We start from the raw sequence: 1,153,433 nt of genomic DNA on the forward strand, positions 1-1,153,433 counted from the left end.
AGAGGGTAGTGGTCATTTCCGCTAGTCGACTTGATGTGACATAGGTAGAAATATGTGCAGAAAGGAAGAGTCAGCCGTTAACACAGAGTTAGGGCGTTGATGGTCACTATTAGCATACTTGTAAGAGTACGTTAAAGCAGTTCTATTTGAGAGAGGTAGATGAATGTCAAAAAAATGTTCAAATGTGCGTGAATTCCGAAGGGACCAAACTGCTGAGGTCATCGGTCCCTAGACTTACACTCTACATAAACTAACTTATGCTAAGAGCAACACACATACACCCATGCCCGAGGGAGGACTCAAACCTCCGGTTTATCGATAGATTATGTGGTATACGACTGTGACAGATGAATTCCCGAATTCTGGTTGGTTTATGTTGTTTATGGGACAGTAAGTGAGTTAATGATGATCAGTGGGTTCGCACAATTGGAGATGGCAAATGGGACATGTCTGTCCTAGTATTAGAGTCGGCAGTAGTTCAGAAGTTGATTTTGTGACTGACCTTGGCCCTAGGAAATTTATGACTTTTGTGGAAGCATTTTGCTTATGTAACGGTTATAACAGCCTATGTTGTAGATGTTGTTTGAGATTATTTCTGTTGAAGTATTCCATTGATCTTGTGCCTTGGTTGGCATTGACCCAACTAGCAGCCAAAATTGGCAGTAGTTCCGCATTCTGCCGTTAACCAGATCGTTGTCATGCACTGTACTGAATGGCATAGATAGTAAGAAATGTGATTGCCAGTTATTAATATTTTGCAGTTTTGCCCCTGTATACATATCGCTTGAATGAATCGATGTGCTCAGTGACTGCCATATGTAGCAATGAGGGCTACACCAGTGCAGCACGCAGTAAACAAGGGAAGCTAACGTTGTATATATCCATACATTAGCCTAAATGTACTGTATCTCTTAGAATATTATTTTGCCCAAATCAGTTCAAATGGTTCAAATGGCTCTGAGCACTATGGGACTTAACATCTGAGGTCATCAGTCCCCTAGAACTTAGAACTACTTAAACCTAACTAACCTAAGGACATCACACGCATCCATGCCCAAGGTAGGATTCGAACCTGGGACCGTAGCGGTCGCGCGGTTCCAGGCTGCAGCGCCTAGAACCGTTCGGCCACACCGGCCGGCCCAAATTAGTTGGACGTGTTGATAATGTAGTCTTTTTGTGTGATTGTCTTAACAGTCACTAAACAACTTCATTCCCTATTTTTTTTTAACTGTCGTACCTAAGGGGACTGTATGAGAACAATTTTTCTCATTGATCGTAATTGTACTTTGCATATTTGCTGATTTTTAACCTTATCAATTAAGTATTACTTGCCAGCCTATTTTAAATAACTAATGTAACGGTTCCTCGATAAAGTACTGGAAAACCTGCTTCAATAACTGAAAGGTTTGTTGGCTAATGCTGTCTTAATCGAATGTTACTTGCTAAGACGTAGAATAAATGGAGATTAGTGTTTTCTTAATAGAGTGATAGTTATCAAATTATTGAAATAACTACGGCAGTATTGTTTCTCAAATAATCACCTTCGTCTTTGAAACACTGGTTGTTTATTAGTTAGTACTTAAGTGAGCTGTGAGTCCTTGTCGAATCGAATTTTCTTTGGTTGGATTATAGTCCTGTCAAATGTTATATGTTTTCAGTCAAAGTGATTATGCAATATGTGAAACGTCTAAGTAGCTTGAAAATGCCGAAAGTGACGAAATTGGCAAATAGCGAAAAATCATGAAATAAAGTATTTATTTCACCAAAATAAGAACAGTTTATACAAGGCATTGACTTCCCTGAAGAAGTTTGCAACGATTGAGAACCCATATTTACGGAAAAAATGGCTCTGGGCACTATGGGACTTAACATCTGTGGTTATCAGTCCCCCAGAACGCAGAATTGGGGAAGTGATGGAACGAGTCAAATAATTCCTTTTTTTATTTTATGAATTTTGGCAAAACAGCGACGACTGTACAATGTGTTTTGCCTAGGCAAAAGGCACATCTGCATTCACATTCGTTGTGTAATTTAGGTTCTTGGGTATTTATTGACCTCTTCCAGTATGTTGTGGAATAAGTGATGCGAAACTGTTCGTATATTTTATGTCTTCCTTCTGTCAAACTAATGTGTGTATGTTGTACATATTAGTTGAAGATCAAGTAGGTGGGTCTCTGTGTGAGAGTATCTGAGTGTCCATTGGTGTGATGAATGCTTCTACGGAGTTGAAACAGTGATGCTTTGATAGCGATGTTTCGCACTTCTTTGTGTCTGGTTAATTCATGGTTGTCTATGCACTTATCTAGTTTTGATCTAAATCCTCGTCTACATGCATACTCTGGTAATTACACTTCATGCCTGGCAGACGGTTCATCGAACTACCTGCACAATAATTCTCTATTATTTCACCCTCTAGCCGGCCGGAGTGGCCGTGCAGTTCTAGGCGCTACAGTCCGGAACCGACCGACCGCTACGGTCGCAGGTTCGAATCCTGCCTCGGGCATGGGTGTGTGTGATGTCCTTAGGTTAGTAAGGTGTAATTAGTTCTAAGTTCTAGGCGACTGATGACCTCAGAAGTTAAGTCGCATAGTGCTCAGAGCCATTTTTTTTCACCCTCTAACAGTGCACGGAAAAAAATTAACACCTATATCTTTCCGTGTGAGCTCTTATTCCCCTTATTTTCTTATGACGATCATTTCTTCCTATGCAGGTCGGTCTCAAAAAAATATTTTCGCATTCGGAAGAGAAAGTTGATGATTGAAATTTCGTAAGAAGATCCCGCTGCAACGATAAACACCATTCTTGATGTACTCTGTTAACCCTATCTGGTAAGAAACCCACACAGCGCAATAATACTCCAAAAGAGGATGAACAAGAGTAGTGTAAGGAGTCTTTTTAGTAGATCTGTTGCATCTTCTAGGTCTTCTGCCGATAAAACACAATCTCTGGATCGCCGTCCCCACAATATTTTCTATGTGTTCTTTTGAATTTAAGTTGTTGGTAATTGTAATTCCTAGGTATTTAGTTGAACTTACGACCCTTAAATTTGTTTAATTTATCGTGGAACTTTAGTTTAACGGATTCCTTTCAGCGCTCATTTGGATGGTCTCAAACTTTTCATTATTTAGGGTCAATTTCCAATTTTCGCACCATACGGATATCTGTTGAAAATTAGTTTGCAATTTGCTTTGATCTTCTGATCACTTTACTAGACGATAAATACAGTATCACTTGTAAACAACCTAATACGGCTGCTCAGATTGTCTTCTAAACCGTTTTTATAGATAGGGAGCAGCAACAGTCCGAAAACACTAAATCCAGGGAACGTCAGGAACCACTTCTGTTTTACTCGATGACCTTACGTCATTTACTACGAACTGTTACCTCTCTGACAATAAATCAAGAATCCAGTCGCATAACAGAGGCGACATTCCACAAGCACGAAATTTGATTACAATCGTTTGTGAGGTACCGTGTCGAAAGCCTTCTGGTAATCTAGAAGAACAGAATTAATATTAAATTCTTTGTCGATAGCACTCCACACTTAGTGTGAGTAAAGTGCTAGTTGTGTTTCACCAGAATGATGTTTTCTAAATATGTGTTGATTGTGCGTCAATAGACTATCATTCCAGGTAATTCGTATTGTTTGAACACAATGTATATTCCTAAATCCTACTGTATATCGACGTTAATGATATAGTCCTAAAATTTTGTGGATTATTCCTACTCCATTTCTCGAATATTGGTGTGACCTGTGCAACTCTCCAATCTCTGGGTACGAACCCCTTGTCGAATGAGCAGTTGTATATGAGTGATAAGTATGGAGCGCATACTCTGAAAGGGACCTAGCTGGCACAAAGTCTGGACCAGAAGACTTACTTATATTAAGTGATTTAAGTTTCTTCACTGCTCTGAGGATATCTACTAAGTTATTAATATTGGCGGCTATTCCTGATTATAATTTTGGAATATTTACTTCGTCTTCTTTGCTGAAGAAATATCAGATGGCTGTTTTTAGTAGCTGTGTTTTGGTATTTATACTGCTATCGTACCGAGAAGGCACTGACTGTGTCTTGTCGCTGCTGTACTTCACATACGAGCAAAATCTTTTGGATTTTCTACCAGGTTTCGATACAACATTTTGCTGTGGAAATTATTGTAAGCATCTCGCGTGGAAGTCCGCGCTAAATTTCGAGGTGTTGTAAAAGATGGTCAACCTTTGGATTTTGCGTTCGGTTAAACTGGGCATGGCTTTTTTCGTCGTTTCTGCAATAATGTTCTGATATGTTTTGTGCACCAATGGGGATCAGTTCCATCGTTTGTTAATTTATTTGATATAAATCTCGTAATTGCTATCGCTACTGTGGAGTGGAGCTGAGATGGCCTCTCAGGAAGGCGTCAAGCGAATTTTAATCTCCTTTTTTTGAATAGATATAGCTTTCGTTTATTTTCGGAGGATGTGGGAGTTATGGTATTCAGGTATTCAATCCCGCTACGAAAGCCCTTTGTTCGCTCATCCAAACATCCACTTTGATGCTCGTTATTAGCTCATGATTATTTGTTGCTAAGAGGTCAAGAGTGTTTTAACAACCGTTTACTATTCAAGTGGACTCATCAACTAATTGCTCGAAATAATTTTCAGAGAATGCGTTTGGCACAATTGCAGATGATATTTTATGTGTACCTCCGGATTTAGACGTGTATTTTTGCCAACATATCGAGGGTTAATTGAAGCCACTACCAACTATAATTATATGAGTGGGATACATATTTGAAATTAGACTCGAATTTTCTGCGAACTTTTCAGGATCTGTATCATCTGAGCGGGAAATTGGTAAAAGGATCCAATTATTATTTTATTCCGTTTGCCAAGAATTATTTCTCCTCATACTAACTCACATGAAGTATCTACTTTAGTTTCACTAGAAGGTGAACTATTTCTAACAGCAAAAAAGAAGCCTCCACCAACAATATTTAGCTTATCCTTTCTGAAAGCCGCTAGTTACTTCGCAGAACTCTCGGCTGAATGCATCTCCTGCTTGACCCAGCTCTCTGTGCCTGTAACAATTTGATCATCATGCTTTCCTTTAGCGCTTGAAGCTCTGGTATTTTCCAAACACAGCTAAGACAATTTACAACTGTTATACCGATGGTTCCTAGACCTAGGATCCTCCTCCACCCTTTGAGACTGAAGCCGTCTTTGTGTTTCCCTGGGACCATATGACCTAAAAAGCCATTCAGACCACGCCACGCAGTCCCCGCTACCCGTGTAGCCACTTCCAGCGTGTAAGGAATTCCTGATCCATCGAGCGGAAACTGAAACCTCACCATCCTAGGTGCAAGTCGAGGAGTCTGTAGCCTACACGGTCGCAGGTCTGAGCCTCTGGTTCAGAACCTCCATTCGGCTCTGTACAGAGGTCCGCAATCGGTTCTGTCGATTATGCTGTGGTGAGTTCCTCTTTCTTCTCTCAAGCAAGATTGGCAGCCTTTATCACTTCTGACAGCCTCTAGGAGCCAGACAGAATCTCTTCCGAGAATCTCTTCCGATCCAAAGTGATACACATCATTGGTACCGACATGAGGCGCACCTGCAGTTGGCTGCACCTTGTGCTCTGCATGGCATTCGGGTGGGCCCGTTCTACTTCTGGAACAACATCATGCGGTATGCCCACCGAATGCACACTTTCTTCCCCTTCCAACTACCAATAATCCCTTCCTCTGAGATTACCCGGATCTTTCAGGCTGAGAAGTTTCTTCTGAAACAGGACTAGCGACTGTATCTGGCTAAGGGACAGTGTCAGCCACTGGCAGCACTTGAAGCCTGTTTATAAAACTACCCATGGAGGCCACGCCCCGAGGCGACTTCCCACCCGACCATGAGTGTGGGGTCACCTCAGTGCGAGCAGTAACTGGGCTGGCCACCGGCGCGGACCTATCGGCTGAGTCGTGGGTCATGCTGGACGTCCGCTGGGTCCCCACTGCCGCCCCGTAACAGTGATGCCCATCCACTACAGCCTCAAGGTGTGTAACCGAAACCGACATAGCCGGAAGCTGAGAGCGAAGTGTCACCGACTAGGCCCGCATCCGCACGCAGCAATCACAGTCCCTGTCCATATTAAAGACCATCAAAAACTACACTACGCAGATAAAGAAAAGGTCTATCGACAAGTGCTTCGGAACTCTACTGTACATACAGACGAAAACGCAACAACTGTTTCTAATAAATCAGAGTAACAAGCAGAGATTCAAAAACTAAAATATCAAATCACATTGGTGAAACTAAATAATTCGCTCCTGGTTAGGAACTTGTAAAAGTCACAAAATCGGTTTACTTTATGACAAACCAAAATGCAATTACTGTGTCTAGTACATATTATATTAACATACAGCAGCCCGAAAACTAAATTACAAAAGAACACAGATGGAAATACATAATTCTCAACTAGTTTGTCACAAAATCTGTGCCGGCCGCTGTGGCCGAGCGGTTCTAGGCGCTTCAGTCTGGAACCGCGCGACCGATACGGTCGCAGCTTCGAATCCTGCCTCGGGCATGAATGTGTGTGATGTCCTTAGGTTAGTTAGATTTAAGTAGTCCTAAGTTCTAGGGGACTGATGACGTCAGATGTTAAGTTCCATAGTGCTCAGAGCTATTTGAACCATTTGAACAAAATCTATTTTCCTTGTTCCTGTTGTTCGTCGGTGTACCGCTTTTGCCTGACTAATTTGATGTTCAAATGGTTCAAATGGCTCTGAGCACTATGGGACTCAACTCCTGAGGTCATTAGTCCCCTAGAACTTAGAACTAGTTAAACCTAACTAACCTAAGGACATCACAAACATCCATGCCCGAGGCAGGATTCGAACCTGCGACCGTAGCGGTCTTGTGGTTCCAGACTGCAGCGCCTTTAACCGCACGGCCACTTCGGCCGGCAATTTGATGTTTCGCAAGTGGAGTTGCTTTTGAAGATTGCTATGTGTTTCTGCGGTGTTGTTATGTGTTTATCCTCTCGTCATGGCCATGATTCTACGCATCTTCCTCTTACGTTCCGAGGGACCTCTTTCTCTCTTGACGTGGTGGGTACGAATTAAGAAATTTAGAACTATGTACCAAGTGTGTGTATTAATTGACGGTACAGAGGTTGTTTCTGTGGACTTGTTACTGTGCTGAAAGTCTCTCCGTAAGAAGCATATTGTGGACTCTTGTTGTTTTGGGCCGTGGGACGGCCGTGATTTCGTGTTTTTTCGTCCTTAAAGGACCCCATTATAAGATTTTCCGCCATAGGTATTCCATGAGTCTCTGGCTGCGAAGAAGCACTGAGAATTTTTAAGGTAATATGGCAGACGATGTGTTTCGCTCGACTTGTGGTTGGAAGTTGCGTACTAGGTACCATAGAGAAGAAACCTTATGAAATTTGTGATACAGGGAAGCTGTGCACACCACAGCACTGCAGGAGCAGGTAGTTCAAGAGAGGAAAGCACAACAGGAAAGAGGGCCATGGCAAGATTCAACCAGGGCATTGAGCTCTCCAACGCAAAAAAGGTTGCTTTTGTAATTTTTTTGGACAATACATGTTACTGCTTTCCTTGTAGAAAATATTTCAGTGTCAGGTAAAAGGTAAATGTTTTGATCTGATTGCTTATACTTATTCAACAGACCTGGGAGATTACAAATGTGGAGATGTGTTCAGGCAGCGATTGGAACGGAGCTACTTGGAGAAAATGGAATCTTAAAGTGGGTAGGGCCAGCTGAAATTTTCAAAAGAAATTCTAGATGAACAGACGTGTCCATAGAAATGTGATAACTAGACTCTTTCGCATAAGGTCTGAGCATGTAGTGAGCTTGTTTATAAACATTTCATGTTTTCTAGTATTCTGTGCATATTTTATAATTTTGAACTGACCCGTGGTTCATCACCTACCGATGAATCAGCAGTATTTTTTCTTGAATGTGAGCACCTCTGCAGATCTCTAAGACACCGGATGTGACCGTTGGCTTACCTGGGAGAACAGATTCTGTAGTGATTCCACAACTATAGGGAGTGTAAATCGACAGTATCGTAACCAGTTACCATGATTTTGTAAAAGTAAAATGTCATTTGACTGTGTATTATTATATTTGTCTTCTGTATTATGTAGATGGTTCAAATGGCTCTGAGCATTATGGGACTTAACATCTGAGGTCATCAGTCCCCTAGAACTTAGAACTACTTAAACCTAACTAACCTAAGGATATCACACACATCCATACCCGAGGCAGGATTCGAACCTGCGACCGTAGCGGTCGCGCGGTTCCAGACTGAAACGCCTAGAACCGCTCGGCCACACCGGCCGGCCTATTATGTAGATGATTAGACTCTCGTCACCATGGTTACTTTATTCAATCAAGTCAGAGAATCGTTTGCTTCGATTATCGCATATTATAATGGCCAGAGTCATTTTAGGCAATGGTTGATAGTTAACAGAGAAGTATCTTTCACAAGTTTGTTCGCTACGTATGTGAGGGGATAATACTTTCCTCTTCTTGAACGTAGTGATTCCCTTATTTCCCTCTCCGTTTGAATTTATTTCGGATATCTTCATAGCTATCGTATTAGGGGAAGACCATTCCAAGCTGTGTAACGTTTGTGATAGTGATTCGATGTTTTTAATTTTGTCTTCGTGTTTTCATGTGTGTTCAGCTAATTGATCGTGTCTTAAGAAATAAAGATTTTTGTCTCTGAGGTATACACGACCGATTGAAGTAAATGTGACAAGTATCGTGTCAGCTATCCGGACGGTTTTAATGTGAGTTTTAAGGGGTGTTTATAGCCTCGCAACAGGACTGCCTTGTAGCTACACTTAGCAGAAACCGGACTACTATGGGAAGCACTGTAACAGTGCGTACATTTTGCAGAGAGAGCAAAAAGGATGTGTTTCAATGTATTCGAATTGCTTGAAGGTTATAAAGACAAAGAAACAGGAGCTAGCCAGAGTGCTCACTACCTACTTTGCTTTGTTCGACAATGTTTTACGTCATTCATTCAACGCCTCTCTTGTGTATGTCTTGCCTTGTCGTTACCTACTATAGACTGAATTACATATTTGTTTCATTTTCTTACGTGGATCGTGTTACCCTCGTGTTTGCTTGTCCTTCATTGGCTATATGATATTATTAAGTGAGTAATACAATATTTTATGACCCTTTTCATGGGACGATAGTTCACGGGCTACGAGAGTTCCACTGGCCTTTAGATTCTTCCGACCACCTCTCGCTTACTCGTTATCCTAGCGGTTACGCCAACAGAGAGAGCTGGTTACTTACTTCAGTGTTTGTTTCATCAATTTAGCTCCTTTCCCTAGTTATTTTATCATTCTTATATTATTTTGTTAGCTCGTTAAGTTTTTTCGTGTCTATGTTATTATTTTTTAATCTAAAAATGACCTCAGAAATCTCACAGAAATATATATTTTCACTTAACCATTCCGTTTAAAGTAATTTAATATTTAACTTCATTCGCATTTTTAATTTCTTACATTTTATTACAGTAACACATTTAAAAGAACGAGGACTACAAATAACCTTTAGGACAGACAGTTCAATACAGAGAAAATCGAGAGCAACCAGCACAAGCTCAGACAAACACAACACATCTGGTATTTACCAGCGGACATACCTAGACAGCAAATCAGTCTGGATAGGGCAGACAAGTAGAAACTTTAATGGAAATTCCGTGTGGCTAGGGCCTCCCGCCAGGTACACTGTTCGCCTGGTGCATGTCTTTCGAGTTGACGCCACTTCGGTGACTTGCGTGTCGATGGGGATGAAATGATGAACAACAAAACACCCAGTCCCTGAGTGGAGAAAATCCCCGACCCAGCCGCGAATCGGACCGGGCCGTTAGGTATGACATTCCGTCGCACTGACCACTCAGCTAACAGGGCGGAGGAAATTTTAAAACCAGATACAGAGAACACAGAAGAGCTAACAGCTGTCATTCCGCATTTGCTGAATACCTCATTGATATGAAACACAGCCCAACAAACATCAACACTGACCTGAAAATTTTCAAATGCAGCAACAGCTTACCACAAAACCTGGTAACTGAAGAGAGCAATCAAACACAAAAAGCTATAATTGAAGGGAAACAAGTTGTAAATGATTACACGATTCTCAGCAATGGAACTTTGTTCTCTGAACTCAAAGAACTATTAGACAACACCAGCTCATTAACATCCCTACTCCCCCTTCCAAATACAAACATGAGTGAACGAATGAATGAATGGTTGGTTCAAATGGCTCTGAGCACTATGGGACTTAACATCTACGGTCATCAGTCCCCTAGAACTTAGAACTACTTAAACCTAACTAACCTAAGGACATCACACAACACCCAGCCATCACGAGGCAGAGAAAATCCCTGACCCCGCCGGGAATCGAACTCGGGAACCCGGACGTGGGAAGCGAGAACGCTACCGCACGAGCACGAGATGCGGGCGAATGAATGAATGAAAATAGCCTGTGTTATCCCATTGAGGGCAAAGGCCTCCTACAAGTAGGGGTAGCTGCTTTTAAACACTCTCGCGGTGAACTAGTCCGCGTAAGAGGGTACCGCACTTAACGCGCACTACACATTGAATTACACTTGATCTCTTAGTTGTAGTTCTAGTTGTTTCCACTCCTTTCTGTTTCTGGCTATGCTGGCCCACTATCTTCCTGCTTGTTTCTGAATAAGTCCGACCATTTGTGTCTTGGTGTTCCTGGGAGTCTCTCGCCCATGTAGGGTCCCATGTGGTAGCTCGTGTTCAGAAAAAGAACACATTGAACGACTAGAGGTAGGACATTCAAATTCACAGGACATGTACACTAGTATGTTCTGCAGAAATTATTAGCACTTCATTCGCCTCAGTTGAGCACGTGTCCAGTTGCCTAGTAGGCACAGGCTCTGTCATGAACTCTGGTAACTGATCCGCGCATGATGGCACCGACGCGTGTAACGTGCGAATGGCGTCCTGGGGTCTAGCCACCCATGCTGCATTCACCTGGTTCCAAAGTTCATCTGTTGTGTGTGGCATTGGGTCAGAACACTGCACCGCTCATTCCACCATATACCACACATTCTCGATTGATGATAAGTCTGGTGATCTGGTGGCCAGGGCAAAAGGGTGACATCCTGAGACACCAAGAAGGCTTGTGTTCTTGCAGCAAGGGCAAAAGGGTGACATCCTGGGACACCAAGAAGGCATGTGTTCTTGCAGCAACATGTAGTTGTGCATTGTTCTGCTGGAAAATGGTGTCTGTGGTGTTGTGCAGAGAGGGTACGGTTATAGGTCCCAGGATATCATTCACGCTGGTCACATTAGTCAAAGGGCCCTGCACATGCACCAGTTATGATTTATGTTTAAACCCAATAGCACCCCACACCATAAGACCTGGAGTTGACACTGTATGTCTTGTGCGAATGCAGTCACTGTGTGATGCTAATCCTGTCTACAGCGAATCAAATGCAGCCATCATTTTCAAACAAACAGAACATGGATTCTTCCGAAAATAGTATCTAATGCCATTTCTGTCCCCAATGACGCCGTTCCATCCACCATTGCCGTCTAGCATGTTTCTGCACATTCGTCAAAGGTAGACGGAGAAGTTGACGACGCGTACGTAACAGATGCCGCAATAAACGCGACGGACTGTCACACCTAATAGTGGACGTGTTACAATGTTGCACTGCTGTCCTATAGAAAGGAAAACGCAGATCTTTCAATACCATTCAGTTGACATGTTGATCTTCTCGGGGGTGGTCTGGATGGTGTGACCTGACATCATGTTCTACTCGTTCTGTGAACTGTTCTGCACACACTCGTTGCACTGCCGTATCATTTCGTCCCTCACGAGTAGCAGTTTCCAGGATGGCTGTATCACATTCTCTCATTCCAATGAAGCACACCTCTTTCAAACTCACTGATGTGAAGGTACGATTCACGCATATGTCTTCAAGTCATCCTGGACGTCTTCTCAAGTCATACTGCGAAAACGAGAGCCGCAGGCATATTTGACAGATAGGTGATGTTGCGCCGTAATATCGATGTTGACCTTGAACCCGCGGGCCGACACGGTTCAAATGCTAATCATTTCAACAGAACATACTAATGTATATGTCCGATAGATATGAAGGTCCCATCTGTAGTCGTTCAAGGTCTTGTTTGTTTCTGAATAAGAGTGTGAATAAACAAAACTCACACACATTCACCAACAAACACACACACACACACACACACACACACACACACACACACACACAATGACAGATACACTCCACAAAGATTCAAAACTCCTACCCAGAAAGCACTCAACTCTTGATCTGTCTGCCATCAGTTTCTGTGACACACGAAGTTACTTATTGCAGGCCTCCACAGTGAAAATAATGAAGAAACCGACAAAAGTAGTTAAACATGTTGCAGACAGACACACACACACACACGCGCACAATATTCCACACAGCATTAGTGAATGGAAGGCGTAAAGTTAGGCATGACTGGCGTGAATTTTCGAACTAAGTAACTGCTCTACAGTAAGTTGTATATGGTTCCAGGGTGATAAAAAACATCTACATTGAATTACATAAAATCCAGGAAATCCGCAGCATGTGGTAACAAGGTATATATACAAAATTTCATCCGTTTTCCAACTACATAAATACTGAATTTATAAACTCAAATTTATATGTGTTTTAATATGCTTATTGCAACAGCAGCGCTCTTTTTTCATTTACTAATGGCAGTTACACGTAATCCTCTCAGAAACCACACTTCATAAGCTTACAGCACGAAATCACGTCCAACTGTAAAGAAAGCGTTAGAAGATCTGGAGCAGGTAGGTGACTGTCTAAATGATTACTCAAGAGGCAAATTTAAGGAAGAGCAAATGTCACCTTGGGTCTTTATGTAAAAGGGTTTTGCCATTAGCTCACTACAGACGAGTGAAACGACTTATACGAATTGTCAACCATAGGGATTAGCCTTACGATGAATGTTGCAATAGATGCTGTAATGATTTACTACATAAATTGTTGAAAACTCTTAAATATGCATGAAAAATAAATAAATAAATGTTGTTTTAGAACCTCTCCGCAGTTTCTGAGTATCTTGAAAAAAGTGCATTCCTTAATTTCTTTTTCGGTGTCGATATTGCTTCAAAGTTCGTCATACACAATTAAAGGAAATTCTAGGAACCTATATCTACAGTAAAGAAATGCAAGGCAATACTAAGAAACGCTGGAAACAGTAGTCCGACAGTGCACAAGCTATAAAAGAAGGGATACATTTCTCCGTATTGTAGAAGAATGACTGAAAGCAACACATTTGAAAGCGTCATAATTGTAAGCCTTTGTCGAACAGAAAATAGGGAACATCGTTCCAAATTACACTGATCTGCTACAATGTTATGATCACCGACCTGCTGTTGATACACTCCTGGAAATGGAAAAAAGAACACATTGACACCGGTGTGTCAGACCCACCATACTTGCTCCGGACACTGCGAGAGGGCTGTACAAGCAATGATTCACACGCACAGCACAGCGGACACAACAGGAACCGCGGTGTTGGCCGTCGAATGGCGCTAGCTGCGCAGCATTTGTGCACCGCCGCCGTCAGTGTCAGCCAGTTTGCCGTGGCATACATCTACATCTACATCTACATTGATACTCCGCAAGCCACCCAACGGTGTGTGGCGGAGGGCACTTTACGTGCCACTGTCATTACCTCCCTTTCCTGTTCCAGTCGCGTATGGTTCGCGGGAAGAACGACTGTCTGAAAGCCTCCGTTCGCGCTCTAATCTCTCTAATTTTACATTCGTGATCTCCTCGGGAAGTATAAGTAGGGGGAAGCAATATATTCGATACCTCATCCAGAAACGCACCCTCTCGAAACCTGGCGAGCAAGCTACACCGCGATGCAGAGCGCCTCTCTTGCAGAGTCTGCCACTTGAGTTTATTAAACATCTCCGTAACGCTATCACGGTTACCAAATAACCCAGTGACGAAACGCGCCGCTCTTCTTTGTATCTTCTCTATCTCCTCCGTCAACCCGACCTGGTACGGATCCCACACTGATGAGCAATACTCAAGTATAGGTCGAACGAGTGTTTTGTAAGCCACCTCCTTTGTTGATGGACTACATTTTCTAAGCACTCTCCCAATGAATCTCAACCTGGTACCCGCCTTACCAACAATTAGTTTTATATGATCATTCCACTTCAAATCGTTCCGTACGCATACTCCCAGATATTTTACAGAAGTAACTGCTACCAGTGTTTGTTCCGCTATCATATAATCATACAATAAAGGATCCTTCTTTCTATGTATTCGCAATACATTACATTTGTCTATGTTAAGGGTCAGTTGCCACTCCCTGCACCAAGTGCCTATCCGCTGCAGATCTTCCTGTATTTCGCTACAATTTTCTAATGCAGCAACTTCTCTGTATACTACAGCATCATCCGCGAAAAGCCGCATGGAACTTCCGACACTATCTACTAAGTCATTTATATATATTGTGAAAAGCAATGGTCCCATAACACTCCCCTGTGGCACGCCAGAGGTTACTTTACCGTCTGTAGACGTCTCTCCATTGATAACAACATGCTGTGTTCTGTTTGCCAAAAACTCCTCAATCCAGCCACACAGCTGGTCTGATATTCCGTAGGCTCTTACTTTGCTTATCAGGCGACAGTGCGGAACTGTATCGAACGCCTTCCGGAAGTCAAGAAAAATAGCATCTACCTGGGAGCCTGTATCTAATATTTTCTGGGTCTCATGAACAAATAAGGCGAGTTGGGTCTCACACGATCGCTGTTTCCGGAATCCATGTTGATTCCTACATAGTAGATTCTGGGTTTCCAGAAATGACATGATACGTGAGCAAAAAACATGTTCTAAAATTCTACAAGAGATCGACGTAAGAGATATAGGTCTATAGTTTTGTGCATCTGCTCGACGACCCTTCTTGAAGACTGGGACTATCTGTGCTCTTTTCCAATCATTTGGAACCCTCCGTTCCTCTAGAGACTTGCGGTACACGGCTGTTAGAAGGGGGGCAAGTTCTTTCGCGTACTCTGTGTAGAATCGAATTGGTATCCCGTCAGGTCCAGTGGACTTTCCTCTATTGAGTGATTCCAGTTGCTTTTCTATTCCTTGGACACTTATTTCGATGTCAGCCATTTTTTCGTTTGTGCGAGGATTTAGAGAAGGAACTGCAGTGCGGTCTTCCTCTGTGAAACAGCTTTGGAAAAAGCTGTTTAGTATTTCAGCTTTACGCGTGTCATCCTCTGTTTCAATGCCATCATCATCCCGTAGTGTCTGGATATGCTGTTTCGAGCCACTTACTGATTTAACGTAAGACCAGAACTTCCTAGGATTTTCTGTCAAGTCGGTACATAGAATTTTACTTTCGAATTCAATGAACGCTTCACGCATAGCCCTCCTTACGCTAACTTTGACATCGTTTAGCTTCTGTTTGTCTGGGAGGTTTTGGCTGCGTTTAAACTTGGAGTGGAGCTCTCTTTGCTTTCGCAGTAGTTTACTAACTTTGTTATTGTACCACGGTGGGTTTTTCCCGTCCCTCACAGTTTTACTCGGCACGTACCTGTCTAAAACGCATTTTACGATTGCCTTGAACTTTTTCCATAAACACTCAACATTGTCAGTGTCGGAACAGAAATTTTCGTTTTGATCTGTTAGGTAGTCTGAAATCTGCCTTCTATTACTCTTGCTAAACAGATAAACCTTCCTCCCTCTTTTTATATTCCTATTAACTTCCATATTCAGGGATGCTGCAACGGCCCTATGATCACTGATTCCCTGTTCTGTACATACAGATTCGAAAAGTTCGGGTCTGTTTGTTATCAGTAGGTCCAATATGTTATCTCCACGAGTCGGTTCTCTGTTTAATTGCTCGAGGTAATTTTCGGATAGTGCACTCAGTATAATGTCACTCGATGCTCTGTCCCTACCACCCGTCCTAAACATCTGAGTGTCCCAGTCTATATCTGGTAAATTGAAATCTCCACCTAAGACTATAACATGCTGAGAAAATTTATGTGAAATGTATTCCAAATTTTCTCTCAGTTGTTCTGCCACTAACGCTGCTGAGTCGGGAGGTCGGTAAAAGGAGCCAATTATTAACCTAGTTCGGTTGTTTAGTGTAACCTCCACCCATAATAATTCACAGGAACTATCCACTTCTACTTCACTACAGGATAAACTACTACTAACAGCGATGAACACTCCACCACCGGTTGCATGCAATCTATCCTTTCTAAACACCGTCTGTACCTTTGTAAAAATTTCGGCAGAATTTATCTCTGGCTTAAGCCAGCTTTCTGTACCTATAACGATTTCAGCTTCGGTGCTTTCTATCAGCGCTTGAAGTTCCGGTACTTTACCAACGCAGCTTCGACAGTTGACAATTACAATACCGATTGCTGCTTGGTCCCCGCATGTCCTGACTTTGCCCCGCACCCGTTGAGGCTGTTGCCCTTTCTGTACTTGCCCAAGGCCATCTAACCTAAAAAACCGCCCAGCCCACGCCACACAACCCCTGCTACCCGTGTAGCCGCTTGTTGCGTGTAGTGGACTCCTGACCTATCCAGCGGAACCCGAAACCCCACCACCCTATGGCGCAAGTCGAGGAATCTGCAGCCCACACGGTCGCAGAACCGTCTCAGCCTCTGATTCAGACCCTCCACTCGGCTCTGTACCAAAGGTCCGCAGTCAGTCCTGTCGACGATGCTGCAGATGGTGAGCTCTGCTTTCATCCCGCTAGCGAGACTGGCAGTCTTCACCAAATCAGATAGCCGCCGGAAGCCAGAGAGGATTTCCTCCGATCCATAGCGACACACATCATTGGTGCCGACATGAGCGACCACCTGCAGATGGGTGCACCCTGTACCCTTCATGGCATCCGGAAGGACCCTTTCCACATCTGGAATGACTCCCCCCGGTATGCACACGGAGTGCACATTGGAGCTCCATCGCAGTCTTTTACACTGGTAGCATGCCGCGACAGCGTGGACGTGAACCGTATGTGCAGTTGACGGACTTTGAGCGAGGGCGTATAGTGGGCATGCGGGAGGCCGCGTGGACGTACCGCCGAATTGCTCAACACGTGGGGCGTGAGGTCTCCACAGTACATCGATGTTGTCGCCAGTGGTCGGCGGAAGGTGCACGTGCCCGTCGACCTGGGACCGGACCGCAGCGACGCACGGATGCACGCCTAGACCGTAGGATCCTACGCAGTGCCGTAGGGGACCGCACCGCCACTTCCCAGCAAATTAGGGACACTGTTGCTCCTGGGGTATCGGCGAGGACCATTCGCAACCGTCTCCATGAAGCTGGGCTACGGTCCCGCACACCGTTAGGCCGTCTTCCGCTCACGCCCCAACATCGTGTAGCTCGCCTCCAGTGGTGTCGCGACAGGCGTGAATGGAGGGACGAATGGAGACGTGTCGTCTTCAGCGATGAGTGTCGCTTCTGCCTTGGTGCCAATGATGGTCGTATGCGTGTTTGGCGCCGTGCAGGTGAGGGCCACAATCAGGACTGCATACGACCGAGGCACACAGGGCCAACACCCGGCATCATGGTGTGGGGAGCGATCTCCTACACTGGCCGTACACCACTGGTGATCGTCGAGGGGACACTGAATAGTGCACGGTACATCCAAACCGTCATCGAACCCATTGTTCTACCATTCCTAGACCGGCAAGGGAACTTGCTGTTCCACCAGGACAATGCACGTCCGCATGTATCCCGTGCCACCCAACGTGCTCTAGAAGGTGTAAGTCAACTACCCTGGCCAGCAAGATCTCCGGATCTGTCCCCCATTGAGCATGTTTGGGACTGGATGAAGCGTCGTCTCACGCGGTCTGCACGTCCAGCACGAACGCTGGTCCAACTGAGGCGCCAGGTGGAAATGGCATGGCAAGCCGTTCCACAGGACTACATCCAGCATCTCTACGATCGTCTCCATGGGAGAATAGCAGCCTGCATTGCTGCGAAAGGTGGATATACACTGTACTAGTGCCGACATTGTGCATGCTCTGTTGCCTTTGTCTATGTGCCTGTGGTTCTGTCAGTGTGATCATGTGATGTATCTGACCCCAGGAATGTGTCAATAAAGTTTCCCCTTCCTGGGACAATGAATTCACGGTGTTCTTATTTCAATTTCCAGGAGTGTATAAACACGTCCACCCAGCGAGGAATTTCGGCTACTCAGACACGCGCACAGTGCACGCAGTGTCAGTGGGCGTGTCGCCCGTGTGTAGTATGGAGAAAGCGCGTGCTCTGAGTTTGACCGAGGGCAGATTGTGATGGATGTGCCGGAGGCTCTGCACGAGCATTTCGGAAACTGCGCGACTGGTTGAGTGTTTGAGGTGTGCTATGGTGAGCGATTTCAACTGTGGTGCCACCGAGGTGAAACTACGTTTAGCTCTTGTGTTGGGTTGAACGTCGGGTCTGGGTGGAGTGGTAAAACAGGACGGCAGGCGAAATGTGGCGGAATAAACATCAGACTTTAATGCTGGGTAGAGTAAAGTGTGTCTAAACACATAGTGTACCGAACACCTCCGCAATCGACGACCCATGCACGTGCCAATATTTACACCAAGACATCGGCAACTACAACTGAAATGGGCACGTGACTATCGGCACTGGACATTGGTGCAATAGCAGAGAATTGCATGGTCTGATTGACTCCAATACCTTATAGATCTTGCCAATGGGAGGGCGCAAATCCGCCGTCTTCCACAGAACAGCTCCTTGACACCTGTACGGCGGGACGGAGACAACCTTTCGGCAGCTCCGCTATGCTCAGGGGAACAGTCACGTGGGTATCCATGGGACTAGTGAAGCTCGTGCAAGGCACCATGGTGGGAAAGTATGTTGTACACTGGTTGCATACCACGTACACCTTTCATGGCGATCTTGTTCCACGACGGCAGTGGCATTTTTCAGCAAGATAATGTGCCAAGTCACAAACTCAGGAGTGTGATAGAGTGGTTTGAGAAACACAGTGGCGAGTCCCAATTGATGTGCTGGCCCCAAACTTGCCAGATCTGACCCCGATTGAACACATCTGAAATGTGATTTAACATGGCGTCAGAGCTCATCGCCCACCTCACCAGAGTTTACATATGTGCAGATGTGGTGCTCCAGCTCCAGCGTCCTACAAAGGCCTCACTGCTTCCATGCCACGACATGTCGCCGCTGTTATCCGTGCCAGAGGCGGACATATCGGCTGTAAGGCAGGTGGTCATAATGTTCTGGCTGATCAATATAATCAGATATGAGTCCAGGAGTTGTCAATACTGCAGCATAGACCACAGTACAAAAAATAGTAGCGGTAGGTCCAGGAGAAAATGAAAGTCTGGAGACAAAATCAGTAGGAGCGCAGGAGAGAATATTCAAGTTCCTTAGAACAATTTCGGAAGCTATGTCCAAAAGAGTGAGGCATTTCATTGCCAGTTAATGCCAGTCAGCTCTAGTGAAGTAAGTATTCCAGAGTAACAAGGGGTTTAAACTGAGCTGTGCCTTCGTACTGCTTTGATTGCACATACTCACATTAACAAAACGAGATGACTGATATAAGGAGAAACAAGCAGCATAAATAGCAAACGTTTTATTACCGTACATTGTTCTCCAGTGGTCAAGCTAAGGGTAGGTTTGCACCAGAGTTCTATTACAGCTCTCTCTCTCTTCATCTCGTAATTTCAGGAGTTTTTGTCCCGTATCAGCTGGGAAATGTTCGTTATGTGATAATCTTGCTTGTGCTGTTCCTTCCAAGATGGCCTTTATCAGCCTTCATGTATTAGAATATGCCCAATCCACGTATTTCTAATTGCAGCGAACTTCAAGGGCTTCACGTCTGCTTTCATACCCAGTAGTGTTAGTACATCAACGGCAGTTAACAGTGTGCACCATTGATAGCCATACGTCTCTGTGGTAGTACCAAAAGCTAGAAATTTCGATTAAAACTGCCGGCTTTCTGCTACCATGTAGCGTTATGCTCCATGCTGAAGTCTGTATTTATTCTTATGTTAATTCTAACGTTTCTTCGAACTATTAGGTGTCTCCTCTCGTAAAAGCGATCTTGCTGTTTAGGTTTGGGGCATCCTTGGTTGTCACACCATCAGTAGCGAGATTATTGTCGTATTAAAGTTTCGTCATTCTTTTTTAAATATATTGAAAAGACACATTTGCACACGCTGACTTGTAAATTGACATTAATAGCAGTAGAGCTGATGAGGAACGGACATCTCTAAAAAAGGGAAATCACTGAAGTTGGAAAGGAAAACGTTCGGGCCGAGAAGGTAATTGTGAAGAAACTGTGGGAAATGCTTCAGTTGATCGATGAAGAAAGGTAGTATAAAAATGTTCAGAGAAATTCAGAATCAAAAGCTGGTGAGGAATGAAAGAAATAGAGAGCGCAGGTAATATAGGACGAAATGTTAAAATTCATGGTGAAACCTTCATCTGTCACTTATTTTGCTAGCTAAGGTTGATAATTGTCACTGAACGAAACTAGTAGCTAATTGAGAAAAATAAGTGAGAGCTGAATGTTTCTCCACGAACGATAACGATTATTTGGTGCCTGAATATCTCCACCAGCAAACGTGCATACGTCGAAATGGCTGCATGAAAGATGTGAAGAAATCGAAAAACAAATTATTTTCGGAAGGAATGACTCAGCCTATATTAAAGTCAAAACAACTTTCGGTGAAATTAAAAGCAAGGGTGGTAACATTAAGAGTGCAGCGGGAATTCCAGTGTTACATGCAGATGAGAGAACATATAGGTGTAAGGAGTGCATTGAAGACCTCTATGAGGCAGAATATTTGGTGAAATAGAGGAACAAACTGGAGTCCATTTAGAAAAAATAGGTTATCCATTAGTGGACTTAGAATTTAAAAGAACTTCGCAAGACTTAGGATCAAATAAGACAGAAGGGATAGATAGAATTCCATAGAATTTCTAAAATTATTGGGGAAAGTAACAACAAAACGACTATTCTCGTTGGAGTGTAGAATATATGACTCTGGCTGTATACCATCTGACTCTCGGAAAAATATCATCCACGGAATACCGGAGACTTCAAGAGCTGACAAGTGCGAGAATTATCGCACAATCAGCTTGAAACCTCATGGATCCAAGTTGCTGACAAGAATATAATACAGAAGAATGAAAAAGTAAATTGAGGAGGTGTTAGATGACGATCAGTCTGGCTTTTCGAAAGGTAAAGGCACCAGAGAGGAATTCTGACTTTGCGATTGATAATGGAAGCGAGACTAGAAAAATAAAGCCTCCTTCAGAGGATATGTCGACCTGGCAAAAGCAATCGAAAATATAAAATCGTACAAGATGTTCGAAATACTCAGGAAAATAGGGGTAAGCTATAGGAAGACGGGTACTATACAATGTGAAGAAGACCCAAGAGAGAATAATAAGAGTAGACGACCACTGCAAATGGTGTAAGACAGGGATTTAGTCTTTCGCACATACTGTTCAATCTGTACATCGAAAAAACAATGATGGAAATAAAAGAAAATTTCAGCACCGGAACTAAAATTCAAATTTGGCTGAAGACAATGCTATCCTGAGTGAAAATGAAGAAAATTTACATGATCTGCTGAATGGAATGAACTGTCTAATTAGTACGGAATACGGATTGATAGTAAATCGAAGAAAAACGAAAGTAATGAGAAATAATGGAAATGAGAACAGTAAGAAACTTAACAACGGGATTGATGGTCACAAAGTAGATGAGGATAAGGAATTATGCGACCAAGGCAGCGAAATAACCATTGACGGATGGAGCAAGTAGGACAAGAAAAGCAGATTAGCATTGACAAAATGGACATTCCTGGCCAAGTGAAGTTTGCTGGTGTCAAACATAGGCCTTAATTAGACGAAGAAATTTCTGAAAATGTACGTTTGGAGCACAGCACTGTTGGGAAGGGAAAGAAGAGAGTCGAAGCATCTGAGATGCGTTGCTACAGACGAATGTTGGAGATTAGGTGGACTTTTGAGGAGAATCTGCACAGAATCGGAGAGGAAAGGAATACGTAGAAAACACTGAAAGGAAGGGACATAATGTCAGGACATCTGTTAAGACATCATGGAATAACTTACATGGTACTACAGGGAGCTGTAGAGGGTAGAAACTGTAGAGGAAGACAGAGATCGGCATAAATACAGTAAACAATTGCAGACATAGGTTGCTAGTGCTACTCCGAGACGAAGAGGTTGCCACAGGAGAGGAATTCGTGGCAGACCGTATGAAACCAGTCAAAAGACTGATGAAACAAAAAAAGACAGGCAGTTAACTATGACAGCAGAAAATCAGTACTATCTGCGACGAATGTAGTTATTATTGTGTTGGTCTGTCACATAATTCAAAGATTTAAAATACTAGATTCGCATTTGCATGTTTAAAGCAAACTCATTAAAAAAAAGTTTTGCATCACCTACGTTCCGAGAGTTTAGGAACCTGTAAAGAAAATTGGAATAAAGATGAACATAGACATCATTTTCGAACTTCTTATTGCTCATGAAAACCACACATTACGTGTTGTACCACCATAAAACGAGTCCTTCAGAGGTGGTGGTCCAGATAGTTGTACACATCGGTACCTCTAACAACCAGTAGCATGGCCTCTTGCATTGATACGTGTCTGTATTCTTCGTGGAATACAATCCACATGTTCATCAAGGCACTCTTAGTGCAGATTGTTCCACTCCTCAACGGCGATTCGGCGTAGACCCCTTAGTGTTTCGGGGGTCATGTCGTAGATAAGCATAAGCAGCCCTTTTTAATTCATACCAGGCAAGTTCGATAGGGCTCATGTCTGGAGAATATGCTGACCACTCTAGTCGAGCGATGTCTTTATCCTGAAGGAAGTCATTCACAGGATGTGCACGATGGGGGCACGAATTTTCGTCCGTGAAGACGAATGCCTCGCTAATATCCTGCCAAAATGGCTCTACTATCGGTCGGAGGATGGCATTCACGTACCGTACAGCCGTTACGGCAACTTCCATGACCAGCAGTGGCATACGCCGCCCCCTTATAATGCCACCCAAAAACAGCAAGGAATCTCCACCTCGCTGGGCAGTGTGTCTAAGGCGTTCAGCCTGACCGGTTTACCTCCAAACATGTCTCCGACGATTGTCTGGTAGAAGGCATATGCAACACTCATGAGTGAAGAGAACGTGATGCCTATCCTGAGCGGTCCATTCGGCATGTTGTTGGGCCCATCTGTACCGCGCTGCTTGCGGTCGTGTTTGCAAAGATGGACCTCGCCAAGGACATCGGGAGTGAAGTTGCGAATCATGCAGTCTATTGCGCACAGTTTGATTCGTAACACGATTTTCTGTGGCTGCACGAAAAACATTAATCAACATGGTGGCGTTGCTGTCAAGGTTCCTCTGAACCATAGTCCGTAGTAGCGATGACCCCCTGCAGTAGTAGCTGTTTGGCGGGCTGGGCGAGGCATGTCATCGACAGTTCCTGTCTCTCTGTATCTCCTCGACCTCCGAACAACATCGCTTTGGTTCACTCCGAGACGTCTGGACACTTCCCTCGTTGAGGGCCCTTGCTGGCACAAAATAACATTGCGGGCTCGATCGAACCGCGGTATTGACCGTCTAGGCGTATTTTAACTACAGACAACACGAACCATGTACCTCCTTCCTAGACGAATGACTGGAACTGATCGTCTGTCGGACCCTCTCCGTCTAACAGGCGCTGATCATGCTTGGCTTTTTATATCTTTTTGCCGTTTTAGTGGTATCTCTGAACAGTCAAAGGGACTGTGTCTGTGATATAATATCCGCAGTCAACGTCTATCTTGAGCAGTTCTGGGAACCGGGGTGATGCAAAACTATTTTTGATGTGTATAGTACTACCAAACCGAATAAATTAGAGCATGGTAGTAGGTTTATTGCTTGAGTTATAAGACGTATGCTTTGCCGGCGATGGGCGAGGCATGACAGAATCTCTGACCAGAGAGTAGTTTATCGTTAGTTGCTTGTCGCTAGTCTGCGCGAGTGGATAGTAGCGAGTCGGTAGTAGTCTGGTGTAGTCTGCGTGAGTCGGCGGGAGTCGGCATTCGTCGGCTGTGTGCTCTGCTCGCGACTCTGGTCAGGATTCTGGAGGATGAGTATTGTTGTAGAAGGTAAAGAAGCAGCCTTGCGCATATTTAATAATGTATGTTAATTGTAATTTAATTTGTTCAAAAAAATGCCCCAGTAATAATTTTTATAAAAGAATTTTTTTCAATGCATTATCATTGCTTCAAAGAATCAAAAAAAAAAAAAAAAATATACGCCAGCATTGCACGAAGCTGTGTCGAAAAATGACTAATTAAGAGCAGATATAATTGCAGTTTTATTGAGGTAAGAAATTTTTGCTTTTTTTATTCAGAATACAGGGCCGAAGGTCAGCGCTGCGGTCCTTATAAATTCATCAGGTTACAAAACTTTTTTATAATTTTTGGTGTTTAGGAATTGTGGGAATATTAAGTGTGAATGCATTTCTGCGCACAGACTATAAATGGGAGCCAATTTTGTTCAAAGGTTACAATATTAGAAAAATTCATTTTAATTATTATTTGTTGTGTAGGGAGGTTACACTTGGCTCCATTTACATTTTTATTTACTTAATTTTTCGTGTGGGGAGGTTACACTTGGCACCATTTTCATTTATTATTTGTCATTATCAATTTCTGTGGGGAGGTTACAGAGTAAATCATGTTTTGAGTTAATGGAGTTTCTGAGACTGGCACTGAAGTGGAGTAAACGGTGTTCAGTTCGAATCAGTAGAACTATCTCTGACTTTTTTTTTTGTTCTCAGATGCGTGATATTATCAGTCTCTCAACGCTTACATTTACACACATGTCTACAATTTGCAGTATCTTGTATGCTGTCACTGAACGCAGACAGGATAGTGTGAAATCCACTCATTTCTTCAGAACAGCGTTCCATGGATTGCACAGATGAAATAATTGCGTCCGTCTAACAACATCAATTTCGAAATAAAAAAAAAACATTTTTCAGTTGTATACTAAACAAACTTGTTACAGAAATAATTAAAATTAGCACGATTACCTGTCAAGCTGGCTGCTTCAGTCCAGGCCATGTCCTGGAAGTGATGTCATGGATGGCGAGATGGTGAAATATTACTGCTGACTATGGCTAAAAAGTACTTTTTCCAGAGCTGCTTAATGAAACACAGTGTTAAGAAAACAGCATACGCTCCTTGAACTGTCCCTTTCACAAAGGCGCCCATTTGTTTAAATGTCAGTTGATACTGAGATAATCTTCTTTAAGAAATCCTTTACTTTTAATTCCTCCTTGCTTATTTGCGGCAGCTGTACGAGTATGTAATTCTGTGTACGTGTTTTCATATTGTTATTACGTCTAAAAATAATACCGTAGTATATTCCTAAACTCTCAGGAATCGGCAAATAAATTAGCCATATACCCGTGCCTCACGTTAACAGCAACAAGAACGGGAAACATGAAAGTAAATGTTGCATCCAATGACCCATTGTTCCGACTTGTTGATCTTACATATATATTTTTTTTAATTCGTAGCTCTTTCTTCAATTTCCTAGGACAAGATTCTTCAGCAGTACTCCAAAGTTAATAGAAATTAGGATCTGATTTCGGTGCCTGCTATTACTTGTCTACGAGCATAATGCAGTTATGTCAGTTCCGTGATTGGAAGTCGCAATATTTGAGGAATACTTATACAACACATTTGTTATGATACTGCGATGACATACAACTTCGACATAAGTGGAAGTAAACAAATAGTGCAAGGGCCACATAAGGGAAAAGGACAAATTGAGAGCTATCCCTTACTCGAAGACAATCATTTAATATCTAACGCTATCTTTGTTCGTGAAATAATTACATCGTAAAATATGTAATGTACTAAAATAGTGAAACATCCAGAGTGTTGTGGTAGTGTATCTACCTGTCTTTACTTCTCGTCTACGCATACAACTAAATGTTTAATTGTTGTTTGTGAATCATGAAGACAATATACTGAACTATTGATTTCACACAGATGCAGAATAACGAAGCTTAGAATTAAAGTGCAAGTACATGTTATTATCTAGACGATTTCTCGTAAAGCAGACTATATTAATCCCTTGTTTAACTGTCTTGACTATAACAAATTGAGTCGTGTAAGCCTGTAGCCTTAAAGGAACAAAAATAACTTATTATGAAGTTCATGATCAGGACTATACTTAATTGGGCCGTGCTGTTAAACAGAAGCATTACTATAGGAAGTGTTTAGTTAATAACGATTACGAGAAAGCGGCTGGTATACTGTAGAGTCAATATGTCAAAGCTCCGTTGGTTTTAAATGGCTTTTGTGAACAAATCCATTTGTCGAATGAATAAGGTGTGATAAAACACCAGCCAACTATTACATGGAGATATACAAATCGTTGTGGTTCGTGTGAAATATACTCTTTGCAGTTTTGCAAACCAAGTTAGGAAGAATAACTTAATCTTTTATTGTTTTATAAACTAAATACATCATAATCAACAAAGAATATGAAATACACTTTTCACATTTCCGTAATATACAATTTACAAGTATCTAACAGTTCACAGTCAGGCCATTATACATCAGTACAAACACATTTTTTAGGAATGAAAGTTATTGACCGTAGCCATTTCTCAGTCCATAGCACTCTACCAACAGATTTCACTTTGTAGATAAAGCTTCATACAAAAAGGTTGGGTTATCAGACACATTAGAAGGAAGCCATTTAAGAAAACATTCGGAATTTTTTTTCCACAATTTAACATCGTACTTTCTTGAAAAATTATGTTGGAAGGCACTGATAAAAAATTGTTACAACACCCGCACACATTCACATTCCTCTGTAATCGATTCGTTACCCTGTTTTAACGAGCTAGTTACAAAGTCTTGGTCCACGTAGCACCACTACTTCATTGCACACGTACGATGCACATTTAACAAAATATTCGGATCACATATATAAAAAAAATGTTATAGGAGAAGGAATGAGGATGTTTTCTGCGACTAAACAGCAGTACCGTCTTCATTGTCGTAATGGTAAAGTGTCCTGGAAAGTGGATCTGCACTGATGATATTCGACTGGAAATGCTGCGCTGCAGGTAGTTTGTATTTTCTGGAACTGCGACCGCCGTTATCCCTGGAGAAAGACGGAGACAACGTGTCCAAGACACTAGGGGATTTCACAAATTCCTCGTGACCCCTGACGCTGGCCCCGTCGGGAGCGTGTCTTACGAAGTTTTCGTTTATTCTCAGTGGAGATGTCAAGCCTTCATTTATCCTCAGTGGCGACGTCTGGTTATGCCCTTCGTGGAAGGAATTTATCTGGACTAGGTCGGGGCTCAGGAGGGGAGACGACATGTTGCTCTTCGTCGAATGCCTGCGAACGAGGGTGGGCTTCCTCTCTGGGTAGAATGCGCTGGGGGGAAGTTCCTCGATGGGGGAATTGGAAGAATGGTGCGGAGGGAGGAAGAGTCGTTTTGTCGTCGGCGAGAGGGGGAGACATTTCACAATGGTCGGCATCGTCCCGCTGCGCAAGTTTCTGTTGAGGGAGAGGGCCGCGTTACCGACCAGAGGCGAACCTGTGGAGAACGCGTCTCCGGGCTTCATGCTGAGGCAGTGAGAAGCCAGGGAGCCTTCCGTTATGCTGTTCCTGTGGACAAGATGAGGGTTTCTGGGGAGGGTGACGAAACCAGTTCGCTGTCCGCCAGCACCACTGTTTGCCTTATTCAACAGTGCTGTGGAAAGACTGGATTGCGAAAGTGAGTGGGGAAGGGTATCAAATAGGTGTTGTGCTTGGTGTGAGAGGGGACTGGTCAGCGGCGACGACGCCACGTTCTGAGGCGAGGTCAACTGCGCATTCTTAAAAGTCCTGAAAGGGATATTGGCGTTCGGTACAATTTGGCTGGTGCGCGAAGGAAAGGAGAGTAGGTCCGGAGGGTATATCTTCCTGGTGGCTGTCTGCACGACGCCCTCGTTCGCGCTGTTCTGAAGGACCGTGCTGTCGCTGTTGCAGCCCGAAGACGTCGAGCTGACCTGCGTGCACTCGCTGCCCGCGACGCTGGGCGCCTGCTTGACGGAAGAGGTATCCAGCAGGGCCGTTTTGGCATCTGAGTTGTCACTGCTCGCCGAGACGATGGCCGCCGCAGCTTCCACGTTGCGAGGCGGCTTCTGGACCGGGTTCACCTTCTTGATGAGCGTCTTCTCCTGTTCCGCGGTGGCGACCGCCTCTTTGGCGACCTGCTTGCCGTTGCCGCCGGGGTTCTCGCGGCCGTTCTTCTTAGTGGGAACGTCCCCGGTGGCGACGTCGGTGCGGCAGAAGCAGCAGAAGATCGCAACGATGATGCAGAGGATGAGCACCGAGCCGACGCCGAGGAGGAGTATCCAGGCGAGCGTGGTGCTGATGCCGGCCAGGGCGCCGCCGGCGTACGCCGCCACGACGACGAGCGTCACCGCGCGCTCGTCCAGCCCTCCGGAGCTCTTCGCGACGCAGGTGTAGTCGCCGCGGTCCGCGTGGTGCAGGTCGTGCACTGTGAGGTTGAGCCAGCCGCCACCGGCGCGCAGGGTGTAGCCGCGGCCGTCGGAGCCGCCGCCGGGTCGTCGCGTGTCGTTGGAGACGACCCGGGAGTTGTAGACCCAGTGGACGGCCGGTGGTGGCTCGCCCTCGGCGCGGCACCTCAGCGTGACGTCACCGGTGGCCGCCGCCTCGAGTCGCGCGCCTACGCTGGGATAGACGACGCGCGGGGCGCACGCCAGCTGATCGGGCGACAGATCGCTCCAGAGGCGGCCGCGCAGAGCCTCCGGCTCGCTGCAGGCGGTGGGCGGCGTGTAGAGGTTGCGCTCGCGCGTCCACGCGTGCAGCGCCGCCAGGCCGCAGTCGCAGCGCCAGGGGTTGTTGTGCAGCACCAGGCTCTTGAGGCGGTCGAGCGGCAGCAGTGGCTCCGGCCGCAGGCTCGTCAACCGGTTCGAGTCGAGGCGCAGCGTCTGCAGGTTGGGCACGGCGGAGAAGGGGCGCTGCCCCAGGTGCGTCAGCTGGCAGTGACTCAGCTCGACCGTCTGCAGATGCGGCAAGTCGACGAAGACGTGGTCGGCGAGCCGGCGGATAGGGTTGTGGTTGGCGCTGACGACGCGGAGGCGCACGTTGTCGCGGAAGGTGCCCGGCGCGAGCTCGCGGATGCGGTTGCGCGACAGGTCCAGCTCGATGAGGATCTCGAGCCCGCGGAAGGCGTCGCGGTGCAGCTGCGCCACGCCGCAGTCGCGCACGAACAGCTTGTGCAAGTTGACGAGGTGCGCTCGCCGGAAGGCGTCGGCGGGCAGCGCGGCGATGGCGTTGCCCGACAGGTCGAGCGTCTGGATCTCGGGGCTGAGTCCCTGCGGCACGGCGGACAGGCTGCCGTTGCTGCACTCGGCCGTCTTGCGGCCCGAGAACCACTTGCACTTGCAGGGCGGCGCGCACGCCGACCAGTCGCCGTCGGCCGCCAGCGCCAGCGGCAGCAGCGCCAGCAGCAGCGCCGGACGCGCCACCGCTCGCCGCCGCATCCTCACCGCCGCATCACCTCCTCCTGCAACAACCAGACACAGCAGGTGAAGTACAGGTCACTCAGAAGATCTGTGTGCAAAGTAAAGCACTACAAACCAGTAACTCGTAGAAGAAGGATACCAAAGCTGTACTTCTTCCTAAAAGCTCTACTATTCAAGCAACCAGTTTGGACGCTTCATCAGCTTCACCTTCAAGCTAATGAAGTTACTGAAACGGTGGATCTGGCTGCTTCGATAACAAAACTTTTGGGAAGAGTTGCGGCTGTTGGTACCTTTTTCCCTACGTCTCCCTTATAAACCTCAGTCCCGCATTCACTTCTATAGGCTGGATCTACAAAAACAAATCATCTAATTTACACATGGTTTCGGGGCGATCTAACATAATTTATAACATCAAAAGCCAAGATAACTTGATGTTAAATAGTTTATTTCAAGACCAGTTCCGACAATAACCAGCTCTCTTCCTCGGATTCTTATGTACCCAAGAAATATAATTAAACATCAGTCTCGTCCACATACTGAGAACATGCTCCTGTTATAGTAATACAACTCCACACTAATTTGTTGAACACACAAAACTTGCTAAATAAAATATCGATAGCAAATTTTATATATTTGGCAAACTAGTCCGGAGCTGTATTATTATAACTGGAGCACGTTCTCAGAAAGCCGACGAGACGGATGTGTAATTATATCTCTGGGATATCGAAAACTGAGCACGACAGCTAGATATCTGAGAAACTGAGCATGACAGCTAGTTACTATAGACACTGGTCATGAAATGAACTTCTTCACATCTAACAATCTTGGCCTCTAATATTGTAAAACAAAACCAAGTCAATGATGTGAAACACTGCAAACTAATTAAGGCTGCACTTAACTGCCACGTATTCATACAAAGTACATGATCGATTTCAGTACGCATCATATCTAGAAACCCAGTCTACATGGGATCAGAACTCCACAAACTTTGCCGGCCGGAGTGGCCGAGCGGTTATAGGCACTACAGTCTGGAACCATGCGACCGCTACGGTCGCAGCTTCGAATCCAGCCTCGGGCATGGTTGTGTTTGATGTCCTTAGGTTAGTTAGGTTTCAGTAGTTCTCAATTCTAGGGGACTGATGACCTTAGAAGTTAAGTCCCATAGTGCTCAGAGCCATTTGAACCATCCCACAAACTTTCAGAGGTTGTTCAAGGGTACATTCTGAGTGTTTTGGTATGGGAGACCCACGGTCCCCGTCCGCTCGCTGCGGAGTTATTGCATTTATTTTTCTTTCTTACACCTAATAGCTTCGTATCTGCAATGCAATGAAATATCTGCAAAACGGTATAAATGTCGAAAGTGTGCGCTGTGCTTCTGGCTTGTAAATAAACTAGTTCCATTGACTCACGGAACTTGCTGCTGACTTGAGTAATCTCTACTTTACACTTCGAACTCAAGCTTGCATTCAGTGCAGCTCCATTCTGTATCGAGTTCATTTTTCCGACATTGTTTGTTGCACAGTAGTAAAAACAAATGTTGCTTACTGCCGGAAATTTACTATTGAATGTTGCAATCTAGAAACGCTTTATGATATCAATACACTGACTTGTTTGTAGTGTAATTCTAGCTGACACAGTCCACGTTTGGACCGTGAGGGCGGTATGTGCAATCTATCGCACCTGTGACCCCTGTAATAACGCAGCCCGTGTGCTGTGCGGCACTGCGAGAATTGTGCCGTTTCAGGACGGTTCGGCGGACAATAAAGTATTATTAGAAGCTCCAAATAGTTACACTAATGGAGCAGGCAATGAGACAGAAAGATGCTGCAGCGACTGTCACCGTGAGTCAAAGTAATGTTTCTATAGTCTCGAACAGGTTTTTAAGGACAGGTCGTTTGAGAGGCAACGCGGAAGTGGCTGCAGGTGTTCAGGATGGATATCTACGTACAAAAGCTCGCAGAAACCTCAACACAATATTACAAGTCTACGGCGGCAGTTCCTAAGAACTATAGGAGTGCAGGCCTCAACACAAGCGATACGAAATAGGCCCCCCACGAACAGTAATTAGGCGTCGGAAGACCTCTCAAGGCTGCTCCTAGATCAGATTCCGAGAGCGGCTCTTGTCGTATGGACACGAAACCACTGTTTTGGGGACTAGGAAACAGTGGGACACAACTCTCTTTACTGATGGGACCTGTATCAGTCTCCTGCCGGACAATACTGATATTCATATGTGGAGGCAATGTGGAAACCATTTAGGGCCTAATCGTCCGTAGACTACCACCCTTAAGGCTGTCCAGTCATCTACTGGGGTGGAATCATGTGTGGTCGCAGGGCACCGTTTGTACGAATATATGGAAGGATGCATGAACGCATTGTGTCTCCATTTGGTGAATATATTGGAGCAGGGTTCATGCCGATGCCCCATCGTCACTATCATCTGAGCACATTCCTGGTTGAGCACAGAAGCAGTCAAACAGAACGGCCTCCTTATTCTCCAGATCTCAGCTGCATTGAGAACGCATGGGCCATCCTAGATTGAGTGGTTTTCAATTGCCCTATCCCGCCATAGGCCTTACAGCGCAAAAAATACTTTTCGCATACTTTCTACACGACTGCATTAGTGTGTGTGTGTGTGTGTGAGTGTGTGTGTGTGTGTGTGTGTGTGTCAGAGAGAGAGAGAGAGAGAGACAGACAGAGATTACGACCAATAACTGTCGTGATGGATGTTATCACAAATTTGAGATTTAGTGCGATGCATTAAGAAAGGTATGATACACTGTACCACGTGGAAAACTAATATCGGCTGCTGAGTTGACAAGTAAAACATACCGCACGACAGATTTGTCACCTCAAGGAGATATGAAGGTAATGCTATGTTGCGATGACTCTAGACCCAAGAATTGGTTCAATCCTACTTGGAAGGGAGTGCACAAGTTTCTTGACGTATGCCGCATTGAGGATGTGGGGCAGTCTGCATTATACCTTCAGATCGCGCAACTTCATTCACGCTGCGATCATGGGCAAGTGTACACACGACATCTAGTTTCTGACACTCCGTCACGTGTCATCATCGACCAGTCATTATGTTCTGATTCCATTAAGCCGACTGGCACACGCACACTATTTCTCTGTCAAGACTTAGATCATAGGTGAAGGGGCACATGAGGCATTGGAGTGAGAAAGAGAGAGAAAAACTACGATCTTCTTTCCTCTCTTAAATCACCAAGTCAACAGCTGCAGTGATAGCTGCACGTAAAATTTGTGTTATGGAAATGGACAACACAGACCACGAATCATTCATACTCATTATACTGCTAAGAGCTAACGCGGCCACAAAAAGTTTTTTAGAAGATTTTAATAGATTCTTAAAAAAACATATTTTATTATGTATCTAGGCTATGGATGCTTAAACCGTGAAATTGTATGTTATTAAACTGAGTCTGAAAATATTTTCGGTTCGAATTTTGATGTCCCACGCAGGGAAAGGAGTACCAATATTGATAACAACTAACACATGTAGGTATGAGTAGCCAAAAGGGCTTGATGCATAGTGGTTGATTACTGTGGGAAGGCATCCGAAAAACTGCTTTTGAAGAGAAATAAAACATCTAGACTGTATAATTTTTATGAATTTATTAACAGACCAATTTGGAAGATTGAAAGCTCCATTATCAGTGCTCTGCAAAGAAAAGCGTCAAGTTTAATCTATAAGAGAGACATTGGCAAAAATCCCAAGTTTCAAAGCAAATTTGATCCATCCTGCACCCATGTTTCGAACAAGTGATGTGAAAAACATCCAGCATATTACTTTTATAAAAAAGAAAAGTAAATATCAACACCATGTACATAATACATACCTGTAATTACACGACTGTGAGGTGGGAAACCACGCTCGTTCATTGTGTGCGTACCTTTGCTTATATAATGTGTACGAGAGAATGGGGTAGCCTCTGGCGCCGCTATAAAAAGGAAAGAACGTAACAGCGCTTGTGACAGAGTGTTCGGATTCCGGTCGCGCGCAGCACACGGGAACACAGGTACTGGAGATGTTATTTGCTCCGTTTCATGTACTTGAAATATTTCGAGGTGACGCGCTCTTGATCCCGGCTGACACCGGAGCTTTTTGCATATTTAGTTTGCGCAGTTGTGGCTTGGCGGCGCCGAAGCGTGACGCCCATCTCGGCTTTTGCATAACAAAAAGCTCGCTCAAACGGCGACGTGCCGTTGCACGGGACGCGCCTTCCTTTGCCAGCAGCCGCCGCAGACAAAACACAGCCACCTGGCGGCCCGCGATCAAACGCAAGCCCCCAAGGCCCGCGGGCCATCCATCACGCCGAAGCGTCCGAACACAGCACGCGCCCTAAATCAGGATTCCTCCCCTCGTTCGCTCTGTGGCCTCACACGCGTTATATTTTCGCTCCTCGAAACAATCCGCTAGTACCCTTTTTCCTGCCCTGTCTGATGAAAAAGAACTCTCGAATGACACACACTCTCGAGCAATTTATACTCAACGATTTATTTGATTCTCTGCCGTGCTATGGACTGTGACTGGCCGCATTGCACTATTTGTAAACGGCCATCTCTAATTCCCGCACATCAAACCCGGTACGTCCCAGCACTTTTGCAACAGCCACTAAAAGATCAAACACTATTATTATATCGCCGTTGCTTTCAGCAGAACAGATATGTTTGGCCGCTGTTGTTCCATCATAAATGGGATGGTTCATTACAGTAAAATGTATGCCAAGCTAACAAACGTACGTAATGCTATGAACATCATTTGTGCTGAAAATTTACAACACAATTACACGTAGAGCAGATTTCTTGGCTACGTTAGAACAGGCGCCATTTGCCTACCGTTGTTATCTGCAATTTTTTTAAACTTTACTATTCTTAGCCGCCACAATTTATGTTCAAGGGCGTTAAAGATAATGACTCCATGGAAACAAAGTAAATACACAGATAAGTTGGGTTTAGTCTAATTGGACAGGAATGTTTAGAGTTGTACGAATAAATAGTATGAATGGTTCAAATAGCTCTGAGCACTGTGGGACTTAACATCTGAGGTCATCAGTCCCCTAGAACGTAGAACTACTTAAACCTAACTAACCTAAGGACATCACACACATCCATGCTCGAGGTAGGATTCGAACCTGCGACCGTAGCAGTCGCGCGGTTCCGGACCGAAATGCCTAGAACCGTTCACCCAACGCTGCCGGCAGCATGAATGGATGAGTAAGGATTGATTACCCTAATCATAAAAAAACACGATGAACACACGAAATGATGGTTAGCAGAAACAAAAAAGGAGGCCGGTCAATTGCTTTTTACCCCCACCAACACAGATTATACAAGCTATTTTAAATTTGAAGTACATAGTGACCCAAAAGTCCGCTAACGTCTGAAAATTCAATACTTCATGGATTAATATAGGTAGAGAGGTAAAAACTGACACACATGCTTGAAATGACATGGGGTTTTAATGGAACAAGAGAAGTGCACAAAATGATCATCAGATGGCGCTACACGTAATACAAAAGCAATTATTAGCCTAATAATTTATTTGTAGCAAAACGGATGCTCTTTGTAAGAAATGTTAATGTCGCCCTGCATTCATCAATAATAGCTGCAATAGAGGGACAATGTTGTGAACAGCACTGTACAGCATATCACTAGGTATGGTGAGAAAGAGCCGTCGGATGTTCTCTTTAGCATCCCTGGTGAGATCGGACAAGCGAGTTAGACTTGCAACTTCTGGTAACCCGTAACCAATAATCACAAGGATCGAGGCCTGGGGACCTCGGAGGACACGCGTGACGTACTTGGCAGCTTGGCACGCGATCATCATCAAGCGGTGTGCGCAAGAGATGTTTCACAAGTATAGCAATATGGGGCGCAGCGCATCCTCCATTTATTTAAGGTCGTTCCTTCCACCCAGGCTAGGGATGATCTGACTCCCTCCCTAACTACGGCTCACTCTATACACAATTCTGATGCGGCGTCACTTCGTGTTGCTATCCAGTGCAATATATTGGTAAGTTTTCGCAATCCTTTTTGATTTCAATAAAACCCCATTTCATTTCGGGCATGTGTGTCGATTTTTACCTTTTTACTTAAATTATTTCATGAATTAGTGCATTCTCAAATGTTAACGGGTTTTTGGGTCACCCTATATTCGCGTCAGACTTCTAGGGGTGATAGATCACGGCTTGAGGAACGACTTTTGTTAGACGTAAGATGTTCGTTCGTGCTTCCCATGTACGCTAAGTCTCTTTTAGTATCGGTTATGCCGCTGAGGGGCGACAGGATGTAGGGGGCGTTTTCCTTCATTATGTGTTGCGTAGAATCCAGTCGCCTGCTTCTTACAACAGGAGGTACGCTGAGCTTCCAAAATATCTCCCTCCCCTTAAGAGACAAGGTTTTCGCCTTGAGAATCTATTAATTTCCTGCGATAGGTTCTATGCAAATGCAGCGCACCTGATTGGTAGTCCCTGCCAATTCGATGAAATTTCGTCGTCGAAGAGCTGATAAGTTCAACAGAAAGACGTCTAGCATCTAAGACAAACAGCAGAGTCTCTAATAAAAGTTATTTCCCATGAGGTGATCTATTAACCCCTAGACGTTTGATGCAAAGACACTGAAACGCCTTGCGTACACAGAAAATCGACTCTTGGCAATTTTCAAACAACTGAAAGAAGGTAATAGCATTCTGTCGTGCTTTCAGTCGCAGAAAGTGGTAAAACATCAAGAAGCTTTCCGATGGGTGCTTTGTGGCCTTTATCAAACAGTGAATGACAGCTATTTGATACTTGAGACAAAACTTTATTAGCAAATATCGATGCTACGACATGCATCCCTTCAACTGACAGAATGGAGTCTGATAGTGAAAAACGCTTGGACGCTATAAAGGTGATAGCGCGAATTTCAACAGGATTTATAAAGATAAGCGACCCAAAAGCTCTTCAAAAGGTAACCCAAATTTTGTAGTTGCTGTAACCTCGAGCTGCTAACCACACAGTGCGGTACCGCGGGTTGCCGTCTTTCAAGGCACCTGCAATATAACACCGGCACAGCACATCTCTAACAGTCCCTACGGCACTTAGTGGAAAATTGATCGTAGTATGAGGCGCTGCTGTCGTCGGAACTAGCTCGCCCTTGTGAGTCACTTACCTCTATCACGATTTCTTGCTATTCTATCCCATGAAGGCTTTGTAGGACGCCGTCTAAACGTTCGTCAGTCAGTCCAGATTGGGAGTTCACCGCTACAGTTCTCTGGGCTTGACGCCGGCCACGCAAGCCGTCCTACAATCAAGAGTTCCTTTCGCGAAGCGCACAGTACCCGCCGTTCAGACCCTACGGCCTTTCTTACAGCATTCAACTCGCAGAACTGTTCTGAGTGCATCGATCATGGACTAAGTTCACGCAGCGATGTTTCCCGGCTAAGTCAGCGTCCCTCTACTGCAGTGGGCAGATGGATGAAAATAGCCTGATGTGATTTTCACTACTATGTGAGTGAAACGGAGCATTTACATTCTGAGTCCATTATCGTTTAGACTTATCGTTGTATAACGGTGTAGAAACCAATCAAAAGCTGAGTATTACTTAGCGAATAACATGTTCGGTATTACTAGGACAACGGAGCCGACTGGACTTGTAGAAGTCATTCTGCCTGTATTGAAATTCAAAACCAAGGACATTCGATACTGGTTTTAAAGAAATAAGAAATGACGAGACGAGGTCCTAATCGGAGGTGGTAAAAGACACTAGAAAGAAATGTGTTGAGGCGTACAGCTAAACACCAGGTTACGTGGAGAAGGGCTTTATCCAGCACGATTGTTTTACAGCAGGAAAAAGTTATAGTTCCTATTTCAAATTAATTTTCGTCATTGTTTCGTATTAATAAGCTATTGCAATGTGTACAAGATTTTTATATGTTGTTACAAAGTTTACATTGCTTATTCGGTGCTAAGCTGCAGCACTAACTTGTTTTCTGTAAGCCAGGTGTAATCTTCGAAAAGTCTTCATATCAGAGTTAGGTAAGTGTGAATTAGATAATAGGTTCATTGCCCATGGAGGCACCACGTTAATACCAGGCAATAACGCTTATGGCGTTGATAAAAGCCTTAGTTACGCGAATAAGAATGTGTGGATGTTAAGTGCTACTTTTCGGATGGTGTTACAAATTTTTAGGTTAAGTTTGGATGATTCAGAGGGCCAGTTGAGGTGCAATATGGTGCTTGAATGTTGTTCAAACTAGGAATGCATGTGTGCAGCGCTGACAACACAGCTGTTGTCATCTCGAAGGAAAGATTGTTCGCAGCATATAAATCGTAATGATGTAGAAGAAAGGACAACACTTGGTTGCTGAGAATGTTGATATAATCATACTTGTTCATGCTTATGCTAGCCTGAAACAGTGTGCCCAAGTCATGATATGAAAAACATCCCTTAAAACATTAGAGAACACCTCTGGACTGATCTACACTCCACACCACAGGTGGCCAAGAATTTGGCTTGTGATTCATCCCCTGGCACGCTTGCCATAGCACTCAGCTCGATTCATATTTCTCCACCGCTGCTCCGTGCTATTTGAGAACGAGAAGGGTGTAGAGCGGGAAAATACGAACGTGGCGCATTTATATGGCAGGACAGTCGCATTGCATACGACTTGGCTTTATGTTTCACATTTTCAGTATTACTTATTTTTGGCACACTGAAAACGTAATATTATTTTTGCACTGTACAAACCGACGGCATATGAGGAGACGCCGACAATTTCACTCAGATTGCCACGTAATCATGACTTCGTGTTTCATGATTGGAACAAAAGGCTTTTCACACAAATATGTCTATCGAAAAGCTGCAGCACGTTAATATGGAGCCATGGAAACTGTACCTAACGAGACTAATATAGACGTCCTGGACAGCTATAACGTTAAGGGATTTGTCATTAGAACAGGAATTAACTTGCAGGTCCGTCAGTTACATTTGCAGAAGCACTGGAGAGCTTTCAACTGAAACGGCAAACGGACTCGAAGACAATTGTAAGATTGACAAGGTCCTCGATCAGGAAACGATCCTTGAAATGTTTTCTAGGCCACAATAAATTCTTTAAACCTCGCGTTTAATGGTAGTGAGCTCAGGGGACTGGACTGTGTTTGTCGGAATGTCCCTTCCATACCGCGATTTTCTTTTTAACTTCATTCCCATCAAATGAGAAAGAAGCTGTTTCTCATCCTGCAGTAACCTGCTGCGGACAGTGTGCATTCAAGTCCATTTAAAATGCGAGATCTACAGCCTACTCCGGATGTTATAATTTTCATTCCTGCACTCAGTCTTGCTTCATAAATTCAACAACAGCGAGTTTTAAATCGAAAAATCGTTCCGGTCATCCGCCTTGAATTAACCGTTACATTAATATATAATAAAGTCTGAACATCCCGGCTCTACACGAACTGCAGATTGAGCACTTGTTTCGGCCGTCGGAACACTCGACACCTTGCATCACTTGAAAGGAGGCAAAACTGCTACGGCGCGGGCCACCCTACGCGTCTCCAGTCTGGAAATGTCCCGTTTCTGTGGTATCTGACTCACAGAAAACGTACGGCTGTATTTGTCACTGTGAGCAAAGGCCTTTCGTGAAGGAGCTGTCAACAGTTTGCTTATAATCAGTACACTGTCCACAACAAACAGTGCACTCACGATACCTGCAAATAATCTCTGGACGAGGAGCGCTCTGGGACAAATGCATGCAACTTCTAGGCTGGAACGCCTAAGTGATCGGCAACTGATGGGTTTAAATGGGACAGTCAACTGAAAACGAGGCACACATGGAAAAAAATTAATAAACTGTGCATTACTTCAAAAGTGATAGTCATAACTGTTAACACAGTTATCCAGTGTCAGACATGATGGTCAATGCCTTCAAGGTAAAATGTTTACTTTTACCTAAGAAACCATGATTATACACAGGTGTGTATCTCTTTGCACAGAGCAAATCGACGGCTACGAATGTCTATCGTGAGCGCTCCAAAAATACGGATATGCCACAGGGACAGATGGCGACTGTATGAAGAATTTGTAAGTGTTTCCGAGCGAAATTTCTGCAGCGTACTCCAAACAACCTTCGTAACATGTGGGCCCTCTACATTCGAGGCCATCAATTTGCTTCAGACCAAGATGAGCACGGCTGGTGCCCACGATCCATTGTTGTTGTTGTTGTGGTCTTCAGTCCTGAGACTGGTTTGATGCAGCTCTCCATGCTACTCTATCCTGTGCAAGCTTTTTCATCTCCCAGTACCTACTGCAACCTACATCCTTCTGAATCTGCTTGGTGTATTCATCTCTTGGTCTCCCTCTACGATTTTTACCCTCCACGCTGCCCTCCAATACTAAATTGGTGATCCCTTGATGCCTCAGAACATGTCCTACCAACCGATCCCTTCTTCTGGTCAAGTTGTGCCACAAACTTCTCTTCTCCCCAATCCTATTCAATACTTCCTCATTAGTTATGTGATCTACCCATCTAATCTTCAGCATTCTTCTATAGCACCACATTTCGAAAGCTTCTATTCTCTTCTTGTCCAAACTATTTATCGTCCATGTTTCACTTCCATACATGGCTACACTCCATACGAATACTTTCAGAAATGACTTCCTGACACTTAAATCAATACTGGATGTTAACAAATTTCTCTTCTTCAGGAACGCTTTCCTTGCCATTGCCAGCCTACATTTTATATCCTCTCTACTTCGACCATCATCAGTTATTTTGCTCCCCAAATAGCAAAACTCCTTAACTACTTTAAGTGCCTCATTTCCTAATCTAATTCCCTCAGCATCACCCGACTTAATTAGACTACATTCCATTATCCTTGTTTTGCTTTTGTTGACATTCATCTTATATCCTCCTTTCAAGACACTCTCCATTCCATTCAACTGCTCTTCCAAGTCCTTCGCTGTCTCTGACAGAATTACAATGTCATCGGCGAACCTCAAAGTTTTTATTTCTTCTCCATGAATTTTAATACCTACTCCGAATTTTTCTTTTGTTTCCTTTACTGCTTGCTCAATATACAGATTGAACAACATCGGGGAGAGGCTACAACCCTGTCTTACTCCCTTCCCAACCACTGCTTCCCTTTCATGTCCCTCGACTCTTATAACTGCCATCTGGTTTCTGTACAAATTGTAAATAGCCTTTCGCTCCCTGTATTTTACCCCTGCCACCTTTAGAATTTGAAAGAGAGTATTCCAGTCAACATTGTCAAAAGCTTTCTCTAAGTCTACAAATGCTAGAAACGTAGGTTTGCCTTTCCTTAATCTTTCTTCTAAGATAAGTCGTAAGGTCAGTATTGCCTCACGTGTTCCAGTGTTTCTACGGAATCCAAACTGATCTTCCCCGAGGTCGGCTTCTACTAGTTTTTCCATTCGTCTGTAGAGAATTCGTGTTAGTATTTTTCCATGAAGGCATTGACTCTCTTGTCTCACAGTGGGCTAAATGTACGAGTATTAAGAGTTATGGTGATTATTTTTTAAATAACAAACAATTTACTTTAATTTTCAATCTGTTTCGTTTTCATTTGATTGCCCCTTGTGAATTAGTTCCAATGGTTGTTTGCGGAGACGTCGTAACTACATCGAAAAACAATGTTTTGTATCTGTGTCACACTGAAATGTAGTGCAGCATTCTATAAAAGTTACTTGTACTGTCATAATACTATGTATCTTTTTAACCTCCCCCAGAAGGAAGGCTATAGTAAGGCCTGATTGTATTACTGGCGTGAAGAACCTGTCCTTACATTTTCGGAAATTGTGTGTTACAAGCTAAGGGTGTCCGAATATTACCTGCTGTTCAAGCGTGACATGACAGAAAGGCATTTTGGGCACTTCAGTTGTATCTGCAGATTTCGCTGTGAAGGAAGGCAAAAAGTCTGTAATGCCCAGCGTATTAAAATATCTCTGACTAGTAGGTAGATTTGACGGGTTGTGGAAGTGATTAGGAACTCCGACATTTTGTGTATGTGTATGTGTCTGTGTGTGTGTGTGTGTGTGTGTCTGTCGGCGGATTTGGGAGAGGGGGAATGAAGATTCCAGCTATCAGTGTGCGCCTATGGGTGCGTGCCGCGGAATCCAACGCAGGCAGCAGATTGCTGCGTTCGCGCTTCGCCAGACTTAATTGACGTGCGGTGGCGGCGGCGCCGTGCTGTCTCCTAGCAACGCGTGCTGGGCTCACGCAGCTAAGAGGCGATGCCAGTGAGCGGCCAAGGGGCCTCGACCGCGCGGATGCGTTTACACGCAGGGGCGCTGAGCAACCCTTGTAACGGTGTCGGGCGTAGAGAGGTCACCCAGGGGGAACTTCGCAGCCGCAAAAGAGGCTGACATACGCCTCTCTTACACCATCAGTTTCAAGCCCCCAAAATTGCAAGAACTAGTTTTATCTGTTGCAACTGCTCACACGAAAGAGGATTCACTATTTTAAACACGGTAGCTGGCAGAACCTGTAAATAAACTTTCAATAAATGATGTATACAGACAATCGGATGCATAAAGGTTATTGTAATAAGACTTGACTCGGGTTCAGTGCCTCTGGGATTATCCTCTTCAGAATGAATAAAGACACGTAACTTCCATTTCGTAAAAATTATAAGCATACATTGTGAGCTAAAACGCTCTGGTCAGATAGTAGAAGTCTTAGATTAAGTTCTCCGTGAAATTACAATAAACTGCACGTGTGGATATTCTTGCTGTTCTTCAAGGAGGACGAAATCTATTATTTCTGCTTCTTGACTTGAGCGTTATGGCTCAGAACATATGCTTATAATTTTAACATAACATTAGTTATGCGAGTTTATTCATCCTCAAAAAGCTACCCCTAGTGATATTCAGACCTGGTGAAGGCTTATTACAATACACTTCGTGAACCGGTTAGATGTATACCTCATTTATTGGAAGATTAAAAGCATTTATAAACATGTAAGTCCTTCAGTTTATTATTTTTTCCTAATGCGCCAGCCCATGTCAGTGCAACCTACTGGCAAAGAATGGCGCAGATGACACAAAGCATAGAAAACCCTAAGAACAAGTGACTCACCTGTTTTACCTTTTAATTATGCTTATCTCGAGGCCACATAAAATAGGTTCAAATGGCTCTAAGCACTATGGGACTTAAAATCTGAGGTCATCAGTCCCTAGACTTAGAACTACTTAAACCTAACCACCCTAAGGACACCACACACATCATTGCCCGAGGCAGGATTCAAACCTGCGACCGCAGCAGCAGCAGCGCGGTTCCGGACTGAAGCCCTAGAAGCGCTCGGTCACAGCGGTCGGCAGGTAAAATAGAAACACAGTGATGATTTCCATACATTTTTCACCTAACTTTTATCTTTCCAGTTGCTTTTATTTCTAACGCTCTGTCTATCCCTCTGCATAATTCAGAAAAATATACAAAACTCGTCCATTCGACTTTGTTTCACTTCTTTCACTTAGTACTTCCCTCCTACCTTCCGTCAACTTCTTCGTCACCTCCTGAAAAACCCTTTCAAATATCTGAACGTATATAGTTTTGTGTCTTCTGTTACACTTCGTTTTCTCATATCTTTGTTGATTCTTCTCACTCAGTGACTGCCTCTTGAAATGTTATAATCACGGTTGAAAGTTCTTTAAACGAGTCCACTATTGCTGATCCTTATAACACGGTCAAGTAAACTATTTCGTCTTATTTTCGTAACAAGGACCGTTTTCCTTTCACATTTTTCATTCGAGGATTCCCATTACCAGATTGGCAAACTGAAACTCATTCAGAAAATATGTACGGTAACACTCGCGAGGGACTGACCCTTGCTAAAGAACTTCACGGTTTTCATTCCCTTTAGACCCCGTATTCCGCCACTTAGCCATTAAATTTTGCATCTCAGACTTTTTATCAGTCTTCTGACTGGTTTGATGCGGCCCGCCTGAAATTCCTCTTCTGTGGCAAGCTCTTCATCTCAGAGTACACTAGAAACCTGGGTCCTCAATTATTTGCTGGATGTATTCCAATCTCTGTCTTCATCTACAGCTTTTGCCCTCTGCCGCTACTGTTAGTTCCATGGACGTCATTCCTGATGTCTTAACAGATGCATTTGTAATATCATCCTGTCCCTTCTCCTGGTCAGTGTTTTCCTAGATATTCCTTACCTCGACGATTCTGCGCAGAATCTCCTCATTCCTTACCTTATCAGTCCACCTAATTTTCAACATTCATCCGTAGTACCTCATCTCAAATACTTCTCTTGTGTTCCGGTTTTCCCACACTCCATGTTTCACTACCACACAATGCTGTGCTCCAAACGTACATTCTCAGAAATTTCTTCCTCAAATTAGGGATTATGCTTGATACTAGTAGACTTCTCTTGGCCAGGAACATCCGTTTTTGCCATTACTAGTCTGCTTTTGATGTCCTCCTTGCTCCGTCCGTCATAGGTTATTGTGCTGCCTTAACTTCATCTGCTGCGTGTCCATCAATCCTAATGTTAAGTTTCTCGCTTTTCTCATTTCTGCTACTTCTCATTATTTCCGCTATCTCCCATTTAATCTCAATCCATATTCTGTACTCATTAAACTGTTCATTCCATTCAGCATATCATGTAATTCATCTTCACTTCCACTCAGGACAGCAATGTCATCAATGAATCGTATCATTGACATCCGTTCATCTTGAACTTCAATTGCATTTCTGAACTTTTCTTTTATTTTCACCATTGCTTCTTCGACGTACAGATTGAATAGCAGGGGGCAAAGACAATATCCCTGTCTCACACCGTTTTTAATCCGAGCACTTCGTTCTTGGTCGTCCACTCTTATTAATCCTTCTTGACTCTTGTATGTGTTGTATGTTACCCGTCTCTTCCTATAGATTACGACTATTTTTTCAGAATTTCGAACATCTTGTGCCATTCTACGTTGTACAACGCTTTTTCCATGTCGACGAGTCCTATGAACGTGTTTTGATTTTTCTTTAGTCTTGCTTACATTATCAACCGCAACGTCAGAATTGCCTCTATGGTACCTTTACCTTTCCTAAAGCCAAACTGATCCTGATCTAACACATCCTCAATTTTCTTTTCCATTCTTGTACATATTATTTTTGTCAGCAACTAGCACGCATGAGCTCTCAAGATAATTGTGCATCATTCGCATACTTGTCAGCTCTTGCAGTTTTCGGAATTGTGTGAATGATGTTTTTGCGAAAATCAGCTGGTATGTCGCCAGATTCGCACATTTTACACACCAACGTGAATAGTCGTTTTGTTGCCACCTCCCCAAATGATTTTAGAAATTCTGATGGAATGTTATAAATCCGTTCAGCCCTATTTGATCTTAAGTCCTTCAAAGCTCTCTTAAATTCTGATTCTAATACTGGATCCGATGTTTCTTCTAACTCGACACCAGTTTCTTCTACCCCCTCTTAGAGGCTTCAATTTACTGTTTACCTATCCGCTCTCTCCTCTGCATTTAACGGTGGAATTCCCGTTGCACTCTTAATTTTACCACCCTTGCTTTAAATTTCACCGAACGTTTGTTTGACTTTCCCATATGCTGAGTCAATCCTTCCGACAATTATTTCCATTTAGATTTCTCCACATTTTTCATGCAGTTTCTTTCTTCTTAGCTTCCCTGCACTTCCTGTTTATTTCCTTACTCAGCGACTTGTATTTCTGTATTCTAAGATTTCCCTTAACAGTTTTGTACTTCCACCTTCCATCGAACAACTGAAGTATTTCTCCTTTTACCCATGGTTTCTTCGCAGTTATCTTCTTTTTACGTATGTGATTGCCCTTTTCAGAGAAGTCAATTCCTCTTCAACTGTACTGCCTACAGAGCTATTTGAACAACAAGCGTGTTTCCTCATTTCTCAGTACTTCAGTATCCCACTTCTTTGCGCAGTGAATATTCCTGGCTAAACTCTTAAACTTCAATCTACTCTTCATCACAAGTACATTGTGATCTGAATCTCTATCTGCTCCTGGGTACGCCTCACAATCCTGTATCTAATTTCTTAATCTCGGTCCGACCACGATGTAATCTAACGGAAATCTTCCGGTATCACACGGCCTTTTCCAAGTAGACCCCTGCCTTTTTTTGGTTCTTGAACAGAGTACTGGTTATTACTAGCTGAAATTTATCAAAGAACTCAAATTAGTCTTTGTTCTCTCTCATTCCATGTCCTAAGCCCATATTCTCCTCTAACTTTTCCTTCTACTCCCTCCCCTAAAACTGCATTCCAGTCCACCATGACTATCAGATTTTCATCTCCCATTACGTAATGTACTACCTATTCAATATCCTCATATACTTTCTCTACATCTTCAGCTTGCGACGTCGGCATGTATACTTGAACTATCGTTGACGGTGATGGTTCGCAGTCGATTCTGATACGAATAACTCTATCACTGAACTGTTCACAGTAAAACACTTTCTGCCTTACATCACTATTCATAACGTGTCCTACTCCCATTATATCGTTTTCTGCTGCTATTGATATTACTCTGTACTCACCTGACCAGAAATCCTTGTCTTCTTTTCATTTCACTTCACTGGCGCCTACTTTATTTAGATTGAGCGTCTGCAATTACCTTTTCACATTTTCTAACTTCCCTACCACGTTCAAACTTCTGACAGTCTACGCCTCCACTCGTAGAACGTTATCCTTTTATTGATTAATCAATTTTTTCTCATGGTCACCTTCCCATTAGCAGTCCCCTCCTGGAGATCCGAATGGTTTCCCACCCTAATGGCAAGAGAGAAGTTCTATCCGCTCCACCTTCCTCTTCGACAAAACACTTACAGTCCTAAATTTTTCCACAGTCAGTTCCGCAGACGTTTTCCACCAGTTGTGCTTCGGATAGCAATCGAGAATGAACACGCTCTGTTTTATCGTGAGTAACATTTCATGTTTCTTTCAACTGGTCACTAAACACGTCTGTTGCTCTCACCCACTCATACGTAATGACCCAGCGAAGTACTCGGACCCGAGCAAGCGGAAGATCCTCTAATACAGACTAGTGACAGCGGCCGACTTGTGCACCGAAATTACAGTTTCCAGTATTTTATGTGACGGGCAGTTCTCACGTCATCAACAAGGGGCACTTCCACATAAGTATTATAAACATTTTTCAGGTCATTTTTTATTTTTTTCACCCTGTATTTTCTATCTTAATTCATCTGCTCTGCTCCTATTCGTATGCTTATAGTTTTTATGAGCTCCATTTCCATCATTTCAGTTTTCAGTTTTACTTCAAGCTGATGTTTATACGTATCCTTTGACATAAATACTTGTTTGTCCTTAATGCTGCATTACAGTGCATGATATCGTTATCGACGTGGTTGTGTTATTGACAAACTTTTTTTCTTGGTTATAATGATCTCTATTCAGTTACATTTTAGTTCTTTCCCTCTTATTACCTACTCTGTCTAGTGAAACATATGGGACAACGAATATACATATTTTCGCGAAATTGCAGTCTCCAACGTTCTCCTCCGAATGCAAAAAAACTTTTTTCACGCCCACCTACATAGGGAGATGTGATCATTGTAGTAAAATAAGAGAAATCAGTTTTCATTTTTCCCGCACGCAATTAGAGAGTGGAAAGGCAGAGAAATAGCGTGAAAGTGGTTCGATGAATCCTCTGCCCGGCGCTTACAGGGTAATTATGTAGATGTAGATAATTGTACTGTTATTACAATCGCATTATCGGGCTGTGGCTGCTGTGATAATCGGCTACATAGTGAATACGTGAACTGATGAACATTTCAGAAAAATAACGACATCACGGCAGACTTTATCATCGGCACACATTATCTTGCTTCTCATTTCTTTCAGCTTCGAAAGTGTACATAACTCGAAATTATGATCAATATTCGACCACCCTCATTCACTATTAACTAGCTGTCTGACGTGACGTGTACGTCATTATTATTTTATAAACCGTTCAAGATATCGTTTAGCAGCTTTCGGAACAACTGCAGTATGTTATTTGATTTCCAGTTAATATTGATACAATTATGGCTCCTTTGGTTTTCTTTCGTTCTTTCGAACCTAAAATCCTTTAAACTTCATACGACAACTCTTTATGTACCTGTGTAAGTAAAAGAAAGCGAAACTTTCAGCAAACTTCTTGAAGCCTTGTGATTCAGATTTGACATGTGATCCCACAAATTGCTAACATCAAGGTAGGAGCTTAAGAGAAATGGTTGTTGTCGCAATTACTTTGAGAGGCCTTGTTAAGAGCATAACTGTGAAGTGAGATCAGATGAAAATGAAGCAGTTTCCTCGGACAAAATCGGAACAGACAATTACGTGAAAAAACAAAACATTCGATTGCTTGGAGCGAACAGTCCTCTGTCAATAGCAATAAAATATCAATAAAAATTTTATGGACGTTGTAGAAACACAAGAACTTGAATTTAGAAATATCTGTGAAAGCAGGGATGTGGTTCGGACTGATATGCTGTCTAAGATAATCAGTTTGTAAAGTCGTCAAACCGCATTGGTCTAGTTTCAATAACTACGAGATGTTAAAGATATTTTCGAACATTAGAACATGGTGAAATGAAGAGAATAAGTCTCACGAATCATTTCATGAAATGTGAGACAGACAATAGAACATTTAACTTGCTTCTACTGCAATATAATAGGACGCCGAAACATAGTTATCAACTATTAGTTACAGTTAAGAACATGTGTCATGTGAATTAAACGCGATGACAAATGCGGCTTTCATCGTGCATGTTATATTTATCATTAGCATGCATGTTGTTGTTACATTCTCCTAGCCAGAAAGAACTGTAGTAACCACAAACGGCTACAACATTTAAATAGAATCAGATTTAGGCTCATATGAAATTTATCTTCACTCTGTATACAAGACCATTTTAATCACTTGACTGTAAAGACCTTAAAACAACACGATTACTTTACTGCAGTGACCTTAGAACGACAACATGAACTATGTGCCTTAAACTGATGCGAATACCGACTGAATATTTGTGGAGTCCCTGCAAATAAACTATGGAACTTCTCAACGCGATTTCTTGAACTGGGAAGCTCTTACGTTTATCAAATCAAAGCAGCAACGTGTACTACACCATGTGCAACACAGAGGATCACTGTTACCCCTAAACAACAAGATAATCCATCGTTTCACTAAGACAAAAGCCTTTCTTCCGAATCTTGATGAGGAACTGAGAGGATGCATTATCCCACTGTGTCATTTCGGTGTATAACTATCCAATGTAGTTCTTCATCTATCACCGGAAGACTTTGAAATTGAAATCTAGTTGAAGTATTTAACGAAACGATTGGCGAAGAAAGCTTGATACGTAATTTCCCGCTGATTACCCGATAGTATTCCCCAATAAATCACGGCATCCAAAGTTCAAACTGCTTTCGAAGAGACACGCAATGATAGGTTATGTATTTTACATGTAAGACTAACTCTAAGTACACATTCGCAGCCCAGAGGAGCAGGGAATTTCGGTCGTAAAATGTGTGAATTTCACTATTATTGGATGTGTACTTAGAATACATATCGGCTGATCATGCTCGATCTACAAGTGTGATACCGAAGCATCCAGATAACTATTCGTAATTCCAAAGCCAGGATGATTAATGTGCTTAGTTATTCTTCCTTACTATCCGTGTGATCAGAAAATACGCGATTTTGAGCACCATGCGAATACTTTGTTCGTCAAAGTTTTGAGAAATGTTGATCACCGTCACTTAATCTTCGTTTACTGCTACTTTTTCCTACAAGTGGTTACTTGACACTTGTCGTCATGTATGTTGGCCTCAAACTGCTATGCGACTGCGTTAGAAAATTAATTTATGAGTAAAAGCGCTAGTTCAAATGGTTCACATAGCTCTGAGCACTATGGGACTCAACTTCTGAGGTCATTACTCCCCTAGAACTTAGAACTAGTTATACCTCACTAACCTAAGGACATCACACACATCCATGCCCGAGGCAGGATTCGAACCTGCGACCGTAGCGGTCTCGCGGTTCCAGACTGCAGCGCCTAGAACCGCACGGCCACTTCGGCCGGCAAAAGTGCTAGTGCACAACCTTCTGTTATAGTAACTGTTCGCTTGATGATCATATCTGGTCATATTTCTGTTTCGCAATTACCTCTCTCCCAAGTGTGATAGTCGCATTAGCCGCTAGACGGCGTGGAACATTGATACTGCACGACACGTACTTTCAGCGAAACCCTAAAATGTGTTCGGATGTGGAGGGTTCCTCGTGAAGGGTAAAACTTCGACTTCTAAACTCACGTCTCTCTTCAAATCTCTTTTGGTCTCAGGGTATAGACAGTGGTTGGACATTAGGATAGTCATCAGCGAGCGCCACAGGCAGAGGAGCAAGTTCTAAATAGATCGTGAGGCCTCAGACAGCTTAGTTGTTAGGCCAAGAGGGACTGCCATCGGTGAGCCCGAAGAGACATTATCTGTTATACAGACCGTGAGTGCAATGTCTGCGAAGCGCAGAGATATCTGTTCGAATCCCACACCGGTAGACAATTCTGATCCATCAAAAGCCTCACTTCAGCGCGCTTTCCGCTGTACGTTGAGAGACGCTTTCTGAACATAATCCGTGGTTTATAAGTGACTATTAGCCGAAAGAGCGACAGATACGAGCACGAAGGATGGAGCTTTGATCCGCCAAGTGGGTGACTGGTTGCCAGCGCTGTGACGTCACAGGCACTGCCGCTGTGCGCGCCCGCCCTTCCGCCACTGTCAGCGCTGTGTCGCCGCCGCCGGCGTGTATCAAAGGCACGCCGCCGCTTTCCGATCGGAAGCGGGGGCGGTATCGTGCCACCCCCAGCCGACGACCGCAGTGTTTACCCAGCGTGAAATTAGGTGCCCCATGTTTGTGTTTGCCTCCAGTTCATCCGTTCGCCGCTCCACGCGAGCATCGCCGCAGTAAAATCGTGTTTCCCACGAGCGCCTGCCCCCACCTTTCACCGCCGCTCAGGAGGGAGGGGGTGGTAACGCACGCCCCATTCGGGCACTCCACTGCTCTCTCCTGTTGGGAGTCTCTCGGGCGATTTAGCTGAAACAACAAATTTTCGGCGGGTCATCAGATACCCTTTCCTGAAAAAGGCCAAGTGGATGGCGATATACTATTTTCTTTTTGAGCCTTCTTCATCTCACCCTATCTTTTCTCGGCGTATATTCTATTTCGCCATACTTAAATGAAACCACAAAAAAAAATGATCGCGTGAACAACTAATTTGCTGAACCGCTCGTACCAATATCCTTTAAAGTAACTACACACCACAGTCAGAATGCGGCATTAATAATGCCTGACATTATCCGGAAATTAGAAAAGCGACCTTATAAATCCTTTAAATTTTTTTAATATTTTAATAATCATCGAGTCCACAAATAATATACAACAACTCGATCTTTAAATTCTTACGTGGTCCGAGTTCAGACCGGCGTGAGCCACATTGATTTTTATCCCTGTTTATTTATCGACATTTAGTTTTGGATGTTCATACAACCGAAACCAGTTATACGTTGTATATTATTTGACTGAAACTAGTTAGATGTTGTACATTATTTGCGGTCTAGACAATTATTTTGAAAAAGTGTATTTTTTTTTATTTATAAAGATCTTATAACATCGCTTCTCTCGTTTCCTGATAATTTGACTCACATCGTCAAACATTTGTAGATGTCAATAAGCTACTCAAAATAGCAGAGATGATTATATGAACAACCGAAATTAGTAACACCTTGGCCGGCCGGAGTGGCCGAGCGGTTCTAGGCGCTTCAGTCTGGAACCGTGCGACCGCTACGGTCGCAGGTTCGAATCCTGTCTCGGGCATGGATGTGTGTGATGTCCTTAGGTTAGTTAGGTTTAAGTAGTTCTAAGTTCTAGGGGACTGATGACCTCAGATGTTAAGTCCCATAGTGCTCAGAGCCATTTGAACCATTTTTTAGTATCACCTTGTATACTACCTGTAGTGTAGGCGACCATAAAAAATGGTATAAACATTTTTTCAATTTTTAAAAACAACGCACGTCTCTCTACTCATTCAATATGGCTTCGGCAGAAACAGCTTGGTTTTTCCATACTGGATACAGTCACATGCTGCCCGTTAACGTCCTAAACTGGATTTGCTTAGTAGGTTGGTATCAGTCTACTTTCCTGTGTACTGTCTCAGGTCTTATTGTCGCATAAAATAAACACGCCGCATACATAAACAATATAAACCATTGTTACTTTACCGGCCGCAAGCTTGTCTTTAACAGGCAGTGGCAACTGGCATTTCAGGTAGCATAGCGACATGAGAACGATGGACAGAACAGAAAGGGTGACTAAGCCCATTCCCTGACTGGTTGTTGCTACTACAGCTGCCATGTAAACAAGCAGCCATCAATCAGTTTGATATTCTGAGCCATTTATAGACTTCCTACATCGAATTTAATGCTATTCGCAGTACAAATTACGTCTTCATATTGGGCACCGCTTTAATTTTACGTTCCCCCTCTTGTGTCCTCATTTGGTGACAGTGATTTCATTTCGTGTGCTTTTCTTCATTCTTTCTTTTTATTTCTTTTAAACAGGTACAATGCTTCGTGGTGGTTCGTATTATGTAGTGTAGCATCAATATGACTGTAACTGAGGACATTTAAAGCCGATATTGGCACTGAAATATACAACTGTCGATACGCATTCAGATTTAAACTTCTGACATTTCAGTAGCGAATCGGCAGCTTGTTATTTACGATGTACTTATAGCTTTCCATATCTTATTATGTGATTTATTTAGCTTTGCTCATCAGACGCATCATATGACGTTCATTGCGCTTGCTTAAGGCGAGAGCGAGATGTTGCGAGGTTCAAAGCATCGCAACAAAGTGCTGCGTTGAAGATGTTGCCGGATGGTGTCTTCAACCTATGACGTGTTGCCACCAGTGCTACGAAATTTTTTTGATGTTCGTGTTAGCCGGCCGTGGTGAACGAGCGGTTCTAGGCGCTTCAGTCCGGGACCACGCGGCTGCTGCGGTCGCAGGTTCGAATCCTGCCACGGGCAGGTTAGTTAGGTTTAGGTAGTTCTAAGCCTACGGGACTGATGACCTCAGATGTTAAGTTCCACAGTGCTTAGAGCCATTTGAACATTTTTTTTTTCGTGTTAGATGAGTGAAACTAGTGAAGTAAATCAAATAACATGCCTCCTCGGATGTGTTCTGTTTAATAATTACAACGGTCGCTGGCTTCCCGACAGTCGATGCCAGCGTTTGAAAAGTTGAAAAGGCAAAATAACCCAAAAGTAGGTACAAGAAGAAGTTTTAATAAATATTGTTGTCTGAATCGACTTCACACTCTAACGCAGAATATAGGAAAAAATGTTTTCAACCCATTCAAAACGCTTCATCATTTTAGAACTGAAACGTCCTCACGACGAGGCGGTGAACACCTGCTGAAACGCGGCAGAGGTCGTCTAGTTGTGCCTATGCAAGAAATCCTAAAGGGATTTAAACGACACATATGTTAATGCCGAGATAGATTTTTACCCTGTGGAAAAGAAAATTATGAGAGTCATTTCCGCAGAAAATATTAGAGCGCTAACGGAAAATGCAGTTGTATTGGTTGGCATTTATTAATTAGTCTATTGCTGGCAGGACTTATGATATTAAATGTCGAAAACTAACACCAGTGACAGTGTACGATGACAGAAGCTGAAATATTTCAGTAAATATGGGTCAGATATTGAGCGGTTCGCGAAACATTGATTTTGTTGCTTAGCTCCAAGCCTTTAGTTCACGTGATTTATGCCCTGGGAATGCTCTTGTTGCAAGGGGAAAACTAATCAGTTTTTACTATCTTGAATCTATGTTGTGTACAATAACAACCGATGTGAAGCTACCATTGGAATAAATTTCTGTGTTATATGAATAAAAAGATACTCTGTCGATTGTATTCCACATTATTATCCTAAGCGGTATTTTCGTAATGTTTTCCTTTAATCGTGCACTCGCCCTCTGGTGGTTAGGTAGCAACACATTTACGCTTGCTGTTGACTAATTTCATATTATTATTAACCGAGCCGCAGTCACGTTGCAGTATGAGAAACATAACAGGAAACTGTACGTTAGTAATCTTCTGAAAACATTTATTTATTTGCCAATTACGCTAACACAATAGTGGGTTACTAGATTCGGTAATATAAATTACCATCTACAGACGTATAAAAGAAAAATGACAAGGTTACAGGCTTAAGGCAATAGAAAGATACGGTAGGGAAAACACAAAAAGGTTTCTTGTAATTGTAGTTCCGCTAGCACCATTATCACAAGACACACGGGTGCTTTTCCTTATCCAATAGGTTACACGCCTAGCTAATAATATCATACAATACACACACAGAGTGCTGTACACCTTGGTATTTATTTTCTTATTGCTCACTTTGTCTTCACTATTATACGTAGGGTAAACTACATACTTTTGCTTCTTCGAGTATCAAATGAACGTTCTGCATTCTTCATGGATTTTCGTCTTTACTATTATTACTCATCTGACATTTGATTTAGGACCTAGATTTCGAACTAAGGAGAGTCACTCCAATTTCGTCAGATCATTAGAATGCTACAAGATGATACTCATACGCGATTGCATGTTATACCTTGTTATTAATAATGTATTCTGAATTTGTATATCGTATGTCTCAGGGCTTGTAAGAATAATAGTAACACAATAATTATAATAGTAGGTACAGATATGTATGTAACTTAGAAATCCAGAAGTAAATAACAGATAATGATAAGATTACTAATTAAAAATAATGGTATTCCCTTCATGTCGATTAATTCAGGATGCGAAAAAAAGTAACACTACATTTGTATCGTATAGTCTGCCGATAAGAGAAGCTTCGGGTAACTTCCCTCATATAGCTAGGCCACACTGTTTATTAACAGAAATGGTGTAAACCAAATACAGTTTTACTTATAAAGTGGTAGATCGTTGGTGTAAAGATGTAAATTTAATAAATAAAATTATGTTTTATATGTATTCTGAGACTAGTACATTTTTTAAAACACTTCTATGCAAGAAATGAATTTAATATTGCTATCTAACATTGGGTGATGGTTTGTTTTACAGTTTCCTGTTATATAACTGTCAATTTTTGTCATTCTCCGCTTGCAGCGAGACAGACCCATAAGATCAAATCCTATTTATCTTTGCTGTAAATGCTGACTGTGTAGTTTTCCTCTAGAGGCTATTTTATTATACATCTTTTATTACGCAAAAAAAAACTTTTTTCAGTCATTATTTCTATGACTGTGTCTCCTTTATGTAAATTTGTATTGTTTGGCCGTTGTGATTACTTGGTGCATACTACTTAATGTTAAATTACGTTTGTTAACTATATTTAATACAAAAGTGAGGCACTGCTATACTGTTTCTAATTGACGTCATGCGTTGCCGACCGCCATCTGGTGTTACCTCCCAGCACGTAGCTGTTACGTTGTACTCTAGCTCTGGTCGTCAGTTATTCTATCGTAGCAACCATGGCAGTAAACCACGAAACTACATCATGTAGTTTGTATTTGTTTTGTTCATGCTATTCAAATTCTAAGATATAGAAACAGTCTGGTTGCACATTTGCTATGTTATTCTAATGCTTTGACTTTCCTGTGGTATGTTTTTATTTAATTTTGCTTACCAGAAGTATTTCGACGCGCAAGTCGCCGACGTGGCGTCAAATCGAAAGAGTTGCACCCGGCGAACGGTCTACCCGACGGGAGGCCCTAGTCCCACGACATTTACCTTACTTTATCAGAAGTATTTATTATGATATTTTGATTTTGGAATGAATTCGTCCATGTCAATAGAATTTTATGCAATTTGTTATCTTACAGCACAATCTATGTTCTTCTTGTGATAGAGTGGCTTAAATCGCCGTCTGATGTGATTAACACTATCGCGTTTTCCAGGTACGCAATTGTTTGAGTTTTCGCGTATGCCGTAATGTGTTTTTATATAGCTTTACGCCTGTATTTACAGATCTGAAGACGGCACTTTATGTTGCTGAAATTACACTACTGGCCATTAAAATTGCTACACCAAGAAGAAATACAGATGATAAACGGGTATTCATTGGACAAATATATTATACTAGTACTGACATGTGATTACATTTTCACGCAATTTGGGTGCATAGATCCTGAGAAATTAGTACTCAGAAAAACCACCTCTGGCCGTAATAACGGCCTTGATACGCCTGGGTATTGAGTCAAACAGAGCTTGGATGCCGTCTACAGGTACAGCTGCCCATGCAGCTTCAACACGATACCGCAGTTCATCAAGAGTAGTGACTGGCGTATTGTGACGAGCCAGTTGCTCGGCCACCATTGAACAGACGTTTTCAGTTGGTTAGAGAACTGGAGATTGTGCTGGCAAGGGCAGCAGTCGAACATTTTCTGTATCCAGAAAGGCCCGTACAGGACCTGCAACATGCGGTCGTGCATTATCCTGCTGAATGTAGGGTTTCGCAGGGATCGAATGAAGGGTAGACCCACGGCTCGTAACACATCTGAAATGTAGCGACCACTGCTCAAAGTGGCGTCAATGCGAACAAGAGGTGACCGATGCGTGTAACCAATGGCACCCCATAACATCACGCCGGGTGATACGCCAGTATGGTGATGACGAATACACGCTTCCTATGTGCGTTCACCGCCATGTCGTCAAAAACGAGTGCGGCCAACATGATGATGTAAACAGAACTTGGATTCATCCGAAAAAATGACGTTTTGCCATTCGTGCACCCAGGTTCGTCGTTGAGTACACCATCGCAGGCGCACCTGTCTGTGTTGTAGCGTCAAGGGTAACCGCAGCCATGATCTCCGAGCTGATAGTCCATGCCGCTGCAAACGTCGTCGAACTTCGTGCAGATGGTTGCTGTCTTGCCAACGTCCCCACCTGTTGTCAGGAATCGAGACGTGGCTGCACGATCCGTTACAGCCATGCGGTTAAGATGCCTGTCATCTCGACTGCTAGTGATACGAGGCCGTTGGGATCCAGCACGGCGTTCTGTATTACCCTCCTGAACCCACCGATTCCAGATTCTGCTAGTAGTCATTGGATCTCGACCAACGCGAGCAGCAATGTCGCGATACGATAAACCGCAATCGCGATAGGCTACAATCCGACCTTTATCAAAGTCGGAAACGTGATGGTAGACATTTCTCCTCCTTACACGAGTCATTACAACAACGTTTCACCAGACAACGCCGGTCAACTGCTGTTTGTGTATGAGAAATCGGTTGGAAAGGTTCCGCCAGCCGGAGGGGCCGTGCGGTTCTAGGGCTACAGTCTGGAACCGAGCGACCGCTACGGTCGCAGGTTCGAATCCTGCCTTGGGCATGGATGTGTGTGATCTCCTTAGGTTACTTAGGTTTAATTACTTCTAAGTTCTAGGCGACTGATGACCTCAGAAGTTAAGTCGCATAGTGCTCAGAGCCATTTGAACCATTTGGAAAGTTTCCTCATGTCAGCACGTTTTAGGTGTCGCCCCCGGCGCCAACCTTGCGTGAATGCTCTGAAAAGCTACTCATTTGCACATCACAGCATCTTCTTCCCGTCGGTTAAATTTCGCGTCTGTAGCACGCCATCTTCGTGGTGTAGCAATTTTAATGGCCAGTAGTGTAGTAATCCATTAATGTGTTATCATAGCGATCTTCATAAATAAATAAATTTTTACTTAAGAAGTCTCTACAGTGCAAACGTATGGTTCAGCTCCTGCATCAAGGCTTCATGTCAGATAACCACAATAGTAGAAATCTTTTTAGATAAAATGGGAAATCGTACGAGAGGCTGGAAAACTGTTTCCTAGCTCCTTCAGTTCCAGGTCTGTAAGTGCCACTGCTACCTTGACACGGACACTGACGTCTTGCGTGAGTCCCTCGCAGCCTTTGCCGCTCATTTGAGGCGACAGCCTGCGGAGGGGTGGCACGAGCCAGCGGGCTGTCCGCCGCTCAAGATGGATCGTCTGGCCGTGGACGCCCCTGCCACTGGGTCCCCGCCGCCGCAACTTGGCGGATCCACGCCTGCACGGAGCCTCAGGAAATGCCAAGTAATGCGCAGCGACCTGGTCTCCGCAACGCGTCGAGCCTGCCTCCGGATGTCCGCACGTAACGCCTGACTCACTTTCACACCCCCACAGCACTAAATCGATGTGGAACGAATGCACGGATTATACAAGACAGTTTTAAGAGAAACATTTAAATAGAGAGCGAACAAAGAGCGAATATATTAGAAAAACTAGATAGGATACAGTTGACGATAAATGTGCAATGAAATGGTTCAAATGGCTCTGAGCACTATGGGACTTAACATCTGAGGTCATCAGTCCCCTAGAACGTAGAACTACTTGAACCTGACTAACCTAAGGACATCACACACATCCATGCCTGAGGCAGGATTCTAATCTGCGACCGTAGCGGTCGCGCGGTTCCAGACTGAAGCGGCTAGAACCGCTCGGCCACAGCGGCCGGCTGTGGAATAAAGCCAAACAACCTAGAGTATGCTTTTAAAGAATTTGGGGCCACACAACTCGTACATATTTGAAGAATGTTATGATTTACCACCAAGAGCTGTTGGTAGAATTTCTCTACCAAAAATCAATTTAGGTACACAGACCATCCTCAGGTTCATACAAACATTCATGCTAGGCGATAAAAGCAATGCCGACACATAGTAAAATCCATGATTTTGTCGCTGTATTTCATTATAATGTACAAACAAACACCGCGTAGGTCACTGCTTTTTATTTGCCGACGACAGGTTTCAGTCTGCGGCTGCAGGTTATCTTCAGGTCTATTTTCTTCTTGTGATACAGTGCTTTAAATCACTCTATGATGCAATTACCACTGCCCAGTTCTACGGGTACGTAATTTTTTATCACTGAGTTTTGTGTAGGCCCTGCTACGCTATTATATAGCTTTAAACCTGTAACCTCGACGTATTTTCTTTTATAGATCTGAAGCCAGCACTTCATACTGCCGAAATTAGTAAACCACTAATGTGTTCACCTAACGATCTTGGTAAATAAATAAAAGTTTTCATAAGAAGACTCTGCAGTACAAATGTATAGATTGCCTCCTGCATCAACTGATCACTTCATATAACCACAATACGATAATGATTTTACTGAAGTGCGATATTACACGAGAACTTGTGTTATGCGTAGCAGAAATAACAACAAAATATGATTAACTCACACGTATCTGTCCCCGTGAAGTGCAGTTAGTGAACGTTAGTGTGAAACTAACGTAAAAAACAAGGCTGCGATGGGGAAAAATATTGTCGCACGACACGTCTGTAAGTCATAAGTGAGTACATTAAAAGAGTGTAAAGCTACCTCTCCATTTACATAATTAAATAAAGAATGCGCTAATACAGCACATTTCAAGCACGCTGAGTTTTTTCCTCGTGACATCCTTATTTTCACATTAGTTTCACACAACTGTTAGCAAACTGTGCTTTGCTGCAACAGGTATGAGTGAGTTCATATTTTGTTGTTGCTTCTAGTGAGACAATAGTTTGTAATACCGCATTACTGCAAAATCATTATTGATTTTGTCTTTATGTTCCAACGTAGGACTGAAGACAGTCTGCAGTGCAGATATAGATCTATAGTAGGTAATTAAAAAGTTGTGATCTAGTCAGTGTTTATTTATAACAGAAACAAATACATACTCACTGTTTGACAATAGTGACAATTTGATGGATTTAACTCGTTGTAGTGACGTTACGAAAAATAACTAAATGAACTATGTTCACAACTCCACAGAAAGAGATAACGATTCTTACATTTACCTCCGTAAATAAATACTAGTTTCACTTATTATTTTGTAAGTTACTGAGAAAAATACCTTTTCTGAAATACCGTATATATTTTACACTATCTCTGTGTGTCACAGGAAATCGCTATAGATTCGTTACAATATTTTGACATATACCTTTCGTATGCTATTTGTGCTCTCAACCTTCGTCAGCTGCTAGTTTCATTTTTTACCATTGTCTAAATGCAAAATATGAAAATGCTATTTTAAATGCAAGTGGCCCACTATTCCCTCTAGATACTTTAGCCAATCCACGTTGATAACAAATCGGGCAGTTTCGTTCACAGTGTCTTCACGGGCATGTCACGATATCTCGTATCTACATTTTTGTTACGTCTCCACGTTAACTCATCTTACCGCGCTGACTCCTCACATACGACTGCTCACACACACCACCCACTGTCGTGTCAGACGTCAGTGGTGGAGGATCGCACCACCGCCTAAATTAATTTCCACATAATCTACAGGGCTACAGAGCAGCCATATGCTCTAGCAGAAAAAATAAAAACGGCACACCACGAAGGAACTATCCGATTGTGAGGGAGAGCGGTAGATGTAATGTACATGTACAGATACACAAATGATTACAGTTACAGAAAAATTGAATGATTTAGTCAAGAGGAGAAGCTTCACAAGTGAGCATGTCAATAAAGCGTTGGTCCAACTCTGGCCTTTACGCAAGCAGGTATTCTGTTTGGCATTCATTGATAGCGTTGTTGAATGTCCTCCTGAGATTTATTGTGCCAATTGATGCGTTAGATTGGCAAAATCCCGAACTGGTTGGAGGACCTTTCCCATAATGCTCCAAATTTTATCGACTTGGGTGGGGAGGGGAGGGGGGGGGGGGATGAATCCGGCGTCCTTACTGGCCAAGGCAGGATACGGCAAGCCCGAAGAAGTAGGAGACTCACCCTCGCCGTACGCGAGCGGATGATATCTTGCTGAAATGTACGCCCAAGATGGCTTGCTATGAAAGACAATACAACGGGGCGTAGAATATCGTCGACGTCACTCTAAACCATAAGGGTGTCACGGACAACAATCAGTGACGTCCTACTATGAAATGAAAAGGTACCCAAGACCATCACTCCTAGATATCAGCCGCATAGCGGACTGCAGTAAGGTTTGCATCACACCTCTGTCCAGGGCGACTCCAGACACGTCTTTTCTGGTCATCTGGGCTCAGTTCCAAGCGGAGCTCATCACTGAAGACAATTCTGTCTCTGTCAATGAGATTCCAGGGCGAATGTGCACCACAACACTGCAAGCAGCATCTTTGTTGTACAGAAGTCAATGGTAGTCTGCGCAAGTGGCACCGTGTGTTCAGTCTCCTTTCCGTAAGCCGCCTATTAATGCTCCCTTTGGTTAATGAAGCATGAATTGCACGTCGGACCGAAGATAATCATGAATCCGATGCTCTGAGTGCCTCTCTGAGGCGATCCCTCGTTGTGTCGTCTCTCGAAGTCGACCAGTTACTTTTTGACGCTATGTTCGGTCATGGTTCACCCGTTCCTGCCAACGTTGTCGAACAGTGGCATCGCTGTGGGAACGAAGCTTTTTCGAGACAACACTTATATGTAAAACATTCTCGGTATTCTTGCCGCGTCAGTTCTGGATAAAATCTCGAGCTTTTGACGATTACCACCATCGTCATCGTCAGGAGCAACTGACTGTCTTCACTGCTGCTGTGGTAGCCGTTTTATAGCCCGTGGACGGCTTCTGATTGGTCTCCTTATGACTGGTCGGCGATTACGTACTGCTGTCGCAGACGGTGTCACTGTGAGCGCCGATGGTGCCACCGCTTCCGCTGGAACGTAAACCTTGGAAGGAACGTCTGTGCTGCTTCTCTGCATCAAGCGCTCGTTTCCATGCACAGCTCAGATGGTATCCGCTATCGCGGTTAAAGTTCTTTTGGCTCATTCTTATTTCGACAGCCTCCTTAATAACAAAATCCCAGTACGTGGAGGCATGGAAGAGAATTTTTGTTTCATCGAACAATATTTTATGTTTGTTCGTGAGGATGTGCTACGCAATTGCCGATTCCTCCAGTTCTCTATTTTTAATATGGCGTTGGTGTTCTGCACAGCGGTCGGAAACGGTACGAATCGTCTGACCTATATAATTGCTTCCACAATCACAGAGGACATTAGGAACTCCAGGGACCCTGAGGCGGAGATTGTCCTTAACAGGGCATCATCTCTTTTTCTTAGGAGGACGAAAAATCGGTTTCCAGCAAAATAGGAAGAGTGCTGCGTAGACGAAGTATAAGGCCGATTTTTCGTCCTCCTAAGAAAATTAAGGAGATGATGCCCCTGTTAAGGACAATTTTGGCCTCAGGGTCCCTGGAGTTTATAATATCCCCTGTGAGTGTGGAAGCAATTATATAGGTCAGACGATTCGTACTGTTTCGGACCACTGTGCAGATCACCAACGCCATATTAAAAACAGAGAACTGGAGGAATCGGCAATTGCGGAGCACAGACTCACGAATAAACATAAAATATTGTTCGGTGAAACAAAAATTCTCTTCCATGCCTCCACGTACTGGGATTCTGGGAGGCTGTTGAAATAAGAATGAGCCAAAAGAACTTTAACCGTGATAGCGGATACCATTTGAGCTGTGCATGGAAACGAGCGCTTGATACAGAGAAGCATCAGAGACGTTCCTTCCAAGGTTTAAGTTCCAACGGAAGCGGTGGCGCCACCGGCGCAGACAGTGACACCGTCTGCGAGAGCAGTGCGTAATCGCCGACCAATCAGAAGCCGTGCACGGGCTATAAAAAGGCTACCACAGCAGCAGTGAATACAGTCAGTTGCTCCTGACGATAACGATGGAGGTAATCGTCGAAAGCTCGAGATTTTATCCAGAACTGACGTGGCAAGAATACCGAAAATGTTTTACATACAAGTGGCATCGCTCCTATTCAAGTGTCGAGCGATTCGTCGATTACTCCAGTCTGCTTCTTTGAGCCCAACTACGTATACGTACTCCGTTAAAAACTGAAGTCTGAGAATATTGTTCATGCTCCTGTCAGCGAGGCATAGTTGCTGTCCGGGAATATTGTTCATGCTCCTGTCAGCGAGGCTTAGTTGCTGTCCAACTGAGTGCACGTAATGAAATTCATAGAGACTCCGATATGTCCCCTATTTACTATCCTTGCAAGTCGCACAGTGAAATTGCACTACCAGGTCTCACATTCAAAGTTTACAATTTTGAATTTTCTGTCGATACCTGTATGAGGGTCATATTGTGACCAATTTGCATAACTCCTTCGTTATGTGACTTTTTTTCTCTTAAAAGTGTATTTTTTCAGTTAACTTAATATACACTCCTGGAAATGGAAAAAAGAACACATTGACACCGGTGTGTCAGACCCACCATACTTGCTCCGGACACTGCGAGAGGGCTGAACAAGCAATGATCACACGCACGGCACAGCGGACACACCAGGAACCGCGGTGTTGGCCGTCGAATGGCGCTAGCTGCGCAGCATTTGTGCACCGCCGCCGTCAGTGTCAGCCAGTTTGCCGTGGCATACGGAGCTCCATCGCAGTCTTTAACAGTGGTAGCATGCCGCGACAACGTGGACGTGACCCGTATGTGCAGTTGACGGACTTTGAGCGAGGGCGTATAGTGGGCATGCGGGAGGCCGGGTGGACGTACCGCCGAATTGCTCAACACGTGGGGCGTGAGGTCTCCACAGTACATCGATGTTGTCGCCAGTGGTCGGCGGAAGGTGCACGTGCCCGTCGACCTGGGACCGGACCGCAGCGACGCACGGATGCACGCCAAGACCGTAGGATCCTACGCAGTGCCGTAGGGGACCGCACCGCCACTTCCCAGCAAATTAGGGACACTGTTGCTCCTGGGGTATCGGCGAGGACCATTCGCAACCGTGTCCATGAAGCTGGGCTACGGTCCCGCACACCGTTAGGCCGTCTTCCGCTCACGCCCCAACATCGTGCAGCCCGCCTCCAGTGGTGTCGCGACAGGCGTGAATGGAGGGACGAATGGAGACGTGTCGTCTTCAGCGATGAGAGTCGCTTCTGCCTTGGTGCCAATGATGGTCGTATGCGTGTTTGGCGCCGTGCAGGTGAGCGCCACAATCAGGACTGCATACGATCGAGGCACACAGGGCCAACACCCGGCATCATGGTGTGGGGAGCGATCTCCTACACTGGCCGTACACCACTGGTGATCGTCGAGGGGACACTGAATAGTGCACGGTACATCCAAATCGTCATCGAACCCATCGTTCTACCATTCCTAGACCGGCAAGGGAACTTGCTGTTCCAACAGGACAATGCACGTCCGCATGTATCCCGTGCCACCCAACGTGCTCTAGAAGGTGTAAGTCAACTACCCTGGCCAGCAAGATCTCCGGATCTGTCCCCCATTTAGCATGTTTGGGACTGGATGAAGCGTCGTCTCACGCGGTCTGCACGTCCAGCACGAACGCTGGTCCAACTGAGGCGCCAGGTGGAAATGGCATGGCAAGCCGTTCCACAGGACTACATCCAGCATCTCTACGATCGTCTCCATGGGAGAATAGCAGCCTGCATTGCTGCGAAAGGTGGATATACACTGTACTAGTGCCGACATTGTGCATGCTCTGTTGCCTGTGTCTATGTGCCTGTGGTTCTGTCAGTGTGATCATGTGATGTATCTGACCCCAGGAATGTGTCAATAAAGTTTCCCCTTCCTGGGACAATGAATTCACGGTGTTCTTATTTCAATTTCCAGGAGTGTAAATCGTAATATAATATTGTATCCAGTACGTTCAATATTCCGTATGTTTTATAGAGGACACATTAGCCACGACAGAGGGCAGATTTTCAGACAGTAGGCAAATAGATACAGAGTCACATGCGTGCAGGTGGCCTTAGGGTTATTTGCCGCGCCTGTGTCGCCAGCGGCGGCGCCGCGACGCGGACGCCGGAAAGTCACCGCAGAAGCGTCGGCGTCGGTCGATGCCGGGCCAGGCAGGCTGGCATATTTACACGCCACCCCCACCACTACCACCCACCACCTGCTACCGCGCCTCGCCGCGCCGCGTGGCACTACCCGTATTTTTAGGTTTTCTTTCAGCCAGACGGGGGCGCCGACGTAACGCGTTGTTTGAGCTTTACTCGGGTGCGTAAATAAACGGCTAAGCTTTACTTCGTTACATACGAGCTCAAGCTCCGTATTACCCAGGCCCTGGAGGCGCGGTGCCGGCTCCGCCTCTTCAGTCGAGGCGTCAATCTGCAGCAAAGAGCCGCGCTAAGTGTATCAGACGAATCCCTTCCGAAAGCTCGCCCTTTTGATCTCAATGCTGCTACTACTGGCAGATGAAATTTCTGCTGAAAAGTCTTAGTGGCCCCTAGGGGCCCAAGAGAAGCTGACATTTACTTCTGCGTCTGCCGGTACTAGAAAGTGAGTTTCTTTCACATACCGTAGCTGCTGTAAAATCTCCTCTTAAGACTGTTATATTTTAGGGCTTTATAAATACCTACTGCGTATTTGCCGGCATGGGATGCGCAGAGTTTATACTGGCATTGTCAATTACGATGGCGGAAAATTTGAAATATGAATACTGTTCATTATGGAACAATGTATTAATATGAGATGTGATAGAGAGGCACAGAAAAACCAGTCATGCAAGAAAGATTTTAGTTTGTACAGGCATTGTCAATTACAATCACGGAAAATTGAAATTTGAGTACCGAGTTCATTAGGTAGCAATTTATTAATGCGAACTGTGTCGTGCTCCAGAATCATTATGCATATGGTTTTTTGTTGTTTTTATATTCCATTTACACGTTACAATATTTTACACCAGGCAGTTAATTTTGGTCTATGACGACAACATTAGAGAACACAGTTTTTTTGTAACATTTAACCCTACATCACTAATGCAGTAGGGGGTAAAACAGGAAATTTTGTATTTTAGTCCACTGCTTGCGGAATTTTGAATGCTCTAGTTTTTACTATATTTTCCTGCCTCTAGTTCGGAAACATAATTTTCTTTGAATCTCATAGCTGTGTACTGCTGAAGTTACCTTTATGCAGATATGATTTTGGATAATACGGCTCTCTATACAACTTTTCTATATTATTTTGTCTTTTACGTAATAATAATTTCTGCATAGCCTAATAGATGGCTCTTAGTAATACTTCATCTGCTTCACTACTGCGTATTTTCAAAAATACACGAAGCTCGCTTACTTTATATTTTAATTTTTCATAATTAACTGTCTTTTTTTTAATTACTTCTGCTACAATGTTTCAAATGGACACATGTCACTGTCCGCGCCCGATACGTGGTGCAACTTCTACTGTGTTCGTGGCAGCAATGTAAGCCACTGAGCCAATACGTGCCAAAGGCTGAACATGTTCTATTTTATATCTGACTTGAGCATATATGCTCGTAACTCTGACCATTGCCTTCTCGCAAGTAATTTTACGTAAGTAACTTCTGTACTTCATGACGATTGTCGTTTAGGTTTATGTGTTTTTGTCATACTTAACTTCCTGTGTACTATTTTACAGGATTCCTCAAAATTTCATTCTGAAGAAGACATCGTTAGAGGTGTCGAAACCTAGGTCAATGTGCCAAACAGTTATCTGCAACCGGTTGGCTGTATGATTTCTACGTTTGAAACTTTTATATCGTTCCTGAGGAACAGCCATGTTTAAAATTGTTGATTTGGTATGTAACATCTAGTACTTGTAATTAACTAATGAATTACCCATAAATAATGACTCTCTTTGAACAAAATGTGGGGTAGTTGACTTCAAGATGGTTTAGCAGCAATGTACTATTTTCTTCCGTTTAGTGATCTAGCGTTAAAAACGTCCCTTATATGAGTCCTTGGTGAACAGTACCAAACTCCTCGTCTATATTCGTCCCACTTCGCCCTCCTTCCAGTTTCCAATGATTCTTCCTCGTGTGAAATCATCCAGATGTTGTCTCTGGGCCACGTTGTAATGAGGAACAGCACCACAGTGCACCAGAACTGCTCGCTGATTGACACAAACACCCATTTTCCGGTCCTTCAGTTGTCTCGTGCTGCCACGCTGGCCTCAACCGTATGACGACCAGCTTTCAGCGAATGCCTAGGAGACCTCTGACAAGACGCTCCCACATTTTGATTCATTTTCACCGAGTTATAAAAATATTTTATACTGCGTCATACGTCTCGTTCTTAAGTTTCACGGTGCGCAGGGTGGTCAGAAACAGTCTGAAACCCTCATAAGTATATTGCAGGGGGTACGTTGTGCTTAGAAATACTAGTAAGGGGAAAAAATTCAAAATGTTGAGCCGTTTCCGAGTTAATTAGCACTGAAGTTAGCCAATGAGGCAGTTCCGCAAGCAGATTCAAGAACCCCGCCAGGTACAATTAGTGTCAGTTGTTCTCATAGCGTAGATCAGGCTGTTCAGTTGTTATCAGAGCGTGTAGGCCCGTTCTGCAGGCGGCTAGGCAAGCACGAGCGCTCACAGTCAGTCACCGTCTGAGTAGAGAGCGCTTGCCATAAAATTAGGCTCTCGGATATCTTTAGCGCAAGGGAAGTGCAAACTATGCACTGTCTTCAGAGGAATGATAATATGTTAAGTCCGCCGCAGTCTTAAATGGAAGCGTATGTACTTAATGGTGCACTGCTTAAAGCAGAGAGTAGCTCTTTTAAAATCAATGAAAAGCAGAATTATGGCCCGGTATGAACTTCAAAATGAAGGTCAAACGACCATTATCAATTTATAACACGTCAGTGAGGGATGCCTGACTACAGTCAGGCCTTATAGACCCGCAGTGTGACGGGTAATTGAGTGATAAGTTTCACAATAAAATTAACTTTTTTAAACTCGTATATTAATTGTCATCAACATAAATTTCCACAACGTCACAAGACCGCAGCTGCGATTATGTTGCTGTTTGGACCTATATATTTTTGCGAGCAGCTTCTTTCCGCAAGTGACAGAACCAAATCCGCCCATAGAAGGTCGTTGCCAAACTTCAGTTTAAAGGCATACCTTCGAATTAGTGCACAGAAAATGGTAACAAACATTGATGCTTCGGTGAAAACCAAAATAAGTAGTATTCATTGACATGCAGTGTTTCTAGGTTCAGCGCGTGAATAAAATAGTCAGGAAATACATGTCGATGTCAATTTAAACTTCGTCTGAGAACAACATTCATCCAAGGCTGCATCATTCGTAACAAATATCGGGTTTCATACTTAGCTGCCCCACGTTCTTTGCCTCATCTTCTATGCAAGAGGTTTAGGAAATAAATATTCTACGAAAGGCATTAATTAGCCACTACGAAGTGACACATCTTCGTCGAACTACTGCTGGCCGTAGACAAGAGTCGTTAGCAACATCAAATGCATTCGCAGTTGCGAATACAAATAACCATCAACTGTATAAGGGACTGACGACAGTGAGAATTTGTGCCGTAAAGGGACTCGAACCCTGATTACCCGCTTTACGCCAGCGGCATTGTTACACTTTTTTGTTTTTTGCTTTTGTTTCTTTTATTCGTCAATGTTCGTTGTATTTGCTCGTAGCGGGCGTCACATGAGATCCGTTGTAGTTCGTTGTTGATCCTGTCACTCAGTTTTTCTTATTACAAAGGCCAGCTAGCTCTCTGACCCAACACGCTGAGCTGCCGCGCTGGCGGACCGTTTGGCTATCCGCGCGCGACTCACAGCCACAGCCAGTCTTCCATACATCGTCGTTCATCCGCCAAATTTGCTCTCGTACATATGATGTAATTCCCGTAGGAGGGGGGCGGTGACATTTTTAATTGAAAGCCGCTGCCTAGTATCGGGAGATAAATACGATATTGCAGTGCAATTATTGTTAAGAAGTACGATGCAATGCCCCATCGGACATGCATGTGTGCACTGTACTTATTTAAAAAAATTCCACTGCAATATCGCTTCATTGACAACAGTTTCTCCTGCCGAGTTGCCTTGTTCCGATTCTTCCTCCCCCCTCCTCTTCCCCTTCCATTACTCACCGCGAGCCGGCCGGTTGCTCACTGCTGTGGTGTGAGCGCGAGCCAGCTTGCACGGGCGTATCAGTCATCAGACCTCTTCGTACAGTCTAGGCCAACGAACAATAGAGACTGCTTTCGACCGAACGTTGATCGCCACTCCATTGGCGTTCGGCTTCTCATCCACACCAAACGAAAGGTTCGGGGCCAAGGGCTTTGGCCATGTGGAATCGCAGTTGGCTGTGATAATTTGCTGATGTTGCTCACGTTTTGTTATTGTTATTAAGTAACTTTTTAATTAAAATTTCATGGGCCGATGTTACGAGGGAAGAAGAGGATTTAGCAGTCGTCGCATGCACAGCAAATAATTTACTGCAAGAATCTGATTGTCAGAAAAAGAATTCGAAGAAGAAATGATGCCCGTGGACGATCTCTCTTTCAAAAAGTATACAGCCGTGTGGTATGATAAAATTAATATCTGACCATAAAGCTGAGCTGGAAGACGAACTATTTCGTAAATTTTTCCGTAATGGAAGCTACAGATTTCCAACTGTTATTGAATTACGCAGGCCTAAAATCTCCACACATAACATGTCTTTTAGGAAATCTGTACCAGCAGCATTAAGTTAACAGTCATTCCCGGTTTTATTATTTTCTCTTTGTCGTTCACAGTGTAGAGATGTAAGTAAAAAAACCAATTTTTTTCACATCGTGCATGTCACTGCTGGCCGCTGTGGCCGAGCGGTTCTAGGCGCTCCAGTCTGGAACCGCGTGACCGCTACGGTCGCAGGTTGAAATCCTGCCTCGTGCATGGATGTGTGTGATGTCCTTAGGTTAGTTAGGTTTAAGTAGTTCTAATTTCTAGGGGACTGATGACCTCCGATGTTAAGTCCCATAGTGCTCAGAGCCATTTGCATATCAATTGCTAATAGTTGAGTTCTTTCCGTTCAAGCCACCAGTCTTTTCACTTTGTTTTTATTATCGCAGTTCTTGGGGGCCCACAAACATTCTGGTTCACGATAAAACTCTGTCAGCTATAATGCTCTCTCCGTAATCCAATCTGTACCACAGTATTTTTAAACACAAGATATACGGTGCCGCGCGGGATTAGCCGAGCGGTCTCAGGCGCTGCAGTCATGGACTGTGCGACTGGTCCCAGTGGAGGTTCAAGTCCTCCCTCGGGCATGGGTGTGTGTGTTTGTCCTTAGGATAATTTAGGTTAAGTCGTGTGTAAGCTTAGGGACTGATGACCTTAGCAGTTATGTTCCATAAGATTTCACACACATCTGAACATCTGAAGAAATACGGTACATACAATTACGAGGCAGACGTTGCCTGCAGGTGAAACAACGATAGTTTAAATTAAGTTTTTGACGACAGCCACAAGCCGTACTCAGTATCTTTTACTGACTGGTTTCGCTTCTTAATTTAACAGCCAAGCACTGAACTTCAAAACGTACATTCCAGAGTTCCCATGATGCTCTTGTTGAATTAAAGAGCGGAACCAGTCAATAAAACATACAGACGTCTGACTTGTGGCTGCTCTGAAAAACTTACATACACATATTTCTACAGAGAAAACAAATCGCTACTGAACCAACGAACATTCGACACGGTGTCCACACTAGGAGAGGGGTCCCAACGCCAACCAATCACCAACGCTTTGGTGGTACCGCCAGCGGATCCAGCCACAACCAAGCTCCGCAACGCACCTCATTGGTTCCGATTTCCCGCCCGTACAAACTCGGCCAACGAAGTGGTTGGCTGTTTTGCGTTGGCCTGGTCTGTACGTGCCTGCAGATGAGCGCACGTATGGCGGAAACAAAGCAGCCTTTCGTTTAGTTGCATAGGGGGACCACACATCCAAAAATATAGAATCGACAAAGGAAAGGCGTATGACATAAAAGATAACGAAAATTTCTTTGTAGGCCGAGAACTTCTAACGTTGCACGAACGAAAGGTACAACGTTGTCTGTTCGTCTAGAAACGTTTCACGTGGAATGGCTGGAGTGCAGGCGACAGGGAAATCAAACCCTGAGCGGCTCTCAGAGCTTAAAGAGTACGTGGGCGTCCCTCTCCACTGCTCTCGGGACTTTGCCGGGACCGGCCGGAGCCGGCGCGCTCGCTGAAAGCGTTACATAATCGCCGCCACTGATTCGCAGGCGGCCGCCACAAGGACGCCGGCCCCGGCAGGTGGTCTGCAGTGAGGAGGACAAAGGGACCTTATCCTTTGTGTCGCACCGAACGTCCGCTCTTGATTAACGCCCGCCGTGTACAAACGGGATTATATTGTACATAGCTTCACGCGGCACGATCCAGTCAACGTTCACACAAGCTCCTCGTGGCGTAATGGTCTCCTGAAGATATGACGTCCATACGGTCACTAAACATTCCTTCCGATGTCTAAAATCACTTGGTGAGTAAGGCGAGCAGTGGAGAAGAGGGAGGGGGGCGGGAGGTTGGCGTGTCGGTTCGGTACTGCTAGCTGGTGTGTATAATCTGTGAGACTGGAGCCACACTGGTGGTTACAATTAACGGACGTCCAGTGTAGTTTGTAATTACACAACTGGCCATTAAAATTGGTACACCACGAAGATGACGGGCTACAGACGCAAAATTTAACCCAGAGCATTCACACAAGGTTGGCGCCTTTGGCGACACCTACAACGTGCTCACATGAGGAAAGTTTCCAACCGATTTCTCATACACAAACACCAGTTGACCGGCGTTGCCTGGTGAAACGTTATTGTGATGCCTCATGTAAGGAGGAGAAACGTGTACTATCACGTTTATGACTTTGATCAAGGTCGGATTGTAGCCTATCGCGATTGCGGTTTATCGTATCGCGACATTGCTGCTCGCGTTGGTCGAGATCCAATGACTGTTAGCAGAATATGGAATCGGTGGGTTCAGGAGGGTAATACGGATCGCCGTGCTACATCCCAACGGCCTCGTATGACTAGCAGTCGAGATGGCAGGCATCTTATCCACATGGCTGTAACGGATCGTGCAGCCTCTTCTCGATCCCTGAGTCAACAGATGGGACATCTGCAAGACAACAACCATCTGCATGAACAGTTCGACGACGTTTGCAGCTGCAGTTACCCTTGACGCTGCATCACAGACAGGAGCGCCTGTGATGGTGTACTCAATGACGAACCTGGGTGCACGAATGGCAAAACGTCATCTTTTCGGATGAATCCAGGTTCTGTTTGCAGCATCATGATGGTTGCATGCGTGTTTGGCGACATCGCAGTGAACGCACATTGGAAGCGCGTAGTCGTCATCGCCATACTGCCGTATCACCCAGCGTGATGTTATGGGGTGCCATTGCTTACACGTCTCGGTCACCTCTTGTTCGCATTGACGGCACTTTGAACTGTGGACGCTACATTTCAGATGTGTTACGACCCATGACTCTACCCTTCATTCGATCCCTGCGAAACCCTACATTTCAGCAGGATAATGCACGACCGCATGTTGCAGGTCCTGTACGGGCCTTTCTGGATACAGGAAATGTTCAACTGCTGCACTGGCCAGCACGTTCCCCAGATCTCTCACCAACTGAAAACGTCTGGCTCGTCACAATACGCCAGACACTACTCTTGATGAACTGTGGTATCGCGTTGAAGCTGCATGGGCAGCTGTACCTGTACACGCCATCCAAGCTCTGTTTGACTCAATGCTCAGGCGTATCAAGGCCGTTATTACAGCCACAGGTGGTTGTTCTGGTTACTGATTTCTCAGGATCTATGCACCCAAATTTCGTGAAAATGTAATCAAATGTCAGTTCTAGCATAATATATTTGTCCAATGAATACCCGTTTATCATGTGCATTTCTTCTTTGTGTAGCAATTTTAATGGCCAGTAGTGTATCAGACGCAGGGAAACTGGGCAAATATGCTAATGCGTTAATCCATAACCGATTTACTGTGGAAAAAAGTTCTAGTTTTGGCCACCAACTGCAAATCTGCCACTCTACATTGTTTGTATGACGGTATGACATCTACGCTGCCATTTGACAAGGAACGAAGTGAATGAACAGAATGGTTATTGAGAAGAGGGACAGTGCGATGTTTTATGCGAATGGCAGCAATTAAGTGCTGCGTTGAAGGAGTATCTCCTACTGGTGGGTCTCAGGTGAGGCCCGGTACCATTGAACGTTTTAAAGAATATGATAATGAAATTCGAAAACACAGATGAGCTTGGTGTGGCACCTACAAGGGGATGGCGTCCTTTCCCAGTGGATGTTATTGACGAGGTTGCTGCCGCTGTAACTGACCATGCAGCATGTGCTTCCTCTACGTAGCGCTCGTTGCTGTGTCACAAGAATCGTCCCTCTCATGGTCAACAGTTCGGGAAGTTCTGCGGTCTTTCTTACACTGGCACCCCTACAAGATGCAAACCTTCTGAATTTGCTCTTCCTTTTCTAAAACGGACTGAAGTTCATACCACGTGGTCGGACAATATTCTATGGAGTGAGGAGGCACATTTTATACTATAGGTTGCAGTGAAGACACAGAACTATCGAATTCGTGGTAATGTTAAACCGCGTGTTAAACACAAAGAGTCACTGCCCCGGCCTATGTGACTGTGTGGCGTGGATTCACAAATCTTCATTCTCGGTCCGTTCTTCTCTGAAGAGAGTACACCCAGAGTGCCTGTCAGATGCACCGGCGCGTCTGCACATGCCAGATTAGCACGTAGTGGGCAAAATTGTAGCTATTTTTTCCAGCGTAAATCGGCCCAGCATTAACGCCATACTATGAAAAGAAATGACCGTATGACAGTGTTGACGGGGAGGCCCCATCCGGGGAAATCCGACCGCCGAGTGCGAGTCTTATTTCAGTCGATGCTACATTAGGCGACTCGTGTGCCGGTGATGAAGATGAAGTGATGATCAGGACAACTCAACACCCAATCCAGGAACGGAGAAAATCTCCAACCCGACCCGGAATCGAAACCGGGCCCACTGCATGGAAGGCATGCACTTTACCATTCAGCTCAGCAGGTGGATAATTACAGCCCACACTGGATATCGTGAGTAGCTCCACTTTAACTATAACCACCCGCACCATCATAATTCCAGAAAAATATCAACACAATTCCGAAGAACCGAGCGAGGTGGCGCAGTGGTTAGCACACTGTACTCGCATTCGGGAGGACGACGGTTCAATCCCGTCTCCAGCCATCCTGATTTAGGTTTTCCGTGATTTCCGTAAATCGTTTCAGGCAAATGCCGGGATGGTTCCTTTGAAAGGGCACGGCCGATTTCCTTCCCCATCCTTCCCTAACCCGAGCTTGCGCTCTGTTTCTAATGACGTTGTCGACGGGACGTTAAACAACACTAACCTAACCAATTCCGAAGATAGTATGCCGAAAACTATCGCATATTTACTTAACAGCTCATGCTTCAAACCCCGCTGACAATAATAATGTACAGAAGAATGGAAAAGAAAATTAAGGGTGTCTTAGTTGACGGTCAGTTTTGCATCAGGAAAGCTAATGGTAAAAGAGTGGTAATTCTGACGTTATGCTCGACAATGGGACCAATAAAAATCAATACACCGTCACAAGATTTGTGGACGAAGAAAAAGCGTTCGACAATGTAAAACTCTGCAAGATGTTCGATAATCTCAGAGAAGTAGGTGCAAGCGTAGCGAAAGGCGGGTAATATACAATGTGTTCAAGAACCAAGAGGTTAAAATAAGAATGGATGTCTACAGATGAAGTTCTCGGGTTAGGAAAGTGTGAGGTAAGGAAACTAATTCCCCCCCATATTGATGAAAGTAGGCATCTAAGAAGTCAATGGTGTAAATGAAAATAAGGTTCAGAAGTCGGAGAAAAATTCAGATACAAGGAATATCAATGAGCGCTGGCGGCGTTGCTGTCCTCTGTTGAAGTGAAGAAGAATTACAAGCACTCTTGATGGAATGGTCTACTGATCGTAGAACATGAGAGTAAACATAAAAAAGGTAAAGTAACGAGATGTAACAGAAATGAACATAAATCGGAAGCAGTCAAAGTGAATGACTTCTCTTACCTCGGAAGCTAAATAACGCATAACAGACGAAGCAAGGTGGACATAAATAGCAGACTAGCAGAGGCAAGAGGGTGTTCCTAGTTGAAAGAAGCCAACTAGTTTTAAGCATTGACTAAATTTCAGGGTGAAAATTTCTGGAAATGTGCGTGCGGAACGGAGTTATGGAAAGTGAAAAAACTGGAAAAAATAGCCGAAGCGTTTGAAATGTGATGCTATTGAAGGATGTTGAAAATTGGGTGGACTGGTAAGGTTCTCCACAGAATCTGTGATGGAAGAAATATGTGGAAAACACTGACAAGAAGAAGGGACAAAATGATAGGACATGTTTCAATACTTCAGGGAACAAGACCCTTGGTAACTTCCGGGCAGATTAAAACTGTTTGCCGGACTGAGACTCGAATTCGAGACCCATGTCTTTCGCGGCCAAGTGCTCTACCACAGAGCTACCCAAGCACAACTCACGACCCGTCCCCACAGCTTCAATTCTGCCAATACCTCGCCTCCTACCTTCCAAACTTCACAGAAGCTCTTCTGCGAACCTTGCAGAACTAGCACTCCTGAAAGAAACGATATTGTGGAGACATGGCTTAGCCACAGCCTGGGGGATGTTTCCAGAATGATATTTTCACTCTGCAGTGGAGTGTGCACTGGTATGAAACAGAGCACTTGCCCGCGATAGCAAAGGTCCGGAGTTCGAGTCTCCGTCCCGCACACAGTTTTAATCTGCCAGGAAGTTTCATACCAGCGCACACTCCACTGCAAAGCGAAAATCTCATTCTGGAAGGCTCTTGGTATTAGAGGCAGCTGTAGAGGGTAAAAGTGTAGGGGAAGAAGCTATTCGAATAAGATTAACAAGTAATTGAGGACGTAGTGTGCAATTGCTACTTTGAGATGAAGAGGCTGGCACAGGAGCAGAACTCATGGCGATCCATATTAGGTCAGTCAGAAGACTGACGACTCGAACATGTGCTTGGTTCCGCCTTGTGTTCATCGATTTCATATTGCTATGCTACCTCAGGTGCCAACTGCCACAGTCAGTTGCGTAAGAGCCGGCCGGTGTGGCTGTGCGGTTCTAGGCGCTTAAGTCTGGAACAGCGCGACCGTTACGGTCGCAGGTTCGAATCCTGCCTCGGGCATGGATGTGTGTGTGTCGTCCTTAGGTTAGTTAGCTTTAAGTAGTTCTGAGTTCTAGGGGACTGCTGACCTCAGAAGTTAAGTCCCATAGTGCTCAGAGCCATTTTTATTGCATAAGACGATTGAGGCTGCTACCGTAACAATAGTGATTAATTTTTGTCATTCACAGTATTTCTATGTGCGGCGTGTTTGAATGAAGAGATAGTGTTCTAAACGAGAAAGTGCACAGTAAACTATAAGACAACTAACACTTCGCTAAGCAAACAGACTACGGTGCGTTAACGGGCAACGTGTGAATGTATCCAAAATAGAAGGGTCTGGCTGTTGCTGCCGAAGCCAGACTGTGTGCGCAGACAAACGTGAACCGGCCCCGTTTCCAATTTCTGTTTGACATAATAGAAACATTTGTGACCTGTCGGAGTTGCATTTCATTCTGATAATCCTGATGCGTGTGTTAGTGCCGATACCTTTTCCATTAGCTTTTGTAAGATTTCTTCTTTGCGATGGCATTCAGAGGTACGTGAGTTTCGTTCTATGAGGAATGACGTCGTAAATGTGCAGGGACAGTATTATCGTCGATATCTTGGTTGTGTAGTGTGGCGCGGTAGTTCTGAAGTAACTGAAAACGTAGTTACGGCGGCGTGTGACGGTTAGTGCTGAAGATGTATTCGTTTTGTTATGCTCACTTGTGTTTTTCGCAGGGCACACATTTTCGGCGACGTTACGAGTCCATACATCGAGAGTTACTGCCGGCGCCGGTGGCGTCATAAACGTTAGTGGGCCAGCGGTGCGATCGATGGTGACGACTCCCTGGTGCGGGACTGCCAGGCGAGAGGTAAGCCCTAGGGTGGAGCGACGCTGCAGGTAAATAGAGCCGGCGCAGCCTGCAGCGTCCGCTGTGGTGAGTGCAGAAAGTCTGTCATCGCCGTTGCGCTAACCCGCAGCACGAGACGTGCTGGCTGACCTTCTAACCTCGCGAGCTCTCGCGCCACCTGTCTACAGGCACACAGGCGGTAATCAAAACACGATAAACAGCACGTTTGTGGAGAATGCTTAGTAACGAAATGTAATGAATAAAAATTAGCTTTTGTTCTCAGCTAGGCCCATATTACATTGTCTTTCCTCACAACAAATCTATACTAACATAAGAACGGGAAATGTTATCAAAAGGATCGAAAAGATCTTGGTCGATTTATTCCACACTTCTACACTGTACTTCAGTACACTTCGAGTGGTTGAAAGCCTAAAGATTGGTGAACATTATTCAGAACCTACGCATTCCACTCAGCGCAGTGGAAGAAATGTACTGCAATCTTAATATAAATGACATCAGTGGCACCTTATGAACCGTATCACACAGAGGAGATACGAAGGGAAAATTTTCGAGATAAGGGATTTATGATGCAAACGTAAATCGCTATCATCACCTCCCCCTCCCCGCTCAACCAATCACTCACTCTCTCTCCCTTTCTCTCTCACTAGCCGTAAACAGCGTTATACCGATTTCTAAAGGTAGCTAGTCCCTTGAATTATGTTGATGTTAATTATTGTAGTGGCTGTCGTGAACATTACAAACTCAATAAAAATTTAACTGTGAAAATTTGAGCACAGCACTCTGAAATGACACATTAAACTACGCTAATTAATCTACATGTAAATACCTGCTTCCTGCGCTTGGTAGCTGCTATGTCAGTGTTAACTATGCAGTACAGGTACGTATCCTCGGAGTGTTGTTTCCCTGCTGTCCAGATCGTGATAAAGTCACAGTGTGATGAATTGTGTATCCTTGAAGCGGCGCCACGAAAACTGTCGAGGTTATACTGTCGAGGTTATCAGAGCTACCAGCGGAGATACAAGAACAAATGACCTGCCACTTCTTTGACCTAAGACTTTCTCGGCTAAGATTCTGATTCCAATAGGTTTCTGCTGTGTCACACAGTTCTCCTATTTACGTCTGTATATACTCCGAAAGCCACTGCAGAGCGCATGGCGCAGTGTTCTTCGCGCCAATATTATCGACTTTTCTGTCGTATTCCATTCGCTTAAGAAAAAAACATCTGTATGTGTCCTAATCTCTCACATCTCATTCTCACGACATATGCGCCAGGTATACAATAGCTATAACAGATCACTCGCACTCGCTTTGTCGAACATTTTTTCTCTAAATTCATCCAGAAGCAATTTGAGAGCACCACCTCTTCTTCCGCGGATTCCCACTTCTCTTAGACTGTCATTAGGGCTAATACCGCCCTGTTACCATCTTAGAGCACGTGTCTGAAATCGTTAGATATATGTATCTACAACCACATGCAAGTTACCGTACAGGGCATGGTGGAGGGCGCACTGTATTATTATTCATTTCCTTTCTTGTTCAGTCGCAAACAGATGGAAAAATAACTGTATATAAGTACCTAGTTTGCGACCTAGTGCAAATCCCAACCTCTTGACCAGCACTCAAGAATGGGTCGTATAAGTGTCCTACATGCGGTCTACTTTGCTGCTGAACCACACACTTTCCTAAATTTTTCTAAATAAACCGAAGTGCTTTATGTACGACTTGTCCTTAACGGCGGCGAGACTTGCTCAAAAACTTCACGAATAATATGACTATCACGCACTCTCGTCTACTTTGTTATAAGTTTGTCCTGTATTTATCCACATTCAAAGAGAGTCCCCATGCCTTACACAAGGTCGGAATTTTCTCCTTCTCTCTTTCGGTATCAGTGTTCGACGATGCTAAGCTCATCGAGCAAAATATTACACACCCTCGTAAAAGAGCACACTGTCGCCTTCGAGCCCTGTAGATGTGTGGAGTTGAGTGGTAAGTATAGACGGCTGCCGCACGAAGGACCTGGATTTGTTCCCCGGTAATACCAAATTTTTCTTTTTTTTTTTGGACAAATGTCACAGTGTGCACTCAGCCTCTTGGTGCCAATTTAGGAGCTACTTGACCAAACAGTGGCGGCTGCACGGTCTGGAAAGTCTGCAAAACGGCCGGGAGACCATGTACTAACCACACGCCCTTCGATACCACAGATTTCACCACACGTGAAAACAGGATGTCAGGCATGAAAAACGCTCATGACTGACACAGGTCAGACTGCCAACATACCGGTCGATATCGGACTCTCAGTGAGGAATATGCCCTCCTCGGAGGTAATGCACATTTTGCACCTGTTATTCATGCTGGCTACAAAACTTTTGAGGAGTCGTTGAGAGATACAGCTCCACTCCTGTCTCAAGGCGGTTTCCGGTTCTTTCATGGTTCGCGGAGATGGTGTTTGTCCCACGCATTCTCTGTACGGTTTACATCCGTTGAGTACGGAAGCTACTTCATACCTTCAGTGCCTTCACATTTCAGTGTTTCCGACACCTCAGCTGCCTTGCGCGGCCGGGCATTGTCATCCATAAACTGGAAGTCAGGACCTACTGCAGGCCTAAACAGCTGGACCTGTTCTACGAGGGCAGTTCAATAAGTAATGCAACATATTTTTTTTCTCGGCCAATTTTGGTTGAAAAAACCGGAAATTTCTTGTGGAATATTTTCAAACATTCCCGCTTCGTCTCGTATAGTTTCATTGGCTTCTGACAGGTGGCAGCGCTGTACGGAGCTGTTAAAATGGCGTCTGTAACGGATGTGCGTTGCAAACAACGGGCAGTGATCGAGTTTCTTTTGGCAGAAAACCAGGGCATCTCAGATATTCATAGGCGCTTGCAGAATGTCTACGGTGATCTGGCAGTGGACAAAAGCACGGTGAGTCGTTGGGCAAAGCGTGTGTCATCATCGCCGCAAGGTCAAGCAAGACTGTCTGATCTCCCGCGTGTGGGCCGGCCGTGCACAGCTGTGACTCCTGCAATGGCGGAGCGTGCGAACTCACTCGTTCGAGATGATCGACGGATCACCATCAAACAACTCAGTGCTCAACTTGACATCTCTGTTGGTAGTGCTGTCACAATTGTTCACCAGTTGGGATATTCAAAGGTTTGTTCCCGCTGGGTCCCTCGTTGTCTAACCGAACACCATAAAGAGCAAAGGAGAACCATCTGTGCGGAATTGCTTGCTCGTCATGTGGCTGAGGGTGACAATTTCTTGTCAAAGATTGTTACAGGCGATGAAACATGGGTTCATCACTTCGAACCTGAAACAAAACGGCAAACAATGGAGTGGCACCACACCCACTCCCCTACCAAGAAAAAGTTTAAAGCCATACCCTCAGCCGGTAAAGTCATGGTTACAGTCTTCTGGGACGCTGAAGGAGTTATTCTGTTCGATGTCCTTCCCCATGGTCAAACGATCAACTCTGAAGTGTATTGTGCTACTCTTCAGAAATTGAAGAAACGACTTCAGCGTGTTCGTAGGCACAAAAATCAGAACGAACTTCTCCTTCTTCATGACAACGCAAGACCTCACACAAGTCTTCGCACCCGAGAGGAGCCCACAAATCTTCAGTGGACTGTTCTTCCTCATGCACCCTACAACCCCGGTCTTGCACCGTCGGATTTCCACATGTTTGGCCCAATGAAGGACGCAATCCGTGGGACGCACTACACGGATGATGAAGAAGTTATTGATGCAGTACGACGTTGGCTCCGACATCGACCAGTGGAATGGTACCGCGCAGGCATACAGGCCCTCATTTCAAGGTGGCGTAAGGCCGTAGCATTGAATGGCGATTACGTTGAAAAATAGTGTTGTGTAGCTAAAAGATTGGGGAATAACCTGGTGTATTTCAATGCTGAATAAAACAACCCATGTTCCAGAAAAAATAATGTGTTGCATTACTTATTGAACTGCCCTCGTAGAATAGACTCCCGCAATGCCGCCGTGCTGCAACGGTAGCTCTCGCAAAGATATGCGTCGGTGTTCGGCCACCGTGCAATATGCCTGCCCACGCCATGACATCTACGCAACATCTATGACGTACACTAATATTCTGTGGTGTGTAACGTGTGACCTTCTCTGCCCACGCTACCTGATGGCCAGAATAGCTTGGCACAGTGAAGCAGGATTCGTAGGAGAACGTCACTCTGGACCACTGTTGTTGATGTGTAACAAGCATGCTTCCTACATAAACGAACTCTTATCCGACGATAGCGTGATTGAAGTGGGATGCATTTTACGGGAGCCCACGAATACAGACCAGCCCTATTTAATCACCGCGAAATGGTTCTGGCAGTGACTTGTGTACCTATAGCGGTTGCAAGGTCTTCAACAGCCTGCCTCAGAATGAGATGTTTGTTCTCTTTCGCCACTAGAGCAAATATCAATCATCTTGCAGTGTGGCGGTCCGTCTACGGCTTCTCTAATCGCGAGATGATACTTTTGGACACACCCATTACTGTGGTCACAGTAGTCACACGGTGACCGGCATCGATCTGTCCAATAGCTCTTACACGTCTTTAAGCACTCACTTGATTTCTTGCAGACATGTTACTGTGCTACACGGAATATGGTACAAATCATTTCCACTACAACCTTCACCAGACACCTTAATGCATGAACTATCGAATGCATACCGATCGTTCGTGCAAAGGGTTCTCTGCAGTCAACACGTACCACTCTCTGCATTTCCTTTTACGCTGTCGTTGGTTTGGGTTTCCTATAGTAATTATCGTTTCCCTGTAGCAACTTCCAGATGTTCCTTAGCAAGTGTCAGTGGTTCCTTAACAACTGGCTAGCACTGCATAACATTCCTGTACTACGTAACTACAGTAATGATATTTTTTCAAATTACTTCGATTTTAACCGCAAAGTTTTGCTGATAAAATCTGGCATCTCTTAAACACATACCAGATACTTCCTCAACTAGTACTTTGGAAAATTTGGAAATCTGTGCTATGATCCTATGGGACCAAACTGCTGAGGTCATTGGTCCTTAGACTTACACATTACTGAATCTAACTTAAAACAACTTACGCTAAGGACAATACACACACCCATGCCCGAGGGACGACTCGAACCGCCGACGGGGAGAGCCACGCGAACCGTGACAAGGTGCCCAAGACCACGCAGCTACCCCGCGCGGCACACTGGTATTTCCTAAACCTCAAAAACACGGTTACTGGCTTGAAGGTCTATGCCTTTCTCTGTAATGGAAGACCTCAAATAAGGTAAGTGCCATTTTGCATTCTACATAAATTTTACTTATAGTATTGGGGACAATATCTAAGACTGCACTGGAATGTGGTGGTCTCTCAGTCTTTCGTTCATAAAAGTTTCATCTCGTGCTGCTACAGGCGATCTCTATAGTGTTGATAGACCTAAGTCAAGGGTGCTCAATCCTTTTAAGCTTGATGTCTGATTTGTCAGAGCCAACATTACATTGTGTGAAAGGTGAGGATCAGTCAGTTTATTTGAGGAGCGCCGGAACAAAAACCGATAAATCCGCATTTGCTGTTAATATAGAAAGTAACAGTGATCTCTAAATGGCTCCACAACCCAAACACACCATAAAACACTTGATGTCGCGTTGTGCTGAAAATTATTTTGTGACAGCTTGTACTACTCCCATACCTCCCCCTTATATCTCAAACACGCGAATACAGCAAAAATGGATGTATCGGGTTTTCTTCCGGCGCTACTCATTTTTAGAATTAGATTTCACCACGTTCATCGTTGAAAACGCTGCCTCACGTCGGTAAGGTGACAAAAAAATTAAAAAAACGTACGGCGTTACTTTTACAGTGTTAGCGTTGGATTCTACGCTGATTGCTTTCCAAAACTTACCTTCACTGTACTCTGACTTTAAGGACACGTAATTTTGAAATCGAATTACTTCCTTTTCAAGTTCCGTCTAATTGCAAGGGAAAAGAGTAATCATTTTACATGGAATATCTTCCACAACCACTGTTCGGGAAAGCTGAGCTATAAAAGCTAGAAGAGGCTCCATTGCCTTGAAATCAGAAAACAGGTCTTCAAACTGTGTTTTCAATGCTGTCAGGTTAACCGTATACTTCTTTGCAGCTTCTTGAGATAGTGCTTTTTGTTAATGTGACAATTCTAACTGTATTTGAGGGAAATGTTCCATTTTTAATTTCTGTAGCTGTGCTATGCAGAGGTCAAGTCCAGAAGCGAAGCCTCTGCGCTCTCCCCACTCAGCGCTAACCTCGCTCACAACCTGTCAACTTACAGTTCACAGCCGGCCGGAGTGACCGAGCGGTTCTAGGCGCTACAGTCTGGAACCGCGCGACTGCTACGGTTGCAGGTTCGAATCCTGCCTCGGGCATGGGTGTGTGTGATGTCCTTAGGTTAGTCAGGTTTAAGTAGAATGAGATTTTTACTCTGCCGCAGAGTGTGCGCTGATATGAAACTTCCTGGCAGATTAATACTGTGTGCCGGACCGAAATCGGGACCTTTGCCTTTCGCGGGCAAGTGCTCTACCAACTGAGCTACCCATGCACGACTCACGCCCCGTCCTCACAGCTTTACTACTGCCAGTATCTCGTCTCCTACCTTCCATACTTAACAGAAGCTGTCCTGCGAACCTTGCAGAACTAGCACTCCTGAAAGAAAGGATATTGCGGAGACATGGCTTAGCCACAGCCTTGGGGATGTTTCCAGAATGAGATTTTCACTCTGCAGGGGTGTGTGTGCTGATATGAAACTTCCTGGCAGATTAAAACTGTGTGCCGGACCGACACTCGAACTCGGGACCTTTGCCTTTCGCGGGCAAGTGCTCTACCAACTGGGCTACCCAAGCACGACTCACGCCCCGTCCTCACAGTAGCCACTTGCCCGTGAAAGGCAAAGGTCCCGAGTTCGAGTCTCGGTCCGGCACACAGTTTTAATCTGCCAGGAAGTTTCAGAGGTTTAAGTAATTCTGAGTTCTACGGGACTGATGACCTCAGAATATAAGTCCCATAGTGCTCAGAGCCATTTGAACCATTTTACAGTTCACGAGTAGTAAAGGAAGGACTATGGCTTGGCGCGAGCGTTACAGTCGGAGAAGTGCATACTGGAGTGCAGACGAAAGAGGCAGAGACAGTGTTGTCAGATCTACACCTAGAAATAACTGCGAAACGCTCGTTGTCAACAAACTGATATTTGGAAAGAGCTCATACACTCAGATCTCGGACAAAGGTTTTGGAAGTTCGATACATAAGGTTATAGCGATCAATCAACCGATAGGGATCGACGGGTTGTGAATCCCTGTCATATCTGACATATCGCCAGAGCCAAACCGGAACCCCGAGCGAGGTGACGCAGTTGTTAGCACAATGGGCGTACATTCGAAAAGTCATTGGTTCACATCATCGTCCGGCATTGGGATTTAGGGTTTCCTGCAATTTACCTAAATCGCTCCAGGCAAATCCCGGAATGGTTCCTTTCAAAATGACACGGCCTATTTCTTTCAATGCGAGCATGCGCTACGCTCTAATGACCGCGCTGTCGGCAGGACATCGTAATCTCGCTTCCTTTGCCTTCACACCGAAAGCTGCAGCTATCGCATTCCAACGAGCGTTGAGACTGATGCCGACAGCGGCGGAAACCGTGTCGTGTGCCGCGCCGAGCGTCGATCCCGGGATCGATGCGGTAAATGTGGACTGGCAACTGGAAACGGTGCATGCGCAATGTCACCCGCCGTGCGGGCGAATATGAGTGGAGCAGTGGGTCACAAGCGCAGAGGCGCGCTGCGACGACCGGGTCGATGAGGCAGGACGAAGGTTGGTAGCGGCGGTGGGTAGACACAGAAGCTCGCTTGCGGCCGCGCAACCGAGGGAATACAGCTGGCTGCAGGCGGCGCCAAGGCCACCGCTGCGGGCCGTGGTGTGGGGCCAGGTGGCGGATCGCATCTCTATGAGAGCCTGGTGGACAGGGGGGGGGGGGGGAGGGCAGGGAGAGAAGAGGGCTCCTTCCCTCTCCACGTCCCCCCACCCACAACCCGCCCACGCGACACTTCCTGTCTACCTGCGCGTGCGCCGAGTGCGTGCGCCTCACACAGACACAATCTCGTGGCACACGCGCACCGGGCCCCCTACATAAACCTGTCCTGCGGAGTGATTGGAAGGGAGGTGGGGTGGGGGAGGGGATGTTTCTTGAGGAGGAAACATCTGCCGCTGGCTGCGGCCGCGCCTGCCAGATGCTTCCTGCAAAGCAGAGTCCCCCCGCCTGGCGGCCTACCTCACACAGATGGAGGCCCTGGCGGCAGCTGAAACGCGCTCCCGACAAAAACCAGTGTCAGGCACCATCTGCTCGCCTCCGTTCCACAAGGCGGAGTAGATCAGTTCAAGGAGTGTTTCCTGGATGTTTTTCATGGCTGTTCACTCTGAATTAGTTGCCATCCGTTTTCTTTCAACTATTTCCTTGCGTGTCTTTCGCTTGTAGGTGTAAGTTGTTCTGTCAACAAATAAGTAATGTAACACAAGCCGATCTCTATCGCTATGGTCTTCAAATGATACCGTCTGGTTCTCGTCTTATTTGTAATGATATGCCTGATTACATCCATTCATTCTCGAATATAGTTTACATGATTGTTCTTGAATAAAAGTAAAAAAAAAAAAAGATTTGCTGCTTCAGTCTCTTTAAACAGCAATGGATGTTTCGGCAATATGCTCTCATCATCAGTTGCACAAAATTATGCAGTTTTGGTTTGTGTGTGTAAGGTACAGGTATGATGTAGTTCGTAAAATAACAACCGGCTTCAGTTACAATCGTCATATTATTTCAATGCACGATTCATTTCGAGGCCTGTGGGCTCATTTTAATCTGCTTTGTCAGTCTATATCACTTTTTCCAGATTTAGGTTAATTCTGGTCTTTTTGCAGGGATGGAATGTGAAAAAACGACGTAGACTGACAAAGCACCTGGAGATAAGCCGCCAGTGATCTAGATGCATCGTGCATTGATATAAGCCGGCCGGGGTGGCCGAGCGGTTCTAGGCGCTACAGTCTGGAACCGTGCGGTCGCAGATTCGAATCAGGTCTCGCTCATGGATGTCTGTGATGTTCTTAGGTTAGTTAGGTTTAAGTAGTTCTAAGTACTAGGGGACTGATGATCTTTAGAAGTTAAGTCCCACAGTGCTCAGAGCCATTTGAACCATTTTGAACCATTGAAATAAAATCACGATTGAGACTGAAGGCGGTTATTCTTTATTTTACGAAAGTGATACAGTCACGGAAGGAACGCTGTCAGCAGTGGATAAAATTGAGATATGTTTTTGTTGTTACATGTGCTATATGAACCGATCCAAAAGATAACGTTCCAAGGCTATACAGTCCAGAATCGGCATGCCACTCAGGTAAAATCGCCGTGGTCATTGAGGCAATCGTCCTCCTGACGCAACAGGTTGAAGATACAAGTTTGGTAAAACACTGTGCTCTGCTGCGTGTAGAAATCTGTGACTGACCGCTGCACATCCTCGTCGGACAGGAATCATCGACCCTTAAAGGCCTTTTCTTATGGGAGCGAGAGCGTGATAACCGCACGGGGAGAGATCAGATCTACAAGACAGGAGCTCGAGTGTCCTCCATCTGAATTAGGCGTGACATCTGCTTTACGGCGTCTACCCCTATTAGGCGTCGTGTGTCGAATCGCGAACAGCACGGAGTATGTCGCACCATTCCACAACGGTGGTTTCCGACAGACATGCTGCCACATATACATTCTTCGTTTTCCGATCGATGTCTACCGGTGTTTGCTCTTGGTCTTGCTTGAACGCATTTGGTAATTACATCGCTATAATTCACATTTCTGTATTTACCTCACGCACGTTGCAAAAACACGAATGCAACACTAATCACTTGCACATATATTTCGTGCTTATATACTAGCATTACAGTTGCACTACATTGCGTATACGCTTCAGCAACGCTCTCATACGGAAACATTTTCATCGCCCCATATCGTTAGGTTAGGTGGCCTGTGGCTGTTTGAATTAATATACAGTTTCTGGCATGAAGATAACCGAACAAAAACAGTAACGTTGCTTAAAGCTGCTATTAAACAGTAAGGAACAGCAAAATGTTGTGCTTGTAAAATTCACTAGACAGTCACAGACCTCGCCCTCATCATACAGCATTTTAGCTCAAATTTAATGATTCATTTACTACGTAACGGTTTAGAGCTCCGCAGGCTTAACATTAGTGGTTTATTTATCCATGTAGTTGAGTGCGGCGATTTGCATGTCAGGTGTCGTGGATATACCTCCTTCGTGGATATGATTGCGGTCAGTGTGTAGTGTCACAGAGAAGTACCGTGTCTCTGTTGTTTACGATTATGATTTAATAATGACATAAGTGGACGGTAAAGCACGGCGCTAGTACACAGCAAGGCCTCTCTAATGGTACCCTGGGGACCGACGTGCTGAATCTCCTTACCCAATCGACGGAACATCTCCCGTAGTGTCAACTATCTCGAGTCCATGAGGCACTGTGGCAAGGTTTTGAAATTTATCCCAGGACGCTTCAAAATGTAGTGATCATGGAGTTAAGGACACCAACAGCCTTCCCCTCGCTAAAAGACCACCACGCTCCTACAAAATTTCGAACTGCCTTTCCTCGCTTTGATAGTCTCCAATGGTGATACATGATAGTTAAATCGCTTGACGCTTTAAGTGTTCTTGTACGCTGACACGTTTATGGGAACACAGATTCCTTCATTTATTTATGGCCACATAAAATTTTTAAACATGAAATAGATACAAAAACATCGAAATATTACCATTTTAGTTAACTAGGCCTATATCACAACTGTAAACCTGGTGGTGTTAATGAATACCCGAATAAATGTTGAAAAGGTATACATTGCGAATTTATTCGTTTGATAGAATGGCATAACGTTTCAAATCCCGACTATGGAGAATATATTATTCGGTAAGCCGGCCACTGTAGCCGAGCGGTTCTAAGCGCTACAGTCTGGAAACGCGTGATCGCTACGGTCGCAGGTTCGAATCCTGCCTCGGTCATGGATGTGTGTGATGTCCTTAGGTTAGTTAGGTTTAAGTAGTTCTAAGTACTAGGAGACTGATGACCTCAGAAGTTAAGTCCCATAGTGCTCAGAGCCATTTGAACCATTGGTTTGAACCATTTGAACCAATGGTTCAAATGGCTCTGAACACTATGGGACTTAACTTCTGAGGTCATCAGTCTCCTAGAACTTAGAACTACTTAAACCTAACTAACCTAAGGACTTCACACACATCCATGCCCGAGGCGGGATTCGAACCTGCGACCGTAGCAGTCGTTCGGTTTGAACCATTATCCGGTAAGTTATTAACTGATGTGTTTTCGCGGAAGCAACAAGGTGTATTGAGTTGGCATACATATAAATCAAGCTGATTAAGGAAAAATAATTTGTAGAGTTTAATGTAATGTCGACGTTGTTGTTCGAGTCGATGCGCGGGCTTTCTTGAGTAGCTACATGGCAGGAAAATTTTTGTAGCCTATTTCAACCAGTCACCACTGCATTCGTTGGGTGTAACTTTAAAGAAAGGAAACACGTAGAATTTTTTTTTAGCCATTTCACCTTATACAGTAGTACAGTAAAGCGCGGGCGGTGCTGCGCATACTTCAGGACTGAGCTACCGATTAAGATGGGTTTGAAATGTATTTGAAATTGCCGAACCTACTCGCTGAAACTTCAAGCTAAATGAAAGTACAGCATGGAATGGACGCAATTCTAAAGAAATAAAGTACAAAAAACATTGAACTGAGGCATAAGAAAAAAAGAAAACATAGACAGCAGTAATATCAAAGTTCAAAGGCCCCTTTAAAAAAAAGTTATTAAACAGTTAGGACTTGTACCTACGGGAATAGAAATCGGTGGTGTCTTCATCAAATAACCTCCACCACCACTTCAAGATCTCTGGAGAACAAGACAGCACAAAATCGCGATATGAACGAATTCCCTGGTAACTACACTGAGGGAATTTGGACAGGGAACAGAAGAGGGTGTCGTTATGTCGTTAGTACCGCAGGACACATTTTGTGGGAATTCATAGTATTCTTAATGAGTAATACAGGCCGTTCCAAGAGAAACGGTGAAGTGTGCAGGATGTGACAGGAATGATCATTCTAAGCAAAACGTCTGGTAAGCTTGGGCTCTAAACCCATACTTTAAGAGCTATGAGCACTTGTTCATCTTTGCTACTGTGAAACACATCTCTTTTACTGAACAACTACTCATAGCTCTTACGGTAAGTATTTTAGAGCCGTTGTTTACCAGACTTTTTCGTTCGAATAATCGTTCTTGACATGTCCCTGACCATTCCTGCTGGGACACTCTTTACAAGGAACGCTACCGAGGAGTGTTTCAATGTTTCACAGAGCCTTATTCTCAGACAACGTTGTTACAACATAGCCACGGTCAGTTCTCTCGCGTAGCTTTACCCAGCAGGTTTACTGCTTCCCTTCCAATGACTCAATGTCAGCGATACGCTAGATTGTAATATTTCTTCCTTCTCACTCATGCTTACCGTCAATACGAATGACAGATTGGCGGCTCGACTGTATAACACCTCGTAACTGGATAAATGCTTCACCGAGGAAAATCAGAAACCTGATTGCACGAGGAAGTCTATCGGAGAGTTGTTTTTCTTTTATTATCTGCAGTGTTCTGCGTTTTGTATTCCCACCTCAATAGTCGTCTGGCAATACAGATCAAAAGGACAGTTGTGACACGTCGGTACATAAATTTCAGTGTATGGCAACTCATTACATAGGAGCACAAAACTGGAAGGTTGGTTGCAGTCGTAAATTAGAACACACCTCTCTGCTTCTGTTCTGCTTCATTCTTTAGGACTAAAAGACCTCTTGTGACGAAAAAGCGGAGCAACTACAGGGAAACGCTTTGACAAGGAAATATACAAAAGAAGGAAGAAGAAAGCGGAGAGGAAGTAGGTACGCTAAATCCGCTTTGCGCTCCACGTTACCCATTCAGGACTGTAGCTTCCTCACATTTCACGGGACCAATTTCACGCGAGATGTTTTATTTTCCTCTGGCTCGCGACCACCCTCTCCTGCAGGATGAAATATACAATCCGGGCTTTTATAAGGCGCGCGGTAGCCACAAAACCGGACGCCTCTTCTTGCCGGCAGGATAATGGAAGTCGGCGACAGCTGCTGGGCCTTTCATTTCCTCTTCTTTGTGGCACCGGCCGCCGCCGAGGTCAGCCAGATAAGATTGTCTACTGTCCGCTTGACGGCGCCGGGGTCAAAGGGCTGAGTCGCTTCCCTGGCCTTGGTTTTCCGTTCACTGTCCTCACAGCTTCAGGTACCGTTCTTCATACCTAACGCCCATTTCGAAAGAAAATAATTTACAGTTCTCTCAACGATAATTAGCTATCAGTTTCTTTATTGACGACACACTACTACTGTGGATTAAATTGGCGGTTTATGGAAGTACCATACTCAATCAGTTACTTTTGAATTTGATTCGATTTATTGCGTCATTAACTAGTTTCTGAGCTACTTCGGACTCAAATGGTGGTGTTACAGGAACGCCAGCCGGTGTGGCCGAGCGGTTCTAGGCGCTTCAGTCTGGAACCGTGCGACCGCTACGGTCGCAGGTTCGAATCCTGTCTCGGGCATAGATGTGTGTGATGTCCTTAGGTTAGTTAGGTTTCAGTAGTTCTCAGTTCTAGGGGACTGATGACCTCAGATGTTAAGTCCCATAGTGCTCAGAGCCATTTGAACCATTTTTTTGTTACAGGAACAACACTGCAAATTGGTCCCAGTGCACGTAGTCGCTAGACTGGTGGTGATCGGATTGCCTCGTGACGTCCACGAAAGGTTTATTCCGATACAGTACATTTTGTCAGCTCTCTCTCTAGCACGCGCGCGCGCACACACACACACACACACACACACACACACACATACATACACACACACACACACACACACACACACACACAAAGAGAGAGAGAGAGAGAGAGAGAGAGAGAGAGAGAGACGGGGGTGACATTTAGTACATCTAAATATTATGTGCACGCGAGCGCGCGCTTCTGTGTGTGTGTGTGTGTGTGTGTGTGTGTGTGTCAGCTGACAAAAAGCACTGTACCACAATGAGTCTGTCATGGACATCACGAGGCAATCCAAAAGCCACCACCCTTGCACTTGGTCTAGGATACATGTTGTTCCTATAAAACCTCAACTCGAGTCTGCAATGTCACGTATATTACTTAATGCTGCAGTAGTAAATCATATCACCCTCAAAATGCGACTGTTTGCATATTATACCTACGTAAATAGCCTGTGACTTTTGACGGTATATTCTAGATCCACAAAGGCCAATATGGTTACCACCTAAGTGCTGCATTTATGATGTAAGATTCCAGAAAAATTTTACAACAGAATTTATACATCACGTAGTTCATGAACCTTTTCAACTGTTCACATATTGCTGACGTCGTCAGTCTTTTGGTTTCACACAGGTCTCCATCCTAGTCTTTCCGGGGCTAACCTCTTCATCTCTGTAGTAGAACCACAAACTAATTTCCCTTGAAGCTGCTTACAGCTGTCAAGCCTCCAAGCCTCGTCCTTGGTCTACAGATTTTAACCCCCCCACCCAATTCCTTCCGTCATCAAAATGACTGTTCGTTGATGGTTCAGTACGTTTCCCATCAACCGGTCCCTTCTTTTAGTCAAGATGTAGCAACATTTCTTTCCTAACCAATGCAATTCAGTACCTCCTCATTAGTTACGCGATCCACCCATCTAATTTACAGCATTATTCTGTAACACCATATTTCAGTAGCTTCTGTTCTCTTCGTGACTGTACTATCGTCCATTTTCCCTTCCATTTAAGACATTAACATATTTCTCTTTAATTAAAAACAGAAATAAACACTACTAATGTTCTACAACAATGTTTACTTTACTCCACGTACTGAACCGGCGTTCAGCTTCTTAAGCCATTTACTTTTTATCAGCAAAGACTCTGTTGTATTTTCTTCTGTAACTCTGCCAACGCCAGTTATTTTTCTGCCCCAAAAGGGCTCATCTAATACTCATTTCCTAAATTCAGTTCCCTCTTAATCACTTGGTTAATTCGACTATGATTCATTAAGATTGTTTTACTTTTTAATGATCATCTGATAACATCTTTCGGTGGTATTTAAGGTGGCTTTCTTCTCTTACCGTTCTCTGTATTTCTGAAAATATCATATTGCATTGAGGTTAGAATTCCACCCGTAATCGTAGCAGTCCATCTGACCAGTGGGCTTCGCTTGTCCACAAGTTTCCGAACATTTACATTGAAGCATCAAGCTGTTGAATCAGATTTATGACTGGTAACTGATGTTCATAAAGCCTTTCATTTGCAACAAGAGATTATATGAAAAATGTGAATTTCTAATACATTGTAAACTCTTCAAATATATGCCACTGTCTTCCGCACTTCTGTTGTATTAGCTAGACTGAGACACGAAGAATTACATTATCGTTAAACGCTTAAACAGGCAAATTCAGTGGCGGATGATGTCAGCAAACAAAGAAAGGAAAGCGCCGCAGTTAGCAGAAAATGGCTCAGTGTGATACATTCGTTCGCAGATGTCATTTTCTGGACCAGAACATCGAGCGGCAATGTTTTATTCACTGTGACCGCCGAAGGTCATCTTTCGCCCTGGGGCACAATGAAGCCTGCCGTGACGGTTCGTTTAGCAGGCCATGAAATTTGCTTACAGTGGCCAGTAATTAAACGCGCCCTGTGTCCCCGAACGCTACACACGTCATTCACACGGGAGCCGCCGGCAAATGTCACATTTTATGCAGAGATGAAACTGGATATTCTCTTTTGTCGAATCCACGTGCGGTTACCCGTGAAACTCCCCTACAATGGCAACACACACACACACACACACACACACACACACACACACACACACACACACTGAAAGAAGGAGAATTAGGGGAAGACCAGAAGGAGGGAAGAGGAACAGGTTTGGAAATAGCGACAATCTATCTTTTTCCGAAAGTTTGAACCACAAAAGCAAACTCATTCTACTCTGGAGCTCCTGCCGGATATTGTTACGACCGATTCTCCTTTAAAGGTGTGAGTGTTTACATGGACCATAAAATTTGCGGATTGACTACAATTTATCTGACGATGTTGACGCAAGAAGAACAGCTGTATTAGATATTGGAGTTTGTACTGGGCTGAAAGGCTGAATTCTTATTGGTGGTCGTGATATTCCTAATTCAGTAGTATATTCTATTCTTCTAGTCGGGCAACACTGTGGCTACACGGATTGCAGCTGCAAGAACTTTTATTTTATTTATTTCCCAGTTAAGGACATGGTTCCTGTTGTTATATAGCACGTCGTAAATTTTGTGATTTTACGTGCTATATCATACAAATTCAGTTTTATTACTAGTGAAACTTCCTGGCAGATTAAAACTGTGTGCCGGGCCGAGACTCGAAATCAGTTGGTAGAGCACTTGCCCGCAAAGGCAATGGTCCCGAGTTCGAGTCTCGGCCCAGCACACAGCTTTAATCTGCCAGGAAGTTTCATATCAGCGCACACTCCGCTGCAGAGTGAAAATCTCATTACTAGTATTTTTTCTCCTGAGAATTTTACAAAAGGATAAATTAAAAAATACATATAAGAGTATAAATATATAGGCCTATATACAATTTTGTTTAAACTTGTTGCTAACTTCAATATTGATAATAAGTAAGGTACATAATAGGATGTGGATGTATTTTAAATTTAAATTAAAAGTGTGTTTAATGGAAGAAATAAGAGATGACAATTTGACTGAGATACGTTGTGACAGTCCATTATTTTATAACTTCATGTGTGTGGTTACATCTGTTATATATGTTGCCTTGACTGTAGTAATAATTAATAATGTATTGAATCTTCTATATCTACAGGATACTCTGAAAATCACACTTAAGTGCTTGGCAGAGGGTTCATCGCACCACCTTCACAATAATTCTCTATTATTTGAATCTGGAACAACACATGGAAGAAACGAACACCTATATCTTTCCGTAGGAGCTCTGATTTCCCTTATTTTATTATCATGACCGTTTCTGCCTATGTAGGTCGTCGTCAACAAAATATTTTCGCATTCGGTGGAGAACGTTGTCGATTACATTTCTTGAAAAGATACCGCCTCAAGGAAAAACGGCTTTCTTTTAGCGATGTCCACCCCAAAACCCGTATCATATCAGTGATACTCTCACCCCTATTTCAAGATAATACAAAACGTGTCGCTTTTACCTTGAACTTTCTCGATGTACTCCGTTAATAGTGCCTGGTAAAGATCCCAGACTCAGCAGCAGTACTCCCAAAGAGGGCGGACAAGCGTAGTGTAGGCACTAGTTACAATGTGTTTCCGAACTTAAGGTAATAATGGAGACTGGGAATTGATTTAATATGTCATAGTCAACTTCAGGTTAGAGGGCTCGATATAACTTCGACCCAGTCACACCTGATAGAGCGAAAGAAAAAGAAATGTCACATCTTCAGAAGTGATGTTACATGCTACGAAATGGTATAACAGCCGACTACAGATAGAGTTACACTTTCAGATTGATTCGATTTAGTGATGGAGAACCTTAGCTTACATTTTCTATGTTTGTATCTCTTCTTCAGTTCCTGTGTGCGATGTACGTCAGTGGCTGCGTTTGTATCTATTTTGTTCACTATATGCTGCTGATCTGTCAGATGTGGAGCCTGTCTTATTCTATATAGTGTATGGTCTCTCCTGTTTGTATGCCACATGTAGTGCTCGCGATACTTCGTCTGCGATGTTGCATATAGAGTTCCAGGCGTCTTGTCCGCGTGTTAACTGCCCTATGTCCTGATTCCTTAAACCCGGTCTTATTTGTCCCAGGGTATCGTAGATAAGCGCTATGTGTTGTTAGGGTGTGCCATTCTCACCGTAGGCACAAGTGTGAGTCTGTTTTAGGCCATCTCTAGAGATGCACAGGAAACGGGCGTGGCCCGCGAGAAAGTGCACCATGCCGCGTGTTGGGTGGATTTACCTCAAATTCATCCGCTCTCGGATAATGGGAAAGAAAGAGTGGACCCGTCCCTTATCAGTTGCGGTCCATTTTTTGTCTGCGCTGTATCAATTCTCCACTTGTTTAATTTCAATTTGTCGGTTATGTCTTGTCCAGTTATTTCTCTTATTTTATCACGTCTTCCCCCCTTCAGCCAGAAGACCGATGCTTTGTTGCGAATTGTAATAACTATAGGGAAACCTCGTTGTGCGACACACAGAGCATCAACAGAAGTCGTGCAAAAAGCCTCTGAGGTTCTGACTAGAACACTCCTCTGGCCGCGCCTCACAATGGTTTTATGCGAACCTAAGCATAATCGATGTGTCCAAGCACTAGCCGCAAAACAAGTTATTGACTAATATACTGCATGTACTGCAACATTTGCGGCCATTGTTGTCGGGCAATGTTTGCTGAAATATATTCCCTTGGCCAGACGATTGCAACACTCAGCTGGAATGACTCAAGGAATTAATGAAAGTATTTTGGACACCAGAACAGAGAGAGATTTTATTACGTCAGGAAAGCGATACATCAGCGATCAGGGTTATGGGGCATGAAAATTAATGTATTCAAACACCGATAACCGGAAATTTCTGCCCGTGAAACACAAATATTGAAGCTACTAAAAGTTTTAGACGTCTTAAGGACCAATGTAGAACAAAATTAGGGCTGTCAACCGCACATCTTCTACTAAAATGGAGGCAGCGAGAACCTCCTACAAATTTCGATCTTTGAATGTATCATTTCGTGAGCTGCATAGCTCTGGCCGTAGATTTACGTATCACATTTATAGATACGTCTCGTTTGTCCACTTCTACATTTCTGTAGGCAAGAAACAAATCGAGTGCATCTATAAATGTACGCACTCCAACTTTCTGCAAACTGAAGCGAAATAATGTTTTACGTGACTTGTCACTGCAGCGCCATTTGCATGAGAAAGAGGAAACAAGGCTGAGGGAAGAGAGGGAAACATTAAGGCAGTAGCCGTCAACGCACCGTCACGTCATGTCATGTCACGTCCCGTTAACGTCAGCGTGTATTCACACTAGATGTCATGTCACGTCACATCAGTTCGCTTAGCTCAGTACCAACGGTGAAAGTGAGGTTATGAGAGGCTATACGTCATCCTTGAAGTCGGGCTATAATGTCGGAATTGAGGAACTAACAACGATAAAGTTTATAAATGGTCAAAACAACCTCATATCATGTTCTTGATTAGTTTGTGTGATAAATCGTTGATAAGCTGAACAACATTTCGGAATATCGGGATTTATTTGCTATCGAAGTAAGTAAGTGCAAACACATCAAAAAACAAAGGTAAAAATAGAGCCTGTTTACCTAAAACTTTAGGATTTTTTCCTGGTATGTAACTAGTAATGTTATAAAAATACTGAATTTTTCTCTTTCATTAGAGCTAACTTGAACTTAAAAATGTCAGTTAAGGAAAAATGCTTCATCAACTTACGTTATTTTTATGCACAGTGTAGGCATCAGCTCTGTTTTGTTAATGTATAGCCTAAATCATTTTCGCTTTAAGATATCTGACGTTTACGGAAGAACAGTCGATAGAAAAAATAGCCAAATCGTTAGTTTCGTATTCCATGGATCATTTGCACGACAAATCGTAGTGATTGCAGCATTAACAATTTGCCATGAAAATAAATCAGTCTAACAAAATAAAGACTGAGAAGAAACAAAAGCACGAAACCCACTACTATGACATTCGTGGTGGCGGCGAAAGTACCAGGTGATCAAAAAGTCAATATAAATTTGAAAACTTAATAAACCACAGAATAATGTAGATAGAGAGGTAAAAATTGACACCCATGCTTGGAATGACATGGGGTTATATTATAACAAAAAAAAAGTATTGCTAGACGCGTGAAAGATCTCTAGCGCGCGTCGTTTGGTGATGATCGTGTGCTCAGCCGCCACTTCCGTCATGCTTGGCCTCCCAGGTCCCCAGACCTCAGTCCTTGCGATTATTGGCTTTGGAGCTACCTGAAGTTGCAAAGTGTATCGTGATCGACCGACATCTCTAGGGATGCTGAAAGACAACATCCGACGCCAATGCCTCACCACAACTCCGGACATGCTTTACAATGCTGTTCACAACATTATTCCTCTACTACAGCTATTGTTGAGGAATGATGGTGAACATAGGAGCATTTCCTGTAAAGAACATCATCTTTGCTTTGTCTTACTTTGTTATGCTAATTATTGCTATTCTGATTAGATGAAGCGCCATCTGTCGGACATTTTTTGAACGTTTGTATTTTTTTGGTTCTAATAAAACCCCATGTCATTCCAAGCATGTGTGTCAATTTGTACCTCTGTATCTACATTATTCCGTGATTTATTCAGTTTTCAAATTTATACTGACTTTTTGATCACCCGGTACTTCCGACGTTGGTAGACGATGATACCATCAAAACTTTCCTACGGAGAAACCATGATGGTGACGTGATGTACGTGACTCTCCGCTAACAGCCTGAATGAAATACATGGCCTTTTGAGAAGCACTGTGGAAAGTTTCGACGTGAAATGTTGGCAAGTGTAATTTGGCCTTCATACACACAAGGACAGAAGCAGATACCGCTCAGACAAACCAAATATTCTCTACTCTTGGTGGAAAATACCGATAACATCTTTGCAATACACCAGCAACAGGTAATAAATGACTGCAATACAGATGGCATAACAAACCTTTAATTTTTTGTACTCATTAGATTATATCAGATCCGTATCTCTTGGTGCTGACATCCTCCAAAACATTAGACAACATTTATTTCCTTCAATAACGCAAGGGAACCCACAATGTATACAGTATTTAGCATAAAGGCCTTTGTAAGTAACCAGAGTATCCTGAGATGTAGCAATCTAGATACACTAGAGACCTTTCAGTAAATTATAAGATATTTTATATCCTGAGAATCACTTGACTGATAATGATACTAAGGAAAGGAAAACGGCTTCACTCACGTGAAACAAAATAAAAGTAATTTTTTGACAAACGTCGGTATAAGATACACCACTTTTATCACTGGATACATGTGTAACCAGTTCTTCATATCTTTAAAGTAGCAGTTTGCCTGTCGTACTCATTTTTATCATAGGGAAGATGCTACTTGAAGGATATGAAGAACTGGATACATTTATTTCATAGCTAAAAACGGTGGACTCACACTACTAAAATGATCTGCTGCAATTTCTACATTTTTTTAAAAAAAAATAATAAAATCTATTTTAACGGGCAGTTTCCTCTATAGTCATCAGGAACAACAGCCAATGCGGAAACAAAGAAAGATATCAAAAACCACAAGAATTTATTAGCAACAACAACTCTCATTTGCTTCATTTTCCGTAAAGCAACCGAGGGCCCTCTCGTCTTGAAAGTTTCAGAAATCGAAACAGCAGATTCTAGAGTCTGTGGCCACGAGAGAGCAACTCCTTATTCATATTACCAAGTTCCAAGAAACTTCGCGCACGGTTCCGCAAGACGAGGGCTGCGGAAATATTTCCGGCAATGTAATGTCTTTCCGTTGGACTGCCACGTAATTCATTTCAGCTGCTGCGCTGAACTCTTTTTAAACTGAATAGAAACTTGGGTCTCACGGTACACACTGTCGTGCTTTTCTTTAAGATGCTATCCATTACTTTTCTAAAAAATTATTGTTTACTTTTATTTTCTATTTAGCTAGCTGATTATAGAGACTGCCACGCCCATCTTTTTCAGTATATTACCAAAACCATCCGATACTGAGTCGACACGACTATATTTCAATATTAGATCTATTGGGTGATATCACCGTGTACGCATACCAGCGGCCCGTTATTTACGCGAATTACATGACCTGTGCGTGGACATCTAATGCCACATACCTAAAAAACCTACGAACAAACTGTCGGATCCCTGATGAGCAGAATCATTGATGTGTTTCATTCTAAAGGCGGACAAACAAGCTGTTAAGCGTGTGGTCACAATGTTTTGACTCACTAGTGTACACTGTGTCCATACGGTACATTAGTCTTTTATTGCGATACGTTGTGGAATAAGGATGGCTGTATGGTGTAAAAATACAAATGAAAAATGTGCCTAAGCTACGAGAAAAGAGATACGTCACCGGCTTCAGAATTTGCAGAGTCCACGACTTCACACGCTCACAGATACAATACATTAACATGTCTGGAGCACGAGATCTGCTTTTGAGTTGGGAATTAGATGATATTTCTCGTTACCAATAGTTGGTGTGGTATTGGTCCACTGCTATCAAGTAAAGGTGGAATCTACCAAAAAGTTTCAACTTGCAACTAAAATTTTCTGACAGCTTTAAACTGTGACAGTTAGAATATACCGCAGCGTTTGGAATATCGACTCATTTACTTTTTCAGACACTGTTCTAAACGTCACGGTATTTTAACAATGCCTCCAGTCTATAAACCCGAGAGCTTCACATTAACATTAAGCTGTAACTACTACGATGACCAGTCCTTAGTTGCCGACGCTGAAGGCAAGAGTTCGAATTCGTACAAGTAATTTTAACAAAATAATCGATCTTGATCATAAAAAGATGTTTAATTTGTGGTGACCATTTTTAGCTTCAAAAAACAATTTGGAGACCATACGGAATCGCCGGCCGGTGTGGCCGTGCGGTTCTAGGCGCTTCAGTCTGGAACCGCGTGACCGCTACGGTCGCAGGTTCGAATCCTCCCTCGGGCGTGGATGTGTGTGATGTCCTTAGGTTAATTAGGTTTAAGTAGTTCTAAGTTATAGCGGACTGATGACCACAGATGTTAAGTCCCTTAGTGCTGAGAGCCATTTGAACCATACGGAATCACCATCAGTGACACGTGTAGACGCTGAGCGGCGCTGTAACCTATGCCAGACGACAACAGCCTACGACAGTGCCAATCCGCATACACTACGGCGCCGCTCAGCGTCTAAGCGGGTTGCTAATGTTGATTCCTTACATTCTGAAGACGGTCTTTCAAGTCAGAAACCAGTCACCATACATAACACATTTTTCTCCGATCAAAACTGATTGATTATTATAATTAGATTTAGGTCGCCTAGTTTCCCACTAATGTTGCCAAATATTATTTTCCTATAACTACGCCACAACTGTTGGAGCGGTTAGTATTCGGGAGTCGTGATGCACAATGAGTAGTGTAGCTGACAAGCAGATCGAAGAAGGTGCATATAGCTTACATTCCATCTGTTAATCGATGGCAGTTTACCGCACGCTTGTCAAGTGACTACTGTTTTCTAGACCCGCTTGCTCACTACGACAAGACATTCGGCAGAAAGCGGGAGTGTCATAACAGAAGTTCGCAGAAGAAAAACAGAAACGCGGCAAGGAGATTGCGAAAGTGTCTACCCGCTGCCTGTACGCCCGAGGGGCGCGAACAGAGTGCCGCAGGCGACGGATCATAACTCAGACGGCTACTTACGTGCTAGCCGGCGACCTCGCTCCGGCGCCATGAATATTGCATCCACCGGTGCAGCGCAATTCCCGCACAACTGCACAACTACCACACGAGACGAGCAGAGGGCGAAACGGTCGAGTCTCGACTGGTTGCACACACACGGGATGTCTGCGACCATATGCCGCGCCGCCCGATCCCCAGCCCCGAGTCCTCCCGCTGCCCCCTCCCAGCCACACACACACACACACACACACAATGTGACGTAGACATACAATTCCACGGTACAGACGCCGGTGCTTCCTCTTACCATTCAGTGTACCTGCGAAGCCCCTCCGCTGCCCCCACCACTACCGGCTCGCAGCCTGCAGCCTGCTGCTGGAAGCCTGCTGGTCCTCACCTGCCGTCGCACCTGGCGTGCCCATCCAGCCAGAAGGTCATCGGGAACACGTGCCCCACTCGGGAGAAAAACCTCTGGCTGCACGCCCGCTATTATAACCGCCCAGTCTCGTGGGCGCTCTACAAGCACAGAATCTTCCTCGCCTTCTCGAATCTGGGCTTCCACTACTGCGCAGGCAGCTGTGGGTTACATATCGGAGACTTCTTTGTACCAACATTATTTGACATAATGAATTACCTCGAAGGTAAAAAAACTTTCTAAAACCAAAATATTTCATTACTTGCAAACAAGGGGTTTCGACAGACTCTATAGATAAAATGAAGCACTTAATAATATAACGGTTTGTCATAAATAAAACACTTAAAATGACAAAGCATACTGTCCACCTGACCATGTCTATGTATTTAGCGCTCAACAAATGACTGTTAAGTCATACAAAACACAGTACAGACTAAAATTCACAGTATCACATCCGTTTACGTTACCTGGTCATGTTTTATCACTGATGATCTCCCTTATACGCCGTCTAAGATGGGTCTTCAATGATTAGAACATGGCCAACTAACGTAAACAGATGTGCCACTGTGAAATTAATTCTGTACTGGGTTTTGTATGACGTAAGAGTCATCTTTTGAGAGCTACAGATGTGGACATGGCGATGTGCACAAAGTCATGATGATGGTGATGATGATGTTTGGTTTGTGGGGCTTTCAACTGCGCGGTCATCAGCGCCCGTAAGACGTCCCAAGTTTCACACAGTCCAATTCTTTTTTTTTTCACAGTCCAATCTGCTCGCTGTCACGAATGATGATGAGGATGATGAAATGATGAGGACAACACGAACATCCAGTCCCCGAGCAAAGAAAATCCCAAACCCGGACGGGAATCGAACCCGGAACCCCGTGATTCAGAGGCAGCAACGCTAGCCACTAGACCACGAGCTGCGGACTCACGAAGTGATTTTAAAAAGTTTATTTAAGACAGACCTTTATATAATGTGTTACATTTTATCTACATCACAGCCTGGCGTGAGCTCCAACTCAAAACTATTGTATAGCAAAAGCTTTGAAGACCTGCAGATGACAGCAAAGTTGTCGAGACCGGTTGTTTGCAAGTCAAGAAATATTTATGCGATCTGGGCCTTCTGATTTCTCAACACGAGAAAATTCTGATTACCTCGAAGACAACGATATATTGGCACGTGTGATGTGTGGCTATAAAATAATAGGATTAGTGCTGTAAAACATTTCACTTCAAAAACATGTGTGTCCAGTTACCGTTACCTTCAATACTGTTCGCTCTTCTGTCACTACAACACTCCATACGAATTTCCCACTGTTGGAAACAGGGCTGGAAGTCTTCCTCTTGCGAGCTCCTTGATGACGCGTGCCGTTTTTCCTTTCACTGCTTCAACGGACTGAAATCTTGTTCCTTATAATGCATATTTACCTTGAGGAACAGATAAAGCGTTGGTAAGTCACGCGAATGAAGTGTGTTGTCTAACACTGGGATACCACACTACACTAGAAACTTCTTAACAGACAATACGGTACGAGCCAGTGCGTTGTCTTTATGTAGAACCAATGACTTTACCTTTTCTTTTCTTTTCTTTTCTTTTTTTTTTTTTCACGGAGTTGAGCAACAACCTCAAGACCGCAAAGCTAATCAATTGTTTGACCATCAAGAATCCAGTGAAAGTACACAATTCCACGAATATCGGAAAAAAACCATCACCGCTTTCAATCCTGATTTGTTCATTCGAATTTCGTTCGTTCTCGGTGAAGTTGGGCCCTTCCAGTGCCTGAACTAAGATTTAGTTTGTGGATCGTAAGTAAAAAACCAAGATTCATCACACATTATCGCTCTTCCCAAGAAATTAGGATTGTATTCAGCGGTACTCAGTGTCACTGCAGATATTTTACGGACTTATTTTTGCTCGATTATGAGACTTTTCGGCACCAGTTTCGCACACACCTCACGTAAAATTTGCCTTACGCTTTCTTTGTGAGTTCCTACTGCTTTAGCAGTCGATCAGATACTCAACCGACTGACAGATCGAATCAGAAGTATTTCCCATCCGTGTTTGACGTTCAAGGTCATCTTCAACGTCGTCACGCCCACCACGCAAATAATCATAAACTGACTTCGCCTTAGAATTCTTTTAGTAAGAGACATCTTTCAGTTGCAGGTTTTCCAGGTCATATGTGACACTTCACGACAGTTCGTCGCTCTATCATTACATTTATCATTTTTACGTCAATACAGAGTAACAGTTATTACAGAAACGACGGTCTCGACCACACTGATTTGTCTATAGACACCAGAGATGGCGCATTTGACAGAGAAAGCTTCACACTCCATAGTTATTGGTCTATATTTTGCGTACATGTACCGATGGGCGCTGACAACCGCGCAGTTGAGCGACCCACAAACCAAATATCATCATCATCATCATCATATCTGCTGGGAGCTGTTCAAGCTGGTGGAGGCTCTGTAATGATGTGGGACCTTTAAAGTTCGAGTGATATGGGACTCCTGATACGCCTAGATATGGCTCTGACAGGTGACATGTACGTAAGATCTTCTCTGGTCACCTGCACCCATTTATGTCCATTGTGCATTCCACCGGCCTTGGGCAATTCCAGCAGGACAATGCGATACCCCAAGCGTCCAGAATTGCTGCTGAGTGGCTCCAGGACGCTCTTAGGAATTTAAACACTTTCGCTGGCCACCAAACTCCCCAGATACGAACATTATTGAGAATAACTGTGACGTCTTGCAACGTGCTGTTCAGAAGAGATCTCCACCCCCTCGTACTGTTAAGGATTTATGGACAGGCCTGCAGGATTTACTGTGTCAGTTCCCTCCAGCACTACTTCAGACGTCGAGTGCATGCCACTTCGTGTTGCGGCACTTTTGCTTGCTCGCGGGGGCCCTACATCATATTAGGCAGCTGTACCTGTCTCTTTAGTTTTCTTTGTATATATAGTACAAGTTTCTTCGAGCTATTTTACTTGACAGAGACACGTCATGCAAAAGTTACAATCGTCCTCAAGCTTTGCACATCATTGTAGCTTAGACTGAGAAACAGCAGTAAAAAATCGGTCAAACGAGTGCTTTGTCGGTGTGGATTAATTACGTTTCCTTTCCTTTAGTGAATATGAGTCTATCACGTTCTTTTCCTGGAAATAGTTTTATTTCACTTTAGAATGGTCTTAGTTACTGTTGTTACGTTTTCATTGATGTATTGCTAATAGGGAGATCTTTCTGCCTATGTATTCGCAAAACGTAACAGTTTTTTTCGCTGTGAGCAAACTGCCAGTCACTACAAGGAGCGTATACTTACCGTAGGTGATCCAGCATTTCTGCCACAGCTTTCTGGCATTCCCGGTTCCCACCATGCAAATTTATCCTATATGTATAGCCTCTTGCTGTGTGTCTCAACCGAAGTTATTTTACAGTTGACAGACAGTTGTACCATCAATGATGTGGTCTCACCTAGTACAGAGTCCAGGTTCGTCTTCAACTTCTTCTTCTATGAGCAGCGGTCTTAGATGATATTCAGCCAGTCGATTTCGATATTCCGCAGGACTTCGTCCAAGCCGGCCGCTGTGGCCAAGCGGTTCTAGGCGCTTCAGTCCGGAACCGCGCTGCTGCTACGGTAGTAGGTTCGAATCCTCTGCATGGATGTGTTTGATGTCCTTAGGTTAGTTAGGTTTAAGTAGTTTAAGTCTAGGGGACTGATGATCTCAGATGTTAAGTCCCATAGTGCTTAGAGTCATTTGAACCATTTGAAGTTCGTCCTATCGGTCTGGCTGTGTTCCTCGTGGTCTGTCTCTTGAACTCCATTCTAGCACCGCCTTTTGTTCATCGGTCATCATTTCTACTGAAACACTGTCATTTCATAGTAGCTGTTCCTTCCAGAATGTCTTTCACGTTGGTAATTCAGCCGATGTCTTCTGTTTCTTTTATGTCTTCGCTTATATATTCCAACACAGGTATTTCCATTCCTAGTGGTGCTGTTCTACTTCTCCGTCTTGTACATTCACGAAGCATCCAGGTCTCACAGCCGTAAGTCAACAGGGGGCAGGACACGCTGATCAAAAACTTTTATTTCCAGTTAACTGCCCTGTTGTTTCAGAACTATGTGATGAGTTCTATCTGCTAGTAAACACTAAATCCGTTCACAAAGCTGGCCCGATATATATAGACAGCTATATTTCTTTTTCACCAAGCCTACATGAGTCGATGAATACGTTATCAGCCTGAGCGCCTCTATCTACGGGCCTCTAGAACTCATAGACGAGCAGCGCTCCTAGCGATATGCGATGCAAGAGATAAGCGACGAATTAAGATTCCGAATGATCCTACTATTGAGAATTGTAGATACACTTCGGGAGCTGTCACGCTTCCGGGAGCTAGAAGCCAGTATCGATCATTCATTTACTACTAGTTTTCGGCCCATCCTCCTGGTCACAAAACACGTGATAACAGACCTATTAGGACAAAAGGATGATTGTTTAACCACGTCTCCACATTTTTCAGAATGTAACGTGCTGGATTCTGCCAAGCGCCTATTTCATCTTCCGTCAGACTGTAGGAGCACTGTATCCATCCCATAACCTCTCAGCTCCTCTACACTATGCGTCATCTTTTCAGAAGCAGAAATAGAAAAGCGGTTTCTTACAGAGTTAAATGGAATATCCTCCTGAAGATTTGAAAAATTTTGTTGTTAATTATATGGTTAGCCTGATAGTGGAAGTGTATTCAAGACAAAACGATGTAAGTTTTGCACGGGAGGAAACAGATAAGACAAGGGTATTAAACGGTGTTAGACAAGTGTATTGTTTGTAATGAACGATATTCAGTATCTATGCTGACATATTTTCTCATAATGCATTTAAAAACAGGAGGCAGAAATGTAGGACAGCAGATATTATCACCACCATCATAAGCAGCAGTAACAGACAATTGTTGCATCAAATGACGTGATCTCATCTACTACTGAGTTCAGGTTCATCTGCAGCTTCTTCTTTCATGAGCCGCAGTCTTATACTGTATCCAGCCAGTCAACTTCAGCGATATTTCGCAGGTCTTCGTCCCATCAGTCTGGCGGTCTTCCTCGTGGTCTATCTCCGTCTGTTGGACTCCATTCCAGCATCCCCTTTGTCCATCATTCATCTTTTCTACTGATAATACGGCGGGCACATTATCATTTCGTAGTAACTGTTCTTTCCAGAATGTCTTTCAAGTCGATAATTTATTTGATGCCTTCTATTCCTTTTTTGTCTTCCCTTATAAATCCCAAAAAAGATGTTTTCATTCCTTGCTATTCAGTTCTCATTTTCCGTCATCTATATTCACGAAGCGCCTAGATCTCACAGCCGTAAACCAACAGGGGGTGGACACACTGATCAAAAACTTTTATTTCCAGTTAACTGCCATGTTTGACCTGAAGATAGTTGAATGGCTTCCAAATGCTTGTCACTGTCAAGATCTTGTGCTTCCAGTCGTATTTACAAGCTGTCAAAGTTGAATGTAACCTCTGACATTGTCCAATAATGTATTTTTGAGTTTTACGTCTCCTACCGTGCTCTATTAGACATAACTTTTGTCTTGGAAAGTTTATGTTCAGTCCCACTGCCTGATATGCAATGTCTGCAGTTATTCAATATCATTTGCCAGTAGCAAAATATCAATCTCTGGTTGGTAAGTCTCTTCCAGTTGAACCTAATTTCTTTGTCTTCCCAGTTCAGTTTCGACATTTCCATTTCCAGGATGGCAGGGAACAGCTTGAGAGACATGGAATCGCGTTATTTCACTCCTTTGTGATTTGGTAACTGTTGAATTTGTTCCTCGGTACTAACAAAGGCTGCAGAAGTTTCGTATATACGATACAGGATTTTAATGTGCGTGACCTGTATCCCATGCTCACCCAACGCTTGTGCTGGGGCAGAACAGCTAACTCAATGAAAGGCCTTTTCAAAATTTACAAAATCTGTGTGTAGGGGCATAAGATATTCGTTTTGCTCTGGTTATCACTTCCCGGAGAAATAAAAATATCGTCTGCTGCGGAAACCGGCCTGTTCTGTATGTTGAACTACTGCGGAATCCAGCCCGATCAATGGGTTGAGCTGCGTCAAGGGTGGGACTGATACGATTTAAATATCGTTGTAAAAGCTTTGTACAAGACGCAAATTATATTCCTGGATTGACAGTGTTGGTTTATGGATTGGAGGTGCACACATTTGAAGAATGTTCGGAAATGATTTACAATAGCAGTTTTTTGAACCTTAGTTATTAATGAACATGAGTCATCGTACATGATACCTCTTAGTATCCAGAATGAGATTTTCACTCTGCAGCAGAGTGTGCGCTGATATGAAACTTCCTTGCAGATTAAAACTGTGTGCCGGACCGTGATTCGAACTCGGGACCTTTGCCCTTCGCGGGCAAGTGCTCCACCAACTGAGCTACCCAAGCACGACTCACGACCCGTTCTCACAGCTTTAATTCCGCCAGTACCTCGTCTCCTACCTTCAAAATTTCACAGAAGCCCTCCTGCATACCTTGCAGAACTAGCACTCCTGGAAGAAATGAGCTTCTGTGAAGTTTGAAAGGTAGGAGACGATGTACTGGCGGAATGAAAGCTGTCGTCGTGAGTCATGCTTGGGTAGCTCAGTTGGTAGAGCACTTGCTTGCCTGCGAAAGGCAAAGGTCCCGAGTTCCAGTCTCACAAGGGGAAGGCCTCAGACATGGCCAACCGATTCAGCTCAAATTTGGCAGGTCGCTTGTGTACAGCCTAAAACGAATGAATCTAAGATACTTTGGGTCAACACCCCCGAAATTTTGAGGAAATCTCCCCTAAAGGTTATGACGAGCAATCGACTCAAAATTGGCGGGATCGATAGATAATTGTGCCGGCCGCGGTGGTCTCGTGATTGAGGCGCTCAGTCCGGAACCGCGTGACTGCTACGGTCGCAGGTTCGAATCCTGCCTCGGGCATGGATGTGTGCGATGTCCTTAGGTTAGTTAGGTTTATTTATTTATTTATTTATTGTTCCGTGGGACCACATTTAGGAGAAGTCTCCATTGTCATGGAACGAGTCAATACATGAAATTATAACACGATTGTAGAAACAGATAAAATGAAATATAAGAAACATATTCAGGCGACAAGTCGTTAGTTTAAATAAAGAAAATCAAGAATGTAACACTGGAATTTGCTTAATTTTTTAGCTCTTCCATGAGCTCCTCGACAGAATAGAAGGAGTGAGCCATGAGGAAACTCTTCAGTTTAGACTTAAAAGTGTTTGGGCTACTGCTAAGATTTTTGAGTTCTTGTGGTAGCTTATTGAAAATGGATGCAGCAGAATACTGCACTCCTTTCTGCACAAGAGTCAAGGAAGTGCATTCCATATGCAGATTTGATTTCTGCCTAGTATTAACTGAGTGAAAGCTGCTAACTCTTGGGAATAAGCTAATATTGCTAACAACAAAGGACATTAAACAAAATACATACTGTGAGGGCAATGTCAAAATTCCCAGACTATTGAATAGGGGTCGACAAGAGGTTTTCGAACTTACACCATACATAGCTCGAACAGCCCGTTTTTGAGCCAAAAATATCCTTTTTGAATCAGAAGAATTACCCCAAAAAATAATACCATATGACATAAGCGTATGAAAATATGCGAAGTATACTACTTTTCGTGTTGAAATGTCACTTATTTCAGATACTGTTCTAATGGTAAATAAAGCGGCATTTAGTTTCTGAACAAGAATCTGAACATGGGCTTTCCACAACAGTTTACTATCTATCCGTACGCCTAGGAACTTGATCTGTTCCGTCTCGCTTATAACATGCCCATTCTGTCTGATTAAAATGTCAGTTCTTGTTGAACTGTGGGTTAGAAACTGTAAAAACTGAGTCTTACTGTGATTTAGCATCAAATTATTTTCCACAAGCCACGAACTTATATCATGAACTACATTATTTGATAATGTTTCAATATTACACACAAGATCCTTCACTACCAAGGTGGTGTCATCAGCAAACAGAAATATTTTTGAATCACCTGTAATACTAGAAGGCATATCATTTACATAAATAAGAAACAGCAGTGGCCCCAGCACCGACCCTTTGGGAACGCCCCATTTAACAGTGCCCCATTGGGACTGAACATCATTACCACTCTCAATATTACGGAGGATTACCTTCTGCTTTCTGTTTTTAAAATAGGAGGCGAACCAATTGTAAGCTACTCCCCTTACTCCATAATGTTCCAACTTTTGCAGTAATATTTTGTGGTCAACACAGTCAAAAGCCTTCGTTAAATCAAAGAAAACACCTAACGTTCGCAACCTTTTATTTAATACGTCCAAAACCTCACAGAGAAAAGAGACTATAGCATTTTCAGTTGTTAAGCCATTTCTAAAACCAAACTGTACATTTGACAGCAAATTATGTGAATTTAAATGCTGCAGTAACCTTGTATATACAACCCTCTCGCTAACTTTAGCAAACACCGATGGCATAGAAATAGGTCTATAATTGTCAACATTATCCCTGTCTCCCTTTTTATACAGTGGCTTCACTACCGAGTACTTTAATCGGTCACGAAACCGACCACTCCTAAAGGAAAAGTTACAGATATGGCTAAGTACTGAGCTAACATACGTGGAACAATACTTCAGTATTCTGCTAGATACCCCGTCATATCCATGAGAGTTCTTGGTCTTTAGAGATTTAATTATTAACTCAATCTCCCTCTTGTCAGTATCATGGAGGAGCATTTCAGGTAACAGTCTCGGAACACTTTTTTCTAAGAGCGCTATGTGATTCCCTGTTGGGACTAGGTTTCTATTTAGTTCACCTGCTATATTCAGAAAGTGATTATTAAGTACTGTACATATATGCGACTTATCAGTAACACGGACATCCCCACTACGCACTGATTCTATATTCTCGACCTGTCTCTGCAGACCAGCCACTTCCTTTACGACTGACCATATGGTTTTAATTTTATCCTGAGACTTAGCTATTCTATCTGCATACCACATACTTTTTGCCTTCCTAATAACTTTTTTAAGCACCTTACAATACTGTTTGTAATGGGCTGCTGCATTTAGATTTTGACTGTTTCTAACGTTTTGATATAATTGCCACTTTGTTCTACAAGATATTCTTATCCCTTTAGTCAGCCACCCAGGCTGCCTGTTTGTGCTAGTACCCTGTTTTGAACGTTCTATCGGAAAGCAACTTTCAAAGAGCACGAGAAAAGTCTTGAGGAAAGCATTATATTTATCGTCTACTGTATCAGCACTATAAACATCTTGCCACTCTTGATCCTTGATAAGGTTTACAAAAGTCTGTACAGCAACTGGATCAGCTTTCCTAAAAAGTTGGTAACTATATTTAACATGTGTTGCAGCACAAAAATCTTTTAGACTTAAAATTTGTGCATCATGATCTGAAAGGCCATTCACCTTTTTGTTAACAGAATGCCCTTCTAATAATGACGAATGAACAAAAATATTGTCTATGGTTGTTCTAATGTTCCCTTGCACTCTCGTTGGAAAGAATACGGTTTGCATAAGATTATATGAATTAAGGAGGTCTATCAGCATCCTTTTCCTTGCACAATCACTTATACAATTAATATTGAAGTCACCACATATAACTAACTTTTTGTATTTCCTATAAAGTGAACCAAGAACCTCCTCTAGCTTTAGCAAAAATGTTGTGAAATCGGAGTCTGGGGATCTATAAATAACAACAGTAAGAAGTTTAGCTCCACTAAATTTAACCACACCTGCACAACATTCAAACACCTTTTCAGTGCAGTACTTTGAAACATCAATTGACTCAAATGGGATACCGTTTTTCACATACATGGCTACTCCCCCACACCGCAAAGAGCTCCTAGAAAAGCTGCCAGCCAACTTGTATCCTGGTTTAAGTAGTTCTAAGTTCTAGGGGACTGATGACCACAGAAGTTAAGTCCCATAGTGCTCAGAGCCATTTGAACAATTTTTGATAGATAATTGTAAATAGAGCATTTTTCAGTATCAGGTATAGGTTCCGAAAAATGCATACTTTTCCAGAAATCGAGGTAAGAAACTTTTACAACTGCCGCTTCTGTACCCACATGGTAAACGCTTTTCGCCGATAGCACCGTTAGCTTAACGGCCAAGGTAACTGGCTGGGACTTGCAGAACCCGGGTTCGAATCTCCAAGAAACCTAGATGATGTTGTTCTTTTCGTTTGTATTTTTCCATATCTCAATTAGTATGGATAGGAGGGTTAATAAGGTAAGTATTATTATCAGTCCTTATTGATTTACTTATTAGCCTTCCGATCCCTATCAACTGAGATATGGGAAAATACAAACGAAAAGAACAACATGTCCTTATTGATTTACTTGCCTTATTAATCTTACTATCCCTATCAACTGTGATATGGAAAAATACAAACGAAAAGAATAACATCCGCTACGTTTCTTCGAGATTCGATCCCGGGTTTTCCGATTCCCAGCCAATTAACTTGGCTATTGCGCTCTCGGCGCTGTCGGCGAAAGGCGTTTACCGTGTGGGTACAGAAGCGGCAGTTGTAAATTTCTGGAAAATTTCGCCTTTGCGGACCCCATACCTGATGATGAAAAGTGCTCTATTTACAATTATCTATCGATCCCGCCAATTTTGAGTCGATTGCTCCTCATAACCCTTAGGGGTGATTCTCTCAAAATTGCGGAGGTGTTGACCCAAAGTATCTTAGATTCCTTCGTTTTAGGTTGTACACAAGCGACCTGCCAAATTTGAGCTGAATCGGTTGGCCGTGTCTGAGGCCTTCCCCTTGTGAGACTGGAACTCGGGACCTTTGCCTTTCGCAGGCAAGCAAGTGCTCTGCCAACTGAGCTACCCAAGCATGACTCACGACAACAGCTTTCATTCCGCCAGTACATCGTCTCCTACCTTTCAAACTTCACAGAAGCTCATTTCTTCCAGGAGTGCTAGTTCTGCAAGGTATGCAGGAGGGCTTCTGTGAAATTTTGAAGGTAGGAGACGAGGTACTGGCGGAATTAAAGCTGTGAGAACGGGTCGTGAGTCGTGCTTGGGTAGCTCAGTTGGTGGAGCACTTGCCCGCGAAGGGCAAAGGTCCCGACTTCGAATCACGGTCCGGCACACAGTTTTAATCTGCCAGGAAGTTTCGTATCAGCGCACACTCTGCTGCAGAGTGAAAATCTCATTCTGGATACTAAGAGGTATCATGTACGATGACTCATGTTCATTAATAACTAAGGTTCAAAAAACTGCTATTGTAAATCATTTCCGAACATTCTTCAAATGTGTACACCTCCAATCCATAAACCAACACTGTCAATCCAGGAATATAATTTGCGTCTTGTACAAAGCTTTTACAACGATATTTAAATCGTATCAGTCCCACCCTTGACTGTTGGCCGTGTCTGAGGCCTTCCCCTTGTGAGTCCGGTACACAGTTTTAATGTGCCAAGAAGTTTCATCTTTTAGTATACTTCCCACCGACGTCAACAAACTGCTGCCACATTACTGCCAACGTCATCATTGCCCACGGAACCACTGTTAAGGAATAGTATGCACCCACTCGTGGACAGCTAGCTCCATGCAGCTCTTCGTTGCTGCCGAACCCTTCACACCACTGCACTTGGTTCATGTTATTGAATAAGGCGTAATCACATGGAGGGAGATCTGTCGTATGTGGTGGGTGCGCCACAACGAGGAACTTGTCAACTTTGCTCATCATACTACAGCTGAGGCAATGATGCGCCCCGTAAACAGCAGTTCCTTGACCACACACCGCAGTTAAATGCTTATGAAATCTGTTGTTTTGACTCTTCCCTTCCACAAAAACCGTGCAGCCCTCCTTTGTCCATTATCATCGACTTCTATCTTGTCCACAGCTTTCACAACCGAACAACAAACAAGCGCTATTCTTTCTCTGTACACACTGTTCACAACTGCCATCTGTTAGCTTCCTGGTGAACGAGAATCAGTTCATCCTACCCGTAGTACGAGCGGTATTCGTAAAACAACGCCATTGTAGAAATCATTTCCGGATGCCCCCTGTAGATTTGTAGTGATCGTACCTGATACTTTGCTCGTTTGCAGAGATGTAGTTGGCAAGTCAATGTGAAAAAGATAACAGTAGAAATTGCAGATAACTACTCAGCAGAAAACGAGGCCGAGCACTGGACACTGTAGAAAGAAAAAGGGGCGGCTCGCCACTTCAAGGGATGCGGCGAGAGTGCCGCCGGGGGCGCTGCGGTCCACCGCGCTACTGACGTCACGGGCCCCAGGCCGGGCCAGGACAAACCCCCGGTACTCAGATCGGCTGCTGGGCTGGTCCTCTTCTTCTCTCATAAGTAGACCTCGCCAGCGCTACGACGCTGCACAGATTCAAGCAGTCAGTATCTGGCAATGAGGACGGTGACAGCTCTAGAAAGCCGGAGTAGGCTAGCTGGATAATATAAGCCTGCAGATTGCGGGATGTCGAATCCAGAATATTTTTCCAGATAACCATATGTCGGAAATGCGAAATTCATCATTGTGGACCTGTGGCCAAAAAGCCATACACAATCAGAGACGAGCGTTTGGAAGTTATGGTGTAAGGGGACTTCTTTGGGTGTGTTTAATAGTACGCACAATCCGACTAAGCGGCTGATGTGTTGAACTGTGCTCTCTGTACATTAGCCAGAATTGAAACATGTAGTGTTTAGATTTCGTTGTTAATTCTTTGACTGTCATTGCAACCGGCCTGAGTGGCCGTGCGGTTCTAGGCGCTACAGTCTGAAACCGAGCGACCGCTACGGTCGCAGGTTCGTATCCTACCTCGGGCATGGGTGTGTGTGATGTCCTTAGGTTAGTTAGGTTTAATTAGTTCTCAGTTCTAGGCGACTGGTGACCTCAGAAGTTAAGCCGCTTAGTGCTCAGAGCTATTTGAACCATTTTGAACTGTCATTGGAACGGATGTGTTCCACTATCGGTTATCAGAAAACCAGTGGAAAATTCCTGCATGTTATTGCTATGTATGTATGTCTCACTGGTAAAGGAAAGGCTTCTAACGTTGCAAATTTCTAATAATTACAAGTTGCAACCTTAGCTTATGATGTCTTCAGGTTTCATTGTTAATCCTCTAATCTTTACTGTCGCATCGTTTTGTTTTGCGTTTGCAGGTAGTCAACCCTATGGACAGAGAAACAAAGTGGACTGCCATTCCGCCTTCTTGGACAACTCATGTGAACAAATTGCAAGCGCTTGTCGACGTTCCCGCATCACAGACAGAGCCCGTATTGAGCACCGTTAACATAGTGACCCATCTGGAGAGACGCTCTATCCACTGCGCAGTCTTCTTCTGAAGCTCTGGAAGTACCTATGAATAACTCTTCACTCCTACAATTTCCGGCGCTGGAAGACGAAATGGCGGGGCGTATATTTTTACTATACAGTGAAAGCTATCACGACCTTAAGTCTTGGACACTGGGGAAACAACCGGCTTGTATCATAAAAACACGGGAGAACTGCCGGATATCAGTAACGTCCTGCCACGATATTTCAGCGCACGATATTTCAGTTGAGTGCCGCTGTAGTAGTACTACAGTGACACTCAACTGAAGATGGCCAGAAGACTCTGCGCCGAAATATCGTGGCAGAACGTTACTGATATCCGGCAGTTCTCCCGTGTTTTTATGGAACAATCACAACGCCGGGAAAGCTTTAAATGGGTCAAATGGCTCTGAGCACTATGAGACTTAACATCTATGGTCATCAGTCCCCTAGAACTTAGAACTACTTAAACCGAACTAAACTAGGGACATCACACAACACCCAGTCATCACGAGGCAGAGAAAATCCCTGACCCCGCCGGGAATCGAACCCGGGCGCGGGAAGCGAGAACGCTACCACACGACCACAAGCTGCGGACAACCGGGTTGTATGGTTATGGTGCATGAAAATTTTCCATTTCTAACGTTTCTTCCACAGCTGCACTGGACGTCCTCCGCTGAGTACTGCGGACAAGGTTGCCAAATCCAAGACCCGGGATCATACACCAACGGTTATCTTCTCTTTTTCATTTTATTACCGCTGACTATGTCATAAATAAAAACCAACTATACATTAGTGTCCTTCACTCACAAAAGTGGTAGTCAAAGAGTTCATAACATCGCACTTTACAGAATCAAAAATGGACTCATCATAGTGCTGTTTCTGCAGAAGAAATTATTATTTGAAAAAAATTAATGCAGTTACTGTAGTTCAAACGTAGCTGATTTAATAGTCAGGCTTTACCCAAAAAACATCAGGAAATTGTCGTCTGACGATGGAGAAGAAATTAAGGTTTGCCTAGCTTTCATTGTTCAGCTGAAATCCATATCTTCAGCTAATTTCTTAGTAACTGCGCTCAGTAGTGCAGCAGATCTTGCCCGTCGCTGACTGGCTTTCGTTTTATGGCTGGATCATATTGCGCAGAGACATTATTTAACCATACGCGAAGTTAGACTTTCTCGGCGGATCTCGATAATAATTTCTTCTCGGGTTATCAGGCGAGAATCATTTACTTGGCTCATAGCCCGAGAAGACTTCATTATTTACGTTAGAAATCAAGGACAGTTTGAGATAACCATAGTTTACAGAGAAAAAGGTAAAGGTTGAGCTTAAAATTTATACGAATACTACATTCCCAAAGAGCGTTCAAGTTCCCAATAAAACTTCTACATTCACATCAGAAGTACCGATTCGGGGGAGATATGAATGTAATCTGAATCTGGTAAACGTGATTGCTTCGGAGACCGAATTTGACATAATACATGAGTTACTCGAAAATAACTTTTTTTGCACTCGAGCACACCACGGAGTAGCTTTCAATGAAGAGGTCACACAATTGGCAAAATTAAAAGAATTCTTTGACATGCAACCATTATTCGTCCGATCTTGGTAATGCTCATCCTTGGTTATGTGTAAAGATTCTCCTCCAATTATAACAGTTGTGTTCTACAGATGTTCTGAATTTGAAGATGACGGTAAATGATTAGCGTGTCAATGGCAGAAAACATTGTCATTATTACTATTACTGTTATTATTATTATGACAAGTTTAATTAATACCAAGGTCAGTTAATACCAACATGTTATTGTATTCCTATTACCTTCTGTCAAGCCTTTCCGTTCAGGGCATCCTCGTTGTGTACACTGCGGTATTTTGTTGATGTGGTCTTTCCAAGAATGTCTATCGCGTGTACGTCTGCGAGATGGTTTCCATTCCGAAAGTTTGTTTGGCCATCGATGATCGGTTATTGTCAGCAAATGCCTATGAGACTTTAATGACTTTTTTCAGTACTATCGATGTTTCATCTGCCTTCATTGTAGTCCATACTTCATCGTTATTTTTTCTATATTTTCTTTTTTTTAACTCTGGCGCTCCTTCATAAATAATTCATTCCAGCACCTACTGGGATCAGCGTTTAAAACGCATAGTACTGATCCATAGCATAGAATGGATTCTACCAATAGTCGATACACCCATTTATTATTCTTGTTATAAATATTCTTGTCCCTCCGAAAAGAATTCATACACCCTATGGTTATTCTGCGTTGCTTTATTCTGTATTTTACTTCTCTATTACCCAATCCACTTTCGCCGATTCATGCCCTCCAGATGTATAAATGTTTTCTGCGTGTCTCATAACTCTTCAGTTGTTGAAGTGTACTTTAAATCTTCCACATCTAGTGCCGCTATTCATTACCAGATACTTAGCTTTTGTAAGAGTCTTCTTAGTCTCAGTTCGTTGTATGCCTGATATAAAAGTCATACCATGTACTAAAGATCGTACTGATCTTGTGCTAGAAAGGCTTGATCATCAGCAAAACTCGATGTAAACATCTGTACATTATTAACAATGACTTAGTGTTGCGAGAATGAGATTTTCACTCTGCAGCGGAGTGCGCTGATATTACACCTCCTGGCAGTTGGAAGGTAGGAGACGAGGTACTGGCAGAAGTACAGCTGTGAGGACGGGGCGTGAGTCGTGCTTGGGTAGCTCAGATGGTAGAGCACTTGCCGCGAAAGGCAAAGGTACCGATTTCGAGTCTTGGTCCGGCACACAGTTTCAACCTGCCAGGAGGTTTCAATGATTTAGTGTTGTTCTTCTATTTTCGGAGAGCCATTTCTACATGCAAACTGCACAAGATGTGTAACACACTGCAGTTCTGTCCTAGTCATTTTGTAACATTAGTAGGTTCTCTTTAATGAAGAAGTAAGAAGTATAATAACCTCGCCGTAGGCCCTGAATTTCAAATGGAATGGACACTGTTACCTGTTACACATTTCGCAATTTATCACTCTGTATATATACAGGGTGATCCATTGGTCGTGAACGGGCCAAATATCTCATGAAATAAGCGTCAAACGAAAAAACGAAATTTGTCTAGCTTGAAGGGGGAAACCAGATGGCGCTATGGGTGGCCCGCTGCCAAAGGTCAAACGTTTTTTTAAATAGGAACCCCCATTTTATTACATATTCGTGTAGTACGTAAAGAAATATGAATGTTTTAGTTGGACCACTTTTTTCGCTTTGTGACAGATGGCGCTGTAATAGTCACAAACATATGGCTCACAACTGTAGACGAACAGTTGGTAACAGGTAGTTTTTTAAATTGAAATACAGAACGTAGTTACGTTAGAACATTTTATTTCGGTTGTTCCAATGTGATACATGTACCTTTGTGAATTTATCATTTCTGAGAACGCATGCTGTTACTACAGCGTGATTACCTATTAATACCACATTAATGCAATAAATGCCCAAAATGATGTCCGTCAACCTCAATGCATTTTGAAATACGTGTAACGACATTCGTCTCAATAGCGAGTAGTTCGCCTTCTGTAATGTTCGCACATGAATTGACAAGGCGCTGACGCATGTTGTCAGGCGTTGTCGGTGGATCACGATAGCAAATATCCTTCAACTTTGCCCGCAGAAAGAAATCAGGGGACATTAGATCCGGTGAAATTGCGGGCCATGGTATGGTGCTTCGACGACCAATCCACCTGTCACGAAATATGCTACTCAATACCGATTCGGCCGCACGCAAGCTATGTGCCGGACAACCAACACGTTGGAAGTACACCGCCATTCTGTGATGCAGTGAAACGTAGTAACATCGGTAGAACATTACTCAGGAAATCAGCATACATTGCTCCATTTAGACTGCCATCGATAAAATAGGGGCCAATTATCCTTCCTCCCATAATGCCGCACCATACATTAACCCGCCAAGGCCGCTCACGTTCCACTTGTCGCGGCCATAGTGGATTTTCCGTTGCCCAATAGGGCATATTATGCCGGTTTACGTTACGCTGTTGGTGAATGACGCTTCGTCGCTAAATAGAAAGCGCGCAAAAAATCTGTCATCGTCCCGTAATATCTCTTTTGTCCAGTGGCAGAACTGTACACGACGTTCAAAGTCGTCGCCATGAAATTCCTGGTGCATAGAAATATGGTACGGCTGCCATCGATGTTGATATAGCATTCTCAACACCGACGTTTTTTAGATTCCCGATTCTCACGCAATTTGTCTGCTACTGATGTGCGGATTAGCCACGACAGCAGCTAAAACACCTACTTGGGCATCATCATTTGTTACAGGTCATGGTTGACGTTTCACATGTGGCTGAACATTTCCTGTTTCCTTAAATAACGTAACTATCCGGCGAATGATCTGGACACTTGGATGATGTCGTCCAGGATACCGAGCAGCATACATAGCAGACGCCCGTTGGGCATTTTGAACACAACAGCCATACATCAACACGACATCGACCTTTTCTGCAAATTGGTAAACGGTCCATTTTAACACGGTTAATGTATCATGAAGCAAATACCGTCTGCACTGGAGAAATGTTACGTGATACCACGAACTTATACGTTTGTCATCTTACAGCGGCATCTATCCTAAAGCGAAAAGAGTGTTCCAACTAAAACATTCATATTTCTTTACGTACTACAGAATATGTAATAAAAAATGGGGACTCATATTTAAAAAAAAACGCAGTTGATATCCGTTTGACCTATGGCAACGCCATCTAGCGGTCCAACCATAGCGCCATCTGGTTTCCCCCTTCAAGCTAGTAGAATTTCGTTGTTTGTAGTTTTTTCGTTTGATGCTTGTTTCATGGGATATTTGGCCCGGTCCCTCTCAATGGAAAACTATATATATATACAGGGTGTTACGAAAAGGTACGGCCAAACTTTCAGGAAACATTCCTCACACACAAATAAAGAAAAGATGTTATGTGGACATGTGTCCGGATACGCTTAATTTCCATGTTAGAGCCCATTTTAGTTTCGTCAGTATGTTCTTCCACCTAGGCTCAGTGGAGCAAGTTATCATGATTTCATACGGGATACTCTACCTGTGCTGCTAGAACATGTGCGTTTACAAGTACGACACAACATGTGGTTCATGCACGATGGAGCTCCTACACATTTCAGTCGAAATGTTCGTACGCTTCTCAACAACAGATTCGGTGACCGATGGATTGGTAGAGGCGGACCAATTCCATGGCCTCCACGCTCTCCTGACCGCAACCCTCTTGACTTTCATTTATGGGGGCATTTGAAAGCTCTTGTCTACGCAACCCCGGTACCAAATGTAGAGACTCTTCGTGCTCGTATTGTGGACGACTGTGATACAATACGCCATTCTCCAGGGCAGTATCAGCGCATCAGGGATTCCATGCGACGGAGGGTGGATGCATGTATCCTCGCTAACGGAGGACATTTTGAACATTTCCTGTAACAAAGTGTTTGAAGTCACGCTGGTACGTTCTGTTGCTGTGTGTTTCCATTCCATGATTAATGTGATTTGAAGAGAAGTAATAAAATGAGCTATAACATGGAAAGTAAGCGTTTCCGTACACATGTCCACATAACATATTTTTTTCTTTGTGTGTGAGGAATGTTTCCTGAAAGTTTGGCCGTACCTTTTTGTATCACCATATATATATATATATATATATATGTGTGTGTGTGTGTGTGTGTGTGTGTGTGTGTGTACTGTATATTGACTACATATATTTGTATGGTACAAAAATTTTGTTTTGTGATACGTTGTGCATGAAGTATAACTGTATGATGTGAAAAATGCAAATCTGAAATGTGTGTCTAAGATATGACAAATGAAGTGTGTCATCGCTTTCAGAATTTTATAATTTGCAATCGTGGTTTCCACTCCATTCGATCGTAGGTACATTAACGTATTTGGAACAACAGAGATTTTGAATTAATAACACCAGTGCTTTTTTATGGTGCATGATGTCTACTTTGGAAAGAGTTGAGATTTTGATAACGTTTCTAGTTAGCAATAGTTTGATGTAGGTTGGATTGGAAACTAGTAGCGATGAATTTTTTCGAAAATGTCACGAGAATCAAGTACATAATTATGACGGCGTTGTTGAGACGTTAAAGACGAAAGACGGGAAGACGATTATTAAACGTCTGGAATGAAAATTATCAAGAGAAGGAGGAACAAACAGAGCAGAACGAGAACAAAGGCCATGTAACACGCTAAGGCGTGAGTGCACTACAATAAATGAATGGCAGGTTTAGGTAGCGGTTGCCGAGAAGCCATTCCAGCGAGCGGAGAAACCACGGTTGAGTCCTCTGTATTTAGAAGAGACACCGTTATTCCCACAGGCGAAACAGAAGCTGCGGCAATCCAGGCGGAGTTTCCGTCAAAGAACTGTGCAAATACGCTGGTACACTCCAAGAGTCAAAATGCGGATATCCCAGACTCAAGTCGAGAAGCCCTCTCAGTAAGTCGCCAGATTCGCATACAAAAGACTGAAAACGGCTCCAGTCTGAGGAAGAACTGCGCTGTGTTCGCAGGAGCAGACGGGAATATCTCGCACAACAGCCGTAAAAGAAATATAAAGCAATCTTGGCGCTTTAACGCCAGCTTTGAACGTAGCTGCCATCGACTACTTCCAGCCACTGCTCTTCTGAGCAGCACAGACTCTGTTGCTTCAGCACGAAAATACCCCATCAACTTTTATTCGCACTACCCATTTTTACCCTTGTTCCCAAGTTTGTCCCTGCACTGTATGATAACTAGCATTCTCGAGATATCATTTCACAAGTGTGTCAAATGCTGCATTTTGCTAATTTTGTAACTTAATTATAGAAACTGAACATAATTGCGAGGAAACTCGATTTTATCTTATATCCCAGATGGCTTCAAAAAATGTCGATATTACTATGAAATTCGCGTAACTATACAAAATACCGGATTTTGAGAGAGGATTAATTTTCGTAGTCTTATTTTCATCAGAGAGCACCCACAGCTTCTCCGCCTTCCATCTCCGCGTTCAGTATTGTGTTACACAAGGCAGTTTTAATGGTGAAAATCAATATTTCGGGTGTTGTAACAAAGGGAAGTGCGAGAAAGCAATTTTTAAATGAATTATTTCTAAAAGAGGACGTGTCACTCCGTTATGTCAGTCCATATGATTAATAATGGTAGTTTTCAGCTTTCATTGTTGTGAAACATTTTTCATTTTTGCGGTTTATCGAGAGGGGAATTCTGAGCCACTACCGTTCTACGAAATATGCATTTTAATTATTAAATTATTTTCACGTTTATTGTTCATCCAACACAAACGGCCAGCAGACCAGACATTGTAATGGCTCACCTACTCTCACCAGTAAAACAGAATCTCAAATCGTCCATATTTTTGTACCTAAAAGTGATTTGGTCTTATTTCTATGTTACTCAAAACAAAATGTGTGCAGTTTGATGCCACTGGTATTTACAGAACAGGAATTATATGTAGGTTACAAATTATCGTGATGCGCATAAACCTTGCGGAATAAGACATCAGTATTATGACTACTATGAGTATTACTTTTAGCCCTTTAATTTCTAGAACAAAAAAAAAATATTACCCCAACGTATCCATTCAACTGTAATGTGTGGTCCTAAAATGTCCCTTTTACAAGTCAGTGTCCAAATTAAAAATCTAGTTATCTACTTTTGTTGATAAAGCAATTGGTTGTCTGCAATATTTACGATAACTAGCTTTGGTCTATCTCGTTTATAGCCTCTTTGACATCACAGCCAAATAACATTATAGTGAGAAAGCGTAGCAACTTGAGTAATTAGTGAAAGAGTTCATCCTTAATTTTTGAACAAAATCCAGATTTCATGAACTGTTTTCCTTTACCCACTTCTAAATTCACACTCTGACTGTACACAAATAGAATCAGCAATAGCTTTGCAGTCTAAAATAGTGAGTGACAACGACTTGCTAGGCATCCACCAGCTCTGTCACCACGCCCGTTAGCAAAAGTTTGGATCTAAAGTTCGTCAACCTTGAATGTTAGAGACCATTCTGACTTGAATTTCAATATGTTAAGAAAATTTATTAACTTTGTACCCGATTTCATGTACAGTATGTGGCACAATATCTTTAACTGAGTTGAGTGCATTTCTTCGTTATAGTTCGCATTCTTACAATTTCAGAACAAATGGATCACCTACTCAAGAGAAATTTAGAAAGTCAATAATGCGTTGGACCATCTCTGGCCGTTATGCAAGCAATTTTTCGGCTTCACAATGTTTGATGGAGTTGTTGGGTGTCCTCTTGAGGGATATCGTGCCAACGTCTGTCCAATTGGCGCGTTAGATCTTCAAAATCTCGAGCTGCTAGGAGGAGCCGGCCTACGATGCTCCAAACGTTAACAACAGGGGGGAGATCCGCCTATCTAGCTGGCCAGGGTAGGGTTTGGCAAGCACTAAGACAAGACAGTAGAGAATATCCGTGTGCGGAAGGGGCATCATTTTGGTACAATGTAAGCTCAGGACGGTTTGGCATGAAGGACAATAGTCTGTCAAAAAGGTCCGAGGTCTCAGACCTGTGTGGCGGCGTCTCGGACAGCGATGGGATTGTGGGATACTGTTCTGACTGTCGCCCACCATATGGCCAGACAGCCAGGTGTGACAGAATGGGGTATCATTTTACTAATCATAGCTAGACCTCTTCAGCAGTCATCAACGACATCCTTGTAGCAGAGAGGTACCTCTCGTACTGTTGCCCTTCATGGCAAGCCATCCTGGGCTTACGTTTCAGCAAGATCATGCCTGCCCATGAGCGACGAGAGTATCTACTACTTGACCTCGTGCTTGTCAAACCCTGTCTTGGCCATCAAGGTCGCCAGAACTCTCCCTAGTTGACAACGTTTGGAGCATTGTGGGCAGAGTTCTCCTACATGGGTAGCATTTTGAGGATGTAACGCGCCAATTGGACGGAATAGGGCACGCTATCCCTCAGGAGGATACCTGCTTGCGTAAGGGCCGGACGTGGTTCAGCGCGTTGTCGACTTGGTCAATTTGTGAATCTCTTTCTCTTGAATAAACAATCAAGTTTTTATGAAACTGTAAATATTCCAGAGTTCGCAGCTGGTGGTCTCCCGGTAGCATTCTCTCTTTCCGAGCACGGGGTCTCGGATCCGATTCCCGGCGGGGTCAGGGATTTTCACTTGCCTGGAGATGACTGGGTGTTGTTGTGTCGTTTTCATCATAATCATTCATCCCCATTACGGTCGGAGGAAGTCAATGGCAATCCACCTCCACTAGGACCTTGCCTAATACTGCGGCTCGGGTGTCCCGCGTTGTTTCCCTACGCTCTGTAAAGAAGTATGGGACTTCGTCATAATCATCAAATATTCCAGAAACTGTAAATAAATCACAATCGATGTTAAATTAACAAACAGATTTCGAAAGTCACAGCTATTTCAGTAATTTTGAAAATCATTTCTAAAGTTATTTTATGCATATGTCAATTGTTTCCTGCATATGTGAATTGTTTCCTGCGTATGTCAATTGTTTAATAAGTACATCCCTAGCACTATGAAAAATTCATGTTTGACCACACCATGTACAAAAACATCTGTGAAGTATTTACAAACATGTGTGCGAATGTGCCTCTTGAATGAAGTGATATGTTTAAAAACGTTGGAGGTTTTCCGCGTCTGACTTACTAAATTCGTAACCTAACGTCAAACCTTTTCGTGGCAGGAATATGCACTTCATCTCATTCAAGAGAACAAATAAAACATGCATTAAGACGAATTACACCTGAAGATGTACCCACAGGTCCGAAATGCATTGTGTACTGAATAAAACACGAAAAATTGTGACTGAAGGTGTTGTTTAATTCATACCTCGAGTGTACTGAGTACATTCACGTTTAAAACTGCAAAATAGGGATAAAATTAAAAAAATATATTCATTTGTCTGTACATGTAAATCACATTGCTGATTTCAGTCCCTTTCGGATAATTCCTTGGTGGAGTGTCTTCTTTTATTTCTCCATCGTCTAAGAGTATGTATAACACATACACACACCCTGGTCTTTCCCAGGCTAATAGACAACTTTGCTGATAATTATTTCCCGGTTTCTGTGAGTCCAAAAATTGCTTCATTGGGTTCTCCTTCCCAACGAAAATTTCCGCTACCAGTAAACACTGTTCCAACCGCTAGCCGCAAATATCCACTGGCACAAAACTATTTCGTCACCCCATATTATTGCAGGTTAGCTGTGTGCATGTTCTGCCAAAATATCCGAAGGCCTTAAGCTTTTGCTTTAGTTGCAACGAACACTGATTCATTAACAGTGATTCGTATGTAAAAACTTGGAAAGCAGAGCTGGAAAACATGAAAGTATGGAAAAGTGTATTCTGTCATTTATCTGCGAAAGCTCTTTGTAACAACAAATCTTCGATTCGTAATTTTAAATGTAATGTTAAACAATATTCGATGTGCGACCTCCTTGCCCAAATTTATACTGCTGAGAATAGAATTCATCCGTAGAACAAAAGAGTAGCAGAAATTTTTGGCTGATGTGTGTGGCTGTAATACCGATCAAAACGTAAAAGCTACTGCTACGTTAGCAGTGACGTCATTTTGTGTAAAAAAAACACACAAAGGATTGTGTTCGAGTGAACTAATAAAATGCAAGTTCTGAGTACTGCCACAAGGGTTCCGATATTCTGCCACAAATTAATATATGAAATATGATTCTGGAAATATTGTTTCCATGTACACCTCAACTGAAAGTATTCAAACAAGAAAAACGAGACAGGCGCTAATAAATTTAATGGACAAAACTTTCAGTTTTATGTATTGTGTTGTATGTTTTATAATTTTTTAAGCATGGAACGAACGAAGTAAACTACAAGTTAGTGTATAATACACAACTGCTACATCTCTGAGTATGTCGTTACTCTACTGTCCCGTAAGTGTCTTTTGCTGATGTATTTTGTCTGCATTTAATGTGTCATTAATGTGTGAGATTGTAGAGCACAGAGCAGTATTTTCTATATATTATATCAATTACAGTATCCTCCGTTGCAATATTATTGATAAATCCCAGAAGATTTTTACCTAGACCGAATATGTATTTGGCGTGCTGTAATGTTGTTGACCTTCCAAGTCGTAATGCTGGCTACGACTTTTTTAATTCCCACAATCGTCGTCTGCTGCGAGCGAATAACAAAAGTTGAGATACCAGGTGTATTTATTAAGACTGAATTGTTAAGAAATTAATTTAAAATTACGTGGAAGGTTGGTAGAAACATAAGGCGTTGTTTTCTCGCATTTCCACTTAACATTGAATCGAATATATTGCTTCCTCCTACTTATACCACCCGAGGAGATCACGAATGTAAAAATAGAGAAACTCGATCGCGCACGGAGGCTTTCCGGCAGTAGTTCTTCGCGCGAACCATACGCGACTGGAACAGGAAAGGGAGGTGATGACAGTGGCACGTAAAGTGCCCTCCGCGACACACCATTGGGTGGCTTGCGGAGTATAAATGTAGATGTAGATGTAGATTTATTTAGACTGGATATTTTTCGCATCTCTCTTTCTGATTGCTTTAGTGACTAACATAAAGAATACGTTGCTACTTATATCGATTTAGTCGTTCATTATCTTATTGGCCATTACAAGGGCTCTTTGCATGTGAACGCTTTTCTGTAATGGTAAGAGCTTTTGTTGTGTTAGATCATCCTAACAACTTCCACTTCATGTTGTGCGTGAGATGGATCATGTCCATGTTTCATTAGCTGTCCAGCAAAGATAGAATGGCTATCTTGACAGTTCCATCTTCTTATGTGTTCTTCACATCTCGCTTTGAAATTTCTGCCTGCTATTGCCAGGTATTCTGTATTACAGGCAATTTAAGGTGCTTCACAAGTAAATAGAAGCGTAACTCATATGTCGCAATGAAAACAGCCTTTCATTTAGTTGGCACAGGCGAACCAGGTCCCTAGAATTGGGAAATAATACTTATGTTGAAAAATTTCATAGTTGTTTGGAAACATGAGGTCCATGAACGGTTGCAAATCCAAGTAGCGAACATAACAATTTCCAGTCAATGATCGGTTCAGATGGACCAGAGGACTCAGTCAGTTCCACGTAAACGCCGGTTTGCACGGTGCCTTGTTCACAACTTGTGTCTATAGCTTGGTGCGGTCTACACCATACTCGAACCCTACCATCAGCTCTTGCCAACTGAAATCGAGACACATCTGACCAGGTCAAGTCTAAGGTCCACCCGTAATGGTCACTAGCACAGGAGAAGCGCTATAGACGGTGTCGCGTTGTTAGCAAACACCCTCCTTGGGCAGTTAAATGCCATTGCCCATTAATTCCATATTTACGGCGCACTTTCCTACCCGATAGGTTAGTCACACGTATCACATTGATATCTGCGGCTATTTCACGTAGTTTTTCCGGTCTGTTAGCACTGAATACCGTTGTTCTTGGTCGTTAAGTGAAGGGTATAGGCCACACCTTTGTCCTTGGTGACAGGTATTGGGAGAAACTTCGTATTCTCGGCATAATCTTGACACTGTGGATCTCGGGTTACTGAATTCCCAAGCGAAATCCTACACTACTGGCCATTAAAATTGCTACACCAAGAAGAAATGCAGACGATAAACGGGTATTAATTGGACAGATATATTATACTAGAACTGACATGTGATTACATTTTCACGTAATTTGGGTGCATACATCCTGAGAAATCAGTACCCAGAACAACCAACTCTGGCCGTGATAACGGCTTCTTCAACACGATACCACAGTTCATCAGGAGTAGTGACTGGCGTATTGTGACGAGCCAGCTGCTCGGCCACCATTGACCAGACTTTTCATTTGGTGAGAGATCTGGAGAATGTGCTGCCCAGGGCAGCAGTCGAACATATTCTGTATCAAGAAAGGCCCGTACAGGGCCTGCAACATGCGGTCGTGGAATGGAGGGTAGAGCCAAAGGTCGTAACACATCTGAATGTAACGTCCACTGTTCAAAGTCGCGTCAATGCGAACGAGAGGTGACCGAGACGTGTAAGCAATGGCACCCCATACCATTACGGTGGGTGATACGCCAGTACGGCGGTTACGAATACACGCTTCCAATGTGAGTTCACCGCGATGTCGCCAAACACGGATGCGACCATCATGATGCTGTAAACAGAACCTGAATTCATCCGAAAAAATAACGTTTTGCCTTTCGTGCACCCAGGTTCGTCGTAGAGTACACCATCGCAGGCACTCCTGTCTGTGATGCAGCGTCAAGGGTAACCGCAGCCATGGTCTCCGAGCTGATAGTCCATGCTGCTGCAAACGTCGTCGAACAGTTCGTGTAGATGGTTGTTGTCTTGCAAGCGTCACCATCTATTGACTCAGTGATCGAGGAGTGGCGGCGTTCCGTATTACCCTCCTAAAACCACCGATTCCGTATTCTGCTAGCAATCATTGGATCTCGACCAACGCGAGCAGCAATGTCGCGATACTATAAACTGCAATCGCGATAAGCTACAATCCGACCTTTATCAAAGTCGGAAACGTGATGGTGCGTATTTCTCCTCCTTACACGAGGCATCACAACAACGTTTCACCAGGCAACGCCAGTCAACTGCTGTTTGTGTATGATAAATTGGTTGGAAACTTTCCTCATGTCAGCACGTTGTAGGTGTCGCCACCGGGGCCAACCCTGTGTGAATGCTCTGAAAAGCTAATCATTTGCATATCACAGCAACGTCTTCCTGTCCGTTATATTTCGCGTCTGTAGCACGCCTTCTTCGTGGTTTTGCAATTTTTAATGGCCAGTAGTGTAAATTCTATGTCTCATGCGTCTAGCTCCAATTACAATTCCGTATACAAAGTCTGTTAATCCTTATCTTGCTGCCATAATCACGTCGGGAACCTTTTCGCACGAATTACTGTAATTACAAATAACAACTCCGCAAATGTACCACCCATTTATACTTTGTGTACTCGACTTCTGTATAAGTGCATATCGTTATCCCATGAAACTGGTTACCTCAGAGTACATCGGGCGTGGGCCAAACAAAAAGACTATTCTATGGCTGAAATTTCATTTGGCCCCCTCGTACATTTCTAGCCTTAAGTTTACACGGTGTTCGATATCGTGAGGACGATGAAACAAACGCTGTTTCAGGAAAGGAGGTGCGTGCTGCTTACGTGGAAGTGTCGCATAGAAGGGCCACGAGAGTGAAATGTAGAATGGCAGGCCTTCCTCGCAGGATAATGAGTCCAGCAGCGTCTCGTGGCGCGGCGCCAGTTCCTCCTTCCGCTGGCGCCATGGGGGGCTGCAAAGAGGCGGCCAGTAAACACGGTTCTCCGCAGGCGGCACGCTCGCTGGGCTCTCAGCGAAATTAGTGGCAAACGCTCCATCTCTGCCGCGGCCCGCCACCGCGAGCGACCCTGCTGGTCTCGGCAGCCGACACGTTCTCTCCCTCTACATGCTCTCAACGTACAGTAAAACATCTAGGACGCCTGTTTAAGCACAAATTTCACACACAGAGTCTTACACTAGAAACTGGACAAAAGGCACAATGGATAGTTACCAGCGAAGGACGTATAGCTCTGATCTATAGGTATTCTTGCCACATAAAAATGTTTTACACAGTTGTTAGGGTGATCTGACGTTGTAATTCATAATATTAGAAGCAAAGATCGCTTGGTGTGACACATTTTATTTTTATATCATGACGAGTTTCGAAAATACTAGCTGTTATCTTCGCATTCTCAGATCTCCCATTATTATAACCACACACAAGTCTCGTTGACATACACAAAACACGCTCCACATACGTGATTAATGTTATTTGAGAATGTTCTCAGTAAGGCGATCTGATATGTACTAGAGATGGGGGATCCGCTCCTGAACTGATTCATAGAGTTGAATCGTTCAAAGGAGTGAACAATCAGTGATTCAGAAAAAAAGAACGGTAGCTCCAAACGTTTCCCACAGCAGAGAGAGAGAGAGACAGAGAGAGAGAGAGAAAGAGTCGGGGCAGATCAGCGGGGCCTCTGCTGGTCAGAGCACACTGCACTCCACACAACACAGCCAGCACTGGCCTGTGCCCTGCTTCTGCCTTGGCTGCCTGCATTGTGCAGTGCCCCATTGGATTTTGTGTTTCACATATGTCGTGCCCTCTCTGTGCTTCCTCTGCAGCGTGCAGTGTCTGGCGCACCTTAACTTAGCATGTCGGCGATCGTTTCAGCCGACACGTCCTGCCCTCTGGGCAGTTGATGCGAGCAACAGGACACAGAGCCTCCTAGCGGAGAACATAAGAACTACTTGCAACAACCTGCTCGCAAGAGAACGGACGATTTGTCTCGGAGCAGGTGACTGGTGGCCGTTCACCGCTCCCCCCCACCCTCGGAACTCGCCCGTTCAACGCTCACCCCGCTGTTCTCGACTCTAGCCAGACCGTTGAGCAAGGCAAGTCAGGCGTCACTCTGGTCTCTGCGGTCTTAGCTCACGCAGTAATACAGCTCGCGGCTCGACCTGCTTGACTCAGTGCCTCCACATAGGAGTTCGACTCTACTGGATATTGTTCTTCATAGTAATACCGGTATGTATATTACATAATTATGTTATGTATACATCATTTGTTTTTATTTTATTTTTATTTGTTTAAACTGATCAGATTAGGTTCCTGACGACTCCTCTTCTACAGGATTTTTTATTATGGACACTCGAATTTACGCTTTAATTACGAGCAAACCGATAAACGTATCGCAAAATGTGATACACCAATATTTTATGACTATTTCACCTTTGACCATGATAATGGCTACAAAGCCAAAACCACGATAGTGCAAAATAAATCAATAATCAAAAACTTTGTCATATCGTGGAAATTTCAATAAACAATACAAAATTCTTACTCATTATCTGTGTTACTTCAAAATAGGATCAAATAAGATCAAAATACAGGTATAGTACTGGAATAAACCAAGTTTAAAGGGCAATGTGACTTCCATTTATTTTCTATTGTGAATGAGTGGTGAGTCATGAAAAAGAGCTAGTTCATTTCAGGGAGTGAACAGTTATGATCCGATCTCTGAAAAGAACAGTTTTGCCCATCTCTAATATGTACACACAACAACAAAAAAGTTTTGCGTCACCCCAGTTCCCAGAACTCCTGAAGACATACGTTGACTTTGGATAGTGTATCAGAGACATTGTCACATTGACTGTTCAGAGATGTTACTAAACCCACCCAAAGATGTAAACAACCAAGCATGAGCAACGCCTATTAGACGGAGGAGGTCCGACAGCCGACCAGTTCCAATCATTCCGCCAAGAAAGAGCTACACGGCTCATGTAGTCTGTAGGTCAACCATGCCTAGACGGTCAATACCGCGGTTCGATCGTGTCCGCATTGTTACTTTGTGCCAGGAAGGGCTCTCAACAAGAGAGGTGTCCAGGCATCTCGGAGTGAGCCAAAGCGAAGTTGTTTGGATGTGGAGGAGATAGGGGAACTGTCGATGGCATGTCTCCCACAGGCCGCCCATGGACTACTACTGCAGTGGATGAGCGCTACCTTTGGATTACGGGTCGGAGGAAACATGAAAGCAACGCCAACATGTTGAATAATGCTTTTCGTTGCAGTCACAGGTCGTTGTGTTACAACTCAAACTGTGCGCAGTAGGCTGCATGATGCGCAACTTCACTCCCAACGTCCAAGGCGAGGTCCATCTTTGCAACCACTACACCATGCAGCGCGGTACAGATGGGCCCAATAACATGCTGAATGGACCGCTGAGGATTGTCACCACGTTCTCTTTACCGATAAGTGTCGCATATGCCTTCAACCAGACAGTCGTCGGGGACGTCTTTGGAGGCAACCCGCTCAGGCTGAACACTTTGGACACACTGCCCAGCGAGTGCAGCAAGGTGAAGGTTCCTGCTGGTTTGGGGTGGCATTATGTGGGGCTGACGTAAGCCGCTGGTGGTCATGGAAGGTGCCGTAACAGCTGTATGATACATGAATGCCATTCTCCGACCGATAGTGCAACCATATCGAGGTGTTCGTCTTCATGGGAGATAATTCGCGCCCCCCCATCGTGTACATCTTGTGAATGACTTTTTTCTGGATAACGACATCGCTCGACTTGAGTGTCCAGCATGTTCTCCAGACATGAACCCTATCGAACATGCTTGGGATAGTTTGAAAAGGGCTGTTTATGGTCAACGTGACCCATCAACCACTCTGAGGGTCTATGCCGAATCGCCGTTGAGGAGTGGGACAATCTGGATCAACAGTGCCTTGATGAACTTGTGGATAGTATGTCATGACGGATGCAATGCAAGAGGACGTACTGATGGTTATTAGAGGTACCGGTGTGTACAGCAATCTGGACTAACATCTCTGAATGTCTCGCTGTATGGTGGTACAACATGCAATGTGTGGTTTTCATGAGCAATAAAAAGGGCGGAAATGACCTTCATGTTGATCTCCATTCCAATTTTCTGTACAGGTTCCGGAGGTCTCGAAACTGAGGTGATGCAAAACTTTTTTTGTGATGTGTGTAGTTATATTTCTCTGTTTGAAGATGACAGCTGGTTATCGTCGAAACTGGTCATGAACTGACGTTTCCTTTCCAGCCATACCTGTTGGCGTTAAGTTTCACTATGTCGCGTCCCCATTAATTGCTGCATGTTCTGCGCGTAGGAATTATGAGAGAGTATAGGCCATCCTCATTTACTTAAGAAAGGTGAGGGGAAGGGAGAAGTTTGTTGCCAGACTAAGAAATATTCTTGGTTACAAACAGGTAATGATTGAATGGTTCAAAAATGTTTTTCCCGTATAGGGTGTGCGTTTTACACTCCTGGAAATGGAAAAAAGAACACATTGACACCGGTGTGTCAGACCCACCATACTTGCTCCGGACACTGCGAGAGGGCTGTACAAGCAATGATCACACGCACGGCACAGCGGACACACCAGGAACCGCGGTGTTGGCCATCGAATGGCGCTAGCTGCGCAGCATTTGTGCACCGCCGCCGTCAGTGTCAGCCAGTTTGCCGTGGCATACGGAGCTCCATCGCAGTCTTTAACACTGGTAGCATGCCGCGACAGCGTGGACGTGAACCGTATGTGCAGTTGACGGACTTTGAGCGAGGGCGTATAGTGGGCATGCGGGAGGCCGGGTGGACGTACCGCCGAATTGCTCAACACGTGGGGTGTGAGGTCTCCACAGTACATCGATGTTGTCGCCAGTGGTCGGCGGAAGGTGCACGTGCCCGTCGACCTGGGACCGGACCGCAGCGACGCACGGATGCACGCCAAGACCGTAGGATCCTACGCAGTGCCGTAGGGGACCGCACCGCCACTTCCCAGCAAATTAGGGACACTGTTGCTCCTGGGGTATCGGCGAGGACCATTCGCAACCGTCTCCATGAAGCTGGGCTACGGTCCCGCACACCGTTAGGCCGTCTTCCGCTCACGCCCCAACATCGTGCAGCCCGCCTCCAGTGGTGACGCGACAGGCGTGAATGGAGGGACGAATGGAGACGTGTCGTCTTCAGCGATGAGAGTCGCTTCTGCCTTGGTGCCAATGATGGTCGTATGCGTGTTTGGCGCCGTGCAGGTGAGCGCCACAATCAGGACTGCATACGACCGAGGCACACAGGGCCAACACCCGGCATCATGGTGTGGGGAGCGATCTCCTACACTGGCCGTACACCACTGGTGATCGTCGAGGGGACACTGAATAGTGCACGGTACATCCAAACCGTCATCGAACCCATCGTTCTACCATTCCTAGACCGGCAAGGGAACTTGCTGTTCCAACAGGACAATGCACGTCCGCATGTATCCCGTGCCACCCAACGTGCTCTAGAAGGTGTAAGTCAACTACCCTGGCCAGCAAGATCTCCGGATCTGTCCCCCATTGAGCATGTTTGGGACTGGATGAGGCGTCGTCTCACGCGGTCTGCACGTCCAGCACGAACGCTGGTCCAGCTGAGGCGCCAGGTGGAAGTGGCATGGCAAGCCGTTCCACAGGACTACATCCAGCATCTCTACGATCGTCTCCATGGGAGAATAGCAGCCTGCATTGCTGCGAAAGGTGGATATACACTGTACTAGTGCCGACATTGTGCATGCTCTGTTGCCTGTGTCTATGTGCCTGTGGTTCTGTCAGTGTGATCATGTGATGTATCTGACCCCAGGAATGTGTCAATAAAGTTTCCCCTTCCTGGGACAATGAATTCACGGTGTTCTTATTTCAATTTCCAGGATTGTAGTTTGAGACAATTATCGCTATAATGATGCTTCGTACGAAAAAAAATGATAAGTTAAAATTAGTGAAGGCGACGTCTACTTTGCTACAACTGTCACTTCCTAACCGCGCCTCCTGGGTGGATTTGGTCAACTTCGTTTTTTCAAATGGTAACCCCCCCATTTTTACTGCATATACGGATTCTACGACCAAAACTACGTACTATTTACAAAAATTATAGTCTGCCGTTCGTGGTAGATGGCTTTGTAATCGAAAAACACCAAGTGCGACTATTTTCGCAATTAAGAATCGACGTATTCGATTCTACATTTCATTTACAACATAAATGCAAATATTTCTGTTCTAACAGTTGATATTTACAACCCAAATTTAATGTTGCAAGTTTGATTGTGCGGTACAACTAATATGGCTAGACAACGACATTTTTGGCAAATGAGATACTTGTATGGTAACGTAGTTCTCTGTAGCGTACGAGGTTGCTTGTGATAAGTCCCAAACCCATCGGAATGCTTGATTTCGGTGGCCGCTCTCGAACCACGCCATCAGGGTGACTTAGTTGTTTGTTTTCATCCAGCCACCGTAACTCTCGCGGTTATTACTGCTGCTGCTGTGTTACGGGTTACTATGCGACAACCACCAGAATACAGGACACAACCATTTTAATAAAGCAAAGTGCCCATTAAGTGATAGTGATGGACGCAGCTGCCATGGATACCCACCGAAATCGAGCACCGCAGTGGTGAGAGGCAAAGGGTCTCACCGAAATCAAGCTCTTCAATAGTGGGAGACAAAGGTACTCACCAAAATCAAGCATCACGACGGGAACAGAAAAATCATTACGTCCACGTTGTAATACCTGGATCAACTAAACTTATTTTCTAAGTTGACACTGACACGGTTATCCATATTGTATTGTACAACCAAATGTACAATGTACAACACAAAAGTAAATTTCGAACGTAAATGTCAATTGTTAGAACAGAAAGGTTTATATTTACATCTCAAAAGAAATGTCGAATCAAATGCTTCGGAGATGAATTGCACTAAAAATGGGGATGGGTGTTCACATTTGAAAATACGAAGTTGACGCCGACCACGCAGGACCGATGTTTAGGATGTGGTCAGTTGTAACACAGACAGAAGTCCCCTTGCCTAACTAGAATCTCTTTTTTTTTTTCGTACGGTGCATCGTTTTCGAGATATTTATTTGTGTCGAGTTAAAACACAAAGCGTGTAATTACCTTATTGGGAGAAGTGTCCTACAGTGGCTTTATCTTTTAGCCTATCTGGCATGTCTCCTTATTGCTTTAAGAATATTGATTCCTAGCTGCCAGACACGAAACGCAGCTGCAACGACTCGTTTAGACACTTTACAGAACCACGTGCGTTATCTCCCTAATAGAGACAAATGCAGACTGTTCTTCTTCTTCTGTTGCCTCACACACACACAAAGACACCAGAAACTGCTGTTGCTTTGTGCTAATCTTAGTTGCTCTGTGAAATGCAACACAGGCTTATTTGCTGAGTGCTTACTGCTCCACGGTACTCAGCTCTGTGATGCCGAGATTGCGATGGTGCTCCCCATATATCTTAGTGCACCTTCCGTCTGCGACTGTACTGCGATGGCTACTAACCGCTAATTGCTGATATTTCTCTAAGACACCTTTTTAAAACTTTGATGACAGGCTCGCTGTGTGTCTCATCACTTAGTTTCTACTTTCCCTTAGTGCTTTGCTAATTTCTGGAAACGTCTAACCTCGGTTGGAGTGATACTCAAACACGGGTGGCCTCGTAAACACTTTCGTGTTTCTTTGACTATCCCGCTGGCATCACAAACGTATTATCGCACTGCGGGGACGATGGCTGCGACTGAAACACATTTCTCTTTGCGTGCTGACGCCGCTGTTTTGGCGCGCTCGCTTTCTGCCAATCCTGAATAACATGCATTGTCGCGAGTGATGCTTACCTTTAGAAAATTTTAGCGACATTTCATCTAACATGTTAACAAAACTGGACCACTGTGCACGTCATACATTAATAAAACTGGACAGCCGTGGCAACAATCATCAGTGGTTTTCGATGATGCAGAGCCATAGTTATGCAGTGCTGTTTAAAAGAGTAAACCGTCATTAGAATGTGTATTGCTATAGTTTTCTTTTGTACAAACAAGATTCAGTTTTTCAGAACTGCATTGTTTCCTTCGATTTCTAAACTATTTTGTGTTCCGATTTGTTACCTTGGCGACGCATGGTTAGTGTCTGGAAGGTAAATGGCGATATCTGTTTCAGCTTTAGCAAAGCTGTTTTCTGTAATAGAGGAGCGGTCTGTGATACCTTGAAAAGTGGAAAACAGCCGAGGAATAGTGGGTAAGTGTTCTAAATCAACTGAGTAAAAAAAATGCAGTGCAAAAGCAATAACTAGGCCCTCACTATAGCGATTATTCTGCCTGAGCAATAGTTGCTTTTGTAATGCATATATTTAGTTATATGAAATACAAGTTGATAGTATTTTCTCCTTAATCACTAGATTTGTCACCTTATGACTCATCTAAGGAATATGTATTTAATAAAATACATGTCAGTATACACCATCAACTACTGTATAAACTTTACCCAATTGTATTTCTAGTTTCACCCTCTGTGGACCATCTACTGACGACGGAATAAAACGTTCTTTCTAATATCTTGATCTCTGATATTTGAGTAATTGCCTTGATGTGGGCATACTATGCAAATATCAATGTTTCTGGCTCTGAGCACTATGGGACTTAACATCTGAGGTCATCAGTCCCCTAGAACTCAGAACTACTTAAACCTAACTAACCTAAGGACATCACACACATCCATGCTCGAGGCAGGATTCGAACCAGCGGTAGCGCGGTTCCAGACTGAAGTGCCTAGAACCGCTCGGCCACACCGGCCGGCACCCAATGTTTCAACCATTTCAGTCAATATTATTGAAACTATGTTTAATAAATAAGATGCTAAAATGATCCATTGTGCACTGCCAGAAGATGATCGACATAAACCGAAAGTAGAAGCAGAATTCAATAAATTTTATACAATAGTTGGTGGTGTATACAAACATCTTTCATTAATATTATAGTTATGCAACACAGAAGTGGGGTTGTACTATCAATGGATGCATATTTTTCAGATCTTCATGGACCGCTGTTCAAGGATGGAATGCACTCCTCATATGAACGTTGAATAATCATCTAACGACGAACTACGTGAAAAAATTAGCTCAGTTCGCACTTAAAAAAAACTTTACACTGAGAGACTGAAAATTTTATGATTTCCATCGTACCACGTCGCTCAGTTCTTTGCCTCATTTGTGACAGCGAAAGACTAGGTAGGTAGTGAAGTTGTGGATAGCGATGTTCGCCAGCGTCAAATGACACTGAGTGGCATTCAGCGCCTCATCTCTCGCAGTCGTAACCTCTGACATTAGCTCTCGTGCCATAGTGACCTCGTCACGGACTGTAAATGGCGTTATGGGAGAGTCAACATCCAATTGCCCAGAGTCAATGTTTCCTTTTATAAAGCGCTCGCTGCTGGTTAAAGTGCGCTATTTACATCGTCGGTCGTGCCTAGCCGTATTAATAATGGTCAGTTATTCTATACACTGATGGCGATGGCCACCGAAATGACAACTGAGCGTTGCTTTATCAGTAACAACAGCATGTACAGGAATTTTTTATACGAGTAGTACATACGAATTGATACTTTGCACTGTTGTTATTGTTAACATTTCTTTCTTCGACAATTTTTGTTTACTAGCCGCTTTCGTATGTACACGCAGTGGAACATTATTATTCATGCCTTTTACGCCACAATTCTCCTCTTCCAAATTACGTAGGATAGGGCAAAAGAAAGAAAATGACGGCCCACATTTCACTGTAATAGCCTGTTTATATCTTTTACCTTATATGTATCCATTACGTGTCTCCGTCATGTGGATTGAAATCAAGCCTGTACGTTTTATTTAAGTGGAATACCACCTAATGACTTGATAGTGTAAAGGTTTACGTTCTTAGAGTCCTAATAGCAGCATTTTAGAATATACATTAATTTTAACACCTTCTGGGAACTTACGCTTTAGTGGAGTAGGAGGGATTGCCAAATGAAAAGCTTTCTGAAACTCCTCTACGCTACTCACAATTAACAATCTTCGACACGTTGTTGAACACAAGTGCAGTCATGTACTTGATTGTTTTTCACATTGATGTTACTTCCATGAAGTATTAATGTGGATTCTCGTTCCAGTATTAGACATGCTTTCCACTTTACTTTTGCAAAAATGAAGTTATTGGAGGTGCAAGGGATTTTAATGAACAGACAACTGTCAAAAAAGGAGCTCCTTATATTTTTGGGAATCTTATTCTTCTGTCCTACAGCGATCGTGCGAGGCTAATGACAACTCCGGCAACGGTGTACCACGCCACATCCTTGAATGGAACAAGAAGAAATCTTAATTCAATCTACAATAAAAATTACACTCCGTCATGGTCTTTAAAGCAATTTACAGAGTGTAATTGTATATGCTGATGTTTCGAAGAGATGTCTGTGGGATTGTCCATAACTAACGTCATAAGCAGGTGAAAAATGTGACTGAATAGATTAGAAATCTGCTCACCAAGCTGCGGAAAGAGAACACACACATAAAAAAGATATTGAAATTTGCAATCTATCGGAGCCGGTGGCTTCTCCTTCTGGCAGAAGGTTTGAAAGGGAAGAATGAAGGAGAAGGACTTTTAAGGCTTAGGACACGGGGAGAGTTTGGAAATGTCACCCTCGTGTAGGGGGACTCTTACCGGACGGGATAAGAAGGAATGACTGATTGTTGGAGACCTCTTGTTAACACTTGTCCTCACGATATTCGTCCGAATTTTTCCGATTTTTCCGATCTTCTTGCTTGCATTTGTACATTTTTTCTTTCTTTTTCCAAATCTGCTTCATTTTTCCCAACCCCACAATCTCTAGAATTTCAGACCCTCCTCTTTTTCCACGATGAATCCCATCAAATATTATATTCGGTCCTTTTAAATTATTTCACTCTCCAAAAATCAGTTCTCCTTCTTATCCCGTCTGGTAAGTCTGCCCTGACCCGGGGACCTGGACGACTTTTCAGGCCTCACGCCTTATCCTAAGTCTCAGCAGTCCTTTTCCTTCACCTCACCTCCCCCCCCCCCCCTTCCTTGCTCTTCAACTCTTCTGCCAGAAGAAGGAGACATTGGCTCCGAATCCCTACAAATTTCAATACTTTCTCCTGTCACTGCTTGATGAATAGATTTTTATCTGTCCAATTGTATTATTTTCTTTTTTTCAAAATGGATTGTTTTTGTTATCATTTATAAGTCATACGACACAATGTTGTATTTCTAAAATATTGTCACAATAAGTTCATGCTCTTCTAAAACGTTGTTCTGTATATTGTTAACGACTGTAAATATGCGGACTAAGTAAATTCCATCCATTTAATCACTGCGTGCATGTTGCATCTGAACTAAATCAATTCATTAGTTGACGAGTGTCAGTTTTCCAATTAAGGCTATGATTCATCTGTAACCCCAGTGACTGAACACTATCCACTTACAGTACATGAAACGAAAGAGAAATTTAGTCAAAGAATTAAAGTTAAGATGACGGGAAAAAGCTTTGAGGTCTGCCGGTAACATAGTAATTCTGACATAGACGGCAAAATACTTGGAAGATCAGCTCCATGGAATGGACAGAATTTCGAAGAGAGTTTATGAGATGAATATGAACAAAAATAATACAAGGGTGATGGAATGAGGTCAAAATAAAACAGGTGACACAAAGGGAATTTATAAGGACATCAGTCGCTAAAAGCAGTAGATGAGTTCTGTTATTTGGACAGCAAAAAGATGATGACACAAATGCAGAGGCCATAAAATACAGACTGGCAATAGTAAGAACAGCGTTTCTACTAAAAAGAATTTTATTAACATGGAATATGAATTTAAGTGTCAGAAGATATATTCTGAAAGTACATGTACGAAGGGTATCTCTGTACGAAATTGAAACGTTGACGATGAACACTTCATACAAAAAGAGAATAGAAGCTTTCCAAATGTAGTGTTGCAGAAAATATATGTGATGTCTGCTTTTTCCGGCTTATCCGAGAAAGCAGACATCATTTTTGATACAGCAGCCATTATGAATTTAGACACATACAAGTTACAGACATGGTCTGCGTTCTGACGTAACCACAAGCGCCGGAACGAGGAAGAAAAACGCAAGACCAGAGAGACGGTGAGACGTCAGCGAATAGCACGCTGACCAGGCCACACCACGATAGGAGCGGCCACTACTGTAGACGAAGTGAATATAAGCGCCGCTCCTTCCAGCCTCTGTAAATCACTTGTGTCTTATAGAACAATGGCGAAGATGAAATGGGTAGAATTGGTAACTAATGAAGTGACGCTAAATCGAATTGTAGAAAAAAGAACTCTGTAGTATAAGTTAACTAAATGACGGCATCGATAAATTAACTTAATTACGGCATCGGTTGGCAGGACATATCGTGAGGCATAAGGAATAGTTAGTTTTGTAATGGAGAGTAGTACAGAGGGTAAAGTCTGTGTGTAGGGGGTGGGAGGAGAGAGAGACCAAGGTATCCATACAGTAAGCAGATTCAGATGGATGGATGTTGCAGTAGCCATGCACAGACGCACAGGATAGACAATCTTGGTGAGCTGCCTCAGGCTACTTTTCAGACTGGAGGCCACAGGAGTAACTTAGAAGTTATGCAGCTACTCCACGACATAAGAAGAACGTACCGGCAAGGAAATGTGTATTGTTCCGACTGGCGTGGCCTAGAGTTTCAGAAAGTCGCCGTTGGATGTCAGTCAGTGTGGCTTCTCAATTGGCAGTCACGCAGAAGTAAGATGGCGCCCGCTGAACAGAAGGCGTTTCGTGAGCTGCAGTGTACAAACAGTGAGCCAATGATTTCGGTTCAGCCTGCTTTTCGTCGGCGTTTTGGCACGACTGATCCGTCTGCACCCAAACACATTCATCGTTGGTATATTCATTGTGAAGAGACAAGACGTTTGTGCAACGGTGAGAGTCCAGGTCGACCTTACACTTCTGATGACGTGGTGGAAAGAATTCGGCAAACATTCGAACGAGTCCACGAAAGTCTACTCGCCACGTGATCGGAGAACTGACAAGCCTCGTACGAATGCCTGACAAGTGTTAAGGCGTCGTTTGGTCTGTACAAACTACAGTTAGTGCAAGCTCTTTGGCTTAGTCATGAAAGGAAACAGATTGACTTCAACGGTACTCTGTTAGAAGTCGTCATATAAGACGATACATTTTTATTACGATTAATTATCACTGATGGACGAACATTTCATGTTAGCGGTAAAGTAAACCGTATGCCGGTTTATGGGGTTCCAGAACCCTGATGACATTACTGAGCACGAAAGAGGCTGACTTGAAGTGAACGTTTTTTGTGGCATGTCTCATGGAAAAGTTAACGGTCCCTTCTTTTTTGAGGAAAAGACAGTGACTAGAATGAGCTATCTTCAAATACTGCAAAATTGGCTTTTCCCAGAACTTCTGTAGGACTCCAATCACTTCGCTTTCCAACAAGATGTAGCTCCACCGCACTGGCTCAACAACGTACGTCAGTTTCTCAATGACACTTTGCCTCAACACTGGATAGGGCCCACGGGACCCCGAGACATTGCCCTGCATTCTTGGCCTACAACATCGCCAGAAATGACCAGATGCGACTTTTTCTTTTTGAGATATGTGAAGAAATGTTTGTTCATCTCCCCTTTACCTCGTGACAGAATAGCAGCCCCATAATTTCTGTGAAAGCAGGCGATTGTGTAAAGTTCATGACGAATGTAGCTGTAGTCTAGATATTGTTTGTACTGCTTCCGATGAACACGTAGAGCATTTGTGATAACATAGGTAAAACATAAAAATTTTGCGAATATTTTGCGAATCATCCCCTGTTTTTAGCATGTTGTTATCAATACATATTGAGTTTTGAAACGAGGTCATTCTTTTCTAAGCACTCAGTTTAGACAGTGTTTGAAACAGATGTGGATTCTGGGTTTCGTTCTAACGTTTGACTGCACAACAGCAGCTAAGGTAACAGGTTCACAGAGAAACAGTTCTTGGTTCCGAACGGAGAGGCGGAGCCTTTTGTAATAGGAGCAGACTGTCCGGTTGTAGCCAAGATATTATCTTATCGGCACATCCCGCTGGGAGTGGCGTCATTGTCTCTGGGGATCTAAATGAGCAGTCCAGTCCCCCTACATGACGTCAGAACTTGTAGCTGGCAGCTGCGGGCACTCAAGTCCAATACCACCGTCTGTTTCAAAGCATGGTCGACCCACCGTGGAGAACGAATTGCGTAGGGTGTGGTAGAAATAACTGCAACATCTGAGGAGATCCACATGAATTTTGCTTATTTATTTCTAAAAGAATCATTGCTCAATACTGTTGTTAATGGTACACTTCTTAAGGCATTCGTCGAACCTTCCTGGCACTGCACACTTTCTCAAAGAAGCGACAGTGATTAAAAAAACCGAATGGAATTGGTAAACATCAAATGTTCATAAATATTGTCTGTAGAACTTGTCTTACTTTACCCGAAGCATTCGAGCATAAAATGATTTGTGGAAGACTTCAGATTCCTAATCGAAAGTGTATATAGTTCGATCTTACTCTCAAATACTTTTGTTTGTACTATACTATACAACCCGTTCCAGGTGAAATAGTACATATTTTAGCATATGGTAGTATACACTTATTCGAAGCCGCGCGGGATTAGCCGAGCGATCTAGGGCGCTGCAGTCATGGACTGTGCGGCTGGTCCCGGCGGAGGTGCCAGTCCTCCCTCGGGCATGGATGTGTGTGTTTGTCCTTAGGATAATTTAAGTAGTGTGTAAGCTTAGGACTGATGACCTTAGCAGTTAAGTCCCATAAGATTTCACACACATTTGAACTAATTCGAATTCAATATTCGACAGTTTTCAAGTTTTTATTGGTTATGGAGATAAAGCTAAAGGTATGCAATCTTGGAAAGTAAACTGCCAACTGCTGTTCTGTTATCCTTTAATATTGCTGCCGGTCCAACAACATTAGATTTCCATCTTCAGGTACATGTAAGAAATGAAGAAAAGCACATGGTGGAATTAAAGACTATATGAAATTTTTAGAAGGTCACAAGAATCTATAGAGATGACAGTATAACGTGAAATACAAAATACGTAACTGACAAAAGCAAATTTGAACATAAGAGTCAATTTACTTATTTTCAGATAATTTACAGGAAAAAGTTGAGCATTGCACGTTCCATCATTCCAAGTCAGATTATAATAAGTTCGTCAAAATAGTAAAGAAAGTGAAAATTTTACAACAAGCAGAAAAAAGAAGACGCCCATAAAAGAAAAACAGCCCTAAAAAGAGTGATGCACTTATAAAACGAGAAAAAGGGTGTCAAAGATAAATGACAATATTAAACAGTAGTCGCGATCAAAAAATGGGACGTAATGACCAACACCGCAAGAAGGGCCGTAAACTAAACTGGAATGGATAAAACGACGATTCCCCCTAGATTCTTGTAATTTCTAAAGAAAATCTTGTATTTTTTAGGCCCCCCCCTCTCCCCCCCCCCCCCCCATTTGAAGATGCAAGTCTAACGTTGTGAGCCGCGCGTGATAGCCATTGGGTCTCAGGCACCTTGCCACGATTCGCGCGGCTCATCCCGCCGGAGGTTCGAGTCCTCCCTCGGGTGTGTGTGTGTGTGTGTGTGTGTGTGTGTGTGTGTGTGTGTGTGTGTGTTGTCGTTAGCGTTAAGTTAGATTAAGTAGTGTGTAAACCTAGTGACCGAAGACCTTAGCAGTTTGGTCCCACAGGAACTAATCACAAATTTCCTATTTTCTAACGTTGTGAAACTGGTAGTACTATTAAAAGACAATACAATAGCTGTTTGCGATTTATTTTTCAAGAATTTCAGACAGATGTTTAAGTTGAAAGTGGCTTTTCATAAATTCTATCTCCGATTTCGACGCACTTTAAAATTAACTTGACAATACCACATTCAGCTCTTCTAAGACGGCCCCATCACCTTCTGTTATGGGGCAACGCTATTCATAACAAGAACGATAAATTCGTCTCTTTTGTTCAGTTTTCCTATGTAGATTCGCCTTTCAACCATTCTCGCAGGCTGAAAACCAAACATTATGGTCCGGAGACATTAGTGGCCAAGAAACGTGACCATTTCTGCCAGTCCAGGTTTCGGGGAATATTGAGTTTTGATGACGAGTCACCTCACGACTAAACTATGCGGGGGCCTCGTCAGGCTGGAAGAAACCAGCCAAAGGAACTTCTTCCAGTACTGCTGACACCTCGTTTTCGAGAATGTTGTGACACGACAGTTATTTGTTGTCATTTGAAGCGAGAAATTTGATCGCGGGTCGCGCTGAAGGAACGCGCGCACGGCTGCTTGTGTGGTCGGCGGGGGAAGACGGCGGCAAGCGAGTGGTCAGCTGCAGATAACTCCACGTGGACCTCTGTCAGTTTCAAGTGGCCGGAGACTCCGTGTCGGCAAGAGGGTTAACCCCTTTACAGCACAAAGCTTTAGGACAATGCTTTACCCACGTTTGTGTTGATTACATGCAAATGCAAATTACTACGATGAAGTACGATACGGCAAATGGAACTGGGATTTAGACGAATTAGCCGAGATGCTGTAACGATTTATAAGAATTTTACATCAAAAGATATTAAATAAGCAAATCTTTAACATGTGCAAGTTACTGAATAATTTATAATTTCTGAACCAGTGCAGGTACAGAATAGAGAAAATGCACATTTTAAAGGTCTCGTCGAAACGCAACGACTGATATACTTCCATAATTTTCGTTGTTAATACTTCACTGGTATAATAAAAATATTGTTAATTTGCTGCTAATAATTAATTAAAACAAATAACTCGAGACAAATACACGAACGGCAAATTAGTGCATGATAGCAGATGTCGTTATACAGGGTGTTTCAAAAATGACTGGTATATTTGAAACGGCAATACAAACTAAACGAGCAGCGATAGAAATACACCGTTTGTTGCAATATGCTTCGGACAACAGTATATTTTCAGGCAGACAAGCTTTCGAAATTACAGTAGTTACAATTGTCAACAACAGATGGCGCTGCGGTCTGGGAAACTCTATAGTACGATATTTTCCACATATCCACCATGCGTAGCAATAATATGGCGTAGTCTCTGAATGAAATTACCCGAAACCTTTGACAACGTGTCTGGCGGAATGGCTTCACATGCAGATGAGATGTACTGCTTCAGCTGTTCAATTGTTTCTGGATTCTGGCGGTACACCTGGTCTTTCAAGTGTCCCAACAGAAAGAAGTCACAAGGGTTCATGTCTGGCGAATAGGGAGGCCAATCCACGCCGCCTCCTGTATGTTTCGGATAGCCCAAAGCAATCACACGATCATTGAAATATTCATTCAGGAAATTAAAGACGTCGGCCGTGCGATGTGGCCGGGCACCATCTTGCATAAACCACGAGGTGCTCGCAGTGTCGTCTAAGGCAGTTTGTACCGCCACAAATTCACGAAGAATGTCCAGATAGCGTGATGCAGTAATCGTTTCGGATCTGGAAAATGGGCCAATGATTCCTTTGGAAGAAATGGCGGCCCAGACCAGTACTTTTTGAGGATGCAGGGACGATGGGACTGCAACATGGGGCTTTTCGGTTCCCCATATGCGCCAGTTCTGTTTATTGACGAAGCCGTCCAGGTAAAAATAAGCTTCGTCAGTAAACCAAATGCTGCCCACATGCATATCGCCGTCATCAATCCTGTGCACTTTATCGTTAGCGAATGTCTCTCGTGCAGCAATGGTAGTGGCGCTGAGGGGTTGCCGCGTTTGAATTTTGTATGGATAGAGGTGTAAACTCTGGCGCATGAGACGATACGTGGACGTTGGCGTCATTTCGACCACAGCTGCAACACGGCGAACGGAAACCCGAGGCCGCTGTTGGATCACCTGCTGCACTAGCTGTGCGTTGCCATACGCGGTCGCCCTACCTTTCCAGCACGTTCATCCGTCACGTTCCCAGTCCGTTGAAATTTTTCAAACAGATCCTTTATTGTATCGCTTTTCGGTCCTTTGGTTACATTAACCCTCCGTTGAAAACTTCGTCTTGTTGCAACAACAGTGTGTTCTAGGCGGTGGAATTCCAACACCAGAAAAATCCTCTGTTATAAGGAATAAACCATGTTGTCCACAGCACACTTGCACGTTGTGAACAGCACACGCTTACAGCAGAAAGACGACGTACAGAATGGCGCACCCACGGACTGCGTTGTCGTCTGTATCTTTCACATCACTTGCAGCGCCATCTGTTGTTGAAAATTGTAACTACTGTAATTTCGAAAGTTTGTCCGCCTGAAAATGTACTGTTGTCCCAAGCATATTGCAACAAACGGTGTATTTCTATCGCTGCTCGTTTAGTTTTTATTGCCGTTTCAAATATACCAGTCATTTTTGAAACACCCTGTCTATATATATATATATATATATATATATATATATATATATATATATATATATATATATATATATATATATATTCACCATGATTAGTTTGTGATATCTGCAATTAATATGATATGTTGTCTTCCTTATTAATAATTTTTGCCTAGTCTTACCCATATTTGCTTAACCCTTGTATATTCATGGATTCGGATTAGCACATCAGAAAGAGTGCTTGAAATTCGTTCGGAAGTGGTGCCTTACAAAGAACTGTAATTTTAAATGCGAAAATTTTTTCTTAGGCTTTGCTGTAACTGTTATTGACATTAAATGAAACAACAAGTTTATTATTACCAGTCACTACTTATTTATCTCCACGACGTGTTTCAAAGGTTTAAACTTCTGTCATCTGGTGAATTTACATTTGCTAGTATGACATGTGTCAGTGTGTAGTGTTACGATTTTTTGGTGGAAGTAGGGGCGTTTCAGAACATGGTTTTGGGTTTCTTTTGACAAGAAACTAAACGTATATGTAACGGTAAAAATAAAATAAGTAAAACAGAGTACCTCCAGTGGTCAGAGGTTCCTTTCGCTGTCGTAACACATCACTTGTATACTGTTATATTTTGTAAACCAATATGGCATCTGGAAACTATTAGGTGCAAGATTCATATAGCAGAAGAGAAACATTATCACAATGGATAAAGAGTATACATCGTAACAAAATGATAACAGAACAAATTTTAAAGGATTTTACAACATAAATTTTAAACGATTTCGGAGATCTTTGTTTTGAGGTGTTGAATGCATGAGTTGTAATACATATGGCAGGTGGTATATAAATTCGATTTTGGCAAGTTAATATAGCTTAAACTTTATCCTCGTTTATACAATCAGTGACATGTTGCAACCTATTAGTACAATAATTACGTTGGCTACAGTGGTAAAATTATTCGCAAGTAACAGTTTTGGTTGAGATTTGCGGACAGAAATGAAAGGCTGGATGCAGAGCGAGAGGAAGAGAAAAACGAAGTGAGAGGGAACACAGGGCAGCACTAAAAAACAAAAAGTACCGCACATCAGCATGAGCCACCCACCTGCATGAAACGAAACACCATCTTAACAACACAAGTATCAGCATCCTACACATCCAACCTAAAGGCAAAGAACTAGACTTTCTCGAACACTCCAAATATACAAACACCAATCAAATCATGCTGAATCCATCTCAAATGACAATATTTACAGTACTACAGTATTATCATCTCTATTTTCAGCAACTGCCTACGTTACTAAACTTGCAGTGGACGTGCACACACACACACACACACACACACACACACACACACACACACACACACAGACTTTAACATTTACCATGACTATTTAGTTATGTTATCATGACATCCCACAAATGTACAAGGGATTAACCTCATTTACAAATATATCATCACAGCAACAGCTTGTACCCCCTGTCAGCTTGAAACTACATGTACATAAGCTAATGGCACAAACTGTACATCCATCTGTATATTCAAAGCATTAACCAATGTATTACCCCAACTTTCAGGCAGTTATCACATATAACAGATACAATCCTAAGAACCCCTGCTTTGAAAGTTTGCTCTCATCCAAATACTTCTCCCACCCTCTCCACCCCTCTCACATTCTCTTTTTTCCTCTCGCTCTGCATCCAGCATTTCATTTCTGGCCGTGCATCCCATCAAAACTGTTATCTAAGTATAATTTTACCACTGTAGCCAACATAATTATTGTACTAATAGGTTGAAACATATCACCACCCTCTCCACCCCTCTCACATTCTCTTTTTTCCTCTCGCTCTGCATCCAGCATTTCATTTCTGGCCGTGCATCCCATCAAAACTGTTATCTAAGTATAATTTTACCACTGTAGCCAACATAATTATTGTACTAATAGGTTGAAACATATCACCTTATTTTATAAACGAGTATACAGTATAAGCTACATTAACTTAACAAATGTTGTTGTTGTTGTTGTTGTCTTCAGTCCTGAGACTGGTTTGATGCAGCTCTCCATGCTAATCTATCCTGTGCAAGCTTCTTCATCTCCCAGTACTTACTGCAACCTACATCCTTCTGAACCTGCTTAGTGTATTCATCTCTTGGTCTCCCTCTACGATTTTTACCCTCCACGCTGCCCTGCAATGCTAAATTTGTGATCCCTTGATGCCTCAGGACATGTCCTACCAACCGGTCCCTTCTTCTTGTCAAGTTGTCCCAGAAACTCCTCTTCTCCCCAATCCTATTCAGTACCTCCTCATTAGTTATGTGATCTATCCATTTAATCTTCAGCAATCTTCTGTAGCATCACATTTCGAAAGCTTCTATTCTCTTCTTGTCCAAACTATTTATCGTCCATGTTTCACTTCCATACATGGCTACACTCCATACAAATACTTTCAGAAACGACTTCCTGACACTTAAATCTATACTCGATGTTAACAAATTTCTCTTCTTCAGAAAAGCTTTCTTTGCCATTCCCAGTCTACATTTTATATCCTCTCTACTTCGACCATCATCAGTTATTTTGCTCTCCAAATAGCAAAACTCCTTTACTACTTTAAGTGTCTTATTTCCTAATCTAATTCCCTCAGCATCACCCGACTTAATTCAACTACATTACATTATCCGAGTTTTGCTTTTGTTGATGTTCATCGTATATCCTCCTTTCAAGACACTGTCCATTCCGTTAAACTGCTCTTCCAAGTCCTTTGCTGACTCTGACAGAATTACAATGTCATCGGCGAACCTCAAAGTTTTTATTTCTTCTCCATGGACTTGAATACCTACTCCGAATTTTTCTTTTGTTTCCTTTACTGCTTGCTCAGTATACAGATTGAATAACATCAGGGACTGGCTGCAACCCTGTCTCACTCCCTTCCCAACCGCTGCTTCCCTTTCATGCCCCTCGACTCTTATAACTGCCATCTGGTTTCTGTACAAATTGTAAATATCCTTAAGCTCCCTGTATTTTACCCCTGCCACCTTTAGAATTTGAAACAGAGTATTCCAGTCAACAACTTGACAAAAACGGATTTATATACCACCAGAAATATTTATTACAACTCATGTATTCAACACCTCAAAACAAAGATTTCCAAAATTCTATAAAATTTATTCTGTAATAATGTTGTTATGATGTATATTGGTTCAAATGGCTCTGAGCACTATGGGACTCAACATCTTAGGTCATAAGTCCCCTAGAACTTAGAACTACTTAAACCGAACTAACCTAACGACATCACACACACCCATGCCCGAGGCAGGATTCGAACCTGCGACCGTAGCAGCCTCGCGGTTCCGGACTGCATCGCCAGAACCGCACGGCCACCGCGGCCGGCTATGATGTATATTCTTCGTAGTTTGTCACAATGTATTCTCTTCTGCTATACGAGCCTTGTACCCAATAGTTTCCAGACGCCATATTTGTTTACAAAATATGACAGTATACATGTGATGTGATACGACAGTAAAAGGAACCTGTGACCACTGGATGTACTCCATTTTACTTATTTTATTTTTACCGTTAGACATACGTTTAGTTTTTTGTCAAAAGAAACCCTAAACCATGTCCTGAAATAGTGTTTTGTTTTTCCCATCAGACAGTGCCACAAGTTCCTCCAAAAAATCATAACAGTACACACTGACACATATCATACTAACTAAATCCACCAGATGATAGAGGTTTAAACCTTTGAAACGCGTCGTGGAGATAAATAAACAGTGACTGGTAACAGTAAACTGTTGTTTGATTTAAGAACTGTAATGTCATTTAGTATCACAAATGGACAACAACTATTTTGGCGATCTGCGAAGATAACTGCAAAACTTTAAAACATTAAATATCGGAAAATTATTGCAGCTACAAATTTGTGTAATACATGTTTTATGATGAGAAATTGAGCGCGCGTATAGTGGTGCTAACAGAATTGAGACCGCTCCACAGTGTAAAAAGTTATGCAAAGAAGTGGAGGTCAATGAGAAGCAGTTACGTGACGTAGCTTAGGGAATTTCTGATCGAGGGTATTTAAGCGGAGCTGACACAAAGTTCCAGGACAGAGTTCTAAGCGCCTTTGCCGACGACGGACCTGTGTTGCTCGACGCAACACTTTCTGATAGTTTTTGCGGTTCCAGAACCACCGAATTTCACATGTGTGTGTAAACGGAAGATAGAATGTGAATATTTTAGGTGTGGAACACAGTAGGAATTTGGGTTTTTCACAAATTGTGTCTTTTGGTGATTGTTTTTCTAAGCAAACGGGACTTTGCTGAGAAATCGTAACTGTGCGACTCTGTACCGACACACTTAGCCGCTGAAGCGCTACTGTGGAACTCTGTTTATTCGGAGCATTCTGAACTGTGTTTTGATATACCAACGGCACTTAGTTTCTGATACGGTCAGGTTGGAGGTGACTGATTCTGAAGCAGTGGCGCTGGACTCTAACTGTGTTTAAACCAGTCTGTACTTTGAATACTTTGTGGTATCTGACAATCAGGAATTCGATCTAGTATCGAGAAAACTTTAGATCATAGGGATTAGGACGTATTTTAGCGAACTGACCGATTTGCTAAATATCAATCGATGTTCTTCAGCATTCAACAACTTTGATTAAAATTTATAGCGTGTTCAGTATCGATATTGAAGGCTCGAGCAATAACTAAAACGGCACGTAACTGTTTGAACTGTATTCCGTTACGAATAAAAACTTGTGAACTCTAAGGAGCTTGGCACACGCACTAGATTCGACATTTGACATCAGCCTCCCACCCTGGTTAACATTTGCACTTGTCGGTCAACAGCATCGAGAGTATTTTTTTAACGCAGTTTAACACGTGTTAAGAGCACGTGTCTGGCGGTAGAAAGGGTAGCAGATCATCCTCGGGTTAGCCGACCGCCGCAACGTGTAGATAACGGGGCCCTGTAAGACGATGCGCTAACACAACATTCCCAATAAATTCTTTGTCTACCATACCACACGACAAATTTACAGAGAAGTATTTTTGAAAATGTCTCTCCACAAAGGTTTGTGGATTTTCGTCCGACCACCGACGTAAATTACGGGTGTTGTGGATACCGTCATCTGTGAAAGGGACTACAATAGTAAACAGTGTTAATGGGATTACTTGACGATCTGCAATTAGTCAACGAGGACACTTTTGTCTACCATACCACACGACAAATTTACAGAGAAGTATTTTTGAAAATGTCTCTCCACAAAGGTTTGTGGATTTTCGTCCGACCACCGACGTAAATTACGGGTGTTGTGGATACCGTCATCTGTGAAAGGGACTACAATAGTAAACAGTGTTAATGGGATTACTTGACGATCTGCAATTAGTCAACGACAAAATTTCAATCGCATACCTTCGTATCCTGCTTGAAGGCGTTGAATCGGCTGAAATTTCTAAGGGCAGAGGCCGTGAATGTGTAATGTCAGCCATATTTTTGTACGTAAAACACTGAGATGAGTAGAAATTTTATGTGCGCTTGCTTAATGACTACGTCCTGCCAGCTGAATAATGTCCTCACCTTCATTCACACTCTGTTCATGTGCACGTTCCGGTGGAATACTACTGATGGGCGCTGCACCGGTCTCACGTAGTTGAGTGAAAACCCGAACAAACGCTCCTGTATCTGGCACTCTGCGGTCAGGAAATTGTCTACCGCACACTCTGCAGTCAGCAGCAGCGATTCCATTACAAAATCCGTGCGCAAATAATACACCGGTATTATCAGCATTTGTAAATACATTCGGCATGCTTACGCGTTACATTGGAATTAGCCAATAATTCACAATCGCAGTCGGAGAATTTATTTATGTACGCTCTGGTACATCTTCACAACTTGAAATTCAAAACAAAAATGACAGTCAGTGAACACACCAGTAGCAGTTGGAATACAGACATGCGAAATGCAAATTTGGTTAGCAACTGCATCTCCGTAAGCAATAAAAATTGTACACATATTATTATGTTTAATTTGAATTATTCTTCGGTAACACCTCCCAAAATATCTAATGTTTGTGTCGAAACGTCCAATATAAAATGTTAGACATAACTAAGCAGGTGTCGTTTGTCGGTCATGATTCTAAAGCACAATATTAAACATGAGGACGCTCGTGGAGGATAGGGGGCTTTTCTCAAAGACTCACCACGGCGTCATGGAAGTTCACTGGCATGAAACAGAGCTCGTTTTCTTCACAGGCAATATCTGCAAACAGATTGGAAATTTGTGGTAAGATGTACGGGACCAAACTGCCAAGGTCATCGGTCCCTAGGCTTACACACTACTTAATCTAACTCAAACTAACTTACGCTAAGGACAACACACACACCCCAAGGGAGGACTCGAGCCTCCGACGGGGGGAGCCGCGTGAACCGTGGCAAGGCGCCTGAGACCACACGGCTACCCCGCGTGGCCTGCAAACTGATGAGAGACGTTCTGTCTTTCTAGAGTTTCAAAGACGATCGGCACTATTCCATAAGTTGACAGATTAGTCAAGAAAAGGTCACATATCGCTACAGGTACAGTATTTTTATAAATGAATGGTGCGATTTTAAAAATTAATAATAAATCGATTTATTACTTTATATAGGCAAACGTTACAGTGTAAGCAGCGTCAACTGGTCAAGTTTTTGAAGCATTAATTACAATCATTCAATATGTACCTCGGTGGTCACACGACGTACCTCTATACGGTAACCAAATTGTTGCTATACTCGGCGTAACACGCGTCTACACGATGGTCTGCAGTGCAAGTGTTTTCCGATCACATACTTGCTCAGTGGACATGGGCATTGGCGGAACATAAACTCGGTGTTTCACAACCACCCACAGAAACATACCGCAGGGTGTTAAATCCGGCGAACGTTGGTGAGAAACACTGTTAAGAAGCTCTCACACGTCACTATGAAAATGATGCGGATTACAGTCCAGTTGCAAAATGTGATCATCATAACTGGTGTTATCTCTGGTTACAAAAAGGTACCCAACACGTCTCGAAATGAGTTACCGATCATGTTTGTTGTTCGAAGAACAAAGGGCCGTGCATTTTCTCGCGCGACACCGCGCAGAAAACGTTCACTTTTGAAGAGTCACGCTGATGTTCTGTCAGCATATGTGGTTTACCGATTACCTACAAGCGGGCATAATTTACGTTTGCTTTGCCACTTACATGAAAACTCGCTTTATCGCAAAAGATGGAGTCTTTCTTAAAAAAAAAGAAAAAACAGTTTCACTTCACAGAAGTCACACGGGTTCAGTTAGTCTGCTGGTGTACGGTCCTGCACTAGTCTCATGCTACACAGTAACCAGTGATGGACACCTCAAAAAAAGAGAATACACTGAAAGCCTTTTCCTGTTGGTACGCCACCTTGGAAAGACACCACGTCGATTTATTATCAGTTTTTAAAACCACACCATTCATTTATATATATTCTATACATCTATACAAACAACCCTGAAGTGAATGACAGAGAGTAGTTTAAACAGCAGCCGCGCGGGGTACCCACATGGTCTACGGTACCTTGCCACGAATGGTGCGGCTCACCCCCTAGGAGGTTCGAGTCCTCCCTCGGGCATGGGTGTGTGCGTTGTCCTTAGCGTAAGATAGTTTAAGTTAGATTAAGTAGTGTGTACGCTTAGGAACCGATGACCTCAGCAGTTTGGAACCATAGGGACTTACCGCAAATTTCCTAAATTTTTAAATAGTATCATGTTTGTTCCACCGATTCAGTATGGAACAAACAATTGCTTTCAAGCGTCTTTGTGTCCTGATATTAGGCTAATGTTATCTTCTCATTCTCTGAGCTACACATACATAGAAGGGTAACAAAGTATTTGTAATTTGTAATTTCAAAGACGCCTATTAAAATTGCTGAGGAGATTCTCGCGAGATGTACCAAGCATTTCTTACAGAATCTCAAATTTACGATTTTTCAGCATTTCTGTTACATTTTCTCACCAGTCAAACAAATCCGTGACCGTCCGTACTACTCTCTTTTACGTACGTCCGATATCCCTGGTAGTATGACTTCTTACGTCCCACATGCCCTTGAACTACATCAGTGATACGTATACAAGTATTTTGTACACAGTCCCTTTTGTAGATAAACTGCAATTTCCCTTCGTACTAGCAGTGAATCGTATCGACCCATTTCCCTTATCTAGAAATGATCCTGTTGTTACCTTGAAAGAACTGCGTGACAAGGCTTCCTGTGACTCATTAATAGCGTGGACACACCACACGTCTGAGTTAACTGAAGTACATTTCCCTACATTAAGGGCTAGTTCCGCGTCTTTGCAGCAGGCTGACATTTTTTCGAGGTCAAGCAGGATATTAATGTATTTTTTTTTTTCGAACAGAATTTTCTCATAAAGATTTGCGTCACTAATGATAAGCCTGAGCTCGCAACAAGTTCATCCTGTTATTTCAAATTATGTATCACGCGGAGAGAAGGGCCCTATTTGCCTTCTACGAGACGAACGAAATACTACTTCCTGTATGTAGGTGGTTCTCCAGTTAGGATGATGTGCTGCGTCCTGTCTGTCAGGAAATTTTAGATCCAGTCACAAACATGGTATGGTAACGTATAAGGAAGGATCCAAAAGTTTCAGTTTGAGGTACTTCTGCAGCGTAAATGCACCGTACCGCGACACTGATATGGGTACTTAAGCACCGAAACGTAGGCGAGGTGTTGGTGTGCCATTCTTGTCTTTCCGCAGTGTGTGCGGTAAACGCGGGAACGTCAACTATGGTGACGTTGTTACCAAAAGCGTCCAAGCACGGCCAACGTGCTGTTATCCTTTTTGTGGGTTCCGAAGGGCAAAAGCCGGTAGGCATCGATCTGAGAATGAAGAATGTGTATGGGTAGCATGTCTGTGATATACATGCATGTCTGTCGAAAACCATCGTTATAGAAACCTGTGCCAAGTTTCGTGCTGGTCGGATTCGACGCAAGACGCCGGTCGATCTCTCAGGCTAGCCCTACCCATTACGGATAATAACAAGCGGGCGGACCGGTGCATAACCATTAGTGTGCCAGCAAAGGATACCGACAAAAGTTTCGGTAGCTTGCAACACAGTGTTCGGCAGGAGTTAGGCTCCCTGAAAGGCCTTCAGCCCATGGATATCCCGGGCGCCGAATGCCGAACAAAAAGCAGACCGGATGGCTATTTGCCTGAAACATCTCATGCATTTCAATGGTGAAGGCAACTCGTTCCTCGAGCGCATTGAGCCGAAAGCATCCATGATGTAGTTGTGTCATCCATCATCCCATCTGTCCAAGAAATTCAACAGCCAGTCATCTGCTGGAAAGGTGATGACCACCTTCTTCTTTGATTTCTATGGCACATTGCTCACTGATTTCGAGGAACTTGGTATCTTCATACCGGGGAACGGTACAGTGCAACGCTGGAGAAATTGTGGCGGGCAGTTAAGGAGAAAAGTCCGGGAAATCTGTTCTACGGGTATCTGCTGATTCATGATAATATATATCCTTATATTGGTATTGCGTAAAGCAGAAGTTACACCAACTCAAGTGGGAGACAGTTGAGCATCCGCTCTACAGTCCTAATCACTCCCCTCGCAATTATCACGCCCTCTGTGCCTTGAAAACGACCCTGAACGGACGGACATTCCTCTCGGACTGAGATGTGCAGCGGACAGTTTCATACATCTTCATCCGGCAGAACACGATGTTTTACCAAAGGGGTAGATGCAAGCTGGTACGCTGGTAGAATAATTGCCTCACTGGTCAATTCTGCCTGATTGGCGTACGGTTTATAGAATATACGACAACCAAACAGAAACTTTTTGATCGCCTCCCATATTTTCTGTCGAATGATTCGATATGGTGTTGTATGACAAACATCCCGAAATTTAAGAAATACCGAATAAACTTTAATCGCACTGTTTTCACAAATGAGTGATGGGCTCAAAGACTGAATAATAGAAATTTGGCCGTTATACAAATGACGAAAGGGAATCGAACTGATATGGGATTCGCCATATAAAAAGTGTAACACGATCGCTTACGTTCTTATCGTAAATAAATGACTTACTCGATAGAGTGAGGAGCACTACAAGGTTGTTTACCGACAATGCTGTTGTGAACAAGAAAATACCGTCGATGGAAGACTCAGACATTATTTCTGTTCCGTACAGTGAATAGATTGTATCTTTAAATGCGAATTAGTACAAGATAATGATATAAGTGAACACAAATAACACGATAGTATCCGAATACAAGAGTAGTAGCAAACCAGACAGCCCATCAATTCGTTTAAGTACCTATGGACAGTACTACGGACGCATATGATGGGGGAGAAATTCATAACTACTTAATAGGTAATGGAAAAGGAAGACTCGGTTGAAGGTTTTCGAGGAAGTGCCTAGCATCTGTAAAAGAACCACAGTAATTCTCAAGTTCCTTCTTTTTCTCTCTTTTTTTAAATTCATATTACATGCCTGTATGTAACCTGAAGTTATGTCCTTAATGTATGCATTCTCCTGTGAATGCAGACTGGACACGAAAATTATATTTTAACCCTATCTGAATACAAATATTTTAAGGCAGAGATCAAAAGAGAGACACGAGTAGTTTACTTTGAAATATGCTGCTGGTTCCCGCGTTGCGAAGTGTTCTTGCTGATAGTAATGTTTGCTCAGTAAGAATGGATGTACCGCTGCGGGCACGAAACCTGCATCATTACGTAAGGTAATTCGATGCCGACAGCACAGTGCATGCTCAGTTATAGAGATACTAGAATTTTAAAGTAGTGGCAAGGGGTCACGAATACACGTTCAGCTTCGATCAAGAAAATATAATCACATTGCAAGCACGAATATGGCCACCGTAATACACAAAACATTCGTGCATTGAACACGTGGAACAATAGGTCATTAGAAAATACTGAAAAAGACTCATTAGAGAGTGTGACGAATCTAAACGCCCTAATATTCGGATGGACTAGTGTAAACCCGGCTCTGTGCTGTGCTTAAAAAACTGAACATTTCACCAAGTAACGAACGTATCTTTTTGACGTACATAAGTGCTCGTTAACGATCTGAAATTGCTGAAAATACCACTACATCAAACCTTGCAGCACGAAGTAGGTAACAGATTAGAGTTTATACACAGTACAATCACATTAATGTGACCGCCGCCTATGTACGACGTCAAAGTGCAATCACCATTCACGGACCCCAGATGGCAGCACTAGCAGTGGAGGCAATATAAACCTTGCTGGGTGGAGGTGGGGGGGGGGGGGGAGGGGGACACGCAAAACAATATAGTTGCTGCCGTAATGTGGAAACGGAACGATTTATCCGACGTCCAAAAGGGCAAAGTTATTGTATTTTAGGCCAAGGGTGGAATCATTTCCGAGACAGCTAAGTTGGTAAACTATTCTCGTGCCGGCGTGAATGGCAAAATGGTGCTCTCCAAAACTGTCTCTGAGACAACTGTGATGCACCACGGGCAATAGATGACAGGGGTGAATGACGATTTCGGTAATATGTACGGGCGAGTGTGTACTCTTGAGCAACTGACTGCCCTGATGAACCCAGGGGCTACCAACAGTGTCTCCTCAACTCCCGTTCAGTGAATGCCTCTGCTGCAGACGTCTGGTTCATGCGCCCATGGTGACTGCAGTACATCGGTGGCAAAACCTGAAATTTTCATCCCAGTTCCGCAACTGGACGCCCATTGAGTACCGATAGGGTGTCTTTTCCAAAGAATTACGTTTCATGCTCCATCGGGCAGATGGCCATTGGCGTGTACGACGTGAAATATCTTAAAGCAAACACCCTGCAACAATCATCGGAAGTGTCCACTACGGATAAGGGAGCATTATTGTCTGAAGAATATTTTCGTGATAGTCCCTGGGTGATCCCGTCATTCTCGAAGGCACAGTGGATCAACACATGTACGCGTCTATCCTTTGGGCCATGTCCACCGCTACATGCAGTTTGTTTTCCTCATCACGATGGCACCTTCCAGCAGAACAGTACATGGTGCCACGCAGTTCGCACTGTACTTTCGTGGTTCAAAGAACACCAGAATGAGTACACATACTCGCCTGCCCACCAGTCTCACCGGGTCTAAACCCAATCGAGAAACTATGCACCCACCTCGATCGGGTTGTTAGTGCCATGGATTCTCAACCTAGAAATGTAGCGCAGCTGTCCACGGCTCTGAAGTTGGCATGGCTCTGCACCATCGTCGGTGCCTCCCAGAACTTCATTAACTCTTTTCGTGCACGCCTCACAGCTATCCGCGTTGAAAAACGTGGTTAGTCAGACATTTAGGAGGTGGTCATATCAACGTAACTGGAAAATGTAGTACAAGATCTGAGAATGAGCAAAGGAAATTCTACATAACATCTTAATCATGGTAGCGTCTCTGCAAGCTATCCCAAGCGGCCGATAAAGATGAGCTATACCCGATTTGCAGCTTCAGACTGAATCTTTCCCAGCAGAAGATGTAAGTAGACTGTTTATTTTTTTATTGGTAACGCCACGTAGCGCTCTTTATGAAAATCACTGGCTGTGCTGTGTGCAGTCTGTGGCTGGTTTGCATTGTTGTAATATTCGCCATTGTTGTGTTGGGCAGCTCGATGTTAACAGCACGTAGCGTTGCGCAGTTGGAGGTGAGCCGCCAGCAGTGGTGGATGTGGGGAGAGAAATGGCGGAGTTTTGAAATTTGTAAGACTGGATGTCATGAACTGCTATATATATTATGACCTTTGAACACTATTAAGGTAAATACATTGTTTCTTCTCTATCAAAATCTTTAATTTGCTAACTATGCCTATCAGTAGTTAGTGCCTTCAGTAGTTTGAATCTTTTATTTAGCTGGCAGTAGTGGCGCTCGCTGTATTGCAGTAGCTTGAATAACGAAGATTTTTGTGAGGTAAGCGATTTGTGAAAGGTATAGGTTAACGTTAGTCAGGGCCATTCTTTTGTAGGGATTTCTGAAAGTCAGATTGCGTTGCGCTAAAAAAATATTGTGTGTCAGTTTAATCACACTCATGTATAATTTTACAAAAGGGGACGTTTCAAAGACACTGCACGTTCGTACCTTATTGGCCTCGTAACCACCTCGTAGTAGTGTTTCCTCAGTACTGCAGTGTCGAAAACAGTTTTGCTTTCACAAATCGATTCCCGGCACTGAAAATATCTTTTCAGATTGTCTGCGGTTTAGCGTACACAAAAGAGAAGTGAGTGCTGAAATTTGCAATAGCGAAAGCCGAGTTTCAATGCATACGAGACTCTAGAACGATAATTTCCATATTGTTACAGAGTTGGTAGTTTTTACGCTGAAATATATGTTTGTTATTCGTTATTCATGCAACAAGTTCTAAGAATAGGGCAAACCCGACCTATTATACAGTCATGTACAATCGTTTTAACGATAGTAATGAATAAATACATCATAATTTACGAGTCGTGATGACAGAAATCATCGATTTCATAGCCACACTGGTGTTATTGTCACGAGTATAGATCAAAATAAAGCAAACTAAATTAAGATGCTGATGTAGTCTCTGGCAGAAACGTGACGTTATTCTTGCGAATCTGGTCACATTACCATTAGAGAATTGGCATTCGAAGGGAATAGATCGATAATTCTCCTCCAAAGGAATCTCGTTGGGTTCATGAGAAAACAAGGATTAGGGCGCGTACAAGGAGATGTAGACTGCGACATTTCCGTCGATCTATACCTGAGTAGAACAAAAACAAAGTTACAATGAAATGAATACCCCTAGCTGCATACAGGCGTTGATAAAAGTCGACGGGGACAGTTGAAAATGTGTGCCCCGACGGAGACTGGAACCCGGGATCTCCTGCTTACATTGCAGACCCTCTATCCATCATTGTTTTTCTTTTCTTTTTTTCATTTTGTTCGTTATTGTTTGTTGCGTTTGGTCTGGGTGGACGTCACAAGACATCCGTTCAAGTTGATCGTTGATTCCTTTACTCAGCTTTTTTATTACAGAGGGTGAGCAGCGCTCTCACGGAACACGCTGAGCTACCGCGCGGGCTGCATGCCCATTATGCTCATTACTCGCGGCGTTTTTTACCGTTACGCGTAGGAGTTCGGGCACTGTTTGTGCATCCACACAGAAGAAGATGGTCAAACGGCAGGTGAGCCTTAACTATATATACAGGGTGTTACAAACAGGTACGGCCAAACTTTCAGGAAACATTCCTCACACACAAATAAAGAAAAGATGTTATAAGGACATGTGTCAGGAAACGCATAATTTCCATATTAGAGCTCATTTTAGTTTCGTCAGTATGTACTGTACTTCCTCGATTCACCGCCAGTTGGCCCAATTGAAGGAAGGTAATGTTGACATCGGTGCTTGTGTTGACATGCGACTCATTGCTCTACAGTACTAGCATCAAGCACATCAGTACGTAGCATCAACAATCAACAGATTAGTGTTCATCACGAACGTGATTTTGCCGTCAGTGCAATGTTTACAAATGCGGAGTTGGCAGATGCCCATTTGATTTATGAATTAGCACGGGGCAATAGCCGTGGCCCGGTACGCATGTATCGAGACAGATTTCCAGAACGAAGGTGTCCCGACAGCAAGACGTTCGAAGCAATTGATCGGCGTCTTAGGGAGCACGGAACATTCCAGCCTATGACTCGCGACTGGGGAAGACCTAGAACGACGAGGATACGTGCAATGGACGAGGCAATTCTTCGTGCAGTTGACGATAACCCTAATGTCAGCGTCAGAGAAGTTGCTGCTGTACAAGGTAACGTTGACCACGTCACTGTATGGAGAGTGCTACGGGAGAACCAGTTGTTTCCGTACCATGTACAGCGTGTGCAGGTCCTATCAGCAGCCGATTGGCCTCCACGGGTACACTTCTGCGAATGGTTCATCCAACAATGTGTCAATCCTCATTTCAGTGCAAATGTTCTCTTTACGGATGAGGCTTCATTCCAACGTGATCAAATTGTAAATTTTCACAATCAACATGTGTGGGCTGACGAGAATCCGCACGCAATTGTGCAATCACGTCATCAACACAGATTTTCTGTGAACGTTTGGGCAGGCATTGTTGGTGATGTCTTGATTGGGCCCTATGTTCTTCCAACTACGCTCAATGGAGCACGTTATCATGATTTCATACGGGATACTCCACCTGTGCTGCTAGAACATGTGCCTTTACAAGTACGACACAACATGTGGTTCATGCACGATGGAGCTCCTGCACATTTCAGTCGAAGTGTTCGTACGCTTCTCAACAACAGATTCGGTGACCGATAGATTGGTAAAGGTGGACCAATTCCATGACCTCCACAGTCTGCTGACCTCAACCCTCTTGACTTTCATTTATGGGGGCATTTGAAAACTCTTGTCTACGCAACCCCGGTACCAAATGTAGAGACTCTTCGTGCTCGTATTGTGGATGGCTGTGATACAATACGCCATTCTTCAGGGCTGCATCAGCGCATCAGGGATTCCATGCGACGGAGGGTGGATGCAGGTATCCTCGCTAACGGAGGACATTATGAACATTTCCTGTAACAAAGTGTTTGAAGTCACGCTGGTACGATCTGTTGCTGTGTATTTCCATTCCATGATTAACGTGATTTGAAGACAGGTAATAAAATGAGCTCTAACATGGAAATTAAGCGTTTCCGGACACATTTCCACATAACATATTTTCTTTCTTTATGTGTGAGGAATATATCCTGAAAGTTTGGCCGTACCTTTTTGTAACACCCTGTATATGAAGATGGCATCTGTTCTTTCGGACATGTCCGGAAGAACAGTTACCATCGGTGACAATGCAGCTTGTTAGAATGGAATTACAATGAAATGAATACCCCTAGCTGCATACAGGCGTTGATATAAGTCAACTGCGGTAGTTGCTAAAGTACTGCAAAGGACCGTCGGACATGCACTCCAGAATCGCTCGCCTTAGATATAACTAAGATTGCGCCATACTCGTGTGCTGCAGTAACATCGCCAATATGTTTGGGTACCTTCCATAGCTCTTATTTAAACTCTGTCCCGAAGATGGGCGAAAAACTTGATAATATTTGTAAGAAGTATTCCCTGTCATGCGCAGTACGGTCGTTCTCGGTGTGTGCGTACAGGGTGCTAAGAGAAGTATTCCATATTGTGATAGGCGGTAATATGGAATAAAATTGAAAAATATATGTCCAGTTCAAATGGTTCAAATGGCTATGAGCACTATGCGACTTAACTTCTGAGGTCATCACTTGCCTAGAACTTAGAACTAATTAAACCTAACTAGCCTAAGGACATCACACACATCCATGCCCGAGGCAGGATTCGAACCTGCGACCGTAGCGGTCGCTCGGTTCCAGACTGTAGCGCCTAGAACCGCACGGCCACTCCGGCCGGCGAGCGGTGAGCTCTTGTTCGTCTAATCTTCTACTGCAAGCTCTATGGTGTTAATAACGACCCAGAGAACATAGTATAACAGAGTATACAGATGAGGACACATTACTCTGTTATTGGCCAGGGAAGCAGCATACTGTAAAAACCCGTTAGTGTTGTTACTGGGTAAATGCAGCACACACATTAGTTCTAATGGAACAAGACTGTGTTTTGATAAGTCTGTGAAATGCTTTAGCGGTCTAGATTTATCTTTGCACTTACGAACAATACTGAACCCTATTATTCCACACAGGAAACGGCAGATACAATCTTCTCTTATGGCCTGGCAAATGGAAGCAGATTACAAGCTCTGCTGTTTCAAAGTTACAGTCTCATTGGTTTACCTATTTGTTCACAGCATTCTGCATGTCCGCTATACTAGCAAAGGACTTGCAGGAGAAGAGATGTGTTTCACGGTAGCGAAGATGAACACGTGCTCATAGCTCTTAATTTGTCCGTCTTACAGAACCCGTTTTTATCGACTTTATTTCTTGTTTTAGTCCATACTACCACCTCTCAATAGGTGGAATACTATTTTAAAAACCCTTGCTGTTGTTATTCTTCTTCTTGTGTTCTTCATTCTGATGACTGGTTTGATGCAGCTCACCATGCTAGTCTATCCTGTGCACGACAGTTCGTCTTCGAATAACTGCTGCGACGTACATTCATATGAACCTGCGTACTGCATTAGCACGTGGCTGTCCCTTTACAATTTTTACCACTCCATTACCAAACTGTCAATTCCTTGATGCCTTAGCGTGCGTCCAATCCATAATCACTTCTTTTAGTCAAGTTGTGCTACAGATTTTGCCTTTACCGAATTTAGTTGAGGCGTATGTTGTATGGGCAGCTAAGTTTGCGCCACTTGTTCCTTACAGTAACTATGCGAATGTGGTTTGTCTGACTTCCATGGCCCTCTTTAAGAACTGCACCCATAAATGTGACCTACGACGTATCTGTCCCTCACATATCGCTTTTGCTTATATTATATCTTACACACATCTTTTGCTTATACAGTGTGTGTGTGTGTGTGTGTGTGTGTGTGTGTGTGTGTGTGTGTGTGTGTACGCCCTCGCAGAAAAAAGCGGACATTTTACAAGGATATCATGCCATATAAAGCAAGTCTATGAGAAGAGTAAATGTTGCTATGAGGGAGTGCTTGTTTTTCTTTTTCTCCTTATACGTTTCTCTTGGAGATCACATCATGATCTCGTTTTCCCGGTGAGTGACTCCGACTGTGTTCAGCACGGGGCCGAGAGACACGAAGCACCGCAGGCGACGGGTTGTGTTCGCGGGAGCAGCAGAATTTCGCGAGAGGACGATTACCACCGCAAGCAAAGCGTAGAGGAAGATGGGGGAAAGAGTCGAGAAAGGTATCTACTCGCAGGGCAGGTACCTTTACAAAACGTGGAACCGACCGCCGAGGAGCGGCTACAGCTTGCGGGCAGGCCCGTGGCGCCTCGCGAATTTATAGAGGGCGCTCTCGCGAACACTGTCCCCGAGGCGCGCAGAGGTCGCTGTGGCGAGAGAAACGGAGAGCGCTGCGGGCAGCTCTGAAACTTGCGACGCCGCCCAAAAATCCAGGCGCCGGCAGCGCCGCCTGGGCTTTCTCATTTCCCGGGGCACGCTCCAGCTCCAGCCGGTGGCCGGAAGTAACCCACTGGTGGGGCCGCTGGAGGAAGCCGCGTCCAGATGCGGCGCGCTGGGGCCCGAGCATCCGGCGCGGCACAAGATACGACGCGTCGCTGGGCTCCGGTTCCAAGGGGAAAGGCAGACAGACAGTGCGTGCTACCAACTGCAAACGCCGACGTTTGTGCTACTATTGGCGGCACAATGAACGGATGCTCTACAAGTATTGGCATACTGTCTTTTACGGAGGAAATCAATCAGTTTGCAGCACCGATATGTTGTGCTGTATTTTACTACCTAGCCACAGAACATGTTGAGGCAAAGTAGAAACCAGTGCAGCCCTCTGACAAACGAAGAGTACCGTAGTAAAATGTAATCAATACCTTTGATAACCGTTTTGGCTTCGTCTTTAGATTACAATTGATTCATGTAAAGGGCAAATCGGTCCATTAGTTCACAAGTACAGTTCATTAATTGACGATTAAATCACTTCAAATGAAATTTACGCAGCAATTAGGGACTTCAGTAGGGTTTCCTAACAACATGGCTCCCGGCTCGTGCAGAGATTATAATTTTCTGACGCCTGTTTTATTTGCCGTAGAACTGGTACATTATGGCTTATTACTGAAAGGCTAAAGTAGCTGTTGGTTCGAATTTCAGTTCTTCTTCGCCGGCAGCGTAGGGACACACAACCCATCCACCGACTCTGCAGAAGATACAGCTGTGAGGACGCCGACACTGCCATCTCGAGCCGTATCGAAAATGCGAGGCGCACCTTTTAGGTTGGTCACGAAGCTCCTCTTCCTGTCGACGTAGGTCTTGGATACAAAAGTGACGGGATGCGCTCTCGACACCAATGTCGAAGCCACTTCTTAGTAGGTAGAGAGTCGTGACTACCTTCCGTGAGTGAGTTATACCATTATACACCGATGTGCATTCCGGTTGCATCGGTAGCGGCCCAAAGATCGCGTGACACAATACACCATGGTCAGTAACCAGTTCCCGCGTGCCAATCGGTAACAATTTCGACGCGACACGATAACGTGTACACCAGACGATTTGTGACGGAATCGTATCATGTTTACGTAAAAGCAGTCTCAGCCAACCGTGCCAGGGCTGGTCTCGTTAGTTCTCACGACTATTAAAAAATGGTTCAAATGGATCTAAGCGCTACGGGACTTAACATCTGAGGTCATCAGTCTCCTAGACTTAGAACTATTTGAACCCAACTAACCTAAGGACATCATACACATCCATGCCCGAGGCAGGATTCGAATTTGCGACCGGAGCAGCAGCGCGGTTCCGGACTGAAGCGCCTAGAACCGCTCGGCCACAGCGGCCGGCTCATGACTATTAGTATTTAAACTATCTCTCGGCACACTCGCACTTAATTCAGAGGTCGGACTATTATCTGTAATTTGTACTATTCGATTATTAATTTTTGAGAACATATCTCTTAGAGAACAGCAGTTTTCTTTATTACTTAAAATTTTAATTGAATAGTCGCAACCACAAGAAAGTTCTTTCTCTTGACGTCACCGATTTCCGTCTGTTTTAGACCACCTGCAGATGGTAGTCGATGGCAGTGCTCGGTGCAGGCGCTTGATTCCACGAACGCTAACTGCTCAGCATTCGTGGAGTCGTAGCGCCTGATCCGTGCACTGCCATCTTCTGCCATCGTAGTACGAGGTCTGAGGATAGTCTAAAACAGATCGAAACTGGTAAACTCATAAGAAAAATGTTTCTTGCGATTGTGGCTCTTCATGTTCATTTACTTGATTATTGTTGTGCCTTGAGCTGCAGAAGGATGAATCTCGCCAATTTCTTAACTCTGCTGGCGAACAGTAACTGTTACTCAAATGGTTCAAATGGCTCTGAGCACTATAGGACTTAACATCTGAGGTCATCAGTCCCCTACTTATACCTAACTAACCTAAGGACATCACACACATCCATGCCCGAGGCAGGATTCGAACCTGCGACCGTAGCAGCAGCGCGGTTACGGACTGAAGCGCCTAGAACCACTCGGCCACACCGGCCGGCTAACCGTTACTCACGTGTATCAGGCTAAATCTCATTCAACATTTTGCTTTGAAACAATATATGCAATGTCATACCAGATCTGTCTGTTTCTTTTCTTGGTCTGTGGTTTTCCCCTGCTGCTTCTTTCTGTACCATTTAGTTTCTGAAACCCAGTTAGACATGTTGGTGGCTGGTGCTGGCCGCAGTCGGGAGAGCTGAATAACCACAGGTGAGAAGATATCGCCGGTTCTTAGGGGAAGAAGAAAACCGAGCAGCTGCTGAAGAAAGCCATATGAAAACCAAAAACCTTTGAAATGTCAGTAACAGGTTTTATTCCGGCTATTCATTAACGACTATAGCAGTAATTATTCTGGTGTATTAAATTTCGAATGGAACTACAGACTACACGTAAGGCTGTCCTCTGACGATTGGGAGAATTGAAAGAAACGATAACAGAAAAATGAGTGTCAGATAGCAATAGAGAACGATCCCCAGACCCGTGGTTTAATAGTCTGGTTTCCACCCATTAAGTCACGACGCAACAGAGCATCTAGGATATTAAGTAATTCGACTGTGTTCACAGCGTAATTACAATGGAATATTTTGTATGCCGCCACTTTATTTTGAACAAGTCAGACTAAAAGCAACTCCTGTTCGATTGATCTTTTATAAGGCTGTGAATACATAAAACACTTTTATCTTTTTTCAGCACACAAGCTTTAATACAAGATCCATCCAGGTAGGAAATTTCGTTGATATTTCTACTGCCGCAGCATTGCAATCGCAGACCCGCGCATGTGCGGTACTTGCTTTGAGTCAAAAAGAAGTAGGTAACACAATTTTGAGCTCTTTGTGTATCGGTTATGCAGTACACTGCTTCTTTGGAATGGTGGAATTATTTGAAAATCCAGCGGCTTCCGAGAGTAGATCTGTAATTCGTTTCTGAAATTCAAAAAACGCAAAACCAGTCGACATGCATCTAGAGATTCCCGAAGTTTTCCTAGCAAATGCGATAAATGATCGATGGGACAATGTTGGGATCAACAGCCATCAATCGCATAATGACGAAAAAAAATCGGCTTCCACATTTGGTTAATGAAGACCTGATTCGTACATCTGAAGAACTCTAAAGGAAAACCGCGAGTTTACGGTACCTGAACTTTCTAAGAACTTTCCGCAGATTTCAGGATCGCTTCTTCATTAAATCGTTCGTGAAACACTGATTAGGAAACTGTGCACTTGTTCGGTGCCGAAAGTTCTCACATACAAACGCAAAAGGCTGGGCTTCTTTTCGCACTTTGCAACAGATACAGTGATGATTTTCAAAGCAAGTTAGTGGCCACGGATGAGTCTTTTGGGATAGGTACGGCATTCTACTGGTGCATTTTCATACAGCGAGATGAAACGATAAGCGCAAATGATTATTGCGAAACACTTATGAAACTGTGTCGATCAGTGCATTGTAAACATCACAGGAAGCACACAGACGGTATTGTTTCCCATCCGTGATAACACCCGATGCCACACACTGCAAAAAATGCATACAGGTCATATGTTACGGGACCATGGCTCGAGGCCATTTCATCACTCTTCGTATAGCTCTGATCATCGCCACTAGTGACTTCCATTTTTTTTTGGACCTGAGAACATTTCTTGGTGGTACGAAATTCAACATAAATGACAAGGTCAAAGATGTTACCACTTGATTTACAACATAAGCGGCAACGCTTTAAAAAAATTGGTGCTATGCTCTGAAAAGTGCCTACGAAACGATGGTAGTTATGCCGGAAGGTTTAAGGGGCCATCAGAAATGCCAATCAGGCATATTTGCGGTGAGAACACCAGGTTGAAGATATCCGTTTGGTAAAACACCATGTCCTACTGCAAGTCATTAACTATCAGTTGAACATTCTCGTCCGACAGGACCTTTTTTAAAGGACCAGAGGCGTAATAATCGCATGGAGACAGATCTGGACAAAATGGCGGTTGCTCGAATGCCTCGCATTTGTACGTACTGGACGCGACTGGCCTCCCAGATCTACCGACATCCTATATCCAACAGCGACTAGAACAGAACTTGGAGCATCATTCCAGAATGGTGGTTCTAGACAGACGTGCTGCCCAATACGTATTCTTCATTCTCTGTTGGATGCGTACCCGTGTTTTTCCTTCGACACTCAAGAATAGGACCGAGCGAGGTGGCGCAGTGGCTAGCACACTGGACTCGCATTCGGGAGGACGACGGTTCAATCCTGCGTCCGGCCATCCTGATTTAGGTTTTCCGTGATTTCCCTAAATCACTCCAGGCAAATGCCGAGATGGTTCCTTTGAAAGGGCACGGCCGACTTCCTTCTCCGTCCTTCCCTAATCTGATGAGACCGATGACCTCGCTGTTTGGTCTCTTCCCCCAAACCAACCAACCAACCAACCAATCAAGAATAGGTTAGCAGCACATTGGTCCTGCTTGGACGCCTTTGGTAATAACGTCGCTATAGTTCACATTTCCGCATTTACCGTACGCACGTCATAAAGACATGAATCTTATATTAATCCCTTGCCCGTATGTCGGTGCTTATATACCACCATCCGAGGCTTTTCGGTATCTGTACTCGTTTTGTCTTAATGTCTGTGGTACTCAATGCGCGAACGGTTTACTGGTCTCACTGCAAGTAGAGTGTAGCATTTCCTTCTCTATACTCTAGGAAAAACCTCCACTCTCCCCCGGAAGTGAACCCGGAAGGTCCAGATGTATAGTCTAGCACTTTAGCCATTAAATAATCACAGCGATATTTTTTTAACAAACGAAATTTACTATGTGCTTAAAAGACCCCCAGATACGACACTTTAACCTGAAAGACGTCAGTCAATCTACGTTGCACAAGATGTGACATGGTCGCGGCTTAAAACAGTGATCCAAGAAGTGTAGAATGAATTTCTTTTATTTCCGTCAATGATCACAAAAGTTTTGATCGTTAGACTTCCTGTTGCGGTCAGCAATGATCAGCTTCAGATCCGTTTCATAACAGAGTTGGGGAATTCAGGTGGAGTTACTTACTCCAGATTCGGAACGGAGCCGTGATTATTGTACCTGAATATGACTGTCACTGCTGGCTGTTGGTGCCGAGCATCAGAGCATTGTCTGAGCGAGTTCTCGTAATGGACGTTCTCGCGATTGGCTAGTTCAGAACCATGCCCGGGGCAGTGGTTTGTTCAAATTGTAGACTTTGAACAGGTATAAAATTATCAGGACGAGTAAACAGGCGCTTCTTTCGCTTGTTTTGATTCGAATAGGCGTCTGGCAGTACTCAATAATTCGTCATTTTGAGTGGTCAGTTCGCCCCTTCCAAGTTTTCAGTCTATGTGCGCGGAAGCAAGGAAGGTTGGATTTTATAGAGTCGCTGATCTGGTCTACAAAGAGTATGATGTGACATTCCAGTGTGGACAAAGACGCGGTTTAGGACGTGAGTTAGTTCACATTTTTTGAAATAAGTATTTTCTATAAACTTAAAGTTATTTGTTACAAGAATTATGGTGTTCTCGTGAGTGATAATTTCGCATTCATTTAACTGAATGAAGATGGGATGGTACTTGAACTTTACTCAGTCGCAACTCACTTCCTGCGTCGCGTTAACGACTGAGATTCATATTTCTTTCTGCTGCGAGACACAAGCCAATTTTGTCGACTCAACTGCTACTAGAAAATGGTGAATTTTATCTTTGGTTACTCTGTGAATGTATGAGCCTTTGGCTATAAGCGGGTGTGCGTCCATAATGTGTCCTTGACCCAGCCTAATCCCTGCTGAATAATGATGATTAATACAGTTTGCCTGTGCGGAACTATGGTGTTAAGATTTTATAAGTGTTACACATTTAATGAAGTTCAAGCGTATGCTCCTTCACGAATATAGTTCGATAAATGTTTTTTCCAGTGTGCATACCAGCACGCCTTGCCTCTTCTTGTGATAACTAACCTCATGTGCACTGTAAGACTAGGAAGCACTTACTTAAATTCGGTCCCTGATCGGTCAAGCTGAAGTCCGACAGCTACATTTCCGTTGCGTCTTTTCCTTGTGATAGAATCTGGGACTCATATTCAGTTATTATTTGTGGTACTTCAGACGACTTGGAACTGAGAGGAAGGTGCAGAGTGTTAACTACTGTATCTACTGAATAGGAAACTCAAGGCAATGAAAATTCCCAGTTATGGGGCAAACGATGGTGCAACCAAAATAGCAGATACCTATACAATGAGGTGACAAAAGTCATGGGATAGGGATATGGACATACACAGATGGCGAACGCAAGGTATAGAACTACAGTGTACTGGCGGAGCTGTCACTTGTACTCAGGTGATTTACGTGAAGAGGTTTGCGATGTGATTATGGCGGCACGACGGGAGTTTACAGACTCTGAACGCTTAATGTAGTTGGAGCTAGATGCGTGGAACATACCATTTCGTAAATCGTTAGAGATTTCATTATTACGAGATCCACAGTGTTAAGAGTGTGCAGAGAATACCAAATTTCGCCGCGCGGGATAAGCCGAGCGGTCTGAGGCGCTGCAGTCATGGACTGTGCGGCTGGTCCCGGTGGAGGTTCGAGTCCTCCCTTGGGCATGGGTGTTTGTGTTTGTCCTTGGGATAATTTAGGTTAAGTAGTGTGTAAGCTTTGGGACTGATGACCTTAGCAGTTAAGTCCCATAAGATTTCACACACATTTGAAAATTTTTTGTATACCAAATTTCAGGCGTTACCTCTCACCATGGGCAGCGCAGTGGCCGACAGCCTTCACTTAAAAACTGAGAGCAGCGACGTTTGCGTAGATTTGTCGGTGCTAACAGACAAGCAATGCTGCATGAAATAACCACAGATATCAATGTGACACACGGGATCAACGTATCCGGTATGAAAATGCGCTGAAATACGGCGTTAATCGGCTATGGCAGTGCCTTTCTTAACAGCTCGACATCACTTGCAGAACTTCTCCTGGGCCCGTAACCATTACAGCTGGACCTTAGACGACTGAAAAACCGTAGCCTGATCAGATTTGTCTCTATTTCTTTTGGTAAGAACAGATGGTACAGTTTGCCTATGGCGTAGACCACACGAAGCCTTAGACCCAAGTTGTCAACAAGGAACTGTGCAAGGTGGTGGTGGTTCGTCAGTGGTGTGGGATGTGTTTACTTAGAATGGACTGGGTCCTCTGGTCCAACTGAACCGATCTACTGGAAATGTTTACATTCGGCTACCTGGAGGCCATTGCAGCCCTTCCTCTTGACGTTCCCAAACAACGATGGAATTTTTATGGGTGGCAATGCTCCATTTCAATGGTCCACAGTTGTTCGCGATTGGATTGAAGAACAGTCTGGCCACCCAGATCACCCGAAACGTATCCCACCGAACATTTATAGAACACAATCGAGAGGTAAGTGCGCGCACAAAATCCTACACCGGCAAGACTCTCGCAATTATGGATGGCTATAGAGGCAACATGGCTCAGTAATTCTGCAGGCGTTTCGAAGGACTCGATGAGTCCATGCCGCGTCGAGTTGGTGCAATACGCCGGGCAAAAAGAGGTCCGACGCGGTATTAGCAGATTTCCCATGAGTTTTGTCACTTCAGTGTATTCAGAATCTTTGGACAGTCAAGAAACGGTAGGCGTCTTTTAATCTGAAGGACTATAGAAGCAAATATGGCATGTTCCCGTCTGTTCGCCAGCCAGTCACAGCACAGTGGAAACGGCGTGCCCGTTGACAGTACTAAAAGTAACGATTAATGAGTATTATGTAACTGGTAGATCGCTCGACAGCACGGAATACATGCGGGTCAGATTTAGGTGGTAACTTTTACAGGCCTAGTCCTGGACGGTGGGTGCTCGGCACACTGTGGTGGGGCCTGAGGAGTGTTCCCTGCCAGGCATCCTGCCGCGAAGGCCGCATCCGGGCCGCCTATCTACCCATGGCGGCGATTAGGTGGCGCATTGGTCCAATTTGCAACGCGACCGCGCTGTCACAATGCCGGCCGTGACGCATTATCTGCGTCCTGCGGGCCGGGCGCGCCAGTTAACAGCTATGCAAATACTCAATTCCAGCTTATCCAGCGCCGCGCGCGCCACTCGCCCATATTGAATTAGTTGTCAATTAGCAAAACGGCGGCCGGGATACCGGGCACCCGACCCACGCCGCGGCGCGCTGCTCGTTGCGTCCGCTCCGGCTGCAAAGTGCCCGTCTGATAGTATCGCTGCGCGGCCGTACGACAAGGCCGTAACAAGTACACACACACACACACACACACACACACACACACACACATACATACATCGAGCGCGTGCGAGAGAGAAAGAAGGTAGTAGGGTGCGGGTGTGGTAGGGAAAGAGTAGGAAAAGGGAAAATCCCTGTTCACTGTTGTGTAAAAACAGCGGAAATTGTTTTGTGTATTTGGTGCTCTGCATATACTGGATGGGTGAGAAGTTCCTATAACCCCTAGTAACAAATGCTAATTGGTGTGATGTGCTTTAGCACAAATAGTTACTTACATATTAAATTCAAAAATGTTCAAATGTGTTTGAAATCTTATGGGACTTAACTGCTAAGGCCATCAGTCCCTAAGCTTACACACTACTTAGCCTAAATTATCCTAAGGACAAACACACACACCCATGCCCGAGGGAGGACTCGAACCTCCTCCGGGACCAGCTGTACAGTCCATGACTGCAGTGCCCTAGACCGCTCGGCTAATTCCGCGCGGCTTACATATTAAGTGTGCCGGCCGGTGTGGCCGTGCGGTTCTAGGCGCTTCAGTTTGGAACCGCGTGACCGCTACGGTCGCAGGTTCGAATCCTGCCTCGGGCATGGATGTGTGTGATGTCCTTAGGGTACTTAGGTTTAATTAGTTGTACGTTCTAGTTAGGTTTAAGTAGTTCTAACTTATAGGGGACTGATGACCACAGATGTTAAGTCCCATAGTTCTCAGAGCCATTTGAACCATTTGAACATATTAAGTGTTCAATATATTATCGTGTTCCCCACCATGTTGTAAGCAAGACACACGGCACCATGTTCTTGTTGATAGACAGGGTGTTAAGGCCCCGACTTCATAATTCAATGTTTGTTGATCATAACACAAACATGGACGAATTGCAAAATGCAAAATATTTAAGTATTAATTGCTGCGTGTCCACCAGCAGCAGCAAGGGCAACCTCTAGACGTTGCTAAATCGCAATAAACTTTACATATTGTATCCGCTTTTACGGATCTAATGGCAGCTGTTATTCTGTTCCTCACTTCTTCTACATCACGAGGTAAAGGTGAGACAATCGCACTTTCCTTCACGTATCCACCCCCCCCCCCCCCCCCCAAAAAAAAAATAAAAAAAAAATTGCATGAGGCCATGTCTGTCGATCTCGGCGGCCTAGAATGCGGGGTAGCGCCCTGGGGTACGATGCGTCCTATCTGGCGTTGAGGCAGAGTTTCATAGAGTTCTGGTTAGGGCGCACGGGACCCCGACACACTGTCCGGCATTCTTGTCCTCCAAGATCGCCCGATCTAACACCGTGCGGTTATTTCTTCTGAGGATATGTGAAGGGAAGTGTTTTCACCTCTCCTCCAATTCGTGACATAGAAGAAATGAAGAACACAATAACAGCAGCCACAACTTCTGCAAAAGCAGATACATTCTATATTGTCTAGATGTTATTCGTGCTCCTGCTGATGGACACATGGAGCATTTGTAATAACGTAGCTAAGACTATAAGATTTAGTGAGTATTTTTTAATTCATCCCACGTTTGTAATACGCTTTTATCGGTAAATATAAAGTTTTTAATCAGGTCATTCTTTTTAAAAGACATTGTAATTTTGAGCAAAATCGGTGTTATAGTGCGAAATGCATCCCGAGCAGCGTTGCGCAGTTCTTCGTTTTTAGTGTAACTATGTGCAGATAAATGCAGCTTAATGTCTCCTCATAGCGAGTTATCAGGTGTGGTGAAGTCAGGACTTATTGGTGGCCACTTCAAGGGAGCCGGTGTCACTTATGAACCACGACCTATACACCGTCCTGGATAGCGTTCATTTAGGAACTCACGTACTTGCAAGAGCGTAGTGGGGATGCGCTCTGTCTTGCTGCAAGCGTATCCGTTCTGTGAGGCCGCTTTCCTCAAGTTGAGCTATTATCAGTCTTTTTAACATACGTGCGCCATTTACAGCCTCTTACAAAAAGGACGGTCGAAGTTGATGTTGTGATGTTACCGCTGCTTATATCATTACGTGAGGTGGGTTCCTTTGTAACTTGACTGTGCAATGATGATTCTGTTTGGCCCAAACTACCACGTGAGCTGCGATAAGTAACACATTCATCTGAAAGCACAACTTTGGCATGAAAACACAACTTTGGCACGGTCCAATATATTTGGAAATACAATAGGTCTGACATTAAGGTCTTTTAATGTGATCTCGCAATGTTATCCCCGGAATTCCTAGTTTCTAAGCATGTTTAGGTGTTAACTTCATAGGCGATTGTTCAGTCGAAGAAGAGACTCCCGTACATGTTTCTTCTCCTGTCTTTTCCCTTCCACTCCGCGGCTCGTCGTTAACACAGACAATATAAAAAGAACACATTACCTAATCCGTAAGTGTTCTCTATCGCGGTGGAATCTTACTATATCTGTCCTGGAATGCTCCCACAATCTGACTCATTGACTGCCCCGTGTGCTGCCGTTCGTTCAGCCACACACTTGTAACTAAGCGCTCCTGAATAGTGTGGTTATGACCGCTCACATGTTCCATCGCTATAAATTAAAACTCGACTAGCCGGCCTTGTGGCCGAGCGGTTCTAGGCGCTTCAGTCTGGATCCGCGCGACCGCTACGGTCACAGGTTCGAATCCTACGTCGGGCATGGATTTGGGTGATGTCCTTAGGTTAGTTAGGTTTAAGTAGTTGTAGGTCTAGGGGACTGATGGCCTCAGATGTTAAGTCCCGTAGTGCTCAGAGCCATTTGAACCATTTTTTAAAACTCGACTGCGGCTGCGAAAACATGTAAACATGAAATACGACAATCGATAAGAAGTAACACAGCTACCAACCTGCATAACAACTTTTGATACTAAACAGGGTTTACAGGGTACAGGAGAATTCAATGATGATGTTACAAACTTCCATGAATGGTGGAGAAGGGTAAATGTACAAATTTGAGGTAAGGGCTGAAAGGGATACCTCTGACAGTGGAATCCACGCATCGGTAGAGTTGTTGCTAAGATTCTAGGGTAGCAAACTTTCAGAAGTGGAACTATGGACCAAAACAAGAAAAATTGTCCCGTAAATACGGGCTTAAAACGCTTTCCTTAAGAGCGATGAATACTCTCTTCTGTGTAACATATCTGTTCTACTGAACAAGTAGCCCATAGCTCTTCAGGTATATGTTTTAGAACCCCTGCTTACTGGATATTTTTTCTTGTTTTAGTACGTACTACCAGCCAAGAAAGCCGCCTATCCTACCATCTTAGAAACAATGGTACTAGTATACGTACTCCACTGTCAGAGGAATCAAAAGCATTTTGGCGTATAACTTTCGACTTGGGTAACAAGCAAGAACGTACCCACGTCAATCAACGGGTGCAATTGCAACAATACTTAGCGAGAGCAGGCATTTGCCTGCAGGGGAACAACACCCGGTAGAAATTAAAACTGCAGAACCTCCATAAGTCGCACGTAACTTTTTGTTTATGTTGCATGTTTCACCAGACCAACGCGAGCATCTTCAGAAGTTACATAGCCGAGGGCCATACGTTGTAAATATCGGCCTATGTATAGCGCCGCCGTCATACATAATATTTTACAACACTGCAAGGCACGCAGTCTCAAGGTCCACAGTGGCTCGCCGACTACGTGGGAGGTCCCCTAGGCACCGGATTAGTAAGTAGTGGCGTCGTGTGCTCTTCTCGGATTCAGTGTGAGTGGTGATTCAGGACATACCCTCATTCGGCGAAAAGTGGAAACACCTAATGACTAAATTGAAGGAGGAGATGGAGGAGAAAGGAAAGGAAATGGGGAGGGACAGTTGATATCAGCCGCATCAGAATATTGTGCGGCATCATTGGTGACGAGTGAAAATGTGTGCCGGACCGGGATTCGAATCCGGGATCTCTTGCTTACTAGGTAGTTGCGTTTACCACTGCGCCATCTGGACAAAGTTCTTACCACACTTGCACGGACTACCTCGGCACGCGTCTCGGCCAACCCATATGGCCATCCAGCGACCTGTCCGTATTCCCACTCCATGTCCTCCATTCCCGCTACATGGGAGTTCCTGCAGGAGGTCGGACGTAGATTTGTATCCGTACTGAATGTGGTGGATTCATTTCCTATCAGTTATATGAATGTGTGGCGTCTGTTGTTTCGAACACATCCGAAAGAACCCAAACCAAGCATTAATGTAAAACTGAAACCTTAGTATACGGTACGCTCACCGGTGCACGTTACTGTGCCATTGCATTTCATCCCAATGTTTATCTTTTCAGGGGTGCATTCGGCCCTGACCTCATTTTTATGCGCTTCGAACACAACAGATGGACGAACTCTTAGAAAATGAAGATATTCGGCGAATAGTCTGGCCAACCCGCTCCCTCGACTTAAATCCCATCGAGCTCACTAGGGATGCGTTGGAGAGACGTATTGCAGCACGTCCACGTGCTCAAATGACCGCCCAGCAGTTGTCAGCCACGCTGGTGTAGGAATGGAACGCCCTACCACAAGAACGTAACGAATCTTATGATAAGGACTGGAGCAGGTTGCACAGCATGCACTGACTTCCGTGGTGATCACACACACTATTATGAAACGTGTGCTGCCTTTTGTCGTGTCCAGGAGGCCATCATAAATCGTGGTGACTTCAGTGTAATTATTGTCTTTCCATAAAAATGTCATTTCTGTACGTCTCATTGTATATTTCTTTCAGGTACCTTCTGTACTACACTGTGGATGTTCTGTCTATGTATCATCCAAGTTTCAACGAGCTATGTTATTTTGCAGGGACACTCAGAAGGACATTTCTTTCGGCCTTAAGTTTTGAACCCCAGTGTGTACTGACAAAAGCGGCAAAATAGAATGAAGTTTTCGTTTTATTATTTCACTTAGGGAGCCACACACATTCAAAGTCACAGGTGTGGATGCAACATGCTGTACATGCTCTGTATGATCAAAAGCATCCGAACACCCATATGTTATAAGGAAATGAACATTAAATGTCATGAGAGGCGGACCCGCCTGCGTGAAAGAAAAAACTGTAATAGCAGAATGGGTCGGTCAGGACGTCTGGGTGACCTGTTGTATCAACAGAAATACTGAAGCCAATATCGTTTGTTTTACGTAACGATGTACGTTTATTAAAGGCATTCGAAGGTCTATCATTGTTTTTTAATCCAGAGCACATTAGAATAAGTGTTGTATGGACTCATGAAAGAACAATAATTACTACTCGCTGGAACTGTAGGGAATGCGATGGCCGACCATCTGCAAAGAAGGCAGCAAAGTATCGACTAAAAGGTGTAATGTTATTAAGATTATCGGTCAGTTCAGCACTACAGTATCAATCTATATCTACATTACATCTACATGGTTACTCTCCAATTCACACTTAAGTGCCTAGCAGAGGGTTCATTAAATTATTTGCAGGCTACTTCTCTACCATTCCACTCCCGACTGGCGCGTTGGAAAAAGGAACACCTAAATCTTTCACTTCGAGCTCTGATTTCTCTTATTTTGTTATGATGAACATCTCTCCCTACGTAGGTGGGTGTCAACAAAATATTTTCGTATTCGGAAGAGAAAGTTGGTGACTGAAATTTCGTAAATAGATATCGCCACAAAGAAAACCGCCTTTTTTTCAGTGACTGCCACCCCAATTCGCGTATCATATCAGTGACACTCTCCCCCCTAATGCGCGGTAACACGAATCGAGATGCCCTCCTTTACACTTTTTCGATGTCCTGCGTCAATCCTTCCTGGTAAGGATCCCATACCGTATAGCAATATTCCAGCAGAGGTTAAAATGTCGAACTGACAGCCCTTAGATTTGTGTGATTTACCGTATACCCAAAATTTATCGGATTTCTTTTAGTACCCATGTGGATAACCTCGCACTTTTCTTTGTTTAGTGCCAATAGCCGCTTTTTGCACCATACAGAAATTCGCTCTAGATCATTTTGTAATTGGAATTGATCGTCCGAAGATTTTACTAGACGGAAAATTTCAGCGTCATCTGCAAACAGTCCAAGGGGGCTGCTCAGCTTATCACCTAGATTATTTACCTAAATCAGGGGCAGCAGAGGGCCTATGACACTACCTTGCGGAACGCCAGATATGACTTCTGTTCTACTCGATGATTTACCGTCTATCCCTACGAACTGTTTCTCTGAGAGGAAATCACGAATCCAGTCACACAAATGAGATAGTACTCCATATGCACGCATTTTGATTAATAGTCACTTACGAGGAACAGTATCGAAAGCCTTCTGGAAATCTAGGAATATGGAGTCGATCTAAGATCCCTTGTCGACAGCACTCATTACTTCATGGGATTAAAAAAGAGCTAGCTGTGTTGCACAGCAACGTCAAAACTGTCTCGCAAAGTGGAAAAATGTTATTTACAAGTGAAGTTGTGCAATTCACGCGCGCGTTAGCGCGGTGTGTGTGTGTGTGTGTGTGTGTGTGTGTGTGTGTGTGTGTGTGTCAACAACATGTCAGTACAGATGAGTAAGGATTTTACAAAGCTATGAAGTTCTCCCAATATCCAGTAACATACAGACGGTCCTACCTAATCCAATAATGTAAAATTAGGAACTGAATAAAGGATACTTATTGCGGTTGGCACAAAAGTGCTGAAACATATTTCGATTTTATAACAGTCGTTTGCGTAACAGGCGAACCATATATCCATAAAGAATTGCCAGTTTGGTGTTGGAGTGAAGCGTGGATATGCAACATAAAGAATAGAGAGACCAAGGGATGAATATAGTAAACAAGTTCAGATGAGTGTAGATTGCAGCAGTTATTCACAGATGTCTGCACAGGACAGACGAACGGGGAGAGCTGCAACGAACGGGTATCCGGACTGGGGTCCACAACAACAGGTAAACAGACATCATTTTCACTAACATCTGGGGAAGAGACAGCACTGACATCGGTCATCAGGTTTCACTGTTGTATGAACAACTTCTGATGTGTAGAAAAGCACTGCAGTTTATACTGAGCTTGAGGGAGAAATGCGAGGAACGTGCGGCGACTATGGAACTACAGGGAGTGTTTCCAGGACCATAGGGTGGCAGCAAGCGGACGTGTTGTCGTAAACTTGCAAGCAGTGGACCTACTGATTGCGTAAAATACGAAGGCAATTTACGCCTCACTAACGAACAAAATTATCATTATTAAATCTTCCTACATCTCCACACCTAAAGTAAGTGTGCTCTTATTACAACACTTCCGTCAACATGGCGGGGTCTATTATAGTGGATACCGACTACACGGCTTGAACTTTAAATTATTGGTGCTCTGTACTGTCTAAAAAAAGATATTGTTGCGATTCATACTATTTCCTATCACCCGAGATGTATGACCCTACACGAATACTGCATCATTTATACCAATGAGTTCTGACGAAACTGTACTGTTCCACTAAGTTGTTATTATTTAACTAGTCCTAACTACCAACTACGTCCCATCAGAGTTTTGCTTGCACCTACAGCATTGTCCTTCATGCTAAGACTAAGAGTAGTTAAATTAAGGTCATCCAGAAATATATATGTACCTAATGAATAATATTGTCGAAATTCCGTTCCTTTCATCTAAGAAACAGAGCAAAATTGTAATGGTGCTATACCGGACGAAATAACACTCGTCGGTACAGTGACGCCGCGCGATGTGGGCGCACGGTTAGAGGCGCCATGCCACAAATTGCGCTGCCCTCCCCGTCGGAGGTTCGAGTCCTCCCTCGGGCATGGGTGTCCTTAGCATAAGTTAGTTTAAGTTAATTTACATAGAGTGGAAATCAAGGGACCGATGACCTCAGCAGTTTGGTCCCTTAGGATTTCACGTACATTTGGTACAGTGACTGATTCTTAGCTTTATTCCTGGAGGGGCCGAAATGATACTATAACACGTAAAATATTGGTTCACTTTACCGTAACATGAACAATATAGCAATCCATGTCCACAGGAATGCCATGAGTATTTACTACTGTCACTGAACATCATCGTATCACTTGGTACAGAACAAGATATCAGTCTCTTCTCACAGAGTACACTTGACTGTAAAATTTTACGTAGTGTTCTGTTTAATACAAGTGTGGCAGTGTTCTGTCTAATACAACCGTCGCACTGCTGGCTGGAGAGAAGGCGCCGCCGTCTTCAGCGATGATTGCTGACTGGGCACAGCGGCACTGTGCTCAGACGTAAGCGCGCTTGAGTGGTAGCGTAAGGAAATTCTTGGAACCGTGTTTATGCCACGGTCGCTCATACGTCGTTGCTCTCGCAGCGACTGTGTTTACGTCTTGTGATTTCGTTGCGAGAAACTTGGCCTTGGTATCTCGCTCTTCGGACGACAATACGTATGCGAATTTTATCACTTATTATTTTACAATTTATTCGCTAAACCATAACACTTCAGCTTAATCACGTGTCCACCTTTTATTTTTGGTCATCAGTCTACTGACTGGTTTGATGCGGCCCGCCACGAATTCCTTTCCTGTGCTAACCTCTTCATCTCAGAGTAGCACTTGCAACCTACGTCCTCAATTATTTGCTTGACATATTCCAATCTCTGTCTTCCTCTACAGTTTTTGCCCTCTATAGCTCCCTCTAGTACCATGGAAGTCATTCCCCCATGTCTTAGCAGATGTCCTACCATCCTGTCCCTTCTCCTTATCAGTGTTTTCCACATATTCCTTTCCTCTCCGATTCTGCGTAGAACCTCCTCATTCCTTACCTTATCAGTCCACCTAATTTTCAACATTCGTCTATAGCACCACATCTCAAATACTTCGATTCTCTTCTGTTCCGGTTTTCCCACAGTCCATGTTTCACTACCATACAATGCTGTACTCCAGACGTACATCCTCAGAAATTTCTTCCTCCAATTAAGGCCGGTATTTGATATTAGTGGACTTCTCTTGGCCAGAAATGCCTTTTTGCCATAGCGAGTCTGCTTTTGATGTCCTCCTTGCTCCGTCCGTCATTGGTTATTTTACTGCCTAGGTAGCAGAATTCCTTAACTTCATTGACTTTGTGACAATCAATCCTGATGTTAAGTTTCTCGCTGTTCTCATTTCTATTACGTCTCATTACCTTCGTCTTTCTCCGATTTACTCTCAAACCATACTGTGTACTCATTGGACTGTTCATTCCGTTCAGCAGATCATTTAATTCTTCTTCACTTTCACTCAGGATAGCAATGTCTTCAGCGAATCGTATCGTGGATATTCTTTCACCTTGTATTTTAATTCCACTCCTGAACCTTTCTTTTATTTCCATCATTGCTTCCTCGATGTACAGATTGAAGAGTAGGGGCGAAAGGCTACAGCCTTGTCTGTACCCTTCTTAATACGAGCACTTCGTTCTTGATCGTCCACTCTTATTATTCCCTCTTGGTTGTTGAACATATTGTATATGACCCGTCTCTCCCTATAGCTTACCCCTACTTTTTTCAGAATCTCGAACAGCTTGCACCATTTTATATTGTCGAACGCTTTTTCCAGGTCGACAAATCCTATGAAAGTGTCTTGATTTTTCTTTAGCCTTGCTTCCATTATTAGCCGTAACGTCAGAATTGCCTCTCTCGTCCCTTTACTTTTCCTAAAGCCAAACTGATCGTCCCCTAGCGCATTCTCAATTTTCTTTTCCATTCTTCTGTATATTATGCTTGTAAGCAGCTTCGATGCATGAGGTGTTAAGCTGATTGTGCGATAATTCTCGCACTTGTCAGCTCTTGCCGTCTTCGGAATTGTGTGGATGATGCTTTTCCGAAAGTCAGATGGTATATCGCCAGACTCATATATTCTACACACCAACGTGAATAGTCGTTTTGTTGCCACTTCCCTCAATGATTTTAGAAATTCTGGTGGAATGTTATCCATCCCTTCTGCCTTATTTGACCGTAAGTGCTCCAAAGCTCTTTTAAATTCCGATTCTAATACTGGATCCCCTATCTCTTCTAAATCGACTCCTGTTTCTTCTTCTATCACATCAGACAAATCTTCACCCTTATCGCATTAAAATATACTCCCCTTTGGTAGTCGCACTAGAAACAGAAGGCACACTGAGGAAGCAGCCGTATTAATCCATTTTTCTGCTTTTTCACGACAACCTAGTTGTCTAATGCAGCATCAGAGCACAACAAATAATTCCAGTGCATGACCATACTCAAATGCTAAGACTCGAGATGTGGAGGTGACTATTTAGCTAGTAATGTAGCGTACAGTCGATAATGATGATTTTTTCTTCGTAGACCGGTACAAAGTAAGAAAAGAAAAGAAAATATCTTCGTTACAACAATACTACTTGTCAGTTTTAACCCAATAGGGTATTTTCAGATGAGAGGATATGAGAGCCAAAATATTTTCGGTATGTTACCTCCCTTTAATCATTATCAGCCCCGATGCATTTCCAAAGTTACCCAAACTACGAGGGAAAGCTATGTATTACAACTGTCTGTGCAGTCTGGGGTGAGCTGAGATCATTGTGTGGTGGTGGTGGGGAGGGGAGGGGAGAATGGTCATTGTCAGGCGACATCAGGATGCATTTCTTAGGGCGAGGGCGGGTGCTATCCTCATTCTTTCCGGGAGGATTTCAATGGCCTTGCAATGTTGGCACGAACGTTTAGATCTGAAAGCAGGCTCACCTCTGGCATTACCCAGACAGCAGTCAGAATTCGTTCTTTGGTTCTTGCGCCTATTGAAACAGTATACGAGGGGTTATGAATTACATCAACCCGATCCTCATCTCAAAAGGGAAATTATATCCAGTAGCAGAATTATAATTCCTACGTGTTCGTTCAACTATAAGCCAATAGTGATGTGTACGGGAAGTGCTGAGAGAATAGCTAAGCATTCGTTGGTCAACTCAACAGCGTTATCTCTACAAAGAGAGATGCTGACTCTGCCAACATTTCTCTTCACTAGGGCTTGGGCCTCAGTGAGCTCTGCATATTTGTATTTAGCTCAAGTGCTTCGTTATGGATAGGTAACTATGCTGCGAAAAGTGGAGCATGTATTGGAGTTGTAAGACATGTTGGTTGACTAGACCGTGTCATGCTGTTAAGATAAATTTTTAGAAGCAGAGCCGTTTATTGAATAGCTGTGGACCAACGTGATCTACTGACTTATTGCCTCAGTGGCGAAAGAATGCATTAAGGCATTAATGTGTATTATGCTGCGTTGGCTATATTCTCAGTACTAGTGGTTACTTACGTTAAAAACTAAATAACTTCTGCAGTGATTGTTTTATGGATACGCGATTTGTTATTGTTTGTAAACAACCATATTTGACAGTTTTATTAAAACACGCGGTAGAATTTATGTTGTTAAATTACCGGTTTCGACTACCTTAAACAGTCTTTTCCAGACAAATGGGTAATCCACCAAGACAGCGCACGCTGCAGCACATTGATCTAAATATCATCTTTTGTGTAATCTGAACCAATAACCTATAAACATAAATGTAATTTTCCCTTTTGTGCCATGTTTATTTGACCTCGGAGTCTTCCGCGGCGGCATGCCTGAATAAAATCTTCTCGATTTTCAGTCCGCGTTATTTAGTGTAAAACACTCGAGTTTTATATTCATTTGGTTGGTCACTCCTATCACGTATACATTATAGGTTGAATAGTTTGTGGAGTCCCAATGTTTTTCATTTCGTTGACAACCTTGAGACGCACCAGCAATTTTCTGTCCTCTGATTTCTTTTTTTTTTTTCGTTTGCTCATTGTGTATTACATGAAGAGTCATGATGTAATCGTCTAACGTTCCATGTTCACTATTGTGGGGTAATTACGTTGGTCATCACATCTGATACAAGCCATAAAACGTACAAGTCCAGTCAGTTAACATCTCAGAACAAGTGTGCTTAGTGACGGATCATACTTTTCATTGATGGATTGTATGAATCTGTCCTCCTCGAACATCGACTTCATAATTGCATCGATTGCGTGTGGAAGCCCGGTGAGGACAGTTCACATTATAACCGACAGCAAATACTTCGTAAAACAAAGTTAACGATCGTCGTCCATTATAATAACTGAGCAAATAACGTGTTCGCGTTCGCCAGAGAGGACAAATTGTCGCCGCTGTTTACACAGGAATATGCTGCACACAAAAAATTTAGTTGTTCCGTTCACTGTCCTTCTAGCGTCAGTTTATGGCAGGTCATTTGAGCAACGAGGTAAAAAAGGTGCAGGTAATTTCCGTTTTCGAGAAGTGTTGTCAGACTATTGCATATTCTTTGATGTCAGTTATGGAACACGTTTTCTGACCGAGTGTTACAACCATTTTGGAGAGCTAAAATCTCCTTTATAGGGAGACATTACAGACACTGCAAACAGAATTGTGAAATTCAACTCATTTTATTTGCCAAGAGAGCGGCATATGGAGGTACCCATATTGATTCCGTGTTCTTTGAGCTACGGAAGGGATCTGCACTGTAGCGTACTGAACGAAATCCGAGCTTACGGAACATCGGAGCTGCTTTGCGACTGAATTCAGGACTTCCTAGCAAGTGGAGATCAACACGTGATCCAAGCGGGATGTAATTGTTAACTATAAATGTATCATCTGGAGTACTGAAATGCATTTATTTCGTGTTTTTGTCCGTTAATAGCAGAGATAACAAAAAGCCAAGTTTATTTTTTTATGTTACTTGCCTTTATTTGAAAACGGTCAAGGAACCTATAAACAAAACATTTCGAGAAAGAAACACTAGAAATATTATTAGAGTTAGAGACTTCGCACTCGTCGAATTATGTATGACTTAAATACTTTTCATGAAGACTGTAACTGTTCACGAGAGAACGGATACCATTGATGATCGTGCAGCTTCTCTAGAATAAATGATAATTAATCGAAACCCTCAGCTGCCGACAGGTGTTGTTGATATACCTCAATGCGGACAGTTGAAAATATATGTTCCGACCTGCTTACATGGCAGACGCTCTACCCATCTTCTTTTTTTTTCCATATGGGACTCGACCCAGGGATCTCCTGCTTACATGGCCGACGCTCTATCCATCTTTTTTTTGGGAGAGAGGGGTTTTTATTTATTTTTTTATATGAGGGAAGGTTGGAAAAACAGAAATTTATTATTCACAAAATAAACATAGTACGTCCTGACACATGATAACTGTTCTGGGAGGAACCTCGCTGCCGTCCTACCATGCAGCATGAAATAACAACAAAATCAAAGTGGGGCCACGTCTGGCAACCAAAAGAAAAATATTTTGGATATGTAAACAAAATTTGAAGTACATCCATTTACTAACTGTTCAAGCGTGAGTTTTTCGTAGGTCGCATACTTGCATAGTGTTCTTAGTCGATCACATTACTTGGTCGATTGCACAACGAAAGCACCGCCGCTCATCTTTGCGCACCCGGCACACCCCAAGTATATGGCAGGTCCGCAAAAACCGTTACTAGGAAATTGGCATACCAATCCTTGTACTTTTGTAGCCGTAATAGTTTTGTGTGTCCATCTTGCAAGTATTGCCAGTAATCCAGGACGTTCAGTAAGTTCGTACGTGTGTCTCCATAGATGTAATGGACCGTCATGCCTGTGATCCACGTCACTGCGTTCGTCTTATGACGCGGAAAATATGTTTCCTCTGGAAAAAATACTATATCAGAACAGACTGCTGTATAGATAGTGCGCCGCATGAACGCTATTATCTTTCTTGCGAGAGTCCAGACAGCCAATACCTCGCCGAGGACCAGCCGATGGTCGTCCGTATCCAGCACGCCGCATTGCTGACACAAGGGAGAATCCGCCAAATGTATTGCGTACTTTTTATCATTTGTAGGGTATTTTCCGTTGACGACAATGTACCATTTTGATGTGACTGATGTAGGTAGGTGGGGGTGGTGGACCGTGCGCCACACCACGTGCCAATTAACAGCTGGATGTTTGCGTTCCACCCTATTCCGGGCGATCTGTCGAAGAAGCAGATGGCACACGTCATTCGATGTCGACTGTCGGGTCGTTCGTAAACGCTCTCGAACGTAACTGTGTTCCACGATGAACGTGCGCACATACGTTAAAGGGGGCGATATATGGCCGACACTGACTGGAGGAAGATGCTATGTTGGTACGAGTTCTTCGATGATCGTCCCTGTAAGCGAGTGATTCCTGTTGCGCCACCGTTTGAGCATAGTATTAATATACATGGCACGCGCCATCTCGTGCACGTTCACTAAACCAACGCAACCCTCTCGCGCTGGGAGGGTTAGCGTGTTGTACTGTACCTTAAAGAGTTGTCCCAGGCACACATAGTACCCAAAAGCCGCCTGAATCCTCATAGCCATCGTACGTGTCAAGAGGAGAAGGTGTGTCAGGTGGCACATCATGGGCGCGAGATAAAGGTTGACGAGTAACACTCGCTGCAGCATATCCATCGACCGTAGGGCGTTTAGTCGTACTGCCGTGCGGACTCTTGAGTAACAGTCTTCGGTAGTTGTCCGCAGCCGTTCTCGCTGTCTCTTTATGAAAGGTGATACCCAAACAGCGGAGGGTTTCCTTCCGTTCCTGGTTCTAGTCCACGCCCCACATGCATGAATTGTGATTTTCGGTAGTTGACCACACTTCCAGCTGCCATCCCATACGTCTGTAGCCAATCCAGTGCTGTTTGAGTCTCCCTCTCATTCCGTACGAGGAACACAATATCATCAGCGTATGCTCTGCATTTGAATGATAAATGCCGTAGGGAGATCCCGGTAAGACGGCGGCGAAGGCATGCGAGACACGGTTCTAAGGCGATCGCATAAAGGAGGATCGACGAGGGGCAACCCTGTCTCACTGATCTTAAGATCTTAAAATACTCAGTTCTCCCTCCGTTGACCACCATCGCTGATCTGGCGCTTCGCAACAGCCGCATCACAGCATTGGTCAATAATGGCGAGACACCCATCCTGTTCATCACCGCCGCGATGTATACATGGTCCACGCGATCAAAAGCATGATCGAAATCTACCGCAACCATCGCCTCCCGGAGGAGGCATGCAGCCGCGAGGGCGACGACGTCACGATAGTCTCCCAAAGCTGAGTGGATATTACTGATGCCGCCAAGACAAGTCTGATCGGCATGTATTCGATGCTCCAGCGACTTTTTGATACGACTTCCCAGGATGCGCATGAAGATCTTGTAGTCACTATTAAGGAGGGTCAAGGGGCGATAATCACAAGGCCGTTTGCCACCACGGGGCTTCGGTATCGGTATCATGAGCCCTTCCGTGAATTGAATGTGAACCGGTACTTCTTGCCGCAGAAGCTCATTAAACATACATAGCCACATCGGTCTCATAATGGTCACAAAGGCACGGTAAAATTCCAACGGGAATCAATCTGGCCCTGGGGACTTGTTGCAAGCACCTCGTGTAATCGCTTCCTCCAGCTCTTCACACGTAATTTCAGATAACCAGTCTGCTTCCCCGTTCACACTCGTCGCGTCTGGGATCTCTTCCAGGACGTTCCCCAGCTCCCTCTGACCCTCCCTGTTGCTCGCATAGAATCTGCTAAAATGATCCGTGAACTCCTATGCTATGCCCCTTTGTGTTGTAAAACGACGGCCATCGCCGAGATCGATCTCATGTATTAAATTCCTGCGTCTTCTTCGCCTTTCCTCTATCACATAATGCATCGAGGGAACCTCGTTGGGCAGGAAATCCTGCGACCTCGCGCGTATCATCGTACCTGCCATCCTCTGCGTCGCAAGTTGTACCAGCTTCGCCTTAACTCGGTGGACGGCCGTCTGGCGTTCTGGTGTAGGTGGTTGAGCTAACAGTTCCCGGAGAGCCGTAAAGTAAAACTCAGTGGTCGTGCGCTGCCATTGAGAAACCTCCTTCCCGTAACCTATTAACGTCCTCCGTAAAGCTGGCTTCGCGCACTCGATCCACCACTGCAGGACAGAACTGAAAGAATTTCGTCGACGGAGGCAGCCATGCGTCGGCATCCTGCATCTCGCAGGTGGGAGACGTTCATCTTCCAATTACCCCTCCGTCTCCATACCTGCTGTCTATCAAGGTTAACCGTACAAATATATGCCTCGTGGTCTGTAAACGCCGTCGGCCATATTTCTGCGTCCACCGTCGACATTGCTAACGCCCTTGAAACGTAGATCCGGTCCAAACGGCCCGCGGAGTGGCTAGTAAAAAATGTATATCCTGGTTGGTTGCGATACTTCAGGTCCCATGTATCGACTAATTCCATCCCGTTGACCAGCTCCCTAAGTTCTTGGCTAGTAGTATAGTTAGGTTGTTGGTCCTCTCTGTCGAGCACACAATTAAAATCTCCGCCGAGTATGCAACCATCGTATCGTCCCTGGAACAACGGTGCAACCTCATGCGCGTAAAAATCTGCTCTGTCCCTTCTCTTATCCGAGCCTGACGGTGCGTATATGTTGATCAAACGTATTCCACCTATGCTCACGGCCGTACCACGGGCAGAAGGCAAATACTCTACTTCGTCTGCACGTATCCCTTCCTTTAATAGTATAGCTGTGCCAACGCCTCTCTCGTCACACGGGGAGCAGTAAATGTCGTAACCGTAAAAGTCCGAGGGGGGAAGTACCTGAACTTCTTGTAATAGTGCTATGTCTAAAACCGCAGCCTTTATCATGTCACTAAGCATCTTGATTTTTACCGGCGTCCCAGTGCTATTTATGTTAACAGACCCTATCCGATAAGCTTGTTGCATGGCGGTCAACGTAGATAGGGTACCGTACGGTCGCTAATTTTGCCGTACATAGGCTGCTGTCGGACTAACGTCCCCCGCCGTCCCCTCATATGGTCTGCCATTATTCCGTGCACTCTGCCGATCTTACACCGGGAGAGTGCGTGGGAGCAGTTCCTCCGGCATCATCTGTTCCCCACGGGGGTGGCTCTTCTGACCAGTCCCCTAGTGTCCCATCGTTGTCTTGCGGTGCAGGCACCGTAGCCTCCTCAGTAGCCTGTTGCCGTCTATCGAGCTCCTCCGCTGTGTCTGGAGCATCGTCAGCGGTAGGTCGGGCCGCCGTCCCACTGGCCACCGTTGCATCCACGCTAGGCAGTTCTTCTGTATCCATGGTCGTCTGTTCTCTACCCGTAAACTTCTCAGAATTATCTGCTAGACCAAAGCGGTCGTTCTCCACCGTGAGGCGGCGCTTCTTCCGGCGTTTTGGTGATCGCTGTTTACGTTGCCGGGCCTCGGAATCAGAGGTCAGCATGGTCTCCAGTTGTTCGTGGGGGACGTCGGAATCGTGCGCGGTCGTAGTATCGACGTCTCCAAGTGCCTTATCTGATGGGGCCGCAAGCGGAACCGAAGAGAGGGCGTCCTGTGACTGCTGCAGGCGGTCCAGCGCAACGTCGTCTTTCTGTGGCTCGCCACGATCCGCCGCTGTCTGTGTGTTCTGGTACGTGTCTGTCTCGCGGCCCACGTCATCGCCTAATGCGGCGACGTAAGTCATGGGGAGCACAGTCGGATGCGGCGTGAGGGGTGGATCATCCCGTGGCAGCTGTAATAACATTCGTGGAGCACACTCAGAACGTATGTGTCACTCCTTCCCACATCCAGAGCACATCCTTGGTTGTCCGTCGTAAATGACAATCGCCCTACAACCGGCGATGTACAAGTATGACGGGACGTGTTTTCGGAGTTCGATCCGTATTTGTCTGACGCCATTGAGGACAGGATACGTCTTGAAACTCGCCCATTTTTCAGCCACGTGGGATAGGACCGTTCCGTAAGGACGCAGGGCGTCTGTCACCAATCCTTCTGGCACTTCGAATGGAAGCTCAAAGACGCGGATCGTTCGGAGGCCCATGCCGGCGTGTTCAACTGTTACCGCTCCAACATTCCCGTCCGAATGACAGAAACAAAGTCCTTGTCGGTGTCGAAGTAGTAGTTCGTCACATGCCGCTTCATTTATGAGCTTGACATAGACCACGCTGCTGACTATAGATAAGTGTATTCCACCTAGAACGTCAGGTTCAATTTTCACCTCGTCCCGTAAATAACGTTCGATCTCGTAAGCCTTCGGTCGAGCGTATTCGTTAACAAAACTAAATTTCAGTGTCGATTTGCGGAACGACAAGGCCATGATTCGTTCTATGTATACCGCGACACACCGCTACACACTTAACGTAAACACCTCTCGCGCAGACGTGCGGCAGGGACGTAAACACCGTCCGAACCGCTGCGCCGCCGAAGGCTGACTGTTGAGCCACCGAAGACACAGGTGAATACTGGCTCTGCAGGGACTTATCCTCTGCATGCTTACCGTGAGACCCACATTCCCAACAGTCCACAATCTACATCCGTATTGTTCCTAATAGATATTTGCCCATCCACTCATTACTCGCGCACACTAAGGTGACGATTCCCGTAAGAGTTCGGGCACCCTGTGCGCATTCGCACAGACGAAGGTCAATGGCCGGGTAACCTTTAACTATACCTCATGCGAAGCTTGCAAGGGATAAGTCCGTGCAGTCCCGGTATTTGTCTCGGTCCTCGGTGGCTCAGATGGATAGAGCGTCCGCAATGTAAGATTGAGATCCAGGGTTCGAGTACCGGTCGGGACACACATTTTCAGCTGTCCCTATTGACGTATGTCAACAACACCTGTCGGCAGCTGAGGGTTTCGATTAATTATCATCTAAATACTTTCCATTTATCGACATGTGGAGTAACTGGGGAAACTTCATGTTATTGATGCTTAACCATCTTTAAATTTGTCGTTTTTTTAAATCGCTGTATTTTCTTTTCGTTTGTTAACAGTATGATCCTTTAATATACTAGACGGAGTCTTATACTTTATTTTAATAAAATCACAATAATTATTATTTTTTCAGTTTTACAAGCTAACAGAGAAGCATTGTCTTGCCCTTTACTAGAGCAAGATGTGTTTGACCACGGGCCAAGACGATTATACGAGCAAAAGTTTAATACAATTTTAATCTTAGTAAACGACACTATATTAATTAATGAACCTTTAGCACATTAATTAACGAAATGTTGCTATATGTTTTTTTATTAAATAGTGCACAATGAATTGACTATTCTCTTGAAAGATTATGAAAACTCAAGATCGGTGTTTTTAATTCCCAAAAATTACGCACAAAATTTCCTCTTTCAATGTTCAGAAAGCGCTGCATTTGCAATTCTTTGCCGGATATTCTGGTGGATGATAAGCGTATATGTCATCACTCTGTACTTCCTTTAAAAGTTTTCCTCTTTTGCTTAAAACGTTCTTGTCCCCCTTCAGTACTTCTTTATCAACTGTCACCTGGTTCATAGGCCACCTCGTTAAAAAATTATCGCTATGCGTACTGTGGCGTTTCCATTCTTTCCGTGGTCTTTTTGTGCACAGTAATTCGAAATCAAAAATAATTCTGAGCTGTTTGTCGCAACAGGAATATCGCTTGTTGAAGGTACGGATTCTTGTTTTTGCCCTGTGCTGCATTTTGAGCCGGAGCGTTGTCTGCTCTGACGCGGCGAGTAACAAGTACAAGATCTGTGTTTTATGCCGCAGCAAAATCTTGCTGGTTAAGCAAACGGCGGTTATAAGACTCAATCCCACGATCTTTAAAGCCATTTTCTGCATTACCTACTGCATCTGCCCTGCAATAACAGATTCTCACAAGCTGTTGATAGGTGACGAGGCCGTCAACGTCTCCCCAGTCGACTGCTTTAAAATTCTTCGTTTTTTGGAACTGAATTAACAAGAATAGGACGTGAATTGTGGTTGCGAACGCCTATTATGTGAAGTAGTCACGTGCAGCAAGGAATAATCAGATTTCTACCCAATTATTAGTTAAGAGCTTATGCTGAATGCCACGAAAATTGTAAGACAGGAAATGTATACTAGTCTACATCTAGAACTACCTTACGTATTCCGAAAGCCACTGTATGGTGCGTTGAGGAGTGTACCTTGTACCACTACTAGTCATTTACTTTGCTGTTACTCTCGTTAACAGAGCGGAGGATAAACGAAGGTCCGAAAGCACAATTAACTTTTAAGGACATACATATTCCACAGGCATCTCCTTAAAAGTTGTCTTCATTCTTTGTACCAAATAAAGTTCATTGTGCTTTCGGACTTTCGTTCATATGCTCATAAATTAAGTATAATGCTGATACGTGGTGAAACAACGCTCTGGTGGGCGGTTTGCGGGTTTAAATCACCTCGGGGTATGACCATGTGGTGCATTTGACCTGCGGTCGTCGCACGGTGGCCTGGCAGCAGTCCACATACGCAGAAGTGTGTTGTTGCGTGTCAGAGAACGGTGCAGCGAGTAAGTGTGCAGACGTTTTCAGACGTGCCAATTGTGACTGTGTGTTGAAAATGGCGCAAAGAACACATATTGATAACGTTATGAGGGGTAGAATACTAGGGCGACCGGAGGCTGGTGAAACACGGCAGGTCGTAGCACGGGCCCTCTGTGTGCCACAAAGTGTGATCTCAAGATTATGGCAGCTATTCCAGCAGACAGGAAACGTGTCCAGGCGCTACAGTACTGGACCTCCACAGTGTACAACACCACAAGAAGACCGATATCTCTCCATCAGTGGCCGCAGACGGCCATGGAGTACTGCATATAGCCTTGCTCGGGACCTTACCACAGCCACTGGAACAGTTGTCTCCAGACACACAGTCTACAGACGACTGAAAAGACATGGTTTATTCCCCCGGAGACCTGCAAGGTGCATTCCACTGACCCCTGGTCACAGGAGAGCCCGTAAAGCCTGGTGTCAAGAACACAGTACATGGTCATTGGAACAGTGGTCCCTGGTGATGCTGACGGACGAATTCAGGTATAGTCTGAACAGTGATTCTCCCCGGGTTTTCACCTGGCGTGAACCAGGAAACAGATACGAACCCCTTAATGTCCTTGAAAGGGACCTGTATGGAGGTCGTGGTTTGATGTTGTGGAGTGGGGTTATGATTGGTGCACGTACACCACTGCATGTCTTTGACAGAGGAACTGTAACAGGTGATGTGTATCAGGACATCATTTTGTACCAATCTGACCGCCATTTTATGAGTGCAGTAGGTCCCACCTTCCTCCTGATGGATGATAACGCACGGCCCCACCGAGCTGCCAACGTTGAGGAGTACCTTGAAACAGAAGACATCAGGCGAATGGAGTGGCATGTCTGTTCTCCAGACATAAATCCCATCGAGCACGTCTGGAATGCTCTCGGTAGACGTATCGCTGCACGTCTTCAAACCCCTAGAACACTTCAGGAGCTCCGACAGGCACTGTTGCATGAATGGGAGACTATACCCCAGCAGCTGCTCGACCACCTGATCCAGAGGTGCCAACCTGGATTGTGGCCTGTGTACGTGTGCCTGGTGATCATATCCCATATTGATGTCGGTGAACATGCGCAGGAAACAGTGGTGTTTTGTAGGACATGTGTTTCGGGACGGTTTTCTCAACTTATAACCAATACCGTGGACTTACAGATCTGTGTCATGTGTGTTCCCTGTGCGCCTATGCTATTTGCGCCAGTTTTGTGTAGTGCGACGTTGTGTGGCACCACATTCTGCAATTATCCTTAATTTATGAGCATGAGTGTCTCCCGTCGTATCACCAAAGTCACGAAAGTTTAGTCCCTTCGGGCTTGGCCAGAATTTGCATGGGTGATCGTCCGGTATGCCGCCTGCTGCTAACAATTTTCCCTTCCCTTTCGTTTTACGGAGAGGGCATGAGGAGCGGTGCCGTAAAGAACCTAATCACTTGTCTTTGCCATTATTCTGGATTCAGTTTCAGATATCATGTGTTTCATGAAGTGAGAGCATGTGAAACTGGCGACGGTGATCCGCTGTCGGATGGGGACGTTAAGATCGTCGGTCCCTTGGTGCTATTGGAGAGAAGTACGTTGTATGCGGGCGTTTCACCCTCTCCTTTTCTCAGAATTCCGAGCGCGAACATGACACTACACTGTCCTCGGAATCTTTAGCGGTGGCATGCTTTAGTAAAACCTTCTTGCTGTACAAGCCAAGTTATTTCGAATAAGACACTCGAGCTTTTGACAACTGTTCTGCTATCGTCATCAGGGGTTGAAGTCCTCAGTAATCCTGGTGACATGGCGGGGACAGTTATCGAAAACTCGAGTATTTTTTTCGAAATGACGTAGCGTGTAAACAGTAAAGCATTATAGCCAACTGCACCACACAGGTACTCTTACCCACACAGCTCTCATACTTCGCGAAGGAAAGGAGTCCGCAGACGCAAAGGATAGAAAAAAGTTTTCTGTTTGGCGGCTGAACCTGTCCTTCGGGGTCTCCCAGCCATTCATGCCATACGACATTACTTTACTTTAAAATTACCATAACACAATGATCTGGCGACACCAGCTCCTCTCTGGGAGTATTCGGTGTGGCACCTTCTGAAGCGCTAGTGGTGTCCGCTTGGCGGTGCTACGTATGAAAGCCCAGAGATTAATCATCTTGCCTCGTTCGTTAACCTTGCCCTGCTCTCTCCGACATGTGACATGTACAGAGCTCGGCAGGAATAACCGGTGCAGGAGCAGGAGGCGTACTGCCTTTGCGACTTTCACTGGCGCTGTCGTCCGCTCACAAAGCCGTAACGCTGGTAATGAGAGGCGGCGTCTCTCCGGTGTCGCGACGGCGGCGCCCGGCCGTCTGCCGGCTATCGAGCGCCGTGAGAACGCGCACGGCCGGCCTGCTTGTTATTCCAGAGCACGCCCGCCGACCAGAAAGCTGCCCCACAAACACAATGGCCAGCGCGCGGGCTCAGCGCTGTTCTGTCTGTCGCGGCCGACCTGTAGGCAGCTGCGCTAACGCAGTGCGTGCTGCGTTAAGCTGCACACGCCTGGATAAGTCTGAGCCGCGCCAATCCGTGTGGCTTGCACGCTGCGCTTAAGCTCTCTGAAAGAGGTGGATTCCCAAAAGAGAGTCCTACTGAGTCACTAAAATGTGTGAAGGCCACGCGTGACGCAATTTGGTACGCGTAATGAAATGCACACCTGTTTAAGCATGCAGCCATCAATTTTCTCACTGCATGAACACTTACGAGTGGCATTCAGTAAATAATGCAACACATTATTTTCTCAGCCAGTTTCTGTAGAAAATCTGTGGAATTTGTTGTGGTACATGGAATATTCCTTTTCCGACGGGTGGCGGCGCCCATACGTAGTCTTCGAAATAGCGCCTGTAAAGGAGATGCGTTGTAAGCAGAGAGGTGTCACTTTCTCTCGGCGGTAAACGGAAGCATCGCAGATATTCATAGGGTCTTGCAGAATGTCTTCGGATACCTAAAAGCAAGATGAGTCGTTGGGCGAGGCTCTGTCATCATAGCAAATAGGTCGCGCCAACCTATCTGATTTCCCGCCTAGCGGTCTGCTAAATGCAGCAGTGACGTTTGCAATGTTGGAACGTGCGGACACTCTCATTCGAGGTTATCCATAGATCACAATCAGACATCTCGCAGCTCAGCTGGGCGTCTCTGATGGTAGTGCTGACACGTCCATCAGCTGGACTGTATTGCCTCATCCACCCTACACACCGGATCTCGCACCATCCGACTTCCATCTATTTGGCCCAATAAAGAATGCCCTCCGCGTGGATGACGGAGAGCTTTGCAGCAAGACTTTCGCTAAGACGTCGACCAGTAGGGTGGTACCACGTGGGCTTACAAACCCTCCCATGAAGGTGCCCTGATGCTGACTTGCTGAACGGAGATTATGCTGAAAAGCAGGGCTTTTTAACGAAAAAACTGGGGAACAGCACAGGGTATTAGAATCCTGAATAAAACCAACCTGATTTCAGAAATGTGTTGCATTACTTATTGAACGTTACTAGTACTATATAAATTAAGGGGCCATAAAAGTAAAAATGAACAAAAACTGCATTTTTTATGATCGATGAGAATAATTAGTTACTTTGGATTTATATATGGTTTACTAACATTTGTATTAATTGTTTCCTCTTGAAAGCATTTTGAACGAAGTATTGAGCCGGGACCACGTCCGCTTTTACATTGATTGATTTTGGAGGTGGGGACCAATCAGCGAAGTCATCGGTCCCAACGGACTAGGGAAGGATGGGGAAGGAAGTCGGCCGTGCCCTTTCAGGGGAACCGTCCCGGCATTTGCCCGAAGCGATCACGGAATTTTTTTTTGGTCATCAGACTACTGACTGGTTTGATGCGGCCCGCCACGAATTCCTTTCCTGTGCTAACCTCTTCATCTCAGAGTAGCACTTGCAACCTACGTCCTCAATTATTTGCTTGACGTATTCCAATCTCTGTTTTCTTCTACAGTTTTTGCCCTCTACAGCTCCCTCTAGTACCATGGAAGTCATTCCCTCATGTCTTAGCAGATGTCCTATCATCCTGTCCCTTCTCCTTATCAGTGATTTCCACATATTCCTTTCCTCTCCGATTCTGCGTGGAACCTCCTCATTCCTTACCTTATCAGTCCACCTAATTTTCAACATTCGTCTATAGCACCACATCTCAAATGCTTCGATTTTCTTCTGTTCTGGTTTTCCCACAGTCCATGTTTCACTACCATACAATGCTGTACTCCAGACGTACATCCTCAGAAATTTTTTCCTCAAAATAAGGCCGGTATTTGATGTTAGTAGACTTCTCTTGGCCAGAAATGCCTTTTTTGCCATAGCGAGTCTGCTTTTGATGTCCTCCTTGCTCCGTCCGTCATTGGTTATTTTACTGCCTTCATTGACTTCGTGACAATCAATCCTGGTGTTAAGTTTCTCGCTGTTCTCATTTCTATTACTTCTCATTACCTTCGTCTTTCTCCGATTTACTCTCAAACCATACTGTGTACTCATTGGACTGTTCATTCCGTTCAGCAGATCATTTAATTCTTCTTCACTTTCACTCAGGACAGCAATGTGATCAGCGAATCGTATCATTGATATTCTTTCACCTTGTATTTTAATTCCACTCCTGAACCTTCTACATCTACATTGATACTCCACAAGCCACCCAACGGTGTGTGGCGGAGGACACTTTACGTGCCACTGTCATTACCTCCCTTTCCTGTTCCAGTCGCGTATGGTTCGCGGGAAGAACGACTGTCTGAAAGCCTCCGTGCGCGCTCTAATCTCTCTAATTTTACATTCGTGATCTCCTCGGGAGGTATAAGTAGGGGGAAGCAATATATTCGATACCTCATCCAGAAACGCACCCTCTCGAAACCTGGCGAGCAAGCTACACCGCGATGCAGAGCGCCTCTCTTGCAGAGTCTGCCACTTGAGTTTATTAAACATCTCCGTAACGCTATCACGGTTACCAAATAACCCTGTGACGAAACGCGCCGCTCTTCTTTGGATCTTCTCTATCTCGTCCGTCAGACCGATCTGGTACGGATCCCACATTGATGACTACATTTTCTAAGCACTCTCCCAATGAATCTCAACCTGGCACCCGCCTTACCAACAATTAATTTTATATGATCATTCCACTTCAAATCGTTCCGCACGCATACTCCCAGATATTTTACAGAAGTAACTGCTACCAGTGTTTGTTCCGCTATCATATAATCATACAATAAAGGATCCTTCTTTCTATGTATTCGCAATACATTACATTTGTCTATGTTAAGGGCCAGTTGCCACTCCCTGCACCAAGTACCTATCCGCTGCAGATCTTCCTGCATTTCGCTACAATTTTCTAATGCTGCAACTTCTCTGTATACTACAGCATCATCCGCGAAAAGCCGCATGGAACTTCCGACACTATCTACTAGGTCATTTATATATATTGTGAAAAGCATTGATCCCATAACACTCCCCTGTGGCACACCAGAGGTTACTTTAACGTCTGTAGACGTCTCTCCATTGATAACAACATGCTGTGTTCTGTTTGCTAAAAACTCTTCAATCCAGCCACACAGCTGGTCTGATACTCCGTAGGCTCTTACTTTGTTTATCAGGCGACAGTGCAGAACTGTATCGAACGCCTTCCGGAAGTCAAGAAAAATAGCATCTATCTGGGAGCCTGTATCTAATATTTTCTGGGTCTCATGAACAAATAAAGCGAGTTGGGTCTCACACGATCGCTGTTTCCGGAATCCATGTTGATTCCTACATAGTAGATTCTGGGTTTCCAGAAATGACATGATACGCGAGCAAAAGACATGTTCTAAAATTCTACAAGAGATCGACGTCAGAGATATAGGTCTATAGTTTTGCGCATCTGCTCGACGACCCTTTTTGAAGACTGGGACTACCTGTGCTCTTTTCCAATCATTTGGAACCCTCCGTTCCTCTAGAGACTTGCAGTACACGGCTGTTAGAAGGGGGGCAAGTTTTTTCGCGTACTCTGTGTAGAATCGAATTGGTATCCCATCAGGTCCAGTGGACTTTCCTCTATTGAGTGATTCCAGTTGCTTTTCTATTCCTTGGACACTTATTTCGATGTCAGCCATTTTTTCGTTTGTGCGAGGATTTAGAGAAGGAACTGCAGTGCGGTCTTCCTCTGTGAAACAGCTTTGGAAAAAGGTGTTTAGTATTTCAGCTTTACGCGTGTCATCCTCTGATTCAATGCCATCATCATCCCGTAGTGTCTGGATATGCTGTTTCGAGCCACTTACTGATTTAACGTAAGACCAGAACTTCCTAGGATTTTCTGTCAATTCGGTACATAGAATTTTACTTTCGAATTCAATGAACGCTTCACGCGTAGCCCTCCTTACGCTAACTTTGACATCGTTTAGCTTCTGTTTGTCTGAGAGGTTTTGGCTGCGTTTAAACTTGGAGTTCTTTTATTTCCATCATTGCTTCCTCGATGTACAGATTGAAGAGTAGGGGCGAAAGGTTACAGCCTTGTCTGTACCCTTCTTAATACGAGCACTTCGTTCTTGATCGTCCACTCTTATTATTCCCTCTTGGTTGTTGATCATATTGTATATGACCCGTCTCTCCCTATAGCTTACCCCTACTTTTTTCAGAATCTCGAACAGCTTGCACCGTTTTATATTGTCGAACGCTTTTTCCAGGTCGACAAATCCTATGAAAGTGCCTTGATTTTTCTTTAGCCTTGCTTCCATTATTAGCCGTAACGTCAGAATTGCCTCTCTCGTCCCTTTACTTTTCCTAAAGCCAAACTGATCGTCCCCTAGCGCATTCTCAATTTTCTTTTCCATTCTTCTGTATATTATGCTTGTAAGCAGCTTCGATGCATGAGGTGTTAAGCTGATTGTGCGATAATTCTCGCACTTGTCAGCTCTTGCCGTCTTCGGAATTGTGTGGATGATGCTTTTCCGAAAGTCAGATGGTATATCGCCAGACTCATATATTCTACACACCAACGTGAATAGTCGTTTTGTTGCCACTTCCCCCAATGATTTTAGAAATTCTGATGGAATGTTATCTATCCCTTCTGCCTTATTTGATCGTAAGTCCTCCAAAGCTCTTTTAAATTCCGATTCTAATACTGGATCCCCTATCTCTTCTAAATCGACTCCTGTTTCTTCTTCTATCACATCAGACAAATCTTCACCCTCATAGAGGCTTTCAATGTATTCTTTCCACCTATCTGCTCTCTCCTCTGCATTTAACAGTGGAATTCCCGTTGCAGTCTTAATGTTACCACCGTTGCTTTTAATGGCACCAAAGGTTGTTTTGACTTTCCTGTATGCTGAGTCTGTCCTTCCGACAATCGTATCTTTTTCGATGTCGTCACATTTTTCCTGCAGCCATTTCGTCTTAGCTTCCCTGCACTACCTATTTATTTCATTCCTCAGCGACTTGTATTTCTGTATTCCTGATTTTCCCGGAACATGTTTGCACTTCCTCCTTTCATCAATCAGCTGAAGTATTTCTTCTGTTACCCATGGTTTCTTCGCAGCTACCTTCTTCGTACATATGTTTTCTTTCCCAACTTCTGTGATGGCCCTTTTTAGAGATGTCCATTCCTCTTCAACTGTACTGCGTACTGCGCTATTCCTTATTGCTGTATCTATAGCGTTAGAGAACTTCAAACGTGTCTCGTCATTCCTTTGTACTTCCGTATCCCACTTCTTTGCGTATTGATTCTTCCTGACTAATGTCTTGAACTTCAGCCTACTCTTCATCACTACTATATTGTGATCTGAGTCTATATCTGCTCCTGGGCACGCCTTACAATCCAGTATCTGATGTAATCTAATTGAAATTTTCCCGTATCTCCCGGCCTTTTCCAAGTATACCTCCTCCTCTTGTGATTCTTGAACAGGGTATTCGCTATTACTGGCTGAAACTTGTTACAGAACTCAATTAGTCCTTCTCCTCTTTCATTTCTTGTCCCAAGCCACAGGGAATACCTCAATCAGAATGGCCAGACGCTGGTTTGAACCGTCGTCGTCCGGAATCTGAGTCCAGTGTGCATCCACTGCGACACCTCGCTCGGTGCCCGCTTTTAGTCAAATGATGATGGTTATATTTGTGTGAAGTGTGGTAGTCAAATTATCAAAGAGTTTTCAGAGATACGTTTAAGAAAGCGTTGACCAGTAGCGAAGCTTACAAACACGTTAATTTGATCTTTACTGCCTCAAGGTTTAGATGTGTACGTCTGTAATTTAATTTTTGCAGATTTATTTCTCACTTTGTGGTGTGATAACTTGGTCGTAGATCTCAGTTTTATAGCAATCAGTTAAAAGTTCCTGCGGTATCGAAGAATAACCAGCTGACAAGTGTTTCCAAACACAAACTTTCTTATGCATGGAGACTGTGACGCCCAGGCCTGTGTAATTAATCACAGCCCATGTGATTATATTAAAATACAAGGGTGAAGGTTACGAATTCTTTGTTTATAAAGTGTCTGCATCTTCACGTTACAATGTCCTTCAGACATGCGTGCATATCTGAAGGAGAAGATACTGTTCTGGCTATTACAGCTGTGGTAAATTATAAAAAATTTGCTTCGCAGTTTGCGAATCTGGAATGACATCAGCAGTTTGCGACATGTGAGAATTTGTGCCGGACCGGGGGTGGTTTGCCTTAACCACTTCGGCTATCCGAGTACACTACAGAACAGATTCAGACTTTCATGCGTAATGGAGTGCACAACCCCTATGCTCGCACATATCGTGATTCCCGTACAGGTCTATTTTTCTTGACACTTTAGACCCTCTAGGCATGGATCCATTACTGATGTTTACAGTGTCTGTCTTTATAAGCAGGAAATCCGGGTTCGCGTCCGAGTCCGGCACAAATTTTCATGTACTGCAAATAGCTGATGTCATCCATTTCGTATAAAACAGAAGAGATACTGGCAGAAGCGTATGGAAGCCAGAATGACGAAACTATGTACGCACATTAGCGGATTTCGGATGACACGCGGAAGTAAAGACTCCATAGCATTTGAGTAATAGCGGGCAACATCTCTGCCAAAGAGGTTGGGTTGGAAGAGACTGTTAGTAGAACCTTTGCTTGCGAGTGGAGTGCAGTCTTGGAGAGAGAAAGGAGGATTCGAGTTTTATCTCGTGATGAAGTAAGATGTGTTTAGGCTGCGCTGTGCGCCAACTATAATTTTCTTATACTATTTGTCATTTATGGAGAGATAAGCTATTTTGTGAATTCATTCAGAAGACTTCAAAAGGTACTGTAATAACGAATTTGCCAAGACATCCACGCATAGTAATTAATTTGGTCAGGGATTAAGTTCAAATGGTTCAAATGGCTCTGAGCACTATGGGACTTAATATCTGTGGTCATCAGTCCCCTAGAACTTAGAACTACTTAAACCTAACTAACCTAAGGACATCACTCACATCCATGCTCGAGGCAGGATTCGAACCTGCGACCATAGCAGTCGCGCGGTTCCGGACTGAGCGCCTAGAATCGCGAGACCACCGCGGCCGGCAGGGATTAAGTATTGGAGATTTTATGATAACGTAACAACGTGTGATTTACTGATTTTTATTCAAAGGTGGATAACATACATGTTTGTAAGAAAGAAAATAGAGTTTCTTCAGGTTTTTCCACTATTAATGTAAAGTGAATTTTTAATATTACATGCGTTAAAATATTTTGTCTAGTGATGTAAGGTTTTATTAATACAGTTACTTTTTTTTTCTATCAATCAACACTCGCCTCTTTTGAAGTTTCAAATATAAAATTTTGATTTCTCGAGTATCTCAGTATCAGAACTTTAACTGACATTGATCATTGCAGTGATCAGACATATTAGCCCAGAAGTATAGCAGATGTCTCAATAGTTTAAAGCACACAGTGCACATGGCGTTGCTAGTAGCTTGAATTTTTAATTTTTCAACTAGCATAGCAGCAGCAGCTGCCACAGTAGTTTGGAGATAGTAGCAGCACAGCATTTACTCGTTATGCAAACTGGTAGTCCATTTATAATTTACATGTGATACAATTAACATTTCAACAGTACTATACTTTTTAGACAGGTCTTTTTTGGTAGTTATTTATACTTCACATTTTTCTCGCAGTTGGATTGCTTATATTATTGGTAACAGGACAATTTTAACAGTAGAATCTCGCCACGAGTGTTGCACTATACAGTTTAATGTTGCATTTCTGATTAATTATTGCATTACTGACCACTTTTAAAGAACTACGAATTACATACGAACTTAAATACGAGCTTAGGGGTTTCTCTACTAACGAGTTCAACTTCTCATTACCACACAGACGAAATACCAGTAAATATAACTGTACATTACCATATAGCAAAAATTAACTATCCACTTTTAACATCAGTGGCAGGAAATGGATGATAAATACGCCTATGAACGAAAACATGATCACACGCTTAACAGCCCGTTGGTCCACCTTTGGAACGCAACAAAGCAGCGATTCTGCGTAGTATAGGCTTCACAAGTCCTTGGTAGTTTTTCTGAGATATTTGGCATCATATATCTACAAAAGTTTCGTAAATTACGGACCGATAGTTTGTGGACGTTGAAATAGTGCTCGATAGTGTCCCGAATGTGTGCCTTCGGGGTTCGGAACAGGCTAATTCTAGTGCCAAATGCCACGAGTGGCATTCAAGTCTTGCGGCACGGACAATTATCTCAATGGAACATGTCATCGCTTTCTGGGAAGGCATCGTTCATGTAGCGATACATCTAGCGCTCAACGGTGTTCACGTAGTCCACAGCTGTTCCGGTGTCTTCGATTACTGTCACAAGTCCTACGGACACTGAGCGTAATACTGCCGCCACTGGCCTACGTGCGTGTCGCACTCCCATGTTTCGAGCAACTGTTCTCTTGGATGACGGCGTACCCGAACACGAACATCAGCCTGGTGCAAAAAGAACAGACAAGGCAACACGTTCCAACTGATGCACGGTACAGTCTCGATTAACCGTGCATGACTACGCTGTTAGGTCAAGATGAGAACACTTAGGGGTTGTCTGCTGCGGATACCGTGTTCTACAATGTGCGCTAATCTGTGTTCTTCGAAACATTTGTGCCTGCATCGGGATCATATTGTGTCGTCAAATTTGCACAGATCGCCGCCTATGCTTCTTTACGTAGTCGGAAAGACTCTTACGGTCGACATCGTTATCAGGAGGACAGTCACACGTTCTCCTTATTACGATCACACTAGGAAATTTCAAACAAATGCTGGAATTAGCTAAGGTCAACCCTGTTTCCGTGGAGCAGTCACTCGTGTAAATTATTTTTCTCCTAAATGAGCTATAACAATATAATTTTAACATCACGCAGTTTAATCAACACAGTCAAAGCTAAAATGGAAATTGCGCTTTCACTCATGTATTCGTTGTAACACACGCATCCCCATACACGTATTCGACCACACAGAATTCTCGTCGTTTCGAGGGTTACAAATTTGAATGGCACTTTTGGTAGGTACTAATCACCTGGCCACTGATGTGCAATCAAACTTTAAAAAGGCAAACTATTGTTAAAGCTATATAAATGCAGTGGAGAGATAGTACTGAAAGAACCGATTAGGGGTTGCTATCAGCCGTAGAATGGCAAAAGTACTGGAGAACCCAAAGATATTCATATCACAGAGTACAGGTGAGACATCATTTAGTGATAACGTGATGGATCTTGAATTTTCTGTCGTATCAGCACTGGTGAACACATATCATGAATGATCAGGTACTGCCCTTTAATATATGCGAAATGATCGCGATTTAGAGGAAGCAACGGTGCCGATAAAGAGAACGAGGATATGAGTGCGATGTCCAATAGGTGCAATGTTGTCAATTGTCCAGTATGATGAGGTCGCAGTGGCTAGTTTATTGTAATCATCAAGTAGTGTTGTGTGCTTTAAATTTTATGTGGCCTTCAGCGTGAGTATACTATTTAGTCATCAATAATTAAACTATTTAGACTTTAGTAATTACACTATATAGCTATCAATAACTAAAAAAACTGACTTGCTTTAAATACATATAAATAAACGTATTACTTTAAGATAACAAAACAATATGTCTTCACTATTAGCAAACAAAACTGAAATTTTCTTAATTTTAAACACAGAAGAAATAATTAAAGTTTTCTCGACAAAAATGTTGACAGACAGGTCCGATCAGTCAACACAGTCTGTGTGTGTGTGTGTGTGTGTGTGTGTGTTTGTGTGTGTCTGTGTGTTTCGCATGCGCTCTTCTTTCTAGTTAATGCGGCGAATTAGCATTTCACGGTTGTTTTGAGGTCAATATATGTGACCTCTGTTTCCAGCGAACCAAATTATGCAGTACTTCGTTCACAGCGTTGTTACTCCTTGGTTTATCAGTATAGTGTAACGTTTGGTCAAGATGAGGAACCTGAACTTGAAACGCAGTCCATTGTATTATGTATACCAGTGATACTGAGGTTTAATACTTTGTGTTTTCCCATTATATAGAGCGAGTGGAAAAATTCACCTATCGGAGCACAAAAAAGGCTTCTGTTTATTAGGAGACTGACTGAAACGTGCGATACAAACTGTCTCGTTTTACATTCCTCAACTCCTTTAAAAATTTTCTCAAAAATTTTGGCATGTGAACATATGAACAGATTTTATCTATTCTTAGTTCTATTTGGTATCTGTTCCACACATTTTATTGATATTTAGGGATAGGTCACATGAGTTTTTTATAAGCATTCTCCTTTTTAAATGTTACATTTTTTTCCGGTAATCAAATGAACCGGTCTTTCACCTGCCTTAATTACGATTGAGCTAATGGGATCATTCAATTCTCCACACTCTATTTGTATGGTGTGAGTGATTCCAGTCGTGCTTCATTATTACTGTGGTCATATGATACTAGAATTTTTCGTTTTTTGAATCGCAAAATTTTCAATTTCTGAACTTTTAAAGCTAGCTGCCAATTTTTGCATTACTTCCCAATCCTTAATAAGACCTACTTGAAATATTTGCGAAATATTTGCACATACTACTTAATCATAGATAACTGCATCACCTACAAAAATACTGAGGTTATTGTTAATATGATCTTCAAGAACATTAACATACAGCACGAACTACAAGCGTCGCAGCACACTTCCTTAGGACACACGTAAAATTACGTCTACATCTGTCACGAAACTGAGGAAGAGACTTCCCAGGTTTAAGCTATATAACTCTCTTCAGCTGTAATAAACAGTAGTTGAGTAATATCTTGTGTCTTCTGAGAGGCAGATCTATTCAAATAAGAAAATTTAAGATTATTGTGCTCTTAATCTATCTGGAAAGTGTTGTACACAACATATTAACATCATTTTGTGCAGAGGTTACTCGTGGAACTGCCTAGGGCTGTGCTTAGTCCATTTGTATGTCCAGCTGTTGTACATCACTGCTAATGATGTTACATTTACACTGGCGTGAGGAACTCATACGATATCCGTGGGATATCAACTAAAACAACAGAAGTCCACACATTCCCACTCTTATAATTCCTTCAGTTGAAAGAAAGCTAATTAGTATTATCTGATACTGAAGGTATTCACACAAACATACATAGTACCTAGGACGTATGACTTAGTTACGATATTTCCATACATTTACGGCGGAGTCTCGTTTCTGCCACATTCTCAACAAATTCTAAATGTGAACTTTTCTGGTAAGTGACAATTAGAAACGAGTAAATGAATAATTTCAGTGTTTGCAGTATAGAGTCAGCGCGAATATACGAGCCCTCAGAGAACAATTGCTCGGGTATTCAATACACCACGCTCCGCTCTTTCGCATCACTGAATTCACTGCTTCCATTAAGCCAGACAATAGATAGTGGTGGGCAGGGGATGGCGTAACGAGGGGAGGGGTGGATAGCTGGCCTGTTTGAGGGTTTCTGAGTCACTTCCCTGCCAAAGCCCATTGTGTGCTCTGCCAACATTTGTTTTAGTCATTTGTTGGTCCCAAGACAACGTCACTTTTTCGTGTTAACATTTCACAACAATTCTCCAGAGTGGACGCTGTCCCTGAGTCAACTGGTGCACTTCCTTTTTAAGTCAATCTATATTATTTAATACAACTTATATTTTTTGTTCTATCTGATGCAGTCTGTTCACATCCGTATGTAATATGTTTGGGCGTCTTTCAATAAATAGTATATTTTGAAACTGAAAAATCTATATTATTTATTTTATTTTACCCACACATGTTCAGCCCAGTCATAGGTTCTATAATGTTATAGCCTAATGCTACATTTTTGGGTGCATATTGCAGCTGTAATAAATGCCAGCAGTAAACATGTCATGCCTAGTGAGTAATTAATGTGCCCTTTCTGTGACTTATTATCTGAATTAGTATACTTTTGCCTGCTCCATTTCTTTGGATATATTCATGAATTTCCTACAGCTGTATTCTTTAACACAGGGTGCAATAATGCTATCTACGCCGTAGTTGCTCTTATTTTTAGGCTGTTAAATGGAGAATATGGTATGATAAATTTACTAATAGGACATGAATCACGCAAATATAAGAATTGCAGTGCCAAGATAATATTAGTACTTATATTTCCCGCGAGCGTGCGCGCTCGCCTGTGTGTGTGTGTGTGTGTGTGTGTGTGTGTGTGTAAGTTGTTCGCTACTGTTCACCATTACGATCTTAGTTATGATACACACGTGTTCTTAATTTCCAAAATTGAAATAAACTTTATTTTGCAAACTATTAAAAATTACTTAAAGATATCCACACAACAGAATCTATCAGAATTGTAGAAGATGCGCCAGATCGTGTGTAAAACGGTTTACGATACTTCAAATCGAGCGTAGTGGCGCAGTATGTATGATAGTGGACTCGCTTTTCTTAGGAACAGTGATGAAACACCTATTTTGCTGTTCGGTTTTAGAGCTGCCGCGCCGGTTTCTTTGAAAAGGACAAGGCTATGTAATTTTTCCACCCTTATGCTTTCAGAGCATGAGGTCCATCCTTCTTTAAGTGATCGTCGTGGAGATGTTGAATCCTAATCCTCGCTACTTTATTGCCTTAATCGTAAATAGGCTACAGTTTTTAAGCAGAAGAACTATAATCATAACTGGATGTCTTGTGCTTTACATTCTACCTTTTAATGTGAGAACACTACACCGTGAGGATTAACCATAAGTGCTTGTTTGCGTTACATCTGCAACATCCGTCTGTTCAACCGCGTCATGCCTCATACGCCCACTTGTGGTTATTGCGGACAAAAAAGTTAAGGCTAGTTTACTTCTGCGGCTCCTCAGTGTACATGCACCTCAGTACCTCGAATCACAGGCTGAGTATCTCTATATCATTAGAAATGGAACGAAAGATCTCACTTAGTAACCGAGCTCTGTCGATTCACAAAACAAAAAACATTTGCAGACTGGTCTTCGGTTTCTGCCGTCCGCCTCAGGAAGAAGCTTCCCTGCTCTCTTCACACATTTCATTGCCCTGTTATTCCCGAAAAGAATATGAAGGAAGTCAGGCTGTCAGCCTCATTACGAGTCCCCAGAGGTTAATGTACATGGCTATGTTTCACATTGACAAATAGGTCAGTTTTACCACTTACACTTCTTTCTCTTTTCATTTATGAATCACTCACTTCGTATTCTTTCACCCATCTTCATTAATTTTATCCTATTCTTCTTTCTCTCTCATACTTATAGCTTAAATCTACCTTTCTGTAGTTTGTGCCTACTGCCATGCTTCTCATGAATGAATATAACCTGCGTCTGCACTTTCTTGTACCTACTGATTTCAATGTAACTTACAATATTCCAGAAAAAATACGTAAGATATCTCGTTACATCTAATGGATATAGCCATTCGAGGTTAAATACATGAGTTCATAACTAAAAAATCTATATATCTCCTGACAATGTCTCATAAAGTCAGCTGCTATCAGGTCATTTCCATCCTGAATGAGATTTTCACTTTGCAGTGGAGTGTGCGCTGATATGAAACTTCCTAGCAGATTAAAACTGTGTTCCGGACACACAGTTTTTAATCTGCCAGGAAGTTTCATTTCCATCCTATCACGCAACCAAAAAAAACTGAATTTTCAGTTGTGGTGCTACCCATCAATACGCAATATTCTCGAAACACTGATAATTTTTCTGATTCTGAATGTTTCTTAGATATTTGTGGCTACGTAGCGTTACAGATTACAATGTTCGAAAATATGTTACTGCATAAGAAGGAGTAATTTTACTAAACGTAAATCGTTTGGACGTCCCCTGTACATGCAAGGCGTAACCTCAAAGTTTCGCTCAAAGTTTTTTGATTAGATTGCCCATGAATAAATTTTTAGAGAAAAAGCAACAGATTTGTTTATCGGGGTGCAGTCCGAAGTCGCCTCGGGTTGCGGCACGCTAGCTTTCCCGGCCTCTGGGATGGCGAAGGGGGGGGGGGGGGGGCGGGGAGGGTAGAAGGGGGGGGATGGAAGAGGTTGTCGAATTAATAAAGCTCATTTTGATTTAGGCACAATTTGCGACCATGAGCGGAATAAACGTCAAAACTGACAATTATCACGATTTGTTGCGCCACCGCCCCTCATCCTAAATAATAGCGGCGATCGATCAACCGTAGGAAATGCACGAGTTAAATGATTTGTGAGGTTACTGTCGTCGCCCACCCAACCAGATGTTAAACGCTGTGAATTACGATTGCCGTTGCTAGTGTCCTGTGACGACCATTCTGACATGCGATCCGTCAGCCGAAAGCCGCTGCAAGTCAGCTTAGGAGTACGTGTGCAGATACAGAGCCGTACGTGGAGGTACCGACTGCTACTTACTTTAATAGACAAAGGTGGACAGGTGGATAATGTTTAATAAGGTCTGATTAACAAAACAAGTCCCAAATATGAGTTATGCGTCAGACAACACCATTACATTTTCAGAATTCCGCTATTCTTATTTACTAGTCTAATTACTTACTTTTTACCTTTGCCATTTCTGTGATTAATTGGACGTGGCGGCATGGAGCAGTTCCAGTGCGCGATTCTAAATCTCGGCGTCGAACCACGACGTTACCTGTGACGTCATGAGTTTACGATGCGAAGGATTTATGTGAGCTGATATTAAATGTTGTCTGTGATTGTCTTCGTCACTGACGTAAACTAGGATGTTTATTCCGAATATGTCACGATTTCCGGGGACACAGTCAGAAAGGAATGTAAGAGCTCAAGTTAAGTTCCTGCGAGTGAAACGAATAGCATTCATATTTATAATCTTGGTTCTCATAAATATTTAACTTTTTTTATCCCAACATAGCGCGATTTCTTTCAAATTTTCTTCTTTTTTGTATCGCTCTATTTGAGCTACACAACTCATTCCCAGTTGTCTATTCCACATTTCATTATTTTTGGCTGCTTCTTCTACTTTCCTCTGTTGCGTTTCCTATATTTTATTATTATTATGATTCTGAGGTTGTTGCGTAGATGTTAGTCCCTCCCCCCCCCCCCCCCTCCTCCCTCGAAGAACACCACTTTTCCCCGTAGTAATTTTGATTTTTATTGTTAAGAATTCCCTCAATTCTATAGTTTGTGATTACATTTCGGTGCCATCGGAACGTTTACGAGATTTGCTTGCCATTTTGAAATCGTGTATGTGTATGTTGCATCTTTGGCTTCGATATATCGTCACTCGTGAAAGAACACGGATGGAACCGGATGCTTGAATTTATTCTGGCATGAATACAACGTAGTTCAGGTTTATTCGATTGCAGAGACGATATCCTCCATATGAACGTAGAACTTGGATTAAATTTTAACTTATGCATCAAATCAGAAATTTTTATTTTCCAAGGAATCACATGATTTTACAACCGTATATTTTTTACGTGGATGCACGTACGGCCTTGGCGTGCTTTCTATAATTACAGTGGGTGGACAAAAATATGGAAGCACCAAGAACGCAACACATTACTATGCTTAATACAGGGTAGGAAAACCAATAGCATATAAAACAGCATGAAGTCGTCTTGCAATAGATAAAAGAATATCCTGTATGGTTTTCAGGGGAATATTATACAATTATTCCTGCAAAGTTACGTGATGGAGGTAAACAGCGACCAGGAACTCTTGTCTCCAAAGTAAACCTGAGATCTGGTGACAGTGCTGTCCAGCGGTGACGCAAAAGTTCATCCTCTTCCTGACAAATACGACCATGGACGATGTGAGCTTTGTGAAGAGGGCCTGTGTCATCTTGGAAAACAGCATCTACGTTGTGGAACAAATATTAGACCGTGGGATGTACCTGATCAGCCACAATGGTAACCATGGCGCCCATGGAATACCACGATGTTATAGCTCCACTAAATCCCTCCCAAGTTCCACTCTTAGCAGCAAGCAGTCTGCATCTTAGGCTTGGGACGCTGTACACCAGACGTAAACTCGGCCAGAAGTTGTAAACAGTGTGCAACGAGACTCATCCGACTATCTGGCTTTCTTCAGCGCTCCATAGTCCAGGTTTTGCAACTTCCGCACCTCGTGTTCCTGTTACGGGCACTTGCATCACTGGTGCGTAGCTTTCGAATTCCAGCTTGCCCTATTGTTTTTAATGACCACCTTTCACGGTCACTCAACACTCGCTTTCGTCGGCGTTGTGACCTAGCAAATGAAGTCTCTCCACTTTCCCTGTATGCGATGTACATCTTCGATACGATATGACTTCAACACCAAACACTTTGCCTTCCTTGATTAGAGAATTTGCCAACGTTCGAATTCACTTGCCTCCGACATACCGCACTGACAACTAGACAGTGCGCAGTTCTGAGTATGACTGGCGCTTGCAATTTACTGAGAGCATTACACAGGTGTCCCTCGTGGTCTAATACAACAGCGCAACCTCCAGGCGTGGCTTGCATCTGCATATACGTTCAAGGATGCATTTCTAGCCGTGTTTCCATATTTTTGTTCAATATCCGTAGGTTCAAGATCAAAGGTCCCTGACTTTCAACGCGTCCTTCATCGCACACATGATAAATATCCAGACCATAGTCAAGCTTGTTCCATATTTTTGGGAGAATGTCTGTCGTTAATGTATTTGCTTCTGTTGCTGTAATGCGTCGAAGTTCACTCAAAGTTGCTGGAAGGGGAGCCAGACAGACGAAGTCCTACGCTATAGGAGTTGCAGTGCCGTATTCTCAATTTGAACCACGCTGCATAGCTGTGACTGAACTGCACATCTTGTAACGGTAAATGTTAACAGTCTTTTGTTACTTTGTTGTCGCCTTCTAGAAACGATTCACACTGGTTAACGAACAGCGACACGAGCGAACTGGCTGCTTCAGTGAGAACCCAGCCGACAATCACATGGACCGGTAACTTACAGTGCGCGCCAAGTTAAACTTTCGTTTCGATGCGTGAGTTAAAATATACCCGAAGTGTCTGTCTCCATTCAAGGAGGTCGTAGGAGACAAAGTCTTTCCCTGTCAGCTAAATCTCGTTCAAGTATCCTTTATACCTCTCTTTTCTTGAGATGCACTGAGATTCGTTGGGAATACTAGTAAAAGTGTACCTCCTAATAAAGTGAAAGTAAATCACAGTGAACAAAAAAAGTTTCATTAATTTGCTTTTGGTGCACCAAATACTTGGTGCAGAAAGTAGATTAACAAACTTAAACCAAGTGAATCATTCTCGAGGCGCAGTGCCGTTTTTATTGGTGGAAAACAAAAGTCACATGTGGTGGTGACAGAACGATTTATCGCAAGGGAGCCTTGTTCATTCTGTGTATCACCGTCCGAGACACAATGAATAACTCTATCGTCGTCCCGTTCGTGGCACTTTTACTCGGGCAACTACGCAACATTCTCTTATCCTCACTTTGACTATAGTCTAGAATATAGCATTGTTTTTCTTCTTATTTCTGCGTGTCTATGTGAAATAGGTCGGTATTGGACTTCGCAGCCCGCCCCATCAAAAGTGACGTCCCTAGTGGAGTGAGAAATATCCCTAGTAGAACATGAAATACTTTCTGCGGAAGTGTATGTTACAACCTACGATAAGTACAGACTGAGATTCGAATTCCAACTATATTTTCGCAGATATTATACAAACTAATGATACGTGAAGGTGCGGTTCTAGGCGCTACAGTCTGGAGCCGAGCGACCGCTACGGTCGCAGGTTCGAATCCTGCCTCGGGCATGGAAGTGTGTGATGTCCTTAGGTTAGATAGGTTCAATTAGTTCTAAGTTCTAGGTGACTGATGACCTCAGAAGTTAAGTCGCATAGCGCTCAGAGCCATTTGAACCAGTTTGATACGTGACGGGGTCACGAGGCTACTGGTTCTGAAGTGTAGTCCTGGTTACCTGACCTATGACGTAATCACGTATCAGAACCGTGAAGATTATAAAGGCAATACCACTGGGCCAGGTTCTGAAAATATACATACCGGATTGCAAGAGAGGTAATGAATGGAATGGTTCGTGCTCCCTGCATTAGAAAACAACTTAAGTACACAGCCTTGGAGAACGCTGTTTTCTATAAATAAGTGGAAATCCGCGCATCATAAACATTTGGGAAAACCAGCTACATTTCTCTATCTATATTACAAGACAGCCACAGAATATGTCTATTTTAGAATCAGATTTTCACTCTGCAGCGGAGTGTGCGCTGATATGAAACTTCCTGGCAGATTAAAAACGTGTGCCGGACCGAGACTCGAACTCGGGACCTTCGCCTTTCGCGGGCAAGTGGTCTACCATCTGAGCTACCCAAGCACGACTCACGCCTCGTCCTCACGGCTTTACTTCTGCCAGTACCTCGTCTCCTACCTTCCAAACTTAACAGAATCTCTCCTGCGAACCTTGCAGAACTAGCACTCCTGAAAGAAAGGAGAGCTTCTGTTAGGAAGGTAGGAGACGAGGTACTGGCAGAAGTAAAGCCGTGAGGACGGGCTGGGGTAGCTCAGATGGTAGAGCACTTGCCCGCGACAGGCAAAGGTCCCGAGTTCGAGTCTCAGTTCGGTACACAGTTTTGATCTGCCAGGAAGCTTCATGTGTATTTTAGCTTGCACAGGGGTTGGTCAAAAATATGTGAACGCCGTTAGAAATGCATGCTTGTGCATAAATGCAGATCCTAGCAATGCCTGTGGGTTGCTCTTTTGCGTTTGACCACGTACAGCAGCTGCTCAATGTCTTCAGTGGCTCAATGTCTTCGTGGCCAGATCAGTGTTTTGTGTAGTTGTGAGTGAATTATGTCGAAGCTAATTGATTTCGAACGTGGGCAACATGTTGGTGCCACGTGTTGTGCGTACTGCCGTAACCAAGGGAGGCGAATTAAACCACATGCAGGAAAAGCGAAATAACTTCCTCTTAGTAATCGTGACATGATTGTGACGAATAGTTAAGAGGACGACAACAAAACTCACTGCGAACCCTGTGATCACCAAAATTAAACGACGAGAGCTCCACATGCAGGGAATTACAAGGAGAAATGGAATTCCAAAACCAGTCGTCAGTGATGCAAATACCCGTAACAGGAAGCGTGATGCCGAAGCAGTAAAATCTGAACTATTGAGAGATGAAACAATGTGATTTAGTCGGATGGGTCTTGTTTCACAGTGTTTCCAACTTCTGGCTGAGTATGGCTGGCCGCTGTGGCCGTGCGGTTGTAGGTGCTTCAGTGTGGAACCGCGTGACCGCTACGGTCGCAGGTTCGAATCCTGCCTCGGGCATGGATGTGTGTGATGTCCTTAGGTTAGTTAGGTTGAAGAAGTTCTAAGTTCTAGGGAACTGATGACCACAGGTGTTAAGTCCCATAGTGCTCAGAGACATTTGAACCATTTCTGATTGAGTTTACGTTCCAAGAGTGAAACACGGTGGAAATTCGTTAATAATTTTGGCAGCCACACCGTGGTATTCCATGGGCCCTGTGGTTACTCTAGAAGTCCTCATTACTCTCGAGATTTATGTGTCCTTTACGACTTACGAGGTCCGTCCCATGGTACAAGGTTTGTTTCCGAATGGTGATGCTTTGTTTCAAGAAGACAGAATCCCTGTTCACTGAGCCCACATCGTCCACGACAAGTTTCTTGAGCACTGGGATGAGTTGTCATTTTCCTTGGCCACCACAGTCAATAGTTCTTAATATTGTTTAGTCTCTGATTCCTACTCAGAAGGGCGCCTCATAGTTTTCTACTTCCATCATCGTTACCAGGACTTGCCGCTATTTTACATGAATAGTGATATAAGATTCCTTTGAAAATCATACAGGACCTGTATTTATCCATTCCGCGACGACTGGGAACTGTTTTGAGTGTTAATGGGTTTCCTACATCTCATTAGCATTCTTAATCTGTTTTGTTCTGCTGTTTCCATATTTTTGTCTAACCCTTGGGTTTTTTCGTAATATTTCTTTACGTATGTAATTCAGATTGCAGTTTGTTTTTGTACTACACTGAAATTAAATTTACCATATGCTTATTCTTGTTAAAAAAAACTAAACCAACTTCTGAGAAACAACATCAGGACGAAACTGAAACAAGTAAAAGGATTTCGGTAGCTCACGAGTGATACATTTTAACAGCAAATACATCAACTAGACACGCCTTAGGTATAGAAAAATATAATTTTCAATTTCCACAGACCCAACGTATTTTGAGAATGAAAATACGGTCCGGATAGGCTGTATTCTCTTTGTCATCTGTGCGATTGGGCAATTTCAACTTACGTGTCTTGTCCTAAACCCTATCATCAAGGACAGCTGTGGTGGAGGGGGGGGGGGGAAGTAACACATCAACAGGCAGAAGCTGCCACTGCAAGTTTACCAAATAATTGCAACATGTGTTAATCCATTCTTATTGTAGCTATGGGAACTACTTCTAGATTTAATCTTATTTCCATGTTCAGCTCCATGTCCGCCTCCATTGCTGTGTGGTCAGTGTGGCTGCCATGCTGACAACTGGTTCAAATGGCTCTGAGCACTATGGTACTCAACATCTGAGGTCATCAGTCCCCTAGAACTTAGAACTACCTAAACTTAAATAATCCAAGGAAATCACACATTGCCCGAGGCAGGAATCGAACCTGCGACGTAGCAGTCGAGCGGTTCTTGACTGAAGCGCCTGGAACCACTCGGCCACCGCTGCCGGCAACTCGGGTTCGATTCCCGGTATTGCCACAGAATTTTCCTTGGTGGGAAGACTGGACCGGGTTGCACTTAGCCTCGTGAGGCCAACTGAGGAGCTACGCGATGAAGAAGCAGCTTATCCAAGGTCAAGAAACCGACAACGGTCGGAAGAGCTATGAAAAGCAACACAACCCTCCATGCTACATCCAATGACGCCGTTTGATAAGGATGACACGGTTTCTCACCGGCTCATCAAGGCAAGAACAAGGATTTTTTTCTTGCTTTGCTTTACTTTCATTGTCAGGAAAATTTCTGCCCGTGTAGGCCTTATTTTGACCAGTACTTAATATTGCCAGGTGAAATAAATGCATTCGTAATTAAATGACTAGTCTTTTCTGAGAATATTGATCCTGATAGTCAGGTCATACTACTAGTGGCCAATTACACGTATAAAGAGCGTACAATCTTTCGCCTAAGATTTATACCTCTTCTGTTTCGTGGAAGGTTCAAGATATAGCCGGCCCAAGAGGCCGAGCGGTTCTAGGCGCTACAGTCTGGAACCGCGCGACCGCTTCGGTCGCAGGTTCGATTCCTGCCTCGGGCATGGATGTGTGTGATGTCCTTAGGTTAGTTAGGTTTAAGTAGTTCTAAGTTCTAGAGGACTGATGACCTCAGAAGTTAATTCCCATAGTGCTCAGAGCCATTTGAACCATTTCAAGATATTGATAAAAGCTTTTCAACAATAATTTTTCTATGTCGGTAAAGCTCTTAACTCATATATACATCGAGATTTACCGTCAGACTTTCGGAAAAACATAATCCACACAATTTCAAAGATAGTTAGAGCCGATAATTGCGACAATTATCGCGCAGTTAGCAAATTAATAGCTCATGCATCCAAGTTGCTTTCAAGAATAATGTATAGAATAATGAGAAAGAAAACTGAGGATCTTGTGGCAGCCGTTCCGGAAACATGTGGACGGACCAGAGCTGCTCATTGCCAGCTCTGGTTAGCTGCGTCAGGTATTCTCCGGCGTGCATACTTACCGAGAGACAAAATTCTGGAAACGTGTGCAGTGCACGAGAGGGTTCAGCAAAAAGCAATGGCAGTGCGAACTGAGCTGCCGTAGAGTACAGACGCGTTTTTCCAGTGTGTAACTGTAATCCGCGGAGCACACGGATCGAGCTTAACGCGAGCTTCCTATTGACCCGTATTGAAGTTCGTTTACTGTTCGTTTCTGCTTTCGTTGCGTCGTGTCCGTAAAATATGCGGTGAAAAACATCAGTTTTGTTTCGGACAAGTGTCCACTGTTCTCCCGCGGCCACGCGACCGGTCGACGCGTTCGTTACTAAGGAATGGAATTGCTGTGCACCACCATTACGGAAATCACCAGTTAATAGACACTACAATGGGGATTTATTTTTCTTGTCTTTATTTACTTTTTCGTGTGGAATAAATACATTTATGGCAGACGTGTACATCATCAATTCCCCACTGTATGACTGACATGTAAGTGGCGATACCCACACGTTCCCTCTTCAGTCTGTTAGACAATAAGTTTGGATTTAGGACAGGTAAAGGCACCAGAGACGCTCTTCTAACGTTGTGGGTGATAATGTAAACAGGACTGAAGAAAAATCAACTTCATAGAATTTGTCGACCCTGAAAAAGCGTTTTACTTTATCCAGTGGTGCAAGACGTTCAAAATTCTGAGAAAAGTAAGGGTGATCTATAGGGAAAGGCCGGTAATACACGGTAAGTACAAGAACCAAGAGGAAAAAATGAGAGTGAAGACTAAAAACGAAGTCCTCAGATTAAAAAGGCAGTAAGAGGGAGACGTATTCTTTCGCTCCTCTTGTTCAATCTATACATCGAAGAAGTAATAACAGAAATGAAAGAAAGTTTCAAGAGTGGAATTAACATGCAAGGTGAAAGCGTAATAACAATAGGATTTGCTGATATGATTGCTACCACCAGTGAAAGTAAAGAAGTATTACAGAATCTGATGAATGGAATGGTCTACTTAGTACAGGATATGGACTGATGGTAGATCGAAGGAAGACAAAAGTAACGAGCTGCAGCAGAAATGAGAACAGCGAGAAACATCACTGAGCCGTGTGCGGCTCGCATTGGTGCCATTGGTATGTTGGCATCGTGTAATAGGGGTAGCGGCATCTCGTTTTCTTCTTGTGTTCACTGGCGCCACTGCGTTTGCTAGCGTTGTCTGTCCGCAAGTGGCAGCAGCAGCGTTATCGATATCTAATACTGTGGTACTATCTTTGGTAGGACACAAAGTGTTTTCCGGGTTGGGTGTGTCTGTAGTTCGGTTGGGACTGAGCAGCAGTGAGGTCCGGTAGTGTGCGGACATGCTGGGACAGCTGGTGGCACTGCCGGATCGAGGGGCTGTAGTTGCGAGAGCCACAACTTCGTTGTCCACCGGGCCCAGGACGTTTGAGCTGAGTGAATATTAACCTAGTAGTGAAGCCTCCGCTATTTTGAGATCATACCGTTTGTTCGCACCTTGCTGCTCGAAGGGTCATTGAGACAAAGAGCAACAAGTGGAGGGTTGGAGTTGCCTAAATTAATTTGCCATCCTCCATTTCTTATTATTGATCATTGAATTCCTTGTGTTTATTAATGAAGTTCAACCAGCGGTATTTTTCCACCTAGTGGCTGCTAACGCCGCAGTACCTGCCATGGAGGTTAGCGTATTTTCGCGCCAGTGTACCTTTCCTCACCTTGCCCCTCCTGTCCGGTAAGGCGTGTAGTTCGACAGTCTCCTTGATTGTGGTTCGGATATTTTTTTCTTTTGGACTACCTTGGTCATAGTGGTTCCTTCTGCTTCTGGATGACCTGAACACTGGATTCAGAAGACGCAGCGCTGTCTGCCGGTTCCGCCTTGCTTGGGTTATTCCATCGTTGTGTTGGTTATCAGACGTTAGGTTGATGTTGCAAGAGTGTTGCCCGGCGTTTAAACTGTCACTAGTTTGAACTGCCATCTGGTTAAGTGAATACAACTCTTGACTGCCTGTCTCATTGTTTACGAAATTGAGCGACTTTCCCAGGTCGATCCTTGGGGAACAGTCTGAAGCCCACTTTTCTCTTGGTTTGATCAGATTGTGATGATTGTCAATAAGGCCTACAGCTGTAAATGCAATTTGTCTTAGGAAATTTTAATTAGATATGGTCTCTTAATATGATTGTCCTTTTTTATAATATTTTCGTAAGAATTTGCTATCTAGGCCTTCAGCCGTCAAATTGTTTTGAGTAATTACTATTGAGGCCTTCAGCCAACAAATAATTTCAATTCCTAGTCACTAAGGCCTTCAGACGTGATTGCAATTTGCCTTAAGAAATTTTAATTAGATAATGTCTCTTGATAGTGAGATATGATGATTGTTTTTTTCTTAAAAATATTTTAGTATCTCTTCGAGAAGTTTGTTTTTGAGAGGTTGCTATCCAGGCCTTCAGCCGTCAAATTGTTTTTGAGTTGTTATTATTTGCGCCTTCAGCCGAGAAATGATTTGAGTTCCTGGTCAATAAGGCCTTCAGCCGTGAGTGCAACTTACTTAGGAAACTTTTACTAGACATTGGGTCTTAATAGTCCTATTTGATAGCCTAATTGTTCCTTACTGTCAACCTCATTTGCAATTGGTTCGAAATAAAGTGTACGTACTTTTTCTTTTTTTTTAAAAAAAAACTGAGCAACCAACGGTTACTGAGTAAGACCCCGTCCACGCCTTTTCCTGCCTTCCATAAGTCCCATGTTTCAATCACGAGTGTGATCACTAAGTCGGCGGAGGTAAGGAATTCTGAAACCTAGGCAGGAAAGTAACACATGACGGACAGAGCAAGGAGGACATAAAAAGCAGACTAGCTCTGGTAAAAAGTGTATTCATGGCCAAGAAAAGTCAAACATTATCAAATATAGGCCATAGTTTTGAGGAAGAAATTTCTGATAATGTACGTCTGGAGCACAACGTTGTATGGTACTGAAACATGGACTGTAACGAAAACAGAACAGAAGAGATGCGAGACATTTGAGATGCAGAGCTACACAAAAATGTTGAAAATCAGGTTCAAATGACTCTGAGCACTATGGGACTTATCATCTGAGGTCATCAGTCCCCGAGAACTTAGAACTACTTAAACCTAACTAACTTAAGGACATCACACACATCCATGCCCTAGGCAGGATTCAAACCTGCGACCGTAGCGACCGAGCGGTTCCAGACTGAAGCGCCTAGAACCGCTCGGCCACACCTGCCGGCAAATCTTCGCAGAAACAACGAGGAAGGGGATTGGAAAACATAAATGAGAAGATGGGACAGGAATTTTTTAACTTCAGGGAATAACTTCCTTGGCTCTGGAGAGAGCACTAGAGAGCAAAAACTGTAGGAGACATATATTGGAATATATCCAGCAAATAATTAGGACATAGGTTGTGAGTGCCACTCTGAGATGAAAATGTTACGTCTCGGGAGTAATTCTTAATGGGACCGCATCAAACCAATCGGAAGAGTCTTGATTCGAAAAATGAAAGGTACTGATGCAAGTACATTTCTGTTAAATGCAACCACGAGTTTTTTCAACGGCATCTGAAAACTCTTCGAATGCTGTGTACAATGATATAAACCTTGTTAATCTTGCTGTAGAAACTTTTCACAAAAGTACCCGAGAAATATGCTTAACTAACTGCCTATTGCTTAAGCTGAAAGCCAAGGCGGCCGGAATCAGTTACGGTGTAAACTCCGCCAAGTGGGGCTTTAATACCACGCTCCGCCCTTACAGGCAGCACGAAGTTACTTGTATTTTACTAAAAAAATGGTATTCCATGTTAGCTCTACTTTATACGACACAGATTCAGGGTCAGCTACGACTGCTATACGTAAACGGTACTATATGATAACTTTAGAACGTATTGGAAAGACCTAAGGAAAACTATTTTAAGTGTCTGTACGTGCTTATGTTTAATTGATTAGATCTTGTGGAAACAAGTAAGCAGTCGAAAACCTCGACACATCATGGCAGCTCTACTTGGTGACTTACACACGCCAAAAGCTGAGTCGAGCTACCTTGCTTTCAAGTTTCAATATGTTTCTCTGACTCTTTTGCGGTAATTTTTATGGTGCAGGAAATGATGGGAGTGGAAAGCAGCTGCGGGGATCATTGTGTTTCAATATTCTGCAGGCCTTAAAACATATACTACGAAAGAGAACTCAATAAATCAGAGTGCATAAATAAGGTATTACAGAAGTAAAATGAGCTGCACTTTATTCACAATAATACATTAGCTTAATGTCTAATAATGAATAATGAATAATGAATATGAAATCAGGAATGCGGGTAAGCTACTATGGACAGTATAGTGAGAGCATTGTCGTAGCCAAGACAGACGTAAAGCTAACATCCACTACAGTAGTTAAGAGAGACGAAAATTTATTTCTGATGGGAGAATTCGAAGGTAGGAAAAGGAAGAAAACAAAAACAGTAGATGATAATGGACACGAGGAAAGGAATAAAGAGGGCCACTTCGTAGAATTTTTCACAGAGCACAATTTAGTCATCGCTAACACTTGGTTGAAAAATCATGAGAGAAGATTGCAAACGTGGAAGAGACATGCAGACACCGGAAGGTTTCTGATCGGTCATACGTGTAACTGTAAGACAGGAATTCCGAAACCAGTTTTTAAATTGTATGAGATTCTCAGGGCCAGATGTGGACTCTGACAACAATTTATTGTTTATGAACTGTAAATTAAGACTAAAGAAATTCGCAAAAAGGTAGAAACTTACGAAGATGGGAAAGGATCAGAGGTTTTTGTGACATTCAGAGGGAGTAGGCAACGATTGTCTAGAACAGAGAAAAGCAGTACAGTAGAAGTCGAACGGGTAGCTTCCAGGGATGAAATAGCGAAGGCAGCAGAGGAGCAAATACATAAAAACACTATGTCTAGCAGAATTCCTTGGAACACAGGATATACTGAATTTATCTGATGGATGGAGGAAATATGAAAACTCAGCAACAGAAGCAAGCGCCAGCGAATTATAACGTCTAAAAATGAGACTGACAGAAAGTGCGAATTGGTTTTGTATGAATGGCTGGAGGATAAACGTAAGGATTTAGAGAGGTCTTTGGAGGAAAGAGAAGCAGCTTTTTGGATATCAAGAGCTCAGATGGAAAACCAGTGCTAGGCAAAGAAGGGTAAGCTGAAGGGTGGGAAGAGTATGTAGAGGATCTGTAGACGGGAGATGAAGGCTATAATACAGAAATGGAAGACGACGTAGATGAAGATAAGATGGGAGATATTATACTGGGAGAGGAATTAGACAGAGACGAAATACCTAAGTCGAAACAAAGCTAGCAGCGGCGTCGCCTTTATGGCAACACAATAACTCGTAATAATTATTCTGCAACAGACGCAGGTGACTGCGCAAGCAAAGTTTCCCGTCGAACACAAATGGTGCATCACTCTTCTAGTCCACAGTCATTCCGGAGCACACCACCACAAATGTCTGCTCGTATCTTGTGAGAGCGACCGTGCCTGATGCCAAAACAGCTAAACAGTGCCCCTTCGCCCGGAACAAAAACCTCATGTTGATAACTATTCACCTCAAGCTTATACGCAAACTACACCGGGCTGCGTCCACTGCTCGCCGCAGCAAGTTGTTGCTCCGCCTCCTCAGATGTTATCTCACTCTTGCACTTTGTCGTTGGCTATCTGCACACTCCCATGTTCCCGCCGAGGCTCCTCGCAGATCCAAAATGGCGGCACTCACCTTCAGCTGCCATTAGAAGCTAGGCACGCTCAGCTTAATGAGAAATGATGGCAATAACGTGTCACTCGATGTGACATATTCCATGGAGATTTTGTCAGACTTCACCATTTTTTTATTACTTTCTTTCCAGTGACACTAATGTGAGCATCTGTCAAAAGCCTGAATAACCACGTACTGCACCACGGACAGTTGCGAGACGTGCAGGAAGAGAGTCGGTGAGGTACTAAAAGGTACCGACAGGGATGTGAAGCCATGGCCACTCCAGTGCCATGACAAACTACATTGTATTTCTCAGTTGAGAAACTATGGCGCGAACAGCTCGATCGAGGTGGGCCCACAGAGACTCGACCGCGTTTAAATAAGGGGACTCTGCTGGACAGAGGAGTAAGGTAACTCATCCTGTTGCTCTTCGAACAATGCACGCTGTGTGACACTTTGCATTGTCCTGCAAGTAAATGCCACAATGTTGAGGAGGAAGAAACTGCATGTAGGGGTACGAATTGTCCCAAAGGATAGATTCATACATGTGTTGATCTATTGGGCGCTCCAGAATACCACCGTTCCACAGACCATAACGCTCCCTTCTCCGGCCTGGATCCTTTGCTTTCAGATGTTCCATGCCGTACACGCCAACCACCATATGTCTGATACAGCGAAAAACCGTAATTCATCAGAAAAGATCGCCTACGTCGATGTCCAATTGCGGTGTATGCGTGAAAGTTCGAGACTTCGCCGCCGACGAACAGCAGTCAGTATAGGTGCACGAAACACGCGCCTGCTGTGGAGGTCCTTACGAAGCAACGTTCGTTGATCAGTCATTGAGGTGACCTGTTGGTAGCTCCTTGATTCACCTGGGCAGGCAGCTGCTCAAAAGTTGCAAATCTTTTCTCCCACAAACGTTTCCACATTTCTCAGCTCTGTTATCTATGGCTTGTTGTTCACCAGAGATTCCTCGGTGCTGATTTTGGATTACACCATTTTGTCGTGCACGGTATAGTTTAACCACGGCGACACGTAAACGGTTCACAAACTTAGTCGTTTCTGAAATGCTTCCACCTTTCACCCGCAAGCCAGTGATCGCGTTCTCTTGGACTCCAGATAAATCGCTCCGTTTACGACAACGACTGCACTACTTTCCGCCGCCACCAGACGAGGACTACATACCCTCCACTGCTAGTACCACCACCTGTCGTCTGTGAGTGGTTAGCCACCTTGACGTCGAACATAGATGATGGTTCATTAATGTGACTGGACCGTGCGCCTTCCAGTATGCCGTCTGAAGACAACGGAGCAATGGATATTTATCATAAATAAGTCACCCTTGATACAGTTTCTTATAATTAAATGTCAGTTAATGACGCATCGGCATAAAGGCCTTCACGAGACACTAACATGAACAACAAATGTGCTTACCTTTGGCGTAGAATAGTTTTTAAGGACATTGGTTTCGGAGTCTGCTAAAAACATATTTTTTTCTTTCTTAGAGCTTTTAACACTTTCTGCGATTTTCTTATGACTGAAATACGGATGTGTTCTGCAATATTCGTATTTATCTACGTGCAGGAACTCCTGCTCTCGGGAATGAGTATCTTCGATTTTGTTACTTCTGTCTCATTAGAAACAAAGGCTGATACTGCTGCCTGTTAAACGACCAGCAATGACATTTGTATTCTTGCTTGTCATAAATACAGTGAAGAGCCGAAGAAAGCTGAACACCTGCCTAATATCGTTCAAAATGGTTCAAATGGCTCTGAGCACTATGGGACTTATCTTCTGAGGTCATCAGTCCCCTATAACTTAGAACTACTTAAACCTAACTAACCTAAGGACATCTCACACATCCATGCCCGGGGCAGGATTCGACCGTGCGATCGTAGCGGTCGCATGGTTCCAGACTGTAGCACCTAGAACCGCTCGGCCACATCGGCCAATCCTAATATCGTGTAGGGCCCCCGCGAGCACGCAGAACTCCGGAAACACGGCGTGGCGTGTACTCGACTAATGTCTGAAGTAGTGGTGGAGAGAATTGAGACCATGAATCTTGCAGGGCTGTCGATAAAGCCACAAGAGTACGAGGGGGGGGGGGGGGGGAGCCCTCTTCTGAACAGCACGTTACAAGACATCCCACATATGCTCAATAACCTTCATGTCTGGGGATTGTGGTACCTACCGGTAGTGTCTGAACTCAGAAGAGTGTTCTTGGATCCACTTTGTAGTGATTCTGGACTTGTGGGGTGTCGCATCGTCCTGCTGGAATTGCCCTAGTCCGTCGGAATTGCACAATGGAGAATGGATGCAGGTGATCAGACAGGATGCTTACGTACATGTCACCTGTCAGAGTCGTACCTAGACGTATCAGAGGTCCCATATCACACCAGCTACACACGCCCCACCATCACAGAACCTCCACCAGTTTGAACACTTCCCCGCTGAATGCAGGGTCCATGGATTCATGAAGTTGTCTCCATCCGCTGGACACAATTTGAAAGGAGACTCGCCCGACCAGGCAACATGTTTCCAGTCATCAACAGGCCAATATCGGTGTTGACTGGCCCAGGCGAGGCGTAAAGCTTTGTGATCATCAGGTTTACACGAGTAGGCCTTCGGCTACGAAAACCTTTATCGATAATGTTTCGTTGAATGTTTCGGATGCTGACACTTGCTGATGGCTGATGCTGATGACACAATAACGTGTTTTCTCATCGACTGCCCCTTACAACTGTTTACATATGAGGTTTTCGGTTCTCCAAAATATGCTTTCTTCCTGGAGTTTCAGTTCCGCACGGTGTGCAGAATAATGTCCGTGAAGCTCTCAGGGCAGGAGAAGTTGTAGTGGCAGGAAGTGAAGCTGAGTGTGCTGGTAGTGAGCTGTGCTTGGATAGTACCAGCCCGGAAAAAGGCGAAATCCCAGATTCGAATACCGGACCAGCAATTGGTGTTATTATGCAGTGATTTCAGCCTTAGTGTTGAATCGCAGACTGATGAACCTTACCTCAGGCATGGGCAACCTTTGGTAAATTGTGGGCCCGCATTACACAGCTGAGCAAGCTCGCGCTCCTAGCGCGTAAAGTCAGTACTTTAGTGTCCGTGTCTTTAATGTTTTTGGTAACGCACCGATGTCAATTGCACACATTTCCCAACATGCCACGCGAGCAAATTATGTCTCAAAACATGCTTTTGATAATACATTCATTTTATGTTTAACCCATCTTCAGATTTTTACATTGATTTACGCATTTACATTGTTTCCTGATGTCCACCCCTGGTTCGATACCCGGCTGGGTTCGGAGATTTTCTCCCCTCAAGGACTGGGTGCTGTGTTGTCCTTATCATCATCATTTCATCCCCATCGACACTCCACTCGCCGAAGTGGCTTCAACACGAAAGATTTGCACCAGGCTAAAGGTCTACCAGACGGGCGGCCCCGGCCACACGGCATTTCCATTTCCATTTGAAAAAGTGGCTACACTGTTAGTGAGGAAGTAGTGTTCATAACATGTAGATAAATGTTAACTTCTGAAGATATCATGCCATGTACAGTGGTGTCCAAAATCATAGCAACAAACCGCTATTTCCCTCTTTTCTGTTTAATTCACTATATAATCAAACAGACTGTCAGCAGACGTCAGTACGATCGCCTTCTCCACTGAAGATGGCATTCCGGTCAGCGGACAACCGTGCCAACGATGACGTCAGGGCACCTATCAAACACGGTAGTGTTCGTCGGAAAGTCTCACATCCGCAGTCGCTATGTATACAGTCACATATCGTGCAGAATGCCTACCAGACTCTCTGCGGTGTAAGGATATAGGAAGAATGGAAAAAAGGTCATTCGCAAACTGATGTGGCCAGATAACTCAATGTGAATAGTTCCTTTGTTTCTCGGATTTGGCGACATTTTATAGAGACCGAAGCTGTGTCCCGAAGACCTGGACAAGGCGGACTACGTGTAACATCAAAAAGAGAGGACCATTCTTTGGTCATAAGGGCACGACGGTACTACCTTAGCACTGCAAGGCAACTGGCATCTGACCGCAGCATCCACTGGACGTGTTGTATGCTTCTGATGAGTCCTCACAGAAGGGAACGTCCACACTGGTACAGTGGAGTCGTCAATATGCCACCTGAACAGTGGAACAGTGAGTCAATGTTATTTCACAGATGAATCCATATATCGTCTGGAGAGTGATTCTCGAAGGATTCGCATTTGAATGAACACGATTTCGGAACTCAAACATTGTGGAAAAAGAGCGATATAGCGGACGATCCCTAATGGTGTGGAAACGCCTCTCCATGAAATTGTATGGGTGAACCACCAAGGTTTAACTGCTGTCACGTATTGCAACGAGATCTTCGGAGCTCATGTGCTGTTGTCATGAGGTCCTGCGGGCCCAAAATTCATACTGATGGACGATAATGTTCGACCTCATCGAGCACTGGTGGTTGATGTTTTGATGAAAGCGGTAGATGCTGCACGCATGGAGTGGCCTGCTCTATCTCCTAATATGAATCCCATAGAGCATGTCTGGGATGCACTAGGGAGACGAGTTCAATCAAGTCATCATTCACGAACCATTTTCTTAGTCTTGCGAGCAATTCTGCTGAGAGGAGGGACGTTATTGCCTCTGCATGAGATTGATGACATCTTTCATGGTATTCCCCGTCACTGTCAAGCCCGTATCGGTGCCGGAGGTGGTAGCAACCCATACTGAGAACCTTAACAAGTTGTGAGAATTTGTGTACAAACCTGTTAAGTTTCAAAAAGAAAAACGAACAACGTTTCTGTCTACAGTTACACAAGTTACAATTGCTTACGTTCTGTTTTCTTTGCATTGGTTCTACTTTACTATCTCATGAATATACTGTTTTGTGGCAAAATAAACGCAATGTTGCAAAATTTCCGATTGTTACTCTAATTTTGGACATCAGTGTATCATGTCTTCGTCGAAAAGTAAACGCCATGTTTTAAAGCATCTGGTTGCAGCCTATTCATTATCAATTACTTTCAGTTCAACAGTTCCAGTGGTCCAGAATGTTCACCCCTTCTCTCCCACGAATTTTTCCCACGGGCTGAAGCCATCGGTTGTACACCTGTGTCGCAGATGTCTAGTCTCCTTAAACAAATGTAATTTCGCCGATCAGAGATCGATATTAGTTGTCTATATTCTGGAAGAGTACCCGCTTAATATATCCAAGCCCAAAACGTCTGATGAATTTAAGAAGCACTTGGCAAATTCTGTACCACTGTAGCCGCGCGGCAGTAGCCGAGCGGTCTAAGGCGCTGCAGTCACGGACTGTGCGGCTGGTCCCGGCGGAGGTTCGAGTCCTCCCTCGGCCATGGGTGTGTGTGTTTGTCCTTAGGATAATTTAGGTTAAGTAGTGTGCAAGCTTAGGGACTGATGACCTTAACAGTTAAGCCCCATAAGATTTCACACACATTTGAACTTTTTTTTTTAACTTGGGACTAATGATACCTACGAGATGTACGCACAAAATTCCAATATGAAACCCTAATGATCACCGGGCTGGTATCCAGTCATGCCTCCGCAAACGTTTAGAAAACTACTTGGGCAATGTCTGTGTGAAAACTTTTTTATTCCTAGAACTTTTGTTTTAAATTTCACATCCTAAATTCGCTCCCATTTTTAAAGAGAAATTCCATTAGAGCATCGCTGTTAAAGCAACCGAGTCCGTGCTTTCTTAAAAAAATAAAATCAACATATTGCTTTCTCCTTCATGTAACTCACGCAACTGTTATGAAGAATCAGAGGTATTGGAGGCTACTGACAGTCGTTCCTCCCACGCACCACTTTTGAAGGAGGGAAGTGACAGTGGTAGAGGCCACATAGAAACTTGAGAGCGGTATTTAGATGTAGATATAGACGAAGACGTTTGGAGTAAATGTATTGGCATTCCGAAGATCGTATTTGTTTTTACTTTAAATTTCAGCTTCGTTTTGTACCTGTGATACAATATTATGTTATTATCTAGCAGTAGATGCAATCCTCTCTTGGCGCCAAGTGGAGTAAACCAGTTGCAGAGAAGTTTGATTTACTAAAGCTAGCAAATAACTTTCATTACGATCTAGCGAGCAGTTCTAGAAACGGTGCAGAATGAAACAAACACTTTGATCGAAAATACTAGACGTGTCACAGAATGAATCAGATACACTGAATCGGACAACTTCATTACACGGTTAATCAGTTCTGGAAGACTTTTCATTACCCGAAATTTGTTTTCCCTATTCGGAGCTCTACTTGTTCGCTCTCAAAGCGGAGCAGTAGGTCGTCACTCCCTTTCTTCATTTCGTTTTAAGTAATTAACTGCACTTTGGCGCAGAGTCAGCAAAAACGGACGAGATGGGGTCGCCGGTCTTGATTAAGAGCGGACAGAGCAGCGATCGGGAGGAAAGAGTTATCTCCGGCCTGCTGGCCCGCCAGTACTGTGCGCAAACCCTCCCCCTCCCCCCCCCCCTCCCCAACCCACCACCACATCCGTCTCCCCTCTACGCTTCTCAACCCATCCTCCACACCGTGTCCCCAGCCTCGAGGCCATTCTTTTCGGAGGTCGCTGGGCACAGACAGGCGTTTCAGAATCTGGCCCTGTTCCTAGGTCACGGCAGATAATTGCTCCCTGACCGGTCGCCAATCTCGTGTCCATCCATTAACGGTATATTCCCCTTATTGCTCTCAACTTTGGCAAAGACTACACGCCAAAACGTCACTTCACTTGCCATCTGTTAGGTTAATATTAAAAGAGTGAATTGCTTTGCCAACCCCTTGTCACTGACGGCGTCCAGCAGCGCTACAGAGATCGCTCCGCCGTCCATTTCGATTATGTTCACACATTTGCTGTCTCACACATAGAAACTACGACAGTGTCAATTGTTTATTACGTCACGTTCGCTTGGATATACAAACATAATATACAAATATTTAATGAATATGTTGGTATATCGAAGCAATCGTGACATAATACATTATTATACAAACTTCTACGAAGGTCGCATATTTTCAATTAATATTCATCTTCACAATAATCCTCTATTATTCCACTTTCGAACAGCGCGCGGAAATACGAACACCTATATCTTTCCGTGCGAGCTCTTTTTTCCATCTTTTTATTATGATGATCGGTTCTTGCTATGTAGGTTTACATCAACAGAATATTGTCCCATTCTGAGGAAAACTAGAAACAGCGTGTGTCGTCATTGGCCGGGAGGCACCTTACGGGGCAGGGCCGGCTGCCTAGGTGCATGACTTATTACATTCAACGCCACATTGGGCTACCTGTGCGCCGGATGGGGATGAAATGATGATAAAGACAACACAACACCCAGTCCCTGAACGGAAAAAAATCCCCGACCCACCCGGGAATCGAACCCGGGCCCCTTAGGACGGCAGTCCGTCACGATGTCCATTCAGATATCGCTGCGAGGAGGAAGCTGCTGACTGAAATTTCGTGAGAAGATCTTGCCGCAACGAAAAAAGCTTTTGTTTAAATGATAACCACCATAAATCCAGTATGATATCCGTGACACTCTCTCCCCTGTTTCTCGGTAATACGAGGAGTGCTGCTCCTCTTTCAACTGCCGGCCGGAGTGGCCGTGCGGTCCTAGGCGCTACAGTCTGGAACCGAGCGACCGTTACGGTCGCAGGTTCGAATCCTGCCTCGGGCATGGATGTGTGTGATGTCCTCAGGTTAGTTAGGTTTAATTAGTTCTAAGTTCTAGGGAACTGATGACCTCAGAAGTTAAGTCGCTTAGTGCTCAGAGCCATTTGAACCATTTTGTGAACCTCTTTCAACTTTCTAGATGTACTCTGTTAACCATACTTGGTAAGGATACCATACCGCGCAGCAGTACTCCGAAATAGAAGGACAAGCGTAGTGTAGGCACTCTCTTTAGATGCTCTGTGGCATCTTCTAAGTGTTCTGGCAATAAATGGCCTCCTTTGGGTCGCCTTCCATGCAACATTTTCAATGTATTCTTCTCCATTTTCAATTGTTCGTAATTGCAATTCCTAGGTATTAGTTGAATTTACAACTTTCATATTTGATTGATTTATCGTGTAACCGAAGTTTAACAGATTCCTTTTAGCACTTATGTGGATGATCTCACACTTTTCATTATTTAGGGTCAGCTGCCAATTTTCGAACCATACAGACATCTTTTCTAAATCATTTTGCAATTTGTTTTGATCCTCTGATAAACGATATCATCTGCAAACAACCGAAGCCAGCTGCACGAATAGCAGAGGGCCTATAACAGTACCTTGGGGAACGCCAGAAATCACTTCTGTTTTACTCGATGACTTTCCGTCAGTTAATGTAAACTGTGACTTTTTTGACAGAAATCACGACTCCAGTCGCATTACTAGGACGATATTCCATAAGCACGCAATTGGATTACAAGCCGCTTGTGAGGTACAGTGTCAAAAGGCTTCTGGAAATCTAGAAAGACGGAATCAATTTGAAATCCCTTATTAACACTTAATATGAGTAAAGAGCTAGTTGTATTTCACAAGAAAGATGTTTTCTAAATGGATGCTGAATGCATGTCAATAGACCGTCCTCTTTGTGGTCTGCTTGTGTACGACAAGAAAACGTCCTTATTACTGCTGGGAATGAAACTTTCTATCCGGTAATATGCCTTGCTCAATAATCAGGATGAGATTAATATCAGGAATGGGCTTCTGTGTGGTTAATAATCGATAGCTTTTCTGAAAGCCTTACTGATAGGGAGTGGAAACTGCCGAAGAAAAATTTATTTACCAGAAATATCGCACAATATTTTATTGATAATTGTTACAGAAATATTAACCAAAGGATCGACAGGTGACCTTCTTAAAATGATAACAGGATAACAGGAAACGCAGTAGGCGTTTTAACACACAGCTAAAAACTTTTTGAGCAAAAGATCATTAGCTGGCCTTTTTCAAAATCATTGAAGAAATTTTAAAAACTGGAGAACAGAATTCTTAGAAGGCGATTAGGAATTACAAGGCAGTGCAATTTATATACAATCTCTATTTGGCAAGACTGCGCACAAGGCGACTTATTGCTTTTAGAGAATAATATACTTACAAAATTTTTAGTCAATGTGCATCCATAATAACAAAGCAATTTACGAAATATGCAATAATTAAAAAGAAAACACAAGGACTGATCAGCTGAAAGCTCTTAATTACATGGAAGGCATTATTCTTGAATTACACTATTGGCCATTAAAATTGCTACACCAAGAAGAAATGCAGATGATAAACGGCTATTCATTGGACAAATATATTATACTAGAACTGACATGTGATAACATTTTCACGCAATTTGGGTGCATAGATCCTGAGAAATCAGTACCCAGAACAACCACCTCTGACCGTAATAACGGCCTCGATACGCCTGAGCATTGAGACAAACAGAGCTTCGATGGCGTGCACATGTACAGCTGCCCATGCAGCTCCAACGGGAGTTCATCAAGAGTAGTGACTGGCGTATTGTGACGAGCCAGTTGCTCGGCCACCATTGGCCAGACTTTTCAATTGGTGAGACACCTGGAGAAAGTGCTGGCCAATGCAGCAGTCGAACATTTTTTGTATCCAGAAACGCACGTACGGGGCTTGCAACATGCTGCTGAAATGTAGAGTTTCGCAGGGATCGAATGAATGGTAGAGCCACGGGTTGTAACACATTTGAAATGTAACGTCCACTGTTCAAAGTGCCGTCAGTGCGAACAAGAGGTGACCGAGAAGTGTAACCAATGGCACACCATACCATCACGCCGGGTGATACGCCAGTATGGCGATGACGAATACGTGCTTCCAATGTGCGTTCACCACGATGTCGCCAAACACGGATGCGACCATCATGATGCTGTAAACAGGACCTGTATTTAGCCGAAAAAATGACGTTTTGCCATTCGTGCACCCAGGTTCGTTGTTGAGTACACCATCGCAGGCGATCCTGTCTGTGATGCAGCGTCAGAGGTAACCACAGCCATGGTCTCCGGGCTGATAGTCCATGCTGCTGCAAATGTCGTCGAACTGTTCGTGCAGATGGTTGTTGTCTTGCAAAGGTCCCCATCTGTTGACTCAGCGATCTAGACGTGGCAGCACGATCCGTTACAGCCATGCGGATAAGATGCCTGTCATCTCGACTGCTAGTGATACAAGGCAGTTGGGATCCAGCACGGCGTTCCGTATTACCCTTCTGAACCCACCGATTCCATATTCTGCTAGCAGTCATTGGATGACAATGCGATAGGCTACAATCCGACCTTTATCAAAGTCGGAAACGTGATTTCTCCCCCTTACACGAGGCATCACAACAACGTTTCACCAGGCAACGCCGGTCAACTGCTGTTCGTGTATGAGAAATCCGTTGGAAACTTTCATCGTGTCAGCACGTTGTAGGTCTCGCCACCGGCGCCAATCTTGTGTGAATGCTCTGAGAAGTTAATTATTTGCATATCACAGCATCTTCTTCCTGTCGGGTAAATTTCGCGTCTGTAGCACGTCATCTGTGTGGTGTAGCAATTTTAATGGCCAGTAGTGTACAATTCTGCAAGGAGTACCATTTTAATAGAAATATACATGAGAGGAAATTTGGCTGAAAAGCGAAACTACTCGAACTGCACCGAGGTCTACTTGCAGCGTTAAAAAACCATTTGATGAACATACGAAATAAAATGGAAATACCGAAGCTCGCTAAGCGCCAAGTTTCAGCGAACTGTAAGTTAAGCGCCTTACATAATCTTCGGCGATTACGAAAATTGTACTAAAATTAATTTTTAATTCAACTGCAATGACGTTCAAAGTCCATTGACCATAGATTGCTTCCGCTTACTGGTGACAATTCGAAATTTACGGTGAACTACCTGGTTCCGAGCCAGTAGCCTTTCACGAGCTTATCCGCTCTGCTAACATCATATTAACTGCGACTGAATTGCCGGCTAACAAAACCCACAAAACAACAATAACTACTGGCAAGACAACAGTAGTGGCCAGCACCACAACAGATAAAGCACGATTAAACTCAGGCTTAAAATGGACACTGTTAAACTCTGTACAATTAAGACGGTAAATCCGGGGAAGCGCATATTTACAGTTAGTACCGTAAGTCTTATTAACACGACCCAGAAGAAAACAGCACTATCAGGACAGCTGAAATGCATTATTATTTTTTGTTTTAGCAATTTATCCACTTGATATTGACATTGAATCATCTATTATGTCGGTGACGGCAGCTACAAACGTTTGACATACCGAACATTACAAATGAGTTTCGTTAACCACCTTCGATAACACAGGGAGTAGAAAGTTCACAAATTGCTCACCGTAGAATCTTTTCTTGGCGACAACAGTCCGCATTCGTTTCAGAAGTTGACCAACATTCAGGCTGTCTCCCTTTCTGGGCGACAGGAAGTCATAGAATCCTCTGAGGAAAGATAGGCGAGTGTACAGACTATCGGGTCTTCCTCTGTGTTTCCACGGTGAATTATTTATGAAGTTTCCACGCCATAATCTTCTATCAGTAGCCAGCGTCGGAGCTGAGAAATCTCTCAATTTCTGGCCGTTGCACACTCTTGATACTGATCTACACGATTGACAAAAAATATTTGCAAGTGCTTAACGCGCCAAGTAGTTAAAATAGGCAGTTGAAAGCTGGTTCGCTCGCGACCAAACACATTTGGTGAAGCATTAGCCAAATTTACTTACAAGACAGTCGTTGCAAATATTATGCTGGTCTGTGTAAATACAAATCTAAATGTTCGTTTCCAGAATGAGATTTGCACTCTGCAGCGAAGTGTGCGCTGATATGAAACTTCCTTTCATATCAGCGCACACTCCGCTGCAGAGTGAAAATCTCATTCTGGAAACATCCCCCAGGCTGTGGCTAAGCCATGTCTCCGCAATACCCTTTCTTTCGGGAGTGCTAGTTCTGCAAGGTTCGTAGGGGAGCTTCTGTAAAGTCTGGAAGGTAGGAGACGAGGTACTGGCGGAAGTAAAGATGTGAGGACGGGGCGTGAGTCGTACTTGGGTAGCTCAGATGGTAGAGAACTTGCCCGCGAAAGACAAAGGTCCCGAGTTCGAGTCTCGGTCTGGCACGTAGTTTTAATCTGCCAGGAAGTTTTAAATATTCGTTTGTCCATAATCTCTGAGGGTTTTCACCGATTACTTTGAAATTTTGACACAATGTTGCATTCGAATACGAGCGTGTTTTTATACGCCTACGGTTTTAATCTATTTAATATATCAAAATGTATGTAATATTCAAAGTGGAACATTATTACCAAAATCTTGAGAAGTTCTTGGCCGATTTACGAAGGCGACGTATTTCTAATACATGTCGTGGTGAAACGTTGTTAGGAAATGTGTGTTTTTGGTTCAAATGGCTCTGAGCACTATGGGACTTAACATCTGAGGTCATCAGTCCCCTAGAACTTAGAACTACTTAATCCTAACTAACCTAAGGAATCACACACATCCATGCCCGAGGCAGGATTCGAACCTGCTACCGTAGCGGTAGCGCGGTTCCAGACTGAAGCGCCTAGAACCTCTCGGCCACATTAGCCGGCGGTGTGTTTTTGGGTTATCGTTTATTGACTAGAATAGTACCACAGAATGTGAATATGCAATGACAAAAAACAAGGGTGATGGTCAGAGAGAGGTGAGGAGGAGGGATAGAGGGGGGGGGGGGGATAGCGGAAAGGAGGGTATGGACAGAGACAGGTGGCTGGAGATGGATAAAGGGGGGATGAGTGGGGGGGGGGTGGCAAGAGAGAGGGGTGCGAGAGAGGAGGCAGGAGGAGCCCGAGAGACAGGCAGAGAAATGAGGGATAGAGGGAGGGGGAAGGAAGAAGAGATGAACGAAGAGAGAGATGAGATGAGACAGTCAGAGATGGGGGGGGGGGGGGAAGAAGAAGATTACGACTCATATCCAGTTACCATACAAGCTAGAAACGTGTGCTTTCTGTTTCGTTTCTTTTCAATTTAACCAGAATGTGGCAAACACCGCATGGCCGAGAACACATAGTTTAAACTAAATCTTAAACCATTGAAAATAGAAACAATATAACTATGGCTTCATAATAGCTAGTAAATAAAATTCTGTCTATCTTGGATCAGATTGGATTCAATAATGTATAATATTTAGAAGTAACGCACACCTGAGGTGGCGATAAAGCAAAATGGTGCCAGAAAGGATCTTAAAAGAACCCACAAACCAAGATGAAGAATAAGGTCAAAAACAGTTATTGCACTACTGTACAGATGACGAAAAGTGTCCGGCAAGCTATACAACTCTCGTAGCAATTCATAAATGATGCACCGAATACACTGTATGGCAACCGCGAGTATGCACTGTGCATGCATACGTAGATTCACAGCACGGTCCTGTCTTCCGCTGCTTCCTTGCTGCTTATTCGGCCCAGACCAGGAGGGACATACACCACCGAGCTCCCGTTGTTCCTGACAGGAAAACAGTCCCCTTTTCAAGCGCACCGCTGTCCACTCCCGACAACTCATTTTTCCCCATTCGCAAGCGCTGGCCAGCGGTGGCACTAGCACTGTACAGCGAGCGGGCGGGTTAAAGTCGACGAGCCGCAACTAATGATGAGCGAGCCGCATAAAGGCACACTGTTGGTGATTTTTCTCCATCACACCGAGTGCAATTGTTATTATTTTCCATAGTACAAAAATAAACAGAATTATGTTTAATTTCTTATAATTTATCAGGTAGCTGCGACTCCCCCCCCCCAGATATGTCCAGAAGCTAATATGCTCGTAGTTAAGAAAACAATATTTCGTCTTCCGGGGATCCGTTTTACTGTAGGAGGTATAAGGCACCAGTCGTGGAAATACATAAAGATTACTCGTGACACACCTCTCCTCAGGAACCTGTCTTAAGAGTTCGCCCTGTTCAATAGCCGATCAGAGAAACGTCGGCCAGTATTTATAGGAAAACAAGCGGGGGCAATACCGTCCTATACGTACAGAGCGTATTGGCTCACTGCCACTTCCAGCTTATCGCAGGACCACTGCTAGTTCCCATGGAAAACTCCAACATTGGTCATGTAAATTTGAAATTTTATTTTATTACTGCACACGAATTTCAGCCACAGAATGATCATCTTCAGTGCAGCATTAAGTCCAGTGGCCTCATGTAATCATGCACAAAATATAACTCCAAACTTAGGAGTTCATAGTGAAGAACATGTCAGCTAGATGGTAAGGAGTTTGAATCTTATCTGCAAGCTAGCATGTTCTTCACTATAAACACCTACGTTTGAAGTTAAATTTTCTGCAATATTATGTCAGTCCACTAGGGTAAATCTTGCACTGAAGATGACCACTCTGTGATCGAAATCGGTATGCAATAATAAAATCTGATTCAAACTGATACGACCAATGCTTGAGTTTCCCTGGTTTGCCATACTTGTTGTGTGGTAGTATTTGCAACAGAATTCTTGGTGAGCTTTATCTCCTGTGTTCGGCGATTAGCTGCTGTATCTGCCGACAAGTTACCTCTACATCTCTGCTGCCAGTCTACGCCCGTTACCGCCTCTAATGTGACTAGGGACTCTACAGACATTTTTAGATTGGATGCTGTATAATCTGCCCACTGATCACGCCCAAGAGCTATTTAGTATTTAGTGAATGCCACAGTGTGTTGGACTGACAGTTGGTTGTTCAAGTGTGAGTATGAATTAACAACAACAAATCCAATCATGCCTGTCGCTCGACAACTCAAACGTCTGTACGGAGGCATGTGTGCAAATAACCACATTGATTGCAGAGTTAGTAGCTGTGTGGAACACTTCGTATAAGCGGAGATTCAGTCATTGCAAGGACTGTTTCCTGTACCCGAGAAGCAGCGGATGAATCTCATGCGCCAATTGAGCTCGACTCAGCTAAGTGCGTACTCTCTTCAGAATTTGAGCCTAGTACTCCGAGTTCATTTGCCTCTTACCTATTTGTGATGAGTAATGTCGAGACCTCCCATTTCCTTGTTGAGTTACAGTTCCAGAGTGTTAGTGTAAGTACGGTTATGATTGTCATTTAAGTATCGGCACAAGGCCAATAACTACAACACACATATCAGGCGGTGCAGCTGTTCACAGAGGCTATAATTATCGTGTGGCAGCGAAACGCATTAACGCATTTGCGTATCTACCAAGATTCGCTGCTACACGATAATTGCACTCACCACTGGACACCCGTGAGTGGCTGCACTTCAAGTATAGCCACTCGGTATAGTTTAACATACGAGGAGAGTGAAGACATTATGCGGCTAAAGTCCAACAAGAATATCACGTTATTTCGTCGGGCAACCTCAGAAATTCTTAAAGAGAGGACTACGTTCTGAGTTCGTTTTGCGTGTGAAAATCGATTTGGAGTCAAAATCTTGAATAGCGCAGTCAATAAAAACCGACGAGCATCTGGAAACGACGTCACAGACACGAGATAGAAGGTGACCAAGCCGGTGAGCAGCTTTTGTGTAAGTTGACAACATGACTTGAATTTTTGTGCTGCGGTGGCGGTCCCATTTTGCTAGCATTAAATCCTAAATTGACACGCCCTCAGCACAGAAATTGGCCTGTGCTCTCGTGGCCACGTAGCCCCGCGACGAGTAGTCGTTCCCAGATTCATGAACGTCTCTCGTGTTGTGGTATCTTCGTCGCTACCACACACTCAACTCACAACTAGTCAAACATCGCCTGATGACAGAACATATATCGATATAGCCTGGTTGTGGTATATCATTTTTCAGTCATCTGATACAAGATATACAGAAAGACGGTTAATGTAGAACATGTACGTCAACTGTAAGGCGTCAGGCAAATCCAACACCTTCCATGAAAACCCTGACATGATAAGCAAATACATTAGTATGTCACATAGCTCCGAATAAATCGTGACATTAAATTAACCAAAGTAATACGAGTAACGAGTGAGCAAATGGAATACCGCAGACTAACACAAGAATGCCTATATGCATGTCATACCTTCCCACCGTGAGACAGACGCAGTTCCGAGGGGAGAAACGAGAACCGTGTTAAGCTGGAAGGCCCTACGATAAGAGACGGACACCCGCGTCTACAGCTATCCGCTAGGACCACCCCCCGGTCCATGTTAAAAGCTAGAGCCCGCCAGAAGAACTGTATAGGTCTTACGATAACACAAAAAGGGCCACCCCAGCCGCAAGTTTTAGCGTGAGACTTTTTCGCGTCTCTGTTACGTCAGGACCACCCCCCAGCCCATGTTAAAAGATAGAGCCCTCCAGAAGAACAGTATAGATCTTACGATAACACTAAAAGGACCACACCAGCTGCAAGTTTTAGCGTGAGACTTTTTCGCGTCTCTGTTACGTTGCAAACTTTAAAAACATTGCCCCACCACGAAAAGTATAACGTTTCTCATTGGATAGACAGAATTTTTGTAGGCAGAGCTTAAGGTTAAGATTGAGACCCTGACTGGTCAGATGAAAACACAGCCAGATAGTTTTTTTAAACCAACTTCGGTAAATTGTAGTAAGGAGAAGTTAGGAGCGAGTTGCTTCCGAGACGGTGAGGTGAGCGGAGCTATGCTGTCTGCCGCTCCCTGACGATCACCGACAAGGTAATGAATGCACGCGATGCCCCATAACAGCGCATAAAGCTTCACTCAGAACTACAGAAGTCTCATCTGTTACACGCCCTTTTTGCGTAGTACTAGTGTCGATCGTCAATTAAAGCTCATGGTGTTCACATTTGCCACTTGAAGTAAAAATCTGAAACGTGATGATTTTTCTGTTATATAGTTATTGAGAAGCCACATTAGCCACTGTAATTTACGACAAGTTAGATAAGTAATTAAAGATAATTGAGGGTCACTGTAGACCAATTTTATAGTTTTCTCTTTTGAGAAACTTAAATTAAAGCTCGATTATAGATATGATATGGCATAGGTCATCCTTCGATCCATTGTAGAACCTGGAAACCCATTCAGGGAATATTCGTTCACATTTTTGTTGAACGCAGTTGGATTTTACCATCCTGTTCAGATAATGGGATTGGTACATTCAACATGAGCGAATATCAGTTTTAAGAAATTATAAGATTCGCTGATGATACTGCTAACCTCATTTAAAATGTGAAAATAGTTATTTTTAAAAAAAATGCCGGCGCACCACGAATTAGGTACGCAAATTTGTCACAGATTGATATCTGTACAGGTATCGACGGCAAATACTAAATTGTAATCTTTGGTGGCCGATGAATTAATGAGTGGCGCTGCAGCAGAATTTCACCGCCCAACTCTCAAGGTTAGTAAACAGGGGACATGGCAACACCTTGGCGTACAGTCTTAGCAAATTTCATTCCGTGTGCTGAGCTGGGCACTAACTATTCCTCGCAGTCAGGCGCTTGAGTTATATACACAGGCAAAAGCATATGAGAGAGAGGATACGTAGCTGGGCTCAAAGAAGTCGGTTGGAGTATCTGGCGAATCTCTCGACATTTGAACAGGAGCGATGCCACTGTTCGACGATATTGACCGAACTCGGCGTCAAGAAGGTAGTAGTCGAAGTACAGAAATGACAGAACGTGAGGATAGAGGAATCGTCAGTCAGAGCCCCGTATTCATCATTATCATCGGTACGGCATGTAACTGGTGCTTTTGTGACCACAACGTTCATTAATAGGCGGCTCACGGTAAGAGGGTGAGGTCATGGTGCGTCTTGTGCGGATTACCATTGACCTCTGCACAATAACAAGCTCGTTTACGTAGTGTCCGGAACATTCGTCCTGGAATCCCATTGACTGGAGTAGAATTGTCTTCAGTGCTGAGTCCAGCTTGGAACTGAGGCCCAATGATCAGAGGTGGCGGGACATTAGCCTGATTATCACCCGCCATACGGCCCGGAAGCCAGCAGTCTGAAATGCCATCTCTCTTCACAACGAGATCCCTTCGGTTGTCATCGGAGCACCCTTACAGTTCAGCAGCTTCTTTTTTTTTTAATGCAGTTCACCAGTAATTCCTTTTCTGTGGCAACCTGACCATCAGAGAGTGGCAGTAGCAACGTACGTCCTTCACTATTTGCTAGATGTTTTCCAGTCTTTGTCTTTCTTTACAGTTTCTACACTACATCGATGGTATTTTAGGACCTGTTTTGTTGTCTTTCGTGGCAAGCCATCATGGGCTTACATTTCAGCGAGATGACGCCCACTCGCACACGGCGAGAGTTTTTACTGATTGTCTCCGCGCTTGCCAAATCCTAACTTGGCCAGCAAGTTTGCCGGATACGTCCCCAATTGGAAACGTTTGGAGCTTTATATGCTGGGTTATCTAACCACCTCGACGATCTAACTCTCCAGTTGGACAGAATTTGACACTATGTACCTCAGGAGCTCATCCAGCATTTCTATCAAGTGCCAAGTCTAATAACTGCTTGCTTAAGGGCCACTGGTGAACTAAAATATTGTTGACTGGATCCATTTCTGAAGCTCTTTCTCTTGAACAAATCATCCAGTTTTTCCAAAAGTGTAATCATTTGTTTGCACAGGTACATCACATCTACTGATATCCGTCCGATTCGTATGATTCGTTTTTATATCTTAGAGTGTGTTATAGGACCTGTTAAGTGAAGTTAATATTTAAATGAATACACATTAGGGATTAATAGTAAAACAAAGAAAGACTAAAGTAACCACTGGAGGAAATAATATTAGCCATGAATTTAACATCGAAATTGCTGATCGTGCAGTAGACGAAGTGAACTATGACGACGTAACTATAATGATCCCTTATTCTGCCTCAGTTACACAGTGCGAGCGATTGCTGTGCAAACACCGTTTTCACGTACGTGTACACCATAATTACTCTATCACTCAAACATTTGGGGTTACACTCGTCTGGTATAAGAAGTTCCCGTGGGAGTCCATTGGGGCCCGAAGCGCACAATAATCCTGGGTTCGGTGTGGGGCGGAGGTGGGGTGGGTAGACTGCCTTGGCCTGAGGGCTAGGGCGGGACGAAGCCTCTCCGTCGTTTCTAGATCCCCAGTTTAATACAATGCAATACAACCATGACGATCCAAACGAGGCAGATATAAGAGGCGGACCCGCAGCAGAAAGGATGGAACGCCTCGCTAAAATAAAGCTATTAACATGAAACACTCTCCGAAAAAATTTCTAGGAATGTACGTCTGGAGCGCAAGATTTTATGGAAATGAATCATGAACTGGGAGAAAATTGGAAAATATGAGAACCAAAGCCTTTGAGATGTAGATAAGTGAACTGATAAGAAACGAGGAGGTTCTCAACGGAATAGAGAATATTTAGTTGTTGTTTTTAAAGTATTGCCGGTTTGGACTTATTTCCATGTCTTCTGTTGATCTGTATGAAAATAAAGGGTGATATTAAAATACTAGGAAACTAAATTACAAATCAAATTAACTTTTATATATAACCATACATATTTGAATACGTTGTTTAGTTAACAGAAGAGGCCCATAGATACACTCAAGCTGTAATCGTGACTGCGTTCTTATAGATTGAACGAAATGTTACATATATTTGCGTTTTAAGAGTTACCATCATTGTATAATCATGTCGTCAGTTGCAGCCTTGAGTTCGAACAATCACAGTTATTATACGATTACGTGGTAAGAGCGTATCTGGAATTTCTCAGTTGACGATTTACAATCAAGCGCACCTGAAATAGTACGTTATGATTTGAACTTAATTTCATTTTTAATCGTGTTTCCTAATATTTTATAAATCATTTTCTCTTTCTTTTTAAAGCAATTATCTGATGATGACCTGCTAGTAAGTCGAAATCGGTTTTGATTCCACTTGTGTGACGTGTGGATGAAATCTATACGACAAAAGTTTGCAGCACTGTCACTGTATTTACTTACATCCGCACGCTAGGTCTGTGTGTCTTAATGCGTTGTTAAAATCAGTACAATCAGATAGCGTATTTAGCGCTATCACGAAAGTATTTGTACCTGTAATACCCATCAGTACGTAATTAAATTTCGTAACTAATGATGTCACGTACATGAACGAAATTAATATGTTAACGAACACCACTACATTTCATTATAAGTTCTGGCATCTGTCACACCAGTAGGAGACTAGTATACATATATAACATGTTCTACATTTGGTACGAGATCTGTTGAAACAGGGGAACAGGTCACACGACAGCTTGGACACAATTACTGGTGCTTGCCGACATTTCCAGTGTGTTAGAACGCTGCGTTGCACGGTTCTGGGGAAAAAATACGGTATTTTTATTTCACTTTTTTTCTTTACTTTGATCAATTCAAAGATTCTCACAGCCTCAGTGTTCGTGCAGCACATCCGAATACCTGCCATTCAACTCGGTCTTCTTTTGTCCTCTCGGTACGGTCGAGGATTTACTGTCGCTACAGATTCGAAAGCGCGCACGTTTTATCAAGTGGATTTCGCAATTTTTGAAAGGTATTCACGGAATTTCGGCAGGGGATCATCTGGAACAGGTGGTATTTGCCTTGTTCCACGTTTCCGCATTTGTGGAGAGAGCATTGCTCTTCCCCGAACCTCATCAGTTGTCAGTGTATGAATTTTCAAAGAATGAAAATATATGTTGACAAGGAAACATGGAGGACATATAGGTCTAATGTTATTTTTCTAATGAAATACGCATTTTGTTCAGGTAGACGTTGTATCTTGCAGTGAAGCATATTTTTCTGCAATTACGTCATTCTTCATGGGTTATGCACGATATGTAGGTAAGATCCAGTGGTGACGGAGCATATAGTTGGTGATTACAACTTACATACATATGCTGAAACGATTTGAGATATGGGAAATTTCTTGATACACGGCTGTCAAATACATAATCATTCTGAATAACTGAGGGTTTCTCCGCGATGAAAAAGAAGCGAATACGTCATTTTCTGACATTAGCCCAACGAACATGCGTCAAACGCACTAGCCTCCATGACGATAGTCTCAGGATGCATGCATGAAAATATACGGAGTAGGATACTTCTAACGGGGAAAGTTTCGCGTCGTGCACAGTTTATCATTACTGCTGCGGCAGCCTGACACAGAATGAGTAATCTAGTACAAGTACACCGTCAGCGGGAAGACGGTGCTATCGACAGGTATAATTCATGCAGGTTGTTCACAAAATTTAGGAAATTCACGACTCTTGGGTGCATTAGCACAATTTATTAATCTGCTATCGGTTTCTGTCACTGGGAATCATGTGACACGAAAAATTGGCTATGGCTTGTCACATGTCAATCAGGCAGAACCAAACAATCGTATTAACTGCCAGTTTCGTGAGTGAAGAACAGCCTTCATCGTGTCTACATGATTGACATGTGACCTGCAGTAGCCCATTTTTCGTACCAGATGATGTTCAGTGACCGTAACCGGGAACAAGTTAATAAATTGTTCTAATGCAGTTTCCTGAGTTTCCTGAAACATATACCCGCTGCCGGCAGCTGCCTCAAGAAAACATTCTTGCGCCGGCCGCTGTGGCCGAATTGTTCTAGGCGCTTCAGTTCGGAGCCGTGCTGCTGCGGTAGCAGGTTCGAATCCTGCCTCGAGCATGGATGTGTGTGATGTCCTCAGGTTAGTTAGGTTTAAGTAGTTCAAAGTCTAGGGAACTGACGACGTCAGATGTTAAGTCTCATAGTGCTTAGAGCCATTTGAAGAAAACATTTGAGGTGTTGCTCATAAAAGTAACACGACAAATATGTTGTAAATAGAGTGTGATTACGGACTGGGTGCAGTTATGTAAGATCAATGTACCGGACGCATGGAGAACCATCGATCTTAGGACGATTCCATTGTGTGTATATTTATCTTCGCCGCAGAGAGGTAATAAACTTAACTAGACATTATTCTAGCCGTGGTGGACCACTCTCGATGGTTGTTATAATTGCACTAGTGGCCGTTTCTAGAATAGGAAAGGCTAGTATTAGAAAGAGAAAGAATATTTGCCAAATGTCTATACTGGCTTTTCTTTTCTGCTTGCCACCAGGGAGCCCTTTCCGTAATTTATACCATTATTTACGATGCTTCATAGATACCTAGCAGAAAAAAACCTAGAAAATCTGCCTTGTTGTGTGAATTGGTAATTTAGGGTCTGTCGATAAATTTAGCTTGTCTGTTCTAATTACATAGAATCCAAAATTTTCCGTCTAGGCATAAAACTGAAAAAAATGCTTACTAATTTTTAATCAGGTCGGTTTTTATGACAATTTTTTCCAAAAATTGTACGTGACCTTGTACGGTGTAGAGGTCATCCCACTGATGAAGGCCAGGCGACACAGTGACACGTTGCGGACGCCAAAATGTTTTTCGCAATGTCGGACTCATGCGCACGAACAAATTAAACTGAAAACAGCTGCGCACAATTGCTGTGCGTATAAGACTGGGAGGTGACCCGTGCTCTGGCCTCTGTCACAAAAGAAACTGAGTGAGGTATTCAAGGGTGAACTTGAAGGGGTGTGATGTGACGTCCACGCAGATCAAATGACGAGAACAATCGCGAACAATATGAAACCAATGGGGGGGTAGCGTCTTTGATGCCCTCGATCCAGGAATCGAAACTCGCTAATACTTAAATTTTGAATAAATATCATCATAAATGGCGGCCGTAGACTTCCCATTAAGGAGTGACCCTCGATCCGCCAACGGCCTCGTCAAAGTGGGCGGAGGACGCGGGCAGAAGATCAGAGTAGTCTCTTGTCCTTGGAGTGGGAAACTGCCCCTAAAAGCGGAAGAATCAGTTATGACCAACGGCACGAGGATGCAGATGATAATGGAAACCACTGCATTAAAAGACACATAACGTTTATGGTCTGTAATGGAGAAAGGTCATTATGATGTCTCCGTTGGTAAAAGATTCCGTAATAGTCCCCTATTCGGATTTCCGGGAGGTGACTGCAGGAGGAGCTGACCATGGGAAAACGTTGATAACGAACGAAAGGACAACGTTCTGCGAGTTGGGGCGTGAAATGTCAGAAGTTCGAACACGATAGTGCAGTCAGAAAATTTGACAAGGGAAATACAAAGATTCAATTTAGATATAGTACGGGTCAGTGAAGTGAAATGGAAAGAAGACAAGGACTTCTGGTCAACCAGGTATAGGATCATATATCCAGTAGCAGAAAATGGTATAACATTAGGAGGATTCATTATGAACGGGAAGATAGGGCAGAGAGTAAGTTATTGTGAACAGTTAAATGAAAGGTTTGTTCTCGTCAGAATCGACAACAAAACGACACTGACAACTATAGTTCAGGTATGCATGCCGACATCGCAAACAGAAGTGGAGAGAGAGTGAGAAAATACGTTCGTAACTCAGTACGTAAGGGGTGAGGAAGACCTAAGAGCCACTGGGGGATTGGACTGTGCTTGAGGGGAGACGTCGGAGACCATGTTATGGGAGAAAATAGGCTTGGTAGAACGAGTAACAGAAGGGAAAGACTAATTGAGTTCTGCAAGTTTCAGATGGTAGTAGCGAATACTCTCCTGAAGAATCACAAGAGGAGCATTTATACTTGGAAAAGACAAGGAGGTAAAGGAAGATTTCAATTGGATTACGTCATGGTCAGATAGAGATTCATAAATCAGATATTGGATTGTATGGCATACCCAGAGACAGATGTAGATTCAGGAAATTACTTAATAGTGATGAAGAGTAGGCTGAAGTTTAAGATACTATTCAGAAAGAATCAGTGTGCAAGGAAATGGGATACAGAAGTACTAAGGAATGAAGTGACGTTTGAAGATCACTAAGGCTATAAAAACTGAGTAGGAAATTCAGTTGAAGAGAAATGGACGTCTCTATAAAGGGCAATCGCAGAAGCTGGAAAGAAAATTATAGGTACAAAGGAGATCTCTGAAGAAACCGTGGGTGACAGTAGAAATATTTCAGCGGATCGAGGACAGAAGAAAGTGCAAATATGATGAGGGAAATTCGGGAATACAGAAATACAAGTCGCTGAAGAATGAAATAAATAGGAAGTGCAAGGAAGCTAAAGCGAAATGAGTACTGAATAATGTGAAGAAATAGGAAAAGAAATGATTATCGGAAAGACTGACCCAGCATACGGAAATGTCAAAACAGTTTTGTGTGAAATTAATAGCAGCGGCGGTAACATTAAGAGTGCTGAGGAGAGAGTGGAAAGTGGAAGAGTACATTGTGATGGGGAGGATTTAGCTAGTGACATGATAGGAGAAGAAACAGAAGGCGATTTAGAAGAGGTAGGGGATCCAGTATTAGAATCAGAATTCAGAAGAGCCTGCTAGGACTTGAAATAGAACAATGCAGAAGGGATGGGTAACATTCCATCGGAATTTGTAAAATCACTGGACGAAGCGGCAACAATACGTTTATTCATGGTGGTGTGTAACGTGTATGGGACTGTCGATATACCACCACGCTTCCGGAAAAACATCATCCACTCGGTTTCCAAGATTGTAAGCGCCGAGAAGTGTGAGAATTACCTCGCAATCAGCTTATCAGCTCATGCGTCCAAGTAGCTGACAAGAATAACACACAGAAGAATGGAAAAAGAAATTGAGTATCTGTTAGGTGACATTCAGATGGGCTGTAGGAAAGGTAAAGGCACTAGAGAGGTAGTTCTGACGTTGTGGTTAATAACGGAAGCACGGTTAAATAAAGGTCAAGACACGTTCATAGGATTTGTCGACCTGGAAATGGAGTTCGAAAATGCCACACGGTGCAAGGTGAACCAAATCCTGAGAAAAATGGGAGTAGCTATGGGGAAATATGGATAATATACAATAGGTACAAGAACCTGGAGGGAATGATAAGAGTGGAAGACGAAGAACGAGTGCACGAACTAAAGAGGCTGTCAGGCTGGGGTAAAGTCTTTTATCCCTACTGACCAACATACACGACGAAGAAGCAATGACGAAAATAAAATAAAAGTTCAATTGTGAAATTAAAATTCAAGGTAAAATGATATCAGTGTTGAGATTCACTGCTCACGTTGTCATCTTCAGTGACAGTTACAAAGAAGTACAAGCTCTGTTGAACGTAACAAAAAGTTTAATGAGTATAGAATATGAATTGGAACTAAATCACAGAAAAGTGAAAGTTATGGGATGTAACAGAAATGAGGACAGTGAGAATCTAAACATCAAAATTGGTGATCACGATATGGGTGAAGTTAAGAAAATCTGTTAACTAAGCAGCAAAATAACCTTTGACGGAAGGATCTTGAGGGACATGAAAAACAGACTAACTCTGGATAAAGGGACATTCCTGTCATAGAGAAGCCTACTAGTATCAAACTTAGGTCTTCAGTTGAGAAAGAAGTTTCTGAGAACGTACGTTCGGAGGACACCATTGTATGATAGAGAAACATGCACTGTGAGAAAACCAGAACAGAAGACAAGAGAAGCATTTGAGATGAGGTGCTTCAGAAGAATGTTGAAAATCAGGTGGACTGATGGGTTAAGTAATGAGGAGCTTCTCCGCAGAATCGGTAAGGAAAGCAACGTAGGGAGGACACTGACGAGGAAGGGACAGGGTGATAGTGTGGTGTCACCGCCAGACACCACACTTGCTAGGTGGTAGCCTTTAAATCGGCCGCGGTCCATTAGTATACGACGGACCCGCGTGTCGCCACTGTCAGTGATTGCAGACCGAGCGCCACCACGCGGCAGGTCTAGAGAGACTTCCTAGCACTCCCCCCAGTTGTACAGCCGACTTTGCTAGCGATGCTACACTGACAAATACGCTCTCATTTGCCGAGACGATAGTTAGCATAGCCTTCATCTACGTCATTTGCTACGACCTAGCAAGGCGCCATTACCAGTTTATATTGAGATTATAATTCTGTATCATCAAGAGCGATGTTCTACAATTATGGATTAAAGTTAAGTATTACAGCAACTGCGTCCGTTTTTCTAAGTTCTCATTTCCTTGTAATGTTCCAGACCTCACGCCAGCCTGCGTGAGCTTAACGCGTGGCTTTCGGCTACCGGTCATAGTGGATTGGCTGTCTGGCCAGTCCACTACAGATAGTACACCTGTTACGACATCAGGGAATAACTTCCATGGTACTAGAGGGAGCTGTAGAGTGTAACAGCTACAGGGGAAGACAGAGACTAAAATACATCCAGCAAACAATTGCAAGTGCTACTGCCGCGCAATGTAGCTGCGCACTCTAGGACGCCTTGTCACGGTTCGCGCGGCTCCCCACATAGGAGGTTCGAGTCATCCTTCGGGCATGAGTGTGTGTGTTGTCCTTAGGGTAAGTTAGATTACGTTGTGTTTAGGCATAGCGACCGACGACTTCAGCAGTTTGGTACCATAGAACTTACCACAAATTTCCAAAAAAATTCCAAGTGCTACTCTCAGATGAAGAGGTTGGCTCAGGAGAGGAATTCGTGGCAGGTCACATCACACCAGTCAGATGACTGATGACAAAACAAAAAGAGACTGTGATTTGAATTCAGACATTTGTACTCGCCAAATACGCTTAGTGTGAAACATAAATATGTGGCAGGTAGATAACACCCTACCACCAAAAGCTCTTGCTGTGACGACGTGGTTTCCTTGTAAGCAGGAACTATAGAGCCTCGTAACAGGGCAAAGTAACGTTAGGAAATATCTATGGAAAAAATAATGGAAATATAGATTAGCAACAACTTACAGCACTACCGCAAGTTTGAACACAGTCCCACGGAAATATGGCGCAGTTTTCAGATACGATTTAATGTAGAAAAAGGATCCGATGCGAAAACAATTCCCAGGCTTTCGCAATTTCTTCGCCAAAAGCGAACGGACAGGCAGCGTTGCTGATGGTATAGCGGGGAATGTTGACCCCAGGAAAACTGTAGTGACTCCGGAAAATGTTGACATGGTTTCTGGTTCAAATGGCTCCAAGCACTATGGGACTTAACATCTGAGGTCATCAGTCACCTATAATTTGAACCACTTAAACCTAACTAACCTAAGGACATCACATACATCCATGCTCGAGGCGGGATTCGAAACTACGACCGTAGCAGCTGCGCGGTCCCAGACTGAAGCGCCTAGAACCGCTCGGCCACATCGGCCAGCATGGTTTCTGGAACTATTCAGCAAAATGGGTCTGAAGAATTGCAGCTGAGACTTGTATGAAGTATTCCAGCATGCAGAAAATACCAAGACAGAGTCTATACATGTTTTCGTCCAAAACCCAAAGCCAGCAGGACATACCTATATGGGCTGTACGACAGAGGGCTGACCTGAAGCAGTTTCTCACAATGATTGGTAATGAAGGGTTAGGTGTCAGCTGCATCTGGTGCACAGACGAACCCCACTCGTACCTTATGTTTCCAAAAATCCCCAATTGCGTGAAGCGAAACCACTGTATTCCCCCTAAGTCACTGTTTGGGATGCAGCATACAGCAGAGGCATAATTGGCCCTTTCTCATATGAGACACAAGTGAGTGAAGACAAGTCACTCTCTCACTATTTTCCATATTCAAGGCTACTCCTTAATACTGATTTTACACCCAATACATCGTTTTCTTGAGACGGCAGCAACGTATCAGTACGAGCAGTCACTGATGGGCGTATGTAAGTAGTTAATGCATGTGGGCTCTTTATGATGGCTCTCCTTCGAATAGTATTTTCTGAAGTTGAGAAGAAGCAGGCAGTTTGGTCACTTAACAGTAAATCTTGCAGTGTATGTTTGGAGCTAGGAAGCCACGTTCAGCTATTAGGGAACGGAAGATGTCGAAGCACTTACTGGAGACAGAATGCTGGTCCCAAGAATTTCTCGCATCTGTGTGGAGACAATGCGTTCGGCTGAAGAGGCGGAAAAACTGTCTACCTGGACCTATCTGTTCGGCTCCTCTGTCCACAGCAGCGGCGGGGGCGCCAGAGAAATCTAGCTCGCCCAGCCAATGCGTTTCGACAGTGTCGTGATCGCCTTTTGTGACCAGGGATGGTGGCCATGAAAATTCGCTAGTTTCCTTGTTCACTATGGACTGGACGCTATCGAAGGACCCATCAGGTGATGTCATCTCTCTGCCCGCAGAGTTTTTGGGAAGCTGCAGGTCTTCAAAACAATTTTAGAAGGAACACAACTTTTATGGCTGCTCTGAATTAATCTATGTTGGGACACAAAAGCATTTTAGTTTAGCCAAGGCTCCTGGTCCCACATGGTGTAATTTTTGGGCTGTCCAGATAATGATCTCTATGATAAACGTGTTGCTCACTTTTGAGCTATACAGAAACTCAAAATACGCTGCCTAAGGTCGGGAGCATAATGGCTTCTCTCTGTGCAGGAATTTGCAGGTGAGGGAATGACTGCTTCTCCTGAAAAGAGAAGAATATTGTTAACTTTGGTTAGGATTAGCCAGTGGGAAGAGCAGATGAGTTAGAGGTGAGACGTGGAACTCATGGATTAGTCTTGTGATTGGCAAAAAACCCTTGTGGGGGTGGTTGCTGGAGTGATTTTGTGGAGTTTACTGAGAGTTGATGAAAAATGTGGAGAGGAGAAACTTGGTCTTACAATTCAGACTTAGGTCTTGACTGATCTTCTGATTCAGTCTCCGGTCTGCACAGGATACTGGTATTTATTTTTGTTATGTGTGGGTTGCACTTGGGGTGTTTGTCCTGAGCATGATTTTGCAGTAGGACTGGTCTTGACTGGGGAGCCTGTGGTGAGGACTTAGCTGCACTTATTGTTTAGACCTTGGTCATCTCGTTGTGCCAAGAGCAATCTTATTTGTGACAGTTCTCCAGCACCAAACGTTTGATCTCCTTGGGCGCACTGCCATATAAGTGAGTCAGATAGACCCACTGTATGACCAGCCAACGGGAGTATCACATGCTGGAATCTGCCGAGATTTTAGGGCTCCCTTAGAGAGTAATTGCGATCTGTCTGGCAGATTGCCAGCTGCGGCCTTCCTTGTTTCATACCCGCGGCAGTGAATTACAGACGTCGCACATTCCTGCAGACGCTTGAACCACAACCATCGCCTGAGACAGTCCTCCACATCGAGAAAGTGGTATTGTGTTACAACTCTGCTTTGTAGAGCCCGAGCACTTGTTCTCAGCTGCACCGAAGTAGTATAACTTCTGTGTAGAACAAATCCAACAATGTCTATTCACTGTTAGATAATTTCAGATTCCGTTATCCATGTTTTGAGCGAAGAGTGAATAGTTCAGTCAAACAAACCTTAGTCTTTTCCAACCAGTCGCCACCAGTCACGTTTTGTCATCACGCTAACACGTATTGTTTGTCCTATTATTTTAATCAATAAGTATGTGACATAACGTATAAAAAATCAATACAATGTTGATATATTAACCACCCGTGAACCACTGACTAAAATAATGACAGGGTCACCATTTCATTAATAATATTTCAGCACCCAAACCCATATAGATTCTCATAAATGTGATAACCTCAGATGTAGCTTAAGAACAACAAACACACTCAAAGGGAAAAATCAATTTAGCAGATGCATGGGTCCAGTAGTCAAGTGGATGGCTTAATAGTTAAAGTTACAGCCGTCACGGGTAAACTCATAGATCCCTGTAACCTTTCGAAACATGCCAGAAGTCCAGTGTAATCTTGCACTATCACTAGTGAACGTTACGTTGCAATTTGGAATCATTTGTCGTCATGCTGCTAGTGTAGGAGGATCGACGACTAGTGTTTCACGTAAGATGGGGCCAGACCACACTACACCGAAAAAGTGATTCGCTTTCTTGATGAATACTTCGGGAATAGAGTCATTGCGTTAGATTGTTGCAAATTTACTGCCCGGCGATGGACTGGACTCCATTTTCTCCCGATCTGACTCCTTGTGACCACTTTTTGTGGAGCACATGGCCGGCCGGGGTAGGTATAGGTTCTAGGCGCTACGGTCAGGAACCGAGAGACCGCTTCGGTCGCATGTTCGAATCCTGCCTCGGGCGTGGATGTGTGTGATGTCCTTAGGTAAGTTAGGTTTCAGTAGTTCTACGTTTTGGGGGATGCTGACCTCAGAAGTTAAGTCCCATAGTGCTCAGAGCCATTTGAACCATTTGTGGAGCACATTAAAGACACTTTCTGCCAGAACCGTCCCACAACGCTGGACGGAACTGCATCGGCGATCTGTGTCGCTTTCGAACCCATTATCCTTGGGATACTACGAGCATACGTGGAGAATTTCGTTGTTCGTTTGGGTCACCTCTGTATTGCGAGTCGTGGACATTTCGAGAAGATTGTGATGTGATTGCAAAGACTGCTTGCTGAGAACGAATTTAACTATGCGTGCCGATACAGTACATGATGCACAGTGTCCAGACCCATACGTTAGCAGCTTTTCAAACTATTCAGAAACTTACAGCTTTCGCAATAAACGTACCTTTCGTGGCACTCACATATGTATCTCATTTTTTAGGATACTTAATTTTGAAGTAAGGGGGTCCTTCACTGGTCACCCTTTCCTAAACTGTTGAATTCCTGGATGCAGCAAACGAGAACTTGCAGTGTCAAGGTTGGCACTTCTTGGCGGCAACTGTGGATACGGTCCTGATGGTGTCTTGCCATACCGCTGATACTGTTTCGATGCTGCCGACACTGCGTAAATACTAGGTGATGCTGTGTCTAAAGGTGCATGCGCACTAAGCCAACTAACGCCAACGAACTACATCCAACCGATCTTCGCGCGAGATTTGCTTAGTGTGTGCAGGCGGAAAATCGGAACCAAGAGAAGCGACTGGCCTCGGCTGCGGTTCGGAATGCCACCGGTAACGTCAAAGCATTGCAACTGGTTTAGCACTGGAACTCATCTCCTAGTATGGACGCCGGGTCAAACGTCCGTTGTTTCAGTAGAGAATTGCTGTGTATTTAGAACGGGTTTATATTTATAGTGTTTAAAAGTATTGGAGTATAACGAACTGCGATCATAGAAACAAACTGAAAGGATGAGACGTTCCGAAGAAAGTAAGTGAGCTGTTAGAAAGTAACTTGCACGATAGGAAAAAGAAAACGCCTTTATTGACATTTTTTCGCATGAACGACAAATGTAAACAAAGAAACCTGGGAGTATTGCCAATTCCCAATAGCTAAATATCTCGATTAATATTTCAGATGCAGCCGCAGCTCTGCTAAAATAGATGTCAGTTTTGGTAATTTAGAGCCTATACTACTCGGTAGCAATTCGAAATCTGTAGTGGTAATTTAGAACCTACGCTATTCGGTAACAATTCGAAATCTATAGCTTTCATTCGGGAAAAATATAAAGTAGCCCTTACTCCAGTTACTCTTTAAGGCCAGACAGTTTGGTCACACCACAATGCTCCCACTTTTTAAAAAAGTGCTCATTCACCAGCGTTCTTTCTTCTTCTTCTTTTGTGATCAACTTTTTGCAGTAAAATAAATGCTGTACATGCGACGACTGCTAAATCTTCGTCCTCCCTCGTAACATCGACCAGTAAAAGTATAGTTAAAAGAGCGCGCTACAACAATAACAAAATGGGAGCAACCTAGACAAGCCCGCAGAGTCAATTGCGATTCCAGATGGCCGGATCCCTTGATCAAAAACCTTGTTTTTGTGAGGATAACATGCCGAAAGCCATTGCGTTGGCTTATCAACGTCCGAATCAATCGGCTTCGTTCGTATTTGTTGACAGAGTGTGTAACAGCCTTGAGAGGAGACGTATGTCCCATTATATCCGGATGCGGCGGCTGAACGTTCACTTGGGACCATGTGAGTGAAGAATATCTCGTCCCTACGTCTGTTGGACGCTAGCCTTAACTCTGTTGCACCAGGGTTACTAGACTGCTAGGCGCTCTTCTGTGTATGGCTGAGTTCTGTATCTTCCAGAGGACATAGCACAGCACAGCACAAAACTCGTTGTGTTCAACAAGGTTTGATTCAATTATAGTACTTACTCAGTAGTTCAGGGGGTCACGAGTTCATATGTCGCCTGACATCATAATATTATGTTTCTGGTACGTTCAAGAGCCATGAGCTGTCGTGTAAGCAGGTAAGCTGATGCCTAAAGTGCGCAGTGGTTAATTATACCCTGTATTAGCAGAAATATTCACTCAGTCCTAGTAGTATATTGCAAGCATTGTCTAGAGCCCTCTCAGAAACGTACACAGTCCGTGCAGAAGCATACGAAACATATGTTCTGTGTTTATTTAAGATTCTTATTTATCTCTCCATGTGGAGCTGAAGTCGATTCAGAACATGGTTTTGCGGAGAAGGGAAGCCCGCAGAGACGCCAGCTAAGCGTGGTTCCCGGCTGCGCAAACATTATGGCCATTAGCGCTAGTGTGTAACGATTTAATGAAGCTGTTTTATGTTCAGAGGAAGTCAATTAGCTGTTCTGAGGGGCTCAGGGGCAGCGTGGTGTAGAAATTCGAGCGCTGCAGATCCGCGCCGCTGCGTTTTCTGTGGAGGAAACGAACAGTGCGAAGAGTGCCCGAGCTTTAAAAAGGCTGAGAGTTAGCTGAAAAGGATTTGAGTAAATAAGGGAGGCATTTCTCGTGGGAAAAAGAGTAGCAGGAAACAGATGGAGGGAATTTGTTCGGAGGGAAAAATTCTGCGGCGAGACAAGTGCATACAGGACGTGCAGAGAACACAACGACATACTGTAAGGTCAGTCGAAGACAAAAAATAAATAAATAAATAAATAAAAATCACCGGGCATTCGTCATACCTACACACTGCCATCAGATCGCCACATTGTTTAACGTGATTAGTCTCTCCACACAACGTTTTTGCACTGTTCAGTCATGCAACGTTTACGCTCCTTACACCAAGCGAGGCGTCGTGTGGCATTTACTGACGTGATTTGTGGCTTATGAGCAGCCGCTCGATCATAAAATCCTAATTTTCCCACCTCCTTCCTAACTGTCGTAGTACTTGCAGTGCATCCTGATGAGGTTTGGAATTCCTGTGTGATGGTCTGGATAGATGTCTGTCCATTACACATTACGACCCTCTTCAACTGTCGGCGGTCTCTGACGTTTGGGGTCGGCCTGTACGCTTTTGTGCTGTACGTGTCCCTTCACGTTTCCACTTCACTATCATTTCGGAAATAGTTGACTGTGGGATGTTTAGGAGTGCGAAAATCTCGCCTACAGACGTATGACACAAGTGACACGCAATCACCTGACCACGTTCTAAGTCCTTGAGTTTCGCGGAGCGCCCCATGTTGCTCTCTCACGATTTCTAATGACTACTGAGGTCACTGATATGCAGTACAATACACCTAATATGAAATACCTAAGTTTTTGTGGGTGTCCGAATACTTCTAATCACATTGTGTATCTGGGACTGCAGATGGTGTAGAGCTATGTATAGTCAGCCCAGTATGGCCGGAATGAGAAGCTACTAGAATATATTTGCTCCCTAGTCTATACCCTATTCGTCGAAATGTTGTTGAATCGAAAGCCTTGCACAAATATCTGAAACATACTAGGAAAAGAATAGGTGTTTGCGCTAGGTTTCACCCTCTTGCCTCCCTTCAACCACAGTGCCATGGAAAAAATCACAGTGTAGAAGGACCCATCACTGTCACCTAACAGACGCATATACACTTTTGACAATTCACAAAAGATCTGAAAATCCACTTGTGATAGATCCTTGCCTGGAACAGTAATGTGGAATTTCTGCTTCTGTCCCAAACGCTAAATTCCAGAGTATCAGACTGATTTCGACATCTTCACAGACGTACCACAAACCATAGGGAGTTACTAAATAGTTCATCCCATTTTACAAAATTATATTTTGTACTGGCTCGAGAACGTAAACCCGGTGTAAATTTTTGTCAGGTAGACACAGTTGTTATTTGCAAAAGTAACATCCAGTTCAAAATGGTTGAAATGGCTCTGAGCACTATGGGACTTATCATCTCAGGTCATCAGTCCCCTAGAACTTAGAACTACTTAAACCTAACTAACCTAAGGACATCACACACGATTCGAACCTGAGACCGTAGCGCTCGTGCGGTTCCAGACTGAAGCACCTAGAACCGCTCGGCCACCATTGGCCAGCTAACATCCAGTACAAAGTTATATCATTTTACATCATGCAATTACAAACTTGGGGTACTTTTTACAATTTTGTTTAAGATCAAAGTGTTTACTCACCTTCCAATGCATTCTCCACTGTACGTACAACAAACATCCAGGATATAGCCAAACGTTCCTGTACTTTCTCGACTACGCATGAGTTAATGTGTGTTTTCTCTTGCTATGCGACGTCGCAGTTCACCCTCACCTGTCTCAGGTAGAAGCGCATGGTGTGAACAATAAAACAGTCACAAAGAACGAGATGACGGGACCTTACAGGAAAATGGTTGAATGAGAAAGCTGTACACCTATTATGGTTGAGTTGTCTTTGAGGGAGTTCACTGTTAATAAATGATCGCTCACGAATGTGCCAGTACAGTGGACCTCTGTCCTGTTGAAAAATGGAACGGCATTTGTTGCTGCGTCATTGACATCTTGTGATTTCATAGTATTCGGGTGTGTCAAACTCTCTTCGCCTACTTAAGAATTTTCTTAACTGGAAATTAACAGGCCTTTGCTGCTAGGAGTAATATTCCAATATGAAGTAGTTAATTTTGACTATAATTTGTTTTTTTTACGTGCGCTGCGAGTGCAGGCGAGATACCAAATGAACCGTAATGATTCACAGAGCTATTGTCTATAATTTTTGTGGTCGTAATTGTAACTAATTCGAAACACAGCTATTAAAGCCAAGATGGGATTTTACTTTGTAAGGAGACTTGCGTGCTAAGGGTTGCAATGTCCTTCGAGCGTGAACACACCAGAGCAGTTGTTCTGGCCGTTAGATGTCACTGGTGACTATAGGAGTGTACTACAACCCCCTACCTATAACTACCATCGGGATCATGAGCACAAGATTAGATCAATTACAATGCAGAGGCATTTAAACAATCGTTTTTTCCGCGCTCCTCAGGTGATTGGAGCGGGAAAAATCTGTGATAACTGGTACATTGGGACGCACTCTCTGTCGTACTCTTTGTAGTGGTTAGCAGAATGTATATGTATATGTAGACGTTAGTGCGTGGCAGTCTGACGTAATGGAGCAGCCTGCCCGTAACTGTGAAAACGTACACCGTTTAGTTGGCTATGAAAAACGGAGCCCACTGCGTTGTCTGTCATTTTCTTCGAAATCTGAGGTTTTAAATAACCACCATAGCACGAATTAAGCATCACTGTTACCCTACTTCCTCTGTCGTTAAGGACTTTCCATAGACTGTTACATTCTGTCTCCGGCCCACATGGTCTTACCTTTCAGGCGTTATGTTAGAGTTTAGAGCTACAGGCACCAGAGGTTCAATAAAAGATTACTACGTAGTCGGAGAAACATTTAATGATCTCGTTTGTCGCTATTTGCTACAGTTAGATCACCCGAAATTACGGTGACAACTTGTAATTAACACCAAACAGACTATCGTACCGCCCATGCAGCTCGGTAACATAAACAGCGATGTCCTACTGCCATGTGTGACGATTAGACGGCATTTCCTCGGCTCGCGCTCAGTCACATGTTTTATTTTTTAATGTTTTAATTGATCTCTAATTACTTAAATTTGAGATGTTTCTTAATGACAGCATTTTCTCATTGTCGACTGATAACAATCATCCAGCAACTTTTGCCACCTATTTCAATGCCTTTTATCTTGCTTAGGCGATGTTGAACAGTAAATACACATTTTAGAAAATGCTGAAGACTGTGCTGTTTGTGATATTTTTATTTACTCTTCCGCTGGTTTCAGTTATAAACCATCATCAGCAGCAGAAAAATTATGTGTCAGAGCATGTCTGACATATGATACACCTCTGATAATTTTTTTGCCGTTGATGATGGTTTAGAGCGGAAACCAGTAGCAGAATAAATAACATTACCACAGACAGCACAGTGTTTTATATTTTGTAAAATCGGTGCCTTTTAATTGATATGAGCTGTCTGCCCCCGGTAGCTGAGTTGTCAGCGCGACAGAGTGTCAATCCTAAGGGCCCAGGTTTGATTCCCGTCTGGGTCGGAGATTTTTCTGTGCACAGGGAATGGGTGTTGTCCTAATCATCATCATTTCTTCCCCATCGATGCGCAAGTTGACGAAGTGGCGTCAAATTGAAAGACTTGCACCCGGCGAACGGTCTGCCCGACGGGAGGCCCTACACATGACATTTACATTTAATCGTGTGAGCTCCACTTTAAATATATTTGCGGTATTTTTAACTAAATATACCTATTCAATTGAGTCAGCAGTCGATACTTATTTAAGTAGAGTTGTGCTCCCCACAAACACGTCCTTAATCTGTCATTACGGCCGCTGTACTGTGATCAGGCTGAGGTAGGAAGTAAATTTGATGCTTTTGGCACGGTCAAGGCAGTGAATTGGATAGCAGGTCCTCATGTGCAAGGCACGCAGCTGATATCGCTATTGCACCTTTTCGCAATTTCCACTAGTCGTACACTGGGAAATGAACTAGCGAGTGAATGAACAAGCTCGCTGTGTCCCGGAGCTCCACTGGAAATCACGTGAACCGCAACTTACAGCTGGCGCCAAGTTAAACTTTTACATTCGATGCTTTAGCTAAAATTTAATCATGTAGGAGATGTCTGTGAGACCAGATGATCTTTCTTTGAAATCGTATAAATAGAAGATACGTCAGTTCATATCGCATACGAACAACGGGTACGAAATCAGTTTGGTTGACTTATCTTGGGGTAGTGACGTTCTGGTACAGATCTTAGACGCTCAAACCACGCGGTTAGGTCTGTGGAACCGTGCCGGCAGCAAACGTCATAATACGGCATAGCGGGCAGTACCTCTAACTTTTATCCCAATAATGCTCACAGCTGGTACGGTACGCATTCAGATCTACATCAGTTCTCCACTAGCCACCTTACGGTCTATGGAGAAGGGTACTTCTGGTACCACAGTCTATTACCCCTTCGCTGTTGCAGTAGCGAAAGGTGCCGGGGAAGAAAGACATTCGGTAAACATCAGTATTAGCTGTAACTTCTCCGATCTTCTTGTTGTGATTATTTCGAGAGCCATGTGGGAAATAATATGTGTCCCGACTCGTCCAAGAAAATATTCTCTCTCTCTCTCTTTCCCACAGTAAGCTGTTTTACGTCCTGTATGCTAGACTGACCATTGGTGACGTAATTCGGTATGCAGCGGGCGGAGTATCGTGTATGTAAGCATCAATTCCGTTGATCTCCTCAGCAGTAGACGTTCGTGGAACCACAACACCCGCTCCGCCGACTGGCATCACTTACCATCATGGGTATAATTTCTTCTTTTAATTTTGTTTATGTATCATGCATATTTAAAGTCGCTACTATGAACAGACATTCCTCTAAATCCATTCTGTATTTATATTTTAGTACAGATGATCTAAGGATGGTCTAGTACTGATTGTAACCGGTTACAATTCAAATAAATATTAGTTCTGGTTAAGAGTGTTTTTAACCCATTTTTAAAGTATTTTAGCTAGACCGCTGAAGGCCTTCACTAGAAACGTTCTGAAAATTCACTACTCTCTCGTAGTTAGAGTGGTAACCCTCTTCGTGGTGTGTATCGTCTGTCTTTTGTTTAACATCTCCGTAACCTCTCGCACCGATTAAAATATCTCATGACGCAAGTCGCCGCTCTTCTTAGAAACTCGTCTATCTCTTTTACTAATTCTACCTGCTATTGGTCCCAGGGTGACGAGAAATAGTCAAGAGCCGGTAGAACAAGGGTTTTATAAGCTAAATTTTTTGTGAATGAATTGCATTTTCTAAACACTCTTCGAATTAATCTCAGCCTTGCATCTGCTTTTTCTACAATTATTTTAATTTGGTTATTCCACTTTAGGTCGCCCCAGATGGGTAACCTTAGTTTTCTACGTAATTACTGTTTATAGTGATCCGTAGCCAGTATTGTAATCGTACAGTATTGGATTTGTTCGCCTCTTTATGCGCAGTGCGTTACATTAATTTACGCTTAGAGTCAAATGAGTATATTCGTGCCAGTAATCATGGATCCTCAGAAAGTCCTCCTGCAGTTCACTATAGTCTTCGCGCGTTGTTACCTTCGTATACTCAGTCGCGTCACTTTCGTAGCTTCGTATGAAACTATTAGCAAGGCGCTCCCTTACTTGGTATGATGGCATTGTACGGTATGTTATTGATTGCAGTTTGGCTGTGAATAGCATGCATCGATAAAGGCAGCTTTCAAGTTTAATGGTATACAGGGGGTAAAGGCGGGTATAAGTCCAGATACATCTATTGGTTACTGAGGACGATGTATTGAACGACATTATATCAGTATTTACGTCATTTGCAAACTAATAATTACACATAGGACAATTATGGTTTTAGATTGGGTAGTACCGCCAAGTATATGCGGCAAGACAAGAGAAAGTCTTTAATGCATGTTTTCCCCTAGGCAGTAGGCCAAGTGTTGAAGTGTGGACGCATGGGTGCAAAACGTGTAATCTAACTGATAGCCGCAGTCCACTTAATGGTGCAGTTATGACCGTGCGGGAAACATCACGTAGTAAATTATGAAACATTATGTAGTAAATTATGTGGCATGTTTTTGGGACGACTTGACGCAAAGAGAAAACAATCAACATATTGATGTGAGTAGCCGGCTGCGGTGGCCGAGCGGTTCTAGGCACTTCAGCCCGGAACAGCGGGACTGCTACGGTCACACGTTCGAATCCTGCCTCGGGCATGGACGTTTGTGATGTCCTTAGGTTAGTTAGGTTTAAGTAGTTCTAAGTTATAGAGGACTGATGACCTTAGATGTTAAGTCCCATAGTGCTCAGAGCCATTTGAACCATTTTTTTGATGTGAGTATATATTAAACTACCACATAAAAATATGTACAATTGTACCTGTTGCATCCTAGAGAGAGAGAGATACAGAGAGAGAAAGATGAGCTGTGTGAGTTGTGCAGTTATAATCACAGAAAAGAGCAGCCTTGTACAACGCAAATTCACGTTGGTCAGCCCTGAAAAGTCGTCCTTTTGACTTTTATAAAGCTAAATGTCCGATCTAGCTTTAACAAAGCCATGCATTCAGAGGCAACAGGTGTGGCTCGAGAGACAGATGGGGCCGGGAAGCCGATTTACCAGTGGTGCAGCGACCCACGGGGACGGACCGGCATAAAAATCCTCTACATTATATTTGGTCGGTCTCACTCCCTTCGGATAAACGGCTACTCTGCTCATACCAAAATTACTTCTCTGAACGCGTCTGCGTTTAGAAAGGTTCAGAGAGTGCCAAAGTGTGGTGGTTACTCAGACAGTTTACCACGGCCAAAAAGGCAGTCATCGAGGACGCGAAGTTCTGTATAATCGGTAACAAGAGTTCTTACCAAAGGGCAACATCAACCCCAGAGGTTCCACTGAAAACCTGTCGGTATGTTTGTGCTTGTGTGGGTGGGTCGGGGCAGAGAGGTGGAAGAGGCGGTAGGTGGGGGAGAGGAGGGGGGAGGCGTTAGCAGCAGACACAATATACTGTGGTTATTCGTTTATTAAAGTGCGATCGGTCGCAAAAGAGAAAATCAAAAACTTGCAACGGTTAGCTACACCTTCCATCTGCTTCTCTAAGAGTCACCGCTTCGTCCTAGACATTTGTCTTAGCGTTACTAATTTTCCAATATCATCGTCATAGAAGACGGCCGCTTGTACTCTCCGCCACTTCTTTGCGCTGGTCTGCAACTCGTTGCCTGTGCCATAATGTTGTCTCCATAGCCAGTGGCTCATGTGAACAGAGAAGAAAGTCAGAGTGAGCCAAGTCCAGGATGTATGCTAGCTGATATCACATCCCATCGAAAACGTCGCTGCAATTTCTTCATTGCCACTGCAGTGTGTGCCGAAAATAGAAGACTTTCCTCAGAGAAGGTTGTCGTATACCACAATTTCATACTATTTTTGGGAAGTAAAACTAATCGTTTACTTTTGATATTGCTTATTTATACGCTTTATTGTGTATGATCAAGTGATACGGCATGTACTGTAGAAGAGCAACATTATTTAGCGTATTTCACAATATTTACAAAGTTACCTTAATTTTTATGTAGCTTTCCTCGTAAGAATGTTGCATAGTCTGTAAAAGTATATTGTGGAATGAGGTTGAATATCAAGAAAATATTTATTTTTTCTTATAGTGGTAAACGTGATAGAAAATATTAACAGAATATTATCTGATATAATGAAATAATATAATGCATTTCTTTAATTAACCTTCTAACTAGGAAAGCTGGTTCTATACAGGACATGAAAATATTAAACAGAGAAAAAATAAATTGAACTGTTCGCTAAGAAGGTAATTTCACATAAAATTCCCTGTACTCTACGTCATGGCATTTACACATATTCAATAAGTCCTTCACTTTCTCTGCCAATAGAGGAAGAAGTTTTTTGTAGATGTACAGGAATGTTAACTTGAGGTTCATTTCCTCTTTTGTTTTTAGCAGAGCGACGTGTCCAAAGATGAACAACAATACGACTAAGGCGCAATACTGTGAATTTTGATCGTCTGCACTGGTATTCAACCACGTAACTACTAATTATCGAATTCGGATCACACGTCATAATATCTTCCAGGACGTTGATAGCAACCAAATCATTCCGGTTCATTTACTTTATAATGAAATGTGTACTTGAACAAGCTTCAGATATTACATACTTTCATTCATGGGTAATCTTGTCACCCACTACTGTTCTTTCATCCCGATTAACGCAAAAGTACTGTCCCAGGCCAGAAAACTATGTCCATAAGCAACCAACATTTGCTGTAGCGTTGTAACGTATCCTGTCAGTATCAAAGGACCATTGCCTGTTTGTTGTTTTGCCATAACCAAAGGACTGACCAAACAAACTGAAGATTTCGTAACAAAAACAACCCTTGTCAACAGTTTTTGTTTTCGCGATTTCAGCGCTGTATTGTAGACACTCCAGAAACTCACTATTCGTTATAACTAGATACATTGTCACCTTCGTAGCACTTGTTGGATTATTTCAGTTTTCTCTTTGGAAAGTGATTGTTCAGTGTCTGTAGTTGTGTAATGAATTCTAAACGCAGTGTTCAGTAGCCTAAAACGCAGAAATATAGAGAAAGAAAGAAAAATGTGCTAAAGAAGAAGATGCTAATGGGCGAGGAAAAAAAATGGTTCAAATGGCTCTGAGCACTATGAGACTTAACATCTAAGGTCATCGGTCCCCTAGAACTTAGAACTACTTAAACCTAACTAACCTAAGGACAGCACACAACACCCAGTTATCTGGGCGAGGAAAACATGAATGCCGTTGGCAGAAGTATTCCTGTCAAACGTGTTGGAGATGGCTGCAGGAAAGCACTGTTTACGTTATTTATTTCTACCAGTAACTTTTTCCATGGCCAAGTATGTAAGTGACCTGACCTCCGCTACCTCTGGTTGCAGATGCAAATAACTGTGGTGCTTCCAAACGACAACGGCTGAACAAAGGCAACAGTTTTTCTCGGTGTTCTATACAGTGGAGTCAAAAAATGCACAAGACTCACCTGTGGCTGGTCTTATCACAGTTGATAATGTGAAACAAAGGAGTTCGCGGGAAGAAGTGCGTGAAGAGGGAGCAAGTGATGGTTGTGGCACTGGGTCATAGTTCAGCACCCATTTTGCTTACATTTCTCTTTATTATAAATTCCGAGTGACTGCTGATGCTATTACAATAGAGTTACACATTTGTAGAGAGGCGTTCAAAGTTTTTCACACGTAATCTCTCGAAGTCGTCTACGCATTGTCCAGCAATCTCTGTTCTCAAACAATCGTTCTCCAAAGGATATGAGAGGCAAGCTCAGTAACAGACCTCGTGCAGTTCCTCGGCCATTCAGAGACCCTGTTGAACATCAAATAACTTCACTTAAACCAAAGGTTTCTCGTTACTCATTCCGTAAGAATTTGTCCCGAAGGTATCTGACTGAAAGAAAATACCGTAAATTTTTCTGGACGAATCTCGAATTAAAATGCCCTACAAACTCTATTGGCACGTGTTCAGTGCCTTCAATACATCATTTGGATATCCTCCGTATGACATCCGTACTAGCCAGGGGTGATTCTAGATGTCGGTCAAGAGGGGGTGGGGCTAATGGTGGGAGGGGTGGAGGGAGAGAGAGGGTTTGGGGGTATAGAATATCGCTTAACAGAAGGAGAGTTGGGGTCCTTCACTGACAAACTAGTAAAATTTGGTGTTGTATAAAGTAGTTTTTGGTAACTGTTTTGGAGTTCAGCTTAAAAACGTGTCTACAGAAAGTGTGTGCCAGGGAAAAATTATACGATTTGACCCAGATGTCCAATGATTTCGAATTATTTGTCTGGGGTCAGCAATTTAAGTGTTGGTACGCACACCCAGCATATTTAGCTTTCTTGATTATTGCAAGAAGTACTCGTACAAAAAATGGTTCAAATGGCTCTGAGCACTATGGGACTTAACATCTTAGGTCATCAGTCCCCTAGAACTTAGAACTACTTAAACCTAACTAACCTAAGGACATCACACACATCCATGCCCGAGGCAGGATTCGAACCTGCGACCGTAGCAGTCGCGCGGTTTCGGACTGACGCGCCTAGAACCGCGCGGCCACCGCAGCCGGCGTACTCGTACATAACATACATCCATTGTATATTAATAAATAATAAGATGACCATTTTAAGTTAAGTCATACCTACTGGTTTAGATAGCAAGCTATTTGCCGCTCTTATTCTTCTGTTAAAACGTGTTTGAAATACATTGCAACCTATATTGCTAAATAATTATAAAAAAATTATTGAATCTATTGAAGTAATATATTCGCTGATTTCTGAAGTCATTTTATCAAGTGTAATATTATACTCTATTGGGGAGGATCTACTGTATAGTAGCCCCCACCCCCCCCGGCTTGCCCACACTCCTGGTCCTATCTGTAAGGCTTTAGAGAAACAGATATCTGCTGCTAGCGCCAGTGACAAATCTGGAACGACTGTTCAAAAAGAAGTAAGAAAATCGAAAGCTTTTTATGAACTAAAAGTGGCTTCAGTCAGAATGTTCGACAGGGGTTTGTGACGGTTTTTCGAAACCTTCCTGTACCTCAGCTAAGAACTAATACAGTATTTTATGCGAGACAGCTATTGCGTTATATTTTTGGAGTTCGCGACCCTGCCATTGATTAGGTAGTAATGTTTGGATATCATAAAGGAGTTTCCAAGGGGAAGGCGGGGGGGGGGCAGAACGGAGTTCAAAAAAATGGCTCTGAGCACTATGGGACTTAACATCTGAGGTCATCAGTCCCCTAGAACTTTGTACTACTTAAACCTAACTAACCTAAGGACAGCACACACGTCCATGCCCGAGGCAGGATTCGAACCTTCGACCGTAGCGGCCGCGCGTTTCCAGACTGAAGCGCCTAGAACCACTCAGCCACAACGGCCGGCCAGAACGAAGTGATCTCTTTATTGTTTTATTACTTGAAAAAGGAGGTAACATCTAGGGGAGACTAAATTTGGATTGCAGATGAAAGCGCTGGTCAGGATAAAAAATTTGTCACGATATATTTTCTGTGTATGCCACTGCACAGCCTGAAATTATTCAACAGTATAGCTTACATCTTTTCTGTAAGAGGTAATTCTTTTTCGCTCAGTGATTAAGATTTCTCCTTAATTTTACATAACATAAGAAACAGGGTCAGATTATTGAAGAATCTGATGATTGGCATTTAGTCATTACCTCGTCTCGAAAATATCCAACACCATTCCACATCTGCAAAGGAGACCAGCCAATGATAGTTAACATACAAGAAGCTGTTGACCACTACTTCAAATAATCTGTGAAAAAAACCGTAAAACTGAAAGGGCTAAGGATGTATAAAATTGAGACATCGACGAGGTACATTGTTGTGCAGGATGATTGTACAGGACTTTGACGTAGGATTGCACTTCGGGTCAATGTGAAACTTCTACAACAGTTAACGTTCACTCAGATGCGTTCAGAACTAGCAAGTCGAAAGCTCAAGCCCTCAAGGCGCTTTTTCCTTATTTGAAGAGTGACATTATAACATTTCGAAAACACTAATATCCTGTGGAGAGGAAGAGAATGGCCCGAACTTGGATGTGACTGATCTGACGAGAGTAACGGAGATGAAGAGTGAAGGTTTATTTCATCAATTCTGTGCATTTTTAATCTAATTTAATTTTCAGTTTTGTCAAAAAATAGTATACTGTGAGATTTGTAAAGTATAATTAGTGCACATATCGAGACATTCCTACACACTTCTAGTTGCATTTTCTGGCAAAAGTAGTCTATGTCTTGTCTCTTTCTCTTTCTCTCTCTCTCTCTCTCTCTCTCTCTCTCTCTATATATATATATATATATATATATATATATATATATATATATATATATATATATAGAACGAAGTGATACAACTGACAGGGGATACTGGAGACACTGTCCAACACATATGTGCAAATATTATATATATGTATATATATATATATATATATATATATATATATATATATATGTATATATGTATATCACATGTGTGGTGGACAGTGTCTCTAGTACTCTAGTGTCTCCCGCCGAGTATGAGGTCCTGGTGAGAGATTTCGCCTCATATTATGCAGCACACATTAGAGAACTGCCATACGGTTCCTACTTCGTGACAATTCTCGGTCGAAATCTGCAGGGGCAATGATGGGAATTGTTCAATCACCCACACTACAGCCGGTAATTGACTCCCTCTGTGTTTCATTTCTGTTCACTGGCTGTGAAGACAACATTTTCGCACAGACGACGAGCTATAGATGAGCTTAGAGAGTTGGCAGGAAGCACAGGCGGCTGCCTTCTATGACCAGGGTATTGGAGAGTTCGTACAAAGATGCGACAGATGTCCTAACTCGAGCGGCGACTATGTAGAGAAGTAACTGGAAGGTGGAGCCGACTGTCGCAAATAAAACATTTCTGATTTTCAATGTAGTTTCCATTTCGCGACTGATCGGAACGCCCTTTCTGGACAAATCTTGTATACATTGAAACGTGTATGTATTCAGCACCAGCGATGGCGAGGCATGACAGAATCTCTGACCAGAGAGTTGTTTATCGTTTCTAGTCTGCGCTTGACCGCGCGAGTGTTCAGTTCGAGAGCAGTAGCGCGTGCGAGATGATTCAGTTGCTAGTTGCACTCAGTCAGTGCTAGTAGCGAGTTGCGAGTAGGATGTAGTACGTTGCGAGTCGGAGCTGTGTGTGAGGAGTCTGCGGGCGTCGACATGGGTCTCTGGTCAAGGTTCGGGACGAGGTATATTGTTAAATAAGGTAATGAAGCAGCATGCGCACATCTGATAATGTAATGTATGTTAATTGTAATTAATTTGTTCAAGAAAAGCCCCAATAATAATTTTGTTTTCAAAGCAATCGTTTTTAAGAAAAGAACCATTCCAATGAAACAATATTTCCTATGCTTTTCCTCCCAGAATCAATATATCAGATTAATTGTTGCACAGGGCCTAAGGTCAGCGCAGCTGCCCTTATAAAATTTATCAGGTTGATCTTAGCGTTAATTTTGTGGGGACTTAACATTTTTGCACATTTTTATTATCATTGACCTTTATTACCGTGGGAAGCTAACATTTGGCTATATTTCCATTTTGATTCGACTCATATCTTTTAAAAATAATTACGGGGAGCTGGCGAAGAGTTCTCGGGCTTCCAGCCGGGTGGCGGTGTCTTCAAACAGCGACGTTTCGACGAGTGACATACTCATCATCTTCTGGCGAAGTGCCGAGACTTTGCGGATGCCGGTCCCTTTATACCTGCGGTGTGCCCCCCACCACCTGGCCGCGGGAGGCTGGGTCCAGAGGAGCCGGCGGGCGAGGTGGAGGGGGAAGCGGGTGCGCCGTTCGTGTCTCCGTCAGAGCATTCTGATTGCGTCTCGTGAGCTGGACGGTTCTTGTTGCGTTCCTGGCGTATTGCGGCTAATGCTGGATTCCAGGCCGCGCTCAGTTGATAGCCTTCGTCCCTGTTCACAAGGTTCTCGTGGACCCGTATTTCTATTGATTCTTTAATGACGCTATCCCAATAGCTCCCGGCTCGGCATAGCACCCTGGTGTTTTCGAAGTCAAAGGTGTGGTTTTCTTTGATGCTATGTTCAGCTATAGCAGATTTCTCTATCTGTCCAAGTCGAACATGCCTGATGTGTTCCTCGCACCTTTTTTAAGATGCAGCGCTGCGTTTGACCAATGTACTGCACACCACATTCGCAGGCAATGTTGTATATACCAGGTGTGTTTAGTTTGAGTGGGTCTTTAGCTGAGCCCAGCAGCTCTTTCGTCTTCGGCGGTGGTCGGAAGACGGTATTTATGTTAGATTTTCTTAATAGCCTCCCGATTTTGGCTGATGTGGGCCCCAAATATGGAAGAAAGGCGAGTCTCTTGTTAACTTCCTCTTCCTCTTCCTGAACTTTGTCAGCCTGTCTTCTCTTGAAGGCCCTGCCAATCTGTGTTTCACTGTACCCGTTTTTCCGAAATACCTCTCTTAGGTGGTGTAATTCGTCTGAGAGGCTTTCTTTGTCACAAATGACGTGCGCCCTATGCACCAAGGTGGTCAGTACTGACTGGCGTTGCGCCGGATGGTGGCAGCTGGTTGCATGGAGGTACAGGTCTGTGTGTGTCTTTTTTCTATATACTGAATGGCCCAGCGTGCCATCCGCTTTCTTCCTGATCAGTATGTCCAGGAATGGAATACAGCCATTCTCTTCTACTTCCATCGTGAAGGTTATATTCTCATGTATGCCGTTTAGGTGGTCCATAAACTCCTCCAGTGCCTGCTGCCATGCTGCCAAATCACGAAAGTGTCGTCCACATAGCGGAAGAAGTGCCTGGGTTTACGGTGAGCAGTTTGTAGTGCCACCTCCTCAAAGTGTTCCATATAAAGATTCGCGATCCCTGGAGCAAGGGGAGATCCCATGGCCACTCCATCCACTTGTTCATAATGCTCTCCATTGCACTTGAAGTAGGTGGTCGTAAGTGCATATTCAAAGAGCTTCACTGTTTCAGGCTCGAAGTGCCGATTAAGGAGCGCCAAGGCGGCTTGTAGCGGTACTTTTGTGAACAAGGAGGTGACGTCAAAGCTCACGAGTAGGTCATCACTCTGTATTCGGATGTCCTTCAGTATTCTAACGAAATCCGCGGAGTTTTTCACGTGATGACTGCAGTGTCCCACCAGTGGTTTCAATAGTGTCGCCAGGTATTTGGCCAGTCCATAACTGTGCGAGTTGATAGTGTCCAGATGGAGAGCATTATGAACAAGTGGATGGAGTGGCCATGGGATCTCCCCTTGCTCCAGGGATCGCGAATCTTTATATGGAACACTTTGAGGAGGTGGCACTACAAACTGCTCACCGTAAACCCAGGCACTTCTTCCGCTATGTGGACGACACTTTCGTGATTTGGCAGCATGGCAGGCAGGCACTGGAGGAGTTTATGGACCACCTAAACGGCATACATGAGAATATAACCTTCACGATGGAAGTAGAAGAGAATGGCTGTATTCCATTCCTGGACATACTGATCAGGAAGAAAGCGGATGGCACGCTGGGCCATTCAGTATATAGAAAAAAGACACACACAGACCTGTACCTCCATGCAACCAGCTGCCACCATTCGGCGCAACGCCAGTCAGTACTGACCACCTTGGTGCATAGGGCGCACGTCATTTGTGACAAAGAAAGCCTCTCAGACGAATTACACCACCTAAGAGAGGTATTTGGGAAAAACGGGTACAGTGAAACACAGATTGGCAGGGCCTTCAAGAGGAGACAGGCTGACAAAGTTCAGGAAGAGGAAGAGGAAGTTAACAAGAGACTCGCCTTTCTTCCATATTTGGGGCCCACATCAGCCAAAATCGGGAGGCTATTAAGAAAATCTAACATAAATACCGTCTTCCGACCACCGCCGAAGACGAAAGAGCTGCTGGGCTCAGCTAAAGACCCACTCAAACTAAACACACCTGGTATATACAACATTGCCTGCGAATGTGGTGTGCAGTACATTGGTCAAACGCAGCGCCGCATCTCAAAAAGGTGCGACGAACACATCAGGCATGTTCGACTTGGACAGATAGAGAAATCTGCTATAGCTGAACATAGCATCAAAGAAAACCACACCTTTGACTTCGAAAACACCAGGGTGCTATGCCGAGCCGGGAGCTATTGGGATAGCGTCATTAAAGAATCAATAGAAATACGGGTCCACGAGAACCTTGTGAACAGGGACGAAGGCTATCAACTGAGCGCGGCCTGGAATCCAGCATTAGCCGCAATACGCCAGGAACGCAACAAGAGCCGTCCAGCTCACGAGACGCAATCAGAATGCTCTGACGGAGACACGAACGGCGCACCCGCTTCCCCCTCCACCTCGCCCGCCGGCTCCTCTGGACCCAGCCTCCCGCGGCCAGGTGGTGGGGGGCACACCGCAGGTATAAAGGGACCGGCATCCGCAAAGTCTCGGCACTTCGCCAGAAGATGATGAGTATGTCACTCGTCGAAACGTCGCTGTTTGAAGACACCGCCACCCGGCTGGAAGCCCGAGAACTCTTCGCCAGTTGTATACGCCGGGAAAGCATACACTCACAATTATGGGGAGGTTACACTTAGCACGATGTCCATTCACATTTAAATATTTTCATTTACAAAATTTCTGTGGGGAGGGTACACTTGGCGACATCCGGTCCAGGATCGTATTTCTTTGAGAATCTTCTGAAAAGTAGCCGGATATCTGCTCGTATTTACTAAAATATACTTAGCATTTGGCGCAACGCTTTTACTAATTTTGTGACTTTCTTTCCTCAGATCATCGGCAATTCGTTGCTCTCTGTTGTACTTGTATTTGTTGAATTTTGCATTGTCTTTGTTTCATTTGTGAATAATTGTGATTTGTGTTAAAATGCCACGAAAAACTATTAATAGTGCATTGCGAGGTATAATGAGTGAAATTACCGACTTAAACAACTTCACCGATAGTACTTGTGACACGCAGTGTAATGATGACAATCCTGCGTTCACTGGCAATCAGTGCGTTCCAACCACTAACGATGATTTTTATCTTAATGATGAACAGACGAATTCAATTGTGTTCTCTGTTAATTTGACGACAATTGATGACGCGGGGCGTTCTGTTGTAATGAGCGCTGCCCAGCTTAACACAACCGGTTTGGAAAATTCACGTGACGAACAGACAAATTTTTCTAATGAAAATGAACAGTTTACTGAAAGTACGACGGACTCATTTAATTCGGAGATACTGATTAAAAGTGCGCATCCGATGAGCAAACTTTTTGGTGAATCACAGAATTACCAAATGGTCACACAAAACATGACAATTGCAGGTACGTCAACAAGCAGCACAGAGAATAGAGCCGGTAGTATTGACTTTGAACAAATTATGGCAAGGTTGCTACAACAACAATTTAGTGAAAATTTCAAACAATTTAAAGAAGATAACAAACAATTTAAAGAAAATTTCAAACAACTAGATAACAATTCCAAACAACAGAGTGAAGACCTCAAACAACTTAGGGAAGATTTCAAACAACAGCTTAATGAAAATAACGAAAGTCTCAAACAACAGCTTAATGAAAATAACGAAAGTCTCAAACAACAGCTAAATGAAAAGTTAGACATCAATTCCAGACAGTTAAATGAAAAATTAGACAACAATTGCAGACAGCTTAGTGAACAGATTAGAGCCGTTGCCGCGCAGTGTCATGATACTAAGGAACAGTTACGTGAGGAAATTGAGGCTTGTTCAAGGAAAAGTAGCAAAGAAATTAGGTCTGTTGCTCAAGAATTAAGGGAATGCAAACAGCAGCAACAGCAACACTCAGAGACGAAATTAGTACAGTCGGTAAACAATGCTCTGAAAAAGCTACACAATTACGCGACGAGTTTAAACTAATGACAGCAGAACTTTCGCGCACAATGGATGCAAAGATAGACGCGAAATTCGACCAACAGAACACTCAGATTGACGAACGTTGTTATCACCACATACAAAACAGTGATACGCGTTTCCGCAAATTTATACAGGATCAAAATAAAGTAAAACGACAAGTAATGGAAACAATTACAGCACAGAGACAAGAAGACAAACGTAAATTGTTTGCGAAGGCAAAAACATACATAGACAACAATATTGCTACAGTGTTCGACAAAATTAATACCATCGAACAGTTGAACGCGGAATTACGTGATGAAATTTCTGATCTTAAATAAAAAACAGATACACACACAGCAGATATTCAGACAGTGACAGACAGATTTGAACAATTAGAACTAACACAGGATTCCGATGTCGTCAAAGCTGACGTTAAAAAATTGAACGAAACCACACGTAAATTACAAAAACAGATTAATGCTTCTGACAGTATAAACGATGATCAGGCAAAAATACTGACTGAAAAGTATGATGAATTGGCCAGTCGTATTGATGTTATTGAAAGTAATAATGACAGCAAATCAGACGATACCTCACCGGTTTCATTTTATCAAACACCTGAAATTCAAAATCTTCAACAGACAATCAATGAGATCGATTCATCCAATAACACCTTACGTAGAAAATTGTCATGTTTACAGCAAGAGGTAACAGAGATAAAAAATGTTTCAGGGTTTAACACATCACAGCAGACGCCACTTACTGAACATTTGTCAGACTCACGCAGCGCGTATAACTTGGGTAATCTACAGAGAGTACGGGAATTAGATTCAGAACAGACACAGACAAATAGATTCTCTTACAATACGGAACCTGTTCCGTCATACAGAGATGACAATTTCGATTACAAACATTTTCTATCAGTGAGAAAATTTAAAGTGTTTAGGAATGACAGAACACAGATTCACCCACTGGATTGGATTCAACAATTTAGCTTTGCTTTTCCACCGACTTGGCCTGTAACACATAAACTTGAATTTATTTGCAGTTTTTTGGAAGGCGAACCGGCAACTCGTATGAGACCGATCGCGAGACAATGTTACTCGGTAGAAGAGTTTCAGAATGCTTTTCTGTCAGCGTATTGGTCGAAAACGACACAGCGCGGAATTAAAGATCAACTAATTAGTTTGCCAAATTATGAGAAATAAAATTTTTCCAGTGTGACGCAATTTTTTGAGCACATGGTCCAACAAAACCAGTACTTAAGTCAACCATATAGTGAATCTGCACTCATACAATTATGCATTTCCAAATTACCATGGTCATTAAGAGTGTCACTTCTAACGGGTCAGCAGAAGGAAAACATTTCAGCATTCAGAGATCTGTTGCAGCTTTTAGAAGTGTAGCAATCAGATTATTCCTTCGTAAACAAAAACTTTTCATATAATAACCAAGGTCAACAAACATATAGAAATTATGGTCAGGCACGTAATTTAAATAGGAAAGGTAACAGACGCCTTAGGAACGACAACCAGCAGAACTTTAACAGTAGACCAAATTTTAATTATCAGTATCGTCAAAATTATCAGCAGCAGGCACCACATTTTAGTAACAATAGTGGTTTTTCACAACAGCATGAAAGTTAGCCGGTTAACTTACGTAACCAACAATGTAATGCACAAGGTCAACCAAACTTTAATGTTTCGCCGCGTGGACGGATAGTCCCAGCTACAACAAATAGTAACGCACGCCAGCAAGGAAATAGCTACGTGCAGAAAACACAGTACTTCAATTCCTATCTCAATGCACAATATAGGAATGACTATCACGACAGACGTAAAAACAACGAGCACAATTATCAGCGTACGTATAGTAACAGTCGGTCTTACCAACAGCAAAATCATCCGCAAGAACATATTCTCATGAATGAACCTGACAGTAGGTATCATATCTACGTAATACGTCTGGAAGAAATAACAGAACAGTTCAAATAGTGGAAAGGCCACAGAATCCTCCTTATAATAATAACACGTCAGATAGAATCTGACTAGTTACTGTACAGGTCGCATCTTCCAGTAACACAAGCACTACTTTAGATACGCAGAATGTTGTTCACGAAAATGTTATTACTTTTGACGACATCCGAGACACTCTTTTACAAGAAAGACCAGTTGTTCAAAAAACTATTTCACACCCTGTCATCGAAATTGTAATTGGATCGTCGAAATTTTCAGCAGTAATCGATTCCGGATCACCTATGTCAGTAATAAATGAAGAAACTTTCAACGAGTGTAACAAAGAGAATACCTATCCTACATTACCTTTAGGCAAAACGAAAGTGAAAGGAGCAGTGTCGAGTAAAGGAGTAGACGTTAAATTACAGACACATTTATCATTTTGCATTGCAGGTCACACATTTCACTCAAATTTTTGGATTGTTCCTTTATTGACAACAGACGTTATTTTAGGTACGAATTTTCTGGTACAACACGACGCAGTTATCGATTTTCAGAATTCCTATTTTATGTTGAAGGATGAAAATATACAATTTGCTATAGAATTTCAGCACTCTTTATCTGCGGAAGAACAGACAATTAATCGTACAGAGGTCATTTCTGCATCACGTAACATAGACTGTAATTCCACATTGTTCACTGATACGTACGTACATAACTATAATACTCCAGACGAAGCTGACTGCGACGTAATGCAGATGATTTCTGATAAAGTTAAACAAAGCAGTGCAAATACAGACGACGAACGCATACAACTATACAAAATTCTTTTACAGCAAGCTCCAGTTTTTGACAATGTTCCTGGTACTATGTCCCGCTTTATGTATGAATTTCAAGTCAAACAGCACGACACATTTAAAGCAAAGCATTATCCCATTCCATATATCCACCGAGAACAAGTTAAGAAAGAGTTACAGGATATGCTCGACCAAGGGATTATTGAACCGGCAGTTAGTCCGTACATAAACCCGCTACATATTGTTAAGAAAAAAGATGGCTCACTTCGCCTCGTACTTGATTCACGTCACATCAGTGACACAATTATTAATGAAACAGATCGACCACAGACACTAGAGGAACTAATACAGAGATTTCACGATACTGCTATTTATTCCACACTAGATTTGAAATCGGGATTTTGGCAAATTCAGCTTCATCCGAATTGCAGAAAGTATACAGCTTATCTCTGTTTTGGCGACTGTTATCAATTTTGTAAATTACCATTCGGTTTAACTATTTCTTCCGCAGCCTTTATTCGCCGTTTGAACACAATACTTCCGACAGAACTTAAAGACAGAATCACGACGTACGTAGACGACATTCTTATTGCAGAAGCTAACTGGACTGAACACAATCTGATTCTAGAACAACTGTTACAAACTTTTGTGCACAAGGACTCACAGTTAATCTCAGTAAATCGCATTTTGGTAAAACTTCTATAAAATTTCATGGACACGTAATTTCAGCAGAAGGCATTGCGCCTGATCCGGAAAAACTTCAAGCACTACGTGACATTACTGTTCCTACGACGAAGAAACAACTACGCAGCTTTTTGGGTTTAATTAACTTTTTTCGTAAATTTATTCATCACTCTGTTTTAGACACACCTAGATTATGCCAATCGACAGGTAAAAACACTATTTGGTACTGGGATATGCAAGCACATTCTGAGTTTATGAACCTGAAACATGCTTTGTTGAATGCACCACTTTTATCACACCCAGATCTTACCAGAAATTTTTCCATTGCCACCGATAGTTCTAACACCGCTTTAGGCGTACACATTTTTCAGGAAATTGAAGAAGATAGCTCAACAGTAATTAAAAACATCGCATTTGCATGTCGCATTCTATCACCTGCTGAACGAAATTATTTCGTTACCGAACTGGAAACGTTATGTGTTGTTTGGGCTTTCACGAGATTTAGACATTTTCTTTATGGCAGACATATCACCGTTTACACAGATCACAGAGCGATACAATTTTTACTTTCAGCTAAATTCACACACGACAGACTAAGTAGATGGAAGCTTTATTTACAAGAATTTAATTTTACAATTGTTCACATTCCCGGCACACAAAATATTGTAGCAGACGCACTATCTCGTTCTCTCAGCAACAATCAGCAAGACATCGCAACCAACTTCTGCAAAGCAAATTTTAGCGTTATGTACATTCAACAAGTTGCATTTGAAAGTTTTATTTCGTTGTCATTACAGGACATAGCACAAGAGCAGAATAAAGACAACGTGTGGAAAGAAATTAAACACCTTTGGCAAGATAAGAATAATGTTACGATTAGAAACCATTACAATGTACGCAATGACATTCTGTTTCGCCGCTCTCATCCTGACAGCAACAATTGGTTATTATGCATTCCTGACGAACTGGTTAACAAATTAATATGGTATACTCATTTAAGTTATGCACATTACGGAGGCAGAAAATGTTTTCTTATACTGAGACAGAACTGTTATTTTGCCAACATGGAGAATCGTATACGACGAGTTTTAGCGTCATGTAAAATCTGCCAGAAAGCTAAGTCAGACACAACTTCACATATTCCTCCATTATATCCCATTGTACCTGTTAAATTAAGACATATGGCCGCTGTAGACATTTTTGATCCAATTCCGAGAACTAATAGCGGTTTTTGCTACATCCTTGTCGCTGTTGAACTCACTTCAAAATTTGTTACTTTCACTCCGTTACGCAAAGCTACTGCTAAAACTGTTTCGAAAGCATTTGTAAAACATTTTCTATTTCATGTAGGGCATGTGTTGAAAGTAATTTCTGACAATGGATCACAATTTCGTTCTACTATATGGACACGTATGTTACGAGCTAGAAACATTTCTCCGATCTATATATCCAAGTACCATGCTTCTTCGAACACTTGTGAACGATTAATGAAAGAAATTGGTAAACTGTGTAGAATATACTGCCATGAAAGACATATTGATTGGGACACACACATATTCTCGTTCCAAAATGTAATTAATTCCATTCCTAATGAATCCACTATGCTATCTCCGTCTGTTATACTGAAAAATGTTGAACCACCGAAGAAAATTACAGAATTAGTAACATTTCCTACATCTCGTCGATTACGACACCACGAAATAATCGACATTGCGCTGAACAACATCAAACGTGCCGCAGAGCGCCGGAGAAGACAGCAAAACAGGTTTGTACACGCCGTGACTTTCTCATTGGACAGAAAATATTAGTACGTACACACTATTTATCCAACAAAGGAAAAGGTAGGTGCAGTAAATTTGAACTTCTATACGCAGGTCCACATCGGATTCGCAGCATTCCTCATCCCAATGTTGTACACGTCGAAGCTTTGAGAACCAGAAAAAGTAAAGGCAATCACCATGTCTCCAACATTAAATCCTTTATTGAATGAACATACTTTATGATTTATCACACTGTAATGTCATTTACTAATTTTTATGATCACTTACGCAATATATTCACATGAGCAATTACTGATGATTATCGTATTTTTTTTTTTTTTTTTTTTTTTGGCAAGTGCCCGGCAAGGTAAGGTTAGCAGGTCGCTCTTCTTGTCGTTACACATCAGACCATGCATATATTTTCAGATAAACTTACGTATCTTATGAATAATTATGCAATTTTGAATAGTGACATATTAATTTTATTAAATTCTCTCCCCATTAAAGTCTTTAATTCTCGCCTCTATTAACTACACAACATACAAGCTGAACACAAAGAAGGTCACATTTCTTGTCATCATTTTTTATGTATGTACGATTGTTTTCATGTTTTGTTTGTATGCACTGCGAAATTGTTAAGATATAACACACACCAGTTGACTTTGACATTTTTTTTTGCCCTATGATATCTCAACATCGTGACTGTTTTACATTTTTTTTTTTTTTTTTTTTTTTTGCTGCTGCATTGTGATATTCTGTGTACATTTTTGCATCTGAACACTGTCAATGTCTTTGACATATTACGTTTTCTGTCATGTTATGCTGTATGCTTAATTATGTTACCATAAACCAGTCATTATTTAGTGAGTATATAATGTAAATGCACGACATTAATCTTTGTTCATCATTTTCAGAAAGAAATAACGTGTAAAGGAAATAAATTAAACAGAAATGGGAATTTCACCTATGGAATAAACGAAAGAAGACGCAAAAACCTTATGAGGAAGAGTAAATGGATCAGAATTAACAAGCATTAACAAGAATATACTATATACATCGCAGAATAGCAGTCTTAACTAATTTTTTCTTTCAGAATACAAGGCGATTGATGCAGGCTGTCAGACAGAACTACACATCTTAGTTTTAGTGATGAAATATGCTAGAGATAAGGAATAGTTATGTAATGAGTAATGAAGTGATCTTTTTTGCAGATGATATTGAATGCTGATGAATAATGATGAAGACTATGCTACTATGGATAATGAAGTTTTTCTTTACAGGTGATGATAATAATGGAGTTATGATAATGAAGTGATGGATAATGAAGTTTTTTCTTTACAGATGTGGATATTGTTGAAGTTATGTATTTATGCTATGTATTTATTTAAGTATTTGTTGCAGTTTGCTTTGACAGCAGGTGTTATATTGCATAGTATAATGACAGAAGGTTTTGGAAAGGACAGCTATGGAACACGTTTTTATACACATTTCACTACCTGTTAATTCGAAGTTCACTACTTTTCAGCATAAAATGCATTTCTTCTTTCAGCTTAATAATCCATTTTTTGTATATTTTTGCAGGAGAAATTATTTATGAAATTAATTTGCTATAAGCAGTTGTTCATTAAATCTATGTCATTTATGAATGTGATTCCATATACTCTACTTGTTTCATAATCTGGCAACAGCGGACTCATGACGAATGACGTTACACATTTTCATTTACAGCAACAACCCAGAAGCAAATTTTTTTTCTTGCTTTCCCCTATAATTACCCAAAGCAATGCATTGCTAACAAAAAAATGTATTACCAGTCCCAAATAATGATACCAGTTTAAGAGAGTTCTGAGTAATGCTGATCAGCTATGAATACTATGTCACTTGAATAATGAATGCTACTGATTATGCTTTGTAACTGGGAAAAGAATGCTACTGATTACTGTATTGAGATAATTACTGTATTTAAATGACCAATGATTAATTAATAATGCTTTGTAACTAGGAAATGAATGCTACTAATTATACTTTGTAACTAGGAAATGAATGCTACTGATTATGCTTTGTAACTGGGAAATAAATGCTACTGATTACGGTATTGAAATGGCCAATGATTAATAATGCTTTGTAACTAGGAAATGAATGCTTCTAATTATGCTTTGTAACAAGGAAATGAATGCTACTGATTATGCTTTGTAACTGGGAAATGAATGCTACTGATTATGCTATGTAACTGGGAAATGAATGCTACTGATTACGGTATTGACATGACCAATGACAATGTTGTCTGTAAATCAATTAATGAACATTTTTCTGTAATACTACATACATGGTACATAAATATTCAATAACTAGGCTATGAATGCCGCAAACTACTAATGTAAATCCCAATGAAGCCTAGTATGTGACTTAATGTCCTTCACTTTCTGACCTAACTACCCTGAATTACTGCAATATCCATTTGTCCTGTATATCCTCTTGATCATGGAGCACTGTATTTGGTTTTTGCACTAATTCTACGTTGGTGTGCCTTGTAAGAGCGTGGTGTTGACACGACATGCTGTCCACCACCGCGTGAGCGATGGAGACGTTATTATGGTCCCACTGTTTGGTGTACCTGATGTACTGCCAAAATGATAACATGGAATATTACTACGACATTTCAGTGTCTTGGGTACGCAGATAAATACTTCTGGGAAAAGAACTTCAGATTGTCTCACTTGGTGTTGTACTTCTGTGGAAAGATATGGACTTTCAGTGCAGCTGCGTGCAACCTAAAGTGCTACAACCATGATGCAATCCTTCCCTTTCCTATCCTAATTCTTGTAACATAGTGAAAATCATTTGTAACATGATTTCTATTCATTGTATGTACATTTTTTTGATTTGCTGATTTATTCTGAGTTACAGTGCGTGTGCACTTTTGTCATTTTTCTCACATGATTTCTACTCATTGTATGTGCATTTTGATTTGCTGATATGTTCTGAACTACAGTACATGTGCACTTATGTCACTTGTCAACATGATTTTTTGCCATTACATTTATTTGTTGTGAAAATGCTAAAGAGTTTTTCAGTGCGTGTGCACTCTTGTCATTTTTCTAACATGATCTCTACTCATTGTATGTACATTTTTTGCACTACAGTACATGTACACCCTTGTCATTTATCAATATAATTTGTATATACATTTTTCTAATTTGCTAATATGTTCTGTACTCATTGTATATATATTTTTTGTCATTGTCTGAAATGTTTTGTACTCGGTGCATGCGCACCACATCTACTTCATGTTCTACATCTGTATATTCTGTGATTGTAAAGTTAATTAATCAGAAAAAAATTTGTTGCTCATGGCAAGTCCAAATGACTCACCATCGCTGCCAAATTTTTGCCCCCCCCCCAGTGGAGGGTTATGTAACGCGTATGTATTCAGCACCAGCGATGGCGAGGCATGACAGAATCTCTGACCAGAGAGTTGTTTATCGTTGCTAGTCTGCGCTTGACCGCGCGAGTGTTCAGTTCGAGAGCAGTAGCGCGTGCGAGATGATTCAGTTGCTAGTTGCACTCAGTCAGTGCTAGTAGCGTGTTGCGAGTAGGATGTAGTACGTTGCGAGTCGGAGCTGTGTGTGAGGAGTCTGCGGGCGTCGACATGGGTCTCTGGTCAAGGTTCGGGACGAGGTATATTGTTAAATAAGGTAATGAAGCAGCATTGCGCACATCTGATAATGTAATGTATGTTAATTGTAATTAATTTGTTCAAGAAATGCCCCAATAATAATTTTGTTTTCAAAGCAATCGTTTTTAAGAAAAGAACCATTCCAATGAAACAATATTTCCTATGCTTTTCCTCCCAGAATCAATATATCAGATTAATTGTTGCACAGGGCCTAAGGTCAGCGCAGCTGCCCTTATAAAATTTATCAGGTTGACCTTAGCGTTAATTTTGTGGGGACTTAACATTTTTGCACATTTTTATTATCATTGACCTTTATTACCGTGGGAAGCTAACATTTGGCTATATTTCCATTTTGATTCAACTCATATCTTTTAAAAATAATTACGGGGAGGTTACACTTAGCACGATGTCCATTCACATTTAAATATTTTCATTTACAAAATTTCTGTGGGGAGGTTACAAAATCTTATAAGCTACACTGATAGACGAGTTAGCACATTGTTCCAAAAATGTTTTAGACGTTCCCAAGAAGTCACAAAAAAATTATAACCTGACAACAAGACTTAATACAACTATTAGAACGTTTTATCGCTCTCCTGAAAAGTGTAATTTTTTTTACGAGAATCGTTTTTGTTATGAAGTCTTCAAATATTCCAGTGTGCAATTGCTACGTTTTTGTACGTACCGCATATGATGTAGGTTTTTGAAGCACGTCTTTATTACCTGGAGAAATATAAGTTTTTCCACTGTTTCTCCTTTGGACTGAAACTTAACGTGAATCAGATCCGGCGTTTTCATTGATCTACAACGTTTTTTCCAGGATGGTCAAATTTGCAACTACAAATAGCTCAATTTGTAAACAGAGAAAATTCAACAAAAGCCGTGTAACTTAAGATATTATTTTCTTTTATTGTTAAGGCTAAGAGTTTCTGCATTTCATTATGCTATCTTCAGGGCCATGGCATAATGAATTGTTGAAACTGGTAGCCTTCACACTAAAAGAAAATAATATCTTAAGTTACACGGCTGTTGGTGAATTTCATTGACATTGACAATTACTTAACAAGCCGATGTCTCCTGTCCATGATGGACCAACAGAGATCCATTGCTAAAGTAGCATATCTCAAGTGATGTACCACTTTATGGCAGCGAAAACTCAATATTGCCACAAATACGGTATTCGATCTTCTTCAGTTGTCATAAAGAAGGAAATGCACAAAATCAGGCGAGATCCCTCAGCAGCCACTCATACTTTGACAGGAGACAATATTCTTTAGGCATCTTTACGTGCTCACTGTGTGCTCAGACCGAAAAGAGTGACGTGACGCTATCTACGGGCATATTAGATACACTGCCCAACACATCTGCGAAAAACTTCATCGGATTTTCACTGCGATTTCCATTTCGTGACCGGTGGTGACAAGATCCTACTTGTGGGAATTGGACAAGCTTCCCTAGCCACTTACAGCTAGTCGAGAAACAGCATTCGAAAGGCGAATTCGGAGGCGTGAGTGTGTTCTAGACGGAAACGTGAAATAATATGTCTGATGTATAGTTGACTTTATCGCAGTGCAATCAAAATTATTTGAACTAGGATTACTGTGATAGTTATTGTCGTCATTAACGCTCATGCTTAGAAAGAACTGTATTAGTTCAGTATACTGTGGATTCCGTCTTCCTAAAGATCTACAATCCATGTTTTAAGGGACGTTTTAATTTCACCTTTCTGTTTGATTCTTTTGGACGCAGTTTAAACATTTGTTAACAAAACGGCAAGATAAATGATCAAGTTTAGTTTTGAATTAGGCTTATGAGAAACTATGTTACTAAAATGGACACAAATTACGTCGCAGTTATGCATCCACAGACAGGAAGAACAAGAACCAATAGAAGTTCCAAGAATGAGATCAATGCAGCGCCAGTGAAGTGCCGCTTCAGTCTGCAAGCGCGTGACCGCTACGGTCGCAGGTTCGAATCCTGCCTCGGGCATAGATGTGTGTGATGTCCTTAGGTTAGGTTTAAGTAGTTCTAAGTTCTAGGGGACTGATGTGAGGAGAGTGATTGATAACAGACGCTTTGAAAGGACTTGATTCTGAGAGGAGATTGAAGAGAAGGGGGAGATACGAGATGGCAGACGACATAAAGGGAAGCGGAAATTTTTCAGACCTGAAGAGGATGCTAGAAGTCATCAGAGCGTCGACAGTTACACTGTGAAAACCTGCCTTTGGTAAGTAAGCCTACCCACACGTTCCTTCTCTACCTCGGCTTCGTTGCTTTGCTGCTCAAATTGGAAAACTAAACTACTACTTTCTGCGTTCTACAACTTTTAGTGTTTAATTTCCTAATCTAAACCTCTAAGCATCGCATGATTTAATTCGACTACATTCCATTACCTTTGTCTCACTTACGTTAATAATCTATAAAGTCTTTCCAAGACATTATCCGCTCCGTTCGAATAATCTTTCTAGTCCTTTTCCGTTTCTTACATAATTAAGGTGGCACCGGCAAACCACAATGTTTTTACGGCTTGCCTCTGAACTTTAATTCAATTTCTCTTTGGATTCTTCTACTGCTTGTTGAATTTACTGGATGAATAACAAGGAGGATAGACTATAGCTTTGTCTCAATTCCTTCTCAGTTGCCGACACCTCAGCTACCACAACTGCAGTTTGTTTTCTGTACAAGGCGTAGATGGCCTTTCGCTCTCTGTGGGTTATCCATGCTACATTCAGGAGTTCAGAGAGTTTATTCCATAATCCAGTCAACTTCGTCAAAATTCTCTAAACCTACAAAAGATATTGTCGTAGGTTTACCTTTCTATTGAGGAAAACAAGTTTTAGAATTATTTTTACTTCACGTGTTCTTACATTACTCTGGAAAACAAGTGTATCTTACCCGAGGTAGACATTTAACAGACTTCCATTTTTCTGCAAATAATAAATGTCAAAGCAAATTAGCACAGGCAGAGAAGACATTCCTCGCCATGAGAAATCTGCTAATATGAAATATCGACCTTTGTCTGCCGAGTAAATTTTTGAGATTGTACGTTTGGAACAGTGCACTCTATGGTACTGAGTCATAGACTATGAGAAAACCGAGGGAGACGAAAATCAAAGCGTGTGAAATGTGGAGCTGTAGAAGGATATCGAAAATTAGGTGGACTGATAAGACAAGGACAGAGGGGGTTCTCAACATCGACAGAATCGACGAAGGAAGGGACATACGGAGAACACTGAAAAGAAGACAAGACAGGATGATAGGACATGTATTAAGACATCGGGGAATAGCCTCCGTTGTTGTGGACAGATTTATGGAAGATAAGAACTGTAGAGGAAGCTAGAGGTTGGAATACATCCAACAAATGAGAACGTAGAGTGCACGTGCTAATTTGATATAGAATCATCACCAACTTGATCTCATACTGTAAGAAGAAGAAAACACACTACCAAAATATCAGTTCCAGAAATCGATCCCGCTCGAAAAATTGGGCCATAATCTATTCGCACGCAGTTATGACCTTCTGAATGTACAGCTCTTTAACTTCGCTCGCGCCGATTGTTCCTCACTCGCTCCGCTTCAGAGCAGCCGCTTAGTGCCATAACGCCAATTACCGTACGGGGCAGTGAGCAAGAGGTTTGTTTTCATAACGTCGGTGAACCAACAGACGATAGTGCTTTGTTCTCTACGTCAAAGTGCGCGATTTCCAGTATGTAGCCCGTTGCTTTGAACACTTACAAGCTGCAGTGTAAATTATTGAAATGAATGAGTGTGACATTAAAGAAGCAGCATAGCGCTGCAAGCTGTTAAAATCGCCGTTGTCCTTTACTTTCTTTGGGTTGAAAAGCTGACACTGTTAAAGGGAAGGAGTCGCGTTAGTTCACAACGTGACTGGCATGATTAAATTGTAAACAGAAAATCATTACCTCCAGTTCATAATAATTCTTCAATTGATTGTTGTTATTCATATTCATTTATATATGTGCATGAGGTCGACGCATTAACTACTCTTTCCGCGAGAAGCAACGTATCCTCGAACAAAGTTTCAAAACACGTCACTGTCCCTCCTAATCTTCGCTCGCCTTCAACATCCCGCCAAGAGAATGACGCTGGTAGCCGCTCTGCTCTACGGTTCTTTGCACGGAGCGAGTGGACAACGACTGATGCGAGTGAAGTTTAAAATCTCCATGTCCTCAAGGTTACAGCTGCATATTATCAGAATTATGGAACAAATTTCCGCTTGGGATCAATCGCTGCAGCAGATATCTTGCTAGTGTGCGTTTTCCCCCTTAAAATAAGAACTGAAGTTGTTGATGTTTCCTGGTGCGCGTGCTTTTCATACCACCTTTTGGGCGTCGCTAAGTTTCCGTCAGACTGTGGCAGCGCTAGGGCGGGATCTGGGAGGCCCACTACCGCACGCCCACTGCACCGCGCCTCCAGCGGCTTCGTAGCGCGAGCGTCCTCAGATGCCGCAATATAGGACGGCCGGGGGCAACCATACACCTTTTGCACTAGGAATCTCTTCGCCTCGACACCATCAATCGTGCTTTAGTACAGAGAGTCTCTTCCTTGTACTCTACTTCTTTCTCATTATATGTAATGAGCCTTGGTATACTTGGACAAATAGAAATAAAGTAAATGTTCTGTTTGTTGTATTAACTTGTTCGCTAATCATTTCACTTCCTGCCCAGCTTTCCTATGACAACAATTGCCTCACCATTCTGTAAGGCCGTCCGTTCTTACCACTGCGTACAAAGTCGTAGCAACAGTGAGATGGAGACGTTGGCACAACAGGAACTGGTGGTAGCCCGTATCAAACTGCCACAATACTCGTGTCTCATCCCATCTCATTCCTTCCCCCTCCCCCCCCCCCCCCCCTACCACCAAAAAAAAAAAAAAAAAAAGCAAACCATAAATTTAAATTTTTTTAAGTGCGGAGGAGATGCCAGAATTCTGTTCGATTCGGCAGCTGTCAGAAGGAAGGCAAGCTAGGCGATGCTAAGTTTAATCAGCCAGCTTGTTGTCAAAACATGCCAGCTTATGGACTTGGACGACAATCGGCTTTCATTAGCGCTTCAGAGTTAAGCCAGTGTGTAACAAAAGCCGCTCCTGCCGGACGGCGCCGGCACGGCTTGTGTAGCTAGCAATCAATAACACGTCTGTCCCGTATCCACGTCACGGCGGGGACGCCAATGTTCCCGGCTCAAAGGGAAACGGCAGCCCGTTTTATAATGGCGTGCGCATTTTTATTTTCAACTTTCCCTTTACAGTTTTTTGTTAGACTTTATAGAGCATCAGCTCCGAATTCATTAGAGCGGGTTGCTACCGTTGCCATACTGTTTCGAATGAAGTGCATTTCAGCTTACCGACACACATTAAACGTTGATTGTACATGGCGAATACGCCGAATGCTACGGGGAAGAGTGTGCAGTAAAGACAATGTTCCTGGAAAGAGAGTGTCACTAAACAGAAGTCAAGGATTTCATAGAGGAAATATGATCGTTAAATGGTGTGACGTACTGGCTCAAAGGGTGTGGCAGACTTCAGATCAAAAGCCGCGGTTCGAGCGTACCATATTCTGGTGGGGCGCAGCCCACGTTAAGTTGTGGGTTCCGTGATACTACATTAGTTTATTCGGTGAGCCAAATAAGGCCTTAGTCCCAAATGAGACCCGCCCACTTTATTTTATAAACTTCCAATCAAATCTGTCAAATGGCAGGATCTGCATGACCGGTTATAGTGTTTTAAATACAAAAGAGAAGAAGCGGTATCATGAATAACGTTACTCAGCTACAGCCGTAAATCTTTGGTTTTCGGGTTTGCTTCGACACTAAGTTTTCCGACGATCTGAAGTAATTAATTTTTGTGGCCGCTTTGTCAGCTCGTAATTCTTCTCAAGCTTACTTATAGCAGATGTGAAACTTTGGAGTTGTTTTAAGATGTACATCTTAAAAATGGCAGAAACATGTGCGGTAAGGCTGAAAAGTTGTGTGTAGACCAGTAACGCCACCATCGCCTTATTAGGGCAAAACAATCCTGACTAGAGAATAACAGAAGTATCATTCAGAAATATTTTTCAAAATGTGTAGCCAAAAGACCTGATACGAAACAATGCAACTGCTGGGTTCCGGGTCACAGTGATTTACCACACTTGCCCAACGTCACCCCCCCCCCCCCCCCCTGATTTTTTTGCTCCCTGTGAAACAAATGTGGAAGAAAGCCCTGCACCTATACAAACAGCGACCGGAGACACAACAACGAAGGTCATGGAGAATGGTGCGAAGAGTGGTGATAATGAAAACGCTCCTGACTTGCCTTAATTGATCTGAGACGCAATATGTGCTTACAATGGAACCTGATGGCGCTAGTCTTACTTGATGGAGTGAAAGTCAACGAACAAGGTTAATGTGAAACCCCTCTCGAAACGGAACCATCTTAGAAAGCCCATAAATCAAGAGTCGCACCCAGAGGAGAAAAAGTTTGAATTATGAGGGGACTAAAATAACCCGAAGATTACTCCAAGAGAGACCTCGAATATCAACATTCGCACAACGGAAGCCAACGCCAAGAACTTCAAGGAAAGCCTCACAAGCAGGCCCTATCACCTCAAAACTGGAAGCATCTACACACTGCTACTGTACGCACATTGTTATTTAAAAACATATAGCATATATCCCTCTCAATGCTTATTAGAGTATTGTACAAACATTTGTAGTGAGTCGGTAAAGATTTTTTTAACAACGTTTCCTCTTTACACTTACATATATATTTACGTACAATATATATTTACGTACAATATATATTTACAAAATATGTGGCCTGTCTCCTTTCGGCCATTTAGTAGAACACTGTGTAAAAATTTAAGGTAAATGGGTGACGAACTTTTCGAGATTTTTGGTAACAACGTAAAACTACAACTTGTCTTTATATAGTAATATAGATACAGATTTAAATCCCGAATGCAGAATATATCGCAAGTAAGAAGTCAAGTTTGGGACCTTCCCATTATTACTAGCATTGTACCGCACTTCTTGTGCACATACATCTTCATGGTTAGCTTCGATTAGTTCATGTTCAGGGAGACCGGTTGATTCACTGTCGCACAAATAGCCTCTATTCACATCCTTCCAAGGCCGCACAGTATGGCATCTCCTTCATTGGGATACATTTGGTAGCGGAAGCAGTGGTAGGCGACCTATAACGCCGTCGTCTTCCTGTAACTGGCTGAGGAAGTCAGTTCAACAGTTAGAGAAAGTCAAGACCATACCACTTCCAGTAAGACCATGCCTAGTGAAGGGCTGTGGTGTTCAAACTAACCTTCGACTTGGTGACAGCTTCATCTTTTACAAATTGTAGTGAAAGCATTACACGTTGCGTCCTTCATGGATGCCACAGAATAATGCTCTTCTCTTGAGGTGAATGGAAGAATGCGTCCGCATGTCTCGCTTGGAAGAGCTGACTTGCGACGGACAACTAACAGAGTCTGAAAGGTCGTTCAGCACACACCTTCAATGTATGAGGTATGTCACCATCATCGGATTACGTACATTCGTGTGAATACTAAGCTTTTTGGCTCACTGTGATTATTTTGATAATGTTTATCAATAATTGATAATTATTGTCAACGATAAAGAAGTGCAAAACTTAAGGACGAAACTCACTGCCGCATGACATGTCACTGCAAAGTAAAATAACTCAACGGAATTTGGACCGTAAGTAGAATTCTCTGTCGTAGTGCATTATTGAAAGGACTGCTACAGTGCAGAACTGGAAAAATTGCGGAAGGCGATGAGTAAAAATAACGATTTTGTTCAAGGACAATAATTAAATTGAAGTTACCGTAATTTATGATAGTTCCTGGACATTGCGAAAGGCGGGACATGGTTCTCAATAGGATGTTTGATCACCACGGACAGGTATGCATGCCCTGCAACGTGCTAGCACGCTGGTCAGAATGTTGCGGAGGAGTTATTGTGGTAGGGCGCTCCGTTCCACGCCAGCGCGAGTGACAACTGTTGGCTGGTCGTAGGTGCATGTGGACACGCTCCAATACGTCTCTTCAACGCATCCTATATGTGCTCGATAGGATTTAAGTTGGGGGGGGGGGGGGGAAGGCGGGGCACGGACAGGCCATTCCTTTCGCCGAATATCCTCTCGTGCGCTGTTCCAAGTGATCGTACATTGTCATACGTAAAAAACGAATGCACCCCTGGAAAGACGCACGTGGGGAAGAGGTGCAGTGTCACAACAACGGAGGCCAGAGTGTGTGGTGTTCAACGATTTGCTGGTCAGTATGTCCATGCAACATTGTGCCTCCCGACACCATAAAACCGGGTCCACCAAAAAATCGTTCGACGAGGAGGAGGAGATTGGTGTTTAACGTCCCGTCGACGATGAGGTCATTAGAGGCGGAGCAAAAGCTCGGATTAGGAAAGGATGGGGAAGGAAAGCAATCATCCGTCATGTGCGACAGTGTTCCTGAGTGAGGTACGTGTTATCACCTCCCGCTGTATGAGGATATGTCCAGAATCACTACTCAGTCTGAACCTGCTCTCATCCGAGAAAGCACGTGAACCTACTACTTTTTTTGTCCAGTCCATAAGCTCCTCACACGCTCGCAAACGGTGTTACCGATGTGCTGGTGTCAACGGGACACGGTGTCGTTGAGCAAAGAGACCATTCCGTGTGGTCGCCGTGCAACTGTGAAACCTGAGACTTGCTGCTTTGCAGTCTTGTTAGGTGTGACTGCGATTGCACCCGCTTTTTGACCTTAGTTCCTTCTTGCGTACTGCACAGCGTAGCTGTCATCTGTTGTTGGGTTGACCCTGGTCGATCATTTCCTCTCATTCGGGCAGCAGTGCCTTTGGTTCTCAACGCTCCCTTTGCACGTGAAACCATGCTGTGAGAAATACCAAATTCCTGATCAACACTTCAGACGATTCTTCCTTGTTTGATGTTATCCAGATGTTGTCTCTAGACCACGTTGTAACAAAGAAAATCACCAGAGTGCACCGTAACTTCTCGGTGATAGGCTATTTTCGTATGTTAAAAATATGGTTCAAATGGTTCAAATGACTCTGAGCACTAAGGGATCTAACATTGGAGGTCATCAGTCGCCTAGAACTTAGAACTACTTAAACCTAACTAATCTATGGACATCACATGTATCCATGCCCAAGGCAGGATTCGAACCTGCGACCGTAGCAGTCACTCGGTTTAAGAATTTGGTTCAGACTTTTATACTGAGTGATATAACATTCAACTCGCATTTACAGTCAGTATTTTCACAAAATATCTGTTATTTTTATGTAATTAAAGCTTAAAAATCATTAAATATCGAGATTTGGTCACGTGACGGAAAACGCGCTGTTGTCCACTGAAGCTCTGGTGACGTCACAGAATAAGAGTGAGACGAAGCTACACGTGTGTTACAAGAATGTTAACAGAAGTTACTAGGTTTTTACGTATTTTTCTGCAAATGGTTTCGCCATTCAGGGATGAAAAACGCATTTACAACTTTCAAGTAACAATAGAAGGAATTTTGTGAACGCTGATAGCGGAAACCTTACGGAAGGTGATGTGTTTCTGATCCACTCATTTAGAGCGGTGATATGTACAACAACAGACTTCTTTTCACTGCTCCCTGTACCATGATTACACTCGTTCCAAACTAAGTAACTGCAGAACATTTCGAAATGGTCCGTATCTTACATCTAGATGGTCGACTATTAGTCATGAACTACGACCCAAAGAACAATAAAATTATTCTTGGCAAATCTTAGTGCTGAGTTCTGTTGTATAAGACATTCAGCAAATGTGCTTCCTGTAGCACGCTGTACGCAGCATAACGTATAGCGCTTATGACTACGGATGAGAAGGACAGTTTCGAATGGTTGATGGGTAACGTTTTTTTAAAAGTTTTGCGTGAAATACGAAAATATCGTTAGCAAGAACTCAATGTAGCAGTTGTTTCAATGTGGTACGTATTATATATAGCTTCACATCAAGGTTAGGCTGAGAAATGGACATTGAAGGATAAATGCATTTACTTTGCTCACAAACAATTACCTTCCTTGGAAAGCAGTGCTAGTAGTGAAGCTATCACCATACGCCCACAGTACAACGAGGTGTAGGACGATGAGGTTTTGTATGCAGAGAGATATGAAGCGTGTACAACATACAGGTAACGCAAAGTAAGGGCTATGCTGTCTGTGAGTGTAAACTAAGGTTAGTGTCTAAAGAAGAAAATTAAAAATGGTTCAAATGGCTCTGAGCACTATGCGACTTAACTTCTGAGGTCATTAGTCGCCTAGAACTTACAACTAATTAAACCTAAGTACCCTAAGGACATCACACACATCCACGCTCGAGGCAGGATTCGAACCTGCGACCGTAGCGGTCGCTCGGCTCCAGACTGTAGCCCCTATAACCGCACGGCCACTCCGGCCGGCTGTCTGAAGCAGACTTAACTCCTGCTTGTGTAGTTTGTAAAATGATTGAACTTCAAAGCTTAAACATTGAGGATCCTAGCTGGACAGTACGAAGATAAAAAAAAACACTGTTTCTGGTAAAAGTACAAAGTGTGTGGTTACATAAACTAGAAAATATCTTTTCGAACTTCACGTGTGTGGACAGCTACTGCAAATGTAAGTGGATGCAAACGCCAAGAAAAAGGCAATAACACTCTGTTTCTAATCGATGTGGTGAAGTTCTGTAATTGTGATTTGGTTATCATATAAGAGGACTGCCTATTTGTTTTACAAATAAGTTAACATAGTTCTACTGGCTGGACTCGAACCAGCGATCTAGGGAAATCATCTTTCGACCGAACTATCAAACGAGGTGTACTGTAATATCGGTGGAATAGCTGCGACCATATCTAGGGTGCAACACTGATGGCTCAAGCGAGAAGCAAGGAGATTAAGAAAGAAATAATTGAAAAATGTTCTGAAATTTTCAGTGAATGTGTGATTCTCACTGTTACTTAGCAGGTAATCGAAAATCTTTACGGTGTATACTTATAAAAACCCTTAATAACGTCAGAGGTTTTTAAAAGTCGATGGCCATGAAATTCAAACCATTTACTATCTGCGAATATCAGTGAAAGAGTCACACATTCATAATCACATTTTTCGTTGAGCAGTAGTAGATTTCTGGGAACACTTCATCACTTCGACGGTTCCCATCTCTTGACAATCAGAGATTTAATTAACTAAATCAGCTGAGAATTCATCCTGTCACATTGAAATTAAATTGTCACAGTGCCAATTTAAATTCCAAGCAGGCCTTTATTTCCAAGCTGTAAGAGATAATAAGTAGTGCTAAACTGAAACGGTATCTTTTCTGAATGTTGCCTATGTGTCATCAGCATATTCCTCTCGACCGTATCACAAATAACGTCCAAAGTACATCCTGTTCGTCGTATCGTCTTGTGTACACTGCCTGTTGCAAAACATTTTTCCACAAAGCAACGTATAATTGGGCCCTGTCCCCTCCCTCTCTCCCCCACGCAAATATCTCAAACATTAGTTTCCTAGCCTTGGACACTTGGTAAGACCATTAAAAATTAACCTAAATATAGTTATCCTAGAAATGGCTTTTCCTGTAAAATAGGCAGAGGAGAGTGTTGCACCTGGAGTATAATGTGCCTAGGTACCCGACGGGAGGCCCTCGTCACACGACATTACATAATACCAAACGGAAAACACGCATGCCTTCACAAATAACAGTTTAAATTAAGTAAAGTTACCAGATAGAAAACGGGCACACTTCGAAAATAACAGTTTCAGTTACACAAAATTACCAAACAGTAAGCAGGCAGGCCTGTAAACATCGTATCTGCAAATGTGACTATTTGGCGTTTAATGTGCAACTTGTAGCAGAAAGACACGCTTTTGATAGATCACCACCGTGCTGTAGCATTAAACGGTATAGTTTCGTAACACACAAGCTATAAAATTAAAAAAGCAACTACAGGATTTCTTTACCTACCGATATTTACACTCCTGGAAATTGAAATAAGAACACCGTGAATTCATTGTCCCAGGAAGGGGAAACTTTATTGACACATTCCTGGGGTCAGATACATCACATGATCACACTGACAGAACCACAGGCACATAGAGACAGGCAACAGAGCATGCACAATGTCGGCACTAGTACAGTGTATATCCACCTTTCGCAGCAATGCGGGCTGCTATTCTCCCATGGAGACGATCGTAGAGATGCTGGATGTAGTCCTGTGGAACGGCTTGCCATGCCATTTCCACCTGGCGCCTCAGTTGGACCAGCGTTCGTGCTGGACGTGCAGACCGCGTGAGACGACGCTTCATCCAGTCCCAAACATGCTCAATGGGGGACAGATCCGGAGATCTTGCTGGCCAGGGTAGTTGACTTACACCTTCTAGAGCACGTTGGGTGGCACGGGATACATGAGGACGTGCATTGTCCTGTTGGAACAGCAAGTTCCCTTGCCGGTCTAGGAATGGTAGAACGATGGGTTCGATGACGGTTTGGATGTACCGTGCACTATTCAGTGTCCTCTCGACGATCACCAGTGGTGTACGGCCAGTGTAGGAGATCGCTCCCCACACCATGATGCCGGGTGTTGGCCCTGTGTGCCTCGGTCGTATGCAGTCCTGATTGTGGCGCTCACCTGCACGGCGCCAAACACGCATACGACCATCATTGGCACCAAGGCAGAAGTGACTCTCATCGCTGAAGACGACACGTCTCCATTCGTCCCTCCATTCACGCCTGTCGCCACACCACTGGAGGCGGGCTGCACGATGTTGGGGCGTGAGCGGAAGACGGCCTAACGGTGTGCGGGACCGTAGCCCAGCTTCATGGAGACGGTTGCGAATGGTCCTCGCCGATACCCCAGGAGCAACAGTGTCCCTAATTTGCTGGGAAGTGGCGGTGCGGTCCCCTACGGCACTGCGTAGGATCCTACGGTCTTGGCGTGCATCCGTGCGTCGCTGCGGTCCGGTCCCAGGTCGCCGGGCACGTGCACCTTCCGCCGACCACTGGCGACAACATTGATGTACTGTGGAGACCTCACGCCCCACGTGTTGAGCAATTCGGCGGTACGTCCACCCGGCCTCCCGCATGCCCACTATACGCCCTCGCTCAAAGTCCGTCAACTGCACATACGGTTCACGTCCACGCTGTCGCGGCATGCTACCAGTGTTAAAGACTGCGATGGAGCTCCGTATGCCACGCCAAACTGGCTGACACTGACGGCAGCGGTGCACAAATGCTGCGCAGCTAGCGCCATTCGACGGCCAACACCGCGGTTCCTGGTGTGTGCCGTGCGTGTGATCATTGCTTGTACAGCCCTCTCGCAGTGTCCGGAGCAAGTATAGTGGGTCTGACACACCGGTGTCAATGTGTTCTTTTTTCCATTTCCAGGAGTGTATTTTCCTGTCATTTTAACAAATCGTAGCTAAAATGACGCATTTTCGAGAGATCGTTAATGTGTTGATGCTCTGATTTAGCCGTACAGTATGTCGTCTTCTGTCTTCTGTTTGTAAATTATACGATGTCACGTTTCACTGGTCACGTTTCTCTCAAAGAGGCGCCGTGGTGGGTTGCCAGTGAGTCGGCTGGGGTGTTGTCCAGTGGTCACGTTCAGGCTGCTGGCGTATCCTCGGTCCCAATCCGATTTCAACGAGAACTGTTAACGACCGATCAGCATTGTGCCTGCTGTTAGCAGTCGTTTGGTCGGTTGACCTCCTATCGACCTGGTAAATTTCAGCAACTGGAGGTCCATGAAACAGGACCTCCAGGAACGTGGATCCCAAGAGGCCCTACTGCTGGTTTCCACGTAGAAATTCACCACTGTAGTACGGATGTCTTTTTAACTTTTCAGGACAGCCACAAATCGAACTTCGTATGTTCCATTGGCCAGTTTCGCTCCTTAATGTAACAAGAGCATCTCCATAAACTATGAAATTTACAGTTTACAGCATAGTAGTTGGCTGTTGAATTAAAGAGAGAAACCAGTCAGTAAAAAATATTGATTTAAAAAAATGAAGAAACCGCAGAATAGTTGCTCAGTTGACAATCTTTTATCGTGTACACGACCGGTTTCGGAACACTTATCGTTCCATCATCTAGTTTAAACTGTAATAATAAAACAAAATATACTGATTGCGACTTGTTGCTGCTCTGAAAAACTTAATTTCAACAGTCGCTCTTCCCCTACTGGCAATGCCTTTTTTCGCTAGTAATGTGTTTATTGTTTTTAAAAATACTGGAGCATAGAGTGGAATATGGAGATATCATTAAAGATTTATTGAGTTTCATTGTGAATGGGAATGTCTATGGGCTCCTACGAACTGCGATTATAAGAACAAACTGAAAACACTAGACGCTTGGAGTGAAATAGCTGTTAAAAAGTGGTATGTGAAAAAGATAATACTGTGTTTATTGACATATTTTCACCTCGAACAATAAAGTGAAACAAACAAAACTGGGACTGATTACTAACTTTGTACAGCGTGTACAGCTCTCCTAAATGAGATGTTATCTATGGAAGTTTTAGGGCCTACACAGTTCAACCTACACAATTCAATAAAGATTCGAAATCTACAGCTTTCATTAAGGAAAAAAATATGCTATAGCTCACATACCAATTCAGCTTTACGTTCGGGCATTAATATTTCCCCACGACGCTACTTTTCACTTTTTAAAAGGGAGGTCATCCACCAGCGTCGTTTTTTCTTCTTCACTTGCGGCAGTTCCTAAACTCATTTTCTTCTCCCATAATATCGGTCGGTGAAATTGTAACTAAAACGCTAGATTATAACTATAACAAAACTTGAGCAACTTAGCAAGTTATCTGTTCCAACTGCAATTCCACATGACCATATCCTTTGGCCGCATATCCTTCACATAGTGTGAAGCCGAACACCTGTACAATGGCGACCAACGTTGGCCAAATCCAATCTCTGTCGTTTGTTGGCCTTCACTGTGCACCGGATATCTGTGAGCATGGGTGACGTTATGGCGATAACGGCCGCGGGCTTCGGTACGAGCTTATGCGCGCTGAGCAGAAAACATTGACCTTCAGTCACTATCAGGCAGTAAAATTACTCCTTCCTGTTGTCCATCACCTTCACAGTGACAGTCGCTGTAATCACTTGCGCTAGCGCCATCTATGCCACCTAAAAGTGTTATTATTTTATCTGCTTCCTCGTCGAAAGAATTTTCCTGCTGTAGGTATTCTCGCGCAATTTTTTAGGAGTGTTCGCACAACAGAATCCAATCTTCTTTAGTCACTGAATTAAATTTCTCCTGGCATTAATGTTTCAGAGACGTTACGTTGCAGAGAACATTCCTTGAAGCTACGCAACATTTCACAATAGACCAAGTATTCTCTATTGGATTTAACTGCGAGTGGCAAGGAGGAAACAGTAAAGCAACGTGACCAACAGTTTGAAGACTTGACGGTCCTTGGATTTGTTCTTCGAACTAGCCCATACAGAAAAGGTTTCAGCATGTCATGCTTTGTTAGCCACTGTACGACGTGTCTTTAGTAGAATTAAACGTTGGAGCTTTATTTTACCTTCATGTTATGGAACAATGTCGAAAATTAGTACAGAGTTAGGTTTTAAACTGGGATCACCTTTTCTGTAAACAGCTTTTTGTAATTTTGGTGGCTCATGCCGTCGAGATAATCCCCTGTTGATTGAATCGATTTCCATGTGAAAAGCGTATTAGGAGTAAGACCATTCTCACATCCTGCGTGAGTTTTTATTAGGCGTTGCCCCTTTGATGTCGGTTTGAAGAGAGCTTTTACGTTATTATCACTCCAGTATTTCCTAATAATGTGTGACGATAAAATGATCGTTTCACGAACGTAAAAATGTTGTAAGCAATTCTCCTAACAACAGCCTGTTCAAAACTATCAGTGTCTATCAACGCCTATAACTGTTCTGCGCTTATATGTTTTATATAGAGCTACAAATTTCCTTTCTCAGCCAGATTCAATGGCTTGCCTTGCCTTTTAATTTTGTGGATAGTGCGACCCTAAACTCCTGTGGCCACTTGAGCCGTCTGCTGAACTTCTGCACAGCAAAGTTCCTTACCTTGGAGAACCTATCTTCCATAACCACTAAAACGTTATCTTCAGTCTCTCGAGACTGACCATTCAGTCTTCTACCTTTCATTTTTGAAGTACTAACAGGCGACATAATTACAACTGCAGTTACAGCGCACTAGTAATAAAAGCACGGTACAACGCAAGCCACGATAGAACTGTTACTGAAATCACAAAGGACGCACATGGGAAACTGTTGATAACCAAGCTGAACGGCAGCTCTCTGCGCAAGCGCAGTGGCCATGCGACAGATATATTGTGAGGGTCGTGAAGCTTCCACAGACAGTGAGACCAAAAAGTATTCGTCTAGCTGCATATCTTTTAGAAAACAAAGCCTGTGTATCACGGAAAGAAATGTATACCAAATCTAAAGAGGCAGTCATGTAAGAAGTACCTCGGTTCAAATGGTTCAAATGGCTCTGAGCACTATGCGACTTAACTTCTGAGGTCATCAGTCACCTAGAACTTAGAACTAATTAAACCTAACTAACCTAAGGACATCACACACATCCATGCCCGAGGCAGGATTCGAACCTGCGACCGTAGCGGTCTATCGGCTCCAGACTGTAGCGCCTAGAACCGCACGGACACTCCGGCCGGCGAAGTACCTCGGTATTTTGGTTGAAAAACAATGAAAGAAACACATCCAAATAGGCAGCAAGGCTAACAAAATAGAAAATGTAATAGAAGAGCTAGTTCATGAAGTATTCGCCCACCAGACGAAGATGCCGAAATTCTGCGAGCAGTGATTAAACTATAACGCTGACCCACGGCACACACTAGAGTCAACCGTGCGCGGCCCCACTCTATCGCCTGTTGTAATTCTGAAAGGCGCCGATACAGTACAATTAGCGCCATGGGCCGTAAGGGTAGTGAGACGACGCTGATCGAAAGGAAACTTACTCTTAGAGTCTAGGGGAAAGAAGGTATGTGGCAACACAATCAGATATACCTAAAAAACGTATGGATATCACGGTAGGGTAGCGCACAAGAAATTTTAGGTCAGTGAACAGAATCGAAAGACACTTCTTCTTTGCGATGGAACAGAGATTTAAAAAGGAAGATTTCTAAAATAGAGCAATACTTTCTGATGAGAGTAAATGTAACGTAATCTGGTCGGATGGCAGGCGAATGGTGTGGCGTAAGAAGAATGCGGAGATGTTGCCACGCAATGTTGTACCATCAGTTAAACACAGAGGTGGCTCCCTGATGGTGTGGGGCTGTATGAGTGCCGCAGGTGTTGAAAAATTACATTTCATAGAAGGTACAATGGATCACCATATGTATATCAATAATTTAAAGGACAATCTGAATCCTAGTGCCGAAAAATTAGGTCTCCAAGGAAATTACATTTTTCAACAAGATAACAACCCAAAGCATACGACTCTATATACAAGGCTGTGGCTCGTGTGCAATACCCGAAAACAACTTAACACCCTTCCTCAGAGACCAGACATTAATCCTATTGAACAACTTTGGAAAGTACTGGAATATAGCATCAGGAGAAGACACATTTATGACAAGAGAAACCTAAAAGAAGCACTTCAAGACGAATAGCTTTGAAACAGAGGACGACACGCGTAAAGCTGAAATACTAAACACCTTTTTCCAAAGCTGTTTCACAGAGGAAGACCACACTGCAGTTCCTTCTCTAAATCCTCGCACGAACAAAAAAATGGCTGACATCGAAATAAGTGTCCAAGGAATAGAAAGGCAACTGAAATTATAGAGGAACGGAAGGTTCCAAATGATTGGAAAAGAGCACAGGTAGTCCCAGTTTTAAGGAGGGTTGTCGAGCAGATGCGCAAAACTATAGGCCTGTATCTCTGACATCGATCTTTTGTAGAATTTTAGAACATGTTTTTTGCTCGTGTATCACGTCATTTCTGGAAAACCAGAAGCTATTCTGTAGGAATCAACATTGATTCCGGAAACAGCGATCGTGTGAGACCCAACTCGCTTTATTTGTTCATGAGACCCAGAAAATATTAGATACAGGCTCTCAGGTAGATGCCATTTTCCTTGACTGCCGGAAGGCGTTCGATACCGTTCCGCACTGTCGCCTGATAAACAAATTAAGGGCCTACGGAATATCAGACCAGCTGTGTGGTTGGATTGAAGAGCTTTTAGCAAACAGAACACCGCATGTTGTTCTCAATGGAGAGACGTCTACAGACGTTAAAGTAACCTCTGGCGTGCCACAAGAGAGTGTTATGGGACCATTGCTTTTCACAATATATATAAATGACCTAGTAGATAGTGTCGGAAGTTCCATGCGGCTTTTCACGGATGATGCTGTAGTATACAGAGACGTTGCAGCATTAGAAAATTGCAGCGAAATGCAGGAAGATCTGCAGCGGATAGGCACTTGGTGCAGGGAGTGCAACTGACCCTTTACATAGACAAATTTAATGTATTGCGAGTACATAGAAAGAAGGATCCTTTATTGTATGAATATATGATAGCGGAACAAACTCTGGTAGCAGTTACTTCCGTAAAATATCTGGGAGTACGCGTACGGAATGATTTGAAGTTGAATGATCATATAAAATTAATTCTTGGTAAGGCGGATCCCAGGATGAGATTCATTGGGAGAGTCCTTAGAAAATGTAGTCCATCAACAAAGGAGGTGGCTTACAAAACACCCGTTCGACCTATACTTCAGTATTGCTCATCAGTGTGGGATCCGTGCCAGGTCGGGTTAACAGAGGAGACAGAGAAGATCCAAAGAAGAGTGGCGCGTTTCGCCACAGTGTTATTTGGTAAGCGTGATAGCGTTACGGAGAAGTTTAGCAAACTCAAGTGGCAGACTCTGCAAGAGAAGCGCTCTGCATCGCGGTGTAGCTTGCTGTCCAGGCTTCGAGAGGATGCGTTTCTGGATGAGGTATCGAATATATTGCTTCCCCCTACTTATACTTTCCGAGGAGATCACGAATGTAAAATTAGAGAGATTCGAGCGCGCACGGAGGCTTTCCGGCAGTCGTTCTTCCCGTGAACCATACGCGACTGGAACAGGAAAGGGAGGTAATGACAGTGGCACTTAAAATGCCCTCCGCCACACACCGTTGGGTAGCTTGCGGAGTACAAATGTAAATGTAGATGGGACAAAATTCCAGCCTCTCTGACGGCTGCCCAGACGACTACAAGTAGTAATAGCTACAAAGGGAAAACCCATTAAGTATTAAGTTTTGTAATTGAAATCATATTTTCAGACAGTAAATTAAAAAAAAAAATGATGGCCCAATACTTTTTGAAATAGCCCTTGAATAAATTATCCATTTTGTCAAATTTGCTATCGCTATGGATGTATTTATTTCCTTGTCCATCAATATAAATGACTTTCCAAGGTTCATTGCATGTGACTGGACGTTCATATTTTATGTTCCTTTCGCGTGACATATGCTTAAATTAAAAAAAAAAATACAAGTAGACGAATACATTTTGGACTCACTGCAGCTGGCGCGGAGTGGACGCGCCTTAACAAGTTTCTATGGCGCTGTTCCGAGGACTAACGACGAAAGAAGAGTATAAACGAAGCAGCCCCTTCAAGAAGACATTTCCGGGCTGTAAGTGCTCCGTGGACAGGAAGGGGAATCAGCGGCGACGCTGCAGTGGCTCCGGTTGCTTCCGGTGAATCGGAGCGGAGCCGGTGGGCCAGGTGTTCGGCGAGCACGAGCTGCGCGCAGCATCCCATCTCCCGCGAGAGGTCGCCGACGACCGCGCAGGTAACTGTAGAAGAGCACGGGCAGCGGGGGGGGGGGGGGGGGGGGGGGGCGCAGCTCACCGCAGCGACAGCTGCAGCCGCTGCCGTTGCAACCGGCTCCTTTGTGGCGTCACGGCGTTCAGGTAGGCCTGGCACAAAGGCAGCAGCGCCAGGCGGCAGGTGTGGCCTGCATCCTGCTGGTCTGCCACGGCGCATTTCTTCAAGGTAGCCACCGACGATCTACATAAACAGCACAGACTGCCCATGCCGCCGCCATATTTGAAGCCAATTGAAAACTTGGCCGCCTTGTTTTGCACCTTAATTCGGGAAATACGAGGGAACCTATCAAGCCAATAAGAGGGATGTTCGGAAAGCAAGGTCCGATCGGTCGCGAAATGAAAACCATAGTGAACACCAAAAAATTTTTTGTTCTCAGCAGTTGGCCACACCTTCCAGGTACCTCCCTAGTTGCTGCCCCACCTTAGATATTTGTCACAGCGTTGTACAAACTTTCCAGTACCCTCGTCACAGAAAGCAGCCGCCTGTGCTTTCCGCCGGTTCTCTACGTTAGTCTGCCTTTCGTTGTTTGTACCAAAATGTTGTCTTCATAGATAGCGGTTCATGTAGCAGAGATGAACGACGGAGGGAGCCAATTAAGGGCTGTATTGTTGTTGATCAAACACTTTCCCTCGGAAACACTGCAAAATGCGGCCGAAATTTGTCTTGAAGAAAGAAACGCAAGACATTTATGTTATGTGGGCTGCATAGCTTCAGGAGAAATCTCCCGTCATATCCACATACTTGGCAGGAGACACTGTTGTTCTAAGTATTGCTACGTGATCACCTTGCGTTCTGAACTGAAAGGAGCGACGAGAAGCAAACGACAGGCACACTAAAGACACAGCCGCCTGATCGGACCTTACTTTCCGAATACACCTTGTACTAGTCGTCTGCTAGCACGGTGTCATATGTTTGTTCTTGTGTGGCGAGCTCCGCGTATTTCGTCTTGCGGGGCACGTTAAGTTGGCAGCACATTTTTGCCAGGGGTTCGGAAATCACTGCTATAATCCTTTCATCGTAACATTAAACCTGATGTGAGCAAACACAAATGCGATGATAGGTCAGAAGCCGTAGCAAACATACAATGGCGTTGTTACGCTCTTGGAAGTAGGTCCTACTTATGTATTAGATATCTTATTACTAAGTTATTACTTATCTTATCTTATTACTAAGATGAACATCAACGAAAGCAAAACGATGATAATGGAATGTAGTCGAATTAAATCGGGTGATGCTGAGGGAATTAGATTAGGAAATGAGACCCTTAAAGTAGTAAATGAGTTTTGCTATTCTGGGAGCAAACTAACTGATGATGGTCGAAGTAGAGAGGATATAAAATGTAGACTAGCAATGGTAGGGAAAGCGTGTCTGAAGAAGAGAAATTTGTTAACATCTAGTATAGATTTAGGTGTCAGTAAGTCGTTTCTGAAAGTACTTGTATGGAGTGTAGCCATGTATGGAAGTGAAACGTGGACGATAAATAGTTTGGACAAGAAGAGAATAGAAGCTTTCGAATTGTGGTGCTACAGAAGAATGCTAAAGATTAGATGGGTAGATCACATAACTAATAAGGAGGTATTGAATAGATTTAGTACTCAGTCCGTCATCAGGCCACAACTGGCCCATCGGAACCATCCGACCGCCGCGTCATCCTCAGCTGAGTATGCGGATACGAGGGACGTGTGGTCAGCACACCGCTCTCGCGGTCTTTACGATGGTTTTCTTTGACCGGAGCCGCCACTATTCGGTCGAGTAGCTCCTCAGTTGGCAGCACGAGGCTGAGTGCACCCCGAAAAATGGCAACAGCACATGGTCACCCATCCAAGGGCCAGGCACGCCCGACAGCGCTTAACTTCGGTGATCTGACGGGAACCGGTGTATCCACTGCGGCAAGGCCGTTGCCGAATAGAATTAGGGAGAAGAGAAATTTGTGGCTCACCTTGACTAGGAGAAGGGATCGGTTGGTAGGATATGTTCTGAGGCATCAAGGGATAACCAATTTACTATTGAAGGGCAACGTGGAGGGTAAAAAACGTAGAGGGAGACCAAGAGATGAGTACACTACGCAGATTCAGAAGGATGTAGATTGCAGTAAGTACTGGGTGATGAAGAAGCTTGCACATGGTAAAGCAGCATGGAGAGCTGTATCAAACCAGTCTCTCGACTGAAGACCACAAAAAAACAAAACATTGCTTAGTTACGTTAAATGGAACTTTAAAATATTCAAATGTACGAGTATTAACAGCAATCAACGTTTTTCTTTAGCTACGTAGTTTTTAATTCAAACATCGTGTACAGTCACAGTCACTGCAGCGTTGTGCTCTGATTGTCGCGCTGTTAATGCGTAGTGTGACAATGGCTGAGGCCGCTTTCTGTTCCCTAGACAAACACGCGCGTGGAACACGGTTAAAAAGTGCCGAGAAATAGGCTCTTCTTAATGTTTTTCATAAATTTACGGATATATTCGGCTCTGAAGTGTTACAAGCGCTGTATATAATGCAGCTGATAAACTATGCCGCGTTGAACGTGTAGCGCAGTCGGTTGCGTAATAGAGTGTGAAGCAACGTTGGTTCAAATCTCCCCAGTAGCATTTTTTTTTTTCTTAGTTCAATTTGAAATACCTACGTCTCGTAATTATAAAACTCATCATCATATTTTATGAATAATGCAAGACTTCTTCTTTCTAATTACATCTTGGACGTAAAATTCCTGTTCCCATTTCAAATACAAATTCTTAATTATCGATGTTTTATGAAAGACTGTTCAGTGTTTAAGTATACGGTGAGATCCTTCAATACTCTTTTACGTTATACACAGCTTATGCAAAAAATTAGCGGGTGGTTAAGTCAGGAATTTTCATCACTCTTGCTTTTACTTACAATAGTACGTTAGCTATAAACGATAATGTGTTGCGGTTTTCGTCTAGTCGTCTAAGGAGCGTATTATGGGAGATTTGCATTGTAATACTTCATTCTGCTTAAAAATTAAATGACCCTCGAAGTTGTATTGCTCTTCTGCTAGTCTCTTTTTACGTGTGAACTGCAGCTAGCCAAGTCACTGCAGGCTAGCTGTACCAGCTGACCGGAAAGTGCAGCCCTAGTTAAAAGCGCCGGTAAAGCTGTTGCTCCGTATTATTGCTAAGTCGATGTGCGAGTAACGCACAGCACAAAACGTACCCTTGTTATCGTACTTGACAGTACTCGAGACAGCTTGGCTGCAGTCCCACGTGAAACGGAAATCCATTGAGGTTCTAGCAAACGCGGAAGAATACATAGTGTAATGCTTACATCAGGTTTATTCTTATGGTGAACGGATTATAGTGGCTGCGGTTTTGTTGGGAGGTGGGGTTGAACGTTACTACAATTGAAACTATGTATCACAGCAGGTGTTGAAAATGTTTTCCCTTTTCTTGAATGCACATTTCAACACATTTACATTTATACGTATGCGAACACCTTTAACAGCTTTTCACGTGTAATGGTAAGCACATAATCAATCGTCGCTTTCTTCAGTTGATCTATTGCCTTTGGGTTATTTTCATACACAATTTTTTTAGCCGGCCCCCTAAGGAAACAGTCGGACGGAGACAGATCTGGTGAGGCCAGAGACCTTTCATAATTTTTCCAAAGATTTCTTCTAAAAGTCGTAGGGGCGGGTATGTCGTATGAGCAGTGCCGTTATCCTGTTGGAAAAACGAATAATTGATCTCATTTTCACTCAGCAGGGCAATAAATGGATAAATTACCAGGGAACAATATATATCGGAAGCGACGGTATTATCGAAAAAGATCTCCGCTACAATTTGATGTCGCGTTGTGGTAAAAATACACTCCGATTTTCTCTGCCTGCAGTGACGCTTCTCTTAAACCATGTGGATTTTCTGATGACCAAATCGATGAATTTTGGGAATTAATAGGTGAAACAAAGCCTTATTAGTGAAAAAGGTTCGATATAAAAAACCAGCTCTATGGCGGTTGGCAAATATCTGAAACTATTCACAAAACGTTGTTCGTTTCGCATGCCATAACCTCCTCACTGATTTTGTTGGATTCCGCAACATGGATTCCGAAATGTCGTCAAGCTTTCGTTCTGTTAAAATTGTAGGCCTACCAGTTCGTGGTGCATCATGAACTGAACCTGCTGTCTGGAATTTGAAAATAAAATCACGTACAATGTCACGATAAGGGCACCTCGAAGCAGAAAAACGCAATCGAAGTTGTCACCTCACAAACTCCGTGAAGTTTCCTTCTGCACGGTAAATTTCTTCCACTAAAAACGCTCTCTCTGCAATGGTAAGCATTCTCATTACACTCAGTTTCCACAAGAACTGGACAATAACACCACTAACAACTGCAACGCACAGGCAACAGTTCTGCGTCCACCCTAACGCTACAGGTCCACGGAGCACGTGCAGGCGAGACTTGAGTGTGCCTCCCAAGGTAAGACACGGTAGGCTCGCCGCTACGGAGAGTTTGTGGGTGCACGGTACAATGGCATTTGGCTGTTGCAACTCACAGAAACGACACGTTTCGGGAAATGATGCTGACAATGAACTGCGTTCGTTGTGTATCACGTCATCTTAACTGTGATATTTGCGTTGTGCGAGATTCTGCTAGACAATCTAGCAGACAGTGACAAAACAGACGTAATCAAATCGAGAAACCACACCAGTTTCGGGTACCATTCGTACTAACAGTTTCTTCAGTATTAGACAAAGACATTTTGATATTTCGTATAGCAAAATGTTTGACTAACTTTGAGGTAATAGATTGTTTCACAGAAAGGAAAGCGCGCCGTTTAAGACTGTAGCTACTAGATTAATGAGAAAAACATGCTGGGACTTCAGCATTGAAGAAATGTGTACTGTCTTGCTTGTCTGTTAACTTTATTGGTGTTTTGTCTCCTGTATTTGATTTTATATCACACAAAAGAGAAAGTTATTAGCGAATAGGCAATAAAGAGTGCAAATTTTCTGAAGAGTTCTTGTTTTCCCGGTCACAGTTAATTCCATCAAGTATTAATTGTGAGTACTTTTTTAAGCGGGACCAGGAGAGACACCACGGGACATTTCTGTTCCCCCTGCCCCGACCATAGGTCTGATGGCTTCCGTTACAAAATATATACGTTTGAATTCCACAGACCGAAATACAGTGACTATAACCAGGAGAGGCACCACAGGACATTTTAATTTCCACTATCCTGAACATAGGTTTGGTGGCTTTCACTACAAAATATATACGTTTGAATTCCACAGAGTGAAATACAGTGACGTGTATAGAAGAATGCTGTATGAAGAGGCGTAGCACTGCACTTTAATACACTTAACACAGAACAACATGTCTTATATTTCACCGAACAAAATGGCTCTGAGCACTATGGGACTCAACTGCTGTGGTCATAAGTCCTTCACCGAACATATATGTTCTATACATAAATATATGCGCTATAAAATGAACATATATTAGAAAGATCTTTTTTCTTAAGTTTTAGCGTCCTATCTCAAACGCTTTTCTTATGCTGCAAAGCTGCAAATTGGATTTTAGTGGTAAGTGCAGTGTTCAAATTACTATACGTCAAGGGCCCCTTGGCAAAGATAAAATAGTAACAAAGACTGACTTTCACAGTGACGTGAGTGAATTCAACCTCCCGTTTTCTTTAGATAAAAATTTTCCGTAATTTCACTCTGAATACGCAGGAACTTTTGTATGTTGAATTTGGACCATGGTGCCAGGCGCAGACTACGTCGATGTGGTACTATCATTTCTCAAGTATGAATTTTAGACATCACAGGATCTCTAGTAAATAGTATAAAATCATGTATCATACAACAGTCAGTCTCAGGCCAAAATTCTCTTTATTGTAGAAGTGACTGAAAGTCATAGTAGGGGCTTGTGACCGTTGTAATCACTCTGATGAAAACGGCTTTAATGTAACTGGTTGGTCACAAAGTAGCAGTGAGAAGACCCATTTTATCATTCGTTACGCGTTTCGAGCTCTGCCCATCTTCAATTGACCTTTTGAGAAATTGGCAGCAAAATTTTTTTTTACAATCTCGCAAATTTATTCAAGTGTCTTAAAATAGGATCTATGTTAAAACATGACTGAAGAACAACAGTATTTAAAATGATATTTAAATTCAAATATCTTCTTAGTTCAATTTGTTTTTCAATGATATTTTAGACAGCAGGCCTCTTATTTGCTTCTTATAAAACGTAAAATTTGTTTCTGTTAACGGATCAGTCGATAGCACCACCTTTAATGCGGGTGCCGCGACACGAACTTTGACCTCACTTTTTTCAAAACGAAACATATAACTTTTTGCATTCCTTGTGTTAATTAGTATGTGTATAATAAAAATTCCTGTGGCGCAAGGATTTTTCTCGGCAGATTAATGTAGCAAATGTTGAAAATCTCGTGGAATGCAACTAATTTAAGCATAAGACATCAAGAAACAATTTTTAATAAATTATTTCAATAACGGTGCAAGATCTTTTACCTCTCACAAAGTACGCATAGGCATGTTAACAGATGGAAAAGCGGCTTTTAAGTTACCGTAGGTCAGGACTGGATTCTTCAGCCGGCAATTGCGAGGACTGAGCGACAAAGAGCCTCTGGTACCGACTCTCCTCACTCGTTCACGGCGTGTTTCGGCACCTGGAAGTAGGAGGATAACAGACCAGTTAGACAAGATAAAAAGAGGTTACAAAACAGAAAGGATACCAGTGTTCGTGCTAAGAAATAATTAGTTAGTCCAAGAGTCATCTCGGTAATACACTACAACACCACTTTGAGAGTGGCCTCTGTTCGCAGAGGAAAGTCAGCAAGTTTCTACAGATAAGCTATATCAGGCTTAAACGTCTCCTTAGTGAGTAGACCCTGTAGTGCTAGCAAACTGCGGGGTTAGAATGGGCTAGTCGAGGTGCTGCGTGATGTGTGAATGTTCGTCATACTAGGAAGGGATGTGTGCAGCCTATGAACACGGCTATTGTCGTCTTGGAATACGGTAGTATTTACGGCACACTCATCATAAAAGCGGTCACAGAAATTGTTGTAATAAACGCTCCGGTTCATGTTGATGGTAACCTGAATGAGCAGGTCCACGTCATGGTACGGAAACAGGGTTTGTAGTACCGAAGGCTACCAAAGGCTGTTACAAGCAAGCGTAGACTACGATAGTTTTGCTAATAGGCTTGGTCAGTTAGGAGCATAACTGCGTTACCTGTAGGTTAGGTGTGTTGCTAACCTATTCAGCGTTACCGCATTTCGATGCGTATGCAATGAGTGCCATACTAGGTTCCCCTAGAATGCGCAAGCAGTGAACTACCTAGAAACTGAGTGAGGATACGGAAATTGCCGCGTAACCTATAGAATATTTTGTTCTAAATAGTTGACCTGTTTGCTACTTAAAAATAAACAGCATTTGCAGCAAATTGAAACTGTCAGTGTTTAACTTATGTTTTATTCGGAAATTGTCGATCTGGACCGTGAAAGAGAGGGACGCCGTAATAAAAATATAAAAATATACCGATTTATCATATAGCACTAAAAATGCAATTTTCTCACAAAGAAACGCCAAATGAACCAAATATATAAAACATCGCTTCAGTACTTAGTGGAGCTTTTATAAAACATGTGTCGATATTCAAAAGCTGCTTCCCTTGAACTTTACATTGAGTACAAAGGAACAACAATTATCATTTAGATTTCTTATGTTTGTGCAGGTAAACTGTACTAGCATCAAATATAATTAAAATGCAATTTATATTACGGGAAGGCGGGGCAAGACGGGGAGGTGAGGTAAGACGGGGAAGGGCTATAAGCTACAGTTAGAGTGCTGCCGTCTGTGGATAGCTACGTCAACTTCATCAATGCACAGCTCCCAGTGTGTTTACATTGCTGAACCTTAGTTTCGCGGCGGTTTTTGTGAGCAAGTTACGTGCAATTGTTATACTGATTTGCAATGTTTTACACCTTTCGAGGTCCTAAAACATGTGTTTCGTGAACATTTGTCCAGACTCTATATATAGCACTGAATAGTACGTCTTATTAACAGTAAACTGCTGTGTCAGTAGTCAATGTTCACTCAATAGTGTTCATGTAGGCGTAACATAACCTGACAGCATGGTAGGGGGCAAGATGGGGTGGGGTAAGATGGGGAGCTACCCCGTCTTGCCCCTCCTATTTGTCCAACCATTACGTTCTTATCGTCTCATGTGTTTACCTCGCTGCGGGTTTTGAACACATACATTATACGTTGAATACAATTGTAAATAGAATGGTATTGGTTATTCCAATGTTTCCTAATTAATTACAAATTATGCTTTGGGCTATATGGTGAATAAAAATACACAAAACGTGCAAAGTAAGTATTCTTGCTATGCTTTAACGACTGACTATTGGGAATATGGTATTTATTATATAATATAGATTACCAGGAATGATCTGACTCAATAGTACGTTCCACGTGTTTTATTTCAGATGGTTTGCAAGTATCGGCGACAAACGTCTAGACAAGATTGGTCATTGGAGTCAATGGAAGGCGCTGTAAATGCTGTTGTAGAAGGTCATATGGGTTCTTTCAGGGAAGCTCGACAATTCAACGTGCCACAGACAACGATTGAACGACATCTGGCAAAGAAACGTGCTAATCCTGGCTATACAGTTGTGAAAAGGTTAGGACCAACCACTAGTGTGTTTACCACAGGACAAGAGGCAGAACTTTACTTAACACAGATGTAAGGACAGTATTTTGGCCTAACACTTAAAGAACTTTGTGAACTTGCTTTTCAGCCAGCTGAACGAATCAACATCAAACATCCATTTAATACTGCAGCCAAATCTGCTGGAAGAGATTGGTTAAATGGGTTTCTTGCACGAAATCCTACCTTAACAATACGAAAACCAGAGGCCATTGTGAAAAGGTTAGGACCAACCACTAGTGTGTTTACCACAGGACAAGAGGCAGAACTTTACTTAACACAGATGTAAGGACAATATTTTGGCCTAACACTTAAAGAACTTTGTGAACTTGCTTTTCAGCCAGCTGAACGATCAACATCAAACATCCATTTAATACTGCAGCCAAATCTGCTGAAAGAGATTGGTTAAATGGGTTTCTTGCACGAAATCCTACCTTAACAATACGAAAACCAGAGGCCACATCAATCGCACGAGCAATGGGGTTGAATCGAGTTGCTGTAGATCGGTTTTTCGATCTGTTACAAAGTGTACTATGTGAAAGTAAGAGGCCTAAATAAAACGTAATACCTGATTCTTCAATTCGCTGAACCATGTTTCGAAACCTTATCGTCACATGATTTCGTTATTCCTGTCCTTATTTAAGCTTTAGAGACGAATTCATGCTAGTTCCCCATCTTACCCCGCGTATGGGGTAAGACGGGGAATTGGTAGTTTATGTTTCAAATCGAGATATTTCTAACTAAATGTGACAAGTTCGCAGGTTTCATTGCATGCCATTGTAATTTAATGGTTAAGTGAACAAATGATAGTCAAACCTATTTGAATTTGTTTATTTTTGTCCCTTTTGTAAGGGTTTAAAGTTAGCTTCCCCATCTTGCCCCGCCTTCCCCCACATAAGGGTGTAACTATGCAATAGACTAAAAGTGAACGATGTACTGTTTTAATTGTGTACCCAATATGTACAAAAAGAAAACAAAAAACAAAACAGGGAAGACGTCGGTTTCCGATTTCTCCTTCACTAATTGGTTAAAGGTTCTCTCCCTACCAATGCTACCAGTACTATCAGTAATCAAACCTTTTCATATGCCATTTATGTAGTGTAACAAAGTACTGAACTGTAATTTCTGTAGAACGCGACTCCACGCCGCAACACCTCGTAAACATCAGAGAATCATCTCTATCTTGAATCAGAGCCTCCAGAGGCTGCGAGATAAACGCCGAAGTTGGCCGTCGGGCCAGTCGACGCCTTGCATCATCTGGTGTGAGACAAAGTCGTGACTAACTGGACCGCAACGCACACCTCCAGTCAGCTACTGCGCAGTTTCTGTGTTTTCCGATTCAATGAAGACTTGCAGGCTTATGTGCCGCTTCGAGCAATGACATTTTCTGAGGTGCCTTACTGCCACTACATGCTGAAAGCGGTTCCATTCACACTAACCATAGCAGTTCCTGTTGAGTTTGGTATGAGTTGTCATGACTTCGCTGCCAGTGGTACAGTATTACTTGTAGACCTGTTAGGCAATCCGCGTGGACACATCAACAAACTGGACAACTTAATTCATGTTTATGGACACTTCCAGACACGATAGCTCTTTTTCCGGTATTCATTTGCGTCTCAACGTTGATCCACTTAACTGCGCTCGTTCAATGCGATCGATTGGATCATACATACACACCAGTTCACTGCCTCGACTCTTGTCTGTGGAGGAGGCCCACATGAGACTGGTCCCACTTCTACACTATCTGCAGCGCTTAGAAAATACCAGCGTGCTCTTTTGAGAAGATGATGGACAGCATCCGGTGAGCTAATCCACTACACTTCCAGCTAATAATAGACCTCGTACCTAAAGTCCTGTTTTGCGTGGGAAAGGTATCCATTCCCAAAAATAAAAAGAATAAATGAAATCATTGAAATGTAGGTGCAATTATAACCGAATCGCCAAAGCCGTGTACTTGCAGCATGCAAGACAAGAAGCGAAAACTCGGATAAGGTTAAATGAGTATAAAATTTGGCTGGATGGAAGTACAGGAGACAGTTAAATTTGGGAAACGCTATAAGTTTAGTTAAAGAAAATTAACGGTAGCCATCCCACTACGTTAACAAAATTACTATCATTAAAATCACAGTCTGTTAACAGTGAAAAACGCACGTAAGAATGCTTGGTTTTGTTGCAAGATGAAAACAGCACAAAACTGGTAAATACTGCTCTAACGTGTTTTCAAATGGATATGTCACAGTGAACAAATACTTTCAGCTAGGCAGCAGCTCATGAAAATCAATTGGTAATAATGAAATAACAACAAAATCTCATCAGTTATAGATCTTTAGGTAAATACAAAAATTTCGTGACGTCACTCACTGCAATTGTTACTGTCCTTAGTTTTGCTCGAGAGGTTACTTATGTTTATTCATTTCTGAATGCTATCATTTAGCTTGAAACCTATCGTGATGAGATAGCGTCATTCAATAATCACTTTCCTGTGAGCTACAGTTTCGTAGTTTGCGAAGGATAAATTTCGACTGTAAAGAATGTCAAAGTTCGTGGTATGGTTTTACTGACTAATTTGTCTCTTGCACCTTCAACTCTTATTACTCTTCATTAACAATTGGTGTTAATCTTTATTGCAATTGCCACTATTGTTGGCTCAAGACGGTAAAACACATTTCTGACTGACTGCAGTTGCGTAAAATGAAAGCGTATTTATAGATGAAAACATACACAAAAAATGTGTTTAACTGAATTTGCTGAGCACAGTCTCGGAAATTACTGATTACTAGACTTGAGTACTTCTGTTATTTGCTGTCTCGCAAATTATTGAACTTTAATTGCTCTTATTTTTGTCGTGGAACACTGCAGTAGTGTCTCAACCATTCGGATATTTGGTATTATAAATAGTGGGTAGAATGGATCCTACTTTGTTAAATGAAATGATCGTGTTGCATTGATGGCCGGGAGGCTCCTTCCGGGGAAGTTCAGACACTGGGTGCAAGTCTTATTTCAAGTGACGCCACATTGGACGACTTGCACGTCGGTGACGTCGGTGATGAGGAGATGACGATGAAGACAGCACAACATCCAGTTCACGAGCGGAGAAAATCTCTAACCCGGCCGGGAAACGAACCCGGACCCGCTGCAAGGCAGGAACACACATTATCACTCAGCTAAGAATGCGCTCGCTGCATATGTATTTAGCCTCAGGTAAAATTAATAGCTGGCATTTGGATTAATTCGATATTATTCAGTCACAAAAATGAACTACGACGCTGGTTAGCTGTATACAAGTCTGACCAAGTAACTGGTTGGATCTTACTTCAGATTGTGATTTTGTCGACCCAATGTAAGACATTGTTTGTTTACTACGCGTGGCACAGGCTCTTCCTCTTGTACCTCTGTAACAAATTCAATTGAGCCCACACTACTCTTCATGTTAATTAACATCGGCTTGTGGTATTGTAGTTTGTCCATTTAATGCCATATATTTCGCCCGTCCACACCAGGTATTCGTCGAGCCATTACGTACTTCAGCACCATGCATTATGACCATTTATCAATACAAGAGTGGCAGCGCGACTCGACTCGAATGTGTCAATGTTCTCCTACGTTCTGCTCTGCGCTGTTCTCAACTGATGGTGCGCTCGCGAGCCCAGCGGTACTGCAACTGCGACTTCCCTGTACTGCCTGACAATATGGCATTTCCCTTACTAAACCTGCGGTTTTACTTACGACTAGCTTACAACTAACATTTATTTAACTTTGAAATCCAGTTTCATCATACAAACATTAGTACACTTATTTACAAACTCTGATTCACAGAAAAAAGTACATCGAAAAGTAAAACCGCAAGGAAAGAATACAATAGCCCACAGATTGGTTGTGTTACAAAGACATTGCCAAGTATCACCTAACAATGTCGTTTTCCATATTTAACGTTGATTTCAAGTTCCTACATTCCTTTTATTTCGAAAACATTTTAATACGTTTAATAATAATATCTATTGCTTTTGGGCATGAAATTCATAGTTGACTAGAAAAACAAAAGAAACTTAAGAAAAGGAAGATAACAGTGCCTATATAGATAAATGTGCGCATGTTCACGCTTTCTCGTTCATGTGGCGCTGGATTAAAAGCCTGACGGGTTCAGCGACTTTCTGAGCCGCAAGTAGATGACATGCAATGATCGTATCATGGCAGCGTCACGTGAAAACCTGCATATGGCCTCCGAAGCTTTTCTCCGTGTCTGAACTTTTGTTACCACCTTTCACCTTTTAGTGAGTACATTCTAATGTGCGCGCATACACACACACACACACACACACACACACACACACACACACACAGACGGAGGGAGGGAGAGACGGGAGAGACAGAGAGTTAAGCGGAGAGGGAGAGAGACAGAAAGAAAGAGAACCAGAAATACGAGGAAGACTGTCGCTTAGCGTCCAGGTAAGAATACGGGTCTTACAGAAGAAGGTCAAATAATGATGTATGAGGCTGAGATAGAAAATTCACCGAGGTATTTTCGAAGCAGCAATTGTGCATTTTTATTAGGTTCACAGAAGTCATAGGAAACCAAAATCTGAATATTTCGAAAGACAACAATCTGCCACATCGTCTGCCATCAGGTGAATTTGAATAAAATTATAATAAATAGTTTTCATCGCTCCCACAGTGATAGAATGTAGTGGGTGGCCTAGTTTGTAAAAAAATTAGACAATCGAAGTACAAAGTGATTGACATCCGGTAAGAAATAACATAATATAGTGAAATGTCTTCCCAACATGATCCGAAATGTTTCTTGAACAACTGTGACGTAATAATGAGTAAGCAATGTCATGTGCAGTGTGCAACAGGAAAGGTTAGGTGTTCTGACATGTGTAAGTTTAACGTACTATCAGTTCAGTACTGCATGTATCAAGTGCAGAAGAATCGATGGACACAGAAGAATAGAAAAATACAAACCACTGAAAATGCCTGTTATGAATAGGTGAAATGTGTTTGGCTAGAAGCAAAGTAAATATGCGGGAGCAGAAGACGGATTTCTTGTCATCTGCATGGTAAACATTGAATTACAGTAATCTATACTCACCAAGGAATGTGGTCTTGTGCTGGTACGAAAGGCAAAAACTGACAGAATAAATATCATTTCTTCATAATTGCGGAACGTAGACCGTATGTTGCCGTTCAGGTTTATTTCTGCCTAACTGGCAGCAGGGTGTCAGGTATTTCAGTGTGTTATCTTACATCACAACTCTTTAGGAAACCTTTTGCATCATGTTGTTGAAGTCTAGTAATGTGGAAAACTATTTTATTATCTGTTATTATTTATTACTGGGTGCCATGAATTTTTAACTCTATTTTTCTTACATGTTTGCAAACTAGGCCAAGCCAGTGAAATTAACAATTTACGACCAACGGAAATTTGTACTGTAAACAAAACCAGCAGACGAGACAGCAAATTAGTCGGTTTCAGGACACACCGTCCTAATATCGTGTAACACTACCTCAATCCTTTCTAACGGTTTCGGTCTTGCGGGGACGTTTTTCAGGTATGCCATATGCAGTTGAAGCCACTCACTGATGCCGCGCGGGATCAGCCGAGCGGTTTATGGCGCTGCAGTAATGGACTGTGCGGCTGGTCCCGGCGGAGGTTCGAGTCCTCCCTCGGGCATGGATGTGTGTGTTTGTCCTTAGGATAATTTAGGTTAAGTAGTGTGTAAGCTTAGGGACTGATGACCTTAGCAGTTAAGTCCCATAAGATTTCACACACATTTGAACATTTGAGCCACTCACTGATGGTCAGATCTCGCAGAGCTACCATACAGTAAGTAACTGACCGCTATGTAAGGTCATTTGATCAAACAGTTCAAGACATTTTCTGTGGGATTTAGATTGGGCGGTTTAGTGGCCAAGTCCAGGTGCACTAGCATGCCTGAGGGTTTGTCAAACCAGGGACGAATGCATGCAGATTTAGACACACGGCTGTTGTTATCTTGGAAGTATCCACAACATTCAAATCAAGAACATACGCGAGAAAGGGTAACACTCGTCTACCGAGAACGTTGAAGCATCAACCTGGTTCACGACAACGGTAACCTGAATGACTGTATTCAAATTATGGTTCGAGAAACACCCTCTAATCATTAGAGAACCACCTCCTCTTTGAACTACTGAAGTTTAATAAACACAAGAGATACACATAATAGAGACTTCAGACATAAGTGCTTATTCTCCTTCACTATTTACAGCGATCTGCCAATGCTGGGGCAACTTTTCGATTCTGATTCTGTAAAAATCACGTCGTTTTGTTGCGAAAATTTTTCCAGCCATATTCGGACAAAGAATGTTCCTTGACGAATTGTTCGATAGAGAGCGCAAAAGATGAAAATCTGAGAGCACAAGGTCAGATAAATAAGTTGAGTGCATGATTTCCCAATCCAATACCTATACAGTGGTTTTTGTCTGTGTAGCAGAATACAGGCGAGCGTTATCTTGAAGTAACATCACTTCACGCAGTCTTCATGGTCACTGTTTTTCGATTTCAAGACGACTGAGCTGTTGACGTTAAATGTCAGCAGTGATGATTACACCTCGGGGAAGGAATACGTAATACGTTACACCGTCGCTTTTCCACCAGCTGTACAACATTATCTTTTATGGAGGCCCGCAGGTGTTTGTACGGGGAGTTGCTGCTTTTATTGTTCTCAATCACTGCGTTTTTCTTTACGTTAGGATAAAGACACCATTTATCGTCAACAGTAACAACACGGGGTACGATTGGTAGGTGTTGTTCGCGAGTCAAATGATGAGGAGCAAGCACAGATGCACGTACGGCCACCAGCTGACTTTGTCATTTTTGGCTTTGTGCATGTGGTACCCATACACTGGATTATTTAACTTTCCCCATTGCATGAAAATGTCGCACGATGGTGGAATGATCACAGTTCATCATATTTGCCGGTTCTCGAGCACACTGACGTTGATCCATATGGATTAATGCGTTTAAACGATCTTCGTCGAATACTGAGGGTCTTCCTGAACGGAGAGGGTCACTAATGTCAAAACGAACCTCCTTAAAACGAGAAAACAATTTTGTTGCCGTGCTGTGTCCAATGTGTTTTCCCCACACCCGTCGTCAATGTTTCTGGCTGCCTCCGCTGGTGTCACCTCTCCAATGAATTCAAATAGAAGAATATGTCGGAAATGGCCCCATTTCTCCACTCCATTTAATAGCGCCCAGAAACCCACTCACTCGCTCCAAATGGGAAAATGGTAACACGTAGAATCAAATATCAACTGTGAACTCCAAATAAAAAATAACGATAAACATGCAAAAGAAAAACGCTGCGAACTCATACATCGTTCACGCACTGCTGACTCAACACCTTAACCAGTCGTCTGTGCCAGCGACGTCTCAAATCGTTTCGAAAGATGCAGAATGCAGACTTGTTGAGCCACAGTCCCCTACTGTCCTACTTAATTTCTATTTGATACACTGACGACTTACACCTTGATGTGCTGCTGTATCCAATGGCATTTTGCGAAGTACCTGACTAAGAATGTCTGTTGGATTTCATTACTTCCGCAATTTTCGCGCAGAAACTGGTTTCGACATACCTGAATGCATTGACACAGCAAGTTCTGTTGTTGAAATTCGTGGTGAAACCTTCAGCTGTCATTTATTTTGCACAATTCGCTACTAGCTAACCTTGATAATTGTCACTGACCAAAACTAGTAGCGAACTGTGCAAAATGAATGGCAGCTGAAAGTTTCACCATGAATTTTAACAGTTATTTGTTGGCTGAATATCCCGACATGAAAACATACATAAGTTATGTAGTATTTTAAACCAACTGTCGTGGTCAAGAGGCCTCTCGGTTAGGATCTTTTTACGACTGTTGTTCCCCCAACGTGTTAAGTATTTGAGAGTGGTACACCATTTCTTATAGACACGTTGGGCTGTTGGCGCTGATAACAAATCGTCTAATTTATTCAAGGTGTAGTCATGAGCATCTACAAACATGACGTCATGACGAACCGTCCTTATTGCGCTAGCTCCATACATGCGAATCTCACGGACACGTAACATCACTGCGGTGGAGGGTTATAGGACAACCTGTTACCACACTTACAACACTTCGCCGCTCCAATGCGATCAGTGTGTACTTTTATTAAAGGGATGTCTATTGTATAAGGGGCAACCAAAAATTTTCCATTAGAGGGCTTTGCTGCGGCGTATATGCTGTGTAGCATGACTCTGTCGCGGGTATAGAAGCACCAATTTGTAGGCAAGGGATTAGCGTAGCATTCGTCCCTTTCCGATGTGCGAGCAGTAAATGGCGAAACGTGAAGTATGGCGACGTTTTTACCAAATGCATCGAAACGTGACCAAGATACTTTTATTCTTTTCATGGCTGCCGAAGGACAAACACCGGTAGACATCCATCTGTATGTGCGTGGAGCAGCGTGTCTGCCGAAAACCACCGTTGAGCGAGAATGGGTGTTACTGCTTCATGTTAACGTGCGTCCCAATTTCGCAAATTTCATAATGCAGAAGATACACCTACTCAAGTGGGAGTAACTCTAGCACTCGCCCTACAGCTCTGATGCCCCCCCTTGTGATTATCATGGCTTTGGTCCCTTAAAAAAAGGCCACGAAGGGCCTACGATTCCTGTCGGATGTGGATATGCTGCAGGACATTCTGTTGTACCAAATGGATATCTTCAACCTGGTGCGTCGGTGGGGTGATCGCCTCAACGCTCAAGGCGATTTTTCCTGATTGGCATACCGATTGTGAAATATACGACTTTCAAACGGTAACTTTTTGTTCGCCATTTATATTTTTTCAGATGGTATTATGCCTGTTTCAGTGGTTGTGCTGTGTAACTCCTCCTTTTATGACATGTCTCCTCGTTCGTCGGTCGAGCTTCCTGTGTGGCAAAATGCCGTTAAATCTGAATCGAATAACGAGACTAATAATGCGAAAACAATGGTTGATCCTACAACGTATAGTTCATTTCTGTACACGTTTGTGGCGCAGTATTTCGTTTTGCGTGTGTAAGTTCCCCACTATGTGTTTCTGTATGAGATTTAGCCCACATTAATCTCCAACTCTATAAAAATTATACGTATAACCGAAACTATTGACCCAAAAACTGTTATCTAGCTTAAAGTCTTATGAGAATCTTTGACTAAAGAGAACCTATTCTGAACTGAACTGTAACTGGCCTGAATACAACTTTTCTTTATACTAAAAGCGTAACAGTTATCTGGTCCTAATCAAATTTCCACTTGCCTCGCGTCGTGATAACATTTTTGCAGACTTCTCGAAAGCACAACATCAAGCAGACAGTGACTAAGCTAGATTTCTGTTTTTAAATAAAATTTCCAAACAGTTTTCAAACCGCTGCATACCACGTGGTGCAATGCGATAATGCGTAATGATAGACCTTCTTTAAACAGTGGGATAGGAAGAGTAACTATTTCTAGGAAATGGTATTCCAAGACAACGATTTTATAATGAAATATGTATTCAGAAAGCAGTAAATGAAGCAGGCAAAAGGGAATACAAGCGTCTCCGAAATGAGATCGACAGGAAGTGCAAAATGGCTAAGCAGGCATGGCTAGAGGACAAATGCAAGGATGTAGAGGCACATATCACTAGGGGTAAGATAGATACTGCCTACAGGAAAATTAAAGAGACCTTTGGAGGAAAGAGAGCCACTTGTATGAATATGAAGAGCTTAGATGGAAACCCAGTTGTAAGCAAAGAAGGGAAAGCAGAAAGGTGGAAGGAATATATAGAGGGTCTATACAAGGGCGATGTACTTGAGGACAATATTATGAAATGGAAGAGGATGTAGATGAAGATGAAATGGGAGATACGATACTGCGTGAAGAGTTTTACAGAGCACTGAAAGACCCGAGTCGAAACAAGGCCCCGGGAGTAGACAACATTCCATTGGAACTACTGAAGGCCTTGGGAGAGCCAGTCCTGACAAAACTCTACCATCTGGTGAGCAAGATGTATGAGACAGGCGAAATACCCTCGGACTTCAAGAAGAATATAATAATTCCAATCCCAAAGAAAGCAGGTGTTGACAGATGTGAAAATTACCGAACTATCAGTTTAATAAGTCACAGCTGCAAAATACTAACACGAATTCTTTACAGACGAATGGAAAAACTGGTAGAAGCCGACCTCGGCGAAGATCAGTTTGGATTCCGCAGAAATGTTGGAACACGCGAGGCAATACTGACCCTACGACTTATCTTAGAAAATAGATTAAGGAAAGGCAAACCTACATTTCTAGCATTTGTAGACTTAGAGAAAGTTTTCGACAATGTTGACTGGGATACTCTCTTTCAAATTCTAAAGGTGGCAGGGGTAAAATACAGGGAGCGAAAGGCTATTTACAATTTGTACAGAAACCAGATGGCAGTTGTAAGAGTCGAGGGGCATGAAAGGGAAGCAGCGGTTGGGAAGGGAGTGAGACATGGTTGTAGCCTGTCCCCGAAGTTATTCAATCTGTATATAGAGCAAGCAGTAAAGGAAACAAAAGAAAATTTCGGAGTAGATATTAAAGTCCATGGAGACGAAATAAAAACGTTGAGGTTCGCCGATGACATTGCAATTCTGTCGGAGACGGCAAAGCACTTGGAAGAGCAGTTGAACGGAATGGACAGTGTCTTGAAAGGAGGATATAAGATTAACATCAACAAAATCAAAACAGTGATAATGGAATGTAGTCGAATTAAGTAGGGTGATGCTGAGGGAATTAGATTAGAAAATGAGACACTTAAAGAAGAAAAGGCGTTTTGCTGTTTGGGAAGCAAAATAACTGATGATGGTCGAAGTAGAGAGGATATAAAATGTGGATTGGCAATGGCAAGGAAAGCGTTTCTGAAGAAGAGAAATTTGTTAACATCCAGTATAGATTTAAGTGTCAGGAAGTCGTTTCTGAAAGTATTTGTATGTAGTGTAGCCATGTATGGAAGTGAAACATTGACGATAAATAGTTTGGACAAGAATAGAATAGAAACTTTCGAAATGTGGTGCTACAGAAGAATGCTGAAGATTAGATGGATATATCACATATCTAATGAGGAGGTACTGAATAGAATTGGGGCGAATAGGAGTTTGTGGCACAACTTGACAAGAAGAAGGGGCCGGTTGGTAGGACATGTTCAGAGGCATCAAGGGATCACAAATTTAGCATTGGAGGGCAGCGTGGAGGGTAAAAATCGTAAAGGGAGACCAAGAGATGAATACACTAGGCAGATTCAGAAGGATGTAGGTTGCAGTAAGTACTGGGAGATGAAGAAGCTTGCACAGGATAGAGTAGCATGGAGAGCTGCATCAAACCAGTATCACGACTGAAGACAACAACAACAACATGTATTCAGAAAGACAGAGTAAAACTTCTCGTGATTTTCACACATAACATTGGTCTGAAGAATACTAGGCTGAACGAAGTGAACAATGATTTAAAAAGAGTATAATGTTAACAAAGTATTTCTATAAAAAGCAAGCAGCTTAATCAGTTGATATCTTACTGCATGACTCACGGGAAGTGGGGTGGTCTTTCTCTCAGTTCCAAGCAAGTTAACTAGCTGACAGTAATCATTACAACAAACTAGATGCGCAATGTTGTAGTCTTACCTCAGACTTCTTCCCTCCAAAAATAACACTAAAAGTTTATATTCTTTTCACCTTCCTGTATATATCATATTCATCCTTTACAACAAAACTTTCTTCATCTAACAGATACAATCACAAGACACCAATGAAAATCTCCATCACCTACCACACATCAACTAAGAATGTATCAGACTGCGAAGAGGCAAAGACTATACCACGACAAGACCAAAGATAGTTTAACAGTAACGAAGATTTCTCTCTTTCTGACGTGCACATTGAGAACTTACAAAAATCAAAAAGACATGCCAACCTTAGGCTTTGACGTCATCGTACTACCGCAGGCGGATGCGTTTGTTGTTACGAATATTAGCTTTGAGTAAAGTAGCATGGAAGTGCGTTTAGATAGGACACTGATTCTGGTGTCAATGGGGAAAGATTACGGAGCACTACTAGTACCCAAAGAGACAAAAATACTCGGCGAGATGTAGGTGAAAATCGGTACTTAAATGAAAATTACAAAATAATGAGAGATGTCGTCGTTTCATGGAAAAAAATGGAAATGAAGTCCCATGCTTCTTTACAGAGCGTAGGGGAACGATGCAGGAGACCCGCACCGCCTTACTAGGCAAGGTCCTAATGGAAGTGGTTTGCCGTTGCCTTCCTCCGACCGTAATGGAGATGAATGATGATGATGAAGACGACACAACAACACCCAGTCATCTCGTGGCAGGAAAAATCCCTGACCCCACCGGGAATCGAACCCGGGACCCCGTGCTCGGGAAGCGAGAACGCTACCGCGAGACCACGAGTTTTCATGTAACTCGTAAATGTGATCGGAATTATGGAACATGCTAGTCAGAGGAAAACGCGCCTCAAAGTGAACCCAAAAAGTTTAAAAAGCCCAGTGTAGAATGAATGCGAGAATTACGACAGCGTCGAAAAAAAGAAAAAAACGGAGCAAAGAGATTACGTAGTTACCCCATCTGGCATACAGCGGTCAGCGACAGTCCAAATTTGTGATTTATCTATTCTGCAACCATTATATTACTCTGGATAACGAATGTATTAAAGGGATTGATAATAAAATTACATATTAATACGACACGATTATGATTTTATACCGACGTTTTCAGGAAAAGTTGCAGGGTGAACCCAACCTACACACACAAAAAGTTTATTATTTAACTTTCACTGTTTTCGTCGAACATTCAATGGTTATTTTATATTAGTATTTTGACTATTTGTTACAACTGGTGTTACAGTCACTTGAAAATGGCCACAGATCCGAAACTGAGCTGTATTGGAGAAATCAGAGTAAGAGGAATATTTTAACCAATTTAAAATATGTCATGGCAGCAGAATGTCTTCGAGAAAATTTGTACGTAGTCCGACGTTAATTTTCACTAGTGGAAGATAGAGGGCGTCACTATGAAAGGCTGTCAAGGACAATTAATATAAGTTTATTTTCATAACTTTATTTGGGCCATTCATTTTACTGAGGTGGAGGTAAAACATTCTCACTGACGAATTATTCGCTCTTTTTCGTGCCAGAGCGAAGTTAAGTTGCAAAGAGGGTTATTAATTCGTCACGTGCACCTTTATGCGTTTGTTCTCGCATTACGGTTCATCAGGCAGACCGACTGTATCGATTGCGGATGCGTTCGATAGAATGAGACTCCCGCTTGATGCCATATCAACGTGAAACGGTACGGAACCAACCACGATACACAGCGGCCTTGCAGGCTGCCTAATTACCAAATTGTAGGCGCATCGATTCAGAAAGTGTAAGCTGTTTGTCCTAGTATGAGACCGATCTGCAACTTCCACTCTCTCTCGCACAAACATGCGAGGACATGTTTGCACAACGGGTTATTAGCCAACAACGTATGTAGCTTTCGATCCAGTTTCCCTGCGTTAGTCTGAAACTGTCCTGGGTGCCTCGATTGATTTTCTCCCATTTTAACAATTCTGGCTTGATCCAACTGCAGCTACGTCATTTCTACATTATGAAGTAAAATTACTGGTGCCTTGCACAATTATTGGCTGAATCGGTGTTTTTCTTACATGATGTTTAGAAAAGGTACAGACCTGCCTAATAGTCTTCGTGCTGTAGGCATGTCACATGTGTAGCAAGAACATGTGTGTGGCTCGTGTTATGCGTTCTTCAGCCAGAAATGTTAAAATAGCAGAAAAACCTTGTTAAAGTAGTCGGAGATAAATGTGATCAAAACAGTTAAAATTAAAAGTGCATGAAATAATTTAAACAGAAAATTACAACAAGCTGCCTCATATTTACTCATGTTCACTTACTCAGTCATATCCAGTCAAGAAGAATGTAAAATCGTCATCTTTGACAATGTTAATACGTGCTATTGAAATTCTAACAGAATTAGAGAATAAAGGCTAGAAATATAACTTGGGAAGGTGTGGCTGCATGATTACTGGAGAAATATGGATATGACTCAGTCAGCCTAATAACACATCAAATATTATTACTAACAGTGTAACACCCCACCCGTCACTTAGCTAGTTTTGGCGTGTGTTCACCCCAACTAATTGACTAACAGATCAACAGAGAGTGCAAAACTGCCGTAATATCGGATAACGCAAAAAAGTAATATGGCCCTATAACTCCCGATTGAACTGCGATGCCTGTGTTGACATTAATTTATTCAGAATTGATCACTTTTAATTAAAAAGGAGTGCACATTGATGTTACATTCAGCTATTGAACACCAGATGCAAATGTTGAACATAAAATTAATTAAGGAAGTGATTTGGGATTTCAACTACTTGATTGAAAACCGATGCAGTCGATTAGCACAAATTTATTTTAACTCCCGACCTTCAATCATCACATTACAAGACTCTCCTATCAGGCAGTGGTAATAAATTGCGTTTGCGTGGAGTAAAGCATGATAACTCAAAAGTAATTCCTATCGACTGACTCAGGCGTAATGCAAAGTGCGAGAAGAATTCTACAATACACGGCCCTTGAAACCCTCGTGGAAACTTTGCCGACGTGATCCAACAAATTAATCAGTGGCCGGAGCGGGCGCAATATCACCGAATACAGCGTGGCGGAGTGGCGTCGTTGTGTGGATGTTGGCCGACCTCGTGGTGCTGCAAGGCTGCGCTCGTCTATTCACTCCTAGCTATCTTGCTCAGTACATAGCTGAACCAAAACTTTCTATCTCCAAGCTCAATCGCTCCATTTGCAAAGTCCTAAACTGCAGAGAAGCTCACTTTTTCTCAAGCAAGCTGAGTAATGAACGCCACATCCACACTCTAGAGAATCTGGGAACGGAAGACCTCTATGGAGGCTTCTCACAGTCCGCTCTTCGCCTCCGTTTTCTCCTCTAGCAAAATCACTTATGCCAATTGCAGCACAAGTCACGTTAATTATGCGTTGCTTCCCAGCGCCGACCAATGCCTGCCCTGGGAAATGAACAAATTCCCCCAAAATTTCCCTTCCTCTCAACTTCTATTTTGCTCCTCCCAGGCCTCCCATCAAGGTTAGCGCCTGCACAAACACCAAGTTTTCCGGAATTCTGACTCCCAGGAGAGCACTTCTAATTCCTTGGTCCTCTGTTCCCATCAGAGGCCGGCGTGTTTCATTCTGTCACTCTTCACCTGATTTGCTTCAGACTCTGTGGACCGTGAATTCAGTGTGAAGTTGCTATAGTCACGAACACGCATATTTTGACCTCTGTTGACTGCTCCACCATAGCTTTGCGCGGCTTTCTCGCATGTTTCACAGAAAATGGGACGATGGACATTTATCAACAGGCGTACAAGTTCTCCGTCTGTTTCCCGGTACATCAGCATGGAGTCGGGGTCAACCACTCACTCACTGTCACTCATCTTAAGGCAGCTGGAGGCCGTGCACTGTTACCACTTTCTCAGAGCTTGAGCCGCCCTAAGCTGCCTATTGTTGCTTCCCTTAGCCACACCCCCGGCGGCCATGGACAATTCTGAGTACTTCCCTGGGGTAAACTAGCCTCCAGTAAATCGACGCGTTTCCACAAAGTTTTCATGTCGTGTGAATTACTTTAAAACCATCACCCAACATTAATTATTCCAATACGTCCATACTATACTCTCTACAAGATGCATTGTGCCTTGTCAGTCATTTTTGTTCAGCCCTACTGTTCGCTCAACGTGAGTTAGGTGATATTTAATGACTTCATGTAAGGGGCATAGTTCTTGCCACCTTACCATAGTTTAGGGAGCAAGTAAGTCATTCCACACAATCTTAAAAGTCGTACAACATTCATCTAATCGGTTTATGAAACAAAGACCAGATCATCTGGTAAACTAACACATGCTCTCTTGTCTGAATACAGAGTACTTTCAGTTAAAGTGTGGTACTCGGAAATCAATACAATGTATGTATGCAGACTGAAGTGACGAATGAAGATTTGTACCAAGGCCAGGATTCAAACTCGGGTGTCCTGCTCACTAGGCAAATGTGCTAACCGCAACGTCATCCTGGCACAATGGCTCTGCGTGACTGTACAGACTACCCTAGCACGGCTTCCTCTTGAATCTACATCTACATCTAGAACATACTCTGCAAGCCACCTAATGGCGTGTGGCAGAGGGTCCTTTCTGTAACACTATGTGATCCCTCCAACCCTGTTCCGGTGGTCAATACGCGAAATGTATGTAGGGGGAAGTAATATGTTGTCCCACTCCTCCTGGAAAGTGCTGCCCCGAAATTTCAATAGTAAATCTCTCCTTGATGCACAACGCCTCTCTTGTAACGTCCGCCAGTGGAGTTTGTTTAGAATCTCCGTAACGCTCTCTCGCCAGCTAAACGACCCCGTGACTGTGTAAGTAGGCTGTTTATGTTTTCTTATTGGCAACGTTACGTTTCAGTCATTTTACGTCCAGGTCCCCTTTAACATCAGTCTGTCCAACGTGCGCTTTATTACATTCGTTGCATTCGTTTTCTTTAGCTGCCATAATAGTTATATCGTCTTGTTTTGGCTTCTCTACAAATAATGTTGGTGTCGAGCGTGTTTCTGTCAAAATTGCGATAATGCCTGCAATAAATAGGCCAGACTCCAATGACAACAAATTGTCGATAGTATATAAAATATCGTTGTCATATGGATCACACCATGCTGGGTAATGAAGGTACCACAATTAACTATATACGTATATATTGCACATACATTAACAAAATATGGTACAGTACGGTCTAAATACAATAGTGACATCTTCGAACGCGGATCTGGGATACATTCAAGTGTGGTGACAAATAAAACTGTCCACAACAAACACATCCTAAATACAAAATACGTAAATAGTTACTATATGAACCATATTATTTATGTTACCTTTATTATCAACAATCAACGCATCCACTCTCAACAGATTTTGTTCTATGTCCAGCTGTTTGTCATCAGTGTTGTAGCTCTACCGTAATGGATTTCTTTTCCTATGTATGCGCAATATGTTACATTTATTGACGTTTAGGGTCAACTGCCACAGCCTGCACCATTCATCAATTCTCTGTAGGTCGTTCTGGAAATTCTTACTATCTTCTGGCGTTGCTACTTTGGTATCGACAACTGCATCATCTGCGAATAGCCTTAAAGAGCATCCGACGCTTTCTACTAGATCATTTGTATGTGCTGTAAACAGCAACGGTACTTTCACACTTCCCTATGGTACTCTGTTGATTTTGTTGCGTTACGACCGACGTGTTGAGGGCTACCTGCAAGGACGTCTTGAATTCAATCGCAAGTCTGCTCCGATACTCCCAAGCTCGTAGTTTTATCATGAAACAATGCAGGACGGTGTCAAATGCCTTACTGAAATGGAGGAACACGGCGTCAATCTGAGCGCCGTTCTCCACTGCGCTGTGGATTTCATGGAGGAACAGAGAGAGAGAGAGAGAGAGAGCTGAGTTTCGCAGGATTTCTGTTTGCGGAATCCATGTTGATTTTTATGGAAGAGATGTTCATTTTCAAAAAACGCCATAATTCATTAGCACAAACCGCCTTCCATATTTCTACAACAGATTGACGTCAACGATATGGGCCTATAATTTTGTGGATCTGTCTTACGTCTTTTCTTGAGAACTTCGTTAGGTGCCTTTCATTGCTCAAGTGATCTGCGATAAACTACTGCTAGAAGAGGAGCAAGTTCTTTCGCATAATCTGTATAGAATCTTATAGGTATCTCATCTGGTCCTGACGCCTTGCCACTATTAAGCAATTGTAGCTGCTTTTCAATTCCGCGATTGATTTTCTCAATATCTGCCGTTTCGACGTTCTTACAACGGTTGAAAGGAATGACAGTGTTACGATCTTCCGCGGTGAAACAACTTCGGAAGACCGAATTCAGTATTTCGGCCTTGCCTCTGTTATCTTCCGTTTCGGTGCCGGCGTGGTCGCTGAGAGAATGAATAGATTATTTTGTACTACTTACTGATTTTTGCTACCAAAATCTATTAGGGCTTTTACTCAGGTCGGTTGACAACGTCTTATTTTCAAACTCATTGAACTCTTCTCTCATCGCTCTACTTACGCTCATTTTCACTTCTTTCAGCTTTTGTTTGTCAGCTATGTTTTTACTTCTCTTGAATCTGAGATGAAGTGCTCTTGGTTTACGTAGCGCTTTTCTGAGACGGTTATTAAACCATGGTGGATCTTTCCCATCCCTTAAAACCTTACTCGGAACGATGCCTTTGATTTTTTTTCCGTGTGTTCTCTTCATCTTCGTCCTCATTATCGAATATTTGGTGCTGACTGGTGAGATATTCTGGAATTTGTATCCTGTCACCCATGCTGAGGAAATGTATCCTCCTACCTTTCCTAATATTCCTTGTAGAACCCATCGTCAAAGATGCTGTCACAGCTTTATGATTGATTCATTCCTCTGTGTTAACTGATTCGGTAAGTTCGCTTGTGTTTGTTGCCAAGATGTTTAAGACGTAACCCTCACACGTTGGTTCTCTACGTGTCTGCTCAAGGTAATCCAGACATCCAGAACAATGCCACACGAATCCCCGTCTCCAGAACCAGTTTTGATGGCGTAACACTCCCAGTCTACACCTGGCAAGTTAATATCACGCCCTATTACAACTGCACGATCAGGAAAATTGCTGATGATGTTCTGCAAGTTCTGTCTGAAGCGCTCTATTTCTACAGATCCTGACCCACGTGGTCTATGAAAGCATCCGATCACCATTCCTGATCGGTGTTTCAAACTCAATATCGCCCAGATTATATCACATTCGGAATCCTTGATACCCTCGCTAGATTTTATCGAATTTTTTACTGCAATAAACATGCCGCCACTACTGGCGACTAACCTATCCTTAGGATAAACATTCCAACCTGAGCTTAGGATTTCATTGCCATTGATGTCTCGTTTCAACCAGCGTTCTGTTCCCAACACTGTCTGTGCGTTATAACCTTCAGTAAGCGATACTAATTCTGGGACCCTACCTTGGATTCTTCTGTAGTTTTCTTAAGTCATATTTTTCTTTTCTATCTCTGGTATGCGAAGATCAAGAATCTCTTGGGTCACTGTGGCTAATTTAATAGGCAAATCGTCTTTGATCCCAAGAAGGGGTGCTCTAACGTAAAAAAAGTTCCATGTGCACACCACTCGTACTCCGCTATCCTAGTAGCTGCTTCCTGCGTGAAGTGCATGCCTGATCTATTAAGGGAACGATACGATTCTGCGCCCGATAGTAGAGGTCGAGAAATTCGCATTCAATACCGGCTGAGTCTATGGTTTAGGTCTTCCACTCTGCTCCAAACCAGAAGACCGCAATCAACCCTGGGTACGATGGTAAAAATAGACAGCTTAGCCTGCACACCATGTGCGTTGCTAGTTGCCTTCACCAAATCAGCCAGCCACCGAAAGGAGCCGAGAACGGACTCAGAACCCAAACTGCACGCGCCATTCGTTCCGACATGTGCCTCTACATGTAGCCGGATGCACCCAGTGCGCTCGATAACCGCCGGCAGGGCCTCCTCCACATCACGGTTGAGACCTCCCAGCAAACACACCGAATGCTCGCTGGAATTCTTTCCCGCCTTGCCTGCTACCTTCCTGACTGGCTCCACCAACTAACATTGGAGCTCCCTATGACAAGCTTACCCACCCTCTGTAGTTGTCCGGACTGGGCAGGAAAATCCACCGCTGGCCCAGCAGGAGAGGTATCCCGTACTGGCTCAGAGTTTTCATCAACACTAGGTAGCGCCTCAGCACCTCGTACCTGTTGCTCCTCAGCCAACATGGTTTCCATCTACACTTGAACAGCACTGCTGTATTGGAAAAACATCTCTGCATCGAACGAAATGGAGGACACTGCCTGAAACAGAGGCTTAGGTGCTCTAATCACATGAAGCTATGTGGTTCCATAGACTTGTTGAAGTGACTAATGACAAATGGGTGTGAAATCTTATGGGACTTGACTGCTAAGGTCAGCAGTCCCTAAGCTTACACACTACATAACCTAAATTATCCTAAGGACGAACACACACACACACACACACACACACCCGAGGGAGGACTTGAACCTCCTTCGGGACTAGCCGCACAGTCCACGACTGCAGCGACTACACCGCTCGGCTAATCCCGCTCGGCTGGTTCAAGTCTTAAACATCTTGTGATGTATGTATGCAGACTGAAGCTATGAATGAATATTTGAACCAAGGACGGGATTCAAACCCTGGTCTCGTGCTCGCTAGCCAGATGTGCTAACATCTACGCCACACTGGGATAGTGGCTTGGCGTAATAGCACCGACTACCCTGTTGTTTCATCACCCATACCACCCCAAGAGCGTTATAGCAACGGCAATGCAAGTTTCTGTTGGACATCGACTGCGGTCGCGTGGGATCTGTGGACCCAGTGGAGCACGCCTGCTGAGCCACGCCTACGGAAGCTCCATACCATGAGCCACCTCTTCCGCCGCAATGTAGGACGGCCAGCGGCCACCAGATTTGCCACTTGCACTTGGAGTGTCTCCACTATGACACCATCGTTCGTACTTAGTTATCCTTGAAGACATTGTGACAGGTGGATTCTGTTTCTTGCACCTTTATTTCTAGTGAGTCTTTGCACGCTTAGAGAAACACATGTTAAGTAAATCTTCTGTTTACAGTATTGTCTGCTGATCATTTCTGCTCGTGCTCAGCTTTCCGACGACAACAGTGCCCCCCAGTTCTGTAGCCCACCTCTCCTTACTCTTGTGTATGAACTCAAACACAACAAACCTTTGCATGTCTCCTTCCTCTGTCCAAACGTTTACGCTAATAGAATACATTTGGAGAGCTCTGTTACGCTGATCGAATTTAGAATGAATGCCAACTGGGGTGAGACATGAATGGCAACTTGCATCGAGAAGGGAGGCATGGCAGGATAGCCCCTGCAGTTGTGCAAATCCACTGTGCCATGGCGATGTAGTGGTTGATGCATCTGCCTAAAGTATGGGACATCCAGGTTCAAATCCAAAGCTTCGTACAAATTTTCATTCGTAGTTTCAGTCTGCATACATACTTCATAAATATTTAAGACCTGAAGGGGTCTCTGGAGCCATATACACTGAACAGCCAAAGAAACCGGTACATCTGCCTAATATCGTGCAGGGATCCCGCGAGCACACAGGAGTGCCGCAACACGACGTGGGATGGACTCGGCTAATGCCTGAAGTAGTGCTGGAGGGAACTGACACCATTAATTCTGCAGGGATGACCATAAATCCACAACAGCGTGAGGGAGTGGATAGCCCTTTGGTCTGCAAAATGTCCCCGGAGCCATTCTGCAGCAATTCTGGACGCGTCGGGTGTCACGATGTCCTGATGGTATTGCCCAAGTCCGTGAGAAAGCAAAATAGACGTGAATGGATACACGTGAAAACACAGGATGCTTACGTAAATGTCACCTGTCAGAGTCGTATCTTGAAGTATCAGGGGTCCCATATCATTCCAACTGCACAGGCCCCACACCATTACAGAGCCTCCATCTGCTTGAACAGTATCATGCTGACAAGCAGGGTCCATGGATTCATGAGGTTATCTCCATATCAGTACAGTCCATCCGCTCGTTACAATTTGAAAGGAGACTCGCCCGACCAGGCAACATGTTTCCAGTCATCAACACTCCAATGTCGATGTTGACGGGCCCAGGCGAGGCGTAAATCTTTGTGTCGTGCAGTCATCAAGGGTACACGAGTGTGCCTTCGGCTCCGAAAGCCCGTATCGATAATGTGTCGTAGGTTGGTTCGCACACTGACGCTTATTGTTGGCCCAGCGTTGAAATCTGCAGCGATTTGCGTAAAGGTTGCACTTCTGTCACATCAGTCGTCGTTGATCCAGTTCTTGCAAGATCTTTCTCCGGCCGCAGTGATGTCGGAGATATAATGTTTCACCGGTTTTCTGATATTCACGGTACACTCGCGAAGTGATCGTACAAGAAAATCCCCACTTGAACTCTACCTCGGAGAAGCTGTGTCCCATCGCTCGTGCGCCGACTATAACACCATCTTCAAACTCACTTAAGTCTTGATAGCCTGCCATTGTAGCAACAGTAACCGATCTAACAACTGCGCCAGACACTTGTTGTCTTACAGTACATAGGCGCTGCCGACAGCAGCGCCATATTCTGCCTGTTTATATATCCCTGTATTTAATACTCATGCTTATACCAGTCTCTCTGGCGCTTCAGTGTAATTTTACGTTGAGATCAATATGTCACAAGCACCATAATTGCAGGATCCTCCTGCCTAAGCCTGAAGTCACGTGCCATCGGACTGTATCCTGTCCAAAAGCGAGTGTGAAGTATTTCATGTCGCCACAATCACCAGAAGGAGGTACGCCGCAGCTGAGTTGTTGGTTTTATGAACTTATGAACTGGCGCTTATTATACGAGACGTCCATCCATTCTTCTTCCCATCGATTCAGGCCATTGTACCTTTCGAGTCAGAAATTGGGAACTGTTAGATTTTATATAATATGAAACTGTGTGCTTGTTGCGCCAGCCTCTTCGGTATGTAAACAAATGTGCAGACTGAATGTTACAAAAACCTTTCATCCTTCTATTATACCTTGTACAGATTACTTAGTCTCTGATCTCTTTCTTTATTATGTTCACTGGATGAGTCCCCTGGAGACCACTTGCAGCTCCATGCGGCATTTCAATTCGTCACCAGACGCATTATTAAAAAAAGAGCGGCTGTTATCTAGTATGGATGTACTTTTGACGCATAACACTACTCTGCCCTGCGTGATCCATGATTTATTAAGCTCACTGCAGAGATTTTACAAAAATCTCTGGAATGCCCATAAATAATGCAGAGTTTCATCTGCTTGCCGGGCAGATTGTGGCGCTGCGACTGCGGATATTACACAAAATGGACGCTGCTACCCGTCGTAATAAAGATGTTACAAAATGAACGCGGTCGCTGGCACTTTCATCCCGCCTTGTTATTGTGTCCACGATAATTTTAATACAAGACTTCCGCAGTGCACTTCGTGGGAACCCTGTCTGCATATTTCTACATATTCACAGTGTCATTCATGCTGCTTCTGCGTATCCTAAATGTAATGGCCGACATTGTCGTGTTATCCAGTTGGATTTAATTTAATCTGCAAAATATTTTCTGCTTATTATTTGTTCTCACAGAGGTAGAAAACGCCATATGGAGGTCATTGTTCCGCTACCGACGTTGTTGTGGACAGGAAAGACCATTAGACGATTGTAAGATAATGGAGAGAAACATGAACAAAGTTTACACTTCTTGTGATGAATGGTGGTCTGCTACGCAAGTGAATGACCAGTATAGATGACTGCCATACGGAGAACCACGATTCGATTCCCGTTACTGCCAAGAATGTTTCGTGGTGAGAACACTCGAAGAGGCACTATCAGCCTCGTGATGCCAATTGAGGAGTTACTTAAATGAGAAGTTGCGGATCCACGATCTGGAATGTCGTCAGAGCGGAGTGACTCCCTAGCGCCGTCAATTCCTGGAATAGCTGTTCGTAATGGATGGTAGCTATGAAACTTCCTGGTAAATTGAAACTGTGTGCCGTGCCGAAACCTGAAACAGAGGTCTGTGCGATTCATGGGCAACTGCTCTACCAACTGAGCTACCCAAAGACGACTCACGACCCTCGCAAACAGCTTTACTTCCTCCAGTGCCTCATCTCCGACTTTCCAAACATCATAAAAGATCTCCTGCGAAACATGCAAGACTAACACTCATGGGAGAAAGGATACTGCATGGACATGGCTTAGCATGGCTTACCCTCAACCTGAGCGATCTTTCCAGAATGAAATTATCACTCTGCAGGGTAGTGTGCGGTGGTGTGAAACTTCCTAAGAAAATAAAACTGTGTGCCGGGCCAAGACTCGAACTCGGTACCTGATTTTAATTTGTCAGGAAGTTTCATATCAGCGCACCCTCCCCTGCAGAGTGAAAATTTCATTCCGGTAAAGGAAGCTATATTTAAATGTAGATAAAGATAAGGTAGCAGAAATGAGAACAGCGAGAAACGTAACACGAGGATTGATGGTCACGAAGTAGATGAAGTTAATGGAATTTTACTACCCATGCAGCAAAGTAACCAATGACTTCGGACCAAGGAGGACATCGAAAGCAGACTAGCACTGGAAAAATGAGCATTCTGGCCGAGAGAAGTTTATTAGTATCAATTATAGGCCATAATAGTGAGAAAGAAATTTTTGAGGATGTACGTTTTGAGCGCTGCATTGTAAGGTAGTGAAACATGGATTGTGGGAAAACCGGAACAGAAAAGAATCGAAGCATTGAGATGATGTGCTACAGGCGAATGTTAAAAATTAAGCCCACTGATAAGGTAGGTAATGAGGTGGTTCTGTGCAGACTCGGAGAGGAAAGGAATATGTGGAAAACACTGACAAAGAGAAGGAACATCAGGGAAAGACTTCCACGGTACTAGAGGGAGTTATAGAGGGCAAAAACTGTAGAGGTAGACAGATATAGAATTACGTACAGCACAGGAGAGGAATTAATGTTGGTGGGTAGGATCAAGCCAGTCGGAGACTGATGAGTCAAAAAAGAAAAAAAAAAAAAGGAAGTGATATGTCAATGCCACAACAAAGAGAAATCAAATGACAGTTTACGAAGTTAATGTTGAAGATTCGCAGAAAATCACATTATTTAAATACTTGGGGGTAGTAATAAGAGGCCATATGAAGTTTGAGGAACCGAGGAAAAGTATACTATAGAAGGAGAGTTGAAGAAGGAAGTGTTGCGGGAAAGTCTATTGAACTTGCAAAGGAAGGGCATACATGACAATAGACATCCAGTTCAGTCAACCTCTGTTAGGTACTTAACAGCTCGTACAAGCTCATGTGAAAGTAAAAGGAAAATTCTGTAGATAGCTCGTGAAAACGTGTTGGTTAAATGAGAATCTCCGTTCAAGGAAGAATTTGGGGCAAATCCCGCGCAATGATTATGAGGAAAGAGTAGGAGTATTTGGGCCACGTACTAAGACAAACAGTCCTTCGCTCAGCACATAAGTGGAACAGAACACAAAACGGTTAATATTAGTGTGATATAGTAACTACAACGCATTTTGTGCGGACTTCTGCAGGTTGTATGATGTGTATGAAGAAGTACATGTTATTTAACACGTTATTAAATTGTTGAAAAGGTAATCAGAGCCCTATTAAGCTGTTTTTCCGTTGTATTTTCTGTCCCATATCTTCACGTCTCATCAAATGGTCTGCAGCTATTGGAATTTTTTGTATATGCTGTATGCCTTACCTCATTATTGTAAGGAGTAGCAGCAGAGGATGATTATTCAATCTAATTTGGAGAAATCAGAATTAGTGCACTGAAAAAATTGTGAGGTGAATGATCACGTCCTGGCATTTCTCTCCCTCCCTCTCTCTCTCTCTCTCTCTCTCTCTCTCAAATGAAACGGTATAAGTGCATAATAGTCTTTTTCCGTGATAAGACCTGTGTAAGTGAGAGAAACAAACCTGTTTCTTCAGGGTCCAAGAAAAGTGGTAAAAAACATTAGGTACATAATTTGATCCGCAATCTCGTTTTCGTTGTCTGTTCATGAAAACTGTATGAGTTATAATGAGCTGAAGTCCATCGCCGCTGTGAAAACAGAGCCTTTGCCACCTACAGTTACAACCACAACAACTCTAGGGGGCACCATAGTCCCAGCAAAGCTGCGGGGTCTGACTCAATTCTGTATGTGACGTGCTAGTTTTAACCTAGCATTCAACTCTCAGTGATGTAGAGATCCGCCAGAAACGAAACGTAGTTCAGATTCTACGTTCCCTTTTCCCCAATTGGATAACTGGTTAGGGTCACGGAAGTCGGCAAAGTGACATCCTGCCGATTTCAGTAATTTCAGAACAACTGAGCAGTGAAAGACCATGAGAATCCCAAATTTATAGTTTTCATTTTTTTATGCAAAATGTAAAAAAATTCCAAAAACTACTTCAGCGTGGACTACGGCTTTGTTTCGCTTACACAAAGAAGCAGAGAACAGCACATGATTAAAGTTTCAGCTTTCTGTTTTCCTGGAATCAAACGTGGATGCTAACGCGTTTCTTTACGTGGTAGGGCGACAAAGTCTGTCATAAAAAGTCGCGACAAAGAATTCCAACATGAGACTGAACAATGAATCAGCGCATACAAAGCTTTTAAACAGGAGTAATCTCACGGGCTACATATTTACATCAAGTGCGTTTTTTCTTTTTCATTTTATTTTCTTTGTGGCCTTCAGGTATGATCCGTTCAGCCAGCATACAAATGGTATGCTACAAATTAATATACATATTCAACCACAAATCCTAACACCAATGATTTGCATAGAATATTTACATTAGTAGTTGTTGTTGTTGTGGTCTTCAGTCCTGAGACTGGTTTGATGCAGCTCTCCATGCTACTCTATCCTGTGCAAGCTTTTTCATCTCCCAGTACCTACTGCAACCTACATCCTTCTGAATCTGCTTAGTGTATTCATCTCTTGGTCTCCCTCTACGATTTTTACCCTCCACGCTGCCCTCCAATACTAAATTGGTGATCCCTTGATGCCTCAGAACATGTCCTACCAACCGATCCCTTCTTCTGGTCAAGTTGTGCCACAAACTTCTCTTCTCCCCAATCCTATTCAATACTTCCTCATTAGTTATGTGATCTACCCATCTAATCTTCAGCATTCTTCTGTAGCACCACATTTCGAAAGCTTCTATTCTCTTCTTGTCCAAACTATTTATCGTCCATGTTTCACTTCCATACATGGCTACACTCCATACGAATACTTTCAGAAATGACTTCCTGACACTTAAATCTATACTGGATGTTAACAAATTTCTCTTCTTCAGAAACGCTTTCCTTGCCATTGCCAGCCTACATTTTATATCCTCTCTACTTCGACCATCATCAGTTATTTTGCTCCCCAAATAGCAAACCTCCTTTACTACTTTAAGTGCCTCATTTCCTAATCTAATTCCCTCAGCATCACCCGACTTAATTAGACTACATTCCATTATCCTTGTTTTGCTTTTGTTGATGTTCATCTTATATCCTCCTTTCAAGACACTGTCCATTCCATTCAACTGCTCTTCCAAGTCCTTTGCTGTCTCTGACAGAATTACAATGTCATCGGCGAACCTCAAAGTTTTTATTTCTTCTCCATGAATTTTAATACCTACTCCGAATTTTTCTTTTGTTTCCTTTACTGCTTGCTCAATATACAGATTGAACAACATCGGGGAGAGTCTACAACCCTGTCTTACTCCCTTCTCAACCACTGCTTCCCTTTCATGTCCCTCGACTCTTATAACTGCCATCTGGTTTCTGTACAAATTGTAAATAGCCTTTCGCTCCCTGTATTTTACCCCTGCCACCTTTAGAATTTGAAAGAGAGTATTCCAGTCAACATTGTCAAAAGCTTTCTCTAAGTCTACAAATGCTAGAAACGTAGGTTTGCCTTTCCTTAATCTTTCTTCTAAGATAAGTCGTAAGGTCAGTATTGCCTCACGTGTTCCAGTGTTTCTACGGAATCCAAACCGATCTTCCCCGAGGTTGGCTTCTACTAGTTTTTCCATTCGTCTGTAAAGAATTCGTGTTAGTATTTTGCAGCTGTGACTTATTAAGCTGATAGTTCGGTAATTTTCACATGTCAACACCTGCTTTCTTTGGGATTGGAATTATTATATTCTTCTTGAAGTCTGAGGGTATTTCGCCTGTTTCATACATCTTGCTCACCAGATGGTAGAGTTTTGTCAGGACTGGCTCTCCCACGGCCGTCAGTAGTTCCAATGGAATATTGTCTACTCCGGGGGCCTTGTTTCGATTCAGATCTTTCAGTGCTCTGTCAAACTCTTCACGCAGTATCATATCTCCCATTTCATCTTCATCTACATCCTCTTCCATTTCCATAATATTGTCCTCAAGTACATCGCCCTTGTATAGACCCTCTATATACTCCTTCCACCTTTCTGCTTTTACATTAGTAGTAAACAGATTAATTACATCACGATATGCTCGCACTATTACCAGTAGCTATATTTGTATATGGAGTAGATAACATTCATGTCTTCTGAGAACTTTGCTGGCGTGTGCTGCTTAAATCATTTAATTCACATGGATGTAACGACACTCAGATAACAAATGCTGTTCTCTGAATTTCATTCATTATCATACGCAGCGTCCCGTAAGGAAAATAACCGTTGTGCCAGACAAGTCTTCGAGTCAGTTGTGCGAGGCCGGGTCAGGTCTATAGTTTTAAACGTATGCATGTATGACTCATGTATACAGTAGTGTCAAACACGTAAGAATTGTTAGAGCATGGATAAATCGAATGCTTGATTATTTGCACAGTACATACTCTGGAAGATGCAAGGCATTGAGCCAGTATTGATAACACAATTACACGCTTATTTATTACAGCTTTGCACGGCGTCGATACTTCAGGAAGCAAGACGAATAAGTAACAACTGTCAACCGCTACAAAAGATGCAGTACATGTGCAAGATGTCCAGGAAAAAATCGAAGATCGTTTTATCAAAGTTACCGATCTCCTCGTGGTCTGTGCCGAACAAATATGTCAGTTGACATTTTCGCCAACTAAAGAATAACTTTTCTTCCTGTAGTGGTAAATTTCTGAAGTGTAAACTTAGTATTCGTCCTTCGCACATAAAATTTCATGTGGCGGTATGATGATACTTCACACGATCGTCTACATCAACGAACATTTTCAGACCCTTCCTCGTCTTTACCACTCCAGTGTGCATCTCCACATCCCGAAGTTTTATTATCCGTTACAGATCCCAGAATGCTGCGGCTCACCCTCTACACCAGTTGACAAAATGGGCCACACTCCTGAAATTCGGGCCGGCCGTTGTGACCGAACGGTTCTAGGCGCTTCAATACGGAACCGCGCTGCTGCTACGGTCAAAGGTTCGAATCCTGCCTCGCTCATGGATGTGTGTAGTGTCTTTAAGTTAGTTAGTTTGAGTAGTTCTAAGCCTAGAGGACTGATGGCCTCAGATTTTAAGTCCCATAGTGCTCAGCGCCATTTGAACCATTTGAACCTGAAATTCGATTTTCGTAAATCCTACACATCCCACATACTTGACGACCATAACCTAATTGTCTCCCTTACCCTCTCCAATACCGGGCTGCTGCCGCATCTATACCAACGAGGCCCTCAACCTCTCTACCTCCAGAGGGTCAATATCTTGTCCGAAGGCAACCTTCTGACAAAGAAATTCGCTCTCAAATCTCTCCGTCTTACCAGCTATAGCGCTAGTTCATCTCTTTAGATCAAGGTTCCAACACTTCTCCCAGCCTCCCGGCCCACCTTCTTGCCTTCCATACCGGCATCACTTTATTCATTTCACTTACCAGCTTAACATCTTGCCACCACTCCCAGACATAGCGACCCATTTGCTTGTATTGCCTACCGTTCAAACATCAGTCCTTCCTTCCTATCAACATAGTACCTACTGGAAGACGTCCTGGAGGGTCTTGCTGCATGCGTCACAACCATCTTCACTTTCATCGTCATCGTCATCGTCACCGCCACCGTAACTGTCATCGTCTAAACGGCAGCCACATTGCAGTCGTGTTTTATTGAAGTTATCCACAGGGAACGTATTTACGTCATTTTAAACCTGTGATTTTAATCTTTTAACTTTGAAAAAAGTACTATATGTACATATTTTAACGTCATTCAATTACGGAGCAGCAACATAGGTGCTGCCAGCCCAGTTGTAGGAGGGAATTAAATGAACCTGTTTTCGGCTGTTTCGCCATCAACAGGTACAAAGGCAAGTATGTGGTGGAGTGAAACTTTATTGGATCAAAGATTTTAAAGTAGTGCGTCTGCAGAGTATCTCCTTTCTTAGAGATGAAAATTATTTATATTAGAATCAGGAATAAAACATGTGGGATTATTACGGTGTAATTGCGATGTATTATTATTTACCTAAGATAAAATATGTTACACAATAACTAATGAACTATAGACGAATTACAACAGTTGTGCATATAAGAAAATAATTGAACAATAAACTTTGATTACATATTCCAAGGATGTGCCTGAGCAAAATAATGTTGTTTTTAGTAGGTCCTACATTTCAAACAGATAAGACTTAACAGTAATATTAAGCAGGAGATTGAAGAAGCTGTGATTATACAAAACAATTTTCTTAACACAACCGTAGAAATTGCAGTAACTGAAATAAAGGAAATGGGGTATGTGAGTAAAGAGGGGTATTTTACAACATGGCACGGATGAGATTATGGGTAGTATCTGCAGTTACAGGTAGCGAGTAAGGGAACTGTGTTTTCATCCAGTACTAAACTTGGACTGATGGACATGTGTTTATTAATTTCCATTATTTGAAGCTGGTTCATCTTCCTTCCTTTATGTATATGACGTAGTACTCCATGTTTCGCATTGTAACTATGCCCTTCTTTAAGCAGGTGGTCTGCAAAAGTAGAGCCTCCTTTTCTAGATATCCACATCTGTGGTGTTCCTTCAAGCGGGTATGTAACCGTTCGCCCTCCCAGACTGAACTACATAGAATCTGCCACAGGTACAAGTAACTGTATGTATTCCACTCTCTTCCAAAGCTGTCCTTAACATCGGGTAGAATGTGTGCAACAGTGTTGTCAACAGAAAATGACGTTTATGCATTCCTGGATCTAAGCTTTCAGGTTCATTCAGTGAGACTTTCCCTAATATGGAATTGTGCGTCATAATGATGGCGTAACCACCGTATGGCGGTTCGTGTAGCAAACAGTATATATATTGTAGAATATTACGCCACTTTTGTGTGTGTTTCAGTCATAATGTGTAAAATATTCTATCAAGAACCGACGGAACAGTCAACCGATGTAAAAAAAGTGTTCGAATGGAAACACTATAGCAATCACTCTAAATTCTAAAATACGACAGGTGTAATGGAGAATATGAATCACCCGTATATGCTCTACGTTTATTTCTTGTTTCTTAACAAACGTTGATTCTATAAGGAACTGTGGTGCTTAGGAACTGTAGGTCATAAGGAAAGAGGGGCACACTGCAAATCAGTTGCCATCCAATTAGTTTTTATTACTCTTGCATATCTAGATTTCGGCCATAAATAGTTATCTTCAGTGCATTTGAGTTACGGTCCACCTGTAAGATCGTGTGGTGACATGTACAGCCGCTATTTTGCTGGATTGTAACTCGGCTGCACTGAAGAAGGCTATTTATAGCGTAGATCTAGATATGCAAGAGTAATAAAAACCAATGGGATGGCGACTGTTTGCTGTGTGCCTTCCCTTCCTTCTTCTCTTTCTATCTTCATTCCTTCCCCCTCGACGTTCTAGGTCTCTCAGCCTCACTCCCTTAACGCATTTGAAGCTGAACATTCGTAACTTGTTCCGTCCTTCTTTTTTGTATGCAGTGGTGCCGCGTTTCGTGCGATTTCAGCGACACGCCGACACTACACTGCACGGATCTGCTTTTGGCTGCCGGCCGCTGTGGCCGTGCGGTTCTAAGCGCTTCAGTTTGGAACCGCGTGACCGCTACGGTCGCAGGTTTGAATCCTGCCTCGGGCATGGATGTCTGTGATGTCCTTAGGTTAGTTAGGTCTAAGTAGTCCTGGGTTCTCGGGGACTGATGACCACAGATGTGGAGTCCCATAGTGCTCAGAGCCATTTGAACCATTTGCTTTTGGTTATCGCAGTGGCGTGGTCTGTTTGACACAACGGCCAAGTCTTACTATATTGTCGCCCACACTACATGCCTGCTAATGCCACGGCTGCGGCTCTCTCTCTCTCTCTCTCTCTCTCTCTCTTCTCTCTCTCTCTCTCTCTCTCTCTCTCACACACACACACACACACACACACACACACACACATGCAGGCACGCACACACGTTAACTGAATGTGTGTCCGCTGAATGGCTTCAGGTGTGAGTTTCGCAGGCATGTCCGTCAAAATCGCGCTTAAATGCCTGTACTCTGTTCCACGTAATGCGGAATTCAAGGGAAGCCATCAAGCAGGTTTCTAGTGAATGTACTGGACGCGACGGAATATCACCTACTCTAGTCTCCTTGCTAATGTAGACAGTGCACCAGGATGGCCTCGAAGTTAGATATTGAAAAGAGACTTGGTCCAACTTTCCCGTATTCATGTTCAGACGTTCCCATACTTAAACTGTAACTTAAAAGTATTGTTGACCTTATAGTTCCTTAACAGGCAGAAATTGGGGTGGCAGAAATAATATGATACAATTTTTGTTTCTAGCTGACGCACTCTGTGCTTCGATGAAATTTCTCAATTACTGTGAAAAAATTGATTATGTAAGTCTATAACACCCAAAAGGTGCGGAGAGTCACGTAGGGGAAATTTAATGCGCCTTTGCTCATCACGTAACACAAATTGCGAATACAGAAACAAAGGTTCTACAAGAAACGTGTGCCGTAATACGGTTAATATGGCGTACCCGTTGTCTAGGGGATGCCGTTATGGTAGCTCAGCTTGTTTGGTCAGTGGGCTGGTTGTACTCAGTAATGAAACACTGAGTAAAGGGGTCAACTTGAGTGGATGTCATGTGACGTCCGCCCAGACCAAATCCAATGAACAGTACCGACCATAAGGAAGAGATGTGGGAAAAAAGAAGTATAGTATCTTTGATTGGTGCTCTGAACGTCTTATGTCCAGGGTACGGAACACGCCACCGCTTAAATTTTGATTAATCATCAGCACTGGCGGCCAAGCACTTCCGGAATAAGAAGTTACCCTCACACTGCCTTGCCAAAGGCGGCGGAGGATCAGACGGAGGTTTAGGGCATTCTTTTGTTATTTTAAACTTTTCTTGGCTCTGTGCTCAGCAACCGTGTATGCAAATATGTATATTTGTAGCAGCTAGGGCCTTTTCCGGAATTGTCCACCATTCGGATCTCCGGGAGGGGACTGCCAAGGGAGAGCTGGCCATAAGGAAAAAGCTGAATAACTAACGGAAGGATAACGAACTACGAATCGAGGGATGGAATGTCAAAAGCTTGAACGTGTTAGAGAAGCTGTACAATCTGAAGAGGGAAATGCAATGGCTCAATCTGGATATCGTAGGGGTCAGTGCAGTGAAATGGAAAGAAGACAATGTTTTATGGCCTGATGAGTATAGCGTAAGACAACTACAGCAAAAATGGTGTAACTAGAGTAGGATTCGTTATGAATAGGAAGGTACGGCAGAGAGTGTGTTACTGTGATCAGTTCAGTGATGGGGTTGTTCTTATCAGAATCGACAGCAAACCAACACCGACAACGATAGTCCAGGTATACATGCCGACGTCGCAAGATGAACATGAAAGATTAGGTACATGAGGATATAGAACGGGTAATAAAGTACGTAACGGGAGATGAAAATACAATAGTCACAGGTGACGGGAATGTAATTGCAGGGGAAGGAGTAGAAGAAAAAGTTACAGGAGAATATGGGCTTTGGACAAGGAATGAGAGAGGAAAATGGCTAATTGTGTTCTGTAATAAATTTCAGCTAGTAATACCGAATACTCTGTTCAAGAATCACAAGAGGCGGTGGTATACTTGGAAAAAGCCAGACGTTACAGGAAGATTTCAATGAGATTGCATCACAGTCAAACTGAGATTCAAAAATCAGATACTGTATTGTAAGGCGTACCAAGTAGCAGATATAGACTGAGATCACAATGTAGTAGTGATGAAGAGTAGGCTGAAACCTAAGAAATTAGTCAGGAAGAACCATTACACAAATAAGTTCTAAGGAATGACGAGATACGCTTGAAGTTCTCTGAGGCTATAGATACTGCAATAAGGAATAGCTCAGTAGGCAGTACAGTTGAACAGGAATAGACATCTCTAGAAGGAGCAACCACAGAAGTTGTAACAAAAACATAAAAACATAGGTAGAAAGAAGAACTACGAAGAAGGCATAGGTAACAGAAGAAGTAATTCAGTTGATTGTTGAATGAAGGGAGTGCAAAATCGTTCAGAACAATCGAGGAATACAGAAATACAAGTCGCTGAGGAATAAAATAAGTAGGAAGTGCAGGGAAGCTAAGACAAAATGGCCACGTAAGAAATGTGAAGAAATAGAAAAAGAAATGATTGTCGTAAGAAATGACACAGCTTTGAGAAAAGTCAAAACAACCTTCGGTGAAAGGATAAGGAAGGGTGGTAATATTAAGTGTGCACCTGGAATCCCACAATTAAATGCAGATTTCAGGGTGGATAGGTGGGAAGAGTACATTGAAGGTCACTATAAGGTGAAAAATTTGTCTGCTATGTTAGAAGAAGAAACAGGAGTTGATTTAAAAGTGATAGGGGATCCAGTATTAGAATCCGAATTTGACAGAGCGTTGGAGGACTTAAGATCAAATAAGGCAGAAGGGATAGGCAACATTTCATTACAATTTATAAAATCATTGGCGGAAGCGGCAACAAACGACTATTCACGTTGGTGCGTAGAATGTATGAGTCTGGCGACATACCATCAGACTTTCGGAAAAATATGATCCACACAGTTCCGAAGACTGCAAGAGCTGACAAGTGTGAGAATTATCGCAAAATCGCCTTGAGCTCATGCATCCAAGTTGCTGACAAGAATAATATAGAGAAGAATGGAAAAGAAATTTGAGGATGCACTGGATGCCGATCGGCTTGGCTTTAGGAAAGGTGAAGGCACCGGAAGGACAATTCTGACGTGGCGGTTGGTAATGGAAGCAGGATTAAATAAAAATCAAGACACATGCATAGGACCTGTCCACCTGGAAGAAAGTTCGACAGTGTAAAATGGTGCAAGATGTTCGACAGTCTGATAAAACTTGGGGTGAGCTATAGGGAGAGACGGGTACTATGCAAAATGTACAAGAGCCAAGAGGGAACAATAAGAGTGGACGACCCAGAAAGAAATCCTCGCATTAAAAAGGGTATAATACAGGGATGTAGTCTTTAGCCCCCTACATTTTAATCGGTTTATCGAAGAAGCAATGATGGAAATAAAAGAAAGGTTCAGGAATGGAATTAAAATTCATGGTGAAAGGATATCAGTGATAAGATTCGCTGATAGCATTGCTACCTTGAGTCAAAGTGAGGAAGAATTACTTGGTCTGCTGTATGGAATGAACAGTCTAATGAGCGCGTAATAGACTGAAAGTAAATTGAAGAAGTAGCAGAATTGAGAACAGCGAGAAACATTACATCTTGGTTGATGGTAACGAAGTAGATGAAGTTAGGAAATTCTGTTATCTAGGCAGCAAAATAACCAATGACGGAGAGAGCAAGGAGGACCAAAAAGCAGACTAGCAATGGAAAAAAGGACATTCCTGGCCAAAAGAAATGTACCAGTATCAAACAGATGCCTTAAAACGAAGAAGAAATTTCTGAGAATGTACGTTTGGAGAACAGGATTGTATAATAGTGAAACATGAACTGTGGGATAACCGGACCAGAAGAGATACGAAGCATTTAAGATGTGGTGCAACAGAAGAATGTTGAAAATTAGGTGGCCTGATAAAGTAAGAATCAGGAGGTTCTGCATAGAATCGGAGAGGAAAGGAATATGTGGGAAAGACTGACAAGGAGCAGGGAGAGGATTACTGGATATCTGTTAAGACATCAGGGAATGACTTCCCTGGTATTAGATGGATTTGTAGGGGGCAAAAACTGTAGAAAATGACAGAGACTGGAATAATTGAGGAAGTGGGTTAGAAGTGCTGCGCCGACCAGTGTGGCCGAACGGTTCTAGGCGTTACAGTCAGGCGTTACAGTCAGTCAGTCAGGCGTTACAGTCAGGTGTTACAGTCAGTTCGAATCCTACCTCGGGCATGGATGTATGTGATGTCCTTAATTTAAGTTCGGTTTAAGTAGTTCTAAGTTCTAGGGGACTGATGGCCTCAGATGTTAAGTCCCATAGTGCTCAGAGCCATTTGAACCATTTTTTTGTTGTTGCAAGTGCTGCTCTGAGATGATGAGATTCCAACAGGAGAGGGAATCGTGGCTGGCCGCATCAAATCAATCAGAAGACTACAGAAGTCTGATGACCAAAAACAAAACAAACAATGAAAAAGTAAAAGGGACAACAGGGGACACAGAAGGTCTAAAGGAATGGCGGCACGAATGGTCACAGGTTTGTTTGACCCACAGGAGAGCGTCACTGAGATCCTGAAAAATCCTTTCGCAAGTAGAGAGGTGAAAATTATTCAGTTAAACACCAACAAAGAATCAACTTTAAGTGAAAAATCTAGGAATAAACTACGATCTCCGACGTATCACTCCCGTTGGGATTGCGAAGACTAGGTCACAGTGATTAAAGTTCATAGGCTTCAATGGATGGGGCCATTTGGGACGAAACAATTCTGGGTATTTGGTAGCGTCAATGTAACTACTAAAACAGCTAAACTGCCAACGTTTCGACCGAAGTGCTGCGGTCTTCTTCACGGCGCTTCACACTAATTACAGTGCACGCAGAGGCGTTTAAGAAGTCATTACTCTCGGGCTCCATACGTGAATAGAACGGGAAGAGGCCCTAATAGGCTAACAGGTACAATAGGAAGCGATTAGGCGAGCGGTGTAAGGCGCTGCAGTCATGGACTGTGCTGCTGGTCTCGGCGGAAGTTAGACTACTCCCTCGAGCATCGGTGTGTGAGGGGTGATTTAGATGAAGTAGTGTGTAAGCTTAGGGACTGATGACCTTAGCAGTTAAGTCCCATAAGATTGAATACACACAATACAATAGGAAGAACCTGTGCCACGTACTTCACAGTGATTCGCAGAGTATAGATCTAGATTCCAGACAGATAAATGAGAAAACTCTGTTGCGTGAAGTAAACCTTCCGATGATACAAAACTGTGGCGGCTCATGTATTGGTTTCGCTGCTTATTTGATCGCACGAGTCTCACTTCTAAAGCTGTCCAGTATAGAAACATACAAGGCGATTACCGGTAATCGAACACTGGGCCGTCATTTCCGTAGCTAGCGACGCTAATGACAAGATCACGGCGGCGGCGAGCTACAGTATTGATGATGAAAGATGATGAAACGATGTTGTGGTTCAAAATAATAATCAGCACTGGGCATACCACGTAGAGCAGTAGTCCCAACTTGGGGGTAATTACCGCCTGAGGTGTACAATGAAATTTTCTGAGGGGTACTAACTAAACGATTTGATTCCATTTCAGTCACGAATCGAAATTATTTTCGGAAGATCATCACAATTTTGTAAAACTATAATATTGATTATATAATTTATCAATAATTATTTTCTCTCAATTAGTAACATTAAGCGATGGAGGTTACTGGTCCCTCACATAGTCTACCCGCTACACACATACGTTATGTTTTGTCCCGAACATCCCTGACGATAAAAGTGGGACAAGTACGTAACAAATGCTAAATATCTCAGGAAATCGTCTTCTCCAAATTGTAGACAGTAGCTGCAGTAGCCCTGAAATTGCTTCATTGCTTGCTTCAAAGCACATAAATTAATCAATTGACTGCACGACACAGCAATAACTACATAAGGGTTACTATTATGCTACACAAAGTATCATTATTATTACTATTACTATTACTATTAATGGTCGTAATCAGACACAAAGCATTAACAGCCTGAAGTCTTCCGATTTCTGCCAGTTCAGAAGTATGGAGGGAAGCAATCATGTGAATTATGAAGATTAAGTACAGTCCACACATTTTAACTTGGTTTATTGTAAATGGGGTTGCACTTGCATGTCAAGCAACTGCCGCAGTAGAGAAGAATAATACAGGGGAAGTATGTTTTGTAACATGTGTCTACCCTCAATGTGGATAGCTACCTTTCTTATCTGAGAAGGAGTTACGAGTAGCAACTGCGATACACCACGAATTCATTCATCATTCAATGTATCGAACACACACACACGCACACACACACACACACACACACACAGACACACAAACACACACACATACAGACACACACACACGCCCGCGCGCGCGATCGCACACACACACATACACAAATTAAATATCATTCATCTTTTATTCCAAGAAAAGTCTTTCAACAGTTTAGTTAGGTGATAAAGTTGGTTAAAAAGTGGCGAAGAGGGCAACAGATGGGGGAGGGGCGGAAGGGGGGGGGGGGAAGGTGGGGCAGGTACTAACCAATGTCTCACTGAACTCAGGGATAATGGTCTAAGAAAGGTTGGGAACCACTGATGTAGAGAAATTTTTCAACTTGCCTCTGTTTGAAAAGTATTGTACACCACTGGCCATTAAAACTGCTACACCAAGAGGAAGCGCAGATGATAAACGGGTATTCATTGTACAAATATATTATACTAGAACTGACATGTTTTCATGTAATTTGGGGGCATAGATCCTGAGAAATCAGTACCCAGAACAACCACATCTGGCCGTAATAACAGCCTTTGTACTCCTGGGCATTGACCTAAACAGAGCTTGGATGGCGTCTACAGGTACAACTGCCCATAGAGCTTCGACACGATACCACAGTTCATCAAGAGTAGTCACTGGCGTATTGTGACGAGCCAGTTGCTCGTTCACCATTGACCAGACGTTTTCAATTGGTGAGAGATCTGGAGAATGTGCTGGCCAGGGCAGCAATCGAACATTTGCTGTATCCAGAATGGCCCGTACAGGACCTGCAATATGCGGTCGTGCATTATCCTGCTGAAATGTAGGGTTTCGCAGGGATCGAATGAAGGGTAGAGTCACGCGCCGTAACACATCTGAAATGTAACGTTTACTGTTCAAAGTGCCAGTAAGGCGATGACGAATACATCCTTCCAATGTGCGTTCGCGATGTCGCCAAACATGGATGCGACCATCATGATGCTGTAAACAGAACCTGGATTCATCCGAAAAAATGACGTTTTGCAATTTGTGCACACAGGTTCGTCGTTGAGTACACCTTCGCAGGTGCTCTTGTGTGTGATGCAGCGTCAAGGGTAACTGCAGCCGTGGTCTCCGAGCTGATAGTCCATGCTGCTGCAAACGTCGTCGAACTGTTCGTGCAGATGGTTGTTGTCTTGCAAACGTCCCCGTCTGTTGACTCATGGATCGAGACGTGGCTGCACGATCCGTTACAGCAATGCGGATAAGATGCCTGTCATCACGACTGCTAGTGATACGAGGCCGTTGGGATACAACATGGCGTTCCGTATTACCCTCCTGAACCCACCGATTCCATATTCTGCTAACAGTCATTGGATATCGACCAACGCGAGCAGCACTGTCACGATACGATAAACCGCAGTCGCGATAGGCTACAATCCGACCTTTATCAAAGTCGGAAACGTGATTTCTCCTCCTTACACGAGGCATCACTACAACATTTCACCAGGCAACGCCGGTCAACTGCTGTTTGTGTATGAAAAATCGGTTGGAAACTTTCCTCATGTCAGCACGTTGTAGGTGTCGACATCGGCTCCAACCTTGTGTGAATGCTCTGAAAAGCTAATCATTTGCATATCACAGCATCTTCTTCCAGTCGGTTAAATTTCGCGTCTGTAGCACGTCATCTTCGCGGTGTAGCAATTTTAATGGCCATTAGTGTATTTTACAAGACTGCATTAAGTAGGAGAGCTTTGTTCTTTGCACTACGCTTAATACAAAACCGGACGATGTTTTCCATCAGTTCGTCCAAATAAATGCTATGATAATAAGGACGGTCAATGTGTCGGTACGTGAATATCATTTTTGCAGTCAACGACACTTGGCGTCACAGCTGTTTTCTCATAACGACGACTAAACTGGGTACCAGATATGAAGATACAACCGTCTCTATCGCTCTCTCTCTCTTCACAAACGATATTTACACTACTAAACTCCGGGCTTCCTGAACTTAATGTGGTCGTAATACACTGAGGTGACAAAAGTCATGGGACACCTGTATGCAAATAAACAAATGACGATAGTACCGCGTATAAAAGGTATAAAAGGGCAGTGTAGAGGCGGAGCTGTCTTTTGTACTCAAATGATTCTTGTGAAAATGTTTCCTATGTGATTATGACCACATGACGGGAATTAACGGATTTGGAACGTGGAATGTTAGTTGGAGCTAGACACATTGGACATTCCGTTTAGGAAATCATTCGGAATTTTATATTCCGTGATCCACAGTGTCAAGAGTTTGCTGAGAACATCAGGTTTCAGACAATGCCTCCCACCCCGGAAAACGCAGTGGCGAACGGCCTTCATTTAACGATTAAGAGCGTTTGACCACAGCACGACATCACCTGCAACGCCTCTTCTGGGCTCGTCACTGTATCGGTTAGGCCGTAGACGACTGGAAACGACATGGCCTGGCCGAGCTAATAGTAGGGTTCGAGTGGGGCCCAGACTCCACGAAACCGTGGACCCAAGTTGTCGACAAACACAGTGCAAGGCTGCGGTGGCTCCATAGTGGTGTGGACTGTGTTTACATCGAATGGATTGAGTCATCTGGTCCAAGTGAACTACCTCAGGAGCATTTGCAGACGTTTATGGTCTTCGTGTTCCCAAATAATGACGGCATTTTCGTGGATGACAGTAATCCGTTTCACTGGGCCAAAGTTCTTTTAGAGTGATGTCAAGAACATTCTGCATAGTTCGTGTCAATGATTTGGCCACCTAGATTCCCCGATATGAGTCTCATCGAACATTTATGAGGCATTATCGAGGGGCCTCTTCGTACACTATGTCCTTCACCGGCCGCCTCTTGGCAATAGACTACAGAGGCAGCATGGCTCAGAATTTCTGCAGGCCACTTCCAACGACTTGCTGAGTCGTGGGGCAAACGGAGGGCAAACGGAGGCCCGACACGGTATTAGGAGGTATTCCATGATTTTTCTCACCTCAGTGTATGTAGCCTCGAAGACGGTACTATTGCACAACGTTATTTTTCTTTTGAACTTCCTGCACATGTGATTAAAGAGTTCTTGTTAACTCTGCACTAAGTACGACGCTTGAGGAACCTTGGCAGTTGACCACTAATGACCTTTATGAACATTTGTTTGACGGGTTGCTTTTGCGATTGGTTACTGACATATTTATTTCTCATTAACTCGCACTTCCTAAATTTTTTGTGTTAAACAGCAATTTAGCATTTTGTCTTTTGTTTAACTTTAGTAATAATGAGTCATAGGAGTCGATATTTGTATACTATTGTGAGACGGCCTAGCATGATCGAGATGACTGAAGAAAATATTTCTTACAACACTTGGAAACATTGCTAGATTAGAAAGAGTTTAATTCCACAACTTTAATACATCAGGTCAATTTCGATTTGCAAGGTACTTGAGTTATAACTATTACATTAAATTAAATCAATAAATTACTGCCATTACCTATTTACAGTTATAATGAATGCTGATAATTTGCCTGGAAAATTGGAGAAGCTGCAGAACTGACTGAGCAGGCAACGATGTCATAGTTCATTAGTTTTGGCAGACAAGTTGTTCATGTATATTTTTACTTGGCTAATACGACTTGTTCGAAGATTAGCAAAAAATGTCACCCTGCCTCTTGCTTCTAATTCTCCTCGTTTCCATTTTTTCAGATGCTGTAGAACCATATCGACGGACTGCAGCAACTGTTACTGAAGATGAATTTAGGAGACATGTAGTATCTTGTACTCCTTCCCCGCTTCTCTCAGTACCTTTTCCTTTCTGGCTTCTTGGTGTAACTCCACGAAAGCTTCATCTAGCCTCCAAGCTTCATTTCTTAAAGCCCAGGTGTTGTACGTCAGTTTCAACGTCCATCAGTAGTCATTTCACAATTAAGTCTTCTTCACAGATGAAAAGCACTCCTCCCTCTAGCGACTGTATTTGAAAGACACTTACCCCTCTGCAGCTGTAGAGGTACATCAGCACAAATAATGCTCTGCTCTTCAAGGCCATCTCCTTTGGTGGTGTTACCTAAGAGGGGAAGTTTCAGTCACTTCCGTTTGCCCACTACATCAACTTAACACACAAGGCAATAAGCATGCAGACTGCATAGGACCGATCTGCTGTGTCACCTTCCACTTCTTACTTTCTCCCCACTTCTTTTGGCACTGATGCCAATAACCAACGTGAGCTATTTTTGTATGAGCAGTAAGCTGTAGCTCCATTTTCAGCAGCGATGTCATCTCAATCACTTGATGTGGACCTATGGTGGGCATTTTTCCAGCCATAAACCATCTTATACATCTTCTTGGCTTGCTATTTTGCATAGCCATCATTCCAACATAGTGCAGAAACGACATGTTATTGTCAGTGTATAGAAATGCCCATCTGGCATTTGCCTAAAAGGACATAAGATGTCCATACCAGTCATTACAAATAGCTTAAGGCCTTTACTAATCTTTGCATTGGAATTGCTGATGGTTCATTTCAGACCTCTGTGCATGTGGTATGGTATTGCTCCACAACCTGCTCCCATGTGCACCACTGCTATTGTTTGACCCCATGACATTCTATGGTTCTTCAACCCCCAGGGCCTAACAAATGATTATGTGACTGTCTCAATACTTCCTCCCACAGAATGGTTCGAACCACCATACAGGCTTTGAGCTTTGTTTTCTAGCATAGCACTCCATCATGAATAATGAACTATAGCTGCATTGAACATAGCTTACCATCTCAATCAGCTGCTTGATCTTTATGCTACTCTGCAACATCCTCTCTTCGTAACACACCGACCTTCCGACTATGGCTTTCTCTATTCCCATGATTATTGCAAGATAGATTGATTACCTCAAAAACGAAGCCCGCATCTCGTGGTCGTGCGGTAGCGTTCTCGCTTCCCACGCCCGGGTTCCCGGGTTCGATTCCCGGCGGGGTCAGGGATTTTCTCTGCCTCGTGATGGCTGGGTGTTGTGTGCTGTCCTTAGGTTAGTTAGGTTTAAGTAGTTCTAAGTTCTAGGGGACTGATGACCATAGATGTTAAGTCCCATAGTGCTCAGAGCCATTTGAACCATTTTTTTTTCAAAAACGAACTCACGAAATTTCATTGCCCAACACATTAATCTGCTTGATGTATTTTCAACTGTAAATGTCACTCAGATGCTGCACAATATGTTGTAACTTAATATTTCCCACTATTTAATTAACATCAGAAATATTTTACTGCATATTTGAGTCTCTATATTTCCTTCCCTTAGTAGGATAATTTATTTATTTTTTTAACTGACATAAGTCATAGGCCATTGAATGCTACAGCCCATCTGCTTATTGACTCAATAAAGAGCTAAACATATGACTGCCTGCATTGTATGGGACTGTGAATGTCACGTAACTTTAGGCAAAGCGGGACATTCACCTTCAGTATAGGCCCTGCCTTTATGCCTCCTGATACACTGTAGACGTTAACATGAAGTTCAATTACACCTTTATTATTGGTACCACCATGACGTTTTTTCATAATGAACGTCTTTGAACTGGAACGTTTGTGTCCATACAATGATCATGTTATAATTCCATATTAGCAGTGGTTACAGGATCGTCAGATGTTTGCAATATGGTATTGGCAGTGACAGTAACGACATTCTTACCTGAGAAAATAAGACTATATTTCGCCAATGGTTAAACAATGTAAGAGATTGTAGCTGTATTTTGGTGATAAAATAACGATGCCGATGTGAGCTGTTCCACAATTATTGCACAGTTATAACGACTGTGGAAGTGGACTCTAAATTCTTTGGTCAGTAGGCGTCCTTGCAATTTGAACTACTGCTTCTGATAATCTTCGACATAGAATAGGGAACATTAACGTCCATAGTACGAACAGTAGCTAACCCCTCGCTGTGAATTTGTTTCTTCATTAATATGGATAAATAGTATCATAGATCTTTACAGATGTAGTGTTGTAATATGACTGGCATTATTCCTTCGATCACATGATGCATTATCGCAAGATATGTCGTTCTGTTAACGGTTAACAGATGTCTGGTAACCATTATACCTCTCGTTACGAAGGATTTTCATGGTTATCCGTCTTATATATGGGAATTTGTCTTTAGATTGCGTCGAATCTCGTATATTTGGATTGATTCCCCTGGTGTGAAGATTTGTCCGTTTAGTATTGACTATAAGACGGGTAGTTCATTTTTCTGTACTCGTTTATATGTACTACGGAGGTCCTCATGTTGTCACTTCGGTGAAAGAAGAAGTCTTCCTAAGACAGAACCTATACTTAGACGCATTAGCATCTTTTGTTTATACGAGTCAGTGCTATAATCCAGTTTCATCCTAATCATTTGATGAATCTCTTATTCAGTATACTTTTACCCCCCTCCCCGCCCTCATGATCGTTCTCGTAAATCAGTGGATAGTCAATATATTTAAAATAGTAATTATATACAAGAACAGGTTTATAAAGATAGGTGAAATAAGTGAGTACCTATGGCGTAGTGATGATATAAATGTTAGACTTTAGTCGTCCACGTAAGTGGGTGAATAGGCATTTCAATGATTGTTGTTAAATTATGTCAGCCCTTGACTGGATTACATATAACAATACGAGAGTTATACTTTGTGTACTTTACTGTGTACTCTTCTTTAGTAATTACTTATTAGAGAAACTGCAAGTATTTTACATAAGTGACGAACTGTTTTGACTGAAAACACCCTTTTTACTTCTATTTGGTACATTGTTATGTACTTTACTGTTCTTTTACTAATGCAGGCATCTTAGAATTAGATTACCTTAGACATGGGTCATGACCTTAAATGAGGCATCGACATTGAAATGGTACATTTTTGTGGCCTGTTAGCTTACATTTCTCTTGTGGAAATGAGTAGATCAATTAATTAAATCATATGCATTTATTTTACACCATTGACTAACTTTTAATATATTAACTGGGTTCCATACCGTTCTTCCAGTTCCTCCACAATTGTGTTTCGTATGGTTATGAATGATGTTGTTTCAGTAACTTGTTTCACTCACGTTGTTACTTTATAGTGATGATGACACAGTGTTATGCAAACGTAAATCCTTTCCACCTTTCCCTCCGTTCACTATTTGTAAACAATGGAATCATACCTTACATATGTCTGATTGGCAATGCATGTTTTCAATCCTGTTAGTTACACTGGACACACAAAGAAGAGTTTTTAGGGTATTATTATTCGTTTTTAACACAATTTTAGTACTGTTTTATTCCTATATTATTATCTCTAAGAGTAATGGCATGTCACCTAGACTTATATATACCCCAACTTTCATTCTAATGTCTGGTATTGATCTATAACAGAAATAACCTTGAATATTTAACATCATTTACACTTGTTCGTACCATAAAAATCGTTAATGTCAAGGTAAATTGCATCTTAGTGAAAATGAACGAAATGTAACTATTTTTAATGAATTCACCCTATATATAATACGTCTATAATATATTTATTTTGTACACTAGTTCCCAGACTACTGATTTCTCACATTGTTTATTTTATGCATGGTGTTGTTATATAGGGCCTGTAGATCGCGTTGTTGCAATGTCGAAACTAGTAGCCAAGTAAATATAAAATCTTATGTAACTGGGTAACCTCTTTTGATGCTAGTCAGTTGTCAGGATGAGCATTACTACAAAGTTCATTTGATTCTAAAGCATTATGTCAGGGTGAAAAACATTAAACAAATTACTTTTTCTCTCTTAACAACATATGGGCAGGGTGGATTCTTCCTTGGCTCGGGTATGAGGTAGAATGAAACAGCATTTTTGCAGAAGATAATTTTTATTGAAAGATTTGTACAATGGTTTTCTTGCTGGATTGTTCTGGCTGAGAGAGCTGCAGTGTGAGTGGCGGCGTCTGATTACGCCAGGCGGTGTGTATCTCGTATCGCTGTTTCACCCAGTTGACTGCGCATCATGAGGTGGCCCAATTAATTATTGAGAACGAAGTCGTGAATCAGATGGTGATACCTCGGATGTGGTGTTCCAGTGTTTCTCTTCAATATGTAGCCACGTACGTTGTGCGTAGGCCAGCGGAGCGGCGCGGCTGGGGAAGGCCAGTGTCTCGGGCTCGAACAACGGACTCCAGCTGGCCAGTATTCGGCTGACAGATCTTCATAACCAGCTCACAGGTGGCTGCTGATGTGAGGCCGTCTCCTTCCTGTCCTCACAAGTCAGCCGGGTACGTAAAAATCAGTCGTCAAATACCTTCTAACTTCTGTCTTCGGGCGGCGAAACTGCTGCTTGTTATTCCATTACAGCGGCGGACTTGGTGCCTGTGTGTACAATGTAGTCTCTTCCTGCATGAAGGTCTTCAGCACCGACTGTACTGGAACTGAACTCGAACCGAAACTGAACTGAAAACTACTACTGTCGGGCCCACTGTGTCCCACGTATTTATTCACTTCAGTTCACTGGAGGTGAACGACTTCACGGTCATTGCCCGTTCTGTCACGTTGACAAGCTTCTCGAAGAATCTTCTTAACGTCGGTCGTTGGCTCTTGGAATGTAGGCGAGGGCCTTTGATCACATGTGACAATTGAGAAACACGTGAGCTGGTTGGGAGATGCCCTGACGGCTGAATCCGCAGCTTCCGCTTATGTCGGGAGGGCGATGGCTTCTCCTGAATGTGCTGACTTGCAAGCGCCGGCCGTTGCCACTGGTGCTCTGCCCGCTGTTTGCCAGTATGTAACTCCTCTAAACTAAACTAAGTTTTTCATTTATTTTCTAATATCTGCTTCACTTCACATTCATTTCACAAATTTATTTACCTATCTTAAGTACCACTCAACACTTAAGTACAGCTGGTGGTGCTTCATTTTTAATAAAAAAAATGTATTAGCAGTCACAGTGAGTACTTTTCAAATATTAAACATTTTACTTATTTTGTTCCAACTGCCTCATTTTCGTTTGAGGGTCCTTTATTATTATCCAGATATGTTGGTAAATATTTTACGACGTTTACTAACCTGGAACCTTCCCAGACTCAATAAGGATTAGTCATATGTTCTAAATATCGTACACCATTGTAGCGTGAAGTGAAAATTTTCTCTACTGAGTGTTAGGTGCACTGTGTTTCCCATCATCAAAGCACATGTTCCTCCATTTCCTTTGCAAAGACAGTTATGACATCCAAATATAGCGCACACTGCCTTGGTTTTAACGATTGCAAAACTCTGTCCAACCAACGCTGAAATGTTGCTGGTACATTCCTTAACCCAAATAGCATGTGACAATATTGGCCAAGAAGGGAACGGTAAGTGCTATTTTTGGCTGGTTCTCCATTGCTGCTTCTAACTAATAAAGCTACTGACTCCCCCCAAATTATTCACAGAGGTGGCGCAGTGGTTAGCACACTGGACTCACATTCGGGAGGACGACGGTTCAATCCCGCGTCCGGCCATCCTGATTTAGGTTTTCCGTGATTTCCCTAGATCACTTCAGGCAAATGCCGGGATGGTTCCTTCGAAAGGGCACGGCCGATTTCCTTCCCCATCCTTCCCTAATCCGAGCTTGTGCTCCGTCTCTAATGATCTCGTTGTCGACGGGACGTTAAACACTAATCTCCTCCTCCTCCTCCTCCTCTCATGTTTGGGATCGCATAAACATCTACATCTACATCTACATCTATACTCCGCGAGCCACCTTACGGTGTGTGGCGGAGGGTACTTATTGTACCACTATCTGATCCCCCCCTTCCCTGTTCCATTCACGAATTGTGCGTGGGAAGAACGACTGCTTGTAAGTCTCCGTATTTGCTCTAATTTCTCGGATCTTTTCGTTGTGATCATTACGCGAGATATATGTGGGCGGTAGTAATATGTTGCCCATCTCTTCCCGGAATGTGCTCTCTCGTAATTTCGATAATAAACCTCTGCGTATTGCGTAACGCCTTTCTTGAAGTGTCCGCCACTGGAGCTTGTTCAGCATCTCCGTAACGCTCTCGCGCTGACTAAATGTCCCCATGACGAATCGCGCTGCTTTTCGCTGGATCATGTCTATCTCTTCTATTAATCCAACCTGGTAAGGGTCCCATACTGATGAGCAATACTCAAGAATCGGACGAACAAGCGTTTTGTAAGCTACTTCTTTCGTCGATGAGTCACATTTTCTTAGAATTCTTCCTATGAATCTCAACCTGGCGCCTGCTTTTCCCATTATTTGTTTTATGTGATCATTCCACTTCAGATCGCTCCGGATAGTAACTCCTAAGTATTTTACGGTCGTTACCGCTTCCAATGATTTACCACCTATGGCATAATCGTACTGGAATGGATTTCTGCCCCTATGTATGCGCATTATATTACATTTATCTACGTTTAGGGAAAGCTGCCAGCTGTCGCACCATGCATTAATCCTCTGCAGGTCCTCCTGGAGTACGTACGAGTCTTCTGATGTTGCTACTTTCTTGTAGACAACCGTGTCATCTGCAAATAGCCTCACAGAGCTACCGATGTTGTCAACTAAGTCATTTATGTATATTGTAAACAATAAAGGTCCTATCACGTTTCCCTGCGGTACTCCCGAAATTACCTCTACATCTGCAGATTTTGAACCGTTAAGAATGACATGTTGTGTTCTTTCTTCTAGGAAATCCTGAATCCAATCACAAACCTGGTCCGATATTCCGTAAGCTCGTATTTTTTTCACTAAACGTAAGTGCGGAACCGTATCAAATGCCTTCCTGAAGTCCAGGAATACGGCATCAATCTGCTCGCCAGTGTCTACGGCACTGTGAATTTCTTGGGCAAATAGGGCGAGCTGAGTTTCACATGATCTCTGTTTGCGGAATCCATGTTGGTTATGATGAAGGAGATTTGTATTATCTAAGAACGTCATAATACGAGAACACAAAACATGTTCCATTATTCTACAACAGATTGACGTAAGCGAAATAGGCCTATAATTATTCGCATCTGCTGTCGTGTGACTTTTCCAGTATTTGAAATCACAACAAAGCCAATAATGGTTTCGTGCCATCTGTACACTTTTTTGGAATGATCATCAAGGATTGGTACTTTCCCCAATAATAGCATCGTGTAATTGTTGTTTAATAAACTCCTCCATCCCCAGGTGCTGGTGATGAGGTATGCGGTGTGGTCAATGAAACACAGGTGGTTTATTGTCAGTTAGGATTCTGTGCTGTATCACCAGGGCCAGTGGCAAAGTCTCATGAGGATAAAACAGGTTCTCATATTCTAATAACAAATCCACCACTGCTATTTTCTCTGGTTCTTCCAAATGTTCCACTTTTTCTCACAATGCAGCTACACTGGCAGCTTGTTTATCTTAGGGTCCGAAATTAACCTGTCCAGATCGTCTTCCTTCAAAATCTCCAAATTGGCATCGAACAGCCCTTTTGTCAGGCCCACGTTTTCTTTTCAAAAGTTACCTATTCTGACAGGCAGTATCTCTCACTGTCTGTATTCTGTATGCACACAACACTCCTGTGTAAAAAACACCGTGGTTTGTCTAACTAAGCATTTCCTTTCTGCGGATCAACCATACGTAACTAGTTTATCGGGAAATCAGTTTCTGTGCTCCTCTGTAGTAGTTTCCTCGTTTTGCGGTACATTGCCACTCAAATTAGCCTATAGCGGTGAGGGTGTTTTCATTTATCGGAATCATGAATCTGTAAGACACTCATACAACAGAGATAGCTGACAGTAGCTCCGTGACATGAGTAGTCATCCCAACACAACATAACACACAGCAGCGTGCTTGGCTCATGGCAGTGCGAGTGCTCTAGTGAGTAGGATAGCGGCAGCTGGTGTGGCCCTGCAGAAGCAAAACTGTTATCTGCCATCCAGCAAGCAGTGGTGAATATCAGGCTCCCAGATGCTTCCAGCAGGCGCACAGGCTAACGTACATACAGAAGCAAAGCTGTGGACCTTTAGGAGACACACTGTGTGCTGGATGAGGATACCCAGCGCATATATAGTCCTGGGTTGTAGACCAGCGACTGGCTGATGACGCTGTTTGATGTTTAAAAATGAACAGTCGAGATCGCAACAATATTTCTTTGCTAATCGGTTTCGGCTTATCTACAAGCCATCTTCACTTTTTTTTTTTTTTTTTTTTTTTTGCCCCCTATGACTGGTCCTGGAGGCTCCTCGGATTTTTCGTGATACCACGATCGTAACAACGAAATGTTATTGCTATCTCGAGAGTTCATTTTTAAATACAGAATTTGGTTGCAGCTCTCCGTGGACTATGTTTCCACAATTTATGAACGCTGTCATATGTACTTCAAGCAGCTTTGTCCACATGGGACCGATGGCTGGCGTGTAATTTGTCACGGTATCGGCAGCAGACGAAGATAAGATCCTTGTAGAGTCTCAACAACGCTTCAGAAATACTCGTTATCAACAAAGTAAAATCCACTGTGTACTAATACGCAACACTGCCTTGTTCTAGAAATCATTTTCCGTATCAGTAACACGGATTCGGAACAATATTCCTCAAAATATTAGAGAATTAAGAAGTCTTTCAAACTTCACAAGAGAGATACAGGGCAACACCTTCTATCACAACATCTATAACTTCTGCAGTTCACTCTCGGCAATCCTCCATTTCTCCACCACTTTTCCCTGAGCTGTCTCTCTTCTTTCCTAGCAGCCATTGTCACTTTCCCTTCAACTTTCTCCTCTTTCATTATCCCTTCCACTTCATCTAAACTGGTAATCTATTCAGTGTCATTCTTAATGCCTCCATTAGTTATTATCTTATTATTCTTGTTGATTTTTATTATAATTGTCAGTCATTACTTTTCTTTAATAAAGCAAATTATTGTTATTGCGTTTGTAGTAGTAAATAATGCTCCACTATTTTATCACAATTATTAATGTTACTATTATTATTGCCAATTATTTTATTATTGTTATTATTATTCTTGTTTTTCTATACTGCCGATTTTTAATTTCCACGATAATTCACATTATTATTATTGAGTTTGTTACGAAATATCTGATCGAAATAATTCTTAATTACAAACGTTATATTACAGCCATTATTAATGTTACTATTATTATTGCTATTATTATTATTCCCAAATGTTATTTTGTTAATAACGCAAATTATTATTATTGTGATTGTCATGTAATATATTCCTGTATGTATCAGTCCTGGTCACATGTAAGAGAGTGGCTAAAGACCCTCCTCGATGAGGTTAAATAAGCAATAAACTAATAAACAAATAAGCATTTATAGTTTTTCGTTCCAGCATTGTTGTGACAGGGCTCTGCCCCTGTCTCTGCCTCACAGCGTTAGTCACGGCATGTGGAAATTCAGATCAATACTGGAACATATTTGTGTCTTGCACCTCCCTGTGCCATTAATATTCCAAAATCCGGCAGCACTACTAGTATTCCGTAAGTAGCTCATCTGACCCTTCTAAACTGGATGGGAAGTCTCGACGGAGGGTGTTGCAGCAATATTTCTTAGAAAATTTTGTTTTGGTTGTAATGTTTATTCTTTCTTGGTAAGTATAAGTTTGGTCTCGACCTCGTTCCAAGCGCAGAACTGCTTATTCAGCAATTATCAAAGTTATTTTTGATGTGGCTTGGGGACTAGAGAAGCAGCAGTAGATGTCGAACTTGACAAGCTAGTGCACATATCTGAAGCGAATAGACGCAGCCGTGATAGCAGGAAAAGAAGTAATAGCCCTTTCTGTGCAGTCGATAATATATTCGACAGAAAACATCGTTTGATTTATAGCATCGAGTACCTCTTGGCTGCTACTTGCTTTCACACTCTCATTGCAGGCAACTCATCGATCGGCCAATAGCAAGGAACGCGTATGTTTTGCGCGGTCATTTGTCTGACGATGCGAGTGACCTCATTCTCGTCTTTTGAGGCCCCCGTGTACGGGCGGGCCTCTAGACTGGCGGCCGATTAATCAGCTCGCAGAATGTTGGCCCCTGCCATTATTCAGTAGGGCGCCTGTGTTTCCAGCGCTTTATTCCACCACCCTGCACCCAGCTGCAAAGGTACCAGCGCCAAACACTCACAGCCGACAAACACTGAGTTGCTGTTAAACTCACTTTAGACCCATTGGGGTTGGTCCTGTGCCAACAAATTTACTGGTGGCTCTCGGAACTGTGTTAGCTGCGCGGTCGGTCGTCCGTAAAGTGCGTGGGAAGCGCACTGTATCTAATTCCGGATAATCCTGCCTGACCAGAATGCTAGTGACGGGAACAGCTCGCGTCCTCACGCATGTCGCCGAGTGTCGGACTCTATTTTCGATCTACCACAGGTTATCTAACAGCACCGCGAGAAACCAGATTATTCGCTATAGTATGCCTGTTAAAGTAATCATAATCACTCTACTCCATGACTACCACTCTTAATCACAATCACGTTTGGTGCCTAGCTTCCGAGTGGGAAGAATTTTATCGGCGATGTAATGAAGCACTGACAGTGGCCGTATGGCTGTTACCTCCTAGTTCTATGAGACTCATTACTTTCTGCTCCTCGGTTATGATAAGCAAGAATTTTATCTGAAAACTCAGCACATTGTGCAGAATTTTATGAGTTGAAATTTCTACCTCTTACCACCCCCTGAAACACAAATCGGGCCCTGTGCTCCGTAGATCAATCAGGGTATGTCTTCCTCTTGTTAGTTTTAATTTATTCATTTATTATTGCCTTTAATAGTAATTTGCACTTACACCAGTTTGTAATCTCCCCACACTGTCTTATGATGCTTAGAAAAGGCGAAATTCGTCACACGTGAAGCTTAAATGAACGAATCTTTTGGAAACAAGACGGTTTTAGCTGTTTTAAAGTAATCGATTAATCAAGTTTTTAAAGGACGTCATAGTCACAATTGAGTGTAGACGCTGTCCATTCTAGCTTTTTCAATTTCGGCCTTTGACCATTCCAAGTGACATGCGGGAAAAATTCACGTGATAATGGCCCTAAGACCGAAATTTCTAGAGTGGTAAATAAATAATCTCTACTGTCAGTGACGACTATAACTTTATTTATAACTTTCTTTAAAGATACCGGGTGATTAAAAAGTCAGTATAATTTGAAAACTTAATAAACCACGGAATAACGTAGATAGAGAGGCAAAAATTGACACACATGCTTGGGATGACATGGGGTTCTATTAGAACAAAAAAAAAAAAAAAAAAAAACACGCGTGAAAGATCTCTTGCGCGCGTCGTTTCGTGATGATCGTGAGCTCAGCCACCACATTCGTCATGCTTGGCCTCCCAGGTCCCCTGACCTCAGTCCGTGCGATTATTGGCTTTTGGGTGACCTGAAGTCGCAAGTGTATCGTGATCGACTGACATCTGTAGGGATGCTGAAAGACAACATCCGACGCCAATGCCTCACCATAACTCCGGACATGATTAACAGTGCTGTTCACAATATTATTCCTCGACTACAGCTATTGTTGAAGAATGATGGTGGACATATTGAGCATTTCCCGTAAAGAACATCATCTTTGCTTTGTCTTACTTTGTTATGCTAATTATTGCTATTCTGATCAGATGAAGCGCCATCTGTCAAACATTTTTTGAACTTTTGTATTTTTTTGGTTCTCATAAAACCCCATGTCATTCCAAGCGTATGTGTCAGTTTGTACCTCTCTATCTACATCATTCCGTGATTTATTCAGTTTTTAAATTTATACTGACATTTTGATCACCCAGTATCTAAGTGTAACTTTCTTTAATAAAAATAATTTTTGGTTATCCAAATTTACTGTGTTTTATTTTTGAGCAAATGGTGTGCTTAATGAAGTTTACTGTAATTCAAAGAAAAATTAAACCATTTAATCTGGAAAACCATTATGTAATGCCTATAACGTAATCAATCCCTCTGATGTTTACTCAGTCTCGTGAGCACCGAGTTCTATGGCCCTGTGCAATAAACTGATACAATTCCCTATGCAAATAAACAATGAAATACGTTTTCCTAGCTCTTGAGTCGCAACGGGTGTAATCTTGGTATTCTGTTGAGTACGCATACAAAATATTCAGTCTTGGCCCGCCGTAAATTAGCTTCATACAAATAATGTCAGAGATTCGTTGATAAATCAATAGCATTGCAAATCTTCAATGATAATTTTGGATATTGGATCGGCGCTGTGCAACGCTGTCCGCATTGAAACTGTTACAAACATTAACACTTTTTTTGATTCTGGCACATTAATATTTTTCTGACTCTGATTGAAAAATCATTCCCTTTAAAATATACTCATTGGATTTAAACAAAGACGACATGGAAGATGGTGAGGTACTGATAACGGGATATGTTAAGACCGAATGCTTCAGTTCGAAAACTGTATTCAAAATAAAGTTTCTCCTTCATAAAATCTAATAGGAAACACTTTCCATTAATTTAAAAAATCATTGAACTTCTAAATTGTTCTGCAGTTCTCACTTACTGACGTAATTAAACGCACTTGGATTGCTCCATGACAAAAAGTCTAGCATCGTTTAACAAAACAGATTCCAAACATGTCTGCATCAGACACAAAATATTACTAATCGGGTATACCTAACCAACCTATACATAAAATCCGATGTCAAATACTTTGTTCCTAAATTCAAGGGAGAACTAGTAAAATCCACATTGGGTTGCTGCATACTTGAAGTTAAATATGGAAAATTTCATTACTTTACAAAACTGTAATATGTTGCGTCCATAGGCCAACAGCAAAATTATCATAGCTAGCCACTAGCTTCAAGTCATACATTCTACCTTTAAGAGAGAGGAACGACAACTGATACTGAGCTCTGCGCTATCGATTCTGCCACTCAGGCAACATCTTTGGTTCAGTGGTGTCAAAGATACAATCTCTTCTACATGTGATAATCATTTCATGTCTTCTTCATGAAATATGTTACAAAATCGGGCTCCACGTGCAAGTGGACCCCTCACAAATTTTACATGACTGTGAACCTAGAGCATGAGAAGTTATTCAATTAATCAAGTGTTGTTGGCTGATTCGCAAGCCCTCTCTGTGCTTATTCTAAACACAATTATTGCTGACTCAAAAAAAAGAAAAAAAACATTTAGGGAAATGTTTAAATGTGTGTGAAATCTTATGGGACTTAACAGTTAAGGTCATCAACATTGGTTACGAAAGCACTCACCATACAAGCACCAATAATTCGCTCACATTCGAATTAACTTAGCTCCGACTTAGAGCACTCACACCTACAAAGACCATTCTTCTGATCACGACTGAGTCGGGTACTGTGACCGAGCGATTCTAGGCGCTTCAATCCGGAACCACGCTGCTGCTACGGTAGCAGGTTCGAATCCTGACTCGGGCAAGGATGTGTGTGCTGTCCTTAGGTTAGTTGGGTTTAAGTAGTTCTACGTCTAGGGGAGTGATGCCCTCAGATGTTAAGTCCCATAGTGCTTAGAGCCATTTGAACCGTTTTTGATCACGACTGACTCTTACAGTGTATTGAGGACAATACAAAGATGCCGTCCGTGGTAACGTACAACAGTGCATCTTGAAAGCTTGGCCAGATCTGCATATAAGTTCAAGCAAGCATTTTTCGCAGTGTCTCCATACTTTCGTGCAACCATTATACTTACAAAACAAAGCAAGGGCATAGCGCTTGAGATAGAGGCTGGCGACTGTTGTCTACCATTCCGAAAAAGTCAATCACAAACCTATTTGAATCTAAATATATAGTCACAGTGCAGGACGAAACTGACATGTACAAGCCAGTGACGCTATAACCTGTCTGAGGTGGCATATGTCCTTAGCAGATAACGACGTAGGCCAACTGGGGCTGTGACAATGAGACAAGGCAATCCAGCAGACATTTCATTGAAATGTATCAATGCCTCAGAGACAGGAAAATCCGTGCAATCATTATTTGGAAAGGATTCGTGGCTGCTTTATGTAGGATTGCAGACGTCCCTTGTTGATATAATTATCTGTCGAGTTCTGAGCTCGTTGTTTCATGTAGAGTTTTCTGTTTCTACTTCATGGCTTTATTGTTTTCACGGTACAGTGAGTAACTACATGTGCAATGTTCACACTTTTGAGCCGTTCGCGGCACATGTTCACTACGTTTATTGTTCGTCATCTTCTCCTTACAGTACTGCCGCCTCGTTTTCTTCTTCGATTTACTGGCGTCACTAAGTTCCTGACTTACCTCCCTGTGAGTGGCAGCAGCAGCGCTTATCGATAAGAGCACTGTAGTATTATCTTTGAAGTGGCCGCTAGTATTTCCGGTTCGTCGTCTGTCGGGGGTTGAGTCGGGAGGACGAAGCAGTCGGGGGAACGGAGCGCTAGTGAGGCGCGGACAGCCAGTACTCGCCGACCGCTGGCGACACACTTGTAGTGTCCAACGGAAGGACACCGGAGAGGGAACAACCGTTGGTAGGTCGTTCGGTCGGTCGTCTCATCTCACCGGACGACGTGTATTTGGTCGCCGACAGCTTGTGGAAACACTCTGTGTGTGACTTGTCATTTATTCTTGTTGTTCCACGGTGATCGGTTTTTGCATTGTCAGAGTTCTTGGTGCAAATGTTTACGTGGAACTGGCTGTAGCTTCTGTGATTTCCATTGAGCGAATGAATGCTGTCTGCCTATTGGAGTACCCAGTCGTTCAGTTGCGACAGAGTAGCGAGTGTGTGTTTCCTCGGAGTGTTGACACTATCCGGCATGGCGTGTAGTTCAACAGCTTTGATGTTGTTCTCCTGTTCTTTGAGTGGTTATTGTGCCTCGACTGTGTTTAGATGACAATTATCAAGACGTAGTGCTGCTGCGACCTTCGTCCTCGCTGATATTTTCGGTTGTGTGCCATTGGTGAGGTGGCATGGAATTCACAAGGTTGTTGGTTGGTTCTGCAGCCGTCCCTACGTCGTGCTGCCACCCGATTATTTTGTGTTACGCTTGGCTGCCTGTCTCACCTAAACTTTTTTTAGAGTTTTCTCCCCAGGCCGACCCTTGGAACGCATCTGAACACCACTGTTTTGTTCTTTGTGATTTTAATTTTCCTTTGTTACAAGTCTTTAGCCATGTATTAATTTTGTCTAAGTTCACTATATGGTCTTCAGCCGAAACTCATATGAAGTATTTTAAGAGTAGGCGTTCAGCTGTGTTTTATTTAAAATTCTTTTTTGCTCTTTAGGCCTTCAGCCGAGTTTGTTTTAAAATCTGTGGCTTTCAGACGTGATGTGTAAATTCCTGTCTGTAAGGTTCCTCTTCAATTATCTTGAACTCTTTAAGATGGCCTTCAACCATACTGTGTAAATGCTTATCTTAAGGTTTGTCTTCAGTTATTTTGAATAGTTGTTTGGGCCTTCAGGCGTCAAGATATTTCAAGTTTTCTTGAGATGTTTTTCTGTTGTACTGTATAAATGTTTGTCTTTAAAGGTTGCATTTTATTATGATGAAAAATTGTTGGGCTTTCAGCCGAGGAATTAATTTAAATTTTCCTCAATATGGCATTTAGCCGAGATTTGTAAATGTTTGCCTTTTAAAGAATTTCCTTTGCTGACCTGAAATATTATTTGGGCCTTTAGCCGAGAAGATATTATTACTTAAGTAAAGCCTTCAGCCATTTGTCTGAATTCTGGTGCTTTAAAAGGAATTATTTAAGGATATTTTAATTTTACTTAAGTAAGGCCTTCAGCCGTTACTCTAAATCCTTGTGTTTTAAAAGTAATTATTTAAAATTTATTATTGAGAAGTTACTTGGGCCCTCAGCCGTGAATTGATCGTTGTTGTTTTAAAAAGAAAACTGTGCCTTGGTTTTCGAGGAATAAAGTTGTGTGTTCTTGTGTAACTAACAGTAACTGATCTTGGCCCCTTTCCACAACCTGATCCGCTTTGTCCTGCGAAACCAGAGCAAAATAATGATAACTGAGTCCCGTATTTGAGCTTGAGCCTTGTATGATCTTTTGTTTAGGCAACGTACTTAAAAAATAGTGGATATTACGGTGCTGAATTGTACTTAATTCACATAAATAAAAACATCGTCTGTTTGAATCGACCTACTCTGATCTCCAGTATCAACAGAAATCACTTGATGTCCTCAAGAGAAGGACTACAGTCCAATGACGGAGGGCATTTGTAACAGGCTTGTTGGGATCAAGTCATGGGAAGCTCTTGCTGTCAAAAGTGTGTTGCGATACATCAGAACTTATAACATTCGGAAATTTAAGTTAGAGAAACAAGCAGATTTCAATCAGTAAACAATGTATCAGATATTGATTTAGAGCTTGCTACCGATCTTTTAAGGTCACGAGCTGACAATTTAAATTCATGTCGGTAATGCACCTGAGTCCGTAGTGTAACACCACATGTTCCACATGCTTTTTAAATACGATCCTGCAGGCAAGATGCTTCCAATTAACAGTAAATACTTAAGTGACTAATTTATTGAGCAGATTTTTCTCAACTAGAAACTGATGAACTTCAAGCAATTATTAAAAGTCGAAGTGATTTCAGAAGAGAGCAGAGAGCTTGTCATCTTTAACAGAGAGAAATTTTACATTCTGTCACGTGTAGTATGAATGTTAGATTTACAAAATGAGGAGTTTGGTGCATCTCGTAACTAAACTCACGCAAATAACACAAGGGTGCAGGGACGAAAAAATTGAAACTGTTGTAATGAATGTAACCATCCTAAAGTTAATGATATATCAGGCGCAAACTGTGTAACATAGAAACTGAATTATGGACGCCGTGAGATAATGTCATCAATAGACAATATAAACTAAAACAATGATGGCACCTACGCAAATTATGCGTGAATCATTAACATCGGACTGCAAGAATACATTAAGAGGGACGTGATGTGCGTTACCCACGATTTTCGTCTCGGCTGTTGAGGGAGCTATGAAAGCAGTGACGTGAAACGTCAAAAGTGAAATGTAATTATAAAGAGAAGCTTAAGAGATTACACGTGTTCCAAGCTGAAAGAATGGACGAAGGGAAAGATAAATAAAGTGTATATCCTTACGTTGTGCGTGATTAATGGGTTCTGCTCGTACAGCAGAATACATTATATATGGATGTCAGCGATAAATGTTGGTCTGCACTTCACTAATTATCATATGAATTTATGCGTTTTCTGCAGGGCGCTATATGAACATGAATCTTGAATAGCAGCAGTCATGCAAATTTGTAGAATCTGAAATTTTTCGCTCGTAATGACCATTAAAAATGTAGGAAGCAGGCGAATTTCGAAGTGAAATACGTGTCAAAATAATAGAGGCAAAACCAGTACGGAAATAATTTTACCACAACATGATCCTGGTTGGTGGCCTTTTTTATCTCGAACGTGTGGCCATGAAAATAATCTGAGAGTAAAATTCACAGTGGAGAACCGAGCTCACAATGCATATTATGGAATAGTAAGAGCATTAGAGATAGCTGAGCTAAAGATACTCATGAAAGGCAGAAAACAAAAGCAGGTTTTTTTAAAAAAAGTGTTAGATCAGTATTTTATTATCAATATCAGAATGGAGATCATTGGTTCTTAGTTAAATTTTGGGGAATAATATGAGAGCGCGATGATCCTAGACTGATTAATGGTTACGGTTTATGTGATGAACTTTAGGAAAGTACAGAAGTTCAAATTGTTATGATTCCATTGTTGGAAAACTGTTCAGCAGTAGGTTCTCATTTAAGATCTCCATGTACGTTACTCACTGTTTCATCACAGTGACGATAATTGTGCTTGTAAAAATTGCACAACGATATTATTACAACGATTTCGCACAATTAGACTCAAGACTTTTCATAAAATGAAGTAAGATAAAGTTTTAATGTGTCATCAGTGGTGAAAACATTAGCAACGGCTCACAAAGTCAGAGTCACGATCGGCGCTGATGCTATGAAAGCAATATGGTAACAACAATATAAGTAATTAACTTTGTGTACCACATCTTATTGTTAGCAGAAGGTCAGTAGCTTTCAGACCACAAGAAAAACATCGTCATGTCCTGGATGAAGGATCACAGAGGAAATAAAACGTCTGAGAGTAGCAAAAATGTTCTGAAATGCCTATTACAATTTTTCCGCACCAGCTCCTTACAACTTCTACTGTAAAATTGAGGGATTCTGGAACAGAAATAATTAGTCATATTTACAGACAACTTCGCAAAAGTCCAGCATATAACCACATAAATAATTTTCATCTTTCAATATACAGCTAAATAACTGACTTTATCAGTGGCATACGAGAAACTACCACTGTATGACATACCCTAAAATTAAAAGATGCAAGTCAGGGGTAACTGGAATGACAAGCAATACTAGTAAAATTGTGCCACAAATTCCTCTTCTTCCCGATTATATTCAGTGCCTCCTCGTTAGTTACGAGATCAAGCGATCTAATCTTAAGTATTCTTCCGTAGCACCACATTTCGAAAGTTTCTATTCTCTTCTGTCTGCACTGCTTATTGTCCATGTTTCACTTCAGGCATGGCTACACCCCATACAAATTCTTTCAAAGACGACTTCCTGACACCTAAATCGATACCTGATGTTAACAAAATTCTCCTCTTTAGAAACGCTTTCCCTGCCACAGCCAGTCTACATTTTATATCCCCTCTACTTCGATCATCATCACTCTGTGGCCAAGCTGTTCTAGGCGCTTCCGTCTGGAACCTCGCAACCGCTACGGTCACAGGTTCGAATCCTGCCTCGGGAATTGATGTATGTGATGCCATTAGGTTAGTTAGGTTTAAGTAGTTTTAAGTTTTAGGGGACTGATGACCTCAGATGTTAACTCACATAGTGCTCAGTGCCATTTGAACCATTTTTAGATGGAGGGGGTCCGTCAGCTGATAAGTTTCAGTCATTCCACCAGGAAGGAGGTTCACGGCTCATGTTGTCTGTAGTTTAACCATGCCTAGACCGTCAATACCGCTGTTCGATCGCGTCCGCATTGTTACTTTCTACCAGGACGGACTCCCAACAAGAGAAATGGAGATACAGAGAGACAGTAACTGTCGATGACATGCCTAGCTCAGGCCACCAAGGGGCTACTACTGCAGTGGATGAACGCTACCTACGGATAATGGCTCGGAGGAACCCTGACAGCAACGGCATCATGTTGAATAATGCTTTTCGTGCAGCCACATGACGTCTTGTTACGCCTCAAACTTTGTGGAATAGGCTGCATGATGCGCACCTTCACTCCCGAAGTCCATGCCGAGGTCAATTTTGCAATCACTACACCATTTAGCGTGGGAAGATGGGCCCAAAAACATTCCGCATGGACCGCTCAGGATTGGCATCACGTTCTCTTCACCGGTGTGTGTCGCATACGCATATGCCTTCAACCAGACGGTCGACGGAGGCGTGCTTTGAGGCAACCCGGTCAGGCTGAACGCCATAGACACACTGTCCAGGTCGAGGTTCACTGCTCTTTTGGGGTGGCATTATGCGGGGCCAACGTACACCGCTGGTGGTCATAGAAAGCGCCGTAACGGCTGTACGATACATGAATGCCATCTACCAACTGATAATGCAACTATATCGGCAGCATATTGGAAAGACATTCGTCTTCATGGACGACGATTCGCGCCTCCATCGAGCACACCTTGTGAAGGACCTCCGTCAGGATAACGACATCGGTCGACTAGAGTGGCCAGCATGTTCTCCAGACATGAACCCTATCGAACCTGCCTGGGATACATAGAAAAGAGCTGTTTATGATCGACGTGACCCATTAACGACTCTGAGTGATCTACACCGAATCGCCTTTGAGGAGTGGGACAATCTGGACCAACAGTGCCTTGATGTACTTGTGGATAGTATGCCACGGCGAATACAGACATATATCAAAGCAAGAGGACGTGCTGCTGGGTATTAGAGGTACAGCAATCTGGACCACCACCTCTGAAGGTCTCGCTGTGTGGTGGTACAACATGCAATGTGTGGTTTTCATGAGCAATAAATGGGGCGGAAATGATGTTTATGTTGATCTCTATTCCAATTTCCTGTACAGGTTCCGGATCACTCGGAACCGATGTAATGCAAAACTTTTTTTGATGTGTGTGTTTGGGTGCTTTATTAACATACTTTTATCACTGGCAAAGATCACAGCTTTTGGACCGCTTTCCGTTTTCTTCTGTAAATCATTTTCGTGGATCAATCTCAGGAATAGATCAAGTACCAAACCTCCTGCGAGACGACAGTGATACAATATTTCACATGAACTGCAAAATTATTGGAATAAATGAGTAGCATGTTTTACCTGAGGGGCATGAGGATGACGTAACAGAGATTAGTTTTTGGACGGATACACGGGCACGATTCTTTTGTCATCGCTATAAACGCAAATGAAACAGTGTATAGGCCACCCTGAGTGTACAGCACTTTGTGGAGTACGGGCAGTGGTGCAGAAGTAGACTTGCTAAAATGAGAGGCGAGGTATTCAGAAGAACTCGAGTTACATTACCGTAAGATATCGGAATATAGGCTGTTAGTAACCAGCACAGTATACGCCGATGATGCATGAAATGAGGTACCATAAAAGTTGTCGTTAACTATGTATATACGGCCTGTGCCATGAGAGACCAGTGTGCATACCGCCAGGCGGCCTTATCGACTTCACAATAGGACTGCAGGGGATGAGACACTAAGTTGCAGGAAGGAGGCACGGCTGGGCGCGACGTCATTTCTGGAAAGTGTGTTGAAACATGCGAACCAACTTAATAATGTACATCTGACATGCGACCGTAACCCCACTGTCCGTCTGACTCCATATTTCTTATTTCGGAGCGCGGCAATATTCGCTACGCCACTGCGGCAGTTGCAGCAAAAAGGTGGAACTTTGTAATCACACTTTTGTCGGCAGCACGGTAATAGTGTTTGCACGGTGCCTTTTTGTGTCATAGAGGAATGGCCACTTCACACATCTTAATTACAATATTTCCAGTGATCTCTATGTGCCGGCAGGATGACCAACTTTTGAACACACTCGTACACATACGCGTACACACACAAACACACACACACACACACACGCACAGAGAGAGAGACAGAGATAACTGGGATCTCTTTAGCCATTCGATTAGTTTCGAATGAAAGTCAAGGGGTAATTTCTGCGAAAACTTCCTAATTCCGTTCTGGAAGACACTCAGTGGCGTCGTGCGCAACCACAACCTGGTCATACAACAAAAACTTGCCGTTGGACACGACAGTAAAATTGTTGGTGCTCTGTCAGGTCTGTATGGTGGGTATCTGGGGCTCAGATCCCGCAGTATATCACAGTAGCTGTTAACTAACTGTCCACTGTTTGATTATTAGGAGCGTAATGAATCACCAATGAAGTCTCGTGTCCCAAAAATCTGCCAGCATTCACTTCCGTGCAGAATCTTGATTTTTGAACTTTTGTTACTGTACACGGTCCGTCCAAAACGTTCCGATACTAATTTTGTTGCTGTTGTATATGCGACGTCAGTTTAGTAACTATGGTGCAGCTTGAACTAACAACAGTATGCAACAGACGTGCACTCAACCAGCCAGCTGTGAACGGGCAGTATTAAGTAATGGACACGCGAGCAGTGCGCAGAGATATGTGTACACGGAATTTTGCGGACACCGGAGATTTGCGCAAACAACCAGTTCACGGAAAGATTTACCTGGCTGTGCAGATGGATACCTATTCCATCCACCTGCCGGTACTTTGCCCCTTCCCCATCCCTCAAGAGCTTTGTGGACACCACGCTGTTGGGAACACAAATTTCTGTGCTGGCTTTGCTTCCGAAGGAAGGGCAAAAAATGATGATACACTCCTGGAAATTGAAATAAGAACACCGTGAATTCATTGTCCCAGGAAGGGGAAACTTTATTGACACATTCCTGGGGTCAGATACATCACATGATCACACTGACAGAACCACAGGCACATAGACACAGGCAACAGAGCATGCACAATGTCGGCACTAGTACAGTGTGTATCCACCTTTTGCAGCAATGCAGGCTGCTATTCTCCCATGGAGACGATCGTAGAGATGCTGGATGTAGTCCTGTGGAACGGCTTGCCATGCCATTTCCACCTGGCACCTCAGTTGGACCAGCGTTCGTGCTGGACGTGCAGACCGCGTGAGACGACGCTTCATCCAGTCCCAAACATGCTCAATGGGGGACAGATCCGGAGATCTTGCTGGGCAGGGTAATTGACTTACACCTTCTAGAGCACGTTGGGTGGCACGGGATACATGCGGACGTTCATTGTCCTGTTGGAACAGCAAGTTCCCTTGCCGGTCTAGGAATGGTAGAACGATGGGTTCGATGACGGTTTGGATGTACCGTGCACTATTCAGTGTCCCCTCGACGATCACCAGTGGTGTACGGCCAGTGTAGGAGATCGCTCCCCACACCATGATGCCGGGTGTTGGCCCTGTGTGCCTCGGTCGTATGCAGTCCTGATTGTGGCGCTCACCTGCACGGCGCCAAACACGCATACGACCATCATTGGCACCAAAGCAGAAGCGACTCTCATCGCTGAAGACGACACGTCTCCATTCGTCCCTCCATTCACGCCTGTCGCGACACCACTGGAGGCGGGCTGCACGATGTTGGGGCGTGAGCGGAAGACGGCCTAACGGTGTGCGGGACCGTAGCCCAGCTTCATGGAGACGGTTGCGAATGGTCCTCGCCGATACCCCAGGAGCAACAGTGTCCCTAATTTGCTGGGAAGTGGGGGTGCGGTCCCCTACGGCACTGCGTAGGATCCTACGGTCTTGGCGTGCATCCGTGCGTCGCTGCGGTCCGGTCCCAGGTCGACGGGCACGTGCACCTTCCGCCGACCACTGGCGACAACATCGATGTACTGTGGAGACCTTACGCCCCACGTGTTGAGCAATTCGGCGGTACGTCCACTCGGCCTCCCGCATACCCACTATACGCCCTCGCTCAAAGTCCGTCAACTGCACATACGGTTCACGTCCACGCTGTCGCGGCATGCTACCAGTGTTAAAGACTGCGATGGAGCTCCGTATGCCACGGCAAACTGGCTGACACTGACGGCGGCGGTGCACAAATGCTGCGCAGCTAGTGCCATTCGACGGCCAACACCGCGGTTCCTGGTGTGTCCGCTGTGCCGTGCGTGTGATCATTGCTTGTACAGCCCTCTCGCAGTGTCCGGAGCAAGTATGGTGGGTCTGACACACCGGTGTCAATGTGTTCTTTTTTCCATTTCCAGGAGTGTATTTAACACAAAGACAAATTTTTCATATAATAACTGTCCATGTTTTCCTTTCTATAAACAAACTGGCACTAGCAGCATTGTTTGGCCTCAGCGTCTGCCTGAAACAGAAGTACATAAATCCATGTATGTATTCTTACTGAACATTTGAAACACACATAAACCTGGATTTAATTTTTTGTCTAGTATTTTATCCAATTTCTTCGGGAGCGTAAGTTGGTGCAATAATAATTACATTTAACATTTCTGAATGTAGTGTACAAACGATTCTGTCGGAAACTGCTTTCATTTTAAATACTAAAACACATTTTTAGCTTGTTGAATTAAATCATAGCATAATTACAGATTTCGGCTATGGGCAACTGTTTCCACTTTGGTCACTTGGACAACAAATGGTAGTCTGTAAAATGCACTTCAGTCACACGAAATGATTAAAGAATCTGTGCATTAAGCTATAGCAATACTTCGTTATGTACTAATCAAAATCTAAATCAGTATTTATTTAAGGCTTTTATACGTCTTTGTTTATATATGCATGTTACTCTACACTAGCATTGATCTCATGCACCACGAAATAATAATCACAAAAAAACAACGAAAACTGTTTCTTTACCATACAATTTTACAGGATAATTATACGCTAGTGTTTCTTGGTATTACAAGACCTCTCTAATGATCTTCCTGCATCATCGTAATCTTTTTAGACTGTAATTTCTTCTCTAATTACCATGTTTTTTTTTCTCTATTCTATACCGTGACGTGGTAGATTCAGTATACTGAAGGACTAAAAATGCAGTGTTGCTAATGAATACTGAACGTACAGAGGCCCTGTAATTGTCGAGACTGGGTGGCCTCTATAATGGCTGGGGGAAATGAGATGGTAGCGTCAGGAGCCGGCAGTGCGCCACCCTCACCGGGCTAGCAGTAGGGCGACGGACAGTTGTCTCGTTGCTGCAGACAGAGGAACCGTCAGGGAAACATCACTGATTAAACATATATTTTATCAGAATGAAAAATGCTCTTACCGTAGCACAAAACAAGGCGAGTAGGTCTTGGGTAGGGTTAGGAATGTAAAAGATGGCGACTTCTCTGGCAGCTTGAAAAACATTTGAATGGGAACGTCTTGACATATTCACGCTTTTTTACTTATTACTAATATAAGGCACCCTGTCAAATAAAGTAATATGATTCATGATGTCATGTCGTATAACATGGCACATGCCATCATCGCTTTCAACATGGAATTTGTCATGTTGCGCAACATGACACACCGTGTCGTTAAAAGTTTAGGATGCATGCGCCGCTCTCTGCGGTACTTACTGTTTTAGATGCAAACCTACTCTTGGATACTTCCTATTGTAGATGCATCCCACTCTATAGGAGGAAATAAATCTAATTTTTTCTTACACTCCTCACCATATATGTACATAACGAGGGTCAGTATAGGAGAGCTCAATGCGCTGGGAAAGTAGGTTTAACTCGTTAAAAGTGCGAATACGTAAAGATGTTTTAATTTAAACGTCTTTGAAGCTGCTAGATAAGTGGAAAATCTAGTTCCCTTCTTTTAAACACTAGATCTGTCAGGACATACCCGCCATTTTTGTGCTACGGCAAGAGAATTTTTTTCTCTGGTTCTCACCTTTTACACTACTATGATTTTGACAGCAGACCGCCATAGATAGGCAACGAATGTAAATTGTAGTTCGCTCGGGCAACGATTAATACGGTATAGGTGCTTTAGTGTCTTTCGAAACATTTTGCTTACATAGTGGCACCAGATAAAGCTTTTCGCTAAATAAAAGAGTTTTCTTAAGCGCCCATACAAAAACTTGTATTTTGCACGTAAAATCGGAATGACACTATATTTTTGAAAGCAAGTTTTCAGTTTTATCAGAAGAATGCATTTTTTGTTGATTGCATTCACTTTAGCTCGTTTCGGGGCATGTACTTCACGTAAGACCCAATTTTGTATGCTACATTTAGCTCGACTTTAAACCATCGTATCTCGACAAGGATAAAGATTACTGGATAAAAAAAACTGATTTTCTCTTTATAAACGTATCTACATTCGTGTTAAGTTTTCAATAGATTCGACAAGATAAAGTATATACAAGGTGCCCTTCAAAAACAACCCAGAAAAAGTGATGTTTGCACGTAATGTCCAAATGAAGTAAGTAAGTTTTGTCTGTTAAAACTTATCTTAGATCAAGGTCTGCTTCACCTTTGGACCAAATTTTGATCAGCAATATCACTCCAGTCCTGAGTTATTTAAGGGTGACTGTTTCTGCACCTGACATCCGAATGAGGGCGATTGCTCCCTCACGTAAAAACAGAACGATCCACATACTAACTGTGCCATTAATTAAGCCTCAATTTCAGCCCAATTAAAATCTTTTGCAAAAAGAATGAATCGATTCACACAATTTTCCTGGACGCCAGCTCAGTTCGCCATTCAAATACACTATAATATAACTACAGTAAGACAGATTTTCGAATGGCTATAAGAATGACCGCTGGACCAGACAAAACCCAAAAGATTTTACATCAGGTTTCGAACTATTCTGACAGAACCGGGCACCAAACCCTCCCTCCGCCCCCTGACTCCGATTTTGCGTGTGGTCTTTCCAGACGTATCTGTTACAGCGCAGAGCTTGATGCAGCCCACCACGATTCCTCTCCGATACCAACCTCTTCGTCTCAGAGTAGCACTTGCAACTGCACCTTCAATTACTTGCTGGATGTATTCCAATCTCTATCTTTCTCTACAGATTTCCCCCTCTATAGCTTCTTCTAGTATTATGGAAGTTATTCAATGCTGTCTTAAAATATGTCCTACCATACTGTTCCTTCTTCTTGTTAGTGTTTTCCATATATACCTTTTCCGCCGAGTCCCCCAAGAACTTCCTCAGTCCTCCTAATTTTTAACTTTATTCTGTAGCATCACATTTGAAATGCTTCTGTTGTACAGTGTTCTAGTTTTCCCACAATCCAAGTTTCACTACCATACAATGCTGTGCTCCTAACTCACATTCTCAGAAATTTATTCCTTGAATTGAGCCCTATGTTTGACACTAGGAGACATCTCTTGTGCAGTGCTAGTCCTTTTTATGTCCTCCTTGCTCCGACGGTCATGGGTTATTTTGGTCCTAGGTACTGTAGCAGAATTTCTTAACTTCATCTGCATCGTGATCACCAATCCTGATGTTAAGTTTTCGTTGTTCTCATTTCTGCTATATTACATTACTTTCGTGTTTCATCGATTTACTATCAATCCATATTCCGTACTCCATTAGATCGTTCATCCCATTCAGCAGATCCTGTAATTACTCTTCGCTTTCACTTAGGATTGCAATGTCATCGTCATACCATTGATATTCTTTCACTTTGAATTTTAATTCCACTCTTCAACTTATCTTTATCTCTGTCATTCTTTCTTCGATGTGTAGATTAAACAAGAGGGTCGAAAAACTATCTTCCTCCCTTTATAATTCCAGCACTTCGTTCTTGGTCTTCCATTTGTAGTCTTCCCTCTTTGCTCTTGTACATATTGTATATTAGTCATCTTTCCCTAGTGCTTACCCCTATTTTTGTCATAATTTCAAATATTGGACACTGTCAAACGTTTTGTCCAGGTCGACCAGTGCTATGAACATGTCTTGATTTTTCTTTACTCTTGTTTCCATTACCAGCTGCAATGTCAAATCGGCCTCTCTGGTGAGTTTACATTTCCTAAAACCAAATTCACCGTCATCTAACACATCTTCAGTTTTATTTTCCATTCTTGTGTATATTATAGTCAACAACTAGGATCCAGGAGCTACTAAGCTTGTTGGCTTTTGCAGTCATGAGAATTGTGCAGATTGTGTTTTTCTCAAAATCTGATGGTATATCATTACACTCATGCACTGTACACACTAACGTTAATGGTCGTTTAGTTGCCACTCCCCCACTGATTTTAGAAATTCCAATAAAAAGTTACCTATCCCTTCTACCTTATTCGATCTTAAGTCTTCTAGATCTCTTTTAAATTCTGATTCTCATACTGGATATTTTCTATATCGCGTCCTGTTTCTTCTTCTATCACGTTATTATACATGGCTTTCCCCTCAATGTACTCTTTAAACCGGGCTGCTCTCTCTTCTGCATGTAGCAGGGGGATTCCCATTCCACTCTTAATCTTAGGACGCTCGCTTTTAATTTCACCTAAAGTTTTTATGACTTTCCTACATGCTAAGTCCGCCCTTCCGACAATGATTTCTTTTTCGATTTCTTCACATTTTTCATCCAGCCATTTCGTCATAGCTTCCCTGCACTTAATAATTATTTCATTCCTCAGCGGATTTTATTTCTGTATTCCTGAATTTCCCTGAACATTTTTGTACTTCCTTCTTTCATCGATCAGTTGAAGTATTTCTTCTGTTACCCACGGTTTCTTCGCAGTTACATTCCTTGTACTTAGGTATTTCTTTCCAACATCCGTGATTTCCGCTTTTAGATAATTCCATTCCTCTTCAGCTGAACTGCCTACTGAACTATTCCTTACCTCGGTGTCTACAGAATCAGAGAACTTCAACCGCCTCTCATTATTCCTTAGTACTTTCCTATCCCACTTCTTTGCACACTGATTCATATTGAATAGGCTCTTTAACTTCAGCCTACTTTTCATCACTATTGAATTATGAGTTTGGCTAAATACGTTCCTGGCTACGTTTTGCAACAGAGTTTCTGCTTTCGGTATCTCTGTCTGGTCATGATGAACTATAACTGAAATCTTCCGTATCTGCCGGCCTTTTCCAAGAATACCTCCTCCTCTAGTCGCTATTACTAACTGAAATTTATTGCGGAACTCAGTCTTTATCTGCTCATTCCGATACCAAGCCCATATTCTCCCGTTACTCCATCACGTACAACCGCATTCCAATTGCCAATGACTATTAAATTTTCATCCCCCTTTACGAACTGAATTACCCGTTGAATATCCTCATTTACTTTCTCTGTCATATCTAACTTGACGTCGGCATGCATACCTGATCTATCGTTGCCGGTGTTGGTGTGCTGTCGATTCTGATGAAAAGAATCCTACCACTGAACTGTTTACGGTAACTTACTCTCTGTCCCACCTTTCTGTTCGTAACGAAACCTACTCCCATTACACAATGTTGAGCTCCTGTTGGCAGTAATCTGCACTCATTTGACCAGAAATCCTTGTGTTCTTTCCATTTCACTTCACTGACCCCTGCTATATCTAGATTGAGCTTTAGCATTCCTCTTTTCAGATTTTCTAGTTCCCCGCCACGTTCAAACTTCTGACACTCCACGCCTCGTCGCGACAAACGTTATCCTTTAGTTGTCTTTCAGTGTTTTCCTCATGGTCAAATTCCCTTTGGCACTCTCCTCCCGGAGATCCAAATGAGCGACTGGTCCTGTATTTTTGGCAGTGGACACATCATCATGACACTTTTTCAACCACATGCCACATGTCCTGTGGATTCACGTTATGTGTCTTTAATACAGTGGTTTCCACTGCCTTCTGCATCCTCATGCCGTTGATCATTGCTGACTTTTCCGCCTTTAGGGGTAGTTTTTCAGCCAAAGGGCAAGACAGTGAACTCGACCTCTGTCCGCTCGCCAACTGTGACAAGAACGTTGGCTGACGGAGGCCGCCCGTGCTGATCATTAATCAAAATTTAAGCGGTGACGGGGTTCGAAGATCGCTAATCGAAGACACTACTACATACCACAAGCACCTCTGCATTCTGCAGCAATCGTAATGAATTCTGCTATGGCAACGCCATCCAAGGCGACTGCTGAAGATGGTGGGTATGTGGTACGTCGTGACAGACATGACATGCATTTGTAGGTGCGAATATGGACAACCATAAGCTGGCAAATGGAATGACGACAATGATCATTTTTTGCCGGACCGGGACTCCAACCCAGATTTCCCGCCGGTCGCGAGCGATCTCCTTATTACCGTTGTCCGAAGACGACTCACGATCATACGGATAATTTCATATGTCTTCAGCCATGTTTCCGCAACCTCGTACAAAAAAAAAAGGTTCAAATGGCTCTGAGCACTATGGGACTGAACTTCTAAGAGCATCAGTCCCCTAGAACTTAGAACTACTTGAACCTAACTAACCTAAGGACATCACACACATCCATGCCCGAGGCAGGATTCGAACCTGCGACCGTAGCGGCTAAAACCGCTCGCCCATCCCGGCCGGCCAACCTCGTACATTCATTATTTATATTTCCCTACAGGAGAGACATTTTAATTATAAGTAACTTGCCCGGTGTCGACGGATAAATACGATATTACAGAGCTTGTGATACAGTGTTCCGTCGGATGTGAAGAATATTGCATCGTGCTTCTGAACAACACAGGGACTGCAATATCGTAACCTATGGTGACAACAGTGGCTCAGCGGAAACGCTGAAGCGAGGTACTTGTGGCTGTGTGTGCACCGAATGGACGCAGCTTCGCGCCGGAAGACACAGAACGCTTCCATAGACACCATGGACTAAGACAGCTCCCAGATGTTGTGCATACCTTGCAGACAGAGGTGGACAGCCATAGTATTCCCACACAGGCGAAGGTGGATGCTCAGCTGCACGGCTCCAGTGTCAAGCAGTAGCATTCCTGGTAGTGAATATAAGTAGGCCAGAAGGTGACCTACTTACTGGAAGGTGCTATGTCCACAACATCGGACACATAGCCAGCAGAAGGTCTGCAGTTACGAGAGGCCAATTTGGCAACTTGCAGATTCATTTCGACTGGTGTGGATCTCTTTTCTAAGCTTGCGGAAGTTAGGCTGTGTCACTCTATGTAAGAAATGGTTCAAATGGCTCGGAGCACTACGGGACTTAACATCTGAGGTCATCAGTCCCCTAGAACTTAGAAGTACTTAAACCTAACTAACCTAAGGACATCACACACATCCATGTCCGAGGCAGGATTCGAACCTGCGACCGTAGCAGTCGCGCGGTTCCAGACTGAAGCGCCTAGTACCGCTCGGCCACCACGGCCGGCTCTATGTAAGAATGAAGGGTATTCAGACTGGCTTGATGCACTCTTGTTTTCACTGTAACGTACCCCAGCAGAGCCTATCACTGGCTGGCCCAGCGATGCGGTACTCGCCCGACGTCAAAGTGGCGTTTCTGCCAAATCCGCTGGACTGTGGTTATTGCGTATTGTTGGAGCCGGTTTTCAGCCAAAACCTCTTTCATAGCCTCCTGCATTAGCCGTGGTAACGTCGTTATTTTATTCAGTTGCACCAAATGATAGTGGTGGCGCTACACTGCTCATCTACTGATAGTATCGGGAAAGATGCAGACATAACGGCTTAAAAGTGGAGCTTTGCGGACAGTGACAGCTTGAGAAAAGCCTTTCCCCCTCCCAAGGGATAGGTGCCCAAAGTACCGGGTAAAGTTGGTGCCCGGAGATCTCAAGAAAACCTTGCTGTCTGCATTCCCTGAGTACGCTTCCCTCCAATAGTTGTGCAACTGTAGCGCGTCAACACTATTGTATCACAAACCACAGCAGACCAATATCTCTAAATCAAGTGTTCAAGGCATTCGCTAAAATGTATTAACGAAGAGAAAAGTGAGTACAAAGTTCGTCACACACACCTTGACTCCCAAACAAAAACTGTACATGAAAGTCGTGTGGTGTTTCGATATGAACTGGAGAGCATGGGGACCTAAGCAACAGCCTCGTTCGTGTGCCGCCTGGGGACACGTATGCTGTAATTTGCGCCAGCTTAATGGCGCTGGACATGAGCTCGCTGTCAGTCGTTTACCACTGACAACTGCGGGATGGCCATCCAAGGACAATTACAGTCGGTCACGAAACACGTGGATGTTACTAGCATTTTCCTGAGTTGAGTACGAATTCGAGTGGGAGTGTATTTCGCTGTTTCCCGGAAAACACATCGATTCCATTTGGTGGAAGACGCTCTTGGAAACGCTGAAGCGAGGTACTTGTGGCTGCGAGTGCACCGAATGGACGCAGTTTCCCGCCGGAAGACACAGAACGCTTTCATAGACATCATGGACTAAGACAGCTCCCAGAAGTTGTGCATACCTTGCAGACAGAGGTGGACAGCCATAGATTCCCACACAGGCGAAGGTGGATGCTCAGCTGCACGGCACCGGTCTTGGTACCAAGGAAAAAGTACTATAGCCTTCATTTTCCTTGCTACCAAGGGAAAATTCTCTCGGAATCGGGAACTGGAAATTTTTCTAAATTTTTTACTGGAACGGCAAGTTGCAGACAGATATATGAGATGCAGTTTTTCATATGATGACGTGGTTGGAGTCCGTAGCTGTTATTCGAAAACAAATGTTGGTGGTGTCAAGACAGCAGCCATCTACAAATTTGTTTTAAGTTCTTTTATTAAAATGTACCATTACCGGTTTCGAATCATTACAATTCACTGTCAGACGGCTTTCATGCTTTCATTAGAACATATGGTGCACTACCAATCAATAAAACTTACGCACCACACGTTCTAATGAAAGCATGGAAGACGTCTGACGATGAATTGTAATGACTCGAAACCGGTAATGGTACTTTTTTGAATAAAGGAATTTAAAATAAATTTGTGGCTGGTTGCTCTCTCACCGCCATCAAGATATACGAGAGTCGAGTGTGTGCGTGTAGTGGCAATAATTGTGAGACTTGCTCAACATGTGTTGTACGGTTTGCTTTTTTTTCGCACTGAACTTTGGGAAATGCCACATTCGAGTGTCAATTTTATAATTTTTATACAGTGAGAATTATTTGATGTAATGCATAAATGTATAAATTTGTCCTGTAAAGTAAAAAAGAGAACTTAACAAAAGGAAATATTGTGAACTATGTCTAAGGGCAAAAATGGTTAAGCTGTTACTGTCAAGACTCAAAATATTACCTTTTGTAGCGGATGTTGAAATGCTGTAGTAAATTTTATGAATTGCGTGATACACAGTCATTCAGCTAGATGTAGACCTTCATTTAACAACTGGTTTAAATCTTGCATTGATAGATAAATAATGAGCATAGAAAACGAGATTGTCGTCGCATTGATACTTGAAACAGAGGATGAACATTAATCATTCTTAAGTAACTCTGCTGATTACGTAAGTGGAGAACGGAAATGTTGTGTAGGACACATGTCTGTAATTAAATGTGTGCAACGCAAGTGTTGATGTTTCAAGTTTCCCGCGATTCACGAAGTAACATTTTCTACATAGTTACGTATATTGGAATGTGATCGGTCTCCTACAGCCAGTTTTATTTTATGTTGTGCTGCGGGCGTTTGTTTTGCACTTTCAGTGTTTTCATTGCTGCTTTTAGTTGTCAGTAAACAGCGCTGTAAATTGGATTAAGACTGCATTAGTGAGCTTTTATGATTAGGATAAACAAGAACAATCCTATTGCTAACTATCATTAGCCGTTTTACATTAAGTATCCCCACACATTTTTAAATGCTGCAGCGTGCTAGCTGAGGCAAGGTACTTAAACAAAGACCAATGTAAGAAACGTTAAGTTTGCTACCAATGTATCTGAATGCTGTGTGGTACTGAACAAACAATAGATAAAACTTCATTGTTCGTATGAAATGCGCTTCATGTACTTATCCCGAACGCATACGAAAATTTCTTATTTCATTTTCAAGGACTTAGACTAAGCAAATACCTCAGTATAATAATCAAGCTTTCTAGGTATCGAGTTTATAATGTAAGGGACAGTCTAATGATAACGATTTACGCTGGAAAAAGGTTAGCTCTAGTTTTAGCCTTCAGATGCAAATATGGAGCTTTACACTGTTTATATGAAGGTACGATATTCACACTGTCATTTTACTGGAGACACAGTGATGTTCCCGTGTTCGGAGGGGCCGAATGCTGTTGCAGTTTAATGTGGTATTATTGTTGTTACACATACATGAAACAGCCGTTGTTCCATTATCCATTGTAAGACGGGTGTACGGAAATATTATTGATCTGATTTTGGGAGGTACTAATAATGCGGGGTGAAGGCCGAACGTCTCTTTGGCAAAAGCGTTCCTTTAAATATCACCAGTGCCAAAGGTACATTTATTCAAATCAGGTCATCGTGCAAGTCATGTATCTCGAAAACCTCTGGAAAGTTGCATTGGGCAGATCTTTCACTGAGCGAGCGACGTGAAGTGTTGACCCCACTTTGCATGAAAACAGTGGTTTCCACACAGTTGCCCTCTCCAAAGCAGGGATCATAATTATGCCCTACAAAGGGTTCTCGAAACCGAGCAGACGTCACGTTACACATGACAGGCTCTGTGGATGTATTCTCTTCCAAGAAGATCGGCCCAGTAATGAAGGTGCAACTGAATCCACACCACACGGTCACCTGCAACAGAGCCATGTCTCTTCTTGTATTTTTTTTTCTTTTTGAGTCATTAGTTTTCTGACTGGTTTGATGCGTCCCGCCACGAATTCCTCTCCTGTGCCAACCTCTTCAACTCAGAGCAGCACTTGCAACCTACGTCCTCAACCATTTGCTGGATGTATTCCTGTCTCTGTCTTCCTCCACAGCTTTTGCCCTCTACAGCTCCCTCTAGTACCATGGAAGTCATTACCCGAACTCTTAAAAGATGTGCTGTCATCATGTCCCTTCTCCTTATCCCGTAGCGCCACATCTCGAATGCTTGGATTCTCTTCCGCTTTGGTTTTCCCACCGTCCATGTTTCACTACCATACAATGCTGTGTTCCAATGTACAGTCCCAGAAATTTCTTCCTCAAATTAAGACCTATGTTTGATACTAGTAGACTTCTCTTGGCTTGAAATACTGTTCTCATTTCTGCTACTTCTCATTACTTTCGCCCTTCTTCGATTTATTCGCAGTCCATATTATGTACTCATTAGATTGTTAATTCCAGTCAGCAGATCAAGTAATTCTTCTCCACTTTCATTCAGGATAGCAATGTCATCAGCAGATTGTACTACTGATATTCGTTCACCTCGAATTTTAATTCCACTTCTGAACTTTTTTTTTTAAAATTCCCTCCATTGTTTCTTTGATGTACAGATTGAACAGTGGGGGCGAAAGACCACATCCCTGTCTCACACCCTTCTTAATATGAGTATTTCTTTCTTGGTCGTCCAGTCTTATTAGTCCCTCTTGGCTCTTGTACATATTGTACATTATCCGTCTCTCTCAATAGCTTACCTCTATTTTTCTCAGCATTCCGAACATCTTGCACCATTTTACATTGTCGAACGCTTTTCCCAGATCGACAAATCCTATGAACGTGTCTTGATTTTTCTTCAGTCTTGTTGTCATTATCAATCGCAACGTCAGAATTGCCTTTCTGGTGACTTTCCTCTCCCTAAAGTCAAACCGATCATCTTCTACTACATCCTTAATTTTCTTTTCCATTCTTCCCTGTGTTACTGTTGTCAGAAAATTGGATCCATGAGATGTTAAGCTGATTGTGCGATAATTCTCGCACTTGTCGGCTGTTGCCATCTTCGGAATTGTGTGATGATGCTTTTCCATAAGTCAGACGTTATGTCACCAAACTCATGCAATCTATACACAAAAGTGAATAGTCGTTTTTCGATACTTCCTCCAATGATTAGAAGTTCTGATGGAATGTTATCTGTCCCTTCTGCCTTGCTTGATCTTTAGTCCTCCAAAGCCCTCCTCTAAATCTACTCCTGCTTCTTCTTCTATCACATCAGACAAATATTCCCTCTCATACAGGCCTACAGTGCAATTTATCCACCTATCCTCTCTCTCCTCTGCATTTAACAATGCAGTTACCATTGTATTTTTAATTCTACCACCCTTGGTTTCAGTTTCACCGAAGGTTGTTTTGACTTTCTTATATGCTGAGTCAATCCTTCCGACAGTCATTTCTTTTTTAATTTCTTCACATTTTACACACGCTGTTTAAAAGTATCCAAAACTCGGCAGGTCTGTGTACTCACTGTACTCCGTAGTGCAAAGTGCGCCTCGTCATTCCATTGTATACTGCTCTACCACATGTCATTATCTTCGATCTATGCTAGAAACCAAGAGCAAATTCAGAACGTTGCTGCTGATAATGAGGTTACAGTTGCTGCACCCTCTGTATCTCGTACGGTAACAGTGTAAAATAGAGCCCAAAACCTTCCATGATGTTGACCATCGGACCGACGTATCGTCACACACATTAAATTTATTCGCAGTTTCACTTACAAAGCACCATCAGCTGCAGAAGGGAGTGACAACAATGAAAATTTATGCCGGACAGCGACTCGAATCTGGATTTTTTACACGGGCGGTGGTCTTAACCGCTTTTGGCTATCTGTGTACGACTTACACCCAGACCCAAACTTCCATTTGTCGTTATTCCTCCGTCACAAAATGTACTCGTGCACACATTACGTAATTCCTGTACAGGGGAGGACATTCAAATTGGAAGTATTCGTGGACCAATACGACACTGCAGTAGCTGCATGTCTGAAGGAACATTTCATAGTTCTTCTTAACAAGACAAGCGCTGCAGTAACATAAATTTAGTGACACTGCACGATCACTAGCACTACCAAACGCACGTGCTACATGCTCTGTTGTAGCAATGGCAACCGCGTCAGTAACTGCCACCGGGATAGAACGCCTTCCTCTTCCATGTGCAAAATCAAGCTCACTCGTGTTTTGGAATCCATTTGTCATCTTTTTTAAACTATTTAATGTCATCGGGCTTCTCCTCACACCTTTCACTCGGTGATACTCTCAATGCAGCGATGTAATTGCTGCCGTTCGCACAAAACAGCTTCACTAACAGCGTGTGGTCTCTCTTCTCGTCAGCTGTACTGGTCATTCAAGTTATAGCTTGTCAAATAACAGCGTTGGTGTCGTACGGTCATACAAACGGTGTACACAGTCAGATCTGCACCTGGTGCAGCAAATGAAACTAATGTGTTTTTCAGTGCACATCTCGTCCCCCTTAACGCATAAGTGTACCTACCAAGTTTCGCTCCCATACGACGATTAAATTCCCTACCGAACCTCTGTTAACAGCTGCAATGTAATTATAACCACCCGGTACATTTATTGCACTGTAAGGCAAGTCTGTCAACGCCCTCATCGAAAAATTTCTGCGGTTGCTACGGAAACATGGCTACCACGCATGGCCAAGACTGTCTTTCTTGAAAATCGCCTGGGGAGAAATCTGGACTCTTTGAAGGATGTGTAAGGGCTTCCCAGCGAAACTTCTGTAGCGTACTAGAAACAACATTGAATTCGTGTGGACGGACCACTATCTGTCACAGCGCCGCTGAGGCCGGCACTTCGGACGTGTGACAAGCTCGCCCATATTTTATGTAAGTGGCCAGCCAATGAGAATTTACTGTGGAATTCTTGTTGCTACGTTTTCCGTTACCTTACGTTTTACTTTCTTGTGTAGCATTTTCCTTCTTTTCCTGCTTTCTTTGCGTGTGTACTACAGTTTTATTAGGTCTGCCCACATTCGCTCCCTTTGATGCGTGTCAAGGCGCTGATGACCTCGACGTTGAGCGCCCATAAGCCCCAACTGACACACACATGGAGGGGCAGGTCGGGGTAGAAAGAGGAGACAGACGAAATTTTACCGCTTTAGGATTCTGTTGTTGTTGTCGACTGCATTAGGAACTGATAGAGAGCAAACTACGTAACCTCGGTACCAATATATCCCGGTAACTACTTTTAAGATATATTTTTCAATAGTTCGCCCCCTACAGTTTGTCGAAAGCCATATTGTACCACACTGAGCTGATGTGAAACGCTTTGTTATTGCCTACCAGTTTCGATTGTTACATCATAAGACACAGGATATTTTTCAGTTATAGTATCGTAAAGATATGTTTGTATCCCCCTATGTGTGCTGCATGACCTGTCTTCTACTGGCATGCAGCAGGCACTGTTCGGTCGCTCCTAGAATAATGCTTGGTTTCCGGATTTTACTGTTCCTGTTAAAACATATCTTAAACCGAATATCGGCACCGCTCTAGTGAATGCGCACACGAAATTCCACAATGAAAAACTTGTTAAGAACGTGGAAGAGGCCGGCCGCTGTGGTCAAGAGGCTCTAGGCGCTTCAGTCCGGAACTGCGCTGCTGCTACGGTCGAAGGTTTGAATCCTGCCTCGGGCTTGGATGTGTGTGATGTCCTTAGGTTAGTTAGGTTTAAGTAGTTCTAAGTCTAGGGGACTGATGACCTCAGATGTTAAGTCCTATAGTGCTTAGACCCATTTGAACCATTTTGAACGTGGAAGAAACCGACTTCCATTTCGACGTTGAGCATCGAATGCAGCACGTGATGAGTAGTATTTGTTTGGGCTGACGCACTCTAAACGCAATAAAAGCTAGATTGAAAATCCCTGCGGAAACACAGTACATAGGTATCATGGAGAGTGTGGAGGAATTAAATAAAAAATGCAGTTACCAAAGGAGATGTGGAACTATTTGGTACGAGAGAAGAAGAAGAGAAAAAAATGAAATAAAATTCTTTTGACAGAATGTAGTCCTTTTGCATGTTATGGGAAAAGTTCACCAAAGGCAGCGAACATATTTCAATCACACTAATTTTCTCAAATTTTCAAGCTAATGATATAGTAGGATTTGTGATGAATGGAAACATCGCTTACAGCTTGTAAGCTTTTTATAAAAATTGTCTGTATGTGAGAAAACGGAATATAATGATTTCATGTAACGTGTACTTTACATATCGTATTCAATTTCTGAGAAAACTGACTGTTGGTTGACTCTGTGTTGCACATGTGAGCAGTGCTGTAAAATGAAACTGAAAACTTCATGAAATGCAAGACTTGAAAGAAAAAAAAAATTCTTATCTGATGTCCAAAGAAAAAACGTGTGTGCGCAATGAAAACTACATAACTAAAACACAGTATCCAAGTATGTTATGAACATTGCTTGATGTCAAGTGCAATGTTCGACTGGGAATATCCACAAAAATAAATTACTGTTCTACTCGGAAGAAAATAACTGAAATTACAACACTGTTCACTGAAAATTAATCTGCTTACTTGCACGATACCAGAAAATCCCGACTACACACTGTTTGCTCAAGTCTGCAAGGTGAGGTCTGCCCTGAAATAAAAGAGACTTACCTCTTGTTCGCCGTGCTGTGTTTGCGCCAGTAGTACTGACGTTCTCGAAAGCAAATTCATATCAGCAGATGCAGCAGCTAAAGGAAAATTTCTTTCTTTTTGCTTGTCAGAAACAATCTGTAGCTACGTATGGCGTACGGTTCAATGCACAGACCACGAAATGTGCAGAACATTACTAAAAATCACGGAGATAGGTTTTAATTTAAAGAAAATCTTCTTGAAAAATTGATCTATGATAGTTGACAGAAAGGACTGTGTAACATAAGAAAAATCTAACAACTGCGAAATCCTCTCATTACAAAGATTACAGACATCTCAAAAAATTTCATAATTTGTAACAATATGTAAACAAAGATATCAAATTAACACTAATTATAAAAGCTTTTAGTTACCTCAGACACTTCCTCTGGTTAATAATTCCGAGAAACAAACATTTCATTCTTTCGTATGCCTCCGTTACCTATAAAATTCTTCCAAAATCTTCATCAATGTAAAGAACGAGGAAGAATTATAAATGAGTTTTCATCACCATACTAAAGTACACCAGATAATTTCTCCCACATTCACAAATAACAGATCTCATTCTCTGAAAAGCTCAACTGCTCCTAGCAAGTCAGCCACAGATAAAACTAAACACAAAGTCATGCATGTTTTTTAGTACTTATGAAGTGCATTCAATCATGTTTGTCCCAGAACAGAATGGAGAATTATTTACACCAGTATAAAATATATGGAACCTGGCAAGCCCATAAAACTGATCATTTTAATTGTTTACAGGCGTATCTCCAGGTGCAGCCTACATATTTGAGAATCGGAATATCGTTATAAAGTGTACTACAAATTCATGCTATTATACAAGGTGAGTACCATAAGACGTTACACCTCCCTTTTTTCGTGAATTGTTAGACACATCGAAGTCGGTTTTAGGCAAATGTTACAGCGTCTAGGATCACGTATTTTCTTTTATTAACTTTTTAGAGCTGGTATCAACCGAGATATTGAAGCAAGTATCTTCTTTAAAAAGGAACAATTTACGTCCTGTAACTCCATTCGATAGCTCTTGAGAAGTCAATGACAGTGATATATCGTTTGCTAATGTTGACGTGGAAACCTCTCGTAAGAATGTTCTAGAATTTGAGAGCACGGTGGCCGGAATCGGCATTAGCGGTGCAACACCGCCAACCAGAGTTCTCATGCCACGCTTTGTCAGAGTGTCAACACATTTGCTTGTTTTCTTGTCTGCACTGCAGGCCGCTCATTCCTGCTTCAACATTCGTTGCATGCCGACACGTACACCAATGAGGAGATGTTGAATATACTACATTCATATAGTGAATGTAAAAGAAATGCAGTGAAAACAGTACAGTGGCATAGGACTATCTCTCCTAAAAGCCAATGTCCGACGTGCCAGGTAATTTCACGAATTACTAAAACGCTAGTGCGAACAGGCTGCTTGAAAGTTAAATGGTTCAAATGGCCCTAAGCACTATGCGGCTTAACATCTGAAGTCATCACTCCCCTAGACTTAGAACTACTTAAACCTAACCAACCGAAGGACATCACACACATCCATGCCCACAGCAGGATTCAAACCTGCGACCGTAGCAGCAGCGCGGTTCCGGACTGAAGAGCCTAGAACAGCTCGTCCACAGCGGCCGGCTTGAAAGTTAAAAAGAAGACAGGAAACAAGACTGCAACTGACAGAGAACACGAAGAAGCTGCTCTGGCTATGACGCTAATAAAACTGCACGGTGGTACGAGACATATTGTCAAGAAATTGTGGAATCAGCCAGACGAGTGTCATTCGCATCCTGCAGCGACAGAATTTTCATCCCTATCATCTGTCAAACATCAGTCACTTGACGACAATGAATTCGAACTTCGTACAGAATATTGCCGGTTTGCCCTTCAGCAATTAAGAGACGACCCTACGAGTTTCCAGCCTGTCCTCTGTGCCGATGAAGCAACATCTAGTAACCATGCTAATGCAAATCTGTATGACACGTAATACTGGGCACCTGAAAATCCACTCTGGCTTCGTCAGGTGCAACATCAACGGCCAGAGAAGGCTAAGGGTATGGTGCGGCATCATAGGAAATTACATTGTGGAACCTCACTTCATCTGAGACGCTGTAAATGCCGGTTTTTCTAGAAGGCGTACCACTAGATATTCGACAGTGTAAGTGGCTGCAGTAAGACGGTTTTACAGCTCACTCGTCCCGTGTTGCAACGAAGATACTGAATGAGAACTTCCCTGGGCGCTGGACGGGACGAAATTCTGTTGTTAAATGTTCTGCGAGGTCCCTCAGTTTGACTCCTCTTGATTTCATTTTTTGAGGAACACTCGAAGACACAGTGTGTAACGAAACCCTAACTACGCCAGGCAATATGTGTCGCCGAATCCCCAGTGCATGCTCTGCAATATCATTCACAATAATGATATCTGTTCATAGTTCTTTCAAACGGCGATTGGAAATGTACTTTACAGTCGATGGCGAACCGTTTGAACACATATTTAAATGAAGGATAAAGCCATTTCTTCGGAATACAAAATTTATGTTACATGGTTACCAAATAATTGTTATAAAATTGTTTATTTCTTTTACGTTTGTACGAAACTGCATTGGAATGTCGAATAAGTCGGCAGCGTGTATAGCACGTAGATGGTAACACTGTCATTACGTGCTTACGATAACCATGAAATGACGTTTCGTTAAGAAGACTATTTACTTTGTGGTGTACAGGTGGTCACCAAAGTATTTTAAATAAAATATTTAGTTTAACGAATGTATCCCATATAATATAATTTAGAGCATTGTAGGTAGAGACAGTTGTCCGATAGCATGTACTTTACCTCGGAGAAGCACACAACCACATACAGGAAATGGTAGGTCAAATCTTCCTTCTACCATTCAAACAATTAATTTTTGTAGCATGTAAAACCTCTTAATTTTTTAAGAACAAACAGTTGATTTGTCCGTTTCAGCTCACGTAAATCTGGGAGGATACACAAATGCAAAGTGCTTTTTCCATGCTCTTTGTGAAGCCCTAGCTTCTAGCCTGCCTCGTATTTCCATATATAACAATCGTAGTTGAACCTCTATGTAGATTATAAGTTGGTTCATACTGCTTTATCCTCGTGGTGCACATCTACCTTACTGCGTACAACAACACAGCCTGGTCCGGACGTCTGCTTGGCAATATTTTCAGCGCAAATGCTGTTTCCGGCCACCGTGCTCTCTAGAACATTTCTCGAATTTTTTACGACAGGTAAAGAGCTATCGAATGCAGTTATAAAAATTATACAATTCCATATCTCCGTTGATACCAGCGTTAAAAACATTAACCAAACAAAAACTTACGTTCCCCCGACGCAGTAACGTTTGCCGAAAACCGGGTTTCGACACGTGTAACTGTTCACGAAATAAAAGAGGTCTTATGTTCTACGTGACTCATCTTGTATAAAGATGGTATGCGGACTTCTACTCAAAATATATTACGTTAATCTATCATAGATGAAAACAACGTTCTCAATCAAAGTATTGCCATTCTGAGAATCTTGCCAACATTTAAAAAGTCTAGAAGGACGAAGACTACTTGGGTATGTGGTCGATGTAATATCCTCTACTAATGTTGCAGGATGGATCGAACTGATGTACCCGCTATTCATTGCATGTGCGACTATCTATAAGAAAAAGAAACAGTGCTGAAGGCTAAAACCGATTTCGAAGTTAATAGCTCATAGTTAATGGCGGAAATAATGCAAGATTGTAGGTACAAAGTGGAATATTATTTCAGTGAGTATTCAACGTGCCCTTCACTGAAGACCCAAGGAAACTGGTACACCTGGGTACATCTAGGGTCCTGCGAGCACCCAGGTGTGCCGCAGCACGATGTGGCATGGACTCGACTAATGTCTGCTGGAGGGAATAATCCTTCTGGGCTGTTCATTAATCTGCTAGAATACGAGGAGGACAAGATCTCTTCTGAACAGCACGTTGCAAGGCTTCCCAGATAGGCTCAATAATGTTCACGTCTGGGGAGTTTGGTGGCCAGCGGAAATGTTTAAATTCAGAGAAGTGTTGCTGGAGCCACTCTGTAGCAATTCTGGACGTTTAGGGTGTGGCATTGTCATGCTGGAATTACCCAAGTCCATCGGAAGGCACAATGGACATGAAGGCATGCAGGTGATCAGACAGGATGCTTACGTACGTGCCACCTGTCAGAGTCGTATCTAGATGTATTAGGGGTCCCATAACACTCCAACTGCACACGCCACATACCCTTACAGAGCCTCCACCTACTTGAACAGCGCCCTGTTCACATGCAGGGTCCATAGATTCATAAGGTTGTCTCCAAACCCGTACGCGTCCATCCGCTCGATGCAATTTGAAACGAGACTCGTCCGACCAGGCAACATGTTTCCAGTCATTAACAGCCCAACGTCACTGTTGACGCGCCCAGGCGAGGCGTAAAGCTTTGTGCCGTGCAAATTATCGAGGGTACACTACTGGATCTTGGACTCCGAAAGCCCATATCGATGATGTTTCGTTGAATGATTGGCACGCTGACACTTTTTGAGGGCCTAGCATTGATATCTGCAGTAGTTTGCGGAATGATTGCACTTCTGTCACGTTGAACGATTCTCTTCAGTCTTCGTGAGTCCCGTCCTTGCAGGATTTTTCCCGGGCGCAGTGATGTTGTAGATTTGATGTTTTACCGGATTCGTGATATTCACGGTACATTCGTGAATGGTCGTACTGGAAAATCACCGCTTCATCCCTACCTCGACGCTGTGTTCCATCGCTTGTGTGCCGGCTATAACATCACATTCAAACTGACTTAAATCTCGAGAACCTGCCATTGCAGGACCAGTAACCCATCTAACAACTGCGCGAGACACTTTTTATCTCATATAGGCGTTGCCGACGGCAGCGCCGTATTCTCCCTGTTTACGTATCTTTGTATTTGAATACGCGTGCCTGTACTATTATCTTTGTCCTAATACTTTGGAAAAATATGTTCAGTATACTAATATTTTGGCAAGTTTTGATTATTTTTAAGTTTCACTATATTGTAAAGGATGACTCTGCGCTCTTAATCATTTGTCGATTACGACACAGCGTCGACGTGACAGTTATTATTTACATGCGTAGTTAGAGTTTCTAGTGGCTGGTGAAGGCAGGACCTACTCTGGCAAACAGCGCCTTCCGTGTCTGGTTTGAGACTGTAAGGAAGCGGACTGCCTAGTTTGTTCTATTTTGTACCTACAATCTTGCACTATTTCTATAATTATTTACATTATGAGATGTTACCTCCGAAATCGGTTTTAGACTGCAGCACATTGCACATGCGATGAAAGGCCTGTATGTAAGTTCTGTTCAATCGGCAACATTAGTAGCGTACATTACGTGGACCCTCTTCCTTGGCAGCATTTGTTCTTCTAGACTTTTAAAAAATTGACAACATTCTCAGAATGGCAATACCTTGACTAAGGACTTTAGGTTCATCTATGATGGCTTAATGCAATAATTTTTGTGAGTACAAGTCTGCAAATAATGTTTATACAATGGCATAAATTTGCAGTACAATTTATAATTCATCGTGACGTTCTACAGCTGCAGGTGCTGTGCATAGGAAACTGTTTACAGTAGAATCTAATTCTGGATGTGTGTACGGAAAAGAAAAAGTAAATGTGGTATATAAGATGCAATATAATTATGTTCGTCTTATGATTCCTCATACATAAGACGGAGAGGACCGTAGTGAAGCAAGTGTAATGAGCATGAGAACGCATTCTGGTTCGGGAATTATGACGGAAGCAGGTCACACCTGAAATAAAATCGAAGACGACTTGGAAATTTTACACACGCAATGGAAGGAAACTTGATTTGCTTATCCCAGCAAAACATCTGAGAGTACTATTGACGAGAAGACCAGAAAACATTTGTCTGTGTGTGTGTGTGTGTGTTGTGTGTGTGTGTGTGTGTGTGTGTGTGTGTGTGTGTGAGTGTGTGTGTGTTCGTAAGCCTGGAACGATGTAGTACTTTACAACTACATGAAAACAATGTTGATTATTGCAATTTCAATTGACAGTTTACGATAAAGTGAAGGCCATCAGTCAGTAAGTACACATAATTTTACGGGCAGATTGCAGATGTTGGAAAATTCACGCTTTACTATGAAATACGTGAGTACTTTATGGATTCAGCATTGTATGTAGCGGCTTTTACTCCCTCCAAAATTTTTAGTGTTTCGAAGTTTTGAGGAGAGAGACAGCCTTTTTGACTTCGATCTTCTTTGTAACAAACATCAAAGAGTACGTGACTGAAAAACTGCGTTGTGGCTGAGTTGTGTGACATCAGACGTATGGGGACAAACTAATGATACCATAACGGTGTAAATCAAAATTATGCTTTTGAAATCCCGACTTAAACTTTCGGCAAACGTTAAATGGAACAGATACGTTTCAAAGCAAGAGCTCTTGTTTATTTGCACGTCTCTTTGTTTTGATGCCAGACTTCTGATAATGTGATAAAATGGTGGCAACTTTGCTTCGATTATTGACGATGTTATTCTGTCAGTTATTTAACAGTGTGACTGAATGCTACAACATTATTAGTTAAATGTTTCCCACCTATACCCGATATCTTCACAATGGATAACATTTGGGCACTAAAACGTCAGACATCGTTATTCCGACTGAATCATATGATGCCTGCAACAAGTCAGACCTGTACCGTTGCAGAGATACAAAGATGACTTCAAAAAGTATCGTAGATAATTGGAGGTCAACAGAAACTTTGATAAAGTTATCGCGCTGTCCTGTGGTAAAATTATGTCATAATTCTCTACTGTTGTTTCCCTACGCTATTTTTCATAATCCTTTTTTTGTCTTGGTGTTCGAATGGAATGCCAGAGAAATGCGTACTCACAGATAGGCAGTCGGCAGGATTTGACTGATGTTTACGGACGCCATCTTTGTCAGGTCCTTAGGGATGGAACCATCCCAAGCTAGCTGTGTCAGCAAATTCCCACTTTCACGCAGTCGTATATGCATATATCCCGACAGTGGTCTCCACACGTTCAATACTATAATGCCATTCCATCAATATACTGAATCTACTGTCGCACCATCAGTGGTTGTATCAGTATTTTCGTCTGGTACCGCGATTTCAAGAAATCAAGGTGTGGAAGAGCGATTGAACATTTGCTAGTCTTTATTAACTACGGCTGTTAAAAAAGAGCAGATGCGTGAATGGTTGATAAGGGAGACGACAATTTCAAGATAATTTGCTTTCTGAAAATGTATTGCTCTTGTGGCTTATGAAAAATTGTTGATGATGTCATGGGACAGAACAGAAAAAGAAAACAAGATAATTAGAGAGGAAGTTGCCATCGTAATATGAGGAACCTCCAACTGTACAGTTGCCATTAAATCTTTGAAAGCGAGTACATATGTCACACATTAATATTTTTAGTTAATTAAAAAAGGCACAGAAATAAATTTTGGTTTTTGTGATTATTATATCACGTGGCATGAAGATAAGAGCTAGTGTAGAATAAAACGCAAATATAAAAGAAATATGGATAAAAGTGTTAAATACGTAAATATTTAGTTTTAATTGGCATGTAACTAAGTACTGTTGTAACTCGATCTCCAGATTCTTTAATCTTTTGTAATAATTTTGGGGCTGACATGTATTTTACAGACTACCAATTATTGTATAAATGCGACGAACTCTTCAAAGTGGAAGCAGTTTTCCGCAGTTGCAGTATGGAATACTGCTGTGAGTTTATTCGACGAGCTGTAAATGTGCTTTATTATTGAAAATGCATGCAATGTGCCGAAGAACCCATATTAATCTCATTTTAAAGTGTTAAATATAATCACTATTTCCAGAATGAGATTTTCACTCTGCAGCGGAGTGTGCGCTGATATGAAACTTCGTGGCAAACTCTGTGCCCGACCGAGACTCGAACTCGGGACCTTTGCCTTTCGCGGGCAAGTGCTATCAAGTGCTTTACCATCTGAGCTACCGAAGTTTGGAAGGTAGGAGACGAGATACTGGCAGAAGTAAAGCTGTGAGGGTCGGGCGTGAGTCGTGCTTCGGGAGCTCAGATGGTAGAGCACTTGCCCGTGAAAGGCAAAGGTCCCGAGTTCGAGTCTCGGTCGGGCACACAGTTTTAATCTTCCAGGAAGTTTCATAATCACTTTTGCATAGGTTGAAGTTCTCTGATGCCATAGGTACTACGATAATGAGAGCTCAGTAGACAGCTCAGTTGAAGAGAAATGAACACATCTAAAAGGGCAAGCACTGAAGAAATACACGGATACGAGGAAGGTAACTGTGTGGAAACTATGGGTAACAGAAGAAGTAGCCAAATTGAATGAGGAAAGAAGTAAGTACAAAAAAGTTCAGAGAAATTCAGGAACAAAGGATTACAAGTCACTTAGGAAAGAAATACGTAGGACGTACTGGGAAGCTAAGACGAGGTGACGACATGAAAAATGTGGAGAAAGGGATGAAGAAATGATAGAAGGATTGACTCAGCTTACAGAAAATTCAAAATAGGCTTCGGTAAAATTAAAAGCGAGGGCAGTAATATTATGAGTGCAATGAAGAGTCCCCTGCTGAACGCAGAACAGAGAGCGGGTTGGTGGAAATGGCGCACTGGAGGCCTTGATGAGTAGGAAGAATTATCTGACGACGTCATAGAAGCAGAAACAAGAGTCATGAGAAGAAGATAGGGGTATCCACTATTAGAATCAGAATTTAAAAGAGCGATGGAAAACTCAAGCGCAAATATTGCAGAAGGGATAAATAACATTCAATCGGAATTTCTAAAACCATTGTGGGAAGTGGCGACAAAAAGGCGATCCCCGTTTGTGTCTAGAATGTATGAGACTGACGATATACCATCAGATTTTCGGAAAAAAACATTATCCACACAACTACGAAGAATGCAAGAGCTGACTGGTGCGAGAATTATAGCAAAATTAGCTTGAACAGCCCAGGCATCCAAGTTGCCGACAAAAATACTACACAGGAGAGAAAAAAAATAGAGAATCAGGTAACGATCAGTTCGGCTTTACGAAAGGTAAAGGCACCAGAGGGGCAGTTTTGTTGTTGCGGTTGATGATGGAAGCAAGACGAAAGAAAAAACGGGGCATTTAAACAGGATTTGTCGACCTGGAAAAAGTGTTCGACTTTGTAAATTGGGGCAAGATGTTCAAAACTCTGATACACCTAGGGTTAAGCTGGAGGGAATGACACGTGATATACAATACGTACAAGAACCATGAGGGAACAATAACAGTGGACGATCAAGAACGAGGTGCTCGGATTACTCGTAAAAAAATGGTGTAAGACAGGAATGTAGCCTTCCGCGCCTGTTTTTTAAACTATACATCGAAGAAACAATGACGGACGTAATGAAAAGTTTCAAGAGTGAAATTAAAGTTGAAGGTGAGAGGATATAAATGATAAGATTCACTGATGACACTACTATCCTCAGTGAAAAGAAGAATTGCAGGACCTGCAGAATACAGTGAACAGTCTAACGAGTACAGAATATGGACTTAGAGCAAATCAAAGAAAGACTAAAGTAGTGAGAAGCAACAGAAATGAGAACAGCGGGAACTTAATATCAGGATTAGTGATCACGAAATAGATGAAGTAACGAAATTCTGCTGCCTCGGCAGCAAAATAACCCACAAAGGACGGAGCGAGGAGGACATAAAAAAGCAGACGAGCACAGGCAAAGGACTATTTCCTAGCCAAGAGAAGTCTGTTACTATTACACACATGCCATAATCTGAAGAAGAAATTTCTGACAATGTACGTTTGGAGCACAGCATTCTATGGAATGAAAGCGCGGACTGTGGGAAAACTGACAGACATGGGATGCTACAGAACAATGTTGAAAATAAGCTGGAGTGACAAGGTAAGGAATGAGGCGGTTGTCTGAAGAATCGGCGAGGAAAGTAATATCTGGAAAACATTGAGAAGGAGAAGAGACAGGATGATAGGACATCCGTTAAGGCATCAGGGAATAACTTCCATGGTATTAGAGGGAGCTCTAGAGGGTAAATACGGTAGACATAGTTTGGAATACATCTAACAATTAATTGAGGGAACAGATTGCTGTTGCTACTCTGAGATGAAGATGTTAGCACAGGAGAGGAATTCGAGGTGCGCCGCACAAATCAGTCAGAAAACTGATGACTCAAAAAACAAAAAGTGTTATCCAACCTAAGAATACTGCGCTAAGGTGTTATTAAAAACAATCAGAGGAACTAGATTTTCATTTTCTTTTAAATGTGTAGGATGAAGACATGCACGGGTGCGTGTACTGCAATTCCACGCATGTTCTGTAGCCAAACATCTCTTTCTGCTTGTTTACAGACTATGAAACATGGACTACTATTCGAAAGATTTGGAATTTGTGATGCCAGTTAAATGGTGGTAATGATTCTCTTGGCTTAACCTATCATGGTCGATAAGAATGCTGTTTCAGAAAACTGTTAAACCTCTGACAACTATTGTTGTCTAGCGGCTGAAAGGAGGGGGAAAGGAAAAGTTTGTGTTAGCAAATCTCCGGTTTCCGCAAATGTCCTGTGTCCCCAAATCTCCCGTGTCCACTCAGAAGGTGCACAACATCATCGAATTAAGTATCCTGCGAAATAATTCTCAGAAAAATGTTTCGTCCAGCAGAAACGTACACTTACAAGGCCCAGGAGAGCTTCCACCATGTTACATAATAGCATTAACTTTATTTTTTTTCGGTATCGGTCACTCTTGCGCGCTTTTCAGTGCTTCGTGCTGCGTTCTCGAAAAAAAACAACAAAAAAAACATATGTCTTATAATGAGGACTTAAATATTCAGTTTTTCGAATAATGCTGTCTAAATTGCTACTCTATTTTTACTACAACGTCCCGGCAACCGCTATAGCCGCATCTCCCCTCAAGATTAAAGTTACACACAAATATGAAGTACGAGGGCTATCCACAAAGTACATTACGCTTTGGAATTAAAAATAAATAAAGTATTGGAAATTTTTTTCATTATATACAGATGAAAGCCACACTTAAATACTACTTTTATACATAGTTGCCATTTAAATTAAGGCACTTATTATAGCGATGGACGAGCTTGGAAATTCCATTGTCGTAAAATTCGGCCGCCTGAGCCTTCAACCACGTGGTTAAAATACGATTTTTGTGGATTTCCTGGAAAGAGGCACTACAATAAACTCTCAAAGGTATTGCCAAACACTGCACAACCTCAGAAGAGCAATACAAAACAGGCTCAGGGGAAAGTTGGGCTCAAAGATACTGCTGATTCACGACAACGCCCGGGCCCACACGGCAAATGCCACTCGTGAAGTTCTCGAATCTTTTAAGTGGGAGTTGTTTCCTCATCCGCCGTACAGTCCCGACCTGGCACCGAGCGACTTCCACTTATTCCCAGCAATGAAGAAGTGGTTGGCTATGCAGCGTTTTGATGACGACGCACAGCTTCAAGAAGAGGTAACCACGTGGTTGAAGGCGCAGGTGGCCGAGTTTTACGACGAAGGAATTTCCAAGGTCGTCCATCGCTACGATAAGTGCCTTAATTTAAATGGCAACTATGTAGAAAAGTAGTATTTAAGTGTGGCTTTCATCTGTATATAATAAAAAAAAATTCCAATACTCAATTTATCTTTAATCCCAAAACGTAATGTACTTTGTGGATAGCCCTCGTATTAAGAACACATTGGCAGTCCAAAAAAGTAAAAATTAAAATTTCAACAGCACACTGTAGAAATGATATAATAAGGCTCTCTCAATTATTATAAAACTTAAGCCGTAACGTTAGCTACCAACTCGGCTCACAAATTTATAGAAATACTAGTCGTAGCCGAGAGGTGCTGCTAGTAGGGAATACGTTCCCTCCTCGTTGTATAAATGAAAGTACTTTGAACTGGTCTATGTCAAACTATTTTGTTCAAGAGCGAACACTCACATTGTGTGGCTTCAGCTCTGGGCGCATATGTACTGACTTTATTATTAACTGGTGAGGTACATAAATTAGTATGTTTGGAGCCCCCAACAGTCTAGTCCTTGTATGGATGTAATTAGCACCATTTAGAATACTTCGTTTTGGCTGTTCCTTTTCATTTTTCTGCCAACCTTAGCGATTCCAAATTTGTGACACTGTAACGACCTAGCGAATTGTTGTTGGATGATTAATAGATTAATAACACTAATTATATTTAAATGCATCACGCAGTATGAGATACGATCGAAAATGTTAACTACATGTTTCGAATGTTATTTTCCTCCTACTCATTACGATGTATTACAAAAGCTATAATTTAATTTTATATTCCTTCCTACAAATACAGCGTGATTCCGTGATGATATTACAAATTTTCTCAAGGATGATGGCAAAGGGTAACTGTATCTGTTTGAGAATAGAGATCCTGGTCCGAGTCGAAATTTACGAGTGACAATCGTTCTGATACCTCTGACGGAGGAATATCTCTACCGGTACTATCGTCGCTAAGACTGTAGGGTTAGGCAGCTTTCAGAAGTGGGAGTATGAATCGAAACATTTAAAAATATATCCAGTAAACATGGGCTATAAAACGTGTACCTTAAGAGCTATGAGCAGATTTTCGTCTTCGATACTTTGAAACACATCCCCACTACAGCACATTCTTTACTTTCTACGTTTCTTGAGTAGGTAGTTTAGAGCAGCACAATGAAAGAATGTCCAGTTATATGGGATCTAAAACGCATATCTTAAAAGCAATAGGCACTTGATCCTCCTCGCTATTGTAAAATATATCTGTTCTACTGAACAAGTGCCAACCCCACAATCTTAACAACAACAGTATTGGTACACGTGGTCTAGTGTCAGAGGTTTAACATTATATATATAAGATTAAATTTTCGACTCCATTGTTTCCGGACCAGGATTCAGTATCTCATATTCATACAGTTATCTTCTCCATCATTCCTGAAAGCTTGTATCATCACACGCAATCATCTTATGTACCACAGTAGATGATGTCCTTCTCTATAATCTACCTTCACGAATCTACGTTACTTCCTACTGAAATTTATACCATATCCCGTGAGTTTTCAGTACTGGAAGACACACGATAACACATTGTACGTCTCACATCCTCTAACAGCGCTGTGGCCGCGTTATTTATTCCTGTGCCCCGGAGATAAGCAGCCGAGTTCATCAATGTCAGTAGAAATTAAGCACATCTTAAAATATTGGTGTCTCTGTAAGTATTTTTCTTTGTTACTAAGCATGCAAACTACACTCCTAAGAAGCACTTATAGGTAGCTGACCTTTTTGAATTCGGCTGCTATTTGGTAGACGTGTATTACTATAAAATATTTCTGAGAACCGCGGGCCACATTGATACTTGAGTCGTGCCACCCGCAGTTTGATGACCACTGATTTAAACGATCTGTACGGCATTATTCCTAAAATTTCGTGATGTCCGCAATCGCACTCAAGGAATTAAAAATATTCTACTGCTACTATAGTAGTAGGATTTTAGAGTCGACGACTTCATAGCCGAATTATCGTTGAATATATTTTTCTCAAATAACACATTCCGTTGGTAGTTCTCACACGTTTGCGAGGAGATGCTTAAGACTTCGAAACAAATGTTGAATTTGCTCTTTAGAGAAAAAAAAAAATACTTCAGGTAGGTGCCGAACAGGTTGGTAAAAGGCCCTAATATCGTGTTTTACAGTTCACATTTATTAGTGGTGTCGGACAGCTTTAGATGAGAATAATTTTTGTTCAGAAACCATTTCCCGCGCAACGACTTGCCCCTTCATTACATTTGGAATGAAAATTATTTTGTGTTTTGCATCTCATTTTCATTTCATATCGTGTAAAAACGAAACTTAACGACTTTAATGTATGCTAACTTTGCGTGCATAAATTAACGTTTATAATAAGCGTATCGCTCAATTGTTGATGTAATTACAACGTGGTCTCGTCGCTAAAAGCTGTTTCATTTCAGAACAGAATAAATGGCACCCACAGACGATATTTAACGGGTGATAAATATTTTGAAATATCTTAGTAAGGCTTAGATATGTGCAGAGATTAGATAGCAAATGAAACACATTTCGTTTGTAGCTTTTTCTTTTGTTATTATTATTGTTTCATAGATTAAATGAAAGATCTGAATTTTACTTAAACTCCGTGTAATGTTTGTAGAGGAAATTCATTCCATAAAACTGACATTGCAGCCGTGGCAGTAACGTCGGTTTTATCCGTTACTGACAGTTATCATTCATGTCGCGGTATACATCCAAAAAACTTTAAAACTGTAAGAGATAAGATCTTCGCGATACCTAACTAACCTAAGGACATCACACAACACCCAGTCATCACGAGGCAGAGAAAATCCCTGACCCCGCCGGGAATCAAACCCGGGAACCCGGGCGCGGGAAGCGAGAACGCTACCGCGCGACCACGAGCTGCGGACGCAACTCATCCCACTGAAAATTAAAATATACAAATTCAGTACTCCATCCATAAGAAGCATATATTTCCATTGCTGACGGTTCTTATAGTTGGCACTTTCTTGGATACGTAACAGTTTTCCACTAATTCTGATGTTTTGCTCTTGTCGAACTTCATTCGAGTTTCCATATTTCTCTCGAGTTTTCAATTCACTAATATTTGCTTAGTGTAGTTATTCGTTTTCAGAGGAGGACTGTGTTTTCTCTTCAGCAGTTATGGTGAATATTTCTGGTACGCTTAATAACGTAAATACTGCATTCAATAGAAGTTTCCTAATTAACGCGTTCATAAACTGGTTTCTTTCGAAATGTAATGAACAAAACTTCGCTTTATTGTGTGGATATATCCTTCATCCTACAATTCATTGTGTCTTCTGTTGTTAACTATTTCTTGTTCTTACAGAAAAAAAGGAGGTCAGTCTTCAATAAAAATCTGCAGGTACATGAAAATCGTAACTATAATGTGCTGTTTCATACCTGTAGTTGACAAATTTGGCTTCTTCTTTTTCTTATAGCTACAGTTTATTTACCTACGTACACTCCCTTTTGTACAAAACATGTTACCATTGAGAATAGATGATACTATTTGCATTCAGCAAGTGTGTCAAAACTACACGCGTTAGACAGTGCTGGTCTCGTGTGTAGGACAGCCAGAGAGGTGAAATTTTGATTGTGACGTGGCGAATCCTACGGTTGTGTACTTCATTTATTTATTTAAGATTTGTTCTTCTCACGTATGATCCGCAACCTAGAAACAACTACAGTCCTTGTTCGGCAGTTATTCTTATTATCAAAATCCATATCACATTACTAAAATTGTTTCCTTCGTTCATAAATAGTTATCTGTACAGCTCCAAAATCCCACACCACATTTCACTACTGAAATAAAAAGAAGAAAAACAAGAAACGAAAAGAAAGTGATGCAGAAAGGTAGAAACAGAGCGCATATCACATCTTGATTATGGCTACTGACTGATCTAGAAAGAAGCCAAAGGTCCAAGGTAGGTTGAAAAATGATTTTGGTCGTGGGCCGGTGAGGCCACACAACGAGATGTCTTAGGAAGAATTATTTTTTAATTGTATGTAGTTTAGAATTTTACTGTTACGACTCTACTTTACTTTCCCACTATCATGCTGGTAACATCATGATGGTGTATATACTGGATGCAATTTTAAAATGATTTTCGCGTGCCGTATGATAAATACTATGATTTCAAATAATAGATGCGTTGCTTGTCTACAGATTAACATCATTTGTACATTTGGGGAAGGCGCAACGATATCAACTGACCGCCGTGTCATCCTCAGTCGATTGGCGTCACTGGATGCGGATACGGAGGGGCACTTGGTCACCATACCGCTCTCCCAGCCGTTGTCAACTTTCGTGACAGGAATATAGATAACCTAACTAGATAAAATAAACGCTTCCGACATTTTGCTCAAGTTTTATCAACAATAACATATCTAATTAGAGGTTTTCTTACACTTATATCACTCTTCATGCCTTACCCGACATTCAGTGCGAGGTACACTGTTCAATATTCGACGCTATAATGAACCAACTTCTTCAGGTTACCGAAACTTGCAATACCATCTCATTCTCAGCCATGGTTATACCTATTTTCGGATATGTAGGTTTTGATTCATGCTTTTGGATATTACGACGGTGTTGTAGCAAGAAGTCTGGCAAAATTTTGCCGTGCACAAAGCAAATAGAGTTTATATCGATATTTTATACGTTGTCGGGCTATGTTCCGAAAATTCGTCTTACTAAAAAAATATTTGTGGTATATATAGGAACAAAATATAAAGTACAACCTTGCTCTATATTTTATCTTATAAATTCAAAATAACGTCTTTTTCAGCAATGTCAAATTTGTTTAATTTACCAAACTATATTATGCTAATTTCATGACGTGGATCATCAGTATTTTTCAAAAGAAGTAAAGTTATTTTTTCACTATCATGAATATCTTTTATTTCCACAATATTTTCAAAGTCGTTTCATCTCCGATAAACAATGACTTATATTGATTTGTGTTAAATATTAAAAACGTAAGTTTATAGAGCACGAATCTGAGTGCTTCTAGTACTAAAATTTAAAATTAATATACACTGTAAACTGGCGCCAACGACGCCACCACTTGTCACTAGTGTTTCTACTATTCTGGACTACAGTTCACTAGACTCTTTGCTATGAATGATGTGAAGAAAGAGATACTACGCACTAAGTTTTGTTGGGAAAACTGTGACTTAAGTTCTTATGGAAAATGTATGTGAAATGTGTACTGAACTGGAAGAAGCGCAAAAAAAAAAAAAAAGAAAGGTGGACATGAAAAACTTAATGAATTATAGTTTAGCCACCACTGAAGGATAACCTTGGACGAATTTCTACTAATTTCGCTAGGTTTGTCAACCGGACAAGATCCTTAGATGCTGACTCAAACTGCTAGACAAGTAAATTCAACTTCCATATAAAGTTCTCCTGTTAAAACGCTTCTACAAATATTGCATTAACAGTGTTGCTCACTTACTTGCAACAAATTAAGACATCTAATGTACAACATTTGATATTAAAGAGAAATTTTATAACCCCACTATCGAGTTCGTATCATCTGTCACACTACAGAGAGCTGAAATTAGGGTTGGATGCCCTCAATCGAAATAACTTAGAGGTTCGCACGTGTGATTCCTCGGGAAGCCATAACAAAGAAAAAAAACCTCAGAAATTTGAAATAAATACATTTATTTGAGGATCACGATCTCATTTTTAATTACGGAATAATTAGTGAATTTTTCGACGTCGAATAATTTTATATCGAAGTTCTACAAACATTTCATGTAAACATTCATCCTGCTTCAAAATTTACAGAGAAGGTAGAGCGTAGCGTATAGATACGTGGCATATTGAGGAAGAGTATGCCGCAGTCTAAATTCGGATGAGCTCATACTGAGATACAAAATTTCTGTCGGCTGTTCTTTTTCCTGCAGGGGGCGCAGTGCTACATAAAAGACTTAGTTTCGACAGTCGGGACGTTGGGAAATATCAGCGGATAAAAGGCGTTGTCTGGTCGAAGCAGGCAGCCCTTAACCACTGCTCCTCCCTGCAGCTGATACTGGCCCTGTTTTTTGAAGCCCGAAGTGGTGATTCGAAAGCCATAAAACTCAGAATATATGAATGGGTGGTGTCTGTTGTTTTGGGCATCTCCGAAAGAACAGACACCGCACATTCGAATAATTTGGTAGGCCTAGCTGGGCAAAGAGTCCACCTTCTTTATTGCTGATGCACAGACACGTCCGACCTCCTTTGGGGATCTCGGAAGAGTGAATGTGGTGGAAATGGAAGTGGGGTACGGAAAGGTGGAGCTCGATAGGAGTGAGGGTCGGCTGTGAGGCGAGCCGAGGTAGTCCATGCAGTTGCGATAACTCTGTGTCCCGGATTGCACGATGGTTACCGCTCCTACCAAGTGAGCAGGGTATTCCAGATTCGAATCCCTCCAATCCCAGTCCGGTACACATTTTTACTCGACGCTGCCGGTTCCGCGCAATGTCCAGATGCAGTTGACAGCATTGACCCCTCCCCTTTCCTTTCCTTTCTCCCCTCTACACCTTCAATGTACATATAACATGAAACTCAGGTAGCAGCTGCCACAGCCGAAGTTTTCCAGATTCTCTACGAACCAAAGATTGTACCGAATCTGGCTCTCATAACCGTGAGCAGAAGTCAGAAAGTTGTTTCGTGTCCTATGTAGGTGTCACTATTTAAAATCGGCGAGCGCAACTAAGTCTCAGTCTTGTAGCGAGATAACACCCTCCACTATGCGGTAAGCCGACACCACAACAAACCCTCCTTGTCACCTCGATCACTTTCTCATGGGTTCGCCTCCCTCTGTAGTATGTTATGATCCTCGCACGGATTCATCGCTTTTCAGCACTTTATAAATTAGGGTTTGTTTCTTTTGATAATTACGTAAGCTCATTCTTGCAGTCATTGATCATTATCTTTGTATGTCTAATCATTGAAGGCTGTTCTCGGCTATATATTTGTAAATTCTAGTAAACGTGTACCACTGATAAACTTTGATCTTTTTTCAACTGGAAACCTCTCAAAATAGGGCTATGTTGACTGCTTACCGCGGTCGGGACTGAGATCTCTATTAAATTCCTGGCGGTTTGCAAATTTCCGCCCCAAGAGGTGAGACCAGTTGTTACAGTGAGAGAACGCCGTGGCGATTCGTTTACGATCGGCGGCCCGTCTTTGAAAAGATACAGCAGGGTGGCTATACGTTGAAAACAGTAACTTCCGGACACACACAAGATGCAACTAAGAGATGACGAAAGGGACCATCAGGTTGCAGCATTTATTTGTTATAAACTTTATTGAACTGGGCGTATTCCTGCATTTTTATGTGCAAACAGAAATATCCATTACTTTCAGCCATGGAATATCTGCGCACCGACCTTGAATGACAAATAAAGAAGGGACTCATAAAAGATTAGTCGACAGCTGATTTTGTTTCTGTCAAAAACGGATTTTGTCAGTGCTGCCCACAGTGCATTTACTACTAGGGGAGTTCCAATAGCTGGTCACACATTATGAGGCCTTGCCAGGTAACTTTTATACAATGTCGCAATGCTCTTCAAAGTGACACTGATTCATGATACTAATCTGCAGCATAGTCACCAAGTCACCGTAATCAACGGTCGGAACGTCCTATTATCGTTTAATTGCTGGACTACAGCCCTTTCAGACACTCTGGCTAAAACGGTGCGCATTAATTTTACTGTGTCTGGTATTTTCCCTGTGGAAACCTGAGGTGAACATTTGTGAACTTTTAGTCTTTTCATCATGCGCAAGTGCTTTCCACTGATGGGCATCACTATGAAAATATCAGCAAGTCAATGCAGCAGTAGCTCGTGACCATCAAATACACGGATGTGGCTTGTTTGTTATATTCTATTATGTAACTGAATATTTTTATTGTAATTTTCGTGATAGTTATTGAATGTTACTATTTTTTACTATAGGGAAATTTTCGTTATTATATATTTTAGTCCCTAAAATGAAGACAACTATACAAAGTATGTTTTGAAAACGGGCACATATTTTTGTATGAGTTTCTCATCTAAAATCATTAAAAATCACATGAGAGAATTACCACAAAAACAAAAATTTTCCTTCTTCTAGAAAAACATCAGGCCTGAAAGGGATAGAATCAGCTCCTTGTTACGAAACCTCTCGAGAACCGCTGTGTGAAAGTTCGAATCGTCGGAAGGTTTGCAATTGCTGATTCATTCTCGACTGCCTGGACATTAATTACTGTCTGTGCTCGACGTTGATGGCCCTCCTTCCCTACCAGCATCGCCCACGTCCGTGCGGCTGGGGTCAAATTGCTGGCATCGTTTCCCTGCGATTGGTCGGGACGACAAAATTACACGGTGAATCTGTGTGCAACTTAGTTGCATTGCCAAAGATAATCGATTGACCCCCGCACTCCGACACCGGAGTGCGTTTCCTGCTGCCACGCCACTTAACTCCCATACTGCGATGCATCTATCATCCGCACCGTAGCAAAACTGTGTATGCAGGAAATCCGTAACACATACTTTCTTATGACAACTTGTCACTCTTGTTGCGCGATGGTTTTAGCGTGGGACGACGTATATATCTTGCTTTTTGACGTTGACATCTACATTATTCAAAAACGTCTACACGTTGTCGACACGCAACTTCTTTGATTTCACTTTTTAAATATGCTAACAGCTAAATTCGATCTAATCCTATGTTTCCCACTTTGCGATTGCCTGATATAGGTATCCCTTCTCTTCCCGCCGTCGAACTTGGCGAGCGCAGCATCCAGTATGACTAGGACAGAGTCGATGTTGCACCAGGAGGACTACCTTACAAGGGGAAGCCACGACATTAAGATCCCAGATTTAATTCAAAGTTTATGCACCTTTAGTAGGCTATTAAAACAACATAAAGTCCACGTAGTAAGGTGCGCTACTTTGGCAATCCCGAGAAAACTGAAAGAGAAGTTTTGCACGTCTGTTATGTAACTCTTGTATCTGTGCGTAGGTGCCACACGTTAGAGTTCGCGGCAATCCAGTGGTTGGCGTTCGAACTCCATGAGACGAATGTGTATGAAGCGACGGCTCGACTCCTGCTCAAACTTAATTTTTGAACTACCGGGTGCTAAAAAAGTCAGTATGAATTTGAAAACTTAATAAACCACGGAATAATGTAGATAAAGAGGTAAAAAATGACACACATGCTTGGAATGACAAGGGGTTTAATTAGAACCAAAAAGGAATGTTATGCTAGAAGCGTGAAAGATCTCTTGCGCGCGTCGTTTGGTGATGATCGTGTGCTCAGCCGCCACTTTCTTCATGCTTGGCCTCCCAGGTCCCCAGACCTCAGTCCATGCAATTATTGGCTTTGTGGTTACCTGAAGTCACAAGTGTATCGTGATCGACCGACTTCTCTAGGGATGCTGAAAGACAACATCCGACGCCAATGCCATAACTCGGGACATGCCTTACAGTGCTATTCACATTATTCCTCGACTACAGCTATTGTTGAGGAATTACGGTGGACATATTGAGCACTTCCTGTAAAGAACATCATCTTTGCTTTGTCTTACTTTGTTATGCTAATTATTGCTATTATGATCAGATGAAGCGCCATCTGTCGGATATTTTTTGAACGTTTGTATTGTTTTGGTTCTAATAAAGCCCCATGTCATTCCAAGCATGTGTGTGTGCATTTGTACCTCTCGATCTACATTATTCCGTGATTTATTCAGTTTTCAAATTTATACTGACTTTTTGATCACCCGGTGTATTACTTCATCCGTGGTCATATACTTAATTTATATGACATTTGAGAAGTAATATAAATAAAAAACCCGTGTATTTGCATGAAGTTTTAATGAATTTCACATTATTGACTACTTACTATTTTTAATTAAATTCAGTTATTGGAACAAAGTTATTTTCGACAAATTAATGAAGAAACGCGTAGAGTTTTCGTGAAAATGTATGCCTGTCGTGATTTGGGAAATCGCTTAAACATGCAATCTGGTAAGGTAGCAGGAACTACTTTGCACCTCAACACTTCGAATTGCGGACACAGGCCCCACCTGTCAATTAACCTGCTTAGCGATGTGACGTAGTTAACGCAGCAAGAACGAATAGTGTAAGTACAAAGATTTTAGATATCACAGAATTTACACTTGCACTACCAAAGTAAAGGTTTGAGCATGACTTGAAGCGTCTCCTCATCCGTATTCGTCTTATCAAACCCGAACGCTTGACCACCATAAATTCTAACGTCCGGCACCTGTGCACAGATACATCAGTTACATAATAGATGCGTAAAACTTCTCTTGCGATTTTCTCGGAATTGCCACAGCAGTGCAGCTTACTACTTGCGCATTATGTTGTTTTAATGACCTACTAAAGGAGTACAAAGAGTGAAGTAAATCCGAGATCCCAACGTCGTGGCCTCCCCTTGTTAAGCACCTGAACGCCGCAGTTCCGGAAGCCATTCATCATGTTTCCCCATCCTCCCACCTACATGAAATACGGAAACCTGGTTAGTGATCTGCAGTGCCCACAGAAAGTTCTTCAGTATTACTCTCTCCTTTTGAATCATGCATTCTGTGGTTGGATGTTGGAGATACGGCTCCCTAGAGCGAGTAAAGCAAAACGGGTGAAAGAGAAAACGTTCGTCTCAGTTCAACTGAACCGTTTATCGTACGTGCCAAACACATTATTGATGTGTATTCATTACAAATACCTGCCGTTGTGAAATACTCTTCTATTATACGCGCCTCCGAAGCCGTATAGGTAACGGTCCGCCTTCCGTGCGGAAGGACCCGTGTTCGATTCCTAGTGCTTCCTCGGATTTTTCTGATATCAAACTCCTGAGTGGGGTTCACAAAGCCCCGTGAGGCTAGATTAGGAGGTGTTTGAATAAGGTAGCAGCGGCACGATCAGGATTTATTGGGACTGGCGACATTGTTTTTAGGGAGCAGTCGGTGTAGGCCTAATCCTTTAACAGTGTTTACTCGTGTATCTTATTCTTCAAGGAAACACTCGCAGGACATGCACTTCTGTTTTGAAAATTTTTCACTTACGGGCAGTCTACCACACAGCCACACTATCTGTTACAAACATCAATCTTACTTGAAGGCAGTAAGGGCACTCAGAAAACTTCGAAGTTTATGTTGTCAAAAACTTTTGCGAGTTGCATCTAATTGCTTTGGGACAATGGTATTTGAGTTCTGAATTATACTACCATATATGAGTGACATGTCGTCTCCTTGTGGAACATTGATTTCCGTTGCCTCGTTTACCGTCACTGAAGTGTGCAGGAGTGTCTAACTTACTATACGGTCTTCCAGTTGTAAATTAGAACTGACAAGGCGTAATGACCGGTTAACGACATCAGGTGGCCTTTAACGAAACTCTGTTTTGTGAGGCTACAGAGTGTGTACGACGAAATTTAAGTGATACATTGTATACAATAGAAAATGTGCCTATTAGAGGGGGAGTGAAGTCTGGAATAAGTTCAATGTTACAGTCTACACTTCATGCGAGAAACATACAAATTTCGTACTACAAAGACAAAGTTATTGTATTCTTGTTTGTTCCACCTCCAGCATGGCAAAACGTCAGTGCTGCCCTGACCGAAAACTGGCCACAGAATAGCGTCACTATGCTTACATGACCAAAAAGAACGCTCTTATTGTTCTGGTCATGGCTACTCGCTTTTATCGACAAGCAGAAAGTTGTGCAGCCTATTCATTTCTGCAGCCTTTTTGAAGACTGATGTAAACTTAACCTAACAATCAGTCACGATCTAGAGAGGGCAGATCACCTTAGTGTCATGTTTTATTGTAATGTCGTCAGAGACTTGATATCGTCCCGAAAGTGTATGTATACAGACATTCTCTGAATAGATATACAATAATAAATTAATTTATAGCTGCTCTTGCCGGAAAAAAATTGTACAGTCTTCAAATGGTTCAAATGGCTCTAAGCACTATGGGACTTAACATCTGAGGTCATCATCCCCCTAGATTTAGAACTACTTAAACCTAACTAACCTAAATACATCACACACATGCATGCCCAAGGCAGGATTCGAACCTGCGACCGTGGCAGCAGCTCGGTTCCGGACTGAAGTGCCTAGAACCGCTCGGCCACAGCGGCCGGCTTGTACGGTCTTTCAAATGTTTCCAGTTCACTCAGTATTTATTGTTGCAACAGTGCATATGGAGTACATCAAATGACTGCATTTATAGATCAATAGCACAAGCGATTCATAGGTACCAGGTATCGATACACGTTCAGGCACCCATATTAGCACGTGGTGTAGCATCCACAGGTAGCAATGCAGGCGCAAGCTCTTGCATCCAGTCGACCACACAGATGGCGAACACTGTCCTGTGGTACGTCATGCCGGCTCGACCTGTTCACGTATTTCTGCAGGAGTTGCTGGTTGATGAGTGGGACGAGTAGCTTCTCTTCCTATCATATTCCACACGGCCTTGATTGGAGACATGTCTGGATATCGTGCTGGCTAGGGAAGTTGCTGCACGTCTTACAGAGCACGTTGAGTTTCACTGGAAGAGCTTACCCTGTTGGAACAGCGTATCACCTTCCACTGCAGGAACGGCAGAAGAACAGGTCTAAGCCCATTCTGCTCGTACGGAGCGCTGGGTAGCGTTCCGTCCAGAAACACCGAAGGTGATCGCAAAAATGGGACTCAACAAAAAAATGGTTCAAATGGCTCTGAACACTATGGGACTTAAGATCTGAGGTTATCAGTACCCTAGAACTTAGAACTACTTAAACCTAACTAACCTAAGGACATCACACACATCCATGCCCGAGGCAGGATTCGAACCTGCGACCGTAACCTAGAATCGCTCGGCCACCGCGGCCGGCTGGCACTTGACAAATGAGGAACTACTTAAACCTAACTTACCTAAGGACATCACACACATCCATGCTCAAGGCAGGATTCGAACCTGCGACCGTAGCAGCAGCGTGGTTCGGACTGAAGCGCCTAGAACCGCTCGGCAACAGCGGCCGGCTAGGTGATCGCGTCCTAGACCGTAAGACCTGGCGTTGGACCAGTGTGTTTTAGAGGAATGCACTCTACGAGATAGCGCTCATCAGGTCTAAGTCGCCGAGCAAACGACGATCATTTGCGTGCAGGCAGAATGTAACTGCATCACTGCAGGCCACGGCGTGCCCGTACGTCTTCCAAGTGATCTTCTGACGGCACTAGCCGAACCGTGCACTTCGGTGCTGTGGCGTGAGTGGAAGATGGGCGAGAGGTGTGCTAATAAACGGTTCGCAACAGTTCGTGTTGACACGTCTGAGCTATCTGCCACTGCTAACCTTACAATACGACGATCCTGGCTGGTATCTGTGCTGCGTGGACGTCCACAGTCTCGTCTTCAGGCGTGAGAACATTCACCTGACCACTGATACCAGCATCGTTGCACAAGTGACGCAGCACGTTCAACTTCCATGGCAATTCTCCGGAAGCACCATCCTGCCACTCGGAAGGCCACAATCTGACCCCTTTCAAACTCGTTCAGTGGCCATAGGAAGCAGGAGAACGTCTCCGTAAACATGATTACCTTCTTGTTTCAAACGTTTGCACCACATTCGGCTTTCTGGCTGTGAGCATTTCCTATTACAGGGTAGACACTGATGGCGCTTTGGTAGCTATGCCACTAAACTGTTGACAGACGACGTTGAAATCATTAATCAGAACGTTTAATATCCACCAGGTTGGCTTTCCAAGTGTACTAATTTTTTTCTGGTAGTTTAATTAGTGTTAATTGTTCTTATGGCATAGGTGATGGCGCGCGAGACTGCCATCTCTTGCCAAATTTTTTTATTGCTCTATTGTTCAGTTTAAGGAAACCAAACGAAAAACACGTATGGCGACACTGTCTCTGGCGGATCGCCTTAATTTGCGAGCGCAACTTTCTGATTGGTTAGCTTCAAAATGCAGCGTATAGAATTTTTCTTTATTATTATTTCTCAGGACAACGTAATCAGTCTCACTCTTTCAGTCTTTTCTGATTGTTTCCGTCTACCCTGTATACGTACATTGAACACATACAAGCGCATACATAAATAGACACACATGAAGTCCCATGCCTCTTGGCAGAGCGTAGGGGAGCGATACGGGAGACCTGCACGCACTAGGCAGTGTCCTAATGGAGGTGGTTTGCCGTTGCCTTTCTCTGACTGTAATGGGGATGAATGATGGTGTTGAAGACACAACAACACCCAGTCATCTCGGGGCAGGAGAAAATCCCTGACCCCGCCGGGAATCGAACCCGGCACCCCGTGCTCGGGAAGTGAGAACGCTACCGCGAGACCACGAGCTGCGGATAGGATAAATCTCTAATCGACCACATGAATTCGGTGAGTTAGGAGATTCCCTGGCGAGTTTAGAGCGAGAATAGGCAGCTCATTTCTACTATCTACCTCTAAACCGGCGAAGGTAGTGAAATAAAGGTTTCCTAAAAGTATTTGCGTCTGGATTTGGATTCCTTCGACAATACTTAATTGAACAACGGCAAACAATGACAACAGCATCCGTCAAGCACAAAATAAAAATTCATAACAATAAAGCGTAAGACCGCTTATCTCAGGAGACGGTACTTTCCTATTAATTAATATAGACACCCACGAGCACGCTTCGAAAGGCAACATTGAAAATTACAGCATTTTTGTATTTCGTTATACAGAAAGGTAGAACTCTTCCATCCAACAATCAGTGTAATGTACGAGATGGTTGCTGCTGTCATTTATTAGGACGCAATTTCATTCTTATGACACAGTCATAACCGATTTCCGCCATACAATGACCATCATCAGACTCTAAAAGCGGCATACCTGTGTTCAGTGTTTGCCGCTTTTAGAATCTGAAGATGCTCATTGTATGGCCGAAGCCGGTTATGACTGAGTCATAAGAATGTGATTGCGTCTGTAAATAAACAAAAAATTTAAAAAAAATCAATCAATCACTCACTCCATGGACAAAATGTCGTTTTTTCTAAAACTGATCAGGACTTCATTCCCTTGTCTCTTCTTGAGGGTGGTAGCTAACAGTTCAAGTCAGATATCTCATAATATTCCGTTGTGACCATTTATGGATTGTAGTGTACCTAATCTGTCGTATAAAATTTAGTTCACTGATGTGTAATATTTCTTGTGCTAGAATTTTCGCAAAACGCTAGAGAAGATACCAAAAGAAGTTAACGGGGGTCCGTAAACTTCAGACAATGTCTGAGAAAACAGTATCCTCATCTACTAAGCGTAAACAATGTTCGAGAAAATTTTCCGAATATCAATGTACATGCGAATTACCTCGGTGTAAGCGTAAACCAGTGCAGTTTATTGTGGCCTACGGATGGGGAAGGCCGCCTTGTCAACAGCTGCTGCCACTAATGAAATGGTGAACACTTACAGTTGCAGCGAAGCCCACGGGGAGCCTTGGTGAGTTGCAGGTGTGCGCGCCTGCGCTCCGTCCTGACAGCAACTTCGCTCCTGACTCTAGCAGTAATTATGGCCGACCGAGTTTGGCTGAAAGCGGAAGTGCGTGAATTATTCAGCAAGGTGCGTGTGTTATGGCTACTGAATTAACTAATTGCTACCGATGCATTCACGTGATTAAATTCTGTTTACTAGTCTCGCCTTACCGTCCCACCGGGGACTGGGAGTGGAACCGATCGACTGCGGTAGGTGTAAAATGCACGATTCGTTCAGTAAAATAAACTACCCTGTAACTATCGTAACGGTAATAGCTTTAGTTCGCTGAACGAACAGTGTGTATTTCTCATTTTTCATTAACCATACAGGAAGGTTCACGGAAAGAGCCTTTATGTTAATCGAGATCAGTAATCGCGTCTATGCGTTTACTGTATACCAGTATTTGCAGTGCATGTAACGCAGAATCAGACTAGAAGTCAAATTAACTTTAACAGAGTTGCAATTATACGTTTCAGATATTACTACAAGAAGAAATATTATCGAAATATTTTAGGATGCAAACGAAGTTTTCGTATCCAGCAAGAGAAACTGTAGTGGCTATGATTCCATTTTTCCGTTGACCGAGCGAGGTGGCGCATAGCTTTGTTAGCGAACTTGGCTTGCTTTCGCAAGGCAGACAGTTCAATGATCCGTCTGGTGATCCAGTTTTTCGTTTTTCCCTGATTCGCTTAACAGCTCCTTGCAAACACCCGGATGATTCCTCTGAAAAGGGCACGGCGGATTTCCTTCCCTATCCTTTTGGAATCAGAGCAACTGCCTTGTCTCTAATGATTAAGCTGTCGACGGGACTGTAATCATCCCATATTTTCCGTTATTTTATGCTTTACAAGTAGAATGATTTTGAATGAAGCCATATCGCACTGAACCATTGCAAGCAGTAAAGAGGCTATGGAATGAAGCTTAGGTTGCAAGTTTCGTTAGGATTTACTAATCTAGAGGAAGTTTTCGGTTCAGTTCATGTAGAATGTGTTACCGATACTTCAGGAACAAGGGTGTGTACAGAAATCAACTTAATCAGTGAATCTAGAGCTATTGCCTCAACACACTACACGAGGACTGGAAAATTTGTAATTCAAATATAGTTTAGGTAAGGTAACTCCTTCTTATCAAACAGTTTATCTACCTTGGCTAGGGGTGATAAATCAGTAAAATAAGTTCAAGGCGGTATGGACATCAACGGGTCTTATCTGATAATTTTTTTTTGTGGAATTATTAAAATCCTCTTTTTTCGAATTTTTATGCATCATGGAACTGCTGAAAGCCTGATACTGAAAAAACGACAGTTATGCCTGTCATAAAATAAGATTTGCTGCTGTTAGTAATTTTTCGGTATTTTCGGCACGGCGCCTGTCGGAAAATACTTCCCGTTGTCAAGCACGTTTTTTATATACTGTGATTTCCTTGGGCGTCATCATTGTGATGTAGTAGCTACTTTGTAAATTTGACGTTACCATACGTAATTTTGTGATCACTGATCTGCTTTCGGGTGTAGATAATTGTGAATTTGGAAGAACCTTTTATTTACGTATTTTTTTGTTGACCTATTATTTAGCGACTCACAAATATTGAACAAAATATTGCACATCACTTACGTAGTTCACAGTGCACACTACACATTAAAAACAAGAACACACAAAAAAGCTACAAAAATGTTTGATATTCTGTCCACAAAGATATAACGTTACAGGTCGGCAGTAGAGTACGTGTGCTATACTGTAGTGTAACAGAGCAGATTTCAGCATAACATAAAACCGTTATTTGCTTCTAGATTACGTGGCGGGATATTTATTTCTGTGTATCAGTTAGGCAAAGGTTTTATTGAAGATGGCATCGATCTTCCTTTTACGAGTTCTGATTGTTAATGTGATGCAGGCAGTAGCCGAGATGGCATAGTGTTTACCACTCCCGCTACGGCACTAGCAGAGATTCGTATTCTGTATTCGAAGAGAAATTCTTTTACTCTATCAACAGCTTGTGTAAGATTTTACATTTACATATGAAAACTGAATATCTCACTACGGAAATTTAAGATGACTGTAAGTATCTGCTTGCTATCGCTTGACGATGGCCACTAATTTTTAACGGTAGCTGACAAGGGTAACGGCATTCGTAACGCAGCAGCACAGCAGCTTAGGCAAAATGCTGTCTTCTCGAAGTACGAGGCTGTTCATCGAGACCGATTAGTTAGAGGCTTGAGAAGAAGCACCGAAGAGATGGATGGTCGGAGCGCAATTTGCGTCTCCGGTAATCTCCTGCCTAGGGGCCCTCACTTCGCCCCAAATGACAGATGGCCTAATCGAAGCAAAGCCGATGATCGAGTTCATATTACAGTACCACTCATCCAGAAGAAAAAGTGCTCAAATTAATAGTTGGATGAAAGTTCAATTACTTCACCGTTCTTTCTTATTCTACTTAATAGCAAAAGAGTATATAACTTCAAGAAAATCATTTTTACAGGTATCTAGATTTTACTTACTCGAGTTGCAAATATAAAATAAAGTTTTTCAGAGAAGTAGCTAATAGTGTAAACTGTTCACTGACGTTGAGCTCGTTACAGAAATGAGCTTTGGCTCCTTTTAGTGTGGACTCAGCCGTTTAGAGAATGGGCGAGCACCTTAATCCGTGGAAGTCTTGCCAGATCAAAGCTGTGTGCTGCATAAATCTGGAACCCATGCCCTTGCAACTCACAGAAACCAGTGCCTTGCCCTGTTGTATTTAAAAGCTCAACCACTTCATTTCGGCAACTTCATAACTAAAAAATTAACACATGTGACCAGTCGTCAGTGGCTACTCCACCTCCGCAGCTAAGTGGTCAGCGTTGTTGACTGTCATAGGAGGGCGAGTTCGATTCCCAGTGCTTCCAGCGATTTTTTCGTGTGGAGTGGAATAGAACGGCGTTCACTCGAGGTGCCAGCCGAGGAGCTGCGTCACCGAACAGTGGCGGGACCAGTTATGTGAAACCGAGAACGGCGGGGAGTGCAATGTGCTCAAACCCACCCGTCCATACCGCATTCAAATGACGCAGTTGGTTGATGATGACATGGCGGTCGGTCGGTCCCGATTGGCCAGTCTATGACCAGAACGACAGTGCTTATATTATGTCTTTGTCAAAAACTAAAATAAACTATACAATCTTCTACCAGGTACGCTTCTTTCTCTTTTCGTTTCTGAAAAGCCTCTGTGGTTCCTACGTAGACCGCGTTGCCAGGACAAAATTGGCAACGTGAATCGATGTCACAGACGTTAAAGAAGACTCGCTGCAATGCGTAACGATACGTGGGAGGTGCTCCTGAATAGCACGCCTCCTCTATCAGCTCCACAGTGCCCCCACGTTGAGGTCAAGAACTCTGCCCATTTCGTGGCCTCATGTGATGCAGTCGACATCGTAGTATACAACCAACGTGATAGTTGAACATGATGATGGATTTGACAATCTGAATGTGGAACGTTGTAAAAATGTGTTTCTCTGTGCATCAGGTAATGCTTTAATAGTCAATAATAGTATATAGTGTTTTTGTATCCGTAATTGGAGAAACAACAAATAACGATTGGCGTGAGTTCCAAATTCTGTTTATTGCAACAGTTCCACAACATCAACACAACTTGGTGCTTGATCAAGAGCAGCGTCTGGGCTGCAGAGTCCAAGTCCGGTATGGCGCACAGTCGTAGTGTAGAGTCGTTCCTGGGTGCGACGTCGACGTAGCACGTAGGTAGCCCAACACCAGACTGCCATGCGTGGCGGCGTATGCGGCTATATAGGGCGAGTGGCGGAGGAATATGCTCGCCGTACCCGAGTCCGCTTGTCATGTCCTGTTACGATTGGCGGTGCGGCCTCACGTAACTATCTCTCGGGAGGACGCCGGCCGAGGTTGCCCTGACAGCGCGGAGGCACTCTGTGTGTGAGGCCCGCGCCTGCGCTGTACAGCTGTGCAGAGCTGCGCATAAGCGGGGCGTGCCGGCCGTTGGCTGTATGACGTAAAGACCGCAGCCACGCAGCTGCAGGCGCCATGGTGTGGACATTGACTGTACCACATACAGTAAATAGCTCATCAAGCTATCCTGTGGCGAATATGTGTGTCCATGTTAAATAAATATTTTATTAGTCTATGTAATGAAATGAAATGAGCGTATGGCATTTCTAGCCGGGAGGCCCCGTCCGGGGAAGTTCGACCGCCGAGTGCAAGTCTCATTGCAGTCGACTTCACACTGGGCGACTCGCTTGCCTGTGATGAAGTGATGATGAGGACAGCACAACACCCAGTCCACGAGCGGAGAAACTCTCCAACCAGGCAGGGAATCGAACCCGGGCCCGCTGCATGTATGGCATTTCTAGCCGGGAGGCCCCGTCCGGGGAAGTTCGACCGCCGAGTGCAAGTCTCATTGCAGTCGACTTCACACTGGGCGACTCGCTTGCCTGTGATGAAGTGATGATGAGGACAGCACAACACCCAGTCCACGAGCGGAGAAACTCTCCAACCAGGCAGGGAATCGAACCCGGGCCCGCTGCATGGGAGGCAAGGAAGTTACCATCCGGCTAAGCAGGCGGATTGTTTATGTAAAAAAGTGAACATGTAATGTCGCCTAGTTTATTGTGCCACCTCACCGAACAACCAAAGAACCCACAGCTGTGGCTGGACGACTATAGCTTGGTCTGGTCACAGCAGCTTCTTTCTTCTCTCTTCATTTCTTGTGTTCAGTTGCGTTCCTCTTATTCTCTTTCTTCCTCTTCCACACATTCTCTTTGTCCACTGCTGCCAGTGCTCTCAATTTAGACGTACTTGCCATTATTCGTCTTTGTTCCTCCACTTTCAAAGAACGAATATGAGCTGTGTCTACTATTTATGACTAAATTATTTATCGACGTTGAACTCCAAATTAGATCTTTTATAATATGAGTCCCGAAACTAATGTAACGTGAAATACGTAAATGCCTGGTTAGATATAAGAGGGGATCTCATGGTCCTAATCTTGGGAGGATAAATGAATAAACATATAATCTGTAATTGGGGAATAATTACTGTTCCATCAACGCTTAGCAAAGAAAAACTGGGTTGTACTTCCACAATACGAACGATTACGATCTTTTCCAAGCGCAAAAATTGAAAAAAAAGAAAACGCAAGCGAATGTAAGTATGTAAAGAAGAGATACCAATGATCAGGTTAGCCGAAAATTGTAAATATTAGCAAAACGTAAAATTTTCATAACGCTTAGCACAGAATATATTTGAAATAAAAGCAAAAGTGAAACGGAGAAAATAATAGAACAGAAAACAGTGACTCGGCTTACATCAGTACCAGGTATCACACAGTCGAGGAACGATAACGGATTCTCTTAATGAAGCAAAATTACAGTGAATGACAGAAGAAATAAAGATATCAGAACCATGTTTTGTAAAATCACCGCCGCAGTTCATGGTTACTTTACTTAAAAAGCTAGACTTGTTTCGTAACATTAATTACATCTTCAAGAGCAGTCAGTTACAGCTGATGTTAAACTTTCTCCGCGATTCGTAGAACTCAACTCCATTCTAAGAACCAGCGCAACATGACCTTGCAGGCAGCCGCGGCGTTGCGCTGTACTCCACTCGTCTGATCCACTAGTACATGGTTCCGGCTACCAGTCCCTTCCTACGTTAATCTATCATGGCAAGCGACATGATTTCTAGAATGGGTTGAAATTCTAGGAATCAGGAGAAAGAGGGGGGGCAGTTGATTACTTTCTGTATTCTTTACATTGTTTCTACTTTACTGTCACCTATTTATACTGTTTTTTGGAAAAATAAACACAACCTTGCAAACATTTCCGTTTTCTGGTTTAATTCTGGACACCAGTGTATTCTGATTTAAACATCCCCTTAGAAAAATTATAAATTACTGTGCTGGTAAACCCCTTACGTTATTTGATTTTCAAACAGCTGAGCAAAACTAAACGTACTCAGACATTTCACTCTTAATTAATTGTGATCATCACGAAACTGACACACAATATTTTTTAGCGCAACGCAATCTGACTTCAATAATCCCTACAAAAGAATGGCCCTGACTAACAATAACCTATACCTTTCATGAATCACTTACCTCACAAAAATCTTCGTTACTCAAACTACTGCAGTACTGCCCTTTTCACATCCAACTGCCCAACACTACAATAGAGAATATTCCAACAATGCCTGCTATCCACAGACTGCACACAGCAGCCGGCCGCGGAGGCCGAGTGGCTCTAGGCGCTTCAGTCCGGAACCGCGTGACTGCTACGGTCGCAGGTTCCTGTCTCGGGCATGGATGTGTGTGATGTCCTAAGGTTAGTTAGGTTTAAGTAGTTCTAAGTTCTAGGGGACTGATGACCTCAGATTTTAAGTCCCATAGTGCTCAGAGCCATTTGAACCATTTTTTTGCACACAGCACAGTCAGTGATTTTCATGCCGAGCGCTATATGGCGTTACCAACATAAAAACCTAAACAGCCTACTTACATTATTATTCCATATTTATCTTTTTCTTAAGTGCAATAGCGGGATCACATCCTAATCTTGAGAAACACCACCATACCATGTCACCACCCGTACCCTTCTTCATTAATGACAGAAATTTACTAAACTCTAACCTTTCGATCGGATTTCCTGTTCATCACTCGTTTCCAGTCACGGACTGCCCAGTGTCGTTGCTCTCTACATCACCCCTAACGTCGCCTAGCATTGACTAGAGAAATGTGCGGCCTTTGAAGAGTTGCACGACCGTTAAACCCCATTTTTCCTAACCTCTCATCGTGCTGGTGTTATCATTTTGGAACTCACGAATGATCCCTTGTGCTGATTTTACACCCACCCTCCGCATTGTTCGACGGTCGCTGCCCATCAGAACATGAAGCCTGCCTATTTAGCTGTGGTTGTTCCTTCGTGTTTCCACTTCATGGTGACATCATCAACAGCTTCAGATTAGTTGAAATGGATTTGTCAGTGAGGTGGTATCCTGTGACAAGTCGACAGCTTCTTTACTAACAAGATAATACACCCCGCCTTCTTTTGTAGTGGCAGGTCTTTCTCCCTTGAGATCTAGTGGTAGATTCCGAATTACTTATAGGTGTTTGGATACTTTTGATCACGTAATGCCCAGTAGTTACAGAGGATGGTATGTGTGACAGTTACACACGGAGGAAAGGATTAGCGCAAGATAGGAAAAGATGGCACCCGGAAGAAAAGATAAAAAAACAACAACTTTAAATAGCTTCTGTAGAAGCTTCCCGTAAACACATTCAAAAAGAAGAGGCGGATCTGGACAGCTCAATGGGCAAGGACCACTATTGTTTCCAAGAAGCCCATGCGTTTAACAGGCAACCAGGGATGCAGTAGCGGGAAATTTGAGAAGTTACTGAAGTAATGTAACACCTCAACGGCAGGAACCGAGAGGATGGCTTCAGGTTGTCAATGACCTGGCAGGGGTTCAATGTGTTAATGTGTTACCATCCAACAGCTCCTGAGCAAACGAGTTCACCAGAAAAAACAAGCGGCCACAAGAGAACTGCCGAGTGGCACCAACGTCTTGCCGTCACGTGTTGGAGTTACGACCATCTACGCTTAGGCATCCTCACTTTCTCCTGAACAGCGCAGTTTCAGCGACTGAGGTCTAATGACTGTTCTGGACATCGTCAACTTTATCTGACGGTGGTGTTCTGAAGAGACTAGGCCGAAACCTGTCACTTCAAATAAAGTAACGGTCGCGACCTAGACGGTTTTTTCATTAATTTCATACAACTTGCAAGAACGCTGTTTCCCAAAAATATTATCAAAATTTTTGAATGAATTAAATTTACTATACTTCACTCACGTTTTCCATTGCACGATCTTCGTGAGTTAGAATAAAATGGTTCAAATGGTTCTGAGCACTATGGGACTTAACTTCTGTGGTCATCAATCCCCTAGAACTTAGAACTAATTAAACCTAACTAACCTAAGGACATTACACACATTCATGCCCGAGGCAGGATTGGAACCTGCGATCGTAGCGGTCGCGCGGTTCCAGACTGGAGCGCCTAGAACCACTTGGCCCATGAGTTAGACCTCGCTGTCAGGATCTGATAACGATTTCGCTTGATTGCGTAAGAACCACTTAAGATATGCTTCAGTGGTTTATATCAACATGATTTTTATAAGTTGCAGTTGTTGGTCTCAGTTTTACTCAATCTTGATGTCACAACTTCACATTTAAGTGGCAATTATCCATCCGATATATCTCCTTTATCTCTAAGAACAGACAGGCTGACATACAAAATGTCCGACGTTAACATGTGCGAATCAACCATTATTCAGAGACGAAGTAACCAGCGTAATTGGAATATGTTGTTACTACATAATTATTATACATATCTAACGAGCATTATATATATCAATCCACAATACTTTATGAAGTTTACATGGCAATGCTCTTAAAATTACAATATTATATTTTTAATAATTTCAGTACTCAAATTTGAAATAAACACTACTTCTCACATTTTGAAACGTCATCTTGTAACCCTTTTCAATATATTTGCACCTAGGTGAAATAATTTTCTATGCTCCATCCAGTCATAACAAAGAAAACTAAAATATAAACGATATCTGAGGTGTTTCTGTATGTTAGGTACTCGGTTTCTCTGAACCTGTCAAGTACTCCAAGTGTCTAAGTATAGAGTAATCTGACATGTGATGGAAATGGGATCATTGATCAGTTCAATTACAACGTGACACCTTAAATAGGACGTTTTATAACACTGATTATGCCCACAAACCTGCAGTGTAACCGCCCTGACGAGAACTTCTGTAAAGAGGGTCGAAAAGTCGATTTTTATAACTGCTTTCCAAGTAACGAGACCTGGCGTGCAAAACTGTTCTGTTAAAACTGACGCCTTGTAGCCCATAACTTGCCCATCATAATCTCCGCTCCAGGTAAGAGTGGCTTCAGAAAACTCGTAAAATTAGAGAACGAAATTGCACACGATCGCTGATTCGTAGTTGTTGGTTGCCTACCAGGTGTAGAAATACGAGTATGAAACCGGAATTTCGTTGCAATAATTACGCGTCTGTTATTGGAAACTAATAAACAATATTTTATACAAATTATCTCCGTCACTATTTATACATTTCTCCCACCTCTAGGCTATTGTTGATTCGCCAACAAAGCAGTTCTTCTTTTGGAGCGAACTAGTAAGCGAGCTATTGTCGTACGTTTTCATACGAATTGAATAATTGTTCAGCGAGAGCGTGTGCCAGTGATGCAAACAGATGATAATCGGACGGAGAATAAGCCACAGTCTGGAGAATAAGCCATATGCCCTAGTATTTCCCAACTGAAGGGCTTGATCGTTTCCCTGACCCGTTTTGCTGTGTGTGATGGTGCATTATAATGAAGCAATATGAATTTCCGCTGTTTCTGCTGCCTTTTCCATATTCCGGTCGTTTTTCCCGCAACGTTCGATTTAAATCGATAATTTGCTGTTGTTAGCTATCAGCCTCAACGGTTTCACCAGGTTTTAGCAGGTCATAGTAGATGACACCCGTCTGATCCCACTAAAGACAAAGCGATTTGGTCTTGCAGTGGATGTCGATAGTTTGCCTGGCTTCACCCATGGTTTACGACGCTCAAGATTCTCCAAATATGTCCATTTTTCATCACCTGTCACTATTCTATGAGGAAACGACATTCTTTTGTATCTGGGGGCAGCATGTCACAAGTGGTCTTTTGATTTGACTCCTGTCTTTCATTAAGTTCATGCGGAACCCATTTTCCCCCGTATATTGACGGCGAGCACCGTCTTTGTGTGTGTTTGGGACAGTAGTGTGGAAGTTAAAACGGATTTTTTGAAAAACGAAGAGCCATTGTCTGTCGTAAGTTTGCTTTGAACCCTAAACTACATTACTGGCCAGTGCACCTTGCAAACTGGTGACTCAAGGTATCTTGCAAACTACTGAGCCCAGATGAACCTAGAATCCGCATACCATATAACTAATCGTTATTAACAAATAAAGATGCCTGCTTTGAGTGACTATGGCAGGTATCGAAACTAGACCGTTGAATTTTGCAGTCCGATAGTAATCCAATGAAGTGTATTAATCATCTCTTAATTGATTTTATACTCGTAATACGCTTCATTATTTTTTGTAAATCCTTAAAAGAATTTAGATTTCAGGAGATTTTTTATCATGGTTACTTCCACCTACAATAATAAGTTTATCAAATAATTTTCAGTATAAAAACTTTCTGTCTAGTGTCGATGTGTAGAGATTCTCACAAGCGGTGGAGTGATGACTGTGATTTTGATGTCTAATTCATAATCCTGTAAAGAATAGAAAGATGGCTGAAGGTGCTATTGTATTCAGTATTCAGTTCAATTAAATTTGATTTCAATAATTTTTCATATAGACTTTTTCCTATACGGTTTCTGGGAATAAGCTCATTGGGGTCGATTTCAATTGATTTTTTAGGTCATTAATCAATCCGTGAAAACTAAGCTACGTATATACAAGAGCAGACATGTGTGTCAGTCTCATCACTGATAATACTTCTGGAATTCTTTAGGAGCGAAAAAAGTGGTATATTTTCTGTACTGAGAACAGCATTGGATTCCTTTGAATTAAAATTTCCATCGTCACAGCATGTGTACTTATAGCGATAGAACGAACAGAGACGACACATCGTCTCTCGAAAACGTCAGCTAGCGCGACGATGACCTGCTTAGTGCAGTTTAAAAGTGGAGATAATTAAGGTGATTCTAAAGAAATTTTTATGAGAAATTTATAAACAGAGTATCAATCGTAGAAGAAAAACACAGGCAAGATGTGATGGATTTAAAACCGAGTAAGGCTTGGATATGTGTAGTCACGGACCGTGTTGTAATTGCTCTTCAGCCCCATTAATCGTTTTCTCTCGAGCACCTGTTGTTTGCCGCTTAATAATCGGTGGGAGATTGCTCGGGTGGTAGAGGGTGTTACCTCAGAAGAAAACATTTTCAATTATTCGCTGCGGTTTTAATCCACGACCCGTGCGAGATCGTCGAAAACAGCTTACGATCTGCAGAAATTGGGTTCTACCTGAATCAAGTTATAGACGTCGCTATAAATACTTAATCGACTGCAAGCAGATCCATCAAAAAACGGGACACAGTGGGAACGGTATTAGCCTTTCTGCTTTATTCGTGAATTGTGTCAAGATGTACACAGTTCTACTATAGTGTATTCCGTAGTTAAATAATTATTCGTACATTTTGTTAACGGTCGTAGTTATTGTGGTAGTTTACAGTTAATTAACACACTGAGCAAAATTAGAAAATTTTGCAATGAAAAATAGGGTTGCTATGATGTTGCGTTTGGTGCGTATTACATTTTGAACTTTTCTTGTTTTGTTTTGTATCCTTTTGGCTTGGAAGAAGTTCTTTTTTGTCATCAATGCTGAGAAAACAGATTTTTTGTAGCCCTCTCATTTGGGAACGTGCCCCTCAGTAACAGGGTTAGAACGAAATATTCGTAACAGCTCTCATAGTCATTAAAGGTTGGAGATGTGGAAACGAGATTTTAGCAAATGATAGCACATAAAGAAGAGAGTATTTTGCCGTATAGTTCATTTGCGAAGCCTCGTTGTCTACCATGCTATTAAAGTAACTATAAATGTTTTCAATGAAACAATGTAATTTTTGAGGGCCATCTGTAGCTGGAGCAACGAGAATTGTTGTGGGTTTTGTAACAACATAAGTGAAGACATTATGCGTCTATTTGTGTATCTATGATACACTGTGTCTGTCATGTGCTTTTTCACCTAACGTCCGCAGTTCAACAGACCACAGTTGCAGGAACTTGTCGGAGATGCGTCTGCATAACATGATAGTGCGGTGACATTGTGTAAACTCTGCTGTGTTTTGGCAAGAAAAGCAAATGTTAACATGGCCAAGAAAGAAATATGGATTTCATTCAAAATTCGCCATCGATGACGCTTCTCTGAAGTAAAAACGGTTATATGTGAGGCGAAAATAAATCACTACTTTTGTTCCATTTTCAGCAGTATTCTGTAACAAAGTGTAATTTTAATAGTGAGCAGCTGGTAGAAAAATTTGACAAAGCATTTTCCTTCTACACAACAATGCTGCGAGAAAAACGAAAACAGTTCAGAGTACTTGGTGCACATCTTTTTGTCCCTGTCCCCATTCAAAGCGAATTCTTCCACTGTTTCACCTCAAATAGCATTTCCTGTGTGAAGGATATAATCTGTTTTCGTCTTGAACAGCAGTTACAAGCAGCTCATAAAAGGAAGTAGCCATGTTTTTCTGAATAGAATTATTCTCGTTTTTGGCATTGTAATAGTAGTTCTTGTAACTCTGAAGCAGTTATCACACTGACAACTTGCTGAATCGTGCCGACTACTTGTCTAGAGAAACCTGGAGAATAAGTGTCTTTGACATACTAAAGGATATTTGAGGTGAATAAGTTTAGTTCTTCAGGACTAAAACGATGGCGTGCTGTTTGGTGTGAATTTCTGCATATTTCTGCGATCTATGAGATCTAGAAAGAAATTTCTTTTGTTAGAGTCATTGTCAACAGTTCGTTACTACAAACGCAATAGGTTACAGGATTTCACTGACACTGCAAGAGCGATTTAATTATTTTATACTTATTACCCTTTTTTTCGCGAAGAAACGTCGTCACAACTGAAATTTGACTAAAAACGGACTTCTTACCCATTTTTTCAAAGAAACATCTTCAGAGGTGTAGTTTCATTCACTATAAACTTAAATTTCTCTTGTTGCCACTTTAAAATCCGCTTTTTTCCGTGCTGAAACAGTTGCGACAGAATACCGAACAGTTGGGGACTGAGGACAAGTCAGGTCAATAGCTTATGAAAAACAGCATCCTCAGTACAAAAATAAACAAGCAATGCTTTTGCAAAACACACGGCAATTCTCTTTTCAGCAGTTACGAGTATCGATGACCCTTCAAAATTACACTGTTTCGTTGAAAACATCATTAGTTACTTGAATAATGCGGTAGATAATGCAGGTTCGCAAATGTGTACACTACATAAAATGAGGTTACTCGAGATGGGTGTATATAGAGGGTCTATACAAGGGCAATGTACTTGAGGACAATATTATGGAAATGGAAGAGGATGTAGATGAAGATGAAATGGGAGATAAGATACTGCGTGAAGAGTTTGACAGAGCACTGAAAGACCTGAGACGGAACAAGGCCCCGGGAGTAGACAACATTCCATTAGAACTATTGACGGCCTTGGGAGAGTCAGTCCTGACAAAACTCTACCATCTGGTGAGCAATATGTATGAGACAGGCGAAATACCCTCAGACTTGAAGAAGAATATAATAATTCCAATCCCAAAGAAAGCAGGTGTTGACAGATGTGAAAATTACTGAACTATCAGTTTAATAAGTCACAGCTGCAAAATACTAACGCGAATTCTTTACAGACGAATGGAAAAACTAGTAGAAGCCGACCTTGGGGAAGATCAGTTTGGATTCCGTAGAAATATTGGAACACGTGAGGCAATAGTGACCCTATGACTTATCTTAGAAGCTAGATTAAGGAAAGGCAAACCTACGTTTCTAGCATTTGTAGACTTAGAGAAAGCTTTTGACAATGTTGACTGGAATACTCTCTTTCAAATTCTGAAGGTAGCAGTGGTAAAATATAGGGAGCGAAAGGCTGTTTACAAATTGTATAGAAACCAAATGGCAGTTATAAGAGTTGAGGGGAATGAAAGCGAAGCAGTGTTTGGGAAGGGTGTGAGACAGGGTTGTAGCCTCTCCCCGATTTTATTTATTCTGTATATTGAGCAAGCAGTGAAGGAAACAAAAGAAAAATTCGGAGTAGGTATTAAAATCCATGGAGAAGAAATAAAAACTTTGAAGTTCACAGATGACATTGTAATTCTGTCAGAGACAGTAAAGGACTTGGAAGAGCAGTTGAATGGAATGGACGGTGTCTTGAAGGGAGGATATAAGATGAACATCAACAAAAGCAAAACGAGGATAATGGAATGTAGTCGAATTAAGTCGAGTGATGTTGAGGGTATTAGATTAGGAAATGAGACACTTAAAGTGATAAAGGAGTTTTGCTATTTGGGGAGCAAAATAACTGATGATGGTCGAAGTAGAGAGGATATAAAATGTAGGGTGGCAATGGCAAGGAAAGCGTTTCTAAAGAAGAGAAATTTGTTAACATCAAGTATAGATTTAAGAGTCAGGAAATCGTTTCTGAAAGTATTTGTAAGGAGTGTAGCCATGTATGGAAGTGAAACATGGACGATATATAGTTTAGACAAGAAGAGAATAGAAGCTTTCGAAATGTGGTGCTACAAAAGAATGCTGAAGATTAGATAGGCAGATCACATAACTAATGAGGAGGTGTTGAAGAGGATTGGGGAGAAGAGAAGTTTGTGGCACAACTTGACTAGAAGAAGGGATCGATTGGTAGGACATGTTCTGAGGCATCAAGGGATCACCAATTTAGAATTGGAGGGCAGCGTGGAGGGTAAAAATCGTAGAGGGAGACCATGAGATGAATACACCAAACAGATTCAGAAGGATGTAGGTTGCAGTAAGCACTGGGGATGAAGAAGCTTGCACAGGATAAAGTATCATGGAGAGCTGCATCAAACCAGTCTCAGGACTGAAGACCACAACAAAAACAACAACAGTTTCGGTATAATAGTGTGATAAAAACTGCACAGCTAACTGAGGGCGTGTGAAGTCCTGCTCGTAACAGCACTACTGAGAGCTAGCCAGCGTGCTGTGTGTGCAGCTGTAAGCGCATATTACATTAAGTTCCCTGGACAAAGCGACGAGTCGGTAAGCAGGTTACCCTCTTTCTCGTTGCATTCATCGTCCAGCATCTGCTGCAACAAATTCAGCATATAGTTCCATTCACAAGAGAAAACACGTTTCATCTTCGCAGCGTAGGTCAATGTTCTTGCTGCATACAATGCTGACGATTGGCCTAAGAGGCATGTTTGGCGGTGTCTACACCGTAATGCTGATTCTGGCCGCCTTTCCTTTCAGTTTCAATACATCTTTCGGATACGTTCCGGAAAAATTGCAATTTTGGCATTAACAAGCGTTTTGTCATTGTAGTTCTAGTTTCAAGAGCTTCCGAATGCCTTTAGAAATCATATCGTTCCATAAAAAATAAAAAATAAAATAAAATAGTCACTACAGTACCTCGGTCGACATAACAGTTAAAGAAGAGTGAACGTACAACTAAATAAAGTGCCCCACTGTCAAACAGATGTGTATCCACAATAAATAATTTTTCGTATTTGGTAGAGAATCTTCTATAAGTATTCGACAACATTTCCACATTTCCCTGATTCAATCCTATGTAGATCCTAGGATGTTTATACTGTTATTGCTTCTTTCACAATGGTTTCTGAATGTGAAGAATACCAATTTGTCCCATGTTCTGCGTTCATGTTAAACTGCAAAGACAGAGGGTAGTATACATTTCGTATAATACGACCGTGTCTAGTGCCGGATTGCAGCGTTCACATTAACCTTCTTCAGTGTATTCAGGTAGTGCGTAAATGACAGATATGTTATTTAAAAACCGCTTATTTGTCGAAACAGTCTCACATATTTCTGACAGTAAATTTCTGGTTACATCCCACAGCGGACATCTTCTCATAATAAGAATGAACAGTTGTTTACTCCCAAGTACTTTGAAGAAACCAGTTTGTTTGAAGGTTTCTTGTTCAAATTCTAACTGGTTACAACAGAAAACAAACAGTTAAAAATAACTTCTGTAATCAGTAACATGTCCGCCACTCCACTTCTCATCGCATTTTACGAGCACTAAATAACAACAGGGCATCAGCATTTTCTGTGACCTAACTTAGGCATTTGTCTGTGTGAACCACAACATTCTCGTGGATAAACTGAGGTATTAAGGAAGTCATGGTAAAGCAGACCAATGCATAGTGTAATGCTACGATAAATGTAGCACATGGTGGGGAAATAATAGCTAGGGACGACATGTTTCAAATGTTAGGTTCCCATGTAGATGAAAATTTAAACTAGAAAAAACGCATTTAGGAACTCCTAAAACAAATCAGTTCAGCCACCTTTGTGCTTAAAGTCATTGCAAATCTTGGGGAGAGACAGATCAGTAAGTTGGCATGTTTTGCGTATTTTCATTCAACAAATGTAAGGAGAGCAGAGACTTCTGATTGGGGAGAAATTACTTTTGGAGTTCCACAAAGCTGAATTATAGGTCTAGTATTGTTTATCATATATGTAAACGACTTTCTATCTAACATACAACAAGCAGAATTTGTTCTTTTTGCGGATAGCACTAGTACTGTAATCAGCCCAAATATACATACAGCAACAGAAGGAATGACAAATAATGTTCTTAAAAGCATTACTGAGTGGTTTTCTGCGAATGATCTCTCTGTCAACTTAAAAAAGACACAAAATATTCTGATCTGTACATCTAGAGGTGCTACCGCAGTGATAAGTATAGCACATGGCGAGGGAATAATAACTAGGGTGGAACGTCACAGGATTTTCGAGTCCATAATGATGAGAATTTAAACTGAAAAAAACCCTCACTTTGTAACTTCGAAAACTTAGTTCAGCTACCTTTGAGCTTCAAGTGATTGCAGGCCTTGGTGAGAGACAAATCAGTAAGTTGACATATTTTGCATACTTTCAATGACAAATGTTATATCGAATAATGTTTTTGAGTAGCTCGACTTCAAGAAAGAAAGTGTTGATTCCTCAAAAGCGAGCTGTAAGAAGAGTAAGTGGCGCTCTCCCATAATCATCTTCTAGACACATGTTTAAGTTAGGCATATTGACTGACAGGTACGCAGTATTTTTATTCAGTCATGAAGTTTGTTGTAAATAATCCTCTGCAGTTCAAAAGGAGCAATAATTTACATAATTACAATCCCAGAGAAATGGCATTCATTGCTTCACATTAAGGCTGTCTTTGAGACAGAAAGGGGTTCATAATGTCGCCACAACAATTTTTGGTCACTTGCCCAGTGACATAAAATATCTGACAGACAGCAAATATAGTTGTAGTTCGAAAAGTGTAAAACAATTAATTTGCTCGCTGTATTCAGAAGTCGACTTATTTGACATGACAGCTGTCTGTACAAGTTACAACATGTCTCTATGCATCCGACTACCCAGATGAACATGACTATCTGATTATAGGTATCTCACGAGACGCGTCAAATAAAGTCATTGGATTATTAATTAGCGGCATTTCATTTAGCGACCAATGTAGAGATTTTGCAGCACACTTATCAGATTGCAGTGTGGTTGCATTCTTCTTGCGTGACTTTATGTAACAATTACAATGAGTACAATTAGCACATTAAAATAAGTATCCTTAATAATATCACCGACCTTCGTCCATTGACGCAGAAGTTCGTGGTAAAGTTAATAACTGAAAGCAGTTATACTTCGCGCCATTAGTTCCTACCTCCAAGTTACTGCACAAACTTTTGAACAACTAAACTGCTGGGGTTCCTTACTTCTTATGTCTTCCGTAACTTAACGTTTTAGAAGATTTTCATCATAGTTTTATTTGATGCTCTCAATCGGATGATAATTAATATGCCTGTCAAATATATTTCTTTCAGGTCAAGAGCAACGGATAAAGAAAATCTAAATTCCTATACTTTCCAACAAAACATTTACCGCTGAAACTTTCTAAGACACCAGTATTCGAATCTAGACCATTGGGCCAGACCACAATGCCGTTACCTAATAATGCTCACAAACAAATTCTTAACCTCTCTCACAGCTTTCGTTTGGCAGTACCTTTCTATGACATTCCCAACAGAAACTTTTCATTCCTTGAAGTCTGAAACGACGGTGTTGGGAATGACTTAGCCCCGTCATAGGATTTGTTACCAGGACTGCCGACATAACTACTGTACTGGTTGTTGTTTCTGTTTCATTCTTTCATTGTGTCATCTATAAAAAGTGTAAACGGAACAGTCACCTTTCTACGTAGTTACCACTTTACTCTTTTACGCATGATTGCCTTTTTGATTTTGCCCTCCTTTCGTTCTTTGTTACACATGTTACTCTTTCCGTGTACTGGGAATTGCGTGGGCGTGACGGTGGTGCGGTCGACTTTGTGTCTCATTGTCTCGGAAATTACATGGCACCTTGCGCCGAATAGGCCTGTGTGGTTTCCTGTGTGCGTACCAAGCGAGACCGCGCTTTCTCTTTCCCGCGTGCATAAGAAAGGCTGCGCAACTGCCTTGTACTGCAGATTTATAAAAGACGCGAACTCAAAGGCATAATCCAGAGAGGTCGTTGCTGCCACGCCATAAAGCACGCGGCCGACTTTTGATGTTCTGCTGTTTGATATTCCGTCCGTGTTTCATCTTTGCCGCCGCGCCAGTCGCTTGTTCGGTCTGGCGAGGTTTATATCTCCGGACTCCTCGGGCGCGCTGCGTATTTGCAGAACAGTCGTGCACTACGAAGTATTCTTCTGTTTCGCCCATCTTACTTTTATTCATCATGACACGAGTGCCTTACTACGTTCCGATGCCTTCCGCTATCATGTAAGACATGCAAAAGATTTTTCGGTGATTTCTTGTATAGTCGGTCGTGCTGTCAAGGTGTACGAAAATAACACAGCACAAGAAGGATATGCATTTCATCACTCAAGACTACAATGAGTGGAGGGAAACGAAGTCAATTTAATATTTAACGTGTCGCCGACATCGACAGTGATTGAGTGGGATTTGAGCAGAGCTCCACATAGGAAAAAAAACTCTCTTGGCACATTGTTTTGGAAATAATATGAATACGATATCCAGGTAAGTTGTGTCAATTCCCCATGCTATTCTGGTGCTACTAATAAAGAATCCATAAATATTGTAACAATGGATGTATGTGTGATTGTATGCACCACATCTCCTTCTAAATCACTGGACCGATTTCAACCGAAATTTGTACATGTATCTCTTACTGTGCCCGTCCGGCTAGCCACGCGGTTTAACACGATGCTTCCCGAGCGGAAAGGTGGGCCACTCCCCAGCACAAATCCGCCTGGCCGATTAGTGTCGAGGTCCGGTGTGCAGGTTAGCCTGTGGATGGTTTTTAAGGCAGTTTTCCATCTGCCTCGGCGAATTTGGGCTGGTTCCCCTTATTCCGCCTCAGTTACACTATGCGCAAACACTGTCTCCACGTACGCGTACACCATAATTACTCTACCACGTAAACATTTAGGGTTACGCTCGTCTGGTATGAGACGTTCCTGGGGGGGAGGGGCGTGTCCACTGGGGGCAGAACCGCACAATAACCCTGGGTTCGGTGTGGCGCGGCGGTGGGGTGGGTGGACTGGTGTGGCCTGTTGTAGAGTTGTGAACCACTGAGGACGACGGCAGGGCGAGTCCCTTCCGTCGTTTCTCGGTCCCCAGTTCAATACACAATACACACAATCCCTTACTATCAGGCAACAAACGCTGTGGGGGCAAGAACCACCTATCTATCACAGTTCAGGAGATGCGTGAAAAACTGTTTCAAAATGCATAACGTCTGAATGTATTACTTGTGTGCCACTAACTCTATTCGCAATAATTTTTGCAGACTGTATCCACATATGCCACAAAATGCCCCTACAAAATTATATCATTCTCCTGCCGTACTATCCATTCTTGTCATTGATTTCCGCATATTTCTATCCTCGTCGATTTTAAGGAGAACTTCCTTGTTTCTGGTCTTATTAATCCATATCATCTTCAGTATCCTTATATAGCACTGCATCTCAAACTCTTCGCTTATCATCTCCTCAGCTTCCACTACAGTCCATGTTTCGCTTCCAGGACAATTCTGTACTCCAGACGAACATTCTCAATATTTATTCCTCATATTTCATCCAATATTTGGGACTAAGGAACTTCTTTTGGCCAGGAATTCCCTCTTTTCCATTACTCATGGTTTTTTTTCCCTCTCTGCTTCGCTCGTCATCCGCTATTCTGATTCCAAGGTAGGAGAATTCCTACATTTCGTCTACTTAGTTCTCCTCAGTTTCGATGCTAACTTTACAACTAATCTGATCTCTGTTACTTCTCATCACTTCTGTCTTCCTCTGGTTTGCTCTCAATCCATATTCTGTGCTCAATACACCATTCACTTTGTTCAGTATATCCCGTAATAATTTCTCTCTTCCATTGGGGATAGCATTGTTATTAGCGACTCATATCGTGATATTCTTTCATCCTGAACTTTAATCCCACTTCTAAATCCATATTTTATTTCTGCCTTTGCTTCTTAGATGTACAGACTGAACAGCAGCGGAGAAAGGCTACATCTTTGCCTTATACCCTTTTTAAACCGAGCACTTTGTTCTTGGTATTTCATTGTTATTGATTCCTTCTTGAATCTTATATACAGGTATATGGTTCGAGGTACGTATTCTTTTGAAATAAGAGCCGTTTTAAAATGAAAATATAAAAGTAGACTTATTTTACTAAGTCTATTTTTACATGATAGCCTATACTTCATTCTGCTTTTCTACGTAATTCCCACCAATATTAAGTCACTTATCATAACACACAACAAGCTTTTGAATATCACTCTCGTAGAAATATGCGGCCTGCGCTTAACTTTCGATAATTTAAATTTTCAGTAATAACTGCATGAAGCACACATCGTGATACTTATGACGGATGGGATGTTACGGAAATGGATGAAAGCTTTTTAAAATAGCCGTACGAGTGTGCATAACGAACTAAATTGGTGACGTTCTGCCATTACTGACAATTTGGGGTAGGAAGTAGGTGAAAGCGTGAGAGAGAAGAGACACTGTACGATTCCGACGTTACATGATGATTTTTTGAAGTGTCAAGAAGTGTGCTTTGTGCAGTTCTTTCACAACGTTTACATTATCTAAATTTATGCTCTGGCGGTAGATTTGTATGTGGATATTATTCAGCACTGGTTGTACGACTCAAGAAGTGCCTTAATATTAGTGGGAATTATGTATAAAAGTAGATTAAAGTAAAAACTTCCAAATAAAAGTAAAATTGCTAAGAAAAGAGTACTTGTTTTATTTGCATTTCTAAACGGTACTTAAAAAACACACCTCGTTCATTAACCGTCAGTACCTTAGTTTTTCAATTTCTCTGAGAATTCCGTATATTTGGCAACATTTTACGTTGTCGATCTTTTTTGTAGATGGACAAAACCTACGAATGTGTGTTGACTCTTCTTAAGGCTCGCTTCCATTATCAAATGTAACGTCAGAAGTCCCTCTCTGGTGCCTTTACATTTCCTAAAGAGAAGATGATCGTCGTGTAACAGACGTTTCGCATTCTTCTCTACAGCAGCTCTTGCACTTATCTGCCCACATCTATGTAAAAGATGGTGTGGATGTTGTTTTACCGAATGTCTGATGGCTGAACAGTCGTTTGTTTGCCACTCCACCAATGATTTCAGAAATTCCGAAGGAATGTTATCTATCACATGCCTCTTTCTGGTCACAAGTCTTGTAAGGCTCTGCTAAACTCTGAGTGTATAGTGCATGATCCATGTCAACCATACCGACGCCCATTTTTTCTTCTATCACGACTTCAGTTTCTTCCCCTCCTACAGGCCTTACATGCACTCTTTCCACATATATGCTCACTTCCCCGTGTTTTGCAGTGGAAATACTCGTGCGGTATTAGTGTTGACTCTTTTGCTTTTGATACTGCATACAGTAGAGAGTATATAACGGGCCTTATATACGCTGAGGACAATGTTAACGGGAAGGGGGTACAGTAGGTGATGACCCAGGAAGTCCGCCGGCGCACGAGTCATAGAGTAGATGTGCTGGCTGACTGAATACTTGCCGTGCTGGGACGATGCGGCTAAAACAACTCAACTCCTCACTGTGAAATGTCTATGGGGAGGTGAGAATCCGGTTGTATCTGCACCAAAAAGAGAGTAATTCCCAGAAACGGGGAGCACGTTATGTGGTAGATTTTCTCTGCCAGTTACATTTCGCTGTCCATCGAGGTCTGCGAATTGCAATGGTAGACCGACAAAAGAAGGTATTGCTGAAAAGTATAACGACGGACTGGGTAAAAGCAGAAGACATCAAACAAATGATGAAAATAGGTTCAGAATTGCTAGTGGGCGGGCAGGAAAAAGCGGGAACTGCGAGCTGATATGAGATGAATGGATGGTGAAAGAACATCTAACAAATTGTAGCACGGCGGAAATAGAAGTAGAAGTGAAAGGACTGGAATTCAGGAACTGCAGAGGTCGTGCAGGAAGATATTTACGTGGATAAAGAGACATAGAAGCTGGGTTGCGATAAGCAGCAAATGATGTTGAAAACAACCGTTGCAATATCCAGGGAGTTAGGGGTACATATTAAGCCACCAACGATCACACTATACCCCTAACATATGGCATATATACAGGGTATTTCAGAAGAAATAGTGAATATTTTAGAATATGCTAACATGGACCATGCTGTTTGTAACACGTGTCCAGTTTTTATTGCTTAAAGAGATACAGGTGTGCAAATGCAAACACATACACAAGGTGTTAAGTCATCGTTTTTCATAAAATGCACCTCTAACTCCTATGTGCTTTACAATTATTTTGGCAACAGCAAGTGCGTGTCTTCTGAGATGGTCTTTGTGTTCTTTTATGAGGGCGGCTCTATTCATAGTAAGGATGACCAATTCGTGTGTAGTTTTTCTTTGTAGCTTTCGCCTTTCAACTGTCCCTAAAGGGAAAAATCTAAGAGGTGAAGTGTGGAGGCCTTGGTGGCTAAGAAACGTGACCGTTTTGCTGTTACATCTTCCGAGGGTGTTAGGTTTAGGTGATCTGTCACCCGACGTCTAGAATGAGTGCGTCATCCTGTAAGAACAAAGCCATCCTTATAACCAGATGAACGTCTTCCGATAATATGCGAAGATAGTTTTCAGGGTAGCTTAGATAGTGGGAACCAGGCGGTAACACAAGAGACCAAATCAACTGTTTATCATATTGCACCGCACATTTGCAGAGAAGCATTCTACACAATATATCCCCCCAAGGCTTGCAGGTTTTCGTCGAACCACCGACGTGAGTTACGAGTGTTACTGAAACCTCTGCCGATGGAAGTGGCTCCACTAGTGAAGAACATTAACGGGATTGCTGTGCGATAGGCAATTAGCGAACGACAAAATTTCGATCGTCTACCTTCAACCTTTCCAAGGTGAAGGATCCGCTGTAAATGATGAGTGCAGAGGCCCCCCATATACATCTGCATAGGTGCTCAGCAAGCTACTGTTTGGTGTGTGGAGGACGGCAGCTTGTATCGTTACTAGTCACTTCCTTTCCTGTACCGCTCACAATCGGAGCGGGAGAAGGGACTGCTTATACGCCTTCGCAAAAGCCCTAATTTCTCTTATGTTCGTGGTCGTCAAGTGAAATGTAGCTAGCAACAGAAGAATCGTCCTGAACGCAGCTTGAAATGCAGGTTCTATGAATTTTCTCAAGAGCGTCCCGCTAAAAGAACGCCATTATTCCTCCAGGGATTCCCACGTGAGTTCATGAACCATCTCCGTAATACCGGAATGAAATCTAGCAATCCGCCTTGGAAAGTCTTAAATATCTTCCTTTAATCCGACCTGGTGAGGATCTCAAACACTAAAACAGTACTCAAAATTGGGTCGCGCTAGTGTTCTACAAAGCACTCTCGTTACGCGTTCGTTCCATTTCATATTGCTTTGTAACGTTACGCCCATGTATTTAATCGTCGTGACCGTACGAAGCAATACACTGCTAATGACGCTTTAGAAAATTAAGGGATTGCTTTTCTCACTCATCTGTATTAACTTACATTTTTTCTAAAATTAGTGCAAGCTGCCATTCGTCACACCCACTAGAATGTTTTTCTAAGTCATCTTGTATCCTTATGAAGTCACTCAACGACGACACTTTCCAGTACACTACGGAATCAACGAATACCACTTGCTGCTTCTCTATCCTCCAGATCATCTATGTGTTAAGCACAGAGAATAAGAGCGCTGCTATCACACTTCCGTGGGGCACCCCCGACGATACCCATATTTCTGATGAACACCCGCCGTCGAGAAAAACACAACGGGTTCGGTTTTTGAAGAAGTCTTCGAGGCATTTACAAAATTGTGAAACTATTCTATATGCTCGTAACTTCGTCAGCAGTCTGCAGCGTGGTACCGTGTCAAATGCCTTTCGGAAATCTAGAAATATGCGATCTGTCTGTTCTGAGAAGAGAGAAAAAGAAGTGGGAAGAGTCCATAAATTCTGTGGGGTTCATAGTTGAACATATTCGGATGAAAGTAAGATGTAACTGAGTTAATATCCCATCATTGGTCCCTGATCAAATTACTTAGTTTGGACCTTTCCACATATGTATGATTTTTCACCGTAAATATTTCAGGCAGTGTATAATGACTGACCTTAGGGTAATTTGTAACGCTCCACGATGCTGATAGTTACACGGACAGATTGTAAGTGGAGAACAGAGCAGTGACCGGTACGGCAATGTACGCAACCGCCACAGGTGTTCTAACAGAGGCTTCCCCGGAACAAACGATTTCCGCCAGCCGCAGCGCTCATTGTAGAATGGCATCCTAAAGAGCTTGGCGATTAGCGCACACGGAAGTGACAATGGCGCGCCACGCTGCGGGAACCCGCGACCGGCGGATCGCTTCGGTTTGCTCTGGGCCGCACAGCCGCGCTCCCGCGCATTTGCCGCTGCGATAGCACTGCGCTGGCTACACGACAATGCCGGCGCAGCGAACGGTTCGCGTTTTGTATGCACTCGCTGTTTGCAGCCTATACTCCACCGTTTGTTTCTCTAAGGCCAGCAGGACCAAGCGGACAGAGACTGTTAGCTTGCGTGTGCAGCACAAGAGTTGTTGAAGGGATATTTTCAGCTTTTCAGTTTTCTTGTAATGTAGAGTCCCCACAGAAATTAGAATTTCATTCAGTTGCACTGCGTGCTGTCCTTCACACGGTAATGTGATCGCACAGAAATGGGTTCTATCAAATGTTTCACAGAAGAACGCTACATAAGCTGCTTGTGAAGTAATTAGGTTCGATTGTGAGTCATGCGTATCTGCAGTACGTAACGGGTTTTTAATACTAATTGTGCAGTGCTCCCGCTTTTAATTTCGCGCAATTCCAGCGGATCTGCAATCCCTCTGGCTGCAAGAGCGCATGGAGCGTTACTGTCGCCGGTAGAGGGCAGATCGGAGAAGAAGGTAGTTTAAGGGCTGCGGTGACCTAGAGAAGGGGGAGTGTGACACTGGCGGCGAAGTGCGCAAGTGAGGCTGCGTGTTGTGGCCAAGCGTCTGCCGTGGCCCGCTGGCAAGAGTGGTGCTCACTGCGGCTTTGGCGGGGCCGAATGATGGTCGCAGCCGTGAACATTGTTCGTTAAAAGCTACTTCGGCAGGACGCACAGTATTTGTCGTATCCTCTGGGATTGAAGTTGCAACCAGTTTGTGTCCATTGTGGTGCCGGATTGGAGTCCGGTCTGACTTTTGTAAGTACTGGACGTGGTGGCGTCTGCTGGATGATACCCGTGGGTTTCCGACTACGAGTACTCTTCCTTACATCCTTCTCTCGGCGCTCTCTAAGCAAGCGTTTGTCAACGGGCGCTGGATTTTACCAGAAATGGCGGTGAGCGTCCGTTTACTGTGCACGTCACTCCGTATTCTGGTTGCGTGTTATTTATACCTGGTACTGCTTGAGCTCAGTTCCGTCAATGTGTGTGGGCTTGTGGCTCTCACTACTCCAAACTATTTTTAAAATCTAAGGGTATAGAAAGCAGATATAACTTTTTGGTTTACGAATTGTACTTTATAGTTGGTTGGTTGGTTTATTTTGGGGAAAGAGACCAAACAGCGAGGTCATCGGTCTCATAGGATTAGGGAGGGATGGGGAAGGAAGTCGGCCGCGCCCTGTCAAAGGAACCATTGTACTTTATAGTCAGTGAAAATTGTTTAATCTAACTATTTTATTTCTGAGGCATGTCTATAGTTGCCTGTTGCCTAGTATCACAAGCTCGAGCCGTTTACTAAATTGTCTGCATCTACAGAAAAAGAAAAAAAAAGAAGTAAAGAAAAATTTTATGCCTCAGTAGTAAAGTCTAAGTTTCCTGCATATCGTTCGTACTTTCCTGCGTTTGTAGTATGTTTAATTTTTTCTAATTCATTAACGAGTTGTCTCTGTGTTACAGGATAGGTGATTGCCTCTCTTGTTCCCTGTGGTCTAGTTAAAGATACCTGTGTACCATGACTGAAATTCTTAATGAAGGTTTCCAGTACTGTGGTAGCGGCGACCGCCGTCCTATGTTAGAAGAGAAGGGGGAATTATTGCTACTGGCGTCGCCTCTGCCACCGCCTATATCATCATTGCCTTGAATCTCATTTGTCAGTCATTTTGGCTGATTCGAAGGCAATGGCGTTTTCATACTTGCTGGCAATATCCGATGGTTGATATCTGTGACACATTCATTTGTTCATATGTTTTGCTGTTTGTAACGTATTTTTACTTCATTTAACATCCTTTATTAAAAGGAAGTGGTTTTACACTGCTGCCGTTTTGTGGAGTTTACCGCCGGCCGAAGTGGCCGTGCGGTTAAAGGCGCTGCAGTCTGGAACCGCAAGACCGCTACGGTCGCAGGTTCGAATCCTGCCTCGGGCATGGATGTTTGTGATGTCCTTAGGTTAGTTAGGTTTAACTAGTTCTAAGTTCTAGGGGACTAATGACCTCAGCAGTTGAGTCCCATAGTACTCAGAGCCATTTGAACCATTTGGAGTTTACTATTAGTTGTATTACTGAAATTTAGTCTTTTCAGTTCTGGAGGAAATTTGTTATTGTTAGTTTTGGATTTCCGCTTTTTGAAAATAAATTCATTAATGTTTTTAAAAACGTTAATAAATTCCTTATGGCTCAGCAGCTTTCCACTCGACACTAGCTCCCTACCGCGTTTCACTAATGAATTTGTTTTCCTAAGTTATTGTTCACTAGAAATTACAGCAACAGCCACTTAGTGGTCTCTATCACTTCTTGAATTGTAAATAGGAAGAGATAAAATAACATAGCCCTCAGATAAAATTATCGTCAGAGCAAGAAACGTATAAGTAATTTAGTCATCGTAGGGAAATATGCAGGGCTGAACAAAAATACGGAAACACGGATGCATCACGAGAAGCGCGTGCTTGAAAATAAATGCAGATGCTAGGCAAGCCTACGGACTGTACTGTTGTATTTGACCACGACCGGCACCTGAGCAATATCGTAAGTACGCTGCAATCGTCAGTTTTGGTCAGAACAGTGTTCCATGTGAGTGCACGATTTCAAAGCTAAATTGCTAATTATTGGTACATGTATGGTGACTGCTTGTAACCAAAATCGCCGGTGTGTTTGGTATTTCAAGAGACATCATATCGAAGATTTATACAGCATACAGAGGAAGCGAAGAAAACATCATCAGCTAAGTTAAGGGGTCCATATTTCTAGGAGTCGAAGCTGGGACCAGTTTTATGAATACTCAGTCCTCGTAACGCAATAACGCTCTATAACTGTTATACATTATTAAAGCTTATAACAAAGTGAATAGTAGGCATCAGGAGATAATATAACAAACATAACCGAAAACAGAGGAACACTAATAGTTACTCTAAAATTATAGTACACGTAAATCTTAAAAGTTGGTAAACAGGACACAGCAATTGCTTAGGAAACTACACACAGTTTTCAACACTCTGGTGTTCATGTCCCCAGTCTCCTGTGATAAATGAATTTGATTCAGAAAATATTTGCTTCCATTTAAGTTTAAGAAGTCAAAGAATTCCGTACAAGCTTTAGTATTGGTTTCAAAGGCTGTACTTTCATTTGAGTTTTCACAGATGGCCGTACCTTATTCATCAAAGAAAAGACACGTGCAATTGCTGCACTTGTACCGATAAGACATAACACAAATTCTAAAATGTGAGAAATATTGTAATAAAATATATGCTGGACCTGAAGTGCTGGAACATTCGAATCTAACGCAAATCAGTGACAGTTTCACCTGCGCTCGTTTTCTCTGTTTCTTTAGATGTGACCAAACTGCTGCATAATTAAGGCACACTTGGGAGAAGTCGTTGTAGTTAATTTTGCAGTTTGTTAACCAATTTGTAAGAGATTCGTAGCATGTTTGTATCTCGTCTCATGTAGATGCATAGTTCAGAAGAACCCATTTGTAGTCTGAAAAGATGTTAAAATTACTCGTCCACAGTTCAAAGGGTACTAATATTGAAATGAAGCATAGATAATTTCTCAGGGGTAGAAATATAAAAAGTTATATATTGAATACTTACATCATCTATAATTTGATTTAATTTTTAAAAAAAATCGGACATTTAGGCTCCTCGGAAGAACCCGCTGCAGAGAAGGGACTGGTCTGCAAAAATCGGAACTGTGCCGGCTACATTGGGACATCTGGTCACTTTACTAAGTTACAACGCGGACGAAAATGTGTGTCGTGTAATCTTGAAAGACGATCATGGAAATAGATTGTGCCAAAAAATAAGAGGACGACACCTGAAAAAATCACTGCAGAACTGAATATCACTCTCACGCCTGCTTTCAACTGCAAAACCACATGGACGAATTTTAGGGCGATCTGGAATTCCAAAACCGTTCATCAAAGATACAGATGCCGACAACAGGAAAATGTGTTGCCGAAGCCATAAAATCAGGACAGTGGAGCAATGGAAGGAAGTCATTTAATCGGATGATACTTGTTTCGCATTGTTTCCAACTTCTGGCAGGATTTACGTCCGAAGAATGAAAAAATGGTAGGTAGCCATATCGTGATATTCCATGGGCCTCATGGTTACTCTGCAAGGCTGCGTTACTGCCAACGGTTCAATGCTTATGTGACAATTTTGGCTGTTGTGGTCTATCTCATGTACGATCCGCTACGGTCGCAGGTTCGAATCCTGCCTCGGGTATGGATGTGTGTGATGTCCTTAGGTTAGTTAGGTTTCATTAGTTCTAAGTTCTAGGTGACTGATGACCTTAGAAGTTAAGTCGCATAGTGCGCAGAGCCATGGTACGACGTGTGTTCCCCAGTGGTGATACTGTGTTCCAGGAAGGGCCCCTGTTCAAACAGCCAGCATCGTCCAGCACCGGTTTTTAGGAAACTAGGATGAACTGTTGCATTTCCTCTCGCCACCACACTCACCAAATCTCAACGTTATTTAGTCTTTGTGAACTAATTTGGAGAGAAGTGTGCGTGATCCACTAATTTGCACGAAGAATGGTATAGGATATCCCTGGAAACCATACGGGACCAGTATTTATCCGTTCCGAGACGAGAGGAAGCTGTTCTGAATGCCAAAGGTTCTGTTTCACCGTATTAGGCTTGGTAATGTGTTTCTAATGTTTTCACGTTTTTGCCCACCACCTTCACAAGATTAAATGATGCAAAATTGCAATGTGTTAGGAAACGGAAGTTATGCAAAGACAAAATAAATGTGTAGTTATATAATAAATGTGTGTATACGCACTGTAGACGATGTTGTAGGTACGAACGATACAAAAGAGTATTTCAGCTAAAGAGATTAAGGAAGTAATAAAGGATATGGCAGGAATCAGAAGTAAATAAAGATAGCAACATTACAATTAATGCTGAACGAAAAAATAAAGCTGCTGACAGAGTATTAGAAAGTACATGAAGCAACTGAAGCCAAAAAACTGGCAAAAAGAACGCATAAATTTTTCTTCAGCACATGACAATTGTCATTAAATGGCAGACAGTTCAATAAATGACAGAGAATTTGTACAAATGTTTCAAGTGTCCCGCAAACGACCGTATAGATTAAAAGATAGTTATTAATAAAAATAACATCCCGACATAACGGCGGACATCCATTCAAGATATGAAGAAAGGAAAGTGTCTGGCTATGATGGAGTTTCAGTGGGGGCTATTTTAACTCATTAAGGAAAAAGTATTGAGCGCAAAACATAAAAGCGTGATAATTTCAACCTAAAGACAGAAAATAATACTCTTAAAATAGATTCCTTAGAATTTGTGACAAACACAACGTTTTGGAAAATGAGTATTAGAAAATGAGTATTTATTATCAGTTTAAATGAAGTGAACACACAAAGATAGTGCAGCAGGAAAGAGAACCTAAATACTACCATCAGTATTCAGCAGCCAGTGTCTTTCCGTCGCATATCAACAAGTAGGTGTAGACTCCTACGTACATTCAGTATAGTGTTGCCATAATTTCTGTATGACAGACCGGGACATTTTTCTTAAACTGACTAAAAACTGATGAAATTTCTAAAGCAGAAACCGGAAGTAGTCGGGACACTTTGCTTAAGCTTAAAAACGCTGTAGAAATAACATACTAAAGGAGTTTTGTAAGATCATCGCATAGTTGCTTTCCAGGGACGCGCTGTCACTAATTTCGCAGTTGCTGCTGATTTCGTCGTGCCCAGGCACCATTTTGTGTTGCTTTACCTCAGCATAGAAGTAAATTACAATGATTTCAAAGATGTTTGATGTTTAACGTTATGTCAGTAGATTGCAAATTCCGCTGTTGTTACTAAATTGCCCTGTTTAAATGTACTTGCAACAAAATAACATCTTTAACCCCTTTCAGAGTACATCTTTCATTTATGCTTTACACTAACTAAATGATCCTTATTGTCTGCTCTCCCCCCATGTGCAACACAAATTACTCTCTCTACTTCATAGTCACTTCTTCTTCACTTCATGAAGAACCATTCTTATGAATATTTTTTCTTAGAATGAAAACTTCCTCCCTGACATTTTGAGATCACTTGAAATAATCAGACACTTTGGTAACAATTTGGCTGTGATAGGACCCAGACAGGAAAACTTATACTGAAGGAACTATAATGAAAGCTCGGCGACTTTTATGCACGGCAATACCCCTTAACAGATTCAGTCAATTGTGGTAAAAAAGACTTTCGTTATTTAGCTAATTAGCGCGAGCTGAAATATAGGTCCGTGCAAGAATTAGGAGAAAGAATAGGTAGCATATCTCCGAAATCCGAGACAAACTGCTAAGTCCATCAGATTTCTTTAAACTGAAACCGTGGGTGATCCGGAAAGCCAGTACATCTGACAACCCTAGTCTCAATACTTGATTATCTATCGAGGTGGCGCAGTGTTTGAAACACTGGACTCCCATTTACGTTTATGTTTTCTATGATTTTCCTAAATTTCTTGAGGCAAATACTGGGATCGGACGGTCCCTAGTTTCTTCTCCATCCCTCTCCAACATATGCTTGCACTCTGTTTCACTGACTGAACTTCATGAACTAATCTTCGTTCTTCTTTGGAATTTTGAACGTACATGCATTTACAACGAAGGTAAGTTGCAGAACGATAGTGGAAAACTCATGAAAAATTGTGCAAACCAATGCTACGAGGATAGAAAGGTTCTTCGCTTTTGAATGGGACCAGCACCGAATTGTACACTCGTTTTGCAATTACATAAAGGACTTAAGAATTAATAACTGAAACAATGATAAAGGTGATTTGCAAGGGCCTGGTTTGGAATAGGTCAGTCTCGGTACACCATTTACGTACACTGGTTGAACAGTAGGAATATCAACAAGTCATTAGTTTTTATTACATTTGCAACCATTTGTTATGTCACAAGAGCCAGTTATAGTTCACATTTACCTAAGAAATGCACGAGGAAGTATAAACTGCATGTTTCAGCTGTGATATTATTACATAATAAAATGTTAAAGAAAGGTAAGAAGGTACTGAAACCAACATTATTAAAAAAACATCGAAAAATATTCTCCTCTCGTCTACATCAGGGAAAGAAACCATTCAGATTTCCTGGACAAACGCTTGAAATATAATGGCTCTGAGCACTACGGGACTACGGGACTCAACATCCGACGTCATCAGTCCCCTAGACTTACAACAACTTAAACCTAACTAACCTAAGGACATCACACACATCCATGCCCGAGGCAGGATTCGAACCTTCGACTGTAGCGGTCGCGCGGTTCCAGACTGAAGCTCCTAGAACCGCTCGGGCACACCGGCTGGCCAAAACGACAACTTTTATTGCAGATTATCGTAATTCACGTGAGTTGTGGGACATTAAAAAATAATCACCAAATTTAGTACACTTTTTGTAATAGCCTGCTACTGGCAGTCACAGTGACCCACAAAAATAGTATGTTTATTTTACACAGAAGACAAACGTAAAAGTGTTGTAGTTCTTAGATTCCATTTAGCTGAATTATAAGGATTCGTGTTTCTTATTCTTGCGCACATGTCCTTCATGTGACATACAGTACCTCATAACCTCATCCGGCACTTCTTTTTCTTCTGAAGCTGACCTCCGTGATATGCGTTGCAAATTCTCCACGCCAGTCTCCTTCGGGATTACACACCTCCATGGTGCTTCTGAAGTGGTGCTTGTATCCAATAATTTCTGAAGTTGTTGTAGTAACAATTTTTGCATTTACTGGAGACAGCAACAGTGGTTTTATAAAAACACGAAACAGATGCCAACAACCCAAAACTGTTCTCCAGTTCTCTACGAGTGTATGAGTGCCTGTAGTCGTACTGACTTCTACTGTAACCTCTTCCATGGTGATCTGAAAATGGTTTCATAATAATGCCTCAAATGGTTCAAATGGCTCCGAGCACTATGGGACTGTGCTGCACATCTGTGGTCATCAGTCCCCTAGAACTTAGAACTAATTAAACCTAACTAACCTAAGGATATCACACACATCCATGCCCGAGGCAGGATTCGAACCTGTGACCGTAGCAGTCGCGCGGTTCCGGACTGAGCGCCTAGAACCGCTAGATCACAGCGGCCGGCAATAATGCATCATCGCTATTAATAATACAATGACACATTATCGCCCACCAAATATGATTCCGTACTATTGCAAGATCTTCAGTGAGTTTTTTTTAAACCAGTGTTTCGTTTTGTAATCTACCTGTCCTCTTTTACGAAATTCCAGTTATATTTAGGTGTACAATATGTCATCCTTACCGTTGTGGGCACGTTTTCAAAGTTATAGCGTTTCCATTCCGTGTTAATAGCATTTTCCCCACTTTTTGCTCACGAGGTACCCTCTTGCTCAGCTCTAGTCTAAAATTCATACTCTCGCGAATGTAGCGAAGTGTTTTCTATGTTTTGTTAATTTTCATTACTTCATTCAGAATGACGTTAATTAGCTAACGAATAGACAGAGGTCGACATGAGCAATAAGTGATGATCAGTAAAGGATAGCAGGACAGAGGTAGTCCTGTCTGACGACGCTGCATCACAGAGCGAAGGTTATATGATGTGATAGAAACTTATAGGTGGAGCTAAATCCCTGCAATACACTTATGTTTCCAGTGGCAACAAATATGAAGAAATTAACTCAGAGATAGTGGCACGTTGACGCAACGACAAGAGGTAAGATGGAGGACTCAATGTGAGAGAGTTGAAGACTGCGTTACTGGCACACGTAGATGCAGGTTCCACCACAATAAGCCGGGCTCTGTCTACGAAAGGTATGGAGCCTGTGTTTCCACCACGTGCAAAAATAAGGAACCTGCTGGACAGTGTGAAGGGTAACCTGGGACTTCGTGCACCTGGGCTCCCTCACATTACTTGCAAATGCGGAAAATGCCGCTGTGAAATTAAATTTTTCATATTTACAAAACTTTAAAATTCAACGTTGTCATCCAGAAACATTTTATGATACCAGTACACTGGTTTGTTTCTAATGTAATTCTAGCGGAAACAGTCAATGTTTGTACCGTGAGGGCGCAGTATGTGCACTTTATGGCAGCACTTGTGCTGCGTATCATCACGAGAGGTGTATTGCTGCAGGATGGTATGGACAACAATAACGTATGGTGAGAGGCTCCATACTTTCTATAGTCACGGCAGTGCGGCAGGTAATGAGACAGGCCGACATCGCAGTGAATGTTTCTGAGACTCAAAGCAATGTGTCTAGTATCTGGATCAAGTTTCTAGCGAAATGATTAGTTGAGAACCGTCGTAGCAGTAGCCGCGCTAGAAAAAGGGACAGAAGTTCAGGACCGATATGTGCATGTAACAACAGCAAGTAGTAACCCTCAAAAAAATGTGACACGTCTATGGCGGCAGTTGCAAACAGCTACAGGAGCGCAGGTGTCAACACAAATGATACGATATAGGCTCCATGAGCAGAGATTGTGTGCCAGAAGACTTCTCAAAGTTCCTCTTCTACATAGGGCTCGGAGTGTGACTCGTATAGCATGGGCACGAAACTAATCTTTGTGGGCTAGGCGGCAGTGGGACACAACACTCTTTACTGACGAGGCCTATATCAGTCCCCACCCTGACCATAATGATATTCGTGTGTGGAGGCAACAGGGACTGTGTTTACACCTCTGCTGCATCGTAGACCGCCATTTTTGTCAAGGCGATTCAGTCATGTTTTGGAGTGGAATCATGTATGGCCGCAGGACATCCCTTGAGTCAACACACGGAAAGATAGCTGGATGTGAAATATCGGAACGACGCTTGCATGTACTGTGGCTTATTGGAGTGGGGTGGAATTAACGCTGATGGACAATCATGTACGCCCCCACCATCACAATCTTGTGAACACCTTTTTGGCGCAGCACACAAAAGTCGGATAAAATGGTCCCCATTTTCTCTAGGTCTCTGCTGCACTGAAAAAGCACGAGCCACGCTAAAATTAGCGCCTGGAAATCGTCATGTCTCACCAGCGATCATATAGATGCCGCTGTGGAGGAATCGGACAATATCCCACAGGCTTAAAGGCTTATCTCCACAATTTGAAAAGGAATATGCCTAACAACATTCAAAAGTGTCTCCATTTACGAGGAGGGCCGGTCGTCTATGGGCTATCCAAGGTGACACAGAGAAGGAACTATAGTGTCTGCAGTGGAATCTTATGCAAATGATCTCTCTCCTTTTTTTTTTTTTTTTTACTTGTGTGTATCAAGTGGAAATGTGTTTATCGTCTTCTTTTTAGTTTTCTTGTGACTGTATCTGACTGAACAATAACAATTTTTGTGTGTTCTGCTTGTGGTTGCTCGATCAGCACTATTAAGGAGGCAATAGAGATACGAATGTCGCCCGACGAATCTTGTTAACTGAGAAGTGGGTTTTGCCCTCAGCACACTTTGGCAAGCAGCCTAAGAGTAATAAGACGGCAGTGGTGAATAGGGGACGCGAGTTGCCAGCTGTGTGTGTAAACAATCGGCCGGACTGCTGTTAAACTGTTGTGCTGCGACCGCCCGCCGCCTCGCTGATACTTGTATTCGGTCACAGTTCGTGACACACCGGCACTTTACTGGAAGATAGGTAGAAGACTTCCGAATCATTGTGCTCACACAGCGACCTTAATCGGCAAGAAATCTATGAAGAGATTATTCCAGTTCAAATATTCCTTATTGAGCCGTGGTGCGCCTTTTCTGGCACACCAGCTCTTTGGACCACTGTCGATTACCCGGCTATACTACGATCTTTGCCCCTGTTGTGATCTGCCGGCGGGTATTTGCGGTTGGGAAGTTGGTCGTGGGCCTCACTACGAGGCGCTAGGACGTGCTTGAGGGGACGAAGGAGCCGAACACTCGGGCTCGGCCAGCAGCGGCGCTTCCGGTCTACCTTGCAGGACTGTCGCGAGTTTGTGGTGCACCTGCCTGATGTCAACTCCGGGCGCTGCTCGTCGCCTTGCTTTGGTACTTGTTTTCTCGGACAGACCATTTCTTCATGACCATCTCGAAAAACGCTCTCCATCGGAGGTGTAAGTGGTTTTTGTGCCTTCGTTTCGTGGAACTATTTGTGTTGTAGCGACTGTCACTTGTTGGTTGGTTGGTTGCCCTAATGTATGTGTTGTTAAAGTAAGAGCAGCGGGCAAGGTGTGTGATCGCAAGGACACCAACAGTCACTACTTCGTTTAAGGAAATCAGCGTCCCCAGAAGAGGTAGTAACTGTAAGCTACTGAAGGTATTAGGTCATACTCTAAATAATTTTCTGCGTACCAAGCTTACACTATTGGCAGTAAACTGTGGATCTGCGCAAGGAAATTAAAGAGCACAAAACCTATTTTGTGCTGAAGTTGTGCATTTGAATAACGTAATATTATCTTGAAATTATTTCCATTTCACGTTTTTACACTTTGTCGGCCTTAATGATATGTGCAAATATTCTTTGTCTAACTATGAGAGGACAAAAATCTGATATTTTAGTCGTTTTGTTGCAAGCACTCATTGGTTTTCTTAAAATTATATTATCATTTATTTGTTCTTAACTTATATTAATTGATGTTCGCCGTGTTTTCTGCGGTCTGTTTGTGTTACAGTTTTTCTGCGAGTTTGGGTGTGTGGGAGCGGCACCACGTTCTGCTTCTGTGCACAGAAGCTGTGACGTGTCGTCTAATGGGAAGTGACTCCCGGTTGCGCCTCGGCGTTTAGGTGTTGTTTTGGACGGCTGGTCTGCTGCTTCCGGCATTTTAAGTTAAGTCACCTTCTGCCCAGGGCAGCCTGGCGTCGCTGCCTGTTTGATAAAAATTTTACATCTCTCATGTATTTCAAATGTGCTGAAAACATTTTATCTTAGCCACCCTATTAAATTACTTTAGATTTATTGCTCATTAAGCAGTTCTAATTTGCTGCTTGCTTGGGAGGGAATCCATCAGTCAGTTTGGAGATTGTTTTAAGACGGCCACGTGTTGATTGTATGTTAGCTGTTTTTATAAATGTGGTCTTGAATAAATTATTGATCTAGTAGTTGTTGTGCTTAAGGAGTGACATTATAGGGGCCTTGACCTTCCTAATTCAGACTTATAGTCCAAATAATAATTGCATGTGTATGTGAGTTAGACTTTAATAATGTTTACTGTATATTGTGATTATAAAAAGAGGTTGTACGTGTAAAACACCGACGAAAAACAATCGCAACACCAAAAAATAATTAATGTCGAGTAATGAAGCAAGCACGTAAATGTGCGTGCATTGTGTTGTACAGGAACCGGATGTCAGTTCGTGGAATGGAGTTTCATGCCTGTTGCACATTATCGGGCAGTGCAGTACTTTTTGTGGATGACGCTGGAGTTGTCCAATATGCGCTCGGTTGGAGACAGATCGGGTGATCGAGCAGGCTAACGCAACATCTCGACACTCTGTAGAATGGTATGTGGACGACAGTTATCCTGTTGGAAAACACTACCTGGAATACTATTCATGAACGTCAGCAGAACTGGGGGTATCACTAGGTTGAGTAGAGTTTTGCAGTCAGCGTGCGTGGGGTGACCACCAGAGTGCTCCTGCTGTAATATGAAATCACACCCAAGATAATAACTCCAGATGTGTTTAGCACACAGAAATGTGTTGCAGGCCCTCAATTGGTTTACTTCTAACCAACACACGGCCATCATTGGCACCGAGGCAAAAGCAGCTTTCGTCAGAAAACACAACAGACCTTCACTCTGCCCTTCAATGAGCTCTCACTTGACATCACTTAAGTGGGAAACGACGGTGGTTTGGGGTCAGTGTAAAGCACGATATAGGGCGTCTGCCTTGGAGCTGTCCTTGAAGTAAACGTACAAGTACTGGTTAGATTGCCGCTGCAGATGCAGTACGATAACTGTGGTTAGTGCCACGTGGCCGTCCGGAGTCCGGTCTTTTTGTTGCCGTACATTCTCGTGATCATCGCTTCCAGCAGTCATGTGCAGTGGCTACATGCCTGCCAACTCTTACTGCAGTATCGCAGAAGGAAAACGCAACTTCTTATAGCCCTATTACGCAACATCGTTCAGACTCAGTGAAGCGTTGACTAAGGTCAACCTACCACGTCCTCAAAGGTAATTAACGATCACGACTGTTATAGCGTGTATTTAAAGCAAATCTGATTTGTATCTGCATAAGCACTAACACCACTCTTATGCGACTGGCACGAAATATATCAGATGTTCAAAATGTTCAAATGTGTGTGAAATCTTATGGGACTTAACTGCTAAGGTCATCAGTCCCTAATCTTACACACTACTTAACCTAAATTATTCTAAGGACAAACACACATACCCATGCCCGAGGGAGGACTCGAACCTCCGTCGGGACCAGCTCTATCAGATGTAGAAACACTCCTGCCAGCTTTCGTTTATGTCGCACAACTCCTTCTTGCTGTTGCAATTTTTTCCCATCAGTGTATTTTTCTGTTTCAAACTCGTGGCAGCAGTTGTTAATTGTTGGATGCAAAATACAAGAATGCTCTTTCCCTCATCTTCTATTTGCTTATTTAAATGGCTTATAGCTACTGTCCCTACGTTGAATTTATAATCATATTTTAACTTCACTGCACATCACGAAGGCACTTTCCCACATACCGTAACTTCACTTTAGTGTAGTGTCAGTCCGCTCAACATTCCGTTCCTCTTCCTCCTCTTAAACCGTCGGAGGCTTATGCGTTTGTCCCACGTGCGCGTAGCCTAACACGTGTCCAACCTCGACAACAGACACCACACGTTTCCTATCACAGCTCAACTATCGTCGGGCACTCTTCAGTACACATGAATGCTCCTGCTGCCAAATTTATTTTAAGAAAGATAGTCTTTTACTTTAATTAACATTTAGCTAACGTTTAGTACTCAGTATTTCGTCGGAAACGGATATATGTTTTCACTTCCCAGAAATTCATTCCTTTTGATTAACCGCTAACTGGATATATTTCCAGGTTTTCCAATTGTGTTGGAACATAGTGAACAAAATGTAGTTAGTATTGCTGACAGAATTTTGGAAAAAAATGAAATTCCAACTACAAGAACTCAGGTTCCAGTTCCTAAAATACTTTCCAGGAATTGAGGAAGATGGTAACACATAGGAATGAATTACAAATCAGTTTTGCCTTCAATTCCTCTGACAGTCACGTAAAATTAAAAGAAAATGTTCTGGAAATTTCCCTTGACAGTCCTTGAAAATAAAAGTCGAGAACACGCCAGTTCGTGATTTCTGGTGTTGCGCACGCGAAGAGTTTACAGAACTTAGTGACACTTCCATTGCACACACTCTTCCATTCCTCTCTACTTGTTAGCAGAGTTTTTCAAGATCGACAGTAATCAAAACGAAACAGACAAATTTCTTGAATCCAGAATCACCACTAATCCTCGCACTAACGAAGATTCACTCTCGAATAAAGGAGCTGGTGTCCATAAAACAAGCTCACCGGTTTCATTAACGTGTCAGAAACACATGGAAGTATATGCTTGTATATTTGTTTTCTTTGACCTATTTATAGCGTTGTTCCTGTATTTATTTCACACATTTAAAGCATAATCAGACGCTTTTTAGTACTTCATTAGTTATAAATTTTATCATCTATTTTAGATATGGTTACGTGTAATATGAATTTTGGAGAACTCTAGGCATGTTGAAAAAAATCACAAGCTGCAAAACAAATGTTTATTAGCCCTTGATCTAGCTTTCGATATTTCTAAAAATATTTTCTTCCGGAGAAGTGGGTGTTATATTACTTTAGCTGAAGCTTCGCGGCTCTTGTCATATATATATATAATACAAACGTAGGTCAAGGGCTAATAAACCTTCGTTTTGCAATTGGTTGCCTGACTTTTTCAATCACTTCAAATTTATACAGTTGCTTATTCGTAGCCGTGAGTAAGATTGTTGTGTAAATTTAGCTGCATACAACGGCATTTATCTCGTCAAGATACATTGCTTCCCAGGCATCGTGATTCGAACTTACCAATGAAAAATAACTGTGTTCCTCGTTTACATATTTAGATTTACATACGTAGAGCAACAGTTATTCACCAGTTTTGTAACCAGAATATAAAAGCGTAAAAATAAAGTTTATGTCATCTCAAAGTTTCGTTCTTAGCGCAACATGTAAACTAACAGTGTTATACGTAAGTCATTAACAATTCCGGTTTCATGTTGGCGGCGTGTGTAGTAGGCTATGCTCGATTAATTTTCAGAGAAAATTCTGAAAAAAGTCACACAGTAGAGAGAATGAGCGTGTGGAACATGTGCACGTATTAAATGCGGACGTAATTCCGCCGCGAGCAGTAGCAACCAGTTCCTACATTCGCCCGCGGTTAGCGGTTACTGGCGCCAAAGCCATCACAGTCGTGCACATCAATTTGTAACAAGTGTTGTGGCAGCGATACACGAGAAGGAAGTCCTGACCTACGCGTACTAATGCTTTATTGCGTTTTCTTAAAAAAAAATTGACTTTCGATTCTGATCATTACAGTAGTTGCGTCGATTTGGTGAATATCAGAGTTCATCCTTTTTTTTCCTTTATTCAGCCGGACGGTATTCATTGATTTTATTTATCCGATTATCGGTTTCAGGCAGCTGTATGTTACGCGAAAGTATTAAAAACTTCGTTAATTTATCACTGAAAGTTCTAGTACTAACACTTTGCTACATTAAACTACTACCTACGATGTACTTAACTATTATTTGGTGTGAGACATTACTTTGTAAAGATATATGAGACTATACACACACACACACACACACACACACACACACACACACACACCTATTTAGTAGTTTTTGAGAGTGACTGCTAACACGAGGAAAAACATCGTAGACCGAACGTAACGGTGTACTGGAAGCTTTAGTACCCAGGCACATCTAGTATATTCATTTGCAGGTAGAACAGCGGTCAACATCAAAACATCACACAGCCTTCTTCAGATTGATATATCAATGTTAGGTCTGTTTGTGCTTGTATACGTGTGTTTGTGTACGTGTGTGCGTGTTCGTGCGTGCATTTCCATGTGTGTGTTTTGGGGGGAGTGATCTTCGATCTCGTTTTGGGAAGATTTATTTTTATTTTTTTTTATTAATGCGATTGGGAGTGCCGCTTTCATATGGCACTCGTTCGGTACGACCTTGTCGTACAACACTTGATCTGGAGTTGGCTGTATACTGCAGCTAAAGCCGGTAATAAATAATGGCTACTATAAAGTTTTCGTTCGTTTTAGAAGGACCATATATTCCAAATCATTACATCTACAAATATGAACAATACATGAATAGAACCGTGAATTTCGAGGTTGCATTATACCCACTTTTGGTGTTAAGAGTGCAGTGCCTTAACAAACTGGCGACAAAGCAAGAAAAGACTTTTTGTATTTTGGAATATGCGAGATGTTTGCCAGCTACAACAGCGCAGCGTGCATTCAGAACGAATTATGGAAAAGAACCGCCGTGTAAACAGAGCATTGTGCCTTGGTACCGATAGGTCAGGGCCACTAGTTGTCTATGTAAACATAATAAATGTAGCTAGATGCAACAGTGGAGAGTGTCAGGAAAAATCTGTAAGCTTCGTACAACAGTATTTAAATTGGATGATGGTGGGACATCAGCTGGTATATTTTTGATTAAAAATGAAACTCATCCAGCTGTACTTAAGATTTCATATTTATTTGGCTACTAGTTTCGACGTTGTGCCAACGCCATCTTCAGGCCAATACACTTTTGTGATATCAATTGTGTGTGGCTGAGTACTAGTGAACGCAAGTTTGAATAAAAACTGTTTGCTAGTTGAAATTCGATTTACAGTAATCTGTCACACGATTGGTGAAAATTATAAAATGGAGTTGGAGCAAATTGAGGTGCGACTTTCATTTTGGTCGTACAAATGTGCTGGCCTTTCAGCCGCCTGGCAGTCTGAATCTTCGCGTGTATGGAGAGTGTTGCCGTTTGTGTGGCGTCAGTGTCGCGCAGCAGCGTCCTGTGTTGCCGTGTGAGCGCCCTGGGTTTTGGCGGCGGGCTCGGCCGGCGCGCAGTGGCGCAATTGTACCGAAATATTGACCAAAATTGTAAAAAATAATTTATAGTGACAAACTGGTGGGTTCATAACTCAGTTTTCAGGGGCCTGAGACAAGACTGTCAGCCTCCAGCAAGAGTTAAAGAAGAGCTTTTCCTGGTGGGGAAACGTTTTTCTTGATTAATATATTAGACTGATTCTAATTTTTTGTGACTTCAGTAAATAATTGTTTTAAACTGAGGCAGATCTAACTATTCAAGTATTGAAATGGCTTGTATTTAAAATATGGACTAATATCATTACTTATATCTGTAACACAATAATACACTGAAAAGTATTACTAAACAATATTTTAGTTCGCCTGTCATATTCTTTAGCAGTTTCTTTAGCGTGTCGTACCTACTCTGAACTCATGATAAACAATTCCCCAAATTATCGCTACATATATAAAAGATTTTTTAAAATAATATGCTGTTTCTTTTTATCTTTTAGAAAACTTCATGTGTGTTTAAATTACAAACGACCTTAGAACCAAATATGTAATTGTACGACCTGTTGCGGGTCGTGAGCGTACGTTCTGGGTGTTCACAAATATTTAGAATCGGATAAATATGCGAGTGTAAAATTAATATCATCTGTTGTGTAATGGTTATGCTTATCAACATATTTACACAACTACATCCACTGCCAATAATAGTAATAATAATAAAAGTAATAATAATGAAATAAGAATACCTGTAACTTGTCTTAAGAAAATAAAGATCTGTTTTTGGGTAATTTTGTTATTTTGCACACAATTAGATACAGTTAAGGGCAAGAATGAAAAATCGTGTAAGCTTTCGTTACTCTCCGTTTCGCATTTTGTTTTTGTAAGGGGAAGTTCTCGTGCGTTTCTTCCTGTTTTGTGGCAATTGTAAAGGTCCATAACGCAAGTATTTGTTAACTAATTAACTTCTGCGCGGAAAATCAGACATTATTATGTTGCACCCTCACAACAAACTAATTATAAACTTCTCTGTTCGCTTGTAGTCACGCTTATTTGATTGTGTCACTTTCTCAGTCAATGGATCTGGTCTGGGAGGCCATAATTCCTCTGAAGCTAACTCCTAGAAATTTTCTTCTCTCCATCAAGCTCTCTCAGACGTATTAGGACATATACTGAATCCACGAAATAGTGTATTGATAATGGATAGGCACTTGCCGAAATCTAGATCTGCTTTAATAAAGCCTGAAAGGAAAGTATGACTGATTGCTGTGCTCCATCATTTTAAAAGATTTTCTTTTCTGATAGCACATAAAGAGATTCAAAAGAGTTCATGCTGACATTACACACGAAAGCAGATTCCAGCTCGGGAAACAATCAACCCCAAGCAGAAACATCATTTTGTGGAAATGATTAAATTAATGTAGTACTGTCTACCAACCAGAACAGGAATGATGCCCTGAGTACCACAAGGGCCAAAAGCACACTGTCGTCGATCCCACATTTAACTCAATATCGTAGAAACCAGTCAAACAGCTTTTTATGAATATTCATATACACAATGTTGGCCTAAAGCACAGATAAACTTCATACACAGTAAGATCAACAGATATCAGAAGCATGAATAAATTATACAGTCTCACAATCGATGATGATGTACTTTATGGTTCTCAGCGCCACGAATATATTACTGTATGATAAAATCCAAAGCTTAATATATTCTCTCTCATTCATAATCCCACAAAAAAGGTTTTTCTGTCAGTAGAACTACAACATGTATTGATGTCCGATGTAATTTTACAGTATAGTGAGCGAATTGGCATATGAGAGGAGTGTGCTACCATGTAGCGTGATTTAAGTGAAGCGAAAATAAATAAAAGTCTGCTTCAGTGTGCTATCAAAATGGTTAAAATGGCTCTGAGCACTATGGGATTTAACATCTATGGTCTTCAGTCCCCAAGAACTTAGAACTACTTAAACCTAACTAACCTAAGGACATCACACAACACCCAGTCATCAGTGTGCTATCACCTGGTGACATTGACGTGAGCTTGTAGTTGAGTGGTAAGTGCTAGCAGTGCACACCGTGAACCGTATACGTTCTTTATCAGATCCATTCTTTTTTGGTCCGTAAGGCAATTACGTCACGCCAGTTGAGCACGTGTAAAAACTCCTTAAAACACGAACAACTGAAGGCGTTCTCGCGACTCTGATGCCAGTTTCAGGCAGTCTAGAGGAGGAGCAATGTAATAGAACGCGATCGATTTAGGGTCGTGTATTTCAGATTACAGAATCTACGTTACGCTTAATAGAATTCAAAGAAAAATAATCAGTAACTCCGAAAGGTGTGAAAACTTAGGGTGTGCACACGCTGTTTTGCTCTTACACAACAGCCACCAGTGTGTATGACTCTTGTGGAGCTGAAAATTTTTTTGTGTACATTTGATGATTTTTCAATCAAAAATCAGTATTCTTTAATAAAAAAAGAGAAAAAGCCTACAGGTTTTCTTCATACCTTCTCTTCCAAAGTATCACGATCTTAGGTGTAAAGAAAGTCACGAGCTGAAGTGGAAAATACTTGACTAGAACCTGGGACAATCTGCAGTCGTGATCGGGATCATTAGACAAACGGACGTAACAGTCATGCCAAACTAGACTACTCATGCAAATACATACACCTCAGTGCCCATATACTTGACAAAGTATATGAAATACCATAGTACATATAGTTAGCATTACAACTATACTTTGGATAATATATTTAAAAAAATAAATTATTGTCAGAAATAATGCCAAATCATCTACTTACGGAAAACTCACGTTATGTCATAAGGCATTTGGCTACCCGATTCCTGTCATCATATCACCACCAAAATCTGTACAGTAAATTAATAGTATCTCACGGGTCTACGTTGAATTTTAAAGCCGAGGCTAGAGACGTAGGCCTAGAGCTCCCTATAAAGGACAAGGACGAAAAGCAATACAATAAGTAATACAAATTTCTTTATCCCCACCTCGATACAGTAACTTCTCACTGGTTGTTCGATCGACCTATCTAATTTTCAACATCTTTCTGTAGTACCAAATTTGAACCCCATTTTAGTAAAGTCCGCAATTTTATATTTCTGAACATTTAAAGTAAGTTTCTCATCTTTGCACGACTTTAAATAGCTTTTATCACGCAGTACTTCGTTATAGATAACTGCATCATCTACGAAAAGTTTGGGATTACTACTAATATTCTCTACAAATTCATTAACGTACAATACGAGTAGTGAGGGTGCCAACAGACTTCCCTGGGACTCACCCGAAGTTAATATGAGAGTGTAAAAAATTATTTTAACTATTTCTTTTGTAAAGTGTGTTATTTTTGTACTGACGGAAAGCAACACTGTACAAGGTTTGACTCAAGACTGTTTTTTGTTTCACGTCACAGTAAGAACGTTGCCATGTTGGCATTGTAGGTAAAACAATGTTGTGACACGTTTAGATAAGCGGCTCCTGGTGGTTTCTAAATATTACCTTTCTTTTCTCTTCTTCTTAGGCGTTTCTCCATAACAGTTAGTTCTTTTCGAGCTCTACAGGCCTCTTTGGTTCGAGTCACCTGGTCCAAGCTTTGCGACTTCGGTTGCTTCCTGTATACATGTTTTCCAACTTACAACTGGCCTTCCTCTCCTTCTTCATCTGGGCGGCTCCCGCTTTAAAATGTTCCTTCGTCACCTGTATTTGAGCGTTCTCTGTAAGTGCCTGTACCGCTGAACCGCTCTGTTCTCCGAACGTCTATTATGGAGCACGCTAAATCTATATTCCTCCCTACCTCCTCATTTTATATCCTAGCTGCTTCGTTAACTGCAGACATAGTTTCCATGGTTATAATTTTCTCCCTAACTTTAAAGCCACATCTCAGCTCCACATAACACTATGCTCTCCACCACACTGTCTCTTCTTAGTGTCCTGCCGAGTCTTATTATTTCATATTATCACATGCGAAGCTGTAGTAGCTCTCTTCCTCATTCCACCTATGGGACTAACATCGTTGACACAGGTATCAAAGCTGTCTATTATTCTTACCAAATATTGATAGCTTCTGCAGGATTATATTTATCCTTTCTCTGTGACAATTTTCACTAATGCTGCCCCATACGTATGCTCTCTGTCTTGTCTAGATTTATTCCCAAATACCATTTGCTACACTCCTTAAGTTTTCTCAGCGTGCATTCCATATCGCCTTATTCTTGAGAGAATATCACCTGGTTATCCGCAAATAAAGGATGTGAAGATTATCACCAGCACCCTATAATCTCGTGCCTGACCATTTTCTGTGCAGCGACGCAGTACCTGTTCCCAATAAACGTTAAGCAAAATGAGTGACATTCCACAAGCTTGTTTTAAAACATTGTCAAACAAAATAGTAAGTTTTCTCATTTTAATCATTACTTTCGTGTTCTTATACAACTTTTTAACAAGGATAATCCATTTTTCTCTCACATAAACCCTTTTCATTGCTTCCTATAATTTTATTCCGGGGACATTGTCATCCGCTTCCTATAGGTCCACAAAGATCATGATTACTAGTAGACTTCTCTTGTCCGGGAATGCCTTTTTTTGCCATTGCTATTCTGCTTTTTATATCCCCCTTGCCCCATCCGTCATGGGTTACTATGCTGCCTAGGTAACAAAATTCCTAATTATGATGTTAAATTTTATCGCTGTTCTCATTTCTGCTGCTTCTCAATACATCAGTTGACTACGGGGCTTTAAACCCGAATCTTCTTTCTTGTGAAACCAAAATCTCGCCTTCGTGTCACAGAAAGTATTCCATCTTTCAAAATTTTAGGAAGCATTCTGTGGTGTCACCGCCAGACACCACACTTGCTAGGTGGTACCCTCTAAATCAGCTGCGGTCCGTTAGTATACGCCGGACCCGCGTGTCGCCACTATCAGTGATTCCAAACAGAGCGCCGCCACACGGCAGGTCTAGTTTAGAGAAACTCCCTAGCACTCCCCCAAGTTGTACAGCCGACTTTGATAGCGATGGTTCACTGTCTACATACGCTCTCATTTGCCGAGACGCCAGTTTAGCATAGCCTTCAGCTACGTCATTTGCTATGACCTAGCAAGGCGCCATATTCAGTTACTATTCTGAACAGATAATATTGTGAATCATGTACCGCCAAGAGCGTCGTTCAACATTAATGGATTAAAATTAAGTATCCAACTATTACGTCCGCTTTCTGAATCCTAATTCCTTGTCATGTTCCAGACCTCACGTCAGTATAGTCCTTCCCTCCTCACGCCAGCCTGCGTGCATTTCGGCCTCCAATAGTAACACGGTGTTGGCTGAAGAGCCAACACAACACATTCTGTCAGTGGAGCGTAAACAGCGAACAATAGCGATTGCAACAGAAGTTTATTTGGATTGGAAACCGGTTTCGGTCTATGGCTTAATTATCATCAAGCTGATGGTAGCTGCCGGTGGAGATGGACAGAGCAATCTCCGTAGAGCACGGACGTCAACAGCTTCGGCCAGATAAAACGCAGAAGAATGCCGGCTGTCGTGACAAGCCACGCCGCCCCCAGCTCCGACAGGTCCAGCAAACGGAGACGACTGCCCTGTGGCCACTCGAGGTTCTGGAGCGTCCGGCCGGCCGCTTCCTCTCCAGCTGGATCCGAGACCCGCCCTGTCCCAAGTTTCCGGCCTTCAATTTAAAAGTTTATCGAGAAGTTTGGTCTCGCTGCGGCAGGGGAGGCGGGCCCGGAGAAGAGGAGGGAGGATGAGACGGAACTTTACTGGAGCCCCGTGAGTTATTTAACTTGCAATATGTAGCGCAGAATCAATGAGCGCCGCGCGGGCTCGAACTGGGCGCCGGTGGCGGCGCGGCCTGGCCTCGGGGGGGAGGCGAGGCAGCGAGCAGCGGGGCGGCGCGCGGCGTAGCCGGCCTGCGAGCGGCCGCGATGTGTTATTCATACAGACGGCTTCACCAGACTCGGCTCCAGCCCGTATTGATTCGTGTCGCTGCCACCGGACCGCGGCGGCGCTGCCGTCGCCTTGCTTCGCGCCGCCCTCGCTGTGTCGCGATGGTCGTTAGCACGCCGCCCCTGCTCGGGCACGACGCAACACCGACACAGGCGGACGTCTGTCCGCTGCGCTACTTGCCCCCCCGCCCCCTCCCTCCCCACCACCGATCCCAAACACCCACTCGGCAGCCGTATTCCGAGAACGAGAGACAGAGATAACCTTTCTTTCTGATAGATAATTAAAAGAAAACACTGTTCCGTGTACACTTCGAGGGAAAGGTGACGTGGCTCCGTTAGCTGACATGGAAACTGGTGACCAACAGAACCACTAGGCCAAAAGGAAGAAAAAGGTAAACTGAAAACATTGTAGATCTAACAAAAGTGTGCTTTACTAAGGGGGTAAAGGCGTACTGCGATCTCACTTCCAACTGTAAGAGCGTCATCCTAAAAGAACGTTTGTTCCTCCACACTTTTATTCAAGGTAATGAAAGAAAATTTTCTATTCAAGGTGGGACTGAAGGAAACATTTCGCTTTTTTGTGGCTCCAAAGGGGCAGTAAATATTTCATTACGTATGTTAAATTGTAATGGTAAATAGATCATAGTTATACCCAAAGAGGTATTAAATATTATGTTACACGTGTTAAATTGTAATGGTGAACATATCCTCGGTATTAGTTCTGTTTGATAAAGATACATTGCCTCAAGACCTGTTCTTCCTTTTTGTAAATAGCAACATTTAACATGTTTAAGCAGCGGTATCGCGTATTGATACCACCACACGGGCGTCGCGAAGCTGGCAATGGAATTGCAGGTTTCCATTAGTCGCCGACAGCGGACGCCCGGGATCTGGCAGACCCAATGGTGCGCGCCCACTGAGCCACGCGTCCAGCAGCTCCTGGCTACGAGCGCCCTCTGCTGCTGCGATATAGGACGGCCAGCGGCAGTGACACAGCCTGCTGGCACCTGGAGATCCTACAACGAGACACCATTGTTCGCACTTAGTTCAGTGAGCCTAATCATTGTTGCTGTTGTAATAGCTGGAAAGCTAAAAGGCACTGTGAGAACCTCTTCCCTTGCATTGTGTTACTCTGTTGGAGAATACGCAAGCCCAGTGTGGTTCAATTCTTGCCATGTCAAAACAGTAGATATCGCTCTTAATGGTACTTGTCGTATCATCACCGGGTACCTGAAACCTACTCCTCTGGATAAACTGTACTGCCTCGCGGGAATTGCACCCCCTGACATCCGCTGAGAGGTAGCAGCAAAAAGTGTGAAGAAAAAATCACAAAGTTCTGAAGCTCACCCATTATATGCCTGTCACCCAGCAAACTCACGACTCTAAATCCAGAAAGAGCTACCTCAGATCTACGGAGGCTCTAGCTGGGGCACGACAGCAATGCCGAATCGAACTATGGCGTGCAAGGCTTACCAGTACTGTGGGATGGATTACACCAAGCGAAAGACTACCAACCGGCTACACAGAGAATTGGAATACATGGAGATCTCTCAACAGACTACGCTCGGGTGTCAAGGAATGTAAGAGCAATCTGACTAAATGGGGTTTCCTAGAGGAGCCGCCACTCTGTGAGTATGGAGCAACGCAGACGACCTTCCACCTGCTCCAGTGTACCGAACGTGCAGCAACATGCACAACAGAAGACCTGCTACATGCAACGCCAAATGCAATAGGGGTCGCTAACTGCTGGGCGGCAAAAGTGTAAACGTCTTGCAAATATATATAAACACAACATGTAAATATTGTACATTATTTCATACATCGTAAATGTTTCCGACACGAATAAATAAATAAATAGCTGGACGTTGTTTCTTGCCACATTGTTTGAAATGTGTCTTCGTATACTTGAAGAATTACCAGTTAAGTAAATCTCCTGTTTACTTTGTAACTCGTTCGCTGATAATTTCTGCTCCTGTCCAGCTTGCCTAGGGCGACAGCTGCCGCACCACTCTGTAGTCCATCTCTCGTCACCATTGTGTACGAACTTGTACACAAAAGAAACGACGGAAAAATTAAAAACTTATGGGGCAGCTTCCTTTGAAAATGGGACAAAGTGAATCACTGTAGTCACTTCATTATACACATTATAAATGGTTACACTTTTTAACTCTTTCAGTAGCTGTTACAGGCATTTCCCACTGCGGAATTGGATGGCCTGCAGCCCCCACAAAACTACTGTGAAATCGCAGGTTGTACTTATCACGCCTAATCCATTCTCTTTTCTTAGCAGCTCTAGTGCCACAATATTTTATATTGCAGAAACCAAAAGTTATGTCTCGGTCCTTCGACATTACTGCAGCCCTCTTGTAAGACCTAGATGAACTGGTGAAGTCAGATGGCAAGCTGAAATTTTTCTCTTCTCGCACGTGTATTACCTGTGACCACCCTTGGGGCTGGCAAAACAGAAGAGCATAGTGTTGATCATGATGATGCTGAGCTCTGACTTTCCAGTTTTAGGGATTTGGTTTTCTTCTGACTCTGTGGTAACAGAGCGGGGCTCATCATTCAGGAATGTGGATGAAGGAAGCAATTTGTGGGGTTGGAGGAGAAAATTCCCTTGCACCCAAATCTCTTCAGTGTTTCTTCCATTAGATCCAAGTCTCTAAAAGATGTCGAAATTTTTAACCGAAAAGAATCATGCTATGGAGGTTGCATGTAAATAGGTTATATACAGGGTGACAACTATAGAACTATATGAAATAAAATCGTCATAACTTCTGTACGGTTTGCGTTAGGACTTTCGAACTGCACGGTTGGCAGCGGGGCATGATGGGAATTAGTATGCGCTGTATGGTTTTGTTCAGTGACGAAGCCCTCTTTCATTTGGATGGACGCATTTGGGCGACTCAGAACACGCATCTCGCGAACGAGACATCTCTTCACCCTCAGTGGGTGACTGTGTGGTGTGCAGTGTCCAGTCACGGAATGATCAGTGCTATATTTCATAACGGCACAGTGACTACCGAACGGTACTTGAAGGTGTTGGGATTCCATTCCGATTATCTAGAGTGACCCTGATATCGACAAGATGTTGTTCATGCAAGACGGAGGTCGACTACATGAAAGCAGGAGAGTGTTTGATGTCCTGGAGGAGCAATTTGGGGACCGCATTTTGGCTCCGGGGTACCCAAAGGCCACTGGCATAGGCCTCGATTGGTCGCCATATTCTCCGGACCTGAACACATGGGACTCCTTTTTGCTGAGATGTATTAAAGACAAGGTGTGCAGGAATAACACCAAAACCATTGCTGAGATGAAAACAGCCATTCAGGAGGTCATCGACAACTCCGGTATTCCGACACTTCAGAAGTTCATGGCAGAATTCACCCATTCGTGTGCGCCACATTATCGCCAATAATGGCAGGCATATCGAACAAGTCATAACACATATCTGATTATCTGTAGTGACGTTTACGTGTTGAATGAAGTGTGTGCACGCCGTAGTTTGCAAATAATCTACATTCTTTTCATATAATCCAATAACTGTCACCCTGTATATACTTCAATAAAGAAGAAGTAATACACGTAATGCTCTGATTCAGAAGCCCCGAAGAGTGATTCAAATTGCCCCATTCTCCTATTTTTAAATGTAAACACTTTATAACAGATATCGCTAGTTGTTCTGTCGATCGACCTTACGGATTGTGCACTGTTGGTATCAGAGAGTTTTCTAACTTGACGTTCGTGTATTTCAGCAACAGATCTTCCTTTAAACAGACTTAATATTGCATGGCCGCGTGGGATTAGCCGAGCGGTCTTAGGCGCTGCAGTCATGGACTGTGCGGCTGGTCCCGGTGGAGGTTCGAGTCCTCTCTCGGGCATAGGTGTGTGTGTTTGTCCTTAGGATAATTTAGGTTAAGTAGTGTGTAAGCTTAGGGACTGATGACCTTAGCAGTTAAGTCCCATAAGATTTCACACATATTTGCCGGCCGGAGTGGCCGAGCGATTCTAGGCGCTACAGTCTTTAACCGCGCGACCGCTACGGTCGCAGGTTCCTATCCTGCCTCGGGTATGGATGTGTGTGATATCTTTAGGTTAGTTAGGTTTAGGTAGTGCATGGCGGTTTGTTATAAGCAACACTGTCTTACCTATTCTATTTCCTTGTGGATGATTGCTGTCTGTATTAAATATACAGGCATTTGGAAAAACGTTCTTCCCGTTTGTGCACGACTTGTCTAGCAACGTTCCTGTATCAAATAGTTTTCGAGCTGCGCACGCAGGTTGAGAGGTAGAAAAATTTCATATTGCTATCCACATAGTTTCACGATTCAGAAGGCCCACCCTACCCTATTAGCTATTTTGTACGTAGTTAAATTTAAATATTTGTCATCGCACTGGCCGTGCGGTTCTGGGCGCTTCAGTCTGGAACCACGTGACCGCTACGGTCGCAGGTTCGAATCCGGCCTCGAGCATGGATGTGTGTGATGTCCTTAGCTTAGTCAAACAGCTGAGTGAGGCTTCGCCCCTTGTCAAAGGTGAGAGTACCAATGCCAATGTGGGGTCGGCGAGGCTGGACGGCCAGAGATACGGTGCGGCAGACCACATTGTCATCCTCTCTGAGATGGTAAGAGTTTTAGGATTTGGATGAACATCAGTTACCGAAAATGAATTCAGACAAAATCACAGGGTGACGGAAAAATCCGCAGATTAGCGACGAACAACGGCAAGAAGATAATAGATTGTGTGATTTTGATTAACTGATCACATTCAGATATTGGTATCATACGAGGGACATTTAGAAAGTAAGGTCCGATCGATAGCGAAATGGAAACGACAGTGAAAATCTGATGAAACTTTGCATAGATGTGTTGGGCAGTGTCTCTAGTATGCCTGTCGATCGAGCCATGTCGCTATTTTCAATTTTGAGCGCACAGTGTGCACGTAAAGACGCCTAGAAAAAAGTGCTTCCCGCCAAGTGTGGGTGTCTGGTGAGAGATTACGTCTGAAGCTGTTCAACCCACATAATACGACTGTCATGCGTTTCCTTCTTCATGGTATTCTTGCCCGCACTTTGTAGGCGAAATGAAGATGCTCCTGCAACGTTTTCGATGGGAAGTGTTTGATTACCAATGATACAGCCCGTAATTGGCTCCCACTGAGTTTCGTTTCTGCTCACATGAAGCGTTGGCTATAAAGACTTTTTGGCACAGATAACGAGCTGAAGACGAGGGTAGAGATTTGACGGAGACCACAGGCGGCTGCCTTCTATGACGAGGACATTAGAAAGTTGGTGCAACGCTATGAAAAATGTCTAAGTCTGAGCGGCGACAATGTAGAAACGTAGAAGGAAGCTCTAACTGTTTCAAATAAAACGCTTTTGAACTTCACAGTGGTTTCCATTTCACGACCGATCGGACCTTACTTTGCGAATAGCCCTCATAACATATAAAACACACATGACTAAGTTTCCGCTGTGACATAAAAAAATACACTACTGACCATTAAAATTGCTACACCACGAAGGTGACGTGTTACAGATGCGAAATTTAGCCGACAGGAAGAAGATGCTGTGATATGCAAAAGATTAGCTTTTCAGAGCATTCACACAAGGTTGGCGCCGGTGGCGACACCTACAACGTGCTGACATGACGAAAGTTTTCAACACATTTCTCATACACAAACAGCAGTTGACCGGCGTTGCCTGGGGAAACGTTGTTGTGATGCCTCGTGTAAGGAGGCGAAATGCGTACCATCACGTTTCCGACTTTGATAAAGGTCAGATTGTAGCCTATCGCGATTACGGTTTATCGTATCGCGACGTTTCTGCTCGCGTTGGTCGAGATCCAATGACTGTTAGCAGAATATGGAATCGGTGGGTTCAGGAGGGTAATACGGAACGCCGTGCTGGATCCCAATGGCCTCGTATCACTAGCAATCGAGATGACAGGCATCTTATCCGCATGACTGTAACGGATCGTGCAGCCACGTCTCGATCCCTGAGTCAGCAGATGGGGACGTTTGCAAGACAACAACCATTTGCACGAACAGTTCACGACGTTTGCTGCAGCATGGACTATCAGCTCGGAGACCATGGCTGCGGTTACACTTGACGCTGCATCACAAACTGGAGCGCCTGCGATGGTGTACTCAACGACGAACCTGGGTGCACGAAAGGCCAAACTTCATTTTTCCGGATGAATCCAGGTTCTGTTTACAGCATCATGATGGTCGCATCCGTGTTTGGTGACATCGCGGTGAACGCTCATTGGAAGTGTGTATTCGTCATCGCCATACAGGCGTATCAGCCGGCGTGATGGTATGGGATGCCATTGGTTACACGTCTCGGTCACCTCTTGTTCGCATTGACGGCACTATGAACGGTGGACGTTACATTTCAAATGGCTCTACCCTTCATTCGATCCCTGCGAAACCCTACATTTGAGCAGGATAATGCACGACCACATGTTGCAGGACCTGTACGGACCTTTCTGGATACAGAAAATGTTCGACTGCTGCCGTGACCAGCACATTCTCCAGATCTCTCACCAACTGAAAACGTCTGGTCTATGGTGGCCGAGCAACTTGCTCCTCACAATACGCCAGTCACTACTCTTGATGAACTGCGGTATTTTGTTGAAGCTGCATGGGCAGCTGTACCTGTGCACGCCATCCAAGCTCTGACTCAATGCCCAGGTGTATCAAGGCCGTTATTACGGCCAGAGGTGGTTTTTCATGGGTACTGATTTCTCAGGATCTATGCACCCAAATTGCGTGAAAATGTAATCACATGTCAGTTCTAGTATAATATATTAATCCAATGACTACCCGTTTATCATCTGCATTTCTTCTTTTAATGCCTAGTAGTGTAAAAGCCATCCTTCGTCACTGCCGTCAATAGAAAAATTAATTATATGGCAGAAATAAAATCGTATAACGATAATTGCATTTGTACATTTATACGGCACTTTACAATGAGCGGAAAACATAGCACCAAAATGTACCTCCTGCAACAACTAGTGTGAAAATATTCCTCCCAGGTATTCCGTCCAAAAAGCTCTGAGAGTAATTTTATACCCAGTGCATAAGCGAGATCCGTGCAGCAGCTAGGGTGACAGCTGTAATCAACTACAGTAAAGAGAAGATGTGCAGTTGACTAATAAACTGTCAGAAAAGTTTGTCCCGAATGGGAAACAATGACGGGTGGACGCCTGCCACGAAATGACGGAAATAAGAAACGTGGACAATTCATTTTGGAAAAAATCAGTATGGGTGAAGAGACTTGTCGTAATTAATAGGAATCTAACACAAATCCACAGAGAACAGAATGGGTCCCTGATGGTTCGTTAACACCGAAGATTGTGCGAATGTGACGCACGAGTTCAACGAATTTTCAAAGAGAGTTTTGTGACAGTTTCACACGATTGCATGAGGTATGGTGAGCAGTACGTATGTGCGCTGTTAAAGGTGTGACTCGTATAAGAACACTGAGGCCCCAGACTCGCCGCTAAAGCACCGCGTGCACACCCACGTGACAGGAGAGCGAGCACATCAGTGCGTCGACAGTCCACTGCACTCAGGAGTGCGGAAAGCCGGGAAATGGAGACCTTAGCTGAAATTAAAAGGGGCGATGAGAGTTTTCATATAGCGCTAGGAATGTGGGGAACGGAATTTCATCGTAGGATGGCTGAAGTGTACAAAGACCATAGCGAGTCCGCTGCAACGGTCACGGAGCGCACGTTTTCCAGCAGGCGGTGACGTTAATATCTGTTCAGCGGTTTTCACTTTATGAGTTTCATCCAAATGAAACCTGGTCATTGCGTCCACCTTTGCCCTACACGTAAGGTGGCACCAGGTAACTGCGGGTATGGTGTTACCATTTATTGGTAGAGAGACTGACACGTGCGCAGCGTTTGATGTTGCATAGCGCCAGTGTGGTTACACGCCGGAGAGATGGTGGTCACACAAGTTATCGCCCACTACCAAACATGTAGGCGAGTAATCAGGAACAATGAGGAGTGATTGGATTTTTTGCGGCGGAGGGAGTTGGAGGCCGTGAATTGTATCTGTACGGTAAATACAGTCTGAGTCGTTCAAGTGTTGTGGAATGGCGCAAACAATTCCTTGTGGGCCTTAATCACTAGAAAACGATGCTCGTCCTGGGTAGGCACATTGTGTCATCACACAGAAATGGTTGCGGAAGTGAACGCTTTAGTCTTGGACAACCGCAGAAGAACCTGAGACGAGCCATTGTGTCGAAACGCCGATGTATGTCGTCCAGTTGCGTTATCCTCCTGCATGATAATTCCCACCCATACAAGGCGAATGCGATGAAGACGATATTGCAGTAGTTTCGACGGAAAACGCTGGAACATGCACTGAACAGTCCCAGCCCTTCGCCGTGTGACTTTCATGTGTTTGGACCCCTAAAACTAGCTATTCGCGGGCATCGATTCGCAACGGATGACGAAATGTGTAAACGGATCCATCCTTGATCTGATAGCAGCCTCCTAGCTTCTTCAAGGATGGAATCGCCCGGATAGTGTCGCACTCGTATAAATGTGCCAACAGTTTTGGCGACTATTTTTGAGTATGTGTACAGTGTATACCTAAATTAATGAGTTAGTAAAGTCATTACCGTTACTACACACTAGTGACCGAGTTTCATTTGAATCTGTGCTGCTAGCCCTGGCAGAGGTTCGTGTCCTCCCACGCCATGGGTGTGTGTGTTTGTCCTTAGGATAATTTAGGTTAAGTAGTGTGTAAACTTTGGGGCTGATGACCACAAGATTTCACACACATTCGTACATTTTTTTTTCATTTTAATGCCCCATGTACACCCTCCGGCTCGTTTATTTTTGAATCCACCTTATTCACAATATATACTGCATGTAAAGACCCGCCATGTGAAAATAAGCCTGCAGTTGCTCTGAAGATAACTGACAGCTATTACAGAAGGATGATGAATCCAGTAAATATTTGCGATTTTCCTTGTGTCCTTGTATCACAAACAGAGTTGCAGTCTAACAAAACTGCGCTTCGGTAGCTTTTGTATGCTACAAAAATTACCAAAAAATGATAGGATTACTGGTAAAATTCGTAACATTGGTAGGGAAAGAAACATTAGCGAACCGGGAACCGACGACTTCTCTTTGTTTTTCTTTTTTGTTTGTTTATTGGACATTATCAGAACCGCACATCGTTCATTGTTTCTTCATAGTGTTTTTATATCCTTATATAACATACATTACATTTTATAAGTGATAAAAATTAGTTAAGCACATGCTTTCTGCGTTTTCACGTAATCAAAGCATTCACTTTTCGGTCGCAGGTTCGAATCCTGCCTTGGGCATGGATGTGTGTGATGTCTTTAGGTTAGTTAGGTTTAAGTAGTTCTAAGTCTCTGGGACTGATGACCTCAGATGTTAAGTCCCAGCCGGCCGCTGTGACGAGCAGTTCTAGGCACTTTAGTCCGTTACCGCGCGACTGCTACGGTTTCAGGTTCGAATCCTGTCTTGGGCATGGATGTGTGTGATGTCCTTAGGTTAGCGAGGTTTAAGTAGTTCTAAGCTCTAGGGTACTTATGACCTCAGATGTTAAGTGCCATAGTGCTCAGAGCCATTTGAGCCATTTGTTAAGTCCCATAGTGCTTAGAGCCATTCGAAGCATTTTGATGCAAGTACAGTATACATGCACATTTGTACTCAATATTGAAAAGTGGGAAAGTTGTTTATGAATATCAGAGACCTGTTTTGTATACACTTGGTGAAGTACTGAGGCGATGTTTTATAGGTATTTTATTTTGATTTTCCTTTTCTGTGAGGAAAATGCGTTTTGTAGCTCTTTAGACAAATCGGTATTTAAAAAAAAAATTCTATAACATACCTCTGTTTCACGTTACAGATCAACAATTTGCTAATAAAACCTGAATTAAATATTGATCGTTTTAAGTTTGGTAAACATACTGTTTATTTTTAAGTAACATACAGTTGGTTAACTAAGTAGAACCAAATTGTTCTGTGGGTTACGCAGTCCTTTATTTATGCTCGCTCAGTATCTTGACAGTTCACCGCTTCCGTTGTCTAGGGGAATGTAGTAAGATAATCATCGCATACGCAAACAAAACGACTGCAACGACGTAACATCCGGTAGGTGTGCAATACTTCTAACGCACGGGCAACACGGTTACGATCTTAAATGACCAAGGCTACTAGGAAGACTACTGTAGCCTACACTTACTTATGGTGGTGTATAGCAGACCACGGCAGTTTTAAACTCTAGTCACAGCTATCCGGGAAGAATCACTTGAAGACGATACTTGCTTGCCTTGTTGATAAATTTATGAAAAGGACTGATGGCTTCCTCGCCACAGACAGGCTTAATTATAACAAAGTGTATTTTATCTATAAGGCTAAAAATGATGATTTAAGAGCTTTATCACTCTGGTACATTAGTTTTAGTGAGTACGTTTCCACTTCAGTTCCCTTTGTACGACATTCCTACTGACCGCTCCCAACCAATGTGTTTTCTCTTCCCTTTGTTCACGGAGCATCTTCACGCCTCCTCCCGCGTTATCATTTGTGCTTTCGCCTCCTGCTCACTTTTCCTCCCGAAGCTTTGAAATGGCATCGTTACTCAGACTATAATGCAGAAATGACGCGTCACGTTATATCCGGGCCTTTGTGGACTGCTCGCTGATCGTTAATCCGGATATTAAGCCGGCCGCCGGTGAATAAGGATCTCCGCCGCAGCCGCTGCGAAATGAGGCGCGGAGTTTTTCCTCTGCTCGGAGTCCCAGCCACCTGGCGACCCAGTTCCCTGCTTCTGCTGGTATATGAAATCGAACTGCATGCGTTCTGTTTTTCCGGATGCCCTTAGAAAATATCTAACGTTGTTAACTGTCAGAAATACAAAACACAACCATGTCGGAATCACTTCAGTGTGCACGGCAGCGGGTATTTCGTTATTAGACTTACTCGTAAATCTATATTACGACAACAACCATAAGGCGATACGAGGAGGATATCACAATAATTTACAGACTTTTCCTGTTTTCATAGCGAATGGTGGACAGGAACAACAGCTTTCGGTAATCCTGCGCTTGAAGATTTCTCTGATTTCGTGATAGGCATAAACGAAAAGCACAAAACTGTGTATGTTCTACAAGATTAGTTTATTTAAATAAACGGTTTCCGGTTTATAATGCCATCATCAGGCTTCAACTGACTATTCTCAAAGAAATTAAAATATTTGTAAACAACATTGCATCAGATGTTACTCATCTAGACTGAGGCACAACTACACTTTAAATATCTTTGATAGTGCGGTGGTAATGAAATTAAAAAGATGGGAAGTTGAACGGTAAATAAATATAAACGGAGAAGACCAGGAGAACCATTAACACTGAAATCGAAAAGCAGTCTCTATAAAAATTAAAATTCAGTTAACAATCCCTATTACAAATAGTACCTGACAAGACTACTAAACGATAGTTTGCGGATGTATTAAATAAAGTGAATCGGTGGAAGATGGTTATACGGGTAAGGTGGATAATTTCTGGTAGTTTCACATTTAGCCAACAGAAAGCGCCAAGCATAGGTATACGTCGCCAAAGAGTTAACTGGTATCGCGAAAGATGTGGATACCACACATGGTAAATTTTTAATGCTGTTGGAAAACCGAAATGTGTACTCGTATGTCTGAAACTGAGAATGTCTATTAACGTAGAATGTAGGTCGAGATTGAAAGTTTCCACTGCTATCAACAACTGGCGTTCGTAGGTTTGATCATGAGACACCTCAAGGCATCTCACCCTAGTACTGAGAGAAGGTGCAGACTATACCGGAAGAAGCTTTCGCAACTTCAGAAGCTGTGACGACAGTTCAATTACTACTAGTAGTTCCGCTGTAGATGCTAGGACGTCCGAAAGAGGAAGTCTCCACAGCACCTGCAGCGTGTAAGAACAGAAATATGGGAGAATAGCGACATCCGCTCTAGGTTCAAGTTAATCTTGCACTGAATCATCATTTTAAGACATTATACCTGTGACAGTTCTGACTCCAGCAAAACTACAGTAAGGAAGTAGCACCATACTTACAAACACACTGCATGAAGCTTTATTTTTATATGCGGAAATACTGTTTCTAAGTATGATGAAAAATATGAAACTTCTGTTAAAAACATAAAGAAATATTTTAATCGCGGCTGAAATATTGATAAAAGTAAAAAGTAAGGCATCTTCCTGTGATCCACCATATGGAAAGTGAATCAGAAATCGTGTAAGAGATATATTTGACCGTTGTAACAACAGAATATGTGAATTATTTAAGCAATCACAGTAAAGTAAAAATAAAGGAGAAACGGAGGAACAAATAGGATGGACAGTTCTGGAAAAAAATGGAAAACTGAGAGAATTAAATGAAATTTAAAACTAAATCAGGAATGTGGGCCAAATGTTTGTTGACTTCCAGGCCTTCCGACAGAGTTAGTTCTTTACTTGTTTCTCTTTATTTGCTAAGTGAAGGACTTGGGACTTTGGCTGGTAGATGTGGCCCTTACTCAGTAAACGCCTAGCAAATGTGGAGTCACAATTATGCACTCTCCAGCTGCGTTCATGTTCATCGGGCATAGTTGCAAAGTCTCTGCCTCATTGACCAAAACTTTTCAGTCAGTCAAAAATTTTTGTATACACCACCGCAAGCTATTAATTTGGTTTATCTTTGTTACTGAAAATATACTGCGCTTTGCTGTTTTTAACAAAGTAAGAAAATCTGTAGTCATTTTCTGAGAAGTACGTGGAAGGAAGTTATGTGTTTCCCGACACTTCGTATATTGTAGGCTTCTGGAAATGAACAGCAAATCTCCACGTGGTACTCAGTACCTCTCTTCGAGAGTTGACCATCACCAACCACTCTCACACACACTAGAACCCATGTTGAAAAGTGTTGCTCCTCATTCTACGTTGTTACTGATAGTCTCCAAGGAACGATTAATATTAAGAAATCAGTCGAACTGTAATTTCGTAGGCTACCATTTTGTGTAGATGTACGACTCATTCTCAATATTCTTACATCGAAAAATTCCAGCTAGGGTCAAGCTGGAAGAAGCAAACAATAAAAAATAAAAACAAAGAAGAAAAAAAATTAAATGAACACCTGTTGCCAGATGTAACCTTAAGCAATCTATATCAGAACACACGCAGCTGCACAATCAAATTCCTACTAGTAAATTCATAAATGGAGTGTTACTTAATATACAAAAATGCTTTTAAATAGTTTTTTAGTAAAGTGCTAGATGAAAAAACGTAGAAGAAAGCGGAATAGAGATTTTAAAATTTGGAACGAAGACGTGTAAAAAGCCGTGAACGATAAACAGAAAGTGTGTAATGGGTACTTTTAGTACAAATCATTAGAAGCTAAGGAAGTACACTGAAGCGCCATAGAAACTAGTATACGCATGGGTAATCAAATACAGAGATATGTAAAAAGGCAGAACTGGCGCTCTGGTAGTCAACGCGTATATGAGACAACAAGTGTCTGGCGCAGTTGTTAGATCGGTTACTGCTGGCAGGTTATCAAGATTTAAGTGAGTTTGAACGTGGAGCTATAGTCGGCGCACAAGCGACGGGACACAGCATCACCTAGGTAGAGATGAAGTGGGGATTTTCCCGTACGACGATTTCACGAGTGTACCATGAATAACAGGAATACGGTAAAACATCAGATCTCCGACATCGCTGCGGCCGGAAAGAGATTCTGCAAGAACGGGACCAACGACGACTTAAGGGAACTGTTCAACGTGACGGAAGTGCAACCCTCCCACTAATTGCTGCAGAGTTCAATACTGGGCCATCAACAAGTGTCAGCGTGCGAACCATTCAACAAAAAATCTTCGATATGGGCTTTTGATGGCTCACCCGAGTACACTTGACTTCCCACGACACAAAGCCTTATGCCTCTCTTGGGCACGTCGACACTCACATTGGACTGTTGATGACCGGAAACATGTTGCCTGGTCGCTCGAGTTTCGTTTCAAATTGTATTGAGCGGATGGAAATGTACGGGTATGGAGACAACCTCATGAATCCATGGACACTGCCTGTCAGCAGGGGACTGTTCAAGCAGTTGGAGGCCCTGTAATGGTGAGGGACGTGTCCAATTGGAGTGGTATGGAACACCTGATACGTCTAGACACGACTCTGACAGGTGACACGTATATAAGCATCCTGTATAATGACCTGGATCTTTTCATGTGGATTTCGACGGACTTCGGCAATTCCAGCAGGGCAATGCGACACCCCACACGTCTAGAATTCCTACAGAATGGCTCCAGGAACATTCCGCTGTCCACCAGACTCCCCAGACATGAACATTATCGAGCATATCTTGGATGCCATGCAACGTCTTGATCAGGTCTCCATCCCCTCGAACTCTTACGGACTTATGGACAGCCCTGCAAGATTCATGGTGTCAATGCCCTCCAGCACTACTTGGAGACATTAGTGGAGTCTACGCCACGTCGTGTTGCGGTATTTCTGCGTGTTCGCGTAGGCCCTGGACGATATTAGGCACGTATGCCAGTGTTCTTGGCACTTCAGTGTAGAATCGTATTGATGTAAATAAGTGATGTTAACTGATCGAATGTGATGGTACGCAACCAAATGTGAAACAGTCTGTTGAGGAAGTTAAACTGGCTATCCTTTAAGGCGTAGCTGCAGATAGTGCTGTAATATTTTTTTATAGGCGCGGAAACGACAAACATCCAGAGGCTGAATTTGGCCAGTTGTTCCAGGTGGTTAGAACTGCAATGTCACACGCTTTTCAGGAGGGGTAGATTGCTCTAAAGAAATATGATTTGTATATGCAGACTAGGAATCAAGTAAGAACTAGTTTTTTTGAGGAGTTATTGTTCAGAAGCAGTCCTGATACCATAGCTGTAGTCCTCTTACGCCCATTTTCCCACTCTTGCTTTTTGTGGCGTAAATATTCGCTGCAGCCTTTGCAAGATCATGCACACGAGAAAAAATCGTAGAGAGCAGAGCACCTCTAGCTTCTTGCATCCCAGTAAATAACTTTCTTTCCTATTTGCCATCGAGGTTAACAGTCGGCGTTAACGTATACGAATGCATTAAGGCACTGAAGTTAGCTGATCTTGATACAACCTTCTCACTGTCTAATTTTCAGGGTTCCTTTCATATGCATTTCCTCTTCAAATCCCTATTGGCCGTAGTTGGAAACAAATTCCCGGAGTCGAAAACAAATTCCTTATTGAACGAAGGAGTAAGTTAGTATACCTTATCTGCAAATTTTCGGGCGATTCCACAGTTTTCTTCGTATCGTCAAGTTGACTTTTTGTTTGAAATTTCGTTATCTTACGTCTTCCAATTTTGTGACACTGTCTGAGTTTATGCAACCGTCCAATGCTTTCTTTGAAATCACTGTAATCTATGTCGCAAGCAATTTGATGCTTATAACGTAGTATGAAACAACTATGCACATATTGTAAACGCACGAACACCAGTTTTTGTAACAAGTAGTGTTTCGTATGCACTACACGGTCTTATTGCTGCGCACGTATTCGAAATCTGCCTCAAGTTGCTTTTTACTTTGCAGCGGATGTTCTTCCACGTACTTTACTATGTTTCGTACCCGCTCCTTAGACGAGGGTTGTCCTTACCACGTTTCACTGGAGACGAGGTTTGTGACAACCTGTCGGAAAAGGATGGTGGACAACATGCCTCGACACCTGTTTCAGTATCACCTTCACTTGTTCAGCACATATCGTCATCATTATACGCCTTATGTACGTTGTCCTCACAGTCCAGCGTAAGACAACACATTCAACTGATTCGTCATGTAGAAAGGCTAGTACATCATTAGCCATTTCTTTCTCGCACTGTGAAATTCCTTGCTTACCTTTCTGACGAAATGTCAACGTCGGAAACTGTTGTTGTAGATGTATTGCTGTATTTGTTTTGCTTATCTTTGCCATTGCTCTGCTTTGTATAAACACCGTTAGCATTATAGCACTCTTGTGAGATCCTCGTCGGCTAAAGCAGTTCATCTATGTTCCGTTGCCTCATTCTGAGCTCACAACCGGATGACTTCAGTCGCGCCCCATGTTGCCATTGCTCAGCCAATTTTGTCGTTGCATGGTAGACAATACGTGGGGCGTCGCATGACGTAAACATCAGTGGCCGTTTGTGACCTCGCTATCAACGGCTTCGTTGCGGGTATTCGTGGTATGTTTTGGGTATCCAATGAGAAATACAATCTCCAAAATTAAAATAAACTCTGCCAACATTATACACTGAGAAAAATGTAAGGAAAATGTGTTTCTTTCTGGATCGTAAACGGTCATTTAAGTATTTTGTTAACGAAAAGTCGTATGTTTTGGAATATAATACCTTTATAGAATAAAGATTATAAATTTTCATCATTTAGTTCTTATGACTGGAGAGCCGTAGGTCACGTAAAATATCAGAGTGACTTTCTCTGAGGACAAGTTTCAAAACTTACGTAATTAACTGAATAGGGTAATGAGAGCAGCTGAAGCCAAAATTCTGAAGCTGTATTTCTTATAATTTCTTTCTGTGGTAGCAATACTTAAATATTAAAGGAGACTGTCAGTAGAAATTACTGGAGCTAATGCGATACGTGTTATCATTAGGACTACATGTATTTACAAACAAAATCTCTTCTCGAAACTGAACAACAAAGAACTGGCAGCATATCGACTGTCATCAGGACAAAGGAAGTGTGAACTACTCTCAAACGAAGAGTACGCAGCGTGTTTCACATTCGGTAACCATCGGTTCAACTCTGAACACAGGAATGCCACCACGTCATATTTCGATGAGTTTCAACTCTTTTTTACCTAAAAGTGTGTGTGGAGGCACTGAGGGGACATAATGTTGCCAGATTGTATTATACATTGTCATAAAAGCCCTAACGTCGCGTAAACAACACGATAACCTCTGATTCGCATAGCCGGCAAGTAGAAAGTAGCCATTACATTTTTGACGTGTTACATCTTGTGACTGTGATCTGTCTTCGAGACCTGAGACGTCTTTGAACAAGATTACACACGACCACATGTTGACCGTGCAATTCATATCTGCCTCTATACGGAAGATGTTCTACTATTGCCCTGACCAGTGTATTCTCCAGTTTCTTCACTGACTGAAAACATCTGGAAGCAAAACAGAACGACGAACATGTTCATGACTGTTATCGAAACTCAGGTCGACGGCAAGCCCAGCCAGGTTAGGGCCATTGTTGCTGTGTGAGGCGTCAGCTCCGCTTGTTAAATTTCGCACCCTACGCATTAAATTTCGCATTCTGTTTACCCCCAAACCACCTCCAAATTTAATGTAGTTTTCTTCATTCTATGTTGTCTATCCACAACAAGTAAAATCTTGTTATTTACTGTCCTTCCTGGTTTTATTTTGATGACGAGCATAATATTTAAATGACCTATTTCTTAAGAGAATGTGGTGAATCACACATCGAACCACACTAGTATATATCAACCATCTTTGATGGAAACTACTAAAACTGCAATACCGTGAAGCATGCAACGAACATTAAACTGGCGTGACGTGTCTTACATGCTTCAGTACGCAAATTTTAGCATTTCAACGGAACTGCAGGAAGTAGGTAAGAGAAATTTAGGCTACTTGTGTTTTGCCGACGACATATTTGGGTTTATATATATGTACTTGCCCAGCGGTTCTGGGTCATCCGTTGTAAATGTAAGAAGCGTTGTCGTAGGTAATGGTGTACTTCAACTTTCGTTTACACAAGAAAACCATGGCTTCTAATTTTACAGCATAATGTCACTCTTTTGGTGTGTAGTAAAAATCTATTTTCCGATGCTCCTAAACTTCTCTTGCCATACTGCCTTAATATCCACATCCAATTTCAAATGTCGCTGCAGATATATAGACTCTGTTTTGCAGTGTGATTTTAAGAACTTTCGTCAAGTGCCTGTTCAGTTTGTTGTATTCATGCCTACTGTCATCTACGCCAACTTTAAACATGTTATCAGTAATATTACAACTTAATATTATGTCTTCATTATACACTGTTTTAGCCATCTGTAACAATTTAAGCCGCATAGCCATCGTTTTAGACTTTGCGGTAGTTGTTTTCATGTGTCATGATCACAGTTTTTTTTATTAAATTCTATTACATTCCGTTGAAAATAATGCTCACTGTTAGGTCCTGGTTGATTGTGGACAACGTTAATTTATTATAATTACTGTTCCTCAATTATATTCCTTTTGATTTCGTCTTTTGTGACTCCTGTAGAATATTGTTAATGGACACCTCATAATTAAAAAGAAAATAGGGTCTAATGATTTTTAGAAATCTTAATACAGTTTGCAGACTGCGAGATTACATTTTACGAGTTCTTGCAATATCTTTTAATTGTGTAGGTTCCATCCACGCACGATTTTTCTTTTCAGTTTGCTACGTGTTTCTTGAAACATTTAATGTGTGATCCATATTTACACACGTCATGATGCTGCTGCACGACAACTAGACGTTAACTTTATTGATATTCTTCCAGTATTTCCTTTATTTTCAGAACCACAGACATTTGAAGTCTGCGTGTTATACTTAGCACACTATGTATCAACTTTTTTAATCTGCGGTAAAACATGTTTCGGCGTAACGATTGAAACAGCTGTCACTGGCCATCAGATGAAACTATGTGACGACGTGCCTAGTCTAGTTTCTGTTTGAAGTGTTACCTAAATTTACATTGTTTTTAGCAAGAATTTCCATTTGTTTCTGTTCGTAACTCTAATTATAGTAGATGAGTCACGGTACTTAACGCAACAAAACAACTGATGGTGACTGAACTAGGGAAGATATGAAATTCAGACTGGCAAAAGGAAAAAAAGCTTTTCTGTAAAAGATGAATTTGTTACAGTTTAATTTAAAACAGTTACGATGTCCTTTCTGAAGGTATTTGGAATGTAGTTGGTATGGAAGTGAACAGAGCACGATAGGGAATTCAGGCAAGAAAAAGCTTGAAGTTTTTGAAATGTGATGCTATAAAAGAAGATTAGAAGGGTAGATTGAATACTGAAGAAGAAGGTACTGAATGGCACCAGGGAGAAAAGAAATTTGGGCTCAACTTGACTATAATAAAGGATAAGTTGATAATTGACATATGGTTGCAGCAGTTATCAGAGATGAAGAGTCTTGCACAGGATAGACAAGCGTAAACAGATGTATCCAATTTTCTTCCGACTAAAGACAACAAGAACAACAACAATAACAACGATATTCGATGTCAGATCTATGTGGTCATTAATGGATCGTTACATACATAGGTTACAGCATGTTGGCTAGAAACGACAAATAGTAAGTACGAGACTTTTCAGGGCGTTTATTGGAGCTCACTGGGATAACAGAACTCTTGTCTAGAATCGCACGTATTTTGTCCTGCACAGACGCAGATTTGAGAATTAATGAAATCAACTCTGCTTAGCGTGTTCGATGAAAGAACGATGTTAACTTACAGTCAGTCTGGTAATACGTACAGAAATGTCAGAGTCCGGCCTGCAGTCAAGTAGATGATGTAACATTCGTTATTAGCGCATGAAAGGCACAGTATTCATACCTAACGCTTACGTAAGGTGTCTCCTGTTTCAGTTTTCGATGGTTCACATAATGTCCCACTATTGCCAGATCGACAAACCCTAGACACAAATATCACTATAGATAATTGCTTGCAGTTATGATAGTCAACTGTACACGAACTTTTATTCAAAATTACACTTACAAAATGTTTAATGCCAAATGGAAACACTACAAATATGTATGTTATATTATTGGGAAAGGATACAATTTAACAATAAGGAAATGCCTGTGGGAACCATTCCACTTAGATTTAAAAGTTTTAGGCATACTGCATGTGGTTTAATTATAGTTTCCTTTAATCTATGGAATATGATACGACAGTGCATAATTTTCAATGGTTTGATGAGGGAAGTATATACTGGAAGATTAAATTTGGTTTATGTTGAACTAAAGGTGCAGTTTCCTTTAGGGGGCGCTTGTAATCAACAAAACCCACTATAGGATACTATACAAATAAGGATTGTAGTGTAAGAAATCTTAGAATTCATGACTGGTGAGTGGCAGTAGATATAAAATTCAGTAAGTGAGATAATAGAATAATAATTTCGTTAACCCTTTCTTAGGAATCGAACTGATCAACTCAAAATTTAGTAGTTGAGAGTATTCTGAAATTGATAACAGAAATACATACATACATACATACATACATATATATATATATATATATATATATATATATATATATATATATATATATATTTCAGTAAAATGTTCCCTGGAAGATTTGACAAAGAGGTGGAACTATGTTGGAAACAATATTTTGCGTTACCACTTCCACACAAAGTAGGAATTTATATACATAATTTTCAGGCAAGTAGTTTGTAACCGAATCAGAAGTACTGGATTTTTCAACTGTACAGACATTCCATATTACATTAGTAGCTGTAGTAGTAGCAGTTTTATTCATCCATAGATCAGTTATACAACGACATTGGACGTGTTGTCATGGTAAATAAATATAAGAGCAACGAAAATAACCTCTCATATATACAGGCATTTACATCCTTACAGGTGTCGCTGGAAAGAACGGGACAGGTAGTCGGCCGTGGCCTTATTGTACGAACCATTCCGGCAACCGTCTGAAGTAATTTAGGGAAACCACGGAGGGACTAAATGAGGGTGGTCGGATGAAAGATGGAGCCTCTATCCCCCCCCCCCCCAACCCGCGTATAACATCACTCTGTTTAAAACACAGCTAGGGTGGAGAGTGGCACAGACGTGACACGCCACTTGGGGTGACAATCATTAAAACAAAGGCGTTTTCGTTGTGGCAAGGTACTTTCACGAAATTTCAATCATCAGCTCTCTCTCCTGACTGTGAAAATGTTTTATGTCACCTACCTATGTATAGAGAAATGATCATCGTAATAAAAAAAGAGAAATGAGAGCTCGTACAGAAAGATTTAAGTGTTGATTAAACCTAACGCTCTTAGAGAGTGGAACGGTAGAGAAATTGTCTAAAGGTGGTTCTTCGAAGTTTCACGTAAGTGTGAACTCTAGAGTAGTTATGCAGGTATACCTCATTCGTTTCACCCCTAGTATACAGTCCTGTTTGACGAAAAAATTGTTTAATAATTTAAGAAGCTATTGTTAAACATTTCATTCATTTCTCACTTCTAGTCACTGCACACGATATACACACACTACACAAACATTGTTTCGCAATATATAAAACATTGTCGGATGAATATCTCTCTCTATTCTCTGCATCTAGAACTCGCTTCCATGCAAATCTAAGATTATATCTGCTGTTGCGGTTGAAGTTCTTCTCTCACGTTCTCATTTTTACAGCCTTAATTACAGAATCCCAGTACGTAGGAGACTAGAACAAAAATTTGTTTCATCATTCAATATTTTGTGTTTGTTTGTAAGGTTGTGCTCAGAAACTGCAGGTTTCTCCAGTTCTCGATTTTTTATATGTCGTTGGTGTTCTGCATAGGGGACGGAGACGGTGTGAATGGACTGATCTATATAACTGCTTTCGCACTCACACTGGTTGGTATACATCCATTTATCCCGAGGCCGAGATTGTCCTTGACAGCGTCTAGCAAGAAATCCGGGAATGTTTCGTACAACGGTGGCGCCGTGAAAGACTTAATTCTGAAAGTTTCAAATGTCGCGTCACCGACACCATCAGCTGATGTCAGGACCATGGCGACGGTTTGGATCCCGTTTTGCGTATCGCAACTTCCCATTTACTAGCCCGAAAAACTGAGTTAGCGTCCCTCTGTAATGACTGAGATACTGAATTCAGAAAGAGGACGATGTGCAACATTATACACACATAAAAAAAAGTTTTTCATCACCTCGGTTCCGAGAGTTCCGGAACCTGTACGGAAAATTGGAATGGAGATCAACATACAAGTCATTTCCGCCCTTTTTATTGCTCATGAAAACCACACATTGGGTGTTGTACCACCACACAGCGAGACCTTCAGGAGTGATAGTGCAGATTTCTGTACACACCGGTGCCTCTAATACCCAGCATCGCGTCCTCTTGCATTAATGCGTGCCTTATTCGTCGTGGCATACTATCCATAAGTTCAGCAAGGCACTGTTGATCTAAATTGTACCACTCTTCCACAGCGATTCGGATTCCTCTGAGTGGTTGGTGGGTCATGTCGTCCATACACAGCCCTTTTTAATCTATCAAAGCCATGTACGGTGGGTTCATGTCTGGAGAACATGCTGGCCACACCAGTCGAGCGATGTCATTATCCTGAAGGAAGCTATTCACAAGTTGTGCGTGATGGAGGCGTGAATCGTTGTCCATGTGCTGCCGATGTGGTTGCACTATCGATCGGAGGATGGCATTCACGTATCGTACAGCCGTTACGGCGTCTTCCATGACCAAAAGCAGCGTACGATGGGCCCACATAATGCCTCCTCAAAACATCAGGGGACCTCCATCTCGCTTCACTTGCTGGACAGTGTGTCTAAGGTATTCAGCCTGACCGGGTTGCCTCCAAACACGTCTCCGACGATTGTCTGGTTGAGATATATGCGACACTAAACGTTGAAGAGAACGTGATGCTAATTCTGAGCGGTAAATTCGGCATGTTATTGGGCCCATCTGTACTGCGCTGCATGGTGTCGTGGTTGCAAAGATGGACCTCGCCATGGACCATGGACGTCGGGATTGAAGTTGCGCATCATGCAGCCTATTGCGTACAGCTTGAGTCGTAACACGACGTTCTGTGGCTGCACGAGAAGCATTATTCAACATGGTGGCGTTGCTGTCAGGGTTTCTCTGAGCCATAATCCGTGGGTAGCTGCCATCCACTGCAATAGTAGCCCTTGAGATGCCATGTCATCGATAGTTCCTGCGACTCTGTATCTCCTCCATGTCCGAGCAACATCGCTTTGATTCAGTCCGAGACGCCTTTACACTTTCCTTGTTGAGAGCCCTCCCTGGCACAAAGTACCAAAGCGCACGCTATCGAACCGCGGTATTGACCGTCTAGGCAATGTTGAACTACAGACAACACGAGCCGTGTACCTCCTTCCTGGTGGAATGACTGGAGCTGATCGCCTGCCGGATCCCCTCTGTCTAACTGGCGCCGCTCATGCATGGTTGTTTACATCTTTGGGCGGGTTTAGTGACATCTCTGAGCAGTCAACGTCACAGTGTCTTTGATACAATGTCCAATGTCTGTCTTCAGGATTCATGGGAACCATGGTGATGCAAAACTTCTTTTGATGTGTGTACATTTGATAGCTTTCAAAATGAGTTTTTTTTTAAAGGAAGAACCTAGTATCAAAGTGTAAGTGACATGATTTGTGTGATGATGGCAACATGGTCGATTGCCGAAATATTGTGTCCTATGCACGCTCATACCAGTCTGTTCACCCGAGATTCATTTCGTCGAAATGATTTATGTTTTATTATCGTTACCTTGATTTATATGTGTTACAGTTTTTAATAAATCCCTGCTCTGTATTGTCTAAGTAATCCTTTAATATGTAGAACGCGTTGCTTCTCTGGTACTTTTTAACTACCTCTTTAAATAAATTAGCTTCATTGATCTCTTTAATCGATTAGAGCAATTTATTATGAAGTTTCATTCCTTGGTAGAAAATTTTGTGTTAAGTTTTGTCTTTATTCTTCATGTAAGCTCATTCTAACTCTTGTTCCGTGGTCATGGACAGGATTGTTTGTGCAGTAGTTGTCTACGTTATTTTTGGGATTACAAATGGTTGGTATATGTACTCACATGGTGCTTTAAGCAGATATTTACGATCATTTCGGTAATTGTTTTTGGTTAGTAGTCTTGTGGCCTTTTGTTTGAAAATTGTTCGCATCTTGAGCATTTTTCCCCTAGAAAAGAATTCCATAGCAAAGAACTGAGTGTACAAGCCAACAGCATGCAACTAAAAGACACGTCTGTTTCACGCTGATGACAGGACTAACGGCATAACATACAGATGACATTCTGTTTGCAGGTACCTTTGTGTGTTCATGCCACTTCAGCTGAGAATCAACATTCATTTCTAGAAATTATGTGTTTGCTGCGTAGTCTGTAGATGTGCTACCTACATTTTATTTAACAATGTCGTTTTCCGTCTTCAAGCAGAAATTCACTGCATTTGTTTCTGTAGCTTCAACGTCATTTTATTGCGTACTGGCGGACTATATTTACGAACTATGAAGTTTCATTTGCTTTCCCTGGTAGGAGTTATCTTATTTTCTCTGTAGCTGTAATATTGCTGTCATCAGCAAAGAGAACTTCTTTCCAGTGTTGGGTAAGTCACTGACGTGTATCAGGAACAGTATTGGCTCCAGTATGCTACACTGAGCAACTCATATATTAAAGTATTATGTTTTCTGATGTGTTTTACTAAAAGTTTGAGTTATTTGAGGTATATGTTATCTCTGCTCTTTGTACTCTGTTTGTTAGGTATGATAGGAACCGTTTATTAGTTACACGTCTTATTCCTGATGCTTCCAGTATATTTAGTACAACATTATGGTCATCAGAATCAAATGCCTTCGACAGATATAAAAATGTCTGTGACACACGTATCTTTGACAAGGGCCTCAGGCATTGCTTTTGTGAATTCTGTTGCGGCTGTTTCCGTATTTCTGCTACTTCGGAAACCAAACTGTGGTTCACTCAAAAACTTGTATTTATGCAAGCAATTCATTAATCTTTCTTTCATAATCAGTTCTATTATTTTTGAGAATGGCGACAGCAGGGAAACGGGCTGATAGATTTCCACGTTTTCTGTTTCCCTTTCCTTAACAGAAGTACCACTATTTCCTGCTTTAATTACTATGGAAATTTGCCTGGTATGAATGGTTCATTTAGTATGTTTGTTAAGCGAGTCTGTATACTCTGTATGCGTTGTTTCAGGACACACACTGCTACTTAGTCTAACTTTTGACCTTTAATTTTTTGGGTTTTGTAGAGTTTTATTGACTGCATGCTCTGGTAGGCAGGAGCTTTGTGGTGCTTAATACATGATTATTTCGCGTCCGTCACACCTCATTATTCACACATGCGCCCTTTTTGTCCAAGGGTGGTGAACGAAGTACACACTAAGTGGCCACCGATTAACAGACCGTGTGAACAGCAACAGGTCAGCAGCTAGCGCTGAAGCTGTAGATAGACTGATTGACCTGCACATCATCTCAGCTCGTGGCAAAGGAGTGATGTGAATGCATTTTAGAGCCGAAGATTACTAGAAATTTTTTCCTTGATTGGCTTCAAGCTACCATATCTGAACGCTGTCTATCCTACAGTATCTATTAACTACACTACATACAAGCTGAACACAACGAACGTCACATTTTGTCTTTGTTATGTATGTACGATTGTTTTCATGTTTTGTTTGTATGCACTGTGAAATAGTTACGGTATAACACACACCAGTTGACTTTGACATTTTTTGCCCTATGATATCTCAACATCGTGACTGTTTTACATTTTTCTTTTTTTTGCTGCTGCATTGTGATATTCTCAGTACATTTTTGCCTTTGAACACTGTCTATGCTTTTGACATATTACGTTTTCTGTCATGTTATGCTGTATGCTTAATTATGTCACCATAAACCAGTCATTATTTAATGGGTATATGATTTAAATGCAAGACATTAATCTTTGTTCACCATTTTCAGTAAGAAATAACGTGTAAAGGAAATAAATTAAACAGAAATGGGAATTTCAACTACGGAATAGATAAAAGAAGATACAAAAACCTTATGAGGAAGAGTAAATGGATCAGAATTAACAAGCATTAACAAGAATATGCTATACACATCGTAGAATAGCAGTCTTAACTAATTTTTTTCTTTCAGAATACAAGGCGATTGATGCAGGCTGTCAGACAGAACTACACATCTTAGTTTTAGTGATGAAATATGCTAGAGATAAGGAATAGTTGTGTAATGAGTAATGAAGTGATTTTTTGCAGATGATGAAGAATACGCTGCTATGGATAATGACGTTTTTCTTTAGAGATGATGATAATAATGAAGTTATGATAATATGGATAATGAAGTGTTGGATAATGAAGTTTTTTCTTTACAGATGAGGATGATGTTGAAGTTTATGTATTTATGCTATGTAGTTATTTAAGTATTTGTTGCAGTTTGTTTTGACAGTATGTTTTATATCGTATGGTATGATGACTGAAGGTTTTGGAAAGAACAGCTATGGAACACATTTTTTATACACATTTCACTACCTGTTAATTCAAAGTTCACTACTTTTCAGCATAGTATGTGTTTCTTCTTTCAGCTCAATAATCCATTTTGTGTTTTTTCCAGGAGAAGCCTTTCATGATACTTACTAAACTTGTTACTTATTAAACCTATACTAGTACTTGCATTTTTTTTACCCAGTTGTGTCACAACTTTGCTACAGCTGACTCATGACGAATGACGTTACACATTTTTCATTTACAGGAACAACCTAGAAGCAATTATTTTCTTTTTCTCTTCTTGCTTTCCCTTATAATTACCCATATCAATGCATTGCTAACAAAAAAAAGGGTGTGTATCACCAGTTCCAAATAATGCTACCCATTTAAGAGAGTTCTGAATAATACTGAATGATGAACAATGTTTTGTACTATTCAATACTTGCTGGCCACTGAGTGCCAATAATTAGTATAACTAAATGAATTATGTTAATACTATACCATTCATTAGCTCCTGTTTTCAATGATGACTTCTGATGTTTGTAACTGGCCAATGAGTGCCAATAATTAGTATAACTAAATGAATTATGTTAATACTATGCCATTCATTAGCTCCTGTTTTCAATGATGACTTCTGATGTTTTGTAACTGGCCAATGAGTGCCAGTATTGAAAGTAATCAGATGATTTATGAACATTATTCTGTAATACTTCATACATGGTACAGAAATATTCAGTAACTGGGCGATGAGTGCCACCAATTACTTAAATCAGTTGTTAGACTATTGTAATTCTCAATGAAGACTAGTATGTGACTTAATGTCCTTCACCCTCTGAGCTAACTACCCTGAATTACTGCAATATCCATTTGTCCTGTCCATCCTCATGATCATGGAGCACTATTTGGTTTTTGCACTAATTCTACGTTGTTGTGCCTTGTAAAAGCGTGGTGTTGACACGACATGCTGTCCACCACCGTGAGCGATGGAGACGTTATTATGGTCACACTGTTTGGTGTACCTGATGTACTGCCAAAATGATAATATGGAATATTACTACGACATTTCAGTGTCTTGGCTACGCTGATAAATACTTCTGGGAAAATAACTTCAGATTGTCTCACTTGGTGTTGTACTTCTGTGGAAAGATATGGACTTTCAGTGCAGCTGCGTGCAACCTAAAGTGCTACAACCATGATGCAATCCTTCCCTTTCCTATACTAACTCTTGTAACATAGGAAAAAAAAAAATAAAAAGAACATTTTTTTGCTAACATGATTTGTATTAACGACCTATACTTTTTTTTTTGATTTGATGATGTGTTCTAAACTACAGTACATGTGCACTTATGTCATGTGTTAATATGTTTTCTACTGAACTTCAGTGCCTGTGCACTTCTCTCATTTTTCAATACGATTTGTACTCATTCTGTATACATTTTGTGATTTCCTGATATGTTCAATACTTCAGTGCGTATGCACTTATGTCATTTGTTACTCATTGTATACACATTTCCTCATTTGCTGATATGTACTTGTCAACATGATTTTTTTGCCATTCTGTTTATTTGTTCTAAAAATGCTAAAGAGTTTTTCAGTGCGTGTGCACTTTTGTTATCTATCAAATAATTTGTATACACATTTTTCTGATTTGCTAATATGTTTTGTACTCACATTTTGTCATTGTCTAATATGTTCTGTACTTGATGCATGTGCACCATATTCCTTCATGTTCTATATCTGAATATATGCTGTAATTGTAAAGTTGATTAGTTGAGAAAAAATTTGTTGCTCATGGCAAGTTCAAATGACTCACCATCGCTGCCAAATTTTTGCCCCCCCCCCCCCCCCCCCAGTGGAGGGTCATGAAACACGTATGTATTCAGTAGCAGCGATGGCGAGGCATGACAGAATCTCTGACCAGAGAGCTTTTTATCGTTGCTAGTCTGCGCTTGACCGCGCGAGAGTTCAGTTCAGTTGCGAGAAAGTTGTTGTAGGTAGCGAGTCGCGAGAGCATGTAGTTGGTTCGTGCTAGTAGCGCGCGAGATAGTCGCAGTTGTGTGTGAGGTGTCGGCGGGCGTCGACATGGCCCTCTGGTCAAGGTTCAGGACGAGGTATATATTTTAAATAAGGTAATGAAGCAGCATTGCGCACATTTGATAATGTAATGTAAATTAACTGTAACTAATTTGTTCAAGAAACGCCCCAATAATAATTTTGTTCTGAAAGCAATCTTTTAAGAAAGTAAACGTTACAATTGAAACAATATTCCTTTCGCTTTTTCTCCCAGAATCAATTTAGTAGGTTGATCTTAACGTTAGTTTTGTAGGGACTTAACGTTATTGCACAGGGCTTAAGGTTAGCGCAGCTACCCTTATAAAATTTAGCAGGTTGATCTTAACGTTAATTTTGTGGGGACTTAACATTTTTTTACATTTTTATTATCATTGACTTTTATTACTGTGGGAAGATAACATTTGGCTCTATTTACATTTATATTCTATTCATATCATCTAAAAATAATTACGGGGAGGTTACATATAGCACGATGTCCATTAACATTTGAATATTATCTTTCATTTTTGCGGGGAGGTTACAACAGTACGTTATCTATTGTCATTGATATCAGGTCGATTTTTGCTTATAAACTGCAACTCATTCATTTCCGGACCAGCGTCCCTTACTTTAGATTGATACAGCTATCCTTCTTCATCATACCTGTAAGTTTGTAACAACATCACGGAATCACCAAATGTATTTATTTACCTGCACTCACTACGTCAGATTCCATTCTTCCGTAATTAAGGTAATTTAAGGATACTTATAAACGGTAGCAAAATCCAAAATTTTTTTATAACTTTATTAAATTCTAAAGTCTTTCCTGATTACACTACATATATATTATACGGTTTCAAATGTAAAACGACCTATATTACCAAATTTGAAAATTATGGTCATGTATGCTGCAACGCCTCTTTTTTTCTGTTACAGAAACCAGTATTACTTCGAACAGAACTGTGAGCTTTCTGTTTCCAGCGATTATACATATGATGCATTCTATATGTTGGGAACAGCGCAGATTTCTAGTGTCTAAATGATTATCTCCGTTAGTACTTACTTCTGTTTCGCTGAAGCAGTTTGTTCGCGTGTTACTGAATGTTTCTAGCCCAAGGGCTACATATATTTGTGAAAGTGATCATTTAGTGTGTGACAAATACGAACTATGCCACGCATCAAGAAATCAAATAAAAGGAAATTCCGTGGTAACCAGTTCAGAAAATAAGCAAGCCACACTGCTGAAAGTAATCTGTGTATCAGTTCTTCAGGGAAGCAACTCCGACATGGCACGCCTCGTGGTGATTCAAATTTTTGTGTTAACAATGACTCTGTTTCTAGTGGATTTATTGTTGTTGATGTTGGTATCTTATCTTCTTTAATAAAGAAATTGGCGCAATATAAACAATGTGATGGTGTAGGCTGTCTGGAAATAACTGAATTACAATGTATCAGGAAGGGTTTGCCATCAAAGTTAGTTGATCTGTGTAGATTCTGCAATAAATCTACCTCGAAAATGACTTCGAACATTGAGCATAATTCATATGATGTGAATTTGAAGTTAGTGTATGCAATGCTTGCAATAGGAAAAGGAAAAAGGGTGCTCAAAAGTTTTGTTGTTTGATGGACGTTCCTCCTCCTTCCAGTAGGTTCAGCAAGTACATAAAAATACTTTTAGGTGCCTTGACAGTTGTGTCTAAAGCATCTATGAAATGTGCAGTAGAAGAAACTGTAACTATTAGTGGAACCAGGGACATTGCTGTTGCACTTAAAGGGACATGGCACCGTCGAGGACATCGTTCCTTGAAAGGTGCTGTAAGTGCTACTTCTCTGGGGAATGGAAAAGTTGTTAATGTTGAGTGCTTATCTAAGGGCTGCCACACCTGCCTTGGTAACATTGAAGGACTTATTGAACATCAGTGTTCTAAGAATTTTGATGGTTACAGTGGAGGTATGGAGTGTGATGGAGCTTTCAAATTATTTCAAAGGTCGCTGCCCGTTTATAACGTTAGAAAAACGAAGTACCTAGGCGATGGGGATTCTAAAGCTTTCAATAAAATTAATGAGTTCAATGTTCATAGTGATGTCTTGGTAACAAAACTGGGGTGTTGTGGACATGTGCAAAAGATGATGGGTGCTAGATTCAGGAAGATACGAAGAGAAATGAAAGGAAAGCTGCTATCTGATGGAAAATCTCTGTCTGGCCGAGGCAGATTGACAGATTGACGAATTCTTCAGTTATTATGGACTGGCCATTAGACGAACTGCACCTCTGAATGATGGTGCAGCAATGAAAAAAGGTGTATGGGCTCCTACTTTGATAAGTTATGCACAGATGACCACTCTATTAACGGACTTTGCTCAAAAGGAGCACATTCTTGGTGTGGTTACCAATAAGCAAAGGAAAGTGGTCAAATACACCATCATAAGCATTCTCTTCCTGAGCCTGTTATTAATGAAATAAATCTAATTTTTAGAGACTGAGTGACACTGTTTTGTTTAGTGAGTTTCTTCATGGGGGCACTCAACCATTGCATGTGGGGAAGATCACCCAAGAATATTTTGGTAGGACTAAATTCATTAAAGTTGGTGTACTATACGAAGTGATATATTTCAATGATGGAGTGATAGGATGGTTGGAAGTACTGAGAAATTTAGCCATAAAATGTGGCTGTAATATGGAAGATCAATTGCTTGCGTGTGACAGACAACGTGTGCATGAAGCTGAAAAATTCACTCTTCAAGTAACCAAAGAAGCATGAAGTGCTAAAAGGAATGCCAAGAGGAAGCTTGAAGATGGAGAAATGCTGCGGGATGAAGGCTATGCTTAAGGAATGTCCTGAGGCACAATTTAATTACACTCATATCTTTATTCATAACTTCCTGCAAGTTGTATTTTTCAGAATTCAGGTACAAATATTTCCTAAAGTTTATAAAGCTTTGCTCTAACTTTTTCCGTTAGCTTGCAGTTGTCCATACTTGTGTATTATACCTATGCTTTATTGCAGAATCAACTAAATTACAGAAAAAATAACATTTTTATTACGAAAAAAATTATAAAATTATAATATAAGGTGTGAAATTTTTTATTTTTGTAATGTACATAATAGGTTGAATTAAATAGGTCTGTTACCTCAGCCCATGTCATACATATCTGCTAAAAATTTGATCTCCTTCAAATGTATAACACTGGATTAAATGGTACCTAAATTTGAGGAAGAATTTTGAAAAAAATATGCATCAATTTCTCTGTAATTCTTTAGAGAAAAAAAGCAGGTTCAAAAGTATTCAAAATACTTCTAATTTGTTTAGAAAGTGTTCTGAATTACCTCATATCAACAAAAAAATCTGTATAACTCAGATATTATAAACAGTGCCTGAAAGAAATAGATGTTGATTTTTAAACAATATTGAGCCGGAAGAGTACGCTGTATCCTTAAAGAACTTTTAACTTTACTACAGCAATAACTTTTATGAACGTATTTGACAAAGCAAACCAAATATGGTTCAAATGTGTCGCTGTGAAAACATGTGAAACATATAAGTTATTCGACATAGCAGCTGAATGTCAACAAACATTTCATAACAATGAGGTTGTTTACGCTTAGCCTTTGTGGCCGCAATCAATCTTTTTCCAAGCTAACATAAGAATTTTTTCAACATTTACAAATGACCACAGAAAAGACAAAAAACAGTAGAATCAATCAAAAGTAAAAGCAGGATCAAGTATTAAAAATACAAAATAGAATGAAGAGAACTCGTAACTGCGTATCATGCAGCTTCGAGGTCTGCTGGACAACTTTGTTTCTCATTGGAAACTCTTTTAAGTAGTGTTAAGTAAAACCAGAGATTGTTGTGAACAACTCATAACTTCCGTGGAATTTAGTTATGACGAGTATATGGGCAGCCAGGTGAGGCTGTTGACAACCGCCGACATCTACTTATTAGCTGTAGTTTTAGCCTTGAAAATGGCACGGTGGTCACATACCGAAATATCGGGGGCTGCCGACGACGTCATCCGGCTATTGCCGTGAATTGTTTGAATACTACCTACACTGCGAGAAACTCAGGTATCACAAATCCTATCTTAGCTGACACAGTTCATGTCGCAAAGCAAGTCATGCAAAGATTTTAGACTATGAGACGCAAAAAATCCCCGCTACGCAACATATACTCATCATTCGTGCTCTGCTGTTCTACGTGATCGTTCAAGTCATTTGCACCTATGTCTAATGTACGTCATTGCCGAGCGCTACCACGACGGAGTACCGGGGTCGTATCCAGGTTCTCGAAGTAACTGAAATTGCAAGGCGATTAAAAATAGGACGTAACTATTCTGGCCACCAGATAATATTTCAAGGATGGGTTCTATATCAAACTCTTCCAAAAAGCCTCATGAAATGTGGCTGTGTGACGTTGTCAATGAAGATCCGAACTTCTCACGGCAAGCTAAGCTTGTCGTCCCCATTGTTTCCATTAGAAGAAGGCAACACGTGTGCTGGTTCTGTATTTCAGTCAGCTCCTTTAACATCAGTACTTACATGGAATGTGCTGGACAAGCACTGTTCAGATAGACACACTACTGATAAGACGGCGTCCGGCAGAAGAACTTCTTCCAGGATGTTGGTTGCATGAACTTCCTGTAACTGCAAGGTGCTATGAGGAAACGCTTTGCATAGGTCGAGGAGAGCTAGAGATTATTCTCAGGTCCTCTGTAAGCCACACAATATGAAACTTTTGCTACAGTGCTGTGTACGTGATTGCCATCTTTTACAACGGCATACGATTTTATTTCAACCACGACGGAGACATTTTGTTTTTGCTTGTGATAGAATTAAGCTGTCATTTTTGCTGTCCAGTTTCCCCCTGCCCCCGTCCTCCTAGCCTTGCGAATTATTGGTCAACATGTTTGGAAGCACAGTGACAAAGCTTATGGGTGGATTTGGATAAACAATAAGTAATAAATGTATGCCTACGTTACTTAAATCACACATAATTATCTTCCTTGATTTGTCAAAATGTGTTCATCAAGACAGAAATATAAGAACATTGGAGTGTAATGGTACCTCAAATAAGTGTGAAATAAAGACGTTGGAGGCATAGGCACAGCCTTTATGGACGTCAACAATTAACACAATTCACACTTGAGAATTAAGGAACAGGAAACACAAGTCTCACACTATATATCTTTCGAACTGCGTAGCATTATGCGATCACATACTATGTGAGATTCTATTTATAGAGCGAGAAATGTGCAACCTTGATGCTGGTTAAGCCGTCATAGCAGCTCACACAAGACGTTAAATAAGGTCATAAAATGTGTTAAAATCTAAGATCTTATGACATGATCGATGTCTTAAAATCAAACGGCATAAACTTCTACTAGTTAGTAACAGGAACGTATTGTCAAAGGTATTATAAGCAATTTTACATTTCTACCAAATAAATTTTATATCCAGTGAAATTATGTAGTATGAGTAGTTAAACTTATCTAAGTGGTCAATATGGAGTCATGTAGGGTAATAAATCTTTTTAAAGAAGCGTTTGTAGATGTTGTTCAGTTGCATGTTTGAAAATGCAAACGTATGACAGTAAATTTTAAGATGAACCAAGTATCTAGTCGTGCATTTTGCCGCTCCGTTTTTTTAAATAGGAATTTTAATACGCTGTTAAAGAACAACATAATACAGTTTAAGCAGGATGTTACGAATATTTGAAGATGAACCCCTAATTAGGAGAAAATGGCTTACTAGTTCGGATTTTCTCTTAACAAATATTAAGAAAAGTTAATGGATTTCCACAAAAGTAACTATTCTCATCGGGAAAGACAGTAGTGACATTGTGGTCAGTGTGTACTACTTTAATTATGCCCTCAGTGATGTTAGAGATAAAACATATGTTCGGACATTAACGATCGGCATGAATAACTTCAAAGTACTTTATCATAAAACATGAAAATACGAATAAATGAAGCTTTTACGAGACGCTAGTGATACCAATGGCGTCACATCGGAGCGAAAGACACAAAACTAAAGAATTTAAAGCTGTTATATTCTGTGCAGTTGGTGAGCAACAGCTTGTGAGGTTATGAAGAACATGGTTCTTAAATACGACTATTTCCATGTAGTGTCAGCTGAGAGAACCACATGAAACAACGCTGCAACATTTTCTTTCCCGGAATGCCGTGAATTGTTAACACACAAGTTCTCCGAGTGAAGGGCGTCCGGTATAAATACAGTTACGGAAACAAGCTGTATAACGAAAATATGAAGGTGCAGATGATGAAGTAAATACCTACCTGTTAAACTGGAATACACCGTTCCTTATTCAATAAAACGATCTCCATATTAGTATCTCGCTTGAAATAAGGCGAAATTCTGCTCGTTGACGTAATGGAAGGAGGAGTGGTCACTGTCGGAATTGCGAGGATCTGCACGTCTTTGTAATCCCAAAACTGTAGAGTAAGCTATAACTGTAGGTGATTCGTGTGCTATAAATGTTTTGATGTAGAGAACTGAAACCTGTCATGGTAAATAAGAAAGTTTGTGAAGCATTCTGTGAGAAAACTGTTACAAATCATAAATATCACGGATTACAAGATATTGTGGCAAAGTTTTTTTTTATTTAACTTTTAAATACACGTGGCAAATCAGGTGGATTTTCCATCGATGGTCTTTTAAACTTAGACTTTATTAAGTAAACCGAACGACTCGGGGGGGGGGGGGGGAAGGGAGGGGAGGGGAGGGGAGAGAGTTATGTGTGTAACTCCTAACGATCAGAAATGATAAATCGGCATCACGTAGACAGAAGAGGTATCGAAATGTTTATGCTAATCAAGAAAAAGACTCGCTCTTGCATCCGACGCCGAAGAATGCCCGATTGGCCTATCACCTTTAGTTCTCGCGTCGGATCGAAACCGAGTATTGTAGCGCTGAATTATTCATCGGGTGACGACAATCGGAAACTTTCAGTGAGTAGTGGCCTTTCCCCTTGACTGCCAATGGGGGCTAAACAGGCGGCAAGCAGAGAGACGGACGTCTCGCGCCGTGCGTGGTACATCGCCTCCCATTAAGTGAGCAAGCAGTGCCGCTTGTAACTGCCGTGCGACTCGGTGGTCCACTACCTGGCGCCAGTGGACACAGCTGCGTATTTTCTCTAGTCGCTTACAGACACTTACTTCATTATCCTTCAATGAAATGAATTACATTGCAAATCCGATTATTTATATATGTTTTATGATGTAGAGGGTGTACTATAGATAATAACCTAAAAAGGACACTAGTGAAATTACACAACAATAGAAGCAGAAACTTTCCATTAAATGTGGGTTACGTGCCGCCTCTTATTTGAATACAAAATATTGCCCTAATTAGTGCGAATGAAACTTAAAAGTAAACTTTTTGGGTACGTCACCGTCAAATTGAACTCAGATTTCATCCATGACCTTCCTGAACGACAAATACATGCTTCAGGTTGTTACAATTGCCGTACACACATACGTGTTACAGGACGAAATAAGCGTGTCATCCGCACATTTGGAAGCAGTTGGCTAATGCATTAGTCTCTGTAGTCAGTTAAGAATTCTTCCGTACATCTTCGGGCAAGACACAACCACGTCCCCCGAGATTATTCCACACTGCACTTTTCAGATGACTCCAGAAGGAAAAATCGGACAAGCGCGTGGAGGACTCGCGCACCGAGGGTTCTGATTTAATTACTTGTATAGACAGTATATTCACTTTGGGAACCAGGGATCTAAGATTATCGTTAAGTTACAGACAAGATATCGTTCCCCGAAATTCCGGTGTGTTATAATCTTTAGTGTAATTTCACAGTTGATATTGCAATTTTACGTTTACTTTGTTAATTGTGGAGTTACATTAACATCTTACGCTGATTGACAATTGCAAATGCGTTGATATTTTCTGCTGTAGTCCCTGTTGCGATTACTGCTAAAATTTGAGGGAAGTCTCCAGAGAAGAAAATGGTACAGCCGGCCAAGGGGTTATTGTTGTTATTCAGTGTTGAACTGTTCTGTGGAATGCTTCAGCAGGAATTTTATCCGTCAGTTACGAGTATTACTTAGATCCGAAACATTACAGATGCTGTACTCGTCATAGGCACAGACTGTCAGTGAAGGTTTGTAAGTAAAGTCAACACTTCTTAAGTGAGGTGCGATGCTAGTGCCGGCATGGCACGATAGTCGGGTGGCGTTATGCCTATCAAACGCAAAGCGAACGTTTTCGCAAAGGCAGGTGACTTCACGTCGTCGTAGCTCAGCCAGTTGGCAATAAATATTTGTAAATTATGTACAAAAATCTTTCTCGTAAATTTCTACCTACTACCGAAAACTTGACCAAAATCCCTGTGTAGTTCCTGAGATTTGCGACGGATTACTAATGCAATCTTGACGGTTACCGATGTCTGTAATCGCAAAAAATAGCTTTTATGTGATACTAGCTATATCCTGCCACATATTGCTGTGGCTCAGTCTGGTTACCTGGAAATGGAACAAAGTAGAAAAAAAGACATTTCTAACATCCGTGGGAATTGAAAATACGTCGTAATATCATTCTCCCCTCCTGCCTCTATCCATGTCCTCCTCCTCCTGCCCCGCCCTCTCTTTGTCCACCAGCTCCTCTCTTTGTCCATCTTCTCCACCTCTCTCTCCATCCCCTCCTGCTCCCACTCTCTGTCTATCTCTATTTCCCCCGCCCCTATGACCAGCTCCTCTTCTCTCTCACTTTGTTCTTGAGCCTTGTTTATTGTTATTGAATTTTCAGTATCTGCAGTAGTAATTTTCTAGATATAAGCCGATAAGCCATAAATATAACTTTTATGTTTCTTAACGTTTCCTCGAATAATTATTACTTATATAGTTATTTATTAATGTGACACACTAGCACGGACATAAAAACACGCGTGTATTCGAATGTAATCTTGTGTCAAAACTTCAAAGCAATCGATAAAAACTTTCTGAGATTTACGATTTTACTTACGTTGAACTTGCTGGACGACAATAGGCTGCAACTTACTATCAATGAATAAAATAACAAAACCATCAAAGTTGCACCGAAGTTTGTTAGTATTTAAATGACGATCAGTTTTAGACCGACATAGTTTAAATTTTAAATGTAAAAAAAAAGATTTAAATTTCACGAATATCCAAAGGTTTGAAAATTGTAGTTATTTAAACAAAAACAAACTTCTGTGCAACTACAACGGTTTTGTGATGTTAACGAGTTATGATTTTGTACAAACCAACAGTTACAGTTTTATTTATATAGACAATTACACATTAAGTACTTTTGGATTTTTTCGGTTGCATGTACTGTGAAACCTTCTTTCTTCTAAAATTTTGAGATTCTAGGTTAACGGGAAGTACCCTAGGTTTTGATAAGTAAGTTTAGAAGTATAAAAAAATGGACGATCTTTTGATTGTATTGCCTTAAAAGTTTAAATATTTTTACCACCTCAGGAACGTAATACGTGACACAAATTTCTGTTTGCTACGTCTACCTGTTCTTGCGAAAAATGGGTCTTAAGAATCGGACAGACAGACAGACAACAAAGTGATCTTATTCGAGTTCCGATTTTATCGACTGAGGTACGGAATCCTGAAAATCGACGAGTAAGGTGATCTCGTCTGCCAAGGTACGAACCCTAACCGGCCCATCCATCCTGGACCGTAATGGTGCTTTATAAGCCGTTGTACATCAACAGAAAAATGTGTCGATGCTTGTCATATATGTACGACACTCCCCAAGGAGACCCAAGGAGAAGTCTCTTAAATATTCGCGTAAGATTCCATGGTCCATAAACTTTTCTTGGAGGAATGTATAAGACAATGAGACGATTACCCCGTACCCAAACTTACTGTTTTAATGAGAAACGTTGGTGATGTGGTACCTCCTGAACAGCACGTGTCTTTACGCCAAACTGACGCCCAGTTATATTAGGAGCTACTGAAAAAGTACATATCAAAGTCATTTATAGTGACTAGGGCAACAATTCATACTGCAGTCTGTAGCGCCTCTTAACCATAAATTCGTTTGCGGGCCCATATTTACTCGAAAGAATATGCTTTTGGTGTGTTCTTTCACTCGCGTAAGTTCACATTGTTGATTACGATACACCGTATATACGGGGCAGTGGTAAGATACTGAACACACATTCGGAAGACGGTATTTAAAATCACGTGCCTCACTTGGACTCAGATTTTGAGTGTATTCCGTAAATTGTTTAGAGTGATATCTGAGATCTTAGCGTTGAAAATGACGAGACCAAATTTCTACATTCCAGCATAAGCTTCGTCTTTAATGACCTAATCATCGACAGGCTATTAAATCCTCATATTGCTTCCTTTCATCTGAATGAATGCCGAAGTCAACAACTAAGCGAAAATCGGCCCGCGCTCAGTGTACAAGGTACGACGGATAGAAAGAGAATTAGGTTGATTGGGTGCGTCTGGTTTTGATTCAGTACCACGCTACAAAGAATTATATGCCCGCAGGATAACAAATCAGTTTGGCGAAGGGATATGCAAATGTGCTGACAAGCAACGTATGTTATCCTGGCCAAAGAGTACTCTAAGAGTATTGAAATGTCCATTGTGCCGCAGACGCGTGCAGTAAAACCACTGGCGTTTATTTTAAACATGAATGAATGTACAGACGCTATTCGTCCCATTCTCAGACTTTTCGGAAATGATGCGGTTATCTGTGAGAAAATTCTATGCAGTGAGAACTGCAGTAAGACAGGAATGCTACTATTCAGTCTACATACCGATGAAACAATGACGGAAATAGTGTGCATCTATTCACCAGTGACAGTGCTATTCTCAGTGAAAAAGAAGAAGAACTACATGATATATGAAAATGAGTGAGTAGATTAATGAGCACAGAGCATTTATTGACAGTAAGCAGAAGAAGGAGGAATTTAATATAAAAATTTGCGGACCATGAAGTAGACGAAGTTATGAAATACTGTTACTTTGGAAGCAAAATAATACGTAACGAACGACGCTAGAAGGACATAAAAGTAGATAAGCGTTGGCAAAGAAGGCATTCCTGGCCAAGAATCAAACATCGTCCATAATCTTAGGAAGACATTTCTGAGGACGTAGGCTTAAAGCAGAACATTGTGTGGCCATGAATCGCTGACTATGGGAAAAGGGGTACAGAAGAGACTCGAAGTGATTTACATGTGTTGCTGATGAAAATTAGGTCGACTGATAAGGAGTGAGAAAGTTTTCAGAAGAATCGGTGAAGAAAGAAACATGGAAAACGCCGACAAGAAGAAGCGCCGGGGTGATAGGACGCATCTTAAGACATCAGGGAATAGCTTCAGTGGTACTAGAGGAAATTGCAGAGGATAAAAACTGCAGGGGAAGGCAGAAATTGAAATACAACCAACTAATAATTAACGACCTAAGTTGCAAGTGGTACTCTGATATGAAGAGGTTGAAGCAAGAGAGGAACAAACTCATGGCGGACCACATCTAATCAGTCGAAAGACCGAAAAAAAAACCTCTCATTACGTTTTCAGTGGAGAAATTTGTGTCCTCTGGTAATGCAGACTGCAATCTACGATCCATTGGCAGGACACTGAGAAACTACAACTTATGTTCAAAGAAGAGTGCTTCAAAAATACTGGCACTTCCCATATGGTTGTGTGTTCCAGTTGTGGAACATGCGTATGACAACATCGAGCATAGAAAAAACGGCTTCGCGATGACTGGCGACATCGAGACAGGAATGTTGAATATGGTAACTGACAGACGCATGAAGAAAGATCAGTCGAGAAACTGCTTGGAAAACGTTCCAGCTCACAAACTATAAATATTCTTTAGTCCATACACGTTTATCGCGTTGAAATCGTGCAGATAAAATGAGGCTGATATCAGTTTTAATACACATGTCTAAAGAGTCATTCTCCCCACTTTCCATTCTTGAATGTTAGAAGATGTTACCATAATGTGTGATACAATGAAAACTACCCTCTGGCATACACAGATTTGCAGACTATAAATGTAGGTGAAGGTAGTTTCATCTCCAAGACACACATACACACATGATTATCTTTTAGTGTCTTGCAGAATAGGACCCTATCTCAGTATTTAAGATGCGAAATATGCGTTCCTAAAAATGTATAATGTTAGGAGATGGGGACTACTGATTGTCGAACTTTCGTGCCACACACCTGCGTGGGCAGAAATATGATATTAGCACGACGATTGGCATTTCTCCGCTATTCAGTATATCAGTGAGAATCAATTATACATATAAAACAATTTCATTCGTAACTAAAAAGCTCAAAATAGTAAAAGTGCTATGCTGTAAACCATTTAGGCTGTCTCGACAAGGAAAGGAACTGCTAATGAGAACAGAAGTATAGTTAACACTTATCGAGATATTAACAGATCCCACCGATAACGTAAGTATCTATAAAACCAAACGAAGAGTTCTTTTCAGATCCTCAAATTATTCTCTATGACAGTAATAAATCAGTATTTGTGCGATTCCATGAATGAAAAATCAAGGAAAAGTATAGGTTCGAATGTTAAAAATTTCCTTTAGTCATTAATCTTAGTTTAGAATTATACTTTAAGACTTCAGAAGAAAAAAAAGGGAAACGTGGGTCATAGTGTATGCTGAGGTTTCTCTGTATAGGGAATATCAAACCATCATTCATTACGTTTTGTGAAACTTATCAATATTCCCTCGCATACTGTGTCATATATACGCAGCATAGAAAGTTAAAATATTAGGTGCCACAGTGGTTCACAATGTATAAACAGTCATCGTGTTTGCTATCTTTCGTAATCATTAGCTACACGCCAAGGATTTAAGATAACGTTTTGATGTACATAGTGTAGGGTTACAATAACAACAGCTTTAAATATTAAATACAAGTACGCACATAGGAGCATTATTTCGTAAATATTGCACAGATACGATAACAAAAAGCACATCAACTGTATATAACATAAAAATATAGTTTGTGTCAGGAGATCATCTATTTACGGAGCTAAATATGTTTCACACGCTTAAGAGGCAACAGAGTTACAAAGCAAAACGAGTATGACAATGTAAATCATATCATTTACGTTTGTCATCGCTTCAAATCAACATCTTAGTGTTATCTGTAAATAAAGCTTAGACACTTAATTTACTGCAAATGTTTAAGTAAATTTTCCTACGTTTCCCTTGTTTCTTTCAGAACTTGTAACTGTCAAACAAACGCCATTGTAAGAGTGGGTAAAATATTCCTCTGGCACATGATGCATGCCTTTTGCCCTCCGAGACAAAGTAACAACTTTCTAAACAAAAACCCCAAAGAAGGTATCAGTAGCTAAAATTTTGTCGTCCGTAAACTACCTGCACTGACCATTTCTTTGGAAATAGAAATAAAAAATCATTTGATACAAAAAGTACATCACTCATATCAAACATAGAACCTAAGTTATCCTAAGTTATCACACACCCAAAGAGTTATTCAGGTTTGTAATAATATCTGACGGAAATATTCCTATTGTCTGAAAAGCATATCTTATTGGTCCTTCTTTTAATGAAATAGGGGTGAATATAAATATTCGTTAAAATTTTTTACGCAGAATTGTCTGAAACTTGTACCCGAAAACCTATAGGTCCTTAAGTGGCAACCTGAGCTGGGAATATTTATGGTTACCTGTTACTGGCATGTGATTACGATGAGAGCTGACCAAACCCGTCCTGCTCGTAACCAACAGCTGTCAGGCTTCTAGCTAGTAGAAAGTTATCAGTCCTTGAAAAAGTTAATTTGAATGTTTATTGCTTGGGAACATTAGTGATTTTCTAAGACTTCGATCAGATCGTAAGGTATAATCAGGTAGCTAACAGAAAGTACACTTTACTCGAAGAGCAAGCGTTCAGATATCAGTCTCTCTCCAGCGCACAGAATTACATTGACAGAAATGTAAAAATATCAGAAACTCACGTTTCAGTTTGTGTACGAGAAAAGTGGATTTTGCTGTACATAAGGACATTTTGTTGGGTCAACTGACCAAAAACTTTCCATGCCTTAGATTAAGACTCACATATAACAACAGATACAACCATATCACTTATACCCTTTCCTAAATCCAATCTGCATCATCAGCCACCATATAGGACACTGATTAGGTGTTCTAGGACTCATACATTTTCATGTATCAACCTTTTTAGCGAAGAGTCACTACTTTTTCTAAATCTTTTAATTATGGGATTTGTATGTGGATATGAAGCTCATTCTTGGTTAGGCAGTAGAACACATTTAACCAACTAAACGAACTACTAATGCGGAACGTGTGTTCCGTCGACGTGAAATCGCTAGCCCCGGTTGATGTTGGAAGTGATCTAGGTATTGACGACGGGAGACTTCATCTGAATTTATTAAGACAAACCAACGGAAACTTAATAAGTGTTGTGGAACGAGAGTACAATCCCGTGTGCTCTAAGATTTGAGTACAATGCCTGAAACCCAGACCACCGGACTTCGTATCTGGTTCTGAGACTTGGAAGACGTACAATACTTGGTCATATGACTGAAATTAAATTTATTAACTCTAGAAATACAAGAAACTTAGTTCTGAAATTTATGTTCTGGTATCGCGAGCGAGCTCTATGGCTAAGTGGCAGTGGCGCAAAGCAAAGTGCCCGAGGACCGAGATTTAGACGGGACCACACAGTACGAACTAATCTCGTACGAAGATGTAAAGAGAGAGAGAAAAGAAAGATACTACCAGTTCTTCACCTCTCTAGAAGTTACACATTTTATGGCCCTTGCCATAGGAAACTGCATCATCACACAGAGTAAGAACAACAACAAGTAATTCAGGAGCTAGTCGCTCTGAAACTGCGACATTACATTTATGTTTTCCTTTACACGATTTCTTTCTGTCCGAATACCGAGATGTTTCCTTTGATGAGGACATGGACCCCAAGTCCTTCACTATTCCAAGATTGTGAACCGTCAGTAACGGTCTGATCATCGCCAGAACGTTAAATTTTAATCTTCCTTCTTCATTCTCTTCGGCAGTTTTCTAAATTAGTATCAACCGAGAATTTATGTAAATATTTGAATCAGATTTAGATGTCAAAGGAGTTTCCTACACTTGCTTGGGGGGGTGTACGTACATTTTGTCTCTGAAAGATCAGGGAACAATCCGTGTATAAATTGGCGAAAGACTCATTTCGTAACTGCAATACTTACGGCTTTATCCGCACTAATAGCCGACCGCTCAGAATTATGGAAGTTAGAAACCTCTTGAAGCATTAATTCTGCCACTTTAGGAAGCGTAATGGCAGATTAAGTTCCCAATGCAAATAGATCGACAAAAAGATGACGCCCAAGATCAAATAAACCACACAGTCAACAGTTTACAAGAAATGTGGGTCAGGTCCACAGCACAGAATAATAGACTCAGTTTCGTTTTGCTTCAGTTTAAACATGAAAATTTGATGTTACTGTGACCTTCGAGTTCCGAATGAATATTTCAAAACTTGAGACTGACTTACTTTTTCACAGCTTTACATGTTTGAAGGAACGTCATGCCTCGAAATGGTTCTTCAGGCCAACTCCCCGCTTTTTCGCAAAGAGCGATTTGTTCACGTTGGTAAGTTTCGGAATTTCTTAAGCTACTGTAAGAAAGTTCTTCATTGTAGCAAGTTTTTTGAGTGGTGTTTAGGTTATTATTCTCCAAGAGCCGTAGAAAGACGAATAGGCAACGAGCTGAAAAATTTTGGCGTCGTTTGCGCAAACCCGACGAATTTGTGAGTAGTTTTAAATCAACAGTACGATAAATTCATTGTTCTCACTTATACGAATCACATTTTCCACTAAATTGTGCGCCAGATATATGAGGGACGTTAAGCGTGAACAACTCAGTAAACAGATGGTATGTTTCTAAATACTGTAAAATTTCGTTTGTCGCTGTAGCCTTTAGATTCGCAACGAACAAGAACAGAGATCTCGAAAAGCTTTTTTGTAGGCACCTTAAAAGCTGGTAAGTGCTGTGTAAAGAGGTTTGCACGTCCGATGCATGTAGTATGTGTCGTTTCCCACTTTTGTATAGAGCATAACAGAAATATAGGTCTGGATCAGTTGACTTGTTAATCTTTCTGGAATACTACAGTGCTGAAAGCCTTTTTTCTTCGTTGCTTCCATTTTCTAGCAATCAAAGTATTTTAATGGCAAAATTTTTGAAACTAGAATGCATGTAATTTTCTTTTCTGATGAGAAACTCTTGAAATGTGCTCATTTAAGATTGTAAAATTTCATACTCTACAAATTTTTTAACTAGTAACTACAGACTCAATAATACTCCTGCTGTTTCATATTTTTTTGCCTCCGTTTGGAAGAATATATAAGCGTAATATAGTACAAATGAATGTATTAACAAGAAAAGCCATATTCTGTATTCAAATGACCACTGTACTACCGTGTTACCAGATGGTTGTGAATTCAAGTTGGAAAGACAAGAGAAGTTGTTGCAAAACCTGTCTTCGTTCGTAGTAGCACTGATCGCTTGACATTACTCCGGTAGTAGAAATCAACAGTTGGCAACTGGCGCACTAATCACTTTCATCTGAGTAGCGATTTTGGTGTTAACATCTTACTGAAGACAATATGCTACAATGAGTGCTTTGTAGTACCACAAGTAAATCACCAAATTTTGTTTTAATTTCCTCAGAAATAGCATGCATTGTTTGCCACAAGTATATATCGCTGGCGTACAGCACTTAATATCACTGTGTTAAAAATATGTTGAGGAACGTAGCACTCTGTGCTGCATCAGTGCATGAGAAAATGCTAAATGTCATGATAGTACGTTCTAATCCCAATGTAATACAGTTACGAAATAAAAACGCGTGTAGTAATAGTTTCTGTAAACTAACTTAGTTGACTGCAACTGTTTTAAAAAAGAAGGAATACAAGGGCTGCGCAGTCGATTTCATACGTCCAGTGTAGCGACCAAAGGTATCAAGCAGTACACCACTTTATCTTAAGGAAAGGACATAAACAATTTGTGTGAGAAATCCCTTCTTCACTATTAGCATCAAATGCAGTTCCACAAAGAAACTACTGACTTCTTTGGCATTGGCAGATAGCAACGTAAGTCTTTCGGTAAGAAACCAGTAATGAATGGGACTGATACGAACGGATGCCAGTACAGTGTCTTTGACATCGCAAAGTAGTATCTGCGGTGACATCGCTGGTGGCTGTCGGGCTCACCTGCCACGACTCGTGTCCAGGAGGCTACGCGCGCCAACTACGACGTCTGCGCTGGCGCCAGTCGGACGCCGCGGCTGGCGAGACAGGTGGAGGCGGGACGAGGCGAGACGACGCGTTCCGCGGCCGGACGCGCACTGCCGCAGAGCACGCGGCGCCGCGCCGCCGGCCGACGCTGCTGCCACCAGCGGCCGAAGGCGCCAACGAGCGCGGCTGCCCGCCACGCGGGGCAGGACGGCGGGCTGGCCGGAGGCTCGGCGCTGCTCGTCCTCTTTCATGATTGCCATCGATTCCGTTCACAAGTGTGCTCCGAAAACCCACTGTTCCGCGACCGGAGAAAGATTACAACACTTTCCATTCCGTTTTTGATGGAATGAAAAAAAGAAAGGTCCGGTCTGGCCGACTCCTAACGCCATTCCCGTGATGCACATAGCTTCCACGCTGTACAGCAGTTTCATTTGGGTCACTTGTTCAGCTATCTGTTGAGCCTGCGTCTAGTGGCGAGAAGACGTCCGACTAAAGCAGTAAATCAGGTCTGGTCAATAGACTTCCGCTTCCGTACGTTGGATCACCTGCCATGGCAGAAATAGTGTGGCTTGATATCATTTTGCCTGCATGGTATTAATGTGGGCTCTACGGCGCGACGAGGACTTCGACTGGAGAGTCAGTCGCAGGATCTACTTCCGAAGTCGGCTACCAACCTAGTTACAATGAACCTGCAACCACTTCTCGACGGCCGCCACTGCTCCTTCAGTTACTCAGTTCACGTTTGGATTTTGAGGTGCCTACCAACGTTATAGGGTTTCTTAGTTTTATGCTCCCTGGAAAAGGAAGAAGAAATCAATGGTCCTCTTTATGGAAACGATGATCCCATTACCTTAGAGGACTTAGAAACAGCATTATCAGAAATGAAAAATTGGAAGGCTACAGGAGAGGATTGTATACTATGTGATCAAAAGTGCCCGGACAACCTCAGAAACATACGTTTTTCATATTACGTGCATTTTGCTGCCACCTACTGTCACACACTCCATATCAGCAATCTTAGTCGTCATTAGACATCGTGAGAGAGCAGAATGAGGATCTCCTCAGAACTCACGGACTTCTAACATGGTCAGTGAATTAGGTGTCACTTGTGCCATACGTCTGTATGCGACATTTCCACACTCCTAAAAATCCCTAGATCCACTATTTCCGATGTGATAGTGAAAGTGGAAACGTGAAGGGACACGCCCAGCGCAAAAGTGTACAGGCCGGCATCGTCTATTGACTGACTAAGGCCACCGATTGTTGAAGAGGTTCGTAATGTGTAATAGGGAGACATATATCCAGACCATCACACAGGAATTCCAAACTGCATCGGGATCCACTGCAAGTACTATGACAGTAAGGTGTGAGGTGAGAAAACTAACATTTCATGGTCGAGCAGCCGCTCATAAACGACAAACGACTTCTCGCTTTGTGCAAGGAGCGTAAAATGGTTCAAATGACTCTGAGCACTATGGGACCTAACAGCTGAGGTCATCAGTCACCTAGAACTTAGAACTACTTAAACCTATATAACCTAAGGACATCACACACATCCATGCCCGAGGCAGGATGCAAACCCGCGACCGCAGCGGTCGCGCGGTCCCAGACTGTAGCGCCTAGAACCTCTCGGCCACCTCGGCCGGCGGAGCGTAAACAATGGACGATTGAACAGTGGATAAAGTTGTGTAATGACGAATCACGGTACACAATGTTGCGATCCGATGGCAGGGTGTGGATATGGTGAATGCCCTATGAACGTCACCTGTCTGCGTGTGTAGCGCCATCAGTAAAATTCGGAGGCGGTGGTGTTATGGTGTGGTCGTGTGTTTCGTGGAGGGGACTTGCACCCCTTATTGTTTTGCGTGGCACTATCACAGCACCGGCCTACATTGATGTTTTAAGCACCTTCTTACTTCCCACTGTTGAAGAGCGTTCGGGGATGGCGATTGCATCTTTCAACATGATCGAGCACTTCTTCATAATGCATGGCCTGTGGCGGACTGGTTAATCGAGAATAACATCCCTGTAATAGACTGGCATGCACAGAGTCGTGACCTGAATCCTATAGAGACAATTGGGATGTTTTGTAACGCCGGCTTCGTGCCAGGCCTCACCGACCGTCATCGCTACTTCTCCTCAGTGCAGTGCTCCGTGAACAATGGGCTGCCATTCCTCACGAAACCCTCCAGCACTCGACTGAACGTATGCCCGCTTGAGTGGAAACTGTCATCAAGGCTAGGGGTGGATGAACACCATATTGAATTCCAGCATTGCCGATGGAGGGCGCCACGAACAACATGTCATTTTCAGTCAGGTGTCCGGATACTTTCGATCATGTAGTGTAGTTCAGTGAATTATGGAGGTATGGGGATGTTTTAGTTGAGCATAAGGAAGCAGGCCGGCATGGTCATTCAGTTTACAGGAAATTCATGCATACTGACCAGTACTTGAACGCCAACAGTTTTTACCGCCATTTAAGCAAGAAAACGGTCATGAACACGTTAGGACACACGGCAAGGGCTGTTTCTGACGATGATCGCCTAACGTCTGCATTTCAGCATTTTATGCGCGCGTTTTCAGAGATGATGGATACAGCAAAGTAGAAATTGTAAAAGTTTTCAGATACCACCGACGAAAGATGCCTAGTGAATCGGCGGGAGAGGCCAAGTCAGCTGGATGCCTTACGTGCCGCAGAGCATCTACCTGCAAGACAGGACAGTGTTGAAGAGACGTGGACGAAGTCCAATGTTCCGGCCCACTTCTAAGATGAGAGATACGTTACACCTCGTTACAAACAACATAGGTATTCGAGTTCCTAGAGTGTATGCTATCCCCTGTGAATGTGGTAGCATTTAATTAGGTCACTGCTACGGAGAGTTGGGCAGAGCATTCATGACATGTCAGACAAAAGTAACTTGAGAAGCAGGTCTAGGTTGAACATTGCTGAGGAAACGGGTATGAAATACAATTTGAAAGGACGAGAGTTTTGGCTCAAACGCCACCATATTGGGATTGTTTCAGAAAGAGAGTGGCCAAAATTAGAATAAACACCAAAGATTTTAACAGACATCAATGGTACACACATAGTGGGGCATGGGGCGGGCTTGGGCACTGAGCGAAAACAAAGACGTAGGCTTAACGTTTGCAAGGACGCGGGAGCGGCTGTTTCAAACTTAGCGCCTGCCGCTCGCGCCACTTGGCATACCCCGGTCCCGCGGCGGGGCCGCTCTGTTAGGAGCTGTCCAAGTAAGTGGATCTCCTGCCGCTCTCTGGAAGGTTCCAGACACTGCCATTACATCGATATAAGGACAACACAAAGCCAACCATGGTAGTCAGTAATTTTAACTCCAGATGTCGATGGCGGAGACGCTGTCGAAAACTCAACTGTTTTATTCGAAGGGACGCAGGGTGTAGATCGATAAAACTTTTTTTTAAGCATGAAACCACGAAAGAATCCTAGAATATTTCTGAAACTAATTAACAGATGTTGAAATGGATGCTTATCCCATCCTGCTCACATGCCTAATTTATGCCTATATTTAAAAGAAGGCGCTAGAACCACGTGTGAATATGGGAATAAGTGTTTTGAATACAGGATATAAAATACATGTAAGAACACTAAATAGAAGAAAGTGACGACCTGTACATATGTCACACTCTTATGAGGATGGTTTAAAAGAAAAGGAATTATAGCCTCGAAGCTCACACAGCTTTTACTGATAACAAAAAAAAAGACATAACGGACTACATGACTAATGTAATGTGTGGGAAAGTCCACCTTCTGTGGGAGGCTAGCATTAGAATTAGGCATAGAGGGCATTTATAACGGAAGAAGCGAGCTGGTGTCAAACATCGGCCTCAATTCGATGACGAAATTTGTGAGATTATACAGGGTGAGTCACCTAACATTACCGCTGGATATATTTCGTAAACCACATCAAATACTGACGAATCGATTCCACTGACCGAACGTAAGGAGAGGGGCTAGTGTAATTGGTTAATACAAATCATAAAAAAATGCACGGAAGTATGTTTTTTAACACAAACCTACGTTTTTTTAAAAGAAACCTCGTTAGTTTTGTTAGCACATCTGAACATATAAACAAATACGTAATCAGTGCCGTTTGTTGCATTGTAAAATGTTAATTACATCCGGAGGTATTGTAACCTAAAGTTGACGCTTGAGTACCACTCCTCCGCTGTTCGATCGTGTGTATCGGAGAGCACCGAATTACGTAGGGATCCAAAGGGAACGTTGATGGACCTTAGGTACAGAAGAGACTGGAACAGCACATTACGTCCACATGCTAACACCTTTTTATTGGTCGTTTTCACTGACGCACATGTACATTACCACGAGGGGTGAGGTACACTGTCGACGGGCGTTTCATAGGACGTGGAGGACGCATAAATTGGCCAGCCCGTTCTCCTGATCTTACACCTCTGGACTTCTTTCAGTGGGGTACGTTAAAGGAGAATGTGTGCCGTGATGTGCCTACAACCCCAGAGGATATGAAACAACGTATTGTGGCAGCCTGCGGCGACATTACACCAGATCTACTGCGGCGTGTACGACATTCATTACGCCAGAGATTGCAATTGTGTGCAGCAAATGATGGCCACCACATTGAACATCTATTGGCCTGACATGTCGGGACACACTCTATTCCACTCCGTAATTGAAAACGGAAACCACGTGTGTACGTGTACCTCACCCCTCACGGTAATGTACATGTGCGTCAGTGAAAACGACCAATAAAAAGATGTTAGCATGTGTACGTAATGTGATGTTCCAGTCTCTTCTGTACCTAACGTCCATCATTGTTCCCTTGGGATCCCTACGTAATTTGGTGCTCTCCGATACACACGATCGAACAGCGGAGGAGCGGTACTCAAGCGTCAACTTTAGGTTACAATATCTCCGGATGTAATTAACATTTTACAATGCAACAAACGGCACTGATTACGTATTTGTTTATATGTTCAGATGTGCTAACAAAACTAACAGGGTTCCATTTAAAAAGCGTAGGTTTGTGTTAAAAAACATGCTTCCGTGCATTTTTTTATGGTTTGTATTAACCAGTTACACTAGCCCCTCTCCCCACGTTCGGTCAGTGGAATCGATTCGTCAGTATTTGATGTGGTTTACGAAATATATCCAGCGGTAACGTTAGGTGACTCACCCTGTATATGTGGAACGTAAATCATGAACCTTGGAAAAACTAAAGAAGATAGCCTAAGAATCTGAAATGTGTTGCTACTGAAGAATTTTGAAAATCTGCTGACCTGATAAGCTAAGGAATGAGGTTCTCCGCCGCATAGCCGAAGAAAGGAACATTTGGAAGCCACTGATAAGAAGAGGGAATAGTGTTATAGGACGTTCGTTAAGACATCAAGGAATAACTCGCTTAGTGCTAGAGGGAGCTGTAGAGAGTAAAAACTGTGGAGGAGTAGATCCAACAAATAACTGAGGACGTAGATTGCAAGCGCTACTGCGAGACGAAGAAGTTGGCACAAGAGAGGAGCTTTTGCCACGCTGTTTCAAACCAGTCACAAGACAGCATGTGTATAAATTTGGTCTTAAAACTTCGGGACACTGTGTATTAGCGAAAAGTAGTACTGTGTTTCAGGCAGTAACTATGCTGACAAATCAGGCTTCGAGTGGAAACAGACACTTAGGTACATGATGATAATTTAAATTAAAGCTTCAGCAGTAATATTTCAGAGTGGAATATGATCACAGAATGTTAACACAGGAAACCTTCACATTGCCGGGAGTGCTAAGGTACATGGTCTGCTACCGAAGGTACGAACTGCAGGTGGAGAGTGTAATAAAACTGATCAGCTACATTTAGCAGCCAGTGCCGCGGTTGCGACGGAAAACGGCGTGAGGACGTATGCTGCAGTGGAAAGCGACCAGCTAGGTGTCACAGGGGTTTTAAGAGGCACAGAAGCTCTTTGAGAAAGGATGTGGAACGTCGGCTTCCATTGGCTAGGCAGCAAGAGACAAAACCGTGCCGTTGATCGGGACACGAGGCAATAGTCAAGCCAGCCTTTTGCGCCTAAAAAAATTGTGGAATACGCTAAGAAACGGAATCAGTGAATCACAGCTGCGTGTTAAAATTGTTTCTATCCTGCTCAATGTATAATTTATTTTCTATCTATGGGCACATAGGCAAACAGGTCTTGTCTCCCATCAAGCAATTTGGAAGGATGAATAAATTTTCAGAGCCGCAGTCACTAAGAAATGACATTAAAAGCTAACGTACATTGAAGGTGGGTACCGGAAGTTGACTGTCCGGCACAAAAATTCATTGTGCGTGCTAATCTGGAGACGATACCGCTCAAAAAAGACATTTCTTATCCTGGACACTCGTGAACGGCGGACCAACAGGATTTTCTTCGACACTCTGACATCCAGCTTTATAACGTGGACAGCCACAGCTGCCGAAATTCGCGGTAAATTGAACCTGATTAAGACCGCAATCCGCTGTTAATTGATGATATGTTCACATGACCGGTTCGCTCTGTTGTTAAAACAGCATCTTCAGGTGTTATAAAAATTGAGGACAACCAATACAATTAACCGAGTATTTTTCATTTTCATTTATGTTTGTTGTCTGTCCTTAATGTTTCCTCAGTTGCGTAGACTATAAGGGTGCTTTTCTTTCCATGTAGTATCACTTGAAATTGCTGCTTTAACGCTGCGTAATCGGTCGTGTGAATAACTCATCAGTTATCAGCTGATTTCAGAGTAATTCAAGTTAAATTACTATACGTACGTCTGAGTATAGTTGAGTACAAAATTGGTGAGATGTTCTGTATCAGTTACCTTGCTCAATTACCAAACAGGAATCGCTTTCAGGAGGGCGACAGTTCGAATCCATGTTCCGTCATCCTGATTTGGGTCTTGAGTGATTGTCTTTACTCGCTTAAGGTAAATGGCGGGATCATTGCTTCGAAAATGTCACGGCTGATTTCCTTTCTTATCCTTCCGTAATCCGAGCTAGTGACCTCGTTGTCGACGGGCCGTTGAAGTCTAAACGTCCTTCTTTCATTCCTTACTCCAATGACACTGGTTTCCCATAGTCAGGAATAATTTGTGGACTGTCCACTTTGCCATAAATAATAAGTAGCATCTGATACAAATAGTACTTCCCTAAAGCAAATCGGTAATGTTTTCATACATTCATCTTGTAATGGGTAATGGAAGAGCGGCTATTTTATTTATATGTAGGAACAATAACATCATCAGCTGTGTTTGCTACGTTTGTTTAATTGCGACCGTTCTCGGCTCCACTGGGACCTAGAGTAACCAACGGGGATCATTACAGTATCTCCAATAAAAAGGGCAGAAGCGTCGGCGTTTTCAGAAATCATAAATCTTATTGTTTGTGGTGCCTTTTGCTGCAGCACATCAACTCAGCGAAGCGCACAATAAACGATAAGGTTTTTACAGCTCCGTGGACGACGACGGTTTCTGCTCATTTAACTAGAGATGATGTGCGTTGAAAGCGTGGTCATCCATTGCTACAGAGGTATGTAATGATGGTGGATTATATTACCGAAACTGACTGCGGTTAGCTAAAACTAATACAAACAACTTATGGTGTTTTTGTTGATACGCAAATCAATAATGTGTTTCAGTTGGGATTCGGTTATTCTAATAACTCTGACCTAGCTTCGTTTATTCCGAACTGGGAAACCGTAGGCGATATTGGCATTTTTCTGATGATGTTGTTTCAGATGCTGTATGCAGAGTGTTGGGTGTATCCGTCGTTCTACATGGCACAGAAGTGAAGGTGTCATTAAAAGTTAGTTGTGCTTGAGCAGTACTAAGCAAGTCTCGCTCCAGCCCATTCGCCAGTTAACGGATCAGCGTGAGCAAGCATAATACAACAGCATTTAAACTCTCAAATACTTCAGATTTTGATGACCCAAAAATGCGTTCCACAATGTAAAATGGTGCAAGATGTTCGAAATACTAAGGAAAATATGGGTAACCTATAGAGAGAGACGGTTAATATACAACGCGTGCAAGAGCCAAGAGGTAATATAATAAGAGTGGAAGACCAACAACGAAGTGCTTGGATTAAAAAGGGTGTAAGGCAGGGATGTAATCTTTCGCTCTACTGTTCAATGTATTTATCGAAGGAGTAATGATGGACATAAAAGAAAATTTCAAGTGTGGAATTAAAATTAAAGGTGAGAGGATATGAGCGATAAGATTCTCTAATGACATTTCAATCCTTAGTGCAAATGAAGAAGAAAGAAAGGGTCAAGAGTGAAGATAAAACTCAAGACGAAAGGATATCAATCATAAGATTCGCTGATGAGATTGCTAACCTCAGTGAAAGTAAAGAATTGTACGATCTTCTGAATGGAATGAACAGTCTGGATTGAGAGAAAATCAAAGAAAGACTGATGTAATCAGAAGTAGCAGAAATGAGAACACCGGGAAACTTAGTATCAGGATCGACGTTCACGAATCAGGTGAAGTTAAGGAATTCTGCTACCTATGCAGCAAAATAATTCATGAAAGAGGGAGCAAGGAGGACATGAAAAGCAGAACAACACTGACAAAAAGGGCATACCTGGCCAAGAGAAGTCTACTGCTACTAAATCATCATCATCATCATCTTGGACAGTTTCCAGCCACTGGCTGGGTCTGTCGGGAACACAAGCCTCTCCATCGTGTTCTGTCTTTCCACCATTCCCCCTCTTCCACCTTCGTCCAGTTCTCTCCTCTTCTCATCACACATTCCTTCACTCCCTTCACCCATCTATCTCTTGGTCTTCCTCTGGGCCTCTTCCCCTCCAGTTGCAGATCGAACATCCTCTTTGGAATTCTTCCCTCATCCATTCTCTTCATGTGTCCATACCACTGCAGTCTTGATTTTTCTATCCTGTCCTGTACTGGTTCCTCCTTTAGTCTTTCCCTCACATACAAATTTCGCAATCTGTCTCGTCTTGTGACACCCAACCTGCTCCTCTGGAACTTCATTTCACTAGCCTGTATTCTACTTTTGTCTGCTACTAAATACTGGCCTTAATTTGAGAAACAAATTTCTGAGGCTGTACGTTTAGAGCACAGCATTGTATGGTAGTGAAACACGAACTGTAAGAAGACCGGAGATGTGGTACCACAGACGAATGTTGAAAATTAGGTGGACTGATACGCTAGTGAATGAGAAGATTTTGCGCAGAATCGGCAGGGAAAGGAATATTTGTCAAACACTGACAAGAGGAAGGGACAGAATGATAGGAAATACGTTCGGACATCAGGGATTGGCGTACATGGTCGTAGAGATATATGTACAGGGCGAAAGCTATAGATTAAGACGGAGATTGGAATATATCTAGCAAATAACAGAGGTCGTAGGGTGTAAATGCTAATTTGAGGTGAAGAGGTTGGCACAGGAGAGGAATTTGTGGCGGGCAGCATTAAAACCAGTCAGAACACAGACTGATGAAAAAAAGCCTTCATGCAGTTTCAATCGTTTTAAGATACCACGTAGTTGCACATCAGTGCATTTGAGTCAATCGAAGAAATAGAGGAGACTTACAAGGTTATGGAACAGCAGCGAGAAATGCTTGCCTGAAGATAAATGCAGATTACAACCAAGTCTTCATGTGGCGCTGTTCTGTTTGACCACGAACGACAGCTGTGCAATGCTCTCGATATGTTGCAAGTGTTGTACCATCCCATGGTACAATACCTGCTCTCCAACGGTGATGCGGCGTTCAAAGACGACAGGCCCCCCAATCACACAGCTTGCATCGTCCGCGGTTGATTTTGCGAGCTCGGGGATGAATTATCGTATATGGCCTGGTCACGACAGTTACTACATCTCATAGTTATTGGAGAGACAGGTGCTTGATAACTACCCACCTCCATCATCGTTACCAGAACGTGCAACTATTTCGCACAAAGAATGGTATAATATCATCTTGAACACTTTAACAGGATAGTATTTATAGTTTTCGACAATACTGCAAGCTATTTGAATGCCATCTGTTTTACTGTACCGCTTGAGGCATGGTAATGTGATTGTGGAGTTTCCATATGTTTGTACGTTCCCTGTATGTCTGTCCTCAGTCCGAACAGGCCTTGGAAGGCCCAACGATACCGACCAGCCGCCGTGTCGTCCTCACACACAGGCGTCACTAGATGCGGAGTCACTACTTCTCAGTCAAGCAGCTCCTCAGTTTGCCTCACAAAGTCTGGGTGCACCCCGCATGCCAACAGCGCTCGGCAGATCGGATGGTCACCCATCCAAGTGCTAGCTCAGCCCGACAGCGCTTAACTTTGGTGATCTGACGGGAGCCGATGTTACCACTGCAGCAGGCTCGTTGGCCTCTAAGTCTTTCACCTCTCCAGTTGTCATCTTTGCAATAAAAACTGAAAGTTTGAAACAAATCTGTCTTAGCAAACCAATAGTGACAAATGATAAATCTATAAACCTATTCACCTACCTCAAAGCGGGTTAGGGAGAAGGTGACTCCAATAGCGTTATATGGAACTATACCTTCCGGTAACTAAGAATAGAAAGAAACCGACACGCAATTCTGCAATTTAGACATCACACGTGAAGTGCACTATAGCTCTTGTTAGCGTCACCGAAGAATGTTGTCACCAGATCGTTTGGCTGCTTGTGACATCATAAAGAGACGTAATGCATCAACGTATTAATGCTCGAAGATAATGCCAGTGACACGCAGTTCACTGTTCAAACACTGATTCGATTTTCACGAAGAGCACAAATGCAAAGAAAGTGTGCTCGAAGGAGGATGCGTGGAACATGGAGAAGCGACACACAACTCGTTTAGGACGTTGTTTCCAGATGGAATTATTCCACTCTTAGTGATATATTAGATATCTCAGGCATCGATTGGAATACTGACATGGTTGTCCTGATAGGAGGGGAGGGGGGCAGGTATCGACTGTCAATGCACGAGAGGGGTTAGACACTTACTCTTTTCCAACAATTAAGAAAATCCATTAACACGCATTTGCGCACACTGTTATTGATACATGTATGTGTGCCACTCGACATATATTTTTTCCGGTGTATTCTTTGAAGTGTATATTTCACGTGTAATTTGACATAAATTTGTTCTTCCCACAGAATGAGAGAGATAAAGAGAGAACGAGCGAGCGAGAGAGAGAGAGAGAGAGAGAGAGAGAGAGAGAGAGAAAGCTCTAAAATCCGAAGGATGAGCCAGTATTCGACGACTCCCCAACACATGTCGCACTGCTCACAAATAGCTAGCTCAAGACATTTGTTGTCCTAAAAGAGTCCATCCGGTGGCATGCATGAATAAAATCGTCTCGGTTGTCGAGACTCTTCATTTCGGATGAAACCATTGAGCTTTTGACACCTGTCTCCGGTTTCGTCGTTAGGAGTAAAACTTTCGAGTTTTGACTTGATGATGATGGAGGAGGCAGGTATCGAAACCATCGGGTTGGTAGCCTACCCCTGTTTTGGGCGTCTCCAACACGTCTTCGGGCTGGAGTAGAATTATCTTCAGTGATGAGTCCCTCTTCGAACTGGGACTCGATGACCACCGAGAACATGTTTGGCACGGTCCAGACAGTGGCGGTATGGGCGTCATTTAATTTCATAGGAAGACGCTCTAGAGAGTCATCCGCGGCACCCTCACACAGGGGTTCGTCGACGATATTCTACGCTGTATTAATGGAATTTGTGTGGGATTGAAAGGTGGGATTCCTATTGATGGTCGTAGTATTCCTAATTCAATTGTTGTCTTTCATTGCAAGCCACCCTGGGATCATGCTTCAGCAATACTGTGCCCGCCCACACACGGCGAGAGTTACTACTGGTTGTTTTGTTGTTTGCCGAACCCTACCTTGGCCAGCAAGGTCCCCGAATCTATCCCCAGTTGAGAAAGTTGGGAGCACAATCGGCACGTCCCTCCAACCAGATAGGGATTTTAACAACACGCTAATTGAACAGAATTTGGAACGGTATCCCTCAGTAGATCATCAGTCAACTGTATTAATCAATAAATTTCCTTTACTTCATGTCTATGGTCACTAATTTTTTTGTCATCAGACTACCGATTTGGATCTATAATGACCTTCATTAGATCTCTTTTATAAAAATGTATCCTAATATACTAGAGCCGTAGTGGCATCGTCAAATGTTAAAAGCAAAATCGGTACCAGCATCGTCAAATATATATAAATACTAGTAAATGGAAGAGTCGTCTTATCAGCAGCAGTAGTGACAAGATGACTTTTCCATGTGCTGTTATTTATATTTACTTGGCGATGTTGGTGCTGATTTTGTGTTTAACATTTGATGATGCCACTACTGCTCTATTAGGGCATGTGTTTATAAAAACAGAACTGATGATGGTCTTTATAGACCGAAACCGGTAGCCTGATGACAAAAAAATTTATGACCATAGACGTGAAGTAAGGGAAATTTATTTCGTATTCGGGTCACTGTTTTATTCGCTACCATGTCGCAGCTTATATGTTAATCAGTACCCAGCTGAATAGCTGCTTGTTTAAAGACCAGAGGTGGAGCAGCGCGTTATTGACTTGCTCATTCCGACAATTCCTTCTTATTGCGTCGGTTTCTTTCTCTTGGAGTGCATTGTTGTTTGCAACGTTAAATATGTACTCCAGAATTAATTTAAGGGTTTGTGTGCGTCTGTTAGGGCCCCTTTTTCTCAGGAACGGCTAGACGTATCAAGTTGAGGTCTACACTCTTTCGGCGGTGTAAAAAAAATTAGGTTTCAGTTCAATGCAGTCAAAAGATGCAACTGGCACATGTTTTGACTCTCGCAAACTCGCTCAAGTAATCTGTGGATGAGCTATCTATCTACGGTATCCTTAGAGAACGAGTCCTAATCGCATTTACCTGGTTCTTCTATTATTACTATTCCTTACAGTTGGAAGTCAATTAGATATAGATATGCTGGTTGATTCTGTGTGCTCATTTTATTATGAGGTAATATTCATTGTGTTGATCAAGTTCCCGCAAAATGGGGATTTGTTTTAAGATGCCCTATCGCCTTAGAAAAACAATATTTGGGCTTATGATTTTGTCGATTGATGTTTTCGGAATTTGAGCACAAGAATTTTCAGTCTAATTTATTCTAAGGCGCTCTTATTTATTGTTTCACTAATAAATTAAGAGACAAAGGAATTAATGATATTAGCTAACACTGTGCATTGATTTAAATCAATGGGGTAAGGTGAAAGTTTGTCCCGGTCCTGGGTTTACCGCTTACTTGGCAAATACGCTGAGCTCTACACCAACCGGACACAGTGGTTGTCATAACTCCACTGACTAGACTGGGACACCTCCCATCAGAACCACATTTACAAGATGTCCAAACAATGCTGGTGTAGTGTCTCTTGTCCACTATCCTCATTACAGTGACTTCTCGTCTGTCCTGTAAGAGATAGAGAGTGGTGTAGATTCCGCATTGAAGTAATAATTGGCCGTCGTCGCCTAAATTATGTATGTGGTGCCTGTTGTTTCAGACATGTCTGAAAGAAGAGACTCCATGAAGTATCTGCGCTCGCTAGCAAAATAGAAATGCGGAAAACACAAGTCCGAAAACAATTTCTTGGACTCCTCAAAAAGGAAACTATAATACAATCTCCAAAAGAAAAACAGACTCCATCCCATCTGCCGATCGACATCAATACACAAAAACAAATAATGATAGAAAAGATCCGACTATTCACGGAGAGAGATCAAACAATTCAACAATGTCAAGATGTTCATCGATTATACCAAGTTCATCTGCAAGAGATCGGCCAGCTAGAAGAGGCGTCTGGCCACGGCTGCCGGGGCGGCAGCTCTGTAGACTTTCAAGCGGTGCGTCGAACTGTCCTTTTCCGGCAGTGCAGCTCCCTGTAAAGCCCGTTTGACGGATGTATCTGCCGGAACTGTTTGCGATGTTGTGCCTGGCGTAGCGAAGTAGTTCCTGGGCTACCTACGACCTCTGGTGAAGCTGTTCTACAGGCCCGCAAACGGGTACCGGTCTATGGCGGCCATTGGAGGAGGAGGAGGATATTAGTGTTTAACGTCCCGTCGACAACGAGGTCATTAGAGACGGAGCGCAAGCGGCCATTGGTGGAGCCCTCGTATTGTGTTGTGTTTTGGCCGCCGGCAAATATTTGTGTTGACGACACAGACGACGTAAGTTTCCTTGTGATACAGGCATCCCGTGTTGGTTAGACGTGAAGTGGAATGCTGATGCAAGAGGCGCTACGATGTCTGCAGTGGGCTGCCACACCACACCATGTATATAATTGAGAAATAATATTTGCGCTCCCACGACTCGCAGCCACCTATCATTCCCATCCTCTCCTGCGCCACAGTGTACAGGTAAACCGCTGCGGTATCGATAGGTCGCGCTACGGTCTCTAGTAGAACTTCTTTGCCTTTGGCGCATGCGGTTCGCGCGGAGATACGAGGCCATTGGTGGAGCCCTCGTATTGTGTTGTGTTTTGGCCGCCGGCAAATATTTGTGTTGACGACACAGACGACGTAAGTTTCCTTGTGATACAGGCATCCCGTGTTGGTTAGACGTGAAGTGGAATGCTGATGCAAGAGGCGCTACGATGTCTGCAGTGGGCTGCCACACCACACCATGTATATAATTGAGAAATAATATTTGCGCTCCCACGACTCGCAGCCACCTATCATTCCCATCCTCTCCTGCGCCACAGTGTACAGGTAAACCGCTGCGGTATCGATAGGTCGCGCTACGGTCTCTAGTAGAACTTCTTTGCCTTTGGCGCATGCGGTTCGCGCGGAGATACGAGGCGCGAGGACAGTGAGTCTGTGAAACTGAAACAGTCTACACGGGGTGTCGTGGCCAAGTTGAATACTGGGGGCGAGGCGAGTGGTGCACTAGCACTTGATGGCCAGCACTAGTTCGGCAATTCACAGTCACCGTCTCTGAGTGTAGCAGCGATAGCGGGAATAGACACTCAGGCGAGCTCTTGGACTGCAAACCGTTATTACCTTGCTTGCTGCCGACGTGTGGAGCGCATTCCGCGGCAAGGAGCGTGTTGTGTGCTCCAGCGATAGACCGGACAGGGAGGCTGACGTGGGCCGTGCATATTGAAGTCGTTTGTCGGCACCACGCTGTCCTTCCTGGATCGTTGTACGCATATGTATGGCGAGCTTCCAGCTTTGTATGTTGGGTGCAGAGCACCGACAGTAACCATAATTCCCATCTACATTGCCAGTACTGCTAGTGTTTAGTTAGGTTTCTGGTCGTTTGTTCGAGGTTCATTTCCAGATCCGTATCAGACATGTGGTTATTGACCCCTCTTCTGTCTCTAGACAGGAAAGTTGTGTGTGCACTCCTATAAACTAATGAGTTTGTTTCTTTATTTAGTGCTAAGGTCTGAGTGTTATTTGCCGAGGTCAGTCTCAGCTTTCTTCTTGGCTACTGTAAGGCGACGGATTTCGGCAGCGCGCACTTCCATTTGAAGTGGGTTCATTTCAGGTGCCACGTCCTGCGTACACGATTACTGGAGCGCACATTTTCTTCAGTTGTCTTATTGGGTGTTTACACTAATTGCTTTGGCTTTGTTTTTTTATTGTTTGCAAGGTTGAAGCCTCTCAATCTTACTTAAAATGGTTCAAATTGCTCAGAGCACTATGGGTCTTAACATTTGAGGTCACCAGTCCCCTAGAACTTAGAACTACTTAAACCTAACTGACCTAAGAACATCACACACATCCATGCTCGAGGCAGGATTCGAACCAGCGACCGTAGCAGTCCCGCGGTTCCAGACTGAAGCGCCTAGAACCGCTCGGCCACATCGGCCGGCAATCTTACTTATTAAGTCTCTCTCAGTGAAGACTTTATTTTGCGTTTGTTACTTCTATCTTATACGTGGCTGCAATATTATTGAAAAGATTATGTTCTATCTGCAGTTAGTGAAGGATTCGTTAGACAACCGAGAGTTTTAGACTGTGGTTTAGTGCTCCGCTGCGCCTGGCGGTTATGTTAACCCCTCGCCCACATTGCGTGCGTTTGAAATAATTTGTGATTGGCAGCCGCGCGGGATAAGTCGAGCGGTCTAAGGCGCTGCAGTCATGGACTGTGCAGCTGGTCCCGGCGGAGATTCGAGTCCTCCCTCGGGCATGGGTGTGTGTGTTTGTTCTTAGGATAATTTAAGTTAAGTAGTGCGTAAGCTTTGGGACTGATGACCTTAGCAGTTAAGTTCCATAAGATTTCACACACATTTTTTGTGGTAGTCAGTCGAGCTTCCTGCTCGGTAATTATGTTAGGAGTTGTGCTTAGATTTTGGTCACCTCACGAATTTCATTGATTCGATTCCGTTAACTCTTTTGCAGAATTATTTACTTTTTTTTCTTGTTGCTGTAATTTGGACTGTTGTGCATCGGCGTTCGGTCTGTACTAGAGACCTGGCCCAATTCATTTACTAAATTCTGTATCTGTATGTTAATTAGACTACCACTTGTGATTCTTTTTGTGGGACTTGGGTGAAACCTGCGTGGTTTTTGGGGCAGGTGCAACGTCCGAAAACAGAACCAAGCCCGCCATCGACTGCACGAGCAGCTAAATGCAGGCGGTTCTGCACCACTTTATCTTTCCGAGCCCAGTACGTCTTGCCAAGACAGGGTTGAATAGTACGTCGATGTATTTATCTGTGTCTTAATCACTGTGATGCTAATGCAGCTCTCCTTTTAATACTGTTTTATTTCACGCTCATGCTTATTCACCAACTGAGTAATTACTAGATTTATTTACTTAAATGTGTTATGGAAGTGTGGCTCGGCCACTTGAATGGTTAATAATCATACTCTTTGTGTGAACTTTTGTTTAGGGAAGTGGGCAAACAGCAGGAGATTTAAGATACGTTAATTTCATAAACTGAGTATCTTTACGCAATAATTAGCATAAATAATGTCTGGTCATCTGTGTTGCGTGCTTTGCGCAACTCCGCTATCCGGCAGCGTAGCAATTTTCTCACACTATGATGCATATTTGCGGAGAATACATCTATATTAGATTGTAAGTATTACAGTTTGCTTTGAAAAAGCATTATTAGCCCTTTTATTGTACTGGCACTTTTTTATTATTGCATTTCATTTGTTTTCTATACGTCAATCTAGTACCGTTTTATGATTGTAAATTCTGTTTCTTACTAGTCAGTGTCACTGGCGAAGTTTTTTCAATAGATGTTTAATAGATCTTAGTGTGTTCTGTTAAAATAAAAAGAAATTTCACAACACGAAGGATGTTCAGTCTCCCTTTGTCCCTATTTGGCCGTGTCCTTCCTACCACAGACAGCCTGACACAGGTATTGCGTACCAGTAGGCAGTGGTGAGACTCCGTGATATTTCTTTTTCTCCTACAAGTGTCAATAAAATCACGCACATAAAATAGCCTATGTGGCAGCTGAACGGAATTTTTTTACATGTGGCCCATATAGAAAATTACGAGCAGCACAGTAGTAGTACAGTACAGCTTTAGGCTGTAACAGTGTACATCAAGTAAGGAAGAGAGATGGGTGAACCATTTTAATCTTATTCCCGTCGTTTCCTGTATCACTTCTTGTGAATTCCGGGTTTTTCCCCATCTCTTACGATTTGTGGTGGTACTTTTGGAATTTGTACGCAATATTCCGTAATTAGAGGAATTACAGATCCTTAGGCCGTGGGGGAACCTAAGGGGCCAGTTAGGCTCTTATAGGCAGTCATTAGCACTCAAGAACGTTCTCTGCCTCAGAAATAGAACGTGAAATGGTTTGAGGTTTCCGGCCTTACATTTTGATGACCCGGAGAAAGACCAAATACCATAATGGAAAGTTATGCTCACTAGAAAAGGGCTGTGACTCACACATCAGCCTTATGACGACGGATTCACATCGACAGCCAGTCTCATCCACTTGAATGCTTCTCCGTCGATGCACTTGTGAAAAGGTGAGGAAGTCGAAGGAGCACTGTTTAATATCGATCATTCAACAAAAGGGCACGTGGGTTGTCTGCCATCTCAGCACCTTATCTGTCCAGGAGACAGGTATTACAGCACTGCAGGTGTGCGGCCGGTTCGTATGATCTTTACCGAGCCGCGCTGCGAGAGAGAGAGTGATAATTAACTTCACACGGCTTGAGGAATATGTCGAAGGTGAGTGATATGACTTTGCTTGTTAGGTGTGTCTGTCCACGGGGTTATCATGCTGTTGTGCCAGCACGCTCGCTGATTATGAAGTCATTGTGTGTGTAGGCACGAGCAATTGTTTTACTTACCGATAAGCATCGAACTGCATTGTGAGCGACATTGAGGTGACGAAGTCGATAGCGACACGCGCATACACAGATGGCGGTAATGTGGCGCAGACATAGTAGAAAATGGCAGTGCATTGGCAGAGCTATCATTTGTACTCGGGTGATTCATGTGAAAAGATTTCCAGTATGATTATGACTGCACGACGCGAGTTAACAGACTTCGAACGCGGGATTGTAGTTGGAGCTAGACGCATTGGTTAGGGAATTCAGTATTCTGTGATCCGCAGTGTCAAAAGTGTGCTGAGAATACCAAATTTCAGTAATTACCTATCACCACGGATAACGTGGTGGCTGACGGCCGTCGCTTGAAAACAGAAAGTTGCGGCGTTTGTAAAGAGTTGTCAATGCTAAAAGACGAGCAACACTGAGTGGAATAAGAGCAGAAATCAATGTGGGACGTCCGACGATCATACCCGTTAGTACAGTGTGGCGAAATCTGGCGTTAACTCGCTATGGCAAAAGGCTACTATCTGGAGAACCTTTTTTATTAGCACGACGTCGCCTCTCCTGATCTTGTTGTGACAGTATCGGTTGACCCTAGACGACTAGAGAACCGTGTCTTGATCAGTTGGTCAGTTGCTAAGAGCTGATGGTAGGTTGCGGCGCTGATCCCACGAAGCCATGGACAAAAGTTGTCAACAAGGTACTGTGCAAGTGGTGGCGACTACATAATGGTGTGGGCTGTGTTCACATGGAACGCACGGGGTCGCTTGGATGTTCGGCTACTTGGACAACGTTTGCACCCATTCGTGGACGCCAAGTTTCCAAACAATGGTGGAATTTTTGTGGCTGAAACAGGGCAACAGTTGTTCGCGACTGGTTTGAAGAACATTCTGGACAACACTAACGAAAGAAAGGTTTGGCCACTTCTGCATGTACCCTACCGAATATTTATGGGTCGTAATCGAGAGGTAAGGTCGTGCAAAAAATTCTACAGAAGCAATACTTCCGCAGCTATAAATGGGTATAGAGGCAGCATGGGTCATTATTTCGGTTTTTTGAACCTATGCCATGTCGAGTTGGTGTATTACACTGGTCAAAAGGCATGGTACTGCCAGGTATCCCACGACTTTGTCACCTGAATGTAACTAGGCACCGTCTTTACTCATCTGCATGGCTGACCATGTGTCTATTTGATCGTACTTGGCGGTTGCTAGCCCGTGCGAAAAGTGGGGGAACTGTCGGCGAGATGAAGACAACCAGCATGAAAATACAGTGATGGGGAACGAGAACCGCTCACGCTGTTTCGTCCGATGAATGCAGTGCTATACTCTGCGCAACACCCCTTGGCTGAATGCTCATGTGCCTTGCTCAGCCGACCCTAGTTGAGAAATGGAACGAGATATTAATGTCTAGGTCTGACATCTCAAACACTATCCATTGTGCCACTCTTGACTTTTAACCCTCCTCTCCCTTCCCATTCCATACAATACACAGATGGACACGAGACTTCCACGTTCAATCTCGAGTGCTACACCATGATGACACCGCTGACTGATGATGGGATCACTATGACCAGTGTGCCCACCTCTCATACCTTCCTCAACCTTAATGGTTGCGGCAGCGAAAATTTTTCAAGGTCATTAACGAATCACTGTTAAGACTACAAAAATATGCCAGCACACATTGCTGCAGCCACGGTATAACTGTCACCAAAAGGCCTGTGTTTGAATAACTGCAGAAAACGTTACAAATAAACAACTTGATGTCAACACACAGATTACACCATGACCTCAACCCACAGGATTCATCATATGCCTGAACATGCATTTCAAGTTAACTAAATTTAAATTTCCGTACAGCTATCCAGATTTAGGTCCCATGCATATTTTTAAATCGCTAAACACAAAAACCAAAGTAATATCTATGAGAAGGTAAACCCACTGCATTTTCACATCCTTCTCTATATAGAAACTGCACTCCGTCTCTAATGACCTTCATAATGGTAAGACATCTCAAAGAACAACTCCAGTGATTACCTGAAACCCATTTTCTCCTGGCTTTCACAGTTTTATGATTTGTAGAACGACATCTTCTGTCAGTGATTCTCTTCAGAGAACTTGTTTTTGTGGAAGCTCCTAACTGAGATTAAATCGTGAACCCAACTTGTCGATCGCCGTTTTTCTGGTCTTTAATGAACACATACTTTGTGCCACGGTTTCCGCTACCGTTGGCGTCCATATGCGTTCGATTCGTCCAGTCGTAGCCACAATTTCTCATACTACACAAGGACGTTTCATAAACTGCTTTGCGCTAACGCACATCCTTTCGTTGCGCCCTTGTCAGAGGGAGAAGGAAGGGATTAATTATAGCGAAAATGTTTTGTTTCGTGAGTGGCTCTAAAATATATTTCCGCTGTGATCGATCCCAGTAGTGTTCATTTAGTAATGGTTGAAGCACGCCTCTCGCTCACACAGTGGCTATTTGACAAGCTGCGGGAAGAATGTAAACGGAGCACTTCCAAAAATTACCGTAACGCATTGACAAAGCTTCCCTCTAATTAACGGGATGCATGATTCGTTGAAAAGAGGGAACATTAACAAGTTAGCGGCTCTTCCAATTAACATAACGGAGTTCCTTTCAGGACTCAGTAATTACCATTCATCATATGGCTCTATGCTTAGGTACATTGGAAGCACTGGGACACACCAAAATTACACCTTGTATTCACAGCACTTATTGTAACGAACTGTGGATAAAATCTACTCCGTGGTACGCTTCTGAAACAGCACTGTTATAACACTCCCCATGATTGACATTCGGAACAAAAGCAATGTGAAACGAATTACAAAGCACTTCAGATGAGCTGAGTAGAATTATGTCATTATAACATCTGCAAATATTAATCCCAATAATTATGACACTTGCCTGTTAAGCTCTTCTTTAGCATTCGGAATATTAAAGTTTTGTTATCTGTGTTTTAAGGACAAAATTTGGTGAAAAACGTGCGGACTATGAAATAGATTGCAGCAGTGCTAGGCGCAAGCGGTCGCGGGTGTTAAGCCTTACAAAATACAACACAGTCGTTGCAATGTTGCGAAACGATCCGGCCTGGAGAGGCATCCAAGTTTCATAAAAGAATTTGTGGATGGTGCCAAACTATTGACACAGTTACTGCAGAAAATTTTCAAAGTTTGTTTGGTAAGAGGATTATGGAAGTACATTTGAGAAGCTGAAAGAAGCTTTGACAGGGAGTCCAAATTTCAATAGGAATTCATTCTGTAATGCAATGCTCCAAACCATGCACTTGTCTGGCTGTATAGAAATAGCAAGGGGAACGCAAAAATTACTCTTTGCATTCCCTGCACTTATTATAATTAACCATGGATAAAATCTACTCCATCACATACTTCTGAAACTGAATAATTATAATACAACTTTTCCATCTTTGACATTCCCATGAGAAGAAACGTGAAGCATATTAGAAAGTACTTCAGATGGCCTGAGTACAATTAAGCAATGGTAACATTTGTAAATTAATCCCTGCAATTTTGCCATCTGCCTGTTACAATATTTTGAGCATTAGAAAATTAAAGTTCGATTACATCTGTAATGAACGAACCATATTTGACCAGAAATGTGCACCGTATAAACTACATCGCCATAACGCCAGCCGCTGGCGACCATTAATGTTCTGCCATACATAATTCACAACAGCTGTTGCGGTGTTGCAAGGCGACGTGGCCTGGCGAGGTGTGAAACCAGCTGACACAGCAATACGTAAATGGATGAAGTCTTTCCACAACGGCACTAAAGACACTTGTGTTAGTATCGCAGCTCTACTACCATGGAGCTGTGACACTTGGGGCGTTATCCAGAATGCTCTTTGTGGACCGCAGTTCGATTCTGCATCAGGGCAGTCTGTCCTGAAACCATGGGAGCTGAAGCTGCCTCCACATCTGGCCAACACGGGCCATGTGAAACAGATTGCTGGCCATCAACAGGGAACAGTGGGTCACTGTCATTATGTCACATGCTTGTTACCTGCTGAATAGTGCTGGGGGATGAGTCATCCACAGCAGGCAGCGCCGTAGTTAGCTGATGCCGCCAGGACTTGAGCAAATGCTGACATAGGTGCATGCATCGTGAAACACGCTGCGTTTTGCCAGTTTCTCTGCATGACAACAAACAGGAGGTTGCTTGATGCTCCAGCCACACCACTGCTTCTTCTTTTAAACAGCAGTGAGAAGCTATACTAAAGCAACAAGGGAGCTTATGGCTGTTTTACTGGCGCCACAGGTCCCGATTTCGTGTCTCTGTCCAGCACACAGGTTTAATCTGCCAGGAAGTTTCATATCAGCGCACAATCCGCTTCTTTGTGAACATTTCGTTCTCTGGCTAAGCCATGTCTCCGTAATACACTTTCTTCCAGGAGCGTTAGTTCTGCGAGGTTCACAGGATAGCTCCTGTAAAGTTTGGAAGGTACTGGCAGTATTGTAGAGTGAGGGCGGGTGCTGAGTCGTGCTTGGGTAGCTCAATCGGTAGAGGACTTACGCTCGTAAAGCAAATGTCCCGAGTTTTAGTCTCGGCCCGGCACACAGTTTTAATCTGCCAGGAAGTTTCGTATCAGTGCACACTCCGCTGCAGAGTTAATATTTCTTTCTGGGGGACATTACATTATTACTTCGCTAACCGCCTGATTTCATCACAACAACAGGTGACTTTTTACAATCTTGTATTGCTTACGCACCCGGGTTCCCGGGTTCGATTCCCGGCGGGGTCATGGATTTTCTCTGCCTCGTGATGACTGGGTGTTGTGTGATGTCCTTAGGTTAGTTAGGTTTAAGTAGTTATAAGTTCTAGGGGACTGATGACCATAGATGCTAAGTCCCATAGTGCTCAGAGCCATTTGAACCGTTTTCTATTGCTTACGAAATATTATGTACCTTGACTGAAAATACGGCACACACTCATTTTAGCAAGTCGGACAAACAACCCGTTTTACGAATAAATATTTTTATCCATACCGCCAAGCGCAAAAATTTATTGCTCTCCACGTGTCAGCTTATAGCACGCTATGTGCTTAGTGGAAAATGAACTACCGATATCGGTTAGAGGACGATGTACCGTAGCGCAAAAATGTCAATGGGCTTCTTAGATTTTATTTAATGTACCACAAGCTTTAGTTCTGAGCGCTAGGATATGGTAGTTGTTACAGAATGAAACATTTAAACTGAGACTGTTATTCAGAAGTTGGCTAGTCGACAGGCCACGAATAGAAAACTTTTCTATCGCTTTCAACGTTACCTGCATCCCTTTCGTCATGAGATCATCAGCATCATATCATCGTCATTAGCAAATTTACATCCACTGAGGCATTAAATGTCTCGTCTGGGTTCTCCCGTGCTTTAGCCTTCCGCTATAAGCATATATTCACCTTCAGGATATTTTCTAATATCTTCTCCAGTATTTCATTTTGCTCGTTTCTTATATCTCGGAATCCAACAAAGAGCTTCCTTTGTCGAGTATGTTACCCCCACTATCGACCATTATTTCTTTTTCAGTGAGATTACAAGTACGTCTTCTATTGTAGTCTGCTCCCTTACCCATTACTTTTCCTGTTTCGTACAGGAATTTCCATCAAGCATCCGTTGCTCGGTGAGCAGCACTCAGATTTTCAGCGGATTTCGACATTAAAGTCAATACGTAATAGTCGTGAGACAATATTAGTGCAGAACACTGTGTACTTTCCTCTTCGGATTCATAGGCAAGTTAGTTTCGAAAAACAGTAAATATTATCTGGAATAAATTAAACTTAACCTTACACAACGATTTTAAAACATTATTAGGACCAAAATCATTTAATGGAACCGGAATTACTACAGTTTATGTTTACTCTGTTCGTCAGGTGCCAAAGTACAAAATCCCATTCACCGCAACTATCATTTGTTGGTTCCATATTATTTTAGACTTGGAAAGAGTGTAAAAAGCAACCAACCAGTTGGATATTAAAAACCATGACGTAAGTTTCGACAAATATAAAATTATTTCTTCATAATGAGATTTTCACGCATAGAAATTACACATTGGTTAAAGAAGTTTCAAGTAAAACAGAAACAGCAAATGAAGATTAAGTACCAGAAGCCAACAGTACACACTTACTTGTTACATATTGTGTTGAAAAGATACTTTAAAATATGGTCGTTTGGGTCTTGTCATGTAAAAATTAACGTCAAAAACAGAAAAAATAAAAAGTCATGGTAATCAGATAACATCAGTGCAAACCTCACAGATAAAACTTGTCGTGCAAACTTCAGAGATAAAACTCGACAACTGACTAACGTATTAGACTCTTATGACAATTTACGTATGGACTGCTATAAGTGTGTGCGCGTAAGTGATGCCCAAGTAAGCATGCTGAGTTGATTGCATAATATCAGTTGACAAATAAAAACTGCATGTGATTAGGCGCGAATAATCATGCTGAGTAGCTTATGTATAATAATTGACAAATAAAAATAGTGCGTGGGTATCGAACACTGTAAGCCTAACTTTAACAGTGCAGTCCATTACATCAAATATTTTGCTATAATCAAATGATACCAATAAAAATTATTTAAAAATCAATGTCAAAGAACTCATTATACCAGATACATTCTATAAAAACATGACATCGTTAAACAACTACAGTCACAATGGATAAATCTTCCTTGTCGAACAACACAGACTGTTACTTTAAGTAGATGAAATGCAGTAGCCAATAAACCGTAGTGTTCGATAATCGGGCACCCTTTTTATTTGTCAATCAAAGACGTAATCTATTCAATAAAATTATTTGCGCCAAACCAGTGCAACTTTTATTTATCATCCGATATTATGTAGGCCACTCAGCATGCTCAATTACGCATTTGTCACTCGCGCACACTTAATGCCCTCTATAAGTAAACTATCGTAAGAGCCTAGTCAGTTAACTATTTTTTTTCCGCGGAGTTCGCTTTTTGTATTCTGAGTGCCATGACTTCCTATTTCATTTTGTTTTAAGGTGACTTATTACTTGACAAGAGCCAAACGGCTTTATTTTAGCGTATCTTTTCAACACAGTATGTAACAAGCAAGTTTGTACTCTTAGGTTCTAGTATTTTTTTTGGCATTAGTTATTTCTGTTTCGCTTGAACCTTTTGTGATCAGTGTGTAATTTTTAAGAACATAATTTTAGAGTTATCAAAACCTATGTGAAAGGTTCTATAAATCTATTCTACGCAACTGGTTGGCTGACTGTTTTCATCGATTCCAAGACTATAGCTCTACAGGTGCTGTTTACAGCCGTATTAAGCATTATTTTAGACCTACTGCAACTGATAATCAAGCCCATTTTCATAAAAAATTGCGCTATTACGTTCCGCAGTTAGAGCATAATGTAATAATTGATAGGTGAAGAAGATGAGCAGACACGCTTTTCAATACTGCCTGAGGTCATGGAAGGAAGCGTGGTTGTCTCGAAAACAGTTTCTGTGACAGTTCAATTCCGTCACGTCATCGAGCCTTTTGAACACCTGCCGAACGACTGCCGCGCGTCCTTTGTGCGACGCCGGGTAGCATACACGGTGGGCGCAGCTGGTGGGAGCGCTCTGGGGTCTTCTTCGTCGGCTCGGCTTTCCCAATGTGGCCTTACCTGTAGGGCTACCAGTAAAGAAACATCACCAGTCATCACACCGGCAGTGTTTGAGTGTAGTGTGCCAGTTGCTTCTACCTGGTGAGAAACTGCACTCCTCAACTGGATTCGATAGTAGCCAGTTAATTCAAGCTTTCGAATAATGTTCTCCAAACCCGATGTGGAAAGAGAATTTCTGTTTTTCTTTAATACATCGGCACTCAAGAAGAGCGGGAATATCACTGCTGTTGTTTCGATAAAACAGCTTTAGGAAAAAAGCCATCTGCAATTGTAATGCATTGTGATGCCTGTGTTTCAACCCTACGTCGCCGTACCAGTACCGGCGCGTAACTGCAAGTAATGACACTATACTAACAAAACAAATCCTGAAGCGCACGATCTTAACATCGTTTCTAAAAGATGGGTTCCAATACGGTAAATAGTATTCCGTCTACACTAGCTCAGGTAGAGTAAGTCTAATTGCAGTCGCCCTGCATTGTTAGCAGCACGTCTAGCCATTGTGAGAATGTAGGCTTTTGTCGGTGATTTGGCCACGAATCAGCGAATTTCTTACAGGTCATCTACAGGTGGAGTAGACGTAGACGTAGAAGTAGCAGCTGGAAACTGTAGTGGTACATAGGAGTTGTGGTGTCTCCTTGATAGGAGTACAACACATTTAGGTCCAAGCAACGTCTTCATGAACTACATAAGATTTCAACTGGCAGATCAGAATCAAGAGGCGTACCCCACCCTTCACATTATTCAGTAGCACAACTTACTGTGACCAATGAATGACCATTAAAAAGAATACACGGAAGCGCATGTCTTCTAGAAGAAATTTACAAAATTTAACTCTCACAGTACCTAGTGGCCAACGCCACAGTTAAGAGAAACACTCTAAAGCAGGGCCAGCCACGGCGTGGCAATCTATACGCAGGCTCAGTGCACGGACCGCGTGCAGGTCCCGCCTCTGGCTACCTCCGCTTCGCTCATTTCTTCCCGAAGCACTCGTTTCAGAGCAACGTTTCATTTACTTCTGCTGTGTGGCATTTTTCGGTTGACGCAGCTCGCTTCAGCTCGGGAACATCGTTGTGTTAGTGCTGTTTACCCTTTGGTATTTGTTTGTGGCATGACGGACGTTCACAGATGTTTGGACAAAAAGAGGCGGCGTAGTGATCAGTCGTCACAACTCTTTAATAATGTATGGAAAGTCAGAAGAAAGGGACGACAATCCTGTGTATCTAATACACAGTCGGGTAAGCAATGCGTACTGCAAATTAACTTTGAAACGACATTACAGTACCATGTAGAAGTATTTAAAGAATTAGTTGACAATGAAAGAGCAAAAAGTAGCAACGATCGACAGACGGGATTCATTGTTCAGTAGGTCAAGAAGCAGTTTGTGCTAAATTTGCAGACATGAAGCATGTGAAGAAAATTTTGTGGTATGAATAGCAAAATTTTTGAAGTCTCGTGCATTACTGCACTGTCGGTTGCAAGTCTTCGGTGGAAGTGAATAAAGCGTATGACGAATTTATGTAGTACTGATGTACAACTATTACTGAAAAGTACGTTTTTTAAGTCAGGGGTCATGCCTGGAACGATCTTTCGAATTAAAACTCTTTACCGTTTAATTTTTGCACGGAAAAGACTGCAGGAACGAAACTTAGGACATCCAGAACGGAATGTGGACCTCACGTTTTAAGTACCGACTGCATGCTGCGCACAGTAAGACATTAGAAGGTGAGAAACGACTTGACGGGGACGCTTTTAAAAAGAAAATCGCTTTATGGATGGGACACATTCTGACAAACACAATCCAGTTCCCTAAGAATACTGCCATTAAAAAAGACGTGAGGTCTAATAATTCATTATGGCCTTGAAAGAATTACAAGAATAATATCCTAAACATTTTGAGGAGAATTAATAAAATATTCCGGGCTATTATGCCATGGTCGATTTTCGTCTCCGTCTGTGGAGGATATTTTCAAGGCGATCATAGCTTTGTTGAATGTTTGATTCACACTTTGGTTTGCTATCGACATTTTACATTTTACGTTTTAAAGACAGTGCCAGTCTTATATTTGTTTACGAGACCGTTTGCCGTCCCTGTTCATGTGCAAATGTAAATGATTGGCCGCCAAGGCGATTTCTGTCTAAATGACTAATCTTTTTACGTTAAAAGTGCCTTAGACATAGTTTGCAAAGTATATATAACAAGGTTGCAGAAATGCTACATTTCGATCGATATACTTGTGTGAAAAATCTTTTTTCGATTACGACACTTAATAAATCGCGATTACGTGGCAAAATGAGTGCAAAAATTGTGTTTCTGTGTGTATGCCGATAGTTTGTTCCAGATAAAAATTACTTGCTTCAGCGCACCAAAAATAATGAAATACTACTGAAAATTTCTTTTATTTCCGATCTATGTTGTGGAAAAATCCGGAATATGAAACCATGTCGTAAGCAGTTCAACCGCACAGCCATTTAAATAAGCGCGTTTGCTGTTTCAACCCTCCCTCTACTTCGCCCGCCCCACTCCACCCCGCCTCAAAACGCTTAGACAGTGTGGCGTGGCAGCGTGGAAATGTGCATCTAGGCTGAGCGATATGACATTACGCGTCAAGGGACGGCCTGCTTTAAAGGTTTTTGCTCTATGACCACAGATTTAAATTTCTATTGAAACAATTACAGGTATAAATACACCCCCAAAGTCTTTGTTGCTCCAATGATTCAGACCATTATTATTTTAAATTCAGATTGGCTCTCCGAGAAAATCATTCCCAAACAGTAATCACCACAAGTTTGAAGAAACGCTCTTTAGACTGTTTAGACTAAATGGGACATCGTAAAATAAGCAATAACCAAAACATTAGCAATAAGGATGGGAAGCAGTTATGACTGATGCCCCTGGCGAAAACGGCAACTGCCACTAAATCGGCAATGTGGAGTAACAACAGGAGCTATGTCTACTAGCCAGTAGCGAATAGAAAATCATGTGTACAGATTAACAAAAACGCAGTTATGTATGAGATACGAGCCTGACAATTGTACCCGCACAGTTGTGCACAATTTTCACATTACTTCCTTTACCCACCTTTGAATACAATTTACAGGAAGTCCGTAGCCCAAATCCACTGTCACACAACGAGTTGGGTACCTAGGGAGCCAAGAATGCAATAGTTCGTTTTATAGAATTCATCGCCCCTTGATACAAGCCGATCTGTCCCAATGACCAATCGCTCCACAAATTGCTGAGAATGCTGGACGTAATGCGCGATTTTCAAGCAGTGCACGATCTGTGGCACGACAACGGAACATTGCATGGTCCATCTTTGTAAAATGCTGCCAAAAATCTTTAGTGTGGCTTCACGCTGTCGTGGATTCTGTAGGTGGTCACACTGAGCAGCATTTGCCACTCACAACGTAAACGTAGTAGGCAGTTAACAAACGTGGAAATTAAAAAATGTTTATTTTTTTGGTTTATTTATTACTTGTATTCCATATGTCCTCGTTTTTCATGCCCCCCCCCCCCCCCCCCGTAGGTAGCGAAAGTTTACTTATGGTAACCAGCCTGCACGTGAATTTATGATTGCATTTGATTACCGCTTCACATAGTAGATCAGATATATTTGTAATACTGCTCAGCAGTGTTTTACAGAGAAGATCTAGTTTGTTTGTAAGAGAATTTCGGTGCTGGGCATTTGCATAACGGATAAATAACTTCACAGTTCAAATGGCTCTGAGCACTATTGGACTCAACTTCTGAGGTCATCAGTCCCCTAGAACTTAGAACTACTTAAACCTAACTAACCTAAGGACGCCACACACATCCATGCCCGAGGCAGGATTCGAACCTGCGACAGTTTCGGTCGCGCGGTTCCAGACTGTAGCGCCTAGAACCGCTCGTCCACTCCGGCCGGCGACTTCACAGTATCCGACTGAATGTTAACGAACGTGGTGATTCATATAGTTGCTTGTATTAGTCAGGTAACTGACTTTATACCTACGTTGTTAATTTCCGTTAGTGTTTGCTTTAGGCCGGGGACGTATACGACTTTTAAGGTGCAAATACGGTTGCGATCTCTATGTTCCCGCAGAGATCACGATTGATATCTGTCGCCCTGCGATTTACAAGATCGGTTGGTATAGTTTTGAGATGTTATCGGTGTCCTTAGAGATAAAGGGGTAAATCTGTGTACCTCTTATAATTGTTACGCGCTTTTCAAAATTGTGAATAGAATCTACTGTCTTGCAGGGATAGCTCAGTCAGACAGTATTACCAAAGAAAGCGTCTGTGGATACCCTCCAAGCACATCATTTAAACACGTTAACAGTCTTAAACAAAACTCAGATTCCTTAGCAGAATGAAGGAGTGCTTCTTGGAAAATGAATAATTACTTTGCTGCAACGAAATACAATAACAAATTCTCTTCGTAGCTGAAAGATACTGTAACAGACACTTCAAACGAGACAACTTACAGGTCCCAAATTCTTGTAAAGAGAGTTTTCGTAGTCTGAGTATGGTTCATGATTCTGAATGAATAGTAACTGATTGAGAATTGCGAGATATTGCATATTGCGATCAGTATCACGTAATTGGGATTTCGAAGGATTGAGAGAATACAGTTTTCATTTCACTGAATCCCCTGATAAACAGATGTTCGTTTAATACTGTTGTATTTTTAGTTATCTGTCTGTGAAATCGCTGCGTTACGGTCAATTGTGTGTTGCCTGCTATAGAATCGCTCTCTAGGGAATAAAAATGGAAAATGAAATCGAAAGATTATGTTGCAATTTGGAGGCTCATCTGGGATTTTCTCGCTGTCATAAAGAGAGGTGTGGACTTTCTGCACATGCTGATACTGTGCCAGAGATTCACTCACAACATACTTACATACAAACACACTCATATACAAACTTTTAGTTTTTATTTCGAAGAATGGTCAAGATTGTGTTCCTAATAAATTCGAATAGTTCCGATGGTCTTTCAGTTGCAAAACGTTCTTCCTTACTGGCATACTACTGCGACATTTGCCTTAAACTAATGATAGGCTGCAGCAGCCGCTATTGTAATGTGATAGTCCTTGTTACTTCATTATGACACTTTTTAAATCGTATTTCGATGTAAGTTACTTCTTGGTGAACCTTAGCTCCACGTTCGTTACGGTAGTGTTCCAGTTATTTTATTGGTGAAATTTTTTGTCGGTACTGTCATCGGAAAGGAGGTGGTGGCGATAGGATAGCTGCCTATTTCATGTCTCATTCACTTACTTTGTTACCCAGGTAGGATTCTCGAGGTCTCGCAAACTGTTTCCCCGATGGTGGACGTGCGTGGGCGGCGGGGATGGAGTATTTTCCAGTTGCATCACTTGCACTGCTACCAAGAGAAACCTCCCAAAGGTCTTGATCTGAGGCTGAAGCTATTTCTAACTGGTTTCCTGGATAAAGTGTAGAAAATATAAAAATTTGAATGCCTAGTAGATGTGATGGAATACAGGCGATGTGATGGTCTACTTGTAGTATGGTTCAAATGACTCTGAGCACTATGGGACTTAACATATGAGGTCATCAGCAGCACCTCGTAAGCCACACACTGCTGTAATCAATGGTAAGCGACTCTTGAAGTGGTGTAAGAGCGATGCCGCTGGACGGTGGATGACTGTAGACAAGCGATTTGAAGTATCAGTACAACGGAAGCGTTCAAGTTTCGTGAATGCCTGGAAAATGCTACCTGCCACCATATGTGTTCTGGCGCAACCACGAGCACCGGAACAAAGCGGAAGAACGCAAGACCAGAGACGGCGGTGAGGCGACGTCAGCCAATAGCCTGCTGACAAGGACCGTGCCACGACAGGAGCGACATCTGCTGCAAGTGAATATAAGCGCCGCTCCGGCCAGCATCGACCGAACATTAGTGGAGTATTAGCACGGCCTAGCAGAGAGTGCTGCGACTTCCGTTATTAGTGATCCATATCCACTGCATGTTTGGACTTTGTCTATAGGCAAGAACATTACTGTTTGCATATCATCCATCGTTTGCCACACTTGTTCTAAATACAGAGTTAAGTATTGTTAATAAGCTTTAATGAAATAATACTATTAATGTTATTTGCTTGAATTGTTGTATAGCGGTCTAAGACGTTGCAGTCATGGAATGTGCGGCGGATGGCGGCGGAGGTTCGAGTCCTCCTTCGGGCATGGGTGTATGTGTTTGTCCTTAGGATAATTTAGGTTAAGTAGTGTGTAAGCTTAGGGACTGATGACCTTAGCAGTTAAGTCCAGTAAGATTTCACAAGCATTTCAACATCTGAATTGTTGTATAACCACACTTTACTCGCATTCGGGAGGACGACGGTTCAATCCCGTCTCCGGCCATCCTGATTTAGGTTTTCCGTGATTTCCCTAAACCGCTTCAGGCAAATGCCGGGATGGTTCCTTTGAAAGGGCACGGCCGATTTCCTTCTCCATCCTATCGCTTCAGGCAAATGCCGGGATGGTTCCTTTGAAAGGGCACGGCCGATTTCCTTCCCCATCCTTCCCTCACCCGAGCTTGCACTCCGTCTCTAATGACCTCGTTGTCGACGGGACGTTACACACTAATCTCCTCCCCTCCTCCTCTGTTGTATAGCATTCCGAGAACGCAGCATCCTTTAGGTACCCTATAAGCGGCAAGTGGGCAAAATCACACAATATATATTGCCAAAAGTGTAGAACGGAGGAGATGGTGTTATGGTATGGGCGTGTTTTTTGTGGTTTGGGCGTGGGCCCTTTATTGCGCTGAAGAAAATGATAAAGGGATACGAAATTTTTTTACGTCATTCTGCATCGTGACATTCCTATAAACAGTTCGGGTATTAGGACCGTTTTTATCAACATGACAATGCACTCTGTCACAAAGCAGCATCTATGAAGCAATGGTTGGTTGACAGTGACATTCCTGAAATCAACTGACCTGGTCGGAGTCACAGTCTGAACGCGATGGAACACATTTCAGATGTATTGTAATACCGAGTTAACTCCAAATCACAGCGTCCAACATCTCTACCTTTTTTGGTTTCGGTTTTTGAGGAAGAATAGGCTGCCGTTCTCACACATATATTTAGACACCTCATTGCAAATGTCTCCAGCCGTGTTAGTGATAAAGGCGAAGAGTGCATCCAGCCCATATTAATCTCTACTAATAGGTATTCGGCTTCTTTTGATCGATGTATGTACTTGTGGACAGAGTGCAAACGTAGTATAATCTCATAAATCAAACAGGATAAAAATTGGAAATGATCCCTGAAGCAGAACATTCTTCAGGATTTTTTACCTAGAATTTAGTTCATAATTTCTTCCTGTATCGTATCGTAAGCTGAAATCATCGAAAAGGAGGGAAAATAAGACACCTATGGGTCACATTTTGTGTTTATTCAGATTTACGGTTTCCATTCTTGCCACATGTCACCCACAGATACACATCTAATATCTCCGATTCGTAGAAAGTAAATTCTGACCTGAAGATAACCTGTGACAAGAGTGTAGGCCGCAATTCTGAATAAACCAAAAAGTTGAGTGATACAGACGTAGTCTTTCTTCATGATATTAAAAGCAGTCACAGTTCCCATAGGCGCTATGTCCTCAATTACCTCTGGAGGAGTTGTTAGAGATCCCCAGAGAAGTGCTGAAACAACAGTAATTTGTCTCTCTGTCAATGGTGAAACACAAGGAAATTATTCCACGCAGTTGCTGCAAACGATGTTTCACGTAGTTCTTCTGCAGCCTTTCTAGCGGCTCGCTGATCAGACTGTATGTAGCTAAGTAATTTTGGCATCATTATGTATAGAGATAAGAGCAAAAACAGGCTACAGGGACAATATCTGATTTGCAGTTAGTGAGACTGAAATGAACGTGATGAGGCACAGGACTAATGATTTATGGTACGGTAGCAATGTAAAGACTTGACTCTCTACCGAACTCTGTTAATCTCTGCGACAGTTTTAGTCACGAAAATCCGTCAGTGCCAGCCGGGCACTCCACAGTGCAAACAAAGTGCTTGTGACGTGAATTATTTATTGACGGTACGCAGTGGGCCGTCACCAACCCTGGTTTGGAAATGTACGCACTTCAGGGGCTAGGGACGAGTGCTTGCAATAATTCAGGCGGGCCAGAGAGACATCCACTGTTCTCCCACACTAGTACGCACACGGTTCGACGGTTCGCCTTCTCCCGATATTTAGCTCTCCACTCTGAAAATCCAACTATCTGCAAGAACTGTGTGCGTGTGCGTGCGTGCGTGTGTGTGTGTGTGTGTGTGTGTGTGTGTGTGTGTGTATGTGTGTGTGCGCGAGACTGCCGTTCTTCTTCATCAAATTATGAACGACGCGATATTCGAGATAGTTTCCCTGCTGCATAACTTGTTCGTCTAATAACAATAAAGTAATGGAAAAATGTTGCAAGTGAAAGATAGAATTGCAAGATGAATATGTATAGATGTTGGGGTTAGCAGACGAAATAGCTCTTTTCGTTGGTAACGACCTACTGCATTATATGATCACATCTCTAAGAGCAGGTCACAGATTAAACACAAACCCCAGTACAGAATGATGCGCCAGAGTGGTTGAACTGAAGAAAACGGCGAATTGTTGTTGTTGTTGTGGTCTTCAGTCCTGAGACAGGTTTGATGCAGCTCTCCATGCTACTCTATCCTGTGCAAGCTTCTTCATCTGCCAGTACCTACTGCAACCTACATCTTTCTGAATCTGCTTAGTGTGTTCATCTCTCGGTCTCCCTCTACGATTTTTACCCTCCACGCTGCCCTCCAATACTAAATTGGTGATCCCTAGATGCCTCAACACATGTCCTACTAACCGATCCCTTCTTCTAGTCAAGTTGTGCCACAAACTTCTCCCCAATCCTATTCAATCCTTCCTCATTGGTTATGTGAATTACCCATCTAATCTTCAGCATTCTTCTGTAGCACCACATTTCAAAAGCTTCTATTCTCTTCTTGTCCAAACTATTTATCGTCCATGTTTCACTTCCGTACATGGCTACACTCCATACAAATACTTTGAGAAACGACTTCGTGACACTTAAAACTATACTCGATGTTAACAAATTTCTCTTCTTCAGCAACGCTTTCCTTGCCATTGCCAGTTAACATTTTATATCCTCTCTACTTCGACCATCATCAGTTATTTTGCTCCCCAAATAGCAAAACTCCTTTACTAGTTTAAGTGTCTCATTTCCTAATCTAATTCCCTAAGCATCAAGCGACTTAATTCGACTACATTCCATTACCCTCGTTTTGCTTCCTTCCCCCATTCCCGTCAATTGTTCCCTTATGCTCTTCCTGAAACTCTGTACAACCTCTGGTTCTTTCAGTTTATCCAGGTCCCATCTCCTTAAATTCCCACCTTTTTGCAGTTTCTTCAATTTTAATCTACAGGTCATAACCAATAGATTGTGGTCAGAGTCCACATCTGCACCTGGAAATCTCTTACAACTTAAAACCTGGTTCCTAAATCTCTGCCTTACCATTATTTAATCTATCTGATACCTTCTAGTATCTCCAGGATTCTTCCATGTATACAACCTTCTTTCATGATTCTTGAACCAAGTGTTAGCTATGATTAAGTTGTTCTCTGTGCAAAATTCTACCAGGCGGCTTCCTCTTTCATTTCTTACCCCCAATCCATATTCACCTACTACGTTTCCTTCTTTCTCTTTTCCTACTGCCGAATTCCAGTCACCCATCACTATTAAATTTTCGTCTCCCTTCACAATCCGAATAATTTCTTTTATTTCATCATACATTTCTTCAATTTCTTCGTCGTCAGCAGAGCTAGTTGGCATATAAACTTGTACTACTGTAGTAGGCGTGGGCTTCGTATCTATCTTGGCCACAATAATGCGTTCACTACGCTGTTTGTAGTAGCTTACCCGCGTTCCTATTTTCCTATTCATTATTAAACCTACTCCTGCGTTACCCCTATTTGATTTTGTGTTTATAACCCTGTAGTCACCTGACCAGAAGACTTGTTCCTCCTTCCACCGAACTTCACTAATTCCCACTATATCTACCTTTAACCTATCCATTTCCCTTTTTAAATTTTCTAACCTACCTGCCCGATTAAGGGATCTGACATTCCACGCTCCGATCCGTAGAACGCCAGTTTCCTTTCTCCTGATAACGACATCCTCTTGAGTAATCCCCGCCCGGAGATCCGAATGGGGGACTATTTTACCTCCGGAATATTTTATCCAAGAGGAAGCCATCATCATTTAACCATACAGTAAAGCTGCATGCCCTAGGGAAAAATTACGGCCATAGTTTCCCCTTGCTTTCAGCCGTTCGCAATACCAGCACAGCAAGGCCGTTTTGGTTAGTATTACAAGGCCAGATCAGTCAATCATCCAGACTGTTGCCCTTGAAACTACTGAAAAGGCTGCTGCCCCTCTTCAGGAACCACACGTTTGCGAATTGTATAGCATCATAATTAGGGAGCACACAAAAACGGAAGATGCTACGAATTTTAGCGACACGGAAACACGGTTAAAACAATAATCACATGAGAAAGAAAGAATTAGACTGGCACTGGAGAGCAAATCTATCCCTGACGGAAGAGAACAACTGACAACAAATATTTAGGTGGGAATCGTAAAAGTATTTCTACAAAAGTGCGTTTGCGGCAGAGATTTTTTGGGAATGAACAATTGAGAAGGAAAAAAAAAAATGAGAAGAAAAATTTGAAAATATTTGAATGTTTGTACAATCGAAGAACGTTAAAAATTAAGGTCAGAGAACGTACAGAACGAAGAGGTACTGGAAGGAATAGCTGAAAAGAATATGAGTAAATCTCCCCTTGATTCGCAGTGACGAATTTCCGGTGACTAATGGGTAGCGTCTTTGATCCATAATCAAAACGTCTTCGGTCCCGGGTACGATCCCCGCCACTGCCTAAATTTTGATAAATAATCAGCATTGGCGGCTGAAGACTTCCGGCATAAGAAGTCAGCCTCATTCTGCCAACGGCCTTGTCAAAGAGGGCAGAGGAGCGGATAGAGATTCAGGGCACTCTCTTGTCCTAGGGGTGGGAAATTGCCCCTAAAAGCGGAAGAATCAGTAATGATCAACGACATGAGGATGCAGAAGGCAATGGAAACCACTGCATTAAAGACACGTCACATGTATCCACAGGACATGTGGCCTGTAATTGAAGAAGTGTCATGATGATCTCTCCATTGGCAAAAGATTCCGGAATAGTCCCCCATTCGGATCTCCGGGAGGGGACTGCCAAATGGGAGGTTACCATGAGAAAAAGATTGAATAATTGAATAATCTACGAAAGGATAACGTTCTACGAGTCGGGGCGTGGAATGTCAGAAGCTTGAACGTGGTAGGGAAACTAGAAAATCTGAAAAGGGTAATGCAAAGGCTCAATCTAGATATAGTAGGGGTCAGTGAAGTGAAGTGGAAGGAAGACAAGGATTTCTGGTCAGATGAGTATCGATTAATATCAACAGCGGCAGAAAATGGTATAACAGGTGTAGGATTCGTTATGAATAGGAAGGGAGGGCAGAGGGTGTGTTACTGTGAACAGTTCAGTGACCGGGTTGTTCTAATCAGAATCGACAGCAGAGCAACACCGACAACGTTAGTTCAGGTACACATGCCGACGTCGCAAACTGAAGATGAACGGATAAAGTGTATGAGGATATTGAAAGGGTAATGCAGTATGTAAAGGGGGTCGAAAATCTATTAGTCATGGGCGACTGGAATGCAGTTGTAGGGGAATGAGTAGAAGAAAAGGTTACAGGAGAATATGGGCTTGGGACAAGGAATGAAAGAGGAGAAAGACTAATTGGGTTCTGTAACAAGTTTCAGCTAGTAATAGCGAATACCCTGTTCAAGAATCACAAGAGGAGGAGGTATACTTGGAAAAGGCCGGGAGATACGGGAAGATTTCAATTAGATTACATCATGGTCAGACAGAGATTCCGAAAGGCGTACCCAGGAACAGATATAGACTCAGATCACAATATAGTAGTGATGAAGAGTAGGCTGAAGTTCAAGACATTAGTCAGGAAGAATCAATACGCAAAGAAGTGGGATACGGAAGTACTAAGGAATGACGAGATACGTTTGAAGTTATCTAACGCTATAGATACAGCAATAAGGAATAGCGCAGTAGGCAGTACAGTTGAAGAGGAATGGACATCTCTAAAAAGGGCCATCACAGAAGTTGGGAAGGAAAACATAGGTACAAAGAAGGTAGCTGCGAAGAAACCATGGGTAACAGAAGAAATACTTCAGTTGATTGATGAAAGGAGGAAGTACAAACATGTTCCGGGAAAATCAGGAATACAGAAATACAAGTCGCTGAGGAATGAAATAAATAGGAAGTGCAGGGAAGCTAAGACGAAATGGCTGCAGGAAAAATGTGAAGACATCGAAAAAGATATGATTGTCGGAAGGACAGACTCAGCATACAGGAAAGTCAAAACAACCTTTGGTGACATTGAAAGCAACGGTTGTAACATTAAGCGTGCAACTGTTAAATGCAGAGGAGAGAGCAGATAGGTGGAAAGAATACATTGAAAGCCTCTATGAGGGTGAATATTTGTCTGATGTGATAGAAGAAGAAACAGGAGTCGATTTAGAAGAGATAGGGGATCCAGTATTAGAATCGGAATTTAAAAGAGCTTTGGAGGACTTACGGTCAAATAAGGCAGAAGGGATGGATAACATTCCATCAGAATTTCTAAAATCATTGGGGGAAGTGGCAACAAAACGACTATTCACGTTGGTGTGTAGAATATATGAGTCTGGCGATGTTCCATCTGACTTTCGGAAAAGCATCATCTACACAATTCCGAAGACGGCAAGAGCTGACAACTGCGAGAATTATCGCACAATCAGCTTAACAGCTCATGCATCGAAGCTGCTTACAAGAATAATATACAGAAGAATGGAAAAGAAAATTGAGAATGCGCTAGGTGACGATCAGTTTGGCTTTAGGAAAAGTAAAGGGACGAGAGAGGCAATTCTGACGTTACGGCTAATAATGAAAGCAAGGCTAAAGAAAAATCAAGACACTTTCATAGGATTTGTTGACCTGGAAAAAGCGTTCGACAATATAATATGGTGCAAGCTGTTCGAGATTCTGAAAAATGTAGGGGTAAGCTATAGGGAGAGACGGGTCAAATACAATATGTACAACAACCAAGAGAGAATAGTAAGAGTGGACGATCAAGAACGAAGTGCTCGTATTAAGAAGGGTGTAAGACAAGGCTTTAGCCTTTCGCCCCTACTCTTCAATCTGTACATCGAGGAAGCAATGATGGAAATAAAAGAAAGGTTCAGGAGTAGAATTAAAATACAAGGTGAAAGGATATCAATGATACGATTCGCTGATGACATTGCTGTCCTGAGTGAAAGTGAAGAAGAATTAAATAATCTGCTGGACGGAATGAACAGTCTAATGAGTACACAGTATGGTTTGAGAGTAAATCGGAGAAAGACGAAAGTAATGAGAAGTAGTAGAAATGAGAACAGCAAGAAACTTAACATCAGGATTGATGGTCACGAAGTCAAAGAAGTTAAGGAATTCTGCTGCCTAGGCAGTAAAATAACCAATGACGGACGGAGCAAGGAGGACATCAAAAGGAGACTCGCTATGGCAAAAAAGGCATTTCTGGCTAAGAGAAGTCTACTAATATCAAATACCGGCCTTAATTTGAGGAAGAAATTTCTGAGGATGTACGTCTGGAGTACAGCATTGTATGGTAGTGAAACATTGATTGTGGGAAAACCGGAACAGAAGAGAATCGAAGCATTTGAGATATGATGCTATAGACGAATGTTGAAAATTAGGTGGACTGATAAGGTAAGGAATGAGGAGGTTCTACGCAGAAACGGAGAGGAAAGGAATATGTGGAAAACACTGATAGGGAGAAGGGACAGGATGATAGGACATGTGCTAAGACATGAGTGAATGACTTCCATGGTACTAGAGGGAGCTGTAGAGGTAAAAAACTGTAGAGGAAGACAGAGATTGGAATACGTCAAGCAAATAATTGAGGACGTAGGTTGCAAGTGCTACTCTGAGATGAAGAGGTTAGCACAGGAAAGGAATTCGTGGCGGGCCGCATCAAACCAGTCAGTAGACTGATGGCAAAAAAAAAAAAAAAAAAAAATGTGGCTGATCTAATCGTTTCTTATGCCGTGCACAGTTCTAAAACAACCATGTGAAGATGTTCGTCTATCCTACAGATCTGATTTGTGGGTGTCACACGGATTCAGCTTCCAAGTAGGTACTACATGTGTGTAGAGCAGGCCTGAAATGTTATGGAAGCTGTACAGCTGTCCACCAGATAGTTCAGATATCTACGTCGTGGTTGTTCACAGAAGCTATCCACTCGGCTCTAGCCACTAGATGATAGTACACTGACGCGCCAAAGAAACTGGTGTAAGCATGCTCATTCAAATAGACGGATATGTAAACAGGCAGAAATGGCGCGGCGGTCAGCAACTTCAATATGAGACAACAAGTGCCTGGTGCAGCTTTGAGATCGGTTACTGCTGCTGCGATCGCAGGTTATGAAGATTTAAGTGAGTTTGAACGTGGTGTTAAAGACGGCGCACGAGCGGTGGGACACATCTTCGAGGTATTGATGAAGTGGGGCTTTTCCCGTACGACCATTTTACGAGTGTACCATGAAAACGAGAAATCCGGTAAAATATCGAATCTCCGACATCGCTGCGGCCGGAAAAATATCCTACAAGAACGGGGCCAACGACGACTGAAGAGAATCGTTCAACGTGGAACATTTCCTCAAATTCCTGCAGATTTCAGTGCTGGGCCACAAACAAGTGTCAGCGTGCGAACTATTCAACGACACATCATCGATATGGGCTTTCGTAGCCGAAGGCCCACTCGTTTACACTTTATTACCGCACGACACAAAGCTGTACGTCTTGCCTGGGCCCGTCGACACCGACATGGGACAGCTGAAGACTCGAAACATGTTGCCTGGCCGGACGAGTCTCGTTTGAAATTGTATCGAGCGGATGGATGTGTATGTGTGTGGATGTGTATGTTTTTGTAGTATTCGTTTGAAATTGTATCGAGCGGATGGATGTGTATGTGTGTGGATGTGTATGTTTTTGTAGTATTCAACCCCTTACCACTTTTCGAGAAAAGCAGTGAACTTTGGAAGGACTAACTTCCCTTTTATTTTCGTATTTAATTAAACATTTTGATTCTAGTTATTTTGAAACAGAGAGAGTCAATATCTTTCAATCTCTGTTCGATTTGGGTGTTTATTACAAGAAATAATAGGAATGAAAAATCGAAAATATGTTATTTCAGTAACCGGTTGTTTTGAGCACTTTAAACCGTCCGATTAAAGTGGCCTCAAAAAGAAAAAAAAGCGATATAACCGGAAACAGGGTGTTTCAGCGATAATCGCCATCCCTAGTTTCCGGCTATGAGAAGTGGGCACTCCGAAATATGTTCAGTACAGCCTAGTGCAACAATGTAGGTGATATGAGATTAACAAATCGCAGTTTGGAAATTCTGCCTTCGTCTCAACAAATCTTCAGCTGAGGCCCACGAAATGTTACACGAGGCCTATGAAGCACAAAATAGTTTTGGTTAAAAGGAGGGGAGCATTAGTTTCAAAGGAAGGCGGACCAGCCGCCCCAATTACTGCTGTTACAGAAGAAAACATTAACCCCACTGCTGTCATTGTGAGAGAGGATCGACAAATAACCTTATGAAACTGAATTACTTAAAATTTCATTGGGTGCCACCCACAAGTTGGTGACAGCACATTTACACATGACGTTAGACGAAGATCTCGAGTTTCTTTCGAAGGTAATCGCTGCTGATGAAACATGGCTACTTCATTTTGATCGTGAGAGCCACAGGAAAGCACAGTGTGGAAGTCTCTTTCATCGCCAACCCCCAGAAAAGTAAAAGCAGTTGTTTCTTTTGTGTTATGGTCATCTCATTTTTTAGTATTCACGTTACGGTTTATCAGCATCTGTTGTGCTGGACGAAATTCATCGCCAGTTCAACGGTGAGTTCTCTGGTAGCTATCAGAGGAAAAAAAAAGGGTTCGAATGGCTCTGAGCACTATGGAACTTAACATCTCAGGTCATCAGTCTCCTAGAACTTAGAACTACTTAAACCTAACTAACCTATGGACATCACACACATCCATGCCCGAGGCAGGATTCGAACCTTTGACCGTAGCGGTCGCGCGGTTCCAGACTGAAGCGCCTAGAACCGCTCGGCCACCAGAGGCCGGCTCGGAGGAGATTGTGTGGAACTGCAGGACATAAAATACTAGTTCACTTTATTACAATGTAGATGTGAAGATAACTTCGTGCAATCCATTTCCACAGGAATTTTCTCAGTGTTTACAACTTTCTCTGAATATTGAAGTAGCACTCGCCACTTGAAGTATACATGTCATAATATTCGGGGCTTGGCGTTTCTCTGTTCATTCATGAATAGAGCATCGATTGTGGTGGCGTAGCGAAGCTGTAGGAGACGTGGACAAGCCGAAATTGCTCATTCGCGGGTATGGGAGGCAGTGACTATCAAATTCTGTGGTTTTGTTGGGAGGTGCCGACCTAGCTTTGGAACCCCGTCCTTCGACCGAAATGACAACACAAACCTGCACACACGTGAATAACCGGGCACCGCTGCAGGGATGTTCTAAAGACTTTGCAGTTCCACATCAGGATCACATATCTGTGTAACAGGTTTGATACTGCATCGGCATGTACATCTACGTCATACTCCCTAAGCCACCTAATGATGTGTGGCAGAGAGTATTTTTTTAACCACGAACTGAGCCCCCATCCCTGTTTCATTCACGAACAGCACGTGAGAAGATTGATTGTCGTTAAGCTACCGTATTGGCTCCGACTTCTCGAATATTCTATTCGTTGTTATTATGCGAAACGCCTGTGGGGAAAGTAATATTTTGTCCGACTCTTACTGGAAAGTGCTCTCTCGATATTTCAATAAAAAATCTCTCCGTGATGCACAACGCGTTTCTTGTAACGATTGTCGAGCATCTCTGTAACGCTCTCGCACAGGCTAAACGATCCTTTGACAAAACGCGCAGCTCTTCTTTAGATCATCTCTTCTATCACTCCTACCATGTAGGAACCCAAATAGATGAACATTACTCAAGACCTGGTCGAACAAGTGCCCTATAAACCACTTCCTTCGTGGATGAGTTACATTTTTTTAACATTCTTCCGAGGAATCTGAGTCTGGCATCTGTTATTATTCCGCCGCCTCCACTGGGCAGCAGTAGTATTTCAGAGGATGTCGAGGACAGTTGTTGTTCTGTTGGGCGAGAGAGTAGACGCTGTTCGGTTGGTGTAATGTATAGATGGAAGAAGTTACAATTTTCAGAATATATTTGAGAAAGGAGATGGGCTTTTGATTTATGATGTTGGTGTAATGGAATATTTTCGTCAATATATAATGAGGTAAAAAGGTATTACAATTTTCTTTAATGACAATCCCTCTTGCTCACAGGTACAGTCAGCATAGCATCTGGCTCGTGTTCATTTATTAGACTTGTAATTCTGGTTTCTATGTGCAATATAGTATTTCTGGTTTTTCAATTAGTTAATTGTAAATGGTGTTTAAAATATTTTGTCGTATTGAGAAAGAACCAAGCCACATACATGTACGTTGAGTCACACTACCACACACAGAACAGTTACACTTGTGCTTTGTTGTTTCGTAGCTTTTATAGTTGCAGGGGACTTAATTAATCAATTGTGTTAATGGAAATTCCTTGTCATTCTTCATTTTTATTTTATGCAGTCAGACTGCGTGCTAATAATAGTCAGGGCTAACCGGTTACGAGACTTCGTAACCGGTCACACAGCTACTAAAATTATTGTATTTATTCATTAATATTAGTCTTTTCTTTTTAATTAAGCCCCCATCCAACGTGCTGAGTTCCGTCTGCAAGAAAGTCTTGAATACAATTACAAATCTGCTCTGATACTAGATAAGCGAGTATTTTTTTCAATTAACGGCAGTGCGGAACTGTGTAAAACGCCCTGATGAAGTCAAAGAACGCGACGTTAAGCTGAGCGTTGTTGTCTACAGCGCTGTGGAACTCATGGAGGAACAGATCGAGCTGAGTTTAGAAGAATCTCTGTTTTTCCATCATCCATATTGATTTTTATGCAAGAGATTTTCACTCTCAAACGTCACAATTCTGCGCCACGATTTGCATATTGCAAATGTTATTAGTGGATATCTTGCCAAAATCAGTGTGGAGCGCATCCCTTTCTCTACAGAATGAATTTAGTCCTGTGTGACTTTTGTCTATTCGTCAACCTGTAGAAGCACCATCGTGGGAGGCATTTTTCGTCATCAGAAGCAGTAGTGAAGGCTATGGAGACATTTCTGAGGGACCTTTCAAAAATGGTTTTCAGCATGTCTTTGCAGAATTTCCCAAACGCAGGGACAGACACTCCTTATCTCGATCGAGATTCCATCGTAAAAGCCGGCCGCGGTGGTCTCGCGGTTCTAGGCGCGCAGTCCGGAACTGCGCGACTGCTACGGTCGCAGGTTCGAATCCTGCCGCGGGCATGGATGTGTGTGATGTCCTTAGGTTAGTTAGGTTTAAGTAGTTCTAAGGTCTAGGGGACTGATGACCACAGCTGTTAAGTCCCATAGTGCTCAGAGTCTCCATCGTAAAGTCCATCTCAGACTAACAAAGGAACATTCACAGCTGTAGATAAACGATCTTAGCAAAATGAAGCAATACGTATTTTTTCGTTTATGTTGATTTGCACTGTTGTGCAAAATATCTTCCCGAAAGGTAATTTGGCATATTAGATTTAGAGGGAACACCTTCGAATCCATGCTATACGAAAAATTGGTTTCATATAAATGTTGTGACGTATTTAACGTTCTTTAAAACTGTACTGATTGGAAATTTTGCAAAGTACTCAACTACTACTAAATAATTTTGAAAAATAATACTTTTGTTACAACATTGCAAAACATAACTACGTAGGCTTCTGCGGTCGGTGTTAAGACGATTAAAACTATTCTGGGTATTATACCACGTCATTGTGTAAAATATTTTAATTATAAATTGCAAAAACCGACGTTCCGGTCGCTACGACAGTGGGGAACTACACTAAACGCAGTAGTATTAGAAAACAAGCCAACTGGAATAAAATTGGAGAAGGAGGCAAGGAAGAGAAGCTCCACTAGTGCACTTTCCGTATGTGAAGGCGTCAGTGAAAGGCTATGCCAAATCCTCCGCAAATGTGATTTCAGATCGATTTTCCGCGGTAGCCACAGAATCTAAGATATGATAGGTTCCACGAAGGATGTTGTGAATAAACTGAATACTGCAGGAGAACATGAACCACGTTGTGAGTGTGGAGTTGCCTACATAGGTTAGACAGGAAGACCAGGCATCAACCAAATAGCAGAACAAAAACGCTACGTGCGATTAGCACAGCGTAATAAATCGGCGATAGCGGAACACACCGTGACTGTGGACATAATATCTTGTTCCAGTAAGTCCTCATGCAAGACGTGGAAACGCGAAATACGTGAGGAGAGGCGACTAACATTATCAAGCAGTCTGATATCATCAACAGAGTCGATGGTTACAAACTTCTCACGTCGTCCGGCTCGGTAGCTGGACCACCAGCGGCTGTGGATACCTAACCGAAGGGGCCCGGCGTTCGATTCCCGGGCGGGTCGGAGATTACGTTCGTATCGTAAGAAATGAGATTCCGCTGTTGAGGTAGCTGTGTGAATATGTCACGAAAGCTAATAAATATTTAAAAAACATCCGGCGTCCTGGCTGCAGGCTGTTCCTGTCCAACAGTCGCGGGTGGTCGCGGGACAGTAGGCTCACAGAACACGGACGCGACAGCCTGAAGAAGCGACTATAGAGGTACTGTCAGGTACATTTACGTTCACACCAGAAAATAAAACATACTCAGCATAAAGAAAGCGCTGATTTTCTGATCGTCGCCAATCACAAGGTGCATAGTCCACGAACAGCTTCTTTCTTACACTCTCCTTTTCGTCATGACTAGACTGCTATATTTTAGGGCCAATAAAGATGACGTGTTGACACAGATCGTCTGCAATATACAGAGGCACCTTTCATCTTCCAAAATCAGTCTGAAGAAGGCCATTGTAATAGAGTCGATATGTTGGTTTTACAGTTTAAAATGTTGTATACGACGCATTGCAACACCTAGAAGCCGGCCGGGGTGACCGAGCGTTTCTAGGCGCTACAGTCTGGAACCGCGCGACCGCTACGGCCGCAGGTTCGGATCCTGCCTCGGGTATGGATTTGTGTGATGTCCTTAGGTTGGTTAGGTTTAAGTAGTTCTAAGTTCTAGGGGACTGATGACCTTAGAAGTTAAGTCCCATAGTGCTTAGAATCGAGCCAACACCTAGAAAAAGTTTAATCTTTGTAAATTAAAAAAGCCTTCACGCCACGGCCATCCATGGATAAGGAAACTGGTTTCGGTGATAGAGATTATTGGCGTCATCAGTCGCAACAGTTGGAATATTTTGTGCTGCTCAGGACTGTGATTTATTTCTGACAGCAGTTCGGCATAACTTGTTTTGTGCGTGAAGTTGTTTGGCCCTCTGATCTGTGCACTGAATCTAGACTGTAACTCACTTTACTAATGAAGTACTTAGAATATTTTATGCTACCAATCGATGCTTGCACTGGTGTATTGTATGTCGTTTAGAAACTGGTTGGACGTTACTATGATATTTAGCATTAGTTGACTTTTAGATGTGTACACTGTGTTTTCCAATCGTTTTCTTAATGTATTTATTTTTATATTGTGAGTTCGCTAACAACTATATTGGGCCCTCAAACTATTTCCAAATCAGTCGCATAGTTGCTTTCACTAGCCTTGCAACGACAATAAATTTTTGTAAGTTGGAATTTAAACATCTTAGATTCAGCTCATTATTTAACATTAATTACACCTATTTACAGTCTAGTAATCATTTGTGTGGCTTTTAATTACATCAGTGGCTAATTAATTAATTTTATTTTAAAAGTCCACAATAGGGAGGCAAAGGCGAAATAATGTCCCCATATAGGCAACGAGAGCTGTCATCTTCGATTTTAGTTCGTTTTTTAGCCCCTTTTAGTCGAAAGAGGGTGGGGGCTATGGAGTGTTATACCCAAGGCCGTTCCAAACTTCTATCTGCATAAACATACGTAATGCTTTTCTCTTTTATGTACATTCACAGAGTTTAAAGTAACGTCTACCGAGGATGAAGAAAAGCTGTTGCCGAAGTTACAAGTGTAGATGTAGATGTTGCAGGCGATTACACGGCTCAAAAATTCTTTCCCAGCAGCGGGAATGAGCTGCTGCCTAATTTACGCTCCGCCTGTACCACCGCGATGCGATATTTACGAGTGGGTGTGCTCAGAAAAGTGATTGCGGCCGGCCAACTCTCTGGTGGGCAGAGCCACGTGTTGCACAAAGGGACCGCAGCCCGGCGAGAACCTCTCCGGGCAAATTTAGTTTGCCCCCAATGGACCTGCAGCGTTTTAGCGCAAAAATTGTCCGAGTGCTTTCAGCCGATTTCGATCGGCCAACGGGATGGGGAGAAAAGCGGATTCATTTACCACACCAACGGGCCATTTCGCTGTTCACTTAACCGTAGCGCTTTGTGGTGACGGCGATGACATGCTGACCCATCACGGTTATACGGCTGCAAAAAGAATGATTGTTTCAGTTTATGATTGGCTATGCAACATTACATTTTTTGGAAAGTTAGTTATATTACTGGAGTAAGTTGCTCACTAACAAAGCCACTACTATTGATGGTTAATTTTATAAAAGTAAATTTTAATAAATTTCAAGTCTTTTAAATTATTGAGAACAATATGGCGTCGAATATTCTCATAAATTCCGACGTCTGATGGTGGCAAGAAATTTTTTCCGGTTATGAACATTATGAAGCATCAAGTATCTTCTCTAGGTACAGTTCATGTGATTGTTGAATTTCATATGTTATTGTCATTAACAAAGACTGAAAAGGGATAACCAGAGAATCAGGACATCTAAAAACCATGTGACCACTACTGTAAACAATAAATAATTTTTCGGACTTGTCTCAGTTTTGTAAAAATTACAGTCACGGTGTGATACTATGTAGTAGTCTTGTGTAATCATAACAGGGCCAGGATCAGCCTACAGTACAAGAATGATGTAGACTCATCAAACAGCTGAAGATGAGCCTTCAGGGTTGGAAAGGCAGCGTGCATTGAAGTAAAAATTCATGTTTTGTTACTGCAGGCAGGTTTTTATCTTTTTATTCTTTTTATCTGATCAATGTAAGACAGCCACGGAAGCAACATTGACAGCAATGGATAAAATTAAGTAAAGAAAACTGTTGTCAACAATTCACGGTATTATGGACAACGAATAATTCCTCAGTAAGGTTCATTCATGTGACTAACCTAGCGCTTAGTACAGAAACAGTGAACGAATTAGAAAATGCAGCAGTATTTCTTATTTTTCCGACCCATCATTAGAAATTTACCACGATTTACAGTAAGATCTGCAGATATTCTGTGGTTAGTGGTAAGTCTGGAGACAAACATCAGGAGGAAAGGTACCAAGAATAAGATTTACGGACATATCCACGAAAATTTCAGCAGAGAATTGCCACTAGTTCATGACAGAAAAGCAAGGGTGGTGTTAGGATCTTTGGGGGGGGGGGGGGGGGGGAGATAGATGGGAACCGTCTGTTATTCCTGTGATTCATGATTCATGGAAATCATGGAACACACCAGTTAGGATGATTGGACGGAGATCTGAACCGAAATTCTCCTGAATGCGTACTCTGAGTCTTAATGACGTAGTGCTCATGAATAAGCTATTAAACACGATATCATTTTATTACACTCTCCTCGAGCGGTCACTGCAACCAACTACAAACATCAGAATCGTACTTTTGTCCATTCACAATGATGTGGGTTCCAACGCTTACAAAAATATAATTATATCAGGTGCAGATCCAGGTTATGCTGGTGGTAGTGATGGTGGTGGCGATGATGAGGATGGGAAGGGTAGCGGTTGTGTGGGTCAAGAATCCCCAAAAAACGTATACTAAAAGCGTTAGCATTTTTATACAAGTTTCAACACTAATAATTCCTACTACTAATAAAACGGTAAAACCACCGCATCTGCCAGTTTAAACATGCTCTTCACCAAAACCAATGAATAAATTTTCATGAGGTTTTCACAACCCACTTCAGCATAGCTTGGGGTAATTTGGAGGCTTTACTTTATAATAATTGGATCAGGAAAAAAGATACCGTGATTTCAAGTTGTATCTGAAATTGTCGTTCCTGTCTGAACATGCGAACACACAAATCTCCAGTACTACTTGGCAGTTTTTCTCGTGTTTTCACAAATAATTTGAGCGTAGCTTGGAGCAACTTCTAGCTTTATTTTGTCAAAATTGGATCACTGAAAAACGAGATCGCGATGCAAACTTTTAAAACTTTTATCTAAAATCGTCGTATATATGTCCGTCTGTTTGATGAAGCTATTCTCCAAAACTATTATACGAATTTTCATGCGGTTTTCATTGGTGACTTGAGCATAGCATGGGGTAACGTATAGACTTTATTTCATTAAAATCAGGTGAAGGAAAACATATGTAATTTAAATATAATGCAACATAGGAACACATATTTGCTCTTCGAAAAAGCTGTTTACTCTTTAATGTTTGTGTGCGGCCTCTCCCGCCGGAGATTCGAGTCCTCTCTCGGGCATGGATGTGTGTGTTGTCCTTAGCGTAAGTTAGTTTAAGTAGTGTGTAAGTCTAGGGACCGATGACCTCAGCAGTTTGGTCCCTTAGAAATTCACACACATTTGACCATCTCTGCTGTATCATTTTTGTTAAAATGCTTTTATTGACTGGTGTGTTTTATGCAGTATGATACAATGCAATCAATACAATGCTTATGCAGTCCTCAATGGGTTTAATGCACCCTTTCACACTAATAACATTTATTGTGGAACTAACTCAGTCTGTTACATTTTCACTGCTAAACCGTTGAAAGGTTTCGATGAAATGTACACTACTGGCCATTAAAATTGCTACAGTAAGAAGAAATGCAGATAATAAACGGGTATTCATTGTACAAATATACTATACTAGAACTGAGAGGTGATTACATTTTGCCGGCCGAAGTGGCCGTGCGGTTCTGGGCGCTGCAGTCCGGAACCGCGAGACCGCTACGCTCGCAGGTTCGAATCCTGCCTCGGGCATGGATGTGGGTGATGTCCTTCGGTTAGTTATGTTTAACTAGTTCTAAGTTCTAGGGGCCTAATTACCTAAGCAGTTGAGTCCCATAGTGCTCAGAGCTATTTGAACCATTTGATTACATTTTCACGCATTTTGACTGCATAGATCCTGAGAAATCAGTACCCAGAACAACCACCTCTGGCCGTAATAACGGCCTTGATACGCCTGGGCATTGAGTCAAACAGAGCTTGGATGGCCTGTACAGGTACAGCTGCCCATGCAGCTTCAACACGATACCACAGTTCATCAGAAGCAGTGATTGGCGTAATGTGACGAGCCAGTTACTCGGCCACCATTGACCAGACCGTTTCAATTGGTGAGAGATCTGGAGAATGTCCTGGCCAGGCAGCAGTCGAACGTTATCTGTATCCAGAAAGGCCCGTACAGGACCTGCAACATGCGGTCGTGTATTATCCTTCTGAAACGTAGAGTTTTGCAGGAATCGAATGAAGGATGGAGCCAAGGGTCGTAACACATCTGAAATGTAACGTCCACTGCTCAAAGTGCCGTCAATGCAAACAAGAGGTGACCGAGTCGTGTAACCAATGGCACCCCATACCATCACGCCGGGTGATACGCCAATATGGCGATGAGGAATACACGCTTCCAATGTGCGTTCACCGCGATGTCTCCAAACACGGATGTGACCACATGATGCTATAAACATAACCTGGATCATCCGAAAAAATCACTTTTTGCCATTCGTGCACCCAGGTTCGTCGTTGAGTACACCATCGCAGGCGGTCCTATCTGTGATGCAGCGTCAAGGGTAACCGCAGCCATGGTCTCCTAGCTGATAGTCCATGCTGTTGAAAACGTCGTCGAACTGTTGGTGCAGATGCTTGTTGTCTTGCAAACGTCCCCATCTGTTGACTCAGGAATCGAGACGTGGCTGCACGACCCGTTACAGCCATGCGGATCAGATGCCTGTCATCTCGACTGCTAGTGATATAAGGCCGTTGTGATCCAGCACGGCGTTCCATATTACCCTCCTGGACCCACCGATTCCATATTCTGCTATCAGTCATTGGATCTCGACCAAAGCGAGCAGCAATGTCGCGATACGATAAACCGCAATCGCGATAGGCTACAATCCGACCTTTATCAATGTCAGAAACGTGATGGTACGCATTTCCCCTGCTTACACGAGGCATCACAACAACGTTTCATCAGGAAACGCCGGTCAACTGCTGTTTGTGTACAAGAAATCGGTTGGAAACTTTCCTAATGTCGGCACGTTGTAGGTGTAGCCACCGGTGCTAACCTTGTGTGAATGCTCTGAAAAGCTAATCATTTGCATATCACAGCATCTTCTTCCTGTCGGTTAAATTTCGCGTCTGTAGCACGTTATCTTCGTGGTGTAGCAATTTTAATGGCCAGTAGTGTAGTATGAAGATGGGTGAAGCCTGAGGAGAAACGTGGGCTACTTCAGAGAGTGAAAGAATCGACTCCTAAATGAGTGAATTACGGAATGAAATACCTTTTTTTTACATCTGTGAAGATACACTAGATTAAAATATTATTAAATTTGTTGTGTAATGTCCACATTACATAATATATAATTACTTCCGAAACATGATACATAGAAGCATGCTCCTACTTGCGCCCCTCCGTGTACACTGGTTGGCAGTGATGCAGTGCATGCCTACTGCTATGTCATGAATTGCAGAAGTGGAACGTTGGTTGTGGGGAGGGAGGGGGGGAGGGGGGGGCCGAAGTGTGACACCCTTAGCTCGAAGAAAATGGTCTATTGACACAAAGTCAACATTGGTTTAGAAAACATCGTTCCTGTGAAACACAACTAGCTCTTTATTCACATGAAGTCTTGAGTTCTATTGACAAGGGGTTTCAGATCTAGTCCGTATTTCTCGATTTCTGGAGGGGCTTTTGACACAGAACCACACAAGCGGCTCGTGGTGAAGTTGTGTGCTTATGGAATATCGTCTCAGCTATGTGACTGGATTTGTGATTTCCTGTCAGAGAGGTTACAGTTCGTAGTAATTGACGGTAAGTCATTGAGTAAAACAGAAGTGATATCTGGCGTTCCCCAAGATAGTGTTCTAGGCTCTTTGCTGTTCCTTAGCTATATAAACGATCTGGGAGACGATTTGAGCAGCCGTCTTCGGTTGTTTTCAGATGACGCTGTCGTTTATTGACTAATAAAGTCATCAGAAGATCAAAACAAACTACAAAACCATTTAGAAAAAGGTATCTGAATGGTACGAAAAGTGGTAGCGGACCCTAAATAAAGAAAAGTGCGAGGTCATCCACATGAGTGCTAAAGTGAACTCGTTAACCTTCGGTTATACGATAAATCAGTCTAATCTAAAAGCCGTAAATTCAACTAAATACCTAGGTATTACAATTACGAAGAACTTAAATTAGAAGGAACACATAGAAAATGTTGTGGTCAAGGCTAACCAAAGACTGTGTTTTATTGGCAGGACACTTAGAAAATGTAACAGACCTACTAAGGAGACTGCCGACACTACGCTTGTCCGTCCTCTTTCATAATACTGCTGCGCCGTGTGGGTTCCTTACCAGATAGGACTGACGGAGTACATCGGAAAAGTTCAAAGAAAGGCAGCACATTTTGTAATATTGCGAAATAAGTGAGAGAGTGTCACGGAAATGGTACAGGATTTGGGATGGACATCATTAAAAGAAAGGCGTTTCTCCTTGCGACGGAATCTTCTCACGAAATTCGTCCGAATGCGAAACTATTTTGTTGACACCGACCTACATAGGTAGGAACGATCACCAGGATAGAATAAGGGAAATAAGAGCTTGTACGGAAAGATGTAGGTGTTCATTCTTTCCGCACGCTAGACGAGATTCGAATAACAGAGAATTGTGAAGGTGGTTCGATGAACGCTGTGCCAGACATTTGAATGTGATTTACAGACTATCCGTGCCGATGTAGATGTAGCTATGCTTACAGGAATAGGCATACGCGTGAGTGCTGCAGACAGTATTGTGCGTTCAATAACTTACTTACTCGTCATCATAACAAAACTGTTGATATGCGAGTGCAGACACAGGTAACGGCTAATTTTTAATAGTACTGAATAACATTATTTTTGGAACATAAAGTAGTGTCAAATCAGTCAAAATTCAAGCAAATTGGAAACTATATTTAAGACAGGAGACTTCCTAGTTGCCTGCTGGAGGACTAGCACTCATGGATGCACCCATGTACTGACAGGCTGTGTTGGGTATTCCAACCAATTAAAAGCGCTCATCCACATGAAAACTGTGCCAGCTGTTAACAGCAATCAGACACGATTCTGGTGACAGCTTGAAAAGACAAAGCACAGGAAACTAAGGCAACTGTGCTTTGTCGAACGTCACGGCCCCTTTTCCGGCACCAGCGACCATCTTCTCTGACCTGTAACACTGGAGTCGCGTGAGCGCGGCCGACGCTGAACGTGGAATAGCCTGGAGCGTCTCCGTCTCGCAGGTGGGAGAAGGTGATGGAGTCAGACCCAGAAGCGTCACAAGGCCGGTTTGCGAGGAGTCAAGTTTAAGGGGCCGAGCGATACCGGACGACTGCAGTCAGCAACAATTGTGGTCACGTAGACAGGAAATTCATGGAGCAGGTGCTGCCTTCTCAGTCACGTGCACAGTACTGCAATGAAGGCGAGGAACGGCTTCAGCAGTTTACAAGCAGCACAATCAGGGTGCTCTAGGAGTTAATGTTGGCGTCCTGCCGGCCTTGTTTTCAAGTCGAGGCACAGTGTTGTGTACAACTCTGCATTAAGTGCTATCAATGGAGAATCGGGAACATCTTGTAACGACTTGTTCGTGCGTGTTATGTCACTAAGCAAATCTGTGAATTTAGCATACGCTGGGTGCTCAAGTGTTCTGAATAAATGGGAATCGAAATTGTTTCTATTACCGCAGTGGTTTAGTCCTGTGGTATAGTTTAGATGTTATCGAAGCAATAGTTCACTAAAGATTAGTGAAAATAGCTGTATTGTCTTGTGTGACTAATTTATCATATGTGTAACTGTATTACTGATCATTTAGACATAAAGGTGGAAAGTGTTCAAATGGTTCAAATGGCTCTGAGCACTATCGGACTTAACAGCTGTGGTCATCAGTCCCCTAGAACTTAGAACTACTTAAACCTAACTAACCTAAGGACATAACACACATCCATGCCCGAGGCAGGATTCGAACCTGCGACCGTTGCAGTCGCACGGTTCCGGACTGCGCGCCTAGAACCGCGAGACCACCGCGGCCGGGGGAAAGTGTTCTTAGTAGATTATGTCTTAGTGATTGGGTATAGTTAGTGAGAGGACGTACTGAAAAGTAATGACCCGAATTTTTTATGAGAAATGTCTTAAGCCTTTTTTGAGCAAGACAAAAGTTATTAACTTTCTAAATTTTTATTCTTCATTAACACATACTTGTAGCCGTCTGCCGCTACAGGACTTCAAATTGGAGCGTGTAACGTGGCTGTGTGTACCGCAACTATGTGTGCATGAGAAGCAACTCGCTGTAACCGAGTTTCGATTTCGAAGAGTTCGTCCACACGTGAACACCCTGTCCTTCAGTATGATAAAGCAAGACCACGTGCTGCGCCGTATGCAACAATGCAGCGTCTTGGATTCACTATCAGCGGTCATCCTCCATAAGTTACCGATTTTCCCCTCGTCATATTTTCATCTATTTCCAGAATTTTAAGAACACGTTTGGGGATATCACTTTGATAGTGATAAAGCGGTGCAAACAGAGGTGAGGTTGCGGCTAGGTCAAGAAAGTCACTTATTCTACAGTGACGTATCAACAAACTTTTCTCTAGTTGAGAGAAATGTGTTCATCACCAGGATGAAAATGTAGAATGTTAATAACGTTTGTTTTGTTTAAAAAGCTTTAAGACTTTTTACATTAAAAGAAATCTGTAGCATTACTTTTCAGCACGCCATTTAATTGCAGAGCAAAGAGTTGTTATGGCTAATTTACTTAGTCTCTACTCTTGATAAGTTCAGTACTTTCTAGAATAAAGACTGGTTAGTGTCACAACCACTGCGGACTGTGCTCCATACACGGTTGCTCTTTATTTCGTATTAAGTTGCCCATTGTAGGGACAGGTTATCAGTTCTGTGTTGGATATTGTTTTATTAAAGAGGATATTTTGTGTTACTATTTGAACACTGCTAGCGTTAATATTGTAAAAAAAATTGTTTTCCCATAGTGATTTACTTTTTCTGTATTGATATGCTGCATGTTAAGTAAATAGTTATTAAAACTGAGCCCACGTCTACACAGACCCTACTCAGAATCACAGTCCACCTAAATGCCACGCATCACAAGAGAGAAACGGAGCGTTCCTTCACTAAGGCAAAAAATGAGAGAAATACTGGCATTACAAACCGCGGGCGGAATCGACTCAAAAAACAGCATTTCTGTCCTCAAGCCTGTGTACAAAATAGCAGTGTTAGGTGGAATACTGATAAAATGAGTGCGTACTGTGATTTTATATCGTGTAAAGTATTATTTTTGGAAGTTACGGTAACGAAATTGGAAGATATCGGCTGCTAGGCACCTTTAATGTCAGGTGTTCATGCACACACTGATAGGCACCTGTCTGTCTCCAAGAGTCTCAGTCGCTTATACGTCTGCTAGAATAGATTATTTCGGATGCAAGCTGCGAGGCACGTCTTAAGCAAGTCTGCTGAGCTCTGAGGTGAGACAGCCGACGGAAATGCTTGGTGAGTAAAATAGGTTAGCGAGGACCGAACGGTCACCCTACAATGTTACACTCTCTGTTCCTCCTCTTCCTGCTATGAGAACGCGACGATCTGTACATTTCTTGAATCTCGACGATGACCATTTTGTGCAGTGCAATACATACACCCCATAGAAAGTTAATCTCTATCCCTCACGGATAGACATTTTCTGTCACCCTCCTGATGCACATTGCGAGTCACTAGCACCTAACACTCTTCCTGTCATAATTGTTCAGATGACACTTTCAAATGAGCCTTACTAAGGATGGAACTTGCGAACTCGCACGCAAGTGCTTCCTTATTAGAGGCGTGACAGTGTCCTGTCATGCTGCGCAGTCCTCGAGAATTGATGTGGTGTGAATCTTAAGTCTTTGTAATTTCTATACGTGCACCACGCTTTGACAGGGCTCTCCCGGTAAATTTAAGCTCTCCAGTACTTCTTCCCTTTCATCGTGGTATTCTTCTTATCACTTGATAATGAACGTGAAGGGTCATGAGATTTCTCACCAAAAACATGTTAATCATTCATATATTATGGTATCCTTAAATATTTCTTTTTCCGAAGGTTGACATCTTGGCTACAATTGACATTATTACGTTCGTTAAGTTCCGGTTCACCTTGTAGTCTTCCTTCAACTTTCGTGCCTGTGACGCACGTACCAGAAGCAGAAGGACAGAGGAAAGTTCCTCGTGAATACCTGAACGGTAAATGTGTGAATCCGGGAAGTGCAGTAGACATGATAATATGTCAAAATAGTCTGAAATTTAACTAATGCGAACGCGTGGTTGGAGACAAACAAGAACTAAAGTCGTAACATTATTACGTATGGAATCATAAAACTGAAGGCTTAAGCTCCAAATTACGTTTCTAGGCTTGTTGCTAATGGAGAACGCACGCTGGTGCAAGTCCTGACGTGTGAGGGGGCGTGTCTGTTCTGATAAAGGCAGTACTGCACCTTGATGGGACCTCTCAGACAATTTTCAAGCACGATATTGTTCGTCAGGAAATGACAACAGAACCAACTAACGGATTTTAAATTCATTTAAAATGAATTCATTTCGTGTGCTGGATAATCCGCTGCTCTTTTCCCATATACATGGAAGCTTAAGTGTCTAGACTATCCTCGTTTTATCTCCCATCTTCGATGATTATAAACGCAGCAGCATGTTTTCGTAACACGTTTACAGGTAACCTATGTAAATAACCAACTCAGCCCTTTTGTTAACTATTTTATAATATATGATGCAATGTGGTTACATATATTTGAGAGATTTATGTCTATTTTTGAGTCACATTTACATGATAGTAGTCATGTAATTGCCACTAATACAACGACGTAGTCGTTAATGGTACGATGTAAATGGTTAATACTAGCGGAAACAAATTCTTTTTTAGTTTATTAGTTAATAATTTTCTTGTTTAATACCATTTGGTGGTATAACAGGAAGTGCATCGAAATGGATGTTTTAAAGTACAAGGGGTTGTGACATTACACCGATTTTCTGGGTTGTTGTAGCAAGTGTGTGAGCTCATTTATGCCATTTTCAAGTTTTCCCACAGCTTGTGCATGATGGTGTTCAAATCACCTCTTGTTACAAACCACCTGGTAACTCTGGAGTATAGTATTAACAAAGTAACCATTGAACAAGCGGGTCGCCACTAAGCCTTTATCACTTAGAAAAATAAATGAAAGAAATTCAGAGGACCTTCACTTCAAAGTCCGAACCGTTAAGCTGCACATCCAATAACGTGTTATGATGCTGGCTGTACCGTGCTGCACAGTAAACATTTATTACTCCTGAACAAAATCCATTTTTATTACTGTAAGAGCACAGAACATCGAAGAAAGTTTCCTGTTACGATTATCCTTATTCATTCACACTTACTCACATTCCATGTATGTGTACTGGCGGCATCAACCTATTAATAATTCACTTCCAAACAAATAGTTACTTATGAGTATGTGCTGCCGTACTTCCATGAAACATATTACTCATATTACTCAGCCCTTGGGTCATGTCTGTGGTCTATCAAGAGGTAGCAAAGAGTGAAGTCCTGTTCCACGGTTTTTCCTAGACTAGCGTCCGTATGGCATTCAAATGCTCGATTTAGAATTGAGCCTATAGGCGATCGCCAAATCTTCTACCACAAGCCACGCCTCTTCCCCTTGTTGCAAAACAGTTCCAAGAATGCACTTACAATACAAGCCAAAAGGAGAGAGTCGTAGGACCGCCAGTTAAAAGATGGAGATCAGTAACAGGCCGATAGGCTTAATATGTGGAACGCAGGAAAGAAGATGATGAAAGGGAGAAGAAGAGGACAATGAAACAAACAATTACTCCTAATAAACATACGTCCGTATGCAAGGGTTTCCCGGATACGCTGTATTACGACTGAGTACATAAACACCTTATAACACAGTCTCGGAAGATGCAAACTGCAGATACGGTCTTGAGGTGAAACACATTGCTACAAGTTATCGACGTAGCCACGTTTCATGTAAAGGCTAGCTTCAGCACTCCTCCTGATTAAGGCCTGTACACGTTCAAAAATCCTACGCTGTTCCCATTGCGTTAACAAGCACCCAGAATGCGCTCCTGGAGTTCGTGCACACTATAAACACGGCTGAAATACACGAAAGCTTTTAAGTGTCCCCAACACAAAAATAAAAATTTCAACGCCTTGAATTATGGAGTACCACGGACGACATGCTATTGGCCAACCACGATCAGTGCTCTCGTCAAAACGCAATTTACGAGTACGTAGGTATCTGGAATAATAATAAAATCGAATGAGGTCACATCTTGTAATTTACATGTGACTTGCGATGTTTCGAAATAAATATAGCCTTATATACTAACAATGATTTAACATAGGTATGCTTGCTTTTGTTTATACGTCATAAGAGGGAAATCACTGGTTCCCGGAGCTATGTTCATCAAGATTATTTGCCTGTGTCTTATCGTCCTCTACTCACTCTCTTTTGTTTGTATCAAAATTTGCAATCGAAATGAATTTTAACTCTCCTGCCGAGGGTACACTGTTTTGAAGCTTCCTGGCAGATTAAAACCGTGTGCCGAAACAGCAATCGAACCAGAGGTATTTGCCTTTGGCGGGCAAGTGCTCTACCAACAGAGCAATACAAACATAACTGACGACTCCCACTCCCGCCTCACTCCTTTACTTCAGTAGTCCTCTTCTACCTTCCGAACTTCACAGAAATTCTACTGCGTAACTTGCTTGATTAGCACTGGATATTGGAATAAAGTGGCTCAGCTACAGCTCAGAGGACAGAAGTTGGCGAAAGGCAATGGCACCAAATGCAAATCTCAGTCCGGTTTTAATCTGCCAATAAGTTTCCAAATATTTATGTTCAAATGGCTCTGAGCACTATGGGATTTAACAGCTATGGTCATCAGTTCCCTAGAACTTAGAACTACTTAAACCTAACTAACCTAAGGACAGCACACAACACCCAGTCATCACGAGGCAGAGAAAATCCCTGACCCCGCCGGGAATCGAACCCGAGAACCCGGGAAATATTTATGTATCTCAATAATTGCAGTGTTTAAAAATCTGTTACCTGTATTTGGAACTGCTTGCTAAATGATCATTATTTCAATGTGAACATGAAGCTCACTTTTAATTCAACCTGTCGATATAGGCAGCGAAGAATTTTAGTATCTGTCCTGTTCGATGTGCTTTCACTCTGATTTAAAGACGCTGTAGAAGACCCATTGTCGGTTCAAACTCCAGTAACGAGCTCTTTCAGGGCTGAAGATGCTGTGCGCCAGTGCACACGAAACTTATCAATTTTGAGGGCGGGGAACCACTTAGTGTGGAAAGAGCGAAGGCGGGGCGAAATGTTCCCTACGCCGCAATGGCATTATACCGAAATTACGCTTGATAGCGGCGCCGCTAAGGTGGTAACCGCATCCCGGCCCTAGAATGAGCAAGCCGCGAGCAAGCAAGCGCTCCTACCACCCAGCACCGCCCGCGGCCGCGTAACTTGGTGTCGTTAAGAAACACTGGGAAGGGGGCACGTGTCAGCCAGCCTGCAAATTGTAGTTTAGGGCCGTTGTATGGCTCCTCTGCGGCCGCCCTGCTTTGAGCGCTAAACGCTAGATCCCAAATGAGCTCCTAGTTTTGAAGGATGTTACGTTCATCTCACGAGCGTTCCACATGTAGCGCGTTGCTTCTAGTAAATACGATTCATCTGTTGCTGTCATAATTTTGTAATGATTTGACGGGATAACTCGGACATAATTTCTATTTGGTATTATTCGGGGGTCATTTCAAAAGTCCTACACATTGAGTATAGCTACCGTTATGTGGTGTAATGAAGTAGAAATTCATGTCAGTTATGACCTAGAATTTATGAGCGACGTTCTGGATCCGCCATCTTCAATAAATTTGGCAACAAGGCAGAGTGAGGTGAAGCTCTCTTTGCCCTGCTAATGACAAGATTTTCAAACGTTTTTAATTGAGCAATCTCCATATGTTATGTCAGATATTGAAGTTGCACTAAACACCTCACACACAGAAGCACCACATCGAGATTTACAAATGACTTTAAAGCGATATAAATAAGAATTTTTTTTTGTACAAACAAGAACAAAATTTTTCAGTAGTGTGTAACAGTTTGCGTTCGGATGGCTGTGTCGTGAGTAAATCTGTTTTAAAATGGAAATTGAAACCGAGTCAGGTCGGATTACATGTAGTGACCACTGTTCCTGCATCAAAATCGAAATACCAACATGGAAAAAGCCCAACGCGAGTTTTCAACGTTTTGTGAGAGGTGTGTGGGAATAGCGTAGCGGATCATGCCTCAGTATCACAGTGGTTCGCTCGTTTCTGTGAATGTCGGGTAAGCTCTGCGAACAACCCGAGAAGTGAAAGCCCATCAACAGCGTCAGATTATACCACTCAGGTAATTGTTAACGATATTATGCGAGGATCAACGGAAATCATGTGAGAAAATCACATGTGAGACCAGAATGTCTGGCACAGCAGTTTACAGAATCACAATTGAAAATCTAATGGCAGGAAAAATTGCTGTCTGATAGGTCCCGCATGACCTGAGTTAGGAGCAGAAAGAGAGTCGTAAAAGAATCGCAGAAGAATTGCTTCAAAGTTATACAACAGGAGAACAGTTTACGAAATGGCTAGGTGCAATTGATGAAACCTGGGAACGAGAATTTGAAAGAACAAGTCCGTGGAGAACGTTTTGATACAGCTGATGAAGCTGCTAGTGAGGTGAATCCTAGTAAACCCGCTTTATACATCAAGGCCTCTGATCCCGCAGGACGCCGACTATGAGGCTGACACCATTGCTACTGACACCACCCCTGCACAACGGACGGCGGAGAGGGCGAAGTACTTCTTACAGTCCTCTGCAGCGACCAGTGACGAACAGGAAGATTCCAGTGCAGGGTGCGAAGCCGCTCGGTCCCTCCCTGTTAATCACCACGAGCTTGTGGAACATGAACAGAGTTACACGCTCACATCGTGAGTCGAGGACATCGAAACTGAGCAGGACTCTCCGAAACGGGGTCCGCTAAGATCTGAACAACATCGGAAGGGCCGCTGTCGATGAGGTGTCAGGTCACTCGCAATGTCGGCTCCTCCCCTCCTCCACTATGAGTAAACATGCTCAACTAGCGCAGTGCCAGGGTTAGCGCCTGGTCACAATAAATATCAACATGGTTAGGTCTCCCGCCATCATCCATCTTCTGACAGACACAATACGAGCCACAAAATTCGATTTTGTAGTCCTGCAAGAAATGTGAACGATCCCACTGCCGTCGACAAGTCGCCACAACGCGGGCCAACTGTGAACGATCACACTCCCGCTACCACTCGATCTTCGCGTGGTGGTATCCTTGCACCAAACCGGCGATCCGCAAGACGCTTATGCAATTTGGCAAGATCACGGCAGCGTATCGCCAGTAGACCCGGGACTTTTAATGTGTGTCAAATAGAGACCTCGACGCTGTAGCGCCATCACCGGACAGTCAACTAGAACAACACCAAATCATCAACGAAGGGCCCTTAGAAGGCGCTGTAGTCCACTCGCTACGACAAGACCAAATAGCTGAAGAAGTCCCCACCATGCACCACACTGTGACGGGCATGTGCCGACACCGCCAACAATTGATCACACGCCTTACGAAGTACGAAATGACCCAAACAACCACAGTGAAAGCCATGGAAGATCATTTTCGTCATCTCTACCAGGAAATAGCCATAGACGACGACACCACTGCGGGGACACGCACTATCGACAGGGCAACAGCTACGATCTTAACGGAGAAAATCTCGTCTGAGGAGGTGTGTGACGCCTTGGACAAAGCTGCGGTCAGTAAAGCTCCAGGGCCTGACGGATCACCAGTCGAGTTTTCGGCGACCACGGAGACGTAATAGCGATCACCTCGGCACGCCGCCTGCGAGCAACGATCGTCTCCGTCGATTTCAGTCGAGGCTTACATAGAGTGCCCCATAACTTCATCCTATAACTGTTGGACCTTATGCGATTCCCCCCCCCCCCACCAGGCCCCCCCTCCTAGGCTTATAGACACCCTGCAGCGCCTTCTGGCAGCAACCCGCTCTCTGGTTAGGGTCGACAGACGGACGATGGACCCAATATCCATTTAGAGATGTCTACTATAATGTTGTCCCCCTTCTGTCTGGCTGTATGTAATCGCAGTCGAGACGCTGCTTGCTGGTCTCAACGACAGGCTATCTGGTATTACCATGTGGGACATCACCTTCCACTGTAGGGTGTAGGCGGACGACATGGTACAGCTGTTTAGTTTCCCCAGTGAAGACCGCAGCTTACCGAAGTTCATCGAGCGAAATGGGACGGGGTGCGGGCAGTCTTCTGAACACGAACAAGTTGGCAGCGTTTGATATCGGGCGCAGTCTCTGGCTAGGTGCTGTGGGCCCCTCCCGCCAGTTATTGAACTGACATATTTAGGGTCCACTTTAAAGTCGGATGTACTCGGAACCGCGGCGCAAACTATCGACGGTTACCGCAGCTTGTATGCGTAATGGTGCGCCAGCTACAGCATGTGGAGTACCTGAACGTGGCACGTGTCCTCTACCTACTTAAGACGATAGGTCGCACAATTCAGGCGGCGTTCGTTTACTTCATATCCACAGGACACGTATTTAAAGTAGTATATGACTCGGTATTCCGCTACATGATGGAGGCCCGGAACTGGTTTACGTCTGAGCACCGGCAGCTGGCCCCTCCTCCTTCTTATCGAGTCGTCGGTCTTCTCACTAGTTCGATGCGGCCCGACACAAACTCGCCTGTGTCAGCTTCTTCATTTCAGAGTAGCAAATGTAACCTACGTCCTCAGTTATTTGCTGGGTGCGTTCCAATCTCTGTTTCCTAACAGTTTTTACTTTCTCAAGCTCGCTCCACTACCATGGAAGTTATTGCCTGATGTCTTAACTGATGTCCTACCATCCTGTCCCTTCGTAGTGGTAGTGTTCTCCATATATTCCCTTCCTCACCGATTCTGCGGAGAGCCTCCTCATGCCATACTTTATCAGTCAACCTAATTTTCAACATTCTTCTGTAACACCGCATTTCAAATCGATTTTCTTCTTCTCTTGTTTCTCCCACCGTTGCTATTTCACTACCATTCAACGTCTCCCTCACGGGTTGTCTGCTGAAAGTCCCGAAGCCGGTCCCCCATGTCGCCACAGTGTCGGTGGCGCACGTCGTGGCACAGCTCTCCTACGTATCGACACTCATTCTAAATACATATATGCGCCCTCGAGTCTCACCATACCCCTACCGGCGACGGTGAAAGATTTTTGCACCTCCCTCCTGCGGACAGTGACGCTTAAAGTGGTAGAAACCAAGAAGTCTATTCTCAGCTGCCCACGAATGTCGAAAATGATATACCACCACTTTCTACCATCCACCGTGCGCGCTACGTGGTATCAGGGCACGTACAAAAGAATGAGCTACTGGACACCGGCTCCATGCTATCGAATTAACGAACTCCTCATTTTGCCCCGACTGTTACCTCGTGGTCGCTGATGAATATCGATTCAAGTGTGTGTCGTCGTCCGGCGTTTGCCGACTGACGCAGAAGATCTTATTTTGTTAACTCCGTGTCGCACCTATCCTCATCAAACCTCGAACCCTTCCTTGTCCTAATGACTATCAATTTCCCCTCCCCAAATATCATGCGCATAATGGTTCAAGGGAATGACATCAACCAAATATTCAGCGAAATGGTCAAAGTGGAACTTGATTACTGATGGTACGTGCAAAACACCCAAAGAAATGGTTCAAATGGCACTGAGCACTATGGGACTTCTGAGGTGAGGTCATTAGTCCCCTAGAACTTAGAACTACTTAAACCTAACTAACCTAAGGAGATCACACACATCCATGCCCGAGGCAGGATTCGAACTTGCGACCGTAGCGGTCGTGCGGTTCCAGACTGTAGCACCTAAAACCGCTCGGCCACTTCGGCCGGTGCGAAACACTCATAACGCTCTTGAACGCACACCGACGTGTCGTACGTTCTTCCGCTAGTTAGGAGTGTCAGGTTCAATGTAACTGACCGCGCAGCATCACATCGAAGACAGAATGACCTGAACTGCAAGCATTGAGAGAGGAAAGCAGGTGGCTTGTTGGAGTAACGCTGCATTCACTATGTCATTGGCAATGTAAAATGAGTCTGTTGTAGATATTTTAGGCGCCATTGTTGGAGACAGACAAAACAAGTGGTAGTAGACAAGAAAACTACAGTTGTACCTTTTCTTGAAGAACAATTCTTTATACAAAGTTATTTCAGTTTATGCTTTGAATAACGTTTTTATTGTGGTATTCTGTTTCCAATATTTCGTCTGTACACATTTACTAATTATAATTATGAGATTAAAAACAAACAAATATGTAAAATTAAATTGCAGACCCGTGGAGCCTATCGCCTTGGCGAAATTTTTCGGAATAGTTGGCGGGAACACCTGAACAGGGATGTTCCTTCCTTTTCTTTAGGTAGGTTTACAGTGTCAGTGACAAGTAGGGGCAGATTTCATTTTCGTTTCTTTTATTTTTGGAGATTAAATTTAGTTAGGTAAGGAGATGGCTCAAAGGACCCACCCTCCATCCCCCCCTCCACTTCCCCCCCTCCCCCAGCCCCAGAAAAGGTTGTCAACGCATGCTTTTGTCCAGTAACCCTAGACCCGTGGGGAAAGCCGGTTCGAATCCTTGTGGTGGAAAAAAGTTTCACTGTCAATAATTGCTCAAGAAGGGGACGAGAGGTGGTGGTGCAAGGTTCCTGATCACCAGGGCCACTGTCCTGGTTTAAATACGAAACCTCCCTCCAGGGTCTTAAGAACTGAGTGTATATGACACTGCTGATTGTTATCTGTGTGTCGGAGGTGTGTGTTAAGCCTAGCGGCCCCCTTGGTACTATTCGCAAAGAGTTTCACTTTTTCCCATCATTATCATCATAATCATCATTAAACAACACACACAAACACACACACACACACACACACACACGCACGCACACACACGCAAAAGACATACATACAGTATTACTAATACTGTAGTGGAGCATATTGTAAATAAATATATAAAAAACAAATAAACTTGACAATCATGGTCAATATCGACTCCACGGTTTCCATGTCTGGACTTTTGCTGCATCGCTAATGACATCGATTTTTACTGGATGATAAACACTTCATTTGCTTGACAGTCATAACGTGAGGTTAGGCTGAAAGCCATTGGTTGTGGCGCATTTAGTCGCAAGGAACTCGGTATGATTTAGTGGGATTGTTATAGATTGTAAAGGTTTAGTAATCCGGATGAAGGTATGGAACTAAGATAGTTCAGACATGATAATCTTATTTTATGGACCACTGACATCAGAAGAGGTAGTGGTAGTAGAATGATTCGGAGACAACTTGGAGAAAACCACTTGTAAATTTTCTGTGCAGTAGTGAAAGGGGAACTTTCTGGATGCAGGTTTTCAATGAGAGTCTTGCATGATTAAAGCAGATGCCTGTAACCAGGATTCGTGAAAGGTATTTAATCAATGGCTCGCCTCGGGATGAAAAAATCAGTAATAACTAAGTATCAGCTACAGATTTAGTGCGAAGAACCAGAAATTATAGAATCAGTTAATGTAGAAAAGGGTAACTACGATCCGTGACTGTTGCTATGGGTGTTGTAAGGAATATTAAGAATGGCTACAAAATGTATTTGACAGGATACAAACTGCAATTTATCTGACTAGGCAACGTGAAAAATTCTGCTGAGGATAAAGATTCAAATGGATTTTCCAAGACGCCCTCAGTGGAAGTATGTGCCGAACAAGCTTTTAAGGGATGAGAAAGACCCATGGTATTTCAAAAGCCGTTTTAGAACGCAATGAAAGAATACACGTGTAACAAAGTTTGCTACGAAAGCAAAGAGAGCTTGATCACAAAATTACGAGAAATCAGAGCCTTACTGATAAAAAAAAGGCCAAACGAAGCAAAAACGAGCGAAGGGAGAGCAGTGGAAGAAGCCATACAATGAGTGTTAAACTAAAAGGTAGGACATGTGCTGAGGCATCAAGCGATCACCAATTTAGTATTGGAGGGCAGCGTGGAGGGTAAAAATCGTAGAGGGAGACCAAGAGATGAATACACTAAGCAGATTCAGAAGGATGTAGGTTGCAGTAGGTACTGGGAGATGAAGAAGCTTGCACGGGATTGAGTAGCATGGAGAGCGGCATCAAACCAGTCTCAGGACTGTAGACCACAACAACAACATTAGTATCTGACTAAAAATCATGAGAAATACTAAAGTTACGCAAACTCAGTATGCAGATCGAAATCATCTGTTCAGTGCTCTGTGCCCATACTGGTACCGAAAAGGAAGGTAACAGATAAGAGTTCGAAACACTGAATTAGGTCTACTGAAACTGTTTTACCACGGAAGATCGTAGTACGGTTACTCCTTACAATCAATGTTCGATCTCCGAAATAGCAGATACTGTGATAAGTGATCACGGAAAAGCAAGTACAATCCCTTAAAAGTTGATAACGTCTGTACCGGAAGGATCCCCGAGACATTTTGCATGGAATATGTGCAACAACTTGCTTTCCTTCTGGCAGTAGAACACTGAAGCGCCAAAGAAACTGTTATAGGCACGTATATTCAAATACAGAGATATGAATACGGCGTAGGGGTCAGCAACGCCTATACAAGACAATAAGCGTATGGCGCAGTTGGTAGATTGGCAATGGCAGGTTATCAAGATTTAATACACTTGCAATGCGAACAAGGACCTGGTCATCGACAGGCTACAAAGGATTTTAGATGACACAGAAAACTGGAAAGGTTAATCGCCGAAATATCGTCGGACTTCAACGATCCCATCCGTCTGGACACCCGAGAGGCTTGGAGACAATACATACGCCGGGAAAGCCGCCGATCAATTGCTACATTCTGCATGACCCGCTGAAATGTCGGAATATCGATGCTACCCTGAATTGCTGTTTTCAGCTCTGCAATGGTTTTGGGATTATTACTGTACACCTTGTGTTTAATATAGCACCACAGATAGGAGTCGTATGTCTTCTTATCCGGAGATTACGGCGGCCGATCGAGGTCCATGTCAGTGGCCCCAGAGTACCCCAGAACCAGAATTCTTCCCCAGAGTGCTCTTTCAGAATATCAAAAACACTTCTGCTTCGAAGTGGTCGACCTCCATCTTGCATGTGCCATATCTTGTCGAAATCAGGGTCACTTTGGATAATGGGGGTGATATCATCTTCCAAAACGTTCACGTGTCGTTCTGCAGTCACCATGCCATCGACGAATATCGCACCGATTTTTCCACGGCTGGACACTGCACACCACAGTCACTCGTTGAGGGTGCAGAGACTTCCCGATCGCGAGATGTGGTTTCCCAGCCCCCAAATGCGCCAATTTTGCGTATTGTCGAACCCATCCAAATGCAAGTGGGCTTCATGGGCAAAGCAAACCATATTCACATCAAAGTCCTATTCGTCATTTCTGGGGACAATACTGTTGGCGAAACACAACCGTTGTTCCATGGCCCTGGGGCTTAATGGCTGATGGGTTTTAATTTTGTGTGGAGAGATGCAGGTCTTCAAGAACTTGTCGCAGTGTCTCCTCGTAGATTCCCACCTGTTGTGCAGCTCGTCTGATAGATTTCCTGGGGCTGCTTTAATAAACAGCGCGTGTCTTCTCAATGTTTTCAGGCGTTTTCACTCGTTTTGGACAACGGACATTGCTAAAACTGTCATCACGAAACTGACCCGTTCTTTCGAACATGCGAACCAAATTCTTGATTGTTAGCACACTTGGACAGGCTGTCACCAGCCTGAACTCAGTCGCTAATTCCTTTGAGCCACAGCTGGGCTGTTATTGGTCGCATAGTAGGCCTTCAAAGCGCTATATGCTCGGGTTGTGACATTTTCACGAGCAAATGGCCGACAACAACAAGTCGCGTGCGCATGCGCATACTATTTCCCGTTATGCCCCGCGGCCAAATGTGCAGTTTGAACGTCCTAATGCAAACCGTTCGGAAGCTATATCGATTATATTTCATATAGCTCAATAATTGTCACCTGTACAACCTGGCTGCTCCTTAACTGGAAATAACGAAACTATTTTAGTTAGAAAGGGTCATTTCAGTTTTCAATAGAGTGTTCGTGAAACCACGCCAAATAAAGCAACAGAATGACATTTGGTTGGTATTCTGCTCTTCGTGACGTGCACAGAGCGGGCATGGTGTATGACCAGTGGGTTGGAGACGTATCCTGAAGTGGTCGTGAGCGTGCCTCTGGCAAGCAGTGTTGTTTCTGAAGCTCCTTGGCGATCGGCAGTATACATACCAGTGACGCTCAACTTTATACGCCCGTGATCTTTCCCTTACTTCTGGAGGAGTCTTCGCGAGCTTTGTTGCACACTTGTACTTCTAAATTCATACTCCGCTCGTTTTAATCTGATTTGTATCGGATATCGTTGATTACATGTTGTACAGGTACAGTACTTGTAATACAGGAAAAGTCAAGTGGACTAACACAGAATTAGATGAGAACTTTAGATATCGTACACAGGGTGAAACTGGGGAAGTGCAGATATTTTTTATGTGTCACATCTTAATATGTACACACAACAGTTCGTTGTTTTTTTTTCTGTGTCGAACAGTCTTATCAGAAACACGTCTCATAATTTACTACCTGATGTTTTCTGCTCGGTCGCAAATTACACTATTAAATAGACTACTCCTGTCACTATAGACTTACCGTTTTGCTTCCGCCTGTCCAGCTGCTCAGGGAAAAATAAGCATTATTGCAGTGCTCTTGCCACATGTATTTGGAGGTACCTCCCAACCTAAAAATATACAACTTGCAACAGGTATAATTCTTAGTCTGACAGTGTCGTAAATACTATGTAATGTCATTGAAAGTTGAGAGTCCGCTTACGCTGTACTAAAAATCTTTATTGTCTACATATCACGTTTGCAATTTAGGTATTTTGTCATCATCAAATAGGCTGGGAGCGATCAGTCCCCCAAAAATTACAGGAAATTTACAAATTAGATCATAAATAAAAATTATAGTGGAACCATATCTAAGAGTACACAGTTAAGGAATAACCTTAAAAAATGATTGAAATGGCTCTAAGCACTATGCGACTTAACATCTGAGGTCGTAAGTCCCCGAGACAGAACTCCTTAAACCTAACTAACCTAAGGATATCACACACATCCATGCCCGAGGCAGGATACGAACCCGCGACCGTAGCAGCAGTTCAGTTCCCGACTGACGCGCCTAGAAACGCTCGGCCACATCGGCCAGCTAATAACTTTAAATATCTGGGTTATTATCAATATAGAAACAAAATAACTCTAGGTTTATATTTACCAACACAAAATCTACATGTTCACAAAACTACGGTACAAGAGAGGTAATACTTTTATTGAACTTTTCAAAAATACCTGCGCTTAAGAGTACGCAAAGTACGCCCAAAGAATACGCATTTATCAAATGTCACAAATGAACGCAATATCACCCTTAAATTAAGAGCACGGTTCAGGCCACTATCTCCCACACTTAATGCACTGGATCCCATTCTATGGAAACACTAAAATCTATGTTCTCACGGCTCTGCAGCACGGAGTGGCCGAGCGGTTTGAGGCGCCGTGTCACGGGTTACGCGGCCACTCCCACCGGAGGTTTGAGTCCTCCATCAGGCATGGGTGTGTAAGTTGTTCTTAGAATAAGTTAGTTCAGGTAGTGCGTAAGTCTAGGGACCGATGACCTCAGCAGTTTGGTCCCTTAGGAATTCACACACACAGCATTCTGTCTTTTCATTCAAAAAGATTCCTTCGTACCAAGAGCAGCGGCAATATAATTTGAAGTCATTTAGAAACAAAACCTATGCTTCGTAGTCCACAGCACAATCAAGATGTACAAATTGGCAGTTCTGCCTTAAAGAGAACGCACGCACTCTTTTTGGACGTTATACGTGCGCTCTTTGGTACATGAACAAAAATTCCAAGCGAGTCCACATATGTTAGCACATGTCCCGTTTGCAGAATATGTGGATGAGTATGGTAGACTGCAAGCCAGCCTTTCAAAATGCAATCAGTGATTAAAGGCTACTGTTCGTGGATTCTGTGTTTAACTTATGCAACAGAGTACCACAACTATACCAAGAAAGCTGAAAGGTGTTTCTTACCTGTTTCACTTCGATAACACAGGATTTCTTCACGCAGCTTCTACGAGGTGTTTCTGATGTCACTCTGAACAGAACTACGTTAGTAGTGAGCTGATAGATTAGTGAACTGTCAGGAACATAAGCTGCACTCTCTTTGGGAATGCGCACTCTTTTGTACATTTACCCTATGTAGAATTATTAGGGTCAGGTAATGGTTCCCAATTAACAACTTGAAGTTGTCATGTGCAGGAGCACTCTACCAAAGATTATACATCAACGGCATATAGTTGTATAAATCCTTCCGGACATCATGTGAAAACACATATTACCACAGGTTAAGAAGTACAAACACTTGATACAGTGATCAAAACTATGTTCACGATGAACACATCTTTAAGTCCCACGCAACCATCATTTTTTTGATTGGAGAGTGACGTTGCTGTTTGACGTGGCAGCCATGGTAGATGCATATCTACTTATGTGCTTAGTTTTTGCCTTATTTTTATTGAACTGTCAGTGCTGTCTATCATCTCTATTTAATTTAGTACGCTTTTTGATTTTTTTCCGTTCCTTTCTCTGTAAATGTTGATCTAACAGTCAACGTAGATGCATATGTACTTACGTGCTTAGGTTTTACTTACTTTTATTCACGTGCTAGTGATATTTATCGTCTCTATTTTATTTAATGCATTTCTTCGTCATTTCTGTTCCTTTCTGTGTACACGTCCATAAACATATGATATCTTTGTCACTTTCCTGCCATTTGTGTTTCTTACACAATGCTGGTTACTTGGGAATGGTCTTATGTGCTTATGGTGAACATAGTTTTTATCATTATGTCAGATGTTTGCACGTTATAATCTTTGATAATATTTCTTGCTTGGTGTTCGTAAGAATGGGCGAATTTATATGTTGTTGATTTTATCGTGTTCGGTATCATGTTACTAAGAGACCACGTAAGTAATTCTACTTACTTATTTTTCTTTACGATCTGATTTGAAAATTTTGTGTAGCATTTGGGGGACTAATTGCTTCCAGACCACCTTGTGATGACAAAATGTTGGTTACTGCAATTGTGACATCTAAACAATAAATACTTTTGACACAGCGTAAGCTTAATGACAACTTCCAGTCACCTTACCAAGGCTCTGGATCGAGTCCTTATCAAAATTTGGATGCAATGTTGTGTAGTAGAGAGTCCTCAGTCATCAATAGAAATACCTACATGTATACGCATTATGACCTATATATACCATTTTAATTATTTTTTAAGACTAATTAATTGTATATAATATTGGAAACTGCATCTTAATGATGTAAGTTTAAGTGAGTGCTTAAAATTGTACAACAAATGAAAGGACACAATTTTTGGTTATGACTTAAATAAATAAAAAATACATTTTATCTTTATAATTTAAATTAAAGTACAGAATATTTGACTTCATGTCACAAGAAAAAGAGTAAAGAATGTTTACAAATGCAGAATGAACAAAACCAAAGAATTATATCCTAATTAGATAAATAATTTTACATTTTATCGTAAGAATTTAAATTAAAATACAAATTTTGTCTTAATGACACAAACAAAAGCATCACATTTTTTTATGAAGGTGGTTTTACTTATTTGGTTTCTCTATTCTTACACTAAACTCTAAGATTTCATTCATTTCATAATATTATTGATTTGTGTAGATGGTCTTTAGATCCCTTTTGAATATCTGTACATTATTAATTTCCTTTTTATGTTTACGGCGAGCTTATTAAATACTTTTTATACCCGACTCAGTAACTACCTTGAGTACACTCGTGAGATTTGCAGAGTATTGGTGAAATTTTGCCACCTGTCTTGACTCTCGGCTGTGTATGTCAGAGTTTGTCTGAAAGAATTTCCTGTTATTAGTTACAAACATCATCAGTGAGTATTCGTGTACTGACCTGACAGTAAATATCCTTAGAGACTTGAAGAGACCCTGCGGGGTTTTCTGTTAGTGATCCTATACCGGGATTTCAGTTTCAAAATTCATTAAAAAGAGAACCACTGCTAAGAGCAACGTCAAATTTGAATAACATACTACTGACGGAGAGGAAACGTCATGGAACAAAAAATTACTTAACGAACATATTACCAACATATGAATCACGATACGACGGCTTTGGTTTGTGTTGCACATTACACGATACGCACTGCATGTGTATGACTCAAAATTTTGGCAGTCAACACTTGTGGCACTGTTAGTTAGGTTAACCCAACCACCATGGCAAGGTCGTACCATATGAATGGTAAAAGTCGGTTTTTAACTGTTCTTGGTCCAAAAACAGCATAAAAAGCAAAATGACTTCGATTTATATTTGCCCTGGGACCAGAAACCGTATAAAAAGCAAAATGAATCGGTTTTCAATCATCCTGGGGCGAAAAAACATAAAAATCAAAACGACCTCTTTTTCTAATTGTAGTGATACTGGCGCAAGACATATTCAGTATGCTGTCCACCATTTTGTGCACAGGTTGCAATCGAGAAGCAGCATGTTCCATAACAAATATGAAAGTCACAGGGGTCACGCTCATAATACGTTCGGTAGTGCGTGTCTTCAATTCGGCAACGTTCGAAAGTGGCTCACTGTACACATCTTTAAAATAACCCAACAGCCAGAAGTCACACGTATTAAGATGAGATGTTGTGGCCGGTCAGGTTGTAGGGAAACGACGGCTGATAAAATTCTAGCATTTCCGAATTGCCCCTGCAGCAGGTGCTTCATTGGCTGTGCAATGTGCAGAGGAGGCCCATTCTGCTTAAAAATAATTCTACCCACACATCCACACTACTGAAGTATTAGAATGACCTTAATGAGCAAAAAGCTCTCTTACCGTTTACCAATTACGGTACATGTAACAGGACCGCGGGACTCACCTATTATAAACGATGTCATCAACCCGCACCACACATTCTCCTTTGCAGAATTAGGTGGTCTGGTTGAGAGGCATGTCGATTTTCCGTTGCCCATGTTGTGCAGTTCTGCTTTTTGACATGTCCTTGGAGTATGTCTACAGAATGTTTCATGGCCATTCATTGTGTACTTCCATGAGAGCGAACTTTTGTCTTGCTGGCAGGTCAGCAGTACGCAACTCCTGAACGTAGGTGCTTTAAATGGGTAACAATGCAGGATGTCTCATTAGATTTTATGCACCTTGCTCGTAGGCATGTCCAAAGTTCAGGTAGTTCCTCGCGCACAGCATTTTTGACACCACAACCAGAGTTCTTCTGCAATGCTATGCCACACATCCGGCAAACGCTGAATCAGCTACTTCCATCCCTCTGCGTCACTGCGCTTCCAAATTACCTGCCTTTTTGAATTTTGTAATCATTTTCTCCAGATCCGCAGCAGACGTGCGGCCAATGCCTTTTTTCGTTCCCTTGAGTATCTGGAGCTTGTGCAGGGCTAACTGCGCACAGTCACCGTTCTTGTAAAAGAGCTTTACCAGCAGCGCGATACGTCATGGAGGCAGTCATTCTGAGCGTCTCTGACGCCAACCGAGGAACAGTTGTGTGCAGCGCTGGTCTGTTTGTGTGTATATTCTGACACTTACAACGCGATCTGTTGCTCAAATTTTCGTTAAATTTTTGTTCTCTGGTGTTTTCCCCTGCTTCAATAACATGTTGTTAAAATATGACGTCATTGAGCAGTGTGCACCAGGGTGGCCACTGGCGTGTCCGCAGTGTACAGACTGTACAAAACGGACCCCAGGACCAATTCCAGTGTCACCCCGACATGAATACTCTTTTTGGTGGAGGTGGTGGTTTCTACTTTTACAGTGGAAGTTCTATCTGTGAGATAGCTTTTAATTTGCTCAACTTTGTCCCCAGGGAACCCTTGTGTGTACAACTTGTAGAGTAGCGCTATACAACATACTGAGTCGAAGGTTTTGGCTACGACTACTAGCACTATTCCGCAGTAGCCTTTGTGGCTGAAGGCCTCTGTGCCGGCCGGGGTGGCCGAGCGGTTCTAGGCGCTTCAGTCTGGAACCGCGCGACCACTACGGTCGCAGATTCGAATCCTGCTTCGGGCATGGATGTGAGTGGTATCCTTAGGTTAGTTAGGTTTACGTAATTCTAAGTTCTAGGGGACTGATGACCTCAGATGTTGAGTTCCATAGTGCTCAGAGCCAGCTCTGAAGTCCTCTGTGGCTGCTTCAACCACTCTCATGATCTATTGTGGGGCAGAGTAGTTCTGCTGGAACCAGAATTGGAAATCAGTCAGAATTGCTGTCTGGTAATATGTTCCCGTATGGGTATTAGCAGGAGGCGCTCATAGGTCTTGCTGAGAGTTGGCAAGAGGCTAATCGGCCTGTAGTGCTGCGGGAATAGAGGGTCTTTCCCTGGTTTGTGTATCACAACCACTTCCGAGTGTTTCCAGCAAGCTGGGAAATCGTGCGAACGAGTAATCTCGTTGAAGACGTTCGCGAGGTGTGTGATCGCAGAGGGTTTCACTGTCGTGTCCTGCCACCAGTTTTGTAGGGAGAGGCCTAATTACTTTTGCCACGACTTCGGGGGCAAAAGCATTGACGAAGATAGCCATTTGACAACGGACTACCTATTCATCCTTGGGTTCTGCCGCTTGAAACTGCTTGGGGTTGGTTTGGGTTGAGTTGTTTGGGAGAGGAGACCAGACTGCGAGGACATTGGTCGCTTCGGATTAGGAGAGGACGGGGTGGAAGTCTGTCATGCCATTTCATAGGACAATCCCTGCATTTGCCTGGAGACGTTTTGTGAAATCACGGAAAACCTAAATCGGGAAGGCCGCATGCGGGATAGAACCGCCGTCCTCCCAAATGCGAGTCTAGTGTGCTAGCCAGTGCGCCACGTCCCTCGGTTTTGAAACTGTTTCTCGAAGGAATCGGCGAGAGCGTTGGGCTTTTCAGCACGGCTGTAGGCCAGACGCCGCTCGCCGTGCAGTGGCGGCACTCTAGCGCGTCTTTTTGTGAATTCCTCGGTTGCTTGGCGTAGTGTGTGATCGTCTACTTTGAGAGCTGTGAGGCGGTTTTGCCATTGCTGGTTTCTATGCTTACTGAGCACTACCTTCAGATGTCCCTCTCTGTAGACGATTGTGCAGCCTGCTGCTGGCCTGATTTCTGGTGATCTTCCAATTTTTGCCACCCTGTTCTTTTGTCGAATTTGAGCTATCAAATGTTCCGGGAGCTGTACATGCGGTTGCGTCCCGTCCCGTTGTGGAGGTGATGGGGAAAGGGGTGGGGGAGGGGGTGGGGAGACCTCTTACGCGAGAGCAATATCCGATGTCACAGTTTCTCAGTATCGCTCGCTGTCTGTGCGTTTGTGGGATGACTGTTCCCGCGACAGTGTTACCCACTCTCCCAAATCGACCTCGAAGATGACAGGATGGTAGTCGACATTCCGTCGACTGTCCTCGTAGCCACAAACCCTGTGATATTTGGGGAAGAGAGTAGGCTTGATTGGACCCCGCGTTTCAAAGTGGTGGTTTCGCGCTGGTTGTTGCAGTTTGGCGCCTGCTCTGGAGGTTACTCTTGGGTTCCAGTCCGGGTGCTTGGCACTGAAGTCGCCTCGGCTTAGGAGTTTGCCTCCAATTTGGCCTAAGGCAGCTATAGCTCCCTCAACGATCTCATCATTTGGGGGGCGTTAGATTGCTAGTACTGTTAGGGGTCTGGTGTCAGTGGTTACTACTACTGCCACTGCTTCTGGTTTTTGGATCAGGTGGAGGATTGTGTCGAGGTGGTGGGTTTGGGGAGGATATCGATCCGCTGACGGGTTGTCTGCTTGCCTTTACTCTGCTATGTAATTTGTGAGGTTTGTCGTGGCATTGGCAAGCAGGAGCAGACTTATGACAAGAGGAGGATGGGTGGGATCATAAGAACTGACTATGTATAATGATTTTGGTGTTTTGTGTATTACTGCATTATGGGTGTTTGTGCTAATGTCCAGGGAGGAAAAGGGAGCTGCTGCCAGGGGGGTGCCGGTTACAACCATCGTTGGCACCGTTAGGTTACCTGGTTGCATTACTGGCCCTATTGCGCTGGAGGATGTGGAGGTCTGAACGGTTGCGACGGAAACCTTCTCGTAGTTTCCGCAGCTGCCTTCCAGGTTTTGGCCCATAATTTCCCTAACCCTGTGGGAGGGGGGGGGGGGGAGAACAGAGCCTCACTCTGCGCAAGCTGGAATGCTCAAAACGGTAGTCGACGCTGCCCGCGGCAACAACGAGACGGGCCTTTTTGTCGGCAGCAAAAGATCGTCACCAGTGCAAGACATAGTGAAGTGGAGAAAGACACAACAATTTCGCTCTCAATGCTTCTGAAGGTTGCTTTGCCGTCAAATGATCTTCCTGAGGGCCAAACCGTATTTTAACAAAAACACAATTGGTCGCTCCTGCGTCCTCGGTATGCTAAAGTTTAAAAGCTTTGCACAGCCTCGAGACGAAACCCACAGCATGTCCCTACGGCAGATGTATTACTGTACATACTCCCACAGCTCCGCACGCGATCTGCACAGTACGAATGTCACCGAGCGACTGATGGTCGTCTGCCTCGTACTCTCATCTGGTACTTTCCCCTGTTTGGGGAAGTGTGTAGGCCTTTTGGCTTTAACTCCTCCTATTTACTTGTCTGTGTGATTATTTCTGTGATTTTTGGGTTCCCGTGTAATGTGATGAATGTTCTGTGGGTGTCTGGTATTTGCATGAGGTTGGCGAGATGATTGATATTACAGGAGAAGGAGCACGATTATGGATTGTATATAGGGAAATTCCCTTCGGCTTTGTCGCCGAAGATCGTCTTTGTGCTAGTCGCGGGACATGACATACCGACCTAGGAAGTGTATGCGATCATTTACTTATCTGGAACAGCTTTCTTAGAAGGCTCTTTCCTGATCTTGGAAACGTTCTTTCAGAACTGGGATTTCAGCTTCGGTGTGCAGACCGTCGATAGGGAATCGCATGGGTAGAAGTAATGGTCTCCTGAGGGCGTGGTTCTGGAGACTGTGGTGTTTTTCCAGTTGCTGTTTCCACACGTATCCACAGACTAGGCGTGCATACTCCATTACTGGACGTATAAGGGCCTGTTAAACATTCACTCCAACAGAGCAGGGAAGTGAACTGGTTGTGTTGAGGGCTGGGTATGGGATGGATATTCTGGCGTAGACCTTCCTGTGGACCTCGTCTATGTGGGTTTTCCATGGTAGGAGTAGAGACCAAGGTTAAGCCAAAATACTTGGCGGTCCTGCGGCAGACAGTTTGGTTCCGTTTCGGTGAAGGTGGGCGGAAGATGGGGGGGGTGGGGGGGGGGGGACGTTGAGGTGGTCCGCGCCTTCTGAGACTCCGGATGATCAGCATAGTCTGCGTCCTTTCATAATTGATGGTGATGCGCCAGCGACAGGCCCAAGCGTCTGTGTCATCTGAAACCATTTGTAGTCTACAGATGACCAGGTCCTTTTTTGCATTACGTGCGTAGAAGGCAGTGTCACCTGCATATTGTGCGTTGGTGTGTCCGCAGCGTACAGACTATACAATATGGGCCCCGCAGGACCGATCCCTGTGTCACACTAGTACGAATACGCGTTTTGGTGGAGGTGGCGGCTTCTACATTAACAGAGAATGTTCTGTCTGTGAGATAGTTTTAATCTTCTTAACTATGCTTCCGGAGAACCCTTGTGTGTACAATTTGTAGAGTAACCCTCTATGCCATACTAAGGCTTTGTCTACGTCTAGTAGCACTATCCCGCAGTAGCCTCTGAGGTTGAAGTATTCTGTGTCCGCTTCAAACATTCTCGTGATCTGTTGTTGGGCAGAGTGATTATGCCGAAATCCGAAATGGAAAACCGGCAAAAGTTGCCTCTGGTAATATGCTCGTTTATGTGTATCAGCAGGAGGCTCTCATAGATCATGCTAAGGATTGGAATGAGGCTGCTCATTGTCAGTGTTATTTATGTCCGTCAGTCAGGCTTAGATTCCCTACACTAACGGCCCGATTACGGCGGCCGACCATTCCACTGCGAGCGCTGACGCTTCGATTGCGGCCACCGACAGTCTATTTGCGGGCGCCGACCCAGGTCCGCGCCGAGGTCCGCACCATCCCTAGTGTCGCGCCGGGTTATGGAAGATCCAGAATCCCGTGGAGTGTCACTGTCGGCCGCCGTGGAGGGATCTTGTGTCCGCTTGAGGCGTGTGTCCTTGATGGAGCTAAGTAATAGTTTTCATGCCTTGCTGAGCTGAAAATTTTTATCTCAGTTTAGAAGGGATTCTATGCTCACTAAGAGACATAAATAAAACTGACAATGAGCACTGTCTGAGTGACAGTCGAGCTTGGAGCGTCGCTCGACTGACTTAATCACATACAGCCACAGACTCCCACTTGTACTGGCGTAAAAACAGGAGTCTCTTCCGGCTTTGCTTTTATTAAAGCATTGACGGGTGCTCACGTCGACGCCTGCATTATAGCAATAATAGGGAGCACGATACGTTGCTCGGCACCGCCCGACAGCAGAATTATCGTGCCTTTTTGTCGTTTTGTTGGAATTTCGACCTCGAGTGGTGCCTTGGGTCTGCAGTGGCCTACCGCTGTCGACAAAACGCGTGTCTTGTTGTTATCACAGCCGGGTCGCCGGCCGTTTCGGGCATTTCAGCTGCCGCAGAGCCAGTCTCTCCTCCACACAAGGTTATAGAAATTGAGGGACAGGCGCTGGAAGCTGGCCGCAGAACCAAAGAGAAGATTTCCGCTGCTGCCGTCCAGATCTCCGCGTCCACCAGCACAATAGGGACAGCAATGCAACTGGGTAAACTAACGGTGCCAACGATGATTGTAACTGGAACACCCTGGCAGCAGCCCCCTTTCCCGCTCTGGACATTTGCACAAACACACGTAATGCAGTAATACAAAAACACACCAAAATCATCATACATAGTCAGTTCTTGCGATCCCACCCATCGTCCCCTTGTCATAGGTCCGCTCCTACTTGCCAATGTCACAACCATCCTCACAAATTACATTGCATCCATGAGTAAAGGCAGGCAGAAAACACGACAACCGATCGATATCCTCCCCAAACCCACGACCTCGACACAACCCTCCACCTAATCCAAAACCCTGAAGTCCGACCCACACAAATCCACTTCATCCAAACAATGCCGTGCAAAAGTGTGCAAGGATAAACACTCCAAGAGCAAGAAAATGTCTGCCACCCTACCCCAAACACTCCCTAACCCTCTGAGGAGCCTGCGCCCCCCGACATCATCTGTTGTCGCCCAGGAAGGGAACCAGGAAACTATCGCCCTGGAAGGGAACTGTGTAACAGGGCAGGAGTCGGATGGTTTTCGTATCAGCGAAGAAGACCTTTCGCGAGGCAGAAGCTTCCTGCCGCACGGGGAGTAGAACTCATCTCCAATAGGTTTTCAGGCGGTGGCTGATAACCCAGAGGCAACACAAAACAACACAACAGAATGAAAAACACAGAAACACGTCATCCACCATCTCCTTCCTATTGTCGCAGAGTTTTCTTGAAATTACGGGGACCTCTTCGAGCTATTAGAAACGGAAATCGGGGGAGACAGTTTCAAGGCAAAACCTGTTGGTAGTAACAAAATAAAACATCTCTACGAGTATTGGAAGATGCCGATGCGCAAAGTTGAAACAAAGTGGCCTTCATTCCACGTCACACTGCCAGATATCCCCTCGAACAAAAGGGGGATAAAAATGGTCCTGATTTTGCATGTCACACACGGTGCAGTGCTTTAGGTGTCAGGGACTAAATCTCATCGCCACACACTGCACCATGGGCGTTAAGACTCAGGGAAGTGCTCCGAGGCCCACGACACAAGGTCCTGTACACTGAAACCCACGGACCCACAAATAAGGTGCACACTGTGTGACAAAAACCACGAAGGTTGTGAGGTCCGTAGAAGACACACATCAGGCAAAAGATGCAAAAGGTGATAATCAAATGGTCAAATTCAAATAATTCATGAAGGAATTGTCAATCGACATATGGATGATGGTGGAAACCCACTTCAAGATGGGAATCGAAGTGACAGTTTCCATTTACAATAGTTACTGTGTAGATAGGCTAACCCAGTGCGGAGGAGTGGCCATGTAAATAAAAAGAGGGATCCCCCACCACCAGGTATACATACCAGCTACCAATAAAATTGGAGAAATGGGAGTAGAAGTAACCACAGCCACCGGACCGCTAACAGTATTAGCAATCTACCGACCCCCAAATAGCGAGATTGATGAGATAGATATAGCAGCTTTAGGCCAAATTGAAGACAAGCTGCTAATCGGCGGTGACTTCAATGCCAAGCACCCAGACTGGTACTCGAGAGCAGGCACCAAACTGCAACAACTGGCGCCTAACCACCAATTTGAAACATAGGATCCAGTCGAGAGCATTCACTTTTCTAAAAATGAAGCTTGGCCCGACGTATTAGACATAGCTCTCACTGGGAGGATCCCAGGATTGGTTGCTGCGAGGACTGCCAACAGAATGTCCTCTGACCACAGTAATGTCAACTCCAAGGTTGATGTGGGAGAGAGGGTAGCACTCCTGTAGTACCAGTCATCCCACAAACGCAGAGACTAGGAGCGATACCGAGTTACTGTCAACTCGAATATCTCTCGCTCTCCGCGCTCCGCCACCTCCTGCGGAAAGCGTAGAATAGGCGCTAGAAGACCTAACAGGCATCACACTGCAGGCAGCAGAAGACCCGCCCACGCAAGTACAACTCCGGGAACATTTGCTAGCCCAAATCCGAAACAACAAAGGGTGGAAAAAGAGTGGAATATCACCAGAAATCATGCCACCAAGAGGCTGCTCAATGATTTACCGAGAGAGCTGAAGTTAGCCCTCAATGAGCATAGCCACCAGCAAAGGTAAAATCGCCTCATAGCTCTCAAAGTAGACGATCACACACTACGACAAGCAACTAAGCCGTTCACCAAAAGACGCCCTACGGTGCCGCCACTACACGGCGAGCGGGATCTGTCCTACAGCCATGCTGAAAAGGGCAATGCCCTCGCCGACTCCTTCGAGATGCAGTTTCAAGCGGCAGTACCCAAGGATGAAGAACATGAAGAGGTAATCCGTCGTCAACTGGCTGTCTTTCTCAATGCTGAGGAGGATCCAGAGGACGAACCCCCATTTTTCACCTCCAAAGATGTGGCAAATGTAAATATGTCCCTCCCCACAAAAAAGGCGCCAAGACATGAGACCTGTCACCAAACAGTTAGGTGAAAACCTCTCATCCTCGGCGATCACACACCTCTCGGACGTCTTGAACGAGAATACTCGTTCCTGCGAGTTTCCAGGTTGCCGGAAGCACGCGAAAGCGGTCGCGATACACAAGCAAGGGAAAGACCCTCTATTCCCGCAGTACTACAGGCCTCTTGCCAACTCTCAGCAAGATCTTCGAGCGCCTCCTGCTTATACTCACACAGGAACATATTACCAGAGAGCAACATCTGCCGGGTTTCAATTCGGATTCCGGCAGAACTACTCTGCCACACAACAGATCAAGAGAGAGGTTGAAGAAGCCACAGAGGGCTTCAACGATAAAGGTTAATGCGGGATAGTGCTACTAGAGGTAGCAAAAGCATTTGACTCAGTATGGCTTAGAGAGCTTCTCTATAAGTCGTACTCATACGGGTTCCGCGAGAGCATAGTTAAGCCGATCAAAAGCTATCTCTCACATAGATCTTCGTTAAAGTAGAATCGTCCACCTCCAGCAAAAGGCATATTCGTGCTGCATGGTTCTGTTCTGCGGCCCATATTGTACAACTTGTACACTAAGGGCATACCAACGGCCCCCTGGCGCACATCGCACACTATGCAGATGACACAGCTTTCTACACACGTAATGACTTGGTCATTCGTAGGCTACAAGGGGTTTTAGATGACACAGAATCTTGTGGCAGTTGCTGGCACATCACCATCCACTCTGAAATGACGCAGGCTATGCTGATCACCTGAAGACTCGAAAGGCGCACACCTCCTCAACCCCTCCCCCCCCCCCCCTCTCAACCATCACCTAAACGGAATCCAACTCCCCTGGCGCAGAACCGCCAAGTATCTTGGCGTAACCTTGGACTCTCGTCTTACATGGAAACCTCACATAGCCAATCCTTAATTCTTAAAATACCCAACACCTCGCCAACCTCAGTCAAGTATAAGATACCACCAGAACACCACCACAATACACAGACAGCAAAACTATCCAAGACAACCAAAAGGCTATAAACTTCTCGACACACTTCCCCAAGGAGGGGAAAGTAAAAGGTGAGAGAGAAACAGGCGTCCATCCAAATAAACTTTACACGTAATTGCAAAGATTTACGAAACTCTTCTAAATGGCGCCTCAGGCCAAATGATGAAAGGAAAATAGGTTATTGCTTATTACATTTTCGCTGTTTATATAGAGTCAGCATCGGGCATGACGTTTCAATCTGTTACATATTTACTACCTACGCTATTCACAACACAGTTTGCAAACAGTATCCACATGTATTACTGCATGTACCTGCAAAATTACATCACTGTGCAACACGTATTTCAGAAGTCATTACGTCATAAATATTGAGATGCGTGAAAATCTAACTTTCCTTTAAAATAGAGCTCATATTACACGATAATATTCATCCACTGGTTCTTTTTGAGGGTACTTGTTGACTTACAACGAATTTTAAACATAATTTCAAACATTTTCTAATTTTATCCTCCTTCTCATGCTTATAGTCAAATATTCAACACATGAAATCAGGTGCAAAGTAATCAGACTTTGAAGCTGTTTTATAAGTGGGCGTTCGATTCTGTAATAAACTGGAGGTTTTGCGGGTTACCTTCTATTTAGTGCACTCGATAATTATTTAGATCAAGTTAATTCTTCTGATATAATAAATCATCAGAATAATATCAAATTGCGTATATTGTTCAGGCTGGACATAACTTTGGCTGCGAAGAAAACAGTAAATCAACATCGAAATCTTAAAATTGACTGGACGAGACATTTCTTCTTGATCTCAGATCCTTATGATTCCTCAAGCCCGGTATACCAATAGAAACGGAAGCACAGGAATCCTATCGATGACCAGAGAATGGCAATACTTATAGAACAAAAATAAAAAAGAAAATGGTGACAAAGCCTTCTTTTTAACGATAAAGAAATGCACAATTTAATGATAAAGAAATGCACAATCTTAGTACGGGAAACTTAGTAATGATCCACTTGATGGTTACGGAAGGACTGTTAATAATTGACGGACACTATTTCGTTACTGTGAGAAAGCTTCATTTTCTGGCTTATTAATTCAGCCATTGTGAATAATATGAGAATCCAACCTCAGTTTGCTGAAACAATAGCACAGTAAACATGAAATGGCTTCAGATGGAACCGATAAGTATTTGAAATGTGTAACTGAAGTTTTATCCAGTAGAGGGGATGTATCAAGTGACATACCCCGTGAACCGAGAAACCTTTCCGAGGACGGACGTGCTGTATCCTTCAACGATACAGACAGCCGTTGGTGCAATCACAACCTAGGGGTACCTGTAGACAGGCCAGACTAACCAGTGGTTCCTAATGAGTGGGATCATCAACACGATGTGTTCTGTAACATTCTGGCGGTGCACGTTACGGACTTTCGGAAGAGACAGTGGAGGACATCAGACAAATGTTTCTCAGAAGCCCACGTAACGCAATTCGTCAAGCATCTAGGCAACTTGATGTACCTCGATCAACATTACATCGTGTAGTTCACCAGCATATTCGTACGTGTGCTTACGAGGTGCAAATTCTGCAACATCTGACGCCGAACGACAAACCATGCCGACAACAATTTGCTTTGCTGTGTATATGCTGCAGCGTATTGATATGGATGCCAGTTTCGTGGAAAGATGTTTATTCTCAGATGAAGCAACCTTTGATCTATCAAGAATGAGTAATAGGTGTAATGTTCGGATTTGGGGTTCGTTGTCAGTGAACATGTTCGTGATAGCCCTAAACTAAACGTCTGGTGCGGGCTAATGCACGACAGGATTGTTGGACCGTTCTTCTTTGTGGAACAAATAGTGAGTGGGTCAGTGTATCTGGACATATTGGAACAATTTGTATACCCTCAGATACAAGACTTGGAACCTAACATTTTTTAACAAGATGCAGCTCCGCCGCATTGGTCAACGGATGTTCACAAGTTCATGGATAGGAAATTTCCCAATCGTTCGATCGGACGCGGAGGACCCATTGCTCGGACACCACGTTCAACCGACATTACGCCCCTTGAGTTCTTCATGTGGGGATTCATGAAGGACTGCGTGTATGCGACCAAAGTGAACGATATTCCTACCTTACGACATTGTATCACTAATGCGATTGGAACAATAACAGAGATAATGTTACAAAGAACTTGACAAGAAATTGAATGTAGACTCGATATTCTTCGTCCTACAGATGGTTCACATGTAGTGGTGTATTGATGATAAATAAATAAATTCTTTGAGATGCCCTACAATGTGGTGCATTTTCCATTGTCGTATCTACTGTGTGTTGTTTTCTTCCTGGGTCTTTGAAATCAGGGAAGTTTGAATGGGACACCCTGTATTTACTCTCCTGTCAGTTTAGAACAGTGTCGTGACCCCATGTGGTTCGCATTAAGTTATGTTTTGAATCAGTAGCTATTGCGCGTATTGTTTAGCGTATAATGCCCTTCCCTCGCAACGAGTGAAGTGACCCGATGGTCAGTTCCGCTTCGAGCGCCGAGCGGGAAGGTTCTTGTTTACTTCACTTGCCGCGGTGTCCCTTGTGTGTTTTCCTCGATAGTATTGTTCTGTCTGCCGAATGCGTCGTAGTGTCTTCGCTCCGCATTTTACTGTCTGTTTGCGTTCGTCTGCTTGCAGCGGCGTCGGGCTCTCCGCTATAACAACCATGGTTTCTACCAGTGTTCCACGAAAAGGTACTGTGAGCTTTACTTTCGATAAAAAAACGTGACACGTACAGCCCGGGTCTCTAGAAATCCACGATTGGCTTGTCGATACAATTCATGTGGACTCTGATCAGGTCCACACTGCTTATTTTGATGCCGACAAGTACGTGTTTTATAAGAAATTTACGAATCCCCTTCAGGTTGAAAGATTACTCTAGCGACATAGTTCTCAAGTTTTGTTCAAGCATCGTGATAATTTCTTCATTGTAGTGTCCCTCGCAGATGCTGCAATCGAAAATACCAATGTTCGAGTGTTCATTCTCCCGCTGGAAGTTGATAACAATTTTCTAAAGAACGTATTGACTACTAATAGTAACGTGAAAAACGTTCGTCGTGAACGCTGATCTACTCAACACAGATTACAGTGCTATAGTGGAATTCGTTCCGTAAAAATGAATGTCAAACGCAAATTCCATCACATTTACAAGTGTGTGGTTACCGCGTCTGTGTCATGTATACTGGTCAAGAGGGAACGTGATTCCTTATGTAATGAAAATGGACACGTTCGGTCTAATTGTCCACGGAGGGTTTTTGTATTAATGCCGTCATTAGTGCAGGGTCGCAGATAGACTGTTGCTGATCTTGTTCTTTCTACTCCCGTCGTCGGTCCTACTTCTGCTTCGGATTACAATGAACAAACAGTCAGTTCTTATAATCATGTCAATGAATTTCCGCCTTTATTTCCGCGACAGGTTCAGAATCCTATTGACCCCAGGATAGAACTTAAAACGGCGAGGGCGAGGATGTGTGTGATGTCCTTAGGTTAGTTAGGTTTAAGTAGTGGTGAGGATTTGGCTGTGCCTTCTGCGCTAACCTCCTCTGCATCGGTTGTGTCTCCTGCTCCTCTCGATGCTACGATGCCTACCATCCGTAGTACGGTGAGTAGCGAAGAAGTTACCTCCATTATCCCTCCTGGTCGTGAAGTGGCTTCTTCTGAGCTGCCTGTGAGTGAAGAGGGAGCGGAGTGTCCCCCTCCCCCCCCCCCCCCACCGCTTCGTCATTGTGTCCTCCGTTACAGTCTGTGACGATGGAGGATGCAATGTCCTCCTGTTCATTCGTCTTCAGCTGCCCACGGTTTCCTGCATTTGCCGCCTACAGCAACTCCAGAGGAGAATAAAATTCGCTACCAAGTATCACCTGTTGTATTGGTAGATCCACAACATGCTACCGCCTTAGCATTACATGATCCTAGTCCTGGAGGGGAAGACGCTGTGCCTATGACACCTCCCACGCCTCCGTCTGCAGAGGCCGCCATCCCACGTAACCGACAGAAACAGCGTAGACAACTTGACCGTGCGGTGGCACGTAAGAAATCTAAGAAAAATAAGTTGCGATGACGAGGCTTCTGGGTCCCCGATGTCTGATTCCCCTGTTGATTCCTCAATGGAAAATGGTTCAAATGGCTCTGAGCACTATGGGACTTAACACCTGAGGTCATCAGTCCCCAAGAACGTAGAGCTACTTAAACCTAACTAACCTAAGGACATCACACACATCCATGCCCGAGGCACAATTCGAACCTGCGACCGTAGCGGTCGCGCGGCTCCAGACTGTAGCTTCTAGAACCTCTCGGCCACACCGGCCGGCTCCTCAATGGACCTTGACTCTCTGCTGTCTACCTAATTCTGCTCGGAGGTTCCGTGCATCCCAGTCCAGCTGTGATCAGTTCCTTGCCGTTCCTTTCCTTAAACGTTAATCGTGCTGAATCAGAATTGAGGACATCGTTTTCTTACAGAAAGTGTTAATTAGTAATTTCTCCTTACCTGATTTTCGTATGATCTTTAATGTAGCACCCGAATATTCTACGGGGAACGCATTATACTTTCGCGAAGTCATTCCTATTGCTGCGGTGGAAATGGGGGATTCTTGCAGGGGCATAGGTTGTCAACTTTTTAATCTTACCTTGGTTCTTTTATACGCCCCTTCTGGCACTGGTCGCGCTGTGGATCCTTCGCGCTTTTATGAAGAGGATATTGTTTATCTGTTGCGTAAGAGTCCTCCGGGTATTCTGTTGGGTGGTGATTGTAACTGTGTATTGGGTCCTGCGGATCAATCTCCTAATTTTAATTTCTGTTGTGAATTACGTGAATTGGTTAGTTTCTTACTCCTAAAAAAAGTCTAGATATGTAAATACCCGACGTTGGTTAAATTTACCCACTTTATTGCGACTTATAGTAGCAGGTTCGATAGATTTTACTTGTCGGATTGCCTACGCTATAGTATTCATAGTGTTGAAGTTATCCCAGGTTCCTTTACGGATCACTGTCCTGTGGTCACAACTCTCAATCTTGACCGTCAGCCAGTCAAATTGCTTCGCCCTCCGTGGATGCTAAACGTCGCTCACCTAGCTGACCCCTCTCTCTATGACGTGGTGCGAGTCGTGTGGGAGCGTACTCTACGGTCCACTGGGAAATAATCTTTCACCCTTGGCTGGTGGACACAGCTGGCAAAATCGAGGCTCCGGCAAACTTTGATACGTTTCTGTGCTACCAAAGCGCGACACTTTCGGAGAACTTACGGCTCAAATGGCTCTAAGCACTATGGGACTTAACATGTGAGGTCATCAATCCCCTTCACAGTCATCAGTCCCCTTGACATAGAACTACTTAAACCTAACTAACCTAAGGACATCACACACATCCATGCAGGAGGCAGGATTCGATGCGACCGAGAACTTACGAATATTGCTATTCGACCCAGCATGAATTTTATGCTGCTTCGGATCACGCCCCTCTGCAACTATCGGATGTTAAGCGTGTAAAGGCAGAATTGTTAACCTTGAAGAGAATACAAATGGAAGGTTTGAAAATCCGATCGAAGCCGCGTTCATTGGTGACGGAAGAACTAACTTCCTTAGCCGGACGCGGTGGCCGAGCGGTTCTAGGTGCTTCAGTCCCGAACCGCGCGACTGCTACCGTCGTAAGTTCGAATCCCGCCTAGTGCATGGATGTATGTGAAGTCCTTAGGTTAGTTAGGTTTAAGTAGTTCTAAGTTCTATGGGACTGATGACCTTAGATGTTAAGTCTCCTTGTACTCAGGGCCATTTGAACCATTTGAACCTAACTTCCTTATATCATTTGCTTCGGCATCAGACCCGTTGCTGATGCGCTTGTATTCATTGTCTCGAGACACATGATGTAGGCTCTACGTATCGTAATGGCTCAAGTTGATATAGTGCGTATCTTACACCAGTACTACGTAGACATCTAGGATATCGATGAGTCCAGTAAAACCTTTTACGACCCACTTGTCAGCATTTTGGATACGACAATTACACCTCAGCCAGAGGAAGATTACAAAATTATTATGGGATCGCCTTAGAAGTCCCCGGGTCTAGATGGACTTACAAAGGGATTTTACGTGCGCTTTTGGCCGTTGTTAGGTGCAACCTTTACCTCCTTTTTCAATGAAGTGTTACTGGGTAGAGTACTGCCGCCCTCGTTCAAAGTGGGAAAAATTGTTTTAATCCCGAAACGCACTGGGCCGGCTGCCCATGATCACTTTCGCTCTTTACTTTGTTAATCTTAGATTATAAGACTGTGGCGAGGGTAGTTAATAGTTGGATGTCGGTTCTGATGGATACGATTGTTGCAAAACATCAAAGCTGTGTATCTGGTCGTACCATTCTTACCCCGACAGTCAAGTGTCGTGATGCGATTTCGATTGCTGCTGTAACGTCCGTCCCTTGTGCCCTTTCTTTTCTCAACTTCGATAAGGTATTTGATCGTTTTAATCACGACTTTCTGCTTCGGATTCTGGAGGCAGTTGGTCTCACTGTTGACACACGTCGAGTGCTCTCAAATCTGCTTACGGGTATTTCAGCCTCGGTGGTAGTTTATGGCCAACTGACGCCCCCACTAAATTTCAGTAGGGGAGTCCCTCAAGGAAACCCCCTGTCAATGACTTTGTTTGTGTTATCTCTGGAGCCCGTACTTCGGATGCTTTCCGGCGGCAGTATAGCTGTTCGTGCCTACGCAGATGACGTGATGGTTCTACTTCGCAATCCTGCTGAGAGGTTGTTATGGATGTGTTTTGTAGGGTTTCAGGTGCAAAACTTAATGAAGGTAAATGCAAGCTTATTTCCTTGAGAGGTGGTTGTTCCATGGGATACTGCGGTGGATGGGCTTACGTCTATCAGTATCATTATTGATCGTTGTCCACTCATAATGGCGGCGCTCAACTGGAAGTCTGTTACGGAAAAAATTCAGCAAGCGATATCACAGCATGAAAGGCGTTCTCTTACTCTCCTCCAGAAGTCCGATAACTGGATACGTATGTCTTATACAAAGCTTATTACGTAGCCCAAGCTTATCCGCTTCCCTCGATGATGGCGAAGAAACTACAACAATTGTCTGGTCGTTTCTTACGGAAAATACATATCTTTCGCTTACGGTATGAGGTGATCACGAAGCCTCGGTCCTTTGGGGTGGGTGGGAGGAGGGGGGGGGGGGGCTTGACCTGACTGATATACGAAGGAAGTCGCAGATGCTATACGTGCGTCGTACTATTTTGACGATGACTCAAAAACTCACACATTCACGTCTCATTTATTTCTCTGTGTCCGCCCTGCTAGTCTTGAACCTCCTTATCGCATAAATTATAAAACACATTAGCGACGTCTGTCTTGCGGTGAACTATTTTGGCTGACATCTTACGGAGACCTGTCTCACCGTGAAATTCCTACAGACTCGTGTGGAAACAGTCTATTTCCCGAAACTCGTTGACAGAGACTTGCCACAAACAACGTGGACGACAGTTGGGCTCAATATCGGTCTTCCGATTTTGCCGATGTGCGTAGCGTCTTAGTGGTATAAGGTAGTTCTAACATTCTGCGTGGTGTCTGTTGTTCTATGTCGTGTCTCCCTACCACTTTCGCGCAACGACGCTCTGAGCGTTTTTTAGGGAATTGACTAGTTTGAACCTGGGACCTGTTGCTGGTAAGGAGACGCCAGACCACACATGACATGTAGAGTTCAGAAGAGTTCAGTGAGACTAGTGATGATACAACCAAATACTTAATGACTTCAGCGTCAGCTCCACTGCACTCCCTGTAAAAGAATCTTAATACTAACTAAATTTAGTGGAAGAGGCTCAAGGCTTTCCTATTTTTAGTTAGCTGGTAAAATAACGTCGAAAAAGCAGTTAAGTTTACCTTTGGAAATTTTATTCTACTCACAAAACATTGTTTATAAATTGCACTATTGATAAAAGGAAATGTTTTAATAAAGGATGATAAAAACCAACTGCGTTCAACGAAAATGTGAACGAATATTCCCTGAATGGGTTTCCAAGTTCTACAATGGATCGAAGGATGACCTATGCATATCGCATCTATAATCTAGGTTTAAATTAAGTTTCACAAAAGAGAAAACTATCAAAATGGTCTACAGTGACCCTCAATTATCTTTAATTACTTATCTAACTTGTCGTAAATTACAGTGACTGATGTGGCTTCTCAATATTTATATAACAGAAAAATCATCGCGTTTCAGATTTTAACTTACGTAGCAAATGTGAATACCATGAGCTTTAATTGACGATCGACACCAGTATTACGCAAAACGGGGGTGTAACAGATGAGACTTCTGCAGTTCTGAGTGAAGCTTTATGCGCTGTTATGCAGCTTCGCGTGCGTTCATTACCTTGTCGTTGGTTAGGCAGTGTCAGGGGGCGTCGAGCGACGCAGCTCCATCCAGCTCGCTGTCTCGCAAGCAACTCTCTTCTAACTTCTCGTTACTACAATTTACCGAAGTTCAATCAGTGTCTCAATGTTAACCTTAAGCTCCGACTACAAAAATTCTGTCTATCCAATGAGAAACGTTATACTTTTCATGGTGGGGCAATGTTTTTAAAGTTTGCAACGTAACAGAGACGCGAAAAAGTCTCACGCTAAAACTTGCCGCTGGTGTGGCCCTTTCAGTGTTATCGTAAGATCTATACTGTTCTTCTGGAGGGCTCTAGCTTTTAACATGGGCTGGGGGGTGGTCATAGCGGTTACTTTTCGTGATGGGGCAATGTTTTTAACGTTTGCAACGTAACAGAGACGCGAAAAGGTCTCACGCTAAAACTTGCGGCTGGTGTGGCCCTTTTTGTGTTATCGTAAGATCTATACTGTTCTTCTGGAGGGCTCTAGCTTTTAACATGGGCTGGGGGTGGTCCTAGCGGTTAGCTGGCGACGTGGGTGTCCGTCCCTTATCGTAGGGCCTTCTAGCTTAACACGGTTCTGCTCTCGGCTTCTGTTCTCGTTTCACCCCTCGGAACTGCGACTGTCTCACGGTGGGAAGGTATGACATGCATTTGGGCATTCTTGTTTTAGTCTGTGGTATTCCATTTGCTCACTCGTTACTCGTATTACTTTGGTTAATTTAATTTCACGATTTATTCGGAGCTATGTGACATTCAACTGGATTTGCTTATCATGTCAGGGTTTCCATGGAAGGTGTTGGATTTGCCTGACACCTTACATAGTAAATAACTTGATTACAACGAACGAGCGTCTTTTCCGTATTGGGCTTAGTGACACGGATTTATGTAGTCATCGTCTCCCTATACGATACGGCATCGCTTTACTTGTGGAGGTCACAAGGCAAACTGGTCTTCGATCAGGACGCAGTTGGCCTTCCTTACTTAGTTTTCTGAGATTGCCTACACTACGGAGATCATATTGCACACAGATTCTTCTTTCTTTCCACGGGCGAAAACCCATAAAGTTTATGGTTGCTGGGACACTTCGTTATGTTGTAGAAGGCGAGGAGGACGACCACAAAATGACTCTGAGCACTATGGGACTTAACATATGAGGTCATCAGTCCCCTAGAACTTAGAACTACTTAAACCTAACTAACCTAAGGACATCACACACATCCATGCCCGAGACAGGGTTCGACGCTTAGACCGTGGCAGCCATTCGGTTCCGGACTGAAGCGCCTAGAACCGCTCGGCACGATAACATGGTCACGGTCTATTGGACATGATTGGGAATGCCTCGATACCGCGATCTCTTCGCCAAAATCCTCAGTCTTGTTTTCCGTCAGCAAGGTGTTGGTTAATTTAATTTATTATGGTGATAATCGTTTTTCTTTGTTACGTATGTTCCCATCTGATCTGATTCGGTTTGTCTTGTCCTTGTTTATCTGTTCGTTATATTTTATGTTTTGACTCAGCATCGCTCCAGTTCTATTGTCAAATGTGTATCGATGAAATATCGATACACGTGAGCGTATATATTCCTTGCACTCAACTTGTGATTTTTCGTAGTTTTCTTATTTCAAATGTACTCTTGTTTCGTTTTCCTTCCATTTTACATTCACTTACGAACTATAAAAATATATAAAAAACAGAAAATAAAAAACAAATTAAAAAATTACTGAAGACCATATAAAAATAATTGTTGATACATACCTCGTGAGGTTGGTGATGATTTGTCGGCTACGTTCTCGTTTTCTTTTTCTTTTATTTATTATTCTGTTATCATAATTAATTTTTTCTCTCATTTTTCAGCCTTTATGACATGATATTTTGACTATGGTCTGCTGAAGTGTCATGATAGGTGATAGTACCAAGTCATTCTGATAAAAGTAAAAAACAAAAAACTTTGGTTAGCACACTGGACTCGCATCCAGTAAGACGACGGCTCAAACCCGCGTTCGGCCATACAGATCTAGGTTTTCCGTCATTTTCCTAAATAGCTTAGGGCAAATGCCGAGATGGTTCCTTTGAAAGAGCACGGCCGACTTCCCTAATCCTATGGGACCGATGACCTCGCTGTTTGGACCTCTCCCCTAAAACCAACTAACGAAACTTCCCTTGCATTTTATGTATGTGGGTTGCTTGTGATAACAAATTTATGTTTCAAGTACTTCCATCCAAATGTTCTGCTCTGTTTAATGCATAGAACAGGTCACATTTATGGGCGATGTTTTACGAAATTCAGGCTCTTAAGTAGTCTCATTTTCTTAAATTTATCATTATGTTGTACGTTACTCAGTTGCAATTATTACTTAGCTATTGAAGTTCTGTGTACTGTGAGGGCTGCTCGTTAGAGAAATTTTCTACTTCCCAGGCTATCATCACTGCTTGTTCAACTGTCGGATTGAATTGAGTGCCTTGTAACACAGTAAATGTGATTCTATAGGTACACGCCATCTTGTAACGCTGCGTGCCTGTGGTTAATGTTATTTCGGTTTGAGTACTTAGGCTTTAAATTTTAAGAGATATTCATTAACTGAAGTTAAGTAATTACTTTTTTTTAAATCTGCTCACTACATTGAACCTTGGCATACAATGTTGTAGGTTCGGTTTAGCTTGCTAAAGTGGAAACATTGTAAATGGATTACATCAAAATTTCGTAAACATAATTACGAAGCTCAACTCAGGGTTTAATTTGTGTATCAAGAGGATCTATCAAAAATGGTTCAAATGGCTCTGAGCACTATGCGACTTAACTTCTGAGGTCATCAGTTGCCTAGAACTTAGAACTACTTAAACCTAACTAACCTAAGGACATCACACATATTCATGCCCAAGGCAGGATTCGAACCTGCGACGAGGATCTATCGTTTTGTAGTTGCTCACTAAAGACTTTTAAGTTAATTTATGTTCTAACACCTTCTCTTTTCGTGGGATGCGGTCAGTGTGTAAAATTTGTGGTTTCAGCTTGGTTCAATGTGGATGATCATCAGACTTTTAGACAGTTATTTCTTGTTGAGTGATGTCATCAGAAATTGTAATATGAAGTGCAGAGCTTGTGTTATTCATCATATGAAAATTAAAACAAGGTTTTACTGTCGTAATATTGAAATTTGATGTGTGACAAATTATTTGCAGCAAAATGAGTAATGTAATTACGGCCTAGTACCTAACGATTTCCTCCCCTCTAGCACCAGTTCACTGACTTCTACCGACCCGTTCCCACGACCCACCACGTCCGTAGATCGTGGTCTAGTGGATGGCATTGCAGCCTCTGGATTACGAGGTCCCAGGTTCAATTCCAGGCTGGGTCGCGGATTTTCTCCGCTCGGGAACTGGATGTTTGTGTTGTTCTCATCATGTCATCATCATGCCGAGACTGGAAATGGAAATATCTGGACCTTGTACGGGCACCGATGACCACGATGTTGAGCGCCCGATAAACTAACATCATCATCACCACTTACCATAGGGGGCTGCCACCCCAGCTTCTGGAAGGAGTAGCGTGACGGTGTAATGAAGCTTATATGCAAATTCTGGGTTTCAGCGTTTGCAGGGTGCGTTTCAGTGCTGAGGTGGTTCTGTGATGTTTTAGGGTATTTTCGTACCATGACTTTGGCGTAGACAAGTTACCATAAAAATGTACGATTTTTCAATTTATTCAGGATGAATGTACATTGGACACTTCCGTCTTCCAAGATGACAACACCCAAGTTCACAGTTTGTATTAATACCTTCCTGGTGCGACTAACACCCAGGCAACGTAACGCACCTCAACCAGCACAGTGAATTACCTCATTTTAACGCCATTGAAAATATCAGGGACTGTATGGAACATTCCTGTTGTTTGATAGCTCTGTAGGATCTAACCATAAATGAATGTCTTCACATGCAGAGGGCACACTTGAAAGAATTTGTGGACTATCTAATCCGCGAATTGAGACCTAATCGGGCTAAGAGCGGTATTGGCGTGTTGGGTACTAAGGGTGGCTGATTCTCTTTTATCCAGTGAACTTATTTCGTACACAGGTCTTCAATAATTTCACTCTTTTGGATGTTAGTTTAACAACATGCAAATTTGGACTTTCCTTCCTCGGATAAAAAGGCATACTAAAATTTCGCATGAACAAAAATTACCTTCGTTACTGTAATAGAAATGAAAACACAACCTACGTCAATTTTTTGACTGTGACTTTGTTATACTGCACGACATCGAGGAGGATTCCGATAAGCATTTACTTGTACCAGGATAACATACAAACAAGAAAGTGCAATTCTGAGTTTATAAACGAATTTGTAACGGTATTGAAAATTGGCTGCCGAGAACAATACGTGATTTACGAAATCCACTGATGAACTTCTCCCCTTACCAATTTATTCTACGATACATTAAACCGAGCAGTGACTATTGTGCGATTCGAATTAAGAGAAACAGTCTCGAAAATACCAGAGGTAAGTTCTATTGCGTTATGGTGAAAATAGCACAAACATGCAACGATTTCGTTATATATCATTCATATTTGTGGCAAAGTGTTTTCTGTGGGTTCGATAAAGGTGAGAGAAATTGTCGGCAGTTGCACGATATTGGCGTTTGGAAGGTCGCGGAATTGCTTTCTATTCTGAGCGCACCACCCCGCTATGGGTGTTGCATTAGTGGAATGAAGCTGGCGTCCTCGGTACAGGAAAAGAAGGGAATGGACAACGATGTCAAGTCTAGGGAAACTGTTTCATCTGCAGTGGCGTCGAGTTTAACTTTGCTGATGACGAATGTGTCAATGAAGAATGGCGAGGTAATTTCTGTTGATGCTTCAGGAGTAAAGAAATGTGTGTGTGTGTGTGTGAGAGAGAGAGAGAGAGAGAGAGAGACAGAGAGAGAGAGACCAGGCTGGAGGAGATGAAATGAAGGTAGGGTAGAAGATGGAGAGAGAACGGGAGATGAGAGGACCGTATGTTTCCACATGGAAGTTACATATGTTGTCAGGCATAAATGGTAGTTCGCGTAATGACGACCATGCTCAATATTGATATTAACTGGCCCATTGTATCAGCTGCGCAGCCCGACCATGACAATAGCGGCATCGGCAGGTAACCAAATGCTGTGGTGCAGGCGTATCTCTTGAGTTTGCGGCCATCGTTATGAAATGGGATCCATTCATTAATGGCTGTTTTCGACGTTGCTACCTGTAGTGAACGCGCTCGTGCTGTAGGCACCGCATATTGACATGCGCTATAGCGTGCCATTGTGTTCTTAAGCCACTACTCAGATACGTTGTCGGTGTGCAAACACTGAGTTTGCATGTGTCCGATCGTATTTACAGAGAGAAGCGAGTGTTTTGGAATTACTTCAGATACGTAGACGGAGTAGAGGATACTGATTGTTGTTTCTAGGGGTCTAAAAGTGAAAAGACGGGCCACCGGCTACTTCGAAAATGTTGCAGGAGTACTTATACACTTTTTGCCGATTGAAAAGGAGGGTGTTCCAGCCATTAACCGTTATCCGGGAGTAATGGTGTTCATAGAATCGACCGGACATGCTGATGTGTGTTTTTATTTATTTATTTACTTTTCTTTTACATTTCTAGTTTGGTTCCGTAGAGCAAAAATGAGGAACATGTCTTCACTTTCACGGAACGGTTCGGAACATGGAATTAATGCAAATAGAATATGTAGAATGCTCCTAAGCATATGACAAACTGCGAATATGTATTACCACATATTACCTTAATCAACGACGTAACACAGAAACTAGCTTAAGTTCCTTAACTTTTTTTTTCCCAGGAACCCCCGACAGAATAGAAGGAATTATGCAATCTGCATTTCAGCCCAGTCTTAATTTAGTGGAAGCCATTAATTCCTGGGAATAAGGTAATATTGTTAGTAACAAACAACATTAAAGAAAACTGATGTTGACAGGTCAATGTTAGAATTCCCAATATCTCAGGACAAGCTTTGACAAGAGATTCGCCAACCATATGTTGCTCAAACTGCCGTTTCTGAGCCATTAAGAATCTTTTTCTGTGGGAACAGTTACTCTATAATATAATGCCGTATGTGAGAAGGGAATGAAGATAACCAAATTAGATTAATTTTCGTGTTTCACTCTCACTTATTGCAGACATTGTTGTAATGTTATGTATAGCAGCATTCAGTTCTTGAAGAAAATCCAGAACATATGCCCATTCTACGTAATCAAAATGAGAGTTTTAGATTAATTTGTCTCTGAAACAGTAAAAAACTGAATCCTACTATGATTTAGCATCAATTTATTTTCTACCTTACGTCTTGAACTGTGGTATTTGGTACATTGCCTACCTTTTTAACCGTGCTCCAATCAGACGCTACGTCAGAACCATTCTCATTACCGTGGAGAATAACTTTTTCTGTGTGTTTTTAAAGGATGAGAGGGATCAGTTATGAACTACTTCTCTTTTTTCATAAGGGGGAAATTTCTGCAGTAATATTTTGTGATCCACACGATCAAACGCCATAGTTGAATCAAAGGAGGTATCCAGTGTTTGTAACTTTTTCTTTAATTCATCCAGTGCCTCAGCGAGAAAAGGGGGTATGGCGTTTTTAGTTGTAAACATCCTCTGAAACCAAACCGAATGCCTGATAGCAAATAATGTGAACTGAAGTGATCCAACTCCCTTATACACAAAACCTTTCCAATAACTTTTCCAAACGCCGATGGCATAGAAAAAGATCTATAATGGTCTATATCACCCTTTTCTCGTCTTTTATAGAGCGATTTTACTCTCTTGTACCTTTAACGTTCAGGTTGCTGACCATTAAGAATAGGAAAATTACAAATGGGGCCATATACTGGGCTAAGATACGTAGCAGAGTGCTTTAGTACCGTGATAAGTATTCCATCTTATCCATGAGAGTCCTTAGTCTTTGGTGATTTGTTGACTTAATCTCTCCCTCGTGAGTATCGCGGAGGTGTATTTCAGACAGGTGCCCTGGGAAGCTGTTTTGTAAGAGAGTCACATGATTCACCGTAGAAACTAAGTTTTGTCTAATTCACCTGCTGTGTCGAAAAAGTTCTGTAGTAGCGCTGAGTCTATTCAGGCGAAGCTCACAAGATTTCGAAAAAAAGCTAGGATGGTTTCCCACTCTCCCTAACCATGCCACATCCCTCGTAGAACAGCAGTGCTGGTGGTCTGAAATGATCTCCATATTAGTAAAACAAGATGTGACTTCATAGGCCTGCGTTTCTTTTTATTCGAACTAGGAAGTTGAGGTCCGTTTTCTCAGGTCTTCATAGGAAATCACGATATAGTTGCTAGGCTTGTCTTTCTTAGTTTTGATGATTACTTACCTGTGTAGGTCACCGTGATGAATCCATCTCGCACGTCGTGATTTAACTGGCACAAAGGAAAAGGAGACGAGTGATAAGTTCTGCCGCATAATAATGTAGTTTGTATTCTGTGCAAAGAGTGCCATTCTAGCAACGTATCTGTTAAGTGTAGCAAATGGATAATGGATACTTTTGCAGTATAGTGTCACGTGTGTGTTGACTGACGATGAGAGAAGGGAGTGGGCGAAACCCTGTGCCGGCGCTTGACCTATCACGTTCGAACAGCACAAACTGAACGGCGGGGCAGAACGTCCCCCCCGCCCCCACGCCCCCCCGGCCGACTGGTGACCATAAAGTGTCACGTGTCATTCTGTAGGACTTGTGACTAGCTTTGCAATTATGTCTAGGACAAGGTGCAAAGTCTGGTGATAAGAAATATTACAGCACGCGTCTCCTTTCTTTTCCGGCCAGATAATGGCAGTGGTCCACCTCCTTAACTGAGTGACCAGTGCGTTTGACTGCCGTTCAGTGGGCCGAGGTTTTTTTCTAGGCCGGTTCTGAGATTTTCTCCGCTTGGGGACCGGGCGTTGTATTGTCCTCATCATCATTTCATCATCACCGACACGCAAGTCGCCTATTGTAGCACCAACTGAATAGACTTGAACATTGGCGGCCGAACTTTGACAGATGGCGCTCCCAGCCATCAATTCATTTCATGGGCACTATGACTTAGTTGCACCAGCAGGACTCCCGAAGAGGCTACCTACGAACCGAACGCCACCACGTAGGCCTGCGGTACGGATCTCAGCTAAGATGATGGGTTTATTGTTATGAAGTGATACCGAATCGAAAGGAAGGAGACTGAATACCATCCGGTGACAGGACACAAACTGAAAAATGTCTGAGGAGTAGAACTCAAAAATTCAGCAACGAGAATTAAGATACAGAACACTAATGAGTAAAATTCGAAAGCTCTATAAAACATGGTTTGGTCAAGTATGTGCCAGTCAAGGCTTACCTGCCTTAATAGTCGAGTTAGAAAGTTGCTTCAAGAAAAGCAGCTCTGGTTCACAGACTTTTCTTGCTGTATCCGCCAGCGTTTTTATGGCGCTTCGCTTTTGGATGGAGCAAGAAAAATTTCTGAACCAGAGCCGCTTGACACAGAATTAAAACAGCTGATCACTGCATGCTCAAGAATGGTTATTCGTTCGCTGAGGTAAAAAGAGGGTTAAGACCACCGCGTAGAAATCATAGTGATGCTCAACCGCCGGTGAAATCGGAAGTTTTCCTGCCATTCACTAAGGATGTGACTGGCCGCATAGGAAAAATCTTGAGAAAGCAGAATATCGCGGTAATGTCCACACCCACATGGAAGATATAATATTCTCTAAAACGGGCCAAGGGTTCTCACCTACCTCTGGAAAAGCTGGAATTCATAGGATTCCGTTAGCTGTGGGGAGGTGTACATGGATACTACAAAAAAGTTATCAAAAAACGACTCGAAGAGCACAGGGGCAATTGCAGAAGAGGGGAGATTGAGAGATCAGCGGTTGCGAAATACGCTTCACAGCCTGGAGACCACCGCATTCATTTTGACCGGACTCAGGTACTGGAAACTTTAACACCCCAATTACAGAAACTCTGATAAACAACCCTCTGCTGTAAGAGACGTAGGAAAAATTAGTCATCCTGACGGTGGCGGCAGCTACTGACGACAAAATTTACACTTGTGATAATTTGATCAACAGGAAAGTCATGTGAATAATTATATTTATCATGATATAGAGACTGAATGAAAGAATATGATAGGATTCGCGACAAAGCATCAAAGAAAGAATTGCAAAATAATTAATAATGAAGGTTAAAGCCCATATGGTAAATTGGCCAAAGATGACATTTACCATAGAAGAAAGTTGTAGCCGCATCGAAAAGGAAGTTCGATGTGACTACAATGTAACTGGGAAACGGAAATGTAAGCTTCAGTTGCTGTCTTATCTAGTCGCTCTCTAGTAGTATTGCGATAGTAGCATGCATGTAAGCGCCACTAGATTGTTTTAAGCTAATCGGAAGTTTGAATGTTTTACGATATAGACGGAAGTATTATTCAGAAGTAATACTGAAAGAAAATCATCTTTACCGTCAGCAAGATAACCGGATACGGAGGTTCGCGACGAAATTAAATCGTATGAGATTTGTGATGGGATTTAGCCTTCCTGATACTGAATAAGCACGAACATTCAAGAACACTGAAAAAGAAAGATCGCTAACTGAAAAACAATTATTACTCTCGAGTAGGTAACAGACAAACGCAAACAGGAAGAACGTACAACTGCGCCGAGTTGTCAGAAGCTGTCGTCAACAACAGGATTACTGATGCAAACGGAAGCAATTCCCTGAGTGAGATATCGGGGTGCGTGCTCAGCGTAGGGACAATTAAGTACAAGAAACAATAAAATTGGATTCAAGCTTTAGTTCTTCGTGTCGGCTACATAACTGAATAGAAATTAACATGTGTATTAGTGACAATTAATTGGCTATTAGAATATTATGAAGTGGAAAGTAAATTCATGGTTATTTAACAGCGAACAGTCATCGATTTGTCCCAAGATTACAAAGCGTTCTGAACATTGCTTAAGTAAATGTTATCTCTGGAATTACGTCGTGTAGTATTGAACACGCGACATAGCGACGTCTTGACGACGGAATAACAATTTATTAACTTAACATTCTCGCAATTCCGTAATGTGGCCAAGACTTGGGTGATGGATTGAAGATTCAAGACGTCGTTTTATTAATATTCAACATCCATTATCTAACCGGGCATAATGAAAAGAAGAACTACAGTTAGCCAGTTCGCGCAAGCTGAAAAGTCTGTTGCGGACTCACAGAAAAAGAAAACTGATGGTCATCATCTTAGGTCAAGGAAGAGATCGCGTCATCAAGTGGTGCAATTGCTGCGTTTATCAGTGAAGAAGCATAAGTGGCTTACACATTCTGACACGCTGCTCTGTCGAAATATTGACATTAATCACGAAAGACGGTATCTGAAATATGACCAAACCACGCGAGTAGATTGTGTTTTTCTACTAGTTACAGGATGGCATCGTCGTGAGGGACGGACGCCGTTCCACTTCATACCGACTGGGACAACCATCACCGCCGAGTCGTGTCAGCTCTAAGGAGACCCGACGGCACGCAGCCACAAACGGATACCACGAAAGGCTGTAAGAGAGGCCATGGAGACAGTGAAGCACTCCGGGGATTTTAGTAGGAAAGATGAAGTCTTGAAATTAAATGAAATTTGGATTCCGCTGCTGAAGAAAATGTGTACCAGTATTCCACCATGGGATGATGGTAACAGCGGACGACGGCAGTCGACAACGGCCAGTTGCGCTCGCATATTCAAAACATTTGAACATGTGACGTCATGCCACTGCGCGGAAGCTCGCGGAAGCGGAATTTAGCTCTAGTCAGTAGCGAGCCAGGGTGTGAATCAACATTCAGCGAAATGTCGTCCGCACATTGGGACGGTACGTCGGGTTCTGAAGTGAAATCTCTTAGGGCAAGTAATAGCTCGGAATATTTTATTATGGTGATAATTCCGGCCGTGAAAGATACATTTTACAATTATGGCTAACTGCTTAATATCCGGTATGTCCACATTTGGCACGGATAATAGCGGCGACGTGTCTTGGAATGGACGCAATGAAGCCTTGGTAGGTCGTTGAAGGAGGTTGGTAAAGGCTCTGCACGCAAAAGTCACCTAATGTGTAAGGAATATTGTTACACTTTCTTAGTGGCTCGGTTTCTCTGTTCGGCGAACAGATTGTCGTCTACGCCGTCCGCAGCATCCTAAGGGACACTGAGAAGGTGAAATTAGTACGTCCCACTATCAGTTGGCTGAAAGCTGCTTTACTTGCGCTTTCAGTTTCTAAGTACAGGCTCAATCAAAACACGTTGGGAGTAAGGCAACGAACTATCAGCAATGAGATGAACTCTGATACACCCTGCCTAACGGGAACTTCTGCATCGCACATATTGGCATTGGGAGCGCGGTACGCCAGAAGGTGTGCGAACGGCGACACATGTTAGCGGGGAAGATAGTGACTGGGTCGGTGATGTAGGTGGAGCGTGGCGGACTGACCTCGAAGCAGACACTGTGCGGCCCGCCTCTGACGGCCACTTTATTAAATACGGCACGAGCGCCAGCCAGCCAGCAGCCGGCAGCCTGCTATCTCCGTTAATCAGATTGTCCGATAACGGTATTACAGGCCTCAGCAAGTCACGTCCTCTTCCGTTGTTCCCTGGCCCTGTAATGAAACTCAACTCGCCGAACTAGCGCGATGCCCGTCTTGTGACCCAGTTTACTAGTACACGTGGAACTGTGTGTACTTGTGTGCGTGTAAGTGTGTGTGTGTGTGTGTGTGTGTGTGTGTGTCTGTGTGTGTGTGTGTGTGTGTGTGTGTGTGTGTTTGTGCGTGTGTGTGCGTGTGTGCGTTCGTGTGTTTGATATGTTATGTGCTCGCTCGGTTTCATACGTACAAAAGAAGTCGATAGCGCTGCGGGTTTTTACAAAAAATGTAACTAAAAGTCTCTCTCTCTCCTTCCTTGCGTTTGTTCCGTCGCATGGGACGCCCTGTTGTGATGACTTGACGAACTTGTTTCATTTTAATTTTGTGGCCAAATATCCCTCAGTCTGCCACAGTTGTCAGCTAACGAAAACGAAAAAGTAGTGTGCGCAACGTGAATGTACCGCTGTGAACTTTAGCTATCGTAATCAATGCTTGTGACATCCTCGCATAGCGATGTGTGCAGCGAACTGTCTCGCGAGGCAGGGAGGTGAGCCACATCCGAATCGAATCCTCTCGGTGGGATCCATGGGTGTTTGTGCCCTGCCGCGAGTAAAACTGTTTCATTAGTTTCCCCTGTAAGATGTTTCCTTCGTTTCCTTTTGCCTGTCTGTTCGCTGCCATCAGACATAAAGGCGTTCACAACCTTGTAAAAGAACGAACGAGAGTGAGCTTGCTCTGGAAAAAGCTCGGCATACAAGGCAACATTTCTCCTACGTTTTCCATAAATCAGAATGATTTCAATTTTCTCTTCTGTAGTTGCAACACTCATCGTCCACTTGCACGTGCCCCCCCCCCCCCCCCCCCAATGTTACGTAGGTGCGCAGAGAATAAACACAGAAAAAGTATTATAATGTTTAGAGCCGCTGTCAATTTAAGTCGGCACGATACGTGACCTCCGCACACAGGGCCGCTGCCTGTTATGACACGTAGTAGTTCGATACACGGCCACGGTGGCGCGTCGTGTAGTTCTCTGTTCGATATGTCGGAGGAATACAATATTGCGAATGGGTTTTCTGTACCTCCGATTAAAGCGCTATCTGTGGTGAAGGAAAGAAAAAGCATCAGACAAAACTTATGTATAAACAATCCTGTCGGAGGAACATCGGAAACTGAGCATTGTACCAGAGGTTGAAATTACCGCTACAGTTGTAAGGTTCATTTATTTTAAACACACCGATCTTCAGGTGTTGTACTGAAAATTACAAGAAACGGGAGATAAATTTTAAACGCAGCAATAAACTTAAAAACGTGTCCTGGTATTCTTTGCATTTTTATTTACCCGGGCAGTCGACCGTAATAAGTATTTATTCAAGATTTCTTGGATTGCTATCCGAATCAGAGTTGGTCAAATTCCACGTGTTAAAAAATCGTAATAATAGTTTGCACATATCAGTTTATCTCTTTTTTTTGTGGCCTGACACCTTATCACTCAAAGCACCTTGCATGCTGTTGTTTTCACATTCTTGCAAAAAATCGTTTTCGTTGAAAAGTAGGGATCTGTGCCAGTAGAATTGAGAATACAATCGCTCCCGTTTGAGTCGATTGTTGTCGTTCTGGGACTTTGTGCAATAAAATGTCAATAAATCAGTAGCCGGTATCCCGGTGTTCGTTTAACTATCGACGTTAGGTCGGTGAATCGTATGTTATTAATGGTTATCTATAGAGTCGTAAACAGCTGGGACGTCATGCACTATAGAGATCAAAATCATCGTTAAATTGTCCTGTCACCATACAAAAAAGTTAAAATACTTTGATAACTCCCTCTAGATTGTTGCTGCAACACAACTGAAACAACGATTATTGGGTCAAATGGTTCAAATGGCTCTGAGCACTATGAGACTTAACTCATCAGGGCATCAGTTCCCTAGAACTTAGAACTACTTAAACATAACTAACCTAAGGATATCACACACATCCATGGCCGAGGCAGGATTCGAACCTGCGACCGTAGTGGTCGCGCGGTTCCAGACTATAGAGCCTAGAACCGCTCGGCCACTCCGGCCGGCAAACAACGATTATTCTCGTATTTTAAGTTCGATATTCAGTCCGAGGAGTTGGGAATGAAAGTTACTAGGCCAAGAGAATATTTATCCCAAGGAACCAAAAAACCTTATTTTTAAATCCAGTAGTCCACCATAGTAATAAAATATTATTGCCTGAGGCTTGCCAAGAAACACGAGTAACTAAATACAGGCCATACTACTCTTGTGTCATCAAATTATTGAACTGTACATTGCAGTTGGTTATGTGCAAAAGAATTAACATTGATATGCACGCTGCTGTTGTAAATTATTATCTAATACAGATTAAGTATAAGACAACACAAAAATTATCCCAACCAAAATACCAGTATCCTCCAAATCCTGCTCTGCAAAATACAATGCTCTTAATGTCATTGTACATTTATCTTTAGTCATTAATGAAAATTGTTGATAACCTGAAAGTCTCTGTACTGTAACGTACAATACGATGTCATTAAAAGGACGATCACAGTATGGTGACAATAAATACGACGTCCTTTGGATATAATAAGAAGTAGAAAGTAGGTTATTTCGAAAGGACAATAATAATATGTCTCCTATTAACAACATATTCTCTGCGTCTTTCCGTGCTTTAAATTTCAATATCAAAATAATGTACTAATATGACATTACGATTTTATTTTAATTTTAAAATCTCTTGACATTGTCTACAAACCAGAAATTGCAATATTGTACCCAGAAAGAAAGAAATTACCAGCCAAATGGAGAAAGCATTATCATTTACAGAATATTGTAGATTAGTTTCTTCAAACACTGATCAGAACGGAAGTTAGTGATGAGGTTTACTGTGAAATACGTACAACATTAGCACTGCGTCCGGTACGAGTGCTGGAGTGCGATGCCAACAGGCCATTATCCTGGTAACCGTACCCAGCAGCTGACTCAGACTCGGTCGTATGCGGGATCAGCACCGGCCACCCCAAGCCTCATAAATATAATATTATGCGGCCCGTTACCAGCGTCACGCACGCCCGCCCGCACGCACGTAGCGCGGCAAGTCTTGCGTACGATTATTCCGTGTTTCCCACTCCTGGCCGCGCCTCCATTCATCTTGCCAGTGGCGCGGCCCGCCGCTGGTTCGGACGCGACTTCCGCGCTCGTGGGAGGTCCACCGGCTGGCCGCCTATCAAATGGGGTCCACACGCAAACGCAATGCTAATTGGTGCGGCCGCATGGGAGAGCTAGCGGCTGGGATACGCGCTCCGTGCGCGCCGAGGACGCGGTTTGCATCTCGATCGCCGCCACCGCAGTGCTGCCAACTGTACCATTTCGGATCATGTGGTAATATTCACGGTTTGTTTTGGAACTGCAGAGGAGAACGCTACGCATTCGCAGAATGCACCATCTATCCGACAATATCAGCGTAGAACAAAGTATGCTCACTAAAGAAACAGTTAATCACCTACAAGCAAAGAGCAAGCGAAGGATGAGTGGTTTTCATTCAGTGATCAAAATGTTTAGTAAAACGAGCAACAAAGTAGAGGAAGTGATTGTGCGAGCTCACAACTCGTCAAAAGGATAATGCACCACTTTGGGCATGGATTATCTCCGTAACTATTACAGATACATTTGTCTTATGTTACAAATGTTACGTCTTTGTATACTGCACCTGTTGAACCAACGAATCGACCTCGAGAAGGCCTACGACCGTGTCTGGCATCCTGGTCTCTGTTTAAACTCCAAACCTACGCCCTTCCTGTCAACTACATCCGTCTAATGGCTTCCTTCCTCTCCCACCGCCACTCCTATGTTACCATCAATAATGCCAATTCCCACACCCTCTACCCCTCTGCAGGTGTGCCCCTGGGGCTCTGTCCTCACCCCTCTCCTCTACCTCCTGTACACGATAGATATGCCCCAACCCCCCCCCCCCCCCACACCCTCCAGTACACCTCTTGCAATATGCCAATGACACCGCATTCCTCGCCCTCGCTCCTACCCTCCAACGGTCCCAACGCCTTCTCCAGCATCACCTTGACCTTTTTGCTGCATGGTGTAACCAGTGGATCCTGAGAATCAAGCCTTCCAAGACCCAGGCAATCATCGTAGGTCATACTACTCGCTCCTTCCGGCTCCTGGATTTCTCCCTTACTGTCTGCGCCCGTCCTTTCTGCCTCACCCCCACCCTCACCTACCATGGCCTCACCATTGACCGTCACCTAACCTGAGTTCCTCATCTCCGCTCCATCCAATCCAAAGCCCACAACCGCCTCTCTGGCTGGACATGGGGGTTGCACCCCTCTACCATCCTCCACACCTACAAATCCTTAATCCGTCCCATCCTCTGTTATGCCAGTCCCGCCTGGATATCTGCCCCCCCCCCCCAAATTCTATAAGTCCCTCAAGATCCTTGGGCGTCATGCACTCCGCCTCGCCTTCCCTATATGCCTCCCGTCCCCCACACGGATCCTCTATGACCTCATTCCTTTCCCCTATCTGCTCCTTTTCCGCAAACATATCTGCATACTCTACACCTCCCACCGCCTTGATCCCCCACACCCTCTGGTTGCTCCTCTCCTCTCCCATCCACGCCCCCTGCCACGTCCTCCCTGTTGTGTCCCCCCTACCCTCCATCTCTACACCCTTCATCTCCTTTCCCAAGGTGGCTTCCATCAACTCCACCTCCCGGATGATGCCCTCTCTCCCTCCATTTATCCCTCCTATCAGCTCTGATCCTCACTCCCACCTCCTTTCCTCTGTCCTTTTCCCGGGCACCCTCTCCCCCTCTCGCCCCCTTCCACCCTCTTTTTTCCCCACCTACCCTATCTCTGCCCCAATTCTCTCCCCTGAGTCCTTTTGCACTTTGCACCTCTGCCTCTTCCCATTTCCTCTCGTGTCTTCCCTGCCCCTCTCCCTCTTATGAGTCCTCTCCCTCCTTTGGTTCCCCCCCCCCTTTTGGTTTTTTGCTCTCCTCGCTCCTTTTTCTCCCCCTCATCTGTCCAGGTCCCCGCCCTCCCCCTTCCCATTCTGCCTGTGGCTAGTGAGTGTCATCGTTGTGCCGACATTTTCATGCAGTGTTTTACAGTGAGTGTTAAGTGTTGTGTGTCTTTTGCAAAGTGTTGCGAACGGACATCATACTGTCGCTGGGTGTGATTTTTTTCTCTCTTGCGAACAGAAACCAGACTGTCGCCATGTTTTTTTAATTGTGTGTCTACTATTTTAGTTGTCTGCTTCCTGTGTATTTAATTAGCCTTGCCGATCCCTTTGCTTTATGTTTTAACTTTCCACAATTTTCCGCCGTTTAACAATTTAAGTCACCGTTTTATCGCCTGCTTTTATTGTTTCTTTCCTTCTTACGGTTTTAAAAATTCTGTAGGCTGTAGAGCAGCGTACTAAGCTGCTGCCAGCTTATATTCAAAATTCAAAAAATTCAATAAAGGCAAAAAAAAAACACCGAAACCATCTCTATATTTAACGGTTTTTACTTACAGAAGGAACAGGGAACTATTTTAAAAAATTGAACATAATTTTTGAAAAATCATTACTAACTAATTATTTGCCTGTATATTTTGACCGTGGTCCGGTAATCAGCAAATGAGAGTAACTATACTTCCTAAAAATTTAATCTCTCTATCTCTTACAGGTTCTGAGATAATGGGTCATGAATATTGCAAATTTAATACTAGCTGTAGGATGTACGTACTTCTCTTAACGTAGAAATATCTGTCATTACAACTGGAATCACCTTGCAGATTAGTCAGTTACATTTTCACGTACGCAGGGTCGCTTTCAACTGGAACGGCAAATGGCTTCGAAAACAGCTTGAAAAAAGGAGGCAAGATTGGTAATGTCCTTGTAATGTTTTCCAAGACACAATGAACTCTTCAAACTTCACGTTGTCTTTAACGCCAGTGATCTTAGGGAACTGGACGTTCTTAGTCAGAATGTGTCCCTTGTACTACGCGGGTTTGTTTTGAAATGCATTCCCATCACATCAGAAAGAAATTACCTTGATATTTCCTACTGTGTGCAGTGTGCAATGAAGTCTATTTAAAATGCGAAGTTTGCAATCCATTGCAGGTGTTCTAATTTTCGCTGCTAAACTCCTTTTCCCTTCATAAATTCAACAATAGCCAGCTTTGAATTGAAAGACCGGTCCATGCGTGCTCCTTGACTTAATCAATGTATTTAACAGTAATATATGAAGTCACCATATTTTTAATTCAGTTGCACTGAAAACTGTTAGAAATGACAACAGAATAATGAGTGTGACTTAAGAGATATTACTATTTGTACCAGCAGTTTTTTCACGTCCTCCATGCCTGCAAATTTAGTACGAAGTGCAGAACAATGAATCCTGAAGGTCGATCGTTTTAATTTTTTGCTCTTTCATTGCCATCTAAATCTCTAAAATTCTTCCTGCATGGTACTGTAATGTCGCTTCACAGTAAATTTGCACCACCCGTCCCATATGTCGAACTGAGAAATCGCTCTCCTCGCTTCTGTCATTCCAATTCATTTCAAGGATAGTGACGATAGGCCCTTAAAAGAATGCTTCTGTTTGTTCTAACAGCCACTGCACCTGTGAACGTCCTTCATGCCAGGAACTAACAGCGGATGGCAAATAACGAGGACACCATGATTCTCCAGAACTCAGGGTTAGCTAACCGAAACGTGCCGCACCGCAAAGCTAGATGAAATGTCACGCTACTCCGTGTAATTCCGAGAAGGACTGAGCAAATCCGAGAGCGAGACTGGGCCTTGACCCGCACATGGCCCACACTCGTGAGGTTGGCACACCGCGGCGGGCACTGATCTACATCTAATCTATATCTAAATTTTAATTAAAACAACAGTCGATATCGCAATAACATTTGTTTGTTATTACCGGTCCCGGCTTAAGTTAAAGCCAACCTTTGAATTTTTAGACCCCTGTGGCTGGTGCTTGCGGCTCTTCGGTTCTTGACGTGATACCACGACCGTACACTCCTACTGTGGTAAGGTCTAAAAAATCTAAGGATGGCTTCAACATAAGCCGGAACCGGTAATAATAAACAAATATCGCAATCTCGATTTTTGTTTTACTTAAAGGTAGCACCAGATCGCTGCGCTCCAGAGACAATGTTGTCTAAATTTACGAGGGACGCTCCAAAAGAAATGCATACTATTTTTTTAAAATTCATCTTTTATTCTACATGTTTGAAAGTTTTACAGTGTGTAGATACATCCTTTAGGAACAATATTTTCATTTCTCCACATAATTTCCATCCCTTTCAACTGCCTTACGCCATCTTGGAACCAGCGCCTGTATACCCACACGGTAAAATTCTTGACCAATCTCTTGGAGCCACTGTTTGGCAGCGTCCACAAGGGAGTCATCATCTTCAAACCTTGTTCCACGAAGAGAGTCTTTCAGTTTCCCAAAGAGGTCAGGACTGTAAGGCAGGTATTTCAGCGTTGTCCATCCGAGTTTTGTTATCGCTTTCATGGTTTATTGACCAACATGTGGCCGTGCATTGTCGTGCAACAGCAAAACATCCTGCTTTTGCCGATGTGGTGGAACACGACTCAATCGGGCTTGAAGTTTCTTCAGTGTCGTCACATATGCGTCAGAATTTATGGTGGTTCCATTTGTCATGATGTCCACAAGCAAGTGTCCTTCGGAATCGAAAAACACCGTAGCCATAACTTTTCCGGCAGAAGGTGTGGTTTTGGATTTTTTTCTTCTTGGGTGAATTTGTATGATACCAGTCCATTAATTGCCTGTTCGTTTCTGGTGAAAAATGATGGAGCCATGTTTCATCACCTGTCACAATTCCTCCAAGAAATTCATCTCCATTATTCTCGTACTGTTCCAAAAGTTCACTGCATACCGTTTTTCTTGTTTCTTTGTGAGCCATGGTCAACATCCTGGGAACCCAGATGGCACAGACTTATTTTAACGCCAACACTTTGTTTTCTGCAAACACTTCCTTCCTCTTCGTTCACTGTGATGCGTCTGCCAGCAGTCACCAATTCGTTAACTCGCTGCACATTGTCTGCAGTGTGTACAGTACGAGGCCTGCCGCTGCGAGGACAATCCTCAATATTGCCGTGCCCGCTTTCATAATGTAACCTGCTTGCCCACCGACTAACTGTACTGCGATCGAGAGCAGCATCTCCATACACCTTTTTCAACCTCTTGTGGATGTTTCCCACCGTCTCGTTTTCACAGCACAGGAGTTCTATGATAGCACGTTGCTTCTAACGAACGTAAAGTGTAGCAGTCGTCTTGGAGACATGCTGTGACGGCGCCACTCAAGGGAACAGGTTGAATTAAGTTTGAAAACAAGTGGGAAGGATGTATCTACACACTGTAAAACTTTTACACATGCGGAATGAAAACTGTATTTTTACAAAAATAGTGTACACTTCTTTTGGAGTGACCCTCGTGTAATCTACATCTACATGATTGTTCCGTAATTCACACTTAAGTGTTACGCGGAGGGTCCTTGGAATCACTTTTAGGCTGTTTCTCGAGCGTGGCACATTCGAAAAACAGATGTGAAAAAGGAACATATACATCTTCCCATCCGAGCTCCAACTTCTCTTGTTTTATATCGATAGTTATTCGTGATTGTAATTGTGAGAGTGCGTTTTGCCTACGACTGGGCAACACGTTTCGTTATGAAGTTGTGGGTTGTTTTTGGGGAAGGAGACCAGACAGCGAGGTCATCGGTCTCATCGGATTAGGGAAGGACGGGGAAGGAAGTCGGCCGTGCCCTTTGAAAGGAACCATCCCGGCATTTGTCTGGAGCGATTTAGGGAAATCACGGAAAACCTAAATCAGGATGGCCGGACGCGGGATTGAACCGTCGTCCTCCCGAATGCGAGTCCAGTGTCTAACCATTGCGCCACCTCGCTCGGTCGTTATGAAGTAAGGGGGCTATTCGGAAAGTAAGGTCCGATCGGTTGCGAAATGGCAATCACAGTGAAATTCAATAGTTAATTACACCTTCCAACTACTTCTCTACATACTCATCGCTCAGACTGAGACATCTGCCGCAGCATTGTATCAACAATCCAATACTATCATGATAGAAGGCAACCGCCTGTGCTTTCTGCCAGTTCTCTACACTGATCTGCAGTTTGTTGTTTGTGGCTAAATGTTGTTCTTCCTGTGAGCAGAGATGAGAATCAAAGGTAGCAAAGTCCGGGCTGTATGGTGGGTGATCAAACACTTCCCATTTAAAACGCTGCAGGAGTGTCCTCATTGCCCTACACTGTGCGGCCGTCAAGCATGACAGTTACGGTGTGTAGTCTGCATGAATTCAGGCGAAATCTCTCACAGGCTGTCGGTGGAAGCATCTGTACGTGCTCACTGTGTGCTAAGAACTGAAAAGAGCGACGTGACGCAATCGACGAGCATACTGGAGAATCTGTCCAACACATCTACGCAAGACTTCATCGGATTTTCACGGTGGTTTGCATTTCTCAATCGATCAGACCTTAAATGCCGAAAAGCCTTCGTATTCGGCAGGTTGACCGTTGTGAAACGGCGACGTGATCTGGCTATGATGTTAAGAATCCCCTGTGTCATAATAAAGGACTGGCAGCTGGCTTGCAATTAAACACATTAGAAGCGTTTGACAAATAAATTTATTTCTGAAGTTTTAAAATCTTAGTTTATCTGCCGTGGCTGTCTTAATACAGAGATGGTGACTATCAGCGTTCCGATTGCTCTGTGTGTTCGTGTTAAAGACGAACACACAGAATCCCACACTACAGTGCCGTGAGATCCGGCTGCTGTCTTCCAGTAGCGACCTCTATCACTTACCACCGTCTGCCTGCAGCTTTATTGTGACAGCTAACCTGACCGTTACTCTTCTCTGCTGGTTTCTGCCTACCATCTCTGCTTAACTTCTCTCGGAGCCTCCTGCGCCCTTGATTCATTCGCCCATCCCCTTCGTTCTCACCGGCGCTTGCCACGATGTAACGTCGATGAGTTCTCGCATACCTTGCCGGCCAGTGTGGCCGAGCGGTTCTAGGCGCTTCAGTGTGGAACCGCGCGACCGCTACGGTCGCAGGTTCGAATCCTGCCTCGGGCATGGATGTGTGTGATGTCCTTAGGTTACTTAGGTTTAAGTAGTTCTATGTTCTAGGGGACTGATGACCTCAGATGTTAAGTCCCATAGTGCTCGGAGCCATTTCTCGCATACCTTATTGGTTCTGTTTATGCGTTATTCTTCAGCAGTTCTTCAGAGGCTGGGTGGAAGGTTAGAGGTGACTCTCTTAACATCGGCAGACGCTACGTCCAAAAGCCTTCGTTGACTTTCTCTTCCTACGCTTCTCTGTCTAACCAGTACTGCTGACCCCACTATGACTCTATCGTTACGTGTGCTGTGTGCACTTGGCGCCTATCAGTGTGTCGCTGTCAGTAATGACCTGGCACACTCTGTATGCTTATACCTTGTAGCTCTATCGTGCGCCTCGACGCGGCAAACTGGATTGTGGCCGGTCAGCTCTGTGTCGGTCAACTTGCTACCCTCTTACTTCGCTTACCACGCCCTAAGACACCTTTATTCTTACTCTGCATATAATATCAATATGAGACTTGGTTTTTTCTGTGGACACGACGAGATTGTCTTGTCGCAAGTTAAAACGCCTTTTTTAATGACCGCCATCCCAACTCACTTATTATGTTTGTGAAGCGTGGTCCTCTATTTCAAGACGCTACACAACGAGCTCCCCTTCACTGAACCTTTTCGATGTCCCACGTCAGTAATAAATGTTAAGGATCCCACTCCGTAGGCAGTTTCGTTAGCATCTTCTTTCTAATAATGAAAAGCAGTCCTTGGTTACCCTACCCTTTCTATGTGGTATTCCCAAATAAAGTTGTTCACATTTTATATCTTTGATTATTTAACTGAATGGATAACTAAAGTAATTCATATTATGTCGTGGAAACAAAATTTATCAGATTTTTTAAATTTACTCAAGGAAAGACCTTTTTTATTGTTTAGGGCCAACTTCCAGTTTTCGCAGCTGCACGCATGTGGTATATGTAATTTTGGAATTCATTTGGATATTGTGATGACTTAGTAGTGACGCGACGTGACGTTAAAAGGAGAGGACAATATTCATGAACTGATACAGGGACGACGTGTTTCAGGTGAACGGTATATGGCTGGCATGTTGGTAGGTGAGCGCAGGGCCCGAGGCGTAGGCTAAGACCCAGCCGTGGCAGCAAGCTGGACGGGGACTTGAGGAGGTACTTGCTCCCCCAGTCAGCGGATGTGACCTGGGATTTCCCACAATGGGAGAGGGACGGAACTAAGAGACCGCATGACCATGGAAACTAACAGCTTGACGAGGTTCTGGTTGTATTTTTAACTAAAACATTTCTACATTCACCAAAAACACTAACATTATTTCCAAAAGAGACTTGAAATCGGAATAAAAATACAACTACTATAAATTTATGAAGTTCCAAACATACTGACGAAGAATAGAACAAGATTCTTAAGTATTAATTTTTTAAATTTTCTTCCAGTATCCGTCACTATTTCGATAACAGTCGTTTCTCTGTCGTGATTAGTTCAGACCGTCAGGTTCAATTTAAAACTATGGCATTAGACGTAAGTGTACTGCACAATGTCCCACCAACGTACATGTAACCAAATACTCGTTATCTTCGCTAGTGATAATTGCACAGATCCATAGTCACAAACTACTCATGCCAACTGTGTTATTTTTTTATTTACGTAATGATTAATAGAGAAAAATAATGAATATCTGGTTAATTGTATCTTGGTGACATTGTATGATTATAATTAGGGTAGCGTGGTGATTTCTGAATTGGAATATAATATGTATTATTTCTTCTAAATAAAATGATTCATGTAGCCTAATTGTATAAAACAACTCCACAGCCTCTATTACAACATTAGCTTTTGGTAAAATTTTCGACGGCTCCACAACACCTAGAGCTAATTTAGGAAATGTTGTGAAGGGATTTTAACGCACGGGAGTATTTTCCTTCAATCCCAGAAAAATACCGTCACTCGATTTCCTTCCTTCGTCCACATCCCTGAACCATGAGTCTCATTATGTTACCACAGAATTAGAAATAGACCCAGGCTTGCAAACCCTTCTAATCTGTCACGAAATGCGAAGGCAGAGCTCAGCAATATCATTTCATTAGTTTCTTCTGTTTTGCTAACTGGCATTTTAAAACACCCAAAGAAAGAAGGCAAACGGTTGCAAAAATGCGCTGGGTGCCAGGGAGACCTTCAAATCCAGAAGAGGATTCATCTTCGTAATCACCTGAAGTTGAATCGGAGGAAGAAAACGTACCTTGTGGTTTCTGCAACATCAAATATTACGACCCTAGAGCTGTGAAGAAAGGGACATGGATGACGAGTGATAAGTGCAAGGTATAGTTTCACGAAGTTTGTGTGGGAGCTACTGATCGTAAACAGCTCCGCTGTGGGAAATGATTGTAACAGTTACTGGAATACTTAAAATGTGTAATCTTCCACATCTCGTTTTTACAATGATTCACGGAGTCACAGTTACAATTCAAATAACTCCACATTTTTTTCATTTTTCCACTGTTTCAAAATTTTGAATTTGCCTCTTTATAATGAAAAAGACTGGATCTTGAAGCAGTATACCTTTATCACAGAAAACTTATAATTATGATCTCTTCGCCATATTAATTTAACTTGGGTCATAAAATATTAACTGCCTCTGGTGCCCAAAACGTTGAAATGAATTACTAAGCCCACCTTACCCTACGTTTAAGGTCACAGTTTGAAAACGGACCTGACTGTCCGGAACTACTCACCACAAAAAATGACTACCGTCACAACTGTGAAGGATATTGGAAGAAAATTGAGAAAAAAATTCTACAAAATTATCACCATGTCTGTAACCTTTTTACCATGTAAGTTATTATCGTCTACATACGAACTCACTTATCACAACAATAACAGCACACACAAGTATGCTACCAGTGCACACGACACACTGTCTGTTAGAACATGAAACCCGCAATGGGATGAATATATCTGACATAAGGGTAAAATAAACAACATATTTATTTTAAGAAAACTCACAGATTTGTACTACCATGGGCAAAAATAGAGTTCTCCACAGATACATTTAACTGTTAGTCTGTGCATGAATAGTTTACAAAAATTTTTTAATGGTCTGTGCTCATATAATTGAGGGGATTTAATGTTAATATTTGTGGGGAAAATGTTTTGGGTAATGTAATGCAGAACTGTGATTCTTCAATTTCTCCAGGCGTATTTTATGACGAAATAAATCTCGGGTGAACAGCGCACCTGAAGATGGCAACGTGGTCGATTGCCGAAATATTATGTCCTATGCACTCTCATACCAAGCTGTTCACCCGAGATATATTTCGCCATATTGCAGAACTGTCAAGGATAAAGAGAGGAGATCAGCTAAAATGCAACTCCTGCTCGGCTCATATCAAATACAAAATGCACGGTAATGTTAATAATTTAACAATGTGTAATTAAAGAGAAGAAATAGTTAAATGATACGAGGCAGACATCTATATTGGCATCGAACAAGTGAAAACTTATATAAAGGTAGATTTTGAGTGGTGGCCAGACATGTAGTAAACATTTAAACCGGGGAAGATTGTAACGTGACATAGCTGTGCACGGAGCAAGTAGGCATGGTGTCGTGGTCTTTCAGTGACTATCCTTAGCCATGTAAAGTAGTATGATCTTGTGCAACGTATAAGTCGCTTTCCTGATAAAGTGTTAGCGTGGACAGCAGCTAGTTAGGGGCTTAGTTAATTCAGTACATCGGCTGATAATTTGATGTGGTTGCATTTATTGTCATTTAATATATATTCTTGAGACGACGTGGGTGGCGGTGAACTGATATTCAGATAGACTTGGAGAAAACATTTAAAGTTGGAAATTTGTGCAGGAGAACGTATAGGTACGCTGCACGGTGCCATTGGAACATGTTAAACGTTACATTATATGCTCTGCGTCCTCTGAAAGTACTGCTATTTCAAATCGTGTTTGGTTTACTGAGCGGACTTTAGCTTCTGTAAGACCACAATTTTAAGTCATATGGTAACTTTGGGTACGTAAAAATCAGTTTGTCTGGGTACATTAGTATCCAAACGGAATGTTGGTGCTAAATCACTTTATTTATTGTTACGTTTTGTTCGTTCTATACGTTAACTGTTCCATAGGCTGGGTCTTCATTAGTTCGAGTGCAGTCGCGCACAGCCAGACATTTAAAGACATTTAATCGGTTTGTGGTTGTGTGATTGCCCTTCAGTAGTCGGACAGCAACAAATCAATTTCGTTTAACGGTGAATTTCACTTTATAGTTTTGTTATCATAATTCCACTCCGGTATGTTCCAATATAGGTTGATCTCATACGGGAGTAGAAAAGCTGTAGCACTTTAACTTTCAAAACGACCAAATTATCTGCAAACTGTCTAAGAGGGCTGCTCAGATTGTTTCCTAAATCGTTTATATATGTACCAGAAACAGCAGAGGGCATGTAACGCCGAGGAGCACTGGATACCTCTTCGCTTTCACTAGGTGACTTCCCATCAGTCACTATGAAGTGTGACCTTTCCCGCAGGAAATAATTGTACCAGTCGCTCAGTTGAGAGGATACTCGTAGGGGCTCAGTCAGATTAGCAACTTTTGAGGAACGATGTGAAAAGCTTTCTGGAAATCTAGAATTGAGAATCAACTTGATATCCCACGCTGTTTATGTGTCAGTGTATCATTTTCTTTGGGGTATTTCATAATTTTGGTACACAGTTTATGTTCCAATATTTTACTACTAATCGAAGTTGATGATATGGGTAAGTTACTCAGGGAATTACTTCGGTATCCTTTCTCCTGTATTAATGTGATCTAAGCAACGCCTTTATTTAATTCACGGGGTTGCTTTGCTGATATATGGTTGGAATGCACACTTACGGCTCTTACGTTACGGTTGGATTTTGTTTTTAGTTCCTTAGTGTTCTTTCTTGCCTCTTCATTTTCTGGCAACATGGACAGAAGTTTGAAAAAAAGTGAGTTTCCTAAGAACACATGGTCTTCAACCTACACTTAGCTGATAAATGTGTACTATTCTATTTAAATTGCACCGGTGACAAAAAATAATACAGTTTTCAAATGAAATATTGTCAGTCAAACAAAAAAATCAGTACTTAAGTTAAATATTGAGTGTCAAACTCTGACACTTACAATAGCGTTAATTTGAAGATCTGTTAAAGCAAATCATTATTCTGTATTTTTTTCCGTTTAACTTCAATTACTTACTCCTTCTTAATCCAGATAAAATAAACACTATTGAAAATGCATTGATATGCATATTCATACCTACCTTTTCTGCGTAATACCTGAAAGGAATAAAACACAAAATTAAGAACGAAGCGAAAATTAAATTGTCAGGTAATAGCACAGAAATTGACAGATATTGATACTCAAATGTGAGAGAGGTAATACTGAGAGCGGTCACAAAAACATTTCCTATTCCTTTTTTTAAAAGTTATATCTGGAGACCATAACTAATGTTTCTTCTACGCATACTAACATTAATCAACCAAACAGATCAGTAAATGCTTAGTTTTTAAGAGCTCAAATTTGTTCTTCAATAAATGCATAATTATTAGTACCTGAGGGCATGCTAGCTTGAATATTTTGCTTAATTATGTGATGTACCTATATGGAGTAACATATTTTCACTGAAAACATTTCACACGCACCAAATTCTACTCGATTGTTCGACAGTGAGTCAATGCTAGTTTCTGAAAGAACAGAACAACATCCAAAGAGTTAATATGTTAGGTATGCTACCAATGTTTGAATCCACTATCAGCTGGAAACAAATTGTAACTGAGAGATCATAATTGACCCTTTACGTTATAATGCCACCACTACATTCTGACGTAACATCTTTTCCTAAAAAGTTATCAGATATTCGGCATTACTGTTGAATGATACAAGGATGGATACTTTAGAGTCTTTTACACCACAAATAAAGATACAGTAGAGTTGGAACATTTCTGGCTTTTCAGCTATCATATTCGGCTACAAGAAGCTCTTTTCTAGAACAGTTGAGAAGGCAGCTGTGGCAAGATGACGTAATTTGGTGTGAGGTTTGTTCGGTGTAGGTATCTTGAGAAAGACCGCCTAAATTGTGGTCCTTCTCCGCGAATGGCTGCTGCTGCTTTCGGTAGCTGCCCGCCAAAATGGTAATCTTCTATTATTAATATTTAAAAATTTAAAAAGCGTACTTACTTGAATTAATAATTAAAGCATCACTCAATAGCTTGCTATCATTCCATTATTTCACAAGCATTAATAACCATAGCAATTACAAACAAAGAAAAGGAAGATGAAGCACTTCGGAGATCTTCGGATCGCACCTAAATTCGATGGCGGGCGAAGTGGCTCGGCCGTAAGATCAGAGCTGATTCGGCAGTCTCGGGGACAGAACAATTTGTCTGCCACGGTATCAGTTAAGATTTAATTTGCAGTGTCTAGTTTGTGAATAGAGCTCGTCCGGCAGTCTCGGAGGACGGATACGTCGTCCGCCGCGGTATCGGTTAAGACATAGTTAGCAATGTCCAGTGTGTAAATCAGAGCTGGTTCGGTTGTGTCGGAAGACAGACGTTGAGTCTGCCGCGGTCGGTATCTGTTAAGACTTTATTAGAAATATATGGTTATTTGGACATGTAGTTAAGAACAGTGTGATACTAAGTACAGAAATATGCACTTCATTAATTTGTTAAGGAATAAAAACCATTTTCGACTCTAAAAATGAACGTAATTGTAGAGTTTCTCGAGTTCTACCAATAAAATGCGAGTGGCATCTCGTACAAAAAAATCTGATTGGTTACTTAATAATTTCTGAAACAACAGTTCCTCGCTAAGAGTTTCTTACAGCCTCAGGATTACAGATTCACGACCTACGTGCTGTTTTCTGCGCAGGGGACAACAACTATAGAAGACTGCATGTTGGTGAACGTTTATTGGAACTTATGCATTCTTAGGGTGACCAGGTACAATTGTTTAAAAAGGAGGACAAACAGCTTCAAAAAGGAAGACAAAGGAAGGAACAAGAGAACACATCAAACGGGTCAACTGCAGATGAGGATATCACCCGTCAGCTTTGGACAAGTCACGTGATTGCCGGGAATTGCCGGTAAAACTAGTAGTTAATTGCTACTGATGGTCAGGTGGTGGTTAACTGAGCAATATAGAGAAATTAAAAACATTCATTGTGCTGACAGTGTGGCGTCAGTTGTTTTGTTATGTCAACAACACGGAATTGTTTACAAAGCGAAAAGCCGGCCGCGGTGGCCATGCGGTTCTAGGCGCTGTAGTCCGGAACCGCGCGACTGCTACGGTCGCAGGTTCGAACCCTGCCTCGGGTATGGATGTGTGTGATGTCCTTAGGTTAGTTAGGTTTAAGTAGTTTTAAGTTCTAGGGGACTAATGACCTCAGATGTTAAGTCCCATAGTGCTCAGAGCCATTTGAACCATTTTTGAACAAAGCGAAAAACGTAAGACCATTAACCTCCCTTCATTCGATGCACCGCTACCAACATCTACAATTCAAGCAGCAGCTGACGACATGTAAAGTGCACTTTAACATTCCGAATACAAATAAATTGAACGATTATGACGCAATGAAATAAAACCATGAAAGTTAATCTGTCGAGTTACTTGTTACCCTTAATTGGCCACAGAGACGTACGTTCCAGATCCACATTTATTACATTCCGTTTCAAATTCATTCCTCCCTTTCTTGAAAGCCGCGTATTTGCAGGAAAGAACATCAGAAAATGTGCACTTTCGTTTAGGCATATTCAAATATTTTACGTAACTCACTCTGTTAAAAATTACACTCAAAAATCACACGTGTACTACAGGAAGCCAAGCCAATACAAAGCGAAGATACGAAACGAAAATTTTAAATAAGCGATATTTGCATTCCCTTATTGGTCGATCAGCGATAACATCGACGATCCTAGTGCCACCTACTGACACCACCTTCGTTCGTGTTTATCACGAAGGCTCTGCCAATAGTTAAAGTATTTAAGAAAAGAGCAATAGAACGGGACGAATTGTAAATTTAACTGTACTACGCTCAGCTTTGCGAAAAAGCCGGACACTTTAAACATCCGCCCGGACGCCGGACAAAGAGCTAAAAAGGAGGACATGTCCGGATTAATCCGGACGTCTGGCCACCCTATGCATTCCACTCAGGGCAGTGGATGCACCTCACGTGTACTGCAATCTTAGTACAAATTTGATCAGTGACACGTCATCTGTGGTAACACAGAGGAGGTATGAAGAAGATGAATATTTTTGAGTGACGGGATTTATCATACGCACATATCACCCTCTCTCTAACTTCTCTCTCTCTCTTTATCGAGTTGCCGTAGGGTGAGCGTCACTGAGTTCAGACTGTACGCCAGTCACCTCTTACACTAGTAAATTTATTACTAATGTTTTATTTTAGATAAAAACTCTAACTAATGAACTTACTTTTCTGAACCATGCAAAGCTCTAAATTACTGACATGGAAAGTAGTGGTATGAATTTAGCAAGATTTATTGTGCGACGAGTCAGGTTTACGAAACGTAAGGAACAACGATGAAGGCTAAAGAGAGTGAAGGTGGTGGCCGTTGCTGCCGAAACTGTTTCCAAAGACGAGGAATATGTCGTTTATGATTGCAGCGTAATGGGAACAGGGAATGCTACCTGTCTATGTAGAACCCACTTTTTCCGGACAATAATTTTTGCTTTAACAATACCAATGTCATAAAATGTAACATGACCAAATACCATTACTAAGACGAAGTCTAATAGCCGAAAAATGTTGTAACCTGAAGAAAAAGGCAATTTTTATGATAACAAGTGATTGGCGCATTGCAGGTCACAATTCAGAAATCCTAAGTGTTAACAAACGTTGCAGTGGCTCCGAATATGATGAGAAAAGTTTGAAAAATCTTTGCTATTAAGAACCACTTACAAGAAGACGTAATTCATGGTTTTTAACTTAGATAACAGAATCGAGAGCAATGGCAGACAGAAATGTTGCAGATGACGAAGGGGAAGGCATGACGTTACCTGAAGATGGGACAGGAGGCAGAGGCAGGTTATGAAGTAGGTACAGTAAAAACTGAAAAGCGTAAAAGTCAACATGATAAGTGGAGTTAATATATATATATATATATATATATATATATATATATATATATATATATATATATATATATATATATATATTACAAGATATGAAACAACCGAATACAGAATTTAAAGCGTATACCAGAAACTGAATATGAACGAAAAATCGAAGCGAAGAAGATTAGTGCAGCTCGTCAAGAAATGTAAAAAAATGTTCAAGAAAATTAGTTTCAGTGGTAAATTAGATAAGTTTAAGGATACAATAACACAGAGATGCGAACAGGTTAAGGGAAAAGTAAGTGGGGGTAATTAGTAGTGGAACTTATCTAAAGGCCACGGATTGCATATCTAAGCTCAGGTACAAGAAGAGTGAGAAAATTCGATACGTATTCAGGAGGGAATACAAGGAAAGGTTTACTATCATGAAAAAAGAACTATCCAAAGGGCTGATACATTTCATGCTGCAGTAGTCGGTTTTATATCAATAAAATGTTCGGTCTCATAGGTGAATGTATTTAATTTGTAGTGACGAATGTAAGGAAATGCTATCCAACGCATTATTAGAGAAAGATCGTCTTAACAGAGCAGCTGTTTTCACGGGGTACATGAGGATAGACTATTTAAGCGTTAGATGAATGGCAAGCGTTGAAGAATTTGTCGCCAAATTCATGGCGCAATATTGATCTTAACAAAAGCACATGGACGTAAAAAGAGAATACACTGAAATCCCAAACGATTAATTCCCGGGAGACGACGAAGGCTTCTTGCGAACATAAACGTAAATTAAAATATTTACATTTACCGGTTGAAGAAGAGGACATTATACACGAACTGAATCATTGATTACCCAGGGAATTTAAGAAAAACCTAATTATCTTTCATAATAGCTTAATAGTGGAGTAGGTGAAGTGGACTTCTTGCATTGATCCGAAACAAATGAATCACATAGGTTTCATAATCGTACACACGGGTCCCCCGTTATGAAACAGTACGGGAACAGAAAGAGTTTGCGGTGTAGGCGAGAAAAAAGGTAGACACCGTAGATGGTCTCATGGCCAGTCTACCTGTACAGAATCAGAGAAGCGTCAATCTGAAGTGCGATGGAAAAGTGACGCTATGTAGATTGTCACTCCCGAATTAACATGTTATCCAACAAAATGCTAAACAGAGACCCTGGACCCTGTTATGGCTAGAGATGGGAAGTCCGATACAGGATCATGCATACAAGAAAAAGATGCTAGTTGCAAGCCAATATCGCTAGTAAGCGCAGTTGGATATCAAGGATAACTTTTCTATGGGAAAAGGAAGTTTGAATGGCCAACGTATTTTGATTCAAGATTTTCCAATGTAAGCAAGAAGTCCGGAAATTAATCTAATCTGCACTTACCCGAAAAAGTTTTATACTTCCTGAAGGGGATGCGACGAAACTTCATGAGTTAATGAAGGACAAAAATGTTAATAATTCATGCTTAAACAATGGAGAACAGGAAGTATTTTACTTGGGCAAGAATTACTAAGGTACAAGAAAGAGCGGGGTATACATATTGACTACTGGCCATTAAAATTGCTACATCAAGAAGAAATGCAGATCATAAACGGGTATTCATTGGACTAATATATTATTCTAGAACTGACATGTGATTACATTTTCACACAATTTGGGTGCATAGATCCTGAGATATCAGTATCCAGAGCAACCACCTATGGCCTTAATAACGGCCGTGATACGCCTGGGCGTTGAGTCAAACAGAACTTAGATGGCGTGTACAGGTACAGCTGCTCATGCAGCTTCAACACGATACCACAGTTCATCAAGAGTAGTGACTGGCGTATTGAGACGATCCAGTTGCTCGGCCACCATTGACAAGACGTTTTCAATTGGTGAGAGATCTGGAGAATGTGCTGGCCAGGGCAGCAGTCGAACATTTTCTGTATCCAGAAAGGCCCGTACAGGACCAGCAAAATCCGGTCGTGCATTATCCTGCTGAAATGTAGGGTTTCGCAGGGATCGAATGAAGGGTAGAGCCACGGGTCGTAACACATCTGAAATATAACGTCCACTTGACAAAGTGCCGTCAATGCGAACTAGAGTTGACCGAGACGTGTAACCAATGGCACCCCATACCATCACGCCGGGTGATACGCCAGTACGGCGATGACGAATACATGCTTCCAATGTGCGTTCACTGCGATGTCGCAAAACACGGATGCGACCATCATGATGCTGTAAACAGAACCTGGATTCATCCGAAAAAATAACGTTTTGCCGTTCGTGCACCAAGGTTCGTCGTTGAGTACACCATCGCAGGCGCTCCTGTCTGTGATGCAGCGTCGTCGAACTGTTCTTTCAGATGGTTGTTGTCTTGCAAACGTCCCCAAATGTTGACTCAGGGATCGAGATGTGGCTGCACGATCCGTTACACCCATGTAAATAAGATGCCTGTAATCGCGACTGCTAGTGATACGAGGCCGTTGGGATCCAGCACGGCGTTCCGTATTACCCTCCTGAACCCACCGATTCCATATTCTGCTAACAGTCATTGGATCTCGATCATCGCGAGCAGCAATGTCGCGATACGATAAACCACAATCGCGACAGGCTACAATACGGCATTTATCAAAGTCGGAAACGTGATGGTACGCATTTCTGCTCCTTACACGAGGCATCACAACAACGTTTCACCAGGCAAAGCCGATCAACTGCTGTTTGTGTGTGAGAAATCGGTTGGAAACTTTCCTCATGTGAGCACGTTGTAGGTGTCGCCACCCGCTCCAACCTTGTGTGAATGCTCTGAAAAGCTAATCATTTGCATATCACAGCAGCTTCTTCCTGTCGGTTAAATTTCACGTCTGTAATACGTCATCTTCGTGGTTTAGCAATTTAAAGGCCAGGAAGAGAGAAATTTCAACATAGAAAAAGGGGAAGTAGGTAGCAAAGGCAATAATACTTGAGATCATGAGGAGGAAACACACGACTCGTTAGAGGACTTTTCTGAGGAGGAAGTATATTTTAATTAAAATGTGAGTGTTACGCTTTATTAATACACGGAACCCACGAAGATAACCGATTTGGCTGAAGATACTAATGAGGAAGAGGTTAACAGAAGGTCAGAATTTTGTCAAGGTAGGTGGTTGTTGCGAGGTATAGAGACAGTATTCTATGTGATTGATGGAACCAGATACGTAGTTTCTACAGGATAAAGGGAGTACCAAATGGCAAAATGAGCGTAATAAAAAGAAAAAATAGGAATATAAGTAAGTGAATTGAATATAAAAAGAAAAAAGGGAGACCGTGGAGAGAAATATGGGAGCAGACTTGAAAGGTAGTCTAGGAACCATGATGGAGTAATGTGAGGATGTAAAGAAGACGAAACCGAGAATTACATGCTTTAAAAAAATCTTTGATATATAAAATTTTTGCCAAGAAAAAGAACGAATGAGAAGCTGGTAAAACACTAATCGAACTACCGAAATAGAATACAGTGAAAAGAGATGCTACAAAGAGAAAACTGTCTACTGTTCAGTCGGAAAATAAGGTTTGGTCGAATCAGGGGAGACAGAAAGGAGAAAGATAAGGAGTCACAGAGTACACCGCTAAAGTGAGCACGTGTCTACTGTACAAGGCTTCCCAAGCTGTCGGCAGTTTTTTTTCCATTTTCCTTTTTTAAGCTACATTCTGATAAACTTCAGGCAATTCCATAAATGTATTAGTTATCTTAAATTGTAGATACGTCAGAGGATCTGACGAAAGAAAGACAAGAGATGGAGTAGTTACTACTCTCAGGAGTAAAGATGTAAGACACACGGAAAGAGAAGAGTTGATGGAGTTTTACACTGACAAAGTAAAATGAGCTGTGAAGTAGATTCTGTGTTGAATTAGGAAGTCTAGAAAACCAGTAATGGTTTCAATCGAAAGTAAAGTTGTGGCATGGAATGAAGAACAGAAGTGAGAAAGAAAGCGGGAAGGAAATTTGAAATAAGAATAGTTAAAGGTGAATCTCTCCTAAGAAATTAAAATCTTAGTGCATATAATACTGCAGGATGGATCACAATCCGAGAACGCAAAGAAATATGCTGAGGAAGACAGGTAATGTTCCTCAAAAGAATTTCAGTGAGGAAGATAAGAAATAAGGGAAGATAAATGAAGAAGAAGAAAGGAGTTTCTCTTGAAGGAATTGTCACATGTAGCGTCCTTCCCCGTCCAGGTTGCCGCGTTAGCTCTATTATCGTGCTAACGCTTTTTTAGGAGGAGCGGTACAAGATATTTTTAGCGCTGAGACTTGATGAAACAGAGCGTACGAGAGCGTGCAGTCAGCTGATCTGCTTCGAACAGGGTACATCTCCCAGAAGCTAGCTCCACGGCGGCAGTCGCAAAGCCTGTGGAGCGTCATCAACAGTCAGCGCAGGGCACAGAGAGCCGTCCATGCGGTTCTAGGCGCTGTAGTCCGGAACCACGCGACCGCTACGGTCGCAGGATCGAATCCTGCCTCGGGCATGGATGTGTGTGATGTCCTTAGGTTAATTAGGTTTACGTAGTTCTAAGTTCTAGGGGACTGATGACCTCAGAAGTTATGTCCCATAGTGCTCAGAGCCATTTGAACCATTGAAGTTGCTGACAAGAATAAAATACAAAAGACTAGAAAAGAAAATTGAGGATGTGTCAGATGACTTCAGGAAAGGTAAAAGCACAAGAGTGGCAGTTCTAACGTTGCGGTTGATGACAGGCGAGATTAAAGAAAAATCAAGACATGTCCACAGGGTTTGTCAACCTGGAAAACGCGTTCGACAATATCAAGTGGTGTAAGAGGTTGGAATTTTTGCGGAAAATAGCGGTTAGCTGTAGGGTACGACGGGTAACACAGAATGTCTACAAGAGCCAAGAGGGAACAATGAGAATAGAAGCCCAAGTACGAAGTGCTTATATTAAAAAGCCTGTAACACAGGGCTGAAGTCTTTCACCGCTATAGTTCAATCTATACATCGAAGAAGCAACGAGGGAAATAAAAAGAAACTTCAAAAGTGAGATAAAATTCAAGGTGAAAGAATGTCAATGATAAGCTTTACTGACTGCATTGCTGTTCCCAGTCTAAATGAAAAGGATTTAAGTATCGAATTGAGAGTAAATCGAAGAAAGACAAAAGTAATGAGAAGTAGCAGAAACGAGAAGAGGGAGAAACTAAACATCAATTCCTGATCATGAAGTGGGTGCAGCTGAGGAGTTCAGCTATCAAGGCACAAAAATAACCCCATGAAAAGCAAATTAGCACTGGCGAAAAGGGCACTCGTTGCAAAGAGACGTCTACTGTTATCAAATATAGTCCTTAATTTATGGAAGAAATTTCTAAGAATGAACGTTTGGAGCACAGCACTGTATGATAGTGAAACATGGACTGTGGATAAACCAGAAAAGAAGAGAATTGAAGTACTGAGAAAGTGGTGTTACCAAAAGAAGTTGAGAATTAGGTAGCCTGATAAGGTAAGGAATTTGAAGGTTCTCTGGAGAATCGACGAGGAAAGGAATACAGTGACAAAAACAAGGAACAAGATAATAAGACCAGTTAAGACATCAGGGAATAACTTTCATAGTGCTATAGAGAGCTATAGAGTGTAAAATGTGTAGAGGAAAACAGAGACTGGAAAATATGCAGTAAATTTTTGAGGACGTAGGTTGCAAGTGCGGCACTTGCAACTCTGAGATGAATATAGTGGTACAGGAGAAGTATTCGTGGCGGGACGCATCAAACCGGTCAGAAGACTGATGACTCAAAAAATTATCACCTCGCACCCATGCATTTTAATGATTTTATTTACTGATGTGGTGAGCCTTGGTTTTAACTATCTTATTTGATTGCCAGAGTTCCCCCACAGTTAAACTGTGTATTTTACTATTTGTAAAGAGTTCAACTGCTTTTTGATATAAACTACTGTTTAAGTATACACAATTTTGCTTACTAGCATTTTACCGCTCTTCAACCAACTCCCTACCACCGCAGTTTCTACGAGAAGGATCACAAGAAGCGGTACTTCTAAATTAATAAAATAGTAACTAGGATTGGTACCTCAAAGTGTGTTTTTAGTTTGAATCTGAAGTTTAATGGTTTGAAATGGTGACTCACATGGAAACGGATAAATTCAAGAAGAAGCTACATACATATTTGGGACTGCATGCAACCAGCACTATTAATTTGTGAAAATGTTATACCTAATTTCAAATTGCATTATGCGTCTTAACTCACGTTTCTGTTTCAGTGCTTTCAGGTAACACGTCTGGAATTAATGTCCGTACCGCGCGACCGCTACGGTTGCAGGTTCGAATCCTGCCTCGGGCATGGATGTATGTGATGTCCTTAGGTTAGTTAGGTTTAAGTAGTTCTAAGTTCTAGGGGACTGATGACCTCAGGAGTTAAGTCCCATAGTGCTCAAAGCCATTTGAACCATTTTTTATGTCCGTAAAGTAGAATTAATTTGAGATTGTGGAAAGTACTACCACATTGATTAGGAGGATGGGAAATAGCATCAGCATTTCATCGGCCTCCGTAATCTTGTCGATGCATGCCACATGTAATTCCTTAGTAATGTCATGAATGATAAATACCTCTACAGTTGTAGAACTTGTTTGTTACTAACAGAAGGCACCACCCAGTTTCGATGTATATGACCCAACTTCTCGTGCATCTGCAAAATTTTAAGTGAATAATAATACCTATTTACACTGTTAACCTTAGTCATATATCCTTTGTTGACTCACATTTTAATGTTTATCTGCACCTTTTTTCTATGAATTGCTGTTGGTTCTATTCAGATTTGATTATCTTAGGCCGTCCGGTGTGGCCGAGCGGTTCTAGGCGCTACAGTCTGGAACCACGCGACAGCTACGGTCGCAGGTTCGAATCTTGTCTCGGGCATGGGTGTGTGTGATGTCCTTGGGTTAGTTAAGTTTAAGTAGTTCTAAGTTCTAGGGGACTGATGACCTCAGATGTTAAGTCCCATAGTGCTCAGAGTCATTTGAACCATTTGATTATCTTAACCATATGGATAGGCATTATTATTCATTTGCAACTTTGCAGATGCACCTTGAGATGGGACATGTGCCCTGAAACCGGGTAGTGTTGACTTCTTTAGTAATAAATAATTTTTACACTTGTAGCGGATTTCATAATCGACGATGAATGAGAGTTATGGAAGTCCCGTCAAGAGAAACCTTAGTAATGTGTATATGACTCCAACCATTCATGGTTTGAAGAAGCCGCACACGGTGAGCAGCATGTACATAACGATAAAAACCAACTTCCAAAATATCTATTCGAGTTTCCCGCGTTTCGTAGTTAAAAAGTGAGACCAATTTATTGTGATTTTAGTCTTTACTTGGTTTGCAACCAACGAAATTACGTAATAAACATTCAGTGCACTAGGGACTGTTGTGAAAATGTATTGGGACAACAGACGTAACCCGCGAGTACTGTATGTTTCATGTGTACCAGATGTTCTCATACCGGTTCTGAAAACACGTATTAAGTTAACTCCTCTACGTCGAAGAGGCGCTGAACTACTTTAGCCTCATGTTAACAGACATTTAGTTTTAACTTCTCTGAAGTACCTTCATGTGTATCCCTCTTTAACACATATCAGTGGATTATTCTGCACAGACATGACGCGTATGTTACGGCTCTGTGGATTGTGCTTAGTTATCGGTGTGTTCTTGGACATTCGCTTGTTAGCAAATACATGTCGGATTCTGTAACATGAATGCTGACAATGGACGTAAAAATTTGCGATGTAAAATGCTTTCCTTCTTCTCACTGAAGACTCTTACCGTATTCGTCTTGACAGGAAAATAATACGCCAGACACTTTTATTGATGGATACCACAGAAGTAATTGCTTTGGTGGCTTATAACTTTGTAGACTACGTGAACAAGGCCGAGGGAGAAGGAAAACTCAAACTTAGAGAAACTAGCGCTCACTCTAATGAATAATAAAGACTGTAATTATATTTTGTTCTCCTACAAAAGATCAAAGTTGTGTTAGTACTTCATGCCCTTTAGTCCAATTCATTTAGGTTATTCAATTAACGCCAAACGAAACCCTGTGAAGTTAATGTAATTAAAATTTCATTTATTTAATTACGCCGGATGGCTGTACTGATGCATCAGTTAGCTCGACCACGTTTCATGCCCATTGGGTATCGCGATTTATCAGGAGCCTACTCTGTTACCGTGATCAAAATGAAATAAAGGAAACTAAAGCAATCACTTTCCCAATGACGCACGATTGTAGAATTCCGTTCTTATAGAAGAAGAATTAATTTAAAAAGAATTATTTCTCCTCATAAGCCATCATTTTGCTGGCAGATTATAACAGATGTAGCTTGCCGTAATCTAAAGGTATTTCTTGCTGCTAATATGTTAGGTATATGATAAAAGACGGACGTTATAGCAGTAGAAGAGAAACAACGGAAAGAGCGAATATTTCGTCCAGTGAACGATAAGTAACCGTCGTTCTCCACATTTCCTATTAGAGGTGATCGTATTAGGCCTTCTTAATGTCATCGGTATGAAATGGTGTAGGAAAATCCACATACGGTCAGATTATGATAAGGGCCTCTGAAGCGAATAAAATGTGTCAGAGAAATAAAGGTTGGAAAGACTGTCTTACAGTAAACCATGATAAATGCTATCATTGAGTTACGCCGACAACAAGGCTTCAAATCAGGACGATTGTGTTGTTTCCAATACCTGTGTGGTCCTGTCACAAGAATTTTTTGTTAATGCAACATCAATCGCATTAGGTAAGAAATTTTCGAGAAGCAAAGCAACGTCCCTCCCAGATCCTGACGTAGTTTATGTCGCCAAACGTATGTGATTCACTTATGGCCTATTCCTATTCCTGTTGCCAAGTGCCGGCCACGCCCGACAGCGCTTAACTTCGGTGATCTGACGGGAACCGATGTATCCACTGCGGCAAGGCCGTTGTCAAAAAAAAGTGAAACATGTAAGTAAATGCAATCAAAAGACACGGCCATTTAGCTCACATGTTTTTATATTTGCAAGCACAATTATTAAAACCTACTGGGTACCTCCCCTTAACCTAAAATCATGAAATTTGTCAAGACGCAAGGTTTCACACTATACCCAAAGTAAAAAAATAGTTAATTTGTAATTATATTACACGAAAAAATTGTTTTGTCATTTATTACCAGACTGCCTCTCCGACCGTTTATCTGTTACCGCCTTTTTTCTCAGAAACAGCTTTACGTATTAAGTTATATGTCACATACTGAGATGCATAGTCCTTTGGTGGTGTAAAAATGTTACGCTTTGAGGTCAATGCAGTCAAAAAATACAGCTATTTGTGTCACATATTTTGATACTCCCAAACTCAGTTTTCAAAACCCATATGGTTCTTCCCGTTGAAGTATAATCATGTAATTTTGCAAGAAGAAAGGTTTCACAGTACAAGTAAAGGAAAATGCAGAAAATCGTTAATTTATAATTATATAACAAAAGTATTTTGTTTGTTATTTGTTATCTGACTTTAAACTTGAAATTAAAAATTTTCGAAAAGTCCTAGAATTCGTGGGACTAACATTTTGCCGGTATCCATGGAGATCTGAGGAAAAACTCGTCAAGATCCTCATTCTCGAATGTATCAACTGTCTGTATACATAATTACGTCTCAGCGAAACCTCAGTCCGCGACTCCAACTCGCATCTGACAATTTTTAGAAATTTTTCATAATGTAGGTCCACAGTCATGTTAATATATTTCTTTAAAGTCAGTACCGCCATTAGACTGTTGTTTATTTACAGTGTTACATTTACACTTACACAATCATGATTTCAGTTTCAAAGTGCCATCTTAGGCAATTTGTAACACTTAAAACACTTGATGTATGATATTCGTCCAGTGACCTGCATTAAACCAATGCTAGCAGGAGAGTAAGTTCTTTCTTCTTGTTCTTTGTAGAATCTGTAGAATGATCCAGCTGCCCTTCCACTCTTGAAGAGTTTTAGTTGATTTAATATTTAACGTTCGCTTATCCCCAATGTCTATCATTACGGCATTCGAGTTCGTGGGTGACACAATTTCGAAAGACCTATATTTTGCTTGCTTCTCACTGTCATCTTGTGGTCACAGTGGGACTGATATGATGATTTCCTCTTGAGACGTGTCAGTGAGCTGTCATGTGTGCACGCTCTAGCTGATAATCCACAATTCAAAACACAATGAGTACAAGGTTTGACTGTGAAATAACTAGACTATTGCAGCAAAAATTTTATTTCGAAAATAAACGTTTTGAGTTCCTGTCATCCGCATCATAGTCCCTTTCCCTATACCTACAACGGTCCATTGGTAGAAACAGTGCTGGAACTGTGAGTTGATGACGCTTGTCGATTTTTCTTCCACTCGTTCAACGAACTGATATATTGTTCCTTTTAATGCATATGTGAACTGAGAGTTCATAAAAGTCACGTGGCGCTATGTTAGGCGAATATGGTGGGTCGTCTAACATAGAGATGCTGTACTTCGCTAAAAACTTCTTAACAGACAATGCGATATGCGTCGGGGAGCTACCGTGATGCGGAACACAGGACATGTTCTTCACAATCTGCGTCGTTAGTTTCATATTTTTATGCAGAGTTAAGGAAGAACCTAAAAGTAGTAACGTTGATTAATAGCTTGATCTACAGGAACCTAGTGAAGATACACAATTCCGTGAGCATCGGAAAAAAGAAACCAATGATCATCACCTTGAATCTTCATCTGCCCATTCTAGCTTTTTTCGCTCTCGGTAATGTTAGACATTCGCAGTGCATGGATTGACTCTTAGTTCTGGGTCAAAAGTGAAAGAAATCGAGTTTCCTTACATGTTAGCACTCTTTCCAAGAGATAGGATCATTTTTGATGACATTCAAATTATCACTGCAGACATGTTAAAAAGCTTCTTTTTGTTGGATCGTGGGAATTTTCGACACTAGTTTTGAACCCCCTTTTCTTTTGTTAAATTCCTTCCGTAAATTTTGCCTTACTCATTCATTGTAAATTCCTAGTTTCAGCACTCGACCGAACACTTAATCGACGGTCAGATCGAATCAGTTTACCTACTTTTTCGATAGTTTCAACCGTTTTGGATGTTGAAGGGCATCCTGTGCGTCAGTCACGTTCAACATCTTCTCGGCCATGTTGTAAACGCTTGGACCACTCAAAAACCAGCGTTCGTTATGGTCATCGCCAAAGTTTTCTTTTAGTAAAATATAGGTTTCAGTAGCAGTCTTTTCAAGTTTCGTGTGTAACTTCACGGCAACTCGTTGCTCTATTATTACATTTTCCATTCTTCCGGCGAGACACAATAACAGCTAATACAAAGGATGGCCGCAATAACGCTGATTTGTCTACAGAAATGACGCATACGACTGAGAAGGCTACACGTTTCAAACCGTTCATCTTTGACGCATGACAGCATCAGTCCATTTAGTTTGGAGCCGCACTTCATAAATATTCAGAAACGTGCGTAGTTGGAACACCTGTTAAATATTGCAGGATGGTATTACAATAAGAATTGTAAAACTAGCATAACGATCGAAATATATACAGTGGAGATATTTATGTTTTAATTAAGAGAGCCTCTGAGAATTCACACAGAGGTAGGTTTGAGTATGGGAGGCCGGAAAATGCGTTGGGAGGCAGGTGCGGGCGATGGCCCCCAGTATCGTCAGTCGTCATGACGGGTGCGGCCAGCGGGCTTGGAAAGGGTGGAAGCCAGCGCAGAGGTGCAGTCGAGGGACAAAACGGAGAGGGTAAGACGCTGTTGTCAAGGGCAGACATCCCTTCACTTCAGACGAGTTCATCAACAGACCCAACCGGAAAGAAAATAGGCCACCTTATATTTTGAGTACAAAGAGAAACCCGTACTAAGTTGCAAATTTTACTTCCTTGTCTCTCGTCGACTAGTTTCGGCCCGAGACCAATTTTCAAATCATCCTGCAGGGCAAAAAAACAAAATTTACAATCATGTATAATATAGATTTTTTTATAATTTTTACTTGCCAACATTGCATACAAATATGTAATACGCGCTGCATGTGTCGCTGCTTTGTTTCACTGTTCAGTGATATAAAGTATTTGACTGTTTGTCGCAACAGGTTTTAAAAGTATTAATTTCACTGTTGACTTGTACGATTATTGTATTAATTATTGTATTCTTGATGATTAGAGAACACTGCAATAAATAAAAAGTTTCCTATATCCTTATAGGGCGAACCGTTTCTGAGATTTACTAACGCCAGCGGGTGGAATAGACTGCCAGTTATCTGTAAGCACTGTAACTTTTCGCTGCACATTTTTTGCACATCTTCGGAAATACCATTTTTGACTAAGCGTATGTTACGTGAGTGTTGAAACGATATGTTCTGTGCTTTTGACATATGAGTCAAAAATTGGTAAATACCTATATTATACATGAGTGTAAATTTGATTTTTTGCTCTGCAGAATGATTTGGAAATTGGTCTCGGCCAGAAATTAGTCATCGAGTGAATAAAAAAAAGGAAAATTTGAAAGTTTGGACAGGTTTCTCGTTGTACTGATTAACAGAAGACGCTGACCCTCAGCTATTCCAGCATGCTGGGAAATCGTATCTTACATTTTATTGTGGCGGAAAGGGGAGAAGTTGCCGTATTTATGAACGTGTTGTTGAAAGTTTGTTTCCAGGTAGGTAAACCAGAGGGAATGATATAATTGCCGTCAGAGATAGTTTTTCACAAACGACGAAGTCTGACGTCACTGCCACTAGGAATCGTGAGCAGCGGGTAGACTCGCCATGGTTTGGGGAGACACGCCTCTTCGATGGAACAGGGCGGGATGGGCGTGACGCGCAACCTTACCGAAGCAGCAGAAGCTTTGTTTGCACGCATACTGCGCTAGAAATACCAACTAAAGTAAAGTCACGCGGGCGCTGAACTTCAGTAATGTGCTTGAAGTATATTTCTGATGATGACAAACTGCTGAGGCTTAGACAACAATAATTCATGGCGTGTGCGAAGCACCAGCCCGATGTGTGAAGGCAGGTGAGAGCGGCGTACCCTCATCATGTGTTGTGTTACTGTCGCCTATGATCCTTTGGTCTCGACTCATGATAGGATTTGTTGACTTGGAGAACTCAAGCCGGCCGGTGTGGCCGAGCGGTTCTATGCGCTTCAGTCTGGAACTGCGCGACCGCTACGGTCGCAGGTTCGAATCCTGCCTCGGGCATGGATGTGTGTGCTGTGCTTAGGTTACTTAGGTTTAAGTAGTTCTAAGTTCTAGGGGACTGATGACCTCAGATGTTAAGTCCCGTAGTGCTCAGAGCCACTTGAACCATTTATTTGAGAATCTCAGATTATGTATTTACGGCTTTCCTAACTACCCTGGTAAAATGTGTGAAGTCCTGCGTGTCAAGGAGCGTTAATTACGTTGATTAATTGTGCTATGGTATTTACGTGAGTGAAGTTTCATCTTTGGGCTTTTGACCACTGGTAACGGAGTACTCGCGTTTGAGCAAGACCTGTGAATTGTAAGAGGAATCATCTTTGATTGTGAAACTTCCTGGCAGATTAAAACTGTGTGCCCGACCGAGACTCGAACTCGGGACCTTTGCCTTTCGCGGGCAAGTGCTCTACCAACTGAGCTACCGAAGCACGACTCACGCCCGGTACTCACAGCTTTACTTCTGCCAGTGCCTCGTCTCCTACCTTCCAAACCTTACAGAAGCTCTCCTGCGAACCTTGCAGAACTAGCACTCCTGAAAGAAAGGATATTGTGGAGACATGGCTTAGCCAGAGCCTGGGGGATGTTTCCAGAATTAATCTTTGATTGTGTTTCGATGTAATGACGAATGTACAACCGCCGGCCAGCTGGGTTCCAGAATTGAGTTAAATACTGCCAGAACTGATTTACCTCCACTGATATTTGTATTCAGATTCCCCAAGTGTGCAAAAACGGAAATGTGTGTGAAATCTTATGGGACTTAACTGCTAAGGTCATCAGTCCCTAAGCTTACACACTACTTAACCTAAATTATCCTAAGGACAAACACACACACCCATGCCCGAGGGAGGACTCGAACCTCCGCCGGGGCCAGCCGCGCAGACCATGACTGCACCGCCTTAGACAGCCCCAAGTGTGATGCGTTGAAAGATTCAGTAGGCAGAATTTACATGTTGGAGAGCAACGTACGGGTAACTGCACGAGAGATAAGGCAGGTGAGTTTCACAGATTGGATCTGCTCTGCTGGCCGACTTAGACGCAGTAGTGAGTGCCATGCATCTCTGTATAAACTACTGTACACAGAGTTACGTTCAAATGTACGTTGTCAGGTAGTATTTGTCATTTCATGTTCTATCCGAGTAGGCTGATATAATTCTGTTGTGTTCTTCACTTACACATCAGTGCCATTCACAGTAGAAAGTAATCCGACCGCGAGAAGGTATAGGAAATGTTACTCTCTTGCTGACTGGACCAAAACCTCTAAGGATTTTGGGAAGATCGTTTGGCAAGACTTTACTTTGAAAAGCATTGAATGCTTCTCTATTCACTCTCGTCGTATCAATTTTGGTTTCATTCAGTACCTTTTTCTCTACCAGCTGGAGGTTTTATTTCGAAGTATCTTTCAGACGCTTTTCTGATCCACGGTGTATCTTTTCGATTGCTCACAATCTTGTGCGGCATCTACGTGTCTAAGGCATGATGGTGTTTTGTTTTTTGTACCCATCGCTGCTTTTGATATTGAAAGTTGGACGTTAATATTTCTTTGGAAAGTTGGGTACTGATTGTGCTGTGGTGTCCATACACAAACTCTGAGTCTGAGATCTTATTATCGCGAGTAGTAGCGAGCGAACAGTTGTTGAATGGTGACGGGAGTCTCGGAAGCAGCGGGAGGAGGAGAGAAGCCGTGCGACATGAGAGGTTGCAGCATGCTGTGACCGCGCCAGTAGCACCGGACTAGACTTCGGTATTTATTGAGGATTTTTGGTAATCTGCCTTTTTTTTTTTTTTTTTTTTTGCTGCACCAAGTCGCTTGCTTGAGGACTGGAGGGATTTTGTTAGATTTGTGTATGTATACATTGAGAGTAATATTCGTTTCTTTGTTGTGACCAGATAGGTGATTATTGTTTGTAGACATTTTGGAATAATTAAACTTGTGCTGTTCATGCATCGGAACAAAAGGAAAGGCCTGTGTAAAGTTCGTCAGTGTTTAGACCATCAGTTTTCTGAATATATTAAATTAAAAGATTTTATTGGTTTCTTCTATTTTTTACACTGGTTAAGGCTTGTTGTCCAAACCCCTCCTGATCATTGAATTCATATAAAAAAATATGGCAGTAGTAGCATCAGTGGTTCTGACCATTCATCGCACATTGCATGGATTGCAGTGCTGCTTTTGAATAGTATTGTAGCATGTTGCTGATCACGTGGTTGCAGCAGTAAAACGAGGTAAGTTGTCTGTTGCGTGCAGGAGCATTGCAGTATAGTTGTTAGGGTACGTTAGACAATTTTTTAAAACTCGCAGTCATATACTAGAGAACTGACATTTTCATGATTTTTAGGAAGAGTAATTAATTTCTGTTTTTTTTCCCTCACTCATAATACTTGTATTGTCAGAGATGGAACTTTGCACATTTCCGTACGTGTTCCACCAGAACAAATAATAAATACGCAAATACACTGGTATCCAAAATTAAAGCAACAAACCACTATTTACCTATCCTGTGCTTAAATCAGGACAGAATCGTAGAAACTGTCAACAGACGCCCGTACAGTCGTGGCTGCACGGATGATAGCACTCTTGTCAACGGACAACCACGCCAACGATGACGTGAGGGTACCTATCAAATGTCAGGTGCAGTACGGCGCAGAGACGACGAATACCAGGGTCTGTGGGATGCACAGCCATGGGAGGAATTGAAGCAGGACAGTCGTAAACTGATGTGGCCTGATGGCTTAATGTGATTCGTTTTGTTGTTTTTCGGATGTGACGACAATTTATTGAAATCGAAACTGTGCCTAAGACAGAGCGGGGCCGACCACGTGTAACATCAGAAAGAGAGAACCGTGATTTGGCTGTAAGGGCACGACGGTACCGTCTTAGTACTGCACGGCAACTGGCATCTGAACTCGCAGCATCCAATAGACATAGCGAGGCAAACGTGTACAGAAGGCTTCGTCAGAGTGGCCTTTATTGTCAGAGACCGGCTGTATGTGTACCTCTGAAGCGCCTTCTCAGAAGGAAACGCCTTGAGCGGAGCCGTCAACATGCCACCTGGACGGTCGAACAGTGGTATAAATTCTTTCCACAAATGAGTCCCGATTTGCTCTGGACAGTGATTCTCGATGGATTCATATCTGCAGGGAACGTGTAACACGATTTCGATACCCAAAGACTGTGAAAGAGACTGATCTCGAGGATGATCCCTAATGGTGTGGGTAGACCACTAGAGCTCCTCTTCATGAAATTGCGCGGTTAAATCGGCAAGGTTTTACTGCTGTGAGGTATCGTGACGAGACCTTGGGACCTCAAGTGGCGTTCTTGCGAAGTGCTGTCGGCCCAGAGTTCGTATTTCTGGACAGTAATGCTCGACTCCGTAGAGCACGCGTGGTTGATGTTTTCTTGCAAACGGGAGATTTTGCAAGCGTTTGGCCTGCTCGCTCTCCCGATTTGAATCCCACGGAACATGTCTGAGACGCACTAGGGACGCGGGTTGCATCACGTCAGCAACGATCAACCACTCTCGAAGACTTGTTTTTTGTTTCATGTGTGAATGTAACCACAGTTTCTTCCTGTTTAGTGACTCTGTCGGACAATGTCTCAAATAGCTGGCTGAGCTGTTGAGTGGTGTTATTTAATTCTGTCATCTGTTTTGTCGTTCGTTCAGCGCTGCAGAAAGAATGGGCGGTATTGCTTCCGCATGCCCCGTGTTTGTCAGGCGTCTTTTGCTACCAGAGGTGGTCACACCCCAAGTTGTCGGAATGTGTGTGTAAATTCGTTAAGTTGTAAGAAAACGAAGAACAATTTTGTCTACCGTTATGCATATTGCATTTGTTTACGTTCTGAATTCCTTATACTGTCACTACTTTACTATCACCTGATTATAGTGTTTTGTGGCAAAATAAACGCAACATTGCTAAATTTCTGTTTTTTGCTTTAATTTTGGACACCAGTGTATATTGAAGATTAAAAGAATATCAGCTGATAAATGGGAGGTTCCAGCGCTTCTTTCTAATTATTGTACGGGGTATAATCGAAGCCTTCAGTGTCTTCACTATCACGAAGAATCGTCTTGGAGCGTGTAACGTTATCTTCTATTTCGTTCATATTCATTGTAAACAGTTCGTTCGGGTACTACGGAAACTAATTCAACACCCAAAAATTTCGCTACCTTCAGGGCAAGTCTGCTAGGATGCCCTGAATCTGAACATGGTTTTATACTAGATAAGCTCGTGTTTTGTTCACGAAACAAAATTCTTTAGTGTTCTTCAACATTTAGATCCAGTTATTTTATGTCACATAACGATGGATCATCGGGAGAGAACCTCGCAAGCTGTCGGAGACGTCAGCAGCGGTGTCGGGACGGTGAAGGAGTGGGCGAGCGCGCGGGTAACCTATGGCTTCATCAGCGCGGCTGCCGGACGCACCCGGAGGCGTTTCCCTACCGGCAAAGAAAACGCGACTCTTTGTCGGGATGAGACGGCCGTCGGAAAATTCCTCCGGACCGCTGTCTGGTGTTTTCATAAGCCGGTGCCCGGAAAAAGGTCTTTAATTCCGCTAAGAGAATAAAGACGCCCTGCTGGGCGGCAGGAAATGAGATTCGTGTCAAATTAAGGACGAGTCATCAGAGTAGAGTTACTTAAAACGAAGTAATGAGATCCCAACGTCCTGGAATGGACAGGCTGTTTACCTGCCGCGTCTGCCCTGTTTTAATATTAAAATGAAGTAAGCACGAAATAAAAAAGAGCCGCCCACCAGTGTCGCAGCGCACGTGTGCCAAGTGCTCGTGGGAGTGCACCAAGTGTTCTGCAAACATTTGCGTCGCGACGGTTCTTCTGCATTTTTATTGGAACAACATAGCGTGTTAGGCAGACACAAGCACAAAATCTGCGCTCTGGAAGGTTATATAACTGCAGCCACTAGTTTTATAAACTCAGGATGGCTTGGTTTCAAAAATTAACTTTCAGTAGGACAGAGTACAAAGGGTAGTGGTACATTATTAAATGTAATATGTCACGTAACAAACCCATTGCACGCTGTCAACAGGCCTCTTAAAAGCGTAGGTCGAGGTATTCACTAATAAAAGTCTGTCTTGGACTGCTCCTCTAGACGGTTGTAAAATCGAAGACTGATTCGTCAGAGGGAGGACGAAATGAGGAGTGGCTGGACGTGTGGAGGAATAGTGAGCGGCGTAGATCCCTGCTCATAACTGACCTCTGATCAGGGTACTGCCGTTACGCTCATAGATTTCTTCTCCGGCTGCAGGATCGCCTACCGCGCATTGTAAACGTAGACTTCCACGGCCGTTGACACAGTCAATAAAATTCTTCTTGGTTTGCGGCCGTATTGACAACTATAAAATTCCGACGTTTCTGCGACTGTTGCAAGACGCTTTCCTCAGGCTGTATTGCTAACTGCTCAATACACCCTGAGGAAGGCGGCTTGCAGCAGTGTCCGAAACGTTGGAATTTTATAGTTGACAACTGCGGCCTCAAACCTAGAAGAATTTTATTTACCGTGCATTTTTTGCGTGATTCTTCTCGTTTACACGACAATGGATGGACCACGGTCAGAACTGGAAATTGTTATCTACTTTTAATGACGCAAGAATCGTATCGCGTGACTTCTAAAAACTTTCGCTGATCATTTATTAATCACAGGGCACAATCCTAAAGATGTAAAAGACGTCCATATCTTGCACTCAGGGAAAAATGGCTGTAGGCTTAACATCTTAGAAGAGCTAGAAATTTTAAACACCTGTCTCTGAAGGACGGCCACATTCTTAGCAGACAGGTGCAACTACGCAACAAAAACTTTTTTTAAGGTATAGAGCCGCTAATTAAAATTTTCTGAATGGTGATACTCTCCTCAATGTAGTCTCCTGAACATCGTTTTTCCTCCGATGTTAGGTTTTCTCTGTATGTTTCATGAAATGTATTTTCTTTTCTAAAAATCACTACTACGTTATGTTGTAACTTTCATACACCAATTCCTGTTTGTTACCAATAATATTTAAAATTGTCCTTTGCAATGCCTCATTTGCTCTTCCAGACCACATTTCCGTGAAGCAGGCTGGATGCTGCACCCCGATAATACGCGGCCGCATATTGCCAATTTTGTTGCTGAATATCTTGCAAACATCCCTATAGTCCGGATTTACCCCATGTGGCATTTTTATATTCCATAACATGAAGAAACGCCTTCGTGGGAGACATTATCAATTATCAGAAGCAGCGGTGAAGGCTGCGGAGACGATTTTGAAGGACCTCTCAAAAAATGGTTTCCAGCATTTATTTGAAGACTGGCAGAAATGCTGGGACAAGTGCATCGCATTCAAGGGAGACTACTTTCAGAAGGACCATCAAAATTATGAGGATGAGTACAGTTGTCAAAAGAAATTATGATCATTTTCTATTGAACAGCCATCGAATATTCTCGGTGTGATAGTATTTTTTATATAAATATTTAAATATTGAAACTTTTTGCTTACAATAATTTTTAACGCCATTTATTAATCGTTTTCCATTAGTTACCTACTTTTATGTAGCCATTAAATCAATATCAAAGCTCTCGTAGCGATCACTTTTCTACTTAAACGAAATATTGCAGCCAGTCTATCCGTTTAATCAAGTAGTATCCAATTGTTTCTGGGAGTCGGTAACGTCATGAGAATCCTCCGGAGTTGCAACAGCTTTCTGATACGTCGTAGCTACTCTCTGTGATCCATTACGAGCAGAAATTTGTGTGTAGAAAGCGGCAATCCATCGGCCTAGCAAAGTATCTACACTAATGCACCGCTCTACGCCGTGAATAATTGGTGTGCGCTCATGACCACTCTAGAAGTTCAGAATGTAACCCAAAATAGAAAACGTTCCAGTGAGATAAACATACAGTTATTCAGGATAAAGTTACTACCAAAACCAGTCTCGCAAGTAAAGTAACAGGTCGTGTTTCTCCATGTAGAATTTCATACTATTTGTGGGAAAAATTCATTACTGTATTCGTAAAACCTCTCATGAAAGGCGTGTTCAAGTTATAAACAACGAATGTAAGACAAATAACTGTATTCCTCAGTACCTTTATACTGAAATTAAATGTACAGCGCTATCAAACTGCATACAATATGAGCCGGAAAAATAATGCACTCGAATCACCGTGAAACTAAGAGCACGTTTAATAATACAACGTCTTTCGTTAAGAATAGGCTCAAAGTAAAGATAATAAATGCACTCACCGTCACTCAGTACACTCAGATGTGTAGACTAAGCACAAGTCAGGATCTTCCGTTTTTACTTATTCGTTTATTGTACTTCAACCGAGTGTTCTTTTAGAGAAGTATCGCAAAAATTGGAGGAGCAGGAAATACTGTCAAAGCTTTAATCAGCTGATGACGTCACCAGTAAAGGGTAAAAAACTGTTATTGAACTTCTAACACTTGTCAAAGTTACTATTTATCGAAGATCCTTCAGAACATTTATCTGCATGGAGCGACTTGCGAAATACTGTCACTCACCGTTATTAATGCCTCAGATATTGGCATATCAGCAACTAGCGCCGCTGACACGAGTGATGTAACAAATTTTTTGGGCCAAGTCAGTTAAAGACGCTGCCGGGGAAAAAAGTAGCAAAACCCGGAAAGCGTTGTGCAAGATAAATGAGAGTTGGTGTGCGTGTTTCTACATCTGAAAGATGATGTCTATTCCAACTTCATGCCAGTCGCATATAGGTGGCGTTAGTAGCGCCACAACGAGGATGCAAATCAGGTTTTCTTTAAATGTACACCGTAACCGTCATGAGCGTCAGTTACCTATGAGACTGCGCGTGGTCATGTGATGTTGGTCAAGAATGCCTTTGAGGGGACAAAGATGCCACTATCAGTGCCTCACTGAGTTTGAAAGAGGCGGTGTTATAGGGCTACGAGACGCTGGATGTTCCTTCTCCGCTATTTTAGAAACATTTGGCAGGAACGTAGCCACTATACATGACTGCTGGCTGTGGTGATCACGGGAAAGTACGGTCGCATGTAAACCGGGCTCTGGACGGCCACGTGGCACCAGCGAGAGGGAAGACCATCGCGTTTGGCGTATGACTCTGGCGCATCATACTGCATCTGCAGCAAAAACCTGAGCACTAGATGTCACCACAGCGACACAAAAAACTGTTAAAATCGTTTACTTCGACAGCTCTGAACCAGACGACCTCTAGCGTGCATTCTACTGACGCAAAACCACACAGACTTCAGTGGTGTCAAGGGAGAGCTTACCGGCTGGCTGGGTGGAGGTCTGTGGTGTTTTCCGGTGACAACTGGTTCTGCCTCAGTGTCAGTGATGGCCGTGTGTCGGTTACAAGAAGGCTAGTTGAGGGCGCTCAACTAACCTGTCTATTTTATAGAAACTTGAGTTATGGTCTGGTCTGCGATTTCATATGACAACTGGAATTATCTGGTGGTTATCCCACGCATCCTGACCGCAAATTTGTACGCCAGTCCGATGATTCTGTCTGTTGTGCTGACATTCACGATCTGAATTCCAGGAGGTGTTTTCGAACACGATAACGCTTGCCCACTTACCGCTATTGTAACCCAACATGCTCTACATAGCGCCGACATGTTGCCTCAGCCTGCTCGATCCCCATAATGGACGACTCAAGTAACGATTCCTATTTTTAATCCTAAAGCAATTGCTGAAGTGTTTGCATCACACAGACCCATCCCATTATCCTCGTGTGCTGGAACACTGCTGATGCATTTATGAATGCTCTTGTAAAATAATGACTGAAATCCGAAAATTTAATTTCGGGAAGTCGTTCCAATTTATGAAAACGTGAATGAAACCTTGACAGTCTTTCTGTCTTTCTCTCTGAAATTCTTCGAGATTTCAGTAATTAGCACCACATGACAGTAGAATTTGTTGATACTGAGAGAAGATACAATGTGTTCACATTCTGATTTCATAAAAAGAGTAAACAGTGTAGGCATTCGATAGAAATTTATATTTAACATCCAAACTTTCCTGGCGGAAAGACAAACATTTTTACCATTCCATAACACACCGCTGCGTCCTCGTGCAGCGCCAGTCTCATTTCTTATCCTTTTTTTTTTTTTTTGTTAACATGTGGAATATAGACATCTTTTCACTCGGCTTTAAAACTCTACAGTAAAAACATGACCCTGTTTTGTATAAATAAGTTTCCTGAATCTTTTGGTCTCGTTTTATGGGGGTGGGAGGGGAGGGGGGCAAGTATACTAATCATATGGCTTGATAACATCTGAACAATTTAAACGGATACAGTCGCAGAAGGATATGATCGACCAGCTAAGGCATTTCATTACGATTTCTCTTCTTCTTGCTAGTAACAAAGTGAAATTCCTAGGGATGATACTTTACATAATGCTTAAACACCATTAACGCCAAAGATCCGACACTGCAGCTTGATGAGCTGTGAACAGTTATTTTCTTTTGACCATGTATTTGAGTTTTGTCCTCTTTCTGATGGTTTATGGGTGCTTCATACGTCACAACGCTGCAAACGTAAACCTCAGAATCTTCATAAATTCCGAAACCTGCAGATGAGCCTTCGTCGCATGCAAACAATATTGACGAGAGCCTCACAAGTAAAAGTTGTTAGACCTAGGTCGACCGTTTGACATAGCAACTATGCAAGCAATCTATTCGTCATAAAACTATTACAATATTAGTTACTCCCTCCTTACCCCTCCTTTTACAAGTTCACATCGGAAACGCGCACTGTACAGATGACAACCAAAGTTGAAGAATGGGAAAGAGCAAAACATTGTACTGAAGCGGCGCCATGGTCCTCATATCAGTCTAAAATACTTCTTTATATATGTGCATATGAGGATATGTATATAAGTAGTGTATCTGATATGTTATGAATGAACAAAAGTTTTAACGTTCTCAGTATTGTTTGGAAAGTTTCTGAAATGAACAGATCAAATCCTTATCACACCATCATGATTGCCAGTTTCCTGTGGTGTGGATGAATGGCGGGATGTATACTTCAGACATGTGTCTCTCCCTTCCCTCATAAAACTTTTTTCCTTCCTTCTCGCACCCCACGTTTTGATCTGCAGGCGAGCTTTATCTTCTCAGGTACAGTATGCAAAGAATACTCATGTAAATTCCGTGTCCGTTCCTATACAAGGAAAGGAAGAGGTCGAAAACATGCAAAGCATATCCTCGAGATTGCTGTGAGTCAGGATATTTATGACAGTGTGGGTTTTCTTTTCTCGCGGTGTGTTCCCTCCTCTGTTATTCATGGTGAGCCTGTGAGAATGCACGGTAAATATAATTAATCTTTTACCTTTTAATTATGCGGCCAGAGATAATGGCGGAGGCGAGGCGGTGTAGTGCTAGCAGTCGGCCCCGCCCACCGGCAGCTGTGCCTCGAGCGTGGCGTGGCCATTGCGTGGCGTTGCACGTGGCCTTAATTCGCGCGGTTTTTAATTATGGAGGGACGCTCCGTAGAGGCGGTAGAGGCGGCCGACAAGCAACCACTGTCAAATCGTCAGTGGAGGGGGAGGGAGAGGGAGAGAGGGAGAGAGAGAGAGAGAGAGAGAGAGAGAGAGAGAGAGCGAGAAAGAGACAGGCGAGAGTGCAAAGCGCTATCCAGCGATGAGGGCCAGGGTGTCGGTCGCCGCGGTGCCGCGTCACTGCCACTCCGACAGTGTCGTGTCCAATGTGTAATGAGGCGCATCGATCGCGCCGAAGGGACGGAGAACAGGGGGTGAGTGGGATCGAGAGTGGATGGGCGGGGAGCGGGCACGGACAGGGGGCGGGAGAGGGGCAGGGGGAGCACGGGAGGCTCAGAGGGAGCCGGCGGTACCGGCGCCAGGCTTGCTGCTTCATTATCCCCGCTCTCTCGGACGGCGGGTGGCAGCGTGCAAAATTCATGGCCCACCTTGTTAGGAATACCGTGCGTGTCGTGGGGCCGTTTTTATTTATGGATGCCGTGATCCAGAAGAGTGCCCGCTTTTTGCGGCGCCCGCTCCGCCCGATCGATAGGTTAATTTTTCGGAAACTGGGATGTGCTTCAGAGCGATGGTACCTCCACCTCATCGTCGTGAATTGCCTCACCTCCACGTCCCGATGGTCCGAAAAGACGGCGACACAGACGTTCAGAGGTCGAGCGGTCGGTAGACGCCTCTTCGCAGCCTAGACAGCGCGCTCTCTCTCTGTCCCAGACGCACTCCAGCACACAACTTGGACAGACACTTACACAGCCAGCACGTCTCCGCTTGTTGACGACTATGAGGGTTCTTGTTAATAATACCTTTCATCCTGCTGACACAATATTTTCTAGTATTTCATTTACTGCTCATGTAAATCTTTTGCCTTCTTCTTCGCAGTAACATTCACCAACAGCAAAACATGTTACATACGCAAATACTTCCTCTGTTGTAATTTCAGGAAGTTATCACTGGCAGTTTCTCTATTAATGTCCGCTATCCCTACTCGAGTTGTTCAACACCAGAATGGTGAGCGACTAAGCGATGGAAGCGTTGAAACAACAAAGATTACGTGGCGTAGGTGAACCAAGAGAGATACAAGAACTTTATTTTCAGAGGCAAACAGATGAAAAACATCGATATAATTATGAGGATGAAGTTCTTGATGTTGTGTCTAGACAAGACAGCCTAGACACAATGAGAGGAAGCCGAAAGGCACGCGCTACGCTCACGCAGATGGGCGTGAGGTCTGAAACAGGATACGTAATGAATGCTATAAAGAAAAGTACGTAGCTTCTGGAAGACTTAACTTTAATCCATCCTTTTGGTGCATCTGGAGATTGTGGCGATACAAGTGAGACTCTTTCGATACATGCAATGTTACTAATGGCGCCTTGCTAGGTCGTAGCCATTGACTTAGCTGAAGGCTAATCTAACTATCGGCTCGGCAAAGGAGCGAGGCTTCGTCAGTATAGTCGCTAGCTACGTCGTCCGTACAACTGGGCGAGTGCTAGTCCGTATCTCGAGACCTGCCTTGTGGTGGCGCTCGGTCTGCGATCACACAGTGGCGACACGCGGGTCCGACATGTACTAATGGACCGCGGCCGATTTAAAGCTACCACCTAGCAAGTGTGGTGTCTGGCGGTGACACCACACTTAAGTGCATAATTGCCGAGCGGTCTAAGGCGCGGCAGTTATGGACTGTGCGGCTGATCCCGGCGGAGGTTCGACCACCCGCCCCGCCCCCCCCCCCTTTCTGGGCAGGGGTGTGTGTGTGTGTGTGTGTTCGTGTTTAGGATAGTTTAGGTTAAGTAGTGCGTAAGCCTAGGGACTGATGATCTTAGCAGTTAAGTCCCATACGGTTTCACACACATTTGAACGTTTGATAGCATAATTCTGGAACACAGCTTTGTACAGGCATGAAACGTCTTCTATCCGAAATCTGGGGAAGCAAAAGCAACAAATATTACAAATTGAGTGAACTGATACAGTAAGAAATGTACTAAACAGAATAATGAGGATAGAGATCTGTGTCAAACACTCGCCGGAACAAGGGACATGGTAATGAGTCACCACCTTGCAATGGGAAGATCAGAAAAAGAAGGAAGATTGGGGATAACGTCCCATGGGAGGAGGAGCAGACTAGAAAAATATTTCAGACAATGGCTAGGTCAGTATACGAAATAGACTATACATGATAATCTGCGTAATATCTAACTTGAAATAAAGATGGGCATCATGAAAACTATACAATGGTGACATCCAGTAATACCAGTCGAATGTGGAGAGCATTTATGAAACACAGAATCAACAGTTTCATCCATAATTCATAATAATGAGGTACAAGAAAAAAGGGAATCACTCGCCGAAGGAACTTTCTCTGGGAAAAAATTAGAACACACGCAATGTTAACAGTAAGAACAACTAAATCCGAATGAATGTTACATGTCTTACCCTATTTAAGTTAACAGAAACACAATTACGGTCACAGTCCGGCTACTCTACAGACTTCCGTACTGACATGGCTGGCAGATGCTGGCGTCTTCATCTGTGCTTGCTTAACACAGAATAAGTCTGTTAATGCGTAGTCAGTGGAAATCAGGTGTCCATTGATTTCGGAATGGGAGACCATGCACACGTTAGCGATGTGGAACCCCATTTGCGTGAATGTGAAATCTAATTGATTCTGAATAATTCATGAATCAGACACACACTTTAGATTCTGTGCTCAATTCGATGTACGCAGCGGATTTACTATCACTTACACTGAGGTGACAAAGGTCATGGGATTCCCCCTAATATCGTGTTGGAAAACCTCCATAGGAGAACCTCCTGTCCAGCGTAGTGCAGCCACTTGACGTGGCCTGTACTCAAAACGTTGGGAGTCCCATGTAGAAATACTGAGCCATGTTGCCTGTATAGCTGTCCATAATTCCGAAAATGTTGCCAATGCAGGATTTTGTACACGAACTGACCTCTCGATTATGTCCCATAATGTTCCATTAGACTTATTGTCACGCGATTTGGGTCGCAAAATAAAAAATTCCATTATTGTTTGGGAACAGGAAGTCCATGAATGGCTGAAATTGATCTCCAAGTACACACACCATTATAGCCACCACCAACTTGCACAGTAACTTGTTGACAAATTGTGTCCGTTGTTTCGTCAGGTCTGCACTACACTCGAACCCTACCATCAGCTCTTACAAACTGAAACAGAGACTCATCTGACCAGGTCACGGTTTTGCAGTCGTCTTGGGTCCAACCGATATGGTCACGAGCCCAGAAGAGGCGCTGCTGTCGTGTTGTTAGAGAAGGCACTCGAGTCTTTCGGCTGCTGAAATAGGCCATTAACGCCATATATCGCCTCGCAGTCCTAACGAATACGTTCGTCTTACGCTTCACGTTGGTTTCTGCATTTATTTTTCGCATTGATGCTTATCTGTTAACACTGACAGTTCTACGCAAACGGGACGTGCTTGAAGTTCTTTGGGGTTAATAGATACTGCGATAATAAATAGCTCAGTAGGCAGCTTCGCTGAAGAGGAATATCACAGAAGTTGGAGAGGAAAACATACGTTCAAGTAAGGTAACTGCGAGTGGAGATACAGAAATGTTCAGGGAAATTCAGAAATACAGAAATACAAGTCACTTAGTAATTAAATAAACCGTAAGTGCAGAGAATCTTAGGAGAGATGTCTACATGAAAAATATGATGGATTCAATAATGTGATTGTCCGAAGTAAAGTCTAATCAACCTTCGGTAATATTAAAAGCAGGAACGGTAACACTGAGGGTTCATGGGGATTCCACAGTTAAAGGCATAGAAGAGAGCGGATAGGAGGTAACAGTATACTGAGCGATTCTATGACTGGTAGGGCTTGTCTCATGACGTAGTAGAAGAAGAAACAGGAGTCGATAGCGAAGAGTTAGGGGATCGAGTATTAGAATCAGAATTTAAAAGAGCTTTGCAAGATTTAAGAACAAATGAGCAGAAGGTATAGATAATATTCTATCGGAATTTCTAAAATCGTTGGGGGAACTGGCATCAAAATGACTAGTCGTCCCGGAACCGCGCGACTGCTACGGTCGCAGGTTCGAATCCTGCCTCGGGCATGGATGTGTGTGATGTCCTTAGGTTAGTTAGGTTTAAGTAGTTCTATATTCTTGGGAATGATGACCTTAGTGTTAAGTCGAGCCATTTGACCCATTTTTTCTTTTTGACTAGTCGTATTGGTGTGCACAATGTATGAGATTGGCATTATTGGATAATATTTTCGGAAACATCAAGACAATTCCGAAGATTGCAAGAGGCGACAAGTACGAGATTTGTCGCACAATCAGCTTAACAGCTCATACATCCCAGTTGCTGACAAGAAAAATTTGTATCAGAATGGAAAAGAATGTTGACGATGAGTTAGATGACGATCAGTCTGGCTTTAGGAATAGTGAAGGCACCAGGGAAGCAACTCTGGCGTTGTGGTTGATAATGCAAGCAAGACTGAAGAGAAATCAAGACACGTTCATAGAATCTGTAGACCTGGAGAAAAAGTTCGACAATGTAAAATGATGTAAGATGTTTGGAATTCTGAGAAAAATAGTGGTAAGCTATAGGGAAAGACGCGTACTATACAATATGTACAACAACGAAGAGGGAACAATAGCAGTCGAGTATGACCGAAGAGCTCATATTATAAAGGATGTAAGACTGGGATGTTGTCTTTCGCTCCTAATTTCAATCTATGTCTTGAAGAAACAATGACGGAAATAAATGAAGGGTTCAACAATGGGATTAAAATTTGTGGTGGAAAGATGTCAGTGATAAGATTCGCTGACGACATTGTTATCCTAGTGAGAGTGAAGAAGAATTACAGAATCTGCTAGACCGAATGAAGAGTCTGATGATTAAAGAGTATCAATTGAGAATGAATCGAAGAAAGAAGGTAATGGGGAGTAGAATAAATGAGAACAGTAAGAAACTTAAAGTCATCTTTGGTAATCACGGTGTTTGAAGTTAAGGATTTCAACTATTAAGGGATCAAAATACCTAGGCAGCCAAATAAACAATGACAGAATGCACTGTCACGCTGATAAAACAGTACTCGTATCCGAACAGTTCCTACAACGAAACTTCCAGGCTCGTTAAAGCTGTGTGCCGGACCGAGAGTCGAACTCGGGACCTTTGCCTTTCAAAAGCATTTGACCGCGAAAGGAGAAGTCCCGAGTTCGAGTCTCGGTCCGGCAGACAGTTTTAACCTACGAGGAAGTTTCATATCAGCGCACACTCCGCTGCGGAGTGAAAATTTCATTCTAGTTCTTACAGTGCACGCGGTGCACAATGATGTAAAATTTGTCCTTGTACCTCTAGCATTTTCTTGAGTGCAGTAAGGGGTCCACGCCCTAAACAAGGAAAGCACGCCAAAATCGTAACACCACCTCCTCCACACTTCTGTTGGCATCCCATATGGTGACAGGTAACTTTTTCCAGGCATTCGCCAAACCCAAGTCTTTCCATTGGACAGCTACAGTGTACAGCGTAAGTCAACACCTCAAACCGCTCGTCTACAGTCATCTACTGTCCAGTGATGTCGCTCTTTAGACCACTTCAAACGTCGCTTAGCAGTGACTGTAGCTACGTGTGACTTATGAGGAGCTCATCGACCGCTGTATCCCCTCTTTTTAACTCCTAATTAGACAGCAAAGTAACCAGTGACGGACGGAGCAAGACGGTCGCCAAAAGCAGGCTAGCACCGGAAAGAGTGCCATTCTGTGCCAGGAGATGTCGGCTAGTATCAAACATATACCATAATTGGTGGAAGAAGTTTCTGGGAATGTACATTTGGAGCACAGCGTTGTATGGTAGAGAAACGTGGAACCGGGAAAACTGAAATAGATGAGAATCGAAGTATCTGAGATGTAGTAGTACAGAAGAATGCTGAAAATCAGATGGGAAGATAATGTAACAAATGAAATTCTCAACAGAATCGGCGATGAAAGAGAAATATGTGTAAGAAGAAGGAGGGACAGGATGATAGATAATATGTTATGACATGAGAGAATAATCTCTATAGTGGTAGAGCGAGCTGTAGGGAAGTAATTCGCGCTGTGCCTCATCAAGCAAGTCAGAAGACTGATGATCTACATAAAATTTCAGTTTCAGTACACTCAGTTACTGGGCCATGTTACCTTGCTTCCCCAAGCATGTGGCGGCAGTTCATATGGCACTTTACTAGTCGCCGAGTTGCCAAAACCTGCCGATGAGCCGCCGGCTGCTCCCTGCTCCCTGCAGTAGTCTGGGTGTTCTTCCGAGTGCCAAGTGTCTCTTAGCTGCCCCATCCACATAATGGTAACTTGCTAGCCACACACCGCTCAACCATGTACTCGCATTCTGCATATACAGGGTGGTCATAATTAAACTTTAGCTATTTGATTTAGTGCAGAAAAAATGCTTTCAACGTATACGAGTACACAGATTGTGTGCTATAGGATTTGCATTGTTGGTAGTGCTAATCTCGTGATTTGTCGCTAGGCGCCGGTGCTGCTACGGCGAAGTAAGATTGAAACACAAGCATCAGCGCGCTTTACAGTTGCAGACAACAATGAGTCTGGGGAAGGTGAGCAGGGTTTTACTTGTTAAGCTTTCTTGTCAAAAAAACAGCAATACTGCTGCTACACTTCATGAGTATCGAAACGTTAAGGAAATACGGAGAGGTCCTATTTCTGCACCTGCGTCAAAGGACTCTAAGAACTCGAAAAACGAAGAACTCGAAGAACTTGATACGCACTGACAGAGGGGGCGCAGTGGTTAGCAAACTGGACTAGCATTCGAAAGGATGACGGTTCAAACCTATGTGCGGCTATCCTGATTTAGGTTTCCTGTGATTTTCCTAAATCTCTTCAGGCAAACGGTGGTATGATTCCTTTGAAAGGGCGCCACCGACGTCTTTCCTCATCCTTCCCTAAGCCAATGAGACCGATGACCTCGCTGTTTGGTCCCCTCCTCCGGGTCAGCTAACCAACGAACTTAGTATGGAAGTATACTCGAAGACGACACACATCTGTTGCTTATCCTTTCTCCAAGCAAAAATTTGGGAGTGGCTTGCATTTGACTTGAATTTCTTGTTAGAAGCACTAGAAGTACTCTTGTGTGTGGCAGATGAGTGGGAAGTGTTACTCGGAGGTGTGGCTGCTGCCAAGTGATATAGATACATTCTGGTTGGAGTCAGTTAACTGAATACTTCTCCGTCGTTTGGATGATCGTCGAGAGGTGGTCAGCTGAAACCTTCAACTGATATGCCGATTTAATCTCTTCCCTTTGCAATCTCAAGTAAGAACTACGTAACGTCATATAGTTGCGTAGACTTTCACGGTTGGAGTAGGTTGATATAAAAATTATCTAAGTAGCGTACAACTCAATATTGTAAAAAACTATAGTGTAGAAATCAACGTTTCGGGTACGGCTAGAGTGGACTTCCTCTGGGTCAGTAGACTCAGAAGAAGGCTACTGTAACCGTGGACGAAACGTTTTGACCAAGAAAAATGTCAATGTAACCGTTCCCGATACTTTGGTTCCTCAGCATAGAGTCTCACTTTTCGACGCTGTGCAATAATCATGAAAAGTTTGTATCTACTTAGCGTATGTCTCGACCACTTTCTTTGCCTCGTGGAACCCTTGAGGTGGTATCAACCGAAGACTGTAAATTGGTTGAGTATTTCTTGGTAGGTGGTACACGGCACATTATCTTATATATGAAGTCATCGACTCAAATCACACCACGGAGGACTCTAAATGATCATTTTATATATAAACGACTTCGCCACAATATTAATAATGATCCTAACTCCTTTACAGATGATACAGTTACCTATAAAAAAAACCGTCCGCGTAAATATGCAGCGAGATACTGGAATTTCAGAATGGTGTAACGATTTTAAAATTGCTTTAAATGTTTAAAAGGTAAACTCGTACTCTTAAAAAAACCAAAACATGAATCAAAATTCAAGTAATTCAATTAATAATTGGATGTAACAGCTGGTGGGAACGGCAGGATCACGTAGTTTCAATTGTAAGTAAAGAAGCTGGCAGACTAGGTTTTATCGACAAGTTGTGTAGGAAATGCAACAAAGAAAGTGGACTGCTTCCGAAACTCTCTGGTGACCAAGGACTAAAAGGAAATGTTGAACACATGGAAAGAAGGTCGGCACGAATGGTTATCTATTTATTTCACAGCGTCGCACTGAAAGGTGAACACCTATCCCTCTAATACTACTTAAAAGCTTCCGAGAATCGAAAGTAAATAAGGAACCTAACAAAATAACAAAATGCCTCTTACGTAATGGCCACGAAGGGACCACGAAAACATCATTATACTAATCACAGCATCGGCATGTGCCTTCTAACAGTCATTCCCCCAGTGCCCACAAGTGAATGGGAAAGGAGTGGAATCTTAATATACGACACAAAAAAAATCACAATGTCCTCTTTGTCAGTGCTAGTCTACCAGGTTACTGACTTTAATTGAGTTGCATATAAGCGGTGGAATAACATGTCTAATACGCCCTTTATGAAGAGTAACACAGCTATAGTGACAAGGAAAGAAATCTACACACACCACTCAGAAATACCAGGAACTGTTGGACAAGATTTCCATTTGGTGTAAAATTTATAAATACAAGATAAAACCCATAAGAAACAAAAAGTGCGCTGTAGTATCCGATTACAATCGCAATAATGAATAAATATCTAGGGATAACCCTAAGAGGCGATATGAAGTGGAACGAGTACTTAAAATCTCTGTCAGATATTGCAAATAGAAGATGGAATTGTTTTACAGGATCGGAGATAGTGTCAAGAATCTGTTAAGGAGTGACAAACAAGTAAGTACTATTAGAGCGGTTTTGGAGATCATCATCAAGTAGACGTGATAGTAGACACATACCGAAGTAGACATTGTGCTAGAATTGTAAATTTCTTTATAGCCCACATGAAAAAGTAAAAGTTATTTCTAGAGGAAAAAATGAGAATATTGGGTAAATTTGAAAAACCTTTATAGTAGGAAAACTGTGACAATTCTGCTACCACCACCGTATATGTCACTTAGAAATCTGGAGAATAAGACAAAGAGAAACTGCGAGCTTTCGAGTCCGTTGTCACTGATGAAAAAATCTGACACTTTATGTCACGTCATATTCATCATAACACTTCTTAAATGCTCGATATTTCGCTCATTCTGCTGGGGAACCGTCGAAGGGCAGTGTTGCAGTCACTTAGAAAGGCAAATAGTTTCAGGTCATATTTTCTAACACCAATACCTTTATAATATAATATTATTTAATTGGAGGACCTCTTTTTCTTCTACTAGCCTGCGATTTATATCTTTCATCTTTATATCTGTCATAGTTATTTCTGTTTCCAAGTCCGCCCCCGTTAGCTGAGTGGTCGGCGTGGCGGAATGCCACGCCAAGGGGCCCACGTTCGATTCCCGGCTGAAGCAGGAGATTTTCTCCATTCAGAGACTGGGTGTTGTGTTGTCCTCATCATCATTTAATCCCAATCTCCTACGCGAAAGTTTCCCAATGTGGCGTCGAATGCAATAAGTACGTGCCCTCGGCGGCCGAACTTCCCCCAATGGGGGACTCCCGGCCCACAATACCTTACGCTCATTTCCATTTCTGTCTCCAAATAGCACCATTCGTCTACTACTTTCTATCTCATTATTCCTTCACAGTTTCATCCGTATAAGTCTGTTTCCATTGTTTTAATTTTGATATTTGTCAGATCCAAGTAAAATGTATGGAATTTGCATACACATAAGAGTTCTTTCTTGGAGTAACCAAAACGATGATGTAGTAAGAAATGTGTTAAAAGGCAGTAAAGATTTCAAAATGATTTGTTTTACATTTTTAAGCTTTCACTGCACTATGTTTCGTTCTAGTAACGAATTGAAGAGTTTATTTGGTGTATCATAAATATTTCGCCCAATCCAACAAGTATTCGGAGTAGGATTGAATTAAAAGGATTTAAATAAAAAATAATACGAATAATGATCCAATTTTAATCCCAACTAACCCATTTTCAAAGTGCTCCGTGAACTGGTAACTTTTCCTCTGGGAAGAAATCTTTCTTCGGGCCTTTCTTGATAGGTTTTAATTGAAATAAATAATAAAGTTACAGTAGGCCCACCGTAAAGTCTAGAAATGATTCTGGAAGCAGCAGCCAGATCTGTAGCTGAAATTAACAAACCTCTTTATGAGAGCGTTGAATCAATGTTGCCCTGTCAGTGGCTCTTTGCCTTTCTATTTCTGTTGCAATTGTGTCGGCATTCTGAATTCAATGCGGCTACCCGCAATCGCAATTGTGGCTAAATATGCTATCAGAATTCCTCATTTCTATACCTCAGGAACATCAGTGGAATATCATCGCTTGAAAATCGATACATCGTAGGGTCGTGCAACTATTCGCTCGGCATTTTTGGTAACCGGTGCGGTAGCATGGACATGTCCAGGCTTCTCTGGATTGTTTATAGGCTTCCCGTATACAATTAGAACTTCTCTGGAAAAATACGTATGCGTTGTTTACGTATTTCTTACTATTACTTGCTTCAGATTCGTTTGAGTAAACAGATGTGGTAACATATGGTTGCGTATCTCTGCTAACAGAATAATAACCCATTAGGTCTGTACAAAGGAAGAAATGAAGAGAATGCCGGCCCCTGGAGCATGACGAATGCATCACTTCCGTAATGCATTTGGAAAGCAGGCATCTTAAAGAGGCGTTACGTTCACATGTTTCATGCATGTAAGAGTAGGCTTCCGCAGCAACTGTCACATTCGATAAAATTATTTTGAGTTTTTGACAGCATTGACAATGTGTAAAACTTCCGACATTCCAGCCACTGTTGCAAATGTGCTTCCTTGGAGTGTTAATTTTTCGTAACTGAAGAAGAAACGCCCTGAGGAGCGCAACTTGCATTAGCGGCCGAAACGTCGGAACTTTTACACGTTTACAGTGCGGCCAGAGACCCAGAAGAATTTAATTGACTAGCTTTCTCTTGCAGTGGAGTTCACTTATTCTTATAGCTTGTGTGATATAATTCAATTCGCTGCGCATTTATTATATTCGAAATCGATTGTGACCAACCGGTTTCTGCCAAATATAAAAACTGTCTTGATCGTCATAACCTAAATTCTACGTAATTAAAATTCGTTCTGGGGTAACTTAAGAAATATTTTCGGCTGCTATATAAAATTACCATTTTCATAAATTTTTTTTACTTAGTTTTACTTTGTCAGTTTCCTTTGGGTGCTTGAAGCTGTCGAATTCCCCTGCGGATCCGGGGATTAGAATAGGCCCGAGGTATTCCTGCCTGTCGTAAGAGGCGACTAAAAGGAGTCCCACCCCCTCAAGGGGGTCGTTAGCGCCTGCGTCCGGAGACGGACGGTTCCACGACCTCTATTTGCAGTCATTTTGCTTTTTCACTTCTCGTTTCTTCCTTCCTTTGGTTGGTTCCTTTCTTTGCTCTTTTCCACCTCACTGTCTTCCTTACTCTTTCCCTTGTCTTCTTCTCATTGCCTTCTTCTCCTTGCCTTCTCCTTACCTTCTTCTCCTTGCCTTCTCTGGGCTCCGCCTCGGCGTTTGAGACAGTCTGTCCTCTCTCTCCCTCTCTCTCTTCTTTTTCCTCTTCTTCCTTCCTCCCTGTACGTGCCTGAAGGCCGACCCACGCGTTCGCACGCGTAGCCGGTGACGGGGTAACGCGTAATTCCCCGCCCTGGGTAGACATGTAAGGCACGCGCGTACCCCCTGGTAAAGGCCAGGCCTGGGGGGGGGGGGGGGGGGGTGATTGCCTGAGCTGATACCTTCTGACCATGCCGATTGGTCCCTCCGTCTGTTTCTCGGGAGGTGTGACCTGAGGTGTAAACATTCACCTAAGGCGGGAGTGCCCTCTGAGTGGGTCCCCACAAGGAAGGAGCGCGCCATCGGAGACACTGGCAATCATGGGGGATTCCTCCGCAATGGATTTCACTCCATCTGTCTCGACTTCTGCCCAAAAACGGAAACGTGACCAGCTACCAGTGACCAAAGTACTACCGCCTGCCCCACAGTTCCTCGTCGTTTCTCGATCTGAGGACGGAAAGGATTTTTCCTCTGTCAACCCTTCCGTTATCCAGAAGGGTGTAGATGCCATAGCCGGATCTGTCAAATCTTGTACCAGGTTGCGTAACGGTACCTTATTACTAGAAACTGAGAGCGCCTTTCAGGCGTAAAAACTGCTTCGGGCCATACTCCTGTACACGTTCCCTGTGCGGGTGGAGGCTCACCGAACTTTGAATTCGTCTCGTGGTGTGGTCTATACTAGCTCCCTCGACGGATTGACTGACGAGGAGATTCAATCATTCCTCGCTGAGCAGGGCGTGACGGCTGTCCATAGGGTCATGAAAAAGGTCAACAATGACCTTGTACTGACCCGGACACTTTTCTTGACCTTCGATAGTGTTAAGCTGCCATCGCGCATCAAGGCGGGCTACGAGGTTATTTCTGTTCGCCCCTATGTCCCGACACCTACGCGCTGCTACCAGTGTCAGCGTTTCAATCACACTCGACAGTCTTGTTCCAATGCGGCTAAATGTGTCACTTGTGGCAGGGATGCCCATGAGGGTGACTGTCCACCTCCGTCTCCTCGTTGTGTGAACTGTCAGGGTGACCATGCCGCATCCTCCCGCGACTGTCCTGTCTATAAGGAAGAACGCTGTATCCAAGAAATTCGGGTCAAAGAGAAAGTGTCCACCTCGGCTGCTCGCAAGTTATTGGCTAGTAGGAAGCCCACGCTGCTCCCAGCGGGGAAATACAGTACTGTCCTCGCCTCTCCTCGGACTACCAGGGAGGTGGCAACCCAGACATGCGATCTGACCTTCAGCACCACAGTCGTCCGTTCGGCCAGTGCTAAGATCACCCGGTCGACGTCTCCTCTTCCTCCCGTCACCCCTCAGACACAAGCACCTTCATCAGCTTCTGCCAAGACGAAGACCCAGAAGTCAGATGCACGGGCCTTCAAGAAGGAACCGTCCCGTGCAGACTTCCTACGTACCTCGACCTCCCAGCCTTCGACCGGTACTTCCACCAAACGTCCTTCCAAGAAGGCTCATAGGAAGCACAGTTCTCCTTCTCCGCCACGGCAAATTTCTTCTCCTGCGCCACCCAGCGGTTGCCGCCCCAGGCCGTCATCCGTTTCGCCTGGCCGCACCGCTGGTTGCCGAACATCTGGCCGTTCACCAGCGGAGGAAGCTCCCCCTCCCGGCCATCTTCCCAAGACGCCGATGAACCTATAGACCCAATGGACGATGACTGTCCGCCTACTGATAGCGGCGGCAGTGCTCGCTCGAAGCCAGGCCCTCAGCGGCCTTCGAGGTGACCCCTTCTTTCATCTTCCTTTTCTTCTTACGATGGCACTTATTCACTGGAATATTCGCAGCATTCGCTTCAACCGAGAGGACTTGAAGTTACTGCTCCGCTTGCACCGTCCGCTCGTCGTAGCCCTCCAGGAAACAAAGCTACGCCCATGCGATCAAATTGCCTTGGCACACTACACCTCTGTGCGTTTTGACCTACCCCCTGTGGTAGGTATCTCGGCTCATGGAGGGGCTATGTTGCTGGTCTGGGATGATATTTACTACGATCCCATCACGTTGCACACCGGCCTGCAGGCAGTTGCCATCCGCATTACTCTCCCCACTTTTACATTTTCCATTTGTACCGTTTACACTCCATCGTCATCTGCCGTTACCAGGGCAGACATGATGCAACTTATTGCTCAGCTACCTGCACCATTTTTGTTAACTGGAGACTTCAATGCCCACCATCCCCTTTGGGGCTCTCCAGCATCCTGCCCGAGGGGCTCCCTGTTAGCAGACCTTTTCAGCCAGCTTAATCTTGTCTGCCTCAATACTGGCGCCCCTACTTTTCTTTCGGACACATCTCACACCTATTCCCATTTAGACCTCTCTATATGTACTCCCCAACTTGCACGCCGGTTTGAGTGGTATGCACTTTCTGATACATATTCGAGCGACCACTTCCCGTGTGTTATGCATCTCCTGCAGCATACCCCCTCTCCGTGCTCCTCTAGTTGGACCATCTCCAAGGCAGACTGGGGGCTCTTCTCTTCCAGGGCGACCTTTCAGGATCAAACCTTCACCAGCTGCGATCGTCATGTCGCACACCTCACGGAAGTCATTCTCGCTGCTGCTGAATATTCCATCCCTCACCCTACTTCTTCTCCACGTCGCGTACCGGTCCCCTGGTGGACTGCAGCATGTAGAGACGCTTTACGTGCTCGTCGACGTGCTTTACGCACCTTTAAACGCCACCCTACAGTGGCGAATTGTATCAATCATAAACGATTACGTGCTCAGTGTCGTCGTATTATTAAAGAAAGCAAGAAAGCCAGCTAGGCTGCTTTCACAAGCACCTTCAACAGTTTTACTCCTTCTTCTGTTGTCTGGGGTAGCCTGCGCCGGCTATCTGGCACTAAGGTCCACTCACCAGTTTCTGGCTTGACTGTCGCGAATGACTTCCTTGTGGCCCCTGAGGATGTCTCCAATGCCTTCGGCCGCTTTTTCGCCGAGGTTCCGAGCTCCGCTCATTACCACCCTGCCTTCCTCCCCCGCAAACAGGCAGAGGAGGCTAGGCCACCTAACTTCCACTCCTCGAATCGTGAAAGTTATAATGCCCCATTCACCATGCGGGAACTCGAAAACGCACTTGGCCGATCACGGTCCTCCGCTCCAGGGCCTGATTCTATTCATATTCAGATGCTGAAGAACCTTTCTCCTGCGGGTAAAGGTTTTCTTCTTCGTACTTACAATCGCATCTGGATTGAGGGACATGTTCCCGCATGCTGGCGCGAGTCTATTGTTGTCCCGATTCCTAAGCCGGGGAAGGACAAGCACTTGCCTTCCAGTTATCGACCCATCTCGCTTACCAGCTGTGTCTGTAAAGTGATGGAGCGAATGATTAACTCTCGATTGGTTTGGCTGCTCGAGTCTCGACGCCTACTTACCAATGTACAATGTGGATTTCGTAGGCGCCGCTCTGCTGTTGACCATCTGGTTACCTTGTCGACTTTCATTATGAATAACTTCTTGCGGAAGCCCCCGACCGCGGCTGTGTTCTTTGATTTGGAGAAGGCTTACGACACCTGTTGGAGGGCGGGCATTCTCCGCACCATGCATACATAGGGCCTTCGCGGTCGCCTCCCTCTTTTTATTCGTTCTTTTTTAATGGATCGACAGTTCAGGGTACGTGTGGGTTCTGTCCTGTCAGACACTTTTCGCCAAGAGAATGGGGTGCCACAGGGCTCAGTTTTGAGCGTCGCTCTCTTCGCCATCGCGATCAATCCAATAATGGATTGCCTCCCAGCTGATGTCTCAGGCTCCCTTTTCGTGGACGATTTTACCATCTATTGCAGCGCGCAGTGTACACGTGTCCTGGAGCGCTGTCTTCAGCGATCTCTTGACCGTCTTTACTCCTGGAGTGTCGCCAATGGCTTCCGTTTTTCTGCCGAGAAGACGGTCTGTATTAACTTCTGGCGCTACAAAGAGTATCTCCCACCGTCCTTACGACTCGGTCCCGTTGCTCTCCCAATCGTGGAGACAACAAAATTTTTAGGTCTTACATTTGACAGGAAACTTAGCTGGTCTCCACATGTGTCATATTTGGCTGCCCGTTGTACCCGTTCTTTAAATGTCCTCCGCGTTCTCAGTGGTATGTCGTGGGGAGCGGATCGAACCGTCCTGCTTCGTCTATATCGGTCGATCGTCCGCTCCAAGTTGGATTATGGGAGCTTCGTATACTCCTCTGCACGGCCATCCATCTTACGCCGCCTCAACTCCATACAACATCGAGGTTTACGACTTGCGATTGGAGCGTTTTATACTAGTCCCGTAGAGAGTCTTCATGCTGACGCTGGCGAATTGCCACTCACCTAACGGCGTGATATACTGCTTTGTCGGTATGCGTGTCGGCTACTGTCAATGCCCGACCACCCGTCTTATCGTTCCTTTTTTGACGACTCTCTCGACCGTCAATACGGGTTGTATGTCTCTGCCCTGCTACCCCCTGGAGTTCGCTTTCGTCACCTCCTTCAACACCTTAATTTTTCACTCCCTGCAACCTTTCGAGTGGGCGAGAGCCACACGCCACCTTGGCTCCAGGCTCAGGTCGGCGTTCACCTTGACCTATGCTCGCTCCCAAAAGAGGTTACCCCCGGTTCGGTCTACCACTCCCGTTTTGTTGAACTTCGTTCAAAGTTCATCAATATGACCTTCATTTATACAGATGGCTCAAAGACCAATGACGGGGTCGGGTGTTCTTTTATTGTCGGGGCACAAAGTTTCAAATACCGGCTCCATGGCCATTGTTCGGTCTTCACAGCTGAGCTCTTTGCCCTCTACCAGGCTGTTCTTTACATCTGCCGCCACCGACATTCTGCTTATGTCATCTGCTCCGATTCCCTGAGCGCCATCCAGAGCCTCAGTGATCCGTATCCGGTTCACCCTTTCGTGCACCGGATCCAACGCTCTCTTCAGCAGCTGGTGGACGTCGGTTCTCCGGTTAGCTTTATGTGGGTCCCTGGCCATGTCGGTATCCCTGGGAACGAAGCTGCAGATGCCGCAGCCAAGGCTGCGGTCCTCCAGCCTCGGACAGCTTCTTGTTGTGTCCCTTCATCAGACTGTAGCAGGGTCATTTGTCGGCGCATTTTATCGCTGTGGCATGCCGATTGGGCTGCACTTACAGACAACAAGCTTCGGACCTTGAAACCTCTTCCCGCGGCTTGGACGTCCTCCTCCCGCCCTTCTCGGCGGGAGGAGGTCGTTTTGGCCCGGTTACGCATTGGACACTGCCGGTTCAGCCATCGCCATCTGCTGACGGCTGCGCCGGCGCCGTTCTGCCCATGTGGGCAATTGCTGACGGTCCGCCACATTTTAATGTCCTGTCCAGATTTTAACACACTGCGTCTAGATCTTAACCTGCCATGTACTTTAGATGCCATTTTAGCGGATGACCCACGAGCAGCTGCTCGTGTTCTTCGTTTTATCAATTTGACAAACCTCTCTAAGGACATTTGATGATGCTGTTTTTTAATCCTATGCCTGTCAGTCTGTCTTTTATCGTGTTTTCCCTTTTAGTTGTTGTTTTAAACTTGTGCCTCGCGGTGCATTCTTAACGTAGTCAGGGCGCTCATGACCATTGAAGTTGTGCGCCCTAAAACCACAAAAAAAAAAAAAAAAAAGCTGTCGAACTTGATTCTCCAGCTTTCCTAATATGTATTGTAAGGCAGAAGTATTACTTATTCCTAGTAGCGTAATAGATTAGCCTCCACCAAGTAATCTTGTAAAGTCTGATATGACAAGACTGCTAGAAGCAATGTTAACACTTTTTCAAAAACGCTGCTTAAAGCAACTGATGTGCTTCAATCGAGGAACGAAGTCAACATAGCTTAGTTCTGATAAATAATTTTACTTAAAAATCGATGTTTTTATTACTATTAATTGATTATGAATAGCTATTACTATACGTAAATAACTTTCGTAATACTTTTCCAAGACTGTGTCCAATTTCAATTTCGTAATCAGCTGATCAAAGGGAATTGATTGACATATATTATTCCGATTTTTATTTTGAAATTTTGCTACTGATTTTAAATGTTTTATGATTTTAGCGCTTTCCACCACTTTCAACCCGTTTCAGTCACTGTATTATAAAGACGTGATACACTGTACGAGTACCGATTATAAGTGAGAGACACCCAGTATTATCTCGCTGCTCTGCATTGTCTGTAATATTGGCTGTCAGTATACTGTTGCTTGAAACTACACGATACTGGATTTTAGTCACGAGACACTCGTAGTTCTGACGTAGGCCTTATCTGATGCCATGGAAACGACGCCACGGCTCACTATAATGGAAACAATAGCATCAGTGAAGTGTGTCACTTCGCATTTGGCTCTTTGTCAGTTCTGGTACACGATATCGACGATTGTAGCTAACGGACGCTTTACGGCTACAGATGTAGGTATATTTCCAAGATAGTGCTGTACTGGATTTCATTGGGGCTTATCTGGCGACTCTGAGGCAGTAAGATACTTCAGTGTGTTGTTCTCATGTTATTGCTTTTGTCCACACAATAACAGACATTATTCGAACGCTGCTGCTACGGTCGCAGGTTCGAATCCTGCCTCGGGTATGGATGTGTGTGATACCTTTAGGTTAGTTAAATTTATGGAGTTCTAAGTCTAGGAGTCTGATGACCACGGATGTTAAGTCCCATAGTGCTTAGAGCAATTTGAACCTTTATTCGAAGTTTTGTTCGTCATTTATAAACTTAAAGAGAACTGAATCAACATATGAGGCCGTGGACCTGCAGGCCTGGACAAGAAATGACTGCATGGTAAGAGAATCCACAGGAAATGTTAATTTGAGAATCTTCGTTGTTAGTGGAGGTTAGAATTAAAGCTCCTTGTTGTACAAGCAGGGATGGCCCCTGAACATTCGGCCATCGTCTCATGGACGTGCTTCATGGGCCAAGCACTGGGTCTTTATTATCTTAGGAGGTTACGAGATTCTGTGAGCTGTTACTACCGTCTCCTGCAGCCACCGCAGCGTTTGGAGACGCAAGCCGCGCCGATATGTGGCTCGCAGGTCGTGGCAGTCATAAAACACACAGTCCCATCTTCGTCACACTGTCTATATCTTCAGCCGAATGTTGTAGTGACTGAATTCACCTGTTACAGTAACCGTTGTTTATTATGCGTGAATTAAACTCAGTACAGCTTTAGAGGAGTAGAGGCCATACCTCGGTACAACTTGATGACATATAGCGTGCGCCCATTATGATGAAGTCCCTTATCGTCGGCCGTGTTAGTGTGTCGGGACGTGCCGAGGATGATAAGTAGCACAGTACCACGCGGCCGTGAGCTTATGAGCCTAGCCCGAGAACGATTGACACTGGGTAGCAGCAGCGGCAGTGGCAATCGTGTTCTACTCAAAGGCGTAGAGGCGGCTGGTGGTCGCTCTGGAGCTCGGAGGCTAATCAAGCAGCTCTGGAGTCCAGACCGTGAATAGTTGTCTAGGTTCACTCTATGTTAACTACACTGAAGCGCCAAACACACTGGTATAGGCATGCGTGATTAAATACAAAGATTTGTAAACAGGCAGAAGTCGCCACTGCGGTCGGCAACTCTTGTATAAGACAACAAGTGACTGGCGCAGTTGTTAGATCGGTTAGTGCTGCTACAATGGCACGTTATCAAGATGCAAATGAGTTTGATAGTGGCGTTATAGTCGGTGCTCGAGAGATGGGACACAGTATATTCGAGGTAGACATGAAGTGGGTATTTTCCTGTATGACCACATCAAGAGTGGACTGTATCAGTAATCCGGCAAAACGTGAAATCTCCGACATCGCTGCGGCCGGTAAAAAGATCCTGCAAAAATGGTACCAACGATGACTGAAGAGAATCGTTCAACGTGACAGAAGTGCAACCCGTCCCAAAATTGATGCAAATTTCAATGCTAGGACATCAACAAGTATCAGCGTGCGAACCATTCAACGAAACATCGATGCGGGCTTTCGGAGCCGAGCACCCACTCGCGTACCCTTGATGACCCAACGACACAAAACTTAAGGCCTCGTGTTGGGGCCATCAACACCGACACTTGATTGTAGATGACTGGAAACATGTTCCCTGGTCGGAGGAGTCTCATTTCAAATTGTATCGAGCGGATGGACGTATACGGGTATGGAGGCAACCTTATGAATCCGTGAACACCGCATGTCAGCTGGGGACTGTTCAAGCTACTGGACGCTCTGTAATGAGGTGGGGTGCGTGCATTTAGGGTGATATGGGACCCCTGATACGTCTAGATACGACTCTGACAGATGACACGTACGTAAGCATCCTGTCTCGTCACCTGCATCCATTTATATTCATTGTGCATTATGCTGACTTGGGCAGATCCAACAGGACACTGCATCACTCCACAGGTCTAGAATTGCTACAGAATGGCTCCAGGAACACCCTTCTCAGTTTAAACACTCCCGCAGGCCACCAAATTCCCCAGGCATAAACATTTTTGAGCGTACATGGGATGCCTTGTAACGTGCTGTTCAGGACAACCTCTACCCCTCGTAGTGTTACGGTTTTATGGACAGTCCTACAGGATTCATAGCGTCAGTTTCCTTCAGCACTACTTCAGACATTAGTCTAGTTCATGCCACGTCGAGTTGCAGCATGTCTGGTGCACCTGCCTATTATCGTGTAGAGTCCCCCCCGACTCTACACGATAATAGGCAGGTGTGTTCCTTTGGCTCTTCAGTGTAAAATAAACTGTAGATAGCTGTCGCTTTTTCTTGCTGCTGGGCACCTTCTGTTGTGGAGAGTAGTCTTTTTGGCGGCTCTGTAAAACCCCACGAAAAAACTTTGTTTAAGAATCTCTTACGTTTTCCATATGAAGAGGAATTTGTAAATGAGTGTCTTTCACTGAATTCACTCTTATGCGTAAGCTTCTCAGTTTGTTCATGGTCGGCTCTTTGGGCGGTGTGTATAGTTTATGGAGTAGCGTGGGGTTCAAGCAATAGGTCATTAGTTGGTATGCCACGTTCAGCCCAGTCACAGCAAATGGCGAGCTGTAGTAGTAGACAAAAAAGACGTGAAAGGGCACGGCAGTGTGAAATGTGTCGTGTTAATCCACATTTAGAAGACTGTTGGGAGATTGGTATGTCGCGCGGCTGGCGCCAGTATCTTTTTATTGTAGTGTCATCTTTGCCTGATTTCGCTTTGGCCGGCCGCGAATCAGCTATTCATCGCGGGTTCGGCTACTTAAGTCTGCAGCGTCGAGGCAGCAGTCTCACTGTGTGATCTGTCGGTTGTGTTTACAACACTGTCGGGAGGTTGGCCCTCACTTGGTGTTCATAATCATTGCGCGTGGCATTACTGGAGTGCTGCGGTCGGAAACGGCGGGAAGGTTTTGCGTTCCGGCAAGAGGGGTGGTGTTTGGCTTTTCTCGCAGCGCAGTACATGTTGAGAAAAACAACTTGCCTGATCTTCACCTGGCATCAACCGTTCGCCTGGGCAGATTATGTGTGTTTGATTTAAAGAGGTGCAATTGTGTGATGTCTGTATTTGTTACTGGTTAACTAACGTTGTCTTTAGTGTGAATTTGGTGACTAGTCTGATATGTCAAAGTTATGTCACACGTGGCATGATAACGGTGGTTGGGCTTTCTATCTTAGTTTGCTACCACTGGATGAAGGATCTGCAGCTATATGTAAGGAAGCCCGGTGAGCTCCTCATTATTGAGTGGTGATATATCTAAAATTGTAGCAACCTTGATTAAGTACCAAAATCTGCACCTTGCTTAAAATAATGTAATACTATGCAGTTACATCAGATTCCATGAAATTGTAGTTCTGGCGAACTCTTACCTGTTTAAAGTAATACTCAACTGTTACCATCACGTTTCAAGGAACAATCTAATTTACTCGTGCCTTGTAGTGTTCGGATCAAAAATGGCTCTGAACACCGTGGGACTTAACTGCTCAGGTCATCAGTATCCTAGAACTTAGAACTACTTAAACCTAACCAACCTAAGGACATCAAACACATCCATGCCAGAGGCAGGATTCGAATCTGCGGCCGTAGCGGTCGCGCGGTTCTAGGCGCAACAGTCTCGAACCGCGCGGTTCGAGACTGTTGCGCCTAGAACGGCTCGGCCACCGCGGCCGGCCCTTGTAGTGTTTAAATGAATTCTTAAGTGCTGAGTTAAGAAAAATTTGGTGCGCTTTCCTGTTCCATGTTATGTTTTATTGTTTTATGTAATATGAATCAGCAGTTGAAAGTGTACTGTTGTATTTGATTTATATTTCAGTTGTGAGGAGCGCAGTGTATTTCTTCCAGTAGAGTGCTGCGTGGTCACGGGGCTTGATTACTTGGTCCGTGTTGCTAGCCTTCTGTCTCGATCTCGCGCTTAAGTTGAGTATTGCTGTTTTCTTTGTTCCTGGCTCTGTCAGATCGTTAAGCTTTCTAACTCGTTCCTCCGCAGCTTTGGGTGAATCACCTTTCGCTCGAAATGTGAATTTAAACCTGTAATACTGGGATTCACTCTGTAACTGGTGCCCGATCGGATTGCTGGAGACTCGGCCTTATTAATTCTGTATTCCCTTATCAGCCATTTGTTTATGATATTTGTTCTTTGTATGCTGGTTGTGTTTAATTTTTCTAAAGGATGGTTTCATGTGCCTTTGTTCTCAGAGAATGTTTAGATGCTGAGCTGCTGTTTTCTATTCAAAATGTTCAAACATGGGTGAAATCGTATGGGTCTTAGCTGCTAAGGTCATCAGTCCCTAAGCTTACACGCTACTTAACCTAAAATATCCTAAGGACAAACACACACACCCATGCCCGAGGGAGGACTCGAACCTCCGTTGGGACCACCCGCACAGTCCACGACTGCAGCGCCTTAGACAGCTGTTTTCTATTAATGGTGTGTTATTTAATTAGTGCCACCCTGTAATGGCATCAACTGGATTATTCCTTAGTCAGAAGTTCGTGTTCCCGATGTCTTCATTGCCGAGAGTTGAAGTTTAAGAATTAGCTTTTATTATTAGTTGTGTGCCTTATCTTAAGCCTTATGTTATACCTTGGTATGAATTTATATTGCGAAAGAGATATCTTTGTACAGGATAGCCTTACGGGTCCAGAGTTTGGCAAGCTTTGATTGTATTAATTATTTACACGAACAGGAATTTTGTTAACGTTGTATGCATTTGTCATGCAGATTGTAAAAGGGGTTTAAGAAAAATTTTTGTTGCTCTTGCGAGGTTGTTAAATTTATCTGTTGTATTGCATTTAAATTGTGCAGGGTAATAAACATTGTTTAACACAAACTGTGTATGTTTGGTAATTATGGCCCTACCACTTCCTGTCGTATTATTGGACGCAAGTAGCACGTTCCAGAGGTCAACGAAACACAACAAACACACCTGATATAAAACAGTCGTACTTGCTGATATGTGTCAAGTTTGATTGCACAGCAACCGGTAGGGTACACAAATATGATGTTATTGGCTTAAATTGACCTCCGGTCATGTATAGATTAGGATTGCATGGGGGAATCGTGTCTCCTCTTGGAGAAGCACTGAGCCTGGCGTGTGATTCTCAGCATCTTCGGTCTAGCTGTTTGCTAGTTTTGTGAGTAGATTATTTCTTGCTACGAATTTATGACGATTCTTCTAGCAGTGGTTTGTTCATTAATGACAGAACTAGAATGACACCGAGGTACGTCGGATTTATCTATATTCCTGGGTGTTTGCAAATCACATTACATTCCACTTTCAGGTATCTTGTTATGATCGCAGATGGAAGGAGCTGTCTTATGACTTCGGGGGATTTGGTTTAAGGAACTTATTTTATACGGTAGTATTTCGAAACGGCGTTTAGTGCGCTTTTCAGGTTTTATTCAACGTTCTCTGCACATTGCCGTTAGGTTATGATGGCCATGTCATCGTTGCACTGGAAGTAGGTCACATACTCAGGTTTTGGCTAGTCATAAGTACGCAGGATGAGTACATGAGGGGTCCACATTAGTCTAGGGGGACCCTTTTTATGCTGCACCTGCCCTCCAGCGTGATTGGTGTTTTTGTTTTAAGAACTAAAGGATAAATAAAGCAAAGACGAAGGCGATGAAGAGTAGCACACTGAAGAATAAACGCTGCTTTATCAGAACTGGGAGCGCTTTAGTAAGGGAAGAAATAAGAGTGTTCTGTTAACTAAAGCGAGATTGCATAGGACGGCCAAAGTATCTGAAGTAGATCGGCTCAGACGAAGAGCGCTTTACGAAAAAATGATAAAATAGTGTTACATGTTTCCAGAAAGGGCAATAAACAGGCAGGACGATCAGCTGGAGCTGGCCGTTTCAGCACTATGCCGGCACGCACCGCTTCCGTGGCTACGCAGGCACCGTATTCCTCGTCACAGATGCTACCAACGGTCTGTGGATACTCCCAGAAGTCACTGACAATTGCAAGCCGTGCCTCCCCTTGCCCAAGATACACTCCTGGAAATGGAAAAAAGAACACATTGACACCGGTGTGTCAGACCCACCATACTTGCTCCGGACACTGCGAGAGGGCTGTACAAGCAATGATCACACGCACGGCACAGCGGACACACCAGGAACCGCGGTGTTGGCCGTCGAATGGCGCTAGCTGCGTAGCATTTGTGCACCGCCGCCGTCAGTGTCAGCCAGTTTGCCGTGGCATACGGAGCTCCATCGCAGTCTTTAACACTGGTAGCATGCCGCGACAGCGTGGACGTGAACCGTATGTGCAGTTGACGGACTTTGAGCGAGGGCGTATAGTGGGCATGCGGGAGGCCGGGTGGACGTACCGCCGAATTGCTGAACACGTGGGGCGTGAGGTCTCCACAGTACATCGATGTTGTCGCCAGTGGTCGGCGGAAGGTGCACGTGCCCGTCGACCTCGGACTGGACCGCAGCGACGCACGGATGCACGCCAAGACCGTAGGATCCTACGCAGTGCCGTAGGGGACCGCACCGCCACTTCCCAGCAAATGAGGGACACTGTTGCTCCTGGGGTATCGGCGAGGACCATTCGCAACCGTCTCCATGAAGCTGGGCTACGGTCCCGCACACCGTTAGGCCGTCTTCCACTCACGCCCCAACATCGTGCAGCCCGACCCAGTGGTGTCGCGACAGGCGTGAATGGAGGGACGAATGGAAACGTGTCGTCTTCAGCGATGAGAGTCGCTTCTGCCTTGGTGCCAATGATGGTCGTATGCGTGTTTGGCGCCGTGCAGGTGAGCGCCACAATCAGGACTGCATACGACCGAGGCACACAGGGCCAACACCCGGCATCATGGTGTGGGGAGCGATCTCCTACACTGGCCGTACACCACTGGTGATCGTCGAGGGGACACTGAATAGTGCACGGTACATCCAAACCGTCATCAAACCCATCGTTCTACCAATCCTAGACCGGCAAGGGAACTTGCTGTTCCAACAGGACAATGCACGTCCGCATGTATCCCGTGCCACCCAACGTGCTCTAGAAGGTGTAAGTCAACTACCCTGGCCAGCAAGATCTCCAGATCTGTCCCCCATTGAGCATGTTTGGGACTGGATGAAGCGTCGTCTCACACGGTCTGCACGTCCAGCACGAACGCTGGTCCAAGTGAGGCGCCAGATGGAAATGGCATGGCAAGCCGTTCCACAGGACTACATCCAGCATCTCTACGATCGTCTCTATGGGAGAATAGCAGCCTGCATTGCTGCGAAAGGTGGATATACACTGTACTAGTGCCGACATTGTGCATGCTCTGTTGCCTGTGTCTCTGTGCCTGTGGTTCTGTCAGTGTGATCATGTGATGTATCTGACCCCAGGAATGTGTCAATAAAGTTTCCCCTTCCTGGGACAATGAATTCACGGTGTTCTTATTTCAATTTCCAGGAGTATAAATAGGACCGTCGACCTGCTCAAAAGAAGCAGGTGTTGATGACCCTCCGCTGGGGTGGAATCGGGCTGATGAACCAGCACTTGTAGAATTTGAAGTGTAGGGGTAGACAAGTTATTAGTCTCTCTGTCGATCTGCTGTAAGATGGGACAGCGACTGGTCAAGTATTTAACAATGAAATTCGTCATCAGCTCTACAATTGAGATGTAATTTTATTTTATTTTAAATATCAGTTTTCGCATTTCACAATGCTATCTTCAGGCTCCACATGCATCTTCAAAAAAAAAAAAAAAAAAAAAAAAAAAAAAAAAAAAAAAAAAAAGAAAAAAAAAAAAAAAAAAAAAAAACCATGGCATACTGGGGCCATATGTTTCTGGTTGTCGTGAATTCTAAGCCGTATTCCAAGTGCTTCCTTCAAAAACTTGATTGAAATCAATTCATCATTAAAAAAATTAATTACTTGTCTGGTCTTATATTGTATACTGTACTCAATAAATGTATTGAAGTCGTCTCAATTATGTGCTGGTCTTTGTCCAGAAAACTTGGTACCCAGCCCAGCTGAGTTCACATGTGGAAAATATAGGTGAAACTGCAGTCGCAACCACAGGCAATGTTTAAGTCGCAACTATAGACAGGGTCCATAAACGTCGGAATCACACATAGCCCTCTGCATCTAGATGTTGCTGTCTAAGCTTCCACATCACAACAAACAAAACCCATGATAATTAATAATACGTGTTTTTGACATGTTTGTCTGGACGACTGCATGAAGCTTCTGAAACCGCTAGAAATGACGAGATGAAGTTGAAGAAGTAGCTCTTGACTAAGCTGTCCACAAACCTTTATTTTCTTTTGCAGAGAATGGTACCATACGTTCATGTCCTTTCTACATGAGCCGCAGTTTCTACAAGGGTTTTTACATCTGTGGTCACTGCCGAAAACAACACATCCACGATGGAGATAGAACAACCAATTTCCATTCCTGGACGAGAAAGGAAAGTGAATATGTCGGACAAAAGATGCTGCTACAGCTAAAAAAGTAAAAGAAAATCCCATTCCGTACAATTAAAGCGAAGTACACATAGCTTACGAAGGGTATGTGTACGTGTAAGAATATGTGCTGCATCCCACTGCGCAAGAGGCTCCACGCGGTACCGAGGCGTCATTTAGGATGCCTGCTGTGCAGGCTGTACGCGGCGGGACGACACACGGCCAACCCCACCGATCCCCTCTGGCTTACAGGTGTGACACCTTTGTCGCCTGCCACATGAACGGAAATAGAGCATTGCTCGATATCATTCAGCCTGTCGCATGTTTATGTGGACTGCACATTCCAACAATCAGAATCAGCTGGCCCGTCCATTGCTGGTGCCGACACCATGTCTTCTAGTTAAAACGAGCGCCAGCGGACAATAGCCAACAACCAGTATTCGACGTCCACCGGTAATCTACTAGTTGAACGCTACGTGACCGGATTTTCTTGGAAATTTTAGGAAGTGTCTGCCAATCACTTTAGGACCTTCATTGTGAGTGATACTCGCCACACACTGTCCCTTAGATCGGATCTCTTGCAAATGACACATAAGTGCGATTAATACTGCTATGGGAAATGTGAACGTAGAACGTCAGTAGTTACGTCAGGCGTGTTGACCTTGGTAGAACTACTCAGTCTTATACGTTTAAGTCAACGAGTTCTTTGAGCCCTAGCAAACCTGGCTGCTAAAGTGTACCTTACAACAGTGCACAATATAACAACATATCTACGATGCAAAGGTCGGACGCCTGTGTATACTTGCAGAAGAAGTAGTTAATTCCAAACAAATCACCACCAAAGTTGCCATAAGTAAAGCGAAACATGTCTGCTACAAATGCGGCTGATGCTATACAGGAATAGCCCACATACTGCTTGTAAAATTACGGTTGTGGAAGGAAGGCTTCAGTAAACAAAGAAGATAACGTGGGACACAGCATTTACGTCAAATCAGTGCACCCAAATTTTTACTTGCTTGTCTCCAGATTTCATGCCCCTTCACAAATGAAATGTGTTTTCAGCTAATGGCGCACAGGGAACTCGATATGACCGACCAAGACGAGTTAGTAGCAGTGTCGCACCAACTACAGACAGTTTACCAGAAGAAAGGTTACAGACAATGCGAGATAAGATGTCCCGTAAGGCCGAAGTAGCTTACGCCCCATCCTGAAAAGTAAGAAGAGAAACCTGTCCCGACAGCTTTTATCCTTTACCTCGGCAATACACCCACAAAAACTGGGAGAAGGCACCAGAAATACAACGTAATCTGTGTACTTTATCAGATACTAAGGCGAAAGTCGTGTTGAAGTCTGTTAAAGACGACGTAGGAGTCCGGAAACTAACAGAACACAGCATTTTATGCCAATGCGGAAATACGCGCGTATGTCAAAGAATCCAGATGCTTCAGGGCAAATGTGCTGACCGTGAGTGTCACACACATAAGTAGCAACCAACAACAGAGACACCTGTCGCACAGCGCTGCATCTCCAAAGGCATAGCTTAAACTATGGGGACACCAAGTTATTAAAAGATAACATATTCAAAGACTGCTTTTTGAAACTATCTGCAGACATCCACTGCTGAGCAGATTATTGAAGGCAGCGATCGTCAACTAACTATGACTGCACCTTGAGCGTGATCAAACCGCAATGGATATTTCTGCGAAGGTCGGCTTACATTACGCCAAGGCCTGCGGTGGCGACATGAAATCCCGGAACGTGACTGTCTCCTGACAATGCATTTCTCCCTCTACCACGCCAACAGAGCTGCGACCAGGCACCTTGGAGCTTGTGGACAGGAGAAGTGAAAGGGGGAGTTGGGGGAAGGGGGGGGGAAGAAGCGGGCGGAACATATAAAACACAAAACAGGGTGCCTAGGACAGATAATCAGAACAGTCATCAAAACAGCTGAATACGGCGCCGTTTGATTGCCATAATGCACCATTTTGAAGTTGCCATCCAGCTGAATATCCTAGAACATTTTAAAATCATCGAGCTGGAAAAGCCAAAAATAACGTTTGAAATGTAAAGCTACTGAAGAACTAGATAAAGTATCTCTAAAAATTACAGTTTGGAATCTTAGTCCGTGAAAGGCCGTTGAACGGAATGATTAGTGGAATATTTGCTGCAGTCTCTAGGAATGATTAATACTTAATATAGTCGTTTAGGGGAAAAATAGAAGGCGCAGAAAAGAACTAGAACAGTCAGAAATGAGTAGCATTAAAGAATTTATTACGAGAGTAGTGCTAAAGAGGTTACTATTAGATAGAAAAGGACAAGATAGACTCTTTCAGCAGAAACAATTATACGCGTAGCTCACAATCATTTAGGGACATTTCCAAACATTAAGAGAAAACAGAAAGTTTCATTGTAATATCTAAGAAGTTATGAGTATTAAATTTCGAAGATTTTTTATTAGATATTCAAGTCACTCCAGTTTTTGTTAAAAATAATAATTACTTTATTACTTGTTAGATAAGTTGTTTACATCTTCTTTCCAAAAGTAGGTGATCTTGACACTAATCTTAAAGCTGTCAACAAATTTGAAACCTTTCGCAGTCATCACTCGAGGGAGCTTCATTTCCCTATGTTCCACACATTTGTCATGAACCACATCTTTTCTATTTTCCAGTACATAGAACGGAATGTTCAATATAATTAACTGCATAAGGCAAGCCACCATACATTTCACAAGAGCTGTCAGGGTTCTTGTCCTCGTGTGACCAGATGTGTCAGCGCTATCCACTGTTATTCGTCGTTTTGACCGATGGCAATTCCTTGTCGCGTGCGTAACAGATCTTGCGCCTGTGACCATAAAAAGAGAGCCCTATGAAACTATCTGGAAAAGATGGTCACTGATCATCAATGTCTCCGTTGCGTGTCAAATGCCTGTTATCATCCAAGATCATTATTTCTTAGCAAAATGAATCGTTTCGCAGCTGCAACCAATGGCATCCCATTTCCGTTAATATGTTTTACTGACACAGCACTACATTCTAGCCGCGTGGGATAGCCGTGCGGTCTGGGGCGCCTTATCACGATTCGCGCGTTTGCTCCCGTCGGAGGTTCTAGTCCTTCCTCGGGCATGTGTGTGTGTCGTCTTTAGCGTAAGTTGGTTGAAGTTAGATTAAGTAGTGTGTAAGCTTAGGGAGCTATGACATCAGCAGTTTGGCCCCATAGGACTTACCACAAATTAAATTATTAAATTTAACTACATTCTACAAACAGTTATCATTTCATATCGTTACTTTTATATTTCAGAGGAATCGTTAGTGAAATGAGAGACTGTATAACGTAAGGGGAAGTTGACAGGTGTCAGGATCTCACGAAAATGGAGTACAGACCACTCTTGATTACAACAGTTCACGATAATTGTTTCTACCACCATATTAAAACTTTTTCCCGTGTGCTGTAACAGTTCAAGTCAAGAATTCATAGATACGTGTCGATCTGGAAATACCAGAGCAAACGTATTTTAAAATGCGATACATAACTTAGCAAATATTACATTTCAGCATGTGAAGTCTATACTCAGCTCTTCTACACCAATTAAATTACGTTTCCCAGTTAAAATTCCATTCTAAACCACTACGTTTTCGACGTTCCAGAAATGTAGTATGGTGTAGCATCACTTTTTTCCGCCAAATGGCCCGTTGACAGTGACTCACTGTTTCATAAATGTGCTGAGATCTCCCAATTACCAAGTTATACATAAACGACCTTAATAAATAAAACACGTGAAATTCAATCAGTTATTTGTGCTTGCTTGTTTTGTGCCACTGACACTAGGTTCGACTGTCCGAACAGGTCCCAAAGGTCGCAAGGTACCCTATTGGCGAAAGATTGCCAGAAAGCTGTCCAGCCGTATCTTTCAGTGAACGAAATGGGGAAAGATTTCAGAGACAGCAAAAATAAGACTGTTACGAAAGCCGTCACTAATTCGGACATAGCCTATAGGTAACCGCTCAAGATCTGTAAAACTAAGAATAACAGATTTGTGGACACAATAAAACCAAAAGTGTTTCTATAGGCCAAAATGTTGCAGACGAAATTTGGGAGTTTAGGATGGCATGCGATCAGTGGACACACTGGTGCAAATAGTAATGCTCTGAAGAATTGTAGGTCAGTGGTGAAGAGGAAAACGAAAGAATTGGTGGTTGGCTGCATGGAAGATGACACCACAATATCATCGGAAGAACTAAGGAACAGAACAGCGTCCACGAATGTCAGCAGATATCGGAAACGACTTAATGGATATAACAACGAGAACAACAGACTTCTTGATCAGTTAAAACATTAAATGTAAAATATTCGTGAATACGTGTATAAATAGAGTCATGATGTAGTAACAAAAGTCATAATATTTCTTGACACCTTCTTAAAAAATGGCTCTAAGCTCTACGGGACTTAACATCTGAGGTCACTAGTCCCTAGACTTAGAATTACTTAAACTAACCTAAGGACATCACACACATACAAGCCCGAGGCAAGATTCGAACCTGCGACCGTAGCAGCAGGGCGGTCACAACGGCCGACTGACACCTCATTTTCTTATTTTCTGAATGTGCCAATGAAATGTTTGTCCCAAGCTCGATCTAGTTCACGTCTTCATGCTGATTCTTATAATACAGGCTCTTAGACAACTAGCAGGCAAATAGTAAATGAAAATCTCTTCTCAGCGAGAAGAACTTTTGCTTTGGCAGGAATGGGACGGATCTGAATATTAAGGCAGGGATGCCCAGGAGAACTGTGGTTCGAATTCGCGGATTCTAGCTTGCAAACAAAGCGCCCCCAGCCATCTTAGAGAAACATGAACGAAGTTGCTGCGGAAGCCGAGACCTGCTTCGGTTTACTCCGAGGACACAGGTATTATAAACTCCTCGCTCCATACAGGGAGGTTCCAAAAGAGGTGGCTGCCACGGGGGTGCATCCTTAACTGTCAGAGTAGCGCCCGAGATACCTCCAATTGTTTTCCACACGCTACATTTTCGCCGCAGAAGTAACTTCCGAAATTATCTCTAGAGGTAAGAATTTATGTCTCAAATGAGAATGGAAAATCTGCTGCCTGTAGTTACAGCTTTCCGTTGCCCTCCCTTTCGTATTAACCGAGGTAACGAAAATTATATAATTACAAACGAGTCCCAAGCTTCTACGGTGACATATTAGGAAACAAATAGACTATGGTGTCGTAGAGGGAACTACTCCCATAATTACCTGTTTGTGAAGTGTTGTAGAGAAATATGAAAACGATATTCATGGACGGATATGTAAACCGGACTATTTTCGACTAACAGTACCTCTTCTTAAAAACCAAATCAGATCATTAGCTCGTTTGACAGGACTATTGTTTCCCTTAAGAAAATAGTTCTGTTTTCATCACCAAAGGTATGTCTGTATCTGGAAATTCTATTGTGCGAACAGAGATTTCCCTATGATATTCGACTAGGTCTTTTTTTTAATATTTTGTGCCTTGCCCAACGGTGCAAGCTGGGCTGATTTATAATTTATTGTTTTACTTAGCCATATCCCAGGTATATGTATTTGATGGTGTCAGAAGCATCAAAATACCGTATATAACAGCGAACAATTGATAAAATTTGTGCAGGAAAAATCTGAAAAACTAAAAACTGTGTGTAAACATACATGTAACATTTAATGATATCGACCTAAGAAATTTTCGACCAAAAGTTGGCCACCTCTATACCATCAGGGGTAACTTTCATGCGCTCAACAGCACAATTGCTTGGACGGCATGTGTATGTGTATGGTATCTGTTGTCGCTTTGTCGATCGGATCGTCTACTAATTGTCCTCTGTTCATGTTGCGCTTGGTTCTTGCAACCCGGAAACGTGCCAACTGGATATGAGTGAGGCAGCAGGTTACCGAATCGGGAATATCTGGTAGGGGGTGGCTAGTTCCCCTCCGCCACACACCGTAAGGCGGCTTGCGGGGTATGGATGTAGATGTAGATGTATCAGATACCAGAAGAAAACACCTGAAAATAATACCGCGGAATTGACACCCACAGTCAGAGTCTGTGTGTGTGTGTGTGTGTGTGTGTGTGTGCTTGTGTGTGTGTGTGTGTGTGTGTGTGTGTGTGTGTGTGTGTGTGTATGCGTACGGGCGCGAGCGCGTTTTGAGCCATCCGCATGAATTGTACATAAGTTGTCGATGCATGAAACCTGAGCAGCATGGAAACAACTGTGAAGCAAGTGGTAGTAACTTCATGAAAGCGTAAAGCACTGCAGTCTCTCAGCACCAGACAGACGGCACAGATGGTTAAACGTCTTCATTTAAGAGCTACATCATATAAATTCTAAAGAGATATTCGTTATCAAAGGTGGTCACTAATTCAGTAATTTTGAAAAAAAAAGTAGAACGTATGTATCTGATACCTTCAGAGTGTAACGATAGATGTACATCAGATTGACGCAACATGTTCTACTGTTTGGACAAGTCTCTCGGCAATGAAGTTAACCGATATTACTCTCATTACCGGACACTAAACACAAAAGGAATGTCTCTTATTTTTGAGAAGAAATGTGAGTCATATAGATCTCTCATGATTGTCTTTCTTAAGATTTCTTATGACTAAGTTTAATACTAAAACAACATAACTGAAATTGGAGCACAAAAATATACATTACTCTAAGGGAATATGGACGAAATTTGTGGGCAAAGAGGAACTATAATTTAAATTTTTGTATAATGAAATAAAGGTAGGTGCTTCAAATGAGGCAACTTTCAGGTTTCACGATATTTCATCGCCAAACTCCTCAGCTTATTAACTTGAAACTTGACCTGCCTTTAAAATAGCTCCTGAGCTATTGAGGTGAAAAATCTGGTTATTTAAACGAGTTGAAGTATTTTCTAAATTGGAATTTCAGAAACGTAGTAAACTGCCTTTTTGTACTAAGCAGGGTGCTCAGTAAAGCCTCCCCATGTATTCCTATAAGGCTTTGTCTACGATAGGATGGGTTTGGAGTCAGTGAAATGCTGTATCAACAGTCAACAATGTTTATTACATTTTGGTAGGAAAGCAGCAAAAAATTTTCAGATTTTCAGACTGGGGACTGAGCTACTGTTTCACACCAGGGACAGTAATAGAACTATTTGAACCCCTAGTGCGAAATCAAGGTCTCTTTTGTCGATCCTGCCACAAAACTCGTGAACGTACAGAACATAAAGTGGACAGAGAATCATATCTTCTAACAAGTTGTCGGTGGAGAATAAAGAATATCAAGGTGTAGATGCATCCGGTTTTGAGGTGCTGTGGCCTGTTTGAGAGACTTTTTCCTCAAGTGGCCTTTTTGGTCCATACAGTGTCTACCATTTCTAAAAAACCCATGTCAAAATAACTTAGCAGTTTCAGATTTACTATAAATATGTTTCAAAAGAATCAACATTCAAAATTCTGTTGTTGCAGTCGAGGCAGAAAATGAAATAAGATTACGCTGTACAATATGACTACCTTGTTCTTTGTAAAAAACATTCTCGAACTTCTTGTCATGTCAATTCGGAGTGAAACCTTCAGTTTTCAACATTTACTTGCATCGTTCTCAAATGGCAAAATTGCTGCTTTGGTAGTCTTATATAGCCCATTGACAGCTTTTGATTGGTCAGTAATTACGAAATGCTGTCGCAGATGGTGTTAGCGTGAGGGCTGATTGGACCACCGCTACCATCGTAGCGTAAACTTTGAGACGAATATCTCTGGCTATGTATCGATTGCTCGCTTCCATTTTCCGCTAAGATTACAGCCGTCGTCACGGTTAAAGTTCTCTTAGCACATTCCTATTTCTACGAGCTCTTTAATTACAGAACCACAGTCTGCACGGGGTCTGGGACAAAACTTTTATTTCGTCAAACAATTTTTTGTGTTTGTGATGTTATGCTCAGCAACTGTAGATTTCTCCAGTTCTCGATGTTTAGTAAGCCGTTGATGGTCGTCTCAATGTTTACGCTACGACGGGGGCAGGGGCGCCACCAGCGCTGACGTTAACACCATCTGCGTCAGCATTACGTAATTACCAACCAGTCAGAAGCCATCGATGGGGCCACCACAGCAGCAGTTTTGAGAATCCGTTGCTCCTGACGAAGACGATGGAGGCAATCGGGCAATCGACGAAAGCTCGAGATTTTATCCTGAAGTGACGCGGTCAGAAGTCCGAGAATGTTTCTGTACAACAGTGCCATCGAGAAAGACTTCTTCTGATCCTCTTTCCTCCGTGTCCCAAAGACTTCAGTAGTTGGTGTTCCATCGTTTGCTGATAAATACTTAGGTTGCTGCCTGTGTGTTATGTTCGGCTCTGACTGCACAAGTGGATCACATATTTCTTCAGCCATCTCATTCTCATCCTGTTCTATTAATCTTTGAGAGCTAACAAATATCGATGTTGTTGAGGAAATTTTAAAAAAATTACATTTTTTTGTGCAAACATGTAATAAAGGAAGATGAAATTTCCTCTAAATGTTGTTATTTTTTAAAAATTATGTTTTAAGAGGGAATAGCAGAAATACCATGCTTATACCACGCCAGTCAACATGCACATCCTTTGGGCTTTCGGGCAACAAATGTCTGAAGTCCGTGATTTGAGGAAGTTCATTCTGTGACTGACTTCGGTATGCATCCTGCAACGGTGATAATCTTAGTTAGCTCGAGCAGAATCTCACTGATAGTTTAGCACAACACATTTTAAGGTAAGTAGCCCCTATTAACAAAATTCTTAGCTCTAATAGATGATCCGTTCGATATTAGCTCAAACAATGTAGTTAATGTGCAATACAGACATGCATATTAGATGTATGAAAAGACCCTTGTCTTCACTGCATTTGCAGTTCTTAAGATATTTGCAGCAGATGAATAGATCTTTTCTGAACACGAATCTGGGTACAAGATAGGTCATGTGTCTGTACATAACTGACTGCAAGGCTTGCGAGGGGAAAGTGAAAGCTATCTTGTGGTGTACGCTCGGCGGGTGGGTAAGAAACATACTGTTTTCCTTTACCAACTTCTCCCGCTTCGGATGAAAATTTTAAGAGTATTTTTCGGCGAAGGCTCGGTTTTTCTGCCAGAGGGCGCCATCCGACTTCTCAGGGCAAAGCGTCTCCGCTGGGAGGCGACTGCGCTGCGTGGACTGCACCAGAGTAAACATCACGGGAGGTGACGGCTGACTCGTATACGGAGAAAAATCTTCTCCAGAGATGCTTTCGGCACAGAAAAATGGCGAAGTTCTTCTTGCTCCGTGAAAAAGAACTTATACCTCCAAGCGAAAAATCATCTACAGTGACTGATGAATATTACAAACACGCATTAAGGGATTATACATAAAAAGTCTCCTGTACCACTCTATCAGTATAGTAGTAAACAAAGCAGTGATTTGTAAGTACTTACTTCTAAATTTCTGTTACCTTCAGCAAATGAGCCGTTGCATACTTTTCAGAATATTTGTCATTTATAAAATTAAATCAAAACTTTTTTCTTAAAAATAAAACAAACCTTTCTTGTGCAATAAAGTACACTCGAAATCTAGAGGGAATGGTGTCTTGATTTTCTAAAGAGTATTAATTTGCTATAACCTATTCATTTGTATTACATCACGGTGAAATAAGCACACCAGACAAAAAATTAGTAACCCCCTCGAGACATTACGGCAACCTTTTGTAAGGCCTATTCTGACTTTGACTTTTTTTTTATTTTTATGAGTCATCAGTCTTCTGACTTGTTTGTTGAGGTTCTCCAGGAATTACTTTCCTGTGCCAACTTTCATCTCAGAGTACCATTTGCAACCTGCGTCCTCATTTACTTGCCGAATGTGCCACAGTCTCGATCTTCCTCTACAGATGTTAACTTCTACAGTTCCGTCTTGTACCATGGAAGTTATCCCCTGATGTCTTAAGGAGGGTAGGACGTCAAACGGGCCGACTTGGAGCATGAGAGGCACCACAGGACATTTTAATTTCCACTGTCTATACTTTTACAAGTGAATTCATAAAACTTTGTCAGCATGACCAGGAAGGATTCAGGATTCACACTCGTAGTAGCGGAACTTCAAAAACATAACAAAATAATTTTTTAAGTGTGAAATTTCATCATTTTTCAGTTACTATTGGCTGCATTTGTTGATATAGGTACACTTTTCTTCATAAGTAAGAGAGACTGTTCGATGAATTTTGCACAGCATACAAACCATACTTACAGGTGTCTGAAACTCTAGAATCTATTTAATGTATGAAAAATGAATTAGCTGTTACGTTTTAAACTTTATGTTTAGAAAAAAAATCAAATTTTATAGTTAATTATCTCAGTTTTTACCGCAGTTTTTAATAGATTTTGAAAATACTAGAGTTTCATACACCTGTAAGTATGGTTTGTATGCTGTGCAAAATTCATCAAAGAATCTTTCTTATTTGTGAAGAAAAATGTACCTATAGCAACAAATGGAGCCAATAGTAAACGAAAAAATGATGAAATTTCACATGTAAAAATTTTATTTTGTTATGATTTTGTACTTCCACTGCTACGAGTGTGAACCCCGAATGCTTCCTGGCCATGCTGACAAAGTTTTATGAATTTATTTGCAAAAGTATAGACCGTGGAAATTAAAATGTCCTGTGGTGCCTCCCCTGCTCCAAGTCGGCCCGTTTGACGTCCTACCCCCCCCCCCCCCCCCCGCCCCCCTTTAATAGAAGTCCTGTCTTGCTGTCCCTTCTGCTTGTCAGTGCTTTCCTTAGATAAGTTTCCTCGCCGATTCTGCGAACGGTATCTCCTCAACTGCTGTTCAGCGGACACTGCTGTGTGTGGACTTCCGCAGCAGGCGCCTGGCTCATGAACCCATGCTGACTGCTGTTCGTTCGTGACGGAGGCTAAAATTTGCACCCTGATACCGGAACTGGATGTCCACTGAGTGGCGAAAGATAGCCGTTTCGGATGAATCTTATTTTATGCTCCATTGCACAGATGGCCGTTGGCGTGTAAAGCCTGAAACGTCTGGAACCAAACACCCTGCAACAATCGTCTGCATCTACATGTACATACATACTCCGCACACCACCGCAGTCGTTTGCCTTGCTGCCCCACTCGCAGACAGAGCGAGAGGAAAACGACTGTCTCTTTGCCTTAATTTCTCGTATCTTATCTTCGTGGTCCCTAAGCGGAAATTATGTAGGCGGCAGTAGGATCGTTTTACAGTCAGCTTCAGATACCGAATCTCTAAATTTTCTCAATAGCGTTACCCGAAAAGAACGTCACCTTCATTCCTGGCGTTCCCACCTGAGTTCCCGAAACATCTCCACAACACTTGCGTCTAGTTCGAACCTACTTCAAATTGTTTGGATGTTTTCCTACAGTTCGACCTGAGGCGAATCCTAAACGCTAGAGCAGTACTCAAGAGTGGGTCGCATTAACGTCCTACGTGCGGTCTCCTTAACAGATGAACCACACTTCCCTACAATTCTCCCAGTAAATCCGCCGCCGACCTTTAGCCTTCTCTACAACCGTCCTTACGAGCCCGTTCCATTTCATATCACTTTTCAGTGTTACCCCTGTTATTTAATCGACGTTACTGTAATGAGTAGTACACTTCTAATGCTGTATTCTAACATTACGGGATTCCTCTTCTGCATCTGCATTAACTAACATTTTTCTGCAAGCAGCCCATCACCACTCGAACTGGAGATTTCGTCTGCATTGGATCCTGCTACAATTACTCAACGAGTACACTTTCCCGTACCCTGCAGCGTCATCAGCATACAGGCGCACATGATTTATGTATATAGAGAAAAGAGCAATCTTGTCACACTTCTATGGCGCATTCCTGAGATACCTTTGTCTCGAATCAACACTAGTCGTATAATACTGGGTTCTGATACGAATTACCCGAGTCAACAAGTATCTGGGAACCTATCTGTGCTCGTACCTCTGTTAACAGTCTGCAGTAGGGAACTGTGTCAAACGCTTTTCTGAAATCTAGAAATATGGAATCTATCACTTGCTTTTTATCCGCAGTTCACATTACACCGCGTGAGAAAAGGGCATGCTGAATTGCACATGGTCGGAAGGGTCCAGGCCGAAGGAATGAGCGTTATGGTCTCAGGAATGTTTTCTTACCATTCTCTGAGTGATCTCGTCAATCTATAAGGCTCAATGGATCAACACAATTATGCATCTAACTTGGGGCAGCATATCCGCCCCTACCTGCAGCTCCATTTTCTCGGTACAATGGCATCTACCAGCAGCGTAATGCAATGTGCCACGCAGCTTGCAGTGAATTTGCGTGGTTCGAAAAGCACCAAGTTTACCGTAGTCTCCTGGCCACAAAATTCCACGGATTTAAATCCAGTCGAGAATCTATGCTACCACCGTAGTCGAGCTGTTCGCGCCATAGATCGTCAACCGCAGGCGGGTACCACAGCTGGTCATGGCACTGGAGCCAGCATGACACAATTGCTGTCGGTAATTTTACTTGTAGGAACCTCAGTGAATCTCTTGCTGCATGTATCGCAGCCATCTGCGTCGGAGAAGATTGTTACTCGAGCTTCTGGCAGGTGGTCACATTAATAAGACTCTTCATTTAATTAACCATCACAACATTTGCCTGGAACACTGCTTTATTAAAATATAAAAACCAATAAAGATAGCTAGCAAGTATCACGAGATAGGAACAAGGCAGCAAATCTACAAAGTTACGTAATATAAAGCACCTCTCGAACACAACTCTAGCCAGAAAGGCTGTTCAGTAACATGGCGGTTAGACACAAATCGCAAATACGTGCTTCACATAAAAAGGAGCACCTTCAACTCATAACACCAGGTTGGAATAACAACACAAGTATCAGGAAGGCACGAAAAGTCCCGGAATGCAATTGTTCACAAGTATGTTAACAGTAGAATTAATGCCTGTTAACAGAAGGCCTCGCCATGCTCCACAATATCGGCAGTGAAGTAGTTCGATGAGCAGGACCTTCCTTCAGTGGTCGAGTACCTCACAAGTAAACTCCCAACCAGAGTGAAGGGGCGGATAACAATATCCAAAGGCGGGGCCGCCACCTCTCTGCTATGTTCTGCTCTTAAAAGCGCTCAGGTGTTTTCGGTAAACGCAGACCAATCTCCTACTGCTGCCTGAAAGTCAGTTCCCCGTTGCTAGCCAAGCACGTTCCTATATCTGCATCCGCTACTGATTACGTGCGCCCACTCGCTGCCAAGCGTCCTCTTGTCTCCTAGCAATGGGCCGGAGATGAACACAGGCTAGACAGAAGTTACGCACGTGGTACAAAACCCTAAGTGACAGGGACCACACCCGAGTATCACGTTTTGTCATGACAATCAGTTTCAAACACAACAGTACTTGTACATCTCCATCATTGCAGATGTATCTCAGTATCTCAACCAGTTTTCGGACGAACAAGTAAAAAGGATCTGCATGAAATGGAAATTTTGTTAGGTAGGTCACAGAAGGCGATTATCTCCTGTGGCACTTATGGCTGAACGTCTTCAATGGGTCAGGTAGCACACTGGACAGTAGCGTGACTGGAGGTGATAGAACGTGTTGTGATTTTTCCTGTTTCCAAATTATGCTGGATATCGAGTACTCCAACGAACCAATAGGGATATAGTTCAGGATGAAGATGACTCTGCGCAGTTATGAGAGTGTTTTTTTTTTCTCATGGCTTTTGCCCCCTCATTCAGACCTGGTAACACGAACCAGGACACTTACTTCAACATTCCCATCGACCGAATACTGCCCTTTCTTCTATATCTTCATGATATCTGTTTGAGATGACAACGTTCCTGGTTTGAGGAACACTCGGCCACCCTAGCGGACCTGCAATGGCTCATTATATCACCCAAAGTTAATCACATAGAAAATGTCTGGAACTATTTGGAACAGTGTGTGAAAAACGTTAGTAAACACTCCCGAATCTGATAGCTCCATGGAATAGAACCATTAACGTGTCTGACTTGATGTAGATTTGAACTCGTGAACATTCTTCCTCACCAAATTGATGCCATTATCTACGTCACAGTATTGTATGGCAGTGAGACATGGACTGTCCCAAAACCGGAACAGAAGAAAATCGAAGCATTTGAGATGTGGTGCTACAGGAGAATGTTGAAAATTAGTTGGACTATAAGCTAAAGAAAGAGGAGCTCAACAGCTGCGCGTTTATTCACCCGTACACATCTCCGCAGCCGTCATTCAGCCCTGTGGTCTATGGCTCGTGGAGCACCACAATAGCCTCCGAACCAGTGTTGGATAGCACCGTTTTGCCGTTCAACCACGGCAGCTTGCAAACAATTTACAGACTTAGCTGATTTCGAAACGCCTCCACACCCCCCCCCCCCCCCCGGTCCGAAAACCAATGATCATGACGGACGTCAGATAAATCTTTCCGTTTCCACATACAACGACCGCGCTAATTTCCGCATCCCCCTGACCTTTAATGTGTGCTGCTGGTGATGCTCCATGCCGTCTGTGAGTAGTTATTTCACGTTGACGTCGAACATAGGCGGTGGTCATACTAATGTGACTGAACGGTTTACCTGCCTTACATATTATTTAGTATTTTGCGTTTTATGGAAATAGTTTTTATTTAATGTTTATTAGCCTTTTGATGGCTTTGACAGAACGTTATAGTACAGTTTGGTGCTTAGTGCTTGCCCAATTGACTTTATTTTGTTATTATACTGTTAAATGTTTTCAGTACTTGTTAGAACTATTTTATATGCACTGGTTTTACATGTAAGTAATATAGTGTTTAATTCTACTTATATGCTTGTGTTACAGAACAGAGTACTCATTATTTACTGATTATTTGTCAGGGACCTAGAGTAACACTTTAGTCCATTAGGTGGCACTCACCAAATAGATTGTTTTTAAATAAAGTTGTAAAAATGTGTTTACTTTGGAAGGCAGCTTTCAGCTGATTAGAACACGTCCGTAATACCACGGATTTGCTATATTTCAAACTAACTGCCTGTGCGGTGGATATTTTGATATTCGTTTATTTACCAAGTTGACCGGTATTCCTCACCCACTCTGTCTTTATATTTGATCACCTACTGTCGTTGGTTACTTACCTGTTACCCCTAAGGTTAAGCCACTGCTTCACCGCTTTTCAGTTATTTAAATAGTATGTGGTTTGATGTAAAGCGTCTCTCCTAGTTGCCCCCCCCCCCCCCTTAAGCAAACTAAAGTAACGCGGGTGGAGTCACTGCGTGTAAATCCACGTTCTGCTACTCTGCGGAGCGTGACATGAAGAAACTGGCATGTTCAAATATTTGAGTCGTAGAGAGGAAAGTGAGCAGTGGAAGGCGACATATTTTTCCTCATAAACACAATATAGGAATTATTTTATAACGTTTGGTTGGTTTTCTTCCTCACAGAGCGAATAGTATCAATATAAGCTGTTTCAGAGCATAAGAAAATTGAGGTTGTTTCTAAAGCGCGTGGTTTTAGCTAAGATTTGTTACAATAAAATGGCAGGAAACTTCATATGTGACGTAAAGGATTCGTGCAGTTAATGTTTCTAGTGTCATTACTTGTGTGCTATGAAAGTATTTTATTTCATGCTACGGCACACTGTTGGTATACAAAAGGCGAGCCTTTTTGATATAGTTTGCATAATAGATATGAAATTTCTGGATAGAGTCTTTAGACAATATGGAGATATGGTTTGAACATCGAAGTTACAGGTACAGAGAACTGATTGCAATGCCGAAGGTATTGCGTACTGAATAGCATAGTGAGGTCTGAGTTAAACAAAAAGAAGGCGTGAGGTTGGGGCCACTTCCTCCAAATTTTCTTTCACTTTCTGCTTTAGAAATGATTTGGGATCTTTCTTATTCATTTAATAGGAGGATTATCTCAAAAGTCGATGTTTTTCATCATAAATAATATATTTACTACAATTATTGTTGCAAAGGCCAATGACTGGTTTGTTTTCCTCCCAACTGGACACAAATCGTAACATGACTGCTAGTCTATGTCAGAAAGTATACAACACATACCGGAAGATTTTCTTCTTTCTGTATCTCCTGTAAATCATCCTTCTATTTTATCGCTAAATATATTTTTCAGTCATGGTGAGCAGCCTCAGCAGATTCTACTCTTCCATAATGAAACGAATCTCGATCTTGAAATCTATCTGAATAAATACGTCATTTTAGTCTTTGTAGCCAATGTTACATCAGGAATACGGAGATTATGCATGCGCAGACTGACATTCTGTATATTAACTATACTGAAGCGCCAAACAAACTGGTGTAGGCATGAGTATTCAAATACTGAGATATGTAAACAGACAGAATACGGCGCTGCGGTCGACAACGCCTATATATGACAACAAATGTCTGGCGCAGTTGTTAAGTCGGTTACCGCTGCTACAATGGCAGTTTATCAAAATATGTGAGTTTGAACGCGATGTTGTAGGAGGTGTACGAGCGATGGGACACAGATTCCCCTAGAGAACGATGAAGTGAGATTTTCCAGTACGACCATTTCGCGAGTGCGCCTTGAATATCAGGAATCTGATAAATCATCACATCTCCGACATCGCTGCGACTGGAAGAAGATCCTGCGAGAACGGGACGAACGACGACTGAAGAAAATCGTTCAACGTGATAGAAGTGCAACCTTCAGCAATTTGCTGCTAATTTCAGTGCAGGGCCATCAACAGGTGACAGCGTGCGAATCACTCAACGAAGCATCATCGACATGGGCTTTGCGAGCCGAAGGCCCATTCATGTACCCTTGATGACTTTACGCCTCGCCAGGGCCCGCCAACACCGACATGTGACTGTTGTTGACTGGAAATATGTTGCCTGGACCGCGGAGTCTCGTTTAAATTGTATCGAGTGTATGTCAACAGGGGACTGTTCAACCTGGTCGAGCCTCTGTAATGATGTGGGACGTATGCCGTTGGAGTGGTATGGGACAGGTACGTAAGTATCCTGTCTGATCGTCTGCATACAGTCATGTCCGTTGTGCATTCTGTCGGACTTGGACAATTCCAGCATGACAATTCGACACCTCATATGTCCAGGATTGCTATACAGTGGCTCCAGGAACCCTCTTCTGATTTTAAACAATTCAAATGGTTCAAATGGCTCTATGCACTATGGGACTTAACATCTGAGGTCATCAGTCCCCTAGACATAGAATTACCTAAACCTAACTAACCTAAGGACATCACACACAACCATGCCCGAGGCAGGATTCGAACCTGCGACCGTAGCAGTAGCTCGGTTCCGGACTGAATTGCTTAGAACCACTCGGCCACAGCGGCTGACTTAAGAATTTCCTCTGGCCACCAAACTCACCAAACATGAATATTATTGAGCATATCTGGGGTGCCTTGCAATGTGCTGTTTTTTGAAGAGATCTCCACCTCTCGTACTCTTACGGATTTATGGACAGCCCTGCAGGATTCATGGTGTCAGTGCCCTCCAACACTACTTCAGGCATTCGTCGAGTTCATGCCATGTCGTTTTGCGACACTTCTGTGTGCTTGTGGGGGCACTACACAACAGGTGTACCAGTTTCTTCGCTGTCGAGTGTATATTCAATCTATAACCGAAAATGAATTGAAAATTCCGTTGAGTTAGCGGATAACTTCCGCTAGTATGTGTCTCAGGCAGTTGTACAGCGTTATTCCTCTACCAGAAATTCGTTGCTCAATCCATCGGCAAGTCGGTGGCGGGATGATTTAGCAACCAGTGTTAAATAACAGTCTTCACCGAAATTTTTTTTATTATTTCATGTTTTGCCAGTAAAGCGTTTCGTTTGGCTTAAGGCATTTTCAGATGGACGGCGCAACAGGTGCTGAATGAATAGACTGCCGTCCATATGCTTTAGCAGGCAAAGACCGGTGTCAGTATTTTAAGAACTTTGTTATGCACTGTTTTGCAGTCAAAACTGTTTACCTCTTCAAAATAATTTTAAGATAAGTATTGACCTCTAATCGAAGCTTAGTGCCTGCCCTACGAAAACTGAGTTACGTGTTCTGGGCCTCATATTAGGTGCACACAATAACTGGTACACTTCATGCTTACTTTCAGTAGCACTACTGATTTTCGATGGCGCTTTACCTTAGATCACTTTATGTGATCCACTATTTTGGTTGAGCTGAACTGCCACAATCGTACCTGAAGATAAAATTGTGTAATTTAGAAATCGATTAAGTCCATCAAGTATCACCAAATATATCAATTGAATGTATTACCGAATATCACTGAAGTGATAGTACTTTAGTATACCTCGCCACTAGTGTTCGTTTAAGTGAAGGTACTGTATCTATTGACAGGTAAAACCATTTCTACAGTCAGAGAAATTCTGTTCCAGAAAATTACATTTTTCATTTCAGTTTTACTATCTTTTACATCTGCTGCCTTTATCAACAAAGACTATCTTAAATAAAATCATGCTTTACGTTCAACATTTTATACTTTTCTTCTGTAATAGGTTTAATTCCCTCTGTGGTTATATTTAATATTGATGGGATAGACGTTCTAAGAATTTAACATATTTTTGTATATACCACGGTTGTTATACACATAAAAACATTTGAATAAACTAATGGATTCACTATCTTGTTTGACGTTAAAGAGTTTCTTCTGCTACTTTGAGTGGTGTACAGAAATTTATAGTTTCTCCCTTTTACCCATTTCATGCGACTTCCAGAAGTTTGTAAATGGATGGTAGGTGTCCTTTTTGGGGCTTATTTTTTGAACTGGTTATGTGTGAAGAGTAACTGAGTCCAAATGAACTGTAACCTGAACTGTCATATTTTATACAAATTTCAGTTATGCGTTTTTTTCACCGTCTCCTTTTCTTCATTTTACTTTGCTCTGTCTTTCATCTTTCTTCTTTCATATAGTTCTAGTTCTTACGTATATATACTACATATTGCCACGGCTGTTGAATATAATCCTGTGTTTTCATTTTAAAATGGGGGGGGGGGGCTGTCTTATACTATGTATGAGTGGACTTGAATTTTAAACTGCCCTAGATAAATAAATTAGAAAATAAAACAGGAAGACAACAAAAGCTGTCTCCTGGTTTCGGGATTTCAATTCTCATTTTTAATATTAAATTCATAATTTTAAATGAAATTATAAAACTAGACAGCATAGTTTTGTTTCTGTACGGTATAACTACAATGTAACTCTGTATTTTTGGATGAGAAAGTAATTCAACGTATAGAGTTGTATTCGTTTATTTTATTTAACATGCCAAAAAAAGAACGTTCTGCTGCACATCATCGCCGTTATTTAAATTTTTGCGGTCCAACAAAACGATCATGCAAAACAGGAGAATGAAAACTAAAATTCAGAAACTTGTGAACGAAATAAATAACTCTAACATTGTGAAAAATGATTCATTGTATTCAGGAATTATTCCAACTGTGGGCCTTCAGAAGCGTTCATGCGATGAACGCAACAAAGTAAAAGATATAAATTAAATACTCGATGGTTCCAGTACAGACACAACAAGGTATAGACAAGTATTTATTGTTGCTGCTCACTCACCGGATAATGACTATACGACACGCCAATACAGATCCGCACGGTTCCATCGATCGCTCGACATCGTCCATTCACTGCGGACAGATCCCATTAAGACTGTTTTTAGGGACCTACGTCATTCCCATGGTTCGTAAGTGACTTTCAAGTCATATTATATGAACTGTTCGTGTGTTTGGCCGAGTTATATGAGACTGATGAACACTGATGTCTACACTCAGCTTTAAGTGCATCAGCGCATTCTGTTTCGTCACTTTCACAGATTTACGAGAACGTGATGCTTGACCAGTCTGTGGAAGTTAATTTATTCCATCGTTGCTAACAACTGGGTTAACTTAGCAGTGTTACATTGTATAGTGTCTCGCTGTTAGCATGATGTATGTAACAACCACAAATAGTTTGCATATCCACTTATGGACCCAATGCGAGACTGATTAAGACCTGATGACGTTGTTGGTACATGAAGCGGATAGGTAAGTGAATGAGCGGGAATAATTTTACCAACAACACGGACTGAAAATTGCAAAAGTCGCTGACATAAATGACTTTAACATGGGGTAGACCTGTGGTCAACGTGTAAGCCGATACGGTAGCTCAACGTGTTCGGTCAAGAGGGTTGGCTGCCTTCTGTAATAAAAAAAACTGAGAGAAGGCATTAACGACGAACTTGAGCGGGTGTCGTGGGACGTCCGCCCCAAACCGATGCAACGAACAAAGGCGAACAAATGGAGGTAAAGGAAAAAAGGTTAGCTTCTTTGTTTGGTTATCAAACCATCCTCTGTCCCGAGCTCGACGTCCGATACCGCTTAAATTTTTATTAAAAATCAGCAGTGACGGCCGAAGATTTCCGGCATAAGAAGTCACTATCATCCTGCAAAAGGTCTTGTCAAAGATGACGGAGGTGAAGAGAGAGGTTCAGGGAAGTCTCTTGTCCTTCGGATTGGAAACTGCCCCTACAGGCGGAAGAATCAGCGGTGATGAACGGCATGAGGATTCAGAAAGTAATGGACTGCATTAAAGACAGGTTACGTGTATGCACAGGACATGAGGCCTTAACTGAATCAGTGTCATGATGATCCTTCAACTGGCAAAAAATTCGGGAATAATCATTTCGATCTCCGAGAGGGGTCTGCTGAGAGGAGGTCACCACAACAAAAGGAGACAACAACCAACGGAAGTATAACGTTCTTCGAGTCGGGGCTTGGAATGTCAGAAGCTAGAAAATCTGAAAAGGAAAATGCAGAGGCATAATCTAGATTTAACAGGGGTCACGTGAGTATAGATGGTTCAAATGGCTCTGAGCCCTATGGGTCTTAACATCTGAGGTCATCAGTCCCCTAGAACTTAGAACTACTTAAACCTAACTAACCTAAGGACATCACTCACATCCATGCCCGAGGCAGGATTAGAGCCTGGGACATTAGCGGTCGCGCGGTTCCAGACTGAAGCGCCTAGAACCACTCGGCCACAACGGCCGGCCCATATGAGTATAAATATCAACAGCAGCAGAAAATGATACAAGGGGAGAAGAATTCTTTAGGGATAGAAAGGTAGGGCGGAATGTGTGTTACTGTGAACGGTGCAGTGATACAGTTGTTATTATCAGAATCGGCAGCAGATAAAAACCGATAACGATAATTCAGATATACGTTTCGACGTCGTAAACTGAAGACGAAGAGATAGAGGAAGGAAGTTTATGAAGATATTTGAAAGGGTAGTACAGTAAATACAGTTCAATAGGCATGGGTAACTGGAATGTAGTTGTAGGGGAAAGAGTAGATGAAAAGATTACAGGATATTATGGGCTTGGGACAAGGAATGAGGAAGGAAAAAGACTAATTGAGCTCTGAAATAAGTTTCAACTGGTAATAGCGAATACTCTGTTCAAGTATCACAAGAGAAGGAGGTATACTAGGAAAAGGCCGAGTGATACGGGAAGATTTGAGTTACATTACATCAACGTCAGGCAGAGATTTCTAAATCAGATACTAGATTGTAAGGCGTTCCCAGGAGAATATATAGACTCAGATCACAATGTAGTTCTGATGAAGAGCAGGCTAAAGTTCAAGAGATTTATCAGAAAGAATCAATACGTAATGAAGTGGGAAATGGGAGTAGTAAGAAATGACTTAATACGTTCAAAGTTCTCTAAGGCTGTAGATGCAGCAATAAGGAACAGTTCAGAAGGCAGTACAGTTGAAGAGGAGTGGACATCTCTAAAAAGGTCAATCACAAAAGCTGGAAAGGAAAACTTGAGTACAAATAAACTATAACAGAAGAAATACAACTGATCGATGAAAGAAGAAAGTACAAAAAGTTCAGGGAAATTCAGGGAAACACATATATGAAATCAAATAAAATATGAATGAAATAAATAGGGAGTAGAGGGAAGCTAAGGCGATAAGGCTGCATGAAAATTACGAAGAAATCGGAAAAGACATGATTGTTGGAAGGACTACCTCAGCTTGTAGGAAAATGATAGCAACATTCGGTGAATTTAAAAGCAATTGTGGTAACTTTAAGAGTGCAACGGGAATTCGACTGTTAAATGCCGAGAAGGGAGCAGATAGGTGGAAAGAGTACATTGAAGGCCACTGTGAGGGAGGAAGGTTTCTCTTATGTGATTGAAGAAGAGGCGGTAGTTGAATTAGAAGAGATAGGGGATCCAGTATTAGAATGAGAATTTAAAAGAGATTTGCAGGGCTTAAGATCAAACAAGGCTGAAGGGATGGACAACATTACATCCTGAGTGACAGTGAAGAAGAATTACATGATCTCCTGAATGGAATGAACAGTCTACTGAGTACAGGATGTGGACTGAAAGTAAATGGAAGAAGCCGGTCGCAGGTTCGAATCCTGCCTCGGGCATGGATGAGTATGATGTCCTTAGGTTAGTTAGGTTTAAGTAGTTCTAAGTTCTAGGGGACTGATGACCTCCGATGTTAAGTTCCATAGTGCTCAGAGCCATTTGAACCATTTTTAAGAAGCCGGCCCGACTAGCCACGCCGTCTAACGCGCTGCTTCCCGAGCGCGAAGGCGTGCCGGTCCCTTGCACGAATCTTCCCGGCGGATTAGTGTCGAGGTCCGATGTGCCGGCCAGCTTGCGGTGTTCTATCTGCCTGGGTGAATGCAGTCTGGTTCCCCTTATTCCGTCTCAGTTACACTACGCCGGTAATTACTGAGCAAACACTGTCTCCACGTACGCGAATACCATAATTGCTCTACCACGCAAACATTTGGGGTTACTCTAGTCTGGTATGAGACATTCGCGGGAGGGGAAGGGGCGGCGGTCCATTGGGGGCCGATCCGCAGCGATGTTCCTGGGTTCGATGTGGAGCGGCGGTGACTTGGGTGGACCACTGTGGTCTGTTGAGGGATTGTGAACCACTGAGGGCTACGGCAGGACATAGCCTCTCTGCCATTTCTGGGTCCCCGGCTTAATACACAAATGAAAGGAAAACAAAAGAAGTGAGTAGTCGCAGAAATGAGAACAGCGAGAAATTTAGCATCAGGACTGACTGCCACGAACTTGATGAAGTTAACGAATTATACTACCTAGACGGACGAAGCAGGGAGGACATCAAAAGCATACTAGCACTGGCAAAAAGGGTATTCCTGGCCAAAAGAAGTCTACTATTATCAAACAAAGGCCTTGGTTTGAGGAAGAAATTTCTGAGAATGTACATTTGGAGCACAGCGTTGTATGGTAGTGAAATATGGACCGTGGGAAAACTAGAAGAGAATCGAGGCAGTTGAGATCTGGTGCTACACATGAATGTTGAAAACTAGGTGGACTGACAAAGTAAGGAATAAAGGGGCTTCACGCAGAATCGGAGAGGAGAGGAATATGTGGAAAACACTGCAAAGGAGAAGGGAAAGAATGTTGGGATGTCTGTTAAAACATGAGGGAATGACTTCCATGGCGATACAGGGAGCTGTGGAGGGCAAAAACTACAGAGGAAGGCAGAGATTGGAAAAAATCTAGCAAATAATTGTCCTTCAATGGACGCTGAAGGTACGAGCAAGCGAGGAGTGATGCACATTCACGCCTCATCACAGAACGCGCCAGGTCAGACGTTTTTCCACGGCCCAAAGCAAAACACAGGCGATGTGTCGCAAATCAGATGACAGGGTACAGTGTTCGTGCAGGGGCCGTTCAGCGCACGATGAACACGGAGCTCTGTAACAGACGAACCCCGCCTGTTCCCACGTTGAACAAATGACATCGTCAGTTGCTATTGTAGTGGGCACGGGATCATTGTGATTAGACCATGGATCAATGGAAACGTGTCGCTTAGTTGGATGAATCACGTTTCCTGTTACATCTAGTCGATGTTCACCCCATATAGACGAATGGCTGCTCGAAACACGCACCGCACCACTGCTGCAGACCTGTGGGGTAGTATTACGCTATGGGGAACATTAATCGTGGGTAAAGTGGGACTATGGTGCTAACGGAAAGAATCATGACAGCTGTGGGCTGCATGAACATTATTGCGAATCAGCTGGATTCCTTCTAGCTTGATCTCTTCCCCGTCTGCAATGACATTTTCCAGCACGATAAGTGGCCGTGTCACAATTCCAGGATCATGCCGTGTTACATTGGCTTAAGGGCTCTGAAGTTCCCTTCTTGAACACCGAAGTCTTCTTATCAGACCACGATGAAGGAGATCTGAAAGATGTCTGACGCCAGCTTCGCGCTTCCATTATTTACGTGAATTATTTGACCTTGATGTTTTAGTCCTAAATTATTTTCTCCCTACATGGTTGAATAAATGTGTCTTATGTTCTTCGGCGATTCACTCGGAAAGAAGTGCTGTTCCGCTATTGCTTCTCTTGTCACGGGTAATCTTTATATTGAATGTCAGTACTTCCTCTGACCCTCTCACTGCTCTTCCATTCACTCTTCCCACATAAAAAAAGGATTTCCGCCATTCAGTGTGGTACTTATCTTTACTTCGCTTAACAAGAATTTCTTTGTAAGAGCTGCAGCGTGTTACGCCTGCTTGCATCGTTGTCCCCCATACAGCACCTTAACAACTAACCACGAACAGCAATCACTTTAATGGGCGCAGTTGTTTGGACGCGGGCGTCAGAAGCAGTGCCGTTTGAAATTAACTACCAGTAAACATTTTGTGCCTTAAGTAAAGTAGCGAAACGGCCGGTTCCAAGCGATGAGCCGGTATGCCTGTTCAATTTATCGACGTGTAGTTTAAAGGGGAACTTCGCTGTTCAGTTCAGCACGCTCATTCAGCCTGGCTCCGTTTTTGTACAGCTGAGAGTGACGTTAGCGTAAGTAACTTTGAACGTCTTTTACATTTAATGTCATTGTTATGACTTTCCTTTTAAACTTAGGTTTCTCTTCCTTATGGTTGACATATATTCAGCTTCAGCTCTTTCCCTTACGTGACAGTGAATCGGCCGCAACTCAGTGTCCTCCTTTACTAAGCAAACACGAAAACTTGAATCATCATTACTTCGTCTTATATAGTGGGATCTTATCCAAGTTTCTATCACATCGAATCATGTGCCCTCAGTTAACGATATAATTACTTAACTCGACCGCAAATAAAAGTTAAGAGTCGACAGTCTTGTCAGAACGAATGTCTCTGTCGCCACAAATGTTAAGTACCTGACTGTTCGAGATTCTACATCTACATACATACTCCGCAATTCTCCATACGGTGCGTGGCGCAGGGTATCTCGTACCATAACTAGCATCTTCTCTCCCTGTTCCACCCCCAAACAAAAAGGGGGAAAAATGACTGCCTATGTGCCTCTGTAAGGGCCCTAATCTCTCTTATCTTATCTTTGTGGTCCTTCCGCGAAATGTAAGTTGGCGGCAGTAAAACTGTACTGCAGTCAGACTCAAATGCTGGTTCTCTAAATTTCCTCAGTAGCGATTGACGAAAAGAACGCCTCCTTTCCTCTAGAGACTCCCACCCGAGTTCCTGAAGCATTTCCGTAACACTCGCGTGATGATCAAACCTACCAGTAACAAATCTAGCAGCCCGCCTCTGAATAGCTTCTATGTCCTCCCTCAATCCGACCTGATAGGGATCCCAAACGCTCGAGCAGCACTCAAGAATAGGTCGTGTTAGTGTTTTATGAGCCGTCTCCTTTATAGATGAACCACATCTTCCCAAAATTCTACCAATGAACCGAAGACGACTATCCGCCTTCCCCACAACTGCCATTACATGCTTGTCCAACTTCATATCGCTCTGCAATGTTACGCCCAAATATTTAATCGACGTGACTGTGTCAAGCGCTATACTACTAAGGGAGTATTCAAACATTACAGGATTCTTTTTCCTATTCATCTGCATTAATTTACATTTATCTATATTTAGAGTTAGCTGCCATTCTTTACACCAATCGCAAATCCTGCCCAAGTCATCTTGTATCCTCCTACAGTCACTCAACGACGACACCTTCCCGTACACCACAGCATCAAACAGCCACACATTTCCATCCACCCTATCCAAAAGATCATTTATGTAGATAGAAAACAACAGCGGACCTACCACACTTCCCTGGGGCACTCCGGATGATACCGTCATCTCCGATGAACACTCACAATCGAGCACAACGTACTGGGTTCTATTACTTAGGAAGGAACCAATAAACAATGAGCATCGCCGCGCGGGATTAGCCGAGCGGTCTCAAACCGCTGCAGTCATATACTGTACGGCTGGTCCCGGCGGAGGATCGAGTGCTCCCTCGGGCATGGGTGTGTTTGTGTTTGTCCTTAGGATAATCTAGGTTAGGAAGTGTGTAAGCTTAGGAACTGATGACCTTAGCATTTAAGTCCCCATTAGATTTCACAAAGAAAAGAAAAAAAGTGCAGCCAGAACATTATAACTGTTCCCATCGCGACCTGGTGGCGTTCCAGGCATTTGACGTGTTAGCAGATACAAGCAGAGCAGACATGTACGAGGGATCACCCTAGCAAAGATGTGGGCTGCAAATGTGAAATTCCCTCTGATAAGCGACTGTTACAAAGGGCAGACTGCTATTACGCAGAGCCTACGAACGAGTATCTCGAAAACGACGAAGCTGGTCGTATGTTTATGTGCTACTGTCGTGTGCATCATTGGAAAGAGCTAGTAGGACAGTGAAACTACCACCAAACGGTTGAACGTCCACAGATCTTCACCGAACGTGGCGTCCGGAGACTTATGGGATCTGTACAGGAGAATAGATGAGGAGATGTGGCATCTCTGCCGTAAGAGCACAGTGCTGGTGCACGCACAAGTGTCTCGGAGCACGAATTTCATCGCACATTGTTCAACATGGACGTTCGTTGCAAGATCACCACTATGTGTTCACTTGTTGACCCAAAGACTTCGTCAGTTACATTGCAGCGGGCATGATACCAACGGGATTAAGTAGTTTATCGACGGAAACGTGTCGGCTCTTCGGGTGAATCACACTTCTGCTACACTAGATCGATGGTTGTCTCGAGGTGACGGCTGCTCGAAACGTGCAGCGCACCGCGGACGTTGGCTCATGGGAGCAGTGTTATTGTGTGGGAGACATTCTCGTGCACTTGCATAGGACCTGTGGGAGTAATCGAAAACATACTGACAGCAGCGAACTGTCTGCATCCCTTCAAAGTTGGTTGGTTTATTTGAAAAAAAAAAAAAAAGGTTCAAATGGCTCTGAGCACTATGGGACTCAACTGCTGTGGTCATAAGTCCCCTAGGACTTAGAACTACTTAAACCTAACTAACCTAAGAACATCACACACATCCATGCCCGAGGCAGGATTCGAACCTGCGACCGTAGCGGTCGTGCGGTTCCAGATTGTAGCGCCTTTAACCGCTCGACCACTCCGGCCGGCCGGTTTATTTGAAGGAGGGGAGAAAATAGCGAGGTCATCGATCCCATTGGATTAGGGATCGATGGGGAAGGAAGTTGGCCGTCCCTTGCAAATGAACCATCCCGGCATTTGCGTGAAGCGATTTAGAGAAATGACGCAAAACATAAATCAAGATGGCCCGGGCGCGGGTTTGAACCGTCGTCCTCCCGAATGCGACTCCAGTGTGCTAACCGTGCGGCACGTCGCTCGGTATCCCTTCATGCTTGATGCCTTCCCCCACGGCGATTCATCTTTCAGCAGCATAATTAGCTGATACACAGAATCAGTGATATTTCGTTCCAAAGACGGACGAACGAGCTATGAAGGACGTGGTCATAATCTTTTGGCTCATCAGTGTACACATAGTAAGTGCTGCTGCATACCATCGTGAAGAGTGCATTTGTGCTATACTTATGCAAACGATCACGAACGGTAGCCCACTGGGCCATTTTCAAGTCAGTGGTACCGATAATCTAGCTAAACTTTTGAACACGGCTTTTTAAGCCAAGACGAGGTATTATGATTACCTGACATAATCATTCAGTGCAGGAGGCGATCTATAAATTTGTACTGTAGCCTTCTTGAGAAAATAATTAATTTATCTAAGAACGCAACTCTAACACAATTACTGATGATGATGATGATGATGTTTGGTTTGTGGGGTGATCAACTACGCGGTTATCAGCGCCAGTACAAATTCCCACTCTTCGCTCACTCCAATCTCGCCACTGTCATGAATGAGGATGCAATGATGACAACACAAACACAATTACTGGATTGCTAGTTGCGGTAATATGTATTGTCAACTTCAGATCCATAAGACTTGGCAGTGATAATTCACACCACACATTGCTTAAGCCACTCTGTCGCATTAGCAGAGTGATTTAGGGGTTGTATGATATAACTACCACAGTTCAGTTTTGTGGTTCTGAAGATGACAATACATACTGCCGAAACTTACTAACCCAGTTATTGTATTGACCTAGCGCTCTTGGAAATTAAATTGGCTTTCAGAAGACGAGCCGGCCGAAGTGGCCTTGCGGTTAAAGGCGCTGCAGTCTGGAACCGCAAGACCGCTGCGGTCGCAGGTTCGAATCCTGCCTCGGGCATGGATGTTTGTGATGTCCTTAGGTTAGTTAGGTTTAACTAGTTCTAAGTTCTAGGGGACTAATGACCTCAGCAGTTGAGTCCCATAGTGCTCAGAGCCATTTGAACCATCAGAAGACGACCACAGTACAAAACGAGCTATAATGAATATTTTACTCTAATTTGAAAAATGTTTCATTCATTAGGATCTAACTTGGTGCCATCAACAGAGTTTTTAGCAGAAAGAAAAGGAATATCTCGACTTAACGTCCCCTTGATGGTGCACGACGGCAAGAATGGGATAGGAATTAGTCTGTATTCTTTGTGAAGCTAACATCCCAGCATACGCCTAACGCGATACAGAGGAAAGCCAAGAAATCTATAACTGGGTCACTGAATCTGATTGTTGGGAGGAAGGGGAACGATGGTGAGGGCGGGGGAGTGAGAGCGTCCAGTGTCTCCCAGCCGCGCCTCCTCGGTCAGCAGCAAAATTTGCACGAAGCCACGCAGCTATCTTCCCTTTTCTTCTAGGACAGGTTGTAGAACAGAGCCACAAACTCTGAAGTCCCAGCGCTTCTAAGGCTGTAGTATCCTTAATATTGAGTAGGTCATTAAATTACGTAAATTGGTGCAGTGGTTAGGTTGTAACATGTTTTAGTTGACCAATTTCCATCGATCATTATAATAATAGATTTTGTATACTTAAAAGTAATATGAAATTAACATAATAGGTAATTTGTAACCATTTTGGAATAAGAAGCTCGTGATAAAACAGTAATTAATTAATAAGTGAAATATTTATTGATCATTTAGAAGTTGAAAACCTGGGTATAATTGTTGGATAGTAGAACAAATACGACGTTTTTGTGGGACTGTTTGATGTAAGTGCGTAATTGTTTGGAGAAACTACGATTTGAATATCGGACGTCGCAGATCTGTTACAGTACTCCCTTACAGCTGTGGAATCGTGACTAGAAAAAAAGAATACGCTTCCAGATTAATAATGGAGATCCAGGGGCCTCTAAGATCGCTGTGTTGTAGTTGCGGGAACGTCCTCACGCATTTGTTACCTACACATGTCTCCGATAGTGTACAGTGGGCAAGCCAGAGGTTTGTCCGTGTACCATAGAACTTCACGACTCGATGTAACATGAAGTAATGCAATACCGCAAATTCTAGGAGAGATACCGGCGAACTAATCATCAGGCTGGAATACCTTGTGAGAAAAAAATCTTTTTGACAAGTGTATGTATTTTACCTGTGGATTGAGGACAGTACTCAAGAATGACGGAAGTTTATAACAAATGACTTGAGGAACCCGAGACATGCAAATATATTTTGCAGTACGCTGGGGGAGAAAGGGGACTCGATGTAGTTACGACTATCAGTCCAAGTCAATGTTGATCGATGCCTACTTTAGTCTTTAATTGCTGCTGACAGAAACACACACATACAGGATACAAATCAGCTGGCTGTTTTTCAGGGAGTTCCTTGTGGGGTGAGGGAGTGGTCATGTGCGTAAAAAACAGTACTCCATTTGAGTCCATAGACGCATCACGGCACTGCACTGAACAGATATTTGAATGTTGTGGAGGAGCAGTTGAATTTAGGGAAACTAAACTTTTAATATCTCCGGGAGGGGACTGCCAAGGGTGAGGTTACCATGAGAAAAAGATTGAATAATCAACGAAAGGATAACGTTCTACGAGTCGGGGCGTGGAATGTCAGAAGCTTGAACGTGGTAGGGAAACTAGAAAATCTGAAAAGGGAAATGCAAAGGCTCAATCTGGATATAGTAGGGGTCAGTGAAGTGAAGTGGAAGGAAGACAAGGATTTCTGGTCAGATGAGTATCGGGTAATATCAACAGCAGCAGAAAATGGTATAACAGGTGTAGGATTCGTTATGAATAGGAAGGTAGGACAGAGGGTGTGTTACTGTGAACAGTTGAGTGACCGGGTCGTTCTAATCAGAATCGACAGCAGACCAACACCGACAACGATAGTCCAGGTATACATGCCGACGTCGCAAGCTGAAGATGAACAGAAAGAGAAAGTGTATGAGGAAATTGAAAGGGTAATGCAGTATGTAAAGGGGGACGAAAATCTAATAGTCATGGGCGACTGGAATGCAGTTGTTGGGGAAGGAGTAGAAGAAAAGGTTACAGGAGAATATGAGCTTGGGACAAGGAATGAAAGAAGAGAAAGACTAATTGAGTTCTGTAACAAGTTTCAGCTAGTAATAGCGAATACCCTGTTCAAGAATCACAAGAGGAGGAGGTATACTTGGAAAAGGCCGGGAGATACGGGAAGATTTCAATTAGATTACATCATGGTCAGACAGAGATTCCGAAATCAGATACTGGATTGTAAGGCGTACCCAGGAGCAGATTTAGACTCAGATCACAATATAGTAGTGATGAAGAGTAGGCTGAAGTTCAAAACATTAGTCGGGAAGAATCAATACGCAAAGAAGTGGGATACGAAAGTACTAAGGAATGACGAGATACGTTTGCAGTTCTCTAACGCTATAGATACAGCAATAAGGAATAGCGCTGTAGGCAGTACAGTTGAAGAGAAATGGACATCTCTCAAAAGGGCCATCACAGAAGTTGGGAAGGAAAACATAGGTACAAAGAAGATAGCTGCTAAGAAACCATGGGTAACAGAAGAAATACTTCAGTTGATTGATGAAAGGAGGAAGTACAAACATGAAACTTGCCCGGAAAGGCAAAGGTCCCGAGTTCGAGTCTCGGTCGGGCAGACAGTTTTAAACTGCCAGGAAGTTTCATATCAGCGCACACTCCGCTGCAGAGTGAAAATCTCATTCCAAGTACAAACATGTTCCGGGAAAATCAGGAACACAGAAATACAACTCGCTGAGGAATGGAATAAATAGGAAGTGCAGGGAAGCTAAGACGAAATCGCTGCAGGAAAAATGTAAAGACATCGAAAAAGATATGATTGTCGGAAGGACAGACTCAGCATACAGGAAAGTCAAAACAACTTTGGTGACATTAAAAGCAACGGTGGTAACATTAAGAGTGCAACGGAATTTCCACTGTTAAATGCAGAGGAGAGAGCAGATAGGTGGAAAGAATACATTGAAAGCCTCTATGAGGGTGAAGATTTGTCTGATGTGATAGAAGAAGAAACAGGAGACGATTTAGAGAGATAGCGGATCCAGTATTAGAATCGGAATTTAAAAGAGCTTTGGAGGACTTACGGTCAAATAAGGCAGAAGGGATAGATAACGTTCCATCAGAATTTCTAAAATCATTGGGGGAAGTGGCAACAAAACGACTATTCACGTTGGTGTGTAGAACGTATGAGTGTGGCGACATACCGTCTGACTTTCGGAAAAGCCGGCCGAAGTGGCCGTGCGGTTAAAGGCGCTGCAGTCTGGAACCGCAAGACCGCTACGGTCGCAGGTTCGAATCCTGCCTCGGGCATGGATGTTTGTGATGTCCTTAGGTTAGTTAGGTTTAACTAGTTCTAAGTTCTAGGGGACTAATGACCTCAGCAGTTGAGTCCCATAGTGCTCAGAGTCATTTTTGACTTTCGGAAAAGCATCATCCACACAATTCCGAAGACGGCACGAGCTGACATGTGCGAGAATTATCGCACAAACAGCTTAACAGCTCATCCATCGAAGCTGCTTACAAGAATAATATACAGAAGAATGGAAAAGAAAATTGAGAATGCGCTAGGTGACGATTAGTTTGGCTTTAGGAAAAGTAAAGGGACGAGAGAGGCAATTCTGACGTTACGGCTAATAATGAAAGCAAGGCTAAACAAAAATCAAGATACTTTCATAGGATTTGTCGACCTGGAACAAGCGTTCGACAATATAAAATGGTGCAAGCTGTTCGAGATTCTGAAAAAAGTAGGGGTAAGCTATAAGGAGAGACGAGTCATATACAATATGTGCAACAACCAAGAGGGAATAATAAGAGTGGACGATCATGAACGAAGTGGTCGTATTAAGAAGGGTGTAAGACAAGGCTGTAGCCTTTCGCCCCTACTCTTCAATCTGTACATCGAGGAAGCAATGATGGAAATAAAAGAAAGGTTCAGGAGTGGAACGAAAATACGAGGTGAAAGGATGTCAATGATACGATTCGCTGATGACATTGCTATCCTGAGTGAAGGTGAAGAAGAATTAAATAATCTGCTAAACGGAATGAACGGTCTAATGAGTACACAGTATGGTTTGAGAGTAAATCGGAGAAAGATGAAGGTAATGAGAAGTAGTAGAAATGAGAACAGCGAGAAACTTAACATCAGGATTGATGGTCACGAAGTCAATGAAGTTAAGGAATTCTGCTACCTAGGCAGTAAAATAACCAATGACGGACGGAGCAAGGAGGACATCAAAAGCAGACTCGCTATGGCGAAAAAGGCATTTCTGGCCAAGAGAAGTCTACTAATATCAAATACTTGCCTTAATTTGAGGAAGAAATTTCTGAGGATGTACGTCTGGAGTACAGCATTGTATGGTAGTGAAACATGGACTGTGGGAAAACCGGAACAGAAGAGAATCGAAGCATTTGAGATGTGGTGCTATAGACAAATGTTGAAAATTAGGTGGACTGATAAGGTAAGGAATGAGGAGGTTCTACGCAGAATCGGAGAGGAAAGGAATATGTGGAAAACACTGATAAGGAGAAGGGACAGGATGATAGGACATCTGCTAAGACATGAGGGAATGACTTCCATGGTACTAGAGGGAGCTGTAGAGGGCAAAAACTGTAGAGGATGACGGAGATTGGAACACGTGAAGCAAATAATTGAGGACGTAGGTTGCAAGTGCTACTCTGAGATGAAGAGGTTAGCACAGGAAAGGAATTCGTGGCGGGCCGCATCAAACGAGTCAGTAGACTGTTGACAAAAAAAAACTTCTAATTGTTTTTGTTTATAGGTCCCCTAACTCTGTCTTCAGAGAATTTCTGCTCAAGGATGAGAGGTTCCTAGATACCAGAAATTAATTATATGTGGTAACTTAAAATACAAATTTTGTGTATGATGATGCAAGAAAAAGTGTGTTGGTAGATCTCCTAAATTCATATGATCTCATGCAGATTGTGTTTTTCCCAAACAGAACGCAGGGGAAAAGTTACACAGCCATATACAATATTTTTATTCACTCTTCATTATTGTATGGGTATTCTGTTAGTAAAAGGGTGAGTGGCCTTTCATATCACGATGCACAAATTTTGACACTAAGACGCTTTTGTACTCAAAAAAAGTCACATATAATTTCATATTACGTAGGAAAGTTAATCCAACAGCAACAAGAATTTTTTGAACCACGTCAAGAAACAAGAGTGGCATGATGTTTATAGTGCCGATAGCACAGATAACAATATAATGCTTTTCTTAACACATTTTTCATGCTCTTTTAGAGTTTCTTTCTATTAGAACTTTCTAAACAGGGTACTAGCAGTAAAAGGCAGCCTGGGTGGCTGACTAGTGGAGCAAGGATATCATGCAGAACAAAGCGAGAACTATACCAAAATGTTAGAAGTAGTCACAATCAAGTTACTGTATCCCATTATAAACAGTACTGTAAGATGCTTAAATTGTTATTATGAAGGCAAAGAGTATGTGGTAAGCAAATGGAACAGCTAATTTACAGGGTAAAATTAAAACCATATGGGCAGTTGTAAACGTGTCTGATCAGCAGTGCAAGGTCGACGATATAACGTCAGTTCGTAGTAAAAAAATATTTGTTACTGATAAATCAGATATATGTACAGTATTTAAAACTCATTTTCTGAGCATTGCTGATGAATTAAATAAAAATTTAGTTTGTACAGGGAATCATATAACTCTCTTGGCAAATACCATTCCGGAATGATGTCTGAAATATTGCTATGTGATACAGACAAGGGAAAGTTTGGTTCAATAATTAAATCACTGAAGACTAAAGACTCTCATCGATATGATGGAGAGCCTAGCATAATATTACTGTGCTGCACACGTTAGCCCTGTATTTAGCTAAATTCGTAATTTTTCCTTTAGGAATGGTCAGTTTCCTGAACAATTAAAGTACTCAGTAATATATCCGCTTTATAAAAAGAGGGAAAGGGATAATGTAGACAATGTTAGACCTATTTCTATGCCATCAGTCTTTGCTAAAGCTACTGAAAAGGCTGTGTATGTTAGGGTGATTGAACATTTTATGTCACACGATTTGCTTTCAGATGTACAGTTTGGTTTTAGAAGTCCTTTAACAATTCTCTTTTCTCTGTGAGGTACTGGATGGGTTGAACAAAAGGTTTCGAACGCTAGGCATTTTTTTATTTAACTAAGACGTTTGATTGTGTTGATCACAAAATATTGCTCCAGAAGTTGGGCCACTACTAAATACTGGGAGTAGCTCACAATTGGTTCACCTCTCGTCTTAGCAACCGACAGCAAAAGGTCATTATTCACAGTGTTGAGAATGGCTGCGATGTCGTGTCTGAGTGGGTATGGTCAAGTGGAGGGTGCCCCAGGGATCAGTGTTGGGACCACTCCTGTTCCTTATTTATATAAAAGATATGCCCTCTAGTATTAAAGGTAACGCTAAAATATTTCTGCTTGCTGATGACACTAGCTTGGCAGTAAAGGATGTTGTGTGCAATATTGGCTCGGTTTCCAATAGTGCAGTTCATGACATAAGTTCATGGCTTGTAGAAAAAAACTAACGCTTAATCACAGTAAGACTCAGTTTTTACAGTTTCGAACTACAATTTAACAAAAACTGTCTTTTTAATTTCACAGAATGGTTAAAAAAATGGTTCAAATGGCTCTGAGCAATATGGGACTTAACAGCTAAGGTCATCAGTCCCCCAGAACTTAGAACTACTTAAACCTAACTAACCTAAGGACATCACACACATCCATACCCGAGGTAGGATTCGAACCTGCGACTGTAGCGGTCGCGCGATTCCAGACTGTAGCGCCTAGAACCGCTCGGCCACAGCGGCCGGCTCACAGAATGGGCGTATAATTAGTGAAACTGAACAGTTCCAATTTTTAGGCGTGAGATGGATAGTAAACTGTTGTGGAAAGCCCACGTTTAGGATCTTTTTCAAAGACTTATTGCTGCCATTTTTACTATTCGAACAGTATCTGAAGTGAGTGATATTTCGACACATAAACTGGTCTACTTTCTCTATTTCCGATCGCTATTGTCGTATGGTATTATGTGGTATTATATTTTCAGGTAACTCTTCCCACTCTTAAAGGATGTTTTTGGCTAAGAAACAGGGGGTTCGGACAATAAGTGGTGTAAGTTCACGAAGCTCCTGTCGACCCTTGTTCACGAGACTCCTTACTGTCATTTCTAGTTAGCAATATTAGCTTATTCCCAAGAATAAGAAGCTTTCACTCAGTTACTTCTCTGCAGAAATGAATCATGCATTTGGATCGTACTTCCTCAACTCTTGTGCAGAAAGGTGTACAGTATACCGCTGCATCCATTTTCAGTTAGCTACCACAAGAATTCAAAAATCTTAGCAGTAATCCACTCGCTTTGAATTCGAAACTGAAGAGTTTCGTCATGGATCACTCTTTAAACTCTGTGGAGGAGTTCTTTGAAAAATTAAACTGTTTCTTATTGTATTGTTAATTGCGTTTACTTACACTTATGGATTGACTTTTTTGGGGTTTATAATATTTTTTCTTTTATCTGTTATTACTTTTACGTTGTAATTTCATGTACTGATACGTTCCATGTGCTTCGAGATTCGCTTCTCAATTTGGTCCTAAGGAACTTGACGTGTAAATAAACAATAAATAAAAACACACACACACGCACGCACACAGACACACTGCTGCTGGCTGCCTGTAGTGCGCGCCAATCCATGCGACCACGGAGGTGGTTAATGTAATGGTACTAGCATACCCACATAATTTTCGATCTGTCACAGTTCTGTGTACCTCATAGTCATTTACAAGGTGTCCCAGCAAAGGTGTTACAACAGGGAGAAGTTGTAGACGGTGTTTTGAGGAGTAGTTGGATGATAGGAACATGTGTCCAAAAAGGTTATCCAACAACGCTACAGAGCTCGAAGTTGTAGGTGCGCAACGTGCGACTAGTCCATCCCTTTGGCAGCAAACGTAACTCTTAACGCTGTTGGACCGTAGGCGGAACATCTTTCAATGTTGTTTGTCATTCACCGGTCGCGACTATTTGCCGCGATCGACATTAGAGAAGATGGAGCTACCTGCCACAGACCTTGTACCCTACGAATACGATGCTTTGTCGTCTCGATGGATGACGGTTTCAGACAAGGGTTTCCATCTGCAATATTATTTTCAGGAAACCTCTAAGAGCTGCAGTGATTTTCCGTATATGGAAGAAAAACTGCATATGGAGACCTGTGTCCGAAACGGTCATCCATCAGGGCAACAAAGGATCAGATTCATAGGAGACAAGGCCTACGCAGCAGTTAGCTCCACCTTCTCCCCTAGCAATCGTGGCAATCAATCTAGGTCACTGAATAACGAACAACGACAACAGTGTGAGACGCTTCGTCTTTGGTCCATCAGCGTACGAGGTCACGTTTGCTACTGAAGTGGCGGCCTTGTGGCAGACGCCAGCGCCTGTAACTTCTACGCTCTGTAGAGTCGTTGGATGACGTTTTCGGACACGGGTTCTTACCCTCGATTTTCTCTTCAAGACATCCTCTACTACCTCTCGAAAACTGTCGCAATATTTCTTGGATACACTATATATCACTGTGCAGACTGACCCTCAGATTTAATTGAAGGACTAGACAAATAATTGTTTTTAAATATTGCTTCATAAATTCAGAGATGTGATATTTTTCCTGCTTGTCTTCTAAATGACATAAATAAATAATTTTTCTGCTGCAACGAAAGCAATTCATGTATAAATAATTTAATTTCAGTAATGCAGTTTCAAAGCAAACTGTTTTTATTATTACTATTATTATTGTTATTGATGTGCCTCTTTGTGCATGTCACAGCCAACATCCACAGGTGCAGGCTTTAGTCATTAGTGGATTCTATGTTTATTTACTAATCTCTAGCTATAATGTGAATATATGCTAAATGCTAAGGTGTGTCATGCTTCAAAGTCCACGTAATGCTACAGTGTTAATGTAACAGGCTGTGTAGGTCAATTCCTATAATTTACTGTGAATAATGTTGATTTCTAAACCTGTATTCTGACTGCGGGCCAACTTTAATCAGAGTGTACAACAATAAAATTAATGACATACTTCAGTCCCTTTGATTACAGTTTACTACAGATTCATAATTTATAAGTAACAAATGTCATTAGCGTAATCTGGTTAAGCACATTGTGTTCAACGGTTTCAAATGGCTCTGAGCACTATGGGACTTAACATCTGAGGTCATCTGTCCCCTCGAACTTAGAACTACTTAAACCTAACTAACCAAAGGACATCAGACACATTCATGCCCGAGGCAGGATTCGAACCTGCCACCGTAGCTGTCGCATGTTTCCAGACTGATGCGCCTAGAGCCGCTCGGCCCCTGCGGCCGGCGGCACATTGTATCAATTAGCAAAAAAATACAATTCATATGTAAGATTATCCAAATCGACATAATAAAGTACTCTACAATTAGTAATATAAATTGTGCATTGAGATATTTGAAAAAATCATACACTCTATGTTAACAGCAATATCATGTCCGTTCTAACAAATATCTTGCAATGTTTTGCATTCGTAGTTAAATACCGTATCATATGACACAGAAAAGAAGCAGAGGAGTAAGAACGATTTGTAGCTTAACTTTGCAAGGGCACTAAAATGCGACAGCGTGTAGCTGAAACCACTGTCCTTCTCAGTATTCAGAGAGTTCTGGTGGCGGTGCCAGAGCAGTAGAACGCCTGCAGCATTTACGTCAGAGACATGCTTCACAGACAGAAATAATGCGTGCATTTACAGCGTCTGCGTTCACTCGCTGCAAACGAGATACGCTGATAACCGCAAATGTCAGCTGCGGTGATGTAATTTATGTAATGAGATGTATTGTGTAATGAGTTCACGTGGCGTACGCTGAAAGCCGAGAGTTCGACAGAATATAGTAACTGGGCAGACATCCCTGCCCTATAATGAACTTTGAGCAATAAAGGGTCGATTATTTACTTACGTCGATAGCAGAAATTGTAAGATAAATCTGATGTGAGATCTGCATTACATTGTTGGAGTTTTTTCTATATTTACTTGCAGCAAAGAATAGAAGATATACGTGTATGCACATTAAAAAGTAGAATAAACATGTTCTCTTATGTAGTTCCCTTCCCATCCCGAACATATAACGATACTGAACAATTCTTTCTGCATCTTCTTCTTTACTTTCTTTTATCTGTCCATTACATGCGTCGACGTCCATCTTGACGCATTAGCTCAAATGAAGATATGGAACAATAGAGCGTATGGCCATATAATCACTTGTGTTTTTGTTTAGGAGATTGTTTTTGCATTCATCCGATGTGAATTTTAAAAATACGAAGGTTATAAATATAAGCAGACATCAATTCTCGCTCCTCTCAAATGTGACTCCAGTTTGCCAACAATTGTGTCCCTTCGTTCGCTTACGAACTGACACACGATTCATTCGCTTTGCAGTTGAAACTTTTCTTTGTGTTAAACTATCAAGTACCGAATGACGACTACGTTCATAGTGTCTCAGGTATTACGAAAAATGGCCTGTCAGCACATTATTATTTTGCTTGTTATATAAAAACGTTTTGGAGAGTCACACTTAATGCTATTCTAGCCAGAAAGTCACTTGAATCAGTCAAACACGTTAAAAATCTACGGGTGCCTTTCTGGATTGACAAAGTGGGATGACCACACGAATTTAGTTGCACGGAAGGCACATGCAAGACAGCTAGTGGCAGATATACGATATCATAAGAGTATGAGAAAATATGTATATAAAAAAAACCTAGGGCCCTCACATCTATTTCGAATTTTAGGTGAAATTTTGTTTAAGAATCACCCTCATTTTGTTTTTAATTTCATTAAGAAAATCGAAAATGATGGAAATAGTCGATAACGGAAGTTAACATAGCGTAAAGTGCTCTGACAATCGCAAATTTAGTAAAGTATATCTGCATGACCGGACGAGGATTCAAACCGCCGTTCCCGTGAATATAATTGTTTGACCACTGCGCCACTTCCCACGGTTCTTAAACCTCAGTGTACTTAAAACTGAGCACAAATCAACCTAGAAAAAAATTATCTCACGGGTAGGTAATGACTTCAATCCGGTAATTACGAACGTACAAGTGCGAGAGCAAGATAAAGTAACATTGTCTCGAAACCTGGCACAAAATCCAAAGAGACTCTGGTCGTATTTAAAGTACGCTAACGGCAAGATACAATCAATGCCTTCTCTGTGCGATAGCAATGGAAACACTATCGACGGCAATGTTGCCAAATCAGTGTCACCAATCACCGAAGGAGACGAAGGAAATATTCAAGAATTCGAATCAAGAACAGCTCCCAACATTAGTACTTAGAAGAAGGTATCCTCAGGGCAGTGAAGCAACTTGAATCAATAAAAGCAAGTCTTCCGATCCAGACTGTTTACCAGTTAGGTTTCTTTCAGAGTACGCTAATGTAATAGCTCCTTACTTAACTATCTTATGCAACCGCTCGCTCGACAAAAGATCCGTACCCAAAGACTGGAAAGTTGCACAGGTCACATAAATATTCAAGAAAAGCAGTAGGAGTAATCAACTAAATCACATGCCCATATCATGAACATCGGCATGTGGCAGAATTGCGGATCATACATTGTGTTCGAACGTCATGAATTACCTCGAAGAGAACGGTCTAGTGACACGCACTCAACACGGATTTAGAAAACATTGTTCATCTGGAACACAACTAGTTCTTTAGTCTCATGAGGTGTTGAGTGCTATTTCAAATTGATACCTTATTTCTAGATTTGGAGAAGGCTTTCGACTATGTACCAGACAAGCGGATTGTAGCGAAATTGCGTGCTTATGGAATATCGTCCGTTATGACTGGATTGATGATTTCCCGTCAGAGAGGTCACAGTTCGTGGTAATACACGGGAGGTAATCTGGAGTAATGCTGCGCTGTGTGGGTTCCTAACCAGGTTGGGTTAACGGAGTACATCGAGAAAGTTCAAAGAAGAGCAGCACGGTTTGTACTGTCGCGAAATAAGGGGGAAAGAGTCACTGACATGATAAAGGATTTGGGGTGGAAATCATTAAAACAAGGGCGTTTTTCGTCGCTTCGGAATCTTCTAAAGAAATTTTGATCACCAAATTTCTCCTCCTAATACGAAAATGTTACATAGGGAGAAAGTTATACGCTGAAATTACAATGAAATGAATACCCTTAGCTATATACAGGCGTTGATATAAGTCAACGATGACTCGAACCCGGGATCTCTTGCTTACTTGGCAGACGCTCTATCCATCTGAGCCACCGAGGACACAGAGGACAGTGCGACTGCAAGGACTTACCTCTGGCACGCCTCCCATGAGGCCCACATTCGCAAATATATATATATATATATATATATATATATATATATATATATATATGAAGATGGTATCTGTTCTTTCGGGCATGTCCGAACATAAAGATATAGGCGTTCGTTTCTTCTGTGCGATGTTCGGGATTGGAATAATATAGAATTATTGTGAAGGTGTTCGACGAAGCCTCTGCCAGGCACTTAAGTGTGATTTGCGGAGTATCCTTGTAGACATGGATGAGATTTTGATCGTAGCATAAATGTTAGTTTTTAATGACTTTAAAGTAAGATACTGGTGATGAGCTACGCCTAGTAAAAAATGTCCTAATGAATATGTCCTTAATGGTCAATGTACCGAAATGGAGCTGTAATTTAACTTCACAGATTTGCAGTGCGGCTTCCTGTAAATGCACTGAAGTAATGTGATGTTAATGCTCGTAAATTATTTTATGAAAAATTAATCCCTTGAGGATCCTGTCATCGTGTACCATCAGAGGTGGCTTCGCCGGCAGCTGTTGCGAAGAATGAGTCCTTAACAGGCAAGTTCGCCTCGCGAAGTTCTGCCAAGAGGGCGGTTTTAAGCAGAGGGCAGTAATCGTTCCAGGGCCTAACACCTCCTCGTGCAGTTTGGCCGCGCGAACATTAGCACTTTTGGTGGCAAGTCGTTTCCATCGCACTCTGCCTTCTACGCCTGCAGGGATGGAGTTTAAAGCCGTAAAGCCGACTAGTTAAGAAGATTAAAAGAAGCTTTCTTGCCATTTTCTCTTTCTTACTATTTCTGATCTGCCTTGAAGAGCGCAGGGACTTCGAAGAAGTCTGTTTTAAATCGTGTGTTCTTCCTGTTAGATGAGCCATTTGTATTCAGATCGCTTCAAAGTTTCGTAACAATCATTCGACCAAATAAGGAAAATACTTCCTAACAACGAACAAGTTTTATTAGAAATGACCTCATATAGAAGCATAGGCCGATGTTATATTCTCATTGAGGGAACGGTTTCGGTTAAACTGTTTTTCAATACCTGTGGTACAACCGTCAAGAAAACAGAGAATGCAAAACTGAGGCATAAACATTAGCAGTGGTTACAGTTTGGATCAACATCAAGAGTTAGATAACAACACAAAGATTTAAAAATAATAAGTAGCATTTGAAAAAAAGAGCGTAAACTGGACAAGGATGCAGAAGTCCGCAGGCCGAGAACGACGCATGTGAATATGAGATTTGCGATATTAATTTATTTTACATGATCGGTATCATGAGTGAAATATCTGAAATGAATGGAATGTAATTGGTAACATGACGCAACAGCTAACGTACGCTCGTGATGTACAGTCACCACTAGAACACAATTGTGTCACGTGCTGGGTCGGTGCCCTCCCTTTCGTAGGGGAAGTTGACGATTGCTCATCGTTTCAAATCGGATAAATTACCTCTTTTGGTGATGTCAGCAGTGAGAGTGTTAGACAGTCGCTACATAATTGTCTGCGATCGATGTGTCATTGGAGTTTTTATGTTTGCTGTTTTTCTTTCATACTATGGCGCGACTTTATTTAAAAAGTAGTTCATAAAAATCATTCATAACATTTCGATGCATAAAACGGACCTGAACACTTGGGAACGTTTGTAGTGATACACCAACATAGGGGAAGATTTTAACATACTTGTGCGTCCAAAGTTGTTGTGAGGTGGTTGACTTTGAGGACCAGCCACGTAACGGAAAATGAACAGAAAACTGACCTAGTTTTTAAGAAAGATCGTTAATATGGCAACCACGAGAGTGTGCAGTTGACTTACTGGGAAAATTCCTTAAATACGACGCAGCAATAATCTCACATTTTCTGAAGCAACCATCAACGAACGTTTGCGTGGTTACCTAGAGTCTATGACTGTGCACGTCGTGCTATGTCCGCCTCCGGTAGCTGAGTGGTTAAAAAAAAAAGAAAAAAAAGTGGTCAGCGAGACGGACTGTCAGTCCAAATGGTCCGGGTTTGATTCTCGGCTAGGTCGGAGATTTTCTCCGCTCAGGGACTGGGTGTTGTGTTGTTCTAATCATCATCCTTTCATCCCCATCGACGCGCAAGTCGCCGAAGTGGCGTCAAATCGAAAGATTTGCACCAGGCGAACGGTCTACCCGACGGGAGGCCCTCGTCACACGACATTACTGTTTACCTCGCGCTAGGCGCCATGTTGGCGGGGGTCTGGCACGGGAATTCATGTGCCGAGAATTCCTTTTCTGTAACAGCCTCGTCATCTCAGAGTAGCACTTGTACCCAGTGTTCTCAATGACCTCTTTGATATACATTCTGATCACTTTCTTCAGCTATAGCTTTTTCCCTCCACAGCACCACAAATTACTGTAGATGATACTCCTTAATGAGTTAACACACATCCTATAATCTCTTCGCTCCTCCCTGTCAATGTCTTACATAGCTCCTCTGCAGACGCACACTATAGGAAATTGTTGCTCAAATTAAGGCCAATGCTTGTGACTGGTAGACTTCCCGGGGTGTGTATAAGAATTTCCAGAGTTATTACACAGTGCAGATGGAAGGGAATCAGACCTTACTCCTACCGTGTGTCACAACCATTATCTAGGGTGCTCGAGGAGAGCTACGTTCCAGAAGAAAGGGCGCCGCTCATAATACATTTCCACACCGTGCCGAGCTGTAATCAAGAAGTGAAAACGGCACAGTATGACAGTGTCTAATACATCATTCTGTGAACCTTGCAAACGTCGCCACCCCACGGCTTCCAAACACAGACGAGAAGTGCAAAGGAAAGGGGAATTAACAATAACTGAGATACCACGTTGCGGACAAGTCCACTGACTCTTCCTGGTCATGGGAACAGGTAATGATACTACGGTGTTAGAGTCCCTCATGATAATAGGATTTTCATCCCCCTTACATACTTATTGACATGTGCACGCCCGGGTTCCCGGGTTCGATTCCCGGCGGGGTCAGGGATTTTCTCTGCCTCGTGATGACTGGGTGTTGTGTGATGTCCTTAGGTTAGTTAGGTTTAAGTAGTTCTAAGTTCTAGGGAACTGATGACCATAGATGTTAAGTCCCATAGTGCTCAGAGCCATTTGAACCATTTTTTTTTTTTTTTTGACAAGTGCGGTTTTCATCGTTTCTTTCTGTATCTCGTCCGCAGCTCGTGGATAGTGCTGCTGTCTCTGGATCTTTGGGTCCCGGGTTAGATTTCCGGACGGATTGGGGATTTTCTCTGCCCGGGGACTGGATGTTTGTGTTGTCCTCATCATTTCATCACCATTTTCATCATTCGTGACAGTAGCTAGATTCGACTGCGTAAAAAAAGTTGGACTGTGTAAAAACTGGGACTTTGTACGGGCGCTAATGACCGCGCAGTTAAGCGCCCCACAAACCACACATCATCATTATCATACTTCTCTATCTCAAACTACTGCTAGAGATGTCCACACCTAAAATATAACCGTTGTCGTCGGCTTTGGTAGCTGTAGACTGTCATTAGAATAATCCTAGCGCTCAGCTGTTCACAGTAACACTCTCACAGCCTTGTGTTGCTGTTCTTCAGAGAACTCTCACCCCCCCCCCCCCACCTCCCCCATATTTTACTGCTGTTGGTATTACACGACATTATACCCATATCATTTAATTTCGTGTGAGCCTTTGCATTTGCCTATTAATATTTTCTAGCTCCGCTACCACTTTCAGGTTCCAAATATTCGGCTCGGCTCGTAGATGGTTGTCCTTTCGTTGTTTGTAGATCTTCTCATTAAATAATCTTGAACATTTTGAGCTCCATATGCGATTGGTGATGAATTAGAACGAACATCGCTGTACTGATACGCAGTTGTTGTGTCACGACCAGTTTCGTTCGTCAGAGCATTGTCGGGCTGCGTACAATATTCTCAAAAAATGGCTCTGAGCACTATGGGACTTAACTACTGTGGTCATCAGTCCCCTAGAACTTAGAACTACTTAAACCTAAGTAACCTAAGGACATCACACACATCCATGCCCGAGGCAGGATTCGAACCTGCGACCGTAGCAGTCGCGCGGTTCCGGACTGCGCGCCTAGAACCGCTAGACCACCGCGGCCGGCGTACGCTATTCTCATTATCTCCTTCGGGAGATTGGAATGGGGAATTAATCTGGAATGCTTTGTCTATGAACATACATTGATTACCTTCAGTGTCGTGTTTCACATCATCTTCTTCATCCTTATTCCCTTGATCACTCGTGATACTTTCGCGTTTTTAGACTCGCGAATTTACCGCTCTCGAAACGTAAATTAACTTCGTAATTTACGCGACCGGAAGATGAAGCGCTTCCTCACAGTGACATATCCGAATTGTGCCACCCACTGGATGCGATGCACCCTATGTTTTTCCACTGACGCTCCTCATTATTCGCAGATGTCTCTCTAGCTCTTTTCAGCCACATGGTTGTTTTGCATACAAGATTTAACAGGTATGAGTGCAGATAATCTTATCGATCAGTATTATAATGTATGACGTGTAGTAGTCCTATGCAACATTCGAAGCAAATTCTGGAAATTATAATCACACAAAGATTCTGCTGACCTACAAAACTAGACCATTATTTACATTATTTGCAGACTAAAAGTTTTAGTTGTTAAGAGTAGTATCTTTTTGGTTTAAATAGCATATCCACCAACAAGGGGTAAGAATAAGTGTTTAATACTAGTTTTCTCCTGGATAGGAAGTCAGGTCTTGAACTGTGGACACATAGACACAAAATGGTTAGCCTATACTGAGAGGCGTAGCCCACATAGTGGTGCAGGTATGACTGTGCAAAGGACATCATGTAGTAAACTATATGACGCGTTTGTGGGAAAACTATTCACTTCAGGAAAAATGAAACAACACAATGATGTGTGTGCATATTGAGGTACCACATATAAAAATATCCTCATTTGTACCCTTTACTCCCTCGATATAAAGACGTATTTATTTTTAACATGATACACGGTGATCAAGTCTGGCTCTTGATTTTGTTTTCAGTCACAGAGTCAGTTTTAGAGTCAAACTTGTGGTGGTCACTTCTGCATTTTAGAAACTATATTTCATTACGAACCTCGCACTTAACGTAAATTTTAAAATTGCAAAAATGAGCAGTACATGACCATTTCCACTTGCCGTCAGACTTATCTTGCACCGAATTCTATGACACGGCAGAGGAGTTGCGGAAAGAAATGCGAGAGTCATCGGATGAAAACTTGGTTTACTTTCAGAACGAGCAAAATGCTAGAGGAATAACAGAAGGCTTGCATTTCCATAGGAAAAGTGCTTCGAGCAAGGTGAATGATGACCACACTAATCAACAGAAAATCCTTGCCCACCCTACCTCCGGCACAAGAAGTATCTCCCAATGGCCTAAATACCAAGTTTGAACTTACTTGTGTCAATATGCACATTGTGAGTAATCCATGTTGTTGTTGTTGTGGTCTTCAGTCCTAAGACTGGTTTGATGCACCTCTCCATGTTACTCTATCCTGTGGAAACTTCTTCATCTCCCAGTACTTACTTTCTGAATCTGCTTAGTGTATTCATCTCTTGGTCTCCCTCTACGATTTTTACCCTCCACGCGGCCCTCCAATGCTAAATTTGTGATCCCTTGATGCCTCAGAACATGTCCTACCAACCGGTCCCTTCTTCTTGTCAAGTTGTGCCACAAACTCCTCCTCAGTTCTATTCAATACCTCCTCATTAGTTATGTGACCTACCCATCTAATCTTCAGCATTCTTCTGTTGCATCACATTTCGAAAGCTTCTATTCTCTTCTTGTCCAAACTATTTATCGTCCATGTTTCACTTCCATACATGGCTATACTCCATACAAATACTTTCTGAAACGACTTTCTGATACTTAAATCTATACTCGATGTTAACAAATTTCTCTTCTTCAGAAACGTTTTCCTCTCTACTTCGACCATCATCAGTTATTTTGCTCCACAAATAGCAAAACTCCTTTACTACTTTAAGTGTCTAATTTTCTACTCTAATTCTTTCAGCATCACCCGACTTAATTCGACTACATTCCATTATCCTCGTTTTGCTTTTGTTGATGTTCATCTTATATTCTCCTTTCAAGACACTATCCATTCCGTTCAACTGCTCTTCCAAGTCCTTTGCTGTCTGCGACAGAATTACAATGTCATCGGCGAAGCTCAAAGTTTTTATTTCTTCTCCATGGATTTTAATATCTACTCCGAATATTTCTTTTGTTTCCTTTACTGCTTGCTCAATATACAGATTGAATAACATCGGGGAGAGGCTACAACCCTGCCTCACTCCCTTCCCAAACCTTCATGACCTTCGACTCTTATAACTGCCATCTGGTTTCTGTAAAAATTGTAAATAGCCTTTCACTCTCTGTAATTTACCGCTGCCACCTTTAGAATTGAAAGATGAATCCATAATAATCCATTATTCTGATGTGAAAGTCGCAAGTCGAAATGTGGACAGACAGCCTGTTAGCCGTTACTTATATAGGTTCTTAACCAACAGTACATGTGACGTGACGTATGCAATATAATGTACGCGATCAACGTGATGAGTTAATACAGCGCTGCCTACCCTGGGGGCTGAGGTAGAACGACCCCTGCAGCTAAGAACTGGCCTATAGTGTGACCATTTGGGCTGCAGTGTCACTCCGCCTGGCGGTAAAAGTCGGCGTCAATAGCACCCGGTCTGCGTGCCACGAGCGCACGCTCAGCCGCGCGTAAGAATGGACTGTGTCATTTTGCCGTCTGCTTTCGATGGCGTGGGGTGGGAGGCGGCCGGGAAGCGGCAAAAAAGTCTGGCGCGGGGGCGAGTGGCGGTGAAGCGGCGCTGCTGCGCTGCGCTGGCAGCTGTCCACTCCGTCCCACACTTCATCCCCTACGGTCGACTTGTTCCGAGCTAAAAGGCCTGCTTAAACAGCGGACAATTCTCGCACGATCGCGCCGCTGGCTCGGCTCGGCTCGCCTCGGCCGCTAAGCCGGGCGCCGAACAAAAGCGGCCGTCCGCCCGTCGCAGGGCGTGGCCGCAGCGGTGCGCCCCCACGCCTAGCAGCGCCCGGCCCAGCTTAGCGTAGGTACCGCACCGCAGGCCCGTCGGGATTAGTCGGATCAGCGGGCTCCCGGCTACAGTAGCGCCTCCGTCGGTTTGCTTTGCTCACTGCACAGAAAGAGCGTGGATGGGGCGCGGCGACGGGGTGGGTACACCTGACGCCGACGTAACGCGCGGCGTGCCTCCACCCCATTGCCCGGCGCTGTGAAGCCCAGACAGGGTGACACTCGGCACTGACACAGAGGCATAATTTGCTCTTCATCGCGGGTATCAGTGACGTTACGAAGATAAGGTTTCTACTCTGTGTGGAAAACTGCTACACACTCCTACTGGGCTACCAGGTAAAAGATTACTACCCAAAAGTGAAAACAGATTAAACAGTTACTCTAGAGTCTGCACCAGTTTCCATTTAATAAACTTTTCGCCACCTAACTGCTTTCATCTGCTAATTAGTGAAAAGAAATACGTAAAGAATAGTTGCTACATTTAAGGTAAGAATCTGAGTTCATTAATACGATTATTTTCTTGCTCTTCCCCAAATACATTAAGAATGTGGAATGCAACTGCAAAGTAGTCGTATTCACTCTGCAACATATGTTCCCAATGATTTATTAAATAACAAGCTGAGTAGGTAGCGTTGACCAGGTATGCATTGATTCTGATCTTCCAGTTGACTTTTTCGTTCCCCATCTCTCTGTCACATCCTCCATCCCCTATTCTGTCCATCTCCTCCATCCTGCCTTTCTGCCCACTTCCCCTGCCCCTCTCTCTGTGCCTCTGCTCCCACGCCTCTCTTTGCCCATCGGCTTCACCCCCTCTCTTTGTCCACTTGCTCCTTCCACCTCTGTCAGTCTGCTCATTCCTTCTCTGTCCTTCTTCCCCCACTCTCTATCCATGCCCTCCTCTCCCTCACTGTCTCCAGCTTCTTCTCACCTTATCATGTCTGTCTCCTCCCCCTGTGCCTCACTCCATTTATCTCTTCCTCCCTCCTCTTTGCTTCACCTGCCAATCTCCCACTCACCCCCTCCTCTGTCTTTCTGCTCTCTTTTTCTGTCCATTTCCTCCTCCCCATCATTCTTCCTCCCTCTCTCTTCGCCAATCTTATCCTCTCCCCTGTCTCTGTCAATTTTCTCCTCTCTCTTTCTCTTTACATCCTCCCTATCTCTCTGTTTATTTCTCCCGCCCCCCGCCCTCCTTCTCGGTCCATCTTGCCTCCCCCCCCCCCCCGCATATATGTGGCATAAAACATGCAGAGAAAAACCCCAGTATAATTCAGAAAAATTATTCAAAATTTCTCGATCACCTACAACAACTATGGATTTATGGTTGAAACCAGAATCTCATTTCAAATTTTATCTCCCAGTCCTGATAAAGAGACATGTGTAAACATATAAAGACTAAGCGCCTCTGTTATTCTCATAGAGGGCCACTGGTGATTACCACAACAACAATGACGTGCCTTTAACTTGGACCGTTCCATTCAAATAGGCCTTACTTGAATTCCTGCAGCTGTCTGTGTAGCAATCAGTTCACATTATTTTACAGCAGCGTGTTTGTATACCTGATCAGGACCGTACTATAAGCTCCTCGTGGGACGGAAGCAGGAGACTCGAATTGGAAAACGTGCTGTGTTTACAACGGTGTCTGAGCTGTGGCGGGACTGGCGCCAGTAGTATCTCTGACATGAGTACGATCGATTTCCTAGTGCAGAGGTTTGTCTTTGGGCTTGGGCCGGCTGGAGAGATAAGGGTTTGCCGACCGCCAGTAGGAGAGAGGAGACAACGCTTTGAGAACGTTATTGCCACGGTCCGCGAGTCGGCGATTGGCTGGCGGACAGAACCGAAGACGGCATGCCGGTAGCCGGGCGGCGGTTATCACGTGGTTGTAGTAGAATCGGCGGGAGTTGGCCGGCGCTGTGCATTCTCCGGCAACCTCGTGAGCTGTGGATATGCCCGCTTCCCTGGAGGGACACGCTGTTATGGTTTTCCGAAGCGATGGTTTGACTTCTTCGCAAAATCGCCCCAGCATCAAGACACCAAGTACGCAATTTACTAAGAGCGCTTAGTTAACTGTGATCGCTCTTCGTACAGTAAGACGTTGCAAGACGTGTGATGTTATGTTTGTTTGATTTCATTTGTGACCTCTCACTAAGCGTGTGCTCTGCTTCCGCATAATATCGATGTATTTGCAGATGTGCGTCCTTAAGTTCTAGTTAGTGTCGGTTCTCATGAGCCAGTTCATTTCCCACTCTTAGTGTTTATCAAGTACTGTTTCATTTGAAGGACACGCAAGTGAAATTATTTGTTGTTTAGCCTTGATTTTATAGAGTTAATTAACTGGTCTACCTTAGATGTTAAAGTTAAGAAAAGTTTCCTGCCTCCTGTTGTCGGGAGTGGTCTGTGTTTCAGTGGGCTGGGTCTGTGTTTCAGCGGACAACCGAAGTACAGAGCTTCCCTTTAGATTACAAGTTTGACTTACGGGCGGTGGACTTCGCCTGAGCTTTTGTGTTCCTCTTCGCTAGCGTTTGCTTGGTTCTCATTTTGGTGGCCTACTCGACGTGGGGTTACAAACGGAGCCACATCTTGGTTAAGAGTTAAGTATTACTTCTCTCAGTCGGTTCCACCGTTCTTGGTTGAACTTCGGCCTTGCAAGCTTGGGCCTTGCTTCGGTTGGTACTCATTTCTGTTCTGTCTTGACGAGAGTGGATTTGTTAAAGTTATGGTCATAGTTTGCCTGAGTGGCGATTCTTAATGTTTGGCTAATGATTTATTAACTTGCTTTTGATTTTATGAAATGAAAATTTCTTAAATATTTTGCCTGAGTGGCGGTTCTCAATGTTTGGCTAGTGATTTATTAACTTGCTTATGATTTTATGTAACGTAAGTCTGTTAAATAATCTTGCGCGAGTGGCGCCTGTCAAATATTATGTGATTCTTTTGGGTAGCTAATAAACCCATTGGATTGAAATCTTCACTTTATTGGGTAAGCGCTTCCAGCTCCTTTAGATTTAAAGGCTAAACAAACAGTTGTTAACTAATATCCGTATCAGTGTCCAATATTAAAGCAAAAAACCGGTATTCCTCCTTCTGGATCTAAGTCGCGATGTAATCATACCAACTGTCATCAGACGTCCCTACAGTCGGGTTCTGCGTGAAAGATGGCATCCCGTCAACGGAAAACCACGCCAGTGATGACGTCAGGGCACCCATCAGACGGGGTATTTGTCGGGAAGTCCCACGTCCACAATCACTGTGTACACAGTCACAGACGGTGCGGTATGGCACAGAGAAGACGTCTACCAGACTCTCTGCTGTGGAGAGCCGTACGAAGAATGCAAGCAGGACAGCCGCAAACTGATGTGGCCCGATGGCTTAGTGTGAATCGTTCTTTTGTTTGTCGGATGCTGAGAGAGTTTGTAGAAACCGAAACGGAATCCCAAAGAGCAGAGCATAGCCGACCACGTTTGACATAGGAAGAGAGGACATTTGGCTGTAACGGCACGACGGTACCACGTTACTACTGCACAGTAACTGGCATCTGGTTCCGCAGCATCCACTGGACGTGTTGTATCGAGGCAAACGGTGTGCAGACGGCTTTCGGCAGAGCGGCATTTATTATCAGAGACTTACTGTATGTGTACTTCTGACGCGTCTTCACAGAAGGGAACGTCTCGAATGGAGTCTTCAACGTGCCACCTGGACAGTCGAACAGTGGGCCATCGCTCTTCTCAGACATGAGTCCCAATTTGGTATGAAGAGTGATTTTCGACAGAGTCGCCTCTGGGGTTACCGTGGAAATTTCGGGATCCAAACATTGCGGAATAAGACCGATATCGAGGAGGATGGCCAATGGTGTGGGCAGGCATTATGTACACCACTTAAAAGAGCTCTTCATGAAATTGTACCGGTATCGTGACAAGATCTTGGGACCTCATGTGAGGCGCTGTGGGCCCAGACTTTATACTGATGGCCAATAATGCTCGATCTCATAGAGAGTCTGTGTTTGGTTTTTTCTTGGAAAAGGAAGATTTTGCACGCATGGCGTTGCCTGCTCGCTCCTCCACTTTCAATCCGATTGAGCATGTCTGGAAGGCACTGTGGAAACACGTTGCATCACGTCAGCATCTACGAACGTGCTTCAAGACTCACGAGCAGCTCTGCGGGAAGAATGGGAGTTGTCCCCTCAAGATGAGACTGACGACATCATTTACTGCATGGCACATCGTTGTCAGGCCTATGTTACTGCCAGAGGTGGTCACACCCATACTGAGCATATTAATCAGTTGTCGGAATGAGTGTGCAGATCTGTTAAATTGGAAAAAAACTAAGAACTTTTTTATCTACAGTTAAGCATGTTGCAGTTGCTTACGTTCAGCATTCTTTACATTATTTCTACTTTACAGTCACCTGTTTATACTGTTCTGTGGCAAAACAGACGAACATTACATAATTTCCGTTTGTTGCTTTAATTTTGAACACTAGGTAGCTCGGCATCAGGAAGATTATTCTAGTAGCACAATAGCAACGGCCGAGCGGTTCATTGCGCTTCAGCTGTTCTGGTTCATCTTTCTAATAGATCACGTGTTGTTTAACATTTTACTTGCTGACGCGCTTCGGGCGATACCCATCATCAGAACTTCTGACGAATGAAACATAATTGCTATGAAAGTAGAAGCACGACGTACACGTGCCATTAAGAGTAAAAAAAAATATTAAAAAACATTCGCAACTAACTTAAGGTCTCGCTACGGTCGCAGGTTAGAATCCTAACTCGGGCATGGATGTGTGTGATGTCCTTAGGTTGGTTAGGTTTAAGTAGATCTAAGTTCTAGGGGACTGATAACCTCAGCAGTTAAGTCTCATAGTGCTCAGAGCCATTTGAACCACAATAGCTCTGATCTACATTATAGTGAATTGTATTTAATAATAGAGAGAGAAAATATTTACTTTGTTGGTTTATTTCACATGTATGACGCGTTTGTACACTGAATAAAACTACTTGTATATATATTTTGTCATGGGTGATAGGAAACTTTTGACCGGAACCTGAAGGCAGAGGCACAAGTTGGAAAATTAATGGAGGGGCGACTTGAAGAAGATCGAGTTGCACAAAAGGTGTAAGTCCACTAAGCTACACAATTCCCGAACCAAGAAATAATTTTTCTATGCAACCAGCCTTTTCACACTACAGACTGCGCTCAGTCCACTGATCGATAGGGCACTGTAGTCTGGTTGATAACACCCAGGCTTACCGACCACTGTGAGCCACACTTTATTAGAGCGTATTTTATTTTCAAACGAGAGGGCAGCGGCAGAGTTGCCAACACATGTACCCTCTATTTTAGGTGACATTCAAACCAATGAGCTTAGAGTTTTAGGGTTCTGGCGTACGTCCAAGTGGTTTTCTAAAATTTTAGAGAGATCTTCTTAATGTCTTAACAGGATGACAGGATGACCCATATTTTTTGTTCACTGGTTAACCAGTCACATTTCCCCGTGTTGTTATGTTAGCTTCTCCGTCGTTTTCGTTATGTTTTAATCCAAAGTTTAGCTTTTTTCACCTTTCCTTCGTTGTCTTATGGCGTCTGAGATGGAGTGATTCTGTGGGACAACGCGGGTGTGAGTCATTGACTGAGTGTCATTTTGTGGGTTTCACGCAGTGAATACATTCTTTAGCCCTTTTATCCACATCCGTTTCTTGTAATATCTATAAGGACGCTGGTAATCTCGCCGTTGAGCAGCTGTTAACTCCGAACAAACCCAACCACCCACCCACCCATCTACACACCCACCCACACACACACACACACACACACACACACACATACTTCTCACAATGAAAACTGTACCAGATTCACCGGGGTTCTGTGCTTCCAGTGGCCACCAGTGGCCACGGAGGGAGGGTGAGGTTCGAAGCCGGACCAGAGGCTGCGCTTGAATCTCCGTGTCGTCATTCCGGACGCCTTTCGCCTTCTCCATAGTGCTGGGCGCGCTATCATCGTATTGCCCTTAACACGCGATTCAGTGCCGAAGTAAGATGGTAACCTTCGTCCAGATTGACGAAGTTCCAATGGATCCTCGATGCTACCGACGCTGTGGGAATAGCTGGTCGCTCGATACAGCAACGTGGTGTTCTCAGAGCTAAAATTGTGATCGTTTATGCTGAGCTCTGCCACTGTTGATTTCTCTGTGGCTTAAAATACATACACCTGATGTGTTACTCGCAGTTCTGTAAAATACAGAGCTACGTTTGGTCACTTGAGGTGCTTAAAATGCCTGTGGCGTTGACTTCTGGTGGATCTGTGCCAGAGCTATGGATCTCTCTCTTAGGTGATTGTCGACAGGTGCTATTAATGATGGGGTTCCTAAGCGGGCTCGCAACTTGAGCTGAGAGCGGCTTCAAGTAAGGAATAACGGAGAGTAACTGGTCTGCTTACTCCGCTTTCCGCTTCTCTGCACGTCATTTTGTTTCTTGAATGCGTCACTGGTGGAAGTTATTGGCACCGCAAATCTCGACAATTCACCAGATGATTATGAGTGTGAATGATACTATACATCTTAACACTACCACCCGGCTGTTCCTCATCCCATTTGCATGTCTGCGGCTGTGTAGACGAGTCGTCTTCTTACACATTCTTCCACTGATCACTGATGGCGGTAGTTGCAGCAGAGTTGCAAGTCTTTTAGTTGACGCTACATTGGGCGACTCTGTGTCGATGATGATGAAATGACGATAACAACACAGCGTCCGAGCGGAGAAGATCTGGTCGGGAATCGAGCATGGTCCCGCTGGCATTCATACACATTGATTACTTAGCTACTGAGGCGGACAGAGTGCATGTACGGATGCTCGATCGATTTCCTTCTCGATAAGAAATGAGGCTAATACCTCCTTTCTTGGTGGGCCGATGGTTAAGTTGTGCTTGCTTTGCGCCTCGTCAGGAAGCTGCAGCTGGATAGCGATGTCCTTTGCTGTTCGCCTGCTGGGGCTTGATTGAGTTCCTGCACCAGACGAAAAAATTCAGTCTGCAGTTGATCTGTAAGTAAATTGCGAAGAATTTACTTCATTCATGGTTCACAAGCGTGATGGTGTCACACCTGCTCCAAGTCGTATCATGTGATTATGTCTAAACGATGGCGTGAACCTGACGGCAGCGTGATACACCATACAACAGCTTTTTATTAAAGTTTTTATGTGCCCAACCATTTTTTTAGGCAGATAACTACCGTGGGTTGAGTTTTCAAAATGGTTCAAATGGCTCTGAGAACTATGGGACTTGACAACTATGGTCATCAGTCCCCTAGAACTTAGAACTACTTAAACCTAACTAACCTAAGGACAGCACACAACACCCAGTCATTACGAGGCAGAGAAAATCACTAACCCCGCCAGGAATCGAACCCGGGCGTGGGAAGCGAGAGGAGGAGATTAGTGTTTAACGTCCCGTCGACAACGAGGTCATTAGAGACGGAGCGCAAGCTCGGGTGAGGGAAGGATGGAAAAGGAAATCGGCCGTGCCCTTTCAAAGGAACCATCCCGGCATTTGCCTGAAGTGATTGAGGGAAATCACGGAAAACCTAAATCAGGATGTCCGGAGACGGGATTGAACCGTCGTCCTCCCGAATGCGAGTCGAGTGTGCTAACCACTGCGCCACCTCGCTCGGTCGTGGGAAGCGAGAACGCTATCGCACGACCACGAGCTGCTGAGTTTTCCGCTGAGGTTCAGCAAGCTGGTCCTTTAGTTTTAATACTCCTACGGATCTCTTTCTAACACATCAGTATAGATCTTTGGTACATGTAATTTGTCTTAATTCTGTGATGGGACCACTTCTGTCGCATTTTAAACGTGCCTACAGTAATTATTCCTCCAGCGTATAAACGCAGATTTACAACCTTGTAATATGCTGTGGTTTACACGACTTGATCTATCAGTGGAGAAGGCGATCTATAATTTTGTATTGTAGTCTTTTTCTGAAAACCAGTATATTTGCTATGATCCGTATGTGAGCACAATTACTGGATTTCCTTAATATGTATTGCCATCCTCAGATCCGTAAAACGAGGCAGTTGTAGCTACATCATACAATGCTGATACCTTTCTGTCACGTGAAGAGTATACAGATGCCTCGACACTTTTATGCATGTTGTATAGTCCTCATGTGACAGAGTGAACCAAGAAGCGTACCACACCACAGTTTCGGAAACTGAATTATATCGGACTAGAGCTGGTTCTAAACGCTAGCACTAGTGTAAGTACCTGTCTCGCTGCTGCAGTCTGCTATGGAGGAACAGAGCCACACACGCGAATTTGTACCAAAACAACACCGCTTTTAAACAACAGTGCGTTTCAGAGTGCAACTACTTACCTGAGTTTTCGTTCCGCGAACTTAGCTTTGGACTGTTGTGCATTGCTTGTAAGTAAGAAATATAACCTTAGTCTCTCATCTTTAGTTACAATTAATATTTCTATGTTGCAGGCTGTCATAACGTCTAGCCCAAGTAATAGTAATAGAACTTGTAACCTCCCCCTCACTTATCGACCTTAGTGAAAAATGAAACCGCGTGTACCTAATGGGAATTGTGGAAAAGCAATCGTCACCGAAGTTAACCTGTCGGTAAAGAGGGAGGAAAGGGTTACATCTAAATGAAAGGAAAAATGCAAGTGAAACTGGTGGAAATTAATTTAGAAATAGGGATAAAGTTAATAAAGAAAGTAAATGTGCGGCCGTTACGTTAACAATCAACTAGCGGTAATTAGATATTTGAGATTTGGGGGAAATCACGGTGGCCAGTCCTATGGACAATTACTATAATAACTGAAAAAGAAAGGTTATTACACATATAATTAGCACTAGAAGCGTGGCAACTGAAGGTTGACACATGTAGTGTGAAAACTGAAAGTTTCTCAGAAGTAAAAAATTTAGTGACTGAAGTTAATAGTGAGCTTCCTTTCTGAAGCACATCGAAATACAGTTAGTCTTGGACTACCTCAACAATCATTTCTAAAGCTACTTGAATCTACGCAATTTCGAAAGAAAAGATTTAACTTTGAACTTGAATTAAACGATTCTGAACAATTAACAATAGTAAAATTTAGTACGTACCAAGCTGAGCTGCAGTCACAGGTAAGCTAAAATACGGTAACAAAACTCGCACTCTTAATTTGTGCTTGTGTAATCTAACTATTGTAGCCAGCTATCAATACTAAAATTGAACTTTGAAATTAAAGAAGTGAAATGGAATTATGCTGGCGTTTGAATTTCAACGACACTCGGGTTCATTTCGGAAAAGGAAGGGACCCTGCTTGGCAATGCAATTGGGACAATGAGCAACAAAGGTTCATGCTAAGTTGCTGTAATTTTGCGAGGCAAATGGAACAATTTGGAAAGCTGAGGTCTGCCATACAGTTCTGAAACTTTACGTGCTTTTAGTCTTCCTTGTTGGTTGATTGAAGGTTTGAAGCCGTCGATCGAGGAGGTGGCGACAGTCACTCATTGTCGGCCGTCGCTGTTGCAGAATCTGGATGTTGGCGCGCCTTCTTCTCGACACGGTCACCAGGCGAAAACGGGCTCTTGATGTGCGCCAGCTAATGCTTCCCGTCCGCGACACCATGTCAGAAACTATCATCGCGAGTCGAGCGCAATTACATGCTGCCAAACCCCGAAAGCGCGGCAACTCGTGGGAGCGTCACACAACACACCTGCTCCACTCGCTACTCCAGCCAGACTCCCCCTGCCCTGCCCGCGCTCCACGCGGCCGGGTTAACACTACCAAAGATCCTACACACTTTGAGTCTTCACACGACCTATCGATGTAATCGTTCGATAGCAGTTTTCCCTAGGCAAGACCCAGCGTAAAAATACAAATAATATTTACGAAACAAACCAATTATACATCGACATAAATGCATAAATATATATATACAAATAGTAAAACAATTACCGTATGTAAAGACACAGAAATGTCATATATTCAGGTAACAAAAATAAGGAAAACAAATTATAGTACAATAGATGGAAATGGGAGGATATGCATTTCCGGCGTTACACGTGCCCCACATTGTCTTAGGATGTTCGTGTAACGTAAACAGACTCAGAAAATGTCCAAAAAAAAAAAAAAAAAGAAACAGCGGAAATGCATATGCTCAAAACATCAACAAAATTTAGCATTCGCCTAATTAACCATAAACCAATTTTTAGACGATAATAATTGACTGTAGACACTTCTAATCTTATTCCAATCTGTCATCTTGATCAAAATAAAACAGGTTGACAACATATTAAAATTCATAGAAAACGTAGAAAATGATTTAGCTATTCTAAAAATCTAAATTCCTAGCAGTATCAAGAAATGGAATACTATTTACAAAATTAATCAGATTACATGGTCATAGAAAACAGGTATATCAAAATACGCAAATTAATAATTAATTACATAGAATACGTATTTTATATAAACTTGTCATAATTAATATTCTCGTCATGAGTGTGCACTTAACGCTAAACAAGAAAATAATATACAGCAGATTGATAAAAACATAAATATTGACAACAGAATTCTGTCATATCAGCTGTCCGGGAAGAAAAACAACTCCGCCTTCCGTACTCGCAAGTACAAAGAATGCCGACAGCGGCACAAGAGCCGACAGCGGCACAAGAGCCGACAGCGGTTCCGCCCCGCCAGTATTGTTGCGCCCGCCTGTGCGGCACGCTTGATCTCTCTCGCCCTTGTAACGGCATTTCCAGAACGTCCGTTTCACTGAATTCTTTCGGTAAAACTCACTCCCGAGTAATCTCAAGGAGTCCATAAACACTATCACAGTGGATAACTCAACACTGTCCATCATCACACGCATGTACTAGCCTGAAACCGTAAACAGCGTCTAAGTACATCGGCAATGACTAGTAAATCACATATTTATGGAATCTTACAGCTATTTACAAAATCATATTTACATTCCTTAATCTACTGTGACTCAGCTGAAAACTTAAACTAGCAGCTTGGATTTTTCAGTTGATTAGATCATGATTAAATTGATTAAAATTAAATTGATTAATCAAAATTAATTACTTATTAATTACAACTTCTTTAATGACCTTGGTCAGTCAAAAGCATGGCAATCTAGCAAATCGTTAACTCTTACACTCTATTTTACATACTGTACAAATTACCCATTCTGTGGTATTACTCAATCCTAGGTTGGTACAATTTCAGGTCTACAATGTTCCGTATACCTAATCGTTTTCCAGAGCTTGGATACTGTAAGCAATAAGCATTTGTGTGAGGTATACCAATGACTTTATATGGTCCATTATAAACAAACTTAAATTTAGATATTTCATTGTCTATCTCGCTCGATTTCTCATGAGCTTTTACAAGTACTAAGTCTCCGATTGCAAACTTAGCAAAACGCACTTTAGCGTCATGACGACGTATGCTAGCATCGGCTTTTAGCTTCATTACTTCTCGCAAACGATCTTTTTTCACACCAATACTAATGTTAATCCGTGGAGGGAATTTGATTATCTCTTCCAATTCACTTTCTACACTTTTGTCAATGCCGAGATTCCTCATGTTACGGCAGTTCAAACGCATTCCTACGTCAATGTCATCCGGCCAGTTAACATGTGTATAGGCTGGTATTGCCTATGCACACCGTCTCCTGCCTCGTCAAAACTAACTACTATTGTTTTATCTTGTGACGTACATGTCAAAGTTTTGCTTTCGCAATTAATCACTGCACGGTACTTTAATAGCCAATCTAACCCGATAATTACTTCCGTAGTCAAGTCTGGCACGACGACAAACTCTTGTTCAAATCGTGCCCCACATATCTCGAAGTGGACAAAAATCTGTTTTGTGACCGGTTTACTGGCCTTCCCAGTAGCACCGATAATTTTCACTCCTGTTACTGGCATAACTACGATGCCCGGTCTATCTTTCAGTAACTCAAATATTTTCCCAGATACAACACTCAATTCTGCACCGGTGTCAATCAACACTTTTAGTTGTAGGTCGTGCATATTAACAGACACTACTACCCGTCTACACTTGTCCTCGACTGTTTCTTTATTTTCCCACACTAAATCCTCGTCTATATCCAGGTCATTCCAGAAAAAACCATCCGGCTTTGATCCCAAATCCGACTTATCTGGCGGCTTTTTCAGCCTCTGTTCACATACAGTTTTAATTTCAACACGTTTGTCCTGAGGCTTTGTCTGTAGCTTCGCCTCCAATACCGAAACCTTTTCCTGTAACTCGTCAACTAGCGAGTGTTGCTTTGCTATCAATTCACTAATTGTCACCTTCGTTGATTCCTCTTTAGCCAGATTGATCTCATCTGCCAATCTGCCTGGAGAAATGTGCCCAGTAGTATCTGCAATTACTTCCTCTAGATCTGCGCAACCCACACTGTTATCGTCTGACCGTATAACGTCAGCTCTAACCTCATACACACTGTAATCTGCGTGGTTTCCTACCAATCGTGTCCGGCTATCACTAAAATTTTCGCAATCTTTCACCTTAATATTTTCGCAATGTTTAAACTGGAGGTTTGCGTCGGATGGGTCGGCTACTTCTACCACTGAAACTTTCGGTAAGGTCTGCCGGTTGGGGCCAGAAATTTCCGTTACTACTTCAACATCCAACTCTTGCGGGACGAAACACGACCAATCTTGCTCGTGCTCCCCATTAACATCAACTATTTCTAGTAAAGTCTGCCGGTTAGGGCCAGAACTTTCTATCATTTCACAAACACTATCTTCCTGCGGGACGAGACGCGGAAAATCCTGTACGCGTTCCCCATAAACACTTCTCCCATACAGGCCCCTATAATCTCTTAGTTCGTCGTATAAGCGACCGAACTGCCTTAACCAGACCTCATCCCTCTCTGCATCCCCTCGCTCGATGACGGACGTTTTATCCAACATCTGATCTTCTCTCAACACTTGCGAATCATTCTTAAACTCAATTTCCAGTTCCGCTGTGGGTATTACAGCTGCCACTTTATAATCGATTTCCGGAACACTACTTAAATTGTTCTCACTGACAGTGAATGTACTTCCTACTGCCGTGTATACAGCTGATCTACTACTTGTGGGCGCACTCCTTTCTCCTAACACTGGCACACTCTCCCGCCGTTGATTATTCCACACGGAATTTTCATATCGACGACACCTGGGTTTTCTCCTGCTATTGGGCCGCCAAAATTTCTCCACGCCTGGTCGGCCCCTCACCGGCGCGGCTAATGGTTTCCCTGTCTCGTCCCAGCAGATACGGTCCCCGGATGCTGCTGAGGCGGCTGATCACACCCTCTGGCGTTATTACTATTCTGTGAAGCCCGTATCACGTTAGTATGATACTGGTTTCCGTCATTCCTGTTATTATTTGCATTGTACCGATTGTTACTACGGTCCGAACCATTATTGTTATTGCTGCCATGGTTGCGGTATGCATTATTCCCATGGTTCTTGTTGTGGTTGCTGTGGTACCCGTTGTTGTTACCACGGCCTCTACTACTGTCGCGATTATTGCACCAATAGTCCTCGTCCTCAACTCTTCCCAGGAAATCATTGATTGTCCTGTGATTGCTTCCTACATAGCGTTTTGTATCATCTGGAAGCTTCTTGTAGAGTTCCCAGACTATTTCGGATTCCGTGCGGCGATCACGCAAGTATTCCAACTTGCGGATGCAGCCCTCACAAAACTCCTTCACCGAACCGCGCGAATTCGCATCGAAAGGCCTCGATATGACAAATTCGCGCCAGACACTTTGCTGTTTTTGCTCTGACCAGTATTCAGCCAGAAACAAATTTTTAAATTCGTCAAAAGTCAGGTCCGTAATGTTGAGGTTTAAGTCCCAACGCTTGGCATCACCAGCCAACACATCAATAATCGCATTAATTTTTCTCTCATTAGTCCATGATCTGGGTAAAACTCTTTCACAATTCTTAATGAAATCCGTCGCGTGTATACTGCCTTTTGTCAAGCGGTCGAACCGCTCCTCTTTCGTCAACAATTCCGAACTATGTGCATAGATTGGCACATAGCTCTGTTTTTCGTCAAGTTTCTTTTCTAATTCCGACACTCTCGTAATTACTTGGCAAGTGGTTGTCGCAAGCGTTTCTACTTCCCTTTTTTTCTCTTCACAGGTATTAGCCTGCTTCGTCACTTTGGTATCTACTTCGGATACTAAAGCCCTTAAAGTTTCCACCTTCTTTTGATCATCATTTTTCACTAATTGAATTTGTTCCGTCACCTTATTCTCGATGATCGGAGCAACTGATTCTCCTACACTTATCTCGATTCTGCTAATTTCCGAATAAAAACGAGTATTTATGCTTGCAATTTCCGCCTGAACGCCTATCATTTCCTGTTTAAGATTACCGATTTCGCTATTAATCACAACAATATCTTCTTTGATTTTATCAACTTTTGTGTTAACAACTCCAACATTGTTGTTAACAACATTAATAGCTTTGTTGTAACTGTCTAGCTTTCGTTCAATTTTTTCAGACTGAGCTTCTTGCTTGGCCGATTGACTCTTGATTTCGTTAATCAAAACATTCAATAAATCAGTTAAATTCCCGGAAACTACCGGTTTTACTTCCGTAGCGGCTTCCTCTTTAATTGTCCCCCCGTATTCGTCATCAAGGGATTCGCATTTGATTTTCACTTCCGACTCCGAAACATTTTCTAAAGTGTGGAATTCCATTTCTGCTCTTTGTTGCGTTTCGGCGGTCGCGTCTTTCATGCTAGCCGCCTGTCCCTGAACAATGGGTACCGCGGTGCGCGTTCCCCACTGTTCGACCGATTGTTCCTTATCAAAGCCTACCAAATTTTGGTAATTGTTGCCTTCACTCATTTTAATAATTTTCAATATAAATGCCAAATCTCAAATCTAATTAGGATTCCTCACACTAATATTCTCGCTGACGTATCGACGATTTCGTAACCAGTACTTTGTTACGAGATTTGTACAATGCAAAATTCGTGTCCAGAACAACCTCAAATTTGAAGATTGTCCTGTCACCAGGTCGCCACGTGTAACCTCCCCCTCACTTATCGACCTTAATGACAGTGAAAAATGAAACCGCGTGTACCTAATGGGAATTGTGGAAAAGCAATCGTCACCGAAGTTAACCTGTCGGTAAAGAGGGAGGAAAGGGTTACATCTAAATGAAAGGAAAAATGCAAGTGAAACTGGTGGAAATTAATTTAGAAATAGGGATAAAGTTAGTAAAGAAAGTAAATGTGCGGCCGTTACGTTAACAATCAACTAGCGGTAATTAGATATTTGAGATTTGGGGGAAATTACGGTGGCCAGTCCTATGGACAATTACTATAATAACTGAAAAAGAAAGGTTATTACACATATAATTAGCACTAGAAGCGTGGCAACTGAAGGTTGACACGTGTAGTGTGAAAACTGAAAGTTTGTCAGAAGTAATAAATTTCGCTACACTCTGACTTAATTTAGCAAAAGAATTAATAAAACCGGAAAATCGAAAGTTAATTTAGTGACTGAAGTTAATAGTGAGCTTTCTTTCTGAAGCACATCGAATTCCAGTAAAATACGGTTAGTCTCGGACTACCTCAACAATCATTTCAAAAGCAACTTGACTCTACGCAATTTAGAAACAAGAGATTTAACTTTGAACTTCAATTAAATGATTCTGAACAATTAACAATAGTAAAATTTTGTATGTACCAAGCTGAGCTGCAGTCACAGGTAAGCTAAAATACGGTAACAAAACTCGCACTCTTAATTTGTGCTTGTGTAATCTAACTATTGTAGCCAGCTATGAATACTAAAATTGAACTTTGAAATTAAAGCAGTGAAATAGAATTATGCTGGCGTTTGAATTTCAACGACACTCGGGTTCATTTCGGAAAAGGAAGGGACCCTGCTTGGCAATGCAATTGGGACAATGAGCAACAAAGGTTCATGCTAAGTTGCTGTAATTTTGCGAGGCAAATGGAACAATTTGAAAAGCTGAGGTCTGCCATACAGTTCTGAAACTTTACGTGCTTTTAGTCTTCCTTGTTGGTTGATTGAAGGTTTGAAGCCGTCGATCGAGGAGGTGGCGACAGTCACTCAATGTCGGCCGTCGCTGTTGCAGAAGCTGGATGTTGGCGCGCCTTCTTCTCGACACGGTCACCAGGCGAAAACGGGCTCTTGATGTGCGCCAGCTAATGCTTCCCGTCCGCGACACCATGTCAGAAACTATCATCGCGAGTCGAGCGCAATTACATGCTGCCAAACCCCGAAAGCGCGGCAACTCGTGGGAGCGTCACACAACACACCTGCTCCACTCGCTACTCCAGCCAGACTCCCCCTGCCCTGCCCGCGCTCCACGCGGCCGGGTTAACACTACCAAAGATCCTACACACTTTGAGTCTTCACACGACCTATCGATGTAATCGTTCGATAGCAGTTTTCCCTAGGCAAGACCCAGCGTAAAAATACAAATAATATTTACGAAACAAACCAATTATACATCGACATAAATGCATAAATATATATATACAAATAGTAAAACAATTACCGTATGTAAAGACACAGAAATGTCATATATTCAGGTAACAAAAATAAGGAAAACAAATTATAGTACAATAGATGGAAATCGGAGGATATGCATTTCCGGCGTTACAAACTCTTTAAACGACCACAACTGTACGTTCTGTTTGTGTCGGACAAAGCAAGTTCCGGTTGTTACGCAAAAACGCAAGTAGCATAACATCTTAAATTTTTACGGACTGTTTTCTTTGCAAGAGTATGCGGAGAAGTAACAACACAAATGGAATGAAAATAACTCCAAGGAAGCCGTACAAATGTGAGACTTCTTCAAATAACAATCGGGGTGAGGAGTGAGAAACATTCAGATCCGAGACGTACATTAGGTGATAAACTTAAAGCTTTCCAGGAAAATAAACAAGTATGCCAAGGTCCTTATTTTAGGAAATAACAAGTCTGTTTTACCGAGAATATTCATTAATGAACAGAAAACAACATTTTTGAGCAAGTTCGCATATTATGGAACACCATTTGCTTTTCTGGTTGTACCTCCAAACTGAATCCATTCTCAGATCCCAAACGATTTTATCATACCATAGTTGGCAATAAGTATTTGCAATGCTCTTGGTAAAATTTAAAAAAACCTCCCCCCGAGAAAATAGTTTTAGCAAAGGTACACTTGGAGGTTTACATGGAATAGTCGCGAAACATGGAATAGGACGGTAAAAATAAGAATAATAACGTAAACGTGAGAAAACATATTTAATGCTCACAGAACACAATTCTGATATTGTTCTTCGCTTAAATTTTTAAAATAATTACTCAAGAGTGACAGAGAAAGTAACCTGATTCGGTAGTAAATAAAGTAAGTTTAGAAACACAGTTCTGAAATAATTACTTGTCTATGATTCGTTGACTTTCATCCATTTTCAGACGTTACAAACGGAATCTCTGTTCTCAGCACCTTCTACCAAGTACTCCACAGGGTCGACACATCAATTTGGATTCAAGAAAATAAAAACTCAACCAATAGTCGAGCAACACATAATGACCTGCTACTGTTGTACTTAGTGGATTGCGTAATTTTAATCGTCAGTGTTGTTTTTTCAATAATTACTACATATGTTTCAAAACTTACCTCCTGAAATTTGACTAACGTCAACAAAAATGTTTTCTTGCACCATTCCCACAGGGTGTCTGGAGATGAGCTGGTCTCTCCACAGAGTATCACGGAAACATTTTTAGTAGTTCAAGCGAATTCCGCTTATGAGCACCAGTGAACACATGAGAATCCACGGTATTCCGTGTTGTCTGACTGTTCCACCATACCTGAGATTCATCTGCTGCTAATGAAACCCTCGAAGAAGAGTGAATTCGGTGCCACTTTCCTGATGACTGGGTACATGAAGTCAGCCTATACAACACTGCACAATCTTTACAATACATGTTTTACTAAAGCTGAAAGTACTATTTATTTGGCCCTATTCTTTTTTCCAGACGTGGGAAGTTAGTATATATTGTACTTACATCAGTTCCATTTATATATCCTTTTACGGTCGAGTTAAAATTTTTTTTAGCAAGAATGTCGTTTTCTTACGCTACAATTTTATGGTCGATAAATCCCTCCAACAATTTTAAATGACCAAAATGCAGAGGTGGAAAAAACATTGAACAAATCTATGGACATACACCTTTTTAGCCAATTGATTTTTATAAATTTATTTAACAACGTATCATAGTATAGTTTGGACAACGTTCCAATACAACCTATACGAAAAATGGTAATTTCTAAAGTGTTATATGTCCGGTATTCTAGTACCTTTCCTCATACGCGCTACAAGATCGAGCGTGCAGGCACCTAACATCAGACTTAACATCAGGCAATCATCGAAAGTCAGCATATATAAGAACAAAACCGAGTGTGTTTGGAGGACTCTGAGGGCTACGTGTCACTTTCATCTGGACCTTCACTCTCTGTTTCTGAAAACCGGCTTCCGAACATTTCACTCCAGTTACCACCCAAGTTCACTAGTAAGTTTCATAGATGACCGAAAGAGGAAGATAAAGAACGAAATTTCACCTGGTTGTAGTTGTTAACTAGAATTGCACAGAAAAGCAAAGAAACTTCTGTAACTAGCGACAGCGTACGCAGTTCAGTGTCAGGCACAAGGCACAAAAAATACGATGCACAATAAATCACATCGTCGGAGCGCAGCCCTCGACGCCAATTATCGGAAGCCTGGCATCCGGTAGCTACCAAGTACGCGGCACGCGCACTTGATTAATTGACTATAATCCCGCATTAAATTTGTTATACGATGTCCAATAAACCACGATCCGCGATCCGCTTATTGGTAGTGATCTGTTGTTAGCGAAAGAAGAATTAACAACCCACCTGGCGGATGATCTAGCGCACTACACCGCATGTTAGGCAGTGTATGTGCGTACTGTCAACATTAACAAGAAACGGCGAAACAGAGCACTTGTAACAACAGTCATGACATCTTAAGTATTCATGTCTCCCCACGGTAATACTACAAGAAATATTAGGCATCAAGTGTACTCAATTCAGAACCAGTACGACTTCTTTTTACATTTTCAAGCTAACTGATTTTGTAAGAATTGTTTGACTTATTTCGTATGCTGACATAATTACCATGAATACGTCGCTTTCAACATCAAAGATCTATAGCATCCGATGGGTATCAGATTAATTGCTTCTCAGTACAATCTCTTTGCTTTTTCTAACATAAAATTTTTTAAAGTTAACAGCTGCTTTAGTTGTATCTGAATATGTCCATCAAATTTCCGTGATTGTCATATTTAGAGGCAGCCATTCAACTAAACTAGGTATGGTGGTATTCATTATCAAAGTATTTCCAGCCTTAGAGAACTTCTGGTACACCCTATCATTCAATAACCCACCTCATTCCTTTTGCTGGACGGTTCTCTTTAACTTCAGAATACTATTCATCATTACAAACTTACTATCTGCTACTGGAATTGCCTAACAAACAAGTACCTGATTTCAGAATCTCTGGCTGACCATGATGTAATCCAGCTGCGCTCTTCTCGTGCCTCCAGGTCTGTTCCATGTAATTACTCCTCACATGGTTTTTAAACAGTTTATTCACAAATACTAGATGAAATTTATTGCAGAGCTCAAGTAGTGTTTCCTCTCTCGCATTCCCATTACCCAGCACGTATTTTCCTGTAACTGAGTCTTCTGTTTTCTTCCGTTCTACAGCGTTGAAATCCTCCATGATTATTAGACTTTCATCTTCTTTACATACTGAACTAACTTTTCATGATCCTCATACATTTTTGCTACCTCCATCCCTGTCTTGCGTTATTGTCTTGTACATCTGAACTATTATTGATTTGGTTTGCTGTCGACCAAATTTCTTTCATAGATAACTTACTGTTTGTGTAAGAATACACTACTGTTAGAATAAAATTCCCCAATACCCAATACTACTAAGCATGGGAGCGTGGATGATTAAGGGTGAAGTAACAATGATCGAAAACGACATGCTGGTATATCTCATATACTTAGTTGACTTGGAATTCATTTAAAAGCATGAAGTGCAATCTGTCTCTTTGCTGTACAGTGTGTCAACCAGATCATGGGGAGGAGCACTGCTGCGAGAAAATAATTTTGTGAACGTCTTTCGGAACCTAACGTCGATCTACACTGCTAGATATCACAGATGAAGTTAACACTGTCTCTGGAGTGCTGTGTACAACAGCAGAAAATCGGTAATGCTTGCAACATACGTCACACCCATATTTTCAGTATATCTTTGTAAGTCCCTGGAACGAATTGAACCAAACTGAGATGAGGAGAGGGTGTGGGTGGGGTTGGGAATTGGGGTAGTGATAAAGGAGTGATGGACATAAAAATGGAGGGAGGATAAAGTCGACAGAGAGATAGGGATGACGAGATGAACAGACAGAGCGAGAGAGGGAGTAGGAGGATGGGGAGAAGTCCATACACAGATGGAGGAATGGGAGAGGGACAGAGAGAGGGAATGGAAGTGAACAGAAAGTGGGGGAGGAGGTGATGGGCGGAAGAGAAGTGAGGAGGAAGGATGTGACGGAAAGAGAGAGGGGCTAGAAGAGATGGGCAGAGGGAGAGATGGACTGAGACTGATGGATAGAAAGAAAGGGGGAGGATGAGGTGGACCGAGAGAGGGTGCACGAGGAAATTTACAGAGAGAGGGGGGAAGAGGAGAGAGACAAAGACAGGTGGGAGGATGTGGAGTAATAGAAGATTGGAATAAATAAATACCCGGATAATGCCACCTTTCTCAGCTAGATATCCTGTATCTTTCCACAGTCCCTTACCTTCTTTCAGTTTCACTCCAGTGGCCTCCACTATATCTAGACTGAGAATTTGCATTTCTTGTTTAGGTTTCTGGTTTCCTCTACATATTTAGACTTCTGATTTCCACGTTCACAATCATAGTATATTTAGGTTTCCTTTGTTATTCCATTTTTTTTTTCTTTTTGCCACGGTCACATCATTTTTTGCAGTACAATCCCAGAGATTCGAGTGGGGGACCGTACCACGACCTTTTGCTAATAGAGAGGCCATCATGACACTTTTTCAGTGCAGGCCTCCTGCACTTCCCGTACGCAATATGTAATTTTGATGCAATGGTTTTCATTTCCCTTCTGCATCCTAATGCTGTTGGACGTCGCTGTGTCTTCCTTCTTTCAGAAGCAAAGCTACGATATGACGGCAAGAGACTACCCCTCCGGCATAGTTGACAAGACCATTAGCAGAAAGAGGATAACTCCTTATACCGGAATATTCGTAACATATTAATGCGGAATTTTGTGACGTTGATTAGAAAACGAGGTAAAGAAAGCGTTAATTATAAAACGCCGAGTCGCGTGGTGGTAATCCTGCAGACTGGAACATGGAAGCCGCGGAGCCGCCAGCAGTCGGCGGATGATCATTTATGCGTGTCCCAGCATAATGAGGCGGCCACATCAAGGGCAGCGGCCGGTCTGCGGGCGCGTAGCCGGATCCGGCCGAATCTGCGGTCCCGCCTCCCTCCCCCCGTCCTGCCCTCTAAATCCTGCCATCCCGCGTTCCGCGCCAGTACAAAGAGCCCGTCCATTTCATTCCCGTCGCCACCTGTCGCTCACTCAAAAACGATTGTTTCTTCATCCTGAAAGATGTTGGAGGTAAAACTATGTTTAACGTTTCAGGTCTCCTATATACTTAGGTGACAAAAAGTCGTGGAGTAGCGATAAACACATATACTGATGGCATTAGTATCGCGTACGCAACACATAACAGAGCAGTGTATTGGCGGATCTGTCATTTGTACTCAGGTGATTCATGTGAAAAGGTATCCGTCGTGATTAAAGCCGCGCAACGGGAATTAACAGACTTTCAACCCGGAGTGGTAGTTGGAGATAGACACCTGGGTTACTCCATTTCGGAAATCATTAGAGAATTCAGTATTTTGATGTCCACAGCGTAAAGAATGTGCCTGGAGTACAGAATTTCAGGCATTATTTCGCACCACGGACAAAGCAGTGGACGACGGACTTAACTACCGAGAGCAGCGGAGTTTCCATAGATTTGTCAACGTCAACAGACCAGAAACACTGCGTGAAATGACAGCAGAAATCATTGTGGGACGTAAAACGAACGTATGCGTCATAATAGCGTCGTGTAATTGGGCGTTAATGGGGTGTGGCGGCAGAGAACCGACGCGAGTGCCTTTGCTGACACCACATTATCGCCTGCAGCGTCTTTCTTCGGCTCGGGACCAGTGTGGCGCGCATCCCACGAAGCCATGAACGCAAGTTGTCAACCACGCACTATGCAAGCTCGTAGTAGCCTCGTAATGATGTGAGCCATGTTTACATGGAATTGGCTGGGTCCTCTGGTCCGACTGAACCTGTCACTGACTGCAAATGATAATATTCGGTTACCTGGAGACCGTTTCCTGCCATTCATGGACTTTATGCTCCCAAACAAGGATGCACCATGTCACCGTGCCACAATTCTTCGTGATTGGTTTGAAGAACATTCTAGACAGTTCGAGTGGATGATCTGGCCACCCAGATAGCCCGACATAAAACTCGTACATTTGTGGGACCTAATCTGGAGGTCAGTTCGTGAACAAAATCCTACACGGCAACGCCTTCGCTATTGTAGGTGGTTTTAGAGGCAGAATGGCTCACTATTTTTTGCAGGGAACTTACAACGAATTGTAGAGTTCATTCTACGTCGTGTTTCTTCACTACAACGGGCAGGAGGAGGTCCGACACGGTATTAGGAGGTATTCCATGACTTTTGTCACCTCACTGTAAGTAGGTGCTAAACGGGAGATTTTATTTAAAAGCAACGTCTTTTGTTTGAGCTTCTCTCTTTCTGTCTTATTTCACTTAACTAATTTATTAACATTTTGACGTTCGAATCAATATCTATTAATCATTTTTATACTTTTTACGGTTCCGTATTTCAGTCGGTAAAAAGAGAACCCTTATAGGACCACCTTTTTGTACTCTGTCTGCCCGTCTGTCCGCTGTTTAGACCCCTTTCGTCCAGCAACAGGTAGATATAACGGTGTCACATTGTAAGTAGGCTGTTTATGTTTTCTTATTGGCAACGTTACGTAGCGCTCAATATGAAAATCACTGGCTGTGCTGTGTGCAGTCTGTGGCTGCTTTGCATGGTTGTAATACTCGCCATTGTAGTGTTAGGCAGCTGGCTGTGAACAGCGCGTAGCGTTGCGCAGTTGGAGGTGAGCCGCCAGCAGTGGTGGATGTGGGGAGAGAGATGGCGGAGTTTTGTAATTTGTCATGAACTGCTATATTTATATATGATGATATCAAGGTAAATACATTGTTTGTTCTCTATTAATATCTTTCATTTGCTAACTATCCCTATCAGTAGTTAGTGCCTTCCATAGTTTGAATCTTTTATTTAGCTGGCAGTAGTGGCGCTCGCTGTACTGCAGTAGCTTGAGCAGCGAAGATTTTTGTGAGGTAAGTGATTTGTGAATGGTATAGTTTAATGTTAGTCAGGGCCATTCTTTTGTAGGGAATTTTGAAAGTCAGATTGCGTTGCGCTAACAAAATATTGTGTGTCAGTTTAAGCACAGTCTTGTATAATTGTTCAAAGGGGACGTTTCAACATATGCCTAAGATCCCTGGTAAAAAGAATTTAGCTTTTAAGTGAATGCAATCAAAAGGCACGGCCATTTCATCGCATATTTAGATTTTTACGAACTTGCAGCTTGCTGGAAACGAAAAATAAGTACGTAACTTGTTTTATAATTGAAGTAAATGGTCGTAGCTCTGTTGTAAGTCACATTGAGAAGTACCTTTCTTATTTCTTGATGGTGACTAGTCCCGGACAACTGTGTCCATTTTCAAACCATCTGTATCATATGTGTGACAAATACAGGCAGTATCCACATACAAAAACTGCTGCTGCAGTTATGACCAAAGTGGTACTATGGTCGACTCAGCAATAGTAAATAGACCACATAGGACGGACATTATAGAACTAAATTTCTCTTTTGTTCGTCCTATGTGGTCTACTTACTGGTACTGAATGAAAAAAATGTTGACAGAAAGCAAGAAGTGGAACTGAGTAGCAGGTATCGGGGTTCTCAGAGCAATTTTGATATTAAATTTATATGCAAATTAATTAAATCAATCAATTAATCACCCCATCCCTATCCAACCCTGCCCCTGACCACGCCCACCCACACCCCCAGATGATGTCACGTGTTTTTCTCAGCTGCCCATGTGCCCCAGCCTCCTCATTACCTTCGCCCCGGCCCTGTACCCCCCTCCCCACGCCGCCACCAATTTCAGAAACAGTGCATGTGGAAAGTGTTGAACTTTCCAAAATATATACTCTTGAAAAAAATTAAATCTAATGACTGGGGTCAAGTGCAGGTCACACTTGTCTACAACATGTGGAGCAAAAGTATTCCACAAAAAGTGCCGATATCGTTTACATCTTACTGTTGTAGAATCTTAGAGTGAGTTCTCACATAACATTTGGGACGGAGTGATCTTCTTCTTGACAAAAATGACGGATTTCGAAAAAGTCAAGCTTTCCTCACACGACTTTCTGATAACCAAGGATCGAGGTAATGAGATGAATGTAGTATTTCCAGACTGTTGAAAAGCATTTGACTACAAAAGAGATTATTTACAAAACTTCCGTGCTACCCTTAATAGGGCTGAATTAGGTGGGATCCATATAGGTATGAGTGATGGGGTATACTAAATCACAACAGTTTTTTATTAACCTACGTAAGGTAGAATGAGGTTCCATACGAAATTTGTAGCGGGATTGAGGATCTGTTGATAGGGAGGACGCAACCTCGTATAATAGTGGATGGGGAGTCATTGCAGAAGTAGAAGAAGCTACAAGCCTGCCCCAGGGAAGTTGTCAGAGACCATTATTGTTCATGTTGGATGTTGACAAACCAGAAGACAACATTAATACTAACGTTAGATTTCTTGTAACTGATGCTGTAATCTATAACGTAGTACTATCTGTAAAAGTTCACAAACATGCAGTCATACTTGATACGATTTCAAATTAGTTCAATGGTTGTCAACTCCCATTTAATGAATATAAATTTCGAACTGCGCACTTCATAAAAACACTACCACTACAGAATCAATGAGTCACAATTACAATCCGTCAACTCACGTGAAAGATATAACAATTTGTGAGGATGTGAAATACAATGATCACATTGGCTCAGTCATAGGTGAAACAAATGCCAAAACCTCCTGATAGGCGAATGGAGAAGTGCAGTCAGTCGGTCTTCTGTGGTGATTTCTTACAAACCAACCGTGTGAGCCGTCCTAGAGAATTTCTCAGGTTTGTATATTCATACCAAGTAAAACGATCGGGCCAAATTGGAATATCACAAAAATGAGGAGGTTTGACACGATAGAGTGTCAGCGAAGTATCCTTAAACATGAACTGGCAGACGCTTGAGGATAGACGTCGCCTATCCAGAAAACCCCATTTGCATTGGTTCAAAACAAATATTGATTATCTAGTTAGACAGTGCAAGCCACTACGTATCGCATTCGTAGCCTACACTGACAGGATTGGGCACAGAGGCAGTTAAGCACACATTCAAATGTGGATGGAACTTGAAGCAACCCCAATCTATGGGACACTAGTGGGCGATACCATCTACCATACACATCAAAGCTGGCCTATGTATATTGATGAAGACATAAAATACTACACAGAAATGTAACTGCGTAAATAGTTACACATTACCCACCAATTCCGTAATGCATGCGTTCTATCACTTTAGTTATCACTCTTTCACCTTAACTGATTATCACTGTATCACTTTAGTTGATTCCCTGACGTTGCGTACTATGAGATATAAAATTTGAAACAGTGTTCTGAGGCATTTATCTGCCAATTTAGAAGGTATACCGAAACGTTTTTACTGCCACAAAATTCACAGTGAACGTCTTTGGTTTCGTTGGTTTCACAAAAATTTGGGCGAGCAGATGCTCATTAATATCGAAGCGAACTCACCTGATGAATGACTGACACAGAAAGAAATATTGTACGATGGCCCTTTTAATAAATCAAAGACCCTTGTTTTTCCATTCACTCTGTAGCGGAGATCTTATTACAGTGCAGACAGAGCTGTTATTAAAATTTCAAAGGGTGTATTTCATTTTACAAAACATGCACCTCGCGTAGTGCAATATCAATTTACTCTTCCCATGACTTAATAAACTTTTTCAGAGATTCTTCTGAAAGAATAACGCAACTGAGTTCATAAAGAAAAAATCGGCATTCGGCGATCGATCCAATATTTAGGATCTATACACGTCACTAAATTGTCGTCCTGCCATCCTCAGTTGCGTTTAATATTTTGTTGATAATTATTACCTTCGGTCAGTCTAATTGCAATTGGATAAAACAAATGTATCTTGCCATAAGCGTTACGCCTTATTATTTGCAAGGCATCTTCAGTGGCCTGGGTCATGTACATATTTGTGTTTAAAATTTTTGTTTTGCAATTCGGACATTAAATATTGAAGTTATAAACATTCCGGCATTTTATGCTTATCTATAATGTATTTATAGTATAAATCTGTTCTTACAAATCTTAGATGCTAGATCACACGTGCTCTATTTCTGTTTTACAGCTGTTCTTTCACTGCTAACTGCCATACGAAATTTCGTTTCCACAGCACCAGGAAATGATCATTTGTTAACTTGATGTTACGTGTTGAATTTTAGTTCGTGATGTCACTGATAAATCTCTGCGTGTGTGTGTCTGTCTGTGTGTGTGTGCGTGCGTGTGTGTGTGTGTGTGTGTGTGTGTGTGTGTGTGCTCTTTTCTTTCCGTTTGATTGGGTGCGTACGCAAACTTTCCTTCAACCTCCTGTGTGTGTGTGTGTGTGTGTGTGTGTGTGTGTTTGTGTGTGCCTGAGTAATTATGTATTTGTTTTAACATGGCTTTATGTAAGAAAGGATTTCTTAAATTCTGATTATGATAGTGTTCCTACACTGGTATAGGCATTTATTGCAGCTGTTTGATCTAATAATTATCTTGTGTTGTTCTAAGTTGACAAGGTGATGTTTGTGATGTGTTAGGTGATCTGAAAACGTGGAATGGTCTTTCTTCATATTTCCAGCACCTGATGTGTTCTTTCTACCGTGTTTTAAGGCTCCTGAAAGTTAATGCCTATATACACTGCATAAAAACATTGACATTCAGGTTTGTGTACTCCTTGTCCACGGTAATGGCTTTATTGATTGTTGGTTAGCTTAAGTTTGTTTGGAGAGTTTGCACAGTTTCATATGCTATGTGGATTCCATGTTTCTATAGTGTTTGTCACTGTGTATGTTAATTTATGTGTGTAAGACTTAGTGTAGCAAGTGCTTTGTTTCTGTGGGTTGTGTACATTTTTGGGCCTGGACTTGTGAGTTTTCCTGGATTCAGGATATGCTGGATGCGTTGCGTTTCCTTTGTATTTGTGTTCTAACTTTTTGATTGAGTCTGTGTACTGTAAGCGTATGGTACCCATTGTTCCTAGCCGTTGTATGGCTGTATTCATTTCTTTTTCATAGTTCTCTTACAGCGTGAAATCCTGTTATTAATAATGAAATTTGTCTTAATGCATTGAGCTTCTGCTTGTGAGTTAAAATGATTCAGATGGCTCTGAGCACTATGAGACTTAACGTCTGAGGTCATCAGTCCGATAGAACTTCGAACTACTTAAATCTAACTAACGTAAGGACATCACACACATCCAAGCCCGAGGTAGGATTCGAATATGCGACCGTAGCGGTCGCGCGGTTCCAGGCTGAAGTGTCTAGAACCGCTCGGCCACTCTGGGCGGCTGCTTATGAGTATGACTGGTTGTGGAGTGTGTAATTGAGTGTGTGGCATATTGCTTTATAACTGTTATTTCAAGAACATTTATTTGATCTTCTTCTTGTTTCTCATGTGTGAACCTCATCTACTGTTGTGCTTTGTTGATTTCTGAATGCAGTTAATCTATTTTTTTCCTTGGGTCATCTACCAGGCAAGTAATGGCATCATGTACCAACCACATATTCCGTTTGCACCGATGATTCGCTGTCACCATAACATGGGGTTTCTGCATACTATGCATACTCTGCATAAAGGTGGCCTCATCTGTGAATAGAATATATGACGCAAATCGCGGAACCGTGTTTGCCTGTTGAAGAAACCAATGATAAAACTGCTCCCGATGTGGAATGTCTGTTGCTAGTAAGCCCTGCACACGCAGAAAGTGATAAGGGTAGAACAATTGGCATGGAGAATGTTCCACACTGTCGTCTGGTTTACTCTGTACTGACGGGCCAACTGCCTGGTACTGACACGACGGTCTCTTTCCACAGTGATAATTACATTTTCCTCCAAATCTAGTGTCCGAGCATTTTGGGTACTCCCTTCATGATTTCCTGCTTTCTAAAACGGTTCTGTCTCATACAAACGGCGAGACACTGTTGCAAACATTGAATGCGGTGGTTGTTATCGGCGGGGATAGGTGTTCTGGTACAACCTTGCTGCCGCCGCTCGTTGCCATTTGCCATTCTGTAAGTAAACAGCATGTCGGCAAGATCTCGATTCGAATACGGCATCACTGTGTACAACGCTGTATCACATCCACTACGAAGTGAGCCAGCAAGAGAAATGAATCGGACACAACATTACGAATTACTATGGCAGGAGAGGGTGCTAAGGCATGGCCTAGGAGGATACGATGCGAATTATAATTGTGGCTGCATGGTGCAGAGTCTGTTAGCCCGCAGCCTCTGTAACAAAGTCTGATTGAATAAATAGTCTCTAGCAAGAAAATCACGAATTTCTACAAGTAAGTTTATTAAACGTTTTTTATTTCGTATCCTCTCATCGATCGGCCCTAGAATTGGAACACATTTGAAAACTAGATTACATTTAAATCAATACCATTAGCTGCTGACAGGAGTTGATATACATCAACGGGGAAAGTTGAAAATGCGTACCCCGACAGAAACTCGAAACCGGGATCTCGTGCTTACAAGGCAGACACTCTGTCCATCTGAGCCACCGAGGGCATTGAGGATAGTGCGAATGCAGGGACTTATCGTTAAGGCTAACCGGCTGATGACCGCCTTCAGTGCGGATGGACACGAACTGCCTGAACTCTTACGGGACTCGGAGGGTTGTCTGCCAAAAGTGATGGCTATTACGGCAGGGACACTACGAATGTTGTGTGTGAATTAAGAGATGAGAATGTGGGTCTCACGGCTAGCCTGACGTCGAAAAGTCCCTGCAGTCGCACTATCCTCTGTGCCCTTGGTGGCTCAGATGGATAGAGCGTCTGCCGTGTATGTAGGAGATCCCGAGTTCGAGTCCCAGTCGAGGTACACATTTTCAACTGTCTCCGTTGATGTATATCAACGCCCGTCAGCTACTAATGGTATTGATGAAACCGTAATTTCATTCTAGAGACCGGCACGGTCACCAATGGCATCTGTTCTTTCGGACATGTCCAAAAGAACAGATGCCATCTTCATACATTTCAAAATAATCACCCAATATGCGATTTTAAATCTTTCAACAGTGACTTTCTGGTTTTCTGACTGAACGACAGAAACGTTGACTAACGTTTCTGAGACTGGGAGTCGCATGGGTAGTGTTTCACTATGCAGATGATGTTCATCCTCAAATTGGAAGCATCTTGGTAACTTTTAATCGCACGAAACGTTTAAGCTGCGGAGAGAGACTAGTAAGAAATACACTACGGTTTTCCCCATAGAACTGACTAAGTTAGGTAACGAAGTTGCATACTTTAACACTTCAAATCAGTTTTACTTCTACTTATCCACTAAAAATTAAATCACTTTACGTACTAATATTTAATGAAAATTTACGAAATAATTCGCCTTTAACATACTGTCGTACTCGTGTCAAAAGCATTACTTGAGGATACTACAATGAGTTAACAACTATAAAATGTCACAGAGATCAATGATGCGAAATAAGCGGACTAATTCCAGCGTTGCCATCAATGGGACAGAGATAATTCACTACCGTTCATGAATGAACTCACATTGTTGATGTTTGTCCACAGGGCTTCATAGAGCCGTATTTACTTCACTGGATTCATTATGGGGTACAAATCCATTTTTAGCATCTTCGTAGAAACCCTACATACCTCCGGTGAACGACATGGGGTAGAGGTCAATGTATTATCCTCCCTTTACAATCACAGCCCCTGTTCCTGCACTATATGTACGGGACGTTAGTTCGAATATGAATTGCTTCCTTCCTTGTATTTTTACTTACTGCCACTGTTGATTTATTGTGAAATGGACATGTGGCCGTGCGAATAGAAAGCGATAAACCCAATAAGCAACACACTTCATTATATCCCCAAGGAAACAACGATGGTTAATCAGGATGCCAAGACAATTTCTACATCTACATCTACATCTACATAGATACTTCACAGGCCACCGTACGATGCGTGGCGTAGGGTCACCTGTACCACTACAAGTCATTTCCTATCCAGTTCCACTGGCAGATAGAGCAAGGAAGAAACCACTGTCTATATGCCTCCATAAGAGCCCTAATTTCTCGTATCTTATCTTCGTAGTCCTTAAGCTCCATGTATATTGGTGGCAGTAGAATCGTTCGGCAGCCAGTTACAAATGCTGGTTCTCTAAATTTCCCAAATAGTGTTTCTCAGTAAGAATGTCACCTTCCCTCCACAGATTCCACTTGACTTCCCGAAGCATCTCTGTATCACTTACGTGTTGTTCAAACCTACCGGTAATAAGTCTAGCAGCCCGCCTCTGAATTGCTTGGACGTATTTCTTCAGTCCAACCTGGTACGAATCCCAAACATTCAAGCTGTACTCAAGAACAGGTCGCACCCGAGTCCTATATGCGGTCTCCTTTACAGGTGACCCACTCATTCCTAAAATTCTCACAATAAACAGAGGTTGACCATTCGCCTACACTGCCACAGTTCTACATTCTCTTTCCATTTCGTATGGTTTTGGAACGATACGGCCAGGTATTTAAACGACTTTATTGTGTCAAGCAGGACAGAAATGATACCGTATCCGAACATTGCGCCACAGCATCGTCGTCAAAAGAGAGAGAGAGAGAGAGAGAGAGAGAGAGAGAGAGAGAGAGAGAGAGAACAACAGCGGTCCTGTCACACTTAGCTGGGGCACTCCTGACGATACCCTTGTCTCCGATGAACACTCGCCGTCGAGGACAACATACTAGGTTCTATTACTTAAGAAGTGTTCAAGCCGCTCATGTATCTGTGAACTTATTCCATATGCTCCGTTAATAGCCTGAAATGGGCCACCGTGTCTAACGCCTAACGGAAATCTAGAAATCTGCCAGTTGCCCTTCATCCATAGTATATCATATGAGAAAAGGGAAAGCGGAGTTTGATGCTAGCGATGCTTTCTAAAACCACACTGATTACTGGACAAAAGTTTCTCAGTCTGAAGAAAGTTTATCACAATCGAACTGAGAATATGTTTATGCACCAAACTGAAGTTAGGGATGGTGGTCTACAATTCTGGGAGTCCTTTCTTCTACCATTCTTATATACAGGAGTCACCTGCGCTTTTTTCCAGTCTCTTGGGACTCTGTGCTGGGCGAGAGATTCACGATAACTGTGGGATAGGTAAAGTACACTTCGTAAAACCGAATTGGGATTCCACCCAGACCTGGTGATTTATATGCTTCCAAATCTTACAGCTGTTTTCTACGCCAAGGACGGCTCTTACTATGTCGTTGATAGGGGAGCTGTTCGATGGTCAAATAACAGCATGTTTCTTCGATTTCTTGAACGCGATTTTGCTTCTGTCCTTCTGATACAGTGGTATCTTTTCTTTACGGCTTGTGAAGGATGGATGTCAGGTCCATACTTAATTCATTATTATGATCGTTAATCATTTTGTATGTCCTCCATCACGAAGAATAACATTTATGCTTGTGAAAGGAGATAAATGTAAATTAATACAGGGACTAAGGAGTTAGAAACTAATAAACTAATTCCAAGCCGCTTTACCTGTAAACTCCTTATTCAAAACAGTGTATCATGTCACTGTAGGTAGCTGTGGTAAACGTGTTCTTTTTGCTACTTTGAAGAGTGTGAGACAGATCTCCTGCTTCCCTCCAGTAGTACCGTGAGTACGAGTTCCGATCAGGGGGTCGGAACACACGTAAGAGTGCAACTCGCACTAACCTCGCAAGGAGTTGAACATATGTCTGAGATTTACAGAGAATTATAACCAAGTAATGATAACTCAAAATCACCAGGCGACTAAAGGGCGATCGCCATATTACTCACAGTATCTAAAGCTGTGGTTTTCAGTCATTTTCGCTCTGGAGCCGGTACTGACGTCGTAGGGCCGCATATGAATCGATTTATTTTATTAACTTGTTACCTACACAGATTAGTATGTTACGAGCTCCTAATATACTAGCTATACATACATACACCGCAGCCATAGCACGATGCTTGGCGAAGGTTACTCCGTACCACTAACACTTATTTCCTTTCCTGTTCCACTCGCAAACAGAATGAGGGAGTAGCGACTGTCTATATGCTTTCAAGTGCTTTCTAATTTCTCGTATCCTATCTTCGTAGTCCTTACGCAAAATATACATTGGTAGCAGTAGCATCGTTCTGTTGTAAGCTTCAAATGCTAATTCTCTAAATTATATGGATAGTGTTATCCGAAAAGGGCGTCGACATCTCTCCAGGTTTCGCATTTGAGTTTTGAAGTGTTGAAAGGTGGCTACACTGAGCCACAGCGCCAGAGATTGCGCCAAAGAGTTTTATTTCGCCGCCTCCACTGGCAGTGCTTATTGAGAAGTAGCAGTAGGCAGTTCTTGTCGAGAAGTCGTGGTGGAGAGTGCTTGTTGAGATGTGGCAGTGGTGAGTCGTTGTTGAGAAGTTCCCATGGAGAGTGCTTGTTCAGAACTAGTAGTATTCTTTTGATGGGATAGACACCAGATGTTGTTGGATTAGGGATGCTGTAATGTGCTTTTCGTCAATATATATGAAGGTAAAAAAAATTCCTTTTTTAAATTTATTTCAATGTCTTAAACAATAATGCCTTTTGGTCACAGGTTCAGTCAACAAAGCATTTGGCTCGTGTTCTTGTATTAGACTGTATTTCTGGTTTCTATGAGCAATTATAGTATTTCTGGTTTTTTTAATTACTTCAGTATAAATGGTGTTTAAAATATCTCGTCTTATTGAGGAAGAACCGTGCCAGATGTGTACGTTGAATCACACTTCCACACACAGAACAGCTACACTTGTGTTTTGTTGTTTCGTAGGTTTTATAGTTGCTGGGGACTTAATTAATTAATTGTGTTAACCGAAGTTTTCTTTCGTTCTTTGTTGTTATTCTATGCAGTCAGATTGCGTACTAATACTAGTCAGGGCCAACCGATTATGAGACTGCGTAACCGGACAGTCAGCTACTGAAAATTAAAAAGTATTTGCATTCATTATATATAATTAAGCCCCCATGCAGTGTCTCCGAAATACTTGCGTGTTGTTCGATCCTACCGGTAATAAACCTAGCAGTCCGCCACTGAACTGCTTCATGTTTTCCTTTAATCCGACCTAGTGCGGATCCCGGACACTTCGGCGGTAGTCAAGAATAGGTCACACCAGCGTCCCATGTCCAGTCTCCTTTGAAGATGAAACACACTTTCCTAAAATTCTTGCCGGCCGGAGTGGTCCGTCGGTTAAAGGCGCTACAGTCTGGAACCGCACGACCGCTACGGTCGCAGGTTCGAATCCTGCCTCGGGCATGGATCTGTATGATGTCCTTAGGTTAGTTAGGTTTAAGTAGTTCTAAGTTCTAGGGGACTTATGACCACAGCAGTTGAGTCCCATAGTGCTCAGAGCCATTTGAACCTAAAATTCTTCCAATAAACCGAAGTCGACGAGTCGCCTTCCCCACCGCAATTCTCACATACCCATTCAATTTCATATCGCTTTGCAATGTTACTTTCAGATATTTGAACGACGTGACTGCACCAGGAAGAAGACTACTAAAACTGCATTCGAACAGTGCACGTTTGTTTTTCCATTCATCTTCATTAACTTACACTTTCCCACATTTAGAACTAGCTGCCATTCATCACACAAGCTAGGAATTTTGTCTGACGTCTTGTATCCTCATACAGTTACTGAACGACGGCCCCTTCTCGTAAACTACGGCGTCATCAGAAAACAACCACAGATTGCTGCCAACCCTGTGCAACAGGTCATTTATATATATAAAGGTAAAATTGGTCCCGTCACTCTTCCCTAGCGCACTCCTGACGATACCCCTACCTCTGATGAAGACTCGCCGTCCAGAACAAGGTACTGAGCTATATTTATTTATTAAGAATTGTTTGGAGTACTCACATATATAGGAACGTATTCCATGTCCTCGTACTTTCTTGACAGTCTGCAGTGGGACATGGTGTGAAATTCCTTCCGGAAATCTAGATATATGGTCTCTGCTTGTTGTCCTTCATTCGTACCTCGCACCATATCATGTGAGAAAAGTACAATCTAGGTTTCGAACGAACGATACTTTCTACATCCGTGCTTATTCATGCACAGAATTTATTAGATCATAACTGAAAATACTTTCGAGAATTTTACAGCAAACCGATGCTAAGGATATTGGTGTGTACTATTGCGAGTCAGACTTGTAGACTTAGAGAAACCGTTTGACAATGTTGACTGGAATACCCTCTTTCAAATTCTAAAGGTGGCAGGGGTAAAATACAGGGAACGAAAGGATATTTACAATTTGTACAGAAACCAGATGGCAGTTATAAGAGTCGAGGGACATGAAAGGGCAGCAGTGGTTGGGAAGGGAGTGAGACAGGGTTGTAGCCTCTCCTCGATGAAATTCAATCTGTATATAGAGCAAGCATTAAAGGAAACAAAAGAAAATTCGGAGTAGGTATTAAAACCCATGGAGAAGAAATAAAAACTTTGAGGTTCGCCGATGACATTGTAATTCTGTCAGAGACAGCAAAGGACTTGGAAGAGCAGTTGAACGGAATGGACAGCCTCTTGAAATGAGGATATAAGATGAACATCAACAAAAGCAAAACGAGGATAATGGAATGTAGTCGAATTAAGTCGGGTGATGCTAAGGGAATTAGTTTAGGAAATGAGACACTTAAAGTAGTAAAGGAGTTTTGCTATTTGGGGAGCAAAATAACTGATGATGGTCGAAGTAGTGAGGATATAAAATGTAGACTGGCAATGGCAAGGAAAGCATTTCTGAAGAAGAGGAATTTGTTAACATCGAGTATTGATTTAAGTGTCAGGAAGTCGTTTCTGAAAGTATTTGTATGGAGTGTTGCCATGTATGGAAGTGTAACATGGACGATAAATAATTTGGGGAAGAAAAGAGTAAAAGCTTTCGAAATGTGATTCTACAGAAGAATGCTGAAGATTAGATGGGTAGATCACATAACTAATGAGGAGGTATTGAATAGAATTGGGGAGAAGAGGAGTTTATGGCACAACTTGACAAGAAGAAGGGACCGGTTGGTAGGACATGTTCTGAGGCATAAAGGGATCACAAATTTAGTATTGGAGGGCAGTGTGGAGGGTAAAAATCGTAGAGCGAGACCAAGAGATGAATACATTAAGCAGATTCAGAAGGATGTAGGTTGCAGTAAGTACTGGGAGATGAAGAAGCTTGCACAGGATAGAGTGTATCAAACCAGTGTCAGGACTGAAGACCACAACAACAACAACATTGCGAGTCAGTGCGTTTACTCTTCTTATACCGGGTGGGTCAAGAGGAAAGTTAAATGCTTTGAGGGGTGGTAGTATTATATAAGAGTCACTTGCAACTTTTTCAGTAGCTTGGGACTTTGCGCTGAGCGAGAGATTCGCGATAAACGCAAGTTAAGTAAAGGGCCTGTGCCGTTCCCAGACTTTTTATTACTGTATAAAACTTGATGTTATAGGAAACCTGGGTGTGCCACTGTTGTCTGTTTACTTTTTTTTTATCATGGGAGGGGGGGAGTGTTGGTGCACAGAGTTAAGCGATGAATGACGCAGCGGTGATGAACGTTCCGTAGGGGGATGGAGGGGAGGGGTGGCGGGTGGGGAGGGGCTTTGTAATTTCCTGCATCTTCCTCATTATTGACAACAAACATTCAGTTCTTGTTTTCTGCCGCTTAGCTGCTATGTGTGCTAGAAAAGTGACACACCCAAGTAATAAGGTCTCGTAATGAGGTTTTCAGAGTCGTTCATGTTCACAAGTGGAACTTATTTGAAGAGCGAAATACGTGAACCCTTGTACTTGTAACAACAGCGTTTTTTCAAACTGGAAGACATGTCGTCAGTTCTCCATTTTACCGTATTTCTTAAGCCGCTTATTCCCTCAAAACTGCTCGCACCATGCCAATAGCCGAGGGCAGAAAGAGACACTCATTAGTTTTATTAGGCTGTCCTTCCTCTGCAACTCTCAAACTAGCCAGGTAAGAGGATTTCATCACATCAGTATCAATGTTAACAAAATTTGCTGTGCAACTGGATTCTTTTTTACAAAACGCAATTTCCTTTGAAATATGTCAATAGGTTTACTAACTAACTCACACTGGTGAGAAATTGGATGACTTTATAATAAAGAAGGCTTCCTTCTTCGATTTGAAAGCAATCCTAGCCATACAAAGCATTGAGGAATTGAGTTATCACTGGTTTCTATAAAGGCCGAATTGTAAGTAGCTTTCATCATACTTGCTGTTAAGTGTTGGTTTGTTTTTTAAATGCATTCTTAGAGACAGAAGGAGCTTCCTACCTTCAAATTCGCTTCATGGTTAAATTAAAACACATTCACGTAGAAGTCACACAATTCAGTTAAATTTCAGACCACAATTCAGTATTGTAGTAGTCCAAAACCAGTTCGTTGTAATACCCGCATCCCGGTTCCAGACGAAAGTTTTCTTCGTATTACGATGGCATTTAAGGTAACACCCAACAAGGCTAGAATAACAACAATGAATCGTTCACTGCGTAGTGACTACTGCAACGTGACACACTGGTACATCCCATAAGTTAGTAGCTGCTGCAAAGGGGCAGAAAACTTTCGAATAACCACCGACAAGACTCGATCAAAACATCGTCAACGTGAAGAGAGTATGAAACATTTCTAGCCAAGGCAGCCATACAGGGAGGAGGAGAAGTTACCCTCCCATGTACTGCTTACAGTCTGAAACAAACATTCTGTCGTAAATCCATTTCACGAACATTATACAGACGTTAATTCCACAAATCAAGTATCTTGAGAGAATATTTAACTTACATCAGCACATGTTTTGTTTATCTGCAAGGGTACCAAATGAAATGTTCTTGCGTGCCACATGTGATACGCGTACCACCGTGGGAACGTCTGCCGTAGAGTACTCTTTGTAAAACCAAATTGGGATACCACGCAAACCTGGCGATTTACTTTTTTTCAACTCTTTGATTTGTTCCTCCACGCCAGGAATGCCTGTTACTCTATCGATCATACGGGAGTCTGTGCGATGGTCTAACGACGGTATGTTTCTACGATACCCCTGTATGAATGATTACATAAACGCGGTATTTAAAACTGTCTTTCCTTTTGCTATCATGTACTGAACCACCAGAATGGTCAACGCTTAGCGATTTTGTAGGACCACAATTTTCTCGTGTTCTCGACCATATCTTTTGCTGATGCATGACGGTGGCAGTTGTATGCTTCCCGCGTAGGTCTTTTTACAGTCACACCAATGTCTACAACCTTTTACTGTCACCATTTGCGCGTTCTCCTTCAAACCGAGTGTGCAACAGCCTTTTCTTCCTCAGAATTTGCCGAATTTAGGTTTTAAGGCATTGTGTGTGTTTCTGTCCTTAATCCGCTTACTACGCACATACTTCTTCACAGCAGTTCGCCAAATCTTTCGGCATAATTCCTCTAAGTCCATTATACTGGAACTAAATGATTTCATTTCATTGTGAAAGTGACATTTTGACAACCGTTTATTTTCTCTTTCTGGAAGAAACACTCACCTAGGCTTCTTAATTTATTCATTAACTTTAGCAACCATAGTCGCAATGATGACATCATGATCATTAAACCTGTAGACCAGGCCTGTTTGCAGCCACGTCTAAAATATTTCCATTGAATGTGGACTGTCAAACAAACAAACAAACAAAATAGTTTTCGGAATACGTGTTCTAAAGTACTTCGCAAGGCTGCCTATATCCCCTGCAATGAATCTATGGACGTCCCAGTCTGCACACTGCATGTTGAAGTCTCCTACGACTAGTATCGGATGTTTAAACCCTATTGACCGTGGACTTCACTTGAATGACTCACAGCGGTATCGAGTAGCCGGCAAAAACATCCAGCAGGTAAACTGATTTTACCTAGACATACGCGACCAGATAACTAGACTGTCACACTCAATTTCGTTCGCAGTAGAGACAATATTTTCGTCAACAGCAATGAACACTCCCGCTTCTATGGTGTCTTTCCATGATTCATAAATACGTCAATGTTTTCTCCTTCTAGTTTCAGCCAGCTCTCGGTCCGACGAATAATTGGATATTTCCTAGAGGACAGTAAATTCTGGAACTTTGTTACGAATACATCGACTGTTTAGTGATACAATTTTGATAGTCACAGTGCCTTTACTCTGAACGCGCTCTGATTTCGCTGTCTGCGCATCGTTCGGCGAGTGTTCACCAGAGTGCCTCAAACTACCCCCTAGCCTAAAAAAACCCTCTTGTGTATTCCAAAGGTACTCTGATATACAAGAAATACACTCCTGGAAATGGAAAAAAGAACACATTGACACCGGTGTGTCAGACCCACCATACTTGCTCCGGACACTGCGAGAGGGCTGTACAAGCAATGATCACACGCACGGCACAGCAGACACACCAGGAACCGCGGTGTTGGCCGTCAAATGGCGCTAGCTGCGCAGCATTTGTGCACCGCCGCCGTCAGTGTCAGCCAGTTTGCCGTGGCATACGGAGCTCCATCGCAGTCTTTAACACTGGTAGCATGCCGCGACAGCGTGGACGTGAACCGTATGTGCAGTTGACGGACTTTCAGCGAGGGCGTATAGTGGGCATGCGGGAGGCCGGGTGGACGTACCGCCGAATTGCTCAACACGTGGGGCGTGAGGTCTCCACAGTACATCGATGTTGTCGCCAGTGGTCGGCGGAAGGTGCACGTGCCCGTCGACCTGGGACCGGAAAGCAGCGACGCACGGATGCACGCCAAGACCGTAGGACCCTACGCAGTGCCGTAGGGGACCGCACCGCCACTTTCCAGCAAATTAGGGACACTGTTGCTCCTGGGGTATCGGCGAGGACCATTCGCAACCGTCTCCATGAAGCTGGGCTACGGTCCCGCACACCGTTAGGCCGTCTTCCGCTCACGCCCCAACATCGTGCAGCCCGCCTCCAGTGGTGTCGCGACAGGCGTGAATGGAGGGACGAATGGAGACGTGTCGTCTTCAGCGATGAGAGTCGCTTCTGCCTTGGAGCCAATGATGGTCGTATGCGTGTTTGGCGCCGTGCAGGTGAGCGCCACAATCAGGACTGCATACGACCGAGGCACACAGGGCCAACACCCGGCATCATGGTGTGGGGAGCGATCTCCTACACTGGCCGTACACCACTGGTGATCGTCGAGGGGACACTGAATAGTGCACGGTACATCCAAACCGTCATCGAACCCATCGTTCTACCATTCCTAGACCGGCAAGGGAACTTGCTGTTCCAACAGGACAGTGCACGTTCGCATGTATCCCGTGCCACCCAACGTGCTCTAGAAGGTGTAAGTCAACTACCCTGGCCAGCAAGATCTCCGGATCTGTCCCCCATTGAGCATGTTTGGGACTGGATGAAGCGTCGTCTCACGCGGTCTGCACGTCCAGCACGAACGCTGGTCCAACTGAGGCGCCAGGTGGAAATGGCATGGCAAGCCGTTCCACAGGACTACATCCAGCATCTCTACGATCGTCTCCATGGGAGAATAGCAGCCTGCATTGCTGCGAAAGGTGGATATACACTGTACTAGTGCCGACATTGTGCATGCTCTGTTGCCTGTGTCTATGTGCCTGTGGTTCTGTCAGTGTGATCATGTGATGTATCTGACCCCAGGAATGTGTCAATAAAGTTTCCCCTTCCTGGGACAATGAATTCACGGTGTTCTTATTTCAATTTCCAGGAGTGTATATTCGCAATAGCGAATATTGACAACCATCAATGATATTTTTGCCGCACCAGGCGTCGAACTCGGTTTTTTCGCTTATCGCGAGCGCTCACCTAATCGTTAGGCTATCTACATACATATCTTGGGTAGACCCAGACTTCCATATATCGTCAACCACGTGTGACAGTCCTGTACTAGTACATCCATTATGTATCCTCCCAGACAGTGGAGCTATATTTCTTGAATGTCGCTTACCTGGTGTCGGCAGATAAGTACAATGTCCGAAGGAACATTGCATAGTAATTCGTAATGAGGCACGCGCTGCAATATCGTATTTATCTGCCGACACCGAGAAAGCGACATTCAGGTAATATGACTTCTTATACGGAAATATACATAGTGGATGTGCTAGTACAGGACGTTGACTCGTGCTTGACAACGTATGGACGTTTGGGTCTGGCCATGATTCGTGCTCGGATAGCCTGACGCTTAGGCGACCGCTCGCGATAAGCGGGAAATCTGGGTTCGAGTCCCGGTCCGCCACAAATTTTCACTGTCGTCACTGCACTATACAGCTGTTGGTTGTCCAGTCGCTGCGCTGCCTGTTCCTTCGGTCATGTATACATATATGTTCGGAGGAACATTGTATCGTAATTCGAAATGACGCAGAAACTACAATATCGCATCGGTACTCTGATAAGCTGGCCGCCGGCCCCAAGTACTGATCGCTAGATGTCGATACCATGTGGGACACTTTGGGTCGACTGTGGTCCGTTTCATATTGCTACCAACCTCCGCGATTTTACAGTTGTGACACTATATATATATATATGTGTGTGTGTGTGTGTGTGTGTGTGTGTGTGTGTGTGTGTGTGTGTGTGTGAACTGTGAAAGGTCTCTGTTGGATTCCTTTCATGTTTGATTTCTTAAATCTGTTGTCATTTATGGAAGAAGTTCCTCTTCTAAATTTACTGTGGCGTTTCTGACTATCTGGGAGGAGACTGAGTAGTGGAACGTGTTACTTTTACACATAAACAAGAACGATCTGTCACACTACTACACTTTAAAACACAGTTTATATGTAATTCGTGTCACACAGTCTCATACGGAACCTACATCCGCTTTCTTTTATATACTGTATATGATAAGATACTGTCATCCCCCTTCCCTTCTGTGTGAGAGGATGAATGAGCAAATGTATTTCTAGTTGCATGCTTGAGGGTAGCAGACAAGGCTGTCTGCTAGAGAACAGTAGGACCAACGTCGGAACAGGTAGCTACGATTTCTAAAAGCAGAGAGGTTTCTATCCTTAGTATGGTTCTGTCCGTCCGTTGTCATGTTGGTATAGGAAGCTGCCCCTCTGGCCACTTCCGTTTTGTATTTGTGAAGCACGCTCGGTAGGAGCGCAGGGCAGTCCGTCCGTGGCGAGCGTCTGAAGTGGTAAGATCTCCGGCTAAGCGCGTGTCTGCTAAGTCCGTAGGACAATGGATTTCTTAAGTTCAGCCTAACTGAAAATTTAATCAGCTTTATTTCAGGTTTAGCTCTAAAATATCTAATGTTATATTAAATTGCAGCGCAGTGTAATTCTCGTGTGAAGTTCAGATTATTTTCCGGTAGTTGCTTTGTCACTACTCAGTGAGTAAAGTGGAACCACGTGTTGATCAGTAACTCTAACTAAGATCAATCTTAAATGCGAATGCTTGTGTGATTATAACGTCTCGTCTTGACAATATTTTTCAATATAGCAACTTTTCTTTATGTTCAACCCACGTGGGGTGTACTTTGTGAGACCAGTACCACATGCTTATATAACTGTTTGACCTGTCAGGTTAATAGTAAGATGTTAGTAACCAGTTCGAGGTTTTTCTTTTGTAAATTGCTTTTCGATCTAATTTATTATAATTATCAAAATTATTGTGGAGTTACACTCTTTGTGTAAACCAAGTTGACCACGTGAAGCATGTGGTGTAATCATCAAAATAGCCCTCAGCTATTCTTTTTGCGAAGATTTCACAGAGAGTTAGTATGAATTTAGTATACCAGTGTGTGGTAATTACATGACGGACAGGATTGTGCTACGAACGTAATTTCGTTAGGTGAAAATTGAATCGATTTGTTGTGGTTAATTTCCTCTTGCATATGTTTCAACGTTCTTTGTGTGTTGTTTTATGAACGCAGTGTTGTATGCAGTCTCCCAACCTTGGCTCCATATTTGATGTGTTCCGTAAGATTACAAACTCACATTTTCACAGTCCTAAATAAGGCACCAGCTCAGTTATAACTCACGTTTAATATGCTGAAATTTCAATGATCAATGTTAAAATAAATTTCCAAATATAAACTGATTTATTTCTTTTTATTTAAACTCACTTATATATATATATCACCAGTTGTCGTATGACTATTAAAGGATTATAATTAATGTTCGTCTGGTTGGGAATTTGGTAAGCTAGACAGGATACCTGGTGAAACAGTTGCTTAGTAATGCAAGATTAACTTCCCCAGACAGCTCACAGCTTTTAACCCGCTTTTATTGTCAAGTAGTACCGCTTTCATAGCAAAATAAAGTAACAAACTTACAACTGTTGTTAGTTTTACTGTGTGCGCGAACGAGATGGATTAATAATATAATTTGTTATTTTATTCATAGCTCTCATTTTCTCTGAAACTGTAGTATACGTTTCAGAGCTCTCATTTTCTCAGAAACTGTAGTATACATTTCAGAATAAAATTCAGTCGATAGTTGCACAGTTATTTTTATTTCGCTTCATCGGTTTCAACAGATTAATATGTCATATTCAGATACCTACAAACAAGGGATATTATAAATCATTACAACATCGTCACACAGTTATGTGAAGTGTAAGATGTGTGTTACAAGAACCGAACTAGTCTAGTGGATGTCAATATCTTCTTCACAGAAGCATTATGTCACGATATCAGCAAAAAGGCAGAATGACAGTCTGATAGTTTTCAGTAACTGAATGAGACACGAGTCGTCGTTCTAACAACAAAGAACATACACAAAACCTATAAAAAGTATAAAAAAGGTTTACAGGAAGTTATATGTGATAAATATGAAAAAACTGGCACAAAATTACACATAAGCTTTTCCTCACATTAATGTCTACAGGAAATAATTGTGAAACTGACGATTGAATTTTATTCTGGTACAGCACTTGTACTTACATTTTAATGCAATACTGAGTGTGAGACACGGAAAAAAATTGCTTAATGAATTGACGGCAGTCTGACAATACCTAAATTCGCAGAGGCCGTGCTACTTAAATTGGTTTTCTGGTCTAGAAGTTTCAAAACATAGATTTTTTATTGCATATTTCAATAGTTGTATTGTGGAGTAAAAGTGGGCGAAACCGTTTTGCCCGTAATTGGACCTGCAGTCCTGCGTTGTCGAGCGCCTACCGACGGCGCTCTAAGGCAATCAGATCAATATACGAACAATTTTCGAATGACAATTTACTGGAAACATGTGTTGGCGAGAGTTCTCAAAACTCTAACGAGTCGATAAATTCGGTGTTGGGACGCTTTCGTCAAAAAGACATATATTCCGGTAAGGAAATAGTCGGAATTGGAAATAATTTGGCTACAGTTACCTTCAACGATGGCTTCATGGGACTCACACAGACGGAGCAGAGCACCGAGCGTCTACGGGCAGTAGGCCCCGGAGGAAGTGCTGCACTCGAACGAGATTTACGAATTGCCGAAAAACTACTCGGCCGACTTTCATGCATTTCACTATTTTGTAGAGAATTTAACTGGTGGTGGTCGCAACTTCTAAAAGTTAAACAATTTTCAAAATATCTAAATATCAAAATAACAACTGGATAAATGTTACCCTGAAACCTGAAAATTATCCACAACCACGCAGCGTTCAAGAAGGGGCTATAGCTTTGACATCGGCGTAGCTTCCCTCTCGGCATACCCCAGCTGCTTTCTTTTCATCCAATACGGAACAGATGTTCAAAAAATAGTTCAAATGGCTCTGAGCACTGTGGGACTTAACATCTGAGGTCATCAGTCCCTTAGAACTACTTAAACCTAAGGACATCGCACACATCCATGCCCGAGGCAAGATTCGAACCTGCGACCGTAACAGCAGCGCGGTTCCGGACTGAAGCGCCTAGAACCGCTCGGCCACACCAGCCGGCGGAACAGGTGTCCCTCATTCTGTAAGCTACTTACCCTTTCATCATACCTTTCTATTTTTGTATTCCTTCACCCACATCATTTGCTGATTCTAATCAATTATTTCTTGTCAAATTCATCTCCTCAGTGACTCCTTCTGTGATGTAGCTACATTTTTTACTTTGATGTGGATGTCATTATTCAGATTCCACAAGAAAGTACTAAGGAAATTGCTTAATACAATGTCAATAAGACTGCTATATCTTAAATTCCATGCAGTCTTTACCATTCATATTCTCATTATTATTGCTGTTAACATTATTATTATACTGTAGATTACGCGAGTGCCATACAAATCGTAATGTTGAGTCATGAGCCGTGGCGGTAGCAGCTAATTTTGTCTCTGCCTTTCCGGTGCTTTCTTTCACTGGTGCTCCGATAGGCGGTGCGAATTTAACTTGTAGGTTTCCTAGATAATCGCAGGCTCAGAGAATTTGATATAGGCTGGCAGTGGGTTGTGAGGTGAAAAGGGGCAAGAGGGGCGCGTTTGGTCTTATTTTGGTTGAGTTCGACTTGTCACTCCTTTGGGTTGCTGCAATCACACACAATGCTGAATCGACGGTGTCTTCCTATGGCTTCCAGTGGATTTGCACTTCCCTGTTTATCCATGCTGTGTGGACCTTAACGATTTCAGTTTTGCCCTCATCATTTCGGTGTATGCAAGGACTATTACAGGAAAATTTTGCTGCCAATATAGCTCGCGCTCCGATATGTGTGTCTCTGTTGTTGTTGACTTAATTATTGTGATTTATCTTGGCCTCAACCGTTTAGTCACTGCATCCATTTCAGTGGTGGAAATTTTGGGGTTAAATTAGTGACTGCATTGGTGATAAAGTGCACCACTGAGACCTTTATTTGCTTTGAACTACTAAGGCCACAAGCTGTGAATAAATTTCAAATTAAGTGGTTTATTAATGAAACTTCACTTTCACATTATGTGTATGGCAAGTCACTGTTTGAGCATTAGTATCTAATGAAGTTCTTTACTCAGTTGTATTAAACTGGTCACTGACTGTGATATTCTTTTTCCGTTTTGTAAGATTTGTAATTTTACCCTTTAATTATTTTAAGAGAAATTCCTTGCATTAATATTGTTTTGAAACTAGGTTCTAAATGGTTGTCAGGCAGAACACTGATTCAAGGAAACACTGTCTGTACTACCTAGGGATAAGATTTATCATTCATTTGTTCTATCTGCTTGATTTAAGTAGACACCTGGCCGTGAAATCCCTACAGTGATTTAAGATCTATTTTCTTCAGGCAGTTTTCTTGGGAGAAATATCTGCTACCTTAGTTTATGACGTACTTTTAGGGTTGTAGCCACGACCTCTTACGAAGGTGGCCGTTGTTGGGCATGTAATTTGTATTTCTGTAGCTTATACTTCACCTACGTGGTATCTGATAACAGCACCTCTTAGCTTTGTGAAGTGCGAACCCGATGTTTCGGTGGCTGCCGGCCGCGAGGGCATTTTGCTGTTGTGCCCCCGCACGTGCCTTCCGGTTGTGTTTCAGGCGTTTCCGCTATTATTATAGTGGAAAAGTCCACCTTGCCGGTTTGCCTTTCTTCAGTTTTGCCTTTCGCTTCTTAAGGCTTTGATGTACTTGCTTTAACTTCTAAGTATTCTGCCTAAAGGTTTACATGTGAGCGACGTTGTAGTTAAATTTTGAGGTGGCTCCGTTGTCTGTTCAAATATTCGCGTCTATACTGGGTGTGCCTATGAAAATTTTAATGTGATTTTCATAATGATTGCCATAGCCTTAGATTTCTGTTTTTAATCGTAACTCACTACTTTTTCCTTGAGTTTCATTTATATACGGTTGTAAGAAAATTTGTCATATCTGCCATGTGTGTGTGTTTATTCTACACTCCTGGAAATTGAAATAAGAACACCGTGAATTCATTGTCCCAGGAAGGGGAAACTTTATTGACACATTCCTGGGGTCAGATACATCACATGATCACACTGACAGAACCACAGGCACATAGACACAGGCAACAGAGCATGCACAATGTCGGCACTAGTACAGTGTATATCCACCTTTCGCAGCAATGCAGGCGGCTATTCTCCCATGGAGACGATCGTAGAGATGCTGGATGTAGTCCTGTGGAACGGATTGCCATGCCATTTCCACCTGGCGCCTCAGTTGGACCAGCGTTCGTGCTGGACGTGCAGACCGCGTGAGACGACGCTTCATCCAGTCCCAAACATGCTCAATGGGGGACAGATCCGGAGATCTTGCTGGCCAGGGTAGTTGGCTTACACCTTCTAGAGCACGTTGGGTGGCACGGGATACATGCGGACGTGCATTGTCCTGTTGGAACAGCAAGTTCCCTTGCCGGTCTAGGAATGGTAGAACGATGGGTTCGATGACGGTTTGGATGTACCGTGCACTATTCAGTGTCCCCTCGACGATCACCAGTGGTGTACGGCCAGTGTAGGAGATCGCTCCCCACACCATGATGCCGGGTGTTGGCCCTGTGTGCCTCGGTCGTATGCAGTCCTGATTGTGGCGCTCACCTGCACGGCGCCAAACACGCATACGACCATCATTGGCTCCAAGGCAGAAGCGACTCTCATCGCTGAAGACGACACGTTTCCATTCGTCCCTCCATTCACGCCTGTCGCGACACCACTGGAGGCGGGCTGCACGATGTTGGGGCGTGAGCGGAAGACGGCCTAACGGTGTGCGGGACCGTAGCCCAGCTTCATGGAGACGGTTGCGAATGGTCCTCGCCGATACCCCAGGAGCAACAGTGTCCCTAATTTGCTGGGAAGTGGCGGTGCGGTCCCCTACGGCACTGCGTAGGACCTACGGTCTTGGCGTGCATCCGTGCGTCGCTGCGGTCCGGACCCAGGTCGACGGGCACGTGCACCTTCCGTCGACCACTGGCGACAACATCGATGTACTGTGGAGACCTCACGCCCCACGTGTTGAGCAATTCGGCGGTACGTCCACCCGGCCTCCCGCATGCCCACTATACGCCCTCGCTCAAAGTCCGTCAACTGCACATACGGTTCACGTCCACGCTGTCGCGGCATGCCACCAGTGTTAGACTGCGATGGAGCTCCGTATGCCACGGCAAACTGGCTGACACTGACGGCGGCGGTGCACAAATGCTGCGCAGCTAGCGCCATTCGACGGCCAACACCGCGGTTCCTGGTGTGACCGCTGTGCCGTGCGTGTGATCATTGCTTGTACAGCCCTCTCGCAGTGTCCGGAGCAAGTATGGTGGGTCTGACACACCGGTGTCAATGTGTTCTTTTTTCCATTTCCAGGAGTGTATATTACCAGTTCTTAACCTAATAACAGTGACTGTATGACAATATTGTGCAAGAGTTACCTTTTACTTACTTACTGTGTAAGAGAGTTTCTATTATGATTTACTTCTTTGTTATTGCTGGCACTGATTCCCTCGGGTAGCGAGAATTCAGATTTTAGTCATGTCAGTCTTTGGTTAAAATGTAAAATGACTTATTTCCATTTAACAACCTCTTATGTGCACAGACATTTGGTGATTATTGTATTTTATTTGGTGCTATCATGTGCATTGTAAATAAACGTGAACATTCAAAGAACAAAGGGTGCAATACTTATGGACCTACCCTTCCATAAGATTCTTTTCCTATCCTAACCCGTGTCTTGAGGTCTCAATTCACTAAGGATGTGAGAGAAAACGTAAACCCATAGTCTTGCCAGGACAAATAAATGCATAAATCTGTAACAACAACGAAATCGTAAGAGCGTCATGTCTTTCTGTTCGTCTGTTTGAACACGTTAATGTCCAAAAGTACTAGGCGAATTTTGATGAGGTCTACACATATAACGAGCTTAACTTGGGGCAACGTATGGGCTTTGCTTCATCAAAATCGAACATCGGAAAGTAATATATCGTAATTTAAAATTTTATCTTAAACCCTAATGTCTGGCTATTTGTCTGTTTGAACACGGTAATCCCCGAAACTACTAGACGAATGTTCATTGGATTTGCACAGATAATGTGAGCGTGTGTTTGGGCAAAGTAAAAAAAAAATATTTCATCAATTTCGGACCTCGAAAAAGAAAGATAACGTAATTTAAAGTTTTATCTAAAATCGTCTACTGAGCTTGGTAGTTCGGATGTTTAATCATCAAGGTTTAGTACACAAAAAAACGAATAGATGGTGATCTTAGTTTCGTAGTACACTAAAGAAGTGCTGTTACATATTTAAATCAGGGATTGATGTATCTTCGAAAGTTTACGTACGTGACAAAATCGAGCGCTTTATTCGTAACTTTAAGAACAGAAACTAACAGCGAATTTTGTAGGCTAGGATATACGAATTAACCAATTTTTTTTATTCGTGTATTGGAAAACTAACGACATTCCTTTACTTCTTTTGATAGGGTTAATGTATATTCTTTGCTAGGAAAAGTGGGTTTATTAAGTCTGCTTTCTGATTTGGGTGCCTACTCATTGCATTGTCATTTCGTTTTGTTTAAGAATAAAATAGCTTAGAACACACTCTAGTATTTCTCAATAGAACTCTACGGCTAAAATAGTGAGTACTACGTCGTCTCAAGAATCCAAGGAAGTTCGTGAAGCGAAATTTGTTCCATCTCTAGAGCGTCAGTCTTTAACTCGTCTTCCAAAAGCGAGGCGCTATCTAACTCTGATCGGAAGTGTCATGCATTATCGCAGTCCTCAGAAACCTGCTCTCACAGAGGCTTACATGACACTTCTCCAACAAGAGGTCATAGGAGCTGAAATTTTGACGGAAAGTGGCGCAGGCATGTGAACGTTTATGTGCTGAATCCCACTTACACCTAACAATTCACCATTTCGCTTTGAACGTGTACAATTACCGGTGAGCTTATATTTTTCCATGACCATAAGCAAAGCTCATGGCCTCACACTGTATGTTACGGGCGTGGAGCTTAGTGTCAGGTGTTTTCTGCACAATCAGCTCTATGTGGCCCTCTTCCGTCTTAGTGAAGCTCTTTAATCACGTCCCAATCACACTTCTACAAACGTTGTGTAGAAAGAAGTCAAAAATAAATTCTATGTGTAAGAAGTCTTGAGCCTAGCTATAAATAAATACATCCGGAATGCCAGGTTTCTCGGCTAGTAAATAAGTAAAATGAAATATTGGCGCACAGTCTGATAACTTAAAACTGAACAATTTCAACTTTCCTTCCCTCGAAACCAACAGGACTAAGATTTTTTTTTTTTTTTTTTTTTTTTGATCAGAAGCATACAAAGAGGACTGTTATCTATATATTCTGTGCAATAATCCCAATAATATTGGAGTATGCTGCACATATAAGACAAAAGGTGTAGGTAGTATTACACATACTAAAATAACACTTGTAAAGTTGTACATATTTTCACCTCTCTAATGTCAACGGTAACGAATATAGCAGTTACGATAATGGATACGGTGTGTTGTTGTATGACTAACCTGTCGTAGGCTTTCGTATTTGACTGTCATACGTGTCCGTAGCTCACACATCATTATGTAGCATGTATATCGTAAGCACTGGAGTCACTGAAATACCTAAGTATTAAGTTTGTTTGCGTGACCATCTTCCGCAGCAAGCACAGAAATACTTGTTTTGTAAGTATTTTGTAAGTAATTTATCTTTCCGAGAAGCGTTTCGCCTTTTTATTGCGCTACAGTATCGTCAGTGGAACCTGTAACAATACAATTTTGTTATTTTTAGATTATCAAACAGGTCACGTCGGTAGTAAAGTAATAAAGTGGTAGTGCGACCTCCAGACCAGATAAGAAGAAACGCAGGTCACAGCGAACGGTAAGTAATTACTTATTTACATAAAAAATCGCGACGTGAACTGTTTGATAATCTAAAAGTAACGAAACTGTATCGTTATAGATGCAATCGATAATGCCTTAGAGCAAGAAAGTAGGCGAACCGCGTCTAGGAAAAATAATTTAAGTTTCTGCACGAAAAGGTGGTTTTATTTACAAAACAAGAAGGTAGGAGGCTGCCTGCATACTATACTGTATCGTTTTACAGCTACTTGTAAACAGAAATAAGGTGTCAATTTCGCTAGTGTGAAGAGTGCGCCCCACACAGGAGCATTGAACCCGAATGCAGATGATGTACAGACAGTGACTGATAGTGTAAATGTTAATGGCTCTGAGCACTATGGGACTTAACTACTGTGGTCATCAGTCCCCTAGAACTTAGAACTACTTAAACATAACTAACCTAAGGACATCTCACACATCCAGGATTCGAACCTGTGAGGCAGGATTCGAACCTGCGACCGTAGCAGTCGCGCGGTTCCGGACTGCTCGCCTAGAACCGGTAGACCACCGCGGCCGGCAAATGTTAATGCATTAGACAATTTGCAGCATGTGTTGCTGTAAAAACGTATTGTATGAAATATTTCTTTTTTGTTCAAGAAAACTGCCACTTTTATAATTTTTATTATTTATCTTAGTTGCAGCGATGCAGGATAGCGGTTTTGTTTTTTGAATCCACGTTAAGAAAGATGCCCTAAAGGCTGATTTAATTGAGGTACCCATATCAAGAAGGGTATGACGTCACCCTGCTATTTCTAAATCTTCGGCACACACAAAAAGAAAAGATGACAAAATCATCTGTATCCAATGGGATTTTTCGCAGCACGCTTGAACAAAGTCAGTACGTGATGGAACATCTGCTTACTCGGATGCAAGCTTGTATCTGTCGTGACATACCATCGGTGATGTTATTACACCAGGCTGGTCCAGATTCTCTCACTCCTCAATGGCGATTCTGCGTAAGTCGCGCTTAGGACGTTATTGTTGATGGCGTATAGAAACTGTTCGTTCCAAACGATCCCACGCATGTTCGCTTGGATTCGTGATCGAGGACCAGGCAGGCCAATCCATTCTCCTGATACTGTCATGCTGAAGGGACGTCTTCACTTGAACACCAAGATAAACAGGCAAGTTATTATCAGTGAGCATTAAATTGCCACTAAAATATTGGCGATATGGTCCCCTACTCGTTGCAGAAACTCGTCCCTGTAACGCAGGGCAGTGAGATTGCTCTCAACAACCACAAGATGTGTATAGTGGCTGTATAAAACGCCATCACAGGCATCATTCCACCATCACTTTGTTACATATGTGGGGCACAGGTGCGTTCGATATTACTGCGTCGTCTCCAAACATAATCAGGGTACAAAGAGATAAGAGTTACGTCCGTAAGCAACTCCTGACGCCGATTCTGGGGCGTCTAATCTGCATGATTTCTTGCCCACCTGTAACGGATTCGATGGTGTTGCGACGTACGACGTGGTGTTCACTACTGTCGTCGGGAATCAAGGTTCATGTCATACAATCGTCTCCTAACAGTTTGATGCGATACGTGATGTCCTGTAGCCTCTTCGAACGACATATTCTATTCTGCAGCACTTAGCCCACGACTCCTTTGACCCAAAGATGTAGGTATCGATTATTCTGTGCATCAGTCGAACGTGGACGGCCTTTTCGGTATAAGTCCTCAATATTACCTGTCAACTGAAACTGATTCTGTGTCCCCACCACATCACTTTGTCCGGTGCATACTTCGAGCAATTTTCTTCGCTTAATGTGATTGTGCGGACCTGATCATTAGTTCAAATTCTCCTTCGTGGTAAGATCCATGTTCACTCGACTGCTCCTTCTCTAATGCGTCCCCACTTGTGTTTTACTTTCAACTGAATTGCTGCAGTCTATTCGAATGCGGCACCCTGCCCATATATAGCACTCACGGTAACTGTGTGTATGTTTACAAACAACGATGACCTTCCGCTCAGTATGTGAACAGTCACAATAGCATAACACGTGTACAACATATCGGATGATAGAAAACTTTTGTTTATTTGTGCATGTGAGAATAAAGAAAATTTTGCGAGCCTGTACATCAGATATCATTCTGCCGATAAATAATGATCGGTTGAATTCATCTGCAAATGAATAAAGACTTAGTTCTTCAGTAGCTCTTATTGTACATAAATACGAGTTTCTTCAGAGGTTCCCTACAGGCAACTACTGGGCTAAGTGCTCCTAAACTGACGTAAGTTAGTAGCCTCGGCAATGCAGAAAAATACGTCTATGACAGAATGCTTAGTCCATTACTACTAGTTTTATAGGAAAACTTCGTTAATACTAACAGAAAGATGTCAAACTGCATTGAGGCCTATCCGGAAGATTTGTTCCTGGAATTAATAGACTAATGACCTCAGCAGTTGAGTCCCATAGTGCTCAGAGCCATTTTGAATTAATTTGTCAAATCCATTTACGATATATAAGGTGGATACTCAGATATAATATATTCGTCAGCGTCAAAAGTTTCTATAAATAATTCAAGTAAGGGAACCAATATTTATTTGGTCTTTTACAGAGAGTTTGCTCATCTAAAGATAATCGTTACTGTAACAGAGGAGAGGAAAGAAAAATTGGTGACATTTGAGGTAGTTCACTCAAAAATGTTCAAATGTGTGTGAATTCCTAAGGTACCAAAGTGCTGAGGAAATCGGTCCCTAGACTTACACACTACTTAAACTAACTTTAATTTATGTTAAGAACAACACACACACCCATGACCGAGGGAGGACTCCAACCTCCGGCCGGAGTAGTTGACTCATGAAACACACAAACAGACACACTCTCATGCCTTCTGCGAGTGATACTCAGTGACACAGTAAGGCAAACTGTAATGTCCATCACAAAATCTTTGTTTCACCCACGTGCCAAGAACTGTTAAAAATCTTACAGTAGTTAGGAAAAAATGAATAGAATTTAAACTGCTGTAAAACATTACATGCAACACTGCAGAGCAAATACTGATACATCGAATCGGAACTTAGAGTTTAAGAATTATGAGAATAAAAGTAGTTAGAGATGGAGCATTAACTGTGTTTGCGCAGCAAAAGGTTTCTATTTGCCTCTTTATGTCAGTTTTTTTCTGATGTAAAGAATTTAAACGAATGTTACGACGTCTATAATATGTTCTAACAGTGATGAAGATAGCAACTGCTTTACTAATGAATCTTACACCTCAATAACAAATATTATAAATCCTTTATTTTTCCGTTAGCGAAGTTCTTTCTTCTGATTCCTTTTCGTGTTATAGGGAGGACAGCCGTTGGGGAAACAACCTGTTTCGCCGTTATTACGGTATAAACGTATCTGGTCCAGTGTTTTTCTCGTCATTTCAATGAAAATTTCAAACAAACCACTGATAAAATCAGTAGCGACAAGAAGAGTGCAACTTTTAATTTCGGCAGTAGTAAACTTTCAGGAGACTACGCGGCAGATCTCCCGTAATACGTCACCAAAACTGAAGGCAATGAACAACAAATGATTGTTTTCCACAGCCCGCTTAATCATCTCGCTGCAAGAAACAATTTCCAATACATACATCCGTTCATCAAAATGTGTTATTTAGGCAGGCGCTTGGAAACAGTCCCATTAAACAGTGCAATCAAAAACGGAATATTAAAAGCATTGAAAGAAAATGGCATGTGAGGAAAAATAAAACTCACCTCCACAGTACATTAGCGTTCGGATTTGCATACAGTCGAAGGAGGAGGAATAACCTGAAGCTTGAGTTTTCGGAATCCCGTTTCTGTGTTTTACAAATTAGACGACGATGAGGGGTAACAGTTTCAATTCTTTCACCATGCATTGCTCCTTTACTTCTCCGATGCTTAAACTTGCTTGTTGCGGCTGTGTATGGCATTCAGTCCAAAAGCAAAAAATTTTAAAATGTAAATGTAACTTCTGAATGAGTTTTTCAGTCTGCATCGGAGTATGCGCTGATATGAAACTTCCTGGCAGATTAAAACTGTGTGCCTTACCGAGACTCGAACTCGGGACCTTTGCCTTTCACCGGCAAGTGCTCTACCAGAGCAAACGTAACTTGTTTTTATTACTATATGATGCGATAAAACTCTAATGTACATGTATAATTAATCTATGTATTCAGAATTACTGCCGCCTCCTAGAACCGCAGTCCTATAAAGAATTTCCGAAGTTCCACAAGACATCAAACTATGATATGAACTAGCGTATCAAACATTTGCGCTATGGATAGGGACCTAACAATATACGAAAGATACGCGTGTAGGAAATATCTATTAATCTGAAAGACTTGTAAGTATTTACTGTGGTATAAAATCACAATACATTATATTGTAATATAAAATCACGTTAATGTGGTGTTATTGTATTTCAACTTAGATATTTCAGCAGTTGAAGAATTCTTATCCCGTGCTGTTCTCCTGGGAAAATCGTGGCTTCTTTTCGTACAGTCTGTTTACACAACACATATCTAATAAAAGGTATGAAAAAGATTTAGCCATGTACAGAATGGATGAAATCTGCCCCTCGTATTTTTCAGGGCATTTCTATTACGAAAACTATTGACAGAAGAGAGGGATCTGCTTGTATTGTCACTTAACAGGGCACAGAAATTTCGTATGAGACACCGGAACATAAAAACTTCAGATATTCTATTTCCGTCTGTACAGCAAACTTTTGTTGGAAGGTTATGTCGTATACTAAGGTTAACAAAGTGCTACGTCAGCTGGATATTGAATATCGAATAGATTTAAGTATGGATTCCACTGGACACTGGAGCTCTATTCAGTTTTAACAATGCAGCTGTTTCATAAGATCAGTGACACTAATACTTGTTACATTCATTACTGAAGTGATGCGATAATTGAAGTACTTCTGGATTTTGCTTTGTGAAGACACCTCTGAGGAGTGGGTATGGAAAACGTTCCAAATGCCACTTTTTCACAAAAGCGTTTGTCCAGTCGCTAAACATCGAAGAAAGTTTTGAAACATACGTTAGTAGATAGCGGATGGTCGTTCTGCTAAGCTGCGCTTCTCTCTGGAGTTCCAGAATATAAAATAGATAAGTTGTTATTTTTTGATTACAGTTCTACGAATTTAAAACTTTGTTCTCTATTTATGTACTTGTGTGATCACAAATAAGGGCCGGCCGAAGTGGCCGTGCGGTTAAAGGCGCTGCAGTCTGGAACCGCAAGACCGCTACGGTCGCAGGTTCGAATCCTGCCTCGGGCATGGATGTTTGTGATGTCCTTAGGTTTAACTAGTTCTAAGTTCTAGGGGACTAATGACCTCAGCAGTTGAGTCCCATAGTGCTCAGAGCCATTTGAACCATTTGAACAAATAAGGAATAATGTAGTACTATTAACGGCGTTTAGTACAAACACTTTCATCCTGCTATTTTGTCGAAATATATTTGAAGCACCTACTTCAATGCTAACGACTGCACGCCAGGGTGGCCTGAGTATGGATCTATGTATGTAAACCGGTAGCGGGTAGAGAAAACAAAAATTGCGACTATATACTAAAACAAATATTAATTCTTCATACTTCACGAGAGTAGATAAAAACTGAAGAAAGTGCGAAAAGGTAGGACTTTAAGAATATGGGATTTGGACAAACTGAAAGAACCAGAGGTTGTGGATAGTTTCAGAGAGAGCATTAGGGAACGATTGACAAGAACGGGGGAAAGAAATACAGTAGAAGAAGAATGGGTAGCTTTAAGATATGAAATAGTAAACTCAGCAGAGGATCAAGTAGGTAAAAAGGCGAGGGCTAGTAGAAATCCTTTGGTAACAGAAGATATAGTTAACTTCATTGATGAAAAGAGAAAATATAAAAATGCAGTAAATGAAGTATGCAAAAAGCAATACCAACAACTCAAAAGTGAGATGGAGGGGAAGTGCAAAATGGCTAAGCAGGGATGGCTAGAGAACACATGTAAGGATGTAGAGACAATATCACTAGGGGTAAGGTAGATACTGTCAACGAGAAAATTAAAGGGACCTTTGGAGAAAAGCGAACCACTTGTATGAAAATCAAAATCTCAGATGTAAAACCAGATCTAAGCAAAGAAGGGAAAGCAAAAAGATGGAAGGAGTATACAGAGGGTCTATACAAGGCGATGTACTTGAGGGTGATGTTACGGAAATGGACGTGAACATAGACGAAGATGAAGTGGGAGATACTAAACTTCGTGAAGGATTTGAAGGAACACCGAAAGACCCATATTCCATTAGAACTAGTGATAGCCTTGGGAGAGCCAGCCCTGACATAACTCTACCACCAGGTGAGCAAAGGCGAAATATCCTAAGACTTCAAGAAGAATATAATAATTCCAATCCAAAAGAAAGCAGGTGTTGACAGGTGGGAAAATTACCGAACTATCAGTTTAATAAGCCACTGCTGCAAAATACTAAAACGAACTCTTAGCAGTCGAATGGAAAAACTGATAGAAGCCGACTGGGGAGGATCGGCTGGGAACACGTGTTGGAACACATGAGGCATTACTGACCCTACGACTTATCTTAGAAGATAGATTAAGGAAAGGCAAATCTACGTTTCCAGCATTTGTAGACTTAAAGAAGATTTTTGACAATGTTGACTGGAATACTCCCAAATTCTGAAGGCGGCAGGGGTAAGATACAGGGACCGAAAGGCTATCTACAATTTTTACAGAAACCAATGGCATTTATAAGAGTCGCGGGACATGAAAGGAAAGCAGTGGTTGGGAAGGGAGTCAGACAGGTTAGTAGACTATCCTCGATGTTATTCAATCTGTATATTGAGCAAGCAGTAAAGGAAACAAAAGAAAAACGTGTAGTACGAATTAAAATCCATGGAGGGGAACTAAAAATTTAGCGGTTTGCCGATGATACTGTAATTCTTTCAGAGGCGGCAAAAGACCTGGAAGGGCAGTTGAATGGAATGGACAGTGCCTTGAAAGGAGGATATGAGATGAACATCAACAAAAGCAACACGAGTATAATGGAACGTAGTCGAATTAAATCAGGTGATGATGAGGGTGTTAGATTAGAAAATGAGAAAAGTAGTAGAAGAGTTCTGTTATTTGGGGAGCAAAAGCCGAAGTAGAGAGGATATAAAATGTAGACTGGCAATGGCAATGATAAAATTGAGGAGAATTTTTTTAACATCGAGTGTAGGTTTGAGTGTCAGAAAAGCATTAATGACAGTATTTGTATGGAGTGCAGCCATGTATGTAATTGAAACATGAATGATAACTAATTTAGACAAGAAGAGAATGGAAGCTTTCGAAATGTGGTGCTAAAGAAGAATGCTGAAAATTAGATGGGTAGATCACGTAACTAATGCGGAGGTATTGAGTAGAATTGCGGAGAAGAGGAGCTTTTGGCACGACTTGACTAGAAGAACGGATCGGTTGGTAGGACATGCTCTGAGACATCGAGGGATCACCAATTTAGTGTTGGAGGGCAGCGTGGAGGGTAAAAATCGTAGAGGGAGACCAAGAGATGAATACACTAAGCAGATTCAGAAGGATGTAGGCTGCAGTAGGCACTGGGAGATGAAGAAGCTTGCACAGGATAAAGTAGCATGGGGAGCTGCATCAAACCGGTCTCAGGACTGAAGACCACAACAACAACATCATTAAGTATCATATAACATGGTATAGATTTTAACCTCTTCAAAGTATGTACCCTTTGTTCAACCCTTTGTTCTAGTGCTACAGGACAATTCTGAGGGTTAGATGGGTAGATCACATAGCTAATGAGGAGGTTCTGACAGAACTGGGGAGAAGAGGAATTTGTGACACAACTTGACTGGAAGAAGGGATCGATTTGTAGAATATATTCTGAGGCATCAGGGGATCACCAATTTAGTACTGGAGGGCAGAGTGGAGGGTAAAAACCATAGACAGAGACCAAGACATGAATACACTAAGCAGATTCAGAAGGATATAGGTTGGTTGCAGTAGTTACTTGGAGATGAAGAAGCTTGCGCAGGATAGAGTAGCATGAAGGGCTGCATCAAACCAGTCTCTGGACTGAAGACCACATGAAGAACAACTTCGTGAGAGGCTTTTCAATAACATTTTGCAACGGTATTCGATGAAGGCTTCAAACATTCCTATACTGATAGGTGAACGCGTCTCATTTATTTATCTGTAGCTACACGCTCTGCTTCACACCTACCATGTATATAATTTCTCAATTCTGCACCCCTTAGCACACACTAATCGTACGTGGATGAATGATGTGTCGTTAAAAAGGTTTGTTTAACCGGCTTTTGACTTTGCTACCGACCTTTCATCAAAAGTTACTATTTGTGGAAAATTTACCATAAAAGAGACTTTTAAATATCATAGGTAGCAGAACATCATAGTTGCTCAGCATTATACTGTTATGTTACGTTAAGAACTTCTTAATCTCGGAAAAGTGACTTCCTCTTCATTTCATCTTATTGCAAGTACTGTTTTATTTGTTTCAAGGTGCTTATTAACTGGATATTTTGTATACAGCATTGTCACATGTAATAACCGTGACCACTGCGGTAACTCTGTTATCTCTGACCGCCGTACAAGATGACTTTTCTAAACGAATATACTTTCCAATACGACAAACATATTTGTCATTGGCAGATTAAAACTGTGTGCCGGACCGAGACTCGAACTCGGGACCTTTACCTTTCGCGGGCATGTGCTCTAACAACTGAGCTGGCCAAGCACGACTCACGACCCGTCCTCACAGCTTCAATTCTGCCAGTACCTCGTCTCCTACCTTCCAAACTTCACAGAAGCTCTTCTGCGAACCTTGCAGAACTAGCACTCCTGGAAGAAAGGGTACTGTCACCTTGAATTGTGATTTACCTGTCGCTACAGCAACCTGACGTGCTTACTGTAACTGAAAATATATGTCGAATTAAAGTTATAGATGTGTCCCTTATCACTGTAAATCGTAGAAGTGGGTAGAAAAATTCCGAATGGAAAAAATATTTCCGGGCACTTGTACACACGAATACGTATTTGTAATTGATGCTTCTATAGTGCGCTTATATATTTCTATTACAGCATAGAGTACGTAGTGCAACTGAAGTCTTAAAACAAAGTTAGCAATTACTCCGGCCTTAGTAATATACTAGTGACAATACTAAGACTAGATTGTAACATATATATCTCTGTGAATATTTACTTCTTTGCGTTTTATGTTCCTATCTATCATCAAACTTCTGTTCAGCAATAAGGAAATATAAGTATTACCGTCGAAACTTAAAAATTACAAGCAACTGACGACAGTCAAATATTGTCATGAGTAATAAATTACATTGCTTTACTTCTTTTAATTTTTTGTTATATTTACATATTAATTATGAGCTACTATCAACAACAGGGTGGTGTACGTACTACTGTCACAAACAATAAATGGCATGTTTACGATGCCAATGAAAAGAACATTAGATGTTAGTGGGAAGCGTCGCTACAAAACGGTTTGTGCAGCTCCAATATCTGCTCAGAAAGTGCGTGGAAGTGTGTACTGACGCTACAAAAAAGTGATCTGCACATCTACAGATGGTGGTAGTGTCGCGTACACAAGGTGTAAAAGGGCAGTGCATTGGCAGAGCTGTTATTTGTACTTAAGTGTGGACAGGTTTCCAACGAGATTATGGCCTCTTGGTGGGAATTAACAGAATTAAACGTGGAGCGAGGAGCATGGAACATAACGTTTCGGAAATCGTTAGGAACCTCAATATTCCGCGATCCACAGTGTCAAGGATGTGCCGAGAATGACACATTTCAGGCGTTATCTCTCACCACGGAGAGAGCGCTAGTCGACGGCCTTCACTTAACGACGAGACCAGCGGCGTTTGGGTATAGTTGTCAGTGTAAGGAGATCAGCAGCACTGTATGAAATAACCACAGAAATAAATATGGGACGTGTGACGAATTTATCCGTTAGGACATTGAGGTGAAGTTAAAGTTACTGGGCTATGACAGCAGACGACCGACGCCAGTGCCTTTGATAACAATATAACTTCGTCTGCAGCGCCTCTTCTGGGCTGGTGACAATGTCGGTTGGACCGTAGACGACTATATAACTGAGACTTGCTGCGGCTAGGGTTGGTGCGGTTGCTAAGTTGCCACTGTTTAGTTGGTATAGTTACGGTTGTCGTCTACTTCTTGTATTCATTGTAAGCGTTGTCTGTCCGCTGGTGGCAACAGCGGTGGTTATCGATATCTAATAAAGGTGGTACTATCTTTGGGGCGACGTTGTGGTGTTTCCGTGTCGTGTGAGTCGGCAGTTCGATTGGGGATGGCGAGCAGCCAGGTCCTTGCAGGGCTACAACACGCCGGAACCACTGGCGGATGCATGCACTGCCGGATGGAAGGGATGTATTCACAAGGGGTACAACCTCGTTGGCAACCGGACCCAGGAAGTTTGAGTGGACCTTAATTCAAGTATTGAAACCTCCATCATTGTGAGATCTCGCCATTTGCTTGCGTGCCGAGAATTACTTTGAATTTGTTGCCTTTAAGGTGTTGCCTAAAAAAATTTAACTGGTCAATTGTAATTGTTCTTTTAAAAATATTTTAATTACTGTAATTGCAAATTGAAGAAATTTATCGGGTTCTTAAGATTGTTATTCAGGCCATCAGCCGTGAAACCGTTTTTAAATTATCGCTATTGGGGCCTTCAGCCAAGAAATAGTAGAATTGGTTGTCACTAAGGCCTTCAGCCGTGAGTGTTACTTATCTTAAGATTTTAATTAGACAATTGTATTCTAGCAGTGAGACTTTGATGGTTGTTCTTTTAAGTTTTTTTTAATAACTGCAATTTCAGGTTCAAGTAGTTTAACTGGTTCTTAAGATTGCTATTCAGTCTTCAGCTGTGAAACAGCTTTTGAATGATCGCTATTGGGTCCTTCACCGAGAAATAGATTTGAATTTGTTGTCATCAAGGCCTTCAGCCGTAGAACACTTCTCAATTTATTGTCATCTTTTATTTGTTGTTGTTTCCAAACAACAGTAATTGTTTACGGCCCCGTCCACAATCCAAACCTATCATGCCTTCCTTGGTACCAGGTCTCAATAACCTTGGTGTCTTCAGAGGAGTCCGGATTTCAGTTGGTAAAAAGCTGATGGCTGGGTTGGAGTGTGGCGCCGACACCACGAACCATGGACCCAAACTGTCAGCAAAGCAGTGTGCAAACTTGTGGTGATTCCACAGTGGCCGCCGGCCGAAGTGGCCGTGCGGTTAAAGGCGCTGCAGTCTGGAACCGCAAGACCGCTACGGTCGCAGGTTCGAATCCTGCCTCGGGCATGGATGTTTGTGATGTCCTTAGGTTAGTTAGGTTTAACTAGTTCTAAGTTCTAGGGGACTAATGACCTCAGCAGTTGAGTCCCATAGTGCTCAGAGCCATTTGAACCATTTGAACCACAGTGGCCGGCCGGGGTGGACGAGCGGTTCTAGGCGCGACAGTCTGGAACCGCGCGACCGCTACGGTGGCAGGTTCGAATCCTGCTTCGGGCATGGATGTATGTGATGTCCTTAGGTTAGTTAGGTTTAAATAGTTCTAAGTTCTAGGGGACTCATGACCTTAGAAGTTAAGCCCCATAGTGCTCAGAGCCATTTGAACCATTCCACAGTGGCGTGGACTGAGTTTACATGTAATGGGCTGGATCCTCTGGATTTTCGACTACTTGAAGAACATTTGCAGCCATTCATTGACGTTTCTTCGTAAAGAGTGTTGGAAATTTTATAGATGACAACGCGCCATGTTACTGGGCCACAGTCGTTCACGATTGGTTTTAGGTACATTGAGGACAATTCGAGCGAATTGTTTGGCCATCCATATCGCCGGAAACGAATACCATCGAAAATTAATGGGACTTAATCGAGAGACTCGTTCACGCCCAAATTCCTACACGAGCGACCTTTTCACAATAATGAACGAATATACAGTCAGCATGGCTCTATATTTCTACAGGCGACTTCGGACGAGTTGAATTCACGCCACTTCGAGTTTCTTCACTGCGCCAGGCGAAATGAGGTCGGACACGATATTAGGAGGTAATAACCCATGTCTTCTGTCACCTGAATACACATGGCGTACAAGGGTGAATCACAAATTCAAAATTATTATTTTGCGTCGTTTGGTTCAATTTTAATTACTCGAAATACTGCCATTATTTTTAACTAAGAAAGTGTAGAAGTTTCTCGTGGGTCCTTTGGTTGTGCAATAACTGCAGTTTCTAAGAAGTTTCAGTATGTGAGTACCAGTTAAAGGATTCACTTAATAAGTTTCGTTACGGGGCAAACCGCGAGCTATGTCAAATATAGGAATGGAAATATTGGCATAAAACTGCTTTCCTTCGTTTCGAATGTAACTGACGAGGGTATTGCGTTACCTTCGCAGATCTCTGACGCCGTATGCGCACTCACGCGGCCGGTTTTGCAAAATGGCGGAGACGTGACCGCGACTGAAATTGGCGCACGCGGCGGCTTCATCAGTCACGGCACGCAGACGTTTAGCGCTGCCGGCAAATTGCGGGCCCATTCGTCTCGTCCGGCGGTGACTGGCGACTTCCTGGCCGTGTCGCAGCCCGCCGGCCGCCCATTTGAGCGTAATGACCCACCGAGCTGCCGCTCTTCCACGCGCAGTTTCCGTCGTCGGGCCGCAAGCAAACCCCGCCACGTGTAATTTCGGTCGCCCGACCTCAGATCCTTAACTGCCGTTCAGTACTCTGCTGTCCGGCATGCCTTAATTGCATCGGGAAACCTGCTCAGAGCTTCTGGCCCTGGAAATGAACTGTCGTCACTGTCAAGTCATGCAGAGTTCGAAATTTTTTTTAACTTGTGCTCCGAAGCTTTGATAAAATGCTTACTATACTGTAGACCACCAGACAAGCTGCCAAAAAATTTTACATTGATCAAGATGGTTTCAAGTAACTCGTAATAATATGGCAGACTTCACAGCTTTGGATCAGGGTCAGCTTGCTAATCTTCACGATTGTTCAGTGTGCTGCCCACGTGCGGGCCGAGTCTCGGGCTGAGTAATGGCTCTCGGTAGCAGCACTTACTATGTACCTACGTGTTTAGTTTGACGTTGATACCACATCAGAATATTTAATGATCTGAAGATAGAAGTAGCCGAAACCGGTCATAGTGAAATGAAAAAAATTATGTGATCAAGACGGACGGACCAGCATCAGGTGCAGCTTATTCTGGTCGGCACGACTTACAAGGGAAACTTCTCCAACCATCCCCGTCAGATTTAGTGGTAAAATGGTCAGGATGAGAGATTGTCAAAAACTGACCACATATCAAGACGGACCTGTAAAATAAAGTGCCAAGAATATGATCACAGACTCATTTTCTGACTTTATGTCTTCAGTTGATATGGGCGGTATGAACTGGCTTCGCTCGGTTGTTCCCGGTATCGCACGACATTTTAGTTTGATGCGACATTTTCTTCCAGCATCAGGTGCAGCTTATTCTGGTCGGCACGACTTACAAGGGAAACTTCTCCAACCATCCCCGTCAGATTTAGTGATAAAATGGTCAGGATGAGAGCTTGTCAAAAACTGACCACATATCAAACTTCAAAACAAGAAGAATGAGTACTTAACTGTGAAAAATGAAGAGAAATGGAAACAGCGAACGGTCCAAGATTCAGATGTGCAACATGGAGCGAATTCGCGTGTGACGGCGTTGTGGTTGTGTGGTCACGCTGTTGGACTGTTGTTGTTGTTGTTGTTGTGGTTTTCAGCCCTGAACTGGTTTGATCCAGCTCTCCATGCTACTCTATGCTGGGCAAGCTTCTTCATTTCCAAGTAACTACAGCAGCCTACATCCTTCTGAATCTGCTTAGTGTACTCAACTCTTGGTCTCCCTCGACGATTTTTACCCTCCACCCTGCCCTCCAATACTAAATTGGTTATCCCTTGATGCCTCAGAACATGTCCTACCAACCGATCCCTTCTTCTGGTCAAGTTGTGCCAAAAACTCCTCTTCTCCCCAATTCTATTCAATACCTCCTCATTAGTTATGTGATTGAATCACCTAATCTTCAGCATTCTTCTGTGGCACCACATATCCAAAGCTTCTATTCTCTTCTTGTCAAAACTATTTATCGTCCATGTTTCACTTCCATACATGGCTAAACTCCATACAAATACTTTCAGAAACGACTTCCTAACACTTAAATCTATACCCTACGTTAGCAAATTTCTCTTCTTCAGAAACGCTTTCCTTGTCATTGCCAGTCTACAGTTTATATCCTCTCTACTTCGACCATCATCAGTTATTTTGCTCCCCAAATAGCAAAACTCATTTACTACTTTAAGTGTCTCATTTCCGGATCGAATACCCTCAGCATCCCCTGATTTAATTTGACTACATTCAATTATCCTCGTTCCGCTTTTGTTGATGTTCATCTTATATCCTCCTTTCAAGACACTGTTCATTCCTTTCAACTGCTCTTCCAAGTCCTTTGCTGTCTCTGACAGAACTACGAAGTCATCGGCGAACGTCAAAGTTTTTATATCTTCTCCATGGATTTTGATACCTCTTCCGAATTTTTCTTTTGTTTCCTTTACTGCCTGCTCAATATACAGAACGAATAACATCGAGGAGAGGCTACAACCCCGTCTCACTCCATTCCCAACCGCTGCTTCCCTTTCATGCCCCTCGACTCTTATAACTGCCATCTGGTTTCTGTACAAATTGTAAATAGCCTTTCGCTCCCTGTATCTTACCCCTGCCACCTTTAGAATTTGAAAGAGAGTATTCCAGTCAACATTATGAAAAGCTTTCTCGAAGTCTACAAATGCTAGAAATCTAGGTTTGCCTTTCCTTAATCTATTTTCTAAGGTAAGTCGTAGGGTCAGTATTGCCTCACGTGTTCCAACATTTCTGCGGAATCCAAACTGATCTTCGCCGGGGTCGGCTTCTACCAGTTTTTCCATTCGTCTGTAACGAATTCGCGTTAGAATTTTGCAGCTGTGACTAAACTGATAGTTCGGTAATTTTCACATCTGTCATCACCTGGTTTCTTTGGGATTGGAATTATTTTATTCTTCTTGAAGTCTGAGGGTGTTTCGCCTGTCTCATACATGTTGCTCACCAGATGGTAGAGTTTTGTCAGGATTGGCTCTCCCAAGGCCGTCAGTAGTTCCAATGGAATGTTGTCTACTCCCGGGGCCTTGTTTCGACTCAGGTCTTTCAGTGCTCTGTCAAACTCTTCACGCAGTATCGCATCTCCCATTTCATCCTCAGCTAAATCCTCTTCCATTTCCATAATATTGTCCTCAAGTACATCGCCCTCGTATATACCTCCATATACTCCTTCAACCTTTCTGCTTTCCCTTCTTTGGTTAGAACTGGGTTTCCATCTGAGCTCTTGATATTCGTACAAGTGGGTCTCTTTTCTCCAAAGGTCTCTTTAATTTTCCTGTAGGCAGTATTTATTTTACCCCTAGTGATATTGTCTCTACATCCTTACATTTGTCCTCTAGCCATCCCTGCTTAGCCATTTTGCACTTCCTGTCAATATCATTTTTGAGACGTTTGTATTGCTTTTTGCCTGCTTCATTTACTGCATATTTATATTTTCTCCTTTCATCTATGAATCTCAACATCTCCTCTGTTACCAAAGGATTCCTACGAGCCATCGTCTTTTTATCTACTTGATCCTCTGCTGCTTTCAATATTTCATCTCTCAAAGCTACCCATTCTTCCTCTAGTGTATATCTTTCCCCCATTCGTGTTAATCGATCCCTAATGCTCTCCCTGAAACTCTCTACAGCCTCTGGTTCTTTCAATTTATCCAGGGCCCATCTCCTTAAATTCCCATCTTTTTGCAAAAATCGTTCAAATGGCTCTGAGCACTATGGGACTTAACATCTGTGGTCATCAGTCCCCTAGAACGCAGAACTACTTAAACCTAACTAAGCTAAGGAGATCTCACACATCCATGCCCGAGGCAGGATTCGAACCTGCGACCGTAGTGGTCTCGCGGTTCCAGACTGAAGCGCCTAGAACCCCACGGCCACACTGGCCGGCCCATCTTTTTGCAGTTTCTTTAGTTTCGATCTACAGTTCATAACCAATAGATAGTGGTCAGAGTCCACATCTGCCCCTGGAAATCTCTTACAACATAAAACTTGGTTCTTTAATCTCTGTCTTACCATTATAAAAAACTATCTAATACCTTTTGGTGTCTCCAGGCTACTTTCATGTATATAACCTTCTTTCGTGATTCTTGAACCAAGTGTTAGCTATGATTAAGTTATGCTCTGAGCCAAATTCTACCAGGCGGTTTCTTCTTCCATTTCTTCCCCACAATCCATATTCACCGACTATGTTTCCTTGTCTCTCATTTCCTACTATCGAATTCCAGTCACCTACGACTATTAAATTTTCGTCTCCCTTCACTATCTGATTAATTTCTTTTATCTTATGTTACATTTAATGAACTTCTTCCTCATCTGCAGAGCTAGTTTGCGTATCAACTTGTACTACTGTAATATATTACCGTCGTATGGAAATGTTATGAGTAAAGAGAGCTGGCGAGATGTCGGATAGATCTCTCACAGAAATGAAAACATCAAATAAAAGTGTGTGAACTACGTTACAACATGGAATTCAAGAATCAAAACTTCCAATATTGAACGATACAGTCACAATACGTGGTATGTGTGCAGAGAAAGCAGGAGATATTTACTTCTGGAGATTGCTTCCTTATTTCAGACTCTTACAAACGAGACATACACAAGTTTGAATACAGCGAACAGACACGTCAAAGACCGGACGGAATGTTCTTAATATTGTATGAAAAAAAAAATACTGGAACACGGGAATATCTGAACACGGATATACAGTTTCCTTGTCCATGACGGACACTACATGCACGCGACCCCTTGCTCGTTAAACTTCCCTCGATGTTGGCCTTTTCACTGTTTTGATTTTGCTTCGTTTTTCCAGAGTGTAGTACACCTTCCACCTATTTTCATGCTTGATCTGTTTGACGAGCTGTCCACTGCACCAACTTACCACTAAATCTGAGGGGCATGCAATGCTGATTTTCCCTTATTAATTCTGCAGAATCGTGGTGAAAGCTCGTTGCAGGTCCAGTGGCTGTTTCGGCAAAAAGATGTAGTCTGCATGTAATACTCTAACGTTGCGTGTTGCGTACATTATAAATTTAGGCATCGCAGTTACATCAGCGTTAGCTGGCTTTCTTCATTTTCCCTGTAGTTCTAGGAATACGACGAGTCTGGCAAGGAAAACTCACCAGTGCACGTAACTCGGATGTAATGGTAAGAGGGCCCAGTGGACAGCGCATTAAAAACTGAACACAGATCAAGCATGAAAACACGAAGAAAGTGTACTGAACGGTGAAAAAAAAAGCAAAATATAAATAGTGAACAGTCCAAGCTTATGGAGTAACAGTGAGCGATGGCAGTTCTGGCCTAGACGCCGCCGCGTGCGGAGTTCGCCGCGAGTGTGTAACGCCGGAAATGCATATACTCGTATTTCCATCTATTGTACTATAATTTGTTTTCCTTATTTTTGTTACCTGAATATATGACATTTCTGTGCCTTTACATATTGTAATTGTTTTACTATTTGTATATATATATATATATATATATATATATATATATATATATATATATTTATGCATTTATGTCGATGTATAATTGGTTTGTTTCGTAAATATTATTTGTATTTTTACGCTGGGTCTTGCCTAGGGAAAACTGCTATCGAACGATTACATCGATAGGTCGTGTGAAGAATCAAAGTGTGTAGGATCTTTGGTAGTGTTAACTCTGCCGCGTTGAGCGCGGGCACAGCAAGAGAGAGTCCGGCTGGAGTAGCGAGTGGAGCAGGTGTGTTGTGTGTAGCTCCCGCGAGTTGCCGCGCTTTCGGGGTTTGGCAGCATGTAATTGCGCTCGACTTGCGATGATAGTTTCTGACATGGTGTCGCGGACGGGAAGCATTAGCTGGCGCACATCAAGAGCCCGTTTCGTCTGGTGTCCGTGTTGAGAAGAAGGCGCGCCAACATCCAGCTTCTGCAACAGCGACGGCCGACAATGAGTGACTGTCGCCACCTCCTCGATCGACGGCTTCAAACCTTCAATCAACCAACAAGGAAGACTAAAAGCACATAAAGTTTCAGAACTGTATGGCAGACCTCAGCTTTTCAAATTGTTCCATTTGCCTCGCAAAATTACAGCAACTTAGCATGAACCTTTGTTGCTCATTGTCCCAATTGCATTGCCAAGCAGGGTCCCTTCCTTTTCCGAAATGAACCCGAGTGTCGTTGAAATTCAAACGCCAGCATTAAAATGATATAATTAGATTTCACTGCTTTAACTTCAAAGTTCAGTTAAAGTATTCATAGCTGGCTACAATATTTAGGTTACACGAGCACAAATTAAGAGTGCGAGTTTTGTTAGCATATTTTAGCTTACCTGTAACTGCAGCTCAGCTTGGTATGTACTAAATTTTACTATTGTTAATTGTTCAGAATCATTTAATTGAAGTTCAAAGTTAAATCTCTTGTTTCTAAATTGCGTAGAGTCAAGTTGCTTTTGAAATGATTGCTGAGGTAGTCCGAGACTAACCGTATTTTACTGGAATTCGATGTGCTTCAGAAAGAAAGCTCAGTATTAACTTGTCACTAAATTAACTTTCGATTTTCCGGTTTTATTAATTCTTTTGCTAAATTAAGTCAGAGTGTAGCGAAATTTATTACTTCTGACAAACTTTCAGTTTTCACACTACACGTGTCAACCTTCAGTTGCCACGCTTCTAGTGCTAATTATATGTGTAATTACCTTTCTTTTTCAGTTACTATAGTAATTGTCCTTAGGACTGGCGACCGTGATTTCCCCCAAATCTCAAATATCTAATTACCGCTAGTTAATTGTTAACGTAACGGCCGCACATTTACTTTCTTTATTAACTTTACCCCTTTTCAAAATTAATTTCCACCAGTTTCATTTGCATTTTTCCTTTCATTTAGATGTAACCCTTTCCTCCCTCTTTACCGACAGATTAACTTCGCTGACGATTGCTTTTCCCAAATTTCTATTAGGTACACGCGGTTTAATTTTTCACTGTCATTAAGGTCGATAAGTGAGGGGGAGGTTACAAGTGGGGCACGTCTTCGGCCGGGTGTCGCTGTGGCTTGTGAGTACAACATAGCCATCCAGCTATGGAAGCTCAGATTAGGAACTCGATGTCGAAATTTTCGATCCCATTCGGATATGACAGACCGAAAGTTTATGTAATCGATGACTGGTTGTTTGGAAAGATAGGTTTACAAGATGATCTTTATGGGTTGTAGTATGATTTCCTTGATAATACAGTGTATGTTAAAGTGCGAGACGTTGCAGGAGTTACCCGAATTATAATGGTGAATCAAGTTCAATTGCGATCAGATACGATGGTTGACGATTGCGATCTGTACGCGTATTCAACAGCCCGTTTGCACTGAAGTTCGATCTCATCAAACAAGAGTTAACGCCTTATGGATCGGTTTTGCAGGTTTTTCATGAGAAATGGACGAGCAACAAACATCTCAATGTAGCAACGGGGTGCTAAATGTTACAGTTGATCTTTATGAGCATATCCCGGCGTATGTTATGGTTCAAAGCTTCGAAGCCTTACTCGTTTATGATGGCCAACCAAGGACCTGTGCCGGCCGTTGTGGCCGAGTGGTTCTAGGCGCTTCAGTCTGGAACCGCGTGACTGCTACGGTCGCAGGTTCGAATCCTGCCTCGGGTATGAATGTGTGTGCTGTCCTTAGGTTAGTTCGGTTTAAGTAGTTCTAAGTTCTAGGGGACTGATGACCATAGATGTTAAGTCCCATAGTGCTCAGAGCCATATGAACCATTTTTGAGACCTTGTCAGGCCCATTACAGGAAACCGGGAATGGGCAGGGCCTTGACAAACGATGTCAGGGAGAAAATGAAGGGAATCAGGATTCATCTGTACGTAGAATATTGACAAATGAACAGAGATCAACCGTGACTCTCTAGGAGAGACTAATCCCCAGACCTTAGACGGTAGCAAGACATCTGGAAAAGAAATTACTGTGCCCGTTAAACATCCAGAGGTACCACTAGGTTGCATTGCCGATGACGTTCCAGTGTCATCAGTAGATAGTAATATGCTACTTGACGAGGACAGAAACCCAAAGAACCCTACATTAAGCAACCAACTTGATCACCCAGTATCATGTATGGATAATTCAAGAAAGTCGTTTAAACCAACCGGTCGCCTAGAATACAAAGTCAGCTAGAGACACAGGATTTAGTAAGGAAAGGAACATGCACAAGAGAAATCCTTAAGAAACCTCAGACAGGGGAAACGGCGGTGGTTGATGCAACAAAGGTAACAAGGGTAATAGCTCCCATTCGGAATGAGGGCATTCAGGTGGAGTTAGACAATCACGTGAATACAACCGCGTTAGCATCTTCCGGATCTCTTCCGGTTGCGAGCTTGCTTTGGTCGGAAGATACTGAACAGTAGTAAAAAGTTAACTGTGACTTAAAAGTTGACTACAATCAATGTCTCTCGGATACGTTCGGCGGTAAAGTTACAGTGCTTGAAAGATTATCTTTATGCCGCTGACATAGATGTCGCCACGATGCAAGAGGTTGCAGCAACTAAAGAAGCGGACATAACAGGTTATGAAGCCATCATCAACATCGGAAATGAAGGAGGAACGACGGTACAAAAAATGGCTCAAATGGCTCTGAGCACTATGGGACTTAACATCTTAGGTCACCAGTCCCCTAGAACTTAGGACTACTTAAAACTAACTGACCTAAGGACATCACACACACATCCATGCCCCAGGCAGGATTCGAACCTGCGACCGTAGCAGTCCCGCGGTTCCGGACTGCAGCGCCTAGAACCGCACGGCTACCGCGGACGACGGTACAGAATGTGGCGATCCGATGGCGGGGTGTGGTCATGACGAATGCCCGGTGAACGTCTCCGGCAAGCGTGTGTAGTGACAAAAGTAAAATTCGGAGGCGATGGTGTTATGGTGTTGCGCTATCACAGCACAAACCTACATTGATGTTAGAAGCTTCCGATGTTGACGAGAAATTCAGCGATGGCGACTGCATTTTTCAACATTGTCGAGCACCTGTTCATGTTGGACAGCCTGTGACGGAATGTTTACACTAGCATAGAATCCTTGTAATGGACTGGCCTACACGGAGTCCTGACCTGAAACCTGTAGAACACGTTTGGGAAGTTTTGGAAAGCCGACTTCGTGCCAGCCTCACCGACCGACATCGATACCTCTCCTCAGGGTACTACTCCGCGAATAATTGGCTGCCATTCCCTAAGAAACCCTCCAGCACCTGACTGAACGTATGCCTGCGAGAGTGGAAGCTTTCATCGAGGCTAACGGTGGGCCAACATCATATTGAAATCCATTATTACCGATGGAGGGTTCCTCAAACTTGTAAGCCATTTTCAGCCAGGTGTCCGGGTACTTTTGATAACGTAGTGTAGAATCTATGTTACTAAAAAATTCAAGCGCAGTGTTGATGATTGTGAGATATGGCCTATAAATTTCTCCGACCATTGTGCATACCATATTTTATTCAGGTATACCCGAAAAAAAACTTTTCGTGGCCGTTGTGTGACAGCTTAACCTCTCACTATTGCAGGCTGCTGTACTTAGGCAACAGGTTAGACAGACTTGGCACAAATGCTTACGCTACCAAACGAGGTATCGGGAGCGGATAATTTGGTGGGCCGAATCAACTCGCACTTCGTAAATCCATTATACAGAATGCAAAAGCCCACGCATATTGGCGTAAACAAACGGTGGAATATTACTTCCCCTGTTAAGAGACCTTTATCGACAACCAGATAGACTTACGGCTAGCATAATCAGACTGAAACGCTGTAAGTCGAAAATAACCGCCCTGGCTGGCAGCGTCTGGACGGGGTGCGTACGCGAGCTCTAGGCAAGGACTATCTTATGCAGGAACGTACATCCTTATACCATGTACATTAAGGGAGACACGTAGAGGGAAGCAGAGGATAATGACCGCAATATCGGACGATGACGAAGTGTAGTATACTACTCAGACCGCAATAAAACAATATGTGGCGAAGGATTATAGCGATCTCTAAGCGTGAACGGCAGTAGATAGACTGGACGGTGAAGAAATTTTAGCAAACGTTACGACGAGAATACGCGAGGATGATAATGCAGGTCTAATCGATCATACAACTCAGGACGAAATAAAACCTTAATTAACGACGCTCTGAGAAAAGGGTCAGCTGGTCCCAATGGGCTTTCGGTCGAATTTTATGTACGCATGTGGGACGTAATCGGGAATGAGCTCACAGATATTTTCAATGAGTTATTAACTGACCAGGATTTCCTTCCTGTATTTACGGAGGGAATGGTTGTACTAATTCCGATAAAACAGAGCAACAAGAGGATTTCCGATTTACGACCACTTACCTTACTCAACGCTGACTTTAAAATTCGCACTCAAATCCTGAACAGAGGGATGAAGCCACTCCTGCAACATGTCATTGGTCCTTATCAAATGAGTGCAATAAAGGGAAGATCAGTGCTAGATACCTTATGCGAGTATATGGATGTCATAAACCTCACTGGGATAAGTGACAGTACTCTTTCTTTACTGTTTTTAGATTTTGATTAAGCCTTTGACAAGATCTTACAGCTTCTTATTCAGCACCATGCAGAAAATAGGTTTCAACGACCATTTTATAAGTGTCATACGTAAATTTATCAGCGGATTCTTTTTCCAGAATTAAAATCTGGACAACTGACTGAAAAATTTCTAGTTCAACAGTCAGTACGTCAAGGGTATCAACTGTCTATGCCATTAGATACGATCGCGGTTGAACCTTTGCATTCGACAATGCACCAGAAATTGAGAGGACTACTGATCTTCAATATTACGATAGTTTGTCACGGTTACGCCGACGACATAAGCGATATTGTAAATTCGAGTTGTGTGGTCGATGAAGTGCGACGTTTGGTACACCAGTTCTCACGTTCTTCCGGCGAAAAACTGAATCTTCAAAAAAATGGTTTAAATGGCTCTGAGTACTGTGGGACTTAACATCTGAGGGCATCAGTCCCCTAAACTTAGAACTACTTAAACCTAACTAACCTAAGAAGTTCACACACATCCATGCCCGAGGCAGGATTCGTATCTGCGACCGCAGCAACAGCGCGGCTCCGGACTGAAGCACCTAGAACCGCTCGGGCACAGCGGCCGGCTCTGAATCTTCAAAAATCCAAAATAATACATCTCGGTTCTTACAATAGTGCAATAGTAGCGGACTATTTAGATGTAACTGAAGAGAGACTCCAACTCGGATTGTGATTAAGGGCGATTGTAAAGTTCATTGCTGCGAAGAATTGGGAGCGGAAACTTAATGTCATCAGAGCGTTCCGAAGGACCATAACATGCGATCGTTAGACCGATTGCAGAAATCTCAGTTTATAAATACATACATACTTAGCAAAATATGTCATGTCGCAGCAGTCTTACCGATACCGCAAGTCACCACACATACAATACTAGCTGCAGCGTGTTGGTATGTGTGGAGCCAAAAAATTTTCAAAGTATCCTTCCATACGGAGACTTTGGAGAGGCACAACGGGGGACTTGCAACTAAAGACGTTAAATGTAGATGTGACTCACTGTTTCTAACTCGTGCTATTAAACTAATACGTGCCACTAAGACAGGCGTTACGGAACTTCTGTTCCTCTCGTTGGATCCTGAGCACAGAAACGCTCCTGTTAATACAGCACATATGTAGCACATATAGGTGTGAAAAAATGAATAGTAATTTACAATATATTTATGTGGCGAGAATGTCACGAGTCTATGTACTTGCTCTCCATTCTGAACGAGTCCCCTTGCACCCAGGAACAAAAGCAAATGACAAATGTGCAACAGCGAAGACTCACTAGTCGCGTCTACGAACACACAGAGAGTGGAGGACGAAAAGTAGAAAGCGAGGGTATGGAGCTCATTTCTGATATCTATTAGCGAACTGTCGTCGAAATCCTTAAAAAATGAATGAGAATCACAGAGGAGAAGAATGGGAAATCTCATTACCTGTTATGCAGTCGCAGAATCGATGGGTACTGCACATCTTCTGTGGAACGGTGTTACAAAAGGAAAAGGAATTTAAAGATTTAGTTCACGATAAAAGAGATAAAAATTAAAAAGATTAACAGACGATTTACATGGGAATAATTATCTGTACATCAAGAGGCACTTTGTGTTAAATATGCAGCTATGGAACACGTGATGGTATTGATAGTGCCAATAGTAAATTTTCTAACTCACAAACATTATTACTTCACCAGTTGCAGTATTTATTGATGGAACTGAATGAAGAGTAGCCAGACGTTAAATACAACAGCCAAGTTTATATTATTTAAGTGAAATGAAGTGTCTGCAACGATTTAAGAAAATACTATTGTTGAATTTCCGAAGGAAAAAAGAAAGCAAGAACGAAAGTTAGAGGAACTAGAACTTATTGCAGACCTTGCAGTTTAAATAAAGTTGACTGTAGACTGGCCCCAGTATCATACTGCATCGAGAGAAGCAATTTATTTCTGATATCAAGGCGGACTGTGTGCATTGAAAAGGAAATCGTTTCGTGGAAAGCTAACTTCTGACAAGGAACACCATCCATTTCCCTAATCTCACTGGCGCTAAGCAAAATGCGAAATCTGAAAGAATCATTCTGGCGTCGAAATCATTATTGGAGTAGCTCGAGTACACTGCCAGTTCCCACATTTGTTTTTGGATTCTTTTCCATTTCAGTTGAAAGAGTCTCCCTCTGCATCACCCAGTGGAACTGGTCGACATGCAGTGTGATTACCCTTTTACAAGACAAATTCTTTTAGACTACATACCCAGCAGTTCTAAGTAATTTTCCAGGGTATGAGTTTGCAAAAGTGATATCAATGTTTCGATCAACATATGTGCGTGAATGGCTTTTTTCGATTACGAAACAAAATAAGCACGATTATGTAGCAACATCACAGACGAAAATGTGCGGAACTGTCTGTGTCTGAATGTATGATGTGCAGAATATAAGCTTCATTATGATTTTAGCGTCGCAAAGTCATTAAATGTGGGAGTGGGAAAAAGGTATGTACACTGTTTATTCTTTAAAAAATAATCACTATTCATCCCACCGTGAGACAAGATGGTCAGTAACTTCATGAAAAATATGTTTGTGGTTTTCTGCAGAACTGTCGTGGTAATCAGGCATGCACCTCTTCGATGGTAGCAAACCAACTTGTATTACTCTGCATTGGAGTTGGCGGACACGCGATATGCTTTTTGATGTAGCAAATAACCAAAGTTGTGAAATTCATTTTATTTAACTGATGAGTAGTTTCGTGTTACCGGGAATAAGTAAAAATACTGAATTTCGCAACTTTTAAGGTGGCAGGAACCTAACATCTTCGGTTCCTCGTTAGGTCGATTATACTCGTTAAGCCGCTTCCTTTGCTGTGTCACAAGCCGTACTCCGAAGACGTAGTACAAAGTGTAATAAGAACATATCGGGCTTGCTTGTACACAGTAGTAACAATTCCTACCTCATCAGCATAAAAATAAATACGTAATATTTCAGTATTAACGTGGAACTGAAGTGAAAGACGTTTGCCATTTGACAACGCGGAACTGCGGCAGGAAAATACACGGAACAGAGCGAGCCTTACAGCAACGTGGTCAATTAGTAGGCAATGGGCTCGGCCCCAAGATTTGTGCGAGATGAAAGCACAAAGTGCGATACTACCGTGGATAGTGTGTGTATGTCACATGTTGAACATCTGGCCTCATGGAGTTTTCAACGCAAGGGGGATTCTCGAACACTGATTTGCCAGGAGGAATCCAGCATATGTAGGAGATTGTTTCCGAAGTTTCGTATTGGTCGAGTAAGCGGCTGTGGACAGGAAGAAGCACACACATTGGCTGACAACTGTCGTGGAAGGAAGTGAGGCTGCAGTACAGTAGGGGAAGTTAGTGATGATATAGTCAATTACGTAGGGATAATTAAGGCCACTCTCTTTCTGGAACTGTCGTGTGCTGCGTGGAGCACTTAATGCTCCATGATGACGCAGTGAGAGATGTTTTTCTGTGAAAACTTTGTTGGTTTACGAAAGTCTGTTTCAGCCGAATTTGTGCTGGATTTCTCGTATGTCTCTATAGCGAAGAACACGAGAAGAACTTAGTTAACTTTCCTGCGAGAAGTTTTGAGGGCAAAATTGTGCACGTTCTCTGGCCTTGGCGAGTGTACAAAGCCATTTATCATAGCTAGAGATGCATACAGTTTTCTGCTTCACGGAGACATAGGGAAGATGTGTAATTCAGACACCAGAGCAGTTTTTGACAGTTCAACAGGTAAGAGAGGTGATGCATGCAACATTCGACTGACAACAAGATTATTCCTGCTTTCTGCGAAAGGTAGATGACTCATTGGTCACGGGCTAGATGTTGAAGTCACCAGCGTGAGCTCACTTCAATTCTGCATTAGACTGGAGTAACTATACGCATTCTCTCGGGTCAGGCAGGTCACGGTTTCGACAGATCGCGGTGCACATACAATTACTAATTAACTGATACGTGAGTGACAGTGACTTAACAGTTTGGGAAATATGCACCCTTAGTGAAAGTTTTGCTATTTGGGGAGCAAAATAACTGATGATGGTCGAAGTAGAGAGGATATAAAATGTAGACTGGCATTGACAAGGAAAGCGTTTCTGAAGAAGAGAAATTTGTTAACATCGAGTATAGATTTAAGTGTCAGGAAGTCGTTTCTGAAAGTATTTGTATGGAGTGTAGCCATGTATGGAAGTGAAACATGGCCGAGAAGAGAACAGAAGCTTTAGAAATGTGGTTCCACAGAAGAATGCTGAAGCTTAGATGGGTAGATTACATAACAAATGAGTAGGTATTGAATAGAATCGGGGAGAAGAGGATTTTGTGGCACACCTTGACAAGAAGAAGAGACCGGTTGGTAGGACATGTTCTGATGCATCAAGGGATCACAAATTTAGCATTAGAGGGCAGCATGGAGGGTAAAAATCGTAGAGGGAGATCAAGAGATGAATACACTAAGCAGATTGAAAAGGATGTAGGTTGCAGTAGGTACTGGGAGATGAAGAATCTTGCACAGGATAGGGTAGCATGGAGAGCTGCATCAAACCAGTTTCAGGACTGAAGACCACAACAACAACAGTGAAAGTATTGTTGATTAGCTCCAGGAACAACTTAGTTCGACTTTTGACAATAACATAAGCTTAGAGTAACGTTGCGTAAGAAATGTAGAAAGCCATTTATAGGCACTGGATGTTGAATTTCGTTGAAGGAATGATCTCTAAAATACTTTCAGAAGTTTGGTACCGGAAAACAATTACAGAACGCAGTTTATACAAAAATTGTTTTCTTCAGAGATGGTTAATGCAACATAGGAATATACGAAAAGAAGGTACAGATATATGTTAACGAAACAGAATAAATCACCTAAAACTTGCACCGCAAGTATTACAGAAGTGGAAAGTGCTATTGACGTGTGATTTTCACGGAATGGATTGGTAGTCAGGGGCTCTTACTGTTAGCCTATCAACTGATTGTAATAATACTTAGAAAGTACTTTTCTTGTGCAAACATATACCTTTTTAAATGGAACAGTTACCATTGTCATTAAAAAAACTAAAACTGGGGTAAATCAGAAAATCAGTGGTCTCTGTTTCAAGAGTCTAATGCGAGTCGTTTTATGTCCACTTTCCTTACCGGCACCCATTTGTGCCATTCAACCTAGGTAGTAGGGGTACACTGAATGTGCACAAGTATCGCAGCCTCCTAGCAGACCATGTTCCACGGATGCTAGAACATGTCCCTCTGTAGACTAGGAGGAGCTCTCTGGCCCACAGTGCACGAAGTACTACAGCACGTCATCGTAAAATGTTTCAAAATCGCTGGATTTGACTCAGAAGACCTGCACCTTGACTGGCCCGTTCCCTGGAATTAACTCCTATAGACATTTTTTCGTGGGGAAAGCTGATTGACGCTGTCAAGAAGGACATGCAAACTACAACCAATGATATGCAACGACGTATTACTGCAGCCTGCTCATACATGTCCTCTTAAATGTTAGCACGTATGCAGCAGTCATTGCATACCAGACTGGAAGCGCGTGTTACCGCTGCCGATGGTCATTCTGATACCAACCTGTGATGGTCAGCTTTCTAGTTGCTGGTCAGAATCCACGTAGCTAGTGTATGCACTTGTGATTGTTCTTTAGTGTGTGCTACCACAGGGACTGAAGTGACGGTGCGGAAACTTTTCAACGTACAATATCTCATATACGACTCGCAGTAGAATCCCGCAAAGAACATCACTGATGCCAAAATTTACCTTATTTATAGTTTGTTAATGTCAATGGCCATTACCCCATTTAAAAAGTGTATTACACAAAATATACACTTTCAAAGTATTATTACAATCTGTAGATTGGCTAACAACACGAGGCCCTCACTACTAACCCATTCTGTGAAAACCGCACATCAACAGCCCTTTACACTTCCGCAATAAGTTTTAGGTAATTGACCCTGTATAATAAAGCATCAAGATCTGGAGGATAACGAAAAGGCCAGAATAAATGGTAACACTAATTTATGAGCACTATTCCATAAACAGACTAATAAGAAGTTCATATATTTTTTAGAGTTGCTGAAACACATTTCTTATACTAGGAAGTTACGGGAAATGCCATTCTGCTAAATTTCAGTTTTACCAGCCTGGAAATAAAGCGCTTGTAATTTTACTAGATTTGCAGCACTGTGTGAGTGTACCGGCGAATAATGTCATAAACTTCCACTCTGCAGTGGAATGTGCCCCGCAGTGGAATTTTCTGACAGATTAAAACTGAGGTGTGTAACAGAGCTCAAGTGCGGAATCGTTGATAGGCTGCTCCGGCTCACAGTTTTAACACACTATACTTCGCAATGGAAGATTTATTCTGGACGCAACCCCGAGGCTGTGACTAAACCATTTCTCTGAGGTACGTTCTCTTCCATGGAGTGCTATCATAGCAGTGCATGCAGGTGAGCTTCTGTGAAACCTACATACTGACAGATAAGTAAAAACAAGTTAAAAGTGTAAGGAAAGGGCGCCAGTACTGCGGGGATATCTTCAGTGCTGTTCGCGAGAGGCAGAAAAAAAGGTAGTCTGTCAGGAATTAGTTGAATCTTCTCGGGTCGCGTAAGGTGATTAAAATCCCACCAACTTTCGATCCAGTTCTCATCGGCCATTGTCAAGTGGGAAACGACTGACATTTCGCCGTGGCCTCGTCTTTATATAGCCGCACTTCTGTCTGAGACATAACTGGGGTTCTTTTCCTACCCAAATACGGTTATGTTTCCGGCTCGAATCCGACACACCCGCTTCAACCTCGCGATGGCTGGTCTTAGGTTGTGCTGAGCTGCAAACCGTCTTCCAATTGATGGTATTTTCAGACGTTTTTATTAATGTAGCTGCTTCTGTAACGCTATCCCAAAACCCATCCGTACTCGTAACGGAGATGTTTCGTCGAACCGAATTCAGTATCGATTTTCTGAATCATGTTATACCACTGAAGGTTTTTCAGGATAGTGAAGGCATAAGCAACTGTTGTGCTCCATCTGGCATTGCTCCACGGTGCGTACTGTTTAGCCTACGTGGTATCAGTATCTGTATCGATGTTGTATCGGTGACACTGATAAGGGAACTTGTACATTCCAAACTTTATAAGCTCTAGATCGTCCCTCACAGGCCTCATGAGCTGTTGCATTTCTGCTGATGAAGTGTTGTATCTCCTCAGTAGGCGGCTAATCTTTCCCGATACTGTGACAAAGAAAGGAAAAAAAGCAAGTTTCTTGCTCTCTTCTTCGGTCATGTTTTCCCTGTGATACAGGGTGGTGATTGTAGCTATTTTTCCGGAAGACTTTTGGGAGACTACTTCTAGTATCGGATTTTAAGCGTCTGAGTTCACGTTAGAACAATGGAAAAGAGCGGTCAGAACGCTACATTTCTGTGGCAAGATATAGTTGGTTCCGCAATCTATCGATTCTGCAGCCATTCCAACCAACACCTGAAATAATGAAGTGAAATCATGCTGCAACCGCAAGATGAGGTGTAGACAAATTGGAGGCCCATTTCCATAGTTCAATTACTTCAAGCTTCATTCTGAAGACTTGCATTCTTACAGTAACGAAAGAATTCGCCCAAAGGTGAGTGACACACTCGCTCCTGTAGTAAAATCTATTTCCGTTAACCTTACGACAGTCACTAGGCATTCCGTGATTATTAGTAATTTTCCTGTGTGATTATTAGCATCTTCTGCCCCACCCCTCCTCCTGTCAGATATTTCGTGCATTTAATGTTCCCAAAGATTTATCTATGAGTCTACCATGGTGAAATTGTCATAGGTTGCGACTTGTTTAGTAATGGTTTTTATTCTAATACATTAAATCGCCAAAGAAGCAGTTACAGGCATGCGTATTCAAGTGCAGAGATATGTAAACAGGCAGAATACGGTTATGTTAGATGGGTTACTGCCGCTACAATAGCACGTCATCAAGATATACTTTTATGGAGACAACCTCATGAATCCATGAATCCTGCATGTTACCAGGGGACTGTTCAATCTGGTGTAGGCTCTGTGATGGTGTAGGGCTTGTACAGGTAGGGTGATAATGGATCCCTGATATGTCTGTATACTACCCTGACAGATGACACGCACGTGAGCATCCTGACTGATCACCTGCATTTATTCTTGTCAATTGTGCTTTCCGACAGATTTGGGCAATTCCAGGAGGACTATGCGACACACCAAACGTTGAGAATTGTTACAGAGTGGCTTCAGGGACTCTCTTCTGAGTTTAAACAGTTCCGCTGGCCACCACACTCCTCAGACATGAACATTATTGAGCATATCAGGGATGCCTTGCAACGTGCTGTTCAGAAGGGATCTCTACCCCCCGTACGCTTACGGATTTGTGGACAGCCCTGCAGGACTCATGGTGTTAATTCGCTCCATCACTACTTCAGACATTAATCGAGTCCATGCCACGTCGTGTTGAGGCACTTCTGCGTACTCGGGTGGCGGGGGGCTTCACGATATTATGCAGGGTGTAACAGTTTCTTTGGCTCTTCGGTGTGAATCAACGTCATTATAACCCGTGTTTCATTTAATAGTCGTAAGCTTAACCATTCACAATTTTCGAGGGTCCATTTCCGTACGTTTAACTACGGCTCCGATAGTTATCCTCCGTTTTAAAACCGGTTCGCCATCACCCTTTTAGCGATGTATGTCAGGATTCAAATCACTAACCTGGAGTGTTCGATCTACAAACAGCAGCGCCCACCGACACTTAGCCTTAATATAACAGGCAGCTAACTGCACATGTACATACGCATAGTACCTGTGTGTCAAAATGTAGCTTCTTATAACTGCGCAATGTCTTTGCTAATGACGGTACTTACCGATTCCCAAATCGATCCCTTGGTTACTGGCTTTTGTCCTTCCTTCCAACTGGGTCCCACAACAGCTCTGACTGATGGCGGAACATATCTAGTCACTTTTCGTTTCCTTCGTTACCAGTCGGCCTCTATCAACCTATCGGCTATGCTTGCACCAACCATAAGAAGCTACAAAAGGCATCTTACGTTTGAATGAGCAATGTGATTGAATAATTACTCTTGACCTTTGCATAATGCACATCATTTACATTATATTTAAAATATCCTTAGCGGTTTACTATATGACCATACGTCTAATAATAATATAATGGATTCCGCTGAATGCAAACGTGTCTCACAATCATTGGCTAACAGTAAAGTTATGTCGGATGGGTGGGCGTGATTATCAGGGACGTTATGCCGGAGGGATGGGGGGATTATTTGCAATTAATCTGCTGGCACCTGAGCGTTATTCAGGAGTGTTCTTCACGCCTATCCAGAGCAGCCTGCTCCTCGCCACCGTCTTCTGCTTCCACCAGGTGTATGTCAGCCATACATTTATGTTATTCTTACGACTGTATGCTAGTCCTTTGAGCTAAAAATTTTGGAAAGTTTTTGTAATTATTTTACAGAGAGTAAAGTGATGATGATCCTATAAGATATTGAAACTGGTTACCGAACGAAATAAATAACTTATATGCGATGAAGATTGCTGCTATTGAAATAATTTTATTATCATTTTATCGATCTCCGTTTTTCCAAGAAAAATATTCCATAAGATTCCTGTTTCACTAATCTGAACTACAGCGAGTGTTGCGAGATACAGGAATATTGAAACCACGAATTCTTTAGCACGGTATGGTACTGTAAAGGACGCTAATTCAACCTGTCTCGTCGACGCGGTGACAAGTCTCTAATTTTATAAATCACTGTTCAGTTTTTACATGAGTCATTAGGAGGATGACGAGAGTACACAAAATGAAATTTTATATTACAACTGCCTTCAGCCAAAAAATATCACCGTCGCAGGGTTAAAGTTCTCATTGCGATGTAAAATATAGTCAATGCCCCCGTTTGGGAGCTGCAGGTCAAGTGGTCGCTTTCACACGTCGTTTATTGCGCAAATCAGGTCTCTTTGAAAGTTGTAACCGCACGTTCGAATGGCCAGGATGTCTTTGGGGATATTTAGTGTTTGATGAGAAGTTTTGAATTCGTGTAGCTGATTCATGAATCTGTAATCTCCCATGATTGACTTTCTACATTGCTGCTCTTAAGTTCCTCTTGAGCATTAGTCATTTTTATTCAAAAATATTCATTGGTCTGTATTTTCGCCCTTTAAATACCTCATATCTTTATGAACATTATCTGACAATTCTCCTGAAGCGTCAGTATTTTCATATTGTGTGTTTCTACATAAAGTTCACATCGTGCAAACATTTAAAGAAATCTTCAGTAGGTTGTAAAATCTTCTCTGTTATTAGCTATTGTGCCATATTTACTACTGAATATTGGTATATAGTCAAACATAAATTTCAGAGTACTTTTCTTGACATTTTCATATTCTGTAGCATTCCTGTTATCGTTGACTTGGCACTCTCGCCTCTCCTTTGTTAGATATGAGATTTTCTTTTCTTTTTTTAAATTACTTTATCCCTGCAAACTTTTTTGCCGCCAGTCCACTTCTGAATGAATTTTATTTCCAAAGAAGCTGAAGTTTCCGCTGAATATAATTTAGTACACTTTCCTAAACTCCAATAAATCCTGGTAATCTAAAATCTTTATTTTCTGCCCAATGAGTCCGTTTGGTTGTAGCTTGAAGTATGTTTTAAATTGGGATCTAATGAGACTATGACCACTCGAAATACTTAAATGACTTAAAACATTCATGTACGATAGTATTTCTTTATTCTTCATTAAATATAATCAGTTTTGCCTTCAGTATCATTTAGATTTTTATGTGTCCAATTCCTATTCATTCCACGATAAAGAAAGTTAGAATGTTGGCAGAGGTGTAGGTAGATAAAACCATACATCACTTGAAAGGTTCTTTTACGGAAATGTTGTGGATGAACTAGGTTTACAGGATACGTAAACATGATTAGTGTTCACACTAATGAACTGACGACTGGTGGCAAACGCTGTTCACTAATTCAATTTTGTGCAATCAATATGTCCTTTCTGAGTGATGAGTTACCCCAGGAAATTATTGCAAGAAACCTTATTGAGTAAAAGTATGCAAAATACATTTCGTTCTTTCCTAAAATAACAAAAGAAACTGAACTAAATTGTTTGAACAGCTCAGTATTAAGATTCTTACATATCGAGTTAACTGATGTGTATACACAGCTATTCTCTGTTTTCTCAAATTTAGGGGAGTCAATTTTTAGGAAAGACTGAATTCCTTGGAAAAGTCATTAACAGACACACTGTTGCTTTCCCTCTAGTGGAATTTCGTACAACACAATTATAATCAGCATAAAGTAAAAGTTAATTTAAGGTTCATACACATGTATAAGGAAGAGGAGTAGACTCAAAATTGAACCTTGTGATAGTCCATTTGTGATTCTTCCCTGTCAGTTTTTCCCTCTTTACAACATTAATTGAATTACGCAGCACAACTTTTTGGATTATGTTTCATTATGTATGATTAAACCAGTTAGGGGTAAAGCATTTAATTTGAAAAAAAGGTGTGAGTTTTCTAAATCATTAATGATCACAAACAAACCACCTGGCTATATTGTGCTATTTGACAATTGTAATATTTTGTGACTGAATGTGGAAATATGATTTTCAGGTGAGCAGCTCTTCTGGAATGCAAAGTGTGATTTGCTAAGGTAATTGCTTCCCTTAAATGTGAGGTTACTCTTAAGTACATTATTTTTTTTCAATATTTCGGAAAAAAATGTCAGAAAGAAACCTGATTGATAATTATTTTAAAGCTTTCTTGGCTTCTTTTTTATAAGAAGGTTTAACAGTTGCTTATATTAAACTGTCAGGAAGAATTCCATATATCAGTCATGCATTTCTTGTATCACTAAGGACATCAGTTATCAACTTAGAACATATCACAACTCCATTTAAAATTCCATCAAAAACACATGAACTTTATTTTATATATATTTTTTTCAAATTTGTTGATTTTGCTGCAATTTCTACTTGCTTAAAGTTCTCTGTGATGACAGTTCTAATATATTGTCCTGCTTCTGTAGCTGAATTATTTAATGCTACTTTTACAGCGACATTTAGAAAGCAGTTATTAAAAATACTCACTATCAGTGAATTAACAGTCACAACATTTTTATTTAACTGAATATTTATGATATTTTGTACACTGACTAATTCTCTCGTCTCCCATTTCAAAAACCCAAATCTTATTACCTGCATTATGTTAGAAAGTATATGCATACCTCGGAATCTTCTTAAAATATGTCCAAATGTCAGATATTGACTTATTCTGGTCTTTAAGTAAATTTTAGATTTTAATCCTTTTAGTTATCCATGGCTTACTTTCTTTAAAGTACTACCTGGAGAACCATGTCTTATGTAACTAGGTTTGGACATAAAAAGAGGTTGGAGTGCCGAATGGCGTGCATCCATTGACAAAGTTTATCTGTCCACAGTTCCCATCGTTTTTCATTTTGACCAGAATACTGATGTTGCATCACCCCTTACATGTCAGTTTGTTGTCAGTATGCCATCTAACAATGACATCCATAGTGCATAAGTATAAATGCAGAAGAGATTGGCGATCTGTGCATAACTCTCAACTGAATTGAGTGTGTCCACAGCAGTCTTAGTCCAGACCTGACAGCTGATTCTGAGAGCCCAGAGTCAGCAAGATCAGTATGCAAGCTGATCACTTGCTACAAAGGTACCAAGTATCAAGTAAATGTCAGCTTCTGTCAGTGTCTGTGTGACTAATTATACATTGAAATACAGCTTCATTAGGCAATATATATTAATGGTTATTTTTTAGGTATAAACAAGAGCATACTGTGAATTTCAAGATGATATTTGGAAGTTGGTAAGTAATTTTATGAATATTATTGTGAATCTGTAGAAATTCTTGTGATTTGTAAGTAAATATATGCCTTAATTGTTAGGTTATATATTTCGATGATTTTTGTAGCTATAATTAAAACGACACTATGATTTCGCAATAAATTTTCCCATTGACAAATAAAGAACTAAGTTTCTCATTGTCTGGTTACACATGATTTCAGATATCAATTCCTAGATATTTAAATTAAGTAGTGTATTGAATCACAAACTGTGGCTAAGTTTCTAACATCATACACTAAGCATTTTACACAAGCTTAATACAGAAACTTACAGTTTTGGATAACACAAACACAATGCAACTACCGAGTGAGGTGGCGCAGCGGTTAGCACACTGGACTCGCATTCGGAAGGACGACAGTTCAATCCCGCGTCCGGCCATCCTGATTTAATCGCTGCAGGCAAATGCAGGTATGGTTCCTTTCAAACGCACAGCCGACTTCCTTCCCAATCCTTCCATAATCCGATGAGACCGCTGACCTCTCTGTCTGGTCTCCTCCCCCCAAAGCAACCAACCAACAACAATGCAAATACCTTAAAAATTTGTGAATTAACTATTTCCCAAATCAAATTGATAACTGCTTACAGCATCTGTCTGTCTGACAGATATAGAATTTCCCCCTTGCTCACTGGATTAGTAATAGTCTGAAGGCAAACTGAATTGCTACATTTCCATAAAATTAGTTTTTTCTTGATATTTCGTATAAGATTCATTGTGAATTTTTAAATTATATTTCATTTAGAGATTATGCTTTAAAAGACTTTTTCAGTGTGTCACACAAGGAAGAGTAGAAAGTCAGATCAGATAGTGAAGCTGTGAGAGTAGGTCACAAGTAATACTTCCACTGGTAAGTCATTGACAGACAGTTTCCGCCTCCCAGAAGGTTACACAGGTGAGTTAGGTTTTTATGTAACCCTGATAAACACTTTCTACTTTTCCTTGTGTGACACACTATAAAATTCTTGTGATTTTCATGGCATACTGATAACACAATTTTGAAAATTAATCGTTCGACTGCAGGAACTGACAAAACATTACTAGCTGAACGGTTGGACCACTGTCATATGATTTACAGGGATATAGAATTTAGTCCATTTTCCACAGACTGATAAGTTCTATTGATAGGGTAATAATTGATATTTATTTATTTTATTTATTTATTTATTTATTTATTTAACCTGGCAAGATTAGGGCCATCAGGCCCTCTCTTACATCTAACCAGGCATTCTACTTATTTTACATTCATATGTTTTAGTAGGCATGTAAACTAAATCTAGTACAAAAAGTGAAATAAACAATTTGAAAGGTACACCTGGAAAAATACATACATATAGAGTTTATATTCTTAGGTCACAAGTACTGTTATAATTAGACATTATTGAAGAGACAGATTTTAGATAGGAGTGCCGGCAGCAGGGAGTTTGAGGGAGACTCATGGTGAAGGGAGGAGAAGAATAGAGACATGATGAAACATAATTAAGGAAATATACAGGAAAAGAAGATTGCGTGGCTAATAGAGAAAGATGAAGAGGAAGGCATCTCAGGAGCAAGATAGGAGACGCTAGCTTTGCTATTTGACAGATGAGGGGATTGTCCTTGTACATTAATTTTGTGGAGAACTTTGTGAGGATGATAGTAGGAAATGCTTCAACTTCTTCTTAAAAGCAGCAGGAGATCGAATTTTGCGCAAGGTAAGGGGCAGTTTGTTCCAGAGGCGGACAGCGGCAACTGAGAAGGAGTTTGCAAAAGTTTTTGTTTTGTGAGTGGGCACAGTTAGGATACCAAATAAGAGTGACCTCGTGTTTCGATTATGATGACATGACAGGTTTTTAATCTCTGAAGCAAGGTACTGGGGTGCTTGCGCGATGAGGAGTCGGTGGAGTAGACATAGAGTGTGGTAGTCACGCAATTTGTCCGGCCGCAGCCACCCTAGCTCGGAGTATGAAGCACTAACATGATCATATCGGCGAATGTTGCAGGTGTAACGCACACAGGCACTCATGGTTAGCTCTAGCCGTCTTTTGTTTTCACTACTCATGCCTTGTTGAATCACATCACAATAGTGGAGGTTCGGTAGAACGAGTGCTTGCACGAGCTGGCGTTTCAAGTCCTGTGGAAATATGTTCCGAAACTTTTTGAGAGCATAGAGACAAGCAGACGTCTTTCGGCACACTGCGACTGTATTCTCCGCCCAGTTGAGATGCTCATCCAAAGTTACACCCAAGTTCTTCACAGTTTTCTGGTATGGTATTGGAGTACCGTCGAGCAGAATAGGAGGTAGCCGTTCGCGGAAATCTGAACTTATTAATTTCTGATGGGCTATTAAGATTACTTGCGTCTTTTTTGCATTTAGTTTAAGCCCCAGGTTTTTCGCCCATCTCACTACTGAAGACAGATCATCATTCATCTGAGCGATTGCAGTGTTTACATCTTCAGGCCTGACGCTTAGGTAGAGCTGGAGGTCGTCGGCATAGAAATGATATTTACAGGAGGACAGAACCGACGAAATATCGTTGACATATAAAGAAAACAAAAGTGGTCCTAAGACTGATCCTTGTGGCACTCCCGAGGAAACATGTTTCCAGGAAGATTTTTCATTTACGCAGACAACACATTGCTGTCTGTCTTTTAAGTAGCTTTCAAACCATCTCATTGCACTATCAGAGAAATTAAGCTGTTGCATTTTTCTGAGCAATATGTCAAAGTTAACAGTGTCAAAAGCTTTGCTGAAGTCCAGTAGCGTCAATATTGTTGCCTTTCGATTGTCGATGGCATATTTCAGGTCATCAGTTACTTTAATTAGAGCAGTGTTTGTGCTGTGATGTTTACGGAAACCGGATTGAAATTTGTCATATAGGCTGAATTCATGCAAGTGTTCAGTGATTTGGTCATGAACAATATACTCAAGCGCTTTGGAAACAGCAGGCAGTATGCTAATTGGTCGGTAATCACTAGGCAGTTGCGGGTTTTCGATCTTAGGGATGGGTCGAATTAGGCTTCTTTTCCATGCAGTGGGATATATTCCGTTCACGAGGGAAAAATTAAATATGTCAGTTAAGACAGGTACTAAGATATCGGCAACATTCTTAATCATGGTTATACCGATACTGTCGTTGCCTATTGCATCAGAAGAGATTCTCATTATTGCTTTTCTTGCCGTATTTGTTGTTACATGTTTTAGATGGAAGGTATCGTTGTTAGTTATCCTGTTTGGGGATTCTTGTGGATGGTAATTATCAGCTGTGCTGGTATTCAGAGGTGCAGAGAAGAATTCATTTAATTCGTTAGCTGACACATGAAAAGTAGTTTCCGATTTTGCCTTTCTGACCCCCAAGCTACGGAGATTCTTCCATAGAGTCGTGGGCGTCAGATCGCTGCATACAAGGGAGCGAGCGTGCCTGATTTTAGCATTGCGAATGCATTGTTTCACTCTGTTCCGTAGCTTTCTATATTCTTCGAAACGCTCGGGTTTCGGATCTGCCTTGAAACGCCTGTGGGCAGCATCCCTATTAGTCATCATTTGACGTAATTCAGCTGTCAGCCATGGAGCAGGAGATTTTCTTACACGGATTGTGCGCACAGGTGCATGTTTGTCATAGAGGGCAGTGAGCTTATCACCAAGTTCATTAATTTTTCCGTCGATTGTGGGTTTTCTGATTATTTGATGCCATGAGATTTCTGAGCAATCGGCTGTCAGAGCATCAAGGTCAATACGTTTCATGTTCCTACAAGTTATGTAACGCGATTTGATCCTTGGGGGCTGCACAGAGTAGGCCAGGAATATTACATCATGTGCTGAGAGGCCAGGGGCCGATGTTTGACCAACATCTCTTACTTTGTCAGTCTGTTTCGTTGCGATTACGTCTATAAGAGTATGACTGTGCGCCGTATGGTGTGTAGGTTGTAATGGAAGAATGTTCATGCTATTGCAACTAAACAGTCTTCTTAGGTTTATTGCGGAGGGAGTGTCTCTTAGCAGGTCTATGTTCAAGTCACCCATTACGATGACATGTTCGTATTGACACTGAAGTGAATGTAATTCCGACTGGAAGGAACTCATTGAGCTTATTTTTGGCGGCTTGTACACGACGCCAGTCAAGAATTTCCGACTTTGTATATTTATTTCAATGAACATGAATTCAGCCTCTTTTTCTTCAGCAGGATTTGACGTACATAAGACTTTCGCTTTGAGATCTGTTCGTATATACGCGCCGACCCCGCCACCTCGTTCTTTTGATCTGTCTGCCCTAAGAAATGTGTACCCTGGGAGATGAAAAGATGCAGAGGATATGTGTGGTTTCAACCACGTTTCGGATAAGAGGATTACGTGGTAGTTTAGTTGGTTGAAGAGGAGTCTAAGTTCTTCGTAATGCGCAGGTAAAGACTGGATGTTGCAGTGAGCTGCTAAAAGCTCTGACGCGTTCCGCCGAGCAGCCTGTAGTAGGGTGGCAGACTGGTTTGTCCCTTTGTTAGGCACTACCTGCCGCGAGGGGCACTGGCCGCTGCTTCCGCCAAGTGACATAACACAGGGGTGTCCGAGATTTTGCACGCCCTGTTTGTGACACCGCGAGTGCCGAAAGAAAGGCGCCTGCTAAAGATTTCCTGAGGTTGCGGGAGTATAGAAAATGGATTAGTGGTATTCTGTGCAAGGAGAATATGACCAAAATAGTGACGGCTGTGTGTCACTGTGTATCCTCTGTCGTACGAGGAGAAATGTAATTAGCGTATTTGAAACAGCTTAGGGTGGAAATAAGGGAGAAGGGAGTGATTTAAGAGGCCGATGCTGCCAGCAGAGAGAAGTAAGCTTAGTAATTAATAGATTATCGTAGGAAGCTAGAATTAAATTGAAATTTACTAAAGTGAAACTGGTAATGATTATCGTAGGAAGCTACAATTAGATTGAAATTTGCTAAAGTGATACTGATAGTGATTTTTGTTATAAACAATTTAAACCGAAGAGATGGGTGATTAATGAACTAAAGGAGAGACTAATAATTGCAATAGAACTATTTCAGAACGGAAGAGAATAAACTGAGAAAATGAAAAAAAGAATTAGCAGTAACTAAAATTAAGTAATGGTTAGAGCTACAGACACAAAAAAATTGTGAAAAGTTCATACAGTTACAAAAACAATTAGTTGAAGGTACAAATATGGGTATAATTAAAAAATTAATAAAATTACAAGACTATATCTGAGTATTGGGGCTGTTACAATTGCAAATGGTGTTAAGTTTGCACTTTTGGCTCGAGTAGCTTCACTTAATACTATTCAGTTCTGTCATGTTTGTGACTGTCTTCTTTCCAGCTGCTGTCTTAATGATTACTCTGCCATCCTGAGTCCACACATTCTGAAGACCGAAATGGGATATGGCACTGTTTAAAATCTTTAGCCGTTCGTGTGTCAGATCTTCCCTTATTGTAAGTCCTGTCCTTGCTAACTTCTTCTTCTGGGTAAAGATCTCTGCCCTTTTTCGGTACGAGACAAATTTAATTATTATTGGACGAGGTTTGGTGGCACCTGGTAATTTTCGTCCCACGCGATGGCTCCTGTCAATGTCTGCCTTGGTCACTTCAACGCCTAATTTTTCACGCGCAACCTGTATAAGCAGGTTGTCCGTGTCTTCTTCCTTATTTTCTACTACTCCAAACAGTCGTAGACTATTTCGCCTTTGGTACTGTTCTAGTTCGTCAGTTGCGGCAGATAGTTTGACTTCCAACTCTCGTGCCTTTTTCTCGTATTCACACACAGACTTTTTTAGTGCTGTAATTTCGGCAGTATTGGCCTCAACAGTTTCACGCATTTTGGCCAATACTGCTGCCGTTACAGTATCTGATATAGTGCCTGCTATCAGATCGAGATTGTTTTTATCGCGAAGCGCAGCGTTTACCTCAGAGCGGACCAGCTCCGCTATACCGGGAGCCGCGGCCGCACCTTCCGCCAAGAGCAGGCCCGCCGCACCTGCTGCTTCCCCGCTGCTGGACGCGCTGCTGTTCACTCTTCTGTTTACCATTTTCTCGAAGATATTGGCGGAGCACAGAAAAAAAATAGCACTACTGCACAGAACACTGTTGTTTTCACGATTTCCACTTGTACTAGACAACACCACCTGCGAGAACACCTTCGAATTCAACTAAATTTCGCGAGCCGAACTTAACACGTGTTACACTGCAGCCGCCATGATTGGGGTAGGTTAAGGAAATCCACCAACTACTCACATAATATGACATTGCTCTTGTCTTAGTTCAGTTCTTACTCTCCACGAATAATTCTGTGGCATGGGTACCATATTTATTTATCATATAAAGTGATATATTTTATATGTACAAAATGAACAGTTGTAATTTTCAAATAGTATTATATCATTCTATCTGAGTTATATGCTTCTGACACATGTATTACGTTTTGTACTTAGTTTCCTAACGGAAGTTTCAAGATACTGTCCCACAAACCGGTCATATATAATGACTACAGCAGAACTGCACTTTAACGATTCCTACAGCCACTGAAAAAGGCTTCTCAGGCAAAATCTCTAAATCAAATATAATTTGAAAATTCACAATGAATCTTACACAAAATACAGAGAAAAAACTCATTTTATGGAAATGTAGCCATTCAGTTTGCCTTCAGACTATTACTAATCCAGTGAGCAAGGGGGAAATTCTATATCTGTGAACAGACAGATGCTGTAAGCAGTTATCAATTTGATTTGGGAAATAGTTAATTCACAAATTTTTAAGGTAGTTGCATTGTGGTTGGTTGGTTGCTTAGGGTGGAGGAGACCAAAGAGCGAGGTCATCGGTCTCATCAGATTAGGGAAGGATGGGGAAGGAAATCGGCTGTGCGTTTGAAAGGAACCATCCCTGCGTTTGCCTGGAGCGATTTATGGAAATCACGGAAAACCTAAATCAGGACGACCGGACGCGGGACTGAACCGTCGTCCTTCCGAATGAGAGTCCAGTGTGCTAACTACTGCGCCACCTCACTCGGTAGTTGCATTGTGTTTGTGTTATCCAAAACTGTAAGTATCTGTATTAAGCTTGTGTAAAATGCTTAATATATGATGTTAGAAACTTAGCCACAGTTTGTGATTCAATACACTAATTCAAAGTGAAGGATAGGAATGCACTGCATGGAAAAATTAAGTTTAGGTCGTTGCGGGACAATCTTACTATCGTATGATAATTGATATCATAGATTGTGTAATTCGCTGTTGGTTTCCCACCAATTCTTGCTATCTGAACGCCATTCTATCTTCTACTTGAATATCACAACTAGACAAACGAAAACGTTTATTAAAAACTAAATGGTGTAACATGAGCTCCAAAAAGTGAAGCATATAATTTCGCATACCGATAAAAATGGAAAGATGAATTACTGGTCTGCTAACCTGTTTGTGACTGCGTATTATCTGATTAAAATTTAGCCAGTCTACCCCAATCTATCCGAAACCGTACCAAAATAAAATTTGGTAATTTCTACATTACCGTTCTTCCGAGAACTAGTCGTTTCCACAGCGGGCGTAACAGGTCATGAATAGCGTATCTTGTGTAATACTTGCGAAAATACTCTTCTCCAAACCACACACATAGAACAGCAGTATGGCCACATAGAGGTCGATTTGGTCGTTTAACACTACGTCTTGTATTTCGCCTGTATGTGTACGAAATTCTACACCGTTTTTACTGTATTCGTCTGTCTGTACTCAACATGTACATGATTTCTCAGCAGATGAGAATTAAGTGTCTCGCAGACGTTTCGTCGAACGATCTTCAAGCTGTTACTCTAATATTCCACTCTGTAGTAGTATGCGTGAAAAACGAAAACATAAATCTTTCTGTGGGAGCTCTGATTTCTCTTATTTAATTACGATGAGTATTTCTCCCTATGTAGTTGGGCACCAACAAAATATTTTCGCATTCGGACTGGAAAGTTGGTGACTCAAATGTCGTAAAAAATTCTCGCCGCAGCGAACCTTCGTTTTAATTGCTGTCACCCCAAATTGCCTATCATATCCGTGACACTGCCTCTCTTATTTCGCTATAATATAAAACGAGCTGCCACAGTTGCTCCTTTTTCGATGTCCTCTGTCAGCTCTTTCTTAAACTGATCCAATAAAGTGTAGATGAAATCGGACAAGTGTAGGCAGTCTTCAGCTGACCTCTTGCATGTTCTAAATGTACCCCACTACATTATCTGTGTGATACATCCAGTTTAAGTTATTCATAATTTTAATCTCTAAGTAATTAGTTGATTTGATTGCCTTTAGAATTGTGTGGTTCATCGTGTAACCGAAATTTAACGGGATTTCTTTCAGTGCTTATGCCGATGACTTCACACTTTTCATAACTTAAATTCAGTTGCCAGTTCCTGCATCATAGATAGATTGTCTGAAACCTTTTGCACTTGGTTTTGATTCTGGTGACTTTAGTAGACGGGAAATGGCATCATCATCTGCAAACAGTTCTTGAGGCCTGCTCAGATCGTCTCTTACATCGTTAATATGAATTAGGAACAGCAGAGGGCCTACAACACTTCCTTCGGAAACACCTGATATAACTTCCGTTTCACTCCATGCGTCTCCGTCAATTAGTACGAACTGTGACCATTCTGGGAGGAAATTACGAATTCAAACAGCTGAAGCGATACTGCATAGGCACGCAATTTGTGTAGATGGCGTTTGTGAGCAACGATGTTGAAAGTCTTCTGGAAATCTAGAAATTTGGAATCAGTGAGATCCCCTATCGGTAGTAGTCGTTACTTCATGTGAATAAAGAAGTAGTTACGTCTAAAGAAAACTGTATTTTCTGAATCCTTGCAGACTATTGGGATATACACTCCTGGAAATTGAAATAAGAACACCGTGAATTCATTGTCCCAGGAAGGGGAAACTTTATTGACACATTCCTGGGGTCAGATACATCACATGATCACACTGACAGAACCACAGGCACATAGACACAGGCAACAGAGCATGCACAATGTCGGCACTAGTACAGTGTATATCCACCTTTCGCAGCAATGCAGGCTGCTATTCTCCCATGGAGACGATCGTAGAGATGCTGGATGTAGTCCTGTGGAACGGCTTGCCATGCCATTTCCACCTGGCGCCTCAGTTGGACCAGCGTTCGTGCTGGACGTGCAGACCGCGTGAGACGACGCTTCATCCAGTCCCAAACATGCTCAATGGGGGACAGATCTGGAGATCTTGCTGGCCAGGATAGTTGACTTACACCTTCTAGAGCACGTTGGGTGGCACGGGATACATGCGGACGTGCATTGTCCTGTTGGAACAGCAAGTTCCCTTGCCGGTCTAGGAATGGTAGAACGATGGGTTCGATGACGGTTTGGATGTACCGTGCACTATTCAGTGTCCCCTCGACGATCACCAGTGGTGTACAGCCAGTGTAGGAGATCGCTCCCCACACCATGATGCCGGGTTTTGGCCCTGTGTGCCTCGGTAGTATGCAGTCCTGATTGTGGCGCTCACCTGCACGGCGCCAAACACGCATACGACCATCATTGGCACCAAGGCAGAAGCGACTCTCATCGCTGAAGACGACACGTCTCCATTCGTCCCTCCATTCACGCCTGTCGCGACGCCACTGGAGGCAGGCTGCACGATGTTGGGGCGTGAGCGGAAGACGGCCTAACGGTGTGCGGGACCGTAGCCCAGCTTCATGGAGACGGTTGCGAATGGTCCTCGCCGATACCCCAGGAGCAACAGTGTCCCTAATTTGCTGGGAAGTGGCAGTGCGGTCCCCTACGGCACTGCGTAGGATCCTACGGTCTTGGCGTGCATCCGTGCGTCGCTGCGGTCCGGTCCCAGGTCGACGGGCACGTGCACCTTCCGCCGGCCACTGGCGACAACATCGATGTACTGTGGAGACCTCACGCCCCACGTGTTGAGCAATTCGGCGGTACGTCCACCCGGCCTCCCGCATGCCCACTATACGCCCTCGCTCAAAGTCCGTCAACTGCACATACGGTTCACGTCCACGCTGTCGCGGCATGCTACCAGTGTTAAAGACTGCGATGGAGCTCCGTATACCACGGCAAACTGGCTGACACTGACGGCGGCGGTGCACAAATGCTGCGCAGCTAGCGCCATTCGACGGCCAACACCGCGGTTCCTGGTGTGTCCGCTGTGCCGTGCGTGTGATCATTGCTTGTACAGCCCTCTCGCAGTGTCCGGAGCAAGTATGGTGGGTCTGACACACCGGTGTCAATGTGTTCTTTTTTCCATTTCCAGGAGTGTAGATCATTTCCTTCGAGGTAATTTCTGACGTTCGGACAATGTATACGTTCCAGAATCCTATTGCAAATCGGCGTCATTGAAATCGATCTAAATTTCTGTGGATTATTCTTTACGGTGTATCTCCTTACTTTTAACATTAGTCTCAAATCTTCATTCTGATTGGAGTTGGACCTCTAGAGCCTGTAAATGACAGCATTCGTATCGAAAAAGTTATGTAATTGCGTCAATAATATTCCGTAGATTCCACGGAGAGGAATCTGTAATATTAGCAAAGAATATTCTGTAAGGATGCTGCAAGGTAGGTTGCACCAAAAAGTAACCGTTAAGAACAAAATTCATTCACGACATTTGAGTCACCAACTTTCCAGTCCGAATGCGAAAATATTTTGTTGGTGCCCAACTACATAGGGAGAAATACTCATCGTAATTAAATAAGAGAAATCAGAGCTCCCACAGAAAGATTTATGTTTTCGTTTTTCACGCATACTACTATAGAGTTAATTAGCGTTGAAGATAGCCAATCCGACCGCTTAACGGGAAAATTCAGGCTGCCCGCTAGAGGCAGTGGCGCCTAACGTGTTCTTCGTTTGGTTTCCTAAAACCGAACAAGAGAGCGATACAAAAATTGGTAAAGACCGAACCCGAAAGAAAGGCTGAGCAGTATCGTGCGCTGTCATCTCCGCAATGAGAACATCTGACACCAATAATATCCCGCGGGCCGTTCGAATTTCAATGGTAATTAACTGGGAAATGGCGCAACGTATCAAAGTTTTTTCTTAACAGTCATTTCTCAGCACAATCTTCCCTCCAACAACCTTAAGGCTTTTCGGACTGTTTTTGACCACCTAGCATTTGAACGCACATTTCGAGTGTATGTTGCTGGCTAATAGCAATTCTTTAATTAGCCACATCTCATAAACGGTGGCTTGCTTTATTTCTAGGCATACAATGTATCTGATTTTTACAGAACAGTGGTATCAATGAATTACAAATGTTCAAATGGCTCTGAGCACTATGGGACTTAACTTCCTAGGTCATCAGTCCCCTAGAACTTAGAACAACTTAAAACTAACTAACCTAAGGACAACACACACATCCGTGCCCGAGGCAGGATTCGAACCTGCGACCGTAGCGGTCGCGCAGTTCCTGACTGTAGCGCCTAGAACCGCTCGGCCACTCCTATTAATTACATTACTTGCTTGCAATTGATTCGTTAGTTCTCACCACTGAAGTTGTTCATCCTGATTCTGGATTATTGCGATAAAAAGGCGTACTAATGAACGAAACAATTAGAGAGGGAAGTAATTAGTGAGCTTAAAGAATGGCTGCTTTACCTCATTAATGAAAGCTCTGGGGGCTCACTCAGAAACAGTACATGTTGGAATCCTCGTATTTCGAGTGTAATGTGTTCGACTCGGTCGAACAGAGCTTTCCGGTTCTGTAGTCCTTAGCTTATTATCCTGCACATAATTCATAACGGCCGACTGATAATGGTATTGTGGCCGTCCCGTGTAGCGTGAGCGGAGGTCTGGCGCGGACGCTGTGTGGAGATAAGGAGTGACACAGGCTGACGGAGTGCCGCGGCGATGCGTGACGGGAGCTAAATGAATTTCTCGGCCGCAAGTACGGCTGCCGATAGCAACTCGCACAAACTGGTAACCCTGATAACCGGTTAAGGGACAACGATAGACACTCTGATGGTGTAATCATAACCGAAACTCTGGAACGTTCTTGCCATGACGTGGTGCCACACTCAGGAGGTACTTGAACCGAAAGTGACTCTGATATGAACAGTCGAATATCGCAGAGAAACGTTTTCACACACGATCTAGTACGTACAAAGTAAGGTAAGCGTGTTTCACTAAATTGGTCCACGCCATTACTTTGCTATGACATGAAAATCTTACATCCCTATTGATTAAATTATGTATGTGATGGAACTGGCAGTCTACCTGAAAAGAAAACAATAACCTTTTTCTTCTAATAAATAAAAAATTAATTATAGTTCTGTTTTAACTTTGAAATAAGTATCAGCTACTCCGTGTTTTATTATGTGTCATCCAACGAAGACTAGCAGCGATTACGTTTCACAGAAGAATTCGAGAATGACGAGAGACGAGACATTTGTTATGTACCTCGTTCAGACGAAATCATGATACTATAAAGTTTTACAATCACTCACGCGTCACGCTGTTAGCATCAGTTCTAGATATTTCTGGTCCTGTGGAAATATCAATTCTCTTATTGAAAGGCAATTTCAGACCCTTGCTGATCAGACCGATTTAAAATTTATGAAGGCAAAGGGGAACCGAAGTGTTAAATTAACCGCTACAGGTCATCGCTCACTATGAATTGCAGCGTTCTTCAGCATACAAATGTTTAGCTAAGAGAGTAAGGGAATGGGTAGGAATTTTATATTCTAATGTAAAATTTAACTGAAACTAATGACAACGCACAAGACTCGAAGCTCACTGAGGCATTCTTATCAGGAGTTTCATTGAGTATAATGTGGAGTGAACCTTTTCCACGGTTCTGTGGTACATATTACCAGTAAAAGGACTGTCACTAAACCGGTCTAAACTAAAAATATAATGATTATTCTTGGAAAGAGAAGCTTTCCTTGAGCGACGAGTATTCCTTAAGGAAATAGCGATAGTGTTTACCACAGCCTGATCTCCACACAGAAAAGTCAGTGGGCGCTGACTGAAGAGTTCTGCAAGAAAAGCAGATATGATGTCTGTCGATGTAACGCTAGGGTGTACCATCATAGAAACAACAAGAACATGCAGGTACGTGACAAGTTCGTAGCATTCGTAACTAATGAAGCTCAGAACGTTGTTCTAATTGGGGTACGATTATCGGTTAACCTTAGACTCAGAGGACCATTTTAATTTTATTGCTGACGTCGCTTTATACGAAAAACTGCCAACGATGAATAACAATAAGGAATTCAGTAACTAATAGAGAAAGTTGGTTAAGTCAATCAAAATTGCCTCAAATGAGGATAAGTAAGAAGTGATACTGCGTTTGACAATACAAGAAACTGGATCCTTAAAGAAATAGCAACGTTAGAGGCAAACGTCGCATTCTGCCAGCTTGGTGCGATATATACTATGAAAGTGACATTACAATGATCTCGAGAAAATGGCTTAATGGAGCAGACACAAGACAAGATTTCGTTACGAAACACTGATCTAATAGTGAAATCATTACACATTTGTAATTGGGACTGTAGAAAGAGACCAAACGTTAATGTTGGGAGAAAATCGACTATTTAAGGTATTACGGATGTTACGGGAGTCCTAGAGATGTGTAGAGATCTGAATGGTAGTGTAAGAAAGAAGACTTTCTACTCGTGAAGAAGCACTGTTTTGCTTTTAAAGAAACTATTTGGAATTGACTTTCTGCATCGCAAATCGCTCATACGAATTGAGAGCACAAGGTACGACAGACAACCAACTATCTAGGTAGAGAATAACAGAGTCAGGTAAGCTAAATTACGTGCTTTCTGGATGTTCTCTAGCGCAACCACAGGCTTTATCCATAATTATTATAAACTCTGAGGGTTTGAAATAGTTACCGAGTCAGATGTTTTTCTCAATGGGACTTAATATTGTGTACGTAGCTTAACTATACTACAGGAAAGAAATAGGGAAAATATTGTAATCTATATCACGCTATCGGCAGGAAGAGCTGTATCACCGAATACAGCGCAGTTTTCAGCGTATGTGATAGATTAATTAACATATTAAATACCTATGTAATTACGAAACAAACGAAACGTATTATACTGTCACAATCTCCAATTGACATTCGTCTTACATTTAGTGTTGGTATAGATTTTTCGCTTCTACAACAAGGGTTATAGGCTCGTATTATCCACACGTAATTTCGATGTAAGAGATGTGACCAAAAATGGGACAGAGGAATAATTTAAATCCTGTATAGAGAAATCCGTTTCCAATAAAAACTTTCGCAATTTATAACTGTGTGAGGGGCACAGATAATGTAATCGTTAGAGTGCAGCACAGTCCTTCAGGTCTGATGTAAGGAAAACTTCAAAGATCTGTTAACATGAATGGGCAGTATGCCTATTACAGAACAAATTAAAGTTGAAGATGATGAATCGTAGTAAAAGAATAAAGCACATTTACTAAATGTAACAACTGGAAGCGACAGAATAGCGGAATGAGTGAGAGAATTCTCCTATACACGAAACATGAATGTATAGAATAGCCGAAGATGGAGACTGACACAGATGAAAAAGACTTCTTTTCAGCAAGAGAACAGCACTGATAACTGATATTAATAACCGCAATCAGAAAGAACTTAAAATATAGGTCTTGAATACAGTACTGTATCGAAATGGATCACTTAAAATCCGGAGAAAAAGGCATCGGAAGCACTTAAAATTTGGTGCTAATGAAGATGTCAAAAATTAATTGGACAAATATAGTGCAATGCGAAAAAGTTCTAAAAAGGATAAGTGAGGAGAAAATTCAATGGAAGACACTTATTAGAGAAGTGACAATGGATGGACATTTGCAACGGCACCCAAGAACAGCTGGGATGTCGCTGGAAAGGGCAGTATCTAGGAGAGACAGTGGATGTAGAACAAGACTATAGTATGCAGAACGTATTACATAGGATATTGTATTTAATAGTTACTTAGATATTGAAAGAGTAGTATAAGACAGTAACAGCATCGATCCAGTCAAAGACTGGTGACATAAAACTGTAAATATCTTTATAGGTACGTTAAGGCAACTGGACAAGTAATATTACTTACAACAGAAATACAGATCCAGCTCAAAACAGGTTAATTAATATTTAACTTTTCATCGATGACTGGGTGAATTGAGACGTCATACAAGATGAAGGGGAAAAAGTATGTAGAAAATAAACCCTAACCCTTTCGCAGACAGGTTATCGGCTTTTACAAGTGGTTAAAAGAAACCACGGAAAACTGAAATGTCGGTTACCATAGGGGAATTGAATTCCGCTTCTTACGAATGCGATCAACTGCCTTCCGAACTCCGTAATAGTTAACTCTATAGGCTGGAAATAGTCCGTAATTTTGCTATGTGATACGGATTTCAGTAAAGTCAACTGCATCCCAAACTATACAAAACGAAACAGCAGATTTCAGTTTGTTTTAACACACTGTTCTTCCAAATACATCCATGTGCACACATATGTCATGAAACTAGAGCATATCATCCAGTATTTACAAATGTTTATATTGGGACCGCCTTTATCGCAGAAATCAGTAACAGTTCACCGGTTTCAACTATTAAGCGTTCTTCATCAGAACCGAAAGAGAAACGACGGAATGCAAATAGTTACTGCAACACATGAAATAAATAAAGTGCCTACATATAGAAGAAAATATACCTATTCAGCTAGTTACAGAACAACGTGTCACAGTAATGGTCACAAAACAAAAACTTTGTCCGTAAGTTGGTCTTCTTGATCACATAGAACATTCAATCTACAACAACCGGCTTCGGCGTACATTCATCAATAGATCTATTACAAAATACAAAAACAATTATGTGACAAAAATAAGTTCAATGGGGTGAGAGCTAAAGTAAAGAAAAACTGGAAATGCTCAGAAAACATATCGTGGCTGACATCCATACATACCACTAATAGTATTGTGTTACAACCATGAACGTCAACCATTCTGTCGTGTATGTACATAAAAATTCTATTAATAAACCCTTATGTTCTTAACAATACTTACAAGCTTTATTTCTGTACATTTTATTTTATTTTATGTCAGGCACTCACTTTTAAATGTGATATCAGTAAAATTAACAAATACGTATATTATTTATTAAGCTAATGAATTTGTGATGTTTCTCATTTAACCTCAGCGCTAGTGGCCCCTACTGGCTATAACTGCGTATAGCAGTCTCCCAGCCCATCACCTGCACGTAGTACAATCTTACGTGTGCAGAATAACGTTGACACTTGTATCAGAATACCTTTAATGATATGTATGGCTCTCACCCGTGTATTCCTAGGTATTTTGAACTTTGAGCGCTCAGCCAATTGAAATTACTTTTGTCGCTTAGTGTTTTTTTCTCTTATGCAACACATATGGTGATGGCAATAAGCCAATATCGGTCACTGTTATTGTGTAATATATGTGATCAAAACTTGTTTACAGACTTCGTCTTCAATTGATAAAATACGAACCGTCTTTCATGCTTCTTTGTCATGTTTATGATATGAGTAGCGAAAGATACACTATATTAGCACTACATGAAGTATTGATGCGAAAATAAAACGTAAATAAAAATAATTATCTGAGATTCGCCTGCAGTACTTGATCTAAAATCCAGTCGAGTTTGATTCTGGCAGGAGAAATATATGATACATATCAGGAATATATTTAGTTTAATCGAAACTTTTAAATCGAGATCTATGAAGAGTTGATTTCTTGACAAAACGTCAGGAGCGAAAGTGCGTTGTATTTGAAACACGGAAGAGACATGTTGGCTGAGCTATTAATTTGATTTAGTGGACACGTCGGGGGAATTCTATTTATCTCGTCCGTGCGCTGTCGTAAGATACTGACTCCATTCAGTAACAAGTAAACTAGAGTACACGTGGTAATTTGCGGCCTCTGCGGGCCACAGTGCCAACTTATCATCATGTCCTAAGATTCTATAGGTTGTCTTATACGATTTCTTTCGCTTGTAACTATTTATGTTTTTATCTTAATAACCTCATCCATTCGTAAATTATATTATTACTAGTATTGGTTACGAAATTTTTCTGTGACATACATCTACTTGTCATACTATTTCTCCTATTAAAAACAAAAGCTTGTGGATTGTAATTTAGGGGTTGTGACTTTTAGGTAATGAGTTTTCTGCGTTTTATGTACACATCTCTGTTTGACATTTGATTCTTCTAACTTATGTAATATGAGGAGACTTCAGTGAAACATACGAAACAGTTTATCTTGCTGTTATAAGCGTGATGCAGAAGCACGAAAGGCTGTTCGTAATTTGTGAGCCTTACTGTGACGTCTGACAATCTTGATGAGTATGTTTACTGTAATATGTATGCACTTTTTTATTTCATATTTTATGGCAACTATTTAGACTGTGTCTTTTGTTTTCTTTCTTAGTTCAAATGATGCCAGCTTAAGAGTTTAAAGCTTTAACCTTGTTATTAACTTCAACCATAAAAACAATCTCTACAAGAAAACATCTCTAGAAAGTGGATGATATACAGTGCTACAAGAAGCTCCGGACAACCCGTCGGAAAATTTTTCCCACGTAAATGGTCCAGAGAGGCTCCGTTTGCATTTGAGAACTCATTTGCCACAACACCTGACAGCACATGCGTCTTGAGAAATACACAGGATCAGAACGTACCACATGATTTACATAAAACTCTTTCGTACCTGAAATATTCAAAATGCCATCCTTTACTTGCATGAAGCTGCCATCGCTTTAAATCCCTGGTGCTGTGTTAAATCCATGGTTTACTCTGAATGGTTTCGTAGTCGTGCACAATAAGACACGACACCGTTGAAAATGTGTTTCTACTGGCGAGTAGAATGCTGTGCAGCGATCTTTCGTTTCATCTGTGCCTTGAACGTAACTGGGCGTTCGTGTGTCTAAATATCGCCAGATGTCGCGGACGTTAGTCTTCTGCATTCCCAGAAGTTATTTCAACACTCTTGACATCTTCTGTCGGGGTTCGATACACAAGAAATTTGAAATACCCCTATCAATAAATGCGTCCAAAGAGTATGGAATTGAGGGAACCAGCCCATCTCTTTATAATAATCTGTCGCGGAGATTGATTAACGCAAGAAATACATCGTAATCAGACTAGCCAACAGGGCATTTTGAACAATCCATGCAAAAGAGAATTTCATGTTTTAAGCCATCAAGATCTGTTGTGTATTTCCCGTGGTTAATGCACACTCAAGACTTGTGGAAAAGAGCATTTCAGGGCCCATGTATGTGTAACTTTCACATGGTGAGCTGCAGTACACAGACAAAATTTCAGATGTTCTTCACGGATGTTTTCTGAGTATTTCGAGACAAAGTAATACCGAAATTATGATGCCTTCTGTTGGTTGCCCCAGTGAAATTCGCTTCTGTGAAACTAACCAACAGTGGAATGCCCTTGTACAGGTGCACAGGTACAGAGTTTTGGTTGCTGTCACTGCGCGAACAGCACACTATAGCGCCGTTGTGACGCTTTTCAATAACATTCAGTGGACCCGTGCACGGTTGCAAATCTGCTAGCTCTTCATCGGGAAGCCTATTCACACTGCTGTGAATCATTGCTAACGTGCAATTGACAAGACAAACACACCCTAGGCAGAAGCCGGCAGTACTGGATATAAGCATGTGGGCGAGGAGCAAAGTGGGCGCTGCAGTTCAAAAATGGCTCTGAGCACTATGGGACTTAACTGCTGTGGTCATCAGCCCCCTAGAACTTAGAACTACTTAAACCTAACTAACCTAAGGACATCACACACATCCATGCCCGAGGCAGGATTAGAACCTGCTACCGTAGCGGTCGCGCGGTTCCAGACTGTAGTGCCTAGAACCGCTCGGTCACTCAGGCCGGCGGCGCGGCAGTTCACGACCACAAGTACCGTGAGTAAAAGGAACTTGGTCACTGACGCTGTTTCACAAGTACTTTCATTAAAATCCAGAGGTAAATTACGGTAGGAAGCTTACAGAAACTAATGGTTCAACACACGCTACGAGTCACTTACAACAAAATACTCAGGAAATCAACATAAACAAATTCCGAAATTTTGTCGATGAATTTTCGGTTCGCCCTGGATACAGGAGAAGCAGAACTTTCCCGACAACACTCGGAGTTGGTGCTGGATAAATTTCCTGAGTATTTCGTTTTGTATCTTTATTGCATTGAAAACAATGCTCACTAGTGCACGTGCAGACGATGTACGCTATGTCCCTTGATTCCATTCTGTTACGGTGTCTGCTGTTAACAACTGTAGTGCGCAGTTTACTGCTCGGTTCTGCTTGGGTTTCTTTGTCCGGTGATGTTACCAGTGAATGTTAGCCGTGTGGGTAGCTTTACTAATGAAAAGTTGGCCGATCTGCACCTTCGTACCTAATGTATGTGTTCACTGAATGCAACGGGACAGAGAGACATGTGCAAAGCTATTCCCGTAGGAAGGGCAACGGCTGTTGCATTGCTCTGTGTTGTGTCGTTCATAATTTGGGTTTTGTATATATCAGACTTCTTCACTGTTTTGAAGGGAACAGAAGCAAGGGTGACAGCGGTAGCAATCCGAATAAATCATAATTACATTATTACTCCGTAAGGGGTCGCCGTAGACCGTGGGTCACTTATACAAAAACACTCGGATGGTATCCTTGAACAACCAAAGAAACTTTCTGGTTGGAGTTCCGATTAACTTCGCATGTAAGGTATCCCGAAAGTTTGGTCATTATTTTTATGTTACGTTTTGTGTTTTGAAAAATCTCATTCCTGACGTGAATTAAGGATAACAGAAAACACTATACCTACAACTTCCGTTACGGCGCTAGTTCAGTGCATCAGTATATTCTGCTTTGTTCCAAGTTATTGGAGGTAATTCGGGCGACTGTTTTTCCACTGTGCGACGGTTAACGAAGCCCCCTTTGTCGCCTAGTGTTCTCATTAGAAGTTGACGCGTTACATAGTTTCGACATTCGCCGCGAAGCCGCGCCAGAGAGCAAAACCTCGGCAGCTTCCGCCCCCTTATTCGCCGATAATAGCGTTTCCAGTTTATCGGCTTTACACGGGCCGGGTTATGAGCGGACGTGTTCCAATTATGCGGTTATTGATTCAACAAGAATGTAAAACAATTGGACGCTATCCTTGCCGCAAATTACGCATCTACACGCCGGACGAGGAAGTTATGCAAACGCTGCACCAACAGAGGGAAAAGAGCGTAAATGATTCTGTACTCGCTCTCAAACGCAAATTGCTAATCTGGAACAGAATTTTGTACAAATACATATAGTCTAAATTAAAACAATAATGGTGCGGCAGATACCACTTCATTCGATACGCTATGCATTTAGATGATTACACAATTATTATTAGATGGATTAATTTCTGTTTTACATTTGCAGGCAATTAGTACCGTGCACATATTGTCCTTTTTTGTAACCAGTAATATGGGGAAAATACTTAACGTGAATGCCGCACTAAACCCCTCGCTGCCGTTGACTCATTTACATCAGGGCGAGATCTCTGTAGATAAAGAAAGTGTCGTTGAAGTGTGGTAATCTATACTTCGGTTACGTTCACTTGGAGGTCTTAATATAATTTGAGATGCTTAGACATGTAACATCGGAACAATTATTTCTTATCGTTGCCGATGTACCAATCTCTTTTCAAGGCTGGTCTGGTGTTTTGTTTTACCTGATTTAGAGGTACATTCTTGGGTATACCCATGTAAAAGTCAATGTTCTTCCTTATAGCTTGGTCTTTCTGTAGGGAATGTCGTACCATCATTTTTAAAATATGTTGAGTATATCTTGGAAATGTGGTGACGCTCACGGGAACTGTAACGTGAATATTCCACACTACAAACTACTGTGACCAGTCACAAACATTATACTTTTCACTACGCGTTTTGGAGAATTATACTCCCAGTATAAAGTAGATTTATGTCAGTTAATAATGCATGTATGTATTATACTTGCGGCTTTTCAGTAACGTGTAACACTGTCTTCCAGTGGTCACAGGCTTATTTTCCAATCGTGTTCAACATCATTTTCCGTGAACCGAAGTGGTCAAGGATGGAGTTCCATCATAGTTGCTATGTTCAGTTTATACAAATCGTTAGTGATGTTCAAAACGACTGGTTAATCAGCTCGTGACCACTAGAAGATGGCGTCACATATTGCCTGATCTCCTACTAACAGTACATACGTGGCTAATTATAAAAATCCACCTAACGATAGAGATGTTCTATTGTTGTTGCTGCTGCATTCTTCAGTCTGTATACTGGTTTGAGGCAACAATCCACGGTAGCCTATTCTGCGCAAGCATCTTCATCCCTGAATAAGTCCTGACGCCAACCTCCATTTTAACTTCCTGATGGCAGCGAAGTCTACGTCTCGAACTACAATTTTTATCACCCACACATCCCTCCATTACTAACTTTACGATACCTTCTTGCCTCATGAAGTGTCAAATCGACCGCTTACCCTCTTGTGTGACGTTGTACTATAATTTTTTCTTCAGTTCCTTACCGCACGTCCTTGTTAGTTACTCTGTCTACCCTTCTTATTCTACATACTCGTGGTCCTCTAATACGCATAGTGGAAAGTCTAATAAATGTGGGTACTTAAAGTAATTTCTAGGTTCAACTAATATTCATGACGGCTACCCCCAAGCCTAATCTAAAATGAAAACTTATTATATAAATTGGTTTTACAAATTTAAACGCCTGTTTCTTTCTGCACTGTAATTTTACTTACATTCCAGACGATTTTCACGTTTAATGTTAAAGGCATATGGAGTAATACAGATTTGCTTTTACGTTTATTGATTTGAATGAACTCACATCATAACTTTTACGTCAATTAATTGTTTCTAAGTGTTACTAGTTTACTGTGAAATTATACCGGTTTTTGATGAGTGACGTTGTGACTCGTACCCTATTAAACCCATATTTCAGCCAGACTAATGAGTAACTGCAAGTAACAATTTATTTGTTTGAAAATAGGGTTAGAATGTTTCGAATCTGTTACTTATAATCCGTCTTGATTGCAAAAACTTTTATTCATATGACCGGTTTCGGTTCATCTAGAATCATCTTCAGATCTGTAACGATAACGATACTAATTTACTACTGCGCGAATGCAAATCTTTTTCAACCTGTCTAATCAACATCAAATGTACCAGAACGTTCCTGATATTTCGGCTACAGGAGCAACCCGTACAAATCCAGCAACTTTCACATGCTACGTCACATAAAATTGGTTAGCAGAATGCACTTCCTTAATATTAATTAAAACACTAAATAATACAAATGACGTTCATTCTGCCAACCAATTTTATGTGACGCAGCATGTGAAAGTTGCTGGATTTGGACGGGTTGCTCCTGTAACCGAAATATCATGTACGTTGTAGTACATTTGATGTTGATCAGATAGGATGAAAAAGATTTGCATTTGCCAAATAGTAAATTAGTATCATTATCGTTACAGATCTGAAGATGGTTCTAGATGAACAGAAACCGGTCATATGCATAAAAATTTTGCAATCAAGACGGATTATAAGTAACATTGTAAAATCACTGATTGCTGCTTTCCTACCAGACATTACGTCTATTTTAGCAAAGTTTCGAATCTGTTACAGTCAAATCTAAAAACGAAACTCTGTTACAACGTGTTAAAAACACTGAACATGCAGTTCATATAAAAGGCGAAACGCGTCTCGAATATAAATAATAAGGTAAGATAGCAGCATGAGAAGAAATCTAGACTGTCCGCATTTACATATTACAGTAGATGCAGCGTGAGAAAAATTATGAGAGCTGTTTGATACTTACTCGAAGATCAAATGTCCGTCCCTGAAGACGGAGACAGTAAAAACCAACTCTTTGACAGCACGAGGAGATGACGACTGGTCGAAACCTCTCCCAAACTGGAAGAAGACAGAGAAAGCATTGAAAGATATGTAATATACATTACGTAGCTGCAAACGGAAATCTAGTGTGCTGCGGATGGACGGGCAGTGGATGTCAGTACGAAAGAAAGGTTTACCTGCAACAGTAAACACACGCCTCCCGCGGCGATGACAAATAAGCACACGCGTCGCGCACACGGACACCGGCAGCGCGGGTTGCCGGCCTTTAGGGGCAGCGGCGGGCGCTAAGCCACACCAGCAGCGGAAGACGACAGCGCCGGGCGGCGAGCGCAGCGGGACTGCGCCGAGCCGCGCCTGACGGGGCGCAGACGTCGGCTGCCGACGCCGCCGCTACTACCCGTTCAGCAGACATCGTCCTGAGCGACGCGCCCCTCTGATCGCACGGCCGAGTGGCTGTTATCCTGAGGATGGTGCGTAGGCAAACTGTGAAACACTCGGCTTGATTAACGGGCGCTGTGGAATGTGCAACACGGGGGTAAAGTGTATAACAAAATACACACATACCTGTTTACTTTCCTTCAGGTAGCTATTACTCTCCTGTTGCATGTACTAACATTGTCACATGAAGAGGTACAGTCACGCTCCAATTCAAAGTAGCGCACGTTGTTTTCTCGCACTGCTTGCACATAAAGTGATAAACGTGAAATACGAGGGCTATTCGGAAAGTAAGGAACGATAGGTTTGCGAAATGGAAACCACAATGAAAATCGAAACTGTTTTATTTGCAACAGTTAGCTACAACTTCCAGCTACTTATTTCAATAGTCACTGATCCGCCTTAGACGTTTGTCGTAGCGTTATACCTACTTTCCAATACCCTGGTTCTAGAAGGCAGCCGCCAGTGCTTTCATCCAATTCTCTACGCTGGCCTACAGCTCGTTGTTTGTGCCAAAATGTAGTCTTCATAGCCAGTGGTTCATGTGAGCAGAGATGAAACTCAGAGGGAAACAATTACGAGCTGTGATGTGGGTAATCAAACATTTCCAATTGAAAGTGAAGCAGGAGCATCTTCATTGCCCCTGAAGAATGCGGCTGAGAATTGTCTTGAAGAAGAAACCGCACAACAGTTATGTAATGTTGGTTGCATAGCTTCAGGCGAAATTTCTACCAGGCCCTCGTACTTGGTGGGAGACACTATCCATACAATGTAGGCATTCAGCTCAGTGTAGAAATGGCAACTAATAAGCAGAAGAGGAAATTCGATGGCCTACAGAAAGGTAGAAGTGAAACATGAGTCGAACTGTGATTAACATGTCTATGAGAGAGTTAACAAAAGAGGATCATTCAGTTCTATCGAAAGGAGGCAACTTTGCAGTCACGCCACTAAAGGTTCCTACGGAGGACATTATAGCGAATGTGGAGTTAGGAATCCGTTTGTTATCATCGCATTCCGCGGATGAAAGAAGGAGTGAAACAGCCAGAATATTACGCCAAGCGAAACCAACTACCAGCAATTTGTCTCAAGCGGAAAGGAGGGCATTGAGGGAGGTCAATGCGGATAAGAGCATTATTGTACTTGCAGCTGACAAAGGAAATGCTACGGTTTTGCTGTACACCGAAGATTATCACAAGAATATTAGTGACCTTTTGGATCCCACTACGTATAAAAAGCTTCAGAAGGATCCTACAACCAAAATTTTGAGAAATACCAATCAACTAATAAAACAATCATCTCTTTCTTAGGATGATATAAAACAACTCTACAAAACGGAAGCTTATCCACCCAGACTATATGGACTCCGAAAGGTACCTAAACCACAGGTCCCGTTGAGACAGATTGTGAGTGCCATAGGATTTCCAACACAAGAAGTGGCCAGATATCTCGCCTGCTTGCTGCAAACATACATTGGCAGAACGGACAGTTACATTAAAAGCTCGGCGCATTTTATTGAAAAACTGAGGGAGATTAACTTTAGCTCAAGTGATATTCTTGTGAGCTTCGATGTAGTGTCATTGTTTACCTTGGTGCCTGTAAACGAAGCTATTTCATATATAGCAGATATTTTTCCGACTAACATAGTGGCTTTATTTAAACACTTCCTGCCGACAACTTATTTCTAGTACAACAACGAGTTTTACGAACAGATTGACGGGGTAGCGATGGGAAGCCTTCTCAGTCCAGCTGTTGCCAATTTATTTATGGAGATCTTCGAACAGCGAGTGCTGCAGACTGCCAGTAAAAAGTCAGCTAAATGGTACCACTATGTTGATGACACATTTGTAGTGTGGACTCATGGTGAAAACGAGCTGGATGTCTTCTTGGTGCATCTGAATAGCACTAACCCGAAAATACGGTTTACGATGGAGAAAGAGAGCAACGGTCAACTCAATTTCCTAGATGTGTCGGTAATTAAACGGGTGGATGGGACGCTGAACCACAAGGTATATAGAAAGAACACTCATACGGATCGATACCTTCATAAGGAATCAAACCATCATCCTGGGCAAAAAAGTGGTGTCATGAAAACGGTGGTGGACACATCCAACAAAATCTGCGAGCCGTCTTACTTACAAGATGAACTAAATCACTTACGGTCAGCCTCCATGAAAAATGGATGTACCAGCAAGGAAATTGATCGAGACCTCCATAAAAAAAAAATAGGCCAGAAGTCCAGAGCAACAACGGTCACCTACTGGAAATGTTTTCCTACCGTTCATTAATAAAGTCACGGACCGTATCGGGAAAATTCTGGCCAAGTATGGGGTTGAAACAATTCTCAGACCCACCAAGATGATTAAGGAATATTTAAGAACTGCAAAAGATGTCCGACACCCCCTAGCAACAGCGGGGGTATACAAAATTCCATGCAGTTGTGGCCAAGTATGTATTGGAACAACAAAAAGAAGCGTAAACACCAGCTTAGCCGAACATAAAAAAAAAATGTCACTTAGGACACACCAAAAATCGCCCGTAGCTGAGCATGTTTTTCCAGATGGAAACCACGAAATGAAATTTAATGAGAAGCGTTCTATCACGACCATCCCATTATTATGCGCGCATGTATAGGGAAGCAATAGAGATTCACAAACACCATAACAATTTTAATAGAAAAGAGGAAGTTTTAAAGTTAGACAAATTATGGATGTCGAAGATGTGCCAGCAGAATGACAATCGATTACTGTTAATCGAGAATCATGACGCCTTCCAAAGATAGGCATACCGTCGGCTACACGTGACGAATGGTGGTGCCCCCTATGTTGTTGTTGTTGTGGTCTTCAGTCCTGAGACTGGTTTGATGCAGCTCTCCATGCTACTCTATCCTGTGCCCTTCATCTCCCAGTACGTACTGCAACGTACTTCCTTCTCACTCTGCTTGGTCTCCCTCAACGATTTTTACCCACCACGCTGCCCTCCAATGCTAAATTTGTGATCCCTTGATGCCTCAGGACATGTCTTACCAACCGATCCCTTCTTCTAGTCGAGTTGTGCCACAAACTTCTCTTCTCCCCAATCCTATTCAATACCTCCTCATTAGTTACGTGATCTACCCACCTAATCTTCAACATTCTTCTGTGGCACCACATTTCGAAAGCTTCTATTCTCTTCTTGTCCAAACTATTTATTGTCCATGGGTCACTTCCGTACATGGCCACACTCCATACAAATACTTTCAGAAACGACTTCCTGACACTTAAATCTATACTCGATGTTAAGAAATTTCTCTTCTTCAGAAACGCTTTCCTTGCCATTGCCAGTCTACATTTTATATCCTCTCTACTTCAACCATCATCAGTTATTTTGCTCCCCAAATAGCGAAACACCTTTACTACTTTAAGTGTCTCATTTCCTAATCTAATTCCCTAAGCATCAACCGACTTAATTCGACTACATTCTATTACCCTCGTTTTGCTTTTGTTGATGTTCATCTTATACCCTCTTTTCAAGACACTGTCAATTCCGTTCAACTGCTCTTCCAAGTCCTGTGCTGTCTCTGACAGAATTACAATGTCATCGGCGAACCTCAAAGTTTTTACTTCTTCTCCCTGGATTTTAAAACCTACTCCGAACTTTTCTTTTGTTTCCTTTACTGCTTGCTCAATATACAGATTGAATAACATTGGGGAGAGGCTACAACCCTGTCTCACTCCCTTCTCAACCACTGCTTCCCTCTCATGCCCCTCGGCTCTTATAACTGCCATCTGGTTTCTGTACAAATTGTAAATAGCCTTTCGCTCCCTGTATTTTACCCCTGCCACCTTTAGAATTTGAAAGAGAGTATTCCAGTCAACATTGTCAAAAGCTTTCTCGAAGTCTACAAATGCTAGAAATGTAGGTTTGCCTTTCCTTAATCTTACTTCTAAGATAAGTCGTAAGGTCAGTATTGCCTCACGTATTCCAACATTTCTACGGAATCCAAACTGATCTTCCCCGAGGTCGGCTTCTTCCAGTTTTTCCATTCGTCTGTAAATAATTCGCGTTAGTATTTTGCAGCTGTGACTTATTAAACTGATAGTTCGGTAATTTTCACATCTGTCAACACCTGCTTTCTTTTGGATTGGAATTATTATATTCTTCTTGAAGTCTGAGGGTATTTCGCCTGTCTCGTACATCTTGCTCACCAGATGGTAGAGTTTTGTCAGGACTGGCTCTCCCAAGGCCGTCAGTAGTTCAAATGGAATGTTGTCTACTCCCCGGGCCTTGTTTCGACTCAGGTCTTTCAGTGCTCTGTCAAACTCTTCACGCAGTATCGCATCTCCCATTTCATCTCCATCTACATCCTCCCCCATTTCCATAATATTGTCCTCAAGTACATTGCCCTTGAATAGACCCTCTATATACTCCTTCCACCTTTCTGCTTTCCCCTCTTTGCTTAGAACTGGGTTTCCATCTGAGCTCTTGATATTCATACAAGTGGCTCTCTTTTCTCCAAAGGTCTCTTTAATTTTCCTGTAGGCAGTATCTGTCTTACCCCTAGTGAGATAAGCCTCTACATCCTTACATTTGTCCTCTAGCCATGCCTGCTTAGCCATTTTGCACTTCCTGTCGATCTCATTTTTGAGACGTTTGTATTCCTTTTTGCCTGCTTCATTTACTGCATATTTATATTTTCTCCTTTCATCAATTAAATTCAATATTTCTTCTGTTACCCAAGGATTTCTACTAGCCCTCGTCTTTTTACCTACGTGATCCTCAGCTGCCTTCACTACTTCATCCCTCAGAGCTACTCATTCGTCTTCTACTGTATTTCATTCCCCCATTCCTGTCAGTTGTTCCCTGATGCTGTGTCTGAAACTCTGTACAACTTCTGGTTTAGTCAGTTTATCCAGGTCCCATCTCCTTAAATTCCCACCTTTTTGCAGTTTCTTCAGTTTTAATCTACAGTTCATAACCAATAGATTGTGGTCAGTGTCCACATCTGCCCCTGGAAATGTCCTACAATTTAAAACCTGGTTCCTAAATCTCTGTCTTACCATTATATAATTTATCTGATACATCTCGTGGATTCTTCCATGTATACAACTTTCTTTTATGATTCTTGAACTAAGTGTTAGCTATGATTATGTGATCCTCTGTGCAAAATTCTAACAGACAGCTTCCTCTTTCATTTCTTTCCCCCAATCCATATTCACCTACTATGTTTCCTTCTCTCCCTTTTCCTACTGTCGAATTCCAGTCACCCATGACTATTAAATTTTCGTCTCCCTTCATTACCTGAATAATTTCTTTTATCTCGTCATACATTTCTTCAATTTCTTCGTCATCTGCAGAGCTAGTTGGCATATAAACTTGTACTACTATAGTAGGCATGGGCTTCGTGTCTATCTTGGCCACCATAATACGTTCACTATACTGTTTGTAGTAGCCTACCCGCACTTCTATTTTTTTATTCATTATTAAACCTACTCCTGCATTATCCCTATTTCACTTTGTATTTATAACCCTGTATTCACCTGACCAGAAGTCTTGTTCCTCCTGCCACCGAACGTCACTAATTCCCACCATATCTAACCCCCTATGCGCTCTATAAGTGCGAGAGTACCTGGAGCCTCAGTGGCAGTAACCGGACAACCTCAGAAGATGTCTTTCGCAGATGGAGACGAAACGTTAGGTGGAAATTTAATACATCGACCACGGCCTGTCAGCCCGGAAGCTTCAACTGAGGGAGACACTACTGTTCTAGGTATCTTTATGTGCTCCCTTTGTGCTCAGAACTAAAAAGAACGACGTAACGCGATCGACGGGCGTGCTAGAGAGACAGCCCAACACACCTGTGCAAAGCTTCATCGGATTTTCAATGTGGTTTCCATTTCGCGACCTATCGTTCCTTACTTTCCGAATAACCCTCGCACTTTCACGGGAAGCCGCGATAACTTGCCATTAACTTTTGTAGTTATACTGACAGTGTTAAAGAAAGGTGTGATAGCACCGACTGACAAGGCTACGTAAGGTGTAAGCAAGTGCCAGCAGGAAAAACTTATTTAAGTCAGCGGTCTGCAAATTGCGGAAGAGACACGATACAGCGTGGTGCGGGATTTAAATATCCACCGAAATGCAGAATAAGTAAAATGGGCACAATAAATATGTGTTCGTTATTAGCTAATTTCAGCGTTTTTATGAACATTTTAGGGAAATACGTTGTTATTGTTGTGGTCTTCAGTCCAGAGACTGATTTGATGCAGCTCTCCATGCTACTCTATGCTGTGCAAGCTTCTTCATATCCCAGTACGTACTGCAACCTACATCCTTCTGAATTTGCTTCGTGTATTCATCTCTTGGTTTTCCTCTACGATTTTTACCCTCCAAGCTGCCATCCAATACTAAATTGGTGGTCCTTTGATGCCTCAGAATATGTCCTACCAACCGATCCCTTCTTCTAGTCGTGCCACAAATTTCTCTTCTCCCCAGTTCTGTTCAGTACCTCCTTATTAACTGCGTGATCCATCTATCTAACCTTCGGTATTCTTCTGTAGCACCACATTTCAAAAGCTTCTGTTCTCTTCTTGTATCATACATGTTTAACTTCCATACATGGCTACACTCCATACAAATACTTTCAGAATAGATTTCCTGACACCTAAATCTATTCTAGATTGTGACAAATTTCTCTTATTCAGATACACTTTCCTTTTCATTGTTAGTCTACATTTTATATTCTCTCTACTTCGACCATCGTCAGTTATTTTTCTCCCCAAATAGCAAAACTCATCTACTACTTTACGTGTCTCATTTCCTAACCTAATTTATTTTTTTAGCAAAATACGATATTTACAAAAAGCTCACAGTTTGTCGCACAGAACTGAAATTGTAGATTAACAAAGAAACTCTGAGAAAAAGCTGTTGCACCCATGGGATTCCATTTTAGAATGTCCCAGAATTATGAGTCATGATATGTGGACGAAAGAACATACTTGCAAAAACTAAATTTCTTGCGGATAAAATGAAGTAACAGAATTTAAGCAGCCAGTACCTTAGTTAGATGAGCCATGGTTTCAGACTACCTGTAAACTACGCTGTGAATAGAAGTTGCTTTGTGACAGCATGGGAAGAGGATTGCCAAATACCAGTGCCGGTCAACGTTTCATTCCTGCGGATGCAGATTTCAGTTTTTTGTTGACTTCTCCTATGTGGCTGTAACAGCCTAATTAAAGATCACCAACACCGTAACAAAAGTTGCAAGTAAAAGGTACCCTTCCTAATTCTGCGCCTAAGTCCAACACAAGTCTGCAGCCTAACAAAGAATAAGAACCTTAGTAAGACGTCAAGTGTCTCTTTCCTTAACACCAAAAGATAACGACTAATACGATTTGTGCTAATAAATATGTGTCGTTGGTTACCCAACCTTTTCACGTAAGTCACTACTTCCATTAACCTATGCGTCAATACTTTTGTATTCAGGCGGCTTTTCAGTTGGCACAAGGCTGAGAGGTCTCCTACCGGACCACCCAACCACGGAAAAGTTTCTGGTGGTCACCAGCAATCAAACACAAGCGTTGTTTGTCACCTCGTTTTAAATATTGTTTTTAAACGTCTGAAAATGCCAGGACTGATACTGAATTGAACTTTACCACTTTTTTAAGGTCCTCCTGCCTCTGTTACAGTCTTTCCCTTCGCATTTCAGATTGATCTCCTTCAGCGTTGGCTTCATGCACCATGAAAATAATTTTATTGCCACCTGTTTGACTAAGTGATGTACTTCTTGTCTTGGATTACGGTGCTTTCCGTCCGAAGTTTCAACGATGAACTAAAAATTTAGAGTCGAAATCATCTACATACAAAACGAATAAAAATATTCTTGTAATCAATTTTGTGTTTCAGCTGAGTCTTAAAAGATTAATCCACATTTTTTGGATTATGGAGGTACACATTAATTTTATATCAGATTTTTTTATATAAATCAGCTGGTATCTTTGTCGTGATTAACAAGCTTAAATAAGAGGAGCTATGGTTGCAAATGATAAGAAACGGACATTTCTTTTCAATAACTATTGTCGCTGCCTTTAGGTCTCTTATCCACGAAGCATTAAAATTCCTTCTTTTGCTTTCATTAGAGTATTTCCTAACACTTGCTGTTTCTTATTAAATACTTACTTAAATGAAGCTAACACTAAAGAAAAAAATGTATTATTTAAATTTCTCCAAGTGATAGAAAATTCCCGTTCATTTGATAGTGAAATGTGTCTTTGAGACACCATGACCACTATAACGTGTTTCTAAAGAGAAAAATTAAAAAAGAAACAAATGCCCTTCATTAAAATTGAAAGTATTTTTTGAATTAAAAGTCTTCTTGAGAAATGAAATTCTTCTTTAAAACTGAACTTCTTGTTTTGGACTAAAAGTTTTCTTCACACATGAGACCTGTGTTAGAGAAAATGAAATTCTTTTTTAATCTAAATTTCGTCTTTAAAGCTCTGCTTTTAACGGGTAATATATCATTTCTCTTCGTGATAGGGTGGCGTTCTTGTCCTCGGTATAGAAATCCCGCCGGTGTTACAGTTCTGGGCGATGTTCTTTGAATACTTACTATTATTTCCTGAAGGGCAGCCATAAGTTGTTTGCATTCCGGCATATTAATTTCTGTTCTTCAGCGTCAGTAAGACTGCAAGAAGTGCACAATGGAGAATCTGCCAAATGAATGGAGTGTCGTCTTAGTAGCATCCTGGCCTTACGTTAGTAGGTAAAAGAAGATCTAGCATAATCTTCTAGATTTTGTACCAACTCTGAACCTATTTCTAGCAAGTATCTAAAGCCACGTGGTATAGTACTTTTCTGTCATGGCATTGCTAATATTACCTGCCTGACTTCAAGCATAATTTACAAGCAATAGTCAAGCAAAGCCTAATTATTAACTCAGACTGTAGCCCTCGAACTGATGCCTGGTGGGTGTGCGACTATGTGTGTGTGTGAAGGGGGGGGGGGGGTTGAGCGGAGTTGTGGGAGGGGTGAGAGGTGGAGTGGAAGAAGGGGGTCTGCTTGTTGTCTTGTATTAGAATTGTAATTATTTAAGGATTTTATTTGTTAGGGGGCATACCTAGAGTCAATAAAATTACCGCAGTGCTGGAGGGAATCAATAATTAATAAAGAGTAAATAATAAATTGGAACATTCAGTAACAGATAGTAGTATACGCTGCTGAAGCATTGATGCAATCATGGCAAGCTTGGTGGCTGATACAGGAGTTGGATGAAAATGTGGGCACACCAAAAATAGAACACAATACCTTGCCTGATATGGTGTAGGAAAGCCACTGGCTTTCAAAACAGCTTACCGTTGTATCAGACTGGGTAGTAACCGGCTCTATTACCATGGGTATATTGTACCATCCTTCCTGCAAAACAGTGGCAAGTTCAGGTAACGATGATGGAAGGATATAGTGATCGCACACTTCCCTCCAAATTAGATCGGAAAGGTTCGGTAATATTTATATTACGTGACTGTGGTGGCCTGGGGAGGCACGCCAGCTGGGGTGGCCGAGCGGCTCTAGGCGCTACAGTCTGGAACCGCGCGACCGCTACGGTCGCAGGTTCGAATCCTGCCTCGGGCATGGATGTGTGTGACGTCCTTAGGTTACTTAGGTTTAAGTAGTCCTAAGTTCTAGGGGACTGGTGAACTTAGCAGTTAAGTCCCATCGTGCTCAGAGCCATTTGAACCATTTGGGGAGGCTCGACAATTAATCCTCGTTCTTACAAGACAAACCCTCGACAATGCAAGCCTTGTAAACAGGGACCATGTCGTCTTGTAACGCAGCATCACCATTTGGGAACAAGCATTAAACCATGGGACAGAACTTAACAACCAAAATCGTCGCGTAATCCTTGGCAGTATGGCGACCTCGCATAGTACCGGTGGGGATCATAGCATGTCTTGAAATGGCTGCCCAAATCGTCAACGAAGCCCCTGTTTCATTTGAAATCTTGGCAGGAGTGGGAAACTGAGTGAAACAGAACTCAGTCGATCAAGTGACCTTCTTCCATTGCTCCATTCTCCACATTTTATGCCTTCGGCACCACGTTTTCCTGATACGGGCATTTGGGTAACTGATATGTGGTTTAGGTTTTGGAATTGCAGTTCGCTCTGCAATTCCCTCCATATGGAGCTCCATTCATGTTGTTTTGGTGCTGACAGGCTTCACGAGTACGTCATTCAGTTCTGCAGTGATTTTTACAGCTGTTGCTGTCTTATTTTTCGTTACATTCAAATGACAGACTGTCATGATGACTCAACACACTTGCATCCGTTTTGTGACTTAGTGGATGACGTTTTGGCGCTTTCTGTGTATGCAGTATAAAACTTCGGTACGTTGCCTTTTGAAACATCAAACACTTCGGCTCCCTTGATTCCCGAAACGTACGAGTACCAAAAATTTCCCCACGTCCGAATTCGCTTAGCTCCAATATTATGCACCCAAGAGTACACAAAACACTGTACTGGCCACGAATGACACTTCCAAGTACACTGCACAGGTGTCGTTCGTGGTGAAGTATAGCAGCGCCCCTGAACTCATAGCTACCATCACCATTTATGTTTACACATGAAATTCTAGCGGTGGTTCCATATTTTTATCCTATCCCTATCCCGGTATGTAACACATTATGCCGCATGTCACTATATGTTACGACGATGACAACTTCAGTACTGAGCTTGATCCACATGCCTTACAGAATATTTCGTGGTGGCATTACTTAAGTGTAATTAGAGTGACAGGGGGGGGGGGAGAATGATGCTGGAATCAGAAGCACTTTCTACCAGTTAACTGAAAGTGGTTTATGAGGTATATTTATAGAAGTAATAAGAAGAAATCTTTACTCAAGCTCGTGAACCCTTCTTATTATATTTCAGTGGAGTATGAAAAGTAAATGGAAATTTGATGGTTAAAATATAAATACGTTACGCATTTACTTCCGTCAGGAACATTCAGAAACCGTCGCCAAGGGTATTCAGTTCATTCTCTTGAGCTATTTGTTGAAATTTTCACTTTTATTCACATCAGAACTTTAGTTTTTAAGGAATTAATCTGTATGGATAGTTCAAAGTTTATTAACCTGAGAAGGACCATTTCAGTAAGAGCTCCAAAATGAGAAATGGAGGTAAAATGGTCAGTCAGTATTAAAAAGAGTTAATCCAAGTGATATACTAGAGGTGCTTAATCTATTTATTTCAGATTCGTTATGTTAAGGAAACGTTTCGTGGTCTCCCTTGTTTTTATTCTTTTACTTCATTTAGCGCGCGCAGGATAATTTGGTGATGGCGTGTGATCTTTGTCGCAAGCGCTAAAAACTGCGAGTGCCTCTATTGCTAAGTTTATTATATATTACCTCATGCACTATGTGGCGAATAACATGTTAAATTCATTGTTATTGTAACTAATGAAATTTTCTGTCTGATGTTTTTACTTTTTCTATTAGATTCCCTTGTCTTGATTGAATAGTTTGCCACTAGTGTTTCTATGAATGTTGTAGAGTGCGAAATTATGCACCCACTGAGTAAGTCTAGGAGCGGAATACATATTTATTTTTCGATTATTAACAAAATTTTTGGGACCATGAAACCTGACAGAATGCTGTTTTCTGCCCTCTATGTCCGCGTCTTGCTTGCATTGATGGGAGCAGACTGGAGTAATAAACGTTGTCCACTATCGCACAGTGTGAAAGCATATGACTCAAATAATGCTTGTTCCATTCATTTTGTACCTTTAAAGTCTCAAACGTGAGCCTGATAACATGTCCAATACAACAATTGTTTCTATCACATTCCATTTTGACGTGTGTTACTGGCTCCTTTACTTAACGAACAGATATAAAGTAGAAACGAAAATTAAACTGCATGACTCTTTTTGTGTTTGGAATATTCTGTATGGTAAATGAGATATCGAATATACGTCATCGGCAATTCGATGTTTGGTTAAATTGTAACCATGTATCATCAAAGAATCTTTTATTCTCATTAGATGATTTTTATACCATACTTCCTCATTTCTGGCCTGTCACAAATGTCTACCCAGGAAAATAAAACGTACACGTGTCTTGAAAGTAATTAGTGTTTAGGCAAAGCGACGTGCCGTGAAATAAATCTGAAAGCAATTTTGGTTACGCCACCTTCCACTAGATACGTAACCAAATACAAGTAATCTATTGTACATAATCATTAATTATCTTCTTTGTCGGACAATATATAAGTACGTAAAGGCATTATTTAGTAAATATGATACGTAAAGAAAAGTGATGTATCGAAAATACAAGATAGCCCCGAATTTATGCATGATGGCGCGATAGATGTAATCTATAAGGACACCAGAATTTTATTAAACAACCAGTTTTTATGTGACGTTCCAGCTCATGATACATTTTTAGAAACATACAGACCCCTTTTCTCTGGCCACACTGCGCGGAAACTATTATCGCTGTGGTAGAGGTACAATTTGTTCAACCTTTTATCTGGCGAGCCCTGTCATTGATATTTGCATCTGCGAAAATTTTCTTTTAAATGACACAGTAGGATCTGCATTAATCCATACGTTTGCTAGACTTCATAAAATTTTGTTTGTGTTGATTCAGCGTTGAACAACTGTACCGTTTTCAACTCGTTATCAATGTATCTTTGAGGGAAATTTATTTGTTTGTATATGCCACTATGAACAACATTTTTAAGAGTTTGTTAATTTTTAGTTAGTTATTAGTAGCAACACTAAACTATTTTTATTCAGTGTTTTGTGAGAGCGTGCTTAAGCAACTAGTATTGCTATAGCCTGCTGGAACACGCCTAAGCGACCTTGAGCCAACGGGAGAGGCAGAATTAACGGGAGCTGGGTTAACAGGTATTCCGGTCGGTCCACTGAACAATACAGTTACTCTTAGGAGACGAGGTACTGGCAGAATTTAAGCTGTGAGGACGGGTCTTGAATCGTGCTTGGATAGCTCAGATGGTAGAACACTTGCCCGCCAAAGGCAAAGGTCCCGAATTCGAGTCTCGGTCCAGCACACAGTTTTAATCTGCCAGGAACTTTCAATACAGTTACAGCTGATCCCAATTTGGAAGCTCCTGAGTAGACTCTGAATGCGGAAACACATGTATGAGGACATTAGCGGTAACTGTAAGTAGAAGGTCGTTGGCTCGCATCGACTTAACATAAACATGTGCTGATCTGACTGCAGATTGATATTCTTGTGCTGGTTTTGCAGAGTCTGAAGGACTAGAGGACTAGAAAGACAGCTCTGAGAAAAGACATGATAATTAAGAGAAAAGGTTTGCTGTAAAGAAGGTGGGTCAGTAATAACACAATAGAAAATTTCAAGTACAAAGTCAAAACTTAGATAATCAAAGACTCGATTAACAGAGGTCCAGGTTATTTTATGTGGCCATGGAAAGCCAGGAGACTATTGGACAAGAAATTGCTGAAATAAGACAAGAGGTTGGTGGATTAAAGCGATGGGAAGAGAAGTATCAGGGAGAATTAACGAAGTTTAGGAAGATTAACAGGAATTAACTAAGTGACCTGAAATCCTGGTGCTGACGGTAGAGTATGACTTAACACTGCAGTCCAATGAGACTGTCGCAGATTCTGCATAGATCAAAGAAACGGTAACCAGGATTGTGTCTGTCAGCAGGCACAGCACCAAAGTGAAGTTCAGGTCAGTAAAAAAAGAGAAAAACTACATAGAATCACAGTCGCTGTCAAAGAAATTTGTTTGAAGAGCGAAGGTGAATGAGACAGCACATAACTGGTTGCAGTCTACAAGAGTGATGACGTACGAGTCACTGATGCATTTCAAGCCCATTCAGCTTCAGATCAGTAGAGTCAATTGTAAAATGTAGCTCAGCTGAGCAAGCCCATTTGGCTAAAGAGGAAAAGCATGTAGATGGAGCTCCAGAACACGGATGCATTGACGAAAGTAATAAAAACGAATACGGACAGAGCCACAAGAGTAACATAATCTGAAAAGAAGCTGCGCAAGGTTTGCTGATCGACAGTATTCGTGACACCTACTACTCATAACGAAACCATGCACAGTTATTCTTTATTTCTGCTTGTGGCCAATAAACAACACCTGGAGATGTGGCTGAATCAGTTCGCATATGCTTTACAGATTTAGTGGGGACAATTTTTAAAGTGAATTTCAATTCTAGCTACCTGTAGGAAGAGGCAGCAGCATTAATGCCGATTTTAATGATCAATTGTAAAACAGATGCTGAATTTTGTAGAACAAATCTCAGTGAACGTTGCTTCTCAAGTACAGCAGGTAAAATAAAGCTGAGCATCCTCATGACCGAGAATGACTGTAACATAGTTCATTGAAACACTATCACGTACGTTAAGGAGATGGTAAAGCGCAATCAGTACTTATATTCGCCCTATGATCTGCCAGAAATGATCTAATTTATCTAACAAAGTTATCCCTTCAATTGCAATAGGAGAACTTTGTAGCAAGAAGGAATGTGCAAGAACGAAACCACTGCAAGAGTCGGGTGACGTGTGAGATTCAGATAAATCTGACTTAATAATACCACCAGGAAGAAAGACCCCTCCAAGTACTAAGAAATATGAACGAAAAAATTGCCTGATGAACTAAAACTGAAACATTAATAATTGGAGATGCAACACGAATTGTGGATGTGCTTTGTGAGGTCCCCATCTGTATGTTCAAACTGGCGCCACTTTAATCGAAATACAGAACCCATCAAAAATATATCTCTTCCACATCTTGTATAGATTCGATCAGACAATTTACACAACAGTGAGTGTAATGGAGGAGAGGTTGGGAACCCACAGTAACGACTATCAAAAATTACAGCATGTCACGAGAGTGAAAACTGGGGAAAAAATAGAAGTAAGGAGTGTTGTAAATAGACAGTCATGATGTTAGTGAGATATTGTTTGAGGAAAATGAGGAAATAAGTAGATGTAAATGTCGGCAGTATCACTATCCAAAAGCTGAACTGTGAACAGAGCAAGGCCGGTATTTTCACTGCAGAGGAATAAGGTCCAAAGGGCGGTTAATGGTGAGGGCATGGAAGTCAAATTGTAAATGCACCTAGATTTTCTTTATCGATTGCACTCACATAATGCAAATGTTCTAATTATTCTAATGCTTTCTGTAGAGGCAGTTCTAGGACTGCACTTTTCGAATAATTATGAGGCTGTAATATTTTTTAAGAGATAGCTGTGCCACATTAAAAGTGGACAGCCATATGATCATGCTGACGATCGACAACTGTATCAATAAAGACGACCCAGTGAGTGAGTTACTTCAAATGGTAGTAGACGCGAATGCAAGAGTGAGGTGTAAATTAGACCCCACTGTTGCATTGATACGGGAAATTTAGATAATCAAACAGCTGACTAAAATGATAATAGAAGAAGTACATCACATAGAAGCACCAGCTGAGCGAGAAGAGTGAGGTAGGATGTTGCAGGCTAACAGGAGTGTCTTTTCTAGTTTGCTTGTAGGAACCAAAGACTTTATGCACAGATTTCCAGTGTAGGAACTTCATAATATTTTCATGTGGCCCCATCCTATAATATGTATAAATACATGGGGAAAAAGTTGAAAAAATTCAGTTAAATACATGAAATGTATTCACAGTTGCGACTATGGACTACCATCATCTGTATAATGGAATGGCAATGAAAATTTGTTCTGGGAGGGGGCTCGAACCCGGATTTCCTGCTTATCACAAGAGGTCACCTTACTATTAGGCTATTCCAGCATGCATTACAGATAGACGCAAACTCCCATATGTCATCAACCATGTGTCTACAACCTACACTCGCACACTGATTATGTTTATTTCCATGCAGGGAGACAATTTCATAGTAAGTTGCTTGCCCTGTGTCAGCGGATAGATAGGACACTGAAGTTTGTAGTTTATTCATAAGAACATTGCAAGAGAGGCACTGCTGTATTGTATTTATCCACTGACAACAGGCAAGTGACTTTCAGTTAAAATGTTTCATTCATTTCCTAACAGCTGTAATCGCTGCAGTGCCTGTTGCTTTAGAAATGTCTGGAGGAATATTGCACCACACTTCTGAATAACATAGGCACTTCAGGATAGTCAATTCAGTGAAATTTAGGGCAAGATGTTATAGAGTTGTCATTGAACTCATTAATGGTCTCAGGCACGTATTGTGAAAGACTCAAGCCTAGTCAATACTATCACTGTAACGGAAATGGACCAACCTGTGACTTTTAGATCAGCTGCTACAAAGATTTCACAGAGTTAAGATGTTAAATGTTGTAGATCCAAGTGCGTGTTACTGGTAAGTATAATTACACTCCTCGCTAGGAATACACACCTTTTGTATGTTAAGAAAAATCTTTTCAGTTCAGGATACTATATTTTGGAATGAACATGCTGTAGTCAGCATTTATTCGTTGACTAAACACTGCAGTCCTCAAGAAACCTCATATCAAGGCACATTCTAACTTGATGATGTGCTTATCATCGAGAAGCCATGAGTAGAGTACATCTGAACACTAGATACGTTGCTGCAAGAAGTTCACATGCAGTTCAGGTAGATCTTCTGGACTGTGAACAAAGACATTCATGAGCCAAGGTCTTAACGAAGCACAGAAAAATTACTCAGTTGTCAAGCTCATGGGCCTAGACATTGTGTGGGGTTTAACCAAAATCACATATTATATTTTTCGGCATATAACTAAAGTATATTCAGACCAGAGAGCATTTCAGTATCTAACGTACTGTAGCCACAATAGCTTTCTGCAAAAGAACGCTGTCTTCCCTTGAGGAAATCCAGCTTTCGTCCAAGAAACATCTCCATAATACTTGTGCAATGATAGAACCTACCATTTACAAATGTTATTGCCCATCTCTGAATCGCTTCAATTTCTGTATTGTGGGGTATCTCAGACACTCAAGCATTACTCAAGTACTGCCCAACACATGGTCTTCTTTAAAGATGAACCACACTTTTCCAAAAATCTCCCAATAAAGCCAAGTCGACCATCCACCTTTCTTGTTACCATTCTTACATCCTCGTTCCATCTCAGATTGCTGTACAATGTTACTCCAAGATATTTAATCGACGTGACTGTGTAAAGCTCTACACAGCATTCGAACTTCATGGGATTGTTTTTCCTTTGCATATGCATTAACTTAATTTTCTGTATATTTAAGGGAATCTGCTACTTGTCACACGACCTAGAAATTTCATCTAAGTCGTCTTGTAACCTTCTATAGTCACTCCCTAATGACTGCCTTCCATACACCTTGGCATTATCGGCAAACAGCTGCAGATTTACGTATGTAGAGAATAACAACTCCTGTCACACTTTCATGGGGCACTCGCGACGATACTCTTCTCTCATATGAACAGTCGTCGTTGACAAAAACGAACTGTGTTCTATTACTAAAAAGTCTTTGAGCCACTCACATATGTGGGGCTCTGTTCCACATGCTTGTACCTTCGTTAATAAGTTGCAGTGGGGCACCATGTCAAATGGTTTCCCAAAATCTAGGCGTATGAAATCTACAAATAGGGAACGTTTAGAAAGTTATATCTGATAATGGAAAGCAATTTTGGTTGCAACGATGGCACACTATCGTTAGGCAGTGATAAATAAAATGAGTCTTCATTTTTTACTACCATCCAGCATTAAACACAGTAACTCTTATTCTGAAGGAGTTATGAAAGTTGTGTCGAGTGTATTGTAGTACTGAACACCATAGTTGAGACTTAATCTTAAGTGGGTTTCGAAGATTAATGAATCAGTTACCTTATGAATCGAATGGAATGTCCCCCATAACTGCCTTGTAAAACAACATACTGCCTGGACGAATAAAAGAATTTGAGTATTTTCCACCCACCAGAAGACACAGACGCACTGAAATCATTCTGCTCGTGAACGACCGTATAAAAACGAGGTAGAAGGGTACAGAAGAAAGAAAACGCAGGCAGAAGTGACGACTGTGTCAGGAGACTTATAAAATAAGGACTAAGTGTTGATATGATCCCATCGATTGTCGAAGAAGCAAAGATTCCAGGTTAATAAATTTTTTACTATGGATGGTAGTCCTGTTCACATCAAGAGAGTTGTGCATAAAACTGCCTTTGCGTCTGACACCATTCAACACTCTTAGAAGTTACATGGTCTGCACCATGTCCCTAATCTTAAAATTTTCAGAGATTAAATGGTTGTGTATAAATCTTTTGGCAATGGTTTCTACCGAATTACAGTCATTCTCCATCGAGGTAGCAGTTACTGTGTCACCATTTTTTGTTGGACTGTATGATACCTAAGACAAATATTGTATATATTTTCCATTAGTGATTGCATGGTTAGCCTGTAGCTGATTGAACTATTATGGACGTACACTCTGAAATATGTGAGTCTGCTTCGCAAGAAATTTTGTAGATGGGAGCGATGACCCATGAAAATGTTTACAACATATAGCTCTGCAGGAAGCTTATAGAATTCTGCAGAGTAATGGATGGTTTAATTGGATGTTGTGGCTGATTAGTAGCTGTGTCAATGGAGTGCTGACAGTACATCGATAGCGAGGAACACCAATGAAGTTCATTTTGGCGTTTGTCAAGAAAGTACCCGAGGTTTGTGTAGCAAATGATGTTGCAGAACATATGATCTGATTGAGTAGTCTGTGCGAATTGCGGAATAGGACCCCAGAAGAAAAATCTTTAATGGACTTTGTTTCAGAGAGAGTATTGCTGCCTTTACTGAAGCAGGCTACTAATGCGTAGTCCATGTAGGAAGAGGGCAGGTCACAGAAATTATGTTCCTAATGAACGAGAGGAAAATGAAGAGAAGTCAATGGCTGCCCTCAGGAAAATTGTATATCGTCCTATCGGTAACTTACTATGTAGTAACTTGTGTGATTCATTGTTTGTTTCTTCTGAGTAGAGAATTGAGTTGAGAAGAAGAAAGAACTGGGAAATTGATGAACAACAACACCTCAGATTATGTAAGGTAGAGTGTAAGATGTAATTACGTAAGTTTTCTCGATAAATCCGAAATTCCAGTAGACCAGAACCTTAGAAAATACGTTCTGAAAATGGTGAACGACATGTCCTTTGATCCAGATTTGTTTCAAGGAACCCATTTAGTAGGCGTATTTGTTAAAACGGAAGGTTGAGACTGGAAAATCCTTAGTACTGCTTGTGGGTTATTATCATTACTAAAGGGAATGTCTGAGCAAGAGAATTGTTGGAAGAACTTTTAAAGTGCGAAATCGACATGGACCTTGATTATTTCCGTTGTTTCGAGTTTTAAACCAGGTCACTGAGTGACGACCCTACATATCAATATAGACTGAACCACCGGGGTTAACAGACCACTCAGTGCAGTGATTATTTTGTTGCATGGAATGTGTTGTTCATCGTATTGTTCTTCATACAACTATCGCTCTCACTGTGAAACCAAGAAAGGAGAGATGATGATATTATGTTTATTATGTTATGAGCTGCTTACAGTTACTTGGACCAGCGGAACACAGTTGTCATTGAAAAGAAGAAGTAGCGACCTTGATTCGAGTTACAGTAGTGGCAATAGCAGATTAAATTAGCATTTCATTATAAATAGTCATATTGTCACTTTGATAAGTGGCACTGACGTATACTGATGTGACAGAAATAAAGATATAGAGATATGCACATACACAGATGGCTGTAGTGTCGCGTACACTAGTAATAGAAGGGCAGGGCATTGGAAGAGCTGTCATTTGTGCTCAGGTGATTCATGTGAAATGTCTCTGACTAGATTATGGCCGCACGACGGAATTAACAGACTTTGAACGCGGAATGGTAGTTGGAGGTAGACGCATGGAACATTCCATTTCGAAAATCGTTAGAGATTCCGAGACACACAGAGTCAAAAATGTGCCGAAAATACCATATTTCAGGCATTCCCTCTCATCACGGGCAAGGCAGTGGCCGACGGCCTTCACTTCACGATCGTCAGCAGCGGCGTTTGCTAGGTGTACTGACCGATAGGCAACACTGTGTGGAATAACCTCAGAAAACAATGAAGGATATACGATGAACGTATTCGTTATGACATTGCGGCGAAATTTAGCGTTAATGGGCAGCAGCTAGTGACGTGAGAGCCATTCCTAACAGCACGACATCGACTGCAGCGCCTCTGCTATATTGGTTGGACCCTAGACGACTGGAAAACTGTGACCTGATTAGGTGAGTCATGATTTCAATTTTGTAAATACAGATGGCAGGGTTCGCCTGCAGTGGAAACATCCCGAAACCATAGAATCAATTTGACAAGAAGAAACTGTGAAAACTGGTGGTGGCTCCATAATCGTGTGGGCTGTGTTATGTACAATGGATAGCGTCCTCTGGTCCAAATGAACTAGCCATGGAGAGCAATGGTTTGGCTAGTTTTAGACCATTTGCAATCATACACTGACCTTATGTTCTCAATCAACCCGCCTTGTCACTGGGCAGCAGGTGTTCTAGATTGGTTTGAAGAACATTTTGGACCATTCAAGCGAATTATTTGGCCACTTAGATCACCTGACATGAATTCCATCGAACATCTGTGTGACATAACCGAGAGGTCTATTAGTGCACAGAATCCTGCACCGGCAACACTTGCGCAGTTATGGACAGTTATGGTGACAGCATGGATCAGTATTTCTGCAGTGGCATCCAACGACTTGTTGCGTCCATTACACGTCGAGTTGCTGCTCTACTCCGAGAAAATGGAGGTAAGGCACGATATTAGGAGGCATTGCTTCACTTTTGTCAGCTCAGAGGGTGTATATAGAACGATGTAAAATTTGTATGTGTAGTTTGTAATTCTTTTGTGAATGTGGTAATAGAGAATAGGGATAGTGCTAGCTGAACCTTTCCCCCATTCTTCATAACTGTCCATGTGAGGCCAGCTGCGGTGGCCGAGCGGTTCTAGGCGCTTCAGTCCGGAACCGCGTGACCGCTACGGTCGTAGGTTCGAATCCGGCGTTGGGCATGGATGTGTGTGATGTCCTTAGGTTAGTTAGGTTTAAGTAGTTCTAAGTTCTAGTGGACTGATGACCTCAGCAGTTAAGTCCCATAGTGCTCAGAGCCATTTTTTTTGTCCATGTGAAACTACTTACTGTCAAAGAATGCTTTAAAAACTTTTGATTTTACTAGTCATTAAAATATTATATATAATAAGTAATGCAACGCATTCGGATTTCTGGCAGCATGTTGGTTTTATTCAAGATTCCAATACACCACATTTTTCCCCACTCTTTTTGCAACAAAACCTTATTTTTCAATACCATTTCGATGCGACAGTAAACCAACTTGCTGGGAGGGCCTGTATAGCCGCATGGTACCCCTATACTAGTCGACATCAGAGTCAACGTCTTGCTGCATCATTTATCTCTCTATCATCAACGTAGTGGCTTCCGTGTGGTACATCCTTCATTGGTCGAACAGATAAAAGAGTAAGGCCCTAAGTCGGGGCTGTATGGTTTACTGCTACGAAGATACGGAATACAGTTGGTTTTGGCACCGTTGCACACAGCTCTATTGGCTGCACATGCGTTTATGCTTAGTAAGTTGTACTGCTTCCATTTGAAGATTCCGCTGCGGTTTGCACCTTTAAGGCAGATTACACTTCGGGCCTGAAGATGGATCTTTTTGACACCAAAATTGGTAGCATTTTTAATAAACGCTGTTGGATTATAACACAGCTGTTGGTTTTAATTATCATTACTCAAGTAACTCAGGTCCAGACACTGTCCCACTGTCATCGATTGATTACCAGATTCTATAATCGTTTTATTTCCAGTTAGAAGTGATGAATCCGTGTGTCGTAACGACGCCCGACCAAAATATTCACAATAAGCCACGTGATCCGCAAGCAATTTCGCACAGAAGGTCCTTCGTTGCTCTTTATGTTCTTCTGTCAGGCTACGAGGAAAACAGTGGGCACAGACCTTTGAGTAGCCTAAATGTGGACGAATGTGTCAGCACTAGTAACAGAGACGTCCAGTTGTGCAGCGAGATGTTTGACTAGCATCCATATATCACCGCGAATGAGAGTGTCCGCACGATCCAGCACTGCAGGGGTCACGGCTGTGTGCGGCCCGTCGGCACGCGGGAAGTCACACGGGTGTGAGCGACCTTGTTACGATGAAAACATGCACCTCGTACAACGACTCACCGTGCTTCTATTCACTGCCAGGTGTCCGTAGACAGTCTGCAAGCGGCTATGAATATGTGCGATGATATGGTTTCCCGCAAAAAGAACGGAAGAAATTAACTTTCCTTTAATTTACGTCTATGGTCACAATCTTTTCTGTTTAACAGATTACCGGTTTCGGTCTTTTACGACCGTCATCAGATCTGTCTCATGATGGTCATTAAAGACCGAAACCGGTAATCTGTTAAACAGAAAAGATTGTGACCATAGACGTAAATTAAAGGAAAGTTAATTACATGTGTGGGTCACTGTATTTTTCCGCGACGATGTCGCAGCTTGAGAAAAGAAGAAAGACATCTCTCTGCTTGGAACGCCCCTCTGTTAAATGTTGTTAATTTTGAATACTACGTAGAGTACTGCCACATATCTGAACTGTATGGAACTGTTGGGGCTAAATTGGCAATATTCCAAGACATCTCACACCAAATTCCGAATTTTTGCAACTGACACTGGCCAAGAGGAAATGTGTTGTATTACTTACTGAACGCCTCTTGTACGTTGAAGTTTCATATGGTAACCTTCAAAACCGCGGCCTGTTCAAAAATGATTGAATGTACCATATATTTGTGTACTGCAATATCTTGCTAATACAGTTACTTGACGCCTGTTAAGTGGTTTGTTCCTAACACTGAGAAGCGTCCTTCAGCCACGGGCAGTCCTCCCCCTTACCTCCCCCCCCCCCCGTGGCTTTTTTTAGTTGTTTTTTGCTGTCACTAACCGAATGGCGGCAAGCGGCCTTTGGAATGCAGTTCTTCGCCCAGCAATACAGGCCGTTTGTCAGACAAACTCACCCCTTCCACTCACAATACTGCTGCTTAAGACTTGGGTGCCCGCTTCACTCATGTCACAAGGTTTACCACGAGGGCGGAGACAGTTGAGTGGCTAATACCCAGGTGGACTGACGTCATTGCTCCACTGCTCGAGGAGTCCTCAACGCAAACTGAATGACGCAGGACTATGGCCCATCTATAACAGCTTTCGAGCAGAGTGAACACAAACGTTCCCCGACTTGAACGCAGTGCTGCCATACAATGTGGAAACAACATCCGCCCACGCAATTCAATGTGGCAGCTGCTATGGGCTCCAACGGCAGCCTCTCACAAGCGGAAGAAGAAATGGTTCAAATGGCTCTGAGCAGTATGGGACAATTTCGCTTGTCATAAGTCCCGTAGAACTACTTAAACGTAACTAACCTAAGGACATCACACGCCTTTTTTGTCTATCTCTTTAAGAGTACTAGAATATTGTCGGGCGTGAGTCTAGCCAACAGCTGATTTTAAGAACATCATCAATTAGGCACACGACCACCTCATGCATGTTGGGCTCGCTCGATTTGTCTGTCCTGACGAGGCATTCTGACGTCCCACGATCCACTGGAGTCGGGTCTGACAAATCACAAATGAAGTCTACTATCCATGCAGCAGAAGAGGACTGGTAGAAACTAGCAACCTCAAAATTTGATGCAAGGGATGGAAGGTCAGGCTGTTCTTGAGGAACAATGTCTTGTCAAGGAGAACAACTGATAAAGTTTTCCCTCCCAGTCAACCCTCCAACTCTCTTAAGGGAGAATATCCTCCATCACAACTGGCTAGGAAACAGGCCTTGTGCTGCGGTGTCAGTATTTAGTGACGTATGTACGAAATAACCCTTTGAGCGCTGCTCACGCGAAATCCCGCCGCACTCCATCTTTCCGCAGGGGCTGCGGACGTCGTTAGCCGCTGCAGTATTGTTTTCCATTGGCGCTGCAGTTGTCATTCCCCGTCGCGGCTTGGTTCAAATGGCTCTGAGCATTATGGGACGTAACATCTGAGGTCATTAGTCCCCTAACTAACCTAAGGGCATCATACACATCCATGCCCGAGGCAGGATTCGAACCTGCGACCGAAGCGGTCGTGTGGATCCAGACTGAAGTGTCTAGAATCGCTCTTCCACACCGGCCGGCACCGTCGTGGCCTGGCCGGTATACAGGTCCTAACGACGGCTTTTACCGTCAGTTCGTTGCGCTACCTGTGTTTCTGCGGACGTGTGTAGCCGCACAGCGGTATTTTCGTAGGTTTTCACGGTTGCTGTTTGACATTCACGCTAGCTACTTCGTGTGATCATCAGCATTCTGCTTCTGTAGTGTCATTTAGCTTTCTGCCTATTCATCAGGATTTTTAGAATGCTGTTACAAATGGCACATGGGCGTGGTCGTACTGAGTGGATATACTCGCGAGGAGTGACAGTGATAGGGAATGTGGCATGTTCAATGACTGTAATGATGATGAGGACTCTTCAGAAGAAACTCGTAAGTACTTCACGTAGTAGAGCTCACCAGGATAGTTCTTCAGATTCTGAATGTGAAGACGAATCGATCCGCAGAAGTCCGTGCCTTAGTGAAAGATCTGATTGGCAAAAGCGTGATTTCATTCCAGCACTGCATACACCTTCAGGACATAATTTCCAACTATCGCCTAATTCAAGCGTTGTATCCCTTTTCATGCTATTTCAGTTAGAAGATCTGATGAAATTTATAGCACTCGAAACGAACCGATTTTATGCTTTCACCATGGCAAATACGATGGATTCAGTTCAATCTCTACTGTCCACCTGGAAAGATACTGGTTTTGAGGAATTGTATTGCTTCATTGGTGTTTGGCTTCTCAAGGCCCGTGGCACAAAATTGAGAATAAGCTAATATTGGTCCTGAGATGTACTTCGGAGCACTAAAGTTTACGGCGAAGTTATGTCCCGTGAGCGTTTAATGTTGCAATTTAGTTAGAACTCTGTCAATCGTAGAGGTGACAGTTTGTGTAAAATTAGGAAAATAACTGATGCAGCACGTACGGCATTCCGCAGTGCGTTTAATCCATACAAAAAGCTCTGTGTCGATGAAAGCCTATTATTGTTAGAAGGTCCCTTATCTTTTAAACAATTTATTCCTTCGAAACGATGTAGAATTAGAATTGAATGGTAACCCGGTGGTGACTGTTAAAATTATAGATTGTGTTAAGACAATATTTACTTTTTCTAAAAAAAAGATATAAACTATGCTAAACAAGTTATTGATTCAATACCATAAATAACTAACAGGTAGTTTAAGACTAAACTGGACAAGGATCCTGGGTTGGCAAAGATATTTTAACTCTGGCGCTGAAAATGTGGATCACGCAATCTGAATTGATCTGACGTTGAGCAGACTTTGATTAATCAAATCTACTGAAGTTTCCCTATATAGGTGCAGCAAAGATCAGATGGCGACTGAGATCTGTATGCCCCGACAATGCCGTAGCAGCAGTATGTTACCCTGTTTGCTTCATGCAGCGATGTAAATTGCAACTACCGAGAGGAGGCGGCACCTGTGAATCGATCGCGGCCACAAAAGAAATGCAAAAGTCTCATGGACTAGTGCTCAGGCAGACGCACCGCAGTTTACTCTCTACCAGAGCCCTGAAATTACAGTAGATTCTAGTATGTGACACACCCGTTTGCTGGACGTATCAAGGACCTATTTGGCTCAATTATACGACAGAGCACACAAAGATACCAAACGTCAAGACTGGTGAAGAAAACGAATAAGTGTGCCCTCGGCAAACTGGCAGTCTGAGTTGTTTCAAATCACACTGTCGGTACAGTAAGAACTTCACCACTGGCTCCCCAGTTTAAACTACCTGCAAGTGAAGTTAGTCTCAGGACAGGCCCCAAGAACCAACCACACATGCCAGAGCCTCGACTATAAATGCTACCAGACCAAAGTCCCTCACCTTAGTGCTTTGCACCATTCCAGAAAAAAAAATTCCGTTTACTGCAAAGTGCATGAAGGCCACCGCCTTCACGCCATCTTGATCTTATAACAGGGCGCTGAATCTGCCCTCCCACACGACAGCACAAACTCATGTCGAACCAGGGCAGGAGTTAAGAAACCGTCGTCTCTGAAAAAAATGCAAACCACAAATTACTGGCTTTTCTGAGTTTTCAAAGGGGAGAAAGATGATTTTCTGTAAAGTCGTTTTGCTTCTGACAGCAGTAAGCTAGCAGATACAATCTTAAAGATTTTTTTCTAAATCTCCTGTGCCTCAGAGCTCGTTAGTCTTAGCTGTGAGGTGTAATAGGGATTCTATATCTAAATGTGTCTCAGATGCTGGAGTTTCTTATACAATTGAGGCATCTGATGGAAATGGTTCACACGCCTATTTGCAGTATTGGCGAAAATGTAAGTTGTGAGCAGAATGAGAATTTCACTCTGCAGCGGAGTGTGCGCTGATATGAAACTTCCTGGCTGATTAAAACTGTGTGCCCAACCGAGACTCGAACTCGGGACCTTTGCCTTTCGCGGGCAAGTGCTCTACCATCTGAATTTTTATTGCGCGTGGCTCTGCATACAATGCCTAGTTTACAACTCCACTGTGGAGATGCGTTCCTTCGGTCCGTCGCCCCAGCCCAGGCTTCGGCTGGCGCCTTGGCGGGTATTATGGCATTGTTCTGCTGGAGACCTGTCTGGACATAAGGCTGCCCTGTCTGCCCTATACGGCTGTGGTCCTGTCTGGCAAGATTTACTGAGAGATAGGCTCCCCGCAAATTGCTTTCACCTCCTAACATGCCGTTCCTATGAGCTATAAAACCATAAAAATACATCATGCTTTTAGCGCCCTACGAGGCTCCATCAAAATCTGCCCAGGCCATTAACTTTCTAGAGTCTCGCTCAAGGTGTGTCAGGTTGTAACTACATCTTTTTCTGTATACAGAAATAGGTGAGAGAGTAACTTGTCCTCTCTCAGAATCAAGATATTTGTGTTGTGCGACTGTAAAACTCGATACATCATGGATTTCATTGCATACACAGGCACAATAACAGAAATTGAAGTCCATAATTTGGGGAAATCCGGCGGTATAGTGTCAACATTAATGAAGCCATTCTGTGAAAGTGGAAATGCCCTGTATGTCGACGATTGTTATACAAGTCCAGACTTGTTCCTCTAGCTTCACAAACATAGAGCAGCGGAAGCTAGAAAAGAAATTTAGAACTAGCAGAAGTTGAATGTATGTCAACACAATGCATGCCATCAAGTGGTGCCACAAGAGAGAAGTATTGATGATGACTACCTGTAACACTACAGAAATGCATGACACAGAGAAGAGGAATAAGAAGATTGGCGAGAAAGTAATGAAGCCACAATGTGTTGTAGACTACGATACAAGGATGCGCGCAGTAGCTGGCTCTGATATGCTGTTAAGCTCAGCTAAATCTGTGCGTAAAGCTGTTCAATTGTACAAAAAGTTCATTTTCATGTTGTGGACCTTACTGTTTCCAATGTCCACTCTCATCACAGGGAGAAAAATACCATTAGCAGATTTTCATTACGTCTAGTGCGAAAACTTGGGGAGAAATTTGCTACACAGCGGAGAAGATATAGCAAAGGAAGACTATCTGATGACGAGAATCCTCTGCACTTTATCTGAAAACACTTTCCAAATGTCATTCCATATAACCAGTCGAAGAAATACGAATTACGGCGTAGATGTGCAGTCTGCTCGAAACAGAAGGTGCGCCGAGATACGAAATAATAATGCAAAACATGCAACTTATCCTAATGTGTTGAACCATGTTTTGAAACATACCACGCAAAGCAGAACTTTTAGCCAAGTTGCTGCATCTGGAAGATGAAACTAACCCTTAACAGTGAAAAAAATTGTTTAAAAACTAAAAAACAATAATGAAACGTAAGTACTAAAAGAAAAGCAGTATTTTTAACCTCTCCGTCGCCGGTCCAAAGCTTGGATGAGATAAATAAATAAATAAAAATAAAAGTAAATAAACAAAAACACAGACTTAAATGAGCTTAAAGGGCTTCTGCAAATGAATTACTGTGCTGACAAACAACTCACGTACGCACATGTGAAACATCCAGTCTGTGCTGATAAACAGAGACTGAATGCTTCAAGTCCTAGACCATAGTGAACTAAACAAAAAAAGAATTATTCATATCGATCGTTCCAAATGTGAATAACGAAAATGGTGAAAATTCCATAGAAAAGAGCTCTTTCAGTGTTTCCAGAATTTCCAAATTTTCTGTACAACTTTTCTTTCAGATAAACCTTGCCTTAACAATTACGATCGCAACAAAAAGAAAGAATCGTACAAATTTGCTAAGTCACTGCTGAGTTGTAACGAGACTGACGCACAGCAGCTCATTATTATACATACAATGTGTATGAAGGTCACCTTCTTAGACATTGGTCAGTGGCACACACTAAGCCGTTTTTGCTGAGGCACAGAAAGCCATTAGGAATTAGAGTTGACGTTTAATTAGGTAGTGTAGAATCTTTAGTATTTCCTTATCGAATACTTAAAAAAAAGTTATACATCGTCGTTTATTTCTACTGTATGATAAAAATAAATAAAAAGAATTCAGAAACGTTAACTTTTTGATTTTATCGTTTATCTGGGGATAATTTATTGGGTTAGTTAACTCAGGATATAGAGATCAGCTTCGAAAGCGTATCTCGGCATCCAGACGCTTCCTTCGCTAAATGTTTGTGGGCGAATTATTGCGCTAGTACACAAGAACGTCAACGTTTGATCGCTGCAGATTCTCCAGCGTTTACATCGTAAGATACGTACAAAAAGCTGATAATTAACCAGCAGTATGTCAAATAAAATTCAGATGTATACTGGGACATTATGATGATTCCCATAAACTAATTGCAAGTGAAAGTAAGCCTTTAATGGGGAGTTTCATGTTAGCATCACAAGCAGTTTCAGTGTATATAATGTCCGTCTAGCAATTCATCTCCAGATTCATAGTTATGGAATAAGTATCTAAATGCACTGTGTTTGTTTGTAACGACGGTGATCTCACCCAGACCGCCAGACAGTCGTGACCGTCCTTGCTCCAGAAATACTCAGCACAGGGCGAGGTCGGCCGACAGAGAGGTCAAGCACAGGCAGCAGTTATCGGAGGTGGCTGTTAGCGCAAGCATAAGGATCAGGTGACCTCAAGGGCGCACTCGACACGGTTAGCCAAACGTGCAGCTGCAACCGCCAAAGGGATAACCACATTAAGAGATGTGACTATAAAATCTCTTCTTTCAGCTACAGACGATCATATAGTATTTGAGTGATGACAGTCACGTTTGTTCCCTATCGATAATTATCGAAATACGTTCTTTGAGTGTTCTGAATTCGATGTTTAGTTACTCAACAAATATATCAAAGTGGAATGTTATCATACTCTGATTCCACAAGTTTAATTGATGTTAAGTTTATTTGTCGACAGTTTGTGATTTACATATATAAACAAATAAATATATTCCTGACTTTTTTGGGTGGTAATTGATAACATTTTTCTGTTATCTATTTTCCCTGAATGAATGTTGTAAATGAGAACTGGCTGACAGTAAAGTTTTTTTTGATACTTTGGTCCTGAAGCGAATGACTACGTTCTCTCTTTTAACATACTGAAGCAATAATGAATGTCTTTATGAAAACTGGACTATACTATTTCAGTTATGTTTGTTTATACTATGTCAAGATTGTTTTCAATTGTTATAATTTTGTTTCTTATCTAAAACGTTTAAGCGTGTAATATCTCAGTTAGATTAGAGTCCACCACATGTTACTTGGAACATAAATAGTACCCTTTTGTTTTCTCGCTTTTTCTTTCAGTGGACGAATAGACTATCTGTGATCTGACGTTTTTAACTTGGCTTTATTAGAAGTGAAGGGTGTCTCTTCGTGTGTTTTTAAAATAAACGTCGGAAATCAATCGAGCGCATACCACGCAATTAAGAAGCTGGAATCAACCCAGCAGACCTGTAAGGCCCTCATATGCAGGGCCCATGATTGTGTCGTAACATATGATGCGCTTAGCTTAAAAGTATGACATTGTAAAAAATTCAGTTCTTTATTAACTGGTTAGTTATCAACAGGCTTGTGACACGGAAATTATGCTACTCACCAGATGGTCTAATATGTTATCGCCACGAGTCGGTTCCCTGTTTAACTGCTCAAGGTAGTTTTCAGATAAAGCTCTTCTATTGCACTTCTGATCGCTATAAACACGCCTCCCCCTTCACTGTCCAGCCTGTCTCTGCGGTATACATTCCAATATTCAGGAATATAGATATTAAAGTCGCTTAGAAACTAAACAAATAGGAACTACAGGAAAGCTAATGCGAAACGACTGAATGAAAAGTGTGAAGAAATCGAAATGGAGCTGATTGTCGGATGGGCTGACTCGAGATACAGAATAGTACAAATGATCTTCGGTAAAACTAAAAGCAAGGATGGAAACATTAAGAATGCAATGAAAATTCGACTTTTGCATGCAGAGGACCGAGCGAATCGATGGATAAAGTACACAGAGGGCATCTATGAAGGAGAGGACTTACGTGATGACGTGATGGCAAAGAAGCAGGAGTCGATAGGAAACAGATGGGGGTTCAAGTATTAGAATCAGAAATTTAAGGACCATTGGATGACTTAAGGTCAAATAAAGCAGCAAGGATGGATAATGTTCCATCAGAACTTCTAAAATCAGCGGGGAAAATGACAAAATAACTGCTATTCTCGTCGGTGTGCAGAATGTATGAGACTGGTGATATACTCAACTAGCCGAGAAGTGCGAAAATCATAGCACAATAAGCTTAACAACTCATTCAGAGAAGTTGCTGATACAAATAATATGCAGAAGAAATGAAAAAATATGAGGTTCTGTTAGATGACGATTAGTTTGGCCTTTCGAAAGGTAAAGGTGTCAGTAAGGCACTTGATAATGGAAGCAAGACTGAAGAAAATGAAAACAAGACTGAAGAGTAATACAGACAAGCTCAGAGGATATGTCGACCTGAAAAAAAGCATTCGACAAGGCGAAATGGTGCAACATGTCAGAAATTCTCAGAAAAATAGGACAAGCAAAGGGAAAGAGTGGTAATAGACAATATGTACAAGAATCGAAAGGGAACAGTAAAACTGGAAGACTAAGAACAAAGTGCTCGGTGTAAATAAGTGTAAGATACTCTTTAGCCTATGCATAGAAGAAGCAATGATGGAAATAAAAGGAAGTTTCAACAGTGGGATTAAAATTCAAGGAGAAAGGATATCAATGATAAGATTAGCTGATGAGACTGCAATCCTGAGTGCATGTGAGGAAGAATTTCAGGGTCTATTGAGTGGAATGAGCAATCTAATGAGTGAAAAATATGGATTGAGAGGAAATCTAAGGAAGGTGAAAGAAATCAGGTAGGAGAAATGAGAACAGTGAGAAGGTTAACATCAGAAATTCAAATCACAAAGCAGACGAAGGAATTTTGCTACCTTGGAAGCAAAATAACCCATGATGAACGGAGGAAGGAGGAAATAAAAAGTGAATTCCTAGGCAAGATGTTTCTAATTGTTTCAAACATAGATTTTAATTTGAGGCAGAAATTTATACGGATGTGAGTTTGGAATACAGCAGAGTATCGTAGTGAGAAATGGAGTGTGGGAAAACAGGAACAGAAGAGGATCGAAGCATTTGAGATGTGGTGTTATAGAGGAATTTTGAAAAGTTAGTGGACTGATGAGGTATAGAATGGGAAGTTTCTCCGGAGAATGGCCGAGGAAAGGACCATATAGAAAACAATGATGAGAAGAGGGAACAGGATGGTACGACATTTCTTAAGACTTCAAGGGATAACTTCTATAATATTAGAGGGAGCTGTAGACGTTATGAATTCCAAATAATTGAAGACGTAGCTTGGAAGTGCTGCTCTGAGATGAAGGGATTGGCGCCGGAGAGAAATGCCTGTCAGGAGGATGATGAAAAAAAAAGGATGAATAGGATGTGTGCATGTTGTGTGCGAATGGAGCAGGAGTGGCCACAGCTTGTGAAATCTGAGTATGGTGTTGGCTGACATCAACCGAATGCAATTGCAAAGAATCTGACGCATCACATGGGACATCTCAGATGTAGCTTGTTTCGCCTACGTGTTCTGCTAGCAAGGCATGTTACAAGCTACCTGCCCACCCGTCTACAGTATCGCTCAAAAGTAATTTGAAGTTGAACTAGAATGTTTTTAGGCATGCGTTTCTGTTCAAAAGGTTCAAATGGCTCTGAGCACTATGGGACTCCCTAGAGCTCAGAACTACTTAAACCTAACTAACCTAAGGACATCACACACATCCATGCCCGAGGCAGGATTCGAACCTGCGACCGTAACAGTCGCGCGGTTCCGGACTGCGCGCCTAGAGCCGCGAGACCACCGCTGCCGGCTGCGTGTCTGTACGCGGAATCAAAGGAGACCAGTTGTTCAGACAGAAGTCTGCTTGACCTCCCCGTAGTTACATGTATTGATTGCTTAGCGCGGGTAAGCATGGTCTTTAGCCACAAACAGTGTTTCCAAGGGTAATTTTTTACAGAGGGAAGACTACAACAAACATAGCTACACAAAGTAAATCTAATTCTTATATTTTTATTTACTTAAAGCAAGCCTGAAACTATTTCGTTGCGAAGGTGTTTGGCATCTCATAACCGCTTGTGAATGGTCTTGAGGCTTCAGAAAAGAAGGGTAACGATAGAACAACGCACAAAGTTTTCAGAAGCAGAAAACAACCTCAAAAATAATAGGATCAGCTCAAGGCAATCGATGGCTTTCCCAAAAAAGTGGACCCGGGCAGTTGTGATTATCTACAAGTAAAACACGGGATGAAGGTCCATGCGCCGACAGTTAAACGTCGCTTAGCAGATACAGATTAGAATGGCCGATGACCTTGTCGAAAATCTATGATAAGCGCGAAAAACAGGGAGGCCAGACTACAGTTTGCTAAGAAATACACATCAGGGACCGCTGAAAACCGGTAAAATTTTTTATGGCGTGATGAAAGTAAGTTTTATCTCTTCTTCTCAGACGGGATACAGTAAAATCGATGGCCGAAAAACGATAGGAATGGCAGAAAATAGCAAGTACATATCTTGGAGCACGAAGGAGGAAGTGCTATGGCCTGGGTCTGTTTTCCACGAAGTAGTTTAGGTCCTCTCTTCAAAATTCGTGTCCGCAGCTCGTGGTCTCGCGGTCGCGTTCTCGCTTCCCGAACACGGGGTCCCGGGTTCGTTTCCCGACGCGGTCAGGGATTTTCACCTGCCTCGAGATGACTGAGTGTTTGTGTTGTCCTCATAATTTAATCATCATTCATGAATGTGGTGAGTTTGGACCGAGCAGAGGTTGGGAATTTGTACTGGCGCAGATAACCACGCAGTTGAGCGCCCCAAAAAACCAAACATCATCATCATCATCATCACATCATCGAAATTTATGAGGAAATGGATCGCCTGAAGTATGGTGAAATGTTAACAGACCACTTGAGACTTCACCGAATAAGAAGTATGCCTCGCAGTTGACAATTCCAGCATGACAACGATGCGAAGCACTCTCTGGCCATTTGAAGAGAGTTCTGAAGCAGCTCATTGTAAAGATATTCAAACGGCCAAGCATGAGTCCTGACTTAAGCCTCCCAGAAAGTGTTTGGGGCGAGATGAATAGGTGTTCACCAACAAAACTGCACCAACAGGCAGCAATGGAAGAAGATTCCTTGGGCGCAGTTGGCCATACTCGTGGATTATATGCTACCCAGGTGAGCTGCAGTTATAAATGCAAAAGGCTATGCAGCCAAGTATCAAGCCACGGGTCAAGAAACTGTATTCTGTTTAGTTTTAATAAAACATGTTTGAACCTGTTCAATTTGTGTTTTGTTATTGATGAAAGACTGAAAATGTGTAACTCGTGTAAGAAAATAGGGTACATCTTATAAAAATTTTGTAATGAACTTCCTTCAATTAAAGTTCCTCCTAAAAAAATTGTTTTCCGAATTTATTAAGGCTATTGTGTTTGCCATTCTTTTATGTGAACTAAAGGTGCACGAGTTTGAGGTGTTTGCTCTCATACCTAACTTGCTTGGAGCCCAGTTGAATTATGTGCTGAAAGTAGATGCCCGCTACTGAAACTTTGATCATAGCGAATTTCTATAGTTAACGCATATTTTCCTCGCTTCGTAATAAGATTCAGGAGTCTAGAGTTCTGAAATTGTCCCTCAATGTTTGTGAAGATAGAAACGTGTCAGTTTCTCATGTGTACCTGTCCTCTGTTAATTGTGTACATGACTGCTCTGATACGGCACGTTGGAACTGCTGTTAGTCTTAAAAGTCGGTCAACGGGGGTTAATTTGGTCACGAAACCAGTGCATGACAACTAGGTTGCCGGCGGGAGCGAAAGTAGTTGTTATTATCAAATGTTCATCCTCAGTAGCCATAGGCAAATAAGCACACCTTTTGGCTCGAGTTACTGTTTCGCTTTTCTTCGGTTTTTAAGAGTTTTCGGAAGCCAGTCATGGCTGGCTCTTCTCTGGAGTGATAACCATTTGGCACAACTGGGAGGTGTGTGTGATTCATGGAATTTCACGGTAGCGCCGAACATTATCCACTTCGAGACTACCAGATGACAGGAAAAAGGTTTTCATAGGGCCTATTACGCCAGCATAATGGTGGTGGTGAGGGTGTGCGGAAGAATGGGCGGTGGCGGTTGGGGGGGGGGGGCGGGGGGAGGAGTGGTTGCGGAAGGAAGTAGTGAAACTAAGACCAACAGACTTTAGGCCAATGTTGAGGTTAAATAAGAAACCTCTGTACAACATCAACTAGAAAGAGGGCATAGGACACTGTTGATGGCAGTGAAGTCATTAAGCTAGGCATCACGAGTAGACTGTACAGCAACACTGAGTTTGATCATTACTCATCGTTATATCAACATCAGCACTATCTTCATCATTGTCAACAACAACTAAACTACGTACTCATCAACTGCAGACATCGTGACCTAGTGGCTAGTGTTGCTGCCTTTGGATCACGCGTTCCCGAGTTCGATTCCCGGTCGGGGGGGGGGGGGGGGTGTTTCTCTGCCCGGGGACTGGATGTTTGTGTTGTCCTCACCACTTCATTATCATTTTCATCATCATTCGTGACAGTGGATAGATTGGACTGTGTAAAAAATTGGACTGTGTAAGAAATTAGGATTTTGTACGGACTCTGATGACCTGTGTTGAGAGCCCCTCAAATCAGATATCATCACCATCAACTGCAGGACACCTGGTACCCAAGTAGTCTACACTGACGTAAACAACACCAAGAAAGGGCTGTGCTACAGAAAAGAAGGTTGGTAGGCGAGTACCTACATCTGGAAAGTGATGTCCATTCATATTTCGCACCTGGTGCATACGAGGAGCGCTAGAAGTGCCAATATGAGGATGGAAATCAGTTTCGATTTAAATACATGCTGTAATGATTGTGAACGTTAGTTATCACTGAGATTGGACGTGGTTAGTAGATGTTAGCCAAGACTGCCCTTAAGGCCACAAAGACGTCATTATCAACACCCTAGTGAGTTCGAAAGAGGTCGTGTAATAGAGATACGAGAAATGGGATGTTCCTTCTGCGATATTCCAGAAAGACATGGAAAGAATGTAACTAATATCAATGATTTCTGACAGTGCTGTGCACGATAATATATGGCCTCAAGAAAACCAATCTTCGGACGGCCACTTGGCACTACCGATAGGGAAGACCATCGTGTTTGGTGTATGAATTTTGAGCATCGAACTGCATCTGCAGCGTCAATTCGAGGAGCAGTTGGCACTACAGTGACACAACGAACTATTACTTCAAGCACAGCATCGAGCCAGACGCCGTGCAGCGTTCATTGTGCTGACACCGAACTAGCGCCATTTGTGACTTTCAGTGGTGTCAAGTGAGAGTTCACTGGAGGACAGAGTGGAGGTCTCTTACGTTTTCTGATGAAAACTGCTGCTCTCTCGGTGCCAGTGCCGTTTGCTAGTTAAGAGATAACCAGCTGAGGCCCTGCAACCAATCTGTCTGTGTGCTAATCACACTGCATATACACCTGGAATTACGGTCTGGGGTGCGATTTCGCATGACAGCAGGGGCAATCTCGTGGTTATGCCACTCACCCTGACTGCAAATTTGTCCATCAATCTGGTGATATGACCTGTTCTGCTGCCATTCATGAACATCACCCCAGGGGGTCCATAAATTTAGGCAAAGTAGTCTATGGAGAACAGCGATCTGATGCTATATTTAAAGTTAAAATTAACAGTTAAGATCGCAATAATATTTTATCATTAACCGGTTTCGGCTTATGTGCGCCATCCTCAGAATTTTTGTCCCTGTGGAGATGGCTTTCACATAAGCCGAAGCCGGTTAATGAACAAATATTATTGCAATCTTGCCTGTTCATTTTAACTTAAATATTCCAGGGGGTGTTTACCAACAGTATAACTGTCGCCCACATACTGCTGTTGTAACTCAACATGCTCTACAGGGTGTCGATATGTTGCGTTAGCATGCTCGATCACCAGAACCGTCTCCAGTGGATCACCCATGAGACATCTTCGGACACCTCCAACGTCATCCAACGACCAGTATTAGCTGATCCTATATTGACCGACTAAATGCCACAGGCATGGAACCCCCTCCCACAAACTGACAACCAGCGCCAGCATGACACAATGCATGCACGTTTGCATGCTTGAATTCAGCAGCCTGGAGGTTACACCTGTTATTAATTTACCAGCATTTCACTTTTTCAGCGGCTTATCTCGTGCTTACATTAACCTGTGAAGTTACAATGTTAATCACTTTAATGTGTAACTTCATTACACTACGTTAATAATTTTTTGGTGCTGAATTCCTTTCCGTCAGTGTAGAGTGACTTGACACAAGCCGTGTACAAAGAAAAGAAATGAAACAAGCGGCGACTCCAGAAAGTGTGTTACATATGTCGTTCCACACCTACGCGTAATAAGTGTGGCTCATTATCAGAAGAGAGAACCTGACCCTTTTTCTCCGAAGTTGAATTACACGGGAGCGTATGATTCTTATGGAGAAAACGTCTAAACTGCACAAAAATTCACCATAAAATTCTGGCGGTATGCGGACCAAATGCAATATCGCGTCCAACCGCGGAAAACTGCTGCAAACACCTTCATCAACGCCGCACAGACGTGAGCGATGCTAATCGGGAAGTACAGATCTAGCACCAAAGGATTTCCATCTTCTGGAAGAGCTGAAAGCAAGTCTAGGGGCTGGGGGATAAGATATTTACCACCGATGAGGACGTTCATACAGCATTTTTTGAATGGTTTCATGACAAAGGTGCAGATTTCTGTTGTCAAGGAGTTGAACAAGGGGTTGGATCTTCCGAACGTTGTTTACAGAGACTTTTTAACTATGTCAAAAAAATAGTGTCGTATATCTATGTCACTTTGAAGTGCAGTAAATGTTCAATAAAAGTTACTTGGCGCACCACAACAATGTGTAGCTTACATTTTGAAGCCCCCTCGTAAAAGAAAGACAATTTTTGCGTCACATATCGTTTATTTTCCTGACATACGACGGAATGTTCTGCACGAAACCGTCATTTCCACAGCTCAAAATATTCCCAACTAATGAAGTTTCAAGAGTTAGTACAGTTGTTTAAGGACAAGTTGGTGTGTATTGCGTTACTTTTATCGTTTACTTATTATTTTCAGTATTAGTTTTAGATTGAATTTGTTACCACGCGAAATTTAAAACGGTAGACATTCGTCAAGGCGGGAAAATATTCTACACTTCCAAATGAACTGTTTATTTAGTAACCTTACTCTGCCATTTCACATGATGAATCGAACAAGAAATGAAATTAGCGTGTCGAATTTATGAACTTATTTCACGACGAATCATCTTTCACACGTGCAGGAAATTCGTTTTTCCAGTAGACCCTGGAATTAAATAGCATCGAGTTTCAGAGCTTTGTACCACTGTGTTTCAGAGTGGATAAAATTGGCAAAAACGTGAATAAGCAGTAATTAAAAGGAGCAACTGTGTTTGTCACTCTAGGGCCCTTTTTCATGTCTCTAAGTCCATGCGTCAATTCTTTTACTTTCGTCTCGCCTTCTCCTCTTTCAGTTTCTCCCTCGGTGCCTGTAACGCTCGTTACCTTCACTTACTCCCTCGTCCTCCCACGCTCTCTGTCACCACCCTCTTTCTCTCTGCCCAACACAGACACACGCGCACACACACACACACACACACACACACACACACATACACACACACACACAAACTGAGGTAAATGCAAACCCACCCTTCTCTTGCTCCTTTGTCTCTCCTTCACATACCGTTACTCACACGTTGTAACCACGGATTCAGAACGTTGCTACGTAAGAACACAAGAGTCAAACGCGAATGAGTAAGTACGATATTCCCACCCACAACAAAAGGCGGTTTACACAATGGCCGCGTTTTGTCATTCCCGTCGTTCTGTAAAAGCACTCACGGCAATGCGAGCTCCTTCATTCCTTACGCTTTTGTGACTGTTGGACTGTTTTCAGCTTTTTATTTCGAGTAGAGGTTTACTTGTACTTCATATATAGCACGTTTCGCAGAGAACTGTACAGGTTCTGAAGCCTGCAGCAAAAATGTGCAGATGGTTTCGTGAGCATCGAAAAATGGACGCCAAGACCGGTGTTCAAAACACTTTGAAGGGACCACAAAGCACAGTTTATCTACATTAGAGGCTAGAAACTGTGAATGCCTGCAGTAAGTGTAACGTTTTCGTGTTAGACTGCGGTCTTCATACACATATGCTATCATACCCAAAGTATACGGACGACTGGAATTGCGTTTTGCCAGTCCGCATAACGTAGCTCTCTTGCAGGCCCTCAAATCTCCTTCCGGTGTAGTCTTTTGAATATGCAAAATGGATACCACAAGAGATCACCAGAGAACTCTGTTCTTTACGGTAATCGGTCCACATGTGAAACAACACCACATCGTTTCACATATTAGGACACACTTCATTAAAGATAAGACAGCCATTAACGCTTGTAAATTCAATTTTATTACGGTAAGTGATATTTCGAATTTACTTCCACACTCATCAGCATTTGATTCACTTACTCCATCACATTAGTCATTCCAACAATGTGTAGCCAAAAATAAATAATTTTTGAACAAGAGATTTTGAGACATTATCTGCGCTCCTAAAGTCCAATGAAAATTCCAAGTATTTTAGTACTTTAAAAGGCTTTCCTACACCTGTGGACTGTCGTTCAAAAACTCAGTGTTGAACTAGCCAGTTAAAAGTTGCGCGATTAACAGCGGCAACCGCTCTGTGGAAACCTCAAAGCTTTCCGGAGTGGTCGAGCGGTTCTAGGCGCTAGAGTCTGGAACCGCGCGAATTCTACGGTCGCAGGTTCGAATCCTGCCTCGGGCATGGGTGTGTGTGATGTCCTTAGGTTAGTTAGGTTTAAACAGTTCGAAGTTCTAGGGGACTGATGACCTCAGAAGTTAAGTCCCATAGTGCTCCGAGCCATTTGAACCATTTGTGTCAAGCAGGACGCTATCAATATTGAATACGAACATTACGCGTTTGATCTTCCTGCTCATCAGCATTACATTTTTCCACATTTATTGTTATCTACCATTAATTAAACCAACTGCATACCTTGTCTAACTGGTCTTGTATCTTCCTACAGTCACTCAGCTTCGACACCTTACCGTACAATGAGGCATCATCAGCAAACAACAGCAGACTGCTTTCCATCCTGTCCGTCAAATCATTTGTGTGTATACGGAACAACAGCGGTTCTATCACACTTACCTGTGGCACTCCTAACGATACCCTTCTCTCTAATGAACTCTCGCCGTTGAAAACAACACACTGGATTCTATTATTTAATAAGTCTTCGAGCCACTTAATCCACATTCTTGTGTATTCGCTGACAGCTGCAATGAGAAACCTTGTCAAATGCTTTCCGGGAATCTAGAAATATGGAATCTGCCTGGTGCCCTTTATCCATTATTCGCGGTGAGAAAAGAGCAAACTGAGTTTCGCACGAGTGAGGCTTTCTAAGACAATGCTCATCCGTGTACAAAAGCATCTCAGTCTCAAAAATTATATTATATTGGAACTGAGAAAATGTACAACGCATCTGCAGTAAACAGAAGTTAGGGATACTGATATGTAATTTGACGGATCCGTTCTTGCAACGTTCTTATAGTCTGGAGTCAGCTGCGCTTTTTTCAATCGCTTGGAACTTAGTGCTGGGCGAGAGATTCACGATCAATGCAAGCTAGGTAAGGGACCGATTCCGTAAAGTACTCTTTGTAAAATCTAACTAGGATTCCAACCCGACCTGGCGATTTATTTGCTTTGAAATCTTTCAGTTGTTTCTCTACGCAAGGTATTCTTATTACTATGTCGTCCATACGGGATTCTGTCTAATGGCCAAATGACGGTATGTTTGTACGATTCTCTTGCGTGAACGAGCGACCTTAAAATTTAAAGCTTCACCTGTCGTTTAGCTATCATCAACTGCCACACAAGACTGGTCAACAGGAAACTGATTGGAAGCCTTGGATCCACTTAGCAAATTTACGTACGACCACAATGTTTCCGGGTTCTCCGCCAAGTCTTTGGCTAAGGTTTGGCGGTGGTAGCTGTTGTAAGCATTTCTACTAAACTTCGCTTGTCATCATTTATGCGTTTTGTTTTGAACCGAGAGCGCAACAGCCTCTGCTTCGTCAGCATCCGCCGAATTCCGCAATTGAACCATACTGGAGACAGAGGAGGAAGGAAAAGTCTGACTTTAACCATAATATAACAGTGGGACTTGAGAGCCTGTGCCTACAGTGGTAGTAGCAATCAGCTACTGAGGAATCAAGAATGTTAACATTATATCGTTAGCGTAGTATAGACTGAGGCAGAGAGAAGCAATTTAATTGTTTATTTTACATTTAGTTCAACATATTGCCACTCATCTCAGGCATATTTTGCTCACCATCAAGCGCTTTTGATATCCAAAATTGTTACATAAAGATAAATCATCTTGATCTAACTTAATATAGAGCTGATTTTTTCGCTGCCAGAGTGGGTATAGGACTATATGGAGGGGGGAGGGGGGGTGTCACTGGTTGGCTAGAAATAGACGTCCAGTGAGGTCTTTTAATCATAAAGAATATATGATACGTATCTTTCTTTTAGTATGCATCGGCTGCAGTACAATTTTACTCAAGAATAGGTTATACTAAACATTACTCTCAGAGTTTTGTTTTCCGTGCTCCTCTTTCTGATAACAACTGCTTCTCCTTTCTCTTTATCAGAAGCTGGAATCGAAGTTGTGCTGCATACGTTCGTTAGTTTAATTTTCAACAGAATTTTCATCCTGCATTTTCCGTCATATTTCATGGTTTCCTGCGTAGCAGCCTTTCTTGATTGGGAATCTCACGTTATTCGCAGCTTAAGAAGTCTCCCTGTGGATGTCACGTTTCGCAATCGGTACTGGGTTGTTGATTTCATTTTCGTACCTTTCTTGCATGGATAGTGCCTTAGACATCGATTTCAAGAAAAATATTTTCCATGTCTGTTATTATAAAGAAGAAGATATGGTGCTGCTAGTAATGTTTACAGAATAAATACTGTAGACGATTAAAAATGTGAAACATGTCTGGTGAGAAGACAATGTAGTATCTTAAACCAAGGAAGCAAGAGAGAGGGTGTTATTATGGGTGACCGGTATCCTCTTTCTGCACAAATGCACACGTAGATTAATACGGTTCTTTAGTTAGAAGAACTGGCACATTCACTTATCTTGAACAGAGTCCGTGTGTTGTCGTACAAGCTCATTCGTAATACTCTTCTTGCAGACAATATCGTTACTCTTCCAATAACACTTGTCTGGGCGCTATGTACCGGTGTAGCCTATTCTGAACTATGTCGTTCTGCAAATGACTGGCAGACGCCAATCTGGTAGTGAGTCGAGTCAGTGAGTCAGTGTTTGAGTGATTCAGCCCTCCAGTCATCGGAGAGGGTGTTGGCGGCATATTGCTTGTGAGTCTATCTCTGGTCTCTCTCATGACAGACGCGTTCATCGAGCGTCCACTACTGATCTTCGTGCTACTTCTTTGGAGACCAGTGTCCTGGTGACAGCATGCGCCAGCACATAGAAAGCATGAAGCTTACCTCCTTCCTTTACTGTCAAGCCTCCTACCTGCCATTCATCCCTTCCTTATGCTCACCAATATTCAGCCTTCTCTAACTGGCAACATTGGCTTTAATGTTCTTCTCTGGAACAGTAAAATAATACGTTAACTTCTTCAGGGCTTGAAACTGAAAATCAGTACATTAATTAATAAATCATATTTTCCTAACAAAATAATTCAACATCCTTAATACAAAGTAAATCAAATACTTCTTGGATACGTATCTCATTCGTTGTTTTTCTTCTTCTGCCTTGTGGCTTTTGCAGAAGTTAGAGTTCTTCTGAGGCACCATGACTTGTCAACAACACAAATTTTTTGTGCCAAATTAATTAAAATGATGCACATTTCGTAGCATGCCTCTTAATCAAAGTGCTCCAATAAAAAATTACCTATAAATAAAGTAAAGTGTGAGGTAGGAAATCCTGAATCAATGATTGTACTTAGGACCCTTTTTTTTTTCAGACCGTGGTGCTCTTACATTACATGCTGTATATACTCACCTATACTCGCCGTTTTGGTCGTAGTTGCAAAATATGTATACTGGCTTCCTGCACTAGCAATTGCATGATAAGTACCTTTGCCATCACCGTATCGAAGCCGCGCGGGCTTAGCCGAGCGGTCCAAGGCGCTGCAGTGATGGACTCTGCGGCTGATCACGGCGGAGGTTCGAGTCCTCCCTCGGGCATGGGTGTGTGTGTTTGTCCTTAGGATAATTTAGGTTAAGTAGTGTGAAAGCTTAGGGACTGATAACCTTAGCAGTTAAGTCACATAAGATTTCACGTACATAAAATAACTGTATCGAAATTTTAAGACGTATTAGCAGCTATTAGATTGCTACATTCTCCCACATACAGCGTCTCCGAAATAAGCAGTTCTAATAGAACCTAGCAGACTACCTAATGCGTAACTTTCAGTGAGCTTATGTTCGTAAGAACTCCATTCCTGGAATTCAAAGACAGACAGACTGTCTGCATTTCCCTTAAAGTCGGAGTGCGCCACTTTCACTCGGTATATCATTTCCTTTTCATAGAAAACGTATGGAATAAAAAACCATATCATATCGTTTCGTAAACGAAACGCAAGCCATTGCCAGAATGGTATCGTGGTTAAAGCGGCCATTTTCTAATGTGGTCTCACATGCTCGGATTTATGTCTAAGCCGCCTCTCTTGCAATACTTTCTCTCTTTTTATGTTGCCATTAAAAGAAAATGATATCACCTTTGTCTTCCTGTTTTCTTCTAAATAAAGAGAACACAAATGCTTTCACTCGGAGCAAAAAAGGTACTTCCTCCTTGATGCCTTCATCGGCATTAACCTCATGCAACACGTGACAAAATACTTTGTTTTAAGTTTGTGTCAGTTTTCTGGATCAATGATCATAAAATAATTTCCGATCAAGAGTCTATTAAACGACTGAAAAGAATAAAGTAGACAGTATAGTTTCTATGTCACATCAGCTCGTATTTCTTTTTTTTTTTTTTTCAGTGTGGTAGGACAAACGTATTTTCCTCTTCTTCGAGGGAAAACAAAACGATTATTGCGGTAAAAAAAATTCTAACAGTACGATAATTCAGTAACGTGTCCAGTTGTCGTTCTATTCTACAACTGCAATTAGCCGCTGGGGAACAGAGGCAACAACTTTCCAGATGGTTTTGTTATTCTGTGACAACTATTCCCATGCGTCATGAACTGCTTCGGACAGCTCTGGATTGATTGTCGGTCCTGGTTTTCTACACCTAATAGTTTTCTTCGTGTCTGCCCATACGGGTTCTATGGGACTGAGGTGAGCACCTTTGTTAGGCCAGTCCAACAGCTCATAGTCTCTCTCCAGTTGAATTTAATGTTTTATACAGTTCTCTGTGCGGACAGAAGAACGGTCAAGGTGGATGATTATTCTTCCTCCCAAAAATCTCTGACGAACCGAAGGATGCATTCTCCAGTATTTCGCAATAATAATGAATAACAAAACGAACGCTACAGTTGCCACAGAACGCCGCACCAACTTGCTCATATCCATCCCCGAACTGTGACAACGATTCGGCCACACCTTCGCCTCTGATGGACATATTTGTTGTCGACTCTCGATCCGCTTCCTCGACTCGCATATTCCGAAACATTTGGTGCAGTAGAAGTAAGGGTTCTCCTTCTGTACGCAAGTGTGATGTTTAATCTGGCAGCCCTCTGCTGCTTCCACAAGCCGCCGATTTTCATCCTTAACTTACTTTCTCGTTAAGACGGCGACGAATGGTCAACTTGCTCACAGTTATCTTGGAGATGTTCCAATGTCTTTTCCAGTCCTGAAAGGTTCTTCATCACCACAGTGGAGCGCACAGTTGTCTTGACCATCACGTTAGTCCGTGGACGTCTAGAATGACGACGCTGGTTAACGTGACCTTTTCCACCGTCCTCTTCATCCGGAGATGTATCGTACAATTTGCTGTTTGCTATGGCACGGGAAACAACACTAATACAGTATAAACGTTCTTAAAGTGCAAAAATGTGACCTTTATCAAATGCCTTCAGCAGTGACATTTCGCAAGTAAGACTATATTTACTGGGCAGGGGGAAACGACGAGCGATACCAGGTGGAGCGCATTTCCTTCGCCTTAAAAGTAAAATTCATCGCCGATTACATGTCTTGGAAGAAAGGTAGTCCCCTGTGTTGTACCACATCTCATACGACAGCAGTCTGTGACAACGCTTCATACAAGTGGTAGCATAGTGGAGTAGGTTAAGCGGTGAGTATGCACTCATTTGCTATCGGATTCGAATCCTGTCGCTTCTATCAGTCTTAAGTCGTTGTAAACAAAGACTTGCCAATTCTAACGATCAGAGTACTCGTAGTATTATAAAAATTTGTATGTACTAATTCAAATACTCGTTGGAGGCAGCCAAGGTCATATGGATTAATTCATAGGTATGTGAGTGGCTCGAAGACTTCTTAAATAATAGACTCCTATATGTTGTTTTCAACGGCGAGTGTTCATTAGAGACAAGGGTATCGTCAGGAGTTCTTCAGCTAAGTGTGATAGGACCGGTGTTATTCTGTACACACACAAATGATTTGGCGGACAGTATGGACACCAGTCTGCGTTTGTTTGCTGACGATGCCGTATTGTACGGTAAGGTGTCGAAGCTGATTGAGTATAGGAAGATACAAGACGACTTAGAAAAGTTAACAGTTGGTGTGATGAACGGCAGATAACCCTAAATGTGGAAAAGTGTAAGTTAATGAAGATGAGCAGGAAGATCAAACCTGTAATGTTCGGATACATTATTGCTAGTGTCCTGGTTGACACAGTCCAGTAATTTAAATATAACGTTTCAAAGCGATATGAGGTGGAATTAGCAGGTGGGAAATATGGTAGGGAAGGAAAATGGTCGACTTCGGTTAATTTAGAGAATTTTAGGAAAGAGTGGTTCACCTGTAAAGCAGACTGCATGTACGACGCTTTTTTTTTTTTTGTCATCAGTCTACTGACTGGTTCGATGCGGCCCGCCACGAATTCCTTTCCTGTGGTAACCTCTTCATCTCAGAGTAGCACTTGCAATCTACGTCCTCAATTATTTGCTTGACGTATTCCAATCTCTGTCATCCTCTACAGTTTTTGCCCTCTACAGCTCCCTCTAGTACCAAGGAAGTCTTCCCTCATGCCTTAGCAGATGTCCTATCATCCTGTCCCTTCTCCTTATCAGTGTTTTCCACATATTCCTTTCCTCTCCGATTCTGCGTAGAACCTCCTCATTCCTTACCTTATCAGTCCACCTAATTTTCAACATTCGTCTATACTACCACATCTCAAATGCTTCGATTCTCTTCTGTTCCGGTTTTCCCACAGTCCATGTTTCACTACCATACAATGCTGTACTCCAGACGTACATCCGCAGAAATTTCTTCCTCAAATTAAGGCCGGTATTTGATATTAGTAGACTTCTCTTGGCCAGAAATGCCTTTTTTGCCATAGCGAGTCTGCTTTTGATGTCCTCCTTGCTCCGTCCGTCATTGGTTATTTTACTGCCTAGGTAGCAGAATTCCTTAACTTCATTGACTTCGTGACCATCAATCCTGATGTTAAGTTTCTCACTGTTCTCATTTCTACTACTTCTCATTACCTTCGTCTTTCTCCGATTTACTCTCAAACCATACTGTGTACTCGTTAGACTGTTCACACCGTTCAGCAGATCATTTAATTCTTCTTCACTTTCACTCAGGATAGCAATGTGATCAGCGAACCGTATCATTGATATCCTTTCACTTTGTATTTTAATTCCACTTCTGAACCTTTCTTTTATTTCCATCATTGCTTCCTCGATGTACAGACTGAAGAGTAGGGGCGAAAGGCTACAGCCTTGTCTTACACCATTCTTATTCGAGCACTTCGTTCTTGATCGTCCACTCTTATTATTCCCTCTTGGTTGTTGTACATGTTGTATATGACCCGTCTCTCCCTATAGCTTACCCCTACTTTTTTCAGAATCTCGAACAGCTTGCACCATTTTACATTGTCGAACGCTTTTTCCAGGTCGACAAATCCTATGAAAGTGTCTTGATTTTTCTTTAGCCTTGCTTCCATTATTAGCCGTAACGTCAGAATTGCCTCTCTCGTCCCTTTACTTTTCCTAAAGCCAAAATTATCGTCCCCTAGCGCATTCTCAACTTTCTTTTCCATTCTTTTGTATATTATTCTTGTAAGCAGCTTCGATGCATGAGCTGTTAAGCTGATTGTGCGATAATTCTCGCACTTGTCAGCTCTTGCCGTCTTCGGAATTGTATGGATGATGCTTTTCCGAAAGTCAGATGGTATGTCGCCAGATTCATATATTCTACACACCAACGTGAATAGTCGTTTTGTTGCCACTTCCCCCAATGATTTTAGAAATTCTGATGGGATGTTATCTATCCCTTCTGCCTTATTTGACCGTAAGTCCTCCAAAGCTCTTTTAAATTCCGATTCTAATACTGGATCCCCTATCTCTTCTAAATCGACTCCTGTCTCTTCTTCTACCACATCAGACAAATCTTCACCCTCATACAGGCTTTCAATGTGTTCTTTCCACCTATCTGCTCTCTCCTCTGCATTTAACAGTGGAATTCCCGTTGCACTCTTAATGTTACACCCGTTGCTTTTAATGTCACCAAAGGTTGTTTTGTCTTTCCTGTATGCAGAGTCTGTCCTTCCGACAATCATATCTTTTTCGATGTCTTCACCATTTTCCTGCAGCCATTTCGTCTTAGCTTCCCTGCACTTCCTGTTTATTTCATTCCTCAGCGACTTGTATTTCTGTATTCCTGATTTTCCCGGAACATGTTTGTACTTCCTCCTTTCATCAATCAACTGAAGTATTTCTTCTGTTACTCATGGTTTCTTCGCAGCTACCTTCTTTGTACCTATATTTTTCTTCCCAACTTCTGTGATGGCCCTTTTTAGAGATGTCCCTTTTTAGAGATGTCCTTATTGCTGTATCTATAGCGTTAGAGAACTTCAAACATATCTCGTCATTCCTTAGTACTTCCGTATCCCACTTCTTTGCGTATTGATACTCCCTGACTAATGTCTTGAACTTCAGCCTACTCTTCATCACTACTATATTGTGATCTGAGTCTATATCTGCTCCTGGGTACGCCTTACAATCCAGTATTTGATTTCGGAATCTCTGTCTGACCATGATGTAATCTAATTGAAATCTTGCCGTATCTCCCGGCCTTTTCCAAGTATACCTCCTCCTCTTGTGATTCTTGAACAGGTTATTCGCTATTACTAGCTGAAACTTGTTACAGAACTCAATTAGTCTTTCTCCTCTTTCATTCCTTGTCCCAAGTCCGTATTCTCCTGTAACCTTTTCTTCCACTCATTCCCCTACAACTGCATTCCAGTCGCCCATGACTATTAGATTTTCAACCCCCTTTACATACTGCATTACCCTTTCAACATCCTCATACGCTTTCTCTATCTGTTCATCTTCAGCTTGCGACATCGGCATGTATACCTGAACTATCGTTGTCGGTGTTGGTCTGCTGTCGATTCTGATTAGAACAACAAGGTCACTGAACTGCTCACAGTAACACACCCTCTGCCCTACCTTCCTATTCATAACGAATCCTACACCTGTTATACCATTTTCTGCTGCTGTTGATATTACCCGACACTCATCTGACGAGAAATCATTGTCTTCCTTCCACTTCACTTCACTGACCCCTACTATATCTGGATTGAGCCTTTGCATTTCCCTTTTCAGATTTTCTAGTTTCCCTACCACGTTCAAGCTTCTGACATTCCACTCCCCGACTCCTAGAACGTTATCCTTTCGTTGATTATTCAATCTTTTTCTCATGGTAACCTCCCCCTTGGCAGTCCCCTCCCGGAGATCCGAATGGGGGACTATTCCGGAATCTTTTGGCAATGGAGAGATCATCATGACACTTCTTCAATTACAAGCCACATGTCCTGTGGATACACGTTACGTGTCTTTAATGCAGTGGTTTCCATTGCCTTCTGCATCCTCATGTCGTTGATCATTGCTGATTCTTCCGCCTTTAGGGGCAATTTCCCACCCCTAGGACAAGAGAGTGCCCTGTACCTCTATCCGCTCCTCCGCCCTCTTTGACAAGGTCGTTGGCAGAATGAGGCTGACTTCTTATGCCGGAAGTCTTCTGCCGCCAATGCTGATTTTTTATCAAAATTTAGAAAGTGGCGGGGATCGAACCCGGGACCGAAGATGTTTTGATTATGAATCAAAGACGCACCCCTAGAGCACGGGTACAATACGACGCTACTGCGACCTATTCTTGACCACTGTTAGAGTCTTGGGAATCAGTACCAGGTCGAAGGAAGACATGGAAGCAATTCAGAGGCGAGCTGGTGGGTTTGCCACCGGTAGGTTCGAACAACACGAAGGTGCTACGGAGATGCTTCGGCAACTCAAATGGGAATCTCTGGAGTGAAGGCGACGTTCTTTTCGAGAAACAATATTTGAAAAATTTAGAGAACTGGTATTTGAAACTTACTGTTGAACGATAATACTGCAACCAACATAAATTGCGCGTAGGGTTGATGAAGATATGATGCGAGACATTAAGGCTAATACGGAGGCGTACAGGCTGCCGTTTTTCCCTCGCCTTATTTGCGAGTGGTATAAGAGGGAAAATGACTAGTGTTGCAGGCTATCCTCCGCCACGCACCGTACGATGTTACATAAATTCTTTGCGGTCTTAATCACTTACATTTACACAGATATTCCTCATTTTTGCAGAAATCTATGTACATGTAGATATCATTGGTAAAGACATCAAAGAATTTATGTAACTGATTCCTACGATACTCTTACGCTTATCCTGCAGTGCTGTGTAGGCAACAAAAGTAGTTTTTCATAATCGTTGATGATTGATGGAGTGTGCAAAATTTTACTAATTTTTATTTCTTAATTTATAGGAGGTTTTCTGTCGCCTATTTTCGAAATGTTTCGCTTAATACACCTAGAAGAATGGAAAAATTTGATGAACGCCATAAAGAATATTCGTATCTACCTTAAGTATTTCTCTTCAGAGCGACGGGGGAATACACAATCAGGAAAGTTGATAAGAAACTGGTTGATTTTGGTTAAATTTGCGTTTGGCATCATAATTTATCATCCACAGTGTGCGTGGCGGGTGGAGGGAGAGACTGGGCGTGAACGATGGAGTGGCAGACTATAACACTTGTATTGCCCCGGTTACGTGATGGTAGTACTGCAATAGAAACTGAGTCATTGGCAGTATTGTGCAAACATAGATCACTTCGCTGCGATTAATTGGCACATACTGGGACTGTCTTGTATGCATAGTGAGGGGTTAGTTATGCTGATGCTATTCACCAACTGCTGAGCAATTCTGTCACGGGTCACTTGTTGAACTGCACAAATAATAAAATATAGACTGCCACAATTAGTAATCAGAAGTGGAGGAAGGCTAATTAGTGTCGCCTTCCCCAAACGCTCCATTCACTTCTCTTCGTCTGGGCGACACTGCGAGCAGCAACTCGCAAGCAAATGGCGAGACTTCACAAAGGTGGGTGTTTCACAACTTAAACTTCCTGGGTCCGGTTGACAACGAGGTTGTACCCCTCGCGACTACAGCCCTTCCACCCGGCAGTGCATGCATGCTTGCCGCCAGTGGTCCCGGCGTGTTCTCGCGCTGCGCGGATCTGGCTGCTCGTACGTCCCCAACCGAACTGCCGACTCACACGACACGGAAACACCACAATGTCGCCTCAAAGATAGTACCACAGTTACTAGACATCGATAACCGCCGCTGCTGCCACTAGCGGACAGACAACGCTTGCATATGGAGTTGCGCCAATCAACACAAGAAGGATACGTCAACAATAACTATACCAACTAAACGATGCCAACCTAGCAACGGCACCAACGCGAGCGGCAGCACGGCACGCTGTTATCAGAGATTAAAGGAAAAATTTAGATTCAGGTTATGATGCAGGTCATGTTGATCCGGCTGTCATATTTTAGTCACCAGTGTTACCCCACATATCACGCTTCAGCAGTCTGTAACAGAGCTTCACTTAGTACTATAAACACTTGTGTATATGACTTCAAATGCTCGCTGGAGGCAGTGGAGAACAAACAGTCTCCTCTGGTTTCCCTGTTATAATTACAACTTAGTTTTAAACATTTTTATACTTTGTTGAAGTGCATACTAGAGGTAGGTGTTAAACTCGGTTTCAAGTAATGACTTACATATCTACAGGAATATAATATATGATACCTCTTAGACCAACTATAATGCAGTGCTATCTCAGGAAAAGATGGACTTTTCCAGGACACTGCAGATTTCAGCTTTAAATTTTTTCCTACCTGAACAATAAGCATTTCTTATTCCGTAAATTAGTGACGTTGCCGTTTAAGGTGTTTTAAGATTAAGTAAAATTGCTTCGCTTATGACAACATTATAAGTAATCTTCTTAAGAGCATTAAACAGCGGTTTATGAAGAGATTACTGGCTGAATTTTGCCGCTTTTCGCTGATTATAAGGGAGAAATCATACGGACCGGAAATATAATCTCCCAGACGGAAAGGAAGAAGTAATTGAAACCTCTCAAGACGGTAGTTCATGTGACTTTCATTTCATTGTTTACATAATCTTGCAGAACGTACAGTGAAGTTGGTAGAATGATAGTATAGGTGTCAGTATGACGTTGCAATGCCTGGTGACTGAAGTGATGCTGAGCCAGTTAAGGTCAGGTATACACAGCACCGAAAGCCGCGGCATTATTAGGATAAATTCCACAATTCGTAAGCATTTCTCGCCCATGAAGTTACTATTTCAGTACAGCTGTAGAGCGCAATAAGTCAATTGTGTATTTTTCGGTGAGAAAGACAATGGTTAACATTCTTTGCCACATCAGTTTACTGAAATTAGTGTTCCACAGAGGTAGAATTTCTGATTGGCGACTCGATGTAAGGCCTCTAAGTCGAATGCGAGTTTTGCAACACTGAAACATTTTTATACACTGTTGAACTGCATACTACACTTAGAGTAATCCGCACAATCTGAACAACGCGGAATGGCTTAACTGCAACAGAACGCAGTCGATATTCTGCATTTTTTTCTTTGTGCTAATGTCGACCATGTGATCTGCAAGAATGATCGTTCCATTTAACAGAAGACATTAACATCCTCTGGCTTAGAAAGTGGCGTTTGCCGCCAGTTTTAACATTTTACAAGCGTTGTTGCTGAGCGCAAGTAAATGATGTAATCCAACGCAATTTATGTTATGACGTATTTTGACGGAATTAAATACTTGCCTGTTTTGAGCAACTGCTTCTAAAAACGACCAAGAAGCATAAATGCCTTCCTCAAGCACCCGCCTAGCAGCAACAATATGAAGAAGAAGTTAATAGTGATAATGGCAGTAATAAACAAGGTATTTGGTAACTGTACACTCTGCAACAGTATTTCTCGATCTAACAAATTTATTTAAATGATGAAGATTGGAAAACAGCTTCGAATCGGGGCCATGATGGCAAAAAGCGTCTTTAAATCCCACCGAAATGTGACTAGCATAAGTTCTGTGTCAGACCTCTGCTTATAACCAATCAGATATTGGAGGACTGAATTTCTTTCACCGTGTGTAATTTGTATGCTTAGCGCAAAATACGTAAAGAAACAATCATGAGAATAGCATCTGCTTCAGATTGATCCTAGTTTCTTAATTGCGAGGTGTGGGCTCGATTCCCACTTCCAGTGTCTGTTTTAAACACACGCGACCAAATCTCCTTCTCCTCCAGTGATGCTAAGTGGAGAACTTCAGGTTGCACCGTAGTTCATAATTTGTATTATAAGAGTACGTATCATATCCCTTCGCTACAAACCGGGGCAGAACCGATTTAGGTAGGGCCATAACAGAGGTGTTAGTGGCGACAAAAGGAAACTGTATCGCCGATGAGCCTCCTTAGACTAGAATTTATTTCATTTAATGAGCCAGTGGCCATTTAAGATCACGGTGTTCTTTTTAATATGAATCTGAGATGTTGAAAAATTTGGTACTCGACTATGATTCGAATTCGGGTCATCTTTCGTGATGTCTGATCCATACAGAACGATGTAGTTCGATCATTTCCTTCTTTTCCCCAATATTGCAAACTCTTTAGGTATCCACGAAATTCACAGACGTGGGTTCGAATCCTGGTCCAGTACAGAAATATTCAACATTTCGTTTCAAGCCTTACCACATTTATACCGAACCATTAGTCATAAATCATTTATTTTTTTAATGTCGCTTCATGTGTTGTCAAGAACACAGTTAGTTGCCTTTATTTCTAGCCAAACATGCACATATTTTACTGCTGTTGAACAAACAATTCGTGGGTAGAAAAAAAAATTCAGTACATGCCGCATTCGATTCCCGGGCAGCAAAAAATCTGTATCCTCATTGAAATTCAGACATTTCGCTGCCGATGAAGAAATTTGATATGTAACGTCTGATTTCACTTTGTTAACAATCGAATAACGGACTGGCCTCGAGTCCACGTCACAAAAGCCTACATCAAAGCACTTCGTTTTAAACATGTCCGAACTTTGTAATTTTAAATTTCATTAAACGTTTCTGTGGCTAGGCAACAGGAATACAAGGGTATTGACAGGATTCCAGACAGAGCAAAAACATTTTCAATTTCAGATTTGATAACCGATACTGACGAAAAGTTCGATGCTAGTCACCAATTAACGAGTCTCGATCAGGCACGAAAGCTTTGGTTAATTACAATGGCTATAGGTGCTTGGTTTCAATCCAATCCAAAAGGAGTTCGATTAGCACATTTGAACTGTTCTGTTACTCTCTTATGCTCCCATCCTGGGTGTATAAAAGAATACCAATGGGTTTAATGTGCTATGGTCCCGTTTCTGGGAGCTACGAATCCATCCCGTTACCCAGTATCCTTGTCTGTTATTCCTAAATCTATTATTTCTAAACATTGCAAGTGCGATAGGGACGGCGAAAATCAACTATCCTCGGCACATCGCGGGTATAATTGACTGAACGGAATCGTCTGTTCGACACGCGTTTGCAACCTAACAGTGAGAAGACAGATTGAATAGCATTTCGTGTTGTATACAGTGAACAGCACAAGCCCAAGTTGCGTTACTTAGTAAAGCAACGTTCAGGCCATTCGCTGTCAGATAAATGTTCTTACTTAGGGCACTTGAGAAAGTTTGGAAAGTCCTGCGCGGGTGGATGACTCTACAGAAATTTTCCAACACGCTGCAGTTCATAAAATATTACCAAGATAGCAAACAATCGGAGATCAGGCAACCCATTGCTCGAAAATTTTCAAACATTTAGAGGAAGCGATTTCTCGCCCGCACATAAGCTAATTTCCATTAGCTTTACTCTGGCCCATCGTCGTCAATAGCTCTGCCACGACCAACAGGGCAACATCCCTTTTATAACGTTTAACTGGCCATGGACAAAATTTCTTAACTGCATTTATTGTCCGAATTACTGCGTTTATTGTCTTCATTACAATCAAGAATAATTTTTCTAACTGTTGTGTCTAAGTTGTGTCGACTCGCTGATTCTTTTTATTATCTTAAAGTGTGCCATTTTATTTTAGATTTTGCTCTGTTGTTTTTTTTCTCTGCGAGATCTCTAGAACACGCGTCGTCTCTCGCATCCAAGTTTCCATCTACTTCTATCCTGCCTTTATGCATGGCCCCATGCTGCATAGCCTCACTCCATCTTTCGAATGTAACAGGAGTCTTCCTCTTTTTCTGTGTCTTTGAAGTCTCCAGTGTCGTATTGTAGAGGGCCGTCTTTCATCTTACATTCTTCTAAGATGTCCATAAGATGTTAGCCGTTTATTGTCAATTGTGTCTACAAAATTTCTGTAACTTCCGTCCATTCTCATGGTGCTTGATTTCTTATTTTGTCTCTCCTTGCTGCTTTACAACTTTGTCTCTAAAACTGCGCTTCGATTAACTTTAATCTCTTGTCATTGATAATGGAGATTTCTTGCAGTTAACACTATGCAGAGCAATGCTCTCAACTATCGTTTCATATTACCTTCTTTTCAAATTTAATGACGTCGTTTTATTGCAAATAATGGAGTGTCATTGCTTAGTTGTCACTTTTACCTTTACTATTCTGAGCTTTGTTTCCTCATTGCTTTACCCTTTATCCGTAATAATTGTGCCTGTATAACAATTGAACGGTTACACTTTACTATAGACCCATCGTCCATAAAAAGATCCTTTCCTATACTTCGAACAACCGAGTATTCAGTCTTTGTAAAGTTAATTTTCTTACCCCAGTGCTCATACTCTTTTTTAAGCTTTTCTAAAAATGTAAAAGACCATCCTCTTCTTTCTCGACGAAGAAGACCGGATGTCCAGCTAAATTTAGGGGGTAGGATAAGATCATGTACTATAGATCTTATGTTTTTGCACTTCCCTTTCCAGTTTTTCAGTGCTTCGTCAGGAAAAATTTTAAAGAGGGTAGGCGCTAACAGCATCCTGATATCGTTTACAATTAGCCAAAAGTTTCTGTGATGTTAATTTCCCATCTTTAACACGACAAGAATCATCTGAATACAGATATCTAACCGTACATAACATGTGTCAATGTTCTGCTTTTCATCGCATCCCATATCCTAACAAATCGTATACTGTTCTGGGCCTTCTGCAAGTCTATAAAAATCATTTATGTCTCCAAGTTTTGTTAAAGTCTGTTGTCAGTCACCTGTCTAATGCCGTAGATTTTATTGATACAATGTCTTTCTGCCTGAAAGCCACTCTGTTCTCTTACTTCCTAAATTTCTCTCTCAATTCTATTTGTAGGTAACTTACCATACAATCTTGGTATAGAACTGAGACTGTAGTGCCTCGACACTTTGCGCAATCATACTTTTTAAATGAACCCTTCTTTAAAATCAACAGGTACTTCCCCTTCATCAAAATAGCGAGGTGTTCAACTCACACGCTTGTCCTGTCCATGTTTATATAGCTCCTTACCCTGGTGGTTTTTTGAATTGCTTAACAGCCTCCTGTACTTTCGCTGTCGTTATCTCCTGAAATTCAGATCGATCTTTTATAAACAGTTCTTCATAGTATGTCTCCTATCTATCTAGGATGATCAGCTGTTAGCTTATATTACTTCTGTCATTTGTTCTCAGCTGTTTCAGCTGTTCTGTCACTTTCCGTGCTCCTTTGGACTTTGAACTACTTATGCAGTTTTTAATTTCTTATCATTTAAAGACCCACATAGCATTTTCTGATCTAATCACTGGTTTTTTTGCCTCTTCCTCGGTCTTATATCAACTTCTATCACCAGCGTTATAACTCATAAGCCATCTGCTATAGGCCTACTTTCTGTCCTTCACGTTTGCAGCAATATCATCATTTCTCCAGTCACTTTTAAATTTGTCAGACATGCTCTCAACTACTCCGAGACTTTCAAAGGCAGCCTCACGAATATCTCTCATAGTTGTCTTATACGCTACCTTCACTGTTGTATCATTAGTCTGATGTGGATTCCCAGTCAGTCTAAGCTTGTACAAGAAGGCAACTGAAAGATCCTGCAGGAAACGTTACTTTTATTGTGGTTGGTCCTGTTTCTATCCATTCTCATTACTATTGTTTCTACACGTACTAATTTTCGGAAAGGGAAACCAAAGTCCACACCGAAGTAGGAAATGGTGAGATCAACATCCTCTATAGCCTCTGCAGTCCTCCACCTTTATACAATTACTTTCTTTCCCTACAGCATAATCAGTTAATACATCGTTACTTCCTTGTACGCATTATTCAGTTTTATTTACGGATCTCTTTGTGTTGATAAAGGCCGTTCCACATCTTAAGATTGTACTGTCCACAAACCTCTAGCAGCCTCTCTCGACTATCATTAAAAGATACAGCTCCTTCCTATTGCCAATGCCATGTAGAAGGATTGTCAGATCATTAAACAAATTGTTCTTCTCAGCGTCAGTAGCATTATTTGTGGGTACATATGCTATAATGATCGCTGCGTCGTATCCTTTTAGCTTCAGATATGCATGCATCACACATTCGTTTACACAGTCCCATTCCATAATGCAACTTTTCTACTTTTATGTAACGTAGAAGATATCTCCTCCTTTGTCCGACGCTCTTTGTTCGCTCCACTGTAATTATGGACATAATCATCTATTTACTCTGCTCATTCGCCTTTCTTTTTTTTCCCCTTTCAGTGCTATTACGTCTACATTGTTTGTTTTGAAAACTTCGGTTCAGTTACCATTCCCTAAACGTTCCATGTAAGAAGATTCATATACCATTTCCGTTTGCTGGGTCGATTCCGATCTGGTTTCTAGGCTTTACACATAGTTTTTTTTTGCAGACTGAAGTTTCCCAAGTGATGGCGAGCAGGACCAATAACCCAGCCCACAGCTTGGACTACTGTGTTATTTTAATAAATGATTTCTTTCTTTGCACTAATTGTCCTTCTGGACTTAAGGGCTAGGTTGACCCTGCGTTTTAATCAAAATTTCACCGGTCCGTTTGTGCTGAAGTCCATCCCCTCCAGTATCGCCACCGTTGAACGTAGAACAGAAAAATGAGATACTCTCGGGTCTCGAAACCCAATACTGTAGGGCTCTAAAAAACAGTAGTTGGCCAAGGGAAGCCGCTAGTGAAAGCAACAGAAGAAGCCTGACACAGTGAAGTGGATGTAGCGTCAGACTTAGCTAAGGGCCCATGTGGTTGCCACCCACGTTGCACAGTTCCTGGCAGCTAAGCTTACTGGATCGCTGAGACACACAGACCTCCTTACCACCGTTAAGGTGGTAGTCCACGGGGAGGGGTGGGGGTGGGGGTTCTCCATTAGATAACCTGATAATTATTGGTTAATAACTCTCCCTCATCAGGCATTGGGGTAGAGGTGAGACTCTTGAAGACAATTCACTATAGTCATGGATATTACAGGCCGAAGGCGTGTCTGCATACTCTATATGGAGAGCGGTGGGATTCCAACCTGACTGTCGCCCTTCACACAGTCCGATAACCAGTAGCGATGGTCTGGGGTGCAATTTGTTTTCGTATCACAACTCTTTCAGTTGTCATCTGCAGCACCCTTACAGTGCAGCGGTATGTCGACAATATTCTGCGACCCGTTTTGTTGCCGTTAATGGCAAGCGACCTTGGGCTTACATTTCAGCAAGACAATGCTCGCCCAAATACGGCGTGAGTGTCTACTGCTTATCTTCATACTTCCCAAACCATATCTTGGCTAGCAAGCGTGCCGGATCTCTCCGCGCTTGACAACGTTTGGAGCATTATGGACAGGGCCCTTCAGACAGATCGCCTTTTGGCGATCTAATATGCCACCTGGATGGTTTGGCTCCACATCCCTCTGGAGATCCAACAACGCTGTCAGTTAATGCCATACAGAATAATTACTATTGTAAGGGTTAGAGGTGGACGGAAGCGTTATCGGTTTGCTCAATTTGTGAAGCTTTTTCTCGTGAAACAATAACTTTTTCTTCTGATATTGTAATCTGCTTTTTGTCTGTACATGCACATCACATCCACTGACTTCCTTCCGATTCGGATAATTCCCTTGTGGTGCACCGATCTGTTTATTGTTCTCTCTTTTTGTCTTAGGGTGTATACATTAGTTAATGGTCATCAGAGACATCGTTCTGGATTAGCTTTATAAACGTATTTATTTCGTAACGACGTATGTTACTCAGCTCTACACATTTAATCGCCATTCATTAATAAATTAATCCATATACATACATGTGTACACAAATATGCGTGCACTTGCGAACACACATACACACACACACACACACACACACACACACACACACACACACACACACACTTCTATCCAGTAATGTGTCAAATTATTCGGTGCGCTGACTTCCTGGAGTGACGTGTGACATCGGGTGAGTTTGTGTGTGTGTGTGTGTGTGTGTGTGTGTGTTTTTTTTTAAGTAAAAATATTAATTTATTATAGTGAAATAAGTAAATGAAACTATATATACTCTATTTTTCATCAAGGGATGCCATCGAGCGACAGCAGAGGTAAGCAGCGTCTGTATTTTCCTTTTTTCTACTCCGGTCTTGAAAACATAGCAGCAGACGGCCAGCCTGCAGAAGAAGATGGCGGTGGAGTCGTCTGGGTCGCTGGTGTTTAATTTTTGTACTTTCTCAAGAAGAAAATAAGTGTTTTGTAATAGGCTGAAAAAATGATAGTCTACGTTTATCTGCCAACTTGTCAAACCTGTCATAATCTGACGAGCTATTATCTGTGCTGCAAGACATAGAATTTACTGCGACAGCAAGTTCTTCTGTATTATATTTGGTTACATGTGAAGTGAATAACTAATCTGATTCACAAACGTATCCCATGTGCGTGAATTTTACTTGCTCAAACTAAACATTGTTAAGGAATGAACTTCGACGAAATATTTTTCTAGTTAATGAAAAAATGAGGTGGTAAATCTTTTAGCTGGAAAGCAGAGATGTCAGTTTAAAGGAAATCACTTACGTAATTCTGAATGTTGCATATTTAAAGTGAATTTTGCTGCGAGTAAACCAGTTTTAACTACGGATAGGAAGTGCATATTCCAAGGTACGCTTTTTGTCAAAAATATTACAAACACGCTGGTAGGGTTTATAAATCTAACTTTTTACACTTATAACAAACAGAAAATATGCAATAATACGTCCGTCGAAATACTATATGAATTATTGACTAGCAGAAGCAAGAGAATCACTGTCTGTTTCCATAGCTACAAAAAACCCAAAACAATGACGACAGAATTTTTAACAAGAAATTTCTCCGCCAATTATCTTAATTCAACGGCACCCTAGCAAGAACATTTGAAAGTGGATAAACAAATTAAATTACAGTTATACCGATCCAGGAACGCAATGCAAAATTATCCCTAAATATTGACCACTTCCACCTTGTGGAATGAATACGACGACTTGTGTTGGTCCCCTTATCCATTGCCCCCGCCCGCTTTTTGCTGCGGCGGGACCGAAACACTGCAGATCGCAAAACTGTAACGTCAACAACACACACACACACACACACACACACACACACACACACACAAACATACATACCTGATTAAGCACTCAAATGACGTCCTTTTACTTTACAAGAAAGACGTTCAGACGACGCGCTGCAGGTTTGTATCCTCTTTTTCATTTCTTCGGTTTTCGCCATCTGTGGACCACGTAGAGTAACTTTCTCGTGATTTTGTCTACTTCCGCGATTTTTCATGTTTCATCTGTTCATACCACGACACGCTTTCTGACCGTTTCCTGAAAACTTCCAAACTTCCTAATCTTGTTCTGGAAAGGTAAACTGTGTATAATTTTTGCTTTTATAACGTTTCTGCTAAATCACTTTCTACTTCAGTGAACTCACTGATTTGCGTTTTTGGATTTTTGTCGACAGCGTAAAAAATCATTTTGGTCAATGTTTCCGGGATTATTCCAACAAAGAGACCATAAATTGAAATTCTCTTCTTCCTGTGACGATCAGAAGTTTTTTCCCGTTTGTATGTTCAATGGACCGGGTGTTTTCCGTACTACCTTCCTCACCTCTTTCTCCAACTCTTCAATATCTCGCTTTGTTTGAGGACTAAACATTTCACTGGGTAGTGCCACTGCGGTTTTGTTACAGTGTTGTAGTAATAGTGTTTTGTTTTTACTGAGAGTGAATTTTCATTGAAATAATTTACTAGACTTTATTTTTATTTGCTTCCTTATCTCGACCATTTGGCTGCATTATTTCCCATACATAAATTCATTATCTCTGTTGCTTTTGCAATTTCTGGCGTTTAGGAATTTTGGAGAGTTATTGATGTTCGTTATAAATTCTGCCTTCTCAGAGGAAATTTGAAATCCAGCGGCTTATTTCATCTTTTGATTTTATGACATACTTATCAATGTTTTCAGAAAAACATTACTAAATCATATGCGAAGCCCTTACACTTGACGTTCGAGTTTTTACATACCAGTCTGATTTCTCGGCTGCCTCTTTCTTGAAGTCCAAGATTCCATTCCCTTATTACCTTTTCCACAACGCATTTGAAGGCCCACGGCAAGAGGACATTATCTTACCGTACAGAAGCTTTTATTCGAGATGGTTCTGAAATTATTCACTGAATTTTGTTTTCTGAAATTGTTTCTTTAATTAAGGCCAGAGCTTTTTGTTTGCCCCGGATTTTTCTAGCGTACTGTAGAGTGTTTCTCTTTCTACAAAGTCGCAGACTTCTCGAAATCAAGAAAGATAACCCTTCCCCCTTTCCCCTTTCCCCTTCCCCCTTTCCCCTTTCCCCTTTCCCCTTTCCCATTCCCCCTTTCCCCCTTCCCCTTCCCCCTTCTCCTTTTCCTTTCCCTCACACCCTCCCCCTACCCCTCCCCCTTCCCTCCCCCTGCCCCTCCCCACCCCTTCCCATCCCCTGACCTTCCCTCCCCTCCCTTGCCCTCCCCCTGCCTTCCCCCCTCCCCTCCCCTCCCCTCCCCACCCCACCACTCCTCTTCCCTTCTGTTCCCTCCCCATCCATTCCCTTCCCTTCGATAAATATTCCAATAAATAGATTTGTTATTTTTTATTATTTTCTCTACCTGGTTTTATAATTACGATAAATAGATTTGTTATGTTTTATTATTTTCTCTACCAGGTTTTATAATTGTATTAATTTTTTCTGTTCAACATAACCTGATAATTTAAGTGTAATGGCAGTCATAAAGTCAGGTTCCTTAGTAGTGGATGTGACTTGGCGGTGAATGACTTATTCTATAAATTTAAACATTTCGGCGTTTTAGACCTTCTGGGCATTGAATTTGTCTATGTGGGTGGCCACAATGATTTCAACAACGATTCATTTCTCTTTCGTCTCTAATTGTTTCTTGTCCTTTTGCATCAGTGGCGTTTTGTCCAGTGTTAGAGACAACTGTGATTGAACAGGTGCCGTCGCTCGCTTTCTTATAGAGAAGTGTTAAACATTTAAAAGAATCTACAGACCGTGAAATTGAATTTGGAGATCGTGATGAAGTAGTGAGTGAAACTGAAGGGAAATATGTCGTATGCAAGAATGTCGACAGTCATGACGTACAAGTAGACTCTGAAAATGAACTCAAGGTGTGGTATCGGCCCTTATCCGGTCGGCCGCACTTTCAAATACACGCGCCGCCAGTTACGTCGCTGCGATTGATACAGCCGTGGCACGAGGTCGCTGCCACAAATGATTACGCCGCTACCAAGAGAGACAAGCATCCCCTCTCCGTACGTCAAGCGGAGGGTGTATGATAGTTCATGAACTGACCCTATTTTGTGTCTTTGTCAGTTGAATAACATTTACAAACTTTCATAAAAGCCATGGCTCGTCATTTACTGAATAGTCATAGTACTGAATATTGTATGAACTGTGAACCAGTTATACCGATATATATTTCAATAATCAAAACTACTGATGCTACAACAGTGACAACAAAGCTAAGTATTATTCTTTACTATTTCATAATAGATGTTGAATAAATAAATATCTGAATTCTTTGTTCGCGAACAACATTTTTTCGTCGCTGCTGAATCCACTAAAGAACCACACAGCGTGCAAGGATGACACAACACTGGGAACTACAGCGGATGACGATGACGATGATGCAGCTGGTGAGGTTAGTGAGAAATATTTTAAGACAGCTTCAAAATTTTTTACTTCCAAACCTCATATCATGAGGCGAGTAGCATAAAATATATCGAAGGAACGAGAAGGCACAAGAAATTAGGGTAAACCAGAAACAATAAGAGAATCATTTGAAGGATATCTTTTCCAGTAACTGTTAACGTCATAATAAAGCCTACCAATGAAGAAGCATTGAGGCAGAATTTATCCAAAGCAGACATTCTTGAGTTGATGACATGTACGTGGTTACTTATTATTATGGGGAAGGAGGGTAATAGTAAATCACCTATTCCCGATTTATGGTTCAACACTTCAGGAAGGTTTGTTTATACCACTACTATGAGTAGAAATAGATTCTGTCAGATTTGATGACAGAGAGACACGAAATGTGCTAAGAGAATATGACAGTTTTGCTGCAATACGAGAAATATTGTTAAAATGAATGAATTACTATCGACATATTTGCTGGTATGATGAAATGTTGAAGAAATGTGGTTATTGTTCCGTGCCAGGTGTCCATTCAAGGTCTTCATGAAGGAAAAACCTGGAAAGTATGATATACGAATGCTTACAAACTGTAAAAACAGATATCTTCTCAGCATGGAGCCGTATGCAAGGAGCAAAAATCGTAGTCCACAACAATCAAGCTAAACTGTATGTGCAGTGAAACTACTGGTTATTTCTACACATATTACAGACTACAATGTCACCGTAGGTAGATATTACACTTCAATTGGGTTTGGCTAAGGTTTGTAGAGGAAACACAAGCAAACTTCCAAGGGAACAGTAGAGCCTAATAGGAAGCATATACCTCAAGAGCACAAAGATATCTCAAGAAGAGAATTCTATTCCCACAAATTGGTTTTTTAGTGATTGTAGTACCAGAAACAACCGAGGCACAATTGTTTCTCATTTCTCCCGTGAAAAGCCCAAGAAAAGACACCATTTGTAGCTGTCGATTCAACATCATGACGCTGCAGTTGGTTGCCCTGCTGACACTAAGAAGAAAACAGTCATAAATCTATATTAAAAAGTGACGAAAGGCGGCGTTGAGACGATTGTGAGCGTGGCTGGTTCTTGTTATGCGATGGATTAAACCTTGATTGCTATTCCGTGTTTAGTCTCCCGCGGTTATCGCGATTATGCTGTTATCCTCTCTCTCCGCGAGTCGCAGCAGCGGTGTGTATCGATATTCGCACCTTGCACTATCTATGGCCTGGCGCTTATAGCTTCCGGCTGTGCTGTGTGCGAACAGTTGGCTGGTTGACTTTGGGCAGCGAGGAAATCGCGGTGCGTAGTTTGGCCGAGGCCGCTGGCGGTGTCCACGCGCTGTCGGAGGGTGTGGTGCTATTTCCTTAGCTACGAGGTCCGTGACACACCGATCTTGAACACGAAACTTGAGTTTTGAGTTAATCTACCAGCAAGTCACGGCTGTTTACATTGTGTCGTTTGGATTTCGTTGTCGGCTGTTGAGACATTCCCACGACTCATAACGTGTGTTTTCAAGTTGGCAAATTTTAGCCACCTTCCGGTGGAGTTTAACTGTACTTCGTTATTTTGAATTGAAGTGCACAATTGGAATCTTCTGCCTTGTGGCCGTTAACGTTCCGGTTACCTGACATGGCCGTTGACGTACGTTCAGGCAGTGTATTTTCCTCATTGTGTTATTGCTGTCTAGCACTTTGTGTAGTTTGACAGCTCAATGTATAATTGGTTGAACTTGTTCGTTGTTCCATTGAACTCCCTGTTCTGTGCTGGTCGGATGGTGCGGAATTTATCTTGTCGGTGAGTCCGTTGACTGTCGGTCGGTTGGGTTGTCGTTTGATCGAGAATGGTTAGACCGACTGCCTGCCTCACCAAAGTGAGCGTTACTGTTTGAATTCGAGGCCGATCCTTGGAAACTTCTGAGCGCCGTTGGGTGTAGTGCCTTTCCTTATTTGTTCTGGTTGTCTGTATTTTTATGGCTTCTAGCCGATTTTCAAATTAAGGTTGTTTTGTCCTTAAGGCGTAAGATTGTTTGGGCCTTCATCTTAATTTGAAGAACTGTTCCAAGGTAAGGTCTTTGGCCTTTTAAAATTTATTTTGGTTTAAGTGATGGACCTTCCGCCGACTTGCTCTTAAGGTGTCAGATTGTTTGGACTTTCTGCTTAATTAAAGAACTGTTTTAAGATTAGGCCTTTTGCATTTTAAAAATTAAAGTTTCGTTTGGGTCTTGAGAGATGGGCCTTCAGCCGATTTTTTTACTAAACTAAAGTTGTTTTGTTCTTAAGGTGTGAGATTGTTTGGCCTTCATTCTCATTGAAAGAACTGATTTAAGATAAGACCTTCTGCCTTTTTAATTTCCAATTTTGGCTTGAGTCTTAAGTTATTGTCTTTCAGCCGATTTTAAATTAAAGTGATCTTGCCCTTAAGCCATGAGATTGTATGGCGCATTCGTACAGAAATTAAGTTCCGATAATTAATGCTGTGTTTTTTAAAAATATTCTTGGCTCTTATAATGTTTGGTCAAATAAATAAAGTTGTATATTCGAGTGTAACTGACAGCCCCTTTTTTTGGCCTCTTTCCACAATTTAAACTATCCGTCCTGTCCTGCGGATTTAGCAGGGCGTCTCAAATTGATCACTTCGTGAGAAAAATTTTCAACTAAGTGGGCTTTCTGTTTTCTGTACTCTTGAACACACAGTAGCATTAAATGTTTATTTATTGTTACTGCTCAACTTCCGAGAGCGGAATAAATCAAAATCTAATAAGCGGCGGCTTTTCCTTCAAGAACTGTTACTACAGTTCACGTAACCATACGTTGAACTAAGGACTACTAATATTAGCCGACTCTAGAAGTATGTGGTTTCAGCCTTGGAGGTATTGTCGGACAGAATATCAAGAAATTCGCTGCAAAGGAAGCTGAAGGAAGAAGGGGAAGATGTTGTTTGTGTTGTGAAAGCTAGTCGAAAGTTGAGACTTACAATAAAGAGAACAAGACAACAGTGGTCTGTAACAACTGTAAACCATACGCATACAGTAAACACAGCAAGGAATCCGTTATATGTTCCAAGTGTGAAGATGTTTCCGAAGAAAGTGATGAATGAGCGATCCCAGACACTATGAAATGTAATATGCTGTATTTCAACTAACATATATGTAATATTTTTGAATTGTAATTTAGTGTTCTTCAGTAACTCTGTAATGACTTTTACTACCAATATGAAAAGATAATAAGACTAAATAAACATAAATGACGGAAAAAGGGAAAAATACTAAATTCGATTTTTGAGACAGTGCTAAAATATTTATAGTTTTAGGGCATTTATTATCCAACGGTAGCTCTTAATATAGTGTTTTATTAATAAAGGTCAATAAAAATTACAGAAATTCGAATTATAAAGAAACTTTTGTGGGGGCACAAAATACGCCCTCCCTCTCAGCCTCTGGTACCGCATGTTACGAAAAATACGTTGGTAGTGTGGTAGTGTAAGGGTTAGTTGAAAGCTTTCCACAGACTGGTCAATCTTTCACCATTTCTGTTAGTTCTTTTGTTAGCTGGGTAGTCTCAGGAGATTTTGCAGAAGGCTTTATCTCTTCCAATCTCATCGTACAAATCTCATCTAGATCTTTTGATATTGTCATCTGTGATTTTGGGTATTTCAGTTCAAAAGTATTTCAAAAATTTTCGAAGTTGTCAGTGTGCTAGTTACTGTCTACATTTATAGGAGCATGACAGTTAACAAGACTGTAGTTTTTACTTCCTCATTAGAGGAGACAGTCGTTGTGATACAGAATAAAAAACTGGTACGGAGTCCACCAATTTAAAAATTATGGCCTCGTTTAAGATTATTTCTTAAATTTCCTCTAAAGATGTAGTAGATCTCATATTTTCTTTTGTTTTCGATCAGGAACCATCCTAGGACCACACAATGTGTTATCATGCATTTCTTCAAGTGATATTCAAAAAGGGGAAATGAATTTCTACATTTCATTCTTGAAACAGGAATTTTATTTTCAGAGTTTCAGGGAGTGTTTGGTCCGTGAGAGTCCGCTGGCGAGCCTGTGGGAACCACCGTATGTGCTACCAGAATCGCGCCTCGTGGGAATCTCCCACCATTCGCGCCGCTACGACAGCGCAGTAGGTGTTTTATATCTTTATTTTTTTTACTTTTATCACTGCGGTAGCGGATCTCAGGCAACGCTCTGTCTGGAGACAGCTAGTGCCTGAGAAAGAACCACGTGCACTAACCGCTCAGTCTACCTGCAGCATCACAAATGGTTCAAATGGCTCTGAGCGCTATAGGATTTAACATCTGAGTTCATCAGTCCCCTAGAACTTAGAACTACTTAAACTTAACTAACCCAAGGACATCACACATATTCATGCCCGAGGCAGGAATCGAACCTGCGTCCTTAGCGTCAAGCGGTTCCAGACCGAAGCGCCTAGAGCCGCTCGGCCACACGGCCGGCACCTACAGCATCCTAATTGACATTAGTAGGTAAATCGAACCCTCTAGCCATGACAGTAACACCGAATGTCAACTGCTATGACCTGACCGTTCGACAGGTGACGCCTTCCGGAATTCAGCACTCCTGTCTCCCGACTAGAGTTGTGAAACAGCCGTACCCTATCGTGATTAACTGTTCATTATCGTCGATTTCTTAGTAGCATTGGCCAGTTTAGATGGTATTTGAATTACTGTACGTTAGGTGTGCTGCATACATATCGGGCACTACCAAATAACGAACGCTTTCGTTAGGTATACGGTCAGTGTCCTATTGAATTCCTCTAAAAAGTGGAAACAGTGCATTGTCTAGAAACTAAGTGAGGATATATAAGGAACCCGGTAAATTACGGAAAATTTTTTTCCTACATAGTTATCCTCCTGTCTGTTACTTTGAAAGAGGCAGTATTTATAGCAAAGTAGAAGTTGCCAATGTTTCATTCAGGTTTTATTGGAAAACGGTTGAATTGTAGCTTGAAACAGAGGAAATTTGTAAGAAAAATAAAGAAAACAAGATGGATTCGTTATATAGCGATAGAAAACGCTATTTTCTCAACAAAAAGGTAAAATATAAAAAATGACGTAAAAAATAAACAAAATCGCTTCAATTCCTTGACGAACTTGTATAAAACACGTTTCTGGTATTCATAAACAAAATTACCAGGAAGCTCTTGCCGTTGGTCATGATGAAGGACGTTCTATTGACTACAAAATAACAACTGTATGAATTTTTATGTTTGTGCATGTAAATTGTACTTGCATCGAAAGTAATTGCTTTGGCTACAAAAAGGCGAGGAAGGTGCGTGATAAAGTAAATTTTATTACAAATACACAATGGACTAACTTCCATGGTGTAAACGTAGGTCTCCGGGCCGTCGTCATAGTCAATAAAACTCTTCTGGGTTTGAGACCGCATTGTCAACTATAAAATTCCGACGTTTCGGCGACTGTTGCAAGACGCTTTCCTCAGGGTGTACTGCTAACTGTTAGAAGTACACCTTGAGGAAGGCGTCTTGCAACAGTCACCGAAACAGTGGAATTTTATAATTAACAATGGGGCTTCAAACACAGAAGAATTTTATTCCCTAACGTCGACGGTGTTTAGTGCTAAGTATGATGTGTTGAACAGACAACCAAACACACACACACACACACACACACACACACACACACACACACACACACACAAAAAGCAGAGAGAAATCGTCTGTTGCCCGTTTCTCTCTTACACATTCATTTATGTTTCTTACCGTACCAATGTCGGCCCTTGGTAGCTGAGTGTGACGGACTGTCATACGTAACGGCCCGGGTTCGATTCCCGGCTGGGTCGGAGATTTTCTCCTCTCAGGGACTGGGTTTTGTGTTGTCCTCGTTGTTCTTGTTGTTGTTGTTGTTGTGGTCCTCAGTCCTGAGACTGGTTTGATGCACCTCTCCATGCTATTCTATCCTGTGCAAGTACCCTCATAACCCAGTACCTACTGCAGCCTACATCCTTCTGTATCTGCTTAGTATTTTCATCTCTTGGTATCCCTCTACGATTTTTACCCTCCACGCTGCCCTCCAATAGTAAATTGGGGATCCTTCGATGTCTCAGAACATGTCCTACCAACGTATCCCTTCTTCTAGTCAACTTGTGCCACAAGCTCCTCTTCTACCCATTTCTACTCAATACCTTCTCATTAGTTATGTGATCTACCCATCTAATCTACAGCATTCTTCTGTAGCACCACATTTCGAAAGCTTCTATTCTCTTCTTGTCTAAACTATTAATCTTCCACCTTTCACTTCCATACATGGCAACACTCCATACAAATACTTTCAGAAACGACTTCCTGACACTTAAATCTATACTCGATGTTAAGAAATTTCTCTTCTTCAGAAACGCTTTCCTTGCCATTGCCAGTCTACATTTTATATCCTCTCTACTTCGACCATCATCAGTTATTTTGCTCCCCAAATAGCAAAATTCCTTTACTACTTTAAGTGTCTCACTTACAAATCTAATTCCTTCAGCATCACCCGACTTAATTCGACTACATTCCATTATCCTCGTTTAGCTTTTGTTGATGTTCATCTTATACCCTCCTTTCAAGACACTGTTCATTCCGTTCAACTGCTCTTCCAAGTCCTTTGCTGTCTCTGACAGAATTACAATGTCATCGGCGAACCTCAAAGTTTTTCTTTCTTCTCCATGGATTTTAATGCCTACTCCGAACTTTTCTTTTGTTTCCTTTAATGCTCGCTCAAGTGTATCGTGATCGACCGACATCTCTAGGGATGCTGAAAGACAACATCCGACGCCAATGACTCACCATAAATCCGGACATGCTTTACAGTGCTGTTCACAACATTATTCCTCGACTACAGCTATTGTTGAGGAATGATGGTGGACATATTGAGCATTTCCTGTAAATAACATCTCATCTTTGCTTTGTCTTGCTTTGTTATGCTAATTATTGTTATTATGATCAGATGAAGCGCCATCTGTCGATTTTTTGATCTTTTGTATTTTTTTGGTTCTAATAAAACCCCTTGTCATTCAAGAATGTGTGTCACTTTGTACCTCTCTATCTACATTATTCCGTGATTTATTTAGTTTTCAAATTTATACTGGATTTTTGATCACCCGGTATATGGGGTGGATAAAAGATGGAAATACCAAACATGCAACACATTACGACACTTAAAACGGCGTACGAAAACCGTTGGGATTCTAGTTGTCTCATAATGGATAAATACAGCTGCTGTTTGGTTTTTAATCAATTCGTATTGTATTCCTCCTGAAAAACAATGCCAAGTCAGGTAACTACAATGGCGACATGATAGGTGTGTGTTGATTAAGCACCCTTTATTTCGATTTCGTATTTTCGCATATCGATCACGGAAGAGTTATTTCGCATAGTTTCCGACCTCTCGCTGGTCGATTTCAATATCCTTGTGCTACACGGGAAATACGTAGGTTTCACTGGAGGGTTTTGGGAGCAGTATCTCAGTAACGAATGCCTTAGGCGTGTAATTGTCACGTGAGCGCTTTCTATTTGAAGGAAGGAAAGGAGGAAGCTGCAGAGTGGCAGTTGTAAACAGACAGTTATATGGAAACAGTTGTATTAAGGCAGACAGCCTGTTGCTGTTGTTGCATCTGCGCAGTCGTAAGTGGGCTTTCCATGAGAGCAGTGCGTGCAATACCGGTTCTGAGAGAGCAAGCTATGCTTGTTTTTTAAATTCCTTTTACCAAGCACGTGTTGCATCTCTCTTTGCATTCTGCTCAGCGATCGGAGGAATTTTTCTTACGGCTTGGCTTGTATCTAGTGACAGTGCGACATTAGGTTTCCTGATGGCAGAGTGACGATTAGGCTGAACTCAATATTCAGCATTGGTTACATTTGGGTCAAATATTTAATCCGCGTTTTCGTTTTCAAACAGCTGGAAAATATTTCTGTATTTTCTTAATGTTACTGATTCGTCAATTGAGCGAAATGTAGCTGTATTAAGAGAAGCAGATGGTATACGTTTTATATTAATTTATGCTAGGGTTTGTTGTAAAAATTGTTCTAGTAAACCAAAAATTTATTTCAATTTTCCAGTCTCTTTACCTCTGTCAGACTAATGTAGATTATTAACTTTTGCTGCCTCTGTACCACGTCTGTGGGGAGACACAATTGTTTGTTGGGGTCTGTTTTATACAAACACGACGAAGCAGCACCTTTCGAGTTCTTATCTTATTTTTTTCAGGTAGTGTGGCGCTGTTATTTATTGCAAGAGTAATAGTATCTGTGATTTAATTTTCCACTCTCAAATGTAAGGATAGAACTTGACCATTAGTAGCTGCCAGAGGTTATTAATAAATCGAGCCGCACCAGATCATCTCTAAAATACCGATAGTTTATACCGTTGGACAGTAAATGCATTGGTGCCTGTTGAACCGTGCTTGAATTTATTTAGTCAGATTCTCATAATCGATGTGGATATCCTCCTGAACATAAGACGTACAGGTGGTCAGCGATCACTCACGCGTTTTTCCAAACTAGATCACAACGACTCATTATTATTGAGATCTGGTGAATGTGCTGACAAGGGCAGATGGGGCAGTTCAGTCTTGTGCTCAAAAAACCAGTCTTGGGTAAGTCGCGCCGTGTGAACGGGAGCCCTATCATATTGGAACGCTGCATCAAAGTTGTACCATGGCATGGGTCTGACCAGAGAAAACTGTTACGTATTTCTTGGCAGTAATGCGACCTTGGAAAGGAACTAAGGGGATACTACGATGCGACAGTCTAAATAGTAACCGAACCGACGTTATGCCTCACTCTTGGGACCAGAAGTTTGAAACATTGTGAAACATAATTCATCCGACCAAATTACTGTCTTTCATTGCTCCATAATGCAAACTTCGGTAACCTTGGTTACGGAAGCACAAATCTGTTAGCTCTCATTGGAATTCACTTCGCTGTCATTTTGTACCTCACAGCTACACAAAAAATAACTACTCTGACCGCGAATGACATTTGAAAGCTGTTGAGGACATTGCGCAGGTGCCGTTCGTTGTCAAATACGAAGCGGAACTTGCAGGCTTTGCTAACATTTACACTAATGTTTAAGCACACATTTCTCGTGGTGTTTCCGTATTTTCGTTGAACCCCTGTAGTAAAGGGTTAACAATGAAACTTGAAGGTAGCTGAACCTATAGGAGCAATCTGTAATTACAAGTACTCTTCAGACTATTACCGGGCATTTCATCACTAGTAAATCACTGATATATAGCAGTGACATGCATCGAATTCCCACTTGATATCTGATAATTTATGGGGGGAATATATGTCCCAGTGTTTTGAAGGGGTGAAATCATACCATACGCATGTTGTTGTTGTTGTCTTCAGTCCAGAGACTGGTTTGATGCAGCTCTCCATGCTACTCTATCCTGTGCTAGCTTCTTCATCTCCCAGTACTTACTGCAACCTACATCCTTCTGAATCTGCTTAGTGTATTCATCTCTTGGTCTTCCTTTACGAGTTTTACCCTTTCGCTGCCCTTCAATACTAATTTTGTGATCCCTTGCTGCCTCAGAACATGTCATACCAACCGATCCTTTCTTCTTGTCAAGGTGTGCCACAAACTCCTCTTCTACCCATTTCTACTCAATACCTTCTCATTAGTTATGTGATCTACCCATCTAATCTACAGCATTCTTCTGTAGCACCACATTTCAAAAGCTTCTATTCTCTTCTTGTCCAAACTATTTATCGTCCATTTTCAGCATTCTTCTGTAGCACCACATTTCAAAAGCTTCTATTCTCTTCTTGTCAAAACTATTTATCGTCCATGTTTCACTTCCATACATGACTACACTCTATACAAATACTTTCAGAAACGACTTCCTGACACTTAAATCTATACTCGAGGTTAACAAATTTCTCTTCTTTAGAAACACTTTACTTGCCATTCCCAGTCTACATTTTATATCCTCTCTACTTCGACCATCATCAGTTATTTTGTTCCCCAAATAGCAAAACTCCTTTACCACTTTAAGTGCCTCATTTCCTAATCTAATTCCCTCAGCATCACCCGACTTAATTCGACTACATTCCATTATCCTTGATTTGCTTTTGTCGATGTTCATCTTATACCCTCCTTCCGAGACACTGTCCATTCCGTTCAACTGCTCTTCCAAGTCCTTTGCTGTCTCTGACAGAATTACAATGTCATCGGCGAACCTCAACGTTTTTCTTTCTTCTCCATGGATTTTAATACCTACTCGGAACTTTTCTTTTGTTTCCTTTACTGCTTGCTCAATATATAGATTGAATAACATCGGGGAGAGGCTACAACCCTGTTTCACTCCCTTCCCAACCGCTGCTTCCCTTTCATGCCCCCTTGACTCTTATAACTGCCATCTGGCTTCTGTACAACTTATAAATAGCCTTTCGCTCCCTGTATTTTACCCCTGACATCTTTAAAATTTGAGAGAGAGTATTCCAGTCAACATTGTCGAAAGCTTTCTCCAAGTGTACAAATGCTAGAAACGTAGGTTTGTCATTCCTTAATCTATATTCTACGATAAGTCGTGGGGTCAGTATTGCCTCACGTATTCCAACATTTCTGCGGAATCCAAACTGATCTTCCCTGAGGTTGGCTTCTACCAGTTTTTCCATTCGTCTGTAAAGAATTCGCGTTAGTATTTTGTAGCTGTGACTTATTAAACTGATAGTTCGATAATTTTCACATCTGTCAACACCTGCTTTTAGATATTTAACGTTTGTCGAAGTTTACAGAGGTTCATTTAATGGTTGAACTTAAATGAAGACGAATTATTTTTCATTTTTTTGAGCATATGATGAAATAATTAACTATCTGAGAACAATGTAACGCAAAGAAAGAGAACTGTCATGTATGAAATTGCTGATATTGCGTGTAACATAAAGACTGTATACCCGAGAGATGCCATGGATATCTTCTAAATCTCTTCCAATTCATTTTTTTTTTTAAATTGGGACTTGAGGGCTCCTACTCCTTGTACGAGTAACACCCTGGCAGTATAATCATGAGAAGTGATCAGATATATCGGTTGGGGTGCTCTGGGTAGTTGCTAGTTATTATTGAATAATAATTGTCACTTTTCTGTTAAATGTGTTTGCAGTTATTTGTAGATCCCTTAGAAAGAATATTTCCATTTTGCTGTGTGCGTTTACCAATGCAGGCGAGTGTATCAGTATTATGGATACATTATTTGAGAGCAGACGGACTGATTTCTTATTGTGTAGTGTCGTTTGAGTATTATGTACGTATAAAGTAAAACATTTTGCACTCTTTGCGATGAATTCGGGTTCTGTATCGTCAATTTGTTTATGCAAGTCCTTAGAATATTTTTCTCGGTCATTGCTTTCAAAAAACGAGGATCTAATATTGCAATTGGGTCGTGACACATCAAAAGGAAAAGGAACCAGCGATGCCATACGTAAAGCATTAGAGGCGGTAAAACATATCAAAATCTTAAGCGTAGCTGCTAAACAGGAACTGTGTAAATCTGAATTGATTGAAAAATCAGCCAATCAGTTGCAAATCAAGGTTTATTAGCCCTTGAGTTAGGTTTAGATATTTACCAAATTATATTCAGAAATAATGAGCATTCATTGCGAAATACGATACATGTAATCTGGCAGCTATCTAAAGCCATGGCTTCAGATGATTGTTCCTTTGTCAACTTTGTATATGAGAAGAGCTAGGTGGCCCCATCCAGTCTAATGTACCATCATGTGAAGTAACAAGGCCCACTGTTTCTGAAGAAGATATTTTTACAAGTATCAAAACCTAGGCCAAGAACTAATAAATCTTTGTTTCCAACTGGTCGGCTGATTTTTCAATCTCTTCTGATAAAATATAAAAATAGCTAGATATTTTTGATGTGTGTTAATGTAATAACTGCTTTGTGCCACCGCTTTTGTGACTCGTCTAACTGTTGATGTTAAATAAAGATGAAAAAGAAACGACGTTGATTTATACTAAGTAAACTGAAGTTCATCAAGGCAGACACGTGAAAACTAACACACCAACTACTGTAAAACGAAAGGTCCATACAGGGTGATTCACGAATATATGCAAATATATTCATATGTTATCCTACAAGTAAAACTGTAGAAAAATGTCCATATAAACATAGGTCCGCTAATGATCAGTTACGGAGTTACGACTAATAACAAATTTTGTCTGAAATTTAGCAACTTCGCTAAAATGAAGCCATCGCAAAACTGTACGAGATTGAAGTAAAGCACAATTTTCATTTATTTTGTTGTTATTGATTTGGTGAATCTAACGAAACATGTCCCAGACGTGTATCTGCAGTAGTTTTTCACAACCTGTATCCCATAACATTCAAAATACTCCGCTAATGGTTCGTGGATTCGGAATCCTCCGAGTTGGATAACATACGCGATATTCTTTAACTGCAGTCGTAGCATTACTATCACCTTTGCCATAAATAAACACCATATCGGCGCATTTCTCTGTCAAGAATTAGAACGGTATCGATAATTCACAAATAATCTACTAACTACAACAGTTACTATGTGGTTTCGCTTAAGTGCACTGTTGTTATTATGTTCTTTCACTGAACAATACAATACAATGAAAAGACTGAAACAACTCACTAACGGTGGTCAACAATGAAATAAACGGTTCTACATTCTTGATGAAAAATAAACAAATTTAATTGTATAATAATCTTTGCTTCTCAGGATGTTCTCGAAAACTACTGAAAATACACGTCTGGGATATGTTTTATTAGATTCACGAGACGAGTAACAGCAAATGGAAATTATGCTTTAACTTCGTACAGTTTTGCAATGGCTTCATATTAGCGAAGTTGCTAAATTTCAGGCACAATCTTTTATTAGCCGTAACTCCGTAACAAAACATTTGCGGACCTATGTTTATATGAGCTTTTTTCTTTTGTTTTACTTGTAGAATAGCACATTAAAATATTTGCATATCTTCGTGAATCAACGGGTACATTACAACTACTGTTTTTCTATACGAGCTGTAAGAAAAACTACTTACTGTAGAGAACTCATGCAGCCGTTTAAGTGTTATATGTAACCAACCACTATGAACGGTTACTACACCAGGTGGGGAAGAGCAATAGAGCAATGTAGCCAGAGTCGGGACATTGCGCTACACGCCGCTGTCTGTGACGAATCGACAGCCGTCTTGCCTCGTTGATGCCACGGAAAGCCACCTACTCACGGCGAGCGTTACACAGTAGTTGTTTGAGCTTTGCGACAGGAAACTACCACAACAAGAATTAGTTCTACAAAAACAGTACCTGTGTAGGCAAAAACTGAAAGTAAAATTCCGTAAAATAGTCGAGATGAAACATAAAAACTTTCAGTAGACTTATGATAATATACATTAATACATCATGAAAGTCTAACAAGAAATAATATATGTTGTTCCACGAACTGAATACTTAAACCATTCTTTACTTTTAGCTATCGGAGAAGTAACTCGGAATTATTTGTAATTTTATGTAATTTTGTTAACTGATAAAAAACTATGTAATCAGTATTTATGGGTAGTAAGTGAGTGAAAAGTTTCAGATTGGGGTTTTAAGACCATTTTTTCTTCATCCTGCGCCAGAATTGGTGAAAAAAGGAAATATTTGACCGGACCACAGACAAAACAATTACAGACTACCCGAGTGAGTAAGTAAACGCTCGAATATACTGCATCAGATTGTGTATACTGCAAAATTGTAAAGCAGCGTGCATTCAAAGAAAACATGTGTAACAAAGGGAAAAGATTTTTTTATTTAATTAATTTTAACTAAATCCTGAAAGAGAAGTACCTTTGAACTATAATTTCCAGAAACCAGAGGGGCAGCGAAACGCATCTTATAAAAGAATTATTTGTCATTTTTTCTTTTTACTTTATGATATAATAATTACCCTATATGAGAACCGTGTAACGGAAAAAGAATGGAACGTCTTGTACAAAAGAACTGATATTGGTTGTAACTCACAGATTGTGTATGCGAGGTATGTTAAGGATAAATTATAAATCTCTTTAAATGTTTTCAAAAGCAAAAGTTCATGAAGCGAGGGCTTCCTCTTCTTGTAATTCATTCAGCTATCTTATGAAAAAGATCAGAGGTAGCTATTGAGTGCTCTTCTGTAACCTCTAATTATTATTGAGTAAGAATACTTGTTACTTTTCCTTTCAGTGCTTGTGCAAATTATTTGTAGACTTCTTAGCAAGAATACCTTAATATTGTTCTATGAGTTTCACATTACAGGTCAAGTGTATCAGGATTGTGCAGACATTATTTGAGACAAAACGATCAATACTTTATCGCGTCGTATCGTTTATCTATTACGTACATATAAAGTAGAAACTTTACATTCTTTACTATGTAGTCGGATTCTGTACTTATTGTCTCTTTGTGTATTGAAGCCATTAGAATATTTTTCACGGGCAATGCTTTCAAACAATATCGATGTACAGTAGTCATCAGGGCCGGTTAGATCAAATGTATAAATATATAAATCAGTATAAGTGATGAAATACAAAAGTAGCTACAAATTTTTTGATTTATGTTAAAGCAGTAACCGCTTCGTGCCATCGCGTTTCTGACGTGTCTATCCCGAGATAAACCTTTCTTAAAGCATTGCATACTTTTTTACAAAATTTAAACTTTCTTCATTTTTTATCCTGCCACTAAGAGAGGAACGTTATACAACGTGTCTTTCGGAGATTTCGACTATCTGACTTTTTTATGTTCAAGGGTCAATCTGTTGAAAGTCTGTCTGCATTTGGCTTTATTAGTGGGACAAAGTGACTTTCCTATGTATTATGATGCACAGACAGTCTCAAGTTGTTTCCGACTCTGTTCTCCAGATAGTTTACATACACGGTGATTCAGTTGAGCTACGGTCACCGGTTCGAATCCTGCCTCGGGCATGGATGTGTGTGATGTCTTTAGGTTAGTTAGGTTTAAGTAGTTCTAAGTTGTGGGGGACTGATGACCTCATCTGTTAAGTCCCATATTGCTCAGAGCCATTTGAACCATTTGATTCAGCTAAACCGTTCACAAATATTTCTGAAATTGTTTAACAGTCTGTAGTGCAGGCTTCTTCCAGAAGAATCATGAGGGGGCCTCACCAAACGACATATAGTCTCTTTGCATGGCTATATTAAATATAGAGATATAGGTACCAATGTCGGTTCTTCAAACGGAAATGTATTAATCTCTGCTGTCGGAATCTTAATTCGATTAGAGACAATTTCAACGGATTTTCACCTTCAAAATCCAGATGGTAGATTCGAAATAAGTATTATATTCAGAAGTCAGGATATATCTGTTTTCAACAAGAATACTTTGTGCTGTCTTATTCGGAAGATTTTGATTTTAGACTCAGGTAACGAAGGAAGTCTCATCGGATAAAGAGAAAATGATGTGCTGTGTAAACCCTTTCAGATTCAGTCCCTGGTTCGCTCTTACTTGTGACAAATTTGCCTAATCGATTAGGGCTTCTAACGATTCCTTAATTTGATAAAGTTAAAAGACCGTGTCGCCGCTAGCCACAAGTGGTCGAATAACACTGGAATCCGTGCTTTCACTGCAAACAAGCAATGTCTCTTCCGCATCAGAGTCATATCTTCTTCAGATTAGTAGTCTGAAGTTCCATTTTACGAATCAAAAGCAAAAAGAGAAAGTCCTGTACGTTGGACGTAAAATACGTGTTAAGACTCGTAGATTGTATTTGTGATTTATTTGAACGCAATAGAAGCTGTTAATTGATCACAGCCCCTCTGTTAATGTCTGTGGTTCCATCGACAAGTACTTATATATAGTTAATTGATTGCATTTACATCCGACACTTTCTTATGGGACAGTATGGGAAAAATGGTCATATAAAACTGCTACCATTTATAATGATGTCTTCATGAAACATAGGAGATTGCTGAACTCTGTCTTTATGACCTCTGCACGTTTCGGAATTTCCCACCCAACAGTCTTTAAACTTTACCTGACCATTCTGCCATTTCATCACCTGAGAAATACAAAGCTATCACACAGTAATCTTTGACCATATCTGAGGCATACACCATTCCAAATTATTTCTTAGTTGGGCAGTATATCGAGCTCCCTACAATAATAAATACTCCATTAACATTATTATTCAGCTTATGCTTAGTTTATAAGTTGCACGTTTGACTGCTGTTCACTTTTGCCTTTAGTCTGTTTTCTCGCTTAACGTTTCACGATTAGTGTAAATAAATTAGACTAATCGTCGAACCTTGCCATGGATTCATTTGCTGTTAACTAATGCCGCATTACACTTTTCCTTTCACAGATACGCTCAGAGGATTGTTCACATACATATTTAATACTCCTCACTCCGAATACAGCACGCAGTTTAGCATCAGTAATGGGAGAGGGCTTCTCTGGGTTAATAAAATGGACTGTGCACGCCCTGCACACATACTGTGTGTAGTACCAGCATGGCCTCTTATGAAGGGGAAGGGGCTGTAGAATTATCCCTCAAAGCGGAAGTCAACAAATCCGAATACTTGATCGTCGCAGAAGTGTCTTTACCAATTTCTTTTACTACGTTTGTCATGCATTGATTCACAGCTCCGATGAAACTTGTAAATGATGAAACCATTTTAAAACAGCCCTAGGCAGACAGTTTTATAATGCAAAGAGCTTCTGTTTTATTTTGATTCGTCAGTCTTTTCACTGGTTTGATACGGCTCTCCACGCATTTTCCTCTTGTGCCAAGGTTTCCTTCTCAGAGCAGCGCTTGAAACTCACGTACACAATTATTTTCTGAACACGTTCCAATTTCTGTCTTCCTTTACAGATTTTATCCTCTATGTCTCCTCTAGTACGTGGAAGTTATTCTCTGATGTTTTAGCAGACGTACTATCATCCTGTCCCTGCTTCTTGTCGGTGTCACATATATCCCATTCATCATCGATTCTACGGACAAGCCTCCTCATATGTTAACTTATCAGCTCACCTAATATTCAACATTCTTCGATATCATCACATCTCAAATTATACTATTCTCTTCTGCTCCACTTTTCCTAAAGTCCATGTCTTACTACCATACAATGTACATTCTCAGAAATTTCGTGCCGAAATCGAGGCCTGTGTATGATACTAGTAGATATCTTTTGGCTAGGAAAGCCCTATCTTAAGAGTGCTGATCTCCTTTTATATCCCCCTCGCTCTCTCCTCCAGGGATCATTTTACTGCCTAGATAGGACAGTTCCTTAACTTCATCTACTTTGTGATCGCCAGTTCTGATGTTAACTTTCTCTCTGTTCCCTGTTTTCTGTTACATCTAATTGCTTTCGTATTTATCCGATTTACTGTCAGTCCTTATTCTGTACTCATTACGTTCCTCATTCCATTCAACACATGTCTTAATTCTTCCCCGCCTTCACCGAGAATGGATATGTCATCAAGGAATTGTATCATTGATAACCTTTCACTTTTATTATTAGTCTCGCTCTTGAACCTTTATTTATTTCCATCAATACTTCTTCGACATATAAAATGAACAGTAGAGACGAGCGAATACACCCTTTTCATACATCCGTTTTAATCCGAGCAATTTGTTCCTGGTCTTCCACTCTCGTTGTTCCCATTTTGTTCTTGTACATATTGTATTCTACCTGTGTTTCCCTATAGCTAGCACCTATTTTTCTCAAGATTTCGAACACCCTTCACCATTTGGCATCTGTCGAACGCTTTTTCCAGGTCGACAAACCGTATGAAAATCTCTAAATTTTTCTTCAGTCTACTTCTATTATCAACTACAACGTGACAACTGCCTCTCCAGTGGCTCTGCCTTCCTTAAGGCCAAACTAATCGTTATCTGACAGATTCTCAATTTCCTTTTCTATTATTATGGCTATTGTTGTTGTTAGAAACTTGGATGCAAGAGCTATTAAGCTGATCGTGAGATAATTCTTGCAATTGCCTACTCTTGGACTCCTAAGAACTGTGTGGATGATGTTATTCCGAAATTGTAATAATAAATCACCAATCTCATAATTTTACACACCGACGTGAATGACGTTAGTTTCCACTTCACTCCAATGATTTTATAATTTCCCATTCAGTATTATCCATTCCTTCTTCACTATGTGATCAAAAGTAGCCGGACACCCCCAAAAAGATATGTTTTTCATGGTAGGTGCATTGCGTTGCCACCTGCTGCCTGGTACTCCATACCAGCGACATCAGTAGTCATAAGACATCGTGAGAGAGCAGAATGGGACGCTCCGCGGAACTCAGGAATCTCAAACGTGGTCAGGTGATTGGCAGTCATTTGTGCCACACGTTTGTACGCGAGATTACCACACTCCTAAACATCTCTAGGTCCGCTGTTTCCAATGTGATATAGAACTGGAAACGTGAAGGAACACGTACAGCACAAAAGCCTACAGGCAGACCTCATCTGTTGACTTACAGAGACCGCCGACAGTTGGAGAGGGTCGTAATGTGTAATAGGCTGAGATCTTTACAGACCAACACACAGGAATTACAAACGGTATCAGGATCGAGTGAAAGCTATGACAGTTAGAGGGGGGTGAGAAAACTTGGATTTCATGCTCAATAGCAACACAGGACGCCGGTATGTGCCAAACAACGCCTCTCTTGGAGAAAGGAGCGTAAACATTGGACGATTGAACAGTGGAAGAACGCTGTGTGGAATGACGAATCACAGTAAACAATGTGGCTGTCCGATGACAGGGTGTGGATATGGTGAATGACCGGTGAACGTTATCTGCCATCGTGTGTAGTGCCAACTGTAAAATGCAGAGGCGATGGTTTCATGGTTTGGTCGTGGTTTTCTTGGAGGGGAATTGCACCCCTTGTTGTTTTTCGTGGCACTATCACAGCATATTCTACATTCATGTTTTATGCTTCAAATGGCTCTGAGCACTGAGGGGCTTAACTTCTGAGGTCATCAGTCCCCTAGAACTTAGAACTTCTTAAACCTAACTAACCTAAGGACATCACAGACACCCATGCCCGAGGCAGGATTCGAATCTGCGACCGTAGCGGTCGCGTGGTTCCAGACTGTAGCGCCTAGAACCGCTCGGCCATACCGGCCGGCATTCATGTTTTCAGCACCTTCTTGCTTTCCACTGTTGAAGAGCGATTCGGGGATGGCGATTGCATCTTTCAACGCTATCGAGCACCTGTTCATAATGCATGGCCTGTGGCAGAGTGGTTACACGACAATATCTTCCCTGTAATAGACTGGCCTGCACAGAGTCCTGACCTGAATCCCATAGAACACCTTTGGGATGTTTTGGAGCGCCGACTTCGTGCCAGGCCTCACTGACCGACACCGATACCTCTCCTCAGTGCAGCACTCCGTGAAGAATGGGCTAGCCGGCCGGTGAGGCCGAGCGGTTCTAGGCTCTTCAGTCTGGAACCACGCGACCGCTACGGTCGCGGGTTCGAATCTTGCCTCGGGCATGGACGTGTGTGATGTCCTTCGGTTAGTTAGGTTTAAGTAAAGTTCTAGGGGACTGATGACCTCAAATGTTAAGTCCCATAGTGCTCAGAGCCATTTGAAGAATGGGCTGCCATTCCCCAAGAAACTTTCCAGCACTTGATTGAACGTATGCCTGCTAGAGTGGAAGCTGTCATTAAGGCTAAGAGTGGGCCAACACCATATTGAATTCCAACTTACCTATGGCGTTGGGGATGTGTCACGAGCTTGTAAGCCATTTTCAGCCAAGTGTCCGGATACCTTTGATCATATAGTGTACCTTATTTGATCTTAAGTCTTCCAAAGCTCTTCTACATTCTGTTTCTGACACTGTATTTCCTACCTCTTCCCTATCGGTTCCTTTTCTTCTTCTAAGACGTCATCAGAAGCATCCTCTCACTCATAGATCCCCCATGTGTACCTTCAGTGTTATTTTAGTTCCTTCTTTCGTCGATAAACTGAAGTATTTTGTCTGTTACCAGTGGATTTTAGCAATTACCTTCCTTGTACTACGTGTTTCTCTCCAAATTCTGTGGTTGTTCTTTTTGAATATGTACATTTTTTTCAACTGAACTGCCTGCTATGCTATTCATTATCCATTTATAGCCTCAACAGACTGCAAGCGTATCTTTTCTTTCATTTGTACTTCTATGTCCCACGTCTTTTGGCACTGATTTTTCCTGACTAGGTTCTTAAAAGTCAGCCTGATCTTCATGACTGATAAACAGGGATCTAAGCCTATATCTGCCCCACGGTACGCCTTAAAATCCAATCTCTGATTTCAGGATCTCTGCCTGACCATTATGTAATATAATTGATGTCATTCTATATCTCCCAGCCTTTTAGAAGAATACCTCATTATGGGTCTTGAAAAGAGGACTAACTATTATCATTTGAAATTTGTTGCGGAACTCAGAAACTGTCTCCTGTCTCCCATTCCTGCTATCATGACCATATTATCGAGTAATCCTTTTCTCTATTTCTTCCCTACAACCGTATTCCAATCCTCCATGTCTGTAAATTTTCATCTCCCTTCATCTCCCTGAATTTCTCGTTGAATATTATCACATACTTCACCTATGTCTTCATCTTCCGCTTGATACGTTGGTATGCATACCTGACCTGTTGTTGTAGTGTTCATTTGCTGTAGATTCTGATGAAAACAACCATGTCAGGTGCTGCTCACAGCATCTCACACTCTCTTCTACCTTTCTATTCGTAGCGAATCTGTTTATATGAGCTCCAGCTCCTCTTATACCGTTTCCTGCTGCTGTTGATATTACCTTATTTTCATCTGCCCAGAAATCCTTGTCTTCCGTTTCACTTCACTTACGTCCGTTGTACGTAGACCGGGGTTTGGTACTTTCCTTTTCAGATTTTCTAGCTTCCCTACCACTTTAAAATTTCGAACATTCCAGCCCCAGACTCCTAGAACGTTATGCTTTTGTTTTTTATTCTGCATTTTTCTTATGGTCACGTCCCCATACGTAGTTCCCTCCCGGAGATCTGAATAGGAATCAGTCATGAATCTTTTGCCGATGGGGAGAACATCATGATGCTTTTTCAGCTACAGGCCACATGTGATATGTATCTTTAAAGGAGTGATTTCCATTGCCTTGTCTTCTGCATCCTCATGACATTGATCTGAGGTGATTCTCCCGCTTTCCAGGGGCAGCTTCACACCTCAACGCCAGTAGAGTGCCCTGACCGAGTCTCCGTTATGGCATGGTCGTTGGCAGAATGAGGGTGACTTCTTATACCAGAAGTCTCTGTCGTCATTGTTGATGATTTTTATTCAAAATAAAGCAGTGTCGGGATTAGAACCCCGGCCCGGGGACGTTCCGTTTGTTAATCAGTAAAACTATCACTTGACCACGGATATACGAACAGTGCAGTTTCGGCCCTTGGCACTTTTCGTTTTATGGCGTGTCGCGAGAAGAGGTCGTCACGGGGTCGAAGATACCGGAGTACGTCACCGGATTCAGGGTCGAGTGCAAGCAGCAGGCCGACATCCCGACGGTTGGTTCGCAACATTCGTGTCGGACGACCGCTCGTGGCGTGGCTGCCCTCTTCTACCTGGCTTTCATCGGCATCACTCAGTAACCGCAGCGACGCACCGTGGATCCATGGAATTGGTTACTGGAAAGGGGGAGAAACATTGTGTAATCCTCGTGGTGATTTGTTTTATTGTCTACCTGCTCTCCTTATTATTTTCTGACTCGTACCCGACCCCCACTGTTCTACTCGTTCGGCTCTTTGTCGTAGATATACGCAGTAGTTGTAGTTCGAAATGTTGTCCCGCTATTATATTGCCTTTCCTTTCTGGTTTGTACTCCATCATTAATGTTCTAATTAATCACGTCGTAAATACAGTCTGAACAATTATAATAATCCACAGGTTGCAGTTAAACAAAAGTGGGACTTTGTGTTTAGATTTAGCTGTTAACCGGTTCAGTTATTTGATTGTAATTGTATTTCTCAGTCATTAGTTATAACGTGAAAAACATGTTGTACTAAACGGTTAGTTTCATTGTTTTAAAGATCAGGTCTTTATTGGTGTATTTTAGCTGGATCTTTTGGTTCCGTCGAGTCCTCTTGTTAAAAGTGTTCACAAGCGATGTTTTTTAAGGCGTTCGATCAGAGCGGTCTTAATAACTGACAATCAGTTTAAGCTTGAAAATATTAGCAGCCAACTGTCACCAGGGCTTTAGTCATTTATTTGAGTAATTGAATCACTATTGTCATCAATGGTGCTTATGTACTGTAGTTTACATGTGTTGCAGAAGGGTATTTAATAAGACAGATTGTGTCCAGCGCATTAGCAAACACTGCAGTTTCACCCGATAACGGCTGGCTGCAGGTCCGGCCGTCTTGTAATCATTGTCATATTTTGCAATATAGCACTTCATCTTTCTTTTGCAAACACTAAAAGCTTATTCAGTTTAAGATTTAAGGTCAAAAGAGTTTTGCAAATTTGTTCGTTTTATTAAAGAAAATTGTATGGTTAAATGCTTCGATTATCTGCAAAACGCAGTTTATCAATTGTTAAGTAAACAGCTTGTGTGAAAAGAAAGTTACTTTTTCCTTAATACCAGTAAACACCAAGTATTAGTCATCTATTTTGTACTTGAAGGTTTGGCTGGAGTGGTGATTACAAATAAGGAGCCACAGTTTATGGATCAGGACTACGAACACTTTTGTACAGCCAATGGTATTACTCTTCTTGTCAGTGATCCGTTTCATCCTCATTCGAACGGAGAAGCTGAATGATTCTGCGCACGTTCAAGCAACAGATAAACAAACTACATGTCTCCTACACGCGGGAGGAAGCGCTGCTGCTCACCTCACAACGTACCGCTCTCGGCACCGCCTTCTCCGACGGAGGTTCTGCATGGCAGGCGCCACTGCATGCTGCTTCAGTTACTGCACTCACCGCAGCGCACTGCGCCTCCCACGCTCCGCAAGTATCGCTCTGTGCCAAATGATTCCATTCTTTTTTGTGTAGGTCAAAATAGGCGCTGGGAGAGAGCAACTATTTTTCGACATTTTGGAGCTTGCATGTACTTAATTCAAGGTCCTTCTATGTCGCTGCATCCCCATCAGAATCAGATTCGTTCTAGTCATCTGCGAGATTATTCTGCAGATTTTCTGTCCCCAGATTCGGATCCTACCAGGATCTTGCGGCCGCCCCTGGGTACCTCTGCCGGCAGAAGTGGCCGCTCGGTTCTGGCGCTGCAGTCTGGAGCCGCGAGACCGCTACGGTCGCAGGCTCGAATCCTGCCTCGGGCATGGATGTGTGTGATGTCCTTAGGTTAGTTAGGTTTAACTAGTTCTAAGTTCTAGGGGACTAATGACCTCAGCAGTTGAGTCCCATAGTGCTCAGAGCCATTTGAACCTGGGTACCTCTTCGGAACCACCTTTGGAACCGATGGAGCGGGAACCATCGCCTTCAGGAAGAGGGTGGGCGCGTTTTCGGGTGTTATTCGAACGACGTTCGTCTCGGAGCGCAGGACGGACCTGGGGGCGCAGGCCTTGGCTCGCGTCAGTCCATTGCCCCCCCCCCCCCCCTCCCACCGGCGTTGTTGTAAGATGACAGATGACTCCCTGCACGACAACGGTGGGGCATTTTGGGGAGAAATACCGTCAGTCCAAAAGAGTCGACTGTAAACCGACTAGTGCAGAGCGGCGAAACGGAAGCAAGAAGCCGTAGACCTGCGGGCTAACGGAAAGAGCGGTCAGCGCCACACCCCAGGAAGACAGAGTAGAGCGCATCCTATCAAAGCACACTCAACCGGCCGACCATCGCTGATCAGCACGAGTTCTGTCGCACTCTTCGGGAGAATCAGTACTAAGCAATAGGAAGTCAATAATTAGCATGCGTTCAGCGAGTAGTAATAGTGTAGAAAAGTGATTGCATGTTGGAGGCGCAGAAAGCACATGAAGCGACTTCATAACGGGGACTTAGGTGACGTTTCCTTACTTTTTTGAAACAAATTGTTCTTTAAATTTGAAAGAGTATGTACATATCATTCTTGATTCCTGCCATTGGCGATCGCAACTTCTCTTCTTCCTGCTTTGTGTCGGTGCTGATCCCCACAGTAGCCGACAAAACCACTGGGGAAGTTTCAACAAAACGACTGTTCACGTCAGTGAGTAGACACCGTGGAACTGCCTACATACCATCTGAGTTTCAGGAAAACATCATTCACACTGTTGCGAAGACTGGAAGATCAGACAAGTTCGAGAATTAGCGTACAATACGTCTAACAGCCCATGCATCCAAGTTTCCGATAAGAATAATACGCAGAAGAACCGAAAAGATAACTGGCGATGTGTCAGATGACGATCAAATTGGGTTTAGGAAAGGTAAAGGTACCACATAGGCAGTTCTCACGTTGTGGTTCATAAAGGAAACAAGACTCATCACAATACTTTCACAGGACTCATCGACCTAGATAATGTGTTGTACAATGTCAAATAGTGCAAGACATCCAAAAATCTGAGAGAAATGGCGATATGCTATAGGGAATAACGAGTAACATACAATATGAACAAGAGCCAAGAGGGCACAATAAGAGCTGAAGACCGAGAACAAAGTGCTCTGAGTGAAAAGGGTGTAAGAAAGGGATGTAGCCTTTCACCCCCACTATTCAATCTGTACATGGAATAAGCAGTGACGGAAATTAAGAAAAGGTTCGAGATTGGGATTACCTCTGATAAGATACCTCTGATAAGATTCACTGATAACACTGACGTGCTTGGTGAGAGTGAAGAAAAATTACAGGGTCTGCTGAATGGAATGAAAGCGTAATGGGTACAGATTATGGATTAAGAGTAAATACAAGAAATAGGAAAGAAATTTGAAATAGCAGAATGAGAGCAGCGAGAAATTTTGCATCATGATTGATGATCACGAAGTTATTGAGTTAAGGAACTGTGCTCCCTAGATAGCAAATTAACCCTTGACGAAGGGAGCGAGGAGGATGTAAAAAGCAGACTAGCAGAGGCAAAAGTTGCATTTGTGGCCAAAAGAGATCTACCAGTATCAAATACAGGATTTAATTTGAGCAAGAACTTTCTGAGAATGTACGTTTGGAGCAAAGTATTGAGACATAACTGTGGGAAAACCGGAACAGAGGAAGACAGAAGCATTTGAGATGGGGTGCTACGGAGGAATGTTGAATATGAGATGGACTAATAAGATAAGGTATTGAGAAGGTTCTCCGTAGAATCGGCGTGGAAAGGACTGTATAAATAAAACTGACAAGAGGAATGGACAGGACGATTGGACATATGTTAAGACATCAGACAATAACTTCCATGATACTAGTGGGAGCAGTTGAGGGTATAAACTGTACAGGAAGACGGAGGTGGGAATACATCCACCATAATTGAGGACGTAGGTTGCAGGAAGTGCTCTGAGGTGAAGAGGTTGGTCAGGAGAGGCATTGGTGGCTGTCTGCGTCAAACCAGACAGAAGACTAATGACAAAAAAGAAAAAGAATCAGTGTGTCATCATAGGGAAAAAACATGACAGTGAAACTACACTATACGATAATAGACAGGAAAGCATTTCAGTAACGTAAGACCGCAAACGAGCCATTTTGGGATGATTACAGGCATACAGCTACGAGGAGTCAGTGCTTTCAGTTTGATATATTGTCCTAGTTAGTAGAAATTCACTTTTTCACGATAAGATCCGTTTAAAAATGGAGTCAAATTTAGCCCATGGTACTTGGCTGAAGAAAATGATAGGTGCAACATTGGACACCGACTCAAACACAAAGTGAAAGAAAAACAAGAAACCGAAACATGAAGAAATGATTACTAGTTTAGAAAAAATGGATGATTTATTCAAGAGTATATGCTACACAAACTGAGCAAGTCAGTAGTTCATTGGTCTACCTCTGGCTATTATGCAAACAATTACTCGGTTTGGCTTTAGTTGACAGTTATTTTGGGTGTCTTCCTGAGCGATATCGTGTCACAATCTTTCCGAATGGCGTCTTAGATCGACAAAATCCCAAGATAGTTAGAGGGCCGGGTCCATACTTCTCCAAACGTTCTCCATCCGGGAGAGATCCAGCGAATTTACTGGCCAAGGTGAAGATTGGCATACACGAAGGCATGTAGTAGAAACTCTCGCAGTGTGTTGGCGGACGTTATGTTGCTGAAATGTAGGCCCAGATTGGCTTGTCATGAAGGACTACGGTACGGGGCGTAGAATATCGTCGACGTTCCGTTGTGCAAGGGAAGGTGCCCAGGACAACGAAAAGGTCCTAGTATGAAAAGAAATGGAGCCCCAGACCGGCACTCCTGTTTGTTGGGGCGTATGGTGGGTGATAATGACGTTGGTATCCCATTGCTGTCTGGGACATCTCCAGCTGCTTCTTCGGCCTGGAATGTCATTGACTGGAGATAGAAGTATCTTCAGCGATGAGTCCCACTTAGAACTGAGATCCGATGAACAGCGCGGACTGCGCTCAGATATCAGCCAGAATGTTGCACATCCAGGAGTTATGGTCTGGGGTGACATTTCCTTTCAAAGCAGGACCGCTTTGGTTGTGATTTGCGGTACCCTTACAGCAGAGCGTTAAGTCGACAATATTGTACGTCCCGTTCTGTTATCCTTACTGGCAAGCCATCTTGGGTTCCCATTTCAGCAAGAGCTTCTACTGCCAATCATCACGCTTGCCAAACCATGCCTTGACCAGAAAGGTCGACGGATCTCTCTCCAATGGAGAATGTTTTGAGCATTCCTGCCGGCTGAAGTGGCCGTGCGTTTCTAGGCGCCGCAGTCTGGAACCGCGAGACCGCAAGTTCGAATCCTGCCTCGGGCATGGATGTGTGTGATGTCCTTAGTTTAGTTAGGTTTAACTAATTCTAAGTTCTAGGGGACTAATGACTTCAGAGGTTGAGTCCCATAGCGCTCAGAGCCATTTGAACCATTTCTTTTGAGCATTCCTCCAATCACGTCGGGATTTTGAATATCTAACCCGCCAGTCAGACGGAATTTGGCACGTTATTACACAGCAGAACATCATACAACTGTGTGCAATAGTGGCAAGACGAGTAATAATGTACAACAGAGGTGGACCTACGCCTTTCTGACTTGCTCAATTTGTGAAGTTCTTTCTCTTGAATAAATCATTCAGATTTCCTGAAATTATAATCATTTGTTTGTCTGTACACGTAAATCATGTCTGTCGATTTTCATTCCGTTGGCTTAGTCTTTTCTTTGTCTAAGAGTATTTTGCTGTTGATTTAAGCCGATATTATACAAGGGGCATAGTATGAGCAGGTCCTGTACCTTGAGCTCCAGGATTATTTCACCTCAGTCATTCTGACTGCTTTTATTTAGGGTCTTCTGAAAAGTAAAGAGCTGAGCAGTTCCTGCTGGTGCGGTGGAAAAACTGGAAAAGCGATTTGTACAGTCCGATCAAGCTTTGTGATATGCGCTGGAGATGTGCGGAAGGATTCGTATCTCGCTGCAGTATTGCACATAAATGCTAGTCACATGTTTTAATTGGCACCAGTGAACAGTATACAGCAGCACGTGACGAGCTGGAACGGTATTACATCTCTCGTTAAGAGAAACGATGGATGATTTTCGAACCAAATTAGATGGGCTTTTAATCCAAAAATTTATGTTAAAAACGCAGATTGTTCATAAGTTATATAATAGTAAACTTTAATTGTGAATTGGGTAAATGACTTACAGAAACATTTGATACAGCAGTTTAAGCAGTACATATTCATTACCCACCTTTTAATTCCCAGCATTCCCACTAGGTGGCATGCGCGAGTGAGTTATTGCAAAGGTCATCGTGGAGTCGTATACGGTGCACAGCTTGTGCAGTGCTGTTTATGGTTTCATGAATCGAAATCCGATGCTGCAGTTCAGAGATAATTCAGGGCTAAATAACGCAAACTACCAGCTCAATCAGAAACTGTTATTAATTAGTATAATCGTTTTACCGAAACTGGCTGTGTATCACGTAGGACATTGGGTCCGGGTCGGTCAGCAGTCTGACGCAGCAGTTGAACAAGTTTGGCAGTCTTGCATTCGTAGTCCTGCTAAATCAACGATACGTATCAGCTTAAAATTGAATACTCTACAGTGTGGAAGGTTTTACGGAAACACCTGTCATTCAAACCCTGCAAATCTTCTTGAAGTTGTCGAATATCTCCGTAGGAATATGTCAACTTGGTTTAGATGTGACGGAACAGTGTCGTCTCCGCTACGATCACCTGATTTAATCCCAGTGGACTTCTTTGTACGATGTTACACTGAAGACAGAGTACATTCAATCAAATCTCAGTAGAGAATTAAGTCAACCATCAGCTGTAGAATGGAATGACGACAATGAAAATTTGTGCCTGACCGGGATACGAAACTGCGTTTGCCGCTTGTCGCAAGCAGTCGCCTAAAAATTTGGCTATCCATACATGACTCATGGCCACATACAAAGCTCCAAATGTTTTGAACTGTGCGTCTACGACCTGTACTCATACATCCATTACATATATCCTCGTACAGGGCAAACGTTGTACATTGTCGTCATTCCATTCTACAGCTGACACTGGTCTTTATTCGCAATTGAGAATTCATTTAATGTATTATCATAACGACTGTAGTCGCTGCAGTGCCTGTTCCTTTCGACATTGATGCGTGTCCAAACAAACTTTGTATCGTAATCAGAATAACACAGGCACTGCATTATTGTATGAAGACGGAGTGTTCGTTCCTTCGCTTCCGGGAAACGTTGATGAGCTACGACAACGTATAACACAGACAGACACCACCATGCATCAAGACTTCCTTCATAGGATTTGGCAGGGAATTGACTAAAGTTGGGACATTTGTCTTGTTACCACAGGTAGCCACAATGAAGCAACGATAAAAACTTGAAGATATACTGCATTCATTGCTGCCTCGTACATTTCTGTAAGTTATTAACCTGTCTCACAGTTAAATGGCACTTCTGGATAACTAATTTATGAACATCCTGTACGTTGTACCTACTAGAATAATATCTCACATTAAACGCAGCAGCGATTCGCAAGCAAATATTCACGGAAATCTCTCTGTCGGTTCATTCTTGAACTTACGATTACTGTAATGTTTTTGCTACTATCACCGTTTAAATTCACTTGTGTCAGTATTAGATGGTAATTATGAGGCACCCCGTGTATTCTCTATAGTTCAAAAGGATTCACGTAGTGGCAAAAACTGGGTTAGTTTACGCTACGGTCTTCTCTTCTGTCCACAAGTGATTCAGTCTGTAAGCGGATTTTGATGCTTCGTACCTTGTTTAGCTCACTTCTGGTAGTTCAAATGGTTCAAATGGTTAAAATGGCTCTGAGCACTGGGACTTAACATCTGAGGTCATCAGTCCTCTAAACCTTAGAACTACTTAAACCTAACTAACCTAAGGATATCACACACATCCATGCCCGAGGCAGGATTCGAAACTGCGGCCATAGCAGGAGCGCGATTCCAGACTGAAGCGCGTAGAACCGCTCGGCCACAGCGGCCGGCAATTCTGTTAGTATAAGAAGCAATGGAATTCCGGCGCTCAGCTAAAAAGTTGTAAAATGAAGATTGACTTTGTTCGGGCGTGGAGGGTGCGGTTTTAGCTTCTCAGGATTGGTGTACAACGTGAAGCACACCTCCAAAATTATTATTGCTACCAGCTACATGACGCCATGGGGTCAGCGTAAAGAGGTTCGCCCATGGTGCACCGGCATCAATTTGGTGTGTAACGCGCTATCGCTGGTGAGGCGGCACTGGCTTTTCAGCCCACGCTCACTTCGGACGCGGGACACGAGACACGATGTGGCGAGACAGACGAGACGGGAAACGGAACGCAGCCCGAGGTCCGGGGCGGCATCGACCGGCTACCAACCCCGCCCCCGGCGCATCCTCTCCGCCCCCCACGCCCACCCCCGGCGTCACTCAGCGGCCCTGCTGCCTCTCGGCCACAAAGGGAGAGTCAGTCGTACCCAGCCGGCGGATTAGTCAGCTGTTTGGCTCGCTCCGAGGGTACGTCACGGCGCACCATCAGCGTTATTTCCACAAAAGAGCTCGCAGAGAATCTGCGAAAGGGGGAGGGAGCGGGGGCGCTTCCCCACCGCCCGCCTCACGCTGTCTGTGTTCTTCCACTCAGCTTTTCTAGAATCCTGTGCCTCCGGTACAACTGCCTCCGCGATAACCTGTACTCCGCGGACTTCCATTACCGATGGCTAACAAAGCTCCAGAGCAGGGCTAAAAGTACAAGAGGAACGAATCAAAAGCCAATGCTACGAATCGTGGGCGATACGGATATTTGCCTTTGCTAGCGTCCTCAGTCACTCGACTCGTGTAGCTTTCTGTCACTGTTTACCTTCACGTATGTACCACATTTTGCTCTATAGAGGGTGTCCCATTTATGTTGACCACTACAAATAATAGTACCAAGCAGACTTAGTTTTGCTTCAAGTGGGACATTAACCAGCATGACCAACCTTCTTGTATCTTTGTTCATTACAACTATGTGAGCAAATTATCACAACGTACCATTCACGTGAACATGATGTTATTAAAAATGCTGCACGACACTGACTTTGGCTTTCCTGCACTAGCACAAAGAAATGATATCGGGGCCAACGTAACTTAGTCGTTCACTGTAGTTGACACTAAACAAATGAGAACGCAAGAAGATATACACCGGTCATTTACTCAACAGCCTTCAGTTGAACGCACCAGTGGGTACAACGTGCAAGAGACGGTAGATTACACTTAAGATAGATTTCAGTGAAGGACTGGCTATACTGTACACAGCGTATAGATTGAGGATACTACATTACTGGACTATAGGCATTACTGAACTATAGGTATACAAGAAAACATTATGAAGCTAATGTATTCTCCGTAGATGTGTGGAATTTCTACCCTCTCTTCGTTGGTGTACGTGTTACTTAGACAAACCTTCATCTGGGGAGGGCTGATTAGAGCTGTGCTCTACCAAAACTACCGTTCGGAAGTTTTATACACTATGATGTTGTTGCTGTGGTCTTCGGACCTGAGACTAGTTTGATGCAGCTCTCCATGCTGCTCTATCCTGTGCAAGCTTCTTCATCTCCCAGTACTTACTGCAACCTACATCCTTCTCCATCTACCTAGTTTATTCATCTCTTTGGCTCCCTCTACGATTTTTACCCTCCACGCTGCCCTCCAATGCTAAATTTGTGATCCCTGATGATTCAGAACATGTCCTACCAACCGGTCCCTTCTTCTTGTCAAGTAGTGCCACAAACTTCTCTTCTCCCCACTTCTATTCAAAACCTCTTCATTAGTTATGTGATCTACCCATCTAACCTTCAGCATTCTTCTGTAGCAGCACATTTCGAAAGCTTCTATTCTCTTCTTGTCCAAACTATTTATCGTCCATGATTCACTCCCATACATGCCTACACTCCATACTAATACTTTCAGAAACGACTTCCTGACACTTAAATCTATACTCGATGTTAACAAATTTCTCTTCTTGACAAAAGCTTTCCTTGCCATTGCCAGTCTACATTTTATATCCTCTCTACTTCGACTATCATCAGTTATTTTGCTCTCAAATAGCAAAACTCCTTTACTACTTTAAATGTCTCATTTCCTAATCTAATTCCCTCAGCATCACCCGACTTAATTCGACTACATTCCATTATCCTTGATTTGCTTTTGTTGATGTTCATCTTATACCCTCCTTTCAAGACACTGTCCATTCCGTTCAACTGCTCTTCCAAGTCCTTTGCTGTCTCTGACAGAATTACAATGTCATCGGCGAACCTCAACGTTTTTATTTCTTCTCCATGGATTTTAATACCTACCCCGAACTTTTCTTTTGTTTCCTTTACTGCTTGTTCAATATACAGGTTGGATAACATCAGGGTTAGGCTACAACCCTGTCTCACTCCCTTCCCAACCACTATATAAATGGCATAGTATTGTATTGGATCTGCGGATCTGGGGACCTAGAAACAACGGAGGGGCTTCCTCGCCGCCGTAGCCCTCAGTGGTTCACAATCCCACAACAGGCTACAGCAGTCCACTGACCCCACAGCCGCGCCACACCGAAGTCAGGCGTATTGTGCGGTTCGGCCCCCATGGACACCCTAACGAGTGTAACCCCAATGTTTGCGTAGTGGGGTAATTACGGTGTACGCGTACGTGGAGAAAGTGTTTACGCGGCAATCGCCGACGTAGCGTAACTGAGGCGGAATAAGGGAACCAGCCCGCATTCTCCGAGGCAGATTGAAAACCGCATTGAAACCATCCATAGACTGCCCGGCACACCGGACCTCGACACTAACGCACCAGACGGATTAGTGCCGGTGACCGGCACACCTTCCCGCTCGGAAAGCAGTGTGTTAGACGGCACGACAAACCGGGCGTGTCAGGAAATAGTAAGTGGTAGGGTCACTGGTAGTACTGATAGCGTTGGTAGGAACAGAAACGCTAATGAATTTTAACATAGATATTGGGAACCGATGACTTCTCTTTGTTTGTTTGTTTGCTTGGTTGTTTGTTTTCACATAATTAAAGCTCCACGTCGTCCAGTATTAGTCCATTGTGTATTTTATATCCTTATAGAATATACATTGCATTTTATCAGTAATAAATATTAGCTGATCGAGTAACTACGCCGTTTTATGAGACCAAAGCAATTGCTCTTGATGTAAGTACAATGTACATGTACCCTAAAACAGAAATGTATGCAATTATGCAATTATTGTTCTTCTTTTGTACTGAATACAACGTTCATCATCATGGTCAGTTGTTCTGATAATTGTGAAAGTTTTTTATGAATAAAATAAAAACTTTTTACGTAAGTTCGACAAAGTACTGAAGCGATTTAGCGCTTTTTTCTTTAATTTACATTTTTCTTGCTGAATTTGTGTAATTTAGCACTATATTATAAAACTCTATTGTAATCTTTGTTTTTAATACATCATCCCTCTGTTTCACTTTGCAAATCAACAATATTGGAATAAAACCTGAGATAAACATTGACAGTTTCAATTTTACTATAGATTTTTTTTTTAAATAACAGATAGAGGGATAACTATGTATGACAAATACGTTACAGACCTTACCTGGTCCTCACTCAGTTGTTTGTCAGTTCACGATTCCGGCTTTTAGGGGAACCTGGTAAGATAACGATCGCGACCGTTAGGAGGTAGCGCCTGAGAGGTATGCAAAACATCTAATATACAGGTAATGCTGGTACGAACTTAACTGAGTAAAGCTACTAGTACGGCTACACTTACAGCAGTTTCGGTAGCCTACCGTAGTTTTACAACTCTACGCTAGATGGATTGGTCGGTGTTCATTTTCTTTGTGTTTACTTCTGTTTGGAGACATCTCCAGTGAGTGGAGGAGTTATCATACCCCAGTTGCCTGCGCTTCATGGTACTAATAGTGAATTTTGTGTTTGGCTCTTAATAACGTCTTGTATACTTGAAACGTGAAGGGTGCATTTTGACACGGTTTTTAACAAGTCTTCTGTAGTGAGTGCATTACCAAATAAGAAATCTACGAAACTACTTAAGGAAGACCTACTGCCGTTCATATCTGCGAAGCGAATAAAGTTACAAGAAAAGCAGTCACACTAGTCAATGTTCCCTTCGGAGCTAAATACATTTTTTAAATTATGCTTTTTCTTGGTAGTTAGGATCAATGGTACAAGCTGAATATTCGCATCTGTGATATGCAGACACCTGTAAGGCATTTGAGGAGTTATTTATATTTTATACACAACAGATACATCTTTTTTAATTTATTATTCAACAATAGACATCGGTCTAGAATAAGATTTTACTTTGCGGCGGAATGTGTACTGATACGAAATTTCCTGATGTTAAAACCTCGTCCCCGACCGAGGCTCGAACTCCGGACCTGTGCCTTTCTGGGGCAAGTGCTTTACCAACTCAGATAAAGCACTACTCACGACATGTTCTCACAGCCATTTTCACTTCGGTCTACAAAGGATCAGTATTAGTCTGTGTGTATTGCTAACATTGCAGTTACAGAGAACACACAGTCATATACTGATATATAAACAAACAAAAACAAAGTTGTTAAAACGTACACACAACACTATTAACTGAACATCATGCGGAACCTGTCCTCAAAATATGACCACCATATGACACACAAAACGGGAGAAAAAAATCACACATAAAATACTACGTGTAATTATAGTTATAATACAGCACATACGCGACGTTATAAGAAAGCTGGATCAATGAAAATGACAGATGAAATGGTACAGATACTGCATCTGAGTGTGGTAAGGTGCCGGTCATACAAGATTGAAATATATGTATTTCTAATATTATTATTTTTATTTGCAATTCAAAAACGGTAAACATTAAATAACTTAGAACGAGATTTTCATTCTGCAGCGGAGTGTGCGCTGTGTGCGGGCACACAGTTTTAATCTGCCAGGAAGTTTCATTAAATAACTTACTCTACAGGTACGTAATAATGTAAATAATTTAAAATAATTTATTTTGAGTGACAGTTTTAAAAAATTCGGATAAATAAAACGAAGACACATGTAAAAGACAAACCACTAAAGAGCCAGCAATCGTTGACAACCGCTCAAAATTTCGAAAGACAAGCACAAGGATCTTGTAATAAAGGCGTTAAACTAACTATAACTGAAATAAAAATGAAAGTTTTAGAACACAAAATATTTTACCCAGGCAGTGCTGTAAATTCACTACGCTACAAATTAAAAATAAGTGCTCTGATGAACAGAGTCTCAGCGCAATTGAGACAGCGACCTGATATTTAACTAATGAAGGCAAGAACCGCCATAAGCTCAGGCCACGCCTAGTTGAGCACAGATTATAAACATAACGTACGCTTTAAAATAGCATAGCTGATACAAATTACAGATAGAAATTCGGGGCTTGTCCTCCGAACAAGGAAACTGTGGCCGTTTAGTCCACAAAATCAAAGACAGTTGAACATAAAAATATTTTATACAATTTGATAACCTGATCGTTGACTGTGAAACACAAGTACAATTCTAAACAATCAACGCACGAATGCTTTAAGTACAAAAGGTATTACAAAATTGGAGGCCTTGAGTATTGAAAATAATCACATGTACAGATTTTAAAGAAAAAAGTCCGTACATAATTAGGTATTAATGGAATTAGAGTCGGCCACGTTTCGATTACCAGAGATCTGATCCACTATTAAACTCCAGGCCAAATAACAATTCTTAGAGGAAGCCATACACCGCTATATGTTTGAACAGAAAAACAGGCCTGAGGTAGGAGGGTTCAGCAAAACATACCTGTCCGCAAATTGCATCCAGCACTTTATCACACGGAATTGCGGTTATCAATATTTATTTATATGCCTGTCCAAGAAAGCTCAAAGAATGCTGGCAGGACCACATCTATTCACCAAGGCACTAAAAATGGGAAGCAGACCACTCAGAAGACAGAACCCGCGTCCGCGAAGGCAGTGGAAGCAACGAAACTCCAAAAGGCGTCTGCACACTCTCCACAGTAAACAGTCGCTAACCATAACATGGCGATCGTCTCCTCCGCTCTCGTCGAGCGAGCTTTCATAGTTTGCGGAACAGACAACAAGATAAGCCACCACAGGGAGCCGTGTACGCCTATAAAATGGCTTCGAGGAGCCACAAGAGAGCCGCGTAGTGACACGAGAGGAAGGCTATCGCTAGGGAACGAACCCAGATAATTAGAGAATGTGGTGGGACTCGACATGAGTTCATGCACAGCTCAATATAATTACTAGCAGTCTCTCTGGTGTGCGTGCAATCAGATAGAAAACCACATGTGCCCGACATACTACTTCATTGTTTCTCAAAACCTATCAATCACAGGCTGAAAAAGTAATACATATATTCTAGATCGAAATAGCAAACAGTCAATAAACTGCGGAAAATAACTTGCTGGAGGAAATACATTTATTTGCACATGGTTATCTTGAATTCTTGTTTATTTTAGTTGTAAGGAAAATGAGTTTTTAGAAAATTTCAGTGACACAAGTCTCCTATTGTTGCCTCTCAAAATAATTCTGAGATAAAATATGTTCATTCACGATAGCACAGCTAAGATTGGTCAAGACAGTTTTTCTAATAAATGTATCGTTAAATAATTATCTGAAAATGGAGATGGCAGACAGTAAGATAGTTTGTATCGTATTTACATTGCGAATAGATGGTAATTCAGGACGACTCGGTTTTCCAGCCTATGGCTTTTATGCAACCCGCAACACCTTCAAAAACGCCACAAGATATTTTCATAGCCTTTCACTCGCTACACTCAAAATAGTCCAGTCGAATAATGAGGGTGATTAAGTTAAAGGTAGGAGTTTTGCAGTAATGAAGCTAGTTAACATGTGCAGGAATATTGGGAACCAGAAGCCATACGTGTGTTACATTCTGTTACGCCATTCAGTACTATGGTGCCATGGTGTAATTAGTTTGTTGGAGTAGAAAAATGGTTCAAATAGCTCTGAGCACTATGGGACTTAACATCTGAGGTCATGAGTCCTAACTAACCCAATGACATCACACACATTCATGCCCGAGGGAGGATTTGAAACTCCGACCGTAGGAGTCGCGCGGTTCCGGACTTAAACGCCTAGAACGTCTTGGCCACCGTGGCCGGATGTTGGAGCACCGAGTTAAGCAGCACGCTGTGTAACCGGCCAGCAGAAGACGTGACAAGAAGCACCTTGCCGCGTACCAGGGTGTCAGAATCGAGGGCGGCAATCGGATCATTTACGCCAGCTAAGTAACACCATTATTCCAGCACCTACTGGGGAAGAAGAACCACAGACATCAGCGGCATAAAGCCGTATTTAAGGACCAGAAGTCCGCTCGACAACATGGTCAGCCGTGAAGGGTTAAGAGCGACGCAGACGGTGTGTCACTAGCCGCCGACATCGGTGCAGAGTCGTCACTGCCATTACAGTCACCGTAATAGTCACCGTAATAATGCAGATCGCGTTCTAGGAGGCGCCAGAGGTACTCCGCCGCCGACGTAACTATCGTCGGACGCCGTCAAAAGGTAGACAGCCGCCTGTCATGGGGTCATTGCTTAGTGTGAGTTGTGGTAATGCACTGAACCAATCGTCCATAGATCCTACCTCCACAAACGACGTGACCAGGGTCCGGTAGTGGACCTTGGATCGCCGACGCCAGACAGCCACAGCAGGAGATGATCGCTGAGGCAGGGCACTAACCTGTCCCAGTAAGTCCCTGTAAGGTGGTAGCGCGGCCGCAGAGGTAGCAGATTCGAGTTATGCCAGCGCAGCTATGGACGCAGCAGCGGGTGCCCGGGTAAGCGTCCATCGCACACCTCCGTCACCGCACACCTCCGTCACCACTGAGAATATTAGGAGCGGAAGCAAACCTCGCCCAGAGGACCGACAATCAGTGTACTGCAGTGGATAAATATATGTTGTTATTCTGTCATCAGCAGCCGTCCGTGGACACACCCCTACCATCCTCTTCCTCAAACCCGGCAGAGAGCTCACGTAAGAATCCGGCGACTGGCAGTGGAATTCTGTGCCTGTAAAACGGCCCGATCACACTAGTATCAGATGTGGGCATTTACAGTCCTACAGGAAAACTGAACAGGTCCTTTTTGTAGGATGTTTAATGTAATTAAATTTTGTACTGCTTTCGCCGGACGCTGTGGCCGAGCAGTTGTAGGCGCTTCAGTCTTAAACCGAGAGACCGCTACGGTTGCAGGTTCGAATTCTGCCTGGGGCATGGATGTGTGTGATGCCCTTAGGCTAGTTAGGTTTAATTAGTTCTAAGTCTAGGGGACTGATGACCACAGATGTATAGTCCCATAGTGCTTAGAGCCATTTGAATCATTTGATACGTTTTCGAGCTATTCCGGAAAAACACGCTCCTATGTCACTTTCGTAGGAATTTCGTAAATAATTGTAAAACTATCCCAGTACAGATTTTTGGGTAATTTCCAGAAATGATTGCCTATCGAAGTCGCGGTGTCCAAACGATACACATCGAACGTGCGATCGTAAATCGATCATGCGACTCTGGTGGCGGGCATTATGAGTATGTTTACTGTGCTCGCTACAGAAACGACGAAAGAAGAGCGTTACAGAAATACTTGTAATTGCAAAGGAGACAAATTACCTTACTCTCATCGGTGCTGTCATCATGCGAAAGTCCATTACTGTGGTCTGGATGGATAATTTGGAAGAGTCGAACCATGTATGTTCCTGATACTCGTTCGTTTTCCATACTTCCGCAATGAAATTGTAAATGCTATTCCAGTATCGCAACTGTTATTACGAAGTTTTACACACCTCGTACCACCACATTCTACATAGTCCCTTCTTTCCTCGCCCAGTGGTAGTCAATACTTGCCGCGCGGTCAGAGGCTTCTTGTCACGGCCCGCGCGGCATCCCCCGTCGGAGGTTTGAGTCCTCCCTCGGACATGGGTGTGTGTTATCCTTAGCGTAATTTATTTTAAGTTATATTAAGTAGTGTGTACGCTTAGGGACCTAGGACCTCACTAGTTAGGTCCCATAAGACCTTATCACAAATTTCCAAAAATTTACTCCATATTTGCGACAAAAAGATGAACAATTTTCGACACTGGATAAACATGGAATTAAATTTTTTCAAGTGAGAGAATCTGCCGAAGAAACGTCAGGAACACCAGACATCCCACTCACCAACGACATAAATCGTCTGGGATTCCCTAGCAACTCACAAATAGTTCGGGGAGGTATGTAATTTAGAGCATGTAAGGGAACGACGGAAAACAGATAAAAATGACGATCAAAAATAATTGATCACAACGTCTGCCACCATATTCGCATGATTGATTTACGATTGCACATTCGATATGTATCGTTTGGACTCCGCGACTTCGATGGGCAATCATCCTTGGAACTTAACGATTTTAGTTACACTGAAGTTCCTACGAAAAGTTCCTGTTTTTTTTTCCCCCTTCCAAGACTAAGGGGTTTGTGCATAGCGCAAAGAGGACGCGAGTATGTCGCTTGTGGTTTTGAGAGTGTTGCAGGTTGCATAAAATCCATAGTTAGGGGCAGCTGATTTACTGTGGAGGCTCTTCGTACGACTAAAAGAATTTAGTTAGACCACAATCTTAATCTTAGTGTACGCTGCTACCAGTATCCGCCTGTATCAGATATGTGTGTTTCCTCAAATGACAGTATAATTATTTCGTTTGAAACTGTGCTATACAGCAATAATGTTTTGCAACTTTTTGCCCTAATAAATTATGAATTATGCACGACAATACAAGACTCCTGGCATCTGTCTTTGTTTACATTTGCAGGTTTTGTTTATGACTTTGGCTCTCACCTAAGAAAGTAGTTGTCCTGTATGATATTCTCCCGAGAATCGGTTAGGAAGGGTATATTGGGAGCATATCAGCTGGAAGGAGGAAACTATATTAAGATATCGAGAAAGAGAGCTTCTGTCATACTATTTGGATTCATAGAGGCCAAAAATTGTAACGCGGCACCTAATCGAGGACGATTGGTATAGGTGATATTGTGAGGTGAAATGACTGCCATAGGAAACTGAATCGTGACGAGCTATATTAAAGTTACGTCTGATGACCCAAAAAGAAAAGAAAAAGTATATGGTGCACTTATTGAAACTGGTACTGTGTTGCTAGTGAGTGTGCCTTAAAAGCAGAGAACTTGACCACTCCTTCTCCTGACCGTTGCTGAATGCTTCCAGTTCTTCTCCCACAGCCTGCAAATTTCTTCTTGGCGTAACGCTTCCACATGGTAGTGGCGGTCAACTTTGATTTAAAATAAGAATAGTCGACTGCAATCTCATCGAACCAAATATAATAAACGGTTAAGTCACCGGAAGACAACGCTCAATCAATAAAAAAAGCACTCTCGCTCGATAAAAGACCGTGTACAGGGAATCATGGAATATGTCGAGTACCGAAGTGGAACATGCGAATGTGAGGGCAAGCTGGAGGGTTTCTTTGGCACTTGGTATTAGGGCTACGAAGATTACCTTAGAAATGGAATAAAGGCGTCGTTTGTTCGGATACGATCGTCGTTGAAAATTGCCGTCTTACTTCCGATGTACCATTTGTCGCGACTTGGAAGTAAAGGCACTGTAAATTATTTTACTATACAAATAAAGTGGACAGCTTCCCGAAGACTTCTGAGGCCTTTGCACTCAGGTAAACTGCTGCAACATTGTGCCAAAGATGTAATTCTGCGTGGAATGGAGGCTGACTGCACTTACCGTGGCAGAAGAAACGAGTGTTGTCTACCGAAGCTCATCTACGTAAGTGAGTGAGAACGTTAGCGTTCGGTAGTATTCAAAACCTCAACATTTACAGAAAACTTTGGTGAGAATCTATGTTAAAACCCAACGATATAACTTCCTAGGTACTATAGAGGGTCGGAGGTAACAGAAATTGTAGCGGAAAGAAGCGTACTTCTCCATTTGTGCTCTATTTGCCCTTGTGCCTAATTTCCTAGTTTCCAATTGACGCGTCACCCATAGGACTTTGAACCTCAGTCTGTCTTTAGCCTAGAATGTACATACATCCACAAACATCCTAATGCTTTCTGGAGAAGATCACGTAAACTTTTATAGCTGCTGAGAAGAAATGACAAATCAGAATTATAAATTCGGCAATACATTTCGTAACAAATAGATTCTCAGTGACCTACGCGGTCGTATAATAGAAAATTAACCAAAGAAAATAATTTATTCGGAATCACAAGATTACATTCAGCTGCTAAAAACCCTTAACTTCACCCCTAGATTCTGAATCCAACTTTAATTTTGCATACTATATTAACCAACGCAATGGGCATAAATTTCAATTGTGAAAACATTTTAATTTAGTTAATTTTCATCGGTTATTCAAGAAGCATTAGCCTCCTTGTTATTTCTGTGTGGGTTGTTGTTGTTGTGGTCTTCAGTCCTGAGTCCGTTTTGATGCAGATCTCCATGCTACTCTATCCTGTGCAAGCTCCTTCATCTCCCAGTACGTTTCTGTGTGGGTACGAATGGAAACTGTATAATCTTAAGTGTTAGACATGTCAACATTTCGTTTGCAAGTAAAGTGTTTCTCTCTCGCAATTTGGTGTACATTTTATTAACCTATCTCCTATAAATTTTTCATTTCACTAAACTCCACCGATCTCACGAACTCAACTTAAAGCTTCCTCAAACTAAAGCAAAAATAATTATCTGCTGAAATCCTTTTACACATCTGCGCCCGTACAATAATTTTTATATTATGCGGTATAGACATGTAGTCCTCTTGTATTAGTCACCATGGCAACAGGGTAGCTCTTGTTTTACATGTAGATCGTTGCATACCACCCCTGTAGCGATATGGCACGCTTGTTTTAATGGAACCAATCTGTTAGTCGTGATTTCGAGACACTACGTTCTTTGTGGACCTACATAGAAGATGAAGATTTTGCCAACTGACGGTTCAGTTCGTACGATAGTACAACGAGACTGCCTTTCCGAGTAAAATCAAAGGAATTTGAGATACCACTGCTGTCGTTCACTGTCATTGATTCACTGGTCCAGTTGATACAAATAAATTTGGAACTTATTGAATAAGGCTAAAAGAACAGCCTATAGACATCCTTTAATACGTTCTGCTAATTATGTGCACGTACACTCAGCATGGTGGTAATATTTCGCAGATTTCAAATTGATTTTTTTCCGTGAATGGTATGGATCTGTGGTTTCCAAGTTATGATCATAAAACTTAAGATTCGTGCCTGAAACCAACATCCAGGTTCCTTGCTGCAGGTATTGGTTACGTTTCTTGAATCGCTACATTCCTATTACATATAGTTACTTAGACAATACCACAGACAATTTTCATTCACATTCTTTATCCATTGTTTACCAAGTTGACACTCAGTTCGTGTCTAACGACAAAAAAATCCATGCTGCATTGAGACTGCACTCTTTTTCCAAGGATACGGAAATTCAGGTCAATTGTTTTTTAATTAAAATTGTGGAAATGGAAATCACAAAATTATTCAGATTCTCAGCTGTGAATGGTGGTACGTTATTGCAAGATATTTGCTTGAGACAGTTTTAAAAACTTTTTCTTCGTGTGACATGCCACGTTGTTGCTTATCTACAGCGAAACGCCACCGTCTGTCATCTAACGGAATTTAATTTGTACCCAGAGCCGTGCGTTTGACGTAGCTTTGCGGATAATATTGGACCAGAGACACATTGATTGCTGAATACCTCTGCCATCTCGCAATATCTCCCTGGAATTAAATATCGTTATTAATTCTTCTACGGACGGAACCTCTTGGCTAGGCAACGAATTCAGAGGTATTTTTATAAGGTTGCCAAGTTTATCTTGCAAAAGGGAAATAATAATAGACGGAGTAGTGTGCCGAGCCGTAACGTTAATAGTTCAGTTCCCGAAGCCTGTATTACATTTTGATTGAGTTTGCTTCCCAGTGGAGCATGGAAAAAATAGAAAGTTGAATCAAAAAGCCACCGGACCGTAAGGGAAGTGCCAACATACACAAAGAAAGTCACTCAAGCGAAAACGTTTTGAAAACGTAGCTTAGGTTACGGATGGAGAGGAGTTTGGGCCCGGTGTACTGCAGACATGAGCTTATTTCAGAAAAAAACAGCATTATTAAACTCAGTGTTTTCTCGAACAAACTACTAGAATAGCGAATTAAGAAAAGATACTACAAATATTTTGCCCAGCTATGGTTCTTGGTCAATTGGGGGCCAAAATAACACAAACACTTTAAAATTGCTTCCAACATAATCTTGAAACGAATCAATATTAATCACTGCCTCAGACGACACCCAAAAGAGGTAGTAGTAACAATAATTAATTAATTACAATACTCGAACTCTTGGACAACAAAATCACAGGTACGTGTAGAAACAGAATTATCTCCCAATCAATGAAGACATTAAAATCAGGCATCACTTCGCACACTTGATACTTACATTCATACACAGTAAATGTGCCTGCTATTACCAGTTCTACTGCCAGAGATCTGGAATTTTACCTACAGTGAAATTGTAGTATGACATACAAATCTTAGTGCTGGTGGAAGGAAATCGCAACACCAACGATAATTAATATTGACTAATTAAATTTCTGGAATACATTTCTCCGCATGTGTATGAGATTAACATTGCAAGATCACAGGTTAATGTGAGCGCGAGGTACGGTATTGCAAATGTGAGATGCTGGTACATTAGTAACCGATGTAACCGCCAGCGAGTTCTCAAAATTATTTAGTGGTGGTGGGGTCCTATGCGAAATTTCAAATTGTTAGCAAAGTTGATTACATAGTTCTCAAGAACGTTAATTACGTACTAAATTGCTGAAAAACTGTCTTATATCACCGTTTCGAGACATCCCTCTAAAAATAATATACCAAATTACCTCTGGCGGTGTGTTTTACTCCTTAAGATTTAATCTGGGTACATACAAAAAGAAGTATTCGATTACTTTCCCCTCTCTAGACGCCCTACAAGTTTAATGGAGGACGTTTATTTACACGTGCAAATGTTCTCTTGCTAGTGGATGATGTTTCTACAGTTCGTCGTTGGCAGTATAAATCATCGGTGCGGTGCCTCTTGAAACAAATAATTTCGACTACCATGGTTACGGAAGCAACCAGCAATCGGCAACAACAATTTGCACACGTTCGCATTCACTTACATTCGACTTCGGTCAAACCTCCGAACTATCAAAATCAGATGTCATGAGGTGTTACAGGAGTGAATACAAGTAATGTTGGTATCCTAAGATTATTGATTTTCTGTGAACTCAGGGCTACATTGTCAGTAGATAATAAGCTGCGTACCCAGAACAAGTTGTAATGTTTAACATTTCAAGTAGACTTTCTCTCTCAAACGATATAATCTTTGCAAGATGAAGACAGGAGATATGATACTGTAAGAATTTGTCAGACCAGTAAAGACCTAAGTCGAAAAAAGGCCACGGAAGAAGATAACATTGTGACAAAACTCTTCCGTCTGGTATGCAAGATGTATGAAACAAGCGAAGAACCCTGAGTCACAAAAGATGTAATAATTCCAATACCAAAGAAATCAGGTGCTGAGTGGTGTGTATATTACCCAAATATCAGTTTATCAGATCATAGTTACAAAATAGTAACACAAATTTTTTACAGAAGTATGGAAATACAGGTAAAAACCGACCTCGGGGAAGATCAATAAGCATTCCAGAAAAATACAGGAAGCCGCGAGCAATACTGACCCTACGGCTTATCTTACGAGATAGGTTAAAGGAAAAGCAAACCTACGTTTGTAGCATTTGTGGAGTCATTGAGCATTCGATAACGATCGCTGAATACTCCCTTTGAAATACTGAATTCTATGGGGGTGAAATACAAAGAGCGAAAAGCTATTTACAACTCGAACATAAACCAGACGTCACTTAAACGAGTCGAGGATCATGAAAGGGAAACCGTGCTGGAGAAGAGATCGAGAGAGGGGTGCAGCGTAGCCCCAATGTCATTCAATCTTTACATAGAGAAAGCAGTAAAGAAAACCAAAGAAAAATGTGGAGAAGGAATTTAGGTTCAGGAAGAAGAAACAAAAACTTTGATGTTTCGACGGCATTGTAATTCTGTCAGAAACAGCAAAGATCTTGAAAGAGCAGTTGAGCGGACTGGATAGTGCCCCGAAACGAAGGCTTAGGCAATACAAGGACAAATGAATGTCGTCGGATTACATGAGGTTATGCTGAGGGAATTAGATTAGAAAACGAGGCAGTGTGTGTTTTGTTGTCTGAGCAGGAAAATAACAGATAATGGCCGAAGTAGAGAGGACATAAAATCGGCAACGGCAATAAAAGCAATTTTGAGGAAGAGGAATTTGTTTACATATAATTTAGATATAACTGTTAAAAAGTCTTTTCTGAAAGCATTTGTATGGAGTGTGTCAATGTATGAAAATGAAACATGGGAGATAAACAGATTAGACAAGAAGAGAATATAAGCTTTTGAAATGTGGTGCTACAAAGAACACTGAAGATTTGATGGGTACATGACACAACTCTTAAGAAGGTATTGCACATAATTTGAAAGAAAACTTTTTTTTGCCCAACCTTAATTATAATAAGGAATTGGTTAGTAGGACACATTCTGAGATGTCAAGGGATCAAAAGTTTATAGTTGGAGGGAGGTGTGTTTGGTAAAATTCGTTGAGGGAGATTAAGAGATAAATACAGCAAGTAGATTCAGAAGGGTGCACGTTGCAGTTGTTATTCGGCGATGAAGAGGTTTGCATGTGATAGAGTAGCATGAACACATGCATCAAACCTGTCTTCGGACTGAAGACCACAGCAACAACCACAATTGATTGGTGACTCCATGGACTGCTGTGTGCTCAACGACCATACATGTTAAACTAAAAGGAAGGTCAGCGTTGGCCGTAATATTGATGGTTTATTGATGGCAAAATCGATTTTCAATCACATAGTGATCATCTTCAGTGCTGTCGTGTACAAATTAAACTCATAGGCACTGGTGTCAAGTTATTATCAGTAACCCAAACTGAGTTATTGTGATCGTTTTTCAGTTTGGTTTACTGATAATAACTTGATAATAGTGCCTATGAGTTTAATTTGTACACCACAGCACTGAAGATGATCACTGTGTGACTGAAAATCGATTTTGCTATCAATCAACCATAAATATTGCGGCCAACGCTGACCTTCCTTTTAACAACCACAGTGTTTGCAAAAGTTAAAACGAAAAGCAGCTTGCGAGTTTCATTCTTTACCTCATCGGCGTGGAGGTGGAGTTGGTAATTGTGGTGTCACCGCCAGACACCACACTTGCTAGGTGGTAGCCTTTAGATCGACTGCGGTCCGTTAGTATACGTCGGACCCGCGTGTCGCCACTATCAGTGATTGCAGACCGAGCGACGCCACACGGCAGGTCTAGTCTAGAGAGACTCCTTAGCACTCGCCCCAGTGGCACAGCCGACTTTGCTAGCGATGGTTCAGTGTCTGCATACGCTCTCATTTGCAGAGACGACAGTTTAGCATAGCCTTCAGCTACGTCATTTGCTACGACCTAGCAAGGCGCCATATTCAGTTACTAAAATCTGAACAGATAATATTGTGAATCATATACCGTCAAGAGCGACGTTCATCATTAATGGATTAAAGTTAAGTATCAAACTAATTACGTCCGCCTTCTGAATTCTAATTCCTTGTCATGTTCCAGACCTCACCTCAGTATAGTCCCTCTCTCCTCACGCCAGCCTGAGTGAGCTAAGACGCGTGCATTTCGGCCTCCGCTAATAACAAGGTGTTGGCTCTTCAGCCAACACAACAGTAATAGCTATGTGATTTCGCATATATGCCACAGAACACTGCCGCAGATGAGACATTATGCCTATGAAACAGAGAGCGTTGTAGAATTGGTGAGAATATTTCGAAGAAATGTATTTAAAATTGTGGACTGACGTCAAGGAAGCAGCCTCCATCACGAGTGTCCTTTTATTTTGCGACGTCTCTCCCGGGCTCCTGCTTATTGAAGTGAAGGAATTCGGCGGTGTGCAAATGTTTGCCAAGGAGCAAAGTGGCAGCCGAATGCTCAAAGAAAACACTGTTGACATACCACTTCATCGGGCGGGAAGGCCACCGTTGCTGTTCGCTGCACGAATTCTGTTTTAGCAGAAGTAGGACGTGACAGGAAGGGCGTGAGAGGGAGCAGGATGTACGCCGCTCAAGCCGACACCACGACGGGCCTGTAAAGCCACGAGACAAGCTCGCTTACTCACGTCCAGAGAGTAGAGACGGACGGCTGCGGGGCGTCTCGGGATCCAAAGCAACCGAGGGTTGGCCGAGGAACGGGAACGGCGCCGTTTCAGAGGAAGGAAACAAACAAAGATCAGTGTGTTAATACCCACGGGGCTCCGTAAATCCTGGATTTATTCGTTTTCTGATAAGATACGCCACCCCGCAGAGTTCGATAATGAATCTTTAACCAGTGCGCGAAGGAGAGGGTCGGCTGAGGAAGAGGAGCGAGGCGGTTCGCCGGCTGGTTGCGCTAGCGGCGCCTGCAGGTGATCTGCACGCGAGCTAAATCATCCCGCTCGTTTAATTACACTGCTAGGCGGGCTCGGGCCGGCAGACACGATCCGCGGGGTCTGGGGTGCGGGGGCGGGTCGCGTGAGCAGGCCGCGCCCGCGTCCGCCCCCTGCTGGAATTAATTCCGCGCCCTGCAGAGAGATATCAGCAGGTAGGCCGCCACGCTGGCCCCGCGCTTCGAGAACTGAACTGCCATCCGAACCGGACTGCAGTCTCGCGTAATTGTGGTGTCGTTTTTGGTAGCAGCGCAGCGGCCACGTACTCCTCCTCTGTCAAAAGTTACCACAACACTCTTCCCTTATATTTCCTCGTATTTCCTCGATGTCTCTCCCTCCCTCCCTCTCTCTCTCTCTCTCTCTCTCTCTCTCTCTCACACACACACACACACACACACACACACACACACACACAACCACTACGACAGATTAAAATTAGAGACTTTGCCCTTACAATTGTTACCGCCATGTCCACAGTACTGGCCTCATTCCACTTGAGACTGCAGTCCATGTGGGGGCCGCAGTTGGATTTTAACGCATCGGAAAACATCGCAGTATTTCGTAAATTAATCTGGAGTCTTCAAGTAGCGTGTCATAGAGCGGTGATAGGCCAGGAGACAACGATTGATGACGTGCTGCTGTCTAAAATGTACGAGATAATGCAAGACGTATTTTCTTGAAAGCAGGTTACTTTTATTCAGAATACCAATATACCGTATTATTGCGCACTGTTTTCGCTAAAAAAAAACCTGTTTTTCAACATAATCACCGTTCAATGCGACAGCCTTACGCCACCTTACTGGAAGGCCCTAGGATTCAGAAAAATATCGTCCTTGGGAAACACAACTAGCTCTTTGTTCTCACGAAGTAATGAGCGCAGTCGACAGGTAATTCAATATTTTTAGGTTTGCAGAAGACTTTTAATAACGTTCGTCACAAGAGCCACCTGATCAAATAACATGCCTAGAGTTCTGCGACTTGAGTCATGAGTTACTGCCAGAAGAGCCACAGTTTATACAAACTAACGGAACATCATCTAGTCTTGGTGTTTCCCAAGGTAGTGCTATAGAGTCTCTCCTGTTTATGATATACATAAACGACATAGGAGATAATCTGAGCAGACCTTTTAAATTGTTGTAGATGATGCTGTAATTCGCCGTTTGGTAAAGTCATCAGGTGATCAAAACCTGTTGCAAAGTCATTTGGACACGATATCGCTACGGCGCAAAAAAGTGGCAATTGAGTCTACATAATGAAAAGTGTGAATTCATTTAAATGAGTACTAAAAGAAATCGATTAAATTTCCGTTACACGATAAATCACACAAATGTAAGGTCCGTAAATTCAGCTAAATACTTACGATAATTATTACTAACTTAAATTGGAATGATCACATAATTAATGTTGCGCTATGTATTGGCAAAACACTTAGAACATGTAGCAGGTCAACCAAAGAGCCTGCTTCCGTCACGCCTGTTGACACTCTTCTGGAATATTGTTATGCGGTGTGGGATGCGAATCAGATGGGACTGACGGATTGAATTGAAAAGGTTCAAACGGAGGCAGATGGTTATGTGTTATCGTAAAGTAGGGGAGAGAGTGGGAAGGCAGTCATTGGAAAAAAGGCGTTTTCCGTTGCTGCAGGGTGTTTCTGTGTAATTTCAATTAATAAGTTTCTCCTCCAATTGTGAAAATTTTCTATTAGTGGTCACCTACACAGGGAGAAATAATCATCACGATAAAACAAGAGAAATCTGAGCTCGCTCAGAAATATTTAAGTGTTCGACTCTACCTACCGCTATTCGAGATTGGAACGGTGGAGAATTAGGTTTAAAGCGGTTTGATGAACACTCTCCCAGGCACTTAATTGTGAATTACGGAGTAATCACGAGGATGTACATACTTCTATATCTGCCTGGTACAAGTCTACTGGTCGACGTTGGAGGCAAGTCTTGCTTGCATCAACAGCCTTCCCATCATCCACATACTGCTTCCCGCAGAATGCGTCCTTCATTGGAGATCGGAACTTGTGAGATCCGCGCTGTATGGTGGATGAGGAAGGATCGTACAATAAAGTTTTGTGAGCTCCTCTCGCAGAGCTGTTTGCGGCCTTGCGTTATCATGGATAAGGAGAGGTCTGTTTGCAAAAAAGGTGGCACCGACTGCGCATCTATTTCTCGAGGGTAGCACAATACGTATCCGAGTTAATAGTTACGACATGAGGGAGAACATCGAATAGAAGAATCTCTTAAGAGCCGGCCGAGGTGGCCGAGCGGTTCTAGGCGCTACAGTCTGGAGCCGCGCGACCGCTATGGTCGCAGGTTCGAATCCTGCCTCGGGAATGGATGTGTGTGATGTCCTTAGGTTAGTTAGGTTTAAATAGTTCTAAGTTCTAGGGGACTGATGACCTCAGAAGTTAAGTCCCACAGCGCTCAGAGCCATTTGAACCAATCCCTTCAGAGTCCCGAAAGACCATCGCCATGTCTTTACCGGCTGAACGGGTGTGACTTTGAAGTTTTTCTTGAAAGAAGAGTTGGTCCGGTGACACTCCATGGACTTCTGTTTTCTCGGGTTCGACGTGATGAACCCATGTCTGTGATGACGTTCGAGAAAAATTGTCACTACCACCCTCGTAACACACATATGGTGCTTCGTTTTGCGGACTTAGGTTGTGTCAGCACTACCAACAAAGACGTTCAGTTGAGCGGCGAGGTGTTTGATTATGATCTGCCGATAACCTCGAATGAGAAAGTCCGCACGTTCCAGCAGTGCAGGAGGCACAATTGTATACGGCACGCTGACACAAGGGAGATCGGACAAGTTAGGGCGATCGTGTTGCGATGATGACAGACCATTCACCTAACGACTCGCAGTATTTCTGTTCACTGACAGGTCTCCGTCGATATTCTGCAAGCGCCTATAGATATCTGCGATCCTCTAGTTTTTAGCCAGAAGACTCAATGAGGGGTCTCTGCTTGGAAAGCACATCCGTTACAGACGCCATTCTAAAGGCCACTTATAGCGTCTCTACCTGCCGGAAATTTGTAAAACCATAGGAGATGAAGCGGGAATACTTCACTATGTCCTACGATCTGAACAAATAGGGAGTGACAGAGAAACACAGTGAGAGAAATAAAAATATATAAAAAAAAATTCACGCTGATTTTTCCATAGGGCGGAGCTGAGCTTACAAATTAATGTGCCTTAGGACTCAGTACGTCTTCTTATACAGGGTGATACCCTGATGATGGTACAAATAGTCATAGGTGGTGGAGAAAGGTAAACGAATCTGTCTGAGATACGGGAACCTAATATGAAAACGACTGATTGAAAAGATATAAGTGAAATTCGTTCCGATACCACATTCACTGCAAGCGTTCTGATTTAAATTTTTTAGAAGGAGGTGGTATACAGGGTGGGCAATTTATAGTGACCGGGCCAAATATCTCACGAAATAAACATCAAACGAAAAAAACTACAAATAACGAAACTCGTCTGGCTTGAAGTGGGGAACCAGATGGCGCTATGGTTGGCCCGCTGGATGGCGCTGCCATAGGTCAAACGGATATCAACTCCGTTTTTTTAAATAGGAACCCCCATTTTTTATTACATATACGTGTAGTACGTAAAGAAATATGAATGTTGTAGTTGGACCACTTTTTTCGCTTTATGATAGATGGTGCTGTAATAGTCACAAACGTATAAGTACGTGGTATCACGTAACATTTCGCCACTTTTGACGGGATTTGCTTCGTGATACATTACCCGTGTTAAAGTGGACCGTATACCAATTGCAGAAGAGGTCGATATCGTGTTGGTGTATGGCTGTTGTGATCAAAATGCCCAACGGGCGTGTGCTATGTATCCTGGACGACATTATCCAAGTGTCCGGACCATTCGCCGGATAGTAACGTCATTTAAGGAAACAGGAAGTGTTCAGCTACAGGTGAAATGTCAACAACGACCTGCAACAAATGATGATACCCAAGTATGTGTTTTAGCTGCTGTCGCTGCTAATCCACACATCAGTAGCAGACAAATTGCGAGAGAATCGGGAATCTCAAAAACTTCGGTGTTGAGAGTGCTACATCCACATAGATTGCACCCGTACCATATTTCTATGCACCAGGAAGTGAATGGCGACGACTTTGAACGTCGTGTACAGTTCTGCCACTGGACACCAGAGAAATTACGGGATGATCACAGATTTTTTGCACGCGTTCTATTTAGCGACGAAGTGTCATTCACCAACAGCGGTAACGTAATCAGGCATAATATGCACTATTGGACAACGGAAAATTCACGATGGCTGTGACACGTGGAACATCAGCGACATTGGCCGGTTAATTTATGGTGCGGCATTATGGAGGAAGGATAATTGGCCCCCGTTTTACCGATGGCAATCTAAATGGTGCAATGTATGCTGATTTCCTACGTAATGTTCTACCGATATTACTACATGATGTTTCACTGCATGACAGGATGGCGATGTACTTCCAACATGATGGATGTCCGGCATATGGCTCGCGTGCGGTTGAAGCTGTATTAAATAGCATATTTCATGACAGACGGAATGGTTGTCGAAGCACCATACCATGTCCCGCACGTTCACCGGATCTGACGTCCCCGGATTTCTTTCTGTGGGGAAAGTCGAAGGATATTTGCTGTCGTGATCCACCGACAACGCCTGACAACATGCCTCAGCGCATTGTCAATGCATGTGCAAACATTACGGAAGGTGAACTACTCGATGTTGAGAGGAATGTCGTTACACGTATTGCCAAATGCGTTGAGGTTGACGGACATAATTTTGAGCATTTACTGCGTTAATGTGGTATTTACAGGTAATCACGCTGTAACAGTATGCGTCCTCAGAAATGATAAGTTCACAAAGGTAGATGTATCACATTGGAACAGCCGAAATAAAATGTTGCAACGTACCTACATTCTGTATTTTAATTTAAAAAACCTACCTGTTACCAACTATTCGCCTAAAATTTTGAGCCATATGTTTGTGACTATTACAGCCCCATCTATCACAAAGTGAAAAAATTGGTCCAACGAAAACATTCATATTTCTTTACGTACTACACTAATATGTAATAAAAATGGTGGTTTCTGTTTAAAAAAATGCAGTTGATATCCGTCTGATCTATGGCAGCGCCATCTAGCGGACCAACGACAGCGCCATCTGGTTTCTCCCTTCAAGCTAGACGAGTTTCGTTCTTTGTAGTTTTTTTGTTTGATGCTTATTTCGTGAAAATTGTTGGAGTTTTTTAAAAAAACCGTTCAACAGCCAAGATCGCATAAAACATCTCTGTGTTCAACACAATCGGTTTCAACAGATTTTACTGTCATCTTTATGTCTTAAAATATTCTTGTTGTAAAACATATACGTTTTACGCTGAACCTCACGCACAATATGCCAAATGGATAAAAATCAGGATACTTTAAAAGGTTTGTCATCGCTAAAACAATTAAAAACATAAAATACCTTGTGCAAAAGGCCAGTTCTCTGTGGCAAGTCGATCGGACACAAGACTGCATTATTGTTGTTCCTATTTCTGTTGTTGAGCGATCACTGTGGTGGACTCAGTGTAGCTCTGTGTCTCATATTGTAACACCATAGCTCTAATGCTGTGCTTCTGTAAATGTGTTTGTTTGAATGGGTAACACAAAACTGAATACTCCTTTCTTTGTTAAAACTTTGGTGTCATGATTTGATTGTATGCTGTGTAGCATATCTCTCGTTTAAATGCTTTGACCCATTTGGAGGGAACAAAACTTACTGTATATGATTGTAATTTTGTGTGAATAATTTTTTGTAGACATGTTAATATGTGCAAATGTTCTGTGTTATTCAATACGTTTGTTTGCTGTTATGTAAACTGCTGATCCTCACTTAGGAATCTTAGTAGTTTGGTGTATAAGAGGTAGGGTGGTTCCCCTCGGGAACGGAACTGTGTAGCGCGCGCAAATTGTGGTGGGCCTAGGTAGAAAAGGTGGAACTGATAGTCAGTCGGGGACGAGCAGTCAGTCGGAGATATGCTACGAGTCCGTGCACTGCCATTATAAAGGTGCATATTGTGCTGATTCTGAGAGAGGCTTTTCCTGCTTCTTTCCAAGGCCTTGGATGGATGGATAATTAGCTGGAACTATTCTGGAATTTGTATCTGTCGTCGCCACCAAGAAATGACAGAGTCCAGCAATTCTGCCTACAATTCCACCTACCAACATGCAGTTGCCACCACATTGCGCAATCATTGCAACGTAATACTATAATGATGTACAGTGAAGGATCAGCTTAATGGATGTGCTAATGTGTTGGAATATAAGGTAATTTATATCTAAATTTATGTACCGACCTTGATTTTCTCCTCATCATAACACCTCTCAGGTTCCTTTCCGTTTGAACTAAAGTAATCACCGCGTGTCCCTACTGAAAGAACTTTTATGACCAATGTTATGCTAATTAAAACCTCTTGAACTTAGTAAAAAGAAAATTAAAGTTAATGTGGCAATAGAGTGAGTTAAAGTAAATGTTTGTTGAAAATATTCCTATTAAAACTGCTTACTAAAGAGCTATTGCCAACTGCAAAATTAAAAGTTCTTAAGACTGAGGTTTCTAAAGTTTTGCTTAGCTATGATCACCTTGATATCTGTAGTAAATTCTAAAAGGTGAGTCAGTTTCTTGCAATTTTGTTAACATTGTGTCTCATGGTAGTAAAAGTGGAAAACTGCATAGTAGGAAATTATATGTTCATGATTACTAAGTGTTTGTCTCTTTTGTGTGCATATTAACTGTGTAAAGACCACTCAGTTTGTGTAAGCCTTGAAAGTGATAGTGTTTTTTCTGTATGTGTTATAATTTTGCAAATAGTTTTTGTACTGCCCCAGTTGTTAGCTTCAATCTTATAGCATATGTGTGTCCGAGTTCATTGCACTCGCGTGTGACCTAGTCTAGGTTGTGTTTGTCCGTTATAGTTACTTTACCTACTTTCATAAACGAGAACGTTATTCTTTCTCTTGCCTAATTAGGCTGGCGACCGTTTCCCTTATTCTGTAAACAATATAGCTAGGCAAAATTTTGTTTGTTACTATTCCAATTTTTACGTGATTTTGACTTTCATTTCCGATAAGCCACCTCCGTTAGGAACAACACGGTCAACATAACAAAATTCCTCTCAGAGGGTAACACTGCTCTGTTGCTTTATACCATTATTAATCCAATAAAATAAATCTGTTTTACAAATTGCCTTTGGTTTTGTGGTTATGGCATAGCAGTAGCAGAGTGGGAGTGTTATACGTGGCGACCGTGACAGGACGTTGTTCAGTCTGCACATACAGACGGAAAAAATTATAAGTAGTTAGCATTTTACAAATATAGAGTGAACATAAAACGTCCAGCGGCACGAACCTGTACATTATTTGACAGAACGGATAGTGAAAGTTCAGTTTAAATCGAAAATAAAAGGTATCAGTACTGAATAATGGCTAAAATGGACAGGAAACTAGAAATAAATCTAGACACGCGAGAACAGAATGCAACCCAGAGCAGTTCAGGCAGCACACCAACAGATGGCATTACGCGCGAGTTAAATTACGTACGTTATCATGCAGACGTCAATAAACAGTTCGAAGCTATGTGTGTCGCGCGTACTAAGCAAGACAGTATGAGTGATGTTGTGGAAGACAGTGGTTATGTTAATGAATCGCGGGATATGTTTGAATCACCAAAAACTGAGAGGGAAGTAGGACTCGAACCTGAAAATGCGGTAGAAACCAAAAGTGAAAAGACACCAGATCTGACTGACTTACTTAGAATACTGTCTGCGCAATTTGCAGCACACAGTGACAATATTAATGCACAAATCGCAGCACTGGGGCAACAAAATGTAGAACAAAGACAGCTAATTGCAGCACATGGGCAGTTAATTACCACACAGGGTAGTGATATTAGTAAACAAATGCAAGAGCAGGGCAAGAATCTTAGTAAACAGATTGAGAAGGTTGATGTAAAAGTAAACATTGTGAGTAATGAAATTAAAAACCTCAAAAGCGAAATTATTGTCATCAATGGCAATATTGCCAACATACAAGGACAAATTGATGACATTAATGAAAGATTTGACACTGAAGTAATTAAAATTCAAGATCAAATAAAACCCTTAGTCATCACTAAAGTAGACGAAAAGGTATTCGGTATTAAATCCGAAATACAAACAGAATGTAACGTGGAATTTGCACAGACCAAACAATCTGTAACAGAATCAAGTAGAGAATTAACCAAACAGATTGTTACTTGCGAAAAGAATTGTGAACATAACACTTCACAAATCCAAGGCAAAGTGTATGACTTGGAAAGAAAAATACAATCAGGACCTACACATTTTACTGAAAAAATTCCTTTCAGTAAAATATTAGAGGGCGAAGAAAAATTCGACCCTGCAAAGAGACATAACGGATGGCACCCCCTAGACTTTGTAAAGAATTGCGAAAGAAATTTTCCTGAATATTTGTCTGACCAGGAAAGAATTAATGTGGTAATCAGTGCCTTAACGGGAGAAGCAAAAAGGTGGGGGTTGAATCTGGATACAAACCAGATGTCTTTTGAAAATTTTAAGCAAAAATTTATTGACGAGTACTGGTCAGAACAAATCAAGACCAGTTGTGGCGTGAGTTTTTAATGGCCAGGTTGTATGACATCAGGGGTAGGCAAACCATGAAAGAATTTTGCGAATCATGGTACAGAAAACTGATACATTTGAAGGCTAGAAGGACTGAAGCTGAGATCGTTTGGGTTCTTTGGCAGAAACTGCCTGAGGATTCTAAACGATATGTTGGGAGTACCCACAGAAGTTTTTCTGTGTTTTTGGAAAGGGTAGAGGATGAAGATCACTGGCGAAGAAATCGCGAGTCCCGTCCCCATAATAACAACAATTATTCGCGAGAAAGTAATGACCAAAACGAACGACAGGAAAATGATAGATTTCGTGTAAACACGATTCAAAGAGGTCGTGCTAGAGGCAGGGGAAATTATACTACGCGCGGTAGAGGATACATGAGTCGGAATTCTCAAACTAGAGACGAAATGGAAAACTAAAAACCGCGTGTGTTACGGTCCGGATTCACGCGGAAACCGGTTTTGGGCCCAAAGAAAAGATGTCAAATATTAGATTCGAGAAGGAAAAATGTAAACTACGGGGCAGGAAGGTTAAGGGTGCGCCTATAGCAGACGGGCGCGGAGTGATACATAGTGGCATTCCCAGTGCGAAGTCACGTGACCGTTCGTGCTCGGGCCAGCGGTTGCCGAAGCAGCGTACATTGCACTTGGCAGCAGACACAAATGGCAGACGTCAGAACAAGATGGCTGCCGTAGAGAGAGACAGAAGAGGCGGGATCGGACACTTCTGATGGCCGGTTTCAGTAGTAGATGTATGTAGAAATGAAAATAAAGTTAATATGTCATATGATAAAGATAACTCAGTATCGGAATCGTGCGAAAAGACTTCATTAAAGAATGAAAGGGAGATAGAAAACGCGAGTGAAAAAGAGAAGATTGGTACTGTTAATAATGTATATGAGGTAAAAGACGTAGATGTGGGGGAGGTTATGATGAATAAAGAAGAGAGGAAGGTAGAATACGCCACGCAAAAGACGTGTGCACAATTAATGATAGGTGAAAGTGATATAGAGGAGGACGTTAGTAAACATGACATTATAAGCAGTGCAGGTGAAGTTATTGTTGATGGGAAGGTGCTTAATGATTTTAATGCAGAAGGATCTGATAGGGATTTCGCACGATTACCCGAAAATGACAGCATGGAAGAAAATGAAATGAAAGTTATCGAAGTACATGACGATTATACTAAGTATGAAGTTAAGGCTGAAATCGTTCAAAGTGATGCAACAGAAGTGCCTGAGTCTCCAAACGATGTGCAGTGGGTAGAAAATGAGTCGAAAAACGAAGTGGCTGGAATATCTAGTGATAATCTGCTCCACTGTCTAAAAGTTGCTTTCCTGCTAGAATCTGATGACGAAAATGAAATCAGTGATAGTTCAGATGATGAAGGGTATATGAATACAGATAAGAATGAATATTCTAACTTCCCCTATTGTGCAAAGGTCGAGGTCTTAAGTGAATCTGATGGTGAGCAAGAGAGTACTGACGACTCTAGTGAAGATGACTTTTCGGGTGTAAACGAAAGTGAATACACTTTTACTGAGAGAGGGTAGGAGAAAATTAGGACAATTTTCCAAAGCAAAATACAGATAGTAGGACTGGGCCAAAATGGAATGAATTATTCAGTAATGTAACACATGGGCATAATTTCCAGGAACCTCCAGATGATACTATACTGGGGCAAGCCTTAACCAATGTTTTGAATGGGTGTGAATTACAGGAACAAAAAGAACCAACAGATAAAATAATAGCAGGACAGGAGATGTTGTACCTTGCTAAAGATTTTGAATTTCCAAAACCTAAAAAGCCACCTGATGGAACAAAACGTTGGCAAGATCTGAATAGCTTAGTGAAAGATGTAGAAAATAGGAGGCCTAAAAAGCCACCAGACTTAGTAACTATTTTATGAACCCTAAAAGACTGCCTTGTTAATTAAGAGACTGGGGGCAGGATGTATGTATATATACTGTTAATATAAAGCATGACTTTAGTATTATTATTGTATCTGAGTGTTACCTGAAGGTGAATTATTGTTTTGTTGATCCTGAGACCTTGGGGGAGGTTGTTTATTTATTGTAGTGTGAATACTTACTGTTGCCAGTCTAATTATGAAGACAGGGCCATTTAGTGTGAGAAGCCTGAATACTTTATGAATAATGATGATTATGGTAACTTAACGAGAGTGCAAGGAACTCCATAAGATAAAATTTATTCCTAATATACTTAAAGATCAGAAAGGGCTTATGGTTGCATAATGTTGTTTATTTAAAGGCACATGTTCTCAGATGAGGGTTGTTTGAGCTCCAGGGGACAATTCACTCTTTGCATTGTCAGTTGTCTGACAAGCACCAGGGACCTGAGTCGTTGCCAGCACTACTTCCGTTTCTATTCGTGCTGCCAACCTTCCTCTTCATCATTCAGAACTTTTACTATCTTCTTTCCTTCTTCTCTATCAAAGTAAACTGAATAGTTTAGAAATAATGTAAGATACTGTGCATTGTTTGTGGACAAGTAAATGGATAAATAATATGGGTACACTAGAAAATGGCCAGGAATAATGAAAGTATAGTGGGTACAGTAAAAAGGAATAGGAACATGCAGTTAAAGTAAATGAATAAATGGTTCTATGCAGAAAGATGCAAGTGTGAATAAAGGTAACGTTTAAAGTGAATAATCTAATATGATTAATGTCTAAAGATGGTTGTATGGAAATGGGTAAGAACGGTGATGAAAAATGTTGTGTGTCAAAACTGAGGAGAGAAACCTGATTAATATGTGTAAAGTAGATATGAGATATATGTGTCCAGTGCCACAAAGAGTAGGCAGAAGTCACTTACAGTAGGATGTAATATTATTGTTCTGAGCTTGACATGTCTGATAACCTAAATGTGTAATTAAACTGAATATTGACTATGAAAGAGATCTCACTGAGTAAGAAAGAGGGGACAGAAACCACAAATCTGGGACTCTCAATTAACTCCTGAACATTGTCATTGTACCAAAAATGTCATTTAAAATTAATTTGATTAATGTGTATATTATCTGATTTTGTCATGGTGTAAAGATAGATTTATTGTAACCAGTGTCTAATTACTGCTTCAAAGTTGCAGGTATCATGTTTTATACCATTAATGCAATTTGTACCAAAAGTGTGACAGAATGATGAAAAACTTGGAGATGATGATAATGAACTGCTCAAAAATATGTTGTTGGGCAACAAAACAAGACAAAAGAATAAAAATGTTGTGGTTCTGAAGTTGAGGGCTACCAAATATGCTGTGTTGAGCAGTAGCCAAAGGACTTGCCCGTGTGGGGCAAGGAGCTGATAAGTGGGCATGAACTGCCAAACCCAGAGGATGGGGCAGTGTGTCAATTTAAAAATGTGTTTTCTTTAGTGTTTTTAATCTAAATTGCGTTTTTGTGCCTAAATATTTATAAAGACTGCCAAACCAATAGTGGGCAGAATGTGTAACATGGACTGCTAGCACTGAGGCAAGCAGTGAAGTAAGTTAGGTTTTTTGATCAATGTGTTATGAACTGACTATTGTTCTGAAATCAGTGAAAATTTATTATAGAATATATATGGATTCTTATTCAAATGGATGTAGATGTTTTAATGCTAGGGTTTTTGGAATAACTTAAAGTTTTGGACTGTCTGTTTTTAAAATACAGCAGTTATGATTAAAGATAGGTTCTGAATAGGTTAATGTGTTTATGTGCAACAAACATTTTGGACTGCTATTAATGAAGAGCAGCTTTAAAGTTAATTGTTTTGAGAAAATCTTGAAAAGTTACTTTTGTATTTAAAGAGTCAGTTAGAAAAAGTTCTCATAGCTGTTTTTTGTAAATATTAGTACATAAGTGGATGCAAACTGATTTTTTTAATATTTCATTAATTGCTGAACCTTGCAAAATGTACTGTGTCCATAAGTTCACTTGTGTGTCTCTGAAAGTTTCATTCTTTAACAACATTGAAAGACAAATTTGTGTTTTGTTGAGTTAGAATGTTCTGTGCTGTTGTATATGTGTATTATTTTTTTTTTTTTTGTTTGAAGGCCATATCTATTCTACTAATATGAAGCTTATTTTGTGTAATGTTTTGTCTTTTATTTGAACTGTGGGTGTATGAAATGAACATGTTTGAAGGTATCCTGTGTATTGTTGAAAATTAATTTCCTTAAACCAGTCTGTGGATGAAAACTACTGTAAATGCTTTACTTTGAAAATGTTTTTGGAAGAAGTGTATGAATCTCCTTAATGTATATACTGTATATTTGTAATATGTGTATTTTTTTTGTCCCAACTGAAGTTGGATGATATATATATTTTTTTTTGCAGCTAACAACACTTAGGTGTTATGGATGTTTCCTTGAAGGTTCCCTGACAGGAAACTTCAACGAAACATGGGGCATGTGTAACACCATAACTCTAATGCTGTGCTTCTGTAAATGTGTTTGTTTGAATGGGTAACACAAAACTGAATACTCCTTTCTTTGTTAAAACTTTGGTGTCATGATTTGATTGTATGCTGTGTAGCATATCTCTCGTTTAAATGCTTTGACCCATTTGGAGGGAACAAAACTTACTGTATATGATTGTAATTTTGTGTGAATAATTTTTTGTAGACATGTTAATATGTGCAAATGTTCTGTGTTATTCAATACGTTTGTTTGCTGTTATGTAAACTGCTGATCCTCACTTAGGAATCTTAGTAGTTTGGTGTATAAGAGGTAGGGTGGTTCCCCTCGGGAACGGAACTGTGTAGCGCACGCAAATTGTGGTGGGCCTAGGTGGAAAAGGTGGAACTGATAGTCAGTCGGGGACGAGCAGTCAGTCGGAGATGTGCTACGAGTCCGTGCACTGCCATTATAAAGGTGCATATTGTGCTGATTCTGAGAGAGGCGTTTCCTGCTTCTTTCCAAGGCCTCGGATGGATGGATAATTAGCTGGAACTATTCTGGAATTTGTATCTCTCGTCGCCACCAAGAAATGACAGAGTCCAGCAATTCTGCCTACAATTCTACCTACCAACATGCAGTTGCCACCACATTGCGCAATCATTGCAACGTAATACTATAATGATGTACAGTGAAGGATCAGCTTAATGGATGTGCTAATGTGTTGAAATATAAGGTAATTTATATCTAAATTTATGTACCGACCTTGATTTTCTCCTCATCATAACACCTCATTGCAACGTAATACTATAATGATGTACAGTGAAGGATCAGCTTAATGGATGTGCTAATGTGTTGGAATATAAGGTAATTTATATCTAAATTTATGTACCGACCTTGATTTTCTCCTCATCATAACACCTCTCAGGTTCCTTTCCGTTTGAACTAAAGTAATCACCGCGTGTCCCTACTGAAAGAACTTTTATGACCAATGTTATGCTAATTAAAACCTCTTGAACTTAGTAAAAAGAAAATTAAAGTTAATGTGGCAATAGAGTGAGTTAAAGTAAATGTTTGTTGAAAATATTCCTATTAAAACTGCTTACTAAAGAGCTATTGCCAACTGCAAAATTAAAAGTTCTTAAGACTGAGGTTTCTAAAGTTTTGCTTAGCTATGATCACCTTGATATCTGTAGTAAATTCTAAAAGGTGAGTCAGTTTCTTGCAATTTTGTTAACATTGTGTCTCATGGTAGTAAAAGTGGAAAACTGCATAGTAGGAAATTATATGTTCATGATTACTAAGTGTTTGTCTCTTTTGTGTGCATATTAACTGTGTAAAGACCACTCAGTTTGTGTAAGCCTTGAAAGTGATAGTGTTTTTTCTGTACGTGTTATAATTTTGCAAATAGTTTTTGTACTGCCCCAGTTGTTAGCTTCAATCTTATAGCATATGTGTGTCCGAGTTCATTGCACTCGCGTGTGACCTAGTCTAGGTTGTGTTTGTCCGTTATAGTTACTTTACCTACTTTCATAAACGAGAACGTTATTCTTTCTCTTGCCTAATTAGGCTGGCGACCGTTTCCCTTATTCTGTAAACAATATAGCTAGGCAAAATTTTGTTTGTTACTATTCCAATTTTTACGTGATTTTGACTTTCATTTCCGATAAGCCACCTCCGTTAGGAACAACACGGTCAACATAACAAAATTCCTCTCAGAGGGTAACACTGCTCTGTTGCTTTATACCATTATTAATCCAATAAAATAAATCTGTTTTACAAATTGCCTTTGGTTTTGTTGTTATGGCATAACAGTAGCAGAGTGGGAGTGTTATAATATGATAAAGCGTTCACATTACTTGACAGAGAGTGGACATGACCTAGTTGTGGGTCTTCATTTTACTGTCTGGTCGAATTGTGTGATATCCAGATTTGTGGGCCATTCGGATGTGACTTGGCCCTGTGGACTGTTAGAGAACATAAAGGAAGGCGTACACGTCTCCAAGGTTTGGATCGATGACGACTGACAAGGCGGAGAGTTGCTGTATTGTGCACAAAGCACATCGTAACTCCTTGAGATCTGTGCCGGTCCTCATTGATCGAAGTTTGGATTCAGAGCAAAATTCAGTAACGGTCTGCACCATTGGCCGGAGACTAGCAGCAAAAGATGCCGTTAAGATCGCAACACGAACTCCTGCTTCTGGAATAGTGCCGCGACCAGAAAGCATGGGCTGTTGCTGAGTGACGTGTACTTGGTTTAGCGACTACCTGTGGTCCTGTTTTACACCGAATGATCATCAACAGCTAGTATGGCAGCTACCTGGGGAGAAATCCTATTCTTACAAAGCTTGGAGAGACGCAGCAATGTTATTTCTGTCGTGTTTTGATTTTCTCAGACATTCGCAAATGTTTTAGTTCGGTACGAATCGAATTATTCCCAGACTATAATGCATCTGAATATGCAATTAATTTAGGTGCATGGTTCACATGGTGATTTGCTTGGTACAAACCAGCTTGAACTGACACATTAACCATTAACCAATAATAATCTACTTTGATTTAATATTTATCACAGCTTTTTCCTCTGCAATAACTTTTGCTAATGTTCTGTGTGTTCCTGCATAAAATCCTTTAATCATACTAATGTTATCACAGCCATTCATGATTTTTTATAACGCTAACCTGGAACTTCAAACTTAGAAATTTTTCAGATTTTTTTAAGTCTGTCTGTGCCATCACTAATTCCAGATGGCGTCAGACTCGCATTCTTGGTATTCATATACAATTCTCTAATGTACCTGACTTTCGCAGTATGAGTTTATAGCTTACGACTCATTTATCCTCTATGCCTGGTTCAACTCCCGCACTAAGGAGGTGCTGAACTGCTCATCAGATCGCTCGCTAATATTTTATAAAGTTTTAGGTTTCAGATACCTATTCTAACGATTACTGGTGATAACATTTGCTGCAAAAGTAATTTTAGTGGATTTTCATTCATAACTTTGTGCACTGTATTTGGTTATTAAATTTAGTAGGTTTCTGGTGAAATGACGGTTCAATAAACTTTGGGGGCTTTCACCGACTGTGAATTAAAAAGATGTTTGAGCGTTGTAGTTATTAATCAAATTTTGTACGCTATTTTTCAGCCGGCGTTTCTTGCTATTACTAGTGAAATATTTCAATAAAAACTTTCGCTCATTGTGTTTAGTTTCTTAGAGTATTCCAGTACATGCTAGAATATTTGGTTCTAGACAAGGAATTGTGTAATATTTTGTGGCATTGCTGTTAGTAGTGGTTTAGTAGTATTAATACGATTAGTTTCCTACTTATTAGAAAGTGAAATTAGTGATCGCTATTGTCAGTCCTTTAAATCGTTCTACTGTAATAACTGAACATAGATGATTTAGACGTTTGGTTTTTTCAATAATTGTTGACACTTCACCGTGACTGAGAAATGTGGGCATTGTCGTAATTTTGCAAGTAGCGGTTTATGGTGCGAGATTTGTTCAAAGTAGTATCATTGGGGGCAATGGAGTGCGGGAAGCCAGTGGGAATTCTGGCAAGATCCTCTGCTGGAAATGCAGAACTCGCCGCAGAAATAAGTAAATTGGGGAGAAGGAGAGTAAGATTTATGGCCTTCAGGTACAGTTGCAAAATGCAAAGTAGGAATTAAACAGGATTAGACCGGGGAAGGGCGCTGGGTGATGGGGACTGGCAGTTGGTAAGAAGGCATCAAGGAGGAGGAGATACTCAGACACTGTAGTAAGCCTATCACCAATAGATTTGAGCAACTGTGACAGCTGAATGGAGAGGAGCCTCTTGTAGCTGTAGGGGTAGGAAACATGCAGCTGTTCTACTAGGTAAGTACTCTATGACAGTTGCAGTTTCATATAGAAAGAAGGAAGTTCTGTTGTTAAGTAGTTCAGATGGCAGAGGTGTAGACCAGCAATTTCAGGAAGTGCTGGGAAATGAGTACCAGGTTAGCAGAGAAGTTATAAAATGTGGATTCTGGCGCAGGATAAGCTTTTGTACAAAAAAAAATCAAATATTCAGTGTTTATTCTACATGATAAAACCCTATTTTCTAGTCTCCTACTTTTTAAACCCAGTTGGCAAAAATTAAATAGTTTAACAAAATAAATTTATTTGGTTAAAATTTGATGTTTAAAAATATTAATTTATTTCATTTGCTCTCTCTTAGTTTGTTTCTTGAAACTAGATGAAGATGAACTCACAGATGCATTTCAACCATAAACGGTTTAATTCTTAAAATAAAATAAAAATTATATTAATAAAACGAAAAACTAGTATTAGAAGTTCTTCTACAGGTTACAAGATTCACAAAATTTTCTATTATTCCAATTTACGAAATTATTGTAAAGAAAAAGGGTATCCGAATTTAAGTATACTTTATCTCATTGAATATATTACAACTATAATATGAAAGAAAGAAGCAAGTTTAGTGTTACCAGTCACTGTTTATTTATCTCCACAACACGTTTCAGCAATGTAAACCTCCATCATCAGGTTGATTTACACGTGTTAACATGACACGTGTGTGTGTGTGTGTGTGTGTGTGTGTGTGTGTGTGTGTGCGTAGTGTTACAAATTTTTGGAGAAATTTGTGTCATAACTTTCTGGATGATAACGATTTCTTAAAAATAACTAAAAAATTAATAGCAAAGCTACAGTTTTTTAGTCTAGAATAACAACTTATGAAATTACTAATACTGATAATATTGTAGATCCACAAGAACTTTTAATCAAATTAGAGAAGAGGCAAGAGCTAAATTTAAGAAGATTTTGATACAAAGGGGATCTATTAAAGTTAATATGAAGTTTTACTGTACTTTTAAGAGCCATGATTAAATACAAAAGTCTAATTTTAAGACAAGTAATGAAGTTTTATTAAGAAGAGCTGATTTAGAAGCTTATTACCAAAGATCACAGATAAACTATTAATAGAATTGCTAGAAATGCTAAGACACTATGTGGTAGGCATTGTATTCCATACAAAATTTCGAATTATGTGTTAATAGACACAGTCACAGTTTCGGTTCTTCTTATATCGATCAACCAAAGAAAATAAAACAGAAAAATTAATGTTAAGAATGACGATTAAATATGTTTTCTATGTGCAACAAATTCAGCTTTATATCCAGTACAGCGTGATGCAGAAAAAGTTATTAAATATAAAAATATTCGTCTAGAAACAGAAATTTCTGAAAAAAAAATGATTTTCCCATGCTATTAACAGATATTCAGAAATTTGAAAAGATGTAAAATATTTCAATACATACGTGGTCGGAGGCACTCCCGAAGATGCTGTCCCAAGGCTCTCGGGTGTCCAGTAGGATGCGATATTTCGGCGAATAACCTTTCCGCCATCATCCGGTGTTTCTGATGGAATGGTCTGTCTGTCGGGCTTCGATTCCCTGCACCGACGGTCTGATTTCGGCCGCCGGACTTCCGGTTGCGGCCGCCGACATTCCGTTTGCGAGCGCCGACGCTTCGATTGCGGCCGCCGACAGTCCGTTTGCGGGTGCCGACTCAGGTCCGCGCCCTCCCAGCGTCGCGCCGGGTGGTGGTAGATGCAGAATCCCGGGGAAGTGTCCTCTGCGCCCGTCGTAGAAGGGTCTTATGTCCGCTTGTGGCGTGACTCCTTCATGGAGTTAAGTAATGGTTCCTGTGCCTTGCTTAGTTGAAATCCTGTGTCTCGGTTTATGAGATTGTCCGTTACGCGAATTTTAAGGCCTCCTTAAAGATGCTGTCCCAGTAGAAATGGTGGTGGCCACAATCATGGTCTCTTCGTATTTTGCTTTGTGTCCAGTTTCCAAGCAGTGTTCTGCCAGTGCCGATTTGGTGGGCTGGCCTAGGCGCGTCTGGCGTTGGTGTTCTTTGCAGCGGTCTTCGACTGTTCGGATTGTTTGACCGATGTAAGTTTTGCGACAACCACATGGAATATTATAAACGCCCGCTTTCTTGAGGCCAAATCCGTCTTTCACTGTCCCCAGTAGGGCCCGTATCCCGGATGGTGGTCTGAAGACCGTGTCAATTTTGTGTTGTTTTAGCAGTCTCCCAATTTTTGATGTCATGTTGCCTGCATACGGTAGAAAGGCAAGGCTTGTTTCCTCATCTTTAGACTGTTCTTCATCTGGGTTTCTGCAGTGTTTCTGTCGTCTGAGGGCTGTCTGAATCTGTCGTTTGCTGTATCCGTTCTTATTAAACACATTTTCTAGGTGTTTGAGTTCTTTGTGCAGACTTTATTCGTCCGATATCAAGTATGCCCTATGAACCAGTGTGTTGAGCATCCTTTTGAGTTGTGCAGGATGGTGGCAACTCGAAGCATGTAGATATAGGTTCGTATGTGTAGCTTTGCGGTACACGCTATGACCCAGTGTGCAGAACTAGTGTCTGCCCCCCCCCCCCCCCCACAAATAGGGAAAAGTAGGCCAGGACCTGGAAGCAGGCAGTGGAACCACAGAAAAGCTTTCCACCGCCGCTGTCCAGAATTCTGCGTCTGCCATCGTTCTCCTAGGGTCAGCAATGCAACTGGAAAACCCAACGGTGACAACTAAAGTTGCAACTGACAGTTACTTGGCAGCAATCTCTCTTTCTGCTGTCAGTACCTGCGATCCCCCCCTCCCTCCCCTCTTCTTAGCCCGCTCCTGCTTGCCAATGCCCGAAATCGCCTCGCCGAACACATCCTCGACCTAAATGGAAAGCAGAAGTCCCGTCAACCTACCAAAACCTTTCCCAAACCCGCAACTGCTACCCAACCCCCTATCCGATCTCAGTTCCTCAAATCCGCCCCCCCCCCCCTCTCAAGAGCATGTCCACGAATCAGTGACGTGCAAAATAGGACAGGAAAGAGAAACATAAATAGAGCAGGAATCCCACCCCCTGAACTCAAATCCACCCCCCCCCCCTCTATCCCTGAGGAGCCTGCAGTTGCTGAGCCACCGACATCACCTGTCGTCGCCCTGGAAGGGAACCAGGCAACCGCTACCCTGGAAGGGAAACGCGAAACTGGGGAGGACTCCGAGGGGTTTGTGCTGGCGAGAAAAGCCTTTCGCCAGCTGAGACTTCCACCTGTATGGGGAGTGTAACCCACCCCAAACAGGTTTCAGGCTGTGGCTGATGCATCAGACGAAATACAAGAAACAACAGCACAGAACCACACAACACACCGCCTTCCACCGATTGTCACGGAGTTTTCCCGCAACTACGAGGAACTCCACGACATCACGACATGATCAAAACACAATTCAGTGGGGACAACTTTACAGCAAAACCAACTGGGGGGACAAAATAAAGATCACTCTACACAACATCTAAAACTACAACACCATTAAAAAGGGCCTCACAGACAAAAATATACCCCATATACCCCATTACACGTTCCCCACCACCAACACAAGGAACAAAGACATTGTCATGAGGAACCTCCCCAGAAGTCTCTCGGCCCAGGCAGTCAAGCCATACGTGACAGCCCAGGGAATTGTAGTCAAAACAGTAGAGCAGATGGGTAAAAATGGGGCAGAAAGCAAGTGGCCACTATGGCAGGCTACTCTACCAGACACAAAGCACAGAACAGGCGCGAGATAAAGGCTATTCTGGCAGTCCCTGTCACCACGAAGCTGCTCTGCCGCAAGAACAAGGTGGTGCAGTGCTTCAGGTGTCAGGGACTGGATCACACTGCCGCCCACTACCAGATTCCTGTGCGCTTTAGAAAATGCTCTGAACCCCGTGACACTAGGACTTGCACAGTAAAACACATGCACCCACAGGTAAGGTGAGCGCTGTGTGGGAAAAACCACACAGCAGGGTACTAATGCTGCGAGGTCCAAAAAAACACACACAGAACTCAAAGCGTGCGAAGCCCCCCCCCCCCCCCCCACAGACACACACACGAAAACCAGACACAGCCGCCCCATCAAACCACACAGAGAAACTAAACAGGACAACACACACAGACAAAACTTGGGTAAAACTAAGGCCTGACACTCCAAGGGCAACATATGCAGAAGTGGTCTCTCCACTAAAGAGCCGAGAAAACGTCGAGAAATCGGCGCAAGCCCTGTCACCATAACACCAGACACACACGCAAGAACAACTCCGGGAAAAACACAACAACGACCAGGTCCACCAAGACAGAGGAAGCTCTAGGGAACCCCACACACACTCCACCCCCTCGGATCAATTGTCAGGTGTTATGGTCCAGACCGCGAACCTCTTCATGGACATGACGAAGGAATTCAGGGAGGCCAGAAGCCGAACACTCAGATTGTCGTTGCCCTTCAGTCAACAGTCCAGCAGTCGCTCCCCTCTGCGACTTCCTCAGTAGTCACAAAACCCCATCATGGACGGACGACCAAATATCCAAGGCCTGACAGTGTGCGTCTTTAATGCAGACGGCATTGTTAATCAAGAGGTCGTGTTCAGAGAACTCATGAAGGAGTTCTCCATCGACATATGCATGATGGAGGAAACCTACCTAAAACTGGGAATAAAAGCGACAGTTCCCAACTATGTTAGCTACCATAAAGGTAGGACAAGCCAAGGCGGAGGAGTGGCCATATACATAAAAAAAAGGCATTCCCCACCATCACGTATTCATACCAGCTACCAATAAAATCGAAGCAGTGGCCATGGAAGTAACTAATGCCACTGGACACCTAACAATCGTTGCAATCTACCAACCCCCACAAGACGAGATAGACGAGGGAGACAGTTGATCTAGGGCAAATTGAAGGCAAACTCATAATAGGGGGCGACATCAATGCTAAACACCCCAATTGGAACTCTAACTTCGAGAGCAGGCACCAAGCTGCAACGACTAGCGCGAAACCACCACTCCGAAACATGGAGTCCGGTCGAGCCTACACATTTTGCAAATTATGGAGGTGGGCCCTCACTAGGAGGATCACGGGCTTTGTGACCGCAAGGACAATCAACATAATTTCCTCCAATCACAACCCAATGATTCTAGAGGTCGATGTGGGAGAATGGGTAGCACTCCCACAGTACCAGACATCCTACGAACAGACTGACTGAGAGCGATACCGAGAAAGTGTCGCCTCCTATATCGCTCGCGCTCCGCCAACTACTGCCGAAACAGTAGAACAAGCGCTACAAGACTTAACAGGAACCATCTTGCAGGCCGTGGAAAATGACACTCCCCCACAACAAGATGGCACGCCCCCGAAAGTACAACTCCCAGAACATCTACTAGCCCAAATCTGTCACAAGAACAGAGTGCAAAAGAGTGGAAGATCACCAGACATCAGGCCTCCAGGAGGCTGCTCAACCGTCTACAGAGAGAGCTGAAGGTAGCGCTCAATGAGCACCGAAACCAGCAATGGCAAAACCGCCTCACAGCTCTCAAAGTAGACGATCACACACTATGGTAAGCAACCAAACAATTTACCAAAAGACGCGCTAGGCTGCCGCCTCTACACGGCGAGAGGGGTCTGGCCTACAGCCATGCTGAAAAGGCCAACACCCTCGCCGACACATTCAAGAAGAAGTTTCAAGCGGCAGAACCCCAGATGACGAGCATGAAGAGGTAGTCCATCGTCAACTGGCTGTCTTCCTCAATGCTGAGGAAGACCCAGAGGACGAACCCTCACTTTTCGCCCCCAAAGATGTAGCAAAAGTAATTAGGTCCCTCCCTACAAAAAAGGCGCCAGAACACGACAGTGTCATCAACCAGCTATTTAAAAACCTCCTGCCTTCGGCTATCGAACACCTCGTAAACTTCAACGAGATTACTCGTACCTGCAAGTTCCCAGCATAGTGGAAACAACTGGAAGTGGTCGCGATACACAAACCAGGGAAAGACCCTTTATTCCAGCAGAAATACAGGGCGATTAGCCTCTTGACAACTCTCAGCAAGATCTATGAGCACCTCCTACTTGTTCTCATACGAGACGACTTCACCAATAAGCGACTTTTGCCGGATTTCCAATTCGGATTCCGACAGAAGCACTCCACCCCACAACAGATCATGAGACTAGTGGAAGCAGCCACAGAAGGCTTAAACCACAGAGGCTACTGCGAGTTACTGTTATTTGATGTAGCCGAAGGCTTCGACTAAGCATGGCATAAAGGGCTATTATACAAGCTATACACACAAAGGTTCCCCGGGAGCATAGTCAGGTTAATGCGAAGCTATCTCACGAATAGAACCTTCTCTGTCAAGGCAGAAACAGCCACCTCCAACAAAAGGCGTATTCGAGCAGGGGTGCCAAAGGGATCGGTCCTGGGGCCCGTTTCGTACAGTCTGTACACTGCGGACTCTCCAGTGGCACCCTGATGCACACCACACACTACGGTGACGACACTGCCTTTTACACTCGCAATGTGAATAAGGACCTGGTCATTCGTAGGCTTCAAAGGGTTTTAGATAACACAAAAACATGGGCTCGTCGCTGGCGCATCACCATCAATTCTGAAAAGACACAGGGTATGTTGATCACCTGGAGACTCGGGAAATGCGGACCCCCTCAACGCCCCCCCCCTCCCCCCACCCATCACCAGCACCTACATGGGTCCCAATTCCCCTGGCGCAGATACTCCAAGTATCTCGGCGTATGGTTCAAATGGCTCTGAGCACTATGCGACTTAACTTCAGAGGTCGTTAGGCGCCTAGAACTTAGAACTAATTAAACCTAACTAACCTAAGGACATCACACACATCCATGCCCGGGGCAGGATTCGAACCTGCGAATGTAACGGTCGCTCGGTTCCAGACTGTAGCGCCTAGAACCGCATGGCCACTCATGCCGGCATCTCGGCGTAACCTTGGACTCGAAAGTAACATGGAAACCCCATATAGACGAGATCCACAGGAAGGTCTGCGCCAGAATGTACATCCTATACCCAATCCTCAACACAACCAGCTCCCTCCCCTGTTCTATAGGACTAAACGTCTATCAGGCCCTCATACGGCCAGTAATGGAATATGCGTGCCCTGTCTGGGGATACCCAGAAAAGCAGCACCTGGACAAACTCCAGAGGCTGCAGACCCACGCCCTCAGGAGGACACTGCACTTATCCAAGGGATTCCCCACTAACGATTTGTACGCCACTGCTGAAATTCCACTCCTCAAAGAAAGATTCAAAGATCTGACAAGGACTTTCTACGAGAGCTCTACCAGATATGGAAATAACCTTATCCAATCCCTAAGTCGGTATGACATGTCCCGTGACAAGCACAAACGCCCCATGACGATCTTCGACGACTAAGTCGAAGAGAAAATCCGAAAAATCCCCAAATCCTAAACCCAATCCTTAATCCCTAAAAAACCAAGAATGTCGCGAACCTCAAGTAAGTACTAGACACCACTAGAACACCAACAAAACACGCAGACAGATAAAACAGTCAAAGAAAATCACACACTCAGAACGCACACAGTGGAGTAAAATCCAACAGGTTACACACTCCTCAAAAGACTTCCCCTAGGAGAAGAAAGTTAAAAGGTGAGAGTGAGCCGAGAGAGAGCAGACAGACCATTCCCTCAGAACCAACTTACGATGGCGGAAAGGTTATTCGCCGAAATATCGTGGGACTTCAACCATCACATCCAGCTGGACATTGGGTTAAATGTTTATCCTAGTAATGAAAAATTTACTATATTTCCTCTGTACCATACAAAACATAAACAAAAACAACATGTTAATCCTCTTTTAATCCGAGATGAAAATAATTCTGATAATAGGTGGATAAAAGAGTCATCTAGATTAGTTAGTACTCAAAAAATAAGTATCAATAAAAAATTTGTCCTTGTGATGTTTCAGATTTTTAATTCCTGAGAAAAATTAGACATCTATAAAAACATACTGGTAATGATGCTTCAGAAAAATTTGTTGACGTGTTACAACAGAAATCTAGAGAAATTAAAGCATTATATGAACAAATTGTTCCAATATTAACTCGTGGTCTCGCGGTAGCGTTCTCGCTTCCCGAGCACGGGGTCCTGGTTTCGATTCCCGGCGGGGTCAGGGATTTTTCCTGCCTCGAGATGACTGGGAGTTGTTGTGTCGTCTTCATCATCATCATTCACCCTCATTACGGTCGGAGGAAGGCAATGGCAAACCACCTCCACTAAGACCTTGCCTAGTAAGGCGGCGCAGGTCTCCCGCGTCGTCCCCCTACGCTCTGTAAAGAAGTATGGGACTTCATTTCCATTAATAAATACAAAAATAAATTTTAAAAATTAAGAAAATTGCTTTACTTGTGAATGATGATGATGATGTTTTGTTTGTGACTCGCTTAACTGCATGGTTATCAGCGCCTGTACAAAGTCTAAATTTTTATCCAGTCCAATTTTTTTCACAGTCCAATCTAGCCACTGTCACGAATGATGATGATGATGATTAAATGATGAGGACAACACAAACACCCAGACCCCAGGCAGAGAAGATCCCCAACCTGGCTTGGAATCAGACCCAGGACCTATGATCCAGAGGCAGCAATGGTGGCCACTAGATCATGAGCTACAGACTTTACCTTGAAGCAAAATTTACTGTTGGAGAAAAAAAAGGAAGAGGTCATAGCCGTTTAATGGGGAAATATCAAGGAACTACAAATAAAGATTGAAATCTTAATTATAAAAGTCATTTATTTATTCCAGTTCAAATTAATAATTTAGCAAATTATGATGTTCATTTGTTTATTAAAGTATTAGCAGTAGATAGTGAATGTATTACCACTACTCGTAATAACGGACAAAAATTAATTACTTTTAGTAAAGTAGTTGATGAGGGATTAACTTTAAAATTTTTGGGCTCTTGTAAATTTGTCATTTCAAATATCAATAAGTTGTCTTCTAAACTTAAAACAGAACAATTTAGAGAAAGAACAAAATAGATTTAATAATTAAAAAAGGCATTTGTCCATATGAATATATGGATTTTGAAGGAAAATTAAGAGAAACCAAATGACCTACGAATTAATCTTTTTATTCAAGACATAATGAATCAAATGTTCTCATGAAGGTTATAGTCACGCAAAATTAATTTGGAAAAAAATTCAATATTCAAACATTAAGAGGAATACTCAAAATTAAGTAGCACATCCGATGTTTTAATGTTAGGAGGTATTTTAGAAAATTTTAGAGGTACTCACACTAAATCTTACATACTTGATCGAGATTGGTGTTTTACTGTTCCAGGTTTATCTTTGGATTCTATGATAAAAGTGACTAAAATTGAACTGGAGTATTAAACAATTGTGATCTGAATTTTTTTTAAAAAAATGAAATTTCAGGAGGTATTTCTCAATATATTAAAAGGCATACTAAAGCTAATGGTAAATGTACGAAAAAATTTCTTTTTAGCAAATGAATTGCATTGTATAAAATATTTGGATGCAAATAATTTATACAGTATTTTTACTATTTTAAAATTTCAAGTGGTTGGATCCCGAAAATTGTGATACTGAAAAAATTCTCAAAACACAGAATGATTATAATTTTGAATTTATTTTAGAAGTCGAGTTCGAATACCAAAAAGAATAACGCAATTCACAGAAAGACTTGCCCTTAGCTCTAGAAGGGGAAATAAGTTTTAGCAACATTAAATAATGAAGAAAAGTTTGCTTCATTTTATAGAAAACATAACAATGTCTAAACCTTGGATTAAAATTAAAATAAGCCGACAGTTTTTACCACTTAAGCAATTTGATTGGCCGGAAGAAAACATTGATTTTAATAAATAAATGAGAAAAAAGCTGCCAGTGATTTTGAAAAGACTTTTAAAATCGGCCAAAATTCCATTTCAGGTAAAACAATGGAAAACATTAGGAACAGGCAGTATATAACAATAACAACAGAAAGAGAAAAATATACAAAATATATTTCGAAGTAAAATTAAAAACACATGGCTGTATTTTCAGAAAATTTAGTAGCTGGACATATGAAAACAACAACAATAAAATTTAATTAACCTATTTATTTTCGAATGAGCATTTTGATATTCCTAAAATAAAAATGTACGCTTTTCATTATAATGTTATGAAACCAAAATTTGGAGAAAATATCGTTTTATGTTGTATGGATAGCAATTCCTTTATTTATGACATTAGAACTGAAGATTTTTATATTGACACAGTATTTCTACTACAACAGCCCCTGTGCCCTGCTGCCCTACCAGCAAGAGGGTGTTTTGCATTTCACGGAGGTGAAGAAACGAAATTGTTTACTCGTACTAGCATAATGTTGGTGTGGCTGTTACTGTATGTTATTTCTGTTCGTCTCCTGCCGAACTCAAGATCTGTTGTCTTGTTTTACGTTTCAATATGGGCACCTTCGGAGTAAGGAAAGTCAGTGGTGTGGCCAGTCTGGAAAAGTGGTCACCAGTAGGAGCTGCATACAGTGAACAGGATGGGGAGGGCAGCATTGGTGATCTGTGTTAACGTTTTCGTGCTGCACTGACTTTGTCAATAAACATTTCGGCCGGATCAGTGGGAGAGGTGAGCAAGGCGATTATTTTTCTATAAATATTGTTAGGGTCCTCCAGGACGATGTGTCAATATCCGAAGTTACCTTTCCGTCTCTTACGAAAATTTGAATAATAGTCAGTAGTGTTTGTGCTACAAGTACAGTCCTCGGTTTTAACTGAAACTAAGTATCTGGAGGACCAAGTTTTCTCTTTGCAAACACCGATGTTATCCACAAGTTAGTACGATGAGGAACCGAATGCTGGTACTAATATCAGTGAGGGTAAATGTGAACTGAAACTAATGGCTACTCTAAAGGTAGTGATCAGTTTAACAGTCGATAGTACTGACTAATTAATGGAAATTTTCTCGTTATTGGTTAAATTACATGAAGAGGCGAAAATGTTGCCGATAGGTCGTTATGTAGTGTTGTATCCTTTTTATCCATTAGCCATTGGTCGTTTGGCCAAGATTATTGCAGAGGCGTTATACAATAAAGAAACGTTGTGGGATTTTTGGAAGTCACTTGTCTTGGGAATAGCGAGAGGAAAGATATGGTGAATAAATATGTGTTTCGAGTGGAAGACAAAAATGAGCGCTTAGCTCTTTATATCAGTGAAATACGTTTTGCCATCTTAGCTTTGTGTGTAGAAATTTATGAAGCTGAAGTGGTAGCTAATATCCTAGAGGAGATGAGACCAAAATATACGTCAATGTTTCTTTTGTGACGTCTTTCGCTGACAGACAAGTTACTGGCCAACATTGAAAATATTCGCTGTGGTTCAAATGGTTCTGAGCACTATGGGACTTAACATCTGAGGTCATCAGTCCCACTTAGAACTACTTAAACCTAACTAACCTAAGGACATCACGCACAGCCATGCCCGAGGCAGGATTCGAACCTGCGACCGTAGCGGTCGCGCGGTTCCAGACTGAAGAGCCTAGAACAGCTCGGCCACACTGGCCGGCTAATTCGCTATGGTGACACTAAGCGAGGAGAATTAAACGTAGGTTGTTGTCAAGACAAAGTGAATAATATTAAGGCTCTACCTGGTGGGCCTTCCAGTGCTGCTGTTACCGTTGCGGGAAACCGGAGCATTTGGTAACTGTGTGTCCGGTCCCTAAGAATAGGCTTGGAAAGACGCCAAAGGAAAGAGGTGTCTTCGGCATTGCTTCGGAGGCTCCAGGCTGATTGTCGTAGACTGTGTGTGATGTACGGGAGGCTACCATAAGTATGTAAGCTACTGCGTTCGGAATCTCTTTATGTCCTGATGATTCCTTCAATAGTGTATCTTCTTAATTATGCCTGGTGGAAGAGGTACACACTAAATTTAGGGAATGAACTGTGTATCGCTGCTGATGGATGGCCTCTCGATGTAGAGGTTTAAGTTTTGGGGGTTTTACATGGTCTCTTAAGTGCTGCATTGACAACAGGTTTTCCGCTCAACTTTATCTAGGTTGTGATTTTTTGCAGTTGACTAAGTGTTTAGTGGACTATGCTGGTGGTCAGTTTTCCTTTAAGTTAAGCCTGGGAAAGTTTTAAAATGGGATCCCATATGCGAGGAATCAAGGCATGTAAAGTGAGCATTCAGGCTGCTAAGGTCGTGTTTTATGATTCAGGAAGTCTAAGTATCCCAGCTAATTGATTTGTAAGGCGAGTTTTCGGAAGTATTTGCCGTTCTTTTAGGGGTGAGCAATAAAGTTAAGTATTGCATAAGATTTACTGGTGAGAATCTCATGCACCCAACCCTATATCTTTTGCCTCCGCCTGAAACAGGGTATTTACCTGAGATTATTGCTGGCAGACGATGTTATTCGGACTTCAGTTTCACCACATGCAGCTCCCATTTTCTTAATCCCTAAACCTCATGGTGAAGGAATTAGGCCTGTGTTTGATTACTGTGCCTTAAATCAGAAGATTGTTTCAGAGAGAACCTAATTTGACAGTAAAACATACCAAGCTAACCTTGGCTCCGAGTGAGATTTCTTTCTTAGGACACATTGTCTCGTAGAAGGGAGTCGTCATTGGTCAATGCCGGACTGAGGCTATCCAGTAGTTTCCGGTATTACGGGATAGAAAAGCCATTACTCCTTTATTTGGCATGGTGAATTTTTTTTTGAAAAATCTATACCCTGTTACGTCCAGTTGACGGTACCGGTTAACCATTTGCGTTTGAAGGATATCAAGTTGGTTTGGAGGAGTGGGGGCATAAGAAGAAAAGTTCGAAGAAGATGCACCCATCGTTGGGATGGCAGCCGTGCTATTAAAACAACATAACGGGGAGATATGGCCTCTTGACTATGCGGTGAGAGCGCTATTGGGCACTGAGTCTAAATATTCTTTACATGAGCTACAAGCCTTGGCTGTCCTTTTTGGTCTGGAAAGGTACAAATTTTATTTGGAACAGGGCAAGTCTCGCCTAGAAATGAACAACCTGACCTTGAGTACGGTGTTGGTCCTCCCTTGTATGACCGAGCAGATAGTGCACTAGGCAGTGAGGATTTGTGCCTTTCAATTTGATTTCTTCCGTATTAGAGGTGGGTAAAACCAAGTTCCCAAGATCATAAGCCGCATTTTCTAAGAGGATGAGACTGAGCAAGAGCCTGAATCTCCAGGGAGATAGAAGTTTTAACATGAATACCACCCTTGCTTGCCATTCTTAAGGAGGAGCAGAATTTCAATCAATCCACAAAGGGTAAATGTATGGGAGGCTACTCTGTGCCGAAGGGCTTGCTAAGTTTTCAGCCCTGTAGTAGCAAGAAACAAGCTTTGTGTATTTAGTAGTTACATCCGTGGCGTATTCAAGTACTTCAAGTCCGTGTCCTTGGGGCATTTGGGGTATCAAAAAACACGCCCAAGGTGAAACAACAACTGACTTGGAAAGGTATGGGCTACGAGATTCGCAGACTAGTAGCGGAATGTAATCCATGTAAGGCGGCGAAACCTGATAAATAACCTAAGTGAGGTTTGCTGCAGTCCACGCACGAATAGTGAACTATGGACAAATTCTTTATTGATCATCTAGGTCTGGCCACAGAGAGGTAATCGCTACATTTTCGTTGAGTTTGACGCCTTCGCCATATTCTTATGGTTGATTCCTAGCAGTAGCACCACAGCAGCTATTAGTATACCGAACCTTGAGAGGGCTTCGGTTGCCTTGTTTTTCCCAAGACTGTAGTAAGTCACGACACCCCAGTCTACACCTCCAAGAAGCTTAAGGAGTTTTGTTTTGACCAGGGAATGACACATAATAACACTGAACCTTACTCCCCCTAGATCTCATTTATTGAAAGGGTCAATCAAATCTTAAGTCTGCTCTCAACACATCATGCATGGTTACAGAGGGGATGGGATGAATTGTCGAACTCGTTATCCTTTGTCCTCAACACAGCAACCTGTGAAGCGCCAAAGACGACAACTTCCAAGCTGACGTACCTGCTTCCTTGAATTCTCCGTCAGCCAAACTTGGGTCACTTAATGATCTGCTTTCTGAACAGCTGGATCCAGAAGAGATGAAGAAAACCTGGAAGGCAGCCAAGAATGATATAAGTCTCTCACATTAGCAGGAGTAGGTTAGATGCAACACTGCTATTGCGGTCAGGGACAGAGTTTTCCTCAGAAACTATTGTAGACAGTCAGGCCTGATAGGGAATTATTGAGAAGTTGTCACCCAGATTTTAGGACCTTTGGTAGCTTTTAAGAGGCTCTCATTGTTGAAATTCCTGCTGCGCAATACGCAGCCTGGGAAGAGCACGATTGAGCATCCGGGCCAGGTCAAGAAGCCTTCAAGAGATGAGCGCTAGGACAGAAGATCTGGTTCCTTCCTCCCAGGTTCGTAATTAAGTGGCGGGGGGGAAGTTGCGCCGTAACTCCCACCGATATATTTGGATCGTCCTTGGCTTATTTGCGATAGCTTAGAAGTATGCTGACAACCGCTGCTGCAGTTGATGGCGACACTTAAACAGAGTGCGTGGTAGTGGCGAGGGAGGCAGTCCGTACCGAGCTTTGCACAGTAAGTGGCACGGTGGTTACTTTCGGAGCACTGCTCTGTGCGACAACGTGGCATGACATTTTCGCAATAGCGGAACTGGCTGGCGGAATGATACAACCTTGGTTGTTGCCGTCGATTGCGGTGTTGGTCTGTAGTCGCCATAACTGGTCTGGAAAGAGGCGTAGCAGGTGCCTTGGTGTGCTGCTCGAACTGATATTAAACGGCGAGCTACACTCACTGCTCTGCATCTCACCATCTACTTGACTGGCGCTCTACTCTGTTAGAGTGTTAACACCGTTGCGTCCAGCATTAAGAGTTGAGTCGATTTGGTGCCACGTCCGTGCTCGTTGTTTGGTTTTGACTGTGCCCTGGCTGTTCCGAATGCAGCGTTAAGAATATAGAAAGGAAACTGGCTGTGCTTTCTTGTTGTGCTATGAGACCGCTGCTCAGAGTTGCAGAAAAAAATCTTTTGTTTTTTGGTAGTCGTTACTGTGAGACTGTCCCAGTTAACGTGTTAAACAAATGTTGTAGAAGCAGAGTTCAAAACTGTTTGTTGGGTTAATATTCCTAATGGTTGTTTAAGCCAGGTATAAGGGACGCTGTTATAAGAATACTGAACTTAAAAGTTACAGGTGCAAAATTTGCATTTGTTGCCACGTTTAAGGTTCGCACTTCGCTTTCCCTTTTGTAAAATAATTTTGAATACGGACACTAACTATAATTGTGCAGATAATTTAACCACTAGTGCCCTTGTTCACGACAGTGTCCAAGCTAGCAAATTGCTTACTGACTAATGTAGCAACCTTTAGTTGCTGAAGCAACTTCTGTGTGGTAATAGTGGTGTTTTATGTTTTAGATATAGTTGCTCGTAGAGTGTTTCCTGCCTAGGGCAGTGTCGGATTCTGTGACCAACTTGGCTAAGCAACTTGTGCTGTTGTAACTGGCCACGCACAATGAGCCTGTAATCTCTTCACTTAAAAAAAAAGTTTTTGCCCTTGTTAGTAGTATTAGTATCTGTTTTGTCCATTAGACGAAAATTTGTGAAATGGTTTCATTGTCTTTTAACTAACACCAAGTAGTGCGAGTTAGGATTGGCTGTTCAGCTGTAACTTGTTTTATGCCAATTTGATTAATGTATGGTGACCAGAAAGGTTTTTAAAAGTAAGGTTGTGCCTAATTGTAAAATGATTGCTTCCACGTTTATTGATTTAATGTTATTGAAACGGTTATCAGAGCAAGGAAATGTTTGTGTGAGGAACTTTCTTTTTGGTTCTAATAGTTGACCACGATTATTTTAATATCCAGCTAAAGACTAAAGGAGCAATGAAAAGAGAGAAACAATAATATTGTTACATAATATTGTTATATATTTAAGAAATAAAGGGGGAGATTTTTTAAAGTGTGCGGCCTCTAATAAGGTTGTTGCCTTGCCGCTTTATTTAATGCTCATTTAACTGTAATACATTTATGTTGGATTGTAGTAAGTCAGTGTTTATGTTATTACCACTGAAGCTTATTTTATGCCTTTTGGATATATTAAAAATAAAGACGTGTGTCTTCTAGTGGACTTAGAGTTTCAACTCCAACAGTCCCTGTGGCCTTTTATCCTCCCTGCCATCACAGACAGGTCAGACACATTTAACTATTCAACATGTACTTGAGAACAGCTATAGATTCAAAATCATGCTTTTGTAAACCAAAAGAACAATTAACAGTGAAATGGCTGACATTTCTCTCAGAAAAAAATTCAAAGGAGAATTTGTTTTGTATCTTAAAACTCTTTATGATGGGCTATAAATGCGGTATTTACTTTATTTCTAAAAGCTACATCCACACAAACCCATTGTAGACTATCATCACTGATTATAACAATCTTTATAAATGTCTCATTCATCAGTTATAATAACCATATGAAGTACTTCTGTACCTAGTCTTGACGTCGACGAAGTTCAGTCTAATGAGAGCCTTGCCTTATCTACTGCTTCTGCAGATTATCCACTATTGTTGTTTGCAGACTTTGCACTGATCGACCAGGAGGAGGACACTAGACCGCAGATACTATACTGCTCGATCAGCAGCCGGTAGTAGACCACGCATCCTCCACTAGACTTCACGAATTTTCTATTACTGCTTTCAGATTCCCTACCATTGAATGATAAACAGATCTAAGTTGCATTCATAGTGAAGGCGGCAAGAACTTTCCATCATACATTTAATATTTTGTAAAATCCTTTCGATTTCTGTTCAAGCTGTATCACTGTTTACGATACACAAACAAATTATTAACCATTTCATTGAATGATACTGGGCAGCATCACACAGTAACAATTCCTGCAGTAATACGGAACTGTGCGTTAACTAGACCTGAGTACTGACAGAAAGGGTGACATTGGCCATGCGTTCCTCAGAAGCCGCTAATGAGACGCTCGGAGGAGAGTTGTCATGCTCTGCAGGGGCGAACATCTGCTACCCTGAGATAGAACAGAGCGAAGAGGTAGCAGTTTAGAACGCTGGAAGCCACAGAATCCTCAAAGCCCAAGGTTGGGTAGGTGTAAGGGTTGCACTTTGCCGGGCCGAAGAAAATTTGAGAATAGCGTAAGTGGTGAAAGAGCACTGGGGATGTAACAAGGGGAAATGACATCTTTTTAGTGTGAAGAAATGTGAAGGGTTGACAAACAATGGTCGTGAGCTGATCTCTGCGAAATCTTCTTATGGGAAACACTGGACCATCCTTCTCACTGAAAAGCAGAGATGCAAATGTCATTGACGGATTGCTAATGATGTAAGATGGGAAATGGAATCTTCCAGGAATTTTCGGAAATGAGTACGAGCTTCAGGCTATTGGCTGGCAGATTCATGGTCCATGTAGTGGAAGGTAATGTTTTTGCAGTTGCCACTGGGATCCTTCACCAGAGTGGGAACTTAGATACCACATGTCCAGCAGGGAGCTGTTGCGACACTTCCCTATGGGGATCGACCTAAGGCACTTCGCTGTGAGGAAGGACGTAGAGGGCTTACTAGTGCGTCGCACAGCGGAAGATCCGAAGGTTATATTTTGAGAAGTGTTGATTTTGCCACAAGAAGCACGTGACTTCGTTTCTATGTGAATAGAATTGTTATTCTGTTTGCTTGAGTGACAGCTCTTTATCTCTCTGTGGAGTCTGACGCATATGGAGGTGCTTGCTTAAGACGATTTTCTGTCCTTGGCTAGCAAGCAATAGATATCTTGGCTCATGTTCTGTCTCGTACTAAGGTCGTTTCAGGCGCAGGAGTTTACGGACGGCATATTGTGTCCCCTACGTAAGCAAAGAATTAATTGCATGCCACATGTATCATCAGCACAGTGACCAACAACACATCAAACGGATCGTGGGGGCAGTGTAACTCCTTTTTGCAATTCAATGTGTGGTGTGTAAACTTTGGTCCGATCGACAGGGAAACACTCAAAACACTCACAATAAATGTGCTGAGTTTTCTGGAACCGTCAGTCAGGATTTAGGTGTTTTGTATCTCACCGCTAATCAGTACCAGCCAACATTTTGTCTGTCTAATAAAGAGAATCTGACATAGTGTTCTTCATATTTACACACTTTTGACTTTCTTTATCTACTGCTACCCATGGTCTAAGGGTAGCGTATCTGCTTAGTAATCAACACATCCTCGGTCCCAGATTCGAAACCTGCCACCGTTCAAATTTTGATTAATAATCAGCACTGGCGGCCGAAGAGTTCCGCTAAGTCAACCCCATTCTGCCAACGGCCTTGTCAAAGAGGGCAGAAGAGCAGACAGAAATTTGGTGCACCCTCTTGCTCTTGGGGCGGGAACGCTCAATGGTATGAGAATGCAGAAGGCAAAGGAAACCACTGCATTAAAGACACATAATGTGTATCCATATGTGGCCTGTAATTCAAAAAGTCTCATGATGATCTTTCCAGTGTCAAAGATTGCGAAATAGTTCCCCATTCGGATCTCCGGGAAGGGACTTCCAAGGGAGAGGTGACCACTAGAAAAAGACTGAATAATCAACGAAAGGATAACGTTCTAGGAGCTTGGTGTGGAACGTCAGAAGCTTTAGTGTGGCAGGGAAGCAAGAAAATACGAAAAGGGAAAATCAAATGCTCAATCTACATATAGTTGTGGTCAGTGAAATGAAACGGAAAGAAGAAAAAGATTTGTGGTCAGATGAGTACAGGAAAATATCAACAGCGGCATAAAATGGTATAACTGGAGTAGGATTCGTTATGAACAGAAAAGAAGGGTAAAGAGTGTGTCAGAGTGAACAATTCAGTGAAGGATTGTTCGTATCAGAATCGACAGGAAACCAGCACCGACAGCCGGCCGCTGATGGCCGAGCGTTTCCAGGCGCTTCAGTCTGGAACCGCGCGACCGCTGCGGCCGCAGGTTCGAATCCTGCCTCGGGCATGGATGTGTATAATGTCCTTAGGTTAGTTAGGTTTAAGTAGTTCTAAGTTCTAGGGGACTGATGACCTGAGATGTTAAGTCCCATAGTGCTCAGAGCCATTTGAACCATTTGAACCAGCACCGACAACGGTAGTTCGGGTATACATGTCGACATCGCAAGCTGAAAATGAAGATATAGAGAAAGTATATGAGGATATAGAAAGGGTAACACATTTAATAAAGGGAGAAGAAAATCTAAAAGTAATTGGGGGGGGGGGGGGGAATGGAATGCAGTTGTAGGGAAAGGAGCAGAAGAAAAGGTTACAGGAAAATATGGGCTTCGGACAAGGAATGAGAGAAAAGAAAGACTAATTGAGTTCCGTAATAAATTTCAGGAAGTAGAAGCGAATTCTCCGTTCAAGAACCACAAGAGGATGCGGTATACTTGAAAAAGATCGGGTGATACAGGAAGATTTCGGTTATATTACATCATGATCAGATAGAGATTCCGAAATCACATACTGTATTGTAAGGCGTACCCAGCAGCAGACATAGATCACAATATAGTAGAGATGAGGAGCAGACTGAAGTTTAAGACAGTAGTCAGGAACAATCAATACGCAAAGAAATGGGATGCTGAACTACTAAGAAATGACAGGATACGGTTGAAGCAATACGAATAGCAGAATAGGCAGTAAAGTTGGAGAGGAATTGACGTTTATAGATAGGGCAACCACAGAAGTTGGAAAGAAAACCTTAAGAACAAAGATGGTGGCTGTGAAGAAACAATGGGTAACAGAAGAAATACTTCAGATGAATTATGAAAGAAGGAAGTACAAAAATGTTGAGGGAAACGCAGGAATACAGAAATACAAGTCACTAAAGAATGAAATAGGTAGGAAGTCCAGGAAAGCTAAGACGAAATGGCTGCAGGAGAAATGTGAAGAAATCTAAAATGAAATGTTTGTCGGAATGACTGACTCAGCATGTAGGAATGTTAATACAATCTTCGGTGAAATTAAAAGCAAGGTTGATAACATTAAAAGTGAACTAGGAACTCCATTGTTAAATGCAGAGGCGAGAGCGGATGGTGAAATGACAACACTTAAGGCCTCTATGATAGGGAAGATTTGTTTGATGTGATACAAGAAGGAACAACAGTCGATTTAGAAATGTTAGTGGATCCATTATTAGAATCAGAATTTAAGAGAGCTTTGGGGAATTTAAAATCAAATAAAGCTGAAAGGATAGATAACATTCCATCAGAATTTCAAAAACAACTGGCGAAATGTGTAGAATGTATCTGTCTGGTGACATACAAACTGACTTTAGGAAAAATATCATCCACAATTACTAAGATTTCATGAGCTGACAGGTGTGAGCATTATCAGACAATCAGCTTAACTATTAATTTATCGAAGTTGCTGACAAGAATAATATACAGAAGAATGGAAAAGAAAATCGAGGGTGCGCTACATGACGTTCAGTTAATATTTAGAAAAGGTAAAGCACCAGTAAGGCTAGTCTGGCGTTGCGGTTGATAGTGGAAGCAAGACTAAAGAAAACTCAAGACACGTTCGTAGGATCTGTCGACTTGGAAAAAGTGTTGGACAGTGTAAAAGGGTTCAAACTGTTTGAAATTCTCAGAAAATAAGGGTAAGCTATAGGGAGAAACTCGTAAGAGGCAATATGTTCAAGACCCGAGAGGGAGTAGTGAGAGTGAACGACCAGGAACGAAGCGCTCGGATTAAAAAGGGTGTAAGACAGAGATGTATTCTTTCCCCCCTACTGTTCAGTCTGTACATTAAAGAAGCAATGACGGAAATAAAAGAAAGATTTAGGAGTGGAATTATAATTCAAGGTGATGGAATACCAATGATACGATTCGCTGAAGACACTGTTAAACTGAGTGAAAGTGAAGAAGAATTACATATTATGCTGAATGGAATGAACAATGCCCAGAGTACAAAATATGGACTGAGAGTAAATCTAAGAAAGACGAAACTAATGATAAGTACCAGAAATGAGAACAGCGAGAAACTTAACATAAGGAGTGTAGGTCACGAAGTAAATGAAGTTAAGGGATTCTGCTACATAGGTATCAAAATAAGCAATGACAGACGGAGCAAGGAGGACTTCAAAATCAGACTAGCACGAGAAAGGAGGGCATTCTTGACCAACGGAAGTCTACTATTATCAAACATAGGCCTTAATTTGAGGAAGAAATTTCTCAGAATGTACATTTGAAGCCCAGCATTGTATGGTAGTGAAACACGGAATGTGTGAAAACCGGGACAGAAGAGAATCAATGCTTTTGAGGTGTGGTGCTACAGGTGAATGTTGAAAATTAGGTGGACTGATAAGGTAAAGAATGAAAAGGTTCTCCGCTCAATGGGCGAGGAAAGGAATATGTGAAAAACACTGACAAGAAGGAAGGAGAGGATGGTAGAAAGCTTCTTAAGACATCAAGAAATAACTTACATGCTACTAGAAGGGGCTATAGAGGTTGTGAACCGTAGAGGAAGATACTGGAATACATCTAGCAAATGATTGAGGACGTAGGTTGCAAGTGCTACTCTGAAATGGAAAGGCTGAGATAGGAGAGGAATCCTTGGCGGGTCGTATCAAACCAGTGAGAAGACTCTCATGAATTTTAACAACATTGTCCATGGAGAGCAGCGACCTGATTCTGTATTTAAAAATGAACACTCAAGATCGCAATAATATTTCTTTAATAACCAGTATCGGCTTATCTACAAGCCATCTTCAGAATTTTTTTTGGCACTGCAACGATAGGAACAGCAAGGTTACAAACTGTACTATTACATATCGTCTTAAAATAAGATTCAGAAAAGCTGTAGTAAAAATTACCGACAGTACTATTGTATATGGCGTTAACAATAGAGGAAGATTATACCCTTTACCTCTACGGCTAGTGCTGGTGGCTCCTCGGAATTTTTCGTGATACTACGATCATACACTGACTGATGGCTGTGGACCCACGGGTTAAATACGATGCATTTCGCACACCGACTACGGTTTACGTCATCACCAGCCAATGGCACACGCTTCACAAGAGCTGTATGCAGTTTGCACAGTAATTTCACGTTGCTCACATCCGAGTACATGAGATGTTAAAATGTTACCAAGCATGAGACAAACTTACGAAACAACAGAAGAAGATGTGTAATCTATTGACAATGGTGTGGAAAACAAACTCGTTGTTCTTACAATGTTTTGTCGATACAACAAATAAACAATACAGTGGTAATTATACGCGCATAGATATTACATCAATAGATAATGAGTTGTAAAAATGTATTAAAAGGCACAACTGTAAAAATGTATCCACGCCGTTTATATGTAATACGCAGTCCCCTCCAGTAGGAATTTAAAACGAAGCCGTTGCCTAGAAAATGTCCACGTTAAGATGGCTGCCATGATATCATAGCAGTGTGTACTGAAAAGACTCCGTTGTCATGATAACGTAAAGGCCGATGTGGCAGTTTAGAAACCAAGGAAGTACACCTGGGGACGCCACTATGATCAAGATATCGATTCAGTTCGATATCATCAAAGACGTTTGTGCCGACGACTCATAAATAAACGCAGTAGAGAAGTTACTTCGTATTTTACAGTGTCATTATTAAGACCAAATGTGGTGACACATCAACCATGAGAGCATCTGCTGTTGTCAAGGTACCATAGTGACAGAGTGGCAGTTTTTCATGGACGCTTTCATGGCATGGGATTCAAAAACTTGAATACATATATCACATAATGTCGTTGGTAATATGATGACAAAAAGATGTTCAGGTCTTAATAGCATTAGAATACTTTAATGTTATTGCATTAATTTACAGGAATGGAAATACAAAACATTAAAAAGATAGATATGCGCCGGTACATTTTAACTTAGATGGACCCAAAGTACACTATAAAATGGTTACTATGTAAAATAAGAAGCTTGTTTATAACAAAGTGGCATTGACATACATGTGAGACATAAATAAGAAGAGGTATGATGATTAATTGTCATAATATTGTAGTGCACTTTGGGTCCAGAAGACTGATTATCTAAAAAGGACTATATTTTTGGAAATAAATCATTAACGTTATTCAAGCATTCTAATTGGATCCTGATAGGAATAATTGGTTTAATTTGCTAGACTGAAGAGAAGTTAAACAACCACACAATACTTCGTTCTGTGGAGATCCGTGATTGTAGGATGTCAATAGCAGGTTGAGCACTCTACTGCGAAACTACGCAGTCACACATACACACACTATTGTTACAAACATCATGAGGGTTTATAATAGATATGGAAGGGAATTACTGATAGCCCATGCAAGCAGAAGCATTACCTGTTTATCCATCAGAAAGACAAATTGGTTGATTGTCACGTAAAGTAAACATTATGCATATTCTGTACAGTCAGCCGTAGAAATATAACTCAGTACCATTTGGATTTTATTAAGAAACATAAATCAGTCAAGACTGTTACTATGATGAAGTTGTCTCAAATATTTACTCAGGCTGCAACAAACTACTGTTTGCAATAGATGACTTCCGTAAAAGTGTTGTGTGTGTGCCTGCACACAATTCAGAGGCACAGATCCTAAGCAAATCTCTCAGTTTCACGGTTATGGTGCATATCATTTTGCATTGGGCCTACTCAAATGATGATTACGTAATTTTCTACTGCGTATCTTTGAACTTGGCACCATTTGTTTGCAGCTGAGTGCGTCATTCAAATACTATCCTGTCCCTGGTTGAAGAAGAGGAAGGAGGGGGGTAAGAAGCACAACTGGGCTACTTTCAATCTCCTGGACTTTTTAATTTATTTGTTGATATAAGACTTGTATAACTTCACAGCTATATTCTGATTGGCGGTTTCATTTTAATTCTAGAATTTTACTTGATGGATAGGAGACGATGGGCACAGGAGACGGAGAGGCGCTTAATGTGATTGATATGAATGATGAAGTCACACGCAAGAGTAATTACATCACTGATGAGGCTGATGATGTTACTGATGAGGAGGATCTGGTTTGTGATATCATGGTTAGGTCAGTCACCTGAGCCATGTAACGTCCCAAATGCAAACTAAGTATGCCAGAGTCACTATAGCCTTACATTAATGTGGATCATGCAACATGCCAAACAGACAGGAATTACACAAGGAAATATATTATTGCCTTCATTTGAGCATTGTATCATTCATTTTCGATTATGCCACATTTTGCACGGAACACAGCAAGGTGACAAGGCATGAATGCAACAGTATGTACTCAATGTTTTGACATCATGCAGTATATATGTTATCCACTTCACCTATTTTTCGTGTACTTTAACCATCCCTTATACGGAATATGAGTACAAGCGACAACAGCCGCCCACTGCAGTATTCAGGGTTATAGATCTAGAACACATACACTAATGCCTTCAAATGACCCGAAGACAGAAATATAGCGAACGTAAATCCTAGGAATGAGGTGGCTATTCCACCGGACTTGTACGACGATTTGTGTGTGGCGAAATTTCGTGTTACTGAAGTGCGACTCAACCCGTTTTCTTGGGAGATGCACCGAGTATTCAGCCCTAGATTCTTACCGAACAATGGCCGTACAACTGATGATGTTGCATATCCGATCCGCCGCTTTCCTGTTTGGTTGCGACAGTTTCAAAGGGTTTCTCGATAACTTCTTCGCTGCACTATAGGCAACTGGTGGTCTCTCTGGGTGACACTGATGGAAAAACTCTGCCGTAATACGGGTGCTTCTTTCTTCTAATATTAGAACCTTGCAGTGCTTTCAGCATGAGTTTACACTGTCAAGTATCACATCACTTGTAAGGAAGAATACCAGTCATAGCTCGACAAATATTAACATTGATTTTGTAATGTAATTATACAGGGTGATTCACCTAACATTACCGCTGGATATATTTCGTAAACCACATCAAATACTGGCGAATCGATTCCACAGACCGAACGTGAGGAGAGGGGCTAGTGTAATTGGTTAATACAAACCATAAAAAAATGCACGGAAGTATGTTTTTTAACACAAACCTACGTTTTTTTAAATGGAAGCCCGTTAGTTTTGCTAGCACATCTGAACATATAAACAAATACGTAATCACTGCCGTTTGTTGCATTGTAAAATGTTAATTACATCCGGAGATATTGTAACCTGAAGTTGACGCTTGAGTACCACTCCTCCGCTGTTCGATCGTGTGTATCGGAGAGCACCGAATTACGTAGGAATCGAAAGGGAACGGTGATGGACCTTAGGTACAAAAGAGACTGGAACAGCACTTTACGTCCACATGCTAACACCTTTTTATTGGTCTTTTTCACTGACGCACATGTACATTACCATGAGGATGGGGTACACGTACACACGTGGTTTCCGTTTTCAATTACGGAGTGGAATAGAGTGTGTCCTGACATGTCAGGCCAATAGATGTTGAATGTGGTGGCCATCATTTGCTGCACACAATTGCAATCTCTGACGTAATGAATGTCGTACACGCCAAAGTACATCTGGTGTAATGTCGGCGCAGGCTGCCACAATACGTTGTTTCATATCCTCTGGGGTTGTAGGCACATCACGGCACACATTCTCCTTTAACGTACCCCACAGAAAGAAGTCCAGAGGTGTAAGATCAGGAGAACGGGCTGGCCAATTTATGCGTCCTCCACGTCCTATGAAACGCCCGTCGAACATCCTGTCAAGGGTCAGACTAGTGTTAATTGCGGAATGTGCAGGTGCACCATCATGCTGATACCACATACGTTGACGCGTTTCCACTGGGACATTTTCGAGCAACGTTGGCAGATCATTCTGTAGAAACGCGATGTATGTTGCAGCTGTTTGGGCTCCTGCAATGAAGTGAGGACCAATGAGGTGGTCACCAATGATTCCGCACCATACATTTATAGTCAACGGTCGCTGTCGCTCTACCTGTCTCAGCCAGCGAGGATTGTCCACGGACCAGTAATGCAAGTTCCGTAGATTCACTGCCCCGTGGTTTGTGAAATCCGCTTCATCGGTAAACAGGTAGAACTGCAACGCATTATCTGTTAATGCCCATTGACAGAATTGCACTCGATGTTTAAAGTCATCACCACGTAATTGCTGATGTAGCGACACATGAAACGGGTGAAAGCGGTGACGATGCAGTATACGCATGACACTACTTTGACTCAGGCCACCGGCTCTCGCAATGTCCCGTGTACTCATGTGTGGGTTCATGGCAACAGCAGCTAACACACCAACTGCACCCGCTTCTCCTGTGACGGGCCTGTTACGGACCCGTTTGCGTGCTACGACCATACCTGTTGCATTGTTGGTGGTAGATGTTTTGCAATGTGCGGCACGTTGGATGCTCTCTGAGAATAACAATAGCAGCAAGCGCTACATGCGGACACTGCGACAGCTAGACCAAACCTCAACAGTGCACTACAGCCACACTCGTAAACACGGTCGTCATCGTAAACATGTCCCTGCAGATGCTGCTCGCCAACCGTGGCCCGTGTTTGTTACAACACGCAACTGAACGTCGGAGGTTTCAAGCGTCAAATTTAGGTTACAATATCTCCGGATGTAATTAACATTTTACAATGCAACAAACGGCACTGATTACGTATTTGTTTATATGTTCGGATGTGTTAACAAAACTAACGTGGTTCCATTTAAAAAAACGTAGGTTTGTGTTAAAAAACATACTTCCGTGCATTTTTGTATGGTTTGTATTAAACAATTACACTAGCCCCTCTCCTCACGTTCGGTCTGTGGAATCAGTTCGTCAGTATTTGATGTGGTTTACGAAATATATCCAGCGGTAACGTTAGGTGACTCACCCTGTATATTCCGTACGTCAGATGGACCTGTTTCCGTTTGAAAACTACCAGTCGTAGCTTACATGACGGCTTCTAAAAGAGCGGCCGTATTTCCCTTCCCCTCCCATCGAACGCGACCGGACTTTTATTGTCCCGTTATCGAGCTTTTTTGTGTTAGAATGGGACGCCTGCAGATGACAGTGTTTATTTATATTAGATGCAGGAAACGCCATGAAGCTACACAAATTACTGTTTGCATGTAAAATGTTCGTTGATTGGTGAGAGCTTCCCCATGTATTTTACTTTTATTTACGAAAGCCATCAGTCACTATAACGAAACGGGAGTCAGCCGTGCTAAATTTGCTGTTTTGAAGAGCGCGCCGCAGCGCGTAGTGTGAAGCAGTTGCCTACCGTTTCTGGCGGTGGCGCCGCTGTGGCAATCGCCGCTTTGGTGTCTCCCTCTGGTGGGAAAGGTAGCCTATTCACTTGGATTTAAGAGGCAGTCTGAGTCGTTGCAGTCTGGACGGAGTCTGCTCAGTTGGTCAGCCGAGTCTGTGTGGGGCAGTCACTGACTGTCTGTCGTCCATAGTGCTAGTATATGTTAGGCCGCCTGTTGCTCGAGTTGCTCAGTCAACGGTCATTGGCGGTTGGATCGATCGGTTGGTCGGTCGCGCACTGAGACACAAGATGACTTTTCCGCCTTGAGCGTCGGCGCATGTGAGGTCGCCACGTGGGTGCAGTGGGCCGCGCCGTATAGCGAGGGGTAGTGGCTTCGCGGCCGACACGAGAGCAACAGGAGTCAACCCACCACATCGGTGTGGCCGGGGCGAGCTGCGACGCCGTGAGACGCGAGATCGGCGCGCCTTCCTGCGTCCGTTGAAGCGGCTGGCAGTGGACGGTTCGGGAGAGCGTTTTGGGGGTGCTGCGCCAGGTCTTCGCCAGACATCGCAGTTTATTAGAAGTTACGTGATTCGTGATATGTTGTTTCATTTACTTGTTAAATTCTACTTGTTTTCTAGGTCAATCTCTCGTTCCCATCTTGCTCGTCTGTCTCCCGTCCGCAATTGTTAGGCAGTTAGTGTCTGTCTGTGGGTCTGCCGTACGTTAATAGCTGCCTCTGTGATGTTTGTCGGATTCGGTGTTAACGAATTTATTGCTTAAGGTGTAAAGGCCGAATTCCTGAAATATGTTTTTATCTTGTCTATCATCTAGAGATGCGGTATATGTGTAATGTAAAGTATGTTTGTATATTTTATGTAAGACTGCATTTCATGGGTTTTTGTTTAAATGGTCATTTTAGTATATAAGGTTGACACACTTCCACCGTAAGAGTTTACTTTTAAAAACAAGTTGCACTTTCGGTGACAAATGATTTTTAAAGTGAGTGTTTTGTACCATTTCCATCCTTCTTACAAAGTGCGTAGTTTATGTGTATGTGTGAGGTGTTAAAAATTTTTAGTTTAAAGTGATGTGGTGTGTTGCAGATTTGTACTAGTGTAGTCTTTCAGAGGTTGTTGTGAGCGGTCGTGTTAATAGGGAGCGGCAAGGAAGATCAGCCCGAAAGCTCATACTGACACAAAAAAATATTATTTCTGCCTCTGAATAAATTGTAGCTTGATATTTACAGGGTGCTTTCTGATTATAATTTTAAATCTGTTAAAAAAAAGTGTTTTTAGGAATAAAAGTTCAATTCTTTTGAAGGAAATTTGATTTGTTTCCATCAGTTACCCACTGTCAACTACTTCCACGCTCACATAGTGCTATTAAATGTGTTAATGTTCTTGATGAATCGCTAGTAAATGAAGTAAATTCTTTAAGAAAAGGTTTTGAAAGTAAATTCACGTTTCGGGGAGAAGCTACAATCAGGCCATGTCTTGTGTATCATAGAATGTATGTGAATCTAACTTATTCCTTGAAGGTAACTACAATTCGGGACAGTTTAGATTTCTTTTGTGAAGATATTGGAAACAAGAAAATGGAACCTAAGTAAATTGCGTTTATTGTTAATGCGAACGTATACCCTATCACGTTGTAGTCTCATTCACACAGTTATCCCTACAATTTAATGTTCAGAGAAAACGTACGACGGAATTCAGTGTCCTTTTTTTAGAAATAAGAAGTATTAAAGTCGCCTTTAGAGCAATCACATTACGTGTAAATATGGTGGTCAACAACTGCATGGTCCTACACGTTATCGTACTCAAATATCGATGAAGCTCGTAAGTACATTCAGTGTCTCATTACTTTGCGTGCCTCGCGTTTCTTTGCTGATACGATTTCAGTATCTAAATAGGGCACGTTACTAACGTATTTCTGTGTGAGTTGACGCGTACATACAGCTCTCCCACTCCCGCATTTCATTTTTTTTCCATAGGCGCCAAAATAAGTCATCTAGAGAACAGTTGACAAATTCTGCTGTGTCCCGAATAAAAGAAACCGTTCGTTGGCGCTACCCACCATTTCGAGTGCGAAATGATCCTAAAAGCAAAACGTTTTACAGTGAGAAACACAGTGTTAAAAACGCATGTATCGATAAACATCGTTGAAAGCTTGTTGCCGGCTGGTGTGGCCAAGCGGTTCTAGGCGCTTCAGTATGGAACCGAGCGACCTCTACGGTCGCAGGTTCGAATCCTGCCTCGGGTGTGGATGTGTGTGATGTCCTTAGGTTAGTTAGATTTAAGTAGTTCTAAGTTCTAGGGGACTGATGACCTCAGATGTTGAGTCCCGTAGAGCTCAGAGCCATTTGAAAGCGTGTTGGGACGTTGAACACATTAGTTATTACTAGAAATTCGGGTGGGAATATTTCCAATCGGGTCACCTTAACAAGAGGGCTGTGGTCCCGACATCACTGCTTCAGTGTTCGTCATCTTTAATAAATAAGTTTCATTTACTAAAGTCAAACGAGTTTTCTAAACAATCAACAGTAAAACTGACGGAGCAGACCTTAGAAATATGACTTTTAAACAGCTGTGACTAATTATGAGTCACCAGCCATTAACTATACACCAAAAGCACAAGTATTAAAAACAATTAACTACAGTTAGCAAAATTTTGTGAGCAGCATTTTTAAGCTAAATGACCTTTAAACAGCAACCATTAATTATGAACCCAGTGACAGACAGTAGACAGAAAAAGGACAGAATATTTGGAAACCGTTAACAGTAATAAAAGAGTTAGCCACAGTTAACCAGAATTCCGTAATCAGATTTTAAACAAAAGAGTTATATACAGCTGCTATTAGTTACGAACTCAATGTTACTCGGCAGACAGAAAAGCACATAATTTTAGGAACAATTAATAGTGGTTGATTAAGCCGCTACAGTCAGCGAAAACTCACTAATTTACTCTTAATCAAATGACTTATAAACAGCTGCCATTTAATTATGAAACCATTGTCATTCAGTACACACACAAATAGAGAATTTTAAAACAGTTAACTGCTGTTACAGGTAGGCAGTTACGTTTAACGAAAATTCGCTGGTAATTTTTAAGCAAATGATTACTAAACAGCTACTGTTAACCATGAACCTACTGGCCTTCAGTAGAGAGGAAAATAAGGGATTTAAGGGAAGAATTAACAGTCACTGAATCTTATCAGTTTTTAACCAAATGACTTTTAAATAGATGCCATTAATTATGAGCGATTGCTGCTAAGCCCCAAGGGGGGGGGGGGGCAGGAGGAGAGTAAGAGCGAGAGGTAAGGTCATACACGGAAGTTACCTAACTTGGACAGGACGGTACCATCCTTCCACTCCCTAACCCTGCCTGAGATGGCACTGCTTTCATTAGCGTCGAACGGGCCAGAAAACCTGTCAGTCGCTGGTATGTTTTCCAAAATATCATGCTCAGTCATGGAAACCACAAGTATGCAGACAAAGATCACCAGCGATGGACAAAATCGATAAAGGCCGGGCCTGTATGGCTCAGCCTCTCCCACTCAAACTCAAAAACTCCCCGACAGACTTCAGTACCAAGGGCAGAAGGTAAATGTGCGTGAATTCCTAAGGGACCAAACTGCTTAGGTCATCGGTCCCTAGACTTGCACACTACTTACACCAACTTTAGCTAATTTATGCTAAGAACAACACACATACACCTACGCCCGAGGGAAGCCTCGAAACTCCGACGGGAGGGGCCGCGCAATCCGTGACAGGACGCCTCAAACCGCGCGGCGGCAGAAGGTAAGAATGGGGCTAGATATCCTCCTTAACCTGACTAACATGCAGTCTACAGATCTTCACGTTCATTACCGACCAAAGCACTGACTGGGCGCAGAAATCTTCAAATTTTAGACGGGCCTATGAAACTTGGAGCCACTTTATTGGAAAAGGGTTGCTACAGTCTTGTCTCCCACGTTAAATCTACGCACAGACACATGGCCTACAACTTTCCTCATGAAATAGCGCCTCCCACAATTGTGTCTATGCGCCTGACGTCTGTGCACGAGCTCCGCATTGTGCAGACATGGTTTGAGCATTGGATAGAAAGGTTCCTTCACGTTCCTAATCATCCGCTCATCAAAGGACGGATATAGTATGGTAAGGAGCAGTGGTAACATTCCTAACACCATGACCGAAACAAAATTTGCAGGATTCCCTAGACGCGGATGCCGAAGCATTATCACTCACTAGAGTGCTTGGTGGACCAAAGATAGCAAAGGGTTTGGTAAGGTGCTGTACACGTTGGCCACTAGTAACCCTCATGCCCGGGAATTACCCAGTTAAAAGAGGAAAGTCAGTTCACCACACCAAGCTGTAACCTATGAAAATACTTAAAAACTGAGGGGAGCCAATGCATCAGGCTACAAATTTTGAATGTTCGCTCGCCCATCCCATTTTGACACAAATTACCTTTATTAACAGTATACCCGCCTATGTGCTCGCCTTTTGAAACCCTTTTTGTTTAGAAAGTATTGGAATCTTCTTCCTGTCCCTCCTAGGGATCGGAATGAGTTTAGGGACTTCAGTTAAAATAGTGCCGCCAAGGCAAATTGGCCATGCCTGAGCATAATGTGTGGAGTCGCAATGTTCAGCTGTGTGACATGAAGTGTCGGCTACGCTGTTGTCCGGACCGCTGATATGATGAACTTTACAACGAAATGCGGAGATACGGATTGCCCAGCGAACACACCCACAAATTTTTCTGGGGCTGGCCAGTACCCAACTCAAAGCCTGATTATCAATATCGAGCACGAATTCCCTATGCTCTAGGTAGACCTTAAACTTCTTCAAGGTGACCTGCTAAACCTTTCCACTCATACACTGAATATTTTATGTCAACAGGATACAAGCAGCGCTAAACGTAGGCGACCGAACGCCGCTCCCTCTGATGTTCTAGGAGCAGTACCGCCGCAACTGCACAATTGTATTCGTCGGTCTGGACAATAAAAGGGCTTACTAGGACGGCTGACACAGGAGGGTTGCTAAGGGCAGCTTTAATTGACTCAAGAAAAAAAAAAGAAAAGAAAACTTGATGATCCTCCTCCCAAAGAGCCGCTCGCCTTTCTGGTGCAAGTTATTCAAGGACGTCGCCAAGTGGGAGAAATCAGAAACAAACTTCCGAAAGAAATTCGCCATTCCCATAAACCTAGTTCTTGGGGGGGGGGAGGGGGGGAGGGGGGGGAGGGGGGGGGAGGGGGGGGGAGATCACGCAAGGAAAGTGTCCGCTTCAGATCAATTCCAAAATCAGGTGATCCAAAAAGGATATACAAGGCGAGCCAAGGTACCCTTAGAAGGCTTCACAGAAAGCTCAACTTCAATAAGACGGAACAAAATTTCTTCGAAGTGGTCCAAATCTTCTGTGAACGTGCTACTACATCATCAAGATAGTTATCAACGGATCTGAACTCAAGACCTTCCAAAACGTTTTCAAAAGACGAGACAAGATGATGGCGCACGTATACAGTCCGAATGGAACCCAATTAAACTCGTAACGGTTCCAAAAGGCAGTTACTGGTTCCGAATCTTTGATCAAGGGCGTTTGATAGTAGGCTTGAGGTTCGGTACAACGAACCAATAGGAACCCATAAACCAACTGAAGCAGTTGTGAAATTCGGGCAACAGAACTCATTCCAAGACGATCTTCGGAATGAGTGCCCTATAATAGACTACTCGCCGATAATCGCCACACTGTCTTTTAGGAACTAGAAAAATGGGCGATGTGTAGGGATATGTCGAAGGTCAATGGCACCATTCCGGAGCGTGTTATTAATTAGCCCATGCTAAATCTTCATTTTGAGTGGGGATAATCTATAAGGCGCCTGACAAGCAGAAACATTTTCAACCAAGCTAATCTTATATTGGATCTTATCAGTGACGCCTCATTTATTAGTAAGGACATCGGGAAATCGGGATGACATGATTAACAATCGCCTAGTCTCGCCAAGTTCCAAACGATCAGAGGTTAACGCAGACGACCGCGACTGATAATCACTAATCGGCTGAGAATGCCGATACTGACAAAATGCTATACTTTCATTAGGGCAAAATTTTAAATAAAAGGCAAGAGTTTAATAAGAACCAGACCGGTATGTTCAATGAAATAAAAACCCAGTATCAAGTTAAACGACATTTTCTTAGCGAACACGAAGTAGACATGTCATGTTAAATCCAGTATGCCTAACTTTCCCCGAAACTTCCCTACCAGAGGTAACTCTCGTCCACTACCCTCACGAGATAAATTCCCATATTCGAGGTACCAGTTAAAATGAAGTAGCGAAACAGAAACCCAGAACCTAACAGCGAATATTAGCTGATAACTCAAGTGGGCACACAAATAAAGGAAGGATCAGATTTCGCACAGTTCTGATGTGAGAGCAATTCTTAACAGGAAGATGGGTACCTCTACCTGCTTGTGTCCTATGTCGTCAGATGCTCAGACACGGACCCTGCTTCACTGGACATGATCGCACAAAATGTCTACTGTCACAAGACCTGGACCAAAACTTAGGTTTAACCTTACTGAGTGCAACACCACCGGCCTCCAGCTAGTTCGCTCGGCATTGATCTGAAATTATGTATGAGGGTTGTTCATTAACTACTGTACGTAAAGATTGTTAATTATATTCCGATGTGAACTGGCCAGGAATATGGCACCTTAAGCACTCTCAGTGACCCCATTTGTGGCATTCTGTCCCTATCTGGAGCTTTCTGTAAGTGCCAAGCTAGTACTTTGCTACTTTTAATCTAGTACTTAAAATCATTGTTCGTTATCATTAAGTATTTAATGCAACTGAATGTAATTTCTGTTTGTTGTAGACCTAATGGCCCTTAATAAGACGAGCTATTGGATTTTGCCAGTAACTCAAATTGCCTGCTCTCACCCGAAAGTACGTAGGTGTGGGTCATGTGCGTGTGCATGTTTGTATTTACACACTCTCTTACACTTTGTTGAGGAGCCCTTCGAGTTATAGTTATATACACACATTAATAAAGTTTTGGATCGCCTAGGTTCCGATAGTTCAGGAACCTGTACAGAAAATTGGAATACAGATCAACATAAACATCTACTCGAACAGTCCATGGGTGTACTACTGGTCCATAATGCCCAACGGGCACAATAATTACGGCGATCAGACATGTCGCCATCGTCAGGTACGCGCTGATGAACTGAGCTCCTTAGGGCGGACGGCCGTATTAAACTCCCTACCCTCGCGAGGCGTTCTCTCCGCCGTCCGCGCCCGCGCTTCAGCGGTCGCTAACGCGCTGGCGTCGGCGTCTGTGTTGGCGTCTGTGTAATTGCCTCGTCCGCCCTAGTCGTCCGTTCGTTTCCTTTGCTGAATGTCTTTTTAATTAAACTCAGTGCTGGTTCCCATGCCCTGCTGAGATTGTAGCCGCAATCTCGGTTGATGCGTCCATCCCTGGCACGAATTTCGATAGCCTCTCTAACGACGTTGTCCCAGTATTTAGATGTCTGTGCCAAGACCCTGGTATGTTGGTAGCCCATTTCGTGATTTCCTGAAAAACAGTGCTCTGCGACCGCCCACTTGTTGGGGGTACCCAAGTCGAATGTGCCTCTGATGATCTCGGGAACAATCTTCGATGGTGCACATTGTCTGTCCAATATAGGTCTTCTCACATTGACACAGAATCTGGTATATGCCGGCCTTCCGAAAACCGAGATCGTCTTTGACACTTCCCAATAATGCTCGCGTTTTATCTGATGGGCAGAAGACTGTTTCTACTCGGTTTTTCCTCAATATTCGTCCAATTTTCCCTGATAGTGCGCTAGTACACGGTATGTAGGCTGTGGCTATCTCTTTCTTAGTGACTTCTTCTGTCTCCACACGCTGTTCTGTAGAGGTGGGGCGGAGAGCGCGTCTGATCTGCCATTACGAGTACCCGTTTTCCCGGAATACAGTTTTGAAGTGTTCCAGCTCTTGGGGCAGACTCTCTGCGTCAGAGGTGGTGCGAGCCCTGTGCACCAGTGTTTTTAGTACCCCCATTCCTCTGCGCAGGTTGGTGGCAGCTATCCGCAAGCAAATAAAGTTCGATGTGCGTTTTCTTCCTGTATACCCCGTGGCCCAGGGTGCCATCCGCTCTTCTTTTGACCATAACGTCCAGGAATCGTAATCTTCCTTCAGCTTCGGTCTCCGTAGTGAATTTGATTTTCCGATGTGTGGAGTTCAGGTGTGTAAGGAAGTCTAGGAGCTTGTCCCTTGCATGGGGCCAGATCAGGAACGCTTCATCCACATAACGTAGAAAACAAGTAGGTTTCCATTTGGACGACGCAAAAGCTTCCTCCTCGAAGTACTCCATATAGAAATTCGCGACCACAGGGGAGAGTGGTCTCCCCATTGCGACTCCTTCTGTTTGTTCATAGTATTCTCCATTAAAGAAAAAATGCGTGGAGGTCAGAACATGCTTGGAAAGGTCTGTCGTCTCCTCGTCAGATTTCTGAGGAATAAGCTCAACTGACTCTTGAAGAGGCACGTTGGTGAATAATATAACAACGTCAAACTCACCAGGATATCTGCGTCTTTCAGCTTGAAGTTTTACGAAATCCACAGAATTACAAATGTCAAGAGGACATTTACCCACATAAGTGCTTGGTAATTCTGCCATGTATTTGGCCGACAAATATGTAGGTGCCCTAATGTTTCTGACTATTGGGCGTAACGGCACCCCTTCTTTGTGGACTTTAGGGAGTCCATAAAGTCTTGGCGGTACAGGTCCTTGACTGGTATATTTTTTTGCGACACTCTCTGCTAAATCTGCGTCCTTGAGAAAAGCTCTAGTCTTGTTCTCCACCTCCTTTGTGGGGTCAACGTTGAACTTCCTGTACGTTTAGTCATTTAGCAGGCTCTGCATCTTCTCAGTGTAGTCCTTATGGGAAAGAACAACCGTGGCATTGCCTTTGTCGGCCGGTAAGACAACAATCTCAGGGCTCTGTCTCAGGTCTCGAATGGTTGCCCTCTCCTGCTGGTAATATTCGACTTGCTCAGTTTAGTTCTTGCAGAGCACAGCAGGTTTCCCGGCGTACCTCTTCAGCTTCAGGTGGTAGTCGCACAGCAACCTGTTCAACTGCACTGAAAATGTCCGCTACCGGCGTGAACCTAGGTGTGGGACCAAAATTAAGTCCCTTCTTCGGAACAGCTCAATGTCCGTGAGATTGATGACTGTCTTTTGTAGGGCCTCCAGCGTCCGTTTGTCAGAGAGACGAGAGAATTTAGATACCAGACGTCCTGAGGCCTTCTTATGTGCAGCATCGGTGGTCACCCAGGTAATATCATCAGTACAGTCCCAGGGCCCGAAATTAAAATGATTGGCTAGTTGTAGATTTAGTTTAAGTATTTCCCGGGAGCTGTATTGAAGGCTGCATCTGGTAAAGTGTACCCTCTCACTGGGACGGTGGAGGCAATTACACCGATGCCACCACGATGCCACGTCAATGTCTCCGCGATCGCTGACGCGCGGGCGCGGACCGCGTAGAGAGCGCCTCGCGAGGGGGGGGGGGGGGATATAATACGGCCGCCAGCCCTCAGGAGCGCAGATCGTCAGCGCACCTGACGATGGCGATATGTCTGATCGCCGAAATATTGTGCCCGTTGGACACTACGGACCGGCAGTACACCCGTGGGTTGTTCGAATAAGAAATACGCAGGGAGAAACTGAAGAATCACAAGATAAACATCATTTCCGCCCTTTTTATTACTCATGAACACCATACATTGCATGTTGTACTACCATACAGCGAGACATTTAGAGGAGGTGGTCCAGATTGCTGTGCACACCGGTACCTCTAATACCCTGTAGAACATCCTCTTGTACTGATGCATGCCTATATTCGTTGTGGTATATTATCCACAAGTTCATCAAGGCACTGTTGCTGAAGATTGTCCCACTCTTCAACGGCGATTGGACGTAGATACCTCAGAGAGGTTGCTGGGTCACGTCGTCCATAACTATCCGTTTTCAATCTATTCCTAGCATGTTCGATAGGGTTCATGTCTGGAGAAATTGCTGGACACTCTAGTCCAGCGATGTCGTTATCCTGAAGGAAGTCTTTCGCAAGATGTGCACAATGGGGGCGAGAATTTTCGCCCATGAAGACGAATGCCTAGCCAATATGCTGCCGATATGGTTGCACTATCGGTCGGAGGATGGCATTCACGTATCGTACAGCCATTGTGACGCCTCCTATGACCAGCGGCGTTCATCGGCCCCATATAATGCCACCCCAAAAGAGCAGGGAACCTTCACCTTGCTGCACTCGCTGGACAATGTGTCTAAGACGTTCAGCCTGACCGGATAACCTCCGAACACGTCTCTGACGATTGTCTGGTTGAAGGCATATGCGACACTCATCGCTGAAGAGAACGTGATACCAATATGTTCAGCGGTCAATTCGCATGTTGTTGGGCCCATCTTTACAGCGGTGAATGGTGTCGTGGTTGCAAAGATGAATCTCGCCATGGACGACGGGTGTGAAATTGCGCAGCATGCAGCCTAATGCGCACAGTTTGAGTCGTAACACGACGTCCTGTGGCTGCACGAACAGCATTATTCAACATAGTGGCGTTGCTGTCAGGGCTCCTCGGAGCCATAATCTGTAGGTACCGGTTACCCAATGCAGTAGTAATCCTTGAATGGCCTGAGCGAGGCATGTCTTCAACAGTTCTGCCTCTCTTTATCTCCTCCACGTCCGAACAACATCGCTTTGATTCACTCCGTGACGCCTGGACATTTCCCTTGTTGAGGGCCCTTCTTGGGACAAATTAATAATGCGGACACGATCGAACCGCGGCACTGACAGTCTAGTCATCGTTGAACTGCAGACGAGCCGTTTACCTTCTGCCTTGTGGAATGACTGGAATTGATCACCTCCGTCTAACAGGCGCTGCTCATGAGTGGTTGTTTACGTCTTTGGCGGGTTGAGTGACATCTCTGAACAATTTACATCTACATGATTACTCTGCTACTCACAATTAAGTGCCTGGCAGACGGTTCAATGAACCACCTTCAACCTGTCTCTCTACCGTTCCACTCACGAACGGCCCGCGGAAAAAACGAGCACTTAAATTTTTCTGCGCATGCCCTGATTTCTCTTATTTTATCGTGATGATCATTTCCCCCTATGTAGATGGGTGCCTAGAGAATGTTTTCGCAGTCGGAGAAGAAAACTGGTGATCGAAATTTCATGAGAAGGTCCCTTCGCAACGAAAAACGACTATGTTTTAATCACTGCCTCTGCAGCTCACGTATCATGTCAGTGTCATTATCTCCCTTATTTAGCGATAATACAAGACGTGCCGCCATTCTTTGAACGTTTTGGATGCCAACCGTCAGTCCCGCGTATTGTGGATAACACACCACACAGCAATACTCCAGAATAGACCAAACAAGTGTGGTGTAAGCGGTCTATTTAGTAGGCCTGTTGCACCTTCTAAGTGTTCTGCCAGTCAATCGCAGTCTTTGATTTGCTCTACCCACAACATTATCTATAGGATCGTTCCAATTTAGGTTATTTGTAAATGTAATCCCTAAGTATTCATTTGAATTTACAGCCTACGTATTTGTGTGACTTCTCACATAATTGAAATTTAGCGAATATACACTCCTGGAAATGGAAAAAAGAACACATTGACACCGGTGTGTCAGACCCACCATACTTGCTCCGGACACTGCGAGAGGGCTGTACAAGCAATGATCACACGCACGGCACAGCGGACACACCAGGAACCGCGGTGTTGGCCGTCGAATGGCGCTAGCTGCGCAGCATTTGTGCACCGCCGCCGTCAGTGTCAGCCAGTTTGCCGTGGCATACGGAGCTCCATCGCAGTCTTTAACACTGGTAGCATGCCGCGACAGCGTGGACGTGAACCGTATGTGCAGCTGACGGACTTTGAGCGAGGGCGTATAGTGGGCATGCGGGAGGCCGGGTGGACGTACCGCCGAATTGCTCAACACGTGGGGCGTGAGGTCTCCACAGTACATCGATGTTGTCGCCAGTGGTCGGCGGAAGGTGCGCGTGCCCGTCGACCTGGGACCGGACCGCAGCGACGCACGGATGCACGCCAAGACCGTAGGATCCTACGCAGTGCCGTAGGGGACCGCACCGCCACTTCCCAGCAAATTAGGGACACTGTTGCTCCTGGGGTATCGGCGAGGACCATTCGCAACCGTCTCCATGCAGCTGGGCTACGGTCCCGCACACCGTTAGGCCGTCTTCCGCTAAGGCCCCAACATCGTGCAGCCCGCATCCAGTGGTGTCGCGACAGGCGTGAATGGAGGGACGAATGGAGACGTGTCGTCTTCAGCGATGAGAGTCGCTTCTGCCTTGGTGCCAATGATGGTCGTATGCGTGTTTGGCGCCGTGCAGGTGAGCGCCACAATCAGGACTGCATACGACCGAGGCACACAGGGCCAACACCCGGCATCATGGTGTGGGGAGCGATCTCCTACACTGGCCGTACACCACTGGTGATCGTCGAGGGGACACTGAATAGTGCACGGTACATCCAAACCGTCATCGAACCCATCGTTCTGCCATTCCTAGACCGGCAAGGGAACTTGCTGTTCCAACAGGACAATGCACGTCCGCATGTATCCCGTGCCACCCAACGTGCTCTAGAAGGTGTAAGTCAACTACCCTGGCCACCAAGATCTCCGGATCTGTCCCCCATTGAGCATGTTTGGGACTGGATGAAGCGTCGTCTCACGCGGTCTGCACGTCCAGCACGAACGCTGGTCCAACTGAGGCGCCAGGTGGAAATGGCATGGCAAGCCGTTCCACAGGACTACATCCAGCATCTCTACGATCGTCTCCATGGGAGAGTAGCAGCCTGCATTGCTGCGAAAGGTGGATATACACTGTACTAGTGCCGACATTGTGCATGCTCTGTTGCCTGTGTCTATGTGCCTGTGGTTCTGTCAGTGTGATCATGTGATGTATCTGACCCCAGGAATGTGTCAATAAAGTTTCCCTTTCCTTTGACAATGAATTCACGGTGTTCTTATTTCAATTTCCAGGAGTGTATTTTGGTTATCATGTAAATAACTTCAGACTTTTCTTTATTCAGGGTCAATTGCCACTTTCCTCACCATACAGGTATTTTTTCCAAATCATTTTACAATCCGTTTCGGTCATCAGATGACTTTACAAGACAGTGAATGAGAGCATCATCTCCAAATAATCTGAGACGGCTACTCAGATTGTCACCAATATCGTTTATAAGGGATCAGTAACAGTAGAGGGCCTGTAACTCTTCCTTACGGACCGCCCGATATTACTTCTGTTTTCCTCGATGAGTTCCCGTCTATTACTTCGAACTGTTACCTTTCTGACAGGAAATCACGAACCCAGTCGCACATCTGAGGCGATATTCTATAGGCACGCAGTTTGGTTAGAAGAGTCAAAGCTACTGTGTCCATGATGCGATATCAACAGTCAACGTATGTCTTCAGGAGTTCTGGAAACCGGGGTGATGCAAAACTTTTTCTGATGTGTGTATTTTTACCGGACATCTTCCGTTTGGTACGTATCAAAATTAGTGTCTGTTAGTCCCTGAAAGGCCCTAGTAGCGGTATACCTTGACCTATTTAATCTTGTATGAATAATTGTGTAATTATTTTTTTAATATGACTTGTAAGTTGTTTCTTTATTGCGAGGACAGTTAATTTGCAACGTTTACGAGCGGGGAACGGCCGTATTTTAATAGTCGATTGCCTTGAAAATAATCTTTAATAAGCCATTTGAGTATTGCTGCATATGTTAACTTCTATTACGCCTTTCTGTTGTTTGGTATATGTTGAAAGCTTTGTATCGTCAGTGGCTCACGCGTTGCTCTCCTGCTGGTCCCGGTCAGAGACGCGTTTTCCTTCTGCTTGTGCGGCTTTCCCGTCATCGCACGAGGCCCAGGTGTTGGCAGTTCACATTCGCTTCTGAAGATCTCCCACTCTAGCCTCAAGTTGAGTAGTCTGTTATCATTCTTTTGGTATCGCGCTGCGGCGGGGGTGGCACCGGATTAGGAAGTAATTTACTCAGTGTTTCTATTATTGTAAGATCCTTGTAGGCCTGTGATGAAAGCCTTTAGGCAAACAGTGCACTGATTTTCATGATTGCTTAAAGAAAAGGATTTAGTTGTCATTATCATTTAATAGAGTTTTAGAGACCCGGTAGTTTATTTAAGTACTTAACATGATTTATATGGATCAGGCTTGTGGCCAGTCAGTGAAGTACTAGTGTTTCCTTCGGTTTTTACACCTGGGTAGCGTTTGGCCAGCTTGGCCATATCTTGTCTATGTGAGAACAGAATAACCAGTGGAGATGTATAGATATTAATGCCTTTTATCTAACTTTGTTGAACTTTTATTCAAGTTCCGTTGTGGAGGTAGTCCACAGTTGTGATGCTAGTCTCGCGGACAGAGTGCCGTCGCGAGTTTATTTAAACAATTAACTGTTTGTAATCAGGCCACCACTGTATTGCACAGTTGATTTGTTTTTCGAGTACCATTTCAAATTTTATGTATATTGCAAATGTCCTTATGGATTATGACTTTAATTTAAAAACCTAGACTGTCTGTATGTATTTGACAAGAACCTTGGTAACTGTTAAATGGCCTATAATAAAACTGTTCTGAATAAAAATATTTATTTGGGAATGATAAATGAACATCAACCTGGGCCATCCCTCCACGTGTTTTCTTTAAATTAATCAAGATACTTGTTCTGGCTATCAACTGCAACAGGAAGCATTCTGCTATTCAGAATGTAGTTTTGATTGTGAGGCAAAAGAGGCAAAAGAGGACAGCTTTGAGAAGGTTTCGCGTTTATATATTCAGAAAGATTTAGACACTCAGAAATGCGTAACGGAATGCTGCTGGTTAACTTGTTAGTTCCCAACAAGTTACCAACCTCCGTAAAGCTAAGTGCCTTGAGGAATATGCCATAGAAACGGAGCTCCACAACATCTGAAATTGTAGCAGAGCTGTTGCTCCCGGTAGAGATCCTGACGACTTTCCAAAGGAGGAACTGAAGAATGAGTGGGCACAGTAAGGGATTTCAGACGTGCAAAATATATTGGAAAGGGTGGATAGGGATCTCATAAAATCTGACTCCTCCATCCTTACCTATAATGGCACAAAACTCCCAGAGCATATCAAGGCAGGTTTTCTTCATCTATGCGTACTGCTATATGTTCCTAACCCAATGCGCTGCTTTAAGTACCAGCGCTTTGGGCACACCGCTTTAGGATGTAATGGTGAAGCCATTTGTGGTAAATGTGGCAAGGCCGTCCATAACGACGCAGGCTGCTCTTCCCCTCCAAAGTGTGTAAATTACTGAGGGGGTCATCCTGTCTGAAATAAGGACTGCAGCGTCTTCCTTGAAGGACAGAAGATGCAGGAGATTAAGACATTGGCATACACCGCATACGGAGAGGACAATAACATCTATAAGGCCTTGCAGCCTCCTACATTTACTACATGTTTTGCTTCCGTCCTTAAAGAGCCTATTTCAACAGCCAATTCTTCTACACAAACGAAGTTCGTCGGTATCAGACAGCTGGCTGTATTTGAACGCCGCAACAGCGTCCAGAATAGGTAGAACACATCGTATGAGTGATCCATCATACCGTTCACCTAGCCATCCCAAAATCCTCAGGTCTCCTTAGGAGGCAATCTGTACCTTGGTGGACAGACGAGTGCCGTTCAGCAATGCGTGACAGGCGTGCAGCTCTTCGACAGTTTAAACGCCGGGTAACAGAGGGCAACTTCAGGGCCTTTCGAGTCACGAGGACCAAAAGGTCTGACACGTCATTAATGAGAGCAAGGAATGGTCATGGCAAGTGTTCCTGGATTCTCTCAAACGTTCCGCTTGTTCTACTATAGTAAGGGAAGCTATCCGGCGGATTTCCGGTAAGCACAGTCGATTACCAATAGCAGCGACGTTCAAACAGGTGTCTCCAAACAACGCGCAGAGGCATCACTCAAACATGGACTGAGCATTTTGCAAACACTACTGCCAATTGCAAGAAAGAATCCACCGTTTAGTCTCTACCATGTGACTGTCGAGAGCGGCAAGTTGTACCTCAGATCCAACGGTTATGAGTCCTACAATGCCTTTTTCTCAATGTGGGAGTGGGAATCGGCACTATCCGAGACTCTTGACACTGCATTCGTTGAAAGTCAAGCCCGGTACTGCGTCCTTCAAATGTTGCCAGTGGCATCACAGGAAAACCTCCTCGAATGTTTTAATCTTATATGGCAGACACCCAACTGCACCAACTCTTGGAGGGAGGCAATTTTAGCACCTGTCCTCAAACCAGGGAAGGACCGCATTATTCCCAGTAGTTACGGGAGTATCACCGTAACGACCCTGTATCGAATGACTAACCGTCGTCTGATACAGTTGTTAGAGACCAGGCAACCTCTTACCCGCTCTTATTGTAGATTCTGGAGGTTTCGTTCAACTGTCAACAACCTGAGCCTACTAAAGGCGACTATTCAGCAGGTTGTCCTACTTAAGCATTAATGTCTCCCTTATTCTTTGCTATTGGCAGGGCATACGGCTCTACTTGGAGACCAAGTACTCTCGAACAACTCCAGCAACAGTACTTTCGAGGCCACCTATATATCTTCATACAGTTCTTCTTATCTAAGCCTTTTTTAGGTCCCAAGCTGGTGACGTGCAGTCGGATCGGTTTCAGCAGAAGAATGCTGTTTTCTCAGGGCAGTATTTTAAGTTTTACCCTCTTTGTTATAGTTATAAACAGTATCACATCTCTGTATATGTGGTGAGGCCAAAGATTTCTTACTCACTATCCGGCGGCAGCTCCTCTTGGTGCGTCAGGCATGTAAGTTCCTCGCAGGTCCGACTTCATCTGCATATCTTAGTGTTGCTCGTCGCCTCTGAAACGCCTTTTCTCCGACCGTCCACGACTCAAAATGTCATTTGTGGTCCGTATGCGGCGCATGCTGGAGTCGTTCGCTGTGTACCAAGTACGAATGCAACTCCAGGGTTTTAATTGTCAGCCACCCTGATAACTGCAGAGGCACAGGATAAGTTTAGAGTTGGTACTACACAGAAAAGACTGCACTACTGCTTGTATTTTTAATGCGAAATTATCTGCCAATTTGTTTGAGCACCAAAACTATGTTGCTTTCTTTATAGCGGGGTCTAAATAGGCCCTTTGTTTAGGCCCTTTATAGGAGTTACGCATTAACAGCAATCGGGAGAGGGCTCAACGTCTGAATTCACTGCTCTTTTGCCCGACGCTATTGGGATAGGCTTGAACTTCAACCTCTGTTCCACTGGTGTCCTCAAGGCCAGACTGCCTCAAGAATTTAGCACTCGATGCAAAATTAGATGCGATCTTGTGGGCCTGGAGCAGATGAAAGGTTTCTCCAATGCTAAATTTCACGTCCGTTTCTAATTCTCTGAATGCCTTTGCACTCTCCATCGTTTTTACTCAGCAGATAAAGTAGTCCAGAATATGCAGAATGATCTTCTCCAACTACAGCGACTGTGGAAGGAGGTGTTTTTCTGCTGGGTACCAGGCAACGTGGGTACAGATGGAAACGAATGGATGGATCCAGCAGCCAAGAAGGCGTGTCGTGATCCTCAGTTATTTCAGTGAGCCATCCCACTGTATGCTCTTACGTCACTGCTGAGATACAGTGTCATACGTCGGTGGGAAGCAATGTGGCTGGAAGTGACGGACAATATGGTCTGTCTATTAAAGCCCACAACTCGGCCTTGACGTATCTCCTTCCAGCCATTTCGATAGGGCGAGGCTCTCCTTACTCGTCTTGGCGTAGGCCACAGCACTATGACGCGTGACTTCTTGCTCCGGCAGGAGGACCCTCCAACGTGTGGTGCTTACGGCGTACAGATCGCTGTGCGCCACAGGCTACTGGACCGTGTTTTATTTTCCGACCAGCGGGCTATGGCCTATTTGCCGCCGCATATGCCCTCTGTTATAAATAACGCTCAGACGAATGTGGTTCGCGGTTTAAAGTCTTGTGAATGGTTCAACATTTTTCCCAGATATTATGGAAATGATTTTAATGTGTTTTAGGGTGACTGGCTCATTAAGGATTTTTGTGAGTGGTCAGCCAGTCACATTGCCCTGTGGCTTTCTTTTATTTCTTCTGTGTTCTGTTTTCTCTAAGTTTTAATGCCAGTTACAGCAGCTGTCCCTCTTCCTGAGCTGTTTCAGTGCATGCGAGATGAAGTGACTGTACAGTCATTTCGAGTGCTTGAGTGTGCTACAATTTTAGAGATTACTTCCTCATTCCTTTGTTTTAATGAGTGGTAGGGAGTTGACGACCTCGTTATCGAGTGCCCATAAGACCAAAACAGTCACTCTCAATCTCTCTCTCTCACTCACGCACACACGTAACACACGGACACATACGCAGACATTTTAATTTGGTCTTAACCACATCACCTTCAACTACTAGCAGCCACAGAGCTAGCTCACCAATGTGGATCTCAACAATGTACATGGGGAAGATCTCGTGCTAGTAGTGCACACACCAAAAATGCTTGCGCTCCAACTCATGCCTGATCAGGGGTGAAAACGCCAGTTTAATAGTGCGCTGTCTCATATCACGAAGGGATCCTTGACGATGAATAATTTCAGACAAAATCCGAGTGGATTGAGGGATAAAGAAGCAGAAGAATAATGCCATGTGAAATGCACACTGCATCAGCATGAAATTCAAACCGAACTGTTAACTATAATATAAATTCAACCTGTTGAATCAGCTCGATGGGAAGCTCGTTAATCCCTTTTGGTAGATACAAAATGGATTATAGCTCCCTAGCAAAAGAAGTAGAGGAGATCAAATTTACTGGTCCCTTGGTTTTCTGCCCACTCTCCTGACGGTGCGGTTTATCACTTACACCATACCTCTCGCTTGTATTAGTTACGTCATCTAACATTAGAAGTCTCAGATCTACCTGTAGCTCCATAAACTGACTAATAAAAATATCAAAGGCAGCACTTCCGTCGGGCTTTAGCTATACCTAACTTAAATCGCCAAGAGGTTTTACCCAAATTGTGTCGTGCACTTGAATCCTATACGCTTTTTTTACACGTAGGCTGACTGTCCCGTAAGATGTTCACATTTTTCCAACGTCCTCAAGATACCACAGAACCATCACTGAGCACAGCATCGTCTCACAAGTGGAACCGAGGCTGAGGTCCAAGGCTGTCCCCATGGCGTCGCGCAAAAGAGCAGCCAATTAAGCCATTGCGCCCTCTCCAGATTGCTGCTAATTCGTAACTCCTACAAAGGGTTGTCTTCTTGAGGTAGGTTATCCATGGACACGACGGGGCTTCCATGAAGACGATTGCTACACGTACGTAGTGAACCCAGTGCAGTTTACACCTAATACGAGTAAGGTAGTAAATGAGAACACTGGATGAAGAAGGGTATGGATAGTCACTGCCCTGCCCCCTCTAGGTCTTACCAGAAAAAAGAAAAATTACAGTGCTGTGGATTACCAGTTCAAAACTAGGTATTCAGGTGTATAGGTCTGGGATTGGAGCACCATAACGGAAGGTCTGGGGTCCCAACATAGCTATTTCAGTGTTCATCTTTAATACATGCCTTGCCTTTATTAGAGTCAAATGAGTTTTAAAATCAGTGAACAGTTAAATCGATAGAGCAGACTTTAGAAAATTAAACAGCTGCCACTAATTATGAGCCACCAGTCGTTAAGTATGCATCAAAAGAAAACAACTGTAAAAAAATTAAAAATTATCAGCAACATTCACTGAGCAGTTTTTTAACTAAATGACCCTTAACAGTAGTCATAAATTATGAGCTCACTGTTACCCAATATCGAGCAAAGGTACAGAATATTTTTAAAAATGATGAACAGTCATTGAATATTGAGCAACATTTAACCAAAATTCTCTGATGAGACTTTAAGCAAATGATTTTTAAACAGGTGTTATAAATTATGAACCAACTGTCTTTCGCTAGACAAAAAATACAGATTTTTATTGTCAATTAACAGTCACCGAATAAGCAGCTTCAATTATCTAAATTTCGTGATCAGTTTTAAGCAAATGATTTTAAACAGCTGCTATTAACTGTACAGGTTCATCCGCGGTCTAGGGTCAGCGTCTTTGATTGCGAACTCCAACACCCTCCGTCCCTGATTCGAACTTCGCAATTGCTTCAATTTTGAATAAAAATCATCAACAATGATGGCCGTAGACTTCCGGTTGTGAAGTGAACCTCATTCTCTGAACAGCCTTGTCAAATAGGGCGAAAGATTGGGAAGAAGTTCAGGGCACTCTCTTGCCTTTAGGGTGGGAAACTGCTCCAAAAGGTGGAAGAATAAGTAATGATCAATTGCTCGACAATGCAGAAGGCAATGGAAATGACTGCATTAACGACACATAGTGCGTATCCACAGGACATGTTTCCCGTATTTGAAAAAAAAGTCTTATGTTGAACTCTCCATTGGCAAAAGATTCCGGACTAGACACCATTTGGATCTCTGGGAGGGGACGGTACCTACCCATGAAAAAGTGATTGAATCACCAACGAAAGGATGTCGCTTTATGAGTCGGGGCGTGGCAGGGAAACTAGAAGCTCTGACAAGTAAAACTTTAACTTAGCCTAGATAATGTGGGGGTTAGTGAAGTGAAATGGAAAGAAGATGAGAATTTCTGGAGTTAAGGGTAATATCAACAGCAGCAGCAAAATGTAAAATGGGAGTAGGTTCGTTATGAATTGGAAGGTGGGTTACTGTGAATAGTTCGGTGATGATTTTGTTCTCATCAGAATCGTAACAAACCAACACCGACAATAATAGTTCAGGTATACACGCAAACATCACAAGGCAAAGATGAATAAATGGAGAAAGTGTGTGAGATATTGAGCAGGTGATTCAGTAATTAAAGGAAGTTGAAAATCTAATAGTCATTGGGATTGGGATGCGACTGTGTGAGAAGAGGTAAAAGCAAGTGTTACAGCAGAATATGAGCTTGATACTACCAATGTGAAAGGAGAAAGACCAAGTGCGATCTGCAATAAATTTCAGTTAGTAACACCGAATACTCTGTTGAAGACTCTCAAGATGAGGAGATATACTTGGAAAACGTCTTGATATAGGGGGAGATTTCACTTAGATTACGTCATGGTTAGGTAGAAATTCCCAAATCAGATACTGGATCATAAGTCGTGCCCACGAGTAGATATAGTCTCAGATAACAGTTTAGTATTGATGAAGAATACGGTTACGTTTAAGAGATTAGTCAGAAAGAATCATTGCTCAAAAAAGTGGTGTACAGAAGTAGAAAGGAATGAGGAGGTGCCTTTGAAGTTCTCTGAGGCTATAGATACTGCGATAAGGAGTACCTCAGAAAGCTGTACATAGAGGATGCAATTGGGGATATAATAGAAAGCTTCAAGAGTGGAATTAAAGCTGAATGTGAAACGATATCAAGATTCGTTGATGAAATTGCTATCTGCAGTAAAAGTTATGAAGAATGACATGACCAGTTGAGTGGAATGAGCGGTCTAAGAAGTACAGAATTTACAAGATCAGCTCAATGGCATGAACAGTCTTAGAATAGAGAATATGTATTAAGAGCAAGTCACAGACAGACAGAAGTAATGAGAAGTAGCAGAAATAAGAACAGCGAGGTACTTAAAATCAGAACTGGTGAACACAAAGTACATGAAGTTAAGGAATTCTGCTACGTAGCCAGCAAAATTACCCATTACGGTCAGAGTAAGAAGGACAACAAAAGCAGAATAACACTGTGGAAATGAGCATCCCTGGCCAAGAGAAGTCTGCTAGTATCAAACGTAGGCCTTAATTTGAGAAAGAAATTTCTGAGAATGTGTGAGCGGAGTACAGTATTGGAGGGTAGTGAAACACGGGCTGTGGGGAAGAAAACGGAAAAAAAAGAGAATCGAAGCATTTGACATACGGTGTTGCAGAAGAATATTGAAAATCTGGTGGACTTTTAAGAGAAGAAATAGGAAGGTTCTCCGGAGAATCTGCGAGGAAAGGAATATATGGAAAACACTGATCACACTGTACGAAAATGACTTTTAAATAGTTCCTATTAATTACGAGTGGTGGATGCCACCAGGTGAAGGGAAGGATTAGAGCGAGGAGTAAGGACGTACACGAAGTTACCTAACTTGGACGGGATGACCGCCTTCCTTCCACTCCCTGTGTCTGCAAGAAATATGACCGCATTCACTACCGTCGAACCGGGCAAACAACCTGCATGTCGCTGGTGTGTTTTACAAACTATCATGCCCACTCACGGACACTGTTTCGCAGGACAGGCAAAACCGACCATGAAAACCGGGCTCGGCACCTTCAGTGGAGACCGTTCGTTCTCTCGTATACTATCCACAACTCCAAACCTGTGGCGTCCCCGGCTGACTCGCTCCATGCGCAATACACACTCACTGCCAAAAACCTTTCTGCTTTTCGGCTTTCGTCCCCAACGATAGCATCATCGGCGTAACTCGAGAGTTATCCAGAAAAAGACAGAAGGTCGAGTCTACACTGCTCAGCTGGTCTGAAAGCAGATCTATCAACTGTTTCTGATATTTCGATTCACGTTTAGAATGTCACAATGTCGTGCTTTAATTGTGGTGTAATGTTTCGAAAAATTTCAAATAAGCCAATAAAACATTAAAAAAGTCTTTACATTTGACTGAGATTAAAAATATTTACCAGCTGATCAAAGAACAAGAGATCACATGCCTTCTGTCACGGATACACAATAGACATGTGTTGTACAGGATTGTTTTAAGTAAAGGCTTAGCCCCTCCCGAAACACTGTATTATTGTGTGTTCTCCAGATAATGGCGTGTGGAGTTGCAAACTTTGTGCATTTTGACTGTCGTGCGGTACTGACAACTAGGAAGGTAATTCTGAATACTCAGTCTTATAGGTTCCCTATTTTATACCTATGCTTTTGCTGTAGGTTGTTCGGCGCAGCTAGAAGTAGACACTACATAACGAAAACGCACCGCTTGCTCTCGCATCGACGCGAACACGGTGTGCGATACAAAGCATTACGATACATCACTTAATACACTGCTCCATCTGGATACAATAGAATAACGTAAATAGATGGTTGAGAATAGAAGTCCGACAAACTCCGCCTAGTCTAATCTGTCTGTCTTCCTCCCTTGGTTTTCTTCACATGTCAAGAGAAGACGTCGTCCTGCCGAAAGACGATGTGTTTATACACGATTTATCCAGCGACAACACATTTCTTCTGCAAAGGCTCGCTTTATCTTCGGCGCTGAGAGTTAGGTAGTCGTTTGCTATATGTTCCGTAGATTATTTGCAATATCATTTTATCGAAACGTGTTGGATCAAGTCAGTTTACATGATATCTATACTTCAATAGTGTTAACATTAATCAAACCATTATCATTTTATGCCTACTGATTCAACTATGCTTAAAACAATTTCTTTGCTGGCTAGCAGTTTTCAAGTAAAAATTCTTCAATAGGTAGGAGCTATCCTGGAGAAATAATCTGTATATTTGACTCCTCTCTGAGCCACTGACAGCATTAACAATAGTTAAAAAGGACTATTTTTCTCTATAATTTTGTACATCACTGTTCTTCTCAAATTGTTGTGGATTATTTTATTAACGAACATATGTATTGTCACGACACAGTTTAAATGCCTTGGTCCTTGAAGAAGTACCTCTCGTATGACATCCGTGTGCGAACACCACATACAGAGTGGGGCAATTGGAAGTGTCTCAGACGAGAGGATACGACTGGACGTGAATGCATTCATGTAACCTCACCCCGTGATCCGGACACCACATGTACCGGTTTATCAGGGTGACTGGAGCAATGCAAAGGGGACGATGGTTCTCACATTGGGGCAGCGGGTGTTCACTGTCGCAAGTTACGTGACAACATAGTCGTGGAAACAGTTTGGTCGATTGTTCGATGAGAAGTTTAATGGTGTTAAAGAGCCAGCAAAGAGTGCCATGCAACGCTTAAAGCGAAAATGGCCTCAGACCGGACCTGTTTAGAACAAGCAGCAATTCCAGGAGTCCAGCTTCGATGCGCCTTCAGCAGCTTGCTGATCACGAGCCGAAAGTGCTAAGAGATGAATGGTGGTCACTTTGGACATCTGGTATCGTTAGGTTAGTACTCTTTTCCTCTGGTGTGTTTCTTTGTGGCCTGGAACTCTGTTCTCTGGGCCACTTTTATTTGCCCCTCCCTGTATTATTCTTACTGCCAATTTTTTGTGTGCAATCAATCGTTTCTTTACTTGATGATTTACCCCAAAATATTATACCATATGACATTATTGAGTGGAAATACGAAATATATGTCTGGGGGTTGATACGCTAGTTTTCAAGACTAGCAAATATGCGATGAGCAAATATTGCTGAACCTAATTGTTTGAGAAGCTCAGTATGCATCCAGAGAAAGCCTACTTGGCAAGTTTCCAAGAATAAGGTTTAAATGATGATTATAGAAATACACCACACCCCCACCAACGTCCCGCTCCCGTGCCGATCGTGAGGACGAGATTCGATTGATTAGAGCATGTGCAGAGTCATTTAAACAGTCATTCTTCCCGCACTCATTACGTGAATGGAAAGTGACTAGCTCCTAATAACAGGGACAACGGGAAGCACCCTCTTCCGTTCCCGTCACAGTGGTTTGCTGAATATGGATGTAGATTTATATGTAGGATATAATTACATAACCCAGTATCACACGCTTTCCTTTTGCGTCTCCTATTGGCACCCCCAGACTGATCGAGAATTGGCTAGATATTTACCTTCGACCCACGTAATGGTTTCACGTATGACCAGAATTTTCTAGGTTCTGGGCAAAATCTTTCGTTAAGGTGTGACATTTAAAGTTGCATATTTCGCGCATTGATATTCTAACAGGTGCACGAATGTCTACTAACTTCTGTTGTCAACATTTGTACGGTCGTTTCTTTTTTAACCGAGAGTGCAACGTTCTTTATTTCCTTAGAATTTTCAGAATTTGGTTATTAAACCACGGTAGGTCCATTCCATCCTTAATCCACTTACTTAACGCATATGTCTCCCGAGCATTATTCATCATCAGTTTAGACTTTGCCCATAGTTCCTCTACGTGCGCCATATTGGCTCTAAATGACGTCCATTCATTGCCTAAGTGGAATGTTAACAATTGCTTCCCTGATTTTTCTAGCATAAATACTCTCCTGCCCTTTGTGAGAGATTTATCAATCGTAACTTTGTTTTACAATTTGACTCGGGTGCTCCACTGCATTAACGGCTCTAATTAAATATCCCGTGGGGAAACTACTTTATCCAGTATAAAAGTCATAAGCTGAGCCCTTAAATTAACATCAGAGGTATGAAAAATATTCCGCGCTCCGATGCCACAAATAAAACATTTGAACCCAGAATAGCAATTCCAAGCGCTAAATGATTCGTGCGATGGTTTAAAAACTGCGTACTACACAAGTGACTGAAAATAAAACGTACATGTTTCTGTATGTGTTCAATATGAAAGAAAGGGATTGATCACTTAATTGAAAGCATATTATATTGTTCCAATGAAATTCCACTCGCTGTGCCTCGTAGAATTAAGTTCCCTAATAGCTTGGACATGATAGCCCTGGCCCGGTCCATTACAGTACTTATCTTAATTCCTCAGAAAATCACGGCTGTCAGTGGATGGAGAGCTTCTCGTACTTAAATCATTATTCCACGCCTCGACAACTTCTATTTAAGTGCTCCATTCTCTACAGTGTGATAGTGAGTAATATCTTGGGCGTTTTTACCAGTAATAACATTAAACAGATTTTTAGACACATATTAATAAAAGTAGTTTGTCCCATTTCTCGCTGTTCTCACATTACTAGGCACCATACGATATTCATTATATTCCCTTCTGCGTATTAATTCTTTGAGCCAGAACAAGAGCGTGTGTAAATGGAGCGTTACAAGAAAATTACAAAGCAAAATCTTAGTTGACTTATTCACGAATAGCCTGCCGATGTGACCGAGTGGTTGTAGCCGCTTCAGTCCGGAACCGTGCTGCTGCTCCGGTCGCAGGTTGGAATCCTTTCTCGGGAATGGATGTGTGTGATGTCCTTAGGCTAGTTAGGTTTAAGTAGTTCTAAGTCTACGGGCCTGATGACCTCAGATGTTAAGTCCCATAGCGCTTAGAGCCATTTCAACCATATTCATGAATAATAGTTACTGAGAGGGCTATGATGAACTGTTCCACTAAATTAACTTCAGCAAAGATTCCTTGTTTCTCCTGAAAGTATGAACAGTTCCGCATTTGCAGTGAAACGCGTCAGGCAGGAGCCACTCCATCGTTTCATTTTTTATTACTATTATTCTCTCATCTTTCGGGCAGTAATTAGATTCATTTTTCTTTTCCTTGCTCAAGTAATCGAAGAGATTATTCAAATGGGATCCGTACTATAGCAGACGTCATAACATCCCTCTAATAACGTAGTTCCCATTAACTGTTTATTTGGTCTGCATATTGTACAAGGCTAGTAAATTATCAGTCTCAGAAACTCTTCTCAGCACTGTGACTGCTGTTAGCTGGAGGGTCGAGACTCCGTATGATCAGACAGCGACCGACTCTCCCGTGGCACAGCCGTGCCGCAGTCACAGGAATGTCCCCCATCCACAGAACCTAGGCCTGGCGGTGAGCCACCGCAGTGCTGAACACTGTGGACTGGCGCCAAGTTGGCGAAGCAGGGTGACTTCTTCGAAGGAACTGGACACCTGTGTGTCACTCGTTGCTTGCAGTTGTCTGCGCCATAACTTCTTTCGAGAGTGAGTATCCCCTACGAAACAGATAGTAATTTGAAGCTTTATGGAAGATTAAAGCTGTGTGCTAGACGGAGACTCGAACTCGGTACCTTTGCCTGTCATGGGCAAGTGCTCTACCGTCTGAGCTACCTAACCACGACTCACCACACCTCCTCAAATCCTTATTTTAGGCAGTACATTGTCTCCTACCTTTGAGTTGGATTCACGGTCCGCATGCAGTTTTCATTTGCCAGAAAGTCTTATATGAGCCCACAGGCAGCTGCAAAGTGAAAATTTCATTGTGTTAGTAACTTCTTTAACTTGGACAAAAGAAGATTAGCTAAATAAAGAATGGTTAACTTGGTAAATAAACCTTTTGGAGGAGAGAGGGCGAGTTTTGTTACGTAGTCTACGTTGGAAGAACATCTTACAAACTTTCTGACTGGAAATTTGGCAGTTTTGGCTGGTTATCCGCAGGGAACTTGGAGGAAGGCTACTTTGGAGGCATTCATCGACTTCTACATCTACATCTACATCCGCAATCCACCGTACGGTGCGTGGTGGAGGGTACCTCGTACCACAACTAGCATCTTCTCTCCCTGTTCCACTCCCGAACAGAACGAGGGAAAAGTGACTGCCTATATGCCTCTGTACGAGCCCTAATCTTTCTTATGTTATTTTTGTGGTCTTTCCACGAAATGTAAGTTGGCGGCAGTAAAATTGTACTGCAGTCAGCCTCATATGATGTTTCTCTAAATTTCCTCAGTAGCGATTCACTAAAAGAACGCCTTCTATCCTCTAGAGACTCCCACCCGAGTTCCTGAAACATTTCCGTAACACTCGCGTGAAGATCAAACCTACCAGTACCAAATCTAGCAGCCCTCCTCCGACCTGATAGGGATCCCAAACGCTCGAACAGTACACAAGAATAGGTCGTATTAGTGTTTTATAAGCGGCCTCCTTTACAGATGAACTACATCTTCCCAAAATTCTACCAATGAACCGAAGACGTCTATCCGCCTTCCCCACAACTGCCATTACATGCTTGTCCCACTTCATATCGCTCTGCAGTGTTACGCCCAAATATTTAATCGACGTGACAGTGTCAAGCGCTAAACTACTAATGGAGTATTCAAACATTACAGGATTCTTTTTCCTATTCATCTGCATTAATTTACATTTACCTATATTTAGAGTTAGCTGCCATTCTTTACACCAATCACAAGTCCTGTCCAAGTTATCTTGTATCTTCCTACTGTCATTCCTCGACGACAACTTCCCGTACACCATAGCATCATCAGCAAACAGCCGCACATTGCTATCCACTCTATCCAAAAGATCATTTATGTAGATAGAAAACAACAGTGACCTACCACACTTCCCTTGGGCACTCCAGATGGTACCCTCACCTCCGATGAACACTCACCATCGAGGACAACGTATTCCATAGGATCCATAGATACGTTATGCGATTCATCAGTATGAGTTCTTCTCTAAACTTCTGCATGGGGCCCCATGTCTTCAGATTCATCTTCGCTAGTCCTCTACCAAGAATCTCTCTTCACTGGGACACCCGTGAGGAACTTGCACTTCCGTTTCTGTGTCTGCTACGGAAATCCACCATCTCATGGAGCAGCATTAGGTTCATGCTGCCTAGGAGAATGCGGGATGAAAGTAACGTGAGGCGGGATGTGCATATTCTATCAGGTTACGGGAACGTTGTGAGAAATTACATTTTCTTCAATGGCTCGCTCATGATTCAGGCACTTGTGATTACTGCATGTACCCATGAAATCTTGAACTTGATTTATTTCGGTGGAGTGTGGGTTAGTTACCAGATCCTTTTCTCTACCCCTTCCCTGTGGATTTTCCTGCTTAGTTACTTTTAATGACGTTTATTGTAAGGATTTTGTGTTACAAATGTCTTTTATCTCAGATGGTTTGGATAAGTTACGGTTTTATTTATAAATCAGATATTTGTTTCCCTTTTACACTGTTATAACAACAAACTACGGGCAGATTAGACACTGCATCTACATCTACATCTACATCTACATGGATACTCTGCAAAACACATTTAAGTGCCTGGCAGAGGGTTCATCGAACCACCTTTACAATTCTCTATTATTCCGATCTCGTAAAGCGCGCGGAAAGAATGAACACCTCTATCTTTCCGTACGTGCTCTGATTTCCCTAATTTTATCGTGGTGAACGTTCCGCCCTATGTAGGTCGCTGTCAACAAAATATCTCTCCCATATTTCGCGATAATACAAAACGTGCTGTCTTTCTTTGAACTTTTTCGATGTACTCCGTCAGTCCTACCTGGTAAGGACCCCACACCGCACAGCAGTATTCTAGAAGAGGACGGCCAAGCGTAGTATAAGCAGTCTCCTTAGTAGGTCTGTTGCATTTTCTAAGTGTCCTGCCAATAAAACGCAGACTTTGGTTAGCCTTCCCCACAACATTTTCTATGTGTTCTTTCCAATTTAAGTTGTCCGTAATTGTAATATCTAGGTATTTAGCTGAATTTACGGCTTTTAGATTAGACTGATTTATCGTGTAACCGAAGTTTAATGAGTTCCTTTAAGCACTCATCTGGATGACCTCACATTTTTCGTTATTTAGGGTCAACTACAACTTTTTGCACAATTCAGATATTTTTTATAAATATTTTGGAAGGTTGTTTTGATCATCTGATGACTTTATTAGTCGATAAACGACAGCATCATCTGCAAACAACCGAAGACGGCTGCTCACATTGTCTCCCAAATCGTTTATATAGATAAGGAACAACAAAGGGCCTATAACACTACCTTGGGGAACACCTGAAATCACTTCTGTTTTACTCGATGACTTTCCGTCAATTACAACGAACTGTAACCTCTCTGACAGGAAATCGCAAATCCAGTCACATAACTGAGACGATATTCCATAAGCACGCAATTTTATTACAAGACGCTTGTGCGGTACAGTGTCAAAAGCCTTCCGGAAATCCAGGAATACGGAATCGATCGCAAATCACTTGTCAATAGCACTCAGTACTGCATGTGAATAAAGAGCTAGTTGTGTTTCTCAGGAACGATGTTTTCTAAACCCATGTTCATTGTGTGTAAATAGACCGTTTCCTTCGAGTTACTTTATGATGTTCGAACACAATATATCCTCTAAAATCCTGCAGCATATCGACGTTAACGATATGGGCCTGTAATTCAGTGGATTACTCCTTCTACCTTTCTTGAATATTGGTGTGACTTGTGCAACTTTCCAGTTTTTGGGTACGGATCTTTCGTCGAGCGAACAGTTGTATATGATTGTTAAGTATGTTGCTAATGCATCAGCATATTCCGAAAGGAACCTAATTCGTATATATTCTGCACCAGAAGACTTACTTTTATTACCTGATTTGAGTTGCTTCACTACACCGAGGATATTTACTTCTACGTTACGCATGTTGACAGCTGTTCTCGATTCGAGTTCTGAAATATTTACTTCGTCTTCTTCGTGTTTAGTAAATCTGGTTTGGCAGCACTGTCTTCGACAGTATCTGCATTGTTATCGGGCAGAGAAGGCATTGATTGTTTCTTGCCGCTAACATACTTCACATACTACCAGAATATCTTTGTATTTTCTGCCAGGTTTCGAGACACAGTTTCGTTGTGGAAACTGTTATAGGCGTCTCGCATTGAACTCCGCGCTAAGTTTCGAGCTTCTGTAAAGGATCGCCAATCTTGGGGATTTTGCGTCTGTTTAAATGTGGCATGTTTGTTTCGTTGTTTCTGCAACAGTGTACTAACCCGGTTTGTGTACCAAGGAAGATCAGCTCCGTCGTTTGTTAGTTTATTTGTTATAAACCTCTCAATTGCTGCCGATACTATTTCATTGAATTTAAGCTACATCTGCTCTACACTTGTATTATGAATTTGGAATGAATCGAGATTGTCTCTCAGGAAGGCGTCAAGTGAATTTTTATCTGCAGGTATATTTTTCGCTTATTTTTAGAGGATTTGGGGATTACAATATTCAGTCTCGCTACGATAACCCTGCGTTCACTAATCCGTATATCGGTTTTGATGAAGGTTATTAACTCAGGATTATTTGTAGCTAAGAGGTCAAGTGTGTTTTCACAACCGTTTACTATTCGCGTGGGCTCATGAACTAACTGCTCGAAATAATTTTCAGAGAATGCGTTTAGCACAATTTCGGATGATATTTAGTGCGTACCTCCGGAATTAAACATGTATTTTCGCCAACATATCGAGGGTAATTTAAATCACCACCAACTATCGTCGTTTGAGTCGAGTATGTGTTTGAGATCAAACTCAAACTTTCTTTGAAACTTTCAGCAACTGTATCATCTGAACTGGGAGGTCGGTAAAAGGATCCAATTATTGTTTTCTTCCGGTTGCCAACAATGACTTGTGCCCACATTAACTCACAGGAAGTATCTACTTCAGTTTCCCACAAGTTAAACTACTTCTAACAGCAACAAACACGCCACCGCCAAACGTGTTTAGCCTATCTTTTCGAACACCGTTTGGTTCTTCGCAAAAAGTTTGGCTGAACTTGTATCCGGCTTTAGCCAGCTTTCAGTGCCTATAACGATTTGAGCATTAGTGCTTTCTATTAGCGCTAGAAGCTCTGGTACTTTCCCAACACAGCTGCGACAATTTACAACTGTTATACCAATGGTTCCCGTATCTACGTTCTTCCTGTGTTCAGCCTGCACCCTTTGTGACTGTAGTCCATCTTGTGTTTTCCCGAGACCCTCTAACATAAAGAAACCACCCAATCCACCCCACACAGCCCCTGCTACCCTCGTAGCCGCCTCCTGCATATTGTGGACACCTCACCTATTCACCGAAACCCGAAACCCAACCATCATTTGGTGCAATTTGATTTCAGTAGATAAATGAACTCCACTCCTCCATTCATTACCATAGGTTTTGGCAGGATTAAACACACGAATAATTTGTCACAGCTATAGTTTCCAAATTAATTCCATCGCTCAGTTTGCCACATCGCATCTGAGTTTGCCACATCACATCTGAGCCAGAGGGGGATGATCTGCACATCGAGAGGGTTCGTTCAATACAGGTCAGAGGCAATGTTAAATTTAGCTGTAGACCGGTGGGTTCCTCCAGTGGTACGTGATTCATTATACACTTTCTGATCAAAAGTATATGGGCATCCCTATGTAATGAAAGATCTACTGCCAGATGTCATGAGAGAACGACCTGGCGGTTTAAAACGAGATCTTGGGTATTGTGGTATGAATAGAGAAGCAGTAACAACAGAATGAGTTGGTCATAAGAAGTCATTGACTATGACCGTGGACCAGTCATTGGTTGTCACCGGAATAAGTTCATCAGGGACTTTTCAATCCTTCCAGAGCTGCCAAAATCGACTGTTGGTGATGTGGTTGAGGAAGACCTCATGTACAAACGGGCACGGACCACCGAGTGAAAAGTTGTAAAATACCGAAATAAAACAATGGAAGGCATCACTCTTGGGTGCCACGAGAGATCTACCTGCAGTCCACCTGCTACAGTGACTGTGTGTAGGGAGTTAACAGAATGGTGTACATTGATCGAGCAGCTCATAACAAACCACACAGTTCTGTAGCCATTGCAGAGGGGTGCATGTATTCGTGTAAAGAGTGACGCCACTGAGTAGTGAGTGACTGGAAAAGAGTGACAGCGGTTCAGTTGAAAGTCTCCATTCCTAGGCTCTCCGAATTCATGGTTGAATTTATAAGAGTTGGCTACGCTAAGCCCTAGGGGCCAACCAAACACATGTATTGCATTTACCATAAAATCTAGTCATAAACTTGAAATGAGTGCAGGCAGGAATTAATGGTGAAAAATAATGTACACTAATGACAGTATTTTTTTAAATTTAATAAAACAGCATTTATCCCCTTTTCTTCAACATTTATCACAACTAAATAATTTTTTTATTGATGAAATAATGGATGTTTGAGTGAGATCATAAGAACTCTTCGTAAGCAGCCAACGATGAGAATGCAGGCGATAAAAACTCTCAATCTTTCTGAGATTGCTAATACTAATGGATGCAAAAGTCTCCTTAGTATAATAACACAGTTCGTGGTTGTAGTATTAAAAAATGAGTGAACCAAGCAAGAACGCAGTGGTTCCTTACGATTACCACCACCAGACTTTTAATCTAAAGTTCCTTGAAATGTTTAAGAAATGCTGCTGGACATATAGAATCATCCAAAGTGTTTTACGGTTAGTTCTTACTAAGTTCGCCCTTACAATGCGGAATAGATTTTCTATCCGACATTTGTTTGTGCAATTACGTAGAGTTTTGAGATTCAAAAATTTCGGAATACACACTCAGTTCGAGTGATGAAATAGTTCTTCATATTGCAGCACACTTGCAACTTCTCTATCTTGAAAGTGTCAAAAGCCGCTTGTTAGACGTTTTTCGCCTTTCTATACCAACTGCAGTTATTGCGGCAAAGTCTTACCCAGAATTTAAAAACAAGTAGATTACATCTATCGCCGTCCATGACCAAGGGAGGCTTACAACAAACTTCAGTCACGTAATAACCAAAGAAGTGTTAAGAAAATCGAGTCACGGGTTTTGAATGACCTTTAGATGTAAAAGATTTTACTGCAAATTTGATTTCAGAAGTGAAGTTAAAGTGAAATAACAACAAATTATTTTCCAAAGACTGCAACAGAAACGATTTCTCAATTTTTGCTGAAGAAATTGTGAGCTGGAAGTCATACATCGAAGTCATGATTTAAGACGAATTCAGGAGCACACTGCATTTGTGGAACGTATTTCCTTGAGCGTCACAATGGTATATCTCCGTAAATGAAATAAAGTTTGTGTTGAGATGTTTCAGAAAAAGAGCTGTTATGAAAACTAAGTTAAAAGAAACAAAAAGTACATTCGTTTAATAAATGATGATATAATGCACTGGATTTCAAATTTATACATTATTGTAGGAACTTTTTATTCACAGATGATGTATAAGTGTTTCTATTCGTGTAAGTCAATACTGTTTCGTATGGTATTTGTTATTCGCAAATAACGAATAGAAATTTATATCGTTGTTAACCATTCGCATAAATTTCATCCAGGTCTGCAGCTAAGCGAAGCGCATCGCACATGTGCACATTCTACATTCGCAGCCTGTGTGCAACTGAGTGCAGTCGCGTGGCTCACGCGGCTGTGCCAGACTCATATACAAGCGCCCACGCATCGGTAATCTTCGGCAACTTCCGCCAACATTCGCGAAGCGTGTTAACGCTTTCACTCGCCCACAACAGCCGTTTGCAGACTACGCGAATAGTCCACAAGGTTGCAGCGCTCTACCCTGCAATACCTGGGTATCTACCGTGCCTAGTGCATCGTAGGTTGTGGTGCTGTTTTCACTGTGTTTGTTTGCTAATTGTCTGATGTGCCTTTCAAAAGGGTTTACTTTGTATCTATTAGTTTTCAAGTTAACTATCACCCCTCTCTTCTACAATTTTCAAATGCAGAACGCAGAAGCAGACTTCATTTACATGCAAACTAGACCAAAGGTGTCCGACAATACCGAATGACGCACGTGGCTCGGCATTGCACAGTCACGTTACAATCACAGCGCATTACTACTTCTGTGTTTTCTTAGCGTCTGCTGAATTTGATAGTCAAAGCACAAATATACGTTACTGAACAGTACGCCCAGATGGAAAAGTGTTGATAAATAACACATTTCAGTTCATTAGAGAAGAAAAACGGAAATGTTTGTTTCGTTGTAAAAAATGTGAAAATGGGACATTTCCGGTTGAGAAGTAGGATTAGACCAACGAAAGAAAACGAGAAAGGTGCGAAGAAACCCACAACTGTGAGTGAATACCTTCTCCAGATGTAAGATCCTTAATTAACAGCTTTGTTTTAAATTCATACACTTCTCTCCAGAAGAATATTTTCGTAGCAAATGTACACTGAAGCACCAAAGAAACTGGTACAGGCATGTGTATTCAAATAGAGAGGTACGTAAACAGGGAGAATTAGGCGCTGCGGTCGGTAACGTCTGTATAAGACAACAAGTGCTTGGCGTAGTTTTTGGATCGGCTATTGCTGCTACAGTGGCAGGTTATCAAGATTTAAGTGAGTTTGAACGTGGTGTTATAGACGGCGGATGAGCGATGTGATACAGCATCTCCCAGATAGAGACGAAGTGGGGATTTTCCCGTACGACCATTTCACGAGTGTGCCATGAATATCAGGAATCCGGTAAAACAACAAATGTCCGATATCTCTGCGATCGGAAAGCGATCCTGCAAGAACGGGACCAACGACGACTGTAGAGAATGTTCAACGTGACAGAAGTTCAATCCTTCCGCAAATTGCTGCAGCCATCAATAAGTGTCAGCGTGTGAACCATTCAACGAAACGTCATCGATGTGGGCTTTCGGAGTCGAAAGCCCACTCTTGTACCCTTCATGACTGGACGACACAAAGCTTTTCGCCTCGCCTGGGTCCGTCAACGCCGACATTGGACTGTTGATGATTGCAAACATGTTGCCTGGTCGGATTGTATCAAGCTGACGGACGTGAGCGGGTATGGAGATAAATGCATGAATCCATGGACCCTGTATCTCAGAAGGGGACTGTTCAAGCTGGTGTAACCTCTGTAATGGTGTGGGTCACGTGCATTTGGAGCGGCATGGAACCCATGATACGTCTAAATAGATGGGTGAAACGTACGTAAGCATCCTGTCTGATCACCTGCATCCATTCATGTCCATTGTGCATTCCGACGGACTTTGGCAATTTCAGCTGGACAATACGACCCCCCACACATCCGTAATTGCTACATGGTGGCTCTAGGAACACGTTTCTAAGTTTAAACACTTCCGCTGCCCACCAAACGCCTCAGACATGAACATTATTGACTATGTTAATTTCGAACTTCTCACAGCTTAATAAATAGTCCATTAAATTTCGGGCATGCAGCCGCGCAAATAAAATTTCCTCCACTGATATTTCGGCCGCATATCGTCAGGCCATCCACAGAGTGAGTCACAAGACTGATGACAAGATGACAAGCGCGGCCTTATATGCTCCACCGCGGCGGTACTGCGGTGGTATCATTATACACCAAGGTACCTGTAAAGCATTCTTTATCTCTTATCGGCCAACATTTTGATAAGAACATCACGGTCTAATTTGAACATGTGCTTTTATCATCTATTTTCAGTGTAATGGTGAATTTTATGAGCAGATTGATGGGGTTGCCATGGGAAGACCCCACTCCCCTCTGGTAGCTAATTTATTCATGGGAGACACATTCTTCGTATGGCCCCATGGAATGGATGAATTACATTGATTTCTTGAGCATTTGAATTCCGTCCATGCTAGCATTAAATTTAGTATGGAAATGGAAAAAGACGGCTGCCTCCCCTTTTTGGATGTTGTCATTCGCTGTACAGGTGATGGCACGTTAGTACATGCCGTATATCGGAAACCAACACACACAAATCTTTATCTTCATGCCAGCGGCTGCCATAACCCTTCACAGACCAAAGGTGTTCTTAAGGGGCTCCGGAACGCCCTATACTTGCAATGTTAAAATAACGCTTATAAATTACATCTGTCCTCACAAAGTATTTGAGGTAGGAAGTTGAACTTTTTACAGATTATTTATAGGAATATGGGCTACAACTTAACACAGGAATTTTACAAAATTTTGGTTCAGTTATTAAAGATGATTTTTTTTCAATTGTAATGAAAATTCACAACATTTTTTTGCAATTTTTTATTTGTATATTCAAAAATATACAGTTTTTTTGGAAAAAGGCTGTGTTAAATTATGCAGAAGGAACTGTGTAACATTTACTGAAAGTTTGAAACAAATATGTTAGGAAGATCCTTAGAAAACATGTAATTAGTATGAGAAAATAAAATTTTTGGGAATCGAGCGACAAGGATTGGATTAACTTTTTAGTGCATTCCAGGTCCATAGGATGGATTATCTTCATCCTCTGCAAACTCCTCCTCCAGCTTCCTCTTGTTCCTCCTCCTGTTTACTCTTGCTTGTATTTCTAGATTCTTTACAGCCCTGTCTGCAGCCCGAAGGCGTTCCTTGTCTAAAGCAAGCATCGCTCGTACCATGTTAGAACCTATCTTCATTCCCATATTTCTAAATACCTTGCACCTTACAATGTTGCCATCACTGAAAGTCGCAACAGCATCATACACACCAAAGTGAAGTGTTTCTATTCCAACAAATACAGTCTTGGGGATTCTCGACCATATAACACTATTTACACTTTCATTGGGGTTTTGAGTTTTTCCGTGAATACACTTTTTCAACAGTTCAGGTGCTGCTAAGTCTCTGAAAATAGGTTTTATCACCTCCATTATTGCATGAGGCAGACTATGCTTATGAGTGTACACTTCACCAGTTAGCAATCCTTTGTTATATTTCCACCAACTGTCTTCTTCTTTGGGACACAAGCTATGTTGGGGATTTTCATCGTCTTTATTGTTTACAGTAATAACACATACCTTTGCCTTTCCAACATTTCTTCTTTTCTTAAAAGCCTTCAGAGGATTTCTAATAACTTTACTTTTACTCATTATTATACTTCAACAAAACAGAGACTCAAGAAACAGAATTAATTACGAATATTTTCGAGATAACGACAGAGTAAATAAACATGAAGCAATCGACAATCACACCAGCGATATATATTGAACCATCACAGGTTAGCCACAACACATACTTTATCTCACATCAATAAAATGTACCTGATGAACACGGACGTTAATAATAACACCATTTGACAGCAGTTTAACAGCGCCACAGTGGGTCACGCCCATGTAGAACACATTTCAAAAAAAATTTAAAAATAGTTGTAGTCTTCGGAATTGAATAAATTATATATCTATTAAAAGGTAATAGTCTGCAGATTCAGAAAACGCAAAAAAGTAAAAATTGAACTTTTCATGATTTTGAGCCTTTCCGGAGTCCCTTAAGACCTTAGTGCATGGAGCGCGCTGTATATCCGATAAAGACAATTTGCAAGAAGAGCTCACATACCTCAAGAGCATTTTTAAATCGAATAGATTTCCTCTGCAACAAATTCGTAGAGCATTCGATGTAAAATCTAAAATACAGGTTTGTGATGGGGAAGAAGATAGTGCGTTTTTGCCCTATGTGGGTGCTCTTTCCTCGAAGATAGGCCGTATTCTGGAGAAACACTGTGTTAAGGTAATCTTCAGGCCACCCACGAAAGTTGCAGCTTTACTCGGCTCTGTAAAGGACGATTTTCAACTTCGTAAAGCGGGTGTGTACCAGATTCATTCCGAAAATTGTGAGAAGTCGTACATAGGTCAAACAACACGCACCGTTCAATAGAAGTGTGTGGAACACGCTTATTACAGCCAGACACGTCAGTTGTGGCCGAACATTGCAGTGACACAGTATGAATTACAGTGACGCGAAGATTTTAACATCAACCTCTTCTTATTGGGAATCTGTCTTCAAGGAAGCTATAGAGATCAGATTAGCTAATAATTTAGTAGATAGAGATAATGGTTTTATTTTGGACAAGCATGGAATCCGGCTCTTGGGGTAATTAAACTGCAGAGAAGTCGTCATGGTGTCACCGCCGCCGATCATACATCGATAAGCGAATCGAATGTCTGTACACCTTCGGCACAGGCGGAGCACGGGTAAGCGTAATTCTCTGCTGCCGTCCAGCATCTGTGACCAGCATGCGTAGTACCGCCGCGGTGGAGCATATAAGGCCGCGCTTGGCATCTTGTGACTCACTCTGAGGATGGCCGGACGATACGCGTCCGAAATATCAGTGGAGGAAATTTTATTTGCGCGGCTGCATGCCTGAAATTTAGTGGACTATTATTGACCATGTCTGGGATGCCTTGCAGCTTGCTGTTCGGAAAAGATCTCCACCCCCTCGTACTCTTACGGATGTGTGGGCAGCGCTGCAGGATTCATGGTGTCAGTTCCCTCCAGCACTACTTCAGACATTAGTCGAGTCCATGCCACGTCATGTTTCGGCACTTCCGCGTGCTCGCGTTGGCTCTACGCTATATTAGGCAGTTGTACCAGCTTCTTTGGCTACTCAATGTATTACGTACTCTTATTAGTCAGTAACACAAGTTTTACTTTCCGGTATTTCATACGCTTTCCTGCATAAGAATATGTTAAAAACTAAAGAAATATTGTCTCCTGTATGCACAGCTGCGATTTTTCGAGGTTAATACATGTTTTATATTCCTGTAGTTCATTTCGACTCTTCTTCTGTACCCATGTGTTAACAGCACGTGTGTTGGTGTTATTTGATGCATGCATAGCAAGTACAGTCCAGAATCCTTGATACATTTTGACTGAGCACAGTTATGTCGCTTGTGCAATAGTGGAAACAACCTAGAGCAGAATACGACACAGGTTGTAGAAAGAGCTTTTAGACACATGCTTGACGACATATGGAATTCTGTGCCTGGGCATGAGGCATCTTCGGATACCAAATGGTAAGTCGACCGCTCGCAATGAGAGGGAAACACGGGTTCGAGACCTGGTCCGACAAAGTTTCACTGTCGTCTTCTCCTTGTACAGCTGACTATTGTCCCCATTCGCAATTGCGAATAAATTTAATGTAATAGCAGAATACGTCAACACTGCACAGCGCCTTCAATCAAAACGGCAGTGTTAAGTGAACACGTTATATCTGAATGAACGAATGAATTCAATAGTATAAGTAACATTGTCAACAATATAATGTAGAGAACGCCGTTTCTTGAACCCAGGCAGACTGAAAAGACATACAGTCAGCGCCATGACCTGATGACTCCCGATGTCTTTTCATTTCATTTAGGTTTTATTTTATTAATAGCTTCGTTTTGCATCGGCAGCATACAGAAAAGAGAAATATGAGGCAGCTACGAACTCCTCATAGCAGGCGGCAATTGCCTCGCACGTGGTGCGTAGCTGCCAATCAAGTAGCGGAGAATCTCCAATATAGGCCATTCTCACGTATTTTGTCGTGAATGGAAAGAGGTATGACTCTATTCGATATGTTACCTACTCTTCGAAAACAATAATCGTCTGCATAAAACACATTAAACATAAAATGGGCGGCGATTACATTTTTCACTGCAAACTTTTCAAAATGCGCGTACTTTTCATCAAAGTGTGACAATAATTGTGGCCCATATCGAAAAGATAATAAGTTTATGCTCAAGTACCATTGCGTGACTATAAGATGTGGAAAAATAATATTGTCTGAACAAACAGTTTCCTCAAAATCGAATGAGAAAAAGTGCATATCGGGCAACACGCGCACATCACAAAACAGTGATTTTTATTTTTTCACGCGAAACGTTAAAGCTTTACTGAGAAACTGACAACGGAAACGGAAGTAGCTTTGTTGCATCTCCAGAAAACAGTTTTTGAGGCAAATCAGATGACTTAACATTTCACTCCCCCCATATCGTGCAGTACGTGTTGTGTGGAATGAACAGCACCTCAGTGGTTATGGGTATCCAGAGGTATCCAGAGGAGAAACTCGACACCCCTCCCCCAGCCTGAAGACCTCTCTGTAACATTTACTTCTATGCTCTGTGGCCTGCCATGATCCTTCGTAAGGGTGTGAGTGGAATTTAAGAGTCTACCAGTTACATTATTATGCTACTGCACACTGTTATGTGGCAGCTTTTTCCAAAATGTTCTCTAACTGATGTAAGGCCGAAAATAAACAAATCAATTAGGAATAGTCGGCCGGTGTGGCCGAGCGGTTCTAGGCGCTTCAGTCTGGAACCGCACGACAGCTACGGTCTCAGGTTCGAATCATGCCTCGGGCATGGATGTGTGTGATATCCTTAGGTTAGTTAGGTTTAAGTAGATGTAAGTCTAGGGGACTGATGACCTCAGATGTTAAGTACCATAGTGCTTAGAGCCATTTGAACCACTTTGAACATCTAAAGTACAGCCCCGGACAGTCATCTTCAAAGCAATTTGTAGGAATGTCCTTTTTCTTAATTTCTCTGAGTGAAATAAGTGTAGTATGTAACTATTAGTCCGTGCTTAGAATCATCACTTACAGATGTAGTTAATTTTATGAAACCTACTCACAAGTTAGTCACATACAGGCTACATTCCAAACAATATTAGAACTACTCCTTTTCTTCCTGTTTAATCTTACGTGGAAATATTTATCGCGCGATCCTGAAACTGTTTCCGGATAGTCTTTTATTCTAGGGAATTGCCATGCCGCCATACAGTTCTTACTGTCACAGCTGATAACGAAAATGCATGGAAGGAATTACATTTCCGTTCAGTTTCAAGAGAGCTGTGTCTTGAAGGTTGAGGAGGATAGCTCCATGAACTTAAATGTAAACAGAAATTTGACTCCACCTTTCTTCTTCCCCTCTCACCTCTCTCTCTCCTTCTCTCTCTCTCTCTCGCTATGTGTGTGTGGTGGTGAGAGGGGGGAGGGGGGAGGAGAGGGGAGGAGGAGCCACACTCCCTCACCTCGTGAGTTTGTTACTGTATGTGTGTGTGTGTGTGTGTGTGTGTGTGTGTGTGAGTGCACGCGCGTGCGTGTGCATTTCCTTCTCTCTTCTTTTCTCCTATATTTCAAGTTAAAATCCATTGTGGTTATGACAGTGTCCTTTGTAGTTGCTGGCATCACCTTCCTGCCACCAAGACTGTACTTCGTTGTAACACAATGAACTACTTCTTCCTTCACAAAATCTTGGAACATCTTAGTGACATGACACTGCAGCTCATTCTGAGAGCCTTTTAAAGCCCGTGTCTTTCGGCAAAGTCGCGCAGTGATGAGACGAAGTATTTCAGAAGCCAACTCGTCTTATTCATTATTACAAGTTTTTCGTTTTGTGGAACAATAAGGTTTGTTCGTAGAGGGTAATGAAACATTTTACGATCAAACCCTTAAGGGAAATGAGTGCCAAATATTGAGAGAAGGCAGCAGGGAAGAACTGTGTTAAGTTTCCAGTGGACAACGAGGTCGTTAGAGACGGAGCACAAGCTGCGATGAGGAAAGGATGGGGAAGGAAATAAGCCGTGGCCTTTGAAAGCAACCACCCAGGCATTTGTCTAGAGCGATTTAGGGAACACACGGAAAACCTATATCTGGATGGCCAGACGGTGATTCGGACAGCCATCCTCCAGAGTGCGAGTACCATATGCCAACCACTTCGTCATTCACTCGTAAAAATTGAGAGCAAATGGAAATAATTATTAGCTACTCTTCGTTAGGTGGCAGTTAGTGCGTTACATCCTATAACCGTAACATTGTGACACATCTCACAATTTTGCCCCAATAGCTTCCAGTATACAGGTTATCGCTTTGTGTCATTTTGTTTTGTGAGTTGAGAAACTACCTCTACTTACAGATATAATAACACTATAATCTCAAATTACAACAACTGTAGTTAGGTGTACGTTGAAACTAGATCCGCATGTGGGACTAATAAACTTATATGTATTCGGGTTCACAATAGATTTTGAGTTCATAATAGATTTTTCTAATATTGCATCTCGTTTACTCAGCCAAATTAATCAAACTTTCAGCAATTCTACAGTCGTATCAAATAACCTAAACAAGTATTTGGTCCATAAGGAATAATTTCCTTCCACATTATACTTCATCTTCGGTAATGTAATAGGGCTTATGTGAAGTGTGACATTTTGTAATGCAGATTGAATCCGTTGTGTATCAACTAGTTGTGAAATATTCTTGTCTTTTGAAGATGATTTTTCAGCTATACGCCAGTCATAATTCACATCTGGATGTGTCACACAACACCTACAAATGTCAGTTAAATTTTTTTGCTTTAGTTTGTGTCCAGATCAAATCAGCACAGTGTTATAACTTTTAGCTCGGTGGTTCCCTGGACTCGGAATCGTCTGAGAGCTGTATCATCCGTTAGCAAAGGCGTCATTAGAATTTATTACATCTGCTGTGGTACAACACGCTCTTTATAACACAAGAAACATGGATACTCCATAATTACCTGATAGTTCACAATTTCAGTCCACGCTGGGTCACACCAAGAAATTATCCAAATGGTCCAGTGCCTAGAAAATACGTCGACGATTCATAGAACAGAAATACATTACGTAGTGTAGTTGGAAACTAGTGAACAGCCAAGTTACGAAAGTACGGCGCAAGCGAGATGGAGCCTTCAGCACCGCAATGTTCGAAGCGACTTACAGCACGGTCGCGTTTCATTTCCAGCCTGAGGTCAGCGGGTAGGCCCATATGACGATTCGCTCGTGCGTCTTGCCTGCCGCTGGAGATCTCACTAGTAGCAGACATCACAAGGTATCAAACTCACTGTCGGATGACAGGATCGGGTGTGCCCCGTTGGTATCGTGACCGCCGCACTTCTAGAGTAAGTATGGGTGGGCCTGTCAACCGCTCTCAACCTCAACGTTTGGTATTGCTGTGTCCTCTGCTTGCAGCGAGATCATCGTCCTGAGAATGGAGTCAGCTGGATTTGGATTTCCAGTCTCCACGTTTATACCGGTAATTAGAGGTGCTGCAGCTGGGAAACGGTAGCATTACTTGGGGATGCAGATCTGACGGCCCAGAATCTGGAAATGTGGATTTTCCATTCGTCTGAAATTGTATCGAGCTATCTCCAGGGGCAGTGGAGGTAATCTCGAAGTGGAAGCCACTAAGCATGTGTGCAGCTGTTTGGAGTGTCGTGCGTGCATGATGCCGTTGGCATCCTCTGTATTTGTCGTACCCAGGTGGCTGGACAACTGGTATCCATCCTGGTAACCTCTGTAAAGCGTGAGGCCTATCCGCTGTGATCAGTGATCAGTGAACTGAAAGAGCGATGGCTGGGCTGACGTGCACATGTTGTAGGCCACAAGACGCCCCAGAGGCGTAGTATCCCCAGCCATTCAACAGTTCCATTTGAGTACCCCCCCCCCCCCCCCCCGGATCGGTTTTTCGTATAGGAGTTTCTGAAAACTGGGTCACAATACTGGACTTTGGTACATCTGACAGCATCTTCCACATATGCAGTCTAAAGGTGCGAACAAACAATTCGGTTTCACTATTGGAGTGTGTGTGTGTGTCACGCTGTTCTGAGAGCAGAAATCGAGAAACATATTGGATGAAAGTCGAGGGTCATTACCCTAAGTGATTAATTCTGGGGCTTCTCGAATGACGAATATTTTCTTAAATATCTGTGGTAATTGACATTCGAAATACATCAGGAAACTTGAAAAATGAGTCACTGTCTATGAGCCACGTCTCAATGAGGGAGGGGTTGGCGAAGTCCACATGTGAACGTTCCCATGGGCACTGTGGCTTTGGCCAGGTGAGAAACTGTCGCGAGTTTGCTGACTGAGTTGAGTGCAGGCCTCACAGATGTGAATGATCTCCATGTCTTGCACGATGCCGGGCCAGTAGGCATGTCGCCTTGCTACCGCATTCACTGGTGACGCCCTCGAGTGGTCGACGTGTAGGAGGATTATAACATGCTGACTCAGTGGTGGCGGGATGACAGTCGTCATCGTCCATTTTCAGTACTAATGTTCCCTGTATCATCTGGATTCTGTTATTAGGGAAAAATATGTGTGGGTGTGAGCTGTTCTGGACAAACCTGTCAAATATATTTTATAACTTTTATGAGGATAATGTCGTCAGCTGTATCCTTCACAATTAAGGATGTAGCGACACTGTTTTCTAACGTGTCGCCTTGTCTTACGTTTGCAAGCCGACAGCTAATTGGGGGATTTCGTGCCATAGATGTTCCACATAGGACAGTGCAGTTACCACATTGTGATGTTTGCTAACAGGAAACAATTCTTTTAATTGTTAATTAAGAGGGTCCAGTAGTATAGAGATAGCGCTTTTCACTTCTGGAAAGGAATTCGTAAGGCCAAACAAGGAAATTAATGATTTATCGTAATTTATGAGGTGTAATTTTATGCAGCAGTGAAATGTACGGAATTTTGTGATGCAAAATATGATGGCCCGTGTTTCTTTTTCGATTTACAAGTAATATACGTGGGCTGGATCTTGCGCTTTAGAAGCTTATGCGAATTCCTGTTAATTTCCATCATCCTACTGTGAGAAATAATTGCCCCAGTTCCACGTTCAGATGAATCGGTGGCCAGGTGAAGCGTGTCAATGGGTCTAAGGATGTCCGAGAAGGAGTAGACTATAAAATTTTAATCTTTGAAGTTGTAACTTGTGGAAAGCCTCCTGACACTGTTTTGACAATAAATAAATTTACTCTTTCTTGCACAGTGTATTAAAGCTTCTGGCGACCTGTGTAGCATTTGTCATATGCCTTACATAATAATTGATTTAGCCGAGAAAAGACTGTAGTTTTTAAAGGCTGCCAGCATTTGGAATTTTTCTAAGGATTCCACCTGTTACTGAGTCCTTTACGAATTAGTGTATGACCTAAGCAGTGGAACGGCTCTTGAAAGAATCTATACTTTTATGTGTTGTACTGTATTGCTTAGTAGTGTGTCGAGGATGATACCCATTTGTTGCTCTCTTGTAGCTCTAGTTATTAACAAATCGTTTAGGCAATTGACTGTGTTCGGAAAATGTCAGATCATCTACTCCTGAGAACGTTACTAATTGCTGGTCTACTAGCAATTCCCAAAGGCTACCTTTCGTATCCGTACAGTCAGATAGGAATGCTCATAATCATGAATTGGCCGGACTCTTTGTCTGGCGGAATATGTTCAGATAGGACAGTTTTGGAGAAGTTTGGTCCACTTGATAATCATGACATTTGATGTTCTGAACATGGAACGTGATGAATTTACAGTTGATTTAAAGTCACCAACACACAGAAACCCATTTGATTCTCCTGTTGTCCGTTGACTGATTGCAACAGGCGTGTGTGTTTCTTGTTACATCAAACGAGTAATCTGAACATGCGGTCATCTCACAAATGTAACTGGCACTTGCCTAGCTCTAATGTAGCAAAGTGTTGTAAAATAATGTAGCTAAATGTTAGCTTCATAATTATCTGTACACCATAACCCTGGAGAAAACAGAGCTGAAAGTTCGGTGCATAGTCAATCAAAATACTCGAATGGTATAGCTACTGACGGTTTTGATTTCGTCTGCTGTTTTAAACCCACAGAAGAAAAGGCGTCCATTCCAGAACTGTTATGTGCCTGACGTGATGGCTCAACTACGTAAATAATCAGACGGCTGACTTTTTTCGACAAAAACTTTGTGTGCATTTCCTGGTAGAACGTACACCATGCTTCTCTCAGAACTGTAACAATGTCGACTGAAGGGACGGAGGGTCGTTTTTAAGTGAGGACCGTTTTTCTATACCACCCCTCCCCCACCTCCCAGACAGATTTCATTTGTGAACCAAAATTTTTAGGAAACAAAAATTTGAACATTATTTTATTTTTCTACACAGTCGTGGCACCAGCTTTTGGATACCATCGTCACAGAACTCTGCTGCCATTCCATTTAACCTCTCAACGACAGTTCCTCTCTACATCACCTATCTCCAGTCGTCGTCCACTAAGAAATTCTCAAAAATATGAAAGGACGATAGGACAGGATTGAAGGGTGGATGATCCAGTTATGCAAACCTATACTTGTCCAGTTGCGCCTTTTTCTTTGCAGCAATATGAGGCCGAACGTTATCATGAAGCAAGATGACGGTGCACCTAAACTTTAACTAGATTTCACAGTAACTCTCAGCATTTATTGTCACTCCTCATGGCAGAAAGTCTGTCAGTATAACCCTTTTGGTCTCAGCAAACTATAGCTATAATTTTCCGTGTTGACACGTGCTAATTGAATTTTCTTGATTTGGTCCAAGTATTTGAATGATGCCACTCAATGGATTATCGTTTCGTCTCTGAATATAGTTAACCACTCCACGTTTCATCATTTGGCGCAGTGTGACTCAACAACTCACCACCGTCCTTGGCGTAGCACTTCAAAAGCGTCATAGTATTTACCAGACGCTTTGTTCGCTGTTCATTCGTCAACATTCTTGGGTCACATCTTGCACACAATTTTTTGCATTGAAGTTTGTCAACTAGCACTGCATAAATTACTTGAACCTGAAACTTGGGGAAAATATTGATACAGATCCACAATGGCGAAGCGCCTGTTTTTCACCAAATTTCTCAAAAGCTTTATGTGTCAATTGCTTTCAATGACAGCAGGCAGTCCGATCCTCGTCATGAACATTATACCTTTCTTTATGGAGGAGTGTGAACCAATTATGCAAATTTCTACCATTCATCACATGCTCATGATAAGCTACAAACAAAGACGTAGCCAAAGGGGGGGGGGGAGGGGGAGGGAAGAGTGTGTTCCGGAACCTCCATAACAAGCAAATGAAATTATACACTACCTATCTGCCCTGCAGTGAAACTGAAAGTTATTTTGGTTTTCGGTGATACGATAAATTTCGTGTTAACTAGGGTCTCCCGCCGGGTAGATCGTTCGCCGGTTGCAAGTCTTTCGATTTGACACCACTTCGGCGACTTGCGGTCGATGGGGATGAAAAGACGATTATGAGGAGAACACAACGCCCATTCCCTGAGCGTAGAAAATTCTCCGACCCAGCCGGGAATCGAACCCGGGTCCTTAGGATTTACACACTGTCGCGCTGACCACTCAGGTACTGGGGATGGACGACCAGACGATGAAAAAGGGGGTATGCACTATCGATAGTCAAAAAGGCCATCAGTCAGTTTAATATTTACTTGCATTCGAATTAAATCAGATGTGCTGTCGTTATTGTTTTTTGTGCGGTTTGCCACAGTCACAGATTCTAACCATCGGTAAGTCTGTAACAGGAAAGAAGAAGAATCCCGATTTTCATTCGTTCACTATCATTACGGTTGTTAGAAATGTGTACTCACGACCATAAAAGCATAATTAACTGTCTACAGCAGTTTAACGTTAGCATTGAAGTCTTTATTTGAAGACTGGTGGAACTAACGCGTTGGAGTGTTTCAGTATTGCAGAAGACAGCGGGGCGATAAACATCATTAGAAATAACATTAAATTAAACATTAAATTGAACATTACCTCAAAATAGATGCTAATTTGTCTTTGTGGCCCAAAAATCACGTTGATCAACAGAATTACCAACCAAAAGGCGAAGGTACCATTTCTTTAAAGAAAAATTGCCAAAATTGTGTAATTAGTAGCTCAAATGGAAAATTCGCCCAATGTGGTCACGTGGATGATATTCAGTTATGAAAACCAGTGCCAGTACAGAACGATGCGGATGGGTTTGTGATGGCAGCATATTCTACAGTTCGTCCCTATCTAATAGAATGTGTGAATTCGTCGGAACGGACAGCTCTCTATATCTCCCCCCCCCCCCCCCCCCCCACCACCACCACCCCACTCACTCGTCCTAATCAAATTACGAACTTGTAATAATACAATAACTGAGTTTGGAATTCCATGCACAATTAAAGATTAAAATACGCATGGCTTCACGCACAATCAAATGATGAAACATTCACAAGTGAAAGAAAAACATAGTATATCAGAATTCCATCTTTCATTGTGATATAGTATATTTCAAAACAATGTACAACAACCAATTTCTCCGCCGACCGGGATAGTTTTGCGCTTTGAGTTCTGAGTTGAGGCAAATCAGTGGATTCGAGAGGCGTGGTGGTTCGGATACATCTGCCAACAACTTTTAAAATGGCTATTCGTCGTTTCTTTCCCATTTTCAATTTAGGAAAATTCTAGAATTTGTCCTTACTGTGGGCCACAGCCAACTCCCTCCGGATCCCTTTCTTCCCTAACAGAATTTAGTCCCTTATAGATGCAGTCTACCTGCTTAAACGAATGGAGCTGCATCAAAGGCGAGCAGAATATCTCATTGGAGACTCTCAACACTAAAAGTCACCGATAAATGAATAATAATCCAAATTCTCCGATAAAAATTACAGTGTCTCAAAAATTCGCGCTCATTCGTTCTTGATCACTTCTTCAGTCAAATCCAAATTGATAGAAGAAGGATGTAAAATGACTTTGGAGTGTGAAGGGGAGAGTGAAGGGAGATTAGAGCAGGACTGCGTCTTAGTGATTTGCCAAAATGCAGTACTCCTACGTAACGAGTTTATATTTCTACTTGTTGAAAACTCCTACACCATTGTCGAATAAAATAGTTTATCCTTCTTCATGCATACTCCATATTTTATGGGAAAAAACTCATAAAGTGCTTTATTTTTGCGCCATATTGCAGTATTATGCACTGAACGCAGAAAGTCTGATTAATGTGCAGAATTAACGTGTAATACGCGCTGAGATGACAAAAGTCATTGGACAGCGGTATGCGCGCACACAGATGGCGGTAGTATCGCTTACACAAAGTATACCACAGCAGAGTCGGATCTGTTATTTGTACCCAGATGATTTATATGAAGATTATGGTCGCACGCGGGGAATTAACAGACTTTGAACCCGGAATGGTAGTTAGAACTAGACGCATGGGACATCCCATTTCGGAAATGTTAGGGAGTTCAATTTCCGCGATCCACCGTGTTAAGAGTATGCTGAGAATACCTCTCACCATTGCAGCGCCCCAAGACAGTATCAGGTTGACCCTAGACGTCTTGAAAACCGTTGCCTTGTCAGATAAGTCCCGATTTGAGTTGGCAAGAGTTGATGGTAGAGTTCGAGTATGGAGCAGACACCAAGAAGCCACGTACCGAAGTTGCCAATAAGGCACGGTGCAAGCTGAATGTGGCTCCATGACGGTGTAGATAGTTTTTACTGGTCCAATTGACCCGATCATTGATTGTAAATGCTTATGTTCCTCAACATGGAGCCCATTTAAAGCCATTCATGGACTTCATGTTCCCAAACAACGATGGATGGTAATGCGCCATATCACGGGCCACCGAGATCACTCAACGTGAATCCCATCGAACGTTTAGGTACATAATCGAGAGTTCAGTTCATTCACAGTATCCTACACCACCAACACTTTTGCAATTATGGACGTCTATAGAGGCAGCACTACTCATTATTTCAGTAAGTGACTGAGCACTATGGGACTTAACATCTTAGGTCATCAGTCCCCTAGAACTTATAACTACTTAAACCTAACTAACCTAAGGACATCACACACATCCATGCCCGAAGCAGGATTCGAACCTGCAACCGTAGCGGTCACGCGGTTCCGGACTGCAGCGCCTAGAACCGCACGGCCACCACGGCCGGCGACATGTTGAATCCATGAGACTTCGAGTTGCTTCAACACCAGGAAAAAGGAGGTCCGACAGGATGTTTGGAGGTACCCCACGACTTTTTCCACTTTAGTGTATGTCATACTAAGTATAAGGCATCAAAATATGCAATACGCATGAAACTTACTTCCTATGACTTTGAAATACGCAAACATCCACGGAGAAACGACGGTAGACGGTATTAATAGGACGTGAAATGAATAAATGCAGACTTTCTGAAGTGTAAACAACATGTATAGAAACATGCATTTGCCTAGTAATTATGACTTTACTAATAACTATAAACATAGAGAGTTTGACTGCAGGATACACAGTAAATACGTAAATATTTGAAATTTATTCACAATCGTCTATCAGTCGTAAATTTAAATACTATTTCTGCAATTAAAATGAGTAAACGATAAAATCAACAGTTGTTCAATGACAAAAATGCAAGACAAAAGTGATTTCACAAGATATCTGAAAAAAAATCATCAACTCTAGCTAAAGAAGTGTCTGAATCTGTTATCGATGTACCTCGAATGGTAAAGAAATAAACTGAAAGAGAGATATCCATACGCCCGACATCTCCTGAAATGTATTATAGAAGAGCAGTTCTTTTACCAGCAATGGATGAATTCATTTGAAATCTGGCGGAAAAGTTTCATCGAAACAAGTATTTCTTGTCTTCAGTCGAAATAATGTCGCCCATTAACTCCATCTGGAGAATTTTGATAATCTATCCGAACAGAAATTTAGTTTGAGAATTGGGTATCGCAAACCTAACTTTAAGCAGAGTACGCATTACAATGTGAGAAATGGAGTTAGCAAGAAGAGTCTCAATTTCCTCCTAAACTTATTTCGGTTTTTGATGTTTGTGATAAGATCTTCTATCTGAACAAACGATGTCTTTTATCTTTTGTGTGTACTTGTGTCCCTACCAGCATCAAGATGTGCAGCTGATAGGTGATTTTACACGACGAAACGAGTGAAAACTTACTCGTGGAACTCAATGGGCAATAGAAGGTTGCCGGACTAGCCTTAATGTTATTACGCTGTCCTCTCCTTTTACAGCACAATATGTCGTAAGTGCCATGGCAGGAGAAGGAATACTAAGACTTTTCCTAAAGTTAGCCAATCAAGTTCTGCGGTGATTATAATGAATCAGAACTAATTTAATGTTATTTAAGGATATTAGTGACAAATTTCAATTTCAGCAAAGATTTTTTTTTTAAATTGACTATTCAACAAGTCCCTCTTTCAAGTAAAGTAAGTGACTATTTAGTTGATGGACGTATCTAACCTTCAATGAATATTCTGATTTCATATGACATGTACAGTGTAAGGAAAAATTTTCATTTCGTTGTACAACATTAAAATGCATAATAAGACAAAAGAAGCGTGGAATCTCATTGACTGAAGTACCAGTGCCTTCCGTGATGAGCCTCGCTTCAAATTGTGCCCCAGTGACAGTAAAGACGTACGTGGAAAAGCCCCCGATAGCGGCTGGATACAACCCGACTGTTACCCACCATACGGCACCACAACCTGGACTGAGGGCCGGAAGGCTACTTTTTTTTTTCTTCAAAACAGAACCCTTCTGATTGTCGTCCGCGTCATCCTTACAGCATATGGGTACGTCCACGATATTCTACGCTCCGTAGCCATCCTGGCCTTATATTTCAGCAAGAGAATGTTCCACAGAACACAGGAAGAGATATAGTTGTTGTCTTCATCTTGCCAAACCCTACATTGGACAGCAAGTTCGCCGAACCTGTCCCCAGCTGAGATAGTTCGGAAAATTACGGGAAAAGGCCCTGCAATAAGATCCAGATTTTGACGATCTAACGTACCAGTTGCACAGAATTTTCCAAGCTATCGCTCTGGATATCCAACAACTCTCTCAATCAATGCCAAGCCGAATAAATGTTTGCATAAGGGCCAGAGGTGGGCCGACGTGTTATTGACTTTCTCAGTTTGTGAAGCTCTTTCCCTTGAATAAATTATCCAATGTTTCTGAAATTGTAATAATTTGTTTGTCTGTACATGTACATCACATCTACCGATTTCCGCTTCTATTGGGTAATTCGTTCGAAGTGTGTCGTTCTTCCTTTTTGTCTTAGAGTGTATTTTTAGCTAGGTTGGTTATAGTGTGCCCACTGCTCTCATGTAAAGATAAATGATATATAAGACGTTCACATAACGAATAGTGTGACTGAACTATGTATTAAATGTTTCTTTAATCTATTCAAAAATATTCAAAGTTATTATTTTCACTCGTGGCCTTAGGTTTAATAGTTTGTATTATCTTCCAGATCCATTATCATTTTCAAAATGTAATATTTTCAGTTGTAGAAGAAATAAAATAAAAATTATTTTTTCTTTACTTTTTTAGTAGTACCTACCTTGGTTTGGGGAATATTTCATTCTCAGGAAGACTGTATTTAGTTTTGACTTTGTTTTGCGGAAGATTTCGACAGTATGCTTAGTTCAGCGATATTTACAGTGGAAGGTGGCTATCGATCGTCATTTTGTACCATATATCTACACATAAGGATGCTTCCCATTTGAAACGGCGATATATCATGTCATCAAGTCTTACTAAAACAAGATGTACTGTGAAATGTCTTATTCGTTGTATTTTCTGAACAGTGAATCCAACCGTCACAACTCCAATGTATTTGTAAATAAACGTACATCGTAGACGAGCTTATTAGTACCACAGGCTGTACATTAATTCGTTGGGTAATTGAGTGAATTCACCATTTTTAATTATGGATCTGAGTATTCCTCATAATAGTTTTTAGAATAAATGAAAAATATGAACCTTTTTAAGATCCTGTTAAAAAAATCGTTCAAACGGCTCTGAGCACTATGGGACTAAACATCTGAAGTCATCAGACCCTTAGAACTTAGAACTACTTAAACCTAACTAACCTTAGGACATCACACACATCCACGCCCGAGACAGGATTCGAACCTGCAACCGTAGCGGTCACGCGGTTCCAGACTGAAGCGTCTAGAACAGTTCTGCCACTCCGGCCGGCTCCTCTTAAACAAACTGAACGCTCCCACCTTTGGACAAGATGCTGGTTATCCTTTCTGCAACAGTTCGGAAATAAATTTCGTCAGGATGGACCTTTTATCAGTTAAAGAACCAGCTGACGGAACACATCTTACACTCGGCGGGATTATGGACATGGCGGCAAGCAATGTAGCACCGCTAAACAGCCAACGTAGACAGTGGGCTGAGTAGTGGGGGAGGAGCCGACAGTGGATGACCTAGACTCGGCGTTGCTTGACACATTGCGCAAACACTATGTGCGATTGGTTCTTACTTAAAAACTACAGTCCTAGAAACTGCTGAACCTGTAGGCCGATGAACAGAAAATTTTATTAAATCGTTGTTGATCGTTAGAGGGAAGACTGACTGTGGCTATATTGTTTGCACTGTTGTGGCATTAGGATGCGATGCCGCTTTTGAAAACTTGTGTCACATGTGATGTTTACGGCACTAATACCGGAAATCTCCGTAGCGAGGATGGACGGTAGAGGGACCGTGGGAGACAGAGTTAATTACGTGCCGCTGCTTGTTTGTCGTCGGGGCTTTGTCTTTAATGGACATCGTAATATGAATCCCGAATCAGATGAACTTCATGAGTTCCGATAATGATTACTGTTGCATGAATGGGAACGGTTATCAAAAGTTTTCTGTGCTTTATTCGTTATTTTAAGAGATTTTACAAAAGACACGCCGCATCCATCAAAATAGGTTTGTGGTGCGTAAAACATTTCAGAAGTTTTTGCTGTTGCAAACAGTCCTTCGAAAGTAGGATTTGTTAATTGCATTGTCCGTGTACAAATATATGTGTCGGGCGTGTGCGGAGTTATTGCATTGTTTACTAACGATTCAGTATAGTATTATTTACGGTTTTGATTTTCACGCGAAAGTCGCTGGCATTATTGGAAAAATGCAGTCAGGTCCACCGCATTGCAGTCAGATAGGACGATCACTTACCTATGGAGGCGGACAGTGCCATGTAATGTATCTCGTATTTGGTACACAATTGTCCTGTATCTTTCCATACGTTGTATTGAGTGTCTTATGTTAGCGCTCAATGCCGGCTACCTAATAATCAAAAACCTCAGGCCGACTTAGAAGGGAAAGTACGTACGCTTAGAAAGTCGTTTATTGTAAAATACCATAGTTCATGCGTTATTTAAACTTTGATATTACTAATGAAATAAAAATATGAAAATAAGCCATTATTATTAATTACATCACTAAAAGAGGAAAAGAGTGTGTATGGCTCACGCTCTGAGGGTTCCGTACAAAACTCAGTTATGTATATATATATACAGTTCATCTATTAGTTTTAATGAGTGAGTTTGCGAGTAACAAAATACGTGACATAATTTTTTTTATTTGTTTACCCACCAAGTCTTCATTAATTGACGTACTCTTGAACCTGATACTTCTGTCTGTTCCTGAGAAAAAGGCATCTTAAAAGACGAAAAGACAGACGGTCAACCATGCGATCCTATATGGGTTCCGGTGTAACCACATGAGGTATGGAGCACTGAAAAGTAGCAGCAGTTCGTCATTCTCAATTAATAAAACTACGATGTTAACGAACGTTTTCTTGCTTGTTAACGAATTATGTAGGTAAATGTACAAAATTACGCAATTACAGTTTCAGTGAACTCTGGCGCTCAGCTTATCTTCAGTGATGTATGCACAATTAATTATAATCCTATTATAATCAGTAGAGAATGTATCAGTTCACCAGTTTTCGTGTGGCTGATCATCCATTGCGCAAGTCCAATACACCAGCAGTAGCAGGACGTCCGAAGAACAAAACGAAGTCCATACTCTTCAATAACGACTTTCGAGGCTTCAGAATACTTCGGAACCTTCGCTAATACAGAAGCTCTCAAATTATAATTGGTAATCATACGAACACTTCGCTGCAGGTTATTAATATTTATTTATTTAGATAATGCAGCGGACGAAATTCAAAGCGAAACACGCAGCGCTGGCTTTACAGCGGTATCAGGAGGTGCTTGCAGATTAATGTCAGAAACACAAAAGTAATTAGGACCGAATCCTTATGACTGCAAACGCAAAGTAGCCAAGGCAGCAACCAAGCACCAGGGGGTTTGCTTGCGAATAAAACAAATCGAAGGGTCATAAACGAGTGCAAGGATGAGAAAATTAGGCTATGAACAGGATATTTTAGCAGTTATGTTCAGTACTCAGGGAAACGACAGGAATAAACATTCGAAACCAAGAAGTCAGGTGAACGTGGCTTCCAAAACGCATACCTAAGAGCTATGAGCGATTCTTGATCGATACTCTGAAACAATCTCTTCTACTGCAGGCTGATTGCTTACCGTATTTTGGGAAGTGATAGCATCGACGAAAATAGGGGAAAATGTTCGGCAAACATCTGCTCTAAAATGTATACCTTGAAAGTTATAAGCATTTGTTCATCAGAAAACTTGTGTTTGAAAGTAGCGAAGATGAGAAAGTGCTCATAGCTCTTGAGGTATGCACTTCAGAGTACATGTTTAGTGAAATTTTTTTTCTTGTTTTGGTCCATACTACCACTTACCAAAATATGGAAAGCAAACAGCTTGTAATAGAATAGATTTTTTCACAGTATCGAAGATCAAGAATTGCTCATAGCTCTTAAGATGTGTGTTTTACAGCCCACGTTTACTCGGCTTTTTTGTTTTGAATGATCACTCCTATCATATACCTGAATATTGAGCATAACTTCCGAAACACCCTGTATATTGTGGAACAGTCAGTCTTGCAATACTTTGATGATGCTGAGAAAATTCCAAGTAAGAGTTACCACGAAGTATAATATATGGTCCCTAGCTTGGTTCTTATCTACGAATATTACAAAAGTGGACTCAATGTGAGTTCGTGGATTATTGAAATAGACAAATGTGCTCACGAAACACACCGTGCGTTATTAGAATTCGGGTGTACCCTTGGCCATTAGATTCTTATTTTTTTATGTAATTTTACTGGCGTTTGATTTGCATACGCTACAATCAGAACCTTATGGTGGCTGATGCAAACAGAAAGTTTAATTTTCTTTGACAGAGAGCGCATTGTATTGAATAATTATATGCGCAGATTACAGTTTCTTAAAATTTCAATATCTGTTGTAGACGATATTGCATTTTGTAATACGAGGGTGTCGATGATGTTAATATGAAACTGAATTTTCAGTTTCTCTAGTTTGTCGCCCAAAGTTTCCCACTGATCACCAGTGATTTAAATCACTTTCTACAATTGGGTCACCTTTTGTGGAGGTGACTTGTTTAGTTACTGTGAGGGAAACAAATTGTTATTATTGCCATTATATATATCCACAATCAGCAAAACAGAAGGGGAGCTGGTTTCACATTACAGTATTCACTGCCCCTACAGCTTCGTGTCTGTTTCCGGTCTTGTTTTAATCATTTATACGGACTCCCTTCAGGGGTGTGGTCATATTCATTGAAACTGTGGCTGCTAGTGTCCTGTTCTGCATGACCTCCTTTGCTAAAAGGTCCACGTACTCGCCTCATTGGAGGCAATGTTGTGATCTGGAGAAAGTTTCGTACCTCTCTGCAGCTGTATCAGCTTCTACCTTTTGTTCATAAGACGAACGTGGCAATCGTTTCTTTTTTTATAATGCTGAGGGCTATTAGTACACACACTGAGTTAGAAAATATCAAGATCTACTGTACTTCGAACAGCTTGCCAGACCGAAGAGACTGCATAATGGCATGAACCCCTTGGCTAGACATTAACATTTGTAATAACAACATATGTGAGCTCGTAGGAATAATGAAAAGAAAGAAAAATTCCATTGATTATACCAAATTAAGCTTTGAAAAATATCTTGAAAAAGTAAATGAGCAAGACGAGAAAAATAAAGCAAGCTATCCTCAGCAAAATTTTCTAGTTCTGGCTATAAATTAGCTGGTAAAACCCTGTGTGTGTCTGTGTGTGTGTGTGTGTGTGTGTTTGTGTGTGTGTGTGTGTGTGAGGAGCAATCTGTGTCGGATATAACTGTTGGACATTTTCACCATTAAGAAGCAGCGTTGGATTAAATGTGCATAACGAATTGAATTAACGCTTTAGAAATTTTCGACCCTAGCACTGAGGCTTAAGGTGAGGTGTCCACAACACTTCCATGCAGAAATCATTCATCATGATAGACAGTTCGCCAACTATTTTAATCCAAATCGTGATGTGTATGACTCCAGATTTATTGGAAAAGGTTATATGCACAAGATATGAAAAATATATGACATGAAATTGCTTGACCCTCAATTAAACCTTGCCAAAGAATGAACTTGAAACAAAATAATTAATTGTTAGTGATGATAATTGCTGGGAGAGGGTTATGTTAGACATCATCTCCCTTTCCAAATGAATTTCACACAGCCTGTCTATATACCAATAAAAGTGACGGTACAGCTTGAAATAAAACCTTAAATGATCCGTATAGCTGTGGCCGTAGAGTCTGTAAGTTCTATTTGTCCTAACACGCTGATGCTGCAAGTTAATCTTACCATATTCATCAATGCAACGTGAGCAGACTGCGGATGGCTTAACCGGCTACCATCAGATACGCACCTAGGATTTTGCTGCTGTGCTCTCAAACATTGAACTGCTCGAGACTCCACTGCCGAGGAGAACGGACTTACACATCTTCCATTCCACATCGCCAAAGTTGGGTAATTGAGTGTCAGAAACTGAGCATAAAAGTTAAGTGACCAAGAGCCAAATGGCAAGTCCTCATTTTTAGAAGCTAGAACGAAGCCTCTTTGCATTCCAGGACAAAAGAAATTCATCAACCAATCTCTGAAACGTTTCATTTTCTCCACCAATGGCGAATTTGTTTTGTTGTTAGAAATGCCCCACCTGACACCAGTAAAATGTGAAATCCATTCAGCATCTTTTCCACCCCTCTGCTCTTAAAAAAGTCGGCTCAAACGTTGCACCATGCTGATGTTATACTACAGCCTCGGATTAACTGTCTTTTGTAGCTGTCCACGTTGTTTCTTCTGGTCATGGAGAAAGAATTAAGAAATGTTAACCTCTTTCTCTGGGACAATGCACTGTCCATTTGCAACTTAAAATACTCTAGAGTCTTGTTTTACAGTATTTTATGATGGCCGAGAGAGGGTTCTCTTACGGAATGCTCTTTTTTGACTAACATCCAACTGCCGCCTGCTGCTTACCAAAATTCCTTGCTGCAGACCCAGAGGTTTCAATGCACCCATGTCTAAGGGAGCACAGGTTGTAAAAAGTACCTTAAGCCAGTGGACCTCGCCTTTTTCCTAAGTTTTTCCACTTTGGATCACATTGTTCCAGATGGACTCTCTCTGGGTTGCAGGCGCCACTGTCCAGACGCCCGGTCCTCTGTTCTCCTACTGACAACACATGTTGTCACCTCCCTTTTTACCTGAACGACCGTTGCCATTTCTCAGAACACCATGTCTTTTATCTGCAAAATTCAATTCATGTACATTTCTCCCTGAGTGTCCTGTTTCCAGCATGTCACAGCCTGTAGTTCTCACAAAGAAGTCATTATAGCAGCATGCACTAGGCTCATTGTAGTACAGTAAAGAAAAGGGAACGTAATTGCCTTTATTAATTACTGTTATCTCTTTTTCATAACGAAAAATGTATTTGCAGAATCTGCAAAAAGTTAAATTACATGAAGTCTAATCTGCATATCAAATTGAATGAAATGTGACCAGGCGAAATACCTTGGTACTAACAAGCAATTTTTTATTGTCTACTCCCGGTTTTGTCAACGTATGTCAACTATCATCACAATATCATCATCTGCAATGAAGATAGGTGACAAATGGGTATCTTTGCCTACAAAAAACACAGAATGCGAATCAAAAATTTCAACATAAATTTGAGTATGGAAGACACCTAATTCAGTTACTTTTAAGGATGGCCATGTTATTGAATATTAAGTCTTCATGGTGCAGTTACTTACAGTAGAGTTTCTATTAGCAACTTCAATAACAGTATTATAGAAAGAAAATACACTCAACTTGGCAAAATATTCATTCCTTTAAAAAGAGAAGAGTAGAAATTATATTCACAATACAAGCCGGTAACTCTGTCGTCATGCAAAGTGTGGTTAAATAAATACCCTTTACTGTAAGTAACAAAAGAAAAACTTGGCATAAAGTTCATTCACAACAACTATGTACATCTGTCAGTTCATATTGTTTACAAAAACATTCAAACGAGAAAAATTATTTGAAAATAAATATATAAAATTGTATTGTAGAAACCAAGACTTAACCAAAAGTACCACTAGTTTAATATTTACTATCCAAATAATACAAGGTATAATAACACATATTACTATGATAATAAAAATATCACATGGTTGTTCTGCTTACATTAAACAGAAAAATGTACATGGATGTATGTACAACGGTGTCATTTTGAGAAAAAGTTTACAGTTATCATTACTGTAACAACAATCACAAAAATAGCAATAATTAAAGAAAAAATATGTCCTCTCATATTAAGATTTCATTGTTCATGTAAATGCAAGCCTTAAATATTTCTACACAACACGTTTCATTTTAAATCAACCATGCTATGTAAACTGCTAACGATCGACGGTATACATCTTGTGAATGTCAGACATCTAAAGAATAAAATAAAGAAAACTGTCACAGATTCATTAAATTACTTGACCGACCTAATTGTGTCGAGTGATCGTTGAAGTTTAAATGATAAACCTCTCCATTATTAGTGGGCCTTGAGCTTAATTATCAACACATGTGTAAGTTTGTTAACCTAAGGTAAATGTTTTCTCGTCAGTGTTCAGTGCACGTGGTACATGAATGAGATATACAGGTGTACATAAAGTCCGTGAACAATTTCAACTATTTAATGCACAAGAACTAAACATTGTACAGATGTCATAAATACTGCATTTTGAAGAGAAACCCTGAAAGTTTTTTAACAAACATTCAATATGCGAACCATGAGTGACCCGGCAGACGTCGATACCGTGGATCGAATACTTGCCATAGCCGACCCAGCATGGTATCGTCGACTGTGGCAGTCGCTTCGCGTATTCTCTCCCTGAGCTCTGCTACATCACGCGGTAGATGTGGTACATACACCAGATCTTTAATGTGTTGCCACAGAAAAAAAGTCACAGGGAGTGGGATCTGGTGATTGGCGTGATCCAACACACAGAATGCTCGCTCCGGACCTGAACTCTCCGTGTTTACGACCAGCCACAAATTATCAGACTACACATTGACGGTATACATGAAAAAAAATTACTTTCAGAGTTTCTCTTCGAAATGACATAAACTAATGGCCATCAAAATTGCTACACCACGTAGATTACGTGCTACAGACGCGAAATTTAACCGACAGGAAGAAGATGCTATGATACGCAAATGATTAGCTTTTCAGAGCATTCACACAAGGTTGGCGCCGGTGGTGACACCTACAACGTGCTGACATGGGGAACGTTTCCAACCGATTTCTCATACACAAAAAGCAGTTGACCGGCGTTGCCTTGTGAAACGTTGTTGTGATGTCTCGTGTAAGCAGGAGACGTGCCTACCTTCACGTTTCCGACTTTGATACAGGTCGGATTGTAGCCTATCGCGATTGCGGTTTAAAATATCGCGACATTGCTGCTCGCGTTGGTCGAGATCCAATGACTGTTAGCAGAATATGGAATCCGTGGGTTCAGGAGGGTAATACTGAAAACCGTGCTAGTTCCCAACGGCCTCGTATCACTAGCAGCCGAGATGACAGGCATCTTATCCGCATGGTTGTAACGGATCGTGCATCTACATCTCGAGCCCTGAGTCAACACATGGGGACGTTTCCAAGACGACAACAATCTGCACGAACAGTTCGACGACATTTGCAGCAGCATGGACTATCAGCTCGCAGACCATGGCTGCGGTTACCCTTGACGCTGCATCACAGACAGAAGCGCCTGCGATGGTGTACTCAACGACGAACCTAGGTGCACGAATGGCAAAACGTCATTTTTTCGGACGAATTCAGGTTCTGTTTACAGCATCATGATGGTCGCATCCGTGTTTGGCGACATCGCGATGAACGCACGTTGGAAGCGTGTATTCGTCATCGCCATACCGGCGTATCACCCTGCGTGATGGTGTCATTGGTTACACGTCTCGGTCACCTCTTGTTCGTATTGACGGAACTTTGAACAGTGGACGTTACATTTCAGATGTGTTATGACCCGTGGCTCTATCCTTCGTTCGATCCCTGCGAAACTCTAGATTTCAGCAGGACAATGCACGACCGCATGTTGCATGTCCTGTACGGGCCTTTCTGGATACAGAAAATATTTGACTGCTGCCCTGGCCAGCACATTCTCCATATCTCTCACCATCTGTAAATGTCTGGTCAATGGTGGCCGAGCAACTGGCTCGTCACAATACGCCAGTCACTACTCTTGATGAACTGTGGTATCGTGTTGAAGCTGCATGGGCAGCTGTACCTGTAAACGCCTTCCAAGCTCTGTTTGACGTAATGCCCAGGCGTATCAAGGCCGTTATTACGGCCAGAGGTGGTTGTTCTGGGTACTGATTTCTCAGGATCTATGCACCCAAATTGCGTGGAAATGTAATCACATATAATATGTTTGCCCAATGAATACCCGTTTATCATCTGCATTTCTTCTTGGTGTAGCAATATTAATGGCCAGTAGTGTACGTATGATATCTGTACAAGGTTTGGTTCTTCACCAATAAATAATTGAAAGTGTTCCCGGACTTTACGTACACCCCGTACAAAGAATAAAGATACAAAAGCATGAAATACAATTTCACACATAATGATTTTGTTCTTTGGGGCCCACACTGAAAAATATGTCTTTCAATGACATTATTATTTATGATTAATAACCAGCTACACTGCTATGTAAGTTGTTTATGTTTTATCTCATTCAAAATAAGCCCATTTCGGCCAGTTGCCATCGTCAGGTGCTCTTACACATAACATCGTTGCTGTTATGTCCTGCCTGCTTTGAAATTATTACTTTCTCCCAGGTGTACAGTGGAGCTGTATAACAAAACACACAGGACATGACAGCAACGATGTTACGTGTAAGAGCACCTGACGCTGACAGTTTGTCGAAATGGGATCATTGTGAATGAGATAAAAGATAATCAACTTACAAAGCAGTGTAGCTGGCTATTATTCACAAATAATCACATAAAATATATACGAATGGGTCACGTGTCCTCTGAAAGAGATCAACAAATGTAATAAAGACACTGTTTCCCCAACAATAAAGAGTAACTTTAATGTCACCCAAGGAATGTGCTGCCTTTCGCATAGTAACAAGGGTGAGATGGGTGGTACTGTCACATAAGGTTTTGAAGTCTCAAGTAGTTCCTTTTGGTGGGTGGACCATGCTCTCGTAGCTTATAGTGGGTGGACGGCGCATCTGTTAGGTTTATCACTGAGTGCAGCTCAGTTGGTTGTCCTCCTACTTTCAGGGCTGAGATCGTCATGCTTAGCGACCTTGTGGCAGCAAGTGTCCAATAATGATCATTTTTCTCTTCAACCTCTATTGTGACTTTTAGTTTTCTTATTATTTTTGCCAAGGTGAAAGTATATCAGCAGATCCCCCAGATTTTGACGTTCTTATGTACTGATCGGTCTAGTGAGGTTGCTTCTGTATTGCACGCTGAAATGGAAGTGTGAGTGACTCCACCAAGAGCAGAGATGTAATCAGTTGTGGAGCAGCATAAACAGGTGCATTCTTGCTATCCATAGGATTTGGTCGATATGAAATTGCTGAGCTGTACTATTTCACATTGTTGATGCTATCAGGATGTTGTCAAGAAGAGGAAAATGTATCGCTTTTCATAAACTGAGCATCTTATTGTCATCCGAAGGGGAAAAGGATATGTGCATTCTTTTGCATAACGTTATCCTTTAGTATATGGAGGCCAACAATGCAAGGTCAATTCCTTAGTGCAAACAGCAACAGTTCACGTAATGCGTCGTCATTGTCGTAGCGAGGATTAGTTGTGTATTGACAGCAAAAGACGCCAGTGTCTTGACGGGTGAGACTCACTCCAACTGTGCACTGCTTTGTCTGCTAACGCCTCTGAGGACGACCCCACAACTGCCAGACATCAGGCTTCTCACCCTGTCTCCTCAGTCGACTGTGACGGGCCTTGAGCTACCGACTAGCAGGTCAGCTACCCACCTCTGCGTCTGCACCAAAGCTGCTGCGCATTACACTCAGCTTCTACGCCCTGTATGGTGTCCTGTGTTGGTTACATGCTTTCACAAATCATTCATTATTGCATTTCGCCCATTCCTCGCATTAACAAAACTGTGCTAATTCCTTTTTACATATACAGTAATTTCTTTATTATGACAAGCATGTTGTTGTTGTTGTGGTCTTCAGTCCTGAGACTGGTTTGATGCAGATCTCCATGCTACTCTATCCTGTGCAAGCTTCTTCATCTCCCAGTAGCTACTGCAACCTACATCCTTCTGAATCAGTTTAGTGTATTCATCTCTTGGGCTCCCTCTACGATTTTTACCCTCCACGCTGTCCTCCAATACTAAATTGGTGATCCCTTAATGTCTCAGAGCATGTCCTACCAACCGATCCCTTCTTCTTGTCAAGTTGTGTCACAAACTTCTCTTCTCCCCAATCCTATTAAATACCTCCTCATTAGTTACATGATCTACCCATCTAATCTTCATCATTCTTCTGTGGCACCACATTTCAAAAGCTTCTATTCTCTTCTTGTCCAAACTAGTTATCGTCCATGTTTCACTTCCATACATGGCCACACTCCATACAAATACTTTCAGAAACGACTTCCTGACACTTAAATCTATACTCGAGCTTAACAAATCTCTCTTCTTCAGAAACGCTTTTCTTGCTATTGCCAGTCTACATTTGATATCCTCTCTAGTTCGACCATCATCAGTTATTTTGCTCCCCAAATAGCAAAACTCCTTTACTACTTTAAGTGTCTCATTTCCTAATCCAATTCCCTCAGTATCACCCGACTTAATTCGACTACATTCCATTAACCTCGTTTTGCTTTTGTTGATGTTCATCTTATACCCTCCTTTCATGACACTGTCCATTCCGTTCAACTGCTCTTCCAAGTCCTTTGCTGTCTCTGACAGAATTACAATGTCATCAGCGAATCTCAAAATTTTTATTTCTTCTCCATGGATTTTAATTTGTACTCCGAATTTTTCTTTTGTTTCCTTCACTGCTTGCTCAATATACAGACTGAATAACATCGGGGAGAGGCTACAACCCTGTCTTACTTCCTTCCCAACCACTGCTTCCCTTTCGTGCCCATCGACTCTTATAACTGCCATTTGGTTTCTGTACAAGATGTAAATAGCCTTTCGCTCCCTGTATTTTACCCCTGCCACCTTCAGAATTTGAAAGAGAGTATTCCAGTCAACATTGTCAAAAGCTTTCTCTAAGTGTACAAATGCTAGAAACGTAGGTTTGCCTTTCCTTAATCTTCCTTCTAAGATAAGTCGTAAGGTCAGTATTGCCTCACGTGTTCCAACATTTCTACGGAATCCAAACTGATAGTACCCGGGGTCGGCTTCTATCAGTTTTTCCATTCGTCTGTAAAGAATTCGCGTTAGTATTTTGCAGCCATGGCTTATTAAACTGATAGTTCGGTAATTTTCACATTATCAACACCTGATTTCTTTTGGATGGAATTATTATATTCCTCTTGAAGTCTGAGGGTATTTCACCTGTCTCATACATCTTGCTCACTACATAGTAGAGTTTTGTCAGGACTGGCTCTCCCAAGGCCGTCAGTAGTTCTAATGGAATGTTGCCTACTCCCGGGGCCTTGTTTCGACTCAGGTCTTTCAGTGCTGTGTCAAACTCTTCACGTAGTAACGTATCTCCTATTTCATCTTCATCTACATCCTCTGCCGTTTCCATAATATTGTCCTCAAGTACATTGCCCTTGTATAGGCCCTCTATTTACTCTCTTCACCACTCTGCTTTCCCTTCTTTACTTAGAACTGGGTTGCCATCTGAGCTCTTAATACTCATACATCTGAGCTTTTGATATTCATGTAAGTGGTTCTCTTTTCTCCTAAGGTCTCTTTAATTTTCCTGTAGGCAGTATCTATCTTACCCCTAGTGAGATAACCCTCCACATCCTTACATTTGTCCTCTAGCCATACCTGCTTAGCCATTTTGTACTTCCTGTCGATCTCGTTTTTGAGACGTTTGTATTCCTTTTTGCCTGCTTCATTTAGTGTATTTTTCTATTTTCTCCTTTCATCAATTACATTCAGTATTTCTTCTGTTCTTAGGTTAGTTAGGTTTAAGTAGTTCTAAGTTCTAGGGGACTGATGACCATAGATGTTAATTCTCATAGTGCTCAGAGCCATTTGAACCATTTTTTGGAATTTTGTAGTTGTTATCAAACTGCAACAGCTTCAAATCCTTACACGCTGATTAAGCACATATAAGCGCGTTCTTTTCAGAATGTTTCTATGGCCAAAAAGCGATTCATGTAGCTGGAGTGCAAAGCTTTTCGTCATCATTACCTTTCCTTTCTTGTGGAGATATTTCGGCAGCAACTTCCATCCCTTAACGAATATTTCTTTGTACCTAACAGATAGGTGAAATACAAGTTTTCATAAATTAAGCTTTAAAATGCTTTTAATGTAACGAAATATTTTCTTAAACATTTTCATCCATTATTGCAATCCCTTAGGGGTTCAGTTTCCAAAGCACTGAAACACATGTTATTAATTTGTAATTTAGAAGATAAATACCTATTTTCATAGGTGTAGCTTCGAAAATATTTTCTTTACTAGTGATATATTTTCAGAAAAAGGTTTCACCGACTATTTCAGACCCATACACTTAAATTTCCAAAAATACTGGGGCAGGTATATCTTTATTTCTGACCTAGAAATCAAATACCAATGTTCATAGGTCTAGCTTCAAAATTGCCTTAATAGCTACAATTATTTGAAAAAAAATTCTTCATTTCCTATTTCACACCCATGGAGTTGCAATTTTGGGAAAATCCCTTCTTAACCGACGCCTAGAGTGTAAGACCCACACCTTCTGTAACTTTATAATTTCTATCCTTAGCGTTTAGGCTGGGCGATTTGAGTCAGTTACTCAGGAAATTGCCTTTTATGTATTGATTTTAATGGTTACGCAGGTTGTTTTGTCAATTAACATGCTCTACCACCACTTTATTTCCTTTACGCACTAATTACTTATAAATATTTTCTTATTATCAGGCCAACAATTTGCTCGTTCGTACTAACACCTGTAGCTTACTAAAATTAAATTATCACCAGCAGTGTTGAACTCAACTCCGCTATCAAACTTCATCGTCTCCTCTGAACAGTATCACGCTTCACACGTGTAGGGCAAACAGTTAGTAGTTACTTCAGTATTCTCATATTGGCATTCAACACATACCTACCTTCGAGTTATTGTACTCACGTGTTTCTCATTTAGTCTGTCTTATTAATGCTTATTGCCTCTTAGTGTCTCCTCTTGGCCACACTCCCACCGAGCGCCACCTATATGTAGATAGGTAAGGATAAGTGGCGCTCTGTGGCAGTGTGGATCGGCCGTGAGGAATAGCGAGATATTCCGTGCAGTTGCGATCAAGAAGTCTCTCGGATGGCCCAGTAGTTAACGTACCGGCCTTGTAAGCAGGAGATCCTGGATTAGAATCCTTGTCCGGTACACATTTTCGCTCCTCTTGACTGATTCCGCTTAATGTCCCACTGCCGCTGATAGTAATGATCCCTCTTCCATTGACACATGTGTTTCGCATAAACGGGATCTGCATGGTGTCTGTTCTTACGAGCAAACAGACACCACGCATTCGTTTAGGAGGGTGTTGGAACTTAAATAGTGGCAACTATTTATTCACAAACGTTACAAGCGAGTTATATGTTTGCAACTGTTTCTGTCCTTCAGAGTAGTCACCGGCGTTGTGTAGAACCCGTTGCCAGCGATGTGGAAGGCGTAGTATACCGTTAGAAGCCGTCCGGAGTGGCCGAGGGGTTCAAGGCGCTACATGTCTGGAACCGCGCCCGCTACGATCGCAGGTTCGAATGCTGCCTAGGACATGGGTGTGTGTGATGTCCTTAGGTTAGTTAGGTTTAAGTAGCTCTAAGTTCTAGGGGACTGATGACCTCAGAAGTTAAGTCCCATAGTGCTCAGAGCCATTTGAACCAATACCGTTAGCAGAGGCTGTTCTGTTGATGGTGCGAATGGAGCGGTCTAAAGCTATGGTGATTTTCTTGTACGACTGCGATGGTGTTATCCTAAAGTATTATGTTCCTCCACGGCAGATCGTCAATGAATAGTATTACTGTTCGTTTTTGGAGAATCACTTGCGACCAGCTTTGCGAAAGAAGTGGCGACACTTTCTCCTCAAACCACCCGTCATTTTTCACGACAATGCTAGGGCACATACAGCGCAAGTTGTGGCTGCTCTGTTCGGTCGATGGTACTGGGAAGTACTGTACCATGCACCATACTCCCCGGACTTAAGTCCTTGTGTCTTTGATTTGATTCGTGGCATTCGCTTTAGAACTGTTCCAGAGATTCGACAGGCAGTAGACCGCTCCATTCACAGTATCAACGGAACAGGCTCTGTTAGCGGTATACCACGCCTTCCACATCGCTGGGAACGGGTTCTACACAATGCTGCTGACAACTATGAAGGACAGTAACAGGTGCAAACATGTAACTCTTTTGTATCGGCTGTGAATAAATAACTACCCTTAATTTAAGTTCCGACCCTCGTATTTGATATCTTACTATTTGGTGAACTGTGTGGGGAAGTTGCTTCCCAATTACGTTTATCCTACCTAAAGATGTTTTCGTTTCAGACTATCAAAGTACATGTTTTATTCGTCTGTATTTTTGGGGAATCGTAATATCGTAATTTCGATGGAAAATTATATAAGTTAGTATTTCACACGCCGTAGGCAGCATGAGCAATAATAATGAAACTAGTTTCAAATGGTTCAAATGGCTCTGAGCACTATGTGACTTAACATCTGAGATCATCAGTCCCCTAGAACTTAGAACTACTTAAACCTAACTAACTTAAACACATCACACACATCCAGAGGCAGGATTCAAACCTGTGGCCGTAGCAGTTGCGCGGTTCCAAACTGAAGCGCTTACAACCGCTCGGTCACAACGGCCGGTGAAACTAGTTTCGCAATCCCTACTCCGAAATTACTTTCAACCGGCATTAAGAGCCCACTTCCACGACAGAAAACTGAAGAAAATAGAGAATTTTAATTTAAATCTAATTGAACACCTAAAATAATCTTAATTTTGAAGGTGAAATTAGAAACTATCAGGAGAGAACGCTGCATACAAGCCAAACGGGCTCGCGCCTGGCCTCTGAGAATCTTTATAACATGAGTATAACACGTGCAGCTAACGTTTGGCAACATGATTGTAAGCAATCTGCAAACCTGTGACACTGCATTACTTCCGAATGTGGTCCTCAATTCTCCGGTTAAATTCATTTGGCATTTCGCTCCGATTTCCATGACAAGCTACACTCCTGGAAATTGAAATAAGAACACCGTGAATTCATGGTCCCAGGAAGGGGAAACTTTATTGACACATTCCTGGGGTCAGATACATCACATGATCACACTGACAGAACCACAGGCACATAGACACAGGCAACAGAGCATGCACAATGTCGGCACTAGTACAGTGTATATCCACCTTTCGCTGCAATGCAGGCTGCTATTCTTCCATGGAGACGATCGTAGAGATGCTGGATGTAGTCGTGTGGAACGGCTTGCCATGCCATTTCCACCTGGCGCCTCAGTTGGACCAGCGTTCGTGCTGGACGTGCAGACCGCGTGAGACGACGCTTCATCCAGTCCCAAACATGCTCAATGGGGGACAGATCCGGAGATCTTGCTGGCCAGGGTAGTTGACTTACACCTTCTAGAGCACGTTGGGTGGCACGGGATACATGCGGACGTGCATTGTCCTGTTGGAACAGCAAGTTCCCTTGCCGGTCTAGGAATGGTAGAACGATGGGTTCGATGACGGTTTGGATGTACCGTGCACTATTCAGTGTCCCCTCGACGATCACCAGTGGTGTACGGCCAGTGTAGGAGATCGCTCCCCACACCATGATGCCGGGTGTTGGCCCTGTGTGCCTCGGTCGTATGCAGTCCTGATTGTGGCGCTCACCTGCACGGCGCCAAACACGCATACGACCATCATTGGCACCAAGGCAGAAGCGACTCTCATCACTGAAGACGACACGTCTCCATTCGTCCCTCCATTCACGCCTGTCGCGACACCACTGGAGGCGGGCTGCACGGTGTTGGGGCGTGAGCGGAAGACGGCCTAACGGTGTGCGGGACCGTAGCCCAGCTTCATGGAGACGGTTGCGAATGGTCCTCGCCGATACCCCAGGAGCAACAGTGTCCCTAATTTGCTGGGAAGTGGCGGTGCGGTCCCCTACGGCACTGCGTAGGATCCTACGGTCTTGGCGTGCATCCGTGCGTCGCTGCGGTCCGGTCCCAGGTCGACGGGCACGTGCACCTTCCGCCGACCACTGGCGACAACATCGATGTACTGTGGAGACCTCACGCCCCACGTGTTGAGCAATTCGGCGGTACGTCCACCCGGCCTCCCGCATGCCCACTATACGCTCGCGCTCAAAGTCCGTCAACTGCACATACGGTTCACGTCCACGCTGTCGCGGCATGCTACCAGTGTTAAAGACTGCGATGGAGCTCCGTATGCCATGGCAAACTGGCTGACACTGACGGCGGCGGTGCACAAATGCTGGGCAGCTAGCGCCATTCGACGGCCAACACCGCGGTTCCTGGTGTGTCCGCTGTGCCGTGCGTGTGATCATTGCTTGTACAGCCCTCTCGCAGTGTCCGGAGCAAGTATGGTGGGTCTGACACACCGGTGTCAATGTGTTCTTTTTTCCATTTCCAGGAGTGTATATAGTCCTAACGTAAAATGGCACACTGAGACAGAAAATTTGCTTTTTGGACTCAAGGAATGCCGTACCTCACATAAGTAGCAATTGCTCGCTTCTTGAATGTTGCGTTCTGAGGATCACCGACCAGAAGACAGAGAGGACGGATCCCAGCAGAGTCTAGTTACTTCGGTGGTTCCAAACATTTCATGTAATGCAACACCGAAGTGAGTTCTCAGTGTTAATTGATTTGCAGACCAGTTGGTTGGTTGGTTTGGAGGATTAAAGGGACCAGACTGCTACGGTCATCGGTCCCTTGTTCCAAAAGTGGACAGACGACACAGAACCTGAAAGACTTAGACAGATACCAGACAAAAGGAATTAAAATCACACAGACTGTGACAGTGGTTGGCCGACCATAGAGACAAATAAGGAAAATCCAACCACCGACAAACACACTAAAAAATCAGACTAAAATCGTAGGCTATAGGCCAGAATCAACACAAAAAGACAAACATTTACAATAAGCGATAAAACCCCCCTGCCCGAACAAAATGCAAAACTAAGGCCGCCATAGCAGTGTTTTCAGTTAAAAGGGCAGTGAGCGTATCAGGCAGAGTAAACGTCTGCCTGAGCATAGTTAAAAGTGAACAGGCCAACAAAATGTGGACCACCGTCAAAGCCGACCCACATTTACATAGAGGCGGGTCCTCATGCCGCAGTAAATGGCTGTGTGTCAAACGGGTGTGGCCAATGCGGAGCTGGCAAAGGACTGAGTCCCTGCGAGTGGCTCGCAGGGATGACCGCCACACATCCGTTGTCTCCTTGATAGGACGGAGCTTGTTTGGTGTGGTCAGGTTGCCCCATTCAGTGTCCCAAAGTTCAAAAACTTTCCGGCGTAAGAGTGCTCGCAAAACAGGCGCCGGGAGGCCAATGTCCAGAGGTGGTTTACTGGTGGCCTGTTTCGCCAGCCGGTCAACATTTTCATTGCCGGGTGTCCCAACATGGCCTGGGGTCCACAAAAGGACCACAGAGCGGTTGTAACGAGCAAGAGTATGCAGGGACTCCTGGATAGCCATCACCAGACGAGAGAAACACTGGTCGATAGCTCGTAAACCGCTCAGGGGGTTGCTACAGATAACGAAGGATTCACCTGAGCAGGAGCGGATGTACTCTATGGCACTATAGATGCCGACCAGCTCAGTAGTGAAAACGCTGCAGCCAGCCGGCAATGAATGTTGTTCGTAGTGGTTCCCTAGAGTGAGAGCATAACCGACACGACCAGCAACCATCGAACCGTCAGTGTAAACAACGCCAGAGCCTTCATATGTGGCAAGGATGGAAAGAAAGCGGCGGCGGAAGGCCTCCGGAGGGACTGAGTCCTTCGGGCCCTTTGCCAATTCGAGCCGACGGCAAGGGTGACGCACACAACACGGGGGTGTACGCAGAGGGGTCCGGAAAGGAGGGGGAGGAGGGAGAACCCCAAACCTGGAGAGAAGCTCTGTGATGCGGACCGCGATGGTACAACCCGACCGGGGCCGACGTTCTGGGAGATGGACGACTGACTGCAGGCACAGGAGACGATAATTAGGATGCCTGGGCAAGCTATAAACATGCTTACCATAAGCGGCCAGTAAACGTTGGCGCCGTAACCGCAGTGGAGGGACACCTGTCTCCACAAGTATGCTGTCCACAGGGCTAGTCTGGAAAGCACCAGTGGCAAGTCGTATCCCGCTGTGATGGATTGGGTCCGGCACCCGCAACGCAGAGGGGATGCCGAACCATAAGTCAGGCACCCATAATCCAGGTAGGACTGGATTAACGCCTGGTAGAACCGTAAGACGGTAGAACGGTCGGCGATCCAGCTGGTGTGGCTCAAGCATCGCAGAGCATTAAGATGCCACCAACACATCTGCTTAAGCTGCCGAATATGTGGGAGCCAAGTCAACCGGGCATCCAAAACCACACCCAAAAACCGATGTGTCTCCACCACAGCAAGAAGTTCGCCGGCAAGATAAAGCCGCCGCTCAGGGTGAACTGTTCGTCGCCAGCAGGAATGCATGACGCAGGCCTTGGCAGCCGAAAACTGGAAGCCATGCTCTACAGCCCAAGACTGCGCCTTACAGAAAGCACCCTGCAGCTGACGTTCAGCAGCTGCAATGCCAATGGAGCTATAGTAGAGGCAGAAGTCGTCAGCATACAAGGACGCTGAGACAGACGTTCCCACCACTGCAGATAACTCATTAATTGCAATTAAAAACAGGCAGACCCTTAAAACAGATCCCTGTAACACCCCGTTCTCCTGAACTCGGGAGGAACTATGGGAGCCCGCGACCTGCACGCGGAAGGTTCGATGCGACAGAAAATTTCGGATGAAAATCGGCAGTGGACTCTGAAGACCCCAACCATGAAGCGTAGAGAGGATTGATGGCATCATGTCGTATCATACGCGTTCCGCATGTCGAAAAAGACAGCGACGAGGTGCTGACGGCGGACAAAGGCCATACGGATGGTTGACTCCAGTCTCACCAGATTGTCTCATCTGAGACGGAGCCAGAAGGCCTCGAGACTCGAGTACCCAACTCAACTACGGGCTCACCATGCGTTCGAGCAACTTGCAAAGAACGTTGGTGGGGTAATGGGGCGGTAGCTGTCCACCTCCAATGGGTTCTTGCCAGGTTTCAAAACGGGAATAACAATACTTTCCCGCCATTGAGATGGAAACTCACCCTTGACCCAGATTCGGTTAATTAAGGTCGAGGAGGCGTGGCTGTCAGTCCACTGAGAGGTGTTTCAGCATCTGACAGTGGATGCGATATGGCCCGGGAGCTGTATCAGGGCAAGTGGCTAGGGCACTGTGGAATTCCCACTCGGTGAATGGGACATTGTAGGATTAAGGATGGCGCGTGTGAAATGAAAGGCTCCGATGTTCCAACCGCTCCTTAATGGAGCGGAAAGCCAGTGGCAAATTCACAGATGCGGAACTGAGAGCAATATGGTCTGCTAAGCGGTCGGCAGTTATGTCGGAGTCAGTACAAATTGCCCCATTCAGTGACAGCGCAGGGACACTGACAGAGGTCCGATATCCATTGAGGCGTCTAATCTTGGCCCAGACCTGTGATGGAGAGACATGGAGGCCAATGGTGGATACATACCGTTCCCAGCAATCCTGCTGGCGTTGGCGGATAAGGCGGCAGGCCCGCACATGCAGTCGTTTGAAGACGACGAGGTTTTCTAAAGATGGATACCGCTTGTGACGCTGGAGCGCCCGCCGGCGATCTTTAGTCGCCTCGGCGATCGCAGGCAACCACCAAGGCACTGTCCTCCTCTGAGGGGACCAAGGAGAACTGGGAGTGGCAGATTCTGTGGCAGTAACGATGCCGTTGGTGACTGAGTGAACCACCACATCAATGTCTTCATGAGAAACAGGTTCAATAGCGGCAGTGGAGGAGAACAAGTCCCAGTCAGCCTTATTTATAGACCACCTGCAAGGGTGTTCAGAAGACTGACGCTGGGGCAGTGACAGAAAGATCGGAAAGTGGTCACTACCACACAGGTCGTCATGCACACTCCACTGAACAGACGGTAAGAGGCTAGGGCTGCAGATCGAAAGGTCGATTGCAGAGTACTTGCCATGTGCCACACTGAAATGTGTGAAGGCACCATCGTTTAAAAGGGAAAGGTCAAGCTGTGCTAATACGTTCCCAACAGTGGCGCCTCGACCTGTTGCCACTGACCAACCACACAGAGGATTATGGGCGTTGAAGTCGCCCAGTATCAGCGCCGCCAGGACATGCTGCAGGACATCCCCATCCGGTGGAAGATAGAGAATGCAGACAGTAACAGCCTGTGGCGTCCACACCCGAACAGCGACAGCCTCTAAAGATGTTTGTAGAGGAGCAAACTCGCTGTGAAGAGAGTAAACGACATAGACGCAGAGGCCACCAGACACCCTTTCATAAACCTCCTGGTTCTTATAATAACCCCGATAGCCACGGAGTGCGGGGGTTCGCAATGCCAGAAACCAAGTTTCTTGAAGAGCAATGCAGAAGAAAGGGCGGAGGCTGAGAAGTTGTCGTAGCTCAGCAAGATGGTGGAAGAAACCGCCGCAGTTCCACTGGAGGATGACATTGTCCATGGCTGAGAAAGGCGGGAAGGGACTGGGAAGGCAGATTACGCCTCAAGGGCCCCTGCTGCCACCGATTGACTACCTGTGCAACAGGTATTTTTTTTTTTTTTTTTTTTTAAAAAAAAAAAATTCTTTATTAACATCAATATTAATTATACATATTTAGCCCACCTCCTGATATGATTAGTGGGCCGTAATTGTTACATGAATCAGAAGAATATTTTTGCAGCTAATATTACAATTTGTGTTAGTGCGCTACATTTAAGTTCCTAAGCTAGTGTTGAATTTCTACAGTAACTATGGACACTATAATTTTCTACAATTTGTGTTAGTGAACTACTACTTGTTAAGTTCCTGATCTAGTGTTAATTTCCTATGGTAGCAATGGGCAGTTAATTTAACCTACTTCTAAACTAAGAATGACTACTAACTGCAGCGTCACAGGTGTGCCAGTAAGTACAAACCTACTTGGAAAGACCTGGCTCCCCGAGCTAACCCCGAGGAGCGTGCCCCTGGCACTGGGCTGGCCAAGGTTAGTAATCGCTGCAGTTTCCTATGTTAGTATTCTAATCTACGTCCTACTCTACTATCTTAACCTACGTCATAATTGGTGCATTGTCATAGTTGGTGTGATTGATCCCATCCCCCTAATCCCGTACGTGGCGGTTTCCAACTGATGCAGTCGGCCATTCCACGCACAGGCGGTATGGGATTGGGATCAGGTCTTAATCAGTTGGTTGGTTGAAAATTTGATATTTACTCTTGATCCCTGAGGTACTCTATTAGAACTTTCCGTGATACCTCTTCTGCCAGAGCATTCAAGGTCTGAAAAGTGTCTTCCTGTCTTAGAAGGTCGTATGTTACGTTGTGTGGAAGTCTATCTCTATATGTTGTCGCCACATCGTTAAAGAGAGGGCACTCGAAAACCACATGTTCGGGAGTTCCTTCCGCTGCGCCACAGTCGCACTCGGTGGTTGCCCTTTTCCCAAACCGACAAAAGTAAGTCGGATAGGGTCCATGACCAGTGAGAAAGTGGATGAGTCCTCGTGTGGGTTCGAAATAATCCATGGTTCCGCGTTCTTTAACATTAGGTAGAAACTGGAATGTTCTTCTCCCCGTTTCATCTTCCTCCCAGTTCCTCTGCCACAGTTCCTCCCCTCTGTTTCTTATCTCCCTCTTATCCTCTACTCTCACACCCATAATATCTGTTATTTTTCCTCCATCTCCCTTTTTCGCCCAATACCATGCGGCTTGTTCTCTTATTTTGATATCTAACGGGCAGAGCCCCATTATAACTAACAGAGCTCCCCCTGGTGATGTCCTGTAGGCCCCTACTGATCTTAATATCATATTTCTGTGGACTCTTCTCACTATCATGGCGGGCACGACCCGCGTGAGCCTGTGCGCCCAGACTCCCGAGCCGTAACCCACTACTGATGTCAGGACGCTATTATGATAAAGTTTGATGAGGTGAGGGGGGAGATGAAATCGTTTATGACCAATGGAAATGAGATTGTTTAATAACTGTAAGGCTTTCTGTGTTACGGTTTCTATGTGTTTTCCAAAGTTCCATCTCTCGTCAATTATGACTCCCAAATATCGCGCCTCACGTCGCCGAAGAACTGGTGAGCCATCAATTCTCACTGTAGGATTTCTAATAAGCTGACCTTTTAGTAATAGATAAGTAGACTTAGTCGGAGAAACTTTCATTTTCGTTTTGAGGCACCATTGGTGCAGTCTGTCAATTGCCCTTTCAATTTTCGGTTCTATGTCCTCTCGGCTACGACCACCGACCAGCAGGAGGAGGTCATCTGCGTAGGCTATCACCTCTAGCACTTCTTCACTCTGTTGCAGTTCGTCTAGTAAGGGTTCCATATGCACGTTCCAGAACAGGGGCCCCAATACGGAACCTTGGGGACACCCCTTAGTGATTACTTTTCCGATCCTTCCGCTAGGGGATGATAGCCAAACCTCCCTATCCTTACAATAGCTCCTCAGACACCCATATAGCGGCCCTGGACACTCTTTCTCCCGTAAACAGGAGAAGAGCGAAGGCCACCACAGGTTGTCAAAGGCGCCACTGATGTCCACCATGATGCCGACAACATACTTATGCGGGGTCGAACCGCAGACCTCGGCCGCCAGAGCGATGGCATCAGATGCCGACCGCCCCGGCCTGAAGCCGAACTGCCTGCTGCTCATCCCCCACAGTATCCGGTGAGCCGTCAATCTGTCAGCCAGCAGTTTCTCCAAGAGCTTCCCAAATAGGTCTAATAGACATATTGGTCTGTAGGATTTGACTTCAGTTGGATCTTTCTCTGGTCCTTTTTTAATTATAATTACGTTAGCGGTTTTCCACTTCTTGGGAAACTTTCTTTGTTGAAGGCATTCATTGAAGAGGTGAGTTAGCGGTGCGACCAACTGGGGTGCCAGAAATTGCACCACCTCAGCCACAATGCCGTCTGGTCCTGGAGCTTTCCCTCTTTTGAGGGATTTTATTTGCGCAGCCACCTCCTCTTCCGAGAATGGGTAGACTGCCGTGTTGTTGTTGTAATCCATTAAATATGCATCACGCAGTTGCTTTTGGTCTTCAGTTTCCCCATCCGCATTGTCGTCAGGCAACAGGGACTGGAGAAGGACCTCAGCAGTTTCCTGCCAAGACTCCGTCATCCCATCCCCTCGCCTGACAGTTGATAGCTCCAGGGGAGAGCGGATTTTTTCCCGTACCAATTTATAAGGGAGACCCCACGGATCTAAGGCTAACTGGTTCAGCACATAGCTTTCCCAGCTACGTAGTCTCACCTCGCGTAATTCCTTCTGGAAACTTTGCTTTGCCTCCCTGTATCGTAACTGCCATCTTTGTCTCTCCAGCCAGACGACACTGCGCTGGTAGTTTCTTCTTAGCCTTCTAACAGACTGACGTAACTCCTCTAATTCGGGCGACCATGGTGCTGGCGAGGCCGCCACGGCCTTCCTCCTGGTTGGTACGGCAGCCCTCACCGCTCTATGTACTGCGGCCACCAGTTCCTCGGCTCTTTTGTCTATGTCTATGTCTTCATGTCTATCACCCTCTGGTAATGCAGGAATGTCGCACTCCCTCGCTAAAAGTTCCCAGTTTGCTTTATTATAATTATACTGCACCTCCCACCCCATGGCCCAGCGGCACTCTCTTTCACTTAAGGTAAAGGTTATTAAGTTGTGGTCGCTCGTGGTGGCATTACTTATAACTGTCCAATTCCTTATTAGATTGGCTGCATTGTGTGACGTAAGGGTAACGTCTATATTCGTGCCTTGTCCTCCCCCTGCTGTGTAGGTAGGAGGATTACCCGGCTTGTTTGCTACCACGAGCTGTGAGGCCATTAGAAAGTCCTCCACTTTATCACCATTCGCGTCTCTGGTGCCGCTGTACCATAGGGGGGATTTTGCGTTGATGTCAGCTGTTATTATTATTTTTCGTCCCCGCAACGCCGTGGTGACTCTTGTCAGATGTTGCAGGTGTTCTTCTATTTCATCTCCATATTGAAAATACATGTTTATGAGTATAATTACTCCCATTGGTGATTGGAGCTCCACGACGTTGCAGTGACGAGTTGCGAATTGTGCAAGCGTAGTTGTCCTCAGGAGTTTATTTGTTATTACTATCGCTGCTCTAGGATCCTCATTTCCGCTGACAATCTGCCAAGTTGTAGCAGCAAAAGCTATTTTTCCAGCTTGGGAGTACGGCTCCTGTAGACAGAGCACGTCTAGTCTCCTCTCCTCCACCTCTTTGCGGAGCTCCTGCATAACAAGTCGGCTGTTATGCGTGTTCAGTTGTCCAATTGTTATTTCTGTTGTCATGGAAAATATGTGTGCATATGGTCGTCCGGCCAGGTCCTACTCCAGTCGAAAGCAATTCGTCCATTTGCCAGTACGGCCTGTACGTAAATGTCCTGAAGGTCAAACTTTTCACCACGTCGCTCAAAAACTTTTTTCAGTAAGTCCCGCAGGGCTCCGAAATCAGTGGGGAGATTCACTGACTTGAGCTGTATTCTATCTACAGCCTCCATTACTGAGAAGGTTACCTTTCTTCCCTCTTCGTGTCCTACACGGACCACATGCCGTAAGGCAGTGGCCAGGATAATCGGCTCTTCCAATCTGGCCAGTTGCATCGTGTACTCGATATTGGGATATACCCTTACCGGGTCCACGGGTGGCAATCTGACCACAGGAGTGTCTTGCAATGTGGGCTTCGAGCTTGTGCTAGTGACAGCACTGTCTTGAACGGGTTTTTCTCTAGATTTTATGTCGGATATTTCTGTCCTAGGATGCTCTTGCCGCTTTGGATGGAATGTCGGCTTTGTTTCCCGTCGTCGAGGGGCGGGATCTATGTTCATTACTGGAGGATCTGTTTGTATATTTTTATCTATCATATAGGGCTCCGTTTGTATGGCCTTGTCTACTATTTCTATCTTAGTTGCACTTGAAAGCGCCACTAGGAAGTTCTTGAACTTAGATGCCCTCATAGCGTCCCGCCTCCTCTTACTTGGGGATTTATGTTTTGGCATCCTATTTGGTGGGCTTTGATCAGCCATAATCGATTTTCGAGATAAGTCGTTGTTCCAACATTCTGTATGTTGGGCAACTTCGCCCCGAGGCTCCGCACGACTTCTTCCCTCGGTTTTTGCACGGGACGCAGACCGCAGCTGCTTTGCAGTCTTTGCGGTTGTGTCCACTTGTGCCACACTTAGTGCAAGCCGATTCCCTGGTGCACAGCCTTAGGATGTGATCCAGGTCACCACAGTTGTGGCATCGAGGTACCACGATGTAATCTCTGACGTTGATGGAGTGGAAACCTATGTATAATCTGCCCATTGCCGTGATTTTTCTCCACATGGGTGCCGTGACCTCAGCTACGTGATGCACCACATCACGCCCCCGAGGCCCCGTCTTAAATCTCAATTTAAAACTTTTTCGGAATTCCTCCTCATTTATGTCGTCAAAATTCTGTTCTTTTATAGTGTTCGTCAGTTCGTCATCTGTCATGATAGTGGGTACATCATAGAGAATTACTAGGGGATTCCTTTTCTTAGGTGGTTCGCACTTGACTAGTGAGCTTAATTTTTGATTATTCAATATTTTATCTTTGTCCTCTTCTGATGCTACTTCTACTATTACTGAGTTTCTACTGGGTTTGATTCGTTTTATTTTGATTTTGTCTTTGGCCGGGTTTATAGTTTTAGTGAACAGCTCTTGTATTTTCTTCACACTGGTGTCTTGCCCAGGGAGTGACCTGAGAAAGACCGCAGTGTCTGTTCTTTTGGTTGCTTTGTCAATGCTTTCTTTTGTTGTGTGCGGCTTGGTTGGCGCCTGCGCCGCTACCGCCGCCCATGTCTTGGTTGGTTGGTTCCTTAATCTGCTATTTTCTTTTTCTAGTTCTTCCACTCTGCCCTCTAATTTTGCGTGGGCGATGGCCCATGCAGTAAGTTCGTTTTTAATGATTGTTAAGGCCGCTTGGCTTATTTTCCCATTTTTTACGTTCTGCTCTAAGAGCAGTGAGATTCTACCATGTCTCTGTGTGACTGATTCACCTTCTACCTGTAACATCTCGTCCTGGGGAGAGGGATCAGGCGCAGCTGAAGCGCGTTTGGTCGCACAAGAATCACTCGCTTCTATTGTCGCCATAGTGAGTAACGAGTGATAAAAAGATGGGAGCCTGTCTCTTACCCCGGACCGGCTCCTCTGGCATGGGGGGGGACTGTTGCAGCTCGCCCACCGACCTCGCCCCTAGGTCAAGGGCACTCCTGAGCTGCAGGGTTCAACGCGCCGTTGCCAGCGCACTGGTCCCCGTCGAAGGCCTCGTCGTCGACGATTTCACTCGACGCTCCTCGGCAAGTGCACCCCGCACTCCGGAGAGGCGGATGCACCCCTCGCCCTTCGCCGCCTACTAGCCCGAGTTTCCACCTGAAGGCCAAGGACCCACTCCTACTCAGGTGGTGGGTCGGTCCCCCAGTAGTTCGGCGGTCTGGGCCCATCTAACCTAGCCCAGGCGATGTCACCACCTCCTGGGTTTGGCAGAACACGCCCCGGTTACCCAGGGGCGCGGCGAAGCACCCTTGCCGACTCGCGCCGCGATCCCACGCCGACAAACGAGGTCGCCGGCATGCAGAGCACCTGCTGGTCTGTGCCCTGGGAACAGAAAGGGACTGGTGTTCGGTCCCTTGACACAGCTCCCCCTGTGCCACGCACCCTTCGCTTTCGCATCGGGTTGGGTCGCAGCTCTCCCTTTTGTCGCAAGGCAGAACGCCGAGCTTAACATCTGGCACCACGGGAAGGCGGAAAGAGCCACTTGGGAAGGAGAGGCTATGAGAGACGCTTCACTTCCCCTGTGAGGACTGCCGCGGCACACCCGACTGGAAAGCGATACGCCCCAGTGCGAGCTTCCGTGCCCTACGGCGCGCCGGCAGCGGGCGGCCCCGCCCCGAAACGCGCCGTCAAACGACTGACCTCACGCCAGGTATTTACCTCGTCTGAGGGACTGGCGAGATCCAGGTCCTCAGGGGACGCCAGAATCTCCACGTCATCCTCAGATGCAGAGGTGAAAGGTCGCGGTGGGACGGGTGCCACCGCAATGTCAGGATGCTTGGGAGCCTTTTTCTTTGTCTGTTTTGCGCGCTGTGCCTTTGGTGGTTCTGACTGGGAGGGCCTCACTTGATCAGTCTCAGGGACAGACAACGATCGTGAGGCCCAACGACCAGCGACCGGTGGTTAGGTCTTACAGACTTACCGTCTGTTCAATGGAGTGTGCATGACGACCTGTGTGGGAGCAGGGTCCAGGAGGCGTAATCTGCTACCCCAGTCCCTTCCCGCCTTTCTCAGCCATGGACTTGCGGGTGTCCGTTTGGCAGTGGGCAAAGCCTAGTATGGGAGGGCCCCAAGGGACCCCTTCCTGGCGAGAGTAGCGGAAGTAGTCTCATGCTTCTCTGGCTGGGAAGTGGGAACTAATGTACCTGATGGTTGGGGTGGTGTTGCTCCTGAAGTAGATGGAGCAGGAGCAACAAAGAGTGAAGTGCCCCCCACAATCAAGGGGACCAGTGAATTCTGACATAGCTGAGAGCCAACTGTACATGATGACAGGGGAGAGGATCGAACCGGTGTTGCAGCAGCGGCATAAGTTGATGGCATTGGCACAGGATGTAGCCACTTATATTTCCGCCTAGCCTCAGTGTAGGTCAGGCGGACTAAGGTCTTATATTCCATTATCGTCCATTCTGGAATATCCCACAGTCTGGCGAGCTGGGGGAATGGTGTTCTCCACAGTTAACACAGATGGGAGGCGGGGCACATGGAGTATTGGGATGCGAAGGTTGTTAACAATCTCGACATGTGATGCCGGAAGTACATCTGGATGACATATGCCCAACCTTCCAGCATTTAAAACACTGCATCGGAGGAGTGATATATGGTTTCACATCACAGTGGTAAACCATCATCTTGACCTTTACAGGTAAGACGTTACCCTCGAAGGCCAAGGTGAAGGCACTGGTGGCTACCTGATTATCCTTCGGACTCCGATGTACGCGCCGGACGAAGTGAACACCTCGTCGTTCTAGGTTGGCGTGCAGTTCATCGTCCGACTACAGAAGAATATCCATGTGGAATATAATACCCTGGACCATATTTAAACTCTTATGGGGCATGATGGTAATAGAAACATCCCCCAACTTATTGCAAGCGAGCAACCTTCGTGACCCGGCAGAGGATGCTGTTTTGATGAGAACTGACCCAGAGCGCATTTTGGACAAGCCCCCCAACCTCCCCGAACGTCTCCTCCAAATGCGCCACAAAAAAACTGGCGCTTTGTCGACATAAATGATTCACCATCGACTCGCGTACAGACGAGGTACTTGTGTCAATAATCTCCACTGCATTCTTTAGCCATACGTTCCTCCCATGGAGTGTCAGGGAGGGAAATGATCTCGGATCATATTTCTTCCCATTGAGGTTAGACCTCGATCACTTAGAGACTGCTGCTGGAGGTCCACCAGCGAGAGATGATGTGCCACGCATCATTGCGGGTCATCCGCCCTAATGCCACTCACTCCAACCAGGGGCTCTCCCCACGGGCGCCACCCAGCCACAGGAAAGACCACCTGGCAGGATGATCTTTGCTGGGAGTCCTGATGCCCCAGAGGGATAGGCATCTACTCCTTGGCATACGTGGTTAGGTAGCAGCTCAGGCTCCAGCAGCACGATCTCTGTGTAGTCAGGGGACTACCACCCAGAGGGTACATGACGACCCCACCAGAACAGACTGGCTATGGTGCTGGACGTCGGGTATCGAATATCCATGTATAACATGAGGGCGAAAATGGAAGTGGACAATGGAGGGAATGTATGCTACCTGGAACACACTGCAGCTGATGTGGCCGGAAGTTCGGTGTAAGTCCAACTTCATGACAATAATGAAGGTGCCTGATGTTAGGGCAGGATGGATATATAATACACCACATAAGGCGTCCTTCCCCAAATGGAACGCACTAACGGAAAATTTTGAAATGGAGTGGTCAAACCCCTTAGGGGACCGAAACCGTTGAGACTCCTTTTAGTCGCCTCTTACGACAGGCAGGAATACCGCGGGCCTATACTTACCCCCGAACCCACAGGGGGGTGCAGACCAGTGCAAAATGGTTCAAATGGCTCTGAGCACTATGCGACTTAACTCTGAGGTCATCAGTCGCCTAGAACTTAGAACTAATTAAACCTAACTAACCTAAGGATATCACACACATCCATGCCCGAGGCAGGATTCGAACCTGCGACCGTAGCGGTCGCTCGCTTCCAGACTGTAGCGTCTAGAACCGCATGGCCAAGTGCAGTGCACCTTAGGTCTTTATTTTCCGTTTTTCTTAAAGGAATTGCAAATTGTTGAAGAAATTCTTTAAAAAATCTGAAGAAATTCATTACGCGTTATGTCTTTTCACTAGCTCGACTCAGTGAGCTATGTTAAGGGCAAAAGAGGTCAGCTTTGTAAAAGTCACACGTCTTGACTATAAACTGCAGTGACAAAAATCATGGGATATCTGCTGATATCGTGTGGGACCTCCTTCTGCCCGCCGTAGCACAGCAGCTCAAAGTTGCGCGGACGCAACTGCAGAATTGCTGAGCCATGCTGCCTCTATAGCCGTCCAGTATTGGATAAATGTTCCCGGTGCAGGATTTTGTGCACTAACTGAACTCTCGATTACATCCATAAATGTTCCTAGGGATTGACGTCGGGCGATCTGGGCGGCTAAATCATTCACCTAAATTGTCCATAATGTTCCTCAAACCAGTTGCGAAAGGTTGTGGCCTTACGAAAACGTGCATTGTCATCCATAAAAATTCCATTCAATGTATACACATTCCATGTATACACAGACCACATAGTTATGCTGACACCAAACGTTTGCACAATGCGTTGTGTCCCTCGCTTCGTTGATCTGTGCCGCACTTGAACTCCACCATCAGCTCTTATCAACGGACGTCTAGACTTACCCTACCAAGCCACGGTTTTTCAATCGTCGAGGGTCCAACCGATTTGTCACGAGTACAGGAGAGGCACGTGTGTTGGCAACGGCAGTCGCGCCGGTCATCAGCTGCTATAGCCCATTATCGCCATTTATCGCCGCACTGTCTTAACGGATGCCTTTGTCCTACGTCTCAGATTGATATCCGCGGTTATTTAACGCAGCGTTGGTTGGCTGTTAACACTGATAACTCTACGAATGCCGCAGCTCTCGGTCGTTAATTGAAAGCCGTCGGCCACTACGTTGTCCTTAGTGAGAGGTAATGCCTGAAATTTCGTATTCTCGGCACACTCTTAACATTGTGGATCTCTGAATAATTAATTCCCCATCGATTTCCGAAATGCAATTTCCCATGCGTCTGTCTCCAATTACCATTCTGCGTTCATAAATTTCCATTGTGCGGCCATAATCACTTCGAAAACGTTTTGACCTGTATCAACTGAGTACAAATGTCACCTACACCAATGCACTCCCCTTTTACACCTCGTGTATGGGATACTACCACGATCTCTATATGAACGTATCGCTAGCACAAGACTTTGTCACCTCGGTGTACTGCACTCTCTGAAGAATTCGTCTTGACCGTGAACGACACTAATTTAAATTGTAGTCGTCATGGATTACCCAAACTGAAACGTCCCCTTAGAACAAATTATACACGACTGTGCTTAAACTGACACACAATATTTTGTTAGCGCAACGCAATCTGACTTTCAAAATTCCCTACAAAAGAATGGCCCTGACTAACATTAAACTATACCTTTCACAAATCACTTACCTCACAAAAATCTTCGCTGCTCAATCTACTGCAATACAGCGAGCGCCACTACTGCCAGCTAAATAAAAGATTCAAACTATGGAAGGCACTAACTACTGATAGGGATAGTTAGCAAATGAAAGATATTAATAGAGAACGAACAATGTATTTACCTTGATATCATCATATATAAATATAGCAGTTCATGACAAATTTCAAAACTCCGCCATCTCTCTCCCCACATCCACCACTGCTGGCGGCTCACCTCCAACTGCGCAACGCTACGCGCTGTTCACATCCAGCTGCCGCTGCCCAACACTACAATGGCAGACAACAATGCAAACTACCCACAGACTGCACACAGCACAGCCAGTGATTTTTCATACAGAGGTGGCGTTACCAATAAAAAAAAAACCTAAACAGCCTACTTACAAAACGTACGGCGAAAAACTGCGAAGTGAATATAGTTCCTTTATGCTAAATCTGTGTAATAGCATTTACGCTCACCTGGAGACATCGGCGTTAGCAATGTCCTTCCCATCTGGGTAGCTTAATAATAACAAATTTTCTTGTCGGTAATCTAATTCAGTACTTTAAATATCACCTTAAATATCAATTTCGGTTAGTGTTGAGTTGTCCATGATTTCTTACGTGAACCTCAGAATGTCCAGTGTCCCTGCGCTACTATAAAGCATGCACTGCAAGCTATTCCCATAGTTTACAACATAGATTCACGGTAAGAAATCAAAGTAAACAATAACAATAACTCATTACATCACAGTTACTACTGAGAACTGATAAAAGCATACCATATCTTGACGAAAGTCTTTTATGAAGAATCGCGTCTAAAAGGAGAAGAACGAGATATAAAGCGTTAATCACGTTAAACTACGAGGTGAGTATTCGCATTGGAACACAAAACACAAAATTGATTTCGAGCCATACTCATGTTTTGTATCTTATTGTAATATAGTACTCGGCATATGCATTGACGGAAAAAAATCGCGGCACCAAGATGATGATGTGCGGCATAAACTAAAGTAGGTAGGCGTGTTTATACATCTGTAAGGTGACACCTATTCAAATTACGCGCCAGTCGCATAAGAGTGGCGCTAGTAACGCCACTATGAATACGCAAATCAAGTTTGCTTGAATACACGTCGTAACGGTCGTAAGAGTTAGTTATCTTTGAGACTGGACGTGGTGAGTTGATGGTGGTTAAGAATGCCTTTAAGGCGACGTAGATGCCATTGTCAACACCTTACCTTGCCTGTGGGATCGCTGCTCATACTTCCTGACGGAGGGGCTGACCGCAAATGTGTGCAGTCGCAACTGTTCGGCATTCGTCGAAAGTGGCTGAAGTATGGTGAAACCATTAGTAGGCTGCAAACCGTCGGATGTCAATTCTTCATCAGAGAACATGGAAGCATTCACGCACGTATTTGCTCTTGTTGAGTTCAGGATTATGTGGATCATACGTTCCGTATGTCAGACGGTATATTTTTTGTGTCATTTAATCTGCAAATTAAACCTGAATAGTCGTCATTTGGTTGCCATTTCCTCCAATGATTTTAGGAATTCCGAACGCGTGTTTCCATCCCATCTCCATTATTTGACCGAAAATCTTCTATAGCTCTGTTAAACACTGACCCTAATAAAAGGTCCCTTATTTCTTTCATGTCGACCCCCATCTTTTGTTCTACCACGTCATCAGTCAAATCCTCCCCTCTTAAGGGCCTCTTTACTTCTATCGTATTTCTGTACTGCGTTTAACACTGGAAACCCCACTGTAGTCTTAATGTCAGCGTTATTGACTTTAGTTCCACCGGATATTGTTTTGTTTTCCTCTACACTAAATCAGTCCTTCCGACGGCCCTTTTCTTTCCGACCTCTTCACAGTTTTGCTGCAGACATTTCGCCGTATATTTTCGCTGTAGCCGGTATAATATAAGTATAATGATTAAACTTGGTGTCTCCAAAAATGGTCACATTTGAAGTCACAGTTCCCACATTTATGACCGGCGCTATAGTGAACCAAAAAGAATATATTTTACCCCCTTATATGTCGTTTCTACACATTGTTCTCCCTAGATATGGTTTTCGCATAAAGGGCGGCATTGCATTTTAACAATTTTAGACAGCTACCATTGATCCGGTTTCTTTTTTTTAGTGTCTCGTAAGTAGCAGCAGTTCCCTAGCACTTCATAGGGGTTCAGTCAGTACAATGTGTTCCACCGATGGCTATTGTTCGTCGAGAATAACATGCGCACTCTTGTACGATAGGTATTCTTCGATCAAAAATATCGAGTGATGTGAAGCTGTGGTAAGGGACTGTCTTCACGTTGAGGAGGGTGTCTGTTCAAAACATTGTCTGCCCAAACTGTTTCGGTTATCTAATCTTTTGCCTAAACTATTTAAGACAAATGCCAGTATAGGTTCCATAAAAAGGACAAGTATGGTTTGCTTTCCCATCATTCACAGTCCGAAAGCGATGCATCTCTGATGCCATCGTCATCAACGGCAATTAAACGGTAATCTTCCGTTCCTCTTACATATTTAATTTGATATTGCACTTCGTTGCACTTCGCGCATCAAGCGATGTATCTATAAATCTATAAATAATTCTGAAGTGAATCACGCTGTTCTGATTAATAGCAAGAACACACATCCAAATTTTGTCACAGGGAGAGGAGCAGCTAACTCAAAAATAGTTATCTATTTTAGTGTGAATCGAGTCCAAAAATTATGAAGCAATATCTCAACAGATGTTGTAAGAGGTCCATGACTAAGGAATTTGTTGCTAGCGCACTCGAGCAGATGTAATTTCGATGGATTGCTCACGCGCTGCTTGCGATATGTAAGCTATAAGAGAACCTCAGACCAGAGAGCAGTGTTGTACGCAGTGCGAACTGTGTAACAGTAGGAGTAAGTAGTTGCTAGCAGTTTGGCGTCTGGAGTTGGCTGGGCCGGTCGTGTGGGGCGATGGCGGTACCTGAGCGTTGTAGTATAAGGTAAAAACAGGCTCGCGCATATGTAATATTGTCATATCAAGTCCCATGTAAATGCTTTTAAAAAGAAATCTCTTAATAATAATCTTTCTTATAAAAATTAACTTTTGACAATCATTCAACTCAATTTAAAGATTTTACTAATTTCTCCAATCCATGGTCGTCCTGGTTATTGTAAAGAAAAATCAGTTGTTTCTTTTTTTTTTTACACGACAAATTCATCGGCCAGCATTGCACTGAGCTGTGCCAGAAAAATTTCTTATAGAAGCAGATATATACGCGTTATCCGGCGACCTTATTGAGGTAAGAATTTTCATCTTTTTATTTTGAATGATCTTTCAGGGCCATGACGCAGCGCTGCTGACGTCCAAAATTTACCAGTTTAAATTCACAGTCAGTTATTGAAAGGTTATAAGTGAGGCACAATTTTATTGAGAGATTAGTCACATTGCATTATTGGTAGGTTACGGAATTCATTTATTGGGAGGAAAAAGCAGATGCAGTAAATTTGAGCTTCTATACGCAGTTACACATAGAATTAAAGCATTTCTCACCCCAATGTAGTACATGTCGAAACTTTGAGAACCAGAAAAACCAAGAACAATCACCATATTTCCAATATTAAACCCTTTATTGAAAAAACACACTTTACGATTTATCACACTGTAATGCCATTTACAGATATTTATATGACCACTTACTGATGATGATCATATTTTTTCTTGGCAAGTGCCCGGCAAAGTAAGATTAGCAGGTCGTTTTTCTTGTCATTGTACATCAGACCGTGCACATTTTCCATTTTTTGTGTATGTATGACTGTTTTCCTATCGAAATTAGAATTTTTCTCTGTATGCACTATGAAAGCGTTAACAAACACCAGTTGACTTTGACATTTTTTCTCATGATATCTCAATATCTTGACTATTCTGCATTTTTTTCTATTACATTATGTTATTGTGTGTGCATTTTTGCACTTGAAAACTGTCTATGTTTTTGACCTAATACGTTTTTACGTTTTCTGTCATGCTATGCTGTATGCTAAGTTATATCGCTAGAAACAAGTTTTTATTTAGTGGGTATATGATTTAAATGCAAGATATTCAACTATATTCATCATTTTCAGATAGCAATAACGTGTAAAAGAAATGAATTAAACAAACCACAGTGGTTCACTGTTGTTGTTGTTGTCTTCAGTCCTGAGACTTCTTTGATGCAGCTCTCCATGCTACTCTATCCTGTGCAAGCTTCTTCATCTCCCAGTATTTACTGCAACCTACATCCTTTTGAATCTGCTCAGTGTATTCATCTCTTGGTCTCCCTCTACGATTTTTACCCTACACACTGCCCTCCAATGCTGAATTTGTGATCCCTTGATGCCTCAGAACATGTCCTACCAACCGGTCCCTTCATCTTGTCAAGTTGTGTCACAAACTCCTCTTCTCCCCAATTCTATTCAATACCTCCTCATTAGTAATGTGATCTACCCATCTAATCTTCAGCATTCTTCTGTAGCACCACATTTCGAAAGCTTCTATTCTCTTCTTGTCCAAACTATTTATCGTCCATGTTTCACTTCCATACATGGCTACACTCCATACAAATACTTTCAGAAACGACTTCCTGACACTTAAATCTATACTCGATGTTAACAAATTTCTCTTCTTCAGAAACGCTTTCCTTGCCATTGCCAGTCTACATTTTATATCCTCTCTACTTCGACAATCATCAGTTATTTTGCTCCCCTAATAGCAAAACTCCTTTAATACTTTAAGTGTCTCATTTCCTAATCTAATTCCCTCAGCATCACCCGACTTAATTCAACTACATTCCATTATCCTCGGTTTGCTTTTGTTGATGTTCATCTTATATTCTCCTTTCAAGACACTCTCCGTTCCGTTCTACTGCTCTTCCTTTGCTGTCTCTGACAGATTTACAATGTCATCGGCGAACTTCTTCTCCATGGACTTTAATACCTACTCCGAATTTATCTTTTGTTTCCTTCACTGCTTGCTCAATATACAGATTGAATAGCATCGGGGACAGGCTACAACCCTGCTTCATTCCCTTCCCAACCGCTGCTTCCCTTTCATCCCCCTCGACTCTTATAACAGCCATCCGGTTTCTGGACAAATTGTAAATAGCCTTTCGCTCCCTGTATTTTAACCCTGCCACCTTCAGAATTTGAAAGATATTATTCCAGCCAACGTTGTCAACAGCTTTCTCCAAGTCTACAAATTCTAGAAATGTTGGTTTGCCTTTCTTTAATCTATTTTCTGAGATAAGTCGTGTTCCAACATTTCTGCGGGATCCAAACTGATCTTCGCCGAGGTCGGCTTCTATCAGTTTCCATTCGTCTGTAAAGAATACGCGTTAGTATTTTGCAGCTGTGGCTCATTAAACTGATAGTTCGGTGATTTTCACATCTGTCAACACCTGCGTTACTTGGGATTGGAATTATTACATTCTTCTTGAAGTCTGAGGGAATTTCGCCTGTCTCATACATCTTGCTCCCCAGATGGTAGAGTTTTGTCAGGACTTGCTCTCCCAAGGCTGTCAGTAGTTCTAATGGAATGTTGTCTACTCCCGGGGCCTTGTTTCGACTTAGGTCTTTCAGTGCTTTGTCAAACTCTTCACGCAGTGTCACATCTCCCATTTCATCTTCATCTACCTCCTCATCCATTTCCTTAATATTGTCCTCAAGAACTTCGCCCCTGTATGTACTCCTTTCACCTTTCTGCTTTCCCTTCTTTGCTTAGAACTGGGTTTCCATCTGAGCTCTTGATATTCATACAAGTGGCTCTCTTTTGTCCAAAGGTCTCTTTAATTTGTATCTATCTTACCCCTAGTGAAAGAAGCCTCTACATCCTTACATTTGTCCTCTAGCCATCCGTGCTGAGCCATTTTGCACTTCCTGTCATTTCATTTTTGAGACGTTTGTATTCCCTTTTGCCTGCTTCATTTACTGCGTTTTTATATGTTCTCCTTTCATCAATTAAATTCAATATTTCTTCTGTTACCCAAGGATTTCTACTAGCTCTCGTCTTTTTACCTACTTGATCCTCTGCTGCCTTCACTACTTCATCCCTCAGAGCTACCCATTCTTCTTCTACTGTAGTTCATTCCCCAATTCCTGTCAATTGTTCCCTTATGCTCTCCCTGAAACTCTGTACAACCTCTGGTTTAGTCAGTTTATCCAGGTCCCATCTCCTTAAATTCCCACCTTTTTGAAGTTTCTTCAGTTTTAATCTACAGTTCATAACCAATAGATTGTGATCAGAGTCCACACCTGCTCCTGGAAATGTCTTACAATTTAGAACCTGGTTCCTAAATCTCTGTCTTACCATCATATAATCTGTCTGATACCTTCTAGTATCTCCAGGATTCTTCCACGTATACATCCTTCTTTTATGACTCTTGATCCAAGTGTTAGCTATAATTAAGTTATGCTCTGTGCAAAATTCTACCACGCAGCTTCCTCTTTGATTTCTCTCCCCCAATCCATATTCACCCACTATGTTTCCTTTCCTCCCTTTTCCTACTCTCGAATTCCAGTCACCCATGACTATTAACTTTTTGTCTCCCTTGACTATCTGAATAATTTATTTTATCTCATCATACATTTCATCGATTTCTTCTTCATCTGCAGAGCTAGTTGGCAAATAAACTTGTACTACTGTAGTAGGCATGGGCTTCGTGTCTATCTTGGCCACAATAATGTGTTCACTGTGCTGTTGGTAGTAGCTTACCCGCACTCCAATTTTTTTATTCATTATTAAACCTACTCCTGCATTACCCATATTTGATTTTGTATTTATAACCCTGTATTCACCTGACCAAAAGTCTTGTTCCTCCTGCCACCGAACTTCACTAATTCCCACTATATCTAACTTCAACCTATCCGTTTCCCTTTTTAAATTTTCTAACTTACCTGCTCCAGTAAGGGATCTGACATTCGACGCTCCGATCTGTAGAACGCCAGTTTTCTTTCTCCTGATATCGACGTCCTCCTGAGTAGTCCCCGCCCAGAGATCCGAATGGGGGACTATTTTACCTCCGGAATATTTTACCCAAGAGGATGCCATCATCATTAACCCTACAGTAAAGCTGCATGCCTTCGGGAAACATCACGGCTGTAGTTCCCCTTGCTTTCAGCCGTTCGCAGTACCAGCACAACAAGGCCGTTTTGGTTAGTGTTGCAAGGCCAGATCAGTCAATCATCCAGACTGTTGCCCCTGCAAGTACTGAAAAGGCTGCTGCCCCTCTTCAGGAACCACACGTTTGTCTGGCCTCTCAACAATACCCCTCCATTGTGGTTGCACCTATTGTACAGCCATCTGTATCGCTGAGGTACGCAAGCCTCCCCACCAACGGCAAGGTCCATGGTTCATGAGGGCAGGAGTGGTTCACTACGAAATGGAAATTTCACCATCGTAATGAACAAAAGAAAATGCAATACCTTGTAATGAAGAGTATATGGATTAATAAAGAGTAAATGGATCAGAATTAACAAGTATTAACAAGAATATACTATACATATCGTATAATAGCAGTCTTAACTAATTATTTTTCTTTCAGAATATGAGGCGATTGATGCAAGCTGTCAGGCAGAACTACACATGTTAATTTTAGTGATGAAATATGCTAAAAGTAAGAAACTCTATACTATGAATAGTTGTATGAAGTGAATGGTAATACCAATAATGAATAATGAAGTCTCTATTTTTTGCAGATGATAATAAATGATGATGAATAGTTATATGAAGAATATGGCAATTTGAATAATGAAGTTTTTTTTCCAGACGATGATAATGATGAAGTTTATATATTTTCTGTTAGTTAAGAAATGCTGTGTAGTTATTTAAATATTTGTTGCAGTTCCTTTTGACAGTATGTCCTATGTTGCATAGTATAATGACTGAATGTTTTGGGAAAGATAGCTAGAGTACATACATATTACATACACGTTTCATTACCTGTTAATTCGAAGTTTAATACTTTTCAGCATAATATACATTTTTTCTTTCAGGCCAATAATGCTTTTTCTATTTTTTTCCAGGAGAAGCTTTTCATGATATTAATATGCCATAAGCAGTTAGTTATTAAACCTGTTCTAATACTTGCATTTTTTTACCCATTTCTATCATTTATGTATGTGATCACATATAACTCTACTTGTTTCATAACCTTGCTACAGCTGACTCATGACGAATGACGTTATTAATCATTATTTCCAGCAATAAGTCAAAAGCAAATATTTTCATGCCCCAGCAATTGACTATCGATCCAAACGCAATGCATTGCTAGCACAAAAAAAAAAAACAATTATTACAAGTCCCAACTATTACTAGTTTACAACTAAATAATGCTACCAGTTTAAGATATATTTCTAGTCCCAAACGTAAAGCAAATTTCTCTAATGTATTGAATCCATTATATCTATGTATTATTGGACTACAGATCTTGAGTAATAGTTACAATGTGTTACATTTTAAATATGTCTTATGTCACATGCATGATATCATATATAAACACTAACAGCTTGATGCTACACGCAATAACTCTTGTTTTGAATGATTTTGAATGATGACTTCTGAGTAATACTGAATGATGTTTTGTAATAATGCATAAATGCTATGCCAATAATTACTGTAATGAGATGACTTATGCTGCCAATACTTACTGTAATTAGATGACTTATGAATAATGTTCTGTAATAATTACTGTAATGAGATGACTTATACGTAAATGCTACGCCAATAATTTCTGTAAATAATATTTTGTTATACTCTATAAATGCTATGACAATGATTACTGTAACGAGATGACTTATGCATAAATGCAATGCCAATGATTACTGTAATGAGATGACTTATGCATAAATGCTGTGCCAATAATTACTGTAATAAGATGACTAATGATTAATGTTCTGTAATAATAAATGAGTGCCAATAATTATTCAGATCGGTTGATACAGTAGTGTAGTTCTGACTGACGTCTAGCATAAGACTTAATGTCCCTCACCTTCTGACCTAATTAACAGCAATTCCTGCATTATCCGTATGTCATGTTCATCCTCATGATCATGGAGCACTATATTTGGATTTTGAACAAATTCTACATTGATGTAAGAGTATGGATTCTACAAGAATGTGGTGTTGACATATCAAGCTGTCCACCACCTTGAACGATAGAGATGTTATTATGGTCCTACTGTTTGCTGTACCTAATGTACTACCAAAATAATAACATTCAATAATAATAAAACATTTCAGTGTCTTGGCTACACTGATAAATACTTCAGTGAAGAGAACTTCAGATTGTCTCACTAGGTGTTGTGCTTCTGTAGAAAGATATGGACTTTCAGTGCAGCTACGTGCAACCCACTGTGCTACAACCATGATGCTATCCTTCCCATTCCTTTCCTAGTTCTAGTAAAATGTTGAAGACTCATACAGTGCTTGCGCACTTTGTTTCATTTCTCAATATGTTTAAATTCTTGTCAAATAGTAAAAGATTTATAGAGTGAATGTGCACTTTATTTCATTTCTCAATATGTTTAAATTCTTGTAAAATGGTAAAGACTTATTCAGTGTGTGCGCACTTTATTTCATTTCTCAATATTTTTAAATTCTTGTAAAATGGTAAAGACTTATACAGTGCGTGTGCACTTTATATAATTTGATAATATACATTTTGTCATTTCTTTATACGTTCTGTACTCAGTGCGTGTGCACTCTGTTTCATTTCATAGTATGTTCTGTACTTATATATATAGTATGCTCTGTACTTATATATATATATATATATATATATATATATATATATATATATATATATATATATATATATATATATATACAGGGTGAGTCACCTAACGTTACCGCTGGATGTATTTCGTAAACCACATCAAATACTGACGAACCGATTCCACAGACCGAACGTGAGGAGAGGGGCTAGTGTAATTGTATAATACAAACAATACAAAAATGCACGGAAGTATGTATTTTACCACAAACCTACGTTTTTTTAAATGGAACCACGTTAGTTTTGTTAGCAAATCTGAACATATAAACAAATACTTAATCAGTGCAGTTTGTTGCATTGTAAAATGTTAACTACATCCGGAGATATTGTAACCTAAAGTTGACGCTTGAGTACCACTCCTCCGCTGTTCGATCGTGTGTATCGGAGAGCACCGAATTACGTAGGGATCCAAAGGGAACGGTAATGGACCTTAGGTACAGAAGAGACTGGAACAGCACATTACGTCCACATGCTAACACCTTTATTTGGTCTTTTTCACTGAGCACATGTACATTACCATGAGGGGTGAGGTACACGTACACATGTGGTTTCCGTTTTCAATTACGGAGTGGAATAGAGTGTGTCCCGACATGTCAGGCCAATAGATGTTCAATGTGGTGGCCATCATTTGCTGCACACAATTGCAATCTCTGACGTAATGAATGTCGTACACGCCAAAGTACATCTGGTGTAATGTGCCGCAGGCTGCCACAATACGTGGTTTCCTATCCTCTGGGGTTGTAGGCACATCACGGTACACATTCTCCTTTAACGTACCCCACAGAAAGAAGTCCAGAGGTGTAAGATCAGGAGAACGGGCTGGCCAATTTATGCGTCCCCCACGTCCTATGAAACGCCCGTCGAACATCCTGTCAAGGGTCAGCCTAGTGTTAATTGCGGAATGTGCAGGTGCACCATCATGCTGATACCACATACGTCGACGCGTTTCCAGTGGGACATTTTCGAGCAACGTTGGCAGATGATTCTGTAGAAACGCGATGAATGTTGCAGTGCTCTCCGATACATACGATCGAACAGCGGAGGAGTGGTACTCAAGCGTCAACTTTAGGTTACAATATCTCCGGATGTCATTAAAATTTTACAGTGCAACAAACGGCACTGATTACTTATTTGTTTATATGTCCAAATGTGCTAACAAAACTAACGTGGTTCCATTTACAAAAACGTAGGTTTGTGTTAAAAAACATACTTCCGTGCATTTTTGTATGGCTTGTATTGAACAATTACACTAGCCCCTCTCCTCACGTTCGGTCTGTGGAATCGGTTCGTCAGTATTTGATGTGGTTTACGAAATATATCCAGCGGTAACGTTAGGTGACTCATCCTGTATATATATATACTCTCTGACTGTAGACTTAGTAAACTAAATAGATTTTAGAAAAATTTGTTGCACATGGCAAGTCTAATTGACTCACCATCACTGCCAAATTTTTGCCCCCCGCAATGGAGGGTTATGTAAGAGGCCCATGACTAAGGAATTTGTTGCTAGCGCACTCGAGAAGATGTAATTTCGATGGATTGCTCACGCGCTGCTTGCGTTATGTAAGCTATAAGAGAATCTCAGACCAGAGAGCAGTGTTGTACGCAGTACGAACTGTGTCACAGTAGGAGTAAATAGTAGCTAGCAGTTTGGTGTATGGAGTTCGCTGGGCCGGTCGTGTGGAGCGATGGCGGTGCCTGTGCGTTGTAGTATAACGTAAAACCAACCTCGCGCATATGTATTATTGTCATTTCAAGCCTCAAATAAATACTTTTGAAAAGAAATCTCTTAATAATAATCTATCTTATAAAAATTAACTTTTGACAATCCTTCAACTCAATTTAAAGATTTTACTAATTTCTCCAATCCATGGTCGTCCAGATTATTGTAAAGAAAATCAGTTGTTTCTTTTTATACAAGACAAATCTAACGGCCAGCATTGCACTGAGCTTTGCCAGAAAAATATCTTATAGGAGCAGGTACATACGCGTTATCTGGCGACCTTATTGAGGTAAGAATTTTCATTTTTTTATTTTGAATGATCTTTCAGGGCCCTGACGCAGCGCTTCTGACGTCCAAAATTTACCAGTTTAAATTCACAGTCAGTTACTGAAAGGTTATAAGTGAGGCACAATTTAATTGAGAGATTAGTCACATTGCATTATTGGTAGGTTACGGAATTTATTTATTGGGAGGTTACGATGTATGTGTACACATCTGTAAATTACTTTTCGTTGAATTCAAATGACTTGGGATTTTTTTGTCAAGTGGAACACCATATTTTTTTAGACGGTGTGCGGCTGACAGGCCCTCTAAGGCAAGTATGCTGATCCTCGAACCGTAGTTGCCTCATCTCCCCGTATCGCACGAGTCCAGTAATACAACTTAATTGATTGCCTTCCAAGCCACTGGAAGCAGTGTGCTAATCCCACCAGTAATTACGTTAATTAAACAATAATCCGCTGTGAATAACGAGAGGAAAAAACCTTAATTTCATTTACGAACAGCGCAGAGCGTGCGCAGCCTTAATGAAAGCCAGAAAACTAGCTGTAATCAGTGCACGAAGCCCTTGTTATTGGAATCAACGCTAGCGAGAGGATACTTTGAAACGAGCGGTGTGATGAGAGATGAAATCGATCATTTAAATTCTTTCATGGTGCTTGCTGAACTATGTATTACAGCCGAGAGCAGAGGGCTCCCATAAGGAAAAGTGATGCTCTCTTAATTCCAGTCACGTAAATTACGAATGTTCTACCATATTTCTCAGTCAAAGCAAAATGACAGCAAAACACAACGATTTTAGTGGTTTCTCGTGTTAACCGTAGCAGTATATCACAAAACACCTGATAGTGTTTTTCATTTAAGCAATGTATCAAATTATCTGCCGTGCAAGTGAAGTGCAAACTACAATTGCTCATATGCATTATTCTCTCTTATCTTTTCAGTTTTGCTCCATGATGAAACAAAAGGACCATAGAAGGAAGTGTAAAAAATGATGTTTAAAACCGTCATGTTTGATAACTGCTGTCATTGTTTCACAGCATTTACCTACAAGTCTGCAGATTTCACGCGATCCATTGCATTAATACGGCCACTGCCTAAGTTCGACGTCAACGTGCAGTAACCACTCACAGACAGCAGGTGGCAACACTAGCAGAGGAGGGTACATAAAGTGTGTGAGGGAGAAGCGAAAAACGGTGCAGTCGTTGTCGTAATACGGGTACGGAGTGATTTATCTGACCTCCAAATAGATATGATCATTCGCTTTCGAGCCAAGGCTCAAAAAATTTCCGAAGTGGCTGTTGGTAATTTGTTGGCGTGGCACCGTGATTAAAGAACACCGAGCGTTGCAAAATGGCGCTATCCAAAAACCGGCACCAAGGCAACAATGTGATCTCGGGACATATATAACATGCGTGAACGAGGGCTGAGAAGATATGTACGGGTCGAATAGACGTGCAACTGTTCAACAACTGACCGTCAAAATGCACCAAGGAACTACTAACAATATCTCACCAACAACCGTTCAGCGAATGTTACTGCGCGTGGGCTCCGCAGCGTAAATCTGGTTCATATACTACTGTTCATCGGCGACGAAGGCTGAAATTTCCATATCAGTACCGCTATTGGGCTTCCAGTGAGGGCGGAAAGTGGCGTTTACAAATGAATCATTTGTTTATGATCCACCGCACAGATGGCGGCTGACTTACACGGTGTAAAACGTCTTAGTGCATCAGCCAACAATCGTCAGAAGCATATGTAATAGTACTGTTCTAACAGACGTTATTTTGATATTACTTTACTAGGCAACAGGTGTCACTAATGCAAACAGCACAAATGTTCATGAAGTTCTGACATCTATGAAACCAGACTTGAATATTTTTACCTAGTCTGATACATGTTCTAGTGATGCAACTGGTTGCCTGATAAAGCAATATCAAAACAATGGCTTTTGGTGCAGTGTTACTACATTTCATTGACCAGCCGCTGTCCCAGGGTCCAGAGTCCAAGATGGAGTTATCGTCAGAATGTCCCAGGCCGGAGGCGGGAGCGTTATGGCCTGGGGAATGTTTTCAAGGCATCCCGTGGGCGATCTCGCCATTCTGGAAGGTACAATGGACCAGCATCAGCATGCATCTATCCTTAGGGACCACATCCACCCTACATGCTGTTTAATTTTCCTCTGCATGATGGCGTCGACCAGCAAATGATTGAAACGAGTCACACAGCTACCAGCCTACGCCGGTGATCCGAAGAGCACCCTAACGATTTACCGTACTGTCCTGGCCACCAAAACCCCGGATTTAAACCCAATTCAGAATCTGGGGGACCACCTCGATCAGGCTGTTCGCGCCATAGATCCTCAACCGAGATACCTAAGTCGGCCGTGGTGGCTGAGCGGTTCTAGGCGTTTCAGTCTGGAATCGCACGACCGCTACGGTCGCGGGTTCGAATCCTGCCTCGGACATGGATGTGTGTGATGTTCTTAGGTTAGTTAGGTTTCAGTAGTTCTAAGTTCTATTTGGCTAATGACCTTAGATGTTAAGTGCCATAGTACTCAGAGCCAATTGAACCATTATCAGAAACCTAACACCGCTAGCCACGGCACTGGAGCCTCCATGGCTTCACATACCTGACTATATTTTCAGGATCTTCATTGACACTCTTCTTCTGTATGTCGAGATGTCCACCCCGCAAAATGTGGTTATTATAATTTTTGAAAGGCAGTCACGTTAATGTGATTGGACGGTGCATTTTATTTATTGTGATTCTGTAGAACCGCTCTCTAGTAGAGCCATGAAAATCGTACTACTCCAAACCTGCCTTTTGAGGATCATACAGGGTGCTTTTAACGGGTCTTCACAACTTTGAACATTTAAATTTACTTATTTATACAACTTTCAGACTGAGTCTTAGATTAATTTCACAGGAAACTGTATCAACTTTTGTCTTACATGGTACACCAGCATGAATCACATCACCGAAAGCAACAGTTGTAGGAGACGTGGCTGCTTTCACTGGTATCGAGCGTGCTCGTTCTGTTTTGTTTGAAGAATCAAAGTCTGTGAAAATTGTGTAATGTAGTTTTTGTACTGAATAAGCTAAAGAAATATCCCAGCACTTCTACCTTTTATGAGTGATGTAAACGATTTGTTGAAATTGATGTGCAATAAACCATAAAAATTATTCAGTTCCACCGCTTGTGTCTGACCACGGCGTAGAGTAAGTGAGACACATATTGGCTAACGGTCAATCAAAATCGACGGGGCATGAATTCGCGCGAACTGGTCGTTTCCCATGTGACTGTTTGTTAAGTTTTCAGCAGACATTTGTATCTCAGATGTACAGCTTGATGATGGTACAACAACTGAAAGACTTCGACGCTGATAGGGTTCCTAGTAAGAAATTTTCTGAGGAAACAGTACATGGACTGAATAGTAACCAACTTGTCATTGGAAACATTACCTTTAGAGATGAGGCAACTTTTCAGGTATGTGGTGAATTTAACAAAACCAACTGTAGCATTTTGACCCACGTCAAAAGATGCAACATGTTCGCAACAGCCTAAATGATAATGTCTTTTGTAAAGTGAGCCTGTGTAATATTTATAACCCTTTCTTTTCCGAGACAAAACAATCAAGAGAGAAGTTGTCTTACACATGTAAGAAAACCTTTCGACCTACTGACTGACGAGGCCGGCCAAGAACTCAGTGTACACTTCTTATAAGACGGCGCACTGGTGCACCACCTCACAGACGTTTTCCAGGTAGATGTATTGACAGGTTGATGGAGGTAGACTGATTATATTAGTCAGTCCATAAGTTCGCTGAAACTGACACATATTTTTCTGTTTTTTTCGAGATTTCATTAAGTATCTGTGTTTGTACCACCATTACCAGCGTCTAAAGCACACCCCAGAACGCGGTTTTACACGACAATTGAACAAGTTACGGCTGAAATACTGGAGTAATTTGGCGAGAAATCCGTTTCATGTGGGATTTGTGTCACTCATATCCATGTAAATAAAAATTTAAATGTGCGTGCGTTCAAAATGATTCATATCCGAAAGTTCTTCACCAATTTCTTTGAAATTTTGACTCAACGTAGTATTCGAATACGAGCAACCTCTTTATTAATTCTCTGTGTTTTTTCTTCCTTTCGTCTGTCCACTTCGTTATTTCTTTCATTGAGGCGTCTTCAAGTTCCTTGTTTTTTATTTTACTTTTGAACTGTTTTCTGTTCTCAATTTCTTCTGCAATTTTAAGTTGTTGCAAATCTTTTGGTGTTTCTTATATCTAATAGTTCTTCAACTCGTGTTTTCCCTGTGAGCCTGTGTGTAGTAATTAAGGTGGAAATATGTATAAAAAGGTGTATGTTCGTTTGTTCAAGATACTAAATCAGTGGAAGTTCCAATTTTTTACACATTGCACATTTGAATAGATGCACGTTTCTTATACCTACTTTTAATATATATAATTAATAAATTAAAATTAATAGTCAGTGTACAAAGAGGAAACGTTATTACGAAAAATCTCGGGATCTTCTTGACCGATATACTTCAGATTCATATGCAATGCTCTAATGAACATTGGGACGTGCATAGGCTATATAATTTTAATATATAGAATATTTAAAGGGGAACTATTACGTCGAAAAGTCTCAAAAAGGGCTCCACTGAGTTACTTCAAATATTACTCGTTACGGAAATAGAATAATAGGATAATGGTTTGGACCCAAACACACACATTATATATATATATAAACTTCTAAAAGGCTTCTCGTCCAATCTCTTCCACATTTGATGAAGCAAATAAGCCAAAGAGTCTTTCGTTGATGTATGTTGTTGCCACTAAATGTGACTTTACACTAAGGAAACTTACTTAGTTTTGGCTATTTAAATAGCAGAATGCTGCATGACAGAAAAGCATGTTCTTCTAAATTCTTTAACCTGATGAATTGAAACTATACATCATTTCATAACAGTGAATTTTACCCATAATGGATGCCGCTGAACTCCGTGTCTATTCCTTTATAGGGTGTAGCATAATATCCGTCACAACAAAAGGTGATTTTACTTAATGCATGATCGGTTTCGGGCTTTATGCCCATTTTCAGGTGCTTTTAAATTCGGTTACATAATTCGGTGCTCAATTTTCGAGATCACTGTTTCCATAAAAAACGAACAACGAAATGATGATTACATAGATCCAACCGAAATATATGTTGTAAAGTATTATAGAACTTCCATAGAGCAGAAGTACCCACGTTGTTTCCACATTATATTTATAACATTTACTTATGAAATTATCTCGATGTTTTCTGCATTAACATCATGACAAATATTGGTGCTACCATGTTATGTGTTTGATCCAGCAGACGTTAATAACCTCAGAAGCACCTACACTCACAACGTCTAACATGTTTACATACGAAAACAGAGACAATGGTCAAAGACCTCAGCTGTAAGACGTTAAATACAGGGTGTTACAAAAAGATACGGCCAAACAATTAGGAAACATTCCTCACACACATGTGTCCGGAAACGCTTACTGTCCATGTTAGAGCTCATTTTATTACTTCTCTTCAAATCACATTAATCATGGAATGGAAACACACAGCAACAGAACGTACCAGCGTGACTTCAAACACTTTGTTACAGGAAATGTTCAAAATGTCCTCCGTTAGCGAGGATACATGCATCCACCCTCCGTCGCATGGAATCCCTGATGCGCTGATGTAGCCCTGGAGAATGGCGTATTGTATCACAGCCGTCCACAATACGAGCACGAAGAGTCTCTACATTTGGTACCGGGGTTGCGTAGACAAGTGCTTTCAAATGCCCCCATAAATGGAAGTCAAGAGGGTTGAGGTCAGGAGAGCGTGGAGGCCATGGAATTGGTCTGCCTCTACCAATCCATAGGGCACCGAATCTGTTGAGAAGCGTACGAACACTTCGACTGAAATGTGCAGGAGCTCTATCATGCATGATCCACATGTTGTGTCTTACTTGTAAAGGCACATTGAGCGAAGGTGGAAGAACATGGGGCCCAATCAAGACATCACCAACAATGCCTGCCCAAACGTTCACAGAAATTCTGTGTTGATGACGTGATTGCACATTTGCGTGCTGATTCTCGTCAGCCCACACATGTTGATTGTGAAAATTTACAATCTGATAACGTTTGAATGAAGCCTCATTCGTAAAGAGAACATTTGCACTGAAATGAGGATTGACACATTGTTGGATGAACCATTCGCAGAAGCGTACCCGTGGAGGCCAATCAGCTTCTGATAGTGCCTGCACACGCTCTACATGTTACGGAATCAACTGGGTCTCCCGTAGCACTCTCCATACAGTGACGTGGTCAACGTTACCTGTACAGCAGCAACTTCTCTGATGCTGACATTAAGGTTATCGTCAACTGCACGAAGAATTGCCTCGTCCATTGCAGGTATCCGCGTCGCCCTAGGTCTTCCCCAGTCGCGAGTCATAGGATGGAATGATCCGTGCTCCCTAAGACTCCGATCAATTGCTTCGAACGTCTTGCTGTCGGGACACCTTCGTTCTGTAAATCTGTGTGTGAGGAATGTTTCCTGAAAGTTTGGCGTTACCTTTTTGTATACCCTGTATAAGGGGCATTCAAGTAAAACCCAGTCACTAGTGTAAAGTCAAGGGAACGATTTTATTAACTCAAAAATAGAGTCATGCGCAGCACACAAACTCAAAAATAGTCGCTAAAACTCATGGCACATTTATCCCATCGCGACACTAGCCGGTTGATTCCATCCTTGAAGAAGCTAGCAGGCTGCTGTCCGATCCACGCCTGTTTTATGGCTGCCCGGGCGTGATAACCATAATTTGGATATTGAGTAGGGCGTGACCAGGTTGTGACTAAAATTTGGTGGCAGGAAAACGATTAGTGACAAATAAGCGCCAGCTAGTATGAAACAAATACTTAGCTTTATTGACAGCGAAGAGTGTACCGTAGATACAATTCCAATTAGTGTCCAAAGAATATTCCTGATTCGTGGCCTAAGTCATTATACAATCGCACAGCGAGCTAGCTAACCAGACAACGAACGACGGCACTGACGACTGCAATGAGCTGTCCGCAATACTACCTGACTCGGGGCCAGCGCTCCTATTATATCGTGTAGCCAGAGGGCGCTGTGGGCCCCAGCTCAGCAATGGCGCGACGCCTTCGGTCGGCGGCAACGCCATGCGCCGTCGGCGATCGCGACGGGAATCTGTGGCAAGCGACGCGACGGCAGGGCACGCGAGCTATTCGGTTGGGTCCGCGGATACAACAGCCTGGACCCAGTCCCACACTTTGTCGTCCGTTGCGATATTATGTCCACGAATAGCTTCTTTTAGAGGTCCAAACACCGATGGATCTCGTCCACAGTGATTCTGCGTGTGTCCAAGACTAAAGCATTCATATCTACAATCATTTCTGGGGTGATGACACTATAAGCCTGTCTAGAGCGAGCATCGTCTTCCAGTGACTCGCATTCCTCAAGGAATCGTTTGCGCCATTCCACAACACTTGAACGATTCAGATTGTACTCACCGTACACAGCCTTCATCCGTCGACAAATTCCACGGCCGCCAATTCCCTCCGCCGCCAAAATTCGAATCACCCCTCGTTGTTCCTGCTTACTCGCCTGCATGTTCGGTAGTGAACGATAACTTGCGTGACCACCTCCTCTTCGGCGTGAAACCACACCGGCGATATGCAATATCAAAAGGTGCCCACGCGTCAGTCTCTCTACCAATAGATGATGCCACATAGCCGCAGTTACGTGGTGCCACCTTACGTGTAAGGCAAAGTTAGATGCACTGACCAGGTTTTATTTGAATGGACCTCATATACCGAAACATAACAGATAGATGAAGATGAAATGGGAGATACGATACTGCGTGAAGAATTTGATAGAGCACTGAAAGACCTAAGTCGAAACAAAGCCCCGGAAGTAGACAACATTCAATTAGAACTACTGACAGCCTTGGGAGAGCCAGTCCTGACAAAACTCTACCATTTGGTGAGCAAAATGTATGAGACAGGCGAAATACCCTCACACTTCAAGAAGAATACAATTACTCCAATTCCAAAGAAAGAAGGCGTTGACAGATGTGAAAATTACCGAACTATCAGTTTAATAAGTCACGGCTGCAAAATACAAACGCGAATTCTTTACAGACGAATGGAAAAACTGGTAGAAGCCGACCTCGGGGAAGATCAGTTTGGATTCCGTAGAAATATGGGAACACGTGAGGCAATACTGACCCTACGACTTATCTTAGAAGCTGGATTAAGAAAAGACAAACCTACGTTTCTAGCATTTGTAGACTTGGAGAAAGCTATTGACAACGTTGACTGGAATAATCCCTTTCAAATGCTGAAGGTGACAGGGGTAAGATACAGGGAGCGAAAGGCTATTTACAATTTGTACTGAAACCAGATGTCAGTTATAAGAGTTGAGGGACATGAAAGGGAAGCAGTGGTTGGGAAGGGAGTAAGACAGGGTTGTAGCTTGTCCCCGATGTTATTCAATCTGTATATTGAGCAAGCAGTAAAGGAAACAAAAGAAAAATTCGAAGTAGGTATTAAAATCCGTGGAGAAGAAATAAATACTTTGAAGTTCGCTAATGATATTGTAATTCTGTCAGAGACAGCAAAGGACTTGGAAGAGCAGCTAAATGTAATAGATAGTGTCTTGAAGGGAGGATATAAGATGAACATCAACAAAAGTAAAACGAGGATAATGGAATGTAGTCGAATTAAGTCGGGTGATGCTGAGGGAATTAGATTAGGAAATGAGACACGTAAAGTAGTAAACACGTTTTTCTATTTGGGGATCAGAGTAACTGATGATGGTCGAAATAGAGAGGATATAAAATGTAGACTGGAAATGGCAAGGAAAGCATTTCTGAAGAAGAGAAATTTGTTAAAATCGAGTATAGATTTAAATGTCAGGAAGTCGTTTCTGAAAGTATTTGTATGGATTGTAGCCATGTATGGAAGTGATACATGGACGATAAATATTTTGGACAAGAAGAGAATAGAAGCCTTTGAAATGTGGTGCCACAGAAGAATGCTGAATATTAGATGGGTAGATCACGTAACTAATAAGGAAGTATTGAATAAGATTGGGGAGAAGAGGAGTTTGTGGCACAACTTGACAAGAAGAAGGGATCGGTTGGTAGGACATGTTCTGAGGCATCAAGGGATCACCAATTTAGTATTGGAGGGCAGCGTGGAGGGTACAAATGGTAGAGGGGGACCAAGAGATGAATACGCTAAACAGATTCAGAAGGATGTAGGCTGCATTACATATTGGGAGATGAAGAAGCTTGCACAGGATAGAGTGGCATGGAGAGCTGCATCAAACCAGTCTCAGGACTGAAGACCACAACAACAACAACAACAGATATTACATATTATGAAAATGAAATTGTTACATGCTGATGGCGCCACAATGTCCTTCATTATTTATAGAATGGTTGCTGACATATTATGTAACTTTGTAATCAGTTTTATTACTAGTTGTGATGGGGCAATGAGTAGCAGTTTTAGTTTTTCAAAATTTTAGTAAATATTTGTAGAAGTTTTTTGTACACCAGGTGAACTTGTTCACTGAGAATGGGACGTGGTGAGCTGGAGATTTGTGTGTAGCTTTCAAGCGCTTCAAGATGATTCATTTTCTCCTCTTTGCTGACATAGTGTTGAATCAGCAGGTCCTTTGTAAAGGTTGTGGTTGAGTGGCGTATTCTCAGGATGTATTGCAAAAGATGATTTATCAAAGTTAAATATTCGAAAGGCATCCATATGAAACTTCCTGGCAGATTAAAACTGTGTGCTGGACCTTTGTCTTTCGAGGGAAAGTGCTCTACTAATTATTTTTACCCGAATTTCTTTTTTTTAGTGCTCTAATGACTTTCATTGTTAGAATAAGTCTTCCTTGCAAAGAACATAAGGAGTATACACCTACTACATGAGCAAAAGGATGCAGGTAATGAGAAAACAAATGAAAACCTCTATTGTTTGAAAGTAAAAGACGATGTTCTCGGTGAAATAGAACAATATTCCTTGAAAACGCCTTTTTTTTTGTAAACGTAAATAAGTATACAGTCTCAACATCAGCAGCAACCCAACTTTTTATGGGGAGCAATTGAGAAAGAAAACAAATAGGCTGCAGATACAGAGCTATGCGTAAATAGGATAAACATGTGTAAGGAAAACAAATTAGAAGATAAAGAGAAAAGACAAGTGAAAGAAATTGGGGACACTTGCTTCGCCACGCTCCACTGTGGCGCGCCGTCAGAACAACGTCCATTCTGTCACTCAGCATTAGAAGGGGAACGTGTGATCGTCCAGTCTGTGCTGGAACGTTTCGTTGAGATTCCAGCTCCGAGGCGAGTTGGCGAAAATACCCCGTAAATAGTTCGCGAAAGTGGACCGATACTGTCGATGTCGGCGAAGGGTGTGATGGCGTACTTGGAGACGTGTCCAGAAGTCCACTGGATCGACGATGTATTCCCAGAAGAGGTAGTTTATAGCCATGCCACTGATCCATGTGATAGCGTGCTGCTTAGACGATGGAGAGCAGGTCGTGCCAGGATATATCAACGTGGTAGAAGAAAAGTGATGTGGGGGTACTCGGAGGAAGAAAGCCACAATCTTCTGTACGAGGGTCCAGACAGCTGCTACGGGCCAACACTCAAAACGATATAAATCAGTATCTTCGATATTGCACTTGAGGCACAGGGATGAGTCCACCAGCGGGATGAGATGCAGTTTCTCTCTTGTAGTATATTAGCCATTGAGGAGCAGGTACCACGTCGCGGAGGTGTCAGTGGTGTGGTATCGTTGGTGGATCGTAGGTCATAAAACCTCGGGACGACGTACTTCGGGGTGGGTGCGTTCGGAAAAGGCGGTAGATGTCGTGGGTGGTTGTCTTCTTGGACCTGGGGAGCTCGGTATATGTAGCTTATTAGAAAAAGAAACGTCCGCTGAGCGATATCTGAGGTGGGATGTGTGCCAAAAACGTCGGTCGGCGTCTCGAAACAGGTGCGAGCTCGGTGGTCAACATTCCAGTAAAACTAGCTTTTTAGCTTTTCCGTAACCGGAGCATAGTATTGGTGTAAAGTGCCCTAGTCCTGGCTCTCACGTTAACCAGATCGAGGCCACCATCCCGCTTCGGTAAGATGTGGGCATCATACTGGACCTTGAAGATGTGTCCAGCACATATAAAAATACCTGAAAACCACCTGTAGTCTGGCTGCCATTGCCGCAGTGATGGGCAGAATCTGCGTGATGGTGGGTATCCGGACTGCCAGATGGGTACTGACGAAGGTGACTCTGTGGCACATATTATGCGAGCTTAGTAGATGATTTTGTATATTTGCGCGGATGAGTTGCAGTAGCGTTCGGAAATTGATTGCATAGGTGCGGCGAATGTCTCGCGCGTACACCAATCCGAGACAGCGAAGGGCGTCCACCCAGCTGAAAGGGGACTATACTGTCTCCGGAAAGGCCTCGGCCGATCTTCATGGAGCATGATTTTGCGACGTTCATAGCGATCTCTGCCCCTGCAATGTAAAGGGTAACCTACTGCATCGCAGTTTGTGCTTCGGCCACTGAAAGTACGTCGAGGGCCAAGTCGTCCACGTAGGTTCGGCAGCGGGACACATAATCCTGGAATGGGATACCTGTCAAGCATCGCCGTAATCCACACATGAGTGGTTCCATCGCAAAGGCATAAAGCACCGTCGACAATGGGAAACCCTGCCGTACTGAGCGTTCGGTCAGTATAGGTTATGTAAGTCCTCCGTTGACGTTTCCTAGCGAAGGAGCAGCATAATCAGCTGCGTGAACGTCAGGGGAATCGCCATCCGGTCCATCACTCCTTTGATGAATGCATAATTGACACGGTCAAACGCTTGATTGAAATCGATGGAGATTAAAGCTCCTGACAGTGGAGTGTGCCATAGCCATCACATCCCGATATTCACTGACGACTGTCTGTATATTATGATCGCCGCCTAAGGATATTTGTTCGTGGGAAACAATTTCTCGTAATACATATTTGAGTTGCACAGCTAGAAGCCGGGTGAAAATCTTGAAGTCGGAAGTGAGTAACGTGAGTGGCCGATGACTATCGAGTCGCGTTCCTCCTGCAATTTTCGAGACTGGTATGAGTAAGCCTTCCTACAACGTTGGTGGCGGGAGTGCCGCGCCGGAAAAAAGTTCCCAGTACACGTCTCTCCACCGTGGAAACATCTTGGAAGGTTCTGCAAAATTAGAGCGGTAAACCATCCGGGCCGTGATCCTTTGGCCACAGCGCCATGGACATCGTAGGTGACCACTTCCGCAGTCAGGAGGGTTGCAGTCGGGGCGTTTAGTGTTGAGCGTATCTCCTGGGCAACCTAAAAAATGGTTCAAATGGCTCTGAGCACTATGGGACTTAACATCTGTGGTCATCAGTCCCCTAGAACTTAGAACTACTTAAACTTAACTAACCTAAGGACATCACACACATCCATGCCCGAGGCAGGATTCGAAGCTGCGACCGTAGCAGTCGCACGGTTCCGGACTGCGCGCCTAGAACCGCTAGACCACCGCGGCCGGCCCTGGGCAACCTCAGCAATGGCCTATGCATCAACACGTACTTCTTGATAGAGAAGTCTGCAGTGCTTGTGAAGGCATCCACAAAGGTAGCTTGCGAAGTCAGCCGTCGTCCATCAGATGGTCCAAAGTTATCATTAAAGCCTGTCGGCGTCGACGAACATTTTGAACAACATGAGGCATAGAAAGTTTTTTACCGTTAATCCTATCTTGATAGCGTGCTCGTATGACGGCTCATTCTAGATGGCACCTGTTCAAGGTTAAAATCTTTGCCTTGATCCGTTGAGCTTCATTTAGACTGTCCGGGGATGGAGTACGGCCGGCCGAAGTGACCGTGCGGTTCTTGGCGCTGCAGTCTGGAACCGCGAGACCGCCTCAGGCATGGATGTGTGTGATGTCCTTAGGTTAATTAGATTTAAGTAGTTTTAAGTTCTAGGGGACTGGTGACCTCAGAAGTTAAGTCCCATAGTGCTCAGAGCCAATTTTGAAACAGCTGAAATCACCAACTACGATGAGATGATCATATCTGCCGAGGAATAAAAGCTTGGTATCTTCTGCGTGGAACAGAAAGCGTCCTTTCGTTTATTAGTGCTCTATGGGGCATAGAGATTTATAATTTTGATTCCTTCAACTATTATGCCAACACTAGTGCCGTTGGGAGATATACGACATCGGAAACTGCAATCTCTTCTCGGAGGAGGATGGTGGCGCTTGTGTCTTCCGAAGCCACCGGGACGGCGTACGTCTCGTATCCATAACACCCGGACCAAGTTGCTGTCCTCAGTTCTTGTAGCAGGGCGATGTAGATGTCCGCTGCTCTTAGCGTGTCGCGGTAAAGTTGAAGTTTAACGTGGGGGTCGATATTATTGGTGTTGATGGTAGTTATTCGGTATGTCTGATGGGGGATCCTTGCTGTCGATAGGTTCGTAGCTAGTGAAGATTGCCGTGGTGGATTACGGAAGTCCATAGCAGTTGCAAGAGTCGTCGTAGAAACATCTCCTTTCTTTTGTCATCAGTATTCTGAATGGTTTGATGCAGCCCGCCACGAATTCCTTGCCTGTGCTAACCTCCTCATTTCAGAGTAGCTCTTGCAACCTACGTCTTCAGTTATTTGCTGGATGTATTCGAATCTCTGTCTTCCTCTACAGTTTTTGACCTCTACATCTCACATGGAAGTCATTCCCTCATGCCTTAGCAGATGTCCAATCATCCCGTCCCTTCTCCTTACCGGTGTTTTCCACATATTTCTTTCCTCTCCAATTCTACGCAGAACCTATTCAAACCTTATTTTAGCGGTCCACCTAATTTTCAACATTCGTCTGTAGCACCACATCTCAAATGCTTCGATTCTCTTCTGTTCCTGTTTTCACACATTGTATGTTTCACTACCATACAATGCTGTACTCCAGACGTACATTCTCGGAAATTTCTTCCACAACTTAAGGCCGATGATTGATACTGGTAGATTACTCTTGGCCAGGAATGCCGTTTCAGCCAGTGGTAGTCTGCTTTTGATGTCCTCCTTGCTCCGTCCGTCATTTGTGATTTTACTGCCTAGGTAGTAGATTTCTTTAACCTCATCTACTTCGTGACCATCAATCCTGATGTTCAGTTTCTCGCTGATCTCATTTCTACTACTACTCATTACATTCCTCTTTCTTCGATCTACTCTCAACCCATACTCTGTACTCATTAGACTGTTCATTCCGTTCTTCTTCGCTTTCACTTAGGATAGCAATGTCATCAGCGAATCGTATCATTGATATCCTTTAACCTTGAATTTTAATTCCACTCATGAACCATTCATTTATTTCCGTCGTTCTTCCTCGATGTAGAGATTGAACAGAAGGATCGAAAGGTTACATCCTTGTGTTACAACCTTTTTAATACGAGCACTTCCTACTTGGTCGTCCACTCTTATTATTCCATCTTGGCTGTTGTACATATTGCATATGATCCAACTCTCCCTATAGCTTATCCCTACTTTCTCCAGAATTTCGAAAATCTTGCATCACATTACATTGTCGAACGGCTTTTCCAGGTCGACAGATCCTATGAACGTGTCTTTATTTTTCTTTAGTCTTGCTTCCATTAAAAACCGCAACGTCAGAAGTGCCTCTCTCGTGCCTTTATCTTTCCTAAAGTCAAAGTAATCGTCATCTAGCGCATCCTCAATTTTCTTTCCCGTCCTTCCCATTTTAGTGTTGGTCTAACAGAGGAACAGATCTCATTTGCGCATCGGGTGGAGGTGGTAAATCCGCTTCATCCGCCCATGAAAAATGTCCGTCAGTTTCAACTTTGGTAAGAGGTGGCAGCGCTAGCCGAGGCGGCTTAATTGCGCCGGTGACGACGGTCGTGCTATGTTCCACGGCTCCTGGCTGCGGGGCTTGCTCATGATCTGTTGGACGGCTCACCGTCTAGTGGATGACGCGTCTCCGAAGAAGAGTTATCGTGTCCTCCGTCAGATGTATGCTCCATCTCTTCGTCCTGCGGAGAGGGCTTAGTGGGCGATTCTGACGTCTTGCGGAGTTTCCTTCGTAGTTTGGGTGACTTTTGTTTCCGGCAATGCCTTTCGTTGTCTGACGAAGGAAGAGATTCACGTTCCGGTACAAAAGGCGCGGGTTCTATGATGCGATCTTCATACTCCATAAAAGTCTCGCTGGTATACTTCTGATTTGTGGCGTAGATGTTTCCGGCTCTAAGTCATACCCGCGGGCGCCACTGCCGGTGGCAAGATACTATGACGCCTCCGCGTGTATCGATCTAGGGAGACGCTCATGAACTGCGTCTTGTGAGGTGCAGTGTCGCCGCAAAGGTGCTTGGAGGGACGGTTGTGGTTCTGTCGGTGTTCGTATCGTCGTGCCGTAGTTGTGAGATGCAGGGGTCGTGACCTTCTTTACCACAACCGGAACATACTGGAGGTTGTCCGTCGTAAATGACCACCGCACGGCAGCCGCCGATAGAAACGTACGATGAGACGTGCCATTTGAGGTCTATTCGGACTTGTCTCACACCATCAGGCACTGGATACGTCGTAATCTGAGACCATGTCTCGTCTACGTGACTCTGGATATTTCCGTACGGGCGCGATGATTTTATCCTCCATTCACCTCGAAAGACAGTTCAAACACACGGATCGTTCGAAGGCCAAGTCCTGCTTGGTCAACATCCACAGGTCCGACGCTGCCGTCGGATGGCGAAATTTTAGTCCATGTCAGGTCCGTTGAATAATTTCGTTGGAGCAGCGTCGGAAGTCATTTTAACATGCAAATGATTGATAGGTGTATGCCGATGAGACCGTCACGGGTGATCTTCGCGTCTTCGCGTAGGAAGAGTTCGACAGCCAGTGCTTTGGATCGTGCGTATTCATTTGAAAAGGTAAAGTTAAGGGTGTTCTTCCTGTGAGAGTTGGCCATTACAGCTTGTTCGACTGCGAAGCGCGGTGACGGGGAAGTAAACAAACACTCAGCGCGCGCAGCGACGTGAACGACCGAGCGCCGTCCTCACTGCTGCTCTGCCGAAGGCAGAAGCCAACTGAGCTACCCAGGTACGAGCCACGACCTCTCCCCCCCCCCCCAGCTTTACTTCAGCCATTACTTCATCTCCTACCTTTCATACAGAAAATATCCCCCAGGCTGCGGCAAAGCCATATCTCCGCAATATCCTTCTTCCAGGGGTGCTAGATCTGCAAGTTTCGCAGGAGAGCTTCTGTGAAGTTTGGAAAGCAGGAGACGAGGTACTGGCGTAAGTAAAGCTCTGAGGACCGGTCGTGAGTAGTGTTTCGGTAAGTCAGTTAGTAGGACACTTGCCCGCGAAAGGCAAAGGACCCGAGTTGGAGTCTCGGTTTGGCATACAGTTTTAATCTGCCAGGAAGTTTCATATCAGTGCACACTCCGCTGTAGAGTGAAAATTTCATTCAGATACACACATTTTTAAACAGTGATGTGCAACACTGAGCATTTAAAAATTTAATTGAATGTAAAACCGCCTGAAGATACGCAGAAGCCCGAAATCGGTCACGCATTAGATAAAATTACGTTACATTGTAACTGCTATAACTATCCTACATCCTATTTTAAAAATAACTTAAGCTTCATTGTACAGTTTAGTTTTGCTTATGAACTCGAGTATATATGTGCTGAGGCAAAAATTACAAATATTAGGCTTCACTTCCCTGTTATCTTGTCCATCTGAGTCTGACAAAGAAATGTTTCAAATGGCTCCGAGCACTATGTGACTCAACTTCTGAGGTCATCAGTCCCCTACAACTTAGAACTACTTAAACCTAACTAGCCTAAGGACATCACACACATCCATGCCCGAGGCAGGATTCGAACCCGCGACCGTAGCTGTCTCGCGGTTCCAGACTGTAGCGCCTAGAACCGCAAGGGCCACTCCGACAGCCTGTGTCTGACAGATTCCTGTGAACTGGGTGTTTATCGAACACGAAAGTGACCATTGATCAGTTAAAGTGAAAATAATTGTCTTTAAAAAGTGTGGAGTAACTTTGATTGAATTTCATTGGCATACACATTGTTTTCTAGAAATGATTTGTTGTTTATTCGTTGGGCATTTAAAGTTGAGTTCGACACTTATACATTTTATTACTTCAATTAAACCACAAATATTGCTACCGAGATTCAGGAGTTTATTGATTTTAGTCTGATGACTGTATTCTGTATTGTGCAGCCCTACATGTAGTTCACTTAAGAACAGAACAACGTGTGGTATTATGATGCAAAACTTGTAATAACGACGAGTACTGTAATTGGTAGCATTTCATCGCAGGAGCCTGTAATATTCAGCAGGAACACGAACTGGGGTAAGATGAATTTGGTTGCATAGGAAACGTAGGCACGCGAGAGTCAATAACGACTCTGCGACTATTGTTAGTAGTGAGGCTCGAGAAAGGAAAACTTACGATTATAGCATTCGTAGGTTTATCAAAAGCTTTTTACAATGTTAACTGAAGTATAATCATTGAAATTATGGAGGCAGGAAGGATAAAATACACGGTTCAAATGGTTAAAATGGCTCTGAGCACTATGGGACTTAACATTTGAGGTAATCAGTCCCCTCGATCTTGGAACTACTTAAACCTATATAACCTAAGGACCGATCACACATCCATGCCCGAGGCAGGATTCGAACTTGCGACCGTAGCACTCACGCGGTTCCGGACTGAAGCTCCTAGAGCTGCTAGGCCACCGCGGCCGGCTTAAAATACGTGGAGTGAAGGGTTGTACGGTACAGAAATTCTACAGAAACTAGACTTCAGTTACAAGTGTCTAACGATATGGAAGGAAAGATGTTGTTGACACCGTAGTGGGACATGTTTGTAGCTAATTCCCGATGACATTCGATCTGTAAATTGAGCAAGCAGCAAAGGGATTCAAAGAAACTTTGAAAAGAAGTTCAAGGTGAAAACAGGAAATATTGAGGTGTACCGATGACATTGTAATACTCTCAGAGACAGCAAAGGACATGAAACAGAGCCTGAAAGGAGTAGATAGTGTGTCTTGTAAGGAGATTATAAATAAACGTCAACAAAAGTAAAGCGATAAGGGAATAGACTTAAATCAGGTGAAGTTGAGGAACTATATTTGGAAATTAAGACACCAAATGTAGTGAAAGGATTTTGATATTTGTCTCACAAAATAAGTGGTTACAGCCGAAGTAAAGAGTGCATAAAATGCAGAATGACAACAGAATAAAACTTCTCAAAATGAGATATTTGTCAACAGTGCATATAAATCTAAATGTCAAAAATTCTTTTAATATCTTGCGTCTAAGATATAGCCTTGTACCCAAGTGAAACGTGGTATTTTGGAATGTGGTGGTGCACAAGAAATATGGAGATTGGATGGGTAGAACGAATAACTAATTGAGAGATGCAGAATAAAACTGGGAACGAAAGAAATTTATGTCATAATTTGATTATAAGAAGGGATTGGTTTTTAGAAACTATCCTGAGGCGTTAGGGAACCGTCAATTTGATAACGGAGGAAAGTTTTTAGGGTAAAAATGATTCAAATGTCTCTGAGCACTATGGGACTCAACTGCTGAGGTTATAAGAAAACTTAGAACTAGTTAAACCTAACTAACCTAAGGACATCACACACATCCATGCCCGAGGCAGTATTCGAACCTGCGACAGTAGCGGTCTCGCGGTTCCAGACTGCAGCGCCAGAACCGCGCGGCCACTTCGGCCGGCTTTTAGGGTAAAAAGAGTAGATAGAGACCAAGGGATGAATACAGTAAGCAGGTTCAGTTGGACGTAGGTTACTATCGCTATTCGGAGATGAAAAGTCTTGAGCAACATAAATTATCGTGGGGAGATTTATCAGACTTGTTTTCGGACTGAAGACCACAACAAGAACAGGAAATTTTTAAAGAAGGTGGAAATATCAAACTGCTCTATTCTATTTCATGTTCACATACGTTAACACTGCTTAAGGGAAACCTCACTTGTCTCTTTTGAAAAGAATGCACCCAGTTTCCCTCCACAGCTTCCCTCATACCGGGCTGGTACTCAGTGCTAATGAATGTTTTGTCCACATAACGTTAAAATGTCATCATCGTACTCCCTTGAAGGTTAGAACACCTTATGGCTTTCAGGTGCTTATAAATGTCGACATGCCACAGAAATTAAGGATAAAGAAAGCAAACATAGAAATGATGAACGACAGTGGCCGGCCAGTGTGGCCGAGCCTTTCTAGGCGCTTCAGTCTGGAACCGCGCGACCGCTACGGTCGCAGATTCGAATCCCGCCTTGGGGATGGATGTGTGTGATGTCATTAGGTTAGTTAGGTTTAAGTAGTTCTAAGTTCCAGGGGACTGACGGCCTCAGATGTTATGTCCCATAGTGCTCAGAGCCATGAACGACATCAAGAGAAGGAGTATCAAAATTGCGTACGATGCAGAGGAAAATATTAAAAATTCCGTGGCTTTCCGAGCAAGAAGTGTAAAACTAATCAAGGTAAGAAAGCATTCTTCAATAAAACAAAAAAAAAAAAAGAAACGGCTGGTCCCGGCGGAGTTTCGAGTCCTCCCTCGGGCATGGGTGTGTTTCTTTGTCCTGACGATAATTTAGGTTAAGTAGTGTGTAAGCTTAGGGACTGATGACCTTAGCAATTAAGTCCAATAAGATTTCATACACATTTGAAAATATTTGAAAAAAAAAGAAATATGCTGCCATCAAACAACTCTAAATATAAGGGAGATGCATCGAAAACGTACGTTCCTGTTTCGATTTACCAGGTTGTCACTGTGGCAATGGAGTGTTATATGAAGACGGTAATTATTAGGAGGAAATAAAATGAAAAACAAAAGTGAGGACGATACATACAGAATGATCATTCAAGTGGGGACCACTCACTTCTTGCCACGGTTTGACACGTCAACACGTTCAATGTATTTGCTAATTCATTCACGGTTTAAGGATGTTTGATTTCGAAGATGACACCACGGTGGAGAGGCTTCGTCCCGCCGTAGTCCTCAGTGGTTCACAACCCCACAACAGCCCACAGCAGACCACCAATCCCACAGCCGCTCCAAACCGAACCCTGTGTTATAGTGCGGTTCTGCCCCCAGTGGAACCCTCTTTCTGAACTTGCACATATTTTGCAGGAAGAAAAGTATAAGATTACTTGAAAACCATTTAGGGCCTGGATTTCTCCATTCCGAGATGACTGAAACTTCTTTTGATTGGCAATAGTTTTCCTACACCGTATTAGGAAAGGCAATGTGTTGTGTTTTTAGTGTTTCCTCAATTTTGTCAGCTCCAGAACTACTGTTCATAGTTTCATGTTGTTTAACCTTCAGCATTTACAGATCACTGCACATTTCTTGTAGTCATGCTTTCATCATTTGTTTCGACAGTGGAAGCCTGCGAGAACAGTATCTCTGGAGTTGTGGTAATAAATACCACAGTAGGCGATTCAGTTAATGAAAATCGATATTTCTAAAAACTGCAAATACAGGAGTCAGAAAGACAAACGTATGTACAAAGATGGTGCCTGCAAAGGAACGTTGTGTAACGAAATACAACTCCTGATCGACAAGGGAGGAAGTACTAAAATGTCTACGAAAAGGCTGTAATATATTTACTTACGTTATTTAGATATTTAATGAATAGGAATCGCAGAGATACCACGGCGAAGAAATCAGAAAAGAAATCTTCGTCGGAATAACTGATTCAGCATGTGAAGAAGTTAAAACAATGTTTTGTGAATTTAATAACAAATACGTCAACATTAAGAGTGCAGGAGTAACCCACCGTAAAACGCTGTGACCGTAGATAAGTGAGAAGAGAACACCGAAAGAGAGCGACTACCTGTTGACTAGGAGAAATGGTAATCGATATGATGGACACAGAGGTTACTGTGTCGGAGCTTTGTAAGACTTCCGATATGGTACGAGGGAAGGCATAGATAACATTTGTAAGGAATTTCTAGAACATGTGAGGGAAATGGTGAAAAAAGGAGTATTGAAAGTTGTAGAAACTTCGAGACTCCAAAGAATCAGACTTTCAGAAAAATATCATCCACACAATCTCGAAGGTTGTAAAGTCACATAAGTGCTACAGCTATCGCACAATCTGTTTTATACCCCAAATAGAATAAAAAGAAAAGAAATTTGTGGATTCGCTGGATGACGATCGGTTTGGCTTTCGGAATGTTAAAGGAAACAAAGGAGAACTTCTAATGTGACGATTAAGTATGGCATAAAATCTACGGAAGATCAAGACACTTACTTGGGATTTGTCGACACTGGAAATGTTTTCGACAGTGGAAACGGTGAAGCACGTTCCAAGTTCTCATGAAAATAGGTGTAAATAGTAGCACAAGACGGGTAATGTACAATATGTACTAGGACAAATACGGGAGAAAAATGAAAATGGAAGACCAATATGGATATAAGAAAGGGATGCAGTGTTTCACCTCTACTATTCAACATATACGTCGAAAAAGCAATGAGGAATGAAAGAAATGTTAAGGAGTGGGACTTTATCACCGGTGAAAGGACACAAATAATAAGAATCGATAATGAACTAGCTATCCTCAGTAGAAATGAGAAAAAAAATTGCCCGTTCTGTCATATATAATGAAGAATCTAATGAACATTCCAACCAATACACATTGTGTATTGATAGCGAATAAAGAGGAAAGTAATGAGGAGTAGCAGAAACGCGATTAGCGATATACTTAAAGTAAAAACTAGGGAACACGCTGTAGAAGAAACGAGGAAACACCTCTGTATTTGAAGCAAAGTAACAAATAATGACGAAGGAAACAAGACATAAATAGAATACTAGCACAGTGGACGAGGGCATTCCTGATGAGAACTCAGTCTAAAAGTGTTAAAACGTCGGTAGTAATTTGAGGAAGAAATGTCTGAGAATCACACCATTATGCGGAAGTGAATGATGGACAACAGGACAGCAGGAATGGAAGAGCACCTAAGGGTTAGAATTGCGGTGCTATAGAAGTACACTTAAAATTACGGAGGGAGTTCAATAACTAATGCAGAACTTTTTTTCTCGTCTTATTTCGGTTGAAAAAACGCGGAATATCTCGAGGGACAATGTGTAACTCCCCTTTTCAGCCCCTATAGCTTCACGAAGATCCAGCAGGTGGGGCGATATATGTAACCTTTAAAGCGGCGTCTGTGATGGAGGTGCGTTCCAAGCAGAGAACTGTCATTGAGATTCTTTTGGTGGAAAACCAGAGCGTCGCAGATATTCACAGATACTTACAGAATTTGAAGAATTTGCTTTGAATAGGAGTACGGTGAGTTGTAGAGCAAGGCATGTGTCATCATCGTGTCAATGTCACGCAAACCTGTCCCATCTTTCACGTGCCGCCCACGCACAGCTGTGACTCCTGCACTGTTGGGACGTGCGGATACTCACATTCGTGGTCATCGCCATATCACAGTCAAACACCACTCTTGACAACTAGATATTTCTGTTGGTTGTGCTGACGCACTAGTTCATCATTCGGGGTACTCAAATGGCCGTTTGTTAGAAGACCTCAAAGATCAACGAAGGGCCACCTGTGCTGCACTGCTTGCGAGTTGCAAGGCTAATGGTGACAACTTTCTGTCGGACACAGTTGTAGTCGATGAAACAATGGTTCGTCACTCCTAACCGTAAACAAAGAGACACTATGTGGAGTCGTGCCACACCACTTCTCTGCCGAAGAAAAACCTGTAGAGTCATGGCGATGGTCTTCTGGAGCTCTGAAAGAGTTATTCTGTTTGATTTCATGCCCCATGGTGTAAAGATCAACTTTGAAGTGTACTTGTACCACCCTCACGAAATTGAAGAAACGCCTTTAGCGTGTTCGTCGCCACATAAATGAATATAAATTTTTCATTCTCCATGACAATTCCAAGGCCTCTCCCAAGTCTGTGCACCTGAGAGGAGCTCACAAAACTTCACTGGACTGTTCTTCCTCATCGAACCTACAGCATGGATCTTGCACCTTTCGACTTCCATACAGGTCCTCACGGTAAGGTGATTAAAGCCATCGCATTGTTGAAAAATAGGGTTTTTCAGGCAAAATTGTGGGAAACGATATGGTTTATCCGACTCCTGAAACCAAGCTACTTCAAGAAGATATTGTGTTGCATTACAAAGGCGAAGACTGCTATATATCCGTGAAGCAACTGAAGCTGTATTGCGCAAATTCTACCCTGAGAAGATGAGGTTGCCATACGAAAGTATTTTGTGGCGCACCGAATGAAACCGCTCAGAAGACAGGTGATCCCCGACCCTCACACCGCCAAAAGAAGTATATCTACTACTTGTTAATCGTTACTTGTTTGTCTACTTTGAGATAAGAGTCTATAAACACGATTGCCTAGTAGTCGCTACATATTTTCACACTTTATTTCTGATGTGACTGTGGTTTTACCCTTTGTGCTGCTCTTGTTTATATTTGGTAGTTAAAATTTTCATACGCTTTCGCTGGACTTTTGACATTCCTACTTTTTCTCATGTTGCGCAGTTATATATTTCCAGCAAACCTCCAGGACTGTCTCGTCTTTCCTATATATCATGTAGTACTCGTATGTATCGTTGGACAGTAACTAGAAGTAGGAGTTCTTTTTTCATTTGTGGCTACTGTATCTTGTTGGGACGGAACATATTTCTGTTGTTACACTGTGTGCCGATGTCTTAGTGACAGACAACTTATCTGTCATCGATTACCATGCTGCCACCGTATCGCAGTGTAACAACCTTAGCTTTAGTGTATGTTGGAAGCTGCGTGACTGACGAGTGGGTGAGACGTTATGTCTATTGAAAATTTTTTTGTGTGGTGTTTAGTTATAATGTTTGGTTTTCACTCACGGACGTCATGTAGGTACTTCTTGAAGCGGTAGGTATTTTAATGCGCCGTCACAACACATATTTTCGCTAGTGAAAATCGTTATAAATAATCACAGTTTGAGAAAGACAGCGATATACATACCTGCAACACTGCAGGGAGAAATTACATTTATTACCAATTGCCAGAACGGTGAGTCTCTCAGAGAGGAGAACAATGTGCAGCAAAATAAAAATATGTTTCCACTTTCTCAATAACATAAAATGTCTGACAGGTAGCGCTGCAAGTTCTGAATCTAATTAAAAGTCATGCCTCTTGGATAAGTTCTCCTATTCCACTGTCGAATTTATGGTTACAAACTGGTAGCCAACAAAACAAAATAAAAACTTTTTTGTGGTGTAGTTGCATAGGTAGGAATAAAATTGTGATGTGTTCATTAATGTTAACAGTAATCATGTAAACATGTCCTGTTAACTGACTCGTTCCACATCATTTCGATAAAAGAGTCTTTCAGCTGATCTATGTAACTAATTATGCACCAACCTTTATCACATTTATAGAGCATTCCGATTCATCTAGGGGTCGTAAGTAAATGGTGCCACATTCGTTTTTTATTTCTGTTTTTGTGCGTAATGCGGCATCAGGCAATAGACAATTTTAGACGTGTTAAGTTTCGATTTGCGGTTTTGTGGATATAGCTGCGTTCTCTGAAGAACCTTCAGATGTGTTGGCAGCTGGTGGCTCTTACGTAGATTGGCGCTTCTGTGCCTTGCAGCGCTCCTACTTATACGCATCTTTAATAAACAAAAGAGGAAACATACTGATGAACTTTGTGCCCTATACGATATAATACGCGTAAACCCGGGGGGTCCAAATGTACAGTTAAAGATAAGAATAGGAGCTACGAGTCTGTAGTCTTCGTTATCTTTAATCCGAAACTCTGGAAGAATAAACTTGTGAGCCCTTGGAGATACAGCGCGTTTAAAAACTTTGGAGATAGAGCGGCCAGTGTCAGCTGTCAGCTCGCTATACGGCGCAGGTGGCTGCGGTAGGAAGTTGTAACCCGCGGGTGCCTTAACTCTGCCGCGCGGCTCGGCTGCTCACACGCAGGGCGCGGCAAGCTCACGCAACACGCACAGACACGCACCGCGCGCACGCACCGCTGTAGCGAGGCGTGGCGTGGGGAGGCGAGAGGTGTGCGTACGTGGCGCCCAGCACCGATAAGGCGACGCTGCCCGCAGTGGGGAAGGCGTTCGAGCGGAGATATCGGCAAACGAGGCGTGTGCTCAGCGCCGCCACGTAATTTCATCGCCACTTATTGTTTTTCTGGTTGCTGGGGTAACCGTTAAAATTAGTCACTAGCGTAGTACAAACGAAATAAAGCTAATCGGCTACTGGACGAAGTCCACATGACCGAAATCTGACGTAAGTTTTCAATTCACACGTTTATGCACCTTTAATAAACAAAAGATGATCACATACTAATGAATTTTGTGTGCTATGCGATGCACTACACGTAAACTTCAAGGCTCCAAATGTACATTTAAAGTAAGAAGAGGAGCTATGAGTCTGTAATCTTCGTTGTCTTGCTTCTGAAACTCTAGAAAAATAAACTTGTGAACCCTTGGACTAATGGACTACTGGACTAAGTTCTCATGACCAAAATCTGACGTACGTTTACAAGTCACACGTTCATGTACCTAATATTCAGCTTACAACGGATCATAATCATCGCGCTTTAACGCAGCATTCACGGAAAATTTGCGGTTTAAGAGACAAATGGCAACTGTGTGCTGTTCAGTTTGTTGAACGCGAGTTTCCCTCGTGACGAGATGACCAGACGAATGTTCCGTGTGTTTCTGTTACTTTTTTCTGTTGGATGTTGCGAGAAACTAGTGAAACTGAAGGTGAGAACACTGACATCAATCTTTTAATTCAGAAGTAGAAAGATCTATAGCGTCGAAGATGTAAAAACGGAAGAAAAAACTTATCACTGACAAGTACACACACTCGCTCGTTTCATACAGTCCGCAAGTTCTAGTCTATACACATTTACTAAAAAAAAAAAAAAAAAAAAAAAAAACAGTTTCTAAATTTAGCCCAAATATTATCCACCGACGACGTTGGTCATCCATAAGGGCTACCAGTTACAATTGGGAGATTTCCTCCTAATATTAAACCCATTCCTTACGGATCTTTTAGAGCTCGTGACTTTTAATAGAATTTAAATACATTAAACTGCAGCCAGTCACTTTTTTTAACGTCTATGTGTTATTCCATGAACAGGTTTTCGAACATCTTCAATTTCATCTTCAGATGGTTTTCAGGAAGGTACATCACTATTTATTGCATAATGCTGGCTGTTGGCTCTGTGACAGGAATGTCGAATGTGCTTTAATCTATCGCCGTGAGTATTGTCTATCTGTCCATATGGATATAATTCCTTTTTTTTTTTTTTTTTTTTTTAGTTTTGTACTTACTGCGACAGCAGGGCTGGCTTTGTTTTCTCTTAGTGTCCATCTGTCTGCTTGTATTTTGATGGCCAGTTGGTACATCACTTCACACACTTGTTGTACACGTGTAAATGTGTGTGAAGTGATGTATCACCTATCGATCGAAATAGAAGCAGACAGATGGACGCTAACAGAAAAAAGCCGCCCCTGCTGTCGCAGGAAATAAAAAAAAAAGATCCATATCGACAAATAAACAATACTCACGGCGATACAGTATAGCATGTTCTATTTTTCTGTCGCAGAAAACCATCAGAAAATGGACCTATAAAGGTTCGAAAACCGATTCATGAAATAATAAATATCTATTGAAAATAGTCACTGGTTGCACTTTTATGTACTTACATTCCTCCTAAGATGTCTTCGTATTTAAATCCATATCTCTTTCCAACGTACCGGATGCTTATTATCGAAATACAGCTCCTCACGGAGGTCCAATGTGGCCCGTAGCTAGCATATGTCAGCGAAACTTGGTAGGTATGCTAATGCGTTAATGAGGAACCGATTTAGGCTGGAAAACAATAGCGCCGATTTTGGCGACCAGGTGGAAATCTGGCGCTTTCAGCACCTCGTCGACATCTCTGGTGCTCATATTGAACAAATTGTGAAACAGACGGTTAGCAATAAAATAAACATAATGCCTTTCTCTCTTGTTTGACCTTTTCTGTCCACGTCCTGTTACTAATACATTACATATTAAAAGATTTCTATACGTCTTTCTTACATTAACAGCGCCGGTCGTGAACCTGGTGGCCAAAATTAGAACTACTTTCCTTTATAAATCGATTCCGCATTAAGAGTTACATTATCTGCCAAGATTCGCTGCTATACGATAATTGCAGTCCGCACTGGATGTCTGTAATTATCTGCAATTTAACTGCACCACCCGATAGTTGTCAAATATTGCAATCGTTTTTACAACGTGCTCGGACAATTCACACTGACATCCTTCACTTACTATACGCTGCAACAAACGCTCCACAGATCAGCGTTATGAAGTTAGCGCACAGTTAATTATCGGTTTTACATAACTCAGCTGCCTTCCTAAGTAAGGTCCCACTAAATTTTCAACAAGGCCAAATTCTTAAGCACTTGCGACAACGTAACGCAGTATCATGGCGCGGTTTTCTGTTAATGGCCTTCGTTTGGGTACATCAAAAGAATTTGCAGTCAGTTTCACATGAAAGTATAACAAGGGGAGTTGTCATGATATCACCCACTTGAAGCCGACGTTCGCAATGTTTTTTGTCCCAAGCATTAACTTGTGGAAGAAGCATTTTAAAAAAAAATGCTGTTGTTGTTGTTGTGGTCTTCAGTCCTGAGACTGGTTTGATGCAGTCCTCCACGCTACTCTATCCTGTGCAAGCCTCTTCATCTCCCACTACCTACCGCAGCCTACATCCTTCTGACTCTGCTTAGTGTATTCATCTCTTGGTCTCCCTCTACGATTTTTACCCTCCATGCTGCCCTCCAGTACTGAATTGGTGATCCCTTGATGCCTCACAACATGTCCTACCAACCGATTCCTTCTTCTAGTCAAGTTCTGCCACAAACTCCTCTTCTCCCCAATTCTACTCAATACCTACCCATCTAATATTCAGCATTCTTCTGTAGCACCACATTTCGAAAGCATCTATTCTCTTCTTGTTTAAACTATTTATCGTCCATGTTTCACTTCCATACATGGCTACACTCCATACAAATACTTTCAGAAACGACTTCCTGACTCTTAAATCTATACTCGATGTTAGCAAATTTCTCTTCTTCAGAAACTCTTTCCTTGCCATTGCCAGTCTACATTTTATGTCCTCTCTACTTCGACCATCATCAGTTATTTTGCTCCCCAAATAGCAAATCTCCTTTACTACTTTATGTGTCTTGTGGTGTCACCGCCAGACACCACACTTGCTAGGTGGTAGCCTTTAAATCGGCCGCGGTCCGCTAGTATACGTCGGACGCGCGTGTCGCCACTATCAGTGATTGCAGACCGAGCGCCGCCACACGGCAGGTCTAGAGAGACTTCCTAGCACACGCCCCAGTTGTACAGCCGACTTTGCTAGTGATGGTTCACTGACAAATTACGCTCGCATTTGCCGAGACGATAGTTAGCATAGCCTTCTGCTACGTCATTTGCTACGACCTAGCAAGGCGCCATTAACATTTGCTATTTATCTTGTGATGCATGTACCGTCAGACCGATGTTCACCAATTATGGATTAAAGTTAAGTATTCCAGAAGCTACGTACTTTTTTTACTAGACTCAACTCCTTTAACTGTTCCAGACCTCACGCCAGCCTGCGTGAGCGTAAACGCGTGCCTTTCGGCTATCTCATAGTGGCTTGGCTGTCTTGCCAAGTCACAACATGTCTCACTTCCTAATCTAATTCCCTCAGCATCACCCGATTTAATTCGACTAAATTCCATTATCATCGTTCCGCTTTTGTTGATGTTCATCTTATACCCTCCTTCCAAGACACTCTCCATTCCGTTCAACTGCTCTTGCAAGTCCTTTGCTGTCTCTGACAGAATTACAATATCATCGGCGAACTTCAATGTTTTTATTTCTTCTCCATGGATTTTAATACCTACTCCGAACTTTTCTTTCGTTTCCTTTTTTTTTGCTCAATATACTGCTTCCCTTTCATGCCCTCGACTCTTATAACTGACATCTGCTTTCTGTACAAATTGTAAATAGCCTTTCGTTCCCTGTATTTTACCCCAGCCACCTTCAGAATTTGAAAGAGAGTATTCCAGTCAAGATTGTCTGAAGGTTTCTCTAAGTCTACAAATGTTAGAAACGTAGGTTTGCCTTTCCTTAATCTTTCTTCTAAGATAAGTCTTAGGGTCAGTTTTGCCTCACGTGTTCCAACATTTCTACGGAATCCAAACTGATCTCCACCGAGGTCGGCTTCTGCTACTTTTTCCATTCGTCTGTAAAGAATTTGCGTTAGTATTTTGCAGCTGTGACTTATTAAACTGATAGTTCGGTGATTTTCACATATGTCCACGCCTGCTTTCTTTGGGATTAGAATTATTACATTCTTCTTGAAGTCTGAGGGAATTTCGCCAGTCTCATACATCTTGCTCCCCAGATGATAGAGTTTTGTCAGGACTGGCTCTCCCAAGGCTGTCAGTAGTTCTAATGGAATGTTGTCTACTCCCGGCGCCTTGTTTCGACTTAGGTCTTTCAGTGCTCTGTCAAACTCTTCACGCAGTATCATATCTCCCATTTCATCCTCATCTACCTCCTCTTCCATTTCCATAATATTGTCCTCAAGAACTTCGCCCCTGTATAGACTCTCTATATACTCCTTCCACTTTTCTGCTTTCCCTTCTTTGCCTAGAACTGGGTTTCCATCTGAGCTTTCGATATTCATGTAAGTGGTTCTCTTTTCTCCTAAGGTCTCTTTAATTTTCCTGTAGGCAGTATCTATCTTATCCCTCATGAGGTAAGCCTCTACATCCCTACATTTGTCCTCTAGCCATCCCTGCTTAGCCACTTTGCACTTCCTGTCGATCACATTTTTGATACGCTTATATTCCTTTTTGCCTGCTTCACTTGCTGCAATTTTGTATTTTCTCCTTTCATCGATTAAATTCAATATCTCTTCTGTTACCCGAGGATTTGTATTAGCCCTCGTCTTTTTACCTCCTTGATCCACTGCTGCCTTCACTATTTCATCCCTCAAAGCTACCCATTCTTTTTCTACTGTGTTTCTTTCCCACATTCCTGTCAATTGTTCCCTTACACATTCTTTGAAACTCTGTACAACCTCTGGTTTAGTCAGTTTATCCAGGTCCCATCTCCTCAAATTCCCACCTTTTTGCAGTTTCTTCAGTTTTAATCTACAGTTCATAACCAATAGATTGTGGTCAGAGTGTACATCTGCCCCTGGAAATGTCCTACAATTTAAAATCTGGTTCCTAAATGTGTGTCTTACCATTATATAACATATCTGAAACCAATTAGTATCTCCAATGTTCTTCCATGTATACAACCTTCTTTCATGATTCTTGAACCAAGTGTTCGCTATGATTAAGTTATGCTCTTTGCAAAATTCTACCAGGCGCCTTCCTCTTTCATTTCTTAGCCAAAATCCATATTCACCTACTACGTACCCTTCTCCTCCTTTTCCTACTGTTGAATTCCAGTCACCCATGACTATTAAATATTCATCTCCCTTGACTACCTGCATAATTTCTTTTATTTCATCATACATTTCATCAATTTCTTCATCATCTGCAGAGCTAGTTGGCATATAAACTTTTACTACTGTAGTAGGCTTGGGCTTCGTGTCTATCTTGGCCATAATAATGCGTTCACTATGCTGTTTGTAGTAGGTTACCCGCACTCCTATTTATTTATTCATTATTAAACCTACTCCTGCATTACCCCTATTTGATTTTGTATTTATGACCCTATATTCACCTAATCGAAAGTCTTGTTCCTCCTGCCACTGAACTTTACTAATTCCTACTATATCTAACTTTAACCTATCCATTCTCCTTTTTAAGTTTTCTAACCTACCTGCCTAATTAAAGGAACTGACATTCCACGCTCCGATCCGTAGAACGCCAATTTTCTTTCTTTTGATAACGATGTCCTCTTGAGTAGTCCCCGCCCGGAGATCCGAATGGGGGACTATTTTTCCTCCGGAATATTTTACCCAAGAGGACGTCATTATCATTTAATCATACAGTAAAGCTGCATGCCCTCGGGAAAAATTACGTCTGTAGTTTCCCATTGCTTTCAGCCGTTCGCAGTACCAAAACATCAAGGCCGTTTTGGTTAGGGTTACAGGGACAGATCAGTCAATCATCCAGACTGTTGCCCCTGCAAATACTGAAAAGGCTGCTGCCCCTCTTCAGGAACCACACGTTTGTCTGGCCTCTCAACAGATACCCCTCCGTTGTGGTTGCACCTACAGTACGGCTATCTGTATCGTTGAGGCACGCAAGCCTCCCCACCAACGGCAAGGTCCATGGTTCATGGGGGGAAAAATGCTAGTTTGCTTCATTTGCAGGTGTACATCTCATTCTGATTACAGAGTGTAACACTTAATCTGCAGTATGGGATATTTAATCAATCTCACGTAATTTTGGTCTGCTGAAAACGCAAATAAAAATATTATTGTTGAATTGACTCTAATTTTTGAGATAAAGGCAATCCACTTACACTGGAAATTTAACTATAAAGAAGAAGAGAATATTTTTAAAACGTTTATTTTAAATTAGTGAGATGATTTCAAACAAACGAGGTGCTATAAATGATATAAAGAATAATAATATTAATCTTAACAACAAAAACATATCAATAAGAATTAAGAAAAACGATTTGTATAAGATTTTCTACAGTGTGTTTGGTCCAGACAGACTCTCTGCAAGTTCCAGCCGTAGTCTGCTATCATGTGACAATTCGAACTGCCTTGACACCTTTCCTCCATAATCCTGACGTCCTGGTGGAACCGTTCGCCTTGTTCTTCCCCGTCATTGCCTGAGTTTACAGGAAATTTATGTAAATGACTGTGCAAAAAATGCAATTTGACCCTTATTGTATCACAAATTTTTTGGAAATTTTGAAGCATTTTGTCTACTACACTCCTGGAAATTGAAATAAGAACACCGTGAATTCATTGTCCCAGGAAGGGGAAACTTTATTGACACATTCCTGGGGGTCAGATACATCACATGATCACACTGACAGAACCACAGGCACATAGACACAGGCAACAGAGCATGCACAATGTCGGCACTAGTACAGTGTATATCCACCTTTCGCAGCAATGCAGGCTGCTATTCTCCCATGGAGACGATCGTAGAGATGCTGGATGTAGTCCTGTGGAACAGCTTGCCATGCCATTTCCACCTGGCGCCTCAGTTGGACCAGCGTTCGTGCTGGACGTGCAGACCGCATGAGACGACGCTTCATCCAGTCCCAAACATGCTCAATGGGGGACAGATCCGGAGATCTTGCTGGCCAGGGTAGTTGACTTACACCTTCTAGAGCACGTTGGGTGGCACGGGATACATGCGGACGTGCATTGTAGTGTTGGAACAGCAAGTTCCCTTGCCGGTCTAGGAATGGTAGAACGATGGGTTCGATGACGGTTTGGATGTACCGTGCACTATTCAGTGTCCCCTCGACGATCACCAGTGATGTACGGCCAGTGTAGGAGATCGCTCCCCACACCATGATGCCGGGTGTTGGCCCTGTGTGCCTCGGTCGTATGCAGTCCTGATTGTGGCGCTCGCATGCACGGCGCCAAACACGCATACGACCATCATTGGCACCAAGGCAGAAGCGACTCTCATCGCTGAAGACGACACGTCTCCATTCGTCCCTCCATTCACGCCTGTCGCGACACCACTGGAGGCGGGCTGCACGATGTTGGGGCGTGTGCGGAAGACGGCCTAACGGTGTGCGGGACCGTAGCCCAGCTTCATGGAGACGGTTGCGAATGGTCCTCACCGATACCCCAGTAGCAACAGTGTCCCTAATTTGCTGGGAAGTGGCGGTGCGGTCCCCTACGGCACTGCATAGGATCCTACGGTCTTGGCGTGAATCCGTGCGTCGCTGCGGTCCGGTCCCAGGTCGACGGACACGTGCACCTTCCGCCGACCACTGGTGACAACATCGATGTACTGTGGAGACCTCACGCCCCACGTGTTGAGCAATTCGGCGGTTCGTCCACCCGGCCTCCCGCATGCCCACTATACGCCCTCGCTCAAAGTTCGTCAACTGCACGTACGGTTCACGTCCACGCTGTCGCGGCATGCTACCAGTGTTAAAGACTGCGATGGAGCTCCGTATGCCACGGCAAACTGGCTGACACTGACGGCGGCGGTGCACAAATGCTGCGCAGCTAGCGCCATTAGACGGCCAACACCGCGGTTCCTGGTGTGTCCGCTGTGCCGTGCGTGTGATCATTGCTTGTACAGCCCTCTCGCAGTGTCCGGAGCAAGTATGGTGGGTCTGACACACCGGTGTCAATGTGTTCTTTTTTCCATTTCCAGGAGTGTATTTTGGAATATTCTTCAGTTTTGTTATAACCCCAAAAAATTTTATAGCTAATACGAAGTTTGTCCATGCTCTTAACTCAACTTGAGTCATGTGTGTGAAATAATCGTTGCTTATAAGTGTGCGGATTTGTGGCCCACCAAAATTTCCTGCTTTTAAATATTCTGTACTGCGACCAGGAAATTATTGACAAATATCTTTCTATGTAATTGTCACTCCCACGTTTTGCAAACTGTTTTGTAAGCCCAAGCTTAATACTTAGTGGCAGGAGAATGATTTTTTCCCGATTCACCAACGGTTCGTGAACGATGATACTTTTTCTTATTCTGTCGTGCTAAAATGTTCATTTTTCACACAAATGTCCCATACACCAAGAAAACAGGTAAATTTAGTGTATCCACTTTGCTGACTCAATAAAAAATTCACCATTTTTAAATCTACACACACTGACCACTGATGTTGTTGAAATGAAATTGTCTCTAAAGCAAGTTTAACGTTGTAATATTCGTTCTTAAGAGTAGTTGAATGAGCTATGGACCGAAGATAATGTATTTCCGTTACGTAGTTACGCAAATTTAAAACATTTTTGAGCTCTCTTGGACAAGTCTCCGGTCTTTTGGTTTGTACACTGGAAGAAACTTTAAACCTAAAAGCCCAGAAATTTCAGTTCAACGTACGATATCATTCGTCTCGTTAAACTATGGAAGAATGCCCTGCTCTCTAGTTGCATAGGACGTTATTGATAGGTCACGCTGAAGGCAATATTTTTCTTTCAATCTTATCGCAAGAAGCTCAGCTGACTTATTAGATAAATTTAAATCTCGAATCAAGCCGTTTAGCCCTCCCTGAGAAAAGCCTTCCAATATAGGACTGCATTCTTCGAATTCACTTTCAGTATTGCTTTTACTCTGTCTAACATTTCGACATCATCACAGTAGTCGTCTGATAAGGAAGTAAATACCGATATTGGCAGATATTAGTGGCTTAGCGGACCGTGCGTTTGGGAAAACCCAAGAGCGATTTTTGAACAGTTCATATCTTTTACATTCACAGCACAAAAGTAGCAATCATCGAGGTGGTTTCTTGGTGCCGTCCATGTCATCTGTATTCCAAACGGAAGTTCTTTTCGTCCTCCGTGACTCCGGTATCGAACTGATTCCACGGAAGATATACAAACTTTTTGTGGGGACCAACATTTATCTTGTTGTCCAAGCCGTTTTCCAAAATATTCCCGATAGCTTTGTTTTACAAAATCATTTATACTTCATCGTTACTTTTCATGACGATATTTACCACATTTGCAGCAGAAATGGTCGGGGTTGTTAACACATGACTACCATGAAAAACTCATACTCTCTGTAACAAAAATGACCAAAAAGATAGTGGCATGGAGTAATTGTGACTCAGTATCACGTCTCTACAAAAACTGCAACGACTGAGGAACACAAGAACCTCACCTGTACAAGATAAAACGACTGAATGACAAACAAAAAAAGCTCACTTGCGAAATGGCTGATTGTCACGGCATTTTCTATGAGAAGCAGAGATGACGTGCCATCTGTTGGACTCCTACCGTAGTTGCCAAGATAAAGACAGTAGGCCATACTGAGTCAAAAGCTATATTTTGTACAGTTACCCCACTTCGATAACGACACGTTAAAGGGGGTAAATTAGTAAAAACCGTTTAGTTTTGTATGGAACTGTTGATCATGAGAACCAGAATTCATTTAAACAAAATAATTTATGGGCTAGTTACTTTATCGTCACATGTAGACTCCGTAAACTTACGCAGCAGAAAAAAAAATAATTCCCCAGTTTTAATTGTGAAACTATACTAAACTCCATCTGAACAGGCCACGAAGGCCGAAGGGCACCGACCGGCCTCCGTGTCTTCCTCAGCTGAGAGGCGTCACTGGATGCGGAAATTGAGGGGAATGTGGTCAGCATGCTGCTCTCCCGGTCGTATGTCAGTGTTTTTAAGTGTAAGGGATTCACATTTCATGGATAAAGCACTCGTTCAAACGATATTTCCTTCACGTGCATGAATTATATTTGTGCTGGTTATGGTTTTTGTAGTGGTTTTATTTCTGTAATTTGTCTTTAGATTTTCTATCAGTGAAACTAGGAGAGCGGTCTTGTTTAACACTGTGAGAGGGAAAGGTTGCGAACACTCCAGACACAGCCAACATATTCTCAGCATTTTCAGGTAGAGGACATAGGGGGACATCTGTTTCGTCATTCCGTATGTAGGAAAACTGCTACTTTACTAAAGCAGTCTTTTCATTTCATATACTTCACTTCTTGGTTATCAGAAAAGTGTAAAATAAGAAAGTGGTATTAACAAGGCCAAATTCATCACACCACTGGAGAAGAGTTTACAAAAACGCCTGAAAATGCCTCCCTGATATTGTGTTATTGACGAAAGTGGTCAAATACTTACTATTTAAAACAAATGTTGCATGGGCACAAACAGAAATTAGGAACAAATAACAGCTGTAGACGGTTTAAGATTACAGCCTGATTCTTCTATATAAATGACTCAATGATAATTTATTTGTGGGCTCACTCCTAGTCTCGCTACACGTTTTAACTCATGGTTAATATCTCGACTTCAATTGTTCTAGGCAAACACCAAATAAACTATTATAAACACAGGTTGACATCGACATTTTATCTAATTTGTCAAGCAAGTTAATTACATGCGCAACAGGTAACAGTAACGGGGCGAGTTATCATGCAATATAAAGTAAACGTAGCGGGAGCCTGTAATCTTAACACTGGTATTGGCATAGATTCATTCATTAACCTATTCATTAAATCCTGTTGCAACTATTAATTCAATAATTGTGCCAGTCGTTTTTTTCATCAGGAATAGACAAAACGGGGGGGGGGGGGGGGGATTTGAGCAATTGGCAAAATTTAGTTCGCTGCCAATTTGTATTTATTTATCCTAAAACTGGCAAAACAGTAGCTGCAAAATTTATAATGCTTTCTATGCAACATATAACGTATTCTACACATCGTAAATTACGTTGGCGATACAACTGCAGAATTTACCAGCAGTGGTCTCACTAAGTACATGATTGTGATACATGTTCCTTCTCTTGGAAAATAATGGAAAGGAGAATGAACTTTCGACTCAACTACACTGTACGCACCAACTCAACTATGTGCACATGCAGGTAGATCAACAAAAGGCGTGGACTGAGATCTACGTGACATTGTTGAGCAAATTTATGTCAGCAAGTGCACGTACATTAATTAATCGTCTGGTTCATTACCAGTAGAGTGAAACCTCTAGTTAAGGAACACATACGAAATTTGCTTTCTGAAGTGCACAGTGCAGTACTTATTCATTAACTTTGGTGCAAGGCATGAGTACATAGCTAGGCAGTGGACCAAGTTTTACTGCTGGCTTTACCACGAAAACGCGGAAAGATATGAAATAAAAGATTACTTTAAAGCAGAAAAATTATTAAAACAGGAAAGAATTACGGGAAGGTATGAGATGGGTGGAATAATTAAAGCCGGCCGGTGTGGCTGAACGGTTCTAGACGCTTCAGCCTGGAACCGCGCGACCGCTACGGTCGCAGGTTCGAATCCTGCCTCGGGTATGGATGTGTGTGTGTCCTTAGGTTAGTTAGGTTTAAGCAGTTCTAAGTTCTAGGGGACTGATGACCTCAGATGTTAAGTCCCATAGTGCTCAAAGCCATTTGAACCATTTTTTTGAATACTTAAATCCCTCAGTTCACTTCTAAACAATCTCTAAAATTTCTAAGCTTCCTGGCTAAATCGAATCACCGATTGTAATTGTATGGAAAATAATATAGATCGACACTACATCTCTTTACATAGGATTGCAAAAGGGACCCTTAACTTTTGTGTAGCGTAAGCGCTATAAAAAGATTACAATTCTCACAACAAATCTTTCTGACATAGCTTGTATCCTCATAATTAAGTATGCAGGAGGCTTAACATCAAAATGAGATAGCAGTAGACACTATATAATCTAGGAGGTGCCACCCACGTGCTGATGCTTAAACGCAACACACAAAGAAAACTACACAAATAAACTAACATTCCCCCATAAAATTACTGTTCCGTGAAAGATTTTCAATTTCTTTTATTTTTATAACAACAAAACACATCCCAGACAAAATGAACTCACGTAAGGCAAAAGACGCGAAAATGCGCTCTGTCACTAATCATGATCCGGAATCGCGCTGCTGCTACGTCGCAGGTTCGAATCCTGCCTCAGGCATGGATGTGCGTGATGTCCTTAGGTTAGTTAGGTTTAAGTAGTTCTAAGTGTAGGGCACTGCTGACCTCGGATGTTAAGTCTCATACTGCTCAGAGCCATCTGAACCATTTTGAACTAATCATGAAAGAACTATCTAAAATTAAATATAATTTCCCAGCAAAATTACAGTTTAGACTATAGGCTTTTACTGAGTTTAGACCACGATCGAGAAGACACGACGCTATACTTAAACCACACTTCAGCAGCAGGAATGCAACACCAACGTGTGCCCAAGTAGATGACATAAAGAAATGACTCATTTCATGATCAGATTTGGTGCATCATTATACGTGATTAGCCTAAAGCCAGTCAAGTTTGCTTTTAAAAGATACGTCGTTTTCAATCCCATTTTTTTGAACAAACTCTAGTAAAAACGAAGCGTTTGTAGTAAATGTGTAATGTACCGATTGCTGTAAAGGAAAATTTTTTTGCAGCACGAAAGATGAAATAAGTAAACGTAGTTTTCCGTTTCGTAATAAGTGTGTAGGCCTAACTGTTGAAGACAGAAAGTGCATTATTTGGATTCTTTAGTGAATATTGTTGCGTCCTCCGAAAAATACGCCATTATGGCTATCTGTACTTTAAAGATCAATTAACAAAGCGTCGTTTTCAGAAAGTTTCGTGAAGTTAACTGGCGTGATAATGACGTGCCTCTTTAAAGTACCTATTACTTGCGTTTAATAGTGTAGGCCTACCGTTTCGACAAACATTGAAATAAGTAAAAAGAAAAGCACAGTTGAGTTGCAACTTCCATCTTAACATCAGAGTATATTTTAATTACTTCTTTTAATACAGCTTCTTCTACACTCAGCAGTTTAAGATGCAAACAATAAATAGGCCTAGAATATGTGTATCATACAATATTTAGGCCTAATATTATACGAACACATTTTAAAAATGTTGTATTCTCTCGTACTTTCGTAACCGTTATCCTAATTTCATAGAACAATTTGCAGACAAAATTTTATGGGGTAGATCTGACAAAAATACACTCCTGGAAATTGAAATAAGAACACCGTGAATTCATTGTCCCAGGAAGGGGAAACTTTATTGACACATTCCTGGGGGTCAGATACATCACATGATCACACTGACAGAACCACAGGCACATAGACACAGGCAACAGAGCATGCACAATGTCGGCACTAGTACAGTGTATATCCACCTTTCGCAGCAATGCAGGCTGCTATTCTCCCATGGAGACGATCGTAGAGATGCTGGATGTAGTCCTGTGGAACAGCTTGCCATGCCATTTCCACCTGGCGCCTCAGTTGGACCAGCGTTCGTGCTGGACGTGCAGACCGCATGAGACGACGCTTCATCCAGTCCCAAACATGCTCAATGGGGGACAGATCCGGAGATCTTGCTGGCCAGGGTAGTTGACTTACACCTTCTAGAGCACGTTGGGTGGCACGGGATACATGCGGACGTGCATTGTCCTGTTGGAACAGCAAGTTCCCTTGCCGGTCTAGGAATGGTAGAACGATGGGTTCGATGACGGTTTGGATGTACCGTGCACTATTCAGTGTCCCCTCGACGATCACCAGTGATGTACGGCCAGTGTAGGAGATCGCTCCCCACACCATGATGCCGGGTGCTGGCCCTGTGTGCCTCGGTCGTATGCAGTCCTGATTGTGGCGCTCGCATGCACGGCGCCAAACACGCATACGACCATCATTGGCACCAAGGCAGAAGCGACTCTCATCGCTGAAGACGACACGTCTCCATTCGTCCCTCCATTCACGCCTGTCGCGACACCACTGGAGGCGGGCTGCACGATGTTGGGGCGTGTGCGGAAGACGGCCTAACGGTGTGCGGGACCGTAGCCCAGCTTCATGGAGACGGTTGCGAATGGTCCTCACCGATACCCCAGTAGCAACAGTGTCCCTAATTTGCTGGGAAGTGGCGGTGCGGTCCCCTACGGCACTGCATAGGATCCTACGGTCTTGGCGTGAATCCGTGCGTCGCTGCGGTCCGGTCCCAGGTCGACGGACACGTGCACCTTCCGCCGACCACTGGTGACAACATCGATGTACTGTGGAGACCTCACGCCCCACGTGTTGAGCAATTCGGCGGTTCGTCCACCCGGCCTCCCGCATGCCCACTATACGCCCTCGCTCAAAGTTCGTCAACTGCACGTACGGTTCACGTCCACGCTGTCGCGGCATGCTACCAGTGTTAAAGACTGCGATGGAGCTCCGTATGCCACGGCAAACTGGCTGACACTGACGGCGGCGGTGCACAAATGCTGCGCAGCTAGCGCCATTAGACGGCCAACACCGCGGTTCCTGGTGTGTCCGCTGTGCCGTGCGTGTGATCATTGCTTGTACAGCCCTCTCGCAGTGTCCGGAGCAAGTATGGTGGGTCTGACACACCGGTGTCAATGTGTTCTTTTTTCCATTTCCAGGAGTGTATAAAGCGTGCGTAATCATATAGGCACGTTTACCAGTTCTATGTACGAAGGTACTTCGCATACATATTTGAATCCAATTCTTTATCTCGCATAACAAAAGAGACATTGGCCGAATTTTCGTAGTAGCGAGCAGCAGGAACGAGAAGTAAGTTGATATGGAGCTTTAAATTAGTGGTGGATCTTCCCTTGCGCTTACAAACTATTATTCGTTCCCTTTTATCCTGCTGACTAATTGATATGACCAATTTTACGCTAATTACGAAAACAGGTTTTCGAACTCGATATCGCCACAAGAACTGCGAAATCTACTTTCACTATTAATAAACGATAGCAGGTAAAAAAATCTGTGTTTCATGGTCACTACAACAAATATCTTTCGACTAATGTAGCTTAAATTTGTTGAGATTTTTTATTGCTAAATGTCCGATATGTTCCGTTTGAAGCCACTGATCAGTTTTAGCAGTGCATTGGACTGATGAGTGCACTTCTTTAATATATATGGCTAAACATGCTGCAGAAGTGAATGTATCACCAGCGAAGCAGTGGGCCCAAAATGGTGGCAACAGGCAAGATGACCATACTTTCCCTATACGGAGCTTTAAGTGATTTCAGGGACTGACGCACTCTGCCGCTAATAATCTTAACTCTTCTGTAGTTAGATCGTACGTGAGCGTGCGTCATTGTGCATTTTACCTGAATTCAGCTTTAGTTCCGCTTTATACGACTGCATCTCTGAGTCCTGTGGTGGTCACCATATATTACTGGTCTTTCTTGGAAAGTGACTTCTTCCTAAAGGTACATCCTCGACTTTGGACGAGGGGAGCCGCTCATTTGTAAAGAAATAAGATGTATGGATTAATAGTCAAAATCACCTATATTTATTTTTGTCATCATAACCATATCCTCCATGATTACAAATATGTCTCCTCTTTTCAACATAGGAATAAAGTCAACTGTTTACACATAAATGGTAGGTACATTGACCTAGGGTTCGACACCTACTAGGGGTGTCTTCATGAGAATAAATGTTGCTAAATCGTAAAATTGCATTGCTAAAAAGTAATGGTCAGAATTTGGAGTATCTATACTCCTGTCAAGAGTAAACTATAGCGTTTTAATCTTTGCCACGTATGCTCAGCTGGGAACAACAGCAGAGGCAGTCTGATGGTCCCAGCCGGGCATACGAACGAATTGTTCGGATTAAGGAGGATTTAAAACAAGGATTTAGCCTTTTACCCCCACGTAGAATCTATACATCAAAGAAGCAATGACTGAAATAAATGGAATGTTCAAGAACGGGATTAACATTCAAGTGGAAAGATATTAACGATTAGATTCACTGATGACATTATCATCCTCAGTGGACAAAATGAAGAATTACAGGAACTGTTGAATGGATTTAACAATCTAATGAGTACAGAATGTGGACTGCGAGTAAACCACCAGAGAGACGAAAGTAATAAGAACCAGAAAAGAGAACAGTTAGGAACCGACCACGATTATTGGGGATCACGACGGAGACGAGGTTATGGAATTCTGCTACGTAGGCAGTAAATCCATGAAGGAAGGCGCAAGGAGGACACATAAAGCAGACTAGCAGTGGCAAAAAGACCATTCTTGGCGAAGGGAAGTCTGCTAGTATCAAACATGGGCCTCAATTTGAGGAAGAAATTTCTGACAATATATAGTATATGATGAAAAGTATCTGGACACCTGCCTGAAAATGACTTACAAGTTCGTGGCGCCCTCCGTCGGCAATGGAGGAATTCAGTATGGTATTGGCCCACGGTTAGCATTGATGACAACTTCCACTCTCGCAGGCGTACGTTGAAACAGGTGCTGGAAGGTTTCGTGGGGAATGACAGTCCATTCTTCACATAGTGCTGCACTCAGGAGAGGGATCGATGTTGGTCGGTGAGGTCTGGCACGAAGTCGGCGTTCCAAATCATCTATATGATTAACGTCATGAGTCTGTGCAGGCGAGTTCATTACAGGGATGATATTGTCGTGTAACCACTCCGCCACAGGCCGTGCATTATGAGCAGGTGCTCGATCGTGTTGAAAAATGCAGTCGCCATCCCCGAATTGCTCTTCAAGAGTGGGAAGCAGGGTGCTTAAAACATTAATGTAAGCTCGTGTTGTGATAGTGCCACGCAAAACAACGGAGGGTGGAAGCCGCTCCATGAAAAACACGGCCACACCATAACACCGCCGCCTCGGAATTTTACTGTTGGCAGTATACATGCTGGCAGATGACTTTCACCGGGAATTCACCATACACACACCCTGTCATCGGATCATCACATTGTGTACCGTAATTCGTCACTCCAAACAACGTTTCACCACTGTTCAATTGTCCAATGTTTACGCTGCTTACACCAAGCGAGGCGTCGTTTGGCATTTACCGGCGTGATGTGTGGCTTACGAACAGATGCACAACCATTAAATCCAAGTTTCCTCGCCTCCCACCAACTGTCATAGTCCTTGCAGAGGATCCTGATGCAGTTTGGAATTCCTGTGCGGTGGTCTGAATAGATGTTTGCCTATTACACATTACAAACCTCTTCAATTGTCGTCGGTCTCTGTCAGTCAACAGACGAGGTCGGCCTGTACGCTTTTGTGCCGTACGTGTCCCTTCACGTTTCCACTTCACTATCACATCGGAAACAGTGGACACTGCGATGCTTAGGAATGTGGAAATATCGCGTACAGACGTATGACACAAGTGAAACCCAATTTCCTGACTACGTTCGAAGTCCGTGAGTCCCCGGCGCGCCCCATTCTGATATCTCACGATGTCTAATCACTACTGAGGTCGCTGATATGCAGTACCTGGCAGTAGATGGCAGCACATTGCAGCTAATATGAAAAACGTATCTTTTTGTGGGTGTCCGGAGACTTTTGACCACATGGTGTATGTTTGGAGCTCAGTATTGTATGATAGTGAAACGTGGGCTGTATAAAAACAGGAGCAGAAGAGTATCGATGTATTTGAGATGTGGTACTACAGAATATTGTTGGAAATTAGGTAGAGTGATAAGGTAAGAAAGTAACTGGTTCTCTGAAGAATGGCCGACGAAAGGAATATATGGACATCAGTAACACGAACAAGGGACGGGAGAATAGGACGTCTGTTAAGACATCAGGGAATAACTTCCATTGTACTAGAGGGAGCTGTAAAGAGTAAAAACGGCAGAGAAACACAGATTGGTATACATCCAGCAAATAACTGAGAACGTATGTAGCAAGTGCTACTCTGAGATGAAAAGGTGGCACCTAGGAGGAATTCGTGGCTGGCCGCATCAGAAATAAAAGAAGGATCCAGAGAACATTTTGGCCAGGGCAGCAGTCGAACAGCCTCTACGTTAACACTCGAGTGTTAGGTTAAGGCGCCAGGACTCTGGTGGCGGAGTGATGGAGGCTGTTAGTTGGAATCTGCCCTCCTCGAGTAGTTTCCCTTTTGCTTGCCTGAATGACAGATGTCCTCCACGCAATCTTTCTCACAGGTAATTATTAATAATGTTTTCCTTCAGTATTTCACTTATTTAACTTTTTAATGCTCACTATGAAATACAAATTATATGTAATTATATTTGCCTTTACTGTGTATTTTGAGTGGACTGTTTTGTTTGGAATCAACGCCACTCTTCAAGTAACCCTTATCATTGTTTACTTTTTCGTGGAGGCGCTACCATAATGTTTTCATAATTTTTTATATTTAGTAGGTAGCATATTCACCCGTTACACTGCGCGATTTTAATTCTTGTATTTACACTTACCTCACGATACAGTGTAATAAAGCTAAACAGTGTAACAAAGCTTAGATATGTTTGATGTACATATTCACGAGTGTTCCAGCTTTTTACTTTATATTCATATTTTGTTTCAGAAAAACATTACAATTTCCATTATCGCTCGGAGGACCTTAGACACTAATGTTTTGATGAAGTGGCTGGAGGAATGTGACTGAAAAGAAGTATCAGTCGACTGTGACATCATGGACTGTGACAGTGAAAATTTAGAATCAGTCAGAGATCTGAGGCAGAAAGGGAGGCTAGTAGATGTGAAGAGAGTGGTGAAGATGATGACTTAGAGCAGTTTGCAGGAACTGATGGAACCACTAAATGGAACACAAAGGTTCCCCGGAAAAATGTGATAATTCTATCACATACTATAGTAAGACGCTACTCAGTGACACGGGTTATGGGGAATTGGGGTAAGTGACGTGAACTCAGTAGTTTAAGATATATTAGGTTTTCAGTTGGGTCAAAGCAATTCCTGGAAAATACTAAAGTTTCCCTGGGAAGGCGAAGTACACTGTGAAATCGTAGGACCAAATTTCCTGTTATTAAATATATTATAATTGACATTTGGCATCGCATGGTAGAAGTGGAATGAACAACGATTCATCTGGTGATAGCTGTAGTCAATGACATAATGCTTCAAGGTACGTTTCTCATGAGTGATGATGTAATGAAAATACATGTAACTCCACGTGATAAATTGTCGCACTGGATAACGAACATGGGGGCATATCTGCCTGCCACCGTATGAAATGGGAGGAGAGGAACAGTGAAGTAAGTGAAGCACGTTATTTTGAGTGCAGCAGTATTGAATGCATATGGAAAATAGATAGCGAGCGAGTAGTGCCCAACAGTATTGATAATTTTGGGTTTTACCTTTTCTAAGCCTCGTCGCCAGTTTTGTAAAGGTCTCGTCGCTACTGTTGTCGATGCCCAGTTTGTGAATTCGTGAAACGACTTCTGGTCCAGTACACCTCTAAGACAATTTCTCCCTGCCACTATTACGCAGCTATGCCCCAAGGTCAGGTAACAGGATAGAACGAAGGTCCTACAACACCCCAACAAATTCGTAACGAAGTGACACTAATGAGTTAAAAAGATTTACTTGTCTTCGAATAATGCACGTAATATAAGACAAAAAAGGGCCTCACTGGATAAGTACAAATAATAGTAGGTAAATTTCACTGTACAGAGCAAATGCAATTTACAACTGTCTGTTTAATTCTAAGAGTTCACTAAACGACGTTCCTTGTGTAGGTCAGCCCTGGACGATTATTTATAACCAAATGGGCGAGTAGGCGCTTGTCCACTGTCGTCTGGTCATTGGCGGACTGTACTCGGCCGGCAGTTGGCCAGGTCGAATTCTATATCTTCATTCTCAGTGCCGCGTGGCGCTGGTGGAATTCGCACAAGTGGTTAGTCTTTATGACAATGGCACCAACTAGCATCTTAGCGTCTGTGTTGACTTTGCCTTACTGTGTCTTGTTAGGACGACACAGCATTATACAAGGCATTGCTGGAACTAATTTAGATATTCAAGGTGAGGTTGACAGACAGAACATTTTCTGACCTGAGCCATGAGCTGCGTTATGTGCGAAGGTGAGTCATTTGCAAGAACAGCAATGGAAAAGTTATTGTTAGAATTCTATAACCTATTTACTCTTCATGGGCCATTACCAGCAATCCTGATTATGCAGCAGATTGTCCTAACAGGAAATAAATCACCTGTGCACTGTACCTCATGTTGGGCTCCCATCACCTACAGCTGGAGATGAAGACATTAGTTAACCAACAATTATGCGATGATATCAGTACCAGCCGAATGTGGTGTCCCTGTGGTAATAGTTATGAAAAAAAAGTTTTGACGGAAAGGAAGAACTATTTATTCTACTGTAACTAGATATACCTCAACAGTCATACTATTACAGATTCGTATCCAGTATTAAGAAAGACGGATAAATTGATAAATTGAGTCAATGTAGGTATTTATGCATTGCGGATCTCACAAGTCAGTATCATCTTCTGGTAGCAATTAGTAAATGAAGCCTGAAGGGTCCCTTGGGGTAATGATCAGAACTGGCAAACATTTTTTAGGTTTGGAAAAGGCATCAGCTACGTTTCTACGTTTGATGGACGGAGCTTTGAGGTGACTAAAGAGGAAACAGCGTTTGGTGTGTATACACAGTATTATTTTTGTGAAGGATATATAAAATCATATACAACTGAGGGCACTTTTTAAGAGCTTACGTTCAGCACACTTGAGTCTTAGCGTATAGAAGAAACATTTTGCCATACAGGAACCCTACCGTCAGGTATATCGATATCCCAAGATTTTTGTCACCTCAGTGTAATTTACTAAGATGTAGTAAGAACAGATAGAAAATCGGTAAATGGTATACGGAATTTTCCAGCACCTCAGAGAGATAAGAATATTTTATGGCTAGCATGTTACTACAGGAAATTTGTTCCAGGGTTCGCAGAAACAGATCGACCTCTCACACATTTACTAAAGACTGGCACAAAATACCATTGGAGATTTGAGCGCAAAACCCTATTTGGAAACTTGACGGAAATTTTGCTAACTAGTCCTGAATTGGTCTTTCCAGATCACTAGAAAGAAATGATATCATTGTGTGACACTAGCAACCTTACTGTAGGCTGTGTCTTAAACAAGAGGTACAGGGTAACAAACTTCCAGTCACTTATGTATCCTGGTAACTGAACAAAGCAGAGGAACTATTCCAACACAGAAAAGGAGATTTTAAGATTGAAGCAAAGTTTGACACAGATCCTCTGCTATTTGTATGGGAAACATTTAAATTTTTAACAGATCACGTGTTGCTGATGTGGTTATTGGGATTAAGGAGTATATTTAGTAAAATTAAATATGCTTAAAATTAAGCATGTTTCATTACAAAATATTTCACAGATCTAGAAAGAAGTACGTGGTAATATGGAAGGCCTTAGCAGGCACTTTGTGGTAAGGCCTGTAGAATGTAGCGTTGCAGAGTGGTATAGTGCGCAAGCTGTTGATACGGATTGCAAGCTATTTGCAATGCAAACAGAGATCGGCATTTATGAGAGTGTGTTGTACAAGATGACAATGTCTAGGCTCTGCACTGTGATGTCTGTCACGCTGTAAGAGGAAGTGTTCATACAAGCACTTCAAGATGTGTTATCTGGTCATTGAGGATGTAGAAACACGGACTGAAGAGTACTGGTGGAGAATGCATAGACAAGATGTAGAGTAGTATGTTAAAAGCCGTTGAGAATTCATAGACAAGAAGTACAGCACTTCGGAAAGAAACTGTGTGTCATGCTTAAACCTTGCAGAAGTAAGCCACTACAGAGGTTTTTAGAAGATAGAAAACCTTTCGAAATGATTGGAGTAAACATTTTATGACTCTTTCAAATTCTGAAGGTGTAGGGGTAAAATATAGTGAGTGAATGGCTATTTACAAATTCTACTGAAACCAAACGGCAGTGATAAGAATCGTGCTTCACGAAAGGGAAGCAGTGGTTGAGAAGGGAGTGAGACAGGGTTTTTAGCCTATCCCCGATGTTATTACGTCTGTATATTGAGTAAACAGTGAAGGAAAAAAAAAGAAAAATTTGGAGTAGGAATTAAAATCCATGGAGAAGAAATAAAAACTTTGAGGTTTGCCGACGATATTTTAATTCTGCCAGAGACAGCAAAGGACCTGGAAGAGCAGCTGAACGGAATGGACAGTCTCTTGAAAGGAAGATATAAGATGATGAAGATGATGAGGTCCCATACTCCGAGGAGCGTAGGAGATGATGCGGGAGACCCGCACCGCCGACCAGGAAAAGTCCTAGCAGAGGTGATTTGCCATTGCCTTCCTCCGACCGTAATGGGGATGAATTACGATGATCAAAGCGACATAACAACATCCAGTCATCTCGAGGCAGTCAAAATCCTTGATCCCGCCGGGAATCGAAATCGGGACCCCGCGCGCGGGAAGTGGGAACGCTGAACATGAAGATCAACATCAATGAAAGTGAAACGAGGATAATGGAATGTAGTCGAATTAAATCATGTCATGCTGAGGGTATTAGTTTAGAAAATGAGACATTTAAAGTAGTAAATCAGATTCGCTATTTGGGGGGAAAAATATCTGATCACAGCCGAAATAGAGAGGATATAAAATGTAGACTGGCTGTGGCAAGGAATGCGTGTCTGAAGAAGAGAAATTTGTTAACATCGAGTAAAGATTTAAGTGTCAGGAAGTCTTTTCTGAAAGAATTAGTATGGAGTGTAACCATTTATGGAAGTGAAACATGGATAAGACACAGTTCAGAAAAGAAGAGAATAGCAGCTTTCCAAATGTGGTGCTACAAGGAATGCTAAAGATTAGATTGGTCGATCACGTAACTAATGAGAATTGGGGACAAGAGGAATTCATGGCACAACTTGAAGAAGGCAGTGGTTTTAGGACACGTTCAGAGGCATCAACGGATCACCAGTTTTGTATTGGAGGGAAGCGTGGAGGATAAAATTCGTAGAGTGGAACCAAGAAATGAATACGCTAAGTAGATCCCGTAGGATGTAAGTTGCACTTGTTATTCGAAGATGAAGAGGCTTGCGCAGGATAGAGTAGCATGGAGATCTGCATCAAGCTAGTCTCCGGACTGAAGACCACAACACGCAAAACATTTTGCACACTTAAACCACGTTTTTAAAACTCAAGGGATGTGTTCACTCACTAACAAAATTTACACAATTTCATCGTTTGGTTTGCAGATGGTAAGCTGTTAGTGCAGGACACTTCACAGATGGTCCTGCAAATCCGCATAACGTAAAAGCAAAGTAAGAACAAAAACGAACAAATACTGCTTTTATGTCTCCTTTTGTTAGATTAGCTACAACCTAAAATGTGTTACTTTTTTAAATAAAGAAAACCTATTGATGATGGCACAGCGGTGCCAAAACGTCTGTGGGTAACAAGATAAAACAATGTTTCGCATAAAGGCGGAGCCTATATCCAACAATTTTAACTGCAGACACGGAAGGAAATACAAGAGCTGCAAATCCGAAAGACGACTGCGATTGAAACAATGTTTTTAGTTTGAGAAGTATTTCACATTATAGCCCTTCCGGAATCCTAACTTGATGTTTGTGCCTACATTATTGAGAAAGAGATCACATTGCTTTTATCAGCTCCGATGACAGTTTTTCTGTCCTTCTTCTCTTCAGGCACCATTCTGCGACGAGTTAGGTTATTTAAAACGGTAAAAAAAGTAGTCGTGTTGACATCTCTGAATTTGTGGTAAAACCGTTTTGGAATTCTTTCTGGTGCTGGACTTTTGTTAGCAGATGTTTTAACAACGGATTCGAATACTTCATCCCACCTTCATGCAACAATAGCGACTGTATGGCTTTAGCTATGAAATCCTCATCGGTGGGACCCGCGGAGTAGAATTTTCGGTAATGCCAATGTATTTCATTTGCCATCTCGTTTTGGTGAGTGACTATATTTCTCTATAGTTCGTCTAGTATTGTGCGTTTGCTGTTGGTTTTCTATTTGACGAGGTGATACATGGATGAAGTCTCGGCTTCCATTGTAGATCCTGCCTGGGATTAGATCTTGAGGCCATTTGATTGTTTCTTTTTGACGGTAATGACTTTTTCTTTAAACATCCACATCAGTTGCATGTGCTCCTTGATAAGTTTTTCGTGCTCTTTTATTAAGATTGAGAAGTAAAATTCCATGGTCTTCTTTACTTCACTGGTTCTACACCCTCCATGAGCCCAGGCATATTCGTACGCGTACTTTAGCAAGTATGGCCCACCAGTCAGCTCTTGACACCATATCGTCGACTTTTTCTTTAGACACCGTCATGTAAGCCTATGTTACTTAGGCGAGAGACGTTTAACGTCACTTGGCCCCTGCAGGTTTTCTAGGTTCAGCGTTACACATGGCGGACAGTGACCTGAAAATGGATCTGGGGTGACATCTGGAGTAAGCACTCGTTGACTACTGTTCCCAGTTACGTTCTGTCACACCGGCTGGCCAAAGTCGACCGCAGAAATGTATACTTTACAGATGTGGAGTTTTTTCATTCACAATTAAAAGCCCTGTGAGTAGATTAGACTCTTTTTTCCTGAGAAGATAAATTATTTCGTGTTTAAGCACGGCAGCTCGTTCATCTTTTTGCTACTGCCTGAGGAGGCGTAAACTTTTAGAATGATGATAGCATAAACTTTACACGCGATCCCTTACCCGGATTCTAGTTCCTTAATATCTCTGACTGCGGTACCTTCAAGCACAGTGATGATCGTGCTTGTGTTTTCATAGAGGGCGAAGTTCACGGTTGCTCGAAACCCAAGTGCATTTAAGGTTCTTCTTGTGAGAGGACCGTGTCGGCTTCAGACTCACCTAAGAACTACTGGAATGCAGTTATTTTTATATCGGATGTGGTTTTATCAAGGTTCGGGGTAAGACGTGATTATGCATGCGCTTCTTTGGCATCCTGTCTTATTATTTTAAGTTCTCAGACCACTCCATTTCTGTATCTTTTGGTGTGTCACAATCGTGACATTCGGTGTTTTTGGCAATGAACATTTTATACAGTTGACATTCGCTGTTTTTGGCACTGAACATTTTAAATAGTTGACTCTTACGTTGGGTTGCACTTTTGAACGACTATGTTTAACTACGCTGTCTCGCTCTACAGATGAAGATTTTCGGTGGGTCATGATGACACCTGTTGCTGCTCCGCGAGTGTTACTTTTCGTCCATTCTTCTCTGGTGTCTTTCCTTTCAGCTGATCTGTATTGACTGCCACTTTATCCCTTTTTGTGTTCACGGACTGCCCTTCTCAGAGTACGGAAGATGGCAGCGTGGCGTGAGGACTTTTTCTTTTTTTTGTTACTGTCGCTAGGTTCTGCGACTTACGTTCTTTAATTCCTCGCCTGACTTGGATCCATTCACTTGTGCACATCTGGCGCGCGATATATATGGATGGTGAGGGTACGACTTCATGTTTGCATTCCTTTAACTGATTGAAGTCCTATGTCGTGTAGTCACTTTCAACTTTATTGATACTGACTCAGGCGCAAGTTCTTGAGCGTCTTTCTTAGGTAGCTGTCCCATTTCCTTAATGACTCATCGCAACTGTTCCCTTCATACGTTCGTCGTGTATAAGTAGCTGTTACTGAAGCCATGTTTTTAGGGAGAAGTTGGTTGACGTTGGGTTAGCATAACAATGGTAGAAGATTTTTGTCACTCTGTAGTGACCGAATCATGAAAGACTATAAAAATAAAAATAAAAAAACAATCATTTACGTATGAAAATTAACAGTAAAACCCGGCAACTTAGGTGGAGACGTTCAGTGCCAGTCGCCTTCGACAGTTCAGTGTGGGGTCATACACATTAAGAAACATCTGATTCCATGCACGGAGACAAGCAGGAAAAAGGTCCATCCAGCAGCAAAGTTCCACCGCGGCAACACCGCGGGTGGTTAACAGCCTTCAGCAGAAACTATGTGAGTGAGAATTATACTGTACTGAACTTTTACACTAAAAAGAAATGTAAAACTTGCCTACATATACCTCTGGAATGTGGTTAGTGGTATCATTTGCATATTTGTTTTTATGTAACTCTATCTGTTTATCTCTTCGTTTGTGACATGCAACTGAACTCAAGGGTTCGATTAGAACGATAGAAACTGGCTCTCTTTATAGTTCATGAAATAAACACCACCCTTAGATGCAACTGCGTGTACCCTGTACCTATTGGTCGTTAAACCGGCATGGTCCTTTGTTTTCGTAATTGATTGAAGCATAATATGACGCAAGCCTCGTCTGTGTTTTCTGTATACGTTAAGGCGTCGTAGGGTTCGAGTGGTAGTGATCTGTATTCTAGAGCATGTTCCGTTGTAAGCACATGAAGAAGCATTACTAGCTGACTAAAAAGCAATGCCTTATTATCACCATATCTACCTCCTTAGCCTGACATACGAGTTATACGATTTCCAACCGCAGAGACCTGAAGAATATAATGTTGACCCGGTCGCCTACACGCCCCTTTCACTTTGCCGCTTACGTGCCGTGACGGATAACCTCAAATTCCTCGTCACCTGCAATCTGATTGTGAGATGTTGCGATCCATGGCGAGTTACAACAACGTGAAATGTCAGATTTTTGCTCTAATCTCAACGGACTTGGCGGAGCTTCGTCAGGTACTTGAATTTCTGTTATGAGCTCTGCTAAGGTTAGTTGTTTCCATTGCTGCGAAGAGTTTTTCAAAACAAAACCCGTTTAGGAATATTTTGACGAAGAAGATGACAGCTTTTATTAGATATCAAAAACAAAACGTTGGCCTGAATACGAAAACTCAATTTTGTATCTTGCAACCGTCATATGAGACAGAATATTGAGTTTCATCTGAATTTGTATAGAGCGCACACCACTGAAAACTTGTAGTGTACGTTGCCTGGACCAGTGTTCATTTCTGATGTATTTAACTTCATTATACTGCGTTAGTACTTCTTTCAAACAGCAGTCTTTCACTTAAGGCAGGATGTGAAAGAGACGGCCGGCTGGCGTGGCCGTACGGTTCTAGGCGCTTCAGTCTGGAACCGCGTGACCGCTACGGCCTCAGGTTCGGATCCTGCCTCGGGCATGGATGTGTGTGATGTCTTTAGGTTAGTTAGGTCTAAGTAATTCTAAGTTCTAGGGGACTGATGACCACAGATGTTAAGTCCCATAATGTTCAGAGCCATTTGAACCATTTTTGTGAAAGAGAGGAACATCTTTATAGACAAAATATGTGCTGGTAATGGAAAGAATACAAATTTTAAAGGAGAAGTCGACGCCAGCTGCGATCAGGCATCGAAATAATTGGACGATGAAAGTTGAAAATTCGCGTTGGACCGGGACTCGAACTCAGACCTCCCGCTTGTCCATCTGGACACGGCCCGCATCGAACCGAAATTCTCACCTTGCCAGACAGCAGTAGAGTCCACTGTCCATTGACCTACTTGCTCACAGTGAGTCCTGTATACCCATAAGATGCTCTGACCCCGTTTTGCATCTGCACTGAAGTTATCAAAGTACTCACGCCTACAGATGGGTCGTAGGGAGATGATGGAATCATGCCAATTTTGATATCGAATTGATATGCAAATTAATTAAATTGATCAACGCCCACTCCCGCCCCCGACCACGCACACCCCCACCCCTGGATAACGTCAAGTGGTTTTCTCAGCCTGCGCGTGGCCCCTAACAACATACCCACTGTCCCCTTCCCCCATCCTACTCTATTAGCTGGAATTTCGAATTTTGGTGGAAACTTTGCATTTCGGCAGCAATACCGCATTTTTGCTGTACACATAAATTTTCAGTTCAGAGGACGTAATAGTACCTGAAATTGTTGATGGAAGTTGTTTATAAAACGGGAATAGGTGGTAGGAATCGAAAAAAAAAAAAATAGAAGCCGGGAAAGCGGAGAATTATACTCTGATAAGGACATACTTTGCATTTCGTATGACATGGATACTTTTGTATAACTTATGATCGCTGATCGCTTCGTATATTGCGATCGCAAAGTCATTAAGACGCTTTGCGGTGAGCTGCTGGGCTCCTGCATTACTGCCGTTCGCCTCACGTAGGACTTTGCCATTGTAATTTCCGTGCCGCCAACTATCCCCCGTCCCAACGCATCGCGTAGCAACAATCACCTAGCTATGCCGACCTGAGCGCATTCCCGACGACCACCTCGCGGGACATTGCAGTACACACCTACCCTGCCTCCTCGCCTTCTGCAGGCCTTTTGACATGAAAGACGCTGTGCCACACGAACTCTTACCTCTCAGGTGCCTAATGACACAAACGTGACACATGCCCTGCTTGACAAAATGTCCGGAGGTCTACTGATGGCCACTTCTCTGCCTCTCTAACAGTCCCAAAGATCTCTATTTCCACGTCACAGAGGGCTCGCAACCAGCAGCTAGAAATCGGCAGAAGAGTATATTGTACAATGCTGCTCCCAAGGCGCACTTTGTTGGTCATTACCATGAACAATAGAGTTTTCGGAGGTTAGTGTCTTCCCCCACAGCGCTATCCTAATGAAAACAGCAACATACTCGTATATTTCAGGACATGCCACACTATCAATCCGTCTCAGACAGTTTTTCGAAAGATAGCAGATGTGTACAGTTTTCCATCCACCACCTGCCAGCAAACAAAGGATGTTTCAGAAAGGGGCCTCTGCTTGTTTCACAGAATTTTCTGTCTCCCAAAGCAACTGCCTCCACCAAGATTGCTTGAAGACAAAAGAAGGCAAGTTATAATTTGCTGGTATGGCACCTTAAGTTTGTATTGGTCATCTACAAAATGGAGGGTGGAGTCTGAAGTTACATAAAGCCCAACCCCCACCACAATCATCATCAGTCTTTGACAGTGCATAGCTGTGTCAGTGTGATTCCTGCGACATGAAATGGTCTGCCAGCAGTAGTGTTTGAGAAACGTCCGGGTTTATAAAAAAATTATGAGTTCAAATTGAGACAGTTATAAAATTTCGTAGCAAAGTATTCAAATTTTTCGAGACTGGCGTACATTTTCGTAACAAGTGTCTATAAAAGTTATTTTTTCTTACTATTACAGCAGACATTCCCGAAATGTTGTTGGAACTGGAACGCCAGCTGGAAGCTGAAAGTCTCCAGCAATCATGTAAGTACATCTCAAAATTTTGTGTGTGATAGTTATATGTTCAGAAAGAATCTCTTAAAGTTTTCAAATCGTAACAAGCGCTTATAACATTTCTACTGTTGTTCTAGCATTAGAGCAGCAGCAGCTGGAAGCTGAAAGCCCCCGTCAAGTGGAAGAGATTGTGCGACCATCATGTAAGTAAGTCTCCAAATTCTATTTGATAGGTTACATGTTCACAAAACAGCTCTTGTTGTATTCAGATCGTAACAAGTGCTTATGAAACTTTTGATATCGCTGTTGCAGCATTAGAGCAGCAGCTGATGGACATTCAGCAGATGCTGGAGTCTGAAATGCAGGAAGAAGGTAAGTACAGTTGTAATATAGTGCCATTAGACTTGTTTTACATCAAATACAGTTGTATGAAATATATATTATTCATTGTTGTAGATGTTGCTACGGCTCAAGAGGAAAATGAGACTAGTAGAGGTTTTAGTCGAGAATGGTGACTAGGAGTCATCACTACCATCTGGTATGTACTTTTTTCTTATTTATTCAGTTTTTTCGTAGTTATGTATAATCAGTATCTCGCTGTAGCCAAATTCAGTACAAATTTTTTTTTTGTTATTTCGAATAATAAATATCTTGTTGTGGATGACTTCCCTGAGATGATTCAAATGGCTCTGAGCACTATGGGACTTAACATCTTAGGTCATCAGTCCCCCAGAACTTAGAACTGCTTAAACCTAACTAACCTAAGGACATCACACATCCAAGCCCGAAGCAGGATTCGAACCTGCGACGTAGCTGTCGCGCGGTTCCAGACTGAAGCGCCTAGAACCACTCCGCCACATCGGCCGGCCCGTGAGATGGATCAATGGCTCCACAACAACAATAATTCCGGCGATGGTGAAATTCTTGAGTGGAAGGGTGAGATGGTGGCTGCTGAATAGCAATGTAGAGATATTTGACTGCGTGAGAGAACTGCCAGAAAGATCGAGTGAACTGCTCAATTTTGGGACCCAGACAGTAAAAGGTGATTAGAATGTGACCATCATGGGTACAGCATATAATTATTATTCGGGAATGGTGATATACTTAATTGTCCTTGCTTGTTTACAGCATACCTTTAAAAGATTCTTGAGCATTGTGTTTAATTTTTACTCGTTAGTTGAATGTTTCTGAAGTGACACGAACACCGTCACGACAACAGCATGCTGTGGCACGTTCACCTAAAGTGGTGGTTGTGGGGCCGGGTGTCAAACATGCACCCAAGCGGCGTGCACTGCTGTGCAAACTGCCGCTCGTCGTCATGGGACAGGCCGCAGTGGTTGCTGCAGTGCCTACCCGCGAACTACCTCATACCGCCTGGTGTTCGTGGATTGTTCAGTCACAGCAACGATCTGCCACCCCGTCATGCTGTGGATGGTTGTAGGCTCTACTATGCAGCAGCATCAACGAGTGCCCTCGCCGCCGCCTAGGTGCTCCCATAGGTCGTCGCCACCGTCTCCTCGTACCCACGCTCTGGCTGCTCACCCTCGCCAGCAATGAAAGTTATGTGTTCCTCAGCGAATACCTCCCCCCCCCCTCCTCCATCCCTCAACCGAAGGCAGCGCTCTCATCCACCGGGTGGACGCAGTCGTCTCGTAGCTGTAGTATTAGTGATATAATGAACCTGTGGCTAGCAGTAGTGCTCTACCATCTCCTGACAGTGAAAGACATGAGATTAGTGGCGTCATGAACACTATAGAATACTCGGTGGTTGCTAGGGCATTTGAAGGACGTATCTCACTTACTAGAAAATCTGGCTGGGGGGTATCGTGATCCACTCACGTTTCCAGAAGCGTGCCTCCCGGAAGTAGAGGCAGAGATCCTGAAAGCCCTAAACGATCCAAGATACACTACTGGCCATTAAAATTGCTACACCACGAAGGCGGCGTGCTACAGACGCGAAAATTTAACCGACAGGAAGACGATGCTGTGATATGCAAATGATTAGCTTTTCAGAGCATTCACACAAGGTTGGCGCCGGTGGCGACACCTACAACGTGCTAACGTGAGGAAAGTTTCCAACCGATTTATAATACACAAATAGCAGTTGACCGGCGTTGCCTTGTGTATGGAGGAGAAATGCGTACCACCACGTTTCCGATTTTGATAAAGGTCGGATTGTAGCGTATCGCGATTGCTATTTATCGTATTGCGACATTGCTGCTCGCGTTGGTCGAGATCCAATGACTGTTAGCAGAATATGGAATCGTTGGGTTCAGGAGGGTAATACGGAACGCCGTGCTGAATCCCAACGACCTCGTATCCCTAGCAGTCGATATGACAGGCATCTTATCCGCATGGCTGTAACGGATCGTGCAGCCACGTCTCGATCCCTGAGTCAACAGATGGGGACGTTTGCATGACAACAACCATTTGCACAAACAGTTCGACGACGTTTGCAGCAGCATGGACTATCAGCTCGGAGATCATGGCTGCGGTTAACCTTGACGCTGCATCACAGACAGGAGCGCCTTCTATCGTGTACTCAACGACGAGCCCTGGTGCACGAATGACAAAACGTCATTTTTTCGGATGAATCCAGGTTCTGTTTACAGCATCATTATGGTCCCATCCGTGTTTGGCGACATCGCGGTGAACGCACAATGGAAGCGTGATGGTGTGGGGTGCCATTGGTTACGCGTCTCGGTCACCTCTTGTTCGCATTGACGGCACTCTGAACAGTGGACGTTACATTTCAGATGTGTTACGACCCGTGGCTCTACCCTTCATTCGATCCCTGCGAAACCCTACATTTCAGCAAGTTAAAGCATGATCTGCATGTTGCAGGTCCTGTACAGGCCTTTCTGGATACAGAAAATTTTCGGCTGCTGCCCTGGCCAGCACATTCTCCAGATCTCTCGCCAATTAAAAACGTCTGGTCAATGGTGGCCGAGCAACTGGCTCGTCACAATACGCCAGTCACTATTCTTGATGAACTGTGGTATCGTGTTGAAGCTGCGTGGGCAGCTGTACCTGTACACGCCATCCAAGCTCTGTATGACTAAATGCCCAGGCGTATCAAGGCCGTTATTATGGCCAGAGGTGGTTGCTCTGGGTACTGATTTCTCAGGACCTATGCACCCAAATTGCGTGAAAATGTAATCACGTATCACTTTTAGTGTAATGTATTTGTTCTATGAATGCCCTTCTGTCATCTGCATTACTTCTTGGTGTAGTAATTTTAATGGCCAGTAGTGTATAGTACCGTTAAATGTAATCCAGTGCTCTGCTGCGATTTGAGTCACCCACCTAAACAGCAGTGTGCTGCTTAGGACAAAACCTTGCACTACATCTGGGGTGATAATGGCGTTATGTCTTGGAGTATATCTATCGCAGAGTGGTTTCGTGAATCCACCTTGGGGGCTATACTGGCCTAGTTGTCCGAGATGGAAGTAGGAGGGTCAGCAAAAGCACTCAGGCAAATACCAAACCTCGACATCCATATTCATGTCTATGATCCGTTAAACTCTCTGAGGATAATATGAAGAAGTGGGCATCAACGTTCAAGATGGAAAACATAACACTTATTTAGCATGGTACATTCTGGCTTGTGAGAGAAATTACCATTACAGATACCATCCCGAATGCACAACAACATACAATGCACGAAACAACAAAATCCCCAGAGGTCATAAATTTCATGGTATTGAGTTCCATGTAAAGATTCAGGACATATCAAAATTTGAAGCACAAAATCCTAGAATATTGGTTCACATTTACAGACTGAAGAAGAAGCAGGAAAGCAAGCCAGATGAGCAATACAAGCATACTATAGTTGAACCACTCCATTTTTCGAAATAAGCAGGTGAGCGTGGTCTTCATGCGAACATACTGCTCTTCTCTGAAGCTGATAGTCAGCATTACGTGTGGATCACAGACATGTCCTACCTTCTTTGCAACCAACTGTCGAAACATGAACATAAAATACACGTTTGCCTCAGATGTCTAAATACCTTTTCAGAAGAAAACAAGTTCATTAAGTTCAAGAATGCTCACCACTAGGAACTATAACTGTTGTCTCTGCTTCCATGACATGCTGTGTTTTGTGCAGGCGCCATTCCAGAAACTCGTTGAATACCTCGGGAGGATATGCAAATCACCTGATCAGCATACCCCGATGAACGAAAGCTTGAGCTTGTGAATAGGAAAGGTGTTTTCCCTTATGAGTATCTGGACGGTAAAACGAAACTCGACGAAACCACGTTACCTGTTATATCTATATTTACGAGTACTCTCACAGGTAATGCCATAACTAGAGCAGATTACGATCATGCCGTGAATGTCTAGCAGTAATTGGTACACCACCTCATATGGTACGTGTTTCTCAACGAAGGTGGTAACCTTCATTGAGAAACACGTACCGTATAAGTCAGCGTACCAACTTGCATGTTCATTTGATTCAAATCTTAACCGCTATGAATCTTATGTCGGGGATAATCCTGTGGTTTGGTTGCGCACTGAGCTTGAAAAACCCTCATGGGATGCTGATACTCTTTACAGAACCAAAATCCCCATGACCGAATTGGAGGGGAATAAAAAATATATAATGAAGCGGTTAACTGTCATATTTGTCGATAGAAAAGCTGAAATTTCCCATAGAGATCATTGTTATCTTACAGGGAAGTTTCGTGGTGCAGCTCACAGCGCGTGCAATTTGAAGTATCAATTACCATGACTCATACCCATTTTCTTCCATAATTTAAGTAGTTATGGCGCTCACTTTCTAGATGAGGAATTGGTTAATTTCGGTTGAGAGAAAAATCAGGTCTTTGTCCTCCTTGAGAGTGTTGAGAAGAATATTTCATTCTCCGAACGAATGACGCGAAGAACTACTCTGCGCTTTGTTGACATGCTACATTTTGAGGAGGCGCCACTCCAGAAACTCGTTGAAACTCTACCTGAGGAGGATATGCATATCACCTGATCAGCATACCCCGATGAGGGAAAGTTTGGGCTTGTGACTAGGAAGGGGTTTTCCTTTACGAGTATCTGGACAGTAAGGTGAAACTCGACGAAACCACGTTACCTGATGTATCTGTATTTACCAGTACTCTCACAGGTGATGCCATAACTAACGCAAATTACGAGCATGCCGTGGAAGTCTAGCGGGAATTCAACATTCCAAATTTGGATGAATACGCAAGACTATGCATGGACACAGATGTGCGCTTGCTTGCGGATGTTTTTGAGAAGTTCCGGAGTGCATGCATGGCCACATAATCTCTGGACCCTGCCTTTTGTTACACAGCATCTGGGTAGTCCTGGGACACAATGCTCAAGAAAAGGAAGCGCAGCATCGAACTTTTGACTGATGTTGGCATGCTTCTTTTCTTTGAGTGCGGGATCCGTGGAGTACTTTACCAGTTTATACATGGACACGTCAAGGCAATGAATCCAAATATGGCTGCGAGGTTCAATGCATCCCTCGATTCAACTTATATTTTTGATTTGGATGTGAGTAGCTCATATGGGCGCCCATGATGCAGCCACTGCAAGGTGGTGGTTTTCGATGGGTGCCCAAAAACGAATTAAGGGGGTAATTGAAAAAAATATTGGATCCGGACTCTGATTCTATGTTATGTGGTGGAGGCAGATCCTGTTAGTTTGCATGAAATGATAAGCGACTTGCTATTAGGTACAGAGCAACAAGTTCCGCAAGGAAGCACTATACCTAAACTGGTGACTACTGTTGGACACAAGCAGAGGTACGTAATTCGTTGTCATAATCTCCAGCCCGCATCTCGTGGTCGTGCGGTAGCGTTCTTGCTTCCCACGCCCGGGTTCCCGGGTTCGATTCCCGGCGAGGTCAGGGATTTTCTCTGCCTCGTGATGGCTGGGTGTTGTGTGCTGTCCTTAGGTTAGTTAGGTTTAAGTAGTTCTACGTTCTAGGAAACTTATGACCACAGCAGTTGAGTCCCATAGTGCTCAGAGCCATTTGAGCCATAATCTCCAGCAGTATTTCAGCTTGGGGATGGAGGCAGGCAGAATAACCCAGGCTATCTCCTTCAATCAGTCACCCTGTTTGAAGGAGAATATTGAATCAAATATGTAAAAGATGGCGAGCGAGGGGGATAGTGATTTTTAAAAAGATTTTTACAAATTTAGGAATAATTCCATTTTTGGTAAAACCATGCAGAATGTAAGAAATGATAGCGATATTTTGATTAGGACTGAATGGGATAGACTGGGGGGCATAAGAAAGTGGTTTGCCAGACCAAATTTTAAGTGGGTCACTATTTTCAATGAAAACTTCGTTGCTGAGGAGATGTCGAAGGTTTCAGCAGAGTTGCGAAACCTGTCTGCTTGGGTATGTGTATATTAGACATCTCCAAACTTCACATGTATCGCTTCCACTATGAATTTGCTAAAACTCATTTATTGGAATCAAGGTTACTTTATATGGATACAGATAGCTTCATCTATTGAGTGAAGAACTGCAATTCATATGAAGTAATTAGGTGTCACGGTGGTTATTAGTTATTTCGATATTTCGGGATACGCAGGGGGTAATCCTTGCGGTATTGTTCCTCAAAACAAGAAGATTACCGGCTTAATGAATGTTAAGAGGAATGGATTGTCGATTGTGGAGTTTGTGGGTCTAAGATCCAAAATGTATGCATATCATACTGTAGATGGAGCTAGCCAGAGGGAGAGTAAGGGTGTGCGACGTGCGGCATCTCGTGTCCTCGTGGTCGAAGACTACTTGCAGTGCCTGTACGGTGGCGTTCACGGTGCTCCGCCGCAACCTGCACATTTGGTACAGCAAAACTAGTAATCGATCGCGATGTCACGAGGTGTACACTGTGCGGCAATCTAAAGTCGCATTGTCTCCTCATGAAAATAAAAAGAAGCCATTTGTGGTGACGGGATACGAACCCTCTGTACTCACATTATTTTCTTGAAGCACGAGGGGAGGAGGCGGTGGAGGACACCGACAGGGTGAACGAGAGAGGGTGAGGTGAGTGACTGGCTGGGTGAGAGCATGTACCTGATAGTATCGCTCTTTTATCATAGGTTAAATATTGTATGTGTGATGAATGGTGCGCATCTATGTCTGAGTACGTGTGTGTGTCTGTGTGTACGCTTTTGAGTGCGTTAGTGTGTGGATGCCTGTGTAAATATGTATGCCTGTGCGTAATTATATTCTGTTTTTGTTTTTTTTATAAGTAGCATAATATCTAGGTACGAATATATAAGTAGTATGTGCTGGGAAATATATTATAATGAATAACAGTTTTTCATTGAGACACCAGTAGTCACATTAGTAATAGAGTATATAAATATAAAGATTAAAAAATTGAACCACAATCATCAAAAAAGCTAAAAAATTGTAAATGAAGGAAAAAATACCGTATTCCCGCCTTTGCACTTTTTGTGCTTGTGTGATTGTATGGGTGCACGTATAAATACATTAGCCGCTAGCTATCCAAGTTGTATTAGTTTTGAGTGTGAGTTGCACCCAGTTCAGAGCAGCTCTTTGGGATGACCATTTTAGGGCCATCCGCTTCATTGCATTACTAAATGATTTCAGCTGACTGAGGTGGAAAATGTTTAGAGCCACTTAGTTCAAAGCATAAATTAGGTCTTCAGTTTGAGTGGTAGTATTAATGTAAGAGAAACTATACCTCTGCAGTACCTGTAAGCAGTACTGCAATGTAGAGTACAATTTCTTTTCAATCAGTAGTATTATTTTCAAAACTATGAAATGTAAATAAAAAAATTCAAACAGTAACAAGAACTGTGAATTTAAAAGCAGTATTTCTTCGTGTATTGTAAAAACAACAACGTTGGTGGATAAAAATTTGTATTACTACTTCGAGTATTTGTATCTCAATAAAAAGTTTTTATTCGTTACCATACATCTTTGTTGTTATTTCATCATCTCTACCCTTACAAACGTATATAAAAGCTGTTCAAGACGTACAAGATATAAATTTAAAGCATGAGGGGGGTGGCGTTTAAGATGGAGGAAAACAAAAAATATGTAATGATTGCATGGGATTTCGCCTGTCATGCTGTACGTATAGGTTTTGGGAACAGGCGGAGCGTGATCGTGTCCGGTTCCAAAATCATATAGCAAACATGACTGAAATTATATTTCCTGTCCTTGAACAAAGTCACAGACGTAGGATTTGGGCAAAGCTACATATTATCTAAGTAGGAGTTAGGTAGAAAGAAATTTCATAACCAGACACAGCACTATTTTCACACATCTTCTTCCTCTTGAGTTTATGGATAGCAGGGCACCCGTAGAATTCCAGGTCTCGAATAGATGCAAACTTGAAGATTCACTGCAACCATGTCATCTTTTCGTAGACGATGACGTAGATGATGGGCTCAGGATAATCTAATATTCGAAGTGA

General features: G+C 42.6%; 1 protein-coding gene across 1 annotated transcript; it reads right to left on the bottom strand.

Annotated features, from left to right (window-relative positions):
- Nucleotides 1-26,614: 26,614 nt before the first annotated feature.
- On the bottom strand, nucleotides 26,615-840,376 carry LOC124805713. The gene is made up of 6 exons (XM_047266283.1): nucleotides 840,335-840,376; nucleotides 839,947-840,145; nucleotides 839,733-839,827; nucleotides 628,891-628,906; nucleotides 307,443-307,544; nucleotides 26,615-29,652 (listed from the first exon to the last, which is right to left on the bottom strand). The coding sequence occupies exons 1-6, from the start codon at nucleotides 840,374-840,376 to the stop codon at nucleotides 27,098-27,100; spliced, it is 3,009 nt and encodes a 1,002-aa protein (XP_047122239.1). The 3' UTR covers nucleotides 26,615-27,097.
- Between the last annotated feature and the right edge of the window lie 313,057 nt (nucleotides 840,377-1,153,433).

The sequence above is a fragment of the Schistocerca piceifrons genome, chromosome 7, assembly GCF_021461385.2.
Source record: "Schistocerca piceifrons isolate TAMUIC-IGC-003096 chromosome 7, iqSchPice1.1, whole genome shotgun sequence".
In the NCBI taxonomy this organism is placed as follows: domain Eukaryota; kingdom Metazoa; phylum Arthropoda; class Insecta; order Orthoptera; family Acrididae; genus Schistocerca; species Schistocerca piceifrons.

Coding starts and splice junctions, on each gene's coding strand:
- LOC124805713 (XM_047266283.1), bottom strand. CDS start 840,376: ATGCAACAGGAGAGTAATAGCTACCTGAAGGAAAGTAAACAG. Junction 840,146..840,334: donor ACCTGAAGGAAAGTAAACAG/GTATGTGTGTAT, acceptor CGGCGTCGGCAG/CCGACGTCTGCGCCCCGTCA. Junction 839,828..839,946: donor GCGTGTGTTTACTGTTGCAG/GTAAACCTTTCT, acceptor GTCTTCTTCCAG/TTTGGGAGAGGTTTCGACCA.